General features: G+C 40.9%; 4 protein-coding genes, 2 non-coding genes and 1 pseudogene across 6 annotated transcripts; 4 read left to right on the forward strand and 3 right to left on the reverse strand.

Moving 5' to 3' along the window:
• The first annotated feature begins 349 nt into the window (after positions 1-349).
• LOC126482132 (peptide transporter family 1-like) lies at positions 350-314,639 on the forward strand. Its single transcript, XM_050106109.1, has 15 exons — positions 350-524; positions 1,886-2,185; positions 28,240-28,280; positions 30,310-30,382; positions 55,874-56,015; positions 76,743-76,829; positions 85,249-85,523; positions 105,984-106,066; positions 123,612-123,779; positions 168,922-169,170; positions 178,430-178,684; positions 178,753-178,896; positions 224,674-224,811; positions 268,812-268,929; positions 314,525-314,639. The coding sequence occupies exons 1-13, from the start codon at positions 350-352 to the stop codon at positions 224,752-224,754; spliced, it is 2,073 nt and encodes a 690-aa protein (XP_049962066.1). The 3' UTR covers positions 224,755-224,811; positions 268,812-268,929; positions 314,525-314,639.
• An 82,568-nt stretch (positions 314,640-397,207) lies between these two features.
• Positions 397,208-607,839, forward strand: LOC126482133 (solute carrier family 15 member 1-like). Its single transcript, XM_050106110.1, has 17 exons — positions 397,208-397,340; positions 496,869-496,925; positions 504,632-504,666; positions 529,198-529,276; positions 529,367-529,508; positions 529,701-529,793; positions 542,866-543,140; positions 554,047-554,129; positions 559,067-559,246; positions 559,357-559,605; positions 562,761-562,985; positions 574,041-574,138; positions 581,607-581,744; positions 592,721-592,820; positions 592,999-593,124; positions 606,465-606,572; positions 607,541-607,839. Exons 1-17 carry the CDS (start codon positions 397,307-397,309, stop codon positions 607,730-607,732), a joined length of 2,214 nt encoding a protein of 737 aa, XP_049962067.1. The 5' UTR covers positions 397,208-397,306; the 3' UTR covers positions 607,733-607,839.
• On the reverse strand, positions 419,667-419,738 carry Trnat-agu (transfer RNA threonine (anticodon AGU)). Its single transcript has one exon. It is a non-coding gene; the product is annotated as a tRNA-Thr (tRNA).
• A 26,960-nt stretch (positions 607,840-634,799) lies between the features above and the next one.
• Positions 634,800-932,129, reverse strand: LOC126482135 (structural maintenance of chromosomes protein 1A-like). The gene is made up of 16 exons (XM_050106111.1): positions 932,016-932,129; positions 928,331-928,557; positions 906,949-907,096; positions 902,776-902,898; positions 884,487-884,621; positions 875,359-875,424; positions 849,556-849,713; positions 799,928-800,025; positions 768,028-768,209; positions 754,126-754,248; positions 735,130-735,236; positions 707,395-707,533; positions 695,109-695,288; positions 671,635-671,813; positions 646,579-646,756; positions 634,800-635,362 (listed from the first exon to the last, which is right to left on the reverse strand). Exons 1-16 carry the CDS (start codon positions 932,115-932,117, stop codon positions 635,231-635,233), a joined length of 2,277 nt encoding a protein of 758 aa, XP_049962068.1. The 5' UTR covers positions 932,118-932,129; the 3' UTR covers positions 634,800-635,230.
• Positions 932,130-951,034: 18,905 nt separating this feature from the next.
• On the reverse strand, positions 951,035-1,054,284 carry LOC126482136 (uncharacterized). Its single transcript, XM_050106112.1, has 8 exons — positions 1,054,173-1,054,284; positions 1,053,514-1,053,628; positions 1,035,577-1,035,676; positions 1,008,222-1,008,361; positions 998,515-998,683; positions 980,558-980,770; positions 953,115-953,354; positions 951,035-951,253 (listed from the first exon to the last, which is right to left on the reverse strand). Exons 1-8 carry the CDS (start codon positions 1,054,282-1,054,284, stop codon positions 951,035-951,037), a joined length of 1,308 nt encoding a protein of 435 aa, XP_049962069.1.
• On the forward strand, positions 1,029,002-1,029,076 carry Trnat-ugu (transfer RNA threonine (anticodon UGU)). The gene has a single exon. It is a non-coding gene; the product is annotated as a tRNA-Thr (tRNA).
• A 21,888-nt stretch (positions 1,054,285-1,076,172) lies between the features above and the next one.
• Positions 1,076,173-1,076,290, forward strand: LOC126482748 (5S ribosomal RNA; annotated as a pseudogene).
• The last annotated feature ends 77,143 nt before the right edge of the window (positions 1,076,291-1,153,433 follow it).

Raw genomic sequence — 1,153,433 nt, forward strand, 5'->3', positions numbered from 1 at the left:
ATTGGGATAATGGAATGTAGTCACATTAAATCAGGTGCTGCTGAGGAAATTATATTAGGAAGTGAGCACTTAACAGTTGCATACCAATGGAGGGTATCAGTAACTGACCCCAACGAAGTTTTTAGGCTAAAACTCCTGCCATGTTCAGTAGTTTATTTAGCAAATACATGACATTTATTGTAATTATAATTGCTACAATTGACAATAAGAACAGCTTTTGGTTTACACTCATTGTTGAGTTATAGCGATTGTTATAACTGAAGGTGTAGCAGTTCAACAATCACCACTCGCAGTCAACCGGTAAACAGTGTGGTGAGTGGAAGGTAATATCTTTGTGGCATTTGACAGAATGTACAAGAAGATGAAACTGACAGATGACGAAATTAGAAATTTGCTTGAGAGTTCAGGCAATGAATTTAGTGGTGAACTATACGAAAGCTCAAGCAGTGAAACTGAAGATGTAGTCATGGAAATTCCAGATCAAGTAGTTTCTGACAGCAGCGAGTTGGATGAAAGTGAACAGGGTAAGTATTGATTTTTATTACTTTTTGCAGATATTTTGGAGTATATTAGGATGTGTGTCTCAGTAGAGTGCTTAGTTCACAAGTGTTCAGGTCTGTTTTCATATTTTTAAAGATATTCAACCAACAAGAAGACGACCCAGGCCGAAAGCACAAATTAATTAACTTGAAAAAGACATGGTGGCCCCATCAAGTATGATATGGAAGAGAAGCCCTTACATAAATCAAAGGAGGAGGTCTGTTGCTAACGTAATGAAAACCCCGAAAGAAACAAAGCCAGGGATAAAACCTGATACACCAGGTAAAGCTTTTCTCATGTACTTCGATGGTAACATCCTGGATACCATTTTGATGTGTACCAATCAAAAGGTTGGAAATCTTAGGGAATCATCTGAAGATATATTCATAAAAAATTCGAAAGCGTTTGAAAGGAAAGAAATTGTGTCAGCAATTGGAATTCTATTGAACTGTGGAGTCCATAGACAGAACAAGGACAGTTTACGTGATATATTTAGTAAAGAAAACTTTACGATGTACCGAGCTTCATTTTTGGAGCATAGTTTGAGGCTCTTACTGAAGTGCTTGCGTTTTGATGATGCTCTAACTCGAGCAGCTAGAAAACAGACTGACAAATTTGCTCCAATCAGGGATATATGCAACATGATAGTTAGTAAATTTACTGAGTTTTATAATCCTTGTGAGTCAGTCATAGTTCATGAAGAACTTGTGACCCTCCATGGGTGATGCCCATTCAGGCTATATATTCCAACAAAGCCAGGAAAATATGGAATAAGGGTGAACTTGTTATGTGATTCAGATACGAAATACTGCTTCGCTGCGGATTCCTACACTTGAAAGCACGCTAGTGAGAAGAACCATAACAGTGGCCCTGAAATAGTTAGAAGATTGATTGAAATGTCTAACTTGAAACAATCTGGAAGAAATGTTACCATGGACAGTAAGTTCACTACCGTGCATCTGATCTTTTGAAAGAGAAAATAACTACAGTTGGTACTATTCGAAGTGACAAACGCAATGTTCCTACAGAACTCCGTCCTGTTTCTCTAAAAAAAGCTACACCGGGAACAATCCGATTTGCCTTTAGTGATGATGCCACTTTAGTCAGTTACGTGCCTAAGAGAGGAAAGGTTGTTACAGTATTGTCAACCCAACGTCATGATATGACTGTGACAGAAGAGAAGCCAGACATCATCCTATCTACAATTGTACAAAGTCAGGAGTGGATACATTCGATAAGTGTGTAAGAACGTACAGCTGCCGTCGAGCAACGCGTAGATGGCCAATGGCGGTGTTTTTCAACTTGATTGACATTGCAGCATACAATTCATATGTTGTATTTCAAGATACACACAAGGAATGGACAAAGAACTACCTGACAAAGAGTTCTGGAAGAAATAAGTACCTGAAAGATCTTGCTCGTGAACTTTGTGACCTCAACATGAAAAGACACGCTCAAAATGCTGTAGGCCTACACTCAAAATACACTACAGCATTATCAACTTTTGGGTATGAGTGTAATCAAAATCAAGGTGCTGTGAGCAGAGGAAACAACGTTATGGAGCCGCGATGGAAAGTAACACGTGCAGCTGTGCATAATCTGCCAAAGAAAGGACACTGTTACTTATGCACCAGAAGCAAAGACCGTAAGTACATGAAGGCTTGCACTTCTTGCAGGAAGTGTATCTGCCCTGCTCACACCAAGAAAGAAGAAGTAGTTCGTATTGTAAAGTGTTCTGAATGTGAATCTTGAGTAATCCTTGTAATTGTGAAATTAATACAAATAAATGTAAAAAAACTATTTATTTTTTACTAAAATGTCCCAGAAACCCTTTCCCAGTAACAATAATCAACATTCTTCTAATCTGCCAAAATTATGGAAATACATAAGTAATGTGATTTGTCCAGTCACTGACCCCTCCCATTGGTGTCGGCCAGTGCAACATACAGCATTGGTATGCAACTGTTAAGGTAGTAAATGAGTTTTGCTATCTGGGGAGCAAAATAATTAATGATGGTCAAAGTAGAGAGAATATAAAATGTAGACTGGCTCTGGCAAGGAAAGCGTTTTTGAAGAAAAGAAATTTGTTAACATCAAGTATAGATTTAAGTGTCAGGAAGTCTTTTCTGAAAGTATTTGTATGGAGTGTGGCCATGTATGGAAGCAAAACATGGGCATTGAATAGTTTAGACAAGAGGAGAATAGAAGCTTTCGAAATGTGGTGCTACAGAAGAATGCAGAAGATTAGATGGGAAGATCAGGTAACTGATGAGGATGTGCTGAATAGAATTGGGGAGAAGAGGAATTTGTGGCACCAAGGGAGGCCAAGAGACTAAGCAGAGGGAGGGTAAAAATCATAGAGGGAGACCAAGAGATGAATACACTAAACAGATTCAGAAGGATGGAGGTTGCAGTAGTTACTCGGAGATGAAGCAGCTTGCAAGGGATAGAGTAGCATGGAGAGCTGCATCATACCAGTCTCTGGACTGGAGACCACAACAACAACAACAACATCAACAGACCTTCAATGTCAATACATTTAAGATCAATATTCTTATTTAAAGTTATGTACTACTTCTCAATAGTTCCATTGTGCATAGAGCTGATTATGACAGTACTGTTACCGGATTACCCCTCTGCTGCTCACACAAAATCCTCTTGTCTGCATTGAACCTCCTGATGCAGGATTCTTGGTGTGGATGAAATGTTGAAGAGACAGGGTTATTGACATAAATATGTATAATTAAACTTGGTCTTCCTAATAATTTTTATAACACTTTTTAATATATGGTTGGAATACACATTTTCGAACAATACTGGCACGGCGGAGCTTGTCATACATCCGCTTGCTAACACTTATAGAGACAAACAGGTGAATATACAGAAATTAATCAATTGAAGAATGTATCTCTCCTTTTTTTTGTTTTGTATCACAACATTATCGCTGGCACAAAGTAACTTGTTACTTTACCATTGATTATATATGGCTTACATGTACAAAAGGAAAAGAATGAAGGAAAAAAGAAAAAAAATGTATGATCCGTTATAATTGCTGTCCACCATGCACTGTTGTCATACAGAGGTGCACAGCGTCTGAGCTTATTTCTCTTTTTGAGGGTTGATAACCCTGGCTGATATGGGCATAGCCTTCATTTTCAGCCATTAGAGTTATCTGGTATGGTTATTAATTTGTTTTGGCATGTCAGCTTCTTTTAACACACACATACATAAGTTTTCTTTCATAACAAAGTATTTGCTGTAACCGCATAGTCCCATTGTTGTCAGTCATTACCTGCCCCATGTTTAGCTTGCGAAGCATGCGTGTGCAGCTCAACGTCCATCCCAGCTCGCTCTCACATGTTTAGTACAAAGCCAGAGTGTCTGTGTCGTGCATTTACAGTAGCTTTCACTGCACAGATTTGTCCTTTGGGAAATCTTTGATACGGTGATTTACACATCAGTGGCCTGAGGAATTTATTTCACCTCGTCACTTTCACTTATTCAGTGGGGACACCAGATGTACATCTGACATCTGTCAGCAAGGTGAGTTTCTTGCCACTTTTACGACATTGTAGGGCACAGAAAATTCACATTTTTACAACATTGTTGAGCACAGAAAATTCATCTTACACGAAGTATTGTCATCTTTAGTTTATCACACGCACATCCAAGTATATGACATGCACACTTAACACTTTGCAGCCAAGTTTTGTATGTTTTTGCACTTTGTTTTTGAGTGTTTGTCATGCAGTTGCATTACGTAAAGTTTCTGTAGTGTCCTTTCCACATACAATACCCATAACATAAAAAAATACAAATACAATTACAAAATACACTTATCCTGTTCATTTGATGAGATGCCTTTATCATCGATTATATACATTATAGTCTGCTTGTTATTTTTGTTTTGCATTTTGTTAAATTACATTTTTGCTACAGTGTTCAATTCCAATTGTATGAGTACTCTTTTTACTTTTGTTTGGTTTTACAGTCTTTACATAACATACATATACCAATAGATTCTGTTTGCCTTTATGGCATAAACTGACATACAAATCATTTCAATATACTTCTAGTTGGAGCATATTTATCAATTACAAAGAATTAAGGAAGTAAACAATAGCTGCTACAATAGACACTACATGCCAATCAGATAACTATGCATGGCCTCGCCTCTCTAGCTTTGTCCAGGAAAGATCTACACACTACAGAGTTGAGGAAATTCCATGGAAAGGCATTTATGGACTCAGTTATGTCTCATTACTAGACTTAACTGTGATCCCGAGAACAAAATAGTTTGTTGTTTATAAACAAAACTCAAATCTGACAATACCAATCATATCAAACACTTATTCAGTGTTTAAAAAGTACAGCTCAGTATTTACTAGTTATGTTTATTGTATAAAGGATAACCGTTTCATATGCTGAGGTATAAAGAGCTGTATCGTCAATACGGAATGTTATGTACAATGAGCATAAAACAGTGTTTACATAAGTAACAAACGTGCAAAAAAAAGGGTCAATGGAAATCAGGTGTTTGATGCTTTCATGGGTAATCAATGCTCACAATAGTTAGGCTTAGACCCCTTGATTATTTGGTAGTGCTCAACCTCAGTTAAGCATTGTGATATATGATGCACTGAAACTGTTTTCTTGTTCACATACTTTCACACTATCACATTCATACGTATCATAAACTTATATCTATATTTATCTTGAGGTGTGGTCCTTTGTACCTAACACTCTACAAGCATTTATGTTTCTTCACTTTTAAATGAAGCAGGCAAAAAGGAATACAAACGTCTCAAAAATGAGATCGACAGGAAGTGCAAAATGGCTAAGTAGGGATGGCTACAGGATAAATATAAGGCTGTAGAGGCTTATCTCACTAGGGGTAAGATAGATACTGCCTACAGGAAAATTAGAGAGACCTTTGGAGTAAAGAGAACCACTTGTATGAATATCAAGAGCTCAGATGGAAACCCAGTTCTAAGCAAAGAAGGGAAAGCAGGCAGGTGAAAGGAGTATATAGAGGGTCTATACAAGGGTGGTGTACTTGAGGACAATATTATGGAAATGGAAGAGGATGTAGATGAAGATGAAATGGGAGATATGATACTGAGTGAAGAGTCTGACAGAGCACTGAAAGACCTGAGTCAAAACAAAGCCTTGGGAGTAGATAACATTCCATTAGAACTACTGACAGCCTTGGGAGAGCCAGTCCTGACAAAACTCTACCATCTGGTGAGCGAGATGTATGAGACAGGCGAAATACCCTCAGACGTCAAGAAAAATATAATATATCCAATCACAAAGAAAGCAGGTGTTGACAGATGTGAAAATTACCAAACTATCATTTTAATAAGTCACGGCTGCAAAATACTAACACGAATTCTTTACAGACGAATGGAAAAACTGGTAGAAGCTGACCTCGGGGATGATCAGTTTGGATTCCGTAGAAATATTGGAACACATGAGGCAGTACTGACCCTGCGACTTATCTTAGAAGATAGATTAAGGGAGGGCAAACCTACGTTTCTAGCATTTGTAGACTTACCAAAAGCTTTTGACAATGTTGACTGGAATACTCTCTTTCAAATTCTGAAGGTGGCAATTATAAGAGTCGAGGGACATGAAAGGGAAGCAGTGGTTGGGAAGGGAGTGAGACATGGTTGTAGCTTCTCCCCAATGTTATTCAATCTGTATATTGAGCAAGCAGCACAGGAAACAAAAGAAAATTTGGAGTGTGTATTAAAATCCATGAAGAAGAAATAAAAACGTTGAGGTTCGCCGATGACATTGTAATTATGTCAGAGACAGCAAAGGACTTGGAAGAGCAGTTGAACGGAATGGACAGTGTCTTGAAAGGAGGGTATAAGATGAACATCAACAAAAGCAAAATGAGGATAATGGAATATAGTCTAATTAAGTCAGGTGATGCTGAGGGAATTAGATTAGGAAATGAGACACTTAAAGTAGTAAAGGAGTTTTACTATTTGGGGAGCAAAATTACTGATGATGGTCGAAGTAGAGAGGATATAAAATGTAGACTGGCAACGTCAAGGAAAGCGTTTCTGAAGAAGAGAAATTTTTTAACATAGAGTATAGATTTAAGAGTCAGGAAGTTGTTTCTGAAAGTATTTGTATGGAGTGTAGCCATGTATGGAAGTGAAACATGGACGATAAATAGTTTGGACGAGAAGAGAATAGAAGCTTTTGAAATGTGGTGCTACAGAAAAATGCTGAAGATTAGATGGGTAGATCATATAACTAATGAGGAGGTATTGAATAGAATTGGGTAGAAGAGGAGTTTGTGGCACAACTTGACTAGAAGAAGGGATTGGTTGGCAGGACATGTTCTGAGGCATCAAGGGATCACCAATTTAGTATTGGAGGGCAGCATGGAGGGTAAAAATTGTAGAGGGAGACCAAGAGATGAATACACTAAGTAGATTCAGAAGGATGTAGGTTGCAGTAGGTACTGGGAGATGAAGAAGCTTGCACAGGATAGAGTAGCATGGAGAGCTGCATCAAACCAGTCTCAGGACTGAAGACCACAACAACAGCAACAACAACAACAACAACACTTTAGGACATGTCAGTGCATCGTACCCTGAAAGAAAAACCTAATATTAACTTAAAACTAAATCTTCATAGATATGTGTATAGTGGCTTGATGGCTACTAATACATCTTTCACTTCAGTGTGCATTCGTGCTATCTCAAAACTTATTTAATGTCATGTGTGCGCCTCTACTTATCTTATGAATCTGAAAGATAAACTGTATTATAGGCATGGTGCGACGTGTTATTCAGTTTGCCACTTATATTGTACTCGCTTGTTTACCTGCAGCAAGAGTTTTCTGGTCCCTGAAATATAATTAATATGTGTACTTTCAATACTTAGAGTTCTAAATATTGCACATGTATGGATATAATGTATATAGTTGCATAATTTCAGTAAATATCTCGTAGTTTAGGGTCCCATATCTGTGTATGCAATCCCTTAGCTTTTCTTTGTATATGTGTATCGTATGGATAGTTGTATTTGTAGCATAGACTCTCCCTTAATTTTCTATGCCTCTGTTTATGCAATAAGCTTTACAACTGCTAATGCCGCCTGTAGCTCATATGGTTTGTTTGTTTAGAGGTGCTCCAACTCTCCCAGCTGTGTCTGTCTTGCCAGCACGTGCTTGTGGTTTGTTGACTAGCTTGCCCCCCAATGCATATGTCCTGCATTGCTCTGATACCACTCAATGTTGCAGTGAGTAGCGTATCGCGTTGCGTACTATTGTGCGTTTCACAAGTTCATTTATTTGTTTACAACTGGGCCACGTGCAAGGTGAAGCATTGTATTTAGAGTATCTTCATCTCTTGACACATAAATGTAAAATTCTTCCTTATTACATCCACACACATTTGACATACAATAAAAAAAAACACAAACAGAATTTTGTTATCAACTAACAAAATAAATTCTGGAATATGATTTTTCAGCATCATCATCATCATCATCATTTAAGACTGATTATGCCTTTCAGCAATCAGTCTGGAGCATAGTCCCCTTTGTAAAATTTCTCCATGATCTCCTATTGAGTGCTAACATTTGTGCCTCTTCTGATGTTAAACCTATTACTTCAAAATCATTCTTAACCGAATCCAGGTACCTTCTCCTTGGTCTACCTCGACTCCTCCTACCCTCTACTGCTGAACCCATGATCTCTTGGGTAACCTTGCTTCTCCCATGCGTGTATCATGACCCCACCATCTATGCCTGTTCGCCCTGACTGCTACATCTATAGAGTTCATTCCCAGTTTTTGTTTGATTTCCTCATTGTAGACACTCTCCTGCCATTGTTCCCATCTACTAATACCTGCAATCATCCTAGCTACTTTCCTATCCATAACCTCAACCTTATTGATAACGTAACCTTAATCTACCCAGCTTTCGCTCCTGTAGAACAAAGATGGTCGAAAGATTGAACGGTGCACAGATAACTTTGTCCTGGTACTGACTTCCTTCTGGCAGAAGAGAGTAGATCGTAGCTGAGCACTCACTGCATTAGCTTTGCTACACCTTGCTTATAGTTCTTTCACTATGTTTCCATCCTGTTTGAAAATGCATCCTAAGTACTTGAAACCATCCACCTGTTCTAACTTTGTTCCTCTTATTTGGCACTCAATCCGTTTATATCTCTTTCCCACTGACATTACTTTCGTTTTGGAAATGCTGATCTTCATACCATAGTCCTTACATTTCTGATCTAGCTCTGAAATATTACTTTTCAAACTTTCAATCAAATCTGCCATCACAACTAAGTCATCCGCATATGCGAGACTGCTTATTTTGTGTTCACATATCGTAATTTCACCCAGCCAGTCTATTGTTTTAACATATGATCCATAAATAATATGAACAACAATGGAGACAGTTTGCAGCCTTGTCTTACCCCTGAAACTACTCTGAACCATGAGCTCAATTTACCGTCAACTCTAACTGCTGCCTGACTATCTATGTAAAGACCTTTAATTGCTTGCAAAAGTTTGCCTCTTATTCCATAATCTCGTAGAACAGACAATATCTTCCTTCTAGGAACCCAGTCATATGCCTTTTCTAGATCTATAAAGCATAGATACAATTCCCTGTTCCACTCGTAACACTTCTCCATTATTTGCCGTAAGCTAAAGACCTGGTTCTGACAACCTCTAAGAGGCCTAAACCCACACTGATTTTCATCCAATTTGTCCTCAACTAATACTCACACTTTCCTTTCAACAATACCTGAGAAGATTTTACCCACAACGCTGATTAAAGAGATACCTCTGTAGTTGTTACAATCTTTTCTGTTTCCATGTTTAAAGATTGGTGTGATAACTGCTTCCTGATTTCAGCATCCTAAATATAATATTATAATCATATATACAACTTAGAGAATATACCTACCTTGATTGTATCTGCTAAAGCATCTGTCAATCAAGCTTGTGCCCCCACTCTCCTCCAAGGTCACAGAACGGTGGCCTACCGTGACTGGTTCAAGTTTTCTGCCATCACGGTGGCATCTGTCTCTGGGTTAGGTGTAACTTGTACTATATGGACTGTTGGTGTTTGATTATGCCAATTAGTATCCTGTGAGGCTCTGACTGAAATTCTCTTTGCCTCTGCGCATTATTCGGTATATGTGCATTATTTTGCTGGTCGAATCCTGCTGTCAGTGGGTTATTTGGCTGTTGTATCGTTTTGTGTTTGCCAAGTGATTGGATGATTATTGCTGGTAGCTTGTGTCTGTACATATTGTACAGGCTGGCCATACGCTACTCACCCATTGTAGTTGTTTTTGCTAAATCTTTGCCCATATCTTTTATATCCACCTTTGAATTTACAGCTTTCTCCATTGCCGTTGTGATTACTGTTACCGTTACCATAGGTCTGTGTGGGATAAGGTTGCCATCCTTGTTGTACTACGAATCTGTTGTTTACTTGTTGGTCCGTAAATCTCTGTGACACTATCTGCATATTAACAGTCTTTGTTTGTACTGGTCTCTCTTCCTATGTCAAATCTATTGAGTCCAGTACAAATATAAAGTATTTGGTGTCATATTCCAGAATGGTGATGAGTTTTTCCCTAATGTGGGCAGGAAGATGGCTCTTTAAAATTTTCAGCACATCTACTTGAGACACCGGGCTCATTCAGTATCTGGTTTTATTCAGATATTTTTCAAAATAGCCCCTTAAGCTCCCATGTTCCCTTAAGCTTCCATGTTTGCTGTGGAATGGAGCTGGTTGAATACTTCACATCTGAGCCTCTCTTGTACAGCCTCAGACCAATACTTTTCCAGAAAGGCTCTCTCAAACTGTTCATAATAGTGGCAAGGTGTACTCTTAGAGTCAAAGTGTTATTTCTGTAGGTAAGTTTTTGTATACGTCTTGCAGCTTGCTGACTGCGTTCGTCACATTTTTTACTGACGCATCCTCTTGGGATTGCGTCTCCTGAATTTGAGAATATGCTTCACTAAGGTTTTGTAACTCACTTGCAAGTTGTCCCTGTTTATCGTTAATGTATTTATATTGTGGGACATGTTGGTAGTTATTTCTCGTTTTAGTTGTTTACCTAGCTCTGCCAACTTCCCGGATAGTTCGCCCACTAATTCAGTGTGTATAGTTTTGCTCACCTCACCTCACTGAACTGTTGATTAATACTATTCTTGAAATCGTTAAATGCCTGATTTTGGTGTGTAATCTGTTCTCCTATACCCTTTTGTTTTTGTGTTACACTATACTGTTGTTTTGTAAAATGTTGTGTTATTCGTTGCATGAGTTGTGTCAAATTGTGGGTGTAGTATTGCTGTACGAACACCAAAAAGAAGTTACAGTGATTTTAATCAAAAGGCACGAATCAGAGTTTTTTGATATCGGGCATGAGGCAGCAGGCGCGGATTGCATGGCTGGGAGTGCCGAATGATTATGGAGTGAGTGAACGCAGAGGAAGACGCGGGAAAAAAAAAGAAATTATTCATAGGTGGGCATCTCTCCACGTTTGGGGAGGTTAACTGGTCCGACCATCGCCCTCCGATGTTGCGTCAATAAATAATCAAAGCAACGGCACAAATTACATAAAATGATAATTCTGTATTTCTGGTGCTGGAGTCAGCACGTTTAATTTCACGAAGAAGATGATGGCTTACATCACAGCGGCTCAGCGAGATGGAATAGCGACAGGAATGCCCCTGGTAGAACTTGGTTCTGGGGTCGAATGGGCTAGATGTGTGTCAGTGTCGCTCACCCGAATCTCGGAAATAAGCTTACCGTTTTGCTCAAATAGAACCAGAGTGTGTGAAGTAACTTGTGCGTACGTTGTGCAAATTTATAACTTGAGTTAAAGCTTGATTTGGACTTCGACAATGACAGAGGCCAGACGAACGTAGTTCACTTGGTAAAGTTTACTCTGTGCTACACCACAGATGTCATTGAACTTGGCAAGTCACCTTCTGTGCGTTCTCCTGCTGCTATAATTCTCGTTTGTGATAGTCAGAAGTCGATGATAGCCTGTTGGTCACTGTCGCTGTTACACTGACTGGAAAAAAATCGCAACACGAAGGAGGAGTTGTGAGACGTGAACGGTGTTTCTACATCTGAAAGATGATATACATTCAAATTTCGCGCCAGTCGCATAAGAGTGGTTCTAGTACTGCCACTATGAAAATGCGAATCAGGTTTGCTTTGAATACATACTGTAACAGTCGTGAACGTTATTAACCTTTGAGACTGGACATGGTGAGTTGATGTTACTCAAGAATGCCTTTAAGGTGACAAAGGCGTCATTATCAACACCTCACTGAGTTTGAACTAGATTGTGTAATAGGGCTACGAGAAGATCGCTGTACCTTCTGTGATATTGCAGAAAGACTTGGCAGGAACGTAGCCACGGTACATGATTGCTGGTCACGACAATATATGATCGCAAGAAGACCGTACTCTGGATGGCCATGTGGCACTACCAAGAGGGATGACCGTAGTGTTTGGCGGACGGCTCTGGCACATCACACTGCATCTGCAGCAGCAGGTGGCGCAAAAGTATCACAGTGAACTATTACAACGGTTACTTCGAGGACAATTTCGAGCTAGATGCCCTGTAACGTGTATTCCACTGACCCCAAACCACCGCCATTTGCGAGTTCAACCATGTCATGCGAGAACTCATTGGAGAGCAGGGTGGAGGTCTGTTGTGGTTTCTGATGAAAGCTGGTACTGCATGGAGCCAGTGATGGCCGTGGGTTGATTAAAAGGAGGCCAGCTGACGGCCTCAGTTGAGGGCCTGCAACCAACCTGTCTGCATGCTGGACCTGCATCTGGAGTTACGGCTGGGGTGCAATTTCGAATGACAGCAGGAGTGCTGTCGTGGTTATTCCACACACCCTGACTGCAAATTTGTACTCAATCTGGTGATTCGTCCTGTTGTGCTGCCTTTCATGAAAGGTATTCCAGGTGGTGTTTCTAACTGGATAACGCTTGCCCAAATATTCTACAGAATGTTGACACGTTGCCTTGGCCTACTCAATCGCCAGATCTGTCTCCAATCAAGCAAATTTGGGACACCATCAGACCCCAACTCCAGCGTCATCCACGAACTGCATTAACCATCTCTGTATTGACCGACCAAGTGCAACAGCCAGGGAACTCTATACTAAAAAATGGCATCCGGCATCTGTATAATACAGTACATGCATGCTTGCATTAAACATTCTGGTGCTTACATCTGTTATTAATGTACCAGCATTTCACATTTGCAGTGGCTTATCTTTTGCTTACATTAACCTGTGGTCTTGCAATGTTAATCACATAAATATGTTACCGAGACAAATGTATTCCCGAAATTTCATTACTCAACAACGATTGCGATTTTTTTTTCGTTATTATATTTTGGATTGCGAGACATTCGTGGGGCAGGACTGCATAGTTCCGTGTCAGACCTTTGGAAAAGGTCTTGGTATTGTTGACGGAAGACCTGTGTGGCACAAAGATCATTATACTCGTGAGATCACAATACTGGGATTAGCCTAATTGTGACAAGATTCATTACAAACTGGTATCGCAGAGGTGCCATAAATGCGACAAAGAGGGGCATAACTGCATGGCCGCCATCACTGAGGATTCTGAGTTGGACAGCTATGGAAGGTGTGGTACTTGTGGAACTTTGTAAAAAGGTCTTATAGAGACCAAGACGCCTTAAGAATATACTTCATTTTTAGCAGATCTTTTTAACTTTCTTTAGAAGTGGCAAACCTGAAGATTTTCATTCAGTGCTTCATTTTCTTCAACTGACTGAGTTGTTTACTAGTTGGCAATTGAAAAAGGAATAATTCTCATCAGTCTTGTTTATTTGTTTTATGGGAAACGTGGGGGAAGTAAGGCTATAACGACATACTCGGGTAAAATGACATAGCAAGCTATGGACGAAACCAGTTGGGTGGCGCCACCTGCTCAAATTTGTATAGAAAGTTCGGTTTGAAACCCTGTTCCCATGTATCTGGCGATGAGCTGCCAGCTTCCGTCTTGGTACTGCGAACGAAAAACTTATAGGTAAGCATCCAACTTTTTACTGTTATTCACATATATTCATTAATGTTGTAGGTAATTACAGTTTCGAGAAAAGTATAAGTTACCCTTAAAGCATACTTTTAGTTTTGTTTTGAAAGTAGAAGGTTCTGCTAGAGCATGTGATAATGAACACTTCTCGAATGAATCGAAGATGATGTTTCAGGCTACAATGACGTATCTTACGTCAGGGTAAAATGGTACAGTATGTCATTTTACCCCGATGTGAACTCTAGTTCTGTTCTGTGTGATTTCGATATTAATTAAGCTATTTATTTCACGTATCTGTTTAAGTATAACGGCAACAGCAGTAGGTCACTATAGTAATTAAACGAAACCTTAAACATGAATTGATAAATGTGCACTGTACATAAATGCAATGAATTTACGTAGATCAAATATGAGTAGTGAATTTCCCCTATCTGATGGCTGGCAATAAAGTAAGTAAATCGTCAAGACGGCCTTGTGTGCGGTGCAAATGAGCAGGCTATAGATGTTGTTACCAGAGGTGAGATGGGATGGCTGCGGGCGTCGAAAGCATTCGGAGTTCCCCAGGATACGCTTAGAAGACGAATTAGGAATACGAACGAAATCTTCAGTGGTGTTCTGTGGGTAGACACCAACCTATGTTCAACACTGCATTGGAGCGTGAACTGGTAGAACACTTGAAACTATTGAAGTAGCGCATGTTTGGTATGACTATGAAGGAGGCTGCATTCCAAAAAGCAAAGAGGAAACTTAGTTTTGGAAAAGAAATATTGTACGAAAAAGATCTTTTTGGTGACAGCGGTGTTGCTTCCGAAGATTGTCACTTTCTGTACTGCTTGGAACTATACTCGCATTCAAAACCTGGAGAACACTGTTTAAGGTGTCAGCAGTGTAATTTGTTAGCATACACTGAATGTGCTGGAGTACGCCACAGAACAAAAAACATTATTTGTGATGTCTGCAAATAGATAGGATTAGGAGAATTATTTTTTCAAACACGGAACTAATTTTCTTATTTGATGTATTAACATTTGTAACTCTACTTTCAGTTGTCACTCTTTGTACGACTGAACTGAGAAACCTTAATTGATACCATTGAAGATTTTATTTGTTCTTAAGTACAAATATATTAAACATATAAATATATCAATATTTATCTGAATTTCCTACGTTTTCTTACACCTATGTCATTTTACCCATACATCGGTCTAAAATGACATATTATGCGTTATTCGCAAGAATGTCAAAAACGCATGGTTTATGTTAATTTAAAAACATGGCACCAAGATGGCGAAATCTACACTGATTGTGGCGCTGTCTTGACATAAATTTTATTTAACATCATAGTTTATGAAGCAATAATGACCTTAAAACAAAATGGTATGTCATTTTAACCGGAATTCCCCTATTGTTCAAACAGATCGATCTTCCTTTGTTCAAGGCCAAGTGTCTGTGAATCGTATTAAATTTCATTTTTCTTAAGTGAGGTTGTGATTCATATGCTTGTGGGTTGACAAAGGAAGTGGACGCCTCTGGTTGTATTCAAGAGCAACTGGTGTCTGGTTCACCATCATTTGCACTTTCCTCACCTGCCATGGTGGGGTTTTCGTCACTTGGAGAAGGTCCATTTTCTTTTACTGTGGCATAAAAATATCCTGCGCTGTATATTGCTGTGTAACTTCCATCAATAACATCATGTCGTTGAGATAAGGCCATTTATAAGAAGCAACCACTTAATGACCATTCTTGATTTCATGTTTCCTTGTGAATGGATCTCAAAGTTTTTACCACAATCTCATCCTGTGATTAACATTGCGATATGGTTTTTCTGTTTCACGAAAGTCATTTTGGTTATGTGTCTAACGTTTCAACCATTTGATTACTACGCTGAAGGCCAATGTATGTCCTCAGTTCTGGATGCGATATGGAAAATTTTCTATCAGTGACGTGTATTTCTTGCTGACTCAAAAAAAATTTGAAGTATAGCGACAGGCATGGAAGAGCGGTGTAATTTTTGTTCAGCCATTGGATGTATTAATGAAAAGTACATCCGAGTTAAATGTCCAAAACAAAGTGGAGCTACGTATTATCACTACAAAAAGTTTTTTTCGGTCGCACTATAACCTGTTGCAGACTGCCATTGTCGGTTTATTGTTCGGATGTCAGAGGTTATGGAAAACAGAATGATGCAAGAACTTTTTCCACCTTAAGTGTTCATTCTTGGAGAACTGTCATGTCGAAAGGAATTGTTGAAGATGTGTCATTTGTCACGCTCGGAGATGATGCAAGCCCTTTGAAAAGTTATCTAATGGATCTTACTCCAAACGAAATCCTGCATGAAGAGTAAGTTTTCAGCGACAGGCTAGGGTGGAATGTGCCTTCGGTATTATGACTGCCAAATGACCTTTACTGGGAAAATCTGTTGAAACTGAAGCTGCAGAGAGAATAGTTCAAATATACCCGCATACTGTATAACTTAATTATTGACTGTGAAGCCAGTGACTTTGTCAGCTCTGCGGAATTACAAGATTTCTGTGTCAAATCACCATTTCAACGAGATGCCTAATTCCTACCAGTAATTCCCATTTCTGTTATATTTCAACGAAGTAGTTCAACTAGAATGCAAATGAACGTTCCCATCCTGTTTATACTCCAGATTGTATAAAAGCTATTAGCTTTTAAATGTTTCGAAGATGCTAATAGTTTTATCGGTCAAGAAAAAAAATTAATTCCAAGTTAAATAAACGAAAAAACGGGTCATATTGGATTAAATTTACGAGCGCAAGAAGAGGTTATAGTGGAAAGACCTGTCGTTCACCGGGCACCAAAAGACGTCGCTAGAGGGCGGGAACATTGAAAACTCAATTTGACTCCGATATTTCCCAACGTGTCGTAAAATGCGACGTTCGAGACGTGCTGAAACGCAGTGTTACTGACAAGTACTAGATCGACTTGCCTTTCACATTGCATTATCTGCAGCGAAGTATCTCGAATTTCGTGTTCCAATCAAAGAGTAAAACTGGAATTATAAAATAAAAAATATTTGGGGAAGGGAGTATTTTAGTGATCTCTTTGCTTGGTATAGATCACTGATATAATTCCATAAATTTTGATGGGCTAATTTGTTAACTTCAACCAAAGAAAGTTATTTGTTGGTATTATTATTACTCTGGAATTGGAATTTGTGAGCGCTCTCAATAGAATCTTTACTTTTTTTATCCGAAATCCTTCTGTCGCATTGAATTCTCTTTGACCAGACTGTGTCGTCTATGGCATCAGGTGAAATTAATGTTCGTAAAACCGCAAAACATTTTTGTATGCGGTGTTGAACTGGAGGTGCTCCTAGTTTTTAGTTATCCACTTATTCTCATGGTAAGCATTGTTTGTTTTTCTCCCTTTTGCTAAAATTGGGCCAACAATTACGTAACTAACAACGGACCCTGATTTATTAAGAACTTAAGTAAGGAATCGGCTGACTAATGTAGACGGATGATCAGTCAATAACGCACATCAGAAAAACTCCACGCGGTGGAAAATTTGTTTGGATGGCTTGGGAAAAAATGCAGTCTCCTTGTAAATCCTTCCTCAATACGGCGACCAACTGCTGCAAGCGGTACCGGCAAACAAAGACGTCTCGGTAAAAAGGGCCAGAGATCATTCCGCGAGAAATGTGGCAGCGGATGTAAGTGCTATGCTCTGTACTCATGATTGCTCACGGTCTCTCTTTTCATTTATTCATTCGTCGACAGTTTGCCTTTTATGAATGCCACCCAATGCATCGTTATGTAGCCAATATCGAGTTTCACGAGCAGACAAAGGCATAAACGAGACATTGCCATACGTAGCTATAGTTATTGTAAGTACCGTAGTGAGGGAAAATAACTTGCCTTAATATACTACATCACACACACTTCAAACTTTCCTGGATTTTTTTTACTACGTAGCTGAAAAAAATCTTGAAAAAACAGTATTAAGAACTTTCACAGCAGTAATAATTCTTCCCATGCCTATGTCATGACACAGCAGCTTTTAACAAAGAGATATGCTTTAAACGAACATTTGGAGCAGCACCCCATACCGTCATTTAGTGTAATGGATTACCTTCTCGTTAGAAATATATTATAGATCATTTTTTGAGGAAAATTGTTATCATCTGAGGTTCCCATGTGATATATTGGTCTACAGTGACACCTGGGAATTTGTAGCAATGTAATTCCTTTAGATAAATGGGTAATTGTTACATACTGGACAACTGTTGCATTCTTCAATATGGCTCAGACGTAAACATTGGGCTGCATATATAAAATCCTCTCGGTTTCCAAGCTGTGTCGAATCAAATAAAATTCCCAAGCTTTCGATAGCTACCTCCGCCATTGTTGTCGGAATAAAAACCACTGGCTGCTGGGGCTGGCATGGTTTCTTGCTTATAGGGGCATGATTGCAGCCTCTTCCACCAATCAAAGAGGACCAAAATGACGCGTGTGCAGAAGGTGAGTTCGGCAGCTCATAGCAGCTCCAGCCCACAACGGGACTAAGTGATGCCAAGACGCGAGAGGATGTTAACATATTTGAAACTGCTGTGCCTGCCTTCCTACAAATGTTAAACATCTCCATCTTTGCTTCCTGTCGATATCTAAAGCCCATCCCCACGCCTTGCTAAGTGTCTACCCCTGTTCTCTATTGAAATCGTTGTTATTTATTCTAATCTCAGCCATTTCCTGTATAATGGAATCCCAAGACGTTGATGCATGAGCCAAAACTCGTGTTTTCTAATTGTATTTTGTATCCGTTTTCCAGGCAATGCTCATCTATGACCGACTTGTAAAAGATCCCTTTATTGAATGTGTGGCTTGTGCTGGGATCAATGCTCTGCAAGTGCGTGGATTATCTGACTTATGTAGATGCTGGTGCATTTGCAAGGAATACCATACAAACACTGGGCATATGAATAACTACATCATCCTTAACAGGACACAGCATATCTTGTATCTTGGGGATGGGGCCGGAACACTGGTCTCAGTTCATGTTTCTGCAACACACGTCCTGACTTGCTGCTTGTTGCACCACAGTACACTAAGAAAGCAGTCGGCTTGGCTTCTTCTGCTAGTTCACACGGCGACTGGAGGCAACCATCTTCAGTGGCACCCGAAACTGTTTGCTGCTTCTCTCTTGCTATAAGTATTCTCCCTGAACATGTGTCTCAAGTACTGTGATTCAAACTATTGATAGACATTGTCAAAAATAACTTTTGGTCTGTGTATTAATGTGTCCTGGACTGCTTTTATGTGTACAGCGTGGTGAAAACTATCAGTTTTCACGTATCATTCAGTGTGTGTCAGTTTCCTGTACTCTGAATGACATCGTTGGCCTCCTGCTGTCCTCTTAACTAAAGGATCCAAGAACAGTAGCTTGCCATCCTTCTCCATCTCAGTGATAGACTTAATGTTGGGATGGACATCATTTGTGTGTCTAATGGACTGCTGCAGTGTATTTTAACCTTGAGGGCATATCAGGAAGGTGCCATCAGCGTACCTTAGGAAATAATATGGCTGCAATGCAACGCTGCAGAGTTCAGAGCCTGCTCTTCAAAGTGCTCCATGGAGAAATTCATGACTGTGGGATACAGTGGTGTTACCATTGCTATGCCATCTGCCATTTCATCGTATACACCTTGGTACAGGAAGTGTATTGTTGTTAGAACATGACAGAACACTTGATGATTCCAGGTGGAAACTGTTGGGCCAAAAGATTCATTGTGTCTTATATTGGCACCCTCATAAGAAGTGTGTCTGCAGCTTGTAGTCTCGCGGTCGTGTTCTCACTTCTCGAGCATGGGGTCCCGGGTTTGATTCCTGATGGGGTCAGGGATTTTCACCTTCCTCGAGATGACTGGGTGTTTGTGTTGTCCTCATCATTTCATCAACATTCATGAAAGTGGCGAGTTTGAACTGAGCAAAAATTGGAAATTTGTACGGGCACTGATAACTGCACAGTTGAGTGCTCCACAAACCAAACATCATCATCATTGTCGTCATCATCAGAAGTGACACAACATCCAGACTAATCTCTATTCACTATGTTGCTTTGTCTTATTTTTATTTTCTTCAGTGTTTCAACAACAGTCTATGAGTTTACAACAGGGTGTCCACAATGTCCCACCTTTGGCACTAATAATCCTGCCAAAGAAGATATTAATCAGACATGCTGCGACAAAAGTCTCTGAAGACATATTAAGCTGACTGCTGGTCAATTTGTTACCACAGCATTTATTTGGCTTTCACATTTGTTGGCTTCACCAGCTCACAACCAGACTGCCACCTTTCAACCTAATCTGGACCTTAGTCTGTGCTACAGATCAGTCTGTTGTCACTATTTCTTGGGGGGGGGGGGGGGGGGGGCGGATGGGGGGGGGGGGGAGTTCAATACCAAACTGTAACCAAAAGATGGATGCATTGACAACAGCATCTACAGAAAATCTACTCACATTAGTCTGTATGTGCTCACCATAAACCATTATCATCCATCACAAGAAGCACACTGTGATACAGATGTTGGTACATAATGCAATCACTCTTGATTGATATCAGATGCTGATAACTTACCCCATGTAGTGAGCCACCCTTGCACGATATTCAGGATAAACGGCTACAATGCTCACCAAATAAATGAAGTGATCCAACGTAAGATTCAGAATAAGACCACTGATGTGGAGCAGGAAAAGAATTTTCATTTTTGCTTTTCTATGGATCCATGTCAGGTAAGATAAGCACCTGCTGAGAGAGAGAAAATCAGATTGATATTCATGCCTCTGTCATAACTGAGCAATTACTGATGTCAGTTAATGGTGAAACAGGTCTTCAGAATAACTAGGGTTGAATAAAAATGGTGCAGGTGCAGCCAATCGCCAATCTTACATCGAATAAAGAGTGCACATTGTACAACAGTGCAGGAAAGAGTATGAGAGATTTTAATGCTTATGATCCCATGAAATTCTTTTTTATCTGGGCATGCTCTGGAAAATGGTCATTGAATCGAAACTGCCAAAACTTCTGTCATGGCTCACAATCACGGCTGCTGCAACAGCATAGTTAAAGAAGCCACTGAAATAAAAATCACTGGCAACACTTTTAATAGAGAAAGCAGTCTACAGCTTAGTGCAGGGTGGAATCCAGTGATTACAAGTGGAAAGTGCAGGAATTGAATGTGAAGTCAACTTATGCCTATGTACAATGATACTGCGAGCAGCAGTGATGTTTCATCAGGCAGCTAGAGTGTACAAGAGCATAATATTAGCCTATTAGCAATAATTCTTCTTGATGGCCAAGGAGTGCTTGGTCAAAGGCGCATGGTGTTCTTAACCATTCGATTTGACTGGAAGCCTGAGAAGATTTTATTCAAAATATAGTTCTGATAACATTGTAAGAACTACTGACTTAGATTTTCAGTACATTAAATACTGAGTAGCTCAGCATTCTGTACAAGGACTCTACTTTCTATTCTGTACCATAAATTATATGCCACTTGTCATAGCCTATGTGATTGTATATGCTGATGACACATCTGTAATAGCAACTACATCTACCTCTATACTCTGCAAACCACTGTGAGCTGCATGGAAAATGGTATGTCCGATTGTACCAGTTATTAGAGTTTCTTCCTGTTCCATTCATGTATGGAGCAAGGGAAGAATGATCGTACGAATGCCTCTATGTGTACAGTAATTATTCTGATCTTATCCTCATGATGCCTATTTGAGTGACATGTGGGGGATTGTAGTATATTCCTAAAATCATCATTTAAAGCCGATTCTTGAAACTTGGTTAACAGACTTTCTCAGGATAGTTTACGTCAATCTTGAAGAGTCTTACAGTTAAGTTCCTTTGGTATGTCTGTGAGACTCTCCCACAGATCAGACAAACCTGTGACCATTTGTGCTGCCCTCTGTGTATGTTCAATATCCCCAGTGAGTCCTTTTTGGTATGGATCCCACACACTTAAGTAATATTCTAGAACTGGTCACACAAATGATTTGTAAGCAATCTCCTCTGTAGACTGATTTCACTTCCCCAATGTTCAGCCAATAAACTGAAGACTACCACCTGCTTTGTCCAACTGACTCTATGTGATCATTCCATTTCATATCCCTACAAAGCATTACACTCAGGTATTTATATGAGTTGGCTGATTCCAACAGTGACTCATTGATGTTACAGGGTACTATGTTTGCTCATTTTGTGAAGTGAACAGTTTTACATTTTGAACATTTTAAGCAAGTCACCAGTCTTTTCACCACTTTAAAGTCTTATCAAGATATAAATGAATATTTATCCAGATTCCTTCAGATAGTGCTTCAGTATAGACAACTATGTCATCTGCAAGAAGCCTGATTTTATTGTTAATACTGTCTGCAAGGTCATTAATATACAACCTGAACAGCAAGGGTCCCAACACACTCCCTGGGGCACACCTGAAATTACTTTTACATCTGACTACGAATCTCCATCCAAGATAAGTTGTCAATCCAAACTCTCTTAAATAACTGGGAAGGATGTGAGAACATGAAAATGGCAAAAGGCTGTCCAGAGAAAACAATATATATTCATACATGGAGATAAAACAGATAACATTCCAAAAGGTGAAAATACCCATTAAACAGAGATTTTTGTGAATATAACACCAGGTCTAGAGAAAATTATTATAAACACAGTAAAAGACTAAAAATTACTGATAGAGAACCTGTTACTTCAAGGAACATATTTTACAGCTGACTTCTATCCAACATAGAGCATGTATTATTCTTAATCTTTTTTAAAAATAAGTTAAAAAATACCAAATATATGAACATCTGCTTAGCTCAAAAGCAGGAACAACAGTCTCCATAAACCCGGTGGCAATAGTTGGGGATCATCAGCAGGCACTGTTTGATTAAAATGGATCTGAGCGCTATGGGACTTGACATCTGAGGTCATCAGTCCCCTAGAACTTAGAACTACTTAAGCCTAACTAACCTAAGGACATCACACACATCCATGCCTGAGGCAGGATTCGAACATGCGACAGTAGCGGTTGCGCGGTTCCAGACTGAAGCGCCTAGAACCGCTCAGCCACAGTGGCCGGCCACTTTTTGAGTATCAGCACTTGGCCGGGTACACTCAACAGCTGAGTACTGTGCTTAAGGGCGCCTACACTTGGGGGGGGGGGGGGGGGCAAGGGGACACATCTCTGCCCCCTCCCCCCCCCCCCTTTCCAGCTCTCAGGAAAAGATAAAAAACATAGTGAAGTCAGGTGCTTCCCTTTCAAGCTGCACATTTTAACAGGGTTGTAACTGGTACTTTTTTTTTTTGGCTACTTGCAGGCTGCCATTTGTTTTTTAAAATATTAAAAATCTCCCCCCCCCCCCAATCAGGCTCCAATCCCCTTCCACACTTCCACCTCCCTACCTCCTACAAACTATCATATGGGCACCCTAATCTGTGCACATGTCTGGCTTAATGTTCCACATGCAGAAAAGGTAGAGGTACAACATAATTAAGCCATGTGCATTCTTAGTGCCCAGTCAATACAATATACTCCTACATGATTAAGATCAAGACATCCCACTCATACTGCAATCAGGACTCTTACATGCCATTGATGAATGGAAACACTATTGGAAACAAAACTGTCCTTTACAATGCCAGAAACTGCCCAGTGTACAGAAGAAACGCCTCTGAATTTGACCAGCCTCGGGCAATTTGGTCTACTCTGATCCACACCTGAATGGGCCATGTGCGATGTGGAGACATTCTCGGACAAATTTTCATCACCATCTTGTAATTGTGCTGTGGAATGACAGGCAGTTGCTCATGTGATGTCAAAATGTTACACATGTAATTACAAGGGTCATTTTGAGGATATCATATCAGCAATGAGTGGTGTGATAAAATACACGAAAGACCTTGATATCCATCTATATCTGTTGTCATTTATTTTATTCTCGATAGCTGTGTTTGAATTTTATCATGTAGTAACTTAATAACCTTTGTATATGTATTGCCATATGATAAATAATAAGTAAATGTGAAATCTAAAATTCTACATATAGTATTTTAATTTCAAGATGCCCATGTGCCCTCAGGTTGTAAGTAGAATATATGTAGTTACACCATTCATTCACATGAGCAAGCACACCTCATGCATACATGACCACAAACTCCAGCAGTTTGGACCAGAATGAAACTGTCACATGGAATGAAGCAGCAATCTGGCAGGGAGTGGGCAAGGGGAAGGGATAGCAATGTGCAGGTGGGTAGAGAGAAGAACACTGTCTGGCAGAGTGTGGAGGGACCAGACTACCAACAAGTCCAGCGTCTGGAGGCTGCGAGGCAGGGAGATGGGGGAAAACAAAACAGAAAAGGAAGTGAGTGAGGAAAGATTGGATGGAGGGTGTGGGAACATTATGTTACCATAGGTTGAGGCTGCATAATTTTGGGACTGGAGAATGTACTGTTCCCACTCCTGAAATGGTCCCAGCCTCAGCCTAAGGTAACATACTGTTCTCACACCCTCTGTCCATCACTACATCCATATTCTTGTCTCCCACCTTCTTTGTGTGTCACCTTCTGCCAGCACACCATCCCATCTTTCCCTGCTCCTCTCCTTTCTTACTCTGATTTCCTCATCTCCCTGCTTCACAGCCTCCTGACACTGCAACTGTTGACAGTCTAATTTCCTGCACACTCCACCAGACAGCGCTCCTCTCTTCCTCCCCATACACTACTATCCATTCCCTTTCTCCAGCCCCTCCAGACTGCTTCCATTCATGTGACAGTTGTATTCTGGTCTGAGCACATGGAGTTGGCGGTCATGTGTGCGTGGGTGTGCTTGCTTGTGTGAATGAAGGAATTTTTCTCGAAACCATCAAGAATATCAGTAATTTGAGTTTTTACTGCATTTACTGTAGACAAACCCAGCCTAAAATCAAAGGGTGAAGAGGGAATCATATTGAAATCTTCAAAAAAGCTGCAAAGTTGCAATTTAATGTAACATTTTGTTCCATTATATTTGGGAGGAATATTGGATGGCATCTTCCAAATCTGTTTTTATGTTGTTTTGTATAAATTGGGATAACAATAGAGTCTTAAGGACCTCAGGAAATTTTCCAGCCTAAAAAGTGTTATTGTTCAGAAAGGTTAGAGGGGCAACAATAATGTCAGTTACTTGTGTCAAGATGATGACTGAGATGCCATAGAGATCTTCACTGTAAGAGCTATGTAAGTTTGTGACCACTGTGTGTATATACACTTCAGCCATGTTTTTCAGACATCATTATAGTAATGATAATGCTAATGATCTTGCTATTGACTATTCTACTTACTAAAACAGACACGCACAAATTTTAGACCAGTAATTATGTTGGTGAAAGATGTGATTGAAATTTGATTATACTTCACTGTGTGAATTATAGCTAATGAATTAGCACTGATGTATGGTGTCAGTACAAATAAATAAGAACACACTATTGTGTTAAAGACTGAAGCATTTATGTTTTTCAGATTTCACAATAGCCACACATTTCACGAGTACCTCCAGGGAAAGAAAAGGTGTCACCAATTTCTGTTTATATACAGAGACTTAAAACAGGCTCACCAAAATATGAGTGCAAACGACTAATATTCTTTGAGCTTAAGGAAAAATTTTATAAACATAAATGTGGGAGAAAAATTGAACATAAAAAGTAAAAGCAGTTTTAGTTGTAATGGAAAGCATCTTGATAAAGAAGTAAAAGAGAAACAACTAGTATTATTCTGGAATGGTGCAACCTCAGTATGACTAAGGGAAATGTATGTGAAGCAGATGGATGATGTAACTACATAATTTTGACAAAATTAAAATAAACATGAATTGTTTCCTTAATATTTTAGAATTATGTAATGCACAATTACCCTGGGAAATAGATATGTAAAAGTCACTGAGGAACACATTTACAATGCAGCTATAAATCATACACGTTTACACTGGTTCACAGCAGAATTTTTTGCAGAAACCAAAGTAGACAGCCCTTATTGATTTTGATCCTGTGAACATGAATTTCACGATTAAAATTATCTCCCAGTTCAGGATTACGAGGAAGTTGGTCTTTATATTTCATATATATTGCTGCCATAGTTGATAGGATATTTACATTAATTGAACTTACCTTGTTTATTTGCGCCATTTCTTTGCCTTTCTCATGTGGGTAGTCTCTGGAGCAGCTCTCTGTACCATCTAGCAGAAATCACCCAACTTAACAGTAGACTGTCAATGTCCTGGTGAAACTGTTCACTGTGCTTGTTGCTGAAGGCACTACAGTGCTTAGGAAACACATTGAGGTGGGAGCAAACAAAGTTCATCTTTAGGGTCGTGTTGTAGCCATGACCTTTTAAGCATGAATGAGTTTGTCCACAAGGTCCCAGTAATTTTCAGCTCTGCACTCAAAGTGTGTGTCCCCCAACAATTGACTTACCTATGGCTTAATATATATCCCATTTGTGATCTTCTCTCTGCTGAGCCATGGAAACTTCTTACACACATAATGAAATGCTGCTTCATTACTGTGCATGCGCTTAACAAATGCTGTCAGGAGTTGCAACTTAATGCACAGTGGTGAAACAGCAATTTTGTTCAGATTGCTGGATGTTCTTCAGCAATATTTTTTGCCCCAGGCACTAAAGCTGTTCTTGGAGGCCACTCCATCTGTGTGTAGTGTTTTTCTCTTGTGCAACTGTTCCACTCAAGTAATACCAATACCTAATGTAACACCCCTGCAAACCCAACAGCATCACAGTGACTTTCAAATCTCCACTTACCATCTATTCATGATTATAGTAATTAACATAGTTTCCAATGGATTTCCTTTAGCTAAGGCAGCATATGCAACAGGAATGAATTGCCTTTCATTACTATTGTGTAACAGTATTGACATCAGGCTTGTTTTTGAGCCATCTATTAGGAGTGTCCACTTGTATGGTTTTGTATATGATGTTTAGGTCTTCCAGCAAACCGTCATTATCACCACAGAATGTAATGTCACCTTCATTACTGAAATGGCACTCAGCTTTTTTCTGATACTTCAAAACATAGTCCACTTATTGCGTCAGTGAGGAGATTGCACTGCTGCAGTCATGAGGCCAAGAGCTTGATTTTACATTTTGGAAGATCTAAATTCCTAATCATATCAGGTGATGATGTTGGTGTAAATGAAGGATCAGTGTCACTGGCGGATGATTGCATCTTTTTGGATGTATGTGTCATTTCAGCATCATCATTATCACTGCTTGATGGTGGTTCATGTGGAGGAACAGGAACTGGCAGTCCTTTGTCTTGAGGCAGAGGGCAAATGACATACGGTACATCAGGGTATTGAAGATTCCTCTTTCTCTTGGTACTGAATCCTTTCCCAAGGGAGGTACCAGTGAACAAACAAAGCAAATAACACGCAGCCATGACAAATTTATTAAAAACTGCCATAAATTCAAGAACATTGACATTAATAAATTCTGTTTAGACCAGCATCTAGAAGCATGTGCAACAGAATTAGAGTTCCATAACAGATCCTATATAATAGTAACTATTTACCGGGCACCTGCAGGAAATTATAATCTATTCATGAATCATCTAGAAGCCCTTTTGGGTTATTTAACAGGAAGAAACAAAGAAATTTTGATTGCTGGTGACTTTAATACAGATTTTCTAATGCAATCTTCCAGTAAACATTTAGTGCAGTTAGTAATATTGTCTTTCAATCTAACTCACACTGTAAGCTTTCCAACTAGGATCACTAAATCCTCAAGGACATTTTTATTGACAAATCAAAGGAACAAAATCATATCATAAAACCTGTAGGCCTAATAAATGGACTATCAGATCATGACATGCAGCTCCTTGTTTGAGATGTAAATTCTGAGCAGGTTATCAAGACTGCTAAGTCTGAGTACAGGAGAGTAGTCAGTTAACCAAAAATTGAGTGTTTTAGAAAACTGCTCAAAGATATGAACTGGAAAGACGTTTATAGTGCCCATGACATGAATGAAAAATATAATACATTCATGAACAATGTCAGTACCATGTTTGAAAACTGTTTTCCTCTAAAAGTTACTCAAATTAAACAGAAGTCTATAATAAAACCATGGATTACACAAGGAATAAAGATATCCTGTAAGACAAAAAGGAAAATGTATCTGTCGACCAAGAATAGCTCCAATACTGATGATTTAGCTAAATACAAGGAATACTGTAAAATATTAAAAAAAGTAATTCAGACATCTAAACAAATGCACTGCAAGAAGAAGATAGCAATGTCAGGGAACAAAATAAAAACAATATGGGATATAGTGAAAGAGGAGACTGATAGAACCAGAAAGGAACAGGAGCAAATAGTATTAAGGGTAGATGACACATTAGTAACCGATGGGCATAGTGTGGCAAATCTATTTAACAAGTACTTTATATCTGTTACTGATAGAATGGGATTGTCAGGATCAGTAAATAATGCCCTTGAACATCTGAAACTAGCCTTTACAAATAGCTTCAGCTACATGAATATGTCACTCACTTCACCAAAAGAAATAACTTCCATAATAAAATCTTTGAAAACAAAGCATTCTAGTGGTTACGATGAAATATCAACAAAGTTAATTAAGGCATGTTCTTGTGAATTTAGTACAATTCTAAGTTACTTGTGTAACTAATCAATTATAACTGGGACATTTCCTGACTGGCTAAAATATGCAGATGTTAAGCCTCTATTCAAGAAAGGGGATAAAGAGATACCATCAAACTACAGACCAATTTCACTTTTGCCAGCATTCTCAAAAATTTTAGAAAAAGTAATGTACAGGCAGCTTCTCAACCATCTGACCACAAATAACATATCAAGAACACAGTTTGGATTTCTGAAGGGTTCTGATATCGAGAAGGCTATTTACACCTACAGTGAAAATGTATTTTATTCATTAAATAACAAATTACAAGCAGCAGGTATTTTCTGTGATTTGTCAAAGGCATTTGATTGTGTGAACCACATCCTTTTAAATAAATTAGAATTCTATGGTGTCACGGGCAGTGCTGCAAAGTGGTTCAAGTCATACCTAGCTAACAGGAAACAGAGGGTGTCAGTACAAGGGACTAGTGAATTAAGTCATCAGTCATCATCAGAATGGGAAGAAATTACATGTGGTGTCCAACAAGGATCCATCTTAGGGCCATTGTTTTTTCTTGTGTACATTAATGATCTCTCATCAGTTACACTGCCAGAAGCATAGTTCGTTTTGTTTGCAGATGACTCAAGTATTGCAATAAATAGTATGTCGAGTGTAGCTCTAGAAAGCTAATGATATTTTCATGGATATTAATAAATGGTTTAAAGCCAACTCATTGACATTAAACTTTGAAAAGACTCACTACATGCAATTCAGAACATGTAAGAGGTTTCCACCCAGCATATGCATAAAGTATGAAGAAGAGCAGATAGAAGAGGTTGACAGTCTTAAATTCCTGGGATTACAACTTGATAATAAATTCAGGTGGGAGGAGCACGCCACAGAACTGCAGAAACGCCTTAACAAATCTGTATTTGCAATTCGAGTGTTAGCAGACATAGGCGACATAAAAATGAAAAAGCTTGCATAATTTGCCTACTTTCATTCCATAATGTCATATGGTATAATATTTTGGGGTAACTCTTCAAGTCAAACAAAAGTTTTCACAGTCCAAAAGCATGTAATACGTATTATTTGTGGAGTAAAGTCACGGACGTCATGTAGAAACCTCTTCAAAGAACTGGGTATACTAACCACTGCCTCTCAGTATATTTACTCCGTAATGAAATTTGTCCTAAATAATATATCTCTTTTTCCAACAAACAGCTCAGTTCATACATACAATACCAGGAACAAAAATGATCTGCACAAAGTCTTAAAAGCACTTACTTTAGTTCAAAAAGGGGTCCACTACTCAGGAACACTCATCTTCAATAATTTCCCAGCAAACATAAAAAATTTAGTTACAAATAAAGATCAATTTAAAAGGAGCCTGAAAGACTTACTAGCGGCCAACTCCTTCTACTCCATTGACAAATTTTTTAATAGAAACAAATGATGTATTGTATATATTAATACTATTAGTATTGTTATTTCAGCTTTTTTTTTTTTAAAAAAAAAAAAAAAAAAGGTTGACATGTTCCACATCCACGAGGATCTCCTCAGCATGGATCTGTGGAATGAAAAACTAATCTAATCTAACTAAATTGCATGTGGTTTCTATATTCGACAATGCTCATGTGACTTATAGTGCACAAATAATTCTCTGTTGCTAAATTGTACTGGAAATGTCCATCTCACACATGGCAGAGGAACCCTCATCACAATACCTTTGCTCTTATAGAGTCCCGTAAGTGTGGCTGTGAGACATACACTTTCTTTACTTGTAACCCTGGGCTGGGAGACAGTTTTAACCTTGATATTCATGTTCAGTGCATCTAAATCTATAAATCTTGGCTACTTTTGTTTCTGTAGAAAATTTCTGCACCGTGTTACAGAAAACGCATAACCCCCCCCCCCCCCCCCCCCCACACACACAAACACTTTCTAAAGTATGGTTAGGCGGCATTGTATTGTAGAAATTATTTTGAAAACTAGGAACCATGTATAATTTAGATTCCTGTCTCTTTAGGAACTTCCAAAGGCTGTGTACCTCCTCATTGGTGCAGAATTTTGTGAAAGATTTTCCTTTTGTGGCATAAGAAGTAAGTACTGCAACCAAATTTATCTGTCATTCCCTTAATATGTGATGCTTCTTAATTTTGGCAGTAGCTATTTTTTCTACCTATTTCTGAAATGTAATTCTTGTAATGGAGGATTAACATGACAAGGAATGTTAAGCAAATAAATAATTATTGACATGCATTATCAAGTATTTCTTAAATAAAAATTAACTATTTATGTGAATCCATAAAAATGAATTGTAGATGTTTATTTATCTACCAAAGTATTTAAGACACTGAACTGTTTTTGAAACAAAAAGAAGGAGCTAACAGCAGGGTGTAAAAATTATTTGTACTGGCTTTAATCCATACATATTATAAAAATGAATATGTGTGTGTGTGTGTGTGTGTGTGTGTGTGTGTGTGTGTGAGAGAGAGAGAGAGAGAGAGAGAGAGAGAGAGAGAGAGAGAGAGAGAGAGAGTGCATGTGTTAGACATTTGCTAAACCTCTGGACTGATTTCAACCAGATGTGGTACACATGTCCTTTACTGCCTTTACTATCAGGCAACAATTGCTATGTGGCTAAGATCCACCTATCCAACACAGTTCAGGAGTATGACATCATAAACACTGAGATGCATGAAAAACTGCTGCATTGTGCAGGATGTTCAAATTTGCTATTCCTTTGCTGCTAACTCTATTCGTAACATTTTTGCTGACAGTATTCACATATGCTGCTGAATGTACTTGCACAAATATATCATTGTACGACATATAATCCAAGAGATATGATGTCATAAACTCTGAGGTGTGTGAAAAATTGCCTCAAAATATATTTAATTTTTACTACTTTGACACTCGTACAGTCGAGACTAATTAAGGAAATCCCTGACGCCTGGAAGCACTTTTGGCAGCCTTTAGCTGTGAAGTGCAAACAACTTTACATGGAAACCACAGTCATCTGTAGAGCTATGAAAAGGCATTGTCATAGAGATGTTTACAAAATCGTGTTGTAGACACGTGAAGCAATTGTGCCCATATAGAAACTGTCTGGGATCATGTTTTTTAATTTGGATACTGTACTTAGACACTTGTATGTTATGCATATGTCTTTGTACAGCTGTCTCATAATTTCAAAGATGTGTTCATGAATAAATGGAAATGCATTTTTTTCGATACTTCACTACAAATTCGGTTCATTATTTGTTTTTATTTCCAATAGAAAACTGGCAAAATGAATACCTGGGCAATGCTGGGTTTATCAGTTACTATATTTTATATTAGTCAATCAGACAGAGATATAGCAACTAGGTTAGCTGAACATGAAAGCAGCTTGAGATTGAAGAATTCTGACTCCATAGTTGCTGGGCATTTACTGAGTGAGAGCTACAGCTACCAGCCACAGTCCCCTGACCTCCTTTTAGCTAACAAAGTTCAAAAACGTAATTTTTGAAAGCCTAGGATATAAGTAAACATCTAACACACAGTGATGATTTAATGTTAAGTGAGTAAACATGGCTCAAAACTTCCCCTCTTCTAAATTTCTCTGAAGCCTCACATTTCTTTAGTTCTTCCTGCACTAGGTGTTCGGTATATCTTGTTTTTTATTGTATGTACATCTTCACTACTGTAAGAAAATGGCTTAGTTTACAAATTTCCTGTTATTACAATTGTCAGTTCTATCTTTTCCTCTGTTTTTGCATCACCTTCGATAGGATCGTCCAGCTTTTCTTCAATACTCTTGTCTGTATTAATTCTGTTTTAACAGCAACAAAATAACTGTTGCGACCTACATCTATTTGGACTTGCTTACTGTATTCATCCTTTGGACTTATTCTACAATTTTTGCACCTCCCCCCCCCCCCCCCCCCCCCCCCCCCCCCCCCCGCCCTCCGATTCACACACACACTCACTCACACACACACACACACACACACACACACACACACACACACACACACACTTTTTCCTCTAACTTGTGATTCCTTCATGTTTCAGGATTTGTCCTATTAATGTATCCCCTCTTTTAGTTAAGTTGTGTCATAAATTTCTTGTTTCCCAAACGTGATTCAGTATCTTATATTAGTTACTTGATCTACCCATCTAATCTTCGGCATTACGTAAAATGAGGGAAAAGCAACCATTGGCCTGGATGGACTGATGTGTGGTTCATAGAAACACACAACAGAAAACCATATTCGCTCTAGCTTTTGAGCTCTTTTTCTAATAAAAGTACTCGTATTCACACAACCACACAGGCACCAAATGTACACTCCCACAGCTGCAGGAGCTACATTTTGGTGTCTGTGAGTTTGTGTGTGTGAATATATGAACATTAACAAGAAAAATAGAGTGTGAACTTTTACTAGAAAAAGAGCACGAGCTTAAGAGCTAGTACAAATACCATTTTCTGTTAAGTGTCTCTGTGTTTCCACACATCAGTCCACTAAGGTGGGTTTCCCTCATTTTATTTATTGTTCCATCCAGGAATTTCCTAATCTTCAGCATTCTTCTGCAGCACCGTATTTCAGAAGCTTCTATTCTTCTCTTATATGAGCTGCTTAGCATCCACTGTTCATTTCTGTACAAGGCTACACTTTAGGCAAATACATTCAGAAAAAAATTTACTAACATTTGAATTATGTTAGATGCTAGCAAATTCCTTTTTCAGGAATGATTTTTGTAATGTTGCCAGCTGGTATTTTATATCTTCTCTGTGTTGGCCATCATCAGTTATCTTGGTGCCCAAATAGATAAACTCATCTGCTACTTATAGCATCGTATTTCCTAGTCGAATTTCTTCAGCATCACCTAATTTAATTTAAGTACATTCCATTGTTATACTCATGGTGGTGATCATCTTACAACCTCTTTTTAGGACACTGTCCATTCCTTCAGTTCATGTGCCAAGTCCTGTGGTGTGTGACAGAATGACAATGTCACTGGCAAACCTCCAAGTTTTAATTTTTTCTCTCTGAACATAATTCCCTTTCCTAATTTCTCCTTTGTTTACTTTACTGCTCACTCGGTGTATGGACTGAATACTGTCAGGGATACACTACAACAACCCTGTCTTACTGCCTTCTCAACTACTGCTTTACTTTCATGTCCTTCAACCCATATAACTCGAAACTGGTTTCTCTACAAATTGTAAATAAGTTTTTGCTTCATGCATTTCATCTCCTTTACCTTCAGAATTTCAAAGAGTAGTTCAGTCAACATTGTCAGTCAACATTGTCAAAAGCTTCCTCAAAATCTACAATTGCTATAATTATAGGTTTTCTGTTCTTGACCTATCTTCTGAGATAAGTCGTAAGATCTATATTGATTCCTGGATCCCACCCTTCACTTCTCTGGAAACCCAAACTGATCTTTCTCGAGGTCAGCTTTTAGCAGTTTTTCCATTATTTTGTAAATAATTTGTGTTCGTGTCTTGCAAACATGACTTAATAAATTTATAGTTAGCTTCTGCAACTGCAGGGCCAGTTTAAGACTAAAGGGACTCAAGACACTGTTGGGATGCCATATAGAGATGGAAAGAGTGTCACCAATGGCACCCATGAGCAGTGGTGTAGCGTGGTTGTAAACTACACTGAGTATAGGAGTAGGTCGTTTGTCCTTCGATTCGCACTTTTTTTCGTACGGTATGTTAATGTAGAAAAAGGCGTTTTTAATAAAAATTCTATAAGGTGTTCAGTTGCTCGCTCACTCATGTTGGCGACACGACGAAAAAATGCTCTAAAATCTCACAAGAATGACTATGAACACAAACCGCGCGACTGTTCACTTCCGTGTTAAAATCGTGCATAGAAGCACCAGAGACTAGTCTCAATACCTGCTAGCAAGTGCAGTGCACCGGCCTTCGTGGAAGAGGGGAAGTGGAGGGGGCGCAGGCGCACACAGCCAGGTAAGGGAAGGGAGGCAGAGACTGAGAGCAGTCGAGTCTCAAGCAGGAAAATACACCAATACTCGGGGTGCGGCGCGGGCTACAAGACTGTTGTCTTCGCACATGTAGAGCTCATAGCAGAAAGTTATTTATATTTTTGTTATGAATTGCTACTGAATCTTTTTTAAGCCCGAATACAGGGGAGACTAAGTCTCAAAGTCTCCCCTCACGCTATGCCACTGCCCATGAGCAAGATTTGTATCAGTGGATAACACAATTAGTAGTGAAAACTGATGCGGTTGAAATAGTACAAGGGAAAAGTTTGAGGGGAGGATGGCAAATGATAAAATGCTTGTGTAGAAAAATGTACTTGAACTGGCCCTGGAAAGAAAGGTGATTTTGACTACCTTCCTGTTTTCTTTTCTATCCATTGCCCCACATTTTCATGCTACAGTGCTGCTACTTATTTCAAACAAGGGCACTGAAGCCATCTTTTTGGTCTCGCTTGTGCTCTGTCTGTTTGGTGCCTCTCACAAGTGTTTGCCATACTTTTCCTACTGTATGGACCACAGCCTGAGTGGCAGCAAGTGGCAGTTGAGCAAAGTTGTAACGGAAGGGAATAGGTGCAAATGCAGTGTGCAGTTATTGCAAATTACACAAATATCTCCAAACGTGCTGCTTGTGCGTGTTGAAACTTACACCATGGCACTTTCCAGTATCACACAGGAGGGGGAGGGGGGGGGGGAGGTTGTATGACAAGTCACTTGTGTGGAAAAACATTCTTGAACCAGCCTTGAACATCTGCCTGTTTTGGAATTGGAATTATTACAGTCTGAGGGTATTCTTATATATTCTGCATACCAGGAGGACTAATTTTGTCATGGAAGGATCTCAATATTTCTGAGGACCTGTTGTCTATGGCCTTGTTTTTAGTTAAGTCTTTTAGAGCTTTGATTAATTATTCTCACAATATCATCTCCCAACTCACCTTCAGCAAATTTCTCTTCCCTTTATTTAACATTGCCGTAGTCCGCCCCCAGCAGCTGAGTTTTCAGCGCGATAGAATGTCAGTCCTAAGGGCCCAGGTTTGATTCCCGGCTGGGTCGGAGATTTGTCTGCTCAGGGACTGGGTATTGTGTTCTCCTAATCATCATCATTTCATCCCCATCGACGCGCAAGTCGCTGAAGGGGCATCAAATCGAAAGACTTGCACCTAGCAAACTGTCTACCTGACGGGAGGCCCTAGTCACATGAGATTTACATTTAATATTGCCCTCAAGTTTGTTAATTGTATTATACAGTAATTGAGCAAGACTCATATTATGTGAACATAACTTCCTCTTAAAGCCCAATTAATGTTACTGTCCTGTCACTGGCTTTTCCTCTGTTTCTGACTGCATACACCTCCCCTTGAATGAGAAATTGCTGCTGACCTCAAATCTAAGGTGCAGTTCCCACTGAAGCAATACAACATGCAACTGTCTCAGTTACAATCATGAGGACTAAAGCAACATGTCCTCTTCGTCCCCTGTTTGACCACAATCACCTCTGGTAAGCTTTTGACCCTGACCACTGAAGCATGCCAATATGGCATTGGCACAGTTCTCTCCCACAGAAATCCCAGTGGCTTGGAGCAGCCTATTACTTTTATGTCAAACACCTTGTTGGCAGCTTAGAGAAATTATTCCCAGATTGACAAGGAGGCACTGATGGTCATACACTGACAACTCACATTAATGTGACCACCTTCTGCTGTGAGGACTCCTACGAGATATGCAGGAAGATTATCAAAGATGTTCTGGGAGGTACTAACAGGGATGTGCAGCCATGCTGCCTTCAGTGCCAAGCCAGTTGTGCTACGTTTCTCGGTTGGGGATCTATGGTGCAAAGAACCCAATCGAGGTGGTCCCACTAATTCTCAATTGGTTTTAAACCCAGTTAGCCCAGTGGCCAGGGTAGAATGGCAAACTCATCCTGGCATTCTTCAAATCATGCACATGCACTGTGAGCTGCATGACATGTTGCATTGTTCTGGTGGTAGATGCCATTGCGCCGAGGAAAAACAAATTGTAGGTAGGAGTGGATATGGTCCCAAGCATATATGTGTACTTGTGTTGATCCATTGTGGCTTCCAGAATGATGAGATCTCCCATGGAATGCCACAAAAACATTCTCCAGACCATAATGCCTCATCCTCTGCCCCCTACCCACGTGACAATTGTAACAGCTGGTTCGCTTTCTGATGTTCCACGCTCTACATGCCAACAGCCATCTGTCAGATGGAGGATAAAATGTGACTCATCTGAAAAGCCCACCTGTCACCACTCAGTGGATGTCCAGTTGTGTTATTGGTGTGCAAATTTCATCCTTCACTGTTAGTGAATAGCAGTTAGCATGCCGCTCATGAACCAGACACCTGCTGTGGAGGCCGACTTGCAGGAATATGCTGAATGGTCATTCAGGAGACCCTGTTGGTAGCCCCTTGGTTCATCTGGGCAGTCAATTGCTCAACTGTTCCACATCTATTCACTTGTAAACATCTTCACAGCTGTCATTCACCACTGTGATCTATGGTCCATGGTGCACCACAGTACCTTGATACTGGTTTTGGATAGTGCCATTTTGCCATTTATGGTAAACTTTAACCACAGCAGTCATGTGAACAGTTTAGAAACTTAGTTGTTTCAGAAATGCTTCCACCCTTGGTGTGAAATCCAATGATCATGCCCTCTTGGATGTCAGATAAATCACTCTGTTTTTGCATTACAATGACTGCACTGTTTTCTGCATCCCCTTGATATGCTTTATATACACTCCATTGCTAGTGCCGTCTGCGAGTGATTATAGCACACTGACGTCAAACAGAGACACTGGTCACATTAATGTGACTTCACAATGTGTACAGTGTAAACAAGTTTTTATATGTTCTTGCATGGCACTATGTTCCACCTCCTCATTGGCCGTAAGTTGCTCATCGCCCTGTTTGGTGTCCAGTCTGCCCTCCTGGACAGAACTGTACAATGTTTACAGTGTTGGGTTTTGTTTCTGAGTAATTATTCTTATTATATTTACTACCAGCCCACCTTATAGAACACAAGTGTGCATGCTTTGTTAAGGTTACTGATGGACCCTGATGTCTACTTTGACAGTTAGGAGGCAATGTGGTTTTTGCTAGAATAGAACTTTCTGGATAACCTAAAAAAAATTTCCGTTGAAAGAGCGGGAAGTAACAGAAGCTGTGAGCAAGGATTCACTCGTGTGCAGAGTAAGTACAGCGGTCCAACAAGGATGGTTGGACTGTTTAGACACAGGGTCAGACTGAGTTCTCCTCACTCGTGTGCAGAGTAAGTACAGTGGTCCAACAAGGATGGTTGGACTGTTTGGACACAGGGTCAGATTGAGTTCTCCAGAGGTATTTCAAGCTTCGTTACAGACTCACCATTGTCGGTGGTGTCTTACTGCTTGCTACAGAAGATCAGAATTGCTGTATTTTGATTCCACCATCATAGTGACTATGCATTCTGCAGATGTTATGTGCCTCTTATGGGGGGATGTCACAAATGAGAGTGTTGGCTTGGTGATATATCTACTAGCCAGCAATTCATTCATCCATTGAGTACATGATGTATTCCTGTTCAGTGTGCACCTGTAACTAGGCAGCTCCAACACAAAAATTTTCTCCATGGTCTGTACGAAAGCACCCATGGGACAAGATGCACTGGATTTTGTGGGTTCTTTCTTGTGGACCATGTGGCTGTCAGTTGTAGACACCTTGTCTTAACTTCCCATATTTTTGCTAAGTTGTCTTCCATTACTTCACACATTACAATTTTGGTGTTAGCTGCCATTTTTGCTATTGAGGCTGTGCCACGCATGCTGGTCTCAGACAATGGTCGCCAATTTGTGCCGGAGGAATTTGAAGTGTTCTGTTACGAAAATGGTATTCTGCACCTGACCACCATACTGTTCCATCCTGCATCAAATGCAGAGGATGAGTCATTGGTTGGGATGTTCAAATTACAACTAAATAAAATAATTTCAGTGGGATCTAGAGATGATGCACTGTCCAGATTTTGGGTGTCATACTGAGCAACTCCAATAAGCAGGTGCGGGCCAGCTGAGGTCCTGCACGGCCATCAGTGCTGCAACCTCTTTGATCTTGTATTGCACCCAGTGCCTCATATTCCTGACCCAAGGACTGTGCCACAATATTGGCGAGGATCCTCCGTCTGGGCATGTGTCATCGAATGGACACCTGGGTGGACACAAGGCATCGTGGTGGGACATAAGGGCTAACAACTTTATACTGCTGCAGTGGGTCAGCAGTGCCTGGCATGCCATGCTAACCAGCTCTGTTCAGATCAAGCTGAGTGACGGATACTATCACTCAAACATGCAGAAGATGATTGAGTAGGTGGGAGGGATCCACCAGAGCTTGCTTTAAGCCCAAAGTGATGTCCCCTGCCTGTTCGCTGTCCACCGTATAATTTTCATCCTTGTCTGGTGCAAACAACCATCCAGGAGAACTGTTTGCCAAGGAAGATCTGACAGAGGTGGAGTACCTCTCCCAATCATTGCAGCAGTTGGCAGAGGCAACCAGCAGACAGATCTCAAGCAGAACCCCTGGCAGAGTTCCTTGTCACCCCTCATCCAATTTCTTGGCATCTCCAGTTTAGAATGGGGCATTTTTTACCCTACATACCTCATAAAGGGAGAGGGACTCGGTATCCCATCAGACTCCTGTTATGTCGCACAAGGAGTTTTTCGGGTCGAGAATCAAAGTGATCCACAACTCCACCATAAGTGGCATGTATGTCGTGTGCATTGGGCAGAGCGTTTGGAGGCAGAGCTTTCCTTGTTGTACTTCATGGACTCCATACCTGGTTGTATGCTAATCATTTTTACTGAATAGTTTCCTTAGAATTGAATGAGAAAGACTCCATACTGGAGAATGCATGCAAATCTATAAACCTATTACATGAAGCAACCAGCACTCTGTGTCGCACTGATAAAACAGACATGTTTTTTGGAGTTGTATTGCTGTTGTCCATGTGTGAACCAGTTAAATCACTTCAACTACCTTTCTGTGCACTCCACCAGTGTGGGTTGCTTCTTCATCATATCATAAGTTGCCTCATGTGTTGTATTGCACATCATAACACCTAAGTGAGAACCATGTCTAATGGTTACTTTCTGATCCGCTCTCCTTTCCATTCAGATCCATACCAGACGTATAGCTTCCCAGACATGATAAGCAGAGCAAATTGGGTGTTGTATAGCATTGCAGCCCACTTTGGTGAAATAGCATTAACTCATATGCCAAGAACTTAACTCTTGATTCTCTTATGTTTCTTAGGCAGTTCCTCTGGTATGTGTCTCAAATTGGATTTTAGATTCATGAGAGTAAGTAAATTTGCATATCTAGATGTCAGAATTATTTTATGAAATCTCCTTTTTTAATTTGTATTACTCACAGATAATCAGTCATTATTCAATAGCTTGTTTAGCAACCATTTGTTGCCTCTTCGAACTACACACTTGAACTGTTTTTGTCTGTCGTCTTCAATTCTGGCTATTATTGGGGAGATCTTTAGTTCCTTCTGATGTCTTCATTACAGCTGTGATTGGAACACCATACTACACTCCTGGAAATTGAAATAAGAACACCGTGAATTCATTGTCCCAGGAAGGGGAAACTTTATTGACACATTCCTGGGGTCAGATACATCACATGATCACACTGACAGAACCACAGGCACATAGACACAGGCAACAGAGCATGCACAATGTCGGCACTAGTACAGTGTATATCCACCTTTCGCAGCAATGCAGGCTGCTATTCTCCCATGGAGACGATCGTAGAGATGCTGGATGTAGTCCTGTGGAACGGCTTGCCATGCCATTTCCAACTGGCGCCTCAGTTGGACCAGCGTTCGTGCTGGACGTGCAGACCGCGTGAAACGACGCTTCATCCAGTCCCAAACATGCTCAATGGGGGACAGATCCGGAGATCTTGCTGGCCAGGGTAGTTGACTTACACCTTCTAGAGCACGTTGGGTGGCACGGGATACATGCGGACGTGCATTGTCCTGTTGGAACAGCAAGTTCCCTTGCCGGTCTAGGAATGGTAGAGCGATGGGTTCGATGACGGTTTGGATGTACCGTGCACTATTCAGTGTCCCCTCGACGACCACCAGTGGTGTACGGCCAGTGTAGGAGATCGCTCCCCACACCATGATGCCGGATGTTGGCCCTGTGTGCCTCGGTCGTATGCAGTCCTGATTGTGGCGCTCACCTGCACGGCGCCAAACACGCATACGACCATCATTGGCACCAAGGCAGAAGCGACTCTCATCGCTGAAGACGACACGTCTCCATTCGTACCTCCATTCACGCCTGTTGCGACACCACCGGAGGCGGGTTGCACGATGTTGGGGCGTGAGCAGAAGACGGCCTAACGGTGTGCGGGACCGTAGCCCAGCTTCATGGAGACGGTTGCGAATGGTCCTCGCCGATACCCCAGGAGCAACAGTGTCCCTAATTTGCTGGGAAGTGGCGGTGCGGTCCCCTACGGCACTGCATAGGATCCTACGGTCTTGGCGTGCATCCGTGCGTCGCTGCGGTCCGGTCCCAGGTCGACGGGCACGTGCACCTTCCGCCGACCACTGGCGACAACATCGATGTACTGTGGAGACCTCACGCCCCACGTGTTGAGCAATTCGGCGGTACGTCCACCCGGCCTCCTGCATGCCCACTAGACGCCCTCGCTCAAAGTCCGTCAACTGCACATACGGTTCACGTCCACGCTGTCGCGGCATGCTACCAATGTTAAAGACTGCGATGGAGCTCCGTATGCCACGGCAAACTGGCTGACACTGACGGCGGCGGTGCACAAATGCTGCGCAGCTAGCGCCATTCGACGGCCAACACCGCAGTTCCTGGTGTGTCCGCTGTGCCGTGCGTGTGATCATTGCTTGTACAGCCCTCTCGCAGTGTCCGGAGCAAGTATGGTGGGTCTGACACACCGGTGTCAATGTGTTCTTTTTTCCATTTCCAGGAGTGTAGTTGTTTCTTCCAAGAATTTCATTTTTGTGGTTTAAATTCGGCTCCTGCAATTGGCCTTTGAGGTTCATACTTTACTGCAATACAGGAGTGTTGTGGCTGATTTTGTGTAACAAAATTCCATATGGGTTTCTGTGCAGTAGATTTTCGAAAATATTCTTCTGGGCATGTGGCATGGCACTAGTTAACCTTCTCCATTCATATGTGATGTTGCATTCTATGTGATTAAAGTCTGATATTTGTTTTAGACAGATGTGATTTACATATATTTTTTATCTTATAATTTCATTTACCGTAGAGACCATAACTTTATTTTAGTCTTTCAATATCAGAGTTGTGTGTCTTGGCTGTGTTATTTAGCAGGAGCATTGATTTCTATACATTATCTTCAGAGGAGCAAAAGATATTCAGATCAGCAAAGAGTAAGGTATTAATAGCTTCTGGAGCTGCCACTTTCCATTACTTCACTGTGCCATCTGAGTACAAAAGGAATGTGACTGGCAACAGACAGCAATCTTGTCTAACACCATGATTGGTTATTATAAGCCTTATGGTCCTGTCATTGGAATTTCCTGAGGGAATGGAGATATTTTTGTATAAGCTTTTTCAACTTGTACTGTGTTTTCTGGGAAGCATTTTCATTACAATTTTTCCTGTAGCCTGTTTCAGTATAGTATAATGTAACTGGATAGATAAAAAATCTATTCACCAAGTGGTGGCAGGAGGAAACATATATAAAGGTTAAGTAAATCTGCAGGCTTTTGGAGCCAGTGGACCTTTCTGCCTGAAGAAGGAGCCACTAGCTGCAAAAGCTTGCACATTTACTTAATCTGTATGTATATTCTCCTCTGCCACTGTTTGCTGAGTAGATATTTTATCCATCCAATTACATTTTGTAGCTTATTTCATTTCGTGTGTTGAATGCCTTGTTATGCTGATGAATATGGCCCTGATATAGTTATGTAATACAGTGTAAATTTCAGTCTTTAAATTTATGTCTTTTTCTATCAGTTATTGTATGGTAAAGGCTGTACGTTTGCTTGAATGACCTTACTGAAACAATTTTTTTCTTATTATAAGAAGTGTTCTGTTGTCTTTTGAACCCAAATAATTTTGATCCTTGCAAATATTTTATATCAAACATTCAACAAGAAAATACTCTTGCAGAGGGCCTGTCTCCTATCTTTAGTAATTATAATTGATATAATTTTTGCCTTGCTTCACAAACCTTTAGGACTTTGTGAAATAATCCAGGGGCACTAAGTAGGGTGGGAGGGGGTGGGGTTACAAAAGACGTAAATGTGTCTAAAGGGTTACTGAATTCACAAAGACCAATTCATATTCGATTACATATTAACCACATAATAAAGCAGTGTGAAAGCTGGTTCTCCAACTGCAGTTCTCTAGCAGTAACTTGCTTCATTTGAGTCAGAGGAGAGTGATGCTCATGGTGGTGTGATAATACACAAACGGAGTAGTACTCATAATCACAGCCTTTTTATAAGCACTTAGATGTAAAGAAATAACACAGAGAATCCGACACTAAAAAACTAGTGCACTGCCACATAGAAGCATGTAATAAATTAAATAACTAATCAAAATTTGCTTTGCATGAAATACTGTGCTAGCACTGCTGATTACTGCCAAGGTGAGAGCTGAAACACTACTGTCCTTGGTAACTGTTGTCTGTTGAAATGACGTTTCACATGCTAGAAATGTGTATAAGAAATTGAGTACAACATTTCTTAATGACAATATTAGAAAAATGCTGTCACAAATGCTAAATGAAGGCTATCTCACTTGTCCTCAGACTTATTTTTCTAATGCATGGTTTTATTTTCTGGGACATATGTCATCCAGTACAAAGTTATTTGTAATATTAAAATCATGGAAGGATTGAAAAGTGATTTCTTCTGCAGATCATTTTTCAGTAAAAGAGGAATATCTCCAATCAGGGCATTTTGCAGCTCAGACTCCCAGACTGTTTTACAAAAGTGAAGATATTTACCATTATATTGGAAGACTAACACTGGATTTTCATACTGAAAAAATTGATAAAGAAGCACCTGATATGGTGTGTGGACAATAGATTACATACATAGTGCTCCATTGGGCTAGTAAGATTGAGATCCATCCATGTTTACTTTTTGGCATATAATCAAGTCCTCATCAGTAATACAAGCCACATTTCTCACAGATTTACTTATCTTGTTGCTTCTAGTATTGGAAGTCAACAGCTTCATTTGCAATCTGCAGTGATATTGTGGTTTAAATAACAAACAAAACTTTAAGGAATGTTCCTTTATTTTCAGCATGCTTAACAAACAATAACAGGTATATGAGGCACTCCAATATGTCATCAGTGTTGCCACCATACTGTTACTCAGACTAAAATGTAGGGTCATCTGAAGTGTCACAATTACTGCCAGGAAATCATTGTCAGTTCATTGTGGATACTGTAGACACTCTGCCCACCATCATTTAAGGCAGCTTCTTTTGTAATCAAAGCTTCTTATTATATTGTTAACCAAGCCAGATACCATAATTACAAGAAGTCTTTTAAATCAAATTATATTTTATAAAATTTTGAATAAACTGGAAGCAAATTTTTGGAAAGATGAAGTTCATGAAACTAAGAATCGCAATCCCTCATAGATAGTCATTCTGTTCACATTCAAACTGTCTGTATAGTACAGTGATTGAATATGGATAGAGGGGCTAAAAACATACGAAACAAAAATCACTATAAAATACAAAAATAAAATGTAACAGTATGTTGGTCTTGCATGTGTCCAATGATTTTGTTTGGTTAGGAAAGTGCAAATTTGATCTCAGATTTTGTCTAGATAACATACTTTTAAAGTTATTTCCATTTCAATTAATCAATACTAATTAAAATGTCACTTTGTAGTTAAAACTAGTTACTTGAATGGAGGTTTTTTGAGCTTGTGTTTCAACTGAGGTACTCAGCATCTTATAAAGGCTTTTTAAATAAAGTTTCAAAAAAATAAATTGGATGTTGTTCTTGGGATTAGTTCTAGGATTTTACATGAACCGTATGATTTCTGCCTGAATAAGGAAGGGTCCTGACTTACAGTAAATGTTAGTAATGTTACACATAATTTCTGAAAAGGAAATAAAAAACCAAAACTTTAATTCCACAATGAGAACTGACAGAGGGAATATAATGAACATGACTGCTATGTTAAGAGATGGACAATTTCAAGTAATTTTATGTTGTAGTTGAAAATGTCCATTATGTTACATAAGAACCAACTTCTTTTATGCGATAATTTAGATAACAAAAAGCCTTCCCACTGAAACAATGAATTGAATGTAAGTTGATGTAAGATTGGTAAAGAAGTCAGCAGAATTATGTCACAAATTATCAAAAAAGACAATGACTGGTACTGTTAATACTACTGGTATCTCATTGTGTTGTCAAGTGAATCCTGAGTTAGGAGGGATGTGGTGGGCAGGGGAGGTGAGCTGTAAAACAAACTGTCCCAGTAGTGTGACACAGATGAGTGGGTCAAGAAGGCTGTCACCCCACAGATATGCATAAAATTTGTAAAGCCAGCATGTGGTGTTCTGGGCTTATTATCACCACCTTATGGCAATGATGTTCTTGTAAATAGTTGCATGCTTCTGTACAAAAATGTGTGCTGTTTTAATGATATGCATGATATATGGGAGTACATGCATGGTATATTAATAAAAAACACAATACAGTACATTTTGCATAGCATTGCTACCTTAAAAGAGTGGAACTGTATGTATATATATCTAACTTATCTGCCAATGAGGAACTGTTCTTAAGATTATCGTTCTCCTAGTGTCAGCCTACCAGACACCATGGAGAGCATCAAACAAGCCTTATTTAGACTTAGTGGTAAGAAGTGTGATGACAGTGTTGATATGCACTGTACTGAAGAGCATCCATATGATAATTTAACAATGAGAACAATCAATTTTTGAAAAAATAATTTAATTGGATAGCTAAAAAAAATCTACTCACCAAGTGACGGCAGAACACACACATAAAAGGTTATAATTAGGCAAGCTTTCAGAGCCATTGGCTCCTTCTTCAGCCAGAAGTGTTGAAGGAGAAGGAAAAGGGGTGAAGGAAAAGGACTGGAGAGGTTTAGGAAAAGAGGAAGATTTTGGGAAAGTCACACAGAACCGGGTGAGGGGAGACTTACTGACAGTATGAGAAGGAAAGACTGATTGTTGGGGACTACACCAGATGAGATTAGAAAACCTGAGAGCTTAAAATGTGGACGACAAGGTAATATGCAAGAAAGAGATTACTGCTTAAACATCGTGCACAAGTTAATAGAGTGAAAAGCTAAGCACAGTGCATGTAACAGAGGAGGGGGGGGGGGGGGGGGTGAGAAATAAATGAATTAGAAAATGGAAGATGTACAGAACTAAAATGGCGTGAAGAAAGGAGTAGCCACTGGGAATAAATGCTGAGGCAGAAGAAATTAACGTAAATTGAGGCTATGTGGGTGGTGAGAACCAATGACATGTTGTAACGCTAGTTCTCAATTGTGGAGTTCTGAGAAACTGGTGTTTTGCAGGAAGAATCAATGTGTGTGTGTGTGTGTGTGTGAATGTGTGTGTGTGTGTGTGTGTGTGTGTGTGCGTGTGTGTGCGTGTGTGTGCGTGTGTGTGCGTGTGGTGAAACAGGCACTGGGGTCATGACTGTCATGTTGTAGAGCATGCTCTGCAACAGGATATTGTGTGAAACTTCCTGACAGATTGGCAAGAGCTCTACCATCTGAGTTACCCAAGCACGACTCACGACCCATCCTCACATCCACAATTCCACCAGTACCTCATCTCCTACCTTCCAAACTTCATAGAAGCTCTTCTGCAAAACTTGCAGAACTAGCACTCCTGGAAGAAAGGATATTGCGGAGACATGGTTTAGCCACAGCCTGGGTAATCTTTCCAGAATGAGTTTTGCACTCTGCAGCGGAGTTTGCGCTGATGTGAAACTTCCTGGCAGATTAAAACACTGTGCTGGAACTCGAACTCAGGACCCTTGTATTTCACGAACAAGTGCTATGCCATCTGAGCTACCCAAGCTTGACTCATGAGCCATCCTCACAGCCCCAATTCCGCCAGTACCTCATCTCCTACCTGCCAAACTTCTAAGAAAGCTAGTTCTGCAAGTTTTACAGAAGAGCTTCCGTGAAGTTTAGAAGGTAGGAGATGAGGTACTGGCAGAATTGGGGCTGTGAGGACGGGTTGTGAGTCATGCTTGGGTAGCTCAGATGGTAGAGCACTTGCCTGTGAAAGACAAAGGTCCCGAGTTCGAGTCTCGGTCTGGCACACAATTTTAATCTGCCAGGAAGTTTCACATCAGTGCACACTCCACTGCAGAGTGAAAATCTCACTCTGGAGGAGATTGTTTGTTGCAAGTATACACCCTCTGCTTATGCCCTTTCATCCTAACTGATAATTTGGTGGTAGTCATGCTGATGTAAAAGGCTGAACAGTGTTTACATAACAGTTGGTATATGACATGTCATTTCGCTGGTGGCTCTCCCTTTGATAGTACAGGGTGCAGCGCGGTAACTTCCTTATTTGAAACACGCGGCACACAGCTGCTGTTACTCATTGTTGTGTGGGTTTCAGTGCAATCAAAAGTGCAAGCCTTAACTTTTTTTTTAAGGGTTAGTTTAGTAGCGATCATGCAGTGGGCAAGAGAGGACTGTGCATTTTTTGTTGAAACAGTTCAACATCATGCCTGCAGGTTGTGTTCCTGATGAGCAATTAGCTGTTATGTGGGCAGACACCTTTATGGATACTGGAAGTGTGCAGAAAAAGAAACCAGGACCTTCAAGAACCACCAGAACGCCTGAAACTATCAAGAGGGTGTGGCGTAGAGCACCATAAAAATCGATATTTGTTCTGTGCGTAAGTGTGCTATCTTTGAGGAGAGGGCTTTGGAGAGCATGTTGGACGCTAACGGCAGTTAGCCTCCGGACTTGTATCTGTGTAGACGCTAAGTGTGAATAAATCTGTATATGAGAGAATTCTAGTTGTTTACCTACAACTATACCATATTCCCTCACTGGTGACCCCGTTTTTGTGTAATACGCATCCGAGTTACCGCCTGAAGGTTATTTACATGCCTACCACGTCGGGTTTCTACGCGATCGCGAGGGCCTTTGTTCAGCTCCAGACAATGGCCTTTCAGCATTCACCACTGCCCGGATTCCAGCAACATCTCTCCAGCACTCCTGCCGTCGTAGTGGACATGCCGCAAGAATCTTCGGAATCCTTCAGCCAGAACATGCAGTGGAATTCATCGAGTGCCGCCAGTTTCTTCCAACCGCCAACGGTCTTGGACTCTGGCTTTGTTAGCCTGGACCTTCCCACGTGTTCTCCACAGAGTGTTGGTCGGAAGATTTCTACTCCTGTGTCGAACACACAATTCAATACAGTTCTTGGCGTCGAGCGAGGTTTTGCTACTTTGGAAAATCCAGTAGTAAATTCAAACTCGTATCAGTTCCCGCCACGTGTGTATCCTTCCGCGCCGGCTAGTCAACAGGTGTTCAATGCTCGCCAAACAGCAAATATCACACCGAGTGTGCATCCTAGTGGACGTGTGTGGGATCCTTGTGTTGCTTCTAATCAGGTCAACAATTCTGTGCTGGATAGTAATTACTCCGACATCTACAACCAGCCCCACTACTCACGGTCGAGTGAATACTGTGTGCATAACGGACATTCACCGGCATACTTAAGCACTTGTGGCTTCTCTCCAAGCTACCACGTCAATGAGAATGCACATTTTGACTACGATCCTCACACTGTTCGAGCGTCCGTCGCTTCTCAGCCGCCCCCCCGGTGTCAAGTGAATTTCGCGATTCCCGCACCAATAATCCGGACTCGCAATCTTCTGCATGCTCTACTTCCGTCCGAAGTAATAGGCGCACCTCCGCAGTGACTGCAGTGCCGAATCTGCCAAAATTACCAGATTTCAAACCCGCTCACCCGGAGTTCTGGTTTAACCTGGTTGAGCAAACATTCAATGTCTGTGCTTTGGACGACAACGCACGCTTCGCCTGCCTCATGAACCATCTTCACGACCGCGTCGATTTAATTTATGATCTGGTCAAAGCAGCCCCCCCTAGCAGGGAAGTATGCTGTGGTGAAACAAACGATACTGGAGCGCGTCTCTAAAACCAGGAGAGAAAATGTGCGACAGCTCATCTACGAAGAGCGTCTCGGCGACAGGTCTCCGTCCCAGCTGTGGCGGTGCATCCGTCTTCTCGTCGATGAGCAAGTTATGCCTGATGACACGCTTGCAGAAATCTGGACTGAAAAGTTGCCTTTGCCTGTCCAGACTGCAATCTCTGCGTATGAAGATAGGCCAGTAAATGAACGTTTACGCGCCGCTGACAGAGCATACTCCGCCAGGCAACGTGAGCTCCGTGCACTGCATTCTGGACGTGACCGCACTAAGACGCTTTCTGACGCCACGCCCTTGTCTGGTGCTGCTGATAACAAGTTTTTTTAAACTAGCCGCCCTGCCTGCACCTTCAACTCCTCGCAACGACAGTGCATCGGCCTCTGTGGAAGACTCTGGGGCACATACTCCGTCACCTAGCAACTACCCACAAGGGCACAGGCCCACCCAACCTTACTGTTTCTTCCACGCGAGATTCGGGGCGCAAGCTCGCAAATGCCAGTCGACGTGTTCTTACCCAAACTCCAACTGCAGGTAGGCTACGGTGCCACCTTCTGCGATGTAAACAACGGGCACCATCCCACGTTGCACTCCGTTTCGGAAAATAACAGTAAGTGTGGTCGAGTCTATTTTTGCGATTTACGATCAGGTGTATGTTTTCTGGTAGACACTGGCGCAGACGTCTCTTTGCTGCCGGTTCGCCTAGCAACCAATAAAGTGCAACCACACAAAACAGTACTTCGTGCAGTGAACTTGTCTACCCTACAGTGTTCGGGTTCCACTTTGTATACAGTGAAACTTTCGCCCGAGTGCAACGCCTCGCAACGACAGTGCATCGGCCTCTGTGGAAGACTCTGGGGCACATACTCCGTCACCTAGCAACTACCCACAAGGGCACAGGCCCACCCAACCTTACTGTTTCTTCCACGCGAGATTCGGGGCGCAAGCTCGCAAATGCCAGTCACCGTGTTCTTACCCAAACTCCAACCGCAGGTAGGCTACGGTGCCACCTCCTGCGATGTAAACAACGGGCACCATCCCACGTTGCACTCCGTTTTGGAAAATAACAGTAAGTGTGGTCGAGTCTATGTTCGCGATTTACGATCAGGTGTATGTTTTCTGGTAGACACTGATGCAGACGTCTCTTTGCTGCCGGTTCGCCTAGCAACCAATAAAGTGCAACCACACAAAACAGTACTTCGTGCAGTGAACTTGTCTACCCTACAGTGTTCGGTGTTCGGGTTGCACTTTGTATACAGTGAAACTTTCGCCCGAGTGCAACCTGGAGTGGACGTTTCTAGTGTCAATTGAAGAACCTATTCTCGGAATTGATTTCCTCAAGCACTATCAGTTGTCACTAGATTTTGTGCAAAATACTGTGTTGTACCCCTCCCTTAACAAACATATTCCTTTCGCTTCGCCGAGTGACAGTTCGGCTAACACCAAACATGTGTGCTGTGCTAAGAAGTGTGTAAACCTATCCTTGGAGCTGCAATCTTGGACAAACAAGTGGCTAGTGGAGTGCGCCAAGTCTTTTAAGTTGCGGATGGAACGTATGGAAATGCTGCTGCATCTCCGCGACATACACCACGAGTTGGCCTCCACACAACAACGCCTCGTGGCACTACAAGCAGATGACTCATTGGCTACAGACAAGGTCAGTCCGTGCCAATCTGGTGTTCCCGTGCCCGCGCACGTTAGCGACAGTGTTGTGAACTCTGTAAACTGTGTCAGCACCCCCTTTTGTAATGATGGGGTATGCCCGAGTGCTCATGCTCCTTGCGTTCCGAATGGAAAATTAACTTGCCAAGCTTGTGGCAATGAACTACGGCCATCTGCTGCCCGGCCACGCCCACTCGTGCCTACAGCGCTCGTAGCGGCACGGCCCGCTACCAAGAACCTGTGTACCAACCTCGCCCATGTTAACACGTGTGCGGCCTTTACGCAGCCTACGAGCGGGTGGCACACCTGTACTTCCGTGCCCTCAGCGCCACAGCTTGGCCCGTCCGCCACTGCCTGCTCCGCTTCACGGACATCTGACTATCGTGCCGCGCCACGTATTGCAGTAGTCACTAACGGCACAGTTCATCGGTTATGTCTAACCGATGGGCCGCCCATATCGCAACGTCCACGCCGCCTCAAGTCGGAATTTATGAAAATTGCAAAAGAACAATTGGACGATCTGTTACAAAAGGGAATAACTGAACCTTCTTCCGGTTGCTGGGCTAGTCCTATCCTGTTTGACCAAAAGAAAGACGGTACTTGGCGTATGGTCGGAGACTATAGGCGTTTAAATGCCCGCACCATCATTGATAAATATCCGCTCCCACACATCGCAGACTTCAATCATGCGCTCGCAGGTGCAAAGTACTTCTCTGTTTTGGACTGTAAGCACGCATTTCATCAGATTCCTATGGCTCCGGAGGACGTTGAAAAGACTGCCATAACCACTCCCTTCGGGCTGTTCCAATACACATTTATGCCGTTTGGGTTGAAAAATGCACCCCAAATGTGGCAACATTTCATCAATCAAACTTTATTCCATCTAGACTTTTGTTTCGTATATATGGACGACATATTGGTTTTTGCTTCTACTTTAGAACAGAGTGAGGAGCGTGTTCAAGTCGTGACAGATATTTTAGCAGCCGCTGGTATTGAACTGAACAATAAAAAGACTCAATTGCACCAGTCATCCGTCACATTCCTAAGTTATGTTGTGTCATCGGACAGTCTGACACCACCACAGGACAAAATCAAGCCTGTTCTCTAGATGCTACGCCCTCAGACCTACAGGGAATTACGCAGGTTCATTGGAACAGTTAATTATTACCGGAAACATTTGCCAGCCGCTTCTGCGGTGCAGGCTCCTCTCACAGATGCTCTCGCTGGCCCACAAACTTCTGGCACCCACCAGGTACCATGGACACCAGACATGGACAAGGCATTTAATGAACTCAAACAGCTGTTGGCCTCCGCTGTCACTATTGCTCACCCACGGGCGGATGCCACAATGTTTATCACTACTGACGCTAGTGACAATGCTATCGGTGCAGTACTGAGTCAGACATACAACGATGTTACGACCCCCCTGCAATTTTCTCAAAAAAGCTAAACAAAGCGCAGAAGAAATACTCAGCATTCGACAGAGAACTACTTGCAGTTTACGAGGCCATAAGACACTTCAGAACTGATGTTGAGGGACGAGATTTCTATGTGCTCACTGATCACAAACCGTTGGTTCCTGCCATAAAAAATCCTGCGGCTGATCCGCCCCCACAACGCTTTCATCACATCGATTACATCTTGCAATTTACAAATGACATTTGCTACATCCGAGGAGCGGACAATGTGGTCGCTGATTTTCTCTCGCGTGTTGGTGCTGTCACAACCTTAATTGACTTAATGGACCTACCTCGGTTGCAATTGGCAGACCCTGATACCATGCAGTTAATTTCAGACCACAGCTCCTCTCTCCAACCGGTACACTCTACTTTCCCTGGCATATCTGACTTAGTGTGGTGTGATGAATCGACTGGTACGTTGTGGCCATTCATTCCTAAGCCCCTTCAACGCCAGGTCTTTGACAAACTACACACATTAGCACACCCCCGTGTCAAAGCCTCCACCCGTCTGGTAGCTGAACGGTTTGTCTGGAGAAACATGCGCCGTGACTGTCAGTCTTGGGCAAGGGCATGCATGGTGCGTCAACAGAACAAAGTTTCCAGGCACACTTCTCCACCCCTTGGCTGTTTTGCCCAACCTCCAGGCCGGTTTCACCATGTTCATGTCGACCTCGTAGGCCCTTTGCCCCCCTCCGAGGGTTTCCGTTACTTGTTTACAGCTATTGACAGTATGACTCGGTGGGCTGAGGCTGTGCCTATTCCGAACATTACCTCTGAGACAGTAAGTCGAGCATTCTTAGATTCGTGGATCTCTAGATTTGGCTCACCTGTTTACCTCACCACTGACCAGGGGCGACAATTCGAGTCTTCAGTTTTCTCTGACTTATGTAAAATGTGTGGTATTGTCAAAATTCATACTTCTGCATACCACCCCCAAAGCAATGGGCTTGTCGAGCGATGGCATCGCACCCTGAAGTCTGCCCTGCGTTGCCATGACTCACTATGGACAGAGGCACTGCCCTTCGTGCTTCTTGGCCTTCGTGCGACTTTCAAGGAAGACCTCAAGGGGTCCGTAGCCGAGTTTGTATATGGCAACCTCTGGTTTTGCCTGGAGAGTTAGTCACTCCGACCCCACTTCCACAGCCCTCTTAACTCCCTTCACTTCTCGAGCGGGTGCGCTTGCACTGCAGCAAAATTCAGCTGCCACCTCCGGCTGCTCATACACCTCCGCGCGTGTACGTACCGCGCACGCTAGACTCTTGTGAGTACGTGTTTCTCAGAGACGACTCAGTCAAAGCCCCGCTTCATTCGCCCTACACAGGTCCTTACAAGGTCGTCAAACGCTCTGAGAATAACATGGATCTCCTCATAAAAGACTCTGTAACCACGGTCTCACTCAACCGAGTGAAACCAGCTTTCATTGAGTCTCAGGTGAACCTCCCTGATTCTGCCCCTATTTCTCCCACTCCTGCTTCGAGCGGCCATCCATCTTCCCACACCATGCATTTGGGTATTGATTTTCCACAGCGTGTTTCTCTGCCGAGCACTGCTCCTTCTCCGCGTTCATCTAATTCGAGTGGCCAATCTTTTCGGGGCTTCACTCCTCACAGCCCTCGCAGTCGAACTGCCAACCACTCGGATTCTACCATTGTGTTACCATCTTCGTGTCACAGCTCTTTGTCATGCCGTTCAACCCACACTGGCTCCTTGTTGCCTTCGGTCACGCTCCCTCGTCTGTCAGCTGATCGCCCAAGGTTGTCTCCTGCACAGTCTAGTGCACCTGCCACCCCCCTCTTAGCAGATGCTTCCCCCTGCCATGGCTTTCCCACACCTCCCTGCCTCCCTACCATTGCTCGTACAGGTGCCATCCAAGAATTCACAACACACGTGCACCCTGATGACATACATAAATTATCTGTTGTCGTAGATGGCGATACAGTGTGTGTGGTACTCGCGTGTGACAATATTGAGGGAGGAAGTGCAGAATCTCGTGTGGTGCGCCGCTTTAAATTGAGCAGAAGTGCTGCGTGTGGCAATTTGCGTGCCTTTGTTAGGCCTTCTGGCAAGGTGATTCTCCGCCTGCCGGCTGACGAAGTGCTACACCTTCACTCCAGGACGGGACGTCGTCTTCAGCCGCCGGCGTCGCTTGCTGACTTCACCGTCGATATACCGGGATTCACCCCCCAGTCTCCTACCAGTCGACCGCTTCTGCCTGACGCAGAAGAACTGTGCGTTACCTTCCTAACTTCTCACCCCCCCATTCACAGGGACGTACTCCATACTGCGCGGGGTGGGGGGGTGGGGGGTGGGAGCTATGTGGCGTAGAGCGCCATAAAAATCGATATTTGTTCTGTGCGTAAGTGTGCTATCTTTGAGGAGAGGGCTTTGGAGAGCATGTTGGACGCTAACGGCAGTTAGCCTCCGGACTTGTATCTGTGTAGACGCTAAGTGTGAATAAATCTGTATATGAGAGAATTCTAGTTGTTTACCTACAACTATACCTCATTCCCTCAAGGGCAAGGATGTCAATTTTGAATTCCCCTAAGCGATCTGCACACAAACATGCAGCTGCCCCTTGCAATTTCTGAATGCACAGTGAGACGAATTCTTCATGAAGAGTTGAAATTTCATTCATATAAACTATCAGTGGTGCACACACTTCATCCAAATGATTTTGTTTCACAAAAAAATGCGTGTGAAGCCTTGATCGATGAGCTGCCTCATGATGCCTTAGTGTTCTTCAGCGACGAAGCACATTTTCATTTGTCTGGTCGCGTGAATAAACAAAATATGCAGTATTGGAGTGGCATGAACCTCTGAGAACTTAGGGCAAGTCTTACTGTGGGGGTGGTCACAGGGGTGGGAGTCATAGGGTAGGGAGATAGGTTCAGAAGGTGCATAGGGTCTGGCAAGAATTTCGCAGAGATAGAGAGGGTGACAAAAAGCTATTCTAGTGATTTTGCCAACCACACCTAGAATAGCTTTTTGCCACCCTCCAAATCTCCACAATATTCTTGTCAGTCCCTATGTACCTTCTGCACCCATCTCTATCCTACCCCTGTGACCATCCCTGCTGAAAGACGTGCCATGTGCACCCTCCTACTACCACCTATACCAGCCCTGTAGTTGGCAAAACATATAATATCCAAGGGAGACGTGTGAAACAACACGTCATATACCAACTGTTGTGTGAACACTGTCCAGCCTCTTACATTGACTACCACCACATTATCAGTTAGGATGAAAGAGCATAGGCAGAGACTGTATACTGGCAACGCGCAATATCCTGTTGCAGAGCATATTCTACAACATGACAGCCGTGACCTCGGTGCCTGTTTCTTCACACGCACCATCTGCATTCTTCCCCCAAACACCAGTTTTTCAGAACTCCGCAAGTGGGAACTAGTGTTACAACATATCATTGGTTGTGGCCACCCACCAAGCCTCAAGTTACACTAATTTCTTCCACATCAGCATTTGCTCACAGAAACTAACTATGGTACTCCTTTCTTCACTCCATTTTAGTTTTCTATATCTTCCATTTTCTGACCTGTCTATTTTTCACTGCCCACCTCCCTCTTCTGTTATGTTCAATGCACTTAATTTTCACTCTTATTAACTTGTGCACGATGTTTAAGCAGTAATCTCTGTCTTGCATATTACCCTGTCTTCCACCTTTAAGCTCTCGAGTTTTCTAATCTCATCCGGTGCAGTCCCCAACAATCAGTCTTTCCTTCCTATCCTGTCCGATAAGTCTCCCTTCACCCGGGGTTCTGGGTGACTTTCCTGAAATTTATCCCTTTTTCCAGACCTCTCCAGTTCTTTGCTTCGCCCCTTTTCATTCCCCTTCAACACTTCTGCTTGAAGAAGCAGACACTGCCTCTGAAAGCATGCATAATTACAATCTCTTATGTGTGTGTTCTGCCGCCACTTGGTGAGCAGATTTTTTTAACTATCCAGTTACCTTATTTTGTCATACATAAGATAATTATTGTTTAAGCCAATAAAGAAAATGTATGGCAAGAAGAGATTACTCTCTCCAATGTAGGATTGTACACTTTAAGGCTCTGGGATCCTACTACTTTATGATGTTTTGAATTAGTTCACTTACTTCCTAAAGCCATATCTTTTCTAATTCTTTATCATATCATCATGTCTTAATTATCATACTTTGTTTTATACTGCACATTGTATGTGTTAAAATTAATAAGCCAAAGACTACTGCTTATTTATTGACATAAGTTATTGTTTTCAGCAATATTGTCGCTGTATCTGAGGAATAACTTACTATTTGATGAAAATACTTCCACAGTTATATATCATGTATTCATAATGCTATGCTACGTAGTTCCATTGGTTGGAGCCATTTTAGCAGACAGTTTCTTGGGAAGATACAAGTATGTATGGTGCTGTTTCCTAATTAATGCATTATACTGATGAAATATGTAATATAAATGATTGGAAAAACCAATATTATACAAATAAAGGTCTCACTAGACCTCAGTTGTAGTTAACTGTCAGTGTGTTTGAAACGAATTATTGATTCTTTAAGTAAGAATTAATGCTTCCTTAATTGAGGAGCAGGAAGGCAGGAAGGGTATGGAAGGGAGGCTGTTTCATTCTTTAAGATGTGGTACTCTTACTTTCTAGTATTGAGGATAAAACTTAATGGACAAATTGAGAAAGCCTAAGACAGTGAGAAGCAGATATCATATACTTTTTTATTATACTGTGTGGTGTTCTACCACTAGGATTGCCTTAAGGTTGCTTTACTCATCGGCAGGAAATGAATATATTTAATATAAAATATTGTGATAGGGACACTGAATTAACAAAAAATTTAATTTTGTTTTTAGTATTACAGGATCAGTGTGCACTTAAATGTGAGTTGGGAAATAACTAAGTCCTTTATGGAGCCAAAGCATGGTATTGGCTTTCTGAAGTCTTCTTTGGAGAAAAGAGAGCCACTTTTATGAATATCAAGAGCTCAGATGGAAACCCAGTTCTAAGAAAAGAAGGGAAAGCAGAAAGGTGGAAGGAGTATATAGAGGGTCTATACAAGGGCGATGTACTTGAGGACAATATTATGGAAATGGAAGAGGATGTAGATGAAGATGAACTGGGAGATACGATACTGCGTGAAGAGTTTGACAGAGCACTGAAAGACCTGAGTCGAAACAAGGCCCCGGGAGTAGACAACATTCCATTGGAACTACTGACGGCCTTGGGAGAGCCAGTCCTGACAAAACTCTACCATCTGGTGAGCAAGATGTATGAGACAGGTAAAATACCCTCAGACTTCAAGAAGAATATAATAATTCCAATCCCAAAGAAAGCAGGTGTTGACAAATGTGAAAATTACCAAACTATCAGTTTAATAAGTCACAGCTGCAAAATACTAACGTGAATTCTTTACAGATTAATGGGAAAACTGGTAGAAGCCGACCTCGGGGAAGATCAGTTTGGATTCCGCAGAAATGTTGGAAGACGTGAGGCAATACTGACCCTATGACTTATCTTAGAAAATAGATTAAGGAAAGGCAAACCTCATTTCTAGCATTTGTAGACTTAGAGAAAGCTTTTGACAATGTTGACTGGAATACTCTCTTTCAAATTCTAAAGGTGGCAGGGGTAAAATACAGGGAGCAAAAGGCTATTTACAATTTGTGCAGAAACCAGATGGCAATTATAAGAGTCGAGGGGCATGAAAGGGAAGCAGGGGTTGGGAAGGGAGTGAGACAGGGTTGTAGCCTGTCCCCGATGTTATTCAATCTGTATATTGAGCAAGCAGTAAAGGGAACAAAAGAAAAATTCGGAGTAGGTATTAAAGTCCATGGAGAAGAAATAAAAACGTTGAGGTTTGCCGATGACATTGTAATTCTGTCAGAGACAGCAAAGGACTTGGAAGAGCAGTTGAACGGAATGGACAGTGTCTTGAAAGGAGGATATAAGATGAACATCAACAAAAGCAAAACGAGGATAATGGAATGTAGTCGAATTAAGTGATGCTGAGGGAATTAGATTAGGAAATGAGACATTTAAAGTAGTAAAGAAGTTTTGGTATTTGGGGAGCAAAATAACTGATGATGGTCAAAGTAGAGAGGATATAAAATGTAGACTGGCAACGTCAAGGAAAGCGTTTCTGAAGAGAAATTTGTTAACATCGAGTATTGATTTAAGTGTCAGGAAGTCATTTCTGAAAGTATTTGTATGGAGTGTAGCCACATATGGAAGTTAAACGTGGACGATACGTAGTTTAGACAAGAAGAGAATAGAAGTTTTTGAAATGTGGTGCTACAGAAGAATGCTGAAGATCAGATGGGTAGATCATATAACTAATGAGGAGGTATTGAATAGAATTGGGGAGAAGAGGAGTTTGTGGCACAACTTGACAAGAAGAAGGGACCGGTTGGTAGGACATGTTCTGAGGCATCAAGGGATCACAAATTTAGCATTGAAGGGCAGCGTGGAGGGTAAAAATCGTAGAAGGAGACCAAGAAATGAATATACTAAGCAGATTCAGAAGGATGTAGGTTGCAGTAAGTACTGGGAGATGAAGAAGCTTGCACAGGATAGAGTAGCATGGAGAGCTGCATCAAACCAGTCTCAGAACTGAAGACAACAACAACAACAACAACAGGGACATCAGCCGAGTTGCAGAGTAGTCTTGTAGCAGTTTGTTGAGTTTCCTACTGGTCATGTTCAAGGGAAGTGTCTGTGGTGCCTGAACTCATATAGCCATTAGACAATTGACTTCTCTCCTCCTGACATAACAAGCTGATCAAGCAGAGTGACCTGGCTTGCACACACTTGTTTCTTTGGGAACTCATGTTGTTTCATACAGAGGTGATTTTTGGTCTCCATAAATATTGTAACATGCAAGCAGAAAATGTATTTCAAAACTGTAAAATAGATATGTACAAGGTGTGTGAGAAAAGTGTGAGCGATCTTGCAATGCCGTGGTGTTCTACTTGTGTAGATTGCTGTGTTCATTCCTTTCAGATGCTCAGTCTGAGTTTCAGCTCCATACAGTTATCACATGATTTTTGAGAGTGCCATCAGTGAGGTTGTGTCTTTGTTGTGCTTTACAAAAATAGAACAGCAAATTTTAGAGCAATGTTATACCACCATGTTTTGTGTTTAACTTGGGTAATGTGCGAGTAGGTGACCTTTGAAAAGTTGAAAAAGGCCTTTGGGGAACATTCCTTATCAAGAGCACAAGTTTTTCATTGGCACAAATCATTTTTGGAAGGCCAAAAAGACATTGAAGATGAATCTCTTTCAGGCAGACCTTCAACTTCAAAAGCTGACAGAAATTGTGAATGTGTGTGTGCTCTTCTGAGATCAGACCGATGTTTAAAAATAAGAATGATGGGTGACCTGTTAAACTAAAGCATTTTCACCATACATCAAATTTTGACCAAAGTTTTGCACATGTGAAAGATTTATGCCAAAATTGTGTGCTGAAAAATCTCATAACTGAGCAGAAGGACAATCAAAGAAATATGGGCATTCATCTTCTTGAGAGGATTGCCGATGACCATGAATGTTTCCATTATGTGATCACAGGTGATGAATTCTGGATTTTTGAGAATGATCCTGAGGCAAAGTGAGGAGTGGCACACAGAGACGTCTCAAAAAAAAAAAAAAAACTTGAATGAGCAAATCAAATAACAAATCAATGCTGATATGCTTTTTTGACGGGAGAGGTATTGTGCGTAAAGAATTTGTTCCTCCAGGACAAACTGTCAACCAAGTGTTTTACAAAGTCTTTGAAATGCTCAGGAAAAGGATGAATCGAGTGATACCAGATATTGCAGGCAATGCCCTGTGTCACTCGCCCATTTCCATCATGGAACATTTGGCCTCCAAAGGCATTCCTGTTGTTCCACAGCCTCCCTATTCACCTGATGTGGGTCCTTTTGACTTTCTTCTTTGTCCAGAATTGAAAACTGTATTAAAAGGATGTCATTTTGGGTCTCTGGAGAACGTTCAGAAGAATATGACTGACATGTTAAAAGACCATGTCAGCTGAAGCCTTTCAGCATTGCCACTAAGACAGGGAACAATGCCTCCAACGATGTATAGCTGTTGAAGGGAACTGCTTTGAAGGGGATAATATTGCTGTTTGAAAGAAATAAAAACTTTGGTAGATAAAAAACCAGTGTCATTACTTTTCTCACATACCTCGTAGGCTTGTAGTTCTGTGTGTCTGTTAGCTGACTCTTCTTGAAAACAGGAATGTAAGGCACTTTTTTCCAGTCACGAGGAACACTTTGTTCCTCCAGCAGCCCGTGGTACACTGCTGCTAGAAGATGATCAAGTTCCGTTGCTTATTCTTCCACATACTCTGTTGCAGAATTGTGTTGATATCCCAGGTTGAAACCTGAAATTTATAGCAGTGAGATTTTTGGGGAAAATTTAACTGTTTATCAAAAGGATAGGCAAGTGGGAAATGGAGGTGGTGTATTTGTCACAGTAGATGAGAAACTCAAATCCACCGAGCTAGAAATTTAAGCTACTTGTGAGATTCTAGAATGAATTTTTCACTCTACAGTGGAGTGTGTGCTGGTATGAAACTTCCTGGCAGATTAAAACTGTATGTCGGACCGAGACTCGAACTCAGGAGTTGTACTTGGGTAGCTCAGTGGTAGAGCACTTGCCCGCGAAAGACAAAGGTCCCGAGTTTGAGTCTCGGTCTGGCATACAGTTTTAATCTGCCAGAAAGTTTCTTGTGAGATTGTTTGTGCAAGACTCAGTTTCAGGGGTGAGATTAAATAATAATTGGATCCTTCTATTGCCCACCAGACTCATCTCTTGATGTCACCAAAAAATTTAGAGAAAACTTCAGTTCATTTGTATGGAAGTTCCCCAATCATACTGTAATCATCAGTGGAGACTTTAATCATCCAAAACTTAATTGGGAAAATGCCTTCTCAGAAAACTACCTAGAACAGATGGTTAGGAACCCTGCTCATGGTGGAAATATATTGGTTCTAATGGCAACAAATAGACCTAACCTCTTTGAGGATGTCCACATTGAAACTGGTATCAGTGACTGTGACTTGGTCGTGGCAACAATAAGTATCAAAGTGCAAAGGACAACTAAAACAAGGAGAGAGATATATGTTTTCAGTAAACTAGATAAAAAAGACAGTTATGTCCTATGCCAGTGAGGAACTTGAAACTTTTAGCACAGGGCAGGAACGTGTAGAGGAACTCTGGCTCAAGTTTACAGGAATAGTTGACCATGCACTAGATAGGTACATAGTAGAACAGTTCATACTGGGAGGGAACCTCCATGGTATACAGTCACTGTGAAGAAACTTCCAAAGAAACAGTCACTACTGCATAATAGGTCTAAAACAAAGCATAAGGCTGTAGATAGAGAGATGATGAATGAAATGCTTTTGTCTGTCAACAGTGGCTACTTCAGCAGAATATATTCAAATGATTTTTCATGGAACCGAAAGAAATGCTGGTGGTTTGTAAAGGCTCTTGGTGGCACCAAAGTTAGTGTCCAGTCCATAGTGAATGAGACAGGAACTGAAATTGAGGTTAGCAGACCAAAAGCTGAAATGGTTAACTCTGTTTTCATATGTTCATTTACAAAGAAAACCCAAGAGAACTGCCACAATTTAGTCCTTGTACCGCAGAAAAGTTGAATGAAAGAAGTAATAGTGTCAGTGGTGTTGAGAAACAGCTGAAATCATTAAAACTGAACAAAGCTCCAGAGCCGATGGAATCCCTGTTAGATTCTATACTGAATTTGCAGCCGAGTTAGCCCTTCATCTGACTATAATCTATTGTACATCCCTCGAACAAAGAACTGTGCCCAGTTCTTGGAAAAAGGCACAGGTCATGTCTGTCTACAAGATGGGTAGGAGAAGTGATCCCAGAAACTACCGTCCAATATCCTTGACATCAATTCGCTGTAGAATCTTAAACATATTCTGAGCTCAAACACAATGAGGTATCGTCTTGAACAAAATGACCTCCTCAATGCCAGCCAGCATGGATTATGAAAACATAAATCACATGAAACCCAACTTGCACTTTTCTCATATTACATACTGAAAGCTTTGGGTCCAGGCAATCAGAATGCAGTATTTCTTCATTTCTGAAAAGCATTTGACCCAGTACCACACCTACACTTATTGTCGAAAGTGCAAACATATGGTGTATCAAGTAAAATTTGTGACTGGATTCAGGACGTTTTGTTGGGGAGGACACAGGATGTTATCTTGGATGGAGAGTCATCGTCAAATGTGGAAGTAACTTCAGGTGTGCCCCACGGAAGTGTGTTGGAACCCTTGCTGTTCATGTTGTATATAAGGGTCTTGCAGACAATATTAATAGTAAAATCAGGCTTTTTGCAGATGATGCATTTATATGTAATGAAGTTCTATCTGAAACCAGCTGCATAAATATTCAGTCAGATCTTGATAAGATTTATTGGCAACTTGCTTTAAACATTCAGAATTGTAAAATTTTGCATTTCATGAAATGAAAAACATAATATCCTATGACTATACAATCAATGAGTCACTGTTGCAATCTGCCAACTCGTACAAATACCTGAGTATGAATATGAAATGGAATGATCACATTGGTTCAGTTGTGGGTAAAGCAGGTGATAGTCTTTAGTTTCTTGGTAGAATATTGGGTAAGTGCAATCAATCTGGAAAGGAGATTGCGTACAAATCACCCATGTGACTGGTTCTACAATATTGCTGACGTGTGTGGGACACGTGCCAAATAGGAGTAACAGGGGTGTTGAATGCATACAGAGAAGGGTACCATGAGTTGTCACATGTTTGTTGAATCTGTGGGAGAATGTCACAGAGTTACTGAAGGAAATGAAATGGAAGTCTCTTGAAAGTAGGCTCAAACTATGCCGAGAAAGTTTATTAACAAATTTTCGAGAACTGGGTGTAAATGGTTACTCTAGGTATATACTACACTCCCCTACATATTGCTCACATAGGGCTCTTGAAGATAAGATTAGAATAATTACTGCATGCACAGAGGTAGTATAAGTGTCACTCTTCCCACACTCCATACATGAACGGAACAGGAAAAAACCCTAATAACTGGTACAATGGGACATACCCTCTGCCATGCACCTCAGGGTGGTTTACAGAATATAAATGTAGATGTAGATAAGGGCCCATGATCTTTCCTCTGATGAGTGATTTTAGTTACTTTTCTATCCCTTGATCACTTATTTCTGTATCTATCTAACATTTGTGAAACAATATCAAGGTGGAAACGGACTATGAGCTATCTCAGCAAAACAGTTTTGGAAAATGGCTTTTAGTATTTTGGCCTTGTGTCGATCATCCTGTGTTTCAATACCATTATAGCCAAAGAGTGTATGCACAGGTGGCTTGATCCATTTACTAATTTAACATAAGAGCAAAACTTCTTAGGATTTTCTGTCAAGTCAGTAGAAAGAATGTTTGTATCAATGTCATTTAATGCTTCATTCACGGTTCTCCTTATGTTAATTTCAGCTTTGTTCTGTTTGTTTGTCTGTGAGTTTTTGGCTATGTTTACTTTTGCAATAAAGCTCTCCTTGCTTTTTGTAGCAGATTTCTAACACAGCTGTCAAACCACAGCTGGTTTTTCCCATAATGCACATCTTTGATTGGCACATACCTATCTAAGATGTATTTTTCAATACTCTTGAACTATGACCATTGATGCCCAATGTTGTCAGTGCTGGATCTGAAATTTTCATGACCACTCAGGTAATTTGAAATCTCTCTTTCATCACTGTTGCTAAGCAGAAATATATTCCTACCTTTCTGTATATTGTCATTTATAGCCATGATCAGTGGTGCTGCTAAGTCCTTATCATCACTGATACCCATTTGCGTGCTAACAGAGTCAGAAAGTGTGGGTCTGTTGGTGATCTGTAATACATTGTTTCTGTGAATCGATTCTTTGGTTAGCTGTTCTAGGTAATTTTTGGATAAGGCATTTAGAACAGTTTCACATGATTCTGTGGCCTTACTTCCCACCATAATAACTGTAGTCTCCCATGCTATAGCTGATTAGCTGAAATATCCACTTAGTACTACAACATGTCTAGGAAACTTGCACAATATTCTACAAATTTCCTCTCAAATGTTCTGCTACTACTACTCAAGAAACAGGAGTGGTCTATAAAAGTATCTGATGACCATGTTTGATGCACCTTTAACACTCATCTTTACCCAAACTGCAGTGTGTCAGTAATTAAAGTTTGTTTCAAAACTCTGTAGAAAGAAAACCACTGCTCAGAATGATGTAAAATTTGAACAGCTTATTATTGACACAGGGGAAAACATCATGGAGCAAAAAATATAACAGAAATTTTAACATTAGGTGGTGCTGTAAGAGTTTTAACGTAAACGGGCTCAGTGAATAGCAATATGTCGGCTATGGTTTGAGTTACACATTTCACCATCTGTACTATTCACTGTGCATAACTGCACAAGTTCAACAATCAGCAGATGTGGCACTGTTAGTTAGTTAAGCTCATCAACCACGGCAAGGTTGTACTAACAGATGGGAATAATTGGTTTTTAATTGCCCTGGGCCAAAAACCACATAAGGAACAAAATGACATGGCTTCTTATTGTCCTGGGCCAAAAACCACATAAAAAGAAAAATGATAACAGTTTTTAATTACCATGGGGCTAAAAACAGCATAAAAAACAAAATGCCATTGGATTCTAATTGTCATGAGACTGGTGCAATACGTGTTCAAGATGCTGTCCATGTTTTTTTTTTTTTTTTTTTTTTTTTATCCCACAAGTTGAAATCAAGAGGAAGCGTCTTCTACAACAGATTGTAGTGTCTCATAGGTCACATTCAAAAAGTGTCGTGCAATGGGTGCCTTCAATTCAGGTACATTCATAATTGTAGCACTGGGTACAACATCTTTCAGATAACCCAACAGCCAGAAATCACATGGATTTAGATCAGGTGATCTGGATGTCCAGGCTGTAGGGAAATGATGACTCATAATTCTGGCATTTCCAAAATGCCTCTGCAGCATTCACTTCACTGGCTGTGAAATGTGCTGGGGAGTGCGATCATGCATCTGTGCTGCTGCAGGATTGAAATGACATTGGTGTACAAAAGACTTTCCAGTCATTGGCCAGTGACAGTAAAGCTAACAGGACCTGCAGGACCTATCTCCTTGAAAAAATACGGCACTGCAATAAATGATTCCATCAACCCGCACCACAGTCACCTTTGCAGAATGAAGTGGTACCGGATGATGTGTGTGCAGATTTTCCATCCCCCATATCTTGCAGTTCCATGTATTGACATGTCCTTGGACATGGAAATGGGATTTGTCTGTCCACAAAATGTTCTGTGGCCATTCATTGTCCATTTCCATGTGAGAAATAAATCCCAGAGCGAATTTTTGTCTTGCTGGCAGGTCAGCAGAAGGCAACTCTTGAACATGGGTGTTTTTATGTGGATATTAGTGCAGGACGTTTTATTGCATTTTATGCACCATGCTTGCAGGCATGTCCAGCAGTCAGGCAATTCCCATGCACTGTGTGTTTGCACACACCTCTTGTATTCAGCTGCAGTCTTGTGTCCACATTTTTGACAGACTTCTGATCACCTTCTTTCCTCCCTCTTCCACACTGCACTTCAAAAAACCCTTTCTTTTCAAATTTTGTAATTATTTTCTCCAGATTCTTTGCAGACATCAGACCAATGCCTTTTTTCATACTGTTGAGTGTCAGGAATTTCTCCATGGTTGCTGGTGCACAGTCACCATCCTTTCAAAAGAGCTTTACCGGAAGTGTGCGATCCTTTGTGGAGACAGTCATGCTGGGCACTTCGCATGCAAACTGAGGAACAGCTGTGTGCCATACATCTGTTGGCATACATATTCCATCACTTACAGTGCCATCTGTTGCTCAATTTTCTGTATTTTTTGTTTTATTCCATGACATTTGCCCCTGCATCAGTAATATGCTGTTCAAATTTTATGTAATTCTGAGCAGTGGTTCTCTTTGTGCAGTGTTTTGAAACTGGAACTTTAATTATGAACACCCTGTATTTTGCATTAGGAATCTGTACTAACATCACTAGATATTATTGTATTTTTTACAGCTATAAACATGTCTCCACCTCCGATGTGTAATCTATCTGTGCAAGATATATTGGAGTCAGAATTTAATATTTCCTTGCTATTCCACTAATAAGTGAAACTAATTCTGAGACCTTCCCCTACAGTCAACTAATGTTATATTAGCATTTTCTTTCTCTGTTCTGCTATGATGAACACTACTCTCTTCAATTAATGGTGATAGTATTCTTCCCATGTGAAATCATAACATAACCTTATCGAGCCTGTGGAGGTATTTCTCTATCCTAGAAAAACCACATGTGCATGGCACACATACTCCACTACCCTAGTAGCCACTTCCTGCAGGTACAGCAAGCCTGGCCTGTTAAGGGAGTCCTAAAATTCTCCATCTGATAACGAAGGTTGAGAATCTGCATCCACAATGATCAGAGAATTGTTTGAGGCTCTGGTTTACAGCTTCCACTCAGCTCCAAATCAGTGGCCCATGATCAGCTCTGGGAACAATGCCACAGAATGGTAGCTCTGCTTCCACTCTCTGAATGAGGCTAACTGTCTTCACTAAAGCAGCCAGACATCTGCAGGAGCGAAGGACGATCTCTGAGGCTAGGTAGCAGACAATGTTTGTGCTGACATGGCCATTGTTTGCAGCTGGGTGTACACAGTACACTCAGTTCCTGCCAGCAGAGCCTGTTCCATATTTTGGATGTGATGCTGGCAGATAGAGTGGACACTAGTCTTCTGGCTCAATCTGCCCACTATTTCCCTAAGGAGCTCCATCACCAGCTAACATTGGAGCTTCCAAAGACAAAGAATATCATTGTTGGGACTTATACTTGTATTGCCTATCTGTTCCGCTCAGTGCTTCCTCTGCTGTTAGGTGGGAGCATTCTAGCTGCATTTTCACTGTTGCCAAATCCCAGACAGAGCTTAATTGAAAACCACTGCTCCAGTCAACAAGATTGCTCTTTACTTGGTTTTCCATTGCCTCTTTGAAGACAGAAACCTGTTACCTGTTGGCATGGGACTGCACTTTTGTCAGTTAAAAACCAAACTTTCATCCTTCATTGATGATGTGTTCTGCTGCAGCAGACTTGCTCAACAAGCATTTTTCAAACCAGTGAATGATGATCACCAGTATAAAAAGTTTCTTTTTAACACGAATTAGATAATCTACTGTTTCGGTGTATGTTTTATTTATGCACATGTATCATGAAACATAAAACGGTTGGATGCAACCTATCTGCAAGCCAGGATAACAACAATCATACCACATTCACAGTACCTGCTAGCTGGGCAATTTATTCCATCAGTGGTTCTTGCCTTGGAGGTGATGGTGTGCACCATAGAGGAAGATGAGCTGTGACAGTGTCTACAATGTCACAGGGACAAGAGAAATCTTGTTTTATAAATACATTCAGTTGACATTTCTTAGGGAAGAGAGAACTTTATTCGACTCAGTCCTTATCAATGTTTTTTTTTTTATGTTCTGAATAATGTAACAGCTTTTTACTTCACAGTTATTATAAACAAGAATACAACATTCAAGATGTTGTTAATGATAACCCCTGAATTTATTTTGAGTGTTGGATGTGCTTTTAACTTCCAGCAGTAACTGCAATACTTTGAGGCAAGAAGTCTGATCAGAAGAGGTTGGTGAGTATCCTGAAATGACAAGGTGGGCAAGATTAAATAACAGATAGTCTTTAGGCTCCTGATCAGACTGCACTTTGCCACCCTATATCACTGCAAAGAACAAGTGGAACATCGCATTTGGTGACCGTTGACAACAACCCAGAACAAATATGGTTGGCAGTAAATAAAATTTACAAACAACAAGAAGAATAACCAGTAATTTTAAATAGAACGTTGAATTTTGAGTTTGCATATTAACAGTAGTTGATATCGGTTGCCAGTAGTAATGAAGAGCAACAATCAAGATTACGCTGGAGTGCAAAATCATTTGCTGGCATTGCTAATGAAGAATTTTGAAGAGGTTTGAATAGTCAGTGAACAATTATTAAATTCTTAGACTACTGTTATGATACACAGGAAAATAACTAGTCAATGATAACTATGTCTAAGAAGGGCTTCGATCTGTGGTCCAGTGGCTATTAAAGATCACACACTACAGGAACCCAACACTTCAGCTGAATATGACAAATGGGAAACTTTTTGAAAGAGTGCGACAAGATGTGTCTGCCACTTGGCTGATATGAAATCAATGACATTTTCTGAGAAACCTTGTGTTCCTTTATACTACTTTGTATTGTGTAGTTTTTTTGAAGATAAATGGTTCAAAGAGTTATATTACACTGCTCCATAAGAGAGTGTCCTAGCGAACAATAAGTGTGAGTACTCAAGATACAATAATACTTTTATGTGAACATAATAAACTTGAGGCTCTTCCTGTATCCAGTACAAAACAAATCAAACTAACTTTTTTATGAGATTATGAGTGTGATGGTTGCATTTTAGTTCATTCACTGAGGTATATGTCTTTTGATTGACCATTAATATCTGCTTGTTTTTCAGCCATTGTTAATTATTTAGAACTGATTAATACAGATCTGGTACAGTCAGGATGTAATATGTACAGTGAATTAGTTTTTAATCTCTATAAATATAATCTCACCTTTTCTGTAATGGGATTTAGATCATTAATTAGCATCTTCATACCATCAGATGATATATATAATTTTATAAAATCCCTCAGCACACATGGCTTGCCTTTTATGTAAGCTAAGAACAGGAGGAACCAAGTGCAAAACTGACAAATTAGATTGTATTATATTAATACTTGTTCCATCATCATCATGTGGATTGTGTCAGTTTTACAAAATGTTCCTTTACATTATATAATTAACTTTTTTATGATTGTAACATCACTGATTTGTGTCTAAAAATTAATCTTTTGAGTAGAAGAAATTGTAATTCAGAACTTCTTTTAGTTAGTTTTTAAATGCTGGTTGGCTATCTGTCAGACTTTTGATGCGATTTGGTAAGTGACTGAAGAGTTTTGTGGCAGCAGAATTCACTCCTTTCAGTAATAATGTATTTGATGCGCCCTGTTCCTTACAAGGGGAGGGTGTGGGATGGGCCTGCCAATTTGGCTCATACTGCACAAGTGGAACCAGATAGATTATGCCCCTTTCAAAATCCTAGAATGTCTCATCTGAGTGGTGAAAGGAAAAAGTGAAACACTCTAAAGAGATTTTTGACCTGTACGTGTCAGATTTTTTTCCCCAGTAATTTGCAAGTCAGCATGGCACAGATGTCAAGTGCACCGTCTAACGTTTCACCAGCTTGGGTCCGATTATCCCTGCTACTGTTTTTTTTTCTTTTTATTATTTATTTAATTTTATTTTATTCCTAGCAACATCAGCCATGTAATTATAAAATTTAATTGTATACAACCATTCAATTACTGCAGATAAAATTAACATATTCAATTTAGTTAAGATTACTGTAATCAATAAATATATTTAAACAGTTATTTTACATAACAGGCAGAAGTTTTGAATGAAAGAAAAATTTCCAAAAATTTTAGCTAAATTCTAGCTTTTTGTTTGTTATTAGAAGGTACATTACATTTTTAGGGTGATTTAAAACATAAGTATTGTTCACACCATTTACATTTTATGAAAGTATTTTGTGAGCAAGAACATTTTTTTCAAAATATACTACAGCAGAAAGTATATGTCAGTCAAGGTTTTAAAAGAAATACCAAATCATTGGGATGAAAGCTGAAGCAGTGAAACAATACTGAATGATAAAATGAATTTTAATTGCCTTTTGTATCAATGATAATTCTCACTATTGTAGCACTCCAGGAACACTTTGTAGTCTTTTAAATAGTTTTATGAATTGATGGTAGAAATATACATCACAAGCATGAAGTTTTGTGTGTGTGTGTGTGTGTGTGTGTGTGTGTGTGTGTGTGAGTGAGTGAGTGAGTGAGTGAGAGAGAGAGAGAGAGAGAGAGAAAACCATGTACCTCTTCATAAAGGCTGCTTTTGTCAGGTTTGGTGTACAATATCAAATCTTCATTTTATCATACATAGTTTCAGTAACCTGCTCTTCAATTGCTTGACCCATAACCGATATCTGTTGCTACAGGAGCCACAGACACAGGAGGATTGTTGGTGATCATGCCTTCTTGGTTATAGATTGAGAAAGCATAGTGGGGAGAAATGGAGAAATTTAAAAAAATCGTAAACAAAAATGTAGTTTTGATTTTTTCATCAATCAGTTCACTGGTTCATTGGTACAAATTCTTGTTTGTTTTCCATTTTACAATAAAATAATAAGATTTTGTGGAAAATTGTCACAAGCGTGTGGTAGACAACTGTGCAACGACATTGGCTTGAGAATTATTGAAAAAAATCCCTCACACTCTACTTAAAAATCTTTAGAGAGTATTTTGCCTTTTCCTACCACCAACTCAGGTGAGATAATCTAGAAACTTGAAAGGGCACCTATCAGCTTCTACTCACACAGTTTGATCTAAATTGGTGAACCCATCTTGCACCCTCTCCTTGTCAGTTTATCCTGCAGTAGCAGTACTTACTGTCAGACTGTCTTTTATGATTACAGCTGTCATTTCACCCTCATAGAAGATTTCCAGAAATATAAGAATTTCATTTTAAGCAGTAGTCCTTTTTAGCCCTCACAGCCGTACAATGGAGAAAACATCTCAGTGATTACAAAGATGAGCCTTATTCCTAAGAAAATACCCATACTGGATCCACCTTTCAACATGCCAGTGCAGATGTGCTCTCCCGGCTTCCCAGGGGTTCTGAGCCACATTTTTATGAATAGGATCCAATGTGGATTTCTAATGCTGGGGGGCTACAGAGCCTCCTCAGTGGATTTCCCATCACTACACACTGGCCCACTCAAACTCCAGCAGAGTATCCAATCCTCAAACAGGTCCTCCGCTTCATCACCAAGGGTTGACTCAAATACCTGCCCACTAATGCTGCCACCAGACTGCACTCACTGCATTATCCATTACCAATTGCAGGCCACCAGAGGCACCTTTTCTGTTCAACAGCTGAAGCAAGGGCTGGGTCATCATTCCTATGTGACTCTGATTCTGCATCATGCTGCTTCTGCATCTCTCACTCTTTACATTGCCCAGGCATTCAATACTTTGATACCCCACTAGCTTTGGAGGTGGAGATGAACAAAGTGCTTCAAACCTCCTAGCCACAACTGAACTTGGAGATGGAGTCTTCACCAGCAAAGCCTTGCAACAAGATATCCACCTTCACTCCCCTCATCTGACCCGTCATCTCCATCACTGTCCCACACATTTGGACTGTACTCACTGACTCCGTTGGGAAGAGGGGTGGGGGAGAGGTATCTTTTATCTCATCTGTGTTATATCAATTCTGCAAAGGAAGAGATCAGCCTTATCAAGTCAAAGAGTTGGTGGGGCCTAGCAACCTAGGGTAAGCACAACTCCACAGGCACATTGTTCGCGGAATGGAGACTCTACACATAATCATAATGATACACTGTTGTAACCTGGCTGCTGTAACTGGATTGAACTACGGATTGCTATATAGACTACTTTATTGTTCTGTTGACAATGATTTTGTGAAGACTTATAGACTTTTTGGTATCATTCTTTCACAATCAAGTTTGCTCACTCACATCAGCCAAGCTTATTCAGGTTTTTATGAACTGTATCTTGTTCTGTGGTTGTTTAATTGTATATTAATAAGCTGTGCACATTGGGGCACAGGAACAAGTTCTTGAAAGGGCAAAGCTAATTTCTTTCCCCATCCTTTCACAGTGTGAGCTAGTGCTCTAGCTCTAATGACCTCATTGTTGAAACTCTAACCTTCTTTCCCTCTTCCATTAGAAAAGTGGAGGTTTAAGATGGTGCAAAATAAGTATTGCATGATAAGAGACACTATTACTTATAACTGTGTGTAAGAGAAGCCAAAAGATTTTTTTAACGATAATTGTATTTTTTGCTTGAAAGAGAAGCCCAGAGCCAACCACAAGATTATCTTATCATAAACTTCCACACAGAGCTTAGTACCAAAGAATGTTCTTCTTATGGTGGAAAATAAATGAGTCTTTAATGAAGGGGGCAAAGTAGTGGATACTTGAGCATCATTGTTAATCAGTTAGTTCAAAAATTAATATTTAAGTGCTTCTTTTGGGTCCATGCATTTTGAAGAAGTAACACACACAAAGACGATACAAACAACAATTATGTGACTTGAAAACAAATACATACTTGTAATTTTCCCCAGTACATTATAAACTGCAGAAGTGTCTCCTCTGTTCAGAAACAATTCATTGATAGTTAAGACCACTGGTTTTATCCTGGGCCGCAAAGAAAGAAAAAGTTGGCGAAGCATAAGAAAATACAAATCTGCATCAATGACATGACATTTCACTACATTGACAATTTGTTTGTGAGCTGTGATTATGTTTTGTTACTCATCTCACCTTTCATGTCTTGTGACGGTGAATACTAAAAGGCTTGGACATCTTACAATCATGTTTCATTGGCTAGTTAGACTTTGGGTAACACTTCACTTTACCAGCATGGTATGTTACATCACACATTCCCTCACTCAGGCAAATGATGTCACAACAAATAGTTATCATAAATAAATAAATAAACAGTAGTATCTGTATTTAAACTTTTGGCCTCCCAACATATATACATATATTGAAAATAAATAAATATTCGACCTTTTAATTATCAAATTGCATTTACATTTTGTATCTTTATTATGGTATAGTACATTTTTGTTTCTTTCCAAACTTGAATCAGTAAAATATCTGTTACTTTTATCATGTCAGCATGAGATTACATTGTCCACATTGTGCAGGCTGTGAGAGGTTGGATGAGTGGATATCCAGTGGGAGTAAGTTTTAAGGAAAAAAGAGGAATCTTTTAAATACTTGTCAGGTTTATTGCAGAATTGGGAGTGCCTAAGGGGCACTTAGGGAAGGTGCAAAGACTTTGAAGGGGGCCATCTTTCCTGAGGGATGTGTAGGATCAAGGAGGTTGAGGAAGATGCTTGTTGGTCAGCTGGGAACCATTTGCAGAGAGAATGAGACCATCTCAGCCCGGCATTTTGCTAGCATCTACTGGTCTCACTTGATAATCTTTCTACACTCCCACTGGTCAAGGGCTGTAGATGAATGTTTCCTTGGTGTCCATTTTTCAGCAGTCCGCTACTGTGGGAACTCTGCTAGGGCAGTAGCTAGGGCCTGTACTGAACAATGAGCCATGGGGGCAGTTTCCCAGCAAGCAACAACTTGTAATGTAACAACTTAGCTTTCACCAAAAAATTTAATGAAAATTTTCAATTTAATTGTGATTACTTTTCAACCCGCAGTTGTTTGGGTGACCTTGGTACTAATGGTGTGAGGGAAAGAATGTTATGAAACTAATATCCAGCCCTACATGCTGGGTATCATGGTGTATGTTCATAGTTGCACTATGTCTGGTGATGTAAAAATTCTGTGACCACAAAAATGGTACTTATGCAAGTAAAAGTTGGTGTTGCAGCAGTATTTGTGTCCAAAAGTCATCTCCAACATATATCTAAGACAGAATTTGGAGCCAACATGATGACAAGGAAAATGGCAACTGCAAACAGCATGGTAGTAACAAATTAATTCCCTGCTTCACTATGAATCCTATAATCAAGACAAGGTTTTTTAAATCCAAGTAATCAGAAGTGTAAAGGATATTACAGTCACAAGTGTCACATTTAATTATTGAATATATTAAGTCTCCTAAAGTAACCAACTGAATCCTAAAATTCCTTGTCAACTTGTTTAAACAATTTTGATTCTGTCTGAAAGGTCAAAAGATTGTGTAACTTGAAATCAGAATCACGACATTGAAAGATTGTTGCAAGAGTATGTATGAGGAAAGCTCAGTTTTAAATTTATTTGAGTGGATGTAAAATTATTTAACTGCAATACTAATTCACTTAAAGCTTCATAATTCTGAGATTTCTTTCACTTTATTTTCGGTTATCCTAATCTCATTAATACACAACTGCAAATTTTTAAAGATGGAATACATTAAGCAACTTAAGAATTTCACGGCTAGCATGCACTTGATTTCAAGTGGACACTGAAATTTTATAGTAATAACATAAAATTATTTTAGTAACAGTTAAGTAACTTGTGAAAAAATACAGTTAAATTGTTCCATCAGAGCTGTTGACCAAAGATCTTCATAGTATTAGTATATTTTTCATAGGGAATGTTGTACTGTAAGATTATGCCAATCTACAATTGGTTCACTACTGTGGTGTGGATAAAACTGTCAGGTGGGTAGTGCAGGGTAAGATAAAGTGGAGTTGCCTATGCCAACTTAACAGCTGTCTATGCCACAAGCAACCAAAGAAAGTTCCTAAGAAAGATTTACTATCTCATCAGTGACTATAATCTTAAGTTCCTTTTAGGTACCTTCTTGCAGAATTGAAGATTCCAAATATTTCTCCAGGACAAGAAGAGCAAATGCTGCATACAAAAGAAAGGCCTACCTAAAGGCAAAACACTCACTCCTGTGCGGTGCTTGCTCCTGTGCTCTTTAATAATTATACTAATGATCAGCCCATTGCAGAACACTCCAGGTATTTCATCTGTGCTGATCATTACATTGGCTGACCAAGGGAAGATGTTTGAAGAGGTGGAAGACAAGTTGACTTCATCTAGGATCTGCTTGGTCTTTATGATGAGGTCTATCATCTATGGCCAGATCCCAACAAGATTCAAGTGTAAGCATTTTGCTTACAATACAGAGAAGTTTGGCATGAATTGGTTGTCACATTGTACAGCAAATAACGTCAACATTGTCCAACACCTATATATATGAGTGTTACTCATAGCCATGCACTGTCCTTCAAGAAACATGTGGGGTTACATATTGTTCCAGAAGAGTTATGTGTAGACCTATGTCTTCCTTGCCAATGAATGATGCTCACGAACTATAAAACAATGTAGTTGTTATGATGCATGTTTGGTAACCATTATGTCCTCACTGCTAGTGATAAATGGGTGGAAGACTGCCAAAGAGATCTGTTGCTGGAAGAACCTGGACAGGCAGACAAAAGATTAGTTGATACAAGTGCACTTTAAATAAAAAAATATTGTATTCAGCTTGTGGGTGAAGAAAGGCTACACTGTTGGCAGCCATGGCTAGTTATAGCAGAGGCCTGACAAGGGTGTGTGTCTAAGTACATTGAGTGATTGCTGGTAGACGTAACTATCAACAGCTGCATCTGCTTCTATACTCTGCAAACCCTCATGAGGTGCATGGGAGAGGTTAAGTCCCATTATACAATTTATTAGGGTTTCTTTCTGTTCCATTCACATATGGAGCGTGGTAAGAGTGATTGTTTGAATGCCTCTGTCAGTACAGTAATTATACTAATCTTATTCTCACTATCTCTATGTGAGCAATACATGGGGGGCTGTAGTATATTCCTAGAGTAATCATTTAAAGCCAGTTCTTGAAGTCTATTAACAGACTTTCTTGGAATCACTTCTACTACCCTTCTTGTGAATTGATGTAACCTGTGCCTTTTTCCAAGTACTGGTTTTAGTTTTTGTCTGAGGGATCTACGATAGACAGTAGTTAGAAGAGGGACTAACTCAGCTGCAGATGCAGTATAGAAGCTGATAGGGACTGCATTGGGGCCTGGAACTTCATTCAGTTTCAACGATTTCAGCTGTGTCACAACACGACTTATTGCATTGATCTTTTCAGTGGCACAAGCATTAAACTGAGGCAATTCTCCAGGCTTTCCTTTGTAAAGAGACATTTGAAAACTGAGTTAAGCATTTCAGCTTTTGCTTTGCTACCCTCAGTTTCAATACCTGCCTCATTTTCCAGGGGCTGGACACCAACTTTGGTATCATTAATAGCCAGAATTTATTTGGGTTCTATGAAAGATCACGTGACAACATTCTGCTATGGTACTCATTGAAGGCATCACACATTGCTCTCTTGAAATCCAAAAACCTTTCATTCAGCATCTCTCTATCTGTAGTGCTACACTTTGTTTTACACCTATCAAGAACACATTTGTAAAATGTGTTACAATACATTGAATTAAATGTAAAATAAATAAATGTTACTGATGCAGAAAAATACAGATAAGTATCTGGATTCATAACAGCTCCTCCTGATTATAGAGTACGGAACAGAAATCTATTCTTTTGTATTATTGATAGTAGTTGGTAGTTATTATATGTATTGTATTGTATTCTATGGAACTGGGGACCTAGAAACGACAGAGAGGCGTCATCCCCACCATAGCCCTCAGTGCTTCACAACCCCACAACAGGCTACAGCAGTCCACTCACCCCACCGCTGCCCCACACTGAACCCAGGGTTATTGTGCAGTTCGGCCCCCAGTGGACCCCCCCTGAGAAAGTCTCGCACCAGATGAGCGTAACCCCAATTTCTGCGTGGTAGAGTAATTATGGTGTACGCATACGTGGAGAAAGTGTTTGTGCAGCAATCGCCAACGTAGTGTAACTGAGGCGGAGTAAGGGTAACCAACCTGCATTTGCCGAGGCAGATGGAAAACCACCTTAAAAACCATCCACAGCCTGGCCGGCACACCGGGCCTCGACACTAATCCAACGGGCGGATTCATGCCTGGGACCGACACGCCTTCCCACCCGGAAAGCAGTGCGTTAGACCAATTATATGTACTTTAGCATACAGAAAGATTTTTCATATGAGCAGTGTGAAGAAAAGGATCCTTGTTTTCTGCTGTGCTAATAGAGTTTCTTTACAAACATGTCTGCAATATTTACAATAAAATGTGTTGCCTGCAATTTACGTTCAAGGATTATTATTAGTTATATATCTTATGTGCACTTAAGTGTAATCATTTACAGTTGTCTGAAGATGTTACTTGATGTTATAAGATACATTTTACAATTGAAAGAGCATTGCTGTGCATAATTTATATACCATCAACATTTACGTAATGTTGTTCTTAATTGATTTTTACAGAACAATCTTGTATTTTTCTCTCATATACACTGCTGGAAACATCTTACTGTGTCTTGCTGCCATTCCTCCAATTTCTCTTCCTCCAGTGTAAGTAAACAAAATATTTATCTTCATTGTAATAAACAAGTAGTGTTAAACTCCCACATTCCATTCTTGGTCATGGTTTTATGTGCTCTGTAGTATATTATTTGAAGTAACTTGCCATAACTGATCATTATTGTAATATTAACTTACATTTTATTTTTAGTAGACTGTAGTATCACCCTGAATAATGAACTAAAAGGTTAACTGACTAAGCTGGAGAGGGTTGGATGAGGCAACAATGTGAGGCATTAGGGGAATCTGAAAAGAAGGGAAAACTGGAAGGAATGTACAGAACAGTGAAATCGTTAACAAAAAGAGAAGTAAGAAAAATAAGCAAACAATGAATATTAAATAGACATGGAAAAAAGACAGTACGTATAGAAGAGGTGAACAGGGTTTTAATGGATTATATGGAAGAGTTATACAGGGTATGGGCAGTTAACAGACTGCTTTCGAAGGAAGGAAGGGGAACAGAATGGAGAAGACTGAGGTCTAAATATATTGAAGTGGGAATGGGAGGAAGCAGTTCAGCATTGGGCTGTGACAAAATTCCATCTGAAGTACAGGAAGTCTTTAGGTCCAAATACAATAGCCAGATTGACTAAAGCAGTAAGAAAAATTATGGCATAGGAATTTGGCCCCAAATCTCTACTTATAGACATTCTAGAACCTTTATCAAAAATGTGCAATATAAAAAACTCAAAAACTATAGGACAGTTAGTTTTATCAGTCATCTTACAAGACAAGAATCATTCAAAGGATAATTGAAAAGAAAACTGAGGGAATATTGGGGAAGACTAGTTTGGGTTCAGGAAGGGCAAGGAATAAGAGTTGCTATGTAGAATGTCTGAGGCTGATTGGAGGAAAAAAGATAGAAGACATTTGATAGGGTCAACTGCAGTATAATGCTGAGAATTTTGAAAGATGTCAGTAATGACTGAAAATGTAGGTTAATAAAGAAGATGTGCACACAAGCAGAAAGTGCAGATCAGTCACTGAGGAGATGGAAGAGATGAACATTCTAAGGGATATAAGGCAATGATGCTCATTGTCACCAAAGCTTTTCAACATACAGGCAGAACAGACAGGGGTAAGGCTATAGAAGACATAAGAAGCACTGTAATTGGAGGAGAAAGGATAAAGACTATAAAATATGTGGATGATCAAGCAGTGTTGGCAAAATCAGAAGAGAAGCTACAGCAGATATTGGCCAATATTGCAAGAAGGAGCAAGGAATATGGAGTTATGGGAACAGGATATGAATAGCGGTATATGGAATAAACTGTCCCCACTAATATCTGCACATACATATGTTTCGACAATTATCATACACATGCATACAGTAGAAGGTATAAGAACAGACTGAATTAACATGGCGGCTAGGACGAGCGACCTGAGTCCAAAAGATTAATGTTGTCTATGGTCGATATGACCTATTGATGCCACAGAGTGAAGATGAATATAGGAAAGACTAAAATTATGGGAATAAGCAAGAAGGTGAAGCAGTATTAACAGCTAGAAGAATTCCAGTAGAGCTGAGAAAATGGTTTGCCGGTGTACTGCTATATGGCAGTGAATCATACACAGTTAAAAAGAAAGAAGGAAGGTATTTAGAGATTTTTGAAATATGGATATTGCTTAAGGTGAAGTAGACTGACAGACTTACGAATGATGAAGTAATGAAGAAAACAGAGGGGGAAAGAAGATTATTGGAACTGATCAGAAACAGGAGAAAATCTTGGCTGTAACGTATACTGTATAGGAAATGTCTGCAACAAACAATTTTAGAGGGAAAAGTGGAAGGGATGAGAGGAAGAGGTAAGAAGAGAGTTAGAATAGTGGACAACATTAGAAATGGATGAGAATACAAACAGATGAAGGAATATGTTATATGTTCAGAATAGCACAGCATGGAGAGCCCCAGTTGAAACTTATCATGACACTAAACTAGAGAGAGAGAAAGAGAGAGAGAGAGAGAGAGAGAGAGTTAAACAAAACATTTTGTAGGATATTGTCACATCACAAACAGATAAAAGGTAACGACAACCATCATACACTCCTGGAAATGGAAAAAAGAACACATTGACACCAGTGTGTCAGACCCACCATACTTGCTCCGGACACTGCGAGAGGGCTGTACAAGCAATGATTACACGCACGGCACAGCGGACACACCAGGAACCGCAGTGTTGGCCGTCGAATGGCGCTAGCTGCGCAGCATTTGTGCACCGCCGCCGTCAGTGTCAGCCAGTTTGCCGTGGCATATGGAGCTCCATCGCAGTCTTTAACACTGATAGCATGCCGCGACAGCATGGACGTGAACCGTATGTGCAGTTGACGGACTTTGAGCGAGGGCGTATAGTGGGCATGCGGGAGGCCGGGTGGACGTACCGCCGAATTGCTCAACACGTGGGGCGTGAGGTCTCCACAGTACATCGATGTTGTCGCCAGTGGTCGGCAGAAGGTGCACGTGCCTGTCGACCTGGGACCGGACCGCAGCAACGCACGGATGCACGCCAAGACCGTAGGATCCTACGTACTGCCGTAGGGGACCGCACCGCCACTTCCCAGCAAATTAGGGACACTGTTGCTCCTGGGATATCGGCGAGGACCACTCGCAACCGTCTCCATGAAGCTGGGCTACGGTCCCGCACACCGTTAGGCCGTCTTCCGCTCACGCCCCAACATCGTGCAGCCCGCCTCCAGTGGTGTCGCGACAGGCGTGAATGGAGGGACGAATGGAGATGTGTCGTCTTCAGCGATGAGAGTCGCTTCTGCCTTGGTGCCAATGATGGTCGTATGCGTGTTTGGCGCCGTGCAGGTGAGTGCCACAATCAGGACTGCATACGACCGAGGCACACAGGGCCAACACCCGGCATCATGGTGTAGGGAGCGATCTCCTACACTGGCCGTACACCACTGGTGATCGTCGAGGGGACACTGAATAGTGCACGGTACATCCAAACCGTCATCGAACCCATCGTTCTACCATTCCTAGACCGGCAAGGGAACTTGCTGTTCCAACAGGACAATGCACGTCCGCATGTATCCCGTGCCACCCAACGTGCTCTAGAAGGTGTAAGTCAACTACCCTGGCCAGCAAGATCTCCGGATCTGTCCCCCATTGAGCATGTTTGGGACTGGATGAAGCATCGTCTCACGCGGTCTGCACGTCCAGCACGAACGCTGGTCCAACTGAGGCGCCAGGTGGAAATGGCATGGCAAGCCGTTCCACAGGACTACATCCAGCATCTCTACGATCGTCTCCATGGGAGAATAGCAGCCTGCATTGCTGCGAAAGGTGGATATACACTGTACTAGTGCCGACATTGTGCATGCTCTGTTGCCTGTGTCTATGTGCCTGTGGTTCTGTCAGTGTGATCATGTGATGTATCTGACCCCAGGAATGTGTCAATAAAGTTTCCCCTTCCTGGGACAATGAATTCACTGTGTTCTTATTTCAGTTTCCAGGAGTGTATATGAATAGGTATTCTAGATTCTTAAATCTACTTCACCACAACGTTCATTTCCCTGGCGAACAAGTTGACACAGTTTGAGTTAGTGAACCCTGAAGCTGATGTTGATATTCTATTCAGAGCTAAGCACTTGTTAGATAAACAACTGATTGTCTTAACTGTGACTCCTAGATATAGTCTTGAAACAGAAGTACTTGTGGGGAAACAGCTGTTATGTGTCATGTTGTGTGTGATTTACAACTGTAAAAAGTATTAAAGCTTAATTAGAGACAATAATTTTGAATTGTATGTAGCTTATTTGTTAAGTTTTAATATTTCAGTTATCATACAATACAGATCTCCATGCAGACTATAGAAAACAGTCGTTGCAAATTTTCAGGGCTGCTTAATAAACTTAAATGTCACAGAAATATCCAATTAATAATATGGAAATATGACAGGTACCTTAAAGTTTGTTGATCACATAGTTTTGACAGTGAAAGATCTATTTCAAGTTGCACAAATAATCAGATAATATATTGCAATCTTCAGAGACATCACAGAGTGAATAATCAGACATCTGATTTTCTTTTGGATACTCAATTTCATTCATATTGTCTTTTGTGGAAGTCTCACCTTACTCATCTTCAACTCTTTCTTAGAAAGTGACCACATCAGGTGCAACAATGTCTCTTTTATTAGGCACATAGATTCAGTAGCAGGGAGAATCAAAGTCTTATCTGTCAAAGATCCCTTTCTTTACTTATTTTTCAGTCTTTCTTCATTTGTGATCTTCAATCTGAAGATAGCAGGCACAACTAAAACTTCTCAAATTAATAAGATCCGCTTTAGGTCCGTACGAAAATTGAGTATGATATTTTCTTTTTATTGAACTAATTCCAGTTTCATTTAGTGTAACAAATGTGTAATTTATTGCTTCAGCACACAGCTTCCCATTCATGTTTTGATAACTGTATTGACTAGACAACTGTGCACACTTCTCTTCCAGTTCTTCCATTTTGTTGAGATCCACACATGTTCATCTTGAATTGGCTTACTCAGAATTCATCTAGGAGCCTTTTAGTGTCATCATTCTTGATTTTGGTCCTGTTGTCTGACTTTAAACACCACATTTCCATCAACAAATGATTCTCACATGAATGTTTCTAATTTGTAAACAATTTCTTCTTTTGTAAACGGTTCTAAAACAGGATGAATCACCTTTAAACAATAAAGGATATTGTGTTGTCGTAATAAGATAAGATTTATTTCAAACTCGTTAATGAATTCTAGTACATTCAGAATATTCTCAGCTATACTCATATTTGTAGGATGATATTTGCAATATTGTTTGTCATGGATGAAGCCAACACTTAGGTAGACATTCCAGTCAGTGATATTATCAGTGCCATTTCTTTCCCTGTTTCTTTCACACAGCATTTTAATCAAGATTGCCATCATACATTTTTCAAATTGAGACATCTGCATTTGTGTCCTGAACATAGCCTTCATTTAAGATTTGAATTACAAAAAATAAATTAAAGATTATGTTTAGTAACATGTTTCAGAATTTTGTCGTACCACTATTCTCCAAGGAAAGCTTTTAAATCAACATCTCTTACTCCCACACCTTCTAATTCAGTAGCAGTGCTAATCAACATTAATTAAGTTTTTTTATATGCCAAATGGGGTGGCATGGTGGTTAGCACAATGGACTATCATTCAGAAAAAATGGTTCAGATCCATGTCTGGCCATCCAGTTTCAAGTTTTCCATGATTTCCCTAAATTGCTCCAGGCAAATGGCATGATGGTTCCTTTAAAAGGACACAGGCAATTTTCTTCCCCATCCTTGATACATTTCAAGTTTGTGCTCTGTCTCTAATAATCTCGAAGTCAGTAGGACATTAAACCCTAGTCTTCCTTCCTTCCTTCTTCCTAGGGTTTAATGGCCTATCACCTTTGAGATTATTAGAGACAGAGCACAAACTCAGTATTACAGTTGCATTTTTTAAAAATGCACATTAATGTGTCCATAATATATGTGCATGTGTATGTCACATTTTTTTCTCGTAATACTACTATTACTGTTGCATTTTTAAAAAATGCACATTAATGTGTCCATAATATATGTGCATGGTACTAATAGCACTTGCAGTGTTTTAAACAATGGTTGCACAACTGTCTAGCTGTGCTCCTTAAAACAACCCTAAAGGCTCTCTTTTGGATTGTATTCCCTACCTACTCCTGATGTTATTAAGCCTCTATGTTGAGCCAGCAGTAAAGGAAAACAAGCAGAAAACGCAGTGGAAATTAAAGCTGTGGGAGAAGAAAAACAAATCTGTAGTTTGTTGACGGCATTGTAATTCTGTCAGGGACTGCAAAGGATTTGAAAGAACAGCTGAATAGAATGGATAGTGTCTTGAAAGGAGGATATAAGATGAACATCAGCAAAAGTAAAACAAGGGTAATGGAATGTTATGAAAAATCAGGTGATGCTTAGGGAATTAAGAGTGGGAAATGAGAAACTGTAGGAATTAGAGTAACAAATGAGAAACTGGAAGAAGTAGATGAGTTCTGTTATTTGGGCAGTAAAATAACTGATGATGGCTGAAGTGGTGCAGATATAAAATGCAGATGCAGTAGCAAGAACATCATTTCTGGAAAAGAGAAATTTGTTGACATTGAATTTCAGTTAAAGTGTTAGAAAGTTTTTTCTGGAGGTATTTATTTGAAGTATAGCCTTACACAGAAGTGAAACCTAGAAAATAAGCACTTCACACAAGAAGAGAATAGAACCCTTTTGAAATTTGGTACTGTAGAAGAATTCTGAATATTGGATGGGTAGATTGAGTAACATAATGAAGAGGTGCTAAATAGATTTGGGGGGAAATAGAAATTTATGGCACAACTTGACTACATGAATGGATTGGTTGATAGGACACATCCTGCAGTATCAAGGAATAGTCAGTTTGGTACTGGAAGAAAGTGTGGAGATAAAAATTGTAAAGGGATACCAAGGCTTGAATACAGTAAACATGTCCAAATAGCTGTAAGGTTGCAGGAGTTACCCAGAGAAGAGGCAGCTTGGAGAACTGCATCAAACCAGTTTTTGGACTGAAGATGGAAACAGCAGCAGCAGCAACAACAACAGTGCATACCTGGTGCAAGTTAACAGTAGTAAGGGATATGACAATGATAATAAGTAAATAAACCATGAATTTATTTTCAACATTTACAAAAAAATTCTTGAGCAATATTGTTGCATTTTTTGTAGAGGACCATGCATCAGTTATTCTTGCCAACATTAAAAGAAGGAATTGTGTCATAAAAGGATGTTAACATAGACATGTAAAAAAGGAAATAAAACCTTAATAATGACTTCATCCATGAAAAATTAAGTAAAAAAAAAAAACAGTATCTATAGGCCACAAAATAAAAAGTACATTTCTGTAGACAGAATATTTGAGATTTTAGTACTTTTGAACAGTGTGTGTCTTGTAAAGAAAGAAAGATGACATATCAGCAAATTCCAGGCATTACAATGAAGCTGTTGTAAAACGAAATGAAGCTTTCAATCAAGTGGTGTGAGTAACTAAACTACTACATGTGTATGCAGTACCATCAAGAATGACATCCATGCTGTGAGTTCTGTCTAGGAAATGTTGCCTCCCAAGGGAACGAAAAAGGCACCCTCCTACTTTCCTAGCCATAAGATGCACATATCTTCATAAACCTCAAATGGTTATTTCTGGTTGGCAGTTACTTCAATATTCCATGCTAGGATATGGCTTTAACTGTCTAGGCATTGATCAGTATGGCATGGCAGTAATTGGTTAATGGCTCATGATTAGTGATATAATGATGGGTTGGGTGTAATATGTTGAAATGATAACTTGTAAAAGAGGGTCTACCTCTTAGAAGCCACAAGGGCTACATGCACTTCCACAGTTCATTCCTGTCATACATCCTGAGGTTCCAGATGTACCAGTTTTGAGAAGTACATTAGGGAAGATAAAACTTGGTTGTCAGCATCTTGTATCATTGGAGGAAGATTGGAGTGCCCACTTCATGCTCAACTCAGCAAATCTAATGCTCGCCACAAGGCTACATTCTTTAGCACTTCAAGTTTCTGTCTTGTCTGAAGCAGCATAGACCCTCTTGGGACTCATGGCATCCAAATTGGGCTGATGTCACTTAAAAATATGATTTCCAGTTACTACGCAATGTATTGGAGAACACTGTTGTTAGGCATGTTCCACTAAGTTTTTAGGGCAGTGAAAGTAAATTTGACCAACTTTATGGAGCTGAATGCATTGACCTGTATTTTTTTCCAAATTATTAATTTAAATCCAACGGCATTCACAGTGTGAGCAGTGAATATGATACAAAGTAAATATGAATCAGAATTTGTAAATCACATGCATGGGGAAAAGGGTATGCTCCTACTACATGGAAACTGCAAGTCCTCCTGGAGTGGTGTATAGCAAAAAGAGCTATTCCATGTTACTATCTTGTAAGCCTTATCCAAGAAGAAATAAAGCTGGCCAGAGAATTTATTCTTTTAATGAAAAGTTCTGTGTCAGTAGATTAGCATTAATCATATATAGTTTAAAGATGTAGTCTGTAGTGGTTATTCCTACCTGTTAATGTATAACTTATTTGTTCTACACCCTTCAAGGATCTGTCTCAGTATGGGATCCACTCAACATGGTATGTAATTGAACGACCTATTCCGACAGATACCCAAATAATTCACTTTTAAAGTGTGCCATTTAGCAATGTTTCAGTTTTTGTGTAAGTTGTCATAATCACTGATATGTAACAGCCTACATTGTATGATATGTAACACAGTTTCTCATTTGCATAATCAAATGAAAGTAGTGAATTTTCTAAAATTAATATTACATGCTAGTATTTTTGCATCTGTTATGAAAGCTGACTTTTTATTTATCAACCTTTCTTTCAGATCATGTTCATTGATTGGACTGTTACTTGTAGCTGTTGGATCAGGTGGAATAAAGCCTTGTGTTGCAGCGTTTGGAGGAGACCAGTTCCACTTGCCAGAGGAAGAAGAACTGCTTGACAAATTTTTTTCCTATTTCTACTTCAGCATTAATTTTGGTGGATTCATTGGAATGATATTTACACCCATTTTACGCAAATCATTTATGTGCTTTGGAGATGATCAGTGCTATGCAGTTGGATTTGGGTTCCCAGCTCTACTTGTCATATTGTCATTGTGTAAGAAACATACCAAGTATAATTACTGAAACTATTTTTAAAATAATTAATAAAAAGACAGTTCATTTCAGACAAATTTAACATTAAGTAAGATATCATCAGGGACATTGTATTCACTGTATCTACTATTTTGTAGGAGACAATGGAGAATATAACAGAATGCCTAACAAACCGACTACAGTGAGGACAATATTCCAGTGTCGATTTATACCAAGAAGTTTAGAATGCAAAGAATGATAATGAGCCTTCAGTGTGCAAATAGTTTTCTATATTTTCCTGCATATGGGTTGCCAACATTACTATTGTATTAAAGAGAGCTGTTACATTTGAATGGAGAGATATTATGTTGCCAGAAATGTATATAGAGGAGTTGTTTAAAGCTAGATGTTTCCTAAAGAATTTCAAAAATATACATTTGAGAATCAGAGTTTGTTGACATTTGGTAGTTCATTAGACATATTTCAGTAAAAACAAAAGACCTCACCTGGCATTTAGAGATCAAAAACACTGTTAGAAGGCAACACAGACTTAAATTATTTTTCTTAAGTCTCCCTCACTGACATATCATGGTCTACAGATCTTAGCAGGAAGGAATATCTTCATTGGTGTGCAATAAGCCAGTAAGTACGACAAAACATATGTTGGGGACTTCACAGTCTACTATAATAACAAATACTGTGATTATATGCAGGCCAGATCACCAAAATAGAAGTAAAACAGTGATGAAAAATTCTGAGTGAAATGTAATTAGTAGTATAAGGATAAACAACTATTCACTGTCTAGAAATATTAGGAATGAGAGGCATATAACATATATTGATGACTGAAGCTCACGTAACTTGCAGAGACACTCCACTCTCTCTCTACTGATGTGTCTCAGTCAGACTACACCACCAGTTATGAGGCACATGGAAGTCCTTCAAGAGTAGGGAACAAATCAAGATATGAATTCATAGAGAGAAGTATCAGTAGGAAATCATTCCTATAGCCTGCATTACTTATAAAAGCTATATACAAACCTCTACATCTACATACACACTCTGCAAACCACTGTTACAGTGCATGGCAGAGGGAACTTAGATTAGGACCACAAGTTTCTTCCCATTCCACTTGTGTATGGGTCTTGTGAAGAATGACTACTTAAATGCTCCTGGGCTCACTGCGATTCGACTAATCTTGTCTTTGTAGTACCTTCAGGAATGATATGTAGGGTCTGAAGCATATTCCTAGATTCTTCCTTAATATCAGTTCTTGAACTTATGTAAGAAATCATTCATGGGATAAATGACATCGATTCGTACGTGTTTGTCAATTCATGTTTTTCAGAATTTTGATGATGCTCTCCTATGATGAAGAAGAACGTATAATTGTTCATGCTGTCTTTTTTTGAATGTGTTCAATATGAATTGTAAATCCTCTTTGCTACGGCTTCTGCACACTGGAGCTATATTCTAGAATGGGTTGCGGAAATGTTTTGTAATTAGTCTCCACTGCATTTTCACAGGAACCTACTAGTGAACCAAAGTCTGCGCAACTGCTTTGCCTACAACTGAGGAGCCTACTTGATTGTTCCACGTCGTATAGTTACAAACTGTTACACCCAGGTATTTGTATGAGTTGGTTGTTTTCCAGTTCTTATTTGTTGATGCTGTAACCATTGGGTTCAACCTTTTTGTACTTTGTGATTTGTACAAATTTTTGAACATACAAAACAAGTTCTCTGTCTCTACACCACTTTGGAATCTCATCAAGATCTAGCTGAAAGTTTGTGCAGTTTTTCTTCCTGTAGTACTTCATTGCAGGGAATCAAAGTATTGCAAAAACAGGTACTTTCAAGAAAATGCTTTATTGAAGGTGTTGATACTGGACTACTATCAATAAAATTATTTTTCTTATGTGTATTTGCTGTTAATTCTACTGAGTAAATGTCTTTCATCACCAATGTTTAAAGTAAAGATTAATCAAATCTACACAAATATGGAGGAAATAAGTTCACTATTTCCAATTACAACAATGATGGGGAGATGGAACAAAGGTTGCAGTGTTAAATGTAGCATCATCTGTAGTCAACAATACAAAAATGCATCAGTTAATGAGACTGTGTTCTCTTATTTGTGTAACATTAAATAACATTAAACCAAAAGCTTTATTTTTAATTCACAGTTGAAGAATAGCTTCAACCACTCTTCAGATTTTACATTTTTAATCAGTTTTGTAAAATCTGAAGGGTGGTTGAAATTATTCTTCAACTGCAGGTGCAACCACAACAGAGGCATATCTGATGAGAGGCCATGCAAACGTCTGGTTTCTGAAGAGCATCAGCCTTCTAAGTAGTTGCAGGGGCAACAGTCTGGATGATTGACTGATCTGGCCTTGTAACATTAACTAAAACGGCCTTGCTGTGCTGGTACTGCAAACGGCTGAAAGCAAGGGGAAATTGCAGCCATAATTTATCCCGAGTCATGCAGCTTTACTGTTTGGTTAAATGATGATTGTGTCCTCTTGGGTAAAATATTCCGTAGGTAAAATAGTCTCCCATTTGGATCTCTGGGTGGGGACTACTCAGGAGGACGTCGTTATCAGGAGAAAGAAAACTGGCATTCTGCGAATTGGAGCATGGAATGTAAGATCGCCTAATCGGGCAGGTAGGTTAGAAAATTTAAAAAGGGAAATGGATAGGTTAAAGTTAGATATTGTGGAAATTAGCGAAGTTTGGTGGAAGGAGGAACAAGACTTCTGGTCAGGTGAATACAGGCTTATAAGTACAAAATAATAGGAGTAATGCAGGAGTAGGTTTATTAATGAATAAAAAAAATAGGAGCACAGATAAGTTACTATGTACACCATAGTGAATGCATCATTGTGGCCAAGATAGACACGAAGCCCACACCTACCACAGTAGTACAAGTTTTTACGCCAACTGCCTCTGCAGATGTGGAGGAGATTGAAGAAATGTATGATGAGATAAAAGAAATTATTCAGATAGTGAAGGGAGACAAAAATTTAATTGTTAGGGGGACTGGTATTCGATAGTAGGAAAAGGAAGAGAAGGAAAAGTAGTAGGTGAATATGGAATTGGCATAAGGAATGAAAGAGGAAGCTGTCTGGTAGAATTTTGCACAGAGCATAACTTATCATAGCTAACACTTGGTTTAAGAATCATGAGAGAAGGTTGTATATGTGGAAGAGGCCTGGAGACACTGGAAGGTTTCAGATAGATTTATATAATGGTACGGCAGAGATTTAGGAACCTAGTTTTAAATTGTAAGACATTTCCAGGGGAAGATGTGGACTCTGACCACAATCTATTGGTTATGAACTGTAGATTAAAACTGAAGAAACTGCAACAAGGTGGGAATTTAAGGAGATGGGACCTGGATAAACTGAAAGAACCAGAGGTTGTAGAGAGTTTCAGGGAGAGCACAAGGGAACGACTGACAAGAAAGAGGGAAAGAAATAACAGTAGAAGAAGAATGGGTGGCTCTGAGAGATGAAATAGTGAAGGTAACAGAGGGTCAAGCAGGTAAAAAGACAAGGGCTAGTAGAAATCCTTTGGTGACAGAAGTGATATTGAATTTAATTGATGAAAGGAGAAAATATAAGAATGCAGTAAATTAAGCAGACAAAACGGAATACAAATGACACAAAAATGAGATCAACAGGCTAGGGGTAAGATAGATACTGGCTACAGGAAAATTAAGGAGACCTTTGGAGAAGAGAGAGCCATTAGCTTGAATATCAAGAGCTCAGATGGAAAACCAGTTCTAAGCAAAGAAGGGAAAGCAGAAAGGTGGAAGGAGTATACTACGTGAAGAATTTGACAGAGCGTTGAAAGATCTAAGTTGAAACAAGGCCCCGGGAGTAGATAACATTCCATTACAACTACTGATAACCTTGGGAGAGCCAGCCATGACAAAACTGTACCATCTGGTGAGCAAGACATACGAGACAGGTGAAATACTCTCAGACTTCAAAAAGAAAATAATAATTCCGATCCCAAAGAAAGCAGGTATTGAAAGGTGTGAAAATCACTGAACTACCAGTTTAATCAGTCACATGAAAATCACTGAACTATCAGTTTAATCAGTCACGGCTGCAAAATACTAACACAAATTCTTTACAGACGAATGGAAAAACTGGTAGAAGCCAACGTAGGGGAAGATCAGTTTGGATTCTGTAGAAATGTTCCAACATGTGAGGCAATACTGATCCTACAACTTATCTTAGAAGATAAATTAAAGGAAGTCAAGCCTAAATTTCTAGCATATGTAGACTTGGCGAAAGCTTTTGACAGTGTTGACTGGAATACTCACTTTCAAATTCTGAAGGCGGCAGGAGTCAAATACCCAGGATCGAAAGGCTATTTACAATTTCTACAGAAACCAAATGGCAATTATAAGAGTTGATGGGCACAAAAGGGAAACAGTGGTTGAGAAGGGAGTGAGACAGGGTTGTAGCCTATCTCAGATGTTATTCAATCTGTACATTGAGCTAGCAGTAAAGGAAACAAAAGAAAAAATTTGAATAGGAATTAAAATCCATGGAAAAGAAATAAAAAGTTTGAGGTTACTGACGACATTGTAATTCTGTCAGAGACAGCAAAGGACCAGGAAGAGCAGATGAATGAAATGGACAGTGTCTTGAAAGGAAGATATAAGATGAACATCAGCAAAAGCAAAATGAGGATAATGGAATTAAGCCAAATTAAATCAGGTGATGCTGAGGGAATTAGATTAGGAAATGAGACACTTAAAGTAGCAGATGAGTTTTGTTATTTGGGGAGCAAAATAACTAATGATGGTTGAAGCAGAGAGGATATAAAATGTAGACTGGCAATGGCAAGGAAAGCATTTCTGAAGAAGAGAAATTTGTTAACACTGAGTATAGATTTTAAGCGTCAGGAAAGCTTTCCTGAAAGTATCTGTATGAAGTTTAGCGATGTGTGGAAGTGAAACATGGACGATAAATAGTTTAGACAAGAAGAGAATAGAAGTTTTCGAAATGTGGTGCTACAGAAGAATGCTGAAGATTAAATGGGTAGATAAAATAACTAATGAGGAGGTACTGAATGGAACTGGGGAGAAGAGGAATTTCTGGGACAACTTGACTAGAAGAAGGGATCGGTTGGTAGGACACATTCTGAGGCATCAAAGTATCATCAATTTTGTGTGGAGGGAAGCGCGCAGGGTAAAAATCGTAGAGGGAGACCAAGAGTTGAATACACTAAGCAGATTCAGAAGGATGTAGGTTGCAGTAGGTACTTGGAGATGAGATGTAGAAGCTTGAACAGGACAGAGTAGCATGGAGAGCTGCATCAAACCAGCCTGAGACTTCAGGGGAAAATTTAAGCATACATTATAAGGACACCAGGTGTGAGACGGGGGTGAGGTACCTTTTGGAGTGGACAAGAAACTCAAATCTAGCAGGGTAGAATTTGAAGCTCCATGCAAGATGGTTTGGGCAAGGCTCAGTGTCAGGGATGGCCATAAAATCGTAACTGAGTCCTCCTATTGACCATCAGACTTACCTCCTCATGTAACTGAAATCTTTAGAGAAAACTCACTTTGCTAATGCATAAAACTATCAACTGGAATGATTACAGTTGTGTTAGTGGTGTGTATGACAAGACATTTTTTGCAACATTATTAAATTAAATGCCTCATATGGAAACTACAGGGGAAGGTCAGAAAGGAATGCATAATAATTTTATTACAAAAAAGTTTAGTTTAGTAGAAGTTGGTTTGGTTCAAGTACATCCACCTTCAGACTGCTGATTTCGATTCCACATTTGTCCCAAAGTGTGGGCTGACAGGAATTTTTTTTGTGGGGCCAGACAGATGAAAGTCCAATGGTGCAAGATCTGGAATGTGTGGTGGACACAGGAGCACCTCCCACCCGGGAGCAGCAACATGGGGGTGAGCATTGTCATGAAGAAGTCTGACACTGTTAGCATTAATGCTGTGGCAGTTCTCATGAAGGGCATGATGCAACTTAGCCAAAGTTTTAACGTAGGCTGCAGCATTCACTGTCATCCTGTTCTCAGGAAAGTCCACCTATAACACCCCATGCATGTCCCAGAACACTTTCAAAAGCACTTTCCTAGTAGATTGAGTCTCTTTGTCTCTATTTCTTTGTGCTGAGGAGCCAACATGTCTCCACTCCATAGAGGTTTTCTTGGATTCAGGCATGCAGTGATATGCCCGCGATTCTTCACCAGTGATGATTCTTTTCAGAAAGTCATGACCTTATGTGGCATAATGAATTAAGTGATCCAAGCTTGTCATCATTCACTGACCTATCAGATGAGATGAGAAGGAAAGAAGTGTGGGAAGTCTCCCTTGACCAGGAAATTGGGCGACTTTACTGGACTCTTCCCATTTCCTAAACCTTACCAGCCCTTTTCTTCACCCCTCTTCCTCTTCCTTCAACATTTCTGCCAAAAGGAGCCACTGGCTCCATAAGCTTGCAAATATAAGGTGAACATAAAGTCCGGGAACATGTTCAATTATTTATTGCACAAGAACCAAACATTGTAAAGATATCAAACATATGTCTTTTTGAAAAGAAACCCTGAAAACTTTTTGATGTATACTGCCACAGCATGGTTTGGTAATTTGCCGATAGTCAGGGCTAGTTGCAAATATGGTGAGTTCAGGTGCGAAGGGAGCTTTCTGTGTGTTGGAGTTCGACAAAAACAAGTGTCCTACAGCAGTTCAACAGTTGTTTAGAACCAAGTACAGTAAGAAGCCACCCCCAGGAAGGTCATTTACCACTGGCACAACAAATTCGTTGTGACGGGTTGCTTGTTCCCAGCAGAGAGAAGCGGACGTCCCAGTCCGAGTGAAGTGAATGGGGAGCATGTAAGAGAGACATTCATAATCAGTCCAAAGAAATCAGTGCATCGTGCATTCCGTGAACTCAAAATGGCTCCAATGACAGTGTGGAAAGTCCTGCGACAGAAGCTGTCTATGAAACCATTCAAATTGGAGCTAGTGCAGAAGCTCAATGATGGTGACAAAGACAAGCGTTTTGAGTTTTTTTCGCAGCTGCAACAATTGAATGAGGGTGGAAATGGCATTTTTGGTCACTTAATTTTTAGCGACGAAGCCACTTTTCACACTAATGGGAAAGTGAACAGCTATAATTGTCCAATCTGGGGTACAAAGCATCCACATGCATGCATTGAATTTGAGCGTGATTCCCCAAAGGTAAATTTTTTCGTGCCTTGTCACATCGAAGACTGTGCGGGCCATTCTTCTTCACTGAGAGCACTGTCACTGGATATTCCTACTTGGACATGTTGCAGCAATGGCAGATGCCTCAAATGCAATCTGACTCTCCCATCATCTTTCAGCAGGATAGGGCTCCACCCCATTTCCATTGTGAAGTTTGTGAGTACCTGAACACAGAGCAGCCTCATCGGTGGATCAACTGTGCTACAGAAGGCGGCAGCTGTTTCATGAAATGGTCTCCCTGATCACCAGATCTCACTCCATGTGACTTTTTTCTGTGGGGACACATTAAAGATCTGATTATGTATCTCCTCTACCACGTGATGTTGCAGAGATCCGAGAGAGAATACGGGAAGCGACTGCCACAGTTGACGATGTCATGCTGGGATGGGTAGGGCAAGAATTCGGTTACCGTACTCATGTCTGCGGGGTCACTCATGATTCGCATATCGAATGTTTGTAAAAAAACTTTCAGAGTTTATCTTCAAAATGCAGTATGTATGACATGTGTACAATGTCTAATTCTTGTGCAATAAATAATTGAAAGTGTTCCCAGACTGTGTACACCCTGTACATTCCTGCTGATACCGGTTATATGGGAATTAGGCTGTGGTATAAGGCATTATTCTCTACCTAACATTTCGTCTTCCAATGCTGGAGGCACCATCAGAGGCTTTGATGACTCAGAAAGCAGTTACGGTCTCAAACAAGCTCGATAAGCTGCACTGTTTGTATGTATTCATACAACAGTCAGTTATGATGTCATCTGACTGATGCCTAAGGTGGGCAGTTGCACCTATGTGTGTCGTGGAGCTTGCAGTAAGAAAGAGTTGGTGCCATTTGTTATATTTAGCACTGAGGATCACAACTTGTCCTGTTTGAGTCCTTCTTTTCTGTTACTGTTGTTTTTACGCTTTTGAATTTCTATGGCTTCCCTGTACATCCTAGTGTAATAAAGAAAACCAGTAGTCTATGATCAAATACACTCTGGTCATATGTGAAATATACCAGTGGCGACACAATAAGTGGCTCTGTTGTATAATAGGAGTAGTAATGTTACCAACAACACCTCTTAAGCGGAGTTACGAAACACTGTTTTCCAAAATCCTGTCAAAAATAAGATGTTGCAAATATTTCAGAATTTGAAGCGAGAACACCTGCCGAAGTGAGAAATTTTGAAGTGGATACTCTGGATTTATTGCAGAAACTTAGACCACTTAATAAAAGCAACTCTTCTGGTGCAGACTGTATACTAGTGAGATTTATTTTGGAGTATACTGAAGAAATATCTCCATTTTTAGCACCAACACAACCATACCTTGAACAAAGATCTGTACCTGAAGACTGGAAAGTTGCACAGGTCACACCAGTATACAAGAAAGGAAATAGAAATAATCTTCTGAATTATAGACCCACATCATTGACATCAGTTTGTAGATTTTGGGGACATATAATTTGTTCCAACACTAAAATGTACCTTGAAGAAAATGACATATTGACGCACAAACAATGTGGATTTAGAAAAATGTCCTTCTTGCAATAAACTGTCTCTTTATTCACTTAAAGTAAAAGGCCCTATTGACAGGCGATCTCAAGTTGATTCCATATTTCTAGATTTCCAGAAGGCTTTTGACACTGGTCCTCACAAGCAGCTTCTTATCAAATTGTGAGCCTATGGTGTATCGTCTCTGCTGTGCGACTGAAAGGTCATAGTTTGCAGTAATGGATGAGAAGTCATCTAGTGAAACTGAAGTTACATGTGGGGTCTCTAAGAAAGTGTTGCAGCACTCTGTTATTCTTAATCCATCGATTTACGTTACAATGTGAGCAGCAATTTTAGATTGTTCGCAGATGATAGTGTTGCTTACCATGTAGTAAATCATCAGGCAATTAAAAAAAATTACAAAATTGTTTTGACAACATATCTACATGGTACAAAAAGTGGCAGTTGGCCCTGAACAATAAAAAGTGTTGGATTCTCCACATGAGTATTATAAAAATCCTGTCACATTTTGGTTACATGTTAATTTACCAAACATGAAGACTGGTGGTTCAACTAAATACCCAGGAATTGCACAAATAACTTAAACTGGATCCATCACATACAAAATATTGTGGAGAAGGTGAACCAAAGACTGCGTTTTATTGGCAGAATGAATTAGAAGCTATAACAAATATACTAAAAAGGCTGCTTAGATTACGTTTGTCCATTCACTTCTGGAGTACTGTAGTGCAGTATGGGATCCTTATTAGATAGAATTGACAAAGGATATCAAAAAAGTTCAAAGAAGAATAGTTCATTCTGTAGTATCACAAAGTATGGGAGAGAGCTTCAAAATAACGATTAGTGAGCAGGGGTGGCAGTCTTTATAACAAATATGTTTTACATTATGGCTAAACCTTTCCAGAAAATGACAATCATGAGTTTTCTTCACTGATTGTCAGAACATTTTGTCAGCTCCCACATACATACATGGGATGAAATGATCATCATTATAAAATATGAGGAGTTAAGAGATTGCAAGAAAAGCTTTAGGTGTTCATTTTTCCCACATGCTATTTGAGAGTGGAGTGGCAGAGAAATAGTCTGAAAGTCTTTCTTTGAAACCTCTGCAAAACACGTAAGTGTGAATTGTATAGTAATCATATAGATGTTTATGTGTGTTACATTAACTAGAATTACATCAGAATTTTCTGTGACCCATAAAAATCTCCTGGCATCACCTAAAATAAACAATAATGTTCAGTGTTGTAATAAAATCAGTTTGATAAATATTGTTTACAGCATTCCCAAAATCATGGCCATCTCTTGATAGTATACATAAATGTTGTAACAAGACTTTAAATAAACTATGATAATGAGGCATATTTGCCTCTGAATGAAATTTCTGGCCAAGCTTTTGCCAATACAGTTACAATTAATGAAGCAGCTACACAAGCGCAATGAACTTTCTTAACTTAATCATACAAAAAACTTTTCTTAAGTATTTACAGTAAAGTTCTTGGTTCATCCGGCCTGGCCAGAATTATGGTGAAGATTACAGATCAACTGAAACATTAAAAACTGTTTCACAAATCTGCAACCAAACTGTCACCTCAACGTAACCTAGACTTCAGACTATGCTACAGATCACTACATCTACTTCTGTACTCTGAAAGCCGCCTTATGGTGAGTGACAAAGGGTGTTTTGTGTACCAGTATCACATCTACCTTTTCCCAAAGCTGTCATGAATGGTACCCAGGAAGAATGATCCCTGGCCAGCCTCTGTGAGGGCTCAAATCCCTCCAATTTTATGTCCATGGTCTTTTTGTGAGATGTATGTAGGAGGAAGTGATACATTGGTTGGCTTTTCTAGCAAAATACCTTCTTGGCACTTTAAAAATAAACCACTCTTATGTGGAACACCTCTTTTGCAGCATATGCTACTGGAGTTGGTTGATCATCTCAATGACACTTTTGTGCTTAATAAATGAACCTGCAACAAAATGTGCTGTTCTTCTTTGAATCTACTCTATTTCCACTTTGTGTCTTATCAGGTATGGATCCCATACTAATGAGCAATATTCAAATATTGATCCAACAAGTGTGTTACAGACTACTACCTTTGTTGATGGACTACACTTCCTGAGGATTGTTCCAATGAGTCTTAGTCTCCCATCTGCCTTACTCATATTTAATTTTATGTGGTCATTCCACTTCAAATAATTCTGTGTGCATACTCATAGATTTCATTGAAGTAACTGCTTCCAGTGATTGTTCTGTGGTCTCGTAACCATTCAATAATGGCTCTTTCTATCTATGTATAAGCAGTATATTACATTGGTTGCTGCATCAACTCTGTATACAATAACATCATCTGTGAAAAGCCGGATGGAGTTTCCAGTGGTGTCCACTAGCTCGTTTAAATATATTGTGAAAGGTAAAGATCCTATAGCACCCCCTTGTGATACGCCTGAAGTACTTGTAAGTCTGAAGACTTCTCTCCATTGAGAGTGATGTACAATGTTCTGTATGCTAAAAGATCTTCTATCCAATCACACAGTTGGTCTGATATTCTGTCCACTTGTATTTTGTTCATTATGTGGCAGTGCAGAACTGTATTGAACACCTTCCATAAGTTGAGGAACATGGCATCTATCTAGATGCTTGTGTCCAGTGCTCTCTTTCATCGAACATTTTTTTCAGAACCAATTTAAAACAGGTGCTGCTGTTTATTGTTTTTGTGCCGTGTGCTGTTGCGATACAGTTTCTAATTATGGGTAAGAATCCATCCACTAGCATTAGGGCACGTCAAAATTATGTACACACTACTAGAATTACCTAATTACTTATTTATACTAGTTTAATGTTGGCACTTGAGTCATTATTTGGAGACTATCAGAAATTTGCAGTTGCAATACTTAAGTATTTCACAAGGCAGCATAGCAGTAAATATCATTACAAATAACATTAAATTAAAATTAGTCCATAAAAATACATGTGAATTTGCCATTGTCACCCAAAAATCACATTGATCAACAAAAATATCACCCAGATGTTGATGGTTGCATTTCCTTAAAAAAATTGTTAAATACTCTATCATTAGTAGCCCAAATGGCAAAATATCGCCAATCTAGTTACCCAGGAAGTACTCAGTTATGAAAACCAGTTCAATTACAGAACACTGGAGAGGTGTTTGTGGAGAGCAGAAGGGGTATGTGATGACAGCGCATTCTATAGTTCGTTTTTAGACGATTTTTTTCAACAGTCTGCTTGCATTCATCTGACTCGACTGCGTCTTGCATCGCCAACCTCCCCTTCCCCACCCTTGTCCAAATCTACATACACTCTTGTAATACTATAACAACTGGAAACAGCAATTCTGTGCACAATTGAATCTTTAAATATATGTGCAGTTGTGCACCAGACACGCAGAATTAAAGGAAAAACATACATTATCGGAATGCAATTTTTGTTCTAATGTGTATCATTTTATTTTCAAACAATGTACAACAACCATATGTTCTTAATTCTGCTGTGATCAAGGTAGCTCTGCATGTTGCGCTGCTGAGATAGCAATCCTTCTATTAAGGAGGAGGGGCAATTTGAATCCAACTGATGGTAACATTGAAAATGGTTTTCTGTGCTCTCCCATTTTCAGTTTACACAAATGCTGGGGCTGATTGCTCAGTATACTACATAGCCAATTCTTTCTGAATACCTTTCTTTCCTGACACATTCCAATAACCTTAAAGATGCAGGCCCTCTGCTTAACTGAAAAGAACTGCATTGAAGGTGAGCTGAGCATTTCCTTGGAGACTCCCAGCACTAAAAGCCACATGATAAGTAAATGGTTCAAATGGCTCTGAGCACTATGGGTCTTAACATCTATGGTCATCAGTCCCTTAGAACTTAGAACTACTTAAACCTAACTAACCTAAGGACATCACACAACACCCAGTCATCACGAGGCAGAGAAAATCCCTGACCCCGCCGGGAATCGAACCCAGGAACCCGGGCATGGGAAGCGAGAACGCTACTGGATAAGTAAATAATAAACCAAATTCTGTGTGATTAAAATCATTCATAAGAATACAATTCGATTTGTCTGTGTTGCCCGGAAATCGCATTGATCAACAAAAATATCACCCAAATGTTGATGGTTGCATTTCTTTAAGAAATTTGCTTAACATTCTATCATTATTAGCCCATATGGCAAAAATCACCCCATTTGATCAACATGGAGGTGCTCAATTTTGAAAATCAGTTCTGATACAGAACGATGGGGAAGGGTTTGTGGAGAGCGGAAGGAGAACTGAAATCTTCGCCTAAATCTTTAACGTGACCGAGAGATGTACATGAATTATTCACCAATGTTTACCACTACTGCTTCTGAGGCAGGGATCAATAAAACCACCTGATGAACATGTTTGATCCACTAGATATTATCATATTTTTGTGGCTATAAACATGCTGTCACCATCACTTATGATGTACTATTCTATCAGAGTTTCGAATATCATTGCTATTAACATCTGGTTTCAGCCAATTTTGTATCCCTATTACCATGTGGGCATTGTTACCGATTGTAAGTGAGATTGGTTCTGGGACATTTCCATAAATACTCCTGCAATTAGCTAGTTCTATATTAACATTTTATTTCTCAGATGTACTATGGTGAATGCCACCCTGCCTGGAATTGGAATGCATCTTATCAGGCCTGAGATGGGATTTATCTGTCCAAAAAAACAACATGTGCGCACTACTCAAAATCTGCATCCAAGATTGTCACAGAATTGTCTGAGACTTCCACTTGGCTCCAAACCAGAGGACCACGATCAGTTTGGGGAATGGTGCTCTGCTTCCACACTGTGAGTCAACTAGCTGTCTTTGTCAAATCAGCCAGCCTCCTGCAGGAACTGAGGATGGCCTTTGATCCTAGGCAGCAGGTGTCATTCGTGCTGACATGAATCACAATTTTCCACTGTGTGCACCCAGTGCACTCAGTTGATGATGGCAGAACATCCTCTACATCTCGGATGAGAACCTCTGGCAATCAAATGGACCCTTCTTTTCTGACCTGCCCACTATTTCTCATGCTTGTGTAAAACTCTCAGCAAGATCGACCACAGTCCCAGTACACGAGGCATCCCTTGCTGGATCATATGTACTTTTCAGCAATGCGCAATACCTCAAACTGGTTTTGAAGGCATAAGTGGACAGCTATGCAGCCAAGACCTGCTTTTACCCACCTCTCAGAGATTCACGAGCATGCCACTGTTTGCCAGTCACCATCAAATATCCCAGAAATGTTAAAATACAAATGACAGTGGCAGTGGTGTCTTCTTAATTGAAATTAATATTTAGAAATTATTAACATTTCAAAATACACTCATCTCATTCAGTCATCCCTGCTTACAGAAATTTTACAAAATTTGTGTTTACATAACATGAATTATGTAAGAGAAGCTATTACATTTTAACATTTTAAAGTAGGATACCCATTTAGTCAGATTATACAATCTTTGTAACATTTAGTGCTAATTGAAAGAAAAATCACACAGCAAAGCATTTACCAAAGATTCATGAAATGTGAAATTAACAAACTTTATAAACTATTCACATTAGTTACACAGTGTTGCAGAGAACTGTATGTCTTTATGGCATGACAAGACATTACTCTGTTGATTCAGAGGTAACACTTCTAAATCTGATTAAACATGTGTGAAATAACAACAGTATAAAAGCCATTAATTGAGTCTGCTGAAAAAGGAACAAACACACACAATAATTTTGTGCATGCTATGAGTGTATTCTTTATACTGAGCAGACTAATTCACAGGTAAATAGCATTGTTTAGCATAATGGACCACACACACATGACACTTAAGAGCTGTCACATGCTGCCAGCTCACCCTTCCTGCATGATGCTATAGTACAGCATTGCATTACTCTTAAACGCAACTGCTGTGCACATCATTGTTAGCTCGCTCACCATCTTCTGCTTCCGGCTGATCATGACTGCAATGCAGCCCTCTCGTCTCATTGACTCTAAACATGAAACAGAAGTAACATGTCATTAGTTTTCGCTGGCTGTTTCATTATGGCTGCTGATGGGTCTTTTTAGCCCACAGTTCATGTACACATTGCTGCATATTGAGATGTCTTTATGTAAACCCCCTTCTTCAACATAAACATATACAAATTTAGAGTATTGTAACAGTGTTAATTTCTGGTAGTTGCCCATAATACATGATATACAAAATTTTTATACATAATTATTCCTTTTGTATTTATCCCTTAGTTGTGTCTCCTTCACTGTTCTTTTATGATATTTCCGTCTTCTTCCACTCCTGCAGCTTTCATGGCATTGCATCGTCATTTCTTCTTGCTTATAACTTTCAATGCTTGTGGTATTGGATATGTAGATACAAGATAAGTTCATGAGGTTTTATTTTGCTTCCTTCATGGCAATCATGTCATCATTCCTGATTGGCAAAACTTGTTTGTACCATATTTCATCTAATATTTCTGTTAATCTTCCTGTTCCTTCCATTGCAAGCTTGTTATATCATACACTTTATTACAAATCCCACCTCAGAATAGTTCAGCTTCTTATCATGTGTATTTCAGAATTCCATTGTTTCAGTTACTGGTCATTATTTGCAGATACAGTTACTGGTTATCTACAAGAAAAACCCAGTAAACTAAGCTTACTTTGCCATACAGATGACTTTCAGAACTGATTATTTATTCTAACATTTTGCCAATATAGTTTAATGTGAATTAATGGATTAATTATCACCTTCTCTTTTAACATATGTTTTCCTCTCTAAACTAGCTTGTTCTTCATTTAAAGTTTTCTTCATATGATTCACATTGTTTACCACCATTCGCTGCTTGTGGCCTACAGATTTCACATCTCTGAACTAGAGGGAGATTCCATTGTTCTCACTGATTAGCTGCTTCATGCCCATTCTCTGCCTCTCCACTTCGAATTCTTCTTCAATTTGACCATGGCCTTTCTTCTCTTCCATGTCTGCTGCATCCAAACTGATATCCACTGCATTTACGTTTCCTTTTGTACTTCTTTGAGGATTCTTTTCTTCAGTCTGCCCACACTGAAGACCTTACTTAACAGGTCTGACAGTCTCTCTATGCACTTTTGCTATATGAACTTTGTCTTTTGTCACATCACTATTTCTACACCCTTGCCTATTAAGCAGCTACATATTACATGTTTGATAAGCATACATATTTTACATTCCTGTTCTGCTGCAATCTCCAGTGTCACTATTATTATTCTTGTTTGATACCTGCCTTCTTTGCGTGGGTGTCCTTGCACTGTCCAGCATACTACGCCTAGTTCATCATCTGTGTGCCTAGAAACTGATTTCTTTCACATTTTCTTTCTAATAATGTTTCCTCTTTTGGTTTTAATTTTTTATTTCTGCATCTATGTACAAATTCTGTTGGAGGTTGTTTCTTACAATCATAGTAATTTCTCTTTCAAAAGCTTACATATGAGTTTATGCTTTTTTGAGTGTGCTATGCATTTTACACTGACTGCTGCACTTCCAGTACACTTGGCTTATGCAGGTTACTTCTTGTTCCACCTGGCCAGTACAATGTTGGGCTCAGTAATTTCCAGAATTTTCAATTCTTATTTCCAGAACAATGACTCTATTTCAGGTTTTTGCTTCTTTTACTTCTGATTTTACTTCTAGTTTGAATTCTTTGATTTTTTTCTCCTGCTTTTTGTTTTTGCAATCTCATTTCTGTTTAACCATTCCATTTCTTTGAACAACTTTTCTGTGTACCTAATTTTTCATCAGTTAAAGATTTAAGTTTTTTAAAACATTATTGAGTACCTAGTGAATGTCAAGGTACTACCAGGTTAACTTACATGAAGTTTTTGACACTGTTTGTAACAAACTGCAGCGGTTCTAACTCTGTGCCTACATCAATGATTTAATTATTCACCTACAGAACTTGTGACACTTTGTTTATTTTCTGCTTCTGATATGTATACGTGCTGTGATGTGGTGTCTGCAGGATCCATATTTCTTGTTTCTTCTAGCATTTGGCTCTGGCTGTTTGGAACAGTTTATCCACTTGTTTCATTTGAGGGTCATCATATCTGAAAGTGGAACTATGCTAGAATATAGATGTAAGTTGTCTCTTTTTTCTCATAATTTAACTGTGATTTATATTCAACAATTCATTTGGACCTGGAATGTACAGTTCATGCTTTTGAAAGATTCAGTTTCAGAGCATTATTATTTTTCCTAGTTCAAAATTCTTGAAGAGTTTGTTTAGTATTTTGTGCCAGTTCTGTGTTCTTTATGTAGGAAAATACTGCTATTGAGCTGTTTCTGAGGTTCCCTTATATGGCCTGTTGTTTATGAACTATTTCATTCAGTCACTCATTAACATTTGTAGGTCATCATATCTGTAGATGAAATAGTTTGGTCATATCAAAGGGATTTACATGTGAGCCTCCTCCTATTTTGATTACAAAAAGTTTGGGTTATTTTTGTGTCAAAATCAACAGACATCGGACTGAATATATACGACACAATTCATAACCGTGCGCTTACTGACACTTATCCTATCAGAAATTCTACTTTTTCTGTCTGATATTACCCACCAAAATAATAAAATAATTATAGATTTCTATGATTTGAACTTGGTTTAAATAAACATTGAATTTTATTATTCTAACTAGATCCACATTAAAGTCAAAGTCACTCAGGTAGCACAGTTCTTTTGAGTTTACTATTGCATTTCAGTACTTTACAATCAGTTTGATTATATATGCTTTCCTCAATGATTAAATTACCCCAGTCATCAATTTATATACTTTTACATTTGATTGCATGCACCACTCACACCCACAACCCACTTGGTATGCTGTCTATAGCCAGACTTCAGCTGTTTCGTTTTGTCTCAGTTTGCCTGGAAACAATATTAATGGAAAATCCATTGCAAATATTATGAAAAGGATGGTTACTACTCACCATCTAGCAGAGATGCTGAGCAGCTGATAGGCGCAACAAAAAGACTGTCAGAAAATGAGCTTTTGGCCAACAAGGTCTTTGTTGGAGGTAGAGCATACACACAAAGGCACGTGTGTATGCACGCACTTGACCCGACACACACACACACACACACACACACACACACACACACACACACACACACACACACACACACACACTCACACACATATGTGCGCACTCTGTCTCAGACACAACTCACATACACGACTGCAGTCTCTGGCTGCTGGGACCACAGCAGCCAGAGACTGCAGTCATGTGTTTTATTTGCTTTTGTGTGTGTGTGTGTGTGTGTGTGTGTGTGTGTGTGTGTGTGTGGGCGCACGCTCATTTTCTAACAATCTTTCTATTTAACTTTTATATTTGATTGTATGCACTTGCGACCTGCTTGGTACGTTAACCAAGTCTTGAGCTCTTGACTCCCTAGTTCTTGTGCAAAGTACTGGCAGGTGCCGAACCTCATTCCACTTGCGGTAGGGGGTAGTGATACAAAGATAAGTAATGGCCGATTCAGTGTGTTATGATATCTCTAGCATTACAGGTAAAGCCCCCCCCCCCCCCCCCCCCCCCCCCCCCAATTTTCACACACACAACCTTCTGCTTGCTCATGTATAAAATATTCCACACTGTCATAAATTTCATTTTTAAGTGCTTTTTAGTGTTGAGTATTATGGTTTTTAGCTTGTAAACCTTGAATTTGTACTGTATTTCATTGCTATGCTTTAAAGCCATGTATACAGGGTATTTTCAAATAAGTTAAATCTGTGATAAGACATCACCCAGTCTGATCTATGCCTTGTTTCAGAAGTATATGTAAAATCAAGGTTTTTGAATCATGGTCTGCGTGACTGCATGTTGTTGGTTCCTAGCATAGCTCTGGTGATTTTTTTCTGTAGCTTTAACGCACTAAGGAGGTTTGGTATTTCAACACTCCAAAAACTATGCCATATCTATTAACTGTTAAGAATGTACATGACGAACAATTTTCTTGCCAGCTAAGTCAATTTCATTATTTAGGACTCTCACTGCATAAACAAAACTGTTAAATCACTTCACTAAGAAATCCATGTCCATGACAAGTTTTTGTTTATAGTAACTCTAACTCTTTGTAGGGATATGAAATGGAATGACCACATAGGCGCAGTTGTGGGTAAAGCAGGTGGCAGACTTCAATTTATTGTTAGAATACTGGGGAAGTGCAGGCAGTCTACTAAGGAAATTACTTACAAATCACTTGTGCCTCCAGTTCTAGAATATAGTTCAAGCGTGTGGGATTCATACTGCATAAAACTAACAGAGGACATTGCATGTATATAGAGAAGGGCAGCATGAATGGTCACTGGTATGTTTGATCTGTGGGAGAGTGTCACAGGGATTCTGAAGGGATTGAGCTGGCAGACTCACAAACTTAGGCGTAAACTATCCTGAGAAAGTCTGTTAACAAAATTTCAAGAACTGGCTATAAATGATAACTCTAGGAATATTCTACAACATCCTACATATCACTCACGTAGGGATCATGAAGGTAAGATTGACACTGAAATATACGATGGCATGTACCCTGTACCATGCAGTTCATGGTGGTTTGCAGAGTATAGATGTAGGTTGGTTCTTTGTTCTCATAATTTAACTGTGATACATATTCAGCAATTCATTTGGTTCTGGAATGTACAGTTTGTGGTTTTGAAAGATTCAGTTTCAAAGGCATTATTATTTATCCTAGTTCCAAATTCTTGAAGAATATGTTGTGCCAGTTCTGTGAGCTGTCTGCATACAGAGTTGTTTCTGAAGTTCCCTTACATGGCCTGTTGTTTATGTAGTACAGGAACATTAACAGGCCTGATATGGATCCCTGGATTATACCTGCTTGTATCTCCTTCCAACCTTTTAGTGTCTAATTACCCTCTGTTGTCTATTTTTGAGATTTTCCGTGAAAACCATAAGCAGCCAATTCAAGAATAAATGAAATACACGTTTTGCATAATGGGAATACAGGAATTCATATTTGAACATTGTATAGCTGTTTTAGTGAGGATAACTTCATAATTGTCATTAATCGACATACATATTTATTAAATTAATTTGAAGAACTGTAAATAATTGTGAAGCAGTTGAATCTTATCCATCATCCGTTTATTTACTTTTCAGTCTTGTAAAAATTCATCAGAACTGTGTGGTCATTGCAGTAGGATAGGTATATTTATTTGAAATTCAAATTTTAAACCATTTTACGTCATCTAGTTGAGTGATTGTAGGATGCTGAATCTAAAACTTTCAGTTATGGTCTTAGTTAAAAACATATAGTCATGTAATTTTCTGAAACCATCACAATCTAAGATGTATATGAAAGTATGAATGTGAAATTGATTGACATTCTTTAATTCACACATTGTGTTTTCATTTATGTCAGAAATGTGAATCTACAACTACAGAGACAGCAGTGACAACTAAAATTATAACATTAATGAAAGTAATTTTACATCATGCTATTGGTCATTTATTTGGTATTCTTTGTTAATGTTTTTTAACTTTATACTACATTGCCATCAGTTGTGAAACTTCATGTGTATAAGAACGTGTGAGTATCACCAGAATGCTTTTCAGAAGGATAATGTAGAAAAATTTTAGAATAACAGTGCTAATTGTTATTGATGATACTAGTTAACTACTTTATTACAATTGTTTCAGATCTGTATGTTTTTGGTAAGGATCTATTCAGAATCAGATGTCCAAAGGAAAACATTATACTGAAGTTTATATGCTGTACGTATGTGAGTACGTGTTAGATAACTGTTTTTATCACTTTTATATAAGACCAATTTTTAATAGCAAAACTACAATACTTCTATTTACAGTTTAGTTTACTGTGAGATAGAGAACACCAAAGTGAATCTTTCAAATCTGCAGTGAAACTTTCCGGTAGATTAGAACCTCATTTCAGACTGTAACTGCAACTTGAACTCAAAACCCCTTGATATATTATTTGGTAAAAGCATTCCCTGCCAAAGCACAATTCTAGTCTTGTTTCCCAGTCTGTGCACAACTTTAATGTGATTGGTAGTTTTGAAATGCCATACAGTCCACTACAAAATGAAAGATTTATTCAGGAATCAATTTTGTGCTGTAAATTTTCTTAAAGCAAATGCTGGGATTTGCCTTGGAAGAGGGCAAAGATGATTTCCTTTTCCATCCCTGTCCAATTTGAGATCGTATTTCGTCTATAATGCCCTTTTTATTGACAGGATATTAAACCCTGAACTTCTACCCATCCTTCCAATGAAAATATATGACAGGTAGAAACAGGACATGGTCAAATGCAGATGGTGGACAAAATTATGGGAACACTGAAAGCACAACACACGGCCAAGCCTAATGGTATTGGCATTCAAAATGGTTTGCAGTTGTCTCAGAATGGAAAAAATACAGGTCCTGTATGGTTTTCAAGGAACTTTTATACCATTCTTCCTGCAAAATAATGACAAGTTCAGGTAATGATGATGGAGATGGATAGTGATGCCTCACCCCTCTCTGCAAAGTAGACAAAAAACGCTCAGTAATATTGAGATCTGGTGACTTTGGTGGGCAGGGCAGATGCGACAATTCATCTTTGTGTTCACAAAACCTGTCATGGATGATGATAGTTATTTAAGCTGGGTCCTGTCATCTTGAAACACAGAATCATCATTGGAGTACAAACATTGTACCATGGGATGGATCTGATCAACAAAAGTGGTCACATAATCAATCATTGGCACTAATGCAAGCTTGCAGAATAATCTGGAGACCCATGGAATACCATGATATGCCTACTCAAATCATCACTGCACTCCCACGTGTTTCACTCTTAGGATGTAAACTTAGCCAGAAGTTAGAAATGATGTGAAACAAGATTCATTCAACCAAATGACTTCTCTTCCATTACTCTATATTTGAGTTTTTATGGTTTCAGTGCCATGTTTTCCTGTTATGGTTATTTGCATCTCTGGTTAGTGGTTTTGGAATTCTAGGATGCCCTGCAATTCCCTGCTTATGGAGCTCCCTTCATGTTGTTTTTTTAATGGATAGATTAACAAAGTTCTAACCTTGGAATCTCCTCAGGGATCATGGGCCCTGTCACAGGCTTGCATGCCTCAAAAGCATGGGGGGGGGGGGAATCTTGTCTTGACTGCCTGGAGCACAAGGATGGTGAAAACCTCTTTTAAAAAAACCCTCAATCTCAAGGTGTGCTGCGAGCTGATGAGATGCATGGCTGTTGAGGTGGAACATTCATTAGCGGGACCCTGCCGCACCTCACTTGCCTAAGGCTTACTCAGCCAGGCGGGGCTCTGTTTGAGTGGACCCTTGTTTCCCTAGCTGCTTGTGGGACCGAGATGGAACCTCGGAATCATCATCTTCTCCTCCAAGTGGAAGTGTGTACTGCCTGAGAGTATTCACACTCAATCCTCCAAACGAATGAGGGAGGGTAGCCCTCCTGGTAACCTGCATCATTTGAATTATAGTAACAGGGTTCAAAGAGTCATAAATCAAAATGTGTTTTTTGTCATTAGAATGAAGGAGGGGACATTTGAAAAAATAAGGCTCGGGAGGACTGCTGGAAGCCTGAAGTCTTTTAAGCAGCTGTGGAATGGTTCGCTATTGGTCAAGACTAACAGGGCAAAGCAGGTGGGACTACTTATGAAGACCAAAAAAATTGGGTGAATATGATGCAACTGTTGAACTGCGTAACTCCCTTACTCTAGAAAGGGTGTGGTTACATGCAGGAACAAGGATATCGACATAGACTAACTTAAACAGGAATGGGCATTACAGGGGATAGTGGATATAGAGCAAAGGATCTGTAGGAATAATGGAGAAATTTAGAAGACCGCTACCTTCATTGTGACCTTTAATTCTCCAATGTTGCCAGACCACATCATGGAAGGCTTCCTCAGAGTTAGGGTTAGACCTTATGTACCTAACCCTATATTGTGCTACAATTGCCAGCGTTTTGGTCACACAATGGTGAGTTGCAGGGGTCAAGCAACCTGTGGGAAATGTGGAAAGGCAGCCCATGAAGCTGGGATTGACTATCCATCTCCAGCAGTCTGCATTAACTTCTCTGGGAGCCACCCGGTCTGGAGCCGAGACTGCCCTGTTTTTGCAGAGGAATGAAAAATTCAGGAACTAGAAGTCACCAAGTGGATCCCCTATGCTGAAGCTGAAAAGGAGTATAAGGTGATGAAACCTCCCTCCTTTACCACTTCTTATGCTTCCATGGCGAAGAAACCTATTCCTAAGGTCGACACCTCAACTCAGGCACCGTCCAGTGTTCAAAAATCCACCACCAGCACCTGCACTTGCATGTGTACATGCCAAGGCAAAAAGAGTAAGGATAAAGCAATCCAAGCAACTGCCACAGAAAAAACCACCATCCTCGAACAGACAGGGTACAGGGAAAGGTTCATGACGTTTGGGTAAAAAGCTGTCCTGAGCGGTGTTGGATCCCATTCTTTCACATCTGAGTGATGAGGAGGACATCATGGAGTTAGATGCCTTGGATCCAGGCAGTCCCTCCACTCCCCCTCGCTCTACAGGTGCTTTACCTCCATGATGCAAAGATAGTGGTAAATTAAAAAGAAATTGATGAAATTATTCCCATTCTACAGTGGAACTAGCAGGGGTTCAGGATGCATGTGGAGGAACTCTGTCTCTTATCTCAGGGTAGACCACTGTGTCTGTGTCTACAAGAGACTCATTTCCATCAATTGTACACCCCTGAGCTACGAGGCTATGTTCTCCACAAAAAGGATGACGTGAGTGGAGAGAGAGCTAGAGGAGGTGTAGTCAGTACTGACTACCAATCCTCGCCTCTCTCACTTACAACAACTTTACAAGCATTTGTTGTATCAGTGCATGTGCGTCATCCATTGACAAGATGTTCCATTTATTTGCCCCCACAAGATGCACTTGATGAAGAAGCCCTAACTGACCTTCTTACCCTGCCCCTTAATCCTCTATGGTGATTTTAATGCACACAGTGTGCTTTGGGGCTCTGCAACTACCTGCCCCAGGGGTAGAGCAATTGAGAGGCTTCTCGTGTCATCATGCGCATACTTGCTAAGTGCAGGACAGAGCACTCACCTCTGTGCAGCAACTGGGTCGTTCTCTGTCATTGATCTCTCGCTTTGCTGTCCAGCTCTTGTTCACACTGCTAAATGGGAAGTGGTCGATGACTTGCACTGAAGTGATCACTTCCCGATATGCATTCACCTGCCAGATGGGGTGAAACCTGAAAGGAAACTACTGCGATGTGTGCTTGGTAGAGCTGACTGGATACTTTATACCTAGTTGGCCCTGTTCAAACATTATGCGAATGTTGAGGCATTGGTAGATTATATTACCAAAATGATCCACCATGCCGCTTCAGCATTCATTCCACAGAACATGGAACAACAGAAGAGGCGACTTGTCCTTTGTGGAGTGCTAAATGCCACTCTGCAATCAGGACCAGGCATGCAGCTCTGCAATAGGTCCACATGTTGGCCAACTGCAAAGAGTCTTGCAGCCTTTCAGGTGGTGAGGGCAAAGTGTTGACTAATTATGTGAGAGAGCAAAAAGAGATCTTGGCAACAGATCCTGAACACCATTAATCATTCCACCAAAAGTTCCGTTGTGTGGGAGACCATCAGGAGAATTTCTGGACGAGGAGGCAGGTGCCCCATGGCTGCTATAATGGAGAATGACACTCTCCAAACCAATCAACGAGACATTGCCCAGGCTATGGTGGCATATTTTGCCACAGTTAATGCAACAGCCAGTCAGGGTCCAGCTTTTCAGTGCCACAGAGCAGTTACTGAGAGGTGTAGTTTGGACTTCTGGTTCACCTCTGATGAAAATTACAACTGCCCGTTTTCCATGTGGGAGCTGGATTCTGCATTGTCTGCGGCTCATGACACATCCCTTGGTGATACAGGATCCATTATGGTGTGTTGCGGCACCTCACAAGGTGAAACAAAGATATCCCCCTCGCACTTTATAATGCCACTTGGGCATCAGGTCACTTTCCCAACTCGTAGCGTGAGGCAATTTTAATTCCTCTTTTAAAACCTGGGAAAGACCATACATGCCCAAGTAGTTACCGTAGTGTTTCCCTCAATAGCTGCATGGGGAAGACCTTGGAGCAGATGGTCAACTGCCGCATTGTCTGGATATAAGAATCCAAGCAACTCCTTAGTCGTTTTCAATATGTGTTCAGGTGGTATCGCTCCACCTTTGATAACCTTGCCCTCCTGGAGGTGGCTATACAACAGGCTTTCCTATGCTACCATCATCTTCTAGGTATATTTTTTGACATTGAGAAGGCCTATGATACTACTTGGAGACATCTTATCCTGGAGCAGCTGCATGAATGGGGTTTTCGTGTTTGTCTTCCCATTTTTATTCAGCCGTTCCTATCGCCATGATATTTTGGATTCTGAGTCAGTGACATCCTGTCTGATCACTTTGAGCAAGAAAATGGTGTCCCTCAAGATAGCATTTTAAGTGTGACTGTCTTTGTCATAACTGTTAACAGCATTACATTAATAGTGAAAAGTCCTGTCCATTGTTGTTTGTTTGTGGATGACTTCTCTGTGTTTTGCTCTTCTTCAAGCCTTGCAATGACAGCATGTCAGTTGAATGAAGAGGCGAAGAAGTGTGGTTTTATGTTTTCCACTGAGAAGTCTGTGTGTGTTCTTTTTAACCATTCTCGTTCCATTTTAAACTTTCCTGAGTTGAGGATGAGGGACACTATCCTTACTTTTAAAGACACAGAGAGGTTTCTGGGCCTCATGTTTGACTCTAAGCTTATGTGGTTACAACATCTTAAGGACCTGAAAAAATGGCCAGTTAAGGCTTTAAGTATTTTAAAATGTCTTAGCCACAGTACATGGTGAGCAGACAGAACTTGTCTGCTCCAGTTTTACAGGGTATTTGTGTGTTCTCAACTCCATTATGGGTGCATGGTTAATGGGTCTGTCAGACCCCCTTATTTAAAGATGTTGGATGTGATGCACCATGAATGGATTCAATTGGTGACTGGGGCATTCAGAACAAGCCCCATACCAAGCCTCCGTGAAGAGGCTGGTGAACTGCCACTTCACATCAGGCAACAGCTACTTACAGTGCATCAGCCATATAAAACACTGTCCACACCATACACACTCACCCACCTACCATACCATTGCCAACAGGCAACTAGGCTGTATGAGATTCATGCACAGTATTGCCTTCTAGAGATGGATGTGGCGAGTCTTCATGTTTTACATTGTGGTGGGAGCAGATTTCCACCTTGGATTTTCCAGAGGCCCAGACTTATTTTAGACTTCATGAATTTTAAGAAAGACCATAAGTCAGATTTTACATTTCACTCTCTATTGTTTAACATTTTAGATATACATCATTGTTTCACAATCGTGTTCTCTGATGGCTCCGAGCAAGGGAATTCCTTTGGCTGCTCTGTCATGTTCTCCGACCATGTCACCAGGATTCACCTTCCTGAATTGTATACTGTTTTCTCAGTGGAGCTCCACACGATCCTGAAGGCACTGGAGCAGGTGCATCGTACATGGGGCAAATGGTTTCTCATTTTCTCTGATTCCCTTAGTGCCTTACAATCATTACAGAACCTATACCCAGCTGAGGAGTTGGTCCAGGTGATACATGACTAACTGTACTTGCTCCAAAGGCAGGGTAAGCAGGTGTAATTTTCCTGGGTGCCCTATTAAGCAGAACTCAGTATTTGTTCAAAAATCCTACTGCAATGTTAGATATATGGGTCTGTAATTCAGTGGATTACTCCTATTTCCTTTCTGGAGTATTGGTATGATCTGTGCAACTTTGTAGTCTTTAAGTACTGATCTTTTGTCAAGCGAATGCTTGTATTTGAATGCTAACAACTGTAAGTGGCACTATGTATTGGCATACTCTCAATGAAATTTAACTGGAATGCTATGTGGACCAGAGTCCTTGCCTTTATTAACTGATTTAAGTTTCTTTGCTGCAGTGAGGATATCTACTTCTCAGTTAGTCACATTGGCAGTTGTTCTTGGTTTCAGTTTTGTAATATTTACTTCATCTGCTTTAGTGGCATTTTCATCGGTAACATTACCATTGCTGTCAAAAACTGAAGGTATTGATTGTGTCTTGTCACTGGCATACTTTGGATTTTATTCCAGATTTTTTAATTATGTAAACTATAAAAGCTTGTCACATTGAAATCTGCACTAAGTTTTGAGATTCATTACAACATTGCCAGTCTTGGAGAAAGAATCCGATTATCAACAATGTATCGTTAGATAGACAGCTACTTGCCTTAAAGATAACACATTAAGTTGCAGAGAGGCATAACTAAAAGACATTTATGCATTAGCTTTCGGCCACAGCCTTCATCAGAAAAGGAAGGGAAAAAACACACACACACACACACACACACACACACACACACACACACACACACACACACACATTCATTCACACAAGCACAGGTGACTGTCCCCCTGGCAGCTGAGTAAGCATCTTTTAGTTGTGCCTGTCTGCAACTTACTATGTCATCTTTACAGTAAGTAGTGATTTATCTTTACCTCACATTGTTGATGTTCCACCAATCATTAATTTATTCTGGTTGTGAAGTATAACCTCAATCTAAACTAACTTGCAGAAACTGCCTACTTCAGTTTCACTACAAGGCAAAAGCATTCTGACAGCAATAAACGCTTAATCACCTACTGTATTTACTCTACGCTTTCTGAATGCTGTTAGGTCATTTGTAAAAATTTCAGCTGATCTTATCTCTGGCTTTATCCAGCTTTCAGTATGGATAATGATTTGACCTTCAGTGCTTTTTATCAGCACTTGAACCTCTGTTTTTTTTCTCACTAGGACAGTTTATAAAACTATGATACTAATTGTTGTTATATCTACCCTCATCCTATGCCCTTTTAGACTGATGCCCTTTCTGTAGTTTCCCAGGACCTTCTACATTAAAAAACCCCCCAGTCCCTTCCATGTGTTCCCTCTAACCAATTAGCTCATTCCCGTGTGTAGTGGACCACTGCCCTATTAAGCAGAACCCTAAAACCCATCACCCTAAGCCCCAAGTAGAGAGATCTACAGCCTACACAGTCACAGCACTGTCTGACGCTCAGATCCACACCATCTACTTGGCTCTGTACCAATGGTCTGAAGTTGATCCTCCACCTTCTTCCCACAAGCAAGACTGGCTGTCTTTACCACTTCAGCTAGCCGCCCAAAACCAGAGAAAATCACATCCAATCCAAAATGACACACATCATTGGTACCAACAGAATCACCACCTGCTGTTGGCTGCCCCCTGTGCTCTTCTTGGCATCCAGAAGCACTTTTTTCACATCTGAGATGTCTCCTCCCAGTATGCACACAGAGTGCCCTCTGGATATCTTCCCCTTCTAGGCAACTGTATTCCTAAGGGCCCCATTATGCGCCTAATGGTGGAGCTCCCTACTACCAATAATCCTAGCCTCTGTGACTGCCCAGATCTTGCTGGCTGAGAGACATCTCCTGAAACAGGGCAAGCAAATGCATCTGCCTCAGGGTGTTTATCAGACACAGACAGCACCTGAAACCTGTTCATCACATGAACTGGGAAGGCCCTTCTATTGGTTCCTGTGAAAGTCTTTCACTGCCTGCCTCACTGCTGTGTGACCTCACACTCAACCATGTGTGAGAGGTCGACCTCAGTGTGGGCAGGACCCGGAGTGGTTACAGTAGTGGACCAATCAGAGGATGCCTGATATATGCTGGACATCCCTTGGATCCCCACAATGATGCCCATTGGCAGCAGCCTGTGTGACTGAAGCCAGCACTTCCTAGAGCTATGAGTGAAGGGTCACCAACTCAGCTTGCATCTGAACACAGAAATTCACAGTCCATATCCATACTAAAGACAGTGGGAATATACTCTAAATGGTTACTAGAATGTGGTACTGTGCCTGACAAATATGTAAGCATGCAATAAATTCAAGATTTTAAACTAAAGGGCACCCAGGAAATTCTGGCCAAGTCATTTCTTATTAGCACCTGTGTCAACTCACAAATGAAATGGTGTGCTTCAATGAACTACTGCAGGAATGGAAGCTTCGAGTCAGCTGAAGAGAGTAACAACAGTGACTAGCTCTTCAAACAAAAACAAATGCATTACTGTGTTGCAAACAGCAGTACTATGCACTATACAGTTATTAAAATGTTGAAGTGTGGCTGATAAATACACAGACATCCAAGAAATTCAAGAGTTTAAACTAATATGCACAAAGAAAATCCCAATGATTAGTCTATCACCCATACATTAATTGAAAATTGGTCCTGGTCCCTTACTTCTTCATCTGCATGCGGATCTGCATCAGTGCACACATTTTGGTTATGAAAATTGACAACCCCACCTCGAGTGAATCCAGCCTCATCTGTGAACAGTGAAAAATGAACCTTCTCCACATCTTTGCATCAGCCATTGGCAGAACCGCTTTCTGGGAATCTGATCTTGTGACTGAAGGGCTTGGACATGCTGTATACATAATACAGTTATAGCAACTGTTCATCCAGGATTGCTCTGAGTTGAGGATGACTAACTCCAATAGATGCTGAAATTCTGCATGCACTCATTCCAGTATCTTCTTCCTCTCATTACCACGATTGTTCCTCCATAACAGAGTCAAATAGTGCAAGGTCCTTCATGATCCACCACTGTTTGAGCTATAGAGCCAGTGTCTGCTAGTTACTGGAAAAGATTGGCTTAATAATTGTGTTGATACCCTGCATTGTGGATATTTAGCACCATATAGGATGTGGGCTTGACAGTTGTTTCCATTTTACAAACCATTACAGAAGCTGATATCTGCCATTTCGTTCACTGAACAGTAGGCTTCCATTATGATGGTAAGTGCAAAGACACAAACTTAGCACAAACTGGTTCCATTAGAACTACTGTATGTCATGCACTTACCCAGAACTTACAGTAGCAACCCTAACAGATGTTTACTTCATGCTGTAGCCTTGAACAGTATCAGAGGAATGTGTCCTGACTTGCTTACTACCATCTGTAGGTAATTTCTAATAGCTATGTGCTTGCAGTAGAAGACATCTGTTTCATATTATGAAGATGAACAAGTGCTGCTCACTCTTAAGGTATGCGTTTTGGAGCCCATGTTCACTGGACATTTTTGTCTTGTTTTGGTCCATAATGCCACCTCTAAAAATATGGAATACTTTTTTCTTTAGTACACTGTATATTTCAATCTGAATTTAGGATTTTGTTGCCATTCTCGTCCAGTTTCAACCAACTTTCTGTCCCTAATAATGTATGAGAATTATTGCCTTCAGTGAGTGATGCTGATTCTGGGACCTTCCCATGGCTGCTCCTGCAGTTTACTAATATCATGTTAACCTTTTCTACTTCCAATCTGCAAGGACAATAATTCTCTTAGAATAATGTGACTAACTTGCCTTTGATTTCAGCTGGCATCACCGATACCAAGAAGGAATTGTTGTAGGTGGTCTGTGGTTGAAGACCTACACTCTCACGTAACTACAAAATGTTTAAGGTTTATTTGCATGTTTCAATGATACTGTACAGGTGACCGACACTCAAAACTAATAGAGACTAGCCCCAGTTTATTCAAGAAATTGAGATATTTTATAGAATGCTTCCCTGAGCAATGTAAGATATCTTTAAGTAAGCAATCCATTCAAAGTCAGGTTTGCACAGTGTCAAAGTCCGACCAGTTACTAACAGAGTCCGAGAAAGTAAACATCCATATGCAAAGACCATGGTGATGATCAAAGCGATAGACATACCATTGTGCTGTGTCAATGCTGTGGTAGATTTACAATGGATCAGACCAGCCCTGTGCCAAATTATATGCAGGATTGTAGGAGACCTGGCCTCATTAAATTGTGCTGACAAGCATCATGTTGGTAGTGGCTGACAGTAATGTAGCAATGTTGTGCCAGCTACTCAATTTCCATGGTGACATCAAGTGGCATCACTACATTGTCCATCGCGTATAGCGGTTTTAGTGTATGGAGGCTAGAGGAAACAGGTTGGGAGGATTGTGGGAGGGAAGGAAATGTTGCAGTGATGACTCTGATGACTCCCATCTACATAACTCAGCGAAGTTGGTTCTGGTGGAGAGGTTGGGAGCGGTGGGGGGAGTAGGATCTGGATGATGTGGGCTGTGAAACAGCCATTGGACTTGAGCATGTTGTGCTCAGCAGTATTTTCTGCCCCTATGTGGCTCACTCTGCTGTTGGTCACTCAGTTTGGCAGTTTCCAACCATTCAGGTGGAGAGCTGTTTGGTGGTGATGTTCATGTAAAATGCTATACATAAATTGCTACAGATCAGGTATATGGTATGACTGCTGTTGCAAGTGGTCTTGCCTTTGATTAGAAAGTATAGGTGAAGCTGGTGAGTTCATTGGACAGGTCTTGGATGTTGGTCTTACACTGGGGTATGATCCATGTGACAAGTGGCTGGGAGTAGATGTGGTTTGAGGATGAACTAGGATGTTTTATAGAGTGGTTGGGCAGCAAGTGGCAGAACACCACTTCTTTCACAATCTTTTAATCCTCAACAAAGTATCCGCTGCAGGCAGTCAAGAAAAGAAGTCCCAGATGTACAGTGATCTCAAGTTTATTGCAACATAATTAACAAAATAATCAGTTTGTAACCAGTAATCACACAGAAAAAATTTTCTGAAGTTAACACTGAACAGGAACTGTGGCAGGAGGCTGGTGGCATCTCAAGGAACTAAACAAATGTAACGACTAAAGTTATCACATTCAAAGTATCAGAATTAGAGTCCAGTAGCAACTAGCAAAGCCTCAGTCCAAAACTAAGTTTTGCACAACTGGTGACAAGAAAGAATCAACAGAAATATAAGCTCTAGACGTAAGGTCTCTGGAAGGAAAACAAAACCGGTTGGGAAATACTATTAACTAGTAAGTACACAAAGCACTCAACTGGAAAATTCTCAAGTACCGACAGGACAGTCTCATATTTAAATGATAAGAATTCCGACTCAGTTCCAGTTAAAATCCCTGAAGGACAGTCCAATATTAAAGTTCTAGTGTGATGAAAACATAGTTAAGACTCGTGACTACTAATGAAAACTAAGTCCAAAATTTTTACAAGTCCCCTCACAGAAGCCCTAATGCAAAACTTGGCATCATCATTGTGCCAGCTCCAAAGTCCGTTCCCAATTGAATGAATGTGACTGTGTTTGGTGCCTGGCCCAGGAAGCCTACTTGGAGTGAATTAATGGCTCAGGGCCCGAGTGCCTCCCTAAATACAGGCCTATTTACAGTCTCTGGGGGCCAGCAGCAACCTCTGGTGCCACTTGGGTTGCCATCTGGTGGCTGTTGGAACATAGCTGCCATCATGTGCTGTCTACTAGGAAACCGACTGCTTGTGTAACTCTTCTATAATGTGGGCTGCTGGCATATTAGGAGTAGACTGCTGATATAGCACTTATCCCAATGCCACCTGGATAGTTTCACCTTGCTGGTGGCTCCATAAAAACCTCTGTTTTTATCAAGTGCACCTCAACAGTACCTGCATTTTGGTAGCTGCTGTCGCTTCCATTTTGAAATGTCTCTCCATATCCCTGGCTAACCCATGGATGACCATCACAACTAATTCTATGATCACTCCCATGCACCAGCTGCAAAGGAGCACTCCCCCTCCCCATATTTCTCTTTACAAATCACCCAGGATCGCCCTGAACTGGAACAATTTAACTGTATCCTTTGCCAGGGTTTAACTACTTCTTACTGTGACTGTAATGAGCAACATCCTACCCACAATTGTTCTGACAACTCTCATTGTGGTATTATGTGACCCACCCACTCTAGGAAATATCCTCACCCATCAGTATGCCATGCTTTTTCCCACCCTCTTGTCACGTAAATTATAAACCTGTGGAAGGCCGAAGTGTAAGATCTATCAAATGCACCAACCCAACTCATCCAACTCTAGTACTATCACAAATAAATTTTATCTTGTTATTAGAAGGGTCACTTGCAAAGCAGCCACATTGTATAATAGCTCTGCTGTAATTTCTGAACAGCATTTTATGTGACTGTGACCAACAACCAGCAGTTCACCCAAATAAATGGTCATTGACAAATTGTGACTGAGAGCAGAACTGACTAACCAGTGGTGAAACATGCTGCTGAGCTCAACATGCTCAGCTTCAATGACTGCTTCACAACCTGTACCATTCCCTCCAACACCTACATTTTTTAAATTATACAGATGGTAGTTGTTCTTGCAATACATCCTTCGATCTTGTAATCCACCTGGCCTCAATCTCCTCCAGCTTCTGGCCTACCACATCTCCAAGCCAAGCTGGAAAAGCAACAGCCTCTTCTGGCTCCTCTTGTGCAGAAGGGGTCCCTTGGGGCCCCTCTCTCCCAAGTTCTTCACTAATGCCACAGTGGACACTCACCAGTGGCTCAAGGAGCCAAAAGCTGCTGGACGAAAAGCTTCATGGTCTTCCTCCGTGCCTGAAGCTGCTTTGTAGAAATCTTTCAAGCAAGCCCCTAAAGAGAAGTGAGAGAGCAAGCTAAGTAAGAAGAAGTCTGCTAAGAAACAGTACCCTCTGATGGCCCCAACACCACCATTCCCAGCCTCACGGTAACATCATCCTCCAGTGGAATTGTGGTGGTCTTTTCCACCACCTGGCTGAGCTATGGCAACTCTTAAACTTTACACCTGCTTTCTGCATTGCCCTTCAGGGAAACTTGGTTCCTGGAAATGTGGACCCCTGCCCTCTGCAGCTATAGGGGATATTACAACAACCGTAGTGACGATAATAGAATGTCAGGTGGCGTTTGTGTCTATGTCCTGAACTCAGTATGCAGTGAACCTGTGCCCCTTCCAAGCCCCTCGTGAAGCTGTGGCTGTCAGGATAAGGATGACACAGGAAATAACTGCAAAGTATATCTTCCTCCAGATGGTGCAGTACCCCTGAATACATTGGCTACACTGATTGATCAACTCCATAAACCTTTCCTACTTTTGGGAGATTTTAACGCTCATAACCCCTTGTGGGGTGACACCATGCTTACTGGCTGAGGCAGAGATGTCGAAAATTTACTGTCACAACTCGAACTCTGCCTATTAAATACAGGTGCCCACACACATTTCAGTGTGACACACAGCACATATTCTGCCATTGGTCTCTCAGTTTGCAGTCCTGGCCTTCTCCTATCTATCCACTGGAGGTCACATGATGACCTGTGTGGTAATGACTACGTCCCCATCTTCCTGTCACTGCCCCGGCATCAGGCCCATGGACGCCTGCCCAGATGGGCTTTAAACAAGACAGACTGGAATGCTTTCACCTCTGCTGTCACTGTTGAATATCCCCCACATGGTAACATTGATGTGGTGGTTATGCAGGTAACTACAACTATCGTTTCTGTGGCAGAAAACATGATCCCTCATTCTTTAGGGTGCCTCCAGTAAAAGACAGTCCCTTGGTGGTCAGAGGAAGTTGCTGAGGCAATTAAGGAGCATTGGTGAGCTCTACAGTGGCATAAGCAGCACCATTCTCTGGAGCACCTCATAGCCTTTAAATGGCTTTGTGCCTGCGTTCGCCAGCTTTTCAAAAGACAGAAATAGGAGTGTTGGGAGAGGTATGTCTCAACCATTGGATACCATATGTCACCTTCCTTAGGGAAAAGATCAGATGAGTTTTTGGGTACCAGACCCCAACAGGTATACCTGGTGTTAACATAAATGGCATGTTATCTACTGATGCAAATGTGATTGCCGAGCACTTTGCTGAGCACTATGCTCGTGCCTCTGTGTTGGAGAATTACACTCGAGCCTCTCAAATGGCAGATGGAAGGGAAAGTCCTCTTGTTCACTCACACAACACAGTGAACCCTATAGTGCTCCACTTACAGAGTGGGAGCTCCTGAGTGCCCTTGCACATTTCCCTGACACAGCTCCTGGGCCAGATCGGATCCACAGTCAGATGATTAAACATCTCTCGTCTGGCTACAAGTTATATCTCCTTGTGATCTTCAATCGGATCTGGTGCGATGGCATATTTCCATTGCACTAGCGGGAGAGCACCATCATTCCAGTGCTTGAACCCGGTGAAAACCCGCTTGATGTGGATAGCTATCGGCCCATCAGCCTCACCAACATTCTTTGTAAGCTGCTGGAACATATGGTGTGTCGGCAGTTGGATTGGGTCCTGGAGTCACATGGCCTACTGGCTCCATGGCAGGGCAATTTCCGCCTGGCTCGCTCTACCACTGATAATCTTGTTTCCCTCGAGTCTGCCATCCGAACAGCCTTTTCCAGATGCCAAGACCTTGTTGCCATCTTTTTTGATTTACGAAAAGTGTATGACACCACCTGGCAACATCATATCCTTGCCACATTATACAAGTGGGGTCTCTGAGGCCCGCTCCTATTTGCATCCAGAATTTCTTGGTGCTTCGTACTTTCCATGTCCAAGTTGGTGCCTCCCATGGTTCCCCCCATATCCAGGAGAATGGGGTCCCACAGGGCTCTGTATTGAGTGTATCTCTATTTCTAGTGGCCATTAACGGTCTAGCAGCAGCTGCAGGGCTGTCTGTCTTACCCTTTCTGTATGCAGATGACTTCTGCATTCCATACTGCTTCACCAGTACTGGTGTTGCTGAGCAGCACCTACAGGGAGCCATCCACAAGGCGTAGTCATGGGCTCTAGCCCATGGCTTCCAGTTTTCAGCCGCAAAGTCGTGTGTCAGGCACTTCGGTCAGCATCGGACCATTCATCCAGAACCAGAACTTTACCTCACTGATTGATCCCCTCACTGTTGTGGAGACAGATCAATTTTTAGGACTGGTTTTCGATGCCTAATTGACTTGGCTTCCTCACCTTTGTCAGCTTAAGCGGAAGTGCTGGCAGCACCTCAATGTCCTCCACTGCGTGAGCAACACCAACTGGGGTGCAGATTTCTCTGCGCTGCTGCAGCTTTACAGAGCCCTTGTTCAATCCTGCCTTGACTATGGGAGTCTGGTTTATGGTTTGGCGGTGCCCTAAGCATTGCGTTTACTCAACCCAGTGCACCACTGTGGCATTTGACCAGCGACGGGAGCTTTTAGGATGAGTCCAGTAAGCAGCGTCATGGTGGAGGCTGGAGTACCTTCCATTGCAGGTCAGGAGAGCGCAACTGCTTGACAGTTATGTTGCACATGTTTGCAGTTCTCCTGTGCATCTGAATTACCGTCTCCTTTTCCCACCCACGGCAGTTCATCTCCCGCATCAGGTCATGGTCTCCAATTGCAGTTCATGTCCAATCCCTTCTATCTGAACTGGAGTTCTTGCCTTTACCAGCTATACTTGAGATCCATTCACGTACACATCCATGGTGTACACCTAGGCCGCGGCTTCGCCTGGATGTTTCACATGGCCCAAAGGACTCAGTTCACCCCCTGGCTCTCCGTTGTCACTTTCTCTCAAATCTTGACGTGTACCGAGGCCATGAAGTACTTTACACCAACGACTCAATGGCTGACAGTCACGTTGACTCTCCACTGTCACTTCCTCTCAATTCTTGACATGTATCAATACCATGAAGTACTTTACACCAATGACTCAATGGCTGACGGTCTCGTCGGCTTCACGTATTCCCATGGAGGACATAGTGAACAGCATTCCTTGCCTGATGGCTGCAGTGTTTTCACTGAAGAGCTGGTGGCTATATCTCGTGCTCTTGAGCACATCTTTCATGCCCTGGAGAGTCATTTCTTCTGTGTACTGACTCCTTGAGGAGCCTACAAGCTATCATCCAGTGCTACACTCATCATCCTTTGATAGCGGCCAGCCAGGAGTCCATCTATGCCCTGGAACAGTCCGGACATTCAGTGGTGTTTGTGTGGACCCCAGGACGCGGTGGAAACCCAGGCAATGAACTTGCTGACAGGCTGGCCAAACAAGCTACATGGAAACCTCTTATGGAGATTGGCATTCCAATAACTGATCTGCGTTTGTTTTTATGCCACCAGGTTTTTTGGCTTTGGGAGATGGAATGGCATAGTCTCAGTACGCACAACAAACTGCGTGCCATTAAGGAGACTACGAATGTGTGGCAGTTCTCCATGCAGGTCTCCCACAGGGACTCTGTGGTTCTCTGCCGGCTCCACATTGGCCACACTTAGGTGACCCACGGCTACCTCCTCTGCTGTGAAGCCCCACCTCAGTGTCGTGCTGTGAAGACCCGCCTCAGTGTCGATGCAGTGCCCAGTTGACAGTGGCCCATATTCTGGTACACTGTCCCACTTTGACTGCCCTGCAACAAAATCTTCTGTTACCGGACTCGTTGCCGCTAATTTTATCTGACAATGCCTCATCAGCTGATTTAGTCTTACATTTTATTCTTGAGGATGGGTTTTATCATTTAATCTAAGTTTTAGCGCATGTCCTTTGTCCCTCTGTTTCCTCCACTCTACTGCTTTTAGGGTGGAGGTTTTAATTTGTTGCAGAGTGGCTTGCTTCTCCTTTTTATTCTCATGGTTAGCCAGCCATGTTTTGTCATTTTAATCTCTTCCATCTGTTTCTTGCATTCCTGTGGTTTTCTTCTCCCCTTTTTTCCATTTAAGTGTTTGTTTCCCTTCTGTTGTTCTTGTGATTTTTACTTTCTGTCAATTTTGTGTTGTCAGTCTCACTTGTTTTATTCTTGCCCTTGTTGCATTGTTTTATTTGGAACAAGGGACTGATGAACTAGCTGTTTGGTCCCTTCCCCCCTCTTTTAAACCAACCTTTACATAAAGTCTTCAATAATGTGTCCTGCAGTTAGGTCATGGGTTTCCTTCGTACAACTCTTTTTTGCAGTCCCTATTTAAATTGCTGTATTCAGTAGCCCTTATCCTGTTTTCAACATTCCAAAAGTAGAAATGGAGAATCTTAAAATTTTCTGTTCTTTATGGTACTTAACTCTTCACATAAGAGGTAAATTTGCATTGAAGCATCAGGAGACAAAGAGAGACTCACTGACAAAGGAAGAGAAGCCATAATTACCAACTTCATAAAATTATTAATATAAAATTATAATGATTATTTGTAGTCATTAAAGAGAATTAACCAAAATGTAAAATATTTCTTCTTCTTTTTCTTCTTCTTTCTTGTGAAAATATTTAATCTCTTAGAGCTGTAAAAGTTCAGTAAACATATCTTAAAAATTAATTAATCTATCTCTTTACATTAATACAAATAAAGTAGCAAAACTAATACTTCATTTTGAATGTTGTATTCTTGTCTTCCAGTATGCTGTTAAAAGAAGACTGGAATCTAAAGTCCTTTACACTGATCACTGGCTGGATGCAGCTATTGAAAAATACAGTGAGAAGTTAATAGATGATATGAAAATTGTGTTCGGAATTTTTTTTCTATTTATTCCAGTTCCATTATTTTGGAGCTTATTTGATCAACAGGTAACAAACTGAATATATTATTCTTATGTGTGCTCTTAGAAACAAAACATATTTATTGCAATTTGTTGCATTGTAAACTGTGGGTGATGCAAATGCTAAATAGTGCCCGAATCTCTGGTTGGTGTCCAGCCAGAGAGTACACATAACAACACAGCTTGCAACACCTGAACGAGACAACATGGTTGGTTTCTGAAACATTGTGTATAAAAATAGAATCAACAACTCAATTGAACACCTAAAAGCACCACAAAGCAGAACCAGTTTCATGAATTGGAGCATGTAATGTCCAGACATTCTTAGTTGATGCAGTCTAAGACAAACATTACACCAGATGCAACTGTGTGGACTCTTGAGACCATAATCACAAAATATCAGTAATAGAGAAATAGGAGTTTAGACAACATCCTTAAAATTGTTGACAGGTAAATAATAAATAATTTATTCCTGCCCACCTGTCACTTTATCATAAAAGCATAACTTACACCAGTACTGTCTGTTACTCTCAGTATCAATCCCACATAATGTGGCCTGATGTCATAAGGTCTTTTTAAGTAACTTTTTGCTGGCATCTAATCGAAGTGTTGCTGAGCTAAGGTACTGCTAGTTGCAACTTACACACTTGGCAGTTACTTTCTTGAAGTCATTCTCCCACCATGGGAAAAACTGCCTGGATTTATGCCAACTCCCATGAAAATCGGGGGAAGGATTCTGTTATGTAAAGTATCTGGCGATATCAAATCAAAATGGAGTGTAGATGGTATCTTGAGACTGAGGGGACATATAAGTGAGAGTTGCAGCTGTATTTGCTTATATACATGTATTTTTTTAAAAAAAAAAAAAAAAAACAGGTGTCATTACGGATTTTGTGCACCAAATGAAAGTATATCCTCATGAAACTTTTTGTTCTACTTCATACCGTATCCCATGGACAAAGAGGGAAGCAGTAAGAAAAGAGATTAACAGGGTGCCTGAGTGGGGTATAATACAAACATCATTTTCTCCTTATTGTAATCCTATTGTGGGCACTAATAAGCCAGATGGCAAGGTGTGCTGGTCCTCAATGCACGTAACATTAATAAGATTATTGTATCAGTACAAACACGCCCAGACAATTTAGAGGACCAGTTTATGAAATTCCATGATGTTAAATTTCCTTCTTTAATTGATCCCTGGTTCTCTTATTGGCAAATAAAACTACATGAAGAACGTCGGAAGTATACCACCTTTGTATGTGGGGCAGGAGCTTCGAATTTCAACTATTACTATTTAGATTGAATGTAAGTGCACCTGTATTTATCTCTGTTCTGGACAAAGTGCTAGGACCCATACTTTTGAGTAAGGTAAAATTTTTAGGACACATAACCTCTTTGGAAGGCATACTGCCAGATCCTCAAAAACTTGGTGCCATTATGAACTACCCTGCTCCTCAAAACAAGAGGCAATTGAAGGCATACTTAGGCCAAGTCTTCTCAAGGTCTGGGTGCATGCCTCTTTCAAATGGTAGAAGAAGAGGGAAAACTCATTCCTAAAGTAATTGGCTTCACCATCTCCACCTTATCTGAAGCTGAACATTCATATTCAGCTATGTAGTTGGAGGTTGTGGCTGTAATTTGGCCCTTTAAAAAGTTTGAATGTTTCCTTTGTTGTAAACACACAAAAGTATACCATGACCATCAGTCCCTATTGTTTCTGTTAACTTGTCAATTCCTACACCAACATATAGCCAGGTGGTGTTTGTATCTTCAAGAATTCGATTTTGAAATAGTGTACATAAAAGGAAACCAAAACATAATAGCTGATGCTCTTTCTCAAGTACCACAAGGCTTAGAGGAATTTAATGATCTCTTAGAGCAAGAAGGTGAAATAAGAGCTATGTTGATCAAAACACTCCGACCATACTATGTCCACATGTGTAAACACATGGAGCAATTACAGCAGGCAGGCACACGCTGGAGTAAAGTACGAGTGAAACTTAATGCCAAACAGTGATGAAAAGGTAAAAAGGTTTTTCACTATTCACAAAGGTGTTCTGTTTCATAGGATCCATTCTAAACAAGAACAATGGCACATGTGTTTGCTAGAGAAATGTGTGGATTATTTTATCTCGTACACACGCAATACTTAGGGTCATTATGGCATTGCAAGGTACACTTACAAAATAGGTAAATATTATTTCCCCAACATTGCTCGAAGAGTACTACAGGTGTTAAGCAAGTGTGTTGTCTGCTAGAAAACAGAACATTCCACCATCTCCAAACAGATTGTATTACATCCCATTTGCAGCTAAAAAAACCTCTAGAAAAGGTATCTTTGGATGTGGCTGGACCCTATCCCAGAGGTAAGGATGGCATAATGTGTGTAGTATGTCTGTATGATATTTTCACCAAATACTTAAAATTATGTGCTGTACAGAACACTACACTTAGTTCAATTACAAGACAAATCAAAGAGGATTATTTTTAAAAAGTAGGAAAATCAGAGGTCATGTTAACAGATAATGCCTCATATTTTGTTGGATGTAAATGGAAAGAGTTTGCAGAGTCCAACCAAATCAAACACATTTTACAACCCAAATTTCATCCCAAAGCATTCCCCATAGAAAGGGTGTTTAAGGAATTCAACAGGTTTGTGAGGGCCTATATACCTCATAACATATGAAGTGGATTGAATATATCACCCCCTTCTCACAAGTTGTTAACCTTCCTCATAGATCAACTGGATTTACACCAAATGAGCTGATCTTGAATTGCAAACAATTAGTCGACTGGGAAAAATCTTTGCCCAAGATAACAATACAGGAATTATCATTGGTGGATAAAAATATGACAAGCATTAATCAACCTTGAAATCTGGGCTAAATACAGGAAAGGAATTTATGACAGAAAGTTGAAATGTACAACATAGTCTTATATAGGACAAAAGGTGTTACTTGGAACACATCCCAAATTCTCTATAATTGGAAAACTGAACTGTAAGTGACACCTATTATACACCAGACCATACTTAATTACTAAAATCCCCTACCCGGGAGTGTACAGATTGGTACACACACACAGCTAGACACATAGGCCTATATCCACACAAAGACTTGAGACCATCTATATATTGAAGAAGGGCTGCTTACCCTCTAAGTTGTATATATGTATGATATTAGGCTGCTGGAAAGTCACATTCCAGAGTTTATGTTGTTAGTTGTTAAGGAAAATTTTTGTTAGTATTTTTTTATAAGTCAAATGTGTAAACAGTAAACAATATGATGAGTGGTTTTAACAAGGAAGAATTTTACTTTTATGTGTCTAGAGATGATGATACTCTAAATACAATGCTTTGCCTTACCCGTAGCCCAGTTGTAAACAAATAAATGGACTTGTGAAACACATGGTAGCATGCAGTGCCATAAACAACTTGCTACAGCACATGTGGTATCAGAGTTCACAGTGCATGCACATTGGGAAGCAAGCTGGTCAACATACCACAAACATGTGCATGCCCGACAGGCACAGCTGCAAGTGTTGGAGCATCCAAAACAAACAAACAAACCTGATGAGCTACAGTCCGCACTAGCGTTTGTAAAGGTTATCGAATAAACAGAGACATAGAAAATTAAGGGAGAGACTATACTACAACTACGACTATCTGCACAATACACACATACAAAGATAATCTAAGGGATTATGTGCACAGGAAAGGGGCGCTAAACTAAGAGATATTTACTTAATCTGCACTACTATGTACATTATACTTGTATATGTACAATATTTACAAATTTAAGTATTGAAAGTGCATGCACTATTTATACTTGATGGATGAGAGAAGTCTTGCTGAAGGTAAATAAGTGAATACAGTATATGTAGCAAACTGGATAAGAAGTCGCACCACGCCACTAATGCACTTTATCTTTCAGATCTATAAGGTAAGTAGAGATGCACACATGACATGAAAACATGAAATAAGTTTTGTGATAACACGATGCCATCAAGCCACTATACAGTTATCTATGAAGATATAGATTTAAGTTAGTATCAAGTTTTTTCTTCCAAGGAAGAATGCATCGACAGGTCCTAAAGTGAAGAAAGATAAATGCTTGTAGAGTGTTGGGTATCATATAAACACAAGAAAGGCCTGCACCGCAAGTAAATATAGTTGTAAGTTTATGATACATATCAATGTGATAGTGTGAAAGCATGTGAAGAAGAAAACAGTTGCAGTATGTTACATATTATGGTGCTGAACTGAGGTTGAGTACTATGAAATGATGAAAGGGCCGAAACATAACTACTGTGATTGTCAACTACCCGTGAAAGTGTCAAACACCTGAATTACATTGAAATTTTTAAGCACGTTTGTTACCTATGTAAACATTGTTCTATCCTCATTATATGTAACATATTGTATTGATGATACTATTCTGTAAACCTCAGCACATGAAATGGTTATCCTTTATACAACAAAAATAATAAAGTAAATATTGAGCTCACTTTTAAACACTGAATAAGTATTTATACAATTGGTATCATCAGATTTGAGTTGTGCTTAATAACAACAAACTATTTTGTCCTTGGGATCACAGTTAAGTCTATTAATGAGACGTAACTGAGCACATAATTGCTTTTCCATGGAATTTCTAAAACCCTGTAGTGTGCAGATCCTTTCTGGAGAATGCTAGAGAGGCGAGGCCATGCTAGTTATCTGAGTGGCGCAGAGTATCTAAATGTAGTGACTGTTGTTTGCTGCTTCTTTGATTCTTTTTGAATTAATGAATATGCACTGACAAGAAGTCACTGTAAATTGAAATGAAATGCATGCCAATTTGTGCTGTAAATGAAAACAGAATCTATTATTGTATGAAGATTATATGAAGCATGTATAACTAAATGAGAGTAAAATGTTTACTCATATAATAGGAATCAAATAATGTAATGAAAATGAAATCAGATAAAATGTACTAAAACCAAATGACAAGTAGTGACCCTATATATAAAAAGGGGAAACTGTATGAAAGATGCTCAAAAATGAAGCACAGAAACATACAAAACCTGACTGCAAAGTGTTAAGTGTACATGTGTCAAAACAACACATGGGTGTGCACGTGGTAAACTAAAAATGGCAATACTTCATGTGAAATGAATTTTCTGTGCTCAACAACATCGTAAAAGCAGCGAGGAACGTACCTTGTTGATAGGTGTCGGTTGTACGGCTGGTCTCTTCACTGAATAAGTGAGAGCAATGAGGTGAAACAAATTCCTTGGTTTGCTCATATGGAAACCAATTGTCACCGCATCGAAGATTTCACAAAGGATCATGTTGCTGAACACGAGCTTCAGGAATGTGTGTACTGAAAGCTGCTGTGAATGCACGACATGGACATTTGGGCCTCGTACTGGACATGTAAGCATGAACTGTGATGATGATGGACATTGAGCTGCGCATGCGTATTTTTCAAGCTAGATACTGTGTGGATACTGACTAACAATAATGGGACTATGCAGTTACAGTATGCACTTTGTTAGGAGAGAAAATGTATTGTAAATCTGTTGATTGCTTCAAACCTTGCAATGTAAATACAAAAAGATGTCTCTCTCTCTCTGTATGTATGTGTGTGTGTGTGTGTGTGTGTGTGTGTTTTAAATGAAACTGACATGCCCATATCAACTGATAACCATTCATGGTAACACCATTGACTGAATATAAAGGCTATTCCCATGCCAGCCAGGATTATCAGACCTCAAAAAGGGAAATAAGCTCAGCCACTGTGCACTTCCGTATGATGTCAGTGCACAGTGGAGGGGAAGTTGTATTGAATCATATTATTTTTCTTTCTTTTCTTTTCTTACATATAAGCTATATGTAAACTGAATGAGCTATAAACCAGGGACACTGCCAGAGGTAAATTAACGAGCTGTTTTGTGGCAAGGATAATGTTTTGATACATCGTTAAATATCTGTGTGAAACAAAGTAAGAAATATGCTCCTCAGTTTATTAATTCATGCATCCTCACCCTTTTGTTTGTTTCACGAAGTGGTAGCATACAGACGTATGCTTGGATCCGTTGTACCAGCATTGTTAAAAATGTGTATTTTAACAATTAATTAAAAGTATTATAAAAAGTTATTAGAAAAGGAATATTTATTCGAACAGCTATAAGTTGAAATCCTATCTGTTCATCATTTCACTTGCCGCCGAGATCCTCCATCAAGAGGTTCAGTGCAGACAAGAATAATTCACGTGGTATCTGGAGAAGCGTTCGTGCATTGACATTGTCACACTCAAGACTAAACACAATGGAACTAACGTGAACTTAATGACTCAGACTTGATAGGGGCCTATTGAACTTGGTGTACTTATACTAAAAATATTGTGCTTCATTGACAGATTGACAGTTTCAGTTGTTGCAGTGATTATTTGGTATCACACATAACTGAAAGCAGCAGTACATAATGCAAATTATGTTTATTGACCTTGAATGTAATGATATTAAAGTTCTGTTGAGATTGGTATCAGTTAAAGTTCACCCAAGATTGTGCACATATTCATAAATTACCTTCAGATTTTTTCAGCTATTCTTTCCAATCAATTTTTCCAATTATTCCAGCAGTTATTAATCCATTTCTATTTCCACATCTCTATTCATGATGCTCTTATATGAGTGCTTCCATAACCAAGGTAGCTGAAGTGTTTGGTGTTTCAAGAGGCACACATATAGAGAAAGTATAAAAACATAATCTGCTAAGTCACAATGCAGATGAAAGTGCGTGTTGAGTGACAATGAGGCGTGATCATTGAAAAGAACTGTGATGAAAAATAAGATGAAGACAGCTGTAAAAAAATGGTTCAAATGGCTCTGAGCACTATGCGACTTAACTTCTGAGGTCATCAGTCGCCTAGAACTTAGAAGTAATTAAACCTAACTAACCTAAGGACATCACACACATCCATGCCCGAGGCAGGATTCGAACCTGCGACCGCAGCGGTCACACGGTTCCAGACTGAAGCGCCTTTAACCGCACGGCCACACCGGCCGGCAGCTGTAAAAGCCATGGCAGAACTGTATGTTGTACTTGCAAATCCTGTCAGCATTAAATCAAAGTGAAAGGAGCTCCATTAGCAGGGAATTACAGGGTGATCTGGAGTTACAAAACTGCTCATCATTGATGCAAATGCTTTTAATAGAAAATTGTGGTACTGAAACCAGAAAGCCTGGAGTAAGGAGCAATGGGAGAATGACATTTGGTTGGATGGGTCTTATTTCACTGTTTGCAACTTCTGAATGAGTTTACATCGCAAGAGTGAAATGTGACAGGAGTGTGATGACAATTTGGGCAGCCATATCATGGTGTTCCATGGGCCCCCTGGTGACTCTGCAAGACTGCATTGTTGCCAAAGGTTATGCGATTGATTTGTCTGATCAGGCCATCCCATGGTAAAATGTTCATTCTGCAGCAGTTATGCTGTGTTCCAAGATGACAGGGTATCTGTTGTCACACCTCACATCATTGAGGACTTGTTTTGTGAGGACAAGGATGAATTGTCATATCTCACGTGGCCACTACAGTGACTGAATCTCAATATTATTGAGCTCCGATGGTTGACTTTTGAGAGAAGGGTGCATGATCACCATCCACCTCCATCATAGTTACCTGAAGTTGCCACTATTTTGAGGGAATGATGGTATAAGATTTCCTTGAAAATCAAATAGGACCTGTATTTATCCATCCAGAGGTGACTGGAAGCTGTTTTGAATGTGAACCATTTTCATACACTGTATCAGACATGGTAATGAGTTTTGTTTTCAGTGTTTCCAAATTTTTTTCCATTGTCAGTATGTACAGGTCCAACAGCAGCATAGAAAAACTGCTACACCCCTGTCTTATACCCTTTTTAAACTGAGCATTTCTCTCTTGGTTTCCCATTGCTATTGTTCTCTCTTGATTCTTGTACATACTGTTTATTATCCACCATTCCCTATAGCTTATACCTATTTTCTGATAATTTTGTACATCTTGGATCATTTTACAATGTCAGATAGTTCTTCTCAGAAGACAACTCCTTTGACAATCTCTTGATTTTTCTCAAGTTTTGCCTCTATTACCAAACACAATATTAGATCTGAGTTGCTGATGCCATTACATGATTATCATTCAGTAAATCATCAATTTTCTTTTCCTTTCTTCTGTATATTATTCTTTTCAGCAACTTGCGTGGATCGGCTGTTAATCTGATTGTGCAACAGTTCTAGATTCATCTGCCTTAACTTTCTGTTGGATTGTGTGACTGATATTGTTCCAAAAGTTCTGTGGCATGACTTCTGCCCCTTAGATCTACCCCAAACTTAAATAATCATTTTAGAATTTTGGTGAGGACTGCATCCACAGCCTTCATAAAATTTTTGAATGAAATCATCCTGCTTTAGGCTGTTAAAAGTATTATTTATTGTGATTTCGGTTTTGACACATGGTCATTGTCAAGTGTTCTGAAAGCTATCAGTCAGTAAATAAAATACACATAATTACAAACAGTGGCAAATGCAGGATGGAATGTAACAATATTATGAAAACGATACTTGCTACTCACCATATGGCAGAGATGCTGAGTTACACATAGGCACGAGAAAAAGATTGTTGGAAAGTGAACTTTCAGCCAGCAATGCCTTCATCGAAACTAGACGACGTATACACACACACTTATGCAAACACAACTCACACACACATGGCCACGGTCTCTGGCATCTGAGTCTGACTTCAGCCAAAAACTGATTATTTTCATTATTGTCTTGTAAAGAATATGATGAGTTTTAGAAGATCATGGTACTCCAGTGTTCTAAACACTGGATTGTTAAAAATCTAAAAGACAGTGCACGGAAAGTACTAAAATCCAACCTACCATTGAAAATGAAGAACCAGAATGTCATCTTGTACATGAAAGTAAAGAAATTTGTTAATGTGTCAGTAAGTAATAAATACTTTGAGATTCTGTAGAAGTTGAATCGCTGAGTAGAAAGAAACAATGCCATCCAGCAATACTTACATATACCGTTCTGCCAAAACAAAATATGGTTATCAAAGAAAAGAAGAAAGATGTGACTGTCTTGGGGAAGTACTTTGAAATTTCAGATGCTGCAAAGGAGTTTTACAAAGATCTCCTAGACAAGTAATGTATAAACGTAAGACAGAAAACTTGACATTAACAATGAGACTGTAACATATAATACTTTTCATTATACACTTCATCATTTATTACTTTATGTAGCATTGATGATAATAGTAATGATATATGTTAAACAATTGTGTTAAAATAGTTATAATTGTTATTATTGTATTACGCCATTTTATTTCTATTATTATTGTTTGTGTATTCTCAATAAAGTTAAAACCTATAAATTAAAAAAAATGCAATGAATAGTAATGTATCCAAAAATATGAATTGTAAAACAGTGAATGCATATAATAAACACTAAAACACATTAAAAAATTAATTGTAAAAAAATTAAAAAGTTATTCAGAACTAAAAAAGGCAAAATAACTGATGTCAGCAATTTGGCTCTAGCTGCGAGAGACTGTGGTCATGTGTGTGTGAGTTGATTTTGCATGTGTGAGTGCATGTGTGTATGTTGTCTAGTTTTGACAAAGATCTTGTTGGCTGATAGCTGACTTTTCGACAGTCTTTTTGTTGTGCCTTTCTGCGACCCAGTTTCTCCACTAAATGGTGAGTAGCAATTATGATTTTCATTATATTTATACCAGCAATAATTGTATGCAGTTATCAACTTTCGAAAGAAAAAAAAAACCTGGAAAAATCAGACCCTAATATAGTATTACAAAAATTAAATTTGAATGTCAATGGCATCTAGTAATCACAACTGCAAATTGCCACAGAACAACCCAACTGCTACAGAACACCCGACCAACGATAGAAAAAGGAAATGTAGAGGGCGGAACACGTTAACTGCAGTGAAACTAGTGCATGAATGCTCTGTATGCATTCAATAGTTTATGCAGTACAGTGTTTTAGGAAGGTTGTTGTAGGACTGATTAATGTGTCATTTCAGGTGGTACAGCAATGTGTGGAAGGTATCATTTGAGTGCTTACGATCTTGAACGAGCAGAGGATGGTTTAAAGCTGGTCAGAGTGTCACTGTTGTGGACACAGTAATGGATGTGTCCAAAAGTGTTGTCTTGCAGTACAAAAAGGTCACTGGGGGTGGAAATGGTGTGCAAAAGCATGGCTGTGGTTATAGATGGGCCACCACACCACAAGAGAATTGAAATGGACCAGACATCTCACTCCTAGGCAGATAAATTCAGACCTTGCAGTTGCTACTGGCACATATGTCTCTGCCAGAACCATTCTGCAGCTATTTAATCAATCTGATTTGTTTGCTCAGAAACCTATTAAATTCATCCTGCTTCACGATACCATCATCAAGAAAGTGTTTGTTAGTGTAGGTGCAAGTTGGTTGGGGTCAGCAACAGTGGTCCAGAGTGATATTCTCTGACAAATCCCATTTCACTGTGGCAAGTGATTCTGGCCTTCAGTTAGTACGGAGAGAGAGGTGAACACATTACACACTACAGAATGTTCATGAACTTCATTGCTATGGCCTAGTTGTTGTGGTGTAGACAGGCATTATGCACAGTGGCTGAACATGGCTGCATATATTTTGCACGAAGTGTAATTACAGCACAGTGATGTTGCAGGGAGATTATTCTGGATCATTTCCATCTGTGTAGAGCACCCAAATTTCTATTTATGGATGACAGTGCCTGCCCGCAAAGGACTGCTGAGGAAAGTGAAGATATTGAACATATGAAATGGCCTTCGCACTTCCCAGATATAAATCCTATAGATCACGCCTGGGATGTTCTTGATGGACATTTTCTCAATGAATCCCCTCCTCAAAGGGAGCAAGAATTCAAAACCATCTGGAGAGGGGAACCAGGCAATAATCCTCAAGCACTACTCAACAGTTTGGTTCCAGCATGAATTACAGGTGTGAAATGAGCGTTAGTGCCAAAGGAGGGCATGTTCCTAGCTGAGAATCTGATAGCAACCGTTATGCTGAGGGTCTGACCTGTGTCAAATATGAACATTATTTATGTCTATTGTCCTGCTTTACCATGTAGTGAAATCTTTACCATTTTTCATTATAAATACATCACTCCTCTTCTGTTAGGTATGTACTGTGTTTCATGTCATCCATCACTGCCCTTGATTATTCCTGTCCAACAATGTTTTTGTTCCTTTTCAGTTGTCAAGCAGTGTGTGTGTGTGTGTGTGTGTGTGTGTGTGTGTGTGTGTGTGTAATTTCACACACATCAGTTTTACACAAACAGTACTGTACATGACTCGCCAGTCAAAACTTGAGTATCTTGTGGGCGGAGCCCCAGTTGCGGTGCTACTGCATACTGCTCTTGACTCTGCAGCTTTGAACTCATGTCCCCACATCTCAAAGACATCAGTGAACTTGCCCTGCTTAATGCAAAACATGCTGCTGATAGTTAGAGACTGCTACATTGTTCTCCCAGTTCCAACCAGCAATGTCCAAAAGCACAAATTAAACATTTTTCCTCTCTGGTGCAGCTTCCTTTACTTCTTACATATAGTTTCTTTATCTTAGGCATGATGCATTATGTTTTATTTTTTACTGTATATTCTTTACAGTTATCCAGTCTGTATACTTTCCTGTGTCCTGTTTTTCAGTAGCCATAGTTGTGATCTGTGTTGTTGTTGTTGTTGTTGTTGTTGTTGTTTGTTTTTTTTTTTTTTTTTTTTTTTTTTTTTTTTTTTTTTTTTTTTTTTTACCATAGACTGGTGCTCCACAAATGTCATAATTTTCCTACACATCGGTTTATTTAGGTAGTCATACCTCAGTATGATTTAGTTTTGTATGTAAGTATTTTTTGGGAATAATGGACATCTCCCTGGACCAAAGAAAGTGTCTAAATCTTTGTGAAGATTATTCTTATTTCTAGAATTGACTCCATGTAGTGAACTGTTGGTTTGAAAAAGAAATAAGTTTTTAATGATAAATTTTGTTAAGGAATAAATATATTGGGCAGCAGTAGTTTGTATTCCTAATTCCCTAAACAGATCTCTGCAGAATGTTCTTGAGTTCACACCACATATAATTCTTACTACACATTTTTGCTCTCAGTAAACTATAAGTTGGTGTGATGAGTTACACCAGAAAATAATTGCATATGACATTATGAAATGACTTCATGAATGAAAAGTATACCAGCCTTTTAATTTTTAAATCTCGTATGTCTGACAACATTTGTGTTGAAAATAGAGATTTGTTTAGATGCTTCAGCAGTTCTGTGGTACGTTCTTTATAGTTGAGTTTATTATCAAGCTGCAGTCCCAAGAATTTAACACTGTCAATTTCTCTATCTGCATGTCACCATACCTACGGCTTATACTGACAAAGAATTGGCTAGGAAGCATTTATTGATATCCATGAAAATTTCATTAACTGATCTTTCTAAAATAATACTTGATTTGCTCTTTATTGCAATTTTTATATCGTATGCGAGCGAAACAAACTTCGCATCTGGTAATATTACAGATGAAAGATCATTGATATGCACAGGAAAAAGTAAACACTCTACGATGGAACCTTGTGGGATGCCATGTATAATTAGATCCAAGTTACATGTTGCCTAACAGGTTAATACAATCTTAATACAATCTCTTCCTTACACCCTTTGTTTCCTGGCAGAGAATAAGGGGTTTGAATCATTATGCACCATTTTCTGTTACACAGTTCTAATTTACTTGAAAGGATATTGTGATTTACCCAGTCAAATGACTTTTTTGGACAGATCGCAGAATGTACCAGTAGCCTGTGATTTATTGTCTGATGAAGTAAGTACATTCTCAGTGTATGTCTAGCTAGCTTTCTGAATATAGGAATCCTATAGAAGTCCAAACTGTGGCTTTGACAATAAATTGTTTTCGGGTGGTTAAGAAGATGATTGCATATTACATTTTCTAAAATTTTTGAGATTGCATGAAAAAATTTGCTAGCTGTCTTGACATTTTATCATAACCACCCAATATTTTTTTTTTAATTTTCAAGATTATTCGGTGGACATTACTTTTACTGAGTGTTATATATTTATGAAGTTATTTGTAATGACTAGCATGAGATATTCCAGGGCAGCATCTTCTGAACCAGACAACTCCATCTTTCTAGTAACTATATATATGAAGACAGTATCTGTTCTCGAAAAAACAGAATACTGTTGATGACCGTGCAGCTTTTCCCTGGAATAAATGATGACTAACTGAAACCCTCAGCTGCCGACAGATGTTGTTGATATACCTCGATGTGGACAGCTGAAAATGTGTGCCCCGACCAGGAATCGAACCCGGGATCTCCTGCTTACATGGCAGACGCTCTATCCATCTGAGCCACCGAGGACACAGATGAATAGCGCGACTGCAGAGACTTATCCCTTGCACGCTTCCCATGAGACTCACATTCCCAACTGTCCACAATTCTACATATGTAATGTACCTTATAGACATTTGCCCATTCACTCATTACTCGTGCACGTTTTGGCGATTCCCGTAAGAGTTTGGGCAACCTGTGCGCATTTGCACAGACGAAGGTCAGTGGCTGGGTAGGCTTTAACTATATACATGTAGACAGTAACTGTTCTCGAAAGAACAGAATGCTGTTGATGACCGTGCAGCTTTTCCCTGGAATAAATGATGACTAACTGAAACCCTCAGCTGCCGACAGGTGTTGTTGATATATAGCTCAGATGGATAGAGCGTCTGCCATGTAAGCAGGAGATCCCGGGTTCGAGTCCCGGTCGGGGCACACATTTTCAGCTGTCCACATCGAGGTATATCAACAACACCTGTCAGCAGCTGAGGGTTTCAGTTAGTCATCATTTATTCCAGGAAAAGCTGCACGGTCATCAACAGTATTCTGTTCTTTCGAGAACAGTTACTGTCTTCATGTATATAGTTAAAGGGTACCCAGCCATTGACCTTCGTCTGTGCAAATGCGTACAGGTTGCCCAAACTCTCACGGGAATCGCCAAAATGTGCGCGAGTAATGAGTGAATGGGCAAATGTCTATAAGGTACATTACATATGTAGAATTGTGGACAGTTGGGAATGTGAGTCTCACGGGAAGCGTGCAAGGGATAAGTCCCTGCAGTCACGCTTTTCATCTGTGTCCTCAGTGGCTCAGATGGATAGAGCGTCTGCCATGTAAGCAGGAGATCCCGGGTTCGAGTCCCGGTCGGGGCACACATTTTCAGCTGTCCACATCGAGGTATATCAACAACACCTGTCGGCAGCTGAGGGTTTCAGTTAGGCATCATTTTTTCTAGTAACTGTTATGAAATACTTGTCAAAAAGTTGTGCAACACTGCACACATTTGTTACTTACATACCATTTACTCCTAATCCTATCTGCTCCTCTTCATCTCTGGTTTACCAGTCTCCTCATTCACTATATCCTATGTTGTCTTTATTTTGTTATCTGATGTCATCATCTTCTTCTCATGTTGGTATTATTATCTACAATATTTTGCCTTTTAGAGAGCTACAGCATCAACATCATAGCTGATCAACAGATACAATTACCTTTTTGTTTTACTAGATACCTTTATTCCTTGAATAATCCATGTCGTCTTTGTAGATTTTATCTAATATGGGTTAGTTTTGGGGGAAACAGGATTAAAATAAGTAAGAGTGTTGTATTTTTCAGTGTCAGGAACACTTTGTATGTAATCAGTTTTGGGCTTACTGACCTCGTAAACTCAGTACATTTTATATCTTCTTCAGGAATAACATTTAACAAAAAAACTGCATCTCATGGTCTCAGGGGCCATTGGCTATTGGTTTTGTAACATAAATTTGTTCATTAGACCTTTCTACAACTATATTATCTATGGCTGTGTGTGAGCAACTAGTTGACCTAGTTGAGAAGTGTACGGTAGGGTTTAAGTTTAATGACATTGTTACTGATTTGTAATAAATGCTTACTGTAAGAATATTTAAGAGAATACAGATTAAAATCATCAGTGACCATTATTTCTATGTTTTTTGCTGCTAAATATGCCATACAATTTCAAGATTATCAATGAAAATATTAAAATTACTTGCAGATGCTCAGTTTTCTTTTGTGAAGGATTTACTGTGAAATTCTGCTATTGTCACACAAGATTCTGTATGCTGCCCTAGGCAAAATTTATGGATGTCTATGTTCTTAAATGTTTAACAATTCCTGATGTATGTGGCAGCTCCTCCTTTCTCAGTTATTTCTCCCCAAGTGAGATGCTAACCTAAAGTTTAAGACATCTATACCAGTAGTCACGTGATGTTCAGAGAGGCAGCTTATGTCAACTATTTTCCTGCAATAAAGATAATTGTAGTTTATTATCGACTGAGATAAAACTGGTTGGAAGTAAAATTTCTGTTGATTACTGAAAATCCTTAACCAACAGCTGTCTGTGCTGATGCGATATACCATATTATGTTGTTTTGTTTCTTTTTTCAAACTGAACTGTTTCAAACTTAATCTCTCGTAAAAAGTTACTTCTTTCAGTCCTAAAAAAAGACAGCTTTAAGCACTAGTATTTTACGCTTCTAATAGCGTCCTCCTGTTCCCCTTACCTCAAAATTTTCTGGTATTAGCCCAACCAGTTTACCCTTCCCTATCATGTTGAGGTAAAGGCCATGTGTCTAGTATAATACCATCTACTGACATAGTCAACTGGAACTGTGCCAATATGTGACACTGCATGGCTGTGCCATTTCCAAATTAACTCTCCTCACAGATGAGTTCAAATGAGCTCAGTCACGGTCTCTCAGACCGGATACCAATTCATCATTGATGTATCTTGATACTGATGCAGTATTTATCAGGTCACACTCTATATTGTACCCAGGATCTCTGTCAGTACTGTTGCCAGCCCAGCCACTATAATCTCGGTCTCTTCCATGGTGAAGACTTTACAGAGTGATCCTAAATCCTCTGTCATCTGTCCCAGACTAACATGAGGATTTAAAAAGAATGATGACCTGGTATTTTGATGCTAGTTCAACCTGCAGAAGTTGGCCAACACCTCTAGCATGAGGGCTGCCTGACAACAAAACTTATTTCTTTTTCCTGCTTCCTTGTATTCATATTTTTAATGTATTATTGAAAGTTTGTTGTGCCCTGTCTCCATTACATCTGCGTGATGCTCATCATTTTCTTAATGAAACAACAAGTCAATCTTTATTGTATCACATTCACCAAAAAAATGTCAGATGAAGTTCAAAGCCTGTTTCTTCTATTACCTGTTGCCACTTCCCACTACCCCTCTCCCTCCTTAACCTGTCCAGGTCTTTCTTAGCCTTGTCTAATTTAGCCTGAAGAGCAGAAAAGTTTCCCTCCTGTTCCACTATCTTCCTGTTTCTACTACATATATGACAAAGCCATTGAAGAGCCTCATTTTCTTCCTCAATTCACACACCACTACAGTCAGTGCAATGAAAAATTTACAGCACCCATCACATCAAACCCTGGAACTAACAGTTCTGCCACAAGCCAGGCAATCTTCAACTGATGAAAGTAATACCTTAGTAAGAATAAGCCAAGTACGTTACCTATAAACAAGAAAATACAGTTACAAAATAGTGACCTACACCTATGTAAAGAAATTACTAATGATAAGTTTCTGAATCAAACAACTTAAAATTGATAATATGTTCCAGAAATATAAACTAAATAATGAAGGGAAATGTGCTACTTAAATTGCTGGAAAGAGAAAAAAAGTTTACTGCACCAAAACATAAACAAAAATATGACAACAATCTGACTTTACAATCGTTCTGTGTGGAGTAAGACGTAAAGAATACTCAAACCTTTAACAGCAAGCCTTAAAACACACACATACACACACACACACACACACACACACACACACACACACACACACACACACAAATACACATTTCTACTGAAAAAAATGAGCGTACAGCATTGTGGGCCGAGAGTCCCCCATTTGGGGAAGTTTGGCTGCTGAAGGCAAGTACTTATTGCATTCAACACAACATTGGGCGATTTGCACATTGGAGATGGGGTTGAAACAATGATGAGGACAGCACAACACCCAGTCCATATTGGAGATGGGGTTGAAACAATGATGAGGACAGCACAACACCCAGTCCCTGAGCGGAGAAAATCTCCTGCCCCAGCTGGGAATCGAACCCAGGCCCCTTCGCATGGCATTCCATTGCGCCGACCACTCAGCTAATGGGGGTGGACACATTTCTTCTGAGTACTTTGTACAAAACTAGCTGTCACTACAGTCTGGATTACTTATCTCTTTGTTTTCAAACTGATAATAACTCTCACATAAATCAAAGTTACACTACTGGCCATTAAAATTGCTACACCAAAAAGAAATGCAGATGATAAACGGGTATTCATTGGACAAATATATTATACTAGAACTGACATGAGATTACATTTTCACGTGATTTTGGTGCATAGATCCTGAGAAATCAGTACCCAGAACAACCACCTCTGGCCATAATAACGGCCTTGATACGCCTGGGCATTGAGTGAAACAGAGCTTGGATGGCGTGTTTAGGTACAGCTGCCCATGCAGCTTCAACACGATACCACAGTTCATCAAGAGTAGTGACTGGTGTATTGTGATGAGCCAGTTGCTCGGCCAACACTGACCAGACATTTACAGTTGGTGAGAGATATGGAGAATGTGCTGGCCAGGACAGCAATCGAACATTTTCTGTATCCAAAAAGGCCCGTACAGGACCTGCAACATGCGGTCGTGCATTATCCTGCTGAAATATAGGGTTTCGCAGGGATTGAATGAAAGGTAGAGCCATGGGTCGTAACACATCTGAAATGTAATGTCCACTGTTCAAAGTGCCATCAATGTGAACAAGAGTTGACCGAGATGTGTAACCAATGGCACCCCATACCATCATACCGGGTGATATGCCAGTATGGCGATGACGAATACACATTTCCAATGTGCTTTCACCGCGAAGTCGCCAAACACGCATGCGACCATCATGATGCTGTAAACAGAACCTGGATTCATCTGAAAAAATGACGTTTTGCCATTCGTGCACCCAGGTTCGTCGTTGAGTACACCATCGCAGGTGCTCCTGTCTGTGATGCATCATCAAGTGTAACCGCAGCCATGGTCTCCGAGCTGATTGTCCATGCTGCTGCAAGTGTTGTCGAACTGTTCGTGCAGACGGTTGTTGTCTTGCAAATGTCCCCATCTGTTGATTCAGGGATTGAGACGTAGCTGCACGATCCGTTACAGCGATGCGGGTAAGATGCCTGTCATCTCGACTGCTAATGATACGAGGCCATTGGGATCCAGCATGGTGTTCCGTATTACCCTCCTGTACCCACCAATTCCATATTCTGCTAACAGTCATTGGATCTCGACCAATGCGAGCAGCAATGTCACGATACGATAAATCGCAATCGCAATAGGCTACAATCTGACCTTTATCAAAGTTGGAAAAGTGATGGTACACATTTTTCCTCCTAACACGTGGCATCATAACAATGTTTCACCAGGCAATGCTGGTCAACTGCTGTTTGTGTATGAGAAATCGGTTGGAAACTTCCCTCATGTCAGCACGTTGTAGGTGTCGCCACCGGCGCCAACCTTGTGTGAATGCTCTGAAAAGCTAGTCATTTGCATCTCACAGCATCATCTTCCTGCCGGTTACATTTCACGTCTGTAGCATGTCATCTTTGTGGTGCAGCAATTTTAATAGCCAGTAGTGTATAATTATGGAAACTGTGTTCACTATGAGCACTTTCAATATTAATAGATATTGTACTTTTCAAGAGTAGGTCACTTATAGTGTCTTTCTTTTCATAAAATATTAATTAATTCTGTTGTAAATTTAGTTTGTCAAAGAATAGAAAGACCAGAGATCGTATTATCTTTATCTTTCTTGTTGAAGTCAGTATTTCACTCATTTTCTTTTTTCGAATAAACACCTTTGATTCAAATATTCACAGTTTTATAATTGAAAAGAAAAGGTTCAGAATGCTATTACTTTCAGAAAATTCAAACACTGTTAACACTTTTTGTTAAATAACAACTTCATATTCCTTTTTTTGTCACAAAATACATCACAGTCTACAATATTTGCCAGCATGGCTATACAAAAAGCAAACAATGATTCTTTTTTCTCAGTGAATTTTATTATTAAAATTATTATTATTATTATTATTATTAATTGGTACAGAGAATCTGAACAGTTCATTATTTCATAAAATCATAATACAAGAACTATTAATGACAGAAAGTGTGGAACAGGACAAAGTTGCTTTTTGGGATATTTAGTTACAGCATCAATTTTTTCTCCCTTACCAGAAAAGATGCAGGTTATACAGCAAATATTTATTTGAAATGGAGAATGGCGAAGGGAAGGAAAGGGATGGGTGGGAATTTGTGACTTCCAGATGCACAGGGCCTTAGAGTAATGCAATGGTAAAAGTTGAAAATTTGTGATGGACCAGGATTCAAACCCAGATATGCCACATCTCATGGGGTTGGGTTGTTTCGGGGAGAAGATCAGACAGCAAGGTCATCGGTCTCATCGGATTAGGGAAGGACAGGGAAGGAAGTTGGCCGTGCCCTTTCAAAGGAACCATCCCGGCATTTGCCTAGAGCGATTTAGGGAAATCACAGAAAACCTAAATCAGGATGGCCGGACGTGGGATTGAACCGTCGTCCTCCCGAATGCGAGTCCAATGTGGTGGCCACTGCACCACCTCGCTTGGTCCACATCTCATGAGCAGTTGGCTTAACTGCTTTGGCCTTTCAGACATGGTCCCTGACTGACTCAAATTTCCAACTTATCAATTGCTGCAATGCAGTGTCCTCCATCCATTAACCCCCTCCTCACAAATTATAGATTCTGTAGGAGTTCGGATGATTTTAGTGCATCCACACAGCAACAAAAGTCAAAGAGCCACCATGCTCTTATAGAAAAGTATATACTTATACAGTAAATGGAACTTTTTACTATGCACCAGTGATTTTTGGGAATAGTCAATTTTTACCATCAACATCCACCAGGGACAGTATAATTACAAGAACCTCTCACAATAACACTTGCAGGCACCAGAGCTAAGCAGAGCATCTTTTGGTTGCTAAAAACACAACAGGCTTTCAAGACAGAAAGTGTAGTCAATGCAACACTAAAGCACATCCCTTTCCCTCAGCACCTTTGGCTGGTGTGGTAGATTGCATTCAAATGACAATAAGTGCAATTTTGCAAGAACATATTTCATTGATAGCCCCTTGAACTTGTTTCCCAAAAATCTGAGGAAAAAAACTACTGTGCATCTGATAGAGCATTGCTAGCAGTTTTTGAAACTTTCAGGCACTTCCTAGCATCACTGAAGAGTAAGGATTTCAGAATATTCACTGACCATAAACCCCTAACAATTGTTTTCAAGCAGTGTGATGAAGGCACTTCTCCAATACAGTAAAGGCAAATAGAACTTATAGCACAATTCGCATCTGACATATGTCACTTGCCAGGAATAGAGAACAATGCTGCAGATAACCTTTCACATATAAACAATGTAGCACAAAGCATTTATTTTAATGAGTTAATGATTGCACAAGGCAATAACACAGTTGCAAGATTTCCTACCACACAAAATGATTGACCTCCAGCTAGTGCAAGTGTCACTGCCTAATTCAAGCCTCAAAATTTGGTGCAACGTCTCAACAAGAAAACATTGCCTTTTTGCATTGGTGACTTACCACATACAAGCATTTCATAGTGTTCATCATCTGGCATGTCTGGGCATAAAAAACATGCCATATCTAATGGAAAAGGGTTTTGTGTAGCCTTTGGATGGAGGTTATTCCTACCACTGATATTTTGGACAATACAGCAGCAAAGACATTTTGAGTACATGGATAGCATGTCTTGGTTGCCCTATACAGGTAACAACTAATAGAAATAGTTTGAGTCAATTCTGTTCCAACAAATAGATGAGCTGTGCAGTATCAACCATTGTAAAACAACTAGTATAATCCACAAAGTGATGGAATGTCGTAAAGATAGAACAGGACCTTGAAGGCAGGAATAGTATGTCACAGAGACAAATGGATACATCTGCTTCCATTGGTTGTACATTTTCACACTTAAGTCTGACATGAACCATGGAAACCCCCCCATGAAACATGGACCTTGCCGTTGGTGGGGAGGCTTGCATGCCTCAGCAATACAGATAGCTGTACCGTAGGTGCAACCACAATGGAGGGGTATCTGTTGAGAGGCCAGACAAACGTGTGGTTCCTGAAGAGGGGCAGCAGCCTTTTCAGTAGTTGCAGGGGCAACAATCTGGATGATTGACTGATCTGGCCTTGTAACACTAACCAAAATGGGCTTACTGTGCTGGTACTGCAAACAGCTGAAAGCAAGGGGAAACTACAGCCGTAATTTTTCCCGAGAGCATGCACCTTTACTCTATGGTTAAATGATGACGGCATCCTCTTGGGTAAAATATTCTGGAGGTAAAATAGGCCCCCATTCAGATTTCTGGATGGGGGACTACTCAGGAGGACGTCGTTATCAGGAGAAAGAAAACTAGTGTTCTACAGATCGGAGTGTGGAATGTCAGATCCCTTAATCGAGCAGGTAGGTTAAAAAATTTAAAAAGGGAAATGGATAGGTTAAAGTTAGATATAGTGGGAATTAGTGAAGTTCAGTGGCAGGAGGAACAAGACTTTTGGTCAGGTGACTACAGGGTTATAAATACAAAATCAAATAGGGGTAATGCAGGAGTAGGATTAATAATTAATAGAAAAATAGGAATGCAGGTAAGCTACTACAAACAGCATAGTGAACACATTATTGTGCCCAAGATAGATATGAAGCCCATACCTACCACAGTAGTACAAGTTTATATGCCAACTAGCTCCGCAGATGATGATGAGATTGATGAAATGTATGATGAGATAAAAGAAATTATTCAGGTAGTGAAGAGAGACTAAAATTTAATAGTCATGGGTGACTGGAACTTGATAGCAGGAAGAGAAGAAAACGTAGTAGGTGAATATGGAATGGGAGTAAGGGAAGCCACCTGGTAGAATTTTGTACAGAGCAACGGTTCTCCGGTTACCTTTATGTGGGTTCCTGGCCATGTCGGTATCCCTGGGAACGAAGCTGCAGATGCCGCGGCCAAGTCTGCGGTCCTCCAGCCTCGGACAGCTTCTTCTTGTGTGCCTTCATCTGATTTTAGCAGGGTCATTTGTTAGCGTATTTTATCGCTGTGGCATGCTGATGGCCTACACTTACTGAAAACAAGCTTGAAACCTCTCCCCACGGCTTGGACGACCTCTTCATGCTTTTCTCAGCGGGAGGAGGTCGTTTTGGCCCGGTTACGAATTGGACACTGCCAGTTCAGCCACCGCCATCTCCTGACGGCTGCGCTGTTCTGCCAATGTGGGCAATTGCTGACGGTACGCCACATTTTAACGTCCTGTCCGAATTTTAATACACTGCGCATTGATCTTGGCCTGCCATGTACTCTGGATGAAATTTTAGCGGATGACCCAGGAGCAGCTGCTTCATTTTATCCACTTGACAAACCTGTCTAAGGACATTTGATTATGTTGTTTTCTTTTAATCCCTTGCCTGTTAATGTGCCTTTTATAGTGTTTTAATTTTTAGTTGCTGTTTTAACATTGGGCCTCGCAGTGCATTCATAGATAACACTTGGTTCAATAGTCATAGAAGAAGGTTGTATACATGGAAGAAGCCTGGAGATACTGGAAGGTCTCAGATAGATTATATAATGGTAAGACATATATTTAGGAACCATGTTTAAAATTGTAAGACATTTCCAGGGGCAGAAGTGGACTCTGGACCACGATCTATTGGTTATGAACTGTAGATTAAAACTGAAGAAACAGCAAAAAGCTGGGAATTTGAGGAGATGGGACCTGGATCAACCGAAAGAAGCATAGGTTGCAGAGAGCTTCAAGGAGAGCATTAGGGAATGATTGACAAGAATGGTGGAAAGAAATACAGTAGACGAAGAATGGGTAGCTTTGAGAAATGAAATAGTGAAGGTAACAGAGGATCAAGTAGGTAAAAAGACGAGGGCTAATAGAAATCCTTGGGTAACAGAAGAGATACTGAACTTAATTGATGAAAGGAGAAAATATAAAAATGCAGTAAATGAAGAAGGCAGAAATGAATACAAATGTCTCAAAAATGAGGTTGGTAGGAAATGCAAAATGGCTAAGTAGGAATGGCTAGAGACAAATGTAAGGATGTAGAAGCATATATCACTTGGGGTAAGATAGATATTGCCTACTGGAAAATTAAAGAGACCTTTGGGGAAAAAAGAACACTTGTATGAATATCAAGAGCTCAGATGGAAACCCAGTTCTAAGCAAAGGCAAAACAGAAAGGTGGAAGGAGTATATAGAGGGTCTATACAAGGGCGATGTTCTTGAGGACAATATTATAGAAATGGAAGAGAATGTAGATGAAGATGAAATGGGAGATATGATACTGCGTGAAGAGATTGACAGAGCACTGAACGACCTAAGTCGAAATAAGGCCCCGGGAGTGGACAAAATTCCATTAGAACTACTGACAGCCTTGGGAGAGCCAGGCCTAACAAAACTCTACCACCTAGTGAGCAAGATGTATGAGACAGGTGAAATACCCTCATACTTCAAGAAGAGTATAATAATTCCAATCCCAAAGAAAGCAGGTGTTGACAGATGTCAAAATTACTGAACCATCAGTTTAATAAGCCACGGCTGCGAAATACTAACACGAATTCTTTACAGACGAATGGAAAAACCGGTAGAAGCCGTCCTCAGGGAAGATCAGTTTGGATTCCGTAGGAATGTTGGAACACATGAGGCAATACTGACCTTACGACTTAGAAAATAAATTAAGGAAAGGCCAACCAACGTTTCTAGCATTTTTAGACTTAGAGAAAGCTTTTGACAATGTTGATTAGAATACTCTCAAATTCTGAAGGTGGCAGGGGTAAAATACAGGGAGCGAAAGGCTATTTACAATTTGTACAGAAACCAGATGGCATGAAAGGAAAGCTGTGGTTGGGAAGGGAGTGAGACAGGGTTGTAGCCTATCCCTGATGTTACTCTGTATATTAAGCAAGCAATAAAGGAAACAAAAGAAAAATTTGGAGTTGGAATTAAAATCCATGGAGAAGAAGTAAGAACTTTGAGGTTTGCCGATAACATTGTAATTCTGTCAGAGACAGCAAAGGTCCTGGAAGAACAGTTGAATGGAATAGATGGTGTCTTGAAAAGAGGATATAAGAGGAGCATCAACAAAAGCATAATGAGGATAATGGAATGTAGTCAAATTAAATCAGGTGATGCTGAAGGAATTAGATTAGGAAATGAGACAGTTATAGTAGTAGATGAATTTTGCTATTTGGGAAGCAAAATAACTGATGATTGGTTGAAGTAGAGAGGATATAAAATCTAGACTGATGGCAAGGAAAGCGTTTCTGAAGAAGAGAAGTTTGTTAACATTGAGTATAGATTTAAGTGTCAAGAAGTCTTTTCTGAAAATATTTGTATAGAGTGTAGCCATGTATGGAAGTGAAACGTGGATGATAAATAGTTTAGACAAGAAGCAAATAGAAGCTTTCGAAAGATGGTGCTATAGAAGAATGCTGATGATTAGATGAGTAGATCACATAACTAATGAGGAGGTATTGAATAGAATTGGAGAGAAGAGAAATTTGTGCCAGAGCTTGACTAGAAGAAGGGATCAGTTGGTAGGGCATATTCTGAGGCATCAAGGGATCACCAATTTAGTGTTGGAGGGCAGTGTGGAGGGTAAAAATCATAGAGGGAGACCAAGAGATGAATACACTAAGCAGATTCAGAAGGATGTAGGTTGCAGTAGGTACTGGGAGATGATGAAGTTTGCACAGGATAGAGTAGCATGGAGAGCTGCATCAAACCAGTCTCTGGACTGAAGACCACAACAACAACAACAAGTTTAACATTGGTATACTTGTTGCAGAACTGATATATTGCAAGAATATCCACATCCCAACTCATTTTATCAAAGACATGATGTTGATGACAATAGTGACTGATACACTGACAATGTTTACTGCTCAGTTGTGACAACAGATGTCTCAGCTGGATGCACTTCCAGGAACAAGACACAGAACCCAGCTAGTTTTGTCTTCAATGATTTAAAATGATGAATCCACATTACACTCTGATCACACATTATCAAGTCACTGTTGCAGGCTCCTTATTTGGGACCTTATAATTTATTATACAGAGACAAACATAAAATGGAAATATGTTACAATGGGGAAGCCATAGTGGTTTCAATAGAGATAGACAGATAGATAGATAGAGAGAGAGAGAGAAAGAAAAGTCAGCACATATGCCGTTTTATGATTCCCAAGCCTCGAGCCCAAGTGGTACCATTAACGCCAACCAGTGGCAAGCCTGCTTCATTGACATCTCAACAACCAAATATGCAAGAGCAAACAACATAAAGGTAGACATGCACAAGTTATCAAGCATACGTTAAATATCCATGCACCCCGGGCACTCAAGCATACTTTAAATATCCATGCACCCCTGGCACTCCACACTTGAGGCAGGGAGGCTGTGTAGCAGTCCACAGTGAATCTTCTGATGGCCCTGAGAGCAGTGAGGTTCCAACACAAAGCACAGAATTGTGTTTATGATATCCCTGATTTTTACTGTTAGTTTACGTTTTTTCTGAATGTAAAGTCCCTGATTCATTATTCTTTTTATCTCATCAAAGTTGTGAATGGTAATAACTTTACAGTAATTTAGTATTCTGCAAGGGTTTTAAGAATGTTGAACTGCAAAAAGTATATAGTAACTTCACACTATATAATTAAATTTTCATTAATAATCATTGGTTTGACAATGAGTCAAATGCTTCTCAAAAGTCAAGAAATACTCAACTATATGACCGCCTTGAGCCATGGCTTCCAGGATGTCATGTGAGAAAAGTATAAGAATTTTGGTTGATTGATGTTTTTGAATCCATGTTGCTTTGCATGGGGAAGGCTGTTCTCTTTGAGATACCTCATTAGATTTGAGTTCAGAGTATCATCTAATATTCTACAATAGATGGATGTAAAATACGATGGATCACTTCTGTTATCTTTCTTGTAGTTAGGTGTGTCCTGGGCTTTCTTTCAGCTACTGAAAACACAGTTTTTCGTTCAAGGATACTACTATATATTACGGTTGAAAGAGGGGCTAACTCAGACTCAAATTCGGTATAGAATCTGGTAGAAATTCCATCAGACCCTGGAGCTTTGTTAAATTTTAGTGATTTTGGTTGTTATCAATGCTACTGACACTATAATCCATATCAATTCCTGTCTGCAGTGATGTGAGAATCAAACTGTGGTAGTATGAGTGGATTTTCCTGTGTAAAGAAACATCTGAAAACAGAGTTCAGCATTTCTACTTTGCTTCGGTCAATTTTGGCCCCTGTGTCATCCACAAGTGTCTGGACATTAACTTTTCTTTGGGTTTGTGAGTGGTTTTTTGTAAGATTCTACTGTGGTAATCATTGAAAGCTTCACATATTGCCTTTTTGACAGATGATTCATGTCTCCTCTAATGATGACATTTTAGTTGGGGAACGCACAGACTAGTGAGCTGTTTTCTCTTATGCCTTTGGTTAGTTCTTGGAGTGAGTCTGGTGGTCGTGGACAGAAAGTTCCAGTAAGTTTATGCCCACCCTTGATACTGACTAGTGCCCAAACAATCTGGTATGCAGCTTCATGTTCTATCTCAGAGGATTTGAGTTTCTTGTCCATAGTGACGAATACACCACCTCCATTTCCCATCAGCCTACCCTTTCATTATACTTAGATTTACCCCAAAGATGACACTGCATTCAATTTCAAGTTTTAGCCAGCTTTCTTTACTAGTGTTATATGAGCTCCGCTGATTTTAGGAGTGCTTCAAACTGGGGAACCCTGTTGCAAATGCTTCAGCAGCTGATCTATAGATTTTCTAGTCTCTTCGGCAAGGGGTATTTCGTTCAATCTTACACTAACAGTTTGGCATCTCCTACAGCTATCACTATCTGGCCTGGATGGACAGTATCTAATTAAAAAGATTCTTGTATGCACTCCACACACAATCAGCTACCTTGTTAGCAGCATCTTATGTGCAGTACTTAACCTGACACCTTTAAGATGACCTTGTCAGTCCTATGGAACAAGTGGATGATCCATATCCTCTACTTCCTGTAGAGGATATGGAACCCATGGGGGGGGGGGGGGGGGGGGGGGGGGGATAGTAGTACTTGAGAGACATTTGGTATCTCTGGGTAGCAGCCTCTGATATGTAGTACTTACCTGACAGCTTTAAGAGGACCTTCTCAATCCTATGCAACAAGTGGATGGGCAGTGATATTCCTGCACTTCCTGTAAGGGATAGAGGATCCACAGGAGGGGATAGTAGTACTTGATGGACATTTGATATCTCCAGTTCTAGTATGTCTGTGATCCCTTCTAAGGGTGGCAGAGTCTGTCAATGCCTAAATGAGATGTGCCTCCATGTATCACTGATGAAAGTGCCACAAACTAACCACATGCTGACAACGTCCTAACTACTCTACATCTCCAAGCCTCAATTAGTACCATCCACAGCAACCCATCCCTGGACCAAAGAACACAGCCCCACATGACTGACATTTTCAGGAGCCTTGACATACTACCTATACTAGTTAGTTATTTTCACATTCCATGAAATATAACTGCAGTCTCTCACAATAATGTGAAACAATTCAGTTTACAGTTGTAACTCATTTTCTCAGTGAAAAACATGACAGCATGTGCCAACTACTCAAAAGATTCTCTTTTACATTAATCTGAAGCCACATAACATTACCCCCCCCCCCCCCTCCCCCCCTCTCCCCATACACACACACACATTTAAGGCTTAAGGCTGAAGAATAGCACTCTGGTACAGTCTCTGTCTGTTAATCAAAAGGTCCTGGTTTTGGTCCCACCCACTGCTTAAATAGGAAATAAAACCATCACTAACAATGTCTGAGAACTTCTGACATAAGAAGTTGCCCTCATTCTGTCAACAGACTTTCAAAGAGGTTACAAAAGCAGATGCAGATTCAGAGCAGTCTCTAACATTGGGAAGGAAAACTGCCCCCAAAAGTGGAGAATTCAGCAACTATCAATGGCATGAGAATTGGAGGGTAATGGATATCACTGCATAATGTGTATCGACAGGAAATGACAATCAATATGCCTCCCTATGAGTCCTAATTCTCAAACATTATCTTCCCAGTCCTTACTCAAAAGTATATTGGCAGTAGTAAAATTGTTCAACAGTCAGCTTCAATTGCTGGTTCTCTAAATTTTCTCAATAGTGTTCCATGAAAAGAATGTTGTCTTCCCCCCACAGTTTCCCACTTTAGTTCATGAGGCATCTCTATAATACTCGTGTGCTGATGAAACCTACCGGTAACAAATTTGGCAGCCTGCCTATGAATTGCTTCAATGTCTTCCTTTAATCTGGCGTAATAAGAATCCCAAAAATCAAGCAGTACTCAATAAACGGGCCACACTAGTGTTCTATATGCAGTCTACTTCACAGGTGAACCACACTTTCCTAAAATTCTCCCAATAAACTGATGTCAACTATTCACCTTCTCTACTATTGTCCTTATGTGCTCATTCCATTACACATCACTTTGGAAGGTTATGCCTAGATATTTAATTTACCCAATTGTGTAAAGCAGCATGCTACTAATGCTGTATTCGAACATTACAGGACTTTTTTATTACTCATCTACATTAACTCACATTTTTCTACATTCAGAGCAATCTGCCACTCATCACACCATCTATGAATTTTGTCTAATTTCTCTTGTACCCTACCACAGTCACTCAACACCAACACTTCCCCATTTGCCACAGCATCATCTGCAAACAGCAGATTGCTGATCACTCTATCCTTCAGATACTTTATGTCTACAGAGAGTAAGAGTGATTCTATCACACTTTCTTGGTGCACTCCTGATGATACCCTTGTCATTGATCAATGACAATGTAGTGGGTTCTACTACTTAAAAAGCCTTCGAGCCACTCACTTAGCTGGGAACCAATTCCTTATTATCATACCTTCATTAACAGTCTGCAGTGGAACACCCTGCCAAATGTTTTCTGGAAATTTAGGAATATGGATTCTGCCTGTTGCCCTTCATCCATGGTTCGCAGGATATTGTGAGAGAAAAGGGCAAACTGAGATTAGTGTGAGTGATGCTTTCTAAATCCATCCTGACCTGTGGACAGAAGCTCTTCCATCTGATGTAAATTTATTGTATTCAAATTAAGAATATGTTCTAGAACTCAGCAGTGAACGAGTGTTAAGGACATTGGTCTATTATTTTGCAAGTTTGTTCTTTGATACAGGAGTCACCTTTATTTTTTTTCCACTTGTTTGGGACTTTGCACTGGGCAACAGATTCAAATAAATGCAAGGTAAGTAAGGGGGCAATGTCATAGAGTAGTCTCTGTAAAATCCTTAAGGGTTCCATCCAGACCTGCAAACTTACAATGGCATGCTGAAAAGTAATGCCCCCAAATGTTTTATGCAAAAACTTAATTAACATTCTACATCTTTATTCTTCATGTCTACAATTTATTTCGAAACATAGTTATTCTGGTAATGACATGTTTCTCCCAAAGAGAGACCAGTTTGTTGATAAAGTCACTGTAGTGTTGATGGAACCACAACCTCACCTCTCCTTGCACTGCTTCATCACTATCAAAGTGAAGTTCTCAAAGGTGTCCTTTAAGTTTTGGAAACAGATTAAAATTGGTTGGGGCCAAGTTGGGACTGTATGGAGGATGATGATCAATGACAGTGAACCGAAGGCATTGGACTGTTCCAGATGTTGCAGCACTCGTTCATGGTCTGACATTGTTATGCTGAAGCAGTGGGTGCTCAATGTGTGAGTGAGTTCTTGAAATTCATGCTTTCAGTATTCTGAGGGATTACACCATGATATTTCTTAAGCATCAACCTACTGCAATGTTACACACTACAATTCAGAGTCCTCTAGAGGCAGATGGTTGCAAATTGTGTCAGTGGAGTGGGAAAGTTGATGGAGTAATATGCATGATTTGTAATATCTCAACTGATGTCGAGGACAAAATAAAAAATTTGGAGGAATTAATTTCCTGCACCTTCCTCTAACACCACCTATTTTTTTATAGAAATAACCAATACCATGTACACTCCTGGAAATGGAAAAAAGAACACATTGACACCGGTGTGTCAGACCCACCATACTTGCTCCGGACACTGCGAGAGGGCTGTACAAGCAATGATCACACACACGGCACAGCGGACACACCAGGAACCGCGGTGTTGGCCGTCGAATGGCACTAGTTGCGCAGCATTTGTGCACCGCCGCCGTCAGTGTTAGCCAGTTTGCCGTGGCATACGGAGCTCCATCGCAGTCTTTAACACTGGTAGCATGCCGCGACAGCGTGGACGTGAACCGCATGTGCAGTTGACGGACTTTGAGCGAGGGCATATAGTGGGCACACGGGAGGCCGGGTGGACGTACCGCCGAATTGCTCAACACGTGGAGCGTGAGGTCTCCACAGTACATCGATGTTGTCGCCAGTGGTCGGCGGAAGGTGCACGTGCCCGTCGACCTGGGACCGGACCGCAGCAACGCACGGATGCACGCCAAGACCGTAGGATCCTACGCAGTGCCGTAGGGGGCCGCACCGCCACTTCCCAGCAAATTAGGGACACTGTTGCTCCTGGGGTATCGGCGAGGACCATTCGCAACCGTCTCCATGAAGCTGGGCTACGGTCCCGCACACCGTTAGGCCGTCTTCCGCTCACGCCCCAACATCGTGCAGCCCGCCTCCAGTGGTGTCGCGACAGGCGTGAATGGAGGGACGAATGGAGACGTGTCGTCTTCAGCGATGAGAGTCGCTTCTGCCTTGGTGCCAATGATGGTCGTATGCGTGTTTGGTGCCGTGCAGGTGAGCACCACAATCAGGACTGCATACGACCGAGGCACACAGGGCCAACACCCGGCATCATGGTGTAGGGAGCGATCTCCTACACTGGCCGTACACCACTGGTGATCGTCGAGGGGACACTGATTAGTGCACGGTACATCCGAACCGTCATCGAACCCATCGTTCTACCATTCCTAGACCGGCAAGGGAACTTGCTGTTCCAACAGGACAATGCACGTCCGCATGTATCCCGTGCCACCCAACGTGCTCTAGAAGGTGTAAGTCAACTACCCTGGCCAGCAAGATCTCCGGATCTGTCCCCCATTGAGCATGTTTGCGACTGGATGATGCGTCGTCTCACGCGGTCTGCACGTCCAGCACGAACGCTGGTCCAACTGAGGCGCCAATTGGAAATGGCATGGCAAGCCGTTCCACAGGACTACATCCAGCATCTCTACGATCGTCTCCATGGGAGAATAGCAGCCTGCATTGCTGCGAAAGGTGGATATACACTGTACTAGTGCCGACATTGTGCATCCTCTGTTGCCTGTGTCTATGTGCCTGTGGTTCTGTCAGTGTGATCATGTCATGTATCTGACCCCAGGAATGTGTCAATAAAGTTTCCCCTTCCTGGGACAATGAATTCACGGTGTTCTTATTTCAATTTCCAGGAGTGTATATTGCCACTTCTCATATAGGTGAACATTCTCAGCTATTTTACTGAAAGAATTTCATTTGATTTTGTATATGATGTATTATATTTCAGGCTAAAATGTATAAAAAGAAATTAAATTGTCACAATCGATATGTACTAATGGTTAAAATTATTCTAGTTTTAGAAATATTTGAAATTGGAAATTCTGTCTTTGAACTTGTTGCATCTTGTGTGAGGCCAAGAAAGAATGTGAGCTTGTGTCTAATCAGGAATTTGGAACTTGAAAATATGTCTGATACAAAAAAACTGTGGGAGAATGTGTATGTGCTTCCTTGTCTGCCTATTGCCACATTCAAGATCTGTTGCTCTTCTTTACCTAAACTTGCAACTAAATGGCTGGTCACTAAAGGTGCTGGTAACTATGACAGATACGTGAAATAAGTCAAAAATCTTAAAAATATTTTCATTTAGAAGGTAACCAATAACTTGTAACAAAACATGTAAATGTTCAATACTCTGATATGCATATGACATGAAGTATGGTCCCCGTCTTGTGACCTCTCACAGTCTGTTGAAGTCTCTTATTTGGCACAACAATACTGTATTTTGTCTTTCATTTGTTGTAACTCTTTCTGGATATCTGTGAAGCTCCTGTTTTGTAGTGCCACAACTACTTGTGTTATCGTTGTTACCTGTTGCTGTGGGCACACTGTGACTGATGCTAGTGGAAGTTAAAATGTTCCCTGCATGCAATCACCAACATCTGCCAACATACTTAATATCAATTCTGAATGCGAATTTATTACAGTTTGCACAGGTAGTGGCAACCAGCTTGTCCACAACACCTGAAGCAATGAGTCCAGCATTAATGTGTCAGCCGGCCACTGTGGCCGAGGGTTCTAGGCGCTTCAGTCCAGAACCGCTCGACTGCTGCGGTCAAAGGTTCGAATCCTGCCTCGATCATGAATGTGTGTTATGTCCTTAGGTTAGTCAGGTTTAAGTAGTTCTAAGTTCTGGGGGACTGATGATCTCAGATGTTAAGACCCATAGTGCTCAGAGCCATTTGAACCGTTAATGTGTCAGATACATGGCTAAGATGCCGTAGATATTGTGAAGAGGTTTTGTCTCCCATCTTTTTGCTATATAATAACTTGTGAATCTATTGTTCTGCTGATCTGGAAACCCACTGTATCAATGCTAACTTCACTGAGTGAGGTGATGTAGTGGTTAGCATACTGGACTCACATTCGAGAGGATGATGATTCAATCCTGCATCCATCCGTCCTGATGTAGGTCTTCGTTGATTTCCTAAATAGTTTCAGGCAAAAGCCGGGATGGTTTCTTTGAAAGAGCTTGGCTGACTTCCTTCCCCAGCTTTTCATAATCCATTGGGACCAATGACCTCACTGTCTGGTTCCTTACCTCCCCCCCTCCCTGAATCAACCAACCAATGCTTACTTCAAGTGTTCTTAACAATTGGACATTGATGGAGCAATAATAATATCTTCTATCACAGATTGAAGCTTTGATCAAGTTGGCTACCACATAGATGAACATTGCCTTATCATTTGATCTTTTGTTATTCCACGATAGAAAAAAATTGTTTTCACTTTTTTGAACCAAACTTTTTGTTTTCTGTTGGCAAAATGATGGTAAATGCTGGGCCACTCATAAGATAAACCTGTGTCTGTTGTGAGTGGACTGATGTTGATGAATTCTGACTGGGGCAGCTTGTATCTCACCATATCCTCCTTCCTGTGTCATAAGTCTCTATAAATTCTCATCTTCCAATGACAACTTGACTTATTCTACTGCACGTTAAACAGAGATATCAGAAACACAAATAAACACTCTTATGTTGAAACCTGTCTGCTTTTATTGCTGCTACTTCGATTCACTATTGTCCATGACAGAGATATCAAATTTTTGATTGAATTGAGGATTTCTTGATAGGGAGTACTCAGTATGTTATTGTTTGGAGAGTTATTGGCATACGTAGAAGTAACTTTAGGCTAGCTCCAATGAAGTGTATTAGGACCCTCGTTCATGTTGTATATTAATGACCTGGCAGTCGATTTTAATAGTAACCTCAGAATGTTTTGATGGTGCAGTTATCTACTAGCAAGTACTGTGGGGAAACAGTCAACACGAATATTCAGTTAGATCTCAGTAAAGTTTCAAAGTGGTACAATGATTGGCTTGGCAACATGCTTCAAATGTTCATAATTGTAAAATTGTTCATTTCACAAAACAAAACAAAAACATAGTATCCTTCAGTTTCAATCTCTATTAGTTACAGTTGGAAAACAAATAGTTGGGTGTAACAGTTTGTTGGGATATGAAATGGAATGGTCATTAAGCTGTTGTTAGCAAAGCATGCAGCTGACTTTCATTTATTGATGGGATGCAAGGGAATTGCATTCAGTTAACAAAGGAGATTGCTTACAAAACTCTCATATGTCCCTTCATAAAATATTACTCAGGTGTGTGGAAGCTGTAGCAGATAAGACAAACACAGGATGTTAAATATATACAAAGAAAGATGTTATGAATGGTCACAGGTTTGGTTGACCAATGGGAGAGTGTCAAGTAGATGCTGAAAAACTTGAACTGGCAGAGCTTGAATGTAAATGCTATACCCTGTGAAATCCTTACAAAGTTTCAAGAACCAGGGAAGAATTTGTGAACATACTACCACCCCTTATGTAATGCTCGCATAGTGATTGCAAATACAAGATTAGAGTTGTACTTTATATACAGAGGCAGTAAAGCATTCATTCTTCCCATTCTCCATAAACAAAAGAAATAAGAAGAAGAGCAGTGAGAAGTAGCCCCTGCCTGCACTTCACAGTGGTTTGCAGAGTGTTGATGTTTATGTAATACATTACATTCAGGTAAGATAATGCTTGCCCACACAGGGTGAGAGTTTCTACTGCTTGTCTTTGGAGTTAGCAAAACCATGCCTTTGTCAGCAAGGTCACTGGATCTCTCCATAAATTGAGAATGTTCAGAGCATTATTGACAGGGTCCTCCAACCAGCTCAAGGTTTTGAGATCTAATACATTAACTGGACAGAATTTGGTATGATATCTCTCATGAGGACATCCAACAACTCTATCAGTCAATGCCAAGATGAATAACTGCTTGCATAAGGGCCAGAGGTGGACCTACATATTTACTTGCTCAATTTGTGAAGCTCTTTCTCTTGAACAAATCATCAAATTTTTCTAAGACTGTAATCATATGTTTGTCTGTACATGCATGTCACATCCAATGATTTCCATCCCATTCAAATAATTCCTTCATTGTGCACCCTTTCCTCTTTTTTTTTTAGAGCGTATTTATAACACAGCGGCAGCCTTTTTAACTGCTTTAATTTGAACATCACTGTGTATCCATTCTGTTATGTTGATATCCACAGATGTGATGTAACCAGAGAGTCCAAATAAGGAATAAAAAGGGCACCTCTGCAATAGAGCTGTCTCATTGTTAAGTTTGTCCCGCAGATATTCTAGGCACTTGGATGTTAATTTCCAGAAATTCATAATACTTAACATAAACAGCTAGTGAATTATCTTCTATTTCCACACTGTCTTTAAGATAAAACTCCCAAAGTTCCATCTTTAAATTTTGGTGTACAGAACATAAGTCAAAAGCCATTGAGTTTAGCTTATTTCCAAGAAGCTCTTGCCATGAAGAACACCATGAAATAAATTTGAGGTACTTGCCTAATGTTAAAGATGATGCCACAGTGTCCAATAGGAATGCTTATGGACAACCATGTTTCACCTTATAGTCAACAGAAGACTTCTTAGAGCTTATTTGATGTTACAAAAATATTTAGAAAGCAGTCACATACATTCCACGACGGGAATCCTCGTCACATCTAGAAAGAAAATTTCCTGCAGACAAAACGGGATGGGGCTATACGAGCTGAGCGGAATAAAGCCAAACAGGTGAATGATAACTGCTGCTTGTTCATGTGGTTGATTTGGTTTGTGAATGTTCAGCTTTGTTATAATTACTAGCGAAATCTATAGATTCAGACTACCAGAGTGGAAAAAATGACTAACAAGAATAACGAGTAAGAAAGATTATGTATCATCTTCCCAGTGTATCCAAGAAAGTGAAATTTTGACGGAAAGATTTTGGCCAGATTGCTACACTAAACAAGGCCCGGCTAGCGGCCGCTTAAGTTCCATTCTGGGAGTAGCACGTAAAACGTGTTGTACGAACACATAATAATGCCTAACCAGGGAATAGTCGGTGGATAACTAAACCAGTGATTGTGGCAGGATTAGTAAAGTTAACTGGAAAATGAATTTTGACAGTGGTAGGAATAGGTACAGAATTAGTGATGACAAGACTGTTTGTTAGAACAAGGAAGGAGAAGAAATGGGGACATCATACAAATTATGGAAGAATAAGACGATTCCAAATTTATACAAAAATTTCGTTCTACTTCTTTTCAGTCTCATACATGAGAAACTGGAGTGTATGAATGAAATGTGAAACTATTTCCTAACATAAAGCTTTTTGCTTGTAGTAGGCCAAATAGGTATTTCGTATTGGTACTTCATGAATTACATTCTGTCTTATTATAAAAAGATCATTATTGCTAAAACAGTCTCACTTATTTGGTGTGTGTTACAATTGCTGCAATACTAGAAAGCCCTATTTTGTTTTATCCAGCACACAGTGACAAAATAGATGTAATCAGATCGAGAAACAACAAGTCTTGGGTACTATTTGTATTAACAGCTTTTTCAATATTAGACAACGACATTTCTATTTTTTATGTAACTAAGCGTTTGACATACTGTGATAAGGTAATAGTTCTTTGCAGAAAGGAAAGCACACCATGTAAAGCTGTCGTAAGATTAGAGAGAAAAATCGCTAGGACCTAAGGATTGAAGAAATGTAAAATGTCTTGCCTGTCTCTTGTCTTAACTGGTTTTAGGTATCCTATATTTAATTTTATGTCACACAAAACAGCAAGTTATTAGTTAATAGGTAATAAAGAGTGCAAATTTTCTGAAGAGTTCTTGTTCTAACAATTACAAATAATCCTATCCAGTATTAATTGCGAGTTTCTTTTTAAAGAGGGGCAGGATGTCAAACCGGCCAACTGGGATCAAGAGAGGCACTACAGGACATTATAATTTACACTGTCCTGAAATAGTTTGATGGCGTCCATTACAAAATATACACGTTTGAGTTCCACAGAGCAAAATACAGTGAGGTGTGGTATAAGACTGTTGTTTGAAGAGGCGTGGCACTGCACTGCACACTTACAACCAAATAATGTGTCTTACATTTCCTCGAAGATATATGTTTTAAGTATCAGACTCTTCATAAAGATGTGTGCTACAAAATAACCTTATTTTTGAAAAGTCCCTTTTCTCAAAAAATTTTGATATTCTGATGCGCAGAGCAGTCTGAATGGCTGGGAGCTATCAAGTGAATTGAAAGACATTCACATGATTACGGAAGGCTAAAGTATGTTACTACTTTCAGATTTTATTTTATTTCCACCTTTCTGACAGTCAAGCATTAATCGCCTTGCAGAACAATAAAGTTATTTTTGCCAGTTTGCTAAAGAAATTTGGCTTTTATTAAGCTTTCCTGCTGAGGCAGTCAATTTATTTGAAACAAAATGTTTAATGCCAAACTATTGGCTAGTTTCAACTGTTTGCTTCATTTCAAGTGCACGTTTTCATCTTCTAGCACGTATGGCTTTATGCCATAATATAGAACCAAACATGAGAAGCTGTTAATACAAATAGTACCCAAGACTGGTGTGGTTCTGGTACTCCAAGAAAATTTACGTCCTGAAAACCACAATGAAAAGCTTCACATCAGGTTGAGGCCTATGTCATAGGGAATCTGGACATACGAATGCGCACTGTAAGGTGAACTATGCACTTTAGTATGGTTCACAAAATTCCGATGCTCTTGCAGTATCCTCTGATGTCTTGCTTCTTTTATGATACAATACTGGCAATTAAAATTGCTACACCAAGAAGAAATGCAGATGATAAATGGGTATTCATTGGACAAATATATTATACTAGAACTGACATGTGATTACATTTTCATGCAATTTGGGTGCATAGGTCCTGAGAAATCAGTACCCAGAACAACCACCTCTGGCTGTAACAATGGCCTTGATATGCCTGGGCATTGAGTGAAACAGAGCTTGGATGGCGTGTTTAGGTACAGCTGCCCATGCAGCTTCAACATGATACCACAGTTCATCAAGAGTAATGACTGGCATATTGTGATGAGACAGTTGCTCGGCCACCATTGACCAGACATTTTCAATTGGTGAGAGATCTGGAGAATGTGCTGGCCAGGGCAGCACTCGAACATTTTCTGTATCCAGAAAGGCCCGTACAGGACCTGCAGCATGCAGTTTTGCTATATCCTGCTGAAATGTAGGGTTTCGCAGGGATCGAATGAAGGGTAGAGCCACGGGTCATAACACATCTGAAATGTAACATCCACTGTTCAAAGTGCTGTCAATGCAAACAAGAGGTGACTGGGGCGTGTAACCAATGGCACCCCAATACCATCACACAGGATGATACGTCAGTATGGCGATGACGAATACACATTTCCAATGTGCATTCACCGTGATGTCGCCAAACACAGATGTGACCATCATGATGTTGTAAACAGAACCTGGATTCATCCGAAAAAATGACGTTTTCCCATTTGTGCACCCAGGTTCGTTGTTGAATATATCATTGCAGGTGCTCCTGTCTGTGATGCAGCGTCAAGGGTAACCGCACCCATGTTCTCCGAGCTGACAGTCCTTGCTGCTGCAGGCATTGTCGAACTGTTTGTGCAGATGGTTGTTGTCTTGCAAACATCCCCATCTGTTGACTCAGGGATCGAGACGTGGCTGCACGATCCATTACGGCCATGCAGATAAGATGCCAGTCATCTCGACTGCTAGTGATATGAGGCCTTTGGGATTCAGCACGGCATTCCGTATTACCCTCCTGTACCCACCGATTCCATATTCTGCTAACAGTCATTGTATCTTGACCAACGCTAGCAGCAATGTCACGATACGATAAACCGCAATCGCAATAAGCTACAATCCGACCTTTATCAAAGTCAGAAACGTGATGGTACGCATTTCTCCTCCTTACACGAGGCATCACAAAACATTTCACCAGGAAACGCCAGTCAACTGCTGTTTTTGTGTGAGAAATCAGTTGGAACCTTTCCTTATGTCAGCATGTTGTAGGTGTCACCACCGGCACTAACCTTGTGTGAATGCTCTGAAAAGCTAATCATTTGCATATCACAGCATCTTCTTCCTGACGGTTAAATTTTGCATCTGTCGCTCATCATCTTCATGGTGTAGCAATTTTAATAGCGAGTTGTGTATGATGTAAGATCTTTTGATGTTTTACGCATACGAACATATGGGATTCCTACGTCACCGTAGCTGTGCAAGCGCAGTGACGCCTCTTATCTGGCGCCCTGTGGCAACTGCTGAAATGAATCTATTTCTAACAGGTCGTGGGAAAATATTGTGAATTGTTGTTCAAAAAGCATTATTTTCAAAGTAAATTTTCCTCTTATGCAAGATGAACTATATGCGAAAATGTACGATGAATTTCTTAAATCACAGAGCATTTGCTCTCTTTTAAAAGTCAACTCTTTGATGATGAGCCATTTAGATGAATTTCGAGCCCAGAATATCAGAGATTTATGCCAGTGTTAAAAATTTTACTGGCGTATTTGTGTGATGTATCTTAAAGTGTAACGTGCGGTAAACAGGTCAACATTAATGTGAAAGCTTGGCTTCTCTTGTAGTTTATTAATCTTAGAGACAAATATTATATGTGAAAGCTTTGCTTTTCATGTAGCAACACCACGTGCATTAATTTAAACCATTAACTTCTCCTGTTGGTGGAATTCGAATTTATACTTTTGTCATATGAAAATATGCAGCGTACATGTTGCTGCACTTCAAAGATCTTTCCAAAACATGTTTTTTTCGGAGTTTTGTTTTCTGAAGTTCTGGGAAATTCTGCGCTGCTACATAAAACCATATCCATTCAAAGAATAAGTTTTACAGTTCCGAGGGAAAGTATTCTGTCACTTAACACAGAAAAAGTGTTTTTTCACCAAGGAGAAAATGTATTTTTAACCAGGAAATCTGGGAAAAATCCGGGAATTTTTTTTCCTTGTCTGCATATACACCCTGTAATAGAAATTATTCAGATAGTTATGGAAACCAGGTTTTAAACTGTAAGACATTTCCAGGGGCAGAAGTGGACTCTGACCACAATTTATTGGTTATGAACTGCAGATTAAAACTGAAGAAATTGTAAGAAGGTGGGAAGTTAAGGAGATGGGACCTGAATAAACCTAAAGAACCAAATGTTGTAGAGAGTTTCAGAGAGAGCACTAGGGAACAATTGATAAGAATGGGGGAAAGAAATACAGTAGAAGAAGAATGGGTACCTTTGAGAGATGAAATAGTGAAGGAAGCAGAGGATCAAGTAGGTAAAAAAATGAGGGCTAGTAGAGATCCTTGGGTAACAGAAGAGATATTGAATTTAACTGATGAAAGGAGAAAATACAGAAATGCTGTAAACGAAGCAGGTGAAAAGGAATACAAACGTCTCACAAATGAGGTTAGCAGGAAATGCAAAATGGTTAAGAAGGGGTGGCTAGAGACAAATGTAAGGATATAGAAGTATATATCACTAGGGGTAAGATAGATACTGCCTACTGGAAAATTAAAGAGACCTTTGGGGAAAAGAGAACACTTGTATGAATATCAAGAGCTCAGATGGAAACCCAGTTCTAAGCAAAGGGAAAACAGAAAGGTGGAAGGAGTATATAGAAGGTCTATACAAGGGCGATGTACTTGAGGGCATAATTATGGAAATGGAAGAGGACGTAGATGGAGATGAACTGGGAGATATGGTACTGTATGAAGAATTCAACAGAGCTCTGAAAGACCTAAATCAAAACAAGGCCCCAGGAATACACAACATTCCATTAGAACTACTGATAGCCTTGGCAGAGCCATACCCTCATACTTAAAGAAGAATATAATAATTCAAATCCCAAAGAAAGCAGGTGTCAACAGGTGAGAAATTTACTGAACTATTAGTTTAATAAGTCACAGCTGCAAAATACTAACACGAATTCTTTACAGACGAATGAAAAAACTGGTAAAAGCTGACTTCAGGGAAGATCAGTTTGGATTCCATAAAAATGTTGGAACAAGCAAGGCAATACTGACCGTACGACTTATCTTAGAAGATACATTAAGGAAAGGCAAACCCATATTTCTGGCATTTGTGTACTTATAGAAAGCTTTTGACAATGTTGATTAGAATACTCCCTTTCAAATTCTGAAGGTGGCAGGGGTAAAATACAGGGAGTGAAAGGCTATTTACAATTTGTACAGAAACCAGATGGCAGTTATAAGAGTCAAGGGCTATGTAAGGAAAGCAGTAGTTGAGAAGGGAGTAAGACAGGGTTTTAGCCTGTCCCCGATGTTATTCTACCTGTACATTAAGCAAGCAGTAAAGAAAACAAAAGAAAAATATGGCGAATTAAAATCCATGGAGAAGAAATAAACACTTTGAGGTGTGTCGACGATACTGTAATTCTGCCAGAGGCAGCAAAGATCCTGGAAGACAGCTGAACGGAATGGACAATGCTTGAAAAGAGGATATAAGAGGAACATCAACAAAAGCAAAATGAGGATAATGGAATGTAGTCAAATTAAATCAGATGATGCTGAAGGAATTAGATTAGGAAATAGGCAGTTAAAGTAGTAGATGAGTTTTGCTATTTGGGGAGCAAAATAACTGATTATTGGTTGAAGTAGAGGGGGTGTAAAATGTAGACTATCTATGGCAAGAAAGTATTTCTGAAGAAGAGAAATATGGTAACATCGAGTATAGATTTAAGTCTCAAGAAGTCTTTTGTGATAGTATATGTAGGAGTGAAGCCATCTATGGAAGTGAACCATGCATGGAAAATAGTTTAGACAAGAAGAGTATAGAAGCTTTCAAAATGTGGTGCTACAGAAGAATGTTGAAGATTAGGTAGATTACATACCTAATGAGGAGGTACTGAATAGAATTGGGGAGAAGAATAATTTGTGGCACAACCTGACTAAAAGGAGGGATCGGTTGGCTGGAGACATTCTGAGACATCAAGGGATCAGCACTATAGTATTGGAAGGAAGCGTGACAGGTAAAAACCGTAGAGGGAGACCAAGGCATGAATAGGCTGAACAGATTCAGAAGGATGTAGGTTGCAGTGGTTACTCGGAGAGGAAGAAGCTTGCACAAGATTGAGCAGCATGGAGACCTGCATCAAACCAATCTCTGGACTGAAGACCACAACAACAAACAAGTGTGTCTATTACTCCCAGGTAATTTGCATTCATACAGCCCTAAAAAGTTAAATGAAAGTACCAAAATCCCCTATATGAGAAATTAACAGTATTTTCTGAACTTTCATCATTAATGACTAATGGCCATTATGTCTTGCTTTAGTTATTTGGCATATTCACATTCAATACAAACCTCTTTGTACAGGTGGTATGAGAATTGCTACCAGTGTTGAACTATATTCCTCTTTTCATGGAATTTAGCACTGTTTGCATTTATGCCTGATTCATATAACTGTGTCAGGCTTATAGCCTTACAACATGATTTTTGTATTGGGGGAGAAAAATAAATTGTACAGAACCAGGTTTACCCATACAAACAGTTATGTGCATTAAGGTACCCATATCTGGGACACAAGAAGGCGCACTGGCTCTGGATTGAATCCGCCATGCTCACTGGTTTCATTATGTTGGCTAGCCTGGATGTGGTTTTTAGCCTGTTTTCCACATTCACCATGGAAAACTAAGCTGAATCCCCATGTCCCACCTCCAGTATGTGATGTGCAAACACTTTGGGAAGCTGTCGCATTAAAATGCATTTGTGAGTGGTGACCCCATTGTCATGATAGCCTATATACTGTTATGGTTACTTCTCCATGAAACTGGAGAAGTCCTATATCAGTCCCAAGCTGGCATTGACTGGATAAAGGAGGAGGAATGTGATAAAGGTTCTGGAGGAATGTGAATAAGATGTCCTCACCTATGGGTACCCGCATGGCACCATCCTATGCTAACCTATTGATGGGCCATCTAGAGGAATCCTTCGTAAAAAACTCAGTTTCCTAAACCCCTCACCTGGTTCAGATGCATTGATGACATCTTTGCTATCTGGATTGAAGGTGAGGACACATTACTCACATTCCTCCAGAACCTCAACAACTTCTCCCCCATTTGCTTCGCCTGGTCCTTCTCAACCCAACAAGCCACCTTCCAAGACGTTGACCTCTGCCTCAGAGATGGCTACATCAGTACTTCTGTCCATATCAAACCTACTAACCACCAGCAATACCTCCACTTCAACAGCTGCCACCCATTTCATACCAAGAAGTCCCTTCCGTACAGCCTAGCCTCCTGTGCTCATCGCATCTGCAGTGACGAGCAGTCCCTCTCTAAATATACCGAGGGTCTCGCTGAAGCCTTCAGTGACCATAATTATCCTCCCATCCTTGTACAAAAACAAATCTCCCGTGCCTTATCTTTCCAGTCTCCCACCACCTCCCGAAGTCCCACAGTCTGGCCACAGAGGAGCATTCTCCTTGTAACTCAATACCATTCGGGACTGGAGCAACTGAATTACATTCTCCACCAGGGTTTCGATTACCTCTCGTCGTGCCCTGAAATGAGAAATGTCCTACCCACTATCCTTCCCACCCCTCCTACTGTTGTATACCACCGTCCACCGAACCTACACAATATACTCGTCCATCCTTACACATCCCCAGCTCCCAATCCCTTACCTCATGGCTCATACCCCTGTAATAGACCTAGATGCAAGACCTGTCCCATACATCCTCCTACCACCACCTACTCCAGTCCGGTCTCCAACATTACCTATCACACCAAAGGCAGGGCTACCTGTGAAACCAGTCATGCGATCTACAAGCTAAGCTGCAACTACTGTGCTTCATTCTATGTAGGCATGACAACCAACAAGGTGTCTGTCCACATGAACGTCCACCGACAAACTGTGGCCAAAAAACAAGTGGACCACCCTGTAGCTGAACACACTGCCAAACATGATACCCCTCATCTCAACGACTGCTTCACAGCCTCTGCCATATGGATCCTTCCCACCAACACCAGCTTTCCTGAATTGCGCAGGTGGGAACTTTCCCTGCAATACATATGTTCCTGTAACCCTCCTGGCCTCAACTTTCGTTAGTCACTATCTTCACCCATCCAGCCCCCTTCCTGTTCCCATTCCAGCACTACACAGCCGTCATTTCACCGCCACACCCAGTCTTTTAATTTCTTTTATTTTTATTTCTCTCCTTTCCACTACTTAGCCCCTCCCCCCTCTGCACCTTCTCTCCTACCCTCCGTCTAAACTGCAACACTTCACTGTCGGCCACTCCCACCATACTATCCCTACCCCTCTGCACCCCAGCCTCCTCCATACCCCCACCCAGCCACCACTCCCATCATGCACTGGTGCTGCTTCTCGCAGTGTAGTTTCAGCTCTCTGAGACTGCAGATGTGTGTGCAAGTTGCGCTTGCGTGAGTGTGTGTGTGTATGTGGGTCTACTGCTGACAAAGGCGTTAATGGCTGAAAGCTATAATTGTGTGAATCTTTTTATTGTGCCTATCACAGCTCAGCATCTCCGCTATATGGTGAGTAGCAACTTTCCATCTCTCGTAAAGTTTTATGTGTATTGAAAGCAGTCATGATCTATTACAGAATTGTTCATGAATTGCTTATTGTGACCTTTTTGTGTGCTCCATTAAAAGCTTTAGGCTATTGTGATATAATGTATTATTGACTGTATAATCTTGAGGAATGAACATCCTACAGACACTGGTGTTCCTGTTGAAGAAGCAGTGTGACAGGGATTTAACTCAATGTTTTACATTTTAATCCCCCCACCTAACCCTTCCACCCCATCCCATCCCCACCACCTCTAGGGTAAGGGAGAACCTTTGCAATATGACAACTGCTGTTCAGTTTCAAATGAGATGCCCATATGCCCATAAACACAACTTTCACTGCCACCGACAAACTTTAAAAAAGTCTGTGGTCCCTCTTGAAGCTATTTTCACTTCCTGCAGACTTTCTATCAATGCTTCTTCTGTTCATTACCTAGATGTTGAAGTATATTTGCCAAAGATAAACCCATCTACTCAAATTGGCTCTCATAATCATTTATATCCAAATTCTAATTTTGGGAGCTTCTAGACAGAACTTCATACTTAGTGCCTGCAGCCTACATTTTCAGTGATAGTGTTTGTGAGAGTGAGTTAAGTAGTAACAAGTGTATGTTTTTATTTCAGGGTTCACGGTGGACATTTCAAGCTTCACGTATGCGTGGGGATTTTCTGGGAATGCAGCTGATACCAGATCAGATGCAGGTCTTAAATCCTGCAATTGTTCTGGTACTAATTCCCTTGTTTGACAGATCAATTTATCCTGTAATTGGATATAACAACACAGTGTCATCACTTTTGACAAAAATGTTTGCTGGTGGCATCATTGCAAGTTTTGCTTTCATCACTTCTGGAGCGATAGAGATTAAACTAGAGGTATACTATTTCTGTAGAGGTAACACAATGTTTCACATCAGTGTTGACTGAATTGCAACATATATTGAAAATGTGCATTTCACAGTATGATGTGTATGTCTACTTAGAAGTTCTTAAATACAGCCCGGAGCAAATATTTACTTTTATCAGTACTATACATCTTCATAATGGATGTTTAGTTTTGTTCCTTTGGTAAATTTGTAAGTGATCAAAATCTACCATAAGTCACTACAATCTGCTCTATATCTAATTTTATAGCAGCAGATTTTCAGTTCCATAAAACTATTAACAAGAATACATGCTGTCAGAGGATCAGTTTCTTCAAGTTACAAAGGAAATAGAAGCATTAATTTAATTCACCATTGTAGTTTGATATATCATGATGGTAATGTTTTTAAAAAAACTTTTATTGATGTGCAGCAATTTTTGTTTATTCAGTAATAAATTTTTCTAGCCTTGCAAGCACTTTGTGATGGCTCTTTGGTGTAACTGGAGGTAAAATACAGAATGTGTGTTGTGACTGTCTAGTTTCCTCTTCCTCAGATATGCATAAATGAAACTTAATGCAACAGAGGAGAAAAAGAAAATTGTAGCTACTCATTTAAAACAAAGCTAGCATTCTGTGTCTCATGCTTTTTGATTTCTACTATCTCTAGTAGTGGCATGTTTTTATCATTCTTAGATGTATAGGGGATAGGCAAAATAATGTGAACACCTGTACTTACTTGGGAATGGTTTATTAATAAGGGGTTGGATCCCCATTGGCCCATAATATAGCTATGATTTTTCTTGGAATACTGGCATATAATGAGTGTATAGTTTCCAGTGCACTGTAATGCTGCTCTTCAATCAGAACCTCTACTAACACCTGTAGCAATGAGGGAGGCAGAAATCTGCTCCAGAGTCTGCGCTCCAATACCGTCCTCAAAGGTTCAATAATGTTAAAGTCAGGCATCTGCGCTGGCCAGGGAAAGCACTGCAGTTCAGTTGCATGCTCCTGATATCACGATTGTACTGTCCTGGCTGGGTGGATGGGTACATTATTGTCCTGAAATATGGCAGCATTGTTGGGGAACAACATTGAATCATGGGGTGCACCTGAAACCTAAAATGTTCACATAATCATTGGCTGTAACACGGCCATCGAGGCTAATGATGGGACCAGCAGAATACCATGCTATGGCTGCTCACACCATCACAGTTTGCGTTAGCATATGACAATCTCTGTCACTTAGTCTTGATTTGTGCCCAATATTACATTTACACTACACAGTGATATCCTTCCATGTTTGGTGTAGGCTGTCATGACTGTTGAAACAGTTGCTCTTGAGACATTCAGTAAGTTGGCTGTCTTGGTTACTGATGCCCTAGCTGATCGGGCCCCCACAATCTGCCCTCTTTGGAACTCTGTTAGCTCCTTCACTGCACATCAACCTCGTTCTCTGAATGCAAATACGAAGTGTGCACTACTTGTAAACAACCTTCAGTGACGCCTAGTCTGTACTAAACATGCAGAGTCCAGCACAACACATGCCTTACCTGCATTGTTGAGTGTCAAACACAACTATTCCATTACTACCACTGTTCACATTATTTTGCCTATCCTCTGTATGTCACCTTGTATATGAAATGTGTTTAATATCATCTTCACAGTTTTAAGTGTTGTAAGTTTTGTATTAACTTATACTTGTCTCACCTATTTTATCTCCAGTTGTGACAGTAAATAATCACATGACAATTTTGAAATAAGCCTAAAACTGAGTAGTGGATAAATAAAAATTGTTGTAGAATATCAAGAAACTTTTTTCCCCCTGGAAATGGCACAGATTAAAGTTAAACATTTCATCTTCACTGAAGACATTAAAGACAAAATTGTTGAACAACAATCCCTGCAATTACCTCTCTCTCTCCTTTTATGGAAAAAGTAGATGGTGTATGCCAGGGTTTGTATGTCTGAAACATGCTACATACTGGTAGGTGATGCACAGGATACAGCTTCACTTCAGTTCAAAATAACAGTGTCTTGTGACTTTCCCACCCAGCTGTCACAGGCATCACACCTGCAGATGACCTTTCATGTTCACCAGACCAACAGACGGCAACATGAGCACCACCAGTGTGTCAATGCCCCTGCGGACCTGCTTGATTCTGCAGGTTACATTGTCCCAAGTAGGTCCAACTAAGCTGAATCCTGGCACTGCTCAGGACTGTAGGCCAGCACCAAGCAGTCATTTCATTCAAGTCCTCTGGACCAGGCACTGATCACAGTAGTGGTCCACCAATCAGAGCTGTCGCTAAGGAAACCATCAGAATCTTCAACACAATGCGACTGCCAGTAACTGCTGCACGTGCAGTAGTGGTCCACCAATCAGAGCTCTCGCTAAGGAAACCATCAGAATCTTCAACATTATGCAACTGCGAGTAATTGCTCACATGCAGCTGCCCATGGATACCTCAGCCATTGCCAGGAAGTGATTATCTACACCAGTGTTCAATCACTCTGGTGTGATAAATGACACTGGAAATTGCAGAGGGCTTTGATATGGATCGTTGCCACTACTTTACATTCTAACTGTTCAACTCCAGAGTGAACTCAGACCTAAGTTTGTCCATTACTGGCGCTCACTTACAAATTTGTGTAAAATCAGTGATTACCATGAGCCACCATAAATAGTCTTTGTAAATAACACTCCAAGAAGGAGCTCCTGTGTATATGTTTTTAATAAATTTGTTCTGTAATGTTTACTTGGGCTGCATTCTCATTGTGCCTGCACTGGAAGGAAACATCTCAACTGGTGATTAGGTATTTGTCCATGCTTGTACTATGCCCCACATAAACAGTGGCCTGTACACCGTGAGTTTGCCGATATTGACTTCCATACCAGCATGTCTAACTCATCAGAGGTTACTGCCCAGGTACTGCTGCTGCTGCTCCAGAACACCCAACATGCCATGGAAGCAATCGTAGAGAAGATGGTGGTCATCAGCATAATACCCCTGGAATTCTCCAACCACATGTCACACATGAATTCCCTGGTGAAATGATCCTGGGTGGCACTTCCACCATTGCAAACATTTGACAGAAAAGTTGAGCCATGGCCAAACTACATGGCCAGAATGGGGAAATGCTTTAGGCTTTGGTATCTCAGGTGATGCTCAGCAGTGCGTGTTCTTTTTGAAGTATGGAGGGCCTGAAATTTACCACTTACTGCAGCAGCTCAACCTGGAAGTGGAGCACCACACTCTTCCACTCTCCATGATTAATGTTCATCCATCATCAATGTCTACCATCCCCCAAAAATTGAAGACATGACATGCTTTGCAGGGGGCAAGTTTTCACAAAGATGGAGTTGCAGGATGTTTACTTTCAGTTCCCTTTGGATGAAGTGCTGTGAAATATTTTAGTGGTCAACATCCCTGTTGGTCTTTCTGCTATAACAGGCTTCCTGTTGGCATCACCAGTGCCTCAGCTAATTTTCAATGATATTTAGAAAACCTGACTTTTGATGTGCCCAGAGCAGCCAATTATCTGGTCAACATGATTGTTGTGGGTAAAAAGCTCAAGATTTAATGACTGGCATAGACACCCTATTTGTTGTATTCCAGCAGACCAACTTCAAGTGCAACAAGGACAAATCCTGATTTCTTTTACCACAGGTCAAATATCTAGGCCATGTCTTAAGTGACTGAGGAAAAAAGCCCATGGCACACTACATTCAAGCTATCCAGAAACTTCCCACTACTAAGGACACTAAATAACTCTCCAATCTATGTTAGGTCAACTCAATTATTATAGGAAATTTAATCCCCCTGCAGTAGCCATCGGTTACTATGGAAAATGTGAAATAGAATTGGACTTACAAATGTGACAAAACCTTCAGGGATCTAAAACAAGTTGTTCATTATCCAGCATGGCTTGCAATCTATGAACCATCTAAGTCTTTGATTGTGGCAGCTGATACATCAGACAACAGCTTGTGCATGGTCCTGGCTCATGAAGTTGGTGGGGTGGAACAACTCATTGCTTTGCATTTATCTCCAAAACTTTAACACAGGCACAGTCCAACTACAGCCATATAGTGAAGGAAGCCCTCGCTATTGTTTTTGCCCTGAAAAAATTCCGTGATTACATGTTTACATTTTGACTGACCATAAACTTCCTGTACCATGATTCAAGACCAACTTGAATATTCCAACCAGGATGGTACATTGTCTTCAGCAGTGGCATTATTTTTGTCCAGGTACTCCTGTGATAACGAGCATTGTTCTGAGGATTCAGTCATCTGAGAAGTGCTCCATCTAGTGAACCATCATCGGCCAACAGATCGCAAACACCTGGATCTTCCAGACATATAGCTTTTTGGTATTTCACAACAAATTATCCACCCTTAAAGGCAACCTATTACTACAGGGGAACAGTGGTCACAGTCCCAATCACTCTGGTGATGTGTATTGTCTCTTCTCCATGAGGGACAGTGGCAGATGATTCTGACTGTGCAACTGGCTAGACATAATGTATATTGGTGTGAGATTGACACCAACATTGCCAGTGTGGCTGCAGCATTTTAATCCTGTCAGAGTAAAAAAGCAGCACCTGCTCAGTGCCTTTGCCAGATACCTCAGACATGCCACAATTTAGATTTTGCAGGCCCCTTTTTGGGTTATTCCTGGTTCATTGTTATCAATGCAGGTGGTGGATTCTCTTATGCATCACACATGTTGTCCCAATCATCAGTTTAAATGATTAAAGCTCTGACACATATTTTTTTCCATCAAGGGGCTCCCAGAAACTATAGTCACTGTTCATGTCTACTGAATTTTCCACTTCACCTTGGTGCGCATGGTACCCTTCCAGCCAACATCCAGTGAACTGGCAGTATGGTTTGCCCACACTTTTGAATCACACTTAGCCAGACTGCACCTACACCATGCTCTTGACGAAATGCTGACCCTTTTTCAAGTCTCATACCTCCACCCCTAGATGAGAAACTACATGTTAGGCCACGCCATCCACAACTCTCCATCCTGCATTCTACTAGATCAACACCCCCCCCCTCTCCCCCCCCCCCCCTCATCACCACCTCCTCAGCAGACATCCCACCACTATATAAAGGATGAGGTCTGGGCACTGGTCCACTCTAAGAACTGCCGATGCTGGTTGCTGGCAGCTATCACCCATCTTTTGCTTCAGACAACTTCACAATGGCTCCACGTGCCACAGATATATCTACTATCTGCATGCCCCCCACCTCCCATGCCCCCAAGCTTGCTGATCCTTCCAACAACCAGTAGTCTTTCAAAGTCTTTTTCACAGTGCTGGACTAACCCCACCCCCTCCCAGGACCATTTGTTATGCCATCCAGTTAGTGCTTCAGTAGGTCACATAGCCTCCAGCTTACAGGGAGGTCGGACCTCCATCAATCCGGGTGCCCCGGGGGAGGGAAGGATACTGTGTGTGGGCTGTTCACCCTCTCTTTGTCAGAAACCCCACTGCCATGGGATTGGACTACCCATTGAAGCCAGGAGGGCCACACCTGCAGACAACAGATAGATATGCTCACCAGGCTGACAGACAACAGCATGAATAACACCAGAGGTCACTGGCCCAGCAGACCTGCTGGCTGGGTCAGGTCTTGTGGCTGCAAATAGGTCCTCTCAGCTGTATGCTGGCACTGCCGGGACCTTTAGGTTGCTGCCATTATGTGCCAGGCAGTCATTACTTTCAAGTCTTCTGGGCCAGGTGCTGACCAAAATAGTGGTCCATCAGTCAGGTCTTTCACTAAGGAACCCATTGGAATCTGCAACACTATGCCACTGCCAGCCACCAAGGTCTGTGCAGGTGCCAGTACCTATCTCAGGCATCACAAAGAAGTGGGCTCCATACCAGAGACTGTGGAGGACTTTGGTACTGGCCAGCATCAGTGCTTTACAATGTAACTGTTCAATTTCAGGATGAAATCAGACTTTGACTTTGTCCATTATTGTGGATATCTACCCACTTATGAGCTCATGTAAAATCAGTGATTACTATGAGCAACCAGAAACAGTTCTTGTAAATAATTTACTACAAGAAGAAGCTTTTGTTTGTGTGTTTTTTAATAAACTTGTTCTGTATTGTTTACCTGGGCCATGCTGTCATTGTGCCTCAACTGGTGTAGGATGTATCACTAATGATACCACGGTATTGATATATCAGGTGTGCCCCTCCCCCAACCTATTCATATTTGTCATGAGAATTGATCCTGGGTAGGTCAGGGTTGAAACATATGTATTGATAAATTGTTATTATGAAACTAGGACAATAAGTTCAAATTGTATTGTGTAGGTTATTAACTACCGAAAGGATGACAGCAAAGCTACTCACTGATCTGACTTACCACTGAACAACAACTAGTTGTTGTTCTAATGTCTGTATCTCTCATGATTATGATGTTTCTTTCTTTGTATCCTAAGATAGAAAGGATCACAAGGGTCTATCAGCTTGGGGAATGTAATGTTCCCAATATGCTAAATGATGGAACAGTTCAGCATAATAACATGAAACTGGGCTGTTCCTAGCCATTGACCTCCCTTTCTACTCACTGGTCCCTATGGACACTGCTGACAGGAAGTCATTAATGACTAATGTTCTAGTCACATCTTCCTGAGACAGAAGCCAACAGGCACTGAGTCAAGAACTGGCCACGAAAGCCTCAACAATTTTGTTCCCTATTTAAATCCACCTGACATAGTGAGCAATGGCCAAAGGAAGCCACGCAGATGGACTCTCAGCAACGCTTATCCATTTTGTACAGTCAGTTTGTAATTGTGTAATGCTTTAATGCTCTAACCACATCTAGGACATGGCAAATCAAATTATCAGTGTTATCTATAAGCAACTGAAGCATCTATCACAAAGTCTGATGATTGATGTGGAAGTTGCCATGCAGTGAGGCAATTTGCACCATGAAGTTGTAAATGTTAATGATCAGTAGAGAAAAAAAATCACATCACTAATGCAGAAGCCATATGCCAGCAGTCATATAGCTTGGCACCAGAAACTGTATAAAATAGCATGAAGGTCAAAGTAATTCTTGTTACACTTCTCAATAAAACTTTTTTGCTTAGCTGATCACTTGAAGTGAAGATATTTCAGTCTCGCGCAAAAATTAGGAAAGGTATCTGTTTTTTATAACAGCTGATATACTGCATTTAGAAGAGCCTTGGATGTATTTAGTTTTTCCTGACAGAATGTGTTTTCATTAGAGAATCGGTGATCCCCTCTGAGAAATAAACATGCCTCAGAAAAATAATGTGTATTGTCTCATCTGAAATGCAACTGCATTTACTATTTGTACATATAACTACTAAACAAAGTTCTAGTTCCAGAAGAGTGTAAAAAAAAAGAACTTGTGCTCAAAATGACATCAAATTTGAATGGAATATCATCGAAGAAGGGGGAAACATTATGGGGAGGGGGGAGGGGCGGGGGAGAAAAAAACATTGAAAATTTTTCCACTAAATGGTACTGTAAGCATCATAATGTTAATGGGTTCAGCTACAAATGACAGATGAATTGCAATATGATGGCTGTTGCATGAGTTGCACATCAAACAAATTGTGCTGTGCAGCATGCATGACTGCACAAGTTCAGTATTCAACAGTTGTGGCACTGTTAGATAAGTAAGCCCATCCACCACAGCTCGGCCATACTACATCGGATGGGAAAAATCCATTTTTGATTGTCCTGAGGCCAAAAGCCTCATAAAAAGCAACAATGAAATCAGTTTTTAATTGTCGTGAGGCTGGTGCAAGATGTGTTCAGTATGCTGACCACTGTTTTTAGCCCAAAGTTGAAATTGGGAAACAGCATCTTCCAGAACAGATCGATGTATGTCAGGGGCCATAAGTGTGTTGCACAATGCATGCATTCAGTTTGGATACAATTGTAACTGGAGCACTGAACACAGCCAGAAGTCACATGGATTAAGATCAAGTGATATGCTCGGCCAAGTTGTAGGGAAATGATTGCTGATATTTCTGGCATTTCCAAAATGCCCCTGCAGCAGCTGCTTCACTGCCTGTGCAATGTTTGAAGGAGAGCCATCTTTCATAAAGCCACCTTTGCAAAATGAAGTGGTACCAGTTGATGTACATGCAGATTTTCCGTTGCTCATATTCTGCAATTCTGTGTAGTGACATGTCCTTTGAGATAGGAATGGGCTTCATCTGTCCACAGAATGGCCTATGGCCATTAATTGTCCACTTCCATGAGAGCAAGAAATTCTAGAGTAAACATTTGTCTTGCTGGCCAGTCAACACAAAACAGCTCCTGAACATGGGTTGTTTTTATGGATAGCAGTGCAGTATGTTTTGTAGAATTTTATGCGCCATGCTTAGAGGCATGTACAGAGTTTTGGCAATTCATTATGTCTGCATGTTTGCACACAACTGCTTGATCTCTCCTGCAATGCTGTAGCAACATGTTCTACTGATGCTGTACCAATTGTTTTTCTTCCTCTGCTGGATTGTACTTTAAAAGAAAATCTCTTTTCAAATTTCATAATCATTTTTCTAGGCCCTTGGCAGACATCTGACCAACACATTTTTTCATACCTTTCAGTGTCTGGAACTCCTGCAGATCTACTGACAGTAGAGCTTTAACAATAGCAGTTGATCATTCACTGAGACAGTCATATGGACTGCAAACTGAGGAACAGCTGTGGATGCTGCGTCTTTTATTTTGCATATTCTAGCACTTACAATGCCAGCTAGTGGTAAAACTTTCATTAAATTTCTTTTGTTTCTGTAACATTTACCCCTTCTTTGATAAAACTCCATTCAAATTTTATGTTATTTGACATCGTTCTTAGCAGTGCATGGCATTTTAAAACTGGTACTTTAATTATAATCACCCTGCATATTTCTTAACTACTCCACTGTATGATAAAATGTGTAAATGAGATGTGTGCCATGGTTAATGGCTGCACATAAATATCACAATGAACAATCTATCTTACAGAGATCTTACATGATAATATGTGAGAGAATACACAGTGGTCCATAAGATGACATTCGTGAGATTATCCAATTGCCACCATAAAGGGTTTATTTTGACATATTTTTTCTCTCACTAGTTCACGTGTGAATTACAGTGATGTGTGTCTAGATTTGAATGTGTTCCTAATTTATGCTCCTATTATTAATTATTTTAATTTTACAAAATCATTTTCTTGTGACTATTGAGTTAAACTAAGTCTTTGCTTGCCCTCTGTTTCAGGAATCGTACCCAGTCCTTCCTGAAAAAGACAGTACTCATTTGAACTTCATCAATACCGTGCCATGTAGAATTGAAATTGTTAATCCTTTCAATGGCTTACAAATAGTTAATGGTTCTTCAAACTTTGTATTTAAGAATGTGAACATAAAAAATATAACTGCTTATGACTTCATGGTTTTTGCTCCATCTGAATGTAGTCACTTGTTGATTACTCAACAACAGCTATACATTAATGTGTTAACCTCTGAACAACAGGTACGTTTAATTATTTACATATGTATTGACATCAGGTAAAAATCTCTCTCAACATTTCTGTGTTACAGGTAGAGGAGATAATTATATGTGCAGTAAATTCTCAGCTAATGGCCTACGTTACACAGTTTGAAGATCTGAACAAAACTCTGAGTGGAAAATCGAAAATTAGGTACAGTTCAGAATATATGGATCTTCAGTATCGTATGATAAAAGTAAGTTCTAATCTAACAGTCTGGTATTACTTTTAGTTTGTTACTGCTAGAGATCAAATAATATTTACTACTAACCAAATGAAACATCTGTGTCTAGTAGACTTAAATTGAATTTGTGGATATTAAAGTCCGTTGCTGTAGGAACTTTCGCTCACTTTTCCTCTAGGATTTGAAGAATACTTAGAATGCAAAAATTATCATTCAGTATTCAATCTTGCATTGTAATGAATTGAACACAGTAGGTGTAGATTGGTTAGTAAGAACATTCAGGCATGTTTTTTATTGATGATATCTTCCGGGGAGCTACCTTTCAACTGTGATTATTTGGTGGATTTTAGAAGGTTATTTTAAATTAAGAAATGTATATATGGGACAGTCTATTGACAGAATGCCAAACTGCTGTTATTCCACAACAACTGCACTAAAATATTGAATCCTCCTTGATTTCAATGTTACATAGAAGTGTGTGTAAAAAACTTGAGGCAAAAATATAAAGCATACAAAAATTAAGAAATATTACTCTGTACTGATGTTCAACTATATCTACATCTACATCTGTACTCTGCATTCATACATATTGTTAAGTCACCGCATATTTCACTTCTTCGTATTAAACTAATGAAAGATGATCATGGAGAAAAGTTATTTACATAAGTAGCATACAAAAAGAACTTCTCACTGTGTGCATATTTTTTTTATCTATATACAGATGTGAGGAGAGAAATGTGAGCACAGAGCATCACCAATATGCAAAGGCGATGGAGTATCTCCACCTGCAATGGAGGAGTTGCTTATAGTTTGGCATCACAGCATGGAGTTGTCATGGAAATTCTCAGAACAAGAAAGGTTGGTGACAATGATCACATTCTGAAACAAATGAAGAATGTCCTGTAATCTGTCACTTACATCTGTGGTAACATAGTAAGTGCTTCTGTCATAAGCTTGGGTATGAAAAGTAGTTGAATAGCAATCTGTATACCTGACATTGTAATTGTTTTATGGGAGAAGAAAAATACAGAAGAGTTTATTAAGACTGGTTGCATGATTTCATAGCCATCAGGCATATATGTGAGCTCTCTTACAGTCCTCGACTCTTTGCAGATGGGAAAGGAGTTACAGGATAGAATTAGTGGCACTGCATAGTAGATCCAGAGCATCAAGAAACTACAAGAAGGTGACATAAGACAAAACTCAAGGTAAAAGTGATCAGAAAAGCATCAGGGTGACAGATCACTAGTGAAGTTGTTGACTCGGTTTCAACATATAAGTTGTGTAAACACTTCATTTTGGTACCCAAGGCGGTGGACATGGATAAGGGGCACTGAAATAAGAGAGCTTTTGGGATAATAACAAGATTTTTTAAAAAAATAATGGAAGAATATACAACACTGCCTAGAGCATCCAGAGTAAACAATGAAGAAGATAGAGGTGAGCACACACTGCAGTGTTGTGCAATGTAATTAAAATATTTAAGAGAAAATTATTTTGTTTTATGTGGTGTAAAACATGTAAGTGAATTATCACAAAAAAGGGATAAATGAGATTAATTGACCATAGCAACCAAGTACAACTAGAAGAAATATTTACATGTTGAAATTACCGTTGACACGAGTCAAGAAATATTACCTTGAAGAAATATTTGCAAGTTGAAATTAGCATTGACATGGGTCAATAAATATTACCTTGAGAAAATGGAAGATTTTGATTTTTCTGATTCCAAACTTATGAGTGTATCCACAATTTATGATAACACTGATGTTAATCAACACAATGGCAGGACAGATTTGCTTTGCAGCACAGTGATTGGTGAGCTGACTGTGGCAACGGCTACACAGCAGCTCAGTGAGACATCACTGTGCCCATGCGACACATCAGCAGTTTGGTGCAGCTAGCAGTGATACTGATTAGGTGAACTGTAATCAGCAGAAAACTGAAATACTATTGTTAGTAGTTTCTTGTGTGGAAGGTGATAGAAACATATGTTGCGAATTGTAAGCAGCTGCCTTAGAACGTAATCTTATTAGTGAAGGTGTCTATATTCCACTTGAAAATTGCTAACAGAGACACTGATGGACAGGAATAATCACAGGCAATGATAGATGACATGAAACACAGTACATACATAATAGAGGTGGAGCAGAACATTTATAACGAAAAATGCTACAGATTTCACCACACGGGACACCAGGATAACGAACATAAATAACATTCATGGAGACTCAGGTCGGGCTCCCAACATAAGGCTGCTATTGGACTCTCATTAAGGAATTTATCCTCCTCAGGCACTAAGTATATTTTGCACCCATTGGTCATGCTGGCTACCAAACTGTTGAGCAGTTCTTGGGAGGATATGGCCAACACCTCTCAAGGCGATTGTCATTTCCTTTACGGTTAGGGGATGGGGTGTTCATTGAGAATTATGTCCGCCAAGAGCATCCTAGGCGTGCTCTATGGGGTTTAGGTCTGTGGAAAACACAGGCCATTCCATAAGTTCAATAGCTCCACTTCCCATTGTGCCGACACCTCAGCAGTCCTTTGTGGATGGCGTTGTTGTCCATAACCAGAAAATTGGTTCCCACCACACTCCTAAACTGATGGACATGATCCAGAATAATCTCACTGCCATATTGCTGTGCTGTAATGCTACATCATGCAAAGGTATGTAACAGTGTTCAGCCGTTGTGCGTAATGCCTACACACACCATAATGCCTTGGCTATATCAATAGCATTCATGAACATTCTGTGGTGTGTAACACCCCCCCCCCCCCCTTCCCCCCCTGCCTTCCCTCTCCTATATCCATGAGTACTCGCATACTGGTGCACACATCAGAAAAATGGGAGAGAATGAAGAAAACACAAGGTGGGAAGATGTCATGTGCATAGGACATCAAAACCCATGCCAGAGTTGAGCAACAGGGCTAACTGGATGGTGGACCTGACACAACAAGAGCAAGACAATAGCAACCTATGCAACAATGAGGTGCAACAAACTCTCAACACAATACTGTCAATGGGTCAAGTACAAGTCACAATCCAAATTGAGACCAAGGAGGAAACCCAGTACCAAAGCAAAGTTATCAATGAGTAGTCAGTAGTACGGTGGAGATAGTAACAAATGCAATCAGATGAAGTTCATGACTTCCTGAGTGGTTGAGGTGTGGCAGTATACATGCTGGCTGCAAGAGACACTATTGGCTGGTGTAATCACATGGTGAGACGGTGGCTCACTCACTAGGTAAGTCCAGCACTGCGACAACACTGCCCTCTATAATCCATTGAGGTCCATTTGCTGCAGCAGGCATTCAACTTCCATGCAGCCCAATACCAGACTCGTGATGTTAACTGATAGATAGAATCACTTGCCACAGTGAAGTGTGATTCATTGGAAAACATAACTCTGATCAGTGTTGCTGACCCAACCAACATGTTCCCTGCACCAACAAAATCATTCTCGAGGATGGCATGGTTGAAGTGGCTTGCATTTAATAGGCTTCCAGTCATACACACAAGTCCAATTTAATTGCTGCAAAATGGTTCTTGCAGCCACATGTGTACTGGTAGCGATTGCAAGGTGTGCAGCAATCTGCATAGGGGTGAGGTGTCTGTTGCTTTTCACCACTAGGGCTGTATATCAATCCTCTTGTGTGTGGTGGTCAGTCTCTGACCATCAACCTGCTTCAACCTGGCATTTCCTCCATCAGTACCCTTTCTTAAATGTGAGGTGACACTTTTGGATACAGTCATTACTGTAGCCACAGTAGTGACATTTTGACTGACTTTGAGCCATTTAACCATTCATCCATGATGTGTGTGTGGTGGTCTTCAGTCCTGAGACTGGTTTGATGCAGCTCTCCATGCTACTCTATGCTGTGCAAGCTTCTTCATCTTCTAGTACCTACTGCAACCTACATCCTTCTGAATCTGCTTAGTGTATTCATCTTTTGGTCTCCCTCTACGATTTTTACCCTCCACACTGCCCTCCAATGCTAAATTTGTGATCCCTTGATGCCTCAAAACATGCCCTACCAACCGATCCCTTCTTCTAGTCAAGTTGTGCCACAAACTTCTCTTCTCTCCAATCCTATTCAATACCTCCTCATTAGTTACGTGATCTACCCACCTTATCTTCAGCATTCTTCTGTAGCACCACATTTCGAAAGCTTCTATTCTCTTCTTGTCTAAACTGATTATCGTCCATGTTTCACTTCCATACATGGCTACACTCCATACAAATACTTTCAGAAACGACTTCCTGACACTTAAATCTATACTCGATGTTAACAAATTTCTCTTCTTCAGAAACGATTTCCTTGCCATTGCCAGTCTACATTTTATATCCTCTCTACTTCGACCATCATCAGTTATTTTACTCCCTAAATAGCAAAACTCCTTTACTACTGTAAGTGTCTCATTTCCTAATCTAATCCCCTCAGCATCACCCGATTTAATTTGACTACATTCCATTATCCTTGTTTTGCTTTTGTTGATGTTCATCTTATATCCTCCTTTCAAGACACTGTCCATTCCATTCAATTGCTCTTCCAAGTCCTTTGCTGTCTCTGACAGAATTACAATATAATATCATCCATGATATTAAGCACTAAAATGATGTCTTGCAGTCATGTTGTCATACACATGGAATGTTGCACTAATTGGCTCTTAACAATTTTTGTCAAACATTATATTACATGAACTGTTGAATGTATATGGAGCATTTGTGCACAGGTTTTGCTTCAGTTAACATGTTATGTCCCCTACATTTTCTTTTACTATCATTTGTTGGGTGTTTCATAGCACTTGTAGGTTGTACCATAGCAATTGACAGTTGTTCCTTAGCAAGTGTCAGCTTTTCCTTGGCAGTTGTCAAGCAACATATATTGTTGTTATCACTGAATGCTAATCACCACATACAGAATGGACAGCAGTCTGTCAGAAGTAATAAAGAGATTGAAAGGACTGTCAAATAGTGTGGCTTTAGCCACTAAAAAGAGCCATCTCTTACTGTGAAAGCCAATAAAGATATGTTGTCAACCAGTACCACAATTTTAAAAACATGAAGGGAAGAGTTAGTTACAAAATTAGAGTCTTCAAATGATAAAATTTCCAATAGAAAAACAACCTAAGAAAAATTACTCAAGGAATTACAGCTTTAAATGGAAAATCGATCAATTTAGTCAGGAATGAGGTTGTAGTACAGCAGGATGTAGAACAGCTTAAGGAGGTAGATGGTAAAACAAAACATACAGGCACTACCCACTTGGAAGTTTGAAAGCATTACTAGTCAAATCTCAGACTTGTGAAATTGAGTAGATGCATTAGAATGAAATGGACAAAATGTTGAAATAACTAGTGCTCTGAATACTTTGACTAATTGGAGAAGCATTTGCAAGCATTAGTAGAATGAAAGGTGCAAGAAAAAGTAGATTCCACTAGTGCTACACCTAATTCTGTGGACAGTACTGTTGAACATGATAATGAATTTCAGATTCCAGAAGTTATGGGTACTGCTACAAAATACACAGCTGATACTTAGAAATAAGATCACTGTATCTAACTGTGGGTTATCGAATGATTTGATAGAAGAATTGTAGATAGGAAATGGTATGAATTGTCAAAACAATTTTTAAAATTTAGACGAGATGGTGAGATACATCTGACCTATTTCTTAAGAGTATTCCCTTGTTTTCTACCCAAGAGATGTGAAGATTCCAAGAAAGTAGATTTTACACTGAGTCATTTAGTAGATGATGCAGCAGAATTGAGAACTGGTCATTCTGAAGAATTTGAATCTAAATAAAGAAAGGAGAGATTTCACTCAAGGAGAGAATCAGAATAAGGAAGGCAATCAATCTTATGTATAAAAGATACAGCACTGGAGGAAACAAAACAAGAAATAATCAAATGAATAATAATTGACAGGTATTTGTACCCAGTAACACATATGCCATTGACACTATAGTAAAAAATAATATGTTTCCCTAAAGAAAGGAATGAAAGGGGTAATTATTCGGTAAAAGTAATGGAAAACTGTCAACATCACAGAGTATTGGTCAGAATCCAGGATGTAACACCATAATCATAGGACCATATACTGAGAGGTTAATAGCTTTCACACTTACTATTCTCTCAAGGGAATGGTTATTGGAAGAAGATAAGGTGGTAGGAAAAGAACACAGAACCAATAGTAATAGCAAATGTGTGAGGAAAATATGTAGACATTTAGATAGACTCAGCTATCCTAGGAATTTTTGGAAACACTTAGAAATAAGAATGTTTTTGTTGTGGTCTTCAGTCCAGAGACTGGTTTGATGTAGCTCTCCACACTACTCTATCCTGTGCAAGCTTCTTCCTTTCTGAGTAACTGCAGCAACATACATCCTTATGAATCTGTTTAGTGTATTCATGCCTTGGTCTCCCTCAACAATTTTTACCCTCCAAGCTTCCCTCCAATACTAAATTGGTGATCCCTTGATGTCTCAGAATGTGTCCGACCAACCAATCCCTTCTTTTAGTCAGGTTGTGCCACAAATTCCTCTTCTCCCCAATTCTATTCAGTACCTCCTCATTAGTTATGTGATCTATCTAATCTTCAGCATTCTTCTGCAGCACCACATTTTGAAAGCTTCTATTCTCTTCTTGTCTAAACTATGCTTCACTTCCATACATGGCTAGACTCCATACAAATACTATCAGAAAAGACTTCTTGATACTTAAATCTATACTCGAGGTTAACATATTTCTCTTCTTCAGAAATGCTTTCCTTGTTATAACCAGTCTACATTTTATATCCCCTCTACTTCAACCAATCATCAGTTATTTTGCTCCTCAAATAGCAAAACTCATCTACTACTTTAACTGTCTCATTTTCTAATCTAATTCCTTCAGCATCACCTGATTTAATTTGACTACATTCCATTATCCTCGTTTTGCTTTTGTTGATGCTCCTCTTACATCCTCTTTTCAAGACACCATCTATTCTGTTCAAATGCTCTTCCTGGACCTTTGCTTTCTCTGACAGAATTATAATGTCATCGGCAAACCTCAAAGCTCTTGCTTCTTCTCCATGGATTTTAATTCCTACGCCAAATTTTTCTTTTGTTTCCTTTACTGCTTGCTTAATATACAGATTGAGTAACATCGGGGATAGGCTACAACCTTGTCTCACTCCCTTCCCAACCACAGCTTCCCTTTCATGCCCCTGCCATCTGGTTTCTGTACAAATTGTAAATAGCCTTTTGCTCCCTGTATTTTACACCTGTCACCTTCAGAATTTGAAAGAGAGTATTCCAGTCAACACTGTCAAAAGCTTTCTCTAAGTCTACAAGTGCTAGAAACATAGGTTTGCCTTTCCTTAATATATCTTCTAAGATAAGCTATATGGTCAGTATTGCCTCACATATTCCAACATTTCTACAGAATCTGAACTGATCTTCCCTGAGGTCAGCTTCTAACAGTTTTTTCATTCGTATTTAAAGAATTCATGTTAGTATTTTTCAGCCATGTCTTATTAAACTGGTAGTTCAGTAATTTTCATACCTGTTAACGCCTTTCTTTGGGATTGGAATTATTATATTCTTCTTGAAATCTGAGGGTATTTTACCCGTCTCATACATCTTGCTCACCAGATGGTAGAGTTTTATTCAGGGCTGGATCTGCCAAGGCTGTCAGTAATTGTAATGGAATGTTGTTTACTCCCGGAGCTTTGTTTCAACTTAGGTCTTTCAGTGCTCTGTCGAATTCTTCACATGGTATCATATCTCCCATTTCATCTTCATCTACGTCCTCCTCCATTTCCATAATATTGCCCTCAAGTACATCACTCTCTCTGCTTTCCCTTCTTTGCTTAGAAATTGTTTTCTATCTGAGCTCTTGATATTTGTACAAGTGGTTCTCTTTTCACCAAAGGTCTCTTTACTTTTCCTGTAGGCAGTATCTATCTCACCCCTAGTGATATATGCCTCTACATCCTTACATTTGTCTCTAGCCATCCCTGCTTAACCATTTTGCATTTCCTGCCAACCTCATTTTTGAGACGTTTGTACTCCTTTTCACCTGCTTCATTTACAGCATTTCTGTATGTTCTCCTTTCATCAGTTAAATTCAATATCTCTTCTGTTACCCAAGGATTTCTACTAGCCCTCATCTTTTCACCTACTTGATCCTCTGCTACCTTCACTATTTCATTTTTCAAAGGTACCCATTCTTCTTCTACTGTATTTCTTTTCCCCATTCTTGTCAATTGTTCCCTAATGCTCTCTCTGAAACTCTCTACAACCTTCCGTTGTTTCAGTTTATTCAGGTCCCATCTCCTTAAATTCCCACCTTTTTGCAGTTTCTTCAGTTTTAATGTGCCGTTCATAACCAATCAATTGTGGTCGGAGTTCACTTCTGCCCCTGGGAATGTCTTACAATTTAAAACCTGGTTCCTAAAGCTCTGTCTTTCCATTATATAATCTATCTGACATCTTCAGTGCCTCCAGGCCCCTTCCACATATACAACCTTCTTTCATGATTCTTAAACCAAGTGTTAGCTATGATTAAGTTATGCTCTGTGCAAAATTCTACCAGTTGGCTTCTTTTTTCATTCCTTACCCCAATTTCATATTGACCAACTACTTTTCCTTCTTTTCCTTTTCCTACTATCCAATTACATTCCTCCATGACTATTAAATTTCCCTCTCCCTTCAGTATCTGAATAATCACTTTTATCTCATCATACATTTCTTCAATCTCTTCGTCATCTGCGGAGGTAGTCGGCATATAAACTTGTACTACCGTGGTAGCATAAGAATACTAGCCCATATTACGCATGATGAGTCTATATTGTAGGAATAACTGGAAGTAAAAGGAAGTTAATAAGAGAAGAAATGTGGCTACCCATAGATATAAACTATTCTAAGTTCATTCAAATTCTGTTATTAGCTCCAAATGTGAATTTACAAATACTATTAGGCAATGATTGTTTATTGAAATATAAAGTAAAAATAGACTCTGAAGTTAAAGTATGATACTGGATCAGTGGAGATTCTAAATATGAAGTACCATTTAAGATAAATCATCTAGTACATAGCTCTAACGCATAACTAAATAAAATCCATTTAGTTGTTGCTGATGAGGTTATGAGCAAAGAGGAATCAAAAATAGGTTTTGATGAATTATGTGAACAGATAAGGATTAAAGTCTACAAATCTAACCTGCTAATTGAATATCAGAGGCATGATTTGAATAATATCTTGTGGAAGTACAATAGTGTGTTTTGATAAATCAGGAGTGAATTGTGTGTACATCTGTGAATTTAAAATAAAAGACAGTGAATCATTCTTTGCAACCTATATCCTATTCCAGTAAGTTTAAAACTTGCAGTAAATGAAGAAATAAACAAAATGGTAGAAAATAACTTAATAGAAAAAAGTTTATATATAACAACCCCTTACTACCAATAATGGAAGCTACAGGAGGTGTCCTCTTGGTGTTAGATGCACGAACACTTAATAGGGATTTAGAGACAGAAAGAAATAGACATACATGTATAGATGAATTACTAACTACGTTTGAGCAAAGGAAGTATTTTAGCTCAATCGATTTGACTATCAGGTGGTGGCAGGTAAAATTACAGGAGAATTTACAAAAATATACAGCATTTTTGTTTGATGGCAAGTCATATTGGTTTATGGCATTGCCCTTCAGATTAAGTCTGCCAGTCTCAGTATTCATGGGAATCCACAAAAATATACAGCATTTTTGTTTGATGGCAAGACATATCAGTTTACAATATTGCCCTGTGGACTGAATAGGGTATTGCCCATTGTACTGAATGACAGTCTCAGTAGTCATGCAAGCATTACATGAAGCTTTAGATAAGGAGTTATTACAAGAGTTAATTATCTATGTAGATGATATTTTATTAGTGCACAAGATATGGGAAGAACATTTTATTTTGTTAACTGAAACTTTACAGAAGCGCATGAAAAAGGAATTACAATTAAGTTAGGTCAGCCCATGGCTGATTATTGTCATTATTAAAACAAAAAGCCAAATGTGTTTGGAGGCTTTTCAGGACGATTAAGCAGACTTTTGTAGACACACCTATATTAAAATACTCTCTGATGAACAAAGCATTTAAATTACCAACAGATGCAGCTTGTGAACTGTAAATAGTGTCTCAAGATAGGTGAAAGTAACATCATAGCCTCCAGTAGTAGATGTCTAAGTAAACATGAACTCAACTATACTGAGTAAATAAACATGCAAGAGTTTCAAAGACTAATTTGGGGTTCTAAGATCATAGTATAGACAGATAATTGGACTTTATCTTTACCTGTGGAGAGAAGGTTGTTACATAGCTGATTAATGCAATGGGGGTTATTCCTTCAGGAATATCAGATAGAAAGTGAACACATAAAAAGTTCAGAAAATAAAGTACCAGATACATTTTAACAACTTCCATTAGTGATGAGAGTTAATTCTTAGCACTAAGTTACATGAGTGAGGAAGTAGAGAGGCTTTTTTGAGTCATAAGTTTTCTGTCTGGTTTGATGCAGCCTGCCGGGAATTCATCTCCTGTGCCAACCTTTTCATCCCGAAGTAGTCCTTGCAACCTATGTTCTCAATTATTTGCTGGATGTATTACAATCTCTACAGTTTTTGCCCTGTACATCTTGCTCTAGTACCATGGAAGCCATTCCCTGATGTCTTAACACATGTCCTGTCATCCTGTCCCTTCTGCTTGTCAGTATTTTCCATATATTCTTTACCCTATCAGTCCAGGTAATTTTCAATATTCTTACTATGATGAAACAGATGGATTTTCTGTGGTTTACTTCAACTACCGTCTGTGCTCGGTAAGTTTTCACTGTTTCAGATCTGTAAATTACTGTTATAAATCTTGTGAATGAACTTCCTTTTCTTCTGGACTTTGATTCTTCCTTGGTGATGCGGACATGTTATATCACAATGGTTACTTCAAGCTACTAAATAAACATTGAACTCTCATTCGCAGATCTGTGTATTTAAAGACATCAAGTCTTACATTACATTCCCAATGATTGTAAGTCAAAGTAGTTGAACCAAACAGAAACAGATTCTAATACATAACGTCTGACCCTTCGGACACATCAGAGTTCCTTTTAACATAAAAAAGATTCATTTGTTTTGGGTCCCCGGCGACAATGTTGGTTGCCCACATACTGCGAGCCATCTGTGACACTGCCAACTTGAAGTGCCAAAGTATACACATCACCTTGTACAGCAAGTGCTAATCAATAATCGCTACTAGCTGCACCATGCTGGTGCTGCTTTATGTGGACAGAGCGATGTCTCACTGAGGTGCTGTGTGTCCATTACGGTAGTCAGCTGACTAGCTGCTGTCCTGCAAAGTGAAGCTGTGCTGCCAACACATTGGTTGACTGCTGTCAATGCCGTTAGTAGTTGCAGCAGCACTCCTAGGTTCAGAATCAGTGGCCGAAATCTTCCATTTGATTGATGTAACATTTCTTGACTCACATGTTGAGGGTTATTTCAACATGTTAATATTTCATGTAGTTGACCTGGCTGTTATGGTCAACTATTCTGGTTTATCCTTTCTGTTGTGATAATAAATAAGTATTCTAATTACATTGGGTGGCACTACAGCATGTGCCCACATCCTATCTACCTTTTTGTTTACTTGGACTGCACTAGGCAGCTTTATATTCTTCCATTACTACTTAAAAATTCTCTTTATTATTACAAAACCTCTTGTATCTGTGCCCTTCACCTTGGGAGCCAAAATGAAATATTTATGGCTCAAGTTATGGCTTGTAACTCAACCAACAACTTCACTAAATGTATGTCATCCAGATGCTTTTCATGATCACTTTTACCTCGGTTGTTGTCTTATGGTCACCTTCTTGTAGTTACTTGATTTCTTGGAACTGCAAGGGAGTAACACTAATTATACCATGTGACTTCTTTTCCATCTGCAGAGGGTTGAGGACTAACAGAATTCACATCTAAGTCAACTATCTATGAAATCATGTAATCACTCATAATAAACTCTTATGTGTTTTGCTTCTCTCATGAAACAGTTACAATGTCAGGTATATAGATTGCTATTTCACTACTTTTATGTAGCCAAGCTTATAATAGAATCTCTCAGAATATTATCACAGAAGTAAGTGAAAGACTAAAGAACGTTCCTTGTTTGTTACTGTTTGTGGCCATTGTCACCAGCCCCTCATATTCTGTGAATTTCCACACCCTCCAGGTTGTGATGCCAAATCATAAGTGGCCCCTCCCTCACTGGTGGAGGCACTCCGTTGCTACTGTGCCTTGTTGATGCTCTGTGCTCTTATTTCTCCCCTCACATCTCTTACACAGATAAAAAAATGTGTACACAGTTGGAAGTTCTTTCTATACACTACATATCTTAATAACTTTTCTTTATGACCATCTTTCATCAGTTTAATAGGAAGAAGTGAAGTGTCTGGTTACATAACATGTTCCACTACATCTCCAGGGCATGGAATAGAAAAGATTGTAATAGTGACAATGAGGTGATGATAAAGAAACATAGCATGTATTTTGACAGATCTCTGCTGAGGTAGACTGAGTGTGCAGACAAGTGTTGTCTGCTTACAATTTCTGTAAATGTACTGTTTATGAAGTAGTTCTGTGTTGTGATAAAAAAGGTTCAGATTGCATATAATGTATGAATATGTAATTGATGGCTTTCAGCTGAGATGACCTTTTTAGAATGACATTCCAGCTAGTATGGAGGACAATGTAGTGGTGTAGAAGTCAACAGCTATGAGATAGGCACAGTTATACTGACATTGGTTTACACTGCAGATAGTCAGAAGTAATAAGTGACAGCGACCAAACTCTTTACACAATCAACCAACATAGAACAGAACATTTCATTCTGGCTCAGTTTTGTGACACAACAGAGTAACACATCATTCTGGTGAACTTCGTGACAGAATGCAAAATACTTCTGTACTACTTTGCTCTAGAGAAATAAAGCTGAATTAAGAAGAAAGTCACAAATTTGAAGGAAGGTTTCATTTAAAGATATCATTGTTGTCCTTAGCAACTGCAATTGCTGCAGTGTACAACCAAATTCTGGCACTACAGCTGAAGAATTTTTTAAGAAGGATTGATTTGTTGATGAGACTGCATTAAATTCATCCATTTCTGCAGCTCATCAACTGACAACATCTACAGCTTTCACCAGGTCACATCATCTAGCATCAGTCAGTATCATGACACTGTGACCTATATAAGAAATTGGTTGAGCTGTACTCACTCCAAACTGATTTGTCTTGTTGATTATCATTTATTGGTAGACAGTAATTGCGATTACGTATAAATGTATTCTTGTGTGACGAGAGCCATTTGTTTAAGGTTGAGAGCCATTTGTTTAAGATTTTGGGAGTTCAATTAAAGCCTGATTTAAAAGCTGACCAGATGTTTCAAACTGATAAATTGAGTACTAAGCTAAATATCAATCTCATTGCTAAACATACATCTCAAATGAAGGATAAATTCTAAAATAAATACAAATGTTGCTGCTTCAAGTATTAAAATAGATATAAATGTTAACTTCTACTATCAAAGCCCAGAAGATGAACTAATTATTAGAATAGACACTCAGGGTGGTGATGTTGAACAGGCTATTTCAGAGATAAATACAAAGTTAGATGTTACTAACATGAGAGTGTGGAGACACATTATGGATTCTCATCAGAAAACAATAAAGATAAATAATAAGATCTCTAAATTTCAAAGGACATTGTCTGCCTTAACCGAGGAGTTACTTTCTGAGGTAATTAAACAATATGGTCTGATAAAAAATTAAGTTAGTGAGCAGTTTAGAGAAGTAAATAATGATTTAAAACAGTGAAAGATTCTGCTAAACATAAATTTGTGAAATGCATAACCAAATCACAGACACAGCTGCCTGATTAAATGAGGCAGAGCGGTCACTTTGGTGCAGCTGTACAGCTGGATTATGTGATAACCCCACTGAGTGCCACATATTCTTTTTCTTATGGTGCCTTCTCCTGAGGAGGTTGGCAGTTCACAAACCCAGCTCTGGATGTGATGTTATGGTGTGGAAGCATCTTCTGATGTGCAATTGTACCATCCCTGAATGTCCTTCATCAATGAGTATCTTTGTCTTCCATATTTATACATATGCACATATTATTGAACTGAATATGAAATCAGAGCAGATCTCAGACATTAATGTCAGTTGTAATGTTCCAGAACAAGACACAGCTACAAGCCAGGTGGAAGTTGTTTGGTCCCCCTTGGCAACATTGGAGAAGGGTAATAGTGTTCCCATTGAATTGAAGGTTCACCCCATGTGGAACTAGATATTAACATGCCTCTTTCCCCATAAATTGTATTTAATAAGTTAATTTGGGATAAATTATCTGATTTTGATGCAGAATTTCAATTGAACTATTGGGACACACATGTGACAGAATTTTGCCAATAGTTTCAAAAGGGTTGTGTATTTGAGTTGTCTACTAACTTTTGGCATTAATTTATATGACATAATTAACTCACATGATCTGTTTGGTATTTTTGTAAGAGTAAGTATAAATTACACATTGTGTTAACACGTAGCACAAGATGACTTACAAAAAGAGTAGAGGTAAATTAAACTGTACTTTCATTTTTGAACTCTATGCTATGTGAGATGGTGAAATTAAATATTTAAGTAAATAAAAAAGAAACTGAAAAGGCATGTTTGAAGCTGAAATAAGGCAGCCTCATGCCAATGTTAAGCAAACAGAAGTTTCTGGGTCAACTAGGCAGGGTAATGACCTTTGAGTTCCCCATTGGGTTCTCAGTTAGCTGCTATATTATTTCTTGATTTGATTTCCTTACAGCAGCTTCTTTTCTTCATTCTATACTGTTTTCTGGAAATTAGGTTTCTGTCAACTATTGTATTATGAGTATTCTCCTACAAATAAGCATTAACAGATAGCAATTATTAAGATGTATTTTCATCAAAATAGACAATGCGATGTGCCTATCTGTGACTCATCATCTCTGCTATATGGTGAGTAGCAACTATCGTTTTCATAATGTTGTCATTATTCCATACTGGATTTTCCAGTGTTTGAAGATGTCTTTTTGATATACTGAGCACATTAGCATTCATGCCACACCTATTTTGTGTTTGTGAGAGCTTCATAATTGTTAAGTGGTAAACATGATGATAATCATGTGAAATACCTTATTAGTAATACTTTACCCCAGCACACATCTAAGTTATTTTGGAAGCTATGAAGGTTAACTGAGAGAATATAAGTAGTAATATCTGTGATTACTATTTCTAATTATGGTAACTTAATAATGAGTGCAAAAGTGGCATATTTATAATATAAATGCTCAAATGATGACCACTAAGTAACAGTTTGCTTACCCCCCTCCACCCCCACCCCCCTTTTTCACCCACCCCTCCTAGCCATTAGCATTTTTCTCTTGCAGGCTAATTAAACAGCTAAAAATTACAAATAAAACTGCAAATGACAGCAATTCAAGCAAAGTAATTTACAAATCTCGCTGCATTTCGCATCCGACAGATTAAGAATTTTAGAAAGATAGGGGGATGTATATAATAAGAAAGAAAAGACAAGCAAAGTGATGAGAGTCTGTTTGGACACAGTGAACCCATGTTGAGAGTACAGAAGGTTAGAAATCCTACAAAACAAGATATTTATGAAACCATATCAAAATAACAAAGTAGTTATGATTTATTTTTACTAACAACAATTCTACATCATTGGTAAGAGCACAAAAGTATACTAATATAAGCAATGAACATGGCTTGAAATGGGAAGGCGTCCACTTTTTATATTAAAGGTGTGTTCTAAAAGAACAAGTCTCCTCTTGTCGCATTGTTGGTTGGTTGGTGTGTGTGTGTGTGTGTGTGTGTGTGGACCAAACAGTGAGCAGTGAGGTTATCGGTCCCATCGGATTAGGGAAGGATGGGAAGGAAATTGGCCGTACCCTTTCAAAGGAACCATCCTGGCATTTGCCTGAAGAGATTTAGGGAAATCGTGGAAAACTGAAATCAAGATGGCCAGACATGGGTCTGGACCATTGTCCCCCCAAATGTGAGTCTAGTGTGCTAACGACTGCACCACCTCACTCAGTTTGTCACATGGTCTTGAAAGTCCTCTGTGGTATGGAAATGATATCCTTTCAACATAGTTTTAAGTTTGGAAAACACAAAAAAAAGTCTGCTGGGGCTAGGTCCAGGGAATAGAAGAGATGTGGCACAATGGGAATATGATGTTTTGCTAGATAACTGCAGACAAGGAATGACATATGAACCAGCATTGTCATGAGGCAACATCCAAGTCTGGTTTTTCCACAGTTCAGGTTCTTTCTGCACACAGCATTGTAATCATACTAAATTATTCTAACCCAATGGTACAAACCCCTGATGGACAATGCCTTTGCAGTCATAAAACACAAACACAACCAACCAACGAATATCATTTTGATCTATGACCAACTCATGCATGCTTTTTTCTGAATAAGGAGACCCTTTGCCCACCCACTATGACAGTTGTGTCTCTGAAAATGTTCTGCCAAGTTTACAGCAAAACTTCCCACAAACACTTTTTTTAAGCTCGCTCTTTCTCAATTTGCCACTAATTTGACAAATAAATTTTACACGTGTTCACTTCAGTGGCTCTAGCTCAGTGTTTAGTGGTCACAGTGAAACAAGGCTAACAGCAGTTTGTTGTCTAAACCTCCCACTACTTATATTCATCATGCACTTCCTCTGCTGATTGATGTGCTATTTCAAAAGATTGGTTTCTTTTTGAAAATGTCATATATAGTAACTGATATGCTAACCTCCAGCTTATATCCTGGTGACATCAAGATAGTTACAAAAGCTTAATACAGTAGTGGCCGCGTGGGCTAGCAGAGCAATCTGAGGCATCTTGTCACGGTCCACGTGGCTTCCCCCATAGGAGGTTTGAATACTTAGCGTGAGTTAGTTTAAGTTAGATTAAGTAGTGTGTAAGCTTAGGGGCCAATGACCTCAGCAGTTTGGTCCCATAAGACCTTACCACAAATTTCAAAAAATTTTTAATACAGTAGTGATGAATATAAGTGGTTAGTGGAGGTCACTTACAGAGGAGTACATTTAAGACATAGTGAATGAATAAGTTCAGAAATTGGATACAGGTTCTAGATACAATAGGTATAATAGTGAAGAACATGCTGTACCCTTATACGTAAATGGTAAAATGGAAAGGGTGGGTGTACTGAAAGAGAAGGGATGGCCCACACCAAAATGGGAGTGAAAGAATATATATTGGGATGCTGTCACTGCAAAAACTGGGGAATATTTGCAGAGTGTACACTTCAGATAGAAGTGTGTTTGATGGTTGCTACAAGACAGGATACTGTTGATTTGAGGCTTTCTCCATGGTGACAAAGTAGATGAACCTACCTGACTTTGGTAGTCAATTTTGATATACAGGTTTGATAAATAACTTGGTGGTTTTGATTTATGAAGATGAAAGTGAGTACCACAGGAGAAGAGGATGTTGTCCCAAGTCACAATTATAAGCAGAAGAAAGTTGTTAATAGTTATGATATTCTTTATTTATTTAGATAAAAAGAATTTGGTGACACCATTCATTTGTGTGTGGGGGTATATATAGTGCAACACATCATTCTGGGGAAACTGATGCATTACCCCAAGTCTCAGTGACTGATGAGTGACTGTTGCAACTTTAACAAATGTTCTCATTTTTAGTTAAGTGATAAGTTTTGACTCACATACTGTGTGCAGATTTTTGTATTGTGCGTGTTTCACAGGCATGAATTGACACAGTATGTACATCTACATCTACATCCACTCTCCGCAAGCCACCCCACAGTGTGTGGTAGAGGGTACCTTGAGTAAGGCACGATGATGAGAGCAATCTTTCTGTGCATCTGCTGGTTTGGCAGTTAACTCTATACCCTTGCTGTCCTCACTAGTATGAGTGCTGCAGGTCATGGAATAGAGAAGATTGTGCCAATCATGATGATGTCATGATAAATGAATGTAGCTTTTATTTGACAGATATGTAATGAGATACAGGGGTGTGAACAAAATTATGGGAACACCAAAAACACATTACCATGCCTAATATGGTGTAGGAAACCCATTGGCATTCAAAATAACTTCCACTTGCCGCAGAATGGATAAATACAGGTGTTGTATAATTTTTGAGGGTGTCTTATATCATTCTTCCTGCAAAATAGTTCAAAAAACAGTGATGGAGGTGGATAGCAATCATGCACCATTCTTTCTTAAGTAGACTGCAAAAGCCCAATAACACTGTGATTTGGCAATTGTGATGCCCAGGGGAGAAGTGACAATTTATCCTTGTGCCAAAAAACCTGTCCTGGATTATGTGAGTGTGAGAACAGCGGTCCTGTCATCTTGGACACAGTATCATCATTGGGGAACAAACATTCTACAATCGGATGGACCTGATCAGCCAAAATGGCCATGTAATCATTGGCAATAATATGTCATAGAAGAATTGCCACAGAGCCCATGGCATACCATGATAAGGCTGCCCAATCATCACCGAACCCCCACCATATTTCAGTTTTGGGATGTAAACTCAGCCAGAGGTTGAAAACAGCATGAAACAAGACTTTGTTCCATTGCTCCATAGTACAGGTTTCATGGCTTAGGCACAATGTTTTCCTGTTATGGGCATTTAAATCACTGATGTGTGGTTTTGTAATTCCAGCTCACCCTGCAATTCCCAGATTAAGGAGCTCCCTTCACCCTGCTTTGGTGCTGACAGGATTCTCGTGTGTGACATTCCGTTCTGCTGCAACTTTTGCAGCTGTCATTCTCTTAATTATCGTCACAGTCCTTTTCTTTTCAAATAGCACCTGTCACAATTACTCCATATAAACTTTTGTCCACTTTTTGACTTGGTGGACAATGCTGTTCCACTTTCCCTATGTGTGGTATAAATATTTGATAAAGCACCTCTTAAAACACCAAATGCTTCGGCTTTCCTTGTTACAAAAGAGGCCCAGTAACAATTCCTGGGGAACCCCACATGTTGTGTTCACCCATTATAAAGCTATACTCCATTATGGATTACTTTAGGAGTGACATGTCAGTAGGAGCTTGTGGAGGGATGGGGTGGAGTTGCCACATCTCAGCATGGAACACGTGTGTAGTATTGTATTTCATTCAACTCACTCAAACTGGCAACCTGTACAAACAGTCATTTGGCGTCATTGTATTCTGAAGGAGCTGTACTGTGTTTTAATTTTAATTTCATTCATGGAAACAAGTTTCTAAGTTGATTTATGGGTAGTTTACAAAAATTTACTTTAGAATTACTGAATTTTTGACATGTGGGAAACTTCTTTGTTATTGAAAGTAGCTGAACATATTATACAAATTATATAGTAAGAATACATCATACTTCCACCTGTTCCAAGCCAGAACTCATAAGAAATGTGTAAAAGGTGTAACCTGACTTACTTGTCATGCATAATGCTCTGACCTCACATCAAAAGCCCAGTGGTTGTCAGTTTGGTTTCGTTATAGGATCAGTTCACGCGGTTTATAATTAATCTGTTATTACATTTTTTATGGTTATTTGTACATTCATAACCTTACAGTGATTTTTAGGGTGGTTTAAAGCTGTATTGTTTGCTGATGACACAAGTAAACTGATAAATGCTGCACTCAGTCTTGCCAGACACATGCCTACAAATGCTTCCGAGCAAATAGTTTAAGTATTAAACTCACAAAGCCTTAAATTTTATGATCTGAAACATGCCAAAATGACCTGCTAGCAGCAGAAGTGAACATTAATAATACTACACTAAGTGAAAGACAATACAAATTCCTGAAGGCCCAGCCAGATACAAATTAAATGGGGTCAATACATAGGTAAATTCATCAAGAAGCTTTGTTCAGCATGTTTTGCTCTTAGAAATATCTCTCAGTGTATTGCCAAGAATGTTGTCATATTTTACAGATATACACTCCCTGTTGCCCTATAGAATTATACATTGAAGAAAATAAACCAATCAGCAGAGCAATAAGAATAATGATTTAAGGATATTAACTATACATCTTGCAGAGGACTCTTTCAGTATCTTACAATTCTTAGACTCACTTCCCAGTACCTTTATTCGGAAGTGGCTTTTGTTACCAATTATGAAAATGTATTTCAGCTGAACTATGATCTACACTCTCACAATAAAAGACAAAAAAATTATTTTCATGTAGATTTTGCCTCTTTATCTGGCATTGAGAGTGGAGTCATGTGCTCTGGTTCAACAAATTCCCATATAACAAAAAGCAAGAAATTGGTAGACACGATATGTGGTGACGTCTGAAGAGCAGGATGCCAAAGCAAAGTTGGCATCTCACAATGAAACCACAGAAGAGTATGGTTGCTGTATCTGTAGCAATGAATGAGAAATGCTGACATAGGTAGCAATTAATGAGAAATGCTGACATAGCCACACCTCCTAGAGCTTTGCTATACCACCACAATCCATTTGGTCTACTTATGGCTGAGGACCACTCACCCCAGTCTGCCGGCCGTGGTGGCCGAGCAGTTCTAGGCGCTTCAGTCTGGAACCGCGCGACTGCTACGGTTGCAGGTTCGAATCCTGCCTCGGGCATGGATGTGTGTGATGTCCTTAGGTTAGTTAGGTTTAAGTAGTTCTAAGTTCTAGGGGACTGATGACCTCAGATATTCAGTCCCATAGTGCTCAGAGCCATTTGAACCTCAGTCTGCAGTCAGCGAACAAGACAATAGTATCTTCGTAGACAGGCCACCGTCTGTTATTCTTCAAGGGAAGAGTTTTGTAAATTTGTCTGTAAAAAGTTAATATTATGAAAAGGATAGATTGCTACTCACCATATGGTGGAGATTTTGAGTCACAGACAGGGGCAACAAAAAGACTGCTAAACAAGTAAGGTTTCAACCAGTAGGCCTTTTTAAGAACTAGACAACACACACACACACACACACACATATTCATGCAAATGGATCTCACACACAAATGACTTTGCCTTGGCAGCCAGAGACAGTAGTCGTGCATATGAGTTGCGTTTGTGTGAATGCGTGTGTGTGTGTGTGTGTGTGTGTGTGTGTGTGTGTCATCCAGTTCAAAAGAAGGCCTTTCGGCTGAAAGCTTACTTGTGTAGCAGTCTTTTTGTTTTGCCTACCTGTGACTCAACATTTACAATGTATGGTGAGTAGCAATTTACCCATTTCATAATAAGGTCATTATTCCATCCTGGATTCTCCATTGTTTGTCCGTATAAAGTGATACTTTAATATTCAGAGCAGCTGTAAATACTCAGAACATTCGTAAGAGACTGTATCACATAAATTTAAGTAAATCTTCATACCTGTATTGTAATAAAATGAACTATGAAACAATGGAAAATCCAAGATGGAATGCAACAATATTATGAAAAGGAAAGTTAGTACTCACCATATAGCAGAGATGCTGAGATGCTGCGACTGAGCATCTCCACTATATGATGAGTAGCACCTTTGCTTTTCATAATAATGTGAACTAATATTTTATATATTAACGTTCCACTCAATCTTCTCTCGAAGCAAACTGAAGAACCCACCATTGTCCTGGCAAGTGTATTTTTGTACAGCATAACACAAGCAATTGAAAATAAAATAGAAAATATCCTTCATTAGCCAATCCTTCCACAAATTATGAGAAGATTCAAGGATTGAAAAGTTCCATTAGCTTCATGGAATGTTGAAGTGTTCATTGTATATATGCATTACAAGAAATAGTAATTATTCGGGCCTCTATTGTTACAGATATAAGCATTTATTTTTTTAAAAAATTACCATTGTAATTGGCTAATTGTTTACTATTTATGTATTCCAGTAAGGAGTTAAGCTGCCAACAGGAGATAAAGAATAGCTGTTCAATACAACCAAAGAAACAACTGCTCCTTTTTTTCTCTTTCAGAGTAGTGGCTGTCCCTCTAGTTTGCTTGTTACATATATTTGACTTAAGAGCAAATAATATTAAACATTCAAGTGGTAGTTTATTGTTAATATGGTGAACAGATTAAGATTCTATGATTTGATGGCCTTTTGTTGGTGTTTACTTTGACACACCTGATGTCCTTGAAGATTCTCTGTAAAGACTGGATCTACAGTACATGATGAATGAATAAACAAGTTTGGTTTCACTTATTTCTGTGACTAATTTGTTAGGATTTACCAGTGTTGGGGAGGGGGGGAAAAGGGGTGTTCCAGTATATTGCATTGGTTGGTTGTTTGGGATAGGCTGTTAACAATGTCATGGATCTCATGACTGGGGAGGTTATCAAGTAGTGACATTTCATTTCTTCGACAGACTTGAGAAAGTTGTGAGATTTGGACTTTGAACACTGGAACTCTAAACCTGGATGGTACTGGGTGACAAGGCTGGTTCTTCCGAGCTTTTTGCCAGTGGGAGTTACCGTCATCAGTGGATGAGAGGAGGCCGTTGCCTGGGAGGTCTATTTGTAGACAAGGACTGTGTAGTAGTTACAGTAAAGTCTGCGAGCAGTTTTTGGTATGTGTGTTGAGCCATTTGGTGGTGGAGCAGAAACATTTGTTATGGATGACTACGCTGTAAGGAAGGGACTGTTTGATATGGAAAGATGAGAAATGCCAAAATGGAGAGTTTCAGCTGGACTATGATCTACCTTTTTATAACTGTTCTTTTTTTCTGTGTCTGGAAAATTTCATTTTGCCAGATGCTCACAGTCTGACTTTGGACCTGATTGGTCTGTTCCTTTCAAACTTTGCATTTTGTTAGGATTATTTATTTAAAATATGGTTCCTCACAGATACTCCATTACACAAACACACACACACACACACACACACACACACACACACACACACACACTCAGAGAGTAAGTTCAGTTTTGTGACAAAGACAAGCACCCTTGGCTCTATTGTCCAGAGATTCAATTGTGCACATATGACAAAGATATGAAAAACTCGCATTACATATTATAATAAATTTCATTTTTCTTTTAATATTGAGACTTCCTCCAAGGGAAAGTAAAAGGTGAGTACTGAATTTCACATGGATTTAATCTTCATCTTCTGCACTCAAATTCTTTCATGCAGCATCTTGAGTCGAACCCTTTCCTATGGCTTGGTTAGTAGATCAGCTTACTGTTTGGTCCCGTCAGTGTGTTCTAATTCAAGATCCCCATTCAAGAATCATTCCCTGACATAGAAGTGACATTTTCTATGTGCTTTGATTTTTGATGATGTGTTGGGTTTTTGGACAGTTTTACTTTACATGTATTGTCAACATACAGTGCAGGAGGTTTCACTTGTTTGGAAGTTCCAATCAGTTCATACAAAACCTTTTTAACCAGTTCAACTTCTTTGCGCCTTCACTGGCTGGTATTATTTCTGCTTCCATAGTAGACATTGCCACTGTCTTTTATAACTGACTGGTCCATGATATAGCCCCATGACTGACAGTTGCGACAACACCTGTCGTTAAATGTCTCGTGTCCTTGTCACCAGCATAATCAGCATCACTCTCTTTGTTGTTGTGCTTAATTCCATAGTCCACTGTATTCTTCAGGTATCCATAAGATCATTTTACTTGAGTCCAGCCTTGAACTGTATGATCTTCCATCACTCTAGCTGTTTTTTTTTTTTTTTTTTTTTTTTCACTGCAAAAGCAATGTCCAGATGTGAGACAGTAGTCAAATACATCAGACAACCCACTGCCTCTTGGTATGGAACTTTGCCTGTGATCTTCTCTTTTACATTATTTTCTTCAATCCAATTGGAGTAGAAACTCCATTAGACTCAGCCATTCCAAATCTTTTCAGAATTTCCTTTGTGTAGTTTTCTTGGTTCAATGGTATTGACCCATCTTCATTTTTCTAGATCTTCATACCCAAAAAGTTGTTGAGAGACCCCTAGTTGTATGAAACTCCATCTTCAACATTTTCATGAACTCTTCAATGTCTGTGTTACTGCCCACAGGTAAACTATCATCAACATAGATTGCAATACACAGACAGTTCTTGCTGCTCTGATGGTGGAAGAGACACAGATCAGCATCAGAGTTTTTAAATCCAGCCTTCATCATTAAGTCTTGGAAACATTTGTTCCAACAAATGTGGTGCCTCTATGAGACCATACAGACTTTTCTTCATCAAACAAACATGCCCAATACCATCTTCAGAACCTTCATGTTGTTCCATGTATACATCTTCTTCAAGTACTCCATTTAGAAAAGCTGTTTTGATGTCAAACTGGTCAAGCTTCAATTTCTCTGCAGCAGCCACTGCCAACAGGGTTCGAATTATATCATAATGCATTACAGGGCTGAACATTTCTTCATAGTCAGTTCCTTGTCTTTGTATGTGTCCTTTGGCCACAAGTCGACCCTTGAATCAAACTTTCCCATTTTCTGCAGTTTTCTTCTGTAAGACCCATTGATTTTGCAAAATCCATACACCACTTGTACACTCAGCAATATCCAAAAGTATTATTTTCTTTCAGGGACTTTAAGATTTTTCGTGATTGGCCTCCAGCCACTGATTTTTATTGTTAGACTGCAAAGCTTCTGCATATGAGCTTGGATCCTTGTCCCTGAGGATAGGAGTTCCAGCCATGTACACATAATCTCCACCGGCCTTCCATTTTGGTTTCTTCTTCTCTCATTTGCTTCTTCATTTCTCACACAAAACTTTGCTTCCTGCAGAAGTTGATGCCACATCCAAATCTTCTTCCTCCTTATTACTTTCTCCAGAACTTGACGTTGTCTCCAAGTCATCTTCCATTTCACTTACTCTTTCTGTTCTCTCATCATGGCTGACAGCTTCTGATTCCTTTTTCTCACCAGAAGTCTGATTAGGCTGACACTGTTGAACAGCAACTTCAAATTCAGCAGCACTGGTACGCAGATTGCATACAACTTCAGGCTTGAATTTGCATCATGACATAGTAAACTTTTCTCTGAGATGGAATCCAGACCCTAAAGCCACCTCTGTCATTTATGTACCCCACCAGATGTCCAAGCACAGCTTTTTCGTCAAATTACGAACAAAAATTTTTATTGACAGGCACATAACATTTGTTCCAAAGATTCTCATATTATTCAGGTTGCCTACTGGTCATCCATACTGCAGTTCATACGGAGATTTGTTTTCAGTAGAGAACTTCGAAGTGCAATTTAAAAGATATGCAGTAGTATTGCATGCTTCTGCCCACAGTTCCTTTAGAAGTTTACTGGGGTTCAACATAGAATGTACACACTCTACAATAGTGCAGTTTTCTGTTTCTGCAACACCATTTTGCTGTGGTGTGTAAGGAGAAGTGATGCAATGCTCTGTGCCTCTGCTTGCCAGCAATTCCAAGACTTTCTTGTTATCAAACACTCTTCCTCCATCACAACTGAACTGTTTGACAACATGACCATTTGTCTTGGCTTCATTCAAGAACTGTTCCAGGACTGTGCTGACTTCACTTTTCTGCTTAAGAAAGAAAATTTTACAGAACTTGCTAAAATCATCCTTGAAACATACATAATATCATGCTTTTCCGAGAGACTCTGTAGACATAGGTCCACTTACATCAGCATGGATTTGTTCACCTGTAACCATTGGTCAATTCATTCTATTTCTGAATGCCAGTCTATGCACTTTTCTGAGTGCACATCCATCACAGAATTCTTCTTTGCTCCCATCCACATTGATGTCCATCTGCCTCAAGATGCATTTCACGTGTTGTTTGTGTTGATGTTAAAATCTCTCATGGTAAATTTGCAGCATATCTGACAATGTCATCAAATTCACTTGAGCTGGTTGTACTGGTTTAACGACACATGTCAAGAACATAGAGACCATGGCTAACATGAGCAGTCGTCATTGTTTGCTCAGTGACTGTGTCTTCAATTTCAACACTTTTGTCATAAAGTCTTGTGCAAAGGCCAATTTGCTCAACTGCTTTGACAGAGAACAAATGAGCAGTCGCTTCAGGAACATAAAGTACATCTTTCAGTTCACCATTATTCCTGGCATTATTCAACTGCATTTGTATTTTCACAGTTCCCTGTCCATGAGCCAACATGCTCACACCTCTTTTCCCTATAGATATCTTTTCAGGGATGGCAAATTTTGTATATGATATGAAATATTCTTTATTTGCAGTGATGTCATTTGTGGCACCACTGTCACAGTACCAACTGCCGATACCAACACAGTTTTTGAGTGAAGCACTAAAAACATGAGACAAAAATGCAACATTCTTTTACATGTTCTATTCAGAATGATTGATGTTAATGTTATCTGTCTTTTTTTGCTGGATACTTTGCAGCCCAGTGGCCTACCTGCCCACTTTTATGACAAGGAAATCTTTGTTTCATGCATTCAGTATTCTTTTTAAATTTTTACACTACTGATATCATCACTTTTGCTTCACTGAATTTTCTTGTTAGACCAACTGCATGTAACAAATGCGGCTGGTTCAACCATACTTTGATCATGCAATTCAACTGTGCACAATTTTTCAATCAAAAGATTTGCCTAGTGTGGAGAGAATTCCGCCATTTAAAATTCTTTCAGGCAAAACATTAACAACGTGATTCTGCAATTCATCATTCAGATCCATGAAAAGCTTCTGCAGTTTTGCAACGTGTGTGCTAATGTCCTCTTTGGCATCATGTTGAACACAAAAAATGCTTCTATCAACATGTTCAGACATTGTGTACTGCTTGTTTCAAATTGTGCAGGTAACTTATCCCAAATTTCACTTGCCTGGGTGCATGTTAACATCAGCTCTGTAACGGACTTTCCTAAGGCACTAGCCAGTAAACTTGCTGCTTTCTCATTGTCTTTCAACCACTGCTGATGTGCCGCATTTTTCTCTGCGGTCACATCATGCGGCTATTCAGGACACTTGTACATACTGTTTACAATGTCTTCAAGTGGATATGATCGCAACAGTATCGACACATGCCATTTCCAATTTGCCCAGTCTTCAGATGCTTCAGGGTTTTCCACTTGTATTTTGTAATCACCAACACTGGCTGCCATTTTTGTCAAACACACAAACAATGGGCAAATTCAAGTTATATTAGTCACGAGCAAAAACATTTACTTCGCGGCTGTTCACACGTGGTCTGGGCCCATAACCTGTTAAGATTATTTATTTAAAACAGACTACAAAGTGCATAAGATTTACAAAAATGTGGTTCCTCACACACACACACACACACACACACACACACACACACACACACACACAGAGTAGGTTCAGTTTTGTGACAAAGATGAACTGTTATAACCTTTAATCACCAATAATTGCGTGGATATTTGAACACACTCACTTAGAAACAATCGCTGCTTACATGATAACAACTCAGTATCTCTAATTCGACTGCCGTGCCATGACATGCGGCCGGCGCCGTTCTCAGCTAGATGGTGCTCCCGCACTCAGCCGAGTTGCGGAATGCCTCTATCGCCGTTTGCGCGTACTATCTTGGCGGCATTGTTAAATGTCGTGGCACTGTCACAACACTTTTCCCCCCTTGAAAAAAAAAAAAAACACTCACTTCCTTGGAGACATGGACAGTGCGGAGACATCCATGGCCTCTTGTGAGGCCCCGAGAAGATCCCACAGAGAGACACGAGAGTATGGTCGAAAATGTCCAGGACGGAAGCTTGTGCATGGAATGTGCCTCCTGGACGAGATGATGGGTGAAAACTCCAGAGCAGCATCCATAGGTGTCGTGGACCTGGGGGTGTGCTCCAGCGAGATGGGTCCCGGAGAAGGCGGCGTCGCGACTGGGGCCGGTTCCGGCGTACTCGGAAGCGGTAGTGACGTCGGCTGCATCAACACGTACGGTAGATTGGCAGCAGCAACAGGACTGGTTTCTCGGGCTGGTGGAGGTGAAGGAAGGGGTGGTGTCACCAGCGTGGCTACCACTCGTGGGCGCATCTGGTCATAATGGCGAACAACCATGCCGTCGTCCGTATGCATTTCACAAAGCTGGCGCCCGCGAAGAGCCTTGACCACCCCTGGAATCCATTTCGGGCGAGATCCATACCCTCGTGCCCACACGTCGGCGCCCATCGAGTATTTTCCCGCACTAGGGGACACAGGACAAGGCCTGACAGGGTGAAGCAGGTGCAGTAGAGTGGGCGGTTGGCGGCCATGCAAGAGTTCAGCAGGGCTGCGATCACCCAGAGGCGTGAAGCGATAAGAACTCAGAAATTGCAGCAGAGCACCATCTATGGAAAAATCACTAAGAAATTTTTTCATCTGGCTTTTGAAAGAGCGGACAAGGCGCTCGACCTCCCCATTCGATTGCAGATGGAAGGGCGGTGCTGTAACATGATGAATCCCATGTCCAGTACAAAAATCACGGAAGGCCTGCGAAGAGAACTGAGGGCCATTGTCCGTGACGATCGTGGATGGAAGACCTTCTAGCGCAAAGATTTTGGACAAAGCCAGCGTCGTCACCGCAGTGGTGGGTGACGGACATCGAACAACAAACGGAAACTTGGAGAAGGTGTCAATCAACAGTAGCCAATAAGTACCAAGGAAGGGGCCGGCAAAGTCAGTGTGCACCCGTTCCCATAGCTGCGCCGGATCAGGCCACGGAGAGGGCATTGTACGAGGTGCAGCCAGTTGTTGAGCACACTGACCACACGCAGCAACCATGTGGGCGATATCTGAATCAATACTGGGCCAATAAACGTGCCTGCGGGCCAGGGACTTAGTCCGAGAAATCCCCCAATGGCCTTCATGCAACAGTTTGAGAACATCTTTGCAAAGAGAGGCTGGCACCACAACCTGTGGAGATGCGCCATCCGTGGCCAGAAGAACAACACCATCATGAACAGACAGACGAAGGCGCAAGGCATGGTAGTTGTGAAGGGGATCCGATGCCTGGCCCTTGGTCCTGTCCAGCCAACCCCGATGAACAAAACCGATCACCTGACGCAGGACCGGGTCCCGCGCAGTAGCCGACGCGACCTGTGAACCTGTAAGTGGAAAACCCTTGACCGCACGACGTTCTTCCTCATCAATGTGGAAACAGAGTAGTTCATCACGATCGAAAACCGGGTCGGGGCCCATCGGCAATCGCGACAATGCGTCAGCGTTGGCATGCTCGGCCGTGGGGCGATAGTGAATCTCATAGTGAAAACGAGACAAGTATAAGGCCCAACGTTGCAGGCGGTGAGCTGCCTTATCCGGAAGCGACGCCGATGGGCTGAACAGAGAGATCAGCGGCTTGTGGTCGGTGATGAGGTGAAACTTAGAACCATACAATAAAACGCTGAACTTTTTAGAGCATATATGATAGGGAGCACCTCCTTTTTGATTTAAGAGTAACGCCGTTGCGCGTCGTGGAGGGTCTTGGAAGCATAGGCGATGGGTCGTTCCGACCCATCCTCATACCGATGGGCGAGAACAGCCCCTAGGCCATACTGGGACGCGTCAGTCGCCAGAACCAAGTGCTGACCCGGACGGAATGTTGCAAGACAAGGCGCTGACTGCAAATGAGCCTTCAGGTGTACAAAAGCCTGCTCACACTCGTTGGACCAACAGAAAGGGACATTTTTGCGTAACAGCTGATGCAGAGGATGAGCTACCGCCGCCGTGGATGGAATGAATTTGTGATAATAAGGAATCTTGCCTAGACACGTCTGAAGTTCTTTGACCGTAGACGGCCAGGGTAGAGCGTTAATGGCCGTAACGTGCTGACGTAGGGGACGTATACCCTCATGGGACAAGTGGAAACCAAGATACACAATGGAGGGTTGGAAGAACTGTGACTTGTCCAGATTGCCCTTCAACCCAGCCGAATGCAAAACCCGAAACAGTGAACGCAAATTGCGAAGGTGCTCCTCAGTGGAGGCCCCCGTGACAACAATCTCATCCAGATAGTTTATGCAGCCGGGAACGGAAGCTGTGAGCTGTTCCAAAGACCACTGAAAAATGGCCGGCGTGCTAGCAATGCCAAATGGTAACCGCTGGTACTGATACAACCCACAAGGAGTGTTGGTGACGAGAAATTCCTTGGAAGAAGCATCCAATGGCAACTGATGGTAAGCCTCCGATAAGTCAGGTTTGGAAAAGAACTGGCCCCCAGTGAGCTTGGTTAATAACTCCTCAGGACGGGGAAGAGGATAAGTGTCAATGAGGCTCTGAGAATTGACGGTGGCTTTAAAATCACCACACAATCGTAGACTCCCATTTGGTTTAGAAACCACCACTATTGGCGATGCCCATTCGCTGGAGGTAACAGGAAGGAGAATCCCTGAAGCCGTTAACCTGTCTATCTCAGCCTTGACAGGTGCACGCAATGCCACCGGAATAGGGCATGCCCGGAAAAACTTAGGGCGAGCTGTAGGTTTAAGAGTAATGTGGGCTTCAAAATCCTTGGCACGACCCAGACCAGCAGAGAACACGGACGAGAATTCAGAACACAATCCATCCAGCTGTTGAACGGAATATCCTCAGATATGAGGTGCACCTCATCATCAATGGAGAACCCGAACAACTGGAAAGCATCATAACCGAACAGGTTTTCAGTGCCCGCATGATCCACCACATAAAACGTGAGGGGCCTAACAACAGACTTGTAGGCAGTGGAAGCATCAAACTGGCCAATGATAGGAATTTTCTGTTTATTATAAGTTCTCAGATTACGCATAACTGGAGACAAGGGAGGGAAGCCCAACTCCAAATACATGCGAGAATTAACGAGAGTTACTGCAGAGCCAGTGTCCACTTGCATGTGAATGTCTTTATCCAGAACACAAACAGTAACAAACAACTTATTTGTTTGAGAAAGCACACAGTTAACATCCATGTCCGATGCCTCGTCCTCGTCGACAGGAACTTTAGGGGACTGACACACAGAAGCAATGTGGCCTTTTTTCCTATATGAATTACACGTGGCCCAACATTTTGGACACGTGGCCCTGTCATGCTGTACGAAACAACGTGGACAAGAAGGAAGTGCGGAATGAACCTGCTTCTGTGGTTGCTGTTTTTGCTGCGAGCGTTGCGGCCCAACGCGACTTTGTTTACGCGAGTGAACCGCCGCCACATCTTCGTTCTCCTGTGAAACAGGCAAATTGTCCATGTCGAAAGTTGGCTGTACAGCGCCTACATCACACCACGCGTCTATTTGTGTGCCAGCAGCGTGAGACACTTCAAAGGATTGAGCGATGCTTAGAACTTCCGACAACGATGGGTTTGGCAGTTGTAGGGCACGTTGCTGAACTTCTTTATCAGGAGCAAGCCGTAGAATAGCATCCCTAACCATGGAATCAGCATAAGACTCATGATGAGTGTCCGTGACAAACTGACATTTCCTACTCAGACCGTGTAGTTCCGCCGCCCAAGCCCGGTGAGATTGATGGGGCTGTTTACGACACCGGTAGAACGCCACGCGGGCGGCAACGACGTGGGTGTTTTTGTGGTAATAGTTAGACAATAAGTCACACATTTCTTGGAAGGACAGGGAGGCAGGTTCCCGCAGAGGGGCTAACTGAGATAGCAGCTGATAGATCCGTGGGGAAATCCAAGATAGAAATAACGACTTCCACATAGGAGCATCGACAATGCCGAAAGCCAAGAAGTGTTGCCGCAAACGCTTCTCATAATCCTACCAGTCTCCAGCGACCTCGTCGTAAGGAGGGAATGGAGGCGGAGAAGAGGAAGACAGACGATGAGTAAGCGACGTCGACAACGCCTGAATAGCAGCTGTCAGCTGTGTTTGTTGTGCCTGAATAGCAGCCGTCAGCTGTGTTTGTTGTTCAATGAGCGCTTGCATAAGCTGTTCCATGTCTGCCCCGTCATGAACACACAAATCCACAACGCAGTGAAAATAACCGACCTCGACGCCAAAAAGCGTTATAACCTTTAATCACCAATAATTGCGTGGATATTCAAACACACTCACTTAGAAACAATAGCTGCTTACATGATAACAACTCAGTATCTCTCATTCGACTGCCATGCCGTGATATGCGGCCGGCGCCGTTCGTAGCTAGGTGGCGCTCCCGCACTCAGCCGAGTTGCGGAGTGCCTCTATTGCCGTTTGCGTGCACTGTCGTGGCAGCACTGTTAAATGTCGTGGCACTGTCACAACATGAGCACCCTCTGTTCTAGTGTCCAAAGATTCAGGTGTCCACATATGACAAAGATATGAAAAACTCACACAGATATTACAATACATTTCATTTTTCTTTTAATACTGACACATTTATTTTTACTATAAGTTCACAATTTTTGATGTAATAGCAGAATGTCAGTGATTAAGTTTAACAGTATGACAGGCACAGTCAATCCAGATTAATTCTGGTAACAGGTTTCTGTCTAAGTGACCATCTTCAGACCAGAAGCTTTGAAATGTATAATAAAGTGGGCCGAGGATGATTCACCTTAAAAACTAACATGCAAGCAAAATAGTTATAAAATAAAATGATTTTTATGTCCTTGATGACACATGGAGCAAGGTCAGGGAGTTACTGTGTGTACCGAAAAGTCCCTTTTGACAATTGCTGAGTAGCTAGTGAATAAAGGGAATGTTCTGACCACCATTCCACACATTTGATAGAATAATTCAAGACTAAAATGACTAATAGTAGCATCCAGAATATAAAAAACACTCACTACCATTGTGCATTATATGGAATCAGTTCATCATGTACATATTGCTACGTTGTCTAGCATAGATGATACATTCAGCCAAGCAAAGATTGCTCTGTGCTAATTGTCAGCAGTTACCATTTGGCTACACCCTCCCCAGTACTGCTATACCAGTGGTAACTTGCCCTAGAGGTGGGCCAGTAAAATGATATGTGTCCTGCCTCATGATTAGAGTTACATGAGGTTTAGTCACAAAACTTTTACATGCACAGACAGTCAGTATTCAGGGCATACTTAAAGTCCAGGAACACTTTCAATCATTTGTTGCACAAGAATAAACATTGTACAGGTGTCGTACATATTGCATTTTGAAGAGAAACTCTCAAAGTTTTTTTTTTTTTTTTTTTTTTTTTTTTTTTTTTTATATACAAACATTTGATATGCAAACCATGAGTGACCCAGCAGACGTCAATATGATAATCGAATTCTTGCGATACCCATCCCAGGAGGGTATCATGACTGTGGCAGTCACTTCCTGTACTATCTCCAAGAGCTCATGTGGTAGAGGCAGTACATACACCAGATCTTCAATGTGTCGCCACAGAAAAAAGGCACATGGTGTGAGATCTGGTGATTGGGGAGGCCATTCCATGAAACAACTGTCTCCTTCTGTAGCATGGCTGATCCATCGATGGGGCAGCTCCGTGTCCAGGTACCCACGAACTTCACGATGAAAATGGGGTGTAGCCCCATCTTGCTGAAAGATGAACAGAGAGTCAGATTGCATTAGAGGCATCAGCCATTGTTGCCACATGTCCAAGTAAGAATATCCAGTGACAGTACTTTCAACAAATCAACAAAGTGCTCTCGCACCTGAACTTGCCATGTTTGCAACTGGTGCTGACTATAGGCAAATTACCAAACTATGTTGTGGTGGTATACCTGGGGAGGGAGGGGGGGGGGGATTTCAGGGTTTCTCTTCAAAATGATTTATGAATGATATCTGTACAATGTTTGGTTCTTGTGCAATAAATAATTGAAAGTGTTCCCGGACTTAATGTACACCCTGTGTTAAAAATCATGAATAGTTTAAAACAGTTTTAAAGGTATAGAGAAGGCACTGTTGAAAACTGCTGCCAGTCATATAGCTACATGAACTATACATTGTTTCCAGAACAGGAGGTGAGGCACTGACAGAAGTAAAGTTGTGAAGATAGGTCACGAGTCATGCTCGGGTAGTAAAGTTCATAGAGCACCTGCCTGTGAAAGGCGTTAAGTCTCAGGTTCAAGTCCTAAGCCAACATACAGTTTTATTTGGTCAGGAAGTTTCATATTTACATTGTGTTTAGGCTGCAATGGTAACTGGCACATGAAGTTAGCCTGAGAAGCAGGTAGTATATTATGTAGGATGCAATGATCAACAACAAAGATGCAGAAAGGTCATGTAACCATCATAGTAACAGTTATGTACAGTGTTCAGTATTAAGCAATTGGCAACTGAGTGGCCACTGCAATGCTCAAAATACAGCATTACTCTGTTCTTTCATAGGTGCTATTTTTATTTACTAGCCTCTTTTCCTGTAAAAAAAGCATACAAGTAAAAAAATATATCAAATTTATCTCACTGTAAAAATACACCATAACATATATGCAAGAATTTAGTTAACTCCTTGTTTATTTAAGTCTATCATACTATTTATGTTCGAAAAATGCACAGAAAGTAAGAAACTAAAAGTGAGAAGTAAAAAATTAAAACAGAACAGCAGTAAGTCCACACTGCACCAATTCATTGAACAAGTCTTAAAATGTTTTTCTTTGATGTCAGTCTGTTCATGTAACAAGTCTTGAGGCATTTTTATGGTAACTATAAATTTCAATTTTTTTTCTAAAGCATCCAGTAATAAGACTTTTAGGAATATTATGCAGGAGGGTATAAGATGAACATCAACAAAAGCAAAACAAGGATAATGGAATGTAGTCGAATTAAGTCGGGTGATGCTGAGGGAATTAGATTAGGAAATGAGACACTTAAAGTAGCAAAGGAGTTTTGCTATTTGGGGAGCAAAATAACTGATGATGATCGAAGTAGAGAGGATATAAAATGTCGACTGGCAATGGCAAGGAAAGCGTTTCTGAAGAAGAGAAATTTGTTAACATCGAGTATAGATTTAAGAGTCAGGAAGTCGTTTCTGAAAGTATTTGTATGGAGTGTAGCCACATACGGAAGTGAAACATGGACGATAAATAGTTTGGACAAGAAGAGAATAGAAGCTTTCGAAATGTGGTGCTACAGAAGAATGCTGAAAATTAGATGGGTAGCTCACATAACTAATGAGGAGCTATTGAATAGGATTGGGGAGAAGAGGAGTTTGTGGCACAACTTGACTAGAAGAAGGGATCGGTTGGTAGGATATGTTCTAAGGCATCAAGGGATCATCAATTTAGTATTGGAGGGCAGCGTGGAGGGTAAAAATCGTAGATGGAGACCAAGAGATGAATACACCAAGCAGATTCAGAAGGATGTAGGTTGCAGTAAGTACTGGGAGATGAAGAAGCTTGCACAGGGTAGAGTAGCATGGAGAGCTGCATTAAACCCGTCTCAGGACTGAAGACCACAACAACAACAACAATGCAGAACTTTTATTCTGTCATTTATGGTGCATACTGAGTTCTCATTCTTTAACACATTCTGACCAAATACAGATTTGTTACATGCTACTGCAGGGGTATGTTCTTTTAAACAGATACTGAAATTGTGGTCTGTTTGTCCTATGTATTTTTTATCCCAGTTGTCACATTTAATTTTGTAACAGTGGGCTGGTAAAACTTGTTCCAGTGATTACCTACGGTGTGTTTCAATTCCATTTGCAGGGAATCTCTAGTGACACAAATTCTATTAATATTTTTGTTTCTGAATAACCAGCATATTTTGTCCATAACATGACCCATATATATCATATTGACAAACGTGGATGTTCTATAGGTGACATATTTGTAGGTCCTTGTTTAATGTTATTCAGAATATCATCCACATCTCCAATACTGTAATTATTTGCTATCACAATTTATTTCAAAATTAAAATTTATTTTTCCATTTCAATGCAGTCTAAAGGTATCTTCACATCCTGTGACAGTGGAATAAAAATTCCTATTCATATTTACAAGGACGACATGATTCATCATCAGTAACCACATCAGTAGTTGTAGATTTTTTCAAACTGCCAAACTGGTGGCCACCTCCACTATTTATAATAGTCAAATCCAGGGAATTAATTAAGTTATCTTCTCCATGTTCTACTGTAAACTACAACTTAGGATGCATGCTGCTTAGGATTTGTGCAATGTTATCTATTTCACCTTTTTAACCACTGCAGATTAAAAATGTTCATCAACATATCTTTTGTATTAAATAGTTTTGGCTTTAATTTCATCATTGTCTTCAAAAAATTTATATTCAGTATAATGCGCAAATATATCCATTACTCTTCCAGCAGAGGAATTATCTGTAGCCAGAAAATGTTAAGCAAAGTGTACACGATGAAATGCTTCTATCTAATGCTTGATAGAGGACATTGTTTTTGTATTCTGGCCACTACTATTGGCCTTGCAATCTTTTTAATGTCTTTTTAATGTTTTAAATGTATTTGTCAATTTTGATCAACTTTCTATTATGTCTGCATGTACACTATGACATTTTCCTGTTTGTATACATGCTATGTGTAAAATTTATTGTTTATTTATTTATTCCTCCAACGACATGTGGAAAGGAGGGCAGAGCTCTCCCTTTACTCACTAGCTATGTAGGAATTGTCGACTGTGATGTTTTAGTATGCACAGCAGTTACATCAGCTAATTCCATATGTCATCAAGCATATACATATCATTTTATTTTGTAACGATGTTGTTTGTATGTTAAACAGTGAAAAGCTAGTATGAAATAACAACAATATTAAGAAAAGAATAGATTGCTACTCACTGTATAAAGGAGATGTTGAGTCACAGACAGATACAATGAAAAGACTGCTATTCATATTAGCTATCAGCCAAAAGGCCTTCTGATGTAGGAAACCCACATACATTCACTCAAGCACAGTTCACTCACACATGAACACTGTCTCTGGCGACTGCAGCCATTGTTTGGATGTTAGTGTTTAAGGTGAATGCTTGGCCCATTTTGCTATAAATTTCAGAGCTTCTGGCCTCAAGATGTTCACTTCAACTGAAACCAAATACTTCTTTTTCCCCTTGGAAGAATGTGTTAAAACAAACATGTCATCCTTCTTAACAAGTTCTACTATTGTATGTCCCGTGTTATTTCTGGTATTATAAATGGGGTTATCAGGATTAACACCAAAAAAAGTAAATGAAAGATAATGGAGAGTGGTTCAATCAGGTGACCCCTCCTCAGGAAATGAGAAGCTGAAAATAGTAGACAGGTTTATTTATTTGGATAGAAAAATCCTTCTTGATGAACCAAGCATATAAAAAAACATTGGCAAAAACAAGAAAAAACTTCTCCAAAAAAGAGAAACTTGTTTTTATTTATTTATTTATTTTTTGTCCCGTAGATCAAATCAGTACAATGGCTTGTACAACTGATATGGGATAAGTTAAAATGTAATATAAATTTGAGTGATAGAAAGTCTTTTCCTGCAGTGTATTGTATACAGAAGCGAAACATGTATGTACATAGAGCCATAATGCACTAGAGATATGTTCACAGCAGTCTCACCTCAATCCTGAATCCTTTTAAATCTCTTAGCCTGGGATCAACATTATACATTTTATCAAAATGTCTGATGTGTTATGATACTTATATCTTATGCTTATTTAAAGTGGTGCAACACTGAGTTGGGGAGAAAACAACTAAAACTTAAAGCTGGAACAGGTTGATAGAACACATTCTCAGAAATCAAGGATGTGATCATGTTGTTGTGCTGTTGTTTTATGATTTTCATTGAACCTTTTTTTATACACATGTAATGATATTTTTCCTGACTTTTCTTTCAGTCTCTGTAATACTGATTTGATTTTCTTCTTTACAATAAAGTCTTAACTCAAATTATTATATTGTCCTAGTTTTCTTGCTGCACTTGAGATATCTCTACTATAGCATATTTGGTGTAGTTAACTCATTTTCAGCTGCATTAATCATCTTGCTGATCCTAAAGTTCTGCTATTTATTATCCTAAGTAAAAGACAGTAGAAACAATTTGGTTCCTGTGGTTCATATTATTCTCTGCATTTCATGTAGCAAGTGTGCACACAGTAGTTTTCAGGCATTGTCATGCGTCTGAAGCAATTGCTTGAGTTACCTCAGTCCATTGTTCCCTTTGTTCTTTCACTCTGATTGAAAAAAAAAAAAAACACATCCCAAGAATTCATTCATAACAGTAGAACCTTTAAGAACTCTACTCTTAGTGTTCTTCATGTTTAAAGTTGTTACCAGACCTGATAGGTTATACAGGGTGTTAGGAAATTCCCATTACAAAGTTCTAGAGCTTCTACAGGGGAGTAAGTAGATAATATTTTGAATTGGAACCCGTATCCAGAAATGTTCCATTTCTGTGCTACAGCAGTTTGAAAACATGTTGGTAACATGAGCACTTTTGTAAGTAATTTATTAGATGTGACCCAATACATCATTTGTTTTACAGTTCCACTCATTAATAATCAAAGAAACACATACAATTGCTCGTGTACTCATTGATGAGTTCTCTTCTGTGTGATGCAGTACAGTCTGTTCCAACTTCGGTGTGTGGCATCTCCTTGGAGTACAACTGTCACCCCTGCTGGTGGTGTAGGCTCCCCTTTTTCAAAGCTACTCTGTAATTGTGGCAAAAAGCGGTATGCTATGGAGTCAGACATTGTGGATAATGATCTTAATAATGGTGATGAGCAGCTCATGTCAGTGTATTCTGCAAGCATGTACTCAACCATGTTGCTTTAACACTCCCAGACATATGAATGAAGCTTGAACCAGTTCAGGGAAGTAGGACAGACTCAAATGACATAAGCTGATCTGATATAAGCAACCCCCACCATTTTGCCTAACTACCTAGCAAACTGTACATTTACAGACATGCGTTCACTCCCCTCTACATGTCCTAGAAGTTTGTAATGGGAATTTCTGAACATCCTGTATAAGGTGCTTGAACAGTGTCAGGTATTGAACGACCACTGTGAAGGACATTGAGCTGTCACATCCTTGCATGAGATAGCATTATCAGCCACATGATACACGGTGATTCAAAATGAATACCACAACTTTAGGAATTTAAAACTCTGCAACGACAAAAGGCAGAGCTAAGCACTATCTGTCGGCAAATTAAGGGAGCTATAAAGTTTCATTTAGTTGTACATTTGTTCGCTTGAGGCGCTGTTGACTAGGCGTCAGCGTCCCTTTTTCTTCGAAGGTGCTACTGTAACTGGACTACAGTATCTGGAGATGTTAGAGAATTGGCTGTTCCCTCAGCTCGAACAAGAAGCACAACAATTCATATTTCAGCAGGATGGAGCGCCACCACATTGGCACTTATCTGTCCGTAACTACCTGAACGTCAACTACCCGAGGCGATGGATCGGCCGCCAGGCAGCCCGTGACAGAGCACTTCATCACTGGCCTCCAAGAAGCCCTGATCTTACCCCCTGCGATTTTTTCTTATGGGGGTATGTTAAGGATATGGTGTTTCGGCCACCTCTCCCAGCCACCATTGATGATTTGAAACGAGAAATAACAGCAGCTATCCAAACTGTTACGCCTGATATGCTACAGAGAGTGTGGAACGAGTTGGAGTATTGGGTTGATATTGCTCGTGTGTCTGGAGGGGGCCATATTGAACATCTCTGAACTTGTTTTTGAGTGAAAAAAAAACCTTTTTAAATACTCTTTGTAATGATGTATAACAAAAGGTTATATTATGTTTCTTTCATGAAATACACATTTTTAAAGTTGTGGTATTCTTTTTGAATCACCCTGTATAGTTTGAAAGGGGCCTCATTGTGGGTCTCCATTTGACTTGCTGGTTGAGTCATGCATTATCCAGATTTATGGGGCATTTGGATGTGAGTGCTTCATATAGTACTGTGTGGGAACATAAGGGCAGGAATATTCATTAAGGTTTTGGCTGACCATATTTGGCCACCACTAGGGAGGATCACTGTGTTATACACCAAGCATACTGCAGCTCCTTCTCATCTGCACTGCTATCCATGAACAAGTAATTCACTCCTTGCAATATTCTGTGTCATTCTGCAGTATTGGATAGAGACTACCAACAGGTGGACTAGGAAATTACCATCTCATGCACAGGGCTCCACAAAATTGCTGTATTTGGAGTGTTACCACTATCAAGAAGCATGGACTGCTGACAAACAGTGTTGCATTGTGCTGACTGATGAATCATCATTTCTGCAATACTCTGGATGACCAACATTAGTGAATATGACAGTGACCTAGGGAGAGGTCCCATTCTTATGATGTTTTGGAGAGGCACAGCTTTGCTGTGCTTGACATTATGATGTAGCGACCCATTGGCTGGTAGTGACTGTGTCCTCATGTGCTACATGGCAACAGTATCAGGGTGTGTAACCTCCCCCTCGCTTATTGACCTTAATGACAGTGAAAAATTAAACCGCGTGTACCTAATGGAAATTTGGGAAAAAGCAATCGTCACCGAAGTTAATCTGTTGGTAAAGAGGGAGGAAAGGGTTACATCTAAATGAAAGGAAAATTGCAAATGAAACTGGTGGAAATTAATTTTGAAAAGGGGTAAAGTTAATGAAGAAAGTAAATGTGCGGCCGTTACGTTAACAATTAACTAGCGGTAATTAGATATTTGAGATAGGGGGAAATTACGGTCGCCAGTCCTAAGGACAATTACTATAGTAACTGAAAAAGAAAGGTAATTACACATATAATTAGCACTAGAAGCGTGGCAACTGAAGGTTGACACGTGTAGTGTGAAAACTGAAAGTTTGTCAGAAGTAATAACTTTCGCTGCACTCTGACTTAATTTAGCAAAAGAATTAATAAAACCGGAAAACTGAAAGTTAATTTAGTGACTGAAATTAATAGTGAGCTTTCTTTCTGGAGCACATCGAAATTCAGTAAAATTTGGTTAGTCTTGGACTACCTCAACTATCATTTCAAAAGCTACTTGAATCTACGCAATTTAGAAATAAGAGATTTAACTTTGAACTTGAATTAAATGATTCTGAACAATTAACAATAGTAAAATTTAGTACGTACCAAGCTGAGCTGCAGTCACAGGTAAGCTAAAATATGGTAACAAAACTCGCACTCTTAATTTGTGCTTGCGTAATCTAAATATTGTAGCCAGCTATGAATACTTAAACTGAACTTTGAAATTAAAGCAGTGAAATGCAATAATTGTACTTTAATGCTGGCGTCTGAATTTCAACGACACTCGGGTTCATTTCGGAAAAGGAAGGGACCCTGCTTGGTAATGCAATTGGGACAATGAGCAACAAAGGTTCATGCTAAGTTGCTGTAATTTTGCGAGGCAAATGGAACAATTTGAAAAGCTGAGGTCTGCCATAGAGTTCTAAAACTTTACGTGCTTCCAGTCTTCCTTGTTAGTTGATTGAAGGTTTGAAGCCGTCGATCGAGGAGGTGGCGTCAGTCACTCATTGTCGGCCATCGCTGTTGCAGAAGCTGGATGTTGGCGCGCCTTCTTCTCAACACGGTCACCAGACGAAACGGGCTCTTGATGTGCGCCAGCTAATCCTTCCCGTCCGCGACACCATGTCAGAAACTATCATCGCAAGTCGAGCGCATTTACATGCTGCCAAACCCTGAAAGCGCGGCAACTCGCGGGAGCTACACACAACACACCTGCTCCACTCGCTACTCCAGCCAGACTCTCTCTGCTCTGCCCGCGCTCCACGCGGCAGAGTTCACTACCAAAGATCCTACACACTTTGATTCTTCACACGACCTATCGATGTAATCGTTCGATAGCAGTTTTCCCTAGGCAAGACCCAGCATAAAAATACAAATAATATTTACGAAACAAACCAATTATACATCGACATAAGTGCATATCACATGTCTGCTTGTGTCTGTATATGTGTGGATGGATATGTGTGTGTGTGCGAGTGTATACCCGTCCTTTTTTCCCCCTAAGGTAAGTCTTTCCGCTCCCGGGATTGGAATGACTCCTTACCCTCTCCCTTAAAACCCACATCCTTTCGTCTTTCCCTCTCCTTCCCTCTTTCCTGATGAGGCAACAGTTTGTTGCGAAAGCTTGGATTTTGTGTGTATGTTTGTGTGTCTGTTGACCTGCCAGCACTTTCATTTGGTAAGTCACATCATCTTTGTTTTTATATATATATATATATATATATACAAAAACAAAGATGAGGTGACTTACCGAACAAAAGCGCTGGCAGGTCGATAGACACACAAACAAACACAAACATACACACAAAATTCAAGCTTTCGCAACAAACTGTTGCCTCATCAGGAAAGAGGGAAGGAGAGGGGAAGACGAAAGGAAGTGGGTTTTAAAGGAGAGGGTAAGGAGTCATTCCAATCCCGGGAGCGGAAAGACTTACCTTAGGGGGAAAAAAGGACAGGTATACACTCGCACACACACACATATCCATCCACACATACAGACACAAGCAGACATATTTAAAGACCTTCCATTATATATATATATATACACACACACACACACACACAAAAACAGTAAAACAATTACAATATATAAAGAGACAGAAATGTCATATCTTGAGGTAACAAAACAAGGAAAAAAAATAATAGTACAATAGATGGAAATAGGAGGATATGCATTTCCGGCGTTACAGGTGCCGTTTTTCATTAGGACAGGGTTTGTCTGCATCTGACATGTGTTTCTGTGTACTATGTGTGTGATGTTGAGGTCCTCCTATGACCAACAAAATGTCGAGTGAACGTGCATGGAATTAGCTCAGACCTCAACTCTGTCGCAGTGTCAGCATATGGGATATCAAGGACCAGTTACAAGAGTTGTGGGCTAACTTGCCTCAGGAGAGGATACAATGGCCTTATGACACCCCTCCAAACTGAATTTGTGCATGCATCCACACCAGAGTGGTTGCACCATCATAGCAATAAATGGCCAAATTCTTCACAAATCTAATTCAATTTTATAATCACTGTAATAAGATGACATGCCCTCTTGACCTATCATGATGCAAATTATTTCCTCCTCCCCTTCTATGTGCTTCACTTTTTTTTGCCAGGCAGTGTGTTTAGTCAATAACATTGCAGACGTAGGCTTATCATACTGTCTGCATTGTGAGGAACTTGTCCATATTTGTTTCCCATAAAGCGATTCATCAAGATTCTTTTGTCATAAATACTAACAGCTGCACTGGTTAAATGACTGAATTGGACATTTTGATTTTCCCTTGTTGGTTCCTTTACTCCCCTCTGAGATGTAATCAAGGGCGCTTCTCCCAGCTCTTAGTAGAGTCACCTGTGGCAAAATGCAGCTACTAAGAGAAGAAAAGCAAGTTCTTAATTCATATATAAGTAAAAACATGATTACGATGAGTCATTTCATGTTTATGTGCCTATCTACCATTTAATGCATTCTGTGCATGTTGACTGTTTTTCCTTACTCTGTTGGTTATATCTGCTACATCTAGCCACAACTATTAGAATCTCTCAGTTATTTAAATCACTCAGAACATAATTCTACTTTTAGGAAACAGATGCCATCCATTCTATTGAAATGTATAACTTATTGTAAATAATGTATACTGTTTTTCCTTTATTAGTTGTAGTACAATGCCATTCTATTTTTGATTCACATGAATAAAGCCAAAAGAAATTTTTAGTTTATTTTTAACTAGTTGTAACAGTGAATCTGAAAAATAATGGACAAGTTGGCATATCTGATTTTGGTGAGAATAAGCTCCCCTAATGTTAATAAACAAATGTATTTCAAAATGTTCTTAATATACATATTACTCGTATGACAAATATTGCTGACTGAGAACTTCATGTCCTTATTTGCCACATTTCTGACAACTCAGAAGTGAAGACTAACTATGCTTGGAGCTTTGGCTATCATCTCTTACTTGTTTTTACAGTCATAATTGCTAAACGGTGACCATACGGGAGGTAGAGCCAGAGTTCAGTTGCTGATGTTGAAGGGAACCTCGTTAGTGTAGTTAAACTGGGAACAGGAGAAAGAGAGAGATCAGATGAATTCTCAGTTAACAGATCTTTGTCTGTATTTTTTTTACACCCTAATGACTCATTAGAAAATATTGATTTTGGTCTCTCCATTGAATGGACTGTTAAGCCTGGCTGGTGAAGCCCTTCTGTCTCCTAATAGAAATAGGTCATATGATGATACCAGCTTCCACACTGTTCTTTGTCCAGCTTTCAACAATAACAGAAGCATGACACTACACCATATACATAAATCACATTCAATTACTTTGAACAGTTACAAGCAGGATGCACTAATCAAAACTTGTAGATGAAAAACAATAGTAACAGGAAGTGATGGAATAATTTTATTTCAGTATCTTAAGTACACTATGCAAAATGACTTCATGATAATCATCACTTGAATCTGTAGATATTATCTGCAAGCACTAAATTATAAAAGTATTAAAACTCTACTCATAAAATATATTCTAATATTAAACAGTGCAAATTGTAAGTGAAATGTACTGCAGTTGAACTTTTGTAAATGTTGTGGTATTTACTTGTATATGGTATGTGCTTCATATAAGGGACTCTCCAGAGTGGGGCCACAATAGTAATACTGGTTGAAATGTACAAAATACTGATATATCGTATAGGATTGCAGGGGAAAGGAGGTACAATCATAAAAAACTGTTTTAAATCTACCACTTAAGCACTAAAACATAATACCCAGAATCTCTTGACATTATCTGGCTCTTATCTTGCATTTGCACCATCAAATATTTAGGTATTTGTAGCTTATCTTTGTTTGCATACGCCATTTAGGGTAACTTCACCAGCAGTGATCTGTTGCAGTCAAATCTGGGTAGCAACTAACTCACATGTTTTTAAATGACTTTATTCAGAAAAATTTAATATTTGGCATTTTCACGATAGATTTATGGATCAGTCTCAAATTCACCAAGGAATACATAGGTATGTGCCTCTGATATTTCAGAGATAGAGGAAAATGTTTGTGTAAAAAGAAGAGAAGCTAGCTAGATTTTAGTGTCCATCAGAACTGAAATAATTAGAGATGGAAAAGTATTTGTGGATGTTACCCATCTTCTTCAGTCTCTTGATAATCAGTCCTATACTGTTTAGGCTTTTCATTTTGTACACCATCCTTTGAAAGTTAAGTCATGAATCATTTATGCAAACAGTGAGATAGCATGCATGTTTACCCATGTAGGTCTTTAATTTCATTGGTTAACTTGACACATAACAAAACTGAAATATGATAGATTGCTACTCACAACATAGAGGAGGTGTTGAGCAGGAGAAAGGCACATTTAAAGTACATTTAAAAGTAGACTAAATTGCGGGACAAGTCATTCCTCATATGCAGTAACACACACACACACACACACACACACACACACACACACACATGTGCCACATTCAGCATCTATCCTATTTCACTGTTGTTATTCCACTCTGGATTTTTTATATGCACAGCCAGCTTTAATTTTTCATTTCTTTTATGAGTGGTCCTATATTTTCTCTAAGTTTTGGTAATGATCTCTGTTAAAATTTGATTCTTGAGTGCAGATTGATCTGTTGTTTTGTCATATACCACAGACAACTATCTCAGTGAAGATATATAGAGGACACATGCTCATACACCTCAAAACAGATAACTGTCCCCTTTTTTGAACATTTAAGTGTACCCATCATTGTTGCTTCCTCTTACCATACTGAAGCTATTACGCCACTGCATTTTTTCTCTACTGCATTGCACAGCATTAAATAAGACACTAGACAGTTGTTTTCATTGGAAGTAGACAACAAATTTCGAGAAGCTTTAAGTGGAGTGCAATTTAGTAATTATGTATTTTTGACACAATTTACTTGAAACTTAAAACACTGATTTTTGTTTTCAGAATCACTTACATAAGAGGCAGGAATGTGCCTCCAAATTCAGCAGTTGTATTCAAAGGAGGTACTGGCATTCAGGATCTTAATTTCACTCAAGGAGAGACATTTAGTACTACAGAATTTACAGAGCTTGAAGCAGGAAAGTAAGTTTCTCTTGGCTTATGAAACAAGGCTCACTCTATGTCAAAAATAAATATAACTATAACAAACTAAACATGCTGCTTTAAGTGAACATAGTGACAATCTTGTAGTGAAATTTGGGTTACACAAATAACATCATACTATTTGTCCATCCTGAGGCAGAAAAATACAATGAAAAAAAATTGACTGTATTAAGGTAAACTCTGCATAAGCTGCACAAATATTCAGTTGGATTGTGATAAGATTTCAAAGTGCTGAAAAATTTGATAACTTGTTATGACTGTAAATATCAGTGAGTCACAGAATCAGTCAACCACTACAAATACCAGGCTGTAACAATGTGTAGGGATATAAATTAATGATCACGTAGGCTCAGTCATGGTAAAGTAGGTGGCAGAGTTTGGTTTATTGGTAGAATTCTGGGGAAATATAATCAGTCTACATAGGAGATTACATGCAAATCACTTGTGCAAACCATCCTAGAATTTTGCTCAAGTGTTTACCAAGTAGGACTAACAGAGAATATTGAATGTGTATAGAGAAGGGCAGCACAGATTGTCACAGCTGCTGAAATAAGTGAACTAGCAGACACTTGAAGGCAGAAGCAAACTATCCTGAGAAAATCTACCTATAAAGTTTCAAAAACCAACTTTAAATGATGTATTTATGAACCCCCAACATATCACTACCATAGGGATCATGAGGACAAGATGAGATTAATTGCAGCACTCACAGTGTCATTGAAACAGTCATTTTTCTCACAATCTATATGTAAATGGAGTGGGAAGAAGTCATAATACCTGGTACAATAGGAAGTACCCTCTGCCAAGCACTTCACAGTGGTTTGAAAAGTCTGGATGTATAGGTACAGTTCAACTGCTCATTTCTGATGGCAAGCATGGAGATCTGTTGTAGTATGTCATGTGGCCTGCTATGTGTTTGCATTTTTCTGTTTACTACCATTGTTTGAACAGTAATTAATACATTATTTTTGTTTCAATTTCTTTCTAATTAAGTATATGAAGTTGATTCTGTTATGAACTGAGCATTAATCTGTTAGACATGCTGCAGTGATTTGGAGTTACAGTAATATTATTATCATTTTGAGATGTGGAACAAATAAGTTTATTTCATATCAAAGTATGCCTAAGTCTGCAATTTCTACAAACTTTTGACTATAGCCATGAGAGTTTGCACAAAAATTGAAAAATTGCTCTATATGTTCTTTGTTTGTAACCCATTCATTAGTTCAAAAAAGCTACAGTCTTCCCTGTGTACATGTTAAATGCACATCTAATCAGAAATAATTTTTATAACTTCTCTCCTTCTCCTAGTCCCCTCAGTGAAAACATATTTTCATCATTAACCCTATCAATCACACTTGACCCAAAACAAATACTGAGCCTTGCTTTGTGCAGTTGACTCTTCCACTTCAGTGTGATTCCCCCCCACACACACACACGTACACACACACACACGTCTTCCCTTGATAACTTTCTATATTTTCTCAGAGGTTGAAAATACTGCTTCAGTTGTAAAGTTCTTTTATTATCACATGACCGGTTTTGGGCTCTTATAAGCCCATCCTCGGGTGCTGTACCAGAAACAGCAAGAGACAGGAGATAATTTTTATATGCAGCAACACACATAAAAAACAAAAACAAAATTCATAAAAAAGTTTTAAAAAACATTTCAAAACCACCAATTGGGCTAAGTGCTGAGAAACCTCTGTCAATAAAAAAGTGACACCAGACAGTCCTACAAACAACTGCCAGGGTAGGGACATATACAAATAATATCAGGACACTTACACGTGGTGGTGTGGCCCCCAACTGCTGTGGTGGATGTGTACTAGGCGCAGTGTGCTGCCTGTGAGCACAGAGCGGAGCAACGGATGCGAACGAGGAAGCAGACTGGTAAACCAGAGTGGCATAAGTGTTGCCATCTATTGACTAATAGAAGAACGTTGGGTCACTAGCCCAGCTGTTCACAATTTGAATTAGTGGTTTACATTTAAAATGAAGAAAAAACAAAAAATTACATAAAAAGTACATGAAATATGTTAAAACTGCATTATGCGCAGTAAAGGAGCGTATTGAACAGATCAGTACAGAACTGTGGTAAAACTGGGTGGAAGCTGCAATATACAATTATTATATAAACCATAAAGCACAATGAAACTTTCCTTTTACATGAGTGGTAAACAAGTTTTTAATTTAGTGGGGATATATGAGTGGCAACAGGGAACAACACACCACAGTCATCAGTTAAAAGAACACACACATGTGCCACTCCTATTTACAAGCTCTCATTACTGTTCAACAGGGAAAGTAGCAAGACCTTACAGTCTATACTCTCAGAAAGTAATATGCCAATTAATAGCTAGCAGCAATGGCACTAAAAGGACACATTAAAAATGGGGTCAATTTAAAACCTGCTAACCAACAATCGACAACTAATCGAGGCTTACAGGAGTAAGGAGGAAGTCATTTAACATTTGGACATATCAGTCACTATTAACCATTACTGAACAGCCATGAAGAACCTCTAGAAAATATAGACTGATGATGCCAAAGAAAGTCGTGCTGCCCAATACAGTTACAGATTCACAGTCTGGTGATTTCTCATGCAGCCTATCAGGATTATATTGCTTACATGGTGTCCAGTACCTGTAATTCTGTTTATTTAAATCCATTATCAGTAAGTTTTTTCACTTCTACTGGTCAGCTGTTAAAAGTTCCAGACAGCCCAAGTCAGAGGTTCATCAAGGAACTATATCTCATTTATTTAGTTTCTGTATGATGTGCAGTGTGTATGGGTGGAAGTGCAGGGAACAATCTGATGTAGCACCAAGGAAAATCTGGAGCATAATGGTGAGGGTGTCAGATGAGTGCTTAACGCGCCTCCTCCACTCACCCCATGGACTGCTGTGTCCTTTGTCACCCTGGATTTTTCTTCTTTGCACAAGCTGTAATAGTCCTGAATTGTCGAACCCCCTGTACAAGTGACTAATGATCCAGAACACAATGATATCATTGAAATGGTGACAAAAGAGTCACGGAACTGTGGTGGGAAACTCATTATTTTTTAATACTGTTTAACTGGGTCATTTTGGATAGCTTTGTGGTTGTTTTCACTGTAACTTGAATAACTTTTGTTAGATTGCATTGTTTGTTATAGAAGTGGTATGATATATGTGTAACAAATTAAATATGCTAAAATCAGAAAGTCTGTATGTACCTATACATGCCTGAGGCAGACAAGTAAAGTGTCCAAAATCCCCCCATGTAGTGGTGTCATTTTGGACACATGTGTTTTTTAAATCTCTGTCTAAAGTTTCAAGTATACATACAGGGGTGGGGTGGGGGGATTCCAACAAAAATAGACTTTTTTATTCAATTCTACATTCTTCCTATTTCATTTTTGTAACTTTTGAGACAATTTAAGGTTGTCCATCACTATGAATAAGTGGTAATGATTGAGATAATGAATTTTATGTATTAAAGATGAATTTTTCTTATAATACCTTGCTTCAGTACTTCTTCTTCCTCCTTATTTAGTATTGGATGTCCTCTTATTCTTCTCCTGATAAATTGTTCTACATCTGCATCTACATCTATACTCTGCAAGCCACCATGAGGTGTATGGCAGAGGGCACATCCCATAGTAACAGTTATTAGGGTTTCTACCTGTTCCATTCATGTATGGATTGCAGGAAGAGTGATTGAATTCCTCTGTGCATGCAATAATTATTCTAATCTTATCCTCAAAATCCCTTTGTGATTGATATGTAGGGGATTGTATGAGGCTGGTTTGAAACATCCTTGGCACAGAATAGAAAAAAAAGTACTTACATCACTGAAACTTTTTTTTAATTTTTCAATGTAGTCTCCTTGTAGATTAATGCACTTGGTCCAATGATGTTCCAGTACCTTGGTCCTGTGACGTTCACTTGCTTTATTTCTTCATTGATAGTCATCGGTGTCGACGTACTGCATTGTTATACTGGCTGAAAAATTGGGGGATGGGGGTGTGGGGAGTTCAACACTGACTACTATAAATGATGTAGCCGACAGTTGTACAGTTGAATTTCGCAGTTCTTTACTTTCACTGTTCACAACTCCCCAATATTACACAGTGCATATGGCCAGTTCACTATTGGTTAACTTTTGATAAGCCTCATTAATAGTTGCAGGCAAACATAAACATACTGCTTCAATAGTTTACCTATCTATGAGCAGTAAAAACATAACCACACAGTTCTTGCAGAATAATGCAGTATGAATATGTATGGCACTATTGAACAGACCCTGTCATTATGTTGACACATGGCCTATTTGTGTTACACTTATTTCACGATTTAGTTGATGCATTGTTGTTGACCTAACCAATACAGGTTTCTTGTCTGAAAATCGGCCGTGGAATGACTGTCTTGAGACCAAAAAGTGGGCCTTTATATATCCTCACAATAATAAGTACTGAAACTACACATTGTTCAAAGTTTAATTTACAGAAATTACAATTAAAACATAACTCTTTCAATTAACTGAATTTATAGAAAAATTATGAGAAGGAAAGTTGCTACTCACCATGTAGCCGAGATGCTGAGTCGCAGATAAACACAACAAGAAGATTTTCACAGTTTCTTTTTGTTGTGTCTATCTGTGACCCAGCATTTCCGCTATATGGTGAGTAGCAACTTTCCTTCTCATAATATTGTTACATTCCAGCCTGTATTTTCCATTGTTTGGTATATAGAAAAATTCCTTCTTTTTAACAGTTTCTTCTACTACAAGGGTTAGGACGAATTATTTGTTTAAATAATGAAATTAACAGATATAGTTACGAAAACAATGCTTTTGACAAATCTGGTAATTATTTTGGAATTAAATAAGGGCTGGTTTTGATAACATGTTTTCAAAAAGAGCCAAATAAATACTTAAAAAGGCTAGTGGTTCATCTTCCAAATGTTTATAATTAGTACAGAATTTATATTTGTTTATAAGTCAACAATGGAATCTAAGTCATGGAACAATTACTGGTTTCATCCTATAACAAAAGTATTAACTAGGAATAGTCAAAATATATTAGGAAATTGAGTACATACACAAAACTAAGTACAAAATTAGATCTGGTGCTATATTTCTTAAGACTGATGGCCAACCTTTCTCTTTTATGAAAATGCAGATTATACTCATGTATGTTAATGGTAATTAGTCAAAAATGAAGAAAATGAATTAAGGAGGCATGTGGCAACACAAGAGAGGAATTAAAAAGATCCCAACTTGATTTGTCACAATCCCATCTCGAAAATGAGTTTCCTCCAGGCCTGCAAAATAGTTGTCAACTCTGGCTATCAGTTCTTTGTTTGAAATGAATCTTTGTCCACCAAGAAAAATTTTCAGTTTTGGGAAGAGATGGAAGTCTGATGGAGCCATATCAGATGGATAAGGTGGGTGTGGCAACAATTGATACCTCAGTCTGTGTAATTTTGCCATGGTGATGGCACATGTGTGAGGGCACACTTGTCTTGATGGAAAATGACTTTCTTCCTTGCTAAAACTGGCATTTTTTTTCGCGTATCTTTTGTTGCAATTTGTCCAGGAGGTTAGCATAGTATTCTCCAGTCATTGTTTGCCCAGTTGGGAGATAATCTACAAATAGAATCCCTTTCGCATCCCAGAACACTGATGGCATGACCTTTCCCACTGAAGGAATTGTCTTTGCTTTCTTTGGTGGCGGAGAATCAGCATGTTTCCACTGCTTTGACTTGTTTTGTCTCTGGGGTGTAGTAGTGCACTTTAGTTTCACCTGTGGTCCCAAACTGGTGCCAAAAATCTAGTTAGTTTCTCCTTAAACAGGCCAAACATTGTTCCGATATGTCCATTTTAATACGTTTTCGATCCAGCATGAAGAGTCACAGCACCCATCTTGCAGATAATTTTTTCATTTCTAATTCTTCTGTTAAAATGTGATATATCCTTTCAGATGACATCTGGCAAGCGTGGGCAATTTCACGCACTTTCAGTTGGCGATCCTCCATGACCATCTTGTGCACTTTTGTAATGATTTCTGGAGTAGTGACACACATTAGCTGACCACTGCGCAAATCATCATCTAAGCTCTCCCGACCAAATTTAAATTCATATTTCCACTTGGCAACAGTTGATTATGAAGGAGCAGAGTCCCCCAGTGTATTCTGGAAATCAGCGGGAATGTCCTTTGCTTTCATACTTTTCTTTATGTAGTACTTAATCACTGCTCGAATCTTGGTTTTTTTCCATCTTTGCAGATCACTTCGTGGGAACAACAACAGAGCCATGTCACTGCCACAGCTCTCTTCCAAGAACATTGACATGGCACATGTTTACAGGCAACAGTCCAATGAATATCACGTGAACAACTCGTTGCGGTAGTGTTGACCTCTTGTGGTGATTCTGAGAACTTTTCAAACCAACCTCGTAGTATATTCCTAGAGTAATCATTTAAAGCTGGTTATTGAAACTTTGTTAATAGACTTTCTTAGGATAGTTTACACCTACCTTCAGGAGTTTTCCATTTCTGTTCCTTTAGTATCTCTGTGACACTCTACCACAGATTAAACATACCTGTGACCATTCATGCTGCCCATCTCTGTTTACATTCAATATCCTAGTAGCCCTATCTCGTATGAGTCCCACACATTTAAACAACATTCTAAAACTTGTTGCACAAATGATTTGTAAGCTATCTCCTGTGTAGACTGACTGCACTTCCCCAGTATTCACCAATAAACCAAAGTCTATCACCTGTGTTACACACAACTGAACGTAAGTGATCATTTGATTTCATATCCCTACAAAGTGATACACTCAGGTATTTGTATCAGTTGGCCAATTCCAACAGTGACTCATTGATATTATAGTCATATTTATGCAGCTTCTTTCAGACTGTACTTCATTACAGTTAACTGCATCATATGCAAAAAGCCTGATTTTACTGTTAATACTGTCTGTGAGGACATTAATATACAATGTGAGCTGCAAGGGTCCCAACGCCCTTCTCTGGGCCACACCCAAAGTTACTGCTACATCTGCACTGACTCTCTGTCCATGATAATATGCTCTGTCACAAATTTCACTTGATGCCTCATATGATCAGACTTTTGACAATGAATATAGGTGCAGTAATGAGTCAAATGCTTTTTGGAAATCAAGAAATACTGCATCTACCTGGTTTCCTTGATCCAAAGCTTTCAGTATGTCATGTGAGAAAAATTCAAGCTAGGTTTCACATGATTGATGTTTTCAAAATCCATGTTGGTTGACATTGTGGAGGTCATTCCGTTCAAGATACCTCATTATCTATGAGTTCAGAATATGTTATAAGATTCTTCTGGAAATTGATGTCAAGGATACTGGGCAGTAGTTTTGTGGATCACTTCTACTACCCTTCTTGTAGACGAGTGTGACTTGCGCATTTTTCCATGAACTGGACATGGTTTTTTTGTTTGCATGATCTACAATAGATTATAGGTAGAAGAGGGGCTAACTCAGATGCAAATTCAGTATAGAATCTGACAGGGATTCCATTAGGGCCTGGAGCTTTGTTCAGTTTTAATTCATTCATTTTTTTTCAGTAGTACAAGGATTAAACCGTGGCAATTCTCCTGGGTTTTCCTTTGTAGAGGAGCATTTGAAAACAGAGTTAAGCATTTTAGCTTTTGCTTTAGTACCAGTAATTTTAGTTCTTGCCTCATTTGCTAAGGACTTCATGCTAACTTTGGTGTCACTAACAGTCTTTGCATATGACGTGAATTTCTTTCAGTTCTGTGAAAGAAAACTTGATAATATTCTGCTGCGGTAGTCATTAAAGGCCTCACTCATTTCTCGCTTTACAGCAAAATGATTTATTCAGTGTCTCTCTATCTATAGCCCAACACCTTGTTTTGCACCTATCATGCAGTAATCTCTATATAGCAGAGATGCTGAGTTACAATAGGCACAACAAAAAGATTCACACAATTATAGCTTTTGGCCATGAAGACCTTTGTCAACAAAAGACACACACGCATAGACACACTCACGCAAATGCAACTTGCACACACATCTGCAGTCTCAGGCAAATGAAACCACACTGCGAGCAGCAGCACCAGTGCATGATGGGAGTGGCAACTGGGTGGGGTAAGGAGGAGGCTGGGGCAGGGAGGGTGACGGATAGTATGGTGGAGGTGGCAGGCAGTGAAGTGAAGTGCTGCAGTGTAGACAGAGGACAGGACAGGAGGGGAGGTAGGGAGGGGGGGGGGGTAGCAGAAAGGAGAGAATTAAGAAGAAATTAAAAGACTGGCTGTGGCGATGAAATGGTGGCTGTGTAGTGCTAGAATGGGAACAGGGAGGGAGCTGGATGGGTTAGGACAGTGACTAATGAAGGTTAAGGCCAGGAAGGTTACCGGAACGTAGGATGTATTGCAGGGAAAGTTCCCACCTGTGCACTTCAGGAAAACTGGTGTTGGTGGGAAGGATCCATATGGCACAGGCTGTGAAGCGGCCGTTGAAATTGGGGATATCATGTTCGGCAGCATGGTCCTCAACAGGGTGGTCCACTTGTTTCTTGACCACAGTTTGTCCGTGGTCTCAACAACTTGTCCGCCATTTGCTTCACCTGGTCCTACTCAACCCAACAAGCCACCTTCCTAGATGGTGACCTCCACCTCAGAGATGGCTACATCAGTACCTCTGTCCATATCAGACCTACTAACTACCAGCAATACTTCCACTTTGACAGCTGCACCCATTCCATACCAAGAAGTTGCTTCCGTACAGCCTAGCCACCCATGGTTGTCACATCTGCAGGGATGAGCAGCCCCTCTCGGAATATACCGAGGGTCTCACTGAAGCTTTCACTGACCATAATTATCCTCCCAGTCTAGTACAAAAACAAATCTGCAGTGTCGCATCACCTCCCAAAGTCCCACAGTCCGGCAAGAGAGGAGCATTCCCCTCGTAACTCAGTACCATCCAGGACTGGAGCAACTGAATTACATTCACCGCCAGGGTTTTAATTACCTCTCGTCATGTCCTGAAATGAGAAATATCCTGCCCACTATCCTTCTCAGCCCTCCTACAGTAGTATTCCACCATCCACCAAACCTACACAATATATTCGTGCATCCTTACACAACCCCTGCTCCCAATCCCTTACCTCACAGATCGTACCCCTGTAATGTACCTAGACACAAGACCTGTCCCATACATCCTCTTATCACCACTTACTCCAGTCCGGTTACTAACATCACCTATCCCATCAAAGGCAGTGCTACCTGTGAAACCAGTCATGTGATTTACAAGCTAAGCTGCAACCACTTTTGCTGCATTCTATGTAGGCATGACAACCAACAAGCTGTCTGTCTGCATGAGAGGCCACCAACAAACTGTGGCCAAGAAACAAGTGGATCACCCTGTTGCAGAACATGCTGCCAGGCATGATATCTCTCATTTCAATGACTGCTTCACAGCCTGTGCCATATGGAATCTTCCCACCAACACCAGCTTCTCTGAATTGTGCAAGTGGGAACTTTCCTTGCAGAACATCCTATGTTCCTGTAACCCTCCTGGCCTGAACCTTCGTTAGTCACTGTCCTCACCCATCCAGCCACCTCATTGTTCCCATTCTAGCACTGCACAGCCATCATTTCACCGCCACACCCAGTCTTTTAATTTGTTTTTATTTCTCTCCTTTCCACTATTCCCCACCCCCTCCTCACCTTCTCTCATGCCCTTCATCTAAACTGCAGCACTTCACTGTCTGCCACCACTACCATACTATTCCTCACCCTCCCTGTCCCAGCCTCCTACTTACCCCCACCCAGTTGCCACTCCCGTCATGCACTGGTGCTGCTGCTCACAGTGTGGTTTCAGTTGCCTGAGGCTGCAGACGTGTGTGTGTGTGTGTGTGTGTGTGTGTGTGTGTGTGTGTGTGTATTGTCGACAAAGGCCTTAATGGCCAAAAGCTATAACTGTGTGAATGTTTTTGTTGTGCATATCGCAACTCACCATCTATGCTATATGGTGAGTATCAACTTTTCTTCTCTAATACTGTTATATTCCATCCTGGATTTTCCATTGTTTGATGCGATAATCTCTGTTTCCTTAGAAGTTTCTTTGGAGGTTCTTTCCCATTATCAACTGTTCTACTGGGTACATATCTTCCAGTGCATGCTCAACTATTCTTTTAAACTTTATCTAGAGTTCCTCTTGAAGCTCCTGCCCTGTGCTGAAAGTTTCAAGTTCCTCATTGAGATATGGGCTTCTGATTTTTTGTCTAATTTATTGAACATCTACAGTGAAATCTCCATTTTACATTTTTGTGCAGTCCAGACTTAAAAAATGCAGAATTGAAGAAAATGCAGAATCATGGAAAAATTACCCCCACCCACCCCAAAATATGAGCAGAAACACATGTAATTCGCATAAATGACTAAAAATGGCAATTGTCTACATTACTTTGTACAAAATCTGTCTAAGTGAAGGAAATTAAATACACAGTACAATATTTTATACAATAATTTGTGGTAATTGATTTAATCAGTTCTTAAAAAAATCACAGATGTTGTGATGTTACAAAATAAAAGTGATGTTGTTATTCAATGGAAAATTGGAAATTGAGATTTAGCTTACTGTTTTATCAATCACAATTGGCGTAAGAATCATGGATTGACCATTGTCATAAAATATTGCATTATGAGATGTGAATAGTTTTTACTTGCAGTTTCGCGTGGCTTGAGGAAGTCACAACTAGCGTGCTATTGATTAAGAAATTGCGTTATCGTCTTTCTAATTACTTCATGGTCGTAGATACGATCATACCCAGTTGTGAAGTTATTGTTATGACAAAACAATTTCCTAAGGGACCAGAAAGTTCTTAAGGGCGCAAAAACAACTGTAACATCACACAAAAGGGAAATTCAATATTAAAGCTGATGCAAGAAGACGATAAAACAGTTTTCTTTTTATCAATGTAACACGCACATTGGACTGCTGATCTTGGTGTCTGTAATATTAGCAAAATGCATAATTAAAATGAAACGACGCCTCATTATACATTAATCATTATTTACAAACAAGTATTTGCCTTCTGGCTGAAAGTATTAACTACTCGTATTTGCTGTTTTAATGAAGCCAAAAATAGCGAATATCACAATGTGTAACAGCAAGAAAAAACTCATCAAAAAATTGAAATTGGCATTTGGTTAGAAGGTAATGGAGCTATTTTTTGACATGCTGTGAACACAAATTATGCCTTCAAAACAAGCATTTGTGAGAGATGATCCTTTGTGCTCACCCAGAAAAAAGCAAAACTTGATGAACATGTTGAAGTAAACCAAAAACATCACAGCAGCTAAGTGGTTAAACAATAATCATAAATGTGGACATCTGCTTAATGATAAACTTTGTCACCATTGCTGTTATTGTTTAATGCTTTTCTTATGAGCCACACTTCATATGTTTTAAACACTGATTCTTCAAACAATAAAACCTCCAAAATAGGCTAATTGGAAATCATTCTGTCAGAATGTGCAAATATTAGAGCTGTTTGTTTAAATGAGCACTGGTTTACTGAGTATACAATTAAAATTCTAAACAAAATAGGGAACTTCAGATTAGCAAGTAGCTTTTGCAGGAGAAACAAGCCACATGGAGGCTCATGCATACTTCTACACAATGATATAAATTATGAGACCAGAAACTGTTTTAATTATTTAAATGAAGAATGTATGTGTGAGAGCTGTTGTGTATTCATTAGCAAATGTTATAATAATCTCAACATACAGAATTCCAGGGACATCAACAACAAAACTATTCTTATCTAAGCTTCAAATTATGCTAGAAGACCTTTGTAGAGAAAAAAATTGTAATAGCTGCTGATTTTAATATTGCTATCACGTGTGATAGTAGCCACTTTTCAAGATTCACTAACTTAGTAAAGAAATATGATTTCAAATTGAATTTCTTTGAATCTACCAGAGAGAATGGGCAATCAGCAACATGCATTGACAATGTTCTAACTAATTATGTATATGAAAATGTGTATAAATTTTGTCTATGTTGTGACTCGCCGATCATTCAAAGTGCTGCCGCGCAATTACGCGCGTCCTCTACGTGCGGCGCTGTCTGCCAGCCATGCAGCAGCTGCGCCACCTAAGCGGCCAGCCGAGCAGCGGCCGCTAGACTGGGACTCAGTGCTCATTCGAATGCTAACGTGTACACATGTCTTGCTTGTCAACTTACTCTGTGACTTATATGTGTTGTGTCATTCTGAAATATATGTGTTAAACTTGACGTTATAACAATTGGCGACGAGGATGGGATTTTTCCTTTTCATCGTTGACCCACAGGGTTCCATGGCTACTGTCGAGCAACTATTGCAAAATCTCCTTGTACAGCAAACGCTTCTAACAGCGGCGATTCGCGATTTCGTCGCGGTGTCAAATGCAGGGCATTTCTCGTCGTTGGCTATACCTCCTTTTCCTGCTTACGACGAGACAGCGGAAGACTGGTCTGATTATGAAAAACGTCTTCGACAGCACTTCTTGGCATTTCATGTCACGGACGAACAACCATGTAAGTCTCTGTTCCTTTCCTGGATTTCACCTCAAATGTATCGGTTGTTGTCGCAATTGACTCCTTTGAAGGATCCTGCGTCTTTGTCCTTTGCTGAAATGTGCTCACTTCTGTCTGTCTATTTTCAAAAGCAAATGCATGTGGGAGCCTCTCGTGTTGCTTTTTATCGTTGTCAAAAACAGCCACATCAATCCTATCGCGCTTGGGCTGCTGAACTTCACGGCCTCAGTCGAAAGTGTCAATTTGTTACTGACGTTCACAAAGAATCCTATGCCGATTCCATGGTACGGGATGCTATTATCTGGTTGGCGCCCGACAAAGAAGTTTGGCAACGTGCCCTTCAGTTGGCGAGTCCGACTCTAGATGAAGTTCTCTCCATTGCGCAGTCTTTTGAAATTTCTCGCGCCGCTGGGGCGCAAATAGAGGTGTGGGGTGATGTCAGGGAAATACAACCTCTGTGTGCTGTTGACGATGCGTGCGGCGCGTCCCCGCTGGCCGACGTGGCCGCAGTGCGCTCCCACGCACAGCCTCGGCCTAGCCGTAAACAACCCGCTAAGAAACTGCAGCAAAACCCCCGGCAACTTCCTTCATGTCCACGGTGTTTTACGAAACATTCACGCAAGGATTGTCCCCAATGTTGGGCTATGTGTCACAATTACAAATAGAAAGTTCATGTATCTTCCGTTTGCAGATCCGACCGCATACATGATGTTCATGAACATGACGCTGATTCTGATTCTGTGTTGTCTGTCAATTGCACTTCTTCCCTTTCAGGGAAGTTATTCCTCACTGTCCAAATCCTTGGTCAAGATGTTCGCATTTAAGTGGATACCAGTTCTGCTGCCACTATAATTAATTCTCAGATGTATCTTCTGTTGGGTTCTCCACTCCTGTCACCTGTCACTCGGCAATTACGGGCGTACAATAAACAGAAGATTTCTCTCTTGGGACAGTTTAATGCTGAGGTATCTTACAAATCCGTCGTTTGCATTTTTCCCATATTTGTGGTCGACCAGAGCAATGCAGAAAATCTTTTTGGTTTCGATGCCTTTCGCGTTTTTGGGTTCTCCATAGATGACTCTGTCAATATTGTCTCTGATGCTATTCCTTATGCTCAACTATATTCCTTGTCGACGACATTTTTGTCCCTTTTTTCTCCTGGGTTAGGCCGTGCAAATGACTTTGAAGCTCATATCATGCTCAAACCCACTGCTCGGCCTAACGTTTTTGGGCTCGGCCCATTCCTGTGGTCCTTCGTGATCGGGTAAAATGGGAGTTGGATCGTCTCACTACTTCAGGGATCTTGCTTCCTGTCACTTCCAGTGAGTGGTCCTCTCCTGCTGTTGTCGTTGCTAAGCCAAATGGTGATATTCGTCTCTGTGGCGATTTCAAAGCCACTGTAAATGCTCAGTGCCTCATCAACACTTACCCTATGCCCCGTCCTGAAGAACTGTTCACTAAACTTGCTGGAGGCCAGTATTTTTCTAAAATTGACCTGTCAGAAGCTTATCATCAACTTCCTCTCGATGCTGCTTCCCGGCTGTTTCTGGTCTTTAACATGCCTTTCGACCTCTATCAGTACCAACGCTTTCCATTCGGGGTTGCTAGCACCCCTGCTCTCTTTCAGCGCTTCTTCGAACAATTATTGCTCCCTGTCCCTGGGTGTATCAATTACATGGACGACATTGTTGTCACTGGCTCCACCACTGAAGAACATCTTCAAAATCTCCACACATTTTTTCATGTCTTACAGACTGCCGGTCTAAAGTGTAATCTTCAGAAATCACAATTTTTTCAGGCATCTATCACGTACTTGGGGTTTCAACTCTCTCGGGATGGTATTTGTCCACTTCAGCAAACTGTCGCTGCGATTGATGCCCTTCCTCGCTCTACATCTGTTAAGGAAGTGCAGGCCTTCTTGGGGAAAATAGCATACTATCACAAGTTTTTACTGTCTGCGGCTTCGGTGGCTCAGCCGTTGCATCGCCTGTTGCATAAAAACGTGCTTTTTCACTGGTCCGCGTCATGCGAAGCGGCTTTCCAGAAATTGAAGACTATGCTGAAACAGGCCCCGTGCCTGGCTACTTATCGACCTGGCCAACATCTTGTTCTTGCCACAGACGCCTCTCAATACGGGGGCGGTGCAGTCCTTGCGCACCGTTTTTCTGACGGTTCGGAACAACCCATTGCTTATGCCTCCAAAATGCTCATGGATGCCCAACAAAAGTATTCTCAAATTGAGAAAGAAGCTTTGGCCATTATTTATGCTCTTCATAAGTTTGGTGTTTTTCTCTATGGCTCAAAATTTCATCTTGTTATGGATCACAAACCACTTGTTTCCTTGTTTCATCCATCAACGTCACTTCCCGACAAGGCTGCACACCGCCTTCAGCGTTGGGCTCTTTACTTGTCTCGTTTCAATTATGAGATTCATTTCTGGCCAACAGCTCAACATGCAAATGCTGATGCTCTGTCTCGCCTTCCCATGGGTCCTGATCAGGCATTCGATAGAAACAAACTTTTGTGTTTCCACCTGGATGTTGCCGAGCAGCGGGTTGTGGACAGGTTCCCCATCACTGGGGACAGGCTGGCGGCTGCTACAGGTTCTGACGCTACCCTCTCCCGGATTTTACACTGTATTCAGAAGGGTTGGCCAGATTGCCCGTCCGCTAAGACTTCTGATCCGTTGCGGAACTACTACACTTTGCGCCACCGCCTCACGGCAAGGGATGGTGTTATCCTCCTCTCCACTGACAATGCTTCGCTGCGTGTTGTGGTACCTGCGTCTTTGCGTGCTTCGGTCTTGCGCCTCCTTCACCAAGGACACTGGGGTGTGTCTCGCACAAAATCTCTGGCGCGCCGTCATGTGTACCGACCTGGCATCGACTCTGAAATAGCACACACGGTCGCTGCCTGTGGCCCTTGTGCGTCACAGGCCGCTGCCCCGAAGTCATCTTTGTCACCGTGGCCTTTGCCTGAGAAGCCCTGGGAGTGCATTCATGCTGACTTTGCGGGACCCTTTTTAGGTACTTATTGGCTCCTCGTAATTGACGCCTACTCTAACTTTCCTTTCATTATCTGTTGCACGTCGCCTGCCACCGCGGCGGCAACGACCAGTGCTCTTGCCTGCATTTTTTCTTTGGAAGGCCTCCCCTCTACTCTTGTTACTGATAATGGTCCGCAGTTTGCCTCTTCCGAATTTGCGGATTTTTGTGCTCGTCACTGCATTATTCATGTCACGGCCCCACCGTTCCATCCACAATCCAACGGTGAGGCTGAACGACTGATCCGCACATTTAAGGCTCAGATGCGGAAACTTCTGACTTCTTCTGCTGCTGATGATGCGCTTCTCCAGTTTCTGGCGTCTTACCGTTTCACCCCCATGGGCAACCACAGCCCGGCTGAGCTCTTACATGGCCGACAGCCCCGCACGCTACTTCATCTTCTGCGGCCTTCCACCTCATGGCCGCGGGTGACTTCACTTGGCCGGTTCACTGCCGACGACTTCGTCTGGGTAAGGGGATATGGCAGGCGGCCAAAATGGAGCCCGGGCCGCATCTTAAGACACCGTGGCAGACGCCTGTATGAAATCCAGATGGACATGGGTGTTGCAGTGCGTCATTTGGACCAGCTTCGGCCTCGTGTGCCAGTAACGCCTGTTCCGAATGCCGCTACACCACCCTTGGCTCTACCGGACACTCAGGATCTTGGCATCTCTCAATACTCACAACGCAGCCCTCTCACCGTCATCGCGATGCCAGCACAAGAACGGACGCCACTAGGAGATGTGCCCATGCAGGAACCGGATGACCATCCTCTGTCAGAGCAAATCTACTCGCCTCCTCCTCCAACGGACATCGACACATCGCCCATGTCTCCTGTCATATCAACTGGACTTGCTTGGGCCCCAGCAGATTCGACCCCTACGTCTCCTGTCATCTCGACCCGTTATCATTGGGGACACTTCGTCCGTACGGGAAGCCTCCTCCTCGAGACTTTACGGCGAGTCAAACAACGCCTATGGACATTAGCCATCTCCAGGACACCTCCATCAAGACCAGTGCAACAATTTCAAAGGGGGGAAAAGTGTGGTGACTCGCCGATCATTGAAAGCGCCGCCGCGCAATTACGCACGTCCTCTACGTGCGGCGCTGTCTGCCAGCCATGCAGCAGCTGCGCCACCTAAGCGGCCAGCTGAGCAGTGGCCGCTAGACTGGGACTCAGTGCTCATTCGAATGCTAATGTGTACACATGTCTTGCTTGTCAACTTACTCTGTGACTTATATGTGTTGTGTCGTTCTGAAATATATGTGTTAAACTTGACGTTATAACAGTCTAGATCTGGGTATTTTAGATCATTGTGCAACGTTCATTGAGCTGCCACAAACAGGAACATTTCATGTATGAGAACCCATATGAGCAGGAAGAAAACTTGCTAACATTTAGTGAGAAGCTAAAAGAGAAAACATGGCCTTTTGATCATTGTAGTTCAAATGATGAAAACTTCGAGAAATTCCTAAAGAGTTTTCTTGGTGTCTTTAATGAAATGTTTCCACCTAGACTCTGCAGCAATAAAATAACAAATAAATTAAAGTGGATTACCCAGAGCATAAAAATTTCCAGTGTAAGGAAAAGGCAACTGCACAGAGAACTAAAATATAATAAAGATGTTGATTTCATTACATATGTTAGACTCTATAAAACCATATTTTAAAAAGTTGTCAGGGCAGCAAAACAACTGGCAAATAACAGGCTAATTTTGAACCACAATAATAAGACAAAGGCTGTGTGGCCAGTCATTAAATCTGAATTAGGTGTTAAAGCCTGTAACCAAGAAATTTCAAAAATTGACATTAAGTCCAGCTCAAATATCAGAGTACTTTAATGAATTCTTTATAAATGTAGCGAAGTCTGATGTAGGTGTAACAGATTATCACAACAAAGTAAATCCCTTTGGCTTAGGTGAAAACTCTGAACACTTTACAAAATTCTTAAAAGTTTCTATGGAGGATGTAGAAAATGCTATACTAACATCAAGAAACAAAAAACCTGCAGGTTTGGATGGAATACCCACCAACATTATTAAAATGGTACACAAAAGAATTGCAAACCCACTAGCTCAAATAACAAATCATTGTTTTGAAGAGGCCTGTTTCCCAGAGGTACTGAAATATGCTGATGTCAAACCACTTATCAAGAAGAGATCAAGAGGGGGGACTGCTACGGTCGCAGGTTCGAATCCTGCCTCGGGCATGGATGTGTGTGATGTCCTTAGGTTAGTTAGGTTTAAGTAGTTCTAAGTTCTAGGGGACTGATGACCTAAGATGTTAAGTCCCATAGTGCTCAGAGCCATTTGAACCATTTGATCAAGAGGGATCTTGGGAAATTATCATTCTATTTCTATTCTCCCAGTCCTATCTAAAATATCTTAAAACCTTGCTGTTACACAAATCCAAAACTTCATTGCAAAATATTATGTTATTCTAAACATAAATTTGGTTTTCAGCAGGGGAAAAACACCGTAGATGCAGTAAACAGTTCCATTGAGACAATAAGCCCCCAGGGGCTCAGCATTCATTTGCTGGGTACGGGCTTGGCGACCCCGGGGTTCCTGAGCTGGGGACTGGTAAGCGCCGCCACTCCCCTGTCACCGTAAGCTCTGGACATACTTCAGCGACCACCGTGCGGCGCGGCGGTGGAAAGTTGTGTGTCTCAGGGAATGGGGATCTTGGCTTGACTGCCCAGATCGCGAGGATGGAATAAACCTCTATAAACAACCCCTCAATCTCAAGGTGTGCTGCGTGCTGATGAGATGCATGGCTGTTGAGGTGGAACAGTCGTTAGCGGGCAACCTCTGGGGAACCTGCCGCACCTCAGTTGTATAAGGCTTACCTAGGCACGCGGGGCGCTGTCTAGTTGGACTTCTAGTTCCCTAGCTGCTCATGGGACCGAGATGGAACCCTCAAACTTTTCTTCTCCTCCTCCCAGCGGAAAAGGTGGGCCGCTGGTAGGTTCTAACACCCAATCTAACAAGAGGGCTCGTGTAGCCAGTCCTCCTGATTCAGGTAGTAGTAACAGAATGCATGCTGCTTCACAGAATGTGTTTCTCATAATTAAAAGAAAAGATGGGAGTTTTGAAAAAGTTTCGCCATTTTATATACAGAAGGGCTTAGAAGGTATTGCTGACACGTTAAAGTCTGTAAAGCGCTTGCGAAATGGCACCTTGCTGGTTGAAACATCTAGCTTCCAGCAAGTCCAAAACCTTCAGAAGGCACAATTTCTTGGGGAGTTTGCGATAGAGACTTAATTTCTCAACACCTTGAACTACAGCAAGGGTGTTGTGACTTGCAGAGATCTCGTTGACATTCCCTAATTTCACAACACCTTGAACTACAGCAAGGGTGTTGTGACTTGCAGAGATCTCGTTGACATTCCCCAAGACGAACTGAAGTCTGAATGGTCCCGGGAAGGAATTGTTGACATGCAACATGTTATGAAACGGGTGGATGGTGCTCTCATGAAATCTGACTCATTTATCCTTACGTTTAACAACACCAAATTGCCAGAGCATGTGAAGGTAGGTTTCCTATGTCTCATTGTACGGCCTTATTACCCCAACCCCATGCGGTGTTTTAAATGCCAACACTTTGGCCACACTACTCTCGGCTGTAAAGGGGAAGCCACTTGCGGGAAATGTGGTAAAGCCGCCCATGAGGGAGTTGGTTGCTCCTCTCCTCCCAAGTGTGTCAACTGCTCTGGGGATCACCCTGTGTGGAGTAGGGAATGCAGAGTTTTCCTTGAGGAACGGAAGATCCAGGAACTTAAAACCACTAAACGCATCCCGTATGGTGAGGCAAAGAAAACCTACAAGTCCATGCAGCCGCCCACGTTCGCTGCTTCCTTTTCTTCCATTCTGAAACAGCCAGTGTTGAAAACCGATGCCGCTACACAAACGGAGGTTGCTACTATCAGCACTAGCATCTGCGTTTGTCAATGTACATGTGCTGCTGCCGTTCCTGTGAAGCCTGCTGCTCCCCTCCGGCCTTCTTACCAGGCTGTGGTAGCTGACATCATGGAACTTCCTGCCCCTTCCCGGGTCCAGTCTTGTGCACTGCCCAGCGCTGCTACATCCCCTACTGTTTCTGAGGTTTTGGCTCCAATGCCACCTCAGGCCAGAAAATCTAAACCAAAGCCAAAGGTAAAGACCCGCCCACTGAAGGAGACTGAAGTTATACAGTCTGCTGATATTGATGTCATTCTCTCTGACGTCTCTCTCGACTCCTCTTCAGAGGCGATGGAGGTTGATGTCAGATTGGGGCAATCATCTCGCCCCAAAACTGAGCCTCCACCTGTTGTGGGCTCACCTCCCCGAAAGAAAGTGAGAATGAAGGCACTCCCACCCTGATAGATGGCTCCCATTATACAGTGGAACATGAATGGATTCCGGGCACATGTGGAGGAACTTAACCTCCTAGCACGGCAACGTCCCCTGTGCTTGTGTTTACAGGAAACGCATTTCAAACCCTCTGATGCTCCTGTACTAAGGGGCTATATGTTATATCACAAAGATGACCTGACTGGAGAAAGGGCGAAAGGTGGAGTCGCCGTGTTTGTCAATAATGACCGCCACTTCTCTGCTCTCCCCCTGGATACTGACCCGCAAGCAGTTGCAGTTGAAATTCATTCACGTCGGAGGCTTACCATTTGCTCCCTTGCTTCTGGATGCAGTGAACTTAGAGGCTCTCACAGATCTTATCGACCAACTCCCCCGCCCATTTCTCCTCCTGGGAGACTTCAATGCCCATCATGTCCTGTGGGGCTCCACTTCTCTTTGCGCTCGAGGTCAAATTTTGGAGAGCCTCCTAACATCTCAAGTGTTGTGCATCCTCAACACAGGTACTCTGACTCATTTCTCTACTGCTACTGGGTCATTCTCAGCCATTGACCTATCTTTCTGCTCTCCAACCCTCACTGACTCTGTTCACTGGGAGGTCATTGACGACCTTCATTCCAGCGATCACTTCCCCATCCGCATTCATCTCCCGGATGGTGTATTGCTGGAGCAGAGGCCGCCATCGTGGATGATTGGCAGAGCAAACTGGCCACTGTTCACTCGGTTGGATGTCTTTGAACGCCACAACAGCGTACAGGAATGGGTGGATCACATCACACTTGTGATCCATCATGCTGCTGACCTGTCCATACCACGGTCTTCTGGCCCTCTTAAGCGGTGCCTTGTGCCTTGGTGGACAGAAGAGTGCCATTCAGCCATCCGGGACAGGCGTGCGGCTCTTCGACGATTTAAATGCCGCCCAACAGCGGCCAATCTTACCGCCTTTCGAATCGCGAGTGCCAGGGCATGCCGTGTCATTAAAGAGAGCAAGAAAAGGTCATGGCAGGAGTTCCTGGACTCCATCAACCGTTCCACTTGTTCCACAAAAGTATGGGAAGCCATCCGGAGGATTTCCGGTAAACGCAGCCGTTTACCAATAGCTGCATTCCTGAACCAGGGATACTTCCAAACGACACCCAGAGCCATTGCTCAGATGCTAGCAGAGCATTTTGCACAAAGTACTGCCACTGCAACTCAGGATCCAGCATTTCGTCGCTACCGTGCGACTGTCGAAAGAGCGAACTTGGACTTTCGGTCGAACAGTTCTGAGGCCTACAACTCCCCTTTATCCATGTGGGAACTTGAATCGGCACTTAATGAGACTTCTGACACTGCACCAGGTTACGACCGCATCCGGTACTCTATGCTACGACATCTGCCAGTGGCGTCAAAGGAAATCCTCCTTGAATGTTTTAATCTCATATGGCAGACAGGAGTGTTCCCTACCTCATGGAGGGAGGCAATTCTCATCCCTCTCCTCAAACCAGGAAAGGACCGCACATGTCCCAGTAGTTATCATAGTATCGCCTTGACAAGCTGTGTTTGAATGACCCTGGAACGGATGGTTAACCATCGTCTGGTCTGGCTGTTAGAGACCAGACAGCTCCTTAGCCGCTTTCAGTGTGGATTCCGAAAATTTCAGCCCACGGTCGACAACCTGACCCTCCTGGAGGTGGCTATTCAGCAGGCTTTCCTCCGTCAGCATCACTGTATCGGTATCTTCTTTGATATCAGTAAGGCATATGATACTACTTGGAGACACTGTATTCTTGCACAACTGCATCAATGGGGCTTTCGTGGCTGCCTCCCCATTTTCATTCGGTCTTTCCTGTCTCAGCGGTTTTTTCGGACCCGCGTTGGTAACACACTGTCTGACTGCTTTGAGCAAGATAACGGTGTCCCCCAGGGCAGTGTTTTAAGCGTTACCCTCTTTTCCATAGCCATCAACAGTATAATGTCTACAGTGAGGAGTCCAGTACAGTGCTCCTTGTTTGTGGATGACTTTGCTGTTTTCTGTTCCTCCTCCAGTGTTGCAACTGTGAGCCGTCAGTTGCAGCTAACAGTGCGGCGGTTAGAGGAGTGGGCTGCAAAGACGGGTTTTCAGTTTTCTGCCGATAAGTGTGTTTGTGTTCATTTTAATCGTTCTCGTCGTCTTTTTACTTTGCCTGCCTTGCATATGGGGGATACTGTCCTACATTTTAGAGACACAGTGCGTTTTCTGTGCCTAATTTTTGACTCCAGGTTGTCATGGCTGCCACACCTACGTGACTTGAAAGCCAGAACTCTGAAGGCACTGAACATCCTCAAGTGCCTCAGCCACAGGTCTTGGGGAGCGGACAGGGCACATCTCCTTCAGTTTTATCGCGCTTTTGTGCATTCACGGCTGGACTATGGGTGCACAGTATATGGGTCAGCAAGGCCGTCTTATTTGCTGATCCTTGATGCTGTTCACCATGCTGGGATTTGACTGGCCACGGGTGCTTATCGGACCAGTCCCATACCCAGCCTCTGTGCTGAGGCTGGCGAACCGCCACTTACCATCCAGCGGAAACTCCTGCTGGTGCACCAGGCATGTAAGTTTCTTGCAGCTCCCAGCTCGCCTGCTCACCATCTTGTTGCCCATCCACCTCTGGGCCGCCTTTTTTCCTGCCATCCCCGGGCTACGTTGCCGTTTGGGATCCGTGTGCAACGTGTGCTAGAGTCCCTCGGTGTGGAGTCTGTACAACCCCAAATCCTGGGTCTTAACTGCCTGCCACCCCGGTTACTGAAGAGGCCCGGAGTGATTTTAGATTTATTGCAGTACAAGAGAGATTGCACTCCTGCCACCGTTTTAAATGCAGCATTTTCTGCCATTTTATCTGAGCACCACAACTATGTAGCTGTTTTTACGGATGGATCAAAACAAGGGGATTCCGTTGGTTGCTCAGTTGTTTTTCCGGATCACGTCCTCAAGGTCCAACTGCCTCAGACTTTTACTGTCTTTGATGCAGAATTGTCTGCGATCTTGCGGGCACTGGAGCAAATGAGGCTTTCTTCCTCTCCTAAATTTCTTGTCTGTTCCGATTCACTCAGTGCCCTTCACTCATTGCAACGTTTGTATCTGGCAGACAAAATAGTCCAGACCATCCAGGATGCCCTCCTCCGACTACAGCGACTGGGGAAGGTTGTAGCTTTCTGCTGGGTTCCGGGGCATGTCGGCATTGCTGGGAATGAAAGGGCAGATCTCGCAGCCAAGGAGGCGTGTCTTGATCCACAAGTATCTCAGTGTGCTATCCCCTTGCACGCACTCACCTCGCTGTTGAGCTCACGAGTCATGCGTCGGTGGGAGGATGAGTGGCTGGAAGTGACTGACAATAAGCTCCGTATAGTCAAGCCCACAACGCGTGTGTGGTGTACTTCCTTTCAGCCCCATTGGCGGGACGAAGTTCTCCTCACACGGCTTCGAATAGGCCACAGCCCTATGACGCATAGCTTCCTGCTCCGGTGAGAGGACCCTCCAATGTGTGGTGCTTGCGGCGTCCAGGTCACTGTGCGCCATGTTTTATTGGATTGCGTTTTATTTTCTGCCCAGCGGGCCGCAGCTGACTTGCCGGCAGACCTGCCATCTCTTTTAGGCAACACTCGGACCAATGTGGTTAAAGTTTTAATGTTCTGTGCCATATCAAATGTTTTTACAAAGATTTTAGGGAGAGGATTTTAACTTGTTCACTGTGTGACAAGCTCACCCATATTTTATGTAAGTGGCCAGCCAATGACAATTTCTTGTGGCATTCTTGTTGCTATGTTTTCCCTTTCCTTCAGTTTTACTTTCTTGTGCAGCATTTTCCTTCTTTTCCTGATTTCTTTGAGTGTGTGCTTCAGTTTTATTAGGTCTGTCCACATTCGTTCCTTCTAATGTGTGTCAGGGTGCTGATGACCTCGATGTTGAGCGTCCATAAGCCCCAACACACACACACACACACACACACACACACACACACACACACACACACACACACACACATTGAGACAATACGTACATCATTAGACAAGAGAAATAAGGTGGCAGGAATTTTCTGTGACCTCACAAAGGCGTTTGATTCTGTAAACCATGCATTGCTTATTTGCAAACCTGAAAAGTATGGCATTAGTGGCAGTGCCTTACAATGGCTTCAGTCCTACTTATTGAAGAGAAAGCAAAAAGTCAGTATTCTTCAAATGCCACATATTATTTTTCTAACTGGAAAAAAATATCTCAAGATGTTCCACAAGGCTACATATTATGCCCAGTTCTATTTCTCTTATATGTTAATGACTTCCCATTAAATATCAGCTCCCCATCAGTTTGCTCGCAGATGATACTTCTATCTTAGTTGAAGATCATGGTTCAGAAAAAATTCCCAAATCTATGATCAGAACCCTCAGTACCTTAGAAACTTGGTTTCAGCTAAATGGGTTGAATCTAAACATATCTAAGACTCACATGATGCAGTTCAACACCAAACAGTCAAAATGTGAGCAGATTAAGATTGTGCACAACAACCAAGATATAGAAGAAGTTGACTCAGGCAAATTCTTTGGTTTAAATGTAGATAAAAATTTGAGCTGGCAGGCACACATTGAATACCTAGCAAACAAACTGAGTAACTTTGCGTTTGCAATGCAAATATTATCAACTGCACCTGACATGGACACACGAAAAATAGCATATACAAGCTGCTTTAAATCCATTACTAGTTATGGTATGGTTTTTTGGCGTAACTCAACAAACATAGTACGGATACTGAAAATACAGAAAAAAATCATTCGAAATATGTACACTGCAAATCACAAAGAACCATGTCAACCATTATTTAGAAAACTTAAAATATTAACTCTGCCATCTTTATACATGTATGAGATTATTATATTTTTGCAAACCAGACATGAATTATTTGAGGGAAACCATTTTGTCCATTCACATGATACTAGAAACAAAGAAAATTTTATGCTCCACACCCACTGCCTCAGGCTGTATGCCCAGGGGCCTCAATACATGGGAATGAAAATTTGTAATAAATTGAAAGGCAACAAGTTGATACAGATGAATTTAGGTTCACTTGAAGGAAAGCTATATGAGGTACTGACACTGAAGTGTTATTACTCAGTGGATGAATTCATGCAAGACAGACTGGACATTTGAGCTGGATACAATGTGTTATGTATTCCAAGAAATATCCTTTTAGTGTTATTATTTACTGAAGTGCTATTATTTGTTAATGTAAAAATCATTGTAGCTGTATTATAAATTTTTGACATATCTCCTGTGCTCAAACCAAATGGATTGCAAATGTACATCATGAGATGAATAAAACACAATTTAGAATTCACAATTCACCTCCGTTAAAGTGTCCTTTTAGGTTTAATGAGAGAAAGAGAGACATGAAAAAATTAGTTTACTTTCCAAATCATGTTACAAGCTTATTAGATGTCAACTCAGTGAATTTCTGTACACTGTGTAAAATGTGAATTTGAAAGACAGCTCAGGTGTTACAGTTTCACTTCATACCCTCTGTCACTGCTGCCAATCTTTATGATTTACAGTGTGTGGCGTGTGCAGTGCAAAGTACATATATGAGTAGTGCATGTAGTTGTTGCAATCATGTCAAATATGAACACAAAAGTCTTTAAAATGTGCTATTGCAAACCCCTGTTCTATTTCTGTATGGTATCTCTGTCATAGCACATTATCTGCTTGAAAAACATATTTTCAGCACTCCACAAAATGATTTCACCCCTACCTGCACTCCCTTCACTGAAGGGCCACTCCCCCTCTCCAGACATCCAGTAGGTGAGCTTATTTTATGTGTGCTAGTGTACTGTGGTGGCTGCAATGGCTATTGGGTGACTTAACAAGTTGCCAGCCAATAAGGGTTCACTAGCTGTAAATGGGTGATGTTTCCTTGATTATGACTGAGCATATTCTTCAAGAAACAGTTTTTGAATTTAAAAGGTTGACAATTGTTATTGTTGCTGAGTACAGCACATCATAAATACATGAAAAAGAATAGACTGAATCATAAGTGGCACAAGAAAAGGTGGTGACTGGGCCCCTTCATCACATATTGGCTCGGTCCAGAACACTTCATGTCGACTGTCAACAACCTAGCAGTAGTTATATCATAGTTGTGCAGTGAAGCTAAATATTGCACATTGTGTTGGCAACATCAATTGTGGTTTATGTCAGCATTTCCTCTCTCATATCTCCCCTCTCCAAAATAGCCTAAAATGTTCCCTTAACTCCGTCACAACCTGTGGTGAGAACCATCTGTCTTTTGTACCATTAAATGTCAATAGGAGGAAAATGGGACAAAGCCAGACGAGATGTCGAGTCAGAACTTAGAATCAAGGTAAATCTTACCAGGGAATTTTTAGCATTGATCTTATGGGTTTTCCACAGGGGCTACGCATTTGTGGTGTAGAACCATGAAAAATGTAAAATCAGAGAATGTACAATCGAAGTTCCACTTTATATCTTTCTGCTTGTTTTAGTTGTCCTTTGTATGTTAATAATCATTGCTGCCACAACTGTGTCATGATCACTCATACCAGTTTTCCTGCGGACATCCTCAAATAGGTCAGGTCTGTTTGTTTCCATTATATCCTATATTTTTTTTGCCATTAGTGGGTTTCCCGCATATCTGTTCTATGTAGTTTTTAAAGAAGGCATTTAGTAAATTTTCACAGGGTGTCTTATCTGTAATTTCCTCAATTTATTGTTGGATAATTGAAGTGTCCCTTGATGATTACAGTACAATTGTGGAACTTAAGCAGCACAAGTGAACTGAGGTTTTCTCTAAAGTTTTCAGTTACATCAGGAGATGAGTCTGTTGGGTGATAGAAGGATCAAATCATCATTTTATGCTCACCCCTGATACTGACTCTTGCACAAACAGTTTCACATGCACCTTCAATTTCTATTTCAATGGATTTGAGTTTCTTGTCTAGTGTGACAAATGCACCATCTCCATTTCCCATTTGCCAATCCTTTCAGTATACACTTAAATTTTCCCCAATATCTCACTGCTATCAATTGCAGGTTTCAACCATCTTTCTGTGTCTAGCATTATGTGAGCTTCACTACTTTGCATGAGTATGTAAAACTCTGGCACTTTGTTGCAAATCCTTTGGCAGTATACCATTAGGATTTTAATACCCTCACCTGTGGGAGGCATTCCTTTCAATCTTACACTGATACTTCTGGGTTTCCTGTAGCTATTGTTATCTGAACTGGATGGAGAGTCACCTAATCTAAAAAATCCTTGTGTGCACCCCACAAACAGTCAGCTACTGAGTAGTAGCCTCTGATGTGTAGTGCACACCTGACCTGTTTAGGGGCACTCTACAGTTCTCAACCTTATGGCGCAAATCCAGGAAGTCACACCCTAGCTTAACACAGAACCTTCAAAGTCTCTGGTTCAGTGCTTCCATTAGATTCAGAACCAAAGGGCGATGATCACTTCTGGGGACAGTGCTGCAAATTGTGAGCTCTGTTGAAACTACATGCACAAGGCTGGTCTTCTCAACCTCCTCTACGAGTCACTGGAATGACCCTAGAATGACCCCGGATCTGAGACAACAGGTATCATTTGTTCCAACGCACACCACAATCTGTAGTTGGTTACATCCTGTTTCCTCAACGGCTGCCGGACTACCCTCTTCTGCATGTTGAATGAGGCCCCCAGGCATGCGCACTAGTCAGTGTACTGCTGATGATTCATAGACCCTACCTTTTGCATTTGCCTCCTCCAGACCCTGGACAAAACATGTTTCCCAAAACAGGTGAAATGTAAGAAAATTTCTTCCTTTTTCAGCCAGGTTTATAGAGGTAGCCTTTCACTTAATATCTAATATCATGGTTCTCCTCCCAATTTTTGGGATCTGTTTCCCTCATTGTATTTTGTATGATCTCTGTAGGAATACCGTACAAATCACATTCTCTTCCTTATGAAACTTTGCCACACTGAATATCATGAACAGCTTTATCTACAAGTTATGGGGCATAATTATACTGTACTTTAACACCTTTCCTGCTTTTATATATTCTCGACATTGAAATCACCCACACATTTCAGAATTTTGTAACAACTGTCTTTATTTTATAACTTTAGATGAAAAACTCAACAAACTTTTAGATCAATTGTTTCAATGCTACAGGATACTGAGCTCATTGACCATTGAAATTGTAATACTTTTCCACCAGTTGCAACAATAGAAAGTTTTCTCTTGGTATTGTGAGAACTATCAACAATGAGACTCATCATCAGATATTTACCTAGGTAAATAATCATCCCGAAAATAAAAGTTGTGGAATGTGAGAAATACAATCTTGTGCTTAAAATAACGGGTGCACTGAAGTGAAAATGAGTGGCAATTTGTTGCTGTGCATTGAGAAAGAGCAAATAAACCATACTGTCCAAAATCTTCCTGGTGTCCAAAATCACCTTGTTTGATGGTGCGCCTCACCGGTGAATGCTCTATGCTCTGAACTCCACAAGGCTATAATTACAGATATCCATCCTCCTTCAATGCAGTGCATGTGTTCTTATTTCATACTGTTGAAAGCAAATTACTTTTCAAACAGCCATTAATTGAATTTTAATACTGCATAGTAGTTTCATTTGTTAATACATGATACAGATTTGGAATTATCCAAATAATTTGGTTCTCCATGAAACTTATTATCCTATCATGATCTTTAATTATAAATCCTCAATTCATGGTAGCAACATGTGAGATGATATATTAAACTGGTTTCACCATCCAAAATGTATTTCTTACAAGAAGCCTAAAATAAAATTTCCAAATGATTGTATGGTATCTATGGAAGCAGCAAGCAATCAGCAATGTTATACTGTTGTCCTAATTATGTCTTATACACAGGGAAAAAGTAATTCACTTAAAATAAATTTTGGATGCAGTCAAAGAGTTTGTTGTTGGCTGACATGATCAGCTTTGCTTTGATAAACAGTTATGAAGTTTGCAGTATGTCACAGACTGTAGCAGCTGAATCATGTAATCCACCATGGTTTTGACTACTGCTCTTCATGCCCTAAAGTGAGAAATTTATCCCCCACCAATCCCACATGATCTATGCAATATCTTGTTGATATCTGTTCCACCCCTGCTCCCGAACCTCAACCTTTGATAGCCCCAGTCCACCTGCTGCTATCCTCCATCCCCTTCCCTGCTCCCACATAAGCTTCACATACGAATTCTGCCACATAAGAGATCAGAAAAGGAGCAAGTAGAAGTCCAGTGTTGAGGGTTACATACCTTAAGAATTGAGGTGCCACTATTATGTCAGTGCTCTACTGGCTTCCTTCCTTCCCACTGTAGATCCACAAGTATGATGGTTCTGTGAATGCTGATACCCCTATTGGCTGTTCATTGCAAATTTACTCCTTACTAAAGCAAGCAGAAGTGTAAAGCTAGCTGCGACATGATATGCAACTTAAATGTGTGTGGTCTTGCTGTCGTAGTGTAGCAGTGACAGGACAAGGTGAAAATGGCCAACTCTTGAGATCATATGTTGTATTCTCGTTTATAGCACCTCCTCCATGACAAAATATATCTGCTTCATCAGATGAAAACAGGGCACAGAGAAATATTACTGCTATGTCCCAGCCGCCAAAAAGTGCTTTATTTGTGATTCAGTCAAACTTGTGCTGCAAAGATCTTAGACCAGTCAGTATAGGTTATGGCTCAGGTTTCTAAGATGTAGCACAAACATTCATATCAGTACAAAGCAAAATTGTTTACAAAGTTGATGTGAAGGTATTACTGTGTCATACGATTAGGGTTAAGAATCAGGTGATCTCCATTGCAGATGCTATTAAAAAGGGGCCGCTTTCATGAATTACTTCTGCTACCACCATTAAAAGAACTTCTTTCCAAACTAATACATAGATAAAAATGATGAATGTAAAACAACCTACTGTACAATTATTGTGTCCTCTATTACTGAAATGTGGCATACAGGGAACACAGTACTGATTACTGATGAGGGGAAAACAGCTAATGTTTCACTGGAGCATGATCACTGTCTCAGTTCCTTGTGAATTCCTGAGGGCTTAATGAAGTCAACACCTTTCATAACAGGTGAGGATTAAAATATACTTGCAACTCTGAAGGACTTCAATAGGTTTACTTGCACTTGTCATTGTCTGTGCACAAAGCTTAAACATACTTTTAATTCAGAATTTTCCCCAGTGGAGCAGACATAACTTATGCAGGAGAGACAAGCTCAGGTAAAGCACTAGTTTCATGTTATAAGTGATATGTCTGCCCCCAGTAGCTGTGTGGTCAGCGCGACAGAATGTCAATCCTAAGGGCCTGGGTTCAATTCCCGGCTGGGTCGGAGATTTTCTCCACTCAGAGAAAGGGTGTTGTGTTGTCCTAATTATCATCATTTCATCCCCATTGATGCGCAAGTCACGAAAGTGGCGTCAAATCAAAAGACTTGCACCTGGCGAATGGTCTGCCTGACGGGAGTCCCTAGTCACATGATGTTTACATTTTATAAGTGACGTGGTTTCTCAAAGACACTCACAAATCACTCAGATAAGAGGTCCAAGTCATGAAATGCTTTTCTCTTGATACAACACATGATACTCTAATCATGGTGACAGAATTGTTCCAGCAGAAAGAGTCAAGTAGATTTCAGAATATAGATGAGCAGACCCTAAGCGAGGTCATCATGTTTCCTATGCCATTCAAAGAAACTAGTAATGACCTAGAATGAGACATCTGTGTAGATGTTAATTTGGCACTTCTCTGGAGACAACTATCTAGCTGTTCATTTGGTACTTCTCTCGCAATGTGAACTTCTAGATCATCACTTGAGTGCTAATGAATTAGACAGTGATGCCATGGCAATACTTAAATTAAGAGGCAGCACTTACATGGATGGAAGGAATTATAACTTTAAACTCCACTTGTGACAAAGAAAGTTGGGATATTTTTACTTCCCCTCTTGTTTTGCTATCTGCCTCCTTAAAATTCATTTTTTCACTTTTAACTAATTACCATTAACATATGTGGGTATAATCTGCATTTCCATAAAAGAGAAACGTTGGCCCTCGGTTTTAAAGAATATAACACCACATCTACTTTTGTGCTTAGTTTTATGTATTGTACTGATTTGAGAATTTCCCCACGTAAATTGTGGAAACACTCGACCTTCTGCCACCTCGAACATGCAATGTTTTAAAGATAAGTATGAGAGAGAGAGCCTGTTTACCGTGCAACACATGTCTGTGTGTGCAGGATGGACATTGGTTATGGGAGGACAGGAGCTGTCAGACAAGCGATGCTGACAAGTGTTTGCCGCTCGCACCATAGAACCTGTGTGGAAAGTACAAGGAGTAGTGTTATTCCTTGGTGGTCAAATAATTGTAATTGTTATAGACAATTGAAACATGGTTTGTCTAGAGACTCTTACTTAATCTTGGTGTTAGACCAGCTAGAAGCAAGGCCTGTTTTTGAATTTCTGGTGATTATTAAATCCACCACATTGTAATTATATTTAATAGTATCTAATGGTTAATGATGCAGTTGACTTGCAAGGGTTTGCATGCTTATGTGAAACTTGTGGAAATGAAAATATACCTGAACTAACTGAAAGTATGAGGGTACCGAGTTATTTCAAGAGAGAGTTAGTTCCTCTAACCAGCATTATTTCTTCAGAGAAGTTGTGGAGATCGACGCAGCTGCATATCCAGAGAAGTTTCAAGTAAGTCAAATGTAGTGAGAGAAGTGTGAAGTTCACAATCCAGTTTTGCACCGCTTCTCTTGTTGCTCAAACCATTAGAACATGGCAACTGTGACAGGACTCAAAGAAAGAGGCATTTTGAAATGAAATCAAGATAAGAAGATATTGTGAGTTGCCATAGCAACCAATAGTAACAAGACAGGGAAACTGTTTTGCCGAATTGGATTCTGCATGAATGATTAAAAGGGGTGAAAATTAATAAATACCATACAAGAGAAGACACAAAGAAAATCTCAACAGTTTAGTCTAAGAATAGTTATGACGAGATCTGTTTGATGACGAAGATCCAATGCCAACGGTGCCAGCTGCTGCTCACTGGTGCTGACTACAAATCCGTTCACCAGCACCGACGCTGAAACCAACCTCCGATGCTGCCGGCACCCATGCTGTTCACCGGTGCTGATTTCACATCAGCTCGCCATTACAGCCTAAAACTCTACGCCGGGTGAGTGAAAGACAATAATTATTTGAGTGTGAAGTTAAGGACTCTGTTCAATAATAGACTGTTAGTATAGTTATTATACTCAGAGGTGATTTTTTTAATGATTACTAGATCTAAAAGTAAGAGGTATATGGATAATACTCAAAAAACTGAGGAAACATCAAAACCAACCATGACCAAGACAGTGAGAAAAGAAATGCCAGACTGGACTGAGGTAGCAAATTTAATTAAAGCACTAGGCCTTAATTAGACTCAGTGAATAAGCAATTAAACGTTAGATTAGATGACCAAAGTGCAACTGCAAATATTCAGATTGCAACTTTAAGTGAAAAATTAGATGCACAGAGTACAAATTCAGCTACTTTAAGACAAGAACTAAGTCTTAAGTTAGATTCAGTAAATACTCAGTTAAATGGTAGATTAGATGAACAGAAGGCGAATCCAGAAAGGAACTAAGTGCTACTTTAAGTGAAAAACTAGAAACACAGGGTGAGGTTTTAAATGCTAAGTTCAATGCCTTAAATGATAAAGTGGAGAGTTTTGCAATTAGATTTAAAGAATGAATTAAATAATTCCTTAACTATCCATGTAAACCAACTGTTCACTGACTTTAGTCAGATGCAGAGCAATCAATTTCAGGACTTAGCTAAAAAAAAAACCTAGAATTTGATATTGAAGATAAATGTAATAATGTAGAAACTGAACTTGTTGAAAAGTTACAATCATTTCAAAGCGTATGCAATGTTACATTCGATGCTGTAAAGCATAGGCTGCACAGCTTAAAAGAGAGTTTTTAAAAGCAGGATAAATTAATACCTATGGTCCAATCGCAAATTGCACATGTGAGCATTTGAGTAAATGATGTGGAATGAAATGTTAAAGAGAAACTAGCCACTTCAGACATAGTAAATATAAGTAATCTGGAAGAACAGGTAGAGGAAATAATAGACAGAAAAGTTGCCGCGAGAGTAACCTCTGACAATGTGCCTCCAATTTTATCTTCCGAATTTAGTAATACCAAGAGAAATGTAGATGAACTGTGGAAAGAATTCAAACTTATCCAGGATAGAGTATAAAACAGAATAACTTTACCTAATGTTGTGTTACTGAGTAAAGTGGTGATTGTTTTGCTATGGGGAGACTTTCACACAAAATTTAAGGAGAGGTATTGGTTTGCACTTGCTCAGGTGAAGTTAATATCATATCCATGGGATCCGGGTGGAGTCACATCTGTCCCCCAGGGATGTTTAACATTCTGTGTTAGGGTGTTTCTTTTGTACTAATTTTCCGGCACTGAATTCCCTTCAAATCTTAAACTATTCTGTTATCTGGTAATGAATTCTTGATCTATCCTATAATTTTAGCATATAGGAAACTGGATACGACAGAAAAGCAATAGACTTAAGAGAATCACAGATAAACAGTGATCCCTAGATGTGAAATGAAATGAATAGAATATAGTATTAATGGAAAAATAATATCATGGTACTATTCAAACAGAGTGATATCGAGATGACATAAACTGAACAGAGTATTTTGTGTGTGTATAAAACATAGTGTAAAATGATTAACTAAACAACTATTTGATCATAGTGTATAGTTGTCTATTTTTATAGAATATTTTATACCATATATGAGATGTGATGTAAATGGGACGGTTTATATTAGTTTTTGAAGGGGTGGATAGTGTAAGTAAAAACATGGCTAACACAGAACACACACCACACCTTCCAAACGACCCTTGCAAACAAGTGTGACTGATTCTTCACCATTTGCCGTTCCATCGGGGTTGCTAAGATTTTCTTCAGAGACTTCAAAGGGGGAGGTGAGAATGTCCGTTCTGTAGGAGATGTTTAACATCATACCTCCCCCGGCTTCTTGGCTTCTCACTCAAGTACTGGCGAAATAGGTATCCTGGGGAAGGGGAGTGGGAAAGGTTTCCTGTCTTTGAGGCTATCTTCTTTAACTTCTTCGATCTTAGCAACCATTTCTACTTTTTCCTTTCTTACTTCTCATTTGATTACCTGTCTATCTTTCCCTCTTTACATATTCATATACCTCTATCACTGAAGTCCTTCTTATTTTCTGTGGTTTCCAATAACCTTCAACTTATTTCACATAAGTAGGCTGAAGAATCAGGATACACAGACACACTTAAGCACACACACACAATGGAACACAAAGATGCAAACAATGAAAGGAGAGATTGAAATGATGTAAGAACCATCAAGTATTGTGGGGGAAGAGGTGTGTACCTCATGAAATATGCACACATTGTTGTTTATTGTGACGTTCTACATCACACACACACACACACACACACACACACACACACACATGGGTAATTAAGGAGAGCATAAGCCAGAGAGGAAGGGCTTGCGATAATTGTTAAGGAAAGTCAATCTGACAAATATTCTGACGACTTGTAGGATAGTGGGACTCTTAATAACCCAAGTAAACACATTTTGTATGAATAGTGTATAGAGGTAGAGTATATACCAAGAATATAAAAGCTGAAAAGTAGAGGAGGACTCTAGGATACTAAATGAAGTATTAAAAAGTGAGTGTGAAGTGTGAAATAGATTTTGTAATTTTACGAGAGGATATTTAATTATAGTGTACATAAAAATATCGGGTAATGAACATAGAGGCCTACTCATATAGGATAAGGAGGACACACCCAGCATTTATTGGATATAAAGGGCAGACAGGCAGACCTAAGTATGGCTGACCTATAGTGTGCAGACAGGGGCACCAAGAAGGGGATTGACCTGTACCATAGGAGATTAGGAATTTAAAAGGGTGTAACTACCGAAACGGAAGGAGGAAGGGCACTCATAGGGTCAACCCAAGTGTAAGGTATAGATGCTGATCCGAGGGGAAAAGGACAGTATTGTGAGAGAAGTCACACATTTTGCAGGAATTATTCTGGTATTTTATATCTCCCTAGCATTATTATGTTTTTTGAGTGTCAATAGGAACACTTTTATTTTGCCCAGAGTTCCTCCAGACTACAGATTACTATAAGTAATGAGGCCATTACGTACTAAAGAGGCAGATCAGAGAATTTTAATGAAGGATGAAATATTCAAGGGTCCATGACACCTGGAATTTATGATTGGAAACAACAAAATAGAGTAATCAGGCTCCCAACACATCCATTGAAGTTTCATGATAAGACATACTGGGAACAAACCCATCAACAGAAAGTCTTTTACAAGTTGTTTCGGCCCTGAAATGGGCCTTTTTTATAGCTTGGACATTGTTTACTTAAAGCAGGTGCTCTAACTGGTGACCCTCTGATCCGACACAAGCTTGGTAATGTCGAACAGTGTTTTTCCGAACTCTTCCAAAGATTCCTGTCATTGCCCTCATGTAATTGGTGGCATGTTGAATGCTATAAATTAATTACTCTTCATTTATAGGTGTTTGTGTCTGGTTGGGTGCACTAGACCCTTGGAGAATCCCCACAGGAAGAAGTCCAGTAGTGTGAGGTCTGGTGATTCATGGGGGCCATGTCCTACAAGCACCTCTGTCAATTACCTGGTCATCGAAGAGTTCATTTAAATATCCGCGCACAGCATGACTGTTATGTGTGGGTGCCCCATTATTCTGTAATCACATGCATAGCCATATGTCCAGGGGAACATCTTCCAGGAGGCTGGGTAGAGTTTCTTGCAAAAAATGAAGGTAATTTTCCATAGTAAGTGGAGGAGGTGGTCACCCACAATGCCTGCCCAAATTTTGAGCGAAAATTGTTCCTGGTGTCCGTGGACATATGTGACATGAGGATTTCCCCTTGCCCAGTAATGAACAATTTGAGTGTTGTAAAGGCCGTCCCAATGAAAGGTGCACTTGATTGGAAAGATTGCATTATCTTGAAGACTGGAAAGATTGTCTTATCTTTTCAGTCTCCCACCACCTCACAAAGTCCCACTGTCTGGCCACAGAGGAGCAGTCCGCTCATAACTCAGTACCACTCAGGACTGGAGCAAATGGATTACATTCTCCGCCAGGGTTCGACTACCTCTCATCATGCCCTGAAATGAGAAATGTCCTGCCCACTATCCTTTCACCCCTCCCGAAGGGGTAATCCGATGTCCACCGAACCTACAAAATATACTCATCCATCCCTACAAAACACCCGCTCCCAACCTCTTAATCTCAGTGCTCATATCCCTGTAATAGACCTAGATGGAAGACCAGTCCTATACATCCTCTCCCCACCACCTACTCCACTTCGGTCACAAACACTACCTATCCTATCAATGGCAGGGCTACCTGTGAAACCAGTCCTGATGTGATCTACAAGCTAAGCTGCAACTACTGTGCTGCATTCTATGTGGGAATGACAACCAACTAGCTGTCTGTCTGCATGAATGGCCACCAAAAAACTGCAACAGAATATTGTGAGTTGATGATCAATTAGGATGAATGGGCATAGGCAGAGGGTGTGTATTGGCAACTCACAATATCCTGTTGCATGCTCTACAACATGTCATGTTGTCTGACACAATATACATCTTTCAGTGCCTGTTTCACCCCACGTGCCATCTGTATTCTTCCCCCAGACACCAGTTTCTCAGAGCTCCACATTTGGTAACTAGAACTACAACATGTCCTTGTTTCTTGCCACCCACCTGCCCTTAATTTACGTTAATTTCTTCTGTTTCATCATTTCTTCACTGTAATTACTCTTTGCTTCACTCCGTTTTAGTTTTCTATATCTTTCATTGTCTTTCCTGTCTATTCTTCACTGCCCCCCCTCCCACCTCTGTTACATACAATGCACTTAGCTTTTACTGTTATTATCTCATGCATGATGTTTAAGCAGTAGTCTCTGTCTTCATGTTACCCTATCTTCCACCTTTTAAGCTCTCAGGTTTTCAAATCTCATCCGATGCAGCCCCCAACAATCAGTCTTCCCTTCTCATGTCATATAGTAAGTCTCCCCTGCCCTGCTGTTCTGGGTGACTTTCCCAGAATCCACCCCTTTTCATAGACCTCTCCAGTCCTTTTCCTTCACCTCTCTTCCTTCCCCTTCAACCCTTCTGCCTGAAGAAGGAGCCACTGGCTCTGAAAGCTTGCCAATGACAACCATCTTTTATATGTGTGTTCTGCCACCACTTGGTGGGTAGATATTTTGTCTGTCAGTCACAGACTTACCCCTTGGTGCTAAGCCCATGTATGGGCAGTTTGAGGCAGCAAAATTATTTGTAGACAGCTGCTAAAGAAGGCTAAAATTATTCTATATGTTGTGATGTTAGCCTAGTGTGCAAAAATCTCCTATTCAGTTCGTAGTTAATGGTACAACTAGATCCAAAATTCCCAATCATGTTTTTGTGATTTTTAACGAAGAAGACTGCATTACCATTTGCAAGCAAATTATCATATAAAAACAAAAAGATAAATCAAAGAAATAGCTTTCTTTGGAAACAAAAAGCAACAAAAGCCACAAAATAAATTCTACTATATTCTGCATTGAGTGTACTACAGGAGTGACTTCAGTTGTAGTTGTTATTTACCACACATAGTCTGGGTAAGAGTCTATTTTACATGACTGGTGGAGAGTATGGGTCATTCCTATTTACACGGGTCATTCCTATTTTAAAAAGAACTTGTAAGACTCATAGACACAACTGCAGTCCTCATTGACATCTGTTTGTTGAATATTTTTGACAAACATTTTCACTCTCATTGAGGCAATACACATCCTCTGTTGAAATCAGGTCACTCTTTTTATTTCTGCATTGTCAATAACTGAATAATATCTATACACAGATTCCCAACTTACAGATTTTCAGACAGCTTTTGAATCTATTTTTCAGTAAAAAGTGCACGGATTTATATAATGTCTCATTAGATATAATTTTATTGACAGTGTTGTGATTGAGAGTGACTATAACATTGGCTGTAGACCTAGGAAGTGTTACAGGACCAGTGCTTTTAACAAAATGCACAGATTACTTAGCAGATATTGTCAGCACATTTCATAGTTTATTGTGGACATTGCTGTCATCAATAACAAGGAATTTTCCTAAGAGTACTGTTGTGAAATTGCTAAAACACTGTTGAAAATTCATGCTAGGTTAACTGTTGAACAACTGATCTTAAGCATAAAGCAACCAAATTTAATGCTTGTTAATGGACAAAAAGCACCTGTATTATTTTAATATAACATCAGTTGCAAACCATATTTTCAAATTGCTTCATATGTCTTTTCAAACTAATGTTTTGATGGAATAAACACAGGAATAGCGTAATGAGAAAAGCAAATGCCATGTAGCAGATCAATAGTATCAAGGGAAGCATAGTCTATTTAAACAACCAGTAGCACACAAGATATAGATGGAACTGATTCTTAAGTTTTGGTCATTTGTATGAGTTTGTATTCAGTTAATTGCATTGTAATACATGAATGTTCAAGAAACAAAATTTTTAGTACTGTTGATGAGTGCATACAAAACTGCATGAAAATATCCTAGCTTTAGGAACTACAAGGAGCATTCAAAAAGAAACAAGTCAGAGGTATAATTACAGAAACTAGTACCTGTATGTTAGAAGTATTGACCCTAGCTGTTGAGACACTTGTCCCAGCGTGTCACAAGGCAGTGAATGGCTGTCTCATAAAATTCTTGGGGCTGTGATGTTAACCAGTTTCACACGTACAGCTGGACGTCATCGTCTGAGGTGAATTGTTTGCCCCTCAGAGCTTTTATGCTGATGTTATTCTTTGATCAAGACGGCCCCCTTCTGATTCACTTCCTGCAGCACAGGACAACAGTGAATGCCCAGCGTTATTCACATACCTTGACCACCCTTCGCTAAAATGATCAAATCAAAATGACCAGACAATTTCACCCATGGGGTCATTCTGCTCCACGACAATGCAAAGCCTCATACAGCCAACACAGTTGCAGCACTCCTGCAAACATTCTAATGGGAGGTTCTCGGCCACCCTCCATACATCCATACAGTCCGGACCTTTCTCCCTCTGATTACACCAGTTTTGGTCCCCTTAAAAAGGCTCTGAGGGGCAAACGATTCACCTCGGATGACGACATCCAGCTGTACGTGCAGAACTGGTTAACATTGCAGCCCCAGGAATTTTATGAGACCGCCATTCACTGTCTTGCGTCACAGTGGAACAAGTTTCTCAATAACCAGGGCCAATCCTTCTAATAACCAGGTACTGGATTCTGTAATTATGCCTCCGGCTCGTTTCTTTTTCAACACCCCTTATATTAGCTCCATCTTTGGATTGAAGTGCAAGGCAAATGAAATGTTTGATGGACTGTGCTCTGAATGAAGAGGCAGTCAGCCATTCTTCTGAGATGTTTCAGAATGCTGAAAATCTGGAACGATACAAAAACAAACACCATCTTTGCATTTTGTAGGAATGTTTTCCCCTGTTGATTCATCACTCAGAGTTTTTTCTTTTAATGTTTAGACCACCAAGCATGCATATCAATGATGTCAATTCCTTCGTCCATTTTTGTTGTAACATCTTTTTTGCTAAAACAATTATTGTAGAATAATCTTTTGGATTCAAGATTCTGTTGTAGCACTTAATTTGTTTTGTGAAAACACCAAAATCGCTATCAGAAGACTAGAAAGCAGTGCCTCTAACTGGGAATGATGGATAGTTTCCTCTAATCAGTTATCTTTAACCATACCCAATCAGAGACAATTAAATGAATTGGTCCTATTTTGGTATACACATCCATCTGGGTGCAAATGTACTTTCTTCATGCCCAGTTTAATCTTATCAATGAGATAGTCCAGCATGAATGTACACACTTCATTGGTCTCTTTCTTGACCTGCCCCACATGATACATGTACACTTTGTAGCTAATGCCTTTCAGGTTGTATATACAGGTACTAAATGCATGTAATTGTAGCAAGATAGAATATTTCCTGAATACATATATGAGGTTGAGGTAAATTCTGTATGTAGTCAAAGGCAATACAGAGTATACCATGAGTTTAGCATGATTCTGAGCATAATTTCATGTAAGCACAAAATTTATCACGTCCATGTTTGCGAATGCTTATTCCACTTGCTGCTGATAGTGTAACATTTTGTAATAAGTGCAGAGATTTCATTTAGAATTGAAGTTCTTTTAGATATTGCACACATTTATTTAGGTTCTACTGAATTTATAGCCAAAGTTCTTATTTAATTTTATCCATATTTTGCAGCTGTGAATATGACTGTATTCAGTATACAGGAAGTTTGAATAAAAATGCCTTCAGTTGCAATTTTTTCGTGTTTTATTAAATTACACAATGCATTTTGTATCCTGTTGGTTCATTTTCAAGTGCAGATGAGCTAATACATTGCTTATTCATTCATTCCAACGTCTGATGACTTCAAAACGTTTAAAATGTTCTTCCTTGTTTGTTCAGTAAGTTTTACACTGTTCATATCATTGTTTCTCACAGATTTTCCACATTTGATTCATGAAATACAAAACCTAAAATCTAACTTTCTCATAATAGGAACATGCAATTCACCTCACTCAAGAGTGAATTTAAATTATGTATTAGACAATTTGCACCTGAAGTTGGACTCACAGGGTCTGAAGTGCATTGTGTAATTTAACAAAACTTGAAAAAATTGTGACTGAAGGCATTTTTATTCAAACTCCCTGTATAAAGGTCTTACTGAAATAAGCAACATGGATTTGGGATCTGCTAAATATCTAAATAAATTTCTTATATCTTATTGAAATAATCAATATAAAATGTGTATTTTATTTCAAGATTAGGACATTCTTCACAAAAATAACCCTTCAAGCTCAGCACTGCATCCAAGTGACTCACTTTAACAGGCAGTATGAGACTGTTGCAAATTTCTGTGCAGATTTCATGTGAGAAAGCATGCATCTTCTTATCCTCTTTTATCCACTACTGGAATCATGAAACCAGAATCAAAACTGTGTGTTGCCCTAGAAGGCATTACCTGAAATAAAATAATGTTGCAACGAATTGACCATGTTGTGGGTTCAAGTGGTTTGAATGATGTGGCATGTAATGAAGCAGATACTCGTATTAAAGGTGTAACGAGGTTCTTAGATTATAGCCAGTCAAAAAATTCAGTTGTCATTACAATACCCAATACACACAATTTAATTTTAAATTCATGTGTTAACAGAGAAATATACAAAATAGACATCTGGAAGATACAACTTTGTTTACAGAATGATATATGTGACATTATAGATACAGATGATATTGATTGATCTTTTCATACCGAACATGGGATATATTTAAATAAAGGCAAACTTTTTCTGTGTGGACAGATTAACAGAATACTCAAGAAAAGACTCAAACAAATAAAAGAATAGATTTAACAAATTGTACAGTGAATGAGCATGTAGTTTCATTTTTTAGAGAAAACCGTAAGGTTCTGGTTCCAGAGTCATCACAGATTACAAGTACTTCTCATAAAAAGACATGTTCCTAATGACTTAGAGAGAAAGAAAAACAAAAACAAATTACTTCCTCATGCAAGTCAACACATTTGCAGCATTATGAATAAATTATTAGAGTTGGAAGACTTTTGAAAGATAAAAAATTGACCCATATCATCTGTCTCAGAACACTGGCTTACAGAAGATCAACTAAATTTTTTCATACCTAACAAGTCCATCCTGGCAGCTATAATGTTTAGAAATGGGAAAAAATGGGGGTGGGGGGTTACAATATTTATCAGACAATATATAAAATTTTCTAAAATAAATGTAAGCTCATACTCCTCTGAATTAAATGGAGAATTTCAGTGTAAAAGACTGATGAAGCAGAATATCACAATTGTTAGTTTCAGTGGATCTCCAAATGGTGATACTAATTTATTGAACAAATGATGAGAAAAATTTTAAAACCCTCGTCAAATGTACCCATATGTGGTGACTTCAAGACAGAGTTGTCAGGCTCAGATGAGCCCAATTCAAAATTCTTTTAAATGCTACTCAGATCATTAAATTTATATCGTACTAACAATAGCCCTACATGTGGGGAATGCCTGTTTGGGCATTTATAGTTAATTTCTCAAAAGACCTATACACTGTTAGTGTGGCAGATGAATGTTTCCCAGATCATGATCTACTACTACTCACATACCATTATGCGCAGTCAGATAATGATTATGTGGCTACAAATAAGAAGCCAACCATGACATGGGTTGGAGATCAGAAAGAGGAATATATTATGTTATGCAAAATGCAAACTGGCACTTTGATTGTAAATAATATGTAGATCTTGTCCACCCATTGGGATACTCACTTCAGAAAAATATTCATGGAAACCAGATTTATTTGATGGCTCCTGAGGTATTGCACCAAGCTTTGTTGTATGCCCGTTCACAGTGCGCATAGGGGGCATAGGGGCCTGATGATGGCACCAGCAAAGTACCAAAACTGTTAGCTTGTGTTTTGAGTTTGCAGGCACTCAACAGTGAGGTTATCAGCACTCTTACAAATATTTAAAAAATGAATGTGGAGAAAATAGGTAAAATGTTGTAGCACAGTGAAGACTAAACCTACAAATTGACAGCCACTCACTCACTCCCACCTCACTTACATTGAACACACAATCGGATACCATAAGAAAATGGAGAAAGGGTAAAAGTTGCATACCTGCTGTGGTGAAAGAGGTGTTGAGTGATGTATATCAGCATCTGAATCCTCTTCCACTAATCACCACTCGTTCACAATGTCTTCACTGGCGTCAGGTACATAATCATCATTTTCATCAGTGAAGTCAATTTCTGATTCAACTTCGGAATTATCTGAGAGATGTAACACTTCTTCGTCAGAAAGTCCACGCAGAGGATACATGTTCACAAATGTGTTTCACAGACAAAGACTGCCTGAGTGACACAACATAAGCTGTGGTAGACTGCGATGTGCATGTGCCAAGTTGAAAAAATGAGGAGCAACTGCTCTGTGTTACTGCTCACTGTTGCCACTGTGTTGTTGGATAATTTACTTATATTCAGAAGAGAAATTACAGCAGGGTCAAATTGACTGAATGAAATGGTGAAGAAAATTAAAATATTTTGTAAATACTAAAACATCTTTAGAAAGAAGAGAAAAAATTAGAAAAAGTCATATAATTTCATTAATGAAGTAAATAAATTGGTTATGACAATGAATGAAAAACATATGACAGGGGTCATTTTGACCCCTTCCACCATTCTAGTGATAACAGTGATGTAATGTGTATCATCATTGATAATCACTGCACATCAACATAAACAATGAAAGAAATGTGGCAGTCTTCACTTATGAAACACTGTGGGACTATCAGTGTAGGTTGCTTGACAAACAAGAGTGCTTATAGGCATTGAGTGAGTGTTGAACCACATTAACTGCAGGGCTGAAATGACCAAAGCTGTGGTAGTAGCATAGGGGATGCTTGGAAATGGTTCCATTTATCATGGAATCATGCATCTTGGTTATTTAAATGCAGAATCTAATAAAAATGATTTTATCAAAAATATGGAGTTCACACTTTTCAGTAACAAATTGTTTATTTATATTCCTATACATAATTTTTGAACAGAGGGTGAAAAAGCTGCCTCTCATTTAACAAAGTTCTGAATCTCTCAAACACAAAATATCTGTCAGTTTCTGATTGCTGAAATTAATTTACAAAAACAAATACTTACCAAAATTGTTGCAATTTTCAATTTTTTGTACAAATTCCTTGCATCCTTTCTCTATTAACCCCACTGTCTGGAACTATTTAAATTGTTTACCTTTTGTTTCAGGTACACTTACTGCTTGAGTGTTGATAACAGTATGAGTTCAGCCACCTGTTCAGAAGTGCTTCTGCATCCAGGAGGAGTTTACATTTTAATTCTTCAGCAAGAAGGCTATAGTTTTGTGGTACGTTTATCTGCATTTTTAAAAGTTAATTGTGAATAAGTGTTTAGGACATTATGCTAATCCGCCACTGTTGTCACTGGAGTTAATCTCCTAGTTGAAGTGATTTTCCATTGCCTTCTTTCCAACTGTTTTGAAGTAACAGATGTGTTTCAGTTTTGTGTTGTGTTGAATGGTTGATGATTAAGGATTGTGTAGCATTAAGTTGCATCTGCAGTGATAAGGAAGCATATGGAATAAATTGTGTACAGAGAAAAAAATACAATATTGGCAGATAGCCTACCATTGTCAAATAATACCAATGGCTGTGGAGTTCAGTTAGAACACATACAATCAGCTACTATGTTGTTGTTGTTGTGGTCTTCAGTCCTGAGACTGGTTTGATGCAGCTCTCCATGCTACTCTATCCTGTGCAAGCTTCTTCATCTCCCAGTACCTACTGCAACCTACATCCTTCTGGATCTGATTAGTGTATTCATCTCTTAGTCTTCCTTTATGATTTTTACCCTCCACGCTGCCCTCCAGTACTAAATTGGTGATCCCTTGATGCCTCAGAACATGTCCTACCAACCGATCCCTTCTTCTAGTCAAGTTGTGCCACAAACTCTTCTTCTCCCCAATTCTATTCAATACCTCCTCATTAGTTATGTGATCTACCCATCTAATCTTCAACATTCTTCTGTAGCACCATATTTTGAAAGCTTCTATTCTCTTCTTGTCCAAACTAGTTATCGTCCATGTTTCACTTCCATACATGGCTACACTCCATACAAATACTTTCAGTAACGACTTTCTGACACGTAAATCTAAACTCGATGTTAACAAATTTCTCTTCTTCAGAAACTCTTTCCTTGCCATTGCCAGTTTGCATTTTATATCCTCTCTACTTCAACCATCAACAGTTATTTTGTTCCCCTAATAGCAAAACTCGTTTACTACTTTAAGTGTCTCATTTCCTAATCTAATTCCCTCAGCATCACCCGACTTAATTCGACTAGATTCCATTATCCTTGTTTTGATTTTGTTGATGTTCATCTTATATCCTCCTTTCAAGACACTGTCCATTCCATTCAACTGCTCTTCCAAGTCCTTTGCTGTCTCTGACAGTATTAGAATGTCATCGGCGATCCTCAAAGTTTTTATGTCTTCTCTATGGATTTTAATACCTACTCTGAACTTTTCTTTTGATTCCTTTACTGCTTGCTCAATATACAGATTGAATAACATTGGGGAGAGGCTACAACCCTGTCTCACGCCCTTCCCAACCACTGCTTCCCTTTCATGTCCCTTGACTATTATAACTGCCATCTGCTTTCCGTACAAATTGTAAATACCCTTTCACTCCCTGTATTTTACCCCTGCCACCTTCAGAATTTGAAAGAGAGTATTCCAGTCAACATTGTCAAAAGCTTTCTCTAAGTCTACAAATGCTAGAAATGTAGGTTTGCCTTTCCTTAATCTTTCTTCTAAGATAAGTCGTAGGGTCAGTATTGCCTCACGTGTTCAACATTTCTACGGAATCCAAACTGATCTTCCCCGAGGTCGGCTTCTACCAGTTTTTCCATTCGTCTGTAAAGAATTCGAGTAATTTTCACATCTGTCAACAACTGCTTTCTTTGGGATTGGAATTATTATATTCTTCTTTGAAATCTGAGGGAATTTTGCCTGTTTCATACATCTTGCTCACCAGATGGTAGAGTTTTATCAGGACTGGCTCTCCCAAGGCTGTCAGTAGTTCTGATGGAATGTTGTCTACTCCCGGGGCCTTGTTTTTTGCTACTATGTTAGATGCCCTCATTCCATGAATCACTACTGAGAAGTTTTGAATTTAACCCTGGATGGTGGCATACTTTCAAAAGGAAGTGAAAGAAAGATAATTTCATTATGAACTTCGTACCTCTCTGATATTAAAAAATTATTAATTGACTGCCACATTAGCTATTTTTATCAAAAGTAAAATTTACTTGAGAATACTTGCATTTAGGCAGCTAAATTTTTAATATTGCAGATAGACACATACAGAAGTACACAGAACAACCCTAACTTAGAAGAACTGTTAATTCCTTGCTTGTGGAGGAGAGAGGGGTAGATTGGAGAAGGTTAAAAACAAAGGTCAATCATTCTGGGATGAGAGTGACCCACCTGTTGTGAGAATGAGGGGAGGCAAAATCTGAAGTGGGAGGCATCAGAGTCACTTTTTGATTTGCGAATAAGAACCTCCATCCACTTGAAAGAAATGGAGATATGCACAATCACTAAACTTGTAACACACACTTTTGTCACAGTAATGTGACCACCTGTCAAAAGCCAAAATAGCCACTTCTACAGTGGAAACCACTGCAAGACTTATAGGAAGAGATTCGGTGAGATTCTGGAAGGCACCAACAGGGATTTGGAGCCTTGCTGACTCCAGTGCTGTGGCTAGCTGCACTAGGTTTCACAGTTGAGGATCCGTGAGATGAACAGCCCAGTCGAGGCCATCCTACAGATTCACAATTGGATTACAATCTGAGAAGTATCGTGGCCATGGGAGTACGGTAAACTCATCCTGGTGGTCTTCCAATGACACACGTACACTGTGAGCTGTGTGACATGTTGCATTGTCCGGATGGTAGATGCCATAATGCCGAGGACATAAATACTGCATGTAGGGGTGGACATGGTCCCCAAGAATAGAAGCTTGCTTATGTTGGTCCATTCTGCCTTCCAGAATGACAAGAGCATCCAGGGAATGCCACAAAAACATTTCACAGGCCCTAATGCCCCTCAGTTGTTGCAGGGTGCTTGCTTTCAGATGTCTGATGCTGTACACACCAACAGCCATCCCTTTGATGGAGCATAAAATATAATTCATATGAAAAGGCCACCTGTCACCACTCAGTTGGCATACAAAAAATTTCAGCCTTTGGTGCTGATGAACAGCAGTTGTCATGGGTGCATGAACCAAGCACCTACTGCAGGGGCCCATATGCAGCAGCGTTGACTGAATGGCCATTGAGGAGACACTGTTAGTAGCCCCTTGTTTAATGTAGGTGGGTAGTTGCTTAGCAGTTGCATTTTTGTTCACCCATACACACCTACACATGCGGTGTTCACCCCTGTCACCTAGGGTCCACAGTGTACAACAGCTGCCTCAGTACTGGCTTTTGATAGCACCATTTTGCCATGCTTTAACTATGGTGGCATGCAAAAGTTAACAAACTTCGCCATTTGAGAAATGCTTTCACCCTTGGCCCAAAAGCCAATGTTCATGCCCTTTTGGATGTCTGTTTCCACATTATGACAATGACTGCACAGTTTTCTATCTCCCCCTGACATGCTATGTATACTCTCCACTTCCAGTGCTGCCACCTGTCATCTCTGGGTGGTTATTACATGGTGACAGTGAACATAGGCGGTGGTTGCATTAATTTAACTGGACTATGTTGTTACCACTAATAAGTCAGAGACTGAGCAAATGCCATGACATTGTTAGGCCTATAGGAACATAGTCAGTGTACTTCACAATAAATTGTTTTTCAATAGACAATAATAAGCATTGATTCCATATACTTGTTTTTATTCAGTTGCTGAACATACTCATACCAGTTAATGACAAATGTTACTTAAATTTTGGTTGCAGTTATAGATATTGTAAAATTAATTCTAATGTTGTTTTCATTTAGCAGCTTTATATACAGACCTATTTACAAAAAATATGTAATACTATAGTACAAAACGTAATAGTAATCAGACAATGGAAAATCTAGGATGGAATGTAACAATACCAGAGAAGGAAAGTTGCTACTCACCATATAGCGGAGATGCCGAGTCGCGATATGCACAACAAAAAGATTCACACAATTGTAGCTTTCAGCCATAAAGGCCTTTGTCAGCAGTAGACACACATACACACATGCACACACACACTCATGCAAACGCAACTTGCAAGCATGTCTGCAGTCTCAGAGAACTGAAACCACACTGCGTGCAGCAGCATTAGTGCATGATGGGAATGGTGACTGGGTGGGGGTATGGAGGAGGCTGGGGTGGGGAGGGGGAGGGATAGTATGGTGGGAGTGATGGACAGTGAAGTGTTGCAGTTTAGATGGAGGGCGGGAGAGAAGGTGCAGATGGGGGAGGGGGTAAGTAGCAGAAAGGAGAGAAATAAAAAGAAATTAAAAGACTGGGTGTGGTGGTGAAATGACAGCTGTGTAGTGCTGGAATGGGAACAATGAGGTGGCTGAATGGGTGAGGACAGTGACTAATGAAGGTTGTGGCCAGGAGGGTTACGGGAATGTAGGATGTATTGCAGGGAAAGTTCCCACCTGCGCAGTTCAGAAAAGCTGGTGTTGGCAGGAATGATCCATATGGCACAGGCTGTGAAGCAGTGATTGAGATGAGGGATATCACATTTAGCAGCGTGTTCAGCAACAGTGTGGTCCACTTACTGTTTAGCCACAGTTTGTTGGTGGCCATTCATACGGACAGACAGCTAGTTGGTTGTCATGCCTGTATAGAATGCAGCACAGTGGTTGCAGCTTAACTTGTAAATCACATGACTGGTTTCACAGGTAGCCCTGCCTTTGATGGGATAGGTGATGTTAGTGAGCAGACTGGAGTAGATGGTGGTAGGAGGATGTATGGGACAGGTCTTGCATCTAGGTCTATTACAGCGGTATGAGCCATGAGGTAAGGGATTGGGAGCAGGGGTTGTGTAAGGACGAACGAGTATATTGTGCAGGTTTGGTGGGTGGCAGAATACTATGGTAGGAGGGGTGGAAAGGATAGTGGGCAGGACATTTCTCATTTCAGGGAATGCCCCACAAATCTGAATGTTATATGATTCAACCAGCTGTCCACATGTAGATCCAGAATGAGGCCACTTTCAATTGCTCTCAGGTCTTGATAATGCTGCCTCACACAAGTACATGGTATCTTCATATCGTTTGTGGTCACCACTCAGTATCTGACACTGTTAATGCCCCTTATATAAACCACAAGGTCTAGTAACAACACTAAACACAAAAAATGCTAATGCATTCTGGTGGCCATTCTACCTGTCACAGAGAACTGCAACTCTAACCACAGAGAACTGCAACTCTAACCATCTACATACATGCTGGTGATGTGTACATGTACATAGTTACACTGACATCTGACTATGTCTTCAGGGTGCTTCATTTTGTTTCTCTGGCAGTTTATGTTTCCTGCTGCTTACTTGATCATAACCAGGGTGTGGAGCCATGAAACAGGTTGATCGTTGTGTTCCATTATATGATGATCCATGGAAGTCTGATGTGGACATCCTACCAGTGATAGATTTCAGGATATGTCAACATTACCGAGGTCCCTCTGTCAATATGTAATTGAATTTTATAGTTTTTAATGTTGAACATATAGTGAAGGAATTGGAAATGAAAGTTTGAACAATAGTCATGAAATCTTAAAGCTGTTGATTATGCAACACAGAAGGCTGATGAACCAGTGGTGTTATCTGAACTACTTCAGTTTAAGAGCAGTTTCATTTTTCTCATTTTTTTTAATATTTCTCTTCCACTGTGGGGTCTGTAAGGCTTATTTCTTATAACACTCTTTGTTAACTTTCTTACCACTACTCTGTGATATAAGAAACTGAAGATGACTGCTTATATTCAGGACTACTGCACTGAACTCCTTTGGCTAAGTTGGGAGTGGTGGTGTTTTTTGTGGGTTCAGAGTTACTGCAACCACAGTGAGAAAATTCACAGCCCTGCACAGGGATCAGATAGAAATCAATTTAAACTTGATTTTATTGTGTTGTTACACATTCCACATTTATATAACTCAGCATGCTTTATGATTGGATATTATACAGGTTTTTTAGCTAGAGGTGCTGTGTGTTTTTCATGCAGATGGATACACTGGAAGAGCATGTTATCATAAAATTCATTATTATGTGTTAAATTACATATCCCCAATAGAAATTCATTCATAGTTGGTCAGAACTGAATTACTGAATGGATGGGTCAATTCAAACATGGCTGTATGATTAGCAATTAAAGATTTCAAATAGTCAAACCAGAAAAGAATTTTGCGCATTTTATGTGAAGTACTAAACATGAGATAGTAGAGTGGAGTAGAGTAGAGTAGAGTTTTATTGGTCCTGGTAAACATATAATACTCAAATAGTACATTCTCATGTAGGACAAGTCAATGTATAACAAAATATAATATTAAATTTGCATTGATGTCATTATTTGTACATTAAATGATCACGGAGTTACAATATACGGAGCAAATATTGTACAAAAATAAAGAGTAGATATTTTAAAGCAGAAAGAGCATGTACTGTACTGGCAGATTAATATTTGTATTACAGTAACATTTACATGGTAAATCATTAAATTACTAGTAATAGTTATATGATACGTCACTAAGGTAAAGACACAAATCGTTAGTGAACTTTCTGAAGGAACTCGTGGAGGCTATAGAAGCTGTGATGAGTCAAATATGCCTTAGCAGTTGACTTGAAATTTGCCAGGTCATTTATTGATTTAATTTGTGGGGGAAGTTTACTATAAATAACTTTCCCATAATACAGGGTTGCAGGGTTCCTTTTTTATTCAGGTTGATGTTGGCGGGCTCTAGATGAAAGTCTCCTTTTTCCTGGTGTTATAGGAGTGGATATTTTCATTTTTCTGGAAGAGAGTCGGATTTTCCATTGAACATTTTTTCACAAACATGGTTATCTCATACATACATATACATGGAAGTTGGAGAATTTCTAGCTTTTTAAAGAGAGGTTTACAGGTTTTGTTCCATTTTACACCTTCCATTATTCTTATAATTCTTTTTGTAGCCTAAAGTGCTTTTGGTTAAGAGAAGAGTTACCCCGGAAATAATTCCATACTTCAGTTGTGAGTATATATAGGCATAATACATAGTTTTCTGAGAATCTTTGTTGCAGCATCCCTCTAATATTCTCATTAAATGGCATGTAGTGCTTAATTTCTTACAAACTTTTTCAATATTCTTCCCCCATTTAAGATTATCTTGGAGCCATACTCCTAAGAACTTAATGTCTACATTCTGAAGGTCTTTGTGAGATATCTGAATCTGAACAGTTTGCACACCTTTTTTCACATTGTAAAAACTTAGTGCCTCTGTCTTACTTGTGTTTATTACCAATTTGTTGTGACTGAACCAGTTTTCAATATTGTTCAGTGTCTCAGTTGTAGACTTCTGAAGCATTTCCATTTCTTTCCCACTCAGTAGCACACTTGTATCATCAGCAAACTGGATGCCTTCCCGCAGAATTTGTAAAGGTCATTCACATATAACAGAAATAGAAGAGGTCCCAGAACTGAACCTTGTGGTACTCCATATTTAATGCTTTTATACACTCCTGGAAATTGAAATAAGAACACCGTGAATTCATTGTCCCAGGAAGGGGAAACTTTATTGACACATTCCTGGGGTCAGATATATCACATGATCACACTGACAGAACCACAGGCACATAGACACAGGCAACAGAGCATGCACAATGTCGGCACTAGTACAGTGTATATCCACCTTTCGCAGCAATGCAGGCTGCTATTCTCCCATGGAGACGATCGTACAGATGCTGGATGTAGTCCTGTGGAACGGCTTGCCATGCCATTTCCACCTGGCGCCTCAGTTGGACCAGCGTTCGTGCTGGACGTGCAGACCGCGTGAGACGACGCTTCATCCAGTCCCAAACATGCTCAATGGGGGATAGATCCGGAGATCTTGCTGGCCAGGGTAGTTGACTTACACCTTCTAGAGCACGTTGGGTGGCACGGGATACATGCGGACGTGCATTGTCCTGTTGGAACAGCAAGTTCCCTTGCCGGTCTAGGAATGGTAGAACGATGGGTTCGATGACAGTTTGGATGTACCGTGCACTATTCAGTGTCCCCTCGACGATCACCAGTGGTGTACGGCCAGTGTAGGAGATCGCTCCCCACACCATGATGCCGGGTGTTGGCCCTGTGTGCCTCGGTCGTATGCAGTCCTGATTGTGGCACTCACCTGCACGGCGCCAAACACGCATATGACCATCATTGACACCAAGGCAGAAGCGACTCTCATCGCTGAAGACGACACGTCTCCATTCGTCCCTCCATTCACGCCTGTCGCGACACCACTGGAGGCGGGCTGCACGATGTTGGGGCGTGAGCGGAAGACGGCCTAACGGTGTGCGGGACCATAGCCCAGCTTCATGGAGACGGTTGCGAATGGTCCTCGCCGATACCCCAGGAGCAACAGTGTCCCTAATTTGCTGGGAAGTGGCGGTGCGGTCCCCTACGGCACTGCGTAGGATCCTACGGTCTTGACGTGCATCGGTGCGTCGCTGCGGTCCGGTCCCAGGTCGACGGGCACGTGCACCTTCCGCCGACCACTGGCGACAACATCGATGTACTGTGGAGACCTCACGCCCCACGTGTTGAGCAATTCAGCGGTACGTCCACCCGGCCTCCCGCATGCCCACTATACGCCCTCGCTCAAAGTCCGTCAACTGCACATACGGTTCACGTCCACGCTGTCGCGGCATGCTACCAGTGTTAAAGACTGCGATGGAGCTCCGTATGCCACAGCAAACTGGCTGACACTGACGGCGGCGGTGCACAAATGCTGCGCAGCTAGCGCCATTCGACGGCCAACACCGCGGTTCCTGGTGTGTCCGCTGTGCCGTGCGTGTGATCATTGCTTGTACAGCCCTCTCGCAGTGTCCGGAGCAAGTATGGTGGGTCTGACACACCGGTGTCAATGTGTTCTTTTTTCCATTTCCAGGAGTGTAATTTGAATCCAGTTGGTAGATGTTTGTCTAATCCTCATGTTGTCAGGCTTAGGCAATAGTTTTGTGTGATCTATTATATCAAAAGTCTTAGAGAGATCTAGACATATTCCAATGACATTTTCACCATTATCTACTTCACTTAATAGTTCAAAAATTGCTATATCAGTTGATTGGCCTTTCCTGAAACCATGTTGTGCTGTGGGTAGTATCTTGTGCTCTTCCAGAAAATCTACTACTCTTCTTTGAAATTTTTTTTCTATTATTTTTGAGAATACAGATAGTAGAGTAATGGGCTTGTAGTTAGCCACTTCATCCTTTTTACCTTTCTTGAATAGTGGTTTTGAGCTTAGCTGTTTTTAGGCATTATGGGAAAATTCTGGTTTGAAAGGAACTATTATACAGGTGAGCTAATGGTTGCTTCATGTAATGTGAGAACCATATTTGTTAAACAAAGCAATCTCTAGAAGTTGGTGACCCTACAATAAAAAAAATGAGAGAATCAATGTTTTGAGCTTATTAATTACCTTGCAAAAAAAGTAGCTGCCAAATACTATGCAAGTCTCCTGGACGAGAAAATGTAATTAGGAGGTCTGGATTGCTAAACTAAAAGACTGTCTTTCTTCATGACAATGCACCTGACACAAAAGTGATTTGCTAATGGGTGTTCTAAGGATTTTGAAGTGAAAATTGTTGAAATATCAGCAGGTTTGGCACACTCTGACTTCCACATATTATCGCAAATAAATAAATTCATGGCTGGAAAGAAATTAAAGTATTGTAATGGTTGTTATGGGACCATGGTTTATCTTTGTTAAAATCTCCTAAAATTGTAATTCAAAGGTGGAAGCTGCTCATTTCAGATACAAGGCAACAAAGTATGTTGGAAGAAAATGATATTATTTTAAAAAGTAAGAGACTCGTTTTTACCTAAAAGACTTTGTCTTTAACTAAAAGACATTGTCTTTCACTGCCAGACCATGATGTTTTCTCCTTACCCTCATAATGCTTCACCAATAGCAAATAAATTTAACTGTCACTATGACATTTCCATCCTATGAAAATAATATGAAGCAGTACCAGTCATTTACCAGTTCTAAATATATTTCAACATTCTGCTCTTTCAGAAACTGTACTTGTAGTTTCACATAAAATGTAATTATTTGATGTAAATATATGGGCTTGTTTATACTTGTAGATAGGATAGGCTGTTATTTGAGAAAAAACTTATTTCAACAAATACTCTTTGTGTCTGCGAAACTTGTTCTGATCAATAACACTGCTGATTAAATGTGATCTAATTTTGGATTTATCTGGATCCATATTTATGTCAAAAGTTGGTTAATTTAGTTCTTACCGAAATTAGTTCTTACTGCATAAACAAACAAATAAGTAAATATCAAAATAAACTGTAACTTCTTTTTCAGTTTTCAAAACTGTTTGTTATAACACTACCAAACACTCTTTCAATGTTGTGGTTGATTCCACAGTACATCCTAATTTCTATTGCAGAAGTATTGTTTGCAATTCCAGGCTTAGAGTTCTCCTTTTTACAGGTAAGTGTTTGTTACTTAAATTCAAATTATTTGTCAGAAGTTAACATCGCTTTACTTTGAGTAAATACTTAACAGCCAGTGTAGTCCATTAACTTATTTACAGGCTCCTAAAAGCTTGAGAACAATAACAATAGCTGCATGGTACCTGTGTGTTGCAATTGGAAATTTGATTGTAATTCTTATAACTCAAGCAAGATTCTTCAGAAGCCAGGTACATTTAAATTTTTTGCACAGATATTTAGCTATATATGTTTTCAGCAGGTACAAAGTGAAAGTAACTATTTATTCTCGATATTCTTGAATGAAATATTTCTCTCTTAATATCTAGTGTACCAATGAAAATAATCAATGTTGGAAAATATAATATGCATAGATAAAAAATATACTCTACTAAGCAGCAGCAGGAGAAAGCACTTAAAAGATGTGGAAACATGTGAGATTTCAGAGCCATTGGCTCCTTCTACTCCATTGGCTCCTTCTTCTAGCAGAAGGGTTGAAGAAACAGGAATAGGGATGAGGGAAAAAGGACTGGTTAAGAAATGGGAAGAGTTGTGCAAAAGGTACCCAGAACTTGGGGCCACAGGAGACTTACTAGATGAGTGAGAAGGTAAGAATGATTGTTAGTGCCTGCACAGGACAAGTTTTGAAATCCTGAGAACTTAAAGGTGGAAGACAGACTAATAAGCATCAAGAAGATTACTGAAAAACATAGCAAAAGAGTCAATAAGAATGGAAATCTAAGTGCTTTATACATGGCTGACAGATTTTATCTAGTGTGATGGACGTGGCAAAAAGATAGTACAAGTTCAGAGAACACTTGTAAAATAAATGTTCTGATAGATATTTTGACACTAACTACAGAATTTTCTTGCTGCATTAGCAAGCAACACATTTTTAGTATGTGATATATATTTCTCATAGCATCACTGCTATAAATGCTGCAGGTAAAGCTAGAAAGACAAACAAAAGAAATCACGTACAGTCTTGTGACAAAAGATTACAAATATGAGACACAACTAGAGTTAAATAAGCAGCACCAATGAGATGTTGTTGTTGTTGTGGTCTTCAGTCCTGAGACTGGTTTATGCAGCTCTCCATGCTACTCTATCCTGTGCAAGCTTCTTCATCTCCCAGTACCTACTGCAACCTACATCCTTCTGTATCTGTTTAGTGTATTCATCTCTTGGTCTCCCACTACGATTTTTACCCTCCATGCTGCCCTACAATACTAAATTGGTGATCCCTTGATGCCTCAGAACATGTCCTACCAACCGATCCCTTCTTCTAGTCAAGTTGTGCCACAAACTTCTCTTCTCCCCAATCCTATTCAATACCTCCTCATTAGTTATATGATCTACCCATCTAATCTTCAGCATTATTCTGTAGCGCCACATTTTGAAACTTCTATTCTCTTCTTGTCCAAACTAGTTATCGTCCATGTTTCACTTCCATACATGGCTACACTCCATACAAATACTTTCAGAAACGACTTCCTGGCACTTAAATCTAAACTTGATGTTAACAAATTTCTCTTCTTCAGAAACACTTTCCTTGCCATTGCCAGTCTACATTTTATATCCTCTCTACTTCAACCATCATAAGTTATTTTGCTCCCCAAATATCAAAACTCCTCTACTACTTTGTGTCTCATTTCCTAATCTAATTCCCTCAGCATCACCAGACTTAATTCGACTACATTCCATTATCCTCATGATGTTCATCTTATATCCTCCTTTCAATACACTATCCATTCCGTTCAACTGCTCTTCTAAGTCCTTTACCGTCTCTGACAGAATTACAAAGTCAACCAATGAGATATTCAAACTGTTTTATGAGAGTCTTTGATCACACTTTTTTTAAAGTCCAGACAATTAGTTTCATTTGGTGATGAACATCTTCAGATGTATGTAGTACTATATAGATGTCACAATTGAGTAGATTACTGCACCATAAATGTACAACCACTGTACTGACAAAACCCACATTTTAATTTTGGATGGGTGCTACAAGGATTAGATCAGTGCCACCGTGACTTTGCTAGTTTTCAGGCAAATCTTTTTTCAGAGCTGTAAAGTGTGCATACACACACATGTATGTATGAATGCTATAAACCTGGAAGAGAATTTGTTTGAAAGCTAGCGAATTTCTGTCTTGTTTAGTTACCTTTTGATTGTTTACAGCATCTACTATTCACTGATGTGTTACCTTAACTTACTTTAATCACAGTTGAGCTTATATGATTATTCCTTGTCATATCGCTACACATGTATTCCCACGAATTCATACTACATAATTGACTTTAGTTATGACTCATTCATGTGTAGTGTGAGACAACTACATTTTTATGTTTTGTGATGAGCATGGCTTTTTATTTCTCTACAATATGAATTACTAACTGGTATAAGAATCGGGCAGATATAACAGGATATTATACAATTTTATCACATTAAACCTCATCATAGAAAACTGCATCATCTGCAAAAAAACATGTGCTAGCAGAACTGTATGACAAAGCTTTATTCTGGAAATATCTACTTCATTTAATGAATGTGATAGAAGATAAAATAACTTTCTTGTACTGAGTGATACCAAAGAAACATCAACTGCATAGTTAACTGTTCAGTAATATCACCAAATTGTGAGGAATATGATAAGTTTGATATAAGCAATCCTTTCTTTCTAATTTTGCATAAAAACTGTTTTTTATAATTTAGTTTTTCCATTGAATTTTCAGGCAGTTGAGTTCTTTTTATTTGCTGGGCTTCTTCTGGGAGACATGGTAGTATTTTTCTTTATTGCGCGGAGCTACAAATCTGTATTGCTTGAAGGAGATGGTTCCAGTACTATGATTGATGATCCCCTTTTTGTTAGAGCGTCTGAAGAATTAGTGAAGTGAAATATCTTGGTTTTAGACTGTGTGCACATATTCAACAAATATAATGCAAAATAAAGTTTTTTCAAAAAAGTAACAATTAGTCTCTGATTTTCAACCTTATTTATTATCAATGCTTGTCAATGCACAAGTGTGCTTCTACATATACACTTACAAATTTCTCTGAACAAACTCTGTAATAGTTGTTTTTTGAATGCAAATGATGTATTTGGCAGAAGAAATATGTCTAAGCAGTGTATAGTAGCCTTATGATTAGACCTGATAAGCAGATACGTTCTTGTTATCAGCTATAATCACGATTATGGTGTGTGTATTAACTCCCATAATTATCAGTGAGAGTCGACTTAGTACTATTCATAAATTAGGTTTCCTGTTCTGCATGTGCATATGTAACTTTTTCTTATTCCACATCCTTGTGTGATTAATGAATTTTCAATGGCATTATAGTACAAGAGCAAACAAAAAATATTGTCTCTGCATCATAAGTAAATTAGAGAACAACTTGCCCCTAAAATGAGAAACTGATTTGAAAAAGCCAGCTCTTCCTCTCACACTATTCAGCTACTGCTTTTTGTTCTATTGGGGCCAATCCAATGTTTATAGTTTTCAACAATAATATGAGTAAAATGGAAACTAGAATGTGTTCAGTGGTAACACACAAGGCCATGAGGAAAACAATTCAGCCATGTTACATGCCACAGTAGCCAACTGCTCTCATAATGTGTGACCACAGCATCATCTCCAAAACATTCTTACCCTAATGCTTTCTTCAGTGGACCAAACATATGGTAGTCACATGAGAACAAGTCTGGGATTTTAAGTTCAGTGCTAAATTTGATACCAGTGCAGCTTAGTGAGTTTTTTCACAAGTTATTGCTCTTGTATGTGGTTGTGTAGTGTCATCTATTGCTGTGTAGGAAGAGAACAATGCAACTTGGTTGCTGCCATCATTTGTTGCGATAAGCAGTCTCGGCATAATACAACAGCATGCTGTAGTAGGACGCATTCACTGTCTACCCAAGCAGACAGTCAATCAGCAATCCAATTTTTGAGTCCCAAAAAAAGAGTTTCCAAAAATTTCCTGCCCAAAATTCAAATCCTGACCCTGATTGGTGCTCCCTCTCCATCCCTCCACCACTTCAAACTCCTCCCCTTGTTCTCTGGGGTATATTGATGATCTGATGTTTCATCGCAGGTCACAATATGATCCAGAGAAGCCTCTCCCTCTTCTTCAATGTGATTCAAAAGTCATTAACAGATTTCTTTTCATACATTCTTTTGTGCCTCAGTGAGAAGGTGTGGAACGCACCTTGCTGATATTTTTTTTTTGTATACAAGTGTGTTTCATAATATGTTTCGGACAATTCCATCAACTATCCCCATCTACGATGTAGTCTTGGTGACAATAATCCAGCAATCATCTTCCACAAACTCAAACATTTTTGGATATTGTCTAACACAATTTCAGAAATGCACCTTAATCCTGTCACTGTAGAAGAAATTCAAAAAATCATCATGTCTCTAAAAAGTACGAATTCTGCAGGGGTTGATAATATATCTAGTAATTTATTGAAATATTCTTGTGTGTGGATAAGTGACATTCTCTGTCATATTTTCAATGCTTCCCTTCAGAAAGGTGTTGTTCCCAGTAGACTTAAGTATGCCATTGTGAAGCCCCTGTACAAAAAGGAGGATAAAGCTGAACTAACTAACTATCGACCTATCTCTTTGCTGACAGCTTTCTCCAAAATTCTAGAAAAGCTAATACATGTAAGAATTACTGATCATCTCATGAAGAATGGAGTTCTCAGCAAAAGCCAGTTTGGCTTTCAAAAGGGCCGTTCAACAGAAGACGCAGTTTACGCACTTGCAAATGAAGTTCTAGAAACCCTTAATCAAAAAATGCTAGCACTTGGTGTCTTCTGCGATTTATCCAAAGCGTTTGACTGTGTTGATCACCAGATTCTCTTGCAAAAAGCAAAATTAGTAGGAATAAGTGGTGTTGCAGGCAATTGGCTACAGTCGTACTTCCAAGACAGAAAACAAAAAGTTGTGTTGAATAGCTCGGGTGGAGTATGTGACACTTCCTCAGATTCTGAATGGAGTTCCATTACATGTGGAATGCCCCAGGGCTCAATTCTTGGGCCACTATTATTCCTGATTTTTATAAATGATCTACCATCATGTACAAGCCTGCCGTGTAAATTTACATTATTTGCTGATGATACCACAATTTTTATGAGCAGTAGAACAGTCAACAATCTTGAGGAACTCAGTAATCACATACTCTCAGATATGGTTAATTGGTTCAAGGTGAATGGTCTCTCATTAAATTCCAGTAAGACCAGCTTTATTCAATTCTGTACAAAAACAGAAAAAGAGAGAGAGATAAGTGTGACATGTGGTAACCAACCAATAGTCAGAATGGAAACAACAAAATTTCTTGGAGTGCACATTGACAAGAAAATGAACTGGTCTTCACATATTATTGATCTCTGTAAGAGGCTTAGCTCTGCTACCTATGCTTTACGGGTTGTCACTACATGTGTTGAACCTAACACTGCAAAAGTGGCCTATTATGGCTATTTTCATTGTCTCATTGAGTACGGAATTATTTTTTGGGGCAACCAGCCATTAGCAAGGAAAGTGTTCATTGCACAGAAGCGAGCTTTAAGAATTATATGTAGATTGCGCCCAAGAGACTCTTGTAGAAATAGTTTTCGTAATCTTAAAATATACACAACTACATGCCAATATATTTTTTCTCTCATGTGTTTTGTTTGTAAAAATATAGATATATTTCAACCAAATAGTAATTATCATGAGCATAACACACGGAGGAAGAATGACATACACAGTGAACTCAGAAATTTGAGCTTGGCACAAAAGGGTGTCCATTACACTGGAGCAAAACTCTTCAATGCTCTTCCTCCCGAAATAAAGACAAAGATTCATAACAATAGCGAGTTTAAGAAAGCACTAAAAATATTTCTGCTAGAAAAAGCTTTTTACAGTCTAGATGAATTTTTAACTAAATAAATTGTAATATTTTAATATTATATAATACAAGTTGACATAATGCCACTACGAATTTTATTTAACCTGAGATCTGTATCTGTGTGTGCTCCGTATCTGTTTTCTGTAGTGTTTTAATAATTCTAAGAAAATATGTATTTTCTTTTTCTATATTGCTGCCCAAAGAATTTACTGTATAAGTTTTTATATAATTATGTACTCAAATTTCTGTACATGCTATAAGATTATCAGACTGTATTTGTAAAAAACTGACTCGTTCCACGTCCTTGTGTATTTAACACAGTTGACCTATGGAACACGAAATAAATCAAATCAATCAATCAAATCATTGACACTGCTTGCCATATATGGCTTTGATTTTCCACATTATCATGACCATTTAGAAAGTTCTGGGTCCAACTGAACACTTAGCTTTTACTCAGACCAGAGTGTGGAGGTCATGTGCATGGATATCACCTCTCCATTCTCCTACATGCCAATGCCCAGCACATCATGCTGCTCATGTCACTACATGAGTCAAATGAATAAAATTGTGGTTTATATTAGGCTATATAGTTTCATGCACCTTGCCTTACCTGCACATAATAATAAACCATTTCCTCAATGTTATGCTGCCCGTATCTTAACCACTAATCAAAATAATTACTGTATGTTATGATCATCTTTCACTGGTTAGAAGGATTGAGAGTGCAACCTACAATTTTCCCAAAAATGATGTATTACACCTCAATTGCGAACTTAAGTTTAATGATTAGAAACATTCCAGCCAAATATTTAATGTCACAGAATGAATTAGTTATTCACTTTAACAGTTTTTAAATAAAATATAGAAAAATTAGAAGATAATTGAAATTTATTTTGTTACAAAACTGATTTGGACTAATATAACTACATTCATGTACGAAATATGATACCTTTCCTCTCAGAAATTATCAATGAACTAACTGATATTCCACATAATCAAAGTAATAACTGAACTGACCAGTACCCCCATGTCATGAAAAGCTATACTGAATGGATAACATAAGGGTACTGGTCTATCAGTATTTCTTTGTGTGATAACTGCAGCTGGACCATACCATAAAAAAACAGCTGTCATGACAAGAGGACAACCTAGTGTAAAAGTCAACAGACATGGAGCCATACGTAACTTGTGTTTTAGCATGTGATGATTGCAATCACCTGCCCACACACCTTTGCAGCAAGGGTTATCAAGTGGCTGGGTAATGTTGACAACACTTGGAATAGAATAGTAATTTATTTTACCTAAAAATGCTTGCAGTTCTGTGAGCTTAGCCCAAGGCCAACAGTCTTGCTACATTGGATACACTTTTTCTTGTCTGGTCACCTAAGTTTAGCAACATCAGACCCAGTTAGCACTTGGATTGGTAACCATCTGGGAACACCAGGTGCTGTTGGGTCAGGAACACACAATTTGCAGACTTGCAGAAGTGGTGTCCAATTGAAAGACTTGCACCAGGGTGTTACACCTCATGCCTCAGTGAGAAGATGTGGAACCCACCTTGCTGATATTTTTTTGTGTCCATATGTGTTTGATAATATGTTATGGACAGTTCAATCACTTATCCCCATCTGCAATGCAGTCCTGGAGACAATAATCCAGCAATCCAGTGAGAAGATACACTGTAGGTCTACTGAAAGACACACTCAAAATGTCCTGCAGGTAGGGCACTCTACTTTTTATATTTGCAGTTATTGTTGTTGCACATTACCTGGGCTTCTTTACAATGTGAAAATACAGTTGATAAATTATGTACTTAGCAGTGGCAACTTTGGTATGATAATTTACATGGAAGACAATGTCAGCCATTAGCTGCTTCAAATACCATTTGTGGAGACCCAGGAAGTGTGGTCTTTACATGTGCAGGATGCAAAGTTTGGTTTGTGGGAGCTTAGTTTGGTGGCATACCAGTGGGCATCAGTAATATGTGTTGGCTATGAATATATCTACTGTCAGTATTTATACAATGCAAAATGTGATCCCTGATGACAATTCAGTGTCATCAGGGATCACACCTGGGCTCTCCTGTCTCCAGGGGAACCACCGGTAATTGATTACAGCACCCAGGGAATCTCTAGCCCTTCCTCTCCTCTGGACCAATGAGGATCAAGCACTCTCAAACTATCTTCAGCTTTTGTAACTGGGACACTTGAGTAGAGGGGTTATTCTGGAGTGAGGGTGTAGGATGTATGTGTTTGTCTATAATAAATTATACCAAGTAACATCACCTGTGTTCTATTTGTTGATACGCATTTAATATTATGTTACTCAGGCACCAGCAATGTCCACACCCCAGGCAGATATGTAAGTACTCACACTCTTCCACAGTTTTATGTATTTTTTCCATATTTTTTATATGTTCCCCAGTTTTATGTATTTTTCACTCATTTTCACATATTTACCAGGTTTTTCCACAATTTTACGTATTTTGTTCAATTACACAATTTCCCCCCTTTGTTCTCGATGTCACATCTACATCATTGTGCTCTCAGGAAATTAAATATCACTGATATTCCAGAACATATCGCCAACTCCAAATTTTTTAGCTGAAACACCTGAGTGGGCATAATAGGGGTAGGTTTTAGACTGTGTCTAGTTGTTAATAACAAATTACATCACTTGAGGTCTCTTTGTTATTAACAAATTAATATTTAGTCATTAGAGGCACTAGCAGGCATAACATCTCATTTTTCCATATTTTCCACAATTTTGTGCATTTTACCCAATTTACAGCTTGTGTCAATGTCAACATCCTATCGCATTGTGGCATGATGTTGTATCAATTTTCTATCAAGTCTTGTCAATGTCATGATGCACTGATCCAATCACAATGAAGTATGGTCCTGATTAATGTATCATTGCTAAGCCACCACACCATTACTAGTGTACATGTGATGTCATAGTGTTAGAAACGAACACACTGAACATCATAGCAAAATTCTAATATCTTCACACAAGGACACTGTATGTGTGTAGCACAGCACTACAAAATACACACCTAGAGGCAGAGACAACTGTATCTTGCAGGGTACACTGCCCCACTGAGTCATGTGGGTTTATAGCTACGAATGCCAATGCTTGGAGTGTGATTGTGGACATATTACACTGTAGTGATAGAGAAAGTTGCATAAAAAAGATGTTGTCATCTTCAGCCTGTTGGATGACACAAAAGACACTGCTGCTGTATCAGTTTCAGTTGAGGGTCTCCCAACCATGGTAACAGCATCAGACAGGTACCAAAAAGTTGGTGAAAAAATCAAAGACTGATGCAAATACACACCTAGATTATGAGCAACTTCTGTTCTTTATTTGCTGGCCTTTGGCAGTAGGGTATATTAGTTAGTTGCACATTCCATAGATCATTTGAAGAACTCTTTTATCAAAATGATGTGGAATGAGTCAGTTTACAGGATCTGTATACATGATTAGTGTTAACTTTAATGAACATTTTTTTCCATACTCATGCAGCTACACTTAAAAACAATCATTTTTTACTGACTACCAGTTTTTAAGTACAAATTCATCATTGGAACAGAAGGAGTTGTCTATGAGAAATGGTTTTAAATTACATTTGAAACATGCTTCACTACTTGCCAGACATTATATGTTATTGAGCAAATCATCAAAAATTTTTATTGCTGCGTATTGAACTCTTCTCTGAGACACTGGCAGCTTTAACAATTTGTAATAAAGATCATATTTCTCCCTAGTGTTGTAGGTATGTACATCACTGTTCTAAAATTGTTATGGATTATTTATGATGAATTTCATTAGCAAAAATTTTTATTGTGATGGCACAGTTAAAATGCCTAGTTCCTTGAAGATGTCCATGGGTGAACACTGCATGTTATTTCCAGAATAAATTTTCACTCTGCAGTGGAGTGTGTACTGATAAGAAACTTCCTGGCAGATTAAAACTGTGTGAGACTTGAACTCAGGATCTTTGCCTTTCACAGGCAAATTCTCTACCAATCTAATCTAATCTAATCTAATCAACTGAGCTACCCAAGCATGACTCATGACCGAGGCTGCGGCAAATGTAGGAGAGCTTCTGTGAAGTTTGGAAGGTAGGAAGTGAGGTACTGCCAGAAGTAAAGCTGTGAGGATGGGTCATGAGTCATGCCTGGATGGTTCACATGGTACAGCACTCGCCTGTGAAAGGCAGAGGTCCCGAGTTCAAGTCTCAGTTAGGCACACAGTTTTAATCTGCCAAGAAGTTTCACCAAATGTTATTTTTACTGCTTGTTTTTGGCAATCAGTACTTTCTTTCTAAGCAATGAGCTACGCCAGAAAAGTATTCTGTATGACATTATTGACTGGAAATACGCAGACTATGTCAGGAGGTTGCTTCATTTGTTTTGAGGTTAGCAATTATACGAAGAGCAAAAGTAGCTGAACTTAATTGTTTGAGGTTTCCAGTTCAAGTTTGAAGCATTCAACCCTACTTACAAACTCCTGCTCAAGTGTGACATCAGTTGTTGGTAGGATACTATCTGTTGTATAGACTTGAACATAGTGTGTTTTTTCAAAATTTAAGGAGAGTCCATTTTCAAAGCACTACTTAATAATTCTTTGGAAATTGTTATTTACTAACTCTTCTGCTGCTTTCTCTCTAACGGGATTTATTATAACATCAGTATCATCAGCAGAAAGTACCAGTCTTGTTTGTTGAATGTTACGTGGAAGGTTCTTCACATATATGAGTAGGAGTGGACCCAATATTAAACCCTGTCATTTTAACCTTTGTCATTTTACCCCAATTACAAGAATTTTCTACCTTTCTGAGATTGAATTATTCAGCACAATCTTTTGTATTCTGTTTGTCATGTATGAATCAAACCAGCTGTATGTAAAGCCATCAATTCCATAAACAGAGTATCATTATCTACACGGTTGAAGGCACTGGAGAGATCACAAAAAATACCATTATTTTTTATTTATTCAGTAAACTATATAAAAAAATCAATATTGTCATATCTCAATGAGGAACTTGAAACTTTCAGCACAGGGCAGGAGCATGTAGAGGATCTATGACTCAAGTTAAAAAAAATAATTGACCATGCACTGGATAGGTATGTACCAAACTTCAACAGTTCATAATGGGAGGGTCACTCTGTGGTACACAACCACTGTAAAGATACTTATAAAGAAACAAAGATTAGGGCATAATAGGTGCAAAACACAGCGTAGGGCAATAGATAGAGACATGCTGAGTGAAGCGCATTTGGCTGTCAAGAGTAATGCCTGAAGCATTCAGTGATTATTGTAGCAGAATATTGTCAAACAATCTTGCACAAAACTCAAAAAAATTCTGGTTGTATGTAAAGGTTGTCAGTGTCATCAACATTAGTGTGCAGTCCCTAGCAAACAAGACAGGAACTGTAATTGAGAGTAACAAAGCAAATCCAAAATGTTTAACTCCATTTTCAAATGTTCCTTTAGAGAGGAAAACCCAGGAGAATTGCCCAACCCTCATACCACTGAAAAGATGAGTGCAATAAGTATTAGTGTTAGTTGTGTTGTGAAATCATTAAAACTGAACAAAGTTCAAGGGCCCATAGGTATGCCTATCAGATTCTATACTGAATTTGTGGCTGAGTTAGCCCCTCTTCTAAATATAACCTATCATAGATTCCTTGAACAAAAAGCATGCCCAGTTCTTGGAAAAAAGCACAGGTCACACCCATCTACAAGAAGGGTAGTAGAAGTGATCCACAAAACTGTGGACCAGTATCCTTTACATCAATTTGCTGTAGTATCTTAGGACACATTCTGAGCTCAAACATAATGAGGTATCTCAAACAGAATTACTCCCTTAAACAATGATCATGTGAAACCCAACTCACACTTACCTCACATGACACACTGAAAGCTTTCAACCAAGGCTGCTGGAGTTTTTATTAAATAGCTGATGACTGCTGTATTCAGCTAGTGTGGCAATGTTTTGACTGAGTAATGTCTGTTCTAAACCTATTACTCCATGCAGTTACACCTAACACTGCCACCTAAACACTCCCTTATTATATTGGTGTAGATATTCAGTCTTGCAGTTCTTGTGATTTACCTCAGGGGCCAGCTATGCTGTGCCCTGTTTTTCCTTGGCATTGAACTTCTTTCTTCCATGTGGATTTCTGTAGGTGAAGTGGCTATAAAACAAAACACTGCTTCTCACTTAAATAAGGTGCAGATGGGTTCCAATTAACTCTGTATATTATCACAAACTTTCACAAAAGGTTACACATTACATGGGAACCAACGAATATTACTGTCTCAAAGACCTCTCGTTAACATTTTGTGTATAGTATGTAACAACAACTGCTTTATATGTCAGGAAACGTCTGGCAGGAAACAAAGGGTGTTATTAGGAAAGAGACATGTATTAAGCTATCAGGCATCATCCAGCTGGGAACTAATTACATGTGGGGTCCCCACAAGGTTCCATCTTATGGCCCTCACTTTTTCTTCTGTATATCAATGACCTTCCATCAGTAACATTACCAGATGCCAAGTTTGTTTTGTTTACCAGTGATACAAACATTGCAATAAATAGTAAATCAAATGTAGTCTTAGAAAGATCAGCTGATACAATATTTGTGAACATTAATCACTGGTTCCTAGGCAATTCTTTGTCACTAAACTTTGAAAAAAACACACTACATGCAGTTCAGAACTTATAAGGTGTGTCCCACGAGTATATCAACGTATGATGACAAGCAGATGGAAGAAGTGGACAGTGTTAAATTCTTGGGATTACAGCTTGATAATGAATTCAACTGGGAGGAGCACTCTACAGAACTGCTGAAGTGTCTGAACAAATCTGTATTTGCAATGTGAATTCTGTCAGACATACGGGATATAAAAATGAAGAAGGTGGCATAGTATGCTTACTTTCACTCCATAATGTCATATGGGATTACTTTTTGGGGTAATTCATCAAGCCAAGCTAAAGTTTTCTGGGCACAAAAACGTGTGATAAGAGTTACATGAGGTGTGAACTCAAAAACATCCTGCAGAGGTCTGTTTAGGGAACTAGGCATACTAACTACTGCTTCCCAATATATATTTATTCCTTAATGAAATTTTGCATTAAAAATATATCACTTTTTCAAACGAACAGCTACTAGAAGTAAGAATAATCTTCACATGGATTTAGAGTCTCTTACCCTTCTACAAAAAGGTGTGCATTACTCAAGAACACACATTTTCAATAACTTGTGAGCAGCCATAACAAGCTTAACTTCTGCACCATTTCAGATCAGTAATGCATTCATTGTAAATAAGTATTGTAGTAGTTCTATTATATGTTTATTACCTTACAAACAATACAAACAATTTAAATTTTAAATTCGGTGCATTAATGCAATCTTAGTAAATGAATGTTGTAAAATGATCGTTTCATATGATGGTCATTCCACTTTCCACTTGGGACCTGTGAAATATATATTTGTTTTAGTTGTAAATATTTGTCATGTGTTATTGTTTTTCTGACATGTTCTACCTCCTGGAGGATGTTCTCACTATGGATCAATTGGAATGAAGGTAAATCTAATCTAATATTCATCTTCCTTGTGCCAGAAATCTTCCGTGATACCAGAGCTCCTTCATTCTCCTTGCTCCACAGAGATTACAAATGCTCTCTAGCAGGTAGACTCCTTACCTGTGGAGTAATACTTTCACACAATATGTGGCCTGATGTTTACAACTAACTGTGATTACACACATCTTTACTCTGAACTCTATATTTGACATATGTGATGCATGACCTTCCATGAATGGCATGGATCACTACATATCCCTCCAGTAAGAGAAAAGATGTTGTGATTATACACTTAACAATAAATCCCTACAAACATACATATCCTCTATTAGAATTTTCATTAATTCAGCTGTTTTATATTTAATAAGCTCCTCTTCTTCGGATAGCATGGTGACATAGAGTGAACCTTAATTTACATTGCTTCTTTGAGAGCACTTTCAGCTCTTTAACCATTAATTCTATTAATTTGTATTCTGGCCATTGGAGGAAGCAATTGTTACACAATTTAAAGATCAAATTATGCAGAGACTCAAATATTCATGGTATGCTACAGAGTTAGCTAATTTTTATTTGATCAATTTATTATCCAGTTTGGAGGAGATGATCCCTTAAGCAGGATCCTTATTCCTATTCTTTGCAAATATTATCGTTAGGCATTTCTCCCTCATTGAAGGCTATCTTTGTGGGAAGTCAGGACTCTTTTCCTCTTATTTCATAGGCCCAGTCAGTGTGATGTACCTCTCCTTTCTTCTAAAGTGATTGGGGTTCTCCCTTCCACAGGTCCACCTGGACCTAGCATAAGCTCTGTTCTTTGGGGATTACTTACCCGTAACTCCAAATATGTAGTACCTTACCCTCCTTTTCTTCTACTTTATTGAGTACTTCAGTACTTCTCCCCTTTCACTTCACCTCATCTTAAGGCTCCATCCTCCACAAAACTCCAGCTATCTCCCGCTTTTCCACCATGAGTTCTCCTGTCTACTTTTCTCACACCAAAACTCCTTTTACCTTCTTAGTGTTGGCTTGTCATTTCTATATCAAGCTTGTTAGTGGGGCACCCTGTCCTATTCCTCCCTCCCCTTGAAACTATGACAAGCCTGGCAAAAGTATACCTCTAAATCATCTTCCTTTGTGCAGTCTGCAGCTGCATATATGGATGTGTGTGTGTGTGTGTGTGTGTGTGTGTGTGTGTGTGTGTGTGTGTGTGTGTGTGTGAGAGAGAGAGAGAGAGAGAGAGAGAGAGAGAGAGAGAGAGACATGTGGTATGCACAAACCAACCCTCCCCTATATAAGCTAAACACAAACCCACCCTCACACAAAAGTTAAAAAAATCGTCAGTAATGTCCTCAATAACCATGACATTGTGTCATGAGAGTAGTCCATTGTCGTTTTCATACTGAAATACTCCCCAGTGCAATGTTACTGTTGTAGGTTGTAAATTCTGCTATATAGACTGTAAAAAGAGGGGATCCTGTGATAAGAACTTTCATATGGACAGAGGGAAGATAGATTTGTTACTCCTAATGGAAGAGTAAAAAAGGAAATAGAAAGACGGATGTGCTAGGATCAAGGAAGAAAAGAAGACAGTACCCCATACATGTATTCCCTTACCAACACCACCCCAGGGAACCCATCTGCTAAGGCACTTCACCATGGCTCCGGAGCGAGAAGTTGTTTGGCATTCCCTACAAAATTGACTTGCCATGGCTTCACCATCACAGAAAGCTGAAAAATTGATCCTAACAAACCCCTATGAAATGCAATGGAATAGGCAAGCATACTCTTGTAACTCATTGTCAACAGTCAGTATAATTTCAGTATTGGTCTGTTCATGATTAATCGCTCTTTAAAAAAAAAGTTCGCATACAAACCCAGTCCTTGTAAGTAATCTGCCTCTTTGGTCAGCTGATATACAAAAATATAGAAATAGCATTGCCCCAAAAGGCAGTAATTTCAGAAATACATATCTTAGGAAATCCAAGTTAGTTGTCTACTCAGACAGTCATGGTTGTGATCTCGCAAAAATCTTGCAAAACGAACACAATCTTAGAGCTACCAGCTATTTAAAACCTGCGGCCCCTATGAACGAAGTTATAAGGAACATACAGCATGATGACACTACACAAGAAAATCTGGTTTTAGCTATAATTGGTGGTGCAAAATGTTTATTGCAATGAACTAAAAAGTGCTGTCCGTGACCTCCAGAAAACCCTAGATACAGTGAAAAATGAAAGAGCAATAGTGACTGGAATCCCACACAGATATGACCTAATAGAAACGTCATGCGTCAACCAGGGAATTATTAAGGCCAACAGGCAATTTTGCAAAATATGCAAAGCATACAAAAACACGAACTTCCTAGATGTGAAATTCTTGGAAAGGAAACACTTCACCAGGCATGGTATGCATTTAAATATTCATGGGAAAAAGTTCATAGGTTCTAGAATAAATGAGATGGCTGAGATGATGTACACAAAAAATAACATCATGCCTATCAACTCAAAACGGAGAAGCCATCTTCATCACAGATGATACCAGCAACAAAAAAAGCAGCAGAACAAACAACCAATAGCAGTTACACAAAATGCAGCAGTACAAACAATAATCGAAGCAGAAATGCCAACAACAGCATCACCATCAACAGCAGCATCACAGACAGCAGTAACAACAGAAATCCCAGCAATAGCAGGAGCACCAGCAGACATGGAAACAACCATTTATGGGGTAGCAAGTAGACGGAAAAGGACACCTCCTTCCCATCTGAAGGATTTTTTAATTGCAGATATGATGAAAAAGAAGCCACTGAGATAAGTAAAATTAAATGTCTAACAGTACTCCACCAAAATACTCAGTGTGTAAAAAAACAAAGTGCAACAGCTGGAAGATGAGTTACAAATCTTAGACAGCACTGTTCTCTGTATTACAGAGCACTGGTGTAAAGAAAGTGAAATCTTATATATTAATTTCCCCTCATATGTCCAAGCATGTTCTTATTGCAGAAACCCAATGAAAGGTGTAGGATCATGTATTTATGTTAAGAAAGGCATTGAATTTAAAATCAGAAATGATATTATCATGGTAAGTGTAGACAAAGACTTTGAAGTGTCAGCAATAGAGATAGTTGCTATAAATATGCCCAAGAAACTAACTATATTATGTGTATATCGTTCTCCCAGTGGTAATTTAGAGATATTCTTTTCAAAACTTATACAAAGCCTAGAACTAGTGTTGACTCTGAAACATAATATCCTTTTGTGTGGGGACTTTAACATCAATATAACTAAAACAGATGACACCAGTAACACATTTATGAATATCCTACACAGTTTTGGTATATCATGAGTCAACAGTGCAACAAGAATAACCACACATTCATCATCTACCATTGACCATGTAGCTACAGATGTAGGCAGAGAAAACTGTGATGTACTTGTCAAAAATCTGGGACTATCTGACCATCTATGTCAGATTATAAAAGTAAAAGCTTGTGTAAAAAAAGAATCAAAACTGCATGTATATAAAAGAGTCTACTCTCCATCAGCTTTGCAAGAGTTTTCCTTAAAGTTAGCACATGAAAGTTGGGAAGGAGCATACATAGAAACTAAAGTGAATAGCAAGTTCTCCAATTTTATGTCTGAGTTTAAATTAAAATTTGAAGAAACATTCCCCAAAGCATTAATTCCCATTGGAACACCCACCAACAATAAATGGATTACTAAAAGAATTAGAAAAAGTGTTCAAACTTGTAAATACCTACCCTCCATTAAATAGGACAATAGTGGTCCAGTTTTTTGCACTACTACAAAAAGTACTAAAGGATCTACAGGAAGGTACTCAACACTGCAAAAAAATCAGCCAATGATAGGTTCATAAATTTAGCCAATAATAAAAGTAAAGCTACAAGGGCTGCAGTGAAAAAAGAAACAGGAACTGTGAAGCAGAGAGGTACAAACACACAAATCAGAAACAAAGAAAACTTCGAAAGTAACCCGAAAGAATTAGCAAATTATGTGAATACCTACTTTAGCAGCATTGCAACGAACTTACAGGAGGAAGTATGCAATGTTGTAAGGCAATTAAAGAACAAAAACTTGGCAGGTTTAGACGAAATCCCAATATGCGCGCTGAAAAAATACATGAACAGTATGAAAGCTCCACTAACAGAAATCATAAATGAATCCTTCGAAACTGGTTGCTTCCCTGACTATCTGAAACATGCCAAAATTTTACCAGTTCACAAGAAAGGTGACATAGAAAATGTTGAGAACTACAGACCAATAGCCCTATTGTCATGCTTTTCCAAAGTAATAGAAACAATAATGAAAAACAGGCTTTTCTAAGTAAATTCAACCTCCTCTGCAATAACCAGCATGGTTTCAGGCCGGGTAGAAGTACAGAATCTGCAATAGCACAATTTACAAAAACAGTTTTAGAAGCACTAGATGAGAACAGCTATGTAACTGGCCTTTTCCTAGACCTGTCAAAGGCATTTGATACAGTTGACCACCAGAAGCTGTTGCATAAATTAGAGGCACTGGGAGTAAGGGGAGTTGTTCTCAAATGATTTCGTTCATATCTAGAAAACAGAGTACAGTCAGTAGAGATCACACATGTCTCCAGTGGATCAAAGTACATTGAGAAACATATATCTGATCCACAATATATCAATATTGGGGTCCCTCAAGGAAGTGTACTAGGCACCGTATTATTTCTGGTGTACATAAATGATTTCCCGCAACATATCAGCAATGGAGAGAAGATATTGTTTGCGGATGACAGCAACATAGTAATCACCAGTAAGGCACCAGCACAAATGTTGGAAAATTCTACTGAAGTGCTGAGGGATGTTCACAAATGGTCTCAGGAAAACAAAGTAACTCTCAATGTAAAGAAATCAAATACAGTATGCTTTAGAATGAACAGAAAACAGAGTCCCTCAAATTTAAAATTAGATAACATATCCAAGGATGATGTACCTACAACAAAATTTTTAGGGTTGCACATTGACACCCAAATGAAGTGGAATAAACATGCTATGAAACTCTCGCAAAAGATATCCACAACATGTTATGCACTTAGAGTCCTTCTATCCGCATGCAGTAGCTGCAGAAAATGCAAGCCACCTTCCTGGATGTTGACCTTGGATGTTTAGGATTTTCTGCAGCTCAGTCTGAGCTGCAGAAAATCCTAAAAATCCAAGGTTCCTTACAAGGCCTCACAATGGCTTCCATAGACTTACTCACTCCACCTGAGCCACGTATCCCTACCTTCTACCTATTACCCAAAATCCACAAAGAGAAATATCCTGGCCATCCAATCGTGGCAGGCTTCAAAGCCCCAACAGACTGTATCTCAGCTGTGGTAGATCAACACCTCCAACCTATCAGCTGCAGATTCCCATCCTACATCAAAGACACAAACCACTTGCTAGAATGCCTCAAATCTATTCCCACTCCCCTCCCACCTGAAACCTTTCTTGTCACTGTAGATGCTACATCCCTTTACACAAACATCCCACATACCCATGATCTCTCTGCCCTTGAACACTACCTCTCCCAATGCCCACCCGAAGATCTTCCAAAAACCTCGTTCCTTATCATACTTACCAACTTCATCCTCACCCATAATTACTTCACTTTTGAAGGCCAGACCTACAAACAAATCAGTGGAATGGCCTTGGGAACCAGGATGGCTCCGTCCTATGCCAACCTCTTCATGGGCCGCATGGAGGAGGCTTTCCTGAAGACCCAACAGCTGCTTCCCCTGGTCTGGTATAGGTTTATAGATGACATCTTTGTGGTCTGGACTCATGGTGAAGAAACACTCCTTAATTTCCTCCATAACCTCAACTCCTTTTCGAATCTGAATTTCACCTGGTCCTTCTCCAAAACCCAAGCCACCTTCCTGGATGTTGACCTTCATCTTGTTGAAGCTCACATCCAGACCTCTGTCCACATCAAACCCACAAACAAACAACAGTACCTTCACTTTGATAGCTGCCATCCATTCCACATCAAACGCTCCCTTCCCTACAGCCTAGGTATTCGTGGCAAACGTATCTGCTCCAGTGACGAATCCCTCAACAGTTACACCAATAACCTGACCAGTGCTTTCCTCTCCAACTATCCTGCAGACCTTGTCCACAAACAGATCTCCTGAGCAATACATTCCTCCCTGTCCAACAACAATGTTCCTACCCCCAGACCACACAGAAGTGCCCCCTGGTCACCCAGTATTATCCTGGCGTCGAATACATCAACAAATTATTCCGCCAGGGATATGACTTTCTCAAGTCAAGCCCTGAAATGAGATCATCCCTTGACAATATTCTCCCCACACCACCCAGAGTTGCCTTTTGTCGCCCACCTAAACTCCATAACATCCTTGTCAAACCCTACAATATTCCTAAACAACCTTCTCTACCCAGCAGTTCCTACCCCTGTAACTGACCCCGCTGCAAAACCTGTCCCGTGCATCCCCCCCACAACCACCTACTCCAGTCCTGCTACTGGTAATACATGCGCAATTCAAGGCAGGGCCACATGTGAAACAACACGTCATTTATCAGCTGACATGCTTGCACTGCACAGCCTTTTACATCGGTATGATGACAACTAAACTGGCTGAGCGCATGAATGGGCACAGACGAACTGTCTGCCTAGGAGATGTCCAATACCCAGTAGCAGAGCATGCCGTCCAGCATAATTCTAGGGACCTAGGAACCTGCTACAACGTACGTGCCATTTGGCTTCTCCCACCCAACACCAGTCCCTCGGAACTGCGGAGATGGGAACTTGCATTCATACACATCCTTTCATCCCACCATCCCCCTGGACTGAACCTACGTCGACCAACCTCACTCCCATTTACTCTTCAGTCTTCTCCTTTTTCCCTCTCTTCTTTAGCCATTTACACATCTTTTCATCCTACATAGTTGTGTTTATACTATGCACCTCTTTAGTTCTGTATGCATCCTCTTTGGTTTGGAGTTGGCCCAGTACTTAATAGTAGAATATCTTTGGCTTCCCTCTGACAAGCATGCCTCCATCCTTGCTACCCTCCCTGTTTACCTTTCCCTGTTGCTTCATAACATGGGTTGTGAGTAACTGAATCCACTTTCCCTTCTTCCCTTTTTTCCCCTCTCTCCTCCCTGATGAAGGAACAAAGTTCCGAAAGCTAGGAATGTAAATTTTCTGTTCTGTTTTGTGAATCTATCGACTGTACTGAGCTGAGGTAAGTACAGGCCAGCCCCTCTATCTCTTTGTTAGTATTTGATTCACATCTTAATATGAGATTTTCCATTAATCATTTAGTTTTTTTGTTGCGCATTTCTGTGACTCAGTATCTCTGCTACATGGTGAGTAGATCTTTGTTGTTACTGTGTTTCTTTCCCAAGTTTAAGGACCACTATATCCAGGGAAAAACTTGTGTGTTTCTTTCTTCAAATTTGAGCTATACTGTACTTCCTTAGTTAGTACCAATTCATCCCAAAGATATGTGTCATACAACATTGTATAAGTTGTCTCTGTGTACTTTATCACCATTCTCTGGCCATTTAAATATGGTACAAATGGCTCTGAGCACTATGGGACTTAACATCTGAGGTCATCAGTCCCACAGAACTTAGAACTACTTAAACCTAATTAACCTAAGAACATCACATACATCCATGCCCCAGGCAGGATTCGAACATGCGACCATATGAGTCGCGCGGTTCCGGACTGAAGCGCCTAGAACCGCTCGGCCACCACGGTCGGCCCTTTTAAATAATTTCGATAGTGGCTCACCTATTAATTTGCCTTTCATTATTTCGATAAGGGATAAACCAGTAGATAAATGTGAAAGTTCATTAAGTATTACTTGGAATTCTGGCATTTTCTGTCACAAGATGTATGTCTGTTTGAACGGTATGCCCTACATAACCTACTGATTTCTTTCATGATATGTTAATAAGGGTTACTTTTCAGGTGGTATTTTGAGATAACAATGTGTCTAACACTTACCTGTGCTAAAAACTCTTTAAATGCTTTACTCACAAACTGTGGACCATTCTCTGCCAACAATCCATGTGACTTTCCTGTCTCAGAGAAATATTACCACAAACATCCCATCACCATCTCTGTGTTGACTTGAATAATGGGATAGAGTTTAACATATTTATACCAATACTCTACTATTACAGATATGTAAGTTATCCCACCTCTGCTCATTGGCAACTGGCCAAAGAAATCGGCAGCCATTAGGTCATGTAAGCCTTTAGGTCATATTGGTTATAACTTATACATTATCACTTGATTGTTGTCTTTCATCTTTTGGCAAGTTTCATGTGTACATAGTACAGACAACTTTTTACGTAAGTTCTTAAAACATTAAAACTTTACCATATGCTGAACACATTTTCCTAATCCAAAGTGTCCATACCCATGATGAATAAGCATAATTAAATCAAGTTCCCAAGATTTTGGTATACACAGTCTCCATTTGAGTCTAATTTTCCTTACTCTCCAAAACAAATCAATCTTTGTAGAGTCTTCCCACTTTTGCACTACTGACCTGGAAAACACTTGCAGTAAGTACATCGGATGTATTTCCCCATCTGGTTTAAACTTTGAAAAAATGCTTATAGAAGTTCATTCTGCTTCCCAACTGTAATTCCTCTAATAGTGTTGTTGCATTGAAAGATTACTTATAACTCTAATTCCCTTCTAGTTTCTGCCAGTTCATCCCATATTCTTTTGAACTCATTGGTGTTGTTAGTTACCTATTCACTGGAAAGCTGCTCATTTTCTAAAGTATGTGAAATTTCCTGAAATTTTTGATCTAACAATGCTTGTATTTTTTCCTCCAAGTATGAAAGTATGTCATGTGAATATACGGAAACTCCACTGTAACTTCTCTGTTCTAAAATTTCTATGCTCATTTTCACATCTGACATCTGATCCTTTCCCAACTTACAACATTGTTTCTGCAAAGTTACCTAAACTACTATCTCTGTGCGCAAATCTTTAATATGTTCATGTATTTCTTTCTGAACTAAGTCACATTGTTTTAAAATTTTGATATGTATTTCTTCTCTTGACATGTTGAGTCTTTGATCTAGCTTATGTCCTAAACACACCTTCATTGCTTTATGAGTCTCTCTGATATGAGTTTCTGCTTATTGTCATAGTCCATTTTGGTTTTCCATTACTTGCTCATGAGTGTTTTTAATCTGATTTTATAAGTGTGAAAACTTTTCATCTAGTTTTTGAAAAAACATTCCCATATTAACCTCTTCGACATTTTCCTTTTTATCACCGGCATAAACAAATTCACAAATATTACTGAATCACTGCACTATACCCACAAAAACAATTTTTAAGTGAAATATTGGCGTAGCTCACCAAAATTATACTGTGTGCTGCAACAGTCTGGTTGTTGACGACTGTGTGACAATGAGACAGTGGTTTAAAATGTGTGCTGACATCATGATGGTGTAGACTATGGGCTGATGTTGGATCAGTCATCGACAGCTATATGCAGGCTGGACATCGCTGACTGCATGCTCACCTTTGATGGGTCATCTATGGCTGCATGTTTCCTCAGTTTGATGGATGCTCTTAGCCCATCACATCAACATTGTTGTTTATGCTCCCTGTTGCCCTTGGCAGCACATCTTCTCTTTGTTGATTTATTACAGAATTTCTTCCTTTCAATCTGTCTTTTTTCTGCCACTTTCCACTTACAACCATACAGTTACCATTTGGAGTGTTTATTAGTGACTGATGACTGATGACTGCTGTATTTCGGTTGTGTGGTGATGTTATGCCTGTTTGAGTAAAGTCTGTTCTAGACCTATCACTCCATGCAGCTACATCTAACACCACTGCCTTAACACTCCTTTATTTGATTTGTGTAGATATTCAGCTTTACAATTCTTGTAATTTACCTCAGGGGCCAGCTATCCTGTGCCCTGTTCTTTCTCAGCTTGCAGATTTCTGTAAGTGAAATGGCTAAAAACAAAACACTGCTGCTCTACTTAAATAAAGCTTAGATTGGTTCCAATTAAATCTGTATATTATCACATTCAACTACCAACATTTCTCTTGGAGCAACTTCCAATGTGGTTCATGGCCACGGAGTATATATTCTCCTCTTAGGGCATCGCCCTACCCCATGAACCATGGACCTTGCATTGGTGGGGAGGCTTGAGTGCCTCAGCGATACAGATGGCCGTACCGTAGGTGCAACCACAATGGAGGGGTATCTTTGTGAGGCCAGACAAACGTGTGGTTCCTGAAGAGGGGCAGCAATCTTTTCAGAAGTTACAGGGGCAACAGTCTGGATGATTGACTGATCTGGCCTTGCAACACTAACCAAAACGGCCTTGCTGTGCTGGTACTGCAAACGGCTGAAAGCAAGGGTAAACTACAGCTGTAATTTTTCCCCGAGGGCATGCAGCTTTACTGTATGGTTAAATGATGATGGCGTCCTCTTGGGTAAAATATTCTGGAGGTAAAATAGTCCCCCATTTGGATCTCCGGGCGGGGACTACTCAAGAGGACGTCGTTATCAGGAGAAAGAAAACTGGCATTCTACGGATGGTAGTGTGGACCGTCAGATCCCTTAATCGGGCAGGTAGGTTAGAAAATTTAAAAAGGGAAATGGATAGGTTGAAGTTAGATATAGTGGGAATTAGTGATGTTCGGTAGCAGGAGACACAAGACTTTTGGTCAGGTGAATACAGGGTTATAAATACAAAATCAAATAGGGATAATGCAGAAGTAGGTTTAATAATGAATAAAAAAATAGGAGTGCAGGTAAACTACTACCAACAGCATAGTGAACACATTATTGTGGCCAAGATAGACACGAAGCCCATGCCTCCTACAGTAGTACAAGTTTATGTGCCAACTAGCTCTGCAGATGATGAAGAGATTGATGAAATGTATGATGAGATAAAAGAAATTATTCAGGTAGTGAAGGGAGACGAAAATTTAATAGTCATGGGTGACTGGAATTCGAGAGTAGGAAAAGGGAGAGAAGGAAACATAGTGGGTGAATATGGATTGGGGGAGAGAAATGAAAGAGGAAGCCGTCTGGTAGAATTTTGCACAGAGCATAACTTAATCATAGCTAACACTTGGTTCAAGAATCATAAAAGAAGGTTGTATACATGGAAGAATCCTGGGGATACTAGAAGGTATCAGATAGATTATATAATGGTAAGACAGAGATTTAGGAACCAGGTTTTAAATTGTAAGACATTTCCAGGGGCAGATGTGGACTCTGATCACAATCTATTGGTTATGAACTGTAGATTAAAACTGAAGAAACTGCAAAAAGGTGGGAATTTAAGGAGATGGGACCTGGATAAACTGACTAAACCAGAGGTTGTACAGAGTTTCAGGGAGAGCATAAGGGAACAATTGACAGGAATGGGGGAAAGAAATACAGTAGAAGAAGAATGGGTAGCTCTGAGGGATGAAGTAGTGAAGGCAGCAGAGGATCAAGTAGGTAAAAAGATGACGGCTAGTAGAAATCCTTGGGTAACAGAAGAATTGATGAAAGGAGAAAATATAAAAATGCAGTAAATGAAGCAAGCAAAAAGGAATACAAACGTTTCAAAAATGAGATCGACAGGAAGTGCAAAATGGCTAAGCAGGGATGGCTGGAGGACAAATGTAAGGATGTAGAGGCTTATCTCACTAGGGGTAAGATAGATACTGCCTACAGGAAAATTAAAGAGACCTTTGGAGAAAAGAGAGCCACTTGTATGAATATCAAGAGCTCAGATGGAAACCCAGTTCTAAGCAAAGAAGAGAAAGCAGAAAGCTGGAAGGAGTATATAGAGGGTCTATACAAGGGCGATGTACTTGAGGACAATATTATGGAAATGGAAGAGGATGTAGATGAAGATCATATGGGAGATACGATACTGCGTGAAGAGTTTGGCAGAGCACTGAAAGACCTAAGTCGAAACAAGGCCCCGGGAGTAGACAACATTCCATTAGAACTACTGGCAGCCTTAGGAGAGCCAGTCCTGACAAAACTCTACCATCTGGTGAGCAAGATGTATGAGACAGGCGAAATACCCTCAGACTTCAAGAAGAATATAATAATTTCAATCCCAAAGAAAGCAGGCGTTGACAGATGTGAAAATTGCCGAACTATCAGTTTAATAAGTCACAGCTGCAAAATACTAACGCGAATTCCTTACAGATGAATGGAAAAACTGGTAGAAGCCGACCTCGGCGAAGATCAGTTTGGATTCCGCAGAAATGTTCGAACACGTGAGGCAATACTGACCCTACGACTTATCTTAGAAAATTGATTAAGGAAAGGCAAACCTACATTTCTAGCATTTGCAGACTTGGAGAAAGCTTTTGACAATGTTGACTGGAATACTCTCTTTCAAATTCTAAAGGTGGCAGGGGTAAAATGCAGGGAGCAAAAGGCTATTTACAATTTGTACATAAACCAGATGGCAGTTATAAGAGTCAAGGGGCATGAAAGAGAAGCAGTGGTTGGGAAGGGAGTGAGACAGGGTTGTAGCCTGTCCCCGATGTTATTCAATCTGTATATTGAGCAAGCAGTAAAGGAAACAAAAGAAAAATTCGGAGTAGGTATTAAAGTCCATGGAGAAGAAATAAAAACTTTGAGGTTCGCCAATGACATTGTAATTTTATCAGAGACGGCAAAGGACTTGGAAGAGCAGTTGAATGGAATGGACAGTGTCTTGAAAGGAGACTATAAGATGAACATCAACAAAAGCAAAACGAGGATAATGGAATGTAGTCGAATTAAGTCAGGTGATGCTGCTGAGGGAATTAGATTAGGAAATGAGACACTTAAAGTAGTAAAGGAGTTTTGCTATTTGGGGAGCAAAATAACTGATGATGGTCGAAGTAAAGAGGATATAAAATGTAGACTGGCAATGGGAAGGTAAGCGTTTCTGAAAAAGAGAAATTTGTTAACATCGAGTATAGATTTAAGTGTCAGAAAGTCGTTTCTGAAAGTATTTGTATGGAGTGTAGCCATGTATGGAAGTGAAACATGGATGATATATAGTTTAGACAAGAAGAGAATAGAAGCTTTCGAAACGTGGTGCTACAGAAGAATGCTGAAGATTAGATGGGTAGATCACATAACTAATGAGTGGGTGTTGAATAGGATTGGGGAGAGAGAAGTTTGTGGCACAACTTGACTAGAAGAAGGGATCGGTAGGTATGACATGTTCTGAGGCATCAAGGGATCAACAATTTGGTACTGGAGGGCAGCGTGGAGGGTAAAAATCGTAGATGGAGACCAAGAGGTGAATACACCATGCAGATTCAGAAGGATGTAGGTTGCAGTAGGTACTGGGAGATGAAGAAGCTTGCACAGGATAGAGTAGCATGGAGAGCTGCATCAAACCAGTCTCAGGACTGAAGACCACAACAACAACAATGGCATCACCGATGAAAGTGAAAAATACCTTGTACACTTCAGGCACCTAAAGGAATATCATTATATAATTATGGACATTATCTGTGACAATTTGAGTGACAAGTACACCAGAGCGAAAGCCGCTTTAATTCAGTGCCTGTGACCAACATCACAGGAACAATTTATTCAAGGAGATCCTACCGATCAATGACAATGCTCCAATTACACCGACAACAATACCAGCTGTTTCTCAGTGCAACACTGGAAGTGCCACGCCTCCCTCTACGCAGCACCCAAGCTGCACCGACTCTGCTCGACCACTACCGAAAGCGACATGACGGCCGCCGCCTGCTGGCTCACTGATCTCGACCCAGTCAAAGCAAACAGCTGCGTGACATATTATCCCGCCACGGCTACCACACCCGCATCTTGTCAACAACTTGCCAACACTAAGCACACTTACCGCCCGACTGTTCACTACTCGATCATGCCCACAACTTGTTCACCAAACCCCAGAAGATGATTTCAGCCATATCAATGCGTCATGCTGCAGTGAACGTGTTCTCACTCCGCCGCTGCCAAGTACTGAGTTTCACATTCGCGAACGCACACACGATCTCTTCTACTCAAACTATTATGTCAATACTGTGCCGCTGACCTTGTCTTGTATGCCAGGTTACCCTTTAATAGAGACAGATTCTGATTTCGACCCCATCTTACTAAGTGATACACAGCAGACTGCTTCACGATGTACAATTTCATCTGAACAACTGTGACAGCTACATGAGCAAATTGCGACATACAACTTGTTGGTACAAGATCAGTTACACATGCTGCAGCTGACACCAACCGAGCACGACATGCAACGAGGTGCATTTTCGCCTGAGCAACTGCAACAGCTATGTGAGCAAATTGCGACATACAACTTGTTGGTACAAGATCAGTTACACATGCTGCAGCCGACACCGACCAAGCACGACATGCAATGAGATGCTCCTGTCATTATTCCGCCTCCGACTGCTGACGATCCTTCGCCGTTACTACCAGCTACAACTAATAACCTGACGATCATGCTACATGGATCTATGTCCCAGATGTCACAATTGTCATCATCATGCTGCCTCAAGTCACTGATGTGATACAAGCAACTTATTTACGCTGCTGCCACCTTTCCTTGGTAGTTCCAGACACTTCGTTTCTGTACCACGGCATAACCAGGCGGATTCCCAGGCCGCTTGCTTTGCCGCCCTCTTCACTACCTCTGCAATATATGACCAACACATTTGCCATTTCTGCTTCGAGGAGTGAGCATCTTTCCGCTCCGACATAAGACCGTGCAGCAGTTTCGCGCGAGCAGCTTGCAGCCTTACGACTCGACCACAGTGCCGACAGCAACAGCACATATGCAGCTCCAGTTCCATCAAACTGTGTCACCTCTCTGCCATGCACCAGTAGTTCATCTGCCGATTTGACTTCTTCACATTCACATTACATCTCATCGCCTTCCTGCTCCGATCATGGTTTCGCCTCCCACGTCCGCCTTCCACCACCTCTCGCCGTCACCATGCCTCATACACAGGGCTTACGGCCATGCCCCCCAACCTTCAATCACGGCTGTTTCGCACATCAAAACACCAGCACTATCAACTCTGCTTGGAACATCCTGCCATCTACTGCTGTAACACACTCACCATTCACGGACTCTGAGGTGATGCTTCCGTCTACACCGAAGTCATCCGCCGCCAAGGTCAGTCATGTGCAGCTTGCTGTTTTCTCCCCAGCTGCGACATCTAGTGCCTCTATAACTCCGTCATTACCGCGAGTGTTGCTCATCTGGCATCTCTTACACAACCTGTTAAGCCACAGCATTCTTGCTCCTTTATGTCTTACGGTCAATAAAAAACTGTTACCGGACACGTTGCATTGACCATGGCACTCACTGGCAAATACTTTGGCAATACATTGCATTGCATCTTTGACGCACTTCGCGCCTTTGATCGGATCAAAACTCCACTACGCCGCACGGCCTCGGCACAACGACGTTCTCCCCACCGACATGCCGCCGCCTTTTGCTTCCACCGTGCCATCAGCAGCATGGCACGGTCAACCTGTGGACACTTTCCACGCCTCCTTCCCTCCACTGGTCGTGCCTACCAAGACATCGAGAAACGGTCTGATTGCGCCTCGCGCTAGCGCCTGCCACGACACGATCGGTCACGTACACCTGCGCCATCAGCTGGCCGGGTGTACACACGCCTCTCATCATCCTTACCATTCTCCACACTACTGGTGTGGGCTCTGTGGCGGTTATTGACTGCAAGAATTGACCGCCTCATCTTTGAGAATGAGCGTCTTTGTAAACTGTTGATCTCAATGTGTTCCGAACTCTGTATTCGAGCGGATGTGTTTGTACCGACATGATGAAAATAAAGTTAATTCATTATAAATGAGCGAATACTTAATGTTGGGTTCAATATTACCATATGTAACATCGCAACCCCCACACAGTATTTCTTGATTTCTGAAAACTATTTGACTCATTATCACACCTACATTTATTGACAAAGTTACAATTATATGGGGTAATCAAGTGAAATTTGTGACTGGATTGAGGATTATTTGGTAGGGAGGATGCAGAATGTTATCTTGGTTGGAGAGTCATCACCAGATGTGGAAGCAACTTCAGGTGTGCCCCAGGAAAGTGTACTGGACCCCTTGCTGTTCATTTGTATATTAGTGACCTTGCAGACAATATGATAGTAACCTCAGACTTTCTGCAGATGATACAGTTCTCTATAATGAAGTACTGTCTGAAAGAAGCTACATCAATATTCAGCCAATTCTTGATAAGATTTCAAAATGGTGCAGAGGTTGGCAACTTGCTTTAAATGTTCAGAAATGTAAAACTGTGCACTTCACAAAATGAAGAAAACATAGTATCCTATGACTATAATGTCGATGAGTCACTGATGGAATTGAGCAACTCATACAAATACCTGGGTGTAACCATTTGTAGAGGTATGAAATGGAATGACCACATAGGCTCACACATGAATAAAGCAGGTGGTAGACTTTAGTTTGTTGGTAGAATACTGGGGAAGCGCAGACAGTCTACAAAGGAGATAGCTTACAAATCATTCATGTGACTGGTTCTTGAATATTGCTCAAGTGTGTAGGACCTATACCAGGTAGGACCAACAGGGAATGTTGAACATATGCAAAGAAGGGCAGCATGAATAGTCACACCTATTGCTCTCATAGAGGTTGTGAGGATAAGATTAGAATAATAACTGCATGCACAGAGACATTCAATCATTCTTCCCGTGCTCCATACATGAATGAAATGGAAGGGCACCCTAATAACTGGTACAGTGGGACATACACTCTGCCTTGCTCATCACGGTGGTTTGTGGAGTACAAATGTAGATGGAGATTTAAGGCTTGTACTATTTGATGAGTGACTGTATAAATAGCAATCTCAGTTGAGCAACTTTTCTGGAATCTGACCTGTGATATGGTACTGTACGTTAAGTGTTTCCACTTAAGTGTGTGACTTCTCTTGAGTACATTACTTTTTCGAATATTTTGGAAAGAGGTGTCACTAAGGAAATAAGATGATAGTTGTTTAAGTCTCTCTTGTCACCTTTCTTATGCAGTGATTTAATAATTACATATTTTAACCTGTCTAGAAACATTCCCTGTGCAATCACTGCTAAGGACATTACTTATTAAATTGGAACAACTTTCAGAATTCTGTTTGAAATTCCATCAACCACAAAAGAGCTGTTGTTTCAAGAGCTGTTGTTTTTTAGTATTTTTATAACTGTATCAATTTCAGTGAAGGATGTTGGTGGTACTTCTAGTTGCTTAAAGTATTATAGAATGACATTTTAATATATTCTCTTACTTCTATGGCTGAACCATTTAATCCCATATTTGCTGCTACATTTAGAAAGTAATTATTAACGGTACTTACAGTGTGTGAATTATCAGCCACAAAATTGTCATTTCGTTCAATTGTTTGGACTCTTGTACACTGACTGGTTGTCCTATCTCCTGTTTGACAATATCCAGTATAGGTTTAATCTTACTATATACATTATTTATGTCAGAACATGCATACTTCTGGATGTTTTAATAACTTTCCTCAAAAATACTCCAATATTTTTTGTTGTACTATGCACGTAATGACCAACTTTGACTTACTATGGCCTTTACATAAATTTCCCACTTCCTCTTAGATGCGATTTTAATTCCCTTAGTTATCCAAGGCTTACCTTATTTTTAATGGACCTTTCAGATAAATTTTTAGGAAAACAGTTTTCAAATATTGATACAAATTCAGTATGGAATGAATTGGATTTGATAGAAGCATCTCTTTTTACATATGCCTCATCCCATACCACTCCTTTTAGTGTGCTCTTAACATAATGTGTCATGTTCTCGTCATTGGTCGGAACCAGTTTGAGCTCTTTGACAATGTTAATGACAAGTATAATGCTTTTCTAAATGAATTTATCTGCCTATTTGAAGCAGCCCTTCCTAAAAGGACAGCCAAATTTAAATGTGAAACCTATTCTAGTAAAAACTGATTAACTTTGGGCATCAAATCCTCCTGCAGAAGGAAAAGGAATCTGTATGCCTCACTCAAATCCAGTCATAGTCTAGAAAAGGAAACGCTTTACAAACTATACTGCTCTGTCCTTAAAAAAGTTGTAAGAAGGGCAAAGAGTATTTCTATAAATCAGAAATTGACGTTTCTAATAATAAAATTAAAACCATATGGGACATAATAAAAAGGGAAACAGTTAAAATACCTGCTACAGAAAACACCATAGAAATTCAAACAAATGAGACCATTCATGAAAATGTTAAAATTATTACCGACATTTTTAACATTCACTTTTAGGCATCAGCAGCCCAAACTGGAAAAACATGTTCTGTTAATGAAGCCATGTTATCCCTTCAAAAAGTTATGAATAAAAAACCAAACCTTTTTAAGGCCTTTGATAGTGTTAACCATGAAATCCTCTTAGCAAGACTGAATAGTATGGTATAAGTGGATCAGCTGGCTCATGCATGTTTAACCACTCTGAGAGAATATAATTGGAGAGATGAAAAGCCAGAATTCTGTTGGCATTGATGGTGTCTCTTCAAGATTACTGAAGGAATGCTATAAGCCAATAAGCAAAATACTGTGCCATGTATACAATGAAGCCATCCAGCACAGGATTGTTCCTGTGAGACTAAAGTATGCTATTGTCAAACCTCTCCTTAAATAAGGTGATAAAACTGATATTTCCAACTATTGGCCTATCTTCCTTTTAACAACCTTATCTAAACTTCTTGATAAATTGGTCCACAAAAGACTTATTGACCACTTCATTAATTATGAGATATTAAACAGTAGCCAGTTTGGATTTCAACAGGATGTATCAACAGGACAGGCCATTTTCTCCTTCACTCTTAAAATCGTAGAGTCTTTTAATAATAAATTATCTCCTATTGGTAACTTCTGTGACCTTTTTAAAGCCTTCGATAGTGTTAACCATGAAATCCTCTTAGCAAGGCTGAATATTATGGTATAAGTGTATCAGTTGGCTCATGCATGTTGAATGACTCTCAGGGGCACTCTGCACTCTGTGCTAGCTGGGGCTCTATTGTCTGTAGTGGTCCTCAAGGCTCTGCACTTGGCCCCTTCTCTTCCTCATCTTTTCAATGACCTTCCCTTGTGTACTAGCTTCAAGGTGACATGCTCGTGAAAATGTACAAAAATTTGAAAAAAAATCTTGGTAAAAGAGCATTTTATGGTGATTTCAAAAATGTGTAGTTTATGGCCATTAATGTTTCTGTTCATTCTAAAATTGAGGTTGAATGTAATGTTGCACAGGGGCCACACCCATCTGTCAGTTTGAAGTACATCAGAATATGTGATGGATTATTTTGTTCTTCCGTTCTTTCCCTTGTTAGTTATGGCTTGTTAACACAGGTGTATTCTAGAAGGCACTGACTCCCAGAACCAAAGTACAGGCTTGTCTAAAAGGCTATGGTTGGAATGCAAACAAAGATCTGAGACTGTATGATTTCGGAATTTCATGTGTGTGTGGTTTTGTAGTTATTGTGTGTTGTTTTGTTTCTGTGTGTGTGTGTTTTCTGCACTACAAATGCTGAGAGTAAAGAAATTTAGCCCCAAACGAAAGTTTCACAACAACCAGTTCCAAACACAACCAAATAATACACATCAGTTGCTTCAAAAGTTGCCCACAGAAACTGTGTCTACAGGCAGTGCTTCTAGACGTAAACTTGCACTTTCTGAGTGTAATAAGAACAAGCCTAGTAGTATTGTGAGCAGCAATAACGACGGAAATGTTATTGTGAACCTAAATATGCCGTCAAGACTTTTGAAGGGTGCTGTGAAATGTAAGTACTGCAATTGTGAAGATAGTATTGACGTTTCTGAGGACATTTCAGCAAGGAAGGGTCTTTCAAGTTGGTTAGTGATTGCCTGTAACTCATGTAAGATGCACAGTGATACTATGACATCACCAGTAACTGATAGTCGACATTACATTGCAAATATTCAGTTTGCTTGTGCAATGTGATGTTTGGAAGGGGGAGGAGAGCTGCCCAGACTTTCTCTGCAGTGATGGATTTGCCTCCACCTCCGCTGCGATTTAACAGATACAATAAATTAATACATAATGCTTTATGTGAAATAAGTGAACATTCAATGAAAAGAGCAGCAGAAGAAGCAGTAGCCTTGTCTGGGAATACAGACATTGTAGCAGCATTTGATGGATCTTGGCAGAAGAAAGGTCATACTTCCCTGAATGGGGTTGTAACTGCCACATTTGTTGAAACTGGTAAGATACTAAATTATGAATGTCTAACAAAGTACTGCCAGGGTTGTTCAAGTAAATTTATTGACACCCATGTCTGTGTAAGGAACTTTGATGGCCCAAGTGGAAACATGGAAATGAAAGGAGTGCTAAACATGTTTAGAAGATCAGATGTCAGTTGTGGTGTGAGCTATGTAGGCTACCTTGGGGACGGGGACTGTAAAGGAAAAAATGGTTCAAATGGCTCTGAGCACTATGCGACTTAACTTCTGAGGTCATCAGTCGCCTAGAACTTAGAACTAATTAAACCTAACTAACCTAAGGACATCACACACATCCATGCCCGAGGCAGGATTCGAACCTGCGACCGTAGCGGTCACGCGGTTCCAGACTGAAGCGCCTTTAACCGCATGGCCACACTGGCCGGCGACTGTAAAGGACACACTACTGTTGTTAATGACAGAACATATGGGGAAACTCTGATAGAAAAGCCTGAATGTGTTGGGCAAGTACAAAAAAGGAATGGGAGCTCCAATGAGAAAATTATGTAAAGACTTCAGTGGAAAAAAACTGTCAGACAGAAAACACATAGGTGATCCAGGTCCTCTTACAAAAAGTGAAATTGATTCTTTGACTCAATATTATGGACTATCAGTAAGGAGAAATGTAGGAGATTTGGAGAACATGTGATGACCTGTTTGGGCAACATGGTTTCACAGAGTGTCAACAGATGAAACCCCACAGCATGGTTTGTGTCCAAAAGGGGAAGATTCATGGTGCAAGTAGTGGTTGAGCAGAGCTACAGGCATACAATATACCCACAAGCATTCCTTACCACTTCTTGTAATGGAGGCAATTAGGCCTACATATGGGGATCTGGCGAATAAAAATCTATAATACTTAGGAAATGCATGCACGGTCTCTCTCAGAATGCAAATGAAAGCTTCAGCAGCTGTACATGGGTGAGAATACCCAAAACTGTATTTGTTGGGCTGTCAGTGCTGAAGTATGGTGTTATGGATGCAATAGTAACATTCAATGATGGTGCAATTTCAAGGGTCAATGTTATGAAGAAATTGAACATGCAAACGTGAAGGAATATGGCTTCAGCTCTAACTGCTATCGATAAGGGGCGAGTAACTGAAGCGTAGACTGCAGCAGAAGTTGTTACTGAGGAGTCAAGGATAAAGAAAAGAATGAATAGAAAGAATATGGGGGATAAGGAAACAGGACAACTGGAGTGTGCAGCTGGAATGTTCTAAATGAGCATAGTGGTAAGTTAATAAATCTGTAAATCTTCTTTTGCGATTTACCGAAAACTTGAATTTTCATCATTCAGCATACTTTTCTCGTAAATGACTGAAGTTAAACGCAAAAAATTGGTACAGATATTTAGAATGACTTCCTCTACCTCCCTTGCATACTATTTCCTGAAAAATTTATAAAATGTTAATGATGTCGGTGATATTTGAACTACATTTTTAAATATTTTTGTTGTAGTAAAATAAATTACTTGTCTTTTTCAGAGATCAGCTTCAGGGAAGGAAATAGAGGCATAAAACGCTTATGTGAATTTTGTCTGTACTCTGACTCTTTCTCCAAGCTGTGAAGTCAGTGGTTCCAAGGAAAATGGTACCACAGTGAAATAGTGTTCCCTTTTTTATACTATTATAAATATTGTTGTCAGTACCAAAATATAATAAATATCTCAATGATCTTTTGGGAAATGCTTTGACTAATGACCCTTATTGTGTGTAAGAATTTTGAGCTATCTCTCATTTATAGATCAGCTGCACTATGAGGGTGAAGATAATGCTAAAAATGCAGCTCATTTAGGGGCATGTCCCCTTAAAACTCATTTTTGTTTTCACTGATGACACCTATATCCTCATTAACAAAACTCCCAACCACAATCTTGAGGAATCGGTCAATATTGTCTTTACTAAGACCCGGTTTGTTCCTTTCCAAGTAAGTAAAAAAGTGGAGGATCAATTAAGTATTAAATGTAGTGGTAGTGATTTACTACAAATTGAGTCATCCAAGTTCCTGAGTGTACACAGTGACAGCAATCTAAAATGATCTGAACATATTTTACAACTTCTCAAAAACCTCAGCTCAGCAACTCCGCTATTCATATTATTTCCACTGTCTGTGACCAAGACACCACAAAAACTACTTATCTTAGTTACTTCCATGCACTATTGTTGTTTCCAAAAAAATATTCATTGCCCAAAAGAGAGTTATTAGGATAATGAGCGGGGTGCAGCCTAGACATTCCTGTAGAAACCTTTTTAGAAAATTGGGGATACTGGCAGCTGCAGGCCAATATATCTACTCCCTGTTATGTTTCATTGGTGAAAATGAGCAACTATACAAAACCAATGATTCATACCAGGAGGAAGATGAACCTCCATTATGAATTAAAAAACCTTAGTATTGTACAAAAAGGAGTCCATTACATGAGCTTCAAGGTGTTCAGTGCTTTCCCACCGTCACTGAAATCACTTGTCCCTGAAGCTCCCAAATTTAAACAATAGTTCAAACACTATCTAATAGAGAATTCCTTTTATTCAGTTGAAGAATACTTCAATTGTGATAACTTTAATTGATCTTTCCTTTTAAATAAATCTTATATACTCTAATGCCTTATGACAGTTGGAATTATTGTTAACATTATTATGTCTGCTATGTAGCTATTAAGATCTACCTTTATTTGAACTTTTTTAAGTGTAATTTTTTGTCTATATCTATTAATGTGTATTTTGTCTTATTACCTATATCGCCTCTTGCAAGAGGGTCTCTTATGTGTTCCTTTTGTATGATTTGTAATAATCTGACATATCCTACATACATTCAAATGTCTCACTGTGTAGGATTTATGGGATCTAAATAAATAATAAGCCTCACTGCTTTTTATGTACCTGCCTCCAGGTTGTGATGTGACATACTGTTCACTTCTATTAATTGTGTATCATAATCAAATAGTCAATTAGCAATGGGGACATGTTAATTGTTTCAGCATGAACACTGTCTACAAAAAGTTATCAGTCAGTGTGCTACTATTTGCAGCACACAAGTTGGAAAATTGACTACTGAAATTAGATTGAAACACTCAAATAATAATTCTAGTCTGTTTTTCCTGTCCACATCTTTTATCTCCACAAACTACTGTTTCTTCTAATCTGACACATAGCTCAATAATGTATCTAGATTCCTCATAAATAGCTGAAAGTTTTCTAGAGGGGACTGTAGACTGTTACAATTATCAGAGAAGTATTCTGCAGTAACAACTTACTTTTATGTGCTTATAGGTTCTGATGAACATAAAACTATTAGTTTCAATATTTTTGACCTTGTGTTTAACTTTCACATATGTTGCAACTCCTCCTTCTTCCATGTTGATTCTACACGAAAATTATGCAAGTCTGTATTCGTTAATATTTAGCTCCTCTATTCCTGTGGCTAAATGGTGTTCCGAGAAGAGTATCTCTTCACAATTTTCCGCAAATCGTACACATATAACCCTCTAATGTTCTGATGAAACTAATTATATTTTTCTGGAAACTCTTACACATATTATAGTCCTGTACTGCTCTAATTTTTTCAATAGTCTCTCCCTGTAACCTTATTGTAACCTAAAAAAATGTGCCCTTTGAATCTGGTAATCACAGGGATTTTATCTTGTGTGCTTACTTCCTTCAAGGTACACATCTAATTTTAGCTTCTCCCTCCAATTTAGGCAGAGGCCATGATTAGTGTATCCCCAAAACTCCTAATGGCACTTCCACTTCCATTTTTCACTTTTACCCAGTTTCTAGAGACCAACAGCAATAAGGTAAGGATGGTGGAGACAGGTGTTAGGCTGGCACTGGAAGACTCTAATACAGATCTGCACATTGGCAGAAAATTTGTGACTACTTGGAAACTGGGCCTTGGACCTGTGTTTCAGTAGGCTTGTTTAGGACCACAAGTGCCACTTCACTTAGGAAAGGTGGGCCAAACATCAGAAGTTACATTTTTGACAGGCTGTGTGGTCACCCACTGTAAACCAAATTAGAAATGGCTGCAAAAAGGAAAACAACATAAGAAAACATACACTGAAGCACCAAAGAAACTGGTATAGGCATGCATATTCAAATACAGATATATGTAAACATGTAGAATATGGTGCTGTGGTCAGCAACACCTATATACGAGAACAAGTGTCTGGTGCAGTTGTTATATTGGTTACTGCTGCTACAATGACAAGATATCAAGATTTAAGTGAGTTTGACCGTGGTGTTATAGTCAGTGCACAAGCGATGAGACACACCATCTCTGAGGTAGCAATGAAGTGCAGATTTTCCCATTCAACCATTTTACTAGTGTACCATGAATATCCAGAATCTGGTAAAATATCAAATCTCCTTCCGTAAATTGCTGCAGATTTCAGTGCTGGGCCATCAACAGTTGTCAGCATGCAAACTATTCAACAAAACATCACCGATATGGGCTTTCGGAGTCAAAGGCCCACTCGTGTACCCTTGATGACAGCACAACATAAAGCTTTATGCTTCACCTAGGCCCATCAACACTGACATTGGACTGTCGAAGACTGGAAACATGTTGCCTGGTCAGATGAGTCTCGTTTCAAATTGTATTGAAAAGATGGACGTGTACGGATGTGGAGACAACCTCATGAATCCATGGATCCTGCATGGCAGCAGGGTACTATTCAAGCTGGTGGAGGCTCTGTAATGGTGTGGGGCATGTGCAGTTGGAGTGATATGGGACTCCTGATATATCTAGAAACGACTCTTGCAGGTGACACACACGTAAGCATCCTCTCTGATCACCTGCATCCGTTCATGTCCATTGTGCATTCCTATGGACCTGGAAAATTCCAGCAGGACAAAGTGGCTCCAGGAACACTCTTCTGAGTTTAATCACTTCTGCTGGCCACCAAACTCCCAAGACATGAATGTTGTTAAGCATATCTGGGATGCCTGGCAACGTGCTATTCAGAAGAGATCTCCACCCCCCTCGTTCTCTTATGGATTTATGGACAGCCCTGCAGGATTCATGGTGTCAGTTCTCTCCAGCACTACTTCAGACGTTAGTCAAGTTCATACCACGTCATGTTGCAGCACTTATGCATGCTCTCAGAGGCCCTACACGGTATTAGGCAGGTGTACCAGTTTCTTTGGCTCTTCAGTGTCGATTGACTGGTTGATCGTGGGACATTAGAATATTTCTTGACAAAGAAGCAGCAACCAACATGAGAGAAGAATAACTCTCAAGCATGAGCCTCCATCCTGCACAAATAACGTAGAAAAAGATGGGGATATGTTGTGAGAAACAGCGATAGTTAGCTTAAGAAACCATTGGTTTGAAAAGATAACTGGTTTTTGAGGCAAAAAAAAAAAAAAAAAAAAGAAAAAAAGAAAAAAAATTGACCTGACCTAAATTTCGTGACTAAGGAGGAACATTATTTTCTTGTAACTCAAATGAAAATGCAAGATAGAGAAAAGAAAAATGGAAAATAAATGTGTTGGGTCAAGAAAAAGCTCATGAGATCCAAAGAATGGGTGATTCCAGAGACACAAGACGCCTTTTATGAAGGAATAAAATTGGTGTTCGGTTCAGTTCTCTCTTCAGAAGGTGTTTTAAAAGTTGCTGACAACTCCAATATCATAAAAGACGGAAATGAAATCCTATAGTGATGGAAAGATTGTTTCCCGCCTTCCTTAACATAAGCTCTACTGGTGCCTCTACAGAAGATTTCCTCTCTAATGTCCTTCAGTATCCTGAACAGAAATGGACGGCAACTCCGCCATCACACCCAGTATTAAGTGAAGGCCTAAATCGATTGCACTGTGGAAGGGATCTAACTCACACCACATTCTCGCGCTTGTTATTCAAATGTCGTCACTTACCTTTGAAGACGACGCTTTCATACTCCTCCTCTTAACCTGCGAGAGCCGAGAAATACATGGCGATTCTAAAAATTCCTCCATCTCGGAAAGCTTTCTTACATAGTCTCAATGTGGTGTTCAGCCATCCAGAAGATCAATCGACATGGTTTTCTGTATGAGAGATCTTCAAGAACAGAGCAGAGTTACAGTAACCTTTACAGTTCATTTTACTTGGATACAGGATCTTCTAAGTGGGTAGGATTGAAACGTTTTGGCTACTGACGTAATTTTATTTATATAATTTAGGTGCCCTATAACAATGTGACAGCAGTTTACTTTCACTCAATTGATCTTGATCATACCAGAATAAGATTTTCACTCTGCAGCGGAGTGTGCGCTGATATGAAACTTCCTGGCAGATTAAAACTGTGTGCCGGACCAAGACTCAAACTCGGGACCTTTGCCTTTTGTGGGCAAGTGCTCTACCAACTGAGCTACTCAAGCACGACTCACGGCCCCTCCTCACAGCTTTACTTCTGCCAGTACCTCGTCTCCTACCTTCCAAACTTTACAGAAGCTCTCCTGTGAAACTTGCAGAACTAGCATTCCTGAAAGAAAGGATATTGCGGAGGCATGGCTTAGCCACAGCCTGGGCGATGTTCCAGAATGAGATTTTCACTCTGCAGCGGAGTGTGCACAGATATGAAACTTCCTGGCATCCCCCAGGCTGTGGCTAAGCCATGCCTCCACAATATCCTTTCTTTCAGGAGTGCTAGTTCTGCAAGTTTCACAGGAGAGCTTCTGTAAAGTTTGGAACATAGAAGACGAGGTACTAGCAGAAGTAAAGCTGTGAGGATGGGGCGTGAGTCGTGCTTGGATAGCTCAGTAGGTAGAGCACTTGCCTGTGAAAGGCAAAGGTCCTGAGTTCAAGTCTTGGTCCGGCACACAGTTTTGATCTGCCGGGAAGTTTCGATCTTGATCATTTCTGGTCCCCCTTTGTCTGAAACAAAATTATGTGCTGGTACCAACAACATTTTCTCTGTACGCTGCAGCTATATAGCATGAAATATCAATAGGTAGTCTCAGTTTTCATCTAGCAATTGGTTCAATGGCCATCAAAGTAATAGGGCTGCACTTCGTAGGTAACGCTGCATCAACTGCTCTCATAGAGCTGTCAATGAATTGTTATAACAAAGAGTATGATCAACTGGAACAGTTAACATGGAAAAAACGTTCTTGCACAGCATGCAGTCTTCTCAGACCACATCTACACTGCAGACACAAAACTACAGCAGGCATATTAGCCTCTCTAACTAAAGACAGTAGCTGCACACGTGTTGTGGAGAAGATATGTATAGCTCATATAGCTTTTGCAAGACTATCAGATCATGTCTTCACCAACTTCCGGTGTCAAACAGTTGACATTTTTACTCTCTCATTTAACTGTAAAATCTGTATGCTTTAACATCGTGATATTAAAAATACTCAAGCACTACCACCAAGGGCGTAGACAGGATTTTGTCACAGGAGGGTTCTGAATTGTTAAAGAATACCTTAAACAGACTCATGTTTTTCACTTGATTCTAAGATCACACATACACGTGCACAGATATACATATGTTCTCTGCTAATGTGTTCTGCAGTGTCATTACTGTAGATTGTTATATTCTGCTGCTACTTCAACTACAGTAGTATCTTCCCTGTGAATATATATAGAGTGAATGTGTGGAAAAACCCAAATGCACAATTAAATATGTCTTTATTTGGCAGTATGGTAACTTCGCCCTAATGCCAGATTTATGAAAATACTTTGCTTAGTCATCGAATGTAAGTTTCATTATAGCATAGCAGAAGAATCTTAATGCTGGGCCGAATAACTTATGAAGTTAAACAGATTCAAAAATCTTTTTACAATAGCTATCTTTCTCCTACTAAAATCTTTTATTTAAATTTACGATTAATCCGAGGCCAAGTCAAAATTTGTTCAGTACATCAACGCATCCCAAGTTCATCAATACAATCTCTTTTTTTATTAAAGTATCTTTCAAACATTAAAACATTTGTTTCTTTGTGCAGAGTGACGAGAAGGGAGGTCTCTTTTCTTCTGGCATCCCAAAACTGCTGGTAGTTGTAGTCAGAGTTAGTTTTTATTTTCATCACACTTCCCATTGTCTTGGATGAAAGCTTACTTTTTTCAAACAACCAAGAGTTTGAGATAATATAGATTAGATTTACTTAATTCCAATTGATCCATAGTGAGGAGGTCCCCCAGGATGTAGAACATGTCAGAAAAACAATAATACATGACAAATATTTACAACTCAAACAAATAAGCTAATGTACCATGCCACAGGTCCCAAGTGGAATGATCGTCATTTTTTTTAATGACACTATATGAAAGAATCATTTTACAAACACTAATGCGCTGAATTTAAAATAAAAAAGGTTTTTTATTTATAAGGTAATAAAAATGTAATAGAACTTCTATAGTACTTATTTACAATGAACACATTACTGCACTGAAACGGGGCAGAAGTTAAATTGTACTTACACACACTGGAGGAAGTGAATTTGTCTTGGAGATAACAACTAAAGCAGCTGCAGAACCACAAATTCCTACAGCATCACGATCAAATTCAGTAACAACTGCAGCACCAGCAAAACCAGCAACATCTGAACCAGCTCAAGCAACAAGACCAATAACAGCAGCAGCACAAGCAACAGAAGCAGAAATGGTGTCAACAACTGTAGCAGTTTCACTACAGTCACTGGCATAAAAGAGGAAGGAAACCACAGGCATCATCAATTACAGGGCAAAACCAACAGATACTACAACAACAGATCCACCACCAACAGAAATAGTGCCAATAAAAGAATCAAAGGCAACAACAGCACGAAGAATCCTGTCACCACCACCACCACCACCGGCCACAGAAGCACCAGCAGCAACAACAGCAGCAGCAACTGAACCAACAACAACAGTAGCAGCAGCAACAAAACCATCAACAACAGTTGCAGCAACACAACACTGCCTAAGGAGGAGTCAAAGACAAGGTACATCTACATCATTAAATAAGGATTTTTTATGGCTTCATACAAAGAAATGGAAAAGATTGTGACAAATCAGCAAGAAAATTTGCAGATAAGTCACAACTACTATGGAAAAAGCAGCACATTACCAGGTAATGACAAAAGAAAAAATACTTGCAAAACAGTCAGGATAATGTGTCAGAATATTCAATGCCTCAGAAACAAAGTACTATATCTAGAAGTAGCTTTAAATAATCTTGCTGATGTCTCTTGTATTTGTTTATCTGAACACTGGTGCAAGGCTAGTGAATTAAGTCTCATAAATATAAGCAAGTTTCATTTAGCAACACATTATTGCCGAAGTGTTTTTAAAAATGGTGGGGTATGCATTTACTCTAGAGTAGGACTGCAGTTCAAAGTGAAAACAGAATTCGACCATCTAAATATAGAAAAACATTTTGAATCATGTGCCATAGAGTTAAAAACTGAGGAGAAGAGTGAAAAACTAGTTGTCATTACAGTATATAGATCTCCACTGGGTGACAAAAACATATTCTTCAAAAAAATAGAAGCAGCATTAAACTCTTTTTATAGTAATGAAGTGAAATTATTTTTATGTGGAGATTTTAATATTAACCTATTAATTGAAAGTGATGAAAAAAGACAGCTTTTGAGTATACTCAGCAGCTTCCACATGAAACCACTCTTTACAGATGCCACCAGAATAACAGAACTGTCATCTTCTCTTTTAGACAATATTTTCTCAGATATGGAGAATGGTATCACTGAGCCACTAAACGTGAACTTAGGTCTTTCGGATCACAATACACTATTAGCATACATAAATTACTCTATCCCCAAGGCAGAAAATTATAAGTGGGGATACAAAAGGCACTTCTATACAGAAACAGTAAATACTTTCATCCAGTTGTTAGCTAATGAAACCTGGGAAGATGTCTTTGCACAAACAACAACCGAGGAATCTTTCAATGCTTTTTCTAGTACGTTCATGTCCCTATTTGAGATGTGTTTCCCAAAAAAGCTCACAAAGATCAATGTCATGCCTAGGAACACAAGCCAGTGGATAACACCTGCTATTAGAGTATCTAGTCAAACACTAAAACATATCAGTCAACTCAAAAAAGATAATAAAGATGAACACTTCACAGATTATGTTAAGACATACAAGAAAATTTACAGGAAGGTGATCAAAAAAGCCAAGACAATGCACAATGACAGTGTAATTGCTGGGTCAGCAAACAAATCAAAAGCTATATGGAATGTAGTAAAAAAAGAAATAGGCCCAAGCAAAAATGTTAGAAATCCAGATGACTTTGTTTTAAAAGATGATCAAGGTGTGCTAGTCAGAAATCGTACTTTAGCAAATTACATTAATGACTACTTGATAAATAGTCCAATCAATCTGCATAAAAATTGTTCTAAGATTAGTAGAACATCAATCCCAGAAGAACAAAGTGTTAATTCATTATTACTACCTCCCACAAACAAATTGGAAGTTAATCGAATAATAAAAACAATGAAGAATAAAATGTCCTCAGTGATTGACGAGATACCTTGCTCAGTCATGATGAGATGTGCTAGTGTCATATCAGACCCACTCTCACACATCATAAACATATCATTTTCAGAAGGTGTCTTTCCACAACGATTAAAAATTGCAAAAGTAAAACCATTGTATAAAAAGGGCAATATACATGAAGTGGGAAACTATAGACCAATAGCTTTATTATCAGTATTTTCAAAAGTAATAGAGACAGTCATGAAAAACAGAATTACAAATTACCTCGAGAAATTCAATCTATTGCCTGTAAACCAACATGGCTTTCGCAAAGGAATGAGTACAGAGTCAGCCATCACCCAATTCATTGAAAATATTGTAATGGGGCTAGATAAGAACAACAGTACAATAGGAATAAATTTGGACCTCTCAAAGGCATTCGATACTGTCCAACATGATATCCTGCTAGACAAATTAGAATATGTCGGTATACGAGGAGTAGCTAAAAAGTGGTTTCAGTCATATCTCCATGATAGGAAACAGGTAGTAGAAATTGGGGCTAGATAAGAACAACAGTACAATAGGAATAAATTTGGACCTCTCAAAGGCATTCGATACTGTCCAACATGATATCCTGCTAGACAAATTAGAATATGTCGGTATACGAGGAGTAGCTAAAAAGTGGTTTCAGTCATATCTCCATGATAGGAAACAGGTAGTAGAAATTGCAACAACAAACAGTAAAAACCAAAGTATTGTTTACAGATCGGATATTCAGACTGTGCCAATAGGGGTACCGCAGGGGAGTGTTCTAGGACCTCTCCTATTTCTTCTTTACATAAATGATATCAAGATTCCAGTAAATGGTACTCATATAACCCTGTTTGCGGATGACACAAACATTGCAGTAACTGACATAAACCGGGTATTGCCAACATCTGCAACTAGAGTTATAGAATATTTGCAAAATTGGTTTGAAGTGAACAAATTAACCATAAATATCTCTAAAACTAATTATATCCATTACAGGAAAGCAAAATCACACTCTGATCTAGATCTCAGAATACAAAATAAAGAAATTGTGAGAGTTGCTACCACAAAATTCTTAGGTGTACATATAGATGAAAATTTAGACTGGAAATCCCATATCCTGTATCTCTCACATAAGTTAAGCTCTGCTTGCTTTGCTTTACGCGTTATTAGCTTTGTATGTAGTAGGGAATGTAGCAGAGCTGTTTATTTTGCTTATATACATTCTGCTATAACCTATCGCCTCATCTTCTGGGGTCGTTTCAAAACCATCTTCACTCTACAAAAACGAGCTGTTAGAATAATTACCAACAGTTCAAGGTTAACTCCTTCAAAGCAATTATTTAAACAGCTGAATATTCTACCCCTACCGTGCCTCTATGTACAGAAAAGCGTAATTAATGTAAAACGAAATATTAACAATTTCCAATCCAACTCAGATCTACATACTTACAACACAAGAAAGTGCAATGACATTCATATAAAAAGAGTTAACAAGGCTTTGGCGCAGAAACAAACAAACATACAAGGAAGCAGATTGTATAACAAACTACCGGTAAAGATAACAGAAATAAAAAAATTGTCTTCATTTAAAGAAGCAGTATTCAAATTTTTAATGACCAACTGCTATTATAGTGTAAAAGAATACCTGGAATAGCTTCATACTAAACAATTATATTTATGTACTCTGTGCCAATAGTAATTTTTATCTGACTGTTGCTATGATCTAAATAAATAATATGTACAAAAGTGCTAGAATTGTATGTGTTATATCTAAATATCAACTGTGTATTCCATGTAAAAAGTCTTTCTCATACATCAATGTAAATAATCAAAGTTGTACATGCTATTTCAATGTGGTCTGATGTTATGTAGTCTACTATGCACATCAGTATTTTGTATAGTATTGTTCACCCTATATGTGTGTATATATATATATATACACTATGTATTTTTTGGCGAAATCCATGCAATGTAGATTATCTCTGGATGAATAAATTACTGCTACTGCTCACACACACACACACACACACACACACACACACACACACTTATTTGAAATGGACATATTACTGCACTGAAATTGTGCAGAAAGTACATTGTACACACAAACATATCAGTTGGTTCTACTGAGAAATTCATCAATGGAGTAGGAGGAGTTGGCCTCCAATAAATCCTTTGGGCTTGTCTTAAACTGAATTTCATTGGTTGTTAAGCTTTTTATGGCTGCTGGCAAGTTATTGAAAATGTGTGTTCCTGAATAATGCACACCTTTTTGTACAAGAGTAAGTGACTTTAAATCCTTGTGTAGATTATTGTTATTTCTAGTATCGATTTCACTTAACACTCTTTCACAGTCTGCATTCGTTTTCTGGAATAGCAAAAATGAACTCTACGAATCTTTTAAATTCTTCACAACCAGCCTCCATACAGCATTTTAGAACAATCTATCATTTTTTCTGATGACACTCATTATTGGTTTTCCAGGATTCCAAGTATTCTTCAGTTACTCGCTTTATGGCGCAGTACATGTCAAAAGCAATGTTTTTGTCACCATGGTATTCATTTATATTTTCGTACAGTTCAAAGCATGATTTAAATACTTCCTACGTTGTAACAGAATTTAACAGCAACTTCCCTAGTTCAAGCACATCTTTAATAAATCGTTTAGACCAATTTTTTAAGTATATAAGATCCACTCGCAGTAAAATGTTCTGACAGTTTCGTGAAACTGAGTTTTGTTTAAAACACGATTCTCTGCTAATGTGTTCTGCAGTGTAATTACTGTAAGTGGAATAAGTATATTCACTTGCCTGTCTTCAACTTCTGAAGTAGACTGTTATATTCTACTGCTACTTCAAGTGCAGTAATATCTTCCCTGTGAATTCTTATAAGAAAATTACTGAATAAATTAAGTTGTTCATGAATAAACAGGAACCATGGATCTCTATCTTTCTGTTCAAAGAACTTTTTTAAAAAAGTTACTGCTATTAAAAAGTAGCTCTTCAATGGTTCAAACAATTTTAGGATGCGCTCCAGACCCAATGAGTCTTCCCATGCTGTAGCACTTGCCGATTCCAATGAAGTCACAGAATTCTTTCAGCTTATTGACACATACTCTGTAAATGTCAAAGTGATGACATATCTTGTGACAGCCATGGTTTACGTCAACAGGTATTATCTTTGCCATTGCAGATTCCAGTATGAATTATATGTGCAGCACACCTTACTGTCAGTAGCTTCTTCTTAAATGTCTTTTCCAGTGTAGAGTGTATATTGCACCTTGATCTGTACTTGCCAGTGAGCCAAAATTGGCAGTTACATTATCTGCAACATAACCAATAATTCTCTCATCCAGCATGTAACATCAACAGTCTCGTTTTGAAGAATGCACACTCTCAGAAGCCTCACTTTTACATTTATATTCATGTTGTCAGGCACGTTGGAAAATTTGCAGAATCTAATCAGAACGGGAACAAATTCTTGTCTTTCCTATTTGATGCATCACTTGCCACTAAGACGAAACTTGTTGACTTAATCTCTTCTTTTAATCTTTCTTCACACCAGTTATATAGAACATTCATAACAATATCTTCTGATTTAGTCCTTGCAACAGAAATTCGCAGATCACATGACTTTTTGAGAAGAGTGCTTGTACACTCCATACTTCTAAATGGTTGATTATGTGCAACATTATGAAATGACCACACGAGTTCCATATGTCACAGTTTCGTCTCCTGTGAAGTGTGAACACAGTTGTTTTGGTCGAAAGATTGTTTGAATTGACAAAATTACATTGCAGATGACACATTTTGCCTTGCAGTCGTCATCTTTAATTGTGAGAATAATCACTCTCAAAACGTTCTTGAAATTTACATTTCCGACATGCCATTCCAGTTTTTCCCCCCGTTCTTGTTGAGCAGCTGTTCACTAGTTGATCATACACCGTCCACAGTGAGGTAGCAAAAGCAAACTAATTCAACAAAGACCCACATTGACTTGCGCAAGTACAACAGCGTGCGCTAAATAATTCTACAGATAAGTACGCTTGACGGCTATACAGTGGTGGGGGGCTGCGTTGCGAGTTGGCGTCTGCTCAATAAAGGCATCTCCATTCTAACATAGACACCTTCTCCCAGCAGTTAACGGAATAGTTTCGTCCTGCGTACAGTAAAAGAATTGGTGCACCACATATTTGCCACACTGTACTTCAATACGTCATAAACTGACATTATTGCTGCCAACTTTGAACCCAAAGCATTTTAGCTTATGCGAGACTGAGAAGTTCAAAAAAAGTACAGCATGTGTAAATAAAGGGAAAGGGTAGAGTACATCGAGAAGCAGATGAGAAAGAGTACTTATACTCTATTTACAGTACATCTGATCACTCTGTCTTTATGTGATCACCGACTTTTTTTAAAAACTGTCAACAGTCAGCTTGAAACTACAGCAACTACATTTGTTATAAAACAAAACGGAATGCACAAATACTATGAACTACAGTTTTGTAATCTCAAGCTTGATCCACGCATTATTTCCAGCTAGACTTCTAATGTGTGCAATCTCATAAATGATACTGTATTTATCCCTCATAATATGATTATTTTTAATTTACAGTATTTGATGGCATTAAACTCCTCTACGATGTAAAACATACGTTCTCGTTTAAATGATGTTTATTTACAAATACGTTAGAGTTGTAACCGTTGGACTCATTGTTCCAAGGATATTACGAATAAGACATTTCACAGCATAACATCGTTGTGTAGTAAACTTGAAGTCATGATACAACATATATCGCAGTGCGGCCCGCGTGGCGCTAATTTTTGACCCGCGGAGCTGTTCCGTATGACAGAAAATTTAACTTCTATTGCATGCAGATCCCCCAAAAGAGCATTCCATCAAGCATCTTCGTCTTTCGTAACATATCCAATTAGAATAGGAACGTCTCATTTCACTGATTCAACTAGTGTGAGATTTTCATCTGTATTCGGGTTTAAAAAAATCACAATGTTGGATTTATTATGAAAAACCCGGGTGCCATCTTGAAGAAAATATAGTTTCCCCTGGCGATATGAAACCAACAATCAGCAGTAGTATGGAGTGCGCAATCGGATATGTTTGTTGCACTACGTGAGTGAAAGGAGTGCCAGACATAGCCAATACATTGCGTATTGAATTTTACTACAAACTCACAACACTATCGATGGTAAAGTTAAGGTCCATCGCGTGTACACGTGGTGCGCATTCCAACGCGATAGACCTATTATCACTTCAGCTAAATCAAGCCAGCTATTATCTTTTTACTATTAATCTGTGATATCTGTCTTTAGTTCTAGTAGGCTTGAATTTATTTTATGTATTCAATTATGGTGAGTAGGTAGACAATCGGTATTAGTAATGGTTTCTGCCTTAGTACCTTATTTTAATTTTAATAGTACAAAATAAATAAATAATTAATTGTAATAATGTGTTTTTCGTGATGACCTTTAATGATTCCGCATTACAAAGGCAGAAAAGGGACCCTCCTAGTGCTTCATCCACTGGTCTTTCTCTCTTTTTTACAACAATTAATACTGTTATAGAGTTGAAAGGTAGAATATGGTTCAAATGGCTCTGAGCGTTATGGGACTTAACATCTATGGTCATTAGTCCCCTAGAACTTAGAACTACTTAAACCTAACTAACCTAAGGACATCACACAACACCCAGTCATCACGAGGCAGAGAAAATCCCTGACCCGAAAGGTAGAATAGTTTTAAGCAACAAAAATAACAAGAAATTGAAATGGGAGTCGAAATTTTAAAGTAAGGCTGCTGTTAGGTTTAGTGAATCATATGTAATATTTTATATTTATGATGCATGACGTTCAGAACGAAAATATCAACTTCCTAAAGCAGCTGTATACAACATACACCAAAAAAGCTTTTGCATCACATCGATTCTGAGAGTTCCGCAACCTGTACAGAAAATTGGAGCAGAGATCAACATAAACATCATTTACGCTATTTTTATTGCTCATGACAACCACATGTTGCTTGTTGTACCACCATGCAGCGAGATCTTCAGAGCGGGAGGTCCAGATTGCTATACACACCAGTACCTCTAATACCCAGTAACACGTCGTCTTGCATTGATGCATGCCTGTATTCGTCGTGGCATACTATCCTCAAGTTCATCAAGGCACTATTGGTCGAGATTGTCCCATCCTCAATGGAGATTCGGCGTAGATCCCTCAGAGTGATTGGTGGGTCACGTTGTCGATAAAAAGGTCTTTTCAATCTATCCCAGGCATGTCCAGTATGGTTCATGTCAGGAGAACATGCTGGCCACTCTAGTCCTGCGATGTCGTTATCCTGAATGAAGTCCAAGATGTGCACGGTGGGGACGCGAATTATCGTCCGACGAATGCCTCGCCATTATGCTGCCGATATGGTTGCACTATCGGTCGGAGGATGGCATTCACGTATCGTACAGCTGTTATGGCACCTTCCATGACCACCAGCGGTGTACGTCGGTCCCACATAATGCCACTCCAAAACATCAGGGAACCTCGACCTTGCTGCACTTGCTGGACAGTGTGTCTGATCGGGTTGCCTCCAAACACGTCTCCAACAATTGTCTGGTTGAATGCATATGCCACACTCATCGATGAAGAGAACGTGATGCCAATCCTGAGCGGTCTATTCGGCATGTTGTTGGGCCCATCTGTCCTGCATGGTGTCGTGGTTGCAAAGATGGACCTCAACATGGGCGTCGGGAGTGACGTTGCGCATCATGCAGCCTATTGCGCACAGTTTCAGTCGTAACAAGACGTCCTGTGGCTGCACAAAAGCATTATTCAACGTGGTGGCGTTGCTGTCAGAGTTCCTCCGAGTCATAATCCGTAGGTAGCGGTCATCCATTGCAGTAGTAATCTTTGGGCGGCCTGAGCGAGGCATTTCATCGACAGTTCCTGTCTCTCTGTATCTCCCCCATGTCTGAACATCATCGCTTTGGTTCACTCCGAGACGCCTGGACACTTCCCTTGTTGAGAGCCCTTTCTGCCACAAAGTAACAACGCGGACGCGGTCGAACCGCGGTATTGAGCGTCTAACCACGGTTGAACTACAGACAACACGAGCCGTGTCCCTCCTTCCTGGTGGAATGACTGGAACCGATCGGCAGTCAGACCCTCTCCGTCTAATAGGCGCTGCTCATGCATGGTTGTTCACATCTTTGGGAGGGTTTAGGGACGTCTCTGAACAGTCACAGGGACTGTGTCTGTGATACAATACCCACAGTCAACGTCTATCTTCAGGAGTTCTGGGAACCAGGGTGATGCAAAACTTTTTTTGCGTGTTTTCAAAAATTCTCGAGAGAAGAGAAAATGAATTGCAGATAGTATTCGAATGAAACACCGATAACTCGACGAGCAGTGTAGCTCTGTGGAGGGCCAGAGTTTGATTCCCAGGTGGACTGTATTTTTAAACATAGATAGATAGTTGATATTTATTTTTAAAGATAGTCGTATGCTCTACAAGCATTTCCGTGAAGCGTGAAGCACGTAAAAAAAGAAAAGAAAAAAAAACTGTGCTCGAAACAGCTAATTGTTGGATTTCTGGTCCGAATCTAATTTCGGTCACTACTTTTTTTAGTTTTTTCCGTTCAGTTCGAATACCAACGTCAAATAAATGTATGCCAATTAGCGCATATTTATCTGTAATTTTTATGAAAAATGCACGTCTCCTTATATCTAATTATACAACACACGCTAAAATCCAGTTTTCATTGTATATATAAATCCCTAATCACCGATCTCTTACATAAAAATTTATTTTAAAAAAGAAAAACATTTCAAATCAATTTTTTTCCATCGCCGTGCACCCTACGCTTCATGGAAATATTTAAAAAGTACCACAAATGGGAATCGAAGGCCAACCATGTGTCAGTCAGGAATCCTACCACAGAACCACACAGCCACAAAACAGTCAAGTTGCTTTACAGTGTTAGACAACTCTGGGGAACTTTAAAGTAGATTTTGCAGGGAATTTTTGAGAGCTGCATCGAATTTTGATATTTTATTCTGAACTTCACATTGCCATGTACATATAAACTCTGATTACTGTGTGATCTCTTTGTCAGTTTCCGACTTATGGTAAAAGTGTGTCTGAGTTCAAGACGTAAACTGGGTATGCTGGGTATGGAGTCAACTAGTAAACAAATAAGACCTAAGACGAAGAAATTACAGAGGAGTTGAGAACTTTTCAAGATAAGTAGACTGAAAACTATTTTTTTGTGAAATAGAAAACAAAACCTATATGTCTGATATGCAATGAATCTGTTTCGGTTCCAAAAGATAATAACATCAAACGGCATTACGAGACTAAACATGCAGTTATATTTGATAGTACAAGGTACAATTTCGACAAGACCAGCTAAACGACTGAAAAGGAAACTTTCTGGCCAACAACAGACGTTTACAAGGACGAATTCAGAGTCAACGTGCTATGTGAAAACAAGTTATGTGTTAGCTCTGATACCGGCAAAAAAAAAAAAAAAAAAAAAAAAAAAAAAAAAAAAAAAAAAAAAAAATCAATGTCATGCTCAGCTGATGAAATGGTTATAGGATGCTTAGAGATCGTCGTTGAAACTGTTTATCCAGAAAAGGAAACGGAGTTCTCAAAAATAAGCCTGTATCGTCAAACTATTATTAGACGCGTGGTCGACATTGAAAGACAAATTGAAGATAATTTTAAACATCGTGAATCTGAGTTTACATTACATCCACTAACTTTGGATGAATGCGCAGATATGCTGCCCAAGTGGCGATTTATGTCAGAGTTGTTGAAGCCCATTCTAATAAAACAGAAGAATTAGCGGCGTTAACGACACCACGAAGTCAAGAGATTTATTGGAAGCAGTTATATCGACATTAATTCGCTTTTCGTAAAAACTTAACAATTTCGGTGCTACTAACAACGGATGGTGCGCGGATTCAGAACATGATAACATTTCATATTATACAGAAGTAAGATGGCTAACCCATGCGAAAATGTTGAAAAGAGTGTTTGATTTGAAACAAGAAATACGATCGTTCTTTGAGACTAGGTCAAAGAGGCTCCCGGAGTCCGAAGTTAAAGAATGGCTTTCCAACTTTGCGTTCTTGGTCGATGTTACTAGCCACCTAAATAATGTTAATGCTCGACTCCAAGGTAAAGATCAACTTATTAATGTCAATCGTGATCTTATTTACGCATTCCAAATGAAACTTGGGCTTTGGGAACAAGGATTACGAACAAAAAACTTCACAAATTTTCTTACACTGTCAAAACAATTCGACTTCACACAGGCGGCAGCAATTAAATAGGCTTCTTTGAGATCTGACTTGAAATATTAATTCGAAAACTGATTTCAAAATTTTAAGAACATCGTCCCCTTTTTTTTATTTGCTACGGCATTCTCTGTAGACATAAGTACACTACCGGGACATTTGCAAGTAGAAGGCTATGAAATGCAGCACAAAGCACAGTTAAAAGAGAAATTTAATCAGGTTGGTTTGGAGTAGTTCTATAAAACAAATTTGGACAAGAAGAAATATCCAGAACTTTACAAACATGCTTTAAAAATGATTTCATTATTTGGAAACCATTACGAGTGTGAACAGCTTTTTAGTCGGATGAATTATATCAAATCACAAATAAGAATACTAATTACTGATGTTCATCTGGAAAACTCTTTGCGTGTAGCAACAACTTCAATCGACATCAACACTGACTCACTCAGTTCAGTCAAACAAAGCCAGACATTCCACTAACAATGACTTCATTGGAATTTTATAATAAATATTCTTTCTTCAAATTTGTTTTTATCTTCTTTAAAAAATAAATTAATATTTCTTGCATATATTGGTTCATAAAACAAAAATTGGTAATGCGGCCCGTGGGGAAATCCCCTCTCAAAAATTTGGCCGCCTGCCGAAAAGGTTGGCCACCCCTGATTTAAAGCGAGAGGCTGTTTCTTTAAGGTAACTGGAATCTACTAGGAAAGAAATGCATTCGGAAAGAGTTGGCTGTGGCCTGTAGTAGGGACCAACCACGGCAGTTGCCTAAATTGAAAATGGGAAACCATATGAAACCATTTTCAAGGTTGTTAGCGGATGGATTCGAAGCACCACGCCTGCTGAATGCAGGGATTAGCTAGCTGAGCGCTCTAGGCGGTGCAGAATTCGGACAAAACTGGTTTTTGTACACTGTTTTCAAAAATGCATCGCGACAAAATATGCAATTCTGACATTACAAAAAAATGGTTCAAATGGCACTGAGCACTATGGGACTTAACATCTTAGGTCATCAGTCCCCTAGAACTTAGAACTACTTAAACCTAACTAACCTAAGGACATCACACACATCCATGCCCGAGGCAGGATTCGAACCTACGACCGTAGCAGTCCCGCGGTTCCGGACTGCTCTGACATTACAAGTTTTCCCGTAATTGTGCATGTTTGTCATTTGGTGCTGCATGAATGCATTCATGTTTTAAGGTTTTATTGTGTATGGAATGCGTGGGTTCAGTTATTATACGGGGGTGAGTCAAATGAAAACCTTAAATTTATAATAAAAAATCGAAATTTTGCGCCTTTATCCTGTAAGTTGGTAAGCGTGCTACAAACAGCGTGCAGAATGGCCTGTAGGTGGCAGCATAGTGCAGATGCACACATACCGTTGCAGTATCGGTATAAAGACGGCCGCCCCACTTGCGACTTGCACCTGGGAAGAGCAGCGTTCTGTTATTCGGTTTTTGCGTAGTGAAGGTGTGAAACCTATTGAAATTCATCGACGAATGATGGTTCAGTACGGTGATGCATGTTTGTCACAGCAGCAATTCTACGAATGGAGCAGGAAGTTCGCAAATGGTGTGACTTCAGTGGAGATGCTTCTCGTCCAGGCCAGGCACAACGAGTTGTGACTCCACAGGACAGTGCATCAGTTGAAGCCATAGTGAAGGAAAACCGCCAAGTGACACTGAATGACATTGCAGTATGTTTACAGATTAATCATCGGTCAGCACACCACATTGTGCATGATGTGCTCCAGTTTCACAAAGTGTCTGCAAGATGGGTGCCACGGGAGCTGACTCCTGAAATGAGAGAATGACGTGTTGATGTTTGTGAAGAACTCCTTCGGCACTTTGAACGAGAAGGTGATGATGGCTTCCTTGCAAGAATCGTTACTGGAGACGAAACCTGGGTTCACTTCTACCAACCGGAAACGAAGAGAGCAAGCAACTCAGAACTTGCCCCAAGTGATTTCCATATGTTTGGACCACTCAAAGATGCAACAGGAAGAAAGAAGTTCCGTTCTGATGAAGAGGTACGCCACGTAGTGCATGAGTGGTTGGGCGGACTACCAAAAGAATTTTTTTCTAAAGGAATTTATGCACTTTGTAAGCACTGGAGGACTTGCATTGAGCGTGGGGGAGATTATTTTGAAAAGTGATACAGCTTTGTACCACTTGTGCACAAAAAATAATATTTTAAAAAATATTTAAGGTTTTCATTTGACTCACCCTCGTAGTATTACAATAGCCTAAATACATTTTGTAAAAGGGTGGGGGGAGGGGCAGTGGAGATGAAGGGCTCAGTCAGCTCGGACAAATTCTACCAGCCCGCTCAGAAAATCTTTTAGAAATGAACGGCCTATAGAATGTGCTGTTACAATATAGCCCAACTGCTCTCCACAAGCCTCTCCCCATTGTTCCGTATCGGAATCAGTTTTCATAACTTAGTACCGACCGGGTTACCAGATAGTGCGATATTTTGCCTTTTGGGCTAATAGTAATGGAATTTTGAGTAACTTGTCTTTTTAAACGAATGGAACCATCGTCGTTGGGCGATATTTTTGTTGATCAACGCTATGTGTGGGCGACACAGGAAAGGTCAAGTGTAATTTTATGTATTGATTTTAATTTAATGTTATTTGAAAGGAGATCTTCACCGCTCCGCCGCCATGTGAAATATTACAGCCTCAGAATTCTACCAGTCTCCAAATAAAGACCAGTGCTAACATTAAACTGATGTAGAAGGTAATTAGGCTATTATAACGCTGCGTACATATTTTTAACTGACGCTAGTGGACGAATCAAAATCGATTTTCCAATTCTTTCTTGTTACAAACTTATCCAAAATTAGGCCCATCAGAACAGCACACAGAACAAAAATAATAAACGGCAGCAAATACATTAAATTCAACCGCAAGTAAAAACTGAGCTGCTTAACGAAACAATTGGACTCGAATAATCCCCACAGTGTTCTATATAGTTGGTCTTGACTAAAATGGGGATAAGCAAGAGGCGATAGTGCTATCGATATTTAGATAGTGTGACCTGTCGATGGCCTTGTTGACTATCGATAGTGCATATCCCTGTTTCGTCCTATGACTGAAAATCAGAACATAAGGGGCGATCAGAAAGTTTCCTTTTTAAGGCCAGACAGTCCAGAATCGCCACGCAACGCAGGCAAAATCACCGTGGACATTGATGTAATTATCGCACTGGCGCACCGGACTGAAGATTCTCATGAACACCGTGTCCTGCTGCGTGAAGAAGTCTGTAACTGCCAATGCACATCCTCGTCCGTTAGGTATCGTCGAACCTTCAAGGCTTTTCTTAAGGGATCAAAGATGTGGTAATCGCATGGGGAGAGATGAAGTCTATAAGGCGGGTGCTCGAGTGTCTCCCACTTAAGTTGGTGACGTTACGAGATTTGCGATGTGGGGCACGCGTTATCATGGAGTAGCAGCATCCCTTGTCACACCATTCCACAACGTCTGTGTTCGACAGACATGCTGCCTTATACACATTCTTCTCCGGTGGATGACTACCGATGTTTATCCTTCAGCAGCCAAGAAAAGAATAACAGCGCGTTGGTCCTGTTGGACGCGTTTGGTAATAACATCGCCATAGTTCATGTTGCGAATGCACTGCACGCACGTCGGGAGGACACGAATGCCCCACACCTACATTAACCCCCTTACCTTCATGTTGGTGCTTACATACACGCATCGGAGTCGCACTACGTTCCACACATGTTGCAGCAACGCCCTCAAACGAAAACTTTTTATCGCCATTGTGTCTTTCAGCTTCATCATTACACGGAAACTAGGTGGTGGTGGTGGTTAGTGTTTAACGTCCCGTCGACAACGAGGCCATTAGAGACGGAGCGCAAGCTCGGGTTAGGGAAGGATTGGGAAGGAAATCGGCCGTGCCCTTTCAAAGGAACCATCCCGGCATTTGCCCGAAACGATTTAGGGAAATCACGGAAAACCTAAATCAGGATGGCCGGAGACGGGATTGAGGCTCTGAGCACTATGGGACTCAACTGCTGAGGTCATTAGTCCCCTAGAACTTAGAACTAGTTAAACCTAACTAACCTAAGGACATCACAAACATCCATGCCCGAGGCAGGATTCGAACCTGCGACCGCACCGGTCTTGTGGTTCCAGACTGCAGCGCCTTTAACCGCACGGCCACTTCGGCCGGCGAGACGGGATTGAACCGTCGTCCTCCCGAATGCGAGTCCAGTGTGCTGGGAACTAGGTCATGAGTAATTTTATTTAGGTGGTAGGGACGGTCCGGACCCCTGTCCCCTTCCCCCCGCCCCTGCCCCCCTTTGGCTAAATCTGTGCTTCCACCAGCAGAAGCTCAAAACCATAACATGAGAGGCCAGTGCCAGTAATACTATCCCCCTCCCGCAGATGTTCTGGGAACAGTACTTGTCAACAGCATAGAAGATACCACATCCAATAACAGCTAAGTGTTTTAAAGCGAACTGCAGTATGGTTCGAGATATTTTGAAGCACCAATGATGCGTTACGAAGACGAGCTTAAATGCGTCATAAAGAGGATCCATCTCAATCAGTAGACGTGTGAGTAATTTGCAGGAGATCGTTAATATTGGTACTAAACAGCCTAACGACTATTGTTGCATTTGTATAGGAATGTATCCGACACGAAGACTTCAATTACGGAATCGGCAAGCACAACTAAGTCAACCTCCAATCATCGGATACGCCACATATGGAAAAATTACGCTCAAAAATTTGTCTGTGCGGTCACTTAAGATATATACAAAAATTGGAGAGTTATAGGCCTAATATGAAAAACATGTACACTCAAAAACCAGCGATGACCGACAGTGATATTGTCAGAGCCGTTATCAATTAACAAGTGGATGAACAAATCACAAACAAACAGTTACAAACTAGCAATAAAATGGCGGTCGGATATTTCCCCGTTGATGTTATCTAAAATTGTTAGGCTGCTTCAAGTTTTCCTTCAGTTTCAGAATATTGTTTCTCATTTTAAAGCGGGAGAGATAGATAGATAGAAAGAGAGAGAGAGAGAGAGAGAGAGAGAGTACTTTTTAAAACAATTATTACATGTGACTTTTGAATTAGAGCTGCAGAATTCTGTCATAGTCATTTGTTGTAACGGGTCTATGACCTTTACTCCTCACCTGTCCTACTGTGCTAATCCACCCCCCCCCACCCCCCCCCCCCCAAAAAAAAGAAATGTTATCCGTTGTCAGAATAAAAATGGAATGACAGTATCATTCTGAGGTAGGGAAAATCGCAAGGGCTGCAGCGGGAGTGAAAATGGCTCTATTTAGTTTTCAGTTAAGGTATTATATGAGTAAGCTCCCACTACAGCTGAGTCTGCGCGTATTACTACTATTATTCTTCTTCCCGTTGTGATGAAACCAATTACTGAGATCACAGTAGGATAGCGATAAGTTGGATGATGGTTAACCGTGTTAAAATATAGCATAATGCAATGAAATATGTCGCAGTGCACAGCAAGAATAATCGGACTTCGGATAGAAAATAATTTAGATTGCAGGTCCTAAGGGAAAAGTATACAAATATAATGAGGTGACAAAAGTCATAGGATACCTCCTAATATTGCGTAGGACCTCCTTCTGCCTGGCGTGGAGCCGAATCTCGACGTGACATGGATTCAGCAAGCAGTTGGAAATCTCCTGCAGAAATACTGAGCCCTGCTGCCCCTAATTGCGAAAGTGTTGTCGGTGCAGCACTGTGTGCATCAACCGACATCTCGATTATGTTCCATAAATGTTTGATGGCATTCATGTTGGGCGATCTGGGTGGTGTATTATAATAAATAAAAATATATATAAATGGAAAAAATTATAGTACAACTGCATTATTAGTAAATGCTCTGCGGTTATGAAGTTGTGCTATTCGGACTTCCTCTCTTACATTTCTATTGTAGATGCAGGCAGCCGACTCCAAGGACACCAGTGCGTCTCAAAAAATGAAGAAAATCCTCCCAACTTGGCTTCGCTTCGCAGCAATAGAAATACTTAATACTATTGTTAAGTCTTCTCTTATTCAGAATGACATATAATACATAACACCCGTAGCACGTCATACTTCGAGCAATACATCCTAACCATATACATCTTAACCATACTTCTACATACGAAAGAGTGAAACAAAATCATGTGCAAAGAAAACTGAATTATGTTTTTTGTTCATTTGTTTGCGCCTTATCGCGCATTCATAATTAATGTCTTTGCTGACACTTATGGTCGATTGCTGTTTCATTTTTTTAATATACTTTATCATATCCGGGGAGTCTTTCACCACGTACTTACACAATTGCCCCGCCGACCGGGGTGGCCGAGCGGCTCTAGGCCCAACGGTCTAGAACCACGCGACCGCTACGGTCGCAGGTTCGAATCCCGCCTCGGGCATGGATGTGTGTGACGTCTTAAGTTAGTTAGGTTTAATTAGTTCTAAGTTATAGGGGACTGATGACCTCAGCAGTTAAGTCCCATAGTGCTCAGAGCCATTAGAACAATTGCCCCCGCACTGAACGTTGACATGGTATGGAGACGTACAGTGTTTTTGCATGTACATATTTATATTTACATTTGCCAATACGGGTCGATGCCCTTTATTTGTCAGCTTCTCTTTTATTTAATGGAATGGTTATGTCAGCTTATCGTATGTGTGTTAAAGTTCTGCAAGAAACTGGAAGATTATATACGTAATTATGATAGTTCATTACATATTTGAATTAGCGCGCTGACAATAATGTTCAGTTTGCTTAGGCCTCGCTGCCAGGTTTTGTGCTTGCGCACTAGTAGGTTTGGCAGCTAAGCACGAGTCGCTAATGGTCAACATACTAGTTGCTACTGTCGCACGTGCGTGCATTCGTTTTCTTAGTGTTAATTTCACATTGAGTGTCACACTTTCACCCAAGTATTACATATTAAAGAATTGCCGTGGGATTTGTCTTCATGCTGTGGCAGAACATCTCCATTCTTACAGCCCAGTCATCATTATTACCTGTCGTATCCTAGCCAACAGCATCCGTCGACGAGGTAAGTATTGTCTCGTACAACTATAGTTCACTTATTGACGTATCAGGCGTTGTGTGACACAATACTCAGAAATTATTTTGTTGCACACTTATGTTAACGTTACCACCCTTCACCGTCCTCTTGCTGAAAGACACATGTATCTGCTCAAAACATTGTATAAATTTTTTGTCTTTAAAGTTCAATCCTTTACATGGAGTTTGGTTTCCAATGAAAATTCATACAAGTATTGAGTTACAACATACGTAACATGATAGCTTACATCTATGGCCGACATTCCATCCATCGCTCATATTATGAACATAAATTTCTTAAGTTTTGAAATGTCATAAATTTTTCATTAACTAGGTTCTGTTACTACAGTTGTTTGTTAGTTTTTAACTTATCTTCTTCGGTTACATCACTTACACAAATTAATTACATAACACATTGTTATGATACAATACAAGCATATGATACATTTATACTTCTTTTTATAGACAGGCTTTTATTACTTATGGGAGATCATTTCTTCCTTATGTAGAGCAGGGAGAAAAACATTCAAAATGGTTCTAAAATATACGCATTGCCGGCCTAACTATGTTTGGCGCCACCTCCTTTGTTTGCAAGGGAAGAAAGGAAATACTCATCTACTGGTTCCAGTGTTTATTAGGTAATATTACTCGTACAATCATGGACTAACTATGTTTGGCGCCGCCTCCTTCGTTTGCAAGGGAAGAAAGGAAATACTCATCTACTGGTTCCAGTATTTATGAGGAAATATTACTCGTACAATCATGGACTGGTTGCTAAGGAACTTTCATTTCATGGAAATGATGTGTACTGACTAATCATTCATGTGCTATCATGTTGTTTTTTCATGCACTAGTGCTGTTTACTTCAATTAACGGCTAGCTTAGAGTTAAATATGAATAAGTTTCAACCACCGTAGACCTATCTTTCTCAAATACCTGGAAATGTCACTGTTTATGCTTTCATGTGTCATGATAAAAATTTATTTGTTTCTGTAAAATCACATGCTTAAATGTTTATGTGTACTCTGCAGTGAATAGGTACTGGTAAATGTCACGGAGATATACTGCAACGATGCATATTTTCATTTTTCATGTGCCTTATGACTTTGTATAAAAATCCTTATAAATAAATTGTTTACTCGAGGTGCGGCCCCGTTTCTTGATTGTCTACCTGCTACTCTCGATGTAATTCTCTTCCTCTGCAGCGTGGTGATGCAAGGGTCGCTGAAAGAAAAGAACTTCAAACTAACCTAAAACTAATTGCATTAAATAGCTTGGTGGGCACTGATACATTTGGTCATTACATCTGTCCACAGATATTTCCATATTTCGTTTGAATTCATAGACATTCGTTTATTTTGTTACCCTTTACGACTATTTACCGTGCAAAACAATTATTTGACATTTCTTGTGGTATTTTGTCGTTTTTTCGTAGCTTACATGTCTCGAATTTTTTTCATAATGCTTCCTTTTGCTTATTAATATGTTGTATATAGCTTAGGATTTAATGAAATCTCTGTATACATACATCAATAGGTTCTTTAGTTCTTAGACAGTAGATAAAATTGCTTAGTATTTCCGTTTACTTTGTATTTAAGTTAGGTACTTGTACATATCGCATTGCTACTTGGTTGCCCCTTCTGCCAGTCTGTTGCACATGTGCACAAGTTAATGCCTCCTCTCCTACTACTGACTTGAATGCGTATTTTAGAGTGCGCATAGCTGATCCATAAGCTAATTCTCTTTATACTTTCACTTCATGTGAAGTGGTGTATTCCTTCTCATTCCTGTTGATTATATGCTTACGTGCACAAATCAAAAGAATAATTATACCTATACACATTACTTTATCTTAAAATACACTCCAGAAGAAAAAAAAAAACACACTTAGAGTTATGGACACTATGTACAATTATCTTGTGATAGAAAGAAAAAATGCTACTGAGCTTGAGAGATTCAGATTCGGTGTTATGCCACTTCGCTTTCATAGGGAATATGATCTTTACTGCGATTTGACTTCATACACTATGATGGAATGGTGGGCAGTAGTTAATGGACTTGTTTGCGTGCTGTAGGGAAGGAAATACGGTAAGCTTTACCTGCATTCAAAGGAATACGGTGCCGACTTAAACGACTGCAGACTGTTGGGCCGACAAAGCGCGTTTTTCTGTGGAACGGTGAGGAGAGATTTGCAGACGGTCGCGTGCTGTGGTCGCATTGGGCAAAACACATTAAGTTGGTGCCGGACGGGAGGCAGACATCCAGGTATACGGGCTAGCGCCGAGAAGTCACCACTGCACCGGACAGCGCATTGTATGCCGGGAATAAAGCAGAGGTTGGGCCCTTGTTAGGGAGCAAGCCGCCAAAAGGAATGTAAACATTCTGCGAATTTGTGAGGGACAGGGAAACTGGCACGCAGACGTCCAGACTCCGTTTCAAAACATGTTTGTGAAAGCATGAGGCTTTTGGCGAGTTTATGGCCGTTCTTGGGAAACTTTGAAATGGACGCAACAGGGGAGATAACAGGCTGTTTATGGAGGGCTGTGCTTCCACCCTGTATTGTGTTAGCAAAAGACACGGCAAACGTGTGGGAAAGAGGCCGCGATGCTGAATCTTTTTTCCGTTTTCTGCCAATTAACTTCAAAGCCTCTGATTGGTGCAAAGACCATTCCTCCAAGCTTAGAATGCTGGGCTCCAGCTCGTGATTGGCTTGTGCGAATGTGGGGGAAGTCAAAAAAGAGAAATGTGCTTTTGGAACCGACCTGAGGAGGAAGCTGTGAGAAAGGAAGAAGGATCTCTCCTGTACAAGTCTCTTGTAATGGCGCTTCGCTAGTAAAGAACTGCAGGTCTCTACCTAAACAGTGAGACTCGTGTCCCTTGCCAGTCACCTTCTGAACTGTCAGAGGTACTCCTTATGTCATCACGGTCACAATGAGTGACGCATGCATGTACTTACGAGGGTCGGTCAAAAAGTAATGCCTCCCATTCTTTTTCTACTTAAAGAAATTAAGTTAAGTGAAAAATTTGAATTTGGCGCCATTCCTCAAACCTTCTTCTGCAATCCACTGCAGTAGTAACTTTCTGTGTCAACAGGTGGCAGCACAGCAGAAGTTTGTAAGATGGCCGACATCGATGTTCGTTTGAGACAGCGTTGTGTGATTGAATTCTTGAATGCAGAAGGTGAAACGCCCATACGCATTCATGAAAGACTGAAGAAGGTGTATGGTGTTGTGACAGTGGATGTCAGCACTGTTAGACGATGGGTTCGTCGTTGTAAGGAAGCTGAAGGGCAAACACCGTTGACTGACGAAAAGCGGAGCGGCAGGCCGGTGAGTGCAGTGACTCCACACAACATTCAGCAAGTTGATGACATCATTCGTGGTGACCGTCGGGTGACTGCAGATGAAGTGTGTCGCATTATTTCTCTTAGTAAAGGCAGTGTGATCACGATTATTAAACAATTGGGGTACTCAAAAGTTTGTGCACGGTGGGTTCCAAGAAAGTTAACCGATCAGAATAAAGAGGCAAGGAAAACAATAGCCTCCCAACACTTGCAGTGCTTCCGTTTGGAGGGAGATGAGTTTCTGAAAAAAATTGTGACCGGGGACGAAACATGGGTGCATTTTTTTGAACCCGAATCAAAGAGGCAGTCAATGGAGTGGCGTCACACAAGCTCGCCGAGGAAGAAAAAATTCAAAACTGTGCGATCGGCAGGGAAAGTTATGGCAACAGTTTTCTGGGATACAGAGGGTGTGATTCTGGTTGATTTTTTGGAGCAGGGATGCACAATACATTCTGTTCAATACGTCACAACCCTCAACAAACTTAAAGCACGTCTTCAGCGAGTTCGCCCAACAAAATCAATGGCAGATGTTCTTCTTTTGCATGACAATGCAAGACCACACACCAGTCGTCACACCTCTGACGAGATTGTCAAAATTGGATGGGAAGTTTTGCCTCATCCTCCATACAGCCCTGACCTGGCACCATCAGACTTCCATCTGTTCGGGCCACTAAAAGAAGCTCATCGTGGGATTCATTTTGAAGATGAGGAGGCCGTCAAAACATCTGTGCATCAATGGCTTAGGAAGCAGAGCTGTGATTTTTACCGTGCTGGGATACATGCCCTTGTTCAAAGATGGACCAAAACTGTAGAGATGGGCGGAGATTACATTGAAAAATGACAAAATGATCCTCAATGTTGTGGTTTTCAACCTATGTAATTGCATTTAAATTTCCTGACAATTAAACGTAGAAAAAAAATAGGAGGCATTACTTTTTGACTGACCCTCGTATTTGTCTTGAGTCGGCCGTCTAAACATTTGACACATTCCGACACGCACACTCATGGTACAGAATCAAATTGGCTTGGCAGACCAGCAAACGGGTCCACCTCCACACCGGAATCCATTGGGGTTTCAGAGGCTCATAGGGAAGTACCTGCGTTCTGAATTAACCGAACGCGAGACCGTGTACTTGCATTTTCAAGAAAGCGCATTTAATAACAGATTGCCGCCGTCCATGATTTCAGTCGCCAAAGTATCATTGTGTGCCGCCTTGACCAGCAGGAGCATAAAGTATTCGCTCCTACGACATAGGGCTCTAATATATATTTCTCAGCACCCTGTTCTTTCGATCCATATTTTTCTTTTTTGTATGGTAGAATATAGATGCTCGGTGGTGGCGTAGTTTGGTGCCATAACCTGGATTCACGTGTATGAAGTCAGATAGAGCGATCAGTGTTCTGGTTAGTGACGTGTGTCGATCCCCAGCAGATCAATTTTTCCACCATAGATCCCATGTTAGTAAGGCGTTTGTTATTAAAAATGTTTGTGTGATGTTTCTCTAATAATTTTGTTGTTTAAGATGAATAAATCGAGTGTCAATTAGACTACAACTTCTCCCTGAGTTCTAATTAGCAGTTCCTTCCCATTTTATTATTGAAGTCTAGATTTTAAACATAAGGAGTAGCTTTTCACTTGGTGTTCACTGCGTGGATCTTTTACATCATTAATGATAATCTTCCTCCAAGCTTCATCATTCTATAAAAGCTTTTATATCTTTGTGAGGCTGGAGACCCTTGTCTCTCCCTGTTTTCTCGTGGGCTAACCTGTACATCACAGGGTATGGCATTTTGGAAATTGTATATGGTCCTGAATAGAGTAACTGCCACTTCTTATTCAGTTTGTGAAATTTTGTCGATTTAGGATGTGTCCATAAGAGGACCCGTAGCTCTTCAAAAAATTGTGTATTAAGTTTCAGTTTCTTATTATATATTTTCTTTCTATACTCGGCCCTATTTTCGAGTGTAATCATGGCTTGTTTGATTTTGTCTTGTAGAGTCATTTCTGTAGTACTTTTGGTATGGGTGACTCCCACTCATTTGTTTGTTTTGTCTTGAACATCAATTCGTTAGGTGTGAAACCTGTTGAAGAATGTGGAAGGTTATGGACAACTTGCATGAAAAGAGTTGTGTATTCTACCCATCGGGTGTGTTTGTGAGGGTGTATGTCCTAATACACCGGTTAAATTCTTAAAGACTCGTTCTATTGGGCTTGCTTCCAGGTGAAAAAAGCGTACTAATCATGTCTTACGTCCTGTGAGATCATAAATTGTTTCCACTTTTGCCTAACGAAATATGAAGCACTATCAGTTAGTAGTACCTTTGGTTTACCTATTCTTCTCAAATAGTCTCCCTCAATTCTTTTTCTGATATTTGTGGCTACTGTATTTTTAATGGCGTACATTTTAATATGCTTTGAGAAAATATCGTATAGTGCTACTACGTATCTTACTCCTTCTTTACTTCTTGAATGTGGACCAGCTATGTCCAGGGATACTATATCTAGAGGGTTTTTTTTTTTGGAGTATTGGGTGTAGCTCAGTATATTTTGATACATTCGACTGTTTTGATTTTTGACACATTACACACTTTCTTAATGCTTATAGGACTCGTCTTCTCCAATGTGGAAAATAACAGTGTTGCAATTTTTTCAGTACATTTGCCTACGCCATAATGTCCCCATATTTCATGTGTGTGTCTTATAAATTCATTGATATAATCTTCATGAATACATACATATACACTAGTGTTCAGATTTTTCATGTTTTCTATGAAACAAAACGCCCTTGTACTCCTGATATCATTGACTTACCTTTCCACCTTCATCTTGTTTAAGGTTTTGCATAACTATACTCCATCTGGGATTTTGCTGTTGTATAATTTTCATTTACTTACTAAACTTATGGTAATCAGACTGTTGTGTTGTAACTTGCATTAATAACGTTTTGATTTCTGCATCTTGCTCTGTTAATTCACTAGATTCCTCTAAACCTTGTGGTATCCTCGACAAGGCATCTGCAACAACATTCTGACTTCATTTAATACTAATGATCTCAAAATTTAATTCTTGTAAATATAGACACTACCTAGCTAATCCACGGTGCAATAGTTTACATGTTAAAAGAAATGACAGTGACTGATCGTCACAGTAAATTTTGATTTTCTTACTCCACAAAAATTTTCAAACATTTTAAAATGCCCAGCTAAACTTTTCAATTGTTATGCAGAGTAAGATCTTTCTGCTTCTGAAAATGTTCGACTAGCAAAACTGATGACTTTGGGTTCTTCCTTACCTTCTTCTTCTTCTCACATCTGGAATAAGCATGCCACCAACCACTGTGATGAGGCATCTGCGTGTAGACAAAAATTCATGGACATGACAGTGTGGCTAAGAATGTTTGCATTGACTAATGCCTGCTTAAAGTTATTAAAGTCCCTATTTTTCCCTAACAAGTTCATCACTGTTCTTCAGTTTCTGTGGTACAATTTTACGATAAAAGGGTGTTAGTCCTAAAAAAGCTTTAAGTTGTTTTTTATTCCTTGGAGCTGGACAATTGGGTATGGCATTAAGTTTTTTCGGATCAGGTAATATTATTCATTCTGACACACATGCCCTAAAAATTTGACTTTCTGCTTACCAAAACTAGACTTTTTTTAACTGGTTGTTACTCCGTAATCTGCAAATTGTTGAAGTGCCAGATCAACCAGCTTGATATGTTCTAACCAAGTGGGGATGGCTACGTAAACAGTGACTTTGGTAAGCAATTCTGGTCCTCAGACCTTGTCAAGTGCAGATATAAACACGCCTGTACTAATGTTCAGTACAAAAGGTAGAACACGGAATTTGTAACTTCTGCCACCACAAACAAACGCTGTATATTTTCGACTTTATTGATGGAGCTTTATTTGCAAGTAGAATGCCTTGAGATCGAGTATACTGAAGTATTTTGTATTGTAAAACTTTAGAAACTGTTCGTCCAAGTTGTCTGGTCTTACACGTACTGGTACTAAAATATTATTGATACCTCTAGCATTAAGAACTAATCTTACAGAACCATCTGATTTGCTTACTGGTAATATTGGACTACAATAGGATAAAAATGAAGGTTGTATAATTCTCCAATTAACTATATGATTGAGCTCTTCCCTTACTGCCTCTTGTTACGCCCATGGAATAGGATATGACATTGCACAAAATGTTTCATGTGGATACACTTCAAATTTATATTCATAGTCTTTGATTACTCCTGCTCCTTACTGAAAACATTGGCATACTTAAATAACAAGTTAGAAAGTTGTTGTCATTGCATATCATTTAGTATCTGTGATTCACTTAGTTTCTGCTCTGCCATTTCATAACTAACCTCGGTGTTTGATTCTTGTTCAGTATCAAATTTGTTTGTAAAATATTCAGTTGGAAAGGAATATTGTACTATTACATTTGACTCTGGTTTGTTTTTGTTACTTTTATCAGGTGTTTTGACTAAATCAATAGAAAAAAATCTGATCCTTTACATAAAAGTGGTATTTACCATTACCTATGTCAGTCTGTGTTTTGTATCTTCAAAATGTGTTCATGCCAATAAGACAGTTAACTGTGAGTTTATCAATTTCGTCACAATTGCTCTTCACTGTAAAATGTTAAATTTGTAATGGAATAAGTGCCTGATGTTTTACGAATTTAGTCTTACTGCCTGTAGCAGTTTGCACCTTGCAATTTTGGACAGGAAATGTTGGAAATTTGCCTCTTTTCTTCAGTTCACAGAAAAATGCATTTGACATTAGGCTGGTAGTTTAACCTGTATCTAAAATTAACTGTGTGTCAATATTAAATATTTTCACCCTAATGATTGCTTGTACTTGTCATACAGACCATGCTTGATGTCATCTTTTTTGTCAAACCAGAGAGGTCAATAGCCTGGGGATTAACTATGACCAGTTGGTGGTTTCCTACAGTGTCATGTGACTTAATGCATTACCGGGAGTAAAAATGGTTCGAATGGCTCTGAGCACTATGGGACTCAACTTTTGAGGTCATTAGTCCCCTAGAACTTAGAAGTAGTTAAACCTAACTAACCTAAGGACATCACACACATCCATGCCAGAGGCAGGATTCGAACCTGCGAACGTAGTGGTCTCGCGGTTCCAGACTGCAGCGCCTAGAATCACACGGCCATTTCGGCCGGCTTACCGGGAGTAATTTCAGTTAGTTGTACAGTGTGGGTACTTCGCCAATTTGTGTTGTTACCTGCTTGCGACATTTCTTCGCGAGTGCCATGCCCACCTCCACCAGAAAAAAATGGTTGGAAGTTCATATTCCGACAGGATAATTCATCACACTCTGGTTATCTCTACTAAGCAAAGAAAATCGCCAGAAGATAGCTCACTTGGGCTACCTCCACTAACCTAAGGCACCCGACCACCAGTTCATTCTACAAACTGGTGCCAAGTTTGAATTTTGGCAGGAAGATAGCTCTCTGAGGGTTTTGCTGCTGGCGCGAAAGGAAGGAAACTTGTAATAACCTCAGTCGACTCCCCCACCTAAGGGTTTGTTGGAAAAAAGGACTTGTCTTTATTATTTAACCAATTTCAAACAGGTGTGTTCGCCACTGGGTCTGGACTCCATCTGGCTTAGTTCAGTTTGTCACCACCAGAGGGCGCTCTCATGTCATCAGGTGATGATGCAAGTACCATTATCCAAGATGTCGGCACCCAGTGTGTCCACGAAGAGGTCCAGAACCCAACTGGCTTAGTTCATTTCGTCGCCACCAGAGGGTGCTACCGTGAAATTGGGTGATGACACTAGTACTGTTATTGAAGATGGCCATATACAGTGTGTGTCCACCTCATGGTGTGAGTCTAATTCATATACGAGGGGCATTCAAGTTCTAAGCCCTCCCATTTTTTTTCTCCGGACTGGAAAGAAATAGAAACATGCGCATTGTTTTAAAATGAGGCCGCGTTCATTGTCAATACATCCCAGAGATGGCAGCACCGTACGGCAGATGGAATTTTACCGCCAGTGGCGAGAATGAGAACTGTTTTAAATACTTAAAATGGCGACGTTTTCCTTATTTGAACAGCGGGCAATCATTCGTTTTCTGAATTTGCGTGGTGTGAAACCAATTGAAATTCATCGACAGTTGAAGGAGACATGTGGTGATGGAGTTATTGATGTGTCGAAAGTGCATTCGTGGGTGCGACAGTTTAATGAAGGCAGAACATCGTATGACAACAAACCGAAACAACCTCGGGCTTGCACAAGCCGGTCTGACGACATGATCGAGAAAGTGGAGAGAATTGTTTTGGGGGATCGCCAAATGACTGTTGAACAGATCGCCGCCAGAGTTGGCATTTCTGCGGGTTCTGTGCACACAATCCTGCATGACGACCTGAAAATGCGAAAAGTGTCATCCAGGTGGGTACCACGAATGCTGACGGACGACCACACGGCTGCCTGTGTGGCATGTTGCCAAGCAATGTTGACGCACAACGACAGCATGAATGGGACTTTCTTTTCGTCGGTTGTGACAATGGATGAGACGTGGATGCCATTTTTCAATCCAGAAACAAAGCGCCAGTCAGCTCAATGGAAGCTCACAGATTCACCACCACCAAAAAAATTTCAGGTAACCGCCAGTGCTGAAAAAATGATGGTGTCCATGTTCTGGGACAGCAAGGACGTAATCCTTACCCATTGCGTTCCAAAGGGCACTACGGTAACAAGTGCATCCTACGAAAATGTTTTGAAGAACAAATTCCTTTCTGCACTGCAACAAAAACGTCCAGGAAGGGCTGCACGTGTGCTGTTTCACCAAGACAATGCACCCGCACATCGAGCTAACGTTACGCAACAGTTTCTTCGTGATAACAACTTTGAAGTGATTCCTCATGCTCCCTACTCACCTTACCTGGCTCCTAGTGACTTTTGGCTTTTTCCGTGGCCGCACATTCACCAGCCGTGCTGCTGTTGCCTCAGTGATTTTCCAGTAGTCAAAACAGACTCCTAAAGAAGCCTTCGCGCTGCCACGGAATCATGGCATCAGCGTTGTGAAAAATGTGTACGTCTGCAGGGCGATTACGTCGAGAAGTAACGCCAGTTTCATCGATTTCGGGTGAGTAGTTAATTAGAAAAAAAATCGGAGGCCTTAGAACTTGAATGCACCTCGTATCTGCCACCAGAGGGCGCTCTCGTGACGTCAGCTGATGACATTCAGCGGTGGGGGAAATGGCGGGAGCCAATAGGAGCCCTTAATCGAGTCACGTGTTTGACTTCAGCCAATATGATTGAAGTATCTGATGACGTCATTATAGGAGATAGAGGTGAAGCTCAGCAGCTCCAGGGCCTCAGTCTTGTTCAGTTAGACAGTGGGAGAAGAAGAACCATGAAGTGCCAACATCAGTCGAACTCCAGCACAGCCATGCAGAACAGGTTTAAACGAAAAATAATTATCACAGATCACATTATTCTCTCCCTTGTTAGCCTTATTACTTATATTAATTTTCAGAATTATCACCTATTGGCCCATATCTAACGCTTCCTCGTCTTTGCTCAACAGGGTCGAGTGCTAACATGCCTAGTTCCGCTGACACGTCCAAACCTGCATCAGCCTCGCTCGCCATCTCATCGAGACCTACAGCAACAGCCCCTGCCGCATCTTAACCAGTAGCGGCCATGTGGGATCCTGTAGCGCACGTAGCCCACTTGTTGGAGCAGGACAAGGAGTTTCTGCTTTCCGTCCCACTCATCGACTTGACTGCTGAGGATACACGACGTGCGCACGACACATCAAATGATGGCGGTGTTAAACAACAACAAGATGGAGGTCAGTACTGGGCACCAACATATGACTCATCCCAGCAGAACATTCTTGTGATAGCGCACCCACAGAGTACAGATACTGTAGATAAAAAGAAGACATTGAGTGCAGCCACGCTTTTCCCCTGCAGATACAATTTAACCCCCAGTGGATCCAAACGTGTGAACATTGCTATAGAGGCGCATCATGGCTGGGGGATGGATGCTAGAATGGAGATTGATAATGTATCCAAATGTGTTAAAGTGCCAATTTCCGAGTGCGACTGGGATGAAATATGTGGTGCAGAGCGCTACATGAATCAGCAGATGACCACCGAATATTATCAAACTCATTCTCTCCCAGACATTCGTCTTACTGATGCGACACTTTCTATTACAACAGTGTATGATGACTGTGCATTATGCGTGAAATCAGGTGACAACTGCGTTTATCTAAAACATCTGTCAGTTATGAAGTTATACGATCTAGACTCTGCCATACGTCTTACGCTGGAGAGACTGAATCGTTGGTTGCCTAGCATAGAGTTTGCATACAATGATGTTCTAAACTCCCTATGTGTGCACAGTATACATATTGACTATCTTAAGCAACACCTTTGTTCGCACATGACCGCTAAACCTAAAGGCAAGCAGATGAAATGCCGTGTGTAAAAAACCAGAGTACTGTGCGTCACCTATTGGCTTGAGTGAGATACGCACTGAATTTATTTGCTAAATATTGTACAGGTGCGAAGAAGATACATACGAATTGTAATGATAGTCCTGAAATACTACACCCAATGTATGATTTTTAAATAAATAATTTATGTCTAATATCAAACCGTGTTTCTCTTTTATTGCGTTCCTCTTTCTCGTTATAATCAAAGTATTAGAATTATTTTTTTCAATGCTACACGAGTTACTGAGATGATGATCATGTTACTCTTCATGAGTAAAATATATAGCTTTTTTCTCTGTGTAGTCAATATAGCTCAATTGGTTAAGTGATCGAACTACACCGTCTACACACATACTATTATTATTATCCTTTCAAGTGTATATATATATATATATATATATATATATATATATATGGCAACTACCTGTCTGTACCCATAGTGCTCAGAGCCATTTGAACCATTTGAACCTGTCTGTACCTGGTGCATTTAGTATCATGGCGGGCTGGGTGAAGCACCCTCGCCACAAGGACTTTGTTGTTGGCGACTGGTCCTGTGAAGATTCAAATGAAGACCTGAAGAAGAAGGACAAGAAGAACGGAATTCTCCTTCCTGATTGTAGGCCCATCCAAGTGCGGGAAGACTAATGTCCTCATTAGTCTGCTAACACATGTAGATGGGGTCCGATCTGAACATGTTTGTGTATTCTCAAAATCACTGTTTCAAGCCAAATATCAGCTATTGCAAGAGATACTGCGAGGTGTAGATGGTATTACATACACGAAATTCAATGAAAGCGGTGATATCCTCCCACCTGAAAAAGCAAAGCCAAACGCAGTCTTCATGTTTGACGATGTTGCCGTGGAAAACCAAGACCAAATTCGAAAATATTTATGTTTCGGTCGTCATATTGGTACCAATGCATTTTATCTAAGTCAAACATATTCCAGAATCCCCAAACAGCTTGTCAGGCATAACTCTAACCTCATTATAGTCTTCAAACAAGACAACCTGAATTTAAAACACGTTTACCAAGAACATGTCGGAACGGACATGTCGTTCAATGATTTTGTACAGGTATGTGCAGATTTCCGGAGTCATTCACAGTATGGGTTTATCGTTATTGATAAAGCAAGAAAACTGAGTGATGGTAGGTACAGGCGAAACTTCCAAGATTTTTGCATATATAGCACGATAGGAGAGGTTAATACATCAGTCTACGGAATGCCATGGACAAATTCGCGCGTATGGCCGCCTCTCAACCCCAGAGGATGGGTGTACACAGACAGAACATTCGCTTGTACTTGGATGCGAAAATTCAAGCTATGGTGCATAAAGTTGCAAGTATGCGCAGGGAACTAGAAACTTATTACTAGACTCTTCTGAGAATGGTGAATGCGTTATATGAGCCAGTTAATCAAGTCAGTAAGAAAATAACCGACTTAACTGAAAATGTCGATGCTATTCAGGGGAAAATAGATGTATAGTCCAGTCAAATTGCAGAAATACCTTGCAAAAGGTGGGGTAGAAAAGTTTATTTTTTCGACTCGTTCATATGGTTGGAAATATTAGAAAACCGAGTTTTGCCAACAAAATTTCGCTTGGGAAAACTTTCTGCAGTCAAAAAACTTGGAAAATTTCGGCCTTTTTCCGTTTTTTTTCAAAATATCTCAGTTCATTTGTTCCTATCGCTTTAACGTCTATTTTCTTTTTTAAAGAGCACAAAATTCTCAACAAATTTGATTTTTGACATTTTTTTCTACTCCCAATATGTAAGGGGCTACAGCGCCTCAAAAAATACCAATTTTTCAAATTTTGGCAATATACCTTATTTTTGAACACTATTTTTTGAGTTTCTGTTTGTGTAGTATAAATACATTATACATCATGTTGTATGTTGGAATTTACCACCTCACTTTCAAGTATGCAATTTCTCTGTATGCAGCATGAGGATTGCTGGGCACCCAACTATTGTGATTCTTACATCACTACCTGAAGTTCACTATGGGCCACCTCAGCCCTGTTATTTGTAAAACTATAAATATAAAAATACATCATTAAGAGACACACACACACACACACACACACACACACACACACACACACACACACACACGGGCGCGCACGCTCGCGCGCGCGCGCACGCACACAAAATAAATTGTCTCGGGAAAATGAACTATTATTAGCTGCAATAGGCAACCTAATTAGGTAGGTAATTATTCTTGTGTATAAAAGCCACACAGTTGACATTAAAAATAAGTAGCTTTATTACAATTAAAATGCATTGTCAGTTACTAAAAAATGTTGACAGTTCTGGGTGTGTAATACTTGTAATATCGCACATTAGCGCACTTGAGACAGATATGAGCATCACTTCCAACGTTTTGATGGGCCAGGTTCCTCAGTGTCACCAGAAAAACCTTGAGTTACGGATTCAGGGTCTATACCTAGAGTTGATCCCAGATTGACCTCTTCTTTAAACAGCGAGTCAACCTCAGCAGATTCGTTGATTTCGTCAGCGGTTTCCGCAACATCCTCCATAACATCTTCTTCACTGTCTTCATATAAAAATTTTGGCACGTTTTCACAGTTGACCCCAATACATTTCTTGCAAATTGAAAACCCGCTTTTCTGCAGGAGCACGCTCCGCCACAGTTCAGCTTGCATGAGCATGAAACAATGTGAAGAAGTGCTTGAGGTGCTGGATCTTGGCTCATTATAACGGGTATTGGACCGTGGTCACTGTGATTCCAGCCCCATTTCTCAGGAGGATTCCAGTTTCCCATCCAACTTTGGACTTATTGGTAAGTCCGCAACGAATGATGTTGTGCAGCATCTAGTGTAGGTGGCAACCGTGCAAGATTCAGTTTGCTTTTTGTGGCAGACTTGGCGAATAGCTGGTACCGCAAATGGTCTAGTGTGTGGGAACTGCTGACACCTCCACTATACAATGCGATAGTAACCTGTTCTGTTGCTGTTATTATTTCTTCACGGGTAGCATGTGGTTTATTGACGTGCAAAGCGCTGAGGTTAGGTGTTCATTTTTCGCAACAATATTGCAGCACTTAATTTTTCCTTGACCAAAAAAAGCGGATGTTGTATCACATCCGCTAAAGGCGTGAGTGGACAGAATATATTCACTGTCAAACTTGTAAGATACAGTGGAAAACCACTTGTCTTCTGCATTTCCTCTTCCTGGCTTTAAGAAAAATAACTTTTCAATGCCTTGCCCCAAACCGGTCTTGAGCACAAGCAGGTCAACATCTTCTCCTACAATGACAACACTTCCAAAATCTTTGGTTCTTGAAATAACAGATGTTACAATCATAACGTCAGCATCTTCTTGTGCCTGGTGCACTTCAACGCTACACTCCAGAAATTCCTTTTTAAGAAGTGTGATCAAACGCATCTTGTTTCGTTCGTTGTACAAGAACTTGTCCTGAGGGACTTGGTTCACCATCTCTGATTCAACCACGACATCAACCGAAGAATGTTTTTTGGACCTACGAATCCTCTCAGCACTGTTTGTGCTACATTTGTCTCCCTCACATGGATACCCATCAAATACAATAGCAAGTTGAGATCCAAATTGACGTTGCGGGTAAGAAACATAGCTTTGGGCTATTGACTTGAAGCAAACTGAATCTCTCCGACAGCTCTCAGCAAAAACAAAAACACACGATAAAGATGGTGTTGTAATTGATGAATTCATTATTCGTCATACTCCAAGTCAGATAGATAGAAAATTTGGCGTTAGCAGGGGAAGACCGTACATGTTGGGTGCGCATCCAATAACTGTAACTGAAGACAAACTACAGATCGGTGATAGACGGTTTGACAGAACAGCCGGCTCAATGAATCTTATTTTCCTAAGACCTACCAAAAAATGCATGAATTATTCACTTAACGGTAGGGACACGTACCGTGAAATACTGGACATGACTGGTGTACACAAGATCACGAAAAGCCTGAGCAACAAGAAATATAAAACGATTATAAAGCCAATACTTGAAGGCGAAAACAACTACAGTGGCAGCAGCGGTGATGGTATTGACACTGAGCATGAAGCAGTGAACAATCGAATCCCTCGTCATTATGACGACCCCAACGAACTAACAGATCGACTACGGCTGTTCATGGAATCAGCTGGTGCAAGTAATAGAGCTCATTCGAATGAGGTTGTTTCGATAATCTCGGAGCTTCGAGAGAGAGGTATCATCGAATAAGTATGGAGACGGTAGTACGAGAACTGCACAAGCCAGCACGCAAAACGTAACCTCGCAGGCATGTTATGATTAAAGGGTAGGATGACTTGTGGCAAGCTGATCTTATAAATATGCGGCAATATTCACATGAGAATAATGGTTTGAAATACATTTTAAGGGTTATTGATACATACTCGAAATTTGCCTGGGCATTACCCGTCAAAACAAAAACCGGTCGAAAAGTCGCTAATGCTTTTGACCGTTTGCTACAGACAGGAATGAATCGATACCCAGAAATCTCCAAACCGATCATGGTGGGGAGTTCTACAATAGGTATTTCAAGACAGTGATGCAGCGGTACGGAATACGTCACTACTCGACATTCACTCACCTGAAGGCGAGTATCGTGGAGCGCCTGAACAGAACAGTAAAAGGTCGAATGGTCGCGGCTCATACACATGGACAGATATCCTCCCAGAAATAATTGCTCAGTGTAATAGAACCAAACATAGCACAATAAAAATTAGACCAATCGATGTTCGTGATAATGGACTCATAAATACCGTGTACTTTAGTATTAAGATTCTGGATCCACGCAAACAGAAATTTAATGTAGGTGATTTGGTGCGTATCTCAGAACACAAGACGGAATTTAAGAAATCATACCTACCGAACTGATCAACTGAGATATTAACAGTTTAAAAGGTGCAACGAACGAATCCTAGAACTTATATATTGAAGGATAGTAAAGGTGAAGAAATTGCGGGCTCCTTCTACACTGAGGAGATGCAGAAAAGCTCAGAACCAAATGTTTTTCTCGTGGAGAGAGTCATAAGACGTTGGGGAAATAAGGCACTAGTCAAATGGCTTGGTTTTCCTGCTACAGAAAACAGTTGGACTGATGCAGGCGATTTGCTATATAATGGACGTGCATTGCCCACAAACACCACAGTAGCGTAACATGCGCGCTAAAAGACACATTAGAGGAGGCGGTGGTGTTCTAGACAAACTACCTGTGGAATTACACATCCCTACTGTGGGCCTGGGACAAAGCTTCAGAAACGCCTGGCGCTTGGCAATAACGGAGTCAATCTGCTCGACGAAGCGTTTATGGAACACGACACTGCATACGCAGCAAATAAATATCTGTCGAGTCGTCACACTGCAGATAGGATTTTAGCTGATAAGGCTAAGGCAATACGGAGAAGAAAGGATATTGGTATAGGCCAACGCATCACAGCATTTGCAGTTGATAAAACCGTTCGTAGAAAAATCAAGTTGGGTTTAGGAGTGATAAATTTCAAGCGAGTTATGAACGCTGCACGTTGCGCACTAAATATGAAGAAGAACAAGAACGCCAGCCAGGGTGGCCGAGCGGTTCTAGGCGCTACAGTCTGGTACCGCGCGACCGCTACGGTCGCACGTTAGAATCCTGCCTCGGGCATGGATGTGTATGATGTCCTTAAGGTAGTTAGGTTTAAGTAGTTCTAAGTTCTAGGGGACTGATGACCTCAGAAGTTAAGTCCCATAGTGCTCAGAGCCATTTGAACCAGTTGAAGAACAAGAACAAGAAGGGCTCTTTGAAGAACTGTATTCTGACAGTGATGTATGCAGCTATAAACGCAATGAATCGGAAAGATGCCCGAAGAAGAAGAGGATCGGTTGAAGCGCCTCGTGTTCTACCAATACCCAAGACATCCGGCGGTTTTATTCCCTTTCCCACCCCGCCCTCTCCGCGCTCTCGGCGATAGGTTCCCTCGTCGGTGGTGCTGCAGCTATTGCTCGAACAGTCAAGAACGCCCTAAACTCCCAAGTGCAGTTAGAAGAGGCGAGAAGACATAATCGCATGATGGAAGCTGCAGCCATCGGAAACGGCCTATACTTGAAACCGTACAGGAAAGAGCTTGGTCTATTCATAAATTAAAAAGAAGAAAGCCCATTAGCGGTCCTACCAGATCGACCATTCCCAAATACAGACCTTCTTAAGTTTGTTAGAGATAAATTCAAGATACCAAAATTCCGTGGTGTGTTTATGCAGTATACATTACCGAAGACTATGTGGAAAACTGGTGAACGCAGTATTGTGAATTTAGATGTTGCTGGAGGCCCCGGCACCCACCGGGTGGCATACGTTATGAAAGACGCGGATACTGTCTACTATTTCGACTCATTTGGTGACCTGCAGCCACCAGAAGAATTGCAACAATACTTGACTCACAGAAGACATGTACTCTACAGTTGTCGACGCTATCAGGACTTTAATACACACCTCTGCGCACATCTATGAATCATGTTTCTCTTCACATTCACAAAGGAGAAGCATGCTATATAAGGAGGAGGATTAAACATTCATTCATCAGTTGAGGTTCAGATGCAATGTCGTACACTTTGACGTTAAAACGACGATCATCTGTACTGTGTGCAAATTACTTCCCACCAACTGATTTGAGCACTAGTCAATGGAGTATTGCATTGATTGGACTGGAGACGTACAACAGCATCCCGAATATCACCGAGACTAACAATAAACTACATCTCGATATTAATGGTGAAAAAGATATTCTGGAAATAGAACCGGGTGCATACGATTATGACGATTTAAACGAAGTCTTAAAACAGTCTGGAAAAGGTATTGAATTACATGCAAACATCAATACACTTAAATCTGAAATAAGGACTGTAAATGCAACGACTGACTTTAAGGTTCAGTAGTGCGCCTTCTGGGATTCACAAAAGGACAGATTTTGAAGAAGGATTTGAAACGTCCCCTTTTTGAAGAATTATACAAGACTGTGCTTTAACTGACACACAATATTTTTTTAGCGCAACGCAATCTGACTTTCAATAATCCCTACAAAAGAATGACCCTGTCTAATATTAACCTATACGTTTCACAAATCACTTACCTCACAAAAATCTTCGTTACTCGAACTACTGCAGTACAGCGAGCGCCACTACTGCCAGCTAAATAAAAGATTCAAACTACGGAAGGCACTAACTACTGATAGGCATAGTTAGCAAATGAAAGATTTTAATAGAGAACAAACAATGTATTTACCTTAATAATGTTGAAAACTCATAATATACATATCAGTTCATGACATCCAGTTTTAAAAATTTCAAAACTCCGCCATCTCTCTCCCCACATCCACCACTGCTGGCGGCTCACCTCCAACTGCGCAACGCTACGCGCTGTTCACATCCAGCTGCCGCTGCCCAACACTACAATGGCAGACAACAATGCAAACTAGCCACAGACTGCACACAGCACAGCCAGTGATTTTTATACAGAGCGCTACATAACGTTACCAATAAGAAAACAAACAGCCTACTTACAGATTCAAGTAAATTTTACAAGTCAAATCATACAGTTGACATACTCCTAGTCAGCACAATACGTGTCGAGTGTAACATTGCAACAAACTTCTGTCTCAACGATAGTCTAATTCATACTGTTTACGGATTCTTCGCCTCAGTTGCAACGGGGTGTAAGATTGTTGAGACCCCTGCCAATGCAATATATCTTCCAGTGACAGCTCAGACACTGGACTATTTGGAGCTGCGTATTGTGAACCAGAATAATCAACATGTTGACTTTCGTGGTGAGGAAATTATTGTACGATTACATCTAAGACAGGATGGGCGTGCGGTGTAAAGCAAGCGCATGCAATCCACAGCGTGCCACTTTGGTACCAAACAGAAAAGTGATAACACCTGCGAACTACGAGTTTCTTAAATCGGTTGGTCTGAAGTCGTGCAATGACGTCATCACTCAATATAACCAATCCAGTAGAGTATGATGAGGGAATTATACGTCAGGAATACTTCTCTCATAAACCTTACGCTTCAACCACGTTTAACAAGAATAATGAAATCAGCATTGTCATCCAGCACCAAGACGCACTCACGCTTCCGTGCAAGAGTTTCATATATCTAGAGGGGTCATTCAAGAAAACAGACGGCAGCGATACAGTGGGATCCAAGCGGACACGTACCGCTTTAGCATTCCTCTTCCAAGAGATACGCTATGAACTCAGTGACTGAGATCGACCCTACACGCAATGTAGGCATAACATCAACCCTTAAAACATACGTCTCGGCATCACCAGCAGATTTGCATAGTATAGAAAATGCAGAATGGTTCATAGACGAGCCAGAGGATAAAGCAGTTGATGAGTACAAGCGATTTACTGCATGCATACCTCTAAAAATGCTTATGGGATACTTTGAGGACATGAGGCAGATTATTATGAACGCTAAACAAGAACTCATTCTGATGGGGAGTGCGACGGACAATAACTATTACATTCAAGGAGCTCAAGAGGAGAATATGATCATAATCAACAAGATAATATGGAAAACGCCTCACATCAGTGTATCCAACGAGGAGCGTTTGAAGCTTTTAAAAGTCCTGAATTCAGATACTTTCCTGTCACTGACATTTCGCTCATGGGAGATTTTCGAGTACCCAGTGTTACCGACAGCGAACAGACAAACATGGGCTATTAAAACATCCAACCATCTAGTGACACCAAGATTCATCATACTTGCGTTTCAGACTGATAGAAGAAGTAATACAGCACATGATTCCACCATGTTCGATAACTGCAAGTTAACTAATGCCAAAGTGTACCTCAATTCAGAATTCTACCCATATGACAATCTACATCTGCAGTGGAATCAAAACGTATACAGGCTAGCGTATGACATGTATGCAAGGTTTCGCCCTCCTTATTGTGAAATTGCTGAAGGAGAGAGAGGGGGTTGTCTACTCAGTCCATGTAAACTCAAAGAGCTTTCACCGGCCTTTGTAATAGACTGCTCTAAACAGAATGAGATAATTAAGTCTGGACCTATAGATGTGCGAATTGAATTTGAATCATCGACAAATTTCCCAGAACACACTGCCGCATATGCTTTAGTTCTACTCAATCATGTAATCAACTACTGTCCACTCACAGGTGCTGTGCAGCGAGCTGTATAAATGAATAGGTACTGCCCTGCACATAGATCATTTGACAATGGCGTGTCACCAAGTGAAAATCATTGCCAAAGCTCAAGGATTCTATGACAGGGTGCGTAGACAGTTCTTGTTTAAAGATGTTGCATTCGTAGCGTACACACAAGATGCTAGAATAATAGAGATATTCGCCGCAAATATCTCGTCACCAAGACCCTTCAAGCAAGTGATGTCTGCTAAGACGAGGAAGAGCACAAAGTGGTTAACTCATATCTACCATGGAATTCACTGGGATGATCCTGGCATACCATATAAAGATATGGTGACTGTGCTTAAATTATTCGATCACATGGCCACCATAGTCTATGTGAAGGGAAAGGACAAAATCTGGATGCAATGAATATTTAAATTTGCTTCTATTCAAGACCTGGAATTCTACGGTTGTCCATCTATCCATTGACTCAAGAACATTTATCAAAAAAGTGCTGTTGTATCTGCATATGAGAATGTAAAATTACTTTTAAATTGGATGAGCAATAAATAATTTCTTTTGTTCCGTAACAATGATTGTATTCTTTTTTTTTGGACACCCACTTCCGTAGCAAGTAAGTTTATCGGGGATACTGTGCCTGAAGCGTACTCCACTGGAACTGTCCGAGCCACGTACCACAGCCTTTGAGCGCGGTCTCACCTGATGAGTAACGTTACCTGCGCCATTAATAGATGCGCTTTCCCCTCACCTGCTGGGAAGCCACTGAAAGTGAGCGCTCAGCGGCAGTGTGTCATGTACCAGCAGCACACGGCTGATCGCTGCTGCAGGACACGGTCCAGAGCGTGCCATTCAGAACTCTCGTTGAAATAGTGTTTTAAAGCAACATACCTTATAGGCATGTGCTGTGTAATGTGGATGTAACCACCGATTGTACACAAATATATTTATCATGTTTTAATAAAAAGAATGATAATTGAGGGTTGAAATAATAACATTTGACATTTTTACAATAAAATAAGTGAATTTATTATTAAATTCAAATTTTTAACAGTGTTTGCAAAATATCAATTTACACATATGTCAATCAGATTTTACATTATATCAGTTTACAGATACATGATTGAGATTTACATTTCTTCATCAAAAATATGAACCTTTTGCTCTTTGCACATACGTTATTCAGATTTTACATTACACCATTTTACAGATACATTATTCAGAAATGGATTTTCTGTTCAGATAAATGATTGAAATTTACATTATGTATGAGTTTACAACGAATGCAGAGGTACTACTGCTACAAGCTATCTTACTTGGTAAATACTATCACTAGTAAACTTCCACCTGAGACAGAAAAGACTTTTAAGTAAAGGAGAACATATTTCTTTGAAGTGGGTGGCTCTAAAAATTTTCCACTACCACAAGCGAGTGAACATATAATTATTTGAAATAAGTGGCTCTAAACATTTTCCACTACCACAAGCAAGTGAACATAAATATAAACATTTTAATTGGGTGGAAGTTACATACTTAAAACTAGTTCTGTCTGGATGACTAGCGGTGGGTGAAACTTACAAACCAAAATCTTTTCTGTAACCACTCACACGCAAGCACATGTTGTTGTTGTTGTCGTCATCAGTCCTGAGACTGGTTTGATGCAGCTCTCCATGCTACTCTATCCTGTGCAAGCTTTTTCATCTCCCAGTACGTACTGCAGCCTACATCCTTCTGAATCTGCTTAGTGTATTCAACTCTTGGTCTCCCTCTATAATTTTTACCCTCCACTCTGCCCTCCAATACTAAACTGGTGGTCCCTTGATGCCTCAGAACATGTCCTACCAACCGATCCCTTCTTCTAGTCAAGTTGTGCCACAAACTCCTCTTCTCCCCAATTCTATTCAATACCTCCTCATTAGTTATGTGATCTATCCATCTAATCTTCAGCACTCTTCTGTAGCACCACATTTCGAAAGCTTCTATTCTCTTCTTGTCCAAACTATTTATCGTCTATGTTTCACTTCCGTACATGGCTACACTCCATACAAATACTTTCAGAAACGACTTCCTGACACTTAAATCTATACTTGACGTTAACAAATTTCTCTTCTTCAGAAACGCTTTCCTTGCCATTGCCAGTCTACATTTTATATCCTCTCTACTTCGTCCATCATCAGTTATTTTGCTCCCCAAATAGCAAAACTCCTTTGCTACTTTAAGTGTCTCATTTCCTAATTTAATTCCCTCAGCATCACCCGACTTAATTCGACTACATTCCATTATCCTCGTTTTGCTTTTGTTGATGTTCATCTTATATCCTCCTTTCAAGACACTATCCATTCCGTTCAACTGCTCTTCCAAGTCCTCTGCTGTCTCTGACAGAATTACAATGTCATCGGCGAACCCCAACGTTTTTATTTCTTCTCCATGGATTTTAATACCTACTCCGAACTTTTCTTTTGTTTCTTTTACTGCTTGCTCAATATACAGATTGAGCAACATCGGGGAGAGGCTACAACCCTGTCTCACTCCCTTCCCAACCACTGCTTCCCTTTCATGTCCCTCCACTCTTATAACTCCCATCTGGTTTCTGTACAAATTGTAAATAGCCTTTCGCTCCCTGTATTTTACACCTGCCACCTTCAGAATTTGAAAGAGAGTATTCCAGTCAACATTGTCAAAAGCTTTCTCCAAGTCTACAAATGCTAGAAACGTAAGTTTGCCTTTTCTTAATCTAGCTTCTAAAATAAGTCGTAGGGTCAGTATTGCCTCACGTGTTCCCATATTTCTACGGAATCCAAACGGATCTTCCCCGAGGTCAGCTTCTACCAGATTTTCCATTCGTCTGTAAAGAATTCGCGTTAGTATTTTGCAGCCGTGACTTATTAAACTGATAGTTCGGTAATTTTCACATCTGTCAACACCTGATTTCTTTGGAATTGGAATTATTATATTCTTCTTGAAGTCTGAGGGAATTTCACCTGTCTCATACACCTTGCTCACCAGATGGTAGAGTTTTGTCAGGACTGGCTCTCCTAAGGCTGTCAGTAGTTCTAATGGAATGTTGTCTACTCCCGGGGTCTTGTTTCCACTTAGGTCTTTCAGTGCTCTATCAAACTCTTCACGCAGTATGATTACTCCCATTTCATCTTCATCTACATCCTCTTCCATTTCTATAACATTGCCCTCAAGTACATCGCCCTTGTATAGACCCTCTATATACTCCTACAACCTTTCTGCTTTTGAGACGTTTGTATTCCTTTTGCCTGCTTCATTTACTGCATTTTTATATTTTCTCCTCTCGTCAATTAAATTCAATATTTCTTCTGTCATCCAAGGATTTCTACTAGCCCTCATCTTTTTACCTACTTGATCCTCTGCTGCCTTCACTACTTCATCCCTCAAAGCTACCCAATCTTCTTCTACTGTATTTCTTTCCCCCATTCTTGTCAATTGTTCCCTTATGCTCTCCCTGAAACTCCGTACAACCTCTGGTTCTTTCAGTTTATCCAGGTCCCATCTCCTTAAATTCCCACCTTTTTGCAGTTTCTTCAGTTTTAATCTACAGGTCATAACCAATAGATTGTGGTCAGAGTCCACATCTGCCCCTGGAAATGTCTTACAATTTAAAACCTGGTTCCTAAATCTCTGTCTTACCATTATATAATCTATCTGAAACCCTTTATTATCTCCAGGGTTCTTCCATGTATACAACCTTCTTTCATGATTCTTGAACCAAGCGTTAGTTATGATTAAGTTGTGTTTTGTGCAAAATTCTATCAGACGGCTTCCTCTTTCATTTCTTAGCCCCAATCTATATTCACCTACTACGTTTCCTTCTCTTCCTTTTCCTACTGTCGAATTCCAGTCACCCATGACTATTAAATTTTCGTCTCCCTTCACTATCTGAATAATTTATTTTATGTCATCATACATTTCTTCAATTTCTTTGTCATCTGCAGAGCTGGTAGGCATATAGACTTGTACTACTGTCGTAGGCGTGGGCTTTGTGTCTATCTTGGCCACAATAATGCGTTCACTAAGCTGTTTGTAATAGCTTACCCGAACCCCTATTGTTTTATTCATTATGAAACTTACTCCTGCATTACCCTTATTTGATTTTGTATTTATAACCCTGTATTCACCCGACCAAAAGTCTTGTTCCTCCTGCCACCGGACTTCACTAATTCCCACTATATCCAACTTAAACCTATCCATTTCCCTTTTTAAATTTTCTAACCTACCTGCCCGATTAAGGGATCTGACATTCCACGCTCCGATCCGTAGAACGCCAGTTTTCTTTCTCCTGATAACGACGTCCTCTTGAGTAGTCCCCGCCCGGAGATCCGAATGGGGGACTATTTTACCTCCGGAATATTTTACCCAAGAGGACGCCATCATCATTTATTCATACAGTAAAGCTGCATGCCCTCGGGAAAAAATTACGGCCGTAGTTTCCCCTTGCTTTCAGCCGTTCGCAGTACCAGCACAGCAAGGCCGTTTGGTTAGTGTTACAAGGCCAGATCAGTCAATCATCCAGACTGTTGCCCCTGCAACTACAGAAAAGGCTGCTGCCCCTCTTCAGAAACCATACGTTTGTCTGGCCTCCCAACAGATACCCCTCCGTTGTGGTTGCACCTACGGTACGGCTATCTGTGTCGCTGAGGCACGCAAGCCTCCCCACCAACGGTAAGGTCTATGGTTTATGGGGGGGGGGGTGGGGGGGGGACGCAAGCACATATAGCACACATATAGATAGCAAGCACATATCAAGTGCGAAAAGTTTGTTTTTTCTTGATATATTAAGAATTAATAATGAAGAAAAATTTTTACATAAATACAGAATGTTTTCTAAACAATTTGTTAATTTTAATTTTTTTCATTTCTATCATTTCCTTTTTTTCTTTGGCAAAATAATGAATATATATTTACACAGACGTACACTTAACAAAGGTTCCCACACTCATTAGCACACTCAGACATACACGGAAGCATGCAGACGGATACACACCATACAACACACTCATCCAGTATTTACACTATGATAAAAGAGCCATACTATTCGATGCATAACCTCCATCCCCACATTCACAAGCTCATTCTATCAATCAACGAGAGTCCCCCACCCCTACTTTGACTTCAAGCATATAGTGTGAGTATGGGAGGGTTTCCACCCCATCCTCACAGATGATTCTTTTATCGTCATGAGGAGACAATCTGACTTTAGACTGCAGCACAGTGTACATGTCATGACCTCATGATCGAATACTAGTTATCTGAATCATGTGTGGATGATTGCCTTGAACGCTGCGACCGTACAGACACTGAAAACAGTCTTCAACGATAAGAGGACGAGATGCCGCATGTCTAACACCCTTTGCCTGCCTCTGAGTGCCCCCGTCTATTGTATGATATGCATACATTTTGGACCTCAATCCCACAAACTCTACAATTGGTAAACCATTCGACTTGTCTTTCATAAGACCGATAACCTTCTTGTTCTGAGGAACAATGCCGTAAGGATTATCGACCCCATAAGAAGACATGTCGAATTCTTTACCGTTGCACCTAATTACACTACTGGCCATTAAAATTGCTGGACCAAGAAGAAATGCAGATGATAAACGGATATTCATTGGACAAATATATTATACTAGAACTGACATGTACTGGCCAGGGCAGCAGTCGAACATTTTCTGTATTCAGAAAGGCCCGTACAGAACCTGCAACATTCGGCCGTGCAGTATCCTGCTGAAATGTAAGGATTCGCAGGGATCGAATGAAGGGTAGAGCCACAGGTCGTAACACATCTGAAATGGAACGTCCACTGTTCAAAGAGCTATCAATGAGAACAAGAGATGACCGAGACATGTAACCAACGACACCCCATACCATCACACCTGGTGATACGCCAGTATGGCGATGACGAATACACGCTTCCAGTGTGTGTTCACCGCGATGTCACCAAACACGGATGCGGCCATCATGATGCTGTAAACAGAACCTGGATTCACCCGAAAAAATGATGTTTTGCCATTCGTGCACACAGGTTCGTCGTTGAGTACATCATCGCAGATGCTCCTGTCTGTGATGCAGTGTCACGGGTAACCGCAGTCATGGTCTCCGAGCTGATAGTCCATGCTGCTGCAAACATCGTCGAACTGTTCGTGCAGATGGTTTTTGTCTTGCAAACGTCCCCATCTGTTGACTCAGGGATTGAGACGTGGCTGCACAATACATTACAGCCATGCGGATAAGATGCCTGTCATCTCGACTGCTAGTGATACGAGGCCGTTGGGATCCAGCATGGCGTTCCGTATTACCCTCCTGAACCCATCAATTCCATATTCTGCAAACAGTCATTGGATCTCGACCAACGCGAGCAGCAATGCCGCGATACGATAAACCGCAATCGCGATAGGCTACAATCCGACCTTTATCAAAGTCGGAAACGTGATGGTACGCATTTCTCCTCCTTACGAGAGGCATCACAACAACGTTTCACCAGACAACGCCAGTCAACTGCTGTTTGTGTATGAGAAATCGGTTAGAAACTTTCCTCATGCCACACGTTGTAGGTGGCGCCACCGGCGCCAACCTTATGTGAATGGTCTGAAAAGCTAATCACTTGCATATCATAGCATCTTCTTCCTGTTGGTTAAATTTCACTCCTGTAGCAAGTCATTTTCATGGTGTAGCAATTTTAATGGCCAATAGTGTACTTCATATGGATCGCAGTTCTTGATCCAGTAGATAAATCTGTCTGTATCCATATAAAGTAACTTTGATTCTAAGAAACGAGGTATCTCAACTCATAGTGGAATCAGTACACGTAGAATTTTGAGATATCCATTATGCACATCCCCAAAAAAATAGGCTTCATAAACTCTACTGCAGTCTTCGACATCTCCAAAGCAACGAAGTTTTCATTGTAGATGGCGATCCGGCTAAAAGTTGCCTATATACGAGGCCTGTTCAGAAAGTAAGCTCCGATTGATTGCCAAATTGAAACCACAGTGAACATCAGAAATGTTTTACTTGTAACAATTAGCTACACCTTTCAGCTACTTCTCTACGTAGTCGCCGTTCTGACTTAGACTTTTGTCATAGCGTTGTACCAACTTTTCAATAGCCTCATCATAGAAGGCAGCCGCCAATGCTTTCCGCCAATTCTCCACGCTGGCCTACACCTCGTTGTCTGTGTCAAAATGTTGTCTTCAAAGACAGCGGTTCATGTGACCAGAGATGAAACTCAGGGGGAGACAATTGCGGAATGTATTGTGAGTAATCTCACATTTCCATTTGAAAACGATGCAGGAGCATCGTCATTGCCCCTGCAGAATGCGGCTGAGAATTGTCTTGAAGAAGAAACAGCACGACAGTTATGTAATGTTAGCTGCATAGCTTCAGGCGAAATTTCTCACCAGGCCCTCGTACTTGGCGGCAGACACTATTTTCTAGACATCTTTACGCACTGACTGCGAGCTCAGAAATGAGAAGAGCGACGTGATGCTAACTGGGGTTATACTAGAGACACTACCCAACACATCTGTGCAAAGCTTTATCGGATTTTCATAGTCGTTTCCATTTCGCGACCGATCGGAGCTTACTTTCTGAACGCCCCTCGTACTTTCCCACGCCATAACGCCCTTCTCATTCGGTTCTAATCAAAATATCGCGTTCATTTCGTACATTCTGCGTAGCTTTCCCGAAACCCGAAAATGGAATTATTCATAAAAGTCTTTTTCAAAATCATTACTCGCGACCGCCGTCTTTTCCGTGTTTAGTTCAATATACTCCTTCGACCAGGGGGATTGCTTGAAGGAGATTGCCCGGGTGATTCTAACAAGTTTCATTCCTAACCTGAGACACTGCTGGTGGTTACGATAATGAATAATGTACCTCTGCTTATCTCCAACAGTAGGCAGCAGTTTAGGGATGGTGCTTCCTCGTGGAATTTGTTGCTCTGGACATAACAGCAAGTCGCTTGTCTCTCCATGAAAATTATTAGGATATACGATGTCCGCCTCAAGCACATACCCTACGTCAGAATTGCGTTCAAGACCCATTATTTTTCCACCTAACCCCTTCAATTCGTTTTCGGGCACCCAGCGAAACCCACCAACTGGCAGTGGATGCATCATGGCGTGCTCGTATAAGTTGTTCACATCTAAGTGCAAAATGTAACTAGAATCAAGGGAATGCTTTGAACTCGACACCCTTCCACGAGTTATTTGTCTTGGTGTGCCCATGAACACATTGACAAAGTTCCCCACAGATCCCTCGCTAAGAAAATAGAAGCATAGCAACATCAGTCAAAAGTTCAATGGTGCACCCATTTTTTTTTAGCATAGTGTCCCAGGACAACCCAGGTGCCGTGTAATTAAAGGCGGGATCCGGAAATTACGTGGTCATACATACACTCTGAAACTTTTCGAAAACATCTGCAAGCAAATGCACATGCATGTCAATGTATAACCTTTCATATTCCCCCAAATTGGGGATGTAGAATTCCCGCAGACGTTCATGGCATGCTCATAATCTGCTGTAGTCATGGCATCGCCTGTGAGAGTACTGGTAAACGCAGATACGTTGGGAAGCCTGGTTTCATTGAGTTTTGGCATACTATCAACATACTCATATCGGAAAACTCCTTTCCTAGACATAAGTTGGAACTTTTCCTCTTCGGAAAATTGCAGATCGACTGATATGTATATCATTCCAAGGTAAAGTCTCAACTAGTTTCTGGAGTGAAGTCTGCATAAAGCATAAAGATTCAAGGAAGCGGAGCGTAGTTTTTGGTGTCATTCGTTTTGAGAAAGAAATGTACTTGTCACCACTTTGAGAGAGGAAACTGACCTGATCTTTCTTCATGCCGAAATTAGCCAAGTGCTCAACGAGAAACTGAGCCTCATACCCGCTCAAATTATGAAAAAAGATGGGTATTTGTCTAGGTAACTGGTACTTCAAATTGCATGCGATGTGAGCTGCACTGCGAAACTTAACAGTAAGGTGACAATGGTCCCCATGAGGAGTTTCCACTTTTCTATCTAAGGCTAGCCCACAAATATGACAAGTAACAGCCTTTTCATACATTTCATCATCCTCCTTTGATTTGGTCATATGAATGTTGATGCTGTAGACCCTACCAACTTCCCACGAAAGGTTTTCAAGCTCAGTGATAAGCCAAACGGCGGGATCGTTCCCTACATAAGACTGATACATAAGACTGCCGCATAAGATACGTGTTTTTGTGTGAAGTTTGTGTGTGAGGCTATTGGATTCCCTTCACAGTGAGTAACAGAAGCCAGCAGGCATTCAAAGTCGGCGTACACTACAAAAGGACAATGCTGCTGGTGGTGAGCATTTTGAAATTTAATCAACTTATTTTACTCAGTGGGCATAATCACACGTGCCGGGTCCTTGGAAGCATAATCTAATAGATGTATCACTAATAACTCTTCAGATGAAAAATAATCCAGACACCTTAAACACATATGCTTTTTATCATTATTTTTTGATAGTTGGGTGGAAAGGAGTCGGGACATGTCTTTTATCCAGACATAGTGATAATTAGCATCTTCCGAGAAGAGCAGCATCTTTACATACAGCTCTCGCTTACCTGCAGATCTTGAGAAATGGAGGGGACTGACTACTGTGTGATTCTCTTGCTCATCTGACTTGTCCTTCTTCTTCTCCAGGCCATATACGTGAACCGAAATTCCGGTATTCTGAGCCTCAAACGAATGTATATCCTGGATCTTTACAGGGAACTCTATACCATTATAGTTATACTGTCTTGTAATATCATTGACTTTGTAACTACTCGGACGCGCAGGATGACATTTGTAATTGTAATTTCTCTCACAAGCCAGGACAGACCGTGCAAAACAAGCTTGATCTTTTGTATTTTGGGCATTAATGTATGCCTGCTTCTTCTCAATATCTACAGAGAGTTTAATATAACTGGACCTCAATTTATTGGATCATAGACATGTAAATGGATGTCGAGGTGTGGTATACAGCTGAGCGCTTTAGCGGACCTGCGTACTTCCATTTTGGAAAATCGGGCGACAATAGTGCTCAAGGTGGATTCTTGATACCACTCAGAAATGGATGTGCTCTGAGAAATAACGCCATTATCACCCCATATATAGGGCAGAGTTGTTATCTCTGTGTCACCTTGATGTTTAGGGGAGGTGACTCAATTCACAGCATAACACTGCACTGCACTTAATAACATTAAATCACGGATCCTCTAGTACTTTGAGGAGCTCAGTCTCCAGGACAGGGAGGCACGCCTATTAAAAACCCGACAGAGTCGCGGTACTTCCCTCCCATATTCTCAATGCTGGTGAAAGAGATGCACCCCTCAAAAGGGCTAGCAACTGCTGAGTATTCTAGGGGGGTCATAACGCCATTATTCTGATCCAATTCACTATCAGTAGGACAGGGGAGAGCACTACTGCTAGCCACAGGATAATCACTATTGTTTCTACTACTAGGGGTCCAGCCAGTTGAAGATGAGGCTGGCGATGGTGCGTCATCTACAGGGAGGGGTATGCGGACGGGCACACGAACCTTGCATTGGTGGTGGGGGAGAGTTGGCTGAGGAGGATGCGGAGGTGGTGATTGCCGGCTGGAGCAACCGGTCTGCGGCGATGGCCCCCTGGGTGCGATGCTCCCGCTACCGGCTGGTGGGGTGGGAGACCGTTGCACCTGCTGTTCTTCCTCTCCTGTCAACTGCGTTGCCCATGGGTGCCAGAGGACTTGGGGTGGCGCAGGGAGAGGCACTGCGACTGCTGCCTCTCGTGCAGTTCTGATGGGGGCTACACATGGCGGAGCATGTCTCTGTGGCTGCGTGCCCCCGATTCCCGCCACTGCAACCACTGCTCTAGGTATCCGGCACACGCCATGTTATATACCTGCAACATAAATCAGAAAAAAATTTAATGATGTAGATTTAAAAGAGCAATAAATAATAAGAATAAATAATGGTAATTATTTGCTGTAATGATAATGTTCAAAACTATTCACCTTCTCCGCTCTGGCTCCATGTGAAACATCCCCTAAAAAAATTATGAATGACAGTGCTGGAAAACTTCTATGTTATTTGATTCAGAGACAGCTGAGTTAAACTGAACGTACTCAGACATTTCTCTCTTTACTTATTCTGATCATCATTAAACTAACATACAATATTTTTAGCGCAACGCAATCTGACTTTCAATAATCCCTAAAAAAGAATGGCCCTGCCTACCAATAACCTACACCTTTCATGAATCACTTAACCTTACAAAAATATTCGTTACTCGAACTACTGCAATACAGAGCACCAATACCGCCAGCTAAATAAAAGATTCTAACTACTGAAGGCACTAATTACTGATAGGCATAGTTAGCAAATAAAAGATTTTGATAGAGAACAAACAATGTATTTACCTTAATAGTGTTCAAAAGTCATTATATATATATATATATATATATATATATATATATATATATATATATATTTCTGTGATATCCAATTAAACAAATTTTCTTTTTCTGACGGACACACGTCCAGATCGTCTGCTCAAAACTCTGGCATCTCTCTCCCCACACCCACCACTACTAGCGGCTCACCTCCAACTGCACAACGCTATGTGCTGTTCATATCCAACTGCCCAACACTACATAAGCGATTCCAACAATGAGTCCAACCAATCACACACTGCACACAGCACAGTCAGCGATTTTCATACAGAGCACACTACTTGGCATTACCAACATAAAAACGTAAACAGCCTGAGCAACTGCCGGCCGTTGTGGCCGAGCGGTTCTAGGCGCTTCAGTCTGGAACCGCGAGACCTCTACAGTCGCAGGTTCGAATCCTGCCTCGGGCATGGATGTGTGTGATGTCCTTAGGTTAGTTAGGTTTAAGTAGTTCTAATTTCTAGGGGACTGATGGCCTCAGATGTTAAGTCCCATACTGCTCAGAGCCAGCCTGAGCGACTCATTGGCACATTCAGTCAAGTCTCCCACCCACTCAGGCAGATCGACTCCTGCTCTAAAAGATCGATAATTTGGCGTCTTTCTGCAGCGGCCGCCATTTCACTCCCACCTTGCATGCCGTCCTCGGTGCACCCCTCCCTATGGGTGGAATTATCATCATCTAGAAGGAAAAGAAAAGAATATGTCTAAGAAAGCTCAATCTAGACACTTGGAAAATGGGTATATATATTACAGGAAATTATTTCATCTAAGAAATACGTTTTTATTACAAATGTACTTACATTCGAGCTGTGCTTGAGCCCTCTCGATCTGCAGCTGCAAGCTCTTCTAGCATTTGCGGGATGTTATCTAGAAAGATGAAAAAGGCCGAGTATAATATCGAATATGGAAGAAGATCTCTGTAGAACAAGCGCAAACACTTAAAGGGTGCAGTAGTCAGCCGTCCAAAACAGATGTAACATAGAGACACAGAACACAAAGACACACAAACACATACAATCCGTTAAGAGACCTAGCAATCTGCATAGAGAGCAGTCCAAAATAGATATAACATAGAGACACAGAACACATAGACACACACACACATAGAATCCGTTAAAAGACGTAGCATTCTGTATAGAATGCGGTCCAAAACAGATATAACATGCATACACTGAGTTAAAGGATGCAGATATCGGAACACAGAAAATGTACTTACGAGGTAATTGAACTTCCTCTACAAGACATCGTTTGCTGCTGCTGCCACTGGCACTGTTGCTGCTGTTGGTGATGCCTGTACACTTCATATTGAGGGAAAGTAGACTGATGACGACGACACACACACGCACTGAACCAAGCATAGGAGCAGAGTGAGGGTGAACTGGGTTGTGGTTTGGTTTATATAAGTTCTATGACATAGATTCACGTGACTAATGGAGTAGCCAATAGGAGAGCAGCATTCTAGGGGTAGGGTGTGCTACGCCATGGAGGATCACTGCACCCCTAGTGGGAAAATGTGAAAGTTCTCATTTGTTCATTGAATATCAAAGTGGTACATTAAAATTGGAATGGATTAAAGCAATTAGGAAATTGATAGGTTAGATGAGCGATGTGGATGTTATTTTAGCTAGGATATTTACAGAAGACTATTTCCAGCGTGAGTATGGAGGTGCAGGCTTGAGGCTGTGGCGTCAGGTGTCACGCGCTCACGTGCCGCTGACGCGACGCTTATGCCGTTATGAATGCGTGAGAGAGAAAGCAGAAGATCTTGGGACTGTGCAGTGGCCGTTTGTGTCCTAGAGCACATGGTGAAGAAAATACATGCAGTCATCTTGAATAATGGTAGATGCGTCATCACCCGACGTCACAGTAGCGCCCTCTCGTGGCGACGAACTGAACTAAGCCAGATGGAGTCCAGACCCAGTGGCGAACACACCTGCTTGAAATTGGTTAAATAACAAAAACAAGTCCTTTTTTCTAATGAATCCTTAAGTGGAGGAGTCAACTGAGGTTAGTACAAACGTCCTTTCTTTCGCGCCAGCAGCGAAACCCCGAGAGAGCTATCTTCCAGCTAAAATTCAAACTTTGCGCCAGTTCATAGGATGAAGTGGTAGTCGGGTGACTTAGGTTAGTGGAGGTAGCCCAAGTAAGCTATCTTCCAGCGATTTTCTTTGCTTAGTAGAGATAACTGGGGTGTGATGAATTATCCTGTTAGAATTTGAACTTGGCGCCAATTTGTAGGAGGAAGTGGCGGTCAAATGACTTAGGTTAGTGGAGGTAGCCTAAGTGGCCTATCTTCCTACCATTTTCTTTGTTTAGTAGAGATAACCGTGGTGTGATGCATTATCCCATTGGAGTTTGAACTTCCAGGCATTTTTCCTGAGGGAGGGAGGGGGGGGGGGGGGGTAGGCGTGGCACTTTCCCGCCAAAATTCAAACTTCCCGTCATCTTAAATGATGTCATTGCCACCATCTTTGATGATGTCATGTGCTGTTGCCAAGTCTACACGACACCATCTTTGGTGACATCATAGCCGTCATCTTGTATACATCTGGCAACAATGCAGAGTGGACTGGTACTCTCTTTGTTCGAATACTGTTATAGGCCCTCTATTGTTCCTGATCTATATTAACGGTATAGGAGACAACCTTAGTAGCTGTCTTAGATTGTTTGCAGATGATTCTGTCATCAGATGACCAAAGCGAATTGCAAAATGATTTAGATAAGATATCTGTATGGTGTGAAAAGTGGCAATTGACCCTGAATAAAGAAAAGTGTGAAGTTATCCGCATGAGTACTAAAAGAAATCCACTAAATTTCGATTACGTGATAAGTAACACAAATCTTAAGGCTGTAAATTCAATTAAATACTTAGGAATTACAATTACAAATAACCTAAACTGGAACGCTTACATAGATAATGTTGTGGGTAGAGCAAACCAAAGACTATGATTCATTGGAAGAACACTTAGAAGGTGCAACAGGTCTACTAAAGAGACTGCTTATACCGCGCTTGTTCGCCCTATTCTGGAATATTGCTGTGCGGTGTGGGATCCGTATCATTGAAAAAGTATGGCGGCTCGGTTAGTATTATCGCAAAATAGGGGAGATAGTGCCACAGACATGATACGTGAATTAGAGTGGCAGTCATTAAAGCAAAGGCGTTTTTCCTTGCGACGGGATCTTCTCATAAAATTTCAATTACCAGTTTTCTCCTCCGATTGCGAAATCATTCTGTTGGCACCTACCTACATAGGGAGAAATGGTCATCACGATAAAATAAGTGATATCAGGCCTTGCAATCAAAAATTTAAGTGCTCCTTTTTCCCGCGCGCCTTCGAGAGTGGAACGGTAGAGAGACAGCTTGAAGGTGGTTCTTTGAACCCTCTGCCAGGCACTTTATTGTGAATAGCAGAGTAGTCATGTAAATGTAGATGGGTCCAATCAATATGGTCACAAGCCCAGGGCAAGTGCTGCAGGCGATGTTGTGCTGTTCACAAAGGCACTCGCGTCAATCGCCTGCTGCCATAGCCCATTAACGCCAAATTTCGCCGCACTATTCTCACGGATACGTTTGTCGTACGTTCCACATTGATTTATGCGGTTATTTCATTTACCGTTAGCACTGAAAACCGTGGCGATTCATGGGCCTAAATTCTGGGGAGGCCAGGAAAAGTACTGGAAAATACCCTTTCCTTCCCTTTTAATTTAGGCAACCCTTGCGTTCCCAACGAACACTACCATTACTGCAGCTACTACTACTAAAACGATGATGACGACTACCACTACTACTACTGCTAATAATAATAATAATAATAATAATAATAATAATAATACTTTTACTTACAATAGAAATGATAGATTGGGGATTTGAGGATCGTTACCTGTAAAACAAGTTAACTTGGTGATCCTTCTTCTTCCCGAACCTTTCAATGACAACACCATATTATGTTTCTTGACTCTCAAGTATTAGTAATACTGGGTTTTCAACTCTGATACAAGCAACAGCTGATAAGCAATACCGGGCCATACTGTCCGTCAAACACGGTTTTACGTGTTTAAGACAAGATAAACTCCTAAGCAGCTGTTGCAGGAATGGTGACAATGGGCCAGAATAATTTGGAAGCTTGTGGAAGAATTTGGTCCGTTTCATTCTCAATCATTCTTTTGATAATGTTTCCCAAACTGACAGAATGAAATACTTTATGCTGGGAAGAAAATTGTATCTAGTTCTACGCGTAACTGAGAGCGACTGAAAGGCGCACCCTAATGAATCCAAACCGTTTATAGAGAAACGCTGGGCATTATTGGCGAACTAGGTAGCATCGCCTTAATTCATGAAAGAGCAGTTTATCACGAAGTGAAAATTTTGTTTCCAGTTGTCTTGCAATATTATCCAACATCTCGAAGGTCATCTGCCTGTATTTCGTCATCATTGGAGTGCCGATGCAGTCATCCATCATTTCAGCTCTATTCATGGAAGCTTCAGGTTGCGGATTAGTCGATCGTTTCGAGGAATTTAGAAAGTTGATCAATTTACCATAATTTCTTAAGTCTTTTATGTAAGCCATGCATCCTGAGACAGCATTGTTACAAAACTGTGCATCACTGTTTTTTTTTAATGTTGAAAAGCAATTCAATTTTTAAAATACTTTGAAAAACAGAGAAAAGAAAAATAAAGTCAAAGTCTAGGAGGCTATTTTTGAAATCCACAGACCTCTCTTGTAGTTGTTGCACTAAAGTCTGAACTGTCGATCACTTCATTTAAAACCTCAATTATCCTCAGAGAGTTTTCGTGATTTATTCCGTTTCAGTTCCATCTCGTTTCAGTGTTTGAAGGAATGCGTTTAACAACAATACTGTCGAGTACTGCTGTGCGTTTGGAAGGCCGGTGAAGAAGGCGGGAATATCCTGAACGTGGATAAAAAAATCCTTAGATATTGGTGTCGTACAAGAACAGCTCTGCTGCAAAACGAAATTCAAACGATGTGGAAAACAGTGAGTAAAAAAGAACTTTGGAGGCAACTTCACGAACTTTAGTTTGCAAGCTGTTAAATTTGCCCGCTAGAACGGAAGCGTCATCCTAGATCTGGCCACGAGTTTATTCTTCTAAATTCCGAAACACGCCAAGCACAATGAATAAATGTTCTTGAATGTCGCCGCTGGTCTCACAACACTAGAGCATTGTGACTCGTCTGAATCGCCAGTTGCTACGTCCACAACGCAGGCATAAAGTGAGGTCCTATCCACACTTGAACGTATATGTTCACAAATCGACCCATCTATGCATTCCATCAGTTGGTTCTGTATAGCTTTTGAAAATCCCTGGAAATGGCTCTTCCCTTCCAGTCTGCTTTCAAATCTTCATTTCTGTTTAGCACAGGTTTGAAAATGGTTCTGAAATTTCCAGGATTGACGTTATCTTCTGTCTCGTCATGACCTCTGATAGCTAGCTCCTGTTTACGCAAAATAGTTGCGACATCAATTAGAATTTTCATGAAGTCTCTGTTAACTTTCACTTTATTGTTGTATCTGATTTTCATCAATTTATTATTAAGTAGCTCTGAAATCCTAAACACTTATTCCAATAGTTCTTTATATGAAATCAAACTACTTCTTAGACGATATTTAAAAGAAGCAGTCGTTGCTAAATCTCTAGAGAGATTCTTCGTATAGTCGAAACTCTAAGCAGATCATATAATTATCTTGTGCTTGGGAGCAACATGGCCAGTAGAATATTTTTCCTATTGTTAGGGCTAGCACATAACAACATGCGGTGCTCATACCGTGAACTTTGGAATGCACGTGTTTTGAGTTAATCTTTCTGAAGGAGGTGTAACGCCGGTGTTACACGTCCTTTCTTCAAAGTTTCATGTAGTTCAGTTTCACATTTCCTTGAAAACGAAAGCCTTGTAAAAGGTTCGGCTTTATCCACATTCACTGCACGCAGGACAACGGATGAAAGAGAAACCTAGAGATGCAGCACCAAAGCTACTGGCCTCCCGTGCCGCTGAGGCGTATGGTAACATGGCTCCGAAAGCCTGAAAACCCTCTTCTGTCCCTAGTAGTGACGTCAGGTTACCATGGCAACTGTGCGTTTGCAGGCTGTCTGGCACGTGCCCGTTCTCTCGTCATGTGCCTCGCGCCTGCGGCTCCATTAGGTTAGGGTTGACTTGCTCTCTAGTGCTAGCGTTTTATACACTACTGGCCAATAAAATTGCTACACCAAGAAGAAATGCAGATGATAAACGGGTATTCATTGGACAAATATATTATACTGCAACAGACATGTAATTACATTTTCACGCAATTTGGATGCATAGATCCTGAGAAATCAGTATCCAGAACAACCACCTCTGACCGTAATAATGGCCTTGATACGGTTGGGCATTGAGTCAAACAGAGCTTGGATGGCGTGTACAGGTACAGCTGCCCATGCAGCTTCAACACGATACCCTCGGCCACCATTGACCAGACGTTTTCAATTGGTGAGAGATCTGGAGAATGCGCTGGCCAGGGCAGCAATCGAACATTTTCTGTATCCAGAAAGGCCAGTACAGGACCTGCAACATGCGGTCGTGCATTATCCTGCTGTAATGTAGGGTTTCGCAGGGATCGAATGAAGGGTAGAGCCACGGGTCGTAACACATCTGAAATGTAACGTCCACTGTTCAAAGTGCCGTCAGTGCGAACAAGAGTTGACCGAGACGTGTAACCAATGGCACCCCATACCTTCACGCCGGGTGATACGCCAGTATGGCGATGACGAATACACGCTTCCAATGTGCGTTCACCGCGATGTTACCAAACACGGATGGACCATCATGATGCTGTAAACAGAACATGGATTCATCTGAAAAAATGACGTTTAGCCAGGTTCGTCGTTGAGTACACCATCGCAGGCGTTCCTATCTGTGACGCAGCGTCAAGGGTAACCGCAGCTATGGTCTCCGAGCTGATAGTCCATGCTGCTGCAAGCGTCGTCGAACTGTTCGTGCAGATGGTTGTTGTCTTGCAAACGTCCCCATCTGTTGACTCAGGGATCGAGACGTGGCTGCACGATCCGTTACAGCCATGCGGATAAGATGCCTGTCATCTCGACGGCTAGTGATACGAGACCGTTGGGATCCAGCACGGCGTTCCGTATTACCCTCCTGAACCCACCGATTCCATATTCTGCTAACAGTCATTCGATCTCGAACAATGCTAGCAGCAATGTCGCGATACGATAAACCGCAATCACGATAGGCTACAATCTGACCTTTATCAAAGTCGGAAACGCATTTCTCCTCCTTACGAGAGGCATCACAACAACGTTTCACCAGGCAACGCCGGTCAACTGCTGTTTGTGTATGAGAAATCGGTTGGAAACTTTCCTCATGTCACACGTTGTAGGTGTCGCCACCGGCGCCAAACTTGTGTGAATGGTCTGAAAGGCTAATCATTTGCATATCACAGCATCTTCTTTTTGTCGGTTAAATTTCGCGTCTGTAGCACGTCATCTTCGTGTGTAGCAATTTTAATGGCCAGTAGTGTAAGAAATAACACTCCCGTTGAGAACAGTGCATGGAGGCTGGTTTTAAAATCAGTTATTGCTACTGCTACTGCTTCTGCCACGGAAAAGCGAGGCAGGCGGCCCGGCCTCCATTGCCTCCTCACTTTGCTCTATATTGTTCGTTGAATTTGTTCGGCGTGGACATGCGGTGACACCCGTTTAGGTTCTTCGTTGATCCAGTCACTCAGTTTTTTGTTACAGAGGGTAGCTAACTATCTGACCGAACGTGCTGAGCTACCGTGCCGGCACTTCCAGTGATCAGTCACCACTGCTGACAACTCTACACCACATTCGCTGTTCTCGGTCGTAAGTGAAGGCCGTTGGTCAATGCGTTGTCCGCAGTGAGAGGTAATGCCCGAAATTTGGTTCTGTTGTCGCACTCTTGACACTGTGGATTTACGAATATTGAATTCCCTGATCATTTCCGATATGAATGTCGCATATCATTCAGCATTCAAAGTCTGTTGATCCCCCGTCACGCGGCCATAATCACTTAGGAAAACTTTTCACATGAATCACCTGAGTACAATTGACAGCTCAACCAAAGAACTGCCGTTTTATACGTTGTGCACGCGATACTGTCACCGTCTGCATATGTGCATATCACTGTCCCATGACTTTGGTCACCTCACTGTATGCATATGATACCACACTGATGACACGATATCATCATGTCACCAAACTTACGCTTTAAAGCGGAATTAGATTTCTGAAAGGTATAAAAGAATTGTACAGACAATCAGTGACACTTCGAGACATACTCTGAAACATTTTAGCTCCAAAATAAGATTATTATTCGCAATCTGTATAAAGTCGTCAGTAGCCACTCTAACATATGTCGAGACAGAAGGAGGAGGGTAGTAAGAAGGACTCTAAGGAACTTCCTTTGTTTCATATAAAAGAAGGACGAAATTAAGCCATTGACTCCAGTAAATCGAGATCAAGGATATTCACATATCTCTGCATAGTACTTAATTAAATGGAAAAATTAATCTATTACGTTACCTCCCCATCCTCCCTTTCACTATCAATTCCACTCTACTGTATCTATGGTGTAACAATGAAGATGGAATGAGGGCAGATTCACTTACACAAGCTTCCACCTCTAAAACAGATAAGAGGTGCTGGCCACTGAAACAGCAGTACCAGAAATGATATCAAATACCAAAATTTTACTTATTGTGTGCATAAAATATAGTAGAAGGAATACTTGATAAATTTGTAGGTGGTTTAGGAGTTTGAAATTTAGTGCACTGAGATGTCACTTCCGGCAGCAACAACTGATCTAACCCATCTGCGTGACAGATACAGATATAGCATTCCATGCTAATGCAACTCTTTGCCAGATTTCAAGAATTATAGTCCTGGCGGGTAGTGGTGTGCTAATGTCTCAGCAGTCAGTGAGCATGTGTTTTCTGTGAGCGAGAGATGTGGAGAATGTGTTGGCCAGAGCAACAGTCAAAGACTCTTTGCATCGAGGTAGGTCGGAACAGCACAAGCAATATGTGGTATTGTATTATCTTGTTGATAGATAACGTCACAGAGATCTCGAAGATTGGGCCCAGCCACTGGGCTAAACACGTCAGAAATGTAACAGCTTCAGTCCAGATAATAGCTATGTGAAGTACAGATGATCAAGTTCGTACCCAGTGGCATCCCATACCATCACATCAGGTACAGGGTGTGGTATCGTCCAAAGAGCGCAGTCCCACACCGATGTCGGCAACGTGCATCAATACCACAGACATTATAAATGAATGGGGGAGCCCAAAGAAGAACACGCTCTGTTTCAGCACGACAGCGCCCTTTCGCAGAGGTCAATATAGAGCCAGGCATGGATGGGCTCAGCCACATTTCGTAATCCCAGCTGCAGCAATAAACATCATCAAATAAGACCAGTGTTAGTCAAGTCTTAGATGGACATATCCTTTTGTAAATGTTGAACATTGTACTTCAAGTGAACAGTTTGTTAATTAGTGCATGAAGCAATGCCTTAGTAGTCAATGACAACTGTAAATTATCAAGCAATCCATAGTAAAGGATTGTGTCAAGTAAATCTTTTTATTCATTCGTGTAATAAAGTGAACTAATATTTCGTATATTGTAGTTCCAATGAGCCATCTCCCAGAGTAACTAAGAACCCACAGTTATGGCCAGACAGTTGTAGTCTTTCATCTGGTCATATAACAGGGCCTGTACGATGATGACAGATGCAATCTAGAGATGTTCATTCTTCTTGGAGCCTCCACATACAGTTGCATCCTTAATTACACTATACGCCGAATCGGTATTCGTCTTACGAGACGACATGGCGCTGCTTCCGTGTCCAGTGTAATCGTCGGGCACACCACTGTCATACTCCTCTCTCTTACCGTGTCAAGGATGGCGGCAAAGTGGTCCCAATATTGACTCTCTGTGATGCTCCAAATACCATCGCACTGCCCATCGGGACACTTTCCTTGCTAAAAAGACCACGTTCTGACTCGAAGTACCGTGTACAGCCAAACGAAAAATATGTTACACCCCTCAGGTGCTATTCGCTCCTAGTCCATTATCTGCGTTATTATGGAAGAATGTGTTGAAGACAAATATATTGTTCTTCTTCGCAAATTCTAACATATGATGTAATTCATTATTGGTATCATATCTGAGGTTTTAGTTATGTCCTACTGTCTCTTTAAAATCGCTCAGTATCATATTATAAAAGGAATTTCTGTGATTTACCATCTTCTGTAACTCCTCATAGAGATCGTTTACCCCCCTGATTACAGTGTGAGGACGTTGGTACAGGGAGTTGAGTGGATCGATGGGCCATCTTTTTTTATTTGTAAAGCAAGTCATACTGCACTATCCGAGATTCCTTCTATATTTGTACACAGCGTGACAAAAAAAGTGAAGCACCCAGAAGAAGAGAAGGAAACGGAATGAAACTTCACAGGTTGAGAGTGTATGTGATGTTATTTCAGTGATTACAAAATTGACTCAAATATAAGAAGAATTTGGCGATATGAGCCCATTTATCAGTATGAGTTTGCACCCCCTATGACCTGGGTGCATGCACTGATTCATTTGGAAAGCATTTCGTACAGTCGTTGTTCTTCTTCTGACGCAAGCTTGATCCACAACTGTTGTAAATTGGTCCTTCATATGCTGGATACTAGCACGAGGCTGTAGTTGATATCCAAGCTGATTCAACACATATTCTATCTGTGCATAACTGGGAATCTCACAGGACATTGGACTATCTCAACATTTTTCAGGCAGTTTATAGAGACACATGCCAAGTGTGGGCGAGCATTGTCCTGTTAAAAACGTCACCAAGATAGTACCACATGAGAGGAAATGCACGAGGATGCAGGATGTCTATGATGTACCATTGTGTGGTCAGGTACCCTCAATCACTACCAACCTTGAAATGGATTCTTACCTAAAGGCATTCCACATCATATTGCCAGGATTAACACCACTGGGCTTCTCCAGAATATTGACAGAATGGGCCTCTCCCTAAGTCACCGCCATACTCACTGATGATGGTCACTTGCAGTAGTGCAGAACTTCGATTCACCGCCGAAAACAACGTGATGCCATTCATCAGCAGTCCATATTCCTAGTCACAGCACGACTCCAAACGCAGCTGTTTGTGTTGTGGTGTCAATGGCAGCCTATGCATTGGATGATAATCGCCAATCCAGCTGCTGTTGGACTTCCTTATACATCTCAATTCCTTATACCAGAATATCAGATTCACCTTAGAACTATAGGTGGCTGGAGTGCTCCCCTTTCTGGAAGTCCTGAATAGAAGAAGAGCGGACAGCACTTTAGTCCATAGCGCGTATCGGAGAAGCCACACACCAACCTACACCACTGGCCATTAAAATTGCTACACCAAGAAGAAACGCAGATGATAAACGGGTATTCATTGGACAAATATATTATCCTAGAACTGACATGTGATCACAATTTTCACGCAATTTGGGTGCATAGATCCTGAGAAATCAGTACCCCGAACAACCACCTCTGGCCCTAATAACGGCCTTGCTACGCCTGGGCATTGAGTCAAACAGAGCTTGGATGGTGTGTAGAGGTACAGCTGCCCATGCAGCTTCAACACGATACTACAGTTAATCAAGAGTAGTGTCTGGCGTAATGTGACGAGCCAGTTGCTCGGCCACCATTGACCAGACGTTTTCAATTGGTGAGAGATCTGGAGAATGTGCTGGCCAGGACAGCAGTCAAACATTTTCTGTATCCAGAAAGGCCCATACAGGACCTGCAACATGCAGTCGTACATTATCCTGCTGAAATGTAGGGTTTCGCAGGGATCAAATGAAGGGTAGATGGTTCAAATGGCTCTGAGCACTATGGGACTTAACTTCTGAGGTCATCAGTCCCCTAGAACTTAGAACTACTTAAACCTAACTAACCTAAGGACATCACACAATCCATGCCCGAGGCACGATTCGAACCTGGGACCGTAGTGGTCGCGCGGTTCCAGACTGTAGCGCCTAGAACCGCTCGGCCATGAAAGGATAGGGCCACGGGTCGTAACACATCTGAAATGTAACGTCCACTGTTCAAAGTGCCGTCAATGCGAACAAGAGGTGGCCAAGACGTGTAACCAATGGCACCCCATACCATCACGCCGGGTGATACGCCAGTATGGCGATGACGAATACACGCTTCCAATGTGCGTTCACCGCGATGTCGCCAAACACGGATGCGACCGTCATGCAGCTGTAAACAGAACCCTGACTCATCCGAAAAAATGACGTTTTGCCATTCATGCACCCGGGTTCGTCGTTGAGTACACCATCACAGGCGGGTCTCTGAGCTGATAGTCCATGCTGCTGCAAACGTCGTCGAACTGTTCGTGCAGATGGTTGTTGTCTTGGAAACGTCCCCATCTGTTGGCTCAGGGATCGAGTCGTGGCTGCACGATCCGTTACAGCCATGAGCTTAAGATGCCTGTCATCTGGACTGCTAGTGATACGAGGCCGTTGGGATCCAGCACGGCGTTCCGTATTACCCTCCTGAAGCCACAGATTCCATATTCTGCTAACAGTCATTGGATCTCGACCAACTCGACCAGCAATGTCGCGATACGATAAACTGCAATCGCGATAGGCTACAATCCGACCTTTATCAAAGTCGGTAACGTGATGGTACGCATTTCTCCTCCTTACGCGAGGCATCAAAAGAAAGTTTCACCAGGCAACCCCGGTCAACTGCTGTTTGTGTGTGAGAAATCGGTTGGAAACTTTCCTCAGGTCAGCACGTTGTAGGTGTTGCCACCAAGGCTCTGAAAAGCTAATCATTTGCATATCACAGCATCATCGTCCTGTGGTTAAATTTTGCGTCTGTAGCACGTCATCTTAATGGCCAGTAGTGTATACTTACATGTTGACATCTATCACTACTCACCTCAGAGGAACGGTGCGCTCAAAACATTGATACGTAGGGTTTACACTATCTGTGATAATGAAGAACTTGAACATCTGAGGGCAGTTTTCCAGAGGAATGGCTGCAAGGAATGGCGAATTCGGAAAGCCTTAAATCATACACCCTCCGTACAACCAACGGAAGCAGAAGAAGATTCTCAGAAAGGCGCAGCCATTGCATTAATTCTTTTTGTGGCGCGTTATCTGGCAAGATAGGGCGATTTATTCGGAAACCAAGTGAAGACGGTCGTCTGCACACCAGCCAAAACACAGGTGCTAAAGGTAGTGTGAAAGATGATCTTGGACTACGGATATCCGGTATCTATCCGATATCCTGCCAATGTGGTAAGACCTACGCAGGCCAGACACTGCGCACTGTCGAAGATCGTTGCCGAGAACCCCAAAATCATATTAGATTGCAGTGGCCTAACAAGTCAGCAGTCGCAGAACATTGCCTGAAGGAACTGCATGGAATGGACTATAACCATAACCACACCAAGATTCTGACACAGATATCCAAATTCTGGGACTGTGTCATTAATGAACCAAATGAGATTCCAGTTAGAGAACCACTAAAAAATCGTGATATCGGGTACACACTTAGCAAGGCATGGGACCCTACTATCAGAATGGTCAAGAAGAGGAATGAGATGCTAGATAACGAACTGACTGCGCGAGGGGGGGGGGGGGGGGGGGGGAGGGGGCAGGCGGAGAAGTAGCAGTGGTGCTGCCAGCGCGCGCACCTAGGTGCGAACCTAGGATGGAACACTGGATCAGCAGGAGCAGTGGGGTAGGGACGCTGGGCGCGGACGGCCATTGGAGCGGCCGACCAGAGAAAGAGGGGGAGGAGATAAAAGTGCAGCGCTGGCCTCCATCAGTCAGTTCATCAACGCACCTGACGATGCAACGTGGTCGGTTGCGAAATATGGTGCCCACTGGACACTGACATCCCGCAGTTCATTTGTGAACTATTTCGACAGACCATTATTTGTTCTGGGATGGCAAGGCAGATGGTCAGACGTGGACGACTGGAGCCTTGATAATGAGTATGCCTGCCCCTGTGTTTCCATGCTGTCCAACATCGAGCCACTGTCATATCAGAATGTCGCACAAATATTGCACGATTCGACCAGATGGCCAAACAAAGAACCACAATGAAACTTCCTGGCAAACTAAATCTGTGTGTTGGACCGAGACTCGAACTCCGGACCTTTGCCTTTAGCGGGCAAGTGATCTTCCAACTGAGCTACCCTAGTACGACTCACACCCCGTCCACACCGCTTTAATTCCGCCAGTACCGCGTCTCCTACCTTCCAAACTTCACAGAAGCTCTCCTGCGAACCAGGAGAGCTTCTGTGAAGTTTGGAAAGTAGGAGACGAGGTACTGGCGGAATTAAAGCGGTGAGGACGGGGTGTGAGTCGTACTAGGGTAGCTCAGTTGGTAGAGCACTTGCCCGCGAAAGGCAAAGGTCCCGAGTTCGAGTCTCGGTCCAGCACACAGTTTTAGTTTGCCAGGAAGTTTCATATCAGCGCACACTCTGCTGTAGAGTGAAAATTTCATTCTAAAGAACCACAATGATCCCCTTTTCAAATCCTGGTAGGTACTGACAACGCTGTCCCACACGTGTAAACGTCATCTCCGTGTCCTTCAATCAACATCTCACGCTTTTTACACTCTATTTATACCTTACTAGGTCTGATAACAATGATAAACACTAAGAACATTAATGCACTCTAGTGTGCCGTTCTACCTGTTTCAGAGATTTGCAGCTCTAGTAATTTACATATTGGCCAATGGTATGTACGTGTACGAAATTACATTATCTGACCACGTGTTTTGGGAGCTTCACATTTTGTGTCAGCCAGTGAATAATTTTTTTCAATCATCTTGTCTGGAATGAAGCTTGTATAATCCTCTTCAAACACATTCAATACTCGGCATTTCGGTATCTCTGCTGGGTCATCTGGATTCCACTGGTATCTCTGGATGGCTAACACTGTCGAAAGACAGTATCACGTTCACTTCTCCCGGGGAAGTAGAGCTAGTAGTTAAAAACCTTCAGGCGGGCTGTCATCATTGGGTAAATACTGAAAGAGGGGCATTTCAAAAATGTTGTCATTGCTGTGGTGCCGCCTCCATTGTTTCCTGGTTGTTGTTTATCTTGTTCGCTCGCTGTGGCTGGGTGTTTACTTTCGTGATGGGTAACCACGAAGACATAAGCCTGCAATCGTCGTCTCTATTGAGATTTTACTTATTCTTCGGTATTTCAACTTCTTCACGGACTTTCATTCTACAGATATTTCTTTCTCTGTCTAGCACTTGCTATGTTCTTGTAATCCATAACCTGATCACATTCGTCTTGTTGCTCCGCTACTGCTAATTTTACATTTTTTAAGTTACTTATTCATCCACAGATTCTTAACAAAAAGATATCAGAAGTATCATCTTAACTGATAAAGGAAAACTGTACAGACAGCTCGGTAAGGGTTCTTCTAATAAGCTGCTGATTCAGTCTAAAAAGTGTTATGTGGTCGCAGCGTCAGAAGGCAACGATTCTCATGAAATATTAACAGGTGTAATTATAAACGGCCGTATATTGCATTAGTGGTACATATCACTAGCGAAGAGAATGTAGCTAGACTAAGAGTGACACCTTCTAGTACGATATGTAAAGGCAACCACACCTGGAGTTGCCTTATAATGTAGATAATAAAGACACGTTTCGCAGGGTGATACTACATACATATCAGTGCGATGTTGCTGCAGAACACTTCGTTGTTACTAGTCTGGAGGATTGACCCGCGCCCGCATCTCGTGGTCGTGCGGTAGCGTTCTCGCTTCCCACGCCCGGGTTCCCGGGTTCGATTCCCAGCGGGGTCAGGGATTTTCTCTGCCTCGTGATGGCTGGGTGTTGTGTGCTGTCCTTAGGTTAGTTAGGTTTATTTAGTTCTAAGTTCTAGGGGACCTAATGACCATAGATGTTAAGTCCCATAGTGCTCAGAGCTATTTGAACCATTTTTGATTGACCCACCTCAGCGGCCGAGATCGTAAATACCCGTGGTTAAGCCGGTTTGAATGCACAGGGTGGAAAAAATTTTCGCAGCCAGTATTTGGCCGGTAAGGGGAGGTGAGGTGGTGGCGTGAAGTTCCTGATCACCAGATTTCCCGCCAACTTTCTTTTCTTTCTTTTGCTGGTGCCTTTTTCCCGCAATGACGCAGGGTCGGCATGGTTAATCGGAATTGGCAAGGTTAATTTAAGGGGTGGCCGGATGCCCTTCCTGCCGCCACCCCATACCCCCCAGGATGGAATTAGTGTACTCCGACTGTCTGTGTCTAGTGTAATCCATGAAATAGTGCGAATGAGTTCAGATGTCTGCGAGCCGTGTAACTGAGACGGGACGTGGGGACCAGCCCGGTATTCACCTAGTGGGCTGTGGAAAACCGTCTAAAAACCACATTCAGGATGGCCGGCACACCAGCCTCTGTCGTAAGCCGTCGGGTCGATTCGATCCGGGGCCGGCGCGCCTACCCGAGTCCAGGGAGCAGCGCATTAGCGCTCTCGGCTAACCTGGCGGGTACCAGATTTCCCGCCAACGTTCTGGTTTAAATACCAAACGTCTCATAAAGTGGGAGTGTGTGACACTGTTGAGGGTGATCAATCTGTCGGATGGGGATGTTAAACTTGGCACCCCCTTAGCTGCTATTCGCGCACCGGGTATTGCAAATATTTTAGTCGAGCATGTTGAAAATAAATAAACAACAATATCTGGAAGATTTATTAGGAATGTAAGTTATACCGACGAATGTAATATGGTACTCCTAGGGCAGCTGCATTAAGCTGGAATATTACAGAAGCTAAATATGAATGAAAAACAGCATTAATCGGAACAAACGTGATCGGAAAGTGCTGCTCATTGCTTCCAACCATTTTCTGAGAAATTACAACAAAGTGAAACGCCAAAAAGGAGAACTACAGTCAGTAACTATGAAATGAATCAATAGTGCGAGGGAGGTTCCGAATCTTTGTTCGTAGGAAAAAAGGAGAAACTGAAGTAATATAATGGCTCGTCAAGTGAATACTTACGTTAAATAAAATTACATCATAAATTATCCAAAGTGGCTAATGGACACCATGCTTTTGTTTGAAGGAAACAGTTAAAAACAACCCTCACTAGGATGCTTTATTTCGATTCTTTTCTTCTAAAATCCAGTGAACTTCAATTATTTTCTGGTTTGGAAGTGTTCTTTACTTTCAAATTCAGTAACGTAGACGATTCATCAAATTAGATTACACCGCCATGCTCCTAGAACAAAATAACAACGTAACTACAAGAGAATATTTATTCCCTTCTATACAGGAACAAAGTAGACAATACAGTATTATATTTGAAAAGGAAGAAGTATTTCACACCCGTTCAGGTTTCTCCTATGTTCTCAATCTATATTAACCAAAACTCTCTTTTCGTGACGAAGCAATGTTAACTTTTTGTACTCCCCCCAACTACGTCTGCTAGAACACATGAAGGTTTAATTTAACGAATTTAAAAGAAAAAGTTACTATCACAAAAATAGCACTTACCATTTACATTAAATTGTTTTGCTTTACAGGGCGTTTATACAGTAGTTACCGGTTTATAAAAGTAACTTTTAATTGTGAAAAGAGTAAATAATTTACAGAAAAGTTTGGTGCAGCAATGAATGCAGTTTTATCCCACCTGTCGCTGTTAGTTCCTGACGTTGCCGCTATGTGGCATGTGCGAATGAGTTATTCCAACAGTCATCGTGGAGTCATATAATGGTGCAGCGCCTAAACAGCGCTTATGGTTTCATGAATCAAAATCTGCGACTACAGGGTACAGACAATTCAGGTATAAATATAGCAAGCCATCACCTCACAAACAGTTATTAATTGCTACAGTCGTTTCACCGAAACTGGCTGTGTATCATATGGGACGCTGGGTCAGGATCGGCCAGGAGTCTCTGAAGCAGTTAACGTAGTCTGACAGTATTACAGTTTGATATGAGGTGGTGGCTTGCGATATTTAGTCCACAATTATCTCTGAATTGTAGTAACAAATTTTTATTCATGAAAACAGAAACAATACTACGCAAGTTCTGCACCATTACACGATTCCATGATGATTGCTGGAATTACTCATTCACACTTGCCAACTCGCGGGAACGTCGAGAACTAACAGTGTTAAGGCGGGAATACAACTTGAAGACACACCACTTTCAGTGCTCTATGAAACATTTCTGTAAGTTATTTGTCATTTTCACAATTAAAGGTTACTCTTGTATAATTAATTTATAAACTCGCTCTATATAAATTCCTGGTCGCGTAATGACACTCGATTAACCCTTAGATACATGAGTAGCTGGACAAGCAATATAGACCCATACCTCGAAATATTTATAAAATTGTATTACAAGAAATATTATAGAAATTCTTAAGGAGTTCGTGACACGGAATGAATAAGAAAGTGTCTATTATGATGTTGTGACCTTCGTTTAAGTGTAATATGATACACCATATTATACATTATACATTTTCCTCGGATTGAATTACTAAATCTCAGTCTTACTGGTCCACGCTAGATGATATGATCCTGAAGAAGAACACTCTTCACAAATAATTTCGCTTTATTTTCATATATTCGTTGCGCATTTGCTATATGTTTGAGCACTTCTCCTGTATAATGGATGTGGGTACATGAAATGTTTTGTTGGTAATCTAGTTTCCGCAATCGTCATCTGTTGGGCGTGTAGGACTTTCTTTTTGAGACGTTGTTGATTCCCCTGTCCATATCAGAAAAATTCTCCTTTTATCAGATTTACCTGCCATGTATGTGCGATGTTGCTGTAAATATAAGAACAAGACTAAACTGATACGTTGGTCATAAGATAGAATACCATCTTCTTGACTGCCCCTTTCACGTGTATGTACGTACCTCCTGGTCAAGAGAATCAACTGGCGATTTACATTCATTGCAGAAGAAAACTCTCTATTAGTTGTTTTTACCACCTTCATTTACAGCAGTTCTATGGTGCGGAGAACTTAGCAGTATCACACTTTTTTTCTTTTTGGTGACATAACATACAATTGTCAATTTGTCTTTCAAACCTAAGTGATGATGATGATGATGAAAATTCTCTGGATATGCAATCCATCATTTCTAGTGGAATTTCCATTTTCTTTTGTCACACTAGCTCTTACTGGACCGGGAGCAACTATTCCGCTAACTGGTGGCAATAATGTACTCCATGAGTTCCATCGTGACCGATAAGGAAATCTGTAGCATGTAACATGTACGAGATTCTTGAGTGTTCGCTTCACTTAGGGTGTTAGGAGCCACGAGTTCATTATACCAGGTACCAACAGTGTCTGAATCTCTACAATCTTGGTAATGAAAGTTACCTTCATCATCAAGTCGTTCAACAACAGTTGTTTCAAAATTTCGATCACTTGATCTGGCTTGACATGCTGTTCTTCCGCCTCTTACGGGTAGTATGACATGCAAGTTAAGAATAAAGCTGTCTTACATGATTATCCTGTTCATGAAACTAAACTTATGTTCATCCGGGAGATTTTGACATTGAGAAATACACTTACCTTCAAAAGAGTATTCGGTTGTAGCTTTTACGGTACTTCTGACCACACGACCAAGAGTATAATTGTGCAGAAAGGATAACTGTTAGCAGTAACTTGCTTTTTTAAAACACCATTCAGATAATTGACAAACAGATTACTGGAAAACGGTTTGCTAAGGGGTTTAAAAGACCCCTGTCATGCATGACATGTATAGTAGTAAAAATTTCAGAATTCGACTTGCAAAAAAATATACTTTGAAACGGAACTGGTTGTTCCGTTCCATATTTTTCTCAATAAATTCCAATACAAGTAAGTCTGTGGTAACAAGCAGAAGAGAATGGACCAAGCTGTGTTTATTTGGTTTTTCAATGATTTTTTATTTAGTGTGTGCCACGTTTCCTTGCATCCTTTCCCTTATGCGACCTTGGACTGTATGAATGAAATATTATGTGAAGTAGCAGAAAGTTTTGGTCAGAGGTCGCAGCATTGAATGAGTAGAGTGGTTTCTGTGGTAGGATAATACGAACCCCGTAAACGCGAACAAGTTTGGCAAAGATAGTGCGCAAGTCAGGCGGGACAGGTCGCGAAGGCACGAGTATTGGCTCTGTTAGGTTGGCGAACCATCCCCTCCACCACCTTTTGAACGAACAACGGTTAGGAGAGGTATCCGCAGGTCCACTTGTTTTTATTTATACACCATCAGTAACTCGCAGGGACCTGTAAAATCGTGGACCGCAGGATTTCGATAAACCATTACTACAGAGGGTAGCTTGCAGGAGCTGTAGGACATGACAAGCGACGGTAATCTTCCTACCAGGTCGAGTTATAACCTTAACTATACCACTATCAGTACGAAGGTTACGTAACAACTTACCGAAGAAAGTCAGTTGTATTTGCAAGGATTGAAAAAGATAGAAAAAAACTAGTTTTAAGACAATTTGTTGAAAAAGTGAAAAGTTGCCGTGTCTAAAAGGTCCCTGTTATGCCCCCGAGGGTTAACGAGAAGAAGCGGTTTTACCGAAATAGATCTGCTTCCATTCAAAACCAGATCATAAGTAAGTCGCTTGTGTCAAATGTTTTTGTATTGCTCGAGTTAATTGTTCCCGAAGTGAAACGGCGGCACAGATAACAACGCAGTCGAGTAAGATAATCGATAACAAGCTGGAAAACCAGCACAGCAAAAGAAATCTAGGACATTAATAACGCGACCCTAGACGGAATGCGTTACGTAGAGACCAGTGGGAGTGAGATCCCACAACTAGAACTGGAGGTCAGTTAATGTATTCAGACTAACTGTATTTCATTAACATTTGTTGTTTTCCCTCTGTATTCTGTATTTGGAAATCCTGCCAGAAAACGTGGGCAAGAAATCATCTGCGTACCATCAACACGCTCGACCTTCTTAAGTTATGTATTCTTAATATAAGACGACTATTATCTTGAGCGTTTTTTCGTAAGTTTAATAAACACAACAGATACACATAACATACGCTTTAATAATTAATAATGTATTCTCAAAAAAAAAGTTCAAATGTGTGTGAAATCTTATGGGACTTAACTGCTAAGGTCGTCAGTCCATAAGCTTACACACTACTTAACCTAAATTATACTAAGGACAAAAACACACACCCATGCCCGAGGGAGGACTCGAACCTCCGCCGGGACCAGCCGCAAAGTATTCTCGTTCACTATTTACAACAGTCTGCCAATGCTGGGGTAACTTTGCGATTCCGTTACTGTAGAAATGAAGTACACTACTGGCCATTATAATTGCTACACCAAGAAGAAATGCAAATGATAAACGGGTATTCATTGGACAAATATATTGTACTAGAACTGACATGTGATTACATTTTCACGCAATTTGGGTGCATAGATCCTGCGAAATCAGTACCCAGAACAACCACTTCTGGCCGCAATAACGGCCTTGATACGCCTGGGCATTGAGTCAAACAGAGCTTGGATGGCGTGTAGAGGTACAGCTGCCCATGCAGCTTCAACACGATACCACAGTTCATCAAGAGTAGTGACTGGCGTAATGTGACGAGCCAGTTGCTCGGCAACCATTGACCAGACGTTTTCAATTGGTGAGAGATCTGGAGAATGTGCTGGCCAGGGCAGCAGTCGAACATTTTCTGTACCCAGAAAGGCCCGTACAGGACCTGCAACATGCGGTCGTGCATTATCCTGCTGAAATGTAGGGTTTCGCAGGGATCGAATGAAGGGTAGAGCCACGGGTCGTAACACATCTGAAATGTAACGTCCACTGTTCAAAGTGCCGTTAGTGCGAACAAGAGGTGACCGAGACGTGTAACCAATGGCACCCCATACCATCACGCCGTGTGATACGCCAGTATGGCGATGACGAATACACGCTTCCAATGTGCGTTCACCGCGATGTCGCCAAACACGGATGGACCATCATGATACTGTAAACAGAACCTGGATTCATCTGAAAAAATGACGTTTTGCCAGGTTCGTCGTTGAGTACACCATCGCAGGCGCTCCCATCTGTGACGCAGCGTCAAGGGTAACCGCAGCTATGGTCTCCGAGCTGATAGTCCATGCTGCTGCAAGCGTCGTCGAACTGTTCGCGCGGATGGTTGTTGTCTTGCAAACGTCCCCATCTGTTGACTCAGGGATCGAGACGTGGCTGCATGATCCGTTACAGCCATGCGGATAAGATGCCTGTCATCTCGACTGCTAGTGATACGAGGCCGTTGGGATCCAGCACGGCCTTCCGTATTACTCTCCTGAACCCACCGATTCCAATTTCTGCTAACAGTCATTGGATCTCGACCAACGCGAGCAGCAATGTCGCGATACGGTAAACCGCAATCGCGATAGGCTACAATCCGATCTTTATCAAAGTCGGAAACGTGATGGTACGCATTTCTCCTCCTCACCCGAGGCATCAAAAAAGTTTCGCCAGGCAACGCCGGTCAACTGCTGTTTGTGTATGAGAAAGCGGTTGGAAACTTTCCTCATGTCAGCACGTTGTAGGTGTCTCCACCGGCGCCAACCTTGTGTGAATGCACTGAAAATCTAATCATTTGCATATCACAGCATCTTCTTCCTGTCGGTTAAATTTCGCGTCTGTAGCACGATATCTTCGTGGTGTAGCAATTTTAACGGCTAGTAGTGTAGTTTTGAGGCGAAGAACTTGTCGAGCCATGTTCGGAGCGCATTTCTTCCGGAAAGGATGTTCGTTGAAGGTTGTTCGATAGAGAAAGGAAAAGGTGAAAGTCTGAGGTCGTAAGATCAGGTGAAAGAGGTGGGTGCGGAGAGACTTCCCAACCCAACTCATGCATAGTATTCTTTGTAAGTCTAAAAGAATGCGGGCGGGCTTTCTCGTGGAGTAGGAGCACTTCACGCAACCTTCCTGGTCGTTGTCCTTGAACTGCGTCTGCAAGATGTCTCAGTTGTTGACAATAAATATCAACAGTGATGGTTACACCTCGGGGAAGCAATTCGTAGCACACCACACCGTTGCTGTTCCACCAGATGCATAACGTCGTCTTCCGTGGATGCGCGCAGGTCTTGGTACGGAGACTTGCAGCTTTGCTTGGGCTCAACCACTCCTTTCTTTTCTTTATGTTAGTATAAAGTCACGACTTAGTTCTGTAAGTTGCGATACATTTCTCACAGGATCACTAGTGAGACACTGTTTATCATCTCGCCGACACTTCTGGCGCTCTCTTTTAGACTTGCTCGATATCTTCTACGAGTTAAATTGTTTGTATTGAGCCTTCTCTACATTATTGGCATGGCTAGTCTGGTGTTCCTCTGTCTCGAAGTAGAATGTTGTCTTTTGTTAAAAGTCTCTAACTGTAATTTCCTGTTCACCAGTAACAACACAGGATAGAATCGTCAGTGTTATTCACGAACCAGCTGGTGACGAGCAAGCAGAGATGCACATATGGCCACCTGCTGATTTTTGTGATTTTGGCTTATTTCACGTGGTACTCATACACCCGATTTTTGAACCTTGCCCATTACACCAAATGCCGAACGATTGTGGAATGATCACAGTTCACCACATCTGCCAGCTCGCGAGTGCACTGACGTGTATCGTTGTGGATTAATGCGTTTAAACGATTTCATCAAACCCCGAAGGACATACTGAACGTGTAGAGTCACCAGTGTCAAAATGATCCTCCATAAAACGAGAAAAGCATTTTCTTCCCGTGCTCAGTCCAATGGCATTATCCCAATACATGGTCCAATGTTTCTGTCTGCCTCCACTGCTGTCACAACTCTATCGAACTCAAACTGAAGAATATGTGGCCGCGCGGGGTAGCCGCGCGGTTTGGATTTCTTGTCACGGTCCGCGCGGTTCCCCCTGTCGGAGGTTCGAGCCCTCCCTCGGGCATGGGCGTGTGTGTTGTCCTTAGTGTATTTAGGCTAGATTAAGTAGTGTGTAAGCTTAGGGACCGATGACCTCAACATTCTGGTCCCATAAGACCTTACCACAAATTTCCAAGAATATGTCGGAAATCTTCCGATTTCTCCACTTGGCACTCCATTTTCTAGCATCCACAGCTCTACTCTTTATCTCCATATAACAAAATGACGTATGTAGACTCACTTAGCAACAGTGACCTGCAAATAAAAAAATGAAAACCGATAAATGAGCCCATAGCAACCGGAATGCCAACACACAAAACAGAAACGATGCGAACTTATGCACCAAGCTAATATAAAAGTAAGCATAACCCCTTTCTAGTCCTGTCCGGAGATTAAAACCAGGGAGTGATAACATTAGTTCTGGAAGTTGCGGTGCATTTCTCACAGTGAGACACTGTTTACCATCTGGCCGACACTTCTCGCGCTCTCTTTTAGCACTTGCTTTATATCTTCTACGAGTTAAATGGTTTGTATTGAACCTTCTCCACATTATTGGCATGGCCAGTTTGGTGTTCCTCTGTCTCGAAGCAGAAGGTTGTCTTTTGTTAATAGTCTTTAACTGTAATTTCCTGTTCAGTCATTCATATCGATGACTCTTTCTTTTTCTTCTTATTTTGCTTTTGGTCCTCAAAAACTCTACAGAAATCATTGACTTGTTCAAAATTAATCACACAGAAAAACGAATCGCGGCATTTGCATACGTTTTGTTGCTCACCAGAAGTAGCTACTCTTGTAAACACTGCTGCACGATCCTTAATAGGTGATGCAACTACCGCGTGTATGTGGCGTCCGGATCAAAGCGATGCGAGTCCGCGATAAGTTCCAGTGTCTATGTTGCGCCAAACAATTGCGTACTGAGTGGTCGCCAGTGTATAGCGGCGGGACGTTTGAGGTCAGCCGTAATCAGCACCGCTTCGATGGTCAGTGATTGATAGGTGCACCCGATAAGCCGATATATAACAGCTCAGTAGCACCTGCGCGGCTTTCGTCAGTACCAGCCATGGACAGCGCCAAACACTCGGACGACGGCGACAGTAAGTACCTAACTCGGCAGCTTCTGAATCTCCTTACTGACGCTCTACCAAATCCTCTGTGGCTTTATTCGATTCCAAGAAGGGATAGCCTCTGCACAGGAACTAGACCTATGCAATACAGAACGAGAACCACCGCCATATCTTTCGTATAAGAAAAATTTTCAGACTGTAATTAAGGTACTGGTCTTCTGTACGAACACAGTCCCATACAGCAAAGAAACCAATAAAATACGTGGTGTTTCTTTGAACCAGCCTTTTCTCGTCGTGACGGCCTCCAGAGTCGTTACGAATTTCATATGTAAGAATGTACCCCTCGGCAGCAGAGCTGATTATTATAAATTTCATTACAGCAAGCAGACATAATATTTTCATTTAAAAGCCAGTAAAAAAAGGGTGTAATTGGGAGAATCGAATTTTTCTCATCAGTTTGTGCTTATTTTTTGCTTCTATCATCAGATGTTTCCGACAAGTTACTTCATGTCAAAGTCAATTGATAACGTGAGATAAAAACTTCGATCCGTTTTCTCGGATCCATATTTCGATATTTATGCCCTCTGCCCTCAAATTATTTTTTTCAGTTGTTTCTATGTGAGAAACGAAATGAAATAGTACACGAAGATAAACTAGGATTTTTATGGGTAGCAAACGAAAGAAAACTCCTTCATTATTAAGCAAAAATTACGGATGTTCACACAAACACTGGGATCAGTATTCATGATATAGTCGAAGCAACAATGGGCATCGCCGGCCGAAGTGGCCGAGCGGTTCTAGGCGCTACAGTCTGGAACCGCGTGACCGCTACGGTCGCAGGTTCGAATCCTGCCTCGGGCATGGATATGTGTGTGATGTCCTTAGGTTAGTTAGGTTTAAGTAGTTCTAAGTTCTAGGGGACTGATGACCTCAGAAGTATGGAGTGCTCAGAGCCATTTTTGAACAATGGGCATAGAGATACAAAGCATTAGAAGTGCAAGCAGAAAAGTGTGCATAATTCAGCCAGTGGTGAAGTTATTTCTTAGACAGGAGTCAGACTCATTTGATTCTGGGTAGTGAATATGGAGAGCTACTGTGGCTCAAGTATAAGCGAATAGAAAAATCTGTATCTAAAAGAATAAGTGTAGATGGGAGATACGCACCTTGATACACAGAAGAAAATCAGGAAGCTTCTTAAGAAGCAGCACAACAGATAGAAAATAAGGCATAAATCCGCAGACAGACAAATGTTATTTTATGCGCGGTCGGCTACTGGAAGGACAATGCAAAAAGTCTTCACTAAGTGCTGTAGGAATATATTATCACAGAACATGTTGAAACATGTCCGCTTTCTCAGAACTTCCGCAGCGTCTGGCGAAGTCACGGCCACAAACTCTTGGCACAGTGCGGTGCTCGAGACAGATTGCTCTGCAGACTTCGTCCGAAACGTTGGTTGATGGACCTTGATAACTTGTACATACTACCAATGTAAATAAAGATCGCCAGCCACACTTTGACCAGTGAGACATGGTTAAAATTGTCACTTCTTCTATAACAGTAATCAGTACCGTACAGCAATCCGACTGTTTCTAAAAATCTCTCAAATCCGACTACTGTATTGGACAACAAACATCGCAGTCAGTCACTATACCGTCACCAAGTGCTTCCTACCATCTTTTTGTACATCACATAGGATCACAATCTACAGTCAAAAGCCGGCCGGTGTGGCTGTGCTGTTCTAGGCGCTTCAGTCTGGAACCGCGTGACCGCTACGGTCGCAGGTTCGAATCCTGCCTCGGACATGGATGTGTGTGATGTCCTTAGGTTAGTTAGGTTTAAGTAGTTCTAAGTTCTAGGGGACTGATGACCACAGATGTTAAACCCCATAGTGCTCAGAGCTATTTGAACCATTTTCTACAGTCAAAGAGGGTAAAGTCACACGCAAGAACTCCACACTTCAAATTTTTATTAGAGCAAAACACAATTTATTATCTTCAAACAACCAAGTCCGCTTCGTTTTTTAAGACAACACCTACAGCTGATTGCTCTGTGGGCTGTTGGGCGGCCTCTTCTAATGCAGTTTGTGTAGGCCCGCTACACCGTAACAACCGCCTTGTATACGGACTGTTGACTAAGACGGTTCCCACCCCCGCACACGGGATCGCACTTCCGAACACTTTCTAAGCTTTCAGCACCGAGAGAACAACTTTACTGATACGACTTCCGAAATAAACACCTCCACACCACCTCCGCTCCACAGTGTATCCCAGGAGGGTTGCCCGCAGCTACCTATATTTCCCGGACTGCGACAGATCTAAGAAGTTATTTTAATGTCTAGACTTTTAGACCAGTCAGCCTTCAGGGCAGAAAGTAGGCACTTCGATTGGAAATTTTCTGCTAACGCCCCTAGTACCTCTGTAAGCTGTTGCTGTCTGCCAAGATTGCCAGTAGTTTATTCCTAGAAGAAAGTATTAACAAACACTAGACATCCACTCGCCTCTGAAAACAGTCTGGTCGGGCCAGGCTTCCTCGCTTCAGCCAGACTAGGAGAATCCCGCGATTTATTCCAGGCTGGTGAACAGCTGCAGTTCCGCGTACACTGGAAAACTGGCGCAGGCGGCCGTTCAGAAGAGCAACTAATATTAGCCAACGTGCTCGACTCGGAAATGATACGTTACAGAGTCCCAGAAACACAAGCAATATCAGTGGTATTGTAAGGTTATGGCCTAGACAGGAAGCGAAATAGAAAATAGTAAAACAAAAGCCGAAATGAGGTGTGCTATTTTCGAATGTTCCTCAGCAAAGAAAACCAAGAAATGTTTCCATAATTCAACGATAACACTGGTGACGAATCACAGTAGTAATCGGTACTAGTAGCACTGGAAAGCAACTTAAAATGCTAAAACTCAGTAAGGCGTCAGGGCCCGAAGGAGTCTAAAAAATGGTTCAAATGGCTCTGAGAACTATGGGACTTAACTTCTGAGGTCATCAGTCCCCTAGAACTTAGAACAGCTTAAACCTAACTAACCTAAGGACATCACACACATCCATGCCCGAGGCAGGATTCGAACCTGCGACCGGTGCGGTCACACGGTTCCAGACTGTAGCGCCTAGAACCGCTCGGCCACTCCGGCCGGCCCGAAGGAGTCTGTCTAGTTCTAAAGGGTGAACACGAAATTCGTCGATTAAATTTCGGTGGTTGTGCACGAATATTTGCCGAGTATTTCGGTATAACGGACCCGTGGTCTCTAGTGATTCGCTACAAAGTAATAGCATTTTGTCTATATATCACGCCCAATTATCTTTGAATCTCTATTGCACTGAAATTATCTGCACAGCAGTGCAAATGTCGATTGTATGCGCTGTGTGTCTCGTTTGGGAAGAAACTTGTTCTATTCACTCGCGTTACTTGTTGTTGATAACACTAATGCCTTCTTTACTCTTCAAGCTTACGCTCAGTACTTATCGGTTCAGTCTCTGGTTTGCTTTCCGCAGTTGTGAGCTGTACGTTGACAGTGATACATACCAATACGGGTAGGGTTGCTGATGAAGAATTGGCCAATAGCACTACTTGTACAGGTTTATTTAATGCAATGGAAGATGGTAAAATAACACCTTGCTCTGATATTCTCGAAGTACCATCAACTACATCACATTACTCTGTTTTGTGTTGTACGTTTTGGTGATTGGATAGTAAAGGCTATATCATTACTGTGGCGTTATTTTCAGAGAAACATAGGTTGTAGAGATAAGAAACTGAATTAATAATAATAATATTATTACTTTGTAAACAATCACCACAGTCTAAGAGTACCTTGTGCCTAAATACTCAGAAAATGTCCCTGAACAGCCTCCAGTGGGTTACTATCTCGAGTGGAGTACTTCAGCTCTTGACCGTAATTTACCGCAGATCCTTTGGGCAGAAGTACGTTCCTCATTATCGGAAAGAGCAAAGATCGCTACCATCCACAACTCAACTCGCTCTCTTCATACATAATAAATGGTTCAAATGGCTCTGAGCACAATGCGACTTAACTTCTGAGGTCATCAGTCGCCTAATTAAACATAACTAACCTAAGGACATCACACACATACATGCCCGAGGCAGGATTCGAACCTGCGACCGTAGCGGTCGTTCGGCTCCAGACTGTAGCGCCTAGAACCGCACGGCCACTCCGGCCGGCTCATACATTATATCCTAGGTGCTACGCATTGAGAGAACCAGGCTGATTCGGTGTTCCTAGAATTTCGAAAAGCTTTGAGTTAGTATCAACATATGCTCGCCTTCCTTCGTATTACTAACTATAATAATCGGTGGTGGTTATAGGCTTTGTATGTCGACATTTCCTGCTATCGTCTTGGGTTGATCTTGGTGGGTTTTCTCGGTTTGTTTGTTTCTTCTCAGGGCGACCATGTTTATTGTGACTTCTGGTAGCCTTACATTGATGACAGTGAGGTTGTAGGCCGTGGTTTTGCACCACATCGACGTCTTCTAAAAAAATACACTATATGATCAAAAGTATCCGTACATCCCTATAAGATACAGAATTGACCATTAGATGCAATGAGAGGCGGATCCGCCAGTATAAAAGAAGACAGGGAGTATTGTGTTCTCAGAAGACAAACGGTAACAGCTGAATCGGTCGATCAGTAGAGCTCATTGACATTGACTTCGAACATGCGTTAGTAACTGGATGTCACGTGAGAAACGAGTCCACCAGGGATGGCTGCCCAGGCCGATTGTTGGTGATGTGATTGCACGAAAAAACAGCCACAGCTAAACCATATCAGGTAGACTTAACGTCTCTTAGGGGCTCGGGTTGAGACCTCTACTGTTGTCCGGATCACGGAGCACAAAGTGCGGTGGAGCAAGCCAGTCGGCACGCTGTGCGTAATGACACAACATTTGCGAAACAAGAATTTATTGATTAAATTTTAGAATCGTATTTTCTCCTTTGTGTTGTTGCCCAGTCCGGCAGTGGTGCAGCGCACACTGTCTTGGAACTTACTGATGCTGTTTCAGCGAACTGCGGCGGACGTCGTCCTCGGCGGCCAGCTTGCGTAATCTCGGTATCAGGCAGGTGACAGGCCTCGGAAGCGAACGGGATAGCCTATATGACAGACATCGCTGATCAGGATGGGGACTGAATTACCAGAGCAATCTCGTTGACGTCGAAGGGGGTGTGCTCAAATAACCTTCCATCAGCCCTGCATGGTGTGTGGATGGTCTGCAGCTCTTGAACCAAGAAAGGCTGCAAATGTCGATGACTGCTTTTAGGTACCAGTTGGGGACAGCAGCGGTTAGCGCAACCCCCGAGTTCTGCGACATATGGACAGTGCGTCAAGCACCATCAATTCGGCTCAGCAAGCTGTACGTAGTAGTTTCCACGTCTCAGTAGTGGTTACAGGTCGGCAGCTCACAGCGACAGTGTTCTGTAGACCAGTCAGGTAGTGTCACGAATGCGGAAATCATCTCGGCGAATGGTACCAGCGCATCACAGGCTCGGCCCCGTGGCTGGTGCACTGCAACGTAATGGTTCACGCGAACCCTCGGAAGCATCAGTATTTATTACTACTGGTCTGAGACAGTGGTGTAATGTTGGCCCGTCGATCACTGAATGTGGCCTTCTTTTCCGGGCTCATCGGTGTTCTTCACCACATCCTACAGGGTGTTCGAAACGTCTTTCCCTGATTACATAAATTGATAACTCAGGCTAGAAGTAAGATACAAATATGAAACCGGTGTCTAATTGTTTACAAACTATCAAAGTTTTTTTCACACATCAGTAAACTTCCACATGAGCACCCTTGGTAGCATGTAGCACATCTAGGCGATATTCAATTTCCGTCCACACATTACCACCGAGCGAGGTGGCGCAGTGATTAGCACACTGGACTCGCATTCGGAAGGACGGCGGTTCAATCCCGCGTCCGGCCATCCTGATTTAGGTTTTCCGTGGTTTCCCTAAATCGCTCCAGGCAAATGCCGGGATGGTTCCATTCAAAGGGCACGGCCGACTTCCTTCCCCGTCCTTCCCTAATCCGATGAGACCGATGACCTCGCCTCGCAGTTTGGTCTCTTCCCCCCAAACAACCCAACCCCCTCCACACATTACCCAATATCACTGGAGGGATCGATTCAACGACTGTGGTTATCCGTTGCCGCAGGGTTTCAAGATCTGGTACACATGTTCCGTAGACCTCGTCCTTGACTTAACCCCATAAAAAGAAGTCTAATGGGGTTATGTCAGGAGAGCATGGAGGCCAAACCGTTGGCCATCACGACCAATCCACCGCCCAGGAGAGGTCATATCGAGATAGGCACGGCCGTCCAAACCCCAATGAGGCGGTGCACTGTCTTGCTGAAACAAGAGGAACAGTATACAGTTGCAACATGTCCAGATACACTTCAGATGTGATGGTAGCCTCAGTGAAGAAGAATGGCCCGATAATTCGATCGTGCAATAGCGCGCACCAAACATTCACCTTTGGACTGCCTCTGGTGCACTCCATGACCTCGCCAGGGGCTTGTGAACCCCAAATGCGCACATTATGGCGATTCACTACTCCACTGACAAAAAAGGTCGCTTCGTCGGAAAAGGCAATTCGTCTGAGATAACCACCATCGTCTTCAATGCGTGATAGCATTTCGACCGCAAAGTCATATCGACGTGTACTGTCATTGGGCAACAATGGAAGTGGAAGTTTACTGATGTGTGAAAAAAACTTTGATAGTTTGTAAACAATTAGACGCCAGTTTCATATTTGTATCTTACTTCTAGCCTGAGTTATCAATTTATGTAATCAGGGAAAGACTTTTCGGACATCCTGTATTTTCCAAGAACAGCTTTTAGGGATTCACCTCGTTGCTTTTCCTACATATCAGCAGGCTGTTACAATGACGTGACAGCTTCTTCTCGCTGAGATCATGTTGCTGAGTTTATTACTCCTTTTTGCTCGCGTGAGGTGAGGCAATCTCTTCCGGGTTTGTTCCATTTTCCGCAATATCGGCTTTGTGTATTTGTCGTTTTGATTGCGACACGACGCTTTGGCCTGGTTTGACCTGGCTTGGTGCTGGCTGGAGAGGACTTTGAGAAAATTTCATATTTGTCCCTAATACATTTGTGTCGTGTAATGGTAGTGATGAACAGGAACCGTCGACCGCTGCAAAGGGTGGTTGTAAAAAGTCGCAGAAAACAGCGGAACGAAATATTCTTGAGTCCAAAATGCTACGAGAAGTCCAACTAGCACAATAATTGTGCGTAGGAAGTTAAAAGGTCACAGTGGTCGACCAACTCATCATAAAGTTTCTGTAGTCAGTGCTAAGTGACGCTTGAGTTGGTGTAAAGAGCGATGTCACTGGACAGTGGATGACTGGAAATGAGTGATTAATCATGCTATACCATCTATCAGTCCGATGAAATGGTTGGAGTTTTGCGAATACCTGGAGAAAGTTACCTGCCACAATGAATAGTGCCGACAGTGAAGTACACAGAAGATTTTACGGTGTAGAGCTGTTTCTCGTGGTTAGGGGTTCCCCTTATCGCTCTTGAGAAAACGATAAATGCGGAAGGATATAAACACTTCTTACGGCGTTGTGTACAGCGTTCAGTGGAGGAACAGTCTTGAGATAATGACTGTTTGCATCAGCGTGCCTAAGGATCCTTTCATCAAGGAAAATTTGTGAGATAATGGTTTGTATACAGTAACACTCCTGGAGTGGACTGGTTTGCACAAGCTCCCGATCTCAACCCGAAAGTACGCCTCTGGGATGAGAAACAACGTCGACATCGCTCTAGACTCCAGTATCAAACATCGCTGCCTTCTCTGGTTTTAGCTCGTGGGGAAGAATGGGATGTCATTGCTCCAAGGACATTGACATACTTCACTGAAAGTGTCCCCAACAGAGCCGGGGTAGTCATAAATGCGAAGGGTGGACACATCCCATCATCCAGTATCAATGTCCATTAATAACTGCTTTGATATTTCTATTCAGGCAGTGTTCTGTGTAACAGGGAGGGAGGGAGAGAGAGACTGGAAAAAATGACGCCGTACAGTTCCCGAGAATCTTCTTAAAAAACTTAAAGAACAATCTTTCACGGCAGAAACTACAAGTATTCTTCATCCCACTATACGTCACACTTGTAGAAACGGCGCAGGTAAAATTAGGAAGAGGCGTGTAAGCAGCCGAACTGCCGTGCTACAGTGGTGAATGGAAAGGTTAGAAATCTTATGATATGTTCTATACTTAAAAAAAAGTGCACTCTGCTCCGTTTTTCATGGTGATTCGAAAAGAATAGATGTAGGTATTCCGATAATACAGACTTAAAGACAATATTTAATGACTCGGATAGATTTCTTAATTATAAAAGATCTGATTGAATCATGGAACGGACTCGGTTGAACTATTTAAGATTTTATCAGTTTCCTTTTTATGTAAATTATCGCATAAGGACACTTCCACTACCTTGTCTGTTGATCGCCTTTTCTTTTGGGAAGGGAGGAGAGGGAGAGATGGTACATGTGCTTTTCCTGTTTCTCCTGTTTGCGTAGCGACCTGATTTGCGACTTCGTCTAGCTTGTTGTTAAAGGTACTTTTAAGTTTTCTTCTCGACGACCATTAGCATGCTGCTAGAGTTTAGAAAACTTCTTTTCAGAGGCTTCGAAAAACGCTGAGTTTTGCGTCAACTTTTTTAACAGTGCAGTGATTTTCGAATGTAGTGTTCTGTTTGTACCTCATGAAAGCTAAGTTTTCTTTTGTTGTCGCGCGACTTTGTTTTCAGTTTTACCACGGGAGTGCTGGTAAATTCGAAATTTGAAAAATATTTGAGTTGCAACGTGACATTCGTTACACTTAACTTGGCAAGAACAGAGGGTATTATTAGGTGTATAGCATTCTTCACGTTTCTTTTCTCTGTCGGCTTGTACACATTTTTTGAGGCCTAAATCTAATTTCTAATGTGAAAGACTCTGATCTCACCGGACATGTAGCAGACATGGTGGTAACAACGGAGCCCAGAAAACAGATGAAACAAAAGTAGAAAGCTCTAATGAAGACTCCCGAAGCTCTGTCGTAGGTATCATGGTATGCGCCCCATTATTTGAAACATATTAAATTATTCAAGTGTGTATTCTAGTGCTTCACCACGAGAGTCGATGATTTCGTAACTCAGTGAACGACTGTGGTATCAAATTCGTCACATATTAGGTACCTTGATGGAGCTGGTTCATTCATACGTCACAGTCCTTTAAGCAGACAGTACACGCACAAGACAAGAACGTCCTTTCTATTATGATGAGTCTCTGGCACAACAACTTGAAAGCTAGTGTGGTCAGCTCATTGCTCGGAAAGAAAAAGATTAACAAAACCTCATATCCCATCATCTCTTTCGTGTCGTAACATCCGTCAACTCGTAAATGTTACCGTCATGTCTGAGTTAGCGCTTATAACGGGACCGTACAGCCTTCCCTCACCGATTTGATTCGTATTGACAGGGTGTGGAGGGCATGACTAGGAATTTAACAAGTGTAAATAAGAAGATGCAACTCTCAACCGTTTTCTAGAAAATCGAGTCTGAAAATTTTAGTCTGCTTATGTACTTCGAATGGTCGCTAATCTGTAACGAATTTGCAGCCAAGCGAGTAAACGTTTAGTTTCATAATCGCGAGGTATCTGGATCGAATCTCGCAGCTGGTACTACTTTTTAAGAGTTATTTGGACCAATGCTATTCTTCGATATGCGCTGTACGCTGCGAAACTATGTAGCGACCGAGAACCGTTTATGAATGTAAACCAAGTTTTTTTTTTTTTTCAATAGACACATTGACAAAAACTGCGGACATGAAAAAATACGGCGTTCATTACGTCTGCTGTATGTCGTGATAATTATTATTTTCCATGTTTCCACAATCAATATCATCCTGATTCGTGCAGTGCTGCATAAGTTATATGTTATACTTGTCACAGATGTAGATAGAATAATACGAATAAAATGACTCCTCTGATTTGAATATTATCGTGTATCCTTTTTTCATTTCCAGTCTACGTGCAAAAAAATCTTTTTTTCCTTTTTTCCTGTTAAAATTTACGAAAATAATAAATAAATGATTAAATATTGATACTTTTCACGATCATAATAAATCTGTTGTTTGAATTATGTGAAGATGAAAGAAAAGATACCTCGTGCTTATGAAACTACATATTTAATCACGCGTCTGCGTCCCTACAAAGCATACAGAATAAGTACACAGATAATTTTCATACGCGATTTCCTCAAAACTGTTGAAAGTCGCCGGCCAGTGTGGCCGAGCGGTTCTACGCGCTTCAGTCTGGAACCGCGAGACGGCTACGGTCGAAGGTTCGAATCCTGGCTCAGGCATGGATGTGTGCGATGCCCTTAGGTTAGTTAGGCTTAAGTAGTTCTAAGTTCTAGAGGACTGATGACCTCAGATGTTGATGATATGGGTTGCCTTTCTTGCCACGTTGTAAGTTCGCGTAACTACTGTGCGGCAATAATTTGTACGATTGTTGATTTCAGGTTGGTTCTGTCAATGTTTTTACTTGTACTTACTTGTATAATACGTTTTCGGAAGCCGTCTTTGTTTACCACAGCGTTATTTGCAGAATACCACGGTGAGTAATGGTTCTGAGTCATTGCGGCGTCCATATTATCTCTGCTATTTCTTAGCAACAACTGCAGCCCAACATAATTTACTTGTTCATTATTCATCATCTTTTTCAACTACTGCCTGACATCCACTGGTGGATGAAGGGCAGCTGTAGACTTTTCCATGCGTTACCGTCTCCAGCGGTACGAATCCATGCCGCTAATGTACGATTTCTAACGTAATGTAACAGTCTTCCATTAGGTGTCGCTTGTGTCTTATCTTATCTCCTGGGATCCAGGACTGAACGTCCTTGCTTTATCATCCATCTACACAGCCCATGCCCTGCTCACCTCCATTTCATTTTCAAAAAATCAGCACTACGTCTTTCACTCTAGTATGTCCTCTCATCGATTTCTTTGTTTTTCTGTGTTTCCAAGCAGTTCCCTATATCTTATTGACTGTTCGCTGTGAAACCACCACACATTTTTAGTGACTTTCTTATTAAAAGTCGATGTCACATTGCCATAGATAAGACTTTTAATACACATTAATAACATGTTTTTCGTTTTAGACTTATGGAAATCTGCATTTTGAAAACTCCTAAATTTACCAAAAAGACATTATGTCTGATATTCTCTTCTGTTAATTTTTATCGATGTCCATTCTGACCTCCTCCGCTTGTTTCGCTGGTTATTAAAGGCAAATGAGTTAAGATTGTTAGCATATATTAAGTGGCTTGCATTACTTTATACTGCAGATGACAAAGCACAGGTGGAGAGGATCATGATTATAAAGCTGCAAAGATTATACTGTATGAAAAGTGATGTTACTTAGCTTGTCTCTTGTATGTAGTCAACTCGAAGTTTCTTTCATTTGTCTGCTCATTGTCGATTTCCACTAAGAGATCCGGTCTTTTCCGTTTCATGCATAAAATTGTATAATAAAGCCTTGTGGAGAGTTCTCATTTTCATTATTAATTGCTTCCGCCAGAAAATCTCAGCAAATCACACTCAAACATAAAGCAAAACAGAACTGTTAATATAGTATATCAATTCCCCAACCACAGAACAACAAGAAAAGTCTCCAACACAACGCCGCTAACACGCGCCAAAAGTTAGAAGCTAACAACCAAAGATGTGAATCTCCCACTGCAAAGATATTACAAGATAGCGATTTAGACATTCAGAGAAAGTCAAAGGAGATTAATAATATACTTTATACAAATTTTTTAAAATTATCATAAAATTATACAAACAACAATATCAATAATAATTTCAAAGATCTTTTTTAAGTTTGGATAAATTTGTTTAGCATAGCTTTTTCGAAATGATTCCTCAGTACACTTTTTCTTAATATTTGTGTGTCTGCAAAATAATATTCTACAACTTCCTTGATTATAGTCAAGAAACTAAGTCCTTCAGGGCCTCTCTTACACCTAAGCAGACTTACTCAGTTAAGTAAATATTACGCGACTTATATATATAAAGATAATGGAAATGATAATAATAAATGACAATCTAAATAATAATGAATATTGGAAAATTAAGAAATGTCAGTCTAATAAACATTAAATAATTTTGTCGTTACTTTGGAATGAATATCAATCATAATATCCAATGCGACTTAACGGATAGATCGATATATATAAAAATAGCACACACTTATTCACTATTTTATCTTTTATACTTTGTGAAGATATTACATGAGCTATCTTGGTGGTACCAAAACGACCAATTAAGTCCTCGGGTACAGATTGGCACAAAATTAATTTACGACAGCGCTTGTGATAAATACTTTTGTCGAATTACCTTTGTTGACTAGCAACCAACTTGCTGTACACATTTCTGACAGACGGCATCAAGTGTTTTTCGCAGACAGAGTTTCCGTTTCACTCCCTGGATTATCTGATGATAATGCTATATCTACGTATCGCTTAATCTTCGTATTACTGTTAACCGGAGGATTATGTAGGAGTGTATTTGAACTACCCTTATATTTCCATTCCTCAATAGGCTAAAACAATCAAATTTCTTGTGTATTACCATTATGTGTTATTACTAAGTGTTATCAGCCACTATCTGGCCTTTATGCCTTTACATATACATTTTTAATCACCAGGCATACCATTTATGTAATAACATTCTGGCTACGTGGTACCTACTCTAAACGCCACCAGAAATGCAAAAAATAAAAGTTTATGATGCTTGGATAACCCGAACTGATGGTATAGAACGCAAACACTACAGTGGGAGGAAAGCAACCAAAGGCTACGCTACAGATACTTAGGATCTATTTATTTATTGTTTGGCATAAACGCTTGGGCATATATGGTACATCGGACATTAAATTAGTCCAGATGAGGAGCTAAGAAAACAAGGACATAAGGTTTTATGTACATTAGTCATAAACTACGAGGTGTAATTACAAAATAACTGGACTGCTGGTGTCACAGAGTAAGTACGCATGCGCCAAAGATGAACGACCAATAGCTGTGAGGCGTGAAGCCTTCTCAATTAATACCGCACCTCCGGTATCCGCAGACAAATCAGTATGGCCATGCTTTCGTTTGTGTAAGACCTGTTATTTTGTTTTGCCGGAAAATAGTAAGTGTAATCGAAGTGTAATCAAGGCTCCCACATTCGATTACATGCCCTGGACCCAGGGTGAGAGAAGCCCCCCCCCCTTCCCCCCCCCCCACCAACCCGCCATTTTTTACATCGCGTGCTACATTATCATTATAATTGGATGGTTATTTCTTACCTAAACTCTTTCCAGAATGTAATTTAAAATACAGGGTATAATTACGGTTACTATTTTATAATTCGAAACTAAACTTTATTTAAAAGATTAATTTACTTAAAAACGATCACAGCAATGATATCTTCTTAACGAACTAAGACTACAATAAAATTAGTTAGAAAAAACTAATATTAGGACCTGTGTCAATCATAGACACTGGCTACAAAATAAGACTACTTAACAACAGTGTTCCAGGCTTTCTTCTAACTAAAAAGATCAGTTACGGGTCGGAAAAGGCAAGAGTCTTGGACAATTCATTCTCAGTTGCTAAAACTGCCAATAGTTAATACGACTTTGACCTGTTGTGCTCCTTTACCAAGTCTTAAAGAGTTCGACAGCTTACTAAAAGGACTTTTCAACCGTAGAGACTTACTGAAATCATAAAAAAATGCGTAATTGCAGAACACATCTGTCATGACAAAATCCAAAACAGCTAAAGTTGTGCAGGCCTAATTCCATCTGCTTTGGGTTTCCTTTTGGGTACAAACTCTGGAGAAAGGTCAACTGTCTCGGCAACTATTTTTATTTCATTCAGAATGGTTTTCCATGTATCTCGTAGTACCTGCATCTCACTAAGTAAGTCTTTAATTAGTTGCACCTGTGCGTCGAGGGAAATTCCTTTGTTCTGTATTATGATTTTTTCTGATCAATAGAGGCGAAGATCCTGTACCAAAATAATGGCATCAAGAGCCCTTTGGAAGAAGTATTTACTTCTTGAGCCCCAGAATAGTATTTGTTGCTGATGTAAATAACGTGGTTACCCCATCCACCAGGAACTGGTCTAAAACTCTGAGGATCGGAGGATAGTGCTTCAAAATCGGGCACACAGCTTGTACTCTTTCGCTCCAACCAGTTTCAGAAAGGCTTTGCTCAAACAAAGCGACATGCTGTTTCATCGGTTTCCAAAGATCAGGGAGCTAGAGAACAAAGAATAAAAACTTACAATACTCCCAAAAATGTCACATCATAATTCAGTTTCAGAGAGTGTGTACAGCAGGGAGAAAAAGTGGCAGACATTCTTGACTTAACACCACTAGTGTAATAAACCCGCAGGTAGCCGAGGTCATAGCTCTGCTGACAATCCGGAAGTGGTACTCCCAAGAGTTCTAATGTGGACAGTATTTCATCAGTTATGGCCTCGCCTGTTTATCACTAATATTTATAAATTCAATAACTCTTTCACAAACTTCGAATGCCTTTTTTTCTATATTTTTAAATATGTAGCGCAAGAACGAGCGTATGCTGCTCCTGGTGGAACATGTTAGGAGTTGCATCAACAACTTTTCCATGGACGGCAAGATCTTCTCTTTGATACAAAACGGTTTTCAATAGTTTTTCGCCTCATAGAGAAATAAATTCATTCTGCAAGTACCATAATAGATAGCGAGCTTCACCTGTCATACTTTTGTTCGTCAGTTGGTTTTCTTTTACTCTGGATAGATGTTCACGAGTTACTTCGTTATATTTTTTCCGATTAATTACAACATCCCCCCCCCAAAAAAAAAATCCATTGTGAACATTACCAGTCTGACTATTTGTCCTTTGGAAAGGTGAACCTTTATTACTTAAGAATAAAGTTGTGTTCACAATTATTTGTAGTATAGCTTTCCACCTTGTTGCTTCACAGATAATCATCTCTCTTACTGTCGACACCATGACCTTTCAGTGATGTTTGAAAATTTCCATTCTAAGTAATGTTTCCAATGCTCAGGGCTTTTTTCATACATTCGTAACAACCAGAGAAGTCTTTTGTAGGGTGTTTTTTGTGGAGAAAGCCCTTCTTCTCTAAGCTTACTCCGATCTGATTTAAAAATGCTGCAAAGTAAACAATGAATACTGTTTTTCGACTCACTCCACAGTAACCTTTCACGTGAAAATTTTTTGCTTGGTCGGTTATTGGCTGTTTTCATATACAGCAATGTCTCACGGAAACGTTTCCCTGAGTGGTCGTTTGTAAAATACTTTCATGTGGTCTGAAACGCTTCGAAACCAGAATACGACGATGCTAGTTCTTGCCGCAGTTCATCACTCATCCTGGAGGATGAGTACCTGGATCGTACAAACGTATTCGTATTATGAACAGGGTTAGCACATTTTACATTACTTTCTTGACATACAGGAAGAGAATCTCTGTCGTTTTTTGTTTCCTCCGTATCAATTAACTGTTCAGAACCCAAAGCATCTTGTATTTGTGTGATCCGTTTTACATCTTTTTTGCTCGGAAACCGACTGAACAACAGATCACGAAGGACGGCTGTCCGGGACTGTTGTAGGTTCTGACATATTGTCAGGCTAACTTCTTGTAACTGCAAAAATTTTGTTATAATCCTGCGACCTTTAGCTACTTTTTCTAATTTCTCTTCCTGCAGCTTTCTTCTTAAAGCTCCAGATTTATGTTTATAGCTCGAATCTTAACTTCTTGTTGTGTTACGTAATCTGAAATGAAACAATGCAGTTCAGCTTTTTTTCTTTATGATATAAATCTGCAGTTCCTAAATTAGATTATTAGTAATGGCGACTCGCAGGCTTTCTTGTTCAAGAGTATTTTCGCATAAAGAAAACTGCAGCAAAACGAATCGCATTTGTACAAATAAATTAAGGCGAAACTTAACCAAATAAGTGTTTCCGCTTTCAGCAGCAGGAGACAAAAATGACAGAATTGAACCCACGTCACACAGGCAGGTGGACTGGATCTGATGAGAAATTGGGTATGTCTGTTTTTAGAGCAAGAAGGAAGAAGGAAAAGGCTAGATACAGCAGCAAGGGAGGTTCGGGAAGTATGGGGGAGGGGGTGGCTTGAAGCTTTACTACGCTAATACGCACAGAAGTTCACACAACACACGCAATGACAATAAATACCAGCACCAATTTTATTAAGCGTTTATGATAAATGGTTTATCATAGATATATATTTTTAATTTGAGGCTGTGATTAACTATAGAATCTTCTAAAATTTCATTGCATAAAATACAAACATCAAAAAAAGTTTTGCATCACCCCGGTTCCCAGAACTCCTGCAGATAGACGTTGACAGTGGATATTGTATCACAGACACAGTCCCATTGACTGTTCAGAGATGTCGCTAAACTCACCCAAAGATGTAAACAACCATGCATAAGCAGCGCCTATTAAACGGAGGGTCCGATAGGCGATCAGTTCCAGTCATTCCACTAGTAAGGAGGTACACGGCTCCTGTTGTCTGTAGTTTAACCATACCTAGACGGCCAATACCGCGGTTCGATCGCGTCCGCATTGTTACTTTGTGCCAGGAAGGGCTCTCAACAATGGAAGTGTCCAGGCGTCTCGGAGTGAACCAAAGCGATGTTGTTCGGACATGGAGGAGATACAGAGAGACAGGAACTGTCGATGACATGCATCGCTCAGACTGCCCAAGGGCTACTACTGCAGTGGGTGACCGCTACCTACGAATTATGGCTCGGAGGAATCCTGACAGCAACGCCACCATGTTGAATAATGCATTCCGTGCAGCCACAGGACGTCGTGTTACGACTCAAACTGTGCGCAATACGCTGCATGATGCGCAACTTCACTCCCAACGTCCATGACGAGGTCCATCTTTGCAACCACGACACCATGCAGCGTGGTACGGATGGGCCCAACAACACGTCGAATAGTTCGCTCAGGATTTGCATCACGCCCGCATCTCGTGGTCGTGCGGTAGCGTTCTCGCTTCCCACGCCCGGGTTCCCGGGTTCGATTCCCGGCGGGGTCAGGGATTTTCTCTGCCTCGTGATGGCTGGGTGTTGTGTGCTGTCCTTAGGTTAGTTAGGTTTAAGTAGTTCTAAGTTCTAGGGGACTTATGACCACAGCAGTTGAGTCCCATAGTGCTCAGAGCCATTTTTGATTTGCATCACGTTCTCTTCACCGATGAGTGTCACATATGCCTTCAAACAGACAATCGTCGGAGTCGTGTTTGGAAGCAACCCGGTCAGGCTGAACGCCTTAGACACTGTCCAACGAGTGCAGCAAGGTGGAGGTTCCCTGCTGTTTTGGGATGGCATTAGGTGGGGCCGACATACGCCGCTGGTGGTGATGGAAGGCGCCATAACGGCTGTACGATACGTGAATGCCATCCTTCGACCGATAGAGCAACCATATCGGCAGCACATTGGCGAGTCATTCGTCTTAATGGACGACAAATTGCGGCCCCTTCGTGCACATCTTGTGAATGACTTCCTTCAGAATAACGACATCGCTCGACTAGACAGGCCAGCATGTTCTCCAGACATGAACCCTATCGAACGTCTGGAATAGATTGAAAAGGGCTGTTTATGGACGACGTGACCCACCAACCACTCTGAGGGATCTACACAGAATCGCCGCTGAGGAGTGGGACAATATGGACCAACAGTGCCTTGATGAACTTGTGGTTAGTACGCCACGACGAATACAGGCATGCATCAATGCAAGAGGACGTGCTACCGGGTATTAGAGGTACTGGTGTGTACAGCAATCTGGACGACCACCTCTGAAGGTCTTGTTGTATGGTGGTACAACATGCAATGTATGGTTTTGGTGAGCAATGAAAATGGCGAAAATGATGTTTATGTTGATCTCTATTTCAATTTTCTGTACAGGTTCCGGAACTCTCCGAACCGAGGTGATGCAAAACTTTTTTTGATGTGTGTATACTCAAAATATTTTTCTAGTTTGTATTAAATTACAGTAAACTAAATATTAAATTGTGTAGGACAGGGTCCGGGCCTCCTTCAGTCCCTGACCGTGAGCCGAGAGGTCTACCCAACCCCACCGTTGTGGGGGCGATGAGTGTACTAATAGAGCAACGAATCGTCGAAAGTTTCACATGAAACTTGCAAAAACTGCTACTGAAAGCTATCTGTTACTAAAAGATGTATATGACGAAGACTATTTGCCACGCACGCGAGTTTTTCAGTGGTTCAAGCGTTTCCAAGATGGTCGAGCGGACGTTGAAGATGACTCACATCTGGGACGCCCTTCAACGTCAAGAACGGATGAAAATGTCGAAAAAGTTGGTAATCTTCTTCGATCTAACAATCGGTTGAGTATTCCATCCAGCCGGCCGCTGGTGGCCGAGCGGTTCTAGGCGCTTCAGTCTGGAACCGCGTGACCACTACGGTCGCAGGTTCGAATCCTGCCTCGGGCGTGGATGTGTGTGATGTCCTTAGGTTAGTTAGGTTTAAGTAGTTCTAAGTTCTAGGGGACTGATGACCTCAGATGTTAAGTCCCATAGTGCTCAGAGCCATTTGAACCATTTTGAGTATTCCATCCATTGCTGAAATTGTATGAATTAACAAAGGATGAGCAAGACAAAGTTTAAAAAACCAATTTAACATGAGAAAAGTGTGCGCGAAACTGGCGGCTAAAATTCTCACGATCGAACAAAAGCAAGCTCGTGAAAATTGTTGTTCTCATACTTTGAATTTCAGTGAGAATGGTTCTAATTTCTTGCAAAGAATGATAACGTGTGAGGAACCTTGGTTTTTCATTTACGATCCAGAGAGTAAGCGCCAATCCATGCGTTGGAAGAGCCCTTCTCCATTGAGAGCGAAAAAATCAAGATTCAAAGCGGTGATGTTTTTTTTCCTATTCGTGGAATTTTGTACTTTCACTGGATTCCTGGAGGTCAAACTATTGATCAGCGTTACTACCTTGACCTCTTGCTCAACTCCGTGAGAAAATAAGAAAGAAATGACCTGAAGTTTGGAAGAAAAAGTTATAGGTTCTGCATCAAGACAGCGAATCGCGTCATACAGTATTGTCTGTTAAGAGGTTTCCAGTGAATCAGGCATCCCAGTGTTAGCCCATCGCCCTTATTCTCCTGATGTAGCACCATATGAGTCTTATCTATTCCTCAAGGCTAAGTCTGCGTTAAAAGGGGCAATATTTCATTCCGTTGAAGCAGTGGAAGAAAAAGCGGTACGCGTCATCAAGGAGTTCACAGAGGAAGATTTCCGGCACTGTTTCCATCAATGGGAAATTCGCATGTGCGATGTAGGTATAGAGGAGGAGAATATACCAGGTGTAGACGTATGAAACCAGAATTTCCCTACACATGGTGCTAGTCGTCAGCGTAGCGTCCGTGAGACCGCGTCTGCAGCGCCGTCTGTTTCTTGTAACGGCTGACGACGAATGTCAACACACAGTAACCCAAGTTCCGTACATCGGTATCTGTTTCAAGCCCGTGAACATATGGAGTTTTGTTCCTACGAACTACGATTTGCGGACAGCATTGGTTTTCTGTTATCACTTGAAGAAACCTGCTGCAGAATCGCCCCGAATGCTTGTCGAAGCTTTCGGCGAACATGCTCTTCGAAAAAAACACTGTGTTTCGAGTGGTTCAAAAAATTCAAAAGTGGTGATTTTGGCGTGAGAAACGACGAACGCGGAAAACCACCGAAAAAGTTCGAAGACAACGAATTGCAGGCCTTACTGAATGAAGATAATATTCATACTGAACAGGAACTCGTGGAACAGTTGAAGGTGACGCAGGAAGCCGTTTCTGTTCGGTTGAAAGCTATGGGAAAGGTGCACAAAGTGGGAAAATGGGTTCCACATGAACTGAATGATAGACAACAAGCGAATTGAAAGATCACTTGTGAAATGCTGCTCACCTGATACAAAAGAAAGTCGTTTCTCCATCGAATAGTGACAGGTGATGAAAAAAGGATATATTTTAAGAATCATAAGCGTCGTCACTCATGGGTGAATCCAGGCAAATCGTCGACATACACTACAAGACCAAATCGCTTAGAAAAGAAGATAATGCTCTGTGTCTGGTGGGATCAGAAGGGTGTTATCTGTTATGAGCTGCTAAAACCTAGTGAAACAGTTAACACTGATCGCTACCAACAGCAAATGATGGATTTAAACCGACCATTATATGAAAAACGACCGGAATACGGAAAAAGGCAACACAAAGTCATATTGCTCCATGATAATGCCCCATCGCACACAGCAAAACGGGCCAGGGAAACGATCGAATCGTTCAGTTGGGAAGTACTAGCGCATGCGGCTTGCTCCCAGACTTGCCTCCGTCCGATAATCATCTGTTTGTTTCACTGGGACACGCACTCGCTGAATAACGTTTCAATTCGTATGAAAATGTACGAAAATGGCTCGCTCACGGGTTCGCTTCAAAAGAAGAAGTTTTTTTTTTAATTTTATTTTGGCGTGGCATTTATAGCCTGCCGGAGAGGTGGGAGAAATGTTTAAATAGCAATGCATACTATTTTGAATAAAATGTTTTTATCAGTTTCAAACAACAGACATGTAGTTATCGAAAGCAAATTCCGGTTTCATACTTCTACACCTCGTATCGGAGATGACAAGAATTAAATATGCATGTTTTTAAAATAATATGTCTTGCAGCAATAGTCTCGTTATTTTTATAGCCGCACCTCGCGGGTATAAAATATGCAGTAAACTGAACAGCACGATGTGTGATGCAATGGACTGGAGCATGACTAGTAAAAGTGATCTATAGAAGAGCCAATAAAAGGAGCAATAATTGTACATTAAGATGAGCAATTGAATGGACATTTAAGTCAGCAATAAAAAGAACATCAAAATGAAAAATAAGATGAGCATCTGGGCTGAATAATACTTTGGATAAGGCGGATGATAAAATTTACCATGAATGGATGTAAGCCTAACTCATTTCCGTTAGAAATATTCAACTCTGACATATCAGTATTTTCCATACACTCGCTTCCTCGTCGATTCAGCAGAGGATATCCTCATTTCTTATCTTACCAGTCCACCTAATTTTCAACGTCCTTTTGTAGTACCATTTATCAAACGCTTCAATTCTCTTTTTTCCTGGTTTTTCCCACAGTACATGATTACTAAGAATTTGTCCGAGACCTGGGAGCGTCTTTTCCAATCCTCTGAATGGAATGATGTGGCCCATCACGACTTCCTCGCCTGTGCAAATCTTTTTCATCTCAGAGTAGCACTTGCAACATACGTCCTCAAATATTTGCTTGATATATTCCAACCTTGTCTTTCCCTAAAAGTTTCTCTCTTCATAACCTCCTCTAGTATCATAGAAGTTATTCCATGATGTCTTTACAGATGTCTTATAACCCTCACCGTTCTACTTGTCTGTGTTTTCCTCACACTCGTTTCCTCGTCGACTCCGGGGGGAATATCCTCATTTCTTACCTTACCAACCCACCTAAATTTCAATTACCTTCTGAGGCACCAATATCAAACGCCTCGATTCTGTTCCTTCCTGGTGTTCCCACAGTACATGATTACTTCCACACAATGCCGTGCTACAAATTCCTTCTTACCAAGTCGCAAAAATGTGATCGTTTCCAGTTTGTAGCCGAGTTGACGATTCTGTTTTTGCAAAGTGCATACTTTCTCCGTAATGCGTAAAAATGGCGTCGTCGTGTCGGTTAATAGCGTGACAACAATCTATCTTTCTCGTCGAGAAAATCTCAGAAATCATACGAGTGGTGATAATCGTCTGTAGCTGTAAAGTAGTTCCTCAAGGAACATCAAATACGAATTAGTTTCACAAAGATCGAGATTTTTAACTTGAATATCGAGGCATGTTTGTCGTTGTTGTGAAAGTAACGTTATCAGAGCTTCGTTTATCGCTATCGCCAGCTATTTTCCTCGTTGGCAAGCTTTGTTCTAACTTGAATGTCTTGCATCATTTTCACTTATCGCTACCGCTTGTGAAACTCCCATGCACCATTATGGATACTTGTCTGGTTCACGCTCAGTGGACTACATCTACACTAACGGAAATGGATTGAGATATACTACGTATTACCAGTCCAAAATTCACGAACCTGTGTGGGGATGTTCATCACATACGGGGTGTTAAGTTATCAAACTTTCATTCCATTGGAAACGATGATGTATATATATATATATATATATATATGTATATAAATATATATGATGATGACAGTAGCGACAAATGAAAATTTGTATCAAGGTCGGGATTCGAACCCGGATCTCCTGCTCACTAGGCAGATGCGCTAACCACTACGCCATCCTGACACAGGTGACTTACACAAATACACAGACTCCCTTTCCAACCCAGATTCCCATTCACGCCTCAGCCCACTTGGTATTCCCTCTAAACTCGAACAGCTATATTGGAACAGCAGCTCAGCATCTAGCGAAACAGGGGTCCTGCCTGAAATTCAGGCATAGGCGCTCTTTAATCAAATGATAGCATATGGTTCCAGAGACCGTTTCAACTCTCAAATATATATATATATATATATATATATATATATATATATATATATATATATATATATATATATAGTGAAGTGACGAATGAAAATTTATTGGAGGCGGTAAGTGGGAGATGTGTCTCAGAGCTGGGTAGTGACACATGGTGACGCGAGACTGGACGCGCACGTAGTTTATGTATCAGCCGATAGAGGGCAGTTTGGATAGGGGACTGTGATTAGTTTCGATTGTGCCCACTAGAGTACACTAAAATAATAGAATGATTTTCACACTGTTCTAGTATTTTCATAACGTGTTATTATATCTTTTTGTGTATGTAAAATGTTATAAATGTGTTTTAGCAGTATGAATGATGCGTGAGTGTGGTTTAAGGCTAATATGAAGACAATTGTTTAACGAGTTATGTAGTGGGATTTAGTGTGGGAACATTTCGAAGAGGTACGGATGTGGACAAAGGGGATTTTTGTAGAATAGATTTGTAAAGTAAGTTTACGGTAAAGGGAAAGTTGATTCAGGTATAAATAACAATAGTAAATAACTTTGTGCATAAACAAAACTTCAGAATATTAGATAATTACGTTGGTAAAAGGTGCAGTCGTTACGGTTACTATTTTGCGATTGGTTATTGATGAAAAGCGTGGACTGACGCGGGAGAATGTTGTTTTGCTATTGGCTGTTGAGTAAACTGACCAATGGTAAAGCAATATTCTTCGCGCGCCTTTCTCTGCTGGTAGAGAAGACTTAAAGAGTATGCTGGAGAGGAGTCGGAGCCTAGCCGTGAAACAGTTCGGACGTGTGTGGTAGTAGTTCCGATGGAAATGATAAGTTGCCGTATCTAGCAGTGTTTCATTCATCAAAAGTGTTGTAAACTGACGGCATAATTTTTCCGATGGGTGTGTAGAAATTTCGGAATTTTTAAGTGAATTTTGTGACGAGAAAAGACATAAATTCCGTGTGGCGTATTGAGCAGGTCAGTGGCTAAAAACTGTGACTGCATTAGGTACCGACAGACTTAATATTTGTCGAGCATTCTCAATCAAAAGCAATCCGTATTTTTGTAGCTATTACGTTTTCGGGAAATGCAACACCATAAACTTGTTAACGTGAGTAAAAGGGATTATGAGTGACTGTGTTAACACTAGCACGGGCTTGCCAGTGATACTTGTTCACCTAAGTTTTAGAATATATTAACTAAGGACAAAATTTCCAACCTTTCATTTCGTGTGAAAACTTCCCCAACGTAGATTAGTGACTTTAATTGCAGCCTGGTTCACTTCGAAGTACAGTAGGTTTCGCTCGGCTTCCCTACTGATGATCTGCTGAGACAATGTTCACAGGTAGGCGCAGGTTCGTCGTAAAGGGACGAAAGGAACGGCGCCGCCGCAGTACCAACCACTACTGCTACCCTAGCACAGTGGCTTTACACAACTGCACGGACGTACCCTAGCACCATTCCCTCCGCAATGCAAATTTCCATTCACGCCTCAGTCCACGTGATATTACTCCAATGCGCGATCAGCGCTGCGGAGATTCTCCAGCTGTATTGGAATAGAACCTGACCATCTAACGAAACGGGGAATTCTGCCTGAAACACGGGCGTAAATGCTTTAATGAACTGAAACTATTTGGCTCCAGAAACCTCTTCACGTCTCAGAGTTCCATTCGAAATTGATGCCCATCAACATCAGTATGAGATGTGATTTTCACAGGCACGAATACACCCTTGTATTCGTTCTGGCGCTGAAGAGAACAGGAAGCAAATGTTATTTCGAGGAATCTCGTTGCATGTCTAAAACACATTCTGTGTCAGTCGCGTGGAGCCTGGTATGAAAGTACACGTTCTGCCATCGCATCTCAGACACGTCTTAGGAGTGATTAATTAGGGGCCAAGGCATGTCAGTCAAGAACCTGTACATTCCTCAAGGTGTTTGTGGTGCAGCTACATTATGCGGTCTTACATTATACTAATGGGACACGCTGTTTGGTAACCTGGTCATCAAGGATGCGGCAACAGTTTTTACCTTTCTTGTCTCATGCTGGCGAGCACTCAACCTCTCTTCAACAACTACCAAATCACTCCTGTTGTCATATCCAATAGCTCCCCATGCAGTGATTCCAGGAGTTGGTTAGGTATGGGTCACGAGAATCGCTGCTTTCTATGAGCTTACACCATGTTGCCCTCAGCACATTGGCGTCTATATGACCGCCGCAAACAGAAGCGAAGCTTATCGCTAAACACCACAGAGTACCACTCACTGTCTCAGTTGACTCTTGCCTGGCGACTCTCTGTTGTCAGTTGTTTGGTGTCAGTGGTAAAAGACCATGGTAACTTATGATCTCAATTCATTTTTCATTGACTTGCTTCCGATGATTTGTGGTGTTCCTATGACTTCTACCCAACGTCAGCTGTTGCCGTCTCTCTGATCGTGGGAGCCTTTCGAACAAGCCTACTGTCTGCACGTGATGTAGCCCCTGCCTACTCTTCTTGGAACCCTGTTGTTTTGACTCGATCTCGTCATCACTCATTTGCAGTCACTGAACCACCATCAACTGTCTACGAGGTGCTATCAAAAATTTTCGGGGCTGGTGCTGCAATCTGTTGAAAACCTTACCTTTGGACTTATGGTCACCATCACCCTCGAAGTAGTTCCCGTCCACACATACACACCGATCCCAGCGCTTCTGCCACAGGTCAAACGTTTACTGGAAGTCCTATTCTTTGAGGGTGTTTATCACTGCCAGCGATGCTTCTTGAGTCCTCTCTAGTGTCGAATCGACGGCCTTTCAACTTGAGTTTCAGCTTTGGGAATAACGCGAGGTCGCAAGGTGCCAAATCTGGCGAGTATGGTGGGTGAGGTACAACCGCCATGTTGCTTTTGCCAAAAAGGTCCTGGTGAGCAAGGATGTGTGACAGGGCCCATAGTCGTGATGCAACAACCAGTTCCCTTGACGCCAAAGTTCGGTCCGTCGTCGCCGCACGTTTTACGGAGCTGTCGCATAGCGTCACATTAGTACGCGGAATTCACTGTTTGGTTGGGTGGGACGAATTCTTTGTGCACAATTCCCTTGGTATAAAAGAAAACCATGATCATGCTCTCCACTTTGCTCTTCACCTGTCTCGGTTTTTTGGGTCTTGGAGAGCCCACGCTCTTCTACTGCGACGACTGTTGCTTTGTCTCGGGGCCATAACCGTAAATCCAGCTCTCGTCGCCAGTGATAACCCGTGACAAGAAGGTTGGATCATCAGATGCGGTCTGACGAAGGTCCAGGCACACTTCAACATGCTGTGCCTTCTGATCGGCAGTCAAGATCCTTGGCACAAATTTTGCGGCGACACGATACATGCCCAGTTCATCAGTCAACATTCGTTGAGATGTCCCATAACCAATATCCACTTCATCCGCAAGGTCTTGAATGGTTCGACGTCGATCCGCACGAACCAATTGTTGAAGTTTGGCATCATCTTCGACGTCTCTACGGCCGGTCCTGAACCGAGCATGCCACTGAAACACACGCTTACGGCTCATGCTCTGTCCCCCAAACACTTGTTGACTCATTGCAAGGGTCTCCATGGCACTTTTCCCGAGATTCGCAGAGAATTTGATACACACACGCTGTTCTGTTTGCGGATCCATCGTAAAATCGTCGCACACCAAACAAAGAGTATTACGGAAATCACTGTGGACACGCAACACGTCCTCCCAGCTGAATGCCCCTCCGCACACTGACTCATCAGATATGAAGCTCTAGCGGTGCAACGATCTACTACTCCTACTTTTCAGATGGCAGCACCAGTTCCGAAAATTTTGGATTCCACCTCGTATGCGATCAGTAGGTACGATGCTCCCACGTGTCTCGTGTCAATGATTCGGCTTTTTAAAAGTCCATAAGTTGACGATAAGCTGCACGTGCTCGTCCTTTCGGCATGACATGTCGATCTCCACGTGAGAAGTTCCAGTAACTTTTAACATACGCAGCACGAATTTTCATCAGTACGAGTGACTTTTTCTGTACTGGAAATAAACTCGTATAAAGGTGACATTTTGAGCAACATATCCCAGAGGCGCAGAAATGCTGGAGTATTAGTTGGAAGTGTTCCATTTCCATCAGTGCACAGGGTGACTCAAAAGTCCGTTAACATTTGAAAATGCACTAATTCATGGAGTACTGTAGGTAGAAAGGTAAAAATTGACACAAATGCCTGAAATGACAAGGGGCGTCATTGAAAACGAAAACGAGTGAAAAACCAGCGAACAGACGACGCTGGACAGAAAAGCTTCAGCGACGCCACATGAGAATCCAGCGTCGTCATGACTAATTTTGTGACGCGGAGGACGTTTGCGACTCTGCAAATAATATGGGAGGATAACGACTAGTTGTCTACCATGTTGTGGACCGACGAAGCCCATTTCACACTTCGAGGTTCTGCCAACACCCACAATTCCAGAATTTGGGCTACCGAAAATCCTAGAACTGTTGTGGTAATCTCATTACATAAAGAGAAAGTCACGGTGTGGTGTGGATTTACCGCATCAGTCGTGATCGTATCCTCTTTCTTCGAGGAAATTCGGCGTACTGCTTTACATATTGTCAGCGTGACGGGAGACGATGTACGCAGATATGTTACAGAATCATATGATCTCTAGCCCGGCTGATAAATACCTGCCGGAAGGTACGACTTATATGCAGGATGGCGCTCCACCCATATTGCTACACATGTGGAAGATGTCTTGCACACATCCTTTGGTGATGGTCGCGTGCTGAGGCGTCATCTTCCGTCGTGCTTGGCCTTCCAGGTCCCCAGACCTCAGTTCCTGTGCTTTTTAGTCATAAATATACCGGGATCGTCCGACCTCATTAGAAATACTAAAAGGCAATATCCGACAACAGTTTCTCATAATCATTACTGATATGCTACACAGTGTTGTTCACAATGTTGTCTTTCGACTACAAGTGTTGTTAATGAATGACGGCCGACATGTTGAGAATTCGTTACAAAGAACGTCGTCTCTTTTTAAAAAATAATTTGTTACCCAAATTATTGCTTTTGTTATCGTATGCGTCGCCATCTGTTGGTTATTTTGTACACGATTTTTTTTTTGTTTCAATAAAGCTCCGTATCATTTAAGCAATTGTGTCAATTTTTGTCGCTCTATCTGCATTATTCCGTGAAGTATTCAATTTTGAAATGTTAATGGACTTTTGGGTCACCGCGTATTTCGCTACGATTGACATAACAAAATGGTAGAGACAGAGGCCGGTCTGCTGTGAGAGAATAGGTGTGAGATGTGAAAAACTTCAAGTAATGAAACGTGAGGGAAGAAATAATATAACGTAACTGACTGAAGAACGAAAATAGAAACAGGCGTTATGTGGAAGAATGAGGGAACATTTGCTTCCCTAGAACTTTCTTTTCAATTTGACAGGGAGAAATGGTCAAGCAGATACGTTTTTGAGATAAAAGTTATGAGGGCTGCAAAATGAATTGCTTTAGCTTTTTTCAGAAAAGCAATAGGGTACTGAATCGTGCTTAAAGCGCGCAGTAATTTCTCCAGGGGCGAGCAGCTGCAAATGAGGAGGACTTAGAGAATATCATTGTTTTGAGTATGGAAACAGCTAGGGTACTCTACGTTGAAATTATTATGAGATGGTACGTGCTTACTACGAAATAGACATAACGTACGGTAGTGATGTATCTGCCTTTTCGCAACCATCCTACTCGAGAGTATCAGCCACCGATATCGTCAAAGAGACCAAAGAGACACTACTGCAGACGCATCACACACAATGATTTCTAACCAGTCAGAGTTTCCACTGCACCACAATGGTGGAGGTTCGCTAGGACGAGTGGCTGCACAAGCTTCCCTTTCATATCTTGTGCAAAGACGTCCTGAAATTTCTAACGAGCCCAGAGTTGAAATGAGTTATTGATGCACTTGGCAACAGAGCCTAACGGTCAAGTTGAGATGCTCTTCCAAAGCTGCAGCCAGATTTTATGATATACAATTGTGGTACCGTCAAGAAGATTATAAGTGTTTGTGGAATTTAGGACTAATTAACTTCTGACGATGAGAGACTAAAATTACTTGGGTGAGTTTTAAATTTAGTTTTACGCTCAGATTTCGCGCCCATCTTAAAGCATAAGATACGTTGTCATTCATTTAGAAGATGGCAGTAGTGACACGTTCAAGTTTTGACACTTGGATAAAAATTGTAGACATTACGAACGGGGTCGGCTTAAATCCTAAGTGACACGAGCAGCTGATTGCTGTCGAAGCTGAGAGGGGTGCAAGAGGCTCTCATGTGGAAACTGTATATCATGTACGTTGCTCTGAAAATGTTATTATCTGACAAAATGGCATTCATCACTCGTATCAATACGTACGCAAGACTACATTATAAATGACCTTAAAAAAGCAAAATGCTACTCACTTATTTTAGATCCTGGCGGCAGTGACACAAATGATGTGTCAGTGGTCGTTCGTTTTGTTCGGAGAGAGCCTGGGGAAGAAATAATTATCAAACAACATTTCCTCGGCTTTAATTCAGTTACAGACACTACCGGTAAATGCCTAACCGACGTACTCTTAAATGGTTGGTAGAGCAGCAGATTACAGTGACACTATACCAGGCCAAGGATAGGATAACGGTTCGAATATGAAAGGGAAAAATACAGAAGTTCAGAAAAGAATTAGACCTTACCCTATAATTTTGTTTTGGTTCCGCATGGGGCTAATTCGTTAAACCTTGTCTTGAACGACGCAGCACTATCATGTCCTCTTGTTTTCTATTTTTTCAGTGCAGTTCAATAGATCTTCTGTTTCTTTCCTGCTTCACATACCGACGAGATATTTTGAAGAATCACTTACCTGATCTGACAGTAAAATATCTGTGTGTACCCACTGGGTACATGGAACAACTCTGTGATGCAGTTTATGAAACTAGAGAGGATTCTAAAGTAGCTGATTTTGGAAGAAATATATAGGCACTGGTATCGCAAGAAAGCTACAAGAATTCATATTTACTAGCTGTTCAGTGACCAGATATGAAATTATGTTTATTATCAACCAGGTCAGCAAAGCTCTTCAAAGAGTTACTGGAAAGCTATGTAGTATTGTGGATCAGCTTGCGCAGCTGGCGAAAAAAAGGCCAGAGCTCAGAAGTCCAAGTGAGGTGTAATGTTGGTTATCAATGTCACAAGGGACAAATTTCAACATATTTCTGCCTAACGTCCCTACGAAAGTGTCACATGATGCGACGGTCGTCAACGCCCTTCCCCCCCCCCCTCCCCCCACTCTCTCCCCTCCTTACTCACTCCCATTCTCTCGATGTCTCTGTGATGGTGGTCAGTACCGCGATCCCCTGCGTTTAAGTCACTCTTTCTTACGGATGGCCGAGGAAAACTCTTCAGACACACCGCCGCTCAGAATCCACAGGAAGAGGCTTCAGGGGGTGGCATAAAGGTCGCCAATGAAAACACCCTTTCCCTTGAGGCGATCATTTACACCCATTTCGCCGTCGAAAACGACAGTGTGCTGTGTGAATGTGCAGTAGGACGACGTTCTTCACAACCTTTAACGTTGTTGACACCTCCCGACGATTGAATCTTCGGCTACGGAATGATGGGGCTGCAGCTCCACTGAACGTCTTCTGACCCATTTGTAGCATAGTGCGACCGCATTTTTTGCTCCGGTATGCAGCCCTAGTGGTTCAGTCCTGTATCCCAGAGAAAAAATTGCGGTCGTGCTACACACCAAAGGGGTCGAATCACGTTCATTGAGGTTGTAATCCCATGATGTCCTTAAACAAGGATTGAATCTCCTGGAAGGGAATCAACAGTCCCAAAGTTTATTAGGAACGTCGTTCTGCAGCACACTGCACAGCAAACTGTATTTTTCGGCAGCGAAATGAGAGTGAATGAACACCTCGAGGGAAGGGTGCTTTCACTGACGCCCCTTATGCCACCTCCTAAGGCTTCTTCGCGTCGATTCTAAGCAGCAGTGTGTCTGAAGTGTCTTTCTCGGCCACCTATAGGAACATTTTCCTCAATACGTTTCCAAGCTCCACTCCCCCTGACATTACTACATCTGAAGCTAGTAATGTTGGTTGGTTGATTTGGGATAAGGGTTCCAAACAGTGAGGTCATCGGTCCCATCAGATTAGGGAAGCATGGGGAAGCAAGTCGGCCGTGCTCTTTCAAAGGAACCATCCCGGTATTTGCCTTCAGACATTTAGGAAAATCACGAAAAACCTCAATGAAGGCAGTTGGACGCGGGTTCAAACCGTCGTCCAGTGTACTAATTACTGCGCCACCTCGCTCGGTGTACTTCGTAATGAATGAGTTTTCAAAACTCCAGCTGATGAAGATATTACTTTTAGGTCAACACTTTCTCAAGAGCTATTGTGTGGACTTTCAACTTTAGTGATGAAGTCAATAGAGTCAGATTCTATTTTGAAAAAGATTGCCAAGTTGAAGGCAAGAAAAATTTCAATATAATGTTTATATCCAAGAGAAAACCTGTCAGTACATATACTAAACAAATGTTGCAGTTATACACGATTTTATTAATAGAATATTTCTGTTTTTAAAGTGAAAATGTTGACCTTTTATCAATTTACAACTACTTTCTTAGCAAATTTTTAAAACTTGACTACTTATCTGTGAGATTTCTTCATATCTGAGATAAAACTTACGCAGATAAACAGTGTGTTATTTTCAAAATCTCAGCAGAAAATCAGATTTTCCTGATGGAAAGTGAAATATGTTATAAATTATAGAATTAAAAAGGAATTTTATATTCCACTCAGTTTAATAGGTAGAATTGTATTTGCCAATACGTTTGGCATCCAGCAGCTTTATTTTGATGTTGACAAGACGCGGCACCGATGTTAAACCATGTAAAACAAACTCGGTGAACAAAGACTAACTAATCTAATAGCAGTTCTAGTCTGGCTCTGCTGTCTGTAACAGTATCTAAGTCTTGGCTGTGTTAATAACGCACACTGCGGCTCTTGGCGGATAACTGGACGCTGTGCGATGACTACGGCCATTGCTGGTGCGATGACTGGTCACAGACGATAACTGCTGGCAACTACAACTGTCCGGTGCGTGCTGATAACTGGAGATTGGTCCTTCCGCCCGCCACCCTCCGTGTATACAGCCGCGTACCGTAACTGTCGGCGGACACAGCACGTAGCACAGTTTTTATTGAAGCTATTATAATATACTCTACATCTACATCTACATGTATACTCCGCTAGCAGCCAAGGGGTGGATGGCGGAGGGCAGAATTCGCGCTATTCGCGCTAATGTCACATTCCCCCCTCCCCTGTTCCACTCGCGGATCGCGCGAGGGAAGAACGACTGTCTGAACGCCTCAGTACGAGCTCTAATTCCCTTATCTTTGAATGGTTATCATTGCGCGATTTGAAAGTTGGTGGTAATAATATACGCTCTACATCCTCAGCGAAGATCGGATTTCGGAATTTAGTGAGCAGCCCTTCCGTTCGTCTATCTGCAAATGTGTCCCACTTCAAACTTTCTATGAGATTTGTAACGCTCTCGCGATGGCTAAATGTACCAGTCACGAATCTTGCCGCTCTTCTTTGGATCTTCTCAATGTCTTGAATCAGATCCAACTGGTAAGGGTCCCATACAGAGGAACAATGCTCTAAGACTGGACGAAATAACGTATTGTAAACAATTTCCTTTGTTGAAGGATTGCATCGCTTCAGGACTCTGCCAATAACCGCAATCTAGAGTTCCCCTTGCCCGTTACTTGTGTAATCTGATCATCCCATTTGAGATCATTTCGAATAGTCACGCCGAGATACTTGATGGGTGTTACCGCTTCCAAAGATTGGGCATTTATTTTGTACTCGTACATTAATGGCGATTTTCGCCTTGTTATAAGCAGCAGGTTACACTTACTAATATTGAGATGTAACTGCCAGTCATTACACCGCGCATTTATTTCCTGCAAATCCTCATTGATTTGATCGCAACTTTCGTGTGATACTACTTTCCTGTAGACTACACCATGTCGCTGTCAGTACCATCAACCAGATCGTTTATGTAAATCGTAAAAAGCAGCGGACCTATTACGCTGCCCTGGGGCACAGCTGAAGGTACGCTTGCTTCTGTTGAAGTCACCCCATTAAGGACGACATACTGCTCTCTATCTGTTAGAAATTTTTTTATCCAACCGCATATGTCATCGGATAGACCGTAAGCGCTCACTTTTTGGACCAAGCGACATTGCGGAACTGAGTCGAACGCCTTTCGAAAGTCGAGAAATACGGCATCAATCTGGGAGCCGGTATCTAGAACCTGTTGCATATCATGCACAAAGAGGGCCAGCTGTATCTCCATGACCGCTGTTTCCTAAAAGCGTGCTGGTTTCTGCAGATGAGCTTCACAGAGTCTAGAAAGGTCATTATGTCTGAACACAAAATATGTTCCATGATTCTACAACAAATCGATGTCAGTGAAATTGTCCGGTAACTATGTGCATCCGATTTTCTACCCTTTTTATAGATTGCTACGCCCTGGGTGACCTGAGGTGACAAAAGTTATGGGATACCTCCTAATAATGTGCCAGACCTTCTTTTCCCAGCTTAGTGCAGCAACTCGACGTGGAATCAAGAAATCTTTGGAAATCTCCTGCAGAGATATTGATCCGTGTTGTTTCTATAGTCGTCCATAATTCTGAAAGTGTTGCCGATTCAGGATTTTTTGCACGAACTGCCCTCTCAATTATGTTCCATAAATGTTTCATGTCGGGCAAGTAGGTCGCCAAATCATTCGCTCGAAATGTCCAGTATGTTCTTCAAACCAAAAGCGACCAATTGTGGCATGATATGGCGCATTGTCATCCATAAAAATTCCATCGTTGCTTGGAAACATGAAGTCCATGAATGGCTGTAAATGGTTTCCAAGTAGCCGTACATAACATTCCCATTTAACGACCGGTTCAGTTGGACCAGAGGACCCAGTCCATTCCATGTAAACACAGCGCACACCATTATGGAGCCACCAGCAGGTTCCACAGTGCATTGTTGACAACTTACATGCGCGGCATCGTGGCGAGGCCGACGAGAAAGACAGGCCGTACGTACACCATAACACATGACACTTTGAGTCTTACAAGTGCCAGCTGCCTTTCGCACTGGGGAGCGAGTTACTATTTCAGACGAGTTCGATAATTCTTGAACTGGCGTTTAAATACATGCATGCATGCTCTCGTCTTTAATGGGTATCTTTCCTATTACAAACTGATTTCCCGTGGGCCCTGTACGGATCCGAGCGCTCGCGAAATGTGACGGACAAGCCGACTAGTGTGACAAGTTGGTTGCAGGGCCCGCATTTCTTGTGCGCCACACTCTAACCCTACCATCAGCTCGTATCTACTGAAATCGGGACTCATCTGACCAGGCCACGGCTTTCCATTCGCCTAGGGCCCAATCGAAATGGTCACGAGCCCAGGAGAGGCGCTGCAGGCGATGTCGTGCTGTTAGCAGAGGCACTAGTGTCGACTGTCTGGTGCCTTAGCCTGTTAATGAAAAATTGCGCCGCGCTGTCCTAACGGATACGTTTGTCATAAGTCTCATATTGATTTCTGCGGCTCTTTCACTCAGTGTTGCTTGTCTGTTAGCACTGACAACTCTACGCAAACGCCGCTGCTCTCGGTTGTTAAGTGAAGGCCGTCGGCCACTGGGTTGTCTGTGGTGAGAGGTAATACCTGAAATTTGATATTCTCGGCCACACTATTGATACTGTGGATTTCGGAATATTGAGATGTCCCGTGCGTCACCTCCAACTACCACTTCATGTTCAAAATTTGTTAATTCCCATCGTGTGGCCATTATCAAGTTGGAAACCTTTTCGCATGAATCACCTGAGTACCAATGACAGCTCCGCCAATGCACTGCTCTTTTATACCGTCTCCTCAGTATAAAATAAGCCTAGTTCTTGCTGCTTTAACTGAAAGCTTTTAATGATCTCAGGAATTACCTTAATATTTAGGTCTGGAAAAAGATTCTGAAACTTATTTCCGTTTCAGAGGAATATCTGCGTAGTAGCTTTTTAAAAGAAGTATCTACCCATTTATACGACCTGTAGATTTAGATTTGTTCCTAATGGTCTTACCAACAGTCCAGGGCAAACAAATAATGGTTAATGGGAGAGGGGGAGGGGGCGGGAGAGGTGGATTGAGCGCCAAATGATGTGCTCGAATCGGCGCTGACGAGAAGATCACACGCGCCACAATCTGATTCCCGAGAAACGTCGCTCACTATAAAAGGAGTCAAAATAAGCGAACACGTGTCCCGTCGTATCCGTAGATACTCGATCATTTATGAGAAAACAACGGTAAAAGTTCTCGAGATACTTTACGTGCCTTTTAGCGAGTAAACAGTTCAGCAGAAGAGATGGTACAGTGTCTAGTGTCGCTGCGTACTTATGCCACTTACTTTGAAACCCAGCTGTAATTTTGCAATTAATATAACTCCGCTGTATCCCCTAACTTAATAAGGAACATTCGTGTAGTAATCTTCTACAGACTTGGGTAGATAAATGAAACAAGTAAAATAAATAAAAACAATAATCAGGTTTCGAACACGGGACGCAAAAGTGAAATGGTGCTTTGCTAGCCACTGTCCACCAGTTCGACTGAGTTTATTGAGCGCTAAAAGACATCTAAATTACGCCGAAAACTTAAACGATCGTTTTCTCGGACGCGGTCGAGTATCTACGGATAAGGCGAGACGTGGAAATTTTTTGGAAATTTGTGGTAAGTTCCTATGGGACCAAACTGCTAAGGTCATCGGTCCCTAGGCTTACACACTGCTTTATCTAACTAACGTACGCCGAGGACAACACACACACCCATGACCAAGAGAGCACTCGAACCTCCGACGGGGGCAGCCGCGCGAACCGTAGTAAGGCGCCCCAGACCAAACGGCTACCCCGCGCGGCGCCGAGATGTGTGTTCGTTTATTTTGACTCCTCTTCTGCTGAGCGAAGATTCTGGGCAGTCGGGTTATGGCACTTGCTGTATTCTCCTGGTAAATACCAACAGGACTCTTGAGAGTTATTGCTTCTGGGACAACTTTTCATTCCCACTGATAACGCGATGGTGTTTGGGACTGTTATTTACACCAGACTACTGTATATTGTCTTTCTTACTACACTGAATAGCCTAATATCGTGTAGGATTCCCACGAGCACATAGAAGTGCCGCATCACGACGTGGCATACACTCGACTAATGTCTGAAGTAGTGCTGGAGGGAACTGACACCACGAATCCTACAGGGCTGTCCATAAATCCGTAAGAGTACGACGGGATGGAGGTCTCTTCTGAACGGCACGTTGCAAGGCATCGCAGATATGCTCAATAATGTTCATGTCTGGGGAGTTTGGTGGCGAGCAGAAGTGTTTAAACTCAGGAGAGTTTTCCTGGAACCACTCTGTAGCAATTCTGGATGTGTAGGGTGTCGCATTATCTAGCTGGAATTGACCAGGTCCGTCGGAGTGCACAATGGACATGAATGGATTCAGATAAACAGACAAGATGCTTACGTACGTGTCACCTATCAGAGTCGTATCTAGACTATCAGGGGTCCCATATCACTCCAATTACACATGTCCCACACCATTACAGAGCCTCCACCAGCTTGAGCAGTCCCCTGTTGACATGCAGGGTCCATGGATTCATGAGGTTGTCTTCATACCCGTTCACGTCCATCCGCTCGACAGAATTTGAAGCGAGACACGTCCGACCAGGCAACACGTTTCCACTCATCAATAGTCCAATGTCGGTGTTGACGGGCCTACGCGAGGCGTAAAGCTTTGTGTCGTGCAGTCAAAATGGTTCAAATAGCTCTGAACACTATGGGACTTAACATCTGAGGTCATCAGTTCCCTAGACTTTGACCTACTTAAACCTGACTACCCTCAGGACATCACACACATCCATGCCCGAGGCAGGATTCGAACCTGCGACCGTAGCAGCAGCGCGGTCCCGGATTGAAGCGCCTAGAACCGCTCATCCACAGCAGCCGACTGTCGTGCAGTCATCAAGGGTACACGAGTGGGCCTTCGGCTCCGAAAGCCTGTATCGATGATGTTTCGTTGAATGGTTCGCACGCTGACACTTGCTGATGGCCCAGTATTGAAAATCTGAAGCAATTTGCGGAAGGGTTGCAATTCTGTTACGTTGAACGGTTCTCTCTTCAGTTGTCGTTGGTTCCATTCTTGCTGATTTCTGATATTCACGTTACACTTGTGTAATGGTCGTACGGGAAAATCCCCACTTCATCGCTATCTATGCGACACTGTGTCCCACCGCTCGTGCGCCGACTATAACACCACGTTCAAACTCATTTAAATCTTGATAGCCTGTTATTGTAGCAGCAGTAATCGATCTAACAACTGCGACAGTCACTTGTCTTATATAGCCGTTGCCGACCGCAGCAGCGTATTGTGCCTGTTTGAATATCTCTGTATTTGAATACGTATGCCTATACGTTTCTTTGGCGGTTCAATGTATTTTTGAGTGCAAGCACGTTTTCTGGCACTAATCCTTTCACAAGTGGTGAGATTTGGAATGGGTGCATACGTTGACTTAGGCACGTGATCTGAAGTAGTGACCGAGGAGGAAGTTTGGAGGTATCGATACCACTTTATTTTCTGCATCTACATACAGGGTATTAGGGGTGCAGGTAAAGATATTGTGATAATTGTTACCTTAATATGTATCCACTTCATTGCTTTAGGTGTTTTTTCTCTGTGTCTAGTAGACTTCTTGTAAACACATCACACAATTTACTATCTAGTGTTTTCTGCACACTCGTAGCTGCGCTGGTGAAGTGGGCTATGTCTGTCAGTGTAGATTTTTCGTTTTTCATCCACGCATCCAGACTTCAGCATCTGACTTGCTGCCCAGGCGAATATAAACATAAATGACTTGGTTGTGCCACGTGTACTAGGAGCTACTAACCAACCTAAAAACATACTACACGTAACAGCTATAATTCTTACTCTGTAGATGAAGTAAATTCTGACGTAATGTTGACCAGTACACTGTGCTCACTCACCAACACAGATATCTAGACTTATACCCCGAACACCCTGTATGTATGCTGCAAGCCACTTTACCGTACGTGGCGGAAAGTACTTCGTACCAATATTAGCCAATTTGTATCCATTCAGTTCGTGATTTGAGCGAGGAAAAAGAGACTCGCACAAGCATCTATGCCTCTGTGCGCGCCCTTTTCTAGCTAATGTTATTCCCGTGGTCAGTATGCAAGAAATGTCACATACTCCTCCTCTAACACACCTCCTACATTTATCCAACATTGTTTGGCGAGAACAGCATTGCCTTTCCTCCAAAAACGCCCTTTTTTGTCGCAGGTGCACCTCTGCAGACACTTCCGTCACGATCCTAGCAGCATGTCTCTGAATTCCACGTCTGCTCTTGTGCCTCTCCATAAATGGATACAGAAACTCTTCATACTATACAGACCACACGTGCTCAAAAACAACGGTGAATCAACATATTATCAAAATTGCAAACAGATGATCTCGGTTTGTCATAAAAACCACCAATCGCTAAACAATATTATCCTCTGTTGTGAGGTACTGCATGACTGTATGGGCTGAGAAGTTCGAAACTTATAAAGCCAACTTCAGGGTCTAATATTATCCGTTATAGGTGTGGGGTAACGGTTGTTAAGTTTTTGCAGTAATGATTGCTACCATTCAACCGTATTTCTGCCCTGCACACAGATCAACAATGCGTTTCGAGCTCATAAAGTTTGAAACACTGAAAAATCTGCTAACAAAAATAATTGGGGCGTCCATAAGGTAAATGAGAATAAAAACACATTGCACTGTGCGTCCTCGTCTTTCATGTGTCAGTGGTCGTCGCATCTCACATCACACACTATGCCACGCCGCCTCCTAGCGCTCTGCTGTGAGCTCCGACTGTCGAATTGGCGCTTCTGTAGAGGTCCAGGCGTTGTTCTGAACTGACGTGTTTGTGTCACTACTCTGTATCTGCAGCTTATGGCTCAACCATAATGCTGTTTTATTGGTTGCGTATTTTTCCTCATTTTTACGATCGTCAGCCTCTAGCTATTCCGAAATCTGTAGTCATGAATCTGCCCGAAAATAGGTTTACAAAGTCGCTAAGAAATATCAATTCATTGTCTTTTACTCATGCGTCAGAATATTGGCATGTTTCTTCTCATGAATGGCGATTTCCAGTTCTTCTACCAAGTCGAGTGTCGTCCCTTCCTTTTCTGTGCGCAATATTTCTATGCCTTCTTCTATTCCCTTGAGGCAGGGATGACCAAGAATTCGGCTCACGAGCGGTGCCCTGACATGTGTGACACAGCGCTGAGAGCCACTGCACACATCCCCCACTGCCACCCCATCCTGCAAGGTGAGGGGGAAACTGTGAACGCGCCGCATTTAACCCTTTCTGCGTGTGTGTGAAATCTTATGGGACTTAACTACTAAGGTCATCAGTCCCTAAGCTTACACACTACTTAACCTAAATTATCCTAAGGCCAAACACACACACCCATGCCCGAGGGAGAACTCGAACCTCCGCCGGGACTAGCCGCACAGGCAGGCCATGACTGCAGCGCCTGAGACCGCTCGGCTAATCCCGCGCGGCTAACCCTTTCTGCGTCTGCGATTCCAAATGGCATCATTAAGTATTCCTGGCTTTTTTGAGCTTCCCAATGCTTCAATGATACCGTCTGGCATCGCATCACGTAGTTCCAAGTTTGGCCAACAGATCTCAGTGGCGTTTGCTTTCATGACTCGCCGTTTGTTTGAAGTGCAGAACAGAGAAGTGTCGTGAGTTGTGCTACTGTATTTGTGAGTGAAAAATAACTGTTGTGTTTAGTTTTATTCTGTATATACTGAAATTCTTGGTTATGGAACCAACATTACGTAGTTCCTCAAGGGCAAGGGAAAGAAATACGGTAAGTTTACAATACAGTTATGTATGCATTTTTGAGTAATTATTATGTAATTTCTAATGATGTCATTTGGAATTATTATTTTATTTATTAACCAATAGCTTCAAAAGAACTTTTGCAATGGATATGGCATATGTGCAACATATACAGTAAATATTCATCACAAAAAAATTTCCCCAATTTTTTTCTAAATGTGACGCACAAAGGGTTAAATGGCTTGACACTCGATTGGCGAGCTTTCCTTGCTCGGCATAATGAGTAGTGTGAGCATAAATCTGCTGTTCCTGTGGGGAAGACTGAAAACAAAAACCTTACGCACCTTACGCACACACACACACACACACATACACACACACACACACACACACACACACACACACATTATATATATATGATTCGGCGTTGGGTGATATGATGGTGATATCCCGTGTCTGCTGCGAAAATAAATACTGACCGCCCTTCTCGCAGAAAGACCTTGCAGTCATCCGGAATCTATCCTGCAGGAGCGGGATGCTAGTGTCCTCGGGTAGCAACATGCCGAATGGACCGCTCAGAGTTGGCTTCACGTTCTCTTCACCGATGAGTCTCGTATATACCTTCAACCAGACAATCGTCGGAGACGTGTTTGGAGGCAACCCGCCATAGACACACTGTCCAGCGAGTGCAGCAAGGTGGAGGTTCCCTGCTGTTTTGGGGTGGCAATATGTGGGGCCGACGTACGCCACTGGCAGTCATGGAAGGCGCCCGTAACGGCTGTACGATACTTGAATGCTATCCTCCGACCGATGGTGCAACCTTATCGGCAGCATATTGGAGAGGCATTCTTCTTCATGGGCGACAATTAGCTTCCGCTACGTGCACATCTTGTGAATGACTTCCTTCAGAATAACGACATCGCTCGGCTAGAGCGGCCAGCATGTTCTCCAGACATGAACCCTATCGAACATGCCTGGGATAGATTGGAAAGGGCTGTTTGTGGATGCCGTGACCCACCAACCACTCTGAGGGATCCACGCCAAATCGTCGTTGAGGAGTGGGTCAATCTGTACCAACAGTGTCTCGATGATCTTGTGAATAGTATGTTACGACGAATGCAAGTGGAAAGTGCTACCGGGTATTAGAGATACCGGTGTGTACAGCAATCTGGACCACCAGCTCTGAAGTTCTTGCTGTATGGTGGTACAACATGCAATATGTGGTTCTTATGAGCAATTAAAAGAGCGGAAATGATGTTTATGTTGATCTCTATTCCAATTTTCTGTACAGGTTCCCGAACTCTCGGAACCGAGGTGATGCAAAACTTTTTTTGATTTCTGTATATCTTGCATCAGAGGATGCACATTGAATTTTGTAAGCTCCAGATTTTCCGAACTTATTTACGTTTTTACCGAAATCGTGCTTCAGGTAATACCTCACTAAATTAGTTGTCTGAAATGCAATTTTAACTCAGTACGGGTTAAACATATTCACGATGTTAGGCGAGACTGTCTCATTGTAAAACATTGCATCCATTCTCATTTTATCTCTGTTAAGTTTATTCTTCCTGTGTTTATTACCTTTACGCAACGTGTTATTAGCAATATATACTTTGTAACCGTTGTTAACCGCTATCTTTGTAATGATGTTTTGTTTTATCTCCCTCTCCTTCCTGTTCTTTGACATGTTGACTGTGCTGTGCACTAAAATACAGAAGGCACCTTCTTTACGAGGAATCACAGCATCAGCTGTTGTAAATTTTCTGTAAACGGTGAACTGGTGCTTATTGCACTGCTTTTTAAAGTTCATCTAGAGTAGCTGAAACTGCTGTGAATTTCGTGCTCCCCAGTAAACAATTTCGCTTTGGGCGTTGTTGAACTTTTCTACTGTTTCAGCAATACCTACATCGGAACCAGCCACAAGCAACACAGTATTGTCTATGTAATGTTTATTATAAACGATGTCACCATAATGGCTTGGTCAGACTTTAAAATTTTGTCTTCTAGGTCATGGATAAAAATGTCAGCCATAGTCCCTGAAATGCTGAACGCCATGGCTAAACAATTCTCTTGAACAGAACAATTACAATTAAAAGAGAAATAGTTAAAACTTATAATCAGGTGTTACAGTTTAATGAATTTCGATGGTCTCTTATCTAGAAATTTTACCGTATTTAAGGAAATTTCTTCTGACAATTTCAATCGTTCCATCAACTGGAACATTGGAGTATTGATTCCTAACACCCTGTGAAACCAAACAGGAGGCGTCAGTGATTGGCTTCTCCTTAATTTCGTCTATCAGAGGCATACTACCATTCACCGAATAGTTCTTTTCATAGGCGTAAGTATTTCTAAGAATTTGGTCGAGCAGTCTAGTTATTATTAGCTTTTTATTTGTATAACTGATGATTAATTGATCAGCTTTAGTCTTATGATTATTATTGTTTCGCTTGTTCAATTTAGTTTTTACCACTTTTAGCAACATAAACGACCGACATGGCCGATTTTAATACCGTTATTATTTAATTTGGCAACTTCAGTTGTCGTTTTATTGAGAGCAGTCATTTCCTTTGCGAACTTTCTCTGAAGTGGCGACTCAGTATTAAGGTTTAGTCCCTTATTTAACATTTCTGCTTCCGCATTATCGAATGTAATGTCAGTTTTGTTAATCACCCTTGTGTAAAAATTGAAAGACGAAGAATTCTGTTGTTGCTATTAATGCCGTCTGTGCAGTTTTCTTATCTTGGTTGTCTTTTTCTTTGTAAACTCCAGCTTTAGCAGTTTAATGAAAGACGACCATCCACAGTCCAGTGTGTTTGTATACTATTTAATCTTCTGAGTGCCGCAATTAGTATTGTTGGTAAATTTTTAGTGTTTTAACTTTATGAGCTTGTAAGTTTTGCAACCTGATGAGGGTATTGTCTCTCGAATTACGTTTCTGAGCTCTATGTTGGACAGAAATACGGTTGAATGCTGCCAGTTATTACCGTAACAGCTTCATGATTAAGGGGACTATTTAAAGGTTAACATAAGCTTCTTAACAACGCCATTGCATTACAGATAATTTTGGCTGCATATCTGTTGAACCCATAGATTCATGAAACCATCTTCTTGCCTTTGATCACCTTTTCTGAGACGATATTGGTACACACTGAATTTCCAACTGTGATCATTACGAAAAAGAAATGGTTGGTCGCTTTATAGACTATTGAATTTTGTGCACAGACGGAAGGACGTAGGTATCATTACATAGCATGACCATGTGGCTGAAATTTCAAACCTCAACGTCGCTTTAATTCACTACTAACTAGATATTCTCCTATATTATCAAGCATTGCCCCGCCGTGTAAATGGAATTGCATGATGAAGGGGTAATGCTTCGTGCAGAACATGGGAACGGTCAGAGTTACGTAGAAACCTGCCTACATATTTTGCCACGTACCCAGTTCCAACTCTGCAACTAGTTCGTGGATACCTTCTATTAAATGACTTACAGAGAATCTGCTATGTGTGACGGATGAAGTCAAATACGAGTACAATTATCGAAATTAATACGACAACGCTCGTTACTTAAATCATCTCTGCTTATAAATGTAAAATTATGTGCGTTACAGAACGGAACGGAACGGATCACAGTATTCCTCAGTTAAAATCCACATGATAAGTTTCAGCTGCAAACGTGAATTGGAAGTAACCTACAAAAAAGAAAATCAAGAAAACGGGTATTTCCCTGGAGATGATCTTGCTACCTGTTGTGCACAGGATAAGAGAGATGCAGTGGCCTTGTTATCCCCGCAGCGTTCATTTTAGAAGAATATTTTGTTTCAAGTTTTAACTAAAAAGATAAGCTAATATAGGTTTTTTTCGGATGTCTTTCTTTTAATTTTATGGATGTGTGTGATGTCCTTAGGTTAGTTAGGTTTAAGTAGTTCTAAGTTCTAGGGGACTGATGACCACAGAAGTTAAGTCCCATAGTGCTCAGAGCCATTTTCTTTTAATTTTTGGCAGGTGTTTGGAAACATCTTTCTGATCCTAGTTCGAGTTTTGAAGAAATAGTCTGCCAGTCCAATGCATCGTAGGTGATGGAGAACTCTGTGAATGTTTTGGAAACTGAGCTATCAACACGAAATACGTGTGAAGTTCACGTGGTGTGCAAAATGGTGTTTAAACTTTTAAATAAATAGTTAGATGGTATACACATGTCACTAGAAATGACTGAAGCACGTTGTGCTGCAGACTGTGAATCCGCCAACGACGAAAAAACTGAAGAAAATTATATGTAATTATCAATTATCTCTGGAAGAAACGCCAGGAACTAAAATGACCATGCAAGACAAAGAAAAAGAGTGGTGCATTGGACAAACAAAAGTGATAGGAAAACACCAACGCGCGTATACTGTTCAAACGAAATTTCGTTCAGACCGTCCTGAACGTTAATTGTATAGGTGGAAAAGCGATTCTGTAAAACGACATGTTAATCAGTCGGATGTAATGGTGACGTTTAATGTGTGTCTGCTTCAGCTTTTATTTTCTAAAGCGAGACAAAAGTCATTTAGTTTCAGCGATACCGTCTTGCGCGTCTAGGCCTTAGATGCTGTTTAAGATAAGGACTTAAAACAATTTACAGTTTCTCATACCTGGAATAGTCACTTCAAACAAAATCTCGTAAAGTTGTGCCAAAAAACGTAACTAATTTTGTATCGAGAAACAGGTCGGCAAATGAAGTGGTTCAAACTGAAGTTATCGATGACTTTATTACAAATGTAGTGCATAAGATCGCTAGTTTTAAGTGAATCTTGTGCTTTCAATACAGGTCAGTCAAACATTGAAAAAAAAATTGCGAGCTAGGAGGACACTTTCTATCAACAAACAGGGCGACAGTGCAGTCGACGACTGCACTCACATTTGTGCACAAAAATGCCCGGGTGTTGCATTATTATCCGTTATCAAAAAAATTTTGGTCCACGTTTGAAAAGAGCAATGCTCCACACAGACAGTCTTGTGTTACGTTCATCGAAGTTTGGAGAAAGGGGAAAATAAAACATATTTTTCACGCATTAAGCTTCTCTTCCGTTAAGCGGGAACTGATCCATTCCCCTTCTAGATTCTTAGTAAGATAATAGAAGTTTCTTTTATTGCTGCCTTTCGATCTCACCCTGAAGAAGTAGAGATGCTTCAGATTCTACCTCATATTGTTGTGGGTTGGCAGGAGAGCCAACACCGGTTTACTAGAGGAAGCCGAAAGGCAAGCGTTTTAGTTCACGCAGGCTGGCGTGAGGTCTGGAACAGGACAAGGAAACTAGACTTTAGAAAAACGGACGTAGCTGGTGGAATATTTAACTTTAATCCATTAATGATGAGCGTCGCTCTTGACTGCACATTATTCATAATATCAATAGTAACTGGTAATGGCGCCTTGCTAGGTCGTAGCAAATGACGTAGCTGAAGGCTATGCTAACTATCGTCTCGGCAAATGAGAGCGTATTTTGTCAGTGAACCATCGCTAGCAAAGTCAGTTGTACAACTGGGGCGAGTGCTAGGAAGTCTCTCTAGACCTGCCGTGTGGCGGCGCTCGGTCTGCAATCACTGATAGTGGCGACACGTGGGTCCGACGTATACTAACGGACCGCGGCCGATTTAAAGGCTACCACCTAGCAAGTGTGGTGTCTGGCGGTGACACCACACATATGACGAACGTGTTGACCGTAAGACAGAATGATTTTTCCACAAGTGGAAGACATTTTAAAGAACATTAACAGAAAAAGTTATTATGAACAGATGACTGCAGTTTCCAGTCCATCACCGTGACAGTATTATCAAATTGCAATCGCTAGAACACTGTCAGTTGTCCTCTCCTCGTTTTCAAAACGTGGTTAAACACTTGTGGCACTCCGGATTAATTCCTAATCATTCTGGTCAAGTTTTGTCTAAGAACAACAGTCTATCTGTGACTAGCAGGGCTGATAATTTTTGTCCTTATTTGTATGCTCGTGCTGCACAAAAAATATAAATTACATCAACATTTTACGTTTTTGCAACATTTACAACACACAAAATTAATGTTGACGTACTGGAATCCTAGAATTTATTTGTGTGTACTCCATACCAATTTGGAAGAACTTTATAAATAAAATAGGAGGTGTACTGCTCTACGGATATTCAGTTATACAACGATCGCTTTCAATCGGCAATTCAGCGCTCACTTTGCAAGGCAATAAAACCGATCTATACTAGGTAGTTTCAGGCAAGGTAACTATGCGAAAAATTTCGCATTTGATAATATTTTTCATAAACTTTGAAGTCATGTCGGCAGCTGAAACTTAGCAAATGAATTTTAATTGACGTTAACAAAAAGCAAAAAAAATTCTGTAACGCACGTAATTTTACATTTATAAGCAAAGACGATTTATATAACGAGAATTATCGTATTAATTTCGATATCTGTACTCGTATATGACTTCATCCGCTACAGATGAGCAGATTCTGTATAAGTATAAGTCATGTAATAGAAGGTATCCACGAACTACTTGCAGAGTTGGAGCTGGATACATCATTCAATGATGGGAAACCTGTCAAGAAGTGGATAGAATTATTCTTACAAAAAAAACCAGACATTATACAAACAATCCCAGAGACAGTGACTCTATCAAGATACAATGTTATTGACAAAAGACCAAGGAGGGAGGATATACCATGCGTTGTAACACGCAAAGCTTATAAACAGTGTCATGAAAAGAAAGAAATGTTACTAGCATGTTAGGAAATTGTGCAGGATGTATGAAAAACGGTAAAAAATAAGTGACGTTGATCTTTTTCGGGGTAATAGTGGTCACCTTGTCAACTAACCATCAATCCCAATGGTGAATTGCCTTCTAAATTTAAGACGCATAGTGAATGCCATCTTGGCAGTTTTTGTGTGGTTGTTAAGGGAGATAGACTATTTATTGTAAGCAAAGCCATATTACAGTTCACGATTAATTGCCTGTTTCACTGCTTCTGCTGACAGCAGCAAGGTAATACCTACTTTTATATCACATGGGTATACAGGATGTCCCTAAAAAACACCAACAAACTTTAGGGACAGGTTCCTTACTCCGAAACAAGAAAACATGTCTAGTAAACAAGGGCTCTAAAGCATATACCTTAAGAGATATGAGTAATTGTTTCTCTTCGATACTATGAAACAGACCTCTTTTATTGTTAGTTCTTTACTTTCCATATTTTTGGAGGAGGAAGTATTGACCAAAATAAGAAAAAATGATTAATAAACATGGGCTCTAAAATACATACTTTAAGAGCTATGAGCACTTGTTCAGTAGAAGAGTGTCTTTCACGCTGGCGAAGATGAACAAGTTCTCATAGCTCCTTAATTATGCATTTTAGAGCCTGTGTTTACTAGACAAAAGCAAAGAACTTGCAGTAGAAAAGATCTGTTTCATAGTATCGGAGAGAAACAAGTGCTCATACCTCTCAAGGTACACATTTTAGATCCCATGTTTATTAGATATTTTTTACTTATTTCTGTGTAAGGAACCTGCCCCTAAAGTATGTCGGTGTTTTTTGGGACATCTTAATTATTAAGGATTTTAAGCACATTACTTTTTTAATTGTTGAACAAAATAATGCTTCAAGGATAGTAGTAGTCACCATAGTAGAGGTGTAATGGCAATCACACTATAAACTGACCTTCAATGCTGCAATAGTATCCATTTTATGTATCTTTTTATGTTTTAGATGGCTAGAACATATATAAGGAAATCAAATGGTTCAGATGGCTCTAAGCACTATGGGACCTAGCATCTGAGGTCATCAGTCCCCTAGACTTGGAACTACTTAAGCCTAACCAACCTAAGGACATCACACACATCCATGCCCGAGGCAGGATTCGAGCCTGCGACCGTAGCAACACCGCGGTTCCCGACTGAAGCGCCTAGAACGGCCACAACGGCCGGCTATAAGGAAATCGTACACAGCTAAACAGATTACAGAAGGTTTGAAAAAAAAACCGTTGCTAGAGATTTATCCATCAGGAAGGCTGTTGAAAATTTAAATCGCCTTTTATGATGCTGCAAATCAGATTAAAGACCGGATCCGTGGACAAGTATGACCACTCCCCTGTAAGGACTCCGTGACGTAGCTGTTGTCGTTCAAATCGTCACCGATATGCAAGAGTCGACCGTGCATATTCTATTTAGAAGTAGCACAAACTATCACACCTGGCCTTTGTGTGCATAGTGCAGTCTGCCATAACGTAGACACCACGGTAACTTCGAACACGAATGCCGCCAAACTGCGCGACAAGTTGAAGTGGGACTAGTTCGAAAGAACATCTTGCCACTTCAGACACCAGCGAAAGCCCGCGTCCATTTCAGTCTGTGGCATTTCTTGTTTCCGGACAGTGTAAACTGACGCAATGGCTTACGAGGAGGGACGTTCCGATAGTAGCGATATTAGGATAATGATAATTTTGCTTGGATACCTGTAGTATCAAACAATATCAGCTATTTGATTAGTTTACCATATCGGCAACGGTCGAACTACTTGTGTGTGTGTGTGTGTGTGTGTGTGTGTGTGTGTGTGTGTGTGTGTGCGTGTGTATGTAAGCGGGAGGCATAAAACCATTTAGTTAAGGATTGTTGAAGGAGTCCGCAACTAGTCGCAAATGCTTTTCAGAAGGTTTCCGCACATTATGTCCATCTTCATATGGCTACACTTGCACAACCGGCAGTAAAATAAAGTTTCCTAAGAGTATTTGTGGGTGGTTGGTTGCGCTCTCCCGCACTAGTCCTTAATTGATTAACATGCACGGAGCTCAGTAACATCCACTATCCATAAAATAACTATAGCCTGCCACTATTACTTTAATGAGATTTACTAAACAGAAGTTACAAGTGCAGTAGTAAAAATTACATACCATTTGCAGCCTATAACATACATAACAAATTTCAACAATATGAATATCACAAATATTAAGTATATAAAACCTGCCTCGGAAAAGTGGTTCGAATGTTCAAATGTACTAAATGCAAAGAAAGGAAGGTGTTAATAATTCAATAAAATTGTATTTTTCAAGACTCCCTTTCTGCCTTGTGTAACTAAATGACTGGGAATCTGGGAACTTCACTATCGGTAAAGAACGGGATGACATGAAAAGCATTTTCGTTGGATTATGCGAACAGACAATGATTCATTTACTCAAGATGCCAGCTTCAGTGCCTTGTGAGCGTCTTTTCTCGTTATATGGAGCCGTAGTCACTCGACAGCCAGATTTCCGCCTGAAAAGCAGATATTTTAGGCAGCTTATCGGAAAAAGGATGGTTGAAACAGACCTGACCTTTCAGCACAATAACAGTTTGTGCGTAAGCAGCAAGAAATTGCGTCAAGGCCGAAATATTTGTCTCGAAGGAAGTAATTTTCTTGCCTTAAATATTTTTTATTTGAAGCGAAAACAAGCTTGCACAATCGTTTCATGTTAGAATGTACCGCAGGTCATTCCATTCGACTGATTCCTGTCTTTTGTAGGCATTTGGTTGCAGTTTGCTCTTGCATCATCGCATGGAAAGATGAACATTTTCAAAATGTTAACAGTAGGGTTCAGCAGTAAATCGGATGATACTCAAATCATCGGCCCAAAATATGACTGACACACTTCCCCGCTGAACCAGTGGGAGGACTATATACCTGAGATGCACATTGGTACCTTGCCTCCTCTGCACTCTTCTATAACGGTCATAAGGCGTCAAACAAATCTTCCATGCGTCAGGCAAGAGAATCCGACGCCACACCATGTACACCGTCTTCGGGGACTACGGTGCTGGGGAGGTCGTACTGTTGTTCATAATGGATGTCTAGCAGTCAAACTGATTATGTGGAGACGGTTGCGTACTCTCCGGTCGACACCGTCCTCCGAGCTGCCTCCAAAAAGGCAGCGCGCAGTCTTCTCGGCGTAACTATGGGCCTTAAATTGCTGGTAGTGGTCATTAACTCGTGTTGTCGACTGCAAGTGAACGTCATGAGGCAGATCTTCGAATTTTCACGATACCGATTTTCGAATGACGTCGCTGAGGTGTTGGACAATTCGGGCAGCAACTTTCTGTGCTGGCAACACTTCTTGCCGTAAAGTGAAATCTGCGCTGGGTCTGGACTTGAAACGACTCTTCGGAGAATGTTGACAGACTGAACGGTTTAAGCAACAAAGGGAGATAAGGGGTTAACGCCCGGCTGGCCGACGACGGCGTCATTAGACCTGGGCCACAAGCCAGGATTGGGAAAAGGTGAAGAAGTAAATCGACCATGCCCATTTAAAGTAACCATTACGTCCATCGGCTTAATCATGGAAGATCTAAAGCTGCATGACCGGGCAGTGATACGAACCGCCGTCCTCTCGAATGCGAGTCCAGAGCCAACTTCTCTGCCTGGACACTGTGCACTGGCAACGCTGTCCCGTCCATGAGTGGCAAACTAGTAATCTACACATAGAATGTATGCTTTTTAATTCTTATTCTTGCTACACAGGTGACAGTTGATAGAGATTTCCTGCCGCCGAACGTGAAGAGGCATACTTAAGCAAGTATTGAGGGTAGTGCACAACTTTTTTGGGGTTATTTGTTCGTTACCCGAAAGTTTTAAGTATCAAATCGGAAAAATACAGGGACGTACTTAATTTATGTTTTGTTCGAAGATACATGTTTACAGTCCTGCTACACGCTGAAATTCCGGCGCCACAGCAACATAGCACGCCGCTGGAGATGAGCCTAAACAAAATGGCTGGGCCAGTTTGTATTGGTTCCTGTAACGGCATGAAGTGGTATACTGGCGAGTGAGGATTTCAATGTTTATCGCACTTGCAGGCACGCATCTACAAACAATTAAAAAACTAATCACGCAACTTTATTTTACGAGACATTATTAAAACTTTATTACTAGCGTTTTTATCTTCTAAAAATGAATTTCTATTCGTTTCTTAACGCGAATCATACCTAGAATAAAAATGTTACACTGGCAATAGAAAATCAGCGACCCACTTACCTAGCTAGACTAGAACATAGCATTGGGCATATACATGTCATCTTCACAATTTGGATTCTTTATTTAAATTTCGATCCCAGTTTTGTGTGATTTTTACTGGTGACTGGTTTCGATCGTAGCCTTTCATTTTCACTGCATTCCCTAACAATTTTCGAAATGGGCTCTACATGTGTTTAATTTCAACTAACATTCCGCGTTTAAAGTCATGCGCCCATAATCATGTCGAAAACCTTTTCATATGGGGCACCTGAGTACAAATGACAGCTCCGCTAATTGTCTGCCCTTTTATACCTTGTATACGCCATGCTACCACCATCTGTATACGTGCGTATCGCTATCCCATGGCTTTTTTCATCTCAGCATAAATTACACGCAACTGGGACAGAAATTTATATAAAGAATGATCAAACCTAAGTTGCTGATCCTTCCTCAACAAAATACTGGAAGTACACTACTGGCCATTAAAATTGCTACACAAAGAAGATATGCAGATGATAAACGGGTATTCATTGGACAAATATATTATACTAGAACGGACATGTGATTATATTTTCGCGTAATTTGGGTGCATAGATCCTGAGAAATCATTACCCAGAACAACCACCTCTGGCTGTAATAACGGCCTTGATACGCCTGGACATTGAGTCAAGCAGAGCTTGGATGACGTGTACAGGTACAGCTGCCAATACAGCTTCAACACGATACCACAGTTCATCAAGAGTAGTGAATGGCGTATTGTGATGAGCCAGTTGCTCGGCCACCATTGACCAGACGTTTACAGTTGGTGAGAGATCTGGAGAATGTGCTGGCCAGGGCACCAGTCGAACGTTTTCTGTATCCAGAAAGGCCCGTACGGGACCTGCAATATGCGGTCGTGCATTATTCCGCTGAAATGTAGGGTTTCGCAGGGATCGAATGAAGAGTACAGCCACAGATCATGGCAAATCTGAAATGTAACGTCCACTGTTCAAAGTGCCGTCAATGCGAACAACAGGTAACCGAGACGTGTAACCAGTGGCACCCCACACCATCACGCCGGGTGATACGCCAGTATGACGATGACGAATACACGCTTCCAATGTGCGTTCACCGCGATGTCGCCAAACACGGGTGTGACCATCATGATGCTGTAAACAGAACCTGGATTCATCCGAAAAAATGACGTTTTGCCATTCGTGCACCCAGTTTCCTTGTTGAGTACACCATCACAGGCGCTCCTGTCTGTGATGCAGCGTCAAGGGTAACCGCAGCCATGGTCTCCGAGCTGATAGTCCATGCTGCTGCAAACGTCGTTAAACTGTTCATGCAGATGGTTGTTGTCTTGCAAACGTCCCCATCTGTTGACTCAGGGATCGAGACGTGGCTGCACGATCCGTTACAGCCATGCGGATAAGATGGCTGTCATCTTGACTGCTAGTGATACGAGGCCGTTGGGATCCAGCACGGTGTTCCGTATTACCCCCCTGAACCCACCGATTCCATATTCTGCTAACAGTCATTGGATCTCGACCAACTCGTGCAGCGATGTCGCGATACGATAAATCGCAATCGCGATAGGCTACAAACCGACCTTTATCAAAGTCGAAAACGTGATGGTACGCATGTCTCCTCCTTACCCGAGGCATCACAACAATGTTTCACCAGGCAACGCCGATCAACTGCTGTTTGTGTGTGAGAAATCGGTTGGAAACTTTCCTCATGTCAGCACGTTGTAGGTGTCGCCACCGGCGGCAACCTGGTGTGAATTCTTGAAAAGCTAATCATTTGCATATCACAGCATCTTATTCCTGTCAGTTAAATTTCGCGTCTGTAGCATGTCATCTTCGTGGTGTAGCAATTTTAATGGGCAGTAGTGTAGATAAACGATTTTGATTTTTATTAATCTACAGTACTGTAAGGGGATGTGGAATCCGACACGGGAGTCTAATCGCTATATTGCTGCGGGCTACCTAAGATAAGGACAATCAGAACGATAACAACGTCAAGGCTGCAATCTGGTAGATTAGCCAACAGTATTCAGCAAGAAGAATTTGGCACGTGCTCTGGAGATAAGCTGTCTCACATATGATTGACAAACGCATTGTACTTGTCTTGTACTTATTCAAACTGCTATATACGGTGTGAGGAAGTGCGTTGAGCTTTTTGGAAACTTATTTTCACGTTTATACAGGATGTATGAAAACAAAAGTCAGAAACTGTAGTGATTTATTCTTGACATCAAGACGTTACAAAAAGTTCTATTAACTGGTTCCGAAAATTCTTTATTAGGGAGGTGTCAAAGGGTTTATTATTCATGGTACGAAAATGATACATTTACCAAACACATTTACATCTGCAAGAATTGGTACAAGTGATCATCCGCTTCCATGCAGCCGCCGAGCCTACCTCCCATACTTTACCGCGTGCTGTGGAAAACTCCTGGTGTGTTTTGTATTTTGTCAAACCATTTTGGATACACTCTCTCAGAACATCTACATTGTGTACGGGACTTAATAGACCAAGGATTTTAAATGTATCCAAAGGAAAAAGTCCATTAGATTCAAATCTGCCGATCATGCAGGGATTGTTTGCTTTGGTTTGTGGGGCGCTCAACTGCGCCTTCATCAGCGCCCCTTCGAACATTCCACCTGTTCGGAACCTGGTTATCGGAATACTGATGAACTATCAGTGTAAAGTGAGGTGAACCACCATTCTGAATAAACCACATTCGGTAGTTGACGTCTAAAAGTACGTCATCAAGCAAATGAAGCAACTCATGGCGTCATAGAAACTGCAGATACGTCTGTCCAGTAAGACGTTACGAAAAGAAGCAGGGGCCAATGAGATGATCGTCAAAGATTTCACTCCTCACGACGTGGCTAAAACGCTGTTGATGTTTGTGTTGTCGCACTTCGTGAGACTAAAGCCCAAACGTGACTGTTGTAATAATTGAAGATCCCATAAATAAAAAACCAGCCTCATCAGTGAATAAGGTACATGCTAAGAATTGATCCGTTGACGGTAATACGGGTACAGAAGATGTGCAGAATGCTCTTAACGCCTTGCTTTCTCGCAGCTCTCCTTGTACTAGTTGATGGAGTTTCGTGTACAGTACGAAGGGCCCGTTTCTTCAAGCCTAGGCGTTCGCATTCGCTTAGTCTCCCGCCATCTGCAACTTTGTTCTCAAATGAGTCTCTCTCGCAAGTGATGGTGGAGTCGTGCAAATGTCTTGCACAAGGTATCTGCCTCTCACGGTAACATTCAGCATAAAGTTGACGGGTCGCGTCCGCATTACCATCAGCTAGGCCGTACATGTAGTACATATCCGTCATTTCAGACACTGAATACCTCGTTGTGAAATTTTTTGATGAAGGTTACTCTCAAACAGAAGACAATCACGTAGAACAAAATAAATGTCATGATCAACATCACTGTAAAGAAGAAAATGAGTAAAAAATGCATATTTGAGGTAAATTACTCAACCAAGAGTGTCTACATAGAATTCCTGTTATTCCTCCCATATGAAGTTCTTGTAATGTTTTGTGATCGAGAACAAACCACTAAAGTTTCTGACACATGTTGTTATGCACCTTGACATACGAGTTTCCCAATGCTCCTCGCTTTGTTAAACAATAATATAGTTGTATCACTTCAAACTTTTTCGGCCTTATATCAGCTAGAATCTTACAACTGGTGAGCCTGCATTACTGCTGAGAACTACGTGCCAATGGTGTAATGCTTACGAGCGGATTTTTCATGCCAAGTAACAGCAAAATAGAGGTGGGGACTTATCATCCGACTTCTCAGTATCACGAGCGTTCGTAGTGACAGTTACGTTGCCACACCTTAGCCGGCTGCAATAGGGTAGGCTTCTGAGGAGTCGTCCGTTGTGAAGGTAGACGCTCCGAATACAGGCATTCATGAAATTTTCAAGAGCAGTTTTAGCTAGCAAGGGAAAGGATGCAGTGGGATGCGATCAATAGCCAACAGAGAATAAGGGTCAAGCATAGGTAGCAAACCTCAGCTGTTCACTAGCACAAGTGTGTTGCTATAGATGACAAATACTCAAAATTTAAAGATATTTGTGTTTTGCACACCGCATTTCAAACCACAACCTTGCTTTAGAGGTGAACAAAATTTAGCGCTGAATGCCTTTTGCTTCAAAAATGCGTCCTCATTGATTGGCGAGCGGTTATATGCCACGAAATTTAAAGTGGGAGACCAAGAACGAAGTGCTCATATTAAAAGGGGAACAAGACATGGAAGTAGTCTTTCGCCCCTACTGTTCAATCTGCACATCAAAGAAGCTATGACGGAAATAAAAGGAAACTTCAAGAGTGGGATTAAAATTCAAGGTGAAAGGATATCAATGATAGTATTTGTTGATGACATCGCCGTCCTCAGTGCAAGTGAAGAACAATTACATGATCTGTTGAATGGGATGAACAGAATGGGTCTACAGAATATGGACTGAGAGTAAATTGGAAAGTAATGAGAAGCAGCAAAAATTAGAACAGCGAGAAACTTAATATCGGAAGTGGGGATCACGAAGTAGATAATTCTGCTACCTAGGCTATAAAACAACCTATGAAGCACGGAGCAAGGAGGACATAAAAAGCAGATTAGCGCTGGCAAAAAATACATTCCTGACCAATATAAATCTACTAGTATCAAAAATACATCTTAATTTGAGGAAGAAATTTCTGAGACTATATGTTTGCAACATAGCATTGTATGGCAGTGAGACACAGACTTAGGAAAACCGGAAGAGAGGAGAATTGAAGCATTTGAGATGTGGTGGACTGATAGAGTAAGGAATGAGGAGGTTGTATGCAGAATCGGCGAGGAAAGAAAAGTATGAAAAACAGCTGCAAGAAGATGGAACAGCATGGTAGGAAATCTGTTAAGACATCAGGTAATAATTAACATGGTACTAGAGGGTAAAAACTGCAGAGGAAGACAGAGATTGGAATACATCCAGCAAATATTTGAGGATGTAGGTTGCAAATGCTACTGGCGCAGGAGAAAATTTCGTGGCGGGTCGCATCAAACCAGTCATAAGACCGAAGACTCAATAAATAAATAAATAAATAAAAATGAAGGAAATATTCATCAGGGATTTTTGCTTCACCTATTCTTGGTAACTTCTCTGGCAAGTACATGAATCTACGAGCAGGCTTCCACAATGTATTTGACGACGCGCTATTTCATTTTAAGCAAGTCATTTTCCTACAATAATGTTTTTTCTGTCGCTGCTGTCTCACTTGCATAGAAAGTAGCAGTGCTTTGTGTACCCGAACTGCATACTGAATAGAATTAACAATTGCTCCAAGAGTTCCACAAAAACGCCTTTCTGCTTCTCACACTGAGTAAGTGTCGTTAGCAGTTTGAATTTACCGCTGTGGACAAATACTGCTTTCAGACCAGCTTTGCTGGAATCTTTGAACAAGCATCACTCATTTAAACCGAAATGTGGCCGAGATTCTACATAATGGACTCTATATTACTAAACAGACGCCGTCCGCTATGGTCGAGCGTTTCTAGGCACTTCAGACCGGAAGCGCGCTGCTGCTACGGTCGCAGGTTCGAATCCTGTGTGTGATGTCCTTAGTTTAGTTAGGTTTAAGTAGTTCTAAGTCTAGGGGACTGATGACCTCAGATGTTAAGTCCCATAGTGCTTAGAGCCGTTTGAACCATTTGAACTAAACAGACCCTTTGGAGAAGCGTTCAGAAAAAGCGGCATGACGATCGCGATAGACAAGCACTTTCGTATCTCTGGAAAGGACATTTAAGTATCGAGCGACGTGACGCAGTGGTTAGCACACTGGACTTGCATTCAGGAAGATGACGGTTCAAACCCGCCATCCTGATTTAAGTTTTCCGAGATTTTCATAAATCACTTCAGGCAAATGCCGGGATGGTTCCTTTTGAAAGGACACGGCCGACTTCCTTCCCACCTTTCCCTAATGCACTGGGATTGATAACTTCGCTGTTTGGTCCCCTCTCCCAAGTCAACCAACCAACATTTAATCCTTTTAACTGCGAAGCTAAAAGTTCAACCCTGTAACTTTGACATATTTAAATCATGAACAAGATCGTTAGGATCCACTTGTGATGAAATATCTAGCTCATTTGATTCGTAGCGGCCATGAAGTGCTGGGTCGGCACGCGTACTTCGTTTGCTGCCTTGCCGTGTTCGTCACTCTATTCACATCTCTCACTGCCACCGTCCGCCTGCTTAGCTGTGTGATAACGTGCTCGCCTCCCATACAAGCGGGCCCGGGTTCGATTCCCGACCGGGTTGGAGATTTTCTCCGCTCGGGGACTGCGTGTTGTGTTATCGTCATCATCATTTCATCCTCATCACCGGCGCGCAAGTCGCCCAATGTGGCGTCGAATGAAATAAGACATGCACTTGGCGGCCGAACTTCCCAGAATAGGGGCCTCCCGAACGATGCCATGCGTTCCTTTCCATTTTCCACTACCACTTTCTCAGGAGGAAGCGATATCGGCAGTTTTTCTCTGAGACGGACAGGTCTTACAGCAGATGGCAAATTTTTGTTTTGGTGGCGATTCTATTTGTTTTTGTTAAGACAAAAATAAGATTCCGTTTATTCGGTCCAAATTATACAGACAGGAAAGGACATGCGACGTGCTCCATTTTACCAGTTTCTCAGGAGCGTGCTACGTGAAGAACAGCGCATGCGACTATGCACATTTTATCCTGGCAGCCAACTTTACACCCGAAAAATGTTCGTGGCACTTCTTTATAAGAGGAATGAGTTTATTTGCGATCTCAGAATAACTCTCCCCAGGTATAACAAAAATAATTAGGTTATTTTCACACTTATTATTGTAAATTAACACAAACCATCAGCTTCCACGAATTTACAGCAATAAGCTTTCGACATTACTCAATGCTGAGATGCAAGTGGCAACAAATACAACTAATTGTAAGTTCAAGATTGAATCATCAGCGACTCTGCCAAATCATTTTCACTCCCTGAAGGTCATTTCCGAACGAAGGTGCATGTGTGATAATTCTTTGAACATATATAAGAAGAACTGACGTGCAGTCGGGCCCGTTGGCTTAACGGTGAAACCTGGACACCATAGGTCCGAGTTCAAATCCCAGTCGGACCACAAATTTTTCTGTCTGATTTTGACTTGCGTTCTACTCTCGTTGATGTCTAGGTTCACCAGAGAGGAAACGTGCTTTGGATTCTACGTTAAGCTGAAGGTTCATTCCCCAAGACTTTATGATTGCAATGTGTTAGAGACACGTAAGTCGTCGAAGTGGCTAGAATTAAAAGATTTGCATCGGGACATTGAACCACACAAAATAATAATTATTATAATTATATCAATATGCAGCGTTTTCAAATATTTCGATAGATAGAGGGCACCACGAAACAAAGAAACTGAACCCGACAGCTAAGAACTGTTTTCATTTTCGAATTCATACTCAAGATTGAGCGAAGAACAGCTTCCACATTCATTGTAGCAAAAAGGTTGTTGACCAATGTAATTCTCTGCTGAGTAGAGCACGGCATAAAGTATCATTATAACTCCCGAAATAATACGATGGCGTACTGAAAAGTAATTCCTCCGAATTTTTTATTCTGTTCTCAATGCCGCTGCAGGTATTACATGTCGTGCATTTATCTTGGTCGACTTTTCCACTTCGCTGACGTAAGTTGCAAATAGAGGGCTCCGAATAGTAGCTTGTAACATGGCGGTGTGTAACATAACCATGTCAGTGTGTGACAAGCGGCGTGCTATAATCGAGACTCTCAGAAAACTGAAAGCAGGAATTCGAAGAGCTCATACCAACATGGAGCACACATCCTCTTCTTCAGCACGACAATGCCAGACCACACACGAGCGTTGCGATATCGGCAACAATCGCCCTGAGTTCTCTGCCATAGATCAGTACCCACTTGGCCTCACCCGATTTTCATCTGTTTTCAAAATTTAAGGACCTTCGAGGATTTCACATTGAGAGTAATGAAGCGGTGCAAGCAGAGGTGTCAACAAATTGGTTTCTCCTTGAAAGAAATGTGTTCGTCGCCAGGGTGACGATGTTGAGAAATAAATATATAGACGTGAAGAATAAAGGTGTAGAATGTTAATAAAGCCTGTTTTATTTAAAAAGGTTTAAGAGTTTTCACATAAAAAATTCTGAGTTATTGCTGTTCAGCAACCCCCTCCCCGTACAATTACACATATTGAGAGATATGATGGAAACTGTAAAAGGTAAGCTTTCAAGGCCGGAAATATCACAATTAATAAAATGTTCCGGGCTAGTACGCCTTGGTCGAAAGGATTTCATCTTAAAACCCCCTTTTTAAAATATTGTACGTTTCGTCCCCGTCTGCGGAGGACATTTTCATGGGGGATTGTAGCTTCTTGAATGTCCGATTCACATCCTGACTCGCTAATAACTACAGCAAAATTCCGCTTCTGCGTGCTTCCACGCAGTGGGGTGACGTCACATGTTTTGAATGCGCGAGCGCAATTGGTCGTTGTCGACAGCCGTCGTCCGTTGTTGTTATCATTCCTTGGTGGAACACTGGTACACATCTCCAGCAACGGAATCCAGATGTCGTTCAATTTCACGCCCTTCTCATTCCTATTGAAATTCATGGGGTGTTTTACAACCTCTATGGCCTCTCTGTATAATCTTTCGTGGTATCCGCTTGTGGCTGCCACTACTTGAGTCCTATAGAAATGAATGTGGTGATCCCCTGGCTACAAAGCATGTTCCGCAACAGCTGATCTATGAATCTTTCTCCTTCTAAAGATGACCTTGCGCTCTTATAGTCGTTTTTTACCGTTCTTTTTGTGTATCCTCGTACACATCCCCGCAAGTACACGGAATACTATAAATTCCTGCTTTTTCCAGGTGTTGCCGAACATCTTTGGTCGATTTTAGGTGATCTTGTATCTTCTGAGTGGGTTTCTATATTACTACGATGTGGCGATTTCTCAAGATTTTTCCTTTGCGGACAGTAACGTCCTTAATGAAAAACAGGAAAACTTCCGATTTTTCCGGCACTTGTACATCGATATGATTTCTACACGGTCGTTTCAACGCTCTTTTCACCTCAGCGAACGATTAACTATTCTTGAGAAATCCATTGGTGAGACGTTTTAATTTTGCATCAAGCACTTCTGGTTCGCAGGTTTTTTTTTTGCTCTAGCCGCAAACGTTTTTATGATGCCTCGCTTTTGTTATGGATGGTGGTTCGAATCCCTGTCTAAGTAACGGTCTGTGTGCTTGGTTTTTCGGTACACCAAGTTGCCCAAGCTACGGTCTTCTTTCTTGAAAACTAGCACATCAAGAAAATTCAAGCTTTCACCTACTTCCTCCTCCTTGGTAAACTGAATCTTCGGATTTATTCCACTGAGATGTTTGTGAAAACAATCCAGTTCCTCCCAGCCATGCCACGACAAAACAAACGTATCATCCACGTACCGGACACAAATATTCTCTTTCTTCAGAATGAGATTTTCACTCTGCAGCAGAGTGTGCGCTGATATGAAACTTCCTGGCAGATTAAAACTGTGTGTCCGACCGAGACTCGAACTCGGGACCTTTGCCTTTCGCGGGCAAGTGCTCTACCATCTGAGCTACCGAAGCACGACTCACCCCGGTACTCACAGCTTTACTTCTGCCAGTATCTCGTCTCCTACCTTCCAAACTTTACAGAAGCTCTCCTGCGAACCTTACAGAACTAGCACTCCTGAAAGAAAGGATACTGTGGAGACATGGCTTAGCCACAGCCTGGGGGATGTTTCCAGAATGAGATTTTCACTCTGCAGCGGAGTGTGCGCTGATATGAAACTTCGCTACGGTCGCAGGTTCGAATCCTGCCTCGGGCATGGATGTGTGTGATGTCCTTAGGTTAGTTAGGTTTAAGTAGTTCTAAGTTCTAGGGGACTTATGACCACAGCAGTTGAGTCCCATAGTGCTCAGAGCCATTTGATATGAAACTTCCTGGCAGGTTAAAACTGTGTGCCCAACCGAGACTCGAAGTCGGGACCTTTGCCTTTCGCGGGCAAGTGCTCTACTCCGCAGTATCCTTTCTTTCAGGAGTGCTAGTTCTGTAAGGTTCGCAGGAGAGCTTCTGTAAAGTTTGGAAGGTAGGAGACGAGATACTGGCAGAAGTAAAGCTGTGAGTACCGGGCGTGAGTCGTGCTTCGGTAGCTCAGATGGTAGAGCACTTGCCCGCGAAAGGCGAAGGTCCCGAGTTCGAATCTCGGTCGGGCACACAGTTTTAATCTGCCAGGAAGTTTCATTCTCTTTCTTGTTCGTAGTTTCCTCTAATTTTTCCATAAAGAAGTTCGCTGTAACTACGCTTAAGGGGCTCCCCAGAGCAACACCATTCATCGTGCCATTTGAAATACGTTGTTGTCAGGTAACATTTAAACAGTTCTGCAACATCGGAAGGAAAAATCCGATTCAGCTATTGGAACACTTCACTGAGCAGAACCATAGTGAATAGCGCTACCACATCAAAACTAACTAATATGTCCTCCGGCTATACCTCTATGTCGTTTAATTTACTGATAAAATGTGCCTCATTCTTGATATACGAATCCGACCAGCCCGCATACGGTCGTAATAATGTTGTCAAGAACTTTGCAATCGAATAGGTGGGCGAACCAATAGCACCCACTATAGGATTAGAGGAACATGTTCTGTGTGCATCTCCGGTAATCACATTCAAAACAACCGTTGTATTTCCCTTGTCAACGTGGAGAATAACACACTGTCATTCTCATTTGTGCGTTTTGTGGCATTCCTCTCACCCACAGGTGAATTACGTTTTGGAGGCTTTGCGCGAGACAGTACTATTACAACTTCTGTACGGATTTCTTCTGCTGCAACGGTGTCCGCATTAGGAATGCACGCTTATTTTCTCCCGTTGACGCAACCCGCGGGCTAATGTCAAAGTTTCCGTCCTTGGCAAGCACAGATCTCTCATCGTCAGATAACTAACGTCTCGATAAATTGATAACTATGCGGGAACCGTCTACGCGGTGGATCGTCTGATTAGGTTGCAAACTGTCAAATTTCTTCTTCCGTCTATTAGGCGCTGTCAAAGTAGGCTTCTTAATAGTATCGTGGAGTAGACTGTCAATTCTATCCCAGCCACCACTACACAGTTTATTGCTGATAGTAATATGGAAAATGTTCAAATGTGTGTGAAATCTTATGGGACTTAACTGTTAAGGTCATCAGTCCCTAAGCTTACACACTACTTAACCTAAATTATCCTAAGGACAAACACACACATACCCATGCCCGAGGGAGGACTCGAACCTCCGCCGGGACAAGCCGCACAGTCGATAACTGCAGCGCCTTAGACCGAGTAATATGGAGAGATATTTACTTACAGTCTGTGCTTACCAGGTCCCGGCGGATATGTTGAATCCGCTCTCGTTCTACAAACCTCTTCCGTCCGTTTGACAATCCGCTGCGACGTGACCGAGCCGCATAGTCGCTTAATCCTCATAAACTTCAGAATAATATTGAGTGCTCAACAACGAGACAGAAATGTGACGGAATACAAAAGCTGCACACTCTGCCTCTGGAGACCTTCAATGCGTCGCACGTTCCTTGACATCTCCTCCACGTAGAGGCGTCTAATTGTAAAACGTAAACTTTCACGGCCGGAAATGTCACAGTTAATAAAGTGTTCCGGGCCATTATGACGTGGTCGAATGGATTTCACCTTAAAACCACTTTGAGGTGAAATCTATTCGAACACGGCATAATGGCCCGGAACACTTTATTAATCATGACGGGAACGCCTGCTTGTTCTGAAAGCATCCTTCAAATGTGCTAATATTTCCTTAAATGCAAAATTATACAACATATCAGAATTGCATGACGGTACTTTAAAACCCAGAACAAGATGATATACACAGATTCTACTAAAGTCTGCATAGTATCACTTTTTCCTTAAGTTACTCGTTCAGTCTTATTTATGGTTCAAATGGCTCTGAGCACTAAGGGACTCAACATCTGAGGTCATCAGTCCCCTAGAACTTAGACCTACTTAAACCTAACTAACCTAAGGACATGACACACATCCATGTCCGAGGCAGGATTCTAACCTGCGACCGTAGCGGTCACGCGGTTCCATACTGTAGCGCCAAGAACCGCACGGCCACACCGGCCGGCTTATTTATGGATTCTTCCGTCATTTCTTGGTAGAATAACCCCGTACTTAGGGATGAAAAACAAACAAACAGCGTTTTTGTTCTTCGAGTCGTTCGGTAAATAACGCCCCGCAATATTTTTCTGAGAACATGTTTGTTCTTAAGACTCAGGATTTGGTGGCAGTGTCAGTCGACATTTCTGTTTCGTATACTATTTTTCCACATAGTTTCCATCATTTTCAGCATTGTGTAACAGCATGTATTCCCAATGTTCAAAATGATTGTTTGATTCACGCCTGCAAGTAGGATCGGGTCATATGATTCCAAGGCGACACGCTACGGCATCATCTTCATTGGATTCCATTTGTTAGAGGGAGCGGTGGGCAGCGCACAATTAGAATGTGCCGTGTCCCCTCTCGACGATCGTTCTGTACCTGAGCTGCAACCGGACAACTGAAAGCGTGCTCGACAATTAGGATTCGGCTTCTCCCATCAGTTGATTCATCAGATCCGTCAAAAAACTTCGACTAGACTGTAACATCGCTAAGCGTTGATCTGAATACGTGTAACTGCGACGAGGGGAATTCAGTACGTAATGAAACACATTTTTTTCTGAACGCAGATTGGTTTTATTCAGGATTCCAATGCACCATATTATTCCCCACTGTTTGTGCTACAAAACCCAGTTTTCAACATAATCTCCGATCAGTGTGACGGTCTTGCGCCGCCTTATTGGGAGGGCCTGTACGGCCGCATGGTACAACTCTACTGGCTGTCGCCTGAGCCAAAGTCTTGCTGCATCAGAAAACCCTCCATCTTCCACGTACTGCTTCCTGCAGAGTGCTTCCTTCATTGGGCCAATCAAATGGAAGTCGGGTGCTGCGACATCTGGGCCGTAGCGTGGATGAGGAACAAGAGTCCAATGAAGATTTGCGAGCTCCTGTCGGGTGCGTAGATTTGTGTGAGGCCTTGCGTTGTTATGGAGAAGGAGAAGTTCGTACGCATTTTTGAAGCAACAAACACGTTTCTTCAATTTCCTGAAAGTAGCACAATATACTTCAGAGTTGATCGTTACACCACGAGGGACGACAGCAAACATTAAACCCCTACAGACTCCCAAAACACTGTCGCTATGACCATCTACTGAGGGTGCGGCTCCGTAGTTTTTCTTCGGAGGAGAGCTGTTGTGACGCCACTCATTGATTGCCGTTTTGTTTCTGGTCCGACGTGATGAATCGATGTTTCATCGCCTGTGGCGATGTTCGACAAAAATTGTCACGATCAACCTCGTAATGCTCAAGCAACTCCGCACAGATGGTCTTTCGTTGCTCATTATCGACTTCTGCTAGGCGGTGATGAACCCAGCGGGTACACACCGAGTACTCCAACTAGTGAACAAGTGTGTCAGCACTACCAACAGAGATGTCCAGTTGTCCAGCGAGGTGTTTGATTGCGATCAGTCGATCACCTCAATGAGAGTGTCCGCACGGTCCAACATCGCGTGAGTCACAACTGTGTGCGGCCGACCGGCTTGCGTTATACCGGGCAGTTTTGCTCAACCTTGTTGCGATGATGACAGACGCCTCGCCCAACGACTCACCGTGCTTTTGTTCACCGTCAGGTCTCCATGGACATTCAGCAAGCGCCTGCGAATGCCTACGATGCTCTGGTCTTCCACTAAAAGAAACTCAATGACAGTTCTCGGATCGGAACGCACCTACGTTACAGACGCCATTTTGACCGCTATGTATAGCGCCGCCACCTAACAGACCTTCATGAAACTATAGGGGCTGAAGCGACAATATTCCGCGATGCTCCACGTAAATTTCACATTTTTTCAACGGAAACTGTCCGAGAAAAAAAAAGTTGCATTACTTATTGAACGCCCCTTGTAGAGTTCGATGGCCCTAAACTGGTAGAAGCCGACCTCGGGGAAGATCGGTTTGGATTCCGTAGAAATTTTGGAACACGTGAGACAATACTGACGTGAGGCAATTCTGACCTTACGACTTATCTTAGAAGAAAGATTAAGGAGTGGCAAACGTACGTTCCTAACATTTGTAGACTTAGAGAAAGCTGTTGACAATGTTGACTGGAATACTCTCTTTCAAATTCTAAAGGTGGCAGGGGTACAATACTGGGAGCGAAAGGCTATTTACAATTTGTACAGAAACCAGATGGCAGTTATAAGAGTCGAGGGGCATGAAAGGGAAGCAGTGGTTGGGAAGGTAGTGAGACAGGGTTGTAGCCTCTACCCAATTTTATTCAATCTGTATACTGAGCAAGCAGTAAAGGAAACAAAAGAAAAATTCGGAGTAGGTATTAAAATCCATGGAGAAGAAATAAAAACTTTGAGGTTTGCCGATGACATTGTAATTCTGTCAGAGACAGCAAAGGTCTTGGAAGAGCAGTTGAACGGAATGGACTGTGTTTTGAAAGGAGGATATAAACTGAACATCAAGAAAAGCAAAACGAGGATAATGGAATGTAGTCGAATTAAGTCGGGTGATGCTGAGGGAATTAGATTAGGAAATGAGACACTTAAAGTAGGAAAGGAGTTTTGCTATTTAGGGAGTAAAATAACTGATGATGGTCGAAGTAGAGAGGATATAAAATGTAGACTGGCAATGGCAAGGAAATCGTTTCTGAAGAAGAGAAATTTGTTAACATCGAGTATAGATTTAAGTGTCAGGAAGTCGTTTCTGAAAGTATTTGTATGGAGTGTAGCCATGTATGGAAGTGAAACATGGACGATAACTAGTATGGACAAGAAGAGAATAGAAGCTTTCGAAATGTGGAGCTAGCAGAAGAATGCTGAAGATAAAGTGGGTAGATCACATAACTAATGAGGAGGTATTGAATAGGTTTGGGGAGAAGAGAAGTTTGTGGCAGAACATGACCAGAAGAAGGGATCGGTTGGTAGGATATGTTCTGAGGCATCAAGGGATCACCAATTTAGTATTGGAGGGCAGCGTGGAGGGTAAAAATCGTAGAGGGAGACCAAGAGATGAATACACTAAGCAGATTCAGAAGGATGTAGGTTGCAGTGGGTACTGGGAGATGAAGAAGGTTGCACAGGGTAGAGTAGCATGGAGAACTGCATCAAACCAGTCTCGGGACTGAAGACCTCAACAACAACATCTATCGATTCATTAGGTTCGTCAAGATATTTCGACCGGGTTGTAACACCGCGACCGTTGACTGAGCACATGTAACTACAATTACAAGTCTGTGAAGTAATGAATGACCTATCTTGTAAGCTCCTTCACCCACGCCCTCGGAGCTCATTTGATGCCCCTTTGTTTAATCCTGACAGAAAATACTTGTGTGTTGTCGATGCGCATTATTTACTCTCCGATTACACGCCGGAGTCAAACAGAGCATGGTTCACATTACTATTCAGAGGCTTCTCGCTAGATGGTGCGTAATCTCATCATCAACTTGATCCTTCACACATTAGCGTGGGTCCATGACATAATGACAAGAAATTGATCATAAAATGTCTGCACAGCTACGAGTATTTGTCAAACCGTAAGTATCTAGGTTGTGCTGTAGTGTTACTGTTTAAAAACAGCATTTTATTGTAATACAGTACCGGAAGCAGGGTGTTAGAAAGTATGGCGGCAGCGAACAGAATTACCAGCGGTTGCTGCACAGAGTCACGATTCATTTTCTTTATCGTAACTCCACACCACTAAGTTTATCAAACACTCAAGTTTCCCCTGCAATCTCTTAATGAATGGTGGAAGGGCTCTGCGTTATAAGTTAATGTTATCACTTCCTGCTATCACGCAGGGTGATGTATGCTCGAGCTCGTCCGGTACAAAGTGTTTGTTGTGGTACCGCTTTCAGGTGTTTCACAGAATCACTGAGTGGATTCCATAGAGACTGCCGTAGCCTTTTACGAGGGGCTCTCGATCTGAATTTGTAACAGATCAAATGGTCTTAAAGTTTTCTTAGCTGTTAATTGGATTCACTTTCTGCCCGATTCCGAAACACCTTTTATGTTTTTTCTCTGTTTTTTTTCTTTCTGTCTTTAGCCATCGTCGCTAAAGTGTGTCGTTCAAATGAAACATAGAGAAAGCCTGTTTGTAATTCGGCCAGGAGACGTTGCTTAGCACAACCGAATGTGTGAATTTCTAGGGACAACTGTGCTACGTATTTGTAGGAGTATGGGTGTTTAATGGCACTTCCAAGTAATTTCACTGTCGTGAAATTCAATTTTTGTGCAATAAATGCGTACTGTAAGCTGAAATATCTCGTCGAATACAAGCAGCATAAGGGGGAAGCAAGCTTTAAAAGTAGCACTATGTGTTCAAATAGCCTTCGCAGCTACAGAGTGAGTGGTAGAGTATTTGTTTCTTTCTGGAGTACATATAGCTCTGCTACCCATAGCCTGTTAAAATTACTTGATAGTCGAAATCCGTCACTTGCCGCTACAGTGCTGCCATATCGATTGCCAGCTGCTACTGGGTTACAGGTGACACACAAACACGGCATGTCACTTCACAAACGCTGTTAATGTATAACGCGGAGCAATGTTGGAAGCGGTAGCCATGAAGTATTTCGGAAAAGCGAGATGCTCTGTCAAAACCTGATTTTAAGTAACCAATGACTGGAAGATGACTGACGACGCGTTTTGTAGCCCTGCATTTAAACTCATATCCTAAGCTAACCACAACCTCGTGCTGTGCAATTTATCCGAGAAAACGGCGGCCAATAATCTGTTGCAGAACTACGGTGACGATCGCTGTGTTCCCAGAACTTAAAGCTAACCTCTACGACCAAACTCGATACAGAAAAAACATCAGTTTCAGCGCTAAAAACAAACTGTAATTTCTCACTTTCATTGGTTACCTGAAAATACCCTCACATTGGTTACAAGAGCTGCCGCATTAACAATGGATGAACGGTCCTGGTTGACACCTGGCTGGAGATTATAGGCGACAAAGGCAAAGTCCAAACAGAAAAAGAATGGTAGGAACAAGAATAAGTAAGAGCAAATAAAAAAGTCAATACGATTATGAAAATGACGCGGCAAAATATTAGAAATAAAAAAATTACATTTAAACCAATTAACTGAATACAAGTAATAATCAAAGTATTTTGATTAGGTTTATGAATAGAAATATCATTATATTTGACGAAATTAGAATCTACTATCTTCTCCATGACAGGTTTAAAAGTTAACCATTGCGGTATGCAACAACACTGGACTGCGTAGTTATATTTGTAAATGTAGTGACCCAATCGCAACGATGAACTGCAGTCTTCAAAAATGCGTCTTCATGTTACGTCGAGGGAAGCTTATGCGATTTGAGCCGATGTCTGTGGTTATTATAAGTGTATATGTTACGCTGAATCGCGTCTTATGCGGCAGTATCCAGTAGTGTGTGGTTAGTGCTGCGCATGAAACCGTGTGTGTTTCACTAGTATCATTGTGCGGCTATGTTGTTTTTGGTGTGGTTATCGTGGGTGATGAAATACGAAATAAAATTCGGGGTTCAAACACATCAAGAAATAAAAGCCAGACAAGGAACTGTAAGTGAAATGACCCGGTCCGTCAACGGCGAACGGTTCGGGTGTGACTTTGAGCGCTCTAGTTGGAAGGAACCAGCTCCAACGCGTGATGTGTCAACTATCAAATAATTTTAATCGGATTATAGACACTACAACAAATAGCAATTACCATTGTTCGTTATAAGTGTTCCTCTATAATTTTATTTAGTAACGATTATGAAAGAACTAACATATCCCAGCTAATGTACATGCACACAATTACTACAATAACTTGGTGAAGGGGACATTAACTGCAAGGACGCTCGCAACTGCTGCGAACATTAACGTGGAATCCACAAACGCAGAGCTGCGCAGAGAAACGAGATACCAGATGGTTGGTGCTGCACTGGTGCCCCAACATCTTCACATGAACATAAAGTCTTGCACGTGGGAATGTGTTTGGAATGTCTGACCCGATACTGTAAGAACGTGTGGAAATTCTCAGAGCACGTTGTAACCATGGGTGCAACGTGTGGTCTTTTCCAACTGGCAACAAAAAGGATGCGCCACCCATCGTCACCCAAACCAAGAAAGTCCAGCCAATTTCCGTGGCTGGAAACGTCACGTTGGGCTGTACTTCGACATCCAGGCATTATTGGAACAGATGCTAGTCGGGCTCATAATCAGCGCTCCGAAGGGCTACTAAAATCAAGATGTCAGGCACATTGTCAGACAGTGTGATTTTACTTCCAGGTAACGCTAGGCCACGGACTGGGATTATGACACAGGAGGTGTTGCATCACCCAAGCTACAGTGAGGATTGATCACTTCATGATTACTCTGTTGCCTTACAGTTAGCATTTCACCAGCAGTCAAGCTGTGCGTGATGCTGTGGTTCCAACAGCAGTCTAACGTTCTTCTTCATCGAAGGTGCAGAAGAACATGTTCCACGATGAGGCAATTGACGCGAGAATTGGGAGAGATTATCTGTAGGCTGTCTGAAAGCCTTATCGATTGTTTAACGTTCGTCTCCCAATAAAGTGTCTTTGATACCTCAGCGATTTGCACGATCATTGTGTGTTTTTCTTCTTAGTCTTCGACAGGTACGACGTGAAAAATAGGAAAGTTGTCATAAGCCCTTCAAATGTCAGGTCGATTCTGTCTGCTTCGCTTCATATCGACTTTTATCTGGAGTCTCATAATGAGTATCCGATTTCCCAGTGACTGATTATCAAAGATAATATATCATTTGTTTGATTGTCTGTTCTGTGACATTCCGATCGCCTGAAGTACCTAATCGCACGTGCACATATTCAGAGAAATCTTTCATCAGGCTACTCTGTCATCGCAACCGTTCTTAGGTCTCTTATCTGTGCTCGCGTGCTTCTTGCCGGTGATAACACTGAATTATTTTCTAAGTGCGTAGCTTCAGTGCCTTTCTCTGCATTACGACGTATCACAGAAGAGTGAGAGTTCCTCAAAAAACTTTTAATTGTTAAATTGAAAGTGGAAGTTAATGTGAACATTCCTAATTGCAACAGATACTACCAAACTTAACATCAATCAATAAACTGATGATGTGCCTGTATAAGCAATAAAACGAATTAATTATGTTATGTGAGTGGCCGGTGCCATAAACACGTAACTGCTCTTTCGTTACTGTTACGGACTAACAAGAGTCAAAACGGCTCACTGTGTTACTAATGCAATTAGGCAATTTCCAGAACTATGTAATGCAATAACCTAATTTAACACCCCGAAAATTTAAGTACTAAATTCAGTAAAACAGGTTTAGCAAAAAAATATCACACCAAATACATGAATCTATTCACTAATAACGATATCATCTCTGCCATCTTAGGTATAAGGAAATAAGAATTGTTTGGTTACAGAAAGAAAAACGACAGAAGTACAAAATTAAAGATGTTTTAAATAAACACGTATACTAGTTACGTCTAGAATTCTTTAGCGCAAAGCAGCCCATGCCACACGGTTTTGAAAATATTGCAAAAGGGTTATTATCCCCTTGTAAACATTGTGTGTCGTAATTAATACTGGAAATAACAAGAAAACATGTATGATAATAGAAGCAAAAACACTCCAGTAAACATGGGTTCACAAAGAAACTTACTGCGTGATAACTGCTAACTTTTGGTTACGATCTGCCACTGACTTCAGTATGATATATTGTCATAATTACTATAAATGTTTTACAAATGTAATTTTTCGATAATTAGTCTCAAATTCTGCCCAAGTCCTACATCAAAAAGAAAGACTATACTTTAAAAATGATAATATTTTCCGTCTGTATTGTATTATTACAAAATTAAAAAAACAGTCGGTGGTCGACGACGTCACCCGGCAGCAAACCCGTAAGTTATTTGAATATTCAACTCACCGGGAAAAGTTAAGGTCTCACATATTCGATCTCTTTTAACATACAACTTTCTACATTCATTTCCTACTGTCTCTTTTTGTAGTGAAGTCTTCATAATCGGCACATACACTGAAGCGCCAAAGAAACTGGCACAAGCATGAGGTAGAATACGTTGCTGCGGTCGGCAACGTCTGTATAAGACAACAAGTGACTGGCGAAGTTGTTGGATAGGTTACTGCTGCTAGAATTGCAGGCTATCAAGATTTAACTGAGTTTCAGCTTGGTGTTCTAGTCGGTGCACGAGCGATGGGACACAGCATCTCTGAGGTAGCGGTGAAGTGGGGATTTTCTCGTACGATCATTTCACGAGTGTACCGTGAATATCAGGAATCCGGTAAAACATCAGATCTCGGACATCGCTGAAGCCGGAAAAAGATCTTGCAAGAACTGGAGCGCCGGCCGGAGTGGCCGTGCGGTTCTAGGCGCTACAGTCTGGAGCCGAGCGACCGCTACGGTCGCAGGTTCGAATCCTGCCTCGGGCATGATTGTGTGTGATGTCCTTAGGTTAGTTAGGTTTAATTAGTTCTAAGTTCTAGGTGACTGATGACCTCAGAAATTAAGTCGCATAGGACTCACAGCCATTTGAACCTTTTGAAGAACGGGAGCAACGACGACTGAAGAGAGTCGCTCAACGTGAAAGAAGTGCAACCCTTCCGCAAATTGCTGCAGATTTCTTCAACACTAGGCATCAATAAGTGTCCATGTGCGAACCATTCAAGGAAACATCGATATGGGTTTTCGGAGCCGAAGGCCCTCTCGTGTACCCTTGATAACTGCACGATAAAAAACTTTACGCCGCGCCAGGGCCCATCAACACCGACATTGGACTGTTGATGACTGGAAAATGTTGCCTGGTCGGACGAGTCTCGTTTCAAATTGTATCGAGCGGATGGACATGTATGAGTTTGGTGACAATCTCATGAATCCATGGACCCTGCATGTCAGTGGGGGACTGTTCAAGCTGGTGGGGGCTCTGTAACAGTGTGGGAATGTGCAGTTGGAGTGATAAGCGACCCCTGATAACGTTTAGACATGACTGTGACAGGTGACACGTACGTAAGCATTCTGTCTGATCACCTGCATCCATTCATGTCCATTGTGCTCTCCTACGGACCTAGGCAATTCCAGCAGGACAAAGCGACACCTCAAACGTCTAGAATTGCTAAAGAATGGCTCTAGGAACACTCTTCTTCATTTAAACACTTCTGCTGGCCACCAAACCCCCGAGACATAAACATTACTGAGCATATCTGAGATGCCTTGCAATGTGCTGTTCAGAAGAGATCTCCACCCCTTGTACTCTTGCGGATTTATGTACAGCCCAGCAGGATTCATGGTCTCTATTCCCTCCAGCACTACTTCAGACATTAGTCGAGTCCTTGCCACGTCGTGTTGCGGCACTTCTGCATACTCGCGCGGGCCCTACACGAAATTAGCCAGGTGTACCAGTTTCTCTCGCTCTTCACTGTACATCTCACAGCCACTGTTTATGTATGTCTTTCTCCCATTGTCTGCTTTTACTTCCAATGGCATTTTCTCCTGCCTGCTTCTTCTGTTGTCACTGTCTTCGTCCCTTTCTCTCGTTCTTCATTACCATTGTCTCCTTCTCTGCCACTTCCATTGACTCTCTATCTCATTGTCATTGTCTTTATATCGTCCTTGTCTCTCTCCCATGACCACTGTATCTTTATTTCTCGCTTACAGTATCCTATCTTTCTATTTAACCACCACTGTATCCTCCCCAAACAGGTCCTTGAGGATGGTTTGCTCAAGGTTTCGACTCCTGGAGGGAAACTGTAATACGTGGGTACAGAGGATTGGCGACTGTGGGCACATTTTTTCGTGTTCTCCAAAGTGTGCCTTGATATGTATAAAACGAAATCTGTAGGTCATTAAAGTTTCACAGTTTGTTTGTTTACATACTTCGTCACGTTTACATACTTTTACGCATATAAACAACTAAGAGATTCACGTAATAATTTACAATAAAGCCACAAAATCGTCGCCTATCCAACGAAAGTTCACCTTACACTACTTTACAAAAAAGATACACATTTTTGGGCTACACTTACAGTGTAGGGAAAAAAATGTATGCTGTCCTCCCGAAAAAAAATTTAAAAAGCAAAATTCGTTAATTGTTGCTGAATTAGTTCAACAAAATAATTTTTAAAGAGGAACTGATGTGTAACTAGGATCCAAAACGTGAAAATACCAGCACATTGTTAAACATATCAATGCGCTTTTAGTAACATGTTCTACCGCCTTTTAAAATGCAAATTTCTGTCATTATTCTTGACTTTTCTCTCAACATACTTGATAAAGAAATACTGATGCGTAAATAAGGCCCCAAAGCTCGAAATACTGAATACGACATTCATTAGGGAAAGTGACGTCTATTACGGAGACTTAAATTTTTGGTCAACTAAAGACATAAAGTTTGTAAATAAGTGCGCAGTGACTTTATGACACTTTTTTTGTAAAGGTTCGTCTTGGTCGCACAAATTTTACAATCCACTATTACCAGTTTCGACTACTGCCATCTTCAGATCTGTTACAAAGAAAAAGCAGTGGTGTGACTAAGTTCAGTTAGCTGAAGCGAAGTCTTTACCAGACCTGGTGATACATAAAAAAGTAAAAAATATATGATTAGTAGGCATACATACCAGCAATATATACCACAAAATATTCTAATTTAGGTATTAACGTCAAAATCTGTACGTGTAGGTACAGTCTTAGACAATAAAACTGACCGCCGGCCGGCCGCCACAGAGACTAAGTCCGAGTCATTCACTTAAGGTGGCCAATAAAACTGACCGCCCCTGACAACTGTAAGTCCGGCAATCTGCACAATCTGGCAACACTGTAAGATGCGGAAGTGTCAGGAGGAAGTGTTATCTACTTAAGAGAGGTTGTTGGACTACGTGAGCCCGTGGTCTAGTGGCAAGCGTCGTGCGTTCTAAAGTTATAGTCGCCTGTTCGCATCCAACTGTTTTTTTTCTTTTTTTTGCCACAATCGGTCTAAAGTTATGAGTCTGACTGAACATCGAAGATAATTCGCTTAACATTCTACCCACCAGCAATAACAAGTATTCCAGAAACAATTCCGCAGGATAGCTCGTGGCTGCGCCGCGATCATAACAGCATACGCTCGAGCGTTTCCTCGCGCTGCAGCGGCTACCGGCCACCAGCCAGACGCCACCCGCCGCCTGAAAACCGGCGCCGCCCAGGTGAACGCGTCGCGACGCTGTCAGTATGTGTCTCAACTGTCATTTTCGAATCTGAAGTTCTAGTTATTATCTGGCAGTTAAGCAATGGATTTTGCAAACTTGAAAATCATGCCGGCACGGTAGCTCAGCGTGTTCGGTCAGAGGGTTAGTTGTCCTCTGTAATAAAAAAAACTGAGTGAATGGGCCAATAACGAACTTCAACGGGCGTCTGGGGACGTCCGCCACGAACAATTGCAACGAACTATAACGAACAAAATGAGATTTAAAAAAAGGAGTCTGCTTTCGGCTGCGGTGGGGCGAGGACGTCCGCTGCGCCTCGCCGAGCGCGACCGTGAGCGCTTGCTTGTGTTTACCTTCTCGCGGCGCGAGTTGTATTTGTTCCAAGTTCAGTCCGATTATGGCACAAAGTTATTGCAGTGTCGCGCTCACGACACCACAAATGGCCACAACTCGACGCCTATATCATGACATGCTGCAACGCCGCCCCCTAAATGTGGTCGAACTAAAATATCCTGACGTACGATGCCATGCTTGATTCCGATGTTGTTTCTCAATGGTACGTCGTCGTGAATGGGAAGCTCGTGACGCAAGAACGTCTCTACAATATCCACATGACAGAATCTCTCAATTGTGTGGGTTGTAATACAGTAGATTCTGACGAGCACCGCCTCAGCTGTGGAGAGGCGGAACCGGTTTGGCACCTAGTGCGGCAGATGCTGGCTTATCTCTTGCGAGTTAGGCCGGAGCATATATCTGCACGCACGTTATTGTTTCCGGATGAGACTTTTTACCCCAAGACTCGAACCAACTCTGTCACCTGGATACGTGGACATGCCGTCCATTACCTCTGTCGTGACGGACACAAGGATTTCCTTGACTTCTGGCTCTATTTGCAAGAAAGACATCATGCTATTTCCGGGCATACCAGATATCGACAGTGCTTCGCAAACTACCTATGGAGTGCCTTTCACAGCCCGCCGTGTAGCTGGAATGTTCCAGGCAGTGGCAGATGAGGTCAGAACGAACTGCAAACGACCATATATTGAACAATCTTATGAGTGGGCGCAGTCGCTGGGAAGCCTCACTACGACGTGGTAGCCTTCTTTTCATGCTATTTATGTCTCATATCTTCGATGGCGTCTTCATTCTGTTTTAGTTTTCCAGGCTTGGTTAACTGTGACTGTTCGCACATTGAAAAACAAAAAAAAAAAAAACGTGGGCAAGAGACCTGCTTTCAAATCCAAATAAATACACAAGAACAAAATAAGAACAAAATGAACAACGAATAAAATTTAATAAAGTATTATACCCTTTCCTTTCTTCTTTTATTTTATTTTTTTTATACAAAGTTCAGAGGCATATTTAATTTTTGTTCGTTGGCGGAACCTGAAGTGGCGGCGAACGGCCGTCCTAGTTAGCTTCAGGATGAAAGTGGCAATCGTCGTGCGTTCTAAAGTAATAGTCGCCTGTTCGCGTCCAACTGTATTTTATTTTATTTTATTTTTTTTTTATTTTTTTTTTTTTTTTTGCCACAATCGGTCTAAAGTTATGAGTCTGACTGAACATCGAAGATAATTCGCTTAACATTCTACCCACCAGCAATAACAAGTATTCCAGAAACAATTCCGCAGGATAGCTCGTGGCTGCGCCGCGATCATAACAGCATACGCTCGAGCGTTTCCTCGCGCTGCAGCGGCTACCGGCCACCAGCCAGACGCCACCCGCCGCCTGAAAACCGGCGCCGCCCAGGTGAACGCGTCGCGACGCTGTCAGTGTGTGTCTCAACTGTCATTTTCGAATTTGAAGTTCTAGTTATTATCTGGCAGTTAAGCAATGGATTTTGCAAACTTGAAAATCATGAACTACAGTTAAGCATTGTAAAATTGAGGCGCAAGTGGAAATAGGTGTAACATCTGCAACACAACGTTTACTTTTGGTATAACAGAGGGGTGAATGCAGAGGAGGCAACTAGAAAGATTTGAATTGTGTGTAGAGCGAGTGCTTTTGGGAAAAATACGCCAGAAAAAGATAGTCTTGTTTCAACAAAGATCGTTCTGGCATGAATGATTTTCCACATTAAGGAAGTCTCGACTACTGATATATGTGATAGATTGCCATTATACCATCATGTGACATTTGCATTCAACAGGCAAAGTTCAGAAGTCTGGTGTAGGAGTACTGCATGCTCTAATTCGAAACAACAAAAATCAACGGAGTGACTATTATTGAACGCCATCAGGTCGCTCATTGAGCATACGTATGCAGTACTGTTGCTGGTGACATGTTATGATGTCTCTATCGTTAACTTCCTAAGAAGAAATGAAAGGCTGAGCCCCTCCAAAAGACATAAACTCGAGCAAAGAGTAGTGTGAACATAATATTTTAAATCTGATAGCTCCAAAAGAGTGTTTTCGGCTACGAATTCTGCCCCAAGGGCTGTGTGCAACACAGCTGGAATTTGTTGCCAGCAACTGAGACACCTTTCGGTCTCAGCGTAAGAAAATCGAGCAACACAACTACATCACATGTGCTACTGCATGATAACGCACTTGTTGATTTGAGAAACAAAACTATCCAGGAGATTGAAATTAAAGTCGTCTCTCAGGCACTTGTATTGATAGAGAAATCCTCTCTCACGCACTTGTTCCTCTCGTCATATATTCGTAAAGATTTACCTTTCCCGCTCTTGATCGATCAACCGTCAACGCAATTCATTTCTACACGAAAATACTCTTAAAACTACTCTGGTATAATGATATCGTTGGAACCAGTAGGTTTCTACTGGCTTAGAATTTGTAAACAACTTTAGCATTGTCAGATCGTTTTAGATATCGTGAAAGAGTATTCTTTTGCTGATTAATTTCTCTTTGATGTTCCGTTTAGTAAACTAATGGAAATTCCAATTAAAATATTCACTGTACTAATACAAATTAAATTCAGCCTACTACAGAAACATCACGAAGGCAGACTATCTTAATAAAGCATTAAGTATCTGTAAGACGATTGAGCCTATTTTAACACGAATTAGTAGGAGATTACCGACTTTTGACTTCGAAAAGATCTGTATTTACTTCATTTCCTGTATCATTCGCAATTATTATGAAAATGTGGCATTTCATAGATAAAATTATGTATTCACAACAACAAAAAATATGTCGTCATTATGAATTTGGCAGTACCGTAAGGTTTTCGATTTGACACTAAGGGTTACTGAAAGTAGCGAGGCGCATTTTGCTCAAGCGTTGTCTTACGATTCCCTTGTTGTGTTTGTATCTGCCTGCTTGTAGCTCTGCTACTAAAGAATTAAAAATCTGGCTTTCAGCGAGTCTCAAAAGGCGAACGAAAGCAGCTTGCACCTGGTAGCCAAACATGTTTCTTGGGAACAGACTACTTCCTAAAGTGGGAAGACATTCTTTTGTGGTTGAATTGTTGGCAAATGTCAGTCAGACGTGTGCCGTTGGTCTAAGCGTTTCGGTGTGTTGAATTTGTACCAATGATTTTTCTACAGTTGTTTTTCTGTCCCAAATAGAGAGTTGAAGTCTCCCATTAGTACTTTCACGTCATCTTGGTGAATTTTGCTCGCAGTATTTTCGAGTGTATATCTTTTATAGGGGCTCTGAATGAGCATAGTCATAAGTCGATTGTTGGTGGATGCGATTTCTTTCACAGAGTTGATGATAGATCTGTGTTCGAGAAATGCATTGCCGAAGATTGGTACCCCTTTCGCTACCTTTTGTTGTATTTTGCTCTTGAAGATGTCACGGTTTCCGTAATGCAAAATTTAATTGTCAATTAATCGTGGTTTTTGAAGAGCAAGGATGAGAAATTTTTGGCGGACGATTTCTACTGTGAGATTATTGCGGTTTCTTGTTTGGATCAATGTATCGATGTTTAGTTTTCAAATGAATGTTTTCTGCTGGTAGGGAAATTACCAGAGATCTTCGATATTCTCTGCCGTGCTAACCCAGAGTCCGAAAATCCAACTGCCACCTATCGGTGGCCAGGTTGTGTACCACCTGGGGTAAAATTACCTTTGCTTGCATAGTTCATGTTTTCTTGTGTTTCACTGGTTTGGCCTGGGTGATACCAGGACCGGACAGGACCAGAGGGTGTTGAAGCCTTTGGAAGCAAATATTTTCAGCCAAGCTCATTGAGCTAACAGACGGTGACCAGAGTAGCGGTGATTTTCACTCAGATGTGTCTGGATTTTGGGTGCAACGGATTGAGTAGCCGTTCAGGATTGTGTTAGTATTTGGTTCACCCCAAGTATTTGATTTCCTCGGTACCACCCATAAGGGGGAGGGTTTCCCCTATCGGCCACACGGGATTATTATTATTATTATTATTATTATGTCATCAGCAAATCTGATATGGAGTATCTTCCCTCCACTGAAATAGAGGTGTATTGTTCGATTCAATATTTCCATCAGATAAATATGGGTTATAATTACGATAGATTGCTGCTGGTCGACATATTTCTCACTTTCTCTTAGACAGTTGCTAGCTGTTACTCCATCATAGGAATTTATGTGCGCAGCATTGTTGCAATACAGACGTTTAAATTATCCGATTTCTGTAATTTCATTTCGATACAAGATCGTCCTAATCGGATTCAGGCAGTCAGTCTTAATGTGGATATCCGTCTACGACTCTCATCATATGATAGACTGGGTGAACCACATTCTTAATCGGACTGTTGAATCCAGATCACTTATCTATGACAGGGAATGAATTCTTAAACAGTGTGGAAAATAATAATCCAATATGCTTATTACAAATACGTTATTTAAATATAAATATATGAACTAACGAGATAACAGTTTATTTACAGGAGCAGAGACCCATCCATCATAGCAGGGCAGTGCGAGATTGGTTTCAGGGCGAAGAGAGAATAAAGCTGTTGCCGTTTGTTCCACGATCACCGAACATCAACCAGATAGAGAATATGTGGGCAGAGGTAACAAGGTCATTGCCATGTGTCCCTACAAATGCAAGCGACCTTTGGACGAATATAGAAAACGTATGGTGGGAAGTAAACCATCACGCTACACTGTCGACGACTTAATGAAATCAATTCCCCTACGCACTCGAGAAATCTTACGTAATGATCGTGGGTGGGTTGGTTACTAAAAGTATACCCGTCCACAAAGCCCATGTGGACAAATATCTGATAATCGGTCAAGCTTTGCTTTGTCGCAGCTCTTTAGCATACAACAAGTCCATTTACTTTCAGTCACCTCCTTACAATTCTTGCAATGCAAGGTAATTGAAAAATCTCATCCACTCGACGCCAACTGAGGAAGTGACTGGTGCATGTGTTGTTCAACACACAGTAGTTGTCACGCTCACTGGAATCAATGACTGTTTGCGCGTGTGTGTGTGTGTGTGTGTGTGTGTGTGTGTTTTTGTGTTAACGCACAATCTGAATCAATACTATTAACATTAGAAAGGCAACCAACAATAAATATTGCATCAAATATGACTGTAAAGTATTTTAATGCGATGGGAAGTTACGAACTGAATTTTTACCCATCCCACGTCCTGCGTATTACGTTAAGTAAGATGTTTTAACTCCATAGTATCGCTAGCAGAGACAGTGCGCTCTTGTTGTCGAGGCTCGCGACAAGTGCAGCGATTAGCAGTGCCCAATGCCGCCGCGATTTGTTTATGTTGGCTGAGCGTGTACACTGCAGCTGACGCTTCGCCCTAAACAGAAAGAAATCACCTTTGCTCTGACTGCAGTGAGCGGATATCACTGCCTGCGTATTCTTATAGTAACCAACGTGAGACTCTCCTCACAGGTGCCATGGAGCAATTGCAACGGGTATCATGTCATTAGTCATCAGAATATTAACCAGTGATGAAATGTCCACTCTATTTGGATCCTTAGAAATACGAATCTTCTCACAAAGGAATGTGAGGTGATATCAAAATTTATCCAACATACAAAAATTAATTGCAGGGCTTTCATGTATGCAGTAATAGCACACAAGGAAATATTATGTCTTGGAAGCGTATATTTCATTTCCTCTTCTCATATTAACGCCTTTGTTTTAATATGAGCCGGCTGCGGTAGCCGAGCGGTTCTAGGTGTGGAGTCCGGAACCGCGCGACTGCTACGGTCGCAGGTTCGAATCCTGCCTCGGGCATGGATGTGTGTGCTGTTCTTAGGTTAGTAAGGTTGAAGTAGTTCTAAGTTCTAAGGGACTAATGACCTCAGCTGTTAAGTCCCATAGTGCTCAGAGCCATTTGAACCATTTTTTAATATGAAGTGAGAAAATAAACACGAAAAACTAAAGTTCCTGAGAAGCATATAAGTCATTTCCTCTTCTCATATCACAACTTTTGTTTTAGTATGAAGTAAAAAAATAAACAGTTTAGAGTTCTGAAGCATAATATGACACCAGATTCTTATCGTAGGCGCTATCGGAAACGCCAGAAGCAGGGAGCTGTCCATTCTTTTGTCCAACAGTCTGTTTCCTTTCATGTATTACTCCCGCTAGGAGATTCTTATTTAAGGACTTGTGGGCATCAAGTTCTTCAGCAGAACAAGCCTTATGTTTTTGTGCTAATTACGGTATGGAAAAAAAGGCAACAAAGACGAGTTCCGCTAGAGCAGTGAGGATATTTGCAGATGTGTGTATTCAGCAATGACTGCCAGCTGCCACAACACTTCACAGAATCCTTGCAGCAGGCAACACAACTGTGCGTGCACTTCAGACTTCATTCAGTGAGACGTCAGGAGATTGATGAAAACGTCAAATTAACGACGCTTTCCGAGTCGTATTCAATCCAGAATGAGGTGTTATTAAGGTAGCTGAGCGTTCTAGCAATTACACTTTTATGATTCCCATATGAGTATTTCGATAGCCAAAAGAACCCGTTAGTGTGAAACTATCGGGAACTGCATTAATATCAAACTGCGAAAACTTGAGACAATACGTGGACTCTTCTCTTCGCTGGGTGACCTATTACTGTTATTTAGCATTCTCTCCGTCCTAGTCGTATTGCAAATGGAACTTCAGAGGCGCTTTCCGCTAATCTTGACAAACATCAGCAACCTGTAATCACTGAGAGTCACAACTGCGTGATGATAATGGTTCAGGTTGTCAGTAGTTGTGGTGGTGTTATGCTGTCAAACTGCTTACAGCAACGTTAATGGTGGCGCACATAATTTAGCGCTGACTACCTACTTAAGTAAAGATAGTGTTGTGGCGTCATCGCTTGTCTTTATTTGGCCTCAGCTTGAGTAATCCGATTCAACGAACATAGTACTCCAATCGCGGGCTCCTAATATAGTATGACTGCAGAGATTATCGTGCGGGTATTACATTAATTCTGCAATGAAATGCTTAACAAATCTTACCCTCAGCTATGCAGCTGGAATGACTCATTACTCAGGTACTCCATGTTGCACTTGGTTAAGGGATCACTTCGCTGCAATCCTGTTTGTACTGTTCGTAATTACTCGTATACTTCAGAAATGGTTCAAATGGCTCTGAGCACTATGGGACTTAACTTCTGAGGCTATCAGTCCGCTAGAACTTAGAACTACTTAAACCTAACTAGCCTAAGGACCTCAGACACATCCATGTCCGAGACAGGATTCGAACCTGCGACCGTAGCGGTCGCGCGGTTCCCGACTGTAGCGCCTGGAACCGCTCGGCCACCCCGGCCTGCATATTTGTATACTGACCATTCGTTATTTGACTAAATATGAACTACAACCTAATTCGCTTGTATATGACATGGGTTAGCGCCGGCACAAAGGTATGGCTAAGGGTTGGAAGCCGTTGAAGTCCTGTTACATTGATGGCAAGACAAATGTTCGCAAATCACCTCTATTGCCTCAGAAAGAATTGCATCTTAAATATCGAAGGACCGACGACCACACTGTCACAGCGCGTTGAAATACGGCAGATGAAAATTTGTGACCGACTGGGCTTCGAACGTGGTCAAGTTGTGGGCGCCCGGTGGAAGTGTTACTTGCGTGTCTCGATTGCGGAGCAGCAACTTTTGCTGGTGACAGGGGACACCAGCGACTACTGTGTATTGTAACACCGGATATCAAGGCTGCAAGGAAGCAGACAGATCGTCAGTTCAGTGTTGGGCCACTCAAACTGCCAGAGAGACTCCATAAGAAACAGAACCAAAAGTTCTATATGGGACATTGAAACAACTATCCACAAATGCGCCACTTCTCTGTTCACCTTACACGAGACACGTTTTTTATTTCGTCTCTCATTCCGACTCTGAAAGTGGAAGGGCAGACAAATGGCGTTTCATATTCTACATCAACATCTACATGATTACTCTGCAATTCACATTTAAGGGCTTGCCAGAGAGTTCATCGAACCACAATCTACTATCTCTCTACCATTCCACTCCCGAACAGCGCGCGGGAAAAACGAACTCCTAAACCTCTCTGTTCGAGCTCTGATTTCTCTTATTTTATTTTGATGATCATTCCTATCTATGTAGGTTGGGCTCAACAAAATATTTTCGCATTCGGAAGAGAAAGTTGGTGACTGAAATTTCGTAAATGGATCTCGCCGCGACGGAAAACGTCTTTGCTTCAATGACTTCCATCCCAACTCGAGTATCATATCTGCCACACTCTCTCCCATATTACGTGATAATACAAAACGAGCTGCCCTTTTTTGCACCCTTTCGATGTCCTCCGTCAGTCCCACCTGGTAAGGATCCCACACTACGCAGCAATATTCTAACAGAGGACGAACGAGTGTAGTGTAAGCTGTCTCTTTAGTGGACTTGTTGCATCTTCTAAGTGTCCTGCCAATGAAACGCAACCTTTGGCTCGCCTTCCCCACAATATTATCTATGTGGTCTTTCCAACTGAAGTTGTTCGTAATTTTAACACCCAGGTACTTAGATGAATTGACGGCCTTGAGAATTGTACTATTTATCGAGTAATCGAATTCCAACGGATTTCTTTTGGAATTCATGTGGATCACCTCACACTTTTCGTTATTTAGCGTCAACTGCCACCTGCCAAACCATACAGCAATCTTTTATAAATTGCTTTGCAACTGATACTGGTGTTCGGATGACCTTACTAGACGGTAAATTACAGCATCATCTGCGAACAACCTAAGAGAACTGCTCAGATTGTCACCCAGGTCATTTATATAGATCAGGAACAGCAGTGGTCCTAGGACGCTTCCCTGGGGAACACCTGATATCACTTCAGTTTTACTCGATATTTGCCGTCTATTACTACGAACTGCGATCTTCCTGACAGGAAATCGCGAATCCAGTCGCACAACTGAGACGATACCCCATAGGCCCGCAGCTTGATTAGAAGTCGCTTGTGAGGAACGGTGTCAAAAGCTTTCCGGAAATCTAGAAATATGGAATCAGCTTGAGATCCCCTGTCGATAGCGGCCATTACTTCGTGCGAATAAGGAGCTAGCTGCGTTGCGCAAGAACGATGTTTTCTGAAACCATGCTGATTACATCTCAATAGATCGTTCCCTTCGAGGTGATTCATAATGTTTGAATACAGTGTATGCTCCAAAACCCTACTGCAAACCGACGTCAATGATATGGGTCTGTAGTTCGATGGATTACTCCTACTACCCTTCTTAAACACTGGTGCGACCTGCGCAATTTTCCAAGCTGTAGTTACAGATCTATCGGTGAGCGAGCGGTTGTATATGACTGCTAAGTAGGGAGCTATTGTATCAGCGTAATCTGAAAGGAACCTAATCGGTATACAATCTGGACCTGAAGACTTGCCCGTATCAAGCGATTTGAGTTGCTTCGCAACCCCTAAGGTATCTACTTCTAAGAAGCTCATGCTAGCAGCTGTTCGTGTTTCAAATTCTGGAATATTCCATTCGTCTTCCCTGGTGAAGGAATTTCGGAAAACTGCGTTCAATAACTCAGCTTTAGCGCCACAGTCGTCGGTAACAGTACCATCGGCACTGCGCAGCGAAGGTATTGACTGCGTCTTGCCGCTTGTGTACTTTACATACGACCAGAATTTCTTCGGATTTTCTACCAAATTTCGAGACAATGTTTCGTTGTGGAACCTATTAAAGGCATCTCGCATTGAAGTCCGTGCCAAATTTCGCGCGTCTGTAAATTTTAGCCAATCTTCAGGATTTCGCGTTCTTCTGAAATTCGCATGCTTTTTCTGTTCTCTCTGCAACAGCGTTCGGACCTGTTTTGTGTACCATGGGGGATCAGTTACATTTTTTACCAATTTATGAGGTATGAATCTCTCAATTGCTGTTGCTACCATATCTTTGAATTTGAGCCACATCTCGTCTACATTTGCATAGTCAGTTCGGAGGGAATGGAGATTGTCTCTTAGGAAGGCTTCTAGTGACACTTTATCCGCTTTTTTAAATAAAATTATTTTGCGTTTGTTTCTGGTGGATTTGGAAGAAACGGTATTGAGCCTAGCTACAACGACCTTGTGATCACTAATCCCTGTATCAGTCATGATGCTCTCTATTAGCTCCGGATTGTTTGTGGCTAAGAGGTCAGGTGTGTTTTCGCAACCATTTACAATTCGCGTGGGTTCGTGGACTAGCTGCTCGAAATAATTTTCGGAGAAAGCATTTAGGACAATCTCGGAAGATGTTTTCTGCCTACTCTTTGAAGTATTAGCTTAACCTTGTGCAATTTTGTATTGATCTCTCCACTTCTTCCATTTATATAACATTTTGTTTTGCTTGGGTTGCTGGTTACGGGTCCTGGCATTTACTTCAACAAGGGTCTGTGAATTCTATCTGCTGTTTCGTCTTTGACTAATTATTTGTGTTTCCTGTATCATCGTCTGTTGGCATTTCTGCTGCGTGTTCTGGTTTAGTTTCGTTTTTCTCTCTATCTGTAAAGTTGAGGGGATCTGTTGCCTTAAGATGTTTTATTTTTGTGTTGACTCTGGCAGATTTTGTAGAGTATACATAGTTTACTTGATGTATATGAATATTCGTCTATGAAGTTAGTTGTAGATGTCCTTTGTTCTTATCTGTTGGTGTCTATTTTGGCCATTACTTCCAGCTAGCGGTTAATTAGCTTTTTTGTATAAGTGTACCTGTCTCTATATTATTTGTCATTCTGGGATTAATGCCTGTTGCTGCCTTCAGTATTTTCTCAGATTTGGTATGTTTGGTCGATTTGCCATTCATACAGCGGCAGCGTATTGTTGAATAATACGGACGAATGATTTATGACATTACACGATCGTGTCATTCTTGGCTCCGCTGGTTCTGCCTCTTATTATTTTAAATATATTTAATCTTATTTTAGATCTGACTATGACAATCTTTGTGTGCTGGTGTCACAGCAGGTCTCTCTTTAGGCTTAATTCAAGATATTTCGCTGTATCTTTAACTGAAATCGTGGGATTTAGTTTAGCGTGTTTGTGTTTTGTGTCACTTGCTGTGTTTTATTACTGTGAGCTGCGTTTTTGGGGCGTTGGGTTCTATTTTCCTTTTAGAAACACCGCCGTTAGAAATTCGACGTTTGAATGAATGTCTCCTGGTCGAATACTACGACACTTCTTTAGAAACCGACGGCAGGATACAAATACGATCAAAAGCACAGACGGCGGTCCATACTGCTTGCCAACAGCACGACATTGAAGCGAGTGTTGGGGATATTCCATTGCGGAGAATGCCATGCAATGTGCTCCTGATTCGGCTCCCACTGGTGAAAGAGCCAGAAGTCTCTTGCCAGGTGATGTGCATTCATTTGTTAACCAACAGTATCCTGTAGAAGACCTTTGGTTTGAGAGGGGCACTGCACCATCCAGTTGCTCCCGAGTTGTGTCAGAAATGACAGCAATATGAGAGTGCCCGTGTGGTTTCCAGGTCAACGGGTTTCGACCTTATTTTGAACATGTCTAAAATTGCCTCCAAGCAAATTGCATAGGAAACTCAAGCTTTCGAAGTTTTACGTATTCATCGTCATGAGATGAGTGACTATTAGGATTGATGTGCGCTCCTTGAACGTTGTAATTCTGGCTTACTGTGATTGGCGTGACTCATCTGGGAGACATGATTCATATACGCAAATGCAGGAATCTGCAATGAACGAAATACCGGCTTACCTCTCTTATCCGACAAGAATTATGGAGCAGAAGGGGAGCGGAGATAACCCCAGTCGTATTTCTCCATTTTCACAGTGAGTTTTTGATTTTCGCTCTTTGTGAACGTACCTTTTCTAGCGCCTCTCACCAGTCTCCGTCAAGATTGTAACCACTATGTCTATTAGACATACTGAAACATGAGCAAATTACTTTTATTTAACTATAGAATCATTATAAGATGATACGAGACGATACATGTATAGCATTTCGGTTTCCTAATGCTGGTCATATACCGTTTCATGAAGCTACGTACCGCTGACCTTGACTTTCCAAAGTCTCTTAACTCGATGTAAAACGCTCGTACACTGCACTTATTGTCTGCCATGTTTAACATTCGTGACATTCACGTCGCACACTGTACACGCCAGGAAATCTGAAACTAAAGTTTTCTTGCACTGAAGGCAACATTCCTTTATCTTTCGGGTGTTCCAGGAACACTAAGCTAATACTACATTTATCTTACAAATGTGCTGTCTTGCTACAGATGATCGACAATTGGTGTAAGGAATAGCAGATGACCCTGGCACAAATAAATGTATTTAGCACAAATAGAAGAAGAGATAGATTACCGAACGATTGTACAAGAGCCGCTCAATAAGTAACGCAACACTTTTTTTTCTCGGCCAATTTCGTTTGAAAAAAATGTGGGTTTTGTTGTGGGACATCGTGGAATATTCCCGCTTCAGTCCCTGTAGTTTCATGAAGTTCCGACAGGTGGCAGTGCTATACGTAGCCTTCAACATGGCCTCTTTAATGGAGGTGCGTTCCAATCCTGAATAAAACCAGCTTGCTTTTATTTTAAAAAAAAGTGTTGCATAACGTACTGAAAGCCACTCATGGACTTTTTTTTCTTTGGAGTCGTAGGTCTTCTGACAGGATTGGTGTGGGAATCCATGACTTCCTGTCCTGCGCCAACCTCTTCATCTCACATTCCACATCATAACGGTTTTTCCGTGCTATTGATCAATGGAACACGTAACCAACTAACTAACTCTCAGTGTAGTACTTACACCCAGAGTCTCGAATTATTTGTTCAATGTATTCCAGAGTGTGTTCACTATAGTTCTGAACCCTTATAGCTCACTACAGTACCAAAGAAATTATTCCCTGATGCTTGACATATGCCCAATCATCCTGTCCATTCTTCTTGTTAGTGTCCTCCGTGTGATATTTTCCTTACCTATTCCTTTTCGTTTCTTACCTTATTAAACCACTTAACTTTCAGCATCCTTCTGTGTCACCATTTCTGAAACACTTCGATTCGCTTTTTTGCCAGTTTTCTCATAGTCCATGATTTACTCCCATAGAACGCTATGCTATCGACGCATATTATCACTCAAATTAAGGTCAATGTTTGATACTAGCGGGCTTCTTTTAGCGAGGAATGCTCTCTTTACCTGTAATAGTGTGCTTCTTAAATCCTCCTTGCTTCGCCCGTCACGCCTTAGTTTGATTCCGAGGAAGCAGAATTCCTTCACTTCGCCTACAAACTCATCCTCGATTCTGAAGTAACGTTTCTCACTAATCTCATTTCTGCTATTCCTTACTACTTTCATCTTTCTTCGGTTTACTCTCAATGTGCAGTGTGTACTCATCAGACTGTTCATTCCATTCGACAGCCGCATTTACTCCTCAGTTTCACATTCGTGTATCACTGTCATCGGGTGCCTCCTTAGCTGAATGCTTCGCGCAGCTGAATGCCATGCAAGAAACCCAGGAAAGGATCCCAGTACGGCCAGGGATTTTTACTTGGTGGGAGGGCTTGAACGGGATGCACTCAGCCTCGAGAGGCTGCTGAGGAGCCACTTGACTGACGAGGAGAACACGGCAAGTGCCATAACATTATTTCCCAGAAACTTTGCTCAGTAGAAGACGGGTCAAAATAAGGGAACTCATGTCTGAGCTTACCCGTAGATACTTGACCGTTTCTGAAAAAACGACGGTCAAAGTTTTCGAGCTATTTTCTAGATACGCTATGTGCCTTTTACCGCGCGATATCATGACACGAAATTATGGCACAGCAGTTAGCGTCGCGGATTTTTAATTCAACGCTACGTGTTCGAGTCCAGATTATTACTTTTATTTTTGTTTTTCATTTATATAAATATCTGTAGAAAATTTTTATATGATTGTTTTCCAGTGTATATTGAAAACATCCACCCCATGAACCATGGACCTTGCCGTTGCCGGAGGGGTTTACGTGCCTAAAGCGACCAAACAGCCGTACCGCAGGTGCAACCACAACGGAGTGGTATCTGTTGAGAGGCCAGACAAATGTGTGATCCTGACGAGAGGCAGCAGCCTTTTCAGTAGTTGCAGGGGCAACAATCTGGATGATTGACTGATCTGGCCTTGTAACATTAACCAAAGCGGCCTTGCTTTGCTGGTACTGCGAACCGCTGAAAGCAAGGGGAAACTACAGCCGTAATTTTTTCCATGGGCGTGCAGCTTTACTGTGTGGTTCAGTGTTGATGGCGTCCTCTTGGGTAAAATATTTCGGAGGTAAAACAGTCCCCATTCGAATCTCAGAGAAATTAGAACTTACACGGAGCCTCAGCGCCAGTCGTTCGGCCCACGCACTATTAGCCTATGAAACAGGGAATTTGGGGAGGGCGGGGGCGGGGAGGCGTAGTACTGAGGCCAGAAGTACATTCTGTAGCATTATGCAACAAGGAGGGTCTACTCTGGATAGGAGTGGTTGTAACAAGTTGGGAGTTGTCTCTGTCTGCTCATGACTGTACAGCTACAATTGGCCTCCTTATGCTCTTAGTGTGTATTTAACTTTCCATAAAAGAATTTGATCAGTCTGGCTCACCTTCAAGGTGCCACTCCTTTTATGGGTACTAAATACGTTTGAGTTAACGATGTACGGGGGGCATTCGATAATGCTACAGTTTTTTTTTCTGAAAGCAGGTTGTTTTTATTCAGGATTCCAGTGCATCAAATTATTCCCCATCTTTTGGCTACAGAAGCCTATTTTTCAACATGATTTCCATCCAATACAACGGCCTTATGCCACCTTACTGAGCAGGCCTGTATGCCCGCCTGATATCACTCTGCCGGTCGACGTCGGAGCCAACGTCTTACTGCATCAATAACTGCTTCCCGCGGAGTGCATCCCTCGTTGCGCCGAGCAGATGGAAGTGGAATGTGCGATATCCAAGGGCTGTAGGGTGGAAGAGGAAGAACAACCCAATTAATTTCTGTGAGCTCCTCTCGGCTGCACAGATTTATGTGAGGGCTTGCGTTGTCAAGGAGAAGGAGAAGTTCCTTTGAAACTTGAAACTTCCTTACAGATTGAAACTGTGTGCCGGACCGAGACTCGAACTCGGGACCTTTGCTTTTCGCGGGCAAGTGCTCTACCATCTGAGCTACCCAAGCACGACTCACGCCCCGTCCTCACAGCTTCACTTCTGCCAGTACCTCGTCTCCTACCTTCCAAAGGCAAAGGCAAAGGTCCCGAGTTCGAGTCTCGGTCCGGCACATAGTTTTAATCTGCCAGGAAGTTTCATATCAGCGCACACTCCGCTGCAGAGTGAAAATCTCATTCTGGAAACATCCCCCAGGCTGTAGCTAAGCCATTTCTCCGCAATATCCTTTCTTCAGGAGTGCTAGTTGTGCAAGGTTCGCAGGAGTGCTTCTGTGAAGTTTGGAAGGTAGGAGACGAGGTACTGGCAGAAGTAAAGCTGTGAGGACGGGGCGTGAGTCGTGTTTGGGTGCCTCAGATGGTGCTGGCACGGTAGCTCAGCGTGTTCGATCAGAGAGCTGACTGGCCTCTGCAACAACAAAACTGAGTGGAAGGATCAACATACGAACTTGACTGGATGTCATGTGACGTGCGCAACGACCAAACACAACGATCAAAAACGACAAAAAAGGCAGAAAAAGATTGTAGAGCACTTGCCCGCTAAAGGCAAAGGTCCCGAGTTCGAGTCTCGATCTGGCACTCAGTTTTAACCTGTCAGGAAGTATCATATGAGCGCACACTCCGCTGCAGATGAAAATCTCATTCTAGAAGTTCCTTTGCATTTTTGTAGAGACGAACACGCTGAAGTTGTATCTTCAGTTACCTGAGGGTAGCTCAATACACTCACGAGTTGATCGAGTTCATTGCTGCACCACAAGGAAGGACTCAAACATAATAACTTCATCGGAGTCCCAGAAGACCGTCGCCGTGGCTTTACTGTTTTGACCTTTTTCTTCGGAGGAGAGGTGGTGTGGCGCCACTCCATAGATGGCCGTTTTGTTTCCGGTTCGAAGTGATGAATCTATGTTTCAGTGCCCGCGACGATGCTTGACAAAAATTGTCACGATCAGCCGTGTAAGGCTCAAGGAATTCTGCACAGATGGTCCTTCATTGGTCTTCATAGTCTTCTTTTAGTCAGCGGGGACTCCACCGGCCGCACACCTCTGAGTACTCCTGCTATTGAACAAATGTGACAGCATTACCAACACAGACATCCAGTTCTGTAGAAAGGTGTTTGATTGTGATCCGCCAACCATGTCGAATGAGAGTGTCCGCACGTTCCAACACTGAAGGAGTCACAGCTGTGCGCGGCCGGCCGGCATGCGGGGGTTCGGACAAGTTCGCGCGACCTCATTGCGATGTTGACAGACGCCTCGTCCATTAACTCACTGTGCTTTTGTTCATTGCCAGGTCTCCGTAGACATTCTGCAAGCGCGCAGGAATAACCGTGATGCCCCATTTTCCGCTAAAAAAAAACTCAGCGACAGCTATCTGCTTGAAACGCTCCTCCGTTACAGACGCCATATTGAAGGCCACATATAGCGCCACAACTTATCGGAACGCCATGAAACTATAGGGGCTGAAGCGGGAAAATTCCACGATGTCCTACAAAAAACTACGCATTTTTCCAACCTAAACTGGCCGAGAAAAAAAAGTATTGCATTAATTATTGGCTGCCCCTCGTAGTCTTTTTATTGTCGTCCTTTATGAAGAGTGATGCATAGCGGATATAAAGATTTTCAGGTTTTTACACCAATTTAGCTAGATAAGATGTGAAGTGTTTGAGGCGGATAAAAACTAACGTGGCTGCACCTGTGACTGTCATAACTGTCATCGATAGTTCTTTAAATCTATGTTTTAGCTTAAGTCTATGTTTAAGCTTAAATCTACATGTATGTAAAGGAAGTGACTGCTAGAGAAGTGTCTTTCTTTTCAGAAATCTTTTTTGCCGCTTTCACTCTGTTCAACTTGCACCAGCATAACAACGCTATTTATAATGTTAATCATAAGCTGCTAAGCAGTGGGATATAACGTAATTACCGTGTACTTACACTTTCCACGTTCTCATCCTTTACCTGTTATGTATCACGAAACTTTTTCTCAATACAGCTTCGCAGCTTCATTTTTATTGACAGCACGGGCGTACTTTGCACACCAACGTAATAACATGAATAATGCAATGCCTAAATTGTTTACGTTGGAACTGAGAACATTGTTGAGCGTTCTAGTGTATAGCATTTACTGCCTTTTCTGTGCTGATGTTGATGAAATGATAATGTATTTACCAATATAAATCTTCAGTTGTAGAGGAGTAGTCTACCCTGTATTACATTACAGTTGATTATTAAGTCTGTGGGACAGAGACGAAAAAATTCAGATAGGTTCATGTAACGTTAAGTATAGGGATTAAATGGTTAATAAGTTACCTTTTAGTTCGAAGTACTTTGTCCATGCAAGCGTACAATACAATACTATTGTGAAGCGAACCACAATAGTTATCCGGTAGAATTTCGTATCACTTCTGTGACGTAGGAGAGGCTCAAAGAGTCATCGAGAACTCACAACGAAACTGGACGCGACTCCATTTCACACTCCGCCTGGAAGATTAGCATTGGTTCCCTGTCTTCGCTTGCACTCACGTCTCCCTACCGAAGAGCATATTTGTGATTGTTAGGCGTCGTTCGTCAACTTGTGATAATAGCATTCCCTCTATTGTGTTTCAATTATTATACTTCCAACTGGATCATCATTGATAAAGCTTTGTACCGTAGGGAAAGGGATATATGTTGTGGAGCGGCATGAGAACTTGTGCGTTCCAGAGAGAGAGAGTGAGAGAGAGAGAGAGAGAGAGAGAGAGACGTAGAGGGGTGGCTATAGAACAGATGTGGGGCGGGTAGTACGGAGGGGAGAAGATAGTGTGGAGGGAACATGTACAAGCTATTTCATGATCGCACTCGACACGCTTTATTGATCGACTTTATCAGCGTAATCCTCCTGTGTACTGTGCAAAGGTATGTCGCATGTGAACCAACACTAACGAAGCTCATGCAGCAATTTGGTATGTAAGCACGCAAAAGCCAACAAAAGTAGAATAACGTTACACAGTAACAAATATAATGCAACCAACATCGCTGCACTGCAGCAACACACGAAATGAGTCAAAGACAGCAATGGAAACAAGGTGTTAGCTTGCTGAGGCGGCAACTCATATTAGTTTCGCTGCGTATGACGAAATAGTTTTGAGGTTTCACGATAAATAGTTGTGGATGCCCTTGCTAGTAGTCGGTATCCTTTATATGCTCCTTCATTCTCACCCCGCAGCCAATGAAAGGTATGACTGTAGAATGCAACGGTTGCAACAGATTTATGTACTAAATCTTCTACATCAGCCTCCAACTTTCTGCAGTTAAGCAGGTGGTCAAGTCAACATTGAGGTATTAAATCCATCGTGATGGAAGGTGAGAATGCATTCGTGTGATGAAATTATGGGTAAGTTATATTGCTGTCAACGGCTGAAGTGCGAATTTTGTGTGGTGTTCAAGACACAAGTTGGTTGTACGTATTGTTGATCGGTGATTCAACGAGCTACGATGGCGAGGAAATTATGCCTAGCATCGACTAGACGTGTAAATACAAGGTGCATCTGTAGCTGGAGCCGGTTGTTCCGAAATCGACATTGCAATAAAGAAACTGAAGGCCACCCTTGTAGCCGAGGCTGATTTAATTATAATTTCAACTCAGCAGTAAATGGGATCTACACATTTTAAATAGTTTAATATGGTGAGCATATAATTTGTGTTTTTGGGACACAGAAACGGTAAATGCTTAAATTTATTGCTTAACTTTGATTTCTGAGATAATGATATTTATTGTATGCGTTTATGGAAAAAGGGTGAAAAAATACCGATTACCTTTTGGTCCTCCCCTAGCATTGTATAGCTAGAGCATCCTTTTCTGCCATCGAGCAATGACCTCTTAACGCCGAAGCACTATAATCCTGTTCATTTAGTCCTACACTCCATCGGTGAAATATTCTGGTGTAAGAGCTCACCTTGTTGATTACATATATCACCACAGTTTGGCAGAAAGAAATTCAGACGTGAGTGTAAAATGTGCATTTTTATCACATTGTAGCTGGCCATCCAAAGGTTCACAGAAATTTTCTGCTTTGACGTTTCCGAGACGACCATTCGAAACATTCTTAACGGATAGCCGTGCAATTTTCCTCTTGTCCTTTGTCGCTGATTCTATAAACGTGCTTTTTCGAAACTAACATAGGCCCGGGGAACATAACTGGATGGAGAGTGATGTACATAAAATCCTTTAGACAATTGTTCACAGTCTTAGATTTTGTATTTAGTGCAGGAAGTAGAACTTTGCTTGTCTTTATCAGTGGTTCGTGCACAATATTTTTCACTCTAGGAATGTAGACTCTCTCTTTAACAAACGGTTTTCTGGTGCCCTTTTTGCTCTGACCCCTTACCATACAGTCTTTTTTGTATCAGATATATATGGTACCCTTGAGGAAAACGTTGAATCACCATAATTGCTGCAGAATGTATTTGCGTTATTAACACATTTACCAGACATTGCTGTAGTGCCTGTTACTAGGTGATTGGGAGCTGAAAGTATATCGCATTTTTTATAAAAGCACTTCGAGAAGCCTCAAATCACGACCGCTTTATTAGCGAGAAATACATCTACCTGACCACTTGACGATACTAAGCTGTGAGAACTATGACATACTGAGGCACTGCAGCCAACTGCTTATACGTGAGGTAAGATATTTAATGAAGTAGGCAGAATTACGGGTAATAATCGCAGTTCGAAAATGGACCTAATATTCGAATTTTAACTTCATTTTCGAATTAAGTGGCAGAAGGTTATTTAGTTTAGCCCATTTACTTTTCATAACATTTTTGTGTTAAATAGTGTAATACATCTTTTCTGAATACAGAATAGGAGAGTTTGCGACTGTTAGTGTTCAAATAACTCAGGTCCCGATCGCTAGTGTTCAAACAAGAACAGAGCAAACTGGGACCTTGTGTTGCAGTATACCGTCCCCCCTCCGCGCGTCATCTCTATCACCAGGTGATTGTAATAAAGACGATAACGGCCATGCTGTAGTGGACTCTGTTCTAAATATTATCAATATCGCTGTGCCACTTAAGAGGAGGGCTATCGGATCCCACGCTACGCCGTTGTCGGCAGAACTCCATGACGTGAGACCGGCTGTCTGCAGAGCCAGATGGTCTAACAGCGGAGCATTCCTGTAGAACAGGGGGTAAAGAGCCAAAATTACATATTTTGTGCTCTGTGGGCCATGCTCGAGATGGGTCTATTAAAAACAGGAATAACAAGCTTTCACAAATACATTGATAACAACACAATACGTTAAAAACATCCAGCACACAGAACTGTTCTTTGAAACACAATTTTATTAATGCAATTAATGAAATGTTTTTTTAGCGAACATTTCACCAGACTCGGAATAAAAGTTAGTGCCCCTTTCACCAAAATTTATTGCTAATGTTCATCTGTTAATGCTGACCTACAATAAGATTTTACATATTTCATCTTCGAAATTCTTTTTCACGCAAATAGGTACTACAAAATAAAGAGTTCAGACAACAACCCTATGAACTTACTTCATCACATTCATCACGTGGAATACACTTATAGACTCCTGTTAGAGTCTTCTCCTGAAATTTGTCTTTTAACATGTTGTCGCTGCGGAGATTACTTCCAACTGAGGGTTAGGTGGAAGTTTCTAAGTGGTACAGTTAGATGGAGTTTCGAATATAGAAATGTCTTCTGCACTTGCATCAAGACTCGGAAAAATTGCTGGAACTGTTGTTTGAACTTGGAAAATATATCACTTGCAAATTTGTGAGAGAATGGGGATCTCACTTCTTGCAATTCTTGACAGCTTGGAAAATGCACGAAGCACTTTGACATGATTTGTACTCGGTCAAAGTCAGTTTTCGCCGAAACGACTTTATCGCACTATAGGTTTCACTTATGACCACTGTTTTGCCGTGTAATTTCAAACGGAAGCTATTAACAAATCCTATGACGTGGGCAGTAATAGCTAATTTTCAAAGCCATTGTGTATTCGATAATAGCGGTCAAGGGCGGTTTTTCTCATGTAGAAGAACATCAATCTCTGCCCTGAGTTCAAAAAAATCTTAACGAAAGTGTACCACTTCTAAGTCGTCGAATTGGTGCATGGTAGAACACGTCAGGAAATACATCTTCCACTTCAGGTAGAAAATCACAGAACTGAAGTGGTCCAGTCCACGAGAACGAAAGTTCACCATTGAGACAAACGGTTGTTAACCCATGACAGATTTACACATTTGCCACAGAGTGCTTGTTGATGAATAATGCAATGAATAACCATAGTCTTCGAAACAATTTGTTTCGCAAACTTTGTAAATATCTTCAACTAAGCCTTTATCCGTTTCACAGATATTTTTACCACCGTCATTTGTGACATAGCTTATTTGATTGCCGGTTGTACGTCGTTAATATTTTCTCAACTTCTTTGAAAATATTTTCGCCTGTAGTTCTTCCACGCAGACTATTCATACAAGCTAATTTTTCAGTTACTTCAAAGTCGGCATTGACTCCTCGAATAAATAACAGCAACTGAGAAGTACGCAGGACTTCTGTTGACTCATCAAGAGCCAACCATTTGCCTTGTTAATTAATTAGTTACCGATGTCGTTGCCAATATCCTCAAATCTTAGAGCAACTCTTCTCGGGGAAGGTTGACAGAATTAAATAAATCCATTTTCTCAGGACTCATTTCTTCGGCTGCTATAATCAGACTCTATTTAATTAACTCACCATCATTAAACGCTAGGATTTCATAGAGCTTTAAAGCAACGATACATCATGAACTGTCGAGAATACAACGAGCAAGCTGGAAACTCCTTGTAAACGAACATTTATTATTAGTTCCACAGCAAATACAACAGACAGCTGTAGAAAAAAAAATAAGGTTACCAAAGGTTCTCTATAGAGAGAGACATGAATTCAGAACCACACGCCGGCCGCTGTGGCCGAGCGGTTCTACGCGCTTCAGTTCGGAACCACGCTGCTGCTACGGTCGCAGGTTCGAATCCTGCCTCGGGCATAGATGTGTGTGATGTCCTTACGTTAGCTAGGTTTAGGTAGTTCTAAGTCTAGGGGACTGATGACATCAGATGTTAAGTCCCATAGTGCTCAGACCCATTTGAACCAAAACCACACGAACCTGGAAAGACACAGTCAAAATTTACTACTAGATGACCACTATCATGAAGATTGTTAAGAGAGTGTTTATACAGGGTGGGGCAAATAAAATGGCCAGGAGAAAATAATTACTGGGTACAAAGAAACACAGCAGAGGAAAGGAAATACAGTACTAACCTGACTATAGCAGACGTTGCAAGTGACCACCATTCAGCTCTTGGCACTTTTGGGCCTTCGTCAGCAAGCTGCTGAAGTCGGATCGAAGCTGGACTGCTGGAATTGCTGCAGTCTCATCCGAAATGTTCTGCTGCAGTTCTTGAAGACTATGAGGGCTGTGGCGATACACCTTAGTCTTGAGGGCTCCACATGCAAAGTAATGGCGCACTGACAGATCAGGTGACCTGGATGGCCAGCTAGGGCCGCGACCAGACTGACCTTTGCTGACAACTCTGTCAGGCGTGAAGATAGCATAAATGTGCTCCGAGATTCGGGAGGTTATGTGAGCAGTTGTTCCATCCTGTTGGAAGTAACTGTGGGTATCTGTATACCGCCATAAACGGTTTCGGAACGTTGTCAACGCTACGCGCCGCAGTCAGCGATTGATGAAAGAAAATGGAACCTTAATGAGGCGTGCAGACACTGCTTACCAAATCCCAGCCTTTTCATCATGCATCGGTATTTCGTGAAAGTTATGCTGATTCTCCGCTGCCCAGAACCTGTCATTCTGTGAGTTGAACAACCACTCAGGTGAACCAGGCTTCATCAGAAATAAAGAACAGATCCATGTCCAAGCCATTCATTGCCATCTCAGTGAACAGCCACTCACAAAACTGTAGGAGCTAAGGAGCATCTGCTGGTTTTAATGCATGAACAATAAAATGGCTCTGAGCACTATGGGACTTAACATCTGAGGTCATTAGTTCCCTAGAACTTCGAACTACTTAAACCTAACTAAACTAAGGACATCACGCACATCCATGCCCGAGGCAGGATTCGAACCTGCGACCGTAGCGGCCGCGAGGTTCCAGACTGAAGCGCCTAGAACCGCTCGGCCACATCGGGCGGCTCATGAACATTTAACACTCGGTAGGGATGCACGTGCAGATCCAGGTGAAGAAGTCGTCTGCATGATCGACATGATATGCCGGCCTCATGCTACATGGATCGGGTTGACTCGATAGGACTCTGAAACATTTTCTGGTGAACTGCAACAACATTTTCTGTTGTGTTTCGGAATGTCTTCTTTTTTTTTTTTTTTTTTTTTGACTTGTTCAAAACAGATATTGTCTAACGCCATTTTCGGACTAAGAGTTACCCGGCAGTCTTTGCAAGTACTTTGTTTGACAACATTAAACTTCTCAGCAAACAACTGACCACACCGTTCACACAACTCTGTCGACACGTACCTTTCCACAACGAGCACACACTGCTCCACTGTGAGTACCATCGTCCCCTTTGCCTCGCTTCCCACACTCTGACAAAGCCCGCACTACCCTCTGAACCGGCGTGGATCACGTGGCGGCGTAAACGTGGTGTGACGTCACGGTGTGTAGTTCTATGCATACATTTACGTTCAAAAAAATGGCTCTGAGCACTATAGGACTTAACATCTATGGTCATCAGTCCCCTAGAACTTAGAACTACTTAAACCTAACTAACCTAAGGACAGCACACAACACCCAGCCATCACGAGGCAAAGAAAATCCTTGACCCCGCCGGGAATCGAACCCGGGAACCCGGGCGTGGGAAGCGAGAACGCTACCGCACGACCACGAGATGCGCGCAGTTACGTTCAATCGTATCCACTCGTTGGGGACACTTTTATTTGCCCCTGTACGACTGCATGGAAATGATAAAAAGAGTATGTTGTATGAAAATGTAGCACGACTGTATCCTTTCTCTATAGAGGAGTCAAGTAATGTGAAATATTATCTACGAAATGGTAAGGCTCCCGGGCCAGACATAATACCAATGGAAGTAATTTAAATCTTGGTTATAAAATAACTTAAATCGTGACCAAATTGTATAATTTCAAAATAGACACATGAAGCACTACTTAGAAAAGGAATAGATATTGGTCCAATGCACTTCAAATCTTATCGCCCTACTTGCCTCATACATGGGATGCGCAAAATCTTAGAGAAATTTCGTTGTAACAGAGTCCATTGTCACTGAACGTCAGATGACATGAGCGAGTGACAGTTCGGTTTGCGTAAAGATAAATCGACAGAAGATGCCATAAGCAACACGGCTGAAGAGGTCAGTAACTAGCACTGTCGGAGACCATTCTACGATTGTTTGCAAGGCTATTGTATATAGTTGAATGGTGGGTTCTTCGCCTTCAGGGACGTTCATGAGTAATGTAATAACTAAAGGGCGACCACAAGCGTCCAAGTTTGGACTCGTCTTTCAAGCCATTTAAATGGAACCAGAAAGCCTTTCTTACGTCACAAGGAATCTTATCAGCGGGAGGGTGGGAGGGTGGGGGGGGGGGGTGGGGGGGGGTGGGGAGTCAGCATATGTCAATTGATTGCTTTTAATGGTCGGTACTAGTAGCAGCACAGATGTCTATCAGAAGAACGGACCATTTTTTAAAGTGTGACACAGTGACGAGAAAGCACAAAACAATCAGTTGTTCCCCAAAAATCATTTAATCTGAAAAGGAAATTTAAAGTCATGTTGATACGAGGTGCACCACCACGTAGATAAACTGAAGCTACATATTTCGGGATATGTTTGGAAGGAGAATCTAGTTTCACCCCAAATATTTTCCAAGTAAACCAAAGATATATGATGGTGTTTAAAGTATAAGAAGAAAACTTTGAATCAGCACATCAGTTAGCTTCTCATTTTCATTGCTTCATTACGAAACGTTTCAGCTATATCAATTATCTTAAAATGAATGTGTAGGTCGAAATCGTATAAAACAGGAAATCAACCAAAAGTACTTGTTCTTTTCATGGTAAAAACAACGGCTCAAATTTTAATTCCTTCCCATTTTTCTTTTCTGCAGGTAGCAACGCCGTAGCGACCATTAGGGAGCCAGAAGACATCATCGATAATGACAAAGGTAAGATTTCATACTCATGTGTTGCTTCCTACATATTTGTTTAAGAATACGAAAGATGAATCTGTTATTCTGGATAACGTGCGTTTGGCAATTTTTGTTTTTTGTTGGGTAATCTGGCTTTCAATTGTACCTAACTAATAATAAAATAGATGAGATATTGGCGGAAGTGAAGCGGTGAAGACGGGTCGTGCGTCGTGCTTGGGTAGCTCAGTGTGTAAAGCTCTTGCCCGCGAAAGGCAAAGGTCCCGAGTTCGAGTTTCGGTCTGGAATACAGTTTTGACCTGCCACGAAGTTTTTGATAACAACAACTTCTCTCGTATGTGGCGCAGAATTTATGTTTCCAGAAAAGTAAGCAACAATTTTTCCTGTTTTTGAATGTCAATATGAAGTTGGTTTTCTTACTTTTTATGGAACACAGAGACTTTAACTAACAGAGAGAAAGCTCTAGTTTTTAAAAGAAATGTTCTCAATCTATACTTCTTTCACCGCCCGTAGTTCCCGATGAACAGTTTACCTGCTCTGCTCCGGCTACAAGTATCCATTTTCCAACAACGAAATATCTAAGCTATCAGATACTGAAAGAAGTAACAAACAACACTTCTGTTTCGTTTTTCGTTGAAAACATCTCACGATTCTTTGCTCTATCGCCCTGCAGCTACCACTGTTAGAATTCATAGTATAGGTTGCTTCTTCTTATCGCCCATTTCCTTAGCTGAGATCACTATAACGCATATCGTCTGTAAGTAGGTGGATTACTTGTTAGTAGTGGATGAAGTTCTCATTTATATTTGGCTGGAATACTGACCTAGCAATGTGAGTGAGTTCGGGACTTCCTAGCAGTGATAACGCAACACATTGCTGAACATAAATACAGAAGTAACTTTGGGAGTACCACAAGGATTTGTTATAGTGCCCTTACTGTTCACGATATACACGAGTCGTATTATGAAGAATAGCATAATGAACTGCGTGAGACTGTTAGCAGACAATGAATTCTTTTCAGGAAATTCGCAAGCCAGAGCCAGCGATCCTCAACATAAAACAGTAACGTATTGCATGTAAATAGATGGAAAGGCACTTACTGCTCGATTATTCGATTGCAAGCACGAGCAAGCCGGAGAAATCACGAGAAACAGCACCAGCTGTAAAAAATCTATGAGACTGAGTTTAGAGCGACCTAAGATGTAGTGCCACACAGAGCCAATTGTAGGGGACATATATCCCAGAAAAGAGATTAGTGGAAGAGTCGTTACGAAATGTAATTCACTAGGAGAGAATCAGCTTGCAAATCTATCGCTCGATTGGTTTTTATGAAGTGGTTATCAGTCACGTAACCTTGGTATTGTTTTTGTTGTGCTCTTCAGTCCACAAACTGGTCTGATGCAGCTCTCCATGCGCAAACTTCAAGTACCTACGGCAACCTACACACTTCTGAATCTGCTCAGTGTGTTCATCTCTTGGCCTCCCTCTACAATTTTTATCATCCATGCTGCCCTCCAATACTAAATTGGTGATCCCTTGATGCCTCAGAACGTGTTCTACCAACCGATCCCTTCTTTTAGTCAAGTTGCGCCACAAATTCGTCTTTTCCCCAATTCTGTTCAGTACCTCCTCATTAGTTACGTGATCCACCCGTCTAATCTTCAGCATTCTTCTGTAGCACCACATTTCAAAAGCTTCTATTCTCTTCTTGTCTAAAATATTTATCGTCCTTGTTTCACGTCCATACATGGCTAGACTCCATACAAATACTTTTAGAAAAGACTACCTGACACTTAAATCTATATTCGATGTTAACATATTTCTCTTCTTCAGAAACGTGTTCTTGCCATTGCCAGTCTACATTTTATGTCCTCTCTTCTTTGACAATCATCAGTTATTTTGCTACCCAATTAACAAAACTCATTTACTACTTTAAGTGTCTCATTTCCTAATCTGATTCCCTTAGCATCACCTGATTTAATTGGACTACATTCAATTATCTTCGTTTTGCTTTTGCTGCTCTCCCAAGTCCTTTATTGTCTCTGACAGAATTACAATGCCATCGGCAAACCTCAAAGTTTTTATTTCTTCCGCATGGATTTTAATTCCTACGCCAAGTTTTTCTTTTTTTTTCCTTTACTGCTTGCTCATTATACGGATTAAATAACATCGGGGATTGGCTACAACCCTGTCCCCCTCCCTTCCCAACCACTGCTTCCCTTTCGTGCCCCTCGACTCTTATAACTGCCATCTGGTTTCTATACAAATAGTAAATAGCCTTTCGCTCCCTGTATATAACCTCTGCCACTTTCAGAATTTGAAAGATAGTATTCCAGTCAACATTTTCAAAAACCTTCTCTAAGTCTACAAATGCTAGAAACTTGGGTTTGCCTTTCCTTAATCTACCTTATAAGATAAGTCGTAGGGTCAGTATTGCCATACGTGTTCCAACATTTCTACGGAATCCAAACTGATCTTCCCCGAGGTCGGCTTCTACGTTTTTACATTCTTCTATAAAGAATTCGTGTTAGCATTTTGCAGCCGTGACTAATTAAACTGGCAGTTCTGTAATTTTCACACTTGTCCACACCTGCTTTCTTTGGGATTGGAATTATTGTATTCTCCTTGAATTCTGAGGGTATTTCGCCTGTTTCATACATCTGGCTCATCAGATGGTAGAGTTTCACCAGGACTGGATCTCCCGAGGCTATCAGTAGTTCGAATGGAATGTTGTCTACTCCCGGAGTTTGTTTCAACTTAGCTCTTTCAGTGCTCTGTCAAACTCTCCACGCAGTATCATATTTCCAATTTCATCTTCATCTACATCCTCTTCCATTTCCATAATATTACCCTCAAGCACATTGCCCTTGTATAAACCCTATATATACTCTTTCTACCTTTCTGCTTTCCCTTATTTGTTTAGAACTAGTTTTCCGTTTGAGTTTTTGATATTCATGCAAGTGATTATCTTTTTCCCAAAGGTCTCTTTAATTTTCCTGTAGGCGGTATCAATCTTACCCCTAGTGATATATGCCTCTACATCCTTACATTTGTCCTCCAGCAATCCCTGCTTAACCATTTTGTACTTCCTTTCGATCTCATTTTTGAGACGTTTGTATTCCTTTTTCCCTGCTTCATTTACTGCATTTTTGTATTTTCTCCTTTTATCAGTTAAATTCCATTTCTTTCCCCCGTTCTTGTCAATCGTTCCCTAATGCTCTCTCTGAAACTCTCTACAATCTCTGGTTCTTTCAGTTTATCCAGGTCCAATCTCCTTAAATTCCCACCTTTTTTGCAATTTCTTTAGTTGTAATCTACAGTTCATAACCAATAGATTGTGGTCAAAGTCCATATCTGCCCCTGGAAATGTCTTACAATTTAAAATCTGGTTCCTAAATCTCTGTCTTACCGTTATAAAATCTATCTGTTTCCAGGCTTCTTCCACGCATACAACTTTCTTTCATGATTCTTGAACCAAGTGTTAGTTATGATTAAGTTATGCTCCGTGCAAAATTCTACCAGGCGGCTTCCTCTTTCTTTCCTTCCCTCCCATTTCACATTCACCTACCACGTTTCCTTCTCTTCCTTTTCCTACTATCGAATTCCAGTCCCCCATGACTATTAAATTTTCGTCTCTCTTAACTATCTGAATAACATCTTTTATCTCATCATAAATTTCTTCAATTTCTTCGTCATTTGCGGAGCTAGTTGGCATATAATCTTGTACTGCTTTGGTAGGCATGGGCTTCGTGTCTGTCTTGGCTACAATTATGCGTTCATTATGCTGTTCGTAGTAGCTTAATCGCGCTTCTATTTTTTTATTCCTTATTAAACCTACTCCTGCATTGCTCCTATTTGATTTTGTATTTATAACCCTGTATTCATCTGACCAGAAGTCTTCTTCCTCCTGCCACGGAAGTTCACTAATTCGCACTATATGTAACTTTAACCTATCCATTTCCCTTTTTAAATTTTCTAACCTACCTGCGCGATTAAGGGAGCTGACATTCCACGCTCCGATCCGTAAAACGGCTGTTTTGTTTTTCCTGATAACCCTTAATAGGTTAACATAGGAGAGGAAATGGAGAAGATCCATTGTGCATTTGACCGCGAGAGCGTTGCGAAGATGTTCAGTAACTTCCTAAAGCAGACACTACAAGTCTGGTGTTGGTGCTGATGCTGGGTATTATGGAGAGCTTTACTGGTAACATCAGAGAGCGTAATTTTCCAGAAGAGTAAATTAACTTCCGCGCCCACTCCACACACACTTTAAGGTAGTTTGTGAAGTAACTTACAAGTACCCCAAGAGTGTGTTATACAGTGCCCTTACTGTTCACGATATAGACAAGTCACATTACAATGGATAGCGTAGAAAACTCCGTGAGACTGTGAGCAGAGAGGCATGAACAGGCCTACAGGATTGCTACGTACATGTCTTTCAAGTACCAGTGGCAGATGTTAAAGGGTCTAGCACATATTTTGCTACGGAAAAATATATCCTTTTACCTCATCTATTTATTTTCAAATATTACAGAGAATCTTTAAGATCTATTTTGTAACTATATTCTGTAACTCGCTGAATGGTTCAAATTACTTTTGGCAACTGAGTTGGCAGTCCGTATGTTTCGTGTTGTGAGTTCAGAGAGCAATGTGAGATATAATATCAGTAATCGATTGTTAGTTTTGGAAGTAAAGTCGATCGAAACACCTTGAAACAGACTCTTTGATACTCACCTAACTTGATAATACTTAAATTTTAATTTTGTTATACACAAGACATGTTTCTAACATCAACCTATTATTGCTGCCTATTTGTTGATTCCGCAGATACCAAACAGACCTTTTGAAATTGTAAGGTCCATACAAGAAACCCATAATTCGAATGTTGTTACCAGATAAAACCATTACCCCATCTTTTGTTACCCTAAATTGATGGTCTATAACAAAGATCATGATAGGATAAAAGCTTCTATGGGGACTTATTCTTTTGGTTAATTATTAAATTGTATCACATATGGCAAAGGAATCTGCTATGCAATACGAAAGTACAAATTAACGGATACTTTCAAATACACGCATCATTCAACTAATGATAGAGAACAAAAGATAATGTTTTACACCTACAACTGGATCCCAAAAACATCAGCTGAATTAATATTAACAAAATATTATTCTCAATATTAATTGTACGTAGCTTTGGAAATATGAGTGTCATGTGAAATTTCAGACCAGTTTTGGAATCAACACAACAAATACTTTAAGATGCGACGCTTTGGGCTCTGAGCACTATGGGACTTAACATCTATGGTCATCAGTCCCTTAGAGCTTAGAACTACTTAAACCTAACTAACCTAAGGACATCACACAACACCCAGTCATTGCGACACTTTACAGTCGTTTTAAATTTTGTAAAAATTACATTTATTTTATTTCGCTAAGATGACAGAACGATTTTCGGAAGGAATAAATGCTCAAATATTGTTGCTATCACATTTGTATGCATTCCGACTGATTTAATGTGCTAACGACAATCTCTTTTGTGATAGAAGTATTATGCATTAAAATAGTGCTTACCATCAGGCAGCTTATTTCTGCTACGAAGTACTTATTTTTAATTTATTTCGTGATCTCGTGTTCCCTTAAATGGTGGGGAGAGGCAGGTCTATAAATATATTTCAGAGAGCGGCCAACGTCAGTTCAAGATGAGATATCATTTGAGTAGGTCGTGTAACCTAAAAAGCGTGTATTTTTGCGATTGTCTGCCAAAATTAGGTTGGCAACAACAAAAGTATAACAGCACGGTTGAAGTTTGTTACTGTGCATCTTGTTAAATGTGATTGTTGCTAACTGTGTTTACTAATAAACGACGTACTCTGAATTAATGTTTGTACTTCTTTATTAATACGTGGAACATAGCACCTTTAGCACAAGTGACCCCAGGGACCAACCCCCTGGAGTAGACTGCAGCCAATACATCATTGTAATCAATGAGAACCGTTATATGGATTAGCGGCAGGGGAGCTCGAACAGCATCGCATCCGCGATTTGGAGGAACAGCTTCTGATCTGGTTCGCTAGGCAACCTGGATGCTGTTTTTAGGCGTTTTCTTATTTCTATTTGAGCATATTTCAGATTCATTCCACATTTTTAGTTTCAGAAACACAAGACGCAAACATACGAATCGAGAGAACGGTGGATTAAGGTGGCACGATGTTAGAAAGAGAAACTAGTTCCAGTTTTCTAAAAGGAACAGTCACGTGAGCCGCGGCCTTTGAGTGCGGCATAAGACGAGGGTACTGCTGACAATAATACTGCACTTTTTATAAGGGCCATACCAAAATATAAGAGCAACTCATTGTCGTAGACAATAATTTTCACTTTTTGGACAAAATATGGACGTATCCTAATTTACAGACTTTTACGTCACTTTCCAATATAACCTCCGTTTCTGTGGACACATTTTTTCACCGTTCTGTAAGTCTGAAAATTCTCTTGCGGTAGAAGTCCATTTCTGCTTTACGAAGACACTGACATACCGACAAGGTGGTGACCTGAGGGTCTGCATTCTTCTTTAAATTAAATCAGTGTAATTTTTTTTTATAAAGACTGGATATCGGAGGGACAAATTTAATTTTAAACAACACATATCAACGATGGCATGCAAAAATTTAGTTTTATTCCAGGTAAAGTGCATTTCGAGCCACAAATTAATCGTAATGTAGTCAGTTTTGTTTTAGACCCTGTTTGACGTCCAGAATTCGGAGTATCGGCGATTATGGCGGTACGTGACATTAATGTGAGCCGGATTGTGATTGGGACCCAGATCCAAGTCTGTACAGTACACTACCAGTTACAAACGCTGCCCGTCAAAGGCGGGGTCCGAGCTCGAATTCCTGTCGGCCAGGCAGTTTTTGACTTGTCAGATACGTTCATCGTAACAGATAACCATGTTTAGAGCACAATAATTAAATAAAATAGTGGCTGCAAGTCCTCGTACAGAATAAGAATGGAGAATAAATGTGAAGAATACGTGGACTAATTGTTGCTTGTGTGGTAAACAAGATAGAGCTTCTCCTTACATTTATGTGGATAATACAACCTACAGTGATTTTCTGCCAGTAGGAATTGAATGAAGGGAAGGAAGGCTAGTGTTTTACGTTCCACCGACAAAGTTCGGATCGTGGAATGGTGGAAAGCACATCGGATTTTCTTTCATTGAAACCATTATCAGATTCATCTCAGTCGATTTCAAGGACTCCATGGAAAACAAATGTGGATGGCCAGATGTGACTGAACCCTCGCTCTTCCCGAATTCGGTCTTAGTGATCTGTAGGCAGTGTACCATAGTTCAAATGGCTCAGTTTAGGCACACAGCTAATGTACTTCATAATTTCCTTTTTTAAGTTTCATTTCAGAAGAGAAATAACGTGGCGACGAAAAAAGGTAGTATTCAAGAGAGTTAAAACATAAACAATCAGTACTGTTAGGATAGGTAAACAAAACAGTCTCTTTAAAAGAATCTCGATGAAGCTTTCTAAAACGATGTTTATGTCTGTCAAAATAACTATCGCCCTGTCATATTTTCTACATAATATTTATGTCTTATTGTTTTACATTTTTATTATTATTGGGACCAGGAGAACGTGCTTTCTCACATTACACTGTAAGATTCCTGACTAATTTCAGTTGATACCCTGTCTTAACTTTATGTCTCTTATTTTCAGATGACGCTGTCTTGGAAGAAGTGGTGCCAAAGAAAGTGAGAATTTCTATCATCAGTATACAAAATTAATCCATTAGACATTATTAATACTTTTCGTTTTTGCTAGATTCTGAAGTAGTATGGAATCATTATGGGCATCAACGAAATAGAGGTCAGGCAAAACAGAATTCGCCCAGAAAATATTTCGTGCACTTTAAGATAGCCACTCGTCCTCATTTGGAGGAGGCGGTATAGAGATGGCGATTAGTGATCATGATGTCATCAGAGCGACTATGGTACTGACAGTCAATAAATCAGTCAAGAAGGCCAGGAGTGTGTTTCTGCTAGGAAGAGCATATAAGCAGTTGTTAACATCTTACTTATACAATGAACTGACCTCACTTAGTTTCAGTAAGGAATTGTGGGCAAAGTTGAAACAGACTGCAAATCATGGCCCGGAGAACTATATGCCTAATAAGTGGATTAAGTACGGAAAAGACCACCATCGTTTAACAGCGAAATTCGAAAATGCTAAGGAGGCAAATGTGGTGAACTTTCGGTTCACAACAGAACGAGCAAATAACGACAGACAAAGATTAGTAGAGATTCGTTCACCCGTGCAGAGATCTATACGCGAAACAAACGACTTGTACCACCATCGTACCTTAGCAAAAGCTCTTAATAGTGTCCTGCTTGACACAAACGCGCCATTTAAATATCAGGGAGTAACGATGCAGAGCTTCCGGATGGGAAGGAGCGCCGGTCCCCGTCACGAATTCGCCCGGCGGATTTATGTCGAGGTCCGATGAACCGGCCAGTCTGAGGATGGTTTTTAGGCGGTTTTCCATCTGCCTCGGCGAATGCGGGCTGGTTCCCCTTATTCCGCCTCAGTTACACTATGTCGGCGATTGCTGCGCAAACATGTTCTCCACGTACGCCGCGCACACCATCATTACTCTACCACGCAAACATAGGGGTTACACTCGTCTGGTGTGAGACGTTCCCTGCGAGGGGGGGGGGGGGGGGGGGGGGCTGCACCCGGGGCCGAACCGCACAATAATCGTGGGTTCGGTGTGGGGCGGCGGAGGGGTGAAGTGGACTGTGCTAGTCGTCGTGGGGTTGTGGACCACTGCGGCTGCGGCGGGGACGGAGCCTTTCCGTAGTTTCTAGGTCCCTGGTTAACATACAATACAACGATGCAGAGCGGTGTGAAATAGAATGAAATAGAACGATAATGTGAGGATTGTGGTAGGGTGTTCGGTTTATTGGGAGAATTTTTGGGGAAGTGTGGTTCATCTGTAAAGGAGACCGGGTACAGGACGCTAGTGCGGGCAATTTTTGAGTATTGCTTGAGTTTTTGGGATACGCACTATGTGCGATTGAAGGAAGACATTGAAGCATTTCAGAGGCGGGCGGGCAATTTTTGAGTACTGCTTGAGTTTTTGGGATACGCACTATGTGCGATTGAAGCAAGATATTGATGCATTTCAGAGGCGGGGTACTAGACTTGTTACTGGGAGGTTTGAAGAGCACGCAAGTGTCCGCAATCAGCTGAGGATGATACGGTGGTCAGTCGGTACCGTAGAGCCTTTAAGATCTGTTCGGCCGGAGATAGATCGGTTATACATAATTTCAGTGTTACTTTAAATATATCTAATTTAGCAATACAGCAATTACTAAGTGTGGCTCTGCCCAACTTTGTTAGGACAGGGCCCTGTCTTTGGTCACGTAGCAGACCGAGGCAGCATAGCATAAGGAAATTTATCTCACCACTGCGGCGGACTGGAGTTTTTGGACCGAGCTGTTTGAGCAGTATTCCAGCCCCTGCAGCAGGATTTCACAGGCAGCTAGCTTGCCTGCTTTTCCACGGGTTGTGAAGTCTGCATGGAGGGATGTTGCCACAACAACGCCAACCTTACGCTCAAGCTTTCATTCGATACTGCTACACTGCACAATACAGTTAAAGGATAACTTTTTTTGAAACGCCGTAATTGTATTCCATCGCTACACAAAAATTCGATATTTGACTCTAAGGTGCGTATAACTTTTCTCTGTGACGTCACCCACGGGCTCGGCGGCGCGTCAAAAAGCAAGGCGACGACACACGCGAAAAAAAGGCCATAGCTCGGAAGTTAAAATTAGCTGTAATGTAGGTTAATGATGTCACATTGGCACAAAATTACATCAAAATTCTGCCTATCGCTACCATGGATGTGTCACACGTTGGGAAGGACTTTACACCACCATTTATCCACATTTAACCCTTCATTTGACGCTTCTGCGATGGTGGCCAGAACTGTGACGTCCAGCACTGAAATTACGCAGTTTTCTTATGGGTCACCGAGGGAAACGTTTCAGACACACTGCCGCTCAGAATCTAAACGAGAAGGCCGTAGGGGATGGCATATAGGGCATCATGAAACCCCAGCAGCCCCTTTCCTTGGGGTGTTGATTCTCACACATTTCGCTGTTGGAAACAACTGTTCGCAGTGTAATGATCAATAGGACGACGTTCTTTACAACCTTTGACACTGCTGACACCCCCAGAAAATTCAACACTACTCTAAGGACATAGTGGGCCAGCAACCAAACTGAACGTGATCGCACACCTTTGGAGCGTAAGTGCGACCGCAATTTTTGCTCTGATGTACAGGACGCAAGCTCTAGGGACTGTACAAAACCATTCGATGAAATGTGAACGTGATCCGATGGAGAAAAGAGTGTTTATGGTGTGACCATGCGGGAAGGGGGTGACATTGACACATGCGTGAACGAAACAACATAGGGTCCCTCTCAGACCAACCAGTTTGGCGACACCCTCGGTGTCACCTGCCCTTCTCTGTTGCGAACTTTGAAAATATGCCTGTACAGACAGAACCCGTGCCCAGAGTCCTAGACGCTGATAGGTGGGCTAAGCTGCTGCTCTTCTTCCTGCTAGCAGGCCACCGGTATTGGAGGGGTGTCGAAGGGGTTGCCTGTTTGCAAGGGACTATGACTTCGCCACAGGTTGTCTCTCTTTGGGTACATTTTTTTAAAATTGCGCAGCAAAGGCGGATGGATGACAACGAGGGTGTTTCTGAACTGAGAGCTCTTAGAAGGTCCCTTTGCCGTTTTATTCACGCAAGTCTCAGTGTCGCGTTCCTCCGTGATCACGCCATAGGACGACGGGAAACAGGAAGGCTTCAGACTGAGCCAGAGCTAAATTTGCGGTCCACTGCATTCCAAAGCGAGCGCCCACATTCAGTGTGGCTGGTGACCCACAATGAATTTAGAGTAGCACTGATTCGTCCAGAGGCGTCAGCAGTGCCAAAGGTTGTCAAGAAAGTCGTCCTATTGTTCGCCGCACTGTGAACAGACGTTTTCGACCGCGAAATATGTTAGAATCAACGCCACAAAGAAAGGGGTGGTTTCATTGACGCCTTTCGTTCCACTCCCTACGGCCTTTTCGTGTCTGTTCTGAGTAGCAATGTGTGTGAAATGTTTCCCTTGGCCGCCCAAAAGAAAACGGGTGGTTTCAATGCTGGACGTCGCGGTTCTGACTTCCATTCCAGAGGCATCAAAAGAAGGGGTTACATGAGAGGAATTAGGGCTGTCAAAAGAAGGGTTTACATCTGGGTAATTGGGGCTGTAACGTCCTGCCCACTGTGTGATGTTTCCATGGTTGCGATCGACAGAATTGTGGTGAAATTTTGTGCCAATAGGACATAATTAATCCACCTTACACCCCACATGAACTTCTGAACTGTAGCCTTTTTTTCGCGTGTGCCGACACCTAGGTGTTTAAGTGTCGCCGAGCCCGAGGGTTTAATGCTTTTTCACCTTTACAGAGGAATTTTGCAGGCACATTCGAGCCAACTGTCAAACTTATGCGTTGCAATGGGATACAATTACTGCGTTTCGAAAAAGAGAGCCTTTAACTGTGTTGAGAAGTATAAATTTTGTCTCGGCTTTATTTTCTGGCTAGTGTCAGTTGTACGTGGCGCACAGCAGTACGGATACGTTGACTGTTGTTGTTGTTGTGGTCTTCAGTCCTGAAACTGGTTTGATGCAGCTCTCCATGCTACTCTATCCTGTGCAAGCTTTTTCATCTCCCAGTACCTACTGCAACCTACATCCTTCTGATCTGCTTAGTGTATTCATCTCTTGGTCTCCCTCTACGATTTTTACCCTCCACGCTGCCCTCCAATACTAAATTGGTGATCCCTTGATGCCTCAGAACATGTCCTACCAACCGATCCCTTCTTCTGGTCAAGTTGTGCCACAAACTTCTCTTCTCCCCAATCCTATTCAATACTTCCTCATTAGTTACGTGATCTACCCATCTAATCTTCAGCATTCTTCTGTAGCACCACATTTCGAAAGCTTCTATTCTCTTCTTGTCTAAACTATTTATCGTCCATGTTTCACTTCCATACATGGCTACACTCCATACGAATACTTTCAGAAATGACTTCCTGACACTTAAATCAATACTGGATGTTAACAAATTTCTCTTCTTCAGAAACGCTTTCCTTGCCATTGCCAGCCTACATTTTATATCCTCTCTACTTCGACCATCATCAGTTATTTTGCTCCCCAAATAGCAAAACTCCTTTACTACTTTAACTGCCTCATTTCCTAATCTAATTCCCTCAGCATCACCCGACTTAATTAGTCTACATTCCATTATCCTTGTTTTGCTTTTGTTGATGTTCATCTTATATCCTCCTTTCAAGACACTGTCCATTCCATTCAACTGCTCTTCCAAGTCCTTTGCTGTCTCTGACAGAATTACAATGTCATCGGCGAACCTCAAAGTTTTTATTTCTTCTCCATGAATTTTAATACCTACTCCGAATTTTTCTTTTGTTTCCTTTACTGCTTGCTCAATATACAGATTGAACAACATCGGGGAGAGGCTACAACCCTGTCTTACTCCCTTTCCAACCACTGCTTCCCTTTCATGTCCCTCGACTCTTATAACTGCCATCTGGTTTCTGTACAAATTGTAAATAGCATTTCGCTCCCTGTATTTTACCCCTGCCACCTTTAGAATTTGAAAGAGAGTATTCCAGTCAACATTGTCAAAAGCTTTCTCTAAGTCTACAAATGCTAGAAACGTAGGTTTGCCTTTCCTTAATCTTTCTTCTAAGATAAGTCGTAAGGTCAGTATTGCCTCACGTGTTCCAGTGTTTCTACGGAATCCAAACTGATCTTCCCCGAGGTTGGCTTCTACTAGTTTTTCCATTCGTCTGTAAAGAATTCGTGTTAGTATTTTGCAGCTGTGACTTATTAAGCTGATAGTTCGGTAATTTTCACATCTGTCAACACCTGCTTTCTTTGGGATTGGAATTATTATATTCTTCTTGAAGTCTGAGGGTATTTCGCCTGTTTCATACATCTTGCTCACCAGATGGTAGAGTTTTGTCAGGACTGGCTCTCCCACGGCCGTCAGTAGTTCCAATGGAATATTGTCTACTCCGGGGGCCTTGTTTCGACTCAGGTCTTTCAGTGCTCTGTCAAACTCTTCACGCAGTATCATATCTCCCATTTCATCTTCATCTACATCCTCTTCCATTTTCATAATATTGTCCTCAAGTACATCGCCCTTGTATAGACCCTCTATATACTCCTTCCACCTTTCTGCTTTCCCTTCTTTGCTTAGAACTGGGTTTCCATCTGAGCTCTTGATATTCATACAAGTCGTTCTCTTATCTCCAAAGGTCTCTTTAATTTTCCTGTAGGCGGTATCTATCTTACCCCTAGTGAGATAGGCCTCTACATCCTTACATTTGTCCTCTAGCCATCCCTGCTTAGCCATTTTGCACTTCCTGTCGATCTCATTTTTGAGACGTTTGTATTCCTTTTTGCCTGTTTCACTTACTGCATTTTTGTATTTTCTCCTTTCATCAATTAAATTCAATATTTCTTCTGTTACCCAAGGATTTCTACTAGCCCTCGTCTTTTTACCTACTTGATCCTCTGCTGCCTTCACTACTTCATCCCTCAAAGCTACCCATTCTTCTTCTACTGTATTTATTTCCCCCATTCCTGTCAATTGCTCCCTTATGCTCTCCCTGAACCTCTGTACAACCTCTGGTTCTTTTAGTTTATCCAGGTCCCATCTCCTTAAATTCCCACCTTTTTGCAGTTTCTTCAGTTTTAATCTACAGGTCATAACCAATAGATTGTGGTCAGAGTCCACATCTGCCCCTGGAAATGTCTTACAATTTAAAACCTGGTTCCTAAATCTCTGTCTTACCATTATATAATCTATCTGATACCTTTTAGTATCTCCAGGGTTCTTCCATGTATACAACCTTCTTTCATGATTCTTAAACCAAGTGTTAGTTATGATTATGTTGTGCTCTGTGCAAAATTCTACCAGGCGGCTTCCTCTTTCATTTCTGTCCCCCAATCCATATTCACCTACTATGTTTCCTTCTCTCCCTTTTCCTACACTCGAATTCCAGTCACCCATGACTATTAAATTTTCGTCTCCCTTCACAATCTGAATAATTTCTTTTATTTCATCATACATTTCTTCAATTTCTTCGTCATCTGCAGAGCTAGTTGGCATATAAACTTGTACTACTGTAGTAGGTGTGGGCTTCGTATCTATCTTTGCCACAATAATGCGTTCACTATGCTGTTTGTAGTAGCTTACCCGCATTCCTATTTTCCTATTCATTATTAAACCTACTCCTGCATTCCCCCTATTTGATTTTGTGTTTATAACCCTGTAGTCACCTGACCAGAAGTCTTGTTCCTCCTGCCACCGAACTTCACTAATTCCCACTATATCTAACTTCAACCTATCCATTTCCCTTTTTAAATTTTCTAACCTACCTGCCCGATTAAGGGATCTGACATTCCACGCTCCGATCCGTAGAACGCCAGTTTTCTTTCTCCTGATAACGACATCCTCTTGAGTAGTCCCCGCCCGGAGATCCGAATGGGGGACTATTTTACCTCCGGAATATTTTACCCAAGAGGACGCCATCATCATGTAATCATACAGTAAAGCTGCATGCCCTCGGGAAAAATTACGGCTGTAGTTTCCCCTTGCTTTCAGCCGTTCGCAGTACCAGCACAGCAAGGCCGTTTTGGTTATTGTTACAAGGCCAGATCAGTCAATCATCCAGACTGTTGCCCTTGCAACTACTGAAAAGGCTGCTGCCTCTCTTCAGGAACCACACGTTTGTCTGGCCTCTCAACAGATACCCCTCCGTTGTGGTTGCACCTACGGTACGGCTATCTGTATCGCTGAGGCACGCAAGCCTCCCCACCAACGGCAAGGTCCATGGTTCATGGGGGGGAGGACGTTGACTAGAAAGGAGTTGATGTTGCTTTTTCATTGCATTCAGTGAACCTATACATGAGGTACATATCAGAAAACTCCTTACGTTGACTAGAAAGGAGTTTTCTGATATGTACCTCATGTATAGGTTCACTGAATGCAATGAAAAAGCAACATCACTACACTATCCCAAACTGTTTCTGCAACTAGGAAACCCACATCATAGTACTTTTGCGTCATTTGAGAATTGTTGCATTACTCTGTATTTTGTGTTCTACGTGTGGTAATTGTATTTACTAGCTTGTTACCGTTATGAAGATATTTTCACAGAAACGAAGGTTACTGGTGTAACGAACTGAATAAAACTTAAATATGCTTTTAATACGTAACGAGCCACTGGAAACCACGGTCCCTTATACCAAAATACATACAAACAGTCTCCGAACAGCCTCTGAAATTTTGTCGGTTGGAGTTCGGATTCCCCTTGTATAATTAACTTCCCACCAGTTCCACTTTCAAAGAACAATTTCATTCTTACTCATTGTAGTTTCCGACCTTAACAAGTGTGAAACGAGAGCTGCGTTGCAACGGTACTCAGATTTTTCAGATAGCGGTTCTTATAATTGGTAGAAGAAACTATCAACAGCAGCACTAATGTCAATATGCTGTTAACTCAACTACTATGTTGTGTTTAATATGTGATTCGAATAACAAAGTCCATATGTGCTATTTCACCCTGCTGAAGCCTTTTGGAGCGAGGAAAACAGACACTTTATCCATAAGCCACCACTTGACTGTCAGTGCTGCTCCATAATCGTCGGCGTATCCCTCCGTCCCACATGTCTCATTCACAATTCGCGCACCCCTATGGTGTCTCAGTGCACACACCTTTTAACATAAAGTACACAGTGTTTCAAAAAGATTCATCCCCTTTCGCAAGACTATATCTTGTACACGAATGAAGGTACAAACTAGGGATAAATTTTAACTTACGCACAGGACCATAAAGTTTTAATTTTCAACATAATCATCCAATTTTGCTACGGTTTATCTTTTACCCGAATGAACATGTAAGGTCGTGGTACTTTTTAAAATTACATTTAGGAACAAAGTATTCGTGTATCTTTCGTAAATGTCCTCCACCGGACAGACGACAAACTCCTGGACGCTTGCCAAACAAGTCTCATATTTTTGCGAGCACGTGTTTTCAAGAAGGGTCGTCGAGCAGATGTGCAAAACTATAGGCTTATATCTCTGACATCGATCTGTTGTAGAATTTTAGAACATGTTTATGCTCGTGTATCATGTCATTTCTGGAAATCCAGAATCAACATGGATTCCGGAAACAGCGATCGTGTGAGACCCAACTCGCTTTATTTGTTCACGAGAAGACCCAGAAAATATTAGATACGGGCTCCCAGGTAGATGCCATTTTCCTTGACTTACGGAAGGCGTTCGATACAGCTCCACAGTGTTGCCTGATACACAAAGTAAGAGCTTACGGAATATCAAACTAGCTGTGTGGCTGGATTGAAGAGTTTTTAGCAAACGGAACACAGCTTGTTGTTCTCAATGGAGAGACGTCTACAGACGTTAAAGTAACCTCTGGCGTGCCACAGGGGAGTGTTATGGGACCACTGCTTTTCACAATATGTATAAATGACCTAGTAGATAGTGTCGGAAGTACCATGCGGCTTTTCGCGGATGATGCTGTAGTATACAGAGAAGTTGCAGCATTAGAAAATTGCAGCGAAATGCAGTAAGCTCTGCAGTGGATAGGCACTTGGTGCAGGGAGTGGCAACTGACCCTTAACATAGACAAATGTAATGTATTGCGAAGACATAGAAAGAAGGATCCTTTATTGTATGATTATATGATAGCGTAACAAACACTGCTAGCAGCTACTTCTGTAAAATATCCGGGAGTATGCGTACGGAAGGATTTGAAGTGGAATGATCATATAAAATTAATTGTTGGTAAGGCGGGTACCAGGTTGAGATTAATTGGGAGAGTCCTTAGAAAATGTAGTCCATCAACAACGGAGGTGGCTTACAAAACACTCGTTCGACCTATACTTGAGTACTGCTCATCAGTGTGGGATCCGTACCATGTCGAGTTGACAGAGGAGATGAAGAGGATTCAAAGAAGGTTTCGTCACAGGGTAAAGCGCCCTTCGCCACACACCGTTGGGTGGCTTGCGGAGTATAAATGTAGATGTAGATGTAGCGCTACTGCATTCACTGCATGTAGTGTCGCAATTCTGCTAAAATAGTTGCGAGGGAAGCACATACACTGCTTGACAAAAAAGTGATGCACTCAATACGGGGGAAAGAAACGAAATGAACCGCACGGATTGAGAGGGGGTATGCTGTTATTTCTATGATTACACAATTGAGTCAGATTTACAAAGAACTTGTGGTGATCAGAAAAAGTCGACAGGAACTTGACGACGAGTATGCCTGCCCTCACCTTTCCAAACAGTCCAACATCAGGCGACTGTCGCATGCGAATGCTCCACTTATCTCGATACTGCACGACTGGACCAGCTAGCAAAATGGAGCCACACAAACTCTATCAGGGGCTGACAACGCAGTCTCACAAGTGTATGCAGCATCTCTGTGTCCGTAAAAGTGATAACTCAAAATTTGAAGCTATTCACGCCCCTTACAGCTGCATAACGTACCGAGCCTGGTAACAACACTAAATACGAGCAACACTAGTGCACTCGGGTGGCCTTGATATCGGTGACAAAGAATTGCAACTCTTAACGATTTATATACACTCTGATTGTGTATAGGTATACGAAGTAGATTAACATCCGACCTTGTCTTCTGGGTACTCCACTTTCTTGGGGAGCGTAAACGAGGTCTTTCACAAACCCCCACAGAAAAGGAAAAAAAGCATACTATGAGATCAGGCGACCTTGCAGTCCATGGTGCAATGCGAATCTGTACGCCTGTAACACTTTTAGGAAATGCAGCGCTGTACTCTCGATGAAAATTGGCACCTGTTGAAACAGAGAAAGCGTAACGCTTCTTGCTACTTTGTTATCGCCATTTCGACTTGACACACTTTTGATAAGGAACAAGATAGCTAAAAGAGGAAAGAAGGGAGATCCCCAACTGGCAGTCACAGACCTAAGGCGTCATAGTAAACTTTTAGTTTCGATACCTGGAGGTTTTGTCTTCATTCTTATTCGAGGGATATTCGCAAAGTAATGTCCGATCGGTCGCGCAATGGATACCACAGTGAAAGTCCTACGAAGCTTTGCATAGATGTGTTGGGCAGTGTCTCTACGAGGGTCACTCCAAAAGAAATGCTCACTATTTTTGTATAAATTTAGTTTTCATTCTGCATATGTGAAAGTCTTACAGTGTGTAGATACATCCTTCCCACTTGTTCTCAAACTCAGTTCAACCTGTTCCCGTGAGTGGCGCCGTCACAGCACGTCTTCAAGATGGCTGCTACACTTGATGTTCGTCAGAAGCAACGTGCTGTCATAGAATTCCTGTGCTGTGAAAACGAGACAGTGGGAAACATCCACAAGAGATTGAAAAAGGTGTATGGAGATGCTACTGTCGATCGCAGTACAGTTAGTCGGTGGGCAAGCAGGTTACATGATGAAAGCGGGCACGGCAATATTGAGGATTGTCCTCGCAGCGGCAGGCCTCGTACTGCACACACTCCAGACAACGTGCAGAGAGTTAACGAATTGGTGACTGCTGACAGACGCATCACAGTGAACGAATGGTCACGCTACGTTGGGACAGAGGAAGGAAGTGTTTGCAGAATACTGAAAGTGTTGGCGAGAAACAAGGTTTGTGCCAGATGGGTTCTCAGGATGTTGACAGTGGCTCACAGAGAAACAAGAAAAACGGTATGCAGCGAACTTTTGGAACAGTACGAGAATGGTGGAGATGAATGTCTTGGAAGAATTGTGACAGGTGATGAAACATGGCTCCATCATTTTTCACCAGAGACGAAGAGGCAATCAGTGGAGTAGCATCATGCAAATTCACCCAAGAAAAAAAAAATTCAAAACCACACCTTCTGCTGGAAAAGTTATGGCTACGATGTTTTTCTTGCTTGTGGGCATCATGCCAAGTGGAACCACCATAAATTCTGATGCAAATGTGACGACACTGAAGAAACTTCAAGCTCGACTGAGTCGTGTTCGACCACATCGGCAAAAGTAGGATGTTTTGCTGTTGCACGGCAATGCACGGCCACATGTCAGTCAAAAAACCATGGAAGCGATCACAAAACTCGGATGGACAACACTGAAAGACCCGCCTTACAGTCCTGACCTGGCTCCATGTGACTATCATCTCTTTGGGAAACTGAAAGACTCTTTTCGTGGTAGAAGGTTTGAAGATGATGACTCCCTTGTGCACGCTGCCAAACAGTGGCTCCACCAGGTTGGTCCAGAATTTTACTGTGCGGGTATACAGGCGCTGGTTCCAAGATGGCGTAAGGCAGTTGAGAGGGATGCAAATTATGTGGAAAAATGAAAATATTGTTCCTAAAGGATGTATCTACCCACTGTAAAACTTTCAAACGTGTAGAATAAAAGATGGATTTTAAAAAAATAGTGTGCATTTCTTTTGGAGTGACCCTCGTAATACGCCTGTCGATCGCCTCACGTCGCTCTTTTCAGTTCTGAGATCACAGTGATCACGTATAGATGCCTAGAATATAGTATCTTCCGCCAAGTATGAGTGCCTGTGAGAGGTTTCGCCTGATTTCATGCAGCCCACATAGCGTAACTGACTTCATGATAATTCTCGACTGCACACTGCAGGGGCAGTGGGGACGCTCCTGCAGCGTTTTCGAAGGGAAGTGTTTGATCACACACCATACAGCCCGGACTTGGCTCCCTCTGATGAGCCGTTGTCTCTGAAGACAACATTTTGGCACAGTCAGCGAGCTGCAGATCATCGTAGAGGATTGGCAGAAAGCGCAGGCGGCTGCCTTCCATGGCGAGAGTATTGGAAAGTTGGTACAATGCTACGACAAATGTCTCAGCCGGAGCGGCGACTATGTAGCTGGAAGGTCAAGCAAACAATTTCAAATAAAACCTTTTCATTTTAATTGTGGTTTCCATTTCGCGACCTGTCGCATCCCGTAGAATGGCCCTCGTAGAAGATATAATATTGTGAAATCGAATGGATCTTTTTGAATTATCCTTTACTTTAGAAACCATGATTAGGCGGAGGAAAGTAACTGTGATTGGTTAACCGAAAGATTATTCAGAATACCGTAATTAGTAAATGTTATTGGAAGCGGGCATGACCCTTCGTAGCTCAAGTGATACAATGTTAAAATTCCTCGATTCCTATTTATGTGTGTCACGAGCGAGAGGTAGTTTCTTCGGTAGACTATGACAATGTCAGAGATGCAACTTCTTTTAAATGCCCTCTTAAGCGACACGACTGTACCAGTGATAAGTGGCATAGAAAATTTTAAGGGTTGCAACTTGAACATCATGTTTAGATCGCTAACGTCAGCAAGTGGTTTCACTCACTACTGGATACTCACCTATTGTTTTACGAGCTGACCAAGTCGGTCTTATACGAAATGAATGCCGAAGTGCATGCTATCTTAAAACTTGACATTAAGGATAATTTTAAATGCTCATACACATGCGCCACGTATAAAACACAGCTTGCTTTATTTACACACGACGTCTTGGAAGCAATAGATACAAATGAACAGTTAAGAACCATTTTGCTAGACTTCCGAAAGGTGCTCGACACTGTATCCCTTACTAACCAATACTAAAGAGTATCTTCGTAAATATGTGATGGGCCGTGGGGTATTTGACTAATACTGGGATTCAGTCCCGGAAAGGCACGGAGATTTTTCCTCGTTCCAGTCCTTCCAGGACTGGTCCACTAAGCCTGCTCTCAAATGAGTAACGAGGATCTTTCTTGGGTAAAAGGCGGCTGGGCCTGCCATTCTCCACCTCCACGGTCAAGAGAAACTGCATGTTGCCCGCAGTAAGGCCAACAGGCCCGACACGGCCTTGCGCCACAGACTTTATCGTAACCTTTACATAGTACTGGACGATGAATCTGTCACAGAAGCAAACGTAAGACGTCAGTATGACCGATGTTAGAGTATTGTTCAAATGTTTAGGCTCCTTAACAAGTGGGCATGACACTACTCATGAACTAAACCAGAGACGCGCTGTTGGGATTGTAACAGGTCGATGTATTCCATATGAAAGTGTGGCAGAAAGGCTGGGGAACTTAAACGGGAATCCTCGAAAAACCAACGACGTAGTTCTCGCGAAACTCTGTTCCGTAAATTTAGAGAACCTATGTTTGAAGAAGAATACTCGACTATAAAGCTCCTACCATCGTATATCTTGCCTAGGGATCATTTTGAGAGAAAGGTAATGGAGGCTAGGGCCCGTATAGTCTGGTACACATTGAAATTCCTGCGACACAGTATCGTAGCACTCCTCAACAGGAGCAATTCATAAAGACGTAACTCAGTTTTAGCGAGGGTCTGCACCATTTCGCGTTCGTTCCTCTAGTGGCGTGCTACGGTATTGTAGCGTGGGGATTTCAACGTATACCGTGATTGTGGACATGTACCTGCAAACAAATATACATGATTATTCGAAGAAAACGTTTACAAACTGACATGACACACACGACGATCAGCAATCACGTAGGAACCGGGGTTCGCAAAGGCCATCCGGGGATCCTAAAAGGTGTTGAAGCTACTTAGGTACGTGTTACAGATAAACGTCCACTACAAGAGATGCTCAAAGTTTGTCCAGATGTATCGAGACATGTCTGACATCGACGCTGCATAGCACGGCGCACCCTCTGAAAGATTCCTGGTGTACCTCGAAGACGTCCTGCTGCCGCTACAATCTGGCTCACTAGGTTCTCAGGCGATGTAACATGTGTTTCATACACGAGGCCCTTCATACAACCATACAGGAAAAAAATCGATTGGAGACAGATCACGTGATCGTGGTGGCCATGTGACTGGCCAACGGCGACCAATCCAGAGACCCGGAAAAGTTGCCTGCAGATGTGCCCTCACTTGTCTGCTGAAATGTGCGAGGGCTCCGTCGTGCTGGAATCGAATGAGGCGACGGATATGGGGACGTCATTCAGCGTGTCCGTCAGAACCTCTCGCAGGAATACGAGATGCAAGGGACCTTCAAGTCGGCCGGGAGAATGTATGGCCCAATTAAACAGTCCTCGACGATGCCAGCCCACACTTTAAAGGTAAATTTGCGTTGTGAGGCATGCATACATGTAGCATGTGGGTTCATATCCGCCCATGTAAGCAGGTTGTGAACGTTCATCACACCGTCGAGTGAGAACACGGCCTCATCAAAATGGTTCAAATGGCTCTAAGCACTATGGGTCATCAGTCCCCTATACTTAGAACTACTTAAACCTAACTAACCTAAGGACATCACACACATCCATGCCCGAGGCAGGATTCGAACCTGCGACCGTAGTAGCACCGCTCGGTCACAGCGGCCGGCACAGCCTCATCGAGGAAGAGGACACTCGCTATGAAGCTTCGGTCTGCAGCGAATCTGCCGAAACCACCGCGCAAATCATAAGTGCTTTTTGTAGTACTCCGGTTGCAATACCAGGACGCGTTGGAACTGAAACAGATACAGTACTTTGTCCTGTGGAAAGCTCAAGACGGAGGGTTTGGAAATATCAGTGGCGACGTGCACTGCACCCTTTCGAGAACACTTTTTTTCCGCCGCAATTGTCCGTGTTGTTCGTTGGCGACCACATCCGGCTTGTGCACACGGAACGAGCCGGTTTCGCACAATCGGCGATGCAGGGTGGCGAATAATGTGTGGCACTGCACCTTTCTATTGAGATACTTCGCACGACATAGTCGCACGGCTTCTTGTCCATTGCAGTCGGGGGCGCCGTATATTAATTGCAGCTGAGCTATTTCGCGGTACCTATAGCTAACCATGTTACTGCCAACGCTTTCACAGCGTGAATGGCGACGGACTCGACGCGCTCCGCCCGTGTTTGTATAGCAACGCCTCTCGTGACCATAACGCTCTCTCGTGCCGTTTGCGGCCTTCGTTTCATATGTGATTACTGATCCTTGTTGTATGCCCCCGATATGCCATGTCAGTTTGTAAACGTTGTTTTGAATCATTCTGTATACACTATCCAGTCATATTAATATGACCGTCGCCTATATTCGACGTCAATGTGCAATAACCACTCACAGGCAGCAGGTGGCACCACTTGCAGTGGAGGGTATACAGGGTGGTCAGATATTCCCGTTACAGACTTCTAGGGTTTGTAGAGGGGAGTGAGTACATCGTATTTTGAACAGGAAACCATGTCCGGAAACGTCACGCAACGAGACTACAGAGCGTCAAATTCATACTTAACTGGAAGAATGCAGAAAGTTGAAATAAGTGGTTCATGTAATGTTAAAACAACAGCTGATTCCTCAAACTGGGGGCTATCAAGTATGGGATCCCACAGGGTTCGGTCTCAGGTCCTTTACCGTTCGTGATGTACATTAATGACTTACCATTCCACGTTGATGAAGATGCAAAGTTAGTTCTTTTTGCTGATGATACAGGTATAGTAATAACATCCAAAAACCAAGAACTAAGTGATGTAATTGTAAATGATGTTTTTCACAAAATTATTAAGTGGTTCTCAGCAAACGGACTCTTTTTAAATTTTGATAAAACATGGTATATACAGTTCCGTACAGTAAATGGCACAACTCCAGTAATAAATGTAGACTTTGAACAGAAGTCTGTAGCTAAGGTAGAATTTTCAAAATTTTTAGGTGTGTCCATTGATGAGAGGTTAAACTGGAAGCAACATATTGATGGTCTGCTGAAACGTCTGAGTTCAGCTACGTATGCTATTAGGGTTATTGCAAATTTTGGTGATAAGAATCTCAGTAAATTAGCTTACTATGCCTACTTTCATTCACTGCTTTCGTACGGCATCATATTCTGGGGTAATTCATCGTTGAGTAGAAAAGTATTCATTGCTCAAAAACGTGTAATCAGAATAATTGCTGGAGCCCACCCTCGGTCATCCTGCAGACATCTATTTAAGGATCTAGGGATCCTCACAGTAACCTCACAGTATATGTATTCACTTATGAAATTTGTTGTTAATAATCCAACCCAGTTCAAAAGTAATACCGGTCTGCATAGCTATAACACCAGGAAAAAGGATGATCTTCACTATGCAGGGTTAAATCTGACTTTGACACAGAAAGGGGTAAATTATGCTGCCACAAAAGTCTTTGGTCACCTACCAAACAGCATCAAAAGCCTGACAGATAGTCAACCAACATTTAAAAATAAATTAAAAGAATTTCTAGATGACAACTCCTTCTACTCATTGGAAATTAAGGGAGGGAAAAAAACCAACTTAAACATTAGTGTAATGCAATATTTTGTGTAATGTAATATCTTGTACAGACATCTTTTATTAACCTGACACGTTCCACATCATTACGAAGTGTCGTATTCATGATCTATGGAACAAGTATTAATCTAATCTAATCTAATCTAATAGGCGTCTGTTAATGTACGTATACACGGGGTGATTCCGTGATGATGTTACAGACTTTCTAGGATGATGGAGAACGATAAATGTATTAATTTGAAGTAAGGATCCCTGCACCGGAAACGAACGAGTCGAACGTCATAAACCAAAACCGTTCTGATACCTCTTACAGTTGAATACATGTACCGGTTCTTGTGTTGCGAAGAGTGTAGGGCTGGTAACTTTCAGAGGTAGTAGTATGGACAAAAACAAGAAAAAATGTCCAGTAAACGTGGGCTCTAAAATGCATACCTGAGGAGTTATGACTATTCGTTCATTTTGACTAACGTGAAACACATCTCCTCTATTGAGCAAGTGTTCATAGCTGTTAACGTACGCACTTTGGAGTCCACGTTTATTGGTCATTTTTTCTTGTTTTTGTCCATACTACCACCTCTGAAAGTTACCAGCCCTACACTCTTCGCAACACAAGAACCGGTACATGTATTCAACTGTAAGAGGTATCAGAGCGGTCTTCGTTTATGACGTTCGACTCGTTCGTTTCCGGTACAGGGATCCTTACTTCAAATTAATACATTTGTCTTTCTCCATCATCCTAGAAATTCTGTAACATCATCACGGAATCACCCCGTGTACACGTACATTTACAGACGCCCGGGCCTGTAACTTTGACGCTCTGTAGTCTCGTTGGGTGACATTTCCGGATATCGGTTCCTGTTCAAAATACGATGTACTCACTCCCCTATACAGGCCCTAGAGGTCTGTAACGGGAATTTCCGACCACCCTGTATAAAGCGTGACGGGGAGGGGGGGGAGAGGACGACACGGAAACAGCAATGCAGTCTTTGTTGTAATGTGGAAACGGAGCGATTTGTGTGTGTCCAAAAGGGAATGATCGTTGGCATTCGGGCCTAGATGACTGTGGTGGTCGACGGCTGCAGAGTGTGTACAGGCGAACTGACGAGCAGTTGTTGAGCAACTGACCACTTACATGAACCAAGGGGCAACGGTTTCTCCTCAACGACCGTTCAGCGAACGTTGCTGCTTCAGGCCTCTACAGCAGGCGCCTGGTTCTGCGGCATGGCACGTTACTTCTTTACCGCCCTGCCAGTGTCCAGCAATCTTCATTTGTCTTACTAAAAGCTGTAGTAGAAAATACTAGACCACTACTGTCTACTGCAGGTCGCAACATACATAGAATTGTCCGGTAAACAGGATGTGGCTAGCTACTGAAATAAAAGTTTTAACTTGGCAATGAAAATTTTCAGGTGTATTTTTACGATAAAGATCACAGTTAATACTGCCAAGTCTGTACTAAGTGGCAACACAATAACACAATGTAAAGTTCACAGGCACACCACACTCACAGACGTAGCCAGTTTATGGTATTTACACCCATTACCGAAGTTAATAGAGTTCACCGGATCGTTTAGTTATGAAATTGCTCGCTCAAATGTTGTGCACTCTGCTCTACACGTAATACCTGTTCCAGTCTTAGATCGCACAACAGGCCACGCGTTTTTAACTAACAGCCAAAAGCAATAATTTTGATATTCCGTCCGAAATTCCACGCGACTTTCACTATACCGTTCACTTAAATACACTTTGTACTACTTCGCGACTCGTAATTAGCATTTTTCCGCGATTTTACAGTACTTTCGTCGGAGCTGCTTTCAATGAGATGTTACTAGTTCGAACCCTCAGCTCCGACTTACTTGGATCACACCAAAGGCTTTGTTCCCAGCGTAGATTGGCGCGAGCCTGCATTTTTCTGATTGGCTGATATCACAAACAGCGAATCAGGTTGCAGTATTATCCCGCGCTAACCCGCGCTTTACTTCAATGACCAATCATCGTAAAACATTTCTTTCTATGGCAATTGCTAAATAAATAAATTTAGAAAAGTATCAAATATAAAATTACTCCTTCTGAAATTACCGATTAATCTGTGTTCTACTCACGATTTATTAGTACCATAAACTGACTGCACATTTAATTATAGTAAATCCCCTGTATAGTTTAACTGGTACTTCGTGAATAAAACAAAACGATTTTCATTTACTTCTGTTCTTCTTCACTCATACAACACCCACACTGCTAGTTACTACATATATAAAACAATTACAATTATGCAAATACATTAAATATTAATCAAACATAACTCTACAACATTGTTTTGACTACGACTGCTAGCACTGTCCGTCAACTGCTGACCTCTGCCGCCTACTAGTACAACTACGTGCTGCTCTGTAACTCAGGTCCACGGCAGCTGGTGACATCTGTCGATGACTCATGCCTATAACGATATCGTCCTAACAAGTGACAGGAGCGATGCGAAGGCGCTACGCCTCAGTTCGTGCACCCATGCTGACCGCTGTCCATCGGCGCCGAAGATTGGAGTTTGCACGCCAGTACGGCAGCTGGACGTCCACTGAGTTGCGACAGGTCGCCCTTTCAGATCAGTCACGTTTTATACTCAATCGGACATATGGCCTTTGACCTAAATGGCCCCGCAACAGTCGTTGGAAGGGCTAGGCTGGAGGAGGGAATGTTATGGTCTGGGGAATGTTTTTGTGACATTACCTCGGTGATCTCGTTATTCTGGAAGGAACAATGGATCAGCACAAGAATGCATCTGTCCTTAGGAACCATGTCAACCCCTACACAAAGTTGTTTTTCCTCGGCGCTATGGCATTTACCACCAGGACAACGTCATACAGCTTGCAGCGGATGTGCGTGGTTCAGAGAGCACCGAGACGACTTTACCGTACTCCCCTCGCCACCAAACCCCCCATATTTAAACTGAATCGAGAATCTGTGACACTACTTTGATCGGGCAGTTCGAGCCGTGGATCAGCTGTGAAACCTAGCGCAGCTGGACACGGTACTGGAGCCAGCATGGCTCTATACTGCTGTCTGTATCTTCCTGAACGTCATTGACTCTCTTCCAGCACGTCCACGCTACGATTGGTGGTTTTCAGGTTCTTGACAGCTGGTCACTTTAATGTAACTGGACAGTGTAGTTAATTAGGTAGCCGGCCGGAGTGGCCGTGCGGTTATAGGCGCTACAGTCTGGAACCGCGTGACCGCTTCGGTCGCAGGTTCGAATCCTGCCTCGGGCATGGATGTGTGTGATGTCCTTAGGTTAGTTAGGTTTAAGTAGTTCTAAGTTCTAGGGGACTGATGACCACAGTAGTTAAGTCCCATAGTGCTCAGAGCCATTTGAACCATTTAATTAGGTAAATATGACGCGCATGCACAAAGTAAGAATACAACTGTTAAAGATAAAAAAAAGAATATATTTTAATGAAACTTACGTGCTATGTGCCAAAGTGTGTTATTATTTCTCCATATAATCGCTATTTAGATAACGCGCTTTTGGAGACTCGGCTCCGCTTTTGTATAATCTAATCTTCCACTTTGTCGCAGTCTCCATGATCTCCTTATCGGTCGAAAAGCGCTGTCCACCCAAGTACTCCTACAATTTACTGAAAAAATACTAATCTGAGGGTGCCAGGCTAAGCGAGTAGGGAGGGTGAGTCACAACGTCCCAGCCAAACGACACGATCAGGTCATTATGAGACGGGCGTTATAGGGTCCAGCGTAGCCAACAAGGAGTGGCACATCAAGAGTCAGCATATCCCTCCTTTTGTCTTTGATTTTTTCAGGGTCTCACAAAATACAGCAGCATTGAGGTAGTCTCTTTGGGCATGAAATCGACCAACAAGAGCCCCTTCTGGTCCCAAAACACGTACGCCATAACTTTCCTCTCTGAAGGTTGAATGTTGAATTTTTTGGAGGATGAGAATGGGTATGGCTTCACTGCAGAGATTGCCTTTTTTACTGAGGAATGTAGTGACACATCCACGTTTCGTCACAACTGAGTCGACAATGGATTTACCCACAGTTTGAAGACGTTAAGAAATTAGCACGCAGCCGACACGCGATTTTCACGGCGTTCCGAATTCAACATTTTTGGCACCCAAGTATTTCTGACACAATTTTACCCATGTAACTTTGTGAAACGTGTCGAAAACTTTCTTTAAGGAAGTCAAGAGTCAAACGATCAACAACGCGAACTTTTTCTTCAACCTGCTGTACAAGCTCTTCTGAAACGACAGACAGTCTCTCACTTCTTTTTCTCCGTGAGTGTCGGTACGGCCTTTTTCGAACAACCTAACCCACTTGGTAACATTCTGGCGATTCATTACCTCCAGTACGTAGGTTTCCACAGGCTAGCCGTGGATACAGGCCGCTGATTGGTTACGCGAAGTGAGGACTGCTGTGGATGGAGCAAACGGAGGGCGCACTTTATGTTCAAATGTGTGTGAAATCTTATGGGACTTAACTGCTAAGGTCATCAGTCCCTAAGCTTACACACTACTTAACCTAAATTATCCTAAGGACAAACACACACACTCATGCCCGAGGGAGGACTCGAACCTCCGCCGGGACCGGCCGCACAGTCCATGACTGCAGCGCCTGAACCGCTAAGCTACTCTAGCGCTGCCCGCATTTTATGACGTGTTATGCTGCTACGACGACATTTCGTAACCGAATGAGGCGCTCGATGGCTTCATTTAACAGTTACGAACACCTGTTCACGACACGGGTGCCAACTCTGAAAACTAATCCTTACGTCTTACACAGCATTTGTATTCTTACTTTCTGGATGTACCTCCTATTTTTTGAGGTGATTACTCATCGTATTTTTTATTTTATTTGGCGTTATTGATCATATACCAAAACCTCTTCTATTGATATTTCTTTCGACTTAGCATTTACTAGTTGAAATACGAATTTTAGAACGAAGAGGCATCATAGCTAATTCATAATGAAACTTATTCAGTGGAAGGCAGTAAAATGCGTTTGTTTCTAAATGCCATCCCGACTGGGATTGGTTCTAAGTTTTTATCTTTTCGTAAAAAAAATTGTTGTTTCCATATTGACTCAGAGAAGATATTCCCGAAAATAAATAAAATTGCCGCGATTTAAAGCAACGCACCGTTACTGTCTGATACTTAGACTGATTATTCGTTTTTGCATGCGTGAAACAAACGCTTCTGAGGTCTGAGGTTGCGACAAACGCATCTAGTCGACTCGCGGCTTAACCCTACAGCCTACCCCCAGGGAGAAGTTGTTACATGATCAACTGAGGGCAGAGAATTTCAGCACTGTTAGAGATGTTCCATGATATACTTGAGAATTTGCTTACTTTTAACAAGACTCTCGGGCGAGACAAATGCCCATCGCTCTCTTCTTCTAGTTGACTGTACGCGACCATTTCTCTCACCTGCCTCTTACACAGTTTAGGGTTAGTTCTTGTACTGCATCTGCTGACTGTAGAGGCGACAAGGCACATTCATTAAGCCGTGCAGGGTAGCCGTGCGGCCCGCGCGGCTTCCATGTCGGAGGTTCGAATCCTCCCTCGGGCATGGGTGTGTGTGTTGTCCTTAGCGAAACGAAATGTAGTGTGAGGTGGTCTATACGAGAGTCGTTCAATGAATTCGAAAGTGAAGTTCTATGTACTGACTTGGCAGAAAATCCTAAGAAATTTTGGTCTTATGTCAAAGCGGTAGGTGGATCAAAACAAAATGTCCAGACACTCTGTGACCAAAATGGTACTGAAACAGAGGACGACAGACTAAAGACCGAAATACTAAATGTCTTTTTCCAAAGTTGTTTCACGAAGGACGACTGCACTGTAGTTCCTTCTCTAGATTGTCACACAGAAGACAAAATGGTAGATATCGAAATAGATGACAGAGGGATAGAAAAACAATTAAAATCGCTCAAAAGAGGAAAGGCCGCTGGACCTGATGGGATACCGGTTCGATTTTACACAGAGTACGCGAAGGATCTTGCCCCCCTTCTTGCAACGGTGTACGGTAGGTCTCTAGAAGAGTGTAGCGTTCCAAAGAATTGGAAAAGGACACAGGTCATCCCCGTTTTCAAGAAGGGACGTCGAACAGATGTGCAGAACTATAGACATATATGTCTAACGTCGATCAGTTGTAGAATTTTGGAACACGTATTATGTTCGAGTATAATGACTATTCTGGAGACTAGAAATCTACTCTGTATGAATCAGCATGGATTTCGAAAAAGACGATCGTGTGAAACCCAGCTTGCGCTATTCGTCCACGAGACTCAGAGGGCCATAGACACGGGTTCACAGGTAGGTGCCTTGTTTCTTGACTTCCGCAAGGCGTTCGACACAGTGCCCCACAGTCGTTTAATGAACAAAGTAAGAGCATATGGACTATCAGAACAATTGTATGATTGGATTGAAGAGTTCCTAGATAACAGAACGCAGCATGTCATTCTCAATGGAGAGAAGTCTTCCGAAGTAAGAGTGATTTCAGGTGTGCCGCAGGGGAGTGTCGTAGGACCGTTGCTATTCACAATATACATAAATGACCTTGTGGATAACATCGGAAGTTCACTGAGGCTTTTTGCTGATGATGCTGTAGTATATCGAGAGGTTGTAACAATGGAAAATTGTATTGAAATGCAGGAGGATCTGGAGCGAATTGACGCATGGTGCAGGGAATGGCAATTGAATCTCAATGTAGACAAATGTAATGTGCTGCGAATACATAGAAAGAAAGATCCTTTATCATTTAGCTACAATATAGCAGGTCAGCAACTGGAAGCAGTTAATTCCATAAATTATCTGGGAGTACGCATTAGGAGTGATTTAAAATGGAATGATCATATAAAGTTGATCGTCGGTAAAGCAGATGCCAGACTGAGATTCATTGGAAGAATCCTAAAGAAATGCTATCCGAAAACAAAGGAAGTAGGTTACAGTACACTTGTTCGCCCACTGCTTGAATATTGTTCACCAGTGTGGGATCCGTACCAGATAGGGTTGATAGAAGAGATAGGGAAGATCCAACGGAGAGCAGCGCGCTTCGTTACAGTATCATTTAGTAATCGCGAAAGCGTTACGGAGATGATAGATAAACTCCAGTGGAAGACTCTGCAGGAGAGACGCTCAGTAGCTCGGTACGGGCTTTTGTTGAAGTTTCGAGAACATACCTTCACCGAAGAGTCAAGCAGTATATTGCTCCCTCCTACGTATATCTCGCGAAGAGACCATGAGGATAAAATCAGAGAGATTAGAGCCCACACAGAGGCATACCGACAATCTTTTTTTCCACGAACAGTATGAGACTGGAATAGAAGGGAGAACCGATAGAGGTACTCTAAGTACCATCCGCAACACAGCGTCAGGTGGCTTTCGGAGTATGGATGTAGATGTAGCGTAAGTTAGTGTAAGCTAGATTAAGTAGTGCATAAGCTTAGGGACCGATGACCTCAGCAGTTTGGTGCCATAAGTCCTTACCACAGATTTTTTTCCACATACATTAATCTTTCTTTGCGAAACCTTGTTGAAGTAAATTATTGCAACTGATACTATTTTACAGGCTGCCTTGAACAGCTTTGGTTGGCTATCGTTTTCTTTTAGGAGAGGTGTCCGCGCACGTAAGTTATTCAGTAAACTTGCCTCTGTGTGCCCCTACCAGAGTGTCCTAGGGGGCTGTATGTGACAGTGTTCCTGTTTGACATTGTCACTCAGCTATGCTTGTTGTCTGTATGTTGCGTCATACTACTCCATATTAGTTGGGAATTCTAGTTACATTACCAGGTGATAAGGAGACTTGACATACAGTTTCTTTTTACTGAATGTAGGCTGTGGTATGTTGAGTTGTTCCATATGTGAAGTGACAATCCTGCTTATTTTCCAGAAAATAAAATATCCACGATCGGTTTTCTTCATTGTGAGCAATGAGTTCTGTGAAAGGTTCACATACTATGGAATGCGAAGTAAGTACAGCTTTTTTCTTGTTTTTGAAAATGCTTCTATAGGCTTTAATGAACTTCTGCACTTACATTATGTTAATATGTCTATTTCAGCTGTTCTTTCAATATACCTCAGGAACATTTTGGGATATACAGATGAAGTATCAACAATTATTTATCACACGTATACTATGTTATGTTATTTCTTTCCAATATTTGGAGGAATTTTAGCTGACAGCTTTTTAGGCAAGTTCAGGTCAGTAAAAGAACCTAACCAGCTTCTACAATCCATTGTTTGAATGACTACAATACTTAAGAACATTAATAAATGTTTGTTTGAAATGTTACCTCATATTTACATCTGTTTAAAAATTAGAACGGTAATATTTTTATTTCATTTGATTTTTCAGTTACTTAATTCTGTCACAAAGATTTTTTGTCTTTTCAGGACTATACTGTATTTGTCGATAGTGTATGCTACAGGGTCCATAGTGCTGTCTTTGGCTGCTGCAGATGATGCTATTCCGGGGATGCCCTCACAGTAAGTTTTTAAAAGACATCGTAGTGATAGTATGTGTGGTACCGGAACCATTTCTATAATGATGTGGCTACCAAGTTTTGTTTCAGTGATCCTCTAGCGACTGCAAAATATGTACATAATTTTAGATCTTAAAAAAAACTCAGAGTTTATGTCAGATAGGTTGCGTTTCCACAAAATGTCTGTGTGTACGCTGTTTGTTTTACTCGCTGTATTCTATACTCGATTGATTGGACAGTCATATGGACGTTTCAAGAAGGAGTTACATAACTCTGAAAGCGGTAACATATTGTACGCATAATCAGCAGAAAATAAAGGCAAAACATGTGTTATCAGAGAAAAGTCAGTTTCACATGAACAGTGCAAGCGAAATCTCTATTGATTCCTGCAGGCGAGTTTTCCAGTCTCCGAAGTAGTCATGTTAAACAAGCCGAAGTAGAATCCATAACTTTGTTTAGAAACTTGTAGCATGTGAAATGCGAAACAGTAAGCCAAGTACCATTACTATTGTTATTAAACTAAACTGTTTCTCACTGTACATATTTCTGAGAAATATGTAGAGGCACATAAGAAACGCATACTGAGTTTACTTGTCTCGTCCCGTATTGTCACTGCACTGTAACTGAAATAAGTAAATAATAGCTTGATAAGACACTGACGGAAATAATCGGAACACCAAACAAATAACTCATGTAGAATAATGAAATTTCGGGCATACATTTGTCTAGGTTTCATACTTAAATGATTAACACTGCAAGATTACAGTGCAATGTAAGACCGAGATAAGCCATCGCAAATGCGAATTGCTGGTACATTACCGATCGGTGTAACCGCCAGAATGTGGAATACAAACATGCAGACGTGTATGCACTAAGTTGTACAGGTACCGGATGGTATGGAGTTCCACGCCTGTTGCACTTCATCGGTCAATATAGGGACAGTTAATGCAGTTTGCGGATGACGCTGGAATTGTCGTTCGATGATGTCCCATATATGCTCGATTGGAGATAGATATGGTGATCGAATAGGCCAAAGCAACATGTCGACACTCTGTAGAACATGTTGGGTTACAACAGCGGTATTTGGGCGAGCGTTATCCTGTTGGAGAGCTCCCTATGGACCGTTGTTCATGAATGGCAGCACAACAGGTCGAGTCATCAGATTGACGTACAAATTTGCTATCAGGATGCGTGGGATAACAACGAGAGTGCTCCTGCTATCATACGAAATCACATCCCAGCCCATATCTCCAGGTGTAGGTCCAGAATGTTTCACACACAGACAGGTTGGTTTCAGGCTTTCAACTGACCTTCTTCTAACCAACACAGAGCCATCACTGGCACCGAGACAGAACCGGCTTTCATCAGAAAACAAACAGACCTCCACCCTGTCCTCCAATGAGCTCTCACTTAACACCATTGGACGCAAATCGCGGTGGTTTGGGGCCAGTGGAAAGCACGCTACAGAGCTTTTGACTCGGGGCTGTCTTTGAAGTAACCGGTTTGTAACAGTTCGTTGTGTCACTATGATGCCAACTGCTGCTCAAATTCCAACTGCAGATGTAGAACAATGCGTCAGAGCCATGTGCCGAACACGATGGTTTTCCCTCTTGGAAGCGCCACGTGCCCGTCCGGAGCCCGGTCTTCTTGCGACACAGATTATTTTGATCACGGCTGCCAACAATCATGTACAGTGCCTCCATTCTCGCTAAGTCTTCCTGCAGTACCGCAGAATAAACATCTAGCTTCTCGTAGCCGTATTACACGACCTCGCTCAAACTCAGTGAGGTGTTGATAACGGCATCTTTGTCGCCTTAAAGACATTCACGAGTAACGTCACGTCCAATTTCAAAGGTAACTAATACCCACGACCGTTAAGCCTGTATTTAAAGCAAACGTGATTTGCATCCTCATATTGGTGCTTCTAGCGCCACTCTTACACGACTGGGCGAAATTTGAACAGACGTCATCTTTCAGATGTAGGAACGCGCCAGCCAACTTTCGTTTATGTCAAACAACTCCAGCTTGGCGTTGCGATTTTTTTTCCGTCAGCGTATCTGCCACGGAGGCACGGAGAACATTAGATGATCCAAATATTATATGTAGAACACAGTCTCAACTGGACAGTAAAAATTTGTGAAACGACGCATTGCCGATGTGAAGCAACCATTTTGAAATTTCCTTCTACAAGATAAATCATTTTCCTTCTACAAGAAAAATCATTTTCCTTCTACAAGATAAGTCTTACAATTACTGACAATATCCAAACGCAACAAAATATCTGATTACATAATCTTTCAGAGTCTGGGATGGTTTTTCGAGCTCAGTACACAAAACGGAGCAAGTCGCAAGATGAAATGCAAGGGACGTGTGGACATATCATCGAAATGCTGTGGCCGTCGTTATCAGACAAGTACAGTAGTTCGCCTGCTAACGGAAGCTGTTTACTTTACACCTAGGCATAGTAAGCAATATCTCTGTATGCCGAACCCAAGAGAAAAAGAGGGCGCCAGCGCTTGCCTGGCAAATGTCAAATTAATATTACTTTTTATTATCGTTATGCTACTTTAACCCTACGTTTTTATATTATGAGTACTACACTTTTACATGCAGATTAGCATAAAAACTCTTTGCAGATTCTTTGCAAAACCTTAGTGACGAAGTTGTAGCTCCACAACACTAATTGTAGACATTTTATAGTATCAGTCTGAGTTTAGATGTCGAATCCGAACTCCACCTGAACCTGCCACCTGTTTCAGTATGCCAATGACACCGCTTTCCTAGTTCTCTACCCCACACTTCAGATATTCCATACATCCATCCAAATCAATCTCAATCTGTTTACCTCCTGGTGGAAACAATGACACCTCAAGATCAATCGCTCCAAAGTCAAAGCTATACTTACAGGAAGAACCGCAGGCAGTTACATATACACTAAAATGTCTTGGAATAACCCTCGACCGGCAACTAACATGGAAACCTCACCTACTAACCATCCAGCATAAAACCCACAACAGACTAAAACCACTCACAGGCCAAATATGGGGATTGCACCCCTCCATTATCCTCCTCATCTACAAAATCTGTATCCGACCCATCCTCTCCTATCCAAATTTTGCATGAATATTCGTTACTCCTAAGTTCTATCGGTCCCTTCAAATCCTTGAAAGTCATGCGTTTTCCTTCCCGCACGTGGATCTTCTATCATCTCATCAAATTTCCACCCATCTTGACCCACATTGAACACCTCCGCAGATCTTAAACTATTCGCAAAGTAAATTCCAATGACCCCACTATTTCCCCTCTGATCCTGGTATGCTGCTATGCCTTTTCCAACACATCCCATCGTCCTTACATCCATCCTCTTCATCTTCCACCCCAATGCAACTTAGCTCACTCAATCTTCAGCAGAAAAATAGTCATGACACTTATATTCCAGTGTCGATTAGGTTTTACGCTGCCTCATTAGAACTCAGCAATATTTAACATATACAAATTTTCGGCGACCTAAATTTTGAAGAACTTTTTTCGTTTGAGTAGCAGTTACGACGAGGTCATTCTGTTCAAGATACCCCATTATGTTTGAGCTCAGGGTATATTTTAAGATTCTGCAAAAATCTGTGTCAAGGATATCAGACGCCAGATTTGTGGAACGTTTCTACAACACTATTTGGAAATGGCTGTGATCTGTGCATTCTTCTGACTAGGGGGACTAGCTTTTTTTCACCTTTGTCCGAGTTGTCTGCGATAGACTGTAGTAAAAGGAGAGGCCAACTCAGCCGAAAATTCATTATACTGTAGGGATTCCATCAGGCTTTGAAGCTGGGTTCAGTTTTAATGATTTCAGCTCTTTTTCGACGCCAATGACAGTAGCGCTTATTTCACTTACCTTTTCATTGGTACGAGGATTAAACTGGGACAACTTTCCTGCGTGTTCCTTTGTAAAGGAACTTTTGAGAAAAGAGTTAAGCATTTGTTTTTGGTTTGCGACCTACAATTTCAGTTCCTGACTCATCCACGAGTGATTGGGGGATAACTGTGGTGCAACTAATACCCCTTACACACGATCTGATTTCTTGGTGTTCTGTGATAGATCATTTCATAATATTTTGCTACAATAGTCACTGAAGGATTCACGCATTGCTCTCTTAACATCCCACCGCGTTTTATTCAGCATCTCTATATGTATAGGTATATGCTTTGTTTTACGCCTGTTATACACTAGTCTCTGTTTCTTTAGAAGTTTCTTTATTGTGACTATATAGCATGGAGGGTCCCTCCCATCGTGAACTGTTCTAATGGGTACATTTCTGTCCAGTACATGGTCAACTAATCTTTCCGAATCGATTGTAATTCCTTTCCATGCTCCTGTCCTGTGCTAAAATTTTCAAGTTCCTCTTTGAGATATGACACTACTGCTATTTTATCTAGTCTGTTAAACTAATACTACTTTCTACTTGTTTTAACTGCCCTTTGTACTTTGCTAACCATTGCCGTCACAGCCTACTCGTTGTTGTCGTTGTTGTGGTACAAATGGTTCAAATGGCTCTGAGCACTATGCGACTTAACTTCTGAGGTCAGCAGTCGCCTAGAACTTAGAACTAATTAAACCTAACTAACCTAAGGACATCACACACATCCATGCCCGAGGCAGGATTCGAACCTGCGCCCGTAGCGGTCGCACGGCTCCAGACTGCAGCGCCCAGAACCGCACGGCCACTCCGGCCGGCTGTTGTTATGGTCTTCAGTCCTGAGACTGGTTTGATGCAGCTCTCCATGCCACTCTATCCTGTGTAAGTCTCTTCATCTCCCAGTACCTACTGCAACCTACATCCTTCTGAATCTGCTTAGTGTAGTCATCTCTTGGTCTCTACGATTTTTACCCTCCATGCTGCCCTCCAAAACTAAATTGGTGATTCCTTGATACCTCAGAACATGTCCTACCAACCGATCCCTTCTTCTAGTCAGGTTGTGCCACAAACTCCTCTTCTCCCCAATTCTATTCAATACCTCCTTATTAGTTATGTGATCTACCCATCTAATCTTCAGCATTCTTCTATAGCACCACATTTCGAAAGTTTCTGTTCTCTTCTTGTCTAAACTGTTTATCGTCCATGTTTCACTTCCATACATGGCTACACTCCATACAAATACTTTCAAAAGCGACTTCCTGACACTTAAATCAATACTCGATGTTAACAAATTTCTCTTCTTCAGAAACGCTCTCCTTGCCATTGCCAGTCTACATTTTATATCCTCTCTACTTCGACCATCATCAGTTATTTTGCTCCCCAAATAGCAAAACTCCTTTACTACCTTAAGTGTCTCATTTCCTAATCTAATTCCCTCAGCATCACCCGACTTAATTCGACTACATTCCATTATCCTCGTTTTGCTTTTGTTGATGTTCATCTTATACCCTCCTTTCAAGACACTGTCCATTCCGTTCAACTGCTCTTCCAAGTCCTTTGCTGTCTCTGACAGAATTACAATGTCATCGGCGAACCTCAAAGTTTTTATTTCTTCTCCATGGATTTTAATACCTACTCCGAATTTTTCTTTTATTTCCTTTACTGCTTGGTCAATATACAGATTGAATAGCATCGGGGAGAGGCTACAACTCTGTCTCACTCCCTTCCCAACCACTGCTTCCCTTTCATGTCCCTCGACTCTTATAACTGCCACCTGGTTTCTGTACAAATTGTAAATAGACTTTCGCTCCCTGTATTTTACCCCTGCCGCCTTCAGAATTTGAAAGAGAGTATTCCAATGAACATTGTCAAAAGCTTTCTCTAAGTCTACAAATGCTAGAAACGTAGGTTTGCCTTTCCTTACTCTTTCTTCTAAGATAAGTCGTAGGGTCAGTATTGCCTCACGTGTTCCAACATTTCTACGGAATACAGATTGATCTTCCCCGAGGTCGGCTTCTACCAGTTTTTCCATTCGTCTGTAAAGAATTCGCGTTAGTATTTTGCAGCTGTGACTTATTAAACTGATAGTTCGGTAATTTTCACATCTGTCAACACCCGCTTTCTTTGGGATTGGAATTATTATATTCTTCTTGAAGTCTGAGGGAATTTCGCCTGTCTCATACATCTTGCTCACCAGATGGTAGAGTTTTGTGAGGATTGCCTCTCCCAACGCTGTCAGTAGTTCCAATGGAATGTTGTCTACTCCCGGGGCCTTGTTTCGACTTAGGTCTTTCAGTGCTCTGTGAAAGTCGTCACGCAGTTTCATATCTCCCACTTCATCTTCATCTACCTCTTTTTCCATTTCCATAATGTTGTCCTCAAGAACATCGCCCCTGTTTCGACCCTCTATATACTCCTTCCATTTTTCTGCTTTCCCTTCTTTGCTTAGAAATGGGTTTCCATCTGAGCTCTTGACATTCGTGCAAGTGGTTCTCTTTTCTCCAAAGGTCTCTTTAATTTTCCTGTAGGCAGTATCCGTCTTACCCCTCATGAGATAAGCCTCTACATTTGTCCTCTAGCCATCCCTGCTTAGCCATTTTGCACTTCCTGTCGATCTCATTTTTGAGATGTTTGTATTTCTTTTTTCCTGCTTCACTTGCTGCATTTTTGTATTTTCTCCTTTCATCAATTAAATTCAGTATCTCTTCTGTTACCCAAGGATGTCTACTAGCCCTCGTCTTTTTACCTACTTGATCCTCTGCTGCCTTCACTATTTCATTCCTCAAAGCTATTCATTGTTCTTCTACTGTATTTCTTTCCCCCATTCCTGTCAATTGGTCCCTTATGCTCTCCCTGAAACTCTGTACAACCTCTGGTTCTTTCAGATTATCCAGGTGCCATTTCCTTAAATTCCCACCTTTTTGCAGTTTCTTCAGTTTTAATCTACAGTTCATAACCAACAGATTGTGGTCAGAGTCCACATCTGTCCCTGGAAATGCCTTACGGTGTTAAATCTGCTTCCTAAATCTCTGTCTTTCCATTATATAATCTATCTGAAACCTTTTAGCATCTCCAGGGTTCTTCCATGTATACAACGTTCTTTTATGATTCTTGAACCAATTGTTAGCTATGATTAAGTTATGCTCTGTGCAAAATTCTACCAGGCGGCTTCCTCTTTCATTCCTTACCCCCAATCCATATTCTCCTACTACGTTTCCTTCTCTTCCTTTTCCTACTGTCGAATTCCAGTCACCCATGACTATTAAATTTTCATCTCCCTTCTCTACCTCAAAGATTTCTTTTATCTCATCATACATTTCATCAATTTCTACATCATCTGCAGAGCTAGTTGGCATATAAACTTGTACTACTGTAGGAGGCGTGGGCTTCGTGTCTATCTTGGCCACAATAATGCGTTCACTATGCTGTTTGTAGTAGCTTACTCGCATTCCTATTTTTTTATTCATTATTAAACCTACTCCTACATTACTCCTATTTGATTTTGTATTTATAACCCTGTATTCACCTGACCAAAAGTCTTGTTCCTTCTGCCACCGAACTTCACTGATTCCCACTATATCTAACTTTAACCTATCCATTTCCCTTTTTAAATTTTCTAACCTAGCTACCCGATTAAGTGATCTGTCATTCCACACTCCGATCCGTAGAATGCCAGTTTTCTTTCTCCTGATAACGATGTCCTCTTGAGTAGTCCCCTCCCGGAGATCCCAATGGGGGACTACTTTACCTCCGGAATATTTTACCCAAGAGGACGCCATCATCATTTAATCATACAGTAAAGCTGCATGCCCTCGGGAAAAATTACCGCTGTAGTTTACCCTTGCTTTCAGCGGTTCGCAGTACCAAAACAGCCTTGCTGTTTTGGTTAGTGTTACAGGGCCAGATCAGTCAATCATCCAGACTGTTGCCCCTGCAACTACTGAAAAGGCTGCTGCCCCTCTTCAGGAATCACACGTTTGTCTGGCCTCTCAACAGATACCCCTCCGTTGTGGTTGCATCTATGCTATGGCTATCTGTATCGTTGAGGCACGCAAGCCTCCCCACCAACGGCAAGGTCCATGGTTCATGGGGGGACAACCTCCTTATGGTCACTGATACCAGTTTCGATGAGGACATCCTCATAGAGGTCAGATCTGATTAAAACAAAATTGGCGAAGTGCACAAAACTGAATTGTGGATGTAATAAAACATAGAAACTAAAATATATTGTCAGTGAAGCGCAGTGCACAAACAATTTGTGTTTGTCACAACGGACAGCAAATACTTGCCAAAACATAGATCAGTCGACGAAAACATTGAATATGATGATTTTGCCAAAGCAGCGAAGCAAAGAATTGCGTCAGACAATCAAGTAGCTCGGCAACGTATGAGCTGAAATTCTGCTCTAAATAATACTTTTAATACTCTCGCAAAAGAATATATCTCAATATGAATAGTAAAACAGCGAGTGCGGAAGAGAAGATATACACACAAAAGATATAACATGAATATTGTTGGTGTGCTTTCTCATTGTTTTTAATTTCTGTGAAAAGAAATATTGGAGGACAAAATTAGAAAAACCGAAAACTTATTATGATTATAATGAAGAGACAAAGCACTAGAAATTTCAAAAAATTACATTCAAACGAATAAAATTTATGAAGTAAGACACTTCGATATTGTTTTTGAATAAAGAAAATATTAAGCACAGAATAAGGTTTGAACTCAGAACCTTTCACTTTGCAGCCAAATACCTTAACCATTATGCTGACGCAGCCCATTGTTCAATATGATTCCTGGAGAACTCTACAATATCACGCAAGATACCGACAAACACTGTTGGTATGACTATGAATTACTCACGTTTCGTCGAAGTACAATAGGAAATAAACAATTACCGCTGTTCTTTATTGCAAAAAAGCGGTTCGTGAGAATGATACAAACACCTTTCCTAGCTATCGCCTGAATTAGGAGGCTTATTGCTTGTTTCGTTTAATTAATTAATAGAATATGAAGCAACTGATATAAAGAATGCTTTTTCCAAACTTTCTATAAAAGAAAGTCTACTATCAAGACATTGCTTTTCTTCAATTACTTTATTTATGACTGAAAGTTTCTCAAACCGAAGACACTCGTCCGTGCTCTGCACTGCAGTCGAGCTCTAGCAACGTCGTCTCTGTTCATTGGCTGACTGTGTTTTGTGACGTCAAATGTGCAGAACGAAAATAAACTCGGCCGCCGTCGTAAATCATGCGCACTATAGCATCCCCAATTCCTTGAACAGACCTCTGCAGGTTACATTTGGACTTGGAGAACTTTATCTTGGGTTGATGAGTTAAATCAACAAAAGATCCCATATGGCATAGACTGAAGTAATTTATTTATTTATTTATTTATTTACACGTCAAGTTCCGTAGGACCAAATTGAGGAGCAAATCTCCAAGGTCCTGGAACGTGTCAGTACATTAAATTAAAACATAAACGTAATAACAGATAAAAACAAATGTTCATGAACCTTAAAAAAGTCAGTCCATAAGTTTAAGTAAACGCTATCAGCAGTACAATAAAAATCAGCTTTATTTTTCAAGGAACTCCTCGATAGAATACAAGGAGTGACCCATGAGGAAACTCTTCAGTTTCGATTTGAAAGCGAGTGGATTACTGCTAACATTTTTGAATTCGAGTGGCAGTTTATTGAAAATGGATGCAGCAGTATACTGCACACCTTTTTGCACAAGATTTAAGGAAGTTCGATCCAAATGCAGGTTTGACTTCTGCCGAGTATTAACCGAGTGAAAGCTGCTTATTCTTGGGAATAAACTAAGATTGGTAACAAGAATCGACAATAAGGAATATACATATTGAGAGGGCAATGTCAAAATACCCAGACTATTGAACAGAGGTCGACAAGAGGTTCGTGAACTAACACCACTTATTGCCCGAACCGCCCGTTTCTGAGCCAAAAATATCCTTTTAGAATGAGAAGAGTTACCCCAAAATATAATACCATACGGCAATAGCGAATTACAATAAGCAAAGTAGACTAATTTTCGTGTCGAACGATGACTCACTTCTGATACCGTTCGAATAGTAAAAATGGCTGTATTAAGTCTTTGAACAAGATCCTGAACGTGAACTTTCCACGACAGCTTACTATCTATTTGAACACCTTGAAATTTGAACTGTTCAATTTCACTATTTGCCCATTCTGTGGAATTTATAACGCCAGGTTTTGTTGAATTGTGTGTTAGAAACTGTAAAAACTGAGTCTTAATGTAATTTAGCGTTAGTTTATTTTCTACAAGCCATGAATTGAGGTCATGTACTGCACTATTTGAAACCGAGCCAATGTTGCACGCAGCATCCTTTACTACCAAGCTAGTGTTATCAGCAGTTAGCCCCCGGTAGCTGAGTGGGTGGTCAGAGGGTTTAGCTACCCTCTGTAATAAAAAAAACTGAGGTAATTGATCAAAGACGAACTGAAATGAGTGTCTTGCGACGTCCGCTCCGAGCAGATCCAACGATCGAAATGAGATAAAAAAAAAAAAATGGTCAGCGCGACAGACTGTCAATCCTAAGGGCCCGGGTTCGATTCCCGGCTGGGTCGGACATTTTCTCCGCTCAAAGACGGGTGTTGTGTTGTCCTAATCATCATCATTTCATCCCCATCGACGCGCAAGTCGCCGAAGTGGCGTAAAATCGAAAGACTTGCACCAAGCGAGTGGTCTACCCGATGGGAGGCCCTCGTCACACGTAAACTTTAAAAAAAGTGTAATCAGCAAACAGAAATATTTTAGATTTACCCATAATATTAGAGGGCATATCATTTATATAAATAAGAAACAGGAGTAGCCCCAACGCTGATCCCTGGGGCACCCCCCACTTGACAGTACCCCACTCCGACCCCACATCACAGCCATTATCAACATTGTGAATAATGACCGTTTGCTGCCTGTTGCTAAAGTAAGAGGTGAACCAATTGCGAGCTACTCCCTGTATTCCATAATGGTCCAACTTCTGGAGGAATATTTTGTGATCAACACAATCAAATGCCTTAGTTAAATCAAAAAATATGCCAAGTGTTCGAAACCTTTTGTTTAACCTATCCAGTACCTCACTGAGAATGGAGAATATAGCATATTCAGTTGTTAAACGACTTCTAAAGCCGAATTGCACATTTTATAGCAAATCGTGTGATATAAAATGATCAATTATCCTTAAATACATAGCCTTTTCAATAACTTTTGCAAACACTGATGGCATAGAAGTAGGTCTAAAATTATCTACATTATCCCTTTCTCCCTTTTTAGAAAGCGGCTTTACTACTGAGTACTTTAATCGCTCAGGAAACTGACCATTCCTAAAGGAATAATTACAAGTATGGCTAAATACAGGGCTAACATGTGCAGCACAGTACTTTAATATTCTGCTAGACACTCCATCCTCTGTATCACAGAGGAGTATGTCAGACATCAATCTTGGAAAGGCATTTCCCAAGAAAGCTTTATGATTTCCTGTAGAAACTAAATTTTTATTTAATTCACCAGTTATGCTCAGAAAATGAATGTTAAATACTGTACATATATCTGATTTATCAGTAACAGAAATATTTTTATTGCGAACTGACTTTATATCGTCGACCTTGTGCTGCTGACCAGACACTTCCTTCACCACTGACAATATGGTTTTAATTTTATCCTGTGAATTAGTTATTCTATTTGCATACCATATACTCTTTGCCTTCCTGACAACATTTCTAAGAACCTTACAATATTGTTTGTAATCGGCTACTGTAACTTGATTGTGACTACTTCTAACAATTTGATATAATTCCCACTTTGCTCTACATGTTATCTTTATCCCACCAGTCAGCCACCCGGGCTGCCCAGTACGGCTAGTGCCCCATTTAGAATGTTCTAATGGAAAGCAACTCTCAAAGAGCATGAGAAATGTGTTAAGGAAAGCATTGCATTTATCATCTATGTTATCGGCACTATAAACATCTTGCCACTCATGTTCCTTGACAAGGTTTAAGAAACTCTCTATTGCTGTTGAATTAACTTTCCTACATAGTTTGTAATTGAGTATGACATTGGTTTGAGTACAAAAGCCTTTTAGTGTTAAGGTCTGAAAGGCCAGTCACGCTTTTACTAACAGAATACCCATCTCGTAATGGAATGAATAAAAATATTGTCTATGGCTGTGCTACTATTCCCCTGCACCCTAGTTGGAAGAAACACAGTTTGCATCAGATCATATGAATTTAGGAGATCTACCAACATCCTTTTTCTTGCACCATCATATACAAAATTTATATTGAAGTCACCACATGTAACTAGTTTCTGTACTTCCTACAAAGTGAATCAAGAAACCTCTTTAGCTTGAGCAGAAATGCTCTGAAGTCGGAGTTATGGGACCTACAAACAACAACAATTAGAAGTTTAGTTTCACTAAATTCAACTACCGCTATACAACAGTCAAGTATCTGCTCAGTGCAGTGTCGTGATACGTCTATGGGCTCAAATGGAATACTGTTTTTTACGTACAGAGCCACTCCCCCACCCCACAAGGAACTCGTTGAGAAACAGCCAGCTAATCTGTAGCCTGGTAAAGGAAGCCTCTGAATTGTCAGATTATTTAAGTGGTGCTCTGATATACCAATAATTTCATAGTCAACATCTATATGCAGTTCACTAACTTTATGTCTAATACCTCTTATATTTTGATGAAATATGCTAATTCCTTCTCTACTTGGAAACATGACATCCTCGGAATGTGAGCTCTTAGTTAGAAGGACTTCCTTTAAGCAGGTATACCTATCAGCTGACTTCTATCTAAAAAAAGGTGCACCTCCAACACCAACTACTACAGGAATTTTTGCATGAGTGACAAAAGTTTATGAAGTCGTTATTGCGCCACAAACGTCACGCAACGCGGCTGAAAACTATTAAATTTAATAACTGTATTACATAGCACAAATAAGTTTGTCAGTACTTAGCTTTATAACCGCTACGCTGCAGTGCACGCCGCAAGCGAAATATGTTAGCGTTTCTATTTTATTTCCCCTTTATTTGACAGTATATGCATTGGAAATAAACGTATGTTTAGGCTCTTCAACAGTTCTATGGTATTACTTTTTCTGAGCTACTTTTTAATTATTTTCAGGGCCATAAGCATGTTAGGACTCTTTCTCATTTCCGTGGGAACTGGAGGCATAAAGCCGTGCGTTTCTGCTTTCGGTGGAGACCAGTTCGTGCTTCCGGAACAAGAGAAGCAGTTGGCTCAATTCTTCTCAGTGTTCTATTTCTCTGTTAACGCTGGAAGCCTGGTGTCGACATTCATCACACCAATTCTGAGAGAGGACGTAACGTGCCTCGGACACGACAGCTGCTACTCTCTCGCTTTTGGTATTCCAGCCATTCTCATGATCGTCGCAACAGGTAAGGTCAGATCTGATGAGTTTCTCTTCTTGAAACTGTTAATTTTGGAAATAAGTCAAACAGCAGTTTCTAGGTTACTCATTTCAATTTCTGTTCCTTTCAAAGCAGATTACCGTCAGTTGAACATTTTGTTCTTCCAGAATGACCAAAGAAGTTATTTTTTTCTTTGTACTATTTATATATAACTTTACATGTGCTTGCAAAATACCCCAGTAAGAAGACTCTCCAAACGACAATTGTGATTAGCCTTTCCGTGTTGACTCTCAGTGACTGTTGGATATCTGTAGCTTTAATTTTGTTCTCTCTTGGTTCAAAATGGCTATTCAGTACTTCATGTAGCACTCAAATGTACTCGATGTCTCACCATTATCATTTCATTATAGTCCCTATTCGGCAAATACATTTTTCAGGTCTCTATCATTGTCTTGCTAAAATACACACTGTGCTTTATTGTAACTGCCTAGGTGTGCAGTCAACTTAGAAATGGTACGTGCTTAACTGTAAGCCATATTTCATATTTTCATTAGCCTGTCATTACGCTAGAAGTACGAATTTAGTATTAAAAAACAAGCAAAAGTCCTAAAATATATTCCAAGAACTTTCTTTCATTTCATAATGTAAACCATGAATTCACAAATGAACGAGATTAAACATTTACTGAGCATTTCAGTAATTTCCTTATTTTCATGGATTGTGTATAATAATACAAACTGTAGTTGCTGGTTATGTGTTCTTCAGGATATCGACCGATTTTGGAAGAACAAATAGCATGCTGGTCGGGTAAAATGTTTTAGTTTAACATTAAGAGATGAAGTATTAGCTCAAGAGGAATAGGATCAGGAGCGAAATCGATGCACATATTCATACGAATCATCCCAGTGCTTACCTGAAGTTATTTAGGAACCCGATAGAAATTATGAACCTGGTCAGACGGTGGAGATGTGAACTCTGCTACTTCTGAATAGGACCCCTTTGTCATCCACCGCAAAACTTCCCTCAGTAATTCAATAAAGTGCTGGATGACGCAAAAATGAGCATAAATTTTTAGTAATACTACAAATCTAATAACACATTGACTACCCAACATGCGGTCGTTATGGTGCTGGAAGACTGTTTCTTGAGATCGATATTATACAGAATAAATGTACGCCGCCTATCCTGTTGCTCACTTTCTGCATTTGATACTAGTAAACGAAATTAAGACATGACTGGAAACAGTATGATACGCACCAAGCAAATGACTAAGCTCCCATTTGATATACCGGGTGATCAAAAAGTCAGTATAAATTTGAAAACTGTATAAATCGCGGAATAATGTAGATAGAGAAGTACAAATTGACACACATGCTTGGAATGGCATGGGGTTTTATTAGGACTGAAAAAATACAGAAGTTCAAAAAATGTCCGACAGATGGCGCTTCATCTGATCAGAATAGCAATAATTAGCATAACAAAGTGAGACAAAGCAAAAATTACGTTCTTTACAGGAAATGCTCAATATGTCCACCATCATTCCTCAACAATAGCTGTAGTCGAGGAATAAAGTTGTGAACAGCACTGTAAAGCATGTCCGGAGTTATGGTGAGGCATTGGCGTCGGATGTTGTCTTCCAGCATCCCTAGAGATGTCGGTCGATGACGATACACTTGCGACTTCACGTAACCCCAAAGCCAATAATCGCACGGACTGAGATCTGGAGACCTGGGAGGCCAAGCATGATGAAAGTGGCGGCTGAGCACACGATCATCACCAAACGACGCGCACAAGAGATCTTTCACACGTCTAGCAATACCTTTTTTTGTTATAATAAAACCCCATGTCATTCCAAACATGTGTGTCAATTCTTACCTGTCTATCTACATTATTCCGTGGTTTATTAAGTTTTCGAATTTACACTGACTTTTTGATCACCAACGAATTTAGAAGAAAATTTGGTTATGTGAAATTTAAGACTTCTCTGGTATATAAACTACTCCGTGGAATTTTTGGAGAACTGCCGGATGTTAATATCTTGTTGACGCGATATTTCGGCGCACAGTCTTCTGGCCAGCTTCAGGTGTATACTGGCGAAAGTACACTCGGCTCCAATGTTTAAACCGAGCCAGCGCATGCGTGGTGTATCCAGTAGCGGCTGCGCACGCGGTGTTGTCTGCTGCAAGGCTGTGCGCTGCTGTGAGTGCCCTCTACGATATCACGTGGTAAAATCACAGAAAGACGCTGACTACGTAGAGCACGACGTTCCATGCATTATACAAATATAAACCGCCGATCCGATTGATAAAAACCTCAGACAGTCGTGTTTCCAGTTATTATTTGAAGCATGGACACAGTTTTTGTTTCATCGAATTACCAGCAGAAACAATATGTTCTTCGATAGCGGATTTTCTGTCTTGGAGGAGTGGAGGATGGAGCTGGTGTTGATGCGCTTCTGAATAGTGCGTGTCGTGCCCTATGTTCGATTTACAGCACACTCACGGAATCTTACAAACACCGACCTTGCGCAGCCCACAGTTGTCTTTGACTGGGCCCAGAAACTCCGAGATTTTTGATGAAGGACGAAAGATTACTTTAACCTTACGTTTTCTTAGTACACTGTCTGTTTTCGCATAAATGTGTCCAATACATCGCAGGTAGGCTGTCTTTGCAAAACCCTGCCTGAGTGAGAATGTGAAATCTAGCTGAATCTGAAATTAATCATGAAAGGGGCAGACGTTTGAGATCCAGCGCTGAATTTTATGTATGGTACGCAACGGAATTACTAGCACTTTAATTATTTACCCTAGCATTCAATCTGAAGGTGAGGAATTGACATATTTATCATTTAAAGGAAAAGATTGTGATAATAAACGCAACATTTAAGCAATACTGTGGTTTATTATTAGAGTATTATGAAAAATGATGTAACAAAACAATTATGAGGACAAGAACTTTACAAAAGGTACGTTACTAGGAGAATTGCAAACTAATGCTCTGAAGAGGCAAAGTTATTGAAAATGGATGAAGATGCATAAAATCTCGGATCTAATTCTGTGAAGTAAGTACAGTAACCTGTCTATGACGATCACAGTGACTGTTTGTCTGAAACCAACACCCATTAGTCGGAAAGGCCTGAGGAGGCACCGGCAAATATTGAACTACAATACCTTCGCTTGCCCTAATACGGCTGATCTGTAAACAATACCAACCATAATCTTCAATGTACTGAGTACATAGTGGAGACACAGTGACTCTGTGACTTAAGAACGCGCCGTGCGGTTAAAGGCGCTGCAGTCTGGAACCGCAAGACCGCTACGGTCGCAGGTTCGAATCCTGCCTCGGGCATGGATGTTTGTGATGTCCTTAGGTTAGTTAGGTTTAACTAGTTCAAGTTCTAGGGGACTAATGACCTCAGCAGTTGAGTCCCATAGTGCTCAGAGCCATTTGAACTTAAGAACGCAGCCGCAACTTAACCTCTTTCACCTGTTCGTCACTTCTTCCCCAGAACTCCTCTAACTTCCGCGTCTCTTCTCCCTCTGTAAGCGACTATCTGCATCTCTCTGTTTTTCCAGTCTAGGATTGCTCCTGTCGTCCTGCCAACAAAATGCGACCACTAATTCTCTTAAAAGTTGCTACAGCCCGTCAATGGTGTAAATGTTTCTTTGACAACATTACAAACCCAGACACGGCGAAAAGTCAACAAGGCAATGAATCGAATTTCATCCCCTCTCTTCTAAAATGCTTCCCACGGTGTGTTACATCTTCTCGACGTCGCTACTAACACTCTACATCTACATCTACATTTATACTCCGCAAGCCACCCAACGGTGTGTGCCGGAGGGCACTTTTCGTGCCACTGTCATTACCTCCCTTTCCTGTTCCACTCGCGTATGGTTCGCGGGAAGAACGACTGCCGGAAAGCCACCGTGCGCGCTCGAATCTCTCTAATTTTACATTCGTGATCTCCTCGGGAGGTATGAGTAGGGGGAAGCAATATATTCGATACCTCATCCAGAAACGCACCCTCTCGAAACCTGGACAGCAAGCTACACCGCGATGCAGAGCGCCTCCCTTGAAGAGTCTGCCACTTGAGTTTGCTAAACATCTCCGTAACGCTATCACGGTTACCAAATAACCCTGTGACCAAACGCGCCGCTCATCTTTGGATCTTGTCTATCTCCTCTGTCAACCCGATCTGGTACGGATCCCACACTTATGAGCAATACTCAAGTATAGGTCGAACGAGTGTTTTGTAAGCCACCTCCTTTGTAGATGGACTTCATTTTCTAAGGACTCTCCCAATTAATCTCAACCTGGCACCCGCCTTACCAACAATTAATTTTATACGATCATTCCACTTCAAATCGTTCCGCACGCATACTCCGGGATATTTTACAGAAGTAACTGCTACCAGTGTTTATTCCGCTATCATATAATCATACAATAAAGGATCCTTCTTTCTATGTATTCGCAATAAATTACATTTGTCTATGTTAAGGGTCAGTTACCACTCCCTGCACCAAGTGCCTATCCGCTGCAGATCTTCCTGCATTTCGCTGCAATTTTCTAATACTGCAACTTCTCTGTATACTACAGCATCATCCGCGAAAAGCCGCATGGAACTTCCGACACTATCTACTAGGTCATTTATACATATTGTGAACAGCAATGGTCCCCTAACACTCCCCTGTGGTAAGCCAGAGGTTACTGTAACGTCTGTAGACGTCTCTCCATTGATAACAACATGCTGTGTTCTGTTTGCTAAAAACTCTTCAGTCCAGCCACACAGCTTGTCTGATATTCCGTAGGCTCTTACTTTGCTTATCAGGCGACAGTGCAGAACTGTATCGAAGGCCTTCCGGAAGTCAAGGAAAATGGCATCTACCTGGGAGCCTGTATCTAATATTTTCTGTGTGTCATGAACAAATAAAGCGAGTTGGGTCTCACACGATCGCTGTTTCCGGAATCCATGTTGATTCCTACAGAGTAGATTCTGGGTTTCCAGAAATGACATGATACCTATAGTTTTGCGCATCTGCTCGACGACCCTTCTTGAAAACTGGGACTATCTGCGCTCTTTTCCAATAATTTGGAAGCTTCCGTTCCTCTAGAAACTTACGGTACACGGCTGTTAGAAGGGGGGCAAGTTCTTTCGCGTACTCTGTGTAGAATCGAATTGGTATCCCGTCAGGTCCAGTGGACTTTCCTCTGTTGAGTGATTGCTTTGCTATTTCTTGGACACTTATTTAGATGTCAGCCATAGGTACCCATTCTGCCACCAGGTAGCTTCCCATGAAATGTGAAAAAGCTTGCTACAGGGCTAGTAGCCGACTCTGCTCCATCGTACATCCACTAATAGGTCATTGCCGGTTCGTTAAGGGTTTTCTTTTAGGAATGTCAGGAGATGTTTATCTGCCCACATATATCAATTAAAAGCTCAGAGCGCCTACCACACCTCGACAGAGTTCCGTCTTCATCCTATAGAAGGACAGTGGGCTGTCCACCTGCTCTCCAAGTGCCCGGCAAGGAGGCAGGCGTCCTGCCTGCTCCCTCTGTTTCTGCGAAACCCGGTGTGTCCACTGCTTCTCTGTGCCTCGTTCCGCCAGGCCTCGCAGTGAGTCGCCTAAGCCATATTCACACTTTTCTTCACTTCCAAAGTTAGCCCATAAATCAAATGAATTTACCCAGAACCATTTTAAACTACAAGAAGTTAAGAAGGGAAAGTTGAATCAGCTCGTACAATCACTGTGACATCATTACTCCCTTGGAATTAATTCAGCTCCTCTCCATTTGTATAATGAGAAATGAACAAGAATGAAAAGAGGCTATCTGAAGAGCTTTCCATGTTATTTCATCGTGAAGACCTCAGTCTATTCTTTGTGGCGTTTGTATGTTTGTCGCGCTCTCTGTATCTGCTGAGATGAATATCCATTTTCCGGGAACACAGTCTGGAGTTGCTCCAGTTCTCCTTTCAGGTTATCGGCATCTGAGATGGTTAATCAGGGTCTTCAGAAAGTCCATTGCCACCGTCTGGCACAAACAGCGCCCGTTCTGGAGACCTTGATTCAGCGAGTCCATACCATCTCAAACGTCAAAAAGCAGTGCATTTAGACCTCTAAGCTGGATTCCTAGAAAACGGATATTCACCTCAACAGATACAGAGCCTACAAAAGTACAAACGGCACAACTCAGAAGAGGATGAAGCGTTTAAGGTAACAACCTACTTGCGGTATTCTGGAAGTGTTTTAGCAAAAATAGGTCGAGTGCTAAGAAAGCATAGGGTTAAAGTGAGCTTTCGTCCATCATCGAAAATCTCCGCTCTTCTGTGGTTAGTCACAGGCAATGTAGAGAGCTGTGCAAAGCGGGTTTCCATGTGAACGCTGCTAATCGTATACGGAGCAAACGACGCGCACTATTCAGAAGTGCATCGCGGATTAGCAGCTGCATATTCCCCTCAACCAAGCCTTCTGGCTATTGCAGGACACGCTATTTGTACTAATCATTCGATTAAACGCAAAAAGACAAAATGGTTCAAATGGCTCTGAGCACTATGGGACGGACTTAACATCTGTGGTCATCAGTCCCTTAGAACTACTTAAACCTAACTAACTTAAGGACAACACACACATCCATGCCGGCGGCAGGATTCGAACCTGCGACCGTAGCGGTCACGCGGTTCCAGACTGAAGCGCCTAGAACCGCACGGACACACCGGCCGGCAACTAAACGCAAAGAAACAAAAACTGTGGCCCATACTTCAAATAACAATCAATCGGAATGGTTGTTTCTAGTTAGATAATTCATGCAATTCTGCTATTTAAAACAAAAAAAAAAAAAAAAAAAAAACTTTGAGCTCTACGCAACCGGCGTCATTTTTAGAATTGACCATATGAAGACGATCGACATTATATTATTCCACTTAACATCTTCACACTGTTTATTTCCTTCTTTTTTTCCTTTTCTAGAAAAACTTACCCCCAAGCTATGCATAGCACAGTACTAACACCTCTTCCTCTTTCTGAGCTCAACATCTCACTCATTATAGAGGGATGCTGACTCTGTTTTTCAGGATAGCAAATGGGAAGTTGCGAAACAGAAAATGGCCCATAGATCACCAGTGTGTATGTGTGTGTGTGTGTGTGTGTGTGTGTATGTGTGTGTAGTGACTGAAGTGTTGTGAAACAATGTGTGTATAAGTTATTTGTAAAAAATAGGATTGTATACCAGGAATAAATCTAATGATTGTCTCTAACTAGTCTGTAAGTGTATGTGTGTACGAATTAGCTTATTTTAAATTGGTCTAAACTTGGAAATACTTTGACATGTCCTATACCCTTGTAAAAAGAAATCTACGGATGAATAAAGCCACTACTACTACATATCGACAGGGCGATCACAGCAGCCCACACTTACAGCAGACGTGCATGCTCTGCCGGCTGCTGTGGCCGAGAGGTTCTCGGCGCATCAGTCCGGAACCGCGCTGTTGCTACGGTCGCAGGTTCGAATCCTGCCTCGGGCATGGATGTGTGTGATGCCCTTAGGCTGGTTAGGTTTACGTAGTTCTAAGTCTAGGGGACTGATGACCTCAGATGTTAAGTCCCATAGTGCTTAGACCCATTTGAACCATTTCTCGCGCATCCTCTGTAGCACCGCGTGCGCAGCTACAACGGAATACACGGCTGTAATACTGTCTCTGAATAGTACTCAGATGATGGAGTAACTAATGCATTTTGAGGAATGAAAGATAGATTAAGGTTCAATTTTCCATCGATGAAGAGGTCACTAGAGACGGAACACGATCTTGGATTGGGTTTGGACCTGGACGAAATCGGCTGTGTTATTTTCAAGCGGACAATCCTGCATTTGCTTGGGTCGTATCAGCGAAATCGTGATGCACGCTAATCAGTATGAACTCAGATTTACCGAATGGGCGTCCAGTTTCTTTTCGTTGGGCCACTTCGCTCGGTAGGGGAGAGTTGTTTTACCTTTGTATACTTTTCATACTTCCACCTATGCACAACCCTGTAATAGAGTTTAATATGTTTTCATATTCCATTTTTTAATTATGACACTCACTTTTTAAGTGCTGCAGTCTTTTTCTGAAATTACAGAATTTACTCCGAATAATTATGATTTATTTCAGTTATGAAAACATGTTTCAAGGTACACATGATCATGTACCTAGAAACAGATATTCTATTGAAATTTAAAAACGTTTCAATCAAGAAAATCTTGCCACTTCAGTATTTAATCGTCTGTTACATTATTACTTTCTGCACAACAATAATCAGCAAGTAAAATCCAATTCCAAAAAAAGTATTATGAATGGGATTTGGATTGATCTGGGGGAAGAGGCCAAACAGTGAGGTCATCGGTCTCATCGGATTAGGGAAGGGCGGGGAAGGAAGTCGGCCGTGCCCTGTGAAAGGAACCATCCCGGCATTTGCCTGAAACGATTTAGGGAAATCACGGAAAACCTAAATCAGGATGGCCGGATACGGGATTGAACCGTCGTCCTCCCGAATGCGAGTCCAGTGTGCTAACCACTGCGCCACCTCGCTCAGTAAAGTATTATGAAAAACCAATTACAAGTCACATACATTTTGAGATATAAGTTGTTGGAAACTAACAGGTAATATCCGGAGTACCACAGGGAAGTGTGATAGGACCGTAGCTGTTTACAGTATATATGAATGATCTAGTAGAAAGCGTCGGACGCTCTTTAAGGCTATTCGCAGATGATACAGTTGCCTCTTCCAAAGTAGCAACGCCAGAGGATAGTAAGAATTTCCAGAACGACCTGCAGAGAATTGATGAATGGTGCAGACTCTGGCAGTTGACCCTAAATGTAAATAAATGTAACATTTTGCGCATACATAGGGAAAGAAATCCACTACTATACAGCTACAGTATTGATGACAAACATCTGGAGACAGCGTCTGCCGTAAAATGTCTAGGCGTAACTATCCAGAGCGACCTTAAGTGGAATGACCATATAAAACAGACAGTGGGAAAAGCAGACACCAGACTCAGAGTCATCGGAAGAATCTTAAGGAAATGTAACTCATCCACGAAAGAAGCGTCTTATAAGGCGCTTGTTCGCCCGACTCTTGAATATTGTTCATCTATCTGGGATCCCTATCAGGTAGGACTGATAGAGGAGATAGAGAAGATCCAACGAAGAGCGGCGCGTTTCGTCACGGAATCGTTTAGCTTGCGAGAGAGCGTTACGGAGACGGTAAACAAACTCCACTGGCAGACGTTACAAGAGAGGCGTTGTGCATCACGGATAGATTTACAATTGAAATTGCGGGACAGCACTTTTCAGGAGGAGTCAGACAACACATTACTTCCCCCCCCCCCCCCCACAAGCCGCGCGGGATTAGCCGAGTGGTCTGGGCGCTGCAGTCATGGACTGTGTGGCTGGTCCCGGCGGAGGTTCGAGTCCTCCCTCGGGCGTGGGTGTGTGTGTTTGTCCTTAGGATAATTTAGGTTAAGTAGTGTGTAAGCTTAGGGACTGATGACCTTAGCAGTTAAGTCCCATAAGATTTCACACACATTTTTAAAAAAAAAACTTCCCCCCACATACATCTCGTGTATTGACCACGAGGGGAAAATTCAAGAAAGTAGAGCCAATAAAGAGGCTTACCGACAATCATTCTTCCAACACACTATTCGCGAGTGGAACAGGGTTGGAGGGATCAGATAGTGGTACCGAAAGTACCCTCCGCGACACATCATTCGGTGGCTTGCGGAGTATGATGTAGATGTAGAACACAAATTTCCATTTTTATGACAGGTAACAATGCAGAGACACTAATGAAATTTGGTTCTTTTGCAAGTATCACATGTCCCGTGGTAAAATATGTTCTTCTGCTTCAAGGTACAAGATACTGTAATAACGACGTAGCATGGCTCAACAGTCCAAATGTTATACAGTGTGGTCAGAAACGTCTGAAAGTGTGTAAGGTTGTTGCAGGGTAGCTTGTGCGGAGAAAAAATTGTTAAGAAAAAAATTCGATTGGTTGCGCCGGTTCACAGTTAATTAACATGGAATTTAGCCAATGAGGCCGATGCACCTGAAAATTCAGGAATCCCACCCGAGACGGCATCGCAAAACGTGTTCTTCGATTGGTGTCCTATAACAGACAGGAGAGCGATACAAAAATGGGACATAGGACTGTAGTAAAGGATCGACCCCAAGCGAAAGGCTGAGCAGCCTCGTGCGCTATCATCTACGCCATGCGAACGACTGACTCGGACTGTATGTGGCGGCTGCTTGAATCTTCGAGCGCAACGGCCCGATTGGCTAACATTGATGCTAATTAATTCGGGAACGGCGGAACGTATCGAAGTTTTTCTTAACAATTATTTATGAGCGCAACCTATCCTGCAACACCCTTACAAGTTTTCAGACTGTTTCTGACCACGATATATGACACTCTCCCCTGTCTTGTGGGGAGATAAATTCTAGTTTCAATAATTAGGTGTCTTGCACAGAGGGCTTGCAATAATCACGTGAGACGTACGGAAAGCATACCTTAGAATAACCATGTGCTAAACATTTTTCTTCGTCGAAGCACTCTGTGTGCACAAGGCTGCGTCTCTATAGGCTGCATTCAGTGACTTCATTCAAAGTACCGTTTGCTACAGTTGCAATTGGCTTATTGTATTTGTTTAGGTTACATTCAGCAGCAAAACAATTAAGACTGGCGAAATATTACATTATGTTCATTTCCTACTAAAGATACGAAATATGAGATAAAATATAAATGACTCTAAAACCTTTAAGTGAATAGGATAAAGAGAGAAAGCTATAGTACAGCTGGTACTTGTGTTTCATAGGTTAGTATTTATACTGTAATTACGTATGTATAATATCAAGGATAAGTCAGATATGTAAATGACGCTTAGAATTTTATTGTTTCAGTATTCTTTGTCGCTGGAAAACCAATGTACAAAATAAAACCAGCTGAGGGAAATGTTCTTGCTGAAACAGTAAAATGTATTCATGTAAGTATAATTGTATTAATTTCTCTAAAAGCTCTTTAATTGCCTTTGAAAATGAGAGAGAGTAATTTTACTTCGTCTCGCACGAAATAGCACTCATTACTCAAAGAAATGAAGCAACTACCCATTTTTTAATTTTATTTATTCCAAGACACGTTTAGTGGTTTCTTCCGCCTTCAATTGGCGTAATACAGTTAGGCCTACATGTTAGTTGGTCGCTGTATTTCTTCATGTAATTTAATCAGTGGCTGCGGAAGTCGTCACTGACTATTATCAAAGTATAAACATGACATACTTAATTGTTGGAACGTTGGAAAATATTCCGACTTAAACACCTAGATGCAATGAAAATTGACAGTGGCAAATGAGACCATTACGAAGCATATTTCCAAAAAACGCAGAAGATTGTTAGATAATGTGCTATAAAAGTCATGGACCCAAGTTGTCAACAGGGCACTGTGTAAGCTGTTGGTGACTCCGTAATGATGTAGGCCGTGTTTACATAGAATGGACTGGGACCTCTGGTCCAACTGAACCGATCACTGACTGGAAATGGCTCTATTCGCCTACTTGGAGACCACTTGCAGCCATATATGGACTTCATGTTCCCAAACAACGATGGAATGTTTATGGATGACAATGCGCCATGTTACCGGGCCACAATGTTCACGATTGATTTGAAGAACATTCTGGACAATTCGAGCGAATCATTTCGCCCTTCAGATCGTCCAACTTGGGACATGATAGACAGGTTGCTCCGTGCACAAAATCCTGCAGCAACAACACTTTCGCAATTATGGACAGCTATAGAGGCCGCATGGCTCGATATTTCTGCAGGAGATTTCCAACGATTTGTGGAGTTCGTGCCATGTCGAGATGCTGGACTACGCCGGGCAAAAGTAGGTTCCACACAATATTAGGAGGTATCTAATCCCTTTTGTCACCTCAGTGTATGCAAATAATCGCTTTTTGAATTTGATGCTACTTATTGTACCATTATCTAAACTACTGGCCATTAAAATTACTACACCACGAAGATAATGCTGTGATACGCAAATGATTAGCTTTTCAGAGCATTCACACAAGGTTGGTGCCGGTGGTGACACCTACAACGTGCTGACATGAGGAAAGTTTCCAACCGATTTCTCATACACAAACAGCAGTTGACCGGCGTTGCCTGGTGAAACGTTGTTGTGATGCCTCGTGTAAGGAGGAGAAATGCGTACCATCACGTTTCCAACTTTGATAAAGGTCGAATTGTAGCCTATCGCGATTGCGGTTTATCGTATCACGACATTGCTGCTCGCGTTGGTCGAGATCCAATGACTGTTAGCAGAATATGGAATCGGTGGTTTCAGGAGAGTAATTCAGAACGCCGTGCTGGATCCCAACGGCCTCGTATCACTAGCAGTCGAGATGACAGGCATCTTATCCGCATGGCTGTAACGGATCGTGCAGCCACGTCTCGATCCCTGAGTCACCAGATGCGGACGTTTGCAAGACAACAACCATCTGCACGAACAGTTCGACGACGTTTGCAGCAGCATGGACTATCAGCTCGGAAACCGTGGCTGCGGTTACCCTTGACGCTGCATCACAGACAGGAGCGCCTGCGATGGTGTACTCAACGACGAACCTGGGTGCACGAATGGCAAAACGCCATTTTTTCGGATGAATCCAGGTTCTGTTTACAGCATCATGATGGTCGCATCCGTGTTTGGCGACATCGCGGTGAACGCACATTGGAAGCGTGTATTCGTCATTGCCATACTGGCGTATCACATGGCGTGATGGTATGGGGTTCCATTGGTTACACGTCTCGGTCACCTCTCATTCGCATTGACGGCACTTTGAACAGTGGACGTTACATTTCAGATACTGGCGTATCACTGTTCCGACCCGTTGCTCTACCCTTCATTCGATCCCTGCGAAACCCTTCATTTCAGCAGGATAATGCACGACCGCATGTTGCAGGTCCTGTACGGGCCTTTCTGCATACAGAAAATGTTCTACTGCTGCCCTGGCGAGCACATTCTCCAGATCTCTCACCAACTGAAAACGTCTGGTCAATGATGGCCAAGCTACTGGCTCGTCACAATATGCCTGTCACTACTCTTGATGAACTGTGGTATCGTGTTGAAGCTGCATGAGCAGCTCTACCTGTACACGCCATCCATGCTCTTTTTGATTCAATGCCCAGGAGTATCAAGACCGTTATTACGGCCAGAGGTGGTTGTTCTGTGTACTGATTTCTCAGGATCTATGCACCCAAATTGCGTGAAAATGTAATCACATGTCAATTCTAATATAATATATTTGTCCAATGAATACCCATTTATCATTTGCATTTCTTCTTGGTGTAGCAATTTTAATGGCCAGTAGCATAGTTTCCAAGCGACTGCAGGCTCGTCATCAGAGGAAGTGTTACAGGAACTTTATATTCTGAACCGCGTATAGCTAGAAATGGCAAGAGCCTTACCGCAGTGGATACACCGGTTCCCGTCTGATCATCGAAGTTAAGCGCTGTCAGGCATGGCCAGCACATGTATGGGTGACCATCCGGACCGCCGTGCGCTGTTGCCATTTTTCGGTGTGCACTCAGGCTCGTGCTGCCAATTGAGGAGCTACCCAACTGATTAGTAGCGGCTGCGGTCAAAGAAAACCATCATAACGATCGGGAGGGCGGTGTGCTGAGCACACGCCCCTCTTATCTGCATCATCAGTGAGGATGACACGGCGGTCGGACGGTACGGATGGGCCACTTCTGGCCTGAAGACGGAGTGTGTCTATAGCTAGAAGCTAGTGTCGTGGTGATTGCAGTGCCTCGAGGTCTCTTTGACGAATTCATTCTAATAATGTATATGTTGCCTGCTTACACGCACACACATTTTGAGATGCCTGCAGTGGCTCGAAAACTATTTAATAGTACAGTAAATCACATCAAATTCAAATAGCGACTAATTGTTTATTGCATCTACAAAAATATTCCGTCCGAACTGGCTTCGGAAGACCCAACGCTACCTACCGATCGCCATGTCATTCTCAGACGACAGGCGTTACTAGTTGTGGAAATGGAGGGGGGGGGGGGGCGGTGTGCGTGTATGGTCGGCAGCCCGCTCTCCCAGCTGTTGTCAATTTTTATGACGTGGGCCGCCATTTCTGCATCTATACTGGTGTCCAAAATTAAAGTAACAAACGGAAATTTTGAAAGGTTGGGTTTATTTTGCCACAAAGCAGTATAGACAGGTGACAGTGAGGTAGAAACAATGTAAAGAATACATAACGTAAACGGCTGCAACGTTCATAAGAGTAGGCAAAAATGTCCTTCGTTTTTCCCAACTTAATGGGACTGCACACACATTCCGATAACTAGTTAATGTGTTCAGTATGAGATGTGACCACCCCTAGCAGCAATACAGGCCTGACAACGACGGGGGATGCTGTGAATGTTATTATCAGTCTCGTGTTAAAGCAAAAACGGCCATTCTCCCTGCAGTCTTGGAGAGTGGTTGGTGGATGCTGCCGTGATGCAAGCCGTCTCCCTAGTGCATTCCAGACATCTTTTATGGATTGAAATCGAGAGAGCGAGCAGACCACGCCATGCGTGCAATATCTTCCGTTTCCAAGAAAACATCAACCACCTGTGCTCTATGAGGTCGAGCATTACCGTCCATCAATGCGAAGTCTGGACCCACAGCACTTCGCAATAATGGCAAACGAGGTCCCAAGACCTCGTCACGATAGCTGACAGAACTTAAACCTTGCCGATTCATCCGTACAGTTACATGAAGAGGCGTTCGAGTGGCAAACACAATCCCTGCCCACACCATTAGGGATCCTCCATGATATCGGTCTCTTTCCAGAATGTTTGGGTTCCGGAATCGTGTTCCACGTTCCCTCCAGATGCGAATCAGTCGAGAATCACTCTCCCGACTAAATCGGGACTCGTCTGTGAAAACAGCATTGGCCCATTGTTCGACCGTCCAGGTGGCATGTTGAAGACTCTTCTCTAGACGTTCCCTTCAGTGAAGGAGCGTCAGAGGTAGACGCACAGCAGGTCTCCGACAATAAACGCCACTCTGCCGAAGCCTTCTGCTCATCGTTTGCCCTGAGACAACACGTCCGGTGGATACTGCGAGCTCACATGCCAGTTACCGTGCAGTATTGAGGCGGTTCTGCCGTGCCCTTAAAGCAAAATAACGGTCCTGTGTTCTGAAGTCACACGTGGTCCTCCATGTCTTATCCTTCAGGATGCAGTTTCGGTCTCTGCCGCCACATCCGAGAAACAACAGAACGATTCACATCAAGCCATCGGGCCCCATCAGTTTGCGACTACCGTGCTTCCTTTCTTTCTATGGCCATCCACAGCAGAGAGTCTGTTAGGCACCTTCTCTGTGCCACACTGCACCGTCTGTGACTGTGTACACAGTGATTATGGATGTGGGGCTATCCGGCAAATACTACTTCATCTCAAAACTGCCCAACGTCATCGTTGACATGGTTCTCCGTTGAACGGAATGCCGTCTTCTGTGCACAACACTGTCGTACGGACATCTGGCTGACAGTTTGTGTGATTATATCGTGAATTAGACACAGGACGGAGAAATAGCCGTTTGTTGCTTTAATTTTGGACACCAGTATAGTAGCTCCTCAATTGGCATCACAAAGAATGAGTGTGCCCCACTTGCCAGCAATGCCTAACTTCGCTGATCTGGTGGGAATCGGTGTTACCATTGCGGCAAGGTCGTTGCCGTACCTACAAAAGCCGCCAAATGAGATCACAGTTGCAGCACGTCGTCCACAATAGATATAATGACTTTCAATATTCTATGATAAGTATCTTTGTAGTCAGTGGAATTACCACTAACGACTCTTGCTAATGCCACTGAACAGAAACATTCATCGATTATTTTTCCTACTAACAATGTTACCTGTCGCAGCATGCTCTTTCTCGGAAGCGGAAACTGAAGCGTGAGAAGAAAGGTGAAAACCGCGAACACTGGCTGTACTACGCGGACGATAAATATGACAAGAAGACAATCGATGGCATAAAGGCTACTCTTGGAGTTCTCTTTCTCTACTTGCCTCTCCCTGTGTTTTGGGCACTCTTCGACCAGCAGGTATGAGTTTTAGAGGACATAGTTACGCTATCTGATTACAATACTTATCTTGCAAATGGATAATTTGTGTTTTCATAAGTGAATTTCGTACCTTTTTTGTCTCGTTTTAGGGTTCAACCTGGACATTTCAAGCTACGAGAATGAATGGGGAACTTGGCACATGGGCAATAAAACCTGACCAAATGCAAGTGGTTAATTCCCTGCTAATTCTGTGTTTTATTCCTCTCTTCGAAATTATCGTCTATCCACTGTTCAGTAAATGCAACTTATTGAAGAAACCGCTTCAAAGGCTTGGAGTAGGTGGAGTCGTTGCAGCGCTGTCATTCGTTATAGCTGCCGTTGTTGAACTCCAGTTGGAGGTAAGATATTATTATTAGCAGTGGGAAATTAGTTGTATTACTCGCTCATATTGTAGAAAGATACTGAATTATAGGTTTTGTGGGTGCAACAAGTGTTTTGTATACTAGTCACAAAAGAGTTACTTTCACTGGCGAAAAATATCGCAACACCAACAAAAAATGTAAGGTAATGAAATTTCGGGATTTCATTTGTCTAGGTAACATATTTAAGTGATTAACAGTGCATGATCACAGGTTAATGGAAGCGCAAGATAAGGCATAGAAGATGTGAAATGCTTGTACATTAATAACCGGTGTAACCGCCAGAATAATGAATGGAAGCATGCAGACGTACGTGCATTGTGTTGTACAGGTGTCGGGTGTCAGTTTCCGTGATGGGATTCCTTACCTGTTGCACTTGGTCGGTCAATTCATGGCAGCTAATGTTAGTTGTAGATGACGCTGGAGTTGTCGTCCGATGTTGTCCCATATGTGCTCGACTGGAGACAAATCTGGTGATCGAGCAGGTCAAGGCAACTTGTCGACACTCTGTAGAGCAAGTTAAGTTACTACAGTGGTATGCGGATGAGAGTTATCCAGTCGGAAGGCACCCATTAAATACTACGAGGCGTGTTTTTTTAAGTAAGGTCCGTTTGAACATAAGTACACAATGAAAGGTTATTTCAAAAAAGTAAATCTATTTTTTTAAAGTACATACTTCACTCTATTTTTCGGCATATTTGCCCAGTTTGCTTAAACACGTATCATACCTCTCAACCAATTTTAAAATACCCTCTTCATAAAAACTTGCTGCCTGCTCCGATAACCAAGAGTTCACTGCCGTTTTCATGTCGTCGTCATCATGGTAACGGTTGCCACTGAGGTGTTGTTTGAGGTGGAGGAACAGATGGTAATCGCTCGGCGCAAGATCAGGACCGTAGGATGGGTGGTCTAAAACTTCCCACTCAAAACTGTCCAATAAATTGTGGGCCTGACCTGCAGTGTGAGGTCTTGCATTGTCATGGAGAAGGACAATTCCCTCTGGCAGCATTCCGCGTCTTTTGTTTTGAATCGCTCTGCGTAGCTTTCTCAGGGTTGTCAGTATGCTTCTGCATTGATAATGGTTCCTCGTTGCATGAAGTCGACCAACAAAACACCATGCGTATCCCAAAACACTGACGCCATGATATTGCGCTGGGACAGAGTGTGTTTGGCCTCCACCTTTACAGGCGAGTGTGTGTGTCTCCATTCCAAGCTCTGTTGCTTCGATTCTGGCGTGATACGCGAAACCCATGTTTCGTCTCCATTTACGGTCGGACTCAAGAAGCCATCACCTTCTTCGTGATAACGAGTCAAGAACTTCATTGCACACACAAATCTTTGGTTTTCGTGGTCCTCTGTTAGGAGTTTTGGGACCCAACGGGAGCACAGTTTCCTAAACTTCAGGTGTTCAGAAACAGTGTTGTAAAGCACTGATCTCGACACGTCAGGAAATTCGTATGAGAGACCTGTTATTGTGAAGCGCTTGTTCTCACGAATCCTCGCTTCAACTGAAGCCACCAAATCGTCTGTAATCAAAGAAGGGCGACCGTAGCGGTCCTCATCATGGACGTTGACATGGGCATTTTTGAATTCTCGTATCCACTTACGCACTTTGCTTTCACTCGTAACAGTATCGCAAATCTGTCGATGAATTTCTGCAGCAGACAGGTTCCTTGGTGACAAAAACCGTATCACTGAGCGAACCTCACACGTGGCGGGCGAGTTGATAGTCTTAAACATTTTGAAAGCACGGATCAGAACTGTACAGGTTAGTTACAGAGCTGAAACTAAGCACAGTTGTTCCCGAGGCATGCCGGTACACAACACACGCGCTCGTTGCGGTATGCGCGCGAACTACTAGTGTCTACAACAAAACGGACCTTACTTAAAAAACACGCCTCGTATTAATGAATGGCAGCGCAATAGGTCGAATCACCAGAGTAACGTACAAATTTGCAGTCATGGTACGTAGAATAACCATGAGAGTGCTCCAGCTGTCATATAAAATCGCACCTCAGACCATAACTACAGGTGTAGGCCTACCGTGTCTAGCACGCAGACATGTTGGTTGCGGGCCCTTAACTTGCCATCACTGGCACCGAGGCAGAACTAGTTTTCATCAGAAAACACAACAGACCTCCATCCTGCCCCCCAATGAGCTCTCGCTTGAGACTACTGAAGTTGCAAATGGCGGTGTTTTGAGATCAGTTGAATGCACACTACACGGCGTCTGGCTCACAGCTGTCCTTGAAGTAAACGATTTCTAACAGCTCGTTGTGTCACTGTGGTGCCATCTGCTGCTCAGACTGCAGTTGCAGCTGCAGACGATGCGCCAGAGTCAACCGCCGAACACGATGGTCTTCCCTCTTGGTAGTGACTCGTGGCCGTACGTATCCTCGTCTTCTTGCGACCGAACATCGTCGTGACCATCGATGCCACCAATCGGCTACAGTGGCTACATTCCTACCAAGTGTTTCTGCAGCATCGCAGAAGGGATATGCAGCTCCTCGTAACCCCATTACACGACCTCGTTGAAACTCTGTCAAGTGTTGATAATGGCATCTTTGTAGCCTTAAAGGCGTTCTTGACTAACAACACACCACTTACAGTCTCAAAGGTAACTAACGCTCACAACCGTTACAGAGTGTATTTAAAGCAAACCTGATTTGAATCCTCATAGTGGCGCTACTAACGCCACTCTGGCGCGAAATTTGAATAGACCTCATCTTTCAGATGCAGAAACACGCCTACCAACTTTCTTTTAGGTCGTACAACTCCTTCTTGGTGGTGCGATTCTTTTTTTCCGTCAGTGTATTTCTCACTTAGATATGTGCGAAGAGCTGTGGATGATGGTTTGTACGAAAGTAGTAAAAAACGTCCTCAGATAATTTGGATTCCATTTATCTTAATGAAGTTGCCAGATTAGAGACTACGACATATATAGGCTACAAGTCGAAAGATTTTTAATGTTTGGCGTGTGTTGAAGCACAGTCGTCTGCAGCATACCACTTGTGAAAACAAATTATTTCTACAATATGGCGAATATGACGTAAACAGACCATCTTAAGCGGTTTGATGTTACGCTAAAACTGCAGCGAATGTGAATGTACAAGCCTAAATTTATTCTGTTTTAGCCGACTTACGCTGTAGTACCAAAGGCTGGTGAAGGCCAGGTGAGGATTTTCAATACTCTGGACCAAGCTGTCAACGTTACTACTGGTTATGGCTCCAGGAATATAGCAGCTCACGGCGCCTGGGAAGAACTGCATTTGGGAGTTCATGGAGAGAGCATATACGACGTCACACTTTCTTATGGTAGTGAACCGGTTAATGGCAGTATTACTGTGTATGAAAACCAGGTAAGCTATCATTCTGAATTCCTTGTGCCCATTTTAGCGTCATGATAGAATAGAAATTAAGAAATCAGTGTGGCCGAACTTACAACCTTGTGCTTCGATACAATCCCTTGAACGAGTTAGACATTTTAACTGCAGCTTCGCAGTTATACATTCGCTAAAGAAATCCATCACAGTTTGAGAAGAATAATGTCTGTACCTGCAACACTAAAAGAATGGATGATGTTTTGGTACTTATTATTAAAGCTGTCAGTGGCTCAGAAAGGAGATCAATATGGATCTATTTTTTTTATAATTTACCATGTAATACAATATCTGAAAGATACTAAATCAAGTTTTAAACCTAACCAAAAATCAGTTGGTCTGGATAATTCCTTCTACTCCATAGTCAAATTTTTCTTAAAATCTGATAGCCTGTACAAAAAAATAAGTAAAAAACTTTAGCTTTAAATGTAGTGACAAGAGCAGGATTGAAAATAATATGTTTATTAATGTTAAATTTAGGCCAGTATGCAATTCAGGTACCGGTACCTGTAAATGGGCAGCATGCAACCACTGCTGAAACTAATCATGTAGAAATATCCTGTAAACTGACTCATTCCACATAATTTTGTTAAAAAATATTTAAATGACCTATGTAATGTGCAATTAACTTGTTGAAATTTAGTAAGGACGTATTAATATTTTAGCAGTACATTCGCCTGTATTCCAAAAATATTTTTTTTTCAGTTACATATTAAATTAACCGAATTTCTTACAAAACAAAACTTTAGAGCTGATTTGATCCAGTAGAAATGGTTTGTGAAAGCCTGCAACTGTGAAAACAATGGGTTTGTTCATAAATAATTTTAATGCAACCACTCAAGATTTTCTTTTATTTACATTTTACACGACACGTTCTGGAAAATGATTTCCGTTTTCAAGTTAGTTTTTCTTTGCGTACTATGCCAGTTTTTGTAATGTTTTTGAAGTGTGTGGTTCTGCTTTGTTCTTCTGACTTTAAAAAATGCGCTATTTTAGTTGAGTTGATCTTTATGTATAATTATCGGCGAAATTTGGAAGAACTTGGACTTACATTTTCTTAGGTCAATTTTATGCAGATTCTCACACATATATGGTACACGATTTTCTACGCGCAGTAGGGTCTATATATCGAGTACAAAGACCTTACATAAACAAACAGTTCCAAAGATGTTTTTAGACATAGTAAACAGAGAAATGTTACAGTTTTTCAAAAAGTATGATATGCTTTTTTACAGAGGGTATTTATCTTAACAGTCTGGATCATAATTTGCTTATATCTATTTTCTATGTTGCTTAGTTCTATGTGTTACTGTTTTTATTTAATTATATTGTCGAGTCATCTGGAAAATCACTTTCAAGTTTTTCTTTTAATGTTTTATCTCCATATTTTCTATAATGTGAATAAACCTGCAGCTTTTGTGAAAGATTCATTTTATTCCCTCTTCTTTGAAGTTCTGCTCTATTTTTCCAAATAGGTGTTCATTTGGAAAAGTAGAGCAACATATCGAAGTGCTCCACTGACTAATTATTAGTACCAAGTCTGCACTGAAAGCTATATACAAGTACAAAATCTGTTAAATGAAAGTTCTAAAATAGTTGCTCATATCAGATTCAGCAAGCACTGTCAACACGAAGGTGTTGTTGTGGTCTTCAGTCCTGAGACTGGTTTGATGCAGCTCTCCATGATACTCTATCCTGTGCAAGGTTCTTCATCTCCCAGTACCTACTGCAACCTACATCCTTCTGAATCTGCTTAGTGTATTCATCTCTTGGTCTCCCTCTACGATTTTTACCCTCCACGCTGCCCTCCAATACTAAATTGGTTATCCCTTGATGCCTCAGAACATGTCCTAACAACCGATCCCTTCTTCTGGTCAAGTTGTGCCACAAACTTCTCTTCTCCCCAATCCTATTCAATACTTCCTCATTAGGTATGTGATCTACCCATCTAATCTTCAGCATTCTTCTGTAGTACCACATTTCGAAAGCTTCTATCCTCTTCTTGTCCAAACTATTTATCGTCCATGTTTCACTTCCATACATGGCTACACTCCATACAAATACTTTCATAAATGACTTCCTGACACTTAACTCTATACTCGATGTTAACAAATTTCTCTTCTTCAGAAACGCTTTCCTTGCCATTGCCAGCCTACATTTTATATCCTCTCTACTTCGACCATCATCAGTTATTTTGCTCCCCAAATAGCAAAATTCCTTTACTACTTTAAGTGTCTCATTTCCTAATCTAATTCCCTCAGCATCACCCGACATAATTCGACTACATTCCATTATCCTCGTTTTGCTTTTGTTGATGTTAACACGAAGGTATAATTCCGAATTATATAAAAGTGAAAATAAGTTCACCCACTCGCACAGCAAAACATGTAAAGCACAAAGCAGAAAAACTATGGCTGTAAAACAAAATAATGATGACTTGTTAAACAGACAACTACTCAGCATGCAGTTAGATGCAGCAAACAGCGTGGAGCGCACAATATTTACAACAACATATGAAAGCACATCCAAGACACGGTCGACAAGGGGTACTTGGCCATTTGCAGCACATTCGACCTTGACATCCAAACTACAGACTTTATTTACCAGCCACTGACAGTGCTGCCATCTGCCGCCTGTGAGTGGTTACTGCACATTGTCATCGAACATGAGCGATGGCCACAGTTATGCACTGGACCGTGCACATATATTTTAGTACTTTAATTAAGTGACTCTGATATCTCCTGAGTCGTGATTTCCTATAAATGTTCGCTAGTGACTCGGTCGAATGATTTTTCGTAATCAATGAAAGCAATATGATTTTCAAGGTTATACTTCCTTCTTTTTTCTGCTATCTGTTCAACCGTGAGAGTGGCGTCTGTGTGGGATCGTTCCCTTATAAATTTGTTTTCTTCTTCTAGTAATAAAAAAACAACTGTGGTTTCTTGTACTCTTTTACTTAATATTCTTGTATGTATTACATATCCTGTATTCAAAGTATTTGTTGTGTTGTGGTCTTCAGTCCACTGATGCTCTTCCTGAAACTCTCTACAATCTCTGGTTCTGTCATTTTGTCCAGGTCCCATCTCCTTAAATTCCCACCTTTTTTTATTTTCTTCAGTTTTAATCTACAGTTCATAACTAACAGATTATGGTCAGAATCCACATCTGCCCCTGGAAATGTCTTACAATTTAAAACCTGGTTCCTAAATCTCTGCCTTACCACTATATAATCTATCTGAAGCCTTCCAGTATCTCCAGACCTCTTCCATGTACACATCCTTTTTTCATGATTCTTGAACCAAATACTAGCCATGATTAAGTTATGCTCTGTGCAAGATTCTACCAGGTGGCTTCCTCTTTCATTTCTTACCCCCATTCCATATTCACCAACTACGTTTCCTTCTCTTCCTTTTCCTACTATCGAATTCCAGTCACCCATGTCTATTAAATTTTCGTCTGCCTTCACTATCTGAATAATTTCTTTTAACTCGTCACACATTTCATCCATCTCTTCGTCATCTGCGGAGCTAGTTGGCATATAAACTTGTACTACTGTGGTAGGCGTAGGCTACGTGTCTATCTTGGTCAGAATAATGCATTCACTATGCTGTCTGTAGCAGCTGACCCGCGCTCCTATATTTTATTCATTATTAAACCTACTCCTGCATTACCCCTATTTGATTTTGTATTTATAATCCTGTATGCACCTGACCAGAAGTCTTGTTTTTCCTGCCAGCGAATTTCACTAATTCCCACTACATCTAACTTAAACCTATCCATTTCCCTTTTTAAATTTTCTAACCTACCAGCTCGATTAAAGGATCTGACACTCCACGCTCCGATCCATAGAGTGCCAGTTTTCTTTCTCCTGATAACGACGTCCTCCCCCGCCCGGAGATCCGAATGGGGGACTATTTTACCTCCGAAATATTTTACCCAGGAGGACGCCATCATCAGTGAACCATACAGTAATGTTGTATGCCGTTGGGAAAAATTACGGCTGTAGTTTTCCCTTGCTTTCAGCCGTTCGCAGTAGCAGCATAGCAAGGCCGTTTTGGTTAGTGTTACAAGGCCAGATCAGTCAATCATTGAGACAGTTGCCCCTGCAACTACTGAAAAGGCTGCTGCCAGTCTTCAGGAACCACACGTTTGTCTGGCCTCTCAACAGATACCCCTCCGTTGTGGTTGCACCTACGGTACGGCTATCTGTACCGCTGAGGCACGCAAGCCTTCCCGCCTACGGCAAGGTCCATGGTTCGTGGGGAGAGGGAAAGTATTTATTCCCTTACAATTTTCACTCCTGTCTCTATCACCGACCAAGCTCTTAATGATGGAAATATACCTGTTGCAACCTGCAAATATAGCTCTGTCAAAAATGTTTGGTCACTATTTTCTCTTCATTAGAGACATGTTAAAACACGTGAAACTAAGTTCTCCGACCATAAAATAACAGTCACAGGGAAGCAGCAAGGGAAAAATGCTCGCATCCAGTCGCAGAATCACGCCAAATGGTCGCCCATGATCGAGTGTACCTGTTAGTCAGACAGGAAGCACACTATCTGATCTGAAGTATTTGGACATCTATTAGTGGAAGTAAACATGAGATGTGTCTACTCTTCACCTTTATGACGGCTTGAACTCCGGAAGGGAAAATGTCTGTGAAATGTCTGAATCGCTGTGGTGGAATGACATCCCATTCTTCTTCAGGAGCCGAGTCCAGAGACGGGATTGATATTTGACGCTGGGGTCCGGAGCCAAATCGCGTTCGAACTCATCCCAAAGTGTTTCACTGGATTCAGGATGGTTCTCTGGGCGGGCCAGTACTTTAAAGAAATTTTACTGCCCCCAAACCGTGGCCTCACAGGTGTTGTTTATGGCAAACTGGACTGAGCATGTAACTGCAATGTGCAAGTCAGCATCAGCATCTCCCCATGCCGCACAAAAACATAAAAGGTTCTTCCCTCTTGACCGGAAAAAGAAACTTCTACAGACACTTATGCTGTCAATTATTGGTCACAGAGTTGTTATCCTGCATGGCCTTTCTCAGGAAAGCTCATTTCGCCTGGAACTGGTTATGAACGCCTTTGTTAGTTACATCTGTGATGTTCGACTCTTTGATCGTAGTTCACCATCATAAGCATAGCTATCATGGGTGCATGCAGACATGTGGAAGATTTCCATATCCTCTATCTTCTCTTAAGTTTTATAACTGTACGCTATCCCCAATATCTCTCCTCGATGTTAATACTCTTGTCTGAACAACGTGGCAGAAACCACGGTTCCCATCACAGCAAATTCATTTCTATCCCACTCAGTAGGGGGAACCCGACTCTAGAATATTCTCTCACATTAAATTAGAGAATTGAATAACATCTCCAACCTGAAAAGACAGTTAATGTCATATCTAATGAAGCAATAAGAATGACTGCCATTGCCCTGTACATACTCGTTATCCTTGCAAATCCTTTTTTCCAACCGTATCTTCTTCACTTTCCATTATTGTTAGCTGGTGCAGTCTCCTCAAATTCCTTTTCTCAGAATTCGCTATATGAGAAAACATCTATTCTGTAAACCTATAAGTTCTGTTTACATCTGTCACTATCATTATTGTTATAACTGCCATTATTATTGTCTTTAACATAATTATTATTGTTATCACTATTAGCGGCGGCAGTAGCACTGTTACAAGTATTATCAGTATTGACTTTCTTAGTTCATAGTCAGTATCATTTCCTCGCAATGTCACTATGGACACTCAAATCATTTTAATACTATTTGTCATACTAAAATTGTTGTTTTTTATGTAATGAAGAGATAATGAAGTGATGGCCTTAATCAGATCAACTTAAATAAATAAATATCATTATCATGTTCATACAGTTATCACGTCTGAATTGTTCTTCTATTTTACCCAGTACACAATGCTGTAAGATGTGTTCTCATCTTTCTCCATGTAATTTTTTCCTAAGCGCAATAAGGGGACTACACCTTTACCACGAAATACACTCTGGTAGCGTAACGCCACCCCCTTTGTACTTCACGTTTAGCACTACATGTGACATAACGTTCTCCAGGCATTCGCCAATCTCAAATCGTTCCATCGGACTGCCACAGGCTGTACCGTGATTCATTACTCCAGATCTCTCATTTCCAGTCATCCAGTGTCCGCTGGCGTCGCTCTTTACATCACCTCAGCGTGGCTGGGCAATGACTACATAAATGTGTAGCCTGTGAGGAGTTGCTCGACCATTGTATCCCATTCTTTTTAATTCTCTAGGCACAATCATTGGGCTAGCTGGACTGTTCGTAGCGGTTTTGAAGTTGTTGTAACTGACAATTCGCAATTTTTCACAATACAACTTTTATTGATGTAGGTTCACAAGGTTTATGACTAAACATACAAACGAAAGGAAACAGGAACGAAAAAAGTCTCCTAATTGTGGCAAACAAAAGTTAACTTCTTATTTTCCACAAAGGTTCGTGGTAACACACTCACACACTAGTAACAGTCCAATTCCGAGACGAAGACGTAATCTTCGACGGTTGCCGTACACGAGGTCGGACCCGGCATGAACTGAACTTCGGGCCTGGTTCTAGCCCCTAAATACACTACTGGCCATTAAAATTGCTACACCAAGAAGAAATGCAGATGATAAATAGGTATTCATTGGACAAATATATTATACTAGAACTGACATGTGATCACATTTTCACGCAATTTGGGTGCATAGATCCTAAGAAATCAGAATCCATAACAACCATCTCTGGCCGTAATAACGGCCTTGATACGCCTGGGCATTGAGTCAAACAGAGCTTGGATGGCGTGCACAGTTACAGCTGCCCATGCAGTTTCTACACAATACCACAGTTCATCAAGAGTAGTGACTGGCGTACCGTGACGAGCCAGTTGCTCGGCCACCATTGACCAGATGTTTTCAATTGGTGACAGATCTGGAGAATGTGCTGGCCAGGGCAGCAGTCGAACATTTTCTGTATCCAGAAAGGCCCACACAAGACTTGCAACATGCGGTCGTGCATTATCCTGCTGAAATGTAGGGTTTCGCAGGGATCGAATGAAGGGTAGAGTCACGGGTTGTAACATATCTGAAATGTAACGTCTACTGTTCAGAGTGCCGTCATTGTAAACAAAAGGTGACCGAGAAGTGTAACAAATGGCACCCCATACCATGACGCCGTGTGATACGCCAGTATGGCGATAGCGAATACACGCTTCCAATGTGCGTTCACCGCGATGTCGCCAAACACGGATGCGACCATCATCATGCTGTAAACAGAACCTGGATTCATCCGAAAAAATGACGTTTTGCCATTCGTGCACCCGGATTCGTCGTTGAGTACACCATCGCAGGCGCTCCTGTCTGTGATGCAGCGTCAAGGGTAACCGCAGCCATGGTCTCCGAGCTGGTAGTCCATGCTGCTGCAAACGTCGTCGAACTGTTCGTGCATATGTTTCTTGTCTTGCAAACGTCCCCATCTGCTGACTCAAGGATCGAGATGTGGTTGCACGATCCGTTACAACCATGCAGATAACATGCTTGTCATCTCGACTGCTAGTGATACGAGGCCGTTGGGATCCAGCATGGCGTTCCGTATTACCCTCCCGAACCCACCAATTCCATATTCTGTTAACAGTCATTGGATCTCGACCAACGCGAGCAGCAATGACGCGATACGATAAACGGCAATTGCGATAGGCTACAATCCGACCTTTATGAAAGTCGGAAACGTGACGGTACGCATTTCTCTTCTTTACACGAGGCATCACAACAATGTTTCACCAGGCAACGTCGGTCAACCGCTGTTTGTGTATGAAAAATCGGTTGGAAACCTTCCTCAAGTCATCACGTTATAGGTGTCACCACCGGCGCCAACCTTGTGTGAATACTCTGAAAAGCTAATCATTTGCATATCACAGCATCTCCTTTCTGTCGGTTAAATTTCGCGTCTGTAACACGTCATCTTCGTGGTGTAGCAAATTTAATGGCCAGTAGTGTAGCTGCCTCCAGCCAATCAGATTTCGGCGTACTGATACTTCCTGCAGGCCGTGGCTCGAGCTCCCCCCTGCAGGGAATAGTGCTCGGAATGGCTGTTTCCATTATCTTGTGTGTAAATAGCCGGTGTCTAGCATGGTGCTTTTGGGCACGCCTTTGGGCATAGACAACCTTCTCCTCTGTGGTGTTACATGGGTTGCCGGCCCTCAGGGGCTACCTTGGCTCCGGTGTAGCAGTAGTCACGAATGATTCGTTCCGCCGATTTCACACGATTTTTTACAACTACTCTCCGCAATGCTCAATGGTCTCTGCACGTGACCTTGGTTTAGCTGTGTTTATTCTTTCGCGTTTCTGCTTCACAATCACATCACTAACAGTTCATCTGGACTACACTGGATAGGCTTAACAGGTCCCTATTAGATTTGTTACTCAGGTGACATCGGTGATTAGTGTGTGTGAGATGTCACTGGGCTCTGTTGACCACTCCGCTGTTATTACTTCTCTACACACATCGCACTATTCCCTGCTTCATCGTATACTCGCGCGTCCACCTCTCGTGGCACGTATTGGTGTTAATTCCGCATTATATACGGGTGTCCGGAAACTTTTGATCAGAAAGTGTATACGCAGCGGCAGCTCTCTCTGGGGACATGCACTTTCGCTCTTTCCCATCGTGTTACTTTACTTTTCAAGACAGAAAGTTAGGGTGAAATGATTGTCAACGCAAAAAAATTTACCGCAGCCGTGGGTAGTCACCTGTAAACAGTGATCTGAACGGTGATTTTGCAAAATGAGGAAACACATTCGAAATAGTCGAAGTTATTTTGAAAATGAAATTACACGATACAGCATTGCAAATATTGTTATTGTCACTCGCTCTGAGCTTTAGGAAACAGTGACAGACAAGCTGTTGAGGTAAATACAGTTAACAACTCATCTACCTCTCAATCGGATTTTCCCATATGCAAATTTGCTGATATGCTATATATTCAGTATATACTTCTGTGTAAACGACTTTGAACTGATTTAATGTTAATCAGTTCAAAATGGTTTACACAGAAGCTGACAGCATTTGACATTTAAAATATAATGACAACCATGACAAGTATTTAATTATGCCTTATTCCGTTAGTCGCGTGTATCGGTTACCGTTGTCCAATGGCCTACTCAGTCTTGTGCTTGGTCAGCGGGGGAGGGAGGGGTATATACAGTATCTCACAATAATTAGCTTTGCGGCGAAGGGCGAAATAGTTTTGAGGTTTCACAACACATGTTTCTGGCTACACCTACTAGTAGTCAGTATCCATTACACAATCTGGCTTTCTTTAAACTGATACCGAACCGATATGTCCGCCTGTGTGCCGAGCTAGGATGCAAGTTCAGTTTGCAAATACCATTTTTTTTATGCAGGGAAAATGGGCTGGAGGGAGAAGCTGTCTCTCTCCGGTTACGCTGTTGTTGCTGTTCACGATAGATTATACCAAATTCTAACAAAGTGAACTAGTTCTAGATTAAACAAACTCTTACTTAGTCATTTAATTTTCTGGTCAGAACATTCGAAGGTACTTCACCTTGTAGTAAGGAGCGAAATGTGTTCTACTGTGACGTTTCCCGCTAGCAATAGTAAGAGTAATAACGTTTGACGCTTTAAACAGACACAAGACTTCAGTTTTCCTGGCCAAATCAGTCATGCATCGCCTTCGTGTAGCAGAATTCTAAAGCGTAGATATTCATAGCCATCGGCCCTATGGTAGCAAGTCTGAATTTAATACCTTGTTGTGAAAACTAAGGCTCTTTGTGGATGTGCCTACGATCACTGTGCTGGTAACGTTCGTTGAAATGTTTCCGAAAGTTGCGGGTAACGCATCGGTACTGGGCTTCGCTCTCTTCAGACCCTTCTGAAGCATCGCAAACATAGCATTACATTGCTAAGTACCGAGCGAGGTGGCGCAGTGGTTAGCACACTGGACTCGCATTCGGGAGGACGACGGTTCAATCCCGTCTCCGGCCGTCCTGATTTAGGTTTTCCGTGATTTCCCTAAATCGTTTCAAGCAAATGCCGGGATGGTTCCTTTGAAAGGGCGCGGCCGATTTCCTTCCCAATCCTTCGCTAACCCGAGCTTGCGCTCCGTCTCTAATGACCTCGTTGTCGACGGGACGTTAAACACTAACCACCACCACCACACTGCTAAGCACTCATTACAATCAGCCACACATTAACTGATCTTCTCAAAACGTTTCCCTTCACCTCTTCTCCTACTGGGAACATTTAAGTTGGTGTGTAATTTATCGAAACGTGGTCTATGATACAGAACAAAAATTGAATCTCCACGTGACTGCTAATGCAGAAAAAAACACATTGGAAGCTGCCAATATAACGAAGTCTGATGACTGGGATGGAGATATGCTCTGAATAATGTTGAAATGGCGTGCCCTGTGTATCGAGATCGTTTCATCAGTGGCAATCTTCGCGAATCATCTGATGATCGACTGCATTTCACAGTCAGATTAACTGGCTTACAGCTCTAGTTGTTAAGAATCAAAATATCTGATCAGCGAGTGTTAATCTAGATTCTTGTGTATTAGCTATTTCACTTTATTTGCATAGCTTGAAGCAGTTTATCAGCTGTTTGAAAAAATCAGTTTCTGTTCTTTTCTGTTAGTAAAGCTTCTTAGTTTCTGAAGTGCGCTTGTCCACTGAACACACTGAAGATTTAAGGCACCTATCACTTGTTTAGAAAGCGCTCATGGCCTTGTTTTCATCAGGACATAGAAATTTTGATCATGCTTCCTCCTTCCATAACCTTTTTCGAATCTTGAATAATTACTGGTGTTCTTCTGTCTCATTCTAATTTCTTAAAGTAAAATCGATCGTGTAACGATCCGCTGTACCAATCTGTTTCACAAATTCGATGATTTGTTTTTAATAATAAATAAATATTAGTAACATACAATTTACGTGCGAAATGCAACACATTCCTGGTGATGGCACATTATTAATAGCTGTAATATACTTTTTTAGGCCACATCATATGTAATTGGACAAGTTGGAGGTGAACTTGAGGGCCCCTTCAGAAACGATCAAGTAGAGAAGTCACAGGAAGGTGATCCAATGCTTCGGTAAGAAAGCCCAATTAAATTTTACATATTACTATTTACGTACACTATTTTCCATAAGTTATTTCGTATCGCTTGCTCATACATACAGAAAACATAACACTGACTAGAGGTACAACAGCTTCTGCACCGCTGATTTGCTGCGAACATGGCAAAGTACTATACCTTATGAAAGAACTGCTGGAGTCTTAATGAGAAGTTCTCTACCTTCACGACCTGAATAAGCGGCCTACCAAAGAGCTTTTCAAAAACTGTGATTTTCGCAGACAATGTCAGGACCCAAACGCAACTATTACAACTCAAAATCAACCTAATATACCTCTATATGTGCTCTGACAACTGTATCACAGGAATTTCAACGACGGCTAATTTTTCAACAGGATGGTGCACCACAACAATGGCAGTTATTTGTTCGCCATTTCTTGTACGAAACAGTTCCAGACGGATGGATCACTAGAGATGGTCCAGTGTCATGGCTGCCATGTTCACCAGACATAACCTGTCTTGACCTTTTTGTGGTGTACAGAGTTCATTTCACAAGTTCCTAACGTGCAAACTCAGAATTTTGCCATGAAGAGAAACTGAATAACACCTAGAAGTTTTACGTGAAAGAAGTGGAGCGGATGTAGAAGTGTATCCATAAAAAACTTCATGAGAAGCTACCATTTGCCAACAAACCGCATAATTATGTGTAGCATAGTTTCTTTTATTAATCAGAGAAAGTTTTTATGAACACCTCGGATAAAATAGTTCCCTGGGGTTTAGTCTCCGACTGCGGAAAACATCTATGTAGACAAAACAGCAACTGCAAGAGCTCCAGGTGTCCTCTAAATTATAAACTGAATAGAGTCCACCACCGGTGTTTGATTACCTCTGGCTGACTTCCTCGTTCTCGATTGAAAGTAGTCAATCGACATTTTGTTGGCAGAAATTAGACACCAATATTTCGTTTAAGTTCCTCTTGTTTCTTATTAACATTATGGTATTTACAATCTCTATGGCCTTTTTATTCATACGCGCACTATAATGTGTTGTCTCTGCTCAAACACCAGTCTCGATGAATTTTATTTCGTGATTTTCATCTGTGTGGTCCACTAATAAATTGTTAACACTTTTTTTGTGTATACTCCTCACAACCATGCGGAATTGCCGTTTACTTCTGAGGGTGTCTCTCGCATTCGGAGGCGATTCGTCAGAGAATAGTTTTATAGTTATATTGAAACGGCCTCTCAGCCTTGAAAACATACATTGTATGAATACTGTAATTAAAGCAAATTCAACAGCTTCAGTTTGAAACCTCCGTACATACAGGAGTTGCTTTTCTTCTTGGTTACCAGGCTACAATTCCAGGATTTTGCATCTTTCTGGTGCTGTTATACCACGGAATTTTTGAATTACCGACAATACAGTCGATGCAGCTTCTTTTTAGTAAATGATCTGGCTACGTCATCACTGCAGTACAATAAAACAGATTACAACAAGAAGCTGAAACTACACTGAATTGTGAAAGTTTAACATTATGTACAGCAGGGCCTTTACATTTTAACGATGGAACAGACAACGCTACTCGTGGTTTGCTGTATTTCTACTCCCACTAAAAATTGTCATTTTAATAACATAAGCACCAAAGTTTATAGAATAAATGCAAAAAGCGCACTTGGTAATTGGACCAAGAGTAAAACGGTTTCAAGATTTTAAAACAGATTTTACTAATGGTTTTGTGTTCAGTGTAACAGTTTGTAGGTAGAAGTCCCCAGATGGCACTCTTAACTCAGCCCGTGTGACATAGGCTACAAGCCCTTAGGAAGTATTAGAACCGCTCATCGCCATAGATCATGCGAAGTCACTTACAGGTGTGCAAATGATTTGTCTGCTTTCAATCGACCCACTATTTTCATAAAACAAAACAGTTATCTGCAGCAGTCACATTTTTTCTTAACGTCCACGACACGTTCCGAGGGTTTGCGCTATCATCTTCAGATGAATACAGTGATTTACATGTGTATTACTGCTTGATGCAGCCAATCGTCTGCTACGAATTTTATTTTGAAGTTGATTCACTAAACTGCAGACAGTTATCACATACATACGTCATATCAGAGAATGCACTATTTTCAGACCGTAGAAAATAAAAGCTGTTGTTTGAGAATTATTTTAGAAGATAGAATGCTTCAGTACGTTCAGTATAGATTCTGATCTTTTCTACATGAGATAATATTCCTGTCCAGTGCGTTTTACTGGACAGACATCCTTAAAGACACGTCGTAAAGACCCTTCAGCATCTTTGAGATGAACTAGCATGCGCTGACACACACACTCTTTGAAGTTTTTCGAGTCGTCAGCCTTGTGACTGGTTTGATGTGGCCCGCCACGAATTCCTCTCCTGTCCCAACCTTTTCATCGCAGAGTAGTACTGTAACCTAGGTCCTCAATTATTTGCTGGATGTATTCCAATCCCTGTTTTCCTCTACAACTTTTACCCTCTACAGCTCCCTCTAGTACCATGGAAGCTACTCCGTGACGTCTTAACACATGTCCTACCATTCTGTCTCCCTTCTTATCACTTTTTCTATATATTCATTTCCTCGCCGATCCTGTGGAGAACCTCCTAATTCTTTGCCTTATCAGTCCACCTAATTTTCGAGATTCTTCTGTAGCACCACATCTCAAAATAGTTTACTCCTTTCCTGGTTTTCCCGCAGTCCGTGTTTCACAAACATACAATGTTGTGCTCCAAACGTACAATCTCAGAAGTTTCTTCCTCAAATTAAGACCTATGTTTGATCCTTAACTTCACCTACTACGTGATCACCAATCCTGATGTTAAGTTTCTCGCTGTTCTCATTTCTGTTACTTCTTGTTACTTTCGTCTTGCTTCGATTTGCCGTTAATCCATATTCTGTATTCATTAGTCTGTTCATTCCATTCAGCAGATGCTGTAATTCTTCTTCAGTTTCACTGAGCATTGCAATGGCATCAGTGTATCTTGCCATTGATATCCTTTCACCATGAATTTTAATTTCACTCTTGAACTTTTATTTATGTCATTGCTTCTTCGGTGTATAGATTGAACGGTGGGGGCCAAAGACTACATCTCTCTCCTAGTCCCTTTTTAATCGGAACATTTCGTTCTTGGTCTTCCACTCTTCTTGTTCCCTCGTGGTTCTTGTACATATTGTATATTACCCTTTTTCCCCTATAGCTTACCCTTATTTTTCTCAGAATTTCGAACATTTTGCACTATTTGGCGTTGTCAAACGCTTTTACCAGGCCGACAAATCCTATGAACATGTCATCATTTTTTTAGGACTTGCTTCCATTATCAAATTCAACGCCACAACTGCCTCTCTGATGGCTTTACCTTTCCTAAAACTAAACTGATCGACATCTAACACATCCTCAATTTTCATTTCCATCATTATGTCCACTATTCTTGTTAGTATCTTGGATGCATGAGCTGTTAAATTGACTGTGTGATAATTATCAGCTCTTGAAATATTGGAAATTGTGTGGATGATGTTTTTCCTAAAGTCAGATGGTATATCGCCAGACTCATACATTCGGTCAAAAGGTTAGGTACCCTCTATAATAAAAAAGAAATGCAATAGTCGTTTTGTAGCCATTTTCCCCATTGATTTTAGAAATTCCGATGGAATGTTATCTGTACCTTCTGCCTTATTTGATCTTAAGTTTTCCAAAGCTCTTTTAAATTCTGACTGCAATACTGGATCCCCTATCTCTTCTATGCCGTCTCCTGTTCCTTCTTCTGTCACGCCGACAAATCTTCCCCTTCAAAGAGGCCTTCAATGTACGCTTTCCACCTATCTGATGATTAATAATCGAGTTGAAAAAGAAAGATACAACTTGACTAAAAGCAAGGATAGATTGCTAGGACACATACTGAGCCAAGGAGTAATTAATTTAGTGTTGAAGGGAACTGTGGGTAGAAAAAATTGTAGAGGGAGTCCAAGAAGCCACTACAGTAAACAGGTTCTAATGGGTGTGGTTTGCAGTAGCTATACAGAAATGAAGATACTTGCGCTGTATGGAATAGCATAGAGGATTGCATCAAAGCAGTCTTCGGACTGAAGCCACAACAACAACAAATTTCTACGTAGACCTACCAGGAAACTTTTTGTTGAAGTTGTTGTTGTTCTTGCATCGCTCTTCTCAACAACACGATCACTGCAATATCGTATTTATCCGCCGATACCAGGCAGCGAATGTACGGGAATTATTTAATGTGTGTACGAGTACACGTTGTGGCGCAGGAACTACGTCGTATGGAAATTTAGGTCTAGCCGTGAGTAGTGCAGGGATAGCCAAAGCGGTTAAGGCGATCGCGCATGTAAAGCGGGAAATTCGGGTTCGAGTCCTGGTCTGGCACATTGTCGTCATGCCCTTCCACGGCTGATGGTTGTTCATATTCGCAACTGCAGATACATTTCATGTAGGCCTAATGTAGATATCCGGAGCCACAATATAATAAAGACACGAGAAAGCTGGCACGGTGGCTCAGCGTGTTCGTTCAAAAGGTTAGGTAACCTCTATAATAAAAAAGAAACCGAGTGAATAGATCAACGATGAACTTGAACGGGTGTCATGGAACGTTCGCTCCGAATAAATGCAACAGACAATAACGAACAAAATGAAATATTAAAAAAAGGTCGCCAACGCATGCTTGGGGTGCTCGACCCAGGCGTAAACTGGTTCTAATCCTGGTGGTGGAAAAAAGTTTCGGTGCCAATATTTGGCCAGCGAGGGGAAGAGAGGTGGTGGCCTAAAGTTCCTGATCACCAGACTTGGTTTAGACACCGAACTTCTTCGCAGTGTCTCATGACTGAGGGCATGGCGCCGGTGGCGACACCTACAACGTGCTGACATGAGGGAAGTTTCCAACCGATTTCTCATACACAAACAGCAGTTGACCGGCGTTGCCTGGTGAAACGTCGTTGAGATGTCTCGTGTAAGGAGGAGAAATGCGTACCATCACGTTTCCGATTTTGATAAAGATCGGATTGTAGCCTATAACAATTGCCGTTTATCGTATCGCGTCATTGCTGCTCGCGTTGGTCGAGATCCAATGACTGTTAGTAGAGTATGGAATTGGTGGGTTCGGGAGGGTAATACGGAACGCCATGCTGGATCCCAACGGCCTCGAATCACTAGCAGTCGAGATGACAGGCATCTTATCCGCATGGCTGTAACGGATCGTGCAGCCACGTCTCGATCCCTGAGTCAACAGATGGGGACGTTTGCAAGACAACAACCATCTGCACGAACAGTTCGACGACGTTTGCAGCACCATGGACTATCAGCTCGGAAACCGTGCTTGCGGTTACCCTTGACGCTGCATCACAGACAGGAGTGCCTGCGATGGTGTGCTCAACGACGAACCTGGGTGCACCAATGGCAAAACGTCATTTTTTCGGATGAATCCAGGTTCTGTTTACAGCATCATGATGGTCACATCCGTGTTTGGCGATATCGTGGTGAACGCACATTGGAAGCGTGTATTCGTCATCGCCATACTGGCGTATCACACGGCGTGATGGTATGGGATTCCATTGGTTGCACGTCTCGGTCACCTCTCGTTCGCATTGACGGCACTTTGAACAGTGGACGTTTCATTTCAGATGTGTTACGACCCGTGGCTCTACCCTTCATTCGATCCCTGTGAAACCCTACATTTCAGCAGGATAATGCACGGCCGCATGTTGCAGGTCCTGTACGGGCCTTTCTGGATACAGAAAATGTTCGACTGCTGCCCTGACCAGCACATTCTCCAGATCTGTCACCAATTGAAAACGTCTGGTCAATGGTGGCCGAGCAACTGGTTCGTCACAATACGCCAGTCATTACTCTTGATGAACTGTGGTATTGTGTAGAAACTGCATGGGCAGCTGTAACTGTGCACGCCATCCAAGCTCTGTTTGACTCAATGCCCAGGCGCATCAAGGCCGTTATTACTTCCAGAGGTGGTTGTTCTGGGAACTGATTTCCCAGGATCTATCCACCCAAATTGCGTGAAAATGTAATCACATGTCAGTTCTAGTATAATATATCTGTCCAATGGATACCCGTTTATTATCTGCATTTATTCTTGGTGTAGCAATTTTAATGGCCAGTAGTGTAGTATTGCAAATATTCTAATGGAGCCTGTTGTTGTAAATGAACAAAAATAAATGGAGTTGTACATTATGATACTAGATAACTGAGAACGTATTCGCGGCCATAAGACAAAAAACTGGGCGGCCTCCAAACTTTAGTAATAACTAAACGCTTATCTCATTAACCTTTTTTCTACAAATTACCTGATTACTAGGGATACGAAATTTTATATCTTGGTGAACAGGATAACCTGCAATACACTTTGTTGCAGACCATACAGACAAAAACGAGCAGCTTTTGACAAAACACTTGATTTTACGTTAACTGGTTTGTCATCTACAGCTGTTTAAGCATACACAAATATTACAGGTGACTGATAAGTTACCTGTTAACACAGATTTCTAGCGGTCGTTTTCTATAGGCGATTTTCTCAATTAATACGTGCCTTGACTCGTTCCATGTTTCCAATGATTCTTCTTCGTCATGAGATCTACAGAACATAGTGTATGGACGACAGTATAGAACATGAAACTTATAGCAAGAGATCAACGAATTGTCTTTCATAAGCCACACGAGAAAACTATTCGTCTCGAGTGCATTATGTAGACTCCACGGATAGAAAAATAAAACAGCGACTGAGCTGCACATTCTCAACACAGCCATAAATTCCTGAACTGAGACTATGAACACTTTCACACAGATAAACATATTCAAATCGGAGTAAGACGGGAAAGTACCCTACTAGAATGTATTTTCTCGGCGTATGTAATAAAGAGAAATGAACAGGAAAACCTGCTTCCCGTCACGAATGTTGTACTGTCACTGACACAATTGATGTGACTAATCGACCCGTGATACGGAAGCTCTAGATCTGCAATATAACAAGGAAATACCGGAAACTTGAAATGCATAGCGACACACACAGGTAGGCCTACGGTTCGCTATAGACGTATTAAGTAAAGACAACTGCTGTTTATTTTTATAGAGGCTAGTTGTGAAGGTTCCTTTTCTGGCGATAAATTGTTTTTATTTCATTTCTTTTAGTTCGTTGTCATTTTTCAATTATGTTGTACAATTAGCCTATATCACCTTTTCGTAGTACAATTGTGAAATCTATACTGTGTTGTATATCAAATTGCCCGCACAGTTGTGAGATCTTTACCGTGTTGTATATGAAATCGCCCGCATGAATGTAGCTGTCTAACTGTAAACAAACTAACTAGGCGGGTGGGAATTTAATCTTTTAAAATTTCAATCAAAATTCTACTCCAGTGAGGGTCCTCATTTTTACTTTCAGAAAATGTCAGTGTTTTATGATATTGTATGTGATACGAAAAATTCTTTGTCTTTTTTCTTTCAGAATACTGTACTTATTTTATGACTCCCTTCCCCATACAATCACATTCAAAAAGGGAGACGAAGTAGGACTGACAGTTAGCATTAAATCAGAAGACGACCACACAAATGCTTCAGTATCAGCAAGTATTGAAGACGGCAGGTATGTATTCACAGTCGTGTGTAACGATGTGTGATACCCATGTTTTTTCTAGAATAGATTAATTGATTTCATGACATCTGTAGCTGGTACGTAACAGATGGAAACGAATTATTCGGCGTTAATAAATACTCCCTGTTGTGACTCTTGAGGCTTTCTCGACGGATCCTTTCATTGTAAGGTTGTCGGTTCTACCGCCGGAACATGTTTTGTAACGTTCATAATATTTCTGCGAGACAACGGTTCGTCGTCATGAGGTGGTAGCTTCTGGTTACTAAAAGTTGGTAGTTGCTAACAGTAACTGACGACCTCGAACCGTTGCCACGGAGAAAGATTGTGAAAGTTACAAAACGTAACCCGATAGCAGACCCGAGAGCCGTATACTGAATACTCCATGTAGTATAAAAGAATTACTTACTATATAAGGAAACTAATTTTTTAAGGAATTTCTATCGATGTGTGTGTGTGTGTGTGTGTGTGTGTGTGTGTGTGTGTGTGTGTGCACTTGTTCATGCGTCCGCAGTTGACAGGAAAAGAAACAGAAGACAGTTAATCTGCTTATCACAACTTGTAACAATTGGGTCACTATGAAGGGATTTCGTGTGACGCAGAATAACTGTTGCACTTCTTCCTTGATAACATGCGTTAGGGTCCAGGACCGCGTAGGGCATTATCTGACCTACTGCGGAGAGAGGTCGTTTAGACTGAAAGAATTTGTATCTATTTAAAATCCTAAGTTTATGAACACATGTTTAGTAAATCTTGAAACGTTTGTAAAATAAAGTGTAGTGACCGAGTCATGAAGGGTTGTCAGAAAAATCAACAACCGTCTAAGTACTAATTTTAGCAGTAAGCCTTGTAACTCACAAGGAACCCTTAGGTGCGAGGTAGCAAGTTCAATTTTTAGTAAGACTCATTTGAGAGCGTTGTTTTAGCAGTTATGACAGGAAATATATTAGCTGCTAATGACTCACCATGTGCATCAGGAGGTCAACAGAAAATGAGTGTCCGGGAGGTACAGAGATCAACCTTCTATGGGATGTAAGCCATGTGTTACACTTCACAAAATGGGCACCGTCGACCTCAAAAATTGTTCAAAACAAATCATTAACTTACACAACGAACAACGACTGAAAAATGGCGTGTCACAGTGATCAATAAGTTTCGCAGCATCCAGATCAAAGGCGAACTCCTTCGGAGCTACAAACCTTGAAGGACGTTCATCTAGGTATCCACTCTTAAGGACTGCATATAGAATCATATAGTTGTAAAGGGGTGATGAGAACTGATGGAATGTGATTGCATGCAGTCTGGCGCGGAGCTTGTCGTGAAACTGGCTATCCTTTCAGGTGTAGCTGCAGATAGTGAAATAACATGTTTTATACGCACGAAAAAAAAAAAAACCAGAGGCTCAATTTGTCCAGTGGTTCCAGGTGGTATGAATTGCACTTTTCAGGAGGGATAGTTTGATCTAAATGAATATTATTTTGATACGCAGACCAGGAATCAAGAAAAAGCTAGTTATCTTGACTAGATATTGGCCAAAAGCAGTGCCCATACCATAGTTGTAGTTCTCTTACGCCCATTTTCTCACTCTTTGTTGCTAGGACGAAATATTACCTACTGCCCTTGCAACATCACGTACACGAGAAAGAATCGTAGGGGGCAGAGCACCTACAACTTCTCGCAGCACAATGAATAAATTTCCAGCCAATCTACCATCCAGGTTATCAATCGGCATAATTGTGTGCGAATGCGTTAAGGCATTAATGTTAAGTGATCTTGACACAACTCTCTTGGTACCTCTAATTTCCAGCGTTCCTTTCTTTTGCATTTCCTCTTCAAATATCGATTGGCCGGAGTTGAAAACGAGTTCCTTGTTGAACGATGGGATAAGTTTGTTTATCTCATCTACAAATTTTTGGGCTGATTCCACAATATGCTGTGCGTCGTCAAGTTGACGCTTTGTTTGAAATTTCGTCATCTTACGTCTTCCAATTCTGTAGCACTGTTTGAAGTTTTGCAACCATCCACTGCTTCCCTAGCAATCACTGTAAACCGTGTCGCGAGCAGTTTGATGTGCATAAAGTAGTAGGTCACTATGATGCTCGCCCTGTATATTGTACCGAGCGTGCTTGAAACGCGGAAACACCAGTTCTTGTAACAAGTGCGCCTTATCCTCCCTTGAATATCCTTAGCATTTCTTAGCACTACAGGGTCACAATGCTGCGGACTTAGTCGAAATGCGTTCATAATTTTTTTGTGCTTGGCTGTGGATGATCTTCCATGTACGTAATTACGCTTTGCACACGCTTCTTGGACAACGATTGTCCTTTGCTACGTTTCACTTGAGACGGGATTTGTGGCTCCCTGTCCGACAACAATGATGAACTACATGGTTGTACACCTGTTTCAACATCACTTTCACTTGTTAAACACATATCGTCATCAGTGTACTACTCATGCACATTTTCTGCACAGTCGGAGGTATGCGACACCACACATTCCACTGACGCATTTTGCAGAAACGCTAATATTTCATCTGCTACTTCTTTCTCAATCTGCGAAATTCCTAGAGTTCCTTTCTGACGAAATGTCAACTTCGCCAACTGTTGTTGTAGATGTGGTGTCACCGCCAGACACCACACTTGCTAGGTGGTAGCCTTTAAATCGGTCGCAGTCTGTTAGCATACGTCGGACCCGCGTGTCGCCACTGTCAGTGATTGCAGACCGAGCGCCGCCACACGGCAGGTCTAGTGAGACGTCCTAGCACTCGCCCCAGTTGTACAGCCGACTTTGCTAGCGATGCTACACTGACAAATACGCTCTCATTTGTCGAGACGATAGTTAGCATAGCCTTCAGCTACGTCATTTGCTACGACCTAGCAAGGCGCCATTACCAGATTATATTGAAATTGTTATTAATGTATCATCAAGAGCGATGTTCTCCAATTATGGATTAAAGTTAAGTATTCACGCAACTACGTTCTTTTCTTGATAGGATAATTACTTTACCTTGTTCCAGACCTCACGCCAGTCTGCGTGAGATTAAACGCGTGCATTTCGGCCTCCTCTAGCAACACGGTGTTGGCTCTTCTGCCAACACATCACATGGTGACGAGGATGGGATAATTACTTTACCTTGTTCCAGACCTCACGTCAGTCTGCGTGAGATTAAACGCGTGCTTTTCGGACTTCTCTAGCAACACGGTGTTGGCTCTTCTGCCACCCATTGCTCCGCTTTATATCAACACCACCAGGACTGTTGTAAGTTACTCGTCGGCTAAGCAGTCCAACTACGCTCCGTAGCATCGTGCCGCTTTTACCGTTGGATATCTCCAGTCCATCTCTTGTTGCCGTTAGCAGCCAATATTGTGGTTGCATGGTAGAAAATATGTGGGGCGTCGAATGGTGTAAACGTCATTCGAACATCATTCGACTTTTGTATACTCAAACTCAAAGGGTTTCTCGTCAGGCGTGTAATAATTCACGGGAAATGACAGAGTTAAACAGAAGTGATCATCTGGCGTCCACCTGTTTTTACCAATCTAAGTAAACGATTTGGGAAACGATGTTAGCAGCCTTCTCAGACTTTTTGCAGATAATACTGTCGTTTAACTCATAATAACGTCATCAGAATATCTGTAAAATTACAAAATCATTTCGACAAGATATCTGTAGATACATAACTTTGCAATTAACCCTAAACAATAAAAAGTATGAGGTCGTCCACATGATTACAAGTTACATTTCGGTTACACGATAAATAACACACATTTAAAGGTTGTCGATTCAACGAAATACCGAGCAATTAAAATTGATAACATCTTAAATTGGAATCATCACATTGAAAATGTTCTGAGGAAGACAAACCAAAGTGGTTAGAAGACGCAACAAATCTGCTAAAGAGACTGCCTACTTTATGTTTGACTGTCCTCTTCTGGAGCATCGTCGAGCGGTATGGGATCCTTACCTGGCAAGACTGACGGAGAACACTGAAAAAGTTCAAAGAAGGGCAGGTCGTTTTGCATTGCCGCGAAATAGAGGAGAGTGTGTCACGGGTATGATACCCCGAGCTGCGATGGCAATAATTAAGACATAACCGTCTTTCGTTGTGCCGAGATCTTTTCACAGAATTTCAGTCGCCAACTGCCTCCTCTGAATGCGAACTCGCACGGAGTGTTCGTTTTTCTCATTTGTTATTCGAGAGTGGAATGGTCGAGCCACAGTCTGAATGCTGTTCGCAGAATTTTCTGCCAAGCATTCAGTGGTGAACTGCAGAATTGAGATATTGATGTAGATGTTGGCTAATGTGAAATCGAGGTGTTGCATTTGAAGCAGCAACAAGAAACTTAAACCCACTAAGACAGAAATTGAAGTTGCATGTGAAATTGTGTGGGCACCGCTCAGTATCAGGGGTAGAAATAAAATCTAATTGCATCCTGCTATCGACTACCAGCTTCATCTCCTGATGTAAAGGAAAACATTAGAAAAAACACAGTTCGCTTGTAATTAAGTTCCTCAGTCCTGCTGTAATTATCCAACAGTCAGATGGGATAATTACAGCCATGTTAGTGGTGGGTGTCATAAGACAACCTGTGAAACATTACTAATTGCATTTTCTGAAAACTACTAGAACAAATATCTCGGAACACCACTCATGATGGAAATGTGTTAGATCTAATGGAAACAAATAGACTTGAGGTTCTTGCGGATGTCCACGTCAAAACTGGTATCAGCGACGTTGAACAATGATAACCAACGTACAAAGGGCAACTAAAACAAATAGAATTATATGATCATTAAACTATGTAAAGCAGTAGTAATGGCATATCTCAAAGAGGAACTTGAAACATTTAGTTTAGGACAGGAGCACGTAGAGAGACCGCTACGTCGCAGGTTCGAGTCCTGCCTCGGGCATAGATGTGTGTGATGTCCTTAAGTTAGTTAGGTTTAAGTAGTTCTAAGTTCTAGGGGACAGATGACCTCAGATGTTAAGTCCTACAGTGTTCATAGCCAATTGAACCATTTGAGCACGTAGAGAAACTATGGTTCAAGTTTAAAATAATAGTTGACCATGCACTGTATAGATATGTACCCAGGAGAACGTTTCGTGATGGGAGGGACCGTCCATGGTATACGGGCCCAGTAAAGAAACATACTACTGCATAATAGGTGTAAAACGAATCATATGGATGTACATGAGAGATGCGAATAAATGAGTGTTGCTATCAAGAGACCACTGCGTGAAGTCTTCAATGACTACCGAAGCAGAATAGTGGCGAATGATCTTTCACAAAAAAACAAAGAAATTCTGGTCGTATGTAAAGGCTGTAAGTGGCACCAGAGTTAGGGTCCAGTCACTCAAGGACAAGGACGGAACTGAAGTTGCGGATAGCAAAGGAAAGAAAAACCCAGGAGTGTTGTCCCAATTTAATTCTTATACTACTGATAAGACGAGCGAAATGCCCGCAGATATAAGTGCCAGTTGCTGCAAAGCTAGTAGCGTCAGGCTTTTCGGTGACGATGCAGTTATCTGTAATGAAGTACCGTCTGAAACAAGTTGCGAAAATATTCAATCATATCTTGATAAGATTTCAAAGCTATGCGAAGATGTACATCTTCGTATTTTCGCGGTGAAAAGACTGTTCCATAAAATCTCGGGAGTGCAGCCACATAAATTCTTCTTCTAATATTTCGGCTGGTCAATATTCATCGGAAACAGAACTATTAGAAGAAGTTGACTTTATGCGGCTGCACTCCCGAAATTTTATTGAACTATGCAAAGATGGCGAACTTGCTTTAAATGTTCAAAAATATAAAATTGTGCACTACACAAAACTAAAAAATGGAATATCCTATGACTATAATATCAATGAGTCGCAGTCGGAATCAGTAACTCATAAAAATACATGCCTGTAACACTTCGTAGGGATATGAAATAGCCGGACGGAGTGGCCGAATGTTTCTAGGCGCTACAGTCTGGAACCGCGCGACCGCTACAGTCGCAGGTTCGAACCCTGCCTCGGGCATGGATGTGTGTGATGTCCTTAGGTTAGTTAGGTTTAAGTAGTTCTAAGTTCCAGGGGAATCATGACCTCAGCAGTTAAGTCCCATAGTGCTCAGAGCGATTTGAACCATTTGGATATGAAATGAGAGGATCGCATAGGTTCAGTAGTAACTAAAGATGACTTCTGTTTATTGGTAGAGTTCTAGGGAAATACAATCAGTATACAAAGGAGATTGCTTAAAAATCACTCGTGCGACCCATCCTAGAACATTTCTGGGACCTGTACCAAATAGGACTAATAGGGGATATTGAACGTGCACAGAGAGGGGTAGCACGAATGGCCACGGGCTTGTGTGACCGTGGGAGACTGTCACAGATCGCTGAAGAAACTGAACTGGCAGATTCTCAAAGATAAACGTAACCAATCCCGAGAAAGCCTACTTACCAAGTCTCAAGACTCAGCTTTAAACGATGACACTAGAAATACGTTCCAACTCCCTACATATCGCTCACGTAGGGTCCATAAGACAAGATTAGATTAATTACAGCGCTCACACTGGCATTTAAACATCATTCTTCCCTCGCTCTATACGTCAATGGAACGGGAAAAGCGCTAAAACTGGTGCAATGTGACTTATCCTTTCCCGTGCACTTCACAGTGGTTTGCAGACTACAGATGTAGAAGGAGTTCAGTGCGATCGACTCCGACTAACACCTTACTAGTAGAGGTTGCTGAAATTCCACTGTGTTTTCGATGCCAGTACTTGAAAAGAAAATTTTGTTTGTCAGAAGAGTCAGCAGTCTAATAGCCGATTAATCGCTCTCCTACGAGATATTAGAGACAGTCTTCCACTTATAAGGTTTACATTGGATATACGGGATGTTTGTCCTTTGCTGGTGGCAGAAATAAACTCAACCCGTACCATCGACCGTTCGATTCAAGCAGATAGCTACATAGTCCTATTGGTGATTCTATTCTGATATCAGTTGGAAAACCTCAATAATCACTACTTCAGTTTTATGAAAAATCGCTTCGATACAGTCAGTCCAAGTTTCAGTATTTACATTGATCTTTATTGGATTCACTTTGTTCATGTGTTTATTGATGACTCTCCATACAAGAAACTTAAAGCAGAATCAGCATTTCGTGTCCTTCAGCAGAAATATTCCACTGATTTTCTTTTACGCCATTTTGTTCAATTTTGATAGCGTAAACAATAGCGATTGAGTAGGCCTCAGATTTGGTCGCCAGTTGGGGATCCGGATTCTGCTAATAGTGTTAGATTGTAAAAGGGGGGTACCGCAGCCTACTGGAAATTACACGAGAATCACTGCAAAACAGACGAAGAGGTATGAGAATCTCCCTTCTACGAGCGCCGGCTGATTTAGGATTGGTTTACAACGACAAGGTCGACCACTCGTGTAAGGACAGTGTTTCTGGCCTTACAATGAACGTCAGTCTACCATCATACGATATTAAGACATGGAAAAGGGAACCGACGGAGAGAGGACGCACAGAGCATTGGCGCCTTTCAATCCGATATATGTTATAAATGCGAAATTTTGTTTGTATGTTTGCTAGCGCATCATGCTAAAACATCTGGACAGACCAGGATTAAATATGACGTGGAGGTAGCTTATACATTGAACTAACACGTAGGCTACGTTTAAAAATGTGTAGTACAAGATATTTATTTATCTGAAGGATATAACGTGAATTATGGAATAATGACTGAACTTTAAGCAACAACCAATTAAAAGTCATAACATCAAGGCCAATCAAAAAGCGCACTGGCTAAACGCTCATTTCCAGATTGGAAACTGCATTATGGCAGTATTGCGTTTCAAGGCAACAGGTCACTGAAGACTTATCACAAACCCCAACATTCTTGGTGCGATTTGCTCTAATTAAGTCTCAGTTAAAGCCATGTTGGCAGTAATAACAGCCTTAACGAGCTACTAATAAATTAGATGAAAAAGCAACGTTAGAGTGATATGCACAGACGCGCGGTTATAGGCGTCATGTTATCGAACTGAATTGTGCGACCCTCCAGTTCGCATCCTGTTGTAGACAAATTTATTTTTTTACTTTCGCGTTTGTAAAAGATTCTGGGAGTTTCTTATTAGAAACTGATATAATTATAACACTGTTGGCCACTAATGTTTGCTTCTCTTTATTAAGATTGTGTTCTTTTACGAGGTAGCTCACACCCGGTGTCATCAAATTCAGAAAGCCGACAAGTTCCTTAACTCCAAGTTGTCTATGAAATCTTCTTGAAGTCTCACAAGGACGGTGTTATTAAAATACTGTATGACAAAGAGACGTCCTTCACATGTAGAACATCGTAGGATCTCAGTGAGGCTCATCTGATAGTCTGCCATAAAGGTCAACACTACACTGCGAATGGAACAGTAATTACGATCATTCCTGGTCTCGAAAATTTCAGGCGCGCAGGAAGCTGATAATCACCTTGGTAGGAATTGACGAATGCATACCAACCGTCGTTCAATCTCTTCCTGCTTATGTCGGATAGGTATAAAGATATCTCTTTCGGCAGCTGTCGTAAGAAAGAAGGAGATGAGAAGTACTTCCTGTTTTCCCGCAATTTCTTCGGATCGCTGCAAAACTGCGTACTGCAGAACTTTGTGGAATTGAAGGTACCTCTTCCAATAAATGCTATTGCTTTTTCTATCATAGGAATTCTGAAGTTTACAAGGCCTTTATTATTTTACTCGAGATAGTAACTTGTGTATATGAAATTTGGTGTATTCTCTGTGGATGCCTACATACTCTAATATACAGATGTATGCTTCTTAATCTCTGTTGAGTTCTTTTTTTATATTCTATTTTATCTATAGCTGATGTCATGCCAAGACTATATACTTATAAGTTTTGTACCTATGTGGTCATTATAAAATAATCTTGTATTATTGTTCGAACAATTTATATTGTAATAAATATGTTTTTGTCCAAAGGAAGGTCGCTGCATCTGGGCCGAAATGTTGGTTTAGTATTTTAAGTATTTTGTAATACGACGCAGCAGTACACCCAGATGAGATATTTATATTTTAATTTCTCTGAATACTTGATACGATATTTGTACCAAGCTGCTCGCAGTCTCGTTCAGTCAACGGAAGACAAACAACAAATTTCTTTTCCTCTATGCCTTCGACGATTTTGACAATGTTGTAGAAATCCACAATATTAAGAATTGCGTGTATAAGTCACAGCTGCAAAATACTAATGCGAATTCTTTACAGACGAATGGAAAAACTGGTAGAAGCCGACCTCGGGGAAGATTAGTTTGGTTCCGTAGAAATGTTGGAACACGTGAGGCAATGCTGACCCTACGACTTATCTTAGAAGAAAGATTAAGGAAAGGCAAACCTACGTTTCTAGCATTTGTAGACTTAGAGAAAGCTTTTGACAATGTTCATTGGAATACTCTCTTTCAAATTCTGAAGGTGGCAGGGGTAAAATACAGGGAGCGAAAGGTTATTTACAATTTGTAAGGAAACCAGATGGCAGTTATCAGAGTCGAGGGACATGAAACGCAAGCAGTGGTTGGGAAGGGAGTGAGACAGGGTTGTGGCCTCTCCCCGATGCTATTCAATCTGTATATTGAGCAAGCAGTAAAGGAAACAAAAGAAAAGTTCGGAGTAGGTATTAAAATCCATGGAGAAGAAATAAAAGCTTTGAGGTTCGCCGATGACATTGTAATTCTGTCAGAAACAGCAAAGGACTTGGAAGAGCAGTTGCACGGAATGGACAGTGTCTTGAAAGGACGGTATAAGATGAACATCAACAAAAGCAAAACGAGGGTAATGGAATGTAGTCGAATTAAGTCAGGTGATGCTGAGGGAATTAGATTAGGAAATGAGACACTTAAAGAAGTAAAGGAGCTTTGCTATTTGGGGAGCAAAATAACTGATGATGGTCGAAGTAGAGAGGATATAAAATGTAGACTGGCAATGGCAAGGAAAGCGTTTCTGAAGAAGAGAAATTTGTTAACATCGAGTATTGATTTAAGTGTCAGGAAGTTGTTTCTGAAAGTATTTGTATGGAGTGTAGCCATGTATGGAAGTGAAACATGGACGATAAACATTGTAGACAGGAAGAGAATAGAAGCTTTCGAAATGTGGTGCTACAGAAGAATGCTGAAGATTAGATGGGTAGATCACATAACTAATGAGGAGGTATTGAATAGAATTGGGGCGAAGAGGAGTTTGTAGCACAACTTGACTAGAAGAAGGGATCGGTTAGTAGGACATGTTCTGAGGCATCAATGGATCACCAATTTATTACTGGAGGGCAGCGTGGAGGGTAAAAATCGTAGAGGGAGACCAAGAGATGAGTACACTAAGCAGATTGAGAAGGATGTAGGTTGCAGTAGGTACTGGGAGATGAAGAAGCTTGCACAGGATAGAGTAGCATGGAGAGCTGCGTCAAACCAGTCTCAGGACTGAAGACCACAACAACAACGAGTATTTGATGCGTTAGGGCATCCATGTGTGCTTATGTTTTCCTGCAGCTAGTCTCAGGTACGCCGCGCGGGATAGCCGAGCGGTCTCAGGCGCCTTGCCACAGTGCGTGCGGCTCCAGTCCCGCCCTCGGGCATGGATGTGTGTGCTGTCCTTAGCGTAAGTTAGCGCAAGTTAGATTAGGTTAATGCAAGTCAGAACTTTCTACAAATTTCCAGAATTTCCAGTCTCAGGTTCAACTTCCACAAGAATTCTGATTAAGTTATGGTGGCATTTGGTGTATCGTATACGCTAACAACAAATAATTATACATATAAATTCAATTATTTTATTTATTTACGTTTAAATGTAGACTAAGTGGAATGCCACACTCAATTACTCGTAAGGACATGCTGTCAGGCATTGCTACGCTTAGCTTCCTTGTGTAATGCTTTCAGTATTGTAACAAATGTCTAATCTGGGAACATGCACTGATTGTTTTTTTCAGTTATGACGTGTATCTGGACAACAACAAAGTAGACAGCGTGCAGTTAAAGTTTGGAGGCGTTTACAACTATGTACTGGTTAAAACAGCAGAAAGTACAAATGTAAGTAATTTTCTTTCGAACGTAGAAAACAACCATTGCCTTAGCAGATAATTTAAAAGATAACTATTATTTCAAACTAAAATTAAAATTACTTTTGAGTTTAGAATAGGCTTTTTTATATACCTTATACTTAACACATAATTTTTGTATCTTTTACTCATTTCTACTTCTCTTTCAGCATCAGTTGTACACAGTGACATCTCCAAACTCGGTACATATGTTATGGCTGGTCCCACAGTACGTCGTAATAACAGCCGGGGAAGTTATGTTCTCCATTACTGGACTTGAATTTTCATATTCTCAGGTAAAAATACCACATGTTGCTACTAGAGAGGTATTTTTTAGATCTGTGAATAATTAGTTGCAGATTGTTTCTTGGGCTTTAAACCTAACACGTCTTGGATTTTGAAAATGAAAGGAAAGAGTGATTCACTTGCTGGGCGCGAGTACTTACAGAAGGATCCGACTACACAAATCCTGGAACCGTTTTGGGGGATACTCATCATCTTCTCCTGTATTCGACGATACGTCATTACAGGTTGATCTAGACGACTTGACCTAATAGATGGAATGAATAGTACCGCATGAGGAAAGTGATTGGGATTTGCATTCTGGAACAGTATTACAACGCACAGTTCGTCACGAGTATGTATGGCCCAGCTGGGAAGCTCTCATTCAGTCTAATGTGGCAACAGACAACCTGTGGAACGTTAAGAAAAGGATTACTACTTGCAAAGAAATTTAAAAGTTAAAATTCCTGTTGCGTCTTCCAAAATAATTTAAAATTGCGCGGTCAGAAATTGTTCTAGAGGAGTGAAAAAGAAATCCTATCCCGAAATTTTGACAAAACATATTTCGTCTCGCAATAAAAATTCCAATTTTTCTCAAGAAAAAAGTGAGGTTCTACAATTTTCGGAAAATAAGGTCCCGAACCATGAAGTGAGTTTGCGTGACAATGTTGCCCGGGAAAAAGAAAAAAGGCCTACCCTCTGTTGCCGGTTCGATACACAGTAGTAATGTGTCTAAATAACACCTTCTTTGAACAATCTGCTAAAGTGAAAACATTAGATTCTGTAGTAAAGTATGATCAACCTTTAAAATCTGATAACACAAACATCAAAATTTGTCTCTAGTATGGAAGAAGACCTCTGTATAATGGTTTCATTAACATCTTTCGAAAGTACGTAGTTTCCAGAAAACGTATTACGACATTACCAGACCGATAATGAGATTGAAACTGGGTCATACTGGTACGTATTGAAAGTAACTCTTTAGTTTTGTTTTTTTTAAACTGACCTACAGAATTTTCACTGACAAAGACAACTTAAACTTAAAGAATTCATTTATTACCCACAATATACAAGCCCAACGCCATCTGACTGCTATACATTGACAACACGACTTCCAATAATTAACACAAAATAATGGCTCTGAATTGCAAGAAAACCTAACAATAATACTAATCCAAAAAATATTAAATTAAAGAAATATGAAACTACCACCAACTCTGTTAATTGCCTAAACTCATTTAAATCACGCATCCCGAAGTGGAAACCCCCTACTTTTTCATAAGTCACTTACCTCACGGAAAATCGTCATAAAGCGAACTAAACAGTTATAGCAAGTAGCAACAACAGACAGATAAATACAAAGATTCTAGCCACTATAGACTCTAACTAACAGGAGGCATATGGTTAGCTAAAAGAAAGATTTCGTTGAAGAGCAAACAACGTATTTAGAAAATTTTACCTCATTTTAGTTCTAATAATTATATAGTTGTGAGTACTTCCAATACCCAAGAATTATCAACCATACATCCACCCTCATACATTTCCTTGCGTATTTTCTTATAAACACATCATTTCATCTCACTTTACAATGCATGTCCTACCAACACAGAGTCTCCACTAAGAATATGATGTCCATAGACTTCCCTATCCACACGCTAACTGCTAGTCCGTCCAACCACAGAATCTCTTGCCGAGGGCGCAGAGCGCTGTCAGCGATATTAACATAGTCTACAGTGCTGCCAACATACAAATAGCTTACTTACAGTATTACCAATGCCGTATCCAAACATTTTCTAACTGTAGAGGGAAAAGCAATGAATTTTGTAGCCAGAATTTTGCTGCACTTTCAACCAATTTTATTAAGGCGCCACCTGTTTCGTAGCGTCTAACCACACCATCAGGTGCATATAAGCATTAAAACAAGGTAAACAACATGCCGAAGATTATGGGGGCCCAACCTTCTTAGTTAAAACCCTAGTGCCCTTAAGGTGGATAGTCAATGAATAAAAAGTTGGGCGAGAGAAAACATCTGCATACAAATAAAATGAAAAATAAACGAATAAATTAATAAAAAGTTGAGCGACGGAAGACATCTGCAGATAAATAACTTTTTATTCACTGACTATACCCCCTGCGGACATTTTGGTTTTAACTAATAAGTTGTCTGAAATCATTGTTGTACCAGTATGCTGCCTAAAGCAGATAAAGAACCGGAACGTTCCTTTTGTCCATTCTCGAAGCTTCTGTGGCGTCCCGGTTGTGGCCAGGGTCCAAGCACTGCTGGTTGTGTGCGGGGCGTCAGACCAAGGGTGGGACGTACTGCTCCACGGATTTAACCTGAAAAGTTCTTGGCGGACGCGGATTAATTGTCTACTGTGCCTTACTATCCAATCAGATTAAATAAGGGTTGCCAGACTTCCTTCAACCCGTGAGATATGGTTAAACTCTCTCATCTCCAAAGCGAATAATTGAATAACCCAGTTGCTATCTAAGTGCTTTCAGGTAAGATTCTTGGATCTGAGCATCGGATTGGAAAGGTTCACCGCTAACTGTTCAGTAAGTCACATTCAGTTGACTATTAGCAGTTACTGCTGCTAATTACCTGACCACCAAAGCGGAACACAGTTCAGTATCGATGGGGAAGAGGTCACTCAAAATCATCACTGTCAGATTTGCACTAATACACATGATGTTTATTAGCATCGAACAGCCCTAGCCAAGGCAGTCACTTTTTATCTAACTACCACTTCGACACTTCCAGCTAGCTAAAATATCCACATTTCCACAGAGCTCTTATCTTACCGCATCAGTCCACACTCATTACTCCTCATTATTCACAAAGCACAGACGGAAAATGCCTAACGAGAAATCGCTGCCCATGCGCGAGAACGCACTACGGATATTCGCAGTCTTCTGTGTCACACTCAGTCCCTGGTTGATCACGATAGATCACGAAACCGAGACTTCCAGAATACGCCTTGAAAATACCGTCTGCGGCGCAGAGAGCACACGGCCAGTCGACTGCCGCAGTTTCGTGAGCTCCCAACCTCTTCACGAACCTGTTTAAAATGTAGGCCTTTCAGCCAATCAGCAAACTAGAACAAACAGTAGGCATTTTTATCAGCCATTCCGCTGCTCCTGCATGCAGCATTTCTGTTAGGTTGTGCCCCTGGCAGGGACCGAGCGAGGTGGCTCAGTGGTTAGCACATTGGACTCGCATTCGGAAGGACGACGGTTCAATCCCGCGTCCGGCCATCCTGATTTAGGTTTTTCGTGATTTCCCTAAAATCTCTCCAGGTAAATGCCTGGATGGTTCCTTTGAGAGGGCACGGCCGACTTCCTTCCCCATCCTTTCCTAATCCGATGAGACCGATGACCTCGCTGTTTGGTCTCTTCCCCCAAACAACCAACCAACCAACCTGGCAGGACGTTAAGAACACTTTCCGCAATCGCCGTCATGGTAAAATTTCTCGCTTCGTCCTCCATGTAGGCTCCAGCCGACATTGTTTAGCAGGATTAGGGAAATACAGGCCCATCATCTTTAGCCGAACAAAAACCCCCTTCCTCCTATGAGCGGAAACTAGGCAAAGATGATACAAAATGAAAAAGGGGCTAACACACACAGGTGGACAGGAAATGATAGGTTACAGAACATGTAGTGACAGGCCTAGCTCGATGATTACACCTAGCTGCAACTAAGTGTCCCGAGTCCATTGGCGAAGAGTACGAGATGCAGTTGCAGTGCAGTAGTCAACATGTTGCACCATATTCGACCTTTACGCTAAATATATACATTTTAAGAATTAAACTATAGAATAGGCGACCGCCTTGCTGGGTTGGCTCCAATGGTTCTTGCCTGATCACCGAAGCTGCTCAACGTTTGACGCGGTTAGTATTTGAATGGATGACAGCCTATGAATACCGGATTCTGGTGGATCACGCAAGTCACCAAAGCGACGTCCAACTGAAAGACTTGCACCAGCCCGTTGAGCCGTATATTATTACTATTACTATTATTATTATTATTACTATTATTATCTACAAAGTCATATTACAGAAGCATGACCACTTACCTACTACCATGTAACATAGCAACAATCCGAACTTAGACTTAAGTTTCAGTAATAATCTACTGTCCAACCACTATACGTTCGATGAGCTTTCGTTGTCTTCATACAGTATGCATCTGAAATATTCCACTGACTTAAGCAGTTTATTCTGTGTATTACTGTCAGTTTGCAGTCATTTGGAAATATAAAAGTTCAGACTGAATACTCTTGGCCCATTCCCGGAAAGGAGATGTGCGGGAGAGTTGTCTTGAAAGATGCCATAACGATCTGAATCATCCATGCTGCAGCTTAACATCACCCACATGGCCTAGAAAAGTATTATTTCTCGTAAAAACGAGAAAACTGCAAAACAAAATAATTCTTTCATTTAACAATTTTTATTGGCTTCATTCTTGGAAGGTGGTTACTGACGTAGAGATAACTGCAAATTACTGGACGCCTTTAATACTCACATCAAAAAAAGTTTTGCATCGCCTCGGTTCCGAGATTTCCGGAACCTGTACAGAAAATTGGAATAGAGATCAACATAAACATCATTTTCGCCCTTTTTATTGCTCATGAAAACAACACATTGCATGTTGTACCACCACACAGTGAGACCTTCAGAGTTGGTGGTCCAGATTGCTGTACACACCGGTACCTCTAATACCCAGTAGCAAGTCCTCTTGCATTGCTGCATACCTGTATTCGTCATGGAATACTATCCACGAGTTCATCAAGGCACTGTTGGTCCAGATTGTCCCACTTCTCAAAGGTGATTCGGCGTAGATCCCTCAGAGTGGTTGGTGGGTCACGTCGTCCATAAACAGACCTTTTCAATCGATCCCAGGCATGTTCGATAGGGTTCATGTCTGGAGAACATGCTGACCAGTCTAGTCGAACGATGTCGTTATCCTGAACAAAGTCATTCACAAGATGTTCACGATGGGGCCGCGAATTGTCGTTCATGAAGACGAATGCCTCGCCAGTATGCCGCCGATATGATTGCACTATCGGTCGGAGGATGGCATTCACGTATCGTACAGCCGTTATGGCGCCTTCCGTGACCACCAGCGGCGTACGTCGGCCCCAAATAATGCCACCCCAAAATACCAGGGAACCTCCACCTTGATGCACTCGCTGTACAATGTGTCTAAGGCGTTCAGCCTGACCGGGTTGCCTCCAAACAAGTCTCCGACGATTGTCTGTTTGAAGACATATGCGACACTTATCGGTGAAGAGAGGGTGATGCCAAGCCTGAGCGGTCCATTCGGCATGTTGTTGGGCACATCTGTACCGCACTGCATGGTGTCGTGGTTTCAAAGATGGACCTTGCCATGGACGTTGGGAGTGAAGTTGTGCATCATGCAGCTTATTACGCACAGTTTGAGTCATAACACGACGTCCTGTGGCTGCACGAAAGGCATTATTCAACATGGTGGCGTTGCTGTCAGGGTTCCTTCGAGCCATAATCCGTAGGTAGCGGTCATCCACTGCAGTAGTAGCCCTTGGGCAGCCTGAGCGAGGCATGTCATCGACAGTTCCTGTCTCTCCTTATCTCTTCCATGTCCGAACAACATCGTTTTGGTTCACTCCGAGACGCCAGGACACTTCCCTTGTTGAGAGCCCTTCCTGGCACAAAGTAACAATGCGGACGCGATCGAACCGCGGTGTTGACCGTGTAGGCTTGGTTGAACTGCAGACAACGTGAGCCGTGTACCTCCTCCCCGACGGTATGACTGGAACTGATCGGCTGTCGGTCCCCCTCCGTCTAATAGGCGCTGCTCATGCATGGTTGTTTACATCTAGGGGTGGGTTTAGTGACATCTCTGAACAGTCAAAGGAGCTGTATCTGTGATACAATATCCACAGTCAACGTCTATCTACAGGAGTTCCGGGAACCGAGGTGATCCAAAATTGATTTGTGCATTGCACAGTTCTGCGTGCATAACCCTGTTGATATTGTTGTTGGGGTATTCAGTCCAGAGACAGATTTCATGTAGATCTTCGGTTCTAGCCTATCCTATGAAAGCCTCTTCACCTCAGAGTAGTTACCGCAACTTTACAGCCATCTGAATCTGCCTACGGTATTCATACCTAGGTCATCCTATACAATTTTCACCCTCCACACTTCCCAAATTGACGATTCCTTGATGTCTCACCACATGTCCTATTAACCGTTCCCTTCTTTTAGTAAAGCCATAACTTTTTGTCTCTCAATTCGATTCAGCAGCACCTCATTAGTTTTCGATCTACCCATCAAATCGTCAAGTTTAGTTCGTAGGACATTCTAAAGTCTTATATTCTCTTCTTGTCTCCACCGTTTACAGCCCACGCTTCACTTCCATACAAGGCTACACTCTAAGGTTGGTAACAATTGTATTTATGTTGGATAATATTAAACCCTCCATTTTAAGCATCCTTTTCTTGCTATTGCCGATTTATACTTCATATCCTCTTTATTTCAGCCATCATCAGTTATTTTGCCGCCGAAATAGAAGAAACTGCTTTTAGTATCTCCTTTCCTGATCTAATTCCCTCAGAATCGCCTGTTTTAATTCGACTACATTCCATTTCCTTTATTTTAGTTTTGTTGATGTTCATGATGTAACCTTTTTACAAGACACTACCGATTCTGTTCAACTGTTCTTACAAGCTCGTCGGTTATGCTTTGGGAGCCACTTTTACACCCACGAGCAACAACTCGCACAGTGGAAACAACTACTGCTGCACTGTTTCTTACGTGAGAATCTTTGTGACGATTGCACATTTCCGAAAGAAAAATCGGCTAACAGAATGCTGTTCTTCAAAGATACTTTCTTAGACCAGATACACCATCGTTAACTATAACTCTATATGTTATCTTTACGTAAATGTTAATCGAACACACTTGATAATGTTGTTAAATAACACTTATAAATCTTTCAGTTCCTTGCATTCGCTATACACTGAGGTGACAAAAGTCACAATTTATCTCCTAATATCTTGTCGGACTTACTTTTGCCCGGCGTATCGCATCAACTCGACGTGGCATGGACTCAACAAGTCGTTCGAAGTCCCCTGCAGAATTATAGAACCATACTGTTCCTACAGAGGTCCATAATTGCGAAAGTGTTTCCGATGCAGGATTTTGTGCACGAACTGAACTCTCGATTGCGTCCCACAAATGTTCGATGAGATTTATGTCTGGTGATCTGGCTGGCCAAATCATTCACTCGAATTGTCCGGAATATTCTTCAAACCTGTCGCGAACAAGTGTGACCTGATAACATGCCGTAGTGTCAGCTAGAAAAATGCCATCGTTGTATGATCTCCAGGTAGCCGAACATACCATTTTGAGTCATTGATCGGTTCAGTTGGATCAGAGGATTCTGTCTGTTCCATGTAAACACAGACTGCACTATCACGAAGCTACCACCAGCTTGCACAGTGCCTTGTTGACAACTTGGGTCCTTAGCTTCGTTGTGTCACTCGACATCTATCATCAGCTCTTACCAACTGAAATTGGGACTCATCTAACCATTCTGCGGTTTTCCAGTCGTCTTTGGCCCAACCCATATGGTCACGAATCCAGGAGAGGCACTGCAGGTGATGCCGTGTTGTTAGCAAAGGCAGTAGCGTCGGTCGTCTGCTGCCACAGCCCATTAACGACAAATTTCACTGTACTATCCTACCGGATACGTTCGTCGTAGGCTCCACATTGATTTCTGCGGTTATTTCGCGCTGTGTTGCTTGTCTGTTAACACTGACAACTCTATGCGAAAGCCACTGCTCTCGGTCGTTAAGTGAAGTCTGCGTTGTCTGAGGTGAGACGTAATGCCCGAAATTTGGTATTCTCGGCATACCCTTGACTGTTGATCTCGGGATATTGAATTTCCTAACGATTTCCGAAATGAAATGTCCCATACATCTAGTTAGTTCCAACTACCGTTCCTTGTTCAAAGTCTATTACTTCCCGTTATGCAGCCACAGTCAGGTCAGAAAGCTTTCCATATGAAAGACCTGAGTACAAATGACAGCTCCGCCAATGCATTGCCCTTTTACACATTGTGTACGCGATACTACCACCATCCGCATATGTGCATATCGCTATGTCGTGGCTTCTGTCACCTCAGTGTGTTATGTGTGTGTAATATTACTGAAATACCCTCCGAGTTTAGGGGAATAAGACACTTAACGTAGTAGAGTTTTTTGCTATTTGGGCGGAAAAAGAACCAACGCTGACCGAAATAACGAAGATATAATACAGACTAAGTAGCAAGAAAACCGTTTCTGAAAAACGGAAATACGTTACATAGAAAGTCAATGTAAATGTTACAAAGTGTTTTCTGGAAGTATTTGTCTGAAGTGTAACGTTATGTGAGCAGCTAAACGGGGTCGACAAACAGTAAAAACAAGGAACGAACAGAAGCTTTTGAAATGTGGTGTTATTGAAACCAAATGGTTCAAATGGCTCTAAGCATTATGGGACTTAACATCTGAGGTCATCAGTCCCCTAGACTTAGAACTAATTAAACCTAACTAACCTAAGGACATCACACAGATCCGTGCCCACGGCAGGATTCGAACCTGTAACTGTAGCAGCAGCGCGGTTCCCGACTGAAGCGCCTAGAACCGCTCGGTCACATCGACCGGCTGAGGTGCTACTGAAGTATGGGCAGATCGAGTAAGTATTGAATCGTTTTGGGGTGTTGGCGCAACGTGACTCTAAGAAGGGCTCGGTTAAAAGGACACATCCTGAGGCAGCAAGGAATTGTCAATTTGGGAAAAAAAGGAGGTATAGAATGTAAAATTAGGAAGGGGAACCAAACCTTCGCCACAGTAGTCAGTTTCAAATGGATGTAGGTTGCAGTTAGTAACACAGAGATGAAGAGACTTGCACAGATTTGACAACCGTGGACAGCTGCGCCAAACCAGCTGCAGCCTTCCGACTAAAAGGCCAACACATGTGCCACAGAAAGAATTTATCGAAAAACCTGTTTTGGAAACTGTTGTGTACTAATAATCACAGTCGTGGCTTATAGGAATCTGCCTATTGCATTTCTATTGATAATGCACTCTAAAAAAAGAAAGATCGACGCATCACGAAGGAATTATCCGAATGGGATGGAAATCGATAGACGTGATGTACACATACAGACAAACAAGGGTCACTCCAAAAGAAATGCACACTATTTTTTTAAAATCCATCTTTTATTCTACATGTTTGAAAGTTTTACAGTGTGTAGATACATCTTTAGGAACAATATTTTCATTTCTCCACATAATTTCCATCCCTCTCAACTGCCTTACGCCATCTTGGAACCAGCGCCTGTATACCCGCACGGTAAAATTTTGGACCAACCTGTTGGAGCCACTGTTTGGCAGCATACACAATAGAGTAATCATCTTCAAACCTTGTTCCACGAAGAGAGTCTTTCAGTTTCCCAAAGAGATGATAGTCACATGGAGCCAGGTCAGGACTGTAAGGCGGGTGTTTCATTGTTTTCCATCCGAGTTTTGTGATCGCTTCCATGGTTTTTTGACTGACATGTGGCCACGCATTGTCGTGCAACAGCAAAACATCCTGCTTTTGCCGATGTGGTCGAACACGACTCAGTCGAGCTTGAAGTTTCTTCAGTGTCGTCAGATGTGCATCTGTCAGCAGTCACCAATTCGTTAACTCTCTGCACATTGTCTGGAGTGTGTGCAGTACGAGGCCTGTGCTCCGAGGACAGTCCTCAATACTGCTGTTCCCGCTTTCATCACGTAACCTGCTTGCCCACCGACTAACTGTACTGCGATCGACAGCAGCATCTCCATACACCTTTTTCAATCTCTTGTGGATGTTTTCCACTGTCTCGTTTTCACAGCACAGGAATTCTATGACAGCACGTTGCTTCTGACGGATGTCAAGTGTACCAGCCATCTTGAAGACATGCTGTGACGGCGCCACTCACGGGAACAGGTTGAACTAAGTTTGAAAACAAGCGCGAAGGATGTATCTACACATTGTAAAATTTTCACGCATGCAGAATGAAAACTGCTCGTTTACAAAAATAGTGTAATTTCAGAGCTTCACAAATTGGGCAATTCAATAGCACTTTGGTCCACCTCTATCCCCTAATGCAAGTACTAATTCAGCATAACATTGATTGATAGTATGGCGCGTTAGATCATCAAAATGCCGAGCTGGTTGGCGGGCGCTGTCCATAATGCCCCAAACGTTCTTAGTAGGTGAGATATCCGGCGACTTCGGTGGCCAAGATAGGATTTGGCAGGCCCGAAGATAAGCATCAGAAACTCTCGCCGTGTGCAGGTGGGCATTATCTTGCTGAAACGTAAGTACAGGGTGGCTTGCCGCCGGCCGGAGTGGCCGAGCGGTTCTAGGCGCTTCAGTCAGGAACCGCGTGACCGCTACGGTCGCAGGTTCGAATCCTGCCTCAGGCGTGGATGTGTGTGTTAGGTTTACGTAGTTCTACGTTCTAGGGGACTGATGACCTCAGATGTTAGGTCCCATAGTGCTCAGAGCCATTTGAACCATTTTGGTGGCTTGCCGCGGAGGGCAACAAAACGGGTCGTAGAATACCGGCGCGCATCGCTGTGCTGTATGGGTGCCGTGGATGACAGTAAAAGTGGTTCTGCTATGAAATGAAACGGCACCCCAGACCATCACTCCTGGTTGGCGGACCGTATGGCAGGCGAGAGTCAGGTCGGTATCCAACAGCTGTCTGAGGCATCTCCAGGCACTTCTTCGCTGGTCATTGAGGCTCAGTTCGAAGCGGGTCTCATCACTGACAAGTCTACTCCAGTCAATGAGATTTCTCGCCGAACGTGTGTCTGGAGACGCCCCGGACAGTGATGGTATACCAACCTGACTATCGCCTGCCATACCGCCCCGACAACCGGGAGTGATACTGGGGGATGCCATTTCTTTTCATAGCAGGATCCCTTTGGTTGTCATATGCGGCAGCCTTACAACACAGCGGTACGTCGAAGATACTCTACGACCCGTTTTCTTGGCCATCATGCAAGCCATCCTGGGCTTACATTTCAGCAAGATAATGCCCGGGCACATACGGCGAGAGTTTCTACTGCTTGTCTTCGTGCTTGCCAAATCCTAGGCCAACGAGGTCGCCGGATCTCTCCCCAGTCGAGAACGTTTGAAGCATTGTGGGCAAGGACACCCAACAGCTTTGGATTTCGACAATCTAACGCACCAATTGGACAGAATTTTGCACGACATCCGTCAGGAAGGCATCCAACAACTCTATCAATCAATGCCAAGCCCAGTAACAGCTTGCATAAGAGACAGAGGTGCACCAACGTGCTATTGACTTGCTCAGTTTATGAAGCTCATTATCTTCAATAAATCATCCAATTTTTCCGAAATCTTGAGTCATTTGTTTGACTGCACACGTACATCGAATCTACTGATTTCCGTCCCATTCGGATAATTGTCTGGCTCTGAGCACTATGGGACTTAACATCTGAGATCATCAGTCCCCTAGAACTTAGAACTGCTTAAATCTAACTAACCTAAGGACCTCACACACATCCATGCCCGAGGCAGGATTCGAACCTGTGACCGTAGCTATTGCGCGGTTCCAGACTGAAGCGCCTAGAACCGCTCGGCCACACCGGCCAGCCATTCGGATAATTCTTTCGTAGTGCGTCTTCGTAGAGTGAATTACGGCGGAAACCAGGAACTGGGAATACTGAGCGAATACGAGGCGTGTTTTGTTAAGTAAGTACCGTTTTGAAATTAAAAAAAAAACGTGCGAAGATATCTCAATAATTTTATTTTTACATGAAATCTACGCACTGACGCCATAACAGTCTGATTCTTCCTTGTTTACGTTGTGTACTGAGTGTTTAAGATGCCTCCGATAGTCGTGAGTCCCGACGACTGTGAAGTACGGGCTGTTATAAGATTTCTTAGTGCTAAAGGCCTAAAAGCGATCGATATTCATCGTGACATCTGTGCAGTTTACGGAGAAAACATTATGAGTGATGGAATGGTAAGAAAGTGGGTGAGAGCATTTAAAGATGGCCGCACAAATGTGCACGATGAACAACGGAGTGGGCGTCCTTCGGTCGTTAATGAAAGTTTGGTACAGGAAGTGGACAATAAAGTGAGAGAAAACAGACGCTTTACGATTTCCTCCTTGCGGGATGACTTTCCTAATGTTTCTCGTAGTCTTTTGTATGGCATTGTGACCGAGCACTTGAATTACCGAAAATTGTGCACACGCAGGGTACCGAAAATGTTGACGGATGTGCTCAAAATCAAATGTTTAGACAGTGCATTGACTTTCCTTGAGCGGTACCACAACGACGGTGATGATTTCTTAAGCCAAATCGTTACGGGCGATGAAACTGGGTGGCCTACGTCTCACCAGAATCAAAGCAACAGTCCATGGAAGTTGAGCAAGGGCATCGTTCTGCTGCAAGACAATGCCCGTCCGCATGTGGCGAATCAGACCAATGTCTGGGAAACTCTAGATCATCCTCCGTGCAGCCCCGATCTTGCGCCCAGTGACTACCATTTGTTCCGGCACTTGAAGAAACACCTGGGCTGTCAGCGTCTTCAAGGCAATAACGAAGTCAAAAGAGTGGTGATGCAGTGGTTAACAAGTCAGGCGGCAGACTTCTATGAGGACGGTATTCAAAAACTGGTTCAACGTTATGCCAAGTGCCTCAATATTGGCGGAATAATGTGGAAAAGTAGATTAAGGTACAGGCTTTCACGTAAAAATAAAATTATTGAGATATCTTAGCACGTCTTTTTTTAATTTCAAAACGGTACGCACTTAAAAAACACGCCTCGTACAATCTTGCCACTGCAGTAAATGAGAATTATTGACATTTGATACATTCTGAACCAGCCTTGGTCTTTGGGTCTTCAGTAGTGCCAGGGAATAACGGGTGCCTGCATCGAGTCACACGTTTATTCACATTATCTGCAGCCGAATTAAGGAGGGTAATTAATTTTAATGGTGGGTGGAAGACAGAAATCATTTCGGTCGAGGAATTCAGTAAGTAGGGCGACAATGGTGGCTTAGGAAGATTGATGCTCTGATCGTCCCTGGTTATGAACAGCGACACTCCGCGATGTCATCTTTGCCGGTATCGTAGCTGATTTTTATAGCGTTGACACTAAATCAGTATGGTGTAATGTAAGTTATGATGATCCCTTTTTCTGTGAAATATGTTAATATTAAAAAGGAAACAGGACATCAGGGATGTGTTTCCTACTTGATATTTTTGTCATATACTGTCACGCAACGACGGCTGATTGAGATAAAATTGAACATGTGTTTCAGGCTCCAGCGAGTATGAAATCTCTTCTAACATCCGGTTGGCTGCTCTCAGTTGCTGTTGGAAACTTGATTGTCATCATAATCGAAGGAGCAAAAATTTTTGAAAGCCAGGTAAGGCAAAATAACTGAAATACAAAAACAATACTAAAGAATCTAGAAGTATGTGTCACACGTTTTCTTAGATCACTGGCATTTTCTCGGAAAGCAGAACGAAAATAACAGATGTATTTCTGTCACTAACCAGTCAAGGGATACCTTTCAGTTAAGAGAGAGAAATTACTGGATAGGAAAATAAACATTTGAAGACAATTTTTCCAGTACTCTCGATTTCACTATGTGATGAAAAACCACGTTTTTCGAAACTCGTCGACGGCGAAAATATGTGGGTAGCAACGAACACTTACTGTTTGTGTGCTACCAGTCAGCTTCATATGAAACAAATGTCACATCCTTGACAGTAGGAACAGAATACTGAAAGAACGATTACAAGAAAAATGTATTTGCACGTAAGTAGAAGCGCCATTTTCAGAAAAATTGAAACGTTTTGCAAAAATCATCTTGTAATGAATTGAATTTGACGGATCGTGTAATAATATTAAATAGATTTAAAAAAGTTTTTTGTTTCGTGTCTAAACTAGAAGGAATTCCCCAATATTAGCCAGATGACGATTGAATGAATCCAGCACTGTTGATTTTTATAAATGGACAACTTTTATTTCGTTTGGGTTTACTGTAATTTAATCACACAATGGTCATTATTTAGAAACGTGTTGTATTCAGATGTGTTGACGTTAATGTTAATTTACTTGTAAATGTCAGAATCGGACTGTTCATCGAGGGCCTTTGACAGGCAGGTCCTAGAGGGCTGCTAATGCAACTTCCTCACTGATGCCGATGGCGCCAACTAACCTCTTATTTCTTTTATTTCATCTGCCCACTTTTCTCTGTCTATGTGCTCAGTTTGTCAGTATTCTCTTGCAGGTTGTGTCGTTGAACCTCGTAGGATTTAAAAGAAATGTTTGTATTAACGTGTACATTGGGTAATCTCTCTTATTGATTGGATGTTGTTTTTGACGCAGGCTAACACGTTCTTCCTGTTTGCTGGCCTGATGATTGTAGATATGGGAATATTTGGATTAATGGCGAGAGGGTACAAGTACGTGGAAAAACCAAAAGACGACGATAGCGAAGAAGACTTAAAGAGTGATGATGTTAACAGCGTCAAACAAGAACAAGGACTCGAGAACCCGAATTTCAAGCCTGAAGAATAATTTATTTCTATATGCAGCAAAGATAATATCATATAATCATCTGTGTAAAAACTATATCTCACGTAATACTTAGATCTACATGTTACGTAGAAACCTCTCATCGACTTTTGTACATTCTCTCATCTGTAAATACAAGCAACTTGCATCAACATTTTTATAATTCAGTAATATCTGTCAAAATGTGCTTTGATCCAAATAACAAAATAACAGATTTATTTTCTAATTTAAGGAATCTGACAGTTGTTCTGTATGGCCTACCATGTTACCCCCATCCTCCAAATTTGCGAATGGAATTTTCTCACACGTTCTTCCAAGGGTACCGTTCAAGGAACAAACATGATGCACTTAGAACATCCACTGAGGTCACATCTTCACCGCCCGAGTAGGGAGGGAAGAAAAAAGCAGAGAGAGAAATCGAATCCGCCCAGTGGATTACAGACGTATCCTGGATGTGATTCTTAGGCGGTTTCCCACATCCGACGTGGTGAAGATCTGGCTGGCACCCAGCTCCTGCCTCAGCTACACGAATCGCAAACATTTACAAAACGTTCGCACAAACTCACAGGAATAACTCTATACAGGCAGACAGCTGGGGTACACACTTCCCGTCCCTTAAGGAGGGGGGGGGGGGCTGAGAGGGGGGGGGGGGGGGGAGAAGTGGAAGGGTGGCGACAGGAAAGGCAATCGATCGCCCTCTAACATTAACCCTCGTAGAATGAAGCAGGTAGGTGGAGATATCTTATGCTGCTGCCTTTCGAAAATATTGTAGTCTGGTCAGTTTGTTAATATTTTAAAATTTTGAAAGAAATATTTATTGGTTATAATGAATTATTCTACCAGATACCATTTACGTATTAAATTTTTCAATTAAACGTAAAACAAAAATTTAAGTCTGAGTAGTAGATGTCACCCAATGAATGTTGCATTCAATACTTCCAGGTTCAGGGCGTTACTTACGCACCAATGTCTCTTTAAAAAGTATGTTGAGAGTAAAAGTCAACAACAATGAATGAAATTTGTATTTTTAAGCTTTTTTGTGGTGTTCATAAAGTCGGAAGTAAACTTTATTGAAAGTGACGCCAAGGAATTGCAGACATTGGCTGAGCTTGGGCATTGATTTAAACCAGTGGAGAAGATTAAAAATTTGCTCCGGACCGGGATACAAACCCGGATCTTCTGCTTACTAGGCAACTGCACTGACCGCTGCGCCATCCAAATACAGGGATCATCAAAACTCTGGGGCTACCCTTGCACACCTCCCGTCAGACCCAAATTTTCAATTCGTTCACACACTGCGAATGTAGCACCCAGTGCTTATTATTCTCATTACTCGCGGCATTTCGCCGATTCCCGTAAGAATTCGAGCCTGGCGTGCATCCGCACTGACGAGTCCAAAATAACAGACACCGTTTTGATCCAGTAGCCACCACGAACTAAGATACAAAACAATTACTGACATTGGCTGCGAGTGGGCATTGAAGGGGAGGGTTGAAAACTGTGCCGAAAGTACGATGGTATTGGTAAGAGTGTGCTAAGAGGTATTCAGGTTCTGGACCCTAATTACACATCAGTGTCTCTTTCAAAAGTATAGTCTTAATATAATTCAACAACAGTTAACGAATTGTGTCCTTTTAATTTTTTTGAGGGTGGGCATAAAGTGTCCCCCTCTCGGTAACGCGCTTTATGGACAATGCCACGGCACTACCAAGTTTAACATCGCCAAATCCTATAATAACCACGCCGACCCCGTGTAGGAACGGGATTAAGGCAAAAGAAATAGAAAAGAAAATGAGTGAGGTTGTCTCTTCCTTTTTCTACCGTCATACTCTCGTCCCTATGGTATTTTGCTTTTTGTCTGTTTTTTAATTTGTATACCATATTCTGAGTAATGAAATTAGGAGAGAGATGACATTGGATAACGCAGCCGGAAAGATTGTGGCTGAGAAAACAAAGTGATTATCAGACTGTTCACTGGTGTATATGGGTATTACTAAGAAGCGATATGAAACGGAACGATCACGTAAAGTTATTATTTGGTAAGGTCAATGGAAGACTTAGATTTGTTGAAAGGACCACGGGAAAAATAGTGCGTCTATGAAGAAAATCGCATGCAAGGCGTCGGTGCGGTCAGTATTCTAGAATACACTCCTGGAAATGGAAAAAAGAACACATTGACACCGGTGTGTCAGGCCCACCATACTTGCTCCGGACACTGCGAGAGGGCTGTACAAGCAATGATCACACGCACGGCACAGCGGACACACCAGGAACCGCGGTGTTGGCCGTCGAATGGCGCTAGCTGCGCAGCATTTGTGCACCTCCGCCGTCAGTGTCAGCCAGTTTGCCGTGGCATACGGAGCTCCATCGCAGTCTTTAACACTGGTAGCATCTCGCGACAGCGTGGACGTGAACCGTATGTGCAGTTGACGGACTTTGAGCGAGGGCGTATAGTGGGCATGCGGGAGGCCGGGTGGACGTACCGCCGAATTGCTCAACACGTGGGGCGTGAGGTCTCCACAGTACATCGATGTTGTCGCCAGTGGTCGGCGCAAGGTGCACGTGCCCGTCGACCTGGAACCGGACCGCAGCGACGCACGGATGCACGCCAAGACCGTAGGATCCTACGCAGTGCCGTAGGGGACCGCACCGCCACTTCCCAGCAAATTAGGGACACTGTTGCTCCTGGGGTATCGGCGAGGACCATTCGCAACCGTCTCCATGAAGCTGGGCTACGGTCCCGCACACCGTTAGGCCGTCTTCCGCTCACGCCCCAACATCGTGCAGCCCGCCTCCAGTGGTGTCGCGACAGGCGTGAATGGAGGGACGAATGGAGACGTGTCGTCTTCAGCGATGAGAGTCGCTTCTGCCTTGGTGCCAATGATGGTCGTATGCGTGCTTGGAGCCGTGCAGGTGAGCGCCACAATCAGGACTGCATACGACCGAGGCACACAGGGCCAACACCCGGCATCATGGTGTGGGGAGCGATCTCCTACACTGGCCGTACACCACTGGTGATCGTCGAGGGGACACTGAATAGTGCACGGTACATCCAAACCGTCATCGAACCCATCGTTCTACCATTCCTAGACCGGCAAGGGAACTTGCTGTTCCAACAGGACAATGCACGTCCGCATGTATCCCGTGCCACCCAACGTGCTCTAGAAGGTGTAAGTCAACTACCCTGGCCAGCAAGATCTCCGTATCTGTCCCCCATTGAGCATGTTTGGGACTGGATGAAGCGTCGTCTCACGCGGTCTGCACGTCCAGCACGAACGCTGGTCCAACTGAGGCGCCAGGTGGAAATGGCATGGCAAGCCGTTCCACAGGACTACATCCAGCATCTCTACGATCGTCTCCATGGGAGAATAGCAGCCTGCATTGCTGCGAAAGGTGGATATACACTGTACTAGTGCCGACATTGTGCATGCTCTGTTGCCTGTGTCTATGTGCCTGTGGTTCTGTCAGTGTGATCATGTGATGTATCTGACCCCAGGAATGTGTCAATAAAGTTTCCCCTTCCTGGGACAATGAATTCACGGTGTTCTTATTTCAATTTCCAGGAGTGTATTTCCTTCTGAAAGCAGGTTGCTTTTTACTCAGGATTTCAATAAAACACATTATTCCCCACTTTTTTTGGATACAAAACAATTTTTTTTTTCAATATAATCTCAGTCAGTGCGATGGCCTTACGGCCCCTTGTTGGGAGGATCTGTCTATCCTTACGGTAGTACTCTAGTGGGCGACGTTGGAGCCAAAGTCTTATGGCACCAGGTGGTGTAGTTGTTAGTACACTGGACTCACATTCCAGAGGACGACAGTTAAAACTCACGTCCAGCCATCGAGATTTAGGTTTTCCGTGATTTCCCTAAATCACTCCGGGCGAATTCCGGGATGATTCCCTTCAAAGGTCACGGTCGACGTCCTTCCCTATCCTTGGCACAATCCGAGCTTGTGCTCCGTCTTCAATGATCTCGATACTGACAGGACGTTAAACTGAAAGCTTCATTTCTTCCTTTTCTAGTCAACGTCCTGTTGCATCAATAATATCGCCTCATCCACGTACTGTTTTCTGCGGAGCGAATTCTTCATTGGGCCAAACCGATGGAAGTAGGAAGGACAGCCCAATGAAGTCCTGTGAGTTGCTCTCGTGTGTCGTGTGTGCAGATTTGCGTGTGGCCTTGCGTTGTCATGGAGAAGGATATGTTCGTTTGCATGTTTGTGGCGACGAACACGCTGTCGTAGTTTCTTCAGTTTCCTGAAGCTAGCATAATACATTTCAGAGTTGGTCGTTGCACCGTGAGGGAGGGCATTAAACAGAATAATCCCAGAAGACCGTCGCCATTACTTTACAGGCTGAGGGAGCTGCTTTGAACCTTCTGTGCGGAGTGGAGGCGGTGTGGCGCCGCGCCACTCCAGCCATTGCCGTGTTGTTTCTGGTTCGAAGTGATAAACCCATCGCACAGATGGCCCTTCGTTGATCTTTGTGGGGTTCTGTTGGGCGGCGAGGAATACAGAGGGCACAAACCTTTGAGTATCTTGAATTGGGTGTCGGCACTGTCAACAGAGACATCCAGTTTAGCAGCGAGATGTTTGAGTGTAATCTGTCGATCACTTCGAATGAGAGTGTCCGCACGTTCCAACATTGCAGGAGTCACAGGTGTGTGGGGTCGGCCGGCACGCGGTAGATCCGACAGGTTTGCGCGACCTTATTGCGATGATGATAAACACCTCGCCCAACTGCTCATCGTGCTTTTGTTCACTGGCAGGTTTCCATAGACAGTCTGCAAGCGGTTATGAATATCTGCGACGTCCTGGTTTTCCGCCATAAGAAACTCAGTGACAACTCTCTGCTTGGAACACACCTCTGTTATAGAGAGAATTTTAAAGGCTGTTTATAGTGCGTCATCTATCGAAACTTCATGAAACTATAGGCGCTGAAGCGGAAATATTCCACAATGTCCACAACAGATTCCGCATTTTTTCGACCGAAAATGACTGAGAAGGAAAGGTGTCGGGTCTAGTGAAGCAGGGGATACAACCCGTCGGCTTTGAACAATGATGTCATTTCTTAGTCATAGATAGTAATGTCTTCACTTCGAGGCATAGATAATAAAGCAGTTCTGTGTTCTAATAAGCGCTATCATTAAAATAATTGAATGTGAATCTAAAAGCGATCATTTATCTATATTTCACTATTTTGCCATATTTCACTTTCTTATTCCACCAATATGCTTCAGTAGCTGATAAGTGTTTTTTGGCTTTAAAAAAAAAAAAAAAAATCTCACGAGATAGAATAAACTGATCCTAAGATACAGATGCTTTAGTAGCTGATAAGTGTTTTTTGGCTTTTTTAAAAAAATCTCACGAGATAGAATAAACTGATCCTACTTCATTAAGCAATCAATAAAAAAACTAAACTAAAACATAACAGCAAAAGACTTCGTAATCTATTCTATTTTCAGTTTACCATTTTCGCTTTTGCTGTTATGTTTTAGTTTAGTTTTTTTATTGATTGCTTAATGAAGTAGGATCAGTTTATTCTATCTCGTGAGATTTAAAAAAAAAAAAAAGCCAAAAAACACTTATCAGCTACTGAAGCATCTGTATCTTAGGATCAGTTTATTCTATCTCGTGAGATTTTTTTTAAAAAAAGCCAAAAAACACTTATCTCCTACTGAAGGGAGCTACAACACTAAGAAGAATCGCTTCTCGGCTTTTGACAAGATCAATGTGTAGGTCCCTTTCAACAAGTGAAACGCAAAGATTAAATAAACAATCAAAACATATAAAATGAAACAGGTTGCAAACGTAACGTACGTGTATTTCCACCTATTCGTTACCAGTGTACATATATCGAGGTCAATGGAAGTCTGGTATACATATATTACATACGTAGGTCCTTCTGTCATTAATAATACTGATATGTACGTAAGAAAAGACTGTTAGTAATAGCGGAGACGAAATAAACAGCACATCTACAATTTGTATCCCGTGTTCCACTTAGGGTTTACTGAAGCGGAGGATACATCGTTCAGGTGAAGACCAGGACAGTAATACTAGTGAAAACGAAGAAATCGCCTTACGACAAACTCGTATTCCGGACTGTACTTAAGCAACACACTTCGAATGAGCTTTTAATTTGTATCGGGTGTTTCATTTGCGGTTTAGTGAAGCAGGGGATACATAGTTCAAGTGAACAACACGACAGCAATGCTAGTTGAAACTAAGAAATCGACTACGCTGAACTTGTATCCCGTATTGCACTTACGCAATACAGTTCGAAAGACTTTCGAGATACAACTGACATACATGTAACGTGATGTACTCTTTGCTAGTAATTTCATTCATTTCTTTCCATTGTATTTTTCGGAGAAATACTAAGATACAAGCACGCGATATCGTTAACGTGAAAATACTACTGGCCCTTACATATGTGAAATAAAGTTTATCTCTCTCACATTCCTTTGTTTCTCAACATTCTCCTCAGCTGTTTCATCTTTGTAATACATGCTCTCTGGCGACTTGTGACGTCATTGTTCAAAGCCGACGGGTTGTATCCCCTGCTACACTAGACCCAAGGTGTCGCATAATTTGGTGTACACCCCTGTAATGCCTCCGAATTTCTTACATGAAAACTCTTAAAGCTTGTTAAACAAAACAAACTTATTAATATTCTACATCTTCATCTCTACATATTTATTTCCAAACACAATCAACCTGGTGATGAACACATTGTGAAGTGGGCTGCTTCTGTGTTGGCAGCGCTGTCTAGCGCTTTGCATTGGATCTCTGACTGTGCTTTCTCTGTAAGAGACTCTGTGGCTGGTTGGACTCGTTGGAAGTTAATCGCCAGTAGTGTTGGGCAGTTGGAAGTTAGTCACCAGCCCAGTGATGGAAGTACTGTTGGGCAGTTGAAGGTGAATAGCCAGCAGTCATGGATGTTAAATGTGGGAAGTTAGCGTTGATGGGCGGTAGAGGTCTGAAGTTTTAGTGTAGGCTAACGATCTGGAAGTATCCGACTTGGAGATTGAAAATTATTCATGATTATATATCTTTGTACTGGATATCAATGACGATTTATATTCGTGTTTGATCTGGATGTCACATTATTGAGGTAAATAGTACATTACTTGGTTTGCAACGAAATATTTCCTTTGCTAACCACATGCCTATTAATAGTTAGTGGCTTTAGTAGTTAGAATCTTTTATTTAGCTGGCAGTATTGACGCTCGCTGTATTCCAGTATTTCGCGTAATGAAGATTTTTGTGAGGTACGTGCTTAATGAAATGTATAGGTTATTGTCAGGATTGCTTCTTCTTCAGGGCCAATCTTTTGTTTTAATTATTTGAAGTCAGATTGTAATTTTTTTTTGAGCAGTCAGATTGCATTGCGCTAGAATATTGTGGGTCAGTGTTGACATGATAAGAAAAAGTAAAGAGAAAGTAGGCTCAGTACGTTCAGTTTTACTCACCTGTTTCAGAATCAGATAACATAGAAGGTTCATCTTCTCAGTCATTCAGCAACTTAAGTACAGCCACACTCATTTAAATAAAGAAGTTTCAACATTTCTTCCAACGAGAGACCAGTTTTGTGATACTGTCTCTGTAGAATGTTTGCCTTTGTCGACGGAACCACAACCCACCTCTGCTTGCACTGCTTTATCACTATCAGACTTCAGTCCTCGAAAGCGTTTAAGTTTTGGAAACAGATGACAATCTAGTGGGATCAGTCAAGACTGTGTTGAGGAACGTCTGCTCGAGAAGGGTGTGCATCCATTATGGTGCCACCATCGTATATCCTGCGTAGGAATCATGGGGATGAAAGAGAAGATTAATACGTGTACAGAGGCATTTTCTCTCGCTTAACACACGAATGAAGTAAGACAAATAGTGGGTAATACTATTACGAAGTGCCTTCCACATTGCACTTTACAGTGGCTTGCCGAGTAATTGTGCAGATACAGATGCAGATAATATGGGCCTACGTCCAGGTCTGAAAGTTTTTATAGGATGCGTGGTTCAGCACATTCCCGGTTTAGACCTATTTAAAACAACAGAATGCAGAAATTCCGCTACGAAGTGCCAGTAATACAACCAGGGCCGCCATGTCATCTTTATGGAGATAAGTCGCAACGGGTGTTCCGCAGGGTTCGAACATGACACGACGATCTTTGAACTCCTCAAGGCTGTAGCTGTGGTGGTGCTGTCTAAGAAGCATATTGACGAAGTCGGAGCTCATCAACTCTGTTGACTATTAGTTGTTTCGTCTGTTCGTGATTATGAGGCGTTACTTTTCTATGGCCAACTTTGAAAGGCCTGTATAGTACATTCCATGACGAACTGCAGTTGTTCTGCATGTCAGTAACTTCTGAACTTGACCCTAACGTCCCGATTGGTTAGAGTATACATCAATAACACCACTTACGTTTTCAAAAAAGCGTTTCCATTCGCCTTTCCCTGGTCCTAAGTTTGTGAGGGCCTATTGCTACCCTCACAAGCCTTGTTGGAACAAGATACTCCAGTTGCCAATTTTATTTATGCAACTGGTTTAGACTGTTATGAATCAAAATGGTTCAAATGGCTCTAAGCACTATGGGATTTAACATCTGAGGTCATCAGTCCCCTAGAGTTAGAACTACTTAAACCTAACTAACCTAAGGACGTCACAGACATCCATGCCTGCGACCGTAGCAGCAGCGCAGTTCCGGACTGAAGCGCCTAGAACCACTTTTATTTTATTTTTTTGTATCTGCTCTGTGCGGACGTCGAAAGACACCCGTTTTAGTTCGTTGTTGATTCATTAACTCAGTTTTTTTTTGTTACAGAGGGCAGCTAGCCCTCTGACCGAACACGCTGAGCTACCGTGCCGGCGAACCACTCGGCCACAGCGGCCGGCTGTTATGAATCACTCAAGTATATGAGCCAATAGCCTATCCGTATTACTGAAGGGCTAACAATGCTGTGTACGGCCTCCGACAGCAGGTTGCCTATACAAGGCGTTTGTTTTAATTTTAGACAACTAAAAGTCTTGAAAACGACGCATCGTGCGAAAAAAATGTTCTAAGTGAAAAGTTAATATTAGTAAAGGGGACATTGCTCTGTACTATAACTGGACACCTTATCTCTCCTGGGGTGAACGTTGTATTTTCAAATGGAAACCCCTATTTTTATTTAATATTCGGATTCTATGCCAAAAGATACGTATGGTCTACTTACACCATTATTTCCCATTCGTGGTAGATGCCGCTGTAATCGACAAATATCAAGTGTGCCTGTTTTTGCAATTAAGAACCGACGCATTTGACTCTACATTTCATTCACGATGTAAATGCAAACCTTTGTGTTCTAACGATTGATACTGATGTTCAAACGATACTTGTGTGTTGCTAATTCGATTGTAAAGTATTATTATATTATTATTATAGGGACGAACACTGACGTTTCTGCCAGATAAGCTAGTTGCACGCTAACGTAGTTTTCTGTTGATTGTCGTGATTCCGCGACCCAACGGAATGCTTGATTTCGATGACCACCGCCACCAGGGTGACTGATTTCGGCGTATGTTTGCATCCAACCGCCGTAATTCTCGCGCTGGCCGCTACGCGGCTCCGGCAGAATGCAAACCGCAACCATTGTAATGAGGTAAAATGTGGATGAATTGGCAATGACAGACGCACCTGCCATGGAAACTCACCGAAATGAAGCACCACAGTGGTCAGAGGTAAGGGGACTCGCCTTTATCAAGCATCCCGACGGGAACAGAAACTATTATATCCACATCGTTGTTCCTGAATCATGCTAAATGTAATTTCTAACGAGACATTGAAACAGCTAACAATATTTGCTGTACAATCAAATTTGCGACACTAAAGTAAATTTTGAACATATCAACCGTTAGAGCACAAAGGCTTATATTTACATCGTTAAAATATGTTGAATCTTAGTTACAAAAACAGGCACATTTGATATTTGTCTATCACAGCGCACTCTACCACGAATGGTAAACAATGACTTGAGTACACCGTACATTTGTTTGGCTTAGAATTTGAATATTCAATAAAAATGCGGAGTTCCTATTTGAAAATACAAAGTTGACCCCGGCCACGCTGGAGGGGTGGGTAGGAGGTGGCCAGTTGCAGCGCAGACAGATTTCCTCTTTAGTTGTATTAATATTTCACCTAGAACATTCTTTTCGTACGATGTGTCGTTTTCGAGATACGAAGTCTATTAGGAAAGTCAGTTCCGATCGGTGACGAAATGAAAGCCTCTGTAAAAATCCCATGAAGTTTTGCACATATGCGTTGAGCAATCTCTCTAGTACGCCCATCGATCTCGTACGTTGCTCTTTTCAGTTCTGAGTGCACCTTGAGCACGTAAAGATGCCTAGAAAATAGTGTCTCCCGCCAAGTTTGAGAGCGTAGTGAGAGATTTCGAATGATGTTATGCATCACACATAACGTAACCGTCATACGGTTCCTTCTTCGTAACAATTCTCGGTCTCTCCCTGCAGGGGGAATGGAGATGCTCCTGTCGCGTTTTCGGTGGGAAGTATTCGACCACCCCCGATACAGCTCGTAATTGGCTCCCGCTGAGTTTCATCTCTACTCACTTGAACTACTGGTTGTGAAGACAAAGTTTTGGCACAGAAAACGAGCTGTAGATCGGCGTAGAGAATTTGCGGAAAGCACAAGTGGCTACCTTTAAAGACGATGGTACTGGAAAGTGGGCACAACGGACATATTTCTAAGTAGAAATGGTGGCTACGTTGAGAAGTGGCTCGAAGGTGTAGCTAAAGGTTCCAAATAAAATTTTTTTGATTTTCACAGTGGTTTCCATTGCGCGACTGACCTGAACTTACTTTCCAAATAACCCTCTTACTTAGTTGTCTCAAATTAAAACAAATACCCTGTATAAGAGCTTCCAAGAGCAATAAAAATTTCATTTGCAGTATTTCATATAACTATTGACCGAATTTAAAAATTTAAAATGCTGTCATAATCTACTTATAAATAATCTACTTATAAATAATCTACTCATAAAGAGATATAAACTTACATCAAAAGTTTAACACAATAAGACAAGTGCTACAGGTAGAAACTGTGTGTTTGCCTTGAGGCAGTGTAACTCAGGACGCGAAAATTACCCAGACTATATTCATCCAGTATTTGAGAATGAGAGCACTTAGCAGCTTCCAACAAACTTTGCACGTAACTTTTTCTCGCTGAGACATTCACAAAATAATGTAGTGAAATAGTTTTTCGCTTACTATATTCGCTGTTCATGCAGTAAAATTTCAACATCAGATATGAGGTTTCACTTTTTGCTTTTTTACTACTCTACTGGCCATTAAAATTGCTATGCCACGAAGATGACGTGCTACAGACGCAAAATTTAACCGACAGGAAGAAGATGCTGTGATATGCAAATGATTAGCTTTTCAGAGTATTCACACAAGGTTGGCGCCGGTGGCGACACCTACAACGTCCTGACATGAGGAAAGTTTCCAACCTATTTCTCATACACAAACAGCAGTTGACATGCGTTGCCTGGTGAAACGTTGTTGTGATGCCTCGTGTAAGGAGGAGAATGCTTACCATCACGTCTCCGACTTCGATAAAGGTAGGATTGTAGCCTATCGCGATTGCGGTTTAACGTATTGCGACATTGCTGTTCGCGTTGGTCGAGATCCAATGACTGTTAGCAGAAAATGGAATCGAGGGTAATACAGAACTCCGTGCTGGATCCCAACGGCCTCGCATCACTAGCAGTCGAGATGACAGGCATCTTATCCGCATGGCTGTAACGGATCGTGCAGCAACGTCTCGATCCCTGAGTCAACAGATGGGGACGTTTGCAAGACAACAACCATCTGCACGAACAGTTCGACGACGTTTGGAGGAGCATGGACTATCAGCTCGGAGATCGTGGCTGCGGTTACCCTTGACGCTGTATCACAGACAAGAGCGCCTGCGATGGTGTGCTCAACGACGAACTTGGGTGCACGAATGGCAAAACATAATTTTTTCAGATGAATCCAGGTTCTGTTTACAGCATCATGATGGTCGCATCCGTGTTTGGCGACATCATGGTGAACGCACATTGGAAGCGTGTATTCGTCTTCGCCATACTGGCGTATCACCGGCGTGATGGTATGGGGTGCCATTGGTTTCACGTCTCGGTCACCTCTTGTTCGCATTGACGGCACTTTGAACAGTGGACGTTACATTTCACATGTGTTACGACCCGTGGCTCTATCCTTCATTCGATCCCTGTGAAACCCTACATTTCAGCAGGATAATGCACGCCCGCATGTTGCAGGTCCTGTACAGGCATTTTTGGGTACAGAAAATGTTAGACTGCTGCTCTGGCCAGCACATTCTCCAGTTCTCTCACCAATTGAAAACGCCTGGTCAATGGTGGCCGAGCAACTGGCTCATCACAATGCGCCAGTCACTACTCTTGATGAACTGTGGTATCGTGTTACAGCTGCATGGGCAGGTGTACCTGTACACGCCATCCAAGCTCTGACTCAATGCCCAGGCGTATCAAGGCCATTATTACGACCAGAGGCGGTTGTTCTGGGTACTGATTTCTCAGGATCTATGCACCCAAATTGCGTGAAAATGTAATCACATATCAGTTCTAGTATAATATATTTGTGCAATGAATAACCGTTTATTATCTGCATTTCTTCTTGGTGTATCAATTTTAATGGCCAGTAGTGTTATGTACTAACTCAAGTCGCAACACATTTTGCAAACAGTATGTGCATTCGAGGCCTGTTCAAAAAATTCCGAAACATTCGTAATTTCACAAAAATGTGCGCTGGAGCAAAATGCGGTTGGCGCCCCCGAACATGCCTGTGTTTAATGTGTAACTGCCGGAATTGTCACCGTTTTACGTCTGTTAGTAATTGCTCAGTGCTTTATTGAGTAGAAGGTTGTGTCGCACAATTTGCGAATTTCGAGATGGCAGAGTTAAAGGAGCGGCGTGTCTGCATTAAATTTTGGGTGAAACTCGAGAAAACCTTTACAGAAACACACCAAATTATGCAGGAAGCCTACGGTGATGAGTGCTTAAGCCTTACTCTGTGTTAAATCACACGATTTAAAAATGACCTGCCGGAAGTTAAAGATGACCTTTGTTCATGACGCGCTTCGACGTCTACCGACGACGCTCGTGTGAGGAACGTCAACGAAATTGTGTGTGCCAGTCGAAGACTGACTGTCTTATAGATTGCAGAAGAATGTAACATTTTATTAGGATCATGTCATGAAATGCTTACACAGTATCTTGGAATGCATCGTGTTGCCGCCAAGTTCGTCCAACGACTCATGAGTCAAGACTATAAAGACCTTCGCCTCACAGTTTGTGTAGAGATTTGAATGGCGCAAATGAGAACGAAAAGTTCCTTAAGAGAATCAAAACTGGTGATGAGATGTTTATCTATGGTTATGATACCGAGACCAAGGTTCATTCTTCACAATCGATCGGGTCATGCCGTTACAGCAATCACAGATTGATTTGCATATTTATTACCAGGAACAATGTAGACAAATTTTTTGGAGAATAGTTAAAAGTTTGCTTGTGCAGGAATAGAACTCGTGCATTGTGTGCAACTTTCAACACCTATTTTGTGAGAAGTATTTTATTCTCAACTGTGAACTTTTGAAATACTATGGAGTGTAGTACAAGTGAGATTCTTTCACTTTATGCGTTTGTAGCGTTATATTGTGCTTAGAATAAGTGATTTTTAATATTAATCTTTACTATTGCTAAGGATATATTCCCAGTTAAAAGTATTCTTATTTATTGAATCTTGAAGTGTCGCATGGTTAGACAGACAGTGATTTTTTATGGTATGTATTGCTTTGTGGCCTTTACTGAAGTATAGGTATTTCATTGCACATTGATATTATCAGAAGCTTGGCTTTGCATTTATTCAGTGAGTTTTGTAAGTGTTTAACTATTTTGATTAACATTTATGGAAGTGAGAGATTTCTTTTTTGTTTGCTGCTTTGCTATAATTACATTAAACTGTCAAAAGCTATCTGAGCTACGTCATATGCTAGAGCTGCAGCAGAGGTAACTTTTGGTAATTCTGTAGACAAAGAAAGGACAACTGAACAGGAATCCTCTCACAACACTGATTTAACTGAGACAGATAGGACAATGTCTGACAGAATTGAATTTTTCATTATCAAACATGGAATAAAAGAGTACAGTTGGGGATTCCGCTTTCAAAACTGAGTCTGTAGTATGTAATTTGTCGCAACAGTCAAGTTTTGTACTCAAAAATTCAGGAATTGCATCCACAACTGTTGACCAAGTTGAGCCAGTCTCCGCTCCCTCCTGTAGTAATGCCAGGTGGGAACAATAATATTTTGCAAAGTACTCTGAAGGTATTATCATAGCACAATGAAGAACTGAATATAATATTTGAAGAACATGAAAGAATACAGGCCAGCAATCTGGAACAGACTAACAAAAAAATTAGAGAGGAACTTTTAGCTGATTTAAATGAGAAAACTAAACAGGTCAAGCAACACGTACGTGAGCAGTTCAACCCTTTAATAAATAATATAAAGTCAAGAATCAAACACACTGATATGGTTAAAATAGCAGGATAATCAGTTTGAAACCCAGGTACAAAGTCTTGAAGAGCAGTGTGCACCTTTTAAGGATAAAGAGACAGAATTTGCTACCCAAGAACAGTTACATACAGTTACCAAACAGGGTTCTTGGATCATTGTATCTTGCATGCACTGGAGGTGATTTTACCCCCCAGGGCATCTGTCAGGGGAGCCTGAAGAGAAGCAGTGTGAGGGATATGATGCTGGAATAAGTTCACCATGCTAAGAAATCATCTGACATCACAATAAATTTTGGGTAGAGGCAGTTCATTAACGAAAGCCATGCAGTCTGACGCCGGATGTATGGAGTGACAGAAGGTAACACTATGGCAACAATGTTGTGATTTATCTCTACACTGTTGTCCACAATAACTTGAAATGGTCTTAAAGGTGCGATAATGGCAGTCTGTGGAATATCGTCTTTGTGTGTCAGAATCTGATTCTAAGCCTTTTGACACTCTATGACAACAAAGAGCTGTGCACCATGGAGCTGTTGCACAAGTGTTAGGTATTGGACAGTTGTCCATGACAGTATGCATATGGAGTTTAACATAGTTTTCACATAGAATAGAATCTTCTATTTGCCTTTCAGTATGTTTTCCATACAATTGGCATCATCAGTGTGTTCAATACATTTTTTAAAAATTACAATAATTATTATTGTACATAATTGTGCCTGTGCAGGGCAAGCAGATACGCATGCTAAAGTAATTATGGTAATACAACAATTATTCATTCACAATAGTAATAACAATAATAATAATAATAATAATAATAAATCATAACAGTTAAATATACAATTGTATCAGGATATATTTATGGTACTTCTTACGTATCCACCTAAAAAGTCTTTGTTGGTACATTACTGTCACAAACATATAGGTATAATTCATATGGCAGTTTTTTGTTTCATGTAGCATACCTCTTTTGTGTCACTGTTTAGAAACTCATCAAGAGAGTAATATGGCGTACATTTGAGCCACACTTCTATTGTTTGCTTAAAGTTATTCATAGATAGTTCACTCACAGCCTTTCAGAGTTTGTTATAAAATTTCAAGCTAAGGTGTTTATGGCTCTTTTGTGTTAATGTCAGCTTTGTGTATGGGAGGTCTATGTTACTATTATTTCGAGTATTATGATCATGCACTTCAGATCTTAAATTAAAGTTCTTTATGTTCTCTTTAGCATATATTAAACAATTATAAATGTATATACTAGGTAGTGTCATTATCTTTAGTTCTTTAAAATGATTTTTGCAACTTTGTCTTGGCGCTAGTCCTAAAATGCACCTAACTGCTTTCTTCTGCCACTTGAACCCACTGAGTTACCCCAAAGAAGTACGCCAGATTGCAGTTGTGAATAGAGAAAAGCGAAGTATGTGGAGATTAGCAGATTTTTACTGATAATGTGTCTCAGCTTGTGTAATAGAGAGAGTGTTCGAGCAAGTTTGCCACGTAGATAATTTGTGTCTGTCCCATGTAAGTTTTGATCTATATGTAAACCTAGTAACTTGACATTTTTATGTTCTGTTCAATTGGTTTCAGAGTGAAGTAAATTTCTCCAGCTTTCAATTTGTTTAGGCCTATTGATAAAAGGTTGGCTCTGCACCAGTCACTGCTCATTTCAGTTACTATTTTGTTGTATTCTATGACATCTTGCATATTTTCTCCATCTGTTATTAGTGTCATATCATCAGCATACAGTACATTGTTGCATGGCATATAATTTGAGAAGTCATTGACGTAAACAATGAACAGGAAAGGGCAAAGCACTGAGCCTTGTGGAATTCCTCTCTTTACTTTCTTGGTTGTTGACTTTCGATAGTTTGTTTTTACTAATTGTACCCTATTGCTTAAGTATGATTGAAAAAATTATAATGGTTTATCTACAATACCATAATGTTCTAGTTTTTTATCATTATTTCATGTGTGACTGAGTCGAAGGCTTTTGTTAAATCTGTCTAGCACAAGTGAGTTTCTTGTTTTCATATCCTTCATATATATTACTAAGGAGGCATTCAACTGCTTTGGTTGTCGATAGTTCAGATCAAAAGCCAAACTTGTTCTTACTCAGTAATTTATTACTTTCAAAATAATTGTAAATTTGGATATGTATGCTGTTTTCTGTTACTTTTGATATAATGGGAACTATTGACATAGGTCTATAATTGTTTGACATTTTTCTGCCACTTTCTTATAGATTGGGAGTGTAACTGTCATTTTCAGACATTCAGGGAATACTCCTTCAAGTATGCGATTCGTCAGATATGTTAGTGGCATTAGATTGCAGTGGCTATGTGTTTAATAAATAATACTGTTACTAAGCCCGTAAGAGAAAAATTAAGCTCTGCTAATAAAACAATTTATGGGCTTCAGTTCGAAGATATGGTACAGGGAAACTTCCACTAGTGATCAAATCTAACACAAGTTGGATTTGGTTACAACAGTTTGCAAGGGACAGTAAAGATAATGCAACAGGAAAAGCAACAAGTATTCCTCCCAGTAACAAAACGATTTAATGTTATTTCATGTTAATGTACGATCCCTAAGACATAAGGTTAATGAGTTACAGTACTTGGCAGACAAAATTAACTGTAGCATACTGTGTATAAATGAGCATTGGTTGCATGACTCAGAAATAGATTTGTGTGTACCTTATGGCTACATATTAGCCACAAAATATTGTAGAACAAATATCGCACATGGTGGAGTTGCAATCTACATCAAAGATAACTTAAATCTGCAGCATTCAGTGATAGGCCTATACAAACATTGCATTGAAGGTGTATTTGAAGTCGCAGCCATAGTATTGCATAGCCAAAAAATTATCATTGCTTCTGTGTACCATGCACCAGCCTCTGATGAGGAAGTTCTTATAGATAAACTAAATTCACTAATTCGTCTTGTAAGGCAACAAACAACACAAAAATGAATAGTTATCTTAATCTTTGTATAATCCCTGAACATGAGAATAGATACTCAGCTCTAACTCATGTAAACAATGACAGTGATTATCAAGTGACAGTCCAAAGACGACATACCCCAAACCAAACTGTGATAAAACAATATCATCAAATGAACACAAAGGTACTAAAAAAAAAATAAACACTATAATAACCTAAAAGTTTTTTCAGACTGTTTCAGAAGAGTGTTAGCTATAAAACTGAAAACAGATGATGCAGCAGGAAGGTTCAAAATTCGGGGACTAGTAAAACCAAAAGCAAGATTAAGCCAAGTTGTTTACAGCGTTGAAGAAGAATGCAAGAATCTATCATCAAACGACTATGCAGTAATTATAGGAGGTGCTAATGATGTGTATCACAATGAAACAGTTGCAGCAACAAAAGCACTGAAAGAGTCACTGGGTAAGCTAACACATACCAATGTAATAGTGGCTAAAATACCTCACTGTTAGGATCCAATAGAACAATCATATGTGAACAACGCAATTAAAAAAGCAAAATAACCTCTATGATTCAGTATTTAAAAATGTGCAAGGATTCGACAGTTCCTTGTAGTGTTGCCAAAATGTCATGTGGAACCAGAATAGCCGGTAGACAGGGTGTGGAGTGCGATGGGAGTCACTCAAACCATCTGCAGGTGGCAGTGCAGTACTGTCTAGTGTCATATTTGATCTTGCACACCACCTGCTGTATGGGTGAGAGGGGGAAGGTCTGAAGTACTGTTGCCAACTAAGTCCAACACTGGGCAACTCACTGACAACAAGAGCTGGCAATGACGTATTATGCGATACGCTTAGTCGGCAAGGTGAAGTTTGGCACCCAAAGGCTCAATGACATGGGATAATATTAGCAGTTGCACGTCTTGAGGTAACCTCACTACCCACAATGTCCACATCCAGAAGCACTTCAGGGTCGATGAGGGCACACAATCTGCACCAGAGCTGTAATGGTGATTTGCCACCCAGCTGTTCTTCATGCATGATATGATGAAATGCATCCTCTGGCAAGTGAGACTGGTGCTCAATAATAATGTCTTGTATGCTGGCACATTTAGGTGAGATGGGTGGAGAGAGTATTTAGGTCGCTAATCAGGTGTTCATGCAGATGGTTGATGAAACGCGCGAATTTGGCATCATCACTGCAGATGCCGTGGATGGCCAAAATATTGTCCAACAGGCCAAAACAAGTCTTTAAAGTCTTTGAGCTGTTCTTGAGTGGTTGTGTTAACTTCAGAAGTAGTCCGACACGCTCGTAGCACACCATGGGAGCACCTAGCAGGTACGGAAAAAGTCTGTTGCAGAAAAGTGCAGTGAGCAGACTGCAGTGGTGGTGTCCAACTGCAGTGTCTCCCAAGATTTGATGACAGAGCAGGAGGGGGTTTGTAAGCATGACACAACAGTGTGGCAGGAACAGAAGTGTGTGGACCAGTGCAGATGCAATAGCCGTTTTAAAACCCCCAACTGCAAATAGTCTGAGCACTCGACAAAATGATGTGGTTCTTGTGTGAAACATAGATTATGTCAGTTGGAATGTTGGGAGCAAGTAAAGTTCATGTTTGATTGATGAAAATCCTTGTGGCAAAGTGAAAGTAGATCTATAGTCGCCAGAGAGAGAGTTGTCAAAAGTCTGCAGGATGGCGTGTTGTTCCTGCCCTGGTGGATCACAAGGATGAAGTTCACACACTGACTTATTTGGCAGCAAGACAAGATGATTTTTGTAGCTGCAGTTGCATTGAGGAAAACGACTATGTCATACACGTATTTACTCCAATCTAAGCCGCACTTTTTTTCCGGTTTTTGTAATCCAAAAAACCGCCTGCGGCTTAGAATCGAGTGCAAAGTAAGCGGAAGGTCTGAAAAATGTTGGTAGGTGCCGCCACAACTAACTTCTGCCGTCGAATATATGTAGTGCTCCACAGGCATGCTTTGCAGGCACAAAGATAAATATTGGCGCAAAACCTTGTGCGTCAGTCAATAAATTTTTTTTAAAAAAAAAAGGGGGAAGACAAGCTTTTTTCTCCGCCCCGAGTTTCTACCACTGCATTTTTATACATTATCCAACGAAGTAAATACAAATTCCGTATCGTTCAATGTAGCAGCATTTCAATGTACTACGAAAATCCGACTGGCAAGACTGTTTGGGATGTTTGTCAATATGGCCAACTCTACATTCTGAATATTTTCCTACCTGTGAGAAGAGATGGTTGCTAATAGGAACTATTATGAATTGTGAATCACATGCAGTATTCTTGTCACCACAAGAATAATACGAATATAAACATTTTGCCATGTATTCTTTCATGTCTGCTGCTATCTCGTTTAAATCCTGTCTGCCTAATAAACTAAGAGAGTGAGACAACAGCAAACGCGGAAGAATATACATATCGTGTCATGTATATATTCGTATTATTCTTATGCCTAATAGTGATACAGTCAGAAATGAAGCACGGCAGTTGACTAGATTTTTAAATCTAAGATGACTCTAATTTCTGTGCAGAATGTAATGTACTAAAGAGGCGTCTGCAAAGATTTTCAAACGGAGAAAAATTTTCGCTAAACTCTCGTTCAGAACATCTTCTATCACACGCAGTCTCTTATTTGGTTCTTGTTGATCATTATCAAAGAAAGCAGAAGTGTAAGTAACAACAAATAGCAATCTTGCCCTTTTTTTTTATTGTAAGAGGCGGTAGCGTGCACAAAAGCAAGCCATACCGCGAGCGGCGACCTGCCATTAACACTCGGCGACCTGCCATTAACACTCATTATCAGAATGCGGTAAACAATGCGTGACACAGTACATTAATGCATTTTCAGCTTAGAGTGACGTAAACACCTATAACAAAGAGAACGGCACTTATCAGATTAAAAAAAATAAGCAATCAATTCAAACTAGACGAAGCACGTGAAAAAGGGAGGGTACCCGTATAAATACGGACGGAGCGCCTGACGCATAGCAATGGCTACCTGGTAGAGCTTAACTGCTAAGCTTACGACTCGAACCAAACTACTGTAGCTGTGTAGTCATTCATTCAACCTAAATTGTTTCTCGTATTACAATGTACCAACTTTGTTTCTATTTGGAGATGGGGCCTGAAACTTTTCTCTTCCCTTGAATTTCGAGTCTCAAATTTCAGGTGCGGCTTAGATTCGAGTAAATACGGTATATCCAGTGTGAACGGTGACGGAACATTGATATTATACTGATCCGTTATTTTTGTAACTGTTTATGCCAATGGCTCACAAAGAGAAATGGCACAGAACAGCGAAATAATGAAATCGGTGGAAAAACAGGATTCACACATTACATAGGGTGGAGAGTAGAATGGATCCACGCTTGCGACCGAAGTCAACTTTTATTACACGTAACTCGGAAAAGGCTAACACGAAGCACATACAAGTAAGTAACATGATCACTGACTAAATTAGTCAAAGAAGTTTGAAGAATGGGTGGCTATCGACAGTGTGGCTGTCGAGAGTTGCCACATGTCCTTTGCAGGAGATTGGCGGAATGCACTCACTTGAGTTTTATCTGAGCTGGGCACAAGGGGTTGTCATTATAATTGATGGCAAGTTCTTTGGGAATAGATGTTAGCTTGAATTCTGTTTCTTCAAATGTCACTCCCTGAGCAGCAACAGCTGTCATCTGTGTAGATGAACTGGGTTCCAGTGCTGAAGACTAATCATTGGTATGTGTGCTATATAATATTGGAGCCAGCACACTTCCCTGCAAAAGGCTGTTCCTCTGCATTCTCGATTGACACTTTCTGTAATTCACACTGACAAAAAATCGTCTGTTCTGCAGCAGACACTGAGTAAACTGCGTCGATACATAGTTCTTAAGTGTTGTGTACAGCTTCTTTGTTTGTTTCTCAAGATTCATGGGGTCATAAGCAGCTGTAAAATCTATAAAGGCAACCCCTGTAATCTGCTTTCTTTCATGCCATTACTCAATTTCTTGGGTTAAACTGAGTATATGACTAGTGCATGACTTTCCTTTTCTGAAACCTGACTCTTCTTTAATTACCTTCTTGTCAACCGACTCAGAAATTAGATTTGAAAGCATTCCCTCCAGAAATTTAAACAGATGGAACAGAAGTAATACAGGACTGAAGTTCTTTGGGTTATTTAGTTCCTTGCTTGGTTTAAGCAATGCCACCACTTTTGCCTTGTGCCAGATCTTAGGGATAGTTTCCATTCTGCCAGCCTGTTAGTTGTTTTTGTTGGCTGCTTCTACTATTCCCAACACTGAATTTCCCTACCGTAATACTGATGCAGGCAAATTTAAAACAAGGGTCTATAACTACACTAACCAGCAAATATCATGGGATTGGCACCTAATATTGCAGGAGGTCTCCTCTGGCTCTGTCGACTGCAGTGAGATGCTGTGGAAGTGAGTCTACAAGTCCCTCTTACTCCTCTGGAAGTAGCTTGCACCAAATCATTTGCAGAGCAGCAGCTGATTCTCGTCTGTTCATGGGTGCAAGGTGCATGACATGGAGCCTGCATTCCATTATAATCCAGATATGCACAATGGGGTTCAAATTTGGGCTCCAGGGTGTCCACCTCAGTCTTTGGGTGTTCCTGGAACCATTCAAGGGCAATGTTGGTGTGATGTGGTGGAAGAGTCATCTTGAAACACTGCAGATTTGTTAGGGTGTTGGAAGGCCAAAAATGGGTGGAGATGGCCCCGAGCAGCTCAATATATCACAGACCATTCGAAATCCGTTCCAGAGCAACTAGGTGGCCCATTCTATACCTGGAAAATGCACCACAGAGCATAACAGACACACCATCACCTTGGACCACACCATCATTGCAGGCAGGATACATTGATTCATGTGGTCAGCGCCACAAACAGTGTCTCCCACCACCATGGTGCAGTTGAAATCATGATTCATCTGACCATATCATGTTATGCCATTGTTCCAGTGTCCATCCCTTGTGATTGGTGACAAATGCAAGCTGTTGTGCCCTATGATGTTGGGTTAACAGTGACACCTTTGTGCACCACTGTCTCCCATACCCCATGTTCCTGTAGACTGTTCACTGGGAGACACATCTAGCACATCCTCTACTGAACTGAGCTGTGATTTGTTGCACTGATGCCTTTCTGTCAATATTGATGATCAACTTCCAGATACTGCTGGGCATGGTCACTGAGGATGGCTGGTAGTTCATCTGCTGTGACACACTCATTTAACCATTCACGATACACCCTGGACATGTTTGAACGTGTGAATCTGAATTCCTGCACCACTGCCGAAATCGAAATTCCCGTCTGGTGAGCATTGAACACTGTACCTTGTTCAAAAGGAGTCAGCACACAAAAGTGTTGCATATTACACAAATCACTTGCACAACCACTTCTCAGATGGTCTGCTATACAGTTGCAGCTGGCACAGGGAGAGCATGGTGCACCATACAACACACTTGCACCACCTTTCCCCACTATCCCGTGACATCTTATAAGTCTGTATACACAACCCAGCCACCATCAATTTTTACGAAATTAATGGATCACATCTTCTGTCATCCTCATTCACCATTGTAATGTAGACCATATTTGGGTTTAGATTGTGAAACCATTGCATATCAATAAAACAACAATGTTACCACCAGTCAGCACAACTCTTCTTAACATCATGGCTTTCAGCAGCTGCAGATGCCCAGAATATAAAATACTATGTGCCTTAAAAATGAATGGTGATGACAGAACAGAGGGATCAGAATTCTTAGAATCTATTATGCAATCACATAATCAACAGGCACAGCAAAAATGCTATGAAATGACATCACAACACCATGCAGAAAGAATTTAGAGGTATAGTTGACAATGAAAGAGCAAAAATTTACAACACATGCAATTCATTGTTCTGTACATCAAGAAGCACTTTCTGCTAAATTTGCAGGCATGGAACATTTAAAGAAATTGGTGGTATGAATAGTAAAATTTCTGAAGTCACAAACATTATTCCATTGTCAGTTGCAACAGTTTTCGATGGACTGAATGAGGAGTATGGAGACTTTATACATTACTGCAATGTATGTTGGTTTCAAGGGGCATGGCTGCAATGATTTTCTGATTTAAAACACACTATTACTATTTTTGAATCTATAAAGGAAAAAGGAGAACAGGAATGAAAATTAGAACATCCTGAATGGATTACAGAGCACGCGTTTTAAGTGGGCTTGACAGCACTCCACCCACAGTAAGACTTTGGTATGTGAAATCAACTCATTTCCGATCTTTTGGGAATACATTTAAGAAGAAAATTGTGTTGCAGAAGGGACAAATTCAGACAAAAACCACTCACCTCCCTACACTCACTGGCGTTAAAAAATGTGAGGTATGAAGATTTCAGTGTGGCCTTGAATGTATTACAAGAATAGTTTTCTAAATGTTTTGAGCACACTGCCAATTTTACATTGTTTTAGAGTTGTTTTTGAGACCGTTTGCTGTTTCAGTTGAAAGTGCCTTGTGCATTTGCAGCTGTAACTGATTGTTTGGCATTGTAATTCCCTTCTTAAAGACGAATCCTTTTACATTAAAACTGCCCAGGACGTCTAAATTGTTTTCCTCTGGTAATAATGAGGTTTCAAAAGTGCTAATATATTTCAGTTAACATATGTGTGCCGAAGATCTTTTTACAAAGGCTAAATAAGTCATGATTATGTGACAATCTGAGTGCAATAATCTCTGAAATTGCCTGTGGCTGTCCTTAATCAATAGTTTGTACCAGACAGAAATTATATTATGTTATCAGCATGCCAAAAAAATTAAGTAATACCGAAACACTGTTTTGTTTGTGAACTATGTTGTTGAGAAATGTGAAACCAAGTCGCATGCAGTGTGACTGAATTGCTATCCAAATAAAACATATTTGCAGATTTCCCCTCTTCCCGCTCCTCCGACACGTGCAGCGTTGTGCGATGGTGGGGGAAGTGTGCAGCCAGGCTGAACAGTACGATGCATGAGACAGAGCACAGCTCACATGCGTGTGCATGCACATGTGTGGGCATGCATGCATGCATGTATTTGTACTCGAGCTTGTCAAAGGATTTCTTCCAACAGCTAGCAAAGTTTTCATTCTTTCTGTGTGTCTGTCAACAACTCAGTGCTTCTGCTATTTGGTGGGTAGTCTTCTTTACTCTTGGAGTATTATTTTCTCCCAGAACTTTCCTTAGCAAAGTCTGTAAATTCATATTTGCAGTTCCAAATTTTTGAAAAAAGTTGTAGTCTGTAATGAAAATAAAAACCTTGCTTGATTTAAAAATTTGAATTATTTTATTTAAAACTTTTAGAATTGACTCTCTCTCTCTCTCTCTCTCTCTCTCTCTCTCTCTCTCTCTCTCTCTCTCTCTCTCTCTCTCTCTCTCTCTCTGTGTCTCTATTACAAACAGATTTAAAAATGAGGATGAAGAGACTGAAGCCAACAAAAAGCATCTACTCTAATCATTATATCAAAGATAAGTACTGATACTTTTGGGAGTGTGGGACTTTTCCCATATGAATATTTTCCGTTTGGGTATTGACATGCATTTCTTTCATATATTTGTTGACATATAAAGCAGAAAATTAGAATAAAAATGGAGAGGTGATTACTGGAAGAACAAACTTACCTTTATAAGAACAAACATGTAAATACCAATAAAACTGTTCTGGTTAAACAAATAAACAGAGTAAGATGCTATTTTATTTCAGAGCATTTGTGTTAGAAAAGGTTGTTTAAAGAAAGTACATTTGATCACAATAACATGAAACAAATCACAAATAAATAATTATGTTGAGTAATGTTATACAGGTAATAAAACACAATTATGAATGAAGAAAAATATCTGTGTTGATGTATAAATCATTGAATTAAAATACAAGCCTGAAGGAAATTAAAGTCAGAGTTCATATTTCAATGTCTTTACAAGCACGAAGATGTGAATACCAATAAAGCAGCACTTGTTACATAAATACTATGGTCATCCACAAAGTAAGTTCTGTTTCTATTTCTATCCACGGCAGCACTACGATCGCAGTTCTGAGCATGCGTGGCAGTTACTCTGACTCAAGGAGAAGACATGTATGCCATTTTCAGATCACTGCTGCTGATGTGTGTTTTGTAGTGTTTCTTTATAGTGTCAGCCGTAATTGAAAATGAAGTATACAATTAATGTCCTTGCTAAGGAAGTTCTGCAAATCTCATAATCACTAATCCATGAAATTGTTACTGAAAAACTGAAATTTCGAAAACTTTGCTCATGATGGGTACCCAGAATTTTTACTAAACAACACAGGAAACAACGGATGGACAGTGCATTCAGTTTTTGACATACTACAATGAAGAAGGCAATGGTTTTCTTTCTTGGATAGTCAAGGGGGATGAAACTTGGGTATCGTAAAACACCCCTGAAACAAAACAGCAATCAATGGAATGGAGGCACCCTTCATCCCCAATGAAGGTTAAGCCTAAGCAAATCTTGACACCTCGAAAAGTCATGCGCACTGTTTTTTGGGGACAGAAAAGGCAATTTGCTGATTGATTTCTTACCATGAAGCCAATCAATCAATGCACATGGTCACTGTGAGACCATTAAGAAATTGCGCCGCACGATACAGGACAAGCGCCGAGGATTACTGTCAAAAGGTGTTGTTTTTTTCCACGATAATGCCTGACCTCACACGGCGAATGTGACCAAACAACTCTTACGTGAATTTCACTGGGACTTGTTTGATCATCCTCCGTACAGCCCGGACCTCTCTCCTAGTGACTTTCATCTCTTCTTACACCTAAAATCTAAAATCTGTCCTTGGTGGTCAACACTTCAACGATGATGACAATCTGAAAAAACAAGTTACCACATGGCTGAATATGCAGGTGGCAACCTTCTATGAAGAAGGCATACAAAAACTTGTCACGTTATGACAAGAGCCTACAAAATTTCAGAAGCTCTATAATAAAGTAGTTTAACAGTTGTAGATTTTTGTACAATAAATATTTTTTCTGTAACTGTACACGTTTGTTTTATATAACCAAACAGAACTTACTTTGTGGACATACCTCGTAAATAGTGTAAGACACTATTGTCAGGCAGCTGGTTTTACAAAATGGTTACTTGTAAATGATATATACAATCAGAATAACATAAAATGAATCATAGATAAATATTCACAGTTGTAGTTATATAGGAAAAAGACATTTGAACAGAGAAAAGTCAAGAAAACCATTAAACAAATACAGATACATATACATGCTGCCTAATGTTAAACAGATAATGAAATGCAAAATCATAAAAAGAAAAAAAATTAGGAAATCCCATCCTAGAAAATTACGGGAATAAAATCTGTTTGTAGAATATATATTAAAAAAAACACAAAATATTACAACATCTAAACTGACTTCTAATTTCCATGCTCAGTGTATTGAAATAAGAAAGAAAAATATTATGTACTGACAGAAGTGTGTTATAAATAGGGAGGAAATGTTTCAGTAAATCACTAATCAAACAGCCAAAATAGATATGCCGTGCTCAGTTCTCATGCAACTTTGACTGCTCTTTTTGCAGTGCCCACATCAGGCTCATGCTTTATAAGTACCATTTTTCATTACACTTAATCAAAAAATCAATCCAAAATATTCATGCTTAAAGTACCATGACATCATTAACCTTGTGTAAGTTGATAGGAAAGAAGGAACATACTAGTATTCCAAACAACTGCAAATAAATCTATGGAATTTATAAGTTCTATTCATCCGTGTTTACTGACAACAGTTCGTATATTGTACAGAAGGTAACAGTAAGGCACTTCAAATTACTCTCAATAACAGAACTTAAGAAAATGTATCTGATAATTTAAATTCCCCTTTCTGCTGAAGAGTCCTACATTGTTTCTATCTGCGTATGATAACACTGGTTATTGACCTTCCTTTTCTCTCACAGCTTGTGATTTTTCTATTAGCTTCTTCAACTGTGTTTCTCCATCTTTTGGATACAAACTTAGATTGAGTGTTATGACTTTGGTAACTAAATGTTCTTTGAAGATATGCTGAAAGGAAAGAGAAAAGATACAGTTTTGCACCACAGAATGAAAATGAAAAAACTGAAATTCAGGAATGTTTGTCTTAGAAATAATCACCAAACTGTTGCCTCATCAGGAAAGAGGGAAGGAGAGGGAAAGACGAAAGGATGTGGGTTTTAAGGGAGAGGGTAAGGAGTCATTCCAATCCCGGGAGCAGAAAGACTTACCTTAGGGGGGAAAAAAGGACAGGTATACACTCGGACACACACACACACACACACACACACACACACACACACACACACACACACACACACACACACACACACACACATATCCATCCGCACATACAAAGACACAAGCAGACATTTGTAAAGGCCGTTACAAATGTCTGCTTGCGTCTATGTATGTGCGGATGGATATATGTGTGTGTGTGTGTGTGTGTGTGTGTGTGTGTGTGTGTGTGTGTGTGTGTGTGTGGGGGGGGGGGGGGGGGGGGCGCGCGCGCGAGTGTATACCTGTCCCCCTAAGGTAAGTCTTTCCGCTCCCGGGATTGGAATGACTCCTTACCCTCTCCCTTAAAACCCACATCCTTTCGTCTTTCCCTCTTTCCTGATGAGGCAACAGTTTGTTGCAAAAGCTTGAATTTCATGTGTATGTTTGTGTGTCTATCGACCTGCCAGCACTTTCGTTCGGTAAGTCACATCATCTGTGTTTTTAGATATATTTTTACCACGTGGAATGTTTCCCTCTATTATATTCAAATAATCACCAAATATTTTTACACTATTAGCGATCAAAATTCAGCTTTATCTTAACAAGACTTAGATGTACAAAATAATGTAGGGTAGCCAGTTTACAATATTCAGGGTCGTCACATGTTTCCTCAAGTGAAATTCCCTGATATTTCCCCGATTTGCAGACAAGTTTTAGAATTTTTCCCTGACAAATTTGGGATGTCAACCGTAAGTAAAGACATAAGCTGACCAAAAAAAGTAAGGACTTCTGTATTTCTCCCCCGTCTGAGCAAAAATCTTAAATACTAACATCAACATCTTTGGTAATGAACTGCTTTCAGATGGAGAAAGCAAGCCAGATGGTATGTGTGTTTCATTAGTGTGGTGTCATCGCCAGACACCACACTTGCTAGGTGGTAGCTTAAATCAGCCGCGGTCCATTTAGTACATGTCGGACCCGCGTGTCGCCACTGTGTGATCGCAGACCGAGCGCCACCACAAGGCAGGTCTCGAGATACGGACGAGCACTCGCCCCAGTTGTACGGACGACATTGCTAGCGACAATACGGACGAAGCTTTCCTCTCATTTGCCGAGAGACAGTTAGAATAGCCTTCTGCTAAGTCCATGGCTACGACCTAGCAAGGCGCCATTAGCCTTACCTAGTTTGAGAGTTATCGTATAAATGTCTAAAGAAGAACGTTGTAAACCAACAAAGATTAAAGTTAAGTATATTCCAAAGCTACGTATTTTCTTGATAGCAGTCATAACGTATCCTGTTCCAGACTTGACGCCAGTCGGCGTGTGTGTACGCGTGCCTTTCGGCTCCCTTCTCAGTGTGGCGTAACTAGCTTGTTACGCCACAACAATTAGGACCACTGTTGTTATTATTTCAATAAAATGAAACACATCTGATGACAAAAATATGCATTTCCTTGGAGTCACAAGATAGATTTAAAATACCTTCACTGAATTCTGAAATAACCTTGGAAAAAGGTACACCTCTTGAAAGAAGTGTATAAACAGGGTGTATACACTGACAAGGAACAAAAATTCCCGGATTTCCTGGTTAAAAATACATTTTCTCCCAGGTGAAAACATACTTTTTCCCTGTTAACTGACAGTATATTTTCCCTCGGAACTGTATAACTTATCATACCTTCGAATGGTTATGGTTTTATACACGGGCGTAGAATTTCCCGGCGCTTTAGAAAACGAAACTCAGGGAAAAAGACACGTTTTGGAAAGATGTACGCTGCACATTTTTGTATTACGAAAGTATAAATTCGAATTCCACCAAACACTAAATTTTACTTTCGAAAGCATTGAAATCGAGATTGCGATGTGCTTTTGTAAGCCAGTCATAGCTCATGCCACGTGATACCGCCAGCCGATAACAGTGGATATTCAGAGCTTAGGACATGTGATGTAGTCAGCCAATAGCAACATCACTGTTAAGTAGTGCGAACACACAAACAGGAAATGTTAATGGTATACATAAATATACATAGAGTTGCTACAAGAAAAGCACAGCTTTCACATATAATATTGGTTTCTAAGGTTAATACACTGCAAGAGAAGCTAAGCTTTCACATACACTGTTGGTCTTTTATGTGTGTATTACACTTTAAGATATATCACACAAATGCACCAGTAAAATTTCAATAACTACATAAATGTCTGATCTTCTGGGCTCGAAATTCATGTAAATGGCTAGTCATCGAGGAGTTGATTTTTAAATCAGAGTCAAATGCTTTCTGATTTAAGAAATTCATCGTATATTCTCACTCATAGTTCAACTTGCACAAAAGGAAATTTACTTTGAAAGTAATGCTTTTCAAACAATCATTCGCAATATTTTCCTGCAACCTGCTAGAAATAGGTTCGTTTCAGCAGTTGCCAGAGTGTGCCAGGTAACAGGCGCCACCAAGCTTGCGCAGCTATGATGACATTGGAGGCCCGTATGTTCGTAAGTGTTAAACATTAAAAAATCTTACATTATGTCATAAAAGAAACAAGACATCAGAGGATACTCCAAGAGTATCGGAATTTCGTGACCCATACTGAAATGTGCACATTTAAAGTGCACATTTGTATGTCAAGATTCCCAGTGCAGTATGCCTCGAACTGATAGTAAGCTTTTCAGTGATGTTTTCAAGATGTAAATTTTCTTGGAGTACCAGTACTGTATTATGTTTGGTGCTTTATTATGGCATATATATACATGCTAGAAGATGAAAACGTGCACTTGAAATGCAGCAAACAGTTGAAACTAGCCAACAGTGTGGAATTAAACACTTCATTTCAAATATATTGACTGCCTCAGCAGAAAAGATTAATAAAAGCAAATTTCTTTCAAATTGACAAAAATTACTTCACTGTTCTGCAAAGGAATTAACTCTTGACTGTCAGAAATATGGAAATAAAATAAAATCTGAAACTAATAACATAGTTTAGCCTTCCGTAATTACGTGAATGTACTTTAATTCACTTGATAGCTCCCAGCCACTGAAAACCGTTTTGTTTTCATTTGACGTGAGAGCCGTAAACAAAGAGAGAACAGCGAAACCACTAAATGTAAACACGGGTCACGTGAAGATTACCCACTTCCCCACTTTAAGTCAGACTGCTCTGCGCATCAGCCCCGAATCTAAGATATTTCCGAACCGGGGCAATACTAAATAGTGGCGACCCCCACCGGCCCCCTCCCCCCCCCCCCCCCCCAAAATCACTATGTACGCATTCACAAATCAACTTATGAGTCCTTAAGAAATCAACTTAGAATGTGTTTTCACAGCCAACGGCCACAATTCTGTAGCCAGAAGCGGGAGGAGGTACTACTCAACTGTGCATGCACAGTTGTGAGGTCACGCACATCGGAAAGAAATTTGTTGTTACGAAGCATTGCAGAGTCTTCCTTAAGCCTTGAGACATTTTGCTGTTGGCAGACGCTTGTATGAGCACTGTTTTCTTGTTGTATATGGCGCATTTTCTTTGCAATTTAAGTTTTATTTTCATTTTTCCTCTTGTTCATGTTTTACTGCTGCATTATCATTCTGCAGTAGCGGGATACAGTAATACCCTTTGTTAGAGTATCAGTTTTTAGCAGTCAAAATTACAAAAATTTAACTGAAAACAAAAACAATGAAAAATTCCTGGGTTTTTCCTGGTTTTCTCCTGGACGAAAAAATTCCTGGAATTTTCCCAGATCTCCCGGGTCGTATACACACCGATAAAGCAGGAAAGAGTTGTAAACCAACACTATAAGTGACTGCCAATAAAATGTTTTCTTTCAAGAAATATGAGTATATAGTGTACAAACAGCCAGCACTGCCATAATTTTCTTCTTGTTATTGTCCATACTTTCTAATATATAAAGTACTAATTGCCAAAATGTACTACAAGAAATAAAATATCTATAAAATGCCACACTGTACAATGTACTTGCAGTGAGACAGTTGCAACTACTGAAATCCATTGCCCATGGTCTCTAGCCTGCTGAGGGGTCCATGAATAAATGACGAAAATCCACCATATTATGCCACACACAAACAGATCAGGTCTAAGGGCAGATCGGTGAGATTAGATGCGATGGGTAGGGCCTGCACATTAGTGCACGATGGGCTGATCCATTAGAGGTACCTGCAGAAATGGCTTGCATTTTGGTCCATCACAGGAATCCACACGTGTGGCCAGCTATGCATGTGTCACAGACTGTATGTTGATGAAATGAGACCTTGGTGATCAATCCATACAACAGACAACTTGCGCAAATGCTTGAAAATCAATATTAATGAGAGTAGGTAGCAACTCTCCTTAAAGATGATCTCTGAGCCACAGACAGGCACGTAAAAAAAGACAATCACACTCTCACAGCTAAATTTTTGACCCATAGCCTCTGTCAGAAAATTACACAAACAGCCGCTGCGTCAACAATCTCTGAAAAATCAGATCCAAACAAAGCACTCCTCATGCCTTCCTGCATCTCGTTGGCAACTGCTAAGATAATGGCAAGAAGTGGTGGCAGCACTGACTGAAAGCTGAGGGGAGTGGTAGGAAAGGGAAAAGTAGTAAGAATGATGGACTGGTGAAGCGTGCATGTTCTCAGCTGCATCCAGCCAGCGACAATGCAAGACCTCTCAGTAAACAAACCATTTCATCTACTAAGACAAAAATGAGATTTTTTCCAGTGTTTCTTTTTTTCAAATTTCCCCGATTTTTTCTGACATGTTTCAAATTCCCTGATATTCTCTGATTTCCCTGACTTCCAGAACTTGTTGCATCCTTATCACTGATTTTATGTCATCATGAGAAACATATTATGAACAAACTGTGTCACATATTTTGTGATAATGACATAATACCATGATCACATTAACATTTAAACACACAATAATATTTATTAAAATAGGTTTTTATGTTTATTTAATACCATACTGTGTTTTAATAACTATAAGATGCACTTTTTTCTTTGAAAAATTGCCTCCAACATTCAGGTGCATCTTATATGTGAAATTAATATAAATATGTAAAGTGTTTGATTTAACCCTCCGACAGTCTCGCATGTATCTATGAGATACATGACCTACTTTTTCTCTAATATTACCGCAATGAACAGTGGTAACGGTTTGCTGGCCCACGACATCTTGTGTCATACCTTTCTTATTGCTTCACAGGAATTTCAGTCTTATCCCGATACTGACAAGGTTATCCATGAGTCAGGTGTGGGAACGTGTACTGCCTGTATCTCTCAGATACAGCTCGCCTACTTGGGTAACACTTTGTCGCCGCTAATGACTGCAGCTGTTGCATTGTTTGCAGCGTACGCAAGTTGGCAGTTGCGTTGTTGTCTTCTAAATGAAGCAACGTTTCGTTGTAGCTACATGTACTCTCTTTCAAAATGAGTAAACGATATGATCTAGAAAATCCTAAGGATTTGGAAGAAGTTCATTGCCTTCTTCTCGACGACGAGGTGTCCATTGGAGATGAAGACGATCTTGCAGAAACTGATTCAGAAACCGAAGATATACTCGAAACACGATCTGTAGACTCAGACACAGATCATGAATTTGATGAAGAGGAAAATAATGAAGCGCAGGAAACTGATGAACATTACTATTTTGGTGAGCAGAAGACAATAAATATGCTTTCAGATGTAATAATAACAATATCTAATAATGGTGTAATGTACTTATTTTTTTATTTTAGGTAAGGATGGAACTAAATGGAGGAAAGTGCCTTGGAAAGCAACACAGACATGGCCTCATAATATACTAACCAAACTACCTGGGGTAGTTGGAGATGCAAAGAAAATGGTAACTGAAATTGACAGCTGGAGCCTATTCATCAGTAATGATATCCTAGATCTAATTGTGGTCAACACTAACAGGTGTATAGCTGATCTAAAAGGAAACTTTGCTCGCGAGAGTGACTGCAAGGACACAGACGCAATCAAAATAAAAGCCTTTCTTGGCTTGTTATACTTTGCTGGTGTGTTCCGTGGTGGGCGACAGAATGTTCACGACTTCTGGACAGCAGATGACCTTGGTCTGAATATTTTTAGAATGACCATGTCCGAAAAACGTTTCCTGTTCCTAATAAGATGCGTTGGTTTTGATGATGGAGCCACAAGACAAGAACGGCGCAAGACAGACAAATTAGCAGCCGTGAGGGAAATGTTCACCATGTGCTTGAATAACTGCGAGACACATTACTCCCTCGGTCAGAACATCACAGTTGATGAGCAGCTACCAGCATTTCAAGTCCGGTGTGTATTTCGCCAGTTCATACCATCCAAACCATATAAATATGGCATCAAAATTTTCTGCCTATGTGATGCCAAGCTTTATTATACTTACAACATGGAAATATATTGTGGATTACAACCAGAAGGACCCTTTCAGAATAACAACTCTGCCAAAGAAGTAGTTCTGAGACTTGCCGAACGAATATATGGGACGGGTAGAAACATTACAGCAGATAACTGGTTCACTAGTTTGGAGTTAGTAAGAGAAATGCATAAAAGGAGACTGTCGTTTGTAGGCACAATTAGAAAAAAACAAGAAGGAACTGCCATCGAATTTCGTAGCACCAAAACGTAGACAGCAATATGATAGTGTATTTGGCTACAGCAAGAATGAAACCCTTGTGTCGTATGTCCCGAAAAAAGGGAAAACTGTAGTCCTCCTTTCGATTATGCATGTATCGTCAAGTGAGGTTTCGGAAGGTTTAGAGAAAAAACCAGCAATTATTCTACACTATAGTGGCACCAAATCTGGAGTTGGTGTAGTTGACAAACTCTGTGCAACCTACAATGTAGCTAGGTCAACAAGAAGATGGCCTATGGTGATTTTTTTCCACCTGTTGAACATTGCAGGCATCGACTCAAGAATTATTTTCTTGGGCAACAAGAATAAATACTCAAATCGGCGCGAGTACCTCAAAACTTTGGCTCTGACTCTACTGCAAGATCATCTCAAAAGAAGACCTCTTATTATGACTCTACCTGATGATATAAAGTCAATGCTACTGAAGTACAAATCTAAAGGAAAAGAGCAAGAAAACTCTGAACAATCCTTGGAATCAGAAAACAAGAAGAGAAAAAGGTGCCAGTCATGCTATAGGGAGACAAAAACGACTTGTCTCAGCAAGTATACATGTGAAAAATGCGGTACACATCTTTGTTTGCAAAAGCACGCAAAAATTATTTGTGAAAAATGTCTTTCTGTAGAGGGCAATCAGTAAAAAGAGACATGCTTTGATTAGTTCAATAATTTATTTGTATCTATAAGAAAATCAGTTTTTAAAAGAATTTCATGTACTTCTCCATTACAAAATGTCAAATATTTCTGTTAATTTGAAAGTGTAATGAGTGTGATGTTCACTTCAGTATTTGTAAAATCTGTAACAATAAAGGTAACTGCAATTTAAAACAAAAACAAAAGAAAAAGAACCTGTAAACAAACAAAAAAACCACAAAAATCGTCGCATGTATCCACGAGATACATCGCGACTAGTGGCGTCATGAAAGTTGACACACCTGCTGGAGGGTTAAAACCCCGTGCCAGTCTTAAAAATGGCCACATATTCAATGCCACAGGAAACCTAACACTATCTGGCAACACTGGATTCAACTGCGGATAGCAGTGTATCAATGCAACAAAACTGAGTTGCAGAGATTCACAAGCTTACCAACAGTCTCCCTCCCACCCCACTATCACAAACCCAGAACACTGTCTAGCCTATGATGCATCATTACAGTCTACAGTGCCAGTGAAATTGAATTGAATATGGTTTGCGTTATCAGTAACAGTACTATATTTTTGTTAGTAGTAAAGTTTCGTAATGTAAAAAAATAAAACATATTTATATTGTGATGACTATGAATTGAAAGTAATAGTGTATGCATAAGAACATGGAAACAAAGCAGCATTTCAGTCCTCCACCAACAGAAAAAACCATTCGCAATTGGCAGGATGGTAAAGATGAACTGGAGGGGGAGGGGGGGGGGGGGGGGGGGGGGGGGGCGCGGACCCGAGGAAGTCTTAAATGTGCAAATAGAGGACTGAATGCAATATAGCCACAACTAGATGATGACGTACTGAAATGGATTCAAGGACACCATCAAAATGGCACTAGAATTAATTAAAAAATAATGGAAATACATGATCAAGTTAACAGTACAGTGGACTTTACGGGTGGAGTTGGTTGGTGCTACAGGTTTATGAAGCATCATGGACTTAGCATGCAAACCAAAACCAAAATATCTCAGAATATGCTACATAGTATGAAGAGAAAATATTATCTTTCTATCACTTTATCATTCAACATTGGAAAAATAAACAGTGTGGAACCAAGCCACATAACAAATGTGTACAAAACTCCTATGACATCTGATGTGCCGAACAGCACAACTGATGCCACGAAAGGTGCTAAACTGTAACTATAAAAGCAAGTGGACATGAAAAAATGCACTACACTTTCGTCCTTTCAAGTTGTGCTGATGGTACGAAACTGAACCCAATGATCATTTGCAAGCACAAAACAATGCCAAATCCTTCTGAAACACTGCTGGGTGTTGTTGTTCACGTACATGACAAGGGTTGGATGGCTGGGGCTGGTATGAAATTTTGGACTAACACAGTGTGTGTGAGAGAGAACAAGGTGCTTTATTGAAGAAGATTCTCTTCTGGTGTTAGATCAGTTTAGTGCTCATTTGAAAAATTCTGTGAAAGAGAAATTGAGACAGGGAAATGCAGAGCTTGCTGTTATTCCAGGAAGACTCACTTCACAACTGCAGCTTCTTGATGTCTCGATAAATAAACCATTTAAAGTTTATATGACAGAGAAATGGAACAAAGGGATGTTGGATAAAACCCAACATGAATTCACACCATGTAGAGCTTTAAAATGACCTACAGTCAAACAAGTGTGTCAGTGGATAAAACAGTTGTGGTCTAGAGTGAGAGAAGACATTACTGTTAAATCTTTCAAGAAGTATGGCATATGTAATGCTCTTGATGGCAGGGAAGACCATCTTATATACGAAGAGGACAATGATGATGAAGAAGAGGAAGAAGGAGAAGAAAATTCAGATGATGATTTTCAGGGATTTTGAAGGTTAGTTTGGTATTATAAACTACGATTTTTTTTTTAGTCTGGCTTTGCAAATATATTTTAAGAAAGAATCGCTCCCATGAAAGTAAGCTTGCACTTTTCTTGCATGGTATACCGCGAACCATGGATGAAGGACAACAGGGAAATATTCCATAATTCTAGATTTCCGGAAAGCATTTGACACAATGCCACACTGCAAGCTGTTAATGAGGACGGAACAGGTTTTCACATATGTGAGTGGCTCTACGGCTTTTTAAGTAACAGAACCCAATACATTATCCCGGACGTCAAATGTTCATCAGACAAGTGTATCATTGGGTGCCTCAGGGAAGTGTGGTAGATTCTCTCCTACTTTCCAAATACATAAATAATTTGTTTGATAGGGTGAGCAGTAAGCTGCAATATTTTTAAGGGAAATGTCACAGAGTGACTAGCAGGTTTCACAGTGACCTGGACAAAATTTCCATTTGGTGTGATGAATGGCAGCTTGCTCCAAATGTAGAAAAACGTATGTTAATGAACTTGAGTAGGGAGAATGTTCTGTAATATTCAAATATAGTATTAGTAGTGTGCTGCTTAGCACAGTCACATCAATTAAATATCTAAGTGTAATATTACACAGCAATATGAAGTGGAATGATCATGTAAGATCGATTATAGGGAAGTCAAATGGTCAACTTTAGTTATTGGGAGAATTCTAACAAAATGCAGCTCATCCACAAAGCAGACCATGTACAGAACACTAGTGTGAACCACTGACTACCACGAAGTTGGACTGAAGGAAGACATTGAGGCAATTAAGAGGCTAACAGCTACATTTGTTACCAATTTGTTTCAGTCAACACATGAATAACAGGGGAAAAGCTCTTTGAGCTCAAATGGGAATCCCTTGATTGAAGAACACATTATTTATGCAAAACACTATTGAGAAAGTTTAGAGAGTTGGTATTTGTGTCAGATTGCAGAGTCATTTTACTGTCACCAATGCACATCTTGCATAGGGACAATGGAGACAAGATAAGAGGCATCAGGGCTCCTATGGAACCAAATAGACAGTTCTTTTTCCTTTGCTCCATTTGCAAGTCAAACAGGAAAAGAATAACTAGTAATGGCACAAGGTATCCTCCACAATGCACCCTGTGGTGGCTTATGGAGTGTGTACGTACATGTAGAATTTTCCTTTTAATTCAAGTTTCAAATGATATGGAGCACAAACACAGAACACTGAGTGACAATATAAAGAATAATGCAAAGTTAACAAAGTTTACAAAGTTTTGGCTACCCCTATTCTAATATAAGGAAAAGAATCATGGACATTGATTAAGAAAGACAGAAGAAAAATACCATCAGCTGAAATCAAATTTTTAAGGAAACTCAAATGATTTACACTCTGAGATCAAATACAAACAAATAGTATAAAAGAAAACTTAATATATAATGACAAATGAAAAAAGAACAAGGCTGCATAAAATGGAAACAACACATCAACAACCCAGGACACAAACTAATGAAAACAAGGAATCAGTTATAAAACAACAGGAAAGCAAGATGTAGGATGGCCAAGCAACAGACAGCTTCTGCGAAGCTTTTCAAGCCTACTCCGTGAAGTGAAACAGAAGACAACTGTCTTACTTTTCACGTATAATCAGCCTCTACTTTCCTCTTTACCAGAAGAGGATGCAGATGTTTATTCTAATAGTGTAAGATACTACACAATCTTTTTGTCTGGCTACTTACTTTATTGTGAGAGAGCATGCAGCTAACGCACGACTTCCTTCAACCTATAACGCCACTGAATTTTTGCTGCACATATTGCATTTTTATGTATATGTCAACCGTAACATTAGACTGTTAGGCTATTACATTAACCAGAAATAGGCTGCAAAACTTACATTTGGGCACACTCCCACAATAACATCACACTCAGCGGCAATCTTTTTATTCAGAGTGATTACTGTAATCTGCATTGAATCTTTGTGGCTGTTTACATATCTCACAAGTCTGTCAATATTATTTGCATCAAGTGCATCATCCACTTCATCAAATATCAACAATGGTGACGGTAAGAAGCTGTAAATGAAATAAAGTATTTTGATTAGTTAATAATTAAAACATTATTCCAGGCCCGTGGAATACACACAAACAGTATGACCATAAATTTAAAGTAATTGGTGCTCTTTGAAACAGCCAAACATGTGTATGTTAAATGGTTATCGTATCCGGGTTGGTTGGCTCAGAAACCTGAGATTTTACCATTTTATTCACCAAGGAAACAGAATGGCCCCACCGACTCCAGTAAGAGGGAACTAACAAAATTTTAAGAAATATAATATTTTGAGTAAAAATTTGGATAATTATATTGCTTTGCTCTGTCACTGCAAGTAAAAAAAAAAAAAAATTTAAATGTGCTACATAATATATTTTTTGTAGCACAATTTTGGCTCTGTACTCATTTCTCCCATGGTAAATAATATTCAGAATGAGAATTACTCGTCATGTGGTAATGTATCAATGAAAATAATCAATGTTTAGAACAAAATATTGTGGTACAGCAAACGGTGGGAGTGAAAAGGGCTATGACCTGCTGCCGCCTGGGCAGAGGTCTGGTTTCCTGATGGAGTGAGCCTGGGCTGGCCCGCTGCACCAAGCCTGGAAGGAGGACGTAGTGCAGGAAACTCGTACTGCGATGGAGACCTGAACTCATGACTGCTGGTGGCAGCTCCACATGACCCGTCGTCTGGTCTAGCCCTCACATCCTGGCAGAATTGCTGAGCTGCAAATGAAATTGCTATCAAAATGACAGCTATTTACACACGATAGCAGCGCATCTGTTATGCCAACGTGCCACTTTTAGTCACATTCTCAGCAAAGCCACTAGAACACGGAGAAGTAGTCCCCTCGCCTGCACTGTACTTTACCCACTGTGCAAGCAGGTTTCACCAAGTGAGCCTGGCTCATCTCACAATTAGTCAACAGCTCTGCTACTACAATTGGAATGCCTGCATCCTGTACTCACTGGCGGCCAGTGGCTGATGCAATATTTCATCGTACATCCCCACAGATTTGCCCGTAACATGGTAGTGGCAGTAAACTAGCCCACTACACAGAAAGACCCAGCCACCCTAGTTTTCATTTAAGACCGATCTGCAACAGCATATCACATTTGCAGAACATGTTTGTACCACAAAAGTGTCTGGCTGCTTAACACACAGGGTTCTGAGACTGCATTTAACCTATAAACCTTACTTACTAGACTTATCTTAAGCTACTCAGTTGCCCACTTAATAGTGCATTATTCTCTTATTTTCTTTGGAACACTGCATTGTGTTTGTATCCTTTTACATCCTGCCAGTCATGTTCTCTTGGCAATTCTCTTTACATAAGCTCATGGCTCGTTCCGTGGCCTCATATCCTTTTAAACTCGTTGTCAACACTCACACTACAATATTCCATATTCATTTGCTTTCATGCCCTTTGGATCCAGTCTACTGAAACTGTACTACAGTGGATCGAGTTGAAAAATAGCTCTCCACCTCAGATAGGCAAAGAGTGCTAGGTATCATGAAGCCAAGGTCACCCTCACTTGTGCTGCCCTTCCCTAAATTGCTTAACATGCTGCATCAACTGTTCTGCTGAAATCCGCCCTTCTTGTGGGACTATTAATTGGTTCTGGGAATGGGTCAGGTCTAGTTTCAATGTGTTATTCAGAAAGATTATATTATGTATCGGGACTCCTTCTAGTGATTCACCTGGCTAGTACAACCATGACTTTGTTCATTCAACCGGGTAATTCCTCTTACCTTGGCTGCAGATAGAAGGTTGTCTCCGTTAGATCACACACTGGCCCGTTAATCAACAACCCACTATCCCTCAGCCTCTACTTGTCCTGCCTCTGTGTGCCGTCCCTGTTCATAGCAACTTTTCACCTCTAACACACTGTCATATATGGGATAAATCCCGTGTAATACTGTTTGCTGAAAATATGGTTTATGTTCCACCATGTCCCTTGGACAATCTCACCCACTTGTTTTACCAACAAACAGCTGCACTGTGCGTGCATTTTCACCATTTTCAATCATCCGGGCAGATTCTGACAATGTTGTGGTTCTAACTCTGCCATCACTACATGCCTTTCTCCTCCTGCTGAAATTAACAACACAGCATCTGTCCTCAATTGTACAAATATCCCTAGGGCTCCCCATTTTACAAGATTCGGTACATTCTGCCGTCTTGTTCGATTGTATGTCACAGGCCTCTGATGGTCCGAATACCATCATCAAAATTCTTCCCCACTCGTATCAATTAATTAGCTCCCCATCTCACTGGTTACGGGTGAATGGTGTAACATTTAAATTGTGCAAATATATCCAATGCTGGGAACCCAACGAGTATGTACAATTGTGCCTGGTCAGTCCTCATCTCCAATGATGCCACATGGTAATAAAGAGTTATGCACTGCCTACTGGGCTCTGCAGTCAACCCCAGTTCCAATGGTAGTTCCCCCTGCACTCTTTACAATGTTGACAAGTATTTCTCTGTTGATGACAGGATGGGACTCAGCTGTTCATGCAATGTGGGATGAATAACCTCCTGTAAGCTCACAATCACCAGCCGTGGCTAGTGATTGTAAGAGCCCTCTCTTAGTTACTCCTGCATCCAACATGTCCACCTGGGCTTTCATGATTACCAGTTCTCGATTAACAGTGCCCTCTGATGCCTTTGCGTACTGCCATCACCTTGCGTATCAGCTTCTGTAGTATGTGTTGTAGCATGCCACTCCACTACCAACTTACTACCCTCTGCCAATTTCCTCACCATTTCCACCGTCTTGTTCCATTCTCTGACGTCACAAGTACCTGATGGTCCAAACAACATCTTCAGAATTCTACCCCAAGCATATCAAAACCCTCTTCAATTGAGGTAGCGAATGTGGCACCACCTCCACTGCTTGCTGCAGCTGTTCCCATAACTGTTCATAAGACTTACGCAACTTCTCACATTCCTCAGTAACTACTCCAAACACTCCCCTGCTTTTGGCTCATTGTTGAAACCCAGAAAACATTTCCTCCTGCCTCTTCACTTCATTCCGGGATTCCCATGCATTAAGAACTAAACTCAGCGTCAATTGGTGGCTGGTAACCACCACATCCCCTTGTGTGGCACAAAGGACTCCCCCTGCCAGGTAGTGCCACCCACTCTGCTCCATGTGAAGAGGTGTAGCACTGCCATGACTAGTATCCCTTCCATCCTTGACTTTGGTGTACAGAAGCCTGAGGACAATACCTGTCATCATCCTCCCTGACCCCTCAGAAGTCTGCTGCCACTGGTCAGCACTTCCACACAAAACTAAAAGACCCCTCACTCTAACACAAATCATTAATGTATTACACTCTGACACCTCGCACTTTACTATTGACAAACACAATAAAATGCCTCTGTCACTTCCTTGACCTGACCTCATTGCATATAGTACCTCATGAACGGGTCCATCCACTTTCTCATGTCTACTCCTCCGTTTCTTCCCTTTTGCGACCTTCTCAGGCTCTGCTCTTAACACTCCTGGGATAGAATCCAGAGCAACATGCAATAGTCAAAAGTGTCTAACATGCACTATTGTTGATGTTGTTGGTAACTGTAGCATAACACTGACTGCTGATATAATTTGGTAAGATCGTTGGTACCACGTGTTGAATTTCGTAGTCTTACTCTTAGGCAGGTAAGTGTCTGAAAACATATCCACAGCCTTAAGCCATCAGCACACGGATCGTGCTGTCAAACGTCAATGTTGAGTGTGCTGAATTTCATAGTCTCACCCTTAGGCTTGTAAGCTTTTGAAGACATATCCACTGCCTTAAGCCATCGGCACACGGATCGTGCTGTCGAACATCAACGTTGAGTGTGCTGAGTTCAACGTGCTGCTGAACACTCAGGAATGATGCAACTTGTGCATACAGTACTTGGGCCCCAACATAGTACACGCGATTACAATGCACTATAGAGCGCAGTTGCGGGAAGTTTCTAGTTCGTAAATCACACTGTTTACTAAATGGGCGCACATAAAATTCCCATGTTAGCTCTATTAAAACGCACATTTCCTCCATTGTCCACGAAAAGGTAAGTACCATGTCCAATCAATAAGGACACAAGCTTAAAAAAGTTCCATTACAAACAGTGTGACACAAATTTGCAATACTTCTTCACATAAAACAAACATTATTTAATCATCCCCACATTTTAGTAAAACCCCAATGTCAATCTTACTTGATCACTGTTCCTACCCAGTAACAGAATCTTTGCAACATGTGAATTACGAAGCGGAAAAGAAAAAAGGAGCAAAATATCTTTATACAAGTAGCGCAAGCTGTCCTGTAGATCAAGCCAATCAAACATCCAAAGAAAGGTGAACTTATATTTACATACATCAAAAATTATAGTATATACTTATATGAAACTAATAATAAAGTATCAGAACCTCATAAAAACGCAAATGTTAGGAAAAATAAGTTGGGAAGTGGAGGGCCGCGAGCACCGCCAGAACATAGAAATTTTACAAATCGCTGACACTACTCACCACGCTAATCCAACATCATGACTGGTTGCCATTCCTAGGATCTTAGACTTGCTGAAAGCTTTAATTGTAGCTATGCTACCGAAATTTAATTGTAACAAATTGTACCAAGAACAATGCATTTTGGGTGGATCCTCAGTGTATCGCTGCCTTCAAATAGCATACTCTCATAATACGCAAGTTACAATAATACTTTTGCCATGAATATGATGTTTCTCATTATTTTATTGCAACCGATCACACAGTTAACAACGGGTTTTCCAGTGATTCTCAATTTGCAGGTGCTCAGAAATGGCATATATACGTATAGGCTTGAAATGAATGCCAATATGGCACCTCATAACTTTGTGCTGAAGGGAGATAGCGCGCATGTGATGTAGGTGGCGTTGTGCCATCTCATTGATCAATGATCAGATACACACGCAGAATATCTGACATGCTAGATATTGCTCTGCACGTTCAGAAAAGACTCCCAAACGTGCTGTTTCATGCTATGGTGTCAGAAAATTGGCATGCTCAACATTTGGATGCACGGTCCGTGGGCCGACAGCTTTACTCTACAAAGCATTAGCTTCCCATGAGCTTCACAGCTTCCTCTTGTCTCTTCAATGCATTATTATTATTTTTTCCTTCCACCTATCTCCATACGTCCTTCACCGTCTCACAAAATCATGGACTGACCTTCCATCCTTACCCCTTCTTGCCTTAATCGTATCAATTGATTATGGCATTTTCCTGCCATCTCATATATCATATTCTTATATTAGTGTATGCTGACATGACAAATGAGAGATACGCGTCCCAGTCACTATGGTGTGATTTCACATAGTAGTTGAACAATCTTCTGATCGCACAATGCACCCATTTTATCCTGGACTAGTTTTCAGTTTCTTCACATGTAACATAATTTATTTATATCAAGTCTGACATAAGACTGGTGTGTAATCATTGTCTCTTGCATGCCGAACTTAAATATCCAGTTTCTGACCTTTGCTTGTGCAACTGTAACAGCTTGCTGGTTTGGTGTAGTAATAATCTCCACATACTGAGAAATATTCCGGAGGTAAAATAGTCCCCCATTCGGATCTCCGGGCAGGGACTACTCGAGAGGACGTCGTTATCAGGAGAAAGAAAACTGGCATTCTACGGATCGGAGCGTGGAATGTCAGATCCCTTAATCGGGCAGGTAGGTTAGAAAATTTAAAAAGGGAAATGGATAGGTTAAAGTTAGTTATAGTGGGAATTAGTGAAGTTCGGTGGCAGGAGGAACAAGACTTTTGGTCAGGTGATTACAGGGTTATAAATACAAAATCAAATAAGGGTAATGCAGGAGTAGGTTTAATAATGAATAAAAAAATAGGAGTGCGGGTTAGCTACTACAAACAGCATAGTGAATGCATTATTTTGGCCAAGATAGACACAAAGCCCATGCCTACTACAGTAGTACAAGTTTATATGCCAACTAGCTCTGCAGATGATGAAGAAATTGATGAAATGTATGACGAGATAAAAGAAATTATTCAGGTAGTGCGGGGAGATGAAAATTTAATAGTCATGGGTGACTGGAATTCGTCAGTAGGAAAAGGGAGAGAAGGAAACATAGTAGGTGAATATGGATTGGGGGGAAGAAATGAAAGAGGAAGCCGCCTTGTAGAATTTTGCACAGAGCATAACTTAATCATAGCTAACACTTGGTTTAAGAATCATGAAAGAAGGTTGTATACCTGGAAGAATCCTGGAGATACTAAAAGGTATCAGATAGATTACATAATGGTAAGACAGAGATTTAGGAACCAGGTTTTAAATTGTAAGACATTTCCAGGGGCAGATGTGGATTCTGACCACAATCTATTGGTTATGAACTGCAGATTGAAACTGAAGAAACTGCAAAAAGGCGGGAATTTAAGGAGATGGGACTTGGATAAACTGAAAGAACCAGAGGTTGTAGAGAGTTTCAGGGAGAGCATATGGGAACAATTGACAGGAATGGGGGAAAGAAATACAGTAGAAGAAGAATGGGTAGCTCTGAGGGATGAAGTAGTGAAGGCAGCAGAGGATCAAGTAGGTAAAAAGACGAGGTCTAGTAGAAACCCTTGGTTAACAGAAGAAATATTGAATTTAATTGATGAAAGGAGAAAATATAAAAATGCAGTAAATGAAGCAGGCAAAAAGGAATACAAACGTCTCAAAAATGAGATTGACAGGAAGTGCAAAATGGCTAAGCAGGGATGGCTAGAGTACAAATGTAAGGATGTAGGGGCTTGTCTCACTAGGGGTAAGATAGATACTGCCTACAGGAAAATTAAAGAGACCTTTGGAGAGAAGAGAACCACTTGTATGAATATCAAGAGCTCAGATGGCAACCCAGTTCTAAGCAAAGAAAGGAAGGAAGGCAGAAAGGTGGAAGGAGTATATAGAGGGTCTATACAAGGGCGATGTACTTGAGGACAATATTATGGAAATGGAAGAGGATGTAGATGAAGATGAAATGGGAGATAAGATACTGCGTGAAGAGTTTGACAGAGCACTGAAAGACCTGAGTCGAAACAAGGCCCCGGGAGTAGACAACATTCCATTAGAACTACTGATGGCCTTGGGAGAGCCAGTCATGACAAAACTCTACCATCTGGTGAGCAAGATGTATGAGACAGGCGAAATACCCTCAGACTTCAAGAAGAATATAATAATTCCAATCCCAAAGAAAGCAGGTGTTGACAGATGTGAAAATTACAGAACTATCAGTTTAATAAGTCACAGCTGCAAAATACTAACACGAATTCTTTACAGACGAATGGAAAAACTGGTAGAAGCGGACCTCGGGGAGGATCAGTTTGGATTCCGTAGAAATGTTGGAACACGTGAGGCAATACTAACCTTACGACTTATCCTAGAAGAAAGATTAAGAAAAGGCAAACCTACGTTTCTAGCATTTGTAAACTTAGAGAAAGCTTTTGACAACATTAACTGGAATACTCTCTTTCAAATTCTGAAGGTGGCAGGGGCAAAATACAGGGTGCGAAAGGCTATTTACAATTTGTACAGAAACCAGATGGCAGTTACAAGAGTCGAGGGACATGAAAGGGAAGCAGTCATTGGGAAGGGAGTGAGACAGGGTTGTAGCCTCTCCCCGATGTTATTCAATCTGTATATTGAGCAAGCAGTAAAGGAAACAAAAGAAAAATTCGGAGTAGGTATTAAAATCCATGGAGAAGAAATAAAAACTTTGAGGTTCGCCGATGACATTGTAATTCTGTCAGAGACAGCAAAGGACTTGGAAGAGCAGTTGAATGGAATGGACAGTGTCTTGAAAGGAGGATATAAGATGAACATCAACAAAAGCAAAACGAGGATAATGGAATGTAGTCGAATTAAGTCGGGTGATGCTGAGGGAATTAGATTATGAAATGAGACACTTAAAGTAGTAAAGGAGTTTTGCTATTTGGGGAGCAAAATAACTGATGATGGTCGAAGTAGAGAGGATATAAAATGTAGACTGGCAATGGCAAGGAAAGCGTTTCTGAAGAAGAGAGATTTGTTAACATCGAGTATAGATTTAAGTGTCAGGAAGTCATTTCTGAAAGTATTTGTATGGAATGTAGCCATGTATGGAAGTGAAACACGGACGATAAATAGTTTGGACAAGAAGAGATAAGAAGCTTTCGAAATGTGGTGCTACAGAAGAATGCTGAAGATTAGATGGGTAGATCACATAACTAATGAGGAAGTATTGAATAGGATTGGGGAGAAGAGAAGTTTGTGGCACAACTTGACCAGAAGAAGATCGGTTGGTAGGACATGTTTTGAGGCATCAAGGGATCACAAATTTAGCAGTGGAGGGCAGCGTGGAGGGTAAAAATCGTAGAGGGAGACCAAGAGATCAATACACTAAGCAGATTCAGAAGGATGTAGGTTGCAGTAGGTACTGGGAGATGAAGAAGATTGCACAGGATAGAGTAGCATGGAGAGCTGCATCAAACCAGTCTCCGGACTGAAGACCACAACAACAACAACAACTGAGAAACACTATTACTGTCATCACAAAATGGTTCCCTGCTGGAGCCCAGCTGAATCCTAACATATCCATCCGAATTATTTCAAGTGGCTTCTATGTTTCTGGGGTCTCTATAATGGTATCTGGTTATCACACAGGTCTGCACACTGCACGCAGTTTCTCACGTACTGATCCGTATCTCCCTTTCCACCAATATCTGTCAATCACACTTCAGTTTGTTATTTTGCACCGTTCATGACCAGACATGTTTATTCAGTACTTCCTTCTTCAGCATAGTCAGCACCACTACCTGTGGCTCTACCTAGTCATTTTAATCACATATGCTAAACTACTGTAGCATTTTGTATAGCCTGCAGTCACTACCAGCATTCAGTGCTGCTTGGCATTCAGCAAGGTCATGATCCAGTACGTGCACTATTGCTACCTTTCTGCTCAAAGCATCTGCCTTATAAATTTAAGAATATTTATTTTGTAAGTTTTGCACCCTCTTTATTACATTCCCTCAGTAAATTACGGTTGTACCATATTTTTAGATCATTCTACAACTTGTCTTCACGAATAGTTAAACACTATGCCACTGCCAAATACTGTGGACAAACCATTGCTAATGGTGATCCAAATGTGTTCTTGGAAGAAGAGAACAATCTGAACAAAATTTTTGATCAGGATGTTTCAAAAATTTTCAGTAATTGTAGAAAGCTGTTAGTAAATGAAAAACGTGACGGAAGGAATAAGACAAAGATAAAACACAGATGAACTACACAGAGTACCCGAAAGAACTTGCTTTCCTTCTAACAGCCGTGTACCGCAAGTCTCTAGAGGAACGGAAGGTTCCAAATGATTGGAAAAGAGCACAGGTAGTCCCAGTTTTCAAGAAGGGTCATCGAGCAGATGCGCAAAACTATAGGCCTATATCTCTGACATCGATCTGTTGTAGAATTTTAGAACATGTTTTTTGCTCACATATCATGTCATTTCTGGAAACCCAGAATCTACTCTGTAGGAATCAACATGGATTCCGGAAACAGCAATCGTGTGAGACCCAACTCGCTTTATTTGTTCGTGAGACCCAGAAAATATTAGATACAGGCTCCCAGGTGGATGCCATTTTCCTTGACTTCCGGAAGGCGTTCGATACAGTTCCATACTGTCGCCTGATAAACAAAGTAAGAGCCTACAGAATATCAGACCAGCTGTGTGGCTGGATTGAAGAGTTTCTAGCAAACAGAACACAGCATGTTGTTCTCAATGGTGAGACATCTACAGATGTTAAAGTAACTTCTGGCGTGCCACAGGGGAGTGTTATGGGACAATTGCTTTTCACAATATATATAAATGACCTAGTAGATAGTGTCGGAAGTTCCATGCAGCTTTTCGCGGATGATGCTGTAGTATACAGAGAAGTTGCAGCATTAGAAAATTGCAGCGAAATGCAGGAAGATCTGCAGTGGATACGCACTTGGTGCAGGGAGTGGCAACTGACCCTTAACATAGACTAATGTAATGTATTGTGAATACATACAAAGAATGATCCTTTATTGTATGATTATATGATAGCGGAACAAAGACTGGTAGCAGTTACTTCTGTAAAATATCTGGGAGTATGCGTATGGAAGGATTTGAAGTGGAATGATCATATAAAATTAATTGTTGGTAAGACAGGTGCCAAGCTGATATTCATTGGGAGAGTCCTTAGAAAATGTAGTCCATCAACAAAGGAGGTGGCTTACAAAACACTTGTTCGACCTATACTTGAGTATTGCTCATCAGTGTGGGATCCGTGCCAGGTCGAGTTGACAGAGGAAATAGAGAAGATCCAAAGAAGAGCGGTGTGTTTCGTCACAGGGTTATTTGGTAAGCGTGATAGCGTTACGGAGATGTTTAGCAAACTCAAGTGGCAGACTACGCAAGAGAGGCGCTCTGCATCACGGTGTAGCTTGCTGTCCAGGTTTCGAGAGGGTGCGTTTCTGGATGAGGAATCGAATATATTGCTTCCCCCTACTTATACCTCCTGAGGAAATCACGAATGTAAAATTAGAGATATTCGAGCGCGCAACGAGGCTTTCTGGCAGTCGTTCTTCGAACATACGCGACTGGAACAGGAAAGGGAGGTAATGACAGTGGCACGTAAAGTGTCCTCCGCCACACACCGCTGGGTGGCTTGCGGAGTATAAATGTAGATGTAGATGTAGAACTGCCCAACTCGAGAAATGCAAGAAAAATGACAAAAAGACCAAATGACAATCGGGGAAACCATATATTTCTTCCAAAGGCAAACATATCTCTGGACGGTCAGTTAAACCAAAGGATTGCTCAAAGTGCTTAAGGAAATACAGCTCTAATTTCACTGAGCTTGGTGACTAAACATTCACAAACAATTTTGTAATTTACATGATACAGACAGACTAACAGCAGTCATACATCAGTTCACTCTTAGAAAAGAAATATAAGTACAGTAATAGGACTTCCTACAGACTCATCTAGGAGGAATGTCACAAAAGTGGTCAAAAGGCACAGGTCTGTCAGTCCTCCTTTCTTGTAATGCTGGATTTGACTCATTCATTTGTACACCAGGTTCTGTAAAAAAGGCATGATCACAACATAATTCCTAGAGATCAAAGAGGGCAACACAAATTAGCTGTACCTCAATCAGATACTGTGAAAGAAAGCAATACCTTTCAAAAACTCCCTTCATACACATTATGCTACGAAGGATTTTGAGAAAGTGTACTTGTCTCATGAGCTAAATCTTCAAAAAATTTACCAAATGTATGTCAAAACTTATGAAAATAATATCACCCCTGATATTGGATCTTTTTATTGAAACATATTTAATACAGAATTTAACCTATCCTTCAAAGTGCCTGAACATGACATGTCTGATACATGCTACAGGTTCTCTTATATGAATGCCACATAGAAAGAAATTCACTGTTCAGGCTCATGTAGATTGAAAGTGTTTAGCCTGAGAACGAAGAGACAGCTTAAAGTTGGAAGCTGTATCAGGAGAAGCCCATTTAGCCATATTTGATTTGGAGGCTATTTGCTACAGTTCAAAGACAGATGCTATGGAATTGTTCTGTCAACAAAGGCTTGCTGCGTACAACCTGTCTGTATAAAACAGTTTTAAGAGAAGCTGTGCATGCCAGACGTGGACAGCCAAACGTGGAACTGTAGAAACTGGGTCATGCTCATTTAATTTTCTAGAACCAAATACAAATGGTAACAACTGGAATTTCTTTTCCAATACTTGTGGAGAGGGAGGAAAAATTACAAACATGTCTGCTATGCTTCAATTTGCTGTTGAGCAGTTGGTATCCCTGTAATATACCACGTGGGGTAGTGCAGTGGTTAGCACATGGGACACGCATTTGGGAGGATAACAGTTCAAAGCCATGTCTGGCCATCCTGATTTAGGTTTTCTGTGATATCGCTAAATCATTTACAGTAAATGTCGGGATGGTTCCCTCAAAAGGGCACAGCCGCTACCCTTCTCCATTCTTCCCTAATCCAAGCTTGTGCTCCATCTCCAGTGACCTTGTTGTCAATGGGACATTAAAGACTCCTCCTCTTATTCCTGTAACAAACCATATATCCTTTAAGCCAGGACACACAAACGGAGTGTGACTCAGTTCATGCCTCAAAAGAGTAAAATATAAAACGTTTCACATATTTGATCCATCAGGATGGTTCTCTGCCACCAGAATGACAAATAAAAGAATACCATGTTATTGAAGTTCAGCAGAAGGATGTTCTGGACTTCCCAGAAATGAGATGCTAGAAAATTAAGAAAAGAAAAGCTGACACTGATGGAAATAATGTCAACTGGCTCAAGACAATCTGGTTTCAGAATCAAGAAGAAAACTCTACACATTTATTTAAATACAGGAACAATACTTCTGAAGAGTTTAAAATAACGGAAACATTCTGCATAGCTAAAACAAGGTTGCAAGAATATTTCTCACTTCAGCCTTTGTATTCATCTGCAGTTCCCATATCGAAAGAAAAGGTTAAGGCTCCTCTAGATCTTTGCAACATGGGTACCATACCAGAGCACTGCCATCACTTCTACAGGTCATTAATGATAAATACATCGCCTGATGAAGAAACACAAACTAATGTTGATGATAATGATAACTAAATTATTTGCAGCTCTCATAATGTTTTGTTTACTAATTCATTGATGTCTTTACAAATAAATAAAATAAATATGTTCATTCTCTGTTGATCCATTGTGGATGTGGGACAGTGACTGGTCAACTATTCAACAAAGAAATTCGCCAAACACTTATGTGTATTGAGAAGTTATTTTATTTCTGCTAACAGTCTTGGCAATTCAATATGTTATCCTCAAACCCCACGTGCACCCCTAAAAAGTGATTGATGTTGGCATAACAGGCCATTGTTTCCACATGTCACGAATTCTCAAATGCACTTGAGAACTCACAACATTCAGAACAGATGGCTTCAGTATGCCAATATCAATAGTTCTGAAGAGGTGCGTATGGGGCCTGAAGAGATGGCATATTGAATTTCGAACACTGGTAGTGAAAATAGAATAAAATAACTTCTCTATTTGTGTGGCAGTCTGCCAAATTTCTCTGTTAAATAATTATGTTTTGTTTTTCATGTATGGCAATTACTCTTTGTGTTGTTTAAAATCAAATGACAATATAATTAACTTGTGAAGCACTGTAAAATTCCTAAAACAAATTGTTAAGAATTTTTAATGGAATTGGGCAAAATAGATTTTGTTTAGAAGTGCATTTCATGTTATTGTTACTCCTACTACATCAAATGTAACTACCCGGAGCACCAAGATGTTTAAAGTCAAAACAATGTATCTAAAAGAGTGCCTATCTTTTTGTTTATGCAGTACTTAATGCTGAAGTTGAAAAATTGTTGAATGAGTATAAACACACTCTAACAACCATGAAGTATCATGATAAACAGCATTGTGAACTCAGGTGGTCCCGATGATACTGTTTCCAACACACACACACACACACACACACACAGATTTGCACAGATTTGCTGACACCTGTGCTCATTGTATGTGCATCACAAACAGCTCATGTCAGCAGTGCACATAGACAGTTGGGGATCTTGTTGTGGCAGCCAGCTCTGTGAAGAATGACTGCATCCTAGCAGCCATTGGCGTGTAGCCCAGAGGCACACCCACTGTGTTGGCAGAAAACAGCTTCCGTTCCTGGGAAAAGTAGTCCTGCTTGCTGATGGAGTGAGCCTGGGATAGCATGCTGCACCATGGCACTATGTTTCGAGGGCTGACATGATGATGGAAGCTGGTAACATGATGGAGACCTGAACACGTGACTACTACTGGCAAATCCATGTGATCGTCTCATCTGTTGTAGCCCCCACATCCTGGTTGAACTGCTGGGCTATGCCCAAAACTGCTACCAAAAATAAGCCACTTATACAAGATAGCTGCACATCTGTTATGCCAATGTGCCACTTAAGTCATGTTCTTGGCAAAGCCACTATAATACATTGGTGCAAAAATCCCCTTATCCATAATGTGCATTACTGTAACTGAACCTGGCCCAAACCAAAAGCTCTGTTACGGTATCAGAATGCCAACACTCTGCACTCACCAGTGGCCAGTGGCTACTGCAGTACTTCACCATGTATCCCACATATTTGCCAACAAAATTATAGTGGCACTACAAAATCCACGTTAATTAATATTTAACATAAATTTAACATTAAAATTACAAGGATTGGATCAAACAACAGCCAACCATACTGCTAATAACCACACAAGCTGGAAGGAACAATAATAAAAATAAAATAGCTAGAATAGCTGAGAACACAATAGCCAAAAATAAACCAAATAGAGTAGACAAACAAAATCTCCAAAACTTACTTATACAAATGCAGCTGATAAACAAGAGGTAATGTACAAATGGAATGCTGGTAAAAGGACAAAGTAAATCAGTCCAGTAATTGAAAACAAGGCCAACAATATAAATGTCAGAAAGGAAAATCCCTTACCACAACTAATAACAGAATAAAGTGCACCCAGAGAATACAATTCAGTTAGAATCTTCTCCTATTAAAACCTATTTCAGATAACAATGCTACACCTTGCAGCAGCCTGCCAATATAACAATAGAACAACTAGCACAGCTTAAGTTGAAACACAACCAATCACAAGAGTCTACACGATGATGTTTCTGTCAAGCAAAACTGGCACAACACTCTTCTTATGCACCAACATCCAAGAGTATACATGGTGATTAACGTCTGCTTGTGTCTCATCAGCATGACCCGCCCAGGGGCTGAGATGCCGGTACAGTCAGCTCGCCAGTAATAGGAACTGATGCTTCGTGTTGACACCAAGTCACTGCTTGCTTGCACTGCAACTCCACCAGGCTGACCCCACTGTTGACCATGTGAATTTGCTGCTCCGTCAGTACAGTTCACATCTGACTCAGTTGCTTATTTGTTGTGATTCCTTACTGGCTTTCTGCAGATAGTCCACATCTCCTTTAGCTTGCAGCTCTTATTTCAAGGAGTTAGTTCATGAACTCACACGAATAGTAAACAGTTCTGAAAACACACTTGACCTCTTAGCAACAAATAATCCTGAGTTAATAACGAGCATCAAAACCAATACAGGGATTAGTGAACACAGGGTTGTCGTAGTGAGATTGAATATTGTAATCCCCAAATCCTCCAAAAATAAACGAAAAATATGCCTATTCAAAAGAGCAGCTAAAAATTCACTTGATGCCTTCCTGAGAGACAATCTCCACTCATTCCAAATTAATACTGTAAGTGTAGACCAGATGTGGCTTGAATTCAAAGAAATAATATCGGCAGCAATTGAGAGATTTATACCAAATAAATTAACAAACAACGGAGCTGATCCTCCTTGGTACACAAAACAGGTTAGAACACTGTTGCAGAAACAACAAAACAAACATGCCAAATTTAAACAGACACAAAATCCCCAAGATTGGCGACCTTTTACAGAAGCTCGAAATTTAGTGCGGACTTCAACGTGAGATGCTCATAACAGTTTCCACAACAAATCTTTGTCTCGAAACCTGGCAGAAAATCCAAAGAGATTCTGGTCGTACGTGAAGTATGTTAGCGGCAAGAAGTAATCAGTGCCTTCTCTGCGTGATAACAATGGAGATACTATCAAAGACAATGCTGCCGAAGCAGAGTTACTAAACACAGCCTTTCAAAATGCCTTCACAATAGAATACAAAGTAAATATTCCAGAATTCAAATTGAGAACAGCTGCCAACATGAGTAACGTAGAAGTAAATATCCTCGGAGTAGTGAAGCAACTTAAATCACTTAATAAAAGCAAGTTTTCTGGTCTAGACTGCATACCAATTAGGTTCCTTTCGGAGTATGCTGATGCATTAACTCCATACTTAACAATTGATCATTCGCTCAACGAAAGATCCGTACCCAAAGACTGGAAAGTTGCACAGGTCACACCAATATTCAAGAAATGTATTAGGAGTAATCCACTTAATTACAGGCCCATATCATTAACATCGATATGCAGTGGGATTTTGGAACATATATTGTGTTCGAACATTATGAATTACCTCAAAGAAAACTGTTTATTGACACATAGTCAACATAGGTTTAGAACCACCGTTCTTGTGAAACACAACTAGCTCTTTATTCACATGAAGTGTTGAGGGCTAGTGACAAGGGATTTCAGATCAATTACATATTTCTAGATTTCCGGAAGGCTTTTGACACTGTACCACATAAGCACCTTGTAGTTAAATTGCGTGCTTATGGAATATCGTCTCAGTTATGTTACTGGATTTGTGATTTCCTGTCAGAGAGGTCACAGTTTGTAGTAATTGACGGAAAGTCATCAAGTAAAACAGAAGTGATTTCTGGCATTCCCCAAAGTAGTGTTACAGGCCCTTTGCTGTTCCTTATATATATAAACGATTTGGAAGACAATCTGAACAGCTGTCTTAGGTTGTTTGCAGATGACACTGTCATTTATCGACTAATAAAATCATCATAAGATCAAAACAAATTGCAAAACAATTAAGAAAAGATATCTAAATGGTGCAACAATTGGCAGTTGGCCTTAAATAATGACAAGTGTGAGTCATCCACATGAGTGCTAAAAGGAATTCATTAAACTTTGGTTACACGATAAATCAGTCAAATATAAAGGCTGTAAATTCACGTGAATACCTCGGAATTAAAATTACGAACAACTTAGACGGAACAGATAGAAAATGTTGTGGGTAAGGCTAACCAAAGACTGTGTTTTATTGGCAGGACACTTAGAAAATGTAGCAGATCTACTAAGAAGACTGCCTACACTACATTTGTCTGTCTTCTTTTAGAATACAGCTGCACGGTGTGGGATCCTTACCAGATAGGACTGACGGAGTACACTGAAAAAGTTCAAAGAAGAGCAGCACGTTTTGTATTATCCCAAAATGATACAGGATTTGGGCTGGACATCATTAAAAGAAAGGTGTTTTTCGTTGGGACAGAATAAATGCATTTTTCATTGGGACAGAATCATCTCACGAAATTCCAATCATCAAATTTCTCCTCCGAATGCAAAAATATTTTATTAACACTGACCTACATAGGGAGAAATGATCACCATGATAAAATAAGGGAAATCAGAGCTCGTTTGGAAAGATATAGGTGTTCATTCTTTCCGCGCACTATACGAGATTAGAATAGTAGAGAATTGTGAAGGTGGTTTGATGAACCCTCTGCCTGGCACTTAAATGTGATTTGCAGAGTATCCATGTAGATGTAGATGTATGACGACAACAGTCATTTCATCCTTCGTACACATGGGGCTGTTATCACCAGCTGTCACCGGCTGCTTGCCAGTCATCTTCCTGAACCAGCCAGACCTGGGCAGAAACAAGCTGGGTAATGCAATTTTTGACCTGACAATGCTGATCACCAATGCTGATACACTATGGCCGCACATCCACTACTTAACAATGCCTGCTCATAACTAACTGGTTGAACACCTGTTGTTAACAGTTGTTAGTTAAAACTGCCACTACAGACACTGAACTTCTTGGAACTTGTTGTCTGGATCGCGTTCTCAAGTACTGGCAAATTTGTGGCCAGATGCCTTTCCTGTCACTTTAGTATCAGTTATCTTAGGGGGAGAAGTCATGCACGCCACATGTTTGTGAATTGTGTAAATTTTGTTCTGTGTGGGTTCATATGTTAACTGTTTGTTTAGCATATTTTCTGTGGCCGGAAAGAGAATGATAAACTGCCTAAAAACTGTTGGTCCGGATCACTTTCTCGTCTCACAAGCAAGCACACTGAGCACTATAATATATTTTGTGTTTTAGCCGAGGGAGCCACACATTTAAGTACCACAGATAACAATGGAACTGTAGATTTTGCGAAAAGGACTGGAGATTTGCTGAACACACAGCAAAGATTTGTTCCTTCAGGCTGAATTAGAACATGCAAAATTTGAACTGGATAGGTTGAAGGAGGAAAAAGATTGTGGGAACTGGGTAAAGAGCACAAGCCATGGCCAAAAGGGAAACAGATTTTTAACTTCTTCATTTACTCATCAGCTTACAGTATCAAATAAATCTGATTTGTTGCCTGAAGTAGGAGAAAACTGTTAAGTCACAGTAGAGTGCAGCAGACTTCTAGCAAAGACACTAAGTGTAGATCACTACCAACAGAGAGTAGCTAGAAAATAGTATTACTGCTAGGTAGTAGCAATGGCAGAGGTTAGACTGATGGTACAGAACGAATCAGAACAGGGCAGCAGATCACAAGTAATGAGAAGATAAGGTGACAGGGGACATAGGGAATTTGGCAAAGATTTTTACAATAAGGATCAGGTTATCATAGTAGGTGGAACAGGGAACAGTCAGATTAAAGACAGAAATTATAGCATTAGAGGTGACACGGAAGAAATAGGAGTAGCAACTACACAAACACAAATGGGAGTTTTGTGGAGGTCTTCGGGCACCATGATCAGCCTTGGGTTACCACTTCCGTGGGTCTTGTGAACACCAAGTTAAGAAGACTGCTGCTAATTCAAATGATATCTCATATGAGGGCATGCCTGTTGCTACAATTGCGAAATGGAGATAAAAGATTACATTTTAGCATCTTACACACATAGGGCTTACATTAAAAAAGGAGGAGGTGTTACAGATATTAAGACAGAACACAGGTTCAAAAACACTGAGGCATTACATTTTCTGGTGACCAACACACTTAAATGTGCACTTATGAATTAATACTGAAAGTGGTTTGCTTTTAATTTTAACCATGTATAGGTACCCACTGGGAAATTTTGAACTGTTTATGAAGAATTTGGATTCTTTACTATGCTATCTGTCAGACAGCAGCAAGCAGTTAATAGGCTGTGATGATTTCAAAGTACATTTTCTGAGGGATTCTAATAGGAAAAATAATCTGGAAACCTTATTTGGATCCTACAATTTGATCTCAGTAATTAACTTTCCAACACAGGTGGATGAAGACATTAGGACCCTAATTGATAATGGAATCAGGCAATTAACTGCTTCAGTTGTAAATATTTTATTCATTCAGTCATGATCAGTTTTGGGCATCTTTAAGTGAGCAAGATTGCATCTTAAAGTGAACAAGACTGCATTAGGGAAATGGAGAAAGTACAATAGGAGTCTGCATACCACACATCATGTGTTTGTTATAATAATAGTGGGGGTTTATTGCGAAACTGTAAATATGATTTTGACAGGAAATTGATATGGCTGAGCTAGTAAGAATGAAACACGAGCTGGTTTAACGGGGTGCTACAATGTAGGCACACACAAAAACTAGCAACTTCGCACTGCAAGGGAAGGTAAAGCCATCTAGTGGTGAACAGCATCAGAGCTGACTACCCCAATCATTAACAAATGGTTAATACATAATATGTGACTGAATCAAATATGGTTAGACGTAAATTGTTGACATATAAGTAATATATAAAAATTGTGTACTTGGGCTTAAACTTCTGTCAAAAATGATATAAAGGTAAAAATTAACTTAAAAAAAAAAAAAAAAAAAAAAAAAAAAAAAAGACAAATGAGCCAAAAGTGGCACGCTGGATAGCAGAAACTAAATAAATTGGTCCATGCCAGAACTGTAGAACACAAAGAGAGAGAGAGAGAGAGAGAGAGAGAGAGAGAGAGAGAGAGAGTTAAAAATGACTACATGTTAAGTCCAATCAACACAAGGAAAGACAGCTAAAACCGGGACTTGGAGAAAGATCCATAAAATACGGCAGAGAGAAATGGAGGTCCTGAACTAAATATTAATTGTCCTTGGCATATTGGTATGATGGATAAAAAGTAAAATATGGTCGTTCACTAAAATGGCCGATAACTAAGACGGAAAACATAAATGAGAACATGAGTGGTTACAAAAAGGGCATTAAATCAGGAAATGGTGGACTGTCAAAGTTTGAGACAATGAGCACAAAGTGGTGGGGGATTACCACTTAACAAATGGCAATAGCTAGAAAGACAGTGCCCAATACACAACCTAGCTAAATGATCTCCTCATGGTGAGAGGACGGAGAGGAGGTTTTCCAAGCCATTAGAAGAGGCTTAATTCCCCGGAGCTTGTTCCCACTAAGGGAGGACCAGTGGTGATGCGAAAGTCAGACCACCTGTTGACAGACAAGAACACAAAGGTCATCGGAGGGAATGAAAGAACGAGCAGACCAGGGTACGAGGACTGCAGCCTTGACAGCACATCAGTGGCCTCATTTCCCGTCAGATCGACATGACCAGGAACCCAAATAAACATCAGAGTGGCTCCATCAAGACTGAGTCAGTGACAGCTTTCCTGGGCCCGTTGCACTAAGGGATGGACAGTGTACAGCACACAGAGGCTCTGAAGGGCATTGAGGGACTCAGAGCAGATGATGCAATTGAAAAGTCTGTGTCTCAGGGTGCACTGCATGGCAGGATACAGTGCGAAAAGCTCTGCTGTAAATACTGAGCAGTGTTCCAGAGGTCAATGCCAAAAATCATTGGTGCCAATGACAAAGGCACACCCGACACTACGGTCACTCCAAGAGCCATCAGTGTACACAAAGGTACTATCACAAAGTTCCATGTAAAGGTTATGAAACTTACGGCAATAGAGCAAGGCTGGAGTAGTGTCCTTAGGAAGCGAATGAAAGCCAAGGTGAACACAGGCCGCCATATGAAGCCAAGGTGGTGAAGGGTTTACACCCATCAGGGAAGTGGCAGGTAGCTTGAAGTTAAGCTGCTGGAGCAAGAGTTGAAAGTGAACTTCAGGAGGTAACTGAGAAGAGGGACTTGCCCCACACTGGCGATCAAAGGAGTCATCGAAGGAGGTGGCATAGGTTGGGGGACCAGGCATGGCAGACATGTGGCATGCATACCTGCTAAGAAGATAGTCACAGCGGTATGACAGTGGTAGTTTGGCAGCTTCTGCATGCGGACTCTCAACTGGGCTAGTGTAAAAGGCGCCAGTGGCTAAACAGATGCCACAATGGTGGATAGTATTGAGACGGCACAAGAGGGACGGATGTGCAGATGCATAAACAAAACAACCATAGTCTAGTTTTGAACAGACAAGGGACTGGTACAAATGGAGGAGGGTGGTCTGATCCGCTCCCCAGGAAGTATGACTGAGGACATATAAGACACTGAGGGAGAGCGTACAGTGGGCGGCCATGTAAGATACGTGGGGGGACCAAGAAAGAGCCCCAGCAATCTTGTAGTTTCAACAAATGGAAGAGCAACAGGCCCAAGACGGTGGAAGAAACCAATTGTGCCACCCGAAATTCATACAAATGGTTTTGTCAGAGGAAAGACGAAAGCCATAGTCAATGCCCTATGAATAAAGATGATCGAGACATGGCTCAAGACGCTGCTCAAGGAGACAAGTCCATGGAGAACTGCAATAGATCACAAAATGGTCAATGAAAAGGGAGGTGGAGGTCCAGCAGGAGACAGGCCATCATAGGGATAATGGCAATAGCAAAGAGGACAACGCTCAGGACATAACCCTGAAGCACACCGTTTTTGTGGATACAGGTGCCCGACAAGGCAGAACCCACATGTGCCTTGAAAACTTGATCTTTTAAAAATTCCTGAAGGAAATGGCACATGCTGCCATGGAAGCCCCACATGCAGAGTATGGAGGATACATCCTCCAGCAGGTGTTGTAGGCTTTCTCCAAATCAAAAAAACATAGCCACAGTCTGGTATTTCCACAGGAAACCATTAATGACATGGGTTGACGAAGTGACGAGATGGTCAATTGCAGAATGGCATGCTTGAAATCCACACTTCGCAGGCAGAAAAATGGTTGGTGGTACGCACTGGTGATGTGGAGGTCGGCTGGGTGATGGTATCAAGTGACGACACCATCAATGATGATCTCTGAGTTGGTGAAGGAGAAGACCATTTGCATTTGTTTGATTTCCTGGAATCTTTCCAGTATATCGTGAGACTTGAGCCACCATACCAGCCGGGCATGAATCATGCATTCCATTACCTTACAAACACAGCTGGTGAGAGAAATGGGGCGATAACTAAAAGGAAGGTGTTTGTCCTTATCAGGGTTAGCTATGGGTACGATAATGGCTTCATGCCAGTGTCTGGAAAACGTGCCTTCTGCCCAGCTGCAATTGTACTTATGAAGGAGAAGTTCTTGCCTGCAATAGAAAGGTTCTACAGTATGAACATCATCTGGCCCTGTGGTGGAGGACCAAGATGAAGTGAGAGCGTGATCTAGCTCCCTTATAGTAAAGGCGGCATTGCACTGTAGAATTCACTATTCTGAGAGAAATCACCCAAGCCTCCTCCACTCATTTTCGATGCAGGAAGGCAGGGTGATAGTGGGTGGAGCTTGAAATCTCTGTAAAAATGTGACCCAAGGTGTTGGAGGTAGCAACAGAGTCAACTACGACATCATCTGCTACTGTCAGCCCAGAAATTTTGGAATGGACCTTGGTTGCAGAGAGCCATTGAAGATTGGTCCACATGACGGGAGATGGAGTGGAACTGTTAAAAGAAATAGTACAGGAAATCCAAATAGCTATATTGCTATCTCGAAGAATGTGACGACACTGTGCATGCAACTGTTTATAACAAATGCAGTTCGCCATCGTAGGAGGACGATTAATAATGCAGAGAGCATGTCTCCACACGCGAATTGCGTCGCGGCATGCCTCAGTCCACTAGGGACTGAGACACAGGGCGGTAAAGATTAAGTGTGTGGAATGGAATGTTCTGTGATGGTAAGAATAATATTTGTAAGATATTATACCTGGTCCTCCCAACTGGGGAAATGTTGTTCATCAAAGGTTGTCAGGGAGGAGTAAAGCCTCCAATCAGCCTTTGGGTTTGCACGTAGGTGGGGTAGGAGTCAGCAAATGGACTGAACATGGGAAATGGTCACTCAAGTATGTGTCAGAGAGAATGGACGACTCGAGACGATGGTCAAGCAGGACAAGGTCCAAATGGAAACAGATGAGAGGGAGTCTGAAAGGAACGTGGGTGCTCCCATGTTAAGGCAGATGAGATTAAGTTGATTGAGAAGGTCAGCGAAAAGGGCGTCTGTGAGACAGGTTCTGGAAGAACCCCAAAGGGGATGGTGCACATTAAAATCACCTAGCAGCTGAAAGGGGTGAGAGAGTTGCCCAATAAGCTGGAGGAAATCTTCCCTGGTGACACCAAATGATGGAGGGATGTAAGCAGTACAAGTAGGAAGGAAAATGCAGATTGGAACAGCTTGAAGCCAGGTAGCCAGGGAGATGGGCTGACCATTGATGTCATCCTAGATGAGCAGCATGTCTCAACTACGAGATGGAATGTTATCCTAGGGGGGAAGGTAAAAGTGGACCACGAAGAAATGCGAGAGTTCAAAGCGGTCATGAGGCTGCAACTTTGTTTCCTGGAGGCAGAAACAAGCAGACGTTGCAATTCCAAGAGCAGCTGTAAGTCCTCTTTGTTGGTTCGAAGGCAACGAACATTCCATTGGAGATCAGTCACGACAAGGAAAAAGGAGGCTGGAGGATCCTGCTCCATGAGATCTACAGAGGCGTCAGCATTCTTCTCCTGTCAGTCTGTGGAGTCCAGGGCAGAAAAATGGTTGGTGGTACGCACTGGTGACGTGGAGGTTGGCTGGGCGATGGTATCAAGTGGCGACACCATCAATGATGATCTCTGAGTTGGCGAAGGAGAAGACCATTTGCATTTGTTTGATTTCTTGGAATATTTCCAGTTGGAAGACTAAGGTATTTGTTGGCTGGAGGGACGTAAGAAGTATTTCGTGAAATTCTGTCATATGAATGTATCACCCACTTCTCCTTCTGAAATTAAGAAAATTATTTATTCTCTAAAAAATAAATGCTCAAATGAATTTGATGATGTTTTCAATAGTCAGTACTAAAGATCTGTTCCCATATCATAAGCCCTGCCTTATGCAAAATATGTAATGCATCACTAACTCAAGGGATTTTTCCAGAGAGACTGAAATATGCTATTGTTAATTAAGCCCCTATATAAGAAAGGTGATAGGAGAGATGTCAATAACCAGTAACAATACCACTCTCAAGCACTTATATTATTTTGTTTCTGACAGCATTCATAATTTGCTGTTCATTTATTTCCATGATACAGGTATGGCACGACCATGCAAAGTCATTCACTCTAGATGTATGAAAATTTTTGACCATTTCTCACTGAACCAACATCGACATTCAGCGCTTCACATTCCTTTTATGACTTTTTTTAGCACTTACTTTACATACATTATCACATTTAACTATACTTGTGTAACAGTGGTTTTCTGTCACAATATTAATTGGCACACACACACACACACACACACACACACACACAGAGAGAGAATACAAGAGATACAACATACAGAAAAGGTTGTTGTGGTCCTTCTAATGATTTTATTTCATAAGCTGATTGCGTCTTGTGCAGCTATTAATTTTGAAGGTCTTACAAGGCAAATACCAAGAATCTTTTGCTGTGTAATCTACAACTTCTATTATTTGCAATGATTAGCAATACCAGAACACGGAAAAAAGGTGGTGGAGCAGACAGATGAAATTAGCCATTCTTGTTTCCTTTGAGCTGTGTTTGGGTCATTGAGTATTGGCAGTCTCGCTGCTAAATGCCCGTTCTGCTTCATTGGTAGCGATCTTGCCTCACAGAGGTACTCATATTCCACTTGGGATTTTCATTGGCTAATTCAGTTTGATAATCTTCTTGTTCAAGTATACACGCTTATGTTTCTGCTGACTATTTGTAGGTATTGACTAACTTCAGGTACATTTTAATACCTCCAAAATAAAATATCAACAAGGCAGCATACCTGTGTAATGCAAATGTGAGTGCAAGTCCAGCCATAACAGCCTCACCTCCTGATAATGATGCCATACCAATACAAGGCTTTCCATGTTCTACAAAGCACACTTGTACACCACCAAGGTATGGCTCCGCCTCATTTTCAAGTGTCAGCATAACATGACACAAGTCACTCTGCATTAAATCCTAAAATAAAAATTAATTCAAATATTTTCAGGTCTTAAAAATTAAAGTGTTTTAGCAAATTAGAGGCATAAGTGAAATGCTAAGAACAGGGTTTCCCAAACTGTGTTCCATGGAACATGGTGTTCTGAATGGAAGTGAGTAAGTGCTCTGCAAAGAACTGCTAACAACTGAGTGGTTTTTTTCTGACATTTTGACAAAGCAAATTATTTTTTATTTTATTTTATTACAATTTGTGTATTATTGGTTATGATTTAAAATTGAAATAATCAAGTTTTTCTCATTATGTAATATTTCAATAACCTTCACAATAAACAAGATGTTCCATCAAACTATCAGGATTCTCGAAGTTTTCTGTCGAAGTGAAAGTTTAGGAACCCCTGCTCTAGATATATCATATCAATAATAAACCATAAAATGCCCCATAATATTTTTCATTCAATATTTTCTGCTTAGACTAGTGTCTAGCACTATTCTAAATCTTTCAATTAGACTTTTCTCTTTTCATATCATTTCCTACAAGGCTCTTTATTAACAGGAGACACCACAAGACTTCTGTGGTCCAGCAGAGGAATTGAAATATCAAGTACTGAAGAAAAAGTTTGAACAGAAACATGATGGAAGCCAAATCACGCAGAAGACTTTCTCTTCTGTCATTCAATGGCAATGACCACGAAAGCATGCGGACGTGTCAAATTTCATGCCACACAATGGCATTGCCAAGGTCACAGAATAATTTTACTGTTGCGACCTGCAGGACTTAATTTGTTATACCATACATGACTTCCTCTGTAGCTAATCCTTTACTTAACAAAACTGAGAGGGAATTAATGCCTCATACTGTGTAAAATGAGTCACTAACCTCTTGCAGGAAATTTGCTCAAAAATATTTGGGACTAGGGTTTGGCAAACAAAGTCTAATTACATTCAGCCAGAAATATTATCATAATTACAATAAATACTGATTGTCTTGGGTTAAATGTTCAAATTTTTTTTCTCTTGGTCTGGAAGTGTTTCATTTTTGGGCATAATATATAGTTGAATATTGTAGAAACGATAGTTGCAATTCACCATACAGTGGAGATGCTGAGTCACAGATAGGCACAACAAAAAAAGTCAGGAAGTGAGCTTTCCACGAGCAAGACCTTTTTCAAAAACTGACAAAATGCACACAAACACACAACACACTCAGTCAAACACAAGTCACACACACAACCACATTCTCTGGCAGCTGAGGCCAGATTGCAAGCAGCAGCGCATGATAGGAGAGACAGCTGGATGGTGGGGATAAAGTGGAGGCTGGGGTGGGGAGGCAGAGGAATAACAGGATAGCTAGGTGCAGTATGGAGGTTAGATTAAGGGCAGGGCAGCGGAAAAGGACAGAAGTAAAAAGACTGAAGGTGTGATAATGGAACAGAGGGCTGTGTAGTGCTGGAATGTGAACATGTAGCCCTGCATTTGATGGGTCAGTTGATATTTGTGACCAGACTGGAGCATGTGGGTTAGGCAGCACTATATGTGAGACCAGTCATATGATCTACAAGCTAAGCTACAACCATTCTACATGGGCACGACAAGGAACAATCTGTCTGTCTGCACGAATGGCCACCGACAAATTGTGGCCAAGAAACATCTGGACCATGCTGTTGCTTAGCACGCCGTGCAACACAACGTTCTTCATTTCAATGACTGTTTCACAGCCTGTGCCATAAGGATCCTTCTCAACATCACCAACTTTTCTGAACTGCGCAGGTGGGAACTCTCCCTGTAATATATCCTACATTCCCATAATCCTCCTGGCTTCAATCTTTGTTAGTCATTGTCCTTACCCATCTAGCCCCTTCCCTGTTCCCATTCCAGCATTACACAGTCCTCTATTCCACCAACGCACCTTTAGTCTTTTTACTTCTCTGCTTTTCCACCACCCGTCCTCTGCCTCACCCTCCATTTAACCTTCCGACTGCACCTAGCTGCCCTAACCTCTCTTCACCACATCCCTGTATGCTCCCACAAGCAGCACTTTACCGTCCCCACTCCTACTCTGCTATGCCTCCCCTCCCTGCCCCAGCCTCCTCTTTACCCCTGCCAACTAGTTGCATCTCCCATCGTGTGCTGTTGCTCAGTCTGGCTTCAGCTGCCAGAGAGTGTGGTCATGTATATGTAAGTTGTATTTGCATTAGTGTGTGTGTGTGTGTGTGTGTGTTTAATGTTGTCAATTTTCAACGATGGCCTTGCTGGCCGAAATCTTGCTTTCCAACAGTCTTTTTGTTGTGCCTGTCTGCAACTCAGAATATCTGTTATATGATGAATAGCAACTATCCTTTTCACAATGTCACTGAGATAAATCTAAACCATATGCCTTCACATCTTGTAATTGTACTGCAATATCACTGCTCACCTCATAATTGGTAGTTGCTTCCCTCAAGATTGTAGTGTGATTGTCAGTGGGTTGTACGTGCGTCTTAGTTGTCAGTGCCATGATTATTGCCCTACAAAAATACTAACCGTTGTGGTGCCAAGAAGTTACATGTTTTATATCAGTATCAACCACCAAAAGTATCAGAAATTATAGCAAAAAGTTATGCATTTGTGTGCTGGGCCATCAATGTAACAATCAGCCACACGAGGACAGTCTCAGAATCAAATGACATGGACTTTCTCATAATTCAGTGAACATTAAATTGAGGGATGCCTATAAACTGTATGTAATTAAAATTCATGAGTGGAGACACTTTCATTTGAGTATCATGTTGCAATATCAATAGGCAGCCGCATTGCAAAAACCATTTATGCATATGCTTCTGAAAGAGATTGGTAGAGAAATTGTTTGAACTATCAAAAACAGAATTAAATATCATAACAGTGACTTTTAAATATTTGAAGGGCTACTGAATGAACAATGTATTTGAACAATACAATAGGCTGTAATGCATCACAACTAGACAACTTTGGCTGCAGTGCTATTCACAACGTATGACTACTATTGTAATGCTACAACAATACGCGAATAGTGCAACCCACATTATTATTTTTTACAGATATCATATACATGGACCTTTAACAGACATTTACAGTCCTCATTATATGCATGCTCCCCCATCCTGCAGCTAATTAAATCAACAATGACAAGGTTAAGCTGTAGTTGGTGGTTGCAGCATGGAGAAGATAAGTGCCATGGAGGAAAACATTTGTATGTGGTCTAGGCACACAAGTGTTAAATATTATTGTCCAAGTGCCTCTAAATACACTCCTGGAAATTGAAATAAGAACACCGTGAATTCATTGTCCCAGGAAGGGGAAACTTTATTGACACATTCCTGGGGTCAGATACATCACATGATCACACTGACAGAACCACAGGCACATAGACACAGGCAACAGAGCATGCACAATGTCGGCACTAGTACAGTGTATATCCACCTTTCGCAGCAATGCAGGCTGCTATTCTCCCATGGAGACGATCGTAGAGATGCTGGATGTAGTCCTGTGGAACGGCTTGCCATGCCATTTCCACCTGGCGCCTCAGTTGGACCAGCGTTCGTGCTGGACGTGCAGACCGTGTGAGACGACGCTTCATCCAGTCCCAAACATGCTCAATGGGGGACAGATCCGGAGATCTTGCTGGCCAGGGTAGTTGACTTACACCTTCTAGAGCACGTTGGGTGGCACGGGATACATGCGGACGTGCATTGTCCTGTTGGAACAGCAAGTTCCCTTGCCGGTCTAGGAATGGTAGAACGATGGGTTCGATGACGGTTTGGATGTACCGTGCACTATTCAGTGTCCCCTCGACGATCACAAGTGGTGTACGGCCAGTGTAATAGATCGCTCCCCACACCATGATGCCGGGTGTTGGCCCTGTGTGCCTCGGTCGTCTGCAGTCCTGATTGTGGCGCTCACCTGCACGGCGCCAAACACGCATACGACCATCATTGGCACCAAGGCAGAAGCGACTCTCATCGCTGAAGACGATACGTCTCCATTCGTCCCTCCATTCACGCCTGTCGCGACACCACTGGAGGCGGGCTGCACGATGTTGGGGCGTGAGCGGAAGACGGCCTAACGGTGTGCGGGACCGTAGCCCAGCTTCATGGAGACGGTTGCAAATGGTCCTCACCGATACCCCAGGAGCAACAGTGTCCCTAATTTGCTGGGAAGTGGCGGTGCGGTCCCCTACGGCACTGCGTAGGATCCTACGGTCTTGGCGTGCATCCGTGCGTCACTGCGGTCCGGTCCCAGGTCGACGGGCACGTGCACCTTCCGCCGACCACTGGCGACAACATCGATGTACTGTGGAGACCTCACGCCCCACGTGTTGAGCAATTCGGCGGTACGTCCACCTGGCCTCCCGCATGCCCACTATACGCCCTCGCTCAAAGTCCGTCAACTGCACATACGGTTCACGTCCACGCTGTCGCGGCATGCTACCAGTGTTAAAGACTGCGATGGAGCTCCGTATGCCACGGCAAACTGGCTGACACTGACGGCAGCGGTGCACAAATGCTGCGCAGCTAGCGCCATTTGACGGCCAACACCGCGGTTCCTGGTGTGTCCGCTGTGCCGTGCGTGTGAACATTGCTTGTACAGCCCTCTCGCAGTGTCCGGAGCAAGTATGGTGGGTCTGACACACCGGTGTCAATGTGTTCTTTTTTCCATTTCCAGGAGTGTATTATGGTCCAAGTGCCTCTATGGTGTTTTATTAGTTGTGTGAGAGGCTCTGAACTGTGGATGCAGGGTTACCTGTCCAATGTTTTCTTAATCCTCAGGCCATTCACATGGCTACCTTGAATCAATATGTAACCTGAGGTGAAGGAATTTACTAATAAAAAAACTGTGAACAAAAAGCTGACTGCCATGTGATGTTACGAGTGGCATGGCAAAGAATCTTAGAGTGCAGTGATATTACAGGAAAACCTAACTAACCTGTCCCCTACAGGACTGGGAGCATGGTTGGAATACAAAAAAGGCCAGATTATCAGAGGAACACTTTTATTGATCCAATACATCACAGTACAGTAGAGCACAGCTCTAATGTTCAACTGGAAATACTGTCTGAAATATCGTTCCATATTAAAACAGTAACAAAATGAAAGCATACACATACTAAAAAATCTCACACAAAGGTGTAATGTATGGTAATGCGAGTACTGTAACAAATGTGTGTGTGAGTGTGAGTGAGTGAAAGTTTAACACCTGTCCATACCTTATCAGAGTACTGCATTAATACACAACTGATTTGGACTTAACTGTTTACAACATAAGAAACCACAAGGTAGATGCCAACTTTGATTTTGCCACCATGTTTCGCCATTTCCTAATCCACAAAATGTGTATTGGGGTAGGATTTTGGATTGTTTGGTGAAGAGATCAAACAGTGAGGTCATCGGTCTCATTGGGTTAGGGAAAGACGGGGAAGGAAGTCGGCCATGCCCTTTCAAAGGAACCATCCCAGCATTTGTCTGGAGTGATTTAGGGAAATCACAGAAAACCTAAATCAGGATGGTCAGACGCGGGATTGAACTGTCGTCCTCCGGTATTGGGGTAGGCCTGGAGCTTTGTTTGATGTGTTGAAGGACTACATCAAATGCATTTTTAGCATCTATGTATGATACTCAAGCCACAGGTTCATTGTCTTCATTGTCATCACCATCTTTCGCCTTGTCACTGGTTGTTCAAGTTACAGCATCAATGAATTGGTCATCAGTTGATTCTGCTTCTGTTATGCAGTCAACATCAGTTGTACTCATCTGCTCACATCACTGGGATCAACATCTGCTTGTAAAGATAGCATTATATGATGTTTAACTGGTGCCATAATTTAGTTGTACACACTTTAATATGTAAGAAGAACACTGTTACTAATTTATAAAAACATCGAGTTAGAAATATTTCGATTGAATTAGAAATTTCATATTTAAAGTGATCAAACTATCACAGCTGGCATCGGTCAACTCTCAACTGATCCATATCGCAGACGATGAGCCATCAACAAGTCCAGCCCTGACTGCAGCAATGGCCCATGTAGGTAAACAAAACACCGGAAATGGTAATCTTTGGACTACGCAGGGAGTTGGATCACCCAATGTCAGATTGGCAAGGTTCTACAGTACTTTGCCGTTATCTGTGACAAAAGTGGCACCTATGATTGAAGCAACTAACTACAGGCAGAAACTGCAGATCACCAAACAGCCACTGGATGGCATTGCTTCATTTCAACAAGACAACCATGGAAGGGGCGTGACATTGTGGCCATGTGAGCTCTGGAGTGATCAGTTGTCTGACTCAAGTTTTATAGCAACATAGCACTTCCTGATGCAAATAAAGCCCCAAAGTGAAGTTGACCAGCAATACACACCCTGATTCAATAATTGCAGTATTACTGAATATAGTGACAGTAAATTATAAACTTTGTCTTCTACTCTGGCACCTGTTAATCAGTTACATAAATGTGGCTGCCTAGTCTATTCTACCTCATTAATGCAATGCTAAATTATGATTAGGCTGTCTGTATTCTAAGACTGTATGTATGTCTGGTGTGCCTCTTAGCACTGTGTATTGGCTCTGAAATAAAAGTGTTTCAATTTTTTCCCTTGGTCATGTGTATGGGTAGTTATTTATGATTCAGTATTTTAATTATGTCTGTCTGCGCATGTTATATATTTTAATCCAAACTGTCAGACAACAAAGTCAATGCATTGCAGTAATGGTCAGGAATGCAGATAGTGTCTCATGTGGTGAAAATAATTGAAAATGAAGTAGATAGCAGCAAGGTATCAGGAATTCTGGAACAAGGGGCTGCAGTTTGTCAGTAGACAGAGGAGGTCTATGTGCTGAATAGTCACCTGGCCCAGAAATGACCCGGCAAGATATCTCATTAACATGTCTGAATAGCATAAAACAATAATTGCTTATATATATCATATTCGTCTTTCTTGGTGCCGGAGATCTTACATGGTACCAGAGCTCCTTCATTCCTCCTTGCTCCATGGAGATTACAAATGCTCTTCAGCAGGTAGACTCTGTACCTGCTGAGTAGTGCTTTCCCACAGTATGTGTCCTGATGTGACAAACTAATTGCAATCATGCATGTCTTTGCTGCGTATTTGACGTATGTGGTATATGTCCTTCCATGAATGGCATGGATCACTACAATATTGTGTGACAAAAAATTATGTTCAGCCATTGAATGCTTCTCTCATTGCTCTCCTTATGTTCATTTTCACTTTGTTCAGCTTTTGTTTGTCAGCTAGATATTTAGACTTCTCCTCAATCTGTGATGAAGCTCTCTTTCTTTATGTAACAGTTTTATGACCTGGTTATTAAACGATGGGTGGCCTTTCCCATCCCTTAAGACCTTTCTCGGAACATACTTGTCCTAGGCGTACTGAACAGTGTTTTTGAATTTTTTCCATTTGTGCTCCACATCTTTGTCCTCAGCATTGAACATTTGATGGTGGCTTCTCAGATAATCTGCAATTTAATTCAAGTCAACGGATACTCAAAACATGCCTCATTAGGAACTCTTTCTACAAGTTATCTATGTAGATTCAGGGATTGAAAAGTTCTGTTAGCTACATGGCACATAGCAGTGTTCATCGTACAGCTGCATGACAAGTCATAATGTACTTCAAACAGTAATCAGTATTTACAGATGTGTGTAAACATTTTCTTTGCACAGTATCATTGTAATCAAGTAAATATTAATCCACCAAGTACAGATAAACAGCAGTTACTTAGTATAACTGAGAAGGCAGCAGCTTTTTTAAAAGTAGCAGCATTCTTTCTAATGTATTTGATTACACTTAGCTAAATAGCATTAAGCAGTATAGTTTACTTATTATTGTATATACACATACAATTCACAGCAATATTTACAAAATAAAGACAAAAATACATGGGCTCTGGTCTCAATTGATCTTATAGACTCTATTCATTCCAATGTTAGGAGAGGCATTGATGATATCCTTCTGGTATCCACTGAAACATCTCTTGGGACATTTCTCTATGATGTGGTCAACGATGAGCTCTGAAGCTACACAGTCCTACAACAGGGAATATGAGAGTCCCCATTTGCAGATGATGGGCTTAGTGCTCGCATGTCCACATTGGATCCTGTGCAGCTGACATCAGGTTCTTGTAGGCAGTTGAAAGCCTGGTGTATGTGTAGGGCTTTTGAGGCCGTGCCGATGTATGTTGCAGTTGTTTTTCCATTTCTCATTCCACATATCTTCATTCCTGAATGGTTGGCTCTCATGAGTTGTTCAGAATGGTTTCTTTGACTTAAGAGGCATGCTGGGTGGACTGAGCACAATTTCCTGTATATATAGCTTCTGGAAATACTATAAGTTACCAATTTTTTACCATTCACTGGTCACTGATTCTTGTCATCTCTCCCATCGATAATGATTTGCAGCAGCACAATTTCTTTTTTTTTTTTTTTTCCTGTGCCTTGGGATGTGAGCATGTGGGTTGGGGGTTGGGGGGTTGGGGCAGGTGTGAATCTAGAGTTTCATTTTTTATGTTTTTCTTGAATAACTCACCATCGGTTTCAGTCAGAAATGTATTCCTGTATACATTTAAACTATAATACATTAAATTTCCTACAAAAAAGATCCTATTAATTTTTTTCTCTAAAATTAGTAGTTTCCACTTCGTATGGAATGTAAAAATTACAGATCATGAAAAATAATGTGTTAATCATATAAAATTAACATTTATTGTTGGATGAAGTGGGTTAAGAACAAATATTAAATACATTTACTACATCTAAGATCCATGCGAGAAGGCAGGTCACTGGCATGTGGTCATATTTGCACTTGTTAAGTGAGCTTGTATGTAAAATATGTTCCTATGAACAGTAGCTGAGACGTGTTTTAGTTTGCAAGTGGGATGTTGTTAGTGGCCTATGTAGTGTTGGTGGGAAAGGGATTGGACTGGTGAACATGGCACCCTGCTGCTGACTATCCCTGACAATTTATTGTGAAACTGCGAAATCATAATGTAGTAATCTGGTGGTGAATTAATAAATGACCAGAAAGTTATTGCACTTCACTCATCATTAATCATGTTGCTGGTAGACTGTATGAATTTCTTCCATTCAGAAGCTGGTGGCTCTTGTACGGTGGGCTGCACCAGGTGAAGCCACTTACCAGACAATCAAAGTATAACTTGAAGCGTAGGCGGGAATATGTCTGATGGAATGGAACTGGTCATGTTGAAGCCTAGAACAGCAATCTGCTGTAATGCAATGCCTGAGTTATATTGGAATATCTGACGCTTCATAATGACTAGGTGACCTACTTCTATCACAGAGGGAGCTAATTTAAGACTCTGAGGCTCTTCAGATGTTGGAGGGCTGAGGCTGGGCTAGTCCATTTGATATCCCTGGTGCTCTGAAAAATATTTTATCCATTGACAGTGGACACAATAAAACTGACACTGTTGAACACATATTGACAGCAAGTTCACTTGACATAATAGCAAATAAGCACTCAATAAATCGAAAATAACGTCACTATATATAAACGAGCTGACAAGAGAATTTGACAGATTGACAGGAAATGCTGGGGAGGGGCAGAGTGTAAACTGTGCAGTGCTCCTGGTGGGGGAAGTTGCCTTTCCTGGAAGGACACTACAACTGCTGTACAGGATGATGAAGAGTCAATCTCCCCTAGAGCAGTGTAGAACAGTGTGCAGCGATTTACACATATCCCATCCATATGCATTTCTTGTGTTAGTGTTATTAATGATTTGTACTGCATTGTATGTAGTATTAACAATGTCTCTGCAAAATAAACACCTCTCACGCATGTGTGTCTGCTGCAGAAGGATCGGTAACATTTGTGAACACCCTGTAGTTGCTTTGCTTCTTGTCACATAATGGGATAGTGAGAGTGAGGAATCACCTGTTTGCTTTTCAGTTTGCAGACACATGAGGGAGAATAGCGCATGACAACAAACTGGCGACTACCTCCCTCCAACCCCCCTCCTCCACTGTTACACCCCCATAGCACAGATTATCCATTAATACTGCTCTACTGCACTTAGTTGTGGTGCACACATTTATTGTTTGTTCTTAATTCACTCCATTAAACAATAAACATTTATTTTATACCATCGAAACACTATTTATAGTGATCTGTAATTGTTTCATTGCCTTCAATGCCAAAATGGTTAGCCCTAGAGAAAAAAAATGAATAGGACATTTATTGTAATAAATATAATGTAGTTTAATTTTGTGGTGGTGAACTTTTTCAGTTTAAGTTGCATTTTCAATTTACTCAATAAAAACATAAAAATGGACCTCTAAACAACCCCCATGCTCATATCCCGCTGCTCAGGATTTTCAGTATGTTATTCGTGGCACTCTGACCTACCACCGTGCAAAAATTTGTGACTACACAATTTTTTTTCCATAATTTTGCTTCACTAACTGGACTGAAGCCAGGAACTGTTTAATACAAATGTTGGAGTTGTAAGGAATTGACATCCCTGAGTCCAAATATTTCAATAAACTGTAGGAGTGACCAAAGAGATAATCTTCTACGAGGGTGGTTTGAAAAGTTCTCAGAATCACCACGAAAAGTCAGTGCTAGCACAACGAGTTGTTCACGTGATATTCATGGGACTGTCGCCTGTAAACATGTGCCACATCAGTGCTCTTGGAAGAGAGCTGTGGCGGTGACATTGCTCTGCTGTTGTTGCCACAGTGATTTGCGAAGATGGAAAAAATAGAGATTTAAGCAGTGATTAAGTACTTCGTAAAGAAAGATATGAATGCAAAGGACATTCATGCCGATTTCCAGAATACACTGGGGGAATCTGCTGTTTCATATTCAACTGTTGCCAAGTGGACAAATGAATTTAGATTTGGTCAGGAGAACTGAGATGATGATCTGTGCAGTGGTCGGCCAAGATGTGTCACTGCTTCAGAAATCATTGCAAAACTGCACAAAATGGTCATGGAGGATCGCCGATTGAAAGTGCGTGAAACTGTTCACACTTTCCAGATGTCTTCTGAAAGGGTATATCACACTGTAACTGAAGAATTAGAAATAAAAAAATTATCTGCAAGATGGGCACCACGACTCATGACACAGGATCAAAAACACGTGCTGTCGCCATGGCAGAATTACACAAACTAAGGTATGAATTGTTGCCACACCCACCTTATTCACCTGATATGGCTCTGTCAGATTTCCATCTCTTCCCAAACCAAAAATTTTTTTTCGTGGATGAAGATTCACTTCAAACGATGAACTGATAGCCAAAGTTGACAACTATTTTGCAGGCCTGGAGGAAACTCATTTTCGAGATGGGATCAAGGCATTGGAACATTGTTGGACCAAGTGCATTAATCTACAAGGAGTTTCAGTGATGTAAGTACTTTTTTCTTTTCCATTCTGAGAACTTTTCAAACCACCCTCATAGTTTGTTTTTGAATGTTTGGTGTGTATCAATTTCCTGCCTTGTATTTACCAGCAACCTGTTATACACTTTTGCTTCAGAGAGTAAAACTCCATTCTGAACCTTACACAGGAATTGCCGGACTACGTGAAAATTATTTTTACTTCCAGTAATGTGGTTGTGAATTGCAGAGTTCATCCTAAATTAACTCTTGCTATTAATCACAAACACCATTAGGTATATGCAGTGAATGTAAAGTGGCTTCTGCTGCATGTTTGGTTATCAACATTACACACTATTTTTAATAAATTCATCTGCAGTTTTTTGACCTCAGCATCTCTGCCCTAGAAGATTATGCCACTGGACAGCACTGAACGAAAGTATGCAAAGTATGCTAACTATCCAATCTGCAGGTCAACACAAAGAGATAGATTTGCAAGTGTAATGCAGGAAGAACTGAGCTCCTACATTTAGTAATCTATGTCCTGGAGCTACTTCAGTTTGTTATCCATCTGGATGCCAATAAATTTCACATACAGAGGCCCATCCACTGTTTACTCACTGATCTTTTCTTCTGGTACTTGTGGGTCAGTTTGATTTGTTGGCATTACATAATACCAAGTTTTGTAAGATTAAGGGTTGGCTGAGAACCAGCTGTAACAATTTTTGCCCTTTAAATTAATGTTTATTGTTATTTGAAGTGGCTTAAGAACATATGTTAAACACGTATACCATGTCAGAGATCAGACTTCAGAACCAAATTAATGGATCTTTATCCATGTCAGATTTGGTATGTATGTGTTGTGTCATCACCAAACATTATGATATTTGGTAAATCATTTATCTAGATTAAGAACAGGAACAGCCAAGCATTCAAAGTTGCAGGACATTTCATTTAATGTTAATTTTGTTGCGTCATATTATAAAGTAATCCTCGTTTTTCTATTATTAAGACATCTCTCTATTCATAGAAGGAGAAGGCCTGATTTACACAATAAAAGACCTTCAAAAGGTGACAAAAGATGCTATTAGGTTTTAGAAATAAAAAATGTTGATTGTGGTATGTATTTAACAAAACAGAGGGGTAACTGGTGAAACAAACCAAGAAGTTCCACATATTCACAATTGAAGATTATATAGATATACATGATAGGAGTAACAATTTAATAGAAGTACCTACACAAATAGAAAAAAGTACTGAAGGACCAGAAGAAGCAAAATGTGCAGCTATTAAAGGGAAAGCAAGAGTTTCAAGCAAACATTAACAGGAGAGTGACAGAATATGCTGAATTAAACAAAATTATTTAGAGTGTCTTTGAGAGGATGTGAGATTTGTGCCAATATTTGTTCACAAGCATGATTTTTGCCTGCAATCGTAAGAAGAGGCAGTCGTTTCTTCCATCCTGCAATACATCTTAAAATATAAATGTGCTAATCATCAAGAACTTGTGGATGGACTGTATGATTGGCAACCGCACAAAATTAGAGGTAAATTAATAATGTCAGTATAATTTAATAGTGGTGTGTGTGTGTGTGTGTGTGTGTGTGTGTGTGTGTGTGTGTGTGTGTGTGTAGAAATCGGACAACTGACTTTTTGTTAAGCACCAAGTTTGCTGCAAAATATGGTTTGTAGATATAGTAATAGTATTGGTACTTTGCATTGTATTTTTGTTACACTGCGAAGAATACTGTTCATGGCACCATTTTAGTTACAACAAGAATTCATGTATTAATTCCAATACTACAAGTAGTAATTATCTCTCATTATGTAAATTTCATGCCGATTCAAACTCTTTGCGTTAGCTGTTGGGCTGCCTCCCAGCAAGGTTATTCCAACATCGACCAATAGACCTAACACAAAAGAACTTTGATAAAAGAAAAAAGGAGAGAAGTTTTGGGAACACCTTTGATGTGCAGCGACATATACACTGCATATTTTCATATTACAAAAGTATAAATTCTAATTCCACCAAATGCAGCACATTACTTTCCAGAGCACTGAAATCAAGATTGCGATGTCCTTTTGCAAGCCAATCATATTTCATGCGACATGACCTCGCCAGCTGATGACATCAGATATTCAGAGCATAGGACATGTGTTGCTGTCAGCCAATAACAAGATCAGTGTTAAGTAGCATGAACATACAAAGACGAAAAGTTAATGATTTACATTAATATACATAGTGTAGATACAAGAAAAGCTATGTTTCACATATGATATTGGTCTCAAAGATTAATAAGCTACAAGAGAAGCTTACTTTTCACAAGTGATATTGGTCTTTTTGTGTATGTGTTACTCTTTAAGATACATCACACAAATGTGCCAGTAAATTTAAAATAATGACATAAATGTCTGGTCTTCTGGACTCAAAATTATTCTAAGTAGCTGGTCCTCAAAGTGTTAAGTTTTAAATGAGCGTCAAACGCTCTCTGATTTCAGAAATTCATCCCACATTCTCGCAAGTAACATAATTCATCTTATATAAAAGGAAATTTACTTTGTAAGTAACGCGTTTCAAATCACCAATTGCAATACTTTCCTGAGACTGTTAGAAATAGGTTCGTTTTAGCAGTTGCCAGAGAGCACCAGAAAACGGGCATTATCGTGTGTGTGCAGCTCTGGTGATGTAGGAAGCTCACACGTTCCAAGGTATAAAGCATTAAGGGATCTTACATTAAACCATAAAAGAAACGGGACATCAGTGCATACTCCAAGAGCATTGGAATTTTGTAAACCATACTGAAATGCATAATTCAGCTTGAAGTGCACATTGGTTTATCCAGATTCACAATGAAGTAAGCCCCACCTGATATTAAGCTTTTCATTGTGGTTTTTGGGGTGTAAATTTTCTTGGAGTACCAGTACTGTACTATTTCATGTTTGGTTCTTTATTATGGCATAATGTCATACATGCCAGAAGATGAAAATGTGCACTTGAAATTCAGCAAACAATTGGAACTAGCCAATACTGTGGAATGGAACACTTCATTTCAAATAAATTTATTGCCTCAGCAGAAAAGATTAATAAAGCAAAATTTCTTTAGCAACCCGACAAAAATAACTTCATTGTTCTGCAAGGTGATTAATGCTTGACTGCCAAAAACATGGAAATAAAATAAAATCAGAAAACTGAAACTAATAATATATTTTTGCCTTTCGTAATTATGTGAATCTATTTTAATTCATTTGATAGCTCCCAGCCATAGAAATCCACTTTGTTTTCATTTGACATGGGAGCTGTAAATGAAGTGGAAACAGTGAAATCACTTAACATAAACACAGGTCACATGGACACTACCCCCTTCCCCACTACAACTCAGACAACTCTGCACATGTGTGGATCTGGCAGATAGTGCGTGCCAGAAAAATTTTTCTCATCAGCATCTGGCTGCTTGCTGCTACTGCCAATACAGCTAACAAGCACATTTCAGGCAGACAGAAGTGGAAGAAGGTACTGCTCATATGAGAGTCCATGCGCATGAGCCCCCTGGCAACTAATCAAACGAACAACTGTAAACAATTCTGACGTCACGCTCATAGGAAGCAGTTTATTGTTAAGAAGCATTGCATAGTCTTCACCCTAAAACCTTTGACATATTTTTGCTGTTTGCAGAGGCTTGTGTGTGCACGGCATTTTGTTGTTGTAAATGGCGCATTTCCTTTGCAACTAAAGTTTTATTTATTTTATTTTTTCATTTATGTTTTATTGCTGCAGTATTATTCTCCAGTAGCTGGATACAGTAACATTATTTGTTAGAGTATCAGTTCTTACCAGTCAAAATTACAGAAATTTAACTGAAAACTAAAACAATCAAAAATTCCTGTAGTTCCAAAAACTTCCCGGGTTTTTCCTGGATGAAAAAATTAATGGGTTTTTCCTAGATTTCCCAGTTGTTCCGGGGCGTATACACCATTTTAGTACTTCCGTATCTGATTTCTTTGCATACTGATTCTTCCTGACTAACTTCTTAAACTTCAGCTTACTCTTCATCACTACTACATTGTGATCGGGGCCTATATCTGCTCCTTGGTACACCTGGGCCTGATTTTGGAATCTATAACTGACCATGATGTAATCTAACTGAATCTTCCCATATCACCTGGCCTTTTCCAAGTACACCTCCTCCTCTTGTCCTTCTTGAACAGATTATTCGCTATTACTTGCTGAAATTTATTACAGAACTCAATTAGTCTTTCTCCTGTCTCAGTCCTTGTCGAAAGCCCATATTCTCTTGTAAACTTTCCTTCTACTTCTTCCCCTAAAATTGCATTCCAGTCCCCTATGACTATTAGACTTTCATCTCCGTTTACGTACAGTATTACCCTTTCAATATCCTCATATACTTTCTCTCTTTCTTCATCTTCAGCTTGCAATGTTGGCATATATACCTGAACTATCTTTGTCGATGTTGGTTTGCTGCAGATTCTGATAAGAACAACCCTATCACTGAACTGTTCACAGTAACACATTCTCTACCCTACCTCCCTATTAGTTACCAACACAGTAAATAAGAAAACTGTTGAAAAAGCACAGCATATGTAAAAAACTGAATTATAAATTTTTTAGGACTGTGTAGTTCAGATCCAATACTTCAGTTGTTGTTGTTGTGGTCTTCAGTCCTGAGACTGGTTTGATGCAGCTCTCCATGCTACTCTATCCTGTGCAAGCCTCTTCATCTCCCAGTACCTACTGCAACCTACATCCTTCTGAATCTGCTTAGTGTATTCATCTCTTGGTCTCCCTCTACGATTTTTACCCTCCACACTGCCCTCCAATACTAAATTGGTGATCCCTTGATGCATCAGAACATGTCCTACCAACCGATCTTCTTCTGGTCAAGTTGTGCCACAAACTTCTCTTCTCCCCAATCCTATTCAATACTTCCTCATTAGTTATGTGATCTACCCATCTAATCTTCAGCATTCTTCTGTAGCACCACATTTCGAAAGCTTCTATTCTCTTCTTGTCCAAACTATTTATCGTCCATGTTTCACTTCCATACATGGCTACATTCCATACAAATACTTTCAGAAATGACTTCCTGACACTTAAATCTATACTCGATGTTAACAAATTTCTCTTCTTCAGAAACGCTTTCCTTGCCATTGCCAGTCTACATTTCATATCCTCTCTACTTCGACCATCATCAGTTATTTTGCTCCCCAAATAGCAAAACTCCTTTACTACTTTAAGTGTCTCATTTCCTAATCTAATTCCCTCAGCATCACCCGACTTAATTCGACTACATTCCATTATCCTCGTTTTGCTTTTGTTGATGTTCATCTTATATCCTCCTTTCAAGACACTGTCCATTCCATTCAACTGCTCTTCCAAGTCCTTTGCTGTCTCTGACAGAATTACAATGTCATCGGCGAACCTCAAAGTTTTTATTTCTTCTCCATGGATTTTAATACCTACTCCGAATTTTTCTTTTGTTTCCTTTACTGCTTGCTCAATATACAGATTGAATAACATCGGGGAGAGGCTACAACCCCGTCTTACTCCCATCCCAACCACTGCTTCCCTTTCATGTCCCTCAACTCTTATAACTGCCATCTGGTTTCTGTACAAATTGTAAATAGCCTTTCGCTCCCTGTATTTTACCCCTGCCACCTTTAGAATTTGAAAGAGAGTATTCCAGTCAACATTGTCAAACACTTTCTCTAAGTCTACAAATGCTAGAAACGTAGGTTTGCCTTTCCTTAATCTTTCTTCTAAGACAAGTCGTAAGGTTACTATTGCCTCACGTGTTCCAGTGTTTCTACGGAATCCAAACTGATCTTCCCCGAGGTCGACTTCTACTAGTTTTTCCATTCGTCTGTAAAGAATTCGTGTTAGTATTTTGCAGCTGTGGCTTATTAAACTGATTGTTCGGTAATTTTCACATCTGTCAACACCTGCTTTCTTTGGGATTGGAATTATTATACTCTTCTTGAAATCTGAGGGTATTTCGCCTGTCTCATACATCTTGCTCACCAGATGGTAGAGTTTTGTCAGAATTGGCTCTCCCAAGGCTGTCAATAGTTCTAATGGAATGTTGTCTACTCCTGGGGCCTTGTTTCGACTCAGGTCTTTCAGTGCTCTGTCAAACTCTTCACACAGTATCGTATCTCCCATTTCATCTTCATCTACATCCTCTTCCATTTCCATAATATTGTCCTCAAGTACATCGCCCTTTTATCGACCCTCTATATACTCCTTCCACCTTTCTGCTTTCCCTTCTTTGCTTAGAACTGGGTTTCCATCAGAGCTCTTGATATTCATACAAGTCGTTCTCTTATCTCCAAAGGTCTCTTTAATTTTCCTGTAGGCAGTATCTATCTTACCCCTAGTGAGATAAGCCTCTACATCCTTATATTTGTCCTGTAGCCATCGCTGCTTAGCCATTTTGCCCTTCCTGTCGATATCATTTTTGAGACGTTTGTATTCCTTTTTGCCTGCTTCATTTACTGCATTTTTGTATTTTCTCCTTTCATCAATTCAATTCAATATTTCTTCTGTTACCCAAGGATTTCTACTAGTCCTTGTCTTTTTACCTACTTGATCCTCTGCTGCCTTCACTACTTCATCCCTCAAAGCTACCCATTCTTTTTCTACTGTATTTCTTTCCCCCATTCCTGTCAATTGTTCCCTTATGCTCTCCCTGAAACTCTGTACAACCTCTGGTTCTTTCAGTTTATCCAGGTCCCATCTCCTTAAATTCCCACCGTTTTGTAGTTTCTTCAGTTTTAATCTACAGGTCATAACCAATAGATTGTGGTCAGAGTCCACATCTGCCCCTGGAAATGTCTTACAACTTAAAACCTAGTTCCTAAATCTCTGTCTTACCATTATATAATCTATCTGATACCTTTTAGTATCTCCAGGCTTCTTCCATGTATACAACCTTCTTTCATGATTCTTAAACCAAGTGTTAGCTATGATTATGTTGTGCTCTGTGCAAAATTCTACCAGGCGGCTTCCTCTTTCATTTCTTAGCCCCAATCCATATTCACCTACTACGTTTCCTTCTCTTCCTTTTCCTACACTCGAATTCCAGTCACCCATGACTATTAAATTTTCGTCTCCCTTCACTATCTGAATAATTTCTTTTATTTCATCATACATTTCTTCAATTTCTTCGTCATCTGCAGAGCTAGTTGGCATATAAACTTGTACTACTGTAGTAGGTGTGGGCTTCGTATCTATCTTGGCCACAATAATGCGTTCACTATGCTGTTTGTAGTAGCTTACCCACATTCCTATTTTCCTATTCATTATTAAACCTACTCCTGCATTACCCCTATTTGATTTGGTGTTTATAACCCTGTAGTCACCTGACCAGAAGTCTTGTTCCTCCTGCCATCGTACTTCACTAATTCCCACCATATCTAACTTTAACCTCTCCATTTCCCTTTTTAAATTTTCTACCCTACCTGCCCGATTAAGGGATCTGACATTCCACACTGCGATCCGTAGAACGCCAGTATTCTTTCTCCTGATAACGACATCCTCTTGAGTAGTCCCTGCCCGGAGATCCGAATGGGGGACTATTTTACCTCCGGAATATTTTACCCAAGAGGACGCCATCATCATTTAATCATACAGTAAAGCTGCATGCCCTCGGGAAAAATTACGGCTGTAGTTTCCCCTTGCTTTCAGCCGTTCGCAGTACCAGCACAGCAAGGCCGTTTTGGTTATTGTTACAAGGCCAGATCAGTCAATCATCCAGACTGTTGCCCTTGCAACTACTGAAAAGGCTACTGCCCCTCTTCAGGAACCACACGTTTGTCTGGCCTCTCAACAGATACCCCTCCGTTGTGGTTGCACCTACGGTACGGCTATCTGTATCGCTGAGGCACGCAAGCCTCCCCACCAATGGCAAGGTCCATGGTTCATGGAGGGGGATATACTTCAGTTATAGTATGCGAATTTTCATGGACTCTCCATATGGTAACTTTTTATAAGTACCTCTGCGCAACCATAAATTGCGTAAGAGACTACACTGATAAAAATGTCCACTTGTAACTGGATATTTCTATCAGCCCCCCCCCCCCCCCCCACCCCTCCCCCCAGTGTAAGGGAAAATTTTGAAGAAAACCTCAGTTCTTTGGTATGAATGTTTCCCAATTATCCTGGAAGAGACTTCAATCATCTAATATTCAATTGGGAAAATTACAGTTTTCTAAGTGGTCAGTGTGGCAAGGCGTCCTGTGAAACATTACTAACTGCCTTCTCTGATATCCATCTAGGAAAGATAGTTGGGAGCCCATTCAGGATGAAGATGCATTACACCTAATGGTAACAAACAGACATGAACTCGTTGAGGATGTCCATACTGAAACAGGTATCAGTGACCATGACATAGTTGTGGCCATAATGACTTCTAAAGTGCAAAGAGCAGAAAAAAGTACAAAGATTTACATATTCAGTGAAGTAGGTAAAAGGCATTCATAACATTTCTCTCTAGACAGATGCATGTAGATGAAATATCACTAAAAATTAAAAGAGCAGTTGATCATTCATGGGATTAATAAGTATCTTGTAGAGCAGTTCATGATTGGAGGCACTCTCCATGTTATGCAGTCACTATATCGAAATAGTGACGTCTGCTTATCAGGTGCAAAGCAAAGCAAATGGCCATGGATGACACAATGCTGAATAAAACATGTTTTAGCCATCAAGGGCGTAATGTGTGAAGCCTCCAGTAACTAATAGCAGATTCTTATTGTTCTCTCACAAACGGAAGACATTCAGATCACATGTAATGGCTGTCAGTGGCACCAAAGTTAGTGCCCAGACACTTGTTATAATGGAGGACTTGACATTTAGAGTAGTGAAGCAAAAGCAGAAATACTGAACATCATTTTCAAATGATCCTTTACTTCACTATGGATGCTACAGATGTACAGCCCTTGGGTTTACTTTCCACACCACTACAAAGAAACTGAGAAAGATATTAGTATCAGTGGCATTGTGAAACAGTTAAAATCACTCGTTTTAAGTGAGGCTCCAGGAACCTTGACAGATTCTATAAAGACTTTTTTTTTATTTGAATCATAATATGATGTAAATCCCTTGAACAAAAAGCTGTGCTCGTCAATTAGAAAAAAGCACGTATCACATCCATCTACAACTAGAATAACAGAAAAAAATCCACAACACTCCCATCAAATCTCATTGATGTCCATCTGTTGTAGAATCCTAGATTGTATTCTGAGCTCAAACAGAACGGGGTACCTCGATCAGAACGTTCTCCTCCATTCAACCAGCATGGATTCTAAAAACACCAATCATGCAAAACCCAACTTGTGCTTTTCTCACATGACACCCCAAAACCATGCATCAATAAAATCAGGTAGATGCAGTATTTATTGATTTTTGAAATGCATCTGACTTGGTAATACATTTATTAACAAAACTATGATCAGACAAAAAAAAGTATCTGTGACTGGATTGAGGATATCTTGGTAGGCAGGACATGGCATGTTATCTTGGATAGTGTGATCAAAAAAAGTAAAGTATCTTCAGGTGTGCTCCACGAAGTTTGTTGGGAACCTTGTTGTACATACTGTACTTCTTGAGCTGACAGATGATGTTAATAGTAACCTCAGATTCTAGTAGATTGATGTAATTATGTGTAATGAACTACTATCTGAAAAAAGCTGCACAAGTATCTAGGTAGATTTTAATAAGCTTTCAAAGTGGTGCAAAGACTGGCAACTTGCTTCAAATGTTCACTAACATAAAATTGTGCATTTCAAAAAATGCAGAATAGTAGTAGCCTATGGCTACAACAGCAGTGACTCACAATTTGGATCAATCAATGCACACAAAAACTTGGATGAACAATTTCTAGGGATATGAAATAGAATGATCACATGGGTTCAGTTGTACGTAAATCAGGTGGTAGACGTCAGTTCATGGGCATGATACTCAGGAAATGTGGTCAGTTTACAAAGGAGACTGCTATAAAACACTTATGTATCCCATCTTAGATTGTGGTTAAAGTGTGTGGGACCCATACCATAGAGGACTAACAGAGGATATTGAATGTATACGAACAAGGGAGACACGAATGGTCACAAGTTTCTTTGGCTGATAGGAGTGTGTCATGGAAATGTTAAAAAACATAAATTGGCAGACTCTTGAAAATACATACAATCAAGAAGCAATATTAAGTGAAGATTCTAAAGCAGTGATCTTCAAATCTTTTTGCTCAAGAGCCAAAACTGACACTGTGGGGTGGCACCTCGAACTGCTTTAGAATAAGGGTAAAATAAGTTGTCCACCTGCCCCAAAGCACTGACTGTTAAAAGTCAGTACAATTCAGAGCCTGTTGTGTTGACTGTGGTCTGTTTCCGATTGCTGTAAACTTCAGCAATCTAACAGTCATGATATTAGAGTTGCATGCTGAAGTGCTGTTGATTTTATTGTATGTATGAATAACTTTGATAAACAACAGTATTTGTACTTGTATTTAAATACTGTATTGAATATGAGACACCATTACAAAAGTTTTATTTATGATTTAAATGCCAGTTTTCTTCTACTCACTGCACTGTATTACAACAGCTTTAATTAATTTAATGTTCTTTGCTGCAAATAAGTACCTTGTTCGAAGAAAACCATCACCGTATTGCGCACTCACAAATCCATGTTATCTTCATGTCCAAATTTATACAACAGCAGCTGATCAGTACGAAACAATCACGCATGGCCATCAATTGTCAATACTGTAAAACGTTCCCCCTGTAACACCCTCTAACTCTGCAGTGGTCACACTACTTACCCCACTGCATCTGAGGTAAGCAGCTAACTTTACTTTGCTTACAGCCGAATTCATCAATATTATTTAAAATCAAGCATACCTTAAAATATTACTGTTTGTTACTGAGCACAAAAACTACACTCTTAAGGAGTTCTTAAGATTAGTTGATTTTTCTGGGTTTGGCTGTTAATTGCTAGATGCATATTATTATAAAATATGGCTAAGAACTACACACCGCATGAATACTTCATTCGGACTGCAAACAGCCTGAGGGCCAGTCTGATAACTACTGCTCTAGATATTCTTCAGCTCCTCATGTATTGCTCCTGCAGTGACTATGAAGACAAAAATAGACTAATAACAGCATGACAGAGGCATTTAAGCAGTCATTCTCTCTGTGCTCCTCACATGGCTGGAATGGGAAGAAACACTACTATGTGGTATCATGCTAAGGTATGCCATGCATGTCACAGATGTTTGCAGAGTATATATTTACATGTATATGAATATAATAGAGGGAAACATTACACGTGGGAAAAATATATCTAAAAACAAAGATGCTGTAACTTACCAAACGAAAGCGTTGGTATGTTGATAGAGACAAAATATACACACAAATTACAAGCTTTCGCAACCCACGGTTGCTTCATCAGGAAAGAGGGAAGGAGAGGGAAAGATATGGCGGATGGATATGTGTATGTGTGTGTCTGTGTGTGTGTGTGCGTGTGTGCGTGTGTGTGTGTGCGCCCGCGCGCGCGAGTGTATACCTGTCCTTTTTCCCCCTAAGATAAGTCTTTCCGCTCCCGGGATTGGAATGACTCCTTACCCTCTCCCTTAAAACCCACATCCTTTCATCTTTCCCTCTCCTTCCCTCTTTCCTGATGAAGCAACCGTGGGTTGCGAAAGCTTGTAATTTGTGTGTGTGTTTCTGTGTTTTTTGTCTCTATCAACATACCAATGCTTTCGTTTGGTAATTTACAGCATCTTTGTTTTTAGATATATTTACATGTATATGTAGATACCAAAATAAGATACAGAAAAATTAAGGATGGCAATGTACTAGTTAGAGACTAAATATCAGTCTCTGCTTAACATTTGATACTACAGAAAATTCTGTGTATATATTACTCTATGGCTAACCTTGTATATATTACTGATCATAGATGACACATGTTTGAAGCAAGCCATGAATGCTTCAAAACGTCTTCTCTTAATATTTTCAAAATTATTTCTCAAATTGTTTGTCTTGGCAGTCTCTCTCTTCAGTTTGAAATTGATTTCTTTCATTTTATCCTCCCACATGTTCACTCTTTCTGTGACCTGATAAAAGCAGAAAAAGACAGTAATTAAAGTTATATAGTGATACATGACAATCATGTTGAACTGAATGATATATTCTTTTTTGTCATGGACTGACACAAACTAGGCAGGTTAATGCTACAAACCATCCAGTTATGTGGAAATCAAGAGTGATACTAAGTTGATGGCTGAAATCATTGTAGTGAACTAGTGTTATGACTACCAGTAATTTGAGCTTAAATCAGAATGCAGGAGAGAAGCCACAATTGTAAACAATAACAGGGAGAATCAGAATTCCAAAATCAAAGTCCAGGCTCAAAAGTGAGGTAGAACCAGAATTTGTGTACTAAGGTTTCAATGGCCAGATATAAACTGCCAGCCTATCTGTCAGGCCCGATATTTATTTCATTTAGTGAGCCACTGATGATCACCATTTGATATGTTAATCATAACCTCTGGTGTCACAGATATCACTGGAGGACCTACCTGCTGGACAAGTGCTCATCAGTGCTCTCCAAGTCTATACCAGTATCGCTTCAGTGGTGAGTTATTAGATTCCACCCCATGCTCATAAGGACAGTAGCGCCTGAGGTGAAATCAGGCTTGTGATGTGGTGTCACGAGAAGTAGGCAATCCTGCCAAATGCTCAATGCCACAATTCGGTGTATGGCTGCAAATGTCAGTCCTTACACTACTAGGGCATGTATGTGAGGACTGGACTTACTGCCTTAGGCACAAAAGATTGAAAAGATACATGTGCCTGTGCACTATCTCAGCTGGGGTATGGGAGTGGACCAACATACAGGGATGCAGCGTGTCAGAATTTCTTCTTCAAAGGTGTTATCATTGTCATTTCGGCCTTAAGCATTCTGACCAGTTAGTCTGGTTCTGAGTTAGATGCAGTACAAAATGGATCAGTGGTCAGATCTGCTATATTGCTCCTTTGACAAAAGGTACAGAGCTAATTCGCTGTGAATTGTAGATCATTGTGGAATATAATGGTGTGTGGCACTCCGTCTATTGCAGAACAAGTGATTAGTTTTCAGACTGTAAATGCTGATGCTGTTGATGACATATAGGCAAGATACAGTAATTAATAAAGATTTAGTCAATCAGCAGCTCTTAGCAGTTCTGAAATAAGACTTTATTTCAAATATCTATGAACTGAGAAGCACAACCAGCTCAAAATATAACATAGAGCCCCCTTGATTGGGAGTAGACCATGGGAAACAACGTCATGCCAAATCCATATGATTTTGTGCCCACATTTGGCAGGCCTGGACCACACATTCAGCCACTGCACGACACCTTGCCAATGCTTTTATCCTCTACATCCTCCAGTGTGCCTCATAAACTAGCTTCAGGACTTGAGGTCGAATCATACTTGGGATTACCACTTTTCTGTAGCCAGCATCAGTATCCCTGATTAACATTGATTTTGTGGCACATCAAAAAATAGATCCAGTGTGCCGGTTCTGGTGATCTGGGCAGGTGATCAACCCAGTTAAATGAGTGTACTTAACAATTTCGTGGCATATAGAATCCTGATTTGTGAGTTTATGGACACCTTCTGAGCCCTCGCGCTGAGTTTGTCTAGTTGTTTTCACCAACCTGGTAGCTATCTACCTGTTGTTTATTGGAATCATCAACGGATGGAACACAGCATTGGCACTGGCATGTGTAAGTTTAGGTTGCTAGTGAATTTTATTATGGTAATCATTAAACAGCATCATCTTATTGACAAATTCACTCAGGGGTTTGTGGCCTGTAACCAGATGGAACTTTGCATTACATGAGAAAGCATGACATTTTTTGATACAGTAAATAATAGCCAGTGCCTCTTTTGCTACCTGGCTTTAATTCACTCGTGACATATTCGTGTTTCAGACATATATGCAGTCAGTGGTTTTGTGCTATTAGTGACTTATGTGACAGAACAGTGTTGATTCTGAACTGCAAAACATCTGTTGACAGCACTACTCTATATTCCTGTGTAAATGTGGTCAGACTGGGAACAGACATCAAACACTTTTTAGCTTCACAAGCACTGCCTGACAATATTGAATTACAGAAATTTAACTCCTGTTTTAAGATGACGGAGGGGGTATAATATCTGCACAGCATTCAGAATAAATTTGCCAGAGAAATTTATCTTGGCCAAGAAGAAGTGGAGTTTCATCAAATCTTTAGGTGCAGGAAGAGTAGTATTTAGCAGTATTTGCTTCAACATCAGCTGACATGGGCCAGAGAACACCTTTGTGTAGTATGTGGCCAAGGTACTCAACACTCAGTTGGAAAGAGTAACACTAACTCTAAGTCTGAATTTTCACTATCGGCTGGACCTAGTGACTACGTCATCCAAGCAGTTCGCAGCTGCTCCAGGTATTTTTGAAATACTGTGGGATCACTCTCAACACCATACATTGATGCAGCCCGAAAGACATCTGGTTACCATAAAACATTTGATTTTGCATCTAATGGTAAATGCAGGTAATTGTTAACTAAATCTATCTCGGAACAGACCTGGCCCCCTGATAACTTAGTAGGCACTGCAGTGCAACATGAGTTATTTGTGAGAATGACCCGTGTTCCACTGAAGATGATCATGCTGGCAAAAGATGGTCCTGTCTTATAAACAATTTATGTAGTGTGAAAAATATAATGTGTGTGCCTCAATTTGTGATCTGTGCAGATTGTGCGTTTGCAGTGAGATAACACAGCAGGGGCAAGGCACGGCATGGTATGGCAACACTACCTGGGCATGGGTATTTATTCTTTGATGACACCCCATGAAGATTCCATGCACACATCAGAGAAAATGGAAATACTGCAAAGTGAAAGTTCAAGACAAGGAAAGACTCTAGAACATTAGATTTTTAACTTGAGTTTGGCATGGTCAGATGTATTGCATGAAGTATCTGAAGTTATGAGTCACTAATAACTGGATCTGTCTTCACAATTAAAGTACACAGTGGAAGCAACAAAGAAGATTATCATTGAAGACATGCTCATCATTTAGTAGCTGGAAATAGTGAGACACACACTTACAGCATCACTCTGCCTGGAGATGGAGTCAAGAAGAATAAGTCTACGCATGACACAATGCACCAGCTTCACATGTGCAGTCAACGGTAGCATTTTGTTCACTGTTCAACATACCATGTGAGCTGTGATTTTTGTCAGTTTCACGCGCGCGTGTGTGTGTGTGTGTGTGTGTGTGTGTGTGTGTGTGTGTGTGTGTGCGCGCGCGTGTGTGCGTGTGTGTGTGTGTGTGTGTGTGTGAAGAAACTAAGTGAACACCTTGTTTAACTAATTAGTTTGGAATTTAATTAATAGTGTATGCCAGTATGGAGACACCAGAATGGTTTTGGTCATCTATGCAAGACAACACTAAACCATGTAACAGGAAGTCAGAAGACACGTTAAGAAGCTCACAGGAAGCCCTTAAAGCCAAAGTGAAAGCTACCATTAAGGCTGAAGGAGATGCTACTCTTAAGAAGGTGGAGAAAAGTTTCAACCAAGTCAGAAGCTACCATTGCCAAGCTGGTGGCAATTAAATTGCAGGCAGAAGCATTTGAAGAGGAGTTGATATCTACCGTTAATGTACAGGGTAATAAAATTACTGTTATGGAGAAAGAATCAAATGATTTTCCTTGCAAAGTCAAATAGACATTATGGCGGCAGAATGCGATTTAGTGAGGAACGAAGTACACGATCATTTGAAAGAAGTTCATGATAAAGTACAAACCTTAGAAAACTAAATCTCAGGTACACAGGAGCAGGCTGAAATAAAATAGAGCAGGGAAAATTATTGACTGAAATTTTGAGTCTACAAGCAACCATGACTAGTTTGGAAGAGAGATTACAAAAGCTTTCCCCATAAAACATACAGCATATGACTGAATCGACTTGTATTAAAGCCAATTCTTTGGGAGATACTGTAAATATTAGGAAGGAAATGCTGAAATTTATAGGAGAGTCATTACTAAAATCCTCTGCACAGCCCCCTCCAAAGGAAGAAGAGACAGCAGTAATAGACAATAAGTAAATTACACGAGTCAGCCCAGCGCAGACTACATAAGAATAACAATATGTCAGATGTGCCTATATTTAGCACAGATGACCTAGTTTTAGTAAAAGATGTCCATCATAGTTCAAACTTAAAGAAACAGACATGCAAGTTCTTTCCTGGTACTGTGGACCTTTTAAGGTGGTAGGAACACCACACCCTAACGCTCTGTTCCTGGTTGGTCCAGATACAGGCCATCCAAGTAACGCAAGTATCCCTCTGAACAACAATGGAAATAAGCCTCTCATGAGTCACACATAACAAGGCAAAGGACTCCTACAGAAGGTGCAAATGTAAGTGATCCACAAAACAACTGATGTGAGCTGTACAAACTATAAGAACATAGTGACACTGAGTCAGTGCTGCTCCCTGTGTGTATAGGCACGAGTTGCTGGTACACAGTGTGGTGGGACCGTGTCATGTGCACACTTTCTACAGGTAGCCTCTAGTGGCTGGGCTGCGATGACACAGTTGGTGGATGATTTAAGTAGTGACACTACACTCGGCACACTCACACTCACACACACTAGTAGCAGGGTACAACACTATACAATGCTGATATGATTAAGAAATATATATCCCCAGGAGAATTTGCAAGCTTTACAAATCCAGGTGAAAAACACCTAGAAGATCAAGTTAATAGCTTTGGTATTTCTTCTTTCATTTTCTCCAAAGCCATTTCTTCCCCCTACACTATTCTATATTCTGTACCTCTTACTATTCTATCTTATTTAATAACTACATTTTATCCTTGTTTGTAAAAGCAAGAATATAGCACTCCAAGTTCATATTCAGGTAACTGCAACTATCATTTTTTTAGTACTAGTAATGTGTAATATGTTTCTAACAGAAAAAGATACGTACATATGACATCTAGATATACTGTTGGGTACAACTGCGATTTTATATTTTTGTAAGAGGAAGAACACAAAATGGTAGGGTTTCTATTAGTTTTACAATGGAGATTCTTTATAGGTAATTGATGGTAATAGATGGACACTTCTGATGGTGATTTCAGATGATTTAATGTTGTTCTTTTTCTTTCTGTTCATGTGGTGTTGTTCTTTCTCTCCACGCTTCCAACAGAGATTTGCTATCATCAATTTTCTGGGTCTGCAAGGACGAAGTTGTAACAAGCCTGATCTGTTGGGAATGCCAAACACCTCTCCCTCCGGCAACACAACGGAGAACTTTAGCAGAAATGGGAATTCCTTGGGGTGGACAGTGGTAAGGGATTCTGTCTTTCAGGCTTATCTGCTTTCTTTCTTTAACCTTAACAAATCTATAATTTACTTTCCTTTCTTCCCTCTCCACCCTCTAGCCATATTCAAAAGTTTCTGTCGGTAAAATCCTTCACGTTTCCACATGTTTCTGTCAAAACCTGTTGTCACAGGATGGCCAAGGGGAGCAACAAACGTGTGACGATATGAGCTGGACAAGTGTAGGTAATTTTTGTGCCATACATGTATTATGTATGACATCAGTATGTTCCACGTTAGGGATGTCACACCTTGTGGGGGAGATAACAGAGGAAAGCCCGTGCCTGCAGCACAATGGTCTGGAATATGATGTGCTAACATGAGCATAACAAGTATAACATAAAAGTGCCATCTAGTGAGAAATCGATTAATTGACAGCACGGACACATAACAAATAAAGCAAGATAATTTTAGTAGTGGACACAAAAATGAGGCTGTATTTAAGTAACATAATGTTCAATCAGCGTCAGAAGACATAAACAATATATAATTATAAGTTAGAATGGAGAAAAGAAAAACAGAGTTACATCGACTACCCTAGCAGATTTTGTCATCAACATAACATCTGTTGCTTCCTCAAAAGGTGAAAATGGCAATTTCAGTCCACACTTCGAATGCCTTGTGGACTTTTAATGATAAAGTGAGCTGTATGTGTTGGAATGATTTTAAGTACAAACATAATAGTGAGCCTAATGATCTAGAGAAAAAGATAATAATGTGGGAATATTGTTACGTAAAGTAACAAAAACAGATGTGTTTTCTGGCAGTACAGACAAGCAGATAAAAGCAACTGGTGTAAAGATACATCAGAAGTGAAGGAAATCTTCTTGTCAGAATGTGAGACATGAAATTGAGTTATGGTGTTATCATGAAGTGTATCCAGCTTTAGCTGAACTGAGTGAGTGAAGACCTATAGAGAGTCTGTCCTATGCCTAAGGTCTGGTGGATTCAAGAAAGAAATTATCTGCACCATATTTTCTATAGAGGGTCTTGGATAGGTATACCCAATACAGGTCCCTAGGCTTTAGTTAGGCAAAGCCACTGAGGGAGAGCCAAAACTGGTTTTGATAGGGAATGAATAGGGGACATTTTATCTGAAAGGGAGAATCTGCCAATAAAAAGGGTTGAACTCAGTTATTAAGACAATTGCTCACTTCGTCGAAGGGGGTATCCAAACTAGTTAGGGGCAAATCAATTTACCCTGGAACAAATATGTGGTAATCTGCATTCCTTGTATGTTGATGTCTTAAAATCTATGATTTGTGTGGATAAGTATAAAATTAAGTATACCATATCGCTATTGTTAAACCACTGCTCTTACCTAACAATATACACTCCTGGAAATGGAAAAAAGAACACATTGACACCGGTGTGTCAGACCCACCATACTTGCTCCGGACACTGCGAGAGGGCTGTACAAGCAATGATCACACGCACGGCACAGCGGACACACCAGGAACCGCGGTGTTGGCCGTCGAATGGCGCTAGCTGCGCAGCATTTGTGCACCGCCGCCGTCAGTGTCAGCCAGTTTGCCGTGGCATACGGAGCTCCATCGCAGTCTTTAACACTGGTAGCATGCCGCGACAGCGTGGACGTGAACCGTATGTGCAGCTGACGGACTTTGAGCGAGGGCGTATAGTGGGCATGCGGGAGGCCGGGTGGACGTACCGCCGAATTGCTCAACACGTGGGGCGTGAGGACTCCACAGTACATCGATGTTGTCGCCAGTGGTCGGCGGAAGGTGCACGTGCCCGTCGACCTGGGACCGGACCGCAGCGACGCACGGATGCACGCCAAGACCGTAGGATCCTACGCAGTGCCATAGGGGACCGCACCGCCACTTCCCAGCAAATTAGGGACACTGTTGCTCCTGGGGTATCGGCGAGGACCATTCGCAACCGTCTCCATGAAGCTGGGCTACGGTCCCGCACACCGTTAGGCCGTCTTCCGCTCACGCCCCAACATCGTGCAGCCCGCCTCCAGTGGTGTCGCGACAGGCGTGAATGGAGGGACGAATGGAGACGTGTCGTCTTCAGCGATGACAGTCGCTTCTGCCTTGGTACCAATGATGGTCGTATGCGTGTTTGGCGCCGTGCAGGTGAGCGCCACAATCAGGACTGCATACGACCGAGGCACACAGGGCCAACACCCGGCATCATGGTGTGGGGAGCGATCTCCAACACTGGCCGTACACCACTGGTGATCGTCGAGGGGACACTGAATAGTGCACGGTACATCCAAACCGTCATCGAACCCATCGTTCTACCATTCCTAGACCGGCAAGGGAACTTGCTGTTCCAACAGGACAATGCACGTCCGCATGTATCCCGTGCCACCCAACGTGCTCTAGAAGGTGTAAGTCAACTACCCTGGCCAGCAAGATCTCCGGATCTGTCCCCCATTAAGCATGTTTGGGACTGGATGAAGCGTCGTCTCACGCGGTCTGCACATCCAGCACGAACGCTGGTCCAACTGAGGCGCCAGGTGGAAATGGCATGGCAAGCCGTTCCACAGGACTACATCCAGCATCTCTACGATCGTTGCCATGGGAGAATAGCAGCCTGCATTGCTGCGAAAGGTAGATATACACTGTACTAGTGCCGACATTGTGCATGCTCTGTTGCCTGTGTCTATGTGCCTGTGGTTCTGTCAGTGTGATCATGTGATGTATCTGACCCCAGGAATGTGTCAATAAAGTTTCCCCTTCCTGGGACAATGAATTCACGGTGTTCTTATTTCAATTTCCAGGAGTGTATTTCAGTTTGAAAGAAGAAAATACATCCCACACTCTTATAAGAGAGAAGCACAATTACTGCTATGGAGTACGTACTGACTGAACCTGAACACCGTTGTATGCTCGATTTCTAGAGACGCATTCCATGCTAACTCTGTGAGACCACATAAATAATTATGTATGGACATTTAAATAAAATATTCAATACACCTATTAAGGAAAAATAAATCGGATAACAAGCTGTAATAAATATCAAGTAGGTGACACTTAACTGTAAACAGTGTGTTAAAGGAATTGATTGTAAACAGTCTGTTAAAGGAGTTCTACATGACATTTGTCATCTCAGCGGGGGAATCTGTAGTGTAACATGGGTTATTATTGAGAATGACCCATGTTCCACTTAAGACACTCATGCTGGCGAAATATGGCCATGTCTTTTATAAACATTTTATACAGTGTGAAAAATATACTGTGCATGTCCAAAGCAGCAGTAAGGCATGGTGTGGTGAGTGAGGTAACACTTGCTGGATGTGGGTATTTATTTCTTGATGATGGACGTTGAAGGTGTCATGAACACATCAGAGAAAACAGAAATACTGCAACATAAAAGCTCAAGACAGAGGAAGACACTAAACCTTAAATCTTAACTTGAGTTTGTTGTGGTCAGAAGTTTTGAATGATGTATTTGAGGTACGAGTCACTGGTAATTGGATCTGTCTTCACAATTAATGTACACAGTTGAAACAATATAGATGATTATCATTGAAGATGTGTTCATCATTTAGCAGCTTGAAATAGTGAGACACTCTCTTGCAGCACTACCCTGACTAGAGATGAAGTCAAGAAGAATAAGTTCGTGCATGGCTGTAGTACGGAGTAGCTGGACCGCAAGAACAAAACAAAAAGGGGACCATATTTGAAAGAGAACAGTAAAAGGTAATTCAGACCACATCAAATTGACAAAGTCTGCCACGCAGTGTTCCTTATTTATGCTGTGACAGTCAAGTCACCATACACACATACAGAAGGGAAACACTGCAGTAGCTCTTCCAGATGCAGAAGCAGATGAATATCTATATTACACTGAGCATCGGAAAATCCATGATGGAATAAAAATATTATGAAAAGGAAAGATTACTACTCACCATATAGTGGTGATGTTGAATTGCAGACAGGTACAACAAAAAGACTGCTGACTGTGTATGCTTTCAGCCGAAAGGCCTTATGAAGTAGAGAACACACACAAACACACACACACACACACACACACACACACACACACACACACACACACATATATTCATAACTCGTACACACACATGACCACTGTCTCTGACCATCGAGGCAGCCAAAAGTTTATTTGTTTAGCAGTCGTTTTATTGTGCCTGTCTGCAACTCAACATATCCACTAAATGATGAGTAGCAATCAATCCTTTTCATGGTATTGTCATTAGACTGAGCACTAACAGATGCTTTACAATCGTTATGAATTCAAACTGTGTCACTAGGTTTCTTAATTATATACATGTGTTTTATCCATTTGCAAGACATGACTGATGCCACAACAGCAGAAACATTCAAACAAGCAAGTTCTGCTTTAACACTTCCTTTACTGCTATTTCAGAGCCATATTCTGGGGAAAAAAAGAGGAGTAATATTATGTTTTAATGATATAGTCACTTACATTCAAAGAAATCAGAATTGTTCTTACATAAAGTGATCAAATCACTAAACTGAATACTGTTAGATGTGATATATACTGAATCTTGTATTTGAAAACCAAAGCCAGTAACGGAGTCTAGAACAAAATGTTGTTTGCTACTGGTTTTTAAATTATTATTATTATCATATCTGTGTCAGAGGCAACACAAGATGTGGGACGGAGCTGGTAGTAGAGAGGGTGGTGCACAGTGTGCACTTCTCCACAGTCATAGCTGGTAATGCTGACTGGAAATCCTCATTTTTGGAGATTACCTCTAGACAGTCTGGCAGCAGAGTGTAGGTGAATGACAGCCTGTCAAGTGGTCTACTTCTCTTGGTGTCCAGGAAAGAAATTTTCAGATGGCTGAGGCCTATGGGGATCATATTAGTCTTCTGGTGAAGACACTAAACAGAATATTAATGGTCTACATACACATCAATACATAACACTGACTGTTACTGGGCGTTTTAAGGCAATAGGCTGGTTACTTATGTTACCAAATTATATTTAGTTGCCTCCAAAAGCTGATACACCATTATGTATCAGCATTAATTAGGAGTGAAGAAGCTGTGATATCCACTTGGAAATCCATGTTCACAATGTTAATGAATAGTGAGGCCATCTTTGAGTGGAGTTTTGGTATGGGTTGATGGCAGAAGTGTGATGCTTTGCAATGTAGAACCACACCATGGTGAAGACAGTGGACGGCCCGGACAGACAGTTTTCACATGTCCATATTTGTTGCAAGAAAAACATATAGCATTATGCTGTTGCCAACTGCACTTGCTGTGACTGCAGAAGCACTTGGTGCAGAATTTTCTTGTTTTTGCTATGTTTTTCAAACTGGTACTAAGATAACTACCACTATTACTGCTGGAATTTCAGTCTGTATGACACCATATTTTTGCTTGGGCTAACATGGACAGGGGATTTCTATCCTATATTCCTAATAAGTTACACACACACACACTCATGCAAATGCAACTCGCACGCACATGATTGACTGCAGTCTCTGACAACTGAAGCTTCAGTTCTCAGAGCCTGCAGTTGTGTGTGTGTGTGTGTGTGTGTGTGTGTGTGTGTGTGTGTGATCTATTTTTGACGAAGGCCTTGCTGGTCAAAAAGTTATTTGTGATAGTCTTTTTGTTGTGCCTATCTGCAATTCGTCTATCTTTGACGAAGGCCTTGCTGGTCGAAAAGTTATTTGTGATAGTCTTTTTGTTGTGCCTATCTGCAACTCAGCATTTGCGCTATATGGTGAGTAGCAACTTTCCTTTTCATAATATTGTTACATTCCATCCTGGATTTTCCTTTGCTTGGTCTAATACGTTTATTTGTGCTTTGTGTGACAGTGCCACAGAATCTATAAATGAGGACGTTTTCGTCTTGTCAGTTTAGTTTAGGGGACAAATGCACTTGTTTAGAATGCACTTTCGCCATGGCTAAGTCAACAGTGGATACACGTTGTTTAGTAGATGAGTCGTCTCAACTGGTGGCAATAAAAAGTTTTGGCAAAATTTATGAGTCTTTCTACAGCCATATTTATGCACAAATCACACAATAGTGCTTCCACCAATTCTAAAAATCAGTTTCACAAAATGCTAAACTGATAGAAAATTTGTCGAATAACACAATGCTTCAGGAGAGCTCAGACATATGTTTCATGCCTTGCAGCAAACACATATTTATTGAATAGCATAGTTAATAAATATTTGGTCAATACAAGGTGTGGAAAATACAAAACAAAGAATAAATTTTTCATGAAATCACACCTTTGTAATTTGCAATTCTCTATTTCATGGGCAATGTTCAGTTACTTTATACAGAATAACAGCAATCACATTAAAAAAAATCAATGTTGCCATTTTTTATCGCATTCATCTGTATCATGCTGGATTACAGGAATGAAATCCCATCTTCCAAACCCATATTCATGCTCAGGTAAGTAACTTATTGCCTTCAGTCAAGAATAGTTTCTTGGAACTCATATTTTTATGTATTTCTAATGCCAGTTGATTAAGGTGTTCTGTATAAGCCCTTCATTTTCAAGGAAATATTAAATTATGTTTTATACAGTCACTGATTTTCCTTGTTGTGAATTTATCAAAGAAACTTGTGAATGAGCAATACGACGCATTGGTTCAGTTACAGGTTTCGCATTTGGGACAAGTGAAGTTGAAATTACCATTTGATTATCCTTATATGGTTCTTTATTTGTCTCCAAAACTATTTTTGGTAATTTTGACCTTTTTCATTGTGACCTTTTTTTGTGAAATGTCATAAAAGAATCACAAAAAGCTTGCATTTTTCTGACTGCTCTGTCTTTTGCCCACATTCCACATTCTGGCACAATAATACAAACCTGTGCTATGTCTGGGGAATCCAGGGAGTTGCTTTCCAAATCTTGAATTTCAGATTCCATAGTAACAATCAAACTGTCAAAATCTTCTGCAGAAAGTGACTTGTCTTCTTCAGTAAGGTCACTGAAATCTACTTCAACCCTATAAAAATACAAAACAAAATTACAGACATCACTATACATCTCTGACAATATGAATCAGGATAGATTTCCACTCACCGCCCAAAGGGGCCAATGAGTAGCAAACAGGCAAGCTTTAAGTGCATTCAAAAGTAGACTATGCTATCACACACAATCCTTCAACTTATGAAAAACACACACCCATTCATACGTACACAACACACACAGACATATGGTCATTCTCATCTTCAGGCACTGAGGTCATACTGAAGTGAGTAGCAGTCTCGGCTGGGGTGAGTAGTGGGAGTGCAGAAGAGGTGTGGGATGGGGATGTGGCAGAACAGCTGAATAGGGGTGGGAGAAGATGCTGTGATGCCTCTTGGGAGTATGCAGGGATGTGGCAGGGAGAGGCTGGAAGAAATGAGACAATGATTATGCAGGTGGGCTGGTGGGGACAGAATTCATGTGTGGAGCTGAAGTTGAAGCAGGGAAGAGGATAGACACAGATGGAGTACAAGAACTATTATTTGTATCACAATCATGTAAACATCTACTTTTATTTGGTGTATGAATATTACATATTAGTAGAAAAGGGGGCAACATACAGGGTAATATTTATGAGAAAGCAAGCTTTTCTGAGCATTTTTTTGGTGACTCATCTTTGGGAAGTCATAAACACCAGACTGTCACTAGGAGAAAAATTTCTTTTGCACAGTTTAAGATACAAACTTTTTCTACTTACAGGCAGATTTTTGTTACTTTCTGATTAGTGATCTCATTGCTACAATGTCAAATGTGAGACACTGTGATTGAGCTTCCCATTGCAGCTATTGCAGCAGGGAAAGGACAGGTGTAAAGCTTGAACTTTAGTTGGTTACACTGTATGTCATTACAGTGAAACCACTATCTTACATTTTAGTGCAGTCCAGACTTCAAAAAACGCAAAGTTGAGGAAAATGCAGAGTCAAGGAAAATGTTAAAATCCCAAAAATGTGAGCAAAAACATATGTAATTAAAAATTATAATATTTTCCAATACATTTTGCAATATCTGTATAAGTGAATGAAATTTAATGTATAGTGCAACGTTTATACAACAATTTGTGGTAATGAATTCCATCTGTTCTTAAATAAATCACAGATGTGCAACAGAAAGTAAAATTTGTCAAAAAATCGAAATTGTTATCTGTGTACAAGATACTCGAGTTATTTTCCAACATGCCACAACCACAAATTACACATCAAAGCAGGGGTTTTTGAGATATCTTTTCTATGTGGTCAACCAGAAAAAAGCACTAATTGATGAATTTGGGGAATTGAACTGAAAATTGTTAAGTACAGTGACAGGTGCCACAATCTAATGTGTGGGGTGTGCACTTTCCTCCCATAGCCAATGACAGTGCAGCCACAGTTTGGTGCAGAATACTCTAGTCATACGAGAGCTGTGATATCTAGTGTACTGATTTTAAACTTTTCCTTGTACATTGTGCTGAGGCATCGAGTATGTTTTATATAGCTTTTTGTAAAAACTGATGTAATCTGCAGTGAAGGTGACCCGAAACAAGGCTACCGATTTGTCGATTGCTGTAGTGCCGACATGACATTTATGGATGTGTTAGTGACAGGTGAATGTCAGTTGCAGTGAGGACTCTTTACAGGAATGTATTTATGATTGCACAACATTAGAAATATTTGTGACAAGGAAGAATATGAATGTTATTGCTCACTGTTTAGCTTTCAGCAATTTAAGCAGTCCCCTTAGATTCCTGTCTAACCAGACACTCAGAAATCATCACACAGTTGGAAACAAAGAGCCAAATATTTGTGAGAAGGAAGAATACTAATTGTATTGCTACTCATTTCAGCCTCAGCAATTAAAGCTATCCTCTTAGGTTCCTGTCTCAACAGGCACGCACGCAAGTCACCACATATTCAGAAATAAACAGCGAAGTATTTGTGACAAGGAAGAATATGAATTTTATTGCTCCTCATTTCAATTGCAGCAATGCATGCTGCCCTCTTACGTTCCTGCCTAACTACACACTCAGAAATCACCATATATTCACAAATAAATAGCCAAATATTTATTTCATCCTCTCATATCTGATCAAATAGAAATGTTAAATAAGAGCAAATATTGCAGAACATATTGTGTTTCAGTATTATGAAAAGGACAGGTCCTACCCATTATACAGCAGAGATGCTGAGTTGCACATAGGCACAACATAAAGACTTTCAAAAAGTGAGCTTTCAGCCAACAAGGTCTTTGTCGAAAATGGGCAACCCCCCCCCCCTCCCCCCCCCCCCCCCCCCCCCACACACACACGCAAACACAACTGATACAAACATGCCCACAATTTCTGGATGCTGAGGCCAGACTGTGAGCAGCAGCACAAAATGGGAGAGGCAACCGGGTGATGGGGGTAGAGTGGAGGCTCAGGTGGGGAGGGGGAGGGATAGCAGGGTACTGGTGAGGGATTGTAAAGGGCTGCTTGTGGGAGCATACAAGGACAAGGTAGAGAGGGGGAGAGGGGGGGGGAGTGCGGTTTGGTGCAGGCGGGAGGTAGGTAGAGGAAGGGGAAGGGCAGGATGGGGAGCTGGAGGGTGTGAGGGTAGTGAAAAAGAAGAGAAGTAAAAAGACTGAGGCTGTGATGGTGGAACAGAGAGGTGTGTAGTGCTGGAATAGGAAAAGGAAAGGGGTTAGATGGGTAATGACAATCACTAAAGAAGGTTGAAGCCAGGAGGATTATGGGAACTTAGGATATATTACAGTGAGAGTTCCCACATGTGTAATTCAGTAAAACTGGTGTTAGCGGGAAGGATCCAGATGGCACAGGCTGTGAAGCAGTCACTGAAATGAAGAACGTCACACTGGGTGGCATGCTCAGCAATGGGGTGTTCCAGCTGTTTCTTGGCCACAGTTTGTCGGTGGCCAGTCATGCAGACAGACAGTTTGTTGGTTGTCATGCCCACTTAGAATGCAGCACAGCAGCTGCAGCTTAGCTTGCAGATCACATGACTGGTTTCATAGGTATCCCTGCCTCTGATGGGATAGTTGATGCTAATGACCGGACTGGAGGGGGTGGTGGTGGGAGGATGAATCTTGCATCTGGTTGTTGGTAGGTTTGATATGGACAGAGGTACTGATGTAGCCATATTTAAGGTGGGGGTCAACATCGAGGAAGGGTGCTTGTTGGGCAGAGTAGGACCAGGTGAAGCGAGTGGGGGGAGGGGGGGGGGGGAGTGGTGGGGTTCTGGAAGAATGTGGACAGGTTGTCCTCAACCTCAATCCAAATTAGGAAGATGTCTCCAATGAGTCTGGATCAGGTGAGGGGTCTGGGATTCTGGTCGTTTAGGAAGGATTCCTGTAGATGGCCCATGAACAGGTTAGCATAGGATGGTGCCACACAGGTGCCCATAGCCGTAACCCATACTTGTTTGTAGGTAATGCCGGCAAGAGAGAAGTAATTGTGGGTGCGGATATAGTCGGTTGTGGCAACTAGGAAGGAGGTGGTTGGTTTGGAATCCGTCGGGCATTGAAAAGGTAATGCTCAATAATGGAAAGGCCATGGGCATTGGAGATGTTACTGAAACGGAAGTTGTATCAAAACTGATGAGAAGGGTACCATGTGGTAAGGGAACAGGAACTGTGGGGGGGAACAGGAACTGTGGAGAGTCGGTGGAGGAAATGGTTGGTATCTTTTATATAGGAGTGTAGGTTCCAGATAATAGGTAGGTCTATGAGAGCAGACATTCTCTCGGTGCAGGCATAGTAACCGGCCACAATGGGGCGCCCTGGGTAATTGGGTTTATGGATTTTTGGAAGCACATAGAAGGTAGGGATGTGGGGAGTGGTAGGGGTGAGGAGAGAGAGGGACTCCAGGGAGAGGTTCTGGATTGGGCCTAAGTATTTTACGAAAGACTGGAGTTCCGCTGGATTTCTAGAAAGGGGTCAATGTGCAAGGTTTGTAGGTGAATGAATTTGATAGCTTGCACAGTACTTCTGCTAGGTAATCTTTGCAGTTGAAAACAACATTGGTGGAGCCTTTGTCAGCAGGTGGGATTATAAGGTCAGGATCAGTTTTTAGGTGGTGGACTGCAGTTTTTTTTCTGTGTCTGCAAGATTACTTTGCATGTTGAGGGATTTGGGGAATGATGGAGAGGCAAGGTTCAAGGTCAAGAAATTCTGGAAAGTTAACAGGAGGTGACTAGGGGGTAGTGGATCATGGTTGGATGGAGGAGCAAACTGAGTCATGCAGGGTTCAACATTGATCTTTAGTAGAGTCTGATTGGCAGGGTTCATGGGAAAAAAGTGTTTCCACTGAAGGAACTGGGACAAGGAGAGAAGGTCTTTAACAAGTCCTCCATGACTGAATTCGGGAGTGGGGCTAAAGGTGAGGCCTTTGGAAAGGATTGATACTTCTGTGGGGCTAAGGCTTTTGGAGGAAAGGTTCTGGATTTGCTATAGTGGTGGGAGTGAGTTTTTGAGGGTGGAGTAAATGTAGCACCTCTGCAATACAGAGTCTGTCAGCTAGAGGGGATGTGGGGGAGGTTTGGAGGTTGTTGTAGAGGTGGTGGATAGTGACAGTACAAGGTCATTAGTATCGCTTATCCCATCAAAGGCAGGGCTACATATGAAACCAATCAAGTGATCTACAAGCTAAGCTGCAACCACTGTGCTGTGTTCTACGTGGATATGATAACCAATGAGCTGTCTGTTTGTATGAATGCCCACCGACCAACTGTGGCCAAGAAACAATTGGATCACATCATTGCTGAGCACGGCCCCCAACATGACGTTCTTCATTTCAATGACTGCCTCACAGCCTGTGCCACCATCAACACCAGCTTTTCTGAATTGCGCAGGTGGGAACCCACCTTGCAATATATTCTATGTTCTCGTAACCCTCCTGGCCTCAACCTTAGTTATTCACTGTCCTTACCCACCTAGCCCATTCCCTACTCCCCTTCCGACACTACATAGCAGCATGATGAGAACCCACCACTTCGTAACTCAAGAAACAAAGACGTTATTCATTATGCTATGGATTAAGAGTCTAAATTTTGTCTCTTGGCTTGGATATCATAATTTCTATTGAAGCCTTATTTTTGATGCTTCATTAACTGACTTTTAACGATGAAGATGATGTGCTTGTGATACATTTTCGATGTGCCACTTCTCTGGAATGGCTTGCTGCAGCACACACAATACAAAGGAAATGAATAATCAAAATGCACAGTTCACATTGGCCTCTTTCACATGTGCTTGCAAAAATCAATAATCAAAGCCTACTAGTGACATCATGACTGCAAAAAGTAGTGTGAAGCCTACTTAACTGATGTGCTCAGCAGTCGGAGTGGAGCGTTCTGCAGCATTGCCAATAAGTGCCATTTGCACTTTGAACTCATTGCTTGCTGTAATGTCAACACACAGGTTTCGTGAAAGCATATATATATATATATATATATATATATATCTGAAAAGAAAGATGATGAAACTTACCAAACAAAAGCGCTGGCAGGTCGATAGACACACAAACAAACACAAACATACACACAAAATTCTAGCTTTCGCAACCAATGGTTGCCTCGTCAGGAAAGAGGGAAGGAGAAGGAAAGACAAAAGGATATGGGTTTTAAGGGAGAGGGTAAGGAGTCATTCCAATCCCGGGAGCGGAAAGACTTACCTTAGGGGGAAAAAAGGACAGGTATACACTCGCACACACACACATATCCATCCACACATACACAGACACAAGCAGACATTTGTAAAGGCAAAGAGTTTGGGCATTTTTTGGGCAGAGATGTCAGTCGGGGCGGATGTACAGAGGCAAAGATGAAGTTGAAAGACAGGTGAGGTATGAGCGGCGGCAAATTGAAATTAGAAATTAGCGGAGATTGAGGCCTGGCGGATAGCGAGAAGAAAGGATATGCTGAAGGGCAAGTTCCCATCTCCGGAGTTCTGACAGGTTGGTGTTAGTGGGAAGTATCCAGATAACCCGGACGGTGTAACACTGTGCCAAGATGTGCTGGCCGTGCACCAAGGCATGTTTAGCCACAGGGTGATCCTCATTACCAACAAACACTGTCTGCCTGTGTCCATTCATGCGAATGGACAGTTTGTTGCTGGTCATTCCCACATAGAACGCTTCACAGTGTAGGCAGGTCAGTTGGTAAATCACGTGGGTGCTTTCACACGTGGCTCTGCCTTTGATCGTGTACACCTTCCGGGTTACAGGACTGGAATAGGTGGTGGTGGGAGGGTGCATGGGACAGGTTTTACACCGGGGGCGGTTACAGGGGTAGGAGCCAGAGGGTAGGGAAGGTGGTTTGGGGATTTCATAGGGATGAACTAAGAGGTTGCGAAGGTTAGGTGGACGGCGGAAAGACACTCTTGGTGGAGTGGGGAGGATTTCATGAAGGATGGATCTCATTTCAGGGCAGGATTTGAGGAAGTCGTATCCCTGCTGGAGAGCCACATTCAGAATCTGATCCAGTCCCGGAAAGTATCCTGTCACAAGTGGGGCACTTTTGGGGTTCTTCTGTGGAAGGTTCCGGGTTTGAGGAGATGAGGATGTGGCTCTGGTTATTTGCTTCTGTACCAGGTCGGGAGGGTAGTTACGGGATGCAAAAGCTGTTTTCAGGTTGTTGGTGTAATGGTTCAAGGATTCCGGACTGGAGCAGATTCGTTTGCCACGAAGACCTAGGCTGTAGGGAAGGGACCGTTTGATGTGGAATGGGTGGCAGCTGTCATAATGGAGGTACTGTTGCTTGTTGGTGGGTTTAATGTGGACGGACGTGTGAAGCTGGCCATTGGACAGGTGGAGGTCAACGTCAAGGAAAGTGGCATGGGATTTGGAGTAGGACCAGGTGAATCTGATGGAACCAAAGGAGTTGAGGTTGGAGAGGAAATTCTGGAGTTCTTCTTCACTGTGAGTCCAGATCACGAAAATGTCATCAATAAATCTGTACCAAACTTCGGGTTGGCAGGCCTGGGTAACCAGGAAGGCTTCCTCTAAGCGACCCATGAATAGGTTGGCATACGAGGGGGCCATCCTGGTACCCATGGCTGTTCCCTTTAATTGTTGGTATGTCTGGCCTTCAAAAGTGAAGAAGTTGTGGGTCAGGATGAAGCTGGCTAAGGTAATGAGGAAAGAGGTTTTAGGTAGGGCGGCAGGTGATCGGCGTGAAAGGAAGTGCTCCATCGCAGCGAGGCCCTGGACATGCGGAATATTTGTGTATAAGGAAGTGGCATCAATGGTTACAAGGATGGTTTCCGGGGGTAACAGACTGGGTAGGGATTCCAGGCGTTTGAGAAAGTGGTTGGTGTCTTTGATGAAGGATGGGAGACTGCATGTAATGGGTTGAAGGTGTTGATCTACGTAGGCAGAGATGCGTTCGGTGGGGGCTTGGTAACCAGCTACAATGGGACGGCCGGGATGATTGGGTTTGTGAATTTTGGGAAGAAGGTAGAAGGTAGGGGTGCGGGGTGTTGGTGGGGTCAGGAGGTTGATGGAGTCGGGTGAAAGGTTTTGTAGGGGGCCTAAGGTTCTGAGGATTCCTTGAAGCTCCGCCTGGACATCAGGAATGGGATTGCCTTGGCAAACTTTGTAAGTAGTGTTGTCTGAAAGCTGACGCAGTCCCTCAGCCACATACTCCCGACGATCAAGTACCACAGTTGTGGAACCCTTGTCCGCCGGAAGAATGACGATGGATCGGTCAGCCTTCAGATCACGGATAGCCTGGGCTTCAGCAGTGGTGATGTTGGGAGTAGGATTAAGGTTTTTTAAAAAGGATTGAGAGGCAAGGCTGGAAGTCAGAAATTCCTGGAAGGTTAGGAGAGGGTGATTTTGAGGAAGAGGAGGTGGGTCCCGCTGTGACGAAGACCTCAATATAATGGAAGGAAACATTCCACGTGGGAAAAATTATATATAAAAACAAAGATGAGGTGACTTACCGAACAAAAGCGCTGGCAGGTCGATAGACACACAAACAAACACAAACACACACACAAAATTCAAGCTTTCGCAACAAACTGTTGCCTCATCAGGAAAGAGGGAAGGAGAGGGGAAGACGAAAGGAAGTGGGTTTTAAGGGAGAGGGTAAGGAGTCATTCCAATCCCGGGAGCGGAAAGACTTACCTTAGGGGGAAAAAAGGACAGGTATACACTCGCAAACACGCACATATCCATCCACACATACAGACACAAGCAGACATATTTAAAGACTTTTTTTGCGGAGGGAATGTAAATAAAACTTAATGGGGTCATTGTGGGGGTGTTGTGAGGGTGACATGGTGTTAGAAGGTGGAAAGTGTAACCTGAGGTGAAATGAAAATGAAAATAAAAATATATGGGGAGAGATAAAGGTGAACCGGAAAGAAACTGGAGATCTGGAATGAAAAAAGGCGAAAAGGTGTTGGTTACAGCTGGGCTATGTTGGACTTGGGTTGGTAGACAACGATGTGCATAAAGGTTAGGTGGTTGTGTTGCCGCCAAAACACGTTAAGGACGGAGAAATTCGGGAAAATTTCGAAAAAACTGCGTGTAGTATATTAAAAGGAGTGGTATTGTGGTGGCAGATTATGAAAATGAGGCTAACAATTGTCTGACGAAGAAATAATGGCGTTAAAACCTGTGGGAAGCGGCTAAAAATGATCGGTGATGTGGGAAAAACGGAAATGGAAATAAAGCGAAAGTTATTAGAACTGGCCGAAATGGTTGTTTAAAAGGTGAAAAGAGCTGTTTGTGAACTAGAAACGGTGGATATTATAGCGGCGGTAGTGCTGAAAGCGGCAAAAAAATTTTTTGGTTATGGTTTGGAAGTGGGTTACGTATTGTTGGGTATATATATAGGCGGGATAAAATAGTATAGCAGATTACGGTAAAGAGGAGAAGGTGAATACAAAGTGAAACTACTGGCAAAAACAGAAAGAGGAAAATAAGACGACAGAAAAGATTTCGAAATGGAACAGTGACAATAACAAACGTAATTGTTGGATTCAAATTAATGATATCAATATAATGGAAGGAAACATTCCACGTAGGAAAAATTATATATAAAAACAAAGATGAGGTGACTTACCGAACAAAAGCGCTGGCAGGTCGATAGACACACAAACAAACACAAACACACACACAAAATTCAAGCTTTCGCAACAAACTGTTGCCTCATCAGGAAAGAGGGAAGGAGAGGGGAAGACGAAAGGAAGTGGGTTTTAAGGGAGAGGGTAAGGAGTCATTCCAATCCCGGGAGCGGAAAGACTTACCTTAGGGGGAAAAAAGGACAGGTATACACTCGCACACACGCACATATCCATCCACACATACAGACACAAGCAGACATATTTAAAGACTCTGCTGTGTCTGTATGTGTGGATGGATATGTGCGTGTGTGCGAGTGTATACCTGTCCTTTTTTCCCCCTAAGGTAAGTCTTTCCGCTCCCGGGATTGGAATGACTCCTTACCCTCTCCCTTAAAACCCACTTCCTTTCGTCTTCCCCTCTCCTTCCCTCTTTCCTGATGAGGCAACAGTTTGTTGCGAAAGCTTGAATTTTGTGTGTGTGTTTGTGTTTGTTTGTGTGTCTATCGACCTGCCAGCGCTTTTGTTCGGTAAGTCACCTCATCTTTGTTTTTATATATATATATATATATATATATATATATATATATATATATATATATATATATATATATATATATATAAAATGGAAGGAAACATTCCACGTGGGAAAAATTATATATAAAAACAAAGATGAGGTGACTTACTGAACAAAAGCGCTGGCAGGTCGATAGACACACAAACAAACACAAACATACACACAAAATTCAAGCTTTCGCAACAAACTGTTGCCTCATCAGGAAAGAGGGAAGGAGAGGGGAAGACGAAAGGAGGTGGGTTTTAAGGGAGAGGGTAAGGAGTCATTCCAATCCCGGGAGCGGAAAGACTTACCTTAGGGGGAAAAAAGGACAGGTATACACTCGCACACACGCACATATCCATCCACACATACAGACACAGTCTGTATGTGTGGATGGATATGTATACAGGTATACACTCGCACACACGCACATATCCATCCACACATACAGACACAGTCTGTATGTGTGGATGGATATGTGCGTGTGTGCGAGTGTATACCTGTCCTTTTTTCCCCCTAAGGTAAGTCTTTCCGCTCCCGAGATTGGAATGACTCCTTACCCTCTCCCTTAAAACCCACCTCCTTTCGTCTTCCCCTCTCCTTCCCTCTTTCCTGATGAGGCAACAGTTTGTTGCGAAAGCTTGAATTTTGTGTGTATGTTTGTGTTTGTTTGTGTGTCTATCGACCTGCCAGCGCTTTTGTTCGGTAAGTCACCTCATCTTTGTTTTATACATATATATATATATATATATATATATATATATATATATATATATAGGGAAACATTCCACACGGGAAAAAATAAACAAAGATGATGTGACTTACCATACGAAAGCGCTGGCAGGTCGATAGAAACACAAACAGACACATACATACACACAAAATTCTAGCTTTCGCAACCAACGGTTGCTTCGTCAGGAAAGAGGGAAGGAGAGGGAAAGACGAAAGGATGTGGGTTTTAAAGGAGAGGGTAAGGAGTCATTCCAATCCCGGGAGCGGAAAGACTTACCTTGGGGGGAAAAAAGGACGGGTATACACTCGCACACACACACATATCCATCCACACATATACAGACACAAGCAGACATATTAAAAGGCAAAGAGTTTGGGCAGAGATGTCAGTCGAGGCGGACGTGCAGAGGCAAAGATGTTGTTGAATGACAGGTGAGGTATGAGTGGCGGCAACTTGAAATTAGTGGAGATTGAGGCCTGGTGGATAACGGGAAGAGAGGATATATTGAAGAGCAAGTTCCCATCTCCGGAGTTCAGATAGGTTGGTGTTAGTGGGAAGTATCCAGATAACCCGGACGGTGTAACACTGTGCCAAGATGTGCTGGCCGTGCACCAAGGCATGTTTAGCCACAGGGTGATCCTCATTACCAACAAACACTGTCTGCCTGTGTCCATTCATGCGAATGGACAGTTTGTTGCTGGTCATTCCCACATAGAATGTGTCACAGTGGAGGCAGGTCAGTTGGTAAATCACGTGGGTGCTTTCACACGTGGCTCTGCCTTTGATTGTGTACACCTTCCGGGTTACAGGACTGGAGTAGGTGGTGGTGGGAGGGTGCATGGGACAGGTTTTACACTGGGGGCGGTTACAAGGGTAGGAGCCAGAGGGTAGGGAAGAAGGTTTGGGGATTTCATAGGGATGAACTAAGAGGTTACGAAGGTTAGGTGGACGGCGGAAAGACACTCTTGGTGGAGTGGGGAGGATTTCATGAAGGATGGATCTCATTTCAGGGCAGGATTTGAGGAAGTCGTATCCCTGCTGGAGAGCCACATTCAGAGTCTGATCCAGTCCCGGAAAGTATCCTGTAACAAGTGGGGCACTTTTGTGGTTCTTCTGTGGGAGTTTCTGGGTTTGAGAGGATGAGGAAGTGGCTCTGGTTATTTGCTTCTGTACCAGGTCGGGAGGGTAGTTGCGGGATGCGAAAGCTGTTGTCAGGTTGTTGGTGTAATGGTTCAGGGATTCCGGACTGGAGCAGATTCGTTTGCCACGAAGACCTAGGCTGTAGGGAAGGAACCGTTTGATGTGGAATGGGTGGCAGCTGTCATAATGGAGGTACTGTTGCTTGTTGGTGGGTTTGATGTGGACGAACGTTTGAAGCTGGCCATTGGACAGGTGGAGGTCAACGTCAAGGAAAGTGGCATGGGATTTGGAGTAGGACCAGGTGAATCTGATGGAACCAAAGGAGTTGAGGTTGGAGAGGAAATTCTGGAGTTCTTCTTCACTGTGAGTCCAGATCATGAAGATGCCATCAATAAATCTGTACCAAACTTTGGGTTGGCAGGCCTGGGTAACCAAGAAGGCTTCCTCTAAGCGACCCATGAATAGGTTGGCGTACGAGGGGGCCATCCTGGCACCCATGGCTGTTCCCTTTAATTGTTGGTATGTCTGGCCTTCAAAAGTGAAGAAGTTGTGGGTCAGGATGAAGCTGGCTAAGGTAATGAGGAAAGAGGTTTTAGGTAGGGTGGCAGGTGATCGGCGTGAAAGGAAGTGCTCCATCGCAGCGAGGCCCTGGACGTGTGGGATATTTGTGTATAAGGAAGTGGCATCAATGGTTACAAGGATGGTTTCCGGGGGTAACAGATTGGGTAAGGATTCCAGGCATTCGAGAAAGTGGTTGGTGTCTTTGATGAAGGATGGGAGACTGCATGTAATGGGTTGAAGGTGTTGAGCTACGTAGGCGGAGATACGTTCTGTGGGGGCTTTGTAACCAGCTACAATGGGGCGGCCGGGATGATTGGGTTTGTGAATTTTAGGAAGAAGGTAGAAGGTAGGGGTGCGGGGTGTCGGTGGGGTTAGGAGGTTGATGGAGTCAGGTGAAAGGTTTTGTAGGGGGCCTAAGGTTCTGAGGATTCCTTGAAGCTCCGCCTGGACATCAGGAATGGGATTACCTTGGCAAACTTTGTATGTGGTGTTGTCTGAAAGCTGACGCAGTCCCTCAGCCACATACTCCCGACGATCAAGTACCACGGTTGTGGAACCCTTGTCTGCCGGAAGAATGACGATGGATCGGTCAGCCTTCAGATCAGGGATAGCCTGGGCTTCAGCAGTGGTGATGTTGGGAGTAGGATTAAGGTTTTTTAAGAAGGATTGAGAGGCAAGGCTGGAAGTCAGAAATTCCTGGAAGGTTAGGAGAGGGTGATTTTGAGGAAGAGGAGGTGGGTCCCGCTGTGGCGGAGGACGGAACTGTTCCAGGCAGGGTTCAATTTGGATAGTGTCTTGGGGAGTTGGATCATTAGAAGTAGGATTAGGATCATTTTTCTTCGTGGCAAAGTGATATTTCCAGCAGAGAGTACGAGTGTAGGACAGTAAATCTTTGACGAGGGCTGTTTGGTTGAATCTGGGAGTGGGGCTGAAGGTGAGGCCTTTGGATAGGACAGAGGTATCGGATTGGGAGAGAGGTTTGGAGGAAAGGTTAACTACTGAATTAGGGTGTTGTGGTTCCATATTGTGTTGGTTGGAATTTTGAGGATTTGGAGGGAGTGGAGCTGGAAGTGGGAGATTGAGTAGATGGGAGAGACTGGGTTTTTTGTGCAATGAGAGGAGGTTGAGGTTTGCTGGAAAGCTTGTGAAGGGTGAGTGAGTTGCCCCCGGTGTAAAACCTGTCCCATGCACCCTCCCACCACCACCTACTCCAGTTCTGTAACCCGGAAGGTGTACACGATCAAAGGCAGAGCCACGTGTGAAAGCACCCACGTGATTTACCAACTGACCTGCCTACACTGTGACGCATTCTATGTGGGAATGACCAGCAACAAACAGTCCATTCGCATGAATGGACACAGGCAGACAGTGTTTGTTGGTAATGAGGATCACCCTGTGGCTAAACATGCCTTGGTGCACGGCCAGCACATCTTGGCACAGTGTTACACCGTCCGGGTTATCTGGATACTTCCCACTAACACCAACCTATCTGAACTCCGGAGATGGGAACTTGCTCTTCAATATATCCTCTCTTCCCGTTATCCACCAGGCCTCAATCTACGCTAATTTCAAGTTGCCGCCACCCATACCTCACCTGTCATTCAACAACATCTTTGCCTCTGCACGTCCGCCTCGACTGACATCTCTGCCCAAACTCTTTGCCTTTTAATATGTCTGTTTGTGTCTGTATATGTGTGGATGGATATGTGTGTGTGTGCGAGTGTATACCCGTCCTTTTTTTCCCCCAAGGTAAGTCCTTCCGCTCCCGGGATTGGAATGACTCCTTACCCTCTCCTTTAAAACCCACATCCTTTCGTCTTTCCCTCTCCTTCCCTCTTTCCTGACGAAGCAACCGTTGGTTGCGAAAGCTAGAATTTTGTGTGTATGTATGTGTCTGTTTGTGTTTCTACCGACCTGCCAGCACTTTCGTATGGTAAGTCACATCATGGAAACGTGGGAGATATATATATATATATATATATATATATATATATATATATATATATATAAAAAAAATAGAGAGAAACATTCCACGTGGGAAAAATATATCTGATTTCATGTGTATGTTTGTGTGTCTACCGACCTGCCAGCACTTTCGTTCGGTAAGTCACATCATCTTTGTTTTTAGATATATTTTTCCCACGTGGAATGTTTCCCTCTATTTATATATATATATATATATATATATATATATATATATATATATATATATATATATATATATATATATATATATAAACACAGATGATGTGACTTACCAAATGAAAGTGCTGGCAAGTCAATAGACACACAAACAAACACAAACATACACACGAAATTCAAGCTTTCGCAACAAACTGTTGCCTCATCAGGAAAGAGGGAAGGAGAGGGAAAGACGAAAGGATGTGGGTTTTAAGGGAGAGGGTAAGGAGTCCTTCCATTCCCGGGAGCGGAAAGACTTACCTTAGGGGGAAAAAAGGACAGGTATACACTCGCACACACACACACACACACATATCCATCTGCACATACACAGACACAAGCAGACATATATATATATATATACACACACAAGTTTTCCCTCATCACATGTGGTATTTACTTATACCAATGAATGTGAAATAAAGTTAAGCCTGCTGTGATTTCAGTGTTTATCTGTCTCACGAATCAGCTGCATTTATAATAATCTATTTGCTGTCACAACACATTAAACACCATTGAAGACTGCGACAAAGATGAACATGCCATTGAAAAATAGTCTAGGACGTATGAGGTTCTTTCTTGTTTGTTTATGGATTTGCAACTTAGTTATGTCAGTGTTGGTAAAATTGCTACCTAGGAGGAGAAAAATGAATTTCTTGTATCGACTCTGATTCATAGCTTTTGTGCCTGTTTATACTTTATAATCCAGTACTTAAGGAATTTCAAATGCTTCTTAAGCTAAGGTCTGTAACCTTATTATGCGTGTTAGTGTGGTGTGGTAGCTGCATTGGCTTTGGGTGACGTAACAAGTTGCAAGCCCATAAGAGATCACTAGCTGGAAATGGTCAACATTTCCTTGGTTCTGATTGAGCATATTCTTCGAGACTCAGTGTCTGAATTTGAAAGGTTAATGATCGATATTGCTGCCGAATACAATACATTGGAAATAAATGCAAGCACATGAGACTGAGTTATATGTGGCACAAGAAAAGGTGGGAGCTGTAGCTTTTTGTCACTTATTGGTTCGGTCCAGAACACTTTGCATTGATTATCCTGTTTTCCCACTGCTGCCACAACCTAGCAGGACTTGTATCATAACTGTGCGTTGAAGTTGAACATTGCAAGTTGTGTTAGCAATGCCAGTCAAGGATAACATCAGCATTTCCTCTCTTACATCTCTCCTCTCCACAATGGCCTAAAATATTCCCTTAACTCTGCCACTACCTGCTATGTGAACCGCCTGTCTTTTGTGACACTTATATTTTGTTCAGTCACATCAGAAGTCAATAGGATGAAAATTGAACAAAGTCAAGTTAGACATCAAACAAGAACGTAGAATCATGGTAAACCTTACTAGGAAGAAATGTAAAATTGGAGAATTTTTAGCATTGATCTTATGGATATTTCACAGGGGCTACGAATTTATGGTGTAGAATCACAAAAAACATAAAATTAGAGAACATAAAATGAAGGTCCACTATAGTAATGAACACTCCAGTTGTTTTCAGTTAAATAGTTTTTAAAGTAACATCATCAGTAGCTGCAATTTATGGGGGACTGTGGTGGAGTGTAGTTAACTTACCACCAACAAACTGCTACTGCTGTACTGTGCAACAAGTTAGTATTCACCACTGAAGAAAGGCAACTTTATATTCGTATTCCAATATAGCACTGCCATGTTCAGTTGCTGTTGCGAGTAGAGGGTAATAAAATGGGAAATTGCAAGTGAAAGCTTGATAAAGCAGCTCTCTAAAAATGAACTGTGAAATTATTATACATTTTAAACGTAAATAAAAAACTGATTAGCTCAAAAAAATTGCAGAAAACAATGTTGACTGAAATAAAATATCCCTTCATCATTTTCACAGCTGATTGAGATCTCACTGCTGCTATTGCAGTCATCTATTGCTATGTCAAGACAGTGGGCTCTCTGTGCATATCTGTTTTCAAGTTTTTTCATTTGGGAAACACAACTGTAAAGTATCATGTATCTTAAAATTCTTGTTGTCCTTTGCTACCTTGTTCTTGACAAAGGTCCAAATAAGTTCAGCCTCACCGAATTCACAATGCAGCACTGTTAACCACGGAAGTTTAATTTCGTTGTCCACTGAGCACACTACTCTTTCCAAACATTATTCTTGTAACCTGAAGTGTGGTCCTGGTTGTTCTAGTAACCCTGCTTTTTTATGGATTCATCATCAAGTGATATGGAGCCTCATCTATAACAATTGCAGATTGGTTTGATAATTTCTTGAGAATGATCCTAAACCACTCTTTGGAGTGTCTGGCATTCATCTCAGAATGGTAATCAGCTCCTTCTTTATGCCCAGTAAAACATAAGACAAAAATTTCCATTAATGTTGTACTTTATAGTCCTTTTTCTAGAACTGGATGCCGTTTTAATTCTTCCTTTCCCACCTTCCCACTCTTGAGCACTTCCTCTGTGATGACTGCATAATTTTCTGACACATATAGCATTCTTTGTTCCTGTCTTCCAAACTTTCTGGAATGTTTTGCACCTCACCAACTCTCACTAGTGTAACAAATTCTGCATCCAGTGTTTTGCAAGTGTCTTATTTCCCATAAGAACTCATTGCTTTTTTCCTGATACTCAGTTACTTTCCATCTGTAGATATATGTCATTGAACTTCTAGTATCTGAAACCCAGTTTCCAACTAGCATGTCAAAGGGTTGTTCCACTTGTGTCAGGGAAGTTTTTCAATCCAGTCTTCAGCTTCTGCAGTGTGGCTGCTACTGCTGATAACTGCTTTACTAAACAGAAGTTGTGGATTTTCTTTCTTATTACTCCCTGTGACTCTTTATTGGTGGTAGAAGACATGAAGTTCCTCTACATTCTCACGAAATTTGCTTCATGGTATTTTCACCAATATCAGAGGATTCAGAATTTCTCTTTACCAGCTGTGATACAGAACTGCTCAAGCCCTACTCTTTTCTGACCTCAAGATAAGCACACAGACTGATCACTATGGACTTTCTAAATCCCCGTAAATGAAGCAGGGTTGACACAAGTACAAGGAAAAAACAGTCATTATTCATTGCCAAATACAAGAAAGTAATCAAACAAAATGTTGTGTACAAACATGGCACTAACTGGTATGTTTTCTATTGTCATCTACCTACTTTTCATAGGTCAACATCTTGATCTTTTCTTATGTCCAGGAATCCTGGAAATATCGTCCTTGGAGGTCCATTCCGTCTGACATGTTGCCCACCACACTTAGAATAGCTTTTCATGACCCTCGCAATCTCAGCAGTACCCCCGTCAAGCTCTATGATCCTTCTGCATTCATTTCCCTACCCTACCCCTGTGATCATCCCCGCTGTAAGACTTGCCCTATGCATCCTCCTGCCATCACCTTTACCAATCATATAACTGGCAAAAGATACACTATCAAAAGCAGAGCCACCTGTGAAACAACATATGCCATATACCAGCTGTTATGTAAACATAGTTCTGCCTTCTACATCAGCATGACAACCACTACGTTATCAGTTAGGATGATTGACCGCAGGCAGAGGATGTACACTGGCAACACATAGTATCCTGTTACAGAGAATGCTCTACAACACAGCAGTTTTAACCTCAGTGCCTGTTTCACCACACATTCAACCTGGGTTCTTCCCCCCCCCCCCCACACCAGTTTCTCAGAACTCTGCAGATAAGAACTAGCGTTACAAAATGTCTTCCGTTCTCACCACCCCATGGTCTTAATTTAAGTTAATTTCTTTGGTTTCAGTCTTTCTTCACAGCAGCTATTCCTTTGTTTACTCCCTTTTAATTTTCTGTACCTTTCATTTTCTAACCTGACTATGCCCCCCTCCACCTCCTCCCACCATTACTACACACAATGCAGTTAGCTTTCTGCTCTTATTTACTCATACATGATGTTTTGGCAGTAATCTTTGCCTTGTGTATTAGCCTATCTTCCACCTTTAAACTCTCAGGTTTGCAAATCTCATTCAAGGCATCCCCAACAAACAGTCTTTTCTTCTCATCCTGTCTGGCAAGACTCCCCTGACTTGGGCTTCCGGATGACTTTTCCATACTTTCCCTATTTCCTAGACCTCACCAGTTCTTTTTCTTCACACCTCTTCCTTCCCCTTCAACCTTTCTGAGAGAACAAGGAGCCACTGGCTTGAAAGCTTGCAAATTCTAATACCTTTTGTATATGTGTTCTCCGATGCTGCTTGGTGAGTAGATCTTTTTATCTATCCAATTACACTATCTTTATAAGGTAAGAATTGCATGGTCTTTTTCACTCTACCTTCTCCTTAACATGTCTAATACAAATTTTTCTCTGAGAAATTACCTTCTGTAAGATATTTGTGAATTGACCAATAGTAGTCTCCCACCATACTCATATTCCAGAAGACCTGATATTATCTTTCCACCAATCTGGTGTCTTGATAAACACCCTCAGCTTGTTTCTCAATGACAGTGCCAAAATGTTCAGAGAAAAAATCAAAGTGATTGTTCCAAATTAGCATCCTGAGCCTCAGCAAGCAGCCTATGTGCTTCAACTGTTCCATCTGTTGGCTACAACAGAAATGTAATTTGGAACCTTTCCCATACCTAAGAAATTAGTAACAACATCCTTTAATCATACACAAGCCTCCCTTTCACACAAAGTCATTTTGTATTCTACTTTGAAATTGAACATTCTTTTCTGAAAGTCAGGCTCCACCAAACATGCCTTCTTGTAATTTCACTTCTGACAGATACTTGAAACAATTTCATTGCTTGGATAAGACTTGTTTCATTAGGCCAAACATAATGGATAAATGTGGCAACAGAACATTTTGACCGCATTGCACAACCAACAGAAACAGATTATTCTACTTTTGTTTTTTAATCAATACATCAGCATTTCCAAACATTTAAATATTATGATATTGTGATACATAAATAAAAATAATTAAAATCACATACACAAGGATTTCAAATTAAAAAAGGAAGACAGGAACAAAAAATTTGATCCAGAGAAAAAAGTTAATATAATGTTTCCAACAACCTTTAATCCTTATGTAAGGGCTGAACATCTAGCTCTTCTGTACACAATTCTGCCTCATCTGCTGACTTGGTGGAGCTATTGCTGATGTCTGAAGCAGTTGCCTCTGTTGAGTCTGAATCTGCCTCGTCCAATATCTCCTCAGAGCCACCCGACGAAATTTCACTGTCACTGACTGGTTGAAGTTGAATAATTATGCTCTCAATAGTTTCATTGACCAGTGCCAGTATTCGTTCACAACAGTCTTCACTTTATGAAATGCATTCTTTCAGTCATTTTTCATAACGCTCTCTATTGCAGTCAATGTAATTCATTTAAGTTGGAGAAGGGTAATGCTGCTGACGTTGTTTGATGAAACTTTCTGTCAATTAAATTCCTGATAATTTCAAAGGGGTTTAGATCATAGTTGTAAGGTGAAAAGTGTAACACTGTAAGTACTTTCCTAGATTCTTTTAGTATTCTCTCCACTGTATATTCTGGCTCTGTTTTGAATCATTTCACAACTTCCAAGAACTCAATGCGTGTTAAATCCGCATCAAATGGAATTTTCTGCTTAGTCGGCCATGATTATGTATCATGTTACGAGAGGATGTGTTAGGTGCTTTATTTTTGTGAACACGATGGTAGAGTGCATTGTCTAATACCACAATAATTTCACCTGGAATATCTGTTATCAGGCACTCTTCCAACTATTTTTTCATTGTGATATCCTTCTGATGTTGATCTTAAATCACAGATTAGCTCTGCACCCTCAATGAACCCCATTCTCTCCCACATGACCCACTATTGTAGCTCTGCACCCTCAATGAACCCCATTCTCTCTCACATGACCCACTATTGCTCTTTGTCCAGAACTTTCATTTTTCTACACACCTGGCATGTCACTATCCTGCCACCATTTACTGACAGTATAATTTATATGCACCCATGTTTCATCAGTATACACAACATGTTTTGTTGCACCTTTCTTGTTTCCTCTCAACACTCTACGAAAGAGTGCATCCCGCGTTACAACGTCCTCCATCTCAATCAGAAATGTTCAGCTATTTCTACATTTTTAAAATGAAACCCCATATCCTTCAAAATTGCCCTTGAATTGGTTTGTTTCACGTCTGTATCCTCCATAACCCCACTGTAAAGCTTTCAAATAGTGGGTATTTCTCTTTTAACATCGTAACATTCCAAGGACATTCTTTTCTGTAAACACTTATCAAAGCCGTCGAGACACTTCATTTTCTTCCTCAGTCTCTTCTTTCTTCGTGTCACAATTTCCTGAGTACTCTGTCTGGCTGTCTTAACATTGTTCAGATCATGCACTGTCCTCACACTCTTTCCCATGGTTGCTGCTGCTTTCTCCAGAGCTCTTTCTAACAGTACTAATAAACCTTTCCATTTTTCTTCTTGAGAGAACTGAACTATGTTATTAATCAAGACTTTTCTGTCTGATCATACTCTTCAACAACGTATATTTGTGCAATCACTGTCCATTTCAGTGGATGCTAAGAACACACAGCAGTAGTAACACTCTATGACAATAACATGACTGTACAATGCCGAGCCAAGTGCATCTTTTGTGTACTGTCAAGTACTGTCGGACAGCTTTGGCCATGTCAGTATGAAAACAAAGCTTAGTTCTGCACTCTGCCATCAGCAATTGTAAAATGAACAATTAATAGAAGCAACAAAGTCTCAGTAAACCTAGAGCCATAAACAACTGTTTATGAGGTAATTGCAACTTTGTGGCTATCAGCCACTACTGACTACTGTCAGCCAGCACCACATGTCAGTTTGTGGCGTGGTCTTTATTTACATTTTTGAGATGTGGAGTTGTAAACTGAATGGATACAACAGTATAGTACAGAGGCAGTGTGTAACTCATGTCAAATGTTTGTGGACCATCAGCTGTGTTGTAGAGTGTTAGTGGTAACATGGAACATTACAGTACTGAGGTGTAGGTATGCGGATATGCATTTCATGTGTGGTAAGGCTACCAGCACTGTCCAGGAGGCTGTATGCTTGTAACAAGAAGCATACCCTGCCTGAAGGCACCTCAAGAGTCAGATGTTTTACATGGATGCATCAATGTCTCCAAAAAACTGTGGGTGTTTCACATGCTATATAAGTGGGCAGGCCTACACAAATTATACGAGTGCTTGAAGATCTGGTGCTGCTAAAAACGGAACACTCTTAGGAATCTTGACGTGGAGACTTCCCACACAAATTCCTGGAATGAGTCACAATAGTGGTTGGAAAATAATGCATCACAATGCAATGTACCCGTACCACCTCCAGTAAGTTCAGTGTCTTATGGAGTTGGATTTTTGTCCTAGACCAAAGTTCTGCCAGGGAATGCTACAACAAGATGTAGGCAACCCTACGTTCCACAATAACTGTTTATTTACAGATGAAGTGAGTTCATTTGTGACAGTGTGTTTGATTACTACAATTTTCATGTCATCTAGGCTCAAAGTCACAAGATGTGCACGAGTTTTCACATCGGTGACTTTCCTCACTGAATGTGTGGTTACGGGTAACAGATGACCATCTTATTGGGCTGCACAGCCTACCAAACAAATTGAATGCACAAAATTAGCTTTGGTTTCTGCACCATCATCTTGCAGGATGGCTTGGGGACATCCCATTAGTGCAATGCCAGATGATGTGGTACGTGCATGATGGAGCACTGGTCCACTTTGTTGCCATGGTGAGACGACATCTAATGCAACAAGACAGCAAAGATAGACTGGGTGTGGACGACCTGTACAGAGGCCTCCAAGATCACCTGACCTAAACCACGTGGATTTCTGACTTTGCAGCCAGATTACATGTGTAGTGTACACCACTCCGGCTGACACAGTTAAAGAACTGAAGCACAGACTTGTCAATGCTTATCAAGTATTTCAAAATGATCCGAACTTAGTTGAAAGGATTCGAAACTCATTAAGGTGGCAGGTACAGGCCTGTATCTGGGTACCAGAATGACAGTTTGATCGTCTCCTTTTGCTACGACTACAATCATGTAACTGTTTCATGGTCACTCAAACCATTGGCACTTCTACCAAATTATCTGTAATAGCTTTTCTTAATCACTTCCACAAAATTACCTCTAACAGCTCTTCCTAATGTTGTCCAGTATTGTTGCCTTTTACTGAGTGGGATGATGTTTACACCAAATCAAGTTAGTGGTGGCCAGTACCCACAAAGTTGCAATTATCTTGCAAATGCTTACCGTATTTACTCGAATCTAAGCCGCACTTTTTTTCCGGTTTTCGTAATCCAAAAAACCCCTGCGGCTTAGAATCGAGTGCAAAGCAAGCGGAAGTTATGAAAAATGTTGGTACGTGCCACCACAACTAACTTCTACCGTCGAATATATGTAGCGCTACGCGGGCATGCTTTGTAGGCACAAAGATAAATACTGGCGCCAAAACCTCTGCGTCAGTAAATATTTTTTTTTTTTTTTTTTTTTAAAAGTGGAAGACGAGCTTTTTTTCTCCGCCGCGAATTTCGACCACTGCATTTTCATACATTATCCAACGAAGTAAATACAAATTCCGTATTCATCTTTGAATGTAGCACAATTTCAGTGTACTAAGAAAATCTGACTGGCAAGACTGTTTGGGATGTTTGTCAATATGGCCAACTCTACGTTCTGAATTTTTTCCTATCTGTGAGAAGAGATGGTTGCTAATAGGAACCTGATGAAATTTGAATCACATACAGTATTCTCTTCACCATAAGAATAATACGAATATAAACATTTTGCCATGTATTGTTTCGTGTTTGCTGCTATCTCATTTAAATCCTGTCTGCCTAATAAACTACGAAACTAGAGTGAGACAACAGCAAACGCGGAAGAATATACGTATCGTGTCACGTTTATATTCGTATTATTCTTATGCCTAATAGTGATACAGTCAGAAATGAAGCACGGCAAGTGACTAGATTTTTAAATCTAAGATGACTCTAATTTCTGTGCAGAATTTGATGTAATAAAGAAGCAGCCGCAAAGATTTTCAAACGGAGAAAATTTTCGCCTAACCCTCGTTCAGAACATGTTCTATCTATTATTTGATTCTTGTTGATCATAATCAAAGAAAGCAGCAGTGTAAGTAACGTCTCTTGCCATTGTTTCGCTAATGAGACGATTCCTCTCTCTTTTTTTTTTAAATTGTACGCGGCGGTAGCGCGCACAAAAGCAAGCCATGCCGCGAGTCGCGACAGGCCGTAAACACGCACTATCAGAATGCGACAAACAATGCATGACACAGTGCAGTAATGCATTTTCAGCTTAAGAGTGACGCAAACACCTATAACAAAGAAAACGACACTTATCAGATCAAAGCAAAATAAGCAATCGATTCAAACCAGACGAAGCACGTGAAAAAGGAAGGGTACCCGTATAAATACGGACGGAGCACCTGATGCATAGCAATGGCTACGTGGCAAAGCTTAACTGCTAAGATTACGACTCGAACCAAACTACTGTAGCTGTATCGTCATTCATTCGACCTAAATTGTGTCTCATATCACAATGAACCAACTTTGTTTCGATTTGGAGGTGCGGCCTAAAACTTTTCTGTCCCCTTGAATTTCGAGTCTCAAATTTCAGGTGCGGCTTAGATTCGGGAATTTTTTTTTCCTTTATTTCGAGTCTCATTTTTCAGGTGCGGCTTAGATTCGAGTGCGGCTTAGATTCGAGTAAATACGGTAGTTTGTGGATCTATGTTTGTTGAGACTTATTTGCTTCTAGTAACATGTATTATCAACCCTATGCTTTTATGGCACTAATTATGGTATATCCAGTGTATTAACTAAATCAGCATATATAAGACAATCATATTATTGAAGTCAGTAAAGATACATTGTTTTTATTTGAGTGGTAATTAAAAAAAGGATTGGTGATAAGGCTTTATGTCATTCATATTATGCCTCAGGATGCTAAGAAACGCAAGAATAAGCCACTAAACAAATGGTTCATTGTTGTGCTGAGTAATACATACTGATTTTAAACCTTCTGTTTCAGCCAGACTGCAAGCTTCATTACAAAAACAGTTTACTTTTCTGAAAGCACTCCAGGTCATATCTATTTGTAACTTTTCCTGTCTGTCCAGTCATTATCTTCAACTGGTTCTATGATTTCATTATTAATTTTAGCTATTTTCTTTTTGTTGTGTAATTTATAAATGAATTTAGGTTTTTTACTATTGATTTTCAGACATAATTTTAGACCTGTGCTATTCAGTTCATCCATTTGTTGTTCAAGTTTATCTGCACCAGAGTGCAGTCATCAGTAAAACAATGATGGTTCAAATACTGACCATAAAAACATATTCCTTCTTTCTCCTAAATTAAGAATTGTCAAACAGGGTGATTTTGGACAGTTTTGAGGTTATTTTCACTGCAATGTGCATAGGTTATGTTAGATTGAATCGTCTGTTACTGATGTGGTTGTGTACATGAATAACGAATAAAACATGCTAAAAACAGGTAGGATATTTGCCTGAGACAGACGAATAAAGTGTCTGAAATACCCCATGAATTAGGATGATTTTGGACATTTTTTTTTAAATTTCTATCCAGTTACAAAGTATATGGGGGAATTTCGACATAAATTAACCCCTCCCCCTTTCTTTAATTCTCCATTCTTTGTATTTGATTTTAAAGGCTTTTAGCAGGTTTTACAGGTGTCCATCATTACGAATAAGTAATAAGGATTGAGAAGATGAAAATTTTATATATTAGAGGTCAATTGTTATTTTCTAACAAATAAAATTGCAAATTTTTAAAGTTCTAAATCAAAATATTAAAAACATGAACAAAGCAAAGAAATTCTATTACAAGATCAAAATCAGTTTTATTACTCGACATTCAAAATTAAGTTGAATACTTCAAACATTGGCCACAAAGTTACAAAGGCAAACAAGTCTTAAGTACATTTCCTCTAAAAATAAACATCTCTAGCTTCTCAGAGGTGTGGGAAGTCCTCACAAAACTTGTTCTTTTTGTATTGTGTCTTCATCAGGGACATTAGGAAACATAAATATGTTTCTACTGTTGTTGTGTGGGTGCAAGAATTTGACACTTATTTCCCTTGCACCAACATTTGTGACCAAGCCAACATACTCCCTCATGTCCTCCTTATTTCCATACATGTATTTATAGTCCACAACAAGAAAAGTCTCTTCTTTCTGCACCAAAACTTCATTGGATGCTAGATTGGTTTCACTTTTACTACTGTTAGAAGCACTACCACTTGCTTCTGTACTGTGTTGGTTAATCTGGAAGTCATGGAACACAATCGATTTCCCAGGAGGAACACTGAGTTTGCAGGCTTATCTGGAGGATACCAAACTTCTTTGGGAATTTCTTCAAAACTGGACGTCCATGCCTCTGTGTTGCTTTGCCGGCACTCCATGTTATCAGACCACTTCTGTAAGATGTGATCTGTATCAGATGAGATTAGGCCTGTGGCACAATATCCACTCTTTTATGTTTTCAGCCGAGTTTGCCGAAAGCTTAGTCAGTGTATGCTTCAGAAGAGGTGGAAAAGCATCCTCAAAATGGTCCCATAAGTGTACTTCTTCCATCCAGTTAACACGGCTTGCCACACCGCTTTCATTGGTCTGAAAAAGCTTTCATCTAGCAGTTGAAAGAGGTGGGTGCTTTTAGGGAGAAGGAGAATGAATCAAATATTTTTCTGCTAACACTCTTTGTTAATGTGACTGGTTAAGTTGTCCCCTGTCATCACTGTTGGCCCATTTTGCTTCTTCAAATAGGACAAAGTGATTGTAAAGAACCAGTCTTCAAACATCAGTAGATTAGACCATCTGCTCTTATTTCTACTAAAACTTGGTCCCCACAGGTCACATCCCTGCCAAGTGTCCCACAAATGCTCAGATTTGTAAAGGACAAATAGAGGAAGCAGTTTTGCTGTCATCATTATTGAAATGCTAGATTTCAATGAATCCATCTCTTTTTCAGCATGCTTACTCCTTCATTTTGTAATTATCTGCTGTTAGCCCAGATCATCTGACATGTTGGTTTTGTCATAGTTGATTATGTTGCTTAGGCAGCAGATTTTCCAGAATTTGCTTTATACTGGAGAAATACATTTAACTGTCACTCTGTTCACTTCTGCATGAGCTCTTTTAACATTTTCACTTAGGCAAGTGGAGAAATCTTCTGAATGCTGCTTGAGGCCTAAATGCGTCCATTCTTCTCCAGGTAGATTGTTGGAAATTTTTTTCTCTTTTTGGCCACATTTATTAAGATATCCTTTCTCTAAATATCTAATACCCAAATTAGTAAAAGGAAATCCCAAATATGCAACCCTCAAGATACATCACTTCAATGTTTCTTCTTCTTCCTTACTTAGAACTTGTTGTACTTCAATTTTTTTTGGATGTGTGGGAAATACATGGGGACTTTACATTTTCAGGATGTGGTGTTGTAAACAGAATGAACACAACAGTACACTACATAAACAGAGTGCCACTCATGTCAGTTATTCTACAGGGTCGATCTAGGTATACCACACAAATCACACGCTCTTCTCTATGATAATTTGCCACACTGAAAATCATGTAAAGCTTTATCTAAAAGTTTTGGGTCATAATTACACAATTCTTTAGTACCGTTTTTGCTTTTAGACATTCTCGACTTCGTCTGAGATTACCCCACAGAGTACACAATTTTGTAAAAACTGTTGTTATTTTATAACTTCACACAAAACTCGACAAACTTGCACGGCAGTTGTCTCAATGCCATAGCTACTGATCTCACTGACAACTTCAGTTATAATACTTTCCCACCGGTAGCAACAATACAAAGTTTCCACTTGATGATACTGTGTGAATTTTCAACAATGAGATTGTTCATCAGATATTTACCTAGGTAAACATTTGACCAAAAGTAAAAGATTTGAAATTTGGGAAATACGATCTTGAACTTAGAATAACTGGTGCATGGAAGTGAAAATTAAAGTGGCAATTCATTGCTAAGCAGCAGGAAAGAGCACATATATGATACTGCCCAAAATCCTGCTGGTGTCTGACATCACTGTTTTATGGAACCTCAAATGTTCCTCTGGGGGGTGCTGAGTATAATTTTAGTAATGAGCTATCTCCTTGTATGAGTCCTCACCTCAGCAGTGGGGGAAAGAAACACCCGCCACACACAGTACTAAATTTCCATAAGGTAAATGAAGTAACATTTTCAACACAAAAATCCAAATAAGGAGCCCTGCTGTAGAGATTCCGTAACGAACACACTGCTTATTTAAGTGCGGTTCTTCAAAAACATGACTGTAGCCTTTCTAAATTAATACCCACTCATCACTTCGAAGAACTGTCCTCTCTGCAGAAGTATCAGAAGAAGATGATGTTAATGACACATCAGCTAAACTCCCTCTCACAAAAGGCAGATCAATATTCTTCATCTGAAAAGAAACATATGATATTTTAATAGTTTGAAATTATTAAACTTAAAACCTTCTTATGTTCCTACAGGTAAAAATTTACCTAATTATAAAATGAAGTGTTTCTCCAAATTCATCATTCGAAAAATACAGGGTCCCTTTATATTCGCAGACCAGATTCGAACAGGCTCAGGATTTCCTAATACACTGACACACTCGAAACAGTGTTGACGTTGCTCAAACCATCATGTGACATTTGACTCGCGTAGCGCTAGTGCAAAGGTACATGAGAAACTATGAACTAACCACTACAATCCTCTATTGCTCTGCTTATAATTTAACAATTTTGTGAAGCACAGGAGGAAATGGCACTAAATTCTAACAGCTTAAAAGTAATGTTTTGTTTGAACAGATTTGCAACAAAAGTTCTCAGACTTGTATGGAAGCTGTATGGAAACTGTGTACAAACATTACGTGGTATTACTGTTTTTCAAGTACAGGTAACATTCAAAAGCGAAATTTTGTCATTCACTTGCTTCTTAACCCAGACCAATGTTTTAGTTGATTATGAGAGACTGAAATAATTTACTAAGTGAATTGCAAATAACAAATTTAGCCGCTGTTCACACATTAGAACACCAGGTAAAAATGTTACCAGCTTTTAATCAGCTTTATAACAATGGTGACAATCGAGAAGCAAAATTGATCCACAATAAAATGTGAAACAAACACAGTAAATCATATTAAATTGTAATTGTGTACAATAAATTACAGTGGCAAGACCTTTCATGGAGATAGCACCAACAGATGTCAGTAGATCGTGGGATGAGCAAAGTTTGAGAATTGGACTGAATCGTGATTACAATCTTTTATTTAAATGTATTAGTTGCTGTTGTTACATATGACTCCAACACTAGAAGATTTTGTGGTCCATGTTTCACAGTTGCTCCAGCCCAGCACTACGGAAGGGTTGGAGGGGGAACAGTTGTCACAGCTCGGCTGAAGACTTGGTGAGAGCAGGGAGGAGAGTATTGAGAGAGCAGTAAATTATGATATGTTGTGAACCATGGGAATCTATACCGTGTACTTTGGCTTTTTAGGAACATCTATTACGTTTATCCTGCAGTTTGCCTGAATCCATTTGTAGTGAGAATTGAACTGACTTTAGAATTGGACAAATACTCAACAATAGTATTCATTTCTGCAGGAGATGGTAGAAATCTAGATAGTGGCCAGTGGTACATTTACATGTTTTGTGCTGCAGTGCTGTCAACACTCACTAGGTCGTGACAGGAATGAAAGAGGATGTGTCACTTGCTGGTTCTATGCAGCCGATGAGAGAACAGTGGGCAGAAATATGTTACATGTTTGGTATCAAGACACATTGTAACATTTTCATGTCAGTATGGAAGTGAAATCTGATAAGTACTTGGATGAAGACATCTGTGTTCTCAGGTCCCATGGTAACTATAACTTTAGAAATCGCAACATATTCTGAAGAAAACCCCAAATATTTATGACAATGAAGATATAAATTTCACAGCTCTGCAATTAGGACATTGATTAAAAATAATGATACTAAAGATGACGCAGTTAGTAAGCAAAAAATGTAGAAAAGAAAATGGTCCACAAATTAATGTAAACCACTTTTTTCATTTATTTTATTTCTCCTTGTATTACTAAAATGTAACAATCAATAAATGCCATAAATTTAGAATAAGCACAATGTTAACTTTTTAGGCAGATATTTTATGCCAATAAAATAGTTTGTAATTTTGATTAGTCAGAATATGTTAAAAATAAATTTTTCTCAAGACGCCTCTTGAAAATAAAAGGGGGTCATCTTATAATGAGGGTCATTTTATTCTCGGGTCAATGCAATAATATGGTTCAAAGGCTGTCAGAAGAGACAGATAAGCTCCACTCTCTACAGACTTATTAACTACCTTTTGGCTTCTGAAACCATATTCAAGTGGCATGTGACTGTCACTCCCACAAATGATATATGTAAAGGATGAGCCAGACAATAGGAGATTTTACTTTATTATATGAGCCTCCAACCAGTAACTTCATTTTTCCATTGCGGCCAAGCCACGGCCGGCAGCGTTAGCTGCCTGTAAATTCTCCCGTCCCACGGTCTAGTAACAGGAAGTCAGCACCGACGAAGGGCACCTTGATCACGCGCCTCTCTCATGTGCTTACGAGGTAACGCCGCCCCAGGAGTCGCTTAGCAGGCAACGCTCTGGAAAGTTCCATGCCGCTTGCACGGTTTGCTCGGTCCTGACCAATCAGGGCGGAGGAAGCTGCGTGGCGCGTCGAACATACCCAGCCGCCCGTCGCCGGGCCCGCTCTCTTGTATTCTTGCTCACCCGCGAGTCGGATGCGCGCCCTGTAGCTTTGAACATCCCCCCGCTTCTCCCGGTGCGGCGGCACTGTGGACTTAGTTTTGGCAGACTACCACTTTCGGTAGCTTCGCGAACAATGTTCGCCAAATTGTAAGCTCTGGCTCACCCTCACCTCCCTAGGCCTATGTAGCCCCTTTTCATCATGCTTTAGCCAATAAATGGCCTTTCTCTAAAATTTACACTATTATTCCATAACGCCCACCGCCAGCCCATACCCGCCATCCTGTACAATTGGTGTCAGAAGTTTGGATACGTTCCCGTAGTGAGTTTGTCGCTACACTAAATTTTTCCCGGCAAGACGCCGTACACTTCGCGCATGGAATGCGCCAACCGGCCGCCACGTTTGCTGCACATGGGCCGTGGCTGCGCCAGTGAACATGCACAGGGCGCGCGCTGCAGCCCACGCTAGTCAGCCACGTGAGCCGCACGCCGCTGCGCTGCCCTCTGCCTGAGTTCGAGGGGCCTGCGCTGCGCGACCGGCCGGGCCGCCGTCATCCGCCACGCCGCCGCCGCCCGCCGCTGTCACCGACGCGCGAGGGGCTGCCGCCATCGCCGACCGGCCGAGCCAGCGCCGTCCGCCGCCAACACATTCGCCGCCACCACTGCGTCGCACCGCCTCCATCGCCATGTAAGTCGCCGCGATGCTTACAACTATAGCTTCGACGATCTTCCGCCGCTGGATTGAGAATCTTTGTGGCCGTTCTTTTTTTTTGTAACAATCATTACTTTTTTCTGGTCACTAGCGTCCCATAATATTGTGAACATGCCGATGGGAACACGAGCGACGGAACGGGATACCCCCGTAGAGGCACCTGCCTCGCAAGACCCACTCGAGGCCATAAATGCACAAATGCGCCAGTTATTCGCACAAAATCAGGAGCTACTTGAGCAAAACCGCGTCTTGAAACAGACGCTGGAAGCTAGTGCGCGAACTTCCATACCTGTGGCTAGCTCCACCCCTGTAACAAATGCTCAAACAGAGGCAACTAACACTATTTCTGTCTCTAATACAAACGCCACAATTTCTGCTAACATGGCGACTGTAAGCAATTTTCCTGCGGCTGATTTCATTCCCACCTTTTCTGGGAAGTCCCACGAAAATGTAGCTATGTTCTTACAAAATATTCGTGATGTGGGTCGCACGTGTGCCTGGCCGGATGATCTATTGGTCAATGTAGCCAGACACAAGTTGACAGGGGAAGCTCGAATGTTCATAGAAACGGTGGACGAATTGCGTGACACGCACGATTTTGAAGTATTGGCCCGCGGATTGACTACGCGTTATTCCGATACCAGAGGTACCGCATATTACAGAGATCAATTATCAACCCTTAGGCAGAAGCCTAATGAGGATTTCGATGCCTTTGCAGATCGCATACGAGCAGTGTCTTGTCGTACCTACAAGCTAGGTGAAAATGCCAGTGAAAACAGAATTTTGCGCTCAGAAGCCGAAGCGCGTGCAATTGATGCATTTGTTCGCGGTATTGACCCCCGCATCGGAGGAGAAGTCAAAGCTGCCGCCCCCACTTCTCTGTTTGAAGCTGTTCGTTTGGCAATGCTACGCGAAGAGGTGTTGCGTTTTTGCGCTGCCGCCCCGCGCCCAATGAACCCAGTACCGGTCCCAGCAAAAGAAGTATTTTGTCAGCGTTGTGGGAAGCCCAACCATACGGCAATGCGCTGTCGCGCGCCGTATTGCACTATTTGCCAGACAGTAGGTCACGCTAATAATGTTTGCTCCACAAAGTCACCATTTTCAAATCAGATGCGCGGCCACCGCCGCAACGCGGGGTCAAATCAGGGAAACGCTTGGGGGGCAGGTTCCGCCACCCACCCGCGCCCCCGACAAAAATAATACACCCGGTTAGGACCGAAAAATGTAAAGAGGTGGAACACGTTAGTCTATTTGGCGTACTCGGGAACAAATCAGTTAGAATTTTAGTTGATACTGGTGCTCAAGTTAGTGTATTGTTTGTGGAGAAAAATGATCGAAGGGTGTTACAACCACCCGCGAGGGCACGTACCTTACGTGACGCGGCTAGCACCCACGCGGTCCCTTAGCTGTCTGTGTCGTTTCTTCACTTTTCAGTTTCGCGACATAGTCCATCCTACCCACTTTCATCTTTCCTCTCTCAACACAACACATGAAGAGTCATACCCCACCCGCAAGGGCACGTACCTTATGTGACGCGACTGGCACCCGCGCGGTCCCTTAGCTGTCTGTGTCGTTTCTTCACTTTTCCATTTCGCGGCATAGTCCGTTCTACCCACTTTGATCTGTCAACTTTCAACAGACACAAAACTATTCAGCCCAGACTTTGATCTTCCATCTCGAAGAAGAGTTCACGAGAACAGTGTTCCGTGCTCTCTGACGACAGCTGATCAGGCAACGTCAGACGCGAACCGCGTCTAGCTCGCAGCTAAACGCCAGTAAGTGGAAATCTCTGTTCAAAAGCTTAAGCCTTCTTTGTTATCCCGTTGTATTTTCCGAAGGAATACCGACTATTGAAGTAGTAGCATTTAACTGTATGACGTGTCCCAGGACACTGCGATACAAGCAAGGATAGACGGAGTTTTAAGCAACCAGCTGGGCCCGAGGAGGCCAGCACTACGGAGTTACAAAGACGGGGAATTTGGTTGCAAAGTAAGTTAGTCGCAAGATGTTGAGAGGATAAAGACGGTGAATTTTGTCGCACAGTAAAGTTTTGTTTTAAGTGAGAGAAGTCGTGTTTTAGGAAGAAGTAAGTAGCAGCTATCTTACAGTCGCAGAATTGTCATTTACACAGTTAAGTAGGCGATAATGTCGTGTCAACGATGCGCCGTGCACTATACCTTCATAAAGGGAAAGTCCTCCAGAAATTACGCTCAGTTCAGTCTTCTCTAATTCAACTCCTTACACTTTCTGTTCCCACTATGGAAATCTCTAGGTTCTTGTCGAGTTTTGCTTTTCCCTACCAACGGCGTTGAATTCCTCCAGGGCCGTGTACCTTATACGTTGCAGTTAGCGCCCGCAGAGTGCCCAGCTGATCGATTTATTCCTTCAATTTTTGGTTTCGTAAATCGATCGCCTAGCTATCACTTTCGTCTACGCGTCAGTGGCTCTTGTCTCCATATGACTACTATAGTCTAGCAGCGTTCATCCCGCGCCCAGCCTACTCTCAGGCTGATTTACTACTAAAGATTAAACAGTGTCACGCCCTTAGGGGATCCACCCGTTCTTGGGTCCTTGCCATTCATCTCGTTTTTCCCTGTGTTATTTCCTGTTCCTGTGAGCACTTTTGACAAGTGCCACAGCAGACAGTCCGCCCATTTGTCAGATGTCTGCTTTCTGATATTCTGTCCTCCAAGATGGCTGAGCCTTTACAAATTACAGCAAGGCAACTGCTCCACCGAGTACCACACCTCGTCCGGAACCTAAGCCGTCTACCGACGATTCCATTACTGTGTGTTCCGGACTGCTAATTGTTACCCTTCGTTGGTCAGTTAATAGGGAGTGTCGGGGTTACCTTCCGGGGACAGGGAAAGTGAAGCTGTGGCAAGTCCGTTCTGCAGAGAATGCCGAACACACTTCTCCCTCCGGCGCCACAGTGAAGAACTGGAACAGTTCTGCAGAGAATGCCGAACACACTTCTCCCTCCGGCGCCACAGTGAAGAACTGGAACAGCAAGGAGGTTTCCCTGCCTTTGGGGTCTGTTTTCCTTTTTTTCTTTTTTTCTTCTCCGTTCCGAGCACTCCGAATCTTCTATTTCCTATCCTACTTCTCGTCAGAGTACTCAGCTATCCGTCCCTCTGTCCACTATGGACATCGTCGTGTTTTGTTTCTCTCCTCTCGTTAACAACAGCGTTGACATCCAACGACACAATCTACGCCCCACCTGCACCAAACTGGTGTCACTTTTCTTTGTCGATTTCACTTGATATGTCCGGCAAAAATGTTAATGCATGAGGAACTTTTTCTCACACTTAGAGGGTCGGCCCAAAGAGGCACTCAACCTTCTTTGTTTACCGATATGGAATATGCAGTAAATTTAATATGATATATGTGTACTTCACTTTTACATTTTCATGTTATGAACCAATTTACTGATGCATAATGCAATTTTAAACAGAACCCACTGTAACAGCTCATCTAGCTTTATGTCACGCGTAATCCCACTTCTATTTTGTTGCATTTGACAGTCATAGACCCCTCAGCTGCTGCGTGCAGCCCTGACAATGCGCTGGCTTTTGAAGTTATCTGCCGCGCGCCTTTCTGACGTAGCCTCCGCGCAGGTCTTTAGCAAACGGTTCCCGTTGGAACACCACTTATAACCTTTCATGCCACTACGCCTTACTTAGTATTCGCACCCCTTTAATTATGCTTTTATACCTGAAAGCTCATTCATGATTCCCTTGTCAGCTAACGTTCAAGTTTTACCTAAAAAATCAAATAATCACATCCTAACGTCAATTGATGATTTGCTAAAACATGAAAAAGGACAAATTTCTTACGTTCGCCTGTTGGCACACTTAAATTAATGGCAAACAGCCACGAACTAAACAAAAAGTAGAAAACAAAAACCTATCAGGCATGTGCCCTCCCTTAGTTTTAAGAGTGCAATTCTAATATCAACTAATGTGGAAAAACTAGTGTAGTGTAGTGAAGTGTTCCCTTAGTGATAACTCCCTTTTCAACTGTGTTTTGAAACATGTGGACCTCCCCTCATACCCCCCTGCGCTAAGTTCCAGTGCACGGACCTGGCCACGGCCACACCCCCTACCCGCCGGCAGCCTGCACGCTGCCCGCTGAGGATAACACACCACGCCGCCTCGTGCCACTCGCCCTCGCCGTGACTCATCAGTGGTGATATCTTTATATTTTCAACTTATTCTAACAAGAGAAAAAAAAAGACATTTTTACGTCAACTTAGCAACAAGAACACTTGACATGTCTATCTAATTCACACTGTTATGTTTTGTTCTAATTTTGTTTTGATATTCTATGATATTTTATGATGTTCTGATGTTTTACGATGTTTTGATGTTTTATGATGATTCTTGTATACATACAATATTGTTGACATGTGTAAGTCCCCTTGCGACCCTTAGGAGGTCTTTAGAGTCTCTACATCCTCCCATAGATTAAGACCCCTGCCGTCTTCCGTGAGAGCCATTCTTAACCAAGTAATGTTTACTTTGCTTTACAAGCTAAATTTGTTTACATTCAAATAATAATTACATTGAGCGGATTCACGTACGTTCTCTGCTCCCACGGAAGGGGGAGGAATGTAAAGGATGAGCCAGACAATACGAGATTTCACTTTATTATATGAGCCTCCAACCAGTAACTTCATTTTTCCATTGCGGCCAAGCCATGGCCGGCAGCGTTAGCTGCCTGTAAATTCTCCCGTCCCACGGTCTAGTAACAGGAAGTCAGCACCGACGAAGGGCACCTTGATCACGCGCCTCTCTCATGTGCTTACGAGGTAACGCCACCCCAGGAGTCGCTTAGCAGGCAACGCTCTGGAAAGTTCCATGCCGCCCGCACGGTTTGCTCGGCCCTGACCAATCAGGGCGGAGGAAGCCGCGTGGTGCGTCGAACATACCCGGCCGCCCGTCGCCGGGCCCGCTCTCTTGTATTCTTGCTCACCCGCGAGTCGGATGCGCGCCCTGTAGCTTTGAACATCCCCCCGCTTCTCCCGGTGCTGCGGCACTGTGGACTTCGTTTTGGCAGACAACCACTTTCGGTAGCTTCGCGAACAATGTTCGCCAAATTGTAAGCTCTGGCTCACCCTCACCTCCCTAGGCCTATGTAGCCCCTTTTCATCATGCTTTAGCCAATAAATGGCCTTTCTCTAAAATTTACACTATTATCCCATAACGCCCACCGCCAGCCCATACCCGCCATCCTGTACATATAGCTGTGATGATACAATATAACACAAGTAGAACTCATTGTGTTACAATAATGTTTTAATTGTACGTATTTGCTTACTTGTAACATGCACAAATGAAAGTTCATTGCTAAAGAAATTGTAGAAGTTACACTGATCTAATAAGAGCACAGAAATCAGCTGATCTCTTTTGATTTGTGTAATTCTACTCCAGTGTTTAAAAGATAATCACTTACTCTCCGAAAGAAACCTAAGTATCAACTTATATTTAAAAACAATATATTTTTCCCGCGTGGAAGTTTCCCTCTATTATATAAGTATCAACTTACATTGATGTCACTGATAAATTGTGATGAATATAGTGCAGGTACAACAAAATAATGAAAAGTAGTTTTTAGATAATCCTGACACCTACGTAATTAAAAAGTGGACATAAAATGACATGATCTTCGTTTAAATTAAGTGTGAACTATATTCCACGTTGATATTAATTCCAATTGTTGTAGTGGCACCATTTTCCTTTCCGAACTGTATGCAGAAATTCTACATCTACAACCATATTCCACAAGCTACCTTACAATTTGAGGTGGGGAGCACCTCTGCTACACTAATTCCCACTTCTTTGTTCCATTCAAGAAACCTGTGTGGGAAAACCGAATGTTGATAAACAGTATGTCACAACACGATCAACAAAAAATATAGTAACATGATCAACAAAAAATGTACACAGTTTATTAATTGCAGTGTCCAACATCTCACATGCTCCATTTGACAAGGTACACAGCTTATTGGATTGACTTAATTACACTATCCTAAATGCAAATTGATTGGCTGACAGAAGGGGTCAACCTGTGAAGTGTTAGTGCCAATCTTATACTACAGTGCCATTGCTCCACCGGTGCAGATACTAAAGTGGCAGCAAACGATGTTCTTAGATGTGTGATGCCCCTATTTTTTTTTTCTTTCTTTTCCTCTCTCTTTTTCCATTTTTGTACTATTAACTTGGGTGAGCATGGACCCAGCATTTCTCCAGCATTGGCAAAAGCAGTTGCACCTACAGAAGGAGCAGTTGCAACAGGATCAGATGCATGAGCTGATTAACCAGTATGTGAACTTGCTTCACTTTGTTACCTCACTGTTGACGGGCCAGGCACTCACTACACAGTTTTCTTCACCACCCCGGAAATTGTTTGCTGGTTGTCCAGCAGCATCGGTTTATATGTAGTTGTTCAAAATTTGAAGCCCTCTACTGAGCTTGAGAAAGTTACCCTTAATGAGCTTTGTCAGTTGCTAGTACAGTATTTCAGTCATCAAATGCATGTATTGGTACCACTGTTGCAATTTAAACCATATCACAAGTGCCCTGGATAGTCATATGTGGCCTGGATCACTGATGTGCTGGACGTCTTGCACAAGTGTCACTTTGAGTGTCCCAAATGTGCTGCGTTTATGCAGACTCCCTAATTCAAGACATGATTGTCTGGTTAGCTCCTGATCCCAAGGTTCAGATTGGGGTATTGACCTTGAGGGATTACGTACTTGCAGTGCTATCGAGTCTCTGACTACAGTCCTGTTTCACCTGGCTTCTAATGCAGAGATGGAGCACTTAGTGCGTACATCTAAGAACCAAGTGAATTAGTCCATGCCCGCCTCTTCCTGTGACAAGGAGTTGCCGAGTTTTTGCGCTACATACTGGTTGACAACCCCGAGCAGTCTGGCACAATGTTTGCACAGGCACTAGCCACGGGGTCTCCTGGATTTGCTGCATGCTGAGTCACATGCCACAGACCATCACAGATGCCATGTTTTCCTCCGGGTCAGCCATTTGGGCCCAGTTCTTCAAGCGGTGGCTGCTGGGTGTCAAGCTGGGTCACAAAGGTTGGCAGTTGTTTGTTGTGGATGTCAGCACAGAGCAGCTGACCCACCGTGCAGTCAGCTATGCTGATGCCCTGTTGGTCCTCCATGATCGCAATCTTCTGGTTAGTCAAGTGGCAGGGTTTGTGCAACACTGTTGTTGTTGGGGGGGGGGGGGGGGGGGGGGGGCACTTGCAGCAGCGTGCTCCCTGTTGCCGCTCCCTCCACATCCTCTCATCACCTGCAGTCTCAACCCATAGTGAAGCTTTCACCTGCACGTGTTGATGTGGAGCCCATGGATTTTGATCAGTACTCCCCCTCCTCCACCTCCTTGCTCCTAGCCATCAGAGGTGGCCCCGCCTCCACTGCTGCCAACAAACCCCCAACTGCCTCAGCCCCTGGGCCCTTTCATCAGAGCCAGTGGCGTCAGCATTGCTTCTTTGGCAGACAGTCTGCTACAGAATTCTCCATGGACCTATCTGTTTTTATGCTGAAGGTTGCAGCCCAAGGTTGGTCATTTTCACCCTACATGGCCTTTTCAAGGTGGAGGGATTTAGTAACCCTGCCAGTGAACATTGTGATGCAGGCAGACAAGCTTGCAGGGTAATGCAGTGGAACAGTGCGGAAATCTGCCATGTGGGGTGCACACAACACTTAGTATGGGGAGACCCACTGACAGAGATATTCACCTGCATGTGCCAGTGGACAAGTCTGGCCAGTGCTTACATAGAGTGCAACCATTGCAGACCTCGTCTTGCGCTTTACATTGTGTATTGCTGCCAAAAGCTTAGCAAATAGCTGTCAATGTGAGTTGTGTGCTGTTTCATTCCCATGCCCATTTCTCTGTGGGTTCAGATTATCTCCTCCCTGTAGATAGATTCACACCATCCACCACCTGATGATGCTAACTAGCTGTCTCAGAGAAATATTGCAGGATACACAAAATGTGATTGGTTATCAGACCTGGCAGCCATATAATGAATCAAACAGAAAACGTTTAGAAGTTAATTAATATAATCAATTTCTCTTCAAGTTATGCTTTGTATTGTACTGTATGTTAACCGGGGGCCTAGAAAAGACGGAGAGGCTCCATCCCCGGCGCAGCCGCAAGTAGTCCACAACCCCACGACAACTACTGCAGTCCACTTCACCCCTCTGCCAGCCCACACCGAACTACTCTTTCAGGGTTATTGTGCAGTTCGGTCCCCAGTGATGCAGACACAACTTCCTTATTACAATAATAAGCACACAATTCATATGATTATAGTTTCTTCTACAGAATCCATCAGTGTAGATGAGATGTCCTGAACCATTGATTGTGCATGCTTATAGAGCTTGTGCCACATGAATAACTATTCAAGATGTGCTGTCAAAACAGGATGATTAAGGTTTTTATCTCTTCTCTTGCAATAAGATGAAACGAGAGAAAAACATAACCATTTTGTGAATCACAAAGGTAAAATATTCTTTGGAATACAGAATTTGAGAAGAATTCTACTTTAAACATACTGTGTTCTCAACCCTAACTGCAGTTCTACCTAATATGTAAGGTTCTGATATTAATATAATAGAGGGAAACATTCTACGTGGGAAAATATATCTAAAAACAAAGATGATGTGACTTAACAAACGAAAGCGCTGGCAGGTCCATAGACACACAAACGAACACAAACATACACACAAAATTCAAGCTTTCGCAACAAACTGTTGCCTCATCAGGAAAGAGGGAAGGAGAGGGAAAGACGAAAGGATGTGGGTTTTAAGGGAGAGGGTAAGGAGTCATTCCAATCCCGGGAGCGGAAAGACTTACCTTAGGGGGAAAAAAGGACGGGTATACACTTGCGCACACACACACATATCCATCCACACATATACAGACACAAGCAGACATATTGGTCTTTAAATATGTCTGCTTGTGTCTGTATATGTGTGGATGGATATGTGTGTGTGTGCAAGTGTATACCCGTCCTTTTTTCCCCCTAAGGTAAGTCCTTCCACTCCCGGGATTGGAATGACTCCTTACCCTCTCCCTTAAAACCCACATCCTTTCGTCTTTCCCTCTCCTTCCCTCTTTCCTGATGAGGCAACAGTTTGTTGCGAAAGCTTGAATTTCGTGTGTATGTTTGTGTTTGTTTGTGTGTCTATTGACCTGCCAGCGCTTTCGTTTGGTAAGTCACATCATATTTGATTTTAGATATAATATGTAAGGTTCTTTACACTTGTTGTCAGTACACAGGATGTCTCATGAGGAATAGTAAATATTTTAGGAAGGGTGTTGTTGTATAGACTAACTCAAATAAAATACTGTGTGTGCCCAATTTTTATTGATTACATAAATATAACTGGTTACAGAGATAATTCTGCATATTGCTACTCCAGTTACTTTGATTTATGTTATTGATTGTCAGCTTTGTTTGGAAGTTAAAGTTGTGAGATTGTGCTTGAGTTTACACAACTGAGTATAAGTAGCTGACATGGTATTTATGAATGTTTTTGTAATGGATATGCTGTTGCTTATTGACAGTACAGTAGACAATTTCCTGACTGCAGAGTGCTAGATTCAAGTGCATTCACTTGTGATTTCACTAAACCCTGTTAGATGGTGCCACGCCTAGCAAGTATACCTTATCTGAAAATACAAATGAACAGGGGGTGGAATAAGTAGATGTTTCTCCGTTGGTAGAACATGGCCCTTCAAAAAGTAGACAAAGTAATTTTACATGTACACATACAAGAATAAGTTCCATTAAGTATGCACAGCCTTTATCCTTATAATTTACAGCGGATTAAACACCTTTGAGAAGAAGATGGAAGTATATGGTTGGAGTTTTGTCACTGGATAGTTATAAATCATCAAATTGTCTCTTTAATATTGTTTATTGATGACGGTATGAATAATAAGTAACTCACATTGGTGTAATGACAAAAACTTGCATGCTTTTGTCGAGATTCTCTCTAGGACACTTCTCTCTATATGTAAGGTGTAGTATGACAGGGAATCAGATGACTGGACCTGTTGTGTTGCCTCATCATCTTACAGGCCTCGTTATCTAGACTTTCATGAAAATGAGCTTCCAGCATTCTTGGAAGAAGTTCCTTTGTCTACAAGGATGGCTAGGTTCTTTCAACATGACAAGGTCCCCACCCAGTCTAGTCACCAAATTTGTGCCGCCAGAATATGTATCTGAAGAATGGGGTTCAGGCTACCTGATCTTCAATGATTTATTCACAGGTTATGCCATCTGGATTCTTTCCATTAACACAAGCTTTTCTGAACTGTGCACATGAGCTCTCTCTCTGCAACATAGCTCTCATTTTCAGAAACCTCCAGATCTCACCATTCACTCACTAATCCCTGTGCTCAACTGCCCATCCCATTCCTGCTCTCACTTTAGCACAATGCACACCTTCTATCCTGGTGCAACTCTCATAGCAATGATTTTGGCTAATACTTTGTACGCAACACTGACTAAAGCAATACCATGATAATTTTCAGAGTTTGCTTTGTCCTCCTTCTTATGAATTGGGCATATAATAGCCATGTTCCACTGGTCTGACATCTCTTCCTTTTCCCATATTTCCACTATCAGCTGTTGTACCAATCTTGTTAGATGTTTACCTCTACTTTCGATCATCTCTGCTGAAATGTTGTTGCTACCTGGAGCCTTATTATTCCTTAGGCTTTTAATTGCCTTCCTAACTTCCTCTACTGTTGGTATAGGTACAGGTCTTTCATCCTGACTAACATTCTGCCATGGTTGGTCACCCTCTGTTTCATTTTCTTCCAGAACTACTCTTTCTGTAGTGACATTCAGCACCTCACTGAAATATTCAGCCCATCAGTCTAGAACCTATTCTTCTCCTCCTATAAAATTTCCTTCTTTATCTCTGCAGAATACCGTATGTGGCTGGAAGCCTTTCTTCAGTTCCTGAACACTCTTGTAGAATTTTCTTACTTCTTGATCATTATACTCTTCTTCTAGCTACGTAATCCACTCCTCTCTAATTCTCATTTCTTTGTTCTGTAAATTCTATCAGCCTCTGTCCTTTTCTTCATGAATTCTTCTATATTAGATCTTTTGTCCTGTTTATCATTTTCTTCCTTGCTTCATTTCTCTCTTCCACTGTCATTTTACAATCTCCAATGTACCACCCTGCCCTTTTCAGCTTCTCTTCTAAACCTGAAACTTCTTCAGCAGTTTCTTATAGAGCCTCTTTAATCATACTCCACTTCCCTTTGATGCTTTTCAGGGCTTGGCTTTGTTTAGCCTCACACTTCTTCTGCAGTTCTGTTTAATACTTTTTGGATACTCCCTTCTCATTCAATCTGAAAACATTGTATCTTTACAGAGCTTTTCTTCTCCCTCTGGATCTATATACGGCTATCTGTTGTCTGTATTTCACTCTTACCATATAATGATCCAAATCGTAGTCAGGCCCCAGCAGCTACCAACTTCAAGGATTTCAGACACATGTTCCCTGTCGACTACCAAATGGCCAATTTGATTAAAAGTAGTGCCGTCTGGTGAGCGCCGTGTGGCTTTCCTTATGTTCTTTCTCTGGAGCCATGTACTCTTCACTACCACTGCATTGCCCATGGCAAAGTCTATAAGTCTTTGTCCATTTTTATTCGACACCTCATGCAAGCTTTCATTTCCTACTGTTTCTCTAAAGGCTTCTTCTATTCCCACTTTTGCCCTGAAGTAACCCATCACTATCTTTACATAATTCCTTGGTACGCCTTTTAATTCCTGTTCCAGTCGACCATAAAACTCATCTTTCACTTCGTCCTCATCATCTTCTGTGGGTGCACGCACACATGCTAGAGTGATGTTGAAGATGTGGGCCTTCATTCTCAAAGTACACATCCTTTCATTTAGAGGGTTAACATTTATGACTGCTGCTTTATACTTACTGTCTACAAGAAAGCCAGTACCACCTACTATACCACTGTCTCCTCCACTATACATAATTGTGTAATTACAACTTCTTATGGTCCCATCTCCTTTCCATCTGACCTCCTCCTATACAGTATTTCTCCATCTCTTGTTTGAGTCCATGTAGAACTCCAGGTTTGTTCAAAGTTCTTACATTCCAAGTAGCAAAGTATATATCATTTTTCCGTTTATGGTGTCCTTTTCCTTGCATGAGTTGTTCATCAGTATCATCAGTCCAGCTGTTCCTATCTTTGAGTTTCGTAACAATATGTTTTTTCTGATATGCATTTGTTAGCCCCATGATCAACCCACAACCTGGAGGGCTTGGATTTGTATTGGGTTTAGTCCCTTAGGGAGACTGGCTTCACCATGCCTCTAGAGCCCTCCCTGCCCTACGTTGTAAGAAATTGAAAATGATAAGGAAAAAGGATGGGCTTGGGATAGGATAGGACAGGAACAGGTTATCAATAGGACGTTGTGGGACACACTTTGTCTGACTCCTCTTCTTTGGCCTGTCCTGCATGGGTGGCCCTGCTGGTAGCTACGCTACCGCGGCATAGCCCTCTGGATCCAGAGCACCCAAACCACCTCACCAGCATGTAAATACAGGAGTAGCTCTGTCTATTACACAAAGAAAAGCCTGACCCCTAAGACAGTGAAGTGGGTAATGGAACTTTTTTTATGTTAGTGAACATAAACAATGTTAAAAAATTATTTAATTTGTTACATAATGTACATGTGCTACTTCAATGGCACAGTGCATGGACACACACTCCTATCCACACCCCTCCGCACACAATGCTTGGCAGCAACGCTGTGCGTGCCAACACTCTGTGCAGGGGTGGGGTGTAGTTTGGGGGAGGGGGCAGTTTGGAATAGGGCACATCATAAGCTACACTTGCCCAATCAGCAAGACACATGAGGGCAACTGACTTTATTGCACATACAATAGCTTACTAGCTCACTATCAGTCATTATAACAAAACTACTGACATGCGAATAGTCACGTGTGATAACTAGTTATTCATAATTAGAATCAATCAATGCATAAAAATACTTTGATATAGAGATACGATATGAAACGATCCCATAGGCTCAGTTGTTTGTTTTCTTCTCATGCTCGATACACACTTGGAACAGGAAGAAATCCTAACATGTGGTAGCACACTAAGCACCTTCTGCCGTGCAGTTCACAATAGTTTGCCATAGATGCAGGTTTGTTCTGCCTTCCGTTTAAGCTACAAAATTCACTTGAATTATATATTCTTAAAAATACAACAGCCATACTATAAATATGAGAAGTTTTGTGCTGTTGTTGTGGCTGTTTATATGGCATGCCTACCAGAAGTTTACATCACTCTCCACAGAAACTAGTGCCATGAAGGCAACTGAAATGTGATAGTGACACCACTCTTGGTTCTCAATGGAGAGAGGAGAAAACTTCCAGGTGGCATAAATCTTTCAAATATATGGAAGAACAAAATTTCCATACTCAATGTAATTCTATTCTTTTATTTCTTGTAAGATCTATAAAAGTGTTCATCATGTAGACAATAAAATCTTCTGAAGACACTAATCATGTCCCATCTGCACAATGAAATTGATGATTTTAACATTTTGGCTTTGATACCAGAAACAAATAACAGAAGCATGCCTGCACTGCAGTAGGAAGCTACAGGGTTAAACTGTGGGAGATACTGTGACTATCTCTTTAATCTATATTACAGCATGGCTAACCCAGACACAGTCATCCAATCCCAGTTGCAGATTACGAGGTGCGGCTAGAAAAAAACCGGACTGATGCTGGAAAAAACATTTATTTACAATTATTTACAATTTCATGTTATCTCCTTCAATGTACTCTCCTCCTCGGTCTCTACACCGCTCCATACGAATTTTACACTGTTCATAGCAATGCTGCAGATCATTTTCGGTAAGTCCATACATTACTTACGTCGCTTTTTCTTTTACTGCTTCAACAGTCTCAAATCTAGTTCCTTTCAAAGCTGACTTGACTTTAGGGAAAAGAAAAAAGTCACAGGGGGCCAAATCAGGTGAGTAGGGTGGATGATCTAAGATGGGAATGTTGTGTTTTGCCAAAAACGTCTTCACTGACAACGCACTGTGAGCTGGGGCATTGTCTTGGTGAAAGATCCATGATTTTTTCTCCACAAATCGTTCCGTTTTCTCCGTACTCGCTCACGTAGGGTAGCCAGGACGCTAATGTAGTAATGCTGATTCACTGTTTGTCCCTCTGGTACCCAATCAATGTGCACAATCCCTTTGATGTCAAAAAAAAAAAAACAATCATCATTGCCTTGAATTTCGATTTTGACATTCGTGCTTTTTTTTGTCGTGGAGAACCAGGAGTTTTCCAATGCATCGATTGGCGTTTAGTTTCGGGATCGTAAGTAAAAAACCACGATTCATCGCAAGTAATAACATTTTGTAAGAAGGTGGGATCACTTTCAATGTTTTCCAGGATGTCAGAACAAATCATTCTTTGGCGTTCCTTCTGTTCAATTGTGAGACACTTTGGAACCATTTTTGAACACACTTTGTTCATGTTGAAACTTTCATGAAGAATCTGCCTAACACTTTCCTTGTCAACTCCTGTTAACTCAGACACTGCTCTGATTGTTAAATGGCGATCTTGTCGAACAAGTTTACCGATTTTTTCAATGTTTGCATCAGTTTTTGCTGACAATGGTCTGCCAGTGCGAGTGTGATCACTGGTGTCTTCGCGGCCATCTTTAAATCGTTTAAACCACTCAAACACTTGTGTTCGCAATAAACAATCATCGCCGTACACTTGTTGTAACATTACAAACGTTTCACTTGCAGATTTTCCTAGTTTGAAACAAAATTTGATGTTAACACGCTGTTTTTTCTGTACACTCAACATTTTCAGACGCACAGACAAAACATCAACTACTTAAAACAGACACCACGGGCAGACTGAGTGCAGGAGGCAGATGAAACTCCAGCAGTAGGCGGAGCGAGAGTCACGTGACAGGCCACGCGACTTATAGCCCTATTGCATTCGTTTTATTGTTTCACCAGTACTAGTCCGTTTTTTTTCTAGCCACACCTCGTATCTATCAACAGCTTCCAAGACCAACACAAACTTCATTTCCAATGCTTCATTAATTAATATGCTGACTGAATCTACTCATTAAGAGCTACAATCTTATGTTACAAAGGTTTAACACAGTAAGACAATTGTTATTACAGTCAGAAACTGTGTATATGTTTTGCAGGTAGCATAACTCATGGGACACAAAAATACCCAGACAATATTCATCCAGAATTTGAGAATAAGAGCATTTAGTGACTTCCTGAAATATTTTTCTCATTGACTTGCCCCCCCCCCCCCCCCTTCCCCCCTGCCTCCTCCCAACACAAAACAATGAAAGGAGAAATGTTTACCGTTTACAACATTTTTGCTGTTCATTCAGTAAAACATCAGCATCATGCATGACATTTTAATTTATTACTTCTTTAGAAATAACTATTCACAACATGTTTTGCAGGCAGTATCTACATAAACCACTGAATGTACTTGTAGACTTATATCTTTGTATGACATATAGTTCAAGAGGTATGACATCATAAAAATTGAGATGCACTGAAAAACTAACTATTGCTTAGAATCGAGCACAAATTGCCCAAACTATACTGATCTCGTATTTGACAATGAGAGCACTTAGCTACTTGGTATTTTGGCAACTTTTATGAGTGGCATAATGCTTGTATCACATTTATTGTTTATCTACAAACTTTTTTTTTATAATTAAGTAGATTTTATCATTAAAATATTTAGCAAATACTGTTATAGACATACTTTGCTCTCGAACAAATATTTTATATGCCACTGGTGCTGCTGCTTCAAATTTGTTTCAAGAACTTCCATAGTTGTTGATAACATCCACTTCTCATGATCTCTGGTACTGATTCTCTTCTCTATCTGCAAAATTGAAAGCACTCTATGTAACCTGATACTGCCAAAGGACTGTAATTAAGGAATGTGAATGTAGAAAGGAGTTTCTTTCTTCATTCGAAATGTTCCCTATTCAAGTACCAACTGTTGGGTAAGAAATTGCTAATTTACAGCATTGCCGTTTTTTAACTATTGAACATAAATATGTTTTCTTTTTCATAGTTCTGATGCCACTCTGAACAGTAATCAAAATAAGATCAACAAAAATGACGTACACAGTTACACTCTAAAAATTACTTCACAGTAAGGAAAGAACTGAGTTCCACAAGTGCTTCACAGGCTTTTTCAGAGCAGACTAGAAGTTGCACACACAGGTCTATGATCTCAAATATGGACATACAGTGGTTGCAAGCTTGTGAAGTAGAGGGTAATTTAGAGTGAGAACAATCCTTACAGAAATCTATGAAATTTATTGTGTTAAAATGGCATCATTAACATGAAAGAGAAAATATCCACTATCATCACAGTATGGTGAGTGGCGTTGCTTGCAATCAAGCAACGACAGATTAAAATCTACAGCTTGTGCTACATATCACTGTCTGCCTATCTCATTTTATCACGACACTTGTGCTTGCCAAGCTGCCTCCTGAACACATATGATACAGATGTGTTGCCCATAACAGCACTCCTCTTGTAAACTTAGTATGTACTGGTTCACTATGCACTTTCATTGCAGCAATTCTTCATTGTAAGTAATTTTGCATTAAAATTAAAAATAAAAAAACTTGGATTCACATATCCCCCCCCCCCCCCACAATCATTCTCAAATGATTGCAGGGGAACTAATCGGTAAAACATTTTGAGTCTTCTCAATCTTACAGTCTCACATCACATCACAGTTTGATGATGTGTGGCTGTCTATTCATCAGTGGTCATATTTATTATGATTTAGAAGTTTAGTAATTCACTGCCCATCATCTGATAAAATTAGCAGTGAATTTTGAGTGTGAAGTGTGATAACTAATGTAAGGGAAAGAGTAACTGGCAGTCTGAAATTGTCTTTTTTTTGACATTCATCCACCTAAATTTACGAAGTGTGTTATATAAATACTTATGTATAAGTGTATTATTGTAACCCTAAATACATATGCCTAGAAATGACTTTCAGCTGTATAACTTTCAGCTTGTCCAATGTCTTATGAATAAGCTGCTTTGTAGACAACAGGACCAATGAAAATACAATACAATGCAATACAACATCTCTTAGCAGTCTTTCAAAATCAGCTGCAGTCATCCGCAAGAGATTTTTGAATCCTATTCTGTCCTTACTTAAAGAGTCAAGATCATGCCCCTGAGAGAAATTAATGAATCCCTTTCCATCCTCCATTTTTACAATTCAAGAGCATTGTGTGCATGCCTGTTTCCTTCTTTAAGATCATGAATACAGTAATGTTTATGAGTAATGTTGCTACTTTTCAGCTGCTGAACTTTATGTTATATATTGCTGCATACGCAACAGCAATGTATTGAAATAACTTTTACATACCTTTCTTGCCTGTTGAGATTTGTCTTACGTATAATTTCAAAGTGTCCAAACAATTAACATTTACATATGTTAAGGCATATACATAATAAGTGTGCCATGTCGAACGTATTCAGCCAATTGTACATCAAAAGAAGTAGAGCATTCATACGCAGTCAGTTTGGGCAGGACTGCACTGTGACATGCAGAGCTGCATCGCACATAGTGGTTTCAGTTGTAGCGCATGCAGGGCCACAGCTTGAGTAAGTCAAGATTGCAAGTGCCGTAGTTATTGTGCTGTACTCTCATTTAAACAGAGAGGAAAAATCAATTGTTGGTGGGTAACATGAAAAGTAAAATGTAGGACAATGTGCAGTGTAAACAGTCTTTCCAGTGAACTGCTTGCTTGCAAAAAGAGACGGTCCAAAAATGTTTATCAAAGACTCTGAAGATTTGTTGTATCTGAACCATGAATACTGAACACAGCCAACACCACTCACAACCTATTTCCAATCTCTTTTTTAATTTCATTTTTATTATTTTTTTTTATAGGACAATTATTATCCCAAGCTTCGAATAATGTTTGCTTTTGTCTATAATGTTCTTTATGTTCTTTAGATTCTTTGCATTTTGACTACATACTTACTGAGAACACATTGTCATAATATGAATACAGGCAGTCACAGCGTCACAGCAGCTGCAACAAAAAGCTGCTTATGAATTATGAGCGACCTTGTGAATTGTCACGCCGTATTCGGGCACTGTGATATATTAACTTGCTGCTTGTTGTTTCCTATTTTGAGTAGTATTTGAGACACTGATGAAATACTGTCCCACAGTCACCAGATTCAAGATGCAATGTCACGGACTCAAGGCACAATGTTGACATCCATGTTAAACTTATGATCAAGACAGTATAGCAATACTGTGTTGATGATTTTGAATTAGATCAATGCACATCTCAATAAATGGCTCAAGCACCATGTAAATACAGGGTTATTACAAATGACTGAAGCGATTTCACAGCTCTACAATAACTTTATTATTTGAGATATTTTCACAATGCTTTGCACACAAATACAAAAACTCAAAAAGTTTTTTTAGGCATTCACAAATGTTCGATATGTGCCCCTTTAGTGATTCGGCAGACATCAAGCCGATAATCAAGTTCCTCCCACACTCGGCGCAGCATGTCCCCATCAATGAGTTCGAAAGCATCGTTGATGCGAGCTCGCAGTTCTGGCACGTTTCTTGGTAGAGGAGGTTTAAACACTGAACCTTTCACATAACCCCACAGAAAGAAATCACATGGGGTTAAGTCGGGAGAGCGTGGAGGCCATGACATGAATTGCTGATCATGATCTCCACCACGACCGATCCATCGGTTTTCCAATCTCCTGTTTAAGAAATGCCGAACATCATGATGGAAGTGCAGTGGAGCACCATCCTGTTGAAAGATGAAGTCGGCGCTGTCGGTCTCCAGTTGTGGCATGAGCCAATTTTCCAGCATGTCCAGATACACGCGTCCTGTAACGTTTTTTTCGCAGAAGAAAAAGGGGCCGTAAACTTTAAACCATGAGATTGCACAAAACACGTTAACTTTTGGTGAATTGCGAATTTGCTGCACGAATGCGTGAGGATTCTCTACCGCCCAGATTCGCACATTGTGTATGTTCACTTCACCATTAAGAAAAAATGTTGCTTCATCACTGAAAACAAGTTTCGCACTGAACGCATCCTCTTCCATGAGCTGTTGCAAACGCGCCGAAAATTCAAAGCGTTTGACTTTGTCATCGGGTGTCAGGGCTTGTAGTAATTGTAAACGGTAAAGCTTCTGCTTTAGCCTTTTCCGTAAGATTTTCCAAACCGTCGGCTGTAGTAGGTTTAGCTCCATGCTTGCTTTATTCGTCGACTTCCGCGGGCTACGCGTGATACTTGCCCGCACGCATTCAACCGTTTCTTCGCTCACTGCAGGCCGACCCGTCGATTGCCCCTTACAGAGGCATCCAGAAGCTTTAAACTGCGCATACCATCGCCGAATGGAGTTAGCAGTTGGTGGATCTTTGTTGAACTTCGTCCTGAAGTGTCGTTGCACTGTTATGACTGACTCATGTGAGTGCATTTCAAGCACGACATACGCTTTCTCGGCTCCTGTCGCCATTTCGTCTCACTGCGCTCTCATGCGCTCTGGCGGCAGAAACCTGAAGTGCGGCTTCAGCCGAACAAAACTTTATGAGTTTTTCTACGTATCTGTAGTGTGTCGTGACCATATGTCAATGAATGGAGCTACAGAGAATTTATGAAATCGCTTCAATCATTTGTAATAGCCCTGTACATATATAATCCAGACTACTGAAGGTGCTTTATAATAAATTGAGGCAATATGTGCATGTCAAGATATAAATTGCATTAATTCAGTTTCAAACAGACATAAACCCAAACTTAATCAATATAGTAAACGTCAGTTGCATTATGTTATTGATTAATAATGTTATAATTCTTCTACACTTTTTTTAAATGCATTATAGTAAGTTTCTGGCTCTTAAGTACTTGAACTTTAAACACTTTTTCCTTCTTTTAGGAGCCATGCCACCTGAGGGTGTAGGGAGTGACCTAATACTAGCCTGAGTATGTTGCATGCAGTAAATTGCTACCAGTAGAGAATATGAAACACAGCGAATTAAAAGACACTTTTGAAAGCAGTCATGTAAAGTTCACTGGAAAATACACTGAATTCTTCAAATGCAAATAAGCTGCACTCATACATTCATGCGTGCATTCAACAGGCTACATTTTCCAGTCAACTGAAGCTGGTGTTGTAGCTTCATATCAAATCACTCTTCAAGTCACTGAAACCAAGACATCTCTTAAAATAGGAGAGGATAGATCAGTCTTTCATTACTAAACATGGTGAAGCTAGTTCTAAGAGCAACATGTGTAAAAGATGAGTAAGATAGCGCATCTCAGCCAACAACCAACAACAAAATTAGAAATCACATTGGGGACATGTGTTCAAAAATTTTGGACATGGTACTCAACGAAGTAAGATCAAGACTTTTTGCCACTAGATTTGTAACTAAATAATTCTCCACCTGAAAATGATGGTGTGAACCACTGAATTGGATAGTGGAAAAATAAATAAATGACAGGTGCATAAAACTGTACATTTATAGATGAATCGACCAATATTGCATCTTGTTTCCAGCTGCCTATCTATTTTTGAAAACAAAAAATGATGACCTGAAACAATAATAAGTGTTCTTGCAATCGCTGGACACTACCATATGTGCTGATGATGTTATCTGATCAGTGAAGAATAAGAATACTGTTGGGGGAGGGGAGGGGAGGGGGGGGGGGGGGAGATGCACAGATTGAAGTTAGTAGGTGTATGTACAGGCAGAGCACCTGAGCACCTCCCATTTCAGGGTTCGCTCTGGATTCCACACACTGGTGAAAGGACTTGCTCCAAATGCAACATTCAGCCATTGCATTATATGCCATTATACTTTGGCAATGAAAACACTTGCACCTGATTTGTTAAATGTACCTACTCATGTAGTGACAATGAGGCAAGGTGTTGCATAGAGTGCTCAAGCTTCAACAAGAAACCACTTTGTTTCTGGAAATGGTAACGAATGGAAATGAGAAGACTTATATGCCAAAATAATACATAATATATTTATTTCCGAAGTGCCTTGTGATTTTATTTGTAGAAGCACACTTCACAATGACTTGTTACGAAATAAGGCATAATTCTCACAGTACAAGAGAAAGTTGCCAGTTTTCTTTGCAGATTGGAGCTTTACCAACACAGGCTGAAATTCAAAAAGTTTCAATGTTCCCAGAACTGAAAGGAAATTCAAGAAATTTCAATGTTCCCAGAACTGAAAGTGATGCTCTATGCCAGCAGTGAAAAATACTCTTTCATACATGATGTAAATCAATAATAAATTACAGCAGTTCAAAAGAGAAACGCTTTTTGCATACTACACATGAAGTCTTTTTTATTTATCTTGTTCACCCAGATGTGTTTTGCATTAGTTACAAAGAAATATGTAGTGGGTGTCCCAAAATACTACATGATTCTTTTCATTCACACATAACAGGTTATTGTTTGCGCATATAGGATACAGATCTAAAACAGTTCATTGAGGTTTTTTGTAATAAAATGGAGAAGTACTTACAAATCAGCATATAATTCATTATTTTTAAGCCAAGAAGTATTCACAGTTCAGCATCTAATTCATTATTTTTAACCCAGGCAGCTTCCTCTCATGTGGCAAACTGGTTGTCAGTTTGCACTTTTCTTTTTGGTCACTGCTTTCAAGGTATAGCAATTTAACTGCCGTTTTTTGTGTGTTTAGTGGCATTTCGTTCTGGAAGTGTTGCCAAATTTCACATGTTTCACTTTCAACTTTTTTTTTTTTTTTTTTTTTTTTTGAATGTATGTGTGCACAGGTAAGTTCTGTTATCGTTGTTGTTGTTGCTTGTGTGTGTCAGTGGATTTTCGTTATTTTTTTACATACATTTATATTCTTGTGAGAGGAATGGGATTTTAGATCATTTATTGGGATTACCATCTATTACATGATCAATCAGTTAAACAGTCAGTAGTTAGTCATATTCACTTGGTCACTTAGTAGTGATCTTCCTTTCAGCCTTTGCTTTGTATATGTCTAATTTCCTTGTAAGGTTAGGAAGCGTCTTTCATTATTTATTCTATTTTTTTCTTATAGGGTTAGGAGCTGTCTTTCATTATTTATTCTATTTTGTCATAAATGTTCCGCAAAAGTTGAGGGCTTGTCCCATATTTCCATATGTTCTTTGCACCAGGTGTTGAATGTTCTGCTGGTTTGTCTTACATATCTTCCATCACGTGTTGCATTGTGGGTTGGTATATTCCTGCTTTCTGGTAGATGTCTGGTATATTCTTTTGGACTGAACTGTCTGCTTTGAATGCCTTGTCTTATGAAAATGTTTTTTTTTTTTTTTTTTTTTTTTTTTTTTAAATGTGTGAATTTGTACTTGCAGGTCATTGTGTACCATCTAGAATCTTATTTCTCATTTTCAGGTATTCTCTGTGTTGCTGTTGTTCTGTTGCTGGGTGTGCTTGTTTGTGTGGTGTTTTGTTGTTCTGCTGTTTATGGCTGAGTATGTGTCATGTTTATTGACTGTACTTGTTGTTCAATTTTTTTGTTTAACTTTGTGATTAGATTGCTTTTGGACCCACCATTTGTCCCTATTTGTGCGACGATGTCTAATTTGTTGTCTAGTTCTTTCTGTGAGTTTTCTGTGCTGAGTGGTATTGCATTGAGTCTATGAAGCATGTCGCTGACTGCTGACTGTTTCTGACTGTAGGTGATTTGAAATCTGATATATGACAGTGTCTGTTGTTGTAGGTTTACTGTAAATTTCAAAATTATGCTGTTTGTTTCTTTTTTATGGCTATATCTAAGAATTTTATTTGGTTTTCATGTTCTTTCTCCATTGTGAACCTTATATTTTTGTTTATTGTGTTTATACCTGCTTGAAACTGATCAATTTTTGCTGGAGATTCAACAGTTAAACAATGGATATCATCAATGTATCTGATCCAATAAAGTATGTTGTAAAACTTAGTCATAATTATAGAATAATAAATTTTGTCACTACTTTCCTAAAACGGAGAACCAACTAGTAAATGCCTGGCTTTTAAAACTGTTTTCAGTGAATGAAGAAATGTTTGCAGAAAGTGAAGTTCCAGCCAAAGCAGAATTTCTGGGACTGTCTGCAGGTAACACACTGAAAACACATTACTTTAAAACAGTATAACCAAAATTTTGAAGAAAGACTGGAGATGAGTTTACATTATTATAAGAAAAATCACTGAGAATATTGATCCCATTCTCCACAACTTATAGGTATGAAACTAGATTTACAACTGATAGAAAATGAAAGTAAATAACCGACTGAACTCGGAACACAATTTACAAAATTGTGCACTGGCTGAGACCAAACTGAATATAAAAAAAGGTTCATAGAAATAACCAGTACCGCCCATCTCATTGATTTAATCATTTCTGGTCTCACAAGGAGAAGGCCTTCAACACGTCCAACCAATTCGGCTCAAATTTGGCAGGTCACCTTTTTACAAGCTAAAACAAAGAACTATACGATATTTTGGCTCTACACCCTCCCATTTTTGATAAAATCATCCCTAAAGGTTATGACGAGCAATCGAACCAAAATTTGCGAGATCGATAGATAATTGTAAATAGAGCACTTTTCATCAATAGGTACGGGGTCCACAAATGCACACTTTTCCAGAAATCAAGGAAAGAAAACTTTTGCAACTGCCGCTTCTGTATTCACATGGTAAACGCTTTTTGGGGAGAATGCCGAGAGTGCAATGGCAGAGGTAATTAGCTGAGACGCGGAGAACTCGTGTTCGAATCTGGAGGAAACTGTATGGTTTTCATTTTTTTAAATTGTAGTTTTCGTATCAAAATTCTTAGGGGTAGGAGGGTTAATAAGGTACGCAACTCAACATGGAATAATAATAGTAATAAGGTAGGAAAACTAGTTTCCTAAACACTGTGAATTACTAAAGAATTAAACTTTTATGCCTTGTTGCTGATAGCGCAACAGCCAAGGTAACTGGTTGCAAAGCAATGAACCTGTGTTCCAATCTCAAGGATCCTAGTGTATGTTATTCTTCTCATTCATATTTTTCCATATCTCAATTGATAGGGATAGGAGGGTTAATAAGGTAAGTAAATTGATAAGGAATGATAAAAAGGTAGGCACATACATTTCTCAAACCTACTGGGATGGTAAACAACTAAAATGTTACTCCTGTTCACTTTACAATGGCTCTTCCGGTCACTGTTACGTACCCTCACTTTTCTTCGAACAACTAGATGGATGGTACTTGTCATATAAACATCCGAAACAAATATACTCGCGGCACCAAGAACATGTAATGAATGTAATATTTCGAAAGCTGCACTGTCCCTTCTGAAGCGTTGGTGGAAAACAAACTTGGTTTACATTTTAAACTATGTCTTTTTCCGGAATTAATTTTGATGCATACCATGCATACAATATCATTGCCTGAAAAATCGGCGCTGAAAGTTGGTTATGAATTATGTTGTGATTAGTTATTGCATCCACGAGGTTGTGCAATTGCCACTGGGTTTTCAAAAGCACACTGCAATTCTGAAGCCTGGAAATAAAGTTTTTAACCTGGCGATAGAAATAAACATCACACGGCTGACACACAGGTGTGCAGTTACTTTTAGTGTGCACATCGGTTGACCCTTGTCATCTATAAACATGGTGTCATACATTAGAGAGTTAGTTTGTCCACCCCAGGAGTCCAATATTAGACAAAACTTGTCATCAGCAACGTATGCTTGTTAAGCATTCTCAAGAAATGTTCTGTAAATCGCATTTGTCAATTTCTGGGATTTGGAGAAAGTAATGTACACATTTTTCAACGAGTTGCTTAAGCGAGTGACCTCTTCTATAACCCGAGGATCAAATGTAACATTCGTTTCTTGTAAACACAGGAAAACCTTAGGCAACACTTTTCCAGAGGCTGTGGTAGCCTATTGTGCCTTGTACGAATGTGTTAGTTTTTTTTACTACCAACTGTGACAAGGGTTCTTTTTTCTCCCTTACGCGATTACATGCGCCGAATGTTCACCCAATACTCATATTCTGTTTTATCGATGTTGATCACGTAATAACAATTAAATCCGGTAACAAGCAATGCCGTTGGCGTGCTGAAAAGAGCTGCCACTTTCTGTGTATCTTCTATATTTTCTACCTCCTTATGGGAGATGTATTTAGTAATGTGCTGTTGACGAATTTTATATTCTGATTTGAAATTCCTTGCCCAAGATAATGATGCAGCAAATTTAAAATCCTTGTTGGTCGTATTTTGGAGCACTGCGCCTGGAGCCCACTCCTGGAGTATTCTCGTCGTTACATTCTCGTTATGACGACAGAATTCAACAAATTGTTCATATGTACACTTATTTATCGCCTGGTATTTGTCGTATCTTGCCCTCCGTTAATGATATCATTTTCCCACAGTTTTAGGTCCTTCTTCCTATTCAGGGCTGTTGCTGCTCCATTCTTTTGCAGTGTTTGTAGGTCGCAATTTGGACGATTCCTGGCTAGCGCTATCGCCTCTACTTTTACTTCAAGGGGTATAGCACCATAGTTCAATCATTTAGTAACCGGTTCGTAATACTCATCGGGAACAGATGAAGCACAGACTGCTTGCAATGTGGACATTTCCAAAGTGTTATGACCATTTTGCAATTCACTAGTCGTGATATCTTCCACTGAATCATCTTCTGCTTCGCCTTCATGGTACAGTTATTCAATATCAACAAAAGTAATTTTGTTCGCCAGCTCCAAAAATTGCTCGACGATAGCCACTCCTATCACTCTGGAATGCTAAGAAACAGAACTGCCTTCTTCCAGTAGTGCATTGATAATACATCTGTCTTGCAACACTTTTACAAACCAAAACACAGCATCGGTAACTTACTGCTTCCCATCGTCTGAGACAGGCTCCCAACTATGTATTTCAGTGCTGGTAGAAACGTATATATCCTCCATTATTCAGATTAAGCAACTGAAAGATATGAGACAACAAACAATAACTAGTTACTATGGCATAAACAGAGAAGCTAATTACTACAAACTACATACTGTACAAGTCATATGTTAATTATGGAAGATCACTGTATTCTTTCAAATAACATATTTTATTCAGTGGATTAACAATGAAAAATCATTACATATATCCTCGAGGTTCCTGGCAGCCTAATGACAGAAAACAACTCTTTGACTTCCATAAGGTTCGTGCTGAACACCCTCACTCTTCGAGATTCACAACTATGATATGACTAGCAGGCAACTGGGACAACATAACTCTCCCTGCGTGCATTCTGTCCCGTGCCTTGCTGTAAACCACGTCACGTGGGTGGCTATCTGTGGTCCCTCGTGAGAAACTTCCAGCACTCTTAGTCAGTTTACATGTGACAAGGCTTAAAAGAGTAATTCTTTACTAATCCACGTCGTTTGGGAAATTAGTTTGCCTATCTTATTACTATAATTATTCCGTGTTGAGTTGTGTACCTTATTAACACTCCTATCCCTGTGAATTCTGATACAAAAAACTACAATTTAAAAAAATGAAAGCTATACAGTTTCCTCGAGATTTGAACATAGGTTCTCTGCTTCCCAGCCAGTTACCTTGACCATTGCACTATTGGCGCTCTCGCTGAAAAGTGTTTACCACGTGGGTACATAAGCAGCAGCTGTAAAAGTTTCTTTCCTTGATTTCTGGAAAAGTATGTGTTTGCGGACCCCATACCTGATGATAAAAAATGCTTTGTTTACAATCATCTATCGGTCCCACCAATTTTGGGTTTATTGCTCATCATAACCCTTAGGAGTGATTTTCACAAAAATGGGCAGGGGTACACAAGTGATCTGCCAAATTTGAACTGAATCGGTTGGCCATGTCTGAGGCCTTCACCTTGTCAGCCAGTGCACATTGTAAATTGTGTTAAAAGTTCAATCAGTTCTTTAATATAGCACCTACAAAACATGTTCCATTTGTTAAACATTGATGAAATGTTTGTAATTTTTTGTAACTTTAAAAATAGGATAAACAATATTTTTCTCCACTCTAAATTTTAGTTACATGCCAAACCTTGTAGGGGTATTGGTTTCTAGATGTCTTCGTTTGGGGATAATTGTTTCATAAAAGTTGGGAACCACAGCCACAAAGTATAGTAATGGAATTAAGAGATCAAATTATGTGCATTTTTCCTTGTGATTTTATTTTTGTTTTGGGTTGTTATTTAAAAAAGACTTCTGTCAAATAAAATAACACTGAGACAAGTTTCTGTCCTGACTGGACCACCAAACAAAAACATTAGAGTCACTTTTAAATAGCTCATGGAATGAAGCAAATGCTGAAAAATTTGATTTATATAGGGGGCACAAGTGTTGCATCTAATTCTTCCACCTCACATATTACCGGAAAAAAATTTAAGAACACCCTTTCCACACAAAGTCAGGTTTTTTTAAAGGGAACATTTATGTTTTTCCAACAGAAATGAAAACTAGAAGTATAATTAATTATGGTATACTTGGTTTTAATGTTATAAGCCTCATACATTCTAAAATATTAGCCTTTAAAGGATGAAAATAGTGCCACAGTTTCTACTCTAATGGGCAGGGCAAGGGATACCTGCACTGTCCTGCAGCCTGGTGAAACAGACCACTAACGGTAGACACACTCTACCTACACTGTTCAATCTACTAGCGTATCCTGTTTGGACCTGCTGTACTGCCATCATGGTCAAACAGGAAAATACAATGTGATGCACATACATTTTGGATGACAGTTTCCCTGTTTTGGTGAAATTTGTGGTCATCTCATCTATATGCCAGTCTCCAGTAATGAGGAAAAACTAAATATGATGTTTATTTATGGTGAATGTCACAGAAATGCAACCACTATTGTACCAATGTACAGTGAATGCTACCGACATCAACAGACTCCTTCACATCATACAATTTCCAATACCTGTACAAATCTCACAGAAAAAGGCAGCTAGGCGTCCAGAAACTGTCAACGTACAAACACAACAGCTAACAACAACAACAAAAATTGCTGTTTTGGTTGCTGTAGTGCACAGTCCTGAGGTGAGACTATGACAGATTGCACACGGTTCTGAGATAAGTCATAGTAATGTGTGGAGAATTTTGCACAGCCATTCATTTCATACATGTTGTATCTCACTCCAGCAGGAACTGTGTGGGAATGACTTTGTATCCCACATTGAATTCTGTCATTTTGCACTTCACTGGTTGCAAGGTTATCCTGACTTCCTACATCATATGGTGTTTATGGATGAAGCTTCATTCACAAATCATGCTCATGTGAATATGTGGAACACACACTACCAACCCATGCAAAATCCCTACTTGCTCTGCGTGGCAACTCTTTAACGACAGTGGGGTGTCAATGTTTGGTACAGCACAACTGGTACCTGTATTGTAGGCCCCCATTTTTATCAGGGAACATTAACCTGAAAGCAATATGCATAGTTTCTGCAAGACACTCTACCTCTTCTCATGGAGGTCGTGGGATTGGAAACACATCTATCAATGTGGTTCCAGCTTGAAGGATGCCCCACACACTACACAAGTGTTCCCAGGGAAGTTGTGGATACAATGTTTCCAAACTGGTGGATTGGGCAGGAATGTCCTGTGAACTGGCCAGCCTGATCTGCCGACTTGATGCCATTAGACTACTTTCTCTGGGGTGTAGTTGAAAGAAAGTGTGTACCATGAACCCCCAACGACAGCAGAGGGTACACAAAAATGTATTACCACTGTGTGCGGAAACACTACAATCTCTGTAACGCTCACTTGTACATTGTCTCCACAGGTGCACTGATACAAATGGTGGGCACTTTGAACATCTGTTGAGGTGAAATAGGTTTATCGGACATGATGTTACTAGTCATTTTTAAGTGAATTCTCCATGCTGGATGTCATGTACAACCTTGAAATTTCTGGGGGCTATATGTTATTAATAATTGTGTTTATGGCACTAGAACCATGTCTTATCACTAAGTTGTACCTCCAGTTTTCATTTCTGCAGAAAAGGCATAGTTGTTCTGTTTAATAAAAAACTTAACTTTGTGTTGAAAGTGGTGTTTATTGACCTTTATGGATTATGTATTCCGGCACAGTGTTTAAGCCCATGATGTAGTGGCATCCCTGGCCAACTGCATTATTCACATTGTTCCATTTCGGTAATATATGAAGTCGCAAAGTCAGGTGTAATACCCTGTATATTGGTTAGCAATACTGGCACTGTAACATGGTGCTGATACAGTAATGCATTTCTCTGTGGCTCCTGGATTCCGTCAGTGATCACATTTCTTCTAGTGTAATGTTTGAATCATTCATATTAACCATTCATACCCAGACAAAATATAAAATTTTACTCATATCACAACGGAAATCAGTTTTAACACAGGAAGTCAATACACAAAAGAGATCCATATTGTAAATTTTATGTATCCCACAGCACTGAATGCCAAAGCCCCAAACAAAAGTGAAATGCAGATTTTAATGCAAATGCACACAATATCTGCAAGTTTTTACTTTTTATTGGGAAGCAGGAAGTGTAAATATGTCACAGTGTTAATAATATAAGGTGATAAAAATTCCAGGAAGATTACATAAATAAGAAAAATAACCTGTTTAATTTTTTCTGAGATGATTTCTTCTCTTGCTTCTGCTTCTTTTATTTTTCTGTCCAGAGTAGCTGAATCATCATTGTGGGCTGCTAACTCAATACTCAACCTTTCCTCCTCCTTTTGCAGATCCTCATACATATCTTGCTTTTCCCTCACTATTTTTGTCCACAGGTCTATTTTGTCTGCATCAATATAAACATTTTATCTTACATGATATTCGGAAATTGCAAGTGATAAAATTACACTTCTTTTTGAACACAACATTTTAAATAGAAACCTTTCCTTGTTGACATTCCACTGCACATAGTCAGCATCCACATCAAATCCCTTATCTACATATGTAAGCAAGTTGTACATACAAAATAACTAACCTATATATCACAAACATGTATAGATTTATTTGAATGCATGGTATCTGTTCCTTCAAAAGAACTGACACCACGCATACCCCACACCTGTGAAACACTGTATGTAAACTGAAGGGGGATGACTGCTGTCAGCTGCAACGGGACATTACATACAGCATTTCACAGCTGCTGGATCTGCGTGGTGTCTGTTCTTTCAAAGGAACAGATACCAAGCATTCAAATAATTCATAAGCCTGATTGGGCAATGGATCCACTTTCTTCAATGCAAATGCACAAATATGTCTGACCTCCTGTGGGAATCTCTAAGTAGTGGGCAGGAGTGTAAAAGACAAAGACTGTGGATAGATGGAATTTAGTGAGAGCGCAGATTGATCTTAAAGCATACCAAGGTAGTCCATGCAGTTGCAATAACACTCGTGTCCCAGATGGCGCTTTGGTTACCGCATCTGCCTAGTAAGCAAGAGATCCCAGGTTCGAATCCCGGCCCAGTACACGTTTTTGTTCATTGCCACTGATTCTGCTTAATGTCCTGCTGCAGCTGATAGCAATCACCCCCGTCAATTTAAACAGGTAGATTTTCATGATATGTACCATATTTCTATGCCTGTAACAGATTCATACAACTCATGCAATATTTGGAAATCCTGGGTGGAATGCTGGGTTTGTATAAAGAGTAATGAGCACAAATTTGAGAAAAAAATTATTGAAGACATCACCTCAAACAATTTAAGGTTTTTAAAACAGGAAATATAGGTGTTGACATGCTTCTGTGAACAAATTTTCCATCTTGGAAGGTGCCCTGGAAGACCTTTTACAGAAATTATTTCAATGCCACTTTGATTTCTCTTACCATGCCTGGGCATTGAACTTTGAAGGTTGTCTTGATTTGAGGGAAACTGAAAAAACTCTGCTGGGCCACAGTAATGCAGGGGGCCTAGGGAAATGTTGCAATGCCATTCCAAGGCAGGTAGTCAATGGCCTGTGGTTTATTGCATTACCATGATGTAGTTTCTAATTAACAGCAGTAACTGCCTTCACTCAGTTCCCCCATTTCTTCAACATCTTCAGCACTTTCGTGTAGAAAGTGCGAATGAAGGTTTATCCCTCAGAAAGAAAGTGGTGTTCAACCACATCCCGTGTGCATAAGAAGACAATAAGCATGGCTTTGGCCTTTGATCTGCCCTTTTCTGGAGAGGGGATACTGGTGTGCACCATTCAGCACTTTGGCCATTTCGTTGCCGTCACACTGCCCAAACACTCATTGTCATTCTGAACATGCTGCAAAATATCTTTGCAATCAAGTTTTGCCTTCTGAAACAAACCTGGCACAAATTTTTCTTCTCTGCAGTTACAGTTACTGATGGTCAGCAATGATTCAACACTTAACCGGGACAACTGAACATTCTCCTCGCTTGTGGATGGGCGTACTGCACAAGGTTTGTATTCCAAATTCCCTCAATCTCTCTGAACCACTTGTCTATCTCAAAACAACAGCTTTTGATAGGCTTTCACTTCTGCTTAGTTGCTGGATCACGGCCAATGTCTCCATAGCCAATTTTCCAAATTCTATGTCGAATTTGGTGACGTAGTGCTGCTCATTAAAACATGGCTATTCTTAAGCTTCAAGCAAATCCTGTATAAACAATGAGATGAGTACAGTAAATATAATCACTCAACATACAATAGACGCATTCAGTACTAAGTAGGCACACAAACAAGCTGCCATTTGGCTAATCGGCTTACATTCTTGTGTTCTTGTTCAATGCACATAAACACAAAACATATATGGGATAAGAGGGGAGGAGTCAGTAAGAGGCATATACAGAAATAAGAAGAGTGTGCTTGCTGCAGTTTGGGGTAGTAGTATGTTGCACATGGCAAAATAAGGGATACTCCAATAGCTGCCAATTGTTACACACATAAAAGTCTCTCATGTACAGTCTTCCAAGCCAAGTGCAGTACCTCTACAATGATTTATAAGCCTCCTTCCATTATTCTCAAAGCCATCAGTGATACCTAAAATGACTGGGAGTGAAACAGGTATTCCAGAAACAGGTAATCCTGTGGAGAAAAAAGGTGTATAAATCCTCAGAATGATATTATAAAGACAAAACAAGGTTACCTGCCACCTAAAGACAAAGAAGTGACCGACAGAACAGGAAATACCATGACCACAATGGGAAATCAAGGAGGAAGAGTAATTCTCATGGACACCTGAATTCACTGAACTATAGGCCGATTAAAATTACTTGCTAAGTGACATCTGTTACTTGTCACTACAGTGTTGTCACATCAGCTGCCACTTGGTTAAAGGCAACACGCAAACATGGCTGGCCACTTCACAACTGATGACGTGTTGTTACATATAATGCTGAGCAATGTTGGAGACAGATGCTGTCAGGTGTGGCAGGGATGCCAGATTCTCTGCTTACAGCTGATTTTAAGTGAGCAATGTCTGAACCGAGGCAGACAATGCATTTTGTAGCCATGAATTTACCCTTATATTCTAATCCAACCACAACCTCATGATATGCAATGGATCAGAGAAAACAGTGATCAACAACCTGCAGCAGAACTATTAATCACACTCATTCTGTTCACAGTGATGGAAATGGGCCTCTATGATCAAACTCAAGACAGAAAAATTTCAGTTTCAGCACTGAAAGCAAATTTAATTTCTTGTTTTTCCTGATTACCTGAAACTGTCCTCACAATGGTTACATGAGCCGACACGATACCAGCTAAGAAACAGTTCTGGTTGACACTCCATTACAGGCAACACAGGTAGGTTCCAAATGAAGAAAGAACAATACGAAGAAAAAATAAGGGAAAATAAAAAAAGGAATATGATTATAAAGTGACAACACAAAGAATTTAAAAAATCACATTTAAACCAATTAATCGAATAAAATAATAATCAAAATCGTAATACGAAGAAAAAAATAAGAGCAAATAAAAAAAAAGCAAAGTGATTATGAAATGATATGCCAAAGAAAAAAATCACATTTAAAACAACTGAATCAGTAGTTTAAGGAAGGGAATAAGCGCCAAAATTCAAACCCCCCCCCCCCCGACCAATCAAACGTATGTCAAATTATGCGTTCATATGGTGAGCTATAAAAAGGAAATAAAAACATTCATATGCTGGCTTAATTTGACTTGGAAATATTTGTTAGTTTGAAGAAGGGAACATATCACAGTTTCCAGTTTGTCCACCCTCAATGCTCATTACAGGTGAACGAACAATAGTATTGATAAGAGCCACTACTGTAGACATTTTCAACGAGAGTTAATTTGGCATTTCTAATGTGATGTCATGTTTTTGTGTTGTTGTAAATATTATTGATTGAATGTCTGCATCCACCTCTGAAAGTGGTATTGTCCCTAACAGACTAAAAAGAAGGAACTGTTGTACAATGTAAATACGTTAGGATTAAAGGAGAACATGCGCTGAAAAGCAGAAGCATTGAGTTGTCGATAGGCACACACAAAAGGAAGAAAACTTGCTAGTTTTAGGTTTTTAATGATTTGACAAACTAGAGAATAAGAAAATACACACACACACACACACACACACACACACACACACACACACATGCCTATGCCCATACTAGGTGCTAGTTAGACTGGCAGTCCTGATGTTCTTTTGTGGCAAGTGGGCTAGTTGTACTGGGGGTAGCGTCAGATGGGATGGATGGAGGGAGACGGAGGTGGGAGACAGGGAGGGGGATTGGGTTGGGCAGCTATTGGCTTGGATGGAGACGACCAGTTTGTTGGCTATGAATACATAAGGGTGTGGAGGCAGGTGCATGGGCTGGCATTTCTTTCATAGCTGATGCGAATCAACAGATGCTGAGGGTGCTGATGGGAAGCAACCGATGCTGAGGGTGACATGGGGATGTGAACTGGAAGGGGGGTTGACAGTATAGAGGAAGGGGAAGCTGTTGGGTGGAGAAAGCAGAGAAAGGGGTTACTTGAGACTGAGGCCAGGATGACTGCAGGAGCCTCAATCACAGGTAACTCACAGTCACTGCCACCCTCCACCCAAGTTTCTACTTCCTCCATCCTGTCGTCCACACCCAATTCATGTCTCCACATCACATTCAGCATATGCTGCTTCCCACTGGCTGCTACGTTTGTGCCAGAACACATACCTGCCAACCCCCCGCCCCTGTGGTATTCTTAGCCAGCAAACCATCCGCCTCCCTCCCTTCGACCCAAATCCTGCCTCCTCCTCCCTCCACCCACCCCATCTGACACAATCACCATCACAACCATTTCATCTGCTGCAAAGGAGCACTGGCACTATCAGTCTAGTCACTAGCATGTAAGGCATAGGCATGTGTGTACTCTAGCTAAAGGATAAAATCTGAAAGCTATTAACCCTTTAACTGCTCTGAACGTGTTAAAAGCGTGTGCCTTTGTACCTGTCCCTGTGTGCTCTGAACGTGTTTACACACACCACCAGTCCTTTTACTTGGTACTCTGAACGTGGCAACGCATACACAGGGACAGGTACAAAGGTGAGCACGTTAACACGTCTAGAGCTGTTAAAAGGGTTAAGTTTTCTTCCTTTTGCGTGCACCTATCGACAAACTCAAAGCTTCTGCTTTTTGGTGAGTGATCTTCCATTCTCGTTTATATGAAAAAAGAAGAATGGTGTTCGTTACCCATAAACATGTAGCTTTGTGATGTGTAATAGGACAGGCGCAACAGTACCATCTATGACAAATAATAGTGGTGTTTGCTCTTGTAAACATAAAAGTACTGAGAGGTTAAGTGCACATGAGAAGAAACTTTGCTACAAAACTTTGTTTGACGTATATTTTAAAAATGAGTGGCACACTTTCTTAATGGTGCTGATTTACTGAAAATCACCTTTAGGGAAGTGATCTCAAAGAGTAGCACCACTCAAATAAGACAGTATTTTTGTTTATCATGTAAAGAATGCATTTAGCGTAAATAATAAAGCAAACTTTCAATTAATGTTGTTCATTACTGCAAACCAGTTTGCTGTGGGTAAAAGAGGCAACCATGGATATCACAGTAATGCAATACAGAATAACATTAGAAATTTTACTGGTGTAAACACATTAACGAATTACCTGTTGACACACACTACTACAATCAGAATATAAGGGATTTGAGTGCTGAACATAACATTAAAATCACGCCTGACCTCTTTTGTAATAAAACATCCACACCTTTCAAAAGAAGTAAAATATGACTCTTAAAGAAAGTACCTACACGAAAATTATGATCAGTGATTTGGACGTCCTCAAACCAATTTCTGTATTGCTTGTGAAGAAATAACAGAAAATATAAATGCAAAACCTTTCTTTACCAAGGTGTATTACATGGACAAGAAAAAAGAAATTTTCCAGAGTTCTCCCAATTAAAAATACACTATTTTCTGGGGGAAATGACATTATTTCAGTGTTAAGTGACAACATGCTTCCCTTCAAAGCCGTAAAACTTACCAGTCCTTCAAATGGTAAAGGATTTATCCAGTGATGCAGAATTTCCCAGCACTTTAGGAAATGAAACGAAATGGGCACATGGCATTGTTGCCTGGGTGCCGGGGAACTTCAGCTGCCAGGTGCAAGTCTTATTTCAGGTGGCGCCACATTGGGTGACTTGTGCTTTGGTGATGAGATGATGATAACAACAACACAACACACAGTCCACAGGCGGAGAAAATGTCCAACCTAGCCAGTAATTGAACCCAGGCCCACTGCATGCTAGATAAGCATGTTAGTACTAAGCTCAGCTGGTGGACTCTAGGAAATGAAGCCAAGCAGAAAAGGATGTATTGTAGAAAAATCTTTGATCTTGCCAGCAATGACAGCAGATATACAGAGCACACAACACATTATGTACTGGTAGTCACCCAATGGTTGGTTGGTTGGTTTGGGGAAGGAGACCAGATAGCGTGGTCATCGGTCTCATCGGATTAGGGAAGGATTGGGAAGGAAGTCGGCCGTGCCCTTTCAGAGGAACCATCCCGGCATTTGCCTGGAGTGATTTAGGGAAATCACGGAAAACCTAAATCAGGATGGCCGGACGCGGGATTGAACCGTCGTCCTCCCGAATGCGAGTCCAGTGTCTAACCACTGCGCCACCCCGCTCGGTGGTAGTCACCCAATAGTAACATCACTATTAAGTAGTGAGAACACGCAGATACGAAAAGTTAGTGGTTTAAATTAATGTGCATACAACATACTGTGAAACCCCGCTTTTATTTTCCTGTATTTAACATTTCCTGCTTTTTATGTTGACTTTTGTCAGTCCCAACAGAAGCCCTATTCCCTCAGTACAATGCTTTCCTGTCATTAAAGATTTCATATTACATTTCCTACATTTTAAGTTTCCTTTGATGTTATCACAACCTCCAACACTGGTTTTTATACAGATTTTGGCAAAATGTTTATTGAATTCTTGCTCAAAGCCAGCCTTGAAATTAAAGCAGGAAATGCAGACTATACGCAAAGTTATTGATCATGTAACACAGCGTTAGCACAGTAAGTAAGATTTTCATTGTGAGTGATTTGGATCACAGCTTCTTGTATTATACAGCGTGAATCAAAAAGAATCATCTGATTTGGCACGTCTATATTTCTGAAACTAATAAACATATATGTTTTTTTGAGGAATGGGAAACTCAAAAAGTCCTTTTTTTCATACCTGTTCGTAGGTGTCCAATATGCCCCCCTCGTGATGCACGGAATATGAAAATGCGAAGTTCAAATGGTTCCCACACTGCAGTGAGCATGTCTTGAGTTATAGCTTATACAGCTGCTGTTACGCAATTTCTCAGTTCATTCACTGTTGATGTTAACAGAGACACATATACAAGTTTTTTTATAAACCCCGGCAAGAAATAATACACACAGTCAGTTCCGGACACCGTGGATGCCAGTAATGTAAGGCTGAATCATTTAATCAGCTGCAACCGATGCCTTGTTCAGTAATCCTCAGATCTAAAAAATTCCTGCAGTTCCTGATTCCAGTGTGATGTTTTCCCATCCGGTTGGTAAACGAAGTCATTCAAATCAGTCTCCAACTGTGAGAAGAGAAAGTTCCCAAGCATACTGAGATAAGTGCTTCCTGTAACAGTGTTCTTGGCAAAGAACAATGGACCATAAACCTTTTCCTGCGAAACTGCACAAAACACATTAAATTTTGGAGAGTCCCTCTCATGTTGTACAACTTCATGGGGTTGTTCCATATCCCATATACTCACATTATGATGGTTTATGGTTTGTTTACCTTTCCTTTTAAATGGAATGTTGCCTCGTCACTAAACTCTAACCATGGAAGAAAACTGTCATCCTCCATCTTGCCAAGAACGAAATTACATAAGTCCACACATTGTTGTTTGTCACCTTCACAAAGAGCTTGCAGTAGCTGAATTTTAAATGGTTTCATGTGTAAACATCAATGCAACACACACCAGATGGACATCAGGAGCATGTTGAGCTGTTGAGCTGCATGGCGAACAGGTGTCTGTGGACTCCTTGTGAAACTATGGCAGACCCGTTCAATGTCTGTGTCAGACACTCAGAGACAGCCAGATGATTTGCCTTTACACAAACAACGAGTTTCTGCGGAATTGTTCTTGTCATCGTCTAATGCTCTGCACTGTAGGAGCTCTTCCTTCCTTTCCTTCCCTCCCGACTACTTGGATGTCCCCATCTGCCTTCCCACTCTCACACACTGCACCCTCAAACTTAATTAACTCCTCATTTGCAGATGTTACCACTCCAGCATACTCTGCAACTCCGTTGTTGCTGTCTACAAAAGCAGAAACACCACCTACACAGATTCTTCAATCCTAAAACACTTTCCCTAGAAATAAAAAAAGTATCTTCTGAAACTCAACATATCACAACTCATACCTTGCAAAGATTCCGTTAATCATCAAATGCCGTGATCCTGATTTTGGTCCACATGGCTCCCTCCTGCCACTCAGCCTACAATGACTAAGATAAACTCAGCACCCCCTCCCCCTCCCGCCCTCCCCCCTGTTAACTTTCACTTTCATTGGTGGGATAAAGTGTGTGGACCCCAATATTACAGAGGGGGAGGCTAAACATGACAATTCCAATACTGATTCCAAAATCTGAAAAGTCCCAAGATCACAGAGGGGGAAGTTGAACACGAGCTAAATTCCAATCCTGACTCCAAAATCTGAAAAGCCCTTTGAATTAATCACCATTCTGATCCTACATTCCTCATTTGCATCTTTTCCAAAGATCCCTCAATCACAGATCACCTCCTTCAGAATGGAGCCTTTATCTATTACCACAAACACAAAGTACAGCCTTCCTGCTCCCAATCCCGAGCCTACCATTGCCACAGATGCCTCATCTACAATGATTGTTTAACTTCGGACTGCAAACATCCTCCTACCTGCCTCCCACTGCAAAGCGATCCACCTGTACCAACACTGTCCCAACCTCCAGTTGCCACCAACCTCCCACATTTGCAACCAATCCCATCTCAATTACTCCTATAAGTGTACAGCCAAATGCTCTCCAACCAAAACTGACCATCCCACCCCACCCTACTGACATACACTCCACTCAAACAACTCCCAATGTCCTATTCCCATTGCTGAAGACATCATTCACTTCATCACCACTGTCCTTCAAAACATGCACCCATTTGAGCATTCATGTATCCTCTATATGGTCACCTGGGCAACTCGTTCACTATTTCATTTAACTGCCAATGCTACATAGTCCCAAACCCACTCCAACTTCCTCCTTTCCCAAGTAGACACCCTCCTTTTGTGCATTCGATCCCAACTTTGAGCAGCCCCTCCCACCTCACAGCACCATAGATCCCTTCTGTCACCACTCCTCTCACAACCACACCAACATTTTCTCCTTCTCTACAACTTCAATGCCACCTTTCAATCCTCATCCTTTGTTTCACCCTCCACTGTGCTATTGGTAGCCCTTCCGTTTGCCCACTACAGAGAGCTGGTCAATCAAGCAGAAACCATATCATTATCCGTACCCGCAACTCATCATCTCCAAGCAGTTCACAATGAAATTCCATCTCCCCTGCATTAGCACCACCTACAAATTTCAACACTCATACTTTGTTCACCTTTCTATGATTTAATTTGTTGTTACGAAGTATTGCATAGTCTTCATCTTAGGGCCTTTGACACACTTATGTATGCAGTGTGTTTTGTTGCTGTTAATAACACACTTTCTTTGCAATTAAAATTTTATTTTGGTATTATTCTCTCATTTTTGTTTCACTACTGCAGAATTATTCTGCAGTAGTGGGCTAAACCAAAATTCTTTGTTAGGGCATCAGTTCTTACCAGTCAAAATTGCAAATATTTAACTGAAACAAAAACTATGAAAAATTCCCAGAATTATAAAAAATTCCTGGAATTCTAAAAATTCCTAGAATTCTGAAACATTCCTGGGTTTTTCCTAGATGAAAAAATCTCACATTTTCCCAAATTGTCCAAGGGTGTATATATACTCCCTGTTTATGAAACTTCTCTCTTCAGGAAATCTAACTTCTCTCTTCAGGAAATCTTCTATCTGAAGAAACTTTGGTTATTTTGGTGTTAGTCTCTCTTTTACACTTTATTGCTGCAGTATTGTTTTGCAGTAGCGGGCTCAAGCAAAATTCTTTATTAAGTATCAGTTCTTACCACCAGCCAAAATAACAAAAAATTAATTGAAAGCCACAACAAAGGAAAATTCCTGAATTCTAAAAAATTGTGGGTTTTTCCTGGATGAAAATATTCCATATTTTTCCCAGATTTCGCTGTTGTCCCAAGGTGTATACACCCTGTTTACGAAACTTGCCTCTTCAGGAAATGTTTTATCTGAAGAAAGTCTTGTGTTACGTATTCTGCATACACAATGTGAAAACTGATTTTGACGGTTTCTATGTTTCTCAAGAAGTAGAAGCTAAATGTGGACATGACAAAGTATCTAGCATACTGTAGTAGTAAATAAAACAACATGGAGCCTGAGATTAGAGAACTTCACCTTCTCAGTGATGCCCACTGAGGACCACACTGCAATGACACATTAGTGTGCTTTCTCCTTGCATTGGCTGCTACCAACTGATTTACAAATATTTATCAGTGCTTTCCATTTCTGCGTCCTTCTTTCTTCAATGCCATCACAATTTTGTGACCGTGAAAAGGAAAACCAGACTGCTAGATGCCACAACAATAGAATGTTTTGATCAAACTCAAGGAAGACGAGATTCAAGTTTACTCAAATCCTCCATTACTTCTTACCTGAAAGCAACTTAACTATCTTAGTTCATTGATGATGTCGTGAAAAACACTTTCTTGCTGCAAAGTAACAAAACAGCAGTGCCTCACATTGCAACAGGACTGGTATACAATGGAAAAATTTACACTCTATGGTGGATGACAATTACATACACAGACAATAAACAAAAAAACAAAAGCACCTGAAAAATGGAAGTTAACACAAACTAAAAGAACATTAACACTGTACCACCAACACCTTCCCTCGATGTTAACAACCAAGCTTTACATAAGTCCTAACATTGCTCTAAATTTTTCAAATTTTATTTTACATAGTGGGTCAGCTTGTTTCTCATTTGTGCTAATGTGTTTAACAGAACTTTTTAGCAAAAATTTTCTCCTTCCCAAACAAAATTTTGACATATATATGCATTAGTTCATAATGGAACTGGGGGTTCTTACATAGACTTATTACTGGCATACTGTCATCATAAAGTATAACAGCTTTTTGATTGCCAGAAAGACTATAACACAAATTACTGAGCCAACAGGCTCACTCATTGCCATGGTTAAAGCTACAAATTCTGGTTCTGTTGATGACACAGACACTTCGGATTGTCTCTTAGACACCTATAAAACAGTATACCCCAAAACAACTGCACTGGCACAACCTTCGGGCCTTCCGACAATATAATCACTGCCATTCCCTGGGGATGACAATGCCACAGAAGAATGGGACTCTTACAAAAAACATCTGCAGCAAACATTTCCAGGCATTTGGGGTAATAGACATAAACCTGTGAGAGGCCCATTTTTGTCATGGATTTCACCCCACATGTATCAGTTGTTGTGTCAGCTCACCCACTTACAAGAACCTTCAAGTCTTTCTTTCAATCGTATGTGTGAGTTACTTTCTACCAATCACAGTAAACGTACTCACATTATTGCTGCTCATGTAAAGTTTTATCACTGCCAAAAGCTTCGAAAACAGTCATACAGGGCATGATTAGCAGAACAACATAAACTTGTCATTGTAATTATGTGAAAAAAGTTCACCAGGAATCATATGCAAATGAAATGGTTCGTGATGCAATCACACATTTTGCTTCAGATAGGGAAGATAGGAGCAAGCTCTACAGTGTGAAAATCGGTGAAAATCCTGTTCTTAGGGAAGTATTGAATGTTGCTCAGTGATCTGAAGTTTCCTGGGCTGCAGGTGGTCAGATACAAGCCTGGTCTGAATTTTTAGAAATCAGTTCCTCTCAACTTTATTACTAGGTCTGCATCATTTACCAGTCGCGACTGAACAGACCCTCTCAGCCTTCAGTCAGTTCGCAACAGAATGTAGATGATATTGCAGCATATAGGCAATCAGCATTTCTGGCAGCAACAATCTCCATCACAATAGCAGTAGCCTCATGCTCAGCTGCCTGCATGCTCATACAGCTTCATTCAAAATGAATGGACAGCATGCCCCAAAAGCTGGCCAATGTGTAATAGGTGCCATAAGAAAGGGCACATTGCATCTGTATATAACTCCTCTCCAAACCCGAGTGAGGATGAAACAAATCATACACTGAAGGGCGTGTGTTGAACAAGTCACTGAGATGCAGATGGACACAAATGCAGCAGCAACTTTGGTGATTTCTCACACTTACGTGGACTTGGGTTCTCCCTCTTTGACTCCAGTGTCACAGAGGCATTATTTTTTAAAGCCTGACTTGGCAGAGGCATATTTACAGCAGCCACTCAACAAGGAAACTGAATGCCTGCTAGTTGTCAATACCCCATTTGGGCTTTATCAATAACAGCATTTGCCTTTTGGTGTGGCAAGCACACAGCTATTTTCCAATGCTATTTAGAGCAACTTATTACATCAGTTCCACACTGCATCAACTATTTGGATGACATTGTAGGGTCTGGTGCCTCTACAGTGGAACATTTGCAGAACCTTCGAGCTCTATTTCCTGTTTTACGGTCTGTAGGGCTAAAGTGCAATTTGTTGTTGTTCAACAGTTGTTCAACCATCTATTATATATTTGGGTTTTGATGTGTTGTGTGCTGGAATATTGATGCTATTGCCACACTGCCACACCCCACATCTATCAAGGAATTACAGGCATTATTGGGCAAAACTGCATACTACCACAAATTCATAATGCAGCACAACCACTCCATGCATTGTTACGTCAAGATATTCCTTTCCACTGGTCTCCAGCTTGTGAGCAGCCATTCCAGTTGTTGAAATCCAAGCTGCAGTTAGTCCCTTGTTTGGTCACTTTCAGCTGAGCCAGTGCCTAGTGTTAGTGACAGACACATCTCAGTTTCGCCTTGATGCTATCCTTACTTGTAAGTACGAAGATGGTTCAGACTACCATACTGCATAAGCCTCTAAATATTTCAATTCAGTGCAACATTATTATCAGACAGAGAAAGAGGCTCTAGTGATTGTATATACTCTAAAAAAAAATTCGTGTTTTTCTATACAGGTCTAAATTTCTCCTGTCCACAGACCACAAACCACTGGTATCTCTTTTTAACCCTTCAGCGTCCTTGCCGGCCGAAGCTGTACATCCCTTACAGCGGTGGGCTCTTTTCCACTCATGATGCAATTATGAGATACATTTTCAACCAACAGCACAACATGCAAATGCTGATGCCGTATCACATTTGCTGATTCATCTGGATCCAGAATCTGATAAAGGAAAAATACTTTGTTTTTAGTTAGAAATGGAAGCTCAAAATGCTGTTGATGGTTTTCTTGTTACTAGTGCTAAAACTACAGCCACAGTAGTCGTGGATCCTGTTTTAAGCAAAGCTGTTTCTCTTGTGCAATACGGCTGGCCAGACAAACCTCCAGGATGTGCTCCTGATCCTTTGATAAATTATTTTGCATTACAAAATTGTCTTTCTATTTTAGATGGAGTACTGTTGTTAGTTACCGAGGACACCATTCCCACCCTTTGGTGTGAGATTATGTGTTTACATGTGGACCACTGAGGTATGAGACATACAAGAGCGTTAGCACACTGACATGTTTTTTGGCCAGGCACTGATGGGGAAACAGCGCAAGTTGTTGCAGCCATCAGGAGGCTCCCCGTGCTTCTTTATCATCGAGGTCGAATTCACAGCAGCCTCAGGAATGAATTCATGTAGATCTTGTAGGCTCTTGTTGAAAATTATGCTTATTCTAAGTTTCCATATGTGGTTTGTCATCTCTTCTACAAACATTTGTTACCGACAATTGCCCCCAGTTCATATGTCAACAAATTTGAAGATTTCTCTAGAAAAGAGCGGCATTCACCATGTCACGTCTCCTCCTTTCCAACCTAAATCAAACGGGGGATCAGAACGACTAGTCTGAACATTCAAGACTCAGATGAAAAAATATGTTTTGGATGTGTCACCTGAAGTAGATCTCAACAGTTCCTCAGTTCTTACAGGTTTACCCCTGTTGGAGATAAAGAGCCTGGCAGAGTTGTTGCACCGTCGTCAGCTCCAGATACTGCTAAATCTGCTTCAGCCAACACCTGGCTGTCTGCTGGCACCAGTGCTGCAACACTTCCAGTCTGACACAGCAATTGTGGCTCACACGTTGGGCTGCCAGCCAAAACAGGTGCTGGCACTAATCGTGAGTACCCATCACTGAAGTGAAATGAAATGAAATGTCGTGTGGCTAGGGCCTCCTGTCGGGTAGACCGTTCGCCTGGTGCAGGTCTTTCGATTTGACGCCACTTCGGCGACCTGCGCGTCGATGGGGATGAAATGATGATGATTAGGACGACACAACAGCCAGTCCCTGAGCAGAGAAAATTTCCGACCCAGCCGGGAATCGAACCCGGGCCCTTAGGATTGATAGTCTGTCACGCTGACCACTCAGCTACCGGGGGCGAACTACCCATCACTGACATCTCTGTATTGTTGGCATGGCTGAAGGTGGTGTAGCGACACATGGACCGGCTATGACCCCGTGTGGCCGGCTGCACCTTCACTGGCCCCACGTCCTCCGTCTACCTGGCAGTCTCCTATGTCGAGACTGGTGCCCTCGTCTTCTCTGCCGCCACTGCCAATGTTATTGCAACTGTCTCCTCTGCTGTGGGTGCCCACCTCCGCCGTGGCTGTTCCCCTCATAGCCAGCACCACCTATCCCATCACCTTCGCTACAACTGCCTTCCCTGGGATTGGACTCCATATGGCTTCTCGCAGGTGGCAGACGCTGCACCTTTCCATGCTCATGTCGCTTCCAACCCTACACACCGGTGACAGTGCATCACATGACTGAACAACCTACGTAGACCACAGAATAAATGGGCATGAGCACAGTGCTCACTTTGATGCTACGGAGGAGGAGTGATGCAACAACCAAGACCATGTTTGCATTGCTTCATAGTCTGCGCGTGAAGTTTGAGCCTGATACAGCTGCTACAGGTCACTCGACTAGCCTGCTAATATGGCAGTAGTTGGGTTCACAGTCTGCCGGCTGCACCCCCTCTTGGAACTAGTGAATATATAGGCCAGTGCACCAGGCTTCGCCGGACACTTATGCATTGCTTATTGTACTGTATCTTCTTTTTTGCATGTCTGTACTGTTCAAGCAATAAATTACTGTGTTCTTGGGTTAGAATGTTCATCATCTACAGTTTCTTCTGCATTCTCAAAAGAAACTTCTCTATCTTCACTGATGTCTTGTTCTTCTCTAAGCTGGCTTGTATTCTCTTCCAGAACCTCAGTCCTCATTTCTTCTTTCTGCTCCTCTGATTCTGAAGTTATATCTATGTCCTCTTCACCACAACAAAACCTATCATCACAACAAATTGTATCTGATTCTATTGCAGGAACATCAGGTTTTTTCTCACTTTGAGATACTGCTGGTGTCAAGAAAACTGCATCTTGATGCACCTCAATTTTCTTTGTGGAGGGTTTAAATATTCTGTACCCCTTCACATCATTATCATAACCCATAAATGGATCTACCTTGTTTTTGGAGTCTAGTTTCAATCTATTTTCTTTGGGTACAAGGACAGACAGATGAAACCTAAATATTTTTAAATCTTCTAAGGGCAATTCTCTGCCATAAAAAGCTCCAAATGAGTTTTACTTCTGACAGCACTTGGACTTGTTTGATCTAGTACATAAGCTGTCATGTTAAGTGCTTCAGCCCAGAAATGTTTAGCATTCCTGAAATCACTGAATGAGCAGCCTCAACCAAGATGCACATTTCCCTCTCACCTCTTCCATTTTGCTGTGATGCGTACATGGTCCTTATTTGATAGCTTACGTCATTTTCACTCAAAAATGTACCTAAGTCAGTATTCATAAACTTCAGTCCTTTATCATGCTTTAGAACTTCACTTTTCACAGTAGCTTCTCTCTCCGCTTTTGCAACAAAGGTTTTGATCAAGCCTTTAACTTCAACCTTCTGTTACATGAAGAATAATTTGTGATAACCTGCATAGTCATACTTCAGTAGCAAAAATGTCTCACTCCTCCAAGTGAATGCATCTCCATCGGTCCATAGGCATCTGCATGAACATTTCAAAGTGAGGCATTACTCTTGATGAACTGATGGGGAAAGGCAAGTGATGTTGCTTACCTGCCAAACCCTCTTCACAAGTGACAAAGTCGTCTATGAAGTCCATTCCTTTACATAACAAGAACTCTTTCACATGCGTAATGCTCTGAGGGCATAATTTTTTTGCCAACCGCTCACGTTTTCAACATGTTGAAACAAATATACCAGACCACTATCATGATTGACTGATAAGCTCACTAGTGTTATTACTGTCAACCACAGAGTCATTTTGTCTCCACAAGTCAGAGTAACCAATGACAAGGTTTACAGTTCAACAATTCATTGTTCTTTGTTTGACACAACACATACCTTTGTCCAACACAGTTCCTACCAAAAACAGATTGAATTTTAGTTCAGGCATAAAAATCACTGCACAAAAAAGCAATCTTGAAGTTAACTTGTCAAGTGTTTGTTTCACAGAGCGGATGGGTTTCCTTCTTTAGGGTTGATTTCTTCTATTTTTGACATAATTGTAACCACCGAGTAATCATCAAATTGATGTGAGAAAAACTTTTGCTGAACTTGATGACTGATCACCGCACTCTTTCTCATACACAAGTCTTCAGTTTAGTCCACATGCCATCTGACAACATACACAAAAATAGATGAGTGAGTGATGCTACCTCCACCTGTATTACAGTAAATTCCTGTGATTTGGCATCCATTTCCAGCCATGTTTTTCCCTCAGCTTCTTTCTTTTTTGGATGGTTAACAAGTATGCCAATGACAATATCTAAGGAGCCTTTTCCTCTGAATATCACTTCCATTTGGAATTTCCACACTACTCAATTGCCCCCTCCAGAAAACTTCAAACACTGATCTGCAGACTGTTCCATTTCGCCATGCCAACACTACACCAGTAAAGTCAAATTTGCTGTTGCTCATGATAACACAAAAAAACTATGCCACTACAATGAGAAACAGACTTATGTACCTGGGCCTGTAACCTGTAATCAGGTGCAGTAAATGAAGTCCTATTACAAGTCAGTTTGCACAAAATTTATTTAAATATGTAATAATTTACACTCAATGGCAGAAGACAGTAACACACACAGAGGATAAACAAAAAACAAAAGCATCTGAAAAACAGTTAACACAAACCAAAAGAGCATTAACACTGTATGACTAACAGGAGGTGTTGATGGGACGGACAACAGCTAATGGGAGGCCAGTAATGATTTTCAGAGTAAATTTCATAAATAATGCTTTAAAAATGGGTAGTATAGATATTTCCTGTATATGTTGTATTAGGAATGTTTTGTAAAAATACAATTTCTGATGTTGTAATAAGAAATTTTAATCTCTATTTCACGATCAGTTTGAAGAAGGAAACAAATCCTCAGTTTTTGATATCATGATTCATCCTCAAGCAAAATCCAATTCATATTTCCAAGGTACACAGATAGGACACTAATGTAAAGAATCGCGGTTTTTGTATTTCCCCACAAACAGGGGGTTTGGATTCCTTCCCTTCTTTAAACTACCTACTCAATTAATTGAATAAAAATAATAATCAAAGTCATTTTGGGAAAAAAAAAAAAAAAAAAAAAAAAAAAAAAGAGAGAGAGAGAGAGAGAGAGAGAGAGAGAGAGAGAGAGAGAGAGAGAGAGAGAGAAAGAAAGAATTATCACCCGCTGACACTCAAATCCACAACCTTTTGCTTGTAAAAACTGCAAATAATCCACTATCCTTGTAAGGTTAGAGATATAATTACTCTCTTGAGTATCAATATCTATACCTTACACATAGCAGCTCGCTTAGCACAGCACACTGCCACCAGGGGAGCCCGCCACCACCCCCCCCCCCCCCCCACCCCCCCCCCCCCCCCCCCCCCCCCGCCCTCCCTGAGGGGAGCCCCCATCCCGAGGCTAGCCCACCCCGGGAGCCCCTCCCACCCAGTGATCCAGGAGCTCAGTTTGGAGCTAACCATTACGGTCAGTACGGAAGGCAATGAGGAGTCGGGGGTTGTGGCTGGATGTCAGATTTGGTTGGAAACTATATGGCCGCGTGCCGTGAGAAGGTCGATAAAGCCATTACATGTTGCAGTGTTCATGGACAGGATTGAGAACTCATCAATATTGGAAGTGAGTCATAAGCAAAGAATAATAAAAGCAATAGTTACTTCATAAAAGTAACAACAAGCAGAAATAAGAGTGAATGTCAAAACTTGGGTGTAGAAATGTTAGGAATGTGTACTGTACTTTGTACTAGAGACAATAAACCTTTCAGTTCTATGAAGTCAGTGTCTCCTTTCAATTACTTTCATATCTTAATAGATATAAACTAACTGAGTGTGCAGATTTTTAATGGCAAGTGTGTTGATTTTGATAGGGCATGTACCAGTAGGCACTCGGTCTAGTTTTTTGACTTCATGTGCATGTTCGTTGGAAGTGAGATGCCCACTCTTAAGTTGTGTAGCATAATCATTTGTCCAATCACTATCGTTATATCAACATGGCTTGTTTTACAGAGAAAGTTGGCCACGATATACTTGAATAAGGGAGTACGCATCTTACATGCTACAGCAGCACACACTATTACAGTTCTATATTCATTCCTATACAGATCCAGTCACAATGATTATTTACTGCCTTCAAGAAGTCTGCCTCACGTAATTCTGTATGAAACTTATCTACAGGTGACTGATCTCTGTGATGATAATAACTGAATATGTGACACTGGATTGCATTCTGTGCTAAATGATACACTATCAATTGGCTAGTGCTGTGTATGAAACATGGGTATTTCATCACCATCACCATGCAAATTTGTTGTTTTTGGTGTAGTTATCATATCCCATGAAATGCAAAATAAAAGGGCCAGGCCCATAGCTTGGGATCTAAAAATGTGAAGAAACAAAATTGAACAAGGCATTGTAAGCAAACTGATCATCTGTTGTGGCAGTTAGGCAATGGTAAATTGTTCAGACAAGACACTGAGGACTTGGATTGGAGGAAACCAGCTCCAACATGAGGAGTATTAGCTGACAAGTAATTTTAATCAGAATATAGGAAAGACTGGCACACTGGCAGCTGAGTCTTCAGGGGAAATGAAAATGTGTTCTTGTGTGGCTGAAGAAAGTGTAGAAAAAAAGTTATCACAACTGAGTGCAAAACCAACAGAAATTCGTAACATAACCTCAAAAGGAGGATATCAAATACATATAAATAACAAAAATAATAGACTCATAGTAAAGAAAAACTGTAACACGAAGGAGGAGTTGCGCAAAATAAAAAAAAATTGAAAAAAAAAATAAAAAAAAGTTTATAGGTGTGTTTCTACATCTGAAAGATGATGTCTATTCAAATTTCATGCCAGTCACATAAGAATGAGAATGCAAATCAGGTTTGCTTTAAACACATGCTAACGGTCATTATTCTGGCAGTTACACCAGTTGTTAATGTACTAGCATATCACATTTGCAATGGCTTAGCTTGCACTTATGTTAACCTGTGATCTTGCAATGTTAATCACTTAAATATGTTACCTAGACAAATGTGTACTAGAATTAAATCACTCTACATTAATTATTTTTTTGGTGTTTCGATTTTTTTTCTGTTGGTGAATATATACAGGAATTAACAGCACCAGAGGAACATGGCAACAAGTATGCAGCAATAGGATGTAATTGCAAAAGAGAGACAAAGCCATGGGAAAAGTCAGAATAGTAAAGGAAACAAAAATTACTATAAATTATGTCCATGTCACTGGCACATAGCAAGTTTGCAATGGAATCAGCTATTATCATGAGAAGTAAGAAGCATTATTATTGGTGGGTGTGAGTGTGTGTGTGTGGAGGGGGGCGGTTGTGTTTGTTAATACAAACAAGTTATAAGATAAAACAGGTACTCTGATTCAATGCTGTTCTCCAACGTCATGGTATCACCTTTTCACATTACCTACAGTTTGTGGTCATTCATTACAAACAGGAGTTTACAGATTGCCTTGTCAAAGCAAAATGCTGAGCTATATTGTTGAATCACATTATTACGAACACCTGATGGTATCCAGAGAATCTGCTGTTTGAAACAAATCTGCAACTGCAGTGGATGGCTGAATCAGGTGCTGATAAGTTCCCACAGAAATATAGAGTCATCTTGTGTGTGATTCTTCCTATAACTATAAATACAGGAAACAGTGAGATTCACACAGCAAACATGGTGGTCATGGGGTCCCAGAGATAATCAAATGTGTTTTCTTGTCTTCATCTTGCTCTTCCAGTAATTTTAAGACACTTGTAGCTGAACAACAAGGTGTGATATGTTGCTGAAAGATATCATCCTCCCCCCCCCCCAAAGAAGAGAGAAGGAAGGAGGAAGGAGAGAGAGAGAGAGAGAGAGAGAGAGAGAGAGAGAGAAAGAGAGAGAGAGAGGAGGAGGAGGAGGAGGACAACGATGACGAGGAGTAGGAGAAGACTGTACAGATTCATATGATATCTGAGAATGGATTCAAAACTAAATAGGTAAAGGGAGTTTACTTTCTGAATTACTGACCCAAGACTCTAATGCTGTCTCCACCCCATTTGCTTTATTCTTCGATGTTTCCTGATAGAGAAGCTAATAATGATTTTTCTTGTGGATCTGAAAACATGATTTGTAGGAGATTATTATCTGTTGCCAATCAACAACAGTCTAGTCTCAATACTAATAATCTAATTCAAGTCTATTTTATTGATTTATCAGTAGTGTGATTCCAGACAAATTTTTTTGTCCGAGATCCTTATGTGCAGTACAGTTTACAGAATTGATAAGAGAAACATTAGCATGGTGATTTATTTAGATGGTGACTTGTTCCACTGTAGTTCATCTTCGTGAACTGTCAATGACCCCTCTGCGCGTTAACAGCATTTGAAGTTATGCAATTTGTGATATTCGCTATTTTTGGCTTAATTAAAACAGCAAATTCAGCCAGAAGGCAAATACTTGTTTATAAAGAATGATTAATATATAATAAGGCGTCGCATGGCGACGGTGGAATTTTCTAGATAATGTAATTCGTCGTCTTTAGGCGGCAATATAAACAGAAAAGTACGGATGGATATGCAATCCTTCACTATTTTGTTCGCGGGAGAACAAATGAAGCCTTGAGCGCTAAGAAGACTTTTACTGTTTTTCTCGAGTAAGACGGACGCAGATTTGTGGCAGTCTGATCTAATTTTTACTAAATGTATAAAAACGTGTTATGTTTAAGTTTGAGTGAAGTGTAAAGAAGAACTGTTGTAACTTACCGTGACGAAGCACGAGCGACTCAAGAGGACAATGGCTATATAAAAGAGCGCTCAATGGACATGATATGGACATAAAAATCTACCGTCATTGTAGTATTAAGCTTAAGGTACGATATATGTTTTAGTTATAATAAATATTTGTTCTGGGAATACTGAATCATTTAGCAGTGCTCATTTCTATTATCTCCTCAGTATTATTTTCATTTTAATTATGCATTTTGCTAATATTACAGACTCCAAGATCAGCAGTCCAATGTGCGTGTTACATTGATAAAAAGAAAACTGTTTTATCGTCTTCTTGCATCAGCTTTAATATTGAATTTCTCTTTTGTGTGATGTTACAGTTGTTTTTGCGCCCTTAAGAACTTTCTGGTCCCTTAGGAAATTGTTTTGTCATAACAATAACTTCACAACCGGGTATGATCGTATCTACGATCATGAAGTAATTAGAAAGACGATAACGCAATTTCTTAATCAATAGCACGCTAGTTGTGACTGCCTCAAGCCACGCGAAACCGCAAGTAAAAACTATTCACATCTCATAATGCAATATTTTATGACAATGGTCAATCCATGATTCTTACGCCAATTGTGATTGATAAAACAGTTAGTTAAATCTCAATTTCCAACTTTCCATTGAATAGCAACATCACTTCTATTTTGTAACATCACACTTGGCAAGTGTGATGTTACAAAATAGAAGTGATGTTGCTATTCAATGGAAAGTTGGAAATTGAGATTTAACTAACTGTTTTATCAATCACAATTGGCGTAAGAATCATGGATTGACCATTGTCATAAAATATTGCATTATGAGATGTGAATAGTTTTTACTTGCGGTTTCGCGTGGCTTGAGGCAGTCACAACTAGCGTGCTATTGATTAAGAAATTGCGTTATCGTCTTTCTAATTACTTCATGATCGTAGATACGATCATACCCGGTTGTGAAGTTATTGTTATGACAAAACAATTTCCTAAGGGACCAGAAAGTTCTTAAGGGCGCAAAAACAACTGTAACATCACACAAAAGAGAAATTCAATATTAAAGCTGATGCAAGAAGACGATAAAACAGTTTTCTTTTTATCAATGTAACACGCACATTGGACTGCTGATCTTGGAGTCTGTAATATTAGCAAAATGCATAATTAAAATGAAAATAATACTGAGGAGATAATAGAAATGAGCACTGCTAAATGATTCAGTATTCCCAGAACAAATATTTATTATAACTAAAACATATATCGTACCTTAAGCTTAATACTACAATGACGGTAGATTTTTATGTCCATATCATGTCCATTGAGCGCTCTTTTATATAGCCATTGTCCTCTTGAGTCGCTCGTGCTTCGTCACGGTAAGTTACAACAGTTCTTCTTTACACTTCACTCAAACTTAAACATAACACGTTTTTATACATTTAGTAAAAATTAGATCAGACTGCCACAAATCTGCGTCCGTCTTACTCGAGAAAAACAGTAAAAGTCTTCTTAGCGCTCAAGGCTTCATTTGTTCTCCCGCGAACAAAATAGTGAAGGATTGCATATCCATCCGTACTTTTCTGTTTATATTGCCGCCTAAAGACGACGAATTACATTATCTAGAAAATTCCACCGTCGCCATGCGACGCCTTATTATATATTAATCATTCTTTATAAACAAGTATTTGCCTTCTGGCTGAATTTGCTGTTTTAATTAAGCCAAAAATAGCGAATATCACATTGCCTCCCATGAGGAGAGAGGGAATGCCGAAGGATTACCTCGATCCTCATGTCCTCATGAGATATTCGTGATTTTTGGTGTGACATTTACATAACGTTACTGGCGTACAAAGTACATAAATTGAAATCACATTTATAAACATATATCAGATATTTATCATTTTTCAAAATAAGGTTTTTCATTCTTTGTTCATCAGTCACTTCATTCCATAATACCAAAATTAATATTTATGTGCATATTTAAGTTTGGTCCATATTTGCTTATAACAATAAGTGAACGTTCATTTCGCACTTCAGGGGATAGAATTCAGGAATTACTTTCTCTTGAGCTTAACAACTAATACATGAGTACAGTGAGTGCTTATTTTCACTAAACTAGAGTGGACAATGTTCGAGCATCTGTTGACTCCTTGTGGTTCAATTACAGTTTAATAACGTAGCACTGCACTTCGTGATGCTTTCACTTTCTGTGTTAGCTGTCTACGGCGTTCATCATGCAGTACATCTGTCCTTTCCACTGTGGTGCCAGGAATTCAAGTGGCTTCCCGGGTTTTTATTTACAATATGAAACAGAAGAAGTGGAAAATTATTAGTATGACTTACAAGCTACTGGATACATTTATTAAGGATCGGGACTGGTCTGGAGTTTAGGGTCTTCCTATAGTGCACATTCATTTTCTTTGTCCATCAAGAGACAGGATTATAATTCATTTTAGCAGTGTTCAGGAGTGCCGGTATTAATGGCTTTAAGGTCTGAGTAATCTAACAATCTACTTCTCACTCATCTTAACTTTAACTCAAGAAAATTGCATAATTTACATATGAAAATGTAGTCACACAAGTGTACAAATGTCTTTCCTCCAGTATGTACGATGGAAGTCATGGCGGTTAGCAGTTTAAAGTTTGGATTGTTTCGTCACCCACACGTCAGCCACTCACAGCAGCTGCACAGTGTTGCGTGAGCTCCAACACTCAGTATCCGTTCGCGCTCAGGCTGTAACAGAGCTGCTGGTCGTAGATTGCTCCTTTTTTTTGTGAACTTCGTATCACACGAGTGCATCGATACAAACACCTCGCGCGCGTTTTCCATCGGAGGAGCCAGACACTGAAGCTGCCTCCATACTTCTCTGTCAACTGCCTCCCATGAGGCTCACAGGTAAGTGACGACGAATGTTTTAGCTGTCGCTGCACTTAGAACAACACTGAACTTTGCGTTGCACCTGTTGTCGTAGCCTTGACTTCTTTTTTTTACACTTGCAGTACAACACTACCACTAGTATACAGTGAACAGTTATTTTTATTATGCACGTCGCACTTTAGTGTGCATCTTCACACAGCATTCGTGCTTAGTTCCTTCGCCGATAGAGTTCATTTACAAAACAACCAATTTTGCACGTTTCCTCCACTGGTATAGAAAGACTTATATTCTACTATTTACAAAATATCACTTACGAGCTAATATTTACAATTAATGGTCACTCCTTTTGTTAAGTCCAGTGAACAACTGCTTTATGAATGGACTCTTTATATCTCAAGATTTGCTTTCACTAGTGAACTTAAAAATATTCTTTCAAACTTTCTTTTAAGTGCTCCTCTCCTCATTATGAAAACTACAGGTTTCGCAACACTCGTTGCATTTATTCTTTAGTGCACCCAAGATCATTTTCTACTGCCACGCAGCATATCTACTACATAACGAGTACGCATTTAACGCTGAATCTTTTTTTTTTTTTTTTTTTGCTTGCCAAATTTGTTTTTATATTTGAGGGCAGACTGGATAACAATAGGTCTCCCTCTTCGCTTCATGTACTCAGCAATCGTTCTCTGTTAAAAAAAAATAGGGTAACGCGTGTCTACTATTTTTTTTTTTTTTTTTTGCATGAATGGAATTACCGACAGTTCACTGGGTTTACGCAACCGGTCCATAACAAACATTACCAAAGCTAGCGAAGTTCATCACGCTACGTGTCTCATTTCTCATAAGCACTGCTTTGCTTCGAAGCACACGTGCCTTTTACAAGTCGACCCTTGGTCTGGGTTAATGAACCAGGATCAAAAGGAACGGGCACAAGGAAAATGGATTTCATAAGAGGAGTGTCTTAGGAGACATTTTTGCAATAAAATCTGCATGTAAATAAAACTATCTTAATAAACATAGGCACATATATAAACTTCAACCTCCTTCCTTACAGCATGCTTTGCTACTTCTACGTCTTACTCAGGTTATAGTCAGTATTAAGTTTAAATATCACTGCATTGCTTGTTCTTTAGATTAGCCTTCAATTAGGGTATTGAATGGTCGCTAGATTACACTACAAATCTTCTGAAGATCTTTACTTGGACATCTTTATGATACAGGGGGCTTGCTGTGTGGTTATTTAGTACCTTTATTCTACTGAAATCAATTCGTCAGCTAACATTCCTCATATACTCTTTACATTGGGCTCAGATCACAGGGAAATTGTTTACTTTCATAGCAATTAGTGGCCTCGTGGAGTACTTACGCTACATTATTGATGCTTCATGGTTTGCCTCTATTTGTACTGTATTTCACCTAACTTAGTTTACTACAGCTTATTGTCTCCTTGCGTGAACACATGTGGGTTACCACTTGTTTTTCCATTTAACAGCACGCTTTAACTGAACTTTAAGCTATTTCTTCTACTCCTGTCCACTGTCTGGACTGTTTGAACATGTACCTTTTTTTTTAAGCAGGTAATTTGGGCTTTTACTACAGAACTTCAAGTACTTACATTACTAAAAATAAATCTATAAATCTTCTTGTACCTTGAGAGAAGTGCTTATTTACGCATCCTTCTCCATTTCTCACCTTTACATATTTATATAGCTCCGGGCAATCGCCTCGCAAGCACTTTTTTTTTCTTAATACTAACTTAAAATTAAATTGAAATTCTTGGTGCAACCCCTATTTCCTGCTTCAGCTTGTTGAAGAAATATCAGTTCAATGTCCATCACTACAAACAATTTTTCCATACATAGCATTTAATACTTAAAGTTTACATGTAGTAGCCGTTACCATGTAGTCAGTGCGCTGTTCAACACAATACTTATCATTAACAGTTCACACAAGGAAATTTCCAGTACGCAAGAGGTAAGAAACCAAAACAGATTCTATCTGCAGTTGAGGCTGTGTCTGTAAACCAACTCTCTGTTTCAATGGACCAATCGCTCCCGATATGGAGCAGCCCTGAATCGGCAATGATAAAACTTTTGAAACAGAAGACACCTGTCTGAAGAGACATGGTGACATGACATTGATGTTTGCTCCTGTATCAACAACGGCTGTGAAAGGAATGTTGGCAACAGAAATCTTAATCGCAGCCTGGACCTGTTCATCATAAATGTTGTTAATGTCTTGAGCTTCTTTGTCACGTGCAAGGTCATCTCGTAAGTCGGTCTCATGGTCGTACCGTATCGCATTAGCATACTCAGAATCAGAGTATTCGTTAGTGCCCCCACTCAAAATCCGCAGCGACCTCTAGGAGGCTGAAAGGCGCTGCCTCTAATTTTCCGCAGGATGTTTAACTTGTTTGTCATTCATGGCCTTAAGTGTTTGTTCCGTTTCATATTGGTGCTGGTTATGTGGTACAAATGCCGGTGTAGAGGGGTAAAATCCACTGGGTGCATTCACTTGTGAATAAAATACTTGAGAAGGCTGATGTCGCCCGATCTTTTGGTTGCCGGCAAAACCATTTCCTTGTGAAGGAAAGTTCGCATTTGGTGCCATTTGAAAATTGTTCCGCGGTCCTCTATCCTGTGAATAGTTGTTCTTATGTTGTGCTGGGTGGCCTCCGCCTTGCCCATGCCACTTGCTATATTTCGACCTATAACTTTGATTGTACACTGGTCCATTTGAAAAATTACCACTAGTTTGTGGAGAATTTCCATGCTGCTCAGGCGCAGAATTAAAGGGTGGGTTTCCGTACTGATGTTGTACCTGGTGGTTGTAAATTGGGTGGTATCTCTGCTGATTACTGTAATTGGTTTTCTGCTTCCGTTTAAAGTTATTGCCGTTTGCGTTTTGATAACCGCTGGCAGGTTGGCAACAGCGGTCGCAGTAGCTCGCTCTCTCCTTGGGCACATTGTTGTCCGCGTGCGATGCATTCTGCTGGCTGCCAGGGAAGAATTTGCCGCTGCCAACCTTGGAGTGCACATCCTCGCTAATTAAATCTAAGGAATCCAGCACAGAAAGGAATACATCCGTGTCTTCTTCGGACACATTTACTAATTTCTCTCTAATAGACACAGGGAGTTTGCTTTTGAGAATCATAATTACGTCCTTGGAAGAAATCGGAGAATCCCAGAATTTAATTTTTGCTAGATACTTCTCAAAGTATCGCCGGAGACTTCCATGCTTCTCATTGAAAATTTCCGCACCATACACCTCCTTCCTTAATCTTTGCTGTACCCCATTACTCCAAAATTTTGCCAAGAACATTTTCTCAAACTCTTCATAATTCCTACACGTGTCTACCATTTCCGTTCCCCATAATGCTGCATCACCAGAAATAAAGCCAGTGACGAACTGAATACGCTGTCTGTCTGTCCAGCTCCTGGGAAATATGCCGGAAAAATTCTTTAGGAACACGATGGGGTGTATTTCTCGCTTCTGCGGATGAAAAACAGGAAAAGTGCGATGCTTAATCACACTTTCCTCTTGCATTAAACTCACAATTGTGGGCGGATCATTTAGTTTCCCTACTCGGGACTCAACAGGACTGTTGTTTTGCATGTAATCAGGCGGTGAACGATAAGGAGTTGACTGACATTCGTCACCGTCTAAAGAGTTGTTCCCTATAGTTTGCGTATGTGTGTGCGGATTTTCTACCCAGTTTCTCAGCATTCTGACTTCGTCCACTACTTGCTGCTTCCACTCGGGAAGATCCCGTGTAAGTGTCCTCCGAATCTGTCCCAATTCAGAAACTACTGTGTCTCCAGACTTACCAGGAGCAGCTAAGATTTCATAAGTTACATCCTTGACAGTCTCCCTAAGCTCCTCCCTGACCTTCTTTTCGATAAAAATATCTTTACCCTTTATCCATTCACTGTAGTGTTCCGACAATGCCTCCGCGTGTGCTTTCACGGTGCTCTTAACCTGTTCTTCGATATTGATTGAGTCTATCTGCCTCGACAGATCCTCTACTACACCTTCAATGTCAGATACTGCATTTCTAACTGAGTTTATTTCTTTGGTGGCTGCCTGAATTTTTGTGTTTAATGTTCCAGATACTTCAGCTATTTCACTTTTCACCTGGTTCTGCATTTTCTGAATTTGATCACTGATCTTAGTTTGCACCTCACCCAAATGGGTATTTAATTCAGCCGTAATTTCTTTATGCAGATCTGTTTTGATTGTGCCTAGCTGTGTTTTTAATGATTCGCTTACAGCATCTAATCGGGCGTTAACAGTCTCATTTTGTGTTTTTATAGTCTCATTTTGTGTTTTTACTGATTCGCTTACAGCATCTAATCGGGCGTTAACAGTCTCATTTTGTGTTTTTACTGATTCGCTTACAGCATCTAATCGGGCGTTAACAGTCTCATTTTGTGTTTTTATAGTCTCATTTACTGCGTCAAACTGTTGTTTCAGCATTTCCATTAACGCACCGAGGTCATTTGTAGCTGCAGCGGGAAGAATTTGGACTTTAGGGTCACTTTCCCCTGTTACAGACATGGTTAGTTCAGTTTCCACACGGGAACCTACCGTTCGCGATCGTAAAGGGTATGGAATACTATTAACGTCTCCTGTTGTCACCTGTCTCTGTTTACTATCTGCCATTTTCGTTAGTAAATCACGTGCTACGTAAGGCTTTCGTCGTTTGTCAGTGACGTGGTGAGTCCGCTAAGAGCACCGCTCTCGCGTGAGCAACAAATTAAATTCTATCTGGCGAGAAGACAAGATGGAACCTAAACGTTTCAGACAAATGAATGAAGATGCTCTTCACTGCAAATTGCACACACTATCCACCATGTTGAAAATGCAATACAGGTATACTAACAATGGGGAGAAATAATTTCTATTATCAGACTACGAGGAATTTTACTTTGAAAGATAAAATAAAGCAGATTTTCTATAGCGGGAAGGAGATAGAAAGGATGTGGATCGACTTGGAAAAGCAACGTTGCTACTGAAGCACTACACTGCGTATGCAAAATTCTGACTTACTTTTTGATGGCTTGGTTACCGCTATGTTGTCTCAGCAAATTCACATCTCTTTTCTTTTATTTTCTCTCGGTAATTAAACTGCATTATTGACCGTTATTCTCACAGAGATACGATGTGTACATGAAACGACAGAACATTTATTAACACAAGCACATAGAAAATTTTCCAAGAATTTGAACTAATTTTTGGTCAAGTCCCTGTTCGGGCGCCAAGTGTGATGTTACAAAATAGAAGTGATGTTGCTATTCAATGGAAAGTTGGAAATTGAGATTTAACTAACTGTTTTATCAATCACAATTGGCGTAAGAATCATGGATTGACCATTGTCATAAAATATTGCATTATGAGATGTGAATAGTTTTTACTTGCGGTTTCGCGTGGCTTGAGGCAGTCACAACTAGCGTGCTATTGATTAAGAAATTGCGTTATCGTCTTTCTAATTACTTCATGATCGTAGATACGATCATACCCGGTTGTGAAGTTATTGTTATGACAAAACAATTTCCTAAGGGACCAGAAAGTTCTTAAGGGCGCAAAAACAACTGTAACATCACACAAAAGAGAAATTCAATATTAAAGCTGATGCAAGAAGACGATAAAACAGTTTTCTTTTTATCAATGTAACACGCACATTGGACTGCTGATCTTGGAGTCTGTAATATTAGCAAAATGCATAATTAAAATGAAAATAATACTGAGGAGATAATAGAAATGAGCACTGCTAAATGATTCAGTATTCCCAGAACAAATATTTATTATAACTAAAACATATATCGTACCTTAAGCTTAATACTACAATGACGGTAGATTTTTATGTCCATATCATGTCCATTGAGCGCTCTTTTATATAGCCATTGTCCTCTTGAGTCGCTCGTGCTTCGTCACGGTAAGTTACAACAGTTCTTCTTTACACTTCACTCAAACTTAAACATAACACGTTTTTATACATTTAGTAAAAATTAGATCAGACTGCCACAAATCTGCGTCCGTCTTACTCGAGAAAAACAGTAAAAGTCTTCTTAGCGCTCAAGGCTTCATTTGTTCTCCCGCGAACAAAATAGTGAAGGATTGCATATCCATCCGTACTTTTCTGTTTATATTGCCGCCTAAAGACGACGAATTACATTATCTAGAAAATTCCACCGTCGCCATGCGACGCCTTATTATATATTAATCATTCTTTATAAACAAGTATTTGCCTTCTGGCTGAATTTGCTGTTTTAATTAAGCCAAAAATAGCGAATATCACAAATTCCTATGACTGTTACTCACAACTGTGCGATTAGTCCACTTATAATACACTTTCATAGCGGAGGTGAGTGAACAAGTCACAACACACTTTTGCAAACTTATCCATTTCATAATAACTGCATCCTTAGTGGAAAAGCCAATTATCATTACTTTTGAAATTCAGATCACTCTCATTACTCACAATAATGCATGCAAAATTCCATAAGCAGCCTGTCAGTTCGCTTCTATACTCACTTTCACCACACATACATCACTAACTACATGCTGCAGATGTCAGATCTAATTGTTAGTTATAATAATGAGACTCACTGGTGTGCTTCACAAATCACATATAAAAAATATGCACATTCACACTCATCACCTTTCTCTCGAGTGCAGAGGTATAAAGTGTGTTGGGGATGGAATATTTGATACAAACAAGCTGCATTACACTATGTTCACAGTGAGGTAACGTGTATGGATATGAAATGATAGATGAGTAGTATGTCTGAATGTTGTTGTTGTCTTCAGTCCTGAGACTGGTTTGATGCAGCTCTCCATGCTACTCTATCCTGTGCAAGCTTCTTCATCTCCCAGTACCTACTGCAACCTACATCATTCTGAATCTGCTTAGTGTATTCATCTCTTGGTCTCCCTCTACGATTTTTACCCTCCACACTGCCCTCCAATGCTAAATTTGTGATCCCTTGATGCCTCAGAACATGTCCTACCAACCGGTCCCTTCTTCTTGTCAAGTTGTGCCACAAACTCCTCTTCTCCCCAATTCTATTCCATACCTCCTCGTTAGTTATGTGATCTACCCATCTAATCTTCAGCATTCTTCTGTAGCACCACATTTCGAAAGCTTCTATTCTCTTCCTGTCTAAACTATTTATCGTCCATGTTTCTATTCAATGAGAATCAAAATCTAAGCATAAAAGAGGTTACGACGATGAATAAATGTTCCTAAGTGGGTGTTTAAAAGATTATAAAATCATAACCATAGGAAATAAACTCATTAATTGACTGAAGTCAAGGAAAAAAGTAGATAACAAGGGGTATTTCCATATATCCTGTGGGAAAATATTCAGAATGGGGCTAGTAAAATATGATAGAAAGCGTTTTTGAGACATGCAGTATAGCCAGTGACAGAGTCTGCAGCTGACCAGTTCTGCTAAAAATAAAGATAGAAGCTATGGAGAACCATGTCCTTAATGTAAGCTTAGCGTTTATTATCGCAGTAAAGATACAACTCAAGAACTTCAATGTACCAGAAAACCAAATCAAAATGTTATGGTTCACAATTTAATCAGACAACAAAAGTATGAATCACACATACCTGCAGTACTCTGGGACAATTCAAAATTCTTTTGCTGCTTTAGGAACTCCAGCTTTTCCTGCAGTTCTAGTTTCTTTGTAAGTTTCTCCTTGTATATCCTAAAAATTATGACAAACATATACAAAGGCAATCTTGACACACATATTGAGAAATGTCCTAAGAATTTTCTGCATGATCACTAAGATTATACAGATGAAAAGTAAAACTGATATAAAAAAGATATTAATATTAAAGTCCAGTCATCAAATAAAAAGTAGGAGAAATAATTTGTGTAGTCACAAATTTATGTACAATGGTCAGAGGGAGTGACTTAAATAACACACTAAAATTTGTGACTGGGGACAGGCGGATGGGAGTGGGCGGGGAGGGGGTGAGTTGAGCTTGGGAGTCATGGTTGTATAAACATCTCTTTTCTTATGTTTTGCTTGTATGACTTTCAATTCATGGTCCCTAGCAAAAACATATTTCACTAAAAATTAAAATGCATTAAATTTCCTACAACAAGGTCTCATTAATTTTTTTCCACACTAATACTTGGCACAATAAAGGGAATGGAAAAATTACAGATTACATAAAATAGTGTTTTAATGGTATAAAATTAATGTTTAATGTCAACTAAACTAAGAATTATGTGGAAATAGACCTTACTTGCCATAAACAAGCATTTTATCTTGAATGCATACATTTCAAAAATTAAGAATTGAACCATTATCGATATTATCTTATAACAACTCCAGTAATAACACACAATTTGCACAAACGCCACAGCATATGCTGCACACCGTAGAGCATGAAATCCATTTCATCACACACATCCAGTAGAACACTGACAAAAGATGTTCCACATCGCTTCAGTGCTACTTGATCTTTGGTGGCCACTGCGATCCATTTTCTCCTCAGCTCCACCCCAATCGATGGATTACGAGGCTGTTGAGCTACTACCGTATGTATAAATAAATAACCAAACTTCTGTAAGTAACAACAAATAGTGTTGTTAGAAGCATTACAAGTATAAAAACAGTACGGTCATAAAACTAATATACATATAAATAAAATCTTAAAGAGTGTTGGTGTGCTTGTCCTGTGGTTGATGACAGTGGAGCAAGTTCTGGTTTGAGCTTTGTTGATGCTTTCAGGACTGCAGTATATTGGAGCTTGTTTCAGATCTTGATGATATTCTTCATTTGGTACATTCCTAGAAACATCTCCTCACCACTTTGTGTGAACCTGCTGGTGTCAAGGACAAGACGTCTGATACTGTCTTCATTTCTGTAGGAATATTGCTGAACAGTTTCACCATTTCTCCTTTGCTTTTATTGTAAATGATGAATGTGGTGTAATTGCTAAACGCACGGAGTGAAAGGAATGTTTCAGCAAAAGGACTTTGTTGGAGTTTGTTTATCAAAAACAATCTGGACTGAACCTTGTCCCTACCACACCTAATAAGGTCTCCATTACTCCGTGGTATTGCAAACGCAATGAATAAAACAATCAAATTTATATCTTCCCTTACCGTCATGACAGTGGAGTATATGGCAGCTTTCTCAAGCCAACATCTCACTGCGCAATCATCATCGCCTATAGTAACTACTGTTTTCATTCCCCTTGCTGTTGTTTTGTCACTAAGTAGTTGTACGAGCCTAGTTCTGTTAGTTTCACCTTGTGATAAAATGCTCCTGTTGAACTGTGACACTCATGCTTTCATAAAAATTAACGGCAACTGAAATTTTTGAGGAGCTTTCTCTTCCACCCTTTTTTGCACTGTTGATAACATCATAACCTTTGAAAACCACAGTATGATTTTGACCACAATGTTTGAGTACACAGACTACATATTAATAACAAAAGTACAGAAATATTGGTTCCCACATTCCATTTCACGCTGCGAAGGATGGAGGCACCAACTAGCACACTGCTGCTCATTCTTAGATCATGAGTTGCGTAACTATCCTCTGGAACCTCTCCGGGGGCCAACACCACTGTCTGTGCGGGTGGTGAGGCTTGCATGTCTGCGTGAAGCTGAGGGCTATGCCAATGCCAACGGTAGAGGACCTACTGCCAGAAAGGCCTCAGCTGATAGATCAGACTAAGAGTGTCCCACAATGCCCCATCTTCCCTATGCACTCCTAGTCCTTACCCAATTCCCTTTTCCAAACCAAGGTGTGATGCGATCCGTGTCGAGGGGGATGTGGCACATGGAAAGATGTGACACAAATGGAGCCTCAGGGATTTATGCTATAAATCTAAGAAACTCCAGAACATGCGTCTATGTAAGAAATGGAATTTCTTTCATGCCAATGATGGATTTCTGCTCCAGAGACCTCTTTACCATTAGAATGCAGCAAAGTCAGGAATGTATCACAACAGAAATTGTTTTGGCCTCAGCATACCTTCCTTACGAAGACAGCTCTCCTCCTCCTTTGGAGGTGAGAAGACTGGTACAAGCTTGCCATCAGCAAGGTGATCAATTGTTGGTGATACGTGACACCAATGCCCATAACTGAATGTGGGCAGCAAGGACACCAACAGTAGAGGTGAGTACCTTCATGAATTTCTTTTGGCTAACAACTTGGAGGTCCTTAATAGGGGCAATGAACCTACATTCAGGAATAGCAGAAGGGACAAAGTAATTGACGGCAGCTACGTCAAACAATGGCATGTGACATTAGAGCCATGCTCATTGGACCACGTGTACATGAAATTCAAGGTCGAAATGGGAATCAGACCGACCATGACCTAAAGGAATCCCAGGAAAACAGATTGGGAGACATATAGGAGGGATCTTGACTTAGGCTTATGGGAAATTAAAACCCCGATACGGAATCCAGTAGAGTTTGAGGAAGTAGCAGAGGCTGTTACCTCTGCCATAGTGACTTCATATCAGGACAACTGCACAATCACCAATAAGTGCACAAATAGGAGTGTTCCTTGGTGGAATAATAACTTGAAAATACAAAGAAAACAGGTATGAAGACTGTTGAACCTTGTGAGACATACAGGACAACTGGCAAATATCATGAGGCCCTTGTCAACTAAAACTTTGTAATTAGACAAGCAAAGGAGGCATCCTGGAAGGCATTCTGTGAGGAAGTGGAGAGCACGGCCACTCGAGCCAGACTTCACAGAATCCTCGCTAGAGTACCAACCAATCCAGGACGTACGTTGAGGAAGGAGGATGGGGAATATACAAAGAGTGCACACTAGAGAGGCTGAAACTGCTCCTTAAAACTCACTTTCCTCAATATGCTCTGCCAGGCAACACAGACCAGAATGTGATCCCAGAGAGACAATGGCTCTCGGGCACTCAAAGAGAGGACAGGGAATCAGCCAAGCAGTGTGTGGACTTCAATAAAATCCTAAGGATGGTGGGAACATTCCAACCATTCAAGTCACCTGGCCCAGATGGAATCTTTCCAGCTCTCCTGCAACAGGCAATAGAGAATTTCGTAAGAGTCCTATGCAGGTTACTCAGAGTTAGCCTAGCAGTAGGAATCATTCCCAATGCTTGGAGAGCAGTGAAGGATGTCTTCATTCCAAAGCCAGGGAGAATTTGTCATACCAAGGCCAAGGATATGAGACCAATAAAACCTGTCCTCCTCCATTCTCAAAACATTGGAAAAACTGGTTAATGTATACATTGCGGAGAGGAGGCTAATTAGGGACCCTCTACATTCAAAACAACATGCATATCAACCAGGTAAATCATGTGACACAGCTGTCCATCAACTTGTTGGAAGGGTGGAGAAAGCACTTCACTTCCAAGAAATAGCCCCTGCATCTTCCTGGATATCGAGGGTGCCTTCAGTAACATGATCTTCGATTCCAAGGTAAGGGCAGCAGAGGAGCATGACCTAGGGACCACTATATGCAGGTGGACCAGGGCCATGCTTAGTGGAAGGAAGGTAGAGGCTACCATGATGAATGAAAAGATGGTAATTAACACCACTAGAGGTTGCCCACAAGGAGGAGTTCTGTCCCCTTTGTTGTGGAATCTAGTACTGAAGAAACTCATTTAGGAACTAAATTCCAGACTATGCTTCTCCCAAGGATATGCAGATGACCTTGTCATAGCAATACTTGGCAAATTTACTGACGCCGTTAGAAATATGGTACAAGGAAGATTAGACATTGTGCAAGAATGGTGCATTAAACAGGATCCAAGGGTTAATCCTAAGAAGACTGTTGTGCTTCCATTCACAAAGAGGCATATCCAACACTCAAGTTGAAATCTAAAGCTCTTCAATGAAACTCTACCTGTGATGGGGATAGTGAAATATCTAGCGGTAACCTTAGATGAGAAACTAACATGGACCCTTCACATTAAGAGCATCTGCTCCAAGGCAAAAAGTACTCTGGTGAGAACCAGAAGGGCTTATGGTAAAAACTGGGGCCTAAGCCCCAAAGGTATGCACTGGATATTCACCACGGTGGTTAGACCTAGGATATCATATGGGGCCATAGTGTGGTGGAAGAGGATAGAACAGCAGGTTGCAGCTAAGGAGCTTGCTAAGCTGCAGAGACTGGCCTGCTTAGCCATAACAGGCAGAACTAGGGGCACACCAACCACTGGGATGGAAGCCATGCAGGACATGCCTCCACTACACCTTTGGATCAAGATGGAGGCAGCAGCTGTGGCATGCAGACTTAAAACTGGTAAAAAGTGGATCTCACCGGGATATCCAGAATCACACACTAAGGCTGGGGAAATGCCGGCTGACTATATAATAACTACTAACTGCTTCAACAAGCCTTACAATATAATAATTGAAAGTAGGGAGCAGTGGGAAAAACTAGTTTGACACTGTACGGGGAACATTGTTTGGCTCACCGATGGGTCGAAATCACACCAAGGCGTTGGGGTAGGACTGTACAGGGTTCAGCCAAGACTGGAGGGCATCGTCTCTCTAGGAAAACTGCCTTCGGTATTCCAAGCTGAAGTTACTGCAGTCAGGGCATGTGTGGAGGAGAATATGCATAGGTGCTACAAGGACTGTAGCATCTACATCTATTCAGGCTGCCAGGCAGGCCTGAAATCACTGGCAGCTCCTGCAACGAGATCAAAAAAATTGTTGCAGAATGTTACAGAACTCTGGTGGAGCTAGGGAGAAGCAATAAGGTAAACCCAGCCTGGGTCCCTGGCCACTCAGGGATCTGTGGCAATGAACAAGCCGACAGATTGGCCAGGATGGGGGCAACATCTCAATTTATTGGACCAGAACCTGTCCTGACTATCACCAAGGCTATTATCAAATTAGAACTACCCAACTGGCTTAGGAAATGGAATGTAGAATATTGGAACAAGGTCCATAAACAAAAACATGATAAGGTAATGATGCCCAAGACATGCTTTAAGAGAAGCTCTGTAATCCCGGGATTGAACAGGAAAGAGATCAAACTCATGACTAGACTGATGACCAGCCATGGGAATTTCAAAAAACACCTACAAACAATGGATATGATGGAACAAGACCCTAAATATAGGATCTATGATGAGGATGAAGAAACTGCATAACACCTGATCTTCGAATGCATGGCACTGGAGAGCAAAAGATACAGAATCTTTGGGACAACTAGACCTGAAGAAATTGTGTCTAGCAGAAAACTGGTTAGGGGACTCCTTGAACTATTTAAGGGCATTGGTTGGCTTTACTAGATATACGGGGAGTGATACCGCACAATAAACTCAGTTTCGGTGTGGGCAGTGGTGGGTTAGACCTAAACTGTTTTAGCTTTCCTGTCAAAATCACATCAAATCAATCCTCTGGAAAAACACTGTTGAAAAACTTCTTTCTTTTTCTTATTCCCTCTCCATGTAAGAAAGCCAACGAGAATGTCAATAATCCATATTCCATAAATGGTGCAACATCTTCGCCATTGCCCGCATCTCGTGGTCGTGCGGTAGCGTTCTCGCTTCCCACGCCCGGGTTCCCGGGTTCGATTCCCGGCGGGGTCAGGGATTTTCTCTGCCTCGTGATGGCTGGGTGTTGTGTGATGTCCTTAGGTTAGTTAGGTTTAAGTAGTTCTAAGTTCTAGGGGACTGATGACCATAGATGTTAAGTCCCATAGTGCTCAGAGCCGAGCCATCTTCGCCATTCTATTTTGCAGTGGCTGTTCTCTGAAAAATTGTTGTAGGATTAAAACTGTTTCACCATTCACTTATATGGCATTGTTAATACTAGACAAAAACAACATCATATTCTTATGTCACTCGATAACTATTTATTTTTGAATGTAATTTGATCTACGTTGGATGTCATAAACTCCGTGGATATTCACACTTGTTTTTGAATAATACAACCAGCCAGAAATACCTATAAATGCTTTATTACAATGACATAACCAGTTCTGGAATATTATGACCATCTTCAGATGGCTAATGTTTCTAGTAAAATTAATGTTCTTATCGCCAACATGTCATCTGCTCCTGCATTGCAGAAAAATATTTGAATATTAGTGTCAGAACTTCAAATAAGTTTCTGCACCTATTTTAATAACACTGTGCAACCTAACATAAGACACAGTACTAAAATCACCAGCCTAGATCATGGAAGATCAGAAATTTACAAGAGTTTTTGTGACAACTGCCCCAGTTTTTATGCTGACCAGACTGGCAGAAGATTGATATAAGATACTGGAAATACATGGATGCCTTTGACTCAAAAATTTCAGTAAGTCTGCAATCACCACTCACATGGAAATATGTGGACACACTGTTTCGAACATTGAAGTTAACTTGCAGATATTACAGAGCACTAACAAAAGCCATGAAAATGGGCTTCCTAGAAGAATTAGAAATATACATCAGTTCACCCCAATACAAAGTGAGCAACTGGAGCTAGTTAACAAATACTTTTCACATAATTTCCTCAAGCTGTTCATGAAAATTAACACAACATAGACTCCCAGACAGCTCACTCAATTAGGCACTTCTTCATCTCGTGTATATTTGTGGGTATCCTTTCTCTTCTGTTCGCTTAATATGTCCACATCATTTAGGCCTTCATTCCTTTATCCTTTCATGTAATGATACCTCCTTCACCTGATTAAATTTGGCTACATTCCATTATTCTTGTTTCACTTTTGTTGACATTAATCTGATAACCTCTTTTCATGGCACTATCTAATCCACCCAACTGCTCTTCCAAGTCCATTACCATCTCTGAAAGAATTACACCAAGCTTCACAGTTTTTCTCTCTTTACCATTAACTTTGATTTACTTTTCAAATTTCTCCTTAGTTTTCTTTACTTCTTTTCAGGTTAGAGAGTGAAAGGTATTTCACTCTAATTACACAATGTAATAAATAAACTGTAATACTTGAGAATCTTTGCCTCAAACAATGGAAAGTCCAGGATGGAATATCACCAATATTATGAAAAGGATAGATTGATACTCACAGTAAATGTGACACTCTCAGTTGCAGACAGGCATGACAAAAAGACTGTTACACATCGAGTTCTTGGCCAAAGCCTTCTTTGGAAAGGAAAATACACATACACATTCACACAAGCAAGCAAACCTATTGCACAGATAGCCACTATCTGGCCAGAGATAGCAATCATCTTCGAGTGGGTTATGCTTGCTTGTGTTTGTTTTCCTTTCTGAAGGCTTTGATCAAATGCTCGATGTGTAACAGTCTTTTCATTGTGCCCATTTGAAACTCAGTGAGTCATCTTTGTGGTGGAAAATCTATGCCCCTGCTAATATATATATATATATCTTCTTTGCCATTAATATCCATGTATGTTCTTTATTCTTGTTTGTTTGTTTGTTTTGTGTGTGTGTGTGTGTGTGTGTGTGTGTGTGTGTGTGTTATGAATAGTATGTGTGTGCCTGGGTATAATAAAATGTTTCTTATATGTTACTACAAACCATAACCACCTTACTTTATTGCTTTACTGAATATTAATGAAAGAAACAGCAGGTTATGGGACCAGCCTACCCAGTAAAAGCAGTTTGCTAAAAATTATAAAACAAAAAGAACTGAGTTTAGTCATCTCTTTTAAGCTGGAATTATGTATTAAATGAATTACTGCTTATAGAAAAACTATAAGGACGAGAGAACTACAACATGTGGCAGTTTTCTATGAAAAAAGATGCCATAACAGATACTTTGCACACAATTCCTCCAAGGGTACGAGACACTATAATACTAAGTAAGGTCATACTGAAAGAAACTGTCACAGCAAAACCAAGAGAAGCAGTAAATCATCCAAAAGGACTTCAAATTATAAGATACTTTTCACCACAGAAGGTAAAGCCATAAATAATGACTGGGCTATAGACCATGGTGCTTCAGCACCCATGTCCAAACTCTCATGTGAAATGGATTCAAGTAGATCAATATTCAATTTCACAAGTGGTAGTGGCAAATAATGAGAATTTATCCACTGACGGAGTAAGAATTCCAGGATTGGCACAGTATGTAGAATATCAATTTAGCAGCTCACACAAAATTGAGGTTTTCAATCAATGTATCATTAGCTCTCATATTTGCCACTTGTATTTCACTCAGTACATATTTTACTGGCTATTGAGTACCACTGTATTATTAACAGGATCACGGGCTGTAAGCATGACCAAAAAGAGCAAAAACGTGTTCTTAGTGATTTTGATGCAGGAGTGTACAAGTTCAGTTTAATCCATTTTTCTGGTAAATGGTCAATTTTAACACTTTCATCTAGTTGTGGGCTACACTTACTAAGCAGGTGAGTGAGTGTATGAATGAGTATGACAAAAGGCTATGAGTTTTTTTATTGTTGCTCAAACTATAGCACTTAACTTGATCCAGCTTGTTTCTGAGAAGGGTAATATTATCTGCTTTTAACAGCTGAATCCTCTAAGAGATAAATGGACGGTAGTCATATAGTTTACGCCATATAAACAGGCAGCAGACAGAAATGTGGAAATAGCAAAAACACAACACATTACCATGCTTAATACAGTGTAGGAAAGATGTTGGCATTCAAAACAACTTCCAAGTCATCTTGGAATTGATAAATACGGCTCCTGTATGGTTTCTAGGGAATCTTATAAGATTATTCTTGCAAAATAGTGGCAAGTTCAGGTAGTAATGAAGGAGGTAGAAAGCAATCACACACCCTTCTCCTAAAGTATCAATAATATTGACATCTGCTGACTATGGTGACCAGTAGATATGTGACAATTCATCCATGTGCTCACAAAATCAGTTCTGGTTGATGCGAGCTGTGTGAACAGGGGCCCTGTTGTCTTGTAACTCAGCATCACTATTAGGGAACAAACATTGTACATTGGAATCATCCAAAATAGTCACATAAACCTTGGCACTAGTACAACCTTGCAGAGTACCCATAAGGCTCATGGAATACCACAATATGGCTGCACAATCGTCTCTGATTCCACACCACATTTGACTCTTGGGATATGACTTGGACTGAAATTGGAAACAGTTTGAAAAAAGACACATCACATCAAATGACTTTATTCCATTGCTCCATAGTCCACGTTTTATGCTTCGGCACAATGTTTTCCTGTTTCGAGTATTTTCATCACTGTTGAATGGTTTTGGAGTTCCAGCTCACTCCTCAGTTTCTTGCCTATGGAGATCCAGTGGCGCTACAGTGGTGAGAAGGTTTGCGAGTGTAACATTCAGTCCTGCAGTGAATTTTGCAGCTGTGATCCTCTTAGTTTTGTCACAATTTACATCAATTACCTCCAGCCACAATGACTCAACACACATTTTCGTCCACATTGTGACTTAACAGATAATGCTTTTCCACTTGGTGACACACACAAAAAAAGTTAGTCAAAGAAAGACAAAAATTAAAGTAATGTGTTGTTTACTGCCACATTTAACAAAGAATTTAGTTACTGTGAGTAAGATGTGGAAAAGAGGCAATCTATCACCTTTTATAAACGAGGCTGTCACATATATGATAAGGAAAAGAATCAATTTGCAACAGCAATGCTTTATAAGTACAAACCGGACCAACCAAGTAATTGTTTAGTTAAAGCAGGGTAGCTACTCGAACTTGGAAATAAATATATATATCGCTGAGAATTCCAGGTGTAAGAAAACGGTTATACTAGCCACAACCAGTAGTTTAATTGAGCTATTAAACACTTATAATTTATATGTAATAGTATTCATATAATTAACACACTTTGAAATATAAAGTATTTTAAAATTTGTGATTTATAGAACTCGATAAACTTAAATTTCAGGGGGTTAGATTAAAAACAAAGAATTCCCTGGAATTTTACAGGGTGTATATGTGGGCAAGGGGGGGGGGGGGGGGGGGGAATCCCAGACTTTTCCCGTATGTCCTGATTAAGAAAATACTTTTTCCCAGGTGAAAATACACTTGTTCCATGATAAGTGACAGAATACTTTCTCTCTGAACCATAAAACTTATCGACCCTTCGAATGGTTAAGGTTTTACACACTGCACTGGCGTAGAACTTCCCCGTACATCCATCCACCCACCCACCAACAAACACAAACACACACACACACACACACACACACACACAGAGAGAGAGAGAGAGAGAGAGAGAGAGAGAGAGAGAGAGAGAGAGAGAGATTTTGGAAAGATCTTTGATGTTCAGCAGCATATTACAAAAGTATATATTTGAATCCCACCAAACATAGCATGTCAGTTTCCGTAGCATTGAAATCAAGATTGCAATGCACTTTGGTAAGCCAACCATAGCTGATGTCATGTGATCTCTCCAGCATATATTCAGAGCATGGGATATGTGACATAGTCAGCCAATAGCAACCAACATCACAGTTCAGGAGCACAAACACATAAATAGGAAAAGTTAATGGTTTAAATTAATATATATAGTGTAGCTACAAGAAAAACTAAGCTTTCACATATAATATTTGTCTTGTTTGCATGTGTTACACTTTAATATACATCACACTTATGTTCCAGTAAAATTTTAAATAATACAAAAATGTCTGGGCTCAAAACGTGGTTTGCACTCAGCGTGTTAAATTTTAATAAGAATCAAACGCTCTGTGATTTCAGAAATTCAAAGCACATTCACGCACGTAACATAATTCATCTTGCGTAAATTGAAATTTACTTTGAAAATAACACTTTTCAACCACCATTCGCAATATTTTCCCATGACCTGTTACAGTTCATTTCAGCAGTTGTCAGACAGCGACAAAAATGACATTACAGTGATGAAGGAGGCCCTCATGATCATATCTATATAGCATTAAGAGATCTTACATTACGTCGTCAACGGAACAGAACATCAGAGGGTACTCCAGGAGCATTAGAATTTCGCGAAACAGACTAAAATGCATAATTCAGCTCAAATTGCACGTTTCTGCATCCATATTTACAAAGAAGTAGGCCCCAACCTGATATTAAGCTTTTCAGTGTGGTTTTCAGGCTTCAAAATTTCTTGGGGTACCAGTACCGTATTATCTCATGTTTGGTTCTTTATTATGGCATAATGCCATAAGTGCCAGAAGAAAAACAGGCACTTGTAATTCAGCAAACATTTTATGCTTGCCAGTAACGAGGAATGAAACACTTTGTTTCAAATAAATTGACTACCTCTGTGGAAAATATTAATAAAAGCAAAATTTCTTTAGCAAATCGACAAAAGTAACTTTAGCATTGTGCAAGGCAGTTAATGCTTGACTGCCAAAAACATGTAAATACAACAAAATAAGGAAACTAATACTAATAACATATTTTAGCTTTCCGTAAGTATGTGAATGTATTTTAATTCACTTGCTAGCTTTCACAGAAATCCATTTTGTTTTTATTTGATATGAGAGTTGTAAAGAAAAAAAGAAACAGCGAAATGACTAAACCTAAACACGGGTCATGTGGAGACTATCACGTGGAGACTACCGCCCTCTGCAACTTGGACTGCTCTGCGTATGCTCCCCAGAAGAATTTTTCTAACAAGTGTCTGGCTGCTTGTTGGCTGCTGATACAGCTAACAGCCATACTTAAGTAGCCATAAGTGGGAGCAGGTAATGCTCATACACAACTCAACTGGGCATGCACACTATCCCACTGGCAACTGCTCACAAGAACCTAATGTGAACCATTGTGATGTCATGGTCATCGGAAGCAGTTTGTTGTTATGAAGTATTGCATGGTCTTTGTCCTAAAGCCTTTGACACATTTGATGTTAGCAGATGCTTATGTGTGCATTGTGTTTTGTTGTTGGAAATGGTGCATTTCCTTTGCAACTTAAGTTTATGTTGGTTTTCTCTCCCTCGCTTAAGTTTTATTGGTGCAGTATTATTCTGCAGTAGCGGGCAGAAGTAAAATTTTTTGTTAGCATATCAGTTCTTACCAGTCAAAACAACAAAAATTTAACTGAACACTAAAACAAGGAAAAATTCATGGGTTTTTCCCAGTTTACTCCCGGATGAAAAAATTCCCAGGTTTTTCCTGGTTGCCCCGGAGCATATACATCCTGTTTTATGAAATTCCTGACATTCCTGGTGATTTCCCAGATTTTTCCATATGAAACATAATTCCCTGAGAATTTCAGGTTTTCTGGAAGGATTGCCATCATGTAAAGCCAAGTCCATATCATTTTTAAATAATGCAGACTTGCGGCAAAGGAGATTAGGGCCTGTAAGCTCTGACAGAATGTAAGTTTTGGATGTGTTCCGTGCTTGGAAGGTAACCGGCAAGATTAACTTTCTGACATTCTGGATCAAGAGCAAAAGGTATCCTTGAATTAATGCATTCTGACTTCCATGGACCAAAGGATTAGGATGAATTGGAGGTGCCAGATGTTTTCTGACTCTAATAGATGATTATTCAAAGAAGATATTTTTGTACACACTAAATGATAAAAACCAAGTACCAGAAATTATTAGAAATTTCAAGACGCTATTGGAGAAACAAACTGGATGTAAAGTACAGTACATATCAAAGTGGTAACTTCAGATTAAGAAGATATACAAGATCAATAGCTTTCACGTTTGCAAGAAGAGCTACAAAGGCAGATTAAGGAGTGGTAAGTGCAAGATGCATCACGTAATGGTGAGAAAGAGCTTAGAGAAACAGTACATATGGCAGATGTGGGAACTGTGAAGTCTGACGGTCTTGACAAGTCAATGATTAAAACACAAGTGCTGAGGTTCCTACCAGGGAAACCTGAGCTTTGGTTTGCAATATTAAAATTAGCATTTACACAAAACAACATCACTAATGATGATACAAATTTTGCAGTGGCAGTTAACACAAAGGACACGCAACTGTTGGAGACAGTTGTGAATGTCATTTTGAAGCCTCCTTCACACAGGATGCACAGAGTCCTGTAGCTTGAACACATTGGAGACAGGAAACCTTTGGAATTCTGACAATATCTCAAGGGTATTGTGGAAGAAGCAGCAATGTCACATGAGTCTCTCTGATATGTGTGTCTCATGCAAATGCCACTGCCAGTAAAGGTGGCAGTAGTCTCTTGTGGGAAAGAGAGCATTAATTCTATACTGAGAATAGCTGACAGGGTGCATGCTACATTAGGGCAGGCAAGAATCTTGGCAATAAAACAGGAATCTGATGACCACAACACAGCTGAGACTGTAACTATACGACAGGAATCAAGGAAGTCCATTGATGAGCAGCTCTGAAGTTTAAGTCACAACTGGAAGCAATGCAAAAGCAATTTTTGGCACTATTAGAACTGAACAAATGAGACAATGCACAAAATGGTAGGATACAGGGGCATGCATCTGTACAATGGAAGCAAGCTCCTGAAGGAATAGGTGGTAGAGTTGCTGGTATCACAAAACGTTCGGCGTGTGCGCCACAAGGTGCTCATTGCCTTGCTTGTTCCCAAATGGCTACAGCAGCCTGCAGTAGGTGCAGCAAGCTGCACAGCTATACAAGAGCCTCAGAGTACTGACAAAGGGACAGGCATTATGGCAACAGACAAGAGGTGGTGGAGTGATCGATGGCAATCAATGTACAACACTCCAGATCAGCCCATTCACTCAAGATGCCTCTTCTGTACACATTCAGATATCTAAGTAAGCTTGCCCACTTATGTTGTCACTTCACTTTTATGTGACAGATAAGGGGACAAATCAGTGCTACCTGAGTGATTCTGGCTCAGATGTTAGTGTACTCCCAGTGGAACCCACTTAAACACCACTAACAACTCACCCTTCAGGACGTATTGGGAACAAGAGGGAACATTAAGTTCAGCAAGAGTTTCAAATGGAGATTCATTCTGGCTGACGTGAATGAACCAATCCTTAGTACAGATTTCATCCACCATGAAGAAGCTTGGATTGCAAGTCATGTGACCAACTGTTGTTGTTGTTGTGGTCTTCAGTCCTGAGACTGGTTTGATGCAGCTCTCCATGCTACTCTATCCTGTCCAAGCTTTTTCATCTCCCAGTACCTACTGCAACCTACATCCTTCTGAATCTGCTTAGTGTATTCATCTCTTGGTCTTCCTCTACGATTTTTACCCTCCACGCTGCCCTCCAATACTTAATTGGTGATCCCTTGATGTCTCAGAACATGTCCTACCAACCGATCCCTTCTTCAGGTCAAGTTGTGCCACAAACTTCTCTTCTCCCCAATCCTATTCAATACTTCCTCATTAGTTATGCGATCTACCCATCTAATCTTCAGCATTCTTCTGTAGCACCACATTTCGAAAGCTTCTATTCTCTTCTTGTCCAAACTATTTATCGTCCATGTTTCACTTCCATACATGGCTACACTCCATACAAATACTTTCAGAAATGACTTCCTGACACTTAAATCTATACTCGATGTTAACAAATTTCTCTTCTTCAGAAACGCTTTCCTTGCCATTGCCAGTCTACATTTTATATCCTCTCTACTTCGACCATCATCAGTTATTTTGCTCCCCAAATAGCAAAACTCCTTTACTACTTTAAGTGCCTCATTTCCTAATCTAATTCCCTCAGCATCACCCGACTTAATTAGACTACATTCCATTATCCTTGTTTTGCTTTTGTTGATGTTGTGACCAACTGACTTAGTCAAAACTTCATCCTGCAGACAACCACATTTGGTCACAAACAGTGCTTAACATTTAAATTACATACAGTGAAAATTATTATTACAAATATTAAAATATTCTTTCATTTCATTCATAATTGTTATAAAATTCACTAATTTTTTTGATTATTACATCACCAGAATCCACACACACACACACACACACACACACACATACACACTAGTCAAAGGTCTTACTACATTGACTCCTGCTGCTTCCACACTACATTATTCAAACACCCTTTTTTTATTTTTTTATTTTTTAAATACGATTTCCAACTTTTCACTCAATAAACATATTGTCAAGTCTTATATGGATTAACACAGAACTTTAACTGTTTCTTTTATTGTCTTGTCCCTTTTTCCAAATCAGTTTTCTCTAATCTTATCGGAAAATTCTTGGTAAAATTCCCAACCGTACACATCCTTTGAAGATGACAGTGCCACAGCTGTGATATTTATTAATGTGAGACACTGTCACCTGTTATCTTGTAACCACTATCATATGCCAAACTTGATGGATTTTATGAGTGTTTTGGATGAGCGCAATCAACTGCAAAAAAACCAAATAACCAGATTTCTGTCGCAGAAGAAGAAATTCCCAATATGGCCATAACAACACCTTTCAGACCATTTGAGCACCTTTGTATGCCTTTTGGATTGAAGAATGTGGCTCAGACCTAGCAGAGATTTGTAGATGAAGTATTGAGGTGCTTGGATTGATTTGTGCTTTGTATATCTTGATGAGGTATTAATATTCTCAAAGACATGAGGAACACCTTAAAGCAGTACCCAAAAGAATAAGGAAATTTGACCTAGTAGTAAATAAGGTAAAATGTGTTCTTTGATAGAAATAAGTGACATATCTTAGGCATGACGTATCAGTTGCAGGTATCCATCCTCTCAAGGAGAAAGTTGAGGCACGACAGAATATTCTACGACTGACAAAGTATCAACAGTTGCGTCCATTCTTAAGGATCATTAACTTCTATAGACATCATCTATCTGGGGTGACAGAAATGCAGACACTGATGATGGATGCACTAGCAGGGAGCAATGCAATAGGCATGCAACCCATGGAAAGCTACCAGAAGCTCAAACTAAGTGTAATGCTTTTGATAAAGAGTTACTGGCCATTTATGAAGCCGTACGGGACTTATGTCCACATGTTGAAGTGCAACCATTTACAATAAATACTGATTATAATCCAATCACGTATGCTTCCCAGTGTATTAAAGAAGGCTGTTCTCCTCTGTTGATCCACCAACTGGAATTTGTAGAGCAATTTACCACTGATGCTAAGCTTTTACGAGGGACAGACAACATAATGGCTATTCTTTCTTGAGGACTGCCACAAATCCTGCTATGGTAAATTGGGACCAGTTAAGAGCGGATCAAGCAACAGATCAGCAACTGCAGCACTTGTTGCGAAATAACCCCAGATCCCCTAAACTCGAACAAGTGTGGTTGCTGGGAAGGAGCGATCTAATGTGGTGCAATAAATCCACGGCTTTAAAGAGGATGACTGTGACCCAGTCACTACCGTAGTGTCACAGACTGATTTGTAGGTTACAGCCTGTCACATGCAGGGTTTAACTTAGCAGACGAAATAATGTGTAAGTTACACAAAAAGATCAGACAGCCACTGTGTAGGGAATTCTGTGCAGAGATGGAGTAAACCAGGGAAGTCATATGTCTGGGGAGAAAGATGGGTGTTAAAACATTGCCACCTGCTGTGATGTGGCGCCACTTACTCCATTCTGCTGCCACACCAGAGATGAGCTCTGCCCATGGAATAATACCACGGACGACAACCCATGACTTTCTTTTTCTCTGTGCAGAGATATCAAATGGTGTTAATTTGGGTCTAGGGTGATAATACGTCATATAGAGAACATTAACTGCTTTAACAATTGCAATAGTGATCTCGTGTTCTGCAAGATGTTAATGTGAAATTTTGATCATGATAATGAAGAACATATAAGTTAAACTGACATTAGAGTATCTGTTGATTACGTGACATTAGCTAGAGAACAGCAACTCTTGCAGCTCTACATATCTGCCAGGTGAAGAAGAACAATTAGCATGACAGACCACAACTGAGTAGCAGGTCTGGTACACTACTGCAAATGGTAAACCATTATTTATGGAAGTTGTGAGTATTCAGAACACCAGATAAGACGCTGTATGCACTTGCACATACTACAAGCATGCCACGCAACTCTGCACATCAAAAGAATTCAAATCGTTGGATGACATTCAAAAAAGCTTTAAAAGAAAATATTACTATTAGGCTACACATGAAAAATTACTGATCAGGACAAAGTATTTAGGTACTCAACTGGAAGAAACATATTTACTAAAAGTACTGATGACTAGACTCCCTTACTATGCTTCTCTGCACTCGACGAGTCGACAACTGCCCACTGAACGACCGTGCGCCGGCTTATCTAGCCCCGGGAGGAAGGGTATTTTGGGACTATTTGCACACATGTGATCATCAGGAAATAAATCACTGATCATCGCGCTCCATTCCTCTGCTGCTGGTTGATGCCCTGTGATAGATATTGGCCGCACTTAAGTGTTTGTTGTCAACTGTAGTACTTGCTTGTAGACACTCTTGCGTCGACCAGACTCCACAGCAGAATTGGCAATCCACATCGCTGATCTGTCTGCAGCGTCGCCGCTGCAGTAGGTGTCTGTGGTCACTGCAGCAGTCCTACCCTCCACACCTCCCAGGGGCAAGGTGAAGGCACATCTTGATGTCAGTCCCTGGTTCCACTGATGGAACGAGACCATGGGTGGCGGCGGAGGTAATGGTGGTGGGGGAGCCCCAACATATCCACAGGTGAGGGACTCATCCATGGGACCCTGTGAAAGCCATTGGCGGCAACGGTGGCTGTGACGGTGGCAACTGCAACGGCAGTGGCTGCGATGGCAGTGGCAGTGAAGGGCTGTCTGATGAGCCCCCAGCCTCCTGGAAGACCTCAGGCCAAAGGTGCAGCACCGGAGACTATGGAAGCACTGGGCCTGGCCCATGACAGTGCTGTAGCTGGTTGAAGTGCTTCCGACAGAGGGAACCATTGTCAAGGACAACAGTTTCCATGGTGCATCTGAGAAGTGTGGAGACTTTGGTGGGAACCCAGCGGGGGCAGCCCTTGGGAAACACCAACGCCTAGACGGGATCCTGCAGAGAGAACCGCAGCCACACTGAGATTGGAGCAGATGGACGAAAGGCAGCAGGAAACAGGAGAGACAAGGGCATCCACTGAGGGCAGCCGTGCAGCTTCTTCGCTGAAAAGGACCCATCGTGACTAGGAGAGTGATAAGTGGGCAGGAATAGGTCGAGGGCAGCTGCCTGTGTGTGATGCTGACACAGTTTGGCCATCTGCCATTTAAACGTGTGGACAAACCTTTCAGCCAACCCACTGGATGCAGGATGGAACAGCACCATATGGAGCAGCTGGATGCCCAACGTAACACAGTCAGAAGTAAACTCTGCTGACATGAACTGTGGGCCATTGTTCGTCACAATCACCTCCAGTAGATCCTCGGTGGCGAAAATATGAGAGAGGACTTGAATGGTGTAAGTGGCAGTCTTCGAGGACATGGGTGCGATATATGGAAAACCACTGCTAGCATTCACCAAAATGAGCCAGTAGGGCCCTATGAATGGACACACACAAGGACAACAGGGTGGCAATTGGAGGCCATGGAAGCAGTAATTGTGGCGGCGCCGACTGCTGACCTGACGCTGACAGGAGGAGCAGTAACCCACCATGTGGGTGATTTTGCTGTCCTTTTTCCGCCAATAGACATGTTGGTGGGCAAGGTGCTTTGTCGGGATGATTCCCCAGTGCCTGACATGTAGGAGCGCCAGGACCCGCTGATGGATGGAGCTTGCCACAGACGGGAAAGTTGTTGCGGCGAGGTCAGTACGCCCGAACCTCTGGGTCCAACACCTGATGACGATCGGAGGGCCACCCAAGTTGAATGTGGTGCAGAATCATCTGGAGAACCAGGTCCAAGGCCACGTGCTGCGCGACGAGCCAGACGTTCAGTTGCAACACAGCAAAGGCGGAGAAGAACACATCATCCAGATGAAAACAAGCAACCATATCAGCACTGAAGTCAGAATCCGCCCCCACAGGAAGTCGAGAAAGAAGATCGGCATTGGCATGGAGGGCCATGGCCCAGTAATGGATGTCATAGGTGTACCCTGCCACAAACAATGACCAGCAATGCAAACGGCGAGTGGTCCAGATAGGGGTGGTGGATGTGGTGCCGAACATAGAGACCAAGGGCTTGTGGTCCATGTAGAGCGTGAAGCGGTGGCCGTAGTTGAAGTTGTGGAACTTCTTGAATACAAATACAATGGCTAAGGCCTCCTTCTCGATGCGGCTATAGTTTTGCTGTGCTTGTGATAGGATTTCCAAGGTGAAAGCCACCGGGCGCTCAACACGTCAATGATAGGAGACAACACAGCCCCCAGCCCAAAATCTGATGCATCGGCGTCCAAAATAAGAGGCTTCGTGGGGTCGTGTGGGACAAGGCACGGTGGAGCGAGAAGAGCAGACTTGAGACGATCGAAAGCCTGATCACATTCCAGCGACCAGGTCCAGGGAACATTCTTGTGAAGCAGGCGATGCAGAGGCTCCACCAGAGCCGTAGCATGTGGGATGAAACACCAATAATAGGTGAGTTGATCCAAGATGGATTTGAGCTGGGAGATGTTTGTCAGCATCGGGTGCCACTGAATGGCCTTGAGGTATTCTGGGTTTAGATGCGCGTCGACTCAAGTCCTTGAGCTGATGGATCATGTGAAATTTATCACTTAGTGTAGCAGTTGCATCCAGAGGTAGAACACCGTGCCCTCCCTTAAGAACAACTGACCGCCAGTTTAGCAAAGTATTTTGATGCCCAGGCCCAAGTCATGGCAGCTCGCCACTCAATCTTCAGCTGTCAGAAGCTTCCATCATAGTCTTACAGGGAATAGATCGCTTGCCTTCAAGGTCTCTCCCGGGACTGACAGTTCTCTTATGCCAACCTGGGATGTAAGTAGTCATATGGTTCGGCCCTCATTTGCAACATGATTCTGATCCATGCTCCTGACAATGTCCTGCGAACTGATCTGTTGAAGCTGAAGATCCCTCCTTGGACATGTGTCTGTCGGTCATTCGTGCCCACGAACAGTCTTCCCATTAATATGCAACACTCCATGCCTCGCCATAGGTATTTTCCGCATAGCCACCCCATCATCATTTGGAGCCACAGTCGCTGGAGACAATGGAGGAATTCGAACAAACTCATCAGCATTGCAAAATCTACAGAGCAAGAACCAACTCGTTTTGTCAACTTGTTTTTTATTAAGGAAACTACAATTAACCACCACAGAACACGCTCTTTAAAAAAAAAAAAAAAAAAAAAAAAAAAAAAAAAAAAAAAAAAAAAAAAAAAAAAAAAAGGGATCCCTTCTGCAACCAATTCCTACAATCAGAGTTTGACTCTATACCCATAAAACTGTTCCACGTCATTAGCCTACATGATGCAAGCGATGTAGCACAATCGTTGCAGAAGAGAAGATGGTCAAGGTGGCACACTGCTGGACCGGCTGACCATCTTCACACTCAATGAGACAAGAACTGCCCCCTGAACGGCCGGGCGTCGGCATTTTCAAAAAGAAAAGAAACTAATTTTCACAGGATCAATAGTGCTGCACAATAAAGGAATAATAAAAGGAAATGGGAGCAACAAAATATGACATCACATGTTTGTATCTAATTAGGTTGAAAATGTTGAGGATGTAAGAGCAACAAATGAAGATACATTGATGCCACTGGACAGCTTCCAAATTGTTGGGAAACAATTCTAGTCTGGGAACCAAGGTCAGGAGCCAGAACATTGTAAATTCATGGAAACTTCAGGGGGACCATGGTCCTAAGTGGTCTATGTATTGCGATGTATGCAAGGCACCCAAGTTAACAAGTGCAATACTTCTTATTTTCCTTTTTCACCTCACTGAGTCTTCATTCTGTTACTATTCTATCACCTGTAAATCACTTTACTTATACTGTCCTATACTATTACTTAAAATATATTAGTGAATAGAAGAAATAAAATACTTGAAACTATTAGTTTGAAATCTTTAAGGTTTGAGGACATAGGCCTAACATGCAAATACGTACACATCCATACATGCACACAAGTACACTAACTAACAAACACTAACAGACATTTAAAAATAGCACTTATGGTACTGAGGTTGCTTTTGGTATTAGGTACCTCACCTTTAATTGGGCAGGGGGAGGGGGAGTGGTATTAGGAAAGTAACCCAGAACCTGAGGGGGAGGAAGTGAATGAGGCTATTGGGGGGAAGAATATGAAATATCAAAGGCAGAAATAAATAATTTAAGGATAATGTTACATAGGAAGGTGTGAGCAGAAATAAAACGGTATAGGCAAGGAGGTGGCCAGGATTAGAAAAGATAAACTTGGGGGGGGGGGGGGGGGGGGGGGGGGGGGGAAGCGGACTCATGGAGGGGATAACTACAAGATGGACACATGGACGAGACAACTTTTACCATTGTAGGGAGTAGATTAGATTTTGTATAGAATACAGACCCATCAGGATTATGAATAATGAAGGAGTATCTTCTTTTCTGAATGAAGGTAATATCCTTGTTCTTATACGAAATTGAGTGACAGTATTCTAAAAGCATCCTCCAAATGGGAAAGCAGCATCAAACACAATGATAATTTTTGAAGGAGATTAACGAAAAAGTTATAAACTATGATGTAAAGGAATATAAGTGAAAAAGGCCATACAGGTTCTGAAATTTAATGGAATATGGTTCAACATACAGGAAGATGGAAAATAAATTTTAATGAAAGAAGTTCTCAAAAATATGCAAAGGTACATAAAGATAGTAAAAATAAACTAAACTAAAATAGTGAAGTTTCTCTTTTCTCTTGTAATCATAAGCATATAATAATGGGAGTAATGTTACGAGACATGTGTAAAGTGTCGCAATAAGCCTCAATAAAAAATATTAAAAAGCCATAAGTTAAGAAAGAAACAATACAAGTTCAATGTAAATGATGATTCTGATATCTTTCCCCTCCATGGCATGATATGTAGTGTCACAGCTTATTTTCTAGGAAATAGCACGTCATTCTCAAGGTTTAACTTAGCTGAGAAAATATGTCGGAAGATTTCTTAACATTTAAGTTAAGCAAAAAGACTGGGTAACCCGTTGTGTGGGAAATTTTGTGCACAGATGGAGTAATTCATGGAAGTAATATGTCTTCGGGACGGTACATGTATTAAAGCACTGCCATCTGCTGTGATGTGGGGCTGCTTACACCATGCTGATGCTGCACCAGAGATGGGCTCGGCCCACAGAATAGCACCACTGATGACAATGCATGATCAGGATATCAAATGGTGTTAATTTGTATCTTGGGTGAGACCTGTCGCACAGAGAACATTGTCTGCTTTGACAATTGTAATACTAATCTCGTGTTCTGCAAGATGTTAATGTGAAATGTTGTTAAGTTAAGCTGATGTCTGAATATTTGTCGATTTGGTGACATTAGCTGGAGAACAGCATCTCTTCTAGCTCCACATGTGTCTGTCTGGCGAAAAATAATGATTAGAGGGGCAGATAGGAATGGAGTAGTGAGTCTGGTCCACTAATGTAAATTGTGACCAAATTCTTTAAGCAAACCGTGAGTATTCAGAACACTACAGTGTACACATCTACATCTACATAGGTACTCTGCAAGTCACTGTACAGTGTGTGACAGAAAGTACCCTGTACCACTACTGTCATTTCTCTCCATGTTCCACTCGCAAATAGAGCAAGGGGAAATTGACTGTCTATATGCCCCCCCTATGAACCCTAATTTCTCGTATCTTATCTTTGTGGTTCTTAGGCACGATGTATGTTTTTGGCAGTAGAATTGTTTGGCAGTTAGCTTCAAATACTGGTTCTCTAAATTTTCTCAGTAGTGTTTCTCGAAAAGAATGTCGCCTTCCCTCCAGGAATTCTCATTTCAGTTCCCGAAGCATCTCAGTAACGATTACGTGTTGTTTGAACCAATAGGTAACAAATCTACCTGCCTAACTCTGAATTGCTTCAACATCTTCCTTCAATCCAACCTGGTACGGATCCCAAACACTATAGCAGTACTCAAGAAGAGGTCGTACCAGTGTCCTATATGTGGTCTCCTTTACAAGTCAACCACTCTTTACAAAAATTCTCCCGATAATCTGAAATCAACATCTGCCTTCCCTTCCTCAGTTTTCACATACTCGTTCCATCTCGTATCGCTTTCCAACATTACACCCAGATATTTAAATGACTGCGTCAAGCAAGACACTAGTAATACTGTATCCGAACATTACACGTTTGTTCTTCCTACTCATCCGCATCAACTTACGTTTCTCCACATCTAGGCCTACTGCCACTCATCACACCAACTGGAAATTTTGTCTTAAATTGTCTTGTATCTTCCTACAGTCACTCAACTTCTGACACCTTGCAGTACACAACTGCATCAGCAAATAACCACAGATTGCTGTCCACCCTGTCTGCCAAATCATTTATGTTTATAAATACACTTTCACATTCTACATACATAAGTACAAATATCAAACAAGCCATTGCGACAGTGCACTACGAAAGTCAGTTTTTGACAACGCCCACAGCTTCACACATCCCAGTGCGAACACCACAGCTGAGCTGATGACAGAGAAGTTTGTATGGCCATGTATGAAGAAGGACTGTTATACGTGGGCTAAAACATATATAGCCTGCCAGAGATGCAAAGTTGGTAGTCACATGCACCAACCAGTGCAGCACTTTTCAGACATGACAAGTCAATTCTCTCACGTGCACACAGACCTCGTTGGCCCACATCCACCATCGGTGAGATGCCGTTATTTGTTGTAATACAAGTTAGGCAGAAGTTATTTTGGTAGGGTTATATTAGCAAAGACGACAAGAAGGGCATTCATGACTACATGGATTTCACGATTTGGTTGTACCATACATGCCACAACAGACCAGTGTCAACGATTTGAATCAACATTGTTTCCAGGACTGTGTAGATTATGAGGATTCCAGCACCACCATACCACAAGCTATCACCCGTCAAACAACAGAATAGTGTAGAAATCGCATAGTACTCTGAGGGCTGCACCTATATGCCATAATTGTTAGAAAGAAGTTTTGTTAGGATTATGCATAGCAGTTAAATCAGGAATTGGGGCATCAACCACTGAAATGGTTTACGGAGAAAAGTTGTGGCTGCCTTTAGAGTTCTTTCAGAAAAACAGATTTCTATGGAACCAGAGATGCTGTACATGTTACAGCAAGTGGAGCTAACAAATAGCCAAGCTATGGCTGAGCCCAGCATCATGTCATGGAATTCAAAAGAGGTTTGTACGCTCAGGACATTGTGACATGCTAACTTGTGATGCTGTGAACTGTTGCTGTACATGCACCGCTGCAACCTCCATATTCAGGACCTTTCTGCATGTTAAGACACAGTGAGCAAACAGTTCACATAGAGTACAATAACCAGCCTTTCACAGGGCCTTGGGAATGCGTGCTCTCTCAGGATGCACCTAACAACACCAGGGGAAGAAGGCTACTGCACTGATGACTGCGACCCCACCTGAAAAGAGGCAGAACACTCGGTAGCTGAGCCACTTATGACAAGTCAACCAGGGCCGCAAAGATATAAATTGTTGCAATTTATCTTGATGACACATTAGTTTTCAGTAATAACCAATAAGAGAAAGAAAGCTTCAAAAAGAAACACAAAGAGCACAAAATTTAAATTGAAAGAGTGGGGAGAAGTGGCAAATTGCTTGAGCATCAGAATCACAAGAGGTTGCAATAGGGGGATATTATGGATGGTTCAGTCTCACTATACAGAACAAATCTATACTAAATCTATACTACTGTATAAATACTACTACATAAAGGAAGGGATTACTGATGTCAGCTGCATCGAGATATTATGCAAAATCATCAGCGATAAGCACAAATGTGTACCAGACCAGGATTTGAACCTGCGATCTCCTGCTTACTAGGCAGTTGTGTGAAGCACTGTGCCATCCGGGACACACTGTTATCGTAACTGCATGGACTATCTCGGCAAGCCTCAAGGCCGAATCACATTCCCAATGAGTGCCAACTATCTGCAGTCGCTGTTCATTTCCTCCATGCTCACAACTCCCGCAGGATGTCGGACTACTTGTGCACTTGTGCTGATCCATTGCCCATCTAGGTGAATCATTCATATGACTACGTGATGTTTGTCGTTCCGAACATGTCCGAAGGAACAGACACCATGCATTCTTATAAATGCGGTATTTTGTTTCCTTCCCCACAGTTCAACTCAACAGGAAAGTACACCAATGATCTCAACCCATCTACCCAAGTGACTTAATTCCCAGCCAAGGTTTTGTTTGCAATAATAATAAATAAGGCTGAAAGTCAGAGAGAGAGGAGAAGAGGGGATGAACAAAAAAGAGGGAGGGACAGGACACAGAGCGGGGGAAGAAGAGATGGACAGAAAGAGGGGGGGACGAGGAGAGGAAGAGGGAGACAGGGGGAGAGAAGATGGACAGCAAAAGGAGGGAGGCGGTGATGAACAGAGAGAGAGAGAGAGAGAGAGAGAGAGAGAGAGAGAGAGAGAGAGAGAGATGGAGGGAGAGTGGAGAAGGACATACATACAATTTCCATACATATTTAGCTACTGCAAAGCATTGCCAGGTTTGGTAGTATTAAATAAATACTTGAAGGATTGCAATGCAGGTTGACACCTCCGGACAGCAATCATATACTTAACACAAAATGTGAGCCCAACGACAGGAGAAGAGAGAAAAGCCATGAGAAATATTCCCTACAGAGAAGCATAGATAGTTTATGTAAACATAGTTGAGAACAAGACGTGAGCTTGTATATGCAATTCAGTTGTAACTTGCTTCATCAGTGATAAAAAAAAAAAAACTCTCTATATCCTGAAAGCGATCCGATAAACTTTACTGTGATCAAAAGGTTCAGTTGTTTTATCCCAAAGTGCCTACAGCGGAAGAACAAAACATATTGATATCGGACATCGTTTTATTACATAAAAGATAGTCATAGCTTAAGTTATGATGGAACAAACCTCACAGACAAAATGCTTGCTTTTGTGTTAACTAAACCACTTGCAAGAACAAGATATCATCAAAGGATTAAGAAATAAGGACTGATAATGCAAGGTGTTCCAAAAAGAACGTCATGATTTTGAATAAATTCTACAGAGAACTGTTCAAAGTAACAAAACAATTTAAATGTCAAATTGAAGAGAAAAAACAAAGTCCCCTCACCTTAGCTTAATAAGTTTCGATGTGAGATCCATTTGCTGCTCTACAGACATCAAACGGATACTCGATTTCATGCCATATGTTTTGTAGCACCTCTGCTGTTACAGTTGTGATGGACGTTGAAATTCTCTACTGTAGGTGTCTAAAATTTCAAATTTTTTCTGGATAGACAGTGTTTTTTACATAGCCCCAGAAAAAAAGTCCAAAGGGGTAAGATCAGGACTTCTGGGTGGCCAGAAAATAGAAACAAACCTATCCAACCATTTGCAAATCTACTGTTTAGTGTGTTGGACTCTTTGAAATGATGTTCAGACGGGGCACAATCTTGAATGAATGACCAGTTAGTTGTTCAATTTCTGTGACTGAAACAGCTGAAGCAAATCCAGATACATTTGACCTTTATTAGCAATAGTTGTCGAATCTCCAAAATCACAAACTGAGACACCGATCCACCTGTAATCATTCTCACTGAAAAATCTGTGTAATAGCTAACATTTAGAAACTGGTGGAAATTTAGGCAATTATGTACACTTTATTAAAAATCTGTTAAGTGTTTAAAAATATTATATACTTATATCTAAAAACCAAGATGATGTAACTTACCAAACAAAAGCGTCGGTATGTTGATAGAGGCACAAACAAACACAAACACACACACATAATTCAAGCTTCATCAGGAAAGAGGGAAGGAGAGGGAAAGACGAAAGGATGTGGGTTTTAAGGGAGAGGGTAAGGAGTCATACCAATCCCGGGAGCAGAAAGACTTACCTTAGGGGGAAAACAGGACAGGTATACACACACGCACACACACATCCATCCGCACATAAACAGACACAAGCAGACATATGTAAAGGCAAAGAGTTTCATAATCCTGTGGTGAACTTGGGTTGGTAAACAATGATGTGCACAAAGGTTAGGTGGCTGTGTTGCCGCAAAAACACATATAAGGGTGGAAAAATTTAGGAAAATTTCGGAAAAACTGCGTGTAAATGCATTAAAAGGAGTAGTTTTGTGGTGGCAGATTATGAAAATGAGACTAACAATTGTCTGACGAAGAAATAATGACGTTAAAACCTGTGGGAAGCAGCTAAAAATGATCAGTGATGTGGGAAAAATGGAAATGGAAATAAAGCAAAAGTTGTTAGAACTAGCCAAAATGGTTGTTTAATAGGTGAAAGGAACTGTTTGTGAACTGGGAACGGTGGATTTTATAGCAGCGGTAGTGTATATACTTATGCAGTTTTGTCTAACAAATGTCTCTTGGCCATTATTGCTTTGTTAGAAAGCTAATATTCTGGCTCCAGCAAAAATAAATCGCCCTCTAAATTGTTGATATCTTGATGTTGGTAATATGACTATAATAAGCCCATACATAACATACTTTTCAGACGTATTTATTTATTTCATACTAAAGCAAATACATTATGGAGAGCAGTAATATGAAACGTGTACTCAAGCCAAGGTTCTGTTTTGCACATTATTCAATCTTTTGGCCATCATTATGTATCTTCTTCAAAACTGACTACACCATTAAATCATTCAATGTCATCAACGAGTTGATCATCTCCAATAACAAAATGATAAAAGTGCCTGGCATCGCTGGGTATCAAGAGCAACATGCATTTGAGATCTTCAAGTTTAGGTTTTGATACAGCTTTCCTGTGGTGCACCAGAGAGTCAAACGACCATAAAAATTTGAGTTAGAAAGTGCTCTTTCTACTGTAGGTCTACAGTCACATAGCCATCACGGCCTACATCTCAACAGGAAAGGGAAGGGGAAACTGGCTGGGGTAATAGCAGGAAATTTAAGGGGGGAGGCACTGCCATGAATGGTAAAATACCAGTGGTTACAGGTGTTGGAGCAGCACCTTTTTTAGGATAGTTAAGACAGAAAGATGTCAAGTTCTACGAGAGGTCAGGATTGAAACAAATCTTCAGTTTAGGAAAGAAATTAAACATCACAATTCTAGCACATTTGATCACCAATCACAGCTATCAATTATAAATTTTCACCAATCACCAGAAATTTTATCTCCACCAAGTTGTATCTCAGTCCTTGGTAATTGCATTGATGAATTAAAGTCACCCAACCCAGTTGACATAATCTGCCTCTCTGAACACCATGTGACCACTGGTATAGGAACTAGGCCTAAGCACAATGAGAAACTCAGACAGGAGAGTACTGCAAATGTTAGAATAAGGAAAGGTTCTCATAAAAGTATAATTAAAAATAATGTAAGTATATTTCATCAAAATATTGGGAGTTTAAAGAATAAAGTAGATGAGCTTCTGGTTTGTTTAGAAGATTTAGAAGCTGAGAATGAAATAGATATACTATGCCTGTCTGAGCATCACATTGTTACTGATATGAAAAAGGTAAATGTAAGTGGTTATAAGCTCTCTGCACGTGTAATGAGAGAAAATATGGAGAAAGGAGGAGTTGCCATATATGTCAAAAGTTATCATTGTGCAAAAAGTATAGAAACAAAAAAGTTTTGTGTAGAGAAATGTATAGAAGCATGTGCCTGTGAGCTTAAATTAAATAAAGGCACATTTATAATTGTAACTGTATATAGGTCCCCATCAGGAAATTTTCATCTATTTCTGAAAAATTTGGACTCCTTGTTGTGCTATCTGTCAGACAGGGGGAAGCAAATTATTATTTGTGGGGACTTCAATGTAGATTCTCTGAAAGTGGGTAATAGGAAAAATGACCTTGAAGTATTACTCGGTTCTTTCAATTTGACACCCGTTATTGATTTTCCTACTCGGGTGGTAAAGGATAGCAGCTCACTGATAGATAACTTCTTTATAGACCAAGATAAGTTTAACCAGATAAATGCTCAGCCTGTTGAGAATGGTCTTTCTGATCATGGTGCACAGCTAGTTACAATATATGACATAGCTCCATTCAGCAATACTAAACAGTCCTCCAAAGTAGTACGTTCAGTCAACGATTTAACAATTGCAAATTTCAGGGAAAGGCTACAGCAGTTAGACTGGGATGAGGTGTACCGTGAACCTGATGCCAATTTAAAATATAATTTATTTCATGACATTTTTGTAAATGCATTTGAAAACTGCTTCCCCAAGAAAATAGTTAAATATACTCGTAAGAAACCTTGTAACAAACCATGGCTTACTAAGGGTATAAAAATATCTTGTAACCGGAAAAGGGAAATGTATCTGACAGCAAGAAAGAGTAGTGACCCAGAAACTATCAAAAATTATAAAAACTACTGTGATATATTAAGAAAAGTTATTAAAAACTCCAGGAGTATGTGTATCATGTCTGAAATCAGCAACTCTGATAATAAAATTAAAACAATTTGGAATATTATTAAAAGAGAAACAGGCCAACCAAGAGCAGAGGAAGACAGTATTACCATCAAATTGAATGAAAACTTTACGAACAAAAAGTCAGAAGTTGAAAATATTTTTAATAATCATTTTCTAAATGTTGTGGATATAGTAGGATCCAGGTGTTCATTAGAAGATGCTAGGCTGTTAATGGAAGAGGCCATACCTATGCAATTTGATACAATTGAAATCTCACCCACTTCTCCCTCTGAAATTAGGAAAATAATAAACTTGCTTAAAAGCAAAAACTCACATGGAATTGATGGCATTTCCAGCAAAATACTAAAAGCTTGTTCTCAACAGATAAGTAAGATTCTCAGCCACCTGTGCAATAGCTCTCTGGAACAGGGCATTTTCCCTGATAGACTGAAATATGCTATTGTTATACCTTTGCATAAAAAGGGGGATAGATCTGATGTCAACAATTACCGTCCAATCTCCCTTCTAACAGCTTTATCCAAAATTTTTGAGAAAGTAATAGCTTCACATATCTGTAAAAATGAAGTACTAACAAAATGTCAGTTTGGTTTCCAGAAAGGTTTTTCAACAGAAAATGCCATATATGCTTTCACCAGTCAAATTTTGAATGATGTGAATAACCGAACACCACCCATTGGGATTTTTTGTGATCTCTCAAAGGCTTTTGATTGTGTAAATCATGAAATTCTGCTAGACAAGCTCAAGTATTGTGGCATGAGTGGGACAGTGCACAAATGGTTTAATTCGTACCTAACTGGAAGAGTGCAGAAAGTTGAAATAAGTAGTTCTCGTAACATGCAAAGATCAGCACATTCCTCAAACTGGGGAACTATCAAGAATGGGGTTCCACAAGGGTCAGTCTTGGGTCCTTTGTTGTTCTTATTATATATTAATGACTTGCCATTCTATATTCATGAAGAGGCAAAGTTAGTTCTCTTTGCTGATGATACAAGTATAGTAATCACACCTGACAAACAAGAATTAACTGATGAAATTGTCAATACTGTCTTTCAGAAAATTACTAAGTGGTTCCTTGTAAACGGACTCTCACTGAATTTTGATAAGACACAGCACATACAGTTCCGTACAGGGAATGGTATGACGCCATTAATAAATATAGACCTTAATCAGAAGCATATAGCTAAGGTAGAATATTCCAAATTTTTAGGTGTGTCCATTGATGAGAGATTAAATTGGAAGAAACACATTGATGATCTGCTGAAACGTTTGAGTTCAGCTACTTATGCAATAAGGGTCATTGCAAATTTTGGTGATAAACATCTTAGTAAATTAGCTTACTACGCCTATTTTCACTCATTGCTTTCATATGGCATCATATTTTGGGGGAATTCATTACTGAGGAATAAAGTATTTATTGCACAAAAGCGTGTAATAAGATCATCCTGCAGACATTTATTTAAGGATCTAGGGATATTCACAGTAGCTTCTCAGTATATATACTCTCTTATGAAATTTGTTATTAACAACCAAACCCAATTCAAAAGTAATAGCAGTGTGCATAACTACAATACTAGGAGAAAGGATGATCTTCACTATTCAAGATTAAATCTAACTTTGGCACAGAAAGGGGTGAATTATACTGGCACTGAAGTCTTTGGTCACTTACCAAATAGTATCAAAAGTCTGACAGATAACCAACAAGTATTTAAGAAGAAATTAAAAGAATTTCTGAATGACAACTCCTTGTTGTTCTTATTATATATTAATGACTTGCCATTCTATATTCATGAAGAGGCAAAGTTAGTTCTCTTTGCTGATGATACAAGTATAGTAATCACACCTGACAAACAAGAATTAACTGATGAAATTGTCAATACTGTCTTTCAGAAAATTACTAAGTGGTTCCTTGTAAACGGACTCTCACTGAATTTTGATAAGACACAGTACATACAGTTCCGTACAGAGGAATTTTTAGATATAAATTAAGGAAAAAAAATAAAGAAAAATAAAGAAAAACAAAAAACACAAAAAATAAAGTTGTTATATTAACTTAAGTATGTTGTTAAATTAACCTAATTAGGTCATGTATTGGAAAATTCGACTCGTTCCACATCATTACGAAATATCGTATTCATGATCCATGGAACTAGTATTAATCTAATCTAATCACTATTGTGGTATGCTTTTATGTACAGGTTGAATGGATCTTCCTTTTTCCACACCACATGACTCTTGCCCAAATGTTTCTCAATATACTTCCTGAGATACAAACCTACTTCTTGGGCACCTTGGCCTGTGGTGCCTTCAAGCTTAACAAAGCAAAAGTCTTTTCAAGTAATATGTGAGAGAACTCCACAATTGTACACCTGCAACTGTCTTTTATAAAATGCAGTGTTGGTTGGGATTCTTGGTAACGGCAATGTCTTCTTAAGATCAGACATGATCATTTCAAACACTTAAACCTCCAACCTCTTTTACCCTTTGCATATTTTGCTTCAAATTAATTATTAATTTTTTGACATTACCTGTTGCCATTAACGTATTTTTGTGTAACTCCATGTCAATGCAATGCAGAGTAACATTTTCAAGCGACCCATCTTACATTTCTTTCAAATTTGGTACATCGAATGGTCTGGATGCGAGATGAGAAACTACCAGTCAGCAGAGATACGTCACAATTGTGAAGAAAGTTACAGGTCTGCCAAGTTCAAAAACTGTATGACATTTATATGCATCAGTAATGAGAGGTTTCTAATAACTTTTGCATTCAAGGTTATAGACCTTAATCTTTCATCTTGTATAACACTCCACTTTCAATTTTTTGAAAAAAGTGTACTGTATTGCTACAATATGCTACTATAAATGTGGTACATATCAAGATGGCGCACCAAGGTGTCATGACCAAATGTTTATTTTATCAGCATCAGTACACTATCAAAATGCAGAAGGTAGCATATAATATGAAACACAAGTAATTTAAAAAAAAAAACATTCATAAGTAATGCTGTATAAAAATTATTGTTTATATTATCGTAGTGGTATTATGAATTATTTACAGTGTAGCTTCAATGAAAAGGCAATAAAAATGGTTACATCTCATTTCACATGTCTCTAATTAAATTATTAATGTTCACCATATCTGATGAAGGGGGAGAATATATCCTTCTGGTTGGTGTCACTGGCTACAGCCTTATGAGAATGTCGCATCTTCTGGTAAGACAAGTGTTTGGTATGGCAGGAAACACAAATGCTGGACTGTATTTCATCTGTTTCTTCATAAGTTTGTACGACACATGTAACCCACCAATGACTGTCATACAAACAAGCAACAAATCCATGTATGTCTGTTAACAACATTCTCTCTTCAATGTCATGCACAAAATGTTACAACTGCCTGCCTCCAAATTCAGATTAGGCAAGAGATAAAACCAACGTATCACCATAAGCGTGCAAACTTGGCCAGTTTAATGCTAAACGAATTTGATGAAAAACCAAAATTTTCTAAATGAGTGCTGCTTTCAGACAGAACAACATTTGTTATAAATGGTTGTGTTAATCATCACAATTGTAGCATATGGTGTTCAGAACACTAATGTTGTGCACAAAAATGTCTGTGATCTGTCAAAAGCAAATGTGTGCTGTGTGTTACTTTATGACAAAATTATAGGGACTTTCCTTTTCATTGAAGGAACAGTTACAGGCATAATTGAGTAATGATTAGCAACAGCAATCCAAGCACCAAAACAGAAATAGTAATATTGTGACACTGGTCGCACAAGCCTACATAGTAATTGAAGAGTGTCATCTGAGGTATTTTTAACTGATGATGTCATTGGGAAACAATTTTTTTTTACTCTTGTAATACAAGACTGCCAGATTTCAACTTTGTCTTAACCTGCTCTCAGTCAGCCTGGTGAATGTCCTTTCAACACACCTCCTGTATCTCAATATTGATTTAACCAACAACAAATAGCTTGGTCAATGGGTGCACTTTGTCCTGGATAAGCTTCCTGAAAATGAGGCTGCACACTAACAACTGATTTAAATTAAGCAGAGCAAAGAGCACAATGTGGCTTCTGTTACACCGACAACATAGTACTGGAAAGTGAGTCAAAGTGGTGACATGCCAGCGCGCAATTTTTTTTCACGTGTCAAAGTCATATGACACGACAAACAAAGCTTAGTTATTTTATCTTCAGTTGAACAGTGTTTCAGTAATGCCTGTTCAAAATTCTGGAATTATTTTGGAACACCCTGCATGAAACATTTTTTTTTTATTAGGCACTGATACTGATGAGAGTGTTATAAATGAAAATCTACGTCTCTGCCGACACACGCATGTGTGTGTGTGTGTGTGTGTGTGTGTGTGTGTGTGTGTGCTTTGTTATTAATTTCCATGTAGTTTCTTATTCTTGTTCATATATGAGTATGTGTGTGTGTTCTGAATATTACATACATGCGTTAGTATAACAAAATGCTTTTGTTGTTACGAGGGTAATCCCAAAAGGAAGGTCTCCTATTTTTTTAAAAGTACATAGACCTGTTTATTTCTACAATGGTTTACATCAGTTTACAGCTTGAACATTTAGCTATTTTTTGACATAATCACCAAATCTGTCGATGCATTTTTGTAGACGCTGTGGCAGTTTTTGTATGCCCATGTCATACCAGCTCGCCGCCAGCTCTGCGGCTTTGGCGAAGAAGGGTGCCACCACTGGCGTGATTGTTGCTTGGTCTCAGGTGTAAAGTGGTATGCCCAGGTTTCCTCACCCGTGACAATTGAGTCCAGAAAGTTGTCCTGTTTGGCTGCAAGGCGGTGAAGAAACGCGCGGGAAACATCAACTCGTTGCCGCTTGTGGTCCTCAGTCAGCCTGCGTGGCTCCATCTTGGGCACACCTTCCGGTAGTTCTGTTTCCGTTAAAATTCTGTGAGCGGTGCTTCGGGAAACCTCAGGCACCAACATGCAGAGATCATCTAGGGTGATCTGCTGATCTCCATGCATGCTTTGCTCAACCTTCAACACTGTTTCCTCAGAAATTGATGGTCTCTTGCTCCTTTGTTCATCGGAAATTTCGGTCTGAGCAGCTGCAAACGCTCTACAAAGCTTGCGAACATTTTTGACATCCATGCACGACTCACCACACACTTCCGTCAATTGGTGATGGATTTCAATCGGCACAGTGTACTTTGCGTTCAAAAACCGAATAACTGCACACAATTCGCACTTGGCGGTAACATCCAACGGGAGCTCGATTCTCAATGGCTCCAAGCGAAGACTGAGTGCCTCAGCACGGCATGTGCATGTTTACACATAGCGCGTGAAGCACTCTTCATAACAGTGTGACTAATTGCCACACAAACAGAATTCTGTGCTTATAAAAAATTAGGAGACCTTACTTTTGGGATTACCCTTGTATTTAAACCATGACTGCTTTACTGAGTATTACAGTAGTCGAATTGTATATCATTTTCTTAGCCAAAAACTGTTCATCTATTATGAATATACACATAAATGATGACTAACTGACAACCTCAGCTGCCAACAGATGTTGTTGATATACCTCGGTGTGGACAGCTGAAAATGTGTGCCCCGACCGGGACTCGAACCTGGGATCTCCTGCTTACACGGCAGACGCTCTATCCACCTGAGCCACCGAGGACACAGATGAACAGCGCGACTGCAGGGACTTATCCCTTGCACGCTTCCCGTGAGACTCACATTCCCAACTGTCCACAATTCTACATATGTATTGTACCTTATAGACATTTGCCCACCCACTCATTACTCGCGCACGCTTTGGCGATTTCCGTAAGAGTTTGGGCAGCCTGTTCGCATTCGCACAGACGAAGGTCAATGGCTGGGTAGCCTTTAACTATATATACGAAGACAGTAACTTGTTCTCAAAAGAGCAGTTACTGTTGATGACCATGCAGCTTTTCCCTGGAATAAATGATGACTAACTGACAATCTCAGCTGCCGACAGTTGCTGTTGATATACCTCGATGTGGACAGCTGAAAATGTGTGCCCCGACCAGGACTCGAACCCGGCATCTCCTGCTTACATGGCAGACGCTCTATCCACCTGAGCCACCGAGGACACAGATGAATAACGCGACTGCAGGGACTTATCCCTTGCACTCTTCCCATGAGACTCACATTCCCAACTGTCCACAATTCTACATATGTATTGTACCTTATAGACTTTTGCACACATTTTCAGCTGTCCACATCGAGGTATATCAACAACACCTGTCGGCAGCTGAGGTTGTCAGTTAGTCATCATTTATACCAGGGAAAAGCTGCATGGTCATCAACAGTAACTGCTCTTTCGAGAACAAGTTACTGTCTTCGTATATATAATATACACATACACTTACAACAAAATGGAAAGGATAAATTGCTACTTAACATGTAGAAAAGGTGTTCGGTCGCAGACAGGCACAATTTAAAAAAAAAAAGGTATATTTAAAATTCTCACATATTCGCAGAATAAAAACAACCACAAGTGCATCACTACCATCTCCTGCTGCTAGGGCCTGACTACGACTAAGACTGACATGGGTAGCAATCTAGCAGTCTCCTGAGGTGGGTGATGCGGGTAAAGAGGTGGCATGGGGCAGAGAGAGAGGGAAGGATAGCAGGACATGGGCACGGAAAGATGCTCTGCTGCCTGAACAACCATGCAAAGGTGTGGTTGGTCATGATACAGATGCTAGGTGCAATGTCTGGAGCTGTGCTGGGGTAGGCAGCAGGTTGTGAATCCAGATGGCACAAAATATGAAGCAGTCATAAAATTGGTGGGTGGCAAGTTCAGCAATCGGATGGTCCTGCTGTTTCTTGACCAGAGTTTGGTGGTGGCCATTCACGTGGACAGACAGCTTGTTAGTAGTTATGGCCGCATAAACTGTGGCACAGTGGTTGCAGCTTGGTTTGTAGATCACATGGCCGCTTTCACAGATGGCCCTGCCTTTGATGGGATAGGAGATGCCATTCACAGGACTGGAGTAGTTATTAGTGAAACTATGCACCCAGTCTTTTTATTTCTCTCCTTTTCTGCTATCTCGTCGTACTCTCTCTCCCCTGCCCTTTGTCTAGCCTCCCAATTGCACCTAGGTGCCCTACTCTCTCTCCACCTCGTCTCTGCACGCTCCCCAGTAGCACTTCACCGTCCTTCACCCCTACTGTGCTATCCCTCCCCCTCCCCACCCCAACCTCTTCCTTACCCCACCCAGTTGCCTCTCCCCTGCTGCTACTGCTCATAGCCTTGCTTCAGCTGCAAGAGGCTGTGGTCATGTGTGTTTGAGTTGCATTTGTGTTTGTGTTTGTGTGTATGTGTGTGTGTGTGTGTGTGTGTGTGTGTGTGTGTGTCGTCTACTTTTGATAAAGGCCTTGTTGGCTGAAAGCTTATTTTGTAACAGACTTTTTTGTTATGCCTACCTGTGACTCAGAATCTCTGCTATATGCTGGGTAGCTACTATAATAATATTGTGTCATTACATACAATATACATATAAACATTATATATGACAAGAAATTATCTAGGAATGAGTGTGAATATTGGAACACTGCTGCGGATCTATGCCCTCCACTTGCCAGTGCAGTAGTGTATAAAATTCCTTGCATATGTGATCAAGTGTACATAGTAACTACACACAGAAGGAAAACTCTGGAGGACAGCACTATTTAATCCTCGAACATCTGAAAGGATTAATGAAATAACTATCAGTATCAGTGGCGTTGAGAAACAGAATCTTAGAACATATTCTGAACTCAATCATAATGAGGTATCATGAATAGAATGGCCTCCTCAATGCCAGCCAGCACGGATTTCAAAACCATTGATCATGTGAAACCCAACTTGCACTTTTCGCACATGACACACTAAAAGCTTTGGATCAAAGCAACAGATAGTACAGTGTTTCTTGATTTCTGAAAAGCATTTGACTCAGTGCCACACCCATGCTTACTCTCAAAAGTACAATCATATGGGTACCGTATTTACTCGAATCTAAGCCGCACTTTTTTTCCGGTTTTTGTAATCCAAAAAACCGCTTGCGGCTTAGAATCGAGTGCAAAGCATGCGGGAATTCTGAAAAATGTTGGTAGGTGCCGCCACAACGAACTTCTGCTGTCGAATATATGTAGCGCTACACAGGCATGGTTTGTAGGCACAAAGATAAATACTGGCACCAAAACCTCTGCGTCAGTAAATAAATTTAAAAAAAAAAAAAAAAAAAAAGGTGGAAGACGAGCTTTTTTTCTCCGCCCCGAGTTTCAACCACTGCATTTTCATACATTATCCAACGAAGTAAATACAAACTCCATATTGTTCATCTTCGAATGTAGCAGAATTTCAATGTACTAAGAAAATCCGACTGGCAAGACTGTTTGGGATGTTTGTCAATATGGCCAACTCTACGTTCTGAAATTTTTCCTACCTGTGACAAGAGATGGTTGCTAATAGGAACTTTTATGAATTGTGAATCACATGCAGTATTCTCTTCACCATAAGAATAATATGAATACAAACATTCTGCCATGTTTTCTTTCGTGTTTGCTGCTATCTCATTTAAATCCTGCCTGCCTAATAAACTACGAAACTAGAGTGAGACAACAGCAAACGCAGAAGAATATATGTATCGTGTCATGTTTATATTCGTATTAAGTGATACAGTCAGAAATGAAGCACGGTAACTGACTTCATTTTCAAATCTAATTCTAATTTCTGTGCAGAATTTGATGTACTAAAGAAGCGGCCGCAAAGATTTTCAAACGGAGAAAAATTTCGCCTACTCTCGTTCAGAACATGTTCTATCATACGCAGTCTATTATTTGGTTCTTGTTGATCATTATCAAAGAAAGCAGCAGTGTAAGTAACAACAAATAGCAGTCTCTTGCCATTGTTTCGCTACTGAGAAGATTCCTCTCTCTTTTTTTTTTTTTTTTTATTGTTAGCGGCAGTAGCGCGCACAAAAGCAAGCCATGCCGCGAGCGGCGACAGTCCGTAAACATGCACTATCAGAATGCGACAAACAATGCATGACACAGTACAGTAATGCATTTTCAGCTTAGAGTGACGTAAACACCTATAACAAAGAAAACGGCACTTATCAGATCGAAGCAAAATAAGCAATAGATTCAAACCAGACGAAGCACGTGAAAAAGGAAGGGTACCCGTATAAATACGGACGGAGCGCCTGACGCATAGCAATGGCTACCTGGTAAAGCTTAACTGCTAAGCTTATGACTCGAACCAAACTACTGTAGCTGTATCATCATTCATTAGACCTAAACTGTGTCTCATATTACAATGGACCAACTTTGATTCGATTTGGAGGTGCGGCCTAAAACTTTTCTCTCCCCTTGAATTTCGAGTCTCAAATTTCAGGTGCGGCTTAGATTCAGGAAATTTTTTTTCCTTTATTTCGAGTCTCATTTTTCAGGTGCGGCTTAGATTCGAGTGCGGCTTAGATTCCAGTAAATACGGTAATCAAGTGACTCAACTGAGGACTTTTTGGTAGGGAGGACACAGCATGCTATCTTGAAGGAGGGTAATCATCAGATGTAGAAGTGACTACAGATGTGCCCCACTGAAGTGTGATGGGACTCTTGCTGTTCACGTTGTATATTAATGACTTTTCAGAAAATATTAATAGTAAAATCAGGCATTTTGCAGATGATGCAGTTATCTACAATGAAGTACTATTTTAGAGGAGATACAAAAATATTTAGTCAGATCTTCATAAGATTTCCACATGGTGTAGAGATTGGCAACTTGCTATAAATGTACAGAGATGTAAAATTTTGCACTTCGCAAAATGACTATAACATCAATGAGTCACTGTTGGAAGCGGCTGACTCATACAACTACCTGGGTGTAACACTTAGTAGGGGTATGAAATGGAATGATCAAATACGTTCAGTCATGGATAAAGCAGGTGGGAGACTTTGGTTTGTTGGTAAAATACAGGGGAAGTGCAATCAGTTCAGAAAAGAGACTGCTTAAAAATCACTCGTGTGAGCCATAATAGAATATTGCTCAAGTGTGTGGGACCTGTACCAGATAGGATTAATAGCAGATATTGGACTTATAGAGAGAATGGCAGCAGGAGTGGTCACAGGTTTGCTTAATCTGTGGGAGAGTGATACAGACATACTGAAGGAAAAGAACTGGCAGACTCTGGAAAACAGATGTAAACTATCCCAAGAAAGTCTAAGTTTCAAGAACCGGCTTTAAATGATTACTCTAGGGATATACTACAAACCCCTATGTATCGCTCACACAGGCATCATGAGGATAAGATTAGAATAATTACTGCACGCAAAGAGGCATTCAAACAATCATTCTTCCTGCGCCCCATACATGAATGTAACAGGAAGAAACCCTAATAAATGGTACATAGGATGTGCACTCTGCCATTCATCTCACAGTAGTTTTTAGAGTATAGATGCAGACATAGAAGCATTAATATCCACCTTAAGGAACACAAGTGAATTTTTCTTCAATTTTTCGACTGGGCAACACACACAAATCACCAGTAGCAGATCGTGCACTATGACTAGGCAATCACCGAATCTGTTAATCTGATACCATGGTTATTTCACTAAGCAGTCATTACAACCAGTCTGCTAGGACACATAGGGAGGCCCTAAAAATACAAAAGCACAGAAACAACTTTAACAGAAGAGGAGAAGTATGGAAATTAGAGAAGTTGTGGGCTTTGATGCAAAATAAAGACACCAGTATCTACTCTTCCACCCCACAACCTCAATACTTCTTCCATGCAACAATCCCCAGAGCACAAAACAGCAAGAATTTGCAATATCATATCCTATAATGTTACAAACTGACTGTTGCATGGATATTTGTAAAAATTTTAGCTCGTTGAGCTTCTTTGAGACTGTAACAGCTTTCTCAGTCATAATAGCCTCTGATGACACAAGTATTGGAAGACAAAACGTTGAAACAGAGGAATATGTCTTGGACCACATCCTAACACCTATAAAACAAAGATCACCAAGGATCCAAATACCAGCCTTGAAATCCTGCACTGTATGAATTAACATCTTTATTCCATGATAATTACATTTATTTTTTGTGTATACAAGAAATACAACCCTTCCACGATCTAACAAATGAGATGAGAAAGATCTGATTTTATGTATGATATCAAGACGAAGCTGACTCTTAGGAATGTATCTTGAATTGTCATTAAAATGTGAGTTTGATTGTGTTGCCTTGAATCTACAAGGTGTGTGACAAAAGTAATGAGACTTATTTCTTATCTACCAAAGTTTTATTTTTTTCAAACACCAATACTTTCCCCTTCAAAGTAGTTCCCTTCGGCAGCTATACACCGATGAAGACGTTGCTCCCTGAATAGGTAGCAGTGCTGAAAGACTTCAACTGATCGGATCTTTAACATGTCTGTCACAGTCTTCTGAATGGTCTCCAGAGCCTTAAATGATGACCTTTTAAGCCTTTTTTTCAATTCTGGGAAAAGAAAAAAGTCACAAGGACTCAGATCAAGTGAATAGGGGAGCTGTGGAACAATAGAAATCTATTTTGAGGTCAGTCATTCCGTAGGAACATATTTGTAAAATACTGGTTCACAATTTGTCCTGTAGGAACAATCTCATAAGAGCATGCATACATTCTGAATTTCTGTTAGTTTTTGAAGTTGAAGTTATCTCTGAATGAGGTTCATCTTCAACATGTTCCCGGTATACCGTGACGTCGACGTGTCGTATTGTAAGGCACCACATATACCATTTGTATATCTATACGTGTATGTTGTCGTTGTCGCCTCTTCTTTCCCTCAATTTTGTTAGAGCATGAGAAATGATTATGTTTGTGTTTACCTATTTGTTGTTGGCAACACACAACTACAAGGCCACGGTACCACCTGATTCCAGAATAGTTAGCTTAATATAGTATAAAGATAGTGGGTTTTGATGCAGTGTTATTTTATTTTTCACTTAATCTTTGAGACTCTAAGAACCAGCTACTCTTAATCAGGCCCAAAACTCAACTTGTAACAAGAGCACTTACGACCAGTCTGTCACAATATTAATAATACGTAAGGCTCTACATCACTATAAGAAAATATCACTGTTCATGAATTAACAAAATATAGAATAAACTTCTTTACATCTTTCCTTTTATTCAATCAAATGCTTTAAAAATGTTTATTTCGCACCCACAAATCATTCACACCTCGATGCAGAGTGTAAATGTGTGCATGAAAAATAGTACACTGTTTCTGCTGATAACTATATATGACCTTTTGGGTTGCTAGGCTACTTCGATCAACAGGATTTATACTGGATTTTGAAACTGATCTTTCTATCTAAACTTACATCCTCCACAATGGCCCATCAACAGTGGGGTAACCATCAAATATTCTACCCTTTCGAGATAATTAAGAATCCACGTAAATTGTGTTTTCGCGAGTTTAAAGCAAACCATCAGCGGCATGAAAGCAGTCTTGATGGCGCAAACACTAGCAACGCTTAATAGCCTGTCACGAAATTGACCTGCATACATCTACATTCAATTCCAAGGTCATAATTTGCCCCATGCGATTATGTGCAATCGAACTTCGTCAAATCAATTACTTCTCGAATCGTAATCACTGATCCCGACACTGACCATTCATAAACGCACAATTAACACTTTTTTCCCCCTAAGAGTATAAGAATGATGTCACGTCATCTACATAGTTATTAAAATATTATTCCAAATGACCTCAAACATTTATCGTCATTATATTTTAACAGTAATCAGAAAAATATTATTTAATACCGGAAGATAAAACATAACAAATCGCAAATTGCACGTAACTAAATGACAGCTTTGCATAGCGTCGGGAATGAATCACGCAAAACTGTACAAAGAAATGCCCAAAATCTCAATTTCTCCATACCAACTGACAGATACAAATAAGTTGTTCAAGACTTCATAGATCAATCCCGAACTGCAATATTATATCAGTCTTCCAAAAATGATTTGTGCCGGAGAAAAACTTGTGCTTTTGATAAGGATTTTTCCCAATTGGGCTGTCTCAGCTTTACAAAGGTCACACTTGCGGATTCCCCAAGTTTAACACAAAACTTGATGGCATAACATTGCTCTACATTCTGCTGTGTCATTTATTGTAACACACAACAAAAACACAACTTCGCTGATGGTACTCTCAAAAGTCACGTGACGGATGTATGGAGCAACTTGGACTGAGCATCTGGAAGTGATGAGTACACCAATCTACGCAAGAAGAACATCACAGCATTGCCAGATTGCTCGCAGTGATGTCAGTCTCTTTACTTTTCTTACACACTTTGTGTATTTCTGCTCATTATGGATCCTGGGAAAATGATTGAGATGAAACTGTTGGTCATTCCTGTCTATGAATTCCAAGTACTTTAGGCTATAGTTCATTTTCCAATTTGTCAAAAATGGACTTGGTGTACATTTTTGCTTCTGAGTCACATTCATCGTAGATTGAGGGTAAAAGAATCAGAGGAATGAGATCTTATCACCTGCTGCTCTTACTCCACTTTGTTTTTTTATTTTATAAATCTCTGGCTCAGTAGGATGATGGTCAGCAAATGTCCAGCTAATTCAGTATGGGTCTGTTTCTTTTCAAAACTTTGTTGCTTCTTGGATGTGCAGACAACCTTGTTGTAGAGGACTATGAAGTCTGAACAGCTGCAGAGCCAGTATCAGATTCCTCTGCAAGGCAGATGACAGACACAATGGCGAGCATGATAACAGAAACACAACCAGAAACATCCGTTGCAGTAGCATTGTGAAGAAAAATCGTATGAGGAAGCAGCTTGCCTGTATATGAATCTTCTTCATACTTTTCACACTCAGCTATTGCTTCCTCCACTCCAGAATCATTCAGTTCTCTCCCTAGAGCTTCTTAAATTTCCTGCTCACACGAAAAATGTGACATGTTTGAGAAAAGAATTAGTAGGACGGCACAAACTGAAAACAGCCCTGTGAATCTCATGATATAAGCACACGATGTTAGTCACTACAACAGTTCTGTGTCACATACAGTTTCTTTTGAAACAATTCTATTGCAACACAGAGGGCAGATCCACTCAATGAGTGGGTAGTAAGACGATATAAATAGTTTTCACACAAAAGCCAACTCATTTCAGATCCTTAACTGACTCTTGGGCCATGTGTAAGGGTGGCCACACCTAAACTCGGTGCAGTCTTTTCACAGCAATTTCATAACCCAATCTATACTCAGGTTTGGTTTCCAATGTGTGAAGAATGTGCGCAGGAAATTTTTACAAAATTACAAATTACACAACTGTCACATTTTACATAGTATCATAAAAGACTGAAAATGTAAAGGATAATGATACATAGTAGGTGAATATGGATTGGGGGTAAGAAATGAAAGACGAAGCCATCTGGTAGAATTTTGCACAGAGCATAACTTAATCATACCTAAAACTTGGTTCGAGAATCATGAAAGAAGGTTGTATACATGGAAGAATCCTGGAGATACTAGAAGGTATCAGATAGATTATATAATGGTAAGACAAAGATTTAGGAACCGGGACTTAAATTGTATGACATTTCCAGGGGCAGACGTGGACTCTGACCACAATCTATTGGTTATGAACTGTAGATTAAAACTGAAGAAACTGCAAAAAGGTGGGAATTTAAGGAGATGGGACCTGGATAAACTGACTAAACCAGAGATTGTACAGAGTTTCAGGGAGAGCATAAGGGAACAATTGACAGGAATGGGGGAAAGAAATACAGTAGAAGAAGAATGGGTAGCTCTGAGGGATGAAGTAGTGAAGGCAGCAGAGGACCAAGTAGGTAAAAAGACGAGGTCTAGTAGAAACCCTTGGTTAACAGAAGAAATATTGAATTTACATGATGAAAGGAGAAAATACAAAAATGCAGTAAATGAAGCAGGCAAAAAGGAATACAAAAGTCTCAAACATGAGATCGACAGGAAGTGCAAAATGGCTAAGCAGGGATGGCTAGAGGACAAATCTCACTAGGGGGCAAGATAGATACTGCCTACAGGAAAATCAAAGAGACCTTTGGAGAAAAGAGAGCCACTTGTATGAATATCAAGAGCTCAGATGGAAACCCAGTTGTAAGCAAAGAAGGGAAAGCAGAAAGGTGGAAGGAGTATATAGAGGGTCTATACAAGGGTGATGTACTTGAGGACAATATTATGGAAATGGAAGAGGATGTAGATGAAGATGAAATTGGAGATACCATAATGCGTGAAGAATTTGACAGAGCACTGAAAGACCTGAGTCGAAACAAGGCCCCAGGAGTAGACAACATTCCATTAGAACTATTGACAGCCTTGGGAGAGCCAGTTCTGACAAAACTCTACCATCTGGTGAGCAAGATGTATGAGACAGGCAAAATACCCTCAGACTTCAAGAAGAATATAATAATTCCAATCCCAAAGAAAGCAGGTGTTGACAGATGTGAAAATTACCGAACTATCAGTTTAATAAGTCACAACTGCAAAATACTAATGCGGATTCTTTACAGACGAATGGAAAAACTGGTGGAAGCCGACTTCAGGGAAGATCAGTTTGATTCCATATAAATGTTGGAACACATGAGGCAATACTGACCTTACGACTTATCTTAGAAGAAAGATTAAGGAAAGGCAAACCTACGTTTCTAGCATTTGTAGACTTAGAGAAAGCTTTTGACAATGTTGACTGGAATACTCTCTTTCAAATTCTGAAGGTGGCAGGGGTAAAATACAGAGAGCGAAAGGCTATTTACAATTTGTATAGGAAGCAGATGGCAGTTATAAGAGTCGAGGGGCATGAAAGGGAAGCAGTCGTTGGGAAGGGAGTGAGACAGGGTTGTAGCGTATCCCCGATATTATTCAATCTGTATATTGAGCAAGCAGTGAAGGAAACAAAAGTAAAATTCGGAGTAGGCATTAAAATCCATGGAGAAGAAATAAAAACTTTGAGGTTCGCCGATGACATTGTAATTCTGTCAGAGACAGCAAATGACTTGGAAGAGCAGTTGAACGGAATGGACAGTGTCATGAAAGGAGGGTATAAGATTAATATCAACAAAAGCAAAACGAGGATAATGGAATGTAGTCGAATTAAGTCAGGTGATGCTGAGGGAATTAGATTAGGAAATGAGACACTTAAACTAGTAAAGGAGTTTTGCTATTTGGGGAGCAAAATAACTGATGATGGTCGAAGTAGAGAGGATATCAAATGTAGACTGGCAATGGCAAGGAAGGTGTTTCTGAAGAAGAGAAATTTGTTAACATCGAGTATAGATTTAAGTGTCAGGAAGTCGTTTCTGAAAGTATTTGTATGGAGCGTAGCCATGTATGGAAGTGAAACATGGACAATTACTAGTTTGGACAAGAATAGAATAGAATCTTTCGAAATGTGGTGCTACAGGAGAATGCTGAAGATTAGATGGGTAGATCATATAATTAATGAGGAGGTATTGAATAGGATTGGAAAGAAGAGAAGTTTGTGGCACAACTTGACTAGAAGAAGGGTTCGCTTGGTGGGACATGTTCAGAGGCATCAAGGGATCACCAATTTAGTATTGGAGGGCAGCATCGTGGGTAAAAATCATAGAGGGAGACCAAGAGATGAATACACTAAACAGATTCAGAAGGATGTAGGTTGCAGTAGGTACTGGGAGATGAAGAAGCTTGCACAGGATAGAGTAGCATGGAGAGCTGCATCAAACCAGTCTCAGGACTGAAGACCACAACAACAACTTTTGAAATACACAGATTTTGGAAAAGATGAAACATTCTTCAGAAAGACAAGAATAAGGGTTTTCAAATAAAGTAGCTTGGTCATGAAACAAAGAATTAGGGGTCAAATTTTGAAGTGTGTATGGTTTTAGTGAATTGTGAATTTTGAATATTTCTTTAAATAAAAAGTTTCTATGTGAACTAAACACAAATTTGTTATCAGAAGGCTATAAACCAAATACTGAATAATAACATTTAGGAAAATACAGCTTGAATTAGAACTTGGGATAATTCATGTGAGACGATAATCATTCTCTAAGATTCAGAGAACATTCATGATTACTGGCACACAATGGAAATACTTTTACTAATCAAAAAACTAACTGAAGACTCTGTAAGGGATACTTTTCTCTCAAACTGTAATGTAAACCAGAGGTTACATCTCTTTCACCATCTAAAAAACTATAGACATTATCTGTTCACAAACTGTAATCCCCCTGCCTATGACAATAAGTTGCATTTATTTTTGCTCAAGTTTGTCTATAACATGACACAAATAGCTACAATATCGCAATGAATGCTAACAAGATAGAATTCTGTATGCATAGTCCTACACTAAGGAAGATTCTATTGTTGAAATTTCAACCAAAATATGGGCGATAATAAATAGTTTTAAGTTTTTTAAAACAGCTACAAGTCACACTTAGTAAATTTTATTTCACTCTTCAGATGAACAAGAGCATCATCAGAATATACACGGTGAAAGATACAAATTAGGATAATATGGAAAACTTATCTGATGTTACATAAAATACATATTCTGTTTCCAGTATGGTAACTTTCATTTACAGCTGGCTGACAGCTCTAAAGATCGTGTTTTAAGTTGGTTGACAGCACTGGCTGCAGTATAGTACTGAAACTTTCATTTAAAGTACTTTTAAAGTACATTAGTAAAAATGACACTGACAGTGCCAAAAATTAAATTGCTTGTACAATAGAACTTCTAACATCAAAAGATAATTTACAATTACAGAAAACGAAATTTACATTTTAATCACCTCTTTCATGGTCATGTGTATAGACATCTCACATCCGCACATATCTGTACAAAGGACAATATCACTCAAAATACATACTCCCTTTGTCAGATAAGTTCTGGGACCGTTAAAAAAAAAATAGAAAATTGGACTTACCAAGTATGCTCCTTGCCCCTATCAAAGAAATCCCCTTAGCTATCTATAAACAGTTGTGAACGTTTCAGGAGGTCTTGAAAGCAAGCAAGGAAATTTTCTTCAACTGTAATTCTTGTAAGCTCATTTGTCACAGTGTGCTGGATTTCAGCGATATCTTGATGAAGCTTTCTTTTCAGTAATCTTTCCACTCACGGAAACAAGGAAAAATTGGAAGGCGACAGGTCAGGCAAATGTGGCGGATGTGAGATGGCAATAACAGAATGTCCGGCTGGATACCTGGTAACAGATAAAGCATACTTGGTCTTATATTGTCACCAGTAAGAACCAGTCCAGAGAATTTCACAAATTGGGGTGGCAATGTTGAATTGCTTGTCACCAACATTTCAAGGCTTCAATGTAAAGAGTTTGTTTCGCTGTTTGCCCTGGAGGAAGATACTCATGGTGCCCAATCCTTTACATCAGAGAATGTGATCAACATTGTCTTTGTTCTTGAAGGCTGTCATTTGATTTTTCCCGAGGCTGGTGATCCACGACTACATCATTCAGCACTTTGACACTTTATGTGAGTCTCATACTGAGAGTGCCAACTGTCATCCCCAGCCACAATCTTTGACAGAACTGTGGGATCATGTCTGGCTCTATCCAGTAGCTAAGCAGAAATTCTTTGTCTTTCCTCTTTCTATTCGTCTGTTAGTATGTGAGGGATGAGTTTTGCATTAAGTTTCTGTTTCCCTAAATCTTCCCATAAAATGTTATGACATGCATCATGATTCAAATTAAGTTCTTCTGATATTGCATGCACAGTTACACGATAGTCTGCTTGCAATAACTGCATAACATGCTCCATGTCTGCATCAGGATGCGCTGTAGATGGGCAACCAATTCTGGAATCATCTTGTACCGAATATCTGCCTTCATGAGCCTTTTGTGACACTCTAAAGCACAACATCTTGTAAGTGCCTCTGCTGCATATACTTGCTTAATCATCATCCACATTTCACTAAGAGTTTCCCCAAGATTAACACAGAACTTAAGGTTCACTCTTTGCACACAATTGGAATCCATTGTGTCACTGTAACCAATGTGCCAGGAACCCAAACAGTGTTGTGCTAAGCATAGCCTTGCCACCTAATGAGTTTGTGCAGAAACATGAACACAAGTACATTTCAAGGATGCATATATTCCAGCTAACATAACAACATTTGTTCCTTTTTAGCATTGCAAACTCAGAAATAAAGAAATCTGAAACTTCCTGGCAGATTAAAACTGTGTGCTGGAACGAGACTCGAACTCGGGAGTTCCCGAGTTCAAGTCTCGGTCCAGCACACAGTTTTAATCTGCCAGGAAGTTTCATATCAGCGCACACTCTGCGGCAGAGTGAAAATCTCATTCTGGAAAGAAATCTGTATTGTGACTCTTATGATGAAGGGAGTATTTAAAAATGTCTTTACAAATATGCATTCAAACTTACCATTTTTATATTTCTTTTAGGATAACACAGCAACTATTATATTCTAGTTGCTTATCTATAGAACTTGATCAAATAACTGGAAGAATCCATGTAAATTAATTTTGTTTGTTTGTTTAATAAATTTGGTGGGCCTTTCTACAAAAATTTCGTGTTCTTCTAAAATACTTAACGTAGGATATTTATTTGTGGTGTGCATAATTTTCATACTGTCTTGAATCTCTCCTAAAGTACGTTTAGTTGTTCTCAAATGTTCACCCAATGCTGCACAATTTGAATTTTAACTGCAATGTTCCTTATTGTATAATGTATTTTAAATGCTCTTCTAATTTGGCCAATGTACATACTTGGACAATTTTTGCAATTCATTATATATAATCCTGATTTAATGCATTTTTCCTTATGCACTTTCTCTTTGTGCATTAGTGCGTGTCTACAGGAGTTGCTAGTTACTTGTAGAATTTAACATTAAAGTGACAGGCTAAAATCATAGACACAAAAACAAACTGAACGCACCTGTAATCACGCTGTTCAAACACATAAATGCTGGGACTCCCTAGCTCTCTGAGGAAATTCTGGAACACATGATCCTTAATGGATTCAATCTTTTGTCGTAGATCGTCCATCAACTTCTGACGTTCCGCCAATTTATTTCTCACATCAGTGATGATATTCTGAAAGGTAACAAAAAAAATTTTAAAATCTTAAAGTAGCTCAATAATCTGACTCAAACAATGGAAAATCCAGGATGGAATGTAATACAGTCATGAACCTTTCCTGCTGAAGCCTTATCCCCACAGAAATATCAGTCCTTTCCAAAGGCCTCACCTTTTGCTCCACTCCCAAACTCAATCATGCAGGACTTGTTAAAGACCTCCTTCCCTTCACCCGGACCCTACAGTGGAAACACTTTTTTGCCACCAACCCTAGCAATCATATACCGAGCGAGGTGGCGCAGTGATTAGACACTGGACTCGCATTCGGGAGGACGACGGTTCAATCCTGTGTCCGGCCATCCTGATTTAGGTTTTCCGTGATTTCCCTAAATCGCTCCAGGCAAATGCCGGGATGGTTCCTTTCAAAGGGCGCGGCCGAATTCCTTCCCCAGCCTTCCCTAATCCGATGAGACCGATGACCTCGCTGTCTGGTCTCCTTCCCCAAAACAACCAACCAACCTACCAATCATACTCAACCAAAGACCAATATTGAACCTTGCCTAACGCAGTTCACTCCTCCATCCAAATGTGACCCACCCCCACTGCCCCCAAACCAACCCCTGTTAACTTTCCAGAATTTCTTAACAACAACACTTGAATCACCATCATTCCCCACATCCCTCAACATGCAGACTAGCCTTACATGCACAGAAAGAACCACAATCCACCATCTAAAAACAGATCCCGACCTTATTTTCCTACCAGCAGACAAAGGCTCCACCAAGAAGTCCCTTCTGTACAGTCCACCCACCCGTGGTCGTCACATCTGCAGCGACGAGCAGTCCCCCTTGAAATATACCGAGGGTCTCAATGAAACCGTCACTAACCGTAATTATCCTCCCAACCTTGTACAAAAACAAATCTCATGTGCCTTATCTTTCCAGTCTCCCACCACCTCCTCAAGTCCCACTGTACAGCCGCAGGGGAGAATTCCCCTCGGAACGCAGTACTACCCAGGACTGGAGAAACTGAATTACACTCTCCGCTAGGGTTTCGATTACCTCTTATCATGCCCTGAAATGAGAAATGTCCTGCCCACTATCCTTCCCACCCCTCCCACAATGGTATTCCGCTGTCCACCAAACCTACACAATATACTCGTTCCTCCTTACTCTACCACGGCTCCCAATCCCTTACCTCATGACTCATAGACCTGTAATAGACCTAGACGCAAGACCTGTCCCATACATCCTCCCACCACCACCTTCCCCAGTCTGGTCTCTAACATCACCTACCCCATCAAAGGCAGGGCTACCTGTGAAACCAGTCATGTGGCCTACAAGCTAAGCTCCAACCACTGTGCAGACCAACAAGCTATCTGTCTGTATGAATGACCACTGACCAACTGTGGCCAAGAAACAAGTGGATCATCCTGTTGCTCAACACGCTGCCAAACATGATATCCTTCATTTCAATGACTGCTTCACATCTTGTGCCATATGGATCCTTCCCATTAACACCAGCTTTTCTGTATTGTGCACGTGGGAACTTTCTCTGCAATATATCCAACGTTCCCATAACCCTTCTGACCTCAACCTTCGTTAGCCACTGCCCACACCCATCCAGCCCCTTCCCTATTCCCATTCCACACTACGCAGCCGTCATTCCACCACCACATTTTATTTCTCGCCTTTCTGCTACTTCCCCCCCCCCCCCCCCTCCTCTTTCCCCACCTCTCCCCTGCCATCCGTTTAAACCACAACACTTTACTGTCCACCATCCCGACCATACTATCCCTCCCTCTCCCCACCCCAGCCTCCCCCTTACCCCCAGCATGTCACCACTCCCATCATGCACTGGTGCTGCTGCTGCTCGCAGTGTGGTTTCAGTTGCCTGAGACTACACTTGTACGTGTGAATTGCATTTGTGTATGTGTGTGTGTGTGTGTGTGTGTGTGTGTGTGTGTGTGTGTGTGTGTCTATTGCTGACGAAAGCCAATGTCCTGAATCTCAACACTACTTCATGTAACCACCACTCCCAACAGCTCCTATCTCCCTTCAAAGTCCTCCACCTCTCAAACCCTTCCTTGGAGAACACACCCAGGAACATCATCCTAGAAGCCAGCTGCAAACTTGAGTTCCATGCCACACACCACCTGAAAAAACTATCCACAGTGCTAGTGCAACACCTAAGAAGTGGGGTCCCTCTCCCTATCCCTCACAAACACCAACCACAACAGAACCTTCAACAAACCCCCCTCATAGCCAACAAACCTAGCCTAGCCACCCTACTCAATCTCCCCATCCCAGCACATACCCCACACAGACCAAATCTCAACTATAACCACAGTCAAATTCCACATATCACCAGTCCCAATTCAGTTCTAAACCTCTCATCCAGATCCCACTCTCCTCCAGAGACATCTGTTCTATCAAAAGGCTTAACCTTTAGCCCCTCACCTAAATTCAACCACACTGCCCTGGTTAAAGATCTCCTCTCATTCACCCAGAACCTCAACTGGAAATATCACTTCACTACCCAAACACAGCCCACAAATACTAGACCCAGTGTTGAACCCTGTCTAGAACAGTTCCGACCGCCTTCTCAAAGGGATCCTCCTCCCCTCCCCCAAAACCATCGCTTGCAGACATTTCAGGAATTCCTCACATCCAGTGTTGCCTCCCAGTCCTCCTTGAAGAACATCCCGACAACCCCCAACATCACCCCAGCTGAATCCCGTGCCATTAAGGAGCTGAAAATAGACTGCTCTATTGTCATCCTCCCGGTGGATAAAGGCTCCACAACTGTTGTACTTGACAGTGTGGAGTATGTGGCAGAAGAACTGTGTCAACTCTCCGACACCTCAACCTACAAAGCTGTTACCCAGGATCCCATTCCCTCCATCCAGACTGAGCTGCAGAAAATCCTAAAACTCCAAGGTCCCTCACAAGGCCTCACAACGGCTTCCATAGACTTATTCACTCCACCTGAGCCACGTACCCCTACCTTCTATCTATTACCCAAAATCCACAAAGAGAACCATCATGGCCGTCCCATTGTGGCAGGCTTCAAAGCCCCAACAGAATGTTTCTCAGCTCTGGTAGACCAACACCTCCAACCTATCACCCGCAGACTCCCATCCTACATCAAAGACACAAACCACTTCCTAGAACGCCTCAAATCCATTCCCACTCCTCTCCCACCTGAAACCTTTCTTGTCACCATAGATGCTACATCCCTTTACACAAACATCCCACATACCCATGGTCTCTCTGCCCTTGAGCACTACCTCTCCCAACGCCCACCCGAAGATCTTCCAAAAACCTCGTTCCTTATCACACTTACCATCTTCATCCTCACCCATAATTACTTCACTTTTGAAGGCCAGACCTACAAACAAATCAGGGGAACGGCCATGGGAACCAGGATGGCTCCGTCCTATGCCAACCTCTTCATGGGCCGCATGGAGGAGGCTTTCCTGAAGACCCAACAGCTGCTTCCCCTGGCCTGATATAGGTTTATAGATGACATCTTTGTGGTCTGGACTCATGGTGAAGAAACACTCCTTAATTTCCTCCATAACCTCAACTCCTTTTCGAATCTGAATTTCACCTGGTCCTTCTCCAAAACCCAAGCCACCTTCCTGGATGTTGACCTTCATCTTGTTGAAGCTCACATCCACACCTCTGTCCATATCAAACCCACAAACAAACAACAGTACCTTCACTTTGATAGCTGCCATCCATTCCACATCAAACGCTCCCTTCCCTACAGCCTAGGTATTCGTGGCAAACGTATCTGCTCCAGTGACGAATCCCTCAACAATTACACCAATAACCTAACCAGTGCTTTCCTCTCCCGCAACTATCCTGCAGACCTTGTCCACAAACAGATCTCCCGAGCAATACATTCCTCCCCGTCCAACAACAATGTTCCTATCCCCAGACCACACAGAAGCATCCCCCTTGTCACCCAATATTATCCTGGCCTCGAAAACGTCAACAAATTACTCCGCCAGGGATATGACTTTCTCATGTCAACCCCTGAAATGAGACCATCCCTTGACAAAATTCTCCCCACACCACCCAGAGTTGCCTTTCGTCGCCCCCCTAACCTCCGTAACATCCTTGTTAAACCCTACAATATTCCAAGACTACCTTCTCTACCCAGCAGTTCCTACCTCTGTAACCAACCCCGCTGCAAAACCTGCCCCATGCATCCCCCCACAACCACCTACTCCAGCCCCGCTACTGGTAAAACATACACAATTCAAGGCAGGGCCACATGTGAAACTACACATGTCATTTATCAACTGACATGTCTGCACTGCACAGCCTTTTACATCGGTATGACAACAACTAAACTGGCTGAGCGCATGAACGGACACAGACGAACTGTCCGCCTAGGAGATGTCCAATACCCAGTAGCGGAGCATGCCCTCCAGCATAATTCTAGGGACCTAGGAACCTGCTACACTGTATGTGCCATTTGGCTTCTCCCACCCAACACCAGTCCCTCTGAACTGCAGAGATGGGAACTTGCACTCCAACACATCCTTTCATCCCGCCATCCCCCTGGACTGAACCTACGTTAAACCACCTCACTCCCATTTACTCTTCAGTCTTCTCGTCTTTCCCTTTCCTCTTTAGCCATTCACACATCTTTTCATCCTCCATAGTTGTGTTTATCTTTATACTATATACCTCTTTACTTCTGTATGCATCCTCTTTGGTTTGAAGCTGGCACAGTACTTACAGTAGAATATCTTTGGCTTCCCTCTGACAACCATGCCTCCATCCTTGCTACCCTCCCCGTTTTCCTTTCCCTGTTGCTTCATAGCCTGGGTTGTGAGTTACTGAATCTACTTTCCCTTCTTCCCTTTCTTTCCCCTCTCTCCTCCCTGATGAAGGAACATTTGTTCCGAAACCTAGGAACGTAAATTTTTGGTTCTGTTTTTTGTGTATCTATCGGCTGTACTGAGCTGAGGTAAGTACTGGCCAGCCCCTCTATCTCTTTGTTAGTATTTGTGTACTGGGATGGTATGTTTATTGTACTCCATTAGATGTCTCTCTGTTTCTTGCAAGGGAGGAACTCCACAAGTTTCAAATAGGTACTGTAATTCAGAATGCTCATGACTGCACCGGCGTCTACTTGTAATTGATCTGGTTTCTCTGCAATTTGCACTCCTACAAAAAGCTTGTTGGAGGTCTCTTGATGGTCTACAGTGGCTAACACATTAACATCCATCTGTTGGGCAGGAGGCGTCCTTCTTGATGGGACTTACGACATGCAGAAACTAAATTGCTGTTGGCAGAACAGTTTTGGCAACTGGCCCAGTTGTCAGGACAGTCTTCATGTTGATGTTTTTTAAAATAATCTGGACATGACAGCAATCATTACGATACCCAGGACCGGTTTGATCAGCTTGAGTGGGGTGGAGGACATTGTTGGTTAATGCTACAGCACCCACCTGTGCAGCTGCTTCGTCCAAATCGTCATTAGTGTGGCCATTGGCTGCTGGCTCAGATGTTCACATTAATAGCTGCTCTGCTGATTCATGACTTCAGTTTCTTGCCTGTTGCTTGGGTCACTTTGAACACTTGTGTTAAGTTGCTAAGCCCAAAACTTTGTCCAATGACGGGTCTTCAAGTTGAAGTGCCTCATGCTGGAAATACCTGTCTGGAGTACCCCAGATGATTATGTCCCTTGTCATTTCTTCTGCCAATGACTCCTCACTTTTAGGGGTAAAAAAAATGACATTTTCGCCTTAAACCTTGCAAACTCTGCAGCCTATTTTCTATGAGTCTGGTTTGGTTGTTTCTTGTGCTGGTAAAATGCTACCAGGGAGGAAATAACATGGGTGTGCCACAGGCAACAAATGAATATTTGAAACTGTGAGCTCTGAAGCCCCTTGGGCCAATTTGCACAATAGCCAGTAAATCTCAGGTTTTGACCATGACAAAAACAAAGATTCCATAAGGCTGGCATCAGTTATCTTGGATGTGTAGAAATGCCTAATAATCTTGATACATAGGCTTCCAAAATCTCTAAAGCCTTGTCAAAGCTGCAGCCTGAAGTAGAAATGGTTGGATGCCATTCAGCAGCTGCTTCTGGCCCTCGTCATCCTGGTGAATATGTTGCGTGAGTAGAGCTTCCAATGTAGATGGCTGCTGGCTCATCGCTATTTTATTTTGTTATAACTAGGAATTACACAATAAATATAACACCGTTCTACGGCTTATTGACGCAACACTGACACAAGTAATTCTGTTATCAATTGTCAAGTTGTAGATTAACACTTTATGGAAAATTATACAGTTGATGGTGGTCATACCAATATCCAGGAAGTGCGAGTGAAATGCAGAAGCCTGTTGAATACTAGGCCTAGTGAACGTTGAAGTCCAAGTACCAGTATAGCATTCAGATTCTAAGTCCAGAGCGCAGCCAAATCACATCGAACAGCAGGTCCACCATAGCGTAGCTAATCTGAGTTGTGGAGTACAAACATAGCACCATGAGAACTGGCTTGTAGACATCAGGAGTGGCATTAAATAAGGTTCCATAGTTAATGGAGTAGGCAGCTGCGGTCGCTGTATGTTCTGGGCAGCCAATCTCTGAGTGTTATGGGAGGCCAATCACTGTGTTTTAAAGCACGCGTACTTCAAGGCAGCATGTGATGATAGCAGCGATCTGTGCATGGAGAAGTGTGGTCAAGAATGCATTTCTCTGCTGTGTGTAATGGGGCGCGCCGCTGTTCGGTGTGGAGATTTAATACTGGTGTAATTTACCGTCTAGTAAGGTCACCCGAAGACCAGTATCAGTTGCAAAGCGATTTAGAAAAGACTGCTGTATGGTGTGGCAGGTGGCAGTTGACGCTAAATAACGAAAAGTGTGAGGTGATCCACATGAGTTCCAAAAGAAATCTGTTGCAATTCGATTACTCGATAAATAGTACAATTCTCAAGGCTGTCAATTCAACGAAGTACCTGGGTGTTAAAATTACGAACAACTTCAGTTGGAAAGACCACATAGATAATACTGTGAGGAAGGCGAGCGAAAAGTTGCATTTCATTGGCAGGACACTTAGAAGATGCAACAAGTCCACTGAAGAGACAGCTTACACTACACTCGTTCGTCCTGTTAGAATATTGCTGCGCGGTGTGGGATCCTTACCAGGTGGGATTGACGGAGGACATCGAAAGGGTGCAAAAAAGGGCAGCTCATTTTGTATTATCACGTAACAGGGAAGAGAGTGTGGCAGATATGATACTCGAGTTGGGATGGAAGTCATTAAAGCAAAGACGTTTTTCGTCGCGGCGAGATCTATTTACGAAATTTCAGTCACCAACTTTCTCTTCCGAATGCGAATATATTTTGTTAAGCCCAACCTACATAGATAGGAATGATCATCAAAATAAAATAAGAGAAATCAGAGCTCGAACAGAAAGGTTTAGGTGTTCATTTTTCCCGCGTGCTGTTCGGGAGTGGAATGGTAGAGAGATAGTATGATTGTGGTTCGATGAACCCTCTGCCAAGCACTTAAATGTGAATTGGAGAGTAGTCATGTAGATGTAGATACCACAATTAGGCATGGTAATGTGTTGTGTTTTTGGTGTGGTCCTTATTTTTGGCCACCTCCTATATGTGTGGAGCAGTAGTATACTTCTAGATTCCTTACTTAATACTGGAAACTTTGTGTGAGTATTCTTTCATGGGATAATTGCAATCTATCTCCAAAGTATCTGGCAGTTCAGGTTTCTCAGCATGTCCACAAAGCTGCCTCATGAGTCACACAGACCTGTGACCATATGTGCTGTCATTCTCCGTACACAGTCAATATACTTGTTACTCCTATGTGGTATAAGTCCAATACACTTGAGCAACTTTCTAGGATGAATTGCATGAGTGTTTTGTAATCAATCTTCCTTGTTGTTATGTATATTGTAAGGTCATGTCCTGCCTTTATTCTTAAGATATGACACTGATCATTGTTTCAAGGTATTTATTTGCCTCCAGGTATAAATCTAATTGTGATCACCAGTGCTGTCACAATCTAATAAATGAAGTTTGAACAGGTTTCACTAGCTAAACATACTATATATATTAGTAAAATATGCCAATAAGAAAACCTTAAAAGATGAAGTGATGGGAATGATAAAAAATTTCATAGTAATATTAATATAGTTGTACAAGAGACAAGGTTCCCTGATGATCAAATCACTGATTGCAATGGCTTCAGTATCTTCAAAAGTGGAACTGATAGGAAAATTGGCAGAGGGGCAAAGATGCTCGTTATGGCCTTTACTGTTGAAAAATCCGTTGTTAAATCTATGAAGTCTGTAAGAACCTGTGTAGGTACATGATGAAAGACACCCCACCCCCACCACCACCACCACCACCACCACCAAGGATATCATAAAGTCAGTATTTATTAGAAAACAAAAAATGAAACACCAATCAACCAGAAGAGTTGGCAAAGATGTTAATTAAGAATTCGCGGTAAGGCACAAACGAAAAAACATTCATTCAATTATCTGTACAGTTTTCTTTGTCCACCACCACTCTCTCGTAAGTAGAAGGACGATGAAGATGTGCGATTTTCAATATGAAGTATTACAAGTTTAGTCTATCGCATGTGTGCATGAATAATAGTTTATTGAACAACAGTAGCAAGTAGTTTTTTTCATGGAAGTGAAGTGAAAACAATATAAGGAAGATTTTCATGATTATGACAAGTGCTGGTGTTCTCGGAGTCCGCTTCCTGCAACTAAATTGAAATGTAAGCAAAGTCCGATAGCCAGGAAAAATTCAAATAAGCACAGAACATTTCTAATAAACAAAGCAATCACATTATACCCTACGAAAATGTGTTTTCGTATGCATATTTAATAATATTTAGTAATAATATTTGATTTTTATTATTATTTTTTTTTTTTACTTTTTATAATTTGAGAAGCCAGTTGAACTACATAAAAAACCCTTCGCAAAATACAGCTTGAATCACGAAAATTTTCTAGGAACTCAAAAGGTTTCGAATAAAATTATCAGACAAGAGAAGAGAAAATATATAATCCAGCAACTAGAATCAATAGAAACAGATTTTAAAAATTGTAATACACATGGATTCTACAAGACCTCCACAAACCAAATTACAGGGTATAACCCTCTAAATGCTTCCTTCTGAAAACCAGAGGGGAATTTAATACTAAGTGATGAAGAAAATTTTGAAGTACTAGCCGAATATTTTGAAAAATTGCTAAACTGTCTAGAACCAACAGAAACCCTCCCAATATCAAACACCAAAGCCCCGCAAGAAAAAGATTCTACACTGCCAACAGAAGAAGAAATTTTTCAAACGCATAAAGAAACTAAAAAATAACAAAGCCTCTGGGGAGGATGGAATTGTAGCCGAATTTCTCAAAAGTCTAGGGCCTAATTCAAGAAAGGAGCTAGTAACAATTATTCAAAATATAGGGGTCACCGAAGAAATCCCAGGAGATTGGAAGTGTGCCTTAATACACCCATTGCATAAGAAAGGGGACAAATAGGACGTGAATAATTAAAGAGGAATTTCTCTACTCCCTGTCACATATGAGATATTATCAGCTTCTATTCTTGAAAGAGCGCTACAACTGCTAGAACCCAAAATCTCAGATTTCCAAGCTGGCTTCAGGCCAAACAGATCGAGCCCAGAGCAAATTTTAAACCTAAAATTAATCACAAGAATAAGGAAGACGCGAGGCAAGCCTACAATATATGTCTTCGTCGACTTCAAAAAGGCCCATGACTCAATCCACAGACCCACACTATTTAGGATTCTTGGAGAAAAAGGATTTGATCAGAAAATACAGAAAATCATTCAGCAGGCATTTACAAATACAACATCCAAAGTGAAATTTATGGGAAAACTTTCAAAACCATTTGAGATAAAAACTGGGGTTAGGCAAGGTGACAGGTTATTGTTGTTAAATACAGTTCTAGACAGAGTCATGAAAGAATGGGAAAAGAAACTTAAAGAAGAAAACTGCTGAAAACCAATTTCATTAGGAGCCAAAAAAATTAACCTATGAATCCCCTACGAATCTTCCTCTGCGGACGCTCTCACAATAATGGCAGGTTCTTGTGAGATGGCTATAAAGCAGATAGAAACTCTAAAAGAATGAGCAGAGAAAGTCGGCCTGCAGATATCATTTGAAAAGACAGTGTTTACAAATTTAGAAATTTTCAAATTACAAACAAAATATGAAGAAATTAACAGAGCATCACACTTTAAATATCTAGGAGAAATTATCTCTGAAAAATATGCACAATAAGAAAGGATACAAAAAGTTCATAAAGGTTTAGGATTAGTGCAAAAACCTCTATAATAAAAAATGCTTATCTTTAAATGCCAAAATTAGACATTACAAAACAGTAATTAAACCATCAATGTCACATGCCAATGAAACCTTGGCACTAAACAGGAAAACTGATATAGAAAATCTAAAGAAAGAAGAAAGAAAAGTAATTAGGAATATTTTGGGACCGAGATGGACTGAGAATGGATACAGACTACAGAACACGTCCAAAATTGAAAAATATTCTAACGTAGAGACAGACATGAGGAAAAGATACCTCAAATTCTATGGCCACATAGTGAGGCTTCCCGAACACAGACTAACAAAAAGAATAGTAAAATATGTAAATTCCCTTGATAATGGAGGAGAATGGATCCAAAATGTTAAAAAAAGACTTGGAATTAGCCAAAATCATCAAAGAAGAAATAGACGTAAGGAACAATTTTAGAATAAATGGGAGGTTAAACCAGAGACAAACGTCCAAAGAACCGGAACAAAATGGAGCGAAGAAAGAAGCGCTAAATTCTCGTAAACAATGAAAAACTGGTGGGCAAATAAAAAGAACCAGAAGAACAAGAGGAACAGAAAGTGAACCATCTTTACTTACAAGGGAACCTCCCCATCGCACCCCCCTCAGATTTAGTTATAAGTTGGCACAGTGGATAGGCTTTGAAAAACTGAACACAAATCAATTGAGAAAACAGGAAGAAGTTGTGTGAAACTGTGAAAAAATAAGCAAAATATGCAAACTGAGTAGTTCATGGGAAGATATGCAACATCAAGGACACTGGGAACGCAGGAGCGCCGTAGTCTCGTGGTAACGTGAGCAGCTGCGGAACGAAAGGTCCTTGGTTCTAATCTTCCATCGAGTGAAAAGTTTAATTTTTTATTTTCAGTTTATGTGACCAACTCTTATGTTTTCATCACTCTTTTGGGAGTGATTATCACATCCACAAGCAAACCTAAATCGGGCAAGGTAGAAGAATGTTTTTACCCATTCGCCAAGTGTACAAGTTAGGTGGGTCGACAACATATTCCTGTCATGTGACGCACATGCCGTCACCAGTGTCATATAGAATATATCAGATGTGTTTTCCTGTGGAGGAATCGGTTGACCTATGACCTTGCGATCGAATGTTTTCGGTTCCCATTCGAGAGACACATCCTTTCGTCTACTAATCGCACGGTTTTGCGATGCGGTCGCAAAACACAGACACTAAACTTATTACAGTGAACAGAGACATCAATGAACGAACGGACAGATAATAACTATGCAAAAAAAAAGAAAGTAAAATTTTTACTCAAGGGAAGACTTGAACCAAGGACCTCTCGTTCTGCAGCTGCTCACGCTACCACGGGACCACGGCGGGTCCTGAGCTCAGATTGTTCATGATGTTGCCTATGTGGCCCATGGACTACTCAGTTTGTATATTTTGCTTATTTTTTCACAGTTCCACACAACTTCTTCCTGTTTTCTCAATTGATCTGTGTTCAGTTTATCAAGGCCTATCCACTGTGCCAACTTATAACTAAATCTGAGGGGGCTGCGATGGGGAGGTTCCCTTGTTAGCATCTTCCACTCTGGGAGCTTTGCAACTAATAATAATAATAATATAGTTGTTGTGTGGTGGATTTGTTTCATTTGGCTCCTATCTAATCATAGCAGGTAGGTCAACATCTTGTAAACAATACTGTGATTATCGAGACTGTGAAACTAAGGTATAATGAGTGTCACATAACTTACAACAGATAACAACTCATTCTCTTCCAAGCCACAGTGTTTTTCTTTGTTATTAGCAGTTTCAGTTGTGAGTGTACAATAAAGCATTATGAAAGTAAACAGAATTAGATGAGTACTGTATTGGTAAAACTGAAAGCTTCTGTCAATTAGCTGTCCAAGAAACCTTTCATTAAAAGCATTCAGATGCATATAATGGCATTTTTATGTGACTAAGTAACAAAGAAATTCTTCATTCACTCCTCCATGGGAACAGCATTTGCCTTAAATAGCTAAAAATAACTACAGAAAACATAAACTTGTATGGCTAGAACAGGACTGAAACTGTCATCCTTTTGAATTTGAGTTCACTGTCTTTATCACTGCACTGCCAAGCCGGGAATCTGAGTCATCAATTCTGCTCTTTTAGTAACAGTTCAAGAAATAGAGTCGTGGCTACTAAGATGATCTTTTGCTGGGGATTTTCTGAGTCCTTACCAATATCTGCAAGCCATCTTATCAGAGACTTTTGCACCGGAATACGAAACTCCATTCTGAACCATAGAGAGGCATGGAAAATCTTTTTGGACTCGTTTTCACATCTTCAATTACGAATGTAAATTGCACTGTTCATCATAAATCAACTCTTATTATTAATCACAGATACCATTTGGAAGTAAATGTATTGACATGTGAGGGTATCAATCTCTAAGTCTCTCAAGCAGCTTCTGGAGGATGTTTAGTATCTCCTTTGCAATAATTTTTAATGCATCCCTCTATAAAATAAATACTTTTTTCATTGTGACTGCAATGCTCCAGGAAATTCTGCCATACAACAGTATCATGTGAAGGTGCTAAAAGTGTGCTAACAATCCCGACTGCATGTCATCACAGTGAGGGAGATATGTTTGTAAGTGCAATGTCAGCAGAATAATTGGTTAACTTATACACATGCTGATGCCACTTCAGTTTTTTGTCAGTCTGCAATTTCACAAATGGAGTGTCATAGATTTTTTGTTCAGCTATCTGTTTTTATTTGTCTAAAACTGTGTAACACTAGTTTTGATAGAATTATTACTTCATCCAAACCCTAGAGGATTGGTAATAAGGTACAAGAGCTCTGAAAAAGATAAGACATCCTGTGCTATGTGAACACCACATAACCACAGGTTTAGATAAGTTACACACAAAGGATTACACCTTAGCATCTTACTCATGCAGAACTAATATGGGAAAAGAGTTGTGAGGTACATTAACATAGAACATAAGTTCAAAAAATTGATACAAGCAGACTTTGTTGCGATTAGCACATAGAAGTGTGTGGTTGTGAATTAATATCGAAAAATCGTTCACTTTGTAATTTTAACTCTATATGTGAGTGTTATTTAGAAAATATGGCCCAATTTCTCATGAGACATAAACTATCATAGATATTTTTCAGAAAACTGTATTATTTAAGTCCTTAAAGGATTCTCTATTTTTTACATAGTTTCCATATTTGTTTAAACACATTTCATAACTGCTCCATTAAATTTCGGGAATGCAGCCGCATAAATTCTGCTTCTTCTTCTAATATTTCGGCTGTATATCTTTCAGCCATCTTCAGAGAGAGCCGTACGACTGACGCTCCAGCGCTCGCTCCATCCTTTTAAACTCGCGGACCGCGCCACTGCGCATGCGGCCACAGATGAACAAGGCGCCAGTGATGTTGATCGCCGGCAAAGACGTAACATATGCATGAGTTACGTCTGTGGCTGCACATTCGATCCATGCTGGGAGATCGATGTATTACTGGGAGCTGAACTGTAGCGACGTCTTTGTAAGTTCAATATTGAAAGTGCCGGATTCCATGATTTATCTAATGTGAAACCGCAGTCTCTATTAATTAAATTCTTCGCCAAGCGGATTTCAATGGCCTCTTTTACTACGGAGTCCCAGAAAGATGAAACAGAAGTCAGAATTTCGACATTTTCATATACCATAGAGTGACCAGAATCAATACAATGCCCTGCCACAGCCGATTTACTGGGTTGTAAGAGCCGAGTGTACCTGCGATGTTCCGTACACCTCTCTTGGACTGTACGATTCGTTTGTCCGATATATGAAAGGCCACATTCACATGGTATCTTGTAAACTCCAGGTTTGCGGAGTAGTAAGTCATCTTTAACGGAACCCAGGAGTGCAGCCGTCTGCGCACGTGGACGAAAAATCACTTTTACTTTATGTTTAGTGAGGATCCGTCCTATTTTGGATGAAAGGCTTCCCACATACGGCAGGACAGCCATGGATTTAAATGTTTCCTCGTCATCTTCTGCATTCTTTACGGACACCTTAGGTTTTATTTGTAGTGCCTTACGTATCTGTTGTGGAGAATACCCGTTGTCCTCAAAAACTCTCTTCAAATGTAAAAGTTCGTCTTTCAAACTACTTTCATCAGATATGACGTGTGCTCGGTGTACCAAAGTTCTTAGAACACTACTCGTCTGCGAAGGATGGTGACAGCTATTTGCATGTAAATATAAGTCCGTATGGGTCGGTTTCCGATATACTGCATGACCCAGAGTGCCATCTTCTTTACGCCGAACCAAGACATCCAAAAATGGAAGACATCCCTCGTTTTCCACTTCCATTGTAAACTGAATTTGTCCATGGATGGAATTCAGATGGTTTAAGAAGTCCTGCAATTTGTCCTCGCCATGGGGCCACACTACAAAGGTGTCGTCTACGTACCTCCAAAAAACTGTAGGTTTCAAACTAGCAGGCTCCAGGGCCTTCTCCTCGAAATCCTCCATAAATAAATTGGCCACCAAGGGTGACAAAGGACTACCCATGGCAACACCGTCAGTCTGTTCAAAAAAGTCATTATTAAATAAAAAGTATGTGGAGGTCATCACATGGTGAAACAAAGCTAAAATCTCCTTATCAAAACTTTTTCCAATGAGATCTAAAGATTCAGAGAGAGGTACCTTAGTAAATAGCGACACTACATCAAAGCTGACTAATAGATCAGAGGTGTTCAGTTTCAAAGATTTTAATTTGCCAATGAAATCTGCAGAGTTCCTTATATGATGATCACATTTTCCCACAAGCGGCCTCAATAGTGACGCCAGGTGCTTGGCACAATCATAGTTGGGAGAACCAATATTGCTCACGATAGGACGTAGAGGAACGCTTTCTTATGGATCTTTGGGAGTCCATAAAGCCTTGGAGGCACTGCACCACTTGGTTTCAGTCTTCGTATGACTTCCGGTGGAAATGGGGAGGCATTCAAAAGCGACGCCATCTTCCTTACCACCTTGTTGGTGGGGTCCTTACTGATCTTCCGGTACATACTATCATTCAGTAAGCTGTATATCTTATCATGGTAGTCGTCACGTGACATTAAAACAGTGGCATTACCTTTATCAGCAGGGAGAACCACCGTTTCGGTATCTTGGCGGAGCATACGTAGTGCAGTCCTCTCTGCCACAGATATATTGCTTCTTTGTGGGCGAGCCTTCATAACAGCTCGACAAGTTTCGCGTCTTATTTCATCTGCAGAATCCGTAGAGAGTGGTCGAACAGCTTCTTCAACGGCACTGATGAATGCAGGTATGAGCCATCTCCACAGCAAGAAAGTATCATTCGACGCTCTGTCATTAATATGACAGATAGAGATTTGGACGATGCTACGATGATGGTCTTAAGCAAAGGACTGAATTTTGCACCCACGCCAAAGGTTTTGCCTATACCTGCATTCATCAGTGCCGTTGAAGAAGCTGTTCGACCACTCTCTACGGATTCTGCAGATGAAATAAGATGCGAAACTTGTCGAGCTGTTATGAAGGCTCGCCCACAAGAAGCAACATATCTGTGGCAGAGAGGACTGCACTACGTATGCTCCGCCAAGATACCGAAACGGTGGTTCTCCCTGCTGATAAAGGTAATGCCACTGTTTTAATGTCACGTGACGACTACCATGATAAGATATACAGCTTACTGAATGATAGTATGTGCCGGAAGATCAGTAAGGACCCCACCAACAAGGTGGTAAGGAAGACGGCGTCGCTTTTGAATGCCTCCCCATTTCCACCGGAAGTCATACGAAGACTGAAACCAAGTGGTGCAGTGCCTCCAAGGCTTTATGGACTCCCAAAGATCCATAAGAAAGCGTTCCTCTACGTCCTATCGTGAGCAATATTGGTTCTCCCAACTATGATTGTGCCAAGCACCTGGCGTCACTATTGAGGCCGCTTGTGGGAAAATGTGATCATCATATAAGGAACTCTGCAGATTTCATTGGCAAATTAAAATCTTTGAAACTGAACACCTCTGATCTATTAGTCAGCTTTGATGTAGTGTCGCTATTTACTAAGGTACCTCTCTCTGAATCTTTAGATCTCATTGGAAAAAGTTTTGATAAGGAGATTTTAGCTTTGTTTCACCATGTGATGACCTCCACATACTTTTTATTTAATAATGACTTTTTTGAACAGACTGACGGTGTTGCCATGGGTAGTCCTTTGTCACCCTTGGTGGCCAATTTATTTATGGAGGATTTCGAGGAGAAGGCCCTGGAGTCTGCTAGTTTGAAACCTACAGTTTTTTGGAGGTACGTTGACGACACCTTTGTAGTGTGGCCCCATGGCGAGGACAAATTGCAGGACTTCTTAAACCATCTGAATTCCATCCATGGACAAATTCAGTTTACAATGGAAGTGGAAAACGAGGGATGTCTTCCATTTTTGGATGTCTTGGTTCGGCGTAAAGAAGATGGCACTCTGGGTCATGCAGTATATCGGAAACCGACCCATACGGACTTATATTTACATGCAAATAGCTGTCACCATCCTTCACAGACGAGTAGTGTTCTAAGAACTTTGGTACACCGAGCACACGTCATATCTGATGAAAGTAGTTTGAAAGACGAACTTTTACATTTGAAGAGAGTTTTTGAGGACAACGGGTTTCCTCCACAACAGATACGTAAGGCACTACAAATAAAACCTAAGGTGTCCGTAAAGAATGCAGAAGATGACGAGGAAACATTTAAATCCATGGCTGTCCTGCCGTATGTGGGAAGCCTTTCATCCAAAATAGGACGGATCCTCACTAAACATAAAGTAAAAGTGATTTTTCGTCCACCGGCGAAGACGGCTGCATTCCTGGGTTCCGTTAAAGATGACTTACTACTCCGCAAACCTGGAGTTTACAAGATACCATGTGAATGTGGCCTTTCATATATCGGACAAACGAATCGTACAGTCCAAGAGAGGTGTACGGAACATCGCAGGTACACTCGGCTCTTACAACCCAGTAAATCGGCTGTGGCAGGGCATTGTATTGATTCTGGTCACTCTATGGTATATGAAAATGTCGAAATTCTGACTTCTGTTTCATCTTTCTGGGACTCCGTAGTAAAAGAGGCCATTGAAATCCGCTTGGCGAAGAATTTAATTAATAGAGACAGCGGTTTCACATTAGATAAATCATGGAATCCGGCACTTTCAATATTGAACTTACAAAGACGTCGCTACAGTTCAGCTCCCAGTAATACATCGATCGCCCAGCATGGATCGAATGCGCAGCCACAGACGTAACTCATGCATATGTTACGTCTTTGCCGCCGATCAACATCACTGGCGCCTTGTTCATCTGTGGCCGCTTGCGCAGTGGCGCGGTCCGCGAGTTTAAAAGGATGGAGCGAGCGCTGGAGCGTCAGTCGTACGGCTCTCTCTGAAGATGGCTGAAAGATATACAGCCGAAATATTAGAAGAAGAAGCAGAATTTATGCGGCTGCATTCCCGAAATTTAATGGTGCAGTTTTTGCGCCGCGAAAACCTGAAGATTCACATTTCATAACATTTCACAATCTTCTGCATCCGTAAGACAGACACCTGCTGCCTGTGAGGTTAACAGACTTTAACTGCTTTTTTCATGTTGTCATTCGTTTCAAAGCCCTTGCTGCTGAGAAACTCCTTTAGGTAATGGCTGGCTGGCCTTGGCAGCCACACTGTGATCACGTGTGTGTGATTGTGAGTGCGTATGTGTGTGTGTGTGTGTGTGTGTGTGTGTGTGTGTGTGTGTTGTCGTCTAGTTCTGATAAAGGCCTGTTGGCAGAAAGCTATGTTCGACAAAGCTATGTTCGACAGTCTTCTGCACTTCTTATTTATTTCGTTCCGAAGTGACTTGTATTTCCTTATTCCTGAATTTCCTTAAACATTTTTGTACTTCTTTCTTTCGTCGATCAACTGAATTATTTCTTCTGTTATCCATGGTTTCTTCGGAGTTACCTTTCTTACACCTACAGTTTTCTTTCCAACTTCTGTGACTGCCCTTTTTAGAGATGCCCATTTCTCTTCAACTGAACTGTGCACTGGCCTATTCATTATTGCAGTTTCTATAGCCTCTGAAAACTCCTTAGTACTTCCATATTCTACTTCCTTTCGCTTTGATTCTTCCTGACTAAGTCTCTTAAATGGCAGACTTTTCTTCATCATTACTAAATTATGATATCAGTCTATATCAGCTCCTGGGTAAGCCTTACAACCCAAAACCCCATTTCACAACCTCTTTCTGACCAGGATGTAATCTAAGTGTTGTTGGTGTTGGTTTGCTGTCGATTATGATGAGAAGAACCTTATTACTGTACTGTTCACAGTAACCTACTCTCTGCCCTAACTTCCTATTAATGGTGAATCCTACTCCTGTTACACCATTTCCCGCTGCTGTTGATATTACCCTATACTCATCTGACCAGAAATCCTCATCTTCTTCCCACTTCAGTTCACTGACCCTCACTATATGAAGACTAAGCCTCTGCATTTACCTTTTCAGATTTTCTAGCTTCCCTACCACATTCAAACAAACTTCTGATGTTCCATGCTCCAACTAGTAGAACATCGCCCTTTTCATTCTTTTTCTCGTGGTCAGCTCCCCCTTGGCAGTCCCCTTCCAGAGACGCAAATGGGGGACTAGTCCGGAATCTTTTGGCAATGGAGGGATCATCATGACAGTTTTTTCAATTACAGGCTATATGTCCTGGGGATATGCGTTATGTGTTTTTAATGCAGTGGTTTCGATTGCCTTCTGCATCTTCATGCCATTGATCATTGCTAATTCTTCTGAATTTTTTATAGGCAGTTTCCCTCCTCAAGTGCAAGAGAGTGCTCTGAACCTCTGTCTGCTCTTCCAACCTCTTTGACGAGGCCAATGGCAGAACAGGGTGACTTCTTATGCCAGACGTCATCGGTAGCCATTGCTAGTGGTATTTATTCAAAGTTTCAGCAGTGGCAATGTTTGAACCAGGGACCAAGGACATTTTGATTAATAGTCAAAGATGCTATCCGTAGACCTTGTACCTCAGTCTAAAGTCCACTATTGTTCCTCATATATCTAAATGATCTTCCATCTAATATACAAAACACAGAATTTAGTTTTTTTTTGCAGATGACACTAGTCATCATCATAATCTTGGACAGTTTCCAGCCACTGGCTGGGTCTGTTGGGAACACAAGCCTCTCCATCGTGTTCTGTCTTTCCACCATTCCCCCTTTTCCACCTTCGTCCAGTTCTCTCCTCTTCTCGTCACACATTCCTTCACTCCCTTCACCCATCTATCTCTTGGTCTTCCTCTGGGCCTCTTCCCCTCCAGTTGCAGATCAAACATCCTCTTTGGAATTCTTCCCTCATCCATTCTCTTCATGTGTCCATACCACTGCAGTCTTGATTTTTCTATCCTGTCCTGTACTGGTTGACACTAGTATTGTAATCAACCCAAACACACATACAGCCAAAGAAGAAATGGTAAACAATGTTCTTAAAAGTATCATTGTCTGGTTTTCTGCAATTGGTCTCACCCTTAGTATTAAAGAAAGACATCCCATATTCGGTTTTGTACATCTAGGGGATATAGCGGGTACTACACCAATTATAAGTGTAACACACGCAAGGAAATGAAAAATAGGGTGGAAACTTCAAAATTTTTATGTGTCCTTGTTGATGAGAATTCAAACTGGAAAATGTACGTTTTGTAAATCCTAAAACAACTTACTCCAGCCACATTTACACTTAGAATAATTCCATATCTTGGGGAGAGACAAATCAGTAATTTGAAATCTTTTGCATACTGCCATTCAATAATGATGTATGGAATAATGTTCTGCGGTAACTCAACTTTAAGAAAGAATGTCATCATTTCTCAAAAATGTGCTGTAAGAATAACATGTGCTCACACCCACAGTCATCTTGTAGACATCTATTTAAGGAGTTGGGTATTCTGACTACTGCTTCACAGTATGTTTATTCCCTCATGAATTTTGTTGTAAATAATCCACTGCAGTTCAAAAGCAACACTGAATGATGTACAAAATTACAATACCAGAAGAAAAAATGACATTCATTACTCTACATTAAGGCTGTCTTTAGCACAAAAAGGGGCGCACAATGCTGCTGACAGACAGCAAAGTAAAGTGTGAAAATAAACTGAAATAGCTTGTCTTTGACAACCCCTTCTTATTCCATGGAACAATTTCTATTATAGCAATGTGTAAAAGGTGGTGGGAAAGAATTACTAAATCACAGCTGCATATTTAATAATAATAATAACAATAATAATAATTATAAAACTAATAAATGTTCAGCATGTAACCACATTTACAAATTAATTTTCTATGTGACTGTAATATAATTCATTCCACATCATTACAATTTATCATGCAACTGATCCATGGAACATGAAACTAACTAACTGTTTACTGAAAATCAGTTCAACTTTTGCTATTCTGCAGTTTGTGTCTGGAAATAGATGTGTTCTGGCCCTTTATCTGCACACTTTTATCATCAGTAACAAACATCACAATTTCTTGAGGTGGACTCCAGTGTCATTGGTATATCACTTATGTATGTCAAAAACAAGAGTGAGCTGAAAAACATACCTTGTGGGACACAAAGTTTTTAGTTTTACTCACTTCGTACCAGTTGTTAATTTGTTTTCTGTTCTGAGTTGTGACTCCGTCCATGCTAGAAGAGGCCTTTTAATGCCATAATGTTTTAGTTTCTCAAGGAAAATTTTATGAACTACACACTCGTGAGCCTTTGAAAAGTCACAGAAACTAACAACAGGGTAATTTCTCTCATTTATTTCCACCAGAACTATGTTTGTGAGATCTTTCTCTATAAAGTTAGTCCTTCAACATTTGGATAAAGCTGTGATCATAGATGCTGAGCACCCTTGCTATCTGTTTCCTGTGTAACCTAACCTTTCGGAAAATGTAAAATGATTCTTAGTTTTGTATGAATATTTTGAAGACATCATTAAACTTCTTAACTGCTGTGTGCCCTTTCTATACGTCTTCAAATTGTTTCATCAGTAAATACTCTAAATAATGTGATTGTACAAGCATTTTAAGTTTCTTTGAAATTGTTCTTTACCTACTTGAGCTACATCTGATTAATTAGGAAACTTTATAGCTACCATCTGACAATCGTGACACAGAAGAAGCACTGGGTCACAGACAGTCACAATGACAAAGACTGCAAAAATATTCAGGCTTTCAGACTAAGTCCTTCTGCCAAAGTGGAAGACACCTACATTCACACAAGCATAACAAAACAATTGGCCATTGTCTCTGGATCCAACCCGTAGAGATAGTGGGCACTTGTGTGTGAGTTGCACTTGTGTGAATGTGTGTTTGTGCGGGTATTGTATTTCGGAAGAAGGACTGTATGGAAGCTTAAAAACACTGGTGGGAAAAATAACCCAACACCAAGAAGCTTATTAATTTCATGATAAATAATTCTCAAAATTGATCATGTATTGTCCTTGGAACTTATATGACATCAATGAATGTTGGTAGGCATGCTTCTACATCTGAAAGATGATGACTAATCAAATTTCATGGCAGTCACAAAAGAGCGGTGCTATTAGTGCCTCTGTGAGAATGCAAAATCAGGTTTGCTTCAGGTACATGCTGTTATGGTCGTGAGCATTAGTTACCTTTAAGGCTAGACAAGGTGAGGTACCTTTGAGACTGTATATGGTGAGCTGATGTTAGTCAAGAATGATTTTAAGGTGACAAAGACACCATTATCAGCATCCCTCTGAGGTTGAACAAGGTTGTGCAATAGGGCTACGAGAGGCTGGATACTCCCCCTCCTGTGATAATGGAGAAAGACTTGGCAGGAACGTAGCCACTGTACATGACTGCTGGCAGCAGTAGTCATGGGAATGTACACTTGCAGCAAGACCGGACTCCGGATGACCACGTAGCACTACCGAAAGGAAGATCATCATGTTCAGCAGCATCAGCAACAGCAATATGAGCGACAGTTGGCATTACAGTGACACAATGAACTGTTACAAATCGGCTATTTCAAGGACAGCTCTGAGCCACTGACCTCAAACCAACACCATCTGCAACTTCTGTGGCGCCACGCGTGGGCACGTTGGAGGGCAGGACTGTTGTGTTTTTTTATGAAAGCTGGTTCTGCCTTTGTGGCAGTGACACCCATGTGTTGGACAGGGGGAAACCATTGAGCACCTGCAACCAACCTTGTGTGCTAGACACACTGGACCTACATCTGCAATTATGGTCTGGAGTGTGATTTCGTATAACAGGAGGTGCACTCTTATGGTTCTCCCATGCATACTTCAAATCTCTATGTCACTCTTGTGACTGCGACCTGTTGTGCTGCCATTCATGAACAGCATTCAAGGGAGTGTTTTCCAAAAGGATAACACTAACCCACACACCTCTGTTGTAACCCATGCTCTACCGTGTGTTGACATATTGCCATGGCCTTTTCAATCACCAGATCTGTTTCCAATCGAGCACCTGTGGGACATCATCAGACATTAACTGCCTCTGTATTGACCGACATAGTGCAACAGGCACGTAACTCCACCTACAACTGATGTCCAGCCGGCACAATTACACATTTGCATGCTTGCATTCAACATTCTGGCAGTTAGACAGGCTATTAATGTACCAGCATTTCATATTTGCAGTGGCTTATCTCGCACTTACATTAACCTGTGATATAGCAATGTTAATCACTTAAATATGTTACCTACACTCTACATTATTTTTTTTGATGTTGCAATTTTTTTTTCATCAGTATATTTTAGGAGTCCATTGTACCTGTCTGCAGCTCAATCCCTCCTCTTACAATATATCCTTTCCATATTGTTATTATTCCATCGTGGACTATCCATTGTTTGATTTGACAAACTTGGTCAGACAACCATTTGTTATGGGCTCACATCCATTTCATGAAAAACATTTGTATTTACAAATACATTAATAATCACTGCATGATCTTTACCAAATCTTTCGCCAGAGCCTCAATGACATGTGGCACCATTAAGCCCTGCATTCGGTTTCAAAATATTATTTAGTTGGTGTTCATTTCCAAAGTTCTATATTGTTTCTGAAATTTGAACTCCTATGACTACTCTTAGCTACTGTCAGCTTTAACATTCCATGTTTTTCTCTGTACTGTAAGACTATTGCTGAATTCTCTGTAATGCCTGAAAATTTTTGTCCACAGTGCTTTCCACAATCACAGAGTAACACACACAACCACAGCGACATCAATGATAAGTCACTTCTCCATCCAGGTTTTCACAACATGCCATCCATCATTTATTACTTCTTTATTGTAGATCCCATATTTTGCACTGAGAAACTGTTTGACATAATTTGTTCAATGAAAAAGTAAGATTATACTTTGCACATTTTATTTAACAGAAAACAATAGCTTTGAATTATACTGTACAAGAGGAAAATGCATATGACTTAAGGCCATGAGGAAAAAGCAAAATGCCTCCAATAAGCTTCTTCCTAGTGAGCTACTGCTGCTAATAATGTGGGAGCATCGTCAATGATTTATAACACACACTGTGTTCATATTTGGTTGTCACTCCTGAACCAATTTTATATTACCAGATTCTTCTGCACCTCTTGGCAGAGCAATTTCATATATAAGTCTGAAAAGCAAGTGAGCTACACTCCTGGAAATTGAAATAAGAACACCGTGAATTCATTGTCCCAGGAAGGGGAAACTTTATTGACACATTCCTGGGGTCAGATACATCACATGATCACACTGACAGAACCACAGGCACATAGACACAGGCAACAGAGCATGCACAATGTCGGCACTAGTACAGTGTATATCCACCTTTCGCAGCAATGCAGGCTGCTATTCTCCCATGGAGACGATCGTAGAGATGCTGGATGTAGTCCTGTGGAACGGTTTGCCATGCCATTTCCACCTGGCGCCTCAGTTGGACCAGCGTTCGTGCTGGACGTGCAGACCGCGTGAGACGACGCTTCATCCAGTCCCAAACATGCTCAATGGGGGACAGATCCGGAGATCTTGCTGGCCATGGTAGTTGACTTACACCTTCTAGAGCACGTTGGGTGGCACGGGATACATGCGGACGTGCACTGTCCTGTTGGAACAGCAAGTTCCCTTGCCGGTCTAGGAATGGTAGAACGATGGGTTCGATGACGGTTTGGATGTACCGTGCACTATTCAGTGTCCCCTCGACGATCACCAGTGGTGTACGGCCAGTGTAGGAGATCGCTCCCCACACCATGATGCCGGGTGTTGGCCCTGTGTGCCTCGGTCGTATGCAGTCCTGATTGTGGCGCTCACCTGCACGGCGCCAAACACGCATACGACCATCATTGGCACCAAGGCAGAAGCGACTCTCATCGCTGAAGACGATACGTCTCCATTCGTCCCTCCATTCATGCCTGTCGCAACACCACTGGAGGCGGGCTGCACGATGTTGGGGCGTGAGCGGAAGACGGCCTAACGGTGTGCGGGACTGTAGCCCAGCTTCATGGAGACGGTTGCGAATGGTCCTCGCCGATACCCCAGGAGCAACAGTGTCCCTAATTTGCTGGGAAGTGGCGGTGCGGTCCCCTACGGCACTGCGTAGGATCCTACGGTCTTGGCGTGCATCCGTGCGTCGCTGCGGTCCGGTCCCAGGTCGACGGGCACGTGCACCTTCCGCCGACCACTGGCGACAACATCGATGTACTGTGGAGACCTCACGCCCCACGTGTTGAGCAATTCGGCGGTACGTCCACCCGGCCTCCCGCATGCCCACTATACGCCCTCGCTCAAAGTCCGTCAACTGCACATACGGTTCACGTCCACGCTGTCGCGGCATGCTACCAGTGTTAAAGACTGCGATGGAGCTCCGTATGCCACGGCAAACTGGCTGACACTGACGGCGGCGGTGCACAAATGCTGCGCAGCTAGCGCCATTCGACGGCCAACACCGCGGTTCCTGGTGTGTCCGCTGTGCCGTGCGTGTGATCATTGCTTGTACAGCCCTCTCGCAGTGTCCGGAGCAAGTATGGTGGGTCTGACACACCGGTGTCAATGTGTTCTTTTTTCCATTTCCAGGAGTGTATGTTTTGTTCCACCAATATTTCTTTGTTAAAAGAAAATTTTGGGATTATTAAGCTATCATCAGATATTTTTGCTTGAAAGTGCCTACAAGCCGAAAAGTGGTTTGCAATAGAGAAATTTTAGTGCAACTACTGTAATTTGTTTGCTTTTCAACCTCAAAAATTTTGATTTTCTACACAATCACACAGCCAGTACTCACCTCTGATGTCTGAATATTGCTCTTAATCTGAGCAGTTCTCTGTTCGGTGTAAGTCATCTCATTTTCCTGAAAAGAAACATAACTAATGACATATTTGTCCACAGCAAAAAGGAAGACTTCTAAGTTATACGGCATTCATTCATGTGATCAATAAGGAATGAGTCAAAGAATACATTAATACAAGAAACTCAATCTGTCTGCTGTGTTGACAACAAACTACTATTACAATGCTTAATGTCATTTGTGCTGATACCATTTAAATTAAATCAGCAAATTACTACTTTTAAAAAAGCTACTGCCTCCTCCGTTTTACTTTACAGCTGTTGTTTATCTGCTTCATATTTACTTGTTTATAATGGTATTTTTCAAAGAAAACATTTTTTTTGCATCCGTAAATACTGACTCCCTATTTACAGCACATACTGTCATACAGCTTTATGACAAATAGTTCTACTTGTAGTATAGTTAACAAAACCTTTCAGTCCCTGAATCTAAATAATCGGATAATTTGTGGAAAGGGTATGCTTTTAATTTTCTTTTTGAATTGGCATAAATTCCCAATTTTTTGTTTTATGTTTGACAGGAGTTTAAAGAGTACTGAAGTCCGTTATGAACCCTGGACAACGAGGAAATCTACATAAAAATTATTTGTGTGTTGTATATTGTGACTGCATATTATCACAGTTCAGTTGACACTGATTTTTATCATGAGCAACCACTAAGGAGTAAATGTATTGGGAAGTGGGTGTAAGAATTTCAAGGTTTCTTGTTTGAAATTGTGTAATATGAGTTTTTGTGAGATTGAGACAAACTGTTAGTTGTAAACCACTTGTAGACCTGTTCAGCTATCAGTTGAACTATGTCTGTCAGGACTTACTCTAGACTCTTGATTAGTATGTTTCTGTCACATTAAGAGTTTTTGAATTGTCCCTTAAAGTAACTGGCAGATCATTTATGTATGTTATAAACAAGACATCACATAGCACCAATTTGTATGGCGCTCCTCATGTTATGTTTCCCCATTCTGATGTTACTTTCATGCCAGAGAAACAATCTGTGAATGAGACAGTAAATTATGCAGACATGAAATCCACGCAAGAGGGATGCTATTAAAGCCTTAATACTTTTAATTTGCTGTATAGAATTTTGTAATCCACAAAATCAAAGGTTTTGGCAAGATCACAGAACATACCAACAGGATAATATTTCTTGTTTAGCTCTGTTAGCGCTTCACTTGTGAGATCTTGTATTGCTTTCAGTTCTGTGTGAAGAAACTTTTACAAAAGCCAAATTGAGGAGCAGTAACAAGTGCTGCTCAGTTAAATGAGTTTGTATTCTATCACAGGCCACTTTCTCGAACACTGTTGAAAAGACTGAAAGAAAGAAGTGATATATGTTTGCAATTGCAGGTGATTTGCCTACCGTATTTACTCGAATCTAAGCCACACTTTTTACCCAGTTTTTGTAATCCAAAAAACCGCCTGCGGCTTAGAATCGAGTGCAAAGTAAGCGGAAGTTCTGAAAAATGTTGGTAGGTGCCGCCACAACTAACTTCTGCCGTCGAATATATGTACCGCTGCACAGGCATGCTTTGCAAGCACAAAGATTAATACTGGTGCCAAATTCTCTGTGTCAGTAAATAAATTAAAAGAAAAGGTGGAAGAATGTAAATTCTTTCGTGATTGCTGGTATCTCATTTAAATCCTGTCTGCCTAATAAACTACAAAACTAGAGTGAGACAACAGCAAACGCTGAAGAATATAAATATCATGTCATGTTTATATTTGTATTAGTCTTATGCTGAATAGTGATACAGTCAGAAATGAAGCACAGCAACTGACTAGATTTTTAAATCTAAGATGACAAATTTCTGTGCAGAATGTAATGTACTGAAGAGGCATCTGCAAAGATTTTCTAACGGAGAAAAATTTTCGCTAAACTCTTGTTCAGAATATCTTCTATCATACGCAGTTTATTTGGTTCTTGTTGATGATTATCAAAGAAAGCAGCAGTGTAAGTAACAACAAATAGCAGTCTCTTGCCATTGTTTCACTTATGAGACAATTCCTCTCTCTCTCTCTCTCTCTCTCTCTCTCTCTCTCTCTCTCTCTCTCCCTCTCCCTTTGCACAAAAGCAAGCCATGCCGCGAGCGGCGACAGGTCGTAAACACTCATTATCAGAATGCGACAAACAATGCATGACCCAGTACAATAATGCAGTTTCAGCTTAGAGTGACGTAAGCACCTATAACAAGAAGAACGACACTTATCAGATCAAAGCAAAATAAGCAATCGAATCACACCAGACGAAGCACGTGAAAAAGGAAGGGTACCCATACAAATACGGATGGAGCACCTGACACATAGCAATGGCTACTTGGTAAACCTTAACAGTTAAGCTTACGACTCGAACCAAACTACTGTACCTGTATCTTCATCCATTTGACCTAAATTGTGTCTCATGTTACAATGGACCAACTTTGTTTCGATTTGGAGGTGCGGTCTAAAACTTTTCTCTCCCCTTGAATTTCGAGTCTCAAATTTCAGGTGCGGCTTAGATTTGGGAAATTTTTTTTTCCTTGCTTTCGAGTCTTATTTTTCAGTTTCAGCTTAGATTCGAGTGCAGCTTAGATTCGAGTAAATACGGTATATCCAAATTTGTAGATGGGAATTACTACACAACACTTAAGTCCATAAGTCTGTCAGAATATATGCTCCGAGTCACTGACTGATCACAAAGATAGCCTGAGAACAATCTTAGCAAGTCAGCAAAAGAGTTTAATATTCTACTAGAAACAGCATCATAGCCAACAGAATCGTTACCGATGAATTCTGTAATCTTCTTACAGTTTGTATTTTTTATTTTCTCCGAGGTAACAAAAGTGATGGGATGCCTCCAAATATCGTGTTGTACCTCCTTTTGCCCAGTGTAGTGCAGCAGTTCGACATGGCATGTACTCAACAAGTTGTTGGAAGTCCTCTCCAGAAATATTGAGCCGCATTGCCTTGACAGCCACCAATAATTGCAAAAGTGTTGCAGGTGCAGGATTTTGTACACGAACTGACCTCTCGATTATGTCCCATAAATATTTGATGGGATTTACATCAGGCAATCTGGATGGCCATACCATTCGCACAAACTGCCCAGAATATTCTCCAAACCAATCAAGAACAACTGTGGCCCAGTGACATGGCGCGCTGTCATCCACATAAATTCCATTATTGTTTGGGATCATGAAATCCATGAATGGCTGCAAATGGTCTCCAAGTAGCTGATATAACCACTTCCAGTCAATGATTGATTCAGTTGGACCAGAGGACCCAATCCATTACACACAACCCACACCGTTATCAGACCACCACCAGCTTGCACAGCGCCTTGTTGACAACATGTGTCCATGGCTTGGTCAGGTCTGCGCCTTACTCAAACCCTACCACCAGCTCTTACCACATGAAATTGGGACTCATCTGACCAGGCCACAGTTTTCCAATCATCTAGGGTCCCAGCGAGGTGGTGATGAGCCCAGAAGCACTGCAGGCAATGCTGTGCTGTCAGCAAAGGCACTTGTATGGATCGTTTGCTGCCACAGTCTGTAACACCAAATTTTGCCACGCTGTCCTAATGGATACATCCATTGTACATCCCAAATTGATTTCTGTGGTTATTTTATGCAGTGTTACTTGTCTGTTAGTACTGACAACTCTACGCAAACACTGCTGCTCCCAGTCGTGAAGTGAAGGCCGTTGGCCACTGTGTTGCCCATGGTGAGAGGTAATGCCTGAAATTTGTGTTCTCAGAACACTCTTGACACGGTGGATCTTGGAATATTGAATTCCCTGACAATTTGCGAAACTGAATGTTCCATGCATGTAGCTCCAACTGCCATTGTGCATTAAAAATAAGTTAATTCCCGTCATGCTGCCATAATCATGCCAGAATCTTTTCACATGAATCACCTGAATACAAATAACATCTCTGCCAATCAAATGCTCTCTTATTTCTTGTGTATGGGATACTACTGTCACCTGTATATTAGCATATTGCTACCCCACAACCTGAGTCAGCTCAGTGTAATGTCTTCCTCACACACATTCACACAAGCAAGCACACCTCATGCACACTTGGCCTCCAATCTGGTCAGAGCTGCCAGTGGTAGCAGCCAAGTCAGCGTGAGGTGTGCATACTTGTGTGAAGGTGTATATGTTTTCTTTGCTGAGGAAGGCTTTGGCCAATAGTTTTATTTGTAACAGTCTTTCCATTGTGCCTGTCTGCAATTCAATGGGTCATCTTTATGGTAAGAAGCAATCTATCAAATTCCTTATATTGTTGTTATTCCAACCTGGAGCTGTCAGAGTAATGTCTGTTGGCAATGCTTTGCAGTCTCACAACAAGTAAGTCTAATGCATCTATATTTGTTTGTTCATTACTCTATGTGGTGTTTGCAGGCTCCGTAAGGAAGTAATCATAGAATTTGGTGGCCAGTGATTTGATAGTGTCACCTTTTATGCCACAGTTATTTTATGGGGACTCAGTTTCATCTGGATAAATAGTTTTGTTTGTTTCTTATTTAATAATGTTCTATATAGTTTTCACCTTAGTGTTCTATATAGTTTTCACCTTAAGAGTGTTTCGCTTTTGAGTGCAATACATGAGTTTTGCTTTTTTAATGATAAAGATGGAGGATGTTGACAATACTGGTGGTAATGGAATCTTTACTACTGTTTGTTCTCTGTATTATGTAGGGCTCTCTTCCTGGCACAAAGTGCTTTAATCCCAGGAGTTATCCAACCCATATCCTTGCTTCTGTGCAATCTGGACCTTATTTGTCTTGGTGGAAAACAAGATTCAAAGTTGTGTATGAATATGGTTAAGAAAAAGAGTTAAATTTTTCCATCAACACATTCTGCATTATTAATTTCTCCCTAATGTTCTTCCAGTAATTTTTCTCTAAACACTGTGATCGAGTCATTGTTTATGATACTTCAACACAACACTTTTCTTCTATGATCTGTACCTAGCTGGTCAGTAAATTTTATTGTTAAAATTTGACCATCATGTAAAGATAAACCACTGACTATTTGTTTTACAGATAAATCATATCAAGTGTTGGTTCTAAGGGAAAAAATTACCAACAGCTGTTTCTCTATGTTTTTTAATACTCACAGGAATTTTACTAAGGAAAAACCCCAAACCTGGACATTAACAATATCACATGCCCTCTGTCAGTACAATCTGACAGAAATTCTATGTGAAAGTCTCCATTAACAATGCTTTTCCAGTTAAGTCTGCATAAATTTATTAAAACTGCTTCTAGCTGCTGTCAGCAGCTTAAAATACACTCCTGGAAATGGAAAAAAGAACACATTGACACCGGTGTGTCAGACCCACCATACTTGCTCCGGACACTGCGAGAGGGCTGTACAAGCAATGATCACACGCACGGCACAGCGGACACACCAGGAACCGCGGTGTTGGCCGTCGAATGGCGCTAGCTGTGCAGCATTTGTGCACCGCCGCCGTCTGTGTCAGCCAGTTTGCCGTGGCATACAGAGATCCATCGCAGTCTTTAACACTGGTAGCATGCCGCGACAGCGTGGACGTGAACCGTATGTGCAGTTGACGGACTTTGAGCGAGGGCGTATAGTGGGCATGCGGGAGGCCGGGTGGACGTACCGCCGAATTGCTCAACACGTGGGGCGTGAGGTCTCCACAGTACATCGATGTTGTCGCCAGTGGTCGGCGGAAGGTGCACGTGCCCGTCGACCTCGGACCGGACCGCAACGACGCACGGATGCACGCCAAGACCGTAGGATCCTACGCAGTGCCTTAGGGGACCGCACCGCCACTTCCCAGCAAATTAGGGACACTGTTGCTCCTGGGGTATCGGCGAGGACCATTCGCAACCGTCTCCATGAAGCTGGGCTACGGTCCCGCACACCGTTAGGCCGTCTTCCGCTCACGCCCCAACATCGTGCAGCCCGCCTCCAGTGGTGTCGCGACAGGCGTGAATGGAGGGACGAATGGAGACGTGTCGTCTTCAGCGATGAGAGTCGCTTCTGCCTTGGTGCCAATGATGGTCGTATGCGTGTTTGGCGCCGTGCAGGTGAGCGCCACAATCAGGACTGCATACGACCGAGGCACACAGGGCCAACACCCGGCATCATGGTGTGGGGAGCGATCTCCTACACTGGCCGTACACCACTGGTGATCGTCGAGGGGACACTGAATAGTGCACGGTACATCCAAACCGTCATCGAACCCATCGTTCTACCATTCCTAGACCGGCAAGGGAACTTGCTGTTCCAACAGGACAATGCACGTCCGCATGTATCCCGTGCCACCCAACGTGCTCTAGAAGGTGTAAGTCAACTACCCTGCCAGCAAGATCTCCAGATCTGTCCCCCATTGAGCATGTTTGGGACTGGATGAAGCGTCGTCTCACGCGGTCTGCACATCCAGCACGAACGCTGGTCCAACTGAGGTGCCAGGTGGAAATGGCGTGGCAAGCCGTTCCACAGGACTACATCCAGCATCTCTACGATCGTCTCCATGGGAGAATAGCAGCCTGCATTGCTGCGAAAGGTGGATATACACTGTACTAGTGCCGACATTGTGCATGCTCTGTTGCCTGCGTCTATGTGCCTGTGGTTCTGTCAGTGTGATCATGTGATGTATCTGACCCCAGGAATGTGTCAATAAAGTTTCCCCTTCCTGGGACAATGAATTCACGGTGTTCTTATTTCAATTTCCAGGAGTGTACTTCATTTTGGTGGTCTGCAAATAATCAGCACTACAAGCTTGTGTGTTTAATGATCCACTATTGGTGCCACAGCGTTCTAAGAGTTGTTTATCACAATATTCACTGACCTGTTGCTCTATGTTTTTAATACACACAGGAATTTTATTAAGGAAAAAGCCCAAACCTGGACATCTTGCCCAGAACCCCAGTCAGAGGAGACTCACCAGACAGAATGATAAGACACACTACTCCTTTTCCTAAACCTCACCAGCCCTTTTCTTTCAACCCTCTTCCTCCCCCTTAAACTCTTCTGCCAGCATAAGGAGGCACTGGCTCCAAAAGCATTTGTTCTCCTGCTGCCACTTGGTGAGTAGATTTTTTCTATCTATCAAGTTACACTATATGTATACATTTATATCACATAATTCACAACAGAATTGCTTTCAAAAAGAAACCAGGAATGGTAAGGATGTTTTGAGTGGTTTAACAATTAATTAATGAGAAGCAAAAGTAAACACAATTAATATTTGTTGTATAATTAAAAAGGAAGGATTCTACTTATGATACATGATATTTGATGTAGATGACTTAGAAAATAGAAACACACTTACTCATTTATATGGGCTGGCATGTGAGGGGGTGCAAAACTCAGATGAATTAAGTTCAAGAATTTTCTCATTAGCATTAGAGCTGTGAAAATTTTTGTACTCTCATCATTTATAAATGAGCACGGATTAGTACAACTAATTTTGTTATAACTTTAATATTTAAAACTATTATTTATATGTAGATAATATTCTATATGTGTCCGTATGTTGGTTTTCAAACACTGGAAAATCTGAGAAGGAATAACATGAATCTGAAAAGGACAGATTGCTACTCACCACATTGAGGAGGCATTGAGTGGGAGACCAACTCAATGAAAAACACTAGTACATATTATTCAGCTACCAGACTAAGTCCTTCAATTGGATGGATAAAAAAATCTACTCACCAAGCAGCGGCAGAACACATACACAAACAACGATTGTAATTGGGCAAGCTTTCGGAGCCAGTGGCTCTTTCTTCAGCCAGAGGAGTTGAAGGGGAAGGAAAAGGGGTGAATGAAACGGATTGGTAAAGTTTAGAAAAAGGGGTACAGTTTGGAAAAGTTGCCCAGAACCCCGGCCACAGGACACTTACCGGACAGGATGAGAAGGAAAGACACTCTACCCCTTTCCCTAAACCTCACCAGCCTTTTCTGTCAAGCCTTTTCCTCCCCCTTAACCTCTTCTGCCAGCAGAAGGAGGCACAAAACACACACACACACACACACACACACACACACACACACACACACACACACACACATTCACATATGCATAGCTCACACCCACATGACGACTGCATCTACAGGCACTACAGCCTTAGCTATGAGTGTGTGAGTTACACTTGTGTGTATTTTATACTCTACATCTGATGAAGGACTTAGTCCAATAGCTAAATAATATCCAGAAACCTTTTTTCAATGTGCATGTCTGCCACTCAATGCCTCCTGTATACAATGAGTAGCAATGCGTCCTTTTAATATTGCAAATATTTGTTTTGTAGTTTTATTATTGCTCTGAGGTACTCTTAGGACAACTTCTAGTGGATGAAGTTCAACACCAGAATCCCCTGTCACAGCAGAAGCTACAAGGGGCTACCAATGCCATATGGAGCGCCAAGGAGAACTCAAAGAGTGGTGCACTTCAAAGTAAAACCAGGGATGATAAAGATATCAATGTTAAGAAAGAAAAAAGAATACATGTAAAACTACTCGTTCCTATGAGTTTAGCTACTTCTCATACCAGATGTTTGTACCCACAAACATGTAACAAAAGTTCATCACAATTTGGAAACAGAAGCATTTTATTCAGTAAAAGTCAGAAGATAAAAAGACACTACCAATCATTATTAATATTTACTATTGAAAAGGTTTTACTATTGAAAAGGTTACTATTTTACTATTGAAAGATTTACAAAGTGATGCTGCAACAATTGGAGAAATAAAAAAGGAAGGAGAACAAGTTCAACTTGATGGATAATACATGGTAGTCAGTTACAAAAATTTGGAAAAGACAAGAGACATTTTAAAAGGCAATACTCTATCATTTAGTTTTGACTGCTATGCTCAAAAACACCTTTCACTGTAATAACAGCAGGTGCAATGAATCAAGTATGTCAACGAAATAAAATCCAAAAAATTATAAAAATCAGTTATGCAGTATTGTTTCTTCAATGGCAACAAGCACATTTAGCACCATGTTTACTGATCAACTGTAATACTAATTCAACAATGAAAGAAAAAGGAACAGAAACTGCATGTAAAATATATTAAACAGATTATATGTACTTGTTCATAACTTACAATGTTCTTCAGCAATGCTTTATATTTACTCATCTCCGATTCTAGTTCAAATATATCTGTTTCAACAGCAGACTTTTGTTGTATTCTTTTATTAATGGTTAAGTTGATGTCCTTCACTTCCTTTTCCAGCTGTTTCTAAAGGAAAATAAATAGAGACAACTAATTAGTCACCAGGTACAGTTTATTTCTTGATACATGATTTATTAGATCTAATAGTTCTTACACAATAAAAACTGGCAAAAGAGTGTAGAAACAAGGAATATTGTTGACTATTTTATAATGACTGACTCCCGGCTTCGATCTCCTCATGTGTCTTGTGGCAACATGGCACGATGAGCATCCATGTGTTGCATATCAGATATTTTCCAAACTCTGATTTCTTGAACAGACTTCTGTGCAGAGTTTGAAGGGACAATTCCTCTCTATTTACTGGAGGTTTTCTGTTGTTTTCAGCTGTTATTTTGTTGTAATAGTGGAAGTAGAAGTTCAAGACATGCTTTTGCCTTTCACAACTATTAGGTTTTTAAGCATAGAATGAAGTATAAATTGCTAACATAACAAGTTCAATTTATTTATCTTTGAATTTTTGTGTTCATTATCGATAAATTTGCTTATTAACTCGTATGGACTCTTTTACCTATTTTTGTAATTCATTAACTCATGTTCAATCATATTTTGATAAAGAAGTATTCTTAAAACTAATCCAGCTATCAACTTATTTGTCTTGTCAGTTTTAACTTATTTGTCTTGTCAGTTTTATACAGCAAACTCTTTTCGGATTATTTTTATCTGTCTTGTTTAAGTCAATAGTATTTTGAGGGTTTACTCCTTCCCTTTCTCTTTGGTTGAGGGGCTACATGTATATGTCCTAATATACCGGGCGATCAAAAAGTCAGTATAAATTTGAAAACTTAATAAACCACCCAATAACGTCGATAGAGAGGTAAAAATTGACACACATGCTTGGAATGACATGGGGTTTTATTAGACCCACCCCTTATTGCTAGACGAATGAAAGATCTCTTGCACGCGTCATTTGGTGATGATCATGTGCTCAGCCGCCACTTTCGTCATGCTTGGCCTCCCAGGACCCCAGACCTCAGTCTGTGCAATTACTGGCTTTGGGGTTACCTGAAGTCGCAAGTGTATCGTGGTCGACTGACATCTCTAGGGATGCTGAAAGACAACATCCAACGCCAATGCCTCACCATAACTCCGGACATGCTTTACAGTGCTGTTCACAACATTATTCCTCAACTACAGATATTGTTGAGGAATGATGGTGGACATATTGAGCATTTCCTGTAAAGAACATCGTCTTTGCTTTGTCTTACTTTGCTATGCTAATTATTGCTATCCTGATGAGATGAAGCGCCATCTGTCGGACATTTTTTGAACTTTTGTATTTTTTTGGTTCTAATAAAACCCCATGTCATTCCAAGCATGTGTGTCAATTTTTACCTCTCTATCTACATTATTCCATGATTTATTCAGTTTTCAAATTTATACTGGCTTTTTGATCACCTGGTGTATGTACAGTACCTCTGAACTTCAAAGGTCATACTGACTTCTTACTTTCTTCTGGTTTCCCAAGATAAAGACAGGTAAATGGGGAGAGATAATACTCCATTCCAGGTTGTACAAAGCACCCTTAAAATTATACGCCAACCCAACTTTGATGTTTAATAAATGATCACTCCAAAGTATAAATATCCCTTTGTAAAACTATTCATTATCATTCATCAAAAAAAAAGTAAACCATAGCAAGTTGACCATAGCATTCTTATCAGCATGCTCTCTGTAGAGATTTTGGGCTAAACACAACAGCACCATCTATCTTGCCAACTGACCTCCTTTACTTAACTGCTTTTAACTTGAGGAGCTACTGAGCACTTACAGCCAGCAACCTTTGTTGCTTCTCGCACTATATGTCTTACTTAATAGTCTATAAAAACAAAGATGAGGTGACTTACCGAACAAAAGCGCTGGCAGGTCGATAGATACACAAACAAACACAAACACACACACAAAATTCAAGCTTTCGCAACAAACTGTTGCCTCATCAGGAAAGAGGGAAGGAGAGGGGAAGACGAAAGGAAGTGGGTTTTAAGGGAGAGGGTAAGGAGTCATTCCAATCCCGGGAGCGGAAAGACTTACCTTAGGGGGAAAAAAGGACAGGTATACACTCGCACACACGCACATATCCATCCACACATACAGACACAAGCAGACATATTTAAAGACAAAGAGTTTGGGCAGAGATGTCAGTCGAGGCAGATGTGTAGAGGCAAAGAAGTTGTTGAAAGACAGGTGAGGTATGAGTGGCGGCAACTTGAAATTAGCGGAGATTGAGGCCTGGCGGATGACGAGAAGAGAGGATATACTGAAGGGCAAGTTCCCATCTCCGGAGTTCGGATAGGTTGGTGTTGGTGGGAAGTATCCAGATAACCCGGACGGTGTAACACTGTGCCAAGATGTGCTGGCTGTGCACCAAGGCATGTTTAGCCACAGGGTGATCCTCATTACCAACAAACACTGTCTGCCTGTGTCCATTCATGCGAATGGACAGTTTGTTGCTGGTCATTCCCACATAGAATGCATCACAGTGTAGGCAGGTCAGTTGGTAAATCACGTGGGTGCTTTCACACGTGGCTCTGCCTCTGATCGTGTACACCTTCCGGGTTACAGGACTGGAGTAGGTGGTGGTGGGAGGGTGCATGGGACAGGTTTTGCATCGGGGGCGGTTACAAGGATAGGAGCCAGAGGGTAGGGAAGGTGGTTTGGGGATTTCATAGGGATGAACTGACAGGTTACGAAGGTTAGGTGGACGGCGGAAAGACACTCTTGGCGGAGTGGGGAGGATTTCATGAAGGATGGATCTCATTTCAGGGCAGGATTTGAGGAAGTCGTATCCCTGCTGGAGAGCCACATTCAGAGTCTGGTCCAGTCCCGGAAAGTATCCTGTCACAAGTGGGGCACTTTTGTGGTTCTTCTGTGGGGGATTCTGGGTTTGAGGGGACGAGGAAGTGGCTCTGGTTATTTGCTTCTGTACCAGGTCGGGAGGGTCGCAACTACCCTCCCGACCTGGTACAGAAGCAAATAACCAGAGCCACTTCCTCGTCCCCTCAAACCCAGAATCCCCCACAGAAGAACCACAAAAGTGCCCCACTTGTGACAGGATACTTTCCGGGACTGGACCAGACTCTGAATGTGGCTCTCCAGCAGGGATACGACTTCCTCAAATCCTGCCCTGAAATGAGATCCATCCTTCATGAAATCCTCCCCACTCCGCCAAGAGTGTCTTTCCGCCGTCCACCTAACCTTCGTAACCTGTTAGTTCATCCCTATGAAATCCCCAAACCACCTTCCCTACCCTCTGGCTCCTATCCTTGTAACCGCCCCCGATGCAAAACCTGTCCCATGCACCCTCCCACCACCACCTACTCCAGTCCTGTAACCCGGAAGGTGTACACGATCAGAGGCAGAGCCACGTGTGAAAGCACCCACGTGATTTACCAACTGACCTGCCTACACTGTGATGCATTCTATGTGGGAATGACCAGCAACAAACTGTCCATTCGCATGAATGGACACAGGCAGACAGTGTTTGTTGGTAATGAGGATCACCCTGTGGCTAAACATGCCTTGGTGCACAGCCAGCACATCTTGGCACAGTGTTACACCGTCCGGGTTATCTGGATACTTCCCACCAACACCAACCTATCCGAACTCCGGAGATGGGAACTTGCCCTTCAGTATATCCTCTCTTCTCGTCATCCGCCAGGCCTCAATCTCCGCTAATTTCAAGTTGCCGCCACTCATACCTCACCTGTCTTTCAACAACTTCTTTGCCTCTACACTTCTGCCTCGACTGACATCTCTGCCCAAACTCTTTGTCTTTAAATATGTCTGCTTGTGTCTGTATGTGTGGATGGATATGTGCGTGTGTGCGAGTGTATACCTGTCCTTTTTTCCCCCTAAGGTAAGTCTTTCCGCTCCCGGGATTGGAATGACTCCTTACCCTCTCCCTTAAAACCCACTTCCTTTCGTCTTCCCCTCTCCTTCCCTCTTTCCTGATGAGGCAACAGTTTGTTGCGAAAGCTTGAATTTTGTGTGTGTGTTTGTGTTTGTTTGTGTATCTATCGACCTGCCAGCGCTTTTGTTCGGTAAGTCACCTCATCTTTGTTTTTATATATAATTTTTCCCACGTGGAATGTTTCCTTCCATTACTTAATAGTCTTATGATCAAAAATATTTCCCCTCCCCCTGGTGGCTCATGGCTCTTACATGAGTCTGTACATGGTGCACATGGTGCCTCAAGCATAAAAATACATAACAACAGCTTCTTACATTCCATCCGGCCTTAGCACTTTAAGACATTGAAGTCATTAACTAGAATGTGATTTTTATGATTAATTTACTTCCTGTCTTCAATTTTATGGTAGGTTTTTTTTCTAAAAGATCTGCCTACTGAGGATGTGGTGAAATATGATAAAAAGTATCAAAGCAATTAATATAATTTTATGTAGCGTTAAGTTACAATAAAAAAGATGAACATCAACAAAAGCAAAACGAGGATAATGGAATGTAGTCGAATTAAGTCGGGTGATGTTGTGGGTGTTAGATTAGGAAATGAGACACTTAAAGTAGTAAAGGAGTTTTGCTATTTGGGGAGCAAAGTAACTGATGATGGTCGAAGTAGAGAGGATATAAAATGTAGACTGGCAATGGGAAGGAAAGCGTTTCTGAAGAAGAGAAATTTGTTAACATCGAGTATAGATTTAAGTGTCAGGAAGTCGTTTCTGAAACTATTTGTATGGAGTGTAGCCATGTATGGAAGTGAAACATGGACGATAAATAGTTTAGACAAGAAGAGAATAGAAGCTTTCGAAATGTGGTGCTACAGAAGAATGCTGAAGATTAGATGGGTAGATTAGATGGATAGATCATATAACTAATGAGGAGGTGTTGAATAGGATTGGGGATGGTGGTGGTGGTTAGTGTTTAACGTCCCGTCGACAACGAGGTCATTAAAGACGGAGCGCAAGCTCGGGTTAGGGAAGGATTGGGAAGGAAATCAGCCGTGCCCTTTCAAAGGAACTATCCCGGCATTTGCCTGAAACGATTTAGGGAAATCACGGAAAACCTAAATCAGGATGGCTGGAGACGGGATTGAACCGTCGTCCTCCCGAATGCGAGTCCAGTGTGCTAACCACTGCGCCACCTCGCTCGGTAGGATTGGGGAGAAAGAAGCTTGTGGCACAACTTGACTAGAAGAAGGGATCGGTTGGTAGGACATGTTCTGAGGCATCAAGCGACCACCAATTTAGTATTGGAGGGCAGCGTGGAGGGTAAAAATCGTAGAGGGAGACCAAGAGATGAATGCACCAAGCAGATTCAGAAGGATGTAGGTCATAGTAGGTACTGGGAGATGAAGAAGCTTGCACAGGATAGAGTAGCATGGAGAGCTGCATCAAACCAGTCTCAGGAGTGAAGACCACAACAAGAAGTTAAAATACATAAAAACTGGTAGTGAAATACATATAAATATGTAATGCTAAAGTGAAATATATCAACATGGCAACATAATTCATGAACATTTACACTTTTCACATGCATAAGAGTAAAAGAAAAAAAATGTAATTACATAAAAATCAGGTCTCTACCCATGAGCTTCATTCCAGTGACCTACTCATACCGCAGTATGGTTTCATACAGCAGATGAAGCAGTCCCCAAAGGAAGCCACCAATATGGGTCATCAGCAGAGCAAACTGGATGCTGTGTAGCCAATGGACTGTTTTTGAGAACTGAGATTGCTTGCAGGATAGATGAACAACATCACAACTGAGATCCTTGATTCTGCTGATTTATCTTTCTCAAAGTCAAGTCATCACATCAGTGGGGTGAAGAGTGCCACTCAACAATCCACATCAAGCATATGGATTCTGGTTTATTAAATACTGACCAGCAGCTGAGAATCTCTCAGCATTTCTTGCAACAAGGGTAGTGCTTGATGTATAATAAAGGAGAACACAGCAGGGTCACGTCAAGTGTTCCTGTACTGTTAAACCTTCTTGTGCCACACAAATATAGGAAGCCATATCACAAGGGTTTTATTTATAGCTGTGTTGAGGCATGGGTGTCTCCTGGTGGCACCTGGGGACACTACTAGAAAAAGGCAGAGCAAACTATTTTCCGTAGACAGCAGTGTACGGCTTTGATGTATTCAAAAATGTTGTTGGGAAATAAAAAATTCTGCAGTTGTGAATATTTATTTCAAGTCAACCACTTTAGGTCAGGTGAACCACGTAGTATTTCTTAGGGCTTGATGATCCATGCAAATTTCCCTGTTTTACTAGTATTCTTTTTTCATCCCCCAAAACCAACGACACAGCTGTTTTAAGGTATGTTTCTCTGAGGAAGTTACAATTGACTATCTTCATGTATTTGGACATGCTAACTTGTAAGCAACACTGCTGAACTTGTAAGGAAAATAATCATCAGCTGATCTAGTTGTCAGTTTGTGGTACAACTTCACCGGACAGTATGCTTAAAACTGTAATATACTATCAAGCTTATTAGATGGCAGACACAAGTGTATGTGATAGGTATAGATTTGTGTGTCCTAATTCTTAATTGAGCTATTCATCTCTCTTCCCCCTTATAAGTCTGTACTTCTCACTATGTCTTTATCTCTGGACTGTGTAGTGTAACGACGTAAGTTTTTGTTTATAACCAATTTTTGTTTGACATATGACCATGTGCAGACTTTGTCACCTACGTCAGTTACAACCCACTTCAAAATGATTTATATTCTTTTTAAATTGTCATAGAATGGTTCTTGAACGAAACTGTAAAACATCAGTTGAGTCGTATGCAAAGAATTACATCACTTGGACCAATTGGTTTTCATAAACTTTTTCGATTTAAATTTCGTTTGTTTCTCCTCAGAAATTATATTGACACACGTTATCTTGATCTAATCGATATCAGAATCACATTAAATAAACTTTTGAGATTCAAAGTTTCGATGAACGCTGTCAGAATCAACAATCTTGTCGAATATATTATTAATCCGTTCACATAATTCTTCATAAATAAATCCTCAGAACACGTGTTTCAACTTAAGTAGCATACACTATTTTACTAGCTTACTACACATACAGATGTGAGCTTGACTGTTGACAGACAGTGACTGACTTTTCAATAAGATTAAGCTCTATATGACGTCATTGTTGTACAAAAAGAGTATAAAAAAATTCATTTTTAATTTTTAGAAGCACGACACAACAACTCGGTTCCAGGATCTTCTGTTGCTCCTTGGCTGTCGACCCGCGACGTATAGCGGCCAGCAATTTCCTCTCTGGTCGCGGCAACGAAGATGCTGTCTCCGTTTGTTGCGCCGCCCTCTCCGTACATGAAACACATAAAAAAATACAAAACTTTTAGATAATTCACAGCTATTACAAATATTAAGAAAAATACATAAACAAAACTAAATTAAACTAATAGTCACCTGCAAACTGGGCTGACATTGGTGGATGGGTGACGCTTCATTTCGTCCCACTACAACTGAAGCTGGCTCTCCTGAGAAGGCCCGCAGGAGAGCTTCTGTAAAGTTTGGAAGGAAGGAGACGAGGTACTGGCAGAAGTAAAGCTGTGAGGGTGGGGCGTGAGTCGTGCTTGGGTAGCTCAGTTGGTAGAGCACTTGCCCGCGAAAGGCAAAGGTCCCGAGTTCGAGTCTCGGTCTGGCACACAGTTTTAATAAGTTTCATACCTGCCTGCGACTCAACACCTCCTCATTGTTGTTAAATAGTACTATTACTCATTTGATGGTCTGGGCTGGTACTGAGAGACAGATATAAAAAAAAAACTGTAACTATTGTCTTGCAGAATTAATACATTTTTTCTGAGACTTTTTGCATGCCCGGCCACACGAAACGTTGCGATACTAGACGGAATGTTGGGCATACCCCTGGATGGCATAATCCATGTACTGTATCAAAGGCTTGTCTTCTAAAAGCCAGCGTCAGAAAGGGACGAGGTCGGCCGCAAGAAACGTCACAGTATAGCTGTGTATATTCCCCCGGAACATCACCGAGTTTCAGTTGCAATGCGGAAGCCGTATCTTTAACATAGGCAAGGAGTTCTTCGTCATCTTTCTGTGGCTGTGCCAGTGCAGGAAAGTCTATGGTACTGGAAACACTGCTGATCCGTAATAGGCAATCCACAACAATGTTGTCGATCCCAGAAATATGTCTAATGTTGGTAGTAAATTGGGCCATGAACTCGAGGCGATGAAATTGACAGGGGGAGCAGTTGACACTATTCTGACGGAAGGCGAACGTGAGTGGCTTGTGGTCCGTATATATCGTGAAAGTTCGCGCTTCCACTTGGGAGCAGAAACATTTCACTGCTTGGTATACCGCCAGGAGCTCATGGTCATATGTGCTCCATTTTCTCTATGCAGGTGAAAGCTTGCGGGAATAATATGCCAGTGGGTGCCATGCGTTGTCCGACCAGTGTTGTAAGGCGGCTCTGATCGCTGTCTGGCTCGCGTCTACGACAATTGCTAATGGCGCGTCGAGCCGTGGGTGTGCGAGAAGCGCCACGTCGGCCATGCTCTTCTTTGATGCCTCAAACGCAGAACACGTGTCCTCTGTCCACTGTATCAGAGACTTACTATTTACTTTTGGGCCTGATAATGCCGCCGTCAAAGGTTCCTGCAGCTCTGCAGCGTGAGGAAGGTGTCGTCGATAAAAATTGAGCATCCCCAAAAAACGATGTAATTCTTTGATCGTAGTTGGTCAGGGTAGCTGCAAGATAGCGTCCACCTTCTCGGACAAAGGAAGAGAGCCTTCAGCAGAAATCTTATGGCCAAGAAATGTCACCTCTGACTGCCCAAAAACACACTTGTCCACGTTCAAGACGACACCGTAACGCTCCAATCGCTCGAAAATCTCTCGCAGATGTTGTCGGTGTTGTTCATGGTCAGCAGAGAACACTAACACATCGTCCAGGTAGGCGAAACAAAACGGTAGCCCTTGGAGAACCGAGTCTATAAACCTTTGCCAGGTCTGAGCGGCATTGCGTAAACCGAAAGTCATAAATTTGTTTTCAAATAAACCGAAAGGCGTTATTATTGCAGTCTATGGAATGTCGCCATTGGCCACCAGAATCTGTGTACACGCTTTAGCACAGTCCAGAACTGTGAACACCGTGGCACCATGTAAAGCTTGATTATAATCCCTCAGTAACGGAACAGGATATCTGTCCGGCACTGTTCGCGTGTTAAGCGCACGGTAGTCACCGCATGGGTGCCAAGCTCCACCCTTCTTCAGAACAAAATGTAATGCGGAGGACCACGAGCTCTTAGATGGCCGCATTATGCCCTCGCGAATCATGGCGTCAAATTCTGCCTTCGCTATCTTCAATCGGTCCGGAGCGAGATGCCTAGGTAGGCATGCTACTGGGGGACCATCAGTCGTTTGAATGTGATGCACAGTGTCATGTGGTATGAACCTGGGAGCGCCGGGCGGCCTGGTCAAGTTCGGATAGTTAAGCAGTAATTCAGTGTACTCACCCTCTGTAACATGGACCAACTTGGCACTGTGCGTTGCGGTGTTGCGACGGAAACCCGTGACTGCTAAGCCAGTGATGCTGTCTACCAAGCGTGCGTTCGCGACGTCCGGCAGCAGGTGGTAGTGCGCCGGGAGGTCAGCCCCGACGATCGCCCCCGTGACGTCAGCCACTGTAAAATTCCACTCGTAGGCGCGACGTAGGCCGAGATTAAGCTCCATCCTCTGTGTGCCACATGTTGCAATGGAAGAATTGTTGGCAGCCGTCAGATGGAAGGCAGTTGGCGGCCGGCAACACTGTATGGCTGTTCGTGGTATGATACTCAGGTCCAACCCAGTGTCAATTAAAAACTTTACGTCGGAACTCCCATCGGTAACGAACAGGCGCTTGGAGGATAACTGGCAGTCGGTTGCACCTATTGTCGACCGCCGGTGGTGTTTGGGTGTGATGAGCATGGCGATGTGCACTTCCCTGCCTGATCGCCGAATCGTCGGTGGTACCAGCACAACGGTACCTCGCCTTAAGGAGTGGTAGTACCGCCAGAAGATCTGCTTCTCGAATGCCGCCGTCTGTATCGGCTTCTCCTGCTGTTATCGTCGTCATGTGCCAGCAGCGCACTGACCTGGGCGCACAAAAGTTCAACCTTGGCCGCGAGTGAATCATGGTCGGCCCGTGCTACAGACGTGGTACTGTTTGTACTGTTGTCCAACGCCGCGATTGCACTGACCTGAGCCAGTGTTATCGTGTCCTGAATCCGGTCTGTTAGCTGCGCCACGTCATCCAGCGGCATGTCCGTTTGTGAGGCAATTATGGCTTTTATTTGTGGCAGCAACCTAATGCTGCACAGCGCTCTCAGCAGACTGTCTGGCAAGGTAGCGGTGTCGACTTTACTGCGTAGATGTCTCAGGTATTGAGAAAGCTTCCTGTCGCCAATTTCTTCCTGTGTCAGAACCTGACATATCCGGTCCTCTTGTGACGCGGCCACCCGTCGAATCAACTCTGATTTTAGCCTGGCATAAGCTCCAGTCTCGGGCAGTTCTGTGATTATGTCCTGCACCTCAGCTGCGTGACGTTGGTTGAGCTGGCTCACAATCAGCGCAAATTTAGTTGCTTCGGCCGTTATTCCAGCGCAGCAAAAACTTGCCTCTCCCTGCGCAAACCAGAGTACCGGGTTGTTGGGCCAGAACGGCGGCAAATGGACTGCAATCCTGGAGACGGCCTGCTGTTCGGTCATTATGTGCTCGTTACTTACGTAGCTCACGCCTGCTTCTTCTTAATCATGTCGGTCTCTGCTTGAATCACGTCTGGGTCACTACTTGTCGGGTTCAGCTAAACTTGTGCTGTCCGACCTTTGCTTAACGTGATTCAGAAGAATAAAGACCTTCAGTTCAGCAACACTAACTTTATTGCGAGCGCGTATCTGAAGACGCCCAGCATGCTTGGACCGATCGGAGTTACAAAATTTGCTTCCGGCCTCTACAGAAGGATCCTTAATCCTGGGGAAACTTCCGTAGTTATTAGAGAGAAAACAGTACTTGTCCACACAAGCCAGGGGGCACAGAACTACTAATTAACTCAAAAAACAAGGAATAATAACAATAATAAACAGAACGTATATAAAAGCTAGAAAACACAGTGCCTCTAGAGGCTAGGCGCGGAACTACACAGACGTCGTGTACAGTAATTACGGCCCCACAGCACTGCACTGACACACGCACACACACACACACACACACACACACACACACACACACACACACACACCGGCGAGCTTGAATTAGCGCACGGCAGCGTCGCTACAAATAGTACTATTACTCAATTGATGGTCTGGGCTGGTACTGAGAGACAGATGTAAAAAACTGTAACTATTGTCTTGCAGAATTAATACATTTTTCCTGAGACTGAATTAGCACAGACAACAAATTCTATAATATTAAAATAGGTACTGCCATTTCGGGGTCTTCATAAACAGTCTTGCAGTCATATTGCGGCAGAATCAGCAGTAACTTTGCAAAACTTTTGCAATCATTTCCTCTCAGGTAGTTGTCACAGGCAGTGAAGATTAGTTTATTAATGTATAACACTTTGAAAGTAAGTACAACAGGTGCAACAGTCTTATTGAAAATGTCAGTGAACTGCAGTGAGGGTTTCCATTTCTGACAAAGAGGAATCACCCACAGATTATCTTGATGTTGACTGTGTAAGGAATTTTGCATTTTTATCCATCTTAGTTTCGTGTTGTCACAAACTGTAGCAATGAATGTAAGATACTATGTACCCGTAATTATATAGCAATTTAAATGCATGAAAAACATTCAAGTGTTCATTGCCCTTGCATGTCAGCTTCAAATCAACAGATATTCCAAATGAAGAACAAAACACAGTTTCCATTTCTAACGTTTCCAATATTCCATGAGTAAGGTGTGACTAACTTATTGCCCCCTATTTTTCTCACTGTTACAGTTTAGGCAAAGTGTCACAGCTAATACACTCTGTAATTTCCTTAAAAGGCTAAAGGACACTTGCAAAAATAATACTTCTACACTTTTACCCTCCTCTTGCTAACCCTCAAAGTAAAACTGTTGTTCACTTCTGAAAACTTGAATTAAGAAATGTGTTATCTTTGAGTGTTATGTTTTTAAATGCGATTTATTTGCATGGCACTTGTTACCTTCATACAATATCTGTTGTGTCCTTGTTAAGTGTGTGCAATGTTCATAATCACTGATGTTGATTTTGATTTCTGTCATTGATATCCAAACAGCAACAGCTGATAATAATGGATCCCAAAACATCAATGTTAAATAAGAACCTACAGAATGGTGTAAAAAGCAACATACAAATAGATCTAATATCATATATATTAATCAATGAAAATAATCAATTATTAACAATATAATGTAAATGGATACATAAAAAATTTACCCACAAAGCGGTGGCAGGGGAACACACACACAAAAGGATTTAACTTTTACAAGTTTTCGGAGCCAGTGGCTTCTTCTTCTGGCAGAAGAGTAGAAGGGGAAGGAAGAGAGGTGAAGGAAAAAGACTGGAGAGGTTTAAGGGAAGGGTTACAGTTCAGAAAAGTCACCCTGAACCCCGGATCAGGTGAGACTTACTAGACGGGAGTAGATTTTTTTTATCCATCCATTTATAGTATACATATTAATCAGTAAATAAAGCAATAATTAACATTACATATTCCAGTAACTTTTGTCTACAGATTGTAACAATAGATTCTTTTAGACATTTCCTCTGCAGTCTACTGCAAGGTGACAGAGAGCATCTCCTGCTTTTGAGAACGTTCTTTCAGAAGCTGATAACATGACTATACAGCTAAAATTTAAGTGCAGCTTTCTGTGGTTTTGGATAGGTAGTACCAATTACATGATTTCACACTTCTAATGGATCTTGTTTAAGAATAATAAGGTGATTTTTCAGACAATATCTATGATGGTAGATCAATTTCTGTTCCTCTTTGGAAATTATGCTTTTCTTGTGCCACTTTATGACATTCACTTGTGTAACAAATTTGGTTTCCCTCTTCTCATGCAATTTATCAATGTACTGCTCATCCTCACTGACAATCCTTTCAACAACTACAAGCAAATTGTTGATGGTTTTGACTGCCTCTGAACATGCTAATAAATTTTGAAAATGTGTGTTCTTAACTCTAGGATTGAGCATTATTGATATGGCTAATATTTTAACATGTTCAGTTCGTACTGAGTCCTTTCTGGTATCGATTCTGATGTTACTCTCCAAATTCTACCTGACAGTCTGTACTGGTTGCATGGCAGATATTTTGATATTCCACATATTAGTTATTGGCATTACTTTACTGCTTCAACATACATTTCAATGCAAATTTCACCAGTAGTCACTTCTAAAGACTATATAAACTCAAATGTCTGTGAGATTTACAATACAGAGAATCTGCAGCTGTCAGCTGGGTGGTTCACTATCATGACAATTAATGATATTAATGAAAACTGGTTGCAGCTGCAAAAATCTTTCAATGATATAAAATGTTGAATTCTTCTAGTGAACATTGCTTAAATTAGTCAGAAGTCCACTTATTTTCTTGGCTCCTAATTCGCATCTGCCCTTTGTTTAAACTACAAGACTTTTCACAGCAGTAGTCAATTCTGGCAGTTTGCCAGTCTTTTCGACAGATGTTTTTGCTACCAAACTGAGCACATGGGTAAAACAAGCTATATTTCTTCTTCTTGCAAATGCTATAACTACTCCTATGCCCATAGTTGTTCCTAAATTAGTCAACACTGCCGTATTTTGCTGGTACTTAATTCCCATTCATTACAAGTCTGTAATAGCACGCTTGAAACACATTTGTTGACTGTTGCTAGGGAATGACTGACACTTGCTAAGGAACAACTACCTTACAGAACTACTGACAGTAGCCACAGAACACCTGGACAATGACTGTAACAAGAAATGTAGCAAGTCGGACATGTTAACTGCAGTGAAGCCTGTACACAATGCTCTGTATGCATTTGACAGTTCATCCGGTATGGTGTTTGGTAAAGGTTATTGTGGAACAGATTAGTGCAACATAGCATGTAGTATGGCAATATGTCTGCAAGGCATCATTTGAATGCCTATAATCATAGGAAACCGTTAGATGGCTCAAAGCCAGTCAATTAAAGAAGACCACTGAAAGTGGAAATGCTATGCAAAAGCATACTGGAGGTCACAGATGGTCCACCACACCACAGGAGAATCAGTACATAGTCCCAGTGGGGAAAAGAAAAAAGACATCTCACTCCAAGGCAGAGCACTGCAGACCTCGCAACCACTACCGGTACACATGTCTCTGCCACAACCATTTCACAGTGATTAAACCTGGCTGGTTTGTATGCTCAGAAGCCAGTTAATTGCATCCCGCTCAGAAGCCAGTTAATTGCATCCCACTTCAATCATGCCATCGTTGAGAAAGTTTGTTAGCCTAAGGAGCGTGTTGGTTGCAGTCAGCAACAGTGATCCAGAGTGATATTCTCCAGTGAACCCACTTCATTGTGCCAAGTGGTTCTGGCAACCAGTTAGTGTGGGAAAAGAGGGTTATGTTACACACCACAGAATGTTCATGAACATCATCAGTATGGCCTAGGTGCTATGGGGTGGGCAAGCATTATGCACACTGGCCAAACACCACTGCATATCCTCGCGCAAGGTACCGTTATAGCACAGCGGTACTTCAGAGAGGTTCTTCTGGATCATGTCCTTCTGTTTAGATGCGTGGTAGGTCCCGACTTTCTGTTTATGGATGACAATGCCCACCACAAAGGACTGTTGAGGTGTCAGAAACAGTGGAAAGTGGAGATATTGAAAACACATCTCCCCAAACCATGCAAGAACTCAAAACCATCTTGAGAGAGGAGTGGAACAATATACCCCAAGTAGTCCTTAACAGTTTAGTACCCAACACGAATTACGGATGCAAATTGTCCAGTAGTGCCTGAGGAGGGCATATTCCTTATTGAAAGTCTGATGTCGACCTTTATGCTGAGATTCTTACCTGTGCAAACATGAATATTATTTGAGTCTGTTATCCTGCTTTCCCATGTGTTGAAATCTGTACTATTTTTTGTTATAAATATACCACTCCATCTCTACTACGTATATAACGCATTTCATTTTGTCCATCATTGCCTGTGACTAGTCCTGTCCAACATTACCTCTGTTCCTTAACAATTGTATTGTAAGGCAGTGTACACTTGCCTCTGTGTGATCCTAACAAGAGTAGCCATTTTCATTTTACTGCCATCAAAGTAATGAACAGTGTTTCCCTAGTAATTTGTACACAGCATTTTGTCTGCTAAGTACCTGTCACGAGTACTAAACTGTTGGGGTTCTTATTTTTATTTTTTAAATAGAAAATTCAAATTGGTTTTACAGCACCGTTCGAATGTATGTAATCCAGCTATTTTCTGACATGCTATGACTATAAATTATATGTTCAAAACAATCATTTTTGAGAGATCATTCTTTGTGCTCACCCAGAAAAAAAGCAAAAATTTATGAACATCTTGAATTAAACCAAAAATGTCCCAGCAGCTAAGTGGTTGAACCAGAAGCATAAATATTGACATATCCTTAATGACGTACTTTGTCACTACTGCCGGCTTCTTTTTTTTTTTTTTTAAAAAAAAACTGCACTTCATACACTCACCACTGTTAAAGTGTTAGTTTAGTCTAGATAAGAGAAATAGAGACATGAAAAAATTAGTTTACTTCCACAGTTGATGTTACAAGCTTATTAGAAGTAAGCTCAGTGAATTACTGTAGACTGCGTAAAATGTAAATTTGAAAGAAAGCTCAGGTGCTACAGTTTCACTTCATGCCCTCTATCACTGTTGTCAATCTTTACAATCTACAGTATGTGCTGTATTTGGTGCAAAGTAAATACATGAGTAGTGCATGTAGTTATTGCAAATGTATCATGTCAGATTTGAACACAAAAGTCTTTAAAATGTGCTATTGCAAAACCCTAGTTCTATTTCCATGTAACATCTCTGTCATAGCACATCACCTGCATGAAAAGTATATTTTCAGCACTTCACAAAATGTTTTTACCCCTACCTGCACTCCCGTCACTGAAGGGCCACTCTCCCTCACCACACATCCAGTAGGTGAGCTCATTTATGTGTGCTACTGTGGTGTGGTGGCTTCACTGGCTATTGGGTGACATAACAAGTTGTCAGTGAATAAGAGTTCACTCGCCGGAAATGTGCGACATTTCCTCGATTATGACCAAGCATATTCTTTGAGACTCAGTATTTGAATTTAAAAGGATGAAGATTGTTACTGTTGCTGAATACAGTACATCGGAAATACAAGCACAAAGATGAGACTGAGTTATAAGTGGCACAATGGAGGGTGTTGACTGGGCCCCTTAGTCACGTATTGGCTCAGTCCAGAACACTTCACGTCAACTGTCTTGTTGTTCTATCACTGCTGCAACCTAGCAGTAGTTGTATCATAGCTGTGCGGTGAAGCTAAATGTTGCAAGTTGTGCTGGCAACACGATTGTGGATTACATCAGAATTTCCTCTCTCACATCTACCCTCTCCACAATGGCCTAAAATATTCCCTTAATACCACCACCACCTCTGGTACAAACCATCTGTCTTTTGAGCCACTTATAACTTGTTCAGTCACATCACTTGTCAAAGGGAAGAAAACAGAGCAAAGTCAAGCGAGATATCAAATAAGAACAAAAAACTGAAGTAAACCTTACTAGGAAGAAATGTAAAATTGGGGAATTTTTAGCATTGATCTTATGTGTTTTCACAGAGGCTACGGATTTATGGTGTAGAATCGCGAAAAACGTAAAATTGGAGAATGTAAAATCGAAGTTTCACTGTATTACATTGATCACTACTGGCTAGCAATGGCCATTCAGTTCTCTGACAACAACCATAAAACTGTGATCTTAATGTAATTGAACTAGCTTGATGTCAACTGAAGCATTATGTAGGAACATACCAATGTGACATGTCACCCAAAAAACTGCAGGAACTTGTTCAGATAGGAATTCAAACTGTTACAGAGAATGAATGACCAGTCATATTTCTGTTGTCAAAAAGTCAAGTTAGAAGACTCTTATAGGTAAAGAGGTGGAATCATGGAAGATACGGTATATTAATGTGACATTAGTTAACACAAACATTACAGTGATAGTGGATGTATTGGTGATTTCCTTGATGCATTCAGACCTCTGTAAGCAAAATAAGTAGACATATGTTTGTAATTCAGACTGTAATAGTGGCACCAGTCAACATACCAAGCAGCCCCATCCCATTAAGGCTTGAGAAAAATGATATGAGCCCTACTGTTCTCAGATACATTGCTCTTTCTTATGGCAATACATAAACACCATATTATTGCTGAATAATTTACATGAAAAAAAATTCAGCATGTAATATTATCTGCTGTAACATATATTGGTTAAAAAAGTATCATTTATTGTAAAATCATATACACAAAATTCTATTTATAACAATTTATACCTACAAGAAGTTTTTTATCCCTTCTCATATAATGAAGATTAGTGTTATTTTTTATTAACATGTAACAAATTAATGGGAAGGTAAACACATCAAAAAAGATCCTTTATAATTAAGCATTTCGTATCCTGATATTCTGTCCATTTTAAACAAGATCTTTACCAATAATATTGTTCAGTGCGCTACAAAATACAAGACTCCCAAAATACTGTTGCTAGTCCATCACAATTATTTATTTCCTTTTCTTTGCTGCATATTGTGTGTGTGTGTGTGTGTGTGTGTGTGTGTGTGTGTGTTTTCCTTGTGGTGCAGGGACAGGGAATGGAATATTTACGTAAATGAGCGTACAAAGGTACCAATAACGGTTAAAGTTCACTCTGTCCGTAACAGTTTTGAAAATTCAAACTAATAACAGTGTTTCCAGAATGAGATTTTCACTCTTCAGCGGAGTGTGCGCTGATATGAAACTTCCTGGCAGATTAAAACTGTGTGCCCGACCGAGACTCGAACTCGGGACCTTTGCCCGCGAAAGGCAAAGGTCCCGAGTTCGAGTCTCGGTCAGGCACACAGTTTTAATCTGCCAGGAAGTTTTAATAACAGTGTTGTCTGTTTCATTGTTATTTCTTAATAAACAATACTAAGAAGTCATGTTTGTTATTCATAACAAAGTGAAACTACAAACCTTCTGCAGTCTAAGTTCTATGATGTCTTGAGACAGCCATCGCTCTGATCTACGCTCTAACTCCATCATTCCTCCAACAATTAGACCACTCCTTTTGTATAATGTCCCTTCAAGTGTCACAGCCTGAAATTATAATAATTTCGGTCAGTGTCAGATTACTTCTCCCGTCTTATTAACTAGATGCTACCAATACATGAAAGACACTGATTTATACAGTACACTAGGAAATAAACAAAACTTCTAATAAATATGAAGACACAATGAATCAATAGTTCCCAGTGAACATAGCTACCATTTTTTCAGACCAGAAGCATAACATCTGACAGCCTAAAATGTGAGGAACAACTCTGATACCAAAAGAAGCAAAAAAACTTAAAAATAAAAATAATATGCACTGGAGCAAACAAACAAAAAAGAATGTGTAGGGATGACAGCAAGAACAGTAAGGAGAGAAAACTATTATATAAACTGACTATTATAACTATTGTGCAAACTAATAAAAGTAACAATTAAAACAGGACATTAAATTCAGGAAGATAAAACAAAAGATGGGAGAGGAGCTGCTGATTGTATGAGCCAGGTGGAGAGTCAAAACTGGTACATTATTGGCGTACATAAAGTTCTGGAAGTATAGACCCAAATAATCTCATGTGTATAATGAAAGGAGCCAGCAGCATGCATGCTGTGATATGTTCAGACTCCAATTAAATGTATTGTGAATGATACTTGAAACAACTAATATCCTAAAGTGAACTACTTCTATTCAAGAATCTTTGAGCATATCTGTGAAGTACTTTCAGTGAGTGACATGTCACCTCCTTTTATCGTTACTTATAGATGGCATGCATTTTTGCAAAACAGATCTGGTAGACAATCATCTACAGCTGTCAGAAAAAAAATCCTTTCCTGTGGCCACTGCCCCAGCCATACCGCCTCGAAACAAAGAAAAACAGACTATGTGCACTACTGGAAAACTATTTATCATAGCACATTAAGGCACAACCTATTTTTCAACCTTGAATTGTGTCATTAAACTGTGCCGAGTATCATCAAAATCAATCAACACAGTTACTACAGAACTGTTTAGACACAACTTGGAGGATGATCACCACTAACTGTATGTATCTGCAAAGTACACAAGTGTGCAGCATCAGTTTGGTTGCTGTATATGTCAAAACTCATAAATGGTATCTTCCAGCAGAGTCTAGGACATGACTTCTCCATAGGAAACTGTTCATTCACTGCCAATATGTTGGTGAATTTTACTGCAATTTGAATCTTTGTAAATACACTATTGTAGGTCACAAAATAGTGAAGCACTAACAAATCATGAAAAATAGTTCCTTAAGAAGGGGTGCAGCCTTGTCCTTTGTGTTAATGTAGTATTTCAACATAAACTTGAGTAACGAACAACAGGCACTCTGGTACTTATAGGCACTCTGGTACTTATAAACTACTCGGTTGAACTTAGAAGAATTTTAAGAATTTGTACTTCTTGCCCCAAGTTTCACCAGATTGCAGCTCGCAATGCAATTAGGTTAAATGCAACTTTCACAGTGGAAGTAGTCTACTTGGAACAAATTTTCATTAATATAGGCATTCATCAAAGTAAAACACAACTTGATAGCAACCAACAACCTTTAAACACTGCAAGACATTATGGGGTTGCTGGCATTTGTGTTGATTTCATTCTGAGGGTCCCGTATATTGTGCAACCCTTACCTCAACTTTTTTCAAAACTGGACTTTGTTCAAATGGTCACCAAGTTTCAAACAGATCTACACAAACTTCAGCAACCCCTCTATCGCGTCTCCTCCTTGGCTCACTACAAGTGAATAAAGCCATTTTTCCTGGCAGTCAAGACATACAGTATGACAGTACCATCATCCTAATGAGGCAAAACATATGGTACCAAAATTCCAATTACTTTTACTTAGTAGAGCCATCAAGTAGCAGAACAAAACAACTGCAAAACTGAAAAGGAGGTATCAGATATTACGTAAGTCACAAAATGTTCCGTACCTCTCTTGAGACCTGTTCACATTTGGTAATGGACCACAATATCTTATGGCCCTTATGGACCACCACTAAGAAAACCAGAAACAAGGCAACGGTCTGAGGTGTTTTTTTACGAAGTGATACATGAACACATTCACTTTCACACCACCAGTTAGTATTTAAATGGATGTGACTTCTCTCCTGTCAATGGACTCACCCTCGAATGTAAGTCAGCAGTAAATTGATGTATGTGTCTTAACGCTGTGAAGTGTTTTCCAACTGCAACATCAGAAGCGATGTATATCCCATGTCTGAATACTTCTCTCTACAAAGAATGGATTATTCTCTGCAAGACAGTTGGCTAAACCAAAAACATCCATTGTGTCAACAACTCTCATCTTGTTGAGTAAGAAATGAGATAACTGCAAAATAGTTCTTTCCCACTCCAAGTGCACTAACATCTTATACTAGCTACACAAATTCTCTGACACATGAAAAGCACAAAAATATAATTTGGTGGCACATTTAATGACCAAACATTAAAAAATAGTACACATCCACTGCATGAAAAAGAAGTTATAACCAACAGCTTTTCAAATTGTAGTTCAGCACATCACATCATGAATGTGGTACCACATTCATATCAAATTCAGGAAGTCATTCTTGTGTACCAGTGGCTGATATACTTCAAAATTGCACCTACATTGTTAACATAACATCCATTTCAGCAGAAGCAATGGTGACTGACTATAGGTGCTTCCTTGGTAGTACTTATACAAATTTAATGTTCACCTGACAGCAGTTTAATGTTCACATACAATGTGTTTCTGAACTTCTCTCAGTGCAACAGGATCATTTATTACATTTTAACATTGTTGCACTCCCAGCAAAATGGAGATGTCAAATAACTTTTCTGCAGTTTCAATCATGATATGTATAAGATGATAACAGTTATGATATTAACATTGTTTTTCAGCACCCTACTCACAACATTAGTCAATGGTGACAATTGGAAGAAATTTTTTGCAGCCACCAGCACTGAAATGTCACTAAACTTTCTCTGCCCATCAATTGTGGACATGGCCCATCTGCTCACAGTGGATTATCAGCCAGTGTCTGTAGCCTGGACACAACAATTTTACAGCCATAGTGTTGGATACCTGACACTGTGGTTTACCAAAATGAGGTGACAGCAGATAAAGCAGTATGTAACTCTGCCACCAAATGGAAATTTCATGGGCACTTGACTGCTGTCCAGTCAGCTGCTGCAATAGTTTTAAAACTGGCTAGTGATCTGCTCCTGCTTTCACAGCCAGAAGCAAATGCCAGTGTCATATTACGGTGACAATCTGCTACCTCCAGAAAGCATAGACAGGAAAGGCCTCATCTCAGTGCCATTCCACCTCTGCAGAAAATTCATCAGTGTTCAGACATAAATGGGTTCACGCTGCTTCTCCCAGAACAAGAACCAACAACTACAGAAAGGCTGAGGCACTACGACTCCCATCGGGGGAGTGCACTCAGCACAAGCTACCTGTGTCGTCTAGTGGTGCATAGGGTGGAGTTAATGATGCAAAGAACAATGAACTGGTATGCATTCCTCTTCAGTACTGAATAAACATGCCATATTGGGTTCACTATGACTTCATTCTTGTCTGACTTCATTCTTGTCTCAGCTACATCAACTGTTAATTGCCTATTGCAGTTAACATGGACATTTCTCAAGTGATTGCATTATCAACAGAAACTGTGTAATGAAGATTATTTTAAATATATAAAAACATGCCTGTTTATGATTTCACCACACAGTTATTCATCTTCTGACACATTTTTAGTTTAGCATTTGATATAAAATAAAGAACCAGCCACCCACTGACAAAAATACGTGTGCACATATGCTGAGAAAGAACAACCTATTGGACAACGAAAATTAACTAACTACAATTTGCTTTCCCTCGAACACTCAACAAAGGTAAGTATCTTATAGTATTATTGATTTTGAATAAAGACTGCACTGGGAGTGGCAGATATCAGTTGAAATCAACTGACTTTTTCTAACTGGTGAATGACAACATGCACAATGCATCACATTCATTGATGGTATTTTATTAGTAAGCAAACAAAAAATCATTTTTCTATAACCTGGTAGAGGAAAAAGAATAACTGAATGCTTACATCACATCTGTTGTTTTCATTATAAGCAATACTTTGGGCCACACCGTCACTGGTGCACACCACCACATTCCCTGTTACTGTCACAATAGCTTTCCTCAGATTCTGATTGAAACACAGTAAATCAAGCAACACTGTAGCATAACCATCTCTGTAAAATACAAATAGACAGTTACTACACATTACAACATTATGGACCAGTACAGGAATCTTCATGGTACAACTTCTCTCTGCACATGCAATACAAATCCAGAAAGACAAGGGTGACTTTCTCAGATTTCATAAATAATAATTTAGTTTATTCAGAAGGTTTGGACTATTGATTATGACAATGGGAGATCAAAAACAAGCAGTGCGAACTGAACACACATTTATGTAGTATCCATGTAAGACTGCAATAAGGTGTGTTTCATATTTTATAAATCTACCAATAAAGAGGAACCATCCCCAGCTTCGAGTCGTGTTAATTCCACACTCATACCATATACAAATAATATTGCTTACACAAAATTAACACAAAAACGACTGGGGAAGAAAATAACATCCCCATTAGAATTCTGCTATTTCTATGACTGCCAACCTTTTATGGAGAAAATAAGGGATTGAAGAGGAAGGCTACAGAATATACATTTCAAACAGAGTTTTAAAAAGAACAGTACTATTAGGAATATATTTAAAATATTCAAGCCTGTTTTATTTTAAATTATTGCTTGTATTTATTTACAGACTTTGCTTCTGTTTGCAAAGATTTATTCATAAAGAATTCTCTACAATTAAAATTAAAATTCACTGCTACTTGCAGTTCCCCTTTTATAAGTTCCATGGTACATTTGTTGCATATCTCTGTCCCTTTATGGTTCATAGAGAAAAAATTCTTTCTGTGTCAGCACTTGAACCAGGAATGCTTAATACAAACCCAACTACTTTCATTAAATTGGGAACCTAAACATTATACCGGCTCTCAAGGAACAGAAAACATTAACCCAACTCCTGTTTTGCATTGCCTTCTCTGGAAATGGTTTGCTTCAAAATATCCTTTGCATTGCAAAATTCACAATTCACAAAATCTTCATCTACATCGTCTATCTGAAATGAGTCAAGTACTTCTTGAAGATGCTTAAATTTTATCTCGGACACAGGAGCATCAAAGACTCTACTGGCATCAGCAATTGATCTTCAAATTTGAAATTACTGACCCATTATATTTACAATGAAATCAAACACTGGAATATCTAGGTAGAAATATCAACAATGTAAGCAAAGACAAAATGCTACTTGCCACACAGAAGACAAGTCAAGCTGCAAACAGGAACAATTAAAAGACGCTTACATAAAGCTTTCGGCTACAGCCTTCATCAGTAAAAGAGAGACTCACACCATTCACACAAACATGCAAGCATACTTCACACATACATGACCACCAACTCCAGCATCTCAGGCCGGAATGCAAGCAGCAATCTGGAAATGGTGGGAAAGGAGAAGGGATAGTAGTGTATGGGTGGGGAGAGAGACGAACACTGTCTGGTGGAGTGTGCTGGGACCAGACTGCCAACAAGCGCAGCGTCAGGAGGTTGTGGGGCAGGGAGGAGGGGAAGAAAGGAGAAAAAAAGGAGAGGAGTAGGTAAAGATGGATAGATGCGCTGGCAGATGATTGCAAATAAAAAGGGTGCAGATTGAGAATGGGGAGCAGACGACAGGACAAAAGGGGTGGAAACTGTTGGGTAGAGGGTGCGGGGACAGTATGTTACTGTAGGTCGTGGTCGGGATAATTATGGGGGGAGATAATGTGCTGTAAGCATAACTCCCATCTGCGCAGTTAAGAAAAGCTGGTTACAATGGCACATAACACACCGTAAGATTATCTTCTAATTTTGGAAGAAGTGAACGTACTAAAAACTTTATTTGTGCCACTACCGAAATATCTATCACTTACTCTTTGCTCAGTTTTGCTAATCACAGAGCATTGGCTGTCTCGAAAGTTTCCCTTATACTGATATTAGGGTGCTCTCAAAACTGAACAACCTAAAACAACTGCACCAACATCAGATATGCACAGTTAACACTCTTTAAGTGTCTTCAGAATCATTTAAAATGTCTTTAGAGCTTTGAGACAATCATCAAAACTTCTCATGAAACTTTTAATGGATTCCCAATTTGTAATGATTATGTGAACAGCTCATGTTAAATAAAGCTGTCTAGCTGGTACATGTTGGAGAATTTCACTCCATTTTCATCTAAAATTTAAAAAAAAAAAAGATTTTAAAACTTCCCTTTGCTTTGCAGAAACAGAGAAGAGACCATACAATTTTAAGACCAATTTTTCGAGATTAATATCTAGGGTACCACTTGCATGTTTCATCGCATTCTGCAAAATACGATATGAATAGCTGGCCTTGAAGATTTGTTTGTAAAGATCATTTAAGGCATTATCAGCACAAAATGCAATACAATTGTTATGCCAAACTGCAGAATTCCAAGGAACGTTTACACAAACTGTGGGTAGACATCCCTGTTCCACTGCTCTCTTCTATAAAATCCAGAAGTTTATTTTAAATTTCGTTTTCAGAGTCAAAAATCTCAAAACAATCAGAAACACCTTCTTCTTTTTATGGTTTGAGGCATAACCTGCTTTACAGAAGAATCCCCTTGACTTCCTGGGATTGTTTAAAATCGTAACACTTTTTGTAATACTTTTTGGAGCTAAAACTTATTTAACTACTGCTTTAGCTTTTGTGCCCCTGCAGTGCAATACTAGAATCACTGAATTCATCCTTTTCACTTTAACATTGCAGTCCAAGCTATTGTAAATGAGGTAATGTGTCACTGTGTGATACACAAATATCAATTCTACTGCAACGGCTCTGCTTAATCCACTTATAGTTAAGCCACCTTAGCAAAAAAGTAGCTGGAAATCTTGGAAGATTCCTTTACGTATTTCTCCTTGTTTGAATGACCTAACAAAATCAAAAATATTTATTACTAAATTTATGTTTGCATGATTTAAAATTGCACCAAACAAAACAAAATAATGGTACTATAAAATTAATTATAGTTTACCTGTAGTTTTTGAATGCTTAAAGCAGTACTGCTGCCATGTGCCACACTAAAATCCCATTTGCAGGTAGAACAGAAGGCTTTGAAACAATTAGCAATAAATTACAAACTCTGAATCCGAGCAGAAAAATGCTCGCATCCTCTAGCTTGGTGTAGTTTGGTGATTCCTCAAGTTTCTGGCTCACCAGCCAGCTGAGCAGATTTGTAACGTAAGCACTGTTGCTGTTTTACTTGTTCATCACAAGATCAGACATTGTGAGGAAAAATATGTGGCATGTCAAGGGAGATAAATTATTTTAACTACTATTGCAAACGTTCGAAAAAGAGATGAATTTGAAATAATATGGGAAATGGGATTTCCCGGGAAATACGGCTTAGCTGGCAACCCTAGTTACCTCACTTTCTGTTCTAAGTAATAATACATTGTGAGAGATCACCACTTTTTAATTGTTTTTTTTTTTTCTCAGTGAGTTATTTGCTTTTGACATCCTTGTCTTCTATTTGGACTATTTTACAATTTTACAAACTTGTATTCAACGCAGTACTTATCACTTCTTTGTCATCATTTTTACATCAATCCTCAACGTGCAATTAAACATTGCTACTTGACATTAAATTTCCTCTGTGTGTATCTAATAAATATATCAACGTGCAATTAAACACTGCTACTTTACATTAAATTTCCTCTGTGTGTATCTAATAAATATATCTACCTTACATAAAGTTCCTGAACACTTTCTACTTCAACTAAATCACTTTATACACATGAGATATACACAATATCAAAGTGCTGACAGACATAAATAATAGTGCAAAAATTATACCAGACTGTTTTGAGGCTGTTCCAACACTGTCCCAATGGACAAGGACACTCCTGGGCACTCCTCAGCTTGCTTGCGGTCAGGCCCAGGTAGTGTAGGCCGCCCACCACGCTGCACAATCACATGTGTTCTTAATATGCACCAGACACTTCGTCACCCCTGCCTGCAGGTGTACAGTTATGTAGGCTACAGCCTGGCTGGCAGGCTGTGCATCAGCTGTTTCCCTTCCCCTGCCCACCTGCTGCCTGTGTGCGATGTCTACTTAATGTGGCGTCAAACCCTTGCAGTGCTGGCATTCAAGGGGCATGGGAGTCCAGGCTCCAACATCTTCTTTTGCTGGCGGTTAGTTCACAATTTAGTCATGGTATTTACCTCTGGATATGGCAAGGTGCGGGCGCTGTCTACTGCCACTTTGTGAAATTGTGGCGAGATTCTGTCTATAAGGTCTCCTGCATGACATTGCATGAAACACGAAAATACTCATCCACAGCAGAAATCACCAGCTATGTAGACGACATTAATACCACATATACTGATCATCATTTTTTTATTCAGAAACTCACTAAAAACGTAAAACGAGTCAAACAATGCATGAGGCAGAGAATAACTAACACTTTCACACAGTGTATTTAAACTTGGTTTACTGGTCATTTATTTCCACAATCTCATATGCCATCAATGAATGAAAATATACAAAATATGCTTCCTTACTGACTTCCATATCCCCAAAGTTGGCAGTTATTCTTATGAGAAAAGTTGTCGACTTAAACATTTTTGCAGGCCTGCTGTACAGTTTTTCCACTTTAAGTTTTCATCAGTATGCACACCTAAGAACTTAGAATCTTCTACACTGTTTCCTATTTTTTTGTTGGTTTACTAAGTTAAAAGGAGGTGTGATATTTTTGACAGAACAAAACTGGATGAACTGTGTTTCTTCAAAGTTTGGAGTTAATCCATTTATGCATAACCATTCAGAAACTTTCACAAAAACAACATTTACTATTTTCTCTGTTGATACTGTGTTCCTTGGATTCACAACAATGCTTGTATCTGCAAACAAGACTAATACTGCCTCTTGATTTAAATAAAATGGCAGATCATCAGCATAAAGCAGAACAGTAGTGGGCCAATAAAAAAAAACTGTCAGGCTCCCTTTGGAATTCTTCTCTATGCAGATGATGTGGCATTCCTCTTTGTATTACTCAAACAGCCTAGGGTAACTTTCTGCATTCTGTTTCTTAAACACGAACTAAACCAGGCATTTGCTTAACTACGTATTACATAAAAACTTTACTTCTCTAGTACAATATTACGACTGACACAGTCAAATGCCTTTGAAAAGTGACAGATGATCCCGATCGGTGATGTTTTATCATTTAAAGATTTCATTAAGTGCTCAGTAAATGTTAAAGAGCTGTCTCGGCAGCATGGCCCTTTTGAAATCCAAGCTGTGACTGGCTACGTGTTCCATTATTACACAGGTTACTTTCGCAAAAATTCTAGAAAAACTATGTAAGGATTGACACACGGTGGTAATTCTTCATTCACATCTGTGGAGTTGTCCTTTGTATATAGGAGCCTAACAATGACACATTTCAATCTTTCTAGGAATACATCCTCTGTTAACAATGCACTACATAACTTACTAGGAACATTACATGACATATTATAGGGCAAGTGTCTTACTGGAGATATTATCCACCCCACATGCACTTTTACTTTTTAGAATGGAGAGTTCTCTCCTTCTTGTAGCGATCTTCCTACTCATTTCGGAGGGATCTTGCCTTCCACCAGACTTTTCTAGTGAAATGACTACTATTACGAAGTAACAGATGCTGATACATTCACAAACAGGGTTTATTACCCCAATTCAAACTGGCTTAACTTCCAATTGATTATAAACTCACACAATTTTTAACATGAACACACTCCCCTTATCATTCTTGTCAAACTTGGTTATGTTTTATACATCGATCTTCTTAGTTACCAGTCCTACAAACATGGAATTTCACCACGGATGGAGCTCCATGGAATGCCATGCTCCTCAGCGACTCTGAGCCCTTACCTGCTCTGATGTCACGAGCAGCCGTCCAACATTCCTGAAATACCTCTTACATAAATCACAACATAAATCCAAACAGAACCTCATTTTTTTTACCTGTAACAATTATTACTTATACCTAGTTTTCCACCAATTCAACCCCTGGCTCTATATACATATCTCCGTGAACACCAACACGCACGATCTCGCTATCTCAATTCAGTAGTAAGGGTGCCTATCACAGACTCCCCCACTGGCCACCCACACATTTGCACCCTCACATGAGTAATTTCAGATGGAGATGTGAGATTAATTTTTATTTCAGTGTACTGTTTGTTTCCTCTTTTGAACTATTCGCAACAACTTTCTCATCTATTTTTAAAAAGTAAGTATTAAAAAATCTACTAAACATGAAATGTTTTTCACAATGCTCCCAGTCTCTTTAATGGAAATAAAGTTATCTTCCATGGGCCTTTTCCCTGTCTCTCTCTTAACAATATTCAATATTGATTTGGTTTTATTGTATGAGCTGTCAATTTCAATTTCAGACAAGATGTGCACACTCCTGGATATTTTTACAACTTTTCTTAATATTTTATCGTCGTGTTTGCAATAAGAAAGTACTTTTGGGTTATTATTTGTTCTGGCTATTTTGTACATACTCTTTTTTTTTTTTTTTTTTTTTTTTTGCGGAGGTACTCTGATACCTCTAGTGATCTAAGGTTTCTTAAATGACATGTCATTATTGCACTGATCTTTTTAGGAAAATTACTGTCAAAAAAGGCTACAAACTCATTAAAAAAATATACTGAATTTACTGCTTTATTCAAGTGTTTTCCAGCTGTACATGTAGCTATGTTGTATAAAGTGACTGACTGTGCATCATGATCTGACAATCTGTTTACCACCAGATAGCATCTGCCTCTTTAATTTCTGCTTGTGGGAAGAACACATTGACTATCAGGATGCCACAAGCTTGGGCAATTCTGGTAGGGAAATTTATGACTTATACTGAATTCTGCGTGGTTCAAAGCACCTCCAGATTGCTTTACCTGTCACATTCCTTTAAGAAAATTACATTAAAATCTCCGCAAGTTAATGATCACTGCCTTCCATCTGACATAGCACAATAATTCATCACAATTTTTCATGAAAATTTCCCAGTTACCCAGTGGAGACCTATATACTGTAACACACACAAATGATACATTTCTCAATAATAACTCACTAGGATTTCTACATCCTGATCTATAGAGAATTTACTTATTTCTTTGTTTTGACATTTATGTCCCTTTTCTGTGATTGTGAAACTCCTCTTTTATCTACGCTGAATCTACATGAATATGCAGCTAACTTATAACCACTTACATTCAGATTTTCCATTCCTGTGCATATACTTATGGTGTTCAGAGAGTCAAATGACAATTTCTTTTCAACTGCTAATATCTTACAAGCAAATTAACAATGCATTAACTTTATATTTTATATATATAAATAACTTTATACTTTATATGTGTCTACTTTATATTTCTGTTGCAGCAAGTTGATTTCACTTCTTCTTGCATTATGATACGATAAATTGGGGCCTCTGTCAGTTTAATTTCCTTTAATGCTGTCTGTTTTGTTTGACATAGTGTTGGTGTCTCACCTGACAACAATGACCACAGGGATTTGCCTTTGTGTGCTGATGACCCTCCGCCTCGCCTGCCCCAAGTTTTCTATAAATAGATATGCTAATTTGTCATTATCCTTCCTATTCAAGTGTGGGCAATAAGAAGTCTATCCCCATCTTCCTGTAGCGACTGCTGGAACAGCATCCATAAGAGATTTTGCATCTATCTGAAGCAGCCCTCTCAGTTCCATATTTAATTGCTTTACAGCGAAATTACCTCAGGCCTGGTCATGGTGCTGCAGAACCTCCACAAAACCCACATTTGTGTGTCTAGTAGCTGGCCCTATTAGTTCAGATCACCCATAACACTACATTTTTCGTTTTTTACCCAAGGTGTTTCCAGCTTCCCCAAATATGAACCCCTAATCTTCTTTCTTAAAATCCTCACACATTTGTTTTCTGTTACCTTCCAAGGACTAGCTCTTGGTGTCACAAAACTATTTGAAATTTAGGTTGAAATATGGTACTTGTCAGATTATTATAAGTGACAGATTTTGCTCTGTCTATTTCTTATTTTTATAAAGATTAATGTATGGTACAACAATGATGGCACTTTCTTGGGTAAAATATTCCAGGGGTAAAATAGTCTCCCATTCAGCTCTCCAGATGGGGACTACTTAGGAGGATGTTGTCATCAGCAGAAACAAAACTGGTTTTCTACGAATCGGAGTGGGGAACATTCGATACCTTACACAGGTGGGAAAATCAGGAAATTTAAAAAGGGAAATGGATAGGTGAAAATTAGATATAGTGGTAATTAGTGAAGTTTGGTGGCACGAGGAACAGGACTTCTGGTAAAGTTAATACAGGGTTATAAATATAAAATCAAATAGGGGTAGTGCAGGAGTAGGTTTAATAAAATAGGAATGTGGGTAAGCTACTATGATCAGCACAGTGAACACAGTATTGTAGCCAAGACAGGGATGAAGCCAACACCCATCACAGTGGCACAAGTCTATGTGCAAACTAGCTCCACAGAAGATGAAGAGATTGAAGAAATGTATGATGAGGTAAAAGAAATTATTTGGATACCTGTAATTAGGGGATGAAAATTTAATAGTAATGGAGGACTATAATTCAATAGTAGGAAAAGGACGAGAAGCAGAAATAGAAGGTGAATATGGGCTGGGGGAAAGCAATGAAAGAGGGAGTCACCTGGAGCAGTTTTGCACAGAGCATGATTTAATCATAGCTAATACTTGGTTTAAGAATCATGAAAGAAGGTTGTATACGTGGAAGAGGCCTGGATACACCAGAAGGTTTCAGACTGATTGTGTATTGGTAAGGTAAAGATTTTGGAACCAGATTTTAAATTGTAAGACATTTCCAGGGCCAGGTGTGGACTCTTGACCACAATTTATTGGTTATGAACTGTAGATTAAAACTGAAGAAATTGCAAAAAGGTAGGAAATTAAGGAGATGGGACCTGGATAAGCTGAAAGAACGAAAGGTTGTTGAGAGTTTCAGAGGGAGCATTAGGCAATTACTGACAAGAACAGGGGAAAGGAATACAGTGGAATATCAATGCATAGCTTTCAGAAATGAAATAGTGAAGGCAGGAGAGTATCAAATTGGTAAAAAGACATGATCTGGTAGAAATCCTTGGATAATACAGGTGATATTGAACTTAATTGATGAAAGCAGAAAGTTTAAAAATGCAGTAAATGAAGCAGGCAAAACAGAATACCAATGTCTAAAGAATGAGACTGACAGGAAATGAAAAATGGCTATACAAGAATGGCCAGAGGACAAATGTAAAGATGTAGAAGCATATAGGTGGAAGGACATCTATACAAGGGAGATGTACTTGATGGCACAATTCCAATTCCAAAGAGAGTAGGTGCTGACAGGTGAGAATATTACAAACTATCAGTGTAACAAGTCCTGGTTGCAAAATACCAACTCGTATTCTTTACAGAAGAATTGAAAAACTGGTACATACAAAACAAAAGAGCAGCAGTAAAAGTCAAGGGGAAGCAGTGGTTGAGAAGGAAGTGAGTCAGGGCAATGTTATTCAATCTGTACATTGAGCAGGCAGTAAAGGAAACAAAGAAAAATTTGGAGTAGGGATTAAAGTACAGAGAGAAAAAATAAAAACTTTGAGGTTTGTCAATGACATTGTAATTCTCTCAGAGACAGCAAAGAACTTGGAAGAGCAGTTGAACAGAATGGATAGTCTTGGAATGAGGATACAACATAAACATCAACAAAAGCAAAATGAGGATAACAGAGTGTAGTCAAATTAAATCAGGTGTTGTTGTTGTTGTTGTTGTTGTTGTGGTCTTAAGTCCAGAGACTGATTTGATGCAGCTCTCCATGCTTCTCTATCCTGTGCAAGCTGTTCATGTCCCAGTACCTACTGCAACCTACATCCTTCTGAATCTGCTTAGTGTATTCATCTCTTGGTCTCCCTGTAGTGGAACAGACCCCTCCTCACTGACGCAAATGACGAAAAAGGAAAATGTTTATTATTTTTTTTTATTCAACTGAAATTACGCAATTAATTATTTAAATTATCATTTTTGTAAATTAATATTAAAATAAATAAATAAATTTTCTTGTAAACACGCTCTTTGGTCGGAAGCAGTGAAGACAAGGCATTGCTACCTCTGACCAAAGAGGTGCGGTAGTAGCGTTGATAGACGTCCACCAGTCGAGAGCGGCAGAGTTGCAATTAAGATCTCTTACTGTGATAACACGTAGAGCAGTTCATAGGAACAGTGCAAGTGACTCATGTATTCTTGTAAATGATATAGACCAGTTTGAAGATACGATAATATCAGATTTCATTGCAACTCAATTTCGTATGGTCGTAAATAAGTACAAGCAATAAATGAATATGAAAAACAGCAAGATCAAGAGTTAGAAAAAATCATTTCCATACCTACCTACTTCAAGAATCGGAGGGAGAAAATCAACAGAGACAATAGCCTGACCAGCAGCTATCAAGAGAAAACGAAGATCTACACAGCCTACTGTAAAATTAGGTAAAAAGGGATTCTAAAAGCAAATTCACTCTGTTAAATCTCAAAAATTATCCAAGGTTGTTATTACTGTAGTAAATTGACCCATATTGTCCAATACGGTCGTGAAAAGTTACATTCTCAATACTGCATTAAAAACATTTTCTTTTGGCGATTTAGAAAACTTTAATAGAAATTTGTTCACATAGAAATAAATTTTCTTTTGGCAATTTTACTTCGGATCGAAAATCAGGGGTAGTCTCATTTATGAGTTCCTATCCCCCTAACCTTTAAAAAATAAACTACCTACCAAAAAACCAAATTTACTACAGAATTGGCTACCTTTTGACAGGACACGAATATGAGAATGTGTAAAATTTTATAAAAATTGTAGACTTAAAGAAAGTATTTATTGATTCTATCTTTGTCATTGTTAACATAACGTCAATTTCTGTTACATGTAACAACTTCAAAATTGAGTGCAACGTTTCTGGATGAGCAATGCACATAATATAAAAGGAAAATTCGTAATATATTAAAAAAGGAGACAGAAAAAACGGTGAAAGAAGTACATAAGTGCATTCTTATCAGCAAACAATCAGAAGACACCAATGGTGAGTGATAAAATGCAAATTCATACTGCTTCTTTACGCAAGTCGTAACATCTTGTAGTTCATACTTTGCCGCCTCTATCTATCGCTTACGCTGCTATTGTGTGGTTGGAGAATGCGTGTGACGTAAGCCGAATTGTCAAAGAGCATTGTCTTTACGTACCCAGTGTTAGAGCACGCTTGGTGGAATACGCGAGTGCAGTGAAGTTTTGTAACACCTACATCAACATTTTTGACAAATTTGAAAGTGAAAAACATCATTTGTAGTGCAAAATTTGTGTATTCGTAAAAAATCTTAACATCAATAATGTCGCAATTGTCAAGTAACGATTCGGAAGCCATGTTGCGCACTACAGGTGACGTCACAGGCCACGTCAACGAACGTGTTGCTATGGACACAGCTGACCTACATGTAAACAACATGACAGACGCGACAGCCAATATTACTGATTTGGACATACAAAGTACGGAAGTGTGTAGTGTTCACAAAGATACGCAACAGATTAACACAGCTTCGGACACGTTAAGTTCTGGTAGTAGCAGTAATGGGCTTGGCCCAGAAACTTACGAAAGTCCCAGCACAACAAGGAAAATAATTTACATACTGAACAGAGATCTAACACAAACACAAATTTCGAGTGCATGTGAATTGCAGAACACACAACCTGTAACTTCACAACCCGACACAACACATTCTGCACAGCAATTAGGCGATGTAGCAGGAAATGGAGCGTTTGCGGCCTTGCTCACTTTCCTAGGAGACAGACTCGCACAGATCACACAAAAGATAGACAAATCGAGCAAGAAAACTAGGTATGACTTAACACAGAAAATGGATGAAACAAATAGGGACCTAACACGGTTAAATCAGAAGGTAGAAGAATCAAAGAGGGATATAACGCAGCAGATAAGAGGGGTACAAGACGAAGTACAGAGCCTCACAGTGCAGTTAAAACACCTCACTGTGGAGCATAATGAATTTAAGAACCAATTAGGTACACTACATCAACAACAACAAGAACAATTACAGTCATCACAGAACAAACTGATTACTGACGTAGGAAACATGAAAACTTAAGTAAACAGTACACAGGAGAATTACGGAAACATTCCAACAGAGGTTACAAAACTGTCAGATCGAATAGGATCACCAGAATTAGAGCAAAAACAGATCAAGGAAGATCTAAGCTTAGTAAAGGAAAGTCTAGAGGACACTACAATGGCGCAAAAGGTGGTGCATGAATACGGCACATGCCTTACAGGTTTCGAAAGACATCTAGCTGAAAAGGAGACAGAAATAGTTGACAGAGTAACAAAACAGGTTAAGACTGCCCTAGAGCAAACCAAACAAACATCTGTAGAGACAAACACACAAACAGAAACACCTAGAACCGTCACTACTGACACTGCTATAAGCAAACCACCAAGCATTGAATTTGGTAATGAAAAGAGTACTGTACGAGTACAAGATCAGGTACAGCAACGGTACACACCACAAGCGAAATATAGAAGTTCACCAGCTGTTAGCTGTTTACACAACATGCCGTCAAGTAGCAATTATACACCGCATTGCTCGTGTAGTCATTCATCAACACCACATGCAACTTTCATAGACAAAAGGTTACTGAAGTACAGGCAGTTCCAGGTATTTTCTGCGGACAATAAAAAAGTTCACCCTGTTGTCTTCCTCAAATCATTCAAAAACATTTTGCCACAGTATTGGAGTGAGGAGCAGAAAATACAGTATGTCATTGGGGACATTCAAGGAGAAGCTGCCCTATGGGCGAATGAAACTGCAGAATACTGCCACACCTATTCAGATTTCGAAAATGCATTTCTAGGCAAATTTTGGTCCCAGGGAATTCAGGAACGATTGCGGAAAGAGGTATTCCACCCTGAACCATTCAATCCAAAAAGCGACGGATTACGTAAATATTTCGAAAAATATCTAAATAAAACTCGATATTGGGATAAAGCCATATCTTATGTTGATGTTTTGGAAATTCTTAAAGAGAAGTTACCAATCTTGATCAGAGAAAGACTTGCCACAGTACCGGCAGATAATGTTGACTATTTTCTATCAGTACTGGACACCTTTGACCTGATTCACGAGGACGGTCAAAGGCAGAACAGCAACAACAGCAATAACAGTAACCACAACGGCAATAACCGTAACGGTAATTACAATCACAATAATAATAATACACCCGGCGGGCAAACATAACAACCCGCCGGGGCAGAATGGTCAAACATATGGAAACAAACCGTGGAACCGCAGGGAAAACAGATACAATCCTGGGTATCAAAACGGCAGAAATAGGAACGGGGGCAGATTTCAGCCAAATCCACATTGGCAAAATAATAACACACAGAACAATAACAGAAACAACAACACTTTCGGAAGAAACAGGCGAGCCACATATCCAGCAACTGGCAATGCGTGGCAGGCGCAAACGCCAAGTGTAAATATTATTGAATTGAATGACAACAACATAGCCAGTACACCCGTACTAGCTAATGGCAGCGTTGCCAGCACTGCGGAAAACAGCACGCGACACTGCTCACCCCCACAGCAGTACTCGACAGCGGAGTAGGGGGCAATAACACGAAAACAACAAACCTTATCAGATATGACATGGACACGGAGATGTGGGAAGATTTGTGTTTTGATGGAACAATTTGTACACATCGACAAGAATATGAGGTACAAGCGTTGATTGAAGGGACACTAGGAGGCGTACCTGTGAAAATTGTTATGGACTCAGGCGCATCCGTGAATGTAATGTCAACCAGCTTGTTCGAACAGATTAACAAGACAACAGTATTGCCTACCTTTCCAGTGCAGAATTGCAAAATATTAAGTGCTATGGGGAATAAGTCAAAGGGAGTTGAAATACAGACACTAGCACCTGTTACACTGGCGAACATAGAAATAAAATGCTCATTTTTAGTAGTTGAAAAGCTCACAGTAAACTGTATCCTAGGAAAAGAATTTTTCAGACAACACCAAGTTACACTGGACATAGCCATAGGTAAATGCACATTTCAGTTTGAGGGAAAGGTATTTTCTGTGGACATGATACGAACACCTGCAATGCATAGTAGATATTGTCATTTGGTTAATCTCGAGCTAACACTACCAAAAATTCTATTTACAAATCAACAGCAACACTATCCTGGGGGTGACACAGAACATGTGAGTACACAAGAAATTATAGAGAAGGTACATGAGTGCAACAGCTTAACACCTGAGCAACAACGTGAACTTTGTGATGTACTGTGTACACATAAACAAGTACGAGGGCGGTTCAGAAAGTAACCTCCGATTGGTCACAGTGCGGGTTGTGGGGGGAGTAGCGACGCCATCTGTGCGTTCACGCACTCAACAGGTCAGTCGGCATCAAGCCGTGGTCGAGTGAACGTCGTACCTGCGCTAGTTTAGTTTTTGTGGGAGTTTGAAATGTGTGCTGCAATAGAAAACCCCGCCAAATGTGAAGTGCGTGCTGTCATAAGGTTTTTTACAGCCAAAGGATATTCTGCAGCAGCTATTCATCGTGAGCTTTGTGCCGTGTACGGACCAAGAGTTATGAGTGAAGGAGTTGTCCGTGAATGGGTACGTTTATTTAAAAGTGGACGAGAAAACGTTCATGATGAAGAGAGGAGTGGTAGACCATCATTGGTGACTGACGAACTCGTTCAGACAGTTGATGCAAAAGTTCGTGAAAATCGACGTTTCTCAATGTCGGAGTTGTCTACTGGTTTTCCACAGATTTCTAAGACTCTCTTGTACGAGATAGTGACAGCAAGATTGGGTTACCGTAAGTTCTGTGCACGATGGGTGCCCAAAATTCTTACCGACCACCACAAAACTCAAAGAATGGCCTCTGCATTAGACTTTCTGTCACGTTATGAGGACGAAGGAGAACCATTGTTAAACAGAATCGTGACCGGTGACGAAACCTGGATTAAGTATGTGAACCCTGAGACAAAAGAACAATCAAAGATGTGGGCACATTCAAATTCGCCTACCAAACCAAGAAAAGCCTCGCAAGATTTTTCTGCCAGAAAACTGATGGCAACGGTGTTTTGGGATGCCAAAGGGGTGTTGTTGGTTGAATTCATGGAACGTGGTACGACCATTAATCAAGACGTGTACTGTGAAACAATAAAAAAGTTACGACGGGCTATACAGAACAAACGCCGTGGTATGCTGACTTCTGGTATCGTTTTTTTGCACGATAACGCCCGTCCTCACTCTGCTCGCAGAACAACGGCCCTTCTTGAGTCCTTCAAGTGGGACGTTATCAACCATCCACCTTACAGCCCAGACCTGGCGCCAAGTGATTATCACCTCTTCATGCATTTGAAGAAATGGCTCGGGTCACAGCGGTTTGATGACGACGAAGAGCTCAAAGATGCGGTCACAGGCTGGCTCCAGGCACAAGCGGGTGATTTTTATGCAGAAGGAATTTCAAAGCTTGTGAAGAGATACGATAAGTGCCTCAATCGCTATGGAGACTATGTAGAAAAATAGTGCAAAGATGTAGTTGTAAGATGTATATATTAAAATATTTTTATTTAACTTGGTGTATTTTTTTAAATCAACCGGAGGTTACTTTCTGAACGGCCCTCGTATTTAGTAAAAGACCAGGAGTAGTGAAGGATTACGTGTACAGAATGGATGTTAAATCACATGAAACATTTTGCCATTCTTCTTACGCTATACCGTGGGCCAAGAGGGAGGCAGTAAACAAAGAGATAGAACGAATGCTGAAATGGAAAATTATAGAGCCATCTCAGTCACCTTACTGCAGTCCCCTCTTGCTAGTTACCAAATCTGATGGTACAGTAAGACTTGTTTTGGATGCTAGAGCCATCAACAAAATTATTATCCCGGTAAGAACAAAACCAGGTAAGTTGGACGAGCAACTACTAATGCTTTATGGTGTAAAATTTCTATCAACTATCGATCTGAAAGCATCGTACTGGCAAATAGTAATGCATGTAGATAGCCGTAAATACACAGCATTTGTATGTGATGGGAGAAGCTATCAATTTTGTGTGGTACCTTTTGGCCTGAATGTCAGCGCAAGAGTATTTATAGCAGCCTTGGATCAAGTACTTGGCCCTGAATTATGTAGTCGTGTAACAGTATATGTAGACGATTTACTCATTGCTACAGCCACTTGGAGAGAACATTTAGATTTACTAAACAAAGTGTTAAAAAAATTTGCAGAGTATGGAGCTACTGTAAATCTTAAAAAGTCAAAATTTGCCAGGCAGAAAGTGAAATTTTTGGGCCACATCATTTCTGAGGAAGGAATAAGACCAGACACAAGTAAAATAGATGCAATCAGGAATTGTCCTACTCCTCAAACAAAGAAACAGCTTAAGGCATTTCTAGGATTAGCATCATTCTTTAGGAAGTTTATGCCACACCAAATTTTAAATAGTGAAGCTCTGTTAAACCTATGGATTTGGACACAGGAATGTCAGAAAGATTTTGATGCTATCAAACAAGCTTTAGTAAATGCAGACTTATTACATCACCCAGATTTTTTTATTCAACTGAAATTATGCAATTAATTATTTAAATTATCATTTTTGTAAATTAATATTAAAATAAATAAATAAATTTTCTTGTAAACACGCTCTTTGGTCGGAAGCAGTGAAGACAAGGCATTGCTATCTCTGACCTAAGAGGTGCGGTAGTAGCGTTGATAGACGTCCACCAGTCGAGAGCGGCAGAGTTGCAATTAAGATCTCTTACTGTGATAACACGTAGAGCAGTTCATAGGAACAGTGCAAGTGACTCATGTATTCTTGTAAATGATATAGACCAGTTTGAAGATACGATAATATCAGATTTCATTGCAACTCAATTTCGTATGGTCGTAAATAAGTACAAGCAATAAATGAATATGAAAAACAGCAAGATTAAGAGTTAGAAAAAAATCATTTCCATACCTACCTACTTCAAGAATCAGAGGGAGAAAATCAACAGAGACAATAGCCTGACCAGCAGCTATCAAGAGAAAATGAAGATCTACACAGCCTACTGTAAAATTAGGTAAAAAGGGATTCTAAAAGCAAATTCACTCTGTTAAATCTCAAAAATTATCCAAGGTTGTTATTTCTGTAGTAAATTGACCCATATTGTCTGATATGGTCGTGAAATGTTACATTCTCAATACTGCATTAAAAACACTTTCTTTTGGTGACTTAGAAAACTTTAATAGAAATTTGTTCACATAGAAATAAATTTTCTTTTGGTAATTTTACTTCAGATCGAAAATCAAGGGTAGTCTCATTCCCGAGTTCCTATCCCCCTAAACTTTAAAAAATAAACTACCTACCAAAAAACCAAATTTACTACATCCCTTTATAATTTTTACCCTCCAAGCTGCCCTCCGATACTAAATCAGTGATCCCTTGATGCCTAAGAACATGTCCTACCAACCAATCCCTTCTTCTAGTCAAGTTGTGCCACAAATCTCTGTTCTCCCCAATTCTATTCAGTACCTTGGCATTAGTTTTGTGATCTACCCATCCTATCTTAAGCATTCTTCTGTAGCACCACATTTCAAAAGCTTCTATTCTCTTCTTGTCCAAACTATTTATTATCCATGTTTCACTTCCATACATGGCTACACTCCATACAAATACTTAGATTTCTCTTCTTCAGAAACGCTTTCCTTGCCATTGCCAGTCTACTCTTTATATCCTTTCTACTTCGACCATCATCATTTATTTTGCTCCCCAAATAGCAAAATTCATTTACTACTTTAAGTGTCTCATTTCCTAACATAATTCCCTCAGCATCACCTGATTTAATTTGACTACATTCCATTTCCTCATTTTGCTTTTGTTGCTGTTCATCTTATATCCTCCTTTCAAGACACTGTCCATTCCATTCAACTGCTTTTCCAGGTCCTTTGCTGTCTCTGACAGGTGATGCTGAGGGAAACAGATTAGTAAATGAGACACATAAAGCAAAAATGTGGGCTGGCGATGGCAAGCAAAGGGTTTCTGAAGAAGAGAAATTTGTTAACATAAAGTATTGATTTAAGTGTCAGGAAGTCTTTTCTGAAAGTATCTGTATAGTGTGTTGCCGTGTATGGAAGTGAAACACGAACGATTAACAGTCAGATAGGAAGATAATATAAGTTTCTGAAATGTGGTGCTACAGAAGAATGCTGAAGATTAGATGGGTAGATCATGTAAGTAATGAGGACGTACTGAACAGAATAGGGGAAAAGAGGAATTTGTGGCACAATTTGACTGGAAGAATGGATCGGTTGGTAGGACACATTCTGAGGCATCAAGGGATCACCAGTTTAGTATTGGAGGTCAGCGTGGAGGGTAAAAATCATAGAGAGAGACCATGAGATGAATATGCTAAGCAGATTCAGAAGGATGTAGGTTGCAGTAGTTATTCTGAGATGAAGAAGTGTGCACAGGATAGAGTAGCATGAAGAGCTGTATCAAATCAATCTTTGGGAGGAAGACCACAGCAACAACAACTGCAAAGCATGAAGTGAAATACTATTATCAACAACATGAAAACACTAGTTATAATATTATAATAGCAGCATCAACAATAATAGTAGCTGAAGCAGTTACTTTTATTTTCTTTAGTACAATAATCTTTCAGCCACTAAACTGCACTGTATCAAAATAATAGGTATAATAAAGTCAAATAATGGAAAGTCCATGTTGGAATACCAACATTTACAAAAAGGACAGATTGCTACTCACCGTAAAGATGACAAGCTGAGTTACAAACAGGCACAATAAAAAGACTGTTATACACCAAGCTTTTGGCCAAAATCTTCTTCAGAAAAGAAAGGAAAACACACACACATCCACACAAGCTGGCACACTCATGCACATATGACCGCTACCTCTGTCCACTGCAGTCAGACTGCAACTGTTGTGCGGACTGAAGGCAGCAATCAGGAGTTTGGCAGGGAAGGAAGAAGGATAGCAGGATATAGGCTGGGTGGAGAGAAGAGTGCTGTCTGACAGTGCATGCAGGGACCAGAGAAGACTGCTACAGAAGGCTTGGGTAGTGCCGAGTGGCTGGATATGGGGAAGGGAAGGGGATCTGGGACTAGAAAAGGAGAGGAGCAAAGAGGTGAAAAGACTAGATGTGGGAACAGCAGGTTATTGTACATCCAGCCCAGGATAATTTCAGAAGCAGAGAATACATTATAAGCATAACTCCCAACAGTGTAGTTAGAAAAGCTAGTGGTGGAGGGAAGGATCTAAATGGCCCGGGTTGTGCAGAACCCATTAAAATCAATCATGTTACGTTCAGCTTCATGGTGCCACAGAGTGGTCCACTTTTCTCTGGGCCTCTGTTTGGGGGAAGCCATTCGTCCTGTAAGCAGCTAGTTTGTAGACATACCAATACAAAAATATTGTGCAATGATATCACTGGTATATGACTTGGCTACTTTCACATGTGGCCCAGCCTCTGTTGGGGTAAAAACCTGTGACAGGACTGGAACAGGAAGTGCTGAATGGGTGGATTGGGCAGGTCTTGCAGCTGGGTCTTCCACAGTGATATTGATGTCTGTGGCAAGGTGTTGGGTTGGGAATGGTATAGTGATGGACTAGGATGTTATGGAGGTTCAATGTGGTTCAGCTGTTCCAATCTGGGGTGGCGATATTGGATGACTAAGGCTGTACTCCTTTGTAGCTGGTTTTTGGATGTGGCGGGAAGACCGGGGGTGTATGGGGATACAGCACGGAAAATCTCTTTTCGGACATGGTCTGGGGGCTAATGCTGTCTATGAAGGCCTTTGTGACACCTTCAGCATACTGGGCAAGTGAGTTCGTTCGTCACTGCAGATTGGACACAGTGTATCTTCAGTGACAAGAACTCCTTTTGTCCAGTATGCTGAAGATCTCACAAAAGCCTTCACAGACCAACATTATACCCCAGACCTAGTCTACAAACAGGTTTCCCATGCCATATCCAAACATGCCAAGTCCCGCAACCAACCCCAAGAACCAGAGACGAATGAGCACCCCCTTTTGTCACCCAATACCACCACGGACTGGAACACCTGAACAACATCCTAACCTAGATCCTTCCCACCCCTCCTAGAGTGGTGTTCCATCACAATCCAACCTCCACAACATCTAATCCATCCCTACTCCATTACCAATCCCAGCCCCTTGCACTGGCATCATATCCCTGTAGAAGACCTAGGTGCAAGCCTGCTCAATCCATCACATCAGCACTTCCTATTACAGTCCTGTCACAGGCTTGTCCTACCCCATCAGAGGTCGGGTCACCTGTGAAAGCAGCAATGTCATATACCAGCTCTCTGCAACCACTGCACAACTTTTTATATTGGTATGACTAGCAACCAACTGTCTACCAGGATGAATGACCATGCCAAATTGTGGCCAAGATCAAAGCGGACCCCTCTGAACATAACATGCTTGATTTTAATGGCTGCTTCACAATCTGACCCCTCTGGAGCATCTCCTCCACCACCACCTTCTCCGCACTGCGCGGATGGGAGTTATCCTTGCAACATATTCTCCATTCCCAGAATTATTCCAGCCTCAACCTACAATAACCTACAGTCCCCACACCCTTCATCCAAGAGTTTCTGCACCCTCTGTTCTGTAACCTCCTCTCAATTCAAGTCCCCTCAACGTCATTGCACTCGCTCTCCACCAAGCACCCACTAGTCTTCTCTCCTCTCTGCTCTTCTCCTCCTCCACTGTTCGTTCCCTCCAACCTCCACCCCCCCCCCCCCTCTCCCCCAACAATCCAAAGCTGCTGACGACTTGTCCTACCGCCTTTATAGCAGTTCCTGCACACACTGCCAGACAGCACTTATCTCTCCCGCCACTCATACTCTGCTATCCCTTCTCTTTACCTGCCCCACTCCCGACTGCTGCATTCATCCAGTGCAACAGCTGCAATCTAGCAACAGTGGCTGGAGATAGCAGTTATGTATGCATTAAGTGTGCCTGCTTGTGTGAATGTGCTTGTTTTCCTTTCTTTTCTTAAGAAAGTTTAGCTGAAAGCTTAGGGCGTACAATTGTTTCATTATGCCTGTCTGCAACTCAATGTGCCTTCTTTATGGTGAGTTGCAACCTTTCCATTTCAAAATTGTTAATAAATATTTGACAAAGGCAATTTAATAAATAAATTTTATGTAATACAACTATACTTGTGAAATACCCTGAGCACCTGCCTGATAAAAGGTTTGTTGTGAAGCAAATGATGGTAGTCCTTCGGATCAAGATTATCGAGTGGGAGAAATGTCTCGCGTAAACGCTGTTCTCTGAGGTAACCCACACACTGAATAGCGGTTCTTGCTGTAGCAACAACAATTGCATCCATTTTGTTACCTATGACTCTTGTCACTGCAATTTTATATTCATCATTAATGGGCGAACACAGGTCAACAACTCTCCCATACTGCAAAAACAAGTGGTATACTCAGATCAAAATGGTTACTTGCAGTAACTTTAGTAATTAAACATCCCAATTGTGCAAAAAGCAGATTAAATCAAATTCCACACATAGTAAATGAAAACAGTATGCAATATAAGACAACATACATTAAATCAAGAGATATTTAAAAGTTTCAAAGTGAAAGAAATCAAACACCATTGCATCTCGAAGCAATACCCTACAAAAATTTGTGCAACATCAGAACTACAAATAATTCCTCTGGTTGTAAAATAAATGAATTATTAACGCTAATTTGAAAATGAAAAAATCAAATTTCAACAACTTTCAGACTTCAACCAACTTAATACGACTTAAGTTCTCAAGATGTGAAAGTGGTCCTTACATATTTTCAGTTTAATCACACTTTTTTCTTCAGAATTTCTGAAAGGATAAGAAACAAAGGATTTGTTAGACATGAAATAAAGGAAGCACGAGTCCAAAAGAAGATGTACTGCCAGGACACAAAAACATAAAGTTTGGGAATTTTCGGATTAATATCACAATATGTTATATGCTCAAGAGATATATGGCTGATAGCATGAACTTGCTTCACAAGGACACCCACATCTACTCAGCAAATGGGAAAGGAAAGAAGCAAATGGGAAAAGAAAGAACAATTTATTAGGATTAATAGGCTTTTAAAGTTGAACTCAGAGCTACTTTGTAAATTGTCATCAACTTTCAGTCTTAACAAAGAACAGCACTGTACATTTTGACAAAAACATCCTAGTCAGAGCTGTGATGTTGCACTATATAAATTTCAAAATGAATAACTGTATAGCTGCTGGTCCCTTGGGATTTGATGAGAAGAAATCATGGAGGGAAAAAAAGAAGTTCCCTGCACTATAGCTTTCACAGCCACACATTTAAAAAAATCTGAAAGAAATTATCATATTACAGATGGAGAGGAATACACTTGACTATAGTATGTTAACAGAAAGGCAAATATAGTTTGTCGACACTGTCACAACCAAAACAGTTACAAATTCGAACAGATGCTGGGCTGCAGATCTAGTTTATGAAAGGGGAATTGTAAGAAATGGAATGGAAGAGTTAGGGGACCGCAATGGGAAAACTAGTAACTAAGATGACAAATGACTCTGAACTATTAGGAATTAAGAACTGCATAAAACAAGGGCAAGATTTTTATTTTTGAAAAATGCCTGCCCCCCCCCCCCCCCCAGGCGTATAGGAAAAGAGAGAGAAACCAGTGACCATAACAAGTCTGTGGGGTGAAGGGTTATACTAAGAAGCTCATGTGGTGTGTGCCCTGCAGCAAAGCAAACTGTAGAGCCAGCTGTAGTGGAAATACCTTGGTCCTGTTACTAGTTACAGCCACTCTCCAGTTAAAGTAGAGTATATTCTTACTTTACAGTGCAAGCACAGAAAGTGATAGTGTACAATACTTCCATGGGCAGCCACAGTGGCTTGCTGTTAACATCATTAAATTGGAGGTCCGTGCATACAAGGAAGGTGACAGAACTTGTAAGCAAATATTTAAGAGCTAAAGTTAAGCAAGTCGATGGGGTGCACATTATATGACGAGGCACACAATGCAGCCAGTGGAGCAGGATTCAGCTTTGTGCCCCAAAGCAGAAAAAATTAAATGCTCACACTAAATATTTCATCTATGATACAGATAAATGGGTAATTTGGCAGCAATTTTTTTTTTTCAGTATTATGAATAATGTAAAGAAATACTATCTTTGCAAAAAGTTCAGAGCTTTTGTAACACAGATTTGGATTTCTAGGCTAGCAAAGGCATACGGAAAAAGAGAAGTACTGGAACTGAAGCATCTTGTGATTTATTTAGACTTACTGCAGCTTAATACATATTACACAGGTGTTAAATTTTGGTTAAGTGACAGTGTATCAAGAGTAATGCCAAACAAAAGTGCCAGTCAATGTTCCATTCCTGCGAATGTAGGCACTGATAGAATTTTTGTTTTGTGTTCACTTCTCCTACATAACTATCAGCAATACCTTCAGACCATCACACAGAAATGGACGGAAAAAATTTAAATAAAGAGCAAAGATAACCCAAACTTTTGGGATTAATTAAGGAAAGCAATCTTTCTCCTTTATTGCATGAACAAAATTTTGTGAGAACACCCCCCCCCCCCCCCACACCCCCCACACCCCCTACTACTGTCAAATCATCAAGACCTAAATCCTATCTAATATTTAAAACAATACGATCCATACTCATAATACTTTGAGCTTCTTGCTTTATAGCTAGAAAAAATAATGACTGATGCTTCTGCTGTTAATAAATAAATGTCATGTGTCACACAACCTGGCAGAAACCTTCAATGTGATGCCACTTCAGCGACCTGCGTATCAATTTGGGTGCTTTTGTGTTCCAGTATCTTTCCACATTTTATCTCACAAATCTGACTGGACCTCCTTTCAGACCATTCCATAAGAGAAAGATTTAAGGTGGTCACTTGGAGTCAATCCCAGCCCAAAGGCCTAACCACTAGATCAAGGACTCAGTGTACTTTTGCTGCACTGGTATTATAGAACCAGAAATGCTGTCTATCACACCAAAAAATGTGTGGTGACTTCTGGAGGAGAAATACTTTGATGGATGAGGAAACTAAAAATATAATAAAATCAGCTGGCAAAGATTCAAACAAGGAGTGGAACAGACAAAGACAAATCAAGGCACAGCCAAGGAAGATAGCAACATTAACTGGGTATGTACTTTCACAGATACTACAAGCAAAGTTTTGCAAGCAGGAAAGGTGATATCTCCTGTACACCCCATTTCCGTTCATGTTTTAAATGGGCACTTCATTCAGCACAGTGTGTGACATCACTCCAATTGTAAGAATACTGTAGTATACAACATTACTACCTTCTTCTCCCCCCCCCCCTGTTTCTTGGTCATTACCAGGCAGTACTGCAACCCTGGGCAGGTATTCAGTTCACTTTGGCATGTAATATCAATTCTCTGTCCTTCGGCAATGCGAGCCACAGAAATGGGCTCCTGCCACTAAAAATAACAGGAAATCCAAGTATGCATGGTATGAAAGAAAGTAATTTAAAACATAATAAAGAAACAAGAAGACATGGGGGAAGGATTGAGGAAAAAAAAAAGAAGAAGAAGAAAAACGAAAGCAATGTTGAAAACAAGTAGCATACTCACAGTAATTAATATATCAAACTAATCTACATGAATAAAACTATAATATATAATTATGATGGGAGAGAACAACACAAGAGTTCCTCCACTTATTTCATGTAGTGAACACGTAAAGGTTAAGAATGTTCAAAATTTACGATGTTGATCACACCTGGCTAATACATACCTCTGGCAGGTAATGCTGAAACGATAGGCTCTGAATATTCAGAAAGATAATCCACTTAGACTGTAAAAAAAACATATTAATTACGAAGACAAAAGTAATAGCACTCACCACACCAGGAAAAAGTGACTGCAGTTTTCTTATCAAATCTCTCTTATTCTCGTCCTGTTTTCTGAAATTAACATCTAACAGTGCGGCATCAATTACAGCCATTTTTTTCAGCAATTCCCTTTTTTTAAGCTCTTGAGTCTCCTCAGAAACAGTTTCTCCGAGTTTATTTTTCATAAATTCAATTCTTTCTTCAACTGACCTTCAACATAAAGACAGACGAATAAAACATGAATCGAATAAAACATGAATCAATTTTCAACTGACTGCAGTAAGAAATATCAACAGACAGAAATTTTCATTCTGTGAGCATATAAAAAGATTATGAACTAATGTATACTGTTAATTCTTGCCAGGAATGTAAGTAAACACAGTTTTCTCACAAATGAAATCATTCATTAGTTCTGACTGGTCTGCCACATGCGGGATTAGCTGAGCGGTCTAAGGCGCTGTAGTCATGGACTGTGCAGCTGGTCCTGGCAGAGGTTTGAGTCCTCCCTCGGGCATGGATGTGTTTGTCCTTAGGATAATTTAGGTTAAATAGTGTGTAAGCTTGGGGACTGATGACCTTAGCAGTTGAGTCCCATAAGATTTCAAACACATTTGAACATTTCTGACTGGTCTGCTTTCAGTTGTTCTACTAGTTGCCTCAAGCAGGCAGATGAACCTAATAAAACTACTCTTGGATGCAAAAGTTAACTCCTACAGAGAAAAGCAATACAGTCAGAATGTTCTGTCATTATCCATGCTGACTTAATAAGTCATGCTAAAATAGACCCTCACTAATCAGTACATTTGAAACTCATAATCAATGTAGCAGTCTTGCACTGAGCTTCACAATGAGAACTATTGGAGTAGGAGGCACACTTGTGTTAAGCACAAAATCCCCTGCATAACACATCTGCAGTTGATGCGTATGTATCAATTAACTACTGCAACAGAGAATCTAACTAGTTTTTAAAACAAATATTGATGGTAGGGTGTCCAGAGTCAAATGATTTATTTTGCAGAATTTTCATCATGTTACAAAGCAATGAAATCTGGAAATACAGTTAATACCAAAAGATGTACATGTGGCCCAAGACAGGCATTCAGTGTTGTTCATGGGCATTCATCATATTTTCTTTGCATAAAGTAGGTTTGCTAAAGGTAATAACATGTTGGAATATGTACCCAGCATTGTAGGATTGGGAGGTGGCTTCATTTCTCAAATTTACGAAGCATAGATGGCGATTTCAACATATCTTCAGATTCAATATTGAAGATCTACAATGTTTAGATATAAAAAGAAATTGGCATTTTTAAATAATGAAACACAGACAATTTGGGCAGTCTGTATACTGCACGATAATTAGTTCGAGAGAGAATCTAGGTAGTTTTTAAAACAAAATAAAGGTAGGGTGTACACACACCCATCAGCACAATTACTGTTTACTACAAAATGCTTCAGTGATGGAATGGAGAGAATACCACTGGCTTACCTAACATGCATATTAATATGCAATATTGCTGCACAACATTATCTTAATTATGGGTTGCACAATTGGTCTTAGAGTGATGTTGCCCACCTCTAAGTCGAATTATAGCTGAAGGAATCACGACACATAAAGCCAGATACGAAAGGATAGACACGAATCACATGACGTATGTTAGTATCTCAAACAGATATTCAGTCACAGGAAATCTTATTCTTTATAATGCTGAAGGTGTATGGTGGCAGAATACAAGAGTCTGAAAGGTACCACTTCATCATGCACACTGACTATGTAGGAATTTCTTTACCTGTCATTAGTTGTTCCCATTCAAAGTTGTTGGGAGCTAACAAAAAAAAGTTACATAGAGCTCACATATTTTTGGAATAATTCTATCTTTTCTATCTCTGCCTATGCTCCACTATCTGAGTTGAATACTTTTCTTGCTTTCTCCTCGTTGCGGCAAACTCAGTTCGTTAAATGCACAGTCTTTAAATATGCTCCAATTGCAACTGAATTATAACCATTTAAAACAGTAATTTCTTTGACAAACTACCTAGTGTTTAGTGTCCAACTGTGGCTGGCTGTTAGGTAGACAATAAATGAAACACTTCTACTTCTGCTGATAAGACCATCAATGTAGTTAATATTGCAACAATTGTGCATGATGTCAATTCTTCATTAGAACACAACAGAAACACATATACTGAAATTAAAGTATAATTTCACATGGAAAACATGAGTTTTTGATTTGATGCCAGCACTGACTTATTCAAAATCAACTCAGCAAAAGACTTTAATTATATGACAATCCATAATTTACTCTTTAACTCTGCCTTGCCTTTTCATGTTACATACGATACAAACATTGATGCTGATACTAAAGACTGAGAATAAATAAATCAAACATACTGATATAATACTATGATGAACAGTTCTTGGTGAGATATTAACAACTGAAGGGGTAAAAGAAACAACTTGCTGCATAACTGACACACTGTGCAATTAATGTTAAAAATGGTAAAATACTGGCTACTGAGAATAAATAAATCAAATGTTTCAATATAAATATGGTAATAGATAGCTCTTGGTGGGACATTAAAAATGAAAGGAGTAAAGGAAATGACTCACTGTATAGTTGAGATACTGAGCAAATGATACGCACATAAACAAGACTTAAAACACAGCTTAGCTTCAGACAATATCATTCTTAGGGGATTACTAGCATTTTTAGTCTTGTTTACTATCAACCACTCAACAATTCAACTACACGGTCAATTATTACATTAATCCTTCCAACATTTATTTTAGTCCAAAGCCTTTCTGTTAACATATTGAGATAGAAAATGTAAATGCTTGTGAGACTGATTTTGCAAAACTAAGCATCAAGAGAGAGCAAAAACTTAGAACTCGGCCTTTCTATCAGCCACCAGACACATCTCAAGATTCAACCTCAAATTTTACAGAAGTTATCAACACACTAATACAAATTCTTTTCAAATACTGTATAGAATTTGCTCCTGAGTTAGCTTCCTACTAGTGTCCATCTGTTGCAGAACCCTATAACCTACTGGAAGTTCAAACACTTAAGGGATCTCAAACAGAATGATTTAAACATACAAATCAACTCTGACTGCAAACCCACAGATAATGTGAAATCCAATTACATTTTTCTCGTATGACATCTTTCAGGCAATGGATCATGGAAATCGGGTAGATGTAGTGGTTCTTGACTTCTGAAAAGCATTTGACTTTTATTAACAAAAGTATGACCATATGGAGTAGTAAATAAAATTTGTGGATGGGTTGAGGATTTCTTGGTAGGGAAGAGACAGCATGTTATCTTCAATGGAGAGTCACTGACAGAAGTAACTTCAAGCTTACTACAGGGAAAAGTTTTGGAAACCTTGCTGGTTAGTTGTATATTGATGGCCTGGTAAACAATATTAATAACAAGCTCAGACTTTTGCAGCTGATGAATTTATCAATAATTGAGGATTTCTTGGTAGGGAAGAGACAGCATGTTATCTTCAATGGAGAGTCACTGACAGAAGTAACTTCAAGCTTACTACAGGGAAAAGTTTTGGAAACCTTGCTAGTTAGTTGTATATTGATGGCCTGGTAAACAATATTAATAACAAGCTCAGACTTTTGCAGCTGATGAATTTATCAATAATGAAAAAAAGTTGCTTAATCTTTGGGCAGATCTTCATAAGATTTCGAACTGGTGCAAAGATTGATAAATTGCTTTAAACATACAGAAATGTAAAATTGTACAGCTGACAAAATGTAAAAATGTAGAATGCTGTAACTACAAACTCAATCCTTCACAAGTGGAGTCAGTCAACTCATATCATTACCTTGCAGTAACAATTTGTGTGGATATGAACTGAAATGATCACACAGGCTCAGTCACAGGAAGATAAGATGGCAGACTTCAGTTCATTGGCAAGATACTGGAAAAATGAATTAAGCCAACAAAAGACATTGCTTACAAAACACTTGTGTGTTCTATCTTAGAACATTGCTAAAGTATGTGGGACTTATACAAATTGTAACTAACGGGGGATGTTGAATGTATTCAAAAACAGGAACCACAAATACTCACAGACTTGTGTGGTTCACTGGGCAGTGTCACAGAAACAATGAAAAACCGTTGGCAGATTCTTGAAGGTAGATGCTAATTATCCTGCAAAAGTCTTCTTTTAATGTTTCGAGAACAAGTATTAACTGAAGAATAGAGAAATATACTTCAGTCCCCTGTGTATTCTTCCCATAACAATCCAGAGACAAGTTTGGACTAATTATGGTGAATACAAAGACATTTACGCCATCATTTTTCCTTACATTCCATACACAATTGGAACGAAAAGAAGCTCTAACCTGTAGTAAAATGCTTAGTACCCTCTGCAATGCATTTCAGAGTGGTCTGCTGAGTATGTACGTAGATTTATATTCATACTGTTATGTTTGATTTACTTATTAGCTATGCATTTCCAATAATTAGTTATCCCAACTACTACAACAATGATCAACTGATGTTCAGCAAGTTACTGTTAAATGTACAATTGTTAATGATTACTGAAGGAATACATCCTAAACACTTATTGGAAATACGTTTTATACTTCTGGTCTACAGCCTCATATACCATCTCCAAAAAGAAACAAAAATATTACTCATCAAAGTTGCACTCTGAAAAGAATATCAGTATACATCCTGCTTCCTCCCAAAATACAGAAAATAATTTTCCATGTGCAAGAGGCCCTTGATAACAAATAAGTAAGGATATTAGAATATAAAGTTAGAAATAAGTCCCAATGACAATACCAAAGATCTCAGAAAATATCAGAGCTGAGGATTATATACTCCCATTATAGTAGATATTTCTTCCTATGCTCCTCATCTGCTTCCCAATATACTTCTCCTATAAGTAATGACAGATCCCACCATGGTTTAGAAACAATTTTCAGAAACTGTTGAGGAAGCAGAGACTGCTGCAGTCTTGGTTCAAAAAGAACGCGCAAATGACGACAGGAAGAGCTCGTAGAGATTTATGTGTCTGTAAAAAGGTCATAAAACAACTTCCACCATCATACCTTAGCAAAAGACCTTGACGAGAACCAAGAAAAATTCTGGTCCTACGTAAAATTGTCATGAGTGCTGAATGCTTTTACCCAGTCACTTGTTGACCATTCTAGTAAGTCAATAAAAGACAGCAAACAGGAAGCTGACAAATTTCATGTTAAAGGAATCATTCACACAACAGGTTCGTACTAACATAACACTGTCTGACTGCCTCACAAACTCCTCTATGAAGGATAGAGTGATAGGCATCCCCAGTGTAGACAAGTAACTCAAAGAATTGAAAATAAGTAAGTTGTAAGGTCTGGATGAAATCCCAATTTGGTTACACGGAGGGTACTCTACAGCATTAACCTCTTACTTAGTTTGCATTCATCATGATCCTCACTAAGTGCAAAGTCCCAAGAGACTTGAAAAAAGAGCATGTGACTCCTATATATAAGAAGGGTAAAAAGAACGGACATGCAAAATTACAGACCAAAACCCGTAACAGTGATTTGATGCATAATTGTTGAACATATTCAGAGTCTGAATATAACAAATTTCCTCGAAAAGGAAAAACTTCTGTCCACAAATAGATAGGATTTCGAAAGCATTGCTCAAGCGAAACTCAGCTTGCCCTTTACTCATATGATATCTTGCAAACCATGGATGAGGGTCAACAGGCAGATCCCATTCTTTTCTTTTCTTTTCTTTATGTGAAATGAATGAGCTATAAACGAAAGACACTGCCAAAGGTGGATTAAGGAGTTGTTTTATGGCAAGGAAAATGTTTTGATACATTGTTAAACAAAGTAAGAAATACGCTCTTCAATTTATTAATTCAAGTCTCTTCACTCTTTTGTTTTGGGAGGTGAAAACATATGGACGTATGCTTGGATCATTCACACCAGCATTGTTGAAAGTGTGTATTTTAACCGATCATTAAAAGTATTTTAAAAAGGTATTAGAAAAAAACACTTATTCACATGGTTATAAGTTCAAATCCTATCTGTTCATCATTTTACTCATCGCCGAGATCCTGCATCAAGAGGTTAAGTGCAGACAAAAATAATCCACACTGTATATGGAGGGAGTGTTCCTGCCTAATCACAATGGAATTAATGTGAAGGTAATGAGTCAGACTTGGTAGGCACTTACTGAACTTGGTTTACTTATACTAAAAATATTGTGCTTCGTGTGACAGGTCGACAATTTCAATGGTTGTGGTGATTATTTGGTACCACACACTACTGGAAGCAGCAGTACATAATGCAAATTATGTTTATTGAGCCTGATTTTAATGACATTAAAGGGCTGTTGATAATGATATCTGTTAAAGTTCACCCAAGATTGTGCACAGATTCATAACTTACCTTCAATTGTTTTAACTATTCGTTCCAATCAATTTTTCCAATCATTCACGCAACTATTAATCCATTACCATTTCCACATCTCTACTAAATATGCAAGTGGCCTGAAGACTTCTTAATAGATCACAGTATGTTGTCCTCAAGAGTGAGTGTTCATCAGGGACAGGGGTATTGTCAGGAGTGCCCCAGGAAAGTGACTGGGCCACTCTTATTCTAGATATACATAAATAATCTGATGTGCAGGATGAGCAGCAATCATCGTCACTGAACTGCTGCCTTGTGCTCAGACAGGATAGTGTAACTGTTAAGGATACAAGATGACTTACACAAAATTTCTAGTTGATGTGATGTATGGCAGCTTGCTTTAAATTTAGAAGCATGTAAGTTAATGCAGAGGAGTAGGAAATATAATCACATAATGTTGGAATACGGCATCAGCGATGTGCTTGAGACAGTTCATCAATTAAATACCTAGACGCAATTTTGCAAAGTAATATGAAACAGAATAAACATGTGAGAATGATGATAGAAGTAGAGACAATGGTACCTTGGGAGAATTTTAGGAAAGTTTAGCTCATCTGTTCAGGACATCCTGTACAGAACATTAGTGTGACCAACCCTTAAGTGCTATTCGAGTGTTTGAGATCCCCACCCATCGGATTAAGTGTGGCAATATGGAGTGGGGCAGGGAATAGGGAGGGATAGCAGGGTTCAGGTGGGGCATGGGGGGAGAGAAGAGAACAGTCTGGCAGAGCATGGAGGGACTAGATAGAGGCATGAGAAGATTGCCCAGTGCACCAACAGGAGGCTGTGTGGCTGGGGCAGGGAGGTGGGGGTAGACTGGAATAGGGAAGAAGCAGGGAAGGGAAAAGATGGTTGGGTTTGCTGGCAGAGTATGGCACGCATGAGGATGAGGGGACGTGAATAGGGAGGTGGAAACTGTAGCATGGAGGGTGTATGGACAGTAGGTTACCATAGGTGCAGCAGCCATTGAAATCAAGCTTGTTACGTTCAGCTGCAACTTGTGCAACCAGGTGCTCCACTTTGCTCTTGGCCATAGTTTGGCAGTGGCCACTCATCCTGATGGATAGCTAGCTGGTAATCATACCAATACAAAAAGCTGAGCAATGATTGCAGCAGAGCTAGTACAAGACATGGCTGTTTTCACAGGTGGCCCGGCCCCTGATTGGCTAAGCAAAGCCTGTGACAGGACTGGAACATGAAGTGCAACTGGGTCTTCCAGAGGGATATGATTCCTGTGGCAAGGGGTTGGGATTGGGACTGACCTAGGGATAGGCTAAGATGATGAGGATGTTTGGTGGGCCACAGAACTTGTGTGTGTAAGGGGTTCTTGCTTGCTTTTGTGTGTGTGTGTGTGTGTGTGTGTGTGTGTGTGCGTGTGTTCTTTTCTGGAGAAAGCCTTGGCCGAAAGCTATATATGTAATAGTCTTAGTCTTTTTGTTGTGCCCATCAGCTACTGGACTTGTCATCTTGTAGTGTCACAGGCTGTTTTGTAGGAAATAGTGTATCACAGTCAAGGTTTAACATGGATAGAGTAATCCATGGAAGATGTATGTCTGGGGAATGGTATGGGTGTTAAAACCATTGCCACTTGCTATGATTTGGGGCTGCTTACTCCGTGTTGCTGCCACACCACAGATGAGTGCTGCAGACGACAATGTGTGACTGGCTTCTTCTCTGTTCAGGGATTTCAAAAGGTGTTCATATAGCACTCACATGATGATCATTCACACAGAGAACATTATCTGCTATCGCAATTGCAATATTAATCTACCACATGGTAGTACAACCTCCAGACCAGATGAGAGGAAATGCGGATCCCAGCAAACAGTGAGTAACTACTTATTTACATAAAAAAAGGCAATGTGATTTGTTTGATAATCTAAAAATAACAAAACTGTATCATTATAGATTCCACTGAAGATGCCTTAGAGTAAGAAAAGGGTGAAATGTGTCAGGGAAAATAATTTAAGTTGCAGCAAGAAAAGGCAGTTTTATTTACGAAACAAGTATTTCTGTGCTTGCTGTGGAGGATGGCTGTGCAAACAATCTTGGCTGTTTTAAGTCTAATCTCTCATTTCTTTCCACTCTTCTGTTGTTACAGAAACCTACTAATCTGATGTATACCAAAAATAAATATTCTTTTGGTGATTTTCAGTAATGGCGAGCAACAAAATGTGGAAAACAGACAATATTCTGTAAAGTAATAGTCAACTAAAGAAAACATAATGTAATAATCATCATTTGCAAACTATTTAATAATAGAGCAGTTCCTGCTGCTCACATCATCTATTTATTTATTTCGCATTCCACTGATCTAGGTACTGAGAAAATCGCAAGGATATGGAATGTGTCAAATTGTACATATTTTGGGTATAACTTACATAAATACTATAAAAGATACAATGTAAATAAGATGACAAATAAGGAACATATATCCAGTTGACAGGATATTGTGGTACACTGAGGCAGGATCAGATAAAGGCTAATTTACATACAATAAAAGATACAATGTAGATAATACATCAAATAAAGAACTTACATCCAATTAACAGAATATTCAGTTACACTTAGGAAGGATTCGCAGTGTACAGAGGAAGCAAATGTAAGCTAAAAAGTACAATAAATACATACATGAATACAGTAAACCAAATTATTATATAGCTATGATAGGTTAACAGTATTTGCAAAACAACTGTAAATTTAGTGGTGGTATTTATTTTCTCTCATAAATTCAATGACCATATAAAAATATTTCTCTATTGGGTACTCTTTCTGTATCTGTTTGAATTTTGGTAATTGTTTATGCAGACATTTGATGTGTGGTAACTGTGCATTAAACAGCTTAAAGCTGGAGTAATAAGCTCCTTTTTGTACCAGATTTTGACTTTTCAATTCAATGTGTAGACTATTTTTGGTTCTTGTGTTGTAGCCAAGAGGTTCGCTGTTGATTTTTAATAGAGAAAAGTTCAGATGAAGGTCAACAAAGAAAAAACACACTGCGAGGAGTTGACAAGGATCCCCATCTTTCACAAGCTTCTGCAAGACTGTCTATGATGGACACCACTCTTTATTCTGATAGAATAAAGGATATAATGGCATAATATATTATTGAATGAAAATAGGCAAAGTAGGAAGACTTAAATGTTACCCACTTCAGTCACAGAAGCAGTAATTCATAGTGCATATATTGTTGTCAGTCTTTTATAGAGATGAAGGATGTGAGTAGACGAATTACATCTGCTGTCTATGTACATATCCAGGAATTTTGTATCCTAAATTTTTATATTGGTTAATTCTACATTTTGTGCTAATTTCTTCAAGATATATTTGTGGCATGTGGATCCTGTGTTGAGTGAGAGACCATTTGCAGAAAACCAATTTATTCAGAGAAAACTTTGTTTGCAGTTTGTCCAAGGCTGTTGCCAAATAATTCATCAACGAGAATTGATGTATAATCTGTAATAATAGTACAATTACTTTTTGTATTGGGACAAAGAAGATGGGCATTAATGAAAATAAGAAATAGCAGCAGACCTAAAACTGACCTTCAGGGCACACCACAACTTAGGGTACCCCACTCCAATGAGGAAGGTTCTCTGGAAAAGCCAGTCAGGATTAAGGTCTGCTTTCAGTCCTTTAGGTGTGACTGATGCCACAGACCAACAGTACCACTTAAACCATGATATTCTGTCTTTTTCAAAAGAATTAGTTGGTTTGCACAATCAAAAGCATTCTAGTTTCCTATACTTGATTGTTTAAGGAGAATATCACTTGTTCAGTACAAAAAGCAGCACAAAACCCATATTGACTATTGCTGAAGATATTGTGGAAGCTGAGATGGTTGACGATCAATCTGTGTACAAGTTTTTCAAGATTTTTTGATAAGATAGTTAAAAGATAATTTGGACAAAGGTTTCCCTACGATCAGTTTTAGTCTATCAGGGACAACTCCTTCTTGTGAAGAGGCAGTGAATTTATTGCATAAGACTGGACTTGTACATTTATAACAACATTCCAATACTTCGGTAGAAATATTGTCCACACCAACAGACTTTTTAATTTTTTAATGACTTGATTGGTCTTTCAATATCATTTAATGTAACCAGAGGTAAGGATATCTATGGGATTCTGTTGCAGATAGCTTTCTGCAGAAGAGCCACTGCTTCATCCACAGATCCTTCACAGCCTGCCTTCTCTGCTGTTGACACAAAATGTTCGTTCAATATTTCTGCAACTATTTTGGTTTCATTATAATATTGTTACCGTCTTTAATTTCCATCCGTGTCCTGTTCCCTGTTCTTCTGCCAGTTTCTCTCTTTATAACATTCCAAATTGCTTTTGTTTTCTGATGTCTCAATTTTGGTTTTTATGTACATACTCTTTGATTTATTTATAACCTTCTTTAGAATGCTACAGTAAAGTTTGTAGAGTTGCTGTTTCTTTGGGTAGTTACACATTTTGAGAGAACTCTACAGCATCCTTTTTGTTCTGAAGGATGTTTTTATTCCTGCAGTGAGCCACATTTTCTTTGTCAGTGGCTACACGATTGCTTCTAATTATTTTTTTGAGAATGCTGGCTTCAAAGTGAGACATAAATTTGTTTAAAATATATTATACTTATTATTCACATCTGTTTCATTGAAAACTGGACTCCAGTCTACCTCCTGGAGGCCGCAGTTGAAATTTTTAAGGGACTCATCATTTATTATCCTAGAGGACTTCCAAAAATGGTCAGACCTGTTGCACAGATTGACGTCAGTGAATGTAAGCAATTGACCATCACGATCAGAAAGGCCATTAACAGTTGGACATACACTAGTATTGTTGATTCTTGATTTATCTACAAATACATTGTCAATCAGAGTTTGACAGTTATTAGTAATCCTAGTTTATTAGTAAGCCTAGTCAGAAAATGTACTACTGTCATCAAGTTAATAGACTCTACTAGATGTTCTACGCCTACTTTACTGTTGCTCTCATTTGCTCTCATTTAATAAATTGATATTAAAATTGGCTACAATTATTAAATTCTTGTACTTTGAAGACAGCTGGGATAAAAGAGACTCTAGATGCCACATGAACACATTCATGTTCCCTGCTGGAGCCCTGTAAAGTGCTAACACTACAACTGGCAAGTCATCTCTGCTCCACATGTTTCAATATCTTGTTCTATGCAGTGACTCTTTCAATTTAATGCTCAGTAAGATACAGGGCGACAATTATTGAACTATATGAAATAAAATCGTCATAACTTCTGAACGCTTTGTGTTAGGACGTTCAAACTGCACAGCTGGCTGCGGGGCATGATGGGAATTACTATGCATATGTGCATGCACCTTGCTGTTGTCGGCCATTTGCATGTGAAAATGTCATGGTACAGTGTGCCTGAATGTATAGCGCTTGTGAAGGCTTACTATGTGAGCAATAACAGCCCAACTGCAGCTCAAAAGAAGTTTGCGACCAAGTTCGAGCTGAAGACAACTGGTCCTAGCGTGCTAACAATAAAGAATTTGATTTGCAAGCTTGAGAGAACGGGTAGTGTTCTTGATGACAGTGTTGGCAATGTCAGTCATCCAAGAAGGTGAAAACACCTGAAAACATCGAGTAGAGGTGTGCTGTGTTTCAAAACAGCCCCAGGAGGTCGATCAGACGAGCTACACAACAGATGGGAATCAATCGGAAGACATAGCAACAAATTATTGTTGCAAACCTGTATCTCTTCCCATACATAATTCAAACCCATCAGCCATTAAAGCCCCAGGGCCAAGGAACAGCGGTTGTGTTTCACCAACACTACTGTCCACAGAATTGACGAACAGGACTTTGACGTGAATACGGTTTAGTTTAACAGCAAAGCTCACTTTCATTTGGATGGGTTTGTCAATAAGCAAAATTGGCACATTTGGATGCCTGACAATCTGCATTTCACAATCGAGAAGTCTCTTCACCCTCAACGGGTGACTGTGTGGTGTGCAATGTCCAGTCATGGAACAATCGGTGCGATATTCTTTGATGGCACGGTGACTGCCGAAAGGTACTTGAAGGTGTTGGAAGATGATTTCATCCCCAAAAAGACCCTGATTTCGACAAGATGTGACTCACGTGAGACGGAGCTCGACCCCATCGAAGCAGGAGAGCGTTTGATGTCCTGGCGGAGCACATCACGGATTGGATTCTGGCTCTGGGGTACCCAGAGGCCACTGGCATGGGCCTCGATTGGCCACTATATTCTCCAGATCTGAACACATGTGATTCCTTTTTGTGGGGCTTTATTAAAGATAAGATGTACTGAAATAACCCCAAAACCATTTCTGAGCTGAAAATGGCCATTCAGGAGATCATCGATAGCATAAATGTTCTGACACTTCAGTGTGTCATGCAGAATTTCACTATTTGGTTGCGCCACACCATCACAAATGGTGGCAGGCATATCAAACATGTCATAACCTAAATCTGAATATTTGCAGTGACATTTACATATTTAATAAAGTGTGTGCACACCATAGTTTGTAACTAATTTACGTTTTTTTCTTTCGTATAGTCAATAATTGTCACCTTGCATGTCATTTTTTAGGTAAATTACAAACCATCTTCTTCCAATATAGATACAGAGTAATGTGTTGCTATACAGTAACCACTCACCTGCAACATTTCAGCATGTCTCATATGAAATTCACTAAAATATAGTATATCAACATCTTTAATTCCTGAGGATCCTCTAAGAAAAGAGAAATTTCATTTGCTTTACTTGTATGTCCTCTCATATTCCAGTTAAAAACTGTCATTGTTTTATTTGCTGAAACTACGTACCTCTGCATAAAAAAGTATCTGAGGGTTTTGAAATAACTATTTCTTCTTGTTACATTTCTCACTGTTGGCAGCTGGACATATAGGAAGCTGCCAGACAGTTTTATTTCTTGAAAGATGAACTTTAATTATATCACTTGTGTGATCACACACAAACAGTTTCCCTTTATAGTTCAAGTGCATTCCGTGTTTGGTGAACAGATTTCGATGCATCTTACTTATGTCTAGTACTTCCCATTTATCGTATTCTGAACACAGTTTCTTTATTTTAATGTTTGTCCTCTAAACTTCTTTGTTTACACATGAGCTGTTAATCAAATCACGCCTATGAGACACTGTGGCAACCATCGTGTTTCTAGAGTTATTAAAATCTAGAAATTTACATAAGTTTTTACACAAACCTCTACTTCAGTTTTAACCACATGATTCAATCCCATTATACAAACAATAAAGTCACTAACTTGTGTTATTTTTGTCTGAAAATTAGTGTCTACAACACGTCTGGTTCCCGCTCCAGGTTTCACTACACCAGTCACTGTTTTGTCACGATTTTTCTCTTGGAGTGCCCACTCAGTACTAACTGCAATGTTGTTCTTATTTCTCATGGATGACTATATTCGGCAGTATTCATTCATATATTAAACAAATTTTATGAGACTGGTACACTTCACAGTACTCACAATTGCAGATAAAAATGCAGGTGAAATATAAGCCATTCTTGAGTTGGGACTAGCTACAGTTATTGGTAAGAATTATGGAGCTACAACACTAGGGATGTTATTCCAGCATAGAAAGAGCTCCTCCACATTATCCTTGCCATAACACATCTCATGAATTTAACAATCCAAAATATGGCCGCCAAGTTGAAAGTGTATAATGTGCCTCCACGAAAAAACGTAAATTTCGGTAGTAAAAGGAAAACGTGTGCAGCTTGTAAGACTGAAATACAGAAGCTGAACGAATGGATATCCAGTCTACAGTTTACAATAGGTGCTCAAAAGGTGGAAATAAGTAAACTACAATCTGAAAAAGTGAGACGCTAATGAAGAAAGAAGACTCAGTCTCAGGAAAATGGAAGAGAATCACTCAAGGAAGTTGTACTCATAAGGTAAAAGATGTGAAAGACAGTGAAAATTTAGTGCAAAAAAACTCTTTTGAAGTTCTTTATGCTGCGGATTCAGTGAACACGTCGGAAAGGGTTGAAAAATTGAAAAACAAAGTAGGCAAACGGTTGCTCATTGTAAGTAGGTCAAACAGTGAAAATACTGCGTCAGGAGATATTCTAAAAACTCCGAAAATAAGTGCGCCCACCTACACTACCACAGACTTCAATGCAACAAAGGAAACTACGTCAAAAAAGTTATCTCCTGCGAAACTGCAAACTGAAGAATATTTAGCAACACGTGTGGCAAAAAAACAACACTAGTCAGGTGAGAAGAAGAATCTTAAATCCTCCGGTTACAAAAAGTGCGAAACACAAAACAATCTGTGTGTTAGGTGATAGCCACGGCTGTGAAATTTCCGCAGTGTTGATGAGAACATGTAGTTTCAAGGCATCTGGTTTCATAAAGCCAGGGGCTCCATTGAGTGAAATAATGGACCTAACAACATCAACTGACGTAGCTAGTTTGAATAAAGACGATTTCACCGTGTTAATAGGAGGATCAAATGACGTCTATAGAAACGAGACACACAAGGTGATTACAGAAATGAGGAAATGTTCAAATAATTTAACCCACACAAATGTACTCATTGTGAATATCCCGCATCGTCATGATTTACCACCCTGATTGTGTGTGAACTGCGAAATAAATGTTGCAAACGAGTGTATCACTGAAATATGCACTAACTTTAAGAATGTCGATATTGTAGACATAAACAGATTGGAGCGAAGGTTCCATACAGTCCATGGACTTCATTTAAATACGCCAGGAAAGAAATTACTAGCTGAAAAAATATGTACTCGCATTTCGAAGAAGAGTGAAGAAAAAAGTATAAGTGACAAACAAACGGAGATTAAGTGTTTTAGACGAGTTCCAAGCTGTGCCATCGGCCAAACGCGAATTACCAAGTGGTTCAAACCGATTAGGCAAAAAACAATCAATCAAGTCGTCAGCGAAACGAAAATTACGAAATGGTTTAAACCGAAGAGGACAGATGTGGATGAAGCAAAACTTATACAAGCTCCAGAAGTTAACTCACCTGCTGATTGCCACCAGCGAACAGAAGCCACACACAAGAAACATACAGAAAATTTTTTAGGGTAAGTGCTGTAATAGAAATGCCATTAGATAAAGAATCAGAAACCGTTTCAACTAAAGTTACTAAGTACCCAGATTTTGCTATACTACACCATAACATTCAGTCACTCACAAATAAAATTTCCATGTTGGAAGCACTACTCGAGTATGCACTAAACATAGATATAATTTGCATTACTGAACATTGGCTACGAAATGACGAAGTAAAATTATCCTCAATCTCAGGATATAGATTAGCAAGTCATTTTTGCCGACAGTTTTCCAAACATGGTGGCTCTGCTATCTTTGTGAAAGAACAAATAAAGTTCTGTGATGTCAGTAAAAGTTATATTGACTCAATTGAAAAAGACTTTGAGCTTTCCATTACCAAACTGCCAGAGCTTAATTTCATAGTTATTAACATATACAGAGCACCAAGTGGAAACCTGTCAGTCTTCATGAATAAACTAGAGGTTCTGTTGAACAAGATCAGTACACTAAATATGAAGATAGTGCTTTGTGGGGATTTCAATATTGATTTTTCAAAAGACAGCAGCAGCAGAGATGCTTTGATAAATATGACCAACACATTCAATATGATCCCCACAATACACTGTCCAACAAGATTAACAGAATGCACAAATTCCATTATTGACCAAATATTCATCTCAGAAACAACTTACAGATTCACAAGCAGAGTACTGAGTGTGGGTTATAGTGGTCATGAGGCACAGCTGTTGTGTATAGAAATGCCAACAAGTAGTATCAGTTCCGGAAAAGTAGTTGAGAAAAGAACCTTTTCTGAAGATAACATTAGAATTTTTAATCTCTTACTGGCGAAGGAAAACTGGGAAAGCATCGCCACTCAGAACAATGTTGATAGCATGTACATGAGTTTTCAGAGCATCTTTGTTCACCATTTTAATGTAGCATTTCCAAAAGTAGTAAAAACAGTAAAACCTAACAATAATAAGCAATGGGTAACTAAAGGCATAAAAATTTTCAGTGAGAGAAACAAATTTCTGCAGTACTCTTGTAAGAAATATAGAGTAAACCAAGAATTCGCAGATTATTCAAAAGCCTACAAAAGAATCTATGGTAGAGTAGTCAAAGAGGCAAAAATTATGTGGAATGACAATTTGATAAGAAACTCATCTAACAAAATGAGATCCACATGGAGAGTTATAAAGAAAGAAACTGGTAGTTCAGTGCCAAAGAAAAAGACTGTATCATTAACACTAGAAGGCTCAAAAGTCACAGACCCAAATTCAGTTGTGGAAAAATTCAATGAATACTTCACCTCACTAGCTGAAGACCTTATTCAAGTACACTGTCAAGGACCAGTCCCAAGTTTCTCCAGTAAGTCAGTGACCTTCAATGCTTCTATGTATGTGTATGAAACAAACCCCAATGAAATTATAAGTAAAATTAAAGCATTAAGCAATAAAATGTCAAGTGGTCTTGATGAAGTACCTGATTTCATATTAAAAGCATGTGCTCACCACATAGCAAACCCGTTGGCAAAAATTTTCAACCTCTCTTTAAAAACTGGTGTATTCCCAGATATTTTTAAAATAGCAAAAGTTTCACCACTGCTAAAAAAAGGTTCTTCTGAAAAAATATCAAACTACCAACCCATTTCACAGTTAAGTTCCTTCTCAAAAATTCTAGAAAAACTCTTCTATGACAGGCTTTTAAGTTTCATGAATAAATATGCACCTCTTACAGTACAACAACATGGTTTTAGAAAGTCTAAATCTACACAGACAGCAATTTTCGAATTCTTATACTGCATTTTAAAATCCCTTGATCAACATAAATTAGCTGCAGGTATTTTTCTAGATCTATCAAAAGCCTTCGATGTCCTGGACCATAACGTTCTGCTCGAAAAATTAGAAAGACAAGGAGTAAGAGGTGTAGCACATAGCTGGTTGTGTTCATACCTAAAAAACCGCAGGCAGAAAGTATCACTTCAGTATGAATTCAACAAAATGAATAAAACAAGAAACAACTCCTTTCTTTCTAGGGAATTACCAATAAAATATGGTGTACCACAGGGCTCAATCCTAGGTCCACTACTCTTCTTGATTTATGTGGATGACTTCGTTGAATATATGAGTCCCACAAAAACTATCCAGTTTGCCGATGACACCAGCATATTGCTCACTGGATCCAGTCCAGAAACTTTGTGGTCCACAGCAGAAAGTTCTATGAAAAGACTCTCTGAGTGGTTCACAAAAAACAAACTCATTATAAATACCGAAAAAACTGTGTGTGTCGATTTTCATTTAATTCCTTCAACTATTCAAATGTCTATTCAAGCCCAATTAAAAAATGATCCCCTAGAAAATGTAAGTGTCACAAAATTCTTGGGTCTTTGGGTTCAGCAAGACAAAGTGGGACACACATATAAATAACTTGTGTAGAAAACTATCTTCTGTGTGCTATGGCCTAAGAATTTTAAAGGCTACAACAAGCAAAACAACAGTACTGCAGGCATACTATGCACAGTTCCACTCACTAATCCAATATGGGATCATTTTCTGGGGATACTCAACTCACAGTGTAAAGGTTTTTAGAATGCAAAAAAGAGCTTTAAGAATAATTTGTGGCCTTAAAAAGATGGAGTCCTGTAAATCCCATTTTACTGAGCTTGGTGTTCTAAATGTTCCAAGTTTATTCATTTATGAAACTATCTTGTTCACTAGGGACTACCTCCTGAAAACAGGCAAACTGCTACATAACAAAAGTGTACACAACTAAGTACCAGAAGGGAATCAAATATACATAAAAAATATCACAGAACAACCACCTATCAGAGGAGCATAATTAACATTGGTGTAATACTACACAATAAGATACCAGAGGAAATAAAAAATACTACTCATCCAATATTTAAAGCTAAACTAAAGGCATTTCTAATAAAGCACTGTTTCTATTCTGTCAGAGAATTTGTGAATAAGTAACAAAATTAATTTTAGTAGGTACCTAATTTTAATTGCTAATACTATGTATTATTGTAACTTATCTTTGACCTGTCCAATATCAATTGTACAATTTGTGCTATATGATAAAACTGGACCAATAAAAAATCAAATCAAATCAAATCAAAGCTTCAAACAACACATTCAACAGGCACCAAGGCTACTGAATTTTAACGTATTTGATTTTTATCTCTGGGTATGGCAAAAATGAAACTTACAAGGGAGAAAGCAATTACAAGAAAATAAATAGATGATTGCAATATAAACAGAGCTAACCTGAAAAAAATACAGAAAGATCTCCTCAAACAGCTACACGTAATTTTCAGAAAAGTGCTAAATAATATACTTACACCAGTGGTAGATTTTTAGATAAATTAATTTAATATGACAGAAATTACACTCAACATTCTAACAGCTGTACTTCTACACTCAGTAAAACAGGACATGGATTTGTATGAACATATTAACTCAAAATTTTCCATACTATTTCCTATAACACACACTATATGCATACTTGCTTCAACCAATCCTACACAATGAAGGCTTCAGTAATTTAAACCTTACCATAAATGTTCACTGAATTGTTGATGTCTATCCTCTAACTGTTTGCTTCGTAACACACATTCTTGAAGTTTCTTTTTTTCACGGTAAGAATTGCTGACTTCATCATCAGTTATCTTTTGATCTCTCGCTTGTTCATCCTCCAAGCTTCTCAACTTTGAAAAGTATTCTGCAGCTTGCACTTCCACTAAAGACTTAAGCCTGCAATATTCTTGTACCTGTGAAGATCATGTTCACTTGCTGTTACTAATTATTTTCTCAGAAGAATTGTTTGCTAAGATACATATAAATTTAATACAATACTGGACAAAGAATTTACAAAAGTATAAGAAAAGTATTGCAGCAAAACTTTTGAAAGAGTGGACCAAAGGTAAGAGCAGATGTTACAAAAAGAAAATCAAAAGTAGGGAGGAAGAAGCAGCTGCTTGCAAAGTACCTGCCCCAAGCCTTCTACTACTGTTGTACAACATGTAGTGTTCCCATATAAAAATGGATAAGGTTCTTTTTCGTACAGCATAGTGGAAGCTTATACTGTACTTTATAACTGGAATGACTGCGTGGTGAATGGCAGCACCCAGAAACAACATAAATTCCCACATTTCTCTCTTTCAAACAGTTTAATATCAATATTAAGATTTATATTTATAAGTATTTCGTTGCTGGTTTTCTACTCATGGCTCATGGCACTATCGATAACTTTTAGCTGGCATCTCACCAGGGGGCGCAGATTACTCCCTTGTGTGGTTATCGCTTCCTCACTTAGTCTTCAAAAGTGGTTGTGAGAGTTGCGTCTAGGGGAAGATGCCTGCGAAGAGCACGGTGCCGGCAGTTGGGAATTTTAGCACACCGTGGAGCTAGGGCGCCAACAGCAGTGCTTCAAGCGACACACACATTCCGTGGAACAGCACAACATCTTTTCCAGGTCATTTTTCACTCTTCTTCACAAGGACTGGGAAAAAGGGAAGGTCTGGTTCGCATATGTTGTGTGCAACTAGTAGTTCAACTCTATGCACTGATTTCAGCTCTGCAAGCTCAGATGTTCGTATTTACATTTCATGCACTCGTTGTTACTTGACTCTGCGATTTTGTGAAGAGTGTATTGCCCTTCCGGGTCTGTGCGATTTTGAAGTAACTTGTCTTAATCTGCTGGCCAGAGTTCTCTCTCAAAAAAATTTTACCTTGGTTACTGTTGTTATGGTTATGTAATGTGTCCAGTTGTCACGAAATGTGTATCTCTATGTGTTATTACTATCAGATGATATTTGCAAACAAAAAGCTGTAAAACTCGTATCCATTTGGGATAGACAGTAGTGCAAAAGATACGGACTGGTGCTGTTTGTAGTGTTACAGAATATTACCTGTAACACCAATGGCTTGCTGTCAGAGCAACGCCAAATGAATCTTTACAAGTTTGTTTTAGTATATGTTATTAATTATATGTCAAGATATTAATAGAATTTGTGTGTCTTCTGTTTCGTGTTGAGTGTACAAGTTCATGACAATAAGGCGCTTTCCTGCAGATGCTTTTTGATTTCTCAGACATGACAGCAGTAGAATGTCTCAATAGGTGCTTTTAAACACTTCAACATATAAGAACTAATGCCTACATGAAATAAATGTGTAAAATTAAGAATTGGGATTTCTTAATAATTCACTCTATATGTAAACAAAAAGGACGTATGGGATGCAGTATTATTAATGAAAATGAAATGTCGTATGGCTAGGGCCTCCCGTTGGATAGGCAGGTCACCTGGTGCAGGTCTTTTTAGTTGACACCACTTCGGCGACTTACGCTTTGATGGGGATGAGATGATGATGATGATGGATGATGATGATGAAGACAACACAACACACAGTCCCTGAGCTGAGAAACACTCCAACCCAGCTGGGCATTGAACCCAGGCCCATAGCATGACATTCCGTCACACTGACCACTCAGCTATCTAAGACGGACAATATTATTAATAATAAACATATAATGGTAGGCTAGAACTGAATACAATGTGATTTATTGTGCAAAATAATAACATGCACACAAAATAAAATCTTCAACAGCAAAGTAAAATAACTGATGTAAACCTTTTCATCTGTCAGGTGATGAAGATCAGCTTCAGATGGTGTCCGCTCTTCTAGTTCTTGTAACTCTCTCATTAATTCATTAATAGCATCTTGTAAAGCACTAACTTGATACTGACATTTCTCATCTACATTTCTTGCTCTTTTCAGTTGTTTTCTGTTGTCACTGATTTTATCTTTCAACACTTCCAAATTCATTCTTACTTTGTCAATCTTAGAATGTAAATCTTTATATTCATTTTCCTGAAATGGCAATGAACATAATTACACAATGACTATTAATTCACACAATGTTAATTTCCATCAAATGTACTCCTTAACTTCAAATTAGTTATTATGGTTGTTTTCCTTTTATGGCTTGCACCATCTGAAAGTTCTAACACGAATTCATGCTACCATGAAAACAATGTTTCATCCAAAAAAGGTAGTTTGTCTTTTCATAAAACAATTGGAGGAACATTTTAACATAATTAATAATTAGGACACTTAACTTTCTACACAACAATCTTGTGTGTCCTAAAACTTAGGCTACCACGTTGCTAACATTGTAAAGAATTTCAGGTACTAAAATTCTATTGAACTTTTTCTCTTGTTGCCAATATCTGCTGTAATGTTGTTTGAATACATTATTTCACAGCAAGAAGTTGGCTGCACACAAAAGTTGGTACCATGACCTATCTGTATGAGTCAGACATCTGAGCCCAACACTATATTAAGTACCACACAGTAATATATTTCTCAAGGTAAAGTCTGCGGGGAACAAACATTTTCTGAACAGCGCCAGGAGCAAAAAAGATAGAACCATTTGTTCTCAATACCCTAATGCAGACATATATGCAATGGGGTTACCTTCCAATCTGTGCACAAATGACAGGTAAACATAAACAAAAAGCCACTTGTTCATTTGGTTTCTTCTGAAGCATAAATAAGCTTGCCCACTTTGTCTCATCGTATTCATGTTACAAAATTATATTTCTAGAAGTACAATGTTCTGTAAGAGTGAAATGGCTGCTTTTACAGGTGGCTAGGACTCTGATGAGATAGTATAAGCACACGACAGGACTGGAATAGGAAGTGCTGGTTGGATGGATTGGGCAGGTCTTGCACCAGGGTCTTCCGCAAGGATATCATCCCTATGTCAAGATGTTGGGTTGGGAGTGGCATAGGGATAGCCTAGGGTGTTGTGCAGGTTGGGTGGGCTACAGAAAACCACTTTAGGAGGGGTGGAAAGGATCTGGGTAGGATGTCCCTAATTTCAGGGCATGATAATGGATAATCCAAGCTCTGATGAAGGATGTAGTTCAGTTGATCCAGTCTGAGGTGGTACTGGGTGACGATGGATGTGCTCCTTTACAGCTAGTTCTTGAAGGTTGGAATATTGTTGTATGTGTGGATATGGCACAAAAACTCTGTTTGCTGACTAGGTCTGGGACATAGTGTTTGTCTATGAAGGTCTTTGTGAGACCTTCAGCATATTGGGCAAGAGAGTTCCCTTCACTGCAGATACAGAGTCGCCAGATTGCTAGGCAGTATGGGAGGGATTTTATAGTGTGGAAGGAATGACAGCTGTCGAAATGAAGGTACTGTTGATGGTTGGTCGGTTTACTGTGAACAGAGGTGTGGATGGAGCCATTAGAGAGGAGGAGGTCAATGTCCAAGATTGTGGCATGCTGGCTTGTGGAGGACCAATTGAAGTGAATGGGAGAGAAGGTGTTGAGGTTGTGAAGAAGTGAGTATAAGATGTCCTGGCCCTGGATCCATATCATGAAGATAACATCAATGAAAATGAACCAGACCAGAGGTTTGGGGTTTTGGTTTTGCAAAGCTAAGAAAGTTTCCTCTAGATGTCCCATGAACAGGTTGGCATAGAAGGGTGCCTTGCAGATACCCATGGCTGCTGAAGACCCAGGTGCAAGACCTACCCAACCCATCTGCCCAGCACCCAACCCATCTGCCCAGCACTTCCTATTGCAGTCCTATAATGGGGTAATCCGACCCCTTCATATGCCATGCCAACTTTGTAAGCAGCCATATTACATACAAACTGAGCTGCAATCATTGTTCAGCTTTTTATATTGGTATGACTACAGGAGAAGAGCAGGATGACCCAATCTGTGGCACAACATGCTTGATTTTCATGGCTGCTTCACAACCTGGGCCGTCTGGATCCTCCCCTCCATCACCACCTTTTCTGGAATGCACAGATGGGAGTTATCCTTCCAACACATGCTCCACTCTCAAAGTCATCCTAGCCCCTATCTACAGTAACTATTGTTCCCACACCTCCACCCAACGGTTTCTGCCCCCGTGTCCTGTCACCTCCTCACAATTCATCTCCCCTTACCTTCATTGTGCACTGCTCCCTATCTACAGTAACCTACTGTTCCCACACCATCCAACTGTTTCTGCCCTCTGTGTCCAGTCACCTATTCACAATTCGTCTCCCCTTACCCTCATTGTGCACTATTCTTTGCCACCACATTCACCAGTCTTTTCCCTTTCTCTGCTCCTCTCCATTCTGCTGCCTATTTTCCCCTTCTCTCACTCTCTCACAGTGTCCCGACACTGCACCTGCCAGCCCTGTCCTGCCACCTCTAGTTCCTGCATGCTACGCCACATAGCACTTTTACCTCTTCCCCCACCCATACCCTGCTACCCCTTCATCTTCCCCACCCCGCTCCCAACTGTTTCTTCCTTTCAACACAGTTCTGTTGTAATCCGGCCACGGTGGCCATTTGTGAGTAAGGTGTGCCTGTTTGTGGGGTTGTGTGTGCATTTTTCTTTTCTGAAGAAGGCTTTGGCTGGAAGCTTATACATAACTGTCTTTTCATCATGTCTATCTGCAGCTCAACTTGTCATCTTCATGGTAAGTAGCAATCTATTTTTTCATAATATTTCTAATATGCCAACCTGGACTTCCTATTGTTTTCAGTTAATAATAGCAAACACTTTGGTCAAAGATCCCAAGAAGAGGATGTATAAACATAAAAAGGCCCAGTGACATGGGAAGATACCACCTGGAGTACTTCATGGTCGGACAGAGATTCGGAAATCAGTTATTGGATATTAAGTCATATATTCAGGTGCAGATATAGACTTCAATCACAATTTAGTAATGATGAAGGGTAGACTGAAGATTCTAGAGCATTCTAGAGCATCATCCAGAAGAATCAAAGTGGAAAGAAGTAGGATGCTGAAGTACTGAGGGATGATGATCTGAAGTTCTCTAATGCTGCAGATGAGTACCACTGTAACCAATTCAGTTCAAAAGAAACAGACAACTCTAAAAAGAGCAATAACAGAAGTTGGGTAGACAAATATAAGTAACTGCAAAGAAATCTTCGGAAACAGAAGCAAAAACTTTAAATGAGTGACAAAATAAGTGCAAAAATAGTCAGAGAAAGAAGAAATATAGCAGTATATGTCATTTAGGGATGAAATAAACAGGAAGTGCACAGAATTCAAGGCAAAATGGCTGCAGGAAAAATGTGCAGAAATTGGAAACTAAATAGTTCTCAGAAGGACTGATTCAGAACATAGAAAAATCTAAACATCTTTCAGTGAAATTAAAAGCCAGGGTGACAACATTAAGAGCACGATGGGAACTCAACTGTTACAGTGGAGCAAGCAGACTACATAGAGAGAGTACACTGAATGTCTCTAGAAGTGGGAAAAACTCGTCTGATGATGATGGGATAAAAGCAGAAATGAGTGTCAAGATGGAAAACATAGGGGATCCAGTTTAGTGTCAGAGTTTAACAGACATTTACAAGACCTGCCATCAAATAAGACAGAAGGGATAGATTCCTTCTTAATTTCTAAAATCACTGTTAGGGATTGCAATGAAATAACTATTAAACATGTTACGTATCCCAAGAAATACCAATTTAATGTTACTATTATTTATTTTACTACCAGTATTTACTAGATTACTGCAGTCACCCATGTGTAAGTTGCATTTGTGTGTGTGTGTGTGTGTGTGTGTGTGTGTGTGTGTGTGTGTGTGTGTGTGTGTGTGTGTGGCCTTTTCATAATATTGTTAAGCTATCCATTTGTATGTTATATGTATTATATATGATTATATATAATCATCCCATGTCCGAAAGAACAGACACCACACAGAATCCTCAGCTGTCATACATTATATGTAAATTAAAGGCGGTGAGCGGAAGAAAGGAAAGGAAAGAGAGGGGATCATTGCAGTCAGCTACATTGGGACATTACGTGGAACCAGCAGTGATGAGTGAAAATGTGTACCAGACCAGGATTTGAAACCAGGTTCTCCTGCTTAGCAGGAAGGTGCACCATCCAGGATACAGTGTTATCACAACTGCATGGACTATGTCAGCACACCTCATGGCCAATCCACACTCCCTTGAATCCACAATCTTCAGTGTGGTTGCACACATAAGTCAAACCTCCCGTGGGAATCTCAGAGAGAGAACATGGAAGAAATGGAAAGTGGTTGCGGGTAGGTGGTGCTCGATGGGAGTGTGGATCGGCCATGAGGCGTGCTGCGATAGACCATGCACTTGCGATACAGCTGTATCTTGGATGGCGCATTGGTTACTGCATCTGCCTAGTAAGCAGGAGATCCCAGGTTCGAATCCCAGTTCGGTGCACATTTTCACTCATCATCATTGATTTCGCGTAATGTCCCAATGCAGCTGACAGCAATGATCCCCTCCCTTTCCTTTCCTTTCTTCCTCTTTCCACTTTCAGTTTACATACAATATACCTTTGTCTTTCCCACTTCTGTCAGTTGTAGCCAAAAACACCCACTGAAACTGAATAACGAGTAGTTCCTTCAGTTTGTCCAGATCCCAACTTCTTAATTTTCTATCTTTCTGGAAGTTATTCTGTTTTAATCTGGAGTTCATAACCAACAAATAATAATCATCTGCCTTTGCAAATGGTTAGTAGTTTATAATTTGGTTTCAAAATCTGAATTGTGTGAGTGCATTATCATCATGATTTTCAGAAACAGTACTTTTCTCTTCATAGCTAACCTGGTTTATAGGAATGCTTTGTGCTCTCACTGGACCAGTAGAGCCAGCCAAAACATTTATTATGCGGCTCACATATATTTCATGAAAGACACTTGGATTTAGAAACAAAACATGAACCACTGTTGCATTAGATGAATCTCATCCCATGCGGTAAGTCTCCCCCGACTCGTGGTTCTGGTGACTTTCCTGATATCCACCCCTTTTCCTAGACCTCTCCAGTCCTTTATCTACCCAATTAAATTGTTTTGTCAAAAACTGATTGTTTTCATTGTTTTTAATAAAGGATCATCATCTTGGTCACACACATGAGTGATGAGGAGTTGTCTGCTTTGACAAATAACACTGAAGAAGTTGAATCTGAAGATGTGATTGTGATACAAACAGACTACAGCAGGGAGCTCAGATGAATCAGATGGCAGCAATGAAGATTCTGGTGAATCTTCATGTGCACACAGCAATGTAAAAGGTAAGAAATAAGATGTTTCCGAGATCTTATATTTCTGGTTTATTGATGAATTTGTTTTCAAATATATTCAAAACTTCACTGAAACTGAGGCACTAATAGCATTAAGAGGCGACAAATGGTCATTACCATTAGAAGAGCTTTGTATTGCTTGCTATTCTGTATGGTAGAGGGACCACTCAATCCAGAAGAATATATGTGGATCTGCTCTGGTAAGAGAACTGAGGAATACAATATTACAAGTCTGTGGTGTCAGCAACCATCCCAGGAAATCATGAGATTCCTCAGTTTTAGTTTAGGGTCAACATGGTCAGAGCAATTAAAAATGAAAGTCTGCCCTTATGTCATACACATGGAAGAGAGTCATAGAAAGCTGAGAATGCATCTGCATTACTGGTCCATATATTTGGGTCAATGAGCAATCATTCCCTTCCAAGTGTAAATGTCAGTTCACTCATTTTATGTCTTAAAGGCTAACAAGTATAGACAGAAAATCTGGATAGCTGCCAATGAAGATATCAAGTATACATTAAATGCTTTCCCATATCTTGGTAATGATGAAAGTCATCCTGGTGGTGTACATCTAGTGACTTCGTAGTGAAGAAACTTACAGGGACATACCCAAATAAAAGAAGCTTTTTTATGTGTGACAAGTAGTTCATCTTTCACTACTATGAGATCTGAAAACAAACTGAACAAGCTTATTTGGTGCAATAAACAAAATTAGATGCGAAGTTCCTGAGTGCATGAAAAAAAATTCGCAAGAACATGTACAAGACTGCAGCTTTCAATAATGATGACATAATCCTCCGACTGTACCAAGAAAAGCAAGGAAAGATTGAAAATTTCTCAGTTTGTTGCATACACTGTAAAATTTCTCAGTTTGTAACATACAAGCGTATAAATTGGAAGCAACTCAAAGCTAAAGCCTGACACAATGACATGTTACAATGAAACTTCATAGGGGTAAATGATTTTGATCATATGGCCTGCAAATACTCAGTGAAAGCTGGGAGAAAAAGGTGGACTGTTCATGCTTTTTATAATACTCTAGATATAGCAGATATCAATGATTTGTTAATCTACAGGGAAGCAATAAATATCTAAACAACAAAGCAAGATTTCCTTCTCAAACTAACAGAAGAGGTTGCCAAGGATTGTAAAGAAACTGAGTAAGCTTTAACTATGCACACTGAATTGTCAGGCATTGGTGGAAGTCACCTATCAGGTGCGAAAATCATGCAAAGAAGGAAAACATCAATTTCAATGTGTTTTATGTGACAAACAAGGCTGCTACAAATACAGGGTGATTCAAAAAGAATACCACAACTTTAAAAATGTGTATTTAATGAAAGGAACATAATATAACCTTCTGTTATACATCATTACAAAGAGTATTTAAAAAGGTTTTTTTTCACTCAAAAACAAGTTCAGAGATGTTCAATATGGCCCCCTCCAGATAGTCGAGCAATATCAACCCGATATTCCAACTCGTTCCACACTCTCTGTAGCATATCAGGCGTAACAGTTTGGATAGCTGCTGTTATTTCTCGTTTCAAATCATCAATGGTGGCTGGGAGAGGTGGCCGAAACACCATATCCTTAACATACCCCCATAAGAAAAAATCGCAGGGGGTAAGATCAGGGCTTCTTGGAGGCCAGTGATGAAGTGCTCTGTCACGGGCTGCCTGGCGGCCGATCGATCGCCTCAGGTAGTTGACGTTCAGGTAGTTACGGACAGATAAGTGCCAATGTGGTGGCGCTCCATCCTGCTGAAATATGAATTGTTGTGCTTCTTGTTCGAGCTGAGAGAACAGCCAATTCTCTAACATCTCCAGATACTGTAGTCCAGTTACAGTAGCACCTTCGAAGAAAAAGGGACCAAAAACTTTATTGGCTGAAATGGCACAGAAAACTTTCACCTTAGGCGAGTCACGTTCATACTGAGTTGTTTCCCGCGGATTCTCAGTGCCCCATATACAGATATTGTGACGGTTGACTTTCCTGTTAGTGTGGAAAGTTGCTTCATCACTAAACACAATCTTTGAAACGAAAGATTCATCTGTTTCCATTTGAGCAAGGATAAAATCACAGAAAACTATTCTTTTAATCTTATCAGCTGCAGACAGTGCTTGAACCAATTTCAGACGATAAGGTTTCATAACTAACCTTTTTCGTAGGACTCTCCATACAGTTGATTGTGGAATTTGCAGCTCTCTGCTAGCTCTGCGAGTCGATTTTCCTGGGCTGCGAACAAATGCTTGCTGGATGCGTGCTACATTTTCATCACTCGTTCTCGGCCGTCCAGAACGTTTCCCTTTGCACAAACACCCATCCTCTGTAAACTGTTTATACCAACGTTTAATACATCACCTATCAGGAGGTTTAACACCATACTTCGTTCGAAATGCACGCTGAACAACTGTCGTCGATTCACTGCTGCTGTACTCAATAACACAAAAAGTTTTCTGTTGAGCGGTCGCCATCTTAGCATCAACTGACGCTGACGCCTAGTCAACAGCGCCTCAAGCGAACAAATGTACAACTAAATGACACTTTATAGCTCCCTTAATTCGCCGACAGATAGTGCTTAGCTCTGCCTTTTGTCGTTGCAGAGTTTTAAATTCCTAAAGTTGTGGTATTCTTTTTGAATCACCCTGTATATTGTTACAGAGTCCTATATTTGTGCAAATTGTAAAGCTCAGCCTATAGATTACAATAATCTGTACGTATCTAACAGTAACACATTTACTTACACAGATGGTAAAGTTTGTATAAAATGTATCAAAGTGTCGACCTGGCTATGGAAATGTATCGATTTTGTCTTACTTTTTCTTGTTTACTAGTAAAAAATATTATTTTGTACTGAAAACTTTTGACTTAGTTGCATTTTTATAAAAATACATAATTGATTCATGATATTACAAACTATTTTCAAGTATTTGCATAATTAAGTTGATTTGGACAAAAACTACAAAAATATTCAATGTTTGGAATTAAAACAAACTAACAGACAATTAGAGCGACTATTTGCTACAGGAAAACTCATCATTAAAATAAAAAATGACTAAAAACCTACTGTAAATGTATTGACGAGAGATGGGACGTTCAAAAAATCTGGCGGTTCTAGTGTTAAACCTCACCCGGATATTTGACATAACACTAAGACTTAGCAGACATAGTGGGGAGGTCAGTGAATGTGGTGATTTCATTATTGATTTCATCTAGGATAGTACTGATAAAGGGAAGGATGCCTAGCTCCATACCAACAACAGAAAAATACAGTGCAACAGTGATTCGTAATTTATTTTGAAATGCAACTGTTTTTTGTGAAACGTGTGTCGCCCCATAATAAATGGTTTGGCTAACTGTGATGGTCAAATGGCAACACTGAAGCATCCCTATCAATAGGATTTAGCATCCACATCATTAAGTCAGAAGCATTGCTTTCAAAAAATCATACGTGTAGACTCTGCCATGCTATCCAGAATGAATTTACTGGACAGAAAACGGTAAGAAGTTTATCAAGAGCGCAAAGTTAATGAGAAATTTAACGATTTCCTTAACATATTCATCCAACACTATAATCCAGTTCTGTTTACACTGGGTCAAGGACAATTACAGTGGAAGCTGAGAGTTTGAGTGCTTAAGATCTGCGATCAAGGTCACAAGACTTCAAGAACACAAAAAGAAAGTAGTAGTTAAGAGAAGAGAGAGGCAGAGTAAGAGAGGAATTTGGAAACAGAATTACAGTTCGGGGAAAAATAAATTTTAAAAAAAAATCTTTGAGGTTTGCCAGCAACACTTTACTTTCATCAGAGATGGCAAAGTACTTGGAAGAGGAAATGAATGGAATGTATAGTGCCTGGAAAAGGGGGTATAAGATGAACTTCAACTAAAGCAAAACTAGGGTAATGGAATGTCAGTGAGTTAAATCAGGTTAAGCTGAGGGAATCTGATTAGGATATAACACACCACAATTAAGCCAAAGAAGAGAGGGTATATAATACAGACTCACATTATTGAGATAACTGTTTCTGAAAAGAAGAAATATTTTAATGTTTAAATTTAAAAGTTAGGAAGTGTAGTAACCAAAACCAACTGCGGGAACACCTTGGGCTGCAGATCGGCGCCGCCAGGCAGGGAAGCCGCCGGCAAAGGAGCACGCGCCACCAGGTGAACACAGGACGAGTCGGGCGACAGACCAACAACAACTGACAACAACCGACCACAACCGACTATGACTGACACAACAAAGAAGAGATAAACAACGGAGGCTTGTGGAAACCACAACACCAAACACCAACATTAAATCCACTCAGAAACAGAGCCAGGCAAATGTCAACAACGAGCAACGACCAGAACGCAGTACCGCCGAGATAGAAACGACATCCAGAGCGAGTACCAGACTGACTGGACTAGGGCAGAGCAGGTCCCTATATACGAAACCGGAGGGAGCGGCTATTGGCCGCTGTCTGCACATTGCGTAGTGGTGGTGCCCTCGCTGGGCGGAATAGCCGCCGCGGAGGCGGAGCCCTCTATGGGCTGACCACGTCCATTTGTTCTGGTGCGTGTTTGACTCCCGCAGCGGAAGGTACTAGATCCCTCCCCCCCGGAATTGGTGCATAGGGGCGGAAATGCACCAGAGGATGCCGAGGCGGGCGGAACAAGGGCACGGGTTGTGAGACGTCCGGAGGGACCACTGGGGGAGGGGAGGGCAGACTGTCTGCGGCATCCATCAAGGTGTCACCAGAGGGCAGGGGGTCAGAGGGCGTCTCTATACCCCCGCGAGGCGGACGGGGTGTCTGCAGAGTCGGCGAGGAGATGGAGGTTGAAGGGAAGGGCTCCACCTCGAGGGACGTGTCCACACCAGGAAGCAGGGAAGACGGTGGGGGAGGAATCAAGGCAGGGGCCCGAGGGCGGAGTTGGTTATGGTGGCGACGCTCAAGCCCTCTGTGTGTCTGTACAGTCATCACTTGCCGCCCATGAGCCGCCGCCACCGTAGCGGGCGTCCATGCATGTGTGCTGCCATAGGAGCGGGCCCACACGGCCATGCCCAGGGCGTAGCGTCGGGAGGGGCGAGAGCGGGGCCTAGAAGGGGATGGTGTCAGGAGGTGGAGGAGGGTCCGAGGTTGTCGCCCGTGAAGGAGTTCGGCAGGACTATGACCAGCCACCGGCGTAGTGCGGTAGATGCTGAGAAACAAGGTGAGGGCCGAGTTGGTGGCCGACGGCTCCACTGATTTCATCAGCTGCTGTTTGAAAGTGCGGACCAGGCATTCCACCACGCCATTGAATGAAGGATGGAAGGGGGGAGAGCGAATTTGTTTGATACCGTTAGCGGAGCAGAAGGTCTGAAACGAGGACGCCATGAGTTGGGGCCTGTTATCTGTGACCAACGTCTGAAGAAGGCCTTCAATGGCCGCCAACACCTGGGCCAAGGCGGTGAGGGTGGCGTCAGTGGTGGTGGACGCCATGCGGATCACATATGAGTATGTGGAATAGGCATCAATCATGAGGAGCCACATGGAGCCTAAGAAGGGGCCAGCAAAATCGAGATGGATCCGGTCCCAGGGTTGGCTGGGTGTTGGCCAGGGCGCGAAAGATCGTGGAGGACTAGCCTGATGACACGCACACACTGTGCAACCACAGACCAGGTGCTCAATGTCTCCATCGATCCCTTGCCAATAGACATGTCGTCGAGTCAACGTCTTCATGCGAGACATCCCCCAGTGTCCGCAGTGCAATAAGTGCAGGACGCGATGGCGTAAGTCCGGAGAGATGACCACCTGATGGGCATCCGAGTCCGTGGACAACAGGAGGACATCCTCCATCACCGAAAGTCTGTGTGAGATGTGACGCACGGGCTGAAGTCAGTTTTCAAACATCGGGTAAGGTAGGGAGGCCAACCATGGGTCACATAGCGGAGGACTTGCCGCAGAATGGGGTCCCTGCATGTGGAAGCGGCAATTTGCGTATCTGTCAGAGGAAAACCATCGAGAGTCTCTCAGTGGGCAGAGTCGATGTGGAAGCACAGGACTTCCTGCTGGTCGAACGCCGGATCGGGTCCTGCTGGGAGACTTGACAAGGCATCTGCATTAGTGTGTTGGCTGGTGGGCTTATAGCGGATGGTGTAAGTGTAATTACACAAGAACAACGCCCAGTGCTGAAGACGCTGAGCCGTCCATTCTGGGAGGTGCGAATGGGGCCCAAAAAGTGACACTAAGGGCTCGTGATCCGTGAGGAGGGCGAACTGCACCCCAAACAGGTAAATGTGAAATTTCTGAGCTACAAAAATAATGGCAAGAGCCTCCTTTTGGATCTGAGAGTAATTCCTTTGCACAGGGGTTAACGTCTTAGATGCATATGCCACAGGTTGTTCCGACCCATCCTTATTCCTGTGTGCCAGGACTGCCCCAATCCCGTACACTGAGGCATCGGCTGCCACCACCAAGGGACGATCCGGAGAGAAAGGCGTAAGGCAAGGGGCAGATTTAAGTATCGTCTTCAGGCGGGTGAAAGTCTGATCGCAGGCTGAAGTCCATGTGTAAGGTATCCCTTTGCGACGCAGGCGATTTAGGGGATGCGCGACGTGGGCGGCTTGGGGTAAGAACTTTAAGTAATAATTGACTTTCCCCAAAAATACCTGGAGTTCGGATAAGTTTTGTGGATGTGGAAGGGCATCGATGGGTGCGACATTGCGGTCCGAAGGGCGAATGCCGTCTTTACTGAGCCAATGTCCTAAGTACTCCACTTCTGGTTGAAAAAAACTGCACTTCTCCAGCCGACAACATAAACCCGCAGCCTGCAGTGCGTGAAATAAGGTACTGAGGTTGCCCAGATGTTCCTGACGCATGCACCCCGTGACTAAGATATCATCGAGGTAATTGACACAAGCCGCTATTGGTTGCGTAAGTTGCTCGAGATACCACAGGAAAATAGCAGGGGCAGAGGAAATGCCAAACGGAAGACACTTGTATTTATAGAGACCGAAAGGCGTGTTGATGACGACGATGGCCTGCGATTCCGCATCCAACGGCAATTGGTGACAGGCTTCTGTCAGATCAATCTTAGAAAAGTACTCGCCACCTGCCAGTTTAGCGAGAAGGTCTTCCTGTCGAGGAATGGGATAAGTTTCGACCAAAGACTGAGCGTTGACCGTAGCCCCAAAATCCCCACAGAGGCGAAGCGATTCATTGGGTTTCTTGATGACCACTAAGGGCGTTGCCCAGGCACTCGATTGTACTGGCTCGATAACCTCCGCAGACTGGAGCCGATCGAGTTCCTGCTTGACGGCCACATGCAAAGCTACCGGAATAGGCCGAGCCCGACAAAAGCGAGGCCGTGCGTTCGGCAGTAAAGTGATGTGTGCCTGGAAATCGGAAGCACAGCCCAGGTCTGCCGAAAACAGGGAGCAAAAGGACGCGCACATATCGTCTAGGTCCTGAAATGGAACCGTAGTTGAAACGAACTGCACTTTGTCTTGAATGGAAAAGCCAAACCGTGTAAACGCTTCTAGTCCAAAAATGTCACAAATAGGGTAAGGGGCCGGGGATCGTTTTTGCAGATGGCCATAACAGAAAACTGCCCACTGAGAGGGATGGAACCGTCGCCGTGGGCGACCAACCTCTGAGAGGGTGGGGACAATTCTGGAGACCCGAGACGTGCATACGTCATCAGATTGACCAAAGAAACTGTGGCCCCCGTATTGACCTGGAAACGGACGTCCTCGTTAAAGATGCGTAGGGTGAGGAATAAATTTTGAGCCAATGTGTCGGTCCGAGGGGCGACTGCGTGTAAAGCATGGACGGCTTCCTGTTGGCCTGCAGGGGCGGGGCGGGACGTGGGTGGGTGGGGGGGGGTAGGGGGGGGGGGGGGGGGGGGGAATCGAGCGGCTACGACAGACTGATCGAAGGTGGCCTTCTTTCTCACAGAGTGAAAAGGTCTTCCAGCGATGGGGACAGCCAGCTCGAGTGTGGGCCGATAAGCACTGGGGGCACGACGGGAGGGGGGCACGCGGCCGACGTCGAGGGGCAACCGGCGGTTCGGACGCCATCGAGACGTCAGACAGTGAGGAATCTCAACGGCGGTGTCCTCTGGAGACTGCGCGCCGTCGACGGCGGGTAGGAGTGGATCAGGAAGTGGACTCGACCGCTGCCACCTGGGGCCGTGCCATGAGACGTTTGTTCGCCACCTGAGCAATTTCGAAGGAATTGGCAATACGCAGAATGTCTTCCAACGAGGGGTTGTCCAACTTTAACGCCGCAGTGCGGACCTCTGGATCGGGCGCCAGTTGAATGACCACATCCCGAATTAACGAATCTGCATATGACGCCTTGCACTGCTGATTGGTGCACATGAAGTTGCATTTGCGGCCGAGGCCTTGCAAATCCGTCACCCAGGAACGGTAGGACTGACCCGGCTGCTTGTGGGATTGATGGAATTCCAAGCGAGATGCAACCTCATGGTATCGCTGGGAATAATAGTTAGTTAGCAACACACAGATCTCGTGAAAGGAGAGAGCCACGGGGTCGGCCAACGGTTCCAACTTGCGCAGCAAGAAAAACGTGTCCGGTGAGGCCCAAGACAAGAATAATGACCGCTGCAGAGAGTCATCCAACACCTGAAAGGCCATGAAATGTTGCTTCAGACGATTCAGGTACATTACCCAATCCTCTTTTGCGTCGTTGAACGGTGGGGACGAAGGCGGACGTGGGAACGTGTCTGAAAGCGGGGCACTTGGGAGAAGAGGTGGGAGGGAATCCCACTTATTGACCCTGTCCGAGAGCAACTGCAGTGACGTCTGTTAAGAACTCCAACTGCTACTGCTGCTGTCGTATGAGCTGTTGCTGTTGCTCTAAGAGAGCGAGCAATTTCTCTACCATACTCCTATGTTCCGTTTACCTTGTCGCCAATGTAGTAACCAAAACCAACTGCAGGAATGCCTTGGGCTGCAGATCGGAGCCGCCGGGCGAGGAAGCTGCCGGCAGTGGAGCATGCACCACCGGGTAAACACAGGACGAGTCGGGCGACAGACCAACGACAACTGACAACAACCGACCACGACCGACTATGAACGACACAACAAGGAAGAGATAAACAATGGAGGCTTGTGGAAACCACAACACCAAACACCAACAGTAAATCCACTCAGAACCAGAGCCAGGCAAATGTCAACAACGAGCAACGACCAGAACGCAGTACCGCCGAGATACAAACGAAATCCAGAGCGAGTATTAGACTGACTGGATTAGGGCAGAGCGGGTCCCTATATACGAAACCGGAGGGAGCGACTATTAGCCACTGTCTGCACGTGGCGTAACGGTGGTGCCCTCGCTGCGCGAGAGCCGCTGCGTGGAATAGCCGCCGTGGAGGCGGAGCCCTCTATGGGCTGACCACGTCCATTTGTTCTGGCGCGTGTTCGACTTCCGCGGCGGAAGGTACTAGAGGAAGTCTCTTCAGAAAATAAATTTGTCCAAAGTGTAGCCGTACACAGAAGTGCGATGCGGATTAAAAAGGGGAAAATATAAGATTTTGAAATGTTCCACAGAAGAGTGCTTAAGATTACTCAGATAGATTGAATAATTAACAAGGAAGTTCTGAATTGAAGTGGGGAAGAAAAGAAGTCATGTCACAATATGAATGAAAGTGGAGATCGGTGAGTAGAATACATCCTGAAATATCGTGGAATCATCAGTTTGGTAATGGAGGGTAGTGTGAAGAGTTAAAATTGTAGAAATACGCCAAAGCTCAAATATAGTAAACAGGCTCGGAAGGATTTAGGTTGCAGAAGTTATCCAGAGATGAAAAGAACTGTGCAAGATATACTAGCATGGAGAGTGGTATCAAACCACTCTCCAAACTGAAGACCACAACAACAACAAAAACAACAATAATAATGATGAGTGAATGTGAAAGTCCTGAAAGAATGAAATATCCAGTAATAATACCTATTTGTAAAAGTAGATATAAGAAAGTGACCAGTAATTATAATCTAATCCGATGAGCCAAAACACAATGACCACTGCCCACTGCAGGACTGGTGATGTGGGTACATGATGTGCTAAGGAAAGTATTTAAGTGGAGCAGTCAAGGTTGGAAACTTACCCGCTCTAAGGCAGATCCGATAACAGAGTACCACATGGTGCAGGCACAAGTGTTTCAGAACACACAGTTCACTGCACCTATATGAACACAGTGTATCACAACTGACAACTCTTACGCATTTACTTGATGACCTAATTGCATCATCATTAACAATTGCAGTAGGCACAGGATCATTGAGACTGGACCATGGATCAATGGAAACTTGTCACCTGGTCAGGTGAATCATTTTTCTTGTTACACCAAATCAAGTCATCCAGCAGAAAGGACGCTCAAAATGTGCATAACACCACAGACTCAGGCTGGTGGGGTAGTGTTATGCTATGGGTGACATTTACCTGCACTTGCTAAGTGGTTTGAGGAGCATGATAGTGAACTCACATTATGCCTTGGTCACCAAATTCGCCTGATGTGAAACTGTTGCAATTCATTTGGGACATTATCGGGCACCCACCTTCACACCCTCAGACAATCGACCAGCAATTTATGGATATTAAGTGTCCTGTGCATAAACATCTGGTGCCACATACTTGTCAAATACATGCAGTACAGATCACTGCTGTATTGTGTTCCAAAGGCGACCAGCACACTTTTAAGCAGGTGATCACAAACCCAAACTCAGTTTTGGTAGAATTCATTGTCATATATTAGAATAATCTTGACAAGGCCTTTGATATGTAGTTCATAAATTGTTGATGATAGAGAATACGACTAAATTTGGAGTGGGTAAACATTAAGTATGCTGTTATGCGAAGTTTGGTACTTGGCCCTCTCTTATCCTTGACTAGACAATATTATTTACCAAAGGCACATTCCAATCCCAAAGAAAGCAGGTGTTGACAGATGTGAGAATTACCGAACAATCAGTTTAATAAGCCACAGCTGCAAAATACTAACACGAATTCTTTACAGACGAATGGAAAAACTAGTAGAAGCCGACCTCGGGGAAGATCAGTTTGGATTCCGTAGAAATACTGGAACACGTGAGGCAATACTGACCTTACGACTTATCTTAGAAGAAAGATTAAGGAAAGGCAAACCTACGTTTCTAGCATTTGTAGACTTAGAGAAAGCTTTTGACAATGTTGACTGCAATACTCTCTTTCAAATTCTAAAGGTGGCAGGGGTAAAATACAGGGAGCGAAAGGCTATTTACAATTTGTACAGAAACCAGATGGCAGTTATAAGAGTCGAGGGACATGAAAGGGAAGCAGTGGTTGGGAAGGGAGTAAGACAGGGTTGTAGCCTCTCCCCGATGTTATTCAATCTGTATATTGAGCAAGCAGTAAAGGAAACAAAAGAAAAATTCGGAGTAGGTATTAAAATCCATGGAGAAGAAATAAAAACTTTGAGGTTCGCCGATGACATTGTAATTCTGTCAGAGACAGCAAAGGACTTGGAAGAGCAGTTGAACGGAATGGATGGTGTCTTGAAGGGAGGATATAAGATGAACATCAACAAAGGCAAAACGAGGATTATGGAATGTAGTCAAATTAAGTCGGGTGATGTTGTGGGTATTAGATTAGGAAATGAGACACTTAAAGTAGTAAAGGAGTTTTGCTATTTGGGGAGCAAAATAACTGATGATGGTCGAAGTAGAGAGGATATAAAATGTAGACTGGCAATGGCAAGGAAAGCGTTTCTGAAGAAGAGAAATTTGTTAACATCGAGTATAGATTTAAGTGTGAGGAAGTCATTTCTGAAAGTATTTGTATGGAGTGTAGCCATGTATGGAAGTGAAACATGGACGGTAAATAGTTTGGACAAGAAGAGAATAGAAGCTTTCGAAATGTGGTGCTACAGAAGAATGCTGAAGATTAGATGGGTAGATCACATAACTAATGAGGAGGTACTGAATAGGATTGGGGAGAAGAGGAGTTTGTGGCACAACTTGACCAGAAGAAGGGATCGGTTGGTAGGACATGTTCTGAGGCATCAAGGGATCACCAATTTAGTATTGGAGGGCAGCGTGGAGGGTAAAAATCGTAGGGGGAGACCAAGAGATGAATACACTAAGCAGATTCAGAAGGATGTAGGTTGCAGTAGGTACTGGGAGATGAAGAAGCTTGCACAGGATAGAATAGCATGGAGAGCTGCATCAAACCAGTCTCAGGACTGAAGACCACAACAACAACAACAACACATGCAAACATTAAGTTTGTTGGCGACTCAACACCTCCTGTTTATGGTGAGTAGCAAGCTGTCCTTCCTATACCATCGTACTGTATCATGTAAATATTGACTGTAGTGTATAAGAATTTACTCTTATTAGTTGGCACAAGTTTTCATATTGCTTGTAAACAACGGTAAGTGCAAAATATTTGAGATGTAGTAGGAAAGTTTACTTCTTGGATGCAATGCAGTTTACTAATACTAATACTACTACTATTATTATTACTATTAAATAAATAATTTGATAATTTGTGTTGTTGCCAATAAGACGTGTGAATTTAATTCATTACCGAATTAACTTCACATTCTCTTCCAATAGCTTATGAACACTGAAGCAATTAGATAATTTACTACATATCCCTAAGTAATCTCTCTTCAAAAACTGATAAATCAACATCATTTAGTATTCATGTGGCATAAATTGTCATCACAGTTACTCATGAGTTATCACATATTGCACATGTTCAACATGGCAGTATCATATTTTTTGCTATGAGAAATTCAAAATTTATTTGCTGAACTAAATGAACATATCTGAAACATACCTAAAACATGATAGACTGTGTGAAACAATTGCTGGCATCAGTAATAATCCAAAGGTTGTACAGAAAGTGATTTTGAAAATAAGTTTAACTGTAAATTAATTCATGTATGCATAACTTCATGGGGCAATTACTGCTAAAAGTTGTGGAAAATTTACAATCACCATTTGAAGATAAGGGTTTATGTAGTTATACTGGGCTGCTACAATGCTTGATGAATGTATGATTGGATTCTGAGAAAACCAGAGAGGTATATTCATTGTTATTACGTTGATTAGGGCAATTGAGAATTATGGCATCAGTAATTACTGGTGAATTATCAAGTAAGTGGTTAATTTAGGAATCAATGAAATGTTAGTTTGTTTCAACAAAAAATTACACATTTGGCACTGGCAATTAGTAAGCAAAACAATAAACCGTGAAGTCAAATTCAATTGTGAAGCATAAATTTCCAAGTTCATTGAAAGCTGTAAATTACAGAAAAATAATCTTATGATTCATGAGTGTTGAAAGAAGAAAAAACTAAATAAATCTTTAAATTCTGAGAATGCTGTGAAAACAAAAACTCATTGAAGGTTCTTACTGCATCTGCATCTGCATCTTCATGTCATGGTGATAGCTCATATGTACATTTCAGATGTACGCTGTAAGGGTACCATAATCGATACCATTATTAAAGATTGATATTAGCAGCTCCTTTCCAGTGATTACAATATCAATGATGTTGTAGAAGATTCTGAAAGTTGCAGTTATGCACCTATGGTCAGGAAATACTTCGTGAACTGCATGTGCTTTCAGGATGTTGAAGAGAGTCGGTCAGTGGTTACTGATCAAGGGCAAACCTCCAGCTAAAGCCCAGAACTACAGAAAAAGTTTAATATTGACTATAATCAATTTTAAAGTAACAAGGAGAAGTATTTGAGTCATTGTAGGATTGAATATCCATGGGAAATAATTTTGTAAAGCTGTGAATAACTGAAAGTTTTGGGCAGTATGAAGCTCATGGAGTAATATGTGTGTATGATTGATGTAAGTAGCATATGACAAACAAATATCTTAATAGGCATCTATTTGTAAACAGCAGATAAATCTTGAACAATTTTAGGTGAAGTAATCAAATAATTGAAACATTCTTAATGCAAACTTGATGAAAGAGACTGACTTATGTGGCTAAACAGTATGAGTGGTGTGGGACTTCCACATACTGGTGAGGGCCCACATACATGCTACAAGTGAAATAATAAACTATGTTTAATTTGAATGACTTTCATTATTTCAGAACAATCATTACAGTTCCTTATACATCTACGTTGCAATGCACAGATTGGTTTAGGCACACGGTTCAATTCAACAGAAACCTGCATACCCAATGCAACCATCCTCTTCCACTTTTCTGACTGCCACAAACTTTGGTGAACATATTTATGTTATCCAAAACAACAAAACAATATATAAGAATGGGGGGCGCGGTGGGGAGGGGGGGGGGGTCTACAATGCAACACAATGAATAAAAGAGATCTGTTCAGCAATTACGAACTGACAACATTTACAAAAGGTACAACAGCCCATAATACTACTCAAGGCAATCGCAAAGGACATCATGAAGTTACTGATAACAATAGGAATGAATGCTGATGCATTCAACACAGGTCTCTAAGGGTGTATACATCACACAAAAGTGCCAGTAACATTTTTAATAATGACATAAATGTCTGATCTTCTAATGGTCGTTCTCAAAGAGTTGATTTTTAAATGAGAGTCAAACGCTCTGTGATTTAAGAAATTCATCGTACATTCTCACACATAGCTCATCTTGCATAAAAGGAAATTCACTTTGAAAGTCAACTGCCACAGAGCGCCAAATAACAGGCGTCACCACGCTTGCGCAGCTATGATGACACAGAAAGCCCATATGTTCATAGGTGTAAAACATTAAAAGATCTTACATTATGTCATAAAAGAAACAATACATCAGAGGATACTCCAAGAGCATCAGAATTTTGTAAACCACACTAAAATGCGTAATTCGGGTTAAAGTGCACATTCTTATGTCCAGATCCAGATGTAAATTTTCTTGGCATACAAAAAGTACTGTATTATCTCATGTTTGTTTCTTTATTATGGCATAATGACATATGTGCTACAAGATGAAAACGTGCATTTGAAATGCAGCGAACAGTTGAAACAAAACAATAGTGTGGAATTAAACAATTTGTTTCAAATAAATGGACTGCCTCTCCGGAAGAGATTAATAAAAGCCTAATTTCTTTAGCAAACCGACAAAAATAACTTCATTGTTCTGCAAGGCGATTAATGCTTGACTATCAAAAACATGGAAATAAATTAAAATCTGAAACTAATAACTTATTTTAGCCTTCCATAATTATGTGAATGTATTTTAATCACTTCATAGCTCCCGGCTACTGAAATCCATTTTGTTTTCATTTGACGTGAGAACAATAAACGAAGAGGAAATAGCAAAATCACTAAACGTAAACACGCATCACGTGGAGACTACCCACCTCTGCACTACAACTTTGGCTGATCTGTGTTTCAGTCCACGATATTTCCAAACTGGGGCAATACTAGATAGTGCCACCCCCCCTCCCTCCAGTGTTTGAGGTAGCACACCAAAACTTAAATCGACTTTTCAAAAAATGTTCATTTTGTAGTGCACATCTTTCTGAAGAGTCTGATACATAAAACATGTGTCTTCAAGGAAATATAAGACATGTTATTTGGTCTTAACAGTGTCAAAGTGCAGTGCCAAGCCTCTTCACACAGCATTCTTCTATCGCACGTCACTGTATTTCGCTCTGTCGAATTCAAACATTTTTTTTTTTTTTTAAAAAAAAAAACCTCACAATTAATACTTGATGGGACTATTTGTAACCAGGAGAACAAGAACTCTTCAGAAAATTTGCGCTCTTTATTGACTATTAGCTAACAACTCACTGTTTTGTGTGACACAAAATTAAATATGCATTATATAAAACCATTAACGACAAGATACATGCAAGATAGTACACATTCCTTCAATCCTTTTAAGTCCTTCCTCTCTAATCTTGCTATGGCTTTACATGGTGTGCTTTCCTTTCTGCGAAAGACTCTATTACTTCATCAAAGTTTGTCAAACGTTCTGCTACATGAAAAAATGAAATGTCATTGTCTAATACTGAAAAAGCTATTAATACAAACAGTACCCAAGACTGGTGTGGTTTCTCGAGTTGATCATGTGTATTTTGTCACTGTCTGCAAGATAAAATGAAATAGGCCTGTCTAATACTGCAGTAACTGTAATACACACCAAATAAACAAGACTGTTTTGGAACAAATGGTCAGTTTTATGGCACAATAGAATATATTTCACGAAGTACCAATATCAAATGCCTATTCGGCCTACTACATGCAAAAAGCTTTATGTTATGAAATAGTTTCACATTTCATTCATACGTTCCAGTTTCTCAAGCATGAGATCGAAAAGTAGTAGTACGAAATGTTTATATAAATTTGGAATCGTCATATTCTTCCATAATTTTTGTGATGTCCCCGTTTCTTCTCCTTCCTCATTCTTAGAAACAATCTTGTCATCACTAATTCTGTAACTATGGCTCCCAGTGTCAAAACTTATTCTCTGGTTAACTTCACTAAGACTGCCTCAATCACCGATTTAGTTATCCCGTGTTTATTCACTGGTTAGGCATTATAATGTGTTCGTACAATGCATTTTCCACGCTACTCCCAGAACAGAACTTAAGCGCCTAATAGCCGGGCACTGCACAACTGGCCCTTACTAGTGTAGCGGTCTGGCCAAAAACTTTCTGTCAAAATTTCATTTTCTTGGATACACCGAGAAGATAACATGTAATCTTCCTTACCCCTTATTACTGTTAGTCGTGTATTTCCACTCTGGTAGTCTGAATCTATGGCTTTCACTATTAATTATAACAATGCTTATCATTCGCACATTCAGTCAACCACATAAACAAACAGGGATTGGTATTCACCCGTTCAGCTTTATTTCGCTCCACTCGTATTGCCCCATCCCCTTTTTGTCTGTAGGAAAAGTTTATATCTAGATGCAATGGGGTTTATCCTTGCAGAGACATCACGTACACTATGCACACATTCAATAATCAACTTATGATTCATTCAGAAATCAACTTAGAATGTGTTTAAAAATGTTCAAAACCAACAGGGATGCGTTTCAAAATCATATGAATAATCGATAGATCAACGTGTGCTGGATGCTAGGTGCTTCATGAAACAAGGTTTTTCCCCTCAAGAATTTGAATTTGCCCCCCCCCCCCCCTGAAATAGCCACCAGGGGCAGATACCCCAGTTTACCCCCACCCTCTAGACCCGGGCCTGTTGCACATGCATGAATCTGGCAGCTTGGGCGCACCAGTAAAATTTTTACAGGTAGCATCTGGCTGCTTGCTGCTACTGCTTATACAGCTAACAGCCACACTTCTGTAGCCAGTAGTGGGAGAAGTTACTACTCAAATGCGACTCAACTGCGCATGCGCATGAGCCCGCTTGCAACTGCTCAAACAAATCTAATGTAAACAATTGTGACATCACACTCATCGGAGGAAATGTGTTGTTTTGAAGCATTGCATAGTCTTCCTAAAGTCTTTGACACATTTTGCTGTTGGCAGACACTTGAATGAGAACTGTGTTTTGTTGTGGGTACATGGCGCATTCCCATTGCAACTTAAGTTTTATTTTTTTAATTTTTTTTTTTTCTCCTCCTCAGTCATGTTTTATTGCTGCAGTATTATTATGCAATACCGGTATACAGAAATATTCTTTGTTAGAATATTGGTTTTTAACAGCCAAAATTACAAAAATCTAACTGAAAACTAAACCAATGAAAAAGTCTCCTGGCATTCTGAAAAATTCCAAGGTTTTTCCCAATTTTCTCTCGGATGAAAAAATTCCTGCATTTTTCCTGGATCTCCCATTGTCCCAGGTCATATACACCCTACCTCGGTTATAACGTGCTGTCTGCCAGTGAAATGACAAGACGGGAATTGTGTGTCTTGTTTTATGATGTAGAGCGTTGTGTATTCAGCGAGAATGATGCAATTGTCTCTGGAACCACAATAGCTACTGCAACTAAAGTGGATGGAATGTATCAAACAGATGAAGTTCGTCATGTACGCAAGAATGTTTACTAAAGGGAAAAATGGTTAATGGACTGAATTGCTTGAACATTGATTTAGATCCATGTATTTCTTGGATAAAAAGAAAACAGTCTTGACAACTTTTACCAAAAGAAAAAATGAGAAGTAAAACAAAAGGTCTATTTGATACAGTACATTTTGATATTTGTAGACCAATGAGCATGGCTTTGTGGGAAGTAGCACGTTACATCAATTTCTATGGATGAAATGACAAGACACGTCATTTGACGAAGTGCTAAAATCAACGAAATAAGTCTGTCAATTCTTACCCTGAGTCCAAAGCATGAGGAGAAATTGAAACTTCAAAAAATTAAAATACTTCAAACAAATAATGGAACAGAATTTGTCAATCAGCATATGAAGATATTCTAAAAGGCAAACAGAATTCAACATGAAACAACAACTCTTTATACTCCAGAACCAAATGGAGTGGTGAATGCCTGAATCAGTTGATCAGTGAAAAGACGAAATTGATGCTGAGAGATACAAGAATATGCCTGAATCATTTACAAATTATTGGATGTCGTTAATTAGTACATCTGCTGAAAGAATAATGAACAAAGTTAGAAGACAAATTCAAAAAGTCATCTTTATTAGAAACTGTTAAGGGTCTAAAGTGTACCACCCAATTTAATTCAAATTCACCAAAGACAACCATTAAGGCCCATGAAGTACTATTGATTATCAATTCAAATGCAACTGTAAGAACATCATGAAGGGTAACACAAAATACGATAATCGTACAGGCAGAACTCAACCGATAACAGTAACTACATCTGTGAAAGAGCAGCAGGACCTGATGACAGAAATGCACTGTATGTTGAATCAGCACAAACTGACACTGAACAGACAGTGAATCGCAAGATTATTAGGGATACTTACGAACCACATAATACAGATCACACGCAGCCAGAAATTAATAAATTACCATGCTCAATAAATGTGAACCCCAAAATGATGTGAACCCCAAATATTTTAATGATGACTTTATTTGTTTTGCTACCATTTCTGAGTGAAATTCATACAAAGAATCAATGAAATGTGACGACTGTGAAAAATGGAAGAAAAAATTAAATGATGAATATTACCTTTTACTTGAAAAACATACTTAAGAATGTGACTGATTTACTGCCAGGCAGCAAGGTAATCAATTCAAAATGGATATTCAAAGTCAAAGATTCAAAATGGATATTCAAAGTAAAAAAAAAACAGTAGACGGTGAAACTGAATGTTATAAGGATTCTTTTGTCACCAGTGTTATTACCAGATGCCAAGAGTGTACTTTGATGAAACATTCCAGCCTGTTATCCATCATTCTTCACTATTAGCTACAGCAGCTGAATGTTCAAACAGTGTCTCTGTGTGGTGATCTTGATGGAGTTTATATTTATCACATCAAAGGTTACATGAAGGAGGTTCAAGAGATGAAGGTGTGCAAACTGAAGAAGGCGATTTTGGGTCCAACATAGGCTTCATACGTTTGGTCTCAAAAATTACATATAATATTGTGTAAAATGATGCATTTATTAAAGAAATGAGAAACAAAATGATGTATTCTGACCATTTATGTAGATAACTTGATCATCTTTGCAAATAGAAATAATAAGTGGAGGGAATAAGTGAAGTATCAATTAATTAAAGGTAAGATATCTTAGTGAACTCAGCTGGTGTCTTGGCATGAGAATAAAATAAGACAGAAAAAAGCCACGATTATCATGAATAAAAGCAAATATACAATGAACATAGTCAAGGAAATTTGATACAGAAGATTGCAATCCAGTTGAACATCGACTTGAACTTGGCTTGAGGCTACAAAAATGTGAAGAAAACTTGACAGATGATAAGACCTTCTGTTACAGCACATTCCCAATCACTTAATCATTGGTTCATTCCTACATTCAGATTAAAGTACAAGACCAGGCAGTGTATAAGCTGAGGGGTTTGTAAGGCAATTCAAATCCAATTATATTGAAAAATCCACTGAAAAGCAGTCAAACAAATTACGAGATACATCAAAGGAACAGTCAGTGTAAGACTGACTTTCCAAAAGAGTGGAACATACAAAATTTAGGGTTTCTGTAATGCCAATTATTCTTCAGATCTCAATCAACAGTTATATTTTTAGGGAAATGTTGTGTCTCAGACAGGCACACCAAAAGGCTCCTGAACAAATGAGGTTTCGGCCAAAATACCTTCTTCTAAAGTAGGCAACACATACATATTCACGGAAGCATAACTGATCTCCTGTATGGAGAGTGCAGCTATTTATGCAAACATCAAATATTTCGAAATTCAGTTATTTAAACAAGCAACATTGAATATTCCAAACATTTCAAACATAAGATATTTCAAGAACTTTCCCAAAATGATACATTTTAAATAACAAAAAATCCTGGTGGTTGGGCTTAAACTGGTGACCCAAAGCCTGTGACCCAGCAATGCTAACCACTTTACCATAATGCATGCACCACTGCTCATGACAATACTCTATTGAAAAGACAGACTGGAGTCAGTACCCAATACCTCTTCTCCTTCTTCCTTGCCTTTTCCCACTTCTCCATGGGACCTGCTTTCTTGTATGGGTTTAGGAGATGTTAGTGACAGCTGTTGGCCGGAAACCTTCTGATGTCACTGCCACTGCCTATAACATGTCACTGCAGCTTCTGTTCTTTATTCTTTCCTTGGGGTCTAAAAATGTAAAACTTTTAAGCGGTTCACTTGATACGTCCATCTTTTCCATCACAGAATTGCAAGATGCAATGTAATTCTTTTAGTTTTCTTTAGAGACCACACCTTGTCATGTTCTTCCAGTTCACTAAGCTCTTCAGTTACTTGCCCACAAGCAACTAGTTGCTCAAGAGGAAGCAGAGTATCCAATGGAAAGAGTTCATCACGAAGAACTCGAGAAATAGTCTCAATTTTTCTCAAAGCAGAAACTTCACAATAGCATTGTAGGATTTGGACTGAACAATAGCAGAATTCTTTTTCAGATGTGTGTGCTTAAGAAAGTAATATTGAATACCACCCCATTCAAAAATCCTGTTGGCTGAAGGTCCTAAGTAAGCCACCTCACAGTTACATGCCTCAAAAACTTGTGATGCGGAATGTTAAACTTAGGTTTAATTCTACCCAACAAACTGGCCAACCATCAAAACAACAGTAAGTACTGACCAGAAATTCAGATGCTTCTTCACAAAAAAACTCCAAAGCCTTTACATAAGCATTATGCATTGTATGAATGTTGCAACTTCTGATGTTTGTAAGTTGTCTGCCTCAATTTTTCTGGACCTAATATCAGTATTGTTGGCAAATGTACCAAACTTGAAGGCTGTGTCTGATCTTAAAGTTCTGAAAGTAGCTGATATGATCCACATTTAATTTCAAAGTTACATTTGTATTTTGTTGAAACTGAATGGTTAAAAATTGCATGGAAACTTTTCGTCACAGAATTAACAGAGCAAGAACACATACTGCAAAATAGTTTTCAGTAACATTGTTCCCCATGCAGAGACTTTACTTTTCAAATGATCTGCCTTTTCAAGTTATCACTATGGAATTTGCATTTTCCCATTTCAAAATGTTTATTCTCAAAATTGTAAAGAGTATTACAGCAGTAGTTTTGTTGTTACAGTAGAATTAGAATCGGGAATAAAAATGGAAGCAACTGTAATATAGGAATATGCAATTTGAATATGGAGTGGGGATAATAATTTCAGAAGCCCTTCAGGTTAGAGTTTATCTCTTTTTATCATTGGAGCATTCCAAAACGATAAATGAACATGACTACAGATACTTGAAAAAAAGCAGTAAATAACTTATTTTCTTCCTAAAATAGCAAAAGAGATTGAAAAAGGAGATAAAAATTTAAAAAGCTTACAAACAGTGACAACACAAAACAAAGGTGACTAAAGGTGAAACCGTGACTCACTCTTCACCTTCTTATCTTCATGAAGTTACATTAAATACTTACCTTCAATTGTTCCTCGTTCCGCAGCTCTATCAAATTTTCTGACAGGGTCTGATGTTCACACCTCAATTTTCTTAATTCTTCAACGTCATTTTTACCTTCTTGTTCCAATCTGCTAAGCTGCTGAACTTTAAGATCTTGTTGGCTTATAAGTATGTTTTTATTCTTGCAGTTATAATACAACTTAAGTAACATTAATTTCAGTTTTTTCTCCTTCTGAAAATAGCAAGCAGAGACTGAACAGGGTTGTTTTAAAAATATGCAAAAAATTGTAAGATAAGAACGAACGTTTCCAAATTCTGTGAGGAAAATAAATAAAAATAAGCTTCAGTATATCTAAGTTCCTTGAAAAAGAGCCATAATGAGAGAGAGTTCCTAAATTTGTATCACTGTTTTTACAAAATAATATATAATACAGAGAATAAACACAAAGTAGTCTGGAGTGCCACAAAATAACAGGCGAGAAGAGACAAACAGAAGCACCGTAACATGGCATTTCTCACGGAAGTATTACAGGCCCTCTGCTGTACCTAATCTACAGAAACGGTTCAGGAGATGATCTGAGCAGCCCTCTTAGGTTGTTTGCTGATGGACGCTGTCATTAACTGTCTAATAAAGTCATTAGAAGTTCAATACCAATTACAAAATGACTTAGAAATGATTCTGTATGGTGCGAAAAGTGGCAACTGATTCTAAATATGGAAAAATGCAAGGTCATTCTGTTATAACGTCAAGTTGAACACATATATACAGAACGACACAACACATATAAGTCACACAGTAAGTTGACAAGCAAGACATGTGCACACGTTAACATTCGAATGAGCACTGAGTCCCAGTCTAGCGGCTGCTGCTCGGCTGGCTGCTTAGGTGGAGCAGCTGCTGCATGGCTGGCAGACAGCGCCGCATGTAGAGGACGCGCGTAATTGCGCGGCGGCACTTTGAATGATCGGCGAGTAAAAACACTTTTCCCCCCTTTGAAATTGTTGCACTGGTCTTGATGGAGGTGTCCTGGAGATGGCTAACGTCCATAGGCGTTGTTTGACTCGCCGTAAAGTCTCGAGGAGGAGGCTTCCCGTATGGATGGAAGTGTCCCCGATGATAACGGGTCGAGATGACAGGAGACTTAGTGATCGAATCTGCTGAGGCCCCCTGCACCAATCTGCCCGTTGCGGCAAGTCCAGTTGATATAACAGGAGACATGGGCGATGTGTCGGTGTCCGTTGGAGGAGGAGGCGAGTAGATTTGCTCTGACAGAGGATGGTCATCCGGTTCCTGCATGGCCACGTCTCCTGGTGGCATCCGTTCTTGTGCTGGCATCGCGATGACGGTGAGAGGGCTGCGTTGTGAGTATTGAGAGATGCCAAGATCCCGAGCGTCAGGTAGGGTCAAAAGCGGTGTAACAGCATTCGGAACAGGCGTTGCTGGCACACGAGGCCAAAGCTGGTCCGAATGACGCACTGCAACACCCGTGTCCGTCTGGATTTCATACAGGCGTTCGCCACGGTGTCTTAAGATGCGGCCCGGGCTCCATTTTGGCCGCCTGCCATATCCCCGTACCCAGACGAGGTCGTCGGCGGTGAACCGGCCAAGTGAAGGCACCCGCGGCCGTGAGGTGAAAGGCCGCAGAAGATGAAGTTGCGTGCGGGGCTGTCGGCCATGTAAGAGCTCAGCCGGGCTGTGGTCGCCCATGGGGGTGAAACGGTAAGACGTCAGAAACTGGAGAAGTGCATCATCAGCAGCAGAAGAAGTCAGAAGTTTCCGCATCTGAGCCTTAAATGTGCAGACCAGTCGTTCAGCCTCACCGTTGGATTGTGGATGGAATGGTGGGGCCGTGACATGCATAACACCGTGACGAGCACAAAAATCCGCAAATTCGGAAGAGGCAAATTGCGGACCATTATCAGTAACAAGAGTAGAGGGGAGGCCTTCCAAAGAAAAAATGCAGGCGAGAGCACTGGTGGTTGCCGCGGTGGTAGGCGACGTGCAACGGACAATGAAAGGAAAGTTAGAGTAGGTGTCAATTACGAGGAGCCAATAAGTACCTAAAAAGGGTCCCGCAAAGCCAGCATGAATGCGCTCCCAGGGCTTCTCAGGCGAAGACCACGGTGACAAAGATGACTTCAGGGCAGCGGCCTGTGACGCACAAGGGCCGCAGGCAGCGACCATGTGTGCTATTTGAGAGTCGATGCCAGGCCAGTACATATGACGGCGCGCCAGAGATTTTGTGCGAGACACACCCCAGTGCCCTTGGTGAAGGAGGCGAAAGACCGAAGCACGCAAAGACGCAGGTACCACAACACGCGGCGAAGCATTGTCAGTGGAGAGGAGGATAACACCATCCCTAGCTGTGAGGCGGTAGTGCAAAGTGTAGTAGGTCCGCAACGTAAAACCCGGGAGAGGGTAGGGACAGAACCTGTAGCAGCTGCCAGCCTGTCCCCAGTGATGGGGAACCAGTCCACAACCTGCTGCTCGGCAACATCCAGGTGGAAACACAAAAGTTCGTCCCTATCGAATGCCTGATCAGGACCCATGGAAGGGCGAGACAGAGCATCAGTATTTGCATGTTGAGCCGTTGGCCGGAAATGAATCTCATAATTGAAGCGAGACAAGTAAAGAGCCCAACGCTGGAGGCGGTGTGCAGCCTTGTCGGGAAGTAACGTCGATGGATGAAACAAGGAAACAAGTGGTTTGTGATCCGTAACAAGATGAAATTTTGAGCCATAGAGAAAAACACCAAACTTATGAAGAGCATAAATAATGGCCAAAGCTTCTTTTGCTTATTGTACATCCGCAATTGCCGAGTGACAGGTGACAGGAGTGGAGAACCCAATTGAAGATACGTCTGAGAATTAATTATACTGGCAGTAGAACCGGTATCCACCTGCATGCGAACATCTCGACCAAGGATTTGGACATTGAGGAATAACTTCCCTGAAAGGGAAGAAGTGCAACTGACAGACAACACAGAATCAGAATCAGCGTCATGTTCATGAACATCATGTATGCGGTCAGATTTGCAAATGGAAGACACACGACCTTTCTTTTTGCAATTGTGACACAAAGCCCAACGTTGGGGACAATCCTCGCGTGAATGTTTCGTAAAACACCACGGACATGAAAGAAGTTGCTGGGGGTTTTGCTGCAGTTTCTTAGTGGGTTGTTTACGGTTAGGCTGAGGCTGCGTGTGGGAGTGCACTGCGGCCACGTCGGCCGGCGGGGACGCGCCGCACGCGTCGTCAACAGCGCACAGAGGTTGTATTTCCCCAACATCATCCCACGCCTCTATTTGCGCCCCAGCGGCGCGAGAAATTTCAAAAGACTGCGCAATGGAAAGAACTTCATCTAGAGTCGGATTTGCCAACTGAAGGGCACGTTGCCAAACTTCTTTGTCGGGCACTGACCGGATAATAGCATCCCGTACCATGGAATCAGCATAGGATTCTTTGTGAACGTCAGTAACAAATTGACACTTTCGACTGAGGCCATGAAGTTCAGCAGCCCCAGCGCGATAGGATGATGCGGCTGTTTTTGACAACGGTAAAAGGCAACACGAGAGGCTACCACATGTGTTTGCTTTTGAAACTAGGCAGACAGAAGTGAGCACATTTCATCAAAGGACAAAGATGCAGTATCCTTCAAAGGAGCCAATTGCGACAACAACCAATACATTTGAGGTGAAATCCAGGAAAGGAACAGAGACTTACATGGTTGTTCATCCGTGACATGAAATGCCAAGAAGTGCTGTCGAAGACGTTTTTCATAATCAGACCAGTCTTCCGCCATCTTGTCGTAAGGAGGAAAAGGAGGTATAGCCAACGACGAGAAGCGCCCCGCATTTGACGCCGCGACGAAATTGCGAATCGCCGCCGTTAGAAGCGTTTGCTGTTCAAGGAGACTTTGCAATAGTTCTCGATAGTAGCCATGGAAACCTGTGGTCAACGGTGAAAAGGAAAAATCCCATCCTCGTCGCCAATTGTTATAACGTCAAGTTGAACACATATATTCAGAACGACACAACACATATAAGTCACAGAGTAAGTTGACAAGCAAGACATGTGCACACGTTAACATTCGAATGAGCACTGAGTCCCAGTCTAGCGGCCGCTGCTCGGCTGGCCGCTTAGGTGGCGCAGCTGCTGCACGGCTGTCAAACAGCGCCGCACGTAGAGGACGCGCGTAATTGCGCGGCGGCGCTTTGAATGATTGGCGACTCACAACACATTCACATGAGCATTAAAAGGAATCCATTAAATTTCAGTTACATAATAAATCACACAAATCTAATGACTGTAAATTCAACTAAATACCTAGGAATTACAAACACCTTAAATTGGAACAAGTTCATACATAATCTTGAGGTGAAGACAAGGCAAAAAATGCACTTTATTGGCAGACACTTAGAAGATGCAACTGCTCTGCTAAAGATCTTGTCTCCCCTTTTCTGGAGTATTGCTGCACAGTATGGGATCTGCATCAGATAGGACTAATGGAGAACATTGAAAAAGTTCAAAAATGGGCAGCTCATTTTCTATTGTTGCAAAATAGGGGAAAGAGTATCATGCTCTTCATGAAATCTCACTCATCAACTTTTTTCTCTGAATGCGAAAATATTTCATTGACATCAAACTACATGGATGGAAATTATCATCATAATAACACTAGAGAAATGAAAGCTCATGTAGAAAGATTTAAGTGTTCATTTATTCCACACACTGTTGTGGAACAGCGGAAATATAGTCTGAAGGTGGTTCGATGAACCCTTTGCCTGGCACTTAAATGTGACTTGAAGAGTTGCTGTTTAGATGTAGATGAGAATATGCAGATGAAGGGTGACAATAAACTAACAATTCATCCACACAATATAGTTAAGCTATGTCAGAGCTGTTTTTCAGCAGGCCTCGATGGAGCATCAAACTGAGTGTTGAAACAATGCATACAGAGCACATATGCTGCCTTAACAAACATAATAATTGAGTTAGTCCACATCATGGAAACTGTCCTATGACTAGATTGTGAGAAAGCTGGAATAAACCCTTGCGATGACTAATGAGTGGACTCACACAAACTGTTCCCAAAAACTGTATCACAAAATTTGAAGGAATGAACGGCTATTTTAGAACTTGTTGATAGTGAAGCAAAAGATTTTTGTGCATTTCTTAAAAAATATGGATGAAGCAATTGGGGGGGGGGGGGGGGAATAGAAGAATAAGATGAGGAGTTAAAGACCATATGGCATTATTGGGGTAGTCCTTTCTATTTGAAGCCACTTGGGCCACTTGTGTATTGATGATGATAACATGAAAAGATTAGGACAACCCAAACACCCAGTCCCCCAGTGGAGAAAATCTCTGTCCCAGCCAGGAGGCAAACCTAGGACCCCAAGGTCTACAGCCAACATTCTATGCACAGGATCACAAAATGTGGTTGAATATAAGAACACTTCAAGAAATTGAATATTCAAATAGAAAATCAACTAGTAAATACTAGAACAGTATCTGAAACAGGAAGTCAACTAGTAAATACTAGAACAGAATCTGAATTGATAATGGCTCAGATTCTGTTGCACAAATTGTCACAGTTTTGTGAATCCGAGGAATTTGGCATGAAGGAACACCTCAGCAAAATGGTATAGCTGAACATCTCGACAGAACATTAATGGATACCATTAGGTAGCAGTGGCTAGGAAGCAGTTTAGCAAAGATTTCTTGGACAGATTTGATGTACGCTGCAGTATACATAATAAATCATGTTAAAAATAGCCACAGAAATGAAAAAAATGCCTTATGGGTTGTGGACAGGTAGGAAGCCAAAGTTGACAAGTAATAAGATGTGAAGTTTTCATTCACGTACCCAGACAAAGATGTTGTCCTAAATTATCCACAACGACAGAAAAAGGCAATTTATGGATGCCATAGATATACAATCTGGATGTCAGAAACAAAACAGTTTGTAAATTCTAGACAGTATACTTGAAATATTTTTGTATGGCAAATGCTCAACTATAAACAGAGAACAGAAAGAGTTTATTGAATTTTTCGATAAAAGAACATAACCATTTCCATTTACCAAGGATGAAATCCAAAGTGAAAAAGAATATTTGAGCACTGAAAATGAATTTTATGGTTTCTCAGATCAGGGGTAAAATTTGGAACAATTGCCTTTATTAATTGAAGATAGTCAAGAACTTGTGTAACACATTGAAACTTCACAAAAATTATGCAGGCCAAGAAAGAATATAAGGAAGAATATGTCATCCAATGACACTTCGTTCCAAAGGGAAACTTTATACTGAAGAAATACCAGCAGCATTGTGCGAGGAAGGAACAAGATAACACCTGCATGGTGTGATAATCAAGCAGCAATTGCACACTCCAAGAATAATATCGATAAATCAACAATAAAACATACAGCATGAAACAGCACTTCATCAGAAAATAAATAATGGGTGGAACAACTGACTTCTAATACATTTTGACCGATAAAAATTAAGCATAGTTGTTAACAAAGCCACTGAATCAGAACATTCGTGAATGTCATCATAAGAAACATCACAAAAAGAGCTTAATTTGAATTACAGTTTAATTTGAGATATCATTTCGGGTAAATGAATGACAAGAGTTAAAAGTTAATCAAGGGATATTTCTTTCATTTGTTCAATTTTTGTAATTGGATTATCTTCGACATTGCTGCTGTTTAGAAAGGCAATGGAGAGTGAAGAAGTCTTCATTTTTGTAGAAAGTATAGTTATTTTGTCTCTTTTAATGGCTTACACTATTTTTCTTTAAATAAACATTAATGTGTGTAATACAACTGTTTACTGTACTCCAACAAAATACACTCCTGGAAATGGAAAAAAGAACACATTGACACCGGTGTGTCAGACCCACCATACTCGCTCCGGACACTGCGAGAGGGCTATACAAGCAATGATCACACGCACGGCACAGCGGACACACCAGGAACCGCGGTGTTGGCCGTCGAATGGCGCTAGCTGCGCAGCATTTGTGCACCGCCGCCGTCAGTGTCAGCCAGTTTGCCGTGGCATACGGAGCTCCATCGCAGTCTTTAACACTGGTAGCATGCCGCGACAGCGTGGACGTGAACCGTATGTGCAGTTGACGGACTTTGAGCGAGGGCGTATAGTGGGCATGCGGGAGGCCGGGTGGACGTACTGCCGAATTGCTCAACACGTGGGGCGTGAGGTCTCCACAGTACATCGATGTTGTCGCCAGTGGTCGGCGGAAGGTGCACGTGCCCGTCGACCTGGGACCGGACCGCAGCGACGCACGGATGCACGCCAAGACCGTAGGATCCTACGCAATGCCGTAGGGGACCGCACCGCCACTTCCCAGCAAATTAGGGACACTGTTGCTCCTGGGGTATCGGCGAGGACCATTCGCAACCGTCTCCATGAACCTGGGCTACGGTCCCGCACACCGTTAGGCCGTCTTCCGCTCACGCCCCAACATCGTGCAGCCCGCCTCCAGTGGTGTCGCGACAGGCGTGAATGGAGGGACGAATGGAGACGTGTCGTCTTCAGCGATGAGAGTCGCTTCTGCCTTGGTGCCAATGATGGTCGTATGCGTGTTTGGCGCCGTGCAGGTGAGCGCCACAATCAGGACTGCATACGACCGAGGCACACAGGGCCAACACCCGGCATCATGGTGTGGGGAGCGATCTCCTACACTGGCCGTACACCACTGGTGATCGTCGAGGGGACACTGAATAGTGCACGGTACATCCAAACCGTCATCGAACCCATCGTTCTACCATTCCTAGACCGGCAAGGGAACTTGCTGTTCCAACAGGACAATGCACGTCCGCATGTATCCCGTCCCACACAACGTGCTCTAGAAGGTGTAAGTCAACTACCCTGGCCAGCAAGATCTCCGGATCTGTCCCCCATTGAGCATGTTTGGGACTGGATGAAGCGTCGTCTCACGCGGTCTGCACGTCCAGCACGAACGCTGGTCCAACTGAGGCGCCAGGTGGAAATGGCATGGCAAGCCGTTCCACAGGACTACATCCAGCATCTCTAAGATCGTCTCCATGGGAGAATAGCAGCCTGAATTGCTGCGAAAGGTGGATATACACTGTACTAGTGCCGACATTGTGCATGCTCTGTTGCCTGTGTCTATGTGCCTGTGGTTCTGTCAGTGTGATCATGTGATGTATCTGACCCCAGGAATGTGTCAATAAAGTTTCCCCTTACTGGGACAATGAATTCACGGTGTTCTTATTTCAATTTCCAGGAGTGTATTTAAGTCGCCAGTCCGGATCGAATCCCAATTCGATTTTATGGAGAGTATTGTTTAATATCTGACTCGCATTTGGAAGGACAACGATTCAAATCTGGGTCCAGCCATCGAAATTTATGCTTTCTGGGATTTATCTAAATCGATCAAAACAAATACTGAGATGGTTCTTTTCAAAGGGCACCACCAATTTCCCTCCCCATCCTTGACTGTTCTGTATTTGCCCCTTGCCTAGCTTGAACTTACTTTGAATCTGTCACCCAGAGCAAAGTACCAGATGACTGGAAAACCGCGAAGGTGACTGAAATATCTAAGGAAGGGAAAAATAATGGATCTGCAAAATTACAGACCCATATTTATTACATCGGTTTGCTGCAGGATTTTTGAGTGTATTCTAAATTTGAATCTAATAAATTTCCTTGCACGATATCCTACAAACCATGAATTAAAGGCAACACAAGGACTCCATATTCCCACATTCCTGGAAAGTATTTGATACAGTGTCTCACTGCAGATTGTTAACGGAAGCCTAAGCATACAGAATAGATTCCTAGTGCTTCTGAACTTCTTAAGCAACAGAACTAAGTACATTTTCCTGGATGGTGTGTGTTTATCAGAAACAATTCACGGAAATATGATAGGTTTGCCCCTGTAACTATTCATGTTTCTCAGTGATCTGTTGGCATCTTGAGGTGCTGCATGTTCCACTGGATATCTGTACAATATTTAGACAACATGACTCGTTGTCTCCACACCAAAGAGTCACACAGCCTGGAAATATTGTACACTGACGACACAAATATCAGACAGAACGGATGACACCTCAGGACTGCCCTCGTTCACTATATACAAGGGGAGTTCAATAAGTAGTGCAACACTTTCTTTCTAGGCTGCTTTCAGTTGAAAAAGTGCGGATTTTGTGGTGGGTCATCATGGAATATTCCCACTTCACCCCTACAGTTTCATAAAGTTCCAACAGGTGGTGGCGCTATATGTGGCCTTCGAAATGACAACTGTAACAAGTGTGTTTCAAACACAGACATGTACGAGGTGCATTCAAGTTCTGAGGCCTCAGATTTTTTTTCTCCGGACTGGAAAGAGATAGAAACATGCGCATTGTTTTAAAATGAGGCCGCGTTCATTGTCAATATGTCCCAGAGATGGCAGCACCGTATGGCAGATGGAATTTTACCACCAGCGGCGAGAATGAGAACTGTTTTCAATACTTAAAATGGCGACGTTTTCCTTACTTGAACAGCGTGCAATCATTTGTTTTCTGAATTTGCGTGGTGTGAAACCAATTGAAATTCATCGACAGTTGAAGGAGACATGTGGTGATGGAGTTATGGATGTATTGAAAGTGCGTTCGTGGGTAGGACAGTTTAATGAAGGCTGAACATCGTGTGACAACAAACCGAAACAACCTCGGGCTCGCACAAGCCGGTCTGACGACATGATCGAGAAAGTGGAGAGAATTTTTTTGGGGGATCGCCGAATGACTGTTGAACAGATCGCCTCCAGAGTTGGCATTTCTGTGGGTTCTGTGTATACAATCCTGCATGACGACCTGAAAATGTGAAAAGTGTCATTCAGGTGGGTGCCACGAATGCTGACGGACGACCACATGGCTGCCCGTGTGGCATGTTGCCAAGCAATGTTGACGCGCAATGACAGCATGAATGGGACTTTCTTTTCGTCGGTTGTGACAATGGATGAGACGTGGATGCAATTTTTCAATCCAGAAACAAAGCGCCAGTCAGCTCAATGGAAGCACACAGATTCACCGCCACCAAAAAAATTTCTGGTAACCGCCAGTGCTGGAAAAATGATGGTGTCCATGTTCTGGGACAGCGAGGGGGTAATCCTTACGCATTGCGTTCCAAAGGGCACTACGGTAACAGGTGCATCCTACGAAAATGTTTTGAAGAACAAATTCCTTCCTGCACTTCAACAAAAACGTCTGGGAAGGGCTGCGCGTGTGCTGTTTCACCAAGACAACGCACCCGCACATCGAGCTAACGTTACGCAACAGTTTCTTCGTGATAACAACTTTGAAGTGATTCCTCATGCTCCCTACTCACCTGACCTGGCTCCTAGTGACTTTTGGCTTTTTCCGTGGCCACACATTCACCAGCCGTGCTGCTATTGCCTCAGCGATTTTCCAGTGCTCAAAACAGACTCCTAAAGATGCCTTCGACGGTGCCATGGAATCATGGCGTCAGCATCGTGAAAAATGTGTACAACTGCAGGGCGATTACGTCGAGAAGTAACGCCAGTTTCATCGATTTCGGGTGAGTAGTTAATTAGAAAAAAAATCAGAGGCCTTAAAACTTGAATGCACCTCGTAATTGAGTTTCTTTTGATGGTAAGCCAGAGATATTTACAGGCACTTGCAGAATGTCTATGGAGACCTGGAAGTGAACAAAATCACAGTGAGTCACTAGGCAAACTGTGCTGTCGTCATTGCAACAAGCTTACACAAACCCATCCGATCTCCTGCTTGCTGGCCGGCTGCACACAGTTGTGAATCCTGCAATGTTGGAACATACAGACACTCTCATTTGAGGTGATCAACGGATCACAATCGAACACCTCGCTGCTCAGCCGGATGTCTCTTTTAGTAATGCTTACGCTCTCACCCACCAAAGATGTGTGCCCACTGGGTTCCTCGCCCACTGGTTTCCTCACCACCTAACAGATGACCATAAAGAGCAATGAAGGGCCATCTGTGTGGAATTGCTTGTACATTACAAAGCTTATTGTGACTGTACTGGAAACAAAATAGCAATCCATGGAGAAGCGCCACACCACCTCTCCTCCCAAAAAAAAGTTCGAAGCCACACACCGTAAGCTGGTAAAATTATGGCAACAGTCTTCTGGGACTCTGAAGAGGTTATTCTATGTGATGTTCTCCCTCACGGTGCTACATTCATTGCCACAAAAATTCCAACAAATCTCTCCCTGTAAATAGTCTTCATGGGTTTGCTGCCGGAACACTATTTACAACAAATCTGTCGGGAAAGCTTGAGAATCACAAACCTCGCCCTCTTAATGACAATGCAAGGACTTACACAAGTCTGCACACCTAAGAGGAACTCATAAAATAGCACTGGAGTGACCCTCCTCATCCACCCTACCACTGGGATCTTATACCTTCCAACTTCCATTTGTTTGGCCCAATGAAGGATGCACTCCATGGGAAACAGTATGTGGATGATGGGGAGGTTATTGATGCAGCAAGATGTTGGCTCCATGGTAGAGTGGTACTATACAGGCATACCTTCCCAGTAAGGTCGTGTAAGGCCATCATATTCGAGGGAGATTATGTTGAAAAATAGTGTTTTGTAGCGAAAGAAGAGGGGAATAATATGGTGCATTGGAATCATGAATAAAACCAACCTGCTTTCAGCAAACAAATATTTTGCATTAATTACTCAACACCCCTTGTATGTACACATGTTGACAAATAGGGTGAGTAGCAATCTGTGACTGTTTGCTGATGATGCTATGATGTACAGAAAAGTATCGTCATTGACTGTCTGTAGGAGGCTAATGTAGGAAAATTTAAGTTAATGGAGATCAGTAGGAAAAACAATCCTGTAATGTTCGAATACAGTATTTGAGGTGTGATGCTTGACATGGTTATACTGATTAAATATCTAGGTGTAACGTTGCTAAGCAATGTGAAATAGAATGACCACATAAGGTCAGTATTAAGGAAGGCGAATTCTAGGACAGTGTAGCTCATACACGAAAGACATCACTTACAGAACACTAATGCAACCTATTCTTCAGTGCTTCAAGTGTTTGAAATCTCCAGGAGGTCAGATTATAGGATGAACAGAAACAAATTAGAGGTGTGCTGCTAGATTTGATATTGGTAGATTCAATCAACAAACAAGTATTACAGAAATGCTTTGTAAACTCAAATTGGAATCCCTGGAGGGAAGAAGACAACCTTCTTTTTGTGAAACACTATTAAGAAAATTTAGAGAGCTGGCATTTTAAGCTGACTGCAGAATGGTTCTACTGGAATAAACTAACATTTCACGTAACGACCATGAAGGTACCATAAGAGAAAATGGGTTCATACAGAGGCATACTGACAGTCATTTTTCCCTCGAACTATTTGCAAGTGACACAGGAAAGGGAATGACTAGTACTCTGTTATGCATTGTGCAGTGGTTTGCTAAATATGTAAGAAGATGTAGATGCAATCAGCATTTTATATCCCCTCTACTTGGTGCCATCATCAGTTATTTTGCTGTCCAATTAGCAAAACTAATCTACTACTTCTAGTGCCCCATTTCCTAATCTAATTTATTCAAAATCACTTGATTTAGTTTGCCCTACATTCCATTCATTAGCTTTGCTTTACTTTTGTTGATGATCACCATATAATCTTGTTTCAAGACACTGTCTACTATGTTCATCTAATCTTCCATTTTTGTTCCTTCTCCCTGTAGTTCAATTCATTTTCCAAAATTCCTCTCATTTCTTTGAGTGTTTGCATACAATAAACTAAGCATTATCCTGCAGATTTTTACATTTTGCAAGAACCCAAACTGGCCTTCAATTCTGCCAGTTTTTCCATTCTTCTGTGCATAATTCAGGTCAGTATTTTGCAACCTAGACTTATTACAGTGATAGTTCAATAGTATTCACACCTGTCTTCTTTCTAATTGAAATTATTACATTCATCTTGCAGGCTGAGGGTACTTCACCTGCCTCACATATCTTTGACACCAGGTAGAATAATTATGTCATGGCTGACGGGCTCTCCCAAGAATCTCCATAATGCTGAGGATATGTCGTCTAGAGCTGGGGCCTTATTTCTAATTAGGTCTTTCAATGTTCTGTCAAATACTTCTCACAGTTATCTCCCATCTCATTTTCATTTACTTTATTCTATTTTGTGTTCAACTTCTATTTTTTCCTCTCTTCCTTTTCCAACTATTGAATCCCAGTCCCCCATTAAATTTTGGACTCCAGTAACTATCTAAATAATTTATGTATTTCATCACACAATCTTTCAATCTCTTCAACATCTGTGTAACTCATTGACCTGTACTACTGTGGCACGTATTGGCGTGATGTCTGTATATCAGTCGAAATTCAGACATTCCATAGAATAGTAACATTTCTATGGTCATCTATCCGACTACTGGAAATGCCTGTCTGATAGGGGTGAGATATAAAATAATGTGCATCAAATAGATGATGAAATATCAGTTCCTGATAAGGTAGAACAAAATTATAATGTGGCAGTAACATCTCTCTCTGTTTATAAGGCATCTGCAAATATTTATTTAGAGCCAATAGCGAATGTCACAGCGTTCAGCAGTAAAAAAATGAAGCCTCTGTTTTTGGAGTGACTTGTTTACAGTGGGAGCCATTACTGAATGGGTTTACTAGTATAAAAATTTGATTTTGATTTTTCACTTGATGTTCATCAGTGCCTTCTGCCTGACAGTAAGTTGCAGTGTCTCAGTCACGGATAGAACCACCCTGAAACTCACATGTTGAACCATCAGCAGCTAAACTCACGTGTTGCTGATGAGGTAATGCTACCGACCTGCGCATCTAACGATCTGACCGACCAATAGGCCATTCAGTCCCGGCGGCTTCTCTAGGCCTGCCTGTTTATGGCATTAAACTTTCATGCATATAAAAATATGTTTTATTTATGGGTGCCTACAGCTTTCTCCTCCTGGTCAATCCTGACGCATTAACACTTGACTGAGGGCCATGCCATACACTACCAATGACGATGACTTTTATTTAACCCGAATCGATAGTGATGAGTATGATGGGCTTGAGAGGTGAAAGTGTAATAGCAGTCTCTTTCCCAAGCCATCCAATTTAATGATAAGAATGTGACTACCAAAAGAAATTTCAGTGTGGCATGGAACCTTATCTTGAGTGGACAAAGCACACTTGATCCAAAAAGAATCGATTAACTGTAATTACAGAAACAGGAAATAATTTAGAGACAATTTTGTTCCTGCCATATTTCTAATTTCTTAGATGGAAAAGTTCACAAACGTACATTTCAATCAATAAAGCAGATAGTGTTATACATAAAAAAAAGTAATGTGATTTTCAATTACCATCATTACAAAAGATGTAGTTACATAGTTTCTCTGTGAAACTCCAAATTGTTTCCAAAGTTTCATTATTGCATAAAGCAAGCTATATTCGCCTATGGATTACAATGATGTTGCAATTAAACACTATCATCAAGGAATATATGTCTATAGCATTCATCAGACTGTAGTTCCATCAGTGGTGGGTGTATGTCAGGAGCAACAACAGCCTGAAAACACACAAATCTACTACTAAAATGGTTGCAACAGCAGTGTGGCGAGCACCCACCCTCGACATGGTACCTTGTTTGATCTCAGCCTGCCCACTTCAAACATTCATACTTGAGTAAGCCATGCCCAAGCTCGTTGGTCTCAAGACAGTATGAGCAAGAAATCTGCCCTATTTGCAGACCTCTACACCAAACTTCACTAATTGCCACAATACTTAACTTCAACATATCAATTTCACTTTTGAAACTCTCTAATCTGCCTACCCAATTAAAGATTCTAACAATCCATGCACAATGCCATTCCACACTTGGCCTTGCACAGAATGCCAGATTTGTTTCTCCTAATGATATCATACTCTTTAAAGTCCCTACCTGGAGATCCAAAGAGCCAGAGTTGGGAGAGGGGGATGTTTAACTTAAGAGAATACCATCATTAAGCCATACAGCAGAGCTGTGTCTCCTTGGGAAATATAATGGCTGAAGTTTTCCCCTCAATTTCATCCATTCACAATACCAGAAAGTAAGGGCATGTTGGCTAACGTTACAAGGTTGTAGCAGACAATGTCATACTTTTGGATCTACAACTATTAAAAATGCTGCTGCCCCTGTTAAGAAATCACAGGTTACTTGGTCTCTCTGCCAATACCCCTTCATTATGGTCAGTCTACACAACAGGTATATGTATTACTGACACAAAAAAGGTACATCATCTCAGCAAAGCTCACAGTTCAATAACCATGCTGATAGTGAAACTTCTGTTTCCAATCAACTTGAGCATGTAAATATTGTGTATATTACTAAAACAAGATCAGATTTGTTCCATTATTATATGTGGCTATGCTCTAATACATATAAAGTCTCAATCAAGGAGGCCCTGTCGTCCATCTTGAGCTAGCTGATGAGAAAACTGTAGCTCCAAAGATAATAATTTGTTGTCCATATTTCTCTCATAATGTACTGTAAAAAATTTCTAATGATCTTTAAAATCCTGTAAGAAAATTACTCCCAGAAAACAGTTATGGTGCTCCAAGGTAATGTTCAAACATTAAATAAGATTAAAAAATCTACTGAATCTCATAACTATGTGTAGTCTAAAAGATGTGGCCTCGCCCATCCAGGATGTAAAAACAACTGAATCATTCTAGACCAGATTTTCATTCCAAGCACCTTCTACTCCTTAAATCCTATGAATACTGGTTATAATGGCCCTAGTACCAAAATCATTGGCCTATACAATATTCACTTACAATGAAAGAGTAAAAATATGACTTGGGTGAAAAACTACTATAGAGCAAACATAAAAAGTGTAAACAATCTTTTAACAGGAGAAAAAGTGACTGAAGTACTCTGCAAAATACTTCATATCAAATATATGAGAAGCATTTGCACTATCTCACCCACTCCTAGATAAATACATAAAATAATACACTAAGCATCTCAAGGAATTTGTTTATGAACCCAAGTACGTGGATCATGATGGTTTTGTAATAGCCTCACAAGACAAAGATACAACATTTTTGATTCATTTTCATCTGCTCCAATATTTAATATACTTCGAATTTATATCCAACTCCTCATTGTGATCTGGAATAAGTTTTCCTCTCCAGTTTTTCTAATGTTGTCAGTCAATAATGGATACAATGTTACAACACTGCACTGTGCCACCATCAGAAAACACCTAAGATCTATTGCAAGCGGTCTTGTAACAAGCCTAGCTATTTTTCCCTTTGGTGTGGCAGAGTCTTTGATCACATCAGCTATCATGGTATTTTCACAGGTTCCCATATTGTGTATCATGAGCCAAATCCATAGGGGATGTATTGCCACTGACAGTTGCATGACTGCTGGCACTTGATTAAGTCAACAAAACTGCACTTTGAATGATGACTGGTAGTAAACATGTTGGATTACTTCTTAACTGTGTTAAACAAATGCTAAGGTATTTGAGAATGAAAGTGTTCCAAATACTACAAATTATGACTCATTCTCCTTCTCATCTCTTTCCTTGATCTTTACAATAATATCTACTCCGTAAGCTATTGTACATCGTATTGGAGAGGGCACTACCACTTCTTAAATCAACTACTGGACTGTCTCCTAGAAGCCTTTAAAGAAGTAAGGTCAAAGCCATATGCATTAAGGTGGGGATAAGAAAAAAACCTACAGAGTATAAACTTGTTTTCATCAGTCTTGCCTAAGATAGTGGAAACTGTTGTGAAAGACAAAATACCGAATGATATATAAATGAGCCACAGCACGGGTTCAGAATGCGTCAAACCAACCAGCACGGTGATTTTCTTGCCGCCATGTATGACACACATTACACTTTAGTCCCCACTAACATCAGCTCTGTAGTTCCTCTGTTACTTTAACATGAATTTTTGTATAGATTTTTCCTCCATCTATCTGTGACATTTCACAACCTTCACAATCCTTCTCAAGAATTGTGCAGTAAACAGCTTGTCATGTGACAATGAAAGTACAATAGCCATGTATTCTTCACACAAAAATGCCAATTGTACAGGGTGTTAGTGGTGCAAGTGCAGATGTTTCTACTGATGACTGAGGACAGTATACTGAACATTACATCAGTTTTTACTTCATTTGCAGACTAATAATTACAGCTGTTACAAGTAGTATGTTTTCAGGTAGATTAGTACTTCCAAGTACTAGTTGCAAAAGCCAGCCATTAATGTTTATTTTTCACTGGGCAGCATGTCAGGTATTGAAGAGCAGATGTGTGGATGCAAAATGATAGTCTATGTCGACAGGCATAGTCCACTTCCTAGCAAAGTTACGACCACGCAGAAAACATCACTTAGTGAATTATGTAATGTGTCTGTGGGAAGACTGTTGCACGGAGAGAAAAAACTACCACTTACTCTGAAATGGGTACATACTTAGATACCAATCATCACAATATCTGCACCTACACCCATAAAATCCTGTATATCTCAGTTCTGCCATTGTAATGTTCAGCGACAGAATTTCAGTTCCTCTCTGACTAAACAGGTATAATCATAACAGCCAGCTACAATCATTAACTTGTTCATAAATGTTACTATCTATCATCTGTATTCACATGCGGCACTGCCTTCTAACAAAGATATTGTACAAACATTTGCACTCTTGCCAGAAACAACAGAGATATTGCAATTTACAGTTCATAAAACAGGTATTGTCTTCACTGCCAACTCATTATGACAAATAATCATGAAAGAATTGTGGAACTCTGCAAGCATTTTGCATAAGCAAGATTAGCCTTTGTGTTAAACATAAATTCTTTCACTTGCAGTTCACAAATGTAACAGGAAACAGTTGTGCTGACACCATACACTTCATCCTATTAGGTCTATTAGGTGATGTGTTATACATGCATAGCTTACCAATGCAAGCTGGATCTCTTCAAGCTCTGCAGCATCATCTAATTTACTCTTCAAATTTTTAAGTTCTGAATCAACAATTTTCTTCTGGGCTCGCAGGGAGCTTAATGTTTCCAAAGTGTCTTGTAACTGATTATTCAAGTTGTCATATTCCTCCTTGAATGACACAGACCTGTATAATGTGCACAAGAAAACTTGGATGAGAAATCTTACAAAAGATTGTATAATCCTTGACAAAGATATACACTCCAAAATTACTATGTAAAGTTCTTTGTTTCAAAAATATAATCAATCTGCTTCCTTCTCAGACAAGAACATGTATGAAGATATTCTGCTATCCACAAAACAAAATAAATGTTCAGATTATATACAGACACAGATTTAGGAGAAATCATTAAGCCTGATGCAGGGGAAAACGAAAGCCATCAGAGTAAGATTAAGGAAGATGTACTAAGAGCATTTTACTTAAGAAAAGATGCTTATGATAACGAAATCATTGTCTAGGAATGCAAAAATGTATAACTGCAAGACAGCAATTCGGCCAGAATGCACAAATTCATCACAAGGACTAATTTTAGGATGATTAAAAGAAAATGAAGAAACCAGGATAAAGGAAAGATGGATTTTGAGGACAGTATTAGGAAATAAAACACTTTCCAGAACATTTACTACGTGACAACTTATCTCATCCAATCTGAATAATAGGGGTTCTTTGGGTGAAAATCAGGGAGGAAGCAGATGTAGAAAAGGGAGTGACAACAACTAATGCCAGGACCATCTTAGGCTAGAAGAATATACTGGAGCGACTCCAAAGCCATTGTTCATAAAAACTGGAAGAAAGTGGCAGGAAAGGGCTGGGGTGGTCTCTCTCTCTCTCTCTCTCTCTCTCTCTCTCTCTGTGTGTGTGTGCGTGTGTGTGTGTGTGTGGGGGGGGGGGGGGGGAGGGGGGGGGGAATGAGAGGGAGGAGCAAGATGCTAATGGTATAAGTTGCAAACCAGTCACTGAAGTAACCCATGTTGTGTGTGTGTGTGTGTGTGTGTGTGTGTGTGTGTGTGCACGCGCACGCGCGGAGGGGGGCGGGGGGCAGGGGGCAGATGTAAATCGGTTACTGAAGTTATCCTTGTTGTGCTGAGTAACTGGTTGGTGTTTGGTTTGAACAATCGCTTGTGAATGAGACCCATCATGCATCAACACCATTCAAAATATGCATGGCTTTTCGTGTGACACATTCTCCAACCCATGAAGGGGCGTGACCAAACTGGGCGAGGGCAAATTGACCACAAAGTGCCAGAACATGCTGCTGAGTACAATATGATCAACTTTAATAGTTGCTTTATTACCTGTTCCATCTACACCTAGAAATGAGGTAAATAATTTCTTGTTTAAAAATATGGACCAAAAATAAAATTTGAGCTATGTAGTGGCTTGGTGACCACTGCCATTATCAAATGTAATTTAATAACACTTCCTGCTAGCAATGAAATCAAACTCATGAGATGCAATTTAATAACACTTTTTCATACCTCTTAATATCAATGAAAGTTAGTTGTAAATGAGGGCATATTGAATAACAGGACGAGATATGAGTAATAAGGACATTTTCAAGCTGTTGATATTGCTATGTGTTTGGTTATTACAACAGTATTTGAGATGATATGTAAATCAATGATACTATGAATAACCAAGAAATTGTATGACAACAATGTGTAGGCCTCCACCTATGGTAATTTCTTAACGCAATCAGCTCAGTAAATCGAGTCCAATCCTTGAATGTCAAAGACCATATTATTTCAAAAATTGAGGTTTCAGTAGATAAATGTCCATTTATCAAGTAAGACACCACTTATCAATGATTTCTGGTCTCTTATGAAACACTGATGTCAGTTATGAATGGCTATATGGATGGAGTGTAAGTGACTGTTTAGTTCTCTGCAATATCTATATATGTTCTGTTATTACTGTACATGTACTCGTTGGACAGGGAAAGGTGATCACAATAGCATATTATTTTCTTGTAATATGGCTCCACAGCACCTATAAATTCTTTGAAATACGTCATATTGCTTTTATTTGTTACTGTTTTTTTTTTGTTTTTTTTTTTTATTTCACTACCACAGTTTTGGTATTTGTGCCTTTTCAATAATTTAAAGAACATAATACAACATACTGAGAACAACATAGTATGGGATTAACAGTACATACAACCAATTTTGCAGTTTGCTGACATTCATATACTCACAAGATACTTGACATGCTGGTTGGTTTTGTTTTGGGGCTGGTGTGCCTCACAACTGTCCCTAATTTGTTCTTCATACGGAATCTGATTCACACATTAGTTTTACAAAAATTATAGGCTCTTCTACATGATGTATCACCACAATAAGGTAAAGCAATGCATTTCATTTTGTCTGGTTCTTCCTCTACGGTTAAAGTTGTTTCTTCATCTACACTCTCGCTTTTGTTCTGTAATTTTGTAATATACCTTTTGTATACAGCCATTATATGTTGATATCTGTTTTTTGTACACATAACTCTTCAATAATTTCATTCTATTCTAAATGGAGGTTAATTACTATTTGGTCATGGAGTGAAAATATAATTTCTTGTGTACTGCTAGGTGGCACAAAGTGTTGTGGATTACGTTGTCAGTGCAGTTTGGCGTCCAAAATATTCCGACTTTCTGGGTGCTATCATCCTTCTTTATCATCAAATCTAAAAACTTAATGGCCTGGTGATTTTCTAGTTCCACAGCAAAAACAGTATATGGACGTACACTGTTAAATTGTGAAAGCATACTTTTGATTTCAGCTATCGTGCCATTTAAGAGAACAGGAGTATTGTCTACATACCTTGTATAACATAAAAACTTGGTAGATGCATTAGTACATTTTCCAAAGAACTGGTTCTCTATATGGTCTACAAAAATATTTGGCAATATGCTGGCAATACAACGGCCAATGCCAACACCATGAAGCCAGATGAATTGTAGTAAATCGATAATTCCATCAGTGTCAGCTAGTCCCAATTTTTTTGGGTAGGGTCTCTTTAGGGTTCCTTACCTAAGTCGAAAGAAGGCCCCGGGAGTAGACAACATTCCATTAGAACTACTGACAGCCTTCGGAGAGCCAGGCCTGACAAAACTCCACCATCTAGTGAGCAAGATGTATGAGACAGGCGAAATACCCTCAGACTTCAAGAAGAATATAATAATTCCAATCCCAAAGAAAGCAAGTGTTGACAGATGTGAAAATTACCGAACTGTCAGTTTAATAAGCCATGGCTGCAAAATACTAACACGAATTCTTTAAAGACGAATGAAAAAACTGGTAGAGGCCGACCTCGGGGAAGATCAGTTTGAATTCCGTAGAAATGTTGGAACACGTGAGGCAATAATGACCCTACGACTTATCTTAGAAAATAGATTAGGGAAAGGAAAATGTACGTTTCTAGCATTTGTAGACTTAGAGAAAGCTTTTGACAATGTTGACTGGAATACTCACTTTCAAATTCTGAAGGTGGCAGGGGTAAAATACAGGGAGCAAAGGGCTATTTACAATTTGTACAGAAACCAGATGGCAGTTATATAAGAGTCGAAGGGCATGAAAGGGAAGCAGTGGTTGGGAAGTGAGTGAGACAGGGTTGTAGCCTATCCCCAATGTTATTCAATCTTTATATTGAGCAAGCAGTGAAGGAAACAAAAGAAAAAGTATTTGTATGGAGTGTAGCCATGTATGGAAGTGAAACACGGATGATAAATAGTTTGGACAAAAAGAGAATAGAAGCTTTCGAAATGTGGTGCTACAGAAGAATGCTGAAGAGTAGATGGGTAGATCACATAAGTAATGAGAAGGTATTGAATAGAATTGGGGAGGAGTTTGTGGCACAACTTGACTAGAAGAAGGGATCGGTTGGTAGGACATGTTCTGAGGAATCAAGGGATCACCAATTTAGTATTGGAGGACAGCGTGGAGGGTAGAAATTGTAGAGGGAGACCAAGAGATGAATACACTAAGCAGATTCAGAAGGATGTAGGTTGCAGTAGGTACTGGGAGATGAAGAAGCTCGCACAGGATAGAGTAGCATGGAGAGCTGCATCAAACCAGTCTCAGGACTGAAGACCACAACAACAACAAACATTGATAGCTGTTATACCTGTAAGTTGTCAAGATCTTGCTGGCTCTGGAGTAATTAAAAAAAAATGTGTAGTTACAGAAAGAATCCCTGATACTCAATGAAATTCCCTGATATTTCCATGACATTTCCTGTGTACCTGAAATTCTCTGATGATCACCTATATTCCTTGTTTTCCCAGTCTGTGGCCACCCTAAGTATCATTTGTTGAAAAGTGGTTCTGGTAATTTATTCAAATTTAAAAATACTGTATGTGCCTCATAATTGTGACTCCAGATGTATACAACACAAAAGAGACACAAAACGTTTCAAAAGCTGACACAGTGTTATAGTGGGCACCCGCTTATTAAGGCTTTGGAAAAGTAGTGTGTACAATAAATTAATCCTCAATTATTTCACAGAGATATTAATTAAGTAGGTCAGATTAAGTAGGCTGAATAGTATAGGGCCTGGATAGTCACGAGGCAGATACTCTAGTCTCTACTGTACAGTGTAACCTCGCATAGGAAGCCAAATTCATTCCAGACTCTTTCTCATAGTGCAAAACACTCGTTAAGTGAAACAATTTACCTCATATAAATTAATATAAAATACAATAAAGCATTCTGTGTAGAAAAAGTACTAAAAGTTTTCTTATCCGTGCCATTTATTCAAAGGAAATTATATATACAGTATTATGTACTTTATTATTCATGATACGTAACTAATTCTTCTTTACTAGGTATCTACCTATAGTCTTTCGTTCTGCCGACATTTCAACACAAATTCAACAGCATTAGCGTACAATAAATTTGTAGTATGTGTAGCCACTGATTTATTGGGGTAATGATTTTCAATGTACGATGCAACCGATGATTGCTGTTCCGCCTCCTCCTCCTCCACCTACTACTACTACTACTACTACTACTACTACTACTACAGGTTCCACAAGTACAGAATCAAATGTCTCAATGTCATGTTCGACAACACACTCCGGGCGAAGCTTCTTCCGAGCAAAAGTGAGTGTTCTCTTGGTAACCCTTCCCACACCTTTTTGATCATCTTGATGCAGGCAATGACATTCAAGTGATATTTCCAAAACTCTCTCAGCATGAGATTGGTAGCTTCAATCAGCTCAAAGCAATGCTTGAAGAGTGCTGTTGTGTAGAGCTTCTTAAATTTAGAAATAATCTTCTGGTAACTGGAGTAACAGAATGGTGTTGGGAGGCAGAAATTGGATCTTGATTACTTAAAATTCTTCAAGGAAGCAGTCTTGTACACATTTTTAAATACCTTTGATGTGCAGCAACATGTACACTGCATATTTGAATTCCACCAAACACCGCATCTTACTTTCCGAAACTTTGAAATTGAGACTGTGATGTGCTTTTTTAAGACAATCATAGCTCATGTCATGTGATCTCGCCAGCTGATGGCAGCATAGGACACGTGATGTAGTAAGCCAATAGCAAGATCACTTTTCAGTAGCGCGAAACACACACATAAGAAAAGTTAATGGTTTAAATTAATATAAATAGTATTCACATAATGTTGGTCTCTAAGTTTAATAAGCTGGAACAGAAGCTAAGCTTCCACGTATACTGTTGATCTTTTTTGCGCGTGTTACACTTCGAGATACATCACACAAATGTGCCAGTAAAATTTTTAATAACGACGTAAATGTCTAATCTTCTGGGCTCGAAATTCTTCTAAATGGTCGTCCTCAAAGAGTTGATTTTTAAATGAGGGCCAAACGCTCTGTGATTTAAGAAATTCATTTTACATTCTCGCACATAGTTCATCTTGTGAAATATGCTTTGAATGTAACGCTTTTCAAATCACCATTCGCAATAATTTCCCGTGACTTGTTAGAAATCGGTTCGTTTCAGCAGTTGCAAGAGAGCACCAGGTAACAGGCGTCACCGTGCTTGCGTAAGTACGACGACGCAGGAAGCCCCATATGTTCGTACATGTAAAACATTAAAAGATCTTACATATGTCATAAAAGAAACAGGACATCAGACGATACCTTAAGAGCGTTGGAATTTCGTGAACCATACTAAAACGCAGAATTCGGCTTAAAATGCACATCCATATGTAAATTTTCTTGGAGTACCAGTACTGTATTATCTCATGTTTGGTTCTTTATTATGGCATAACGCCATTGGTGCACTTGAAATGCAGCGAACAGTTGAAACTAGTCAATAGTGTGAAATTAAACACTTCGTTTCAAATAAATTGACCGCCTCAGCAGAAAAGATTAATTTTAAGCCAAATCTCTTCAGCAAACCAGCTAAAATAACTTCCTTGTTCTGTAAGGTGATTAATGCTTGACTGTCAGAAAGGTGGAAATAAAATCTGAAACTAATAACATATTTTAGCCTTCCGTAATTATGCGAACATATTTTAATTCATTTAATAGCTCCCGTCCACAAAAATCCGTTTTGTTATCATTTAACATGAGAACAATAAACAAAGAGGAAACAACAAAATCAATGAATGTAAACACAGGTCACGTGGAGACTCCCCACCTCAACTCAGACTGCTCTGTGCATCAGCCCCAGATTTACTATATTTCCGAATCGGGGCAATATTAAGAAGTGGTGCCCACCCACACTTCTATAACCAGAAGTGGGAGAAGGTATTAGTCATACATAACTCAACTGCGCATGCTCAAAAGAGTCCCGCAACAGCTCAAACGAATCCAATTTAAACAGTTGTCACGTCACGCTCATCGGAGGCAATTTGTTGTCATAAAGCATTGCATAGTCTTCCTTAAGCCCTTGACACACTTTGCTGTTGGCAGACATGTATGAGCACTGTTTTGTTGTTGTATATGGCGCATTTACTTTGCAACTTAAGTTTTATTTGCGTTTTCTCATTCATGTTTTGTTGCTGCAGTATTATTCTGCAGTAGTGGGATACAGTAATATCCTTTGTTAGACTATTGGTTCTCACCAGTCAAAATCAGAAAAACTTAACTGAAAACTAAAACAATGAAAAATTCCTGGAATTCTAGACAGTTCCCGGGTTTTCCCGGTTTTCTCCCAGATGAAAAAATTCCCGGGTTTTTCCTGGATCTCCCAGTTGTCCTAGGTTGTATACACCCTGGCATAACTTGTAGTCTGTGAAAAAACAATGAAAATTGGTCTTTTTTAGTGTGTGTTACTCTTTACGATATATCAAACACAAACAAGATAGTAAAATTTTACGTAATGGCATAAATGGCTGGTATTTTGGCCCCAAAATTTTTCTAAGTGGCTGGTCCTCAGTGTTAAGTTTTGAATGAGAGTCTAACGCTGTGTAATTTAAGAAATTCATCGCACATTCTCACAAGTAACATAATTCATCTAGCGTAAAAGGAAACTTAAGTTTTAAGTAACGCTTCTCAAACCAAGTCGCAATATTTTCCCACGGTGTGTTAGAAATGTAAACAGTTGTGACATCACATTCATCAAGAGCAGTTTCTTGTACTACACAGTCTTCATCACGCTCATCGAAACGAGGTTCATCAGAAAGACGCATCGAAAGCAATTTGTTGTCACAAAATACTGCATACTCTTTAACACATTCTGCTGTCAGCAGAAGCTTTTGTGTGCACTGTGTTTTGTTGTTGTAAATAGAGCATTTTCTTTGCACCTGACATTTTATTTTGGTGTTATTCTCTAATTTATGTTTTATTGCTGCACTATTACTCTGAAGTAACGAGCTAAAGTAAAATTCTTTGTTAGAGTATCAGTTCTTACCAGTCAAAATTACAATAATTTAACTGAAAATTAAAATTCCTGGAATTCTAAAAAATTCCCGCATATTTCCCGGATTCCTCCCGAATGAAAAAATTCCCAGGTTTTTCCCGAATTTCCCGGTTGTCCCAGGGCTTGTACACCCTGTTATATAATTATGCATGGATTCAAACCAATTCTAGAATCATTTTGCCACTCTGATGTTTGTACCTCAAAAATCATGATTTTGGAAGGATTCAATAGCTTCTTGAGGAGATGAAAACTTTTTGTTTGACACAACAGAACATACGGCAGGCTCCAGGCAATAAATTGGGTTAATAAATAAATAAATAAATAAATAAATATATGACATGTGACATTAATTTCATGTTTTTATCTTTCAAATAATCAATTATTTGACATGTTATGTGATATCTAACATTGTCATCATGAATAATGATGCGACACTACCAATTGTTTTTCCTGAATTCATCAACAACAAACTGTTGTGTACCATTCAGCATTAACTACTCTTCAGTTTCCTGAAGCAATGGTAGCAACATCTCCAGAGTAATCAAAGAAAGAAGCAACTATTTTCTTGTTTTTTTACTCTTCAGTTTCCTGAAGCAATGGTAGCAACATCACCAGGGTAATCAAAGAAAGAAGCAACTATTTTCTTGTTAGTGATTCATAAATGAACCACTTTTGTTGGTTTTGGTTCACCTTGGAACAGCAAAATAATTGACCAATGCTCAGTTTCCATTTGTATGAAGTATCCAAGTTTCGTCTCCCATTACAACACTGTGTAAGGATTTTGCATTTCCTTGCTAGAGTTTTTTTGGGTATATCTTTGCTTCATTTGAAATGAGCCTGAAAAGATCTTTTATGCAGCAAAATGTTCATGCAAAATCAATGTACTGCAGTCTTCAACATGCCTAAGAATGCCTTTACCTCACATAAATCACAGGCCAATTCTTCTCAATCATGTTGTGCAATGACAACCAATTTTGGTCAACCTTCAGGAAATTCACCACTGTTTGAAGCATAATCATGATGAAATTCTGCATTATCATGATTAACATGTTTCTTGAAGTTTTCCCAGCAAATAGAAAATTCTATCATCTTTTAGGCATGCAACTGGGACACAAAATAATTTTCTTCCAGGTATACAGCTGAAAGATGATGGAACATACTTGTAAATAGTCTTTTCTGAACATGACTGATTATCAAAAATAAACAAAGCTATCTGATGAATTGTTGTTAAGTTGCATCTTTAAAAAAATTGTAAAAAGTCATCCACCGAAAACATTAATTCAAAATTTCCATTTCTTCATAACAGTTTCTTTAATCACTCACTGTAAACAAGTTTCTTTAATCACTCACTGTAAACAAACTACTAGGCCAATTTCTCATCTCCAATTATATTAACAATAACAAACAACAAATGTTAAAGCAATAGTAATTTTATCTCTCAACAGCACCATCTACTGGTCATTTGTAAAAACTTGAAAATGTAACCCTTATAATTCTTCCAGTATACTGAACATTCTCTCTATACATCTTGTATGCCAATTGCGAGAGCTCAAAAGATATTTAGTTTAAGCAGACAGTAAGTAAAACCTTGTGGCTGCTACTTCAGAAAATATGTAGAGGACGAGTTCAAACCATAACATCAGAAAACTGAAGTATAACAGTATGAATTGTATCCTCAATATTATGCAGCAAATTTGAAACTGGTTTACCAGAACCTGTCTAGGTGCTAAGGTATGTATGAGTGCCTGTAGTTTGTTTCCATGTGTTTAATTTGGACATAAACGACAGTGTCAAAACGCCACTGCAAGTCCAAAACTGTAATGAAAATAGTAATACCTACTTACCCACTAATCGCTTCCAATAAAGATGTATGTTCTTTTGGCTTTTTTGTGGCAAAATCTTGACTTGCACCTTGGAATATGAAAAAATATTCACTTATTCCAAGATCTTTCAACTGAGACAGATATTCTTCTTTTGTTACATCCTGAAAATATCACATAATTTTTTGTTGTAATCAAAATTTTATAAATTCTGAATTTTTTTAACTTGCAGTATTTGTCAAGTGATGAGGAAAAAAATGCTGCAGCAGTGGAAGAAATAAACTAAATTCCTAATGGAGGAAACTTAAATTTAGATGTCAGTTGCTTCTAATAGCACCTTTGCATCAGGAGAGTTTACTGGAGCAAAATGGGCAGTTCAACAAGACTAGTTCCCCATTCTATTAGACTGTATAGTAATAGTGCTAAATGTTTGGGACTCAAACTCGACAACCATCTCCCGAAAGAAGTAGAAAGTGTTCAAGAATCAACAAACTTTAAAAACCTTAAGAGCACTCCTAAGAGCATTGCTTTTACAGCATACAAGACTTTCTTGAGTGTGATCTATCATAAATTAAATTATATATTTTTATTACATTTCAAAATCAAACTGTTTCATTACAAATAACCTATTGTCCATTAATGAACTTTTGCTGTTTGATTATAATCAGCACTATTATTTGAACTTATTCTCACTCTGGTATTATGATGAATACATATGTAATACATCTTCAGTGAGATGTAATTTATAAGAAACACAGTGCTATGTCTATAAATGTTCTCATATCATCTGCTTGACTTGTTCCATATCATGTTGTACATTTGTGCACTGAATGATTGGGCAGATCAATAAATATTCAAATACAAACGCAAGTACCTATATTTTCAGAGAAGAGGATGATTCACTCACAAAAACTATTAAATTAGGGATTGAATCACTTGTACTTAGCTGTCCTATATTTTGGAACAATTAGTTCCTTATATGACAATAGTGCTGTTATTTGACTATGTATTTTTGGGCATGTCTGTACAATGTCTCATCATCAAAACAATACAGTTCATACTGGTATAGTTAAAACATAAGAACAAAGCATAAACAGGGGTACAATTAACACTGCACAGCAAATACCCTTTAACATTTTGTGCAGTACTGATGTCACCTAACACAGTACCATGCAATGAGCAAAACATGTTTTATGCATACCATGGAAGGCAGTTGTTTTATCAAATTTTACTTCTGTATCGTCATCAGGCAAAACATCTTACCATCTCTGACAGGATGCTGATTTAGTTAAAAGCACGCCAGGCTTGCCGCACAGATGCTTAAACTTAGCCAATTACTGTCATAGCAATTCATGACATACACTGACAAGGCAAAACACTAACCACTGCACACCATGAGATTGAATGCCATCTAGTCGCATTGTGGGCATGTGACACAGAAGCAGAAATATATAAGCAGAACAGGGATTAATAGGAATCATTATATTGATGATACGAGCCAAAAATGAGGAAATCTACTGATATGTGCAACTTGGAGAAAGGGCAGATTGCTATGGCCAAACATCTTGGAAAAGGTGAAGCTGGTTAGCTGTTTGCACACTACTGTCACATCTGTGGAAAGTGGTTGAAGGATAGTGAAACCAAAGCATGGGAAAGGTGTTGGTGGTCTATGCCTCATCACAAAATATGGAGGTTGGAGACTTGCTCACTCTGTAAAGCAGGACAGGCACTGACGTGTGACAGTTCTGATGACAGTGTATACAATATTGGTGCAGGTACAAGTGTTACAGAGTGCTGTGTTCAGCGCACATTGTTGAACATGGGGCTCCACAGCAGACAGCCCCTGTGTGTTCCCACATTGACCCAACAAAAAATCATTATTACTGCAGTGTTTTGGCTAATCAGTTTATAAAATACTAGAACAATTCTGTGTCAAACCAGTCTGTTTGAGTTTCCATGCAAACATCTGCACTGGATCTCCATGCTAACATCTGTTGTGTCTTCCTTGAACTTTAATATCTTGCTAGTGTGCACTGCAAGTAGATAATTTAAAAATAATAGAAAGTTTGGAGAACCTGCACTTTATAACAGCTGAACTATAGTTGTTCTTAAAAATGCTGTATTTGTTTTCAATACATGCAACCTGATTTCTGTCTCACAGATATAGTTGCAGCCAGACTTTTAGTTATTCTTTTCATGGCAGATGTTGTTAAGTAGCAGTTTCTAAAACCACGCCATGCTTTTCACAATTATTTACTTTTGAAAGAATGCTTTCTAATATCACTGCAATAATTTCTTCAGCCACTTTCTTTGGGCTGCTTTAAATCTACACACCGGGACAGGTTGGAGTTGAACGTACTGGACTGGCCCATGCCTAGCTGGCACAAGCCACCACCATCCAGCGTCTTCACATTCCATAACAGATCAAGAGAAAGGGAGGAAATCCAATTCACGATTTTCACGTTGTAAAAACTGTTGACGGTATATAAAACTGCACCACATGGGTTTTTTAACTTATTTTTGCTTAAAGGATTTACTTTCCCTGCAAAAGAAGAAAACATCTACTTTTTATTATGCACGACTTTTAGTTCCATTAAGGTTTCTCAATCGATTTTGAAGAAAGTATGCAATTAAAGCATCTGATTTTTGTAGATGTGGCAATGATGCATCTCAGCTTTTCAACAAACCATTTACCTTTTCGTAATTAATAACAGTCATTGTGAAATGATACTGTTTGTCAAGTGTGTTCACTTAATTTACAAATCTAGTAAAAAGTAAAAAAGATTTTTGAAATGGTAGTGACAGTGGTATCTGCCTCCTTTCACAGGTAAAGGTGAGTTACTGTGTGTTGTCAATTCCACGATCGCACGGCTATGGAGCTTGCGTGAGTTTTGATTAGTGTCAAACACTGCAGGATATAAAAACGAATTACTAGAGATCAATAAAGGCCTAGTATCTGACCCTCATGTGATTTTAATCATCCATGTTCAGAAAGCTCCAAATGCAAACAAATTCCTCCTCTGCAATGGGTTAATTACACTCGACAGTCATCTCCTATGGTTTTACAATAGGCCACACTTTACTTTATAAAAGCCAAGCAATTGTTTGAAGCGTGCGCACAAATTAAGCTGTATGGCACATTTTGACATTTTGTAGGATTGTGTAGAGTAATGTATACGATAGCTTGAATCGCTTGCTGTAGTAGTTGATCTGTTTAAAATTAACTTCTGGTAATGGACAGGATATTTAGCGGAAAAAACTTTGTGATGCTGGATTGGTAGAAAAGGTAGGTCCTGCAAAACAGATTCCAATGCAGGTGAGTAGAAAAACGCTGTATCGGGTTTGTAAAAAGGCATTTGTGTTCCAAACAGCGGCGTATGTGCCCTGTGGAGTACATGGCTCTAGTGGCATACATTATGTGCATCTTCTGAAAGTAATTACAGCAAAAGTAGGTAACATGAATAAAATTAACTACAGTTCCATCATTACCATCAACAAAAAAATATAATATCAGGGTGTATACATGGACAAGGAAAAAAAATTCCCGGATTTTTCCCAGATTTCTCGGTTGAAAATACACTTTCTCCCAGGTGAAAATATATTTTTCCCCATGTTATGTGAGAGTATACTTTTCCTCGGCACTGTAAAACTTATCAGCCTTCTGAATGTTTATGGTTTTATATGCCGAAGTAGAATTTCTCAGCACTTTAGAAAACGAAACTCAGGGAAGGGAGGGGGGGGGGGGCGGGGGGGGGGAGGAACACGTTTTGGAAAGATCTTTGATGTGATGTGCAGCAGCAACATGTACGCTGCATATTTTCGTGTTACGAAGATATAAATTCGAATTCCACCAAACACCGCATGTTACTTTCCAAGGCATCAAAATCGAGATTGTGACGCACTTTTGTAGGACAGTCATAGCTCATGTCATGTGATCTCGCTAGCTGATGACAGCATAGGACACGTGATGTAGTCAGCCAATAGCATGATCACTCTTAAGTAGCGCAAACACACAAATAAGAAAAGTTGATGGTTTAAATTAATATACATAGTATTGCTACAAGAAAAACAGAGGTTTCACATACAATCATAGTCTCGATGATTAATAAGCTGCAAGAGAAGCTAAGCTCCCACATATAATGTTTATATTTTTTGCGCGCGTTACACTTTCACACAAATGTGCCAGTAAAATTTTTACTAACGATGTAAATGAGTGCTCTTTTGGGCTTGAAATTCTTCAAGATGGTCGCCCTCAGAGGGGGGGGGGGGGGGGGGGGGGGAGGAACACGTTTTGGAAAGATCTTTGATGTGATGTGCAGCAGCAACATGTACGCTGCATATTTTCGTGTTACGAAGATATAAATTCGAATTCCACCAAACACCGCATGTTACTTTCCAAGGCATCAAAATCGAGATTGTGACGCACTTTTGTAGGACAGTCATAGCTCATGTCATGTGATCTCGCTAGCTGATGACAGCATAGGACACGTGATGTAGTCAGCCAATAGCATGATCACTCTTAAGTAGCGCAAACACACAAATAAGAAAAGTTGATGGTTTAAATTAATATACATAGTATTGCTACAAGAAAAACAGAGGTTTCACATACAATCATAGTCTCGATGATTAATAAGCTGCAAGAGAAGCTAAGCTCCCACATATAATGTTTATATTTTTTGCGCGCGTTACACTTTCACACAAATGTGCCAGTAAAATTTTTACTAACGATGTAAATGAGTGCTCTTTTGGGCTTGAAATTCTTCAAGATGGTCGCCCTCAGAGGTTTTTAATTGAGAGTCAAACGCTCTGTGATTTAAGAAATTCATCGTACATTCTCACATATAGTTCATCTTGTGCAAAAGGAAATTTACTTTGAAAGTAATGCTTTTCAAACCACCATCCGCAATGTTTTCCCGTGACCTGTTAGAAACTGATTTTTTCAGCAGTTGCCAGATAGTGCCAGATAACAGGTGCCACCACTCTTGCGCAGCCACAATGACACAGGAAGCCCGTATGTTCGTGCGTGTAAAACATTAAAAGATCTTGCACTATGTCACAAAAGAAACAAGACATCAGAGGACACGTCAAGTTTATCGGAATTTCATTAACTACACTAAAATGCATAATTGGGCTTAAAGTGCACTTTAGTACGTCCAGATTTGGATGTAAATTTTCTTGAGTACCAGTACTGTATCATCTCATGTTTGGTTCTTTATTATGGCATAATGCCATGCGAGCTAGAAGATGGAAAATGTGCACTTGAAATTCAGCGAACAGTTGAAACTAGCCAACAGTGTGAATTTAAACACTTCGTTTCAAATAATTGATTGCCTCAGCACAAAATATTAATAAAAGCCAAATATCTTTAGCAAAGCGACAAAAATAACTTCATTGTTCTGCAAGGTGATTAATGCTTGACTGTCAGAAAGGTGGAAATAAAACCTGAAAATAATAACATATTTTAGCCTTCCGTAATTATGCGAACGTATTTTAATTCATTTGATAGCTCCCAGCCACAGAAATCCGTTTTGTTTTCATTTGATGTGAGAGGAATAAATGAAGAGGAAACTGCAAGATCACTAAATGTAAACACAGGACACGTGAAGACTACCCACCTCCCCACCACAACTCAGACTGCTCTGTGCATCAACCCCGGATCTACGATATTTTCGAACCAGGGCAATACTAGATAGTGGCACCCAGCCACACATCTGTAGCCAGAAGCGGGAGAAGGTACTACCTATACGCGACTCAACTGCGCATGCACAAGAGCCCGCCCGCGACTGCTCACTCGAATCTAATGTCGACAGCTGTCACATCTTGTTCATCAGAGGAAACTTGTGGTTATGAATCATTGCATAGTCATTCTAAAGCCTTTGACACACTTTGCTGTTGGCAGATGCTTGTATGAGCACTATGTTTTGTTGTTGTATATGGCGGATTTCCTTTGCAGCTTAAGTTCTATTTTCGTTTTTTCTTCCTCTTGTTAATGTTTTGCTGCTGCAGTATTATCCTGCAGACACGGGATACAGTAATATCCTTTGTTGGACTATTTGTTCTTACCACTCAAAATCACAAAAATTTAGCGGAAAACTATAACAATGAAACATTCTCAGAATTGTAAAAAAATTCCTGGGTTTTTCCCAGTTTTCTCCCAGATGAAACAATTCCCAGGTTTTTCCCGGTTGTCCTAGGTCGTATACACCCTGAGTATACACCCTGAACACTGCTATATTATTAAAAGAGAAAGTAAAATACAATAATTCAGTTGAATATTAGGTAGTAATATTGACTGGATGATTCAGGATCATGTATGCAATGCAGAAGCTTGTTCAAAAGAAGGATGCGAGGACATAAACCTGGAAATGAAGTTAAAGCTGTATGGAGAATATAATGCCTTGATACATGATGAGAAGTACATTTACTTGATAACTGCATGGAAATAGGTATGCCAGCCAGATGAAAGGAAGGTAAGACAGACGATACTTCAGGGGAACAAGTTACTTCCAAATACAAAGTCCAGTCAAAAGAAGTGTATCAAAAAAATGTTGCTTGACATATTCTGCATCACCCAGCAACAAATACAGAATCTTCAACGTATATTGGAAGATGGAATGACCACTCTTAAAGATGGTCAAGGAAAACATTTCAATAGGCCACATGCCATATCAAATGATGACAGCGCTCTGATTCGAGAACACATTTCAATTTCCCAAGGCAGATGAGCCATTACAGCAGGAATAAATGCTCAAAAGAAAGTCTGTACCCCGGTCTCAACCTATGTCGAATGTATCGATTGTTTATGATCTCAGCTTTAGATGAAATAGAAATGCAGAACATTGAACTAGAGAGGTAGTCGCACCATGCAAAAACAGACCAAGCACACGAACTTGAAAGTCAGTAGCATCATGCAAAAGTAGACCAAGCATACAAAGTTCTAAAAAAATGACATGTTATATGTGCTGATCTACAACAGGTTTTACTTTGTCCTCCATTGACACATTCCACAGTATTCTGCCGAAGACAGCTGTCGTTTTACAATTTCACACTTAATGACATTGGCACTGAAAACAACACAGTAAAGTTGTGGGATGAACCCACTGAAAGGAGAGGTTCAGCCAAAATAGTTTCAAGTCTGCTTAAATTTGTGATGCTTGAAAACGGTATGGAACACAAACTGATTGGACAGTCTGACCGCTGTGTTGGACATAACGATAAATGAAGAGTTTTTGAGATTTATTTCTGTCTGGTCAACCGTAAGTACTTTACAGATGTGACAGGATCTTTATAATGACTGAGAAAAAAAGGAAGTGTCAAAAGCTATGGTTCCTTTAGAATGGAAGCATGTCATTGCTTAGCCCTTTGTCGATCTTTGAAAACTGGCCATTCAGGAATGGTGATGAAAGGTAGCTGTGAACATGAAGCAAAAAAATTTCAGTTGTCTTCTAGTATTCAGTTGCTCTACAATGAGGCACTGAAACTTCATAAGGTTAAGAAAAGCAATCTATTGGACATGACAAAATATACAGAGCCAAAATACAGGCATTTTTACTAAAACTGGCAGTGTGACAACTGAGTTTAATGTACCTCATTTGTGTCTCAACTTGACAGCAAATTCATGTTCTGTTACCTTTTTAAGACCAAAGTAATAAGTTTACAATAGATATCAATTTGTATCTTGTTATAATTTTCTTACTTACAACTTTTGGGTTCTACACACCCTTATCATTACAGCAGAGTACAGAGTGATATGGAATAATGCTGTATATCCGTATCTATACAGTGTGTTTCCATTTTAATACTTATTTTCAAAAAAATTATATTTAGCACAATTTTGAAAAGCACAACCAAGTATTTTCAACAGACAATACATATCTGTTATTACATTATTATTTTTCAATAATTCTCTGGAATTAAAAGTTTTTCTTGATTTCTTAAAAATTTCAAAATATGCCATACAGCATTATTCGCGCACATGCTTCATTTGTTGTCACAAGACACAACAGGAAGCAACCAGCATTGCTATATTCAATAATGTCTAACTGTGCTTGCATCGAAGGTATTTTGTCCTTTTTGAGTTCCAAAATTCTTCCAATATTTTCCTACAATTAGCAGAATGTTACATTGCAACAATAAATGAATCTAAGATGAGACTTTGCTGTGGTTGGACTATCATAACATCTTGAGACATTGTACTTCATTGCTTGCTTTCTAGCTGGAGATGAAAAAAAGCAAATGTCAAAAAATAGAATTACATTCACAGATGTTTCAAAGTTGACAAACGCTCAACATGTTCCTTTTTGAAATTTTCACTTTCATAACAGGAGCATATTTGCCTTTTTGTGCTCCAAAAGTAGTATTTTTCTGAAGGTAAATTTTCTAATCAACATTCTGTAAACTCAATATATACTGACTGGTTCTATGGCTAAGTAACTTTGTCTCAAATGGTCCCATGGAACCTGGTAAAAAATGAATAGTAGAATGATATGAACACTGTCTGCAGTGCCTTTCTGGAGTAACATATGGACACATTTTGTTACTCACTTTTATATTTTTCTTCTTCTACCTAAAAAGGACTTGACTTAGGCCTACTAGCTCCTGTTCCATTATCCTTTTGTTCCACCTTAGATAGCTTGCTCCCTTACCTCAGTATCATTCTTTATTTCTTCACCCCTTCTCACTGCTAGTCGTTACTACTATTCATTAATGTTGTAACACTACCGCCCTACTCGGACGTAGGTTAGCTATATAAAGCCTGTACTGCAATAAGTTCACGGGCTTCACCTTATAAATAAGGATTTTAGTACATTAGTTGACCGCGCGTACCTAATAGAAGCAAGATCGGACTTATATTCAGTCAATAACTACAGTGATGCGTCAAGCAAATGTAAAGTATAATTACTCTTCCGCATGGACAAGACGTACACACAGTATATGCTACCTGTAATTAACAATTCGGTCGCCAGCCTACTTAGGCAATGAGTGAGTTTTTCCTTGTACAAGTGGGTGCATGTACAAGCATAGTAACTCGTAGTAATGAAGCGTTATATGGCAAAGTTTGAAACCGGAAAAATCCACTGAACTAAAGTTTTCTCTTTTTTTTGTACTAATTTGGACGAGCTACATTTACACAACACCACACAGTAATGATTACTACGAACTGCATTTTGTATGTTGAGCAGACTGAAATCGGGCATAGATTTCCCTAGCGTCGACAATCTTAAAAGTACACACACAATATCACTATGAATAATGGAAAAACTCTAATACATTTAGGATTAATATAGAATTTAGCTTTACTGGTCAAATTTGATTAGTACACATCAAGGTTTGAACGAATGAACAAGAGCAAAAAGGGGGGGCCCTGAAACTGTTATAGTCGTTATACTGAAACTATCTAGTACTGAAGGCAAATTAACACACAAAATTATCAATCTCTGGATAACTACTCTTTTGTCTTACTTCTGAATAATTTAACTGTCATTATTTCTGTCTCAAATTAATTAAATAACATCGCTAACTCAATCCAACAAAAACTCTTTTGTTCTTTACCAATATTTGCAACAGCACACAGAACTATAGATTCCTTTATGGCATAAATTAATCTGCTGATAATTTTCGTTAACACAAACATTAAACTTTCAGTTTAGGATACTCGGATTGCACAATACGAGGTAAGGATCCTGTCTAGGTCAGTGATCAGGATAAGTCATGGCTAAAGCAGCTCTGGTGAAAGTCACGTTATTATTGAACCATTAGAAACAGTTTCGACACTGGTCCACACAGATACACTTCTAAAGATGAAATAAATGTTTGACCTGTGCAAGTCGGTGCGGCGGTTGGCGGGCAGCGAGATAGCGGGCAGCACGGCACACATGCAAGCACGGCTAAGGCTCACACAACATCGGCACTTTCCATCTTCTTAGCGTCGTAATCTTTCCAATTTTGTGCCTCAGAATATAGCCATGCCAAGTAGTCGTCGGAATCGGTTCATCCGAGGCTCAATGGAATCCACTTTTCCTGGGTAGCCTCCTCGGTACAGTACGTGTACTTCTGACTGTTGCTCGCCTCCGACTGTTTTACTGTGCCCGTTGTGTCGAACCGCGCCAGTGTGCGTTTTCCCGCCTCGCCTGCCTCCACCTTTTCCCGCTCCCCTACAGGTAGGGTATTCACCACAGGTTTTCTACTACACATATCCTAATGCATTACCTACGTATGGACCAAGTGTATAAATTACAATTTTCACATCTTACAATAGTTTTAACATTAAATACACTTTCCTTTGATTACCACATTATTTGAAATCTAACATAAATAATATTCGTTTCAAAAGTTACTCACAGTTTCTTTAACATGACACGAAAAGAATCGAAAAAGAAATTCAACACATTGCTATTATTAATTTATCCAAATTCATAAAGAAAAAAATTCGTATAAGTATAATTCTCGTTACACATGCCCCTGTTTCCAGAAAATTTTCTTAAGTCCAAATTTTATGGGAACACTAAATCTTACAATTATACAGTGGTTCTGAATTTTTACTTAACTGTCCAAAAAGATTTACACTACATATTTCCTTTTGCTCACTGTATATAGGTTTACACTTTTTTAATACTTCAAGAATATTGACTTGTCATTTACTCAAGTGCCTTTCGCACAGTCCAACTTCCCATTACAATCTCACTAAAATAGCAATTTACTTATTTTTTCTAAATTTCTCAAAGAAATAATTTAAAATTCTGGAATACAAACATTTAACTACAAAAATAATTTCATATTTAGTGTACACTATAAGAAAATTTATCGCTGCATGCTTTGAATAGCAGTCCATTTTCTTACTTACTAAACAAAACACACACATATATTCAGAAAATTAACTACATATATTTGCTGCCTATTATGTGGATTTGGGCAGTCCTTTTTTTACTTCATATTGTCATATCTCCTGGATCACATTTACAATTTTCCATCGATTATTTATCTGCCCTCATTAGTATTTGTTAGTCCTTCATATTATGGTTCTTACACTGCCCATTTTCATTTTTGACAGTCCCATCTTTTATCTGGCTGAGAGCATTTATCCTTTCTTTTCAGTCCTTTTCTCCATACATTTTTACAGTTACAGTACAATTGGTAATCTGAAACTCACATAACTACATTAGCACACTTTCAAGGGTATACAGACATTTACCAAGATTAGATACATTTAGAATCACTCGGGTTCAGCATAAGATACAGCACATTTACTCGTTCCTAGGTACATACAGTTTCAGGTCCACAATATTTCTTACGCCTAAAGGTCTTTTGGATTTTGGGTAGATCAGGTAGTAAGCATTGTCTTGTGGAATATTCTGTATTAGATATGGTCCATTATAAATATATTTAAATTTTGAAATTTCATGGTTTAGTTCACTAGACTTTTCGTGGGTTTTTAAAAGAACATAATCTCCAATTTTAAATTTTGAAACCTTTAAATTTTTATTGTGTCTTTTAGATCTAGATTCAGCTTTTTGCTTTGCCCTTTTTATCACCAATTCTTTCTTTTGATCTAATCCCAAACTTGTACAAGGTGGAAACTCTAGTTTTTCTTCAATTAAACTTTTACTACTTTTGCCTAACAAAATTTCTTCCGGTGGAAATCCTGTAGTTTCATGATGCAGTGTGTTCATGACATTCTCAAAATCCGATATAAACCTGCCCCAGGCTCTATGATTGTGACTGCAGTATGTTCTACACAATCTCCCGATTTCTCGCATGTACCTTTCAACCGGGTAGCTAGCAGGATGATAAGCTGAGATATATATAACCTCCACACCATTTCTCTCCATTCCTTCTTTCCAAATTTTGGATATGAACTGGGGTCCATTGTCAGATAGTACTGCTTTGGGTTTCCCGATGGTCCTAAAGTATTCGACCATCCTATTAAATACAGCTTTTGCTGTTGCTTTTTTCAAGGGGTATAATTTCACAAATTTTGAAAATACTTCCAATATCACCAAAATATATGCACAATTTCCCAAAGTCTTTGGGAGGGGACCATATAAATCTACCGATAATAAGTCTAGGGTGTCTTCAGGCAACGTACTTTGCATTGGTCCCCTACTAGTTTTGTTCGGCACTTTGGTCTTTTGACAGACATCACACGACTTAATCCGTTCCTTTACCTTCTTACTTATACAACCAGTAATCACTATTACATTATTCAATTTATCCAAACATTTCTTCGGCCCACTATGCCCCAATGCTAAATGAAAATAGTCTATGACATCAGTGTCAAACTGGTTTGGCCAACATACTCTCCATTCCTCAGTGGCTAAATCTTTCCTCCTATATAAAATGCCTTTATAAATTTTGTAATATTTCTTAATTTGAGGATACTGTACACTGTCAAAATTTACCTTCACTGATTTCCAGGTTGAATCCTCATTCTGATGGTATCTCATATTTTTACATATCTGCTCCATTTTCCTCTTTCCTGAAACCTCTTTCATATATCTTATCTGAAAAGTACCCTCTTCACCATTTTCATTTGGCACTTCACTCATACCATTAGGCAATCGAGATAAAGCATCTGCCACATAATTCTCAGTACCTTTAACATAGTAAATATCGTAATCAAATTGTTGCAGGTACAAAGCCCAACGAGTTAGCCTACCATTAAGTAAACGGCAATCTTTAAGAAAAGTTAAAGCTTTGTGGTCAGTATGTATAATGAGCTTATGGCCCCACAGATAATTTCTAAATTTCTTTAGCCCCCATATAATGGCTAAAGCTTCCTTTTCCGAAATAGTGTAGTTCCTCTCGTATTTTGTTAGAGTTCTACTTGCAAATGCGATAGTCCTGTGTTCGATTTCTTTGTCATTACAGATTTCTTGGAAAACTTCTATACCAATTCCATAAGCACTGCTGTCAGTACTCATATGGAAAGGTTCTGATAGTATGGGGTGATGCAAAATATTGTCATTCAAAAGTTCGTTCTTCAATTTTTCAAAATCTCTCATGCACCCTTCAGTCCACACAAAAGCACTATTTTTCTTAAGTAAATTATTCAGATGAGGACTATTAAAAACTTGCCCCTTGACGAACTTTCTATAGAACCCACATAAACCTAAAAAGGCTTTCAACTGTTTTCTATTTCTAGGAGCCGGACATCCTGATACTGCACTTAACTTTTCCGGATCCTTGCCAATGCCGTTTGTGGTAATAATGTGCCCCAGAAACTTTATTTCTGATTTCACAAATTCACATTTCTTCCACTTAAGTGTCATGCCCCCTGCTTGTAGAGCAACAAAAACTTTCCGCAACAACTCGCAATGCTCTTGCCATGCTTCTGTAGCAATCAGTAAATCATCTACATAAATGGTTAGCCGGGAACTCAGTTCTCTCCCTAACACAAAGTCCAGTGCCCTAATAAATACTGCCACAGAAGTGCTAAGCCCAAACGGCACTACTTTATACTGATAGCATTTCCCGGCGAATAGAAAAGCGGTATATTTACGGGATTCTTTACTTAATGGGATTTGCCAGTATCCGGCTGTCATATCCAGACTGGTTAAATACTTCACGTTATAAAATTTTTGGAGCATTTCGTCCAGATTTTCAGGTCTGTCTATTTCCTTCTTTACAATTTTGTTCAAAGTTCTAGCGTCGATAACTACTCTCACTCCCCCATCCCTTTTGTTCACTATGATAAGGGGGCTGTTATACTCGCTGCTACTTCATTCGATTACCCCCCACTCTATCATTTTATCTATTTCCACTTGAACAGCCTGCCTCTTTGATATGGGTATCGGAAACGGTCTTACGAAGAAAGGTTTATGCTCTATGGTCTCAATCTGGTATTCAAAATTCTTAACTAGGCCAGGTTTGTCCGAAAATACGGGGTGGTTATTATCTAAAATTTCAAGTAATTCTGCTTTCTGTTCGGGAGATATTCCCTCTAAATTTTCCACCATTACTTTAAATTCCTGCCCCTGCTTGTCACTCTCACTTAATATTCTCTGGACATGGTACACCTCGTACTTGCTTGTCAACCCATCATTCCCTTGGTCGATCTCCAACAACAAAGAATCGATTTCTGAATCAAACACTTTCCCATGTTCCTCCAAAATTAATTCCAAATTCCTAAATGTACTATTTATTTTGATCACTCCCTGGCTACAGTCAATAATGACCTTTTCTTTATCCAACCAATCTATCCCCAAAATCATTTCAGTACTCAAGTCTGGCACAACCAAAAAATCGTGTTCAAAATTTTGTCCTTTTATACTAAATTCAACCAAAATCTGGTTCTTTACCGGCTTGCTAGCCTTACCAGTTGCACCAACAATTTTTACACCTGTCACTGACATAATTACTAGCCCAGGCTTATCACAAATGTGTTCGAAAAATGACTGAGAAATTGCACTTATCTGAGACCCAGTATCAAGAAGTACTTGCAATTCCACGTTATAAATTTCAATTGGTATTATAGTTTGTTTAACCGTCGAATGTTTTTCATTACCGTGGTCTTCCTTGAGCAAATCCGGGTCGACAATAACATCGTCCCAAGATATGCTTTCAACATTCATTTCACATATATCTGGCGGTTTCTTGGGTTCCGGAAGTTCAAAGTTATTAATTACCTGAACTCTTTGCGAAATAAACCCTGAGTCGTCTGGTGGTTCTTTCTTTCTTTGTTCTGTTTCAACGTCTGGATTTTGTTTTGATACGTCGTCATCGTTAGGTACAATATCGTACTTAACTGCATCCCCTTTATTTCCACTAATTTTCTCATACCCTCTTTCAGTAAAAGTATATTCACTTTCTTTTACACCTGAAAATTCATCTTCACTAGAGTCATCACTACACTCTTCCTCAACCTCAGATTCACTTAAGCACACTACTTTTGCACAATAGGTAGCGGTAGTACATTCATTTTGTCTATATTTATGTATCTTTCATCATCCGAACTATCGTCGGAACCCGACCATTCTGGATCGCTTTCAGGTTCTAACATAAAAGCTTTTCTGAGACAGGCACTAAGTCCTTCCTCTGTATTGTCGTCAGGCTTGGATTTCAATTCAATCTCCTCTTTTGGCAAAACGGCCCCATCCTCTGCTTTATTCACACCCACTGTGACTTCATATTCGGTGTAATTCTCGTTGACTTTAATTACTTTCAGGTAATCATCTGCCCCTTCTACACGGTGCCTCTCGGTAGCGGCTTGTACTATTGGCGGACTGTTAGCAGAAGTTATTTCTTCGTCAATGCTGAGGATTTCATCCTCCAAATCCTTCCTATCATTAACCTTCATCCTATTGGCGGCACGCGTACTTTGCGCGGCGCTATTTATTCTCCCCTCTTCAATTTTGGGCCACGTCACTTTATGGACGTCCCTACTATCTCTCTTTCCACCAACTAATCTCTCTGCCTCATACTCCCTTTTAAAATCCTCCCACTCACATTGCTTTATGCCCTTGTACAGATCATCGATCTGCACACGCCAATCAGTTACTTCTGCTAATTCATCCTCGCCTTTTATCTCATTGCAAACACTGCTAACCGCACCTCTCTGTGTACTCACAGTCTCATTTATTGTTTCCTTTGCCACGGAATTATTACTCGTAAAATTTTCATTAGCTCTGACTGCTACGTTCGCACCTACTGCTGCCGTATTGCTAGCGGCTTCTTTCCGAACAGATGTTCGGCTAGGCTGGGCCGTTGCCCTCTGATGCTCCACTCGCCTGTTAACATGTAGCGCTCTGTGCGGCAGCGATGATTCATTCTGGCTCGCACCTGACGCTTGTTTCGCCACAACACGTCGCGGCGTTCCATGCTCGTCCCTAGCCTGTCTCATTACATTACGGTCGGTCCGGTATCTTTTCTTGAATCGGGGACGGTATGTATTGTCCGCTTCCGTTTGGCCCGCAACGTTCGCGGAAATTAGTTTCCCGCGTCGTTATTGTTTTGCGCGGTATACCCTCTACCGCGACCTGGATTATTTCCTCTGCCTCTTCCTCTGCCTCTTCCTCTTTGTATTACATTGACGCGAAATCCATCGCCGTCGTTTCGTTCGTCATTGTGTCGGTTATTACGGTTACCAAAATTTTGATAATTGGCACGACTTTCGCGCCAATGGTCTTCATCTTCGACCCTTTCTAGAAATGCTTGGAAGCTACGATGATTGCTTCCTACGTACCTCTTGGAATCCTCCGGAAGCTTTTTATATAGCTCCCAGATAATTTCTGAATCTGATCTTCGACCTTTTAAATGCGTCAGTTTCCGGTACCAATGCTCGCAGAAATCTTTCAAAGAATTCCTGCCCCTGTTATCATGCTGTTTGGCCATGATAAACTCCCGCCATAAATGGTCCTGCTTTTGTTCAGACCAATATTCTTCCGTAAATTTCTGCCTAAATCCCTCAAACGTCATTCGTTCGGTATTTATATTTATTCCCCAGCGCTTAGCATCACCCGCTAAGGCGCTAATTACAACGTTTATCTTTTCCTGATCAGACAAGTGCTCAGGAAACACTCTCTCGCAATTTTTAATAAAATCTAACGGATGCCACCCGTTATGTTTCTTGGCTGGATCGAAGCGTTCCTCGCCTTCTAATAGCTTCGTAATTGGTGTGCCATTACAGACAACACCAGGCCTATCTTTAATTTTGCTCTCCAGATCGAAAATTTTGCCCTGAATTTTCGTAGTATTTTGTTCACAGTTTTGAATACATCCGGTTACTTTTTTACTTAAATCCCTTTCAGTGTCTAAAACTACCTTTTTCAATTGTGATATCCCGTGTTGACATTCGTTTACGATCTCAGTTTTGAGACCGAAAACTTTTTCGTCTACCTTAGTTTCAACCAGAGGTTCTACTTTCTCTTGGATGTTGAGAATTTCAACATCGAATCTACTATTAATGTTTCCAATTTCCTCCTGCATAGTATCCATATTTTTGTTAATGGTATCAATTTCAAGTTTCAGAGTATTTACCACAGAACTTAAATTACCCACTTTTTGTTCTACCTGTTCTATTTGTTTACTAATTTTAATTCCCTGTCCTTCGACCTGTGCTTTAATCTGATCACTCTGTGTTTTGAGCTGCTCTGCAACGTGTGTTTTGAGCTGCTCGTTCTGTGTTTTGAGTTGCTCGTCAACGTGTGTTTTGAGTTGATTAACCTGATTGCCGACTTGTTTTTGAAGCTGATCATTCTGTCCCGCAATTTGTTTGGTTAATTGTTCAAATAAATCGTTCATACTTAAAATTTTTATACTGTTTTGTTCTACAGGATCGATGTGTTCCGATTCTACTTCAGAAGTTTCTTTCGGTTCTTTCATTATCTGTGGTGAATCAAATATGTCAGTGGATTCGTTCACATACCCACTATCATCTACAAAGTCACCTTCTGCTTCCTGTTTTGTCCCTTGCTGTGTCCGAGGCGATCTCAACCTTTCAATCTGTTCATTGACGTGTTCGTGGTATTGTATGTACGCCAACTGTCTTTCGCTAACGCCATCTGTTATCTGGCCGCGTAAACTCCGGCTACTGCCAGCCGCATTCTCCATTTCGCTCGGCGCACCTACCCCGTCTACGTTTCTGTCCATACTAAATGCCAACTATACCACACTATTATACTTGGCTCACACTGCAGTTTCTTTTACTGAACTTTATTGCTATTCGTGCCACTGAACATCCACTGTTCGATCTTTACATTAATTTGTAACCGACAACAGATGGACGTCCTGTCACCGGGAAGCCACTTGTAACACTACCGCCCTACTCGGACGTAGGTTAGCTATATAAAGCCTGTACTGCAATAAGTTCACGGGCTTCACCTTATAAATAAGGATTTTAGTACATTAGTTGACCGCGCGTACCTAATAGAAGCAAGATCGGACTTATATTCAGTCAATAACTACAGTGATGCGTCAAGCAAATGTAAAGTATAATTACTCTTCCGCATGGACAAGAAGTACACACAGTAGATGCTACCTGTAATTAACAATTCGGTCGCCAGCCTACTTAGGCAATGAGTGAGTTTTTCCTTGTACAAGTGGGTGCATGTACAAGCATAGTAACTCGTAGTAATGAAGCGTTATATGGCAAAGTTTGAAACCGGAAAAATCCACTGAACTAAAGTTTTCTCTTTTTTTTGTACTAATTTGGACGAGCTACATTTACACAACACCACACAGTAATGATTACTACGAACTGCATTTTGTATGTTGAGCAGACTGAAATCGGGCATAGATTTCCCTAGCGTCGACAATCTTAAAAGTACACACACAATATCACTATGAATAATGGAAAAACTCTAATACATTTAGGATTAATATAGAATTTAGCTTTACTGGTCAAATTTGATTAGTACACATCAAGGTTTGAACGAATGAACAAGAGCAAAAAGGGGGGGCCCTGAAACTGTTATAGTCGTTATACTGAAACTATCTAGTACTGAAGGCAAATTAACACACAAAATTATCAATCTCTGGATAACTACTCTTTTGTCTTACTTCTGAATAATTTAACTGTCATTATTTCTGTCTCAAATTAATTAAATAACATCGCTAACTCAATCCAACAAAAACTCTTTTGTTCTTTACCAATATTTGCAACAGCACACAGAACTATAGATTCCTTTATGGCATAAATTAATCTGCTGATAATTTTCGTTAACACAAACATTAAACTTTCAGTTTAGGATACTCGGATTGCACAATACGAGGTAAGGATCCTGTCTAGGTCAGTGATCAGGATAAGTCATGGCTAAAGCAGCTCTGGTGAAAGTCACGTTATTATTGAACCATTAGAAACAGTTTCGACACTGGTCCACACAGATACACTTCTAAAGATGAAATAAATGTTTGACCTGTGCAAGTCGGTGCGGCGGTTGGCGGGCAGCGAGATAGCGGGCAGCACGGCACACATGCAAGCACGGCTAAGGCTCACACAACATCGGCACTTTCCATCTTCTTAGCGTCGTAATCTTTCCAATTTTGTGCCTCAGAATATAGCCATGCCAAGTAGTCGTCGGAATCGGTTCATCCGAGGCTCAATGGAATCCACTTTTCCTGGGTAGCCTCCTCGGTACAGTACGTGTACTTCCGACTGTTGCTCGCCTCCGACTGTTTTACTGTGCCCGTTGTGTCGAACCGCGCCAGTGTGCGTTTTCCCGCCTCGCCTGCCTCCACCTTTTCCCGCTCCCCTACAGGTAGGGTATTCACCACAGGTTTTCTACTACACATATCCTAATGCATTACCTACGTATGGACCAAGTGTATAAATTACAATTTTCACATCTTACAATAGTTTTAACATTAAATACACTTTCCTTTGATTACCACATTATTTGAAATCTAACATAAATAATATTCGTTTCAAAAGTTACTCCCAGTTTCTTTAACATGACACGAAAAGAATCGAAAAAGAAATTCAACACATTGCTATTATTAATTTATCTAAATTCATAAAGAAAAAAATTCTTATACGTATAATTCTCGTTACAATGTGTAAAATGGTGTATCTTAACTTTTCTTGTTTCTGTGGCATTTTTGCATCTACCCATGTTTGTTCCCATGTCTCACTAACTTGTCTTTTGCTGAGTACATTAACTCTCTTTTGCCATTTGTTCGGATCTCATCCACTACTCTATCGTTGTAAATTGGTCTCACCCTTCCACTCCCACCTGCCCATTCTCACTCACTCATTCAGGCCGTCTGTCTCTCTCTCTCTCTCTCTCTTAACTGCCACTGTTCCCTGCTTCACAGTCACAGTCTCCTTCATTCTATCCTACTGCTATTGTTTCGTCTGTCTGTGTCTCCCACTTGCTCTCTCTTACTGTTGCTATCACATTCATTCCTTCCCATTTCTGATGTCTCTTCTCACTGTCACTACCTCTCTCTCCCTCACTGCCATTGTCATAGACTCTGTCTCTCATTATTACTGGCTACCAATCACTTCCACTTTCTCCTTCTCTTTACTCCTGTCCTACTATCACTGTCTGCTTCACTCTTTTCCTAACACTATTCTGTCATTGTCAACTATACTTCACTGGGACTCTATCCTTCTCTTTCTATAACACTGCCATTGTCTCCTTCCATCTTTCTATAACACAACCACTGTCTGCTACTTGCAGTATTTATTACCTTTCCATCTTTCCCACTGCCACTGTCTCCTTCTGTCTCAAGATAGAAAGGCACAAATATGTTTGTATGCCAAAATTTTTGGGAACATTTTTTTGTTGCTGAGGAAGGTAGAAAGAGACAGCTGATACCCCACTTTTCACTCACAGTCTTTTAAACAGTAGCATATTCAACTTTTTGTGCTCCAAGAGGAGCATTTTTCCATGATGTCACTCATACGAAAAGAACTTTATGAGTCAGTAAAATTTTGATGCTTTATTTATGTGCAACTGAAATAATTCAAAACTAATTTTTGATGTCAGGCCAGATTTAACGTACACAAAAATTTTGCTAGTGCTTCAGTACTATAACATGGAGTTCTCAGAACCCTTCAATGATAACAGAGGCACTTTACGGCATATTTCTCAGCACTCTATCACTTTATAAACCACATTTTGGCCTCACACTGGACTTTACATGTGTATTTTAAGCGCACAAGCAAGATAACTTCAAATGTCTGTACCTCAGAAACGGGCAATGATATCAAGGCAATTGTCAAGGTGGAGTGTTGGGTAGGGACACTACGACTGTAGTGTGTGGACGTATAAGGTGAGAATGTGGGTCTCACTGGGGGGGGGGGGGGGGGGGGGGGGGGGGGGGGGCATGCGTGAGATAGTCCCTGCAGTCATGCTATCCTCTGTGCCCTCGGTGGCTCAGATGGATAGAGCATCTGCCGTGTAAGCAGGAGATCCCGGGTTCGAGTCCCGGTCGGGGCACACATTTTCACCTGTCCCTGTTGATATATATCAATGTTCGTTAGCAGCTGAATTGTCAAGGTTGCTCAAGATCATGATCTTGGGAATTTATTGTAAAAATTACAACTGTCTGCTGTGTGTAGCCACCTTGGAATCTGCAACTTTGCTTTGGTACCCCAAAACCATGTTCTTGGGGTATTTTTTGATAATGGATAAAGATTTTAGAAAATGGGAAGATGGAAGTTCTAGATATATATGTCTAGAAAATACAAAATTAAAATTTGAGCATTTTACGTGCATATTTTACATGCACATATATGGTAACTTTGCACCTCTGTATCTCAGAAACAGATAAAGATATCAAGAAAATTTTCGAGGTTGTTCAAGATCAGTATCTTAGAAATATATTGTAAAAAATTTAGCGTTTTTCTGTGCATAGCCTTCTTGGAACCTTTGGCTTGGTTTTGATATGAACCAAAAAGAAAAGAAAACTTTTTTGGAGGTTTTCTACAGCACAGCCCATGAACATACAGTGCCTCCACGAGTCCCTTACGGCCCACTGCTGACCACATCAAATGCAAAAAGAACCAAATGATTTTCTCCATTTTCCTAACCAGAAGGAAGTGTGTAATATTCATACTTTGACTCTGTACTGTAGGATAGTGACACTAAGAGGATCCTGATGTTGGGTATATAAATGGTTGCTTGCCAAGGGCTATCCAAAACACGTGATCCTACATTTCTATCATGTACAGAACCCGAAGTATGAGCCCACAAAGAATCCCACTTTTACGTGTAGCGTTTTGGAATGTATGAGATACCACATGCTGTCCCATGGATATCGATGAACAAAAAAATTAAAGATTCAATAAAACACACAAAGAATTCTTAGATAGTATGTGAATAAGTAACACATTACAGATGAAAGTTCTGACCTATTGCAAAAATCTCCTATACAGAATAGGAAACCTTTCTACTTAGATCTGAATACTTATCACTCAACTTTTTTCTGTTTGCTGGAAAAGAAATGCAAATGAAACTTGCTAACGAGTACAGAGAGTACACTCGCCCTTATAAAAAAAATTTAGTGGCTCTCTTTCTGACACTGACAGTATAGAAATGTAGGCTGCAACATAATCAGGTAATTTTTCAAATGGCTAGAAGTGTGCCTGTGGAGACGGTGATACTTAGGTGCCTATTCATGAGTGGGTGCTACATGATAAGACAATTTCTGGAAATGACTCAGCAGCTGATAAGATGAATGCAGAACGTCTACATCTACATCCATACTCTGCAAACCACAGTGAAGTGCATGGCAGAGGGTACGTCCCAATTCACTAGTTACTAGGGTTTCTTCCCATTCCATTCACATAAGGAACGCATAAAGAATGATTGTCTGAATGCCTCTATGGGTGCTGTAATAATTCTAATCTTGCCCTCACGATCACTGTATGAGTGATATGTAGGGGGTTGTAGTATATTCCTAGCCTTATCATTTAAAGCTGGTTCTTCAAACTTTGTTAGTAGACTTTCTCAAGATATTTCATGCCTACCCTCAAGAGCCTGACAGTTTAGTTTCTTCAGCCTCACTGTAACACTCTCCCATGGGTCATATAAACCTCTGACCATTCGTGTTGCCTTTCTCTGTACACTTTCATATCGCCTGTTAGACCTATTTGGTACGGGTCCCACACACTTGAGCAATATTCTACATTGGGTCACACAAGTGATATGTAAGCAATCTCCTTTACACACTGACTGCACTTCTCCAGTATTCTGCCACTAAACCGAAGACTACAACCAACTTTAGCCACAACTGAGCCTGTGTGGCCATTCCATTTCATATCCCTACAAAGTGTTATGCCCAGATATTTGTAGGGGTTGGGCAATTCCAACTGTGACTCGCTGATATTACAGCCATAGGTTACTATGTTGGTACCCCCCCCCCCCCCCCAGACAGTACTTCATTATAGGCAACTGCATCATCTGCAAGTCGTCTGATGTTACTATTAATATTGTCTGCACAGTCATTAATACACTTAATAACAGCAATGGTCCCAATACACTTCCCTGGGGCACACCCTAAGTTACTTCTACATCTGATGATGACTCTCCATCCAAGGTAACACGCTGTGTCCTCTCTACCAAAAAGTCCTCAATCCTGTCACATATTTCACTTGGTACCCCATAGTATTGAACTTTTGACAATAAGAATAGCTGTGGTACTCAGTCAAATGCTATTTGGAAAACAAGAAATACTGCATCTACATGACTACATTGATGCACAGCTTTTAGTACGTTACGTGAGAAAAGTGCAAGTTGGGTTTCACATGATTGATGCTTTCGGACACCATGCTGGTTGGCATGGAGGAGGCCACGTCTGTTCAAGATACCTCATTATTTATGAGCTCACTTTATGTTCTAAGATTCCACAACAAATCGATGTCAAATATATTGGATGGTAGTTTTGTAGATCACTTCTACTACCCTTCTTGTTGAAGGGTATTACCTGCGCTTTCTTCAAACTACTGGGCACAGTTTTTTGTTTAGGGGATCTATGATAAATTATAGCATCGGGCCATGAAGCTTTGCTGAATTTTACAGTTTTCAGCTGTTTCTCAATACTGCTGCCACTAATACTGATTTCACTCAACTTTTCAGTGGTACGAGGATTAAATTGGGGCAATACTCCTGCTTTTTTCTTTTGTAGAGGAACATATGAAAACGGAATTAAGCTTTTCAGTTTTTGCTTTGCTACCCTCAATTTCAGTTCCTGTCTCATTCACTAGGGACTGGACATTAACTTTGGTGCCATTAACAGCCTTTAAATATGGTCATAATTTGTTTGGGTTTTGTGAAAGATCATATTACAATATTCTGCTATGATAGTCACTAAACGCTTCATGTATTGCCCTCTTGACAGCCAAATGTGTTTTATTCTGTGTTTGTCTGTCTCTAGTCCAATGCTTTGTTTTACACCATTATGCAGTAGTCTGTTTCTTTAAAAATTTCTTTGCAGTGCCTCTATGGCAACTATTCTTTTAAATTTGAGCCATAGTTCCTCTACTTGCTACGGCCCTGTGCTGAAAGTTCAAGTTCCTCACTGAGATGTGACACTACTCATTTTTTATCTAGATTACTGAACATACGTATCTTCCTGCTTGTTTCAGTTGCCCTTTGTACTTTGATAATCATTGTTGCTGCAAACGCGTCATGATCACTGATAACCCAAGAGGTCAGGTCTATTTGTTGCCATTAGATACAATATATTTCCATCATGAATGAGGTTCTGAACTATCTTTTCAACGTAGTTTTCAGAAGGCATTTAGTAATGCTTCCCAGTATGTCTTATTCGCCTATCACTAACAAATTTGTAATCTTCCCAATTAAAAGTGGGATGATTGGAGTCTCCGTCAATGATTACAGTAAAATGGGGAAATTACATACAAGCAAAATGAGGTTTCTCTAAAGTTTTTAGTTAAATCAGAAGGAGATGAAGCTGGTAATCAATAGGAGGATCCAATTACCATTTTATGTTCACCCCTGATACTGAGTCTTGCCCAAACAATCTCACATGCAACTTCAGTTTCTATCTCGGTGGATTCAGTTTCTAATCAACTGCAACAAATACACTAACTCCATTTTGCATTAGCCTACCTTTTGATACATATTTAAATTTTCCGCAAAATTGCCACTGCTATCAACTTCAGGTTTTGAACCAGCTTTTGTATCCAGTACTATGTGAGCTTCACTGCTTTTCAGGACTGCTTCAAACTCTGGCACCTTGTTGCGAATGATTTGGCAGTTAATCTGTGTTTCCTGCAGCTATCAGTCTGGACTGGATGGCGAGTTGTTTAATCTAAAGAAACCCTTGTGTGCACCCCACACATAGATACATGGATTGCAGCCCCCGATGTGTAGTGCAATGGGGAAAAGGCTGAAAATGAAATTTCAGATATCAACAGAGATCTCACATATTTCAGAAGTAAAAGCTATTGTTATAGGAATCCCATATTGGTTATTTGTGGTGCAGTTTTTCCCGGAAATGTACTCACACATCACAAAAGTCTTTCTTCTTGATGTTTTTGGGTGCCAAATGTTTATCATACAAGTTAGTAAAAACTAAAATGCTAGGTGGTGGCAGATTTAATTTCCCACTATGTCTCAGCTACTTTGCAATGCTTTCATAAACTCACTGTTGGAGGATGTTATGGCTCTTTCTACCCTTTAGTGGAGTAGAGTCATCTAATGCAATCTGTAGCCAGATATATTCAAATTATTTTGAAGAGCCTCTATGGAGAAATTGTTGTACATGGCATTGGTAATGACTGGCACATACAGTAACAGGTCTTTTGCTCCTCTCTGTAATTACAAAATCAGTATCACATCATGTTGTGACTCGCTGATCTTTCAAAGTGCCGCTGCGCAGTTACGCGCGTCCTCTACGTGCGGCACTGTCTGCCAGCGACGCAGCAGCCACGCCACCTAAGCGGCCAGCCAGCCAGCGGCCGCTAGACTTGGACTCAGTGCTGATTTGTCTGTTACCGTGTACACGTCTTACTTTGTCTACTTGATCTGTGACTTACATGTATTGTGTCATCTCTGAAATATATGTGTTCAACTTGATGTTATAACACATCACAAGAAGTTATACCAGATAATGAAGAATTTCTGGACTAGGGCAGTAAATATTTATGAATGAACAGATTCTGGAACAATTAAATCATTTGTCTGTTGTTGCCCAAAATAATGCAACTGTCAGACTAGATTATTAGATGCAGAACCTCGCCACCATTCAGCGAATTGAAATCAATATGAACATACTTCCGAATGCATGAAGATAATATCTCTGCTGAACCTCTCTCGGCAAAGCTTTCATGCCAAAAAATACACGAAAGCTGTATTGGTAACAGTATTACGTATTGTCAGATTGCAACTTATGTGCCACTATTAATAAAATACAGAAGAATAATTCAACTGTGAACAAATGAGAACCTGATGAATACTGATGCACAAAGTCGCAATACTACCCATTGTTTTGCTTTTTCCAGTATCAGAAGTAAGCATTTTCAATGTTGCTTCAGCGTTGTGCTTTTTGTTTCAGCTTTCACTTCAGCAAAATTTTCACTAACCATCGTCTTAACAAATTTGCCACAATGAACATGCATCTGATCTCGGCACACCAAATTTTAATTTATAACCACTTTTGAAAAATCTCTCTGTACAAATTTTCGTTGATATTACTTCAAGATAATTTTCCTGGTGTGGGGCATACAGTTTCTACAAGCTCTAGGCTTTCTCTATCACAATTCGGCATTCTGTGAGGCCATTTGAAATGCTTTCCTCTTTTTTTTCTTTGAGGGGTAATTTGCTGTTTAATTTGTCAATCAAAATTTGGACTCCGTGAGACATCTTGTAACAAATGATACCTTACCAATTTCTACAGGCGAATGATACATAAGTGAGCAATGGCAATGAGACACCCTTTTTTTGTTGTTTGTCTTCACATCAACTACCTCAACGCTCTTGAATGCCAAGGATTGAGTCTGCTAGTCATTATCGTTCACTCTTTGAAAGAGCCGTGCCTTATCATTTGTTGATAAATCTCAACATGAAAACTGACAGTGGCCATAAAAAGAAACAAATTCCATTCCTAATATTTTGAAGATCTCAGAAAATTTTTTTATACTGATGATTATGTCTGAATGAAAATCATATGAAAAAGTACAAATTATGTTTAATAAAAGATTCTACTTTTGACTGTTACACTAGCTACCATACAAATCTGCAAGTACAACTTCATGGACACGAAAATTAGAAGAAAATATTTTTTATTGTGAGTAGCAGTTACATTACTCCACTAACCCAATCAGGTGGCATGTTTCCAGGAACAGGGTCACTTCTGATTGTAATATAAGTACACACAACACCCCTCGGTGACTTGAGTTTAATGTCCTTCCAGTTACAAATGTTAATTTTAGATGTCCTTTCTTTATTCAAGTGATTTTGCACTCCCATCATTAGCATAACATTCGATGCATCACCCATAATGTCTACACTTTCAATGTTTTCTGTCGCAACAAAGAATTTTGTGTTTCATCAATGGTACCAAAATAATGCAGCACATAAGCAGTTTAACTTACAGCATCACATACAACACTGTCCCAACTCTAACTAAGTTTCAACAAAATGTTGATTACAACATCGTTCCAGCAAATGAGTCAAATCATGACACTCATTTGAATGAAACTGCAGAAGTACGACTCTCCACAAAAATTTCGGTCTATAATCTAAATAAGCTATTCTTTCCTTTCAAATCATATTTTTCATTATTTTTTTCACACCCTATGCGGAAACATTTTTTAGAACAATGTATTGCAAAACATTCTTCTCAAACTCTCAAAGATGAAGATCTAGTTCAAAATGATTTTATTACTGAGCTCTTTGATCAACATTATTACAACAAACAATCTTCCAAAATGACACCCTGTTATCTACTTTTATATCTTGAGGTAACATACCTGCTGGTCTATCATATATTTAGATACATTTCCTGTGAGTCTTCTTGTTAAATATATCTCCACTGCATCACTTAATTCCAGTACAATTGTCACTGCGGTGCTGGACAAAGAATAAATGCAGTTAAGTGATACAAATATAGTAGAAAGGAACATGTAAGAAAAGAACTACTGCAATAAATAGTAAACTCTATCCAGAATTTCTCCTTAGCTCAGGTATGGCACTGATACTCTATGATAGGTTTGCTCTCATCTGGACTGGAAAGGCTACAGTACTTCATGTGTACACCGAAGCAGTTATGACTTCAGATACATTTAAACTACATCAAATAAACCTTTTGACTTTCACTTAACATGTAAGATCACAATTAAGGCCTTCAGAAAATTTTCACCGTTAAGTAATAACAATATTTCTACGTGTGTGACATTCTGTTGCAAAAATTCATTGAACAGAGGCCTAATTACATTTTGCTTTGTGTACCTAAATTATTCTGTCATTGCAGAAAAACTTAAGCTGTTTCTAAGGTATTTCATTCTAATTTAAGTATGTGTAATAGGCATAGAGTATTTTTTTAGCAATTGGACACTACTAAAATATGTGGGCTATCACTGCTAGAGATAGCCTAAAACATCCAACCAAATTGCCACATGCCAACCACTCTTTTATGAGTGCCCACATGGACACAATTTGGCTGCCTGCATAAGGCCACTTGCTCCCATTTTTTTACTGGATTTTGATGGACAAGCTGATTTTGGTACATCTGGTGCTAATCACCTGTGTTCTCTCAGAGTCCACTGACACTCATCGCTCAATTGTTCCTTCCAGATACCAAGCACAGTTTGCTATGACCCAAGAGAGGATATCTGAAGACTACCTAAGCACCTTGTTCTGGAGGTGACACTGTTAAGCCCTCGTTTTCCTACACTATGGACATAAACAAAGAAAAAACTGTCATTTATATACCATAATCTGTTTCTACCATCATACTAAAACTGTGTGCCAGGCAGGACACTAACCTGGGTCTTTTGCCTTTCAAATGCAACTGCTCTACCAACAGAGCTACCCAAGTGCACCTCACAATCTGTCCTCAAAGCTTTACACACCTCATCTTCTACCTTACAAACTTGACAGTTCTCCCGCAAAACTTGTGGGAAACTCCTGGAAGGGAGGATATTGCAGAGATATAGCTTAGCCACAGCCCGGAGTATGCTTCGAGAATGAATTTTCATTCTCCTGTGAAAATTCTGTGAAGATGTGGTGCTGGCAGATGTAAAGCTGTGAGATTAGATATTGAATAGGCTATTTTCCTATGTTAAAATTCTGTGAAGATGTGGTGCTGGCACATGTAAAGCTGTGAGGTCGGACCATGAGTAGGCCATTTTCCTATGTTAAAATCATGGTTCGGATTGCTGTTCTGACTGATTATAACATCTAAATAGCATTTACAGTAAATAATCTCACAAAAAATTTGTTATTTTTATGTATTATGACTCAAAGCACGACAAAATTATTCTTAGCAAAACTTGTGCTAATTTCCTGTGTAAAAGGCACTCAGACAGGATACTGCCCCCTCAGGCGTTCCGTAGCACAATGGATAGTGCATTTGACTGCAGTGGAAGAAGTCACGTGTTCGAATCCTGGGAGGGTATTATAGTTTTACTTGAAATACAAAAATAGCGTTAGCAAGAACTGATTGTAGCAGTTGTTTTGATAGTGGGGTGTATTATACATAGCTTCACAGAGGATAAATGCATTTACTTTGTGAGCAAACAATTCACTTTTTTGGAAAGCATTATTAGTAGTGAAGATATCACCATAAATTCACAATATAATGACTTGCAGGACTATGAGGCTACATAGAGAGATATAAAGCTTGTACAACATGCAGCTGACACAAACGTAAGGGCTGTGATGTTTGCGAGTGTAAATTAACATTAGCATCTGAAGCAGTCTTACTTCATATTTATGTATGATGATGAAACTGCAAAAGTTTAAACATGAAGGATCCCAGTTAGACAGTCGAAGTTACACAAACATTATTTCTAACCAAGTAAAAAGTGAGTGGTCACATTAACTAGAAAATATCTTTTTGAATGTGTCATGTATGAACAGTAATTGCAAATGTAAGTGCATGTAAACAGCAAGGAAAACACAATAATAGTCTGTTTCTAATTGGTGTGGTGAAGTTTTGTAATTGTGATTTGGTTTTCATACGAGAGGACTTTCGAGTCGTTTTACAAATAAGTTAAAATGTTCTTTCGAGGTAGATTTGAGCCAGCGATTTCTTATGATATTTGATGATTTACCATTCTAACAACTGAGCTACTGAATAACTGGGGTATAGTTAGGTGAAAAGATAATTTTCACAAGGAGTTTAATTTAGTTGAATAAGGCTATCCTTTGTTATAACAGTGGGACAGCATATCTCGGAGACAAGTTAATGTTAACTTCACAGTGCAAGACATTTTTAATTAACTTTGTCAACTTGGGCATCGCCATGGGTGCAATTTGCTGTACAATGCAACCACATTTTACATATCTTTCATTCATTCTCGTAACACTCAAAAACAACTTTTCAGGAGTTTTTGTAGATTTATTTTTACAGTATGGTACTGCACACCATTTGTAAGCCATCTCCTCAGATTTAAATTCCAAAACAAGACATCACTGTGAATTAGCATTATGACAGTGGGAACAGCAAGCAAGCCAGAGACGTCACAGGCATTAAATGACTTGAGTGGAGCATTTTAGCAGGTATTCAAATGGTCTGAATTTCAGTTCCGTTTTTAAAGAATAATAGTGAAATTCAAGACGAAAAAAAGCATTTTAGGAGTATAATTAATCATTTAAGACAATTTCCAGAAAACAGTCAAATACCCTATTTAGCTCAGATAGCTCAGTTGGTGGAGCACTTGTCCATGAAAGGTAGAAGTCTCAGGTTCAAGTCTCAGTCCAGCACACAGTTTTAATCTGCTGGGAAGTTTCATAACAATGCAAACTCCACTGCAGAGTGAACATTCATTCGGCTTCTGCCAGGTTCGCTAACTGCAATCATACATAGCACCATTTGAGGTTTCTACCCAAACACAGTTCTGTGAAACCTAATTGAGACTGCAAGGTGAAAGTATTCATTTACCTAATCTTTCATAAGTTAGCACACAGATTACACACTAATTATTAATGCAAAGCCGAGAACATTTTGTTAGAAGTAAAAACTTTTGGGTATCTCTCTAAACATAAACATTTATTAGGCATGGTACTTCAGTGTTACACTCCAACATCAATATCCAGCATTCTTCATAACATCCACTGGCGAACACTGTGATCTCACATTTTGCTACTTGCACTTTGTATCATAGGGATGCTAGTTGCTTATGTCTGTAGCAAATTCAAAATGGAAGAAAATCCAAGTGAGATTCTGTTTTACTAAAAAAGATTGCTACCGAAACAGTCATCATTATAATCAACCCCAATTTGAAGTTTTGAAATGCAGCTACACAGTGGATGAAAAATTTGACATGTTATCTTTTGAACAAAAATTCTATGAATTTGTGGTGAACTAATGCCAAACAAACCTCCTGTAAACTGTAGTCAGGTAGGTGCAATAGTAATGAAACAAAACACTTCAGTAAGTAACACCAAGATGTCAAATGGAGTTTAAAATTATACATCTGGTACTAGTTTAAAATTATACAGCTGGTGCTCTAAATTATGTTTTCTATCGCAGTAATGGGATATAAATTAATTATAAAAATAACTGGCCTCTTTTTATCAGTAAACATATTGTTATGTGTTGTCAACATTTCTGCTAGTAAAGTAACATCTATAATGCAGACTGTAAAGTAAGCAGCCAAGCGTTACATTTTTTCTCTGTAGTAATTCATGCACATATCTGACATAAAAATATACTTGCAATAACTTTCACATAAATAATAATAAAGCTGCCATTGATCCAAATACAGGTTTGAACATCACAACTTTACTAATCATGGCCCTATTCAAGATGGTGTCCCCTTGTGTTCCTCTGTTTTGTGAACTGATTTGTCACCTAGTTATAGGGGGCCCTCCAGTTTACCATGGAATTTGAACCATGATGATACTTGGTATTTTTCACATTCACAAATCACTGCCAGAGGAGACAGAAACAACAAGCGATAGAAAAAACCCTAGGACCATAAATGGACCAAAACCTGAATATTTGGATTTGTAGTTTAGCTTATGCCCATTGAGATGCCGACCCACACAACTTTTAATTACCCAGATGAAAATATACAACCACTTTTTAGAATAACAGTGACTGACTAATACAAATGTTTCTCACACTTATTTAGCAAATATTTATGAACAAAGATATGGGTTTTGCCACACACAAAATATCTGTGCAGAAATGCACATAAGTGACACACATCTACTATTCACTAAATATATACTCCACATACAATATACAACAAAATGTAACTACCCTGTGACTGAAAGAAAATTTCAATTATGTTGTTCACACAACATTAAGTTTGTGTCTTGAATTCAATGTTAATTGCTATCTTTTTTGGATTTTATAAAATGCACACTGAATACCATTTAAATACTCTTTACATGCAAAATTACTTTTCTTCATAAGATACATCTTAAGACTTTTTCTAAGTCTTTGAATTTCCCACAGTTCTTTAATATACATGGTCAACTTACCATACATACAGTTTTATTTCTTAGTATCCTATATCATTTGGAGTTCTAAAGTTAATGTATCCTTCCTACGTGTAAATACTCACAGAGGCTCGTGTTGGGTTTCGGAATAAAGCTGAAAGTGGGATTTAAAAACAAAAATAAAGAGAGAGAGACAGAGAACTTCTCCTCCAGGCCCTGCAGATCTAGGGATATCAACCAACCACCATATCACCCTCTGCCACATGGTGTCATGTAGATGTGGTATGGAGTGGTATGTGGTCAGCACATCACTCTCCAGGTCACGTTGCTGAACAGAGCAGATACTACTCACTCAAGTAGCTTCTCAATTGGTATCACGAAACAGTTCCCCCTCCCCCCCCCCCCCTCCCTCCGTACCAGTTCTCACATCAAGGAACAATCCTTGGCAGTACCAGAAATCAAAACCAGGTCCTCCACATGGACGTCATTTAAGCTTACCACTAAGCTACAGATACTGACTGAAATGGCATAGCGACGGATAATTTTTCTGATGAAACTAATGTTGGAAAAATATCTTGATTGGAGACTGTCGAGATCCATATCTCCATAAGTCACTCAAAGTAATGAGCCGATTTATTCTTGTTTGCTGAGAGCCTTCTCCTGTTCTATGTTCAGTATGATTGAGTAATAAAACAAAAACATAAAAATAAAACTGGTTATTCCAGAGTACTTACTACTAGTACTACTACTATTATTATTATTATTATTATTATTATTACTCTCTCTCTTCTCAGACGTTATGTCTGGTCAAAAATAGAAAGTGACGCGGACCTTGATCAAGCGTGACTTCCTTTTAACTGTACGGTATATGTTACATTGCATTCAGGAACTTTCGGGTGATTGAACATGTATCAATAATTACGGATTTCTGTAGTTGTATATATAAGTTTGGATGTAGCTGTATTGCGTTGATGTACTGGTGGATATTGTGTGGTATGACTCCTGTAGTTGATAGTATAATTGGTATAATGTCTACTTTATCCTGATGCCACATGTCCTTGACTTCCTCAGCCAGTTGGATGTATTTTTCAAGTTTTTCTCCTATTTTCTTTTGTATATTTGTTGTATTGGGTATGGATATTCTGATTAGTTGTGTTAATTTCTTCTTTTTATTGGTGAGTATGATGTCAGGTTTGTTATGTGGTGTTGTTTTATCTGTTATAATGGTTCTATTCCAGTATAATTTGTATTCATCATTCTCCAGTACATTTTGTGGTGCATACTTGTATGTGGGAACGTGTTGTTTTATTAGTTTATGTTGTATGGCAAGTTGTTGGTGTATTATTTTTGCTACATTGTCATATCTTCTGGGGTATTCTGTATTTGCTAGTATTGAACATCCGCTTGTGATGTGATCTACTGTTTCTATTTGTTGTTTGCAAAGTCTGCATTTATCTGTTGTAGTATTGGGGTCTTTAATAATATGCTTGCTGTAATATCTGGTGTTTATTGTTTGATCCTGTATTGCAATCATGAATCCTTCCGCCTCACTGTATATATTGCCTTTCTTAGCCATGTGTTGGATGCGTCTTGACCGATGTGTGGCTGTGTTAGATGATACGGGTGCTTGCCATGTAGTGTTTTCTTTTTCCAATTTACTTTCTTCGTATCTGTTGATGTTATGTGATCTAAAGGGTTGTAGAAGTGGTTATGAAATTACAGTGGTGTAGCCGATGTATTTATATGAGTGATTGCTTTGTGTATTTTGCTAGTTTCTGCTCGTTCTAGAAAGAATTTTCTTAAATTGTCTACCTGTCCATAATGCAGGTTTTTTATGTCGATAAATCCCCTTCCTCCTTCCTTCCTGCTTAATGTGAATCTTTCTGTTGCTGAATGTATGTGATGTATTCTATATTTGTGGCATTGTGATCGTGTAAGTGTATTGAGTGCTCCTAGGTCTGTGTTACTCCATTTCACTACTCCAAATGAGTAGGTCAATATTGGTATAGCATAAGTATTTATAGCTTTTGTCTTGTTTCTTGCTGTCAATTCTGTTTTCAGTATTTTTGTTAGTCTTTGTCTATATTTTTCTTTTAGTTCTTCTTTAATATTTGTATTATCTATTCCTATTTTTTGTCTGTATCCTAGATATTTATAGGCATCTGTTTTTACCATTGCTTCTATGCAGTCGCTGTGGTTCTGTGTTTAGTGTGTTTTCCCTTGACTATGCTATTTTTCTTACATTTGTCTGTTCCAAAAGCCATATTTATATCATTGCTGAATACTTCTGTTATCTTTAGTAATTGGTTGAGTTGTTGATTTGTTGCTGCCAGTAGTTTTAGATCATCCATGTATAGCAAATGTGTGATTTTGTGTGGGTATGTTCCAGTAATATTGTATCCATAATTTGTATTATTTAGCATGTTGGATAGTGGGTTCAAAGCAAGGCAGAACCAGAAAGGACTTAATGAGTCTCCTTGGTATATACCACGCTTAATCTGTATTGGCTGTGATGTGATGATATTTGAATTTGTTTGGATATTAAGTGTGGTTTTCCAATTTTTCATTACTATGTATAGGAGCTGTATCAATTTAGGCTCTACATTGTATATTTCCAATATTTGTAGTAACCATGAGTGGGGTACACTATCAAAAGCTTTTTGGTAATCAATGTATGCATATTGTAGCGACCTTTGTTTAGTTTTAGCTCGATACGTCACCTCTGCATCTATTATCAGTTGCTCTTTACATCCTCGTGCTCCTTTGCAACAGCCTTTTTGTTCTTCATTTATAATTTTGTTCTGTGTTGTATGTATCATTAATTTCTGTGTAATGACTGGAGTTAATATTTTGTATATTGTTGGTAGGCATGTTATGGGGCGATATTTTGCTGGGTTTGCTGTGTCTGCTTGATCTTTAGGTTTCAGATAAGTTATCCCATGTGTAAGTGTATCGGGGAATGTGTATGGGTCTGCAATGTAACTGTTAAATAATTTAGTTAGATGTGAATGTGTTGAAGTGAACTTCTTTAGCCAGAAATTTGCTATTTTATCTTTTCCAGGGGCTTTCCAATTGTGAGTAGAATTAATTGCTCGGGTGACTTCATGTTGCAAAATTATAACTTCAGGCATTTGTGGAATCATCTTGTATGTGTCTGTTTCTGCTTGTATCCACCGTGCATGCCTGTTATGCTGTACCGGGTTTGACCATATGTTGCTCCAGAAGTGTTCCATGTCTGTTATGTTTGGTGGATTGTCTATTTTAATGCGTGTGTTATCTATTGTCTGATAAAATTTCTTTTGGTTTGTGTTGAATGTCTGGTTTTGTTTCCTTCGATTTTCACCTTTTTTGTATCATCTAAGTCATTTGGCCAATGCTTGTAATTTCTGCTTCTTTTCATCTAATTATTATTATTATTATTATTATTATTATTATTATCATACAACAAGCACTTTCAGGGTATGGCAAGTAGATGAAATAACTATCCACTTTAGTTAATTATATTCATGCCTAAACTTTTGCATTGGTTATAGCTGACTGAGTATTACTACACCAAGGACTTTGTGTAGTGGTAGGTATGGTGTCTTACTGTTAGCTCTTTATATCGTTGTTATCAAACAGAATTTTGTCTCGCAGCCTGACACTGTCTGAAAAAAACCGCACCACAAATAACCAATATGGGATTCCTATAACAATATCTTTTACTTCTGATATATGTGAGATCACTGTTGAAATCTGAAATTTCATTTTCAGCCTTTTATTATTAAGATTTAGATGGAAACACTTGCTTACTACTCTCCCCAATCCTAGTGCCTCTAACTAATGGAGAAGTACTCTTGGTAAACTAACAGTTTCATCTTTTTTATGTTGTGATGAAACTGACTTGTACATCTACATCTATACTCTGCAAACCACCATTAATGGTAGAGGATACTTCCCATTGTAGCATTTATTAGGGTTTCTTCCTATTCCATTCACATATGAAGCACAGGAAGAATGATTGTTTGAATGCCTCTGAGCATGCAGCAATTATTCTTATCTTATATTCACAATCCCTATGTGAGTGTTATGTTTCCTAGAGTCATTATTCAAAAGCAGGTATGGGAAGGGGAGGTTGGCAAAACTTATAGGTGACAGCATAGGTAAGGGTGGTGGGATCACTCATGGGAAAATTCCGGTAGTTGTGGGTGTTAGAGCTGTACCTTTTTTAGATTGAAGTCAGCTGATAGGTATTCCTGCTTAAGGGAAGTCTCTGTAACAAAGAAACCACTTTCTACAAAGCTTAGGTATCCGATTAATGAGGGAATTAGTATATTTCATCAAAATATACAAGGTATTAGAGATAAAGTTAGTGAACTGCTTATAGATGTTGACTCTGAAATTATTGGTATATCTGAACACTTCTTAAATAAGGAGATAATTCAGAGGCTTCCTTTACCAGGATACAGGTTGGCTGGTAGCTTTTCTAGGAGCTCTTTGCGGTGTGGGGGAGTAGCCATGTATGTCAAAAACGGTATCCCATTTGAGTCAATTGATGTTTCAAAGTACTGCACTGAAAAGGTGTTTGAATGTTGTGCATGTGTGGTTAAATTTAGTGGAGCTAAACTTCTTACTGTTGTTATTTATAGATCCCCAGACTCCGATTTCACAACATTTTTGCTAAAGCTAGAGGAGGTTCTTGGTTCACTTTATAGGAAATACAAAAAGTTAGTTATATGTGGTGACTTCAACATTAATTGTATAAGTGATTGTGCAAGGAAAAGGATGCTGGTAGACCTCCTTAATTCATATAATCTTATGCAAACCGTATTCTTTCCAACGAGAGTGCAAGGGAACAGTAGAACAACCATAGACAATATTTTTGTTCATTCGTCATTATTAGAAGGGCATTCTGTTAGCAAAAAGGTGAATGGCCTTTCAGATCATGATGCACAAATTTTAATTCTAAAAGATTTTTGTGCTGCAACACATGTTAAACACAGTTACCAACTTTTTAGGAAAGCTGATCCAGTTGCTGTACAGACTTTTGTAAACCTTATCATGGAACAAGAGTGGCAAGATGTTTATAGTGCTGATACAGTAGACGATAAATATAATGCTTTCCTCAAGACTTTTCTCGTGCTCTTTGAAAGTTGCTTTCCGTTAGAACGTTCAAAACAGGGTACTAGCACAAACAGGCAGCCTGGGTGGCTGACTAAAGGGATAAGAATATCTAGTAGAACAAAGTGGCAATTATATCAAAACGTTAGAAACAGTCAAAATCTAAATGCAGCAGCCCATTACAAGCAGTATTGTAAGGTGCTTAAAAAAGTTATTAGGAAGGCAAAAAGTATGTGGTATGCAGATAGAATAGCTAAGTCTCAGGATAAAATTAAAACCATATGGTCAGTCGTAAAGGAAGTGGCTGGTCTGCAGAGACAGGTCGAGAATATAGAATCAGTGCGTAGTGGGGATGTCCGTGTTACTGATAAGTCGCATATATGTACAGTACTTAATAATCACTTTCTGAATATAGCAGGTGAACTAAATAGAAACCTAGTCCCAACAGGGAATCATATAGCGCTCTTAGAAAAAAGTGTTCCGAGACTGTTACCTGAAATGCTCCTCCATGATACTGACAAGAGGGAGATTGAGTTAATAATTAAATCACTAAAGACCAAGAACTCTCATGGATATGACGGGGTATCTAGCAGAATACTGAAGTATTGTTCCACGTATGTTAGCTCAGTACTTAGCCATATCTGTAACTTTTCCTTTAGGAGTGGTCGGTTTCCTGACCGATTAAAGTACTCGGTAGTGAAGCCACTTTATAAAAAGGGAGACAGGGATAATGTTGACAATTATAGACCTATTTCTATGCCATCGGTGTTTGCTAAAGTTATCGAGAGGGTTGTATATACAAGGTTACTGCAGCATTTAAATTCACATAATTTGCTGTCAAATGTACAGTTTGGTTTTAGAAATGGCTTAACAACTGAAAATGCTATAGTCTCTTTTCTCTGTGAGGTTTTGGACGGATTAAATAAAAGGTTGCGAACGTTAGGTGTTTTCTTTGATTTAACGAAGGCTTTTGACTGTGTTGACCACAAAATATTACTGCAGAAGTTGGAACATTATGGAGTAAGGGGAGTAGCTTACAATTGGTTCGCCTCCTACTTTAAGAACAGAAAACAGAAGGTAATCCTCCGCAATATTGAGAGTGGTAATGATGTTCAGTCCCAATGGGGCACTGTTAAATGGGGTGTTCCCCAAGGGTCAGTGCTGGGGCCACTGCTGTTCCTTATTTATGTAAATGATATGCCTTCTAGTATTACAGGTGATTCAAAAATATTTCTGTTTGCTGATGACACCACCTTGGTAGTGAAGGATCTTGTGTGTAATATTGAAACATTATCAAATAATGTAGTTCATGATATAAGTTCGTGGCTTGTGGAAAATAATTTGATGCTAAATCACAGTAAGACTCAGTTTTTACAGTTTCTAACCCACAATTCAACAAGAACTGACATTTTAATCAGACAGAATGGGCATGTTATAAGCGAGACGGAACAGTTCAAGTTCCTAGGTGTACGGATAGATAGTAAGCTGTTGTGGAAAGCCCATGTTCAGGATCTTGTTCAGAAACTAAATGCCGCTTTATTTACCATTAGAACAGTATCTGAAATAAGTGACATTTCAACACGAAAAGTAGTATACTTCGCATATTTTCATACGCTTATGTCATATGGTATTATTTTTTGGGGTAATTCTTCTGATTCAAAAAGGGTATTTTTGGCTCAAAAACGGGCTGTTCGAGCTATGTGTGGTGTAAGTTCGAAAACCTCTTGTCGACCCCTATTCAATAGTCTGGGAATTTTGACATTGCCCTCACAGTATGTATTTTCTTTAATGTCGTTTGTTGTTAGCAATATTAGCTTATTCCCAAGAGTTTGCAGCTTTCACTCAGTTAATACTAGGCAGAAATCAAATCTGCATGTGGAATGCACTTCCTTGACTCTTGTGCAGAAAGGAGTGCAGTATTCTGCTGCATCCATTTTCAATAAGCTACCACAAGAACTCAAAAATCTTAGCAGTAGCCCAAACACTTTTAAGTCTAAACTGAAGAGTTTCCTCATGGCTCACTCCTTCTATTCTGTCGAGGAGCTCCTGGAAGAGATAAAAAATTAAGCAAATTCCAGTGTTACATTCTTGATTTTCTTTATTTAAACTAACGACTTGTCGCCTGAATATGTTTCTTATATTTCATTTTATCTGTTTCTACAATCGTGTTATAATTTCATGTATTGACTCGTTCCATGACCATGGAGACTTCTCCTAAATGTGGTCCCACGGAACAATAAATAAATAAATAAATAAATAAATAAATAAAAACCACTGTTAATAGACTTTCTCAGGATGGTTTACTTCTTCAAGAGTCTTCCATTTCAGTTCTTTTGGTAGCTATTTGACACTCTCCCATGGATAAAACAAACCTGTGTCCATTCATGCTGCCCTTCTCTGTATACCTTCAATGTCCTCTGTTAGTTCTATTTGGTATGGGTCCCACACACTTGAGTAATATTCTAGAATTGGTCACATGAGTGAATTGTGAGCAATCTCCATTGTAGACTGATTGCATTTTCCCAGTATTCTACCAATAAACTGAAGTCTGCCACCTGCTTTATCCATGACTGAGCTATGAGATCATTCCATTTCATATCCCTACACAGTGTTACACTTCAGATATTTGTATTAGTTGACCAATTGCAACAGTGAATCACTGATATTATAGTCATAGAATACTACGTCTTTTTGTCTTGTAGAGCGCACAATTTTACATTTCCGAACATTTAAAGCAAGTTGTAAATCTTTGCACCACTCTTAAATCTGAATGAATATTTATGCAACACTTTCAATAGATAAATGTATCATCTTCAAAAAGTCAGAGGTAACTATTAATACTGTCTGCAAGGTCATTAATATACAACATGAATGGCAAGTGTCCGAACACTCCTCTCTGGGGCACATCTGAAGTTACATTTGACGATGAGTCTCCATCCAAGACAACATGCTGCATCCTCCCTAGCAAAAAGGCCTCAATCCAGCCACAAATTTCACTCGATATCCCATATGATCGTACTTTTGACAATAAGCATATGTGTGGTACTGAGTCAAATGCTTTCCCGAAAGCAAGAAATGTGGCATTTGCCTGACTGCCTTTATAAAAAGCTTTCAGTATGCATGTGAGAAAAGTGATGAGTTGAGTTTCACATGATCGATGTTTTCGGAATCCAAACTATTTGGCATTGATGTCACTCTGTTCAAGATACCACGTCATTGTTTGGACACGGAATATGTTATAAGATTCTACTACAAATTGATGTCAAAGATATAGGACAGTAGTTTTATGGATCACTTCTACTGCCCTTCTTGTAGATGGATGCGGCTTGTGCTTTTTTCCAGGAACTGAGCACGGTTTGTTGTTCAAGGGACCAAGAATAGATTATTGTTAGAATAGGGGCTAATCTAGCTGTAAATTCAGTATAGAATCTGACAGGGATTCCATCAGGGCCTGGAGCTTTGTTTGATTTCAATGATTTCAGCTGTTTCTCAACATCACTCACACTATTACTTATTTCATTCATCTTTTCAGTGGTATGATGATTAAACTGGGACAATTCTCCTGGGTTTTCCTTTGCAAAGGAACATTTGAAAATGGAGTTTGGCATTTCACCTTTTGCTTTACTACCTTCAATTTCAATTCCTGTCTCATTTGCTTGGGACTGGACACTAACTTGTTTCAAATGCAAAAGCTACCTGAAATAAATAAACCATTTATAATGTATGTTATGAGTTCATTTGTGCTAGCAATACATTACTTGAGCACCAACACCAAAAGTTCATCTAAGTTTGAGGATTTTCTTCGAAACTTGCTAATTGCCTTGGGTTAGTAATTAATTTTTTTGTCTTACTATCAATTTATTACCATCTGACTTCTCATTTCTGATTCAATTTTTACAGCTGTCCAAACCGCACACACTCTGGAGCCCTTGAATTACAGATGGTTGCTGTGTTGAAGATTAACACCTAAGCCTATGTGGGAAACCCTAACACCTAAGCCTATGTGGGAAACCCAGATGTGGGAAACCCTAACACCTAAGCCTATGTGGGAAACCCAGTTGCCTGGAGGTTTATGCACTGAGATGTCAGATCTATATCAGGATTAGAACAAAAAAAAGTGACTGACTGTTAAGTGTTTACAGTGCAGCTACTATGGCAAGAACCAACTATAGCAAGAGTTTGGTCACACCCTCAGCCCTGTGAAAAACTACTCTGCTACCTCATCTGCAGACAACAATCGCAGCATGTAACAGAACAGTCGTGATTTCTTCTTTCCTTTGTTTCGCAGTGCAGTGTGTTTCTTTTACGGAATGTGTGAAGCTAATTGAGGAATTGCTTATGAAAGTAATAAGACTGTTATGAACCTGCGCATTAACAGGGAGCTTATGAATGTATTCAGTATGAAACTATACTACTGCTGCTAGAGGAGCCATATTGCACTTGCACTTAACTGCAAACTGACAATGACCCCTCTTTCCTTGTTCAATTATCAATCACTTTGCTATTCTGATCCAGGCAGAGTATTGGCCACAGACACCAGCACATTTACTCACAGCCAGATTGTGCATTCCCTAATCAAACGATACTCGCATCTCTGATGTCATGCACGCACTGTGTAAATCATCTACAATGAGAATCTCAAATTAACTAAACTGCCACCACCAGCATCAACTGCCGGGCAGCAACATGTTGATGGCAGAAGTCAATGTCATACCATCATGCACTGTAACAATAGACTGATGGGCCATGGTGCAGCAAATTGTTCACTACTTTACTGTTAGACAACAATAACCAATAAGTAGCTTATTGATTACCACTCGACCCCCCCTCCCCAATGGGACATGGAAGCCATTGTCCAACAAACACCGAAGATCATCACTGGATGCTTGTAGCATTGGAAAAGAATGCTTAGACTTATGAGTTGTATTAAACATAGATGATTACTTATGGCACAGTTAGGGTATGTTGAAAATCACATGAAATGAATCTTCTTACTTGCCCAAATAGCAATGTTCAGGCAACTGGCAGAAACACTCTCTTATTCTCTTCTGGAACATGTTCATGTGGGATGAAACAGAGCCCGACATTGCTGGTACCGTCTTTCACAACTCACAATACAGAAGTTTACTATAACGAATCATAAATATCAGGTTTTATTTTATTTAATGATTTTGCTCATTTACTCGTATGCAGTACAGTGCACTAGACAATATTGGACTTGGCCTAAATCTAGTGTCTATTTGTATGTACATATACTATTGTTCATGTATTCTATCAAACAGAAGCAATGGTATTGTAGATATTTTCTGATGGCTCTTTCAAATGTGTTTATATGTATAATGTACATTTTAAATCATCTGGCCACTTGCTGAAAGGTTTTATTCCCATATAGTTTGTACCTCACTGTGCAAGGTTTGTGCACAAGTAATGAGTCCTACATTTTTCTAACACATCTGCACGACGGGAGTGCAGTCAATCCAAACGGGGTCAAAGGAAGGGAACGTCACCTTCAAAAGGCACCTATCATCACTCACTTAAGAGCTTCTGTGCACTTCATTTAACCATTTTAGTGTACCTCCGACACAGGATCAGTCGAGTAGTGCCACACCGTCATAAGATTATGTGTGAGACTCAGAAAATCAGGTACGAAGATATTAGCCATGAGCCAGTGAGTATTTGAAAGAAAGCCTATCAAAAGCTGCTGTTTTGAAACAGCGTAAGTGCTTCACATACGGCTGAGAGAGTACGAAAGACAAACCCTATGAGCAGCAATGAGGGCAATGTGTAATGCATGCATGATGCTTTGAACTCAGACTGGTGTTTAAGTAATCGAATCATCAGACTACATGGAAATGGATAAAATGGCTGTGCAAAGGGTCAACACAGTAAGCCAGGCATTGTCACCAGTTAGAAGATCGCTGGTCAGTGACTACTTGTACTGGAACAGCTTTATAATGCTTCCACAGTCTCAATAGAGCTTAGATGTGATTCCAGGAGACTTTTTTTCTATTCCACTATGTATGACAGCTCTCAAAGTACAATGTAGCAGAGGTCAAAGGTTTCTTCACACTGCTTCAAGGAGTTTCTGAAAATGGACTTCCAGGACACCTTCCATTCATGGAAAACTCATTGGCAGAAGTCTGTTGATCCTCAAGGGTCACATTTTGAATATTTTTAATTGTTTTTAGTGATATCTTCAATAAAATTTTCCCCAAGCATGAACTCAGTTTTTTTAATATAAACCTAATATGGACTGGTGTTATACATGTTTCCTTCTACTCTAGTATTCATGACCCTGTATCTCTCATTTTTTGTGAAACTAACACTGCTACTCATATTTACTTCTAATACACATTAGTGTGACCACAAAACAAATGCATGGCTGTTTGCCCAAACCACACTACAGATCACTTGTACCTTGAACAAGATAGTACACCAACCCAGATGATGTCAAAGTGTGGAAACTAGATGCAGCGCAACAAAGATTTTAGGAGGTTTGTAATGATATGCATAGAAATATCTTTTATAAAAGCTGTGGACCAAAACCTAAAGAAGAGCTGTTAAGGATATCTGTGATGCCATCAAGTAATAAGTGCATTTGTTGGATACAATTCTGGCCAATCTGCTTGAGATGTGGGTAGTTGGTGAGTAGTCATGGATCAGAAAGGCTTCCAGCGTCTCTCAGAACCTACGCTATGATACATTGTATCATCAGGCTGACACAAGGTGACACACACTACCTGGTTGGTGCATCCAATTCAACTGCTCACAAGTGTATTATTGTTAAATTAACTAGTATTATAATGATGTTATATCTACATACATAGCTGATCATTTCAGCAGAGCAATTTTCTAGTGGCGTAGATACTGGAAGTAAGAGTGATGGCCACTGATTTGGCACATATTACACAGGTACCAGTTGAGACTATCGGTTGATGGGGTTTCCGTAAACAAATCCTACACCTAAACAGGACTGGTAAGGCAAAATTGGCACCGCTCTTTGGTGTAAGTGGAGGGGTTGGATCTTCAGCCACCCAGTATCAAATACCTTTCGTCATGAAGAGGAAAAATATGATTTTTTTTATAAAGAAAGATAATAGGTTCCCCTGCCAGAAAAATGTCACCATCAAGTTAAAAAATCCAGCAGCAAACTCACACATGGTAGATTATGACACATCAGTAGGAATGTTTCACACACACAAAAAAAGGCTGGTATTAGATAGTTCTCTAGGGCCCTTACAAGCACCTCAGATCCATGAGAAAGTGTTACAATGAGCCAGAGTAACACAGGAAGGAACTGATTTTTGCAACACAAATTTTAAAAAAATCATCAAGTGGTAAAATAAGATGTAATGCACAGAATAATGGCAAAGTAGTCTGGGATACTGTATAACTGGACACAAGGAAAGATAAATGATATAATAATGTAAGCCAATAACTTATAGATATTCATTATAAAAGTTTTAAGCTTTTCAAATTCCCTGCAAAATATATCCCTTCCTTGAATGCAGTTGGCTGAATAGGAACTTCAGACACTTTACTTGAGAGGACAGTTTAGAACTGTCACAGGTAATGTTCCACTTCCGTAATTCCTATTCAAAAATACAACCTGAATATGAATACCCACTGATATCTGCATGAATAAAACAAAAGATACATCGGTTCTTAATAAATAAAGGTTTTTTTGCATAACAGACAAGACTGAATTCCCATGATTCAGCCTAAGACAAACATCATCTGCAACCGTAACAGGGAAGCTGTTGAAGTATGAGTTGTTTTATCTACAACTGATACACAATCATTGACCTTTATTTCATTACTTACTCAGTCTTAGTTAGTCACAATAAACCTCAAGGATACGAACAAGTAAATAATTATTTTAACAAAGCAATCAAAACTCTGATAGTGACCATTGCCTTACGAAAAGATATCTCAGGTGCAGCAATCATTCTCTATTTTTGGACAATTATTTACAATTCTGTACCACATTTTACCCAAATAGAACAGGTAAGAACTCTATTAATGGGCTTGTAATATCAGTATATGCAAACGTTCAAATATTTTCAGATTTGACTATATCATTACTTCCTAAAATTGCCCACTTTTATGTCTTTCACTCAATCACAATAAATCTGTAACTCCATTGCACATATTTACACCTCTATTACAAGACTACAAATAAAACGGGTGTTTACCTTCTAGAATCGAGGGTGCTGGTACTGTGTGCCAAATGAGACACCTGGTGAGCACGTAAACGGCTTGTTTTCACACAAGCGCCAAAACTGACAGCATCCATAAAATTTGATTTACCTAGTCAGAGAAATGCATTTTAGAAAGTGACTGTTTCTCTAGAAAACACACAAATACATACTTAGGAAATTAAAACAGCACAAGACGTCAGAAAAAGTCGAGAATGTGGAAGTAAGAATGAAAATAGGTCAGATGCAACCCTACAACAAAATTTGTAATAAACTACACATTACTTCATGTAATTACAAAAAAACCGATACTGTAGCATAATCTGACCTGTGATAATTATATTGTTGCCCTCTGTCTCATCGCAAAATTTTTATGCGCAAAACAAATCGTCCTATCAAAATTATCTTCTAATAAGGATACCAAGCTCACTGTATGCTCAAATGCACGACGTTTCCCACTTTAAGGTCACGAAAAGATACTACGAAAATTAACAAATCCACAGATAGGCAAATGTGTTCCTTCTGACACTTCGAATATTTACAAGCGTCATCTTGTTGTTTAAATCAACCTGCTTCCTTCATTATTACTGGCAAAACCATATCTCTTAAAGGCTATTCTCATGATACCCGTACTTGGTGCACTACATCCACATTACCTGAGCCATTTGGACCAGTCACAACTGAAAACTGTTTCAAAGGACCAATTCTATTTAAGCCTCTAAACGACTTGAAGTTCTCAATTTCCACTCTCTTCAATTTCGCAGTCATTGCGCCTCCTTCAAATAACAACAATGCATTCGCACTATGCGCGAGTCAATTACGCTGCCCCGGAATATGGCGGGAAAAATTAGCCAATTGAAATTGAAATTGTATCAGCCGGAAACCAATGTTGAACAGGTGGCACAATTCGACCCAATATGGTCAATGATATCGACTCTTAATGAATTCTTTCATACATTCTCCATAGACCAATACAGGATTTCTTCTGGGTTCTAGATATATTTTATATTTCCTGTCAACAATTACTTCTTAACGGCAGCAGAACATGTAGGTTGTAGGGGAACCTTAAATGGTACTAGGTGTTTATTACAATGAGCTAATCCCAAAACAAATGACACAATTTGTATTGACCCTGTCACTATTACTGAAGTTAAAAATACCATCAAGGCCTTAAAAAATAAAAATTCGACAGGTTTTGACAACATTTCACCTAAAATTCTAAAACATTGTAGTGAGCACAAATGTTAAGTCCTGTGTCACATTTTTAAAGAGTCTATGTGGCAAGGTGTTGTGCCAGAGAGATTAAAGCTTTCCGTTGTGAAACCACTTTTCAAGAAGAGTAACAAAACCAGATTATCTAATTAGCGTCCAACATCACTACTAAGTAGTTTCTCAAAAGTACTGGAAAATTATAAAGGAATTGTAGAACATCTTAACGACCACAATATACTCAACAGTAACCAGTTTGCTTTCCAAAAAGGTAAATCAACTGAGCAGGCTATTTCTTCTCTGACAAATGAAATTTTAGAGTTAATAAATAATAAAATGTCGCCTATTGGAATCTTTTGTGACTTGCCAAAGGCCTTTGACTGTGTAGACCACAACATTCTCGTACAGAAGGTTAAGTCTTATGGATTAAGAGGTAGCATTGGTAGGTGGATTTAATCATGTCTACAAAACAGAAAACAGATGGCGATCAGTAATGGTGCCGTTGATAGTATTGTCTCATCTGACTGAGGCACATTAAAGTGTGGAGTGCCACAAGGGTCCATTTTGGGACCTTTGCTTTCTCTTATCTTCATCAATGATCTCCCACTTTGTACAGACACCGAGTGTAAATTTACTCTTTTTGCTGATGATACCACTATTCTGCTTGAAAGTCGAACTAACAATGAACTAGAAAATAAATATAATGCTGTGCTTGTTGACATCTTACACTGGTGTAAGAGCAATGGACTAACTCTAAATATTGAAAAACTCAGTTTATGCAATTTCATGCATCTCAGCAAGAAAATGAAGTATGCCACTTAAACTGTGGTTAACTAAATATACTATACTCTGAATCATCTAAGTTCTTGGGCATTCTAATTGATGGTAAGTTGAACTGGTCTGTGCATACCCTATACCCACAGAGAAGGCCCAGTGTGGCAACTTATGCTCTGTATGTAATCACCCCCATTGGTGACTTGGACGCTATCAAAGATGCCTACTTTGGTTATTTCCATTCTCTCATGTCATATGGCATAATATTTTAGAATAAACAGCCTCCAGCAAAAATAATATTTACTGCACAGAAGAGAGCTGAGAGAATCACGAGCAATGTTCATCCAAGATATTCTTTCAGAGGTCTGTTCCATAAGTTACAAATGTTAACAGTCATCTCTTAATACATTTGATGATTTTTATTTCTAATAACCATTCACTTTTTAAAACTAACAGTGAATGTCATGATCATGATACTAGATCAAAATATGATTTCCGTCAGGATCTGAAACATTTAAGTCTTGTGCAAGAAGGTGTTCATTATTCTGCCACAAAAATGTTCAACTTTCTTCATTCAGATATTAAAGTTTACATTAATGTCTTAGCTACTTTTAAATGTAAATTAAGATAATACCTAATGGGGAAATTCCTTCTACTCTCTTGATGAGTACTTGTGGATAAAGCAATGATTGTTTTTTGTTTTTTTTTGTAAATTGTATTGCTGTTGGTATTCATATTCTTAATGTGTTTTGCATAACTCATCTTTAACTGTTTAAGTTGGACAATGTAATATATTTTCTTGTCAAGTACTTGTTTTATGTCACTTGAGCTATACCTTTGATATGACATTAACTGTCAAGCTTACTCATCATTTTATAACGCATTTTTGTCATTTTATATACATAAATTATATCTGTGTTATGTAATCTTGACTCATTCCACATCCATTGATTTATCAAAATATGGATTAATGGAATATGAAATAAATAGATATCTTCATGGAAACAATTACAGATGATTAAAAAACGCCTTATATCTTGTTACTGGTACTCATAAATACTACTGGTACAAATGAAAGTATTCTACTTCTCTGAAAGGACGTTTGTAATGTTACATAAACATTGGTTAGTAAGAAACTCCTTCACAGCAGTTTCAAACCAGGTTCCCTTTGAGTTTTCTAAATTCTATGGAAGTTTGTTATGAAATTTACAAGTGCTCATGTAATAGGAGCTCTTGTCTACAGTTCCTGTGTCATGTCTCTCATGCATAAAAGATCAGTGTGATGTTCCCAACATTATACCAAGGAAGGTAGTTTCATCAACCAATTTTATTTCGCTATCATAATCTTGCAAACCATTCCACTGCACTCTGTCAAGTTTGTGGTTCAGTTGACAGCCCATTACACCTGTTTCTACAAAGTTTAAGTTGAAGCAATTATTTTTGCAGTAAAACACCAGTACAGTTAGGGCCAGGTTATCCCCACTGGATCCCCACTTTAGAAATGTTGTGTCATGCACGCAGGGCCACCTCCACAGATTTTGCTGTCTGTGTGAAAATTTCAACCATTGCAGTGCCTGTCCTTTAATTTTCAGACATACCATAGTCAAGCTCTTTCACAATGGCATTGTGAAAATGTTATTTTCAAGTATAATATTTGGTCATACGTCTTTTTGACAGTAATATGTCTTTAAGACCAAAGCCAGCATAGGTATAAATTAGAGAGTAATAAAGATCTTGCAAATATATCTAGACTCCCTGAGGGTGCTGCAGCCATGGGACTTTTTGAACCTTTGGCTGGACGCCTTTATGGTGGTAAGAATCTGTCAGGCTGAAATGTATTGTGGCTTGTAGCACACAGACCGAATGTTATGTAGGTCTTGGTGTATAAATACAGTATTTCTTAGTACTAAATGTACACATTCCAGTGTATGTGAATAAAAATGCTGTTGTATAATATTTAACTTCAGGAATAAATTCTGGAAAGAAAACAGTAGTACCTTTCGCAGATACATGAATATCTAACATTGTCAGAAAGGGCACAGCACTGACTTAAGATTCTTTTTTTTAACAGTAGATGCTATTTTTTTACAGAACTAGTAGACATGAAGTGCGAAAAGAAATAGATTTCAATTCAAAAATTGAAGTGCTAAACAACAATCTCTATGTATAAAGGCAATGTCCTGTCTGACTAACTGACACTCATCATCTCCCAGCCCAAACCACTAAGGATAGAAACTTGAAATTTGAAGAAGGAGTGGATCTTATGCTGTAAGTATCGCTTAAGAAGGCAATTTTAGAAATTCCAGCCCTAAGGGAGTGAAATAGGGGATGATGATTATTATTTTTAAATGTTGCTACTAATGCAATTTTGAAGCTAGACCTGTGAAAATTTATATTTGGTTTCTCAGTCAGAAATAAAAAAAATACATGTTTCATCAGTTTTGTAAATTTAATCCTGTGGAGTGGGGAATAGTGGGTGAAAGCTTTTTTTGAAAATATATCATTGTTAAAGAACAACTCAAGTGTTTTTAAAGTTTCATCTATGAACATTGCTATTTGACTTATTGGTTACAAATAAAATATACGTCTTTCAATGTTTTTTGAAACTGAACCCCTGTAGGGATGAGATAGGGGATGAGACTTTCATGAAAATACTTTATTATGAAAGCATTTTTAAAGTTAAATCTATGAAAATTCAAATTTACTTCTCAGTTATAACCAAAAAAATATGTGTTTCACTGCTTTTGGAAATTCAACCTCTAGGAGGTGAAATAGGGGGTCATACATTTTATGAAAATATTTCAGAGCAAAAGCATTTTTAAAGTAAACTTTGCAATTTGGCGTATGGATTCTCAGTTAGAGATGAAGAAATACATTTTCACTGTTTTTGGAAATTCAACCCCTCAGGGGGTGAAATAGGGTCAGACTGATTCACTGACTCATCATTGCCCACCCAAAATGCTAAGGATAAAAACTTGAAGTTTAGAGAGGGTTTGGATCTTATGCTTTAGCTTTGTTTAAGAAAGTATTCTCCAAAATTCCACTGCTAAGAGGGTGAAAAACAGCATGAAAGGCTTTTTGAAAGTATTAAGAAAAGTTAGAATTACTAAAGTATTTTTAAAGCTACATCTGTGAACATTGCTATTTGACTTCTTGGTTACAAATAAAAAAATACACGTGCTTCAATGTTTTTGAAAATTGAACCCCTAAGGGTTGAAATAGGGGATGAGATTTTTTATGAAAATATTTTACTATGAAAGATATTTTAAGGCTAAATCTTTGAAAATTTAAACTTGGCTTTTCAGTTAGAAATAAAAGAGACTTATTTCCCTGTTTCTGTAAAATTCAACCCCTTTAGGGATGAAAAGGGGGACTAAGTTTTTTTATGGAAATATGTCATTGTGCAAGCAAATCTATGAAAATTTCTATTTGGCTCCTTTGCTAGAAATGAAACACTTTTCACTGTTTTTGGAAATTCAACCTCTATATGTGTGAAACATTTCGGGGTGGGAAAGCGACACTTTGTGGGCTGTGTAATGGGCTCTTTCCTTGGCTCAGAGCGTGATGTGTGAGAGAAACCTTGGTGGTTCCACTAACAGTCACTTATTAAGACATAAGACCCTATAAACAAACAGAGTAATGCAATGTGTTTTAACTCGTTCAATTCCTCACGGCAGCACAGCGGCGGAGGCGTAGCGTGCAGGTTCCAGTGACAAATGATCCGGCTATGTCTCGTGTTGCAGTGGAGCGCCGGCGGCGGCTTCTTACATTCAGTACAGTGATAGTGACTCACTGCAGCGGAGGCAGGGTCTTCTCCTTGTGAATTCGCTCGTTGCCTTACTAACGGCTATGGCGTGAGACGGAGTGCTTCGTCACAGAATCGAATCAGCAACCCTCAGGTTCGGGGTTTTCTGGTGTTCATCAACCTCTACGTTCACAGGTGACCCATTTGGTGAGGCCGCAATTCCTTCATTCTCACCACCTACCTGGGTAAGTACCACACGATATTCTTTGTGGTAACATCTGGGATGGCTTCTTCTGCGTTGATCTATTGGCGCGGTACCGACATTTTCTTCTGTCGAGCAGTGTATCGGTTAAGTCGTTGTAGCGAAGTATGACGTTCGCTGACTGACCATCGGCCCGTCCGTCCAGGCGACGTTTCTTCGAGTCTTCTTTCTCACCTCCGAAGGATCCTCTCATGCCTGTTTTGTCGGAGGTATTTATTCAGTGTTCTGGCCAATGTCGCGAAGTTCATAGGGTGGCGACTAACCCTTAGGTCATTGATCTATGATTCTAACGTTGGGCAGAAACGTGACCATTGTCTACACACGTGCCGGCTTTCTATTGTTTTAGCTCTATGCTGGCTTTGTCGGGCATTGCCCTTTTATCCTCCTCCACATCGCCAGATACGTCACACATGTGAGTTCAGTATGCTGACAGATCCTGGAGCATTGACCACTGATGTGCGAACTGCGCCGATCGTTGTTCTCCTTGAAAGCATTGCTCGTCTGCTCGTTTGTTGATCTGACGAAGTGCTGACAGCTGCTGCACAAACTCCGCTGGTTCAAATGGGTCTCAGCACTATGGGGCTTAACATCTGAGGTCATCAGTCCCCTAGAACTTAGAACTACTTAAACCTAACTAACCTAAGGACATCACACACATCCATGCCTGAGGCAGGATTCGAAACTGCGACCGTACCGGTCGTGCAAAAACGCCGCTGGTCATTGGCCTTCTCACGTTGGGCAAAAGCGTGACCAATGTCATCACAAGTACCAGCTTTCCTTGCTCTACTGCTGCTGCTTCCGAATATTGTGGCTTAATGTGTCAAAGTCTCGAAAATGTTCACTTAACCTGTAATAAATCTCTACGTATTTTTTTGCTCGATCTCTGCTCTGAACAATCATAAATAACAGATAAGTATTATGCGCAATCACAAATAACACATAATTATTAGACACCTTACATTCCTCCACCATCCGGAAAAATTCGGCCTCGAATTTTCTCCTATGTCCATCTACAAATGACTAACAAACAAGAAACAAAAACAAAGCGGAAACTTTAATCTGTCAGGATAATTATACAGGGTGTTACAAAATGGTACGGCCAAACTTTCAGGAAACATTCCTCATACACAAAGAAAGAAAATATGTTAGGTGGACATGTGTCCGGAAACGCTTACTTTCCATGTTAGAGCTCATTTTATTACTTCTCTTCAAATCACATTAATCATGGAATGGAAACACACGGCAACAGAACGTACCAGCGTGACTTCAAACACTTTGTTGCAGGAAATGTTCAAAATGTCCTCCGTTAGCGAGGATACATGCAACCACCCTCCGTCGCATGGAATCCCTGATGCGCTGATGCAACCCTTGACAATGGCGTATTGTATCACACCCGTCCACAATACGAACACGAAGAGTCTCTACATTTGGTACCGGGGTTGCGTAGACAAGAGCTTTCAAATGCCTCCATAAATGAAAGTCAAGAGAGTTGAGGTCAGGAGAGCGTGGAGGCCATGGAATTGGTCCGCCTCTACCAATCCATCGGTCACCGAATCTGTTGTTGAGAAGCGTACGAACACTTCGACTGAAATGTGCAGGAGCTCCATCGTGCATGAACCATATGTTGTGTCGTACTTGTTAATGCAATGACGTGATTGCACAATTGCGTGCGGATTCTCGTCAGCCCACACATGTTGATTGTGAAAATTTACAATTTGATCACGTTGGAATGAAGCCTCATCCGTAAAGAGAACATTTGCACTGAAATGAAGATTGACACATTGTTGGATGAACCATTCGCAGAAGTGTACCCGTGGAGGCCAATCAGCTGCTGATAGTGCCTGTACACGCTGTACATGGTACAGAAACAACTGGTTCTCCCGCAGCACTCTCCACACAGTGACGTGGTCAACGTTACCTTGTACAGTAGCAACTTCTCTGACGCTGACATTAGGGTTATCGTCAACTGCACGAAGAATTGCCTCGTCCATTGCATGTGTCCTCGTCGTTCTAGGTCTTCCCCAGTCGCGAGTCATAGGCTGGAATGTTCCATGCTCCCTAAGACGCCGATCAATTGCTTCGAACGTCTACCTGTCGGGATACCTTCGTTCTGGAAATCTGTCTCGATACAAACGTACCGCGCCACGGCTATTGCCCCCTTGCTAATCCATACATCAAATGGGCATCTGCCAACTCCGCATTTGTAAACATTGCACTGACTGCAAAACCACGTTCGTGATGAACACTAACCTGTTGATGCTACGTACTGATGTGCTTGATGCTAGTACTGTAGAGCAATGAGTCGCATGTCAACACAAGCACCGAAGTCAACATTACCTTCCTTCAATTGGGCCAACTGGTTGAATCGAGGAAGTACAGTGCATTCTGACGAAACTAAAATTAGCTCTAACAAGGAAATTAAGCGTTTCCAGACACATGTCCACATAACATCTTTTCTTTATTTGTGTGTGAGGAATGTTTCCTGAAAGTTTGGCCGTACCTTTTTGTAACACCCTGTATAATACGCACATTGAGTAGTAGCTTGAAATACATCAGCATTAAGGAAACATCTGAGAGTAATGTTAGAAATATGGTAAAATGACGATCAGTATCAATGCAGTGAAGTAGCAAGCAACAATTATCTCTACATACATTTCAGATGTACACGAGAGTAGTAGGGAGGTTGGGTTACGAGTACAATTTTGATAACAAATTAATATGCAAATTAATTAAATTGATCAATTAATCACCCCTGCTGCTGACCACACCTACCCACCTCCAACCACACCCACCCCACCCCCAAATGACGTCATGTGTTTTTCTCAGCCTGCACGTGGGCCCCAGCCCAGTCTCTTCCTCCCCCCCCCCACCCCCACCCCCCCGACAACAACGTACCCTATTGCCGGGAATTTCGATTTTTGGCTGGAATTTCTTTGTCCTTTGTGCTGACATCCCACCCAATCCCCCACCCAGGAATTGGTGGGTAAATTAAAACTGGCTGTACCCTTTCTGGGATACAAACCCTGATTCTACGGGAAGGAAAGCCCAAGTTCTCCCCCCAACACATGGAAAATGTCCATATGCAGGAGAGGAACGATAGGTTAGTGTACTTCATTTATTGTTGTTAGGGAAATTAAGTAAAGATTGGTCCTAATTGTGTAACTAATCACAAAGATTGGGCCTAATTAAACAACTATATGCATAGTGCTACTTAAGGATGGCCTAAAATCATAATACACCTCAAAAATTTACGATGCCATACAACTGGTGTTATCCTGCTGGGAAAAAATTTCTCAATACCACTCGAAACTAGCGACAGACACATTCAAAATTTAACCTTCATCTGCAAGCTGGTGGGAAAATGGCAGGAGTGTAAGATACTACCTTTATTCTTTTTGGATGGATATATGTTCAACTGATGAGATGCTGGTGTTGGAAAAAGAGGTATCTGAAAAGAGTATTACCTGTAAGCACACAGTACCTATCGTTGTTTGACGTCAGAGTTCACTACAGACGCCTGCTCAAAAACCGCCGTACATCCCAGCTAACCGAAGCCAATATACGATACTACAACTGATGGAGAAAAATGTGCCACAGTTCTAACTACACTTTGAAATTGTGAAAAAAACCAGCACTCTTAATGAACGGGTCATATTGCAGCACATGTACTATGGAAAATCGTCGTCCTAAAAGACTGCAAAGGGGGTGGTAGTTGAACATGCATTCTCCTCGATGTACAATCACAAACTGCAGAAAATCGAGGCCCTCTCCCCTCCCACCCTCCCACCATCCACCTACAGGGGGCACAGGCTTTTACAAACAGGCAGCTGATCCGCCGACCGCCTCACGACACATGCTGCCTCTGGCCGCCCTTTGCTGTTTTTCTGCCGCCCCTCTGCAGTCACTGGCCTCACCACGCCCTCAGCCATCCTCTGCAGTACGAGGAGTGCCTTGAGGCGACGATCTAGACAACACGAAAGGGAAATTTACTAGCACAACCCCGCCCATCCAGAGAACACTCCAGATGGCTTCTTCAGAAGTCGGCTGCTTGTGAAACAGGAAGCCCCTTCAGCCTAAAGCGACTGCAGCCCCACACCACAGTGTCATCAGTACAATGCACTTCGGCGAGAGCAGACCACTAGGCGGTCAGCATTACAACAGAGCGCGATGCAGGCATCCCTCAGAAAAAAAACAAGAAATAATGAGAAAAGCTCTTTTACAAATGTGATAGCTACACCGCAGTATGACTGAAGCTCCAAACACTCATCGTTATAAGCATTATATACATAGAGAGCTACTATGCGGTTATGTGTGCTTGAATTTCATAACTGACAGGAAGCATTCTATGTCTGCATAAAATGATTAATGGTAAAAACTTTCTCCAAGGTGTTGGTGTGGTTACTGCATATCACAGCCAAGCAGAGGACAGAGATGTAACATCTTTGATATAACAGGAAAGTCGAGCTGTAGCGGTTTAGTGATTCAACTGCTACATGCCTGAATCGCGACATGGATCAACAACAAGCCAACACCTCTGAACTCTACTTTATCAAGGCCAATACAGCTGATTCCACACTCTCAGACACAGTCATTCTACATACATTTTAAATGTAACATTCACAGAAAGGTATTAAACTGTAAACTGTGGAGCTTACATGCCAAAAAATGAAAAAGAAAACTATATACTGATACTTTCTTAATCATGACGAAAAAATACTTTCACTGCAGATTCTACAGGCTTCCAACACACAATGAAGTCGAGAGCTCACGTTTAACACAAGTTGTAACATGTCCATGTTGATGGAATGTCACACTCACCTTGTCCTGGAAGTAATTTTACACTGACAAGTCCACTCAATCACATGCTATTCAGTGACACTGCTTTTTTAGGAATATTTGTTGTAAGTTTAATATTAGATGCATCGTTTGCTGTATTTATCACTTTTTTTTGTTCGACAGATATCCATAAATCAACATTCTTTACACAACTAAGAAACATGCATTTGGAGAACCACAGAGCGTTTGCCATCCATGGATTATACAGTTCATGCCAACACTTCAAACATCTACCTCAATGAAAACATATTGTTTTGAAACCATTAATAGGGTAAAAGTACCCTGCTTCACTTAGAAGTAACATTCTGAAGTGTCAGTAAACAATCTTAATGAAACTTGGCTAGAGTGTAGTGGGGTTGAAATAGTACAATATATATATTTTTTTTTTCGTGCCCAATTTCACTTTTAAGGGATGAAAACTGTATAATCAGCTTTTGTAATAATCTGAAATTTTACAAAATACCCCACCACCATTATTTACAGTTGAAAAGTGAAAACTTTTGTTACAACATAAATTAAAGAATCTTTCAAGCCACAATCCTCTATGTGTAATAACGTTGGTTTCTGGAATACCGTTTTCGTAATATAAGCTACATACAATGTCCTGCTGGAGTATTTTCAACACAACTAATTAAAATGTCTAAACATTCATTACTAGCTGGCCGCGGTGCTCATGCGGTTCTAGGCGCTGCAGTCCGGAGCCGCGGGGACTGCTACAGTCGCAGGTTCGAATCCTGCCTTGGGCATGGATGTGTGTGATGTCCTTAGGTTTAGTTAGGTTTAAGTAGTTCTAAGTTCTAGGGGGACTGATGACCTCAGATTTTAAGTCCCATAGTGCTCAGAGCCATTTGAACCATTCATTACTATTCTAATTATTTATTTCACTTATATTTGTTTTATGTTTTAAATTGTTCTTTTATGTTTTACATTCATTGCTTTCTTGTTTTTTAATTTACATTACACATATGTGTAGCTTGTTAATTGAAATAATGAGTAATTCATTATTATGATAGAAAATAATTACAATAATGATAATATGTAAGAAAAGTTTAACATATAACAGTTTTTTACACGACATACTTAAAGTGAACAAAATTTCTTCTTGTAGTATATACAACACAGAAGTCAATTAAATCAAAATTCAGCAGGATTTCAAATTGTTATTGGTGATCCTCTACATACCCTGATTTGTAGTAGGCATATTTCATTACATTGGTAAACATTTGTGAAGAGAACTGTACTGTACAAATGACTGCAGCTTGATTATACTGTTTCTGAAGGGGAGATCAATATCATAATCATTCAACAAAACTATATACATGTGTGAAGATACGATATTCATTATGTCACATCTTTCCATCAGTGGTAGAAGTCATTAGTATTCCTTACTGATAACAGCTCATGTTGATCATCTTTAATTGTAGGTTTTAAATTTCCATGCACAGCACACTATCGCTGCATTTGTGCCTTGACAATGATGATGATTGCTGAAGATATCAGGTGTAACTATTTGGCAAGTTTAATATCTCACACCACACTGCTAAGCATTCAATATATTCTTATTCCACAGTATTATTTGACTGAAATGTTAGTGATTATGTGACAGCGAGTTCTATTTGCATGTTGATAGAGAATGTAAGTATAGTAAATGCATTAGCACATAAGTGTATAAAATTATGTATGTTGATCAATCTAATCATATAGTTTTTTTCTCACTTTTTTTTGACAGTTCAGTATGAGCAGACATTCTAGGAAATGTAATAGAGATATTTCCACCAATTATGTAATAAATAATTATTACTTAAATATGGGTATATAATTTCCCATTCCAGAAAATAGCTGCTATACTTAATGCCTTAACGAATTTTTTCAATAACGATTCTAATGCTGGGGGGGGGGGGGGGGGGAAGGTGGGTTGGCGGTTTATGAAGAAACTGGGTGAGTGTTGCAAAATGGGTGTAATGTAGAAGAACAGTAGACAGTTTACAAATAAATTTTATTTCACATTTTTTGTTATATCATTTACAATTTGTATGTGTGAATTTCGTACAAAATTCCATTTTTTTAGCTATGATCATGGAACATGTAATTCCAATGTGAATTATCCACCGGCATTGAGTGGGTGGCTTGCCCGACAATACAGTGGCAACTCCACTTTTCATCTGTGAACAGTGAAATATCGCTTTGCCACTTCCTTATCTTTGTTGCCACAGTCATGTAAACTTCCCTGTCTGACTAGTACATCCAAGTTAGGCTTTTCTCGTAATTCCTTCTATAGTCTATACAGTGCTGCCCCTATACCAAAATTAACAGCATCTGTACCTTCAGCTGTTAGACATTAATGTATAGTGTTCACACCTGAAAAGAGGTGATGCTTAGTGTTCATACTTGGAAAAAAAGGTAATGCACTTAGGCTAGCCTACTGAAATATGTACATATGTGTAAAGATTATATTGCAAAGTATCGTTTGAAATGGCAAGACTGCTGTTAAGGGTGCATCCTGCAATACAAAAACACATGTTCATTTAGTGGTGAAAGACATGATGTGCGTCCCATTTGCAATTCCACTGTAACACAAGTATGTAGGGCTACAGATTATAGTGAGCATCACTGTCCTTATTTTCTGTTTGAGCGACATCAGGTAGGCCATAAAAGTATTTCATGCTGGGTGGAAGAGATCCTGGCAGGAGATTCATCAGTGGTCCAATGACACACGAATTGGCAATGTAGGTCACTATTCACAACAGTGATGATGGTCTGCAGCAGTGAGAACGTTGGGTCATCATTGTGAGCATCCCCTATGTGTATTATTGTACTGTTTATGTTTAAAATGAATATATGAAAATGCATCAGTTCACAAGAAGGTCTAGAGCTTGTAAGGCCATTGCATGTCATGTCAATGTCTTGTAAATAAAAAGAGTGTTATTTAAATGTGTGTTAACTACATCTATTAAGTAGCATAACAACTGTACCAACTAGCTATACAGAAGTTATTGAAACTGGACATACTTTGACATAACATTTAAAAGTCATTGACTGATGCACTGAAGAAAGGAAAGGTCATCTATTTTAATCTTTAGTTGACCAATGAACAGTGCTCCGAAATTACTTGTAATTTATAAAATTTTGAAGTATGTTACACAGCGGAATCTATGTTTAAAGTGTTAGCGATCTGTGAAGAAGCATCAGAACTAAACTTATAGAATATTAGGAAAAGGAAAAGCTTAACTTCTTTTAAGGTGACGAACTTCGAGCGCTATAGCTAAACAGCATTTTTTTTTAATTGAGTGTAAATTTGAACTTGGTGGTAAAGTTAATCATAGAATGTACAGCTTCGTGAACTTTACTTTCAGGTATAGAAGTCTGTGAAGGCTATTCATTAACAGTTTAAGATTAGAGGTCTATTTGACAGGAACCTGGACACATGAATTTTAAAGAGTTCGAGTCTTACATCTCATCCCACATATTAAATGACATTGAAGAATAAACCGCTTTAAAGTTTTATACTTCAGTGTTGCTCAGCAGAGCTGTTAAAGAGTATTTGTGGCTGATCGAATTTTATCGACAAGATGTGTCATTGTTGTAGTGGAACAGAAAAAGTAATTCTTGCATGACGACGGTTTATTGAAATAAAAAAAAAAATACAGCCCCTTCTCAATGGGGCAGACAAAAGGCTCCTGCTATACACAAACAGAAACTGGAATCCATTTTCCATTAAGTAAGATATAAATTATTAAGATATAAATTAATTTCAGAGAAATTTTCGTGGGAGGTTTGGTTCCATTGATTAGCAAGGTAATTTCTATCAACGAAAGAAGCCTTTAAGAATACCAGCTAATTCATAACCTCTTATCTTATACAGAATGCACTGGGTTGTCTATGGGTTACGGAAGACAGCAAGGCATTCAGTTGTCGGTGATATATCAAGCAAGAGAAAACACAGCCAATGGAGGAAGTCATTGTGTCTAGTATCGAGACACGACATCTTCTTGTGGCAACCAACGTATACAGGAAATCACTAGAAGAGAAAAGGACTGGAAAAGATTGAGTTGTTGGCCGCTAGGGAAATACCGAGTTCGTCAGAAGGTCTGTGGAGGATGGGAATCATGCTTGTGGAGAAATCTAGAATTTCTCCAAGTGCAGTTTTAGTTGTGCACATACTGGGGGGAGGGGAGTGGGTTGGCCTATATGGGCAGTGACACGATGATGTCAGAATTCCAAGTGCGATAATGCCACGGTCTTGGTGCAATACTCTGAGAGCAATGGTGTTAGGAGTTCAGGAATTATGATGTCATGGACTTGATGCATATGTTCAGGTGTGATGAGGTCAGAATTCCAGCAATGCTGATGCTGATGTCTCACTAACCTCTCCACTAACAGCATCAGAAATTTATCTTTGGTTTATGTACCAGCAAACACGCTCATGTCTAAAGGCGAGACAGCTGGGGAACTCATTTCACCTGCACTCCTGCACAGAGAGCGGGATTAAAAATGTGGAGTGTCCAACATATCAGAAGAAAATTATATCTGAAGTTAGACTTCCTTATGACCACACAGAATAATGGACCACCTGGGAGCCACTCGGCTGATTGTTCAGTCTCGTACACTTGGATAAGTTAGAAAAAGAACACTGGGAAAGTGCCCTTGAGGTTGTCAAATTCTGGCCTTCAAACGTTTAGTATTTGTAAATGTTTATTTTTGTTCTTAGAGGAGTTGTATATTCATGTGTTGTATGTTGCTGTGTTCTGGCAAAGACCTATAAATAAATCATCAAGAGGAGCACAGGCATGGTTGAATCAGATACATGTATATGAAGTGTTTAATATAAAGCAGCAAATTCTCTACTTTTTTATCTTTGGTTGAATTTTCCAAGGCGAAAAATGCTCCAAACTAAGAACTTTATTCAGCTGTGGTACTGCCCTTTATCCATTTGGACGTAACACCTAGAACAGGGAAGTGTTTTGGGACCCTTCCTGTTCGTGTTGTATACCAGTGATCATACCGACAATATGGAAAACAACCTCATACATTATACAGATGATTGGAAGTATCTGTTATGAAGTACTGTCTGGGAAAAGCTGCATAAATATTCATCCAGATCATGGTGATATTTCAAAGTGATCAAAGATTAGTGACTTGCTTTCGGTGTTCAGAAATGTAGCTTTGTGCCTATGACCATAATGTCAATGAGTCGCAGTTGGAGACTGTCAACGCATACAAACATCTGTGTGTAACATTTTGTAGGGATGTGAATGGAATGATTACATAGGCTCAACCGCAAGTGAAGCAAGTAGCGGACATCAGTTTATTGGTAGAGCACTGGGAAAGTGCGACGTTCACAAAAGAGATTGCTTACAAATCATTTGTGCAACCTACCCAAGCACAATGCTCAAGTCTGTTGGACCCATATCAGATAAGACAGACAGGGGATATTGATCATATACAGAGAGGGCTTGGACGAATGGTCACAGGTTTGTCTGACACACAGAAGAGTGTCACGGAGATGCTCTAGAAACTGAATTGAAGGACTCTTGAAGATAGACATAAAATATACCAAGAAAGCCTATCTACAAAGTTACAACAATAGGATTTAAATGATGACTCCAGGAATAGACTAACAACTCCCTACGTATCGCTTCAGTAGAGATCGTGATGACAGGAGTAGATTAATTACAGTTCATACAGTAATTTTTGCCGCGCGCTGTACGTGAATGGAAAGGGGAAAAATGTTAATAACTGGCACAGTGAGACGTACCCTCTGCAGTGCACATCGCAGTATTTTGCAGAGTATAGACGCAGATGACATGAAAGTATTTTTAAAAGCTATAAAAAATATGTTGCAGATTAAATTGATGTTTATGTTTTGTAAAATATGTAAGAACATAGTTCAAGCAACAGTTAATTGAAGATAACCCCATTTCTGTGCCAGCTCACGTTGGACTCTTTCGCATTACCGTCGAACGTATTACTCGCAGGCATTATTATGTTCCCATCTCCACAATACCCAGCTTCGCCCATGCATTTTGTTAAACAATAGAGTATTCCGCTTCAGTGTTAAATTGGCGTTAAAACGCGCCCAGGGATAGATAGTCCCTATCCTTGCCCTGACAAAGGTCGCCACAGCATTGTTAGATTTACGACAAGATTGCTATGGTAACAAGCATTAAAATTTTCAGTCCATAAAACGCACTGTTTTGGAATGCTCAAAAATGAGGTCGTCGAAAGCAGGAAGATCAGTGCGAAGTAAACTAAGGCCAGAAGCGGCTTGTAAAAATAAGGGTAAGCGGTAAAACACATAGAATCTGTACACTGTTCTATATCAATCATGTATGTGTTATACAAGGGATATTTCATAAATAATGCACAGGGTGGGGGGTCTAGTGAAGCAGGAGAAACAGCCCGTCGGCTTTGACCAATGACATCTTACATTAGTCATAAATAATAATAACGTCACTTTCAGCCATAGATAATAAAACAGTTCTGTGTTCCGGATAAGCGTTATTATTGTACATTAAAATAATTGAATGTGATTTTAAAATAGATCGCTACATATTGCTCAAAATATTCTTCGTTCGCATTTATTTAAATTATTGGTTGTTTGCAAATCATTCGGTACTTAATTTCATTCTTAGTGATATTGAGGTAATTTGGACTATTAGTTTCTTATTTTAGGACAATTTTTAGTATCTCATTTTCGTTTGTAGGTATGGATTTATCTGTTCCGATCAACGTGGATGATTTGAGAGGGGCTATGGGCGTAGACATGTTGGCCACGATTTGCTTTTTACAAATATGTGGCCTCGTTGCCGAGTACGTTCGATGTCGTGAGTGCGGCGAAAATATGGGCCTCACAAGTGTATCTCGTCGCCGTACTCACGACTTATTCGTATGGCGCTACAGCAAAGATCGGTTGTGACGGTCAATTAGACGAGGGACGTGGTTCGAAAAATTTAAGCTCGCCTTGAGAGACATTATGAAAATCATGTACTATTGGTGTTTGAGATATCCTGTGTGGCTGTGTGTCCATGAATGTCGTGTGAGTAAGCGTACAGTTGTGCATTGGTACTCTTTTTGTAGGGAAGTTTGTGGGGAACACATGAAATATAGGGGGCCGTTGGGGGAGCCGGATGTTATGGTCGAAACTGACGAGGCGCATTGTGGCAAAAGGAAGTACAACAAGGGGGGGGGGGGGGGGGGGGGGAACCTCCGGTGGGATTATGGGTTTGGGGGGCTGCAGTTTCAGATCAAGAGTGTGACGATGTAGTGTTGAAAGTAGTACCCACTCGAAGGAAGGAAGGAAGGAAGGAAGGAAGGAAGTTCTGGTTAGCTTAATTGAAGACCACGTTGCAGAGGGTTCCATTGTAATTTCACATGGTTTTTCTTCATACAGGGATTTAGGGGAAAGGAGTTGTCAGCATCTCGTAGTTAATCACAATATTGAGTTCAGATCATTATCCACAGGGGCTTGCACAAATAGCATCTATAGAGGGTTATTGGTCAGTTGTGAAATCTCTTGTAGGGAAGGGGAAACGCAGTATTTCCACACTTCAAAGTCACTTACACAAATATTCATGGAGGCGTAGTATTCCCCAAACATATCGCCCGTTTAAATGTTTTGTTAAACGTGTTGGGCAGATGTACCGTCCGAAATATGTTAGCTAATTTCACATTAGGATGGGGGGTGGGGGAGTGAATGTATGTGTCTGTGCGTGTATGTGGGTGTGTGTGGGTGTGTGTGGGTGTGGGGTTGCAATGTTTTGTTTGTTGTGTATGTGGGTATGTGATTTTTGTTGATGTCTTTCTAGGCGAGCTTCGGTTCTTTTAAGAAGTTCCCGAGTGGTAAGTTTTGTTTACCATTTTTTTCTTTTACTGCATTTGACTATTTTGACGTATTTCATTGTTGTATTACACCATTACGTATGTTTTCGTGTACTCTAGTACGTAACAGAAATTTTGGAGGTGTCGTTCTTCTTTCGTTTCCGAGCACTGGTATCAGTACGATTTTTTCGAATCTGTACCAGCAATATCGAAACGCCCGACGCAACTAAAATTTGTATTCCGTCCTTCAGTTGACCTTTACATTGGCACTACCTATCCGAAAAGAACGACATATGTAACACTGATGAGATTTACCTATATATGTCAACTGGAGAGCATGATACAAATGTTCTGTATAGCTATATAGCTCAACTAAAAGAATGGGATACTATTGTCATTGTCGTGATCAAAACTATAACTTTCAGTCGATACTATTAGCATCGAAGGCGAAAAAAAAGAAGAAACTGTATCCCATAGTGAAGTACGGGATACAAATTGTATATATGTCGTCTTATTGCCTTTTCAAGTAGTTCAACTGACACGGAAGTCAAAAACGTCAACATGTCAACGAAGTGTGAAGCTTGTGGCAGAGGCTCTGGAAGAAGATCCAGTGCGACTTGAGAAGAACTCTCTGAATCCACGGGAATTCCCACAACATTAGTATCCCGTATTCTTACAATTGCTTTGAAGAAGAGGAAAATTTCTGAGAGGTGGGTCCCACACTGTTTGACTGCTGAAGAATAGCAGAAACTCCTGGACATGGCAACCTTGCTCAAACGAGTCGACCGCGAAGTTCAAGGATTCTTGCATCGAACTGTCGCTATTAATGAAACATGGTTTAGAGACTCTGAACCGCAGTTGAAATCACTGTTCTATGAGTAGAGAGCTTCAGGTTCTCCAAGTCCAAAAAAATTTCGACGCGCTCAATCAAAGTACAAGCAAATGTTGATGTTTGCTTATGATAACCAAGGAATCGTCATGACAGAGTCCTACGTGGAACAAATATCACAGCAGTGTATTATCGTAAATTCATGCAAAACTTGCACAGAAAAATGCACAAAACCCGGCCATAGTTGCTCAAGGCTGGGCCACTCGTTCTCCACTACAATACTCGTCCGCATATCGGCAATGTTATAGCCCAAAAATGCACGAATACGGATGGGAAGTGTTGCATTCTATCTACAGCCCGGACATGAGTCAACCAGACTTCGACTTGTTCCAGAAGTTGGAAAAACCTATACGTGGACGTCATTTTCTTCCCGTGGAACAGCTTTCTACCACCGTTATCCAAGCCATTCGATAGATGAACAGAAGAGGTGTCCTGGATGGAATAATAGAGCTTCCAAGACGTAGGGATTCAGTCATAGAGAGCAGGGAGACTATATAGAAGGACTGTAAAGAGATATTGAAAAAGTAAATAAAATAAAAAAGAAAGAAATAATAGAAGAAATTACGACAATCAACAGCAACAACTGGACAGAACTGTCAGAAAAAGTGAGAGAACTGATGAAATGAAATGTCGTGTGGCTAGGGCCTCCCATCGGGTAGACCGTTCGCCTGGTGCAGGTCTTTCGATTTGACGCCACTTCGGCGACCTGCGCGTCGATGGCGATGAAATGATGATGATTAGGACAACACAATACCCAGTCCCTGAGCGGAGAAAATCCCCGACTCAGCCGGGAATCGAACCCGGGCCCTTAGGATTGACAGTCTGTCACGCTGACCACATTTTTCTTTTCTTTTTTTTTTCGCTGTAGTTCGTTGCATCTGCTCGGGGCGGACGTCGTAAGACATCCATTTACGTTCGTTGTTGATCTGTTAACTCAGTTTTTTTATTACAGAGGGCGCATTACCATCTGTCCGAACACGCTGAGCTACCGTGCCGGCATAATTTATTGTCTCCTCGTAGTTCTGCGCAGTTCAAACTGTACAGAGACATGCTAATGGGAGCGGTTCAGCTACCGGGGCTTACAGAGAACTGATAAAATTGATGCAACCACCGAGGAAAAGGAAACATCGATGGTGGAACATGACATGCGACAGAGCCATAGAAGACAGAAATACAAGCGTGGCAAAAAAATGTAACCTCCACAGAAACACAAGGAAAATGGGAAAAATTCAACAGGATACAGAAAAACACTTCAAAAATCATCTGTAGAGAAAAAAGAGGTTACGAAAACAGCAGATTGAAGGACTTCACCAGAAACAACACAAGGAATTTTTACAGAATATTCCGTGAAAATATGACAGGATATCAACCTCCAAGCTAATGCTTCAAAAGACAAAATGGAACACTGGAGAAAAATCCGGAGAAAAACTGTGAATTATTAGCTCAATACTTTGACACATTACTCAACGTGATGAACCAAAACAGAAATTACAGTTTACAAAACCAGAACCTAACCAGGACTCCGAGCCCCCAACACACGAAGAAATAGTTAAAATAATAAAATCATTGAAAAATAACAGAGCGCCAGGAGAAGATGGACTGATAGCAGCAATATGGAAATTAGACCATGAAAACATTACACCCAAAATACACAGAATAATCAAAAACATCTGGGAAACAGAAAAAGTGCCAGGAGACTGGAAGTCATCCCTAATACACCCCCTCCACAAGAAAGGAGACAAAACAGACCCTAATAATCATGCAGGAATTTCGTTACTGTCTGTGACATACAAAATTCTATCCAAAGCGCTGTTAAATTGCCTAAAACCTCAGATAAATACACATGTCGGAGAATACCAAGCAGGACTCAAGAAGAGAAGATCGTGCAGTGAACAGATCTGGTGTCTGAGAACAATATTAACAAGTAGGCCTACGATTCCATAGAGAAACACTTTTCAATAGCGTACGCAGGAAGAAATGAAGGTAGACAACAAGATCAGAAAACTAATCCAGGAAACATTAACAAATACAAAACACAAAGTGAAGTTCATGGGAGAGATCTCGGGACCGTTCGAAATCAAAACAGGAGTGAGACAGGGAGATGACCTGTCACCCATTTTATGTAACGCAGTTTTAGAGAAAATAATCAGGACATGGGACAAAGGAGTCAATGGGGTAAAGATGGGGAGAGGCAGAAATAAAACAATAAACATAAAATGTCTGGTCTTTGCCAATGATACAGCCATCATAACAAACAACAGAAAAGAAGCCCTAGAGACACTAAATCAAATCGCAGCCAAAACAGGACTACAAATTTCGAATGAAAAAACCCAGAACATGGACACAAAATCCACAGACAGAAACCCATTGGTAAACAAAAGTACGGAAAGATAGCACAAGTAGAAAGTTTCAAATACCTGGGAGAGATCATGCAGGAAACAGGACTAAACTCGACAGCCAATGAAGAAAGAGTTGTAAAGCTACAAAAAGCTTACAGACTTATATGGAACTATTACAACAACAAAAAAATATTTTTTTAATTAATGCCAAATTAAGACATTACAAACCAGTAGTCTCACCAGAAGCCTTGTATGCCTCAGAAACGACAGTAATCAGGGGAAGAACGAAAATCAGGAAAATGGAAAAGCAAGAGAGGAAAACTGAGAAAGATCTATGGGCCAGTTCAGAGACAGGGGATCTGGATAAAAAGACCGACAAAAGAACTGTATAAACAGACAGAGACAATTACAGACAACATCATAAAAAGAAGGGCTAAATTCTATTGGCAGATTTATAGGATGAACAAAAATAGGCTGATCAAGATTTTTAACATAGTGATAAGTAATGTGATGAAAACTAACTGGGCAAAGGAAACCATGGAAGACCTCAAGAAACTAAATATCTCCACAGAAGAAATAACAAACGCAGAAAATACAGAGAAAAAATCAGAAAACAGAAATTCAAGGAAACACCAAAAGAGAGGCAACCAGGAAAGAAGTGGTCAGAAGAGATGAAGAAGAAACACAGTGAATACCTGAGAGGCTTTTGGGAAGAGAAAATAAAGAGACAAAAAAAGCGCTATGAAAACTGATCGTGTTTTAATGCTCTCCTAAATGGGGAATTGGCAATGGCCGTGCCGCAGTGGATACACCGGTTCCCGTGAGATCACCGATGTTAAGCACTGTCGGTCGTGGTCAGCACTTGGATGGGTGACCATCCAGGCCGCCATGCGCTGTTGCCATTTTTCGGGGTGCACTCAGCCTCGTGCTGCCAATTGAGGAGCTATTCGAGCGAATAGTAGCGGCTCCAGTCAAGAACACCATCATAACGACCGGGAGAGCGGTGTGCTGACCCCACGCCCCTCCTATCTGCATCCTCCACCGAGGATGACACGGCGGTCGGATGGTCCCGGCAGGCCACTCGTGGCCTGAAGACGGAGTGCTTTTGAATGGGGAATTAACGATAATAGTAATAATAATAATAATAATAATAAAATAAACGTGTAAGTAAAAAAATAGTATGCATTATTTATGAAACGTCTGGTACAATACAGGAAGAAGCAGCCTCGTTGACAATCTATTGTGGAGAAAGGCATCATAATGAAAATAGCTAACAGTGGTAAAAATTAGCACTCGCTGTACAAAAATTAGTGAGCAGGTATTTCTCATAAACAGTCGAGTACGATACTACACGACATTGTAATGTTCCTCAAAACTAATGTTGCTGGAAATCCATTATTTTTATTCATATCCAATTTCATAACCATACCTCATTATCACATTTTAGACTGTCCTAAAAATTTAATTTGCTGTTTCGATTCTGTTTGACACTGAATACCGAAAATTAGCCCTACTTGCAATTGTAGTTCTAAGAACAGGCGAAATTAATTGATTCTTTATTTGAGGCTAGTAATTTCCTGTCGAAATCTCTTCACACTTCCGTTGTTGGAGCCACGCTCAGCAGTAATCATTTAAAAGACGCTGGAGTAACCCCTAGAACAGTCCAAAACGTTACTCTATTCGCAGCAGTTGTCATCAGTGACGTAATATCTACAGTGGGTCCCGCAGTTCCATCTCTAAGTAGATGATCTTCGTATTCATTACAGTAGTGATGATGATGACGACGATATATGGTGGTATGGACGAATGACAGCACGATTTTAGCACCCATACTAAAATTTTATGACACCATTGTGAACAAATGTCGCAAAATTATTAAAACATGAACTGCACAGAAAACCATGAAGAACACCATAAAAACATGTGTACACATAAACACACAAAATGACGAAAATCACGTTGCCATATCTAAAACTTACAGTGAAAAGGAAAAAAGCAGTGGACAGAATTAATATAATACATTAGATAACTCCCGCTGGCTGATCGCTGGAATACAAGGGATGAGTGGGCAGCTTTACACATCTTCAGCTAAAAGCTTAGGCCGTAGACCAGACACTTTACAAAATTTTAAAGGCTTTACCACATTCGCATCATCGTTAGCTAAAATACTCACTGTGATACACACTCCAGACGCATCACAGACTGTGGGGTAGCAGGAAGGGGGGTCTTCTCGCCAGAGTAAGAAGCCATTAGCAGACAACTCCCAATTTGGAAGCAGATCAGCATTCACTTCAGAAATGACCAACATGATGGATGCCTTAGCTGTATAGCTGGCTTCACCAACCACACCTTATTGTCCGTCACTGCCAACAACTCCTCCCTCCATAAATGTATGACTCCCTGACTCACCAGTGGAATGACAGCCTCCAGGAAAATAGCAGACTGTGTCATGTCATGCACCCTGTAGGCCTCCTTGATGGCTTGGTCTGCTTGTTCGTCTCTCAAAATTCCTACTCGCCCTGGTAACCAATGGAATGAGATCTGCTTCCCGTGCCATTGACAGAGACACAGTTGGTCGTGTATTAGCTGGACCAGTTTTTCTGCTGGGCACATGTGCTGCTATGATTGTAGGGCGCTAAGGGAATCGGAGCAAATGAGAAATGGTTTGCCCTGAAGAACCTCATCTGCTCCAGTGGCTTCAGGATCGTACGAGATCTGTGATAAATACAGCAAATTCGCGGGGAAGGCGAGTCATGAAGACAAGGATGGGGAACACTACTGAAAATCCAAAGGAGGCCCACTGTTTCGACACAATAGTGTACACAACCTTAAAACTGTGATGCCTTTGTTAAAAAACAGAGATCGAAATGTAAAATCTGAAGTGCAGTCTTATGGCGCCAGGGATACACTTCAGTGATTAAGATATTCTCACTTATTGTTCCGTCTCAGTTGCACATTATTAATTAGATTACGTGTTTCAAACACTCTGGATCATCTTCGGATCTAAAACAAAGTAAAACTAAATATGTAGCATCTAATATTTTAAATAAGTAGAAGAGAAAATAATTGTACATAAATGTAGAATTTACCTAAGTAGTTGTGTCAGCAATCCGTCTTTTCTAACCAGAACCACATGTCAGAGTAACGTGTTTTTCAACTGAGGTCAAAGTTTTAAATAGCTGTAAGTCGGAGACAGGCGGAAGGTGAAATGGAGTGAGACTGATTGGGTGAGGGGAAAGAAAATAGCGAGGGTGTCGTAGGGATGTCAACAAGAGAGGTCGTGCTAAAATATAGAATATACACACATCAAACAAAGTTTTGCATCACTTCGATTCCGAGAGTTCTGGAAACTGTACAGAAAACTGGAATATAGATGAACATAAACATCATTTCCGCCGTTTTCATTGCTCATGAAAACCACTCATTGCATGTTGTACCACCATACAGCGAGACCTTCAGAGGTGTTGGTCCAGATTGCTTTACACACCGGTACCTCTAATACCCAGTAGCACGTCCTCTTGCATTGATGCATGCCTGTATTCGTCGTGACATACTATCCACAAGTTCATCAAGGCACTCTTGGTCCAGTTTGTCCCACTCCTCAACGGCGATTCGGCGTAAATCCCTCAGAGTGGTTGGTTGGTCACGTCTCCATAAACAGCCCTTTTCAATCTATCCCACGCTTGTTCGATAGGGTTCATGTCTGGAGAACATACTGGCCACTCTAGTCCAGCGAAGTCGTTATCCTGAAGGAAGTCATTCACGAGATGTGTACGATGGTGAAGAGAACGTGATGCCAATCCTGAGCGGTCCATTTGGCACGTTGTTGGGCTCATCTGTACCGTGCTGCATGGTGTCGTGATTGCAAAGATGGACCTCGCCATGGACGTCGGGAGTGAAGTTGCGCAACATGCAGCCTATTGCGCACAGTTTGAGTCGTAACACGACGTCCTGTGGCTGCACGAAAAGCATTATTCAACATGGTGTCGTTGCTGTCTGAGTTCCTCCGAGACATAATCCGTAGGTAGCGGTCATCCGCTGCAGTAGTAGCCCTTGGGCGGCCTGAGTGAGGCTTGTCATCGACAGTTCCTCTCTCTCTGTATCTCCTTCATGTCCGAACAACATTGCTTAAGTTCACTCCGAGATGCCTCGACACTTCCCTTGTTGAGAGCCCTTCCTGGCACAAAGTAACAATGCGGACGCCGATCTAACCGTGGTACTGACCGTCTAGACATGGTTGAACTACAGGAAACATGAGCTGTGTACCTCCTTCCTGGTGGAATGACTGGAACTGATCAGCTGTCGGACCCCCTCCGTCTAATGGGCGCTGCTCATGCATTGTTGTTTAGTGACATCTCTGAACAGTCAAAGGGACTGTGTGTGCGTGTGATACAATATCCACAGTCAACGTCTATCTTCAGGAGTTTGGGGAACCGGGGTGAAAACTTTTTTTGACGTGTGTGTAATCATGTAAAAATTTGCATTGAAACACTAATAGTGTTGAACATTTGATACATAAAATGTAAATAGTATAAAATAGTGAAATTATAAAATGGAGCGAGGGGAGATTAAGAGTCGGGACAGAAGGCCATGGAGAAGAGGGGGGAGGGGGGGGGGCAGGAAGGGATAATGGTGGGGATGTTTGGGTTAAACGAGAGAGGGTCTTACAAAATTGCAAAACGTCAATATTATAAAGAAACATTCTGTTAATATGCCAGAATGGATGTGTAGAACTATAAAATAGGGGTAAAATAGTAGATTATAGAAGTGTAAATAAGGCACCCAAAACTGAATGAATAACTGAAGATATTTGAAGTGTGTAACTTGGAAAATATAAAGTCATAACTTCTTACTATGAAAGTATAAAAATAACATTGTATAAAGCTTTTTTTGGTAAAATATTAAAAATGTAGGCCTAGAACAATGGATGTATAAGTAGTGAAAGACATCAAGATTGTAAAATTACAGAAGGTGTATTATGTGGAGGAACCAGAACTGTAACAAGTGTCATTAAATTTTATGAATTTTAATAAACATTGGAAGGTCGAAGCCGCAAAAATATAAAAAAGGAAAACTATGTGCAGGAACTAAAGTTATAGCTAATAGGAGGTGACAGTTATGGTTAACTGCATATGCTTCTGCTTAGTGGCGTTCTAGAGCGCGCGGTTTTGCATTGCGTATGGAAGCCACTCAGCGCACCAGCCTGCTGCTAGGACTATGTGTAAGCTGATGCACTGTGAAATGGGACTACCTTCCCATCCCGATCTGAAATTCCTCCCTCATGTCAACTCTCCCTGAAGAGGTCATTTTAGCCCGAATTTTTAACTGTCTGGACTTTATACCGTTATGTCTATACCCAGTTCTCACCCAGTATTAATTAGGAGTTTTTTTTAAAGGCGTAGGATGTCAAACCGGCCGACTGGGAGCAGGAGAGGTACCACGCTACATTTTAAATTTCCACTGTCCTGATCACAGATCTGATTGGCTTCCATTATAAAATATAAACGTTTCAATTCCACAGAGCGAAATATAGTGATGTGCGATACAAGAATGCTGTGTAAAGAGGCGTGACACAGCACTCTGGCACACTTAAGACCTAATAACTTGCGTTACATTTCCTCGAACAGCTGTGCTTTAGCCGGCTGCTGTGGCCGAGAGGTTCTAGGCCCTTCAGTCTGGAACCGCGTTGCTGCTACAGTCGCAGGTTCGAATCCTGCCTCGGGCATGGATGTGTGTGATGTCCTTAGGTTAGTTAGGTTTAAGTAGTTGTAAGTCAAGTGGACTGATGACATCAGATGTTAAGTCCCATAGTGCTTAGAGCCATTTGAACCATTTGAGCCATATGTGTTCATATTCTTCAGAAAGGTGTGCGCCACAAAATGAACCTTTTTTTTTTGAAAAATTTATTTTCTTTAAATTTTTAACTTCTTATCTCAAGCTCTTGGGAAAGGGGGGGGGGGGGGCGCCTCTATCAAGTTTTTGACCCGGTTCAGAAATATCTTAGATCCGGGGCTGCCTCTAAAGCCATTCTCAATTGCGAAAGTGTTGCCGGTGCAGGATTTTGTGCACGAACTGAACTCTCGATTATGACCTATAAATCTCGATGGGACTCATATCGGGCAATCTAGGCGGCTAGATCATTCGCTCAAATTGTCCAGATATTCCTCACACCAATCGCGAACTGTGGCCGGTGTAGTGGCGCTTTATCAACCATAAAAATTCCGACTTCGAATGGCTGCAAATGGTCTCCAAGTATCTGAACTTAACCAATTCCTGTCAAAGGTTCAATTGGACCAGAAGACTCAATCTGTTCCATGTAAACGCAGCCCACACCATTATGGAACCACTACCAGCTAGCACAGTGCCTTGTTGACAACTTCGGTCCATGGTTCTTGGAGTCTGTGACACATTCGATCCCTGCCATCAGCTCGGTTTCCCAGTAGTCTTGAGACCCACCCATATCGTCGCGATCGCAGAAGAGGCACTGTAGGCTATGTCTTGTTGTTCGCAAATGTTAGCGGAATTCGCCTGCTACCGTGGCCCACTAATGCCAATTTTCGCCGTACGTCCCACATTGATTTCTACGGTTATTTCTCACAATGTTTCTTGTCTGTTAGCCGGACTACTCCACACAAAAGCCGCTGCTCTTAATTGATAAGTGAAGGCCGTCGGCCATTGCGCTGTCCATTATGAGAGCTAATGCCTGAAATTTGGTATTCTCGGCACACTCTTTACACTGTGGATTTCGGAAAATTGTAATGTCTAACGATTTCCGAAATGAAATGCCGCACGGGTCTAGCTCCAACTACTATTCCGCGTTCAAAGTCTGGTAATTCCTGTTGTACTGTCATAATCACGTCAGACCCATTTTCACATTAATCACATGCATCAAATGATAGTTCTGCCAATGCATTGCCCTTTTAGACCCTGTGTACACGATACTGCGAGTACATTCACCTATATTTGTATATGTACATGTATATGTGCATATCACTATCCCACCTCAGTGTATTTCAACTTTTTGTAATAAGGTCATTTCATCATAACTTCGCTTTCACCATTGAGGTGTCAAATCGCACAGCAGACAGCTCTCACCATACAAACAAGTTTGCGCTGACTTAAAGGGAGACGGAAGGCAATTTTTATCCCTATTCTGCCAATGCTATTTTACCCTTTGAATAGGTACACTTTTCAAAAGAACTATAAGTGGTAAAACAGTGAAATTTTTACTGCATATATATAACATATATGCCTCAATTTACACGTAAAATGAACATAATACCTCTTATGGTTTTGAAGAAAAAAATTGTTCTTTCACTACTATAATTTAACTTTTTTGTACATTAATTATTATGAAACAGTTTCTGATTGTTTGGTGGTTCCCAAATTACTTGTAATAACTTATTACCATCTGCAGTACAAAATGACCATATTTCATGTTTCTAACCCCATTAATTTGTCAATTAATGGTATCTGAAAGCAAAAAAATGTAGTTTTGAGAAAAATCCATTTAAAGTTTAATATTGCAATCTGGTATAGTTATTGATGAGAATTACTTACCACTGATTTTTTCCTGCACCATACTGAGCATCATCTGAATCATACTGATCTTGTTTTCTTCTCTTGGTCCCTCTTCTTTTCTGTCTGCCTTCTTTTGTGCATTTTAAATTAGCAATATCTGCTTTGCGGATTCTCTCTTTATCAGTTTGCACAAAGAAGAATTTTCCAGTATTTCCACTAGATTTGATGTCAAATAATTCCAAAACATCCAGTCTTCTAGTTACACCATCATTGAAGAATAAAATAGCATCATAAACACCAAATTTGAGGGTTATAAGCTGAACAAATACAGTTTTCGGTAACCGGTTCCAAATGACAGAATTCACACATTCATTTAAATTTTGGGTTTTCCCATGAAGACATGTCTCCAACAAGGTCTCTTTACGAATGTCTCTAAATATGGGTTTAATTTCATTCATTACTGATGCAGGTAAAAAATTTTTGTGGTCATATCTCCTGTACTTGCACCAAGTATCAGGATAATTTAAGCAAAGACCGTGCACTGGATTTTCATTTGTGGAAAGCTTATGGAAAAAGAAAGTCCATACTGCTTTTTTCATGTTTTTTAAATTCTCTACATTTCTTCTTATGGCCAAGCCATAATAATTCTGTAATCTATCTATTTCAACATTTGTCAGGCGACCTTTACCACCTATCTTCTTACTATCTTCCAATACTATTTTTGACTTTTCTTTCAATAATCTTCTCAAACTGGACCCCATTCTCTTCTGGACATGCCCAATGCATTCTAATTTTGAAATTGTGACATTAGGACCATAGAGTTGTTCTGCACATATCCGGTCATAAGCCTTGCTGTCACCGTCCCCAGATTGCACAGCGTCAGCAAAACCATATCTCACGAAAAAAATTTCGTATTTATATAAAACAAAAACTGTTTCACGCAGGAAAGACCAGGCATTTCAAATATGCTAAAATCTAAAAATCGAATTTTTTAAGCCCACTTGCCTTCTGTCTCCCCTTAAACGAAAACAACCACTCGTGACAAGCGAGACTCGGCACAGGAGTGAAAGCCAGGGTCACTGCAGTATACTCAACTACCTCGAGTAATCGGTTGAGACAAGGAAACTGCTCATCTAAAAGGGGCGAACTCTGAACGACTGCCTCCATCCCGGACCTGTAGCTCCGTATTCAAATCGTGAGACCCGAGGACTCCCAGAGTGCAGTGACGGGAGCGGAAGAGATTAACACAGGCGGGAAGATGTTTCCACAAATTTCCACGCTGTATTCTACAGCAGACGTATTGTTGTTGTTGTTGTGGTCTTCAGTCCTGAGACTGGTTTGATGCAGCTCTCCATGCTACTCTATCCTGTGCAATCTTCTTCATCTCCCAGTACCTACTGCAACCTACATCCTTCTGAATATGCTTAGTGTATTCATCTCTTAGTCTCCCTCTACGATTTTTACCCTCCACGCTGCCCTCCAATACTAAATTGGTGATCCCTTGATGCCTCAGAACATGTCCTACCAACCGATCCCTTCTTCTAGTCAAGTTGTGCCACAAACTTCTCTTCTCCCCAATCATATTCAATACCCTTATTAGTTGTATGATCTACCCATCAATTCTTCAGCATTCTTCTGTAGTACCACATTTCGGAAGTTTCTATTCTCTTCTTGTCCTAACTAGTTATCGTCCATATTTCACTTGCATACATGGCTACACTCCATACAAATACTTTCAGAAACGACTTCCTAACACTCAAATCTATACTTGATGTTAATAAATTTCTCTTCTTCAGAAACGCTTTCCTTGCCATTGCCAGTCTACATTTTATATCCTCTCTTCTTCGACCATCATCAGTTATTTTGCTCCCCAAATAGCAAAACTCCTTTACCACTTTAAGTGTCTCATTCCCTAATCTGATTCTCTCAGCATAACCCGACTTATTTCGAGTACATTCCATTATCCTCGTTTTGCTTTTGTTGATGTTCATCTTATATCCTCCTTTCAAGACTCTATCAATTCCGTTCAACTGCTCTTCTAAGTCCTTTGCCGTCTCTGACAGAATTATAATGTCATCGGCGAAGTTTTTATTTCTTCTCCATGGATTTTAATACCTACTCCGAATTTTTATTTTGATTCCTTCAATGCTTGCTCAATATACAGATTGAATAACATCGGGGAGAGGCTACAACCCTGTCTCACTCCCTTCCCAACCACTGCTTCCCTTTCATGTCCCTCGACTATTATAACTGCCATCTGGTTTCTGTACAAATTGTAAATAGCCTTTCGTTCCCTGTATTTTACGCCTGCCACCTTCAGAATTTGAAAGAGAGTATTCCAGTCAACATTGTCAAAAGCTTTCTCTAAGTCTACAAATGCTAGAAACGTAGGTTTGCCTTTCCTTGATCTAGCTTCTAAGATAAGTCGTAGGGTCAGTATTGCCTCACGTGTTCCTATATTTCTACGGAATCCAAACTGATCTTCCCCGATGTCGGCTTCTACTAGTTTTTCCATTCGTCTGTAAAGAATTCGCGTTAATATTTTGCATCCATGACTTATGAAACTGATTGTTCGGTAATTTTTACAGTCCTGACAAAACTCTACCATCTGGTGAGCAAGATGTATGAGACAGGCGAAATACCCTCAGACTTCAAGAAGAATATAATAATTCCAATCCCAAAGACAGCAGCAGGTGTAAACGCATAAGAAAACACTTCCTTACGTACGTTTTTATCTCTACTTCTATGCCTGGCACTTTTCTCACAACATTACGTAGTTCAATACCTATCTGTTACAAACTTGTCTGATTTTTGATATTATCATCTAACGCATCATCAGTTTTCTTCTTTCCGACCCTGCGACAAAGGCACCGCTCTCTTGTGGTTTGCCGTTGCTCTGGCATTACAGGCGGAATGCGCTGAGGAATTTTCTTTTCTTCCACTGAAAACAGTCACTGTTGCTGCCTCTTATTATATCTTCCGATTTTGGCATATGTGACTTACTGTTCCGGCTGCTTTCGGCACCGTACACCCCTTTTAAGCAGACTGCGTGCTTCTCGAGGCCGTCTGCTTTCTTAGTTGTAGAGTTATCCCCAACTAAATCTTACACTTCAGAAGCGATTCTGCTGCTTCGATCTGTCGACGTTATAGAACATTGCTTTGATATTTTGTGACCTGCGCCCGTGAAAATATTTCTGCTCTTCCGTTGGACGCCGACAAATAACTGCACCAGTGACTCATTACTCTAACAATATCCTGACGATTTTACACACTTTGCCGTTTTTACCCCTGGCCTCGTTCTTCAATGTTTACAGTTCTTCTTTCGGCCCTCTCTAAGTACCATATACAATTGATGCTTCCATTGTAACTTTCCTTCGATCAAAGAAAGATCTTCCAAGTCTGTCGTGAAAAAGGTATCCAATTCTTCCTCAGGATTATGTAAATTGAAGGGGTAGGGGAGAGAAAGGAAAGGGAAGGGAAGGGACTAACAATGCCGAAAGAACAGACATCGCACATTCATATAAACTCTTCCTCAAGGGCTAAATCAGTGAAGATAGTGATGTTCCACGTTGTGATGTGATCTGGAACGCAGTCGACGTTCTAACTCATCCCACATGTATTCCATTGAGTTCTGTCTGGACTATGGGCAAGCCCGTACAATGCAGCAATGTTACTTACTTACTCCTTGGCGCTACAGCCCATGTAGGGCCTTGGTCTCTCTCATGAGCGCAGTCCAATCCTGACGATTTTCTGCTCGTTTCCTCTATCTCCTGACTCCAATTTTCTCAAATGATTTTCCACATTCTCCAGACATTGTTTCCGGGGTCTCCATTTTCTCCTTTTGCCACCTAGATTTCCTGCGTAAACCTTTTTGACAGCTCTACATGGCCCAGCCATCTCAATCTGTTACACTTAATTTCAGTCACCAAGTCAGAATTTCTATACAGTTCTTCCAATTCCTTGTTTCTCCTTGTCCTCCATTGCCTCGCCTCATACATGGCTCCAAAAATCTTTCTTAATATTTTCCTCTCCCATCATCTCCAGAGATCTTCTTCTGCTATAGTCACTGTCCATGTTTCTGAGCCATACATTACCACCGGTCTTATGACTGTTCGATAGACAGTCACCTTCGATTTTCTGCTCAGGCCTCGTGACTGAATGATCTTGATCAGGGCCAAGTAAGCTCTACTTTCTGCATCAATCCTAGATTTTATTTCTTCTCTTATTCTGCTATCCTCCGAACCAGCACTCTCAGGTATTGAAACTTCTCGCATCCCTCATAATTGCCTCCGTTCAACTTAATATATTTCCCTTTAACAACAGCATTTTTTTCTGGAAGCATAGAGATACTGTGTTTTTGTGTTGTTTAAGTCCCAACTGATCTGCCTCCTTTTCCACTCTGCCAAATCCTTCTTCAATTTCTTTCAAACTTCTAGATAGCATACACACATCATCGGTATAAGCTAGATTTTAGTGCATGCGGTTAAACAGAGTGCCACCTAGGTTATCAATCTCCACCCTTCGCATCACTCTCTCCAACACTGTGTTGAAGAGTAGAGTGGATAATACATCACACTGTCTTAACCCTTGGTTGACCTCAAATTCCTTACAAAGTTTTCCTCTACTATTACCTGGCATTTAGTACCAGTCTGATAAGTTTACTTGGGAATTCCATCTCCATTAACGTGTCATATAGCTTTTTCCTTTTAACAGTACCAAAGGCCTGTTTAAAGTCCACATAACGCTGGTGTGCATTTACATTATATTCATAACATTTTTCAATTATTTGCCTTATAATGAAGTTCTGTTCAATTGTTGATCTGCGCAGCACGGGATTAGCCGAGCGGTCTGGGACGCTGCAGTCATGGACTGTGCGGCTGGTCTCTGCGGAGGTTCGAGTCCTCCCTCGGGCATGGGAGTGTGTATTTGTCCTTAGGATAATTTAGGTTAAGTAGTGTGTAAGCTTAGGGACTGATGACCTTAGCAGTTAAGTCCCATAAGATTTCACAGACATTTGAACATTTTGTTAATCTGCCCCGTCGAAAATCGCGCCGTTAGTCTCCGAGTATTTCTTCTGTAATTGGTGCAAGTCTCATAGTAATGTTACTGTGGACAAATCATTGCCTCACAGAAACTGCGTTATGGCAAAGTGCATTTTTACGCTAATACAAACAATCATTGTCTCAGAACTGTTCTCTTACTATATACAGCACACTTAGAATAAAATGTAATTATATATAACCGCATTTAGCATTCTCTTAGGCTTCGTAAGCGAACCACACCTTAACCACAAAAAATACTCCCATGTCGTAACACCACATCTTCCCTACATTGCTATTAGCAATAGACATTATGGCAGATAGCGTTTCTAGGCACCTGTCAACCTCAAACCTTTCTACGGAATTTCCACAGGACGTAGCGTGATTTATCACTGGAAATCAGTCGTTTCCAGTCGGCTCTTTACACTAACTCAAGCTTCTCTTAGTCTGACGGCAGAAACGTGTGGCTTTTGTGATGCTCCTCGCCCATCGCACACCATACTTTTTAACTCCCTACGCACAGTGATTGTGCTAGCTGGACTCTTAGTACCACTTTGGAACCCACTAGTGACTTCTGCGGCTGATTCCACGTAATACACTACTGGCCATTAAAATTGCTGCACCAAGAAGAAATGCAGATGATAAACGGGTATTCATTGGACAAATATATTATACTATTATACTAGTGATTTCATTCTCACGCAATTTGGGTGCATATATTCTGAGAAATCAGTACCCAGAACAACCACCTCTGGCCGTAATAACGGCCTTGATACGCCTGGGCTTTGAGTCAAACAGAACTTGGATGGCGTGTACAGGTACAGCTGCCCATGCAGCTTCAACACGATACCACAGTTCATCAAGAGTAGTGACTGGTGTATTCTAACAAGCCAGTTGCTCGGCCACCATTGACCAGACGTTTTCAATTGGTGAGAGATCTGGAGAATGTGCTGGCCAGAACATTTTCTGTATCCCGAAAGGCCCGCACAGGACCTGCAACATGCTGTCGTGCATTATCCTGCTGAAATGTAGGGTTTTGCAGGGACCGAATGAAGGGTAGAGCCACGGGGCTAACTCATCTGAAATGTAAAATGTAACATCCACTGTTCAAAGTGCCGTCAATGTGAACAAGAGGTGACCGAGACGTGTAACCAATGGCAGCCCATGTCATCAAGCCGGGTGATAACGCCAGTATGGCGATGACGAATACACGCTTCCAATGTGCGTTCACAGCGATGTCGCCAAACACGGATGCGACCATCGTGATGCTGTAAGCAGAACCAGGATTCATCCGAAAAAAATGACGTTTTGCCATTCGTGCACCCAGGTTTGTCGTTGAGTACACCATCGCAGGTGCTCCTGTCTGTGATGCAGCGTCAAGGGTAACCGCAGCCATGGTCTCCGAGCTGATAGTCCATGCTGCTGCAAACGTCGTCGAACTGTTCGTGCAGATGGTTGTTGTCTTGCAAACGTCCCCATCTGTTGACTCAGGGATCGAGACGTGGCTGCACGATCCGTTACAGCCATGCGGATAAGATGCCTGTCATCTCGACGCTAGTGATACGAGGCCGTTGGGATCCAGCACGCTGTTCCGTATTACCCTCCTGAACCCACCGATTCCATATTCTGCTAACAGTCATTGGATCTCGACCAACGCAAGCAGCAATGTCGCGATACGATAAACCGTAATCGCGATAGCCTACAATCCGACCTTTATCAAAGTCGGAAACGTGATGGTACGCATTTCTCCTCCTTACGCGAGGCATCACAACAACGTTTCACCAGGCAACGCCGGTGAACTGCTGTTTGTGTATGAGAAATCGGTTGGAAACTTTCCTCGTGTCAGCACGTTGTAGGTGTCGCCACCGGCGCCAATCTTGTGTGAATGCTCTGAAAAGCTAATCATTTACATATCACAGCATCTTCTTCCTGTCGGTTAAATTTCGCGTCTGTAGCACGTCATCTTCGTGGTGTAGGAATTTTAATGGCCAGTAGTGTATTTTACAAGCATCCTCCACAAAGCTCGATGGTCCCTGTCCGTCAGTTCATGAGATCTGCTTGGTCTTGGTTTTAGATGTGGTAGGTCCTTCATTTTTCCGCTTGATAACCACATCACCAACAGTCGCTCTGGACAGCTTTAGAGGCGATGAAATGCTTTAGAAGCGACAAAATGTCCTTGGTGGACTCAATAAGTCAGGTGACATCCAGTCAGTAGTCCACCTTCGAAGTCACTGAGTTGTCCTGACTGACCCAATCTGCTGTTAGAGTCCACACAGGATACAGTGGCTGATGTGCAGTGATCAGTTTTCGTCCAAAGCGCTGTGTGGTGTCACCGTCAGACACCACAGTTGCTAGGTGGTAGCCTTTAAATCGGCCGCGGTCCGTCAGTATACGTCGGACCCGCGTGTCGCCACTATCTGTGATTGCAGACCGAGCGCCGCCAGACGGCAGGTCTAGTCTAGAGAGACTACCTAGCACTCGCCCCAGTTGTACAGCCGACTTTGCTAGCGATGGTTCACTGCCTACATACGCTATCATTTGCAGAGACGACAGTTTAGGATAGCAATCAGCTACGTCATTTGCTACGACCTAGCAAGGCGCCATATTCGTGTACTATATGTCTTCTGAACAGATAATATTGTGAATCATGTACCGTCAAGAGCGACATTCCTCATTAATGGATTAAAGTTAAGTATCAAACTAATTATGTCCGCTTTCTGAATTCTCATTCCTTATCATGCTCCAGACCTCACGTAAGTATAGTTCTTCCCTCCTCACGCCAGCCTGCGTGAGCTAAAACGCGTGCATTTCGGCCTCCATTCATAACACGGTGTTGGCTCTTCTGCCAACACAATACGCTGGGCGAGGTCATACATTTGTTTGCTCAGAAGGGGCGGCCAATATTGTTTGCCCATTTTCAGCCAGTCAACGACGTACTGCGGTGACAGAACCGAGGCGGACGCCCTGCAATCTTTCTCAACCGATTCTATGGAAACTATTCGGTAAAAAGATTCTACTTATAGTTTTACACGTCAGCTTCCTGCATATGCGCCCATCATTTTGTATAATGGACATAGGTATTGTGGTATTCGTGTTTAAGTAAGATATTCTGCGAAATTTGAAAAGTTTGCAATGGAAAACAGTAGTCTCTAAGATTTTGCGTTTGAAGCATATTACATAATACGTTGCTGCGTTTGAAATTTAGTTAACGCATGGAAGTTTTCTTTAGACTTGGGAGTAGGTCTCCACCTTTCACCAATCTCGAGAAAATTGTTCTGATATAGCACACTCATTTGTGATCGCATGTGCCAGCGATAAGGTTAGAATGAAATCTTATATTTCATAAACAGTTTGAGGTATCTAAATGAGATTTTGGCAAGTTCAAAAAAATGGTTCAAATGGCTCTGAGCACTATGGGACTTAACATCTGAGGTCATCAGTCCCCTAGAACTTAGAACTACTTAAACCTTACTAACCTAAGGACATCACACACATCCATGTCAGAGGCAGGATTCGAACCTGCGACCGTAACGGTCACACGGTTCCAGACTGAAGCGCCTAGAACCGCTCGGCCTATCGCCTGCTTTGGCAAGTGATAGCATGCAAAGAGGAGATTATTTTTGCATGTGGTTATTGTGCAAATATTCGTTATCTGACCTTTATACCATTAATTACATTTTTTCTCGGTGAAAGAATGTAAATTTAAAGGCTATCGATAGCTCGCGAAATGAGAAATGCTGTGTGTTTTGGAACAACATAAGTGAAGACATAAAACGTTTATTTTTGTGCAGAGGATGTGCTTTTTCATAAGCTATTGACCTAACTTTTCCACAGCTCCTCACTTAACACCGAGCGAGGTGGCGCAGTGGTTAGCACACTGGACTCGCATTCGGGAGGACGACGGTTCAATCCCGTCTCCGGCCATCCTGATTTAGGTTTTCCGTGATTTCCCTAAATCGTTTCAGGCAAATGCCGGGATGGTTCCTTTGAAAGGGCACGGCCGATTTCCTTCCCAATCCTTCCCTAACCCGAGCTTGCGCTCCGTCTCTAATGACCTCGTTGTCGACGAGACGTTAAACACTACCCACCACCATCCTCACTTAACAAACTTAATGACCCACTGTTGCCCGCCCAATTAGCCGCGCAGTCCAACGAGCTGCTTCCCTAGCTGGAAAGCGTGCCGGTCCCCGGCACTAATCCACCCGGCGGATTAGTGTCGAGGTCCGGTGTGAGGGCCAGAAAGTGGATGTGGATGGTTTTCAGGCGGTTTTCTATCTACCTCGGTGAATGCGGGCTGGTTCCCCTTATTCCGCCTCAGTTACACTGTCTCGGCGATTTCTGCGCAAACACCGTTTCCACGTAAGAGTACACCAGAATTACTCTACCAAGCAAACATTTGGGGTTACACTCGCCTAGTATGAGACGATCCCAGGGGGGGGTCCACTGGAGACCGAACCGCACAGTAACCCTGGGTTCGGTATGGGGCGGCGGTGGGGTGGGTGGACTGTTGTGGTCTGTTGCGGGGTTGTGAACCACTGAGGGCTACGGCGGGACGAAGCTTCTCCGTCGTTACCAGGTTCCCTGTGTAATACATACATAATAACACACTGTTTCAAAATTCTCTCAAAAACACATCTGCACAACACGGCCGGCCGGGGTGGCCGAGCGGTTCTAGGCGCTATAGTCTGGAACCGCGCGACCGCTACGGTCGCAGGTTCGAATCCTGCCTCGGGCATGGGTGTGGGTGATGTCCTTAGGTTAGTTAGGTTTAAGTAGTTCTAAGTTCTAGGGGACTGGTGACCTCAGAAGTTAAGTCCCATTGTGCTCAGAGCCATTTGAACCATTTTTTTGCACAACACGTTAGTGAGGAGACATTGTGTAAACTCCACTGAGCTTTGACAAAAAAAGCAGATTTCAACATGTTTAAAGGAGAACTGTAAGCTTTTTTTTTTTTTTTTTTCAAAATTCGCCTCTCACAATGCTTCTCTGACAGTTGCAAATGGTTAACAAGCTAAGCGAAAATAAGTCGCTGCTTTTATTGCTTTTTTTAGCGTAATTCTTTTTAGGCACTAACCAAAACAGAGGCGACAGTACATCGTTTTGAATGGTCACCACGCAAGTCTGGACATGGGGGGATTGCTCTTAATACAAAAAATATGAGCGTAGGCTTCAGTTTACAACAGCATTTCCCCTACAGCGCTTGTTCGCAATCCCCCCCTCCAACACTCTCCCCATGCATGCCCTGTCGATTGCGCATCTTCAGGCCACGTTATTCAGCGCCCAGTTTTACTGCTTCACTACTGACAACCCTATAGTCCCCTCCTTCTGTACTATATTTCGTTTATCATAAGAATAAACCTGATGTAAACAAACACAAACGCGATGATTGGTCAGCAGCCGTAGCTCTCGTGCACTGGTGTTGTTCCGCTATTAGAAGTAGGTCCAGCGTATGTATTAGATATATTATTAGGTAATTGCAAATGAAACTTTAGAGACATTCTAATGTATTAACAGTCATCAACGTTTCCCTTAATAATACTTTAGCTAAGTAATTTTTATTTCAAAAATCGCGTACAGCTACAGTCTCTGTCAATGCAACTTGTGCTCTGATTGTCTCGTTGTTCATACGTACCGTGGAAACGGATTAAAACAGCCTCCTGCTTCGTAGTGAATGGTTCAAATGGCTGTGAGTACTATGGGACTTAACATCTGAAGTCATCAGTCCCCTAGAACTTAGAACTACTTAAACCTAACTAACCTAAGGACATCACATACATGCATGCCCGAGGCAGGATTCGAACCTGCGACCGTAGCGGTCGCGCGGTTCCAGACTGTAGCGCCTAGAACCACTCGGCCACCCCGGCAGGCCGCTTCGTAGTGAAACATGCGCACTGAACGCCGTTAATGGCGAGAAAGCAGTTGTTGTTAAGCTTTTCACAAGATTACAAAGAAAAAGAAATTAGCTTTGACGTTTTTGGAGAAACACGTAACAAAATTCAGGGAGTTTGACAATTTATGCCTGGCATAAATTAGTAGCGTCTTACATGGGTAAACATGTGTACGTGCGGCGGCGGTTTGCAACTCGTTGAGGTTTGTAATATTTTTTGTGTGTTCGGTTTGAATACCTAAATCGTTAAAATATGGAATTCATCAATTATGCGGTAATTAACTCATTCTTAACCACCATTTTTCAAGAAAAATGCACGTCCTCTAATTTCTAATTACCTGTCGCACGAAAAATTCTGGTTTTCACTGCAAATGCATGTTCTTGATTACCGATATTTTATAAAAGACTGTTAAAGATTGTTGAAGTTAAGAAAACATTACACAACTGAATTTTTTGGAGAAAAATGAAAAATCAAATACTCTTTGTTTGAATAGGCTTTGTAGGAGAGGTGCGGTGTCACACAAGCCAGAGTGATAAGCGTCATAGAAACGTGAAAAACAATAATTTTCACGGCGTCGAGCACATGTACAGTGTGTACGCTGCATTTTCACAGTTTTCGCCTTAACACCGCAATCTGAACCCAACAGAATGTATCTGGAGCCAAGTTAAGTGATTTGTCGTAATGAATAACAAGACATTAAGGCTGCGTTCACACTGCCGGCCGGGCCGGGCCGGGCTGACGCGTACTGGCTCGGCTCGTGCCTATCCTGCTCAGGCCGACGAGTAGTGCATTCACACTGCGCGCCGCGCCGAGCCGGGTCGGCGAAATGGGGGAAAATCCACTTCTCCGATTTTCATGTTCTAAAAATTCTTAGCGGCATATAAGACTGCGCCACATCGCTCCGGCTCCGGGACACCTTTCCGTCCCTCAGTGACACTCATATCTGTCTCCGTTTACAAGTAAATGCGAACTATTCAGTGGCGGCAATGCCGCGATCGCTGGCAAGCTATTGTTGTAAATGCATGCAAATACGGTAGATTAAATAAATGAAATAAAAGTAATTTCGCATGTATCATCATAATAAACGTAATTTTTCCTCACTGATTGTGAAATGTGAGGTAACATCTTAAAATAAGACGTGTGCAGTCACACTTGTGAAGAAAGCAGAAGGGAGACGTGTGATGCGTGTACTGCAGAAGCTGTAGTGCTGCTCCACAGGCTCGCGCCTGCGGTCGGCTCGCGCCGGCAATATTAAACACTCCGAATGTCGTCGGCTCGGCTCCGGGAGGCTCACGCCGTGTCGGCGCGGCCCGGCCGCCGGTGTGAACACCGCAATTCAAAACCATGTGTTTGATATCGAAGCGGGCGGCGGCCCGGCCAGGCTCGGCTCGGCCCGGCCGGCAGTGTGAACGCAGCCTAAAAGCTGCCAAACGTACTGGAACTAACGCACAAAGCTCAGCGACACGTAACTGCCGGACGGTGGCGAAATGCAGAGCAGTATCTCATAAAAGAGGAGGTGGGAAACGTGTTTTGCTGGCTTGGGATTCTGTTGCTGATCGCCTCGTTGAACTGGAACAATAATGAAATGTATTCCTCGCAGTGCGATATGGAAGGATTTCAGAGATTGCTAGACGACTGACTGTAATACCTTCAATATTTAACTACATGGTGAAATACTAGCAATGCGCTTTTACACCGTACGCACGCCATGCAGAAAAATTATCCTTGTACAAATCAGGAATTTTCACCACTCTTGACTTTAATTACAATACTTCGTTAGCTAAGATCGAGAGCATGTTATGTTTTCCGTCTGGTCACCTAAAAAGCGCATCGCCTGAGCTTTACCGTAATTATTTCTTTCTATTTAAAAATTAAATGACTTCATTGTTCTCTACTCGCCATTTTTCACGTCTTTACTAACACTGTTCACATCTCTGTAGTTTAGGTTGATTACTCGCCAGGCCAGTGCTGTCCAAGTTAAATGCGCCGGTACAGCTGTTGCCCCGTATTATCGCTGAGTCGATGTAGCATAACGCACAGCATGAAACGTATCCTTATTATCGTACCTGATTGTACTCGAGGCAGCTTGGCTTTCGCTCCACGTGAAACGAAACCTGTGACGAAACCAAATGAGGTTCTAGGAAACGCGGAAGAATACATAGTGTAATGTTTACATGAGGTTTATTCTTATGATGAACGGAGTATAGCAGGTCCACCTCTAGTGACTTTTGGTGGTCACTTCCGCATTAAAGAGGGGTGTGCGAATACTTGTGATCAGCTAAAGTGCGTGTCATTTACGACGGCGGCCGAGTTTAGCTTCGTTCTGCCCATCTGACGTCACGTAACACGCCACGGACGAGTGGCTTCAGTTTTAGAGACGTTCAGTCATAAATAAAGTAATTGAACAAAAGCAATGTCTTGATAGCAGACTTTCTTTTATAGAAAGTTTGGAAAAGCATTCTTTATACCAATTGCTTCATATTCTATTAATTAATTAAACCAAACAAGCAATAAGCCTCCTAATTCAGGCGATAGCAAGGAAAGGTGTTTGTATCATTCTCACGAACTGCTTTTTCGCAATAAAGGACAGCGGTAATTGTTTATTTCCTATTGTACTTCGACGAAACGTGAATAATTCATAGTCATACCAACAGTGTTTGTCGGTATTTTGCGTGATGTTTTAGACTCCTTCAGGTAAAGGTTTAAGATAGGGCTGCGTTAGTGTAATGGTGAAGATGTTTGACTGTAAAGCAAAATGTTTTGAGTTCAAACCTTGTTAGGTGCTTAATACTTTGTTTACTTAAAAACAATATCGAAGTGTCTAACTTCATGAATTTTATTCGTTTGAATGTAATTTTTTGAAATTTCTAGTTCTTTGTCTCTTCATTATAATCATAATAAGTTTTCGGTTTTTCTAATTTTGTCCTCCAATATTTCTTTTCACAGCAATTAAAAACAATGAGAAGGCACACATACAATATTCATGTTTTCTGTTTTGTTTGTATATCTTCTCTTCCGCAGTCGCTGTTTTACTATTCATATTGAAACATATTCTTTGACACAGTATTAAAAGTATTATTTAGAGCAGAATTTCGGCTCGTACGTTGCCGAGCTACGCAGTTCTCTGCTTTGCTGCTTTGGCAACATCATCATATTCAATGTTTTCGTCAACTGATCTATGTTTTGGCAAGTATTTGCTGTCCGTTGTGACAAACACAAATTTTTTGCGCATTGCGCCTCACTGACAATATATTTTATTTTCTATGTTTTGTTATGTCCACAATTCAGTTTTGTGTACTTCGACAATTTTAATCAGAACTTTTCAGAAAAAAGCGAAATGACTCTGGTATAAATAAAACTTTTATTGCAGTCGCGAAAGACGGAATATTTCTCAATATTACATACGACACCTATCTGGTACTTAAATTAAATGAGATATTGTTATACAGTAAATTTTATATGAAATTTAGGTATATTGTCCTCACTTCATTCTCAACATTGTGGCAACTAAAATCGACCATACGGAAAGTATACGATATGGACTTTTACCTCTGCAAACCATTCAAAATTTCGTGCAATGGTTTACTACATTTAATGCTGCACAGTAACTGCGTTGAACATCGAAACAAAATTAAGTAATTTATGGGGGGCAGGTATCAGTCAAGAAGATGTGTAAAAATCAAATTTTTTGGCCAAATAGTTTTTGTGCAATCGAGTGATAAGTGTGTCAAAGAAGTCGGAACACCATGTGTCAGCACTGGCGAGCAGTGCAGTGATGACAAAATCGCGCACAGCGAGGAATGCGGGGAGCACGTCTCTGTAGCAGCGAAAGGGTTGATGCGGCCATGGTGGCTTTATTTCGTAAACTGCGCGCTCCCTCCTAAACGTAAGTTTGCAAACAATACTATACTATGACGCTGCTTCTCTTGGTGCGTGCAACTGGCAACGCAGCAATGCGCGAGCCGCCAAGATAAAAGAATTCAACTTTAGTGTACATCGAAGCTGACGACCTGTCCGCGCCAGTGTGTGGCCTGCGGCCTGAAGCCCTAGGAAGCCGTCTAACGCTGACGTCACGTGTCTTGCAGGCCCCGGGCCGGCGGCGTACGAGCTGCCCGGTACGGTGGGGCTGGAGGACCACGACCCGACACGTCACCGCGCGCCCGGCTACACCATGGCCGGCGTGCAGCAGAGGAGCTACGAATCGGTGGGGCCCGGACCTGCGCACGGCGTGCCTCAGGGCATGACGAGGAACGGGCCGGCGCCACACGTCGGCGTGCCCATCTCCGGACCCTGGACCATTCTGCGTGAGTAGCCGCCACCAGTCTGCACGCACTCTCCGTACACCGAGGTGACACAAGTCATGGGATATCTCCTAATATTGGGTCAAACCTAATTTAGCCCATTGTAGTGGAGCAGCTCGACGCAGCATGGACTCGAGTCATTGGAAGTCACCTGCAGAAATACTGAGCCGTGCTGCCTCTATAGCCTTCCTCAATTGCGAAAGTGTTGCCGGTGCAAGATTTTGTGCACGAACTGAGCTCTCGATTATGTCCCACAAATGTTCGATCGGATTCCTGAAAAAAAACAAACGAATACGGAGTTGGCACGCGTCACCTCTTTATAGATTTCAAAGCAGCTTATGATAGCATAAATAGAGAGCAGTTATATCAAGCTCTAGATGAACTGGGACTCTCTAGAAAGTTGGCAAGGCTGGTGAGAATGACAATGAGCGAAACACAAGGTAGTGTAAGAATAGGAGGAAAGATGTCCAATACATTGAGTATTAAAAATGGCGTGCGACAAGGGGATGCATTGGCATGCCTTCTCTTTAATGCCGCCCTGGAGAAGGTGATGAGAAACGAAAACCTTCTGAATAGGGGAATGATCTTCTATAAATCAGCGCTGATACTGGCTTACGCAGAAGACATAGATGTAATAACAAGAACCCAAAAAGCAATGGAAGAGACATTTACAGCTCATGAACAGGCCAGTAGGAACATGGGGTTAATTATTAATGAACAAAAAACAAAATATATGACAGCTGGAAAGCACATAGAGAAAATGTGCCAAATGCAATATCAATGGGCAATTATACATTTGAGAGAGTTGAATATTTCAAGTACCTGGCCTCGATAGTTACACATCTAAATGATACCTCAAATGGTTGGTTCAAATGGCTCTGAGCACTATGGGACTCAACTGCTGAGGTCATTAGTCCCCTAGAACTTAGAACTAGTTAAACCTAACTAACCTAAGGACATCACAAACATCCATGCCCGGGCAGGATTCGAACCTGCGACCGGAGCGGTCTTGCGGTTCCAGACTGCAGCGCCTTTAACCGCACGGCCACTTCGGCCGGCAAATGATACCTCCTATGAAATTAAGCAGAGATTAATACTAGCCAACTATTTTGCCCTAACAAGACTTCTATCCTCAAGGCTCCTGACTCGTACCACGAAATTAACTATGTATAAATCACTTATAGGACCAGTGCTTACATATGCCTCTGAAACCTGGAGATTAACAACTAAAGATATTGAAACACTGGATGCAGTTGAAAGAAAGGTACTTCGACGAATTATCGGCCCAATCCGTGAAAGAGAAAGATGGAGGAGGAGATACAAGCATGAGTTGTATGTCATATACAAAGTCCAACCCATCAGAAGGATAGTGAAATCATCCAGATTGAGGTGGGCGGGACATGTGGCTCGCGTGAATGATACAGAAGTACCAAAAAGTATATTACAAGGAAAGCCAGGAGGGCAGAGAGGACGTGGTCGACCAAGAGCCAGATGGGAAGATGGAGTAATCGAAGATCTTAGGAAGATGGGCTATAGAAACTGGAGAGTATTGACAAAGGACCGAGAGAAATGGAAGGAAATTGTAGAAGAGGCCAAGGCTCATCATGAGCTGTAGAGATATTCTTCGAACCAATTGCGAACAACTGTTGCCTGGCGCGCAGTCCGGAACCGTGCGACTGCTACGGTCGCAGGTTCGAATCCTGCCTTCGGGCATGGATGTGTGTGATGTCCTTAGGTTAGTTAGGTTTAAGTAGTTCTAAGTTCTAGGGGACTGATGACCACAGCAGTTGAGTCCCATAGTGCTCAGAGCCATTTGAACCATTTGAACTGTTGCCTGGTGACACGGCACATTGTTATTTCGGAACTTCAAGTGTATAAATGGCTGCAAATGGCCTTCAGGTAGTTAAACATAACCATCGGGTCCATGATCGGTTCATTGGATGAGAGGACCCAGTCCATTCCACGTAAACACAGCTCACGCCGCCTTTTTGACCTTTGGCCTATGGGTTCGTGGGTTCTGCGCCACACCCGAACGCTATCATCAGCTCTTACGAACTGAAATCGGGACACATCCGACCAGGCCACGGTCTTCCAGTCGTCAAGGATACAACCGATATAGTCACGAGCCAAGAAGAGGTGCTGCAGACGATGTCGTGGTGTTAGCGAAGGAACTCGCGTCGGTCGTCTGCTACCTTAGCCCATTAACGCGATATTTCGCCGCAGTGTCCTAAAGGATACGTTCTTCGTACGTCCCACGTTGGTTTCTGCGATTATTTCACACAGAATTAGTTGTCTGTTATCACTTCAATTCTACGCATAAGCCACTGCTCTTGCTCGTTAAGTGAAGGCCGTCGGCCACTCCATTGTCCATGGTGCGAGGTAATGTCTGAAATTTGGTACCGTCGGCACGCTCTTGACACTAGACCTTGGAATATTGATTTCCCTAACGATTTCCGAAATGGAATGTCCGATGCGCCTATCTCCATCTACCATTTCGCGTTCAAAGTCTGTTAATTCACATCTGACATCTTTTCACATGAATCCCCTGAATACAAATGACAGCTCTGGCAGTCCACTCCCCTTTTATGCCTTGTGTACGCCATACTACCGCCTTCTCTATATGAGCATACTGTTATCCCATGACTTTTGTCACCTCACTGTGCAGCATGCATTTTTATTCGGTACGGATATTAGAGATAATGCATTTCATTGATGAAAGGAGAAAATATAAAAATGCTGTGAATAGAGAAGACGAAAGAAAATACAGACAACTAAAAATGAGAGTGACAAAGAGCAAAATGGCAAAGCTGGGACGGGCAGGGGATAAATGTAATACTTTAAAAGCGCGCATGGGGAAAGATAGAAGACGCCTACAGGGGAATGTAACAAAGATTTGGAGAAAAGAGAAATAGCTATATGAATTTCAGGAGCTCAGACAGTGTGCTAGTGCTAAGTAAAAGCCGCAATATACAGAGTGGTCAGAAACAGACTGAGAAGCTAGTACATGTGTTGCAGTGTAGGTTGTGCCGAGACATAATTGTTAAGAAAAAAATTCGATACATTGTCCCGTTTCCAAGTTGTCCATATTCTAACTGCGAACACGTTTCACGTGTTTCATAACGGCTGTAGTCGCCGCAGTGTCTGTTCCTTTGGGCATGCATGCATGTCCGAAGGAGACTGCATCGTACTTCTGAGCAACACTAACATCGTATTTATCCGCCGACGCCGGGCAAGCAACTTTCAATTAAATTGTCTCCATTGCACGGGTATAAATACAATGAACGTGCGAGTGAATGTTGTAGACACATATTTTACAACATGTGGAGGTTAGGGTCTGGCCATGACTTGTACTCTGATAGCCTAATGGTAAGGCGGCCGCTCCTGATAAGCGTGAAAAATGGGTTTGAGGCTCTGTGCGGAATAGATTTTCAGTGTCGTCATTTCCAATATAAAGGTGCTGTGCCCATATTCGCAACTGCGAATACATTTCATGTATTTCATAACGCTTGTAGTCGTCGCAGTGTCTGTTTTTTCATCGCACTTCTGAAGGACACAGGTCCTGCAATATCGTTCTCACAACGTAGGTGATAGTGCACGGGGCTGCTCAGCCCTTGGCTCGGGTTCGATCCTTACTATCGTCCCATGTCTGATTTTTGTATATCGCTCTACTGGTCGATTTTAGGAATCCAAAGAAGGACACGTTTCGCTATATGGTCTCTGGCGGGCCGCTTGAATTTGCCCGCTCAACGGCCTTATGGGCTAATTTAACAGTTATTTCTCAGCACAACCTACCCTGCAAAACTCTTACAAGCTTTTCACATTTCTCACCACCCTCTATTGAAGGCCTATACAAGGGAAGTGAATCTGAAGGCAATATTGTCACATCGAAACCACAATCAAGACCAAGTCCGAAGGCAAAGTCGTCAGTGAAGTATTAAACTTAGGAATATAAACATGGAACGAATGCAATTAACAAATTTTACCCTCTCATGTGGAAATTAAAATGTATTTCTTTCAATGTTTGTTCATTATTTCTCTTCCTCATCTCCTTACAAATGTTTCCACACAGTTTCAGTCTCCTACGATCAATCTTTTATTATGGGAAACCTCTCAAGTAGTGAAAGTTTAGTTATAACCAACTTGCACAGGATGATTCAAATAGAAAGAAAATTTCAATTGTTTATTACAAAGGAACTATGAGAAACAGGAACACATTGCGTATGTCACTGGATAGAGGAATGGTCAACGTCTTATGTTCTGACAGATACTATACCATACACTCGACATGAGCACCATCCATTGCTCGAGAAACATCGGAACGGTAGTTCATTTCATTCCACACACGAATCAACAAGTCACTGTTTATTAAATCGACAGCTTCAACAATTCGATTTCTCAGCTCTTGAGGAGTAGCTGTCATAGGTCGGACAAAGATTCTGTCTTTTACGTATATCCACAGAAAAAAAAATCGCAAACTGTGAGGTCTGGTGACCTGGGAGGCCAAAAGCAATGAACAAAATCTTGTTCTCCACCTCTTCCAATTCAGTGTTGTAAGAAAAAAAATCGCGAACTGTGAGGTCTGGTGACCTGGGAGGCCAAAAGCAATGAACAAGGTCTCGTTCTCCACCTCTTTCAATCCAGTGTTGTAAGATGATGTTAAGATAACGCCGCGACTCAAGGTGAAAGTGACGCGGGACGCCATCATGCATAAAAATGGAATCGTTGCAATCTTCGTGAAGTTGAGGAAACAACCAGTTTGCAGCATGTCCAGGTACGACATTCCTTTGACAGTTTTCTCCGCATAAAAGAAAAATCCATAAACTTTGTGAACAGGAACGGCACAAAACACATTCTGTTTCGGTGAGTCTGTTACGTGTTCGACGACTGCGTCAAGATTTTGTGACCCCCCCCCCCCCCCCCCACACACACACACATAAAAAGATCCTTACATTACGGCGGTTTACTTTAACCAATAGATGAACCGTCGATTCCTCTGAAAAGATGAGTCGTTCGGGAAAAGTGTCCTCTGCCATATCCTAGAGTACTGTGCGGGCTTTCAAATAAGAAAATGAAATGAGAGGTGATGTGGGGTGTCCCTCAACTACGTACCCTCAGACTCAAACTTGAAATATTAAAAGTTTTGGCTGGTTTCGTTGTCTAGGGGTTGGGATACGTAACTGCCGCATTGCAAGCCAAATGCTGCTGAGTCTACAGTATATAGTATGAATACGAGGGGGGCCCAAAAGAAACCGGATTGTTGTCATAAAAATTTATTGATGAACCTTTTTACAAAATTACTTCAGTCACATTCAAAATACTCTCCATTACATGCGATGCACTTGTCAAGTCTCTTTTCCCACTGTTGGAAGCATGTTTGGAACTCTTCAAGTTTGATATTGTCCAGTGTCCTTTGCGAAGCTGTTTTTACCGCCTCCACATCGTCATAACGCTTCCATTTTAGCGTTGTTTTCTTTCGTGGAAATAGGAAAAAGTCGCACGGGGCTAGGTCCGGTGAATACGGAGCGTGGGGAACGACAGACCACCTCTGAGATGCCAAATAGTGGGTCAGTCGTAAGGCCGGCCGTCTGTGCTGGAGCGTTGTCGTGATGCAGAAACCAGTCACCTGATCGCCAAAGTTTCGGGCGTTTCCTCCTCGCATCCTCTCGCAGACGCCTTAAAACATCCAAGTAAAAGTGCTGGTTAACAGTCTGGCCAGGGGGTACGAATTCCCGATGCACAATTCCACGAACATCAAAAAAGACAATGATCGTCGTCTTCACATTTGACCCCACTTGCCTTGCTTTTTTTGGCTTGGGAGAGTTGGGAGTCCTCCACTGGCTTGACGCTTGCTTGGTTTCTGGGTCATACCCGTAACACCAACTCTCATCCCCTGTAATGACTTTGTTCAAGATGTGTGGATCACGTGCAGTCTCTGTTTTCAGGTCCTGACACACATTCATGCGGATGGTTTTTTGCTCCTGTGTGAGAACGCGCGGAACAAATTTAGCAGCAACACGTCTCATGTGCAAATCCTCACTCAAAATCCGCTGGCACGAGCTCCAACTAATTCCTGTCTCTGCTGAAATTTGGTCGATCGTTTGGCGGCGATCCTCGTTGATCTTTTGGCGAACCTTTCCAATGTTGTCCTCATTTCGCGATGTTGAAGGGCGTCCAGAACAAGCTTGGTCTTCAACACACATCTCACCACGTTTAAAGCGCCCAATGCACTCGAAAACCTGTATGCAATTCATAGCGCCCTCCTGGAAAGCTTCCTGAAGCATTTGGTGTGTCTCCGTTGCAGTTTTTTTAAGCAGGAAACAAAATTTCACACACACACAGTCTTTGTTCTTTTAAAGTTGCCATAGCGACTTCGCAGAGGTAACCCGCCAACAGTCAGAAACACAATACCACACTTGCACGTTCAGCTCTACACTCACGCCGTCTGAACAGCTGTTTCATGACGGTCTGTACTAACACCATCATTCTAGCGTGAGAACCCTGCACTACGTCTACGAGTGGCAGCGCCCTCGGAGTCCGGTTTCTTTTGGGTTCCCCCTCGTATACACATGAATCGAATGGTCGAAGGTTCCTATCACTCGGCAATCGCGAATGTAACGTAGAAATTTATAAATAAAAGATTGCAATAAATAAAATCTGCAGTTACTATCTTAACGACTTTATATGATGAGTACGATAGTAGAAGTACTTTTGAGAATGTGGTATATTTCTGCAAGACACTTATTGGTGTCGATGGTCCAGCAATTAAATAAAATATAAGTTAAATAACAGGGAAACAATAGATTTCTACTGCACGTAATTAGTTATGAACGACAACATAGCTCGTGAGACATTCGCTTCTCAAAGCATACTACGTCTTCACTGTAGAAACCTCAGAAATCTCACAAGTTCACAAGTCCGCACTCCGAAGTATCTCTCGCGACCATCCGCAAACCACTCCACACTCCAAGTCTCTCTCGCGGCCGGCTATAGTGGCCGTGCGGTTCTAGGCGCTACAGCCTGGAACCGCGAGACCGCTACGGTCGCAGGTTCGAATCCTGCCTCGGGAGTGGATGTGTGTGTCGTCCTTAGGTTAGTTAGGTTTAAGTAGTTCTAAGTTCTAGGGGACTAATGACCTCAGAAGTTGAGTCCCATAGTGCTCAGAGCCATTTGAACCATCTCTTTCGCGACTGTACGTCCCTTGCCGTACTGTCCCCGGACTCTCCATGTCCTGTCCCGTACTGTTCTCCCACTTCCATCCAGTCTCCCCATTCACGAGCGCTGTGATTGGCTAGAGCGCTCCCGCCCTGTCTTCAAGCCAACGCACGCTCACAATCATAATGAAACACATTCGAAATATTGGAGTTACATTTAAATAACTTGAATTTAAATAAATATTCCTACGGGTAGACCAGAAACACGCTCCAACACATATTATTAGATACATAAACAAATTAAATAAACATATATCAAAGGAGTAGAACAAAAGGTAGGCCAGTAGCCTAATGTCTCTGTGCTTTCTAAAACACACTAAATATTTAACCAATTTCTTCATGAATACTATATATCGGATATAAACAGAGACATAGATGAATAAATATATTTATAAGCATGCTACTACCATTTTTTCGTGTAACTGTGGAGAACTTATGGCCTGACACTATCGACAGTAATCGGTCACTTTGACCTCCAGTAACTCATGTACCATTCAAGTTACATGCCTGTAATTTATACCAATTTAGGTTTACACTAATAGCATTCTAAAGACACGTTGTTCGACAAAATCGGATTAACCATTTACTCACTCACTCACACTCACTCATTGGTCGTACCAGACTCGAGAGTCCATTACCACTGCAACGTATTTTCGCCATCTGTCCCTGTCTTGGGCTATTTCCTTCCATTCACCTTCAATATCTAGGCTCCTCAGATCAGCCTTCACATTGTCCTCCCATCTACGCCTCGGTCTCCCCACAGGACGTTTTCCCTCTAAGCGCCCTACCTGTACTCTGAGCGCTGCCCTGCCCTCATCCATTCGAGCTACGTGACCCGCCCATCGCAGCCTACGTGATTTAATAATACAGATTATGTCAGTGCTTGAATAGAGTTCGTGAACCTCTTCGTTATGCAGTTTTCGCCACTCTCCGCAAATTTCATCCCTTTTTGCTCCGAAAATTTTCCTCAAAATTTTGTTTTCAAATACTCGAAACGGCTTTTCATTTTGCACGGTGCGAGATCAAGTATCACTCCCATACAGTATAACTGGTAGAATAATAGTTTTGTATATTTAATCTTTAAATTCCTAGACAATATCCGTGATGAAAGTAATCTATTCAGTGAGAAGTAGCACGCATTTCCCGCCCGTAATCTCTTCTTCAGTTCGGATTCAATCTCATTTCTCGAAGTGATGTCCACGCCTAGATACTTAAATGTGTTCACTTTTTCAAACCGCATGTCTCCAACTCTCAACATTTCCTATCTACTGCTCTTGGCATGGATGAACCGATTAGATTCTGGAAATTCGTTGCTGGGCGTTACTTGTATAATTTACTGCCAGATAATGAACTTTAAACTAATAAAGTAATTGAAAATCTGATTACACCATCAGAATAGTCGTGCAAAAATGGTAATGTATATGTTTCTTTTTGAGGTATCGTGATTCATCTGGCTACTATTAATTTCTATACGAACAGTGAAACGTCTGCCATGATGGTGTCACAAAGTCCGCCATCTTTGGCCCTCTCAGCATACAAGTCTCTTTCGTCGACACAGCGTCACCGTGGAATTCCCAGCCACGTGCTCGGGTTGGACCCCTCTTGCTTGCGCCAAGTCACGGCCGCCTGTATTAGGGGCCGGAGTCGTCAAGCTGACAACGACGTAGCCTGTGACGTCAGTAGGCCGGCTAGCGTGACCAGCTAGGCCGAGACTAAAGTTTAGATTTCGTCGAATGGAGAAGACGTGTCAGATATAAATACGCAATCACTTTTTTTTTGTAGATTTGGTCCCTATAAATAAGACAGTAACCTAGAAAAGCTAATTTGTTGCAGTATTACGCCGACTTTATGTCGGAATTACGCATTTTATTCTCGTTTCCTTGCAACGATGAACTTTTCAATAACTCGCATGTTCCTCATATTATGACGTTTCTTACCCGAGATTTGGATATACAAGTTCAGCAAACAATTTTGTGAGTTGCCTACTAACATTATTTGCAGACTTGCAATTATTTCAGTCTGTTATTTGGAATGTATTATGATATTCCTTCCTATATAAATGACAAACATGACAAACACCTTCTTGGAGGCTGCACCTTACTTAAATACGATAATAACCCAGGGAATATTTTTGGCACAGCTTCTGGTAAAAGCTGGCCTTTGACGAGGAAACTCGTGACAGTTCCCATCAGAATCCTTGTAAATCTCCACTCTTGATACGCCACTTTCTTCAAAATGTTTAATGCAAACAACACTTCCATTTGATGGAGTCGAGTCTTTTCTGGGGATATTTCTTGTCCATCGTTTTCTGTTTTCCTCTTCAGTAGGGAATCTGAACACTGAGATGTAACCCTCTTCATTGCTGGATTCGTAGTTGCTGTTGCAACCAGGAACACAACATTTTTCTGGCATCTGCAAATAGAATGATGCATTAATTGCTAACATCTTAAATCAAAATACTATTATGTAAAAATAGCAAATGAGAATTTGAGTGGACTGGTTTTTTCTACTGCTTGGACATCACGAAACACAAGTGTACAATAGAATCAAATGTGTAGAAATATTCATAATATTAACACAAATCACTTAGGAGAAGATTCTGATACTAACCTTATGAATTCAAAACTTTATTTTCGAATTGTATCTAGAATATAGTAGAACATTTGTTGCAATTGTGTAGACGAAAGTCGTTCACGTAGCACACTTGCACATATACATGTAAAAACACTACAAACTTCACAGAATTGTATACTTACATTGTGTTATATCTTCTACTGTAGTCACGACTACCTGCTATAATTTTTGCAGAGTCCAGTATAGCATAATTACACTGTAATGTCGGATAAAACAGACACCGCGAAAGTACGTAAACAACTGCTTCCGTTCGCTACCTTATAGCCACAGCCATGCGGTAGGCCTTAACGTAACGTTGCCACATTTCAGTCCTCCGGCCTCTAATACAGGCGGCCGTGGCCAAGTCCAGCACTACGTGGTTGGCCTGCCGAGCGGGCCGTGCGGCCACGCCAACTTCGAACTTAGTCTATTTCCAGGGCGCGACAACTCGCCCGTTACCTCACAACCGAAATGCAAAATTCGTAGCTTCTGTTGTGGTTGCCGGATCGGAACTGCTGCAGTAACTGCAACTTGTAAGGCTTCATATGCAGGCATCGTTTCAGAACACCCCACACCGTTGTTTGAGGAAGCTGGTTTTACTGGGCTGCCCGTCTCGTGGACTTCCGAGGGCTCCGTACGAAAGCAATTCGGATATGCTCGACATTTTCATCAGACGTGCGTGGCGACCAGAGCTCTTCCTTTTCCATGTGCAGCCAACTTCCAAGAATTCTGTATGCCAGCCATAAATCTTCTTGTGGAGAAGCTGAATCTACGGCAGAATGCACGTTTCACATCAATAATGTACTGACTCGTTCCAATTGAACAATGGATTGATTCCGCACAAATTCCAACACACAAAATGATTTTTCTGTGGTGCAGTCGCCATGTTTCTACCAATAAACAGCATAGCTGGGTCAAAATTTTGAACCTTCCTCTATACAGTGACATGCGCCATGTGTTTATATGTTTTACAGCTCGTAATACGCAATTGAAAGCTATTATTTCATTTTGAGTCACCCGGTACTTTGGATGAACAACTCTCCTTTTATTGAAAAACTACCCCTAAAGTTCAGGACCTGCAATCGACTCTCAATTGTCGTGGTCGACAGATAATTAAAAACCGAGCATTTTTCATCGACATATATGGGGTCGGAAAACTAATATTTTCCTAGAGATCGACAGAAGTAACTTTTTCGACTGCCGCTTAGGTACCAATAAGGTAAGAAGTGTTCAACGAAAGCGCCGCTGGTGTATCGACCCAAGGCATCTGGCCTGTGGAGAAAATGACCTAGTTACTTGTTTTGTAAAATGGCATTTCTTGCTGCAACTGTAATTTATTTTTCGCAGACGCGTTTCGCCTTCTTTTTACTCCAACCTAGTTAATTCTGCAGCTTTTTTATCTGCATTTTTTCCCGTTTCGAAACTGGTATGGACAGCAGGATTAAAAAGGTGAGTAAAGCAATGAGGAATAGGTACAAGATCGGCAAATAAATTTCTCGAACCACTTGGATTAGTAACGAATTAAATATTTAATCGTCATCGCTTTACAATGGCTCTTTCACTCACTCTGTTGTATGTCTTCAGTTTTCTTCGAACAACTAGGTGGATAGTAACTGTCATATTGAACATTCGTAGCAAATATACTCGCGGCACCAAGGACATCTAACGAATGCTACCTTCGCGCATCTACTTTGTTAGTTGCGAAGAGCTGCGCGGTTTAAGGCCCCTGCCACGATTCACGCGGCTCCCCCCGTCGGAGAGGTTCTAGTCCTCCCTCGTACATGTGTGTGTGTGTGTGTGTGTGTGTGTGTGTGTGTGTGTGTGTGTTGTCCTTGGCATTAGTTAGTCTAAGTTAGATTAAGTATTGTGTAAGCCTAGGGACCGATGAACTCAACAGTTTGGTCCCATAGGAAATTACCACAAATTTCCAAATTTTACTTCCGAAGATCAGAGGAAAACAAACTTAAGCTTACATTTAAAAATACTTCTTTTTCAGGAATTAATTTCGATGCATACCACGCACACGACAACATTTTTTGAAAAATATGTGCTGAAAGTTAGACATGAATTAGGTTTTGACTATTTATGGTATCCGCTCGGTTGTGCTATTCTCGCTGGGTTTCCAGAAGTAGATTGTAATTCTGAAGCCTCGAGATAAAATTCTTAACTTGGTGATAAAAATAAACTCACATGTCTGGCATATAGACGTGCAGTTTGGCGGCATTACTTCTATCATGCAAGTCGATTAACCCTCGTCATTTAAACTTGCTGTCATACATGACAGTGTTAAATTATCTAGCCGAGGAATCCAATTCAGCGAAACTTTTATCACCAATGTATGGTTTCAAAATTTTCTCAAGATATGTTTTGTAATTTGAATTCTTCTATTTCGCGGATTTGGAGTAAATGCAGTAAACATTTTGAACAATTCGATTAAACGACTGACCTCTTCTACGTTCTGAGGATCAAATTAGTCATTAGTTTCTTATAAGCACGGGAAAACTTTATGCAACAATTTTCCAGACGATATGCTGGAATATTGAGCCGTTTGTGAATGAGATACTTTGTGTACAGTACCAGCTGAAACAAGGGTGATTTTCTCCGTTATGCGACAACGTGCGCCGAATGCTCGTTTCCGCAGGGACCTTAGTTGGATCTGTTTTCATACAACAAGGCTTCAGATTTTAATTCTTTAATAATCCACGTCGTTTGAGGAATTTACTTACGTACTGTGATGTTATTACTTATTGATTTACGCCGGCCTGTGTGGCCGTGCGGTTCTAGGCGCTTCAGTCTGGAACCGCGTGAACGCTACGGTCGCAGGTTCGAATCCTGCCTCGGGCATGGACGTGTGTGATGTCCTTAGGTTAGTTAGGTTTAAGTAGTTCTACGTTCTAGAGGACTGATGACCACAGATGTTAAGTCCCATAGTGCTCAGAGTCATTATTGATTTACTTACCTTATTAGCCCTCCGATTCCTACCAGTTCCTATATAGGAAAAATGCAAAAGGAAAAAAAACCTGCAGAATGCAACGTGGAATCAAATACAGGTTTTGCTTCTGAGCCAGATGCCTTGGTCGCTACGCAAGAGGCGCTTTAGTTTAGCAGGGTGTACATTATGGACACATAAGTGGAGGTCGCTAAAGTTTCTTTCCTCGATTTCTAGGAAAACATGCATTTGCAGACCCCGTACATATTCATGAAAACTGCTCAGTTTTCAATTATATGTCGAGCCGTCGGTTCTGAGTCCATTGCGGGTCATGAACTATAGAGGCCGTTTTCTCAAAAACGGAGAAGGGAGCGTAGGGCGGGCTGTTGAGCCAAAATATCTTACAGTCCTTCTTTTTAGGTTGTATACAAGCGACCTTCCAAAGTTGAGCCGAATCGATTAGCCATGTGTGAGGCCATCTCTTTTTCAGGATTAGGGATGCTTCGGAGAGCCCATTGTGAGAAGCTATTCCACCTGGTGTTCAAGGCATATGAGACAGAAAAAATGCCCTTTGCGTTCACAGGTGTGAATATTACCGACCTATCAGTTTAATAAGTTATGGTTGCAAAATTCTGACACAAATTATATATAAAAGAATGGAAAAACTAATACAAGCCGGCGTCGGGGAAAACATTTCTGGACTTAGAGAATGCGACAATGTTGAGTGAAACACACTCTTAGACATTCTGAAGATAACAGAGATAAAATATAGGGAGCCAAAGGTTATTTACAACTTGTACAGAAACCAGACGGCAGTTGCAAGTGTCGAAGGGCATGAAAGGGATGCAGTGGTTGAGAAGGGAGTACAATGAGCAAGGAGTAAAGGAAACCAAAGAACGCAGCCCATTCCATGCAGACACAAGCTACACTTAATGTAGCCACCACCTGGTTTCACTGTGCCTTGTTGACAACTTGGGTCTATGGCTTCATGGCGTCTGTGACGCACTTAACACGCTACCATCAACTTGTACCAACTGAAATCGGGACTCATCTGACCATGCCACGATTTTCCAGTCGTTGGGTCCAACCGATATGGTCACGAGCCCAGATGAAGCGCTGCAGGCGATTTCGTGCTGCTAGAAAAGGCAATCGGGTCGGTCGTGTGCTGCCATAGTCCATTAACGTCAGATTTCGTTGCACTGTCCTAAGAGATACGTTCGTCGTACGTCCAACATTGATTTCTGAGCGTATTTCACGCAGTGTTGCTTGCCTGTTAGCACCGACAACTCCACGCAAATACCGCTGCTATCTGGCACTGCTTTGTCCGTGGTGAGAGGTAATGCCTGAATTTTGGTATTCCTGTCACACATTTGACACTGTGGATCTCGTAATAGTGAATCCGTAACGATTTCCGAAATGGAATGTCTCATGCGTCTAGCTCCATCTACCATTCCTCGTTCAAGGTCTGTTAATTCGCGTCGTGCGGCCATAATCACGTCAGAAATCTTTTCAAATGACAGCTCCGCCATCCGTTTATGTGCATATCGCTATCCCATGACTTCGGTCACGTCAGTGTATGAACACTCGTGGGTCATTTGCTGCGGGGCCCTATGTGCACCGAACGGCGTGTCTGTAATACTTGGGTGTGCACGTCAGCAGTGTGAAAACAGCCGACTAGCTCCACCGTTTGCGTGATGATTGTTCCCAGTTGTCAGACAATAAAAATCAGCCCTCTGTCAAAGTCTCATGCCAGTGTACAGGGTGTTTATAAATGTATGGTGCGGTTTTAAAAATTAATTATAAATCTTTTCATTTCTTTATATGGGCAAACCTTGCAATTTAAGCAGCGCCAAGCGTCCAAGTTTTTGATGCATTAATCACAATCATTCAATATGTATACCCTTCTTCACACGACACACATCTACACATTAACCAAACTCTTCCCATACCCGGTACACCGCGCCATCTGTGATGGTCTGCAGTGCATGTTTTACCAAGTCACACACTTCCTCAAGTGATACGGGCACTGGTGGTACATGAACTCGGGCTTTCAGAAACCCCCGTAGGCAGAAATCGGAGGGTGCCAAATCCGTCTAATGGGGTAGTCAGGCGAGAGGGTTGGTGTCTGCCGTTGCAGCAAGTTCTATTCAGCGCTGGTGAGGAACGCGGTTAAGAAACCCTAGTACATTCCTGTGAAAATGAGGCGCAGCGCCATCCAGTTGCAAAATGTAATCATCATAACTAGTGTTCAGCAGGGCCGGCAACTAGGTTTCCAACGCGTCACGAAATGAGTTCCCCGTCGCCGTTCGTTGTTCAAGGAGAAATGGGCCGTTGAATTTCTCGCGCGACACCGCTCAGAAAACTTCAGTTTTGGAGAATCACGATGATGCCATATCAGCGAATGTGGTTTCTCGCATCCCCAGATACGGATATTATGTGGATTCACCTTGACACTTACACGAAAAGATGAGTCTCTCTAAAAAAAAAAAAAACCGGTGTCCTGCATTTCTAGCTGCACCTCCTTACAAAAGTCACGGCTCTTCTCTCTGTTTACTGGTGTATGAGCCTGCACTAATCCCTCTTTCTACGACCTAAAACATAGCCTCTTACGCAACACCTACCACACCGTAATCTTTGGCATGAACAATTCGCTGCTTGCTTTACTGAGTGACTTGCGAGGACTTCGGTGGAACACCCAACACTCTCTTTCGAAGTTTGCATCGGACATTCGAGTTCAACCAGGACTCTTCCCCTTATAAAGGCATCCGGTTTCCACAAACTGTTGGTACCACATGCCAATGTTGTTCTTGTGAGGTGGGTCTTTCCTATACTGTGCGCGAAACTCACGCTGCACTGTTACCACACATTTTGACACTCGAAACGGAGCACACAGAAGAACTTTTCCTGTTGCGACGCAATCTTGGAAGCAGACGCTACGCCGTATACAGAGGGCGGTAGTACCGCTTACACAAGGTATAAAAACGCAGTGAATTGGCGACGTTGTCATTTTTACGCACTCCGCTGCTCGACTCGCTGCGGCTCACTTCGTTAGCGTCAGTCGCACGCGCCAACGCCACTAGCCCAGCGCCATGCCGAGAAGTAGGAATGGAGGAAGAGGCAAGATTGCTGCTGCTGTTGAGCTCCTGCTAAACGCAGTCGAGAACAACGGTTGCGGCAACTAGAAGAAGAAGCGGAAGCCTGTGGCACAATTACAATGCTATGAGTGCCGAAAGCTGGGACACATAGCCAGGAAATGCGACGGTGTGGTTGCGTGTGTTAAGTGCGGGCAACCGCACGACACGCGGAACTGCACCAAACCAAGAGGTACTGCAGCGGCGTGCGTAAATTGCGGTGGCTCGCACGCCGCAAACGCGCGCAGCTGCAGCTATCTGAAAACGTGGAAGCAGTGGAAGTTGGCCACCACACACGAAGAGGTGGCACAACAAGAAGAAAAGGTTGTCACCCCGCCCTCCTGCATTAGAAGGGAAAGCGGGCTGCACCACCAAGACGACGTGGACGCTTTCCGCCAAGCACTGCGGGAAGCCAACGAGGACGCAATCACCGCACTCAAATCCACCATGCCGGAGGAGAGAGCGGCCCTGAGAGCGGAACTAGAAGAGACGCGTCAGGAAGTGACTCAACTAAGGGTCGCCTTATACCTCGCGTCCAGCACGACGCCGGACGTGGCACCGACCCCCACCAGTACGGGGGTAGACGCGGCAACACAAACGACCGCCTCCCTGGCCGACGCGGCAACGCAGGTTGCTAGGGAGGTGGTCATGCAGTCGGGGAAAACCACCGACAACAAGGAGACGATGACCATAGATGTTAAGTCCCATAGTGCTCAGAGCCATATTTTTTCTGCGGAAACACAGGAAGTGCCGATGGAGACCGAGGGAGAAGAAGAAGACGAGCCATTCGAGTGCCTCCCCCTCCCCAACAAGAACTGTGTGAGGGAGGTGCTCACCAAGATCGCAGATTCCCTGCGCGACGGTAGCTATCCCCATCATGATCATCCTTACCCTTTCACGGTAGACAACATCCCTCCCCTACCTCATAAACCTTATCTATTCCACTGGGGGTGCGAACCCTTGAACCAGAAACTTCACGGGAGGGAACTCGTCAGGCGTGGAGATCTGGAGCTAATAAACAAGCACCCGATCTTCACGGACGAGGACTGGCTGTACATGACTGAGCAAGCAGTCATGTACATCCAGCAACAGACGCCGCCAGTGGACTTCTTCCACCTGAAGAAAATAGAATTTGTGCAGCCAGGAAGCAGTAAGAAGAAGAAGAACAAGAAGCTGCTGGAATCAGCCGGCAGATAAATTCCTGCATCCACAGAAACCAGAGGCCAAACCAACACGTGAAGAAACACATTCGCAACAGAGAGGACTTCAGGAGGAACAGCTCAACCAGCTTAAACTCCGTTACCTCGGGCCAAGGCAGGCCCGTCAATATAGTGAGTGAGTGAGACGTTGTCATTTGCACTCAGGCGATTCATGTGAAAAGGTTTCCGACGTGATTATGGCCGCACGACGCGAATTAACAGACCTTGAACGCGGAATGGTAGATGGAGCTAGACACATGAGACATTCCATTTCGGAAATCCTTAGGAAATTCAATATTTCGATATTCACAGTGTCAAGAGTGTACAAAAAAAAACACATTTCAGGCATTACATCTCACCATGGACAAAGCAGTGGTCGACGGCCTTCAATTAACGACCAAGAATAGTGGTGTTTGCTTAGAATTTTCAGTGCTAACAGACAAGCAAAACTGTGTGAAGTACCCGCAGAAATAAACGTGGGACATACAACGAACGTATCCGTTAGGACAGTGGGTCGAGATTTGGCGTTCAAAGGGCTACAGCGAGCAGACGACGAACGCTAATGCCTTTGCTAACAGTTCAAAATCACCTGCAATGCCCATCCTGGGCTCGTGACCATACCAGATGGACCCTAGACAACTGGAAAACCGTGGTCTGGTCAGATGAGTGCCAATTTCAGTTCATAAGAGATGATGGTGTGGGTTCAGTGTGGTGGAGAACCCACAAAGCTATGGATCCACGTTGTCAACAAGGCACTGAGCAGGCTGGTGGAGGTTGCATAATGGTGTGGACTGCGTTTACATGTAATGGATTGGGTCCTTTGGTCCAGCAGAACCGATCACTGACAGGACATGGTTATGTTCAGCTACTTGTGGACCATTTGCAGCCATTTGTGGACTTCATGTTCCGCCGGCCGTGGTGGCCGAGCGGTTCTAGGCGGTACACTCTGGAACCGCGCGACCGCTACAGTCGCAGGTTCGAATCATGCCTCGGGCATGGATGTGTGTGATGTACTTAGGTTAGTTAGGTTTAAGTAGTTCTAATTTCTAGCTGACTGATGACCACGGAAGTTAAGTCCCATAGTGCTCAGAACCATTTGAACTTCATGTTCCCAAACAACAATAGATTTTTTTATGGATGGCAGTGCACCATGACACTGGCCCCAGTTGTTCGCGAGCGGTTTGAAGAACAGTCTGGATACTTTGAATGAGTGATATGGTCACCCAGATCGCCTGTCATGAATCCTATCAAACATGTGTGGAGTATAATCGAGAGGTCAGTTCGTGCCCAAAATCCTGCACCAGTATCACTTTCGCAATAATGGACTGCTATAGAGACAGCATCGCTCAATATTTCTGCAGATGACCTCCAACGACTTGTTGAGTCCATGACACGTCGAGTTACTGCACTGTGCCAGGCAGAAAGAGGTCCGACAAAATATTGGGAGGTATCCCATGACTTCCGTCATCTCAGTGTATGTTATTCTTGTGTGGTGGGTCTTTCCTGAATCATGCACGAAACTCACGCTGCACTGTAGCCACACATCCAGACACTTGAAAACGGAGCACGCAGAATACCTTTTCACATTGCGACGCCATCTTGGAAACAGATGGTACACCTGCACAGCAAGCATAACAAGCGAACAGCGAATAGCGCATCAAAAACTTGCACAGTTGCAGCTGCTCATGCTGTAATGTTTGCTCATATAAAATAATAATTCGACGTATTATTAATTTTTAAAACCTCGCCATTCATTTACGATCACTCTGTATTTCCCTATTTGCGGCCCATTAAACCCGCTGGAATCATTCTACATTCATCTCTGCTCCACCTACATAGTTCCCTGATCGCGTCACATGCCCACAACACCACGAGACGGCATTCAGTTTCCCGGTGGTTGGTGATCTTTAATGTTTTGGCCCGTCATTGTATTCACAAATACTAGAATACACGGTAGGGATCATGAGGTGCATCTGCTGTAGCAAGCTGCGCCATTGACTGACGTCAGAGTGAACCCAGCCAGCACTCAGTAGCCCGCAATCGCCATATTGCATTGTGTTGTAATATCGTTTACGAGCGGAAACAAGGTTTTTTACAGCAGTGTGAATTTTTATTAGTAACCGGCAATTGAGTACAGAGTTACGTCGTAATTCTCAGAGTATTGAGGGATTTTTTTAGAGCAGGTTTTCAACTGAAAAATAATGATTCGTTGCGCGATCGCCAGTTGTAGTAACCATAGCAGACAAGTAAGTAAGTTAGTAATTATGTTTCATATAGTTTCAAAAGTAGTGAGACGAGATGAGAAGGGATAAATGCTTTTAAATGTTCAGATTCGTTTTCAGTCGAATACTATTGTGTGTGCTCAATACATTTTACTAATTTGGATTATGAAAGCGATTTGAAAAGCGAACTGTTGAATATTCCTTCAAAACGCAAGTCGAAGACTGATGCTGTTCCAACGCTAAATCTGCCATCCTTGTTGCCGATATAGGCTGTGGAAATGAACTTAGTAATGAGAGGAATATTCGGGCACAGAAACGAAGGTATCATAAAGATGAAAGTATTTTACAGGTTGTAACACCGAAAATGCAGATAAAATACCTTCTGCACCATCCAACATTTTTCGCCGTTTAATATCCGTTGATAACTTGTACCGTACTTCTGTTTCTGAATCTGTAAGCTTCATTACAAAAACTATGTTTAATAAGTAATCGATGTATTAGTGTATTTATTTCTGACTGTATATAATTGATTGTAATTATAACGAAAATATTGTAAATTGGTGGGTAATAGCCAAGGGAACTTCATTTAAATGTATCAATAGCAAAGACGAAATGGCAGTAGCTGGTCTTTGCATATGGAGAGTCTCTGTTGCGTTGCAAACGTAAAAGAAGCAGAGCAGTTTGAGTGATGAAAGATTGCGGAAGTTGTTGGGCGCTCCTGCCGGCGCGGTGTACAGCCATGCTCACGCCAGTATAGACGGGCCTTATTTATTAACCCCCGAGTATAGAGAGCACGGCAGGAGTGGACAGGCGGAGGAAGCTGCAATTCTAACTGTTGCCTACCCCATAATTATCCGTCGCCCTGGAGACGACTTGGCGTTCTCAAACAGCAACAGCGCAGGTCAGCATTGTCGTCGGCTACATTCTTCGTCGTCCGCACAGCTACAACATCGTAAGACTGTTAACTCGCAGATATAGTACTTGTAGAGGCTTTACCAGTTGAATTTCTTTCACAAAGTGTGACTAATTTGAATAATAACTTGCAATAGTTAAAACTTGTAGGGCACCCGTGTTGTCATTGTCCTCAGACATTACTACCAGGCAGGGTCCCTTTCGTTTCCGTGAAGTCACCGAGTGTTGTTGCCTCAGTAACTGTTCATTCTTGAATTGCATAACAGAGGCTTAAATAATTTGTAATTTTGAATATCAACTTCATTCACTTAAAGTAAAGTAAAATTTCACAGGGAAAACTAATAACTAAAGATACAGCACACATTAAGAGTGTGCAATTTCATTTATTACGCATCTAGCTTAGCGAGAGACTTCTGCTGGCTTGGTATGTATTTTATTGTTGTCATTTTAAAAGTAATATAACTCCTTTGCGTAAAGTAATTTCAATTCAATCTTTCAATAATCAAAAGTAAATAGCTTGCATTTCCTAAATTTTCCATTACGTTGCACTGAGGTTACTGAAAGTCATCTTTTTTACATAACAGAGTTTAAGTTAAACCAGTAATTTATTTAACCAGTAAGTCCATTTAATTTTACTTTCAATATTTAGTATTTCAGCATAAGTAACTACAAACTCAGTGCTTTCTGATTCATCTGTTTTCTTGTGAACTGTTGTGCTGTGGAAAAGCGTGACAACCTTCTGTTGCCACGCCAGTGATTATTGCTTAAATTTCTTTGCCATTACCTTTCGTAAGATTCTGGAGATCCATTGCCCTAGCGGGCTGGCGACCGTTTAATTATACTCTTTTTAGCTAATTACTGTTTTCTTTGTATTGTCAGTAATTTTTGTAGTAAATATTACGTGGAACCCTTTTTCCCCATGCGCGGTTCGTGAGCGATTGCACTATGTTCCACCCATTTCAAAATTGAATCACTGATTGGAAAAAGGAAGAAAGTCCAATCACATCTGTTTAGAGAAAACTAAAAAAAACTTGTTAACACTTGCAATTTTATAATCAAAATATCCACGGGTATGTTGCCGGTCTATAGTGTCCAACGGGCACAATATTTCGGCGATCATACATGTCGCCATCATCAGGTGAACTGACGGACTGAGCTCCTGTGAACGTGCCGGCACGGAGATCCGTACGCTATGGCTGCTCAGAGGGAACTGGGTTCGGTCGCGGCGGCGGTCGATTTACATACCCTCCGCCCGCGGCGCGCTCCCTCCGCCGTCCGCGCCCCGCGCCACGGTCTCGTGGTGGAACAGATTGCGACGGCGTCTGAGATGACGTCGGTGTGATGGCTCTGTCCGCCGTGGTCGTCACAACTATACGTTTGCTCGAGTAAATCGAGTTGTTAAAAGTCTCTTGATGTACTTCATTATTTTATTAAGATCTTGCAGCTTCTTTGTATTTATGGGAATCTTATTGTTGTATGCCATAGTTCTGGGATAATCAGGCATTTGTTTTCCTTTAAAAAGCCTGTACGTATTGCGAAGCAGTCCATCTATCCATTCCGAACAAACGGCATAACCTTGATGCTGATGCTTATAGGGCAAATGTTGAAATTAAACAAGCGGAAATCTTTCCTTTGCTTGACAACTCATGGCAAACGAAAGTTTTTTTATAGTGAGCGATTACACCATATCCCACCCATTTCAAAATTGAATCACTGATTGGAAAAAGGAAGAAAGTCCAATCACCTCTGTTTAGAGAAAACTAAAAAAAAAACTTGTTAACACTTACCATTTTGTTCCTACAGTTTTGCAATCCATTACAACTTGTAGAACTAAGTTATCTATACACCGTGATGGGTCGTTCCAGCCACCATTCCTTAAAGTCAATAATATCGTTATGTTCAATAATCTTGACTTGGAACGAATTCAGTGTTTTTCTTGAATTAACTATCATTTCAAGGTACTGTTAGACAGAGTAGATTCCTTTAAGTCAATAATATCTTTATGTTCAATAATCTTGACTTGGAACGAATTCAGTGTTTTTCTTGAATTAACTATCATTTCAAGGTGCTGTTAGACAGAGTACATTCTATCTTGTTGTCGTATGATTCTCTGGATTAAGTCAAAATCCCTATCACGTGGGAGGAAGGAGTGACCTCGAACAGGAAAATAGTGCTGAATTATTTGAAATTTCCCAGTCATTGCGAAACACATCATGTACAGTACAACAGTGTTGTCTTTATTTTCCCCGCCACAAGAATCACTGAATACATATAGTTCTTTCACTGAGTCAGGTAGTTCACGTACGTAGTCACTGAGAAATGTGCACACTTCATTGGGACCTCGATTGCCTTGTTCTTCATGGTAGCGGTAAAACTGCTGTATTGTTTTTCAGGTTATGGATTCCTAATAGAGAAAGCCACAGTGTTCGTAAGTAGAACATTTCCTGTACAGGAAGACAAGGAAGGGGAACATTTTGCATATAATCAAACACCAGGCCAACTACATCATTCCTTTCAGCACACAATTTTGTCACCTCTTGTTGTTTTTTTTATAAAACTTAGATTCTTGTTGCTTGTGAACCATCAATTCTGCGACAGCCATTCGTTTTGCAACTTCATTCAGGAACAGACATTTAATTTTGGCTAGACGTTCCTCACGGGCAGAGCATACATCTAAATGTGGGCGACCGAATCTATAATTAAATTTACATTGAAGTATTTGGGATAATATTCATACTTCACTGTTAATTCTGGGTTTTTATCACAAAACAAGTCGCGTATCTTTTTCACATTTAAGATGGAATCCAAATATACAATACTTTTGCCACTGTAGTGTGACTGGTTGGTTCGGAAAGTTCGAATATGAGCATCAATCTTAGCAATGACATCAGATCCAACTGTATTTCCCCTGTTGATATGCTTTTCTCTACGGTCATCTGGAGACTGGCCATTAGCAAGGAGCTATGTTAAACATACAACAGCCGTATCACTCACGGTATGCAAAATGCTTTGCGACATACTGTATCCTTTCGGTTTGTTTCATAACAAAAAAATTGTATGTACCTTTCTTCACAAATGTCGGCTTTTCTTTTCTGCTCCTTCTCCTTTGTACAGGTGAATGCTCTATAAGTCCCATTTAAATGAAGATCTTTCTCCCTCTTTAGTTTTATCATCGTACAATCTTCTAATTATTTCCATTTGATCTTCATCTTTGAAATGTTCGAAACACATTATGGAACAACTGCAATAAAACAGAATGTTTGAGCATGATAGAGTATCCTTCACTTAAATATTTAGCAGTAAAATGAAGACAAATATCACATGAAAACATTTATATAAAACGTACTTGCATGATGGATCAGACCGTTTTGCTGGCATAAATAATCCTTTAGAGGTTACGTATTCCTGTCCTAGTGATCTAGCTCTCCTGCGTCTTTCTTTGACATAGTCATCTACATTCCTTACACATTTTCTTCTCCCATGCACTTTTTTCAATTTCAGAGTCACTTTCACTCATTATGCTACGAGTCTACAAACAGCAACTTACTTAAACACACTGACAATAATGTGGGAAAGCAAAACTGAAACAATGTGTTTAAATGCCACTTAGTAGCACTGCTACAACATTCTTTGCCTGACATCTGGTGATGCTGCTTACACTAGTGAGTGGAAAACAGAAGAATGTCCGGACATTCTTCCTTATTCCACTAATTACGAACTTTAAAAGGCTGTACTTTCCGTATTATTACTGGTTTTTTCTTCCCGTTTCCACTCATCGATGAGTGGACAGCTGCAAAATTAAATGTATATCTCAGCTTATTTTCGAAATAAATGGACTTTTTTCCTTTTTCCAATCAGTGTTTCAATTATTATCAGTATTCAGCTTAAGTTTATAATAGATCCTTCCCTCAGAAGAGTCTGTTGTACACTTCCCTCCAACTAACCGGTCTATTTTCCTTCGGTAACGATAGCCTTAACTCACTGTAAAACTTCATTATGCATATGCGATCACGCTCACTTATATCGTCGTCCGGTAGGCCGATAGGGAAGGAGGAGGTTACAAGGTAAATCTATTACCAACTAATGAAGAAATTACCACCAGACAAAACTTTAGCCGTGAAAACGAACACTGCTGTGAATGCGACAATACGAGCTTATGCCAACAATTACAAATTATGGAAACAGGAATGAAAAACCGTAGGCAGTTGGAAGCAAATTTACAGGATCGTCTCTCTCCGGGTAACTGAAATTAAAGTATGTTAAAAAAATCATTCGGCGATCTTTTTCTGTCAACAATAAGTTATTGTGAAAGGATGGTGTACTAGCTGGTCATTTGCGGATATTGCAAAGGCAAGACATTGCAAAAGCTGAAATGATAATTAAATCAAGACCCTAAGCTGTCGACAGGAGTTCATATACATCAACAGGGACAGTTGAAGATGTGTGTCCCGACTGGGACTCGAACCCGGGATCTCCTGCTTACATGGCAGGCGCTCTATCCATCTGAGCCACCACTGGCACCGAGGATAGTGCGACTGCAGGGATTTATCCTTTGCACGCTCTCCGTGAGACCCACATTCCCAACCTAATGTCCACACACTACATGCGTAGTGCCTCTGCCAATTACAATCATTACTCGCGGCAGACAATCTTACCGAGTCCCATAAGAGTTCGGGCAATGCATGTGCATCCAGCACAGAAGAAGAAGAAGGTCAATGGCATGTCCGAAAGAACAGATACCATCTTCATATAGTTAAGGCTAACCGGCCATTGACCTTCTTCTTCTTCTGTGCTGGATGCACACGCATTGCCTGAACTCATACGGGACTTGATAAGATTGTCTGCCGCGGGTAATTAGTGTAATGGGCAGGGGCAACGCGCATGTAGTGTGTGGACATTAAGTTTGGAATATGGGTCTCACGGGGAGCATGCAAGGGATAAATCCCTGCAGTCGTACTATCCTCTGTGCCGTCGGTGGCTCAGATGGATAGAGAGCCTGCCATGTAAGCAGGAGATCCCGGCTTCGAGTCCCAGCTGGGGCACACATTTTCAACCGTCGCCGTTGAGGTATACCAACGCCTGTCGACAAAAAAATGGCTCTATGCACTATGGGACTTAACATCTGAGGTCATCAGTCCCCAAGACTTAGAACTACTTAAACCTAACTAACCTTCGGACATCACACGCATCCATGCCCGAGGCAGGATTCGATCCTGCTACCGCGGCAGCAGCGCGGTTCCGGCCTGTCGACAGCTGAGGGTCATGATTTAATTATCATTTCATTCTAAAAGAGCTGCATGCTCACGAATGGTATCTGTTCTTTCGGACATGTCCGAAAGAACTGATACCATCTTCATATTGCAAAGGCTAAATTTTATGTTGCTTACCTATAAAGCGTTATCTTTTGTCAGAGACATATTGAAATATCCTCTACCTAATGAAGTCACTATCAAAGGAGACTCAGGCAACTGAACGTTCTACCAGTTTTATTGGTTTAAACCTTAGTGTTGTGAAAACTCAAGTAAAGTTATTTACAAAACTTGTAGAAGACGAAAGAGAAGGAATGGAGGGCTTTGCTGTAGTGCATTTCGTAAGGACACACACTTTCATCACAACGAAAGCTAACAAGTGAAAAAATGCAAAGGTAGTGATCATAGAGTGAACGAAGGCAAAAACTGAAAAAAGATGAAAAAAGTTGTAACATTTTTCCAGAATAGAAAAAGAAAACCTGTTAATACAATTAAAGCGTTTAAAATGACATTTTAGGACTTTTTCCTCATTACAGGTTTATGTGGTAAAAACTGTGTCTCTCTTCTCCCAGAAAAAAGCGGTGTCCTCCGAAACGATGGAAGAGACTGACATCCTTCGGAGGCTTTACACTAGAATTTCACCGAGAATTGAAAAGAAAGTAGTCTAACTATCATGAAACCTAATAATACACTACTGGCCATTAAAATTGCTACACCACGAAGATGACGTACTACAGACGTGAAATTTAACCGACGGGAAGAAAATGCTGTGATGTGCAAATGATTAGCTTTTCAGAGCATTCACACAAGGTTGGCGCCGGTGGCGACACCTACAACGTGCTGACATGAGGAAAGTTTCCAACCGATTTCTCATACCGGCGTTGCCTGGTGAAACGTTGTTGTGATTGTTGTGATGCCTCGTGTAAGGAGGAGAAACGCGTACCATCACGTTTCCGACTTTGATCAAGGTCGGATTAAAACATACCGCGATTGCCGTTTATCGTATCGCGACATTGCTGCTCGCGTTGGTCGAGATCCAATGACTGTTAGCAGAATATGGAATCGGTGGGTTCGGGAGGGTAATACGGAACGCCGAACTGGATCCCAGCGGCCTCGTATCACTAACAATCGAGATGACATGAATCTTATCCGCATGGCTGTAACGGATCGTGCAGCCACGTCTCGATCCCTGAGTCAACAGATGGGGACGTTTGCAAAACAACAACCATCTGCACGAACAGTTAGACGACGTTTGCAGCAGCATGGACTATCAGCTCGGAGACCATGGCTGCGGTTACTCTTGACGCTGCATCACAGACAGGAGTGCCTGCGATAATGTACTCAACGACGAACATGGGTGCACGAATGGCAGAACGTCATTTTTTCGGATGAATCCAGGTTCTGTTTACAGCATCATGATGGTCGCATCCGTGTTTGGCGACATCGCGGTGAACGCACATTGGAAGCGTGTATTCGTCATCGCCATACTGGCGTATAATCCGGCGTGATGGTACGGGATGCCATTGGTTACACATCTCGGTCACCTCTTCTTCGCATTGACGGCACTTTGAACAGTGGACATTACATTTCAGATGTGTTACGACCCGTGGCTCTACCCCTCACTCGATCCCTGCGAAACCCTACATTTCAGCAGGATAATGGCCGACCGCATGTTGCAGGTCCTGTACGGGCCTTTCTGGATACAGAAAACGTTCGACTGCTGCCCTGGCCAGCACATTCTCTAGATCTCCCACCAATTGAAAATGTCTGGTCAACGGTGGCTGAGCAACTGGCTCGTCACAATACGCCAGTTACTACCCTTGATGAGCTGTGGTATCGTGTTGAAGCTGCATAGGCAGCTGTACCTGTACACGCCATCCAAGCTCTGTTTGACTCAATGCCCAGGCGTATCAAGGCCGTTACTACGGCCAGAGGCGGTTGTTCTGGCTACTGATTTTTCAGGATCTATGCACCCAAATTGCGTGAAAATGTAATCACATATCAGTTCTAGTATAACATATTTGTCCAATGAATACCCGTTTATCATCTGCATTTCTACTTGGTGTAGCAATTTTAATGGCCAGTAGTGTAATAATAATAATAAAATAATAATACACGAAAACATGGAAAATCTAAACTACATTCATACCTGCCTATGAGTTAAAATGTGCTCGCCATGTGTCTATCAGCTGCAATGCAGAACGACATGGCAAGAGGGTTCACGGTGACGCACAGCTCAGAGCACACCTGATCGTGACCCCTACCGTAGCATCTGTCGTTGTAATAACTGTAGATGTAAGAGCCTTGCGGATGCGGCCAGCACTTGTACGGTGCTGCAGGCACGTTGTCGGTGCCGGGCCCGGGCGCCCACCGGCCGGAGGACTTCCCGCCGCAGGGCCGGCGCGCGCCCGTCTACAGCCTGCGCTTCCGCGAGGGTCCGCGCCGCAAGCGCGGCCCCGCGCCGGCGCCCATCGACTACGCGCTGCCCTCCTGCCTGGGCCACCACGTGCCCGACAAGCCCTCCTCGCCGGCCTACACCATGTCAGTACCGCGTCTCACTGTTCTCTCTGTCCGGTTTGCGAATAACGAAAGAAGCGGCGGTGAACCGTCTTCACACGAGTAGCTGAAGTCACGCAATGGTCCCAGGCATACAGTGGTGGCGCCGTGAGCTACCGTTTATAACAAACCAAAGTTACAGGACTCCCACGTCAAATATAGTTTGCAATCCAAAACGAGATTTTCACTCTGCAGCGGAGTGTACGCTGATATGATACTTCCTGGCAAATTAAAACTGTGTGCCAGACCGAGACTCGAACTCAGGACCTTTGCCTTTCGCGGGCAAGTGCTCCACCAACTGAGCTACCCAAGCACGACTCACGGCCCGTCCTCACAGCTTTCCTTCTGCCAGTACCTCGTCTCCTACCTTCCAAACTTTGCAGAAGCTCTCCTGTGAACCTTGCAGAACTAGCACTTCTGAAAGAAAGGATATTGCGGAGACATGGCTTAGCCACAGCCTGGGGGATGTTTCCAGAATGAGATTTCCACTCTCTTTCTTTCAGGAGTGCTAATTCTGCAAGTTTCGCAGGAGAGCTTCTGCAAAGTTTGGAAGGTACGCGACGAGGTACTGGCAGAAGTAAAGCTGTGCGGACGGGCCGTGAGTCGTGCTTGGGTACCTCAGTTGGTAGAGCACTTGCTCGCGAAAGGCAAAGGTCCCGAGTTCGAGTCTCGGTCCGGCACACAGTTTTAATCTGCCAGGAAAGTTTCGTATCAGCGCACACTCCACTGCAGAGTGAAAATCTCATTCTGGAATCATCCCCCAGGCTGTGGCTAAGCCATGTCTCCGCAGCATCTATTCTTTCAGGAGTGCTAGTTCTGCCAAGGTTCGCAAGAGAGCTTCTGCAAAATTTGGAAGGTAGGAGACGAGGTACTGGCAGAAGTAAAGCTGTGAGGACGGGGCGTGAGTCGTGCTTGGGTAGCTCACTTGGTGGAGCACTTGCCTGCGAAAGGCAAAGGTCCCGAGTTCGACTCTCGGTCCGGCACACAGTTTTAATCTGCCATGAAAGTTTCATATCAGCGCACACTCCGCTGCAGAGTGAAAATCTCATTCTGGAATCATCCCCCAGGCTGTGGCTAAGCCATGTCTCTGCAGTATCCTTTCTTTCAGGAGTGCTATTTCTTCGAGGTTCGCAAGAGAGCTTCTGTAAAGTTTGGAAGGTAGGAGACGAGGTCCTGGCAGAAGTAAAGCTGTGAGGACGGGGCGTGAGTCGTGCTTGGGTAGCTCACTTTGTGGAGCACTTGCATGCGAAAGGCAAAGATCCCGAGTTCGAGTCTCGGTCTGGCCCACACTTTTAATCTGCCAGGAAGTTTCATAGTTTGCAATGTCAATTTACCAAAAACTTCGATCCTACCCTCCTTTTGCCAATGTTCATTCTAATTGCAGTTACAAAGTGCAGGATTCTCACTGAGATGACAAAAGTCGTGAGATACCTCCGAATATCTTGTTGGACCTCCTTCAGCCTGGCGAGTGCAGCAACTCGACGTGGCACGGACTCAACAAGACGTTGCAAGTCATCTGCAGAAATATTGAGCCTTGCTGCCTCTATAGCCGACCATAATTGCGAAAGTGTTGCTGGTGCACGACTTTGGGCACGAACTGACCTCTCGATTATATCCCATTCATGTTCGATAGGATTCATTTCGGGCGGTCTGCGTGACCACACCGTTCGTTTGAAGTGTCAAGAAAGTTCTTCAAACCAGTCGTGAACAACTATGGCCTAGTGTCATGCTGTAGTGACCGTAGAAAATTTTTATTTTTATTCTTGCTTTTGTGACCGTAATAAGAGTCCAGGCTCCATAGGCAAACAGCCAGCCGACATTAAGAAATAGTCCACCAGGACGTAGGGACAAGATAAACGGCGGAGGCTGTCAGGTATGGCTTGTTGATCAAATAGCTTAGTGTTTGACTTCCTGCCAGAGGAAGCAGCATGAATCACACTTGCGCAATGGAAGACGCAAACATCAGGGCGATAATACAGCAAGAGAGAGGGTCAGTAACGTGCGGAAAAGACTCGTGTGGAACCAAATTAAGTTGTGTGCGGCTAGAAACGAAAGTGTCGTGTGGAACCATAGGCATTCTTGTGCAATCAGATCACTTGGAAATGAAAGGGTCGTGTGAAACAAATTAACTCGTGCACCCAAGTACATGAGAAATGAAATAAAAGGCCAGGCAGCGGAATAGCTAGGGGCAGAGATTCAGATGCAGACGCAGAGCCAGTGCCGGCAGTTTGGAGATTCCGCAGCGAGACGCCAGCAGGGCCGAGCACGCCAGCAGGGCCGAGCAGGCCCATAGCAGTCGATACAGCTGATAAAGACCCCAACTACGAGAAGATGGTGATAGGCTCTGGTGGATACGCAGGAACTGCACGTCAAGTAGGATTTCTAGAGTTTCATTGGAATAGTGTTGAAGAGAGGCTGTCAGTCTTTGTCTCAGTTACCTAGAGAGATTTCACTGCTAACCAAGAACAAGTGATTGCACTTTACCTGTTTCTTATATGTACTGGCAATTAGCTTTGAAGTAGCAAGTCCGAATAAATAGACTGAATCTTACTAAGGGGTTTATGGTCCAACACCTCACATAAGTACGTGTGAGAATAAACTTGATAGAAACTAACCAATCTTTTCTGCCTATTGCATTTCTGTAACCTATTTTCAGGAAACTGATTTGCTTCAAACCAAGGAGATTCAGGCCCTCTCATCTCCAATATAAAGGTTGACAGCAATTTATAACTAACCCATTGTCGTTCACGTCCCGATTGCGCTATGCAGTTCGCACTTACTTCAATCTGGTATAGTGAGGCTGTGCTGGGACACGACAATGCCACATTGTCGCCCATAAAAATTCCATCGTTTTTTGGGAGGGTAAGGTCCATGAATGGTGCAAATGGTCTCCAGAAAGCCGAACATAACCATTTCCAGTCAACAATCAGCTCATTTGGACCAGAGGATCCAATCCATTCAGTGTAAACACAGTCCACACCACTGAGGAGCCACCACCACCTTACAAAATGCCTTGTTGACAACCTGGCACCAGGGTCGCGTTGAGTATGCGCCGCTTTCGAACCAGCCATCTTTTACCTACTGAAACTGATTTAAAAAGAAAAAAAAAACATTTCAGTTGTTTATTACAAATATACACTACTGCCCATTAAAATTGCTACACCACGAAGATGACGTGCTAAAGGCGCGAAATTTAACCGACGGGAAGAAGATGCTTTGATATGCAAATGATTAGCTTTTCAGAGCATTCACACAAGATTGGCGCCGGTGGCGACACCTACAACGTGCTGACACGATGGAAGTTTCCAACCGATTTCTCATACACAAACAGCAGTTGACCGGCATTGCCTGGTGAAACGCTGTTGTGATTCCTCGTGTAAGGAGGAGAAATGCGTACGGTCACGTTTCTGCCTTTGATAAAGGTTGGATTGTAGCCTATCGCGATTGCGGTTTATCGTATCGCGACATTGCTGCTCGCGTTGATCGAGATCCAATGACTATTAGCAGAATATGGAATCGGTGGGTTCAGGAGGGGAATACGGAACGCCGTGCTGGATCCCAACGTCCTCGTATCACTAGCAGTCGAGATGACAGGCATCTTATCCGCATGGCTGTAACGGATCGTGCAGCCACGTCTCGATCCCTGAGTCAACAGATGGGGACGTTTGCAAGACAACAATCACCTGCACGAACAGTTCAACGACGTTTGCAGCAGCGTGGACTATCGGCTCGGAGACCATGGCTGCGGTTACCCTTGATGCTGCATCACAGACAGGAGCGCCTGCGATGGTGTACTCAACGACGAACCTGGGTGCACGAAGGACAAAACGACATTTTTTCTGATGAATGCTGGTTCTGTTTACAGCATCATGATGGTTGCATCCGTGATTGGTGTCATCGCGGTGAACGCACATTGGAAGCGTGTATTCGTCATCGCCATACTGGCGTATCACCCGGCGTGATGGTACGGGATGCCATTGGTTACACATCTCGGTCACCTGCGAAACCCTACATTTCAGCAGGATAATGCACGACCGCATGTTGCACGACCTATACGGGCCTTTCTGGATGCAGAAAATGTTCGACTGCTGCCCTCGCCAGCACATTCTCCATATCTCTCACCAACTGAAATCGACTGGTCAATGGTGGCCGAGTAACTGGCTCGTCACAATACGCCAGTCACTACTCTTGATGAACTGTTGTATCGTGTTGAAGCTGCATGGGCAGCTGTACCTGTACACGCCATCCAAGCTCTGTTTGACTCAATGCCCAGGCGTATCAAGGCCGTTCTTACGGCCAGAGGTGGTGTGGTTCTGGGTACTGATTTCTCAGGATCTATGCACCCAAATTGCGTGAAAATGTAATCACATGTCAGTTCTACTATAATACATTTGTCTAATGAATACCCGTTTATCATCTGCATTTCTTCTTGGTGTAGCTATTTTAATGACCAGTAGTGTACTATAAAAGCTAAAAACACGTTGCACCTATTAATGGATAGACTAATGTACAAAGTTTTGAAACATCTGCGCTGTTTGTCTTTAGCAACATGGTGACTACACCACAAGAGAAATCATTTTGTGTGTTGGAACTTGCGCTAAGTTGTCCAAGAGGAACGTGCATTGCGCCGTATATTCAGCGAGAAGACGCCTCTTCACAAGCAGATTTATGACTGGCATTCAGAATTGTTGGGAATTAGTTGCATATGCAAAGGGAAGAGTACTTCTCGGCCACGCACGTCGAATGGAAATGCCGAGCGTATCCGAGATGTGTTCGCATGGAGCTCTCGGAAATCCACAAGACGGGCAGGTCCTAACTTCCTCAAACAACGGTGTGGCATATTCTGAAACGACGCCTGCATATGAAGCCTTACAGACAGCAGTTACTGCAACAATTTCATCCCTGCGACCACAATAGAAAGTACGAATTTTGCATTTCAGATCTCCAGGTTATGGCAGAGAACATTTTTTTCCGATCGACTCATCTGTTCGGGCGAATCAACGTTCCAACTAATGTGTAAAATAATGCAAGAATTTGGGGGGGGGGTCACAAAATACTGTCGTCATTGTCGAAGACGAAAGAGACTCACTGAAACGGAATGTGTTTTGTAACATTTCCGTTCACAAAGTTGTCGGACCTTTATTTTTTCAGGGAAAACTGTAAAAGGAGTGTCGGACTTGGACATACTGCAGAACTGGTTGTGTCCTCAACTTCACGACGATTCCAGTGATGACACCCCGTTGAAGTACGGCGTTATCTTAACAACACAATCGAAGAACTATGGTTTGGAGTAGGTGGACGACAAGATCTTGTTCATTTCTTTTGGCCTTCCAGGTCACTAGACGTCACTCCTTGTGCTTTTTTTCTGTGGAGGGGGCATAAAAGACCTCTCCTACAGCAGCTACTGCTCAAGAGCTGAGAAAACGAAATGTTGAAGCTGTCGATTCAGTAAACAGGGACCTGTTGATTCGTGCGTGAAATGGAATGTATTACCGTTTCGATGTTTCTTGAGCAACACATGTTGCTCATGTTGAGTGTAAGCTATGGTATAGTGTCTGCGCGATCATAAAACTTTGACCTTCCTGTATCCACTGAAATGCGCAATGTGTTTTGTTTTTCATAGTTTTTCTGTGGTAAACAACTGAAATCTGTACTTTCTTTTTGAATCACCTTATGCAGTCGTCGCCAAACTACGGCCCAGCCTGGATAAAGTATTAATGCAGCCCATTGTTCTCAGCTGTATTTTATAATAACCTTGCAATTAACAGCCAAATCCAAATAGTCTACTAAAATTAAGAGCTCCTTGAGAGTGTAATTTTCCTACCCAGGAAGGCAGACGGAGACAGTAATATTTTAAAGGCGAGTCCACACCGAGCGCGCCGCGCCGCGCTGCGCTGCGCAAAACGGCCTTGCGCGACTCTGCGCGCTCAGTGTGGACGGCGAACCGCGCTGCGCCGCGTCCTGCCGCGCCGCGCAGTTTTTCGGCTGTTGTCGGTACATCAAAGGAAGTGGCGCGTTTGCGCGCGCTCAGTTTAGACCGAGCTTCGGCTGGCGGCACTCACTATCTTGGCTCGCTCCATGTTCAGACCACGCGCGCGCTCCAACTGGAACACAGTGCGCGCCTCGGAGCGCCGCGGCGGGGCGCGGACGGCGCACTCCTCCCTGTTATTACAGCTGTGCGCGGGGTGCAGCAGCACGGCGCAGAACGGCGCGGCGCGCTCAGTGTGGACCCGCCTTAAGATATGCTTACTTTGCTGTTTCTGAATTTGCCCGTGAGCTAAGTAAAGATAATTGCTTACCTCAGGCACAGACGGATAAGTTGCACTGCAGTGTTTTAGGATGTGAGAGTTGGAATGTTTTATTGCTTGTCTTCAAGCACTGACAAGTCACGGCCGCGCGCGATTCGTTCAGAACGGATCAGCAGCTATGGTATAAATTTCGACACGGGAGTGATGTAGACTCGTAAATACGAGCTGCAGAGACGAACTTCTTCAAGCGTGGTATTTATTTGTTGCAAGGAATATGAAATCAAATTAAGGCTCTCTGGTGCAACACAATGAGTAGAAGAAAACTGCTATTCAAATCAGTTAGTAGACATTTGTTTTCGAGACTCACATCGCATAACCTATTTAAATCTTAGCATAATTATTGTTATTAATCAATTAAGACAACACTTCGTCAGATAATTACAGTGTCACAATTTGGGATTGTAAGGTGTCAAACAAATAACATACGTTACATTGAGCCGGCCGTGGTGGCCGAGCGGTTCTAGACGCTTCAGTCCGGAACCGCGCGACTGCTACGGTCACAGGTTCGAATCCTGCCTCGGGCATGGATGTGTGTGATGTCCTTAGGTTAGTTAGGTTTGAGTAGTTCTGAGTTCTAGGGGACTGATGACCTCAGATGTTAAGTTCCATAGTGCTCAGAGCCATTTGAGCCATTTGAACCTTACATTGTATTCCTGAAATAATTCCCGTTAATTCGATATGTCACACGACAGTTACGTGAAATTGAATGAAAGTTATTAAAATGCTGATGTAATAAATAAGCTAGCATTTCGTGAATATCAACCACTAACACACTAGTAATTGCATGCAGATAATTTCCCCGACCTGACCTACGAGATGCAGTTCTGAGGGAAAGAGAATTTTAAGACGGCAATGTCCATCCCATGTAGGCCGACACCTTTCGCCACGGTGCATCTAGAAGACACAGTGAGATATCCGCCGTCACTGCGTAGGCCATCGGCAAAAGCCGCCCCTTGTCTCTGCTTTTAACAATGACCCTTTGGAAGGCCTTTCTGTAGGAACACGGAGATGCCAGATAAAGCATCCGGAGATAAAACGCCCGGTGAAACCCCAATCTAACGTAGGTGACTCATTGTAGCCACCTGCATTAAAAACTCGCATGAAACAAAAAGCTGTTCATCTCAGTATTACATAGCAAAAGTTAAACTCTACCCAACGAAAGAAACGACGCCTGTCGTAGGCTACAAAATCTCTAGTGGATGGAGTTATTACAAAGTATGATTGCTCTGATTGGTCAGAAACAAAAACGCATGGCCACCGGCTTTGATATAGCCAAATTGTGGACCGAGTAATTGGCTCTTCTCTTGCAGAAATCGTCGAGTATTTGAGCAAGGCGACTCGCGCCGTGCTGAGACGATTGCGAGAGGCATTATGTGAACACTTGTGCACAGGCTGGTTTTCACTCGTAAGGAGTTAAACTGCAAAGTCTCCTAGTAAGGAGAATCGCACCGAGCACTGACATTTAACGCTTGTGAGCGATTTGAGGGCAATGACGTTTGCGCTATTCCAGCCAAATAGCGTGTGCTATGCCAATTAGCTAGGGAATAATTAGTAGTCTCGGCTTCACCGACGACGTAGGAAATGTATCCCACTGGTGTTCAACAGTCGAGAGAGTTTTAGAATAGATTCTTAGGTTCACAGCTCGCGCCGACAGCCGCCACTGCCGCCGCCGACGGAATGTAAACACACGCGCGCTCACGCCACACTAGCAAGTGGTATTCTATTGATACTAAGAACTGCGGTCTCCGTCTCTCCTATTTTTTTTTTTGTACATTCAACCATGACCTGGAGTTAAACATATTCATGATTTTCGGGCTTAATTGAAGCAGAAACGGCGCGAAATGTCCGATCTGACGAAAAGGACTGATTAGCCACTGTAGAGTTATGAATTGTTTTAATTGTGCACTTCTTTTTGATTTCTCATCACCGAACCCCCTTGAATTTTGGGTGTTTTCATTGGGCATTTTAGCGTAATTAATATCTCTGACCCCAATTATATTTGTTTGTATTTTTATCTATCCACAGATATGGCCATCAACCATCGTACCATTAAAGAACCTTATAACTGCTAGGAATTTCGCTTCACAGTTGTGAACACATATTATCAACAGTTTACCAACATGTACGTCATTCTGCTAACATTGCTGTATCATGAAGTCATACTTACAGTAAAAATAAACCTTAATAACGGAAAACTAAGATTTTCATTTTTTGCTAACATATAGTTACGTCTGAACCCGTACACTAATTTCTCTTAGTGATAATGTTTCCTTCACAGGGAGTGTAGTGTAATCGACAGTGAAATCATTGTCTGATTACATTACTGTCCATATTGCTTCGCTCTTCTGAACTCTGTATGTGTGAGATTGTGTCTTCCTACCTTGCAGGCCGTAGGTTCAACACCAAATTCCTAAAACACTCGGAGCGTCCTCGCGCAACTGTGGTAGGAAGATAAATCAGAACCAGTCACACACGTGTTAGAGCATGGCTGAGATAGCAGCAGTCTGCAGCAGAACAGTCAACACGAAGTGGCCAACTTATCGCACCCTTACTAGTCCGTTTGGACTCATAACTTACTTAGATTACCACTTAATAATAATATCGGTATCTATGAAGTCCGAGGTGCCGCCTCATGGAGTCAGTATTGGCTCTGAAATAAAAACTTTTGATGGCCACTAGTTCATAACAAACGAAAATTATGGGATTCCTGTGTCAAATATAGTCTGTCATACCAGTTTACCAAAAATTGTGATCCTATCCCTTCTTTCCCCAATGTTCATTCTAACTGCAGTTACGATCTACAGTATTCATGTCTACTGGACTTATGCATTATACTAAAGCATTTACTACAATTCTACACTTTTCCGAACTATGTCGCAATATATTGATACATTATTTGTATCTTTCGATGTAAAAGTTTTTGGTCATAAAAATTAGTTAAAAAGCTCAAAAACAGTAAGTCATCGGGAGAAGATGGAATTGTAGCTGAACTATTGAAGAAACTTGGTCCAAATTTCTTAAAAGAGATCACTCAAATCATCCAAGAAATTTGGCAGACAGAAAAAATTCCAGAGGCTTGGAAATGTGCAGTAATTCACTGATTGCGCAGAAAGGGAGAGAGATCAGATGTAAACAGCTACAGAGGCGTTTCACTTTTGCCGGTCACTTACAAAATTTCATCCGTGAGTCTTCTAATGAGAGCGCAAGAACAGCTATAACATACAATTTCATATTACCAAGCAGGCTTTCGACCTAATAGATCATGCCCGTAACAGATCTTTAATCTTAAAAAAACTATATAAAAAACTGAAGCAATTAGTTCGAAACCAATAGTCTACGCATTTTTTGATTTTAAGAAAGCATATGATTCTATAGATAGACAATCTCTATGCAGTATTCTACAAGAACGCGGACTGGACGCCAAAATTCGAAAACTGATCGAAGAAACACTTTCAGAAACTAAATCAAAAATTAAATTTATAGATGAAATTTCGGAACCGTTCTTAGTTAAAACAGGAGTAAGACAAGGAGATGGGATCTCGCCACTTTTGTTCAATATAGTTTTAAACAAAGTAATGAAAGAATGGGAAATAGAACTAAGAAAACAAAACTTTTGGAACCAATCGAACCAGAAAGAGGCCAAGAAAACTGAACGTCCCATACTTAACGTTTGCAGGTGACTTGGCGATTCTAACAGACAGTGAAGAAACAGCAGTAAGACAAATCGAGACCCTCAAAGAATTTGCAGAGAAGGTTAGCCTGCAAATGTCCTTTGATAAGACTGAATTTATGTGTTTTAAGTTAGATATTCCGAAACTTAAAACAAATTATGGTAAAATCAACCTCGGTGTAATGATTGAACCAACAGGACTTGAAAAAATAGCACAAAAAACAGATTCAGACTGAAAAAAATGAAATGATCGTGTGGCATTGTTGGCCGGGAGGCCCCATTCGGTGGAGTTTGGCCGCCGTATTGCAAGTCCTTTTTATTTGATGCCACTTCGGCGACTTGCGAGTCAATGATTACGAAGGACACAAAACACCCAGCCCCTGTCGGGAATCGAACTCGGGCCCCGTGCGTGGTAGGCGGTAATGCTACCGCTACACTACGGAAGCGGACAGTAATCAAACTCATAGTCACATATGCAGCTGAAACACTCTCATTGAACGAAAAACTAAATTTACAAGAAATTAAGAAAATAGAGAGAAAGATTATTAGAAAAATTCTGGGACAACGATACACACAAGATGGATACAGACTGCAAACCATCGAGACAACAGAAAAATATCAAACATCGGAAGTGACATCAGAAAGAGACGAATGAAGTTCTATGTACACCTAGACGGATTACTTGGAAACAGACTAACTAAATGTCTATTGGACTATGTGACATCCCTTAAAGCATCAATACCTTGGGTAACTGAAGTTAAGAAGGAAGGACGAAAGCAATGATTGACGTAACAAACACATCAGACAGGGATACATACAGAAGTAAAATTGATAAGTGGAAGTTTATTCCAGAGATGGAACCAAAACCATACCGACCAAAGTGGATCGAAGAAAGAAAGAAGGCCTTAGGGGAGAAAATGAAGAAATATTGGGAAAATAGGAAGAACCCTAAGAAAGATTGAAAATCATCTGCTTATCGTTCTCCAATGGGGACAATAGTATTATGTTATGCCAGTCCTGCCTGGATATCCGTCCCCCCCCCCCCCCCCCAAAGTCCCTCCAGATCCTCGACGCCATGCACTCCACCTCGCCTTCCGTATACGCCTCCTGTCCCCCATGCGTATCCTCTATGACCTGATTCCTTTCCTCCATCCGATCCTTTTCCTCGAACATATACAAGTCCTCTACAGCTTCCGCTGACTTGATCCCCCCCATCCCCTGGTTGCTCCTCTCCTCTCCAATCCCCACCCACTGCCACGCCTTCACTGTTGTGTCCCCCTACCATCCACCTCTACATCCTTCATCTCCTTTCCCAAGATGGCTTCTGTCAACTCCCCCTCCTGGATGATGCACTCTCTCCCTCCATTTATCCCTCGTATCATCTCTGATCCTCACCTCCCCCTCCCTGCCTCTGTCCTTTTCCTGGGATTTTTCTCCCCTCCTTTCATCCTGTTTCTTTTTCACCACCTACCCTCTCCTTGACTCCTTTCTCTCTCCCGAGTCCTTTTGCTTTCCCCTCCACTGCCTTCCCCATTCACCGAGCGTGGTGGCGCAGTGGCTAGCACACTGGACTTGCATTCGGGAGGACGACGGTTCAATCCCGCGTCCGGCCATCCGGATTTAGATTTTCCGTGATTTCCCTAAATCGCTCCAGGCAAATGCCGGGATGGTTCCTTTGAAAGGGCACTCCCTTCCCCATCCTTCCCTAATCCGATGAGACCGATGACCTCGCTGTCTGGTCTCCTTCCTCACACAACCCAAACCCCCTTCCCCATTCCTTCTCACGTCCGCCATGCCCCCCCCTTTTCTGTGTCCTTTCCCTCATCGTCTCCCCCCTCCCCCCCTTTTGCTTTTCCTCTCTGCCCTCCCTTTCTTTCCGGTCATAGGATCTTCTTCGGCGGAGGCTGCTATGCCGTTATCTGGAACCTGTGATTGTGCTTTTAATGGGATGCCACTTGCCCAGGTTAGTCTCCATATCCACGGAGGGACAGATCTGTAGTACTGGCAACGATGGTAGGCGACACTTCTCATTACTGTATCCTGTTTTATTATATTTAAATAATCACACTTTTTACACTGTCTTTTAGAACACTCGACATAGCTTTCTTAATTGTACGGTAACTTTTCTGACAACTTCCGATATAGAGTACGACATGTCCGGCTCTGAAGAATGCCCGAAACAGTCTTACTTGTCCGTCAGTCCAGAACGACCGAAACAGAGTTACGCGTCCGTCCCTCTAGGATGCCCGAAACAAAGTTACATGTCCGGTTCTGAAGAACGCTCGAAACAGTGTCACGCTTCCGGCCCTCCAAACGGTTCAAAAAAAATGGTTCAAATGGCTCTGAGTACTATGGGACTCAACTGCTATGGTCATCAGTCCCCTAGAACTTAGAACTACTTAAACCTAACTAACCTAAGGACATCACACACATCCATGCCCGAGGCAGGATTCGAACCTGCGACCGTAGCAGTCGCACCTCCAAACGGCAGAAACAGAGCTGCGTGACCGGACCTTCAGAACGCCCGGAACAGTCTGACTAGTGCAGCCAAAGTACTTTGTGTCCCAGTCGCGCCAAATGTGTCCGAAGCACTTCGGATGCAATATCGTTACATTTATGTTTCTCAAAACTAGGGAAATTTAATAAACAACAACGGTAGATTCGTACGGTAATCATGAGAGATTGTCATACTGAAAAGTGGATTAAATACAATGAACGGTATATAAACAATTAATAAGATTGGCGTTTTGGCGCCTAACAGCTGAATGTGCCGACCAATCTGAAACAAGTTCAATACAACTGGTGGACTCTCCCACGGGACTGGTACATACTGTGCCATCTGTCACTTGTACCTCGCTCCACTTGTGTACCATATGCTACTTCACGAGTATCAAACTGCACCAAGGCGAGATTCTAGCAAAATGAAATACTGGCGGCCACAGCCAGAAATATCACACTTGGACTTACGAACTAGTATTGGTCCCCTTTTGTCCTGCAGACTATTCAATGGGACCAATTTAACGCTAATTACGAAAAAATGTGTTCAAACTCGATACTGCAATAAGGACCGCGAAATCTGCTTTCGTTATTAATAAAGGATAGCAGCGGAAAAAACTGTGTTTCATGCTCGGCACAACAGATCTTTTCGACTCAATTAGCTTAAATTTGTTGAGACTTTTTCTTGCTAAATATCCGACATGTTCCGTTTTAAGCCTCTGATCAGTTAGACGGTTGAGTGCACTTCTTTAATATACCCAGCTAAATATGCTACAGAAGGCAGCCTCTGGCAAGTTGGCTGTACTTTCCCTATACAGAGCTTTACGAGCTGCTGGTGGCTTGGCTCAGCGGTCGCTCATGATTGGGTCCGGCAGCTCCCGCGCGACTGTTATCGGTGTTACACGGAAACTTACAGTTCCGTTGCTATTACGCCTGTGGGGTGATATCGATATGTGATGCCACAAAAGGTCTCCTAGGAACCTGAAATACTTAAAGCATATGTGATGTATATATGCAGACTGAAGCAACGAATGAAAATTTGTACCAAGGACAGGATTCTAATCTGAGTATCAAGCTCACTAGGAAAATGCGCCAACCATTACGTCATCCTGACACAGTGGCTTTGCACACTAGCACTCCTCCCTCGCCGCGCTGGGCAGCCGCGCGGTCTTAGGCGCCTTGATACGGCTTTAGGCTCCCCACGTCGGAGGTTCGAGTCCTCCCTCTGGCATGGGTGTGTGTGTGCAACGTGCTCCCATGTTGGTCACAAGGTTGGTAAGGAGTTCCTGTGGTAGGGGGTTCCATTCCTCCACCAGTGAGGTTGACAACTGCCGGATGGTCGTTGGTGCTTGTGGCCGTGCGGCAGTACATCCCTCCAACGAATCCCACACGTGCTCGATGGGATATAAATCAAGGGCTGGCCAGTCCTTTCGACCAGTATCCTCCCATTCCAAGAGATCCCTACCTGCGCTTTTTATCCGGTTGCCACTGTCATCCACAAAAACGTCAGTGCCGAATACACCTACGAAAAAACGCGGGTTGTGAAGTACATCTACATCTACATCGTTACTCTGCAATTCACACTTAACAGCCTGGCAGAGGGTTCATCTAACCATTTTCATACTACTTCTCTACCATTCCACTCTCGAATGGCGCGTGGAAAAAGGGAACACCTAAATCTTTCCGTTCGAGCTCTGATTTCTCTTATTTTATTATGATGATCATTTCTCCCTACGTAGGTGCGTGTCAACAAAATATTTACGCATTCGGAAGAGAAAGTTGGTGACTGAAATTTCGCAAATAGATCTCGCCGCAAAGAACACCGCCTTTGTTTCAGTGACTGCCACCCCAACTCGCGTATCGTATCAGTGACACTCTCACCCCTCTTGCGCGATAACACGAAACGAGCTGCCCTTCTTTGCACTTTTTCGATGTCCTCCGTCAATCGCACCTGGTAAGGATCCCATTCCGCGCAGCAATATTCCAGCAGAGGACGGACAAGTGTAATGTAGGCTGTCTCTTTAGTGGGTTTGTCGCATCTTCTAATTGTTCTGCGAACAAATCACAGCCTTTGTTTCGCCTTTCCCACAATATTATCTATGTGGTCTTTCCAATTTAAGTTGCTCTTAATTGTAATTCCTAGGTATTTAGTCGACAGCCCTTAGATTTGTGCGATTTATCGTATACCCTAAATTTATCGGATTTCTTTTAGTACCCATGTGGATGACCTCGCACTTTTCTTTGTTTAGTCTCAATTGCCACTTTTCGCACCATACAGAAATTCTCTATAGATCATTTTGTAATTGGGATTGATCATCTGATGATTTTACTTGACGGTAAATTACAGCGTCATCTGCAAACAATCTAAGGGGGCTGCTCAGATTATCACCTAGATCATTTATATAAATCAGGAACAGCAGAGGGCCTATCACACTACCTTGCGGAACGCCAGATATCACTTGTGTTCTACTCCATGATTTTCCGTCTATCACTACGTACTGTGACCTCTCTGAGAGGAAATCACGAATCCAGTCACACAACTGAGACGATACTCGATATGCACGCAATTTGATTAATAGTCGCTTGTGAGGAACGGCATCAAAAGCCTTCTGGAAATCTAGGAATATGGAATCGATCTGAGATCCCATGTCGACAGCACTCATTACTTCATGGGAATAAAGAGCTATCTGTGTTGCACAAGAACGATATTTTATGAATCCGTGTTGGTTATGTATCAATAAGTCATTTTCTTCAAGGTGATTCATAATGTTCGAGTACAGTACAGGCTCCAAAATCCTACTGCAAATAGAGGTCAGTGATATGGGTCTGTAATTCAATGGGTTACTCCTATTTCCTTTCTTGAATATTGGTGTGACCTGTGTTACTTTCCAGTCTTTAGGAACAGACCTTTCGTCAAGTGAGCGGTTGTATATGATTGATAAGAAAGGCGCTATTGTGTCTGCATACTCTGAGAGGAACCTAATTGGTATACCATCTGGACCGGAAGACTTGCCTTTCTTAAGTGATTTGAGTTGTTTCGCAACACCTGAGATATCTACTTTTATGTCACTCATGCTGAGAGCTGTTCTGGTTTCGAATTCTGAATATTTACTTCGTCGTCTTTCCAGAAGAAATTGCGAAAAACTGTATGTAGTAACTCCGCTTTAGTGGCACCATCATCGGTATCATTTCCATCGCTATCGCGCAGTGACGGTATTGACTGTTTTTTGCCACTGGTGTACTTTACATACAACCAGAATCTCTTTGGGTTTTCTACCATATTTTGAGACAACATTTCATTGTGGAAACTATTAAAAGCATCTCACATTGACGCCCTCACTAAATTTCGAGCTTCCGTGAAACTTAGCTAGTCTTGGGGATTTTGCGTTCTTCTTAATTTGGCATGCTTTTTTCGTTGCTTCTGCAACAGAGTTCTGACGTGTTTTGTGTACCATGATGGATCAGTCCCGTCTCTTATTAACTTATGCGGTATGAATCTATCTATTGCTGTCGATACTTTATCTTTGAATTTGAGCCTTATCTGGTCTACACTTACATAATTAGCTTGGAAGAAATGGAGACTCTCTCTGAGGAAGCCATCAAGGGAATTTTTATCTGCTGTTTTAAATAGATATATTTTGCGTTTATTTTTAGTAGTTTTGGTTGATATGGTTTTGAGCCTCGCTACAATGATCTTGTGTTCAGTAATTCCTGTATCCGTCATGACGCTCTCTATTAGATCAGGATTATTTGTGGCTAAGAGGTCAAGTGTGTTTTCGCAACCATTTACAATTCGTGTGGGCTCATGAACTAATTGTTCAAAGTAATTCTCAGAGAAAGTACTTAGTACAATATCGGAAGATGTTTTCTGCCTACCACCGGCTTTGAACATGTATTTTCGCCAACAAATCGAGGGTAGATTGAAGTCTCCACCAATTATAACTGTATGAGTGGGGTACTTATTTGTAATGAGATTCAAGTTTTCTTTGAAGCGTTCAGCTATTATAACATCTGAGTCGGGGGGTCGGCAGAAGGAGCCAATTATTATTTTGGTACGGCTGTTGAGCATAACCTCTACCCATAGTAATTCGCAAGAACTATCTATTTCAACTTCAATACAAGATAAACTACTATCAACAGACACAAACAAACCACCACCTACTTTATTTAATCTATTCTTTCTGTACACGATTTGCGCCTCTGTAAGGATTTCGCCAGTATTTATCTCCGGCTTTAGCCAGGTTTCAGTTCTAATAACGATTTCAGCTTCAGTACTGTGTCACAATAACGTCGACCAGTCAGTGTACTTTGTTCAAAGATTTGCAGTGGTGCCGAGAACGTAGGTACTGGACCAGATAGGAATGAGGTTGCGTGCCCTTCTCGGCTGAGAGCAGATTTAGTCTGCTTAGTGATTCAAGACCTACACTCGTATGGCAAGAGGTGAAAATAATGCACCCAGGAGCATTATCAAACATGATCGTTTTCGTGCTCCAGGTGGTAGAGTGTCAGGAGGCATAATGTTGCATGGATGTACTGACCCCAATTCTTTTGACTTGGTGCACTCACCAGTCGACGTTATGACACTGTAGTCCTTCCCTACGTGTGTCTTTTCAAGGGTGCTTTCAACCCTGACATCGTATTTATGGATTACAATGCTCTATGGCATCGAACAGCGCATGTGGAACAGCTCTTGGAATGAGAGGATATTCGACAAATGGACTGGCCTGTCCGTTTCCCCGACTTAAATCTCATCGAACACATGTGAATTACGTCGAGAAGACGTCTTGCAGCACATTCACCGGTACCAGCGACCTTCCAGCAATTGTGGAAGAATGGAATGCCATGCCATAAGAACTCCTTACCAAACCTGTGGCAAGCACACTGCCATCTGTGGTGGTCACACACCCTATTAAAAACCACGTTCCGCCTTTTGTAACATCCAGGGGATCATCAGAAATCGTGCTGACTTCAATATAATTATTATCTTTGAATAAAAGTGTCATTTCTACCCCGCCCGGTTAGCCAAGAGCGCTAATGTGCTGCTGCCTGGACTCGAGTAGGCGCGCCAGCCCCGGATCGAATCCGCCCGGCGGATTACCGACGTCGGCCGGTGTGCCGGCCAGTCTAGATGTGGTTTTTAGGTGGTTTTCCACATCCCACTAGGTGAATAACGAGCTAGTCCCGACATTCCCCCTCTACACAACTCGCAGACATCTGAATTCGTTTGCACTATTCCATGGATTACACTAGATGCAGACAGCTGGGGTACACCGATTCCTTCCCGGAGGGTGCGGGGTGGCAGCAGAAAGGGCATCTGGCCACCCCTTAAACTAATCTCGCCAAATCCGTTCCTAACCATGCCGGCCCTGCGAAACTGCGGGACAAGGCACAAGCGAAAGAAAGAAAGTGTCATTTCTGTTCACCTCATTGCATACTTCTTTCAGTTACGTTCTATAGTGTACTGTAGCAGTTCTTTCTATGTATGGTCGAAGTTTCATTGAACTATGTTACTTGGCAGTGACACTTCGCCCTCAAGTTTTACGTACCAGTGTACATCTATATGTAAAGAAATGTATGTACAAAAACTCCCTATTTTTAAGAGCTTTCTCATTGTATGCAAACTAAACAAAGCACACCATAGGATGAGCAGCAGTCTGAGATTGTTCGCTGATGGCGATGTAGTGCACGGGAAAATATCGTCTTTGAGTGACTGTAGGAGGATACAGGATGACTTGGATAGATTTCCTATTTGGTGTGATGAATGGCAGCTTGCTGTAAATGTGGAAGAATGTAAATTAATGAGGATGAGTAGGAAAACAATCCTGTAATGTTCGAATATAGTATTAGAGGCGTGCTGCTTGACTCAGTCACGTAGATTAAATATCTAGGTGTAACACTGAAAAACCACATGGAATGGGAAGAGAGGTCATCTATAGGGAAGGCGAATGGGCGACTTCGGTTTATTGGGAGCATTCTGGTAAAGTGTAGCGCATCTGTGAAGGAGGCCACGTAAAGAATACTTGTGCGAGCTAATCAGAGACATGCTGCTAACTTTGTCACTGGTAGGTTCGATCAAGACTCGAGTATTACCGATATGCTCTGGGAAGTCAAATGGGTGTTCCTGAGAGGAGAAGACGTTCTTCTGGCGAAACACAATTGATAAAGTATAGAGAACCAACATTTGGGACAGCCTGCAGAACGATTGTACTGGCGCCAACATACTTCCCGTGTAAGGACCCTGGAAACAAGAGAAGCTCTAACAGAAACTTGTAGACGAAGGGTGCTCAACCGTTTTAGGCTTTGGGTCTAATACATGCAGTTTAGTACACTAACAAATCTACTGACTTAAAAATTCATAAAAGTGTAAGCGCGGTACAATATATTAGTCAAATTATCCATTTTAATTACACAACATACGTAAAAGGTAATTTTCTCTCCATCGAAATTTGTACGCCTACTGCTCAATTTTCAAGATATTAGAAATATGAAAAAATTATACGCATTCATAAACGAGGAAAAAATTTGAGTGAGATGCTTGTCTCTCCATATCATCGGTGAGCTTATTGTAATCTGGTGAATAATTTGTTAGACCTAACCTTACACACCTAGAACAAAAGGATCAGTTAGTTCATTTCTACACTTAAACTTCACTATGTTCATCGTTGAAAACACTGCCTCATACACATAAGTTGACACAAAAAATGATAAAACATTCGATGCCTCTTTTACAGTGTTTGCATAGGTTTTCACACTCATTAATTTCCATCGACGGGATCGACTGGTTGAGCATCTCTGCCCTGGAGGGTAGAAGACGTTCTTCTGGCGAAACATTACTGAGCAAGTGTGAGAACTGACATCTAGGACAGAGTACAGGACGATTCTGATGCCACCAATGTGCAACACGTGTAAGGACCGTGATGGTGATGAAGTCCCATACTCCGAGGAGCGTAGGGAACGATGCCTTCCTCCGACCGTAATGGGGATGAATCATGATGATGTAGACAGCACAACAACACCAAGTCATCTCGAAGCAGGGAAAATCACTGACCCCGCCGGGAATCGAATCCGGGACCCCGTGCGCGGGAAGCGAGAACGCTACCGCAAGACCACGAGCAGCAGACAAGGACCGTGAAGACAAAAGAAATCAGCGCTCTAACGGAAGAGTACAGGCAGACGTGTTTCCCTCGTTCCATTTGCGAGTGGAGCGGGAAAGTGAGTAACTAGCAGCCGTATACTATGCAGTTCTCTATGCATCGTATAGTGGCTTGAGAAGCATGTACAGTCATGGAAAGAAGTATTCATACGCCTTTGTTCATTTAGAATAACTTCATTTACTAGAACGAAAAACTCACAACCAGAGATGTTATTTGGTAAACTAACAGTGTGGGTTTTCCTGTATATACATATAAACAGATTACCTAAATTAGCCTTCTGCAAAAAGTAAATAAAAATTCTGTTCCAGCACCTTTCATAAACTGGGGGGAAATATTCATACATTCAAAGCAAATTACAATGTACGTAACTATAGTGACAATTTTAATACTCTGTAGTTATTCCTCTTCTGTGCATTACTTCTGTTAACGTCTTTGGGATGGTTTGAACCAGTTTTTTTGGCAATCTTTTAAGTAATACTTTGCCATTCTTGTTGTAGATGTTGCCTTAGGGCAGGCTTACTTTGTATTTAATGTTTTCTGACTATTCTTTCACGTGCCCAATTGGATTAAGGTCTACTTTCTGTGCTGGGAACTTAAGAACTTGGGTACTATTGTACAACGACCACAGATCAGTGTCTAAGCCCAAGCTATCAACACTTTTTTTGCATATTTCCCTTTAGGATATTAAAATACTGAAATCTATTCGTGTTACCTTCAACAAAAACAAGATGGCCAACACCAGAGTAGTCATATATCCCCGTACCATTTATTTATTTATTTATCGTACCCAAGACATCACCATTTTACAAAAAAAATTATATTACAATGCAAGAGAAGCAGTTATAATACAATAATACATGGTTATAAGGTAAATTAACTACAATAATATAGAAAAGTATGTAACTTATAATGATAAGCGCTAAGGATGCGAAACAGAGCGATTTTCATATCCCACGTGAAGCCCCATACACTGCAGCTTGAATAGCCTTGTCATTTGCTTCAAATAAGTCTTGAGTCGAACACGGGTTGTTTAGTTTCCTGCAGACCAGTAGGTGTTGTGGGTCTTGCTGTTCTCCACACTCGCAGGGCTCGTCTGCACTGATGTAGCCCCATTTTTCCAAGTTTGCTCTGCATCTTGATACGCCTGTTCGTAGTCTATTCAGGGCTTTCCAGGTCGTATATGGGAGTTCAGAGCCAGCTGTGGGTTCTTCCCTGGGGCTATTCCCTGGTCTTCATGGGTCCACGTTGTACCACAGCTCTTCTCGTCGTGCTCTAGGCGATAAAAGAGTTGCTTCAGTTGTTCGTAGGAAACTCTTCCTTGATTTAAGTCGGCGAGGTTGAAGATTGTAACCGAACATTGGATGCCTGGGATCTGTCTCCTGTTTATATTTCTCGATTTCTGCGGCAGTCCTTCTTCTGATGTCTGGCGGGGCTATGCCCATGAGGTGGTACAGCTGCTTTGTGGGAGCTGGGCGGAGGCATCCTGTCACGATGTGTCCAGTCTCATTCAGTGCTATATTTACTTGTTCAGCGTGGGTGGAATTTTGCTAAACGGGTGCCGAGTACTCCGCAGTGGAGAAACATAAAGCTAAAGCTGACGTGCGGAGAACTGTAGGTTGCGCTCCCCATCTGCTATTTGTTAGCTTGCGGATGATGTTGTTCCTGGCACTCACTTTCATCTTTGTGGCCAAACAGTGTTCCTTGTAGGTGATAGCACGGTCAAGTTTAATCCCAAGATATTTTGGTGTGTCGCAGTGAGATAGATGTTGTCCCTTCCAGCTTATGTTGAGTTTCCTCCTTGCTTCTTTATTACGTAGGTGAAAAGCACAGACCTGGGTTTTTGCTGGGTTTGGCTTGAGGTGGTTATTATCATAATAGTCACCCAGCTTTTCAATCGCTAAAGTTAATTTACTTTCTACCTCTTCAAAGGTTTTTCCCTGGGTGGCAACGACTGTATCGTCTGCATAGATGAAGGAGCGAGCGTCCATGCTGATCGGTTGGTCATTGGTATAAATATTATACAGCAATGGGGCGAGGACGCTACCTTGAGGTAGGCCGTTTTTCTGGGTCCGCCATCGGCTCTTCTTCGACTGCAGCGTGACAAAATACCGTCTATTCTGCAACAGGCACTGGATGAATTGCGCCAGACGGTAGTCTTTTGTGGTGTTATATATTTTTGATATTAACTTACTGTGGTTTATGGTGTCGTAAGCTGCTGTAAGGTCGATAAAGGCTGCACCTGTAATTTGTTTCCGCTCGTATCCATCTTCTATGTACTGTGTATAATTCCTCCACTATAGTGCTCTACGTGAGTTGAACGTGTTTGTGTTCCAGCTCGGTATTTGGTCGTCTCCATAACAAAACTCTACCACCACTTACAAATGTCTGAGATGCACTTTCACCTGTGAACAGTACCTTGTCCCAGAAACTGGTGTTCTTGCTTGCATGCTCTCGAGCAAATTCAAGTCTCAGTTTCTTGTTCTTTTGCTCATTCATGGTTTCCTTCTTGGTACCCTAGCTTCAGAACCAGTCCTGCTTACAATATAGCCAACAGCAGCTTGCGTGATTTCCTTCCCGAACTGATCATTAACATGCGCAGACAATGAAGAATTCGTCAGTTTATGACCATCTTTAACCATCCTTATTAACGTATTATGTTCTCTTTGCGTTAGCTTCTGTGGTCGATTTCTTCTTTCGCTGTTAATCAGAGTATTTCTTTAACTAAATCGCGATATTATGGACAGCACAGTTGCCTGGTTTCTTCCAGTAATATCAGATATTTATACGGCATTCACCTTATATCAGAACCAACATGCAGGGGATGTAGCTTTTCACTAAAGGCGTTCTTTTCCACAAGCGGTTCTTTAGTCATTTCTATTTCACTAGTGTAAGAATATGTTTTTCCCCACTGTTAGGCCAGCTGGTACAGAATTTTTATTTACTTTCAGCAGAAAGCTAATTTAGTTAATGCTTTTATACGCACAGATTAGGAAGGAAACCACATACCATTAGTTTACCAAATAATATCTCTGCTTGTGATCCTTAAGCCTAGTTTTCACGACGACATTGGGTTGCGCCACTCGTTGCATGTAATGCGTTGCACGCAAGTGGTTTCATATATGACTAGACACGGTGACACCAGTATACACTTCAGTTTCCTCGTTTTGTCGATCCCTTAGCCGTATCTGAAATGAAAGTTTTGGCAGCTGCACGTCACACGAGTTGTGACGGAGTTAAAGCTTGTTGCGTGGAATCGCTGCATAAGAAAAAAAAAAGAGGAACGTGTTTCGATTCGTGACTGGATGAAGAAAAGACGTCAGCTCGGTTGCTCAGCATTCTTGCTGAAATAATTCATAACGGAAGATCCAAGAAGATCTTTTAGTTATCTTAGAATGTCACCAGAACTGTTCACATTTTTTTCTAAATAGAGTTAATTATGCAATAAGGAATAAAGGTACTGTAATGCATGAAGTACTGTCGCCAGAACTGAAAGTACATATCATATTGCGTGCATTACAATCGAGAACACTCGGCATGCTATAAGGTACGGTTTTAGTTGATGATGACGCTGTTTCATTAACACCAATAATTATTAACATTAACAGTAATAATTATTAACATTAGCAACAATAATTATTGAAGCAGGCCGCATTAAGAAGAGAATGGTTTGCAAACTACTCTGTTGAAGAAAGATCTGTACAGTGGGAATTTTTCAAAATTCTAACATATGTGAATGGGGAGCACTGCAGCGACGTTTTAAATAGCTGAATATTGAATAAAGAATGCAGCTTCTTGAATTTGTATAGCCTTCCCTCCTGTCAACAATATTCCTTAAAAAAGAGTTGGCCAACTCCAACGATGGGATTTTAGTCTTGTAGACGAGAGCATTGCCACAGCTAGAATTACATTTGCTTGTATTTTTCTTAATTCAGTCGTATATGTGCTCCTAACTCATTAAATTTTGCCCTGGAGCTCAGATATTGTCAAACCATCTATGTTATGATCGCATATGACGGTCCCAGCGGCAGCAATATGTTGCTTGTTTGGCCGTGCGGTTCTAGGCGCTACAGTCTGGAACAGCTTGACCGCTATGGTCGCAGGTTCGAATCCTGCCTCGGGCATGGATGTGTGTGATGTCCTTAGGTTAGTTAGGTTTAAGTAGTTCTAAGTTCTAGGGGACTGATGACCACAGCAGTTAAGTCCCATAGTGCTCAGAACCATTTGAACCATTTTTTTTTTGTTGCTTATTTTTGTAATCAGCATCACTGAAATCCCACAAACACCTATGCAAAGCATAGATATCCAAAAATCGAACATTATTCTCAGTTTTCCACTTCATATTTCAGTTTGTCTACACTCTACGAACACACATAACCTCAAAACTCATGCAACTAGTGTCGCCAAAGTTGGAACATGCATTTGTCAAAAAACAATATACTGACTAAGTCTCAATATGGTTTTAAGGCCCAGTTATCAACAATTAATGCTGTTGAAAATCTTGTTTCTGTTGTGCAATCTTCTTTTGAACCCAAATTATCTGCTGAAGCCGCAATAGTGGACTTAAGCAAAGCATCTGATGTTGTAAACTACACAATACTGCTGGAAAAACTATGGTGTTACGGCATTAGGGATCTGGAACTCTCCCTCATTAAATCACATCTCAGTAACAGAAAGCAAACTGTAAGCTACAACGGTCAAAAGTCACAGTCACTGAATGCCACTAGAGGTGTTCCCCAAGGATCAGTGCTTGGGCCATTACTGTTTATAATATTTATAAATGACCTGCCCTGCAATATGCCATGCAAATCTGTGCTTTACGCAGATGATACAACTTTCATCAATTCAGGGAAGGACGTAAATAAACTGAAGGAGCACAGTAAAGATTTTCTCAGATTATCCAATATGTGGTTCGAAGCCAATGAGTTAGCTATTAACTATGAAAAGACTGTAAATATATCTTTCAGCTTATCCAATGCTGATAATGAGTACACATCTACCAAACTTCTTGGCATATACTTAGATACGAAATTAACCTGGCAGAGTCACATAGACAACATATCTCGAAAGCTTTCACGAGTTATCTATCTACTGAAAAAATTATGCACCTGTGTTTCTCAAAGCCTGCTGATTAATTCCTATTACGCATCCTTTCAGTGCCATATTAGCTATGGTATTCTTCTATGGGGTAATTCTCCATGGTCCAGGAAAATTTTTATTTGACAGAAGAAAGCCATCAGGAGCATCTCTGGGATTACCAAAAGTAACATATCATGTAGGTCATACTTCAAAGAATTACAGATAATGACAGTTCCTTCTCTTTTTATACACAGCTACCTTTTGTACATAAAAGTAAACTTTAACAGTTACACCCTTAGGCAGTCCGTTCATAATCATAACACTCGTCAAACATTTAAGATAGACATACCAACAACTCCTCTCTAGAAAACACAAGATTGTTATGAATACATGGGAATAAGGCTTTTCAACACATTACCTGTGCAGGCAAATTGTTTCTCTCTTAATATATTTAAAAGTAAGACTAAAAAATGGCTGAAAGACAAAGCTTTTTACAGTGTTAAAGAATTTGAAAACTGTTCAAAAATAGACCTGACTTACGAAACAACTTGCAACTCTGTTTGTACCTTTTCCTAAGCTTTTTTTTTTTTTTTTTTTTTTTTGTCTCTGTAGTTCCACATTTAACTGTTAAACATGTGGAGAAATCCTTATGTATGAAATGTATTTTTTTATTATGCATATTCTTTAAAATGCACACTTTAGTTATGTGGGATATCTTTATGTATCAAATGTATTCCTGTATTATGTATGTTATTTTAAAATGTATACTTTAGCTTTGTGTGATACCTCACAATAGTTATATTTCTTAATATGTAAATTGTACATTACTCATGACGACATCGATTGCATGTAAATGCTTAAAGATGGATAAATAAATAAATAACCACTCCGAAAGTGTTTAGTTTCACCAACGAGTTGCGCAAACGCCGGCGCGCATGCGCGGTGGCCGGTAGCGCAGTTGCCTGCAACGTAGTATCATCGTGTAAACTAGGCTTTAGTTCTAACAAATAAAGTTATTCTACATGAACAACGGAGCATGAATACTTTATTACATGAGTGTGTGCAGGTGTAGAAGTGTGTCTGCAGTGAGGTAGAGTTGTGGTGATTCGTGAATGAGTCGTTCATTTGAACGACTCTAAATAAAGAATCGTAAGAATCGAATCGTGATACGGACGAATCGTCGTTCAAAAGAATCGTAAGAACGATTGGGTGTTTCCGAGTCGTGACGGTTCCAAGTTCCAACGATTCATCGATTCTTAGTACGCTATGCTTCGAAGGCAACTTCCGAATCATACCGAGTCGTGCCGAATGATAACGACCGCCAGATGGCAGTCAAGTGGAGGATGCGTGTGAACAAAGGAAGCAATATTGCACCACCTTTCGCAAATATCGACTCATCTTTCCTGGCATACTGAAATAAAACAATAGATGCAATCAAATCAAACGAGACCTTTCATCAAATAAGGCATTACACGTATAAATCGCGAATCACACTTATAACGTCATATGCATGTTTACTCATAAATAAACTAATTATGGCATATCTTATAATGACACAGTTCGATTCTAACCCCATTGACAATTTCAGACATGTCCTGCCATCTGTGAGTAAGATGTAGAACTTTTTGCATTCCGTAAGAATCGTGCCATCGCAGACTAGAATGAATCGTGAACGAATCGTAGGAATCGATTCGCAGTGTGTGATTGAATCGTAGGAATCGAATCGGGAAAAAGAATTGTGTTGCCCAACTCTACAGTGAGGGTACTTGTTGCAGGTGCCACGTGCCCCGCGCGCCGAAGTACGCGCAGACGCCGGGGCCGGACGTGTACTACCCGCAGCTCGGCCGGCGCGGACCCCACTACACTGCGAGCGGGCCCAACTACCCGCCGGGCGACAAGACGGTCAAGCCGGGCCCGGACACTTACCTACCTCCAATGGCAGGACGGCGCGCGCCGCGCTTCTCCTTCGGCGTGCGCCATTCCGAGTGCATCAACTCGCCCGCCTCCGGCATCGACAACGTCTACCCGCCTTTCTACTGCCCTCCCACCAGTTAACTTAGACTGGAATTTACTTAGCCTAGTAGCACCTGCTTGTCGGTGATCCGATAAACACAAATACTTGCTTCTCGGGACGGTATTTAAGTTAAGCACTTAGACTAATAATAAAATTTTCAAAATAATCCTGCGTGCTTTTTTTTCACAACAATGCTACGTGGTTTTAATTTCAAGCTAAACTTTTAATACAGGACTGACCATTACATTTGCAACATCAGGAAGCACAGCAAGTACTGAATTTTACTCATTGTGTGTGTGTGTACGTACAGCATATCAGGACGAATATAATTAAATTTAAAGGTAATTTTGAAGTGGAATTTAGTACAAATAACTCCCAACTCTGGCAGCAACGATTCGCTCAGTTGAACATCTGGTCGAACTGAGCTTGGCTTATCGCATGAGTATGTCGTTCCGCGCTGCTTTTAATTCTGCGCCAGATGACCAGATGATGTTTTCAGTGATAAGAGATTAGGAGCATATACTGGTCAGGGCAACAGTCGAACACACTTTGTATC

This window comes from Schistocerca serialis, chromosome 5, assembly GCF_023864345.2.
Source record: "Schistocerca serialis cubense isolate TAMUIC-IGC-003099 chromosome 5, iqSchSeri2.2, whole genome shotgun sequence".
NCBI classification, from domain to species: Eukaryota; Metazoa; Arthropoda; class Insecta; order Orthoptera; family Acrididae; genus Schistocerca; species Schistocerca serialis.

Coding starts and splice junctions, on each gene's coding strand:
- LOC126482132 (XM_050106109.1), top strand. CDS start 350: ATGTACAAGAAGATGAAACTGACAGATGACGAAATTAGAAATTTGCTT. Junction 28,281..30,309: donor TATCAACAAAGTTAATTAAG/GCATGTTCTTGT, acceptor CTGTCTCTTTAG/GAACTTCCAAAGGCTGTGTA. Junction 30,383..55,873: donor TTCCTTTTGTGGCATAAGAA/GTAAGTACTGCA, acceptor TATTGTTTTCAG/CAATATTGTCGCTGTATCTG.
- LOC126482133 (XM_050106110.1), top strand. CDS start 397,307: ATGGACAGCGCCAAACACTCGGACGACGGCGACA. Junction 397,341..496,868: donor ACACTCGGACGACGGCGACA/GTAAGTACCTAA, acceptor TCTTTTCTGCAG/GTAGCAACGCCGTAGCGACC. Junction 496,926..504,631: donor CATCATCGATAATGACAAAG/GTAAGATTTCAT, acceptor TCTTATTTTCAG/ATGACGCTGTCTTGGAAGAA.
- LOC126482135 (XM_050106111.1), bottom strand. CDS start 932,117: ATGGCTGTAATTGATGCCGCACTGTTAGATGTTAATTTCAGAAAACAG. Junction 907,097..928,330: donor CACAACAAACCTTTTATCAG/GCAGGTGCTCAG, acceptor TGTATTTTACAG/AGATGGTTATGCTACAGTGT. Junction 635,363..646,578: donor TTGTGGGAGTGTGCCCAAAT/GTAAGTTTTGCA, acceptor CTTTCCTTTCAG/CATATCTTCAAAGAACATTT.
- LOC126482136 (XM_050106112.1), bottom strand. CDS start 1,054,284: ATGACTGCGAAATTGAAGAGAGTGGAAATTGAGAACTTCAAGTCGTTT. Junction 980,771..998,514: donor AAGAGATCCAGCTTGCATTG/GTAAGCTATGCA, acceptor TGCTATTTTCAG/AAGGAGAAAAAACTGAAATT. Junction 953,355..980,557: donor GGAACGAGGAACAATTGAAG/GTAAGTATTTAA, acceptor TTGCCATTTCAG/GAAAATGAATATAAAGATTT.